This window comes from Moschus berezovskii, chromosome 9 (genome assembly GCF_049115385.1).
Source record: "Moschus berezovskii isolate FMDL1 chromosome 9, NW_MosBer_1.0, whole genome shotgun sequence".
Taxonomy (NCBI): Eukaryota; Metazoa; Chordata; class Mammalia; order Artiodactyla; family Moschidae; genus Moschus; species Moschus berezovskii.
Window position 1 is genome coordinate 74,629,980 of NC_142468.1, and position 1,045,945 is coordinate 75,675,924.

General features: G+C 41.5%; 7 protein-coding genes and 2 long non-coding RNA genes across 17 annotated transcripts; 6 read left to right on the forward strand and 3 right to left on the reverse strand.

Moving 5' to 3' along the window:
* The first annotated feature begins 41,116 nt into the window (after positions 1–41,116).
* ACTC1 (actin alpha cardiac muscle 1) lies at positions 41,117–46,423 on the forward strand. The gene is made up of 7 exons (XM_055436913.2): positions 41,117–41,242; positions 41,807–41,957; positions 43,073–43,397; positions 44,117–44,278; positions 44,407–44,598; positions 45,375–45,556; positions 46,103–46,423. The coding sequence occupies exons 2-7, from the start codon at positions 41,829–41,831 to the stop codon at positions 46,244–46,246; spliced, it is 1,134 nt and encodes a 377-aa protein (XP_055292888.1). The 5' UTR covers positions 41,117–41,242; positions 41,807–41,828; the 3' UTR covers positions 46,247–46,423.
* Positions 46,424–79,676: 33,253 nt separating this feature from the next.
* On the forward strand, positions 79,677–81,709 carry GJD2 (gap junction protein delta 2). The gene is made up of 2 exons (XM_055437003.2): positions 79,677–79,824; positions 80,815–81,709. The coding sequence occupies exons 1-2, from the start codon at positions 79,754–79,756 to the stop codon at positions 81,707–81,709; spliced, it is 966 nt and encodes a 321-aa protein (XP_055292978.1). The 5' UTR covers positions 79,677–79,753.
* A 48,382-nt stretch (positions 81,710–130,091) lies between these two features.
* Positions 130,092–135,235, reverse strand: LOC129563278 (uncharacterized). Its single transcript, XR_008687337.1, has 4 exons — positions 135,107–135,235; positions 134,134–134,254; positions 133,889–133,969; positions 130,092–130,377 (listed from the first exon to the last, which is right to left on the reverse strand). It is a non-coding gene; the product is annotated as an uncharacterized LOC129563278 (long non-coding RNA).
* A 34,379-nt stretch (positions 135,236–169,614) lies between these two features.
* Positions 169,615–171,646, forward strand: LOC148776486 (uncharacterized). 2 transcript variants are annotated; one of them, XR_016038360.1, is made up of 3 exons: positions 169,615–169,764; positions 171,031–171,221; positions 171,397–171,646. It is a non-coding gene; the product is annotated as an uncharacterized LOC148776486 (long non-coding RNA). The 2 variants fall into 2 exon arrangements; XR_016038359.1 differs by having other exon boundaries at positions 169,625–169,764; positions 171,441–171,646.
* Positions 171,647–243,511: 71,865 nt separating this feature from the next.
* ARHGAP11A (Rho GTPase activating protein 11A) lies at positions 243,512–264,335 on the forward strand. 2 transcript variants are annotated; one of them, XM_055436752.2, is made up of 12 exons: positions 243,512–244,369; positions 246,697–246,767; positions 248,712–248,808; positions 249,356–249,609; positions 250,238–250,401; positions 250,570–250,716; positions 254,451–254,525; positions 255,595–255,759; positions 257,929–258,058; positions 258,520–258,628; positions 260,467–260,605; positions 261,147–264,335. In XM_055436752.2, the coding sequence occupies exons 1-12, from the start codon at positions 244,232–244,234 to the stop codon at positions 262,727–262,729; spliced, it is 3,072 nt and encodes a 1,023-aa protein (XP_055292727.2). In that variant the 5' UTR covers positions 243,512–244,231; the 3' UTR covers positions 262,730–264,335. The 2 variants fall into 2 exon arrangements, with proteins under 2 accessions (XP_055292727.2, XP_055292728.2); XM_055436753.2 differs by lacking the exon at positions 254,451–254,525.
* Positions 264,336–266,207: 1,872 nt separating this feature from the next.
* SCG5 (secretogranin V) lies at positions 266,208–324,947 on the forward strand. 5 transcript variants are annotated; one of them, XM_088839826.1, is made up of 7 exons: positions 266,208–266,318; positions 267,793–268,025; positions 305,013–305,162; positions 305,295–305,330; positions 312,173–312,285; positions 318,883–318,936; positions 324,575–324,947. In XM_088839826.1, the coding sequence occupies exons 2-7, from the start codon at positions 267,800–267,802 to the stop codon at positions 324,668–324,670; spliced, it is 675 nt and encodes a 224-aa protein (XP_088695952.1). In that variant the 5' UTR covers positions 266,208–266,318; positions 267,793–267,799; the 3' UTR covers positions 324,671–324,947. The 5 variants fall into 5 exon arrangements, with proteins under 5 accessions (XP_088695952.1, XP_088695953.1, XP_088695954.1 ...); XM_088839827.1 differs by having other exon boundaries at positions 312,176–312,285; XM_088839828.1 differs by lacking the exon at positions 305,295–305,330 and having other exon boundaries at positions 266,209–266,318.
* A 25,363-nt stretch (positions 324,948–350,310) lies between these two features.
* On the forward strand, positions 350,311–365,832 carry GREM1 (gremlin 1, DAN family BMP antagonist). Its single transcript, XM_055436465.2, has 2 exons — positions 350,311–350,515; positions 361,693–365,832. Exons 1-2 carry the CDS (start codon positions 350,349–350,351, stop codon positions 362,246–362,248), a joined length of 723 nt encoding a protein of 240 aa, XP_055292440.2. The 5' UTR covers positions 350,311–350,348; the 3' UTR covers positions 362,249–365,832.
* An 82,934-nt stretch (positions 365,833–448,766) lies between these two features.
* FMN1 (formin 1) lies at positions 448,767–923,325 on the reverse strand. 2 transcript variants are annotated; one of them, XM_088839831.1, is made up of 18 exons: positions 921,465–923,325; positions 818,426–818,604; positions 795,394–795,511; positions 741,009–741,070; positions 701,280–702,043; positions 693,987–694,137; positions 653,388–653,475; positions 632,883–632,944; positions 630,653–630,741; positions 622,390–622,519; positions 619,774–619,920; positions 618,611–618,670; positions 614,478–614,598; positions 555,339–555,431; positions 496,143–496,194; positions 491,078–491,227; positions 458,291–458,375; positions 448,767–457,110 (listed from the first exon to the last, which is right to left on the reverse strand). In XM_088839831.1, exons 1-18 carry the CDS (start codon positions 923,323–923,325, stop codon positions 457,066–457,068), a joined length of 4,257 nt encoding a protein of 1,418 aa, XP_088695957.1. In that variant the 3' UTR covers positions 448,767–457,065. The 2 variants fall into 2 exon arrangements, with proteins under 2 accessions (XP_088695957.1, XP_055291884.2); XM_055435909.2 differs by lacking the exons at positions 818,426–818,604; positions 921,465–923,325 and adding an exon at positions 797,043–798,899.
* Positions 923,326–1,003,896: 80,571 nt separating this feature from the next.
* On the reverse strand, positions 1,003,897–1,019,731 carry LOC129562996 (transmembrane and coiled-coil domain-containing protein 5B). Of its 2 annotated transcripts, none has more exons than XM_088840305.1 (11): positions 1,019,574–1,019,731; positions 1,018,751–1,018,900; positions 1,018,320–1,018,437; positions 1,017,982–1,018,032; positions 1,017,333–1,017,401; positions 1,015,693–1,015,749; positions 1,015,159–1,015,218; positions 1,014,535–1,014,599; positions 1,005,811–1,005,886; positions 1,005,169–1,005,212; positions 1,003,897–1,004,248 (listed from the first exon to the last, which is right to left on the reverse strand). In XM_088840305.1, exons 1-11 carry the CDS (start codon positions 1,019,606–1,019,608, stop codon positions 1,004,044–1,004,046), a joined length of 930 nt encoding a protein of 309 aa, XP_088696431.1. In that variant the 5' UTR covers positions 1,019,609–1,019,731; the 3' UTR covers positions 1,003,897–1,004,043. The 2 variants fall into 2 exon arrangements, with proteins under 2 accessions (XP_088696431.1, XP_088696432.1); XM_088840306.1 differs by lacking the exon at positions 1,005,169–1,005,212 and adding an exon at positions 1,005,504–1,005,547 and having other exon boundaries at positions 1,003,897–1,004,242.
* Positions 1,019,732–1,045,945: the final 26,214 nt, after the last annotated feature.

A 1,045,945-nucleotide genomic window follows, 5' to 3' on the forward strand; every position in this document is an offset into this window, starting at 1 on the left:
AATTCTGCTAGTGGACAAGCCAGGTTATATGTCAGGAATACCTAAAGGCAGTTACCTATTATCAGTACCATCTCTCTCAGTCTTATACCTGAATGTTGCTCACCAAGCAGCATGCTACTGGGTAAAGCATTGAAAAAGGAAACAGAAAACACCATCATGAAAGCCAAGAGGTCCTTTGGGAGCTGACAGATGGCTATGTCATCTTCTATTCTTGTTTATCTTTTCTCATTTACCTTATATTTTTCTCCTGTGGTTAGAAGCCATGTTTAACCTTCCCCACAAATGTCACATCTAACCTCTTTATTGAGTTTTAGAAAGTGATTGGTCCTAAATAATTAGAATTATATAAATCAACATAAAAAATAATCTATTTCCCTTTGTGATATAATTTAAATGCCTCTGAACACAATGAAAATCAATGTTGGGATCACCACTGCTATTTATACTTAGCCGTGTTCACATGTGATGTTTAGAAGTTATTCATCTAATTTGGGAATTTCCTGACTGCAGTAAATTTTAACTAAGCATGATATCATCACACTGAAATTTTCATTTTCACTGTAATACCTAAAGAAGGGAGAATGGCACCCGACCTGTGAAAACTGCCTCACTTATGTGAGAAGTGTGCTTCTCCTGATGGCATGTGTTAATCAGGATGTGAGGTTGAAATAGATTTACTGTGATGTTGGAGGTTTTCCCACATAGATAATGATGATGGTGTGAGTTTGAGAGATATATTTTTATATATTGAAAATACATGCTTATGAGAAAAAATACACATTATATATGTATGTCCTTATAAAAACATGAAGGGACTTGCCTGGCAGTCTAGTGGTTGAGACTCCACCTTTCAGCAGGGGATGCAGCCTTGTTTCCTGGTCAGGGAGCTACGATCCCACATGCCTCATGGCCAAAAATACCAAAAATATAAAAGAGAAGCAATATTGTAACAAATTCAATAAAGACTATGAGAATGGTCCACATTTAAAAAAAATCTTTAAAAAGAACATTATCTATTACCTAGATTCTAAGACGTACCTTTCTCTCTACCTTAACATTTGTAACCATGTATACATTTTATAGAGTGACTTCTTTCTGCCCAAACACCTGTTGTTGAACTGATGGTGCACTTAGTCAGGAGCCCCCTAGTCTTGGGAACATTGTACGCACCCACGGAGAACTGAGAATTTTGGCGGAAGGGATAGCATCCGACATGCGTTTCCTCAGCATGCAGATGCTCATACCTACTAAACCGGTAGGGAACTTCACAGAATCAACATTTTCTGTTTGTCAGTTTGTACTTTCTGGGGACACTTTGAACATACTTTTCAGATAACTCAAGCCCCCCAAAATACCACATTTGAGAAATATTCATTTTAATTAAAGGAAAATTGATTTGGCCAACATTTCTTCAAAGAAGTTAGGTTAAATGAACAAATGTGTAACCATTTTTATGGCGTTCTAAGATATATAGATTGGACGCCACCAGGAGAAACATTGATAGGTAGAAATAAGGAAATACATTTTAAAGCTTAAGAAACTTGGAGAACAAATCTTCTACCTTTTGGCCTGTTTGATAGTAGCAAGCACAGTGTCTGCCAAGTGTTTGTTTAATGATTGTAATTATTTATTTAGTGAATTACATTTACCTGTCAAAAAATAATACTTTCAACCTTTCAATGAAAAATAATCAGTCTGCAATGCTAATACTTTGCATGATGCAGATATGATCTGAGATGCTCTTTCTCAATATCTTCTCTTCATGCTATTGGCTGTTACATTCAAATGTAGATATAGTTGAAAATTCTTGAATGATGCAAGCTAAGAAGTGCATTTGGAAGACCTAAAACTTGGCCCCTTATCTCGAGATTCATTTCTGTCACTCTAGTTAGGAAGGACTCACTACTGAGCTGTTGAAATTATGAGCAATATTGTTTTTAATACAAACTTCATAAGTTGATTCAGTAAAGTAATAATAGGACAATAGAAAATGAAAGTTAATTAAAAGGAAGTATGGGCAATATGAAAACACTAACTCCAAATGGAAAATATAACTGTGCTAGAGTGTAGGTGGTGGCTTTATCAGAAAAAAGACCATATGCTAAAATAACAGAACTTCAGACCTCATTGCTTTATAGGTAAATGTGGGGACTTTTAGCTGTAATGCCGAACAGAATGAAAAAAAAAACAAAACAGGATAATACATTTCCAACCGTAATCCAACTATTATAACACTTTAGAAAAACCCTGCAAGGTCCAGCTGTCTTTCCTAGTCTGTTGCTTGCAAAGCTGTGCATTTTCCAGTTCATATTCAATTCAGTTCATTCCATTCCTCCACTATTTTCAAAACTTTCAGGTTAGATTGTTAGCTTTGATTCTTCCACATAATCTTTTGGGTCTGTGGTTTTGTTTTATTCCTGAAATATTAAAGCAAGTCAGAAATGCATCTGATTCTCTGTTTTGGAGAGAATTAGATTTTTAGCAAACATTTCATAGTCACATCTTTTACTAGAATTTTCTCGTTTGCCAGTTTTATAGCCTATTTCATGAAAACATTACCTTTATCTTTATTCTGGCTTGATGGTCTGTAGCATATCCCGTAGAAACAGCATATCTTTCTCTTCTTTTCTGCCTAGCCAAGTATCCTCTGCTTTTGGCTATCCATGACCATGTAATTTAAGATTTCCATATAATTTAAATACAGTTTAAAGATGCATTTCTATACAATGTAATAACAAAATAAAAATCTGATTTAAAAATGGGCAGAGGAACTGAATGGACATTTTCCAAAGAAGACATACAAATGACCAACAGGTATGTAAAGGTACTCAACATCATTTATCATCAAGGAAATGCAAATCAAAACTACAATGAGATATCATCTCACATCTGATAAGATAACTGTCATCAGACAGACGAGAAATAGTTTTGGCGAAGACATGGAGGAGAGGGAATCCTTGTGTAACACTGGTGGGAATATAAATTTGTATAGCTGCTATGGAAAACATTATGGAGTTTCCTCAAAAACGTAAAAATAGAATGACTATATGATCCATCAATTCCACTTCTGGGTATACATATGAAGGAAACAAAATCACAATCACTATCTTGAAGAAATATCTGCACCCCCATGTTCATGGCAGCATTATTTACAATAACCAAGACATGGAAACGGATGAATGGACCGAGAAGATGTGGTGTATACACATATGGAGTACTATTCAGCCATAAAAAATAAGGAAATCCTGCTATTTGCAACAACATGGGTGTGACTTGAGGGTATTATGCTAAGTGAAATGCGTCAGACAAAGACAAATGATGCATGATATCATTTATACATGAAAACCAAGAGAAAATGAATTCATAGAAGCAGAAAACAGATCGGTCATTACCAGAGACAAGGGGCAGGGGGTTGGTGAAATTGGGGAAGGTGGTAAAAAGATATAAATTTTCAGTTATATGATAATTAAGTTCTGTTGATACAATATACAGCATGTAACTTACTTAGAAATATACAATATTTAACTATTGTATACAATTATAGTTAACAATATAGTTAACAATAACTCTGTATTATACATTTGAACATTGCTAAGAAAACAGATCTTAAAAGTTCTCATCACAAGAAAAAAAGTTGTAACTATGTGAACGGATGGATATAAATAAACTTGAATATTATTTCACAATATTAAGTAATTGTTGTACCTTAAACCAATTAAATATTTACATTAATTATAGCTCAGTAAAACTGAGAAAATCATAAAAATGCAATTCTATTTCCCTCAGATTATTTTCAACATGTCCTAATTATGAGTTTTATTTCACCAAGTCATGATACCTAGGAGATAACTCCAAGTTAATTTATTGCCCATGGATGTGTGAAATATATAAAGAACTCCCAAATGAGATGGGTAGCTATGTTTTCAGAGCTGTCTGAAAAAATAGGTGGTGAGTGAGGTGGTGAGTAAGGGACTCACCATCTTCACTGGTGTTTAACAGAGACTCAAAAACAGATAGGGAGTGGAAAAGTTTCATAGTCCAGAAAGGAGAAAGCCTGAGGTATGCTCTGATTGAAGACTGTTGACTTGAAGAAGCTGGAGGTAGGCTAACTAGAAGCAGGGCCTCTCACATGACTGGTTTGGGGAGCATATTTGACTTTCTCTGATTGGTCCTGCATCGGAAGCGGGGATTAAACATAGGAAACCTGGTAGTCATTGTCCAAGTTCTTACCATTCTAGGCTCATTGCTCCAGGGGTTGAGGTTTGGCTTCCTGGATTGGTTGCTACAGACCTGTGGGGTGCTCATTGGAAGGACTAGTGCTAAAGCTGAAACGGCAATACTTTGGCCACCTCATGCAACGAGTTGACTCACTGGAAAAGACTCTGATGCTGGGAAAGGTTGGGGGCGGGAGGAGAAGGGGACGACAGAGAATGAGATGGCTGGATGGCATCACCGACTCTGTGGACATGAGTTTGAGTGTACTCCGGGAGTTGGTGATGGACAGGGAGACCTGGAGTGCTGTGATTCATGGGGTCGCGGAGAGTCAGACACGACTGAGCGACTGAACTGAACTGAACACTGCCTTACTTTACTGTTATCTGTTTATATACTCATTCTCTCACGTGTCAAAGTTTTGGCTTAGTAGCTATTTGAATCAGACCCAAGAATGGCTGGTAACCAAGACATGGAAATAACCTAAGTGTCTATCAGTGCATGAACAGACCAAGAAGAAATGGTGTATACATATACAAAGGAGTACTATTCAGCCATAAAAAATAAGGAAATATGGGATGGGTTCACTTGGACATGGCATAGGAGTTTGGACAGCTAAAGGAGCATCCCGACATCTGACAAACCAAGTTCTACACAGTAGACTATGGGTGACCAGCATGGATGGGAAACACGTGTAAAGACTCCAAAGACTTCCTTTAATGCTAAGAATCTCAAGATTCTATGAGATAGTTGTTGAGAAATGTAGTCTCTCAGTTCCTGCTCTGCTACATAAGAATGGGCCTTGACCCTGGAAACCTTAAGAGAATAAAGAGCCCTTACATCCTGTGCTGAGTTTTTGCCTTGGGTTTAAATATCTTTTCCTGTTTTAGACTCAAGTGTACTCCTTTTGTTCTGTGTAAGCCTGTGCACCATATGGCACTCAGCTGACCAACTACTATATCCATTACTTATGAGGAGGGAACCGGGTCCCTCTCTTGCAGCACGAGAGGGATGTATGCAGACCATCACCTTGCAACAGCTGCGGGGTGAGACCCACTGGCTGTGGGGGAACCACCACCCACCCCTGAAGTTGATGTTGCTCTGTCTCATCTCTGTTCGAGTGAAATGTTTTTCCATTCAGTGCCTGTGTGCATTGTATCCTCCTTGGTGACCTCAAACCGTGGAGTGGATTGACATCCAAGGGCTGCCACTCCTGGTGGACTGGGACTTTTCCCCTTGAGGTGATGGTGGGTGTCACTTGCCTGATAGTTGTCATCAAGGAAATCTGGCTGTAGAAAGAGGGAACTCAGACACAAGACTAGGATTCCGAGAGGAAGATTTAAGCCCTAGGTTCTAGAGTATTACCAGGTCCCTTGTAGATAGATGAATGAAGGGAGGACTGAGAAGAAAACACAACCTTATTCAGCAACTTACGACGATGAAAAATGGGGCTAAATCTGGACAATAAGGTTCTCTGCCAGAAGCCAGGCACTATTAATAGAACAAGGACATAAGGTCCTGCTTGATGCTGAGTTACTCGAAATTGCTCATGATTAGAAATTAAATGGGCCCCAAACAACTTTATGTGAAATGGCAGCTGCCTTCCAGGCAACATCACAAGCCGTGGGTCTCCTTTAACCCAGGGCTGAGCTGACTGCAGCAGACTGTTGCCTGGACTGTTCATGTTGTTCCTCCAAGCACGCACCAGTCTCCTTGCCTCCTTTCCAGAGTATTCCTGTGCCTCCAGAGCACCCACCAGATCCCCAGTTCCCTCAGACCTCTGATTCAGGACTTCCCTGGTAGTCCAGTGGTTAAGACTGTGCTTCCACTGCAGGGGCATGGTTTCAATCCCTTGTCAGGTAAGTTTCACATGCTTCACAGTGAGGAAAAAAAAAAAAACACCAAAAAACCTCTTATTCAAACATCTCATCCTTCCACCTCCTCTGGCTTCTCTCTGAGGTCTTTGGCCACCAGCTCATCAGAGAGACCCCTAGCCCTCCACTCACGCTTCTCCAAGCCCTCTTTTTCCACTTGTCTCCATTGTTCCTGTCTTTTGTAAACAGCATCCTTATTTGAAGCTAGAGTATCCTGTTCCTTCCTCTAAGTCCATCATTTCACTGTTTAAATCCTTTCAATTTCTCTTAAGCTAAAGACCAATATCCTTAATAAGGCCATGGAAGGCACTAAGTGAGCTGGTCCTTGCCAACAGCATGATGAATAAGTTCTCACAAGGCATGAGGATCTATGTAGTAGAGAGTTTAACCTAAATGAACAGGCTCCCTACCTCAAAGTACAGACTTCATCTCAGATTCTTGAGGTTTTACACTCATCCAACAAGTGTTTAAGTCATCCGTGGCACAGGGCACTGAGGCAGACACTGAGAAGTCAACAAAACAAAACAAAAAAAACAGCAGAGGAGATCCTTGCCCCTGAAGGAGTTAAGACTCTAGTCCATTGACTCTCAAACTTCAGAATCACCCTGGGGGCTAGTTAAAACCTGAAATGTTGGGCCCCACCCACAGAGTTTCTGACTCAGTAGGACTGGAGTGGGGCTGGACGATTTGTATTCCTAACAAGTTACCAGGTGATGCTATCGGTCCACAGCATACATTTTGCGAACTTCTGCTCTAGCAAGGCATAAAAATAAAACAGTTAATTACATAATACTTTACATGCATGCCAAGGAGAAGTATAGGGTATGATAATCTAGGTTAGCCAAGACCTCCTTGAGAAATCATTGAGCAGAACCCTGGGAATGAACTCAAATGGGATGGATGAACAAGGAGAAGGAGTAAGATCCTTCTAGGCAGAGGGCCTTTGTGAAGGTTTGATGCATTTGGAGGAATGAAAGAGGGCCTTGGTTGGAGGTCAGGACAAGAGAGAAGGCATGCTTTCAGATGCAGCTGGACTCATCTCCCTTTACTTAACAGGTGGTGTTTACTGTTGATTAACTAAAAGAGCATGTCCCACCCAGGGTGCACATTGGAATCACAAGGGGGAACTTATAAAACTACTAATGCCCAGAAATTCTAATTTAACCAGTCTAGGTTGGGACCTGAACTTTAACAATTTAAAAATTTTCCCCCAAGTGTTTCTACTTTGCAGGCAGGGTTGAGAATCTAATAAGATAAAGTTTCCATTTTTCCTCTCACTTCTCCAAAGGACTTGTTTCATTGTTTTCATCTTTCCCAGTGGGTTAACATTCCTATATTCTAAGTCTCCACCCTCCCCTTTAAAATATATCCTCTGGGATTCACTGAAAGATGAGAGAAACCAACCCAAAATTCACTAGTAATCTCTTCTTTTAAGCAATAATCAAAGTAAAAATGGAAACAGGAGAGAAAAGGACTGATTTTAATCAGCTAGGAATCTTAAGTTGGGCTCATTGACTTTTAGGTGATAGAATTTCTGTTTGAAGCTGAATTTTTCACCATGTAATTTTATATTCTAAGTAAAGTGGAGTTTTTTCATTCATATATGTAGAGTTATAAGCATCTAGATAGAAGGATTATGTCTTATGTAGTGAGACGTTTCCCACAGAACCTGGTTTGCAATGACTGAATAAAGAGCTAATGTAGAATTAGTCATTATTTTGTATTTTATCCCCATCTACCTATGGGCTCAGGCTTCCCTGGTGGCTCAGTGGCAAAGAATCCTCCTGCTAAGGCAGGAGACTTGGGTTTGATCCCTGGGTTGTGAATATCCCTGGAGAAGAAAAGAGCAACTCCAGTATTCTTGCCTGGAGAATCTCATGGACAGAGAGACTGGCAGGCTACAGTCCAAGGGGTCCCAAAAGTATCGGACGCGATTTAGCGACTAAACGACCACCGCCACCTATGGGCTCCTGATTTTTCCCCATTACACTCCTTTAAAGGAAACCAGTATTCTTCCACTCAGTATATGTGTGTCTGATTCATTTTGCTGTACAGCTGAAATTAACACCACTTTGTAAAGCAACTAAACTCCGATAAAAGTTAATTAAAAAAATTTTTCCACTCACATTGTCACTCTAGTCAATGAATGCTTATTAAGGGAAAAGACAGAAGGAAGGAAGCCTGAGAGAATGGGAGCAGGGGGAGGAGAGGAAAACACCAAGATCAAGACTGACCCCAGGAGTCTGCCCACAGAGCAGAAAAGAAGCAGCAAGGGGGCCAGCCGTGGGCGGTGTGCACTCCACACACACGGCTTCATTCGATCCTCCCAAATACCCTGGACAATGGTACTATCATTCTTATTTTGCTCACAAGGAGCCAAGACTGAGAGAGTTTAAGCTCACAGATTTTTTACTCCATGCTAGACACAGTGTTAAATATTTTCTGTGAATTATTTTTTCAAACACTCACAACTACTTGAATTAGGCACCGTGATCCCCATTTTACAAAGAAACCATTGGGGAGAGACAAAATCACCTGCCTGGTCACACACACCTAATCAGAGGGGCAAGCACAACCTGAACTCAGGCAGGAACTTCTCACCCCAATTCTGGACTGTTCACACATGGTTGCTTCACAAACGGAAGCAGGGAAGGATGTGGTTCTCCATGACCACAAGTCCCTGGTTTTCTTAGTGATCCCACGCTGCCAAGGAAGAAGGATATGTCTGCAGCACAGAAGAAGGAGAGTCAGTCAAGAATGGACTTAGGAACGGGGAGATGAGACACTAGAAGACACTGGTTGAGGGACTTCCCTGGTGGGCCAGTGCTCAAGACTACATACTTCCACAGCAGGGCGCGCAGGTTCAGTCCTTTGTTGGGGAACTAAGATACTGCATGCTATGCTGTGCGGTCAAAAGTAAAATATAAGACACTGGTTGATGCTTATTTATGCTGTCTTCCTGGGACAACCTGTGTGGAACTCCATACCTGTATCTGGGCAGAGGACAAAAAGGGAGAAAAGTCATGACTTCTGTTCTTAAAGACTGAAGAGAGGATGTAAATAGATATTATGAGCTTGAGGACACAAATGGAAAAGTGACACTGTGTAAATAGCCCCAATTAAAAATACACATGTGCTAGGGGCTCTGCTAAAACTGGATCGAGGATCTGGAGCCAGGGAGGGTCAATCAGGGCAGCAAGCGTGAGCTGGAAAGGAGGTGAGTTGGTGGGAAAGAAGGGGTGGGCAGGAGAAATGCTTTGAAGGTGACCATGTGAGGAGCATAGGATGTGGGCCTTGCCAGGATGGGACTGAGAATTGAGCCAAGATGTGGCAAAAGCTGAGGGCAGTGGGGTCATGGAGTTGAAGGGTTGGCAGACCTTGCTAGAGTTCTTAGACCTGCTGAGTGTCAATGAAGAGTCCTACACAACAGGCCAAGCAAAGTTCTCCAGCCAGATCTGGATAGGACCTTAGAGGTCATTGGGTCTGATGCTACTCAAAGGTGGTCTGGAGAGTTTATTGGGCTGCCTTGGTGGCTCAGATGGTAAAGAATCTGCCCGCAATGCCAGAAGCCTGAGTTCGATCCCTGGGTCGGAAAGATCCCCTAGAGAAGGAAATGGCAACTCCTTCCTGTATTCTTGCCTGGAGAATTCTATGGACAGAGGAGCCTGGAGAGCTACAATCCATGGGATCACAAAGAGCCGAACACAACTGAGCGACTACCACACACACACACACACACACACACACACAGAGCTTATTAACATGCAAACTCTCAGCGCCCTCCCCACTCCTGAATTAGGATCTACATTTTAACAAGACCCTCCAGTAACTGTATGCACACTGAAGTTTATCAAGCAGTGAAGGAGAACGCATAAGGGATTAAGAGTCCTTGTCTCTTGTTAATGTTGAGAAGAACCAGATCCAGAATGCTAAGAAATGATCATTTTCTGAAAGAGAGAAGTGGCTTTTTAATGCTTCTTATCATTTAATGCTTCCCTGGTCCTGCAAAAATATTGAACTTCTTGAGAGATAAAAGGTGAGCCCTCACCCCTTGGAACAGTAGAAGATGTGGTTTGGCCTCCTACAGGTCTAAGTCAGTAATTTCAGAATGCTTCAGCCAGCTGATCCTAGTTGCTGCAACTCTTATTATCAGGCACAAAACCCATACAAAGTCCAGAGAATCAAGGCCCCTGGGAAGAGTGGTCTGAGGAACGAGAAGGGAGCTTGGTGCGATGCAGGAGACCCAGAGAGCCAGAAGTGGTTCCCAGGTTCTCGGTGACTGTCAAATATTTCAAGCTGGTGGTGGCTTGAAATCAGATGTAGCAGGAATCTTTATATCACAGAAGTCAACAAACGGTACAAATCCAGGCTTTATTTTTTTCAGAGAGCCACTTTAGCAGCACATGGCTGTAGGAAAGTACAGGTGGGAAGAAAGAAAGCCCAGGAGTCAGTATGTGTGAAGTGTGGAGGGAGAAATTCAGGGAAGAAGACAAGCGAAATCCTAGGAAATGATGCTACTAGAGGTCCCTCATTTCAAACTCCTGATAGCGAGTGGGATTCATCAATAGCCTCGCTTCTAAAAGCCCTTTTCAAATGTCTGTCTTAAGAGTGGGAATTCATTGAAGCTTTGATGAACGTGAAAAAGTGTGAACAAATGTGAAGAATAACACCATGAACTGACTAGAGAAATGTATAGAGATGAACGGGCAGCTGCTGCTCTATGGGGTGAAATGCCCTGGTAAGTTTTCACCTGCTAGGGTATAAGCCTGGAGAAAGTGCCTGGCAGGTTCATCTGGGCTGGGGGTTTTTCATCAATCACCTGGATATGTGTTGAATTCTCATCATGTTTGCACCCAAACCAATCTTTTCTGTGACTTACGTTTATCCTTGTGCTTCTGATATTATCACTACTTCTGGTTAAAAAACAAGTGTCTGAGAAAGAAGCATGTCATAAGAATTCATATCTCTGTCTTTTTTAATTAAACTGTCAAATACATTTAATAAACTATATCCCCCAACATCTCTGCTTCAGTCAGGTCATTTTCCTTAGTTTCCAGTGAAAATGTCTTGAACTATTCCACTTTTACAGCTTGGCTTTTTCTGTGCCTCTTGTTTGGGATGCTATTCCTTTTCCTGTCCTCCTGGTCAACTCTACTTGAAACTTAAGACCAAATAGTACCTCCTCCAGGAAGTCTTCTTGGATCACTCTAGTCAGTAGTAACCTTTTTCTCCATTCAATGCTGATTGTCTGGACAATGTCCTTGGGATTGTGTCTTGTACTTTCCCAAGTGACTTTTAGGAGGTGTGGTCTATCTGGGCTTCTGTGGTAGCTCAGCTGGTAAAGAATCTGCCTGGGTAAGGAAGAACCCCTGGAGAAGGGATAGCTACCCACTCCAGTATTCTTGAGCTTCCCTGCTGGCTCAATCAGTAAAGAATCTGCCTGCAGTGTGGGAGATCTGGGTTTGACCCCTGGGTTGGGAAGATTCCCTGAAGGAAGGCATGGCAACCCACTCCAGTTCTTGCCTGGAGAATCCCCATGGACAGAGGAGCCTGGTGGGCTGCACTCCGTGGTGTCACAAAGAGTCAGACACACCTGAGCGACTAAGCACAGCACAGCACATAGTCTATTCATTGCAGAGTTCCAGCTATGGAGACTTATGACAGTCAACAGTTGCCTGCGTTAGGGCTCTTGATAAAGGTAATACACATTTTTCCTCTTCACACATCTTCTCTCCACTCTCAAATTCCTCAGTAGTCTAAGCATGCCACCCTGTGCCAGTTAGCATTCTTCTCTGTCTCTTTGTTCTAAAACTAGACATTGTGACTGTACCAATGGCACCACTGCCCCTCCTTCCACCCTACTAGCCAGCTCAAGTCAGTAAAAAGGATCAACTGACTTTGGTTCTGATCTAAATCTTTGCTTTGAGATGATCAAACTGCATAAAACCTAATTTAAGTAAACAAGAATAAGTGCATTAATAATAAGATAGGCTTACCCTTACTGGGGCAAAGGGAAAAAATTGATATCTTGATAATCCTAAATGAGTCTCTTACTAGCTAAATAGAAAGGGATATACTTTCGCGAACTGGGAGATGGGAGCAGGGCAAATATTCCCAGCCTTCCTCCCTGGCACCCCAGGAGACCCATGGCAGCACTGTTGGATAGTAGGGTGGCCTGATCATGTGGGCACCTTTCTTATGCATACACAGTATTTTCCTTGAAGAGAGGATTTTTTTTTTTTTGCCTTCTGGTGCCTCATGAAAAGCTTAGACTAGCTCGTGTCACACAGAGACGTGACCAGATCTCTAGAAGAGCTTCTAATTATAAACATGTTGTTTATTTTCCTGGCTTCATGTCATCTGATTTTCTTTTCATTTATATGAAATAGGAGACATAAGCTTTGAAGACTTGCTGACACTTTAAAGAAAAGAACTTTGGTTGTGAGTTGGGTGCTTTTATTTGTTTCCACATAGTCCCTAAACTGACTGTCTCAAATTAACTTTGGAGCTGAGATTCACATCCTACTTTCTACTAGAGAAAATCCATAAATTAGCACAAGTTAGGAATCTGGCCCTGACTCCCAGTTATATTTTTTGGTTTTATAATTTCATGTGATCTTTTTTCATAGGTTCCAATCCTTTGATGAAATTCTCTATGTTGCCGTTTATTTTCTTGAACATATTCATCAGGTTTTAAAAAATATATCTCACATCCTTGTCAGATAACTTCAGTGTCTGGATCTCCTGGTGCTCTCTTTCCATTGTCTATGAGTTTTTCTCACAGATTTTTAGTTATTTGGTCTTGCCAAGTACTCCTTTATTACGTACTAGACAGTATGCATGAAAAAATGTAGAGATAATTTAAAGCTCTGTAGGATATCTTTGGGCTTCCCAGGTGGCACAGAGGTAATGAATCCACCTGCCAATGCAGGAGACCTGGGTTTGATCCCTGGGTAGGAAAGATCCGCTGGAGAAGGAGATGGCAACCCACTCCAGTATTCCTGCCTGGAGAATCCCGTGGACAGAGAAGCCTCGGGGGATACAATTCATGGGGTCGCAAAGAGTCCGACATGACAGCATACATGCACACTAGATATCTTCCTCCAGAGGCAATTTACTTTTGATTTTGACAGACAGGATAAGGCCAGTTACTCTAAATTATCCCGGGATTGAGCTGATTCAAATCCTGTTTACTGTCAGCCTGTCCTTACTCATGGGGTATAACCCACTTCAAACAAATGTTTTTATATAAAATAAATGTTTAAAAAATATACCTTCAAATAAATGCCTTTTTAAAATGCTTGGGACTTGCCTGGTAGTCCAGTGGTTAAGACTTTGCCTTCCAATGTAGGGAGTGAGGTTCAATCCCTGGTTGGGGAGCTAGAATCCCACATGCCTCATGGCCAAAAAAAAAAAAAACAAAACAGAAAAGAAAGCAATATTGTAACAAATTTAACAAAGAATTTTTTAAATGGCCCACATTAAAAAAAAAAGGTTAAATAAATAATTTCAAAAATAAAATCTTTATCCAAATTTCCTAGTTAGTGCTGGATGGGGAACATGCTAGTCCGTCGTAGCCAGTGGAGATTTATGTGAGTTAACGATTCATCAACAACTTAGTGTTCATCAACAACTTAGAATCAGAGGAATTTTTAATGTGGGAATGGTTTTCTATGAAATGTCACTGTGTCGATAAACTTCATGTTAAGAAGTCTTAACTCATCTGTTTAAATTAAGAAAATACAACTCAAGGAGAACAAGATGGCAGAGGAGTAAGTGGACATGTAGTACACGTCTCTCCACAGATACATCAGGAATACACCTTCAGACACAGAAGTGCACGCAGAACACCAGCTGAGAGCAGACAGGAGTACCTGACCAGTGGGAAAGAATATATAGAACCACAAAAACTCGATAGGAAGAAGAAACTAGGGGGAAAAACAGGAGTGTTAGTAGGACTCGGCGGGTGAGGGAACTGAGGCAGGGGTCCAATCCCCATATTGGGGCAATTGTCTGAGTCAGAGGAGAAACATTTAAGGCTGAGAGTGAAACAACTGATCTGTGGCAGCCTAAATGGAATGAGAATCAGACAGTCCTTGCCGCAGCCATACATGCCCTGGACAGGAACGCTGGTCCCCTGGAAAGTGCAGTGGCTGGGAGCTGGAGTATAGGGATTGTGGAGCAATCCCAGGCCGAGGGCTGCTGTTGACTGTGGAGAGATGGATTGAGGGAATGTGAGGGAGGAGACTGTGGTGGGAAATACTGGTGGAGGAAAGACAGCCAGCCATGAAAACAAGGCAATACTGCTGAGTCAGGCACAGGGGGTGGAACCATCTCTCTCCTCACACCCCAGCATCGGCAGCTGAACAATAGAGAGGCAAGCCCATCAAACGCCTGATGCCCTGAACTACAGGGTAGGATCCCACCCAGGGTGCCCCTACAAGTGCCTGTCACCCCGAAAAACAGGGAAGGGCCCCAGGCAAGGGAGCCCTCTAAGTGCCTGAATGGGCAGAGCTATGGAGAAAGACTGGCTAAAGAGGCCTTCTGATCCCAGCTATAAGAGGCTCAAAAAAAGACTACTCAGTTCTGTTCAGTTCAGTTGCTCAGTCGTGTCTGACTCTTTGTGACCCCATGGACTGCATCACGCCAGTCTTCCTTGTCCATCATCAACTCCTTGAGCTTGTTCAAACTCATGTCCATTGAGTCAGTGATGTCATCCAACCATCTCATCCTCTGTCATCCCCTTCTCCTCCCACCTTCAATCTTTCCCAGCGTCAGGGTCTTTTCAAATGAGTCAGTTCTTTGCATCAGGTGGTCAAAGTATTGGAGTTTCAGCTTCAAATTCAGTCCTTCCAATGAATATTCAGGACTGATTTCCTTTAGGATGGACTGGTTGGATCTCCTTGTAGTCCAAGGGACTCTCAAAAGTCATCTCCAACACCACAGTTCAAAAGCATCAATTCTTCAGTGCTCAGCTTTCTTTATAGTCCAACTCTCACATCTCACATCCAGTATACATGACTACTGGAAAAACCATGGCTTTGACTAGAAGGACCTTTGTTAGCAAAGTAATGTCTCTGCTTTTTAATATGCTGTCCAGGTTGGTCATAACTATTCTTCCAAGTAGCACGTGTCTTTTAATTTCATGGTTGCAGTCACCATCTGCAGTGATTTCCGTTCTGTTCCGTTCAGTCGCTCAGTCGTGTCCGACTCTTTGTGACCCCGTGGACTGTAGCCTACCAGGCTTCTCCGTCCATGGGATTCTCCAGGCAAGAATACTGGAGTGGGTTACCATTTCCTTCTCCAAGGGATCTTCCTGACCCAGGGATCGAACCTGGGTCTCCCGCATTGGAGGCAGACGCTTTAACCTCTGAGCCACCAGGGAAGCCCCAAGAGCCCCCCAAAATAAAGTCTGTCAGTTTCCATAGTTTCCCCATCTATTTCCCATGAAGTGATGGCACCAGATGCCATGATCTTAGTTTTCTGAATGTTGAGCTTTAAGCCAACTTTTTCACTCTCCTCTTTCACTTTCATCAAGAGGCCTTTGAGTTCCTCTTCACTTTCTGCCATAAGGGTGGTGTCATCTGCGTATCTGAGGTTATTGATATTTCTCCCAGCAAACTTGATTCTAGCTTGTGCTTCCTCCAGCCTAGCATTTCTCATGATGTACTCTGCATTTAAGTTAAATAAGCAGGGAGGCAATATACAGCCTTGACGTGCTTCGTTCCCGATTAGGAACCAGACTGTTGTTCCATGTCCAGTTCTAACTGTTGCTTCCTGACCGGCATACAGATTTCTCAGGAGGCAGGTCAGGTGGTCTGTTTTTCCCATCTCTTTCAGAATTTTCCACACTTTGTTGTGATCCACACAGTCAAAGACTTTGGCATAGTCAATAAAGCAGAAGTAGATGTTTTTCTGTAACTCTCTTGCTTTTTTGATGATCCAGCAGATTTTGGCAACTTGATCTCTGGTTCCTCTGCCTTTTCTAAATCCAACTTGAACATCTAGAAGTTCATGGTTCACATATTGATGAAGCCTGGCTTGGAGAATTTTGAGCATTTCTTCACTAGCATGTGAGATGAGTGCAACTGTGAGGTAGTTTGAGCATTCTTTGGCATTGCCTTTCTTTGGGATTGGAATGAAAACTGACTTTTTCCAGTCCTGTGGCCACTGCTGAGTTTTCCAAATTTGCTGGCATATTGAGTGCAGCACTTTCACAGCATCATCTTTTAGGATTTGAAATAATTCAATTGGAATTTCATCACCTCCACTAGCTTTGTTCGTAGTCATGCTTCCTAAGGCCCACTTGACTTCGCATTTCAGGATGTCTGACTCTACATGAGTGGTCACACCATTGTGATTATCTGGGTCATGAAGATCTAGTTCTTCTGTGTATTCTTGCCACCTGTTCTTAATATCTTCTGCTTCTGTTAAGTCCATACCATTTCTGTCCTTTATTGTGCCCATCTTTGCATGAAATGTTACCTTGGTATCTCTCATTTTCTTGAAGAGATCTCTAGTCTTTCCCATTCTGTTGTTTTCTTCTATTTCTTTGCATTGATCGCCGAGGAAGGCTTTCTTTTCTCTCCTTGCTATTCTTTGGAACTCCTTATTCAAATAAGTATATCTTTCCTTTTCTCCTTTGCCTTTTGACTCTCTTCTTTTCACAGCTATTTGTAAGCCTTCCTCAGACAACAATTTGGTCTTTTTTCATTTCTTTTTCTTGAGGATAGTCTTGATCTCTGCCTCCTGTACAATGTCATGAACCTCCATCCATAGTTCTTCAGGCACTCTGTCTATCAGATCTAATCCCTTGAGTCAATTTCTCACTTCCATTGTATAATTGTAAGGGATTTGATTTAGGTCATACCTGAATGGTCTAGTGGTTTCCTCCACTTTCTTCAATTTCAGTCTGAATTTGGCAATAAGGAGTTCATGATCTGAGCCACAGTCAGCTCCCGGTCTTGTTTTTGCTGACTGTATAGAGCTTCTCCATCTTTGGCTGCAAAGAATATAAACAATCTGATTTTGGTGTCGACCATCTGGTGATGTCCATGTGTAGAGTCTTCTCTTGTGTTGTTGGAAGAGGGTGTTTTCTATGACCAGTGCATTCTCTTGACAAAACTCTATTAGCCTTTGCCCTGCTTCATTCTGTACTCCAAAGCCAAATTTGCCTGTTACTCCAGGTATTTCTTGACTTCCTACTTTTGCATTCCAGTCCCCTACAATGAAAAGGACATCTTTTATGGGTTTTATTTCTACAAGGTCTTGTAGGTCTTCATAGAACCGTTCAACTTCAGCTTCTTCAGCATTACTGGTCAGGGCATAGACTTGGATTACTGTGATATTGAATGGTTTGCCTTGGAAATGAACAGAGATCATTCTGTCATTTTTGAGATTGAATTCAAGTACTGCATTTCGGACTCTTCTGTTGACTATAATGGCTACTCCATTTCTTCTAAGGGATTCTTGCCCACAGTAGTAGATATAATGGTCATCTGAGTTAAATTCACCCATTCCAGTCCATTTTAGTTCACTCATTCCTAGAATGTCTACGTTCACTCTTATCATCTCCTGTTTGACCACTTCCAATTTGCCTTGATTCATGGACCTAACATTCCAGGTTCCTATGCAATATTGCTCTTTACAGCATTGGACCTTGCTTCTATCACCAGTCACATCCACAACTGGGTATTTGTTTTGTTTTGGCTCCATCCCTTCATTCTTTCTGGAGTTATTTCTCCACCGATCTACAGTAGCATACTGGGCACCTACCGACCTGGGGAATTCCTCATTCAGTATCCTATCATTTTGCCTTTTGATACTGTTCATGGGGTTCTCAAGGCAAGTATACTGAAGTGGTTTGCCATTCCCTTCTCCAGTGGACCACATTCTGTCAGACCTCTCCACCATGACCCGTCCATCTTGGGTGGCCACAAAAGGCATGGCTTAGTTTCATTAAGTTAGACAGGGCTGTGGTCCATGTGATCAACTAGCTTTCTGTGATTATGATTTCAGTGTGTCTGCCCCCTGATGCCCCCTCGCAATACCTACCGTCTTATTTGGGTTTCTCTTACCTTGGTCATGGAATATCTCTTCACAGCTGCTCCAGCAAAGCGCAGCTGCTGTACCTTACCTTGGACATGGGGTAGCTCCTCTCTGCCACGCTTCTGTGCGTGGATGGTTGCACCACGCCACCAGAGCCGGCGTCTCTCGCGTCTGCACAGAAACCAAAAGGAAGAAAGAATTCAACCTTCTTCAAGGAAAGAATTCAACTTTCCTTGAAGCCTGGGAAAATGAGACCTCAAACAAAATAAGTTAAAAAAATAATGAAAAAGCAGAGAAATACTACACAAACGAAGGAATAAACTAGAAACACAGAAGGCCAAATAAATGAAAAAGAAATAGGCAAACTACCTGAAAAAGAATTCAGAATAATGATAGTAAAGAGGATCAAAAATCTTGAAAACAAAATGGAAAAAATCCAAGAATCAATTAACAAAGACTTAGAAGAATTAAAGAATAAACATACAAACAACATGACTGAAGTTTATTTTTTTGTTGCTTTTTTTTGAAGTTTAAAATACTCTAGAAGGAATCAATAGCAGAATATCTGAAGCAGAAGAATGAATCAGTGAGCTGGAAGATAAAATGGTGGAAATAACTTCTGAAGAGCAGAATAAAGTAAAAAGAATGAAAAGAACTGAGGACAGTCTCAGAGACCTCTGGGACAATATCAAGTGCATCAATATTTGAATTATAGGGGTCCCAGAAGAAGAGAAGCAAAAGAAAGGGTATAAGAAAATTTTTGAAGAGAGTATAGTGGAAAATTTCCCCAACATGGAAAAGGAAATAGTCAATCAAGTCCAAGAGGCACAAAGAGTCCCATACAGGATAAACCCAAGGAGAAACACACCAAGACACATACTAATCACACTAACAAAGACTAAACACAAAGAAAGAATATTGAAAGCAGCAAGGAGAAGCAACAAGTAACACACAAGGGAAACCCCATATGCTTAGCAGCTGATCTTTCAGCAGAAACTCAGTAGGCCAGAAGGAATGGCAGGATATACTTAAAGTACTAAAAGGGAAAAATCTACAACCCAGATTACTGTACCCAGCAAGGATTTCATTCAAAATTGATGGAGAAATCAAAAGCTTTTCAGACAAGCAAAAGTTAAGAGAATTCAGTACCACCAAACCAGCTTTACAACAAATGCTCAGTTCAGTTCAGTTCAGTTGCTCAGTCGTGTCCGACTCTTTCCGACCCCATGAATCACAGCATGCCAGGCCTCCCTGTCCATCACCAATTCCCAGAGTTCACTCAAACTCATGTCCATAGAGTCGGTGATGCCATCCAGCCATCTCATTCTGTGTCATCCCCTTCTCCTCCTGCCCCTAATCCCTCCCAGCATCAGGGTCTTTTCCAGTGAGTCAGCTCGTCACATGAGGTGGCCAAAGTATTGGAGTTTCAGCTTTAGCATCAGTCCTTCCACTGAACACCCAGGACTGATCTCCTTTAGAATGGACTGGTTGGATCTCCTTGCAGTCCAAGGGACCCTCAAGAGTCTTCTTCAACACCACAGTTCAAAAGCATCAATTCTTCGTTGATTAGCTTTCTTCACAGTCCAACTCTCACATCCGTACATGACTACTGGAAAAACCATAGCCTTGACTAGATGGACCTTGGTTGGCAAAGTAATGTCTCTGCTTTTTAATATGCTATCTAAGTTGGTCATAACTTTCCTTCCAAGGAGTAAGCGTCTTTGAATTTCATGGCTGCAATCAGCATCCGCCGTGATTTTGGAGCCCCAAAAAATAAAGTCTGACACTGTTTCCACTATTTCCCCATCTATTTGCCATGAAGTGATGGCACCAGATGCCATGATCTTAGTTTTCTGAATGTTGAGCTTTAAGCCAACTTTTTCACTCTCCTCTTTCACTTTCATCAAGAGGCCTTTGAGTTCCTCTTCACTTTCTGCCATAAGGGTGGTGTCATCTGCATATCTGAGGTTATTGATATTTCTCCCAGCAATCTTGATTCCAGCTTGTGCTTCTTCCAGCCCAGCGTTCCTCATGATGTACTCTGCATATAAGTTAAATAAACAGGGTGACAATATACAACCTTGAAGTACTCCTTTTCCTATTTGGAACCAGTCTGTTGTTCCATGTCCCGTTCTAACTGTTGCTTCCTGACCTGCATACAGGTTTCTCAAGAGACAGGTCAGGTGGTCTGGTATTCCCATCTCTTTCAGAATTTTCCACAGTTTATTGTGATCCACATAGTCAAAGTCTTAGAGGAAAACATAGGCAGAATACTCAATGACATAAATCAAAGCAAGATCCTCTATAACCTCTTCCTAGAGTAATGGCAATAAAAACAAAATAAACAAGTGGGATCTGATTAAACTTAAAAGCTTTTGCACAGCAAAGGAAACTGTAAGCAAGGTGAAAAGACAACCCTCAGAATGGGAGAAAATAATAGCGAAAGAAACAACTGACAAAGGATTAATTTCAAAATACACAAGCAGCTCAAAAAACTCAGTACCAGAAAAACAAACACCCCAATCAAAATGTGGGAAAAAGAGCTAAACAGACATTTCTCCAAAGAAGACATACATATTATTAACACATGAAAAGATGCTCAACATCGCCCATTATTAGAGAAGTGTAAATCAAAACTACAGTGAGATCTCACCTCACACCAGTAAGAATGGCCATCATCAAAAAGTCTGCTGCTGCTGCTGCTCAGTCACTTCAGTCATGTCTGACTCTGTGTGACCCCATAGACGGCAGCCTACCAGGCTTCCCCGTCCCTGGGATTCTCCAGGCAAGAACACTGGAGTGGGTTGCCATTTCCTTCTCCAATGTGTGAAAGTAAAACGTGAAAGTGAAGTGACTCAGTCATGTCTGACTCAAAGTGGCCCCATGAACTGCAGCCTACCAGGCTCCTCCATCCATAGGACTTTCCAGGCAAGAGTACTACAAACAATAAATGCTGGAGAGGGTGTGGAGAAAAGGGAACGCTCTTGCACTGTTGGTGGGAATGTAAATTGATACAGTCAGTATGGAAGACGTTATGGAGATTCCTTTAAAAACTAGGAATAAAACAACCATATGACCCAGCAATCCCACTCCTAGGCATATACCCTGAAGAAGCCAAAATTGAAAGAGATACATGTATCCCATTGTTCATTGGAGCACTCTTTACAATAGCTAGAACATGGAAGCAACCTAGATGTCCATCGACAGATGAATGGATAAAGAAGTCGTGGTACATATACACATATACTTATACATATACATACATACATACATATACTCATCTATGAAAAGGAACACATTTGAGTCCGTTCTAATGGGGTGGATGAACCTAGAACCTATTATACAGAGTGAAATAAGTCAGAAAGAGAAAGATAAATGTCATATTCTAATGCATATATACAGAATCTAGAAAAATGGTACTGAAGAATCTATTTACAGGGCAACAATGGAAAAACAGACATAGGGAATAGACTTATGGACATGGGGAGAGGGGAGGGGAGGGGGAGATGTGTGGAAACTTACATTACCATGTGTAAAAAAGATAGCCAGTGAGAATTTGCCATATGGTTCAGGAAACTCAAACAAGTGCTCTGTATCAACCTAGAGGAGTGGGATAGGGAGGGAGATGGGAGGGAGGTTCAAAAGGGAAAGGATATATGTATAACTATGGCTGATTCACTTTGAGGTTTGACAGAAAACAGCAAAATTCTGTAAAGGAATTATCCTTCAATAAAAAAATTAATTAAAAAAAAAGAAAGTACAACTCATCATTTAAATTAACCTATTAAATTAAATTAAGAAAGTCAGAAATGTAGCCATGCTTTAAAAACAAATGATGTGCTTATTTTATTTGTCAAGTTGAGTTCTCAAGTCACCACAGATGGCAATGCTCTAGATTTTAAACCACACATTTCATGCATTATTTTGTTTGCACACTTATGAACGCTTAAATGAGAGACTTCGTGTTTTTCTCAAACTATAGTCCATTCTATCTGAGGTGCCCCAAATAATATATTATAAATTCATAAAAAGTATCAGTGAGAGGAACACTAGACCAGTCCCAGGAACTGGAAAAGAGTAATGACAAACTCCGGAGAAGGCAATGGCAAGCCACTCCAGTACTATTGCCTAGAAAATCCCATGGATGGAGGAGCCTGGTAGGCTGCAGTCTGTGGGGTCGCTAAGGGTCAGACACGACTGAGCGACTTCACTTTCACACATTGGAGAAGGAAATGGAAACCCACTCCAGTGTTCTTGCCTGGAGAATCCCAGGGACGGGGGAGCCTAGTGGGCTTCCGTCTATGGGGTCACACAGAGTCGGACATGACTGAAGTGACTTAGCAGCAGCAGCAATGACAAACTATGTTTGATTTAAAGCATGTGTCAGACCCCTGCCCCAAGAGCCTTTGATTCCTAAGATTTGAGGAAGAAAATTTCCAGATGATTCCTTTGCAGATAATGTGAGAAATACTAGTTAATAGATTTGATCCCAGCAATTCCCAGTGTCTACTCTTACTCAGTTGTATCTGTATTTCATGAAAACCAGAAACTGATCTGAAGTTTTTGGAGTTCCATGTACATTTAATTTTTAATACAATTATATCCATGGCCACCGTAAAAAAATCTACAAATAATAAATGCCAGAGAGGGTGTGGGGAAAAGGAACCCTACCACACTGTTGATGGATCTGTAAATTCATATAGCCTCTAATGGAGAACTGCATGGAGTATGAGGTTCCTAAAAATCTAAAATTAGAACTACCATATGACCCAGCAACCCCACTCCCGAGCATATACTCAGAGAAACTATAATTCAAAAAGACACATGCACCTTAATGTTCATTGCAGCACTGTTTACAACAGCCAAGACATGGAAAAACCCAAATACCCATCAACAGAGGAATGGATAAATTATATGTGGTACATATATACAGTGGAATATTATTCATCCATAAAAAGGAACAAAATGTTAATAGTGCCATTTGCAGCAACATGGATGGACCTAGAGACTGTCACATTGAGTGAAATAGTCAAACACAGAAAGACAAATATCATACGATATCGCTTATATGTAGAATCTAAAAAGATGGGTACAAATGAACTTATATACAGAACAGAAATAGAGTCACAGATGTAGAAAACAAACTTATGGTTACCAGGGGATTGGGTGGGGGAGGATAAATTGGGAGATTGTGACTGACACATAGACATGATAGATAACTCATAAGAGCCTGCTGTGTAGCACGGGGGACTCAGTGCTCTGTAATGGCCTATTTGGGAAAAGAATCTAAAAGAAAAGAGTGAATATATGTTTATGTATAACTGATTCACTTTGCTGTACACCTGAAAAGAATACAGCATTGTAAATCAACTGTACTCCAACAAAGATTAAAAAAATTATGTGTAATTACTATCCAAAGCAGTGAGTATTTATTGCATTAGTGTAGTGTAATAAATACTTAAGTGTATGAGTTTGGGAGTCTCCCTAATGTTCAAATTCTAATCTCATCCTAACTAGCTGTGTGACCTTGGAAAACTAACTTAACTTCTCTGAACCCTGTGCAGGGAGTAAATTGTTATAATGTATGAAATGTGTTTATCAGTGATAAAAAGCACTTTTTAAATACTAATTATTACAACAACCTTCTGAGTAGATGGCATAAGGTTTTTTTGTTTGCTTTCCTGAAGGGGAAGTTTAAGTCTAGAAAATTTGAGTAAATTATTTAAGATCACGTAGTTGCTGAGAGGTAGAGGCAGTGGAGAGGCTCAGGTCTTTATGAGCCGATTCATTGGCTCTTACTCTGAACTGCTTCCCGCTTTCCAGTGTCGCCAGCACCCTCACCACCTGGTGGGTATACATGTTATCTCAGTGAACACTTACCCTAGGTCAGTGCCACTCAGAGTGTGTTCCTTCAGCATCAGCATCTTGCAGGAACATTTCAGAAATGCAAATTATCATGCCCACCTCAGACCTACTGAATCAGAAACTCTAGGGGTGGGGCCCACCAATTTGAGGCTGACCAAGCTCTCCAGGTGATTCTGCTGTAAGTTTAAGTAGGAGAAGCACACAGTTAGATCTATGATTCTTACCTTTGGCTAGACACTGTCATTACTTAGGGTGCTTAAAAAAAAAAACAACCCTAGGGACTTCCCTGGTGGTCCAGTGGTTAAGAATCCGTCTTCCAATGCAGGGAATGCAGATTCGATCCCTGGTTAGGGAACTAACATCCCACATGCCACACGGGAGCTAAGCCAGAGCACCACAACCACTAAGCCCCCTCACTCTAGAGCCTGTGGTCCACAAGACAAACCAGCATGCAGCAAGCAACTAGAGAAAAACTGTGTGCCGTCACAGAGAGCCTGCTACAACAAAGACCCAGTGCAGCAAAAATAAGTAAATGAATAAAGAGTGCTGAATTATTCCCATAAAAAATTTCCCAAATCCAGACCAATTAAGTCAGAATCTATGGAGGCACGACCCAGCTATCAGCTCCCCAGTTGATTCTATGTGTGGCTGAGATCGAGAACAACTGGCCTAGATTTTTGTCTGCTAGATGCCCCTATCCGCACAACTAATGGTTCCCATCCCCATCCCTCATACACTCCTGCCTTTTTTAGGTTCCCAGGAGTCCCTGGGAATACTTCATGGATGCTCAGGGTAAAGTGTGGGCTGTGCCCTTTGCCTGCTGCCATGCCTTGTCCACTCTGGCATCATTTGAGCATCCTCATATGCTAGTAAAGTCATGCTCAAAATTCTCCAAGCAAGGCTTCAGCAGTATGTGAACCATGAACTCCCAGATGTTCAAGCAGGTTTTAGAAAAGGCAGAGTCACCAGAGATCAAATCGCCAACATTTGCTGGATCATGGAGAAAGCAAGAGAGTTCCAGAAAAACATCTATTTCTGCTTCATTGACTATGCCAAAGCCTTTGACTGTGTGGATCACAATAAACTGTGGAACATTCTGAAAGAGATGGGAATCCCAGACCACCTGACCTGCCTCTTGAGAAACCTGTATGCAGGTCAGGAAGCAACAGTTAGGACTAGACATGGAACAACAGACTGGTTCCAAATAGGAAAAGGAGTAGTACATCAAGGCTGTATATTGTCACCTTGCTTATTTAACTTATATGCAGAGTACATCATGAGGAACACTGGGCTGGAAGAAGTACAAGCTGGAATCAAGATTGCTGGGAGAAATCTCAATAGCCTTAGATATGCATATGACACCACCCTTATGGCAGAAAGTGAAGAGGAACTCAAAAGCCTCTTGATGAAAGTGAAAGAGGAGAGTGAAAAGGTTGGCTTGAAGCTCAACATTCAGAAAACAAAGATCATGGCATCTGGTCCCATCACTTCATGGGAGATAGATGGGGAAACAGTGGAAACTGTGTCAGACTTTATTTTTGGGGGTTCCAAAATCACTGTGGATGCTGATTGCAGCCATGAAATTAAAAGATGCTTACTCCTTGGAAGGAAAGTTATAACCAACCTACATAGCATATTAAAAAGCAGAGACATTACTTTGCCAACCAAGGTCTGTCTAGTCAAGGCTATGGTTTTTCCAGTGGTCATGTATGGATGTGAGAGTTGGACTGTGAAGAACGCTAATCAATGAAGAATTGATGCTTTTGAACTGTGGTGCTGGAGAAGACTCTTGAGGGTCCTTTGGACTGCAAGGAGATCCAACCAGTCCATTCTAAAGAAGATCAATCCTGGGTGTTCATTGGAAGGACTGATGCTAAAGCTGAAACTCCAATACTTTGGCCACCTCATGTGGAGAGTTGACTCACTGGAAAAGACCCTGATGCTGGGAGGGATTGGGGGCAGGAGGAGAAGGGGACGACAGAGAATGAGATGGCTGGATGGCATCACCGACTCGATGGACATGAGTTTGAGTGAACTCCGGGAGTTGGTGATGGACAGGGAGGCCTGGCGTGCTGTGGTTCATGGGGTCGCAAAGAGTCGGACACGACTGAGCAGCTGAACTGATGCTGCTTGCTCCTTACGGCCAACACTCCAGCCCCACTGATGCCTTCTGGTGCTACATCTCAGGCTAAACACCACCCACTGCTCTGCTGTGGATCTGGATCAGCTCAGGAAACTGGCTTCCCATCCTTGAAATTCTGCTCTTTTACTCTGGGATGGTTCTCTTTGTTAGCAAAATAGGCCTTCCAGTTCAAGTGTTTACTTGCGACAGCAGTAGCTCTCCTGGGATGTTTTAAAGAGCTACCATGCTATTAATCAGGAGCATCACCCATCTCCAGTCTTCCAAGTCTGCTGAGTCTGTTTGTTGTACCAGATTCTACCTTCAGTAGGTGTAAACTCTCTCTGGAGCTCTTCCATCACGCTGTGGTTTGCCTACTGTCATCGAGACCTGATTCGTCAGACTTGCCCATGGACATTGGGACCTCTTCAGCCTCAGTGGCGCCTAATTGCACCTGCCAGATCTAAATTGGGCCAGCCAGTATTCTTACTATAAATATAAAGATATATTTAATATGACTAGTACTTAAATTTCATAACTATGGTAACCTGAACATAGGAACTAATTTATTCAGAATCAGACTGAATGGAAAACTGAAAACATTGGATTTTAGGGAGTGTACAGTGTGCTTTATTTTCAATACTTTTATATTTTGAGATAATTGTAGATTCATATGCAATTATAAAAAACAATCCAGAGATCCTGTATACCCTTCATTCAGATATCACTATGAAACCCTTCATTCTTGTGTAACTATGAAACCATATCACAGCTAGGAAACTGGCACCGATGCAATCCATCAACAGCATTCAGATATCACCAGTTTTAGTTTTACATGCACTCATGTGTGTGTCTATGTGTGTTATTTGTTGTTTACTCACTAAGTCATGTCCCATTCTTTTGCGACCCCCATGGACTGTAGCCCGCCAGTTTCCTCTGTCCATGGGAATTCCCAGGCAAGAATACGGGCGTGAAAGGTTGCCTTTTCCCTCTCCAGGGCATCTTCTCAACCCAGGGATTGAACCTCTTACATTGGCAAGGGGGTTCTTTAACACTGAACCTCCTGGGAAGGACATGTGTGTATTCAGTGCTTTGTAATTTTATCACACACAGAGATTCACATGGCCACCAAAGTACAGAACAGTTCCATCACAAGGATCCCTCATGCCATCCTGCTGACACCACCCTGGTGAGAGGACAGGAGCATTGCCTGTTGATAACAGGCAGGAAAGAATATATCAGCTCCGAGATCATCCTACCAATACCACCAGGCAAGAGAATTAGAGCACCACCACCTGCCTCTGCAGAGATGGGGTGGGGAGAAAGATCAGCTCCCCTTCCTGCCCCACTGAAATGAAGGGATATCGGGATGCAGTTTCCTTAGTGTTTGGCTGGAGTGGGGTAGGTATTGGCACAAAGGCTTTCCACCGTGAGGCCTCTCCTTCGTTGGTCCTTTGACCAGAGCCCTTATGGCTCAGATGGTAAAGAATCTGCCTGCAATGCAGGAGACCTGGGTTCGATCCCTGTGTTGGGAAGATCCCCTGGAGAAGGAACGACTACCCATTCCAGTGTTCTTGCCTGGAGAATTTCACGGACAGATGAGCCTGGCAGGCCCCAGTCCGTGTGGTTGCAAAGAGTTGGACACGATGGAGCAACTTTCACTTCACACTGACTGGCGGAAATTTTTGCAGAGCTCTCTTAGAGCTTTTCTTGGTCTTCCCTGGTAGCTCAGTGGTAAAGAATCTGCCTGCCAATGTAGGAGAGGTGGGTTATATCCCTGGGATGGGACGATCCCCTGAAGAAGGAAATGGCAACCCACTCCAGTGTTCTTGCCTGGGAAATCCCATGAGCAGAGGAGCCTGGCGGGCTACAGTGCCTGGGGTCTCAAAAGAGTCAGACACAGCTCAGTGACTAAATATCAACAACAGAGCTTTACTTAGTGCTTCCTTTATCTGTCCCGTTGGCAGTTCCAAGATGGAGGCCACTAGAGTTCCTGTCCGGGGTCTACGGAAGGCGACAGGGGAAGCTATAGAACTCATCACTGTCCCTAGGTCCCTATGAGTCCACCTCTTCTCTCCTCCTTTGAGTCTTCTTCTGCTTGCTTGTTATATAATGTCCACAGTTGTAAGAGGGAGGACCTGGGAGGAATAGTATGCTTTACCTTGGCCAGAACTAGAAGTCAGATCTATACTTGATTTTTTAAAAAGTCTTTATTGAATTTATTACAATAAATTTGCTTCTGTTTTATGTTTTGGGTTTTCAGCTACAAGGCATGTGGGATCTTAGCTTCCTGACCGGGAATCGAATCTGCACTCCCTGCATTGAAAGGCAAAGTCTTAACCACTGGACAACCAGGGAAGTCTCTATACTTGATTTTTAAGAGGAATAAACATTAATAGATAACAGGTATGTTGATACCAACAATTATTTCATATAAGCGACTTTTCATGGTTACAATTTTAGTTCAGCTCAGTATTCCATATCTGTCATACATATTATGCTTATTTAACAAGAATTCACTTTCAAAATAAGACTATTCTATAAATGACTCCTGAAACATCAAAGAAAATTAAATTATCTCCTCTGTAGTTTTGTGTAGGTATACTTGTTTTCCACGTAACAAGAAACTCAATACCTAACCAATTTAAATAAAAGAGATTTTATTGCACATGGAAATATTGGAGCAGAGTGAGATAATTGACCAAATATGCAGACAGTTTTAAAAATAGCATTACTGGAGAAAAAGATCCTGAACAACACTCAGAGATGCAATATCTTTCTTTAAGTATGTGGAGGCTATTATGCAGAAATCTCCACTGGCTAAGCAAGACAAAAGCATTGATTGAATCAACAATATCTTGATTTTAATGGCTAACCCCATTTAGCCACAAAATTGGACTCTTCCTCTTGTTCATATCTATATTTGCAAAATAAGCATCATTCTTTTGATCCTGTAGTTGGAAATAATGCTTTTTCAAATCAGAGGGTTTATTCATTTAAAATATTTTGCTCAGTGACTTGCAAAATGGCAGACTAAGAACACATTTGAGCTTCCACATAGGTGAAAGCAAGCCTGAATGTCTCAAAGAAATTATTTGAAGCCCTTTGTTCAAAATCAGTCACTGAGAACTGAATATCTTCTTGATTGATGCTGAGAATTTAAATAGTATTCAGAGACACTAGGAGGGTAAAAAATACTTTATTAGAAATGACACAAACTCCGAGAACAGGGTACCAAATTTTCCTAGCATGACACTTTTTTGGATGAAAGGTATATTGCCACACATCAGTCTCAGAGTGGTGACATTATGAAACGTTACCTAGCCCTTCTACTCCCACAAATATCTGAGGAAATAAAGAGCATTAGTTCATTCTTAGTCACTGCCCAACACCAACATTTTTAAAAATTTATTTTTTAAAATTGAAGTATAGTTGATACACAATATCATGTTAGTTTTAGATGTACAGCAAAAAGAATCTTCAGATTCTTTTCCTTTATAAGTTATTACAAAGTATTGAATACAGTTTCCTGTGCTATAATATAGTAGGTCCTTGTTTTTCTATCTTACATATAGTAGTGTGTATATGTTAATCCCAAATGCCTAATTTATCCCTCCCTGTCACCCTTTCCCCTTTGGTAACCATGCATTTGTTTCCTATGTTCGTAAGTCTATTTCTGTTTTGTGTATAACACCAACTTTTAAAAAATTCTGTCTGTGTGATTGTGGCTAAAGCAGATGCTTTGGGAAGGTGTGCTTGGTCTCGCCACAGCAATCTTTTTATGAAACAGAGGAAACAGGAGCAAAAAGATTTTTACTCAGAGTCTCTCAGATTCACACAAATATGTTCCAGGTGAGCAAGTAGGCAAGCTTAACATTTAAGCTTTCATATTTAGTCAGAATAAAGGTTAGTTTCCAAGCAGATCAAAGAAAACTGTTGAGTACACGAAGATATAAACTATAAAACAATATTTTAGGGTCTTCTCTTTAGGCCTGAGGGGCTTCCCTGGTGGCTCAGTGGTAAAGAAGGTAAAGAACGTGCCTGTCAATGCAGGAGACCTGGGTTCAGTCTTGACCCCCTGGAGAAAGAAATGGCAATCCATTCCAGTCCACTTGCCTGGAGAATCCCATGGACAGAGGAGCCTGGCGGGCTATAGTCCATGGGATTGCAAAGAGTTGGTCACCACTTAGTGAATAAAGAACAACAACAACTTCAGATCTGAAGTGTGGGTGCTTCTAGACCATTGGAGCAGTTCTAATAAACGCTTTCCGCCTCTTAGGATCACTTTTGCCATTTCCATTACCATTCTGGGGTGAACATCCCAGAGCAGGACAAGATGAGCACAGTTTACCTAAAATTTTCCACTGCCCTGTGTGAAAGCAAAGCATCACAGTATATACAATGTGTTTCCAAATTATCATTTTTCATTTCCTATTCAGACAGAAACTAATGGGGAGGGTGGAGGGGACATAGGTCTGTACCCCCACACCCATCTCCCCACTTGTTTCCCTCTTTCTCCACCACCACCTCTGGCAATACTTGAGTGAACACAGAAGGAACTGGTTGTGCCTATCTAAGGGATCCCTTTCTGCACCCTCAGGAGTAGGGCTCTGAGCAGAAGATACAGAAAGAAGATAGCTGTACCCACGATGGAGAGGGGAGCCCCCTGGAAAAGAGCATATTTAAATAGAGTTTACAAAAGGGTTAACTGAACAGAGGGCACCCTTCCTGTTCACCCATAAAGAATATTCTCACTTGATGTCTATCTAGTCCTTGCAAGTATTTCTTGGGTGATGTGATACTTTACGTGGTTACACCCTGTGGGTCATGCTCAAGATTGTTCTGATCACTTTTCAAAGTCAGGGCTCAATGGTGGATTCTTTTCTCAGCTCCCAAAGCCTGGCTCATCTCTCTGAAATGCCATATACATGGAGACCTAGTTATGTGTGTGAGTGATAGCATCTTCACTCAAGTAACAACTCAAGAAGACTTTTTGATTGCTTTTTTAATTGAGTTGGCCAAAAAGTTCATGCATTTAGTGAATACATTTTTCAATAAAGTTCTTGGCAAAAATAAAGAGTATGTCTTTTATTTGTACTTAAAACCAAACATACTTTTTGGTTAATCCAATATTTTGGAGGAACAACCTCAGTTTCCTATCTCTGGTGAACACAGGCTTTAGGCAAAGCCTTTATTTTTATTACTTTTTAATTTATGAAATTAAGTTAGAGGCTATAAAGGAAAGAGGAGTTGGTTATTTGTAGTCCAAAGAAGAGTTTGGAAATATTGATTATAAAGTAGCTATAAATATGTTCCCTAAAAACAACTGTTTTCAGACTCTTCGCAAAAGGACAAAGCCTTCAGCAATATAGTTAACACTGTTTAGTTTTGTGTTCATGATAGATTCCTCTTTTTAATTTTGAAACAGTTCAACAGCTGTGTTGGCAATGAAAACCCACCCTCGAAAATATAAAAGTGAAATGTAGGTTCTGTAATCCTAAGGGCAGAGCCTGTTCCCGGTTTGGCATTCTTTGGTTCCAGCTGTTGACTAGAGATAATTTAGATTAATATAGTAAAACCAAAAAATGCTTTTAATGCAAATTCCTTGCATTGCTTGTCTCTCTTTAAAGAGCAAGTGGACATTCTTGCAAACGACCAGAATAGGAGGAATAGATATGGAAGCCAAGGCCTCATGAATTTTACGTCACATTTAATTTTATTTTAGGGAAGTTAAAATGGAGGGCTTTAAAAACTCAACCAGACATGTCATTTTCTTTGTCCTTCTCTATTCAGTGTTTCCTAGTTTACCACAATAAGCACTTATTATTTTTATAGTGAGGGAAAGGTTATTTTAAAGATTTACCATGATGTTAAGAGGAAAATAAAAAAGATACAATGCCTCATAGGCAAAGGGTGTTTTCATGAAGCATATATGCTTGCATTTGGAAGGAAAAAACCAGCAGACATATGAAAGATATCTTGGATTCTTGGTTATTTGATCACCCCAATTTCAATTTCAAATATTCTCTCTATGGTCCCATGAGTTCATTTTTATCTATTTAACCATTCACCCTTTGTTATCTCTCATAGAAGATGCATGGCAGCTTATGAAGATAGATGGACATAGAAAATTTAAAGGTGGAAGAAGAAAATGAAAAATACAGGTGGATGTTTAAGACAGATCATGATGAACAATTGGGCCACAAGTGTAGTTTTCTGAGGTTTTTCTTGTGCTCTGCTTAGTTGCTCAGTCATGTCCGACTCTTGGTGACCCCATGGACAGAGTCCATTCTCCAGGCAAGAGTACTGAAGTGGGTTGCCATGCCCTCCTCCATGGGATCTTCCCAACCCAGGGATCAACCCAGGTCTCCCACACTGCAGGCGGATTCTTTACCATCTGAGCCACCAGGCAAGCCCAAGAATACTGGGGTGGGTAGTCTATCCCTTCTCCAGGGGATCTTCCCAACCCAGGAATCAAACTGGATCTCCTGCATTGCAGGTGGATTCTTTACCAGCTGAGCTTCCAGGGAAGCCCTGAGGGTTTTCTTGGCCACTGCCAAAAGAAAAATCTGATCGGTCACTAGATTCAAGATCTACAGGAACAAAACAAACCAGTTACTTGGTAGAAATCCTTTGTTCTTGGTACAATAACCAGACAGTAAATTCTTCTAAGAGGCTCATAAAGAAGACCATACTCTATGTATTATTGCTGATTTGTGTTGTTTATGGCAGAAACCAACACAATATGGTAAAGCAATTTTCCTCCAATTAAAAAATAAATTAAAAAGACCATATCCTATGAAGAACACACATGACAACATCCTTGCATCCTTCTAATAGAGGTGTGACTTGTTTCCTACACAGCCTTTTCATATAGGCTACTAACATCATATTAAAGAGTAGGTCTGTAAAAATGGATTCAGCAGCTAGCAGTCAGTCCAGCTTCATCTAGAAGCTTACTATGTTGATCATGTACACATATGAAGTCACAGTATAGTGCATGGACCCAGTATATACTTTAAAAATGTTAGCAATTAGTCTTACTGCTACTTCTGTTGCATGTCAGATGTGTGCTTACTTTTTAAAAAGTTTTTATATGCAGTATAGGTGATTTACAATGTTGTGTTAGTTTCAGGTGTACAGTAAAGTGAATCTGTTATACATACACACGTATGTATTACAGAGCATTGAGTAGAGCTCTTTGTGCTATAAAATTCTTATTAGTTATCTATTTTACATATAGTAGTGTGTTTATTGGAGAAGGAAATGGCAACCCACTTCAGAATTCTTGCCTGGAAAATCCCACGGACAGAGGAACCTGGTAGACTACAGTCCATGGGGTCACAAAAGAGTCGGACACGACTGAGCAACTTCACTTTCACTTCACAGTGTGTTTACATCAATTCCAGTCTCCCAATTTATTCCCCCGCTACTTATCCCCTGATAACCATAAGTCTGTTTTCTATATCTATGACTATTCCAATTTTGTAGATAAGTTCTGCTGCTAAGCTGCTGCTAAGTCACTTCAGTCATGTCCGACTCTGTGTGACCCCATAGATGGTAGCCCACCAGGCTCCACTGTCCCTGGGATTCTCCAGGCAAGAACACTGGAGTGGGCTGCCATTTCCTTCTCCAATGCATGAAAGTGAAAAGTGAAAGTGAAGTCGCTCAGTCGTGTCCGACCCTTAGCGACCCCATGGACTGCAGCCTACCAGGCTCCTCCACCCATGGGATTTTCCAGGCAAGAGTACTGGAGTGGGGTGCCATCGCCTTCTCCCTATATAAGTTCATTCCTACCTTATTTTTAAGATTCCACATATAAGCAATATCATATGATATTTGTCTGTGTCTGCCTTATTTCACTCAATATGACAATCTCTTGATCATCCATGTTGCTGCAAATGGCACCATTTCATTCCTTTTGATGGCTGAGTAATATTCCACTGTATATATACGTACCACATCTTCTTGAGAGATGTGAGTGTTGGACCGTAAATAAAGCTGAGAACCAAAGAATTGATGCTTTTGAATTACGGTGTTCAGGAAGGCTCTTGAGAGGCCCTTGGACAACAAGGAGATCAAACCAGTCAATCCTAAAGGAAATTAGCCCTGAATATTCATTGGAAGGACTGATGCTGAAGCTGATGCTCTAATACTTTGGCCACCTGATGCAAAGAACTGACACATTGGAAAAGACCCTGATGCTGGGAAAGAGAGAAGACAGGAGGAGAAGGGGATGACAGAGGATGAGATGGTTGGATGGCATCACCAACTCCATAGACATGAACAAGCTTCAAGAGTTGGTGATAGACAGAAAAGCCTGGTGTGCTGCAGTCCATAGGGTTGGAAAGAGTTGGACACAACTGAACAACTAAACTTGACTGACCACATCTTCTTTCTCCATTCCTGTATTGATGGACATTTAGGTTGCTGCTGTGTTCTGGCTATTGTAAATAGTGCTGCAGTGAACACTGGGGTGGATGCATGTTTTTGAATTACGGTTTACTCTGAGTATACGCCCAGGAGTGGGATTTCTGGGTCATATGGTAGTTCTATTTTTATTTTTTAAGGAACCTTCTCTCCATAGTAACTATACCAGTTTACAATCCTACCCAGTTGTGCCTACTTTTTGACAAGGCAGAGATGGACTCCACACACACACAGCTGAGGGAATGTGGCTGGCAGGAGGATTGCTGAGATCACAGCTCTCACCTCCCACACAGACCCCCTAGCTCTTGTGCGATCTCAGAACTTAGGCTTGGGTTTGGCTGATGCCACATTTGGGCTCTCTAGGGAAGACTGGATTGCTCCAGGTAACACTTGAAAAGTCGAAACTCCATAAATAGTTTCTGCCAGTGTGGGGAGCAAGCCAAATCTAAGCTAAAAGGAATACCTTCCAAGCAGAAACCTGTGAGCTTCAGCATTTCTAGAAGGATTCAAACTCCTTTTAAGGAATTCAGATTAGGAAACCTTTGTGATTTCCCAGGATAGAAGAGAGTAAAGATTTGGCTTTTCAAGCATTAGTCCCAGGTGACTCAGAAGGACGCCCTTCTACATGATGCTCCCCTTCCCTCGTCCTCCTTGTCTTTTCTCTAAATCTCATTAAATGGTTCATCACAGTTGCTCCTATCATGTCAGAAGGCAGTGGGTGCCAGAATCTGCCTAGAACAGAATCCATTTGGAGTTGAAATACCCTCCCCTGGGTTAATCTTCTCGGCGGTTGCATGTAAAACATGGGGCAGCATGTGGCAGAGATTAGGCATGCCCTGGTATTGAATTCAGAGCGCCAGGATGTGTGGGGGCCTGCATCCCTCAGAGCCCTGTCACTTTCCTCTTTTAATGAAAACTGAAGCCCAGCTCCTGCCAGAGGGCAGGGCGAGTGAACAAATGTGTAGGAAAAGAAAATAGAAATGGTTAGGAAGGGTGGCTCCCTGACCCCTGGTCTGGGCTAGAAAAAGCACCTCCCCACACTGCCTCCTAGCACATGGAATGCAGGAGGGGCTACAGGAGGAGCTAGGAGGGCTCCTGGGGAGGAATTAAGTGTGGCTCAGTCTGTTTCTGGCTTCTCTGTAAATACTGTGACACCTCCGAATGGAGGAACAGCTGAGATAAGTGACTGCTAATCCCCCAGTGCCGGGAGGAGGCCAGCCGCTCCCTTGCAGATCCCAGCAGATGGTGGATGAAACAGGCTTCCCTCGAGGCAAGGGCAGCGGGAACTGTCCCACCTTCTGTTCCTTCAGCCAGCCCTGCACGTCTCCCTCATGGCCTGTCCCTGCCCAGAAGGGCCTTGCTGACCCTCGAGAGCCTGGGGACATGCCCGAGTTTGGCTTTTGCCATCCCGCTGGGATGTGCAAGGTCAGCCAAGCTGGATTCAGGCCCGTGTGGGCAGCTTGGGCAGCCTTCAGCACAGCTCCTCGGGCCTGGGGAAGAAGAGCCAGGCAGGGCCTGCAAGTTTCTCTGTGAAGTACCTGGGGAAGAGGGGTGGTGACTTATTTAAAATGCAGATTCACTCTTCCAGGGTGAAACCTGGGAATTTGCATTGCTACTAGCTACGAACAAAGCTAGTGGTGGTGATGGAATTCCAGTTGAGCTATTTCAAGTCTTGAAAGATGATGCTGTGAAAGAGCTGCACTCAATATGCCAGCAGATTTGGAAAACTCAGCAATGGCCACAGGACTGGAAGAGGTCAGTCTTCATTCCAATCCCAAAGAAAGGCAATGCCAAAGAATGCTCAAACTACCGCACAATTGCACTCATCTCACACGCTAGTAAAGTCATGCTCAAAATTCTCCAAGCCAGGCTTCAGCAGTATGTAAACCGTGAACTCCCAGATGTTCAAGCAGGTTTTAGAAAAGGCAGAGGCACCAGAGATCAAATTGCCAACATCCGCTGGATCATGGAGAAAGCAAGAGAGTTTCAGAAAAACATCTATTTCTGCTTCATTGACTATGCCAAAGCCTTTGACTGTGTGGATCACAATAAACTGTGGAACATTCTGAAAGAGATGGGAATCCCAGACCACCTGACCTGCCTCTTGAGAAACCTGTATGCAGGTCAGGAAGCAACAGTTAGAACTGGTCATGGAACAACAGACTGGTTCCAAATAGGAAAAGGAGTGCGTCAAGGTTGTATATTGTCACCTTGCTTATTTAACTTATATGCAGAGTACATCATGAGGAACGCTGGGCTGGAAGAAGCACAAGCTGGAATCAAGATTGCTGGGAGAAATATCAATAACCTCAGATATGCAGATGACACTACCCTTATGGCAGAAAGTGAAGAGGAACTCAAAAGCCTCTTGATGAAAGTGAAAGAGGAGAGTGAAAAGGTTGGCTTGAAGCTCAACATTCAGAAAACAAAGATCATGGCATCTGGTCCCATCACTTCATGGGAAATAGATGGAAAAACAGTGGAAACAGTGTCAGACTTTGTTTTTTTGGGCTCCAAAATCACTGCAGATGCTGATTGCAGCCATGAAATTAAAAGACGCTTGCTCCTTGGAAGGAAAGTTATGACCAACCTTGATAGTATATTAAAAAGCAGAGACATTACTTTGCCGACCAAGGTCCGTCTAGTCAAGGCAATGGTTTTTCCCGTGGTCATGTATGGATGTGAGAGTTGGACTGTGAAGAAAGCTGATCGCCGAAGAATCGATGCTTTTGAACTGTGGTGTTGGAGAAGACTCTTGAGAGTCCCTTATACTGCAAGGAGATCCAACCAGTCCATTCTAAAGGAGATCAATCCTGGATGTTCATTGGAGGGACTGATGCTAAAGCTGAAACTGCAATACTTTGGCCACCTCATGCGACGAGTTGACTCACTGGAAAAGACTCTGATGCTGGGAAAGGTTGGGGGCGGGAGGAGAAGGGGACGACGGAGAATGAGATGGCTGGATGGCATCACCGACTCTGTGGACATGAGTTTGAGTGTACTCCGGGAGTTGGTGATGGACAGGGAGGCCTGGCGTGCTGTGATTCATGGGGTCGCGGAGAGTCGGACACGACTGAGCGACTGAACTGAACTGAACTGAACTGATTAGGCAGTCCAGGTAATTTGGCTACAAGTGGTTGCAGCATTCCACTTGGAGAAACAGCAGTTTGAGTGGCCTAGATGGCGTTTGAGGTGGTGGTTGGGATCAGGGAGTGGTCTGGTGCCTGGATTTGAAGCCTCATTCTTCCATTTGCTCACCCATGTGACTCTGGGCAAAGCAGGTACAACAATGGTTCTCTACCAGTAAAAGACAGTCTTCCTCAAACTGCAGGGCACAGCCATTCCTGGATTGTGAAGTCAATTTAGACACAAGTTACATCAAAAACTGGGAGTTTGGCTGGCTGCACAGTAATGTGAATGTACTTAACACTACTGAACTGTGCAATTTTAGAGGGTTAAAGTGGTACATTCTGTGGCATATATATTTTACCAAAATTTTTTAAAAAGTCCAGAATGCACCACAAAAGGTAAGTAACTTCTCTATACTTAAGTAGACACTATCAATTTTCAAATTAAATGGATCCCTGAAAAATGGTGTCAAAGGAAAATCAGTCTTGGAATCTTATATTCCCATTGATTTAAATTTTAAAACATATAAAAATAGGATTTAGAGTTTTAAAATGTGTAAACTGAACACTATTACAATGAACAAAGATTGAACCATCATGTCTTGAATGGGAAAAAGTTTTCTTACCATAAGTATAATGCATAAGAAAATATATTTTGTTCTAAATGGGAAAACATGAAATTATTTTTTAAACATTTTAAGGTTTCAGTACTCCACCGACCTACTCCCAGGGCAGATTGATCCTTAGGTGGGTGGGCTGGAATTGGTGTCCTGAGCCTTGGAAGTATTTACAAAGGATTCAGAAATAACCATGGTGTTTGGTGATCTGCTAAACTTTCCAGGAGTTGCCTTTACACAAATGGTAGTGAACGTGGGAATGTGCCATCAGCCACTCGCAAGGAGAAACTGTTTCTTTCACACAAATGGTCATGAATTTCAGTCCTACTCTACTTTAAAAATAATGAAATATTTCCTCAGGGTGCCTTTCTCTGAACTCTTATTTTTTGGTGGGGGAAGCATACCACGAGGCATGCAGAACTTTCCCTGTCCAGGGATTGAACTCTCACCCTCTGAAGTGGAAGCCTGGAGTCTTAACCACTGGACTACCAGGGAAGTCCTGAACCCTCTTTTGAATCCCCATTTTTGTGACTATCCCAGTGATTCTCTCCTTGTCCTTCCCAGCATGTACCATTAATGTCTCTGACTCCTTTGCAGTTGCTCTGCAGTATGAGTCCTGCTCTGTTTTATTACTATTTCCCAGTGACAAGCACAGTTCTTGTCCCCAAAATATTTGCTGAATCAATAAGTGAATGAAATTGACCCAAAATTTCAAAAGTGAGAACTGCAGCTGCCTGTGTCATTATTACTGAATTGTAATAGTTACTATTTGTTTTCTATCTTCTCTGTGGCTTATATCACTTTTCTCTAGTTATTACTATAACTAGTAACCCCTGCTGGAAAAGAGGTGCATCCTTTTTCAGAGGATAAAATTGGGGCTTAGAACAGTGAAGTGATTTGCCCAAGAGCAAAACAGGTAATAAGTAATAAAGGCAAGGGTCAAACTCAGGGATGTTGGGCTGTATCACCAGTCGCATTTCTGCTTTTTCTTGGTTCTTCTGCATCTGCCTGAGCCCAAGTAGCTCTGCTTTTTGCCTCCTGTCTATAGGCATTTTCACTGAAAAAGGCTTACCGCATGGCAGAACGAGCCCAGCTGGCATGACCCTCACCTGGCTCCATCACCCAGCTGCCCTCAGGCTTTCTTCTCCAGACCAACCCAAACATGGTTGGGGAGCTCAGAGGGGAGGACCTAGCATTCCCCAGTCTGGACAAGTATCTAATCAGCAGGCCTTCTTAGCATATCAATCCAAGACCACTCCAGAGATGGATGCCTGTGCCCAGTTTTCTATTTTTAACTGGTGTGAACAGGAGGAAAAACACAAGCATTAAAAATCAAAGTGCCGGTCAAGAACTGAGAATACAGGGCACCCCAGGGCAAACCAGGGATCTGCATCCTTCTTCTGTCTCTCTGTTCCTTTCTCCCCTCCTTGCTTCATGTCATCCCTTTCTCCAAAATCCCAAGATCCTCCACAAAGGAGCTGATATCATTTATACCTGGGCTTTTTACATGTCGACATACATATGAATCAACTAAGCATCTTGCTAGAAAGCAGCTTCTGCTTTAGTAGTTCTGGGGTGGGACCTGAGACTCTGCTTTTCTAATTCCTGCCTGGTTATGATGCTCTCTCTTTGATATGTTCATAGGTTGAAGTTGCTGTTATCTTCTTGACAAGAATAGTTCTCTTTCAGTCTTATCTTCACCTAGAGTAAAGGCCTTGGCCCTCAGTTTATGGATGTTCCCCTGTGTGCATGTGTTAAGTCACTTAGTGGTGTCCGACTCTTTGTGACCCCATGGACTGTAGCCCACTAGGCTCCTCTGTCCATGGAATTCTCCCAGCAAGAATACTGGAGTGGGTTGCCATTACCTTCTTCAGGGGATCTTCCCAACCCAGGGATTGAACCCAGGTCTCCTGTATTGCAGGCCAACTCTTTACCATCTGAGCCACCAGGGAAACCCTCATCCACCAGCTAAGGGACAAGCAACCTTTGGCATTTATTCCTCCTTCATTCACTTTGACAGCAAGAAGTCCTTTTCTGGCCCAAAGACAGGAGTCTGAGTTTGAGCAAAACCCTGGAGACATGGAGAAAAGCCACCTGATGTCTGGGCCGGGGTACACCTACTCTGTCCCCCAGCAAGACTGGGCAAGCTCTCAGAGCAGCTCTGTCTGGCCTCTTCCCTAACCAACCCCTGGAACCAAGCATAAATCTGGGACCAAGGTGGCCTTGGTTAATCTTGGCTTTCTGCCACTGAAGAGTACAGATCTCTGCATGACAGAGCTGTCATGCAGGTTGGTGGGGACTAGCCCAGGAGGGTGTTCTGCTCCATGAGCCCCTTTTCTGGGCCCCAATTGTGCTGCTGGGGTGCCGCTAGGGCCCATGAGGATTCCCAGGGCTCTGCTCCTCCAGCTCCCAGAGCGGGAGGATGAGAAGCTGCCGTCACTCCCCCGCTGCCCTGGCCCAGCTGTCAGGACCCCTCAGCAGAGGGCAGAGCGCCAAGCCTTCCCACTTGTATGTGGCTTATTGTCTCTTAGGCTGGCGGGGCTGCGGAAGAACCAGCCCGGAGCACACCCAGGGAGCACCCCCACCCAGGAAGGGGGAGGGGGTGGGCTGGCGTCACTCAGTCTTCCCCTGCCCCCTACCCTTCACGGTCTGCCCCTCCCTAGCTCCCTATTTGGCCATCCCCCTGGTTGCCCCCTCCCCTTCCTTACATGGTCTGGGGGCTCCCTGGCTGATCCTCTCCCCTGCCCTTGGCTCCATGAATGGCCTCGGCGCTCCTCAGTGGTGCGAAGGCGACCAAATAAGGCAAGGTGGCCGACCGGGCCCCCCACCCCTGCCCCCGATCGCTCCAACTGACCCCGTCCATCAGCGCGCTATAAAGCGGCGCGCCGCGCGCGGGGCAGCAGCGCCTGCCGCCGTCTGAGCAAGCGAGCCGAGCCCGCCCCGCGGACGGTGAGTCAGCGCCGCCGCCTCCGCGCCTCCCTCCGCCCCGCGCCCGGAGTCGCGGCCCCGCGCTCCCGCCGCGCCGTCACTTTGCTTCTTTTTTCCTTAAGACCAAACTCTCCATTTGGTTCTAACTTCTTCTGTCCTGGGTCTCGATCTTCACAGGAGAGGGGCTCGCGGAGGGGGAGCCTTGCGCCCCACTGGGGGTCCCTGTTGCCTTGTGCTTTCCTCTCCCCCTGGGGCTGGAGCATGGGTGGGAGTGTGGATGGAGCCGTCGTGGGTTCCCAGTTTGCGAAAAGGCGAACGTGTGAAGGGCTGGGGAGGACCTTCTAAGGGATGACTTGCCCTGGGGCAGAGGGTGAGCCTGCTGGCCGGGGAGCCTGTCCGGGCCCTCTCCTGCTCCGCAGCTGCTTCTCCCCCTTTCTCTGCCCCAGGGGATGAGATGGCAGGCGCCCCCCGCCCCCGACTCCCGCCCGCGGAACCCGCTCTGCTCTGTCCCCTCCTCCCGGGGAGCGGATCAGGCCAGCTCCGCAGGCACTGAACTTGGGCCGCATTGCTCTGCTCCACCTGCAGCCCCCGCTGAAGCTGTGCCAAGATGTGCGACGATGAGGAGACCACCGCCCTGGTGTGCGACAACGGGTCCGGGCTGGTGAAGGCCGGCTTCGCGGGCGACGACGCGCCCCGCGCAGTCTTCCCTTCCATCGTGGGCCGCCCGCGCCACCAGGTAAACGTCACCCCGCTTCGTGGTCCCCAGCCCCATCGCACACCCCTCTCCTCCCACCTCTTCAGCCTACCAACCGAGGAAATGACTCACTCGGCCCTCCTGTTTCGTGAACTCTTTGGGTCAGATAGGAAAAGATGAATTAGCTTCAAATCCGAGCTGACAAGTAACAACTTACACCCGCCAAGGTACCGGGAAATGTGCATCCACACCCCCACCCCAATCCACTTCAGCTTGCCAAGGGTCCAGCTCCCTGGTGTGAAAAGGCAGCAGCTTCTTTCAGTCTTCTCTTCCTCTTATACATTTCACCTTACTCCTTGGCCTTTTTTTTTTTTTTTTTTCAGTCCTGCTCAAAACTCATAATAATACAACTTCTCCCAAACAACCAGGGGCCAAGCCACATTGCTTCCTCTTGTTCACAGCCAGTTTATAGGGCTCCCGAAAGAGGTAACCTATCTGCTTCCTGGCCATTGCATTTTTAGAAACCAGGCGTGACAGAGGCAGTAAGTGCATAGTGATAGTGACATACCACCTTGTTTATTAAAAGAGACACCATGCTCTCTGGCTGTGCCACAATGCCTGGCCAGACAGACTGCCAGGGAGGAAAGCGGTATTCCTCAGTGTGGGTGACCATGGGTACTCCAGGACACTCTGGGCAGGCTGGATTTCACAGACACAGTGATAATGGCATATCTGTCCTTTTTAGGTTCACTTGGTGAATGTCAAAATCTTTTCTGAGGAGATATACAGTGTGTCATTAATGCAGTCATTCCACAATGTAGTCATTTATATTCCAGTTTGATAAGCTTAATAATTTAATGAAGATATTATGGCAATTTAAAAATGAGATGAAGCTCTGCTTCTTCAGTGAAGTAGCTTCATTCCTCCTCACCCCCAGTTATATTCTAAACAATAGAATTATGCCTCCTGAGGGTGGGGTGGAGAAAAGGTACAGGACTGATTTTAAATGATATTTCTGAATTGGGGTAAACTATTGTTTATTATTTCTGGTATTCATAAGATGCCCCTTGATTTGGGCAGTTAGACAAATTAATTAGGCATTGAATACATTCCTGACATGGAGGAAGCTTGATTTTCTAATCTCTTTCTTCTTGTAGGGAGTCATGGTGGGTATGGGTCAGAAGGATTCCTATGTAGGTGATGAAGCCCAGAGCAAACGAGGTATCCTGACTCTCAAGTACCCCATTGAACATGGCATCATCACCAACTGGGATGACATGGAGAAGATCTGGCACCATACCTTCTACAATGAGCTCCGTGTAGCCCCAGAGGAGCACCCTACTCTGCTCACCGAGGCTCCACTGAACCCCAAGGCCAACCGTGAGAAGATGACTCAGATCATGTTTGAGACCTTCAATGTCCCCGCCATGTATGTGGCCATCCAGGCGGTGCTGTCCCTGTATGCTTCTGGCCGTACCACAGGTGCGTTTGGATTGTAAGGTGTGCGATTATGAGATAGTCTCTGGTTAATTACGCTCCCAAGTCACTGACCTTGCTGTGAATCAGTTTCCCCAGTGAAAAAAGAATGATCTCTTTCCTCACACTCCCTAGGAAGGTGTCTGTGCCAAGAGAGAGAGGTAACAATAGTACCCTGAGCACACTTATTTCTAAGAGCGGAAAGAATATGGAGTTAGAGCCTTTCCTTGCCTAAAATATGTGATGCCAGATATTGAGGCTCTGCACAAACTAGTAACCTGGAATGCAGCAATCATTGGTGTGTGTTCACATTATTGCAGCCCCTGGGCAAACATCTCCAGTAGAGACGAACCCAGAGAGAACCTACATTCCCTGCAAGGTCTGAGTCAAAAAAGAGAAACGTGTAAGTTAGATGTGAGGAAAAACAAAAACAAAAAAAAACACACCTGGAGGCTTGCATAATGTGCTAATGACTGGTAAGAGGGATGGCCATTTGAAAGTCTCCTGGGGAAATTCTTCTACCACAATATTTAAAAGGATGAGTTGTCACTGGCTTTAGGCTGAGCATTCATTATGCTCATTTTTATTCTTCACGTCTAAGGGATCTAATTTTATCTGGATCTTTGCCCAGTGCTAGTATCTCTTAGCCAAGAGTAGGCTTTGACATGGCAAAACCAGTGGTGTCCTCAGGGATTTACCTTGTTTTTGCCTATTTCCCCTGACAGGCATTGTTCTGGACTCTGGGGATGGTGTGACCCACAACGTCCCCATCTATGAGGGCTATGCTTTGCCCCACGCCATCATGCGTCTGGATCTAGCTGGTCGGGATCTCACGGATTACCTCATGAAGATCCTCACTGAGCGTGGCTACTCCTTTGTCACCACCGGTGAGTCTGTGTGTGTTTCATCTGCCACAGTAGGTGTCTGGTTTTCTCCTCCACCAGTGAACCCACCTACCTCTCCAAAGCTGATGTCATTCTTCAGAGCTTACCTGTGACCCCCTTTATTTCTGCAGCTGAACGTGAGATTGTTCGTGACATTAAGGAGAAGCTGTGCTATGTTGCTCTGGATTTTGAGAATGAAATGGCTACAGCTGCTTCTTCCTCCTCCCTGGAGAAGAGCTATGAACTGCCTGATGGCCAAGTCATCACTATTGGCAACGAGCGCTTCCGCTGCCCTGAGACACTCTTCCAGCCTTCCTTCATTGGTGAGTTGTATGGTCTGGTGCAGAAACACAGCTTGGGGCTTCCAGAGAAAAATCTATTATAATCAACAATGATTAAGGGGCCCTTGTGTTAAAAGTAGTCATAGCTTGGAGACCCACACAGTTCAGCCTCATGTCCTGATGGCTTTTGCAGGGATGGCCATTCCTCCTCTGCAGCAATGATATGATAAAGGATGACACACCGGCTTCATCTTGAAACAAGGAATGAGATAGAGTAGTAGCTGAGTAATCCATATCTGCAAGAAAGAAACGATGACTCAGGAGTGCTGACTTATTCTGCTAGACTTCATCACCAAGTAGCTAGACCTTACTTCCAAGTCACTCATTATTAAGTGTGACAACAATCCTACTTATAGTAATAACTGGACACTCACGTGTCACTGAACATCTTTCCTAAGCAGGGATTTCCAAGAGGAAGCTTGTCAGTATCTTATTTTAGTCCATAAATAAGAATGGCATTCATTTTACATGAATGTGTGTCTCATGCTTTTCTATTACATCTCCATAGGTCTGATGGGTACAGTGAGTGTTCCCTCCAAACAGGTGCTAAAAGCAGTTGTTTGCGTCTTGGCAGTCGGTTGTAGATTACTCTCAGCACTTTTAAGACACCTGTTCCACAAAACTCTGCAGTGTGTCTTATAGAGGAACATATGTTTCAGAGACAAATGGTGACAGTTTACCAACAGAGTCTTGTTCTCTCCCCTCCACCCTGGCCCCATGGGCTGAATGCACTGTGACATTTTTAAACTTGTTCATAGGTATGGAATCTGCTGGCATCCATGAAACGACTTACAACAGCATAATGAAATGTGACATTGATATTCGCAAGGACCTGTATGCCAACAATGTCTTATCCGGAGGTACCACCATGTACCCTGGTATTGCTGATCGCATGCAAAAGGAAATCACTGCCCTGGCTCCCAGCACCATGAAAATCAAGGTAAAGAACTTCTGTGGTGGGGTGGGGGGAACCAAGGCAGGTCTCCATATACCAAGCAGAATTCCTAACTCCTTTCTCCTTACACAAATAGCTTCCTGTCTCACAGAAACCTTCTGCTTTTATAGCACCTTTTCTGATTATTCTGGCACTTCTCCCAAGATAGGAGATTTTAAAACACTTTAAAGCAGTGGACAAAAATAAATCTTTGAGGAAAAAAAATCTAAATCTTTGAACACATTTTAAAAGACCCCAACTTTCAGGCTTGGCTTCACCATGCCTATAGCTTATTGCCACATATTCTTTGGTTCAGAGAAGCGGGGAACTTCTATTTTATAGAGTCTTTGATTATGGAAATGATGAAATAGAGAAAATACTTTCATCATGAGTCAACCATATTCATTTGTAGGATTACTGGGATTATTCATTTGTATCACATTACAGTGACTTGATCACCGGTGTATTTTCCATGAATCTCCCCCACCATGTTGCTTACTTTGTTGTTTGGAACCTCAGAGTTCACTGGCAGTTTTTGCTTTCCTTCTGCAGATTATTGCTCCCCCTGAGCGTAAGTACTCTGTCTGGATTGGGGGCTCCATCCTGGCCTCCCTGTCCACCTTCCAGCAGATGTGGATCAGCAAGCAGGAGTATGATGAGGCAGGCCCCTCCATTGTCCACCGCAAGTGCTTCTAAGGTGCCTTCTGTCCTAGTCTACATTACATTCAGGATGATGGTATGATGCTTTTTGGAGTCTTCCGAACCACCCTCCCTCATCTCTCATCAATCATTGTACAGTTTGTTTACACACGTGCAATTTATTTGTGCTTCTAATATTTATTGCTTTATAAATAAACCAGATCAAGACTTGCAACCTACAAAAGCAAGCATTTCTTATTTCTGTTTGGGGTTTGGGGAAGGAGTGGGATGGGGCCAGTGTTTGCTTACTCTGTCTGTGAGCTCGTATACTGATGGCCTTGATACCATGAGCTTTGTGATATTACAGCACCACATCAGTTCATCAGTGTGACTTTTAGCTGGGAGTTACAATATTAAATTTTGATTTTACCCTTTGGGACAGAATCATGAAGATAGTTTATATCTGAAAAGCAGATTAGGTTTTCAGTTTAGTTCAGTTGCTCAGTCATGTCCGACTCTTCGCGACCCCATGAACTGCAGCATGCCAGGCTTCCCTATCCATCACCAACTCCCAGAGATTGCTCAGACTCATATCCATCAAGTTGGTGATGCCATCCAACCATCTCATCCGCTGTCATTTCATCAGTGTGATTAGGATTAGGTCCACATAAGTGAGAAATGGATTGGAGAATACAGTTTGTCAAGATTAGTTTCTATGATAACACTGAAAATTGTGGTTTTAGCACATGTTCCAGTTATTTTTGTGACTTTGCCGAAGCCACATAGATATTGGTAATGGGAAAGTCAAAGGTTATTTTAAATAGATTAGTACAAATTCTCAACTCACAGTCTCTTCAGTTGTCGTCCTGAGGCCCATGCATGTTAACAGTGAAACAGTGAGGCCAGCTGATAGAAAAGCCCAGCCATACCCCATTCCAAATACTCCCTAAGCAAATCAAGACCACTGTGAATGTTCTAAACAAATCTGAGGATGGGGAATTCTCTGGAGGTCCACTGGTTAGGACTCCGAGCTTTTACTGCTGTGGGTGCAGGTTCAGTCCCTGGAACTAAGATCACACCAGCCACATGGTGTGGCCAAAAACAAACACAGAATGAAATGTGAGGAAACAGGCACCAGATACCTCCGCCTAATCAGTGACTAACTTGTGGGACAGACATCTTCAGGCTCTTCAGTTCTTTGAAATCTTGGGATCTTGGGTGGAGCAGAGTGAAGGCTCTAAAGTCCTGAGGGTTAAAGGGGGCAGAAAGGCACAATATTCCCTTCATTCTGTGCTGCACTCTTTGCAAAGGACGTTGGGGATAGCACTTCTCTCATACTCTGTCCTTGAAGGGTTCACATACACACTACTCAGAAGCTCCCAGTGTATGTGGTTTGGGAGGCTTCAAGGAAATGGACATATAAGTATGGGTCTTGAAGGGTGGTTAAGAATTAAAGAGGTGGGAAGAGGAGGGAGAAAACTTCAGCAGGAGACAGGACAGACGCCATCACACAAAGCACGAGGCAGGCTGGTGGGAACTTTTAGGCCATCAATTTGGAAAGGTAGATTTCAACCTGATTGCAGAGCTTTAAAATTTTTCACTTTCAATTTAATTGTTGATGAACTGTTAGACCATTTGTATGTGTGTGTGCATTTCCACTCAGTCGTGTCCAACTCTTTGCAACCCATGGACTGTAGCCCACCAGGCTCCTCTGTCCATGAAATTTTCCAGGCAAGAATACTGGATTGGGTTGCCATGCCCTTCTCCAAAGGATCTTCCCAACCCAGGAATCGAACCCAAGTGTCACGTCTCCTGCATTGGCAGGCAGATTCTTTACCACTAGTGATACCTGGGAAGCCATGTAAGAACAATTGAATGAAGTTAATTAAACTTTTATCTATTGATGACAGAATTAAAACACAGATTAAGCAATGGGTACAATGTTATGTGGGCTTCCAGGTGGTGCTAGTGGTAAAGAACAACCTGCCCATGCAGGAGACATGAGACACAGGTTTGATCCCTGGGTCGGAAAGATCCCCTGGAGTGGGAGACGGCAGCTTACTCCAGTATCCTTGCCTGGAGAATCCCATGGACAGAGAAGCCTGGCGACCTACAGTCCATGGGTTGCAAAGAGTCGGACAAAACTGAGTGCACATGCCCACACATACACACACACACAATGTTATATAGCTTCTTTGTGGAATACCCAAGTCAGGAACCCAGATTTTTTGACAGCTAATCTAATAATTCTTATACAACAATCTTTTCTAACTTAGTCACAGTTTATCAAAAGTAACCACATTCTGTCACACACCCTTTTGAGAGTCTGGGTTCAAAATTCAAAGTATTTATAGCTCATCAGACAATCTTAATAAGTTCCTAATGTCATTATCATTCAAGGTAGTAATTATGTCTTTATGTTCATTCATTCATAAAAGCACCTCTTGATCCTTGATTCTGGGCCAGGCCCAGTAGTGGGTGTGGGGGACACAAAGATGGAGTTGAGCACATTGGCTGTGCTTCAGTTCAGTTCAGTTCAGTCGCTCAGTCGTGTCCGACTCTCCGCGACCCCATGAATCACAGCACGCCAGGCCTCCCTGTCCATCACCAACTCCCGGAGTACACTCAAACTCATGTCCACAGAGTCGGTGATGCCATCCAGCCATCTCATTCTCCGTCGTCCCCTTCTCCTCCCGCCCCCAACCTTTCCCAGCATCAGAGTCTTTTCCAGTGAGTCAACTCGTCGCATGAGGTGGCCAAAGTATTGCAGTTTCAGCTTTAGCATCAGTCCCTCCAATGAACATCCAGGATTGATCTCCTTTAGAATGGACTGGTTGGATCTCCTTGCAGTATAAGGGACTCTCAAGAGTCTTCTCCAACACCACAGTTCAAAAGCATCGATTCTTCGGCGATCAGCCTTCTTCACAGTCCAACTCTCACATCCATACATGACCACGAGCTCCATATTTAGCACAGCTAAATGGAAGTCTTTCTTTGTGTTAAGGGTTAAAGAATAAATTAATTAGTGACATTTACGTAAGATACAGCAAACTTTCCTGTAGATTTTCCTTTCTTCCCCCAACTATTTCTTGTAGCACAGATAGATTGATTTAAAAGCTAAGTATCAGCCAGAGACAGATTTGGAGCGTGTACGGGGAGATACGACTTAGACAGTCTCTGTGTCTCTTGCTTCTCAAATTGAACACGTTGTAAATTATGAATTTTATTCTCTAAATACAGTATTAATACTTTAGGTTTAGGCAACTGGCTTCTGTATCACCTGTGTTTCTATGTGTGAATGTAAATGGAATGAGTATTGTTTCTGCTTAAAAGTGGAAGTTTTTGGAATAGTTTCCGATATTTGTATCAAAAGTGGAAAGTACACAGGTTCTTATTGAATTTTGAGGTTTCCTCATCTCTGCTTGATAGGGTGTAAGATATTAGAACAAGTGACTCTTCTAATAATCATGCTTAAGAAAGGTATTAAGGCAATAGGATTTTTCTTAAGGCCACCCTCATGTGTATAAATTGAAATGTCTACAGTAAATAGATCTTGGTTAAGATGCAATGTAAAGCAACCCATATTGATCATGATATTTTTCTCAGTTTAAAATGAAAGAAGTACTTGGATTTATTTCTAAGATCCTAAAACACTGTGTTGTTATTTTCCTTAACAATGGTCACTTCTTCAGTTCAGTTCAGTTCAGTTCAGTTCAGTTCAGTAGCTCAGTCGTGTCCGACTCTCCGCAACCCCATGAATCACAGCATGCCAGGCCTCCCTGTCCATCACCAACTCCCGGAGTTCACTCAAACTCATGTCCACAGAGTTGGTGATGCCAGCCAGCCATCTCATTCTCTGTCGTCCCCTTCTCCTCCCGCCCCCAACCTTTCCCAGCATCAGAGTCTTTTCCAGTGAGTCAACTCGTCGCATGAGGTGGCCAAAGTATTGCAGCTTCAGCTTTAGCATCAGTCCCTCCAATGAACATCCAGGATTGATCTCCTCCAGAATGGACTGGTTGGATCTCCTTGCAGTATAAGGGACTCTCAAGAGTCTTCTCCAACACCACAGTTCAAAAGCATCGATTCTTCAACGATCAGCCTTCTTCACAGTCCAACTCTCACATCCATACATGACCACAGGAAAAACCGTTGCCTTGACTAGATGGACTTTGGTTGGCAAAGTAATGTCTCTGCTTTTTAATATACTATCAAGGTTGGTCATAACTTTCCTTCCAAGGAGCAAGCGTCTTTTAATTTCATGGCTGCAATCAGCATCTGCAGTGATTTTGGTCACTTCTTAGCAATGGTTATATGTAGATGTGTTTAAATAATTAGAGTGTAGAGTTAGAAAAGGATAATAACTGAAGAAAATGGAATAGAGAGGTAAGATCAGTTTTCTATACCCCGAGCCTAATACAATGTCAGCCTAAAACTGGGTCTCCACCTTTCTCTCCACCTCTTCTATGGAATCTGTTATGGCCTGAATTATGTATGCCAGTCCCAACCCACTCTGACCCCTGCCACAATTGCAATTCAGATGTTGAAACCCAACCTCCGCAACATGACTGTATTTGGAGACAGGACCTTTAAGGATTCATTAAGGTTAAATGAGATATAACGGTGGGCCCCTAATCCAACAGGACTGGTGTTACAAGAAGATGAGCTCCCTGGAGTGTGCCCATACACAGGAAAGGGCAGGTGAGGACACAGCAAGAAGGCGACTGTCTGCAAGCCACAATGCAAAAAGAGAGAAGAACACAGGATCCCTACACCTTTGTTCTTTATCTCCAACCCCTGACTGCAAGCCCCAACTTGATTCTCCTAGGTTCCCTATGGAGGGGAAACACAGTTCTTGAGGCATGAGCCTACTGTGTTCTCTCCTCTACCGGCTTGAGGATTAAAGTCATTTTTCTACTTCCTCCAAACTGTCTCCGTATTTTCTTACTTGGCTCCGGTGGGCAGAGAAAGCCAAGATTTTGGCGGCAACAATCTCTCCAGACTCCACTGTGGCCTGGGGATCCAGAAACCCAACAATCTCTTTAAGACCTGATTAGCCGTTGAAAAGGAAATAAAAAGTCAGACTCACTTTATGATTAAAATTACATAAATACTATAAATATTTCCTAGGAACTAATAGGTAGGGAAGAAATTTCAAGTCTTTTAGGCCTGAAATAGCAAAAGTTGTCTATATTCAACTTGAGCTCTTCCAGGCTCATTATAGAAGGAATCTCTCCTTCAGGCAGAGCTTGGCCATTGCTATGGCAACCAAGCTCATACTAGGAAGAAGGGGGAAAATGCAAAAGTCTGCTTCTGGTCACTGGTGAACTCAATGCTAGAAGATAATTCCTGCAACTCACTCATCAGCTCTGCATGCAACAGATGTAACAAAGCTTCCTTTGAGGCTCACTGGTAAACAATCCCCTGCCATTGCAGGAGACTGGGGTTCAATCCCTGGGTTGGGAAGATCCCCTGGAGAAGGAAATGGTAACCCTCTCCAGTATTCTTGCCGGGGAAATCCCATGGACAGAGGAGTCTGAGGGGCTAGAGTCTATAGGGTTGCAAGAGTTGGATCCGACTTAGCAACTAAAGAGCAACAACAAAGATTGACTAGTAGGTAGTCAAGCATAGCTCTCTTGAGTCCTCTGGTCCTGGGCCCTCTCTCCTGCCAGGGAAAGGGAGCTGAGTCAGAAGAGATGTAAGCAGGGGTGGTCTGCAGTTCCTCAACGGCATTATTTACTAATTGCTCTGCACTGTTTTACTGAAGCTTCCTTGGGAATTGGGGTTGGGGAAGAGAGGCAGAGAGAAAACAGACCCAAGGGAAGATTGCAGTAAAGCTGAACTAAAATGTAGCAACGATAGTAGATGAAAAGTGAACTCTGGAGTCAAGGGTAAGCAAGAGATCAAGCCAATAGGTTTAGTGCTGAACATGGAAAGATGATTTGAAGAACTTTGGAAATATTACTGGATGATGACATCATATTGGGTAGGATATGATAGAGCAGGCAACGTGTGGGAAATTTAAAAGCAAACCTGCCTTAGGCAAAATACTGAAAATTTCTCAAGGCATCTTTAACTCTAGGATCTATGCTTTGGACTTCTTTTCCAGTGCCTTCGACCAAGGCTGGCCACCCAGGAAATTCTTCCTACTACTCATATGGCGATGACACTTGCCTGACCTTTATATGCATTCCTCAAAAGCAGGCTATGCTAATTAACATATTAGTTACCTAGTTACCTAATCTGTTAGAACATATGTTCCCACTAGAAAACACACTCATAATTTAACAATAATTTTTGACATTGCATGGGCTTTCAGTCAAAAAAGATTTGAGTGTAAGTCCCAGTTCTGCTGTTGACTAGTTGCCAACTAGTTAAGTAAATTAATTACCTAACTCTCTAAGCTTTAGAACAGAAGGACTAACCAAAATCATGGTCCAAGAATTGTCATGGGAATGTAATGGTATCATGCATTTAAGACACTAAGCACAGTGCCCATCAGGAGGGCATTTGGGCTCCAGATAAACAAAAAAGTTTACTTCCCCCTCTTCTCCCCCCCTTTTTTTTTTGTTTCTAGCATAGATTTTGGAGGCTTGGGCTGGGTGGTAGACAGGGAGGTGAGCTGTAAATGTCTCTTTACATTGCAGTGGTTTTTTCTCTATTTGTTGCTGTTTAGTTGCTCAGTCATGTCCAGCTCTTTTGTGACCCTGTGAACTGGGGCCTGCCAGGTTCCTCTGCCCATGGGATTGTCCAGGCAAGAATACTGGAGTGGGTTACCATGCCCTCCCCCAAGGGATCTTCCTGACCCAGGGATCAAACCCACGTCTCTTATGTCTCCTGCATTGGCAGGTGGGTTCTTTACCACTAGTGCCATCTGGGGAGCCTGTATTTCCCAGTAAAATCTTTTAATTCTATTACTTAGAACTTTTCTTCATTCCTCTGCCCTCCAGACTAGCTCCTATATGTTTGAAACTCACATCCAAAATTGCCCAGATGCTCATGTATCCATTTTGGGGAGCATATTGTCAGTCATAGAGAAAGCATGGGGGTCAGGAGGTGTCTCTTCAGTGTTTTCACAGTGCCTTGTTTCTGACTCTACAAAGCGTTTACAGCACATGACTACAACAGTTGGTGCACTTGTGAATCTCCTTAGACTGAGCTCGGGGGAGAGATCTATGTTATTAATGTGTGTGTTTGTGTCTGTATGTGTGTTAGTCGTTCAGTTGTGTCTGACTCTGTTAACCACTGTCTGGAGCCAACCAGGCTCCTCTGTCCATGGAATTCTCCAGGCAAGAATACTGGAGTGGATTGCCATGCCCTTCTCCAGAGGATCTTCCCAACCCAGGAATTGAATCCGGGTCTCCTGCATTGCAGGCAGATTCTTTACCATTTAAACCACCAGGGAAGTCCATGTTACTCACATGAGTATCCGATCCTATTACTCAAACAGGGATTGCTGATGATAAGACATTAAAGTTTTCTTCATTAACGACATTGAAAGGTACTTTTATTTGCACATTACTCTGGGCTTCTTATCCCAACTAACCAAAAAGTATGATGATATTTTCTTTTTTGTAGTAAACAACAGATTTGGCTCTGTGCCCTCACCCTTGCCTTTGCATAAGGAAGAAATTACTCCATTCCGAGAGCTTATTAGGCGGCTGGCCAGACAGTCTTATCCCCTGAACAACTGCAAATAGAAAGCAAGAGGGGTCAGTCTCTGGCAGTGTGATGGTGGGTTGAAATGTCCTTTGACCCCAAACCTTTGGGAAATATTTTCATCTCTCGCATCAGATACATGGTGCATAGTTTTCCTTTGTTCCTCCCTACTGACTGGTTCCTACAAGTTATAAGAAATCAGTGTGAATTGCTAAGCCATGTCCAACTCTTTGCGACCCCGTGAACTGTAGCCCACCAGGCTCCTCTGTCCATGGGATTCTCCAGGAAAGAATACTAGAGTGGGTAGCCATTCCCTTCTCCAGGGGAATCTTCCTGGCTCAGGGATGGAACCTGGGTCTCACACATTGCAGGCAGATTCTTTACTGTCTGAGTCACCAAGGGAGCCACTTACAGTGCTTACAGTGGCTAAGTTCCCACAAGCTGTTAGAACAGCCAGAGTGGGTGAGAAAGCAGGCAGCTGCAGTGCGGTAGCAGCCTCCCACTGCTCTTCCCAGCCCTCTTCCCGAACAATTGCTTGTACACACTCCTCTGCAGACATTGGGTGTCCTCAGCAAGGAAAGCAGATATACAGGATATACTTATGTTTTGTCGAACTAAGTTGGGTTAGAAACTTAGCTTACGTAGTGGGAATCCTTACTGCTTCCTGGAGTGAAGTAGACATGGCTTCTTCTTTTGAGGCAGCTTTTTATCTTTGTGCTTCTCACATTGGCCACCGTTAGACCAGAGCAACTTGACCTCACCAATAGGTTGGGTGCCTAAAATAATGATAAGGATACTAATGTTATTATTTAACAATGACTGAGCCCTTACCTGGAGAAGGCAATGGCACCCCACTCTAGTACTCTTGCCTGGAAAATTCCATTTAGGAGGAGCCTGGTGGGCTGCAGTCCATGGGGTCGCTGAGTCGGACATGACTGAGCGACTTCACTTTCACTTTTCACTTTCATGCATTGGAGGAGGAAATGGCAACCCACTCCAGTGTTCTTGCCTGGAGAATCCCAGGGACAGGGGAGCCTGGTGGGCTGCCGTCTATGGGGTCGCACAGAGTCGGACACGACTGAAGTGACTTAGCAGCAGCAGCAGCAGAGCCCTTACCTATATCCTCCACTGCACTTAAACCTTTCAAATCTATTATCTAATTTAACCAAACAATGAATTACTATCCCCGTCCCCACCCTTTTTGATGAAAACTGAGAGCTGAAGAGACCATTTGCCTTAGGTCAGGCTGCTAGTAAGTGGCAGAGCCAAGAATCAGCACTCTTGGGGTGTGGCTCCATGTCCCCTGTCACCAGTCCAGAGGGTCTCAGGATCAGTGAGGAGAGCTAGAGACCAGAGGACACCCTCTCTCAGCATGTAGTCAGATACTAGTCCAGTAAGGAGTTTCTGAGTTCCAGTCATGTTCTCTGTGTTCAGAAAGGATTTTTCTTTTTTCTTTTTAAGAAAGGAGCTTTAAGGAGAAGGGGAAAAAATGGTGGGATGAATTGAGAGAGTAGCAGTGACATAAATACACTACCACATGTAGGACAGATAGCTAGTGGGAGGCAGCTGTATATCACAAGGAGCTCAGCCCAGTGCTCTGTGATAACCTAGAGGGGTGGGGGGGGGATGTAGGAGGGAGGCTCAAGAGGGAGAAGATATACATATATACTTACAGCTGATTCATGTTGTTGTACAAAAGGAACTAATACAACATTGTAAAGCAATTAGCCTCCAATTAAGAAAAAATAACCTGTCAAACTGTTTAAATCTGGTTAGGGGAATTGATTGTTTGATTGACTAATTGATTAGACCAACATATACTCATTGAGATGGAGAAGGCGATGGCACCCCACTCCAGTACTCTTGCCTGGAAAATTGCATGGATGGAGGAGCCTGGTGGGCTGCAGTCCATGGGGTCGCGAAGAGTCAGACATGACTGAGCAACTTCACTTTCACTTTTCACTTTCATGCATTAGAGAAGGAAATGGCAACCTACTCCAGTGTTCTTGCCTGGAGAATCCCAGGGATGGGGGAGCCTGGTGGGCTGCTGTCTATGGGGTCTCACAGAGTCACACACGACTGAAGCGACTTAGCAGCAGCAGCATACTCATTGAGATCTTTCTACTGGGTGCTAGGGACAAACAGACATAGCCACGGTACTCATGTGGCTTACAGTAGCATGGTCCAGGGCTCATGTGTGTGCGTTATGGGAGGAGGGGAGATAAGAAATAGACAAATCTTCAAATACACAGATACCCACATAGAACATGATCTCAGCCCATGCAAGGGATAACAGAGTGCAGTGAAAGGAGATTCCAGTTGACAGCAGGGTTTTACTTAGATAAGGCTGTCAGAAAAAGCCTCTTTGAAAAGGCAACATTCAATCTGAGAACTGAAGAAGGGAAAAAGCAAGCAGGGAAAACAGCATCGGCAAAGACCCGGAGGTAGGAAAATTGATCATGTTCAAAGATGTGGGAGAACCCAAGTGGATGGATAGTGATGGGGGCCTGTGGGGAGTGAGGTAAGTCATGCTAGAGAAGTGATCAGAACACCCATCAAGGATTTCCCTGGTGGTCCACTGCCTTAGACTCCATGCTCCTAAAGCAGGGGGCCCAGGTTTGACCCCCTGACCAGGGAACTAGATCCCACATGCTGCAACTAGGAGTTCTCAGGCCACATCTAAAGATCTTGCAGGCTGCAAATTAAAAAAAGAAAAAAGGATCCTGCACCCCACAATTAAGACCTGGCACAGCCATAATAAAGAGCACTCGTCATATAGGTCCTTGACTATGCTGAAAGTTTAGATTCTAAGTGTAACAGAATGATGCTAAAGGGTTTGAAACATGGGAATAGGAACCATATCTTTTAAAAGCTTGTTCTAGGTACCATGTGGAGACAGGATTTGAGAAGCAAGAATAGAGACAAGTAAACCACTGGGAAGCTCTTTGATGCAGGTGGGATATCGTGGGTCTTGGACCCGGAGGAAGCTGTGAAGATGGAGAGCAGTGTGGACAGGGTCCAGATGGATCTCCGAAGAAACCATGGCAGGATGTACTAGTCGGCTAGAGAGGGCCAGGCAAGAAGAGAGAGTGCCACAGAGGCTGCCCAGGCTGTGGGCTTGAGTGGACAATGCGTCTTCAGGGAAATTAAGGTTTCAAGGTAATTCAAAGGCAGCTTCAGCCCAGCATTGGAAAGGAAGGTTTTGCTCTCTCAAACCTCAAAAATGGGATTTGCTCTGGGTCTTGGAACTGTTTTCTGGGAGAAAGGGAGGGAGACTGAATGAGCAGGGAGTGGTTTTGGGGACAGGGAGGTGGTGAACCGAGCGGGGAATGTGTGTTGGGATACAGGTGGATTGGGAGCTGATAGGGTAAGGGCCACAGCACGGATTTTACAGACACAGGTGGGCTGTGTTCTTGCCTATAACACACAAATGATGATAGAGCTGTCCTTTGAAGTTACTGGTATGGGATAAAGTCAGCAGTATGCTCAGGCCTTGGCACATACTGGGAGTTTAATTAATGCTCAATAATTATAGTTATTGATATTGTTGTATTTGCATATATTTCTATTTGGCACATATATATTGTATGTTAATATACATGCGTATGTATGTGTGTGTGTTGTAGAAGAATTGAAAGACAAATGTAGGAATTCGTATTTTTGATAAGAGAGTGTATGTGGTTCTGCTGATGACACTTCCTGACAAGTAGTTCATTGAATGATACTTGAATTCTGGCCCCTGGGCCCAGAGCAGTCTAGTGATTAGAGAACCTTACTGAACCACCCAATAGTCCAAGAGCAACTAGAGAAAGTAGGGAGAGCATATTCCAAAGAATGAGACTGCAGAGTTAGATCTCTTTCATCTATCAAAGAGGAGACTGACCTAAAGAGCGTCAAGAAGTCAGGAAAGTATGGCTTCATGATACAGGAGATAAACAGTTTGATTAACAATCACCATGGCCTTCCATTATAGGAACTGTTAAGAAAATCTGAACTGGCTTCCTGAATTCTCAGTGCAGGAAGAACTTTTTATACACTTTTGAGTCTCCTCTCAAGTTAAAGGGATTTATTTTAAAACTGTTTAAATCCTACAGCAAGGGGCAGCCATATTCTCTTTTATACCCATTACCCTAGAGTGTCAATTCCATTGTGTTCTAATAACTGGTTTGATTTTAATACATAAAAGGAAACTCCAGCACTGAAATATAGTATGAGGATTCCAGTCTTTAAAAAGAAAAGTGTAGGCTGGTAGGGAAAAGGGATTCAGTAGGAAGAATTTGATTAGTGTTTACTCCAAACATAAATCTTAACTTGGAGGATATAAAATGTAAAAGTATGCATGCAAACTCTGAGAATAAAGTACGATACAAGGAATAAAAAATCTACTGTAATGCTCACTTGCTGAAATTGACGCCTCCGTCAGCCTGGGTCCTCACAAGATTAGAACGAGCAGCACCCCCTGCAGACTGAAAGCATGAGTGAGGTACAATCTGTTAAATAACCACTGAGGTTGTGCTTGTTACCACTGCACAACTCAGCCAGTTCTGACTGTTATCACCAGCTTTTCACTCACCTCTGGAAGATTTCACTTTGCTCTGGGGCCCTGAGGTGATTTAATGCCAGAGGAACAATACATTTCGAATAACAAACGTAATCCTGAACGGTTTTCATTTCAGTTGGGATGGTTTGGTTGTTCAGGGTGTCCAAAGTGCCACACTTGTCAGAAATGAGTTTAGTATTGGGTAATTTTTTTCCACGTTTGGAGGGAGGGCATGGAATTTTGTTTTTCTTTGGCATGTGAATGAAATAGAAAATGTATCTGAAGTTACCCCACATACATCTTGTTGGTTCAACACGTGAGTAGGAGGCTAAAAATGAAGAGTTTCATCCAGGTTACTTTGCTTAATCTGTGTGTAAAGTTTGCACCTGAACTGGCCTCATCATGGAATTATATAACCTTATTGTTTTACAGCTTCAAAATATCATTCACATATACAAGTCACTAAGATTTGGACACGACTGAGCAACTGAACAACAAAAGAATATACAATTCAACTGTTTTTTAGTAGTTTCACATGTAAGTGCTACCATGGCCACAGCCAACTTTAGAATGTTTTCATCACCTTAAACAGGAGACTCAGTACTAAAAAGTAAAAAGGGAAAAGAGAAGAAAAGAACGAAGCCTCAGACTCGATAGTTCTTACTCCATTGTAACCCACCCCTCTGCTCTCGCCTCCACAAGGAATTAGTGGGATGACCTGCTTGCATATATCTTCTCTCCAGGGAAGAGTAAAATTAGGATTCTTGTCTTAATAAAGTCCTCTATTGCAAGAGACATGAAAGGAATGATCAGGGTTTTTGCTCACGTGATTCTTTCTGTATCAGCCTCTTTCCTCCTGGTGGCCAAGAACCTCCTCTGCAGCGCAGCCTTCTTGAGACAGCCCTCTCAGTTGCACTCCTGCTTCACCTCCACTCTTTGCTTGTTGTATACCCCATATTATGTTTGTTTCAACTTAACTTGATTAATGTGTAACTTAAATAAAATGTGCCATCCTAAGCATGCAATTCATTTTGCCAAATGCTTATAATCCAGTAACCACCCCAATCAAAATGTACATTCCATCAGCCGCTAAATTCCCTCTCCTCCTCCAGGTTTAACCCTCTCCATCTCAACTCCAGAGAACCCTTTTTGTCACTATAGATTAGTTTTGTCTGTTCTCAAATTTCATAATAATCATAATTTAAATTGTTCATTTCTTTTCAGTTTCTACAACTAGATCTTTTCATACAATTCTTTTTTATTGAAGCATAATTTATTTACAATGTGTTAGTTTCAAGTGTATAGCAAGGTGATTCAGCTATATATATACATATTCTTATATACATATATTCTTTTTCAGATCCTTTTCCCTTATAATTTATTACAAAATTTTAAGTATAGTTATCTGTGCTACACAGTAGGTCCTTGTTGATTATCTATTTTTTTTTATAAATTGATATTAGAGTATAGTTGCTTTACAACATACATTATTTTTTTACCCACAATTTTCTAGCACAAGGCCAGGCGATGCCAGAATGAATAAATGCCAAATCATTCTATTCATCAGCGTTAACTTAGAAAATTGAAACAGCTAAATATGTGAGAGTAACAGTGAGGATTTGATTGCAAGGGTTAAGGAACAGGAGTCTTATTCATCGTGTTGGCTTGCTTTCTTACCCTGCCTTTCCCCTTTTTATCACAACAATGACAAAGGAAGCCTTGGATGGGAGAGAAAGCTGTGTTAGGAGTCACATTCCTTCACCTTTGGGCAAAATGTGTTACCATTTTGAATGAACAGGTAGAAATAGTTTCATTCGTTTTGTGACTTTCAACTTTGAGTTGTCTTGATGAAGACATTTTAAACCTGCGCCGTTGATAAGATGCGAGATCCACTCAAACGGTATCTCAGTTTCTGAAAATACAGCTGAGATTTGTGTTCTATCAGCAAAATCATAGCAGCTCTGTTAATTTTTGGCAAGATATTTCTCTCACTGCAATGTAATCAAGCCTCATCACATACCTGTGAGCTGGCCTCTCTCATTCAAGCACAGGAGAGGAAGGGGTCATGCTCAGCATCTCTTCCTCACAGAGGCAGGAGCTGGGGTAGAGACTCTCCTGAGGGCTGCTTTTCCTTGCTTCTTTGCATGGATTCATTTCCGGTTTGGCAGTGTGTGCATCCCCCTTCAGCCCAAGTTCTAAATCTCTTTCTCTCTCACTATCTAGGACACATGAGAATTAACCTACTCATGTAGATTACAGGGCCCCAGCCCTCATTAACCTTAATATTGAAAGAAATACAGCTTTTGCAGTAGGAGAAGTGAAAATGCCCTTCCTTTCAGCATGAATAGTGGCACCAGTGTGAGCCAAGCAGATGGGCTTTTTAGGTGGTAGTTCATCCCACACACGCATTTGCGTCCACTCATTGGCAATTTCACATGGGTGATATTTCTGGATTTGTGGGCACCTTGATACAGCATTGTAAAATTGCAGCCCTAAGGTGATTTTGGCGTAGCTCAAGGTGTTGCCTATTCTGTATTTTCTTCGTGTCCTTTGAATTAACAATTCGGTCCTGAAATCCTCATCTTCCTTCCCAGTGGGTACTCAACTGGTACGTGTTGCAGGACTGAAGAGCTGACATTTCTCTCTTAAACGCTGTAGTCAGTGTTCCCTTGACCTCTCTTTTCCAGACATCAGGTGTTCCGTCTGCCCCCTGCTTGCCGGGCCTGACCTTTGCTTTAATGAGATTTGAGTGCTGAGCAGATCTCAGCCATGTCCTCATCCCTCCTCTATGGACGATGCAGCTTTGGTTGATGACCCGTGAGTTTGGGGAGGACAGTAATCATTCAGGGATGGGGAAGGGGCAAGAGGGGACAGCATACAAATTCATAACTCAGACAACGTTAGAAGAATGCTGAGGATGGGCTTGAACCTCAGAGAAGGCAAAACCAGAAGACAGGTGGAATGAAAAGCTGCTCAGAGCAGCCCAGGCCATGACTTCTGGCTACAGTACAGTTTCTAGAATCAAATAGAGAAGTTGGGCAATGGGCTGATGTACAAAGAAGTGGGAGCTTGTGAAACTCTTTCATTTCTAATCCTGATGACACCAGAGGAGGGTCAGGCTTTCCCAAGAACACTGGGCAAATTTTCATTCATTCTCTTCCATTGCTCCCACTTTTCTCTTGATTCAGGCCAACAGGAAAATATTGAATTGCCTCCAGAGTGATCTAATACCATTTAGAAGTATGTCCTTCAAACTGTGGATCAAGATCTGTTAACTATGGATCAAGATCTATTAAATGAGTTTTCAATCAGTTGAGTAGATTTCAGCTAGCACACACACACACACACACACAAAACAAGCAGGGCAGAGAACAGAAAATATCAGAGTATACTGTATGTAGTGAGAGTAAATAATATTTTGTGAAACTGTTTTAGCCTCTATGTGTATGTATTAAGTTAAAATATGGAAAGTATTTTGTGAATCATGGTGAAAAAAAAAGTTTAAAATCAATGGTTTACAATGATCAATTTTCATATATTATTTAAAAACTTTTTATTAGGAAAATATAGATAAATAATAACAATAGCAAATATACCTAAAATAGCAATATAGTAGGGTAGACCCTGTACATTGTCATCTAGTTTCCAAATTGTCTTTTGTAGATAGTACAATTCTATTTATTTCCTTCAGTAATTAAAAAATTTTTTTTCTCCATACTACTAAATTCAGGGGAGATTTTGGGTAGAACTGAAGTTATCCTTCCTAAAGTTTCCAGCTGTGAGTATTTCAAGTCAATTGGGAGCCTTCCTGAGAGGCTATGGGAAATTACTGGGGAAAACAAGTTTGGAAGAAAAACTGAGGCAAATCTCACAGATGCTACTTGTACTCTATGCTTTTCCTAGAGTCAGTGATGTCTCCTGATTTAGTTCAATGTTTTCCTTTGTCCCCAGCCCACTTACAGAATAGAGAAAAGTAGAGCTGGGTGGGACTGGAGAACACTCAGTCCAACTTTGGTGTCTTATGGATGAAGAAACTGAACTCTGGGAGTGAGAACTGGGTTATTACCCAAGAGAGCGTCTCATCTCAATGGCCTTATCCCCCATGCCAGGAGCCATGTATATTTCAGGTATAATGAAAAGTTTTTTTATACTCAGCCTTAACCCCTTCTCTGTTTTTCCTCCAATCTCCTGTAATGGGTTCTTGCTCTTCTAATCCACGAATCAGTATCCTTTATACACTTGCCAACTATCCATATACCTACTAAATGTCCATGCAGAAAGGATAGGCTATTGGTTCCAGTGTTTTACATTTATGCAAATGGAGTTATAGTCTACTTACTATACAGCATATTGCTTTTTTCACTCAATATTTAGTTTTTGAAATCTATCTTTGTTGAGATATATAGATCAATTTCATTCATTTTTCACTTTTGAGTATTATGCCGTGAGATGAATACATCACAGTTTGATACTTCTATCACTGAATTTTGTGTTTTTCACTTACTATGTTTTTTGGTTTGCTTTGTTTTCTTTTCTTCTTTTACTGACAGTTATGGGTTGAATGTGTCTTCACAAAATTCATATGTTGAAGCCTTTAACTTCACTGTGATGGAGGCTGGGCCTTTGTGAGTAATTAGAGTTAGATGAGCTCATAAGAGTGGGACCTTTATGATTGACTCAGACAGTAAAGAATCTGCCTGCAGTGCAGAAGACACCAGTTTGATCCCTAGGTCATGAAGATTCTCTTCAGAAGGAAATGGCAACCCACTCAGGTATTATTACCCACAAATCCCATGGACAGAGGAGCCTGGTGGCTACAGTCCATAGGGTTGCAAAGAATCAGACACAACTGAGTGATTAACACTTTCACTTTTAAGAAGATTCATCAGAAAACTTGCTTTCTCTTTTCTCTATTTGAGGACACGGCAAGAAGGTGGCCATCTGCAGTTCCTTGAATGCAGGAAGAGACCCTCAGAGAGATCAGCTGGCATCTGGATCTCAGACTTTCAAAAACTGTGAGCAAATACATTTCTGTTGTTTAAGTCACCCAGTTTACGGTATTTTGTTTTGGCAGTTTGAGCAGACTAAAACAGACCGCTCCTGAGTTGGTGTTTTCTCTACTAGTCTGGAAGTTTTTACATTCCATTTCTATTCTTTCTTAAATCTTCTCTAACATTTTTAATATACATTAAAATAAACACAACCTAAAATTAATTTCTATGCCTCTCCTATTAGTGCACATTCTTTGTCACCCAACTGTGTCTGACTCTTTGTAACCCCATGGACTGTAGGTCACCAGGTTCCTCTGGCCCTGGAATTCTCCAGGCAAGAATACTGGAGTGGGTTGTCATGCCCTCCTCCAGGGGATCTTCCCAATCCAGGGATCAAATCCAGGTCTCTCACATTTCAGGCAGTTTCTTTACCATCTGAGCCACCAGGGAAGCCCCTCCTGCCTTGATTTATCCCCATTCTGCCCACATTAAGTATTTACAGTAGTTACCTTTATAAGCAAGACTATCTTTCTTTTTTCATAATTTTTTTTTCTCATATCCCTCTCTGGGTTTAATTTCTTTCTTGACTGATAGTCCTTCACTATTCTTTCAGTGCAGATGTGTGTATCAGAAACTCTTTCATTCTTTGTCTGAAAAAGATATTTTGCTCTCCCTCTTTAAGATAGTTGGGCATATAGGCAAAGAAAAATAACTGCAAGGTAGTGCTTATGTGTGAATGGAAAAACCACTGGCAGTTTTCTTCAGTTACTTGCACATTGTACTTTTTCTAGGTTGAATATTTGTGTAATTTCTCAAAAGTTAAAAAATACACACCAAGATGCAGTAGGATGTGAAAATCCTTTGATTGGTGCCTCATCCAATCAATGCCAAATCTTCAAGTATTCTGATCTAGTTTCTGCAAGATTTTCTTCAGGAGAACTATTGAAGGTGATGCTGTTGCCATGGCACCATAGAAGTAGTCCCCTGAGATATTGAAATGGAGGAGTCTCCTCATTCTAGGCTCAGGTTTCAGCTGCTCTGGGCTGCTTTTATTTGCATACCTTCAACGCAAATGTGCCTTTAATCTTGCTTTCTACTTGACATTAGAAATTTTTCTTCACAGTGATGGAATGCAATGTCTGTCTTCATGCAAAACTTGAAGCTAGAGTGTAAAAGAATTCAGACCAGCACCCACTATACCTGGAAAGTGTGGCTACATGCCCTCTCTGCTTTCAAAGCAGTTTTTTTTTTTTTAATGCAAATGATGCTCCATTTGGCCTTGAGAGCAGCATCTGTGCATGAGATGGAAATCCAGAGCACAATCCAGGTCCTCTCCAAAGTCACCAAATTTCAAAGGAAAATAGTGAAAATTAGATTTATAGAGAGCAACAGATCTTGAGTGACCTTGAGCTAAGATCGTTTTCCAGCTGCTCAAGGAGCTGGTCAGCTGGAGAAATCTGAATTCTTTTCACATAGAGCTTCAGTTAGTCAATTAGTCCACACTGCTATTTTATTTTTAGTAAATTATGTTTGGATTCTTGTTTTCTCTTGGGTTTAGGTTTAAAAAAATGTTTCTTCCTGGCTCCTATCACACTGCATCCTGCAGATTAAATGGGCTCCAAATTAGCTTTTCCTCATACTTAGTCAGTAGATTTATCTAAGAAATAAACCACATGCATTTACTTTCATTTGCTGTCTGTCCCTTCAGAAGTCTCACTAATAAGACACTAAAAGGACTTTTAAGAAGTCATAGTCTATAAAGGCAAAGAGAATAGGAAACTGGAAAGCAGATACACAGTGATAGTAATTCAGCTCAGGTATACAAAAAGCTGAGCAGCAAGTATTTTGTTTAGTAGAAACCCACCTCTGCCCCCAGTGAAGGTTTAGAAACTGGGCATGAAGGGGAGGTAAGAATGTAGCTAAAATCAGGATGATTGCTTAAAAATCTATTTAAGAAACTAAAATTCTATGTTTCCATTTCCCATTTCATACAGCCAAGTAACTCCCTTTCCTCCATCCTAGAAGAAAACTGGATGCTTAGCCTCTGGAGGGGGGTTCTCTGGATTGGGGGAATAGTGGCTATAGTTGATGATAAGGAGACAATATTGTCAACAGAGTGATTGCCCACCAACTGTTAAAACCACAAGCCCACTACTCCTGGTTTTCGGAATACCGGAAGACCGGGCTATCCCCACCAGGCAGGAGGCTGGTAGTTTCTTGTCTGCAGAATCTGACCAGGCCAAGGGGTGAAGGGGAAACAACCAATCAGGAATTTTCCTAACAAACTGGTCCAATGAAATACTCTATATTAGGGTTTCTCAACCAAAACTAGACATTCGGGACAGGGTAACTCTTTGTTGTGGAGGCAGTCCTGTGCATTACAGGATGTTTAACAGCACCCCTGGCCTCTGACCACTGTATGCTAAAAGCACCACTCTGCACTGAAGCCCACAGTTAGCAGGCCCAGCTCATGCCCTTGGTCTTCGATCAGTTCCTTAGTGCTTCATTCACTTTCCAATGTGAGCTGACAATCAAAAGTCAGAAGACACCAGAAAAGGAAAGCCTCTAATGCGAAATATGGACATGAAAACAATGGAAATGTTTTTCCATTGGAGGACAGTGGATTGGGGAAGTCACAGAGATGTGCAGGGTTGGAGTGCAGACATTGTGTGGGAAGAGGACAGGCCTTTAAACGAGACAGGCAGGTACAAACCAGATCTGAGGAACTCTCATGGGCTTGTGTACGGTCAGGTCACTAAGACGGCTGTTCTCTTGCTCTCTGGACATCCCCTACTTGACCAGTGCCTTCTTTGCTGCTGCTGCTGCTAAGTCGCTTCAGTCGTGTCCGACTCTGTGCGACGCCATAGACGGCAGCCCACCAGGCTCCCCCGTCCCTGGGATTCTCCAGGCAAGAACACTGGAGTGGGTTGCCATTTCCTTCTCCAATGCAGGAAAGTGAAAAGTGAAAGGGAAGTCGCTCAGTCGTGTCCGACTCTTCACGACCCCATGGACTGCAGCCCACCAGGCTCTTCCGTCCATGGGATTTTCCAGGCAAGAGTACTGGAGTGGGCTGCCATTGCCTTCTCCCAGTGCCTTCTTTACCTGCAACTTATTCACGTGAATGTGTTTACCCCCAACTCCAGCTAGTGATTGTTCTAATCCTTAGGCCAGAATGGTTCCACCAGCTAATTTATTAAAGGGAAATATCTGCCCTTGTGATGATCATTAATCTGAGGGGCTGTGCAGGTTTCCCTGCCCCAGCTGCTGGTTCCCCTGGTAACAGAGAAGTCAACCTGAGGTAAAGCTACATGCTCAGAGGCTTCAGTCATGTCCGACTCTTTGTGATACTACAGACTGTAGCCCACCAGGCTCCTCTGTCCATGGGATTCTCCAGGCAAGGATACTGGAGTGGGTTGCCGTGTCCTCCTCCAGGCGATCTTCTTAACCCAGAGATAGAACTTGCATCTCTTAAGTCTCCTGCACTGGCAGGTGAGTTATTTACTACTAGCACCAGCTGGGAAGCCCAACCTGAAGTCAAGTCCCACTGAAAACAGTGGCTTCATTCTCTCCAAGGAGTGAAGACTGTTGTCATGTCCTGCTTGCATTTGCTGTACATGGTGGGGTGTCACTCCAGGACTCTGTTTCAGACATGTAAAATCCCCTCTCTGATGCACCACCATCACCATATCCAGGCTTTTTCTTGGGACTTGAGGCTGGGTGATTGCAACTCTTGCAGGCCTACAGGGTGGAACCCAAGAGTTTGCTAAAGAGTCTGACCTACCCAGAAGGCCACAGGAAGCCCTGTAGAACTGTCAGGAAGTTGGCTTGTTACTGTAATAATATTCCCAGTAAACACACTTTGAGTGAAAGGTTAATCTATCCAGCATGACCTATCCATTCATCAAAAAAGCTACGCAGTCTCTCACCTCATATTATCACAAACACACAAACTTGACAGTGTGAACCGCCACATATTTCAAAGTAGCTCCTCTGTACACTACTTGGAAGGTCCCACGTATGCTTCACAGCATGCCCCCAGTACACAGAATATTTCAGGAACTTGCTTGATGTTATTTGCTCTGGAGCTAGCAAATATGTGCATGAATATTTTCAGAGATGGCAAACCCCACACTTCGAAGGGGAGTTTGATTTTGTAAATAGCTAAAAGTCATTAATGACCAACACAAGGAAACCTTCCAACTTGAATGCTGAAGAAGCAGAAGGAACGTGAATCCCAGCTCACAGTTGGCAAGAAAATCTATATGATGCAGGTGCAAATCATTTTGTCTCCCTCTTTTAAATTTCACTCATTGAAGTATGTATTTTAGAAGCTACTAATGAAAATAAATTGGGTAATCAAAGTGGCTCATATACCTTGTAGTATAAAACAAGGGGTGATTTTTCAAATAATGCGGATTTTCTTACATATTAACAAGGGGATGATTCAAGTGCATTACATTTATTGTGCATTTTTATTATTACCTCAGCTCCACCTCAGATCATCAGGCATTACATCCTGGAGGTTGGGGTCCCCTGCCCTAGATTATTTCACTGAGAGCAGGCAGGCTTAGATACTGGAGGCGCTTCCTCGGTATAGCCACCCACTCCCTAGGAAGGCAGGCAAATGCATATGGGTGTTCCTGAGTGTAGCCCATCAGCAGTGGTGGTGTGGTCACTGGTTTCCCTGCATCCAGCCTTGCCCAGCCCCTCCAAACTATTCTGTCTACAATGCAAATAGACTGAGCTTTCAAAAACAAGCCTAATTATGTCAATCTCCTCTTAAGCCTTCAAAAGTGGCACATTATTTTTATGGAAAAAGGCAACTGCTTTTTCCTGGCCTGTTACCCTGGCCCGTGGGTCTTTCTTGATGGCTCAGGGAGCAAACAATCTGCCCGCAATGCAGGAGACCTGGGTTCGATCCCTGGGTTGGGAAGATCACCTGGAGAAGGAAATGGCAACCCACTCCAGTCTTCTTGCTTGAGAAATCCCATGGACAAAGGAGCCTGGTGGGCTACAGTACATGGGGTCACAAAGAGTTGGACACGACTGAGTAACTAACAACAACCTTACTTTGGCCTGTAAGGTTCTGCTTGATCCGATTCCTACCAGTAACTCCAGCATCCCCACTCCCGACCCTCTTGCTCCGTGAACCACCATATTACCTCCTGCAGTTCTTTGAAGATGCTTCTGCCCCAGGGCCTGTTCACTCCTGTTCCCCCAGCTCAGAAGCACCTCTTTCACCCTTTGCACTTGGTTTACTCCTCCTCCTTCAGATATCAGCTATAGAATACCTTTCACCCCTACCCTTTACCACAAAGTAGGTCAGCCCCTTCCTGCTCCATTCTTTTTTAAAAAAATTATTTATTTATTTGACTATTTCAGATCTTTGTTGAGGCACTCAGGATCTTCATTGCTAAGCTCCAGCTCAGTTGTTCTGTGGCCTGTAGAATCTTAGTTCCCCAAGCAGGGATTGAACCTGTGTCCTATGCATTGCAAGGTTCTTAACCACTGGACCACCAGGGAAGTCCCCCTGCCCCACTCTTTACTCAGGGCTACAGATCTATCTTTGAGTTATCTACCGGTAGCACTTAACTCAATTTTTAAATTATACATTAGTATTTGAGATTATTTGATTAATTAGTTTGTCTCTCCTAATAAAAATAAATAAATAAATAAACTTTAAATTCCATGAGGTCAAAGTCCATATTGTTCTACTCACTTTTATATCCCCCTGGCGCAGAGCAGGAAATGAATAAATCTTCACTCAAATGACAGGGCCAAGAATCTATGTGCAAATAAAAAAAGAATCTATGTCCAAAGATGAAATGTAATGGGTTGGTAGAATCTGGTTGCAGCATAGCATATATTGATACATGGTAGACACACTTGCATCTCTGTCCATTTTTAAAATGTATGTTCTAGGAAGGTAAAGGAGCAGGCGAGGACGTGACTAGTTAATACAGAATGAAGTGAAGAGTAAAAGTGTTAGTCGCTCAGTCAGGTCCAACTCTTTGCGACCCCATGGACTGTAGCCTAGCGGGTTCCTCTGTCCATGAAATTCTCCAGGCAAGGATACTGGAATGACTAGTCATCCAGAGGATCTTCCCAACACAGGCATCAACCTTGAGTCTCCCGCATTGCGGGCAGATTCTTTACTGACTGAGCCACCAGGGAAGCCCAATAAAGAGTGAACAGCATGTTAATTAATCCATTCATTCATATTTCATTCATTTTTGTTCATTCAGATGTCACAATATGGAAAGACTTCCTTTTTATTTGAACAATTGGTACTCTAATTTCCCTTTGGAAAAGAACTCTTGATTGCAACAACACAGAAGACTATGGCAAGTATTCAGGTTAAGTTGTTCCCCCCACCCTCCACAACCTGCAACCCTTTCCTCCTCAACCGAGAAGGCAAAAACATATAGTCTAGGCATGCAACTACTGTTGCAGAGACAAAGCCTAAACAAACTAAGAAAAAGTTATTAACTTAGCTCTGAGGTGATCCTTCTTGTGTACCAACTGTCACAAGTTGGTTATTAATATGAACTATATGATGGACATTTAAAAACAGAGACTACTAACAAGTGGTTTATGCTTTTCTCTGAAATATCTATATCACAGATACCAGGCAGCACAATTAAAAGTTTATTGAAAGCAACAACATTATTTGATTTATACTCTTACCTTAATGGAAGACCATGCCACCTCTGCCTGAAGTAGAAAGAATAACTTAATTACTGACATCATGACAGAAACAGTGATGCTGGAGAAAACACACGGACTCTTCTTGTGCTCTGAATAAAAGATGAAATCGGATGCAATCATTTCATTAATACACACATGGCTCTGTAATGGGAAGACAGGGGACCAGATGGCCAGGAATGGACTGAGATGAAATGAGATGGGTGCTTGCAGTTTAGCAACTAACTACTTAGCCTGTATGGATTATACTAAGTCCTTACAGAATCACAGGAACACATTTTCAGAATGAAATTCTGGCTTTGTCTCCAGAAGCCCGATTCCCAGCACAAGGAGAAAGCCCATCTTATGGGAGTCCTACAGGGCTATTGTGTATAAGTAGTTGATGGTGGTTATAATTGCACTAGTGCGCTAGTGCTCAAACTTAACTGCATATTAGAATCACCTGGAGAGTTCTTTAAAAAAAAAATACCAATGCTTGGGGCTCATCTCCAGAGATGGTGGTTTAATTGGTCTGGGGTCCAGCCCAAGCACTGGAATTTTTCAAAGCTCCCCTGGTGATTCCAAGGTGCAGTAAAATTTAAGAACCATTGCATTAGTGTAATTCCTGTATTTATACAAGTAGTCCCACTTCATAGATCAATGAAAGAAGCCAGTGCTTGCATGGTATGATTTGGGACAGCACAGAATATCTCTGGCCCTCAAATAGCTATTCTCTCCTTCAGTGTTTGGAAAACTCCCTAGAAAAATTCATTTCTTTGAATGAAGGCTTTGCAACTTAAATGAGGATAATTCCTCTGAGAAGGATAATACATTAAGTGGTTATCAGTTATTAACACCCTGGTGTGCCTGTTTATCGGATTACTTTCCTTAATGGTGGGGGAATCAGGGGGCAGGGAATGAGTGAAGCATGATGGTGGGAAGCTCAAAGGTCAATAGGATGTGGATTCAAGGTGAGTTCCAGGGCTGGGGGATATGGCCAAAGGCAGTCTATAGGCAAGGAGGAAGGATGAGTTTAGACCAAAAAGATAAATCTTTGTGTGAAATTCTGAAGGTCAGAAAAGACTGAACCAAATCCAATGGACAAGTGGGAGAGTTGCTCTTGACAAACCCTTGGCTGACTATCCACACACCGTGACCAGGGAGCTGAACACGTGAGTGGCAAGAACGTGGGAGCCCCTTTCCAGTCTCGTTCATCGCTAGAAACAGGAGGTTCTCTGGACCAGACTTGGACATTCAAGAGGGATCAGAAGGCAGGTAGATTGACAAGAACTGGAACATCACAAAGGCCTCTGGGTTGATCATGCCTGAGTTGCCAGAATTCTGACAAAAATGGGAACTGGCTAAATTTCAGGAGGTCAAGATACCAGGCAGCCAGGAGCATCCATGCATGATTGATTGAAGAACCTTGAAAATCAGCTCCAGGTCTTAGAGAAGATTCCTTTGGGGACAAATATCAATTCAGCATAATTATCTTGGCTGTAGATCTGAGGCAACAGGATGAATCCAGCTTTTAGCAGCCTACTCTGATGTGGCAAAAGTGCAGGAAGGGCGCCTATGGGAACTAACATATATCCTCTCAGCTTAACAATTCTGTCCAGGGTAGGTCCTACCCATGTGCATTTCCCCTACAAGTTCCTCATCTCTTCTATACAGATTGGAAACTCACTCAGCAGGAAGCCCAGCTATATCCCTTGTGGCTGGTTCTCTATCTGGACCATGACAATGACAGTGTAAAGAGGCGGATGCTCACCAACCAGGCAGGCTCTTCTGCACTGTAGCTGAATGACTTTTGAATAGTGTTGACTTAAAAGAAATCTCTTCCTGCAGGTTTAATGAGCCCCCCTGGGAAGTTCCTGATGTGAATGGGGATCACAACTTGACATAAACATGAAAGATTATGTGTCAGCAGGCCTGATTTGATTCTTAATGAGTGTTAATTTATTTGCTGTGATTTCACACATCTGCTTTGGCCACAATGTCATATTACATTAATCCTGAGATATTACTACACATACTATATTTTCTATACACAAGGTGGGGAATGGGAAATTAGTACATGTGATGTTTCTTAAAGGGATACACACCCTTTAATGCAAAGGACTAGCAGGCAGATGTTAGATTTCCCCACTATTTTGATATACAATCTCTTGAGGCTAAAACATAACTTGGCGTTTGTGTCCGTGACATTGCAGAATAGTTTCCATGGTAACAGGCTCAGGGGAATCCTAAGGTACACAGTAAGCTACCATATTTAGGGTTACTTATGATTGGCGGATCAGACAGTTCTATTTCTGTATGGAATATTATTCTCTACTACTTTGTCTGAACAATAAAAACCAAAAGGTGTTTCCCTAAACATATACGCCAGGGCTTAAACAGAGGGAAGGAAACACACAAAAGAGGAGAAAAATCACTTTGCAGCATAAAAGCGTCTGTTCCACCTGCCACTTATGTTCTTTCAAGTCTCACAAGACAGGTTGGGTTCCGTCAGAAGACAAATTTGATGGCTTCATTAGTAAACAGATGTATATAGGCCACTGGGGGAGATAGAGCTCGGTTAATCCTAGCTGCTTGTGAATGAAATATGGAGGACTTTAACACAGAGACCAATCCCAAACTGAATGCAGTCCCTCACAAATCCTGGAGGCTACAGATGCTGGCTCTTCCCAGAGGCTGTGTATCCAGAGCTGAGATCAGCTTTCCGAGGCTGCCTCTCTGATGCTGAAGCCCAAATCCTGCACACTCAGCAGCATTTTCCAGGTAGTTCAGTGGGTGTTGGGATCACAGTGAGTAGACGCAGCACAAACATGAGAGCAGGGGGCTAGTGGTCAGCAAGGAAGCTTTTTAGTGAGGGGCCCGGCTGCCCTAAGTGTGTGGGATTGTCACTGAACAAAGGGAACTTCTTTCTTTTCTTGATTTGAATATAATCTATAGTTGTGCAGAAGCCAGGGTCCGCCTCTGCTCAAAGAACATGCAGCTTTCCCAGGTTGACGGTAATAGAGAGCCAGAATAGCTACCCTACTCCTCCAACAAACTAAGTTTCCAACAAACTAAGTTCCAACAAGGAGATCCAACCAGTCCATTTTAAAGGAGATCAATCCTGGGTGTTCATTGGAAGGACTGATGCTAAAGCTGAAACTCCAATACTTTGGCCACCTCATGCGAAGAGTTGACTCACTGGAAAAGACTCTGATGCTGGGAGCGATTGGGGGTAGAAGGAGATGGGGACGACAGAGAATGAGGTGGCTGGATGGCATCACCGACTCGATGGACATGAGTTTGAGTGAACTCCGGGAGTTGGTGATGGACAGGGAGGCCTGGCGTGCTGTGGTTCATGGGGTCACTAAGAGTCGGACATGACTGAGTGACTGAACTGAACTGACTGAAGTTCCAACAAACTAAGTTTCCACAACACTGTGGAAAGTGCTGTGAGGTATAATGCATGTCCTCTGCTCTCCAAGAATTTATGATCCAGGAGAGGACAGATCAGTGGATTCACTATCATTCTTATACCTTACAAAGTTCCTAGGGGGTTTAATTTACCAAGTATTTGAAGCTACTAAGCCACAGGACTGGAAGAGGTCAGTCTTCATTCCAATCCCAAAGAAAGGCAATGCCAAAGAATGTTCAAACTACCGCACAATTGGACTCATCTCACACGCTAGTAAAGTCATGCTCAAAATTCTCCAAGCCAGGCTTCAGCAGTATGTAAACCGTGAACTCCCAGATGTTCAAGCAGGTTTTAGAAAATGCAGAGGCACCAGAGATCAAATTGCCAACATCCGCTGGATCATGGAGAAAGCAAGAGAGTTTCAGAAAAACATCTATTTCTGCTTCATTGACTATGCCAAAGCCTTTGACTGTGTGGATCACAATAAACTGTGGAACATTCTGAAAGAGATGGGAATCCCAGACCACCTGACCTGCCTCTTGAGAAACCTGTATGCAGGTCAGGAAGCAACAGTCAGAACTGGACATGGAACAACCGACTGGTTCCAAATAGGAAAAGGTGTACGTCAAGGTTGTATATTGTCACCTTGCTTATTTAACTTATATGCAGAGTACATCATGAGGAACGCTGGGCTGGAAGAAGCACAAGCTGGAATCAAGATTGCTGGGAGATATATCAATAACCTCAGATATGCAGATGACACCACCCTTATGGCAGAAAGTGAAGAGGAACTCAAAGGCCTCTTGATGAAAGTGAAAGAGGAGAGTGAAAAGGTTGGCTTGAAGCTCAACATTCAGAAAACAAAGATCATGGCATCTGGTGCCATCACTTCATGGGAAATAGATGGAAAAACAGTGGAAACAGTGTCAGACTTTGTTTTTTTGGGCTCCAAAATCACTGCAGATACTGATTGCAGCCATGAAATTAAAAGACGCTTGCTCCTTGGAAGGAAAGTTATGACCAAACTTGATAGTATATTAAAAAGCAGAGACATTACTTTGCCAACCAAGGTCCGTCTAGTCAAGGCAATGGTTTTTCCCGTGGTCATGTATGGATGTGAGAGTTGGACTGTGAAGAAAGCTGATCGCCGAAGAATCGATGCTTTTGAACTGTGGTGTTGGAGAAGACTCTTGAGAGTCCCTTATACTGCAAGGAGATCCAACCAGTCCATTCTAAAGGAGATCAATCCTGGGTGTTCATTGGAGGGACTGATGCTAAAGCTGAAACTCCAATACTTTGGCCACCTCATGCGATGAGTTGACTCACTGGAAAAGACTCTGATGCTGGGAAAGGTTGGGGGCGGGAGGAGAAGGGGACGACGGAGAATGAGATGGCTGGATGGCATCACCGACTCTGTGGACATGAGTTTGAGTGTACTCCGGGAGTTGGTGATGGACAGGGAGGCCTGGCGTGCTGTGATTCATGGGGTCGCGGAGAGTCGGACACGACTGAGCGACTGAACTGAACTGAAGCTACTATACCTGGGAATCTGAGGTTGAAAAGATAATGAAATGGATGAAGGTGGTCAAAATCTACAGACCTCCAATTGTAAGATAAAAGTACTAGGGATATAACGTAGCTGATCAATTTAATTAACACTACTGTATGTAATATATGAAAGTTGTTTAAGAGAGTGAATCCTAAGAGTTCTCATCACCAGGAATAAATTGTTTCTATTTCCTTTATTTTGTATCTATATGAGATGATGGATGTTCACTAAACTTGTGAAAACTATTTCATGATATATGTAAAGTCTACACCTTAAATTTATACAGAGCTGTATGTCAATTATATTTGTAAAAGACTAGAAGAAAAAGAAAAAAATTCTAAGCATATATAAAGATAAGAGCAAATCCAGATATATCCATGTAGAAAATTGGATTATTCTTAGTAACTCTTCATTTCCACCCTGTATTAGAATATTTAACTAGGCCGTTTGCTATGTGTCTTTAGAGGTTTTTTCCCACTAGACATGGAGAGTCTTTCCCTGATCTACCAAGGGAAATTTCTGCTTGGAAAGACCTAGCTTCAGAAAGCCAACAATCCTGGTATGATTTTACTTTAGATGCTTTCAGGTGGCTATGTCCCCATGACCCAAACCATGTTTAAGTTCTTCTTCTTTTCTTAAAAGTCATCTTTTGAATGACTTTTTTTCAATGACTTTTTTCATAATTTCTTTTTTCATCTTTTGAAATTATTTGTTCCTCCTTAAATAGCACTTTATTCATAGCTTTTTCCTTAACTACTTGCATGACTTTAGGTACCTAATCTTTGGATCAGTTTTAACATCTATCAGAGCTACTGGTGAGAACTTGAGAAAAATGCAGGTACCTAAACCTTACTTCTATAGATTTTAATTTAACAGATCTGGGAGAGGACCCCAGCATCTGTATTTGTATTGAGTATCCTCAGATGGGCTAAGATACACCAAAGTTTATTCTTCAGGTTCTTCTTTTTTATGCAAAGCTATTATTTTAATAGAGTAGAATGAGTTTTAAATAAGAATTAAAGAACTTCCCAGCTGTCTTAAATGGGGATCTTCAACCAGACAGGAATTGAGTCAGAATCCAGTTGGCTGAGACAATGTACTGAGGAAACAGAGATTCCCAGCTCTACACAGAAACTTTTCATATAACTGCAGCACAACCAGGACAATTTATTAATTAAGAGTATTGGTCTCAAAAAAAAAAAAAAAGAAATACATAAAGAATGAAATGTTATTTGTATTGACAGGGATACACTTGGAGGACTTTATGCTTAGTGAAATAAATCAGAGAAAGACATACTGTATGACAGGGATCCCCGACCCCTGGGATCTAATGCCTGATGATCTGAGGTGGAACTGATGTAATAATAATATAAATAAAGTGCACAATAAATGGAATGCACTTGAATCATCCTGAAACCAACCTCCCCCACCCCACTCTGTCCATGGAAAAACTGTCTTCCACAAAACTGCTCCCTGGCACCCAAAAGGTTGGAGACTGCTGCTGTATGATATCACTTACATGTGGAATCTAAAAAATACAACAGACTAGTGAATACAATGTAAAAAGAGACAGATTCACAGATACAGAGAACAAGTTAGTGGTTACCAATAGGGAGTGGGGAAATGGGGAGATGCAATGTGGGATAGGAGATTAAGAGGTACAAGCTATTAGATATAAAATAAATTATAAAGATATACTGTACAACATGAGCAATGTAATCAATATTTTATAATAACTACAAGGGAAGTATAACCTTTAAAAATTGTGAATCATTATATTGTATACCTGTAAAGTATATATTGTATATCAACTATATATCAAAAAATTTTTTAAAGGTTAAAAAAAGGAAACATAGCATAGTAATGTAAGACAACTTATAAATGATTTTTAAAAATAAAGAGTTCATTTTTTCAAGGTGTAGTGGGGAGAATAAGGTTTTTATCTAAAAGCAGGCTACCGAATCTAATAAATGAGTCTTTAAAAACTACAGATTCTGTATTAAAAACTAGAGATTCTGTATATAGGTGTTTCTGTGTGTTTACACATGTGATGTATACACGTGTGCTCCTGTGTTAAATCTATATGTCATGCTAATGTAATTTTAAAACAATTAATTAAATGATAAGCAATTTTGTCATAGCCCAGTACTTCAAAACTTCACTGTGAAAACATTTGAAACGTCTTTCCTGTGATCTATGTCCTTAGGATCACCATCTTAAAGGGTTTTGGAAAGCCACATGTATAGAACATAACAATTTTTGAATCATGCAGCCTATTTTGGGGACATTTAAATATTTGAAACAGATTTCCTTAGGGGCTTTCTCATTCATTCACTCCTTGTCTGAGACCCTTCACCCCAAAGAGTCTGCTAGGGAAGGAGGAACTACAGAGAGCTAGAGCCAAAGGGAGCGGACAGAAGTCTGAGCAAATACACCAAGTCCGAGTTGGGGGATCACCATTCCATCTGGAGGCAGATTAGGTAATAGGCTGTCCAACCACTCCCATCTTTGTACCTCTTCTCTACCCTGCAGGAAATAAGGAGCACTTGCCATAGCCCTAATGTTCCATTTTCACCCTACACCTTACTCCATTTTCAGTGGACTCTTTCCTCCTTTGCAGTGAAAACCAACTTCCTTGGTCTAAAGGTGTCAGGTCTAGGAGAGATCTCACTGATCCCTCTCTCACTGAAGCGTAGGTTGTGTCTTTAAATGTCATTTTATGTAGAGGTGCACTGTGAGTAGACTCAAGCCCATGCCCTGTACCCAATTCTTCCCAGTCTGGGCCACCAACTAGCCAACTAACTTGTATGGTTACAAACTGAAGGCTTATCATGATGTAGCTTATATAATACATGCATAATAATATGTGCGATGACCCCTGTGGATAATTAAGGCTGCATTACCTGCCTAGAAGGGAGCTAGCAGCTCTTTCACAGCCGTGTTTTTTAAAAGGGTGACAACCACTTACTGTGTTTTTCGTACATGTATATGAGAGAGTCTCAACTACTATGTCTCCTAATACCTAGTTCTGTGCAGGCGTGCTCAGTCACTCAGTCCTGTCGGACTCTTTGTCACCCCATGGATTGTAGCCCACCAGTCTCTTCTGTCTGTGAAATTCTCTAGGCAAGAAATACTGCAGTAGGTTGCCATTTCCTCCTCCCGAGACTGAACTCACATCTCCCGCGACTTCTGCATTGGCCGGCAAGGCAGATTTTTTTACCCCTAAGCCACCTGGGAAGCCTAATACTGACCCCTGAGCTAATTAGTATCAGTGGGATTGTCTTAATTTTCTAGCTACCAATTAAGCAGTTGCTCCAGAGAGAACTGTCAGCAATATGTAAATTTAAAAACAGGAACCAGGAGCTGCTGGTTGAGAGCATAGAAAGCCGAGGTTGGAAAACAAAAGTGATGGTGGAGTGAGACTGTGAGTGGCTCTTCTAGCTAGTTGAATACTGAGCTTCCGATTAGCTCACAGTTTACCGGAGAAGTACCCACTCCTCCAAATAAATAAGTAAAAGATAGGTCTAGAATAGGATAGTGTCTGGGTTTGCGCTGGGGAAGAGAGTCCTTTAACCATGGCCACCCTCTCGCTCAAACTAGGCACCTATTTGGTAGAGTCTTGTGTTCAAACCCCCATCCTGAGACAGCTTCACTCCCACATTTAAGCTTCAGCCTAAATGGACACTCATCGAGCTTTCCTCATTCCTGTATCGGATTCACGATGCCACCGACCGCAGACTCACTCTTAAGCCACGCAGTCCTCTCTTATGATAGACTGAAAACGTCGTATTGTTGCCCCCGCTCTCCTTCCCCCAACCGGCATCTCCATTTAGAGAGGGAATTTCAGTTGCATCACCAAACACAAAAAGCAAAAGGTGAGGGACGCAGGGAGAGACGCTAAACTCCCTGCTCACACCCCTCCCCACTCACCCCCGCGTCGGCTCCCGGCTCCCCTCCTCCCGCCCCGGGCTGGCGGTCAGGTGAGGTTACCTGGGCGCCCCGAGAAGCCTCGAGGGGCGCTGCGATCCTTCCTCTCGAAGTCGCCCCACTCCCCACCGGGCCCCCAAGACTCTGGCCCTTCTCCCCCTGCGCGCGTCGCCTGCCCCTCGGGCTCGGGCGCGCAGCGACAGCCGCACGCAGCGCTCGGCTCCCCTCCGCGACCTGGCGTGACGCAGGCGGAGACTACTTAAGGCCGGATTAGAGGCGGCGGCCGCGGATTCCCGAGCCCTGCAACCCGCTCCGCGCGCTCCGCCCCGGCTTCGCAGGCGGCAGCGCGGGAGCGCCCGGTGCCCGCTGACGTGCCAGGCGCGGGGACCGGCGCCCGGACCTTTCCTCGGGCCCTAACCCCCGGGAGTGAGTGGCGCTCAAACACCTCGCTCGGGCGGTGAGAGCTCGCGGACCTGCACGCGGCCACCGCCGCTCCGCCCCGCCCCTCGCCCGGTCATCCCCCGGCTGCAGACCTGACCCCCGGACGGCGCCCGAGGTTCGTGCCCGCTCTCTGGACCGCGCCAGCTGCCCATCAGTTGGAGGCGCCTGGGCTTCCTGCCCCATTTTCCCTGTTTTAGGTACAATAAAAGGGAGAGGGGGATCTTGGATTTTTTAAACATTTTGTTTGATTCTTTAATTGGGGGGCGTTTCGCTCCCAGTCGGGAGGTGCGGCCCGGGGAGGGGCCCGAAGCGGGAGCGTGCCCGGTGCTGCCCAGTCCGTGTCCGCTGCCTCCGATGCACAGCGATGGGGGAATGGACCATCCTGGAGAGGCTGCTGGAAGCCGCGGTGCAGCAGCACTCCACTATGATCGGGAGGTAAGGGCGACGAGCCGGCCATCGGCGGGCCCCGTCGGGCGGCCCCCGGGAGTCCTTTCTAACGTCCAGTCCGAGCCCCAGCAGCCCTCAGACCATCCCCTGCCTCCTTCCCATCATCCTTGGTCCATGCGCCTGTGTTCCCAGCACTGAGGGATTGCCTGACGCCCAGTGATGCCCCCCTCCTCCAGCTGCTCCTCGTCAGGAATCCATCCCTTCCCTATGAAGCACCACCAGGGGATTCACTTTTCTTCCATTAGCAAAGGAGCTATTGGCTCAGTCGTGGTACCCCCACTCTCCGGAGTCAGAGCCAATCTTCATCCGGTTCCCTAAATAGAATCTACAAAGAAAGCAGGATTGTATTTGGACAGAGACGGGCAAATGGGGAGATGGATTTGCTCTTCTGAGCAGATATATCTTTCCCCAACAAATATTTAACAAGCTAAACTGATTTGCCTGTTAAGACCTACAGTGCCAGAAACCCACACACCCAGCTGACACATTTTGTCTCCATATATACTATATATATTTGTGTATATATGTGTAGATGTAGTTATAACTATCTGTTTATGTAAAGCTTAAGTTCAGTATTCATATTGAGGATAAACTAAATATCCAGTTGGAGCACTTACATATACATGCTCTGTGTGTAGAGTTTGTATTTGCTGTATTCAGCTGTTCCATGTGCATTTGCCATATCCAGAAGGAAGTTTTGGTTTGTGCCTATGTGCTATGTATACAGATGAGATCGATCTGTTGCAAATACACCATGTCCAGTGTGTGGAAATGCACATGCTAAGATCCCTGTAGTATGAAGTGTTCCCAGACTACCAACAACCAGCAGAAGGGTTTGCTGAATTCCCAGTTCAGGACCACTCTGGATGGATAGCTCCCCAGTCAAGGACAGAGCTGGGAACTGAGCAATAGGGCTTTTCTACTGAGTCAGTGACTCAGCCCTTGAGAACCTCTCTCCCTCCCTTTTCCCCTGCTCAGGATCCTCTTGACTGTGGTGGTGATCTTCCGGATCCTCATTGTGGCCATTGTGGGGGAGACGGTGTACGATGATGAGCAGACCATGTTTGTATGCAACACACTGCAGCCCGGCTGTAACCAGGCCTGCTATGACCGCGCCTTCCCCATCTCCCACATACGTTACTGGGTCTTCCAGATCATAATGGTGTGTACCCCCAGTCTCTGCTTCATCACTTACTCTGTGCACCAGTCTGCCAAGCAACGAGAACGCCGCTACTCTACTGTCTTCCTGACTCTGGACAGAGATCCTCCTGAGTCCATGGGGGGTCCTGGAGGAACTGGGGCTGGCGGCAGTGGTGGTGGCAAACGAGAAGATAAGAAGTTGCAAAATGCCATTGTCAATGGAGTGCTGCAGAACACAGAGAACACGAGCAAGGAGACGGAGCCAGATTGTTTAGAGGTGAAGGAGCTGACCCCACACCCATCAGGGTTGCGTACTGCAGCTCGATCCAAGCTCCGAAGGCAGGAAGGCATCTCCCGCTTCTACATTATCCAAGTGGTATTCCGAAATGCCCTGGAGATTGGGTTTCTAGTGGGCCAATACTTTCTCTATGGCTTCAGTGTCCCAGGGTTGTATGAGTGTGACCGCTACCCCTGTATCAAGGAGGTGGAATGTTATGTGTCCCGGCCTACTGAGAAGACTGTTTTTCTAGTGTTCATGTTTGCGGTGAGCGGCATCTGTGTTGTGCTCAACTTGGCTGAACTCAACCACCTGGGATGGCGCAAGATCAAGCTGGCTGTGCGAGGAGCCCAGGCCAAGAGAAAGTCAGTCTATGAGATCCGCAACAAGGACCTGCCCCGGGTCAGTGTTCCTAATTTTGGCAGGACTCAGTCCAGTGACTCTGCCTATGTGTGAAAGGGCAGGTTTGGGGAAGGCCTAGGGGATGACAAGTAGCCCCAAGGCAGATGACTATGGAGGGTGGCTCTATCTGCCCTCATTTATGTGACTGTAATCATTGAGATATAGAATGAGGCTGGTTAAGAGAAGATCTTTCATCAGTCGGAGAGGAGAGAAAGTAGAACTGTTACCACATCACACCACTGGTTCCAGAGACAACTGGACAGAGTGATGAGATGGATGAGTTGGACTCCTTTGGGCCCTTTTCTTTTATGGTCCAGTTTGATCCTGATCCTAGTGGACTGGAACAGTTACCAAGTAGGATTTAGCTCTGCATTCTGGTGAATGGCATGAGTCAACTATTTTACCGGTACAAAATTTGTGACCTATCTCAACACATCCCTTCATCCTGGGCTGCAGGACAAACATCCTTGAGGCATCCTTCATGTACCTCCTCCATCAGCATGCCCCTCTCCCTCAACCCAGGACAGCATGCCAGCTTTCTCCTCAATCTGGCCTTACAGTAAACCTAATATGGTTTATCTGCAAGCTAGAGGGAATTTTGTGGGGTGTTTTTCAGAGAATGGCCATGGCACAGGTTTGCATCACAGCCCCATCTGACTGGCCCTTAGTCATTATGAAAACCTTAGGAATGTCTCAATATTTCCAGTTTTCTAACTCAAACTGCACTGGTGCTGTTTATTAGGGGCAGGGGTTGGGTGGGAGGGAGGGGATTGCGATATGCAACTATAACAGTCCTATGGGATGGTCATTGCACTGTTAGGCATGTGGTTATAAGTTTTGGGATATTTCTGCCTTCCAGATTGTGGACTTTGGACAGCATTAAAAATATTTCTGTTGTTGTTGTTAATATCAAGGGTGTCAACCCAAGCCACAGAATCTCTAACTGGTATATTTCATTCATTTTCTTATATAGTTTTGTTGCGCAACACAGCTGCACTTCATTTTGCCATGGTTTGAATTTACCTGTGTGCTCACACCAGAGACCTTAATCAGCCCATGTCAATCCTGATTTATTATTTTATCAGTTGTTTTTGAAACACATACAATCACTGGCTTAAGAAACCTGAAACTAAACACTATTGGCTAACACACGTTTACGGATACTTATTTGAGATATACATATACCAAAGGTTCAAAAACCCGTTGCTTTGGACTGTGAATTTGTTTCCTTCTCTTTGCTCTTATTTATTTAAGTGCCATACTGTACCTTTCATATCCACTGTTTATTTAGTGAAAGCATTGGCCAAGAGTAATATTTGGATAATGTGCTTTTATGAAGCCCTCCATTTCCTTTGCATTATCATTATGATTTTTGGTTTAGATAACAGATGTGATGTAATACACAACTGAGGATATGTTTAAAATAAAGTTCTTGCCTTTTTTTTAATGGGGAGAGTCTGCAATTTTATGTTTTGATTTGGATTCTATTTGTTTAAATATATGTTCAAAAATGTTTTGTTGCATATTTAAAAATCAGAACTGTGAGGGTAGGAAGTGATGGATGGTTGAATCGTACATTATGACCGATAATGTCTAGTCACTAACAGATGAGACAAGACTGGTACATTTTGTGAAAGTTTAGAAGACTGTGATGAGGTATTCAAATAGTGGTGTTTACTAACTTCTTTCCATTTTAGTCCAAGATTTCTCTGCTTGTCTAGGCATATTTCTTGTAATAAAATGTCAATGCTGCAACATATTAGTTTATTCCAGGAGTGGAATTATTTTTCCCATTTTACCATACTTTCCTGCTCTCAGCTGTCACATTTGGCAGCAGGCCGTGCTCCCTGTTCTCCTCTATTTGAGACCTGATGTTTAAATGATGCTAATCCAGTAGTCAAACAGAACCTTCTAGACCAGCATTGTCCAATACACCTTGGTGTAATGATGGAAACTTCTGTTGTCTTTGCTGCTTAATAAGACAATGACTATTGAACTCTTAAAATGTGGCTACTACAATTGAATAACTGAATTTCTAATTTTATTTCATTTTAATTAATTTAAATAACCATATGTGGTTAGTTGCTACTATATCATAAAGCACAATTACAGACTTTTAATCAAGCACTTCTTATTGGGTTCTTCCAAAAGAGATTAATTCTTTGCTTATGTGTCCTAAGATATTACTTTTTAGCAACACATTTTACTCACATATTTGGCATTTTCTTTCTTTTATAGTTTCTTTTTTAAAAAAACTTTTTATTTTATATTGGAATATAGTTGATAAACAGTGTTTGTGATATTTTCAAATATCACAGCAAAGTGATTCAGTTATAGATGTACACATATCTGTTATATTTGGCATTTTCTGTCTACATTAATTAATGGTCCCATTAGTTCAGTAAACTAATGCTCTTCCTTAGTTCTTAAATTCTATTCACCTTCTAATTCCAATACGCCCTTCATCTGAATATTGCAAAGCAATGTGAAACTTCTTGGATGATTGTTTTTCAAACAATGTTGTTGCATCCTTTAACTATGACAGTGTGGATGCCAATTTTAGAATGAAAATCTGTTTATTTCAATATATAGGTTTCCATCTGCAGTATAAACAGGCAGTTGAAAAGGATTATTCTTGAGTAAAGAAACAGATCCTCCTCTGTTTTGTATTTGGTGAGCTAAAAATGTCTTAAGATGCCTCCCAGAGATGGAGGAAGAGTGTTGCTTGAGAGCTCTTAGCATATGCTTGGGTGTGAAAGAAGTAGGAAGCTGTGTGGAAAACAAGGGCTGTTGTATTTATGCCACAATGGGAGATTGGAAGAACAGTAGTGTTTCCTGGTAGAAATGCATCCCGTATCAGTGGAATTCTTTGATGTTTCCAAACACCTGCAAATACAAGATTAATTCACTTGTTGGTAGTGGAGAAGGGAACACACCTTCCTCTCAGCTTATAGAGTCATTCCTCAGATTTACTGATGTGTGTCAGTCTGATTCTTTCGCTTTCTATTTAATGAAGGAAATACACTGATTATTTGATGGTTCACATAGCTATGTGATGGGTATGATCTTAATCTGTACTTTTGAGAGGACAGCACCAATCTCTTCTTATAAATTTAAGAGCCCTACAGTGAACCACAGGGCTTCCCTGATAGCTCAGTTGGTAAAGAGTCTGCCTGCAATGCAGGAGACCCTTGTTCAATTCCTGAGTCAAGAAGATCCACTGGAGAAGGGATAAACTACCCACTCCAATATTCTTGGGCTTCCCTCATGGCTCAGCTGGTAAAGAATCCGCTTTCAATGCGGGAGACCTGGGTTCAATCCCTGGATTGGGAAGATCCCCTGGAGAAGGGAACAGCTACCCACTCCAGTATTCTGGCCTGGAGAATTCCATGGACTGTATAGTCCATGGGATCGCAAACAGTTGGACATGACTGAGCGACTTTCACTCACTCACTAGTGAACCACAGGCCCTTTTGGCCTGTGTGTGCATAATGTGTATGTGTGTGCATGCGTGCATGTTGGTGGTGGGTGCTAAGGTACAAACTGAGTCTAAACGTTTGAAAAATAGCCTGGAGAGACTGAAGTTACTTAGCCTGGGGAAAGGAAAGCCTAAAGTACAGAATCTGTCATTTTTAAGTCCTCAAGTATTTAAAGGGTTAAAAGGTATAAGGGATAACAGCTGTACTTGCTGACCTCTGAGAGCAGAGGAAAAAAACCGGATTCAAAATCAAGGGTTTAGAAAATTACTGAAGTACCAGAAAGAACATGGCTTCTCTTTCACCTCTGCTTTTCTTTCTTTTTTTTAAATGCTGTTTCTTCTGCAGGGAATACCTGTCTCACCACCCCCCTTTCACTACATGTGTTCCTCTTCACTCTCTAAAAATTGGTTTGACCCTCTGCTCGCACAGGAACCTATTCTAAACTTTCCTCCAGGCTGGCTTAGTGTGCCTGTGCTGAGCCTCCATAGACGTCTCTCTGCCCCTTACTGCTTGGAGGTGAGATGTTTCTAGCTCAGTGTGTGGGTCCTTGAGGGTGGGAACTGTGCCTTCCCCATTGTAAGCATATGTGACATTTATTATTATCGCTACATCTACTACAAGAGAGATGGGCGCCTCAGTTTTCCATCTGGCAACAGTCTTACAGACTCAGTGTGTGGAAGCTAAAAGTACCTTCAGTTCAGTTCAGTCGCTCAGTCGTGTCCGACTCTCTGCGACCCCATGAATCACAGCACGCCAGGCCTCCCTGTCTATCACCAACTCCTGGAGTTCACTCAAACTCATGTCCACAGAGTCAGACCTTACAAAGACATTAAGTCAAACTCTTTATTATATGGTTGAGAAAACTGAAAGGTCTATAATTAGGACACCGAGTTTCTTGGAAAATGATGTAACTATTCATCTTGGAGAATTGTAATATTTCGGAAATCAATATTTATGTTGGTTTTACTTACTTTATATTTTACAAAGTGTATTCGTCTGCTTGGGCTGCCATAACAAAATATCACGAATGGGGTGGCTTGAACAAGAGGAATTTGTCTTCTCACCACTCTGCAATCTACAAGTCCAAGATCAAGGTGTCGTCAGGATTAGTTTCTTCTGAGGCTTTTCCTGGTTTTGCAGATGGCCACCTCTCTGTGTCCTCACATGGTCACCTTTCTGTACATGTGTACTCTTAATGTCTCTCTGTGTGTCTTAATCTGCTCTTCTTATGAGGACATGAGTCACATTGAATTAAGGCCGACCCTAATGGCCTCCTTTTAACATAATCACTTCTCGAAAGACCCTGTCTTTAAGTACAGTCACATTTTGATAAAAGGGACACAGTTTAGCCCATAATACTAAATATTTTCAAAACTTTAGGTACCCTTGTGCTTGGGAGTAGTTACATAATTTACTGTACAAAGTGGGCTATCTTTGAGAATAAAAGGGGCAGGATATCTAATTGAATGGAACACCAGACCTGTGAGTGTAAATTGGATCTGTCCTTAAGCAAACCAAGTTGTGTGGCTGCTTTACTTAAGACAATCAACAATCACTGAGCTCTTGCTCCAGGGCCTGAAACCCTGGAGATAATGACACCTAAGTCTCAGCTCTTGAGAAGGGCTATGAACTGCTCTCAGACAGAGATAAAAATTTATATCAGTAATAATCAGGCGGCACTAGCGGTAAAGAACCTGCCTACCAATGCAGGAGACGTAAGAGACGTGGGTTCAATCCCTGGGTCAAGAATATTCCCTGGAGGAGCGCGTGGCAACCCACTCCAGTATTCTTGCCTAGAGAATGCCATGGACAAAACAGCCTGGTTGGCTACAGTCCAAGTGTCTCGAAGAGTTGGACATGATTGAAGCGACTTAGCACTCAATAATGGGAAAATAATATTAAAAAAATACACATGTCTTTGCCCTCCAGACAACCTAACTTAGAATCTCTGATGCTGTAGCCTGGGCATTTCTTTCCCTATTTCTAGGGGATTGAATGTATAGTCAGGACGGAGGGCCACGATGTCAGAGATACACATTAGCACAAAATAATGAGAATCAGATATTTGGAGGAGGAGTTAGGAAAGGGGGAGAAGAGAAGTGTGAGGTTCTCAATGCTGCCCTTGCTTATGTCATGTGAAAAGTTAGTGATGAGAAGCTCTAAGTAGAGGAATAACAGCAATTCGCAGGGCTTTAAGAGTAGAAACGGTGGCCTTGGCGGTAAGAGAGGCTAACCGTGGCTAGAGCCTGGAGTGAATAGGGGAGGAGAGGCCCAGTTTAAGGGCTGATAGGGTAAGTTGCAAAGTGGTTTCATAAAGTTCAAGGAGGCGGAATCTCAAGGAAGAAGGTCTGTTCTGAGTATTCAACTTATAGTAAGCATTCATTAGACTAAAACGCTAAATTGAAGCTAGTTAAATCTTTCAAACCATCCACTAAACTTGGTGAGTGAGTGGGAAGTGAGAAAGCAGTGAGCACAGACTGTCCTTGGTTTTGGATACTTCCAGACCTCCTGCGGTTTCATTGAAAGAGTTAAAGTCAGAGCTGGTGAACAGAAAATTACCCATCCCATCCCAGCCAGGGCTCTGAGACTCAATCAGGCATGGCAAGCCAGCTTTGTGACTACTCAAAGCTTACGTTCATTTAGGAGATGGTTATGCACCAGGTTATAATGTACTTTAGCTCGAACAGATCTGGTGGAACCCAGCTTAAATGAATATTGTGGCTAAAACGTGTTTAGTGGCTCTTGTCATCTTAGGGTCTTGGGGCTGTAAGCAAGGACAGTGTATAAATATAGAGGCCTCTGGTAATTCCCTGGCTGTGGCTAGGACTCCACGCTTTTTCTGCAGGTGGCATGGGTTTGATCCCTGGTTGGGGAATTAAGATCCCACATGGTGTGTGCCATGGCCAAAATAAATAAATTTAATTTAATTTAAAATGCCAAAAAAGAAAAAATAGAGGCCTCTGAGAGGATTTTTGTTGTTGTTCAGTCGCTAAGTCATCTCCGACTCTGGAACCGCATGGACTGGACCATGCCAGGCTTCCCTGTCTTTCACTATCTCCCGGAGTTTGCTCAAACTTATGTCTATTGAGTTGGTGATGCCACTCAACCATCTCATCCTCTACTGCTCCCTTCTCCTCCTGCCCTCACTCTTTCCCAGCATCAAGGTCTTTGCCAATGAGTCAGCTCTTTGCATTAGGTGGCCAAAGTATTGGAGTTTCAGCTTCAGCATCAGTCCTTCCAATGAATATTCAGGATTGATTTCCTTTAGGATTGACTGGTTTTATCTCCTTGCAGTCTAAGGGACTCTCAAGAGTCTTCTCCAGCACTACAGTTTGAAAGCATCAATTCTTTGGCACTCAGCCTTCTTTATGGTCCAGTTCTACCACCTGTACATGACTACTGGAAAAACCATAGCTTTGACTATATAGATCTTTGAGAGGATACTGGTACCAAATATCCATGCACCATTTACTGTTGTGAATCAGATCCTTGGTTCACCCAGGCCAGTATTCTAGGTCTCTAGCAGCTGGGGCAAACCCAATTCTGAGGAATGGGCCAGTTCTCTCTGACTCCAAAGACTAGGATGCTCTTTAAGTTAGATAGGTCTATCTAACTTAAAAAATAAAGGACCTATCATCTATAACTACACCCCAACTCCCCAGTCCCCAATCCCTTTCTTGAAAGTCTCAGTACATCCAAATATCAAGCAATAGAAAGTCATTCAATTCAGTTCAGTGCTTTCTTGAATGCCGATGGTATGCAAGGGCTTGGATTAGGTATTAAAGGAAATTTACAGACAGGTGTGATGCCCTCCCTGTCCTCACAGGTCCTACAGGCTATCTGAGGGGAATAAATGAAGTTCATAAAGAATATGAAGTGTCATGTTCAAAGCTCAAAGTTTTCTGAGATCTAAGAAGGAAGCCATCATTCCAGTGTGTGTGTTTGTTGAAGGTGGGAAGCAGGTACAGAAAACATCACCAACAAAGTGGTATTGAGTTGGGTCTCCTTGAAGAATAAAGGAGGTATGGACCAACATAACCATTCCTCTCTCAAGTGGTGCTAGTGGTAAAGAACCTGCCTGCTAGTGCAAGAGAGAAAAGAGACAAGGGTTCTATCCCTGGGTTGGGAAGATACCCTGAAGTAGGAAATGGCAACCCACTCTAGTATTCTTGGCTGGAAAATTCCATGGACAGAGGAGCCTGGTAGGCTGCAGTCAATGGGGCCACAAAGAGTCGGACACGACTGAGCTCACACAGAGCACACCAGCACACGGAGAACTGGGAGATTTTTGTTTTGTCTGGCTTTCACAGAGAGAAGTGGTGGGAAGTGAGTTTGGAAGCTGAGGAGAGAGGACCACGTGGTGTATTCGGCAAAGAAATCTGTACTGAACTGGGGAGAAATGTGAAGAAACACCTTTCAACAACCCCTTCATGCCATCATTTTGAGTACACTTAGGTCCCCAGGCTTCAGCCACACTGTCCCTTTCTGACCATGCAGTATCTCCATCTCAGGATCAGCCTTGATTTGGAAAACACATTTCAATCTCCACAGTAACGGATTGGGGCAAATATCCAGGGTGAAGGTTGGGGATTTGGCAGCATGGCCCCATTAACATTAGTGGGAGTTAGTCTGCTAAATCCTGGACACTGAACGGAATCCTCATGTTTATTCACCAGGATGACCTTTCTGCTGTAAATTGATACAATATTTCAAAATCACTTAGAACCGATTAAGCTTTGTAGCATCTCTCTCCTAAAAGGGAAATCTTTTTGAAAATTGCTGTTCTGTGCACTAAAACGTCTGTATTTGTGGGCAACTCTGACCAGCAGGAACATATGGGCACCTAAATATAGAATTGGTGAATTTTGATACCTCTGAGACATTTGATCTGGGGAACTTTGTTGTACCTGTCTCCAGGTAGGGCCCAAGCTTTTTGCAAATGATTGCTTTCTCCAAAAAACTTCTTTTTTGCATAATTTTCTACTTTCTTCTCTTCATATTTTTTATTTTCCTAAATATAATTTTAAAAATTCTGAAGGTTTTATATTATGAAATTCTGATCTCAATAATAGCAAAGATGTATTAAACGTTTCCCTCTTAACCCTCACAACAGACCTGTAAGAAGAGTGCTAAGTATGAGTACATCCATTTTTCAGATGAGGAAACCAAAATATGTAGATGTTAAGTCAATTTCCTAGGGCATATAGCTAGTCCACAGCTATGTTTAGACTTCAGCCCATGCAATGAAACCTTGAAGGCAAGTTTTAACACTTCTTGACCTTGCCATCAAGAAAGCTCTGCAGGGTGAGGTCTCAGGAAACCTGACACATTGGTCTGCTACCTTGCTCTCAGTACATTTTTCAATGGGAAGTTTCTGCTTCCCACCAAGAGTGTTCTTTTCTTGGTATGTCTCAGTGCAACGTGAGACTGTGATGTTTTCCAAGGCACTGCTACATCATAGGCACCTGTTCCTGGTACAGACAGAGCAAGACTTCATACATGTCTACCAATTGGATAAATAAATTAAAATATAGACTTATAGGACCTTGAGGTGGGATGAGAAAGGTCTTTCTGTTCACACCTTCATTCTGTAGAGACAACTTAAATCCAGAGAGAAAGCCTGAATAAAGAGCTCCAGGTTAGAGAGACATTGAAGTAGGGTGGGATTAAGAAGTAGCTCATCAAATTGTCAGGAAAAGACATCCTGGGTGGACAAAGGTTGCTAGCAGTGGCTGGCAATGTCAGAACTCCTCTGATTCCTAGTCCAGATCTCTCCAACCACAGGTCATGGGGACCATGAGTTGGCAACGGTGTTAGAGAACCATGAACCATTGTCTTGGTTAAGTACATGGCCCACCCAGCTTCTAGGCACCATATTCCTGAACTTAGTCCTGGTCAGAGGATTAATTCAAGGTCACAGACTCATGGCCTTGACCCCCAGTTATGCACATGAGTGTATGTCTATCTCTGGGAACACTTTGACCAAGTTCACACCCCCTACTCTGAGAATCCACATTCTTGATTATTTCTTCCAGAACCTCCGGTAGTATGTGTGTGTGTGTGGGCATTCACAGATGGAACTCAGGCTTCCCTAGCTAGAAGAAGACCCCTGACTCTCACCCATCCTACCTGCAGCTTCTCTGCAGATTTTCCTCTATTTCTTCCAGGAGCCCATGGATGACCAGTGCTGCATGCTCATTAGCTAGTGTTTCCCAGTTCTGTGTAGAAGCTTCTCTCTCTGCCCCATTTTTTCCCATCACTATGCTTTGCCTGAAGCCAGGCACTCAGGGACTTCTTCCCTTGTGGTCCAGTGGTTAAGACTTCACCTTCCAATGTTGGCGAGCTGGGATCCCACATACTTCACAGCCAAAACAAAAGTGAGTGAAGTGAAGCCGCTCAGTCATGTCCGACTCTTTGCGATCCCATGGACTGTAGTCTACCAGGCTTCTCTGTCCATGGGATTTTCCAGGCAAGAGTACTGGAGTGGGTTGCCATTTCCTTCTCCAGGGGATCTTCCTGACCCAGGGATTGAACCCAGGTCTCCTGCATTGCTGGCAGACGCTTTACTCTCTGAGCCACCACGGAAGCCCAACAAAACATAAAACAGAAGCAATGTTGTGGCAAATTCAGTAAAAACTTTGAAGATGGCCCACATAAAAAATCTTTAAAAATAAAAGGTACTCAGAAAATTATTATTTTTGTACATGTAAACTAAATGTAGTGTTTATACATGTTCAGCTCTGAGCTAGGTAGTAAGGCTACAGAAGACATCAGAGAAAACCAAAGGAAGCAGCTTGAGGCTGGTCTGTCTTTATAAGAAAAAAAATCAGAGGTGAGAGACGTCCAATCACAATGGAAAAGAGCATGAACACTAGGGTTCCAGGACCTTCCTCCAGAGGAGCAAGCAGACTATATGCATCTGAAAACATAGAGGCAAGTCTTTATTTTTATTAAAATATATAAGAATATAACCTCAAATGATGCTATGGGCCAAAGATAACTTGGTGAACTGGGCGTAGAGATATTCTTTCTCCTTTTCCAAAAACTAAATTCGAATTTTAAGATCAGCAACTGATTTTCTTCAGTTATAAGAACTGTAATAGTGATACTCATGACCATGATACAACCATGATAGTGATAATAAACATTTGAGTAGATGCGTTTTCTCACTTCTTCCTTGTGTATTGTCTTATTTGGTCTTTGCAGCCCTGTCTAGGAGTGGGCAGGGTACAGAACAGCTGGTGCTTGTTTCTCCTTAAAGGAACAAAATCTTAGAACTTCAGTTTTCGTGGTTTGTTCAAAACCACGGTTAGTTTTAATATTGTAGGACAGAGCCCTTTTCTCTGCCTTGTAACCTGATACAGTCAAATGTTGACTAGTCAAATGTTAAGCTTTAGGTTGTCAAGAGAGCGATCTAGAAATGAGAGGAGGGAAATGACTATATTCTTAGAAAGTGGCTTCCTATATTTCTAAAGAAGTTGCAGGGAAATGCGGCAGGCCAGTCTTTAGGGAAGAACGTTGCCTTGGTTTCCTGGGAACTACAATTCATTTAGGAAAGTTAGAACCGAATCTTTCTGGACCCTGGACTACAAACCAGAGAAAGTGAAGTGAGAGTCCTGGCAAGGCAGCCAGGTCTGACATGGGTTCTTCCTCTTATCTATTTCCCTTGATTCCAGAGATGAGAGAGGAAATAAAAAGCAGCACTTTTTCTTTTCAAAAACACTCTGCTCTTATTTTCTCTAACTGCCAAAATAATACAAATTCAGGGTAGAGAGAAGCACAGCAAAAACATTTTGTTACTCAAAGAGAACCGTCGTCTGTCCTTTGCTATAAGACTTCTGTTCAGTAGCTAGAGAGATGGGTACACATAAGATCTTGGATATGGGGTTCCTAGAGGTAACATCACGGGGTCCACACTGTTTTGTAGGCTTTTTTCCACTTAGATAGCCAAAATTTTTCACATATCAAATAGCTTAAAACAAGCTTTTGATTAGTGGAAACATGTGTTGTAATATGGTGGAACCACAATTTACCTGGACAAATCCCTAGTTTTGGACATTTAGGTGGTTACCACTGTCTCTGTCATGCACAATAGTGGGGTAAATTTGCACACACTTCCTAGATTGCTTCTTCAGGATAACTGGATTACAGAGCAGGCATTTAACATTTGTGGCTACATTTTGCCAAATTTTCAAAAGATGAATATGAAAATGTTAGTAGATGTTGGTAGCTAATGAGAAAGTTTAAGAAGCAGATATTTCTGAGATTCAGGCAAAATTAACTTACAAGACAGGAAGATGCAAAAAAATCTCTTCAAATTTCTTTTGGGGGGAAAGGTGAAGGGAAAAATTTAGGCTCATTTTTGTCTCTTATTGAGAACAATCAGTGTGTGTGTGACCAGTCACTGAACTCGTGTCTGACTCTGTGACCCCATGGACTGTAGTCTGCCCGGCTCCTCAGACCACAGGATTCTCCAGGCAAGGATACTGAAGTGGGTAGCCATTCCCTTCTCCAGGGAATCTTCCTGACCCAGGGATCAAACCTACATCTCTTATGTCTCCTGTGTTGGCAGGCAGGATCTTTACCATTCATGTCACCTGGGATGTGTTAATAATGGGAGCTAATCCTTTAAATCAGGGATCCCCAACCTCTGGAATCTAATGCCTGATGATCTGAGATAGAGCTGATGTAATAATAGCAGAAATATAGTGCACAATAAATGTAATGCACCTGAATTATTCTTAAAATGTCCCCTCATCCCCAGGTCTGGGGAAAAAATGTCTTCCACAAAACCAGTCACTGGTGCCAAAAATGTTGGAGACTGCCCCTCTAAATGTATGTTAGTCACTCTGTCGTGTCTGACTCTTTGCAACCCCATGAACTATAGCCCCCTAGGCTCCTCTGTCCATGGAATTCTCCAGCCAAGAATATTGGAGTGGGTTGCCATTCCTTTTTCCAGGGGATCTTCCTGACTCAGGGATCGAACCTGTGTCTCCCACATTGCCGGCAGATTCTTTACGGTCTGAGCCACCATAGTCTCAGCTGCTCTAAATACAAGATGTCAGTACTGAGACTCTGGGAAACTGTGACTCCTGAGTTTGAGACAAAAATAAGGTTGAGGAAGAGCATAAAGCCCAGCCAGATCAGGGAAGCAAATTGGAGTATCCATACAAGGATGGCAAATTTGTGAGTGAGAAAACAACAGATAGAATTAAATACTGAAGCCCAGCTCACACACTGGGTCATGAAGCAGTCTTGGGTAAAAGAATCATACAGTTTGGAAACCATCGCTGAGTGACCAAAACCCAGCTGGTGAATCCCAAGGAAGGGGTGAAGCCCTAGCTCCTGGTCACAGAGGTGGCACTCCACTCAGCCACCAAGGTTTCACACACCTCCTCTCAGGCCTATGCTTGGGCTAGAAGCCAAATGGGCAAATGGCTGAGATGGAGATTTGATAAGGGAACAAGTGTCAAGACTTACATGTTACATACCTGGGGATAAAAAAGCAGGCTAGAAAGGGCACATAATATAACCAGTCCTTATTAAGAGGAAAACTTATTTCCAAAGGAACCCTTTTTCTTTATCAAATCACTCTGGAATTCATTTAAATGAAGGTGCACTTGATAAAAATAGCAGTTTCCTTCTCTGTGGCTGGGTGCTAATGAGCTCGACAGGCATTGATTCTTCACTTTGATAAATTCTCTCTCCTCACCACACCTCTTTCTGGCGCTCCGAGGGTCCCAGGGTGTTGAGATGAGAGTGGCTGGTACTTAAAATGACTTTCCTAGGTGAGAAAATACAGTGACGTAATGACTTCTTTTTTAAGGAATGAGGGAACAAGGGAGGTGAGTGGTGGGTAGAAAAAGTATTGTTTTTAAAAAATTGAAAGTCAAACTAACTTCACTTGTCTGCATACTTTGTGTGTGGGGGTAGATTTCATATCTAGCATGTGCTTGGGGGCTTTCTAGGGTCAAAGGAATAATAATAAATAAGGAATATATAGGAGAATGATAGGTAGCTGACAAGTAGTTGCAAGCTCAAGCTTTAGAGTCAAATGCCCTACAAATACAATAGTGACTTGCAATTTAGTAGCATCCCATGACCATCTTTGATTAACAGTGACACATTTATTCTATGGGCTTCCCTTATGGCTCAGCTGGTAAAGAATCCACCTTCAATGTGAGAGAGCTGGGTTCGATCCCTGGGTTGGGAAGACTCCCCGGAGAAGGGAAAGGCTAACCACTTCAGTATTCTGGCCTGGAGCATTCCATGGACTGTATAGTCCATGGGGTCATAAAGAGTTGGACACGACTGAGCGACTTTCACATTCATTCTATAAGTATTTACTGAGACACAGCTGTGGATCAGACACTGAATTAGCTTCATGACTCTCACTTCCTAGTTGTGGGATCTGGGCCAGTTACTTAACCTTGCTAAACCTCAGTTTCCAGGTCTGTGAAATGGAAATAATAAAGCCATCTGTCTCATTGGTTGTTGGGAGTCACAAATTTGATTATAAAGAACTCTTTTCATTGCTTGATACCCATTAAGTACTTAATAGATGTTATTAATTTATTATAATGGTTATTACTACTAATGAAACTCTAGGTGATTGGATGTGATTATTGGTATCTGGAGTTCATCACAGCCCTATCTGAAGAGGTACTGAAAAACGAGAAAAGAAATATAGAAAGAGGGATCTGGCGAGGACATCAGCTTCTTCTCATTCCACGGTTTGTCTCAGGCCAGTGCCATGACTCCCAGAGTCAATTTGACAGGAGGAGCAGGTGATGTGTAGGGAGCACATGATGCAATCCAGCTTTGACACCAAAGAAGGTGGGCCACACTGCCAAGACACAGGGCTCCTTGCTGAAGGAGTAGTTAGAAAGTGATATGGAGGATCTGGAAATGCCTTTTTCTTTACCTAGAACTCTGCTTTGTTGCAAGATCTAAATAAGCAGCTTCTGTTTGTGTAGACTTTGATATTATCCTACAAGATGCTATCATCAACATTCTCCAACAAACATCTGTCAGCAGCCTTGTAAGACAGAGTGGAAAATACCATGTCTTACAGATGAGAAAATCTGGTTTAGAGACTTTTTTTTTTTAACTTTTAATTTTGTGTTGGGGTATGGCCAATTAACACTGTTGTGATAGTTTCAGCTGAACAGCCAAGGGACTGTTCATGTATGCATTAGAGACACTTATTCCAATTCCAATACCAAATAGCCAGGCCCAGAGTGAGGATTGAATCAGAGCTGCTCAAAACCCAAACTTCCTTTTACTAGAATGTTCTGCTATTCCTAATACTGACCTCTTTACAGTTTATGTGAATATTTGTGTCCTTCTGAGGCCTTCTCTGGGCAGAGGGAAGCTTAGTTTAACCTTGGCCAGACAAGAACATGATAAAATTAGCACAACTTTTGCAGACATCACAAAGCATGTAGAACAAAGTCTAAAGCCATAGAGAAATTTGAGCATTACTGTTACTTATTATCCATGACTTTGATCTTGGCTTTTGTTGAGGCACTACTCATGGACTCATTTATTGAATTAATAGATGTGAAACTTTTATGAACAGTGTCTGGCATATATTATGTCCTCAATGAACTCCTGTATTGTTGTGTAATAAATTGTGTTTTATTTATTGAATGTTTATTAGGAATTTTACATGTAATAATTAGTAACCAAAACAACCCAATGAGTCCATTTTAGAGAAGAGGAAGCTGAGGCCCAGAAAGGTTCCAAAGCACTAAGTGTGGTATGAACTCATTTTTGACTGTATATATTTGCAAGTAGAGAAGTCAGCAAGGAATTTGCCTGTCCTTGCTCATGCTTGTGCATGCTGAGTCTTGTCCAACTCTTTGTGACCCCGTGGACTAGCCAGGCTCCTCTGTCTATGGAATTTTCCAGGCAAGAATACTGGAGTGGGTTGTCATATCCTTGTTCAGCAGATCTTCCTGACCCAGGGATCGAACCTGGGTCTCCTGTGTCTCCTGTGTTGGCAGGTGGGTTCTTTATCACTAGCACCACCTGGAAAGTCCCACTGTTCCTGAGTGGTAGACAAATTTATATTTAATTCCACTTACAGATTTTCCACAAAAATTTTAATATATGATACTTTAATATGATATAACTATGGTATATTTAATTTTATAATCTTCAGGAATTTTTACTTACTGCATTTAGAGAAAAGTATGAAGTTTAACTCTCTTGCTTTCTCCATGATCCAGTGGATGTTGGCAATTTGATCTCTGGTGCCTCTGCCTTTTCTAAAACCTGCTTGAACATCTGGAAGTTCACGGTTCACATACTGCTGAAGCCTGGCTTGGAGAATTTTGAGCATGACTTTACTAGCGTGTGAGATGAGTGCAATTGTGCGGTAGTTTGAGCATTCTTTGGCATTGCCTTTCTTTGCAATTGGAATGAAGACTGACCTTTTCCAGTCCTGTGGCCACTGCTGAGTTTTCCAAATTTGCTGGCACATTGAGTGCAGCACTTTCACAGCATCATCTTTCAGGATTTGAAATAGCTCAGTTGGAATTCCATCACCTCCACTAGCTTTGTTCGTAGTGATGCTCTCTAAGACCCACTTGACTTCACATTCCAAGATGTCTGGCTCCAGGTGAGTGATCATGCCATCGTGATTATCTTGGTCATGAAGATCTTTTTTGTACAGTTCTTCTGTGTATTCTTGCCACCTCTTCTTAATATCTTCTGCTTCTGTTAGGTCCATACCATTTCTGTCCTTTATCGAGCCTATCTTTGCATGAAATGTTCCCTTGATATCTCTAATTTTCTTAAAGAGATCTCTTGTTTTTCCTATTCTGTTGTTTTCCTCTATTTCTTTGCATTGATCGCTGAGGAAGGCTTTCTTATTTCTCCTTGCTATTCTTTGGAATCTGCATTCAGATGCTTATATCTTTCCTTTTCTCCTTTGCTTTTCGCTTCTCTTCTTTTCACAGCTATTTGTAAGGCCTCCTCAGACAACCATTTTGCTTTTTTGCATTTCTTTTCCATGGGGATGGTCTTGTTCCCTGTCTCCTATACAATGTCACGAACTTCCATCCATATCTCATCAGGCATTCTATCATATCTAGTCCCTTAAATCTATTTCTTACTTCCACTGTATAATCACAAGGGATTTGATTTAGGTCATATCTGAATGGTCTAGTGGTTTTCCCTACTTTCTTCAATTTCAGTCTGAATTTGGCAATAAGGAGTTCATGATCTGAGCCACAGTCAGCTCCTGGTCTTATTTTTGCTATCTGTATAGAGCTATATGCAGGTCAGGAAGCAACAGTTAGAACTGGACATGGAACAACAGACTGGTTCCAAATAGGAAAATGAGTACATCAAGGTTGTATATTGTCACCCTGCCTATTTAACTTATATGCAGAGTACATCATGAGGAATGCTGGGCTGGAAGAAGCAGAAGCTGGAATCAAGATTGCTGGGAGAAATATCAATAACCTCAGATATGCAGATGACACCACCCTTATGGTAGAAAGTGAAGAGGAACTAAAAAGCCTCTTGATGAAAGTGAAAGAGGTGAGTGAAAAGGTTGGCTTGAAGCTCAACATTCAGAAAACAAAGATCATGGCATCTGGTCCCATCACTTCATGGGAAATAGATGGGGAAACAGTGGAAGCAGTGTCAGACTTTATATTTTTGGGCTCCATAATCACTACAGATGCTGATTGCAGCCATGAAATTAAAAGACACTTACTCCTTGGAAGGAAAGTTATGATCAACCTAGATAGTATATTAAAAAGCAGAGACATTACTTTGCCAACCAAGGTCTGTCTAGTCAAGGCTATGGTTTTTCCCGTGGTCATGTATGGATGTGAGAGTTGGACTGTGAAGAAAGCTGATCGCCGAAGAATTGATGCTTTTGAACTGTGGTGCTGGAGAAGACTCTTGAGAGTCCCTTGGACTGCAAGGAGATCCAACCAGTCCATTCTAAAGGAGATCAATCCTGGGTGTTCACTGGAAGGACTGATGCTAAACTGAAACTGCAATACTTTGGCCACCTCATGCGACGAGTTGACTCACTGGAAAAGACTCTGATGCTGGGAGGGATTGGGGGCAGGAGGAGAAGGGGACGACAGAGAATGAGATGGCTGGATGGCATCACCAACTCGATGGACATGAGTTTGAGTGAACTCCGGGAGTTGGTGATGGACAGGGAGGCCTGGCGTGCTGTGATTCATGGGGTTGCAAAGAGTCTGACACGACTGAGCGACTGAACTGACTGACTGACTGACTGATGAAGTTTAACACTGTCTGGTCTTCTGTGGCTTTTGTCAACTGTTTATTCATGAAGTCTTCTTAAAACCCTCAGACTAAATATGCCACCAACATCCAGCCTGGGTCCTGACTGACATAAGCATCCATTCTATGTTGTGCTAATGCAGTGTCCTTGTGAGAGAGGTATTTTCAGACGCAGTTTACAGGTGGAAAAACTGAGGTAAATGGCTATCTTGCCCAAGGCTACAAGGAGAGAATGGGTAAGTGCTAAGTCACTTCAGTCATGTCTGTTTGTGACCCCATGGACTGTAGCTGGCCAGGTTCCTCTATCCATTGGATTTGGTTGGAGTAGGTTGCCATTCCCTCCTCCAGGGGATTTTCCTGATGCAGGGATCAAGCCCAAGTCTCCTGCATCTCCTGCATTGCAGGAGGATTCCTTTACCAACTGAGCCAGAAGAGAGAGGATACCTCATTACAAAGCCTTTTGCTGATTTTGTCTTTACCAGAATCTTACAGTGGGCTTAGGGGAACAGTAGGAGATGGAAGGGCAGAGGTAAAAGCTCGTCACTGACTGGTAAAGAGAGGAAGATTCTTGGTTGAAGTTACCCTCCCACTGAAGATCTTAGGATTCTGACACTGCGTGGGCTAGTTGGGTGGAGTAAGGGATAAGGTCAGGGAGGCAGTGCACAGCTGTGAAGGTTGGGATCTATATTGAAAGTGCCCTGGTAAGATTGGTAGATGTTTGAGATGTTGGGGGAAAAATATTTGTAAGAGATACTCCACAAGTATTTGAGAAATTCTAAAGATGTCTCAGCCCATGTCAGACTTTGTCCCAAACAATTGTAGTGTGGGCAGATTTTCTCTTAGGCCTGCTCTCCACCCTCCCTCTCTCCTTCCTTCCTTTTTTCTCTCTGTTCATAACTTTATGGGGCCTCCATCTTTTCTCTCTTGGTGGAGGGGCAGATTTTTTTAAGTTCTTTCACTCCAAGGATGAAGTTTTAAAATTACAATTTCTTTAAAAAAAGAAAAACATATTAGCAAAAGAAAAATGTTTGACCCCAAAAAAGATATTACTGATGATGGAATTTCAGGTGTCAATGAAGGTCTTTTTAAGCAGGAATTTTCTAGCTCACTTAAACAATACCACAGGGGGCTCTCCTAGTTTTATTTTTTATTTTACTCAAGTTCAGTTACTTTACTCTACTTTTACTCTACTGCAGTTACAGTATTGTGTTAATTACTGCTGTATAGCAAAGTGACTTAGTTATATATATATATAAAACCATGAAAGAATGCATGTATATATGTCTGACTCACTGGAAAAGACTCTGATGCTGGGAAAGGTTGGGGGCGGGAGGAGAAGGGGACGACAGAGAATGAGATGGCTGGATGGCATCGCCAACTCTGTGGACATGAGTTGAGTGAACTCCGGGTGTTGGTGATGGACAGGGAAGCCTGGTGTGCTGTGATTCATGGGGTCGCGGAGAGTCGGACACGACTGAGCGACTGAACTGAACTGAACATATGTATATATATATATGTGCGTACATATATACATGCATTCTTTTTAATATTCTTTTCCATTATGGTTTACCATGGGACATTGAATATAGTGCCCTGTGTGATGCAGTAAGACCTTGTTGTTCATCCATTCTATATATGCTAGTTTTCATCTGCTAATCCCAAACTCCCAGTTCATCCCTCCCTCACCACCCCACCCCCACGTGGCAACCACAAGTCTGTTCTCCATGTCTATGAGTCTGTTTCATAAATAAATTCATTCGTGTCATATTTTAGACTCCACATATAAGTCATATCATATGGCATTTATCTTTCTCTTTCTGACTTACTTCACTTAGTATAGTAATCTCAAGGTCCATCTATGTGGCTGCAAATGGCATTAGTTAATTCTTTTCTATGGCTGAGTAGTATTCCATTTTATATACACACCCTATCTTCTTTATCTACTCATCTGTGGATGAAAACTTAGGTTGTTTCCATGTCTTGGCTAATGTGGATAGTGTTGCTGCTAAGGAAGGGGGCTCCTTCCAGGGCCTGAGAGGGGGTTCTTGTCTAACACTTAGAAATGGATTGTTGGAGGAGACACACGTGCTGATAAAGCAGGAATGCTGCCATATGGGTCACAGTCTCAGGTCTTATGGTAATGGGCTTTGTTTCTGGGTTATCTCTGGCCAATCATTCTGACTCAGGGTCCTTCCTAGTGGCATGCACACCTCTCAGCCATCATGAGGATTTCTGGGAGGTTGGCGAGATGTACTGTCTCTTCCCTCCTGTGGGCTGGCATGTTCCCCCCTCCTTTCAGCCCCTCCTGAATTCTCCTGGTTAGTTTTCTACTGGCAGCACCTCCTTCTTTATTAGGACCTCCTGTTGTGAGACAACTCAGGCAGTTGTTATCATCGTGCCTGGCCAGAGGGGGTGGTTTCAGTCAACAACTCCCTAACTGTGCTATGAACATCAGGATGCATGTATCTTTTTGAATTATAAGTTTTGTCTGGATATATGCCCAGAAGTGGGGTTGCTGGATCATATGGCAATTCTATATTTAGTGTTTTGAAGAACCTCTATACTGTTTTCCAGAGTGGGTGTACCAATTTACATTCCCACCCACAGTGTAGGAGGTCCTCCTACTTTTTATCAGCCATTCAGCGCTCTCATAGACTCATAGGCTCCCGGGGTGGCAGTGGTATTGTATGTAGTTAGTCCAGCCTCTTCTCAGATATTTGAATTCCCTGTACAGCATCCTTTCTCAGTGGCTGCTCACATCTGCTGGTGAGGAACTGGTTTCATTCAGGAGAGTCCATTCTGGGTTCTGGCACCTCTGATTGCTTCAGAGTTCTTCCTTGTGTTGAGTTGAAATCTCCTACCCTTTCAGACAAGAGCCCAATATAAAAGCTGTTTGTTTTTTCTTTTCTAGTTTCTTTCCGTTCAGACTCACTTACATGGTTCACTGCTAGTAGTGGAGTTAATAGCTACATGCTTTCCACTGGAGAAAATTGTTATTGAGATGGTGCCTGATACAATGTGCTCAGGAGGGAGGAGAGACTCTCCAATTGGAGTTGAAGGTTTGGAACTGGAAAAGGCAGGGCATAGAGGTGTGTTGGAACATCAGAGGATGTACACACTAGATTCAATTGTTGTCTCTCTTTGCCAGGAATACAAATATTTCATTCTGAGAAAAATAGAGATAATGAAATTCAAGTAGCAAGAGCATAGTTTACTCCCCACACAAGCAGTAATACTTGTACCAGGTTCACATTTGGAAAAATAGACAAGTTTGTTCATTCAGATCGAGTGTACCAGATAGATGCTGATTGCAGCCATGAAATTAAAAGACACTTACTCCTTGGAAGGAAAGTTATGAACAACCTAGATAGAGTATTAAAAAGCAGAGACATTACTTTGCCAACAAAGGTCTGTCTAGTCAAGGCTATGGTTTTTCCAGTGGTCATGTATGGATGTGAGAGTTGGACTGTGAAGAAAGCTGATTGCCGAAGAATTGATGCTTTTGAACTGTGGTGCTGGAGAAAACTCTTGAGAATCCCTTGGACTGCAAGGAAATCCAACCAGTCCATTCTAGAAGAGATCAATCCTGGGTGTTCATTGGAAGGACTGATGCTAAAGCTGAAACTGCAATACTTTGGCCACCTCATGCGACGAGTTGACTCACTGGAAAAGACTGATGCTGGGAGGGATTGGGGGCGGGAGGAGATGGGGACGACAGAGAATGAGATGACTGGATGGCATCACCAGCTCGATGGACATGAGTTTGAATGATGGACAGGGAGGCCTGGCATGCTGTGATTCATGGGGTCGCAAAGAGTCGAACACGACTGAGTGACTGAACTGAACTGAACCACGAATTCCATATGTTGCTTTTTCTGTTTGGGTTGCTATGCACAAGGAACTCATGGGGAGCTTACTAAATATGCCTGACACATTTTGCATGTGAATTATAAATATTGATGGATTCTTTTCAGAAGTGACTGTCATTTAGAAATAGATTCTGAATGACGCTTTCTTCCCCAAGAATAAGACCTGGATTTCAGGCTGAAAAAGGCCTGAGTGTGGGAGGCTGGTCCCCCGGGTATGATGTTAAATGGTAGTAGAAATGTCAGTCCTTTACAGTTGCGTGGTATTGTGAGGTTCACAAAATGCCTCCCCATTCACATTCTTATTTGATCTCCTAACTTTCCTGTGAGATGAGTATTAAGGCTCTCATCTGCCTCCATCCCAGGAATAATGTCGTGGGCCCAAAGAGTTGTGATGGGGGAGAAGCCCCCAGCACAGGAATCTCCTGAGAATGACTCTAGCTCATCTTGGCAGTTCTGGGGCTGGGCTTCTTAGTGTGGGAAAACAGACTCCGCTACCCTGCTGAGTCCAGCCATTTCATTTCTTATCTTGGTTTACTCAGTACCCAGCCAGTGGCGCTTACATAAATGTCCTTCTGGCAAGAGGGAGAGAGAGAGAGAGAAGGGAAACAGCAGCTGTCAGCAGAGTGTCAGACTGGGGAGCTGCCATCTCATTGAACAAAGCTCCGGTCAGTTCCTACACTGTCCTGGGTGCATCTCTAATCATGGGTGATGGGATTGTCCCCAGGCTTAGGGTTACTCCCTGCCCTTAAAGAGAACAGGGAGAGAGAGTCCTTTAGCTGTTACCAAGGTGTCACTTGTAAATCATTAACCAGGGCAGAGGCACCAGAGCAAGGTCAAAACAAATGAATCCTGATCCTGAGGCCCAAGACCTTATCTCAGTGGTAACATTTGAGCATAAATCATACTTGGCTATTACAAACAGGCCATATGTTTAGAAGTGTGGGTGGGGTCTACATTTTGCATTTCTTTTAACTCTAAAGGGTCTTCCAATATGTAGCATTTTCCACTGAGGCTGGAAAAACACCCTCTGGGGTGATGCAATCCACCTTCTTGCCTCTGACAGCACTGTAGACCTCTCTACTCTCGGCGGCCATGATTCTTTGAGTTCAACACCTCTTATTTTTCTGCAATTCTCCATGGAGGATCATTGCACAACCATACTGTGGACCCCACTCCAAGGCCTCAAACCCTGAAGAGTTCTTTTCTCTCTGACAGCCCCCAGCCTACAAGGCAATCGAGAAACAAGAGTGGTGAATGTATATAATGGTTGAAGTTGGTTGATCAGTTCGTGTGGGAATCATACTAGTCTGTCTGCTTTATGAGCGTAAAATCTATATAATAAATGTTTTAAAAGACAAATGGACTTGACAGAATCACAAAGTGGAAGTGTTGACTCAAGCTCTGAAATCTGTCTGGTCTGGGATCAAATCCCAGCTCTGCTACTTTCCTGTAGTAATTGGACCTGATACTTAACAGTCCCCAAACTTCATCTGTAATATCAGAGAGAGATTAGTTACCCCGCCAGGTTTCTCTCAACATGAAACGAGATAATAAAGTTTCATTTTTTTCCAGTTATTTTAAAAAGTGAAGTATAGCTACTGTACGGGCTTCCCAACTGACACTAGTGGTAAAGAACCTGCCTGCCAATGCAGGAGACAAAGATACGCTGGTTCGATTCCTAGGTTGGGAAGATCTCCTGGAGGAGGGTGTGGCAACCCACTCTGGTATTCTTGCCTGGAAAATCCCATGGACAGAGGAGCCGGGCGGGCTATAGGGTCCATAGGGTCACGAAGAGTCAGACACCACCGAAGCGACTTAGCACACAGGCATAGTTGCTGTACAATATTACATAAGTTACAGGTGTACAACATAGTGATTCACAACTTGTAAAGGTTCTATCCCATTAGCTTCTACAAAATACTGGCTGTGTTTCCTGTATTATATAATACATCATTGTAGCTTATTTATTTTATTCATAATAATTTGTACCTCTTAATCCTCTACCCTTATCTTAATGAGTAGTTTTCTTAACAAGGGACAGAAATCACCTTTAATGAGCTTTTAAAAAGAGAGAGAGAGAGAATGCAGTATATGGATATAAGGGTATTTTTAAAATTCTAAGATGGGAGTGCAGCTGATTCTCAAGAGTAAATTGAAATCAGGGACTCCAAGGGCATCAGGACCCATTTGGTCTGACATCTCTGTGACTCTCTGCTTGATCTGTTTACTCTTCTCTTTGTTACAGACCAGCTTTCTGTCTGCCAGTCTGCATAACTGAAAATGTGGCTGCTCACAGCAGCTCCCAGGTTTATATTTTCTCAATTCATTAGCACAACCAGCCTGAGTTTGGATCCCCTGGTCTGGATTCCAAGTTTTCTGGGGACATCTTTTGTCTAGCTTGAACAAGAAGTCTACTCCCATACCCAACAAAATGAGGGCTGGATCTTTAAGGTCATGCTGTGTTAAAATGGGAAATAGATGGAAAAACAGCGGAAACAGTGTCAGACTTTATTTTTTTGGGCTCTAAAATCACTGCAGATGCTGATTGCAGCCATGAAATTAAAAGATGCTTACTCCTTGGAAGGAAAGTTATGACCAACCTAGATAGCATATTAAAAAGCAGAGACATTACTTTGCCAACAAAGGTCCGTCTAGTCAAGGCTGTGGTTTTTCCTGTGGTCATTTATGGATGTGAGAGTTGGACTGTGAAGAAAGCTGATCGCTGAAGAATTGATGCTTTTGAACTGTGGTGTTGGAGAAGACTCTTGAGAGTCCCTTGGACTGCAAGGAGATCCAACCAGTCCATTCTAAAGGAGATCAATCCTTGGTGTTCATTGGAAGGACTGATGCTAAAGCTGAAACTCCAATACTTTGGCCACCTCATGTGATGAGTTGACTCACTGGAAAAGACTCTGATGCTGGGAAAGATTGGGGGCAGGAGGAGAAGGGGACAACAGAGAATGAGATGGCTGGATGGCATCACCGACTCTGTGGACATGAGTTTGAGTGAACTCCGGGAGTTGGTGATGGACAGGGAGGCCTGGCGTGCTGTGATTTATGGGGTCGCTGAGAGTCGGACACGACTGAGTGACTGAACTGAACTGAACTGAACAGTGTTAAAATGGAGGCTCCAATGTAGTCAGACAGAGGGAGCTGACCTGGTGAAGTTTTCAGAGGAAGGGAAAGCAGTCTCCAAATACTGTTCAGGGTGGGTGAGGGGATGGTGGGTGTGGGGATGGTGGGTGTGGAGATGGTACTGGGCAGACAACACAATGAGAGTCAAAATGCAAAATGCTTCAAACACAGCCATTGAAACCTAAGTATTGGTTCCTACTCCTTTGAATCAACCCATTTTCGTGCCTCAGGGAAGAGTTGTAGATTAGCCCATCTAACATGAAAGAAGGAGAACTACACAACTGTTCATTCATGCCTTCATTCCAGAGTGCCTACTCTGAACCAGACAAAGAGGATACAGCAGGGAACAGACACAACAATCCCTGCTTTCACAGAATTTATAATGAGAAGAGAAGAGTGTGTGATCAGTCATGTCTGACTCTGTGACCCCGTGGGCTATAGCCCACCAGGCTCCTCTGTCTATTGAATTTTTGCAGGTAAGAATACTGGAGTGGGTTGCTTCTCCAGGGAGCTTTCTCCAAGGGATCCTTCTCCAAGGGATCTTCTGACCCAGGGATCAAGCCCACATCTTTTGTGTCTCCTGCATTGGCAGGCAATTCTTTACCCCTGCACCATCTGGGCATTCTTTCGTGATTGCTAAATGATCCATCTCTAATGGGAGAAAACCGGGAACACATTAGTTGCTCACCCTGTAAGAACAGCAGGAAATTACAGACAGGGTTGCAAATGGAAGGCCCAACTGTGTGGAAATGCCAGTATGATCCTCACCTCCTGGGCACTGTTCTCTATCGAGCAACTGATAGCTCACAGTGCTAGCGAGGGAACTAGGGTTTTCATGAAAGTGAATGTCATTTTGCACACAGAGGGTCAGCAAGGGAAGAAAATGCAAGACTGTGGAGGAAGAAATTTAATAACAATGTAATAAAAGATGGTTAAGATAAAAACCACTTAATAAAAGATACCAACATAGTTTTCAGTGCCTTTGATTCTGAATCTTGATCAAGAGATAGTCCATGTCATCCCAGAGAAAACCCCTGTTATGTGATTGTGCCCCAGAGTCCTTTTTGCAATGATCATAGCCGAGTATTTGAAGTGAGGACATTAGCGACCAAACAGCTAGGAGTAAATGAAAAGGGAGAGCGGGAAAGGTCCTTTCCTGCTCCCAGGAATTCAGTATCAACCCAAAGCCCACAGGGATGTGCTTTTCTCTGGAAACCATGATTTGTACAGCACAAGAATGGTTTGTACTCTTGAACAGAATGTAGTTCACTTCTGAGCCTTGGACAACTACATACAAGAACATGTGGCGACTGGATGAGGGACTCCAGAATTTAAGCACCTGTCAAACATATGGGCAGAATGAAAGAGAAAAATGTGATTTAGAGGCAATGAATTACAAAGGAGAAGCACAGTAAATCCACTCCTCCTGTAGCAGGCGGTCCAGGAAAAGGACAGGGTACAGGATAAGCCTCTTCACTGACCTAGATTAGTAACAATATTTCCCCCTTTAATAAGTGATTTTGATGATTGGAAAAGCTAAATATTTTCTGTGGTTTGAATAGGTGGTGTCTCAAGAAAGAACCATTTCTAACAGGTAATTTGAATCTATCTTTAAACTCAAATCTATCTTTGAACTTCCTAAGAGGCTCAGTAGTAAAGAATCTGCCTGCTAATGCAGGAGACACAGGAAATGTAGGTTTGGTCCCTGGGTTGGGAAGACCCTGTAGAGGAGGAAATAGCACCCCACTCCAGTATTCTTGCCTGGAAAATCTTATGGACAGAGGAGTCTGGCAGGCAACAGTCCAGGGGGTCACAAAGAGTTGGACATACTGAGTGTCTGAGAATAATAACTACCATTTCTTTCTTCTGGGCACCCTTGATACCAAGAGCAGAGGATTTAGGGGTAATATATTCCAGATCACACTGTATCACAGAACATATCATTGTTAAAATGTGGGTCTATCTATCAACCCATTCTATCTATCTAATAAGCAGTACAAATATATAGCACAAAATTCAAAGGTTATACATTCTTCATTTTTCCCAGAGACAAGGGACGTTATGAGCATCTCTTGTTTAATTGTACCATACACACTATTCTCACATTGCCCTTTTCACTTAACAAAATAACACTGGGATGACTCCATATAGTACTGTGCCTCATTTTCCCCCAAAGGTCATATAGTATTCCATTGCATGTTTGCTCTATAGCTTATTTAATGACTCTCCTGTGTTGTCCTATTCTTTGAGACTCTATGGACTATAGCCCTCCAGGCTCCCTTATCCATGGGATTCTCTAGGCAAGAATATTGGAGTGGGTTGTCATGCCCTTCTCCAGGGGATCTTCCCAACACAGGGGTGGAACTCACGATTGTCACATCTTTTGCATTGGCAGGAGGGTTCCTTACCACCAGGGCCTCCTGGGAAGCCCCAAGCTTTCATTCAGTTCAGTTCAGTTCAGTCACTCAGTTGTGTTCGACTCTTTGAGACCCCATGAATCACAGCATGCCTAGGGGATGTCAATTAGATAGCCAGGGAATTTCAGAGGTCTTTAAGATAAGTGTAAATTCTCAGCTGAGATGGCTTAACTGCTATCCTGCTTCAAGTAGAAGGGATGGATAAATGGTTGCGAGAGTTCTTTCCAGTATTAATGTCATACCACAACTGCATAAAGACTCAAGAAATGCCACATTAAATCAGTTCACTTGTTCTAGCCCATGATTCTTTTTTCTTCCCGTGGCCCCAAGAGATGTTTGTGGGAGGATATAGTTGTACTCCAGTGTATCACCTAAAGGTGAAGGATGCCCTCCAGCAGACTCTTCCAAGCTCCGTGAACATCCTTTCTCTGCCTCCTATGTAGTGCCTAATATCATTTCATTGCTTCTGTTTGGAGGACATCCTTGTTTCCCTATAAAATGTTCCTTGTCAAAATCAAAGTCCGGAAGTTAAATGTTTTCAATATAACTTTGCTGAGCTAAATACCTGGGTTAAACTTGGCTTTTGGCCTCTCCCAAAGAGTGTTTTGGGTTTTTTTTAAAGTGAGACCTATTGTGTTATGGCAACCCACTCCAGTACTCTTGCCTGGAAAATTCCATGGACTGAGGAGCCTGCTAGGCCACAGTCCATGGGATCACAAAGAGTCGGACATGACTGAGTGACTTCACTTTCACTTATTTCACTTAGCATAATGTTTTCGGGGTACTCAATTCTTGATATCTGCCGGGAAAGATTAAAGGTGGGAGGAGAAGGGAACAACAGAGGATGAGATGGTTGGATGGCATCACCGACTCGATGGACATGAGTTTGAGTAGGCTCCAGGAGTTGGTGATGGACAGGGAAGCCTGGTGCGCTGCAGTCCATGGGGTCGCAAAGAGTTGGACACGACTGAGCAACTGAACTGAACTGAACTTCTGTTCAGATTGAATATGTTTTCCTTCCCTTCCTGTTTTAGGAATCATTTTATGACTTCCTTTTAACTGTCAACCTGGAAGAGAAATTGACCTAAATACACAAGGCCTTCTATAAATGTGATGTTCTAAAAACATAAAATGATGAAAAAATAAATTCAACTATGTGAAGATACTCTTTTACAAGTCCAAATAGCCTTAAAAAGCAACTATCATTCAGATGAACTATCAATGAAATATTTTCTTCCATCTTTGTATTGAGATAGCTGAGGTCATAGAGCTACTGATATAAATATTTTTTCAATGTTGCCAAGTCCCTGACTACCTCATGATGGACTATAAGTGTTTAAACACAACCCAGTCCTTCAATATATAAGAGGGCTAACATGTCCATGCATCTTTAATGCATGATTAATCTTTTTTGACATTTCTCTTCAGTGCTGAGGAAGATGGTTGAATTTGCTTGTGGCTGCATTGACAATAACTTATCTCTTCCTCTTTCATTCCTGAAGGGAAATGTCATAACAAGAATCCACCATTAAATAAAACATGTACATCACAGGTTTTTGTTTTTGTTTTTGTTTTGAGAAACAAAAGAGGATGACCTCAGAGTCAGAATGAATTTATATTAAGCAGAGACAAAGTGAGGCCTAAATGTAGAATCTGCTTTATTTGTTTTCAGTTCAGTTCAGTTCAGTTGCTCAATCGTGTCTGACTCTCTGCGACCCCATGAATCACAGCACACCAGGCCTCCATGTCCATCATCAACTCCCGGAGTTCACTCAAACCCATGTCCATCGAGTCAGTGATGCCATCCAGCCATCTCATTCTCTGTCATCCCCTTCTCCTCCTGCCCCCAATCCCTCCCAGCATCAGAGTCTTTTCCAGTGAGTCAACTTTTCCCATGAGGTGGCCAAAGTATTGGAGTTTCAGCTTTAGCATTGTCCTTCCAATGAACACTCAGGACTGATCTCCTTTAGAATGGACTGGTTGGATCTCCTTGCAGTCCAAGGGACTCTCAAGAGTCTTCTCCAACACCACAGTTCAAAAGCATCACTTCTTCGGCGATCAGCTTTCTTCACAGTCCAACTCTCACATTCATACATGACCAATGGAAAAACCATAGCCTTGAAGGAACAAGATGGCGGAGGAATAGGATGGCGAGACCACTCTCTCCCCCACAAATTCATCAAAAGAACATTTGAACGCGGAGTAAAGTCCACAAAACAACTTCTGAATGCTGGCAGAGGACATCAGGCACCCAGAAAAGCAGCCCATTGTCTTCAAAAGAATGTAGGAAAAAACATAAAAGATAAAAAGAGAGACAAAAGAGGTAAGGATGGAGCTCTGTCCTGGGAAGGGAGGCTTTAAAAAGAGAGAAGTTTCCAAACACCAGAAAACACTCTCACTGGCTAGTCTGTGGCAAGCCTTGGAACCTCAGAGGGCCACATAACTGGGAGAAAAAAGAAAGAAATAATTAAACCCCACAGATTACCCACCAAACGGTAACTCCCAGCGGAGAAGCAGCACAGACGGCTGCATACGCCATTAGCAAGCGGGGGCTGGGCAGGGAGGAGCTGGCTGAACTGCTTAGAGAGAGGACTGGGCTTGAATGCCCTGAGAACAATCTGAGAGATCTAACAGGGGATAGCAAAGCAGCCTGGGATAGCTTCCCTACGAAAAGGTGGAAAGCTCTAACCTAAGACTCTGCCAGCCCCGCTCACAGACAAAGGGCTGAGCAGAGCGAGCCGGCTGGAGTCGGCCAATCCCCCATCCCCCGCTGAGACAGACAGGGAGGTCAGCCAGAGCCGGAGGGGGCAACTGCGGCCCCAGAAAGGCATCTGATACAAATCGCAGGCATGCTTGTTGCTAATCAAGACTTCTTGGGCTGGGGCCGGTTGATATCCGCCTGAGAAGGTGCGCTGGTTGTACACCCAGAAAACCGAGTGGCAGGGACTGGGGAGGCCATAAGTCGCAGAGACCACGCTCGCCAAACACCTGGTCACCTGAGCTGCTCGGACCGGGGAAGGCACAAAATGCAGACCCAGCCAAATCTGTGCCTTTGTGGAGTACCCGAGAAACTGAACTTGAGACGCTCAGACCTGGGAAGTGCATACAATCCAGCGCCGGCCTTGGACATTTCCCAGCAGAGCAACCTAGAGCCTGTGCAGTGTAGACTGGGACAGCACATGCACTGTGAGCAGGGGCAAACCCAGTGTGGCCGAGACGCTGCGAGCACTCCCCACAGACGCCAGAGATATTTGTCTGCAGCGTTCCTCCCTTCCCAGAACAGGACTGAACAAGTGAGCCTTAAAAAGTGTCCACCCGCCCCCTAGTATCAGGGCAGAAATTAGACACTGAAGAGACTAGCAAACAGAAGCTAAAACAGAGGGAACCACCTTGGAAATGACAGATAGAGAAGTCTAGAGACTACTCCAAGAATAAGACCAAAAACCAGAGGCAAGAGGCTTAAGCCCGAATCCTGAGAACACCAGAGAACTCCTGACTCCAGGGAACATTAATTGATAGGAGATCATCAAACGCCTCCATACCTACACTAAAACCAAGCACCACCCAAGGGTCAACAAATTCCAGAGCAAGATATACCATGCAAATTCTCCAGCAACACAGGAAAATAGCCCTGAGCTTCAATATACAGGCTGCCCAAAGTCACTCCAAACCCACTGACATCTCATAACTCATTACTGGACACTACATTGCACTCCAGAGAGAAGAAATCCAGCTCCAACCACCAGAACACCGACACAAGCTTCCCTAACCAGGGAACCTTGACAAGTCACCCGTCCAACCCCACACACAGCGAGGAAACTACATAATAAAGAGAACTCCACAAACGGCCAGAAGAGGGAAAGGCCACCCCAAGCAAAGCAATATAAGCAAGATGAAGAAGCAGAGAAATACCCAGCAAGTAAAGGAACAAGATAAATGCCCACCGACACAAACAAAAGAGGAAGATATAGGGAATCTACCTGATAAAGAATTTCGAATTTTGATGGTGAAAATGATTCAAAATCTTGAAAGCAAAATGGAGTTACAGATAAATAACCTGGAGAAAAGAATTAAGAAGACGGGAGAAAGGTTTAATAAGGACTTAGAGGAAATAAAAAAGAGTCAATATACAATGAATAATGCAATAGATGAGATCAGAAACACTCTGGAGGGAACAAACAATAGAATAACAGAGGCAGAAGACAGGATAAGCGAGCTAGAAGATAGAATTGTAGAAATAAATGAAACAGAGAGAAAAAAGAAAAAAGAATTAAAAGAAATGAGGACAATATTAGAGACCTCTGGGACAATGTTAAACGAACCAGCATTCTAATCATAGGAGTACCAGAAGAAGAAGACAAAAAGAAAGACCATGAGAGAATACTTGAGGAGATAATAGTTGAAAACTTCCCTAAAATGGGGAAAGAAATAATCACCCAAGTCCAAGAAACCCAGAGAGTCCCCAACAGGATAAACCCAAGGCGAAATACTCCAAGACACATATTAATCAAATTAACAAAGATCAAACACAAAGAACAAATATTAAAAGCATCAAGAGAAAAGCAGCAAATAACACACAAGGGGATTTCCATAAGGATAACAGCTGATCTTTCAACAGAAACTCTCCAGGCCAGGAGGGAATGGAAAGACATACTTAGAGTGATGAAAGAAAATAACCTACAGCCCAGATTACCGTACCCAGCAAGGATCTCATTCACATATGAAGGAGAAATCAAAAGCTTTACAGACAAGCAAAAGCTGAGAGAATTCAGCATCACCAAACCAGCTCTCCAACAAATGCTAAAGGATCTTTTCTAGACAGGAAACACAGAAAGGGTGTATAAACTCGAACCCAAAGCAATAAAGAAAATGGCAACGGGATCATACTTATCAGTAATTACCTTAAATGTAAATGGGTTGAATGCCCCAACCAAAAGACAAAGGCTGGCTGAATGGATACAAAAACAAGACCCCCATATATGTTGTCTACAAGAGACCCACCTCAAAACGAGGGACACATACGGACTGAAAGTGAAGGGCTGGAAAAAGATATTCCATGCAAATAGAGACCAAAAGAAAGCAGGAGTAGCAATACTCATATCAGATAAAATAGACTTTAAAACAAAGGCTGTGAAAAGAGACAAAGACGGAAACTACATAATGATCAAAGGATCAATCCAAGAAGAAGATATAACAATTATAAATATTTATGCACCCAACATAGGAGCAGCACAATATGTAAGACAATTACTAACAAGCATGAAAGGGGAAATTAACAACAATGCAATAATAGTGGGAGATTTTAATACCCCACTTACATCTATGGATAGATCAACTAAACAGAAAATTAACAAGGAAACACAAACTTTAAATGATACAATAGACCAGTTAGACCTAATAGATATCTATAGGACATTTCACCCCAAAACAATGAATTTCACCTTTTTCTCAAGTGCACACGGAACCTTTTCCAGGATAGATCACATCTTGGGCCATAAATCTAGCCTTGGTAAATTCAAAAACATTGAAATCATTCCAAGCATCTTTTCTGACCACAATGCAGTAAGATTAGATCTCAATTATGGGAGAAAAACTATTAAAAATGCCAACATATGGAGGCTGAACAACACGCTGCTGAATAATGAGCAAATCATAGAAGAAATCAAAAGAGAAATCAAAATATGCATAGAAATGAATGAAAATGAAAACACAACAACCCAAAACCTCTGGGACACTGTAAAAGCAGTGCTAAGGGGGAAGTTCATAGCAATACAGGCACACCTCAAGAAACAAGAAAAAAGTCAACTAAATAACCTAACCCTACATCTAAAGCAACTAGAAAAGGAAGAAATGAAGAACCCCAGGGTTAGTAGAAGGAAAGAAATCGTAAAAATTAGGGCAGATATAAATGCAAAAGAAACAAAAGAGACCATAGCAAAAATCAACAAAGCCAAAAGCTGGTTCTTTGAGAAGGTAAATAAAATTGACAAACCACTAGCCAGACTCATCAAGAAACAAAGGGAGAAGAACCAAATCAATAAAATTAGAAATGAAAATGGAGAGATCACAACTGACAACACAGAAATACAAAGGATTATTAGAGAATACTATCAGCAATTATATGACAATAAAATGAATAACCTGGAAGAAATGGACAAATTCCTAGAAAAGTATAACTTTCCAAAACTGAACCAGGAAGAAATAGAAAATCTGAATAGACCCATCACAAGCACGGAACTAGAGGCTGTAATCAGAAATCTTCCAGCAAACAGAAGCCCAGGTCCAGACGGCTTCACAGCTGAATTCTACCAAAAATTTAGAGAAGAGCTAACACCTATTCTACTCACACTCTTCCAGAAAATCGCTGAGGAAGGGAAACTTCCAAACTCATTCTATGAGGCCACCATCACACTAATCCCCAAACCTTGGAAAGATCCCACAAAAAAAGAAAACTACAGGCCAATATCACTGATGAATATAGATGCAAAAATCCTTAACAAAATTCTAGCAATCAGAATCCAACAACACATTAAGAAGATCATACATCATGACCAAGTGGGCTTTATCCCAGGAATGCAAGGATTCTTCAATATCCACAAATCAATCAACGTAATACACCACATTAACAAACTGAAAAATAAAAATCATATGATTATCTCAATAGATGCAGAGAAAGCCTTTGACAAAATTCAACATCCATTTATGATAAAATCCCTCCAGAAAGTGGGAATAGAAGGGACATATCTCAACATAATAAAAGCTATATATGACAAACCCACAGCAAACATTATCCTCAATGGTGAAAAACTGAAAGCATTTCCCCTAAAGTCAGGAACAAGACAAGGGTGTCCACTCTCACCACTACTATTCAGCACCATTCTGGAAGTTTTGGCTATAGCAATCAGAGCAGAAAAAGACACGAAAGGAATCCAAATTGGAAAAGAAGAAGTAAAACTTTCACTATTTGCTGATGACATGATCCTCTACACAGAAAACCCTAAAGACTCTACCAGAAAACTACTAGAGCTAATCAATGAATACAGTAAAGTTGCAGTATATAAAATCAACAGACAGAAATCACTTGCATTCCTATATACTAATAATGAGAAAATAGAAAGAGAAATTAAGGAAACTATTCCATTCACTGTTGCAACGAAAAGAATTAAATACTTAGGAATATATCTACCTAAGGAAACAAAAGACTTGTACATAGAAAACTATAAAACACTAGTGAAATTAATCAAACAGGACACTAATAGATGGAGAAATATACCGTGTTCATGGATTGGAAGAATAAATATTGTAAAAATGAGTATAGTACCCAAAGTAATTTACACATTCAATGCAATCCCTATCAAGCTACCAATGATATTTTTCACAGAACTAGAACAAATAATCTCACAATTTGTATGGAATTACAAAAAACCTTGAATAGCCAAAGCAATCTTGAGGAAGAAGAATGGAACTGGGGGAATTAACCTGCCGGACTTCAGGCTCTATTACAAAGCCACAGTCATCAAGACAGTATGGTACTGGCATAAAGACAGAAATATAGATCAATGGAACAAAATAGAAAGCCCAGAGATAAATCCATGCACCTATGGACACCTTATCTTTGACAAAGGCGGTAAGAATATAACATGGAGAAAAGACAGTCTCTTTAACAAATGGTGCTGGGAAAACTGGTCCGCCACTTGTAAAAGAATGAAACTAGAACACTTCCTAACACCATACACCAAAATAAACTCAAAATGGATTAGAGAGCTAAATGTAAGACCAGAAACTATAAAACTCCTAGAGCAGGATCCTCCAAGACCCACCTCCCAGAATATTGGAAATAAAAGCAAAAATAAACAAATGGGACCTAATTAAAATCAAAAGCTTCTGCACAGCAAAGGAAACTCTAAGCAAGGTGAAAAGACAGCCTTCAGAATGGGATAAAATAATAGCAAATGAAGCAACTGACAAAGGATTAATCTCCAAAATATACAAGCAGCTCCTGCAGCTCAATTCCAGAAAAATAAATGACCCAATCAAAAAATGGGCTAAAGAACTAAACAGACATTTCTCCAAAGAAGACATACAGATGGCTAACAAACATGAAAAAATGCTCAACATCCCTCATAATCAGAGAAATGCAAATCCAAACCACAATGAGATACCATTTCACACCAGTCAGAATGGCTGCTATCCAAAAGTCTACATGCAGTAAATGCTGGAGAGGGTGTGGAGAGAAGGGAACCCTCTTACACTGTTGGTGGGAATGCAAACTAGCACGGCCACTATGGAGAACAGTGTGGAGATTCCTCCAAAAACTGGAAATAGAACTGCCATATGATCCAGCAATCGCACTCCTGGGCATACACACCGAGGAAACCAGAATTGAAAGAGACACATGTACTCCAATGTTCATTGCAGCACTGTTTATAATAGCCAGGACATGGAAGCAACCTAGATGTTCATCTGCAGACGAATGGATAAGAAAGGTTTGGTACATATACACAAAGGAATAATACTCAGCCATTAAAAAGAATGCATTTGAACCAGTTCTAATGAGGTGGATGAAACTGGAGCCTATTATACAGAGTGAAGTAAGCCAGAAAGAAAAACACCAATATAATATACTAACACATATATATGTAATTTAGAAAGATGCAAATGATAACCCTGTATACGAGACAGCAAAAGAGACACAGATGTATAAAATAGTCTTTGGGACTCTGTGGGAGAGGGTGAGGGTGGGATGGTTTGGGAGAATGGCATTGAAACATGTATATTATCATATGTGAAATGAATCGCCAGTTCAGGGTTGATGCATGTTACACGATGCTCGGGGCTGGTATGCGGGGATGACCCAGAGGGAGGATAAGGGGAGGAGGGAGGTGGGAGGGGGGTTCGGGAGGGGGAACTCATGTACACCTGGGGTGGATTCTTGTCAATGTATGGCAAAACTAACCAATATAATATTGTAAAATAATTAGCCTCCAATAAAAGAAAAAAAAAAACAGCCTTGACTAGACGGACCTTTGTTTGCAAAGTAATGTCTCTGCTTTTTAATATACTATCTAGGTTGGTCATAACTTTCCTTCCAAGGAGTAAGTGTCTTCTAATTTCATGGCTGCAGTCAGCATCCACAGTGATTTTGGAGCCCCCAAAAATAAAGTCTGACACTGTTTCCACTGTTTCCCCATCTATTTCCAGATGCCATGATCTTAGTTTTCTGAATGTTGAGCCTCAAGCCAACTTTTTCACTCTCCTCTTTCACTTTCATCAAGAGGTTTTTTAGTTCCTCTTCACTTTCTGCCATAAGGGTGGTGTCATCTGCATATCTGAGGTTATTGATATTTCTCCTGGAAATATTTATCCTCTTTTTATGAGATTCTATGCATGTGTGACGGTAAATTTTATGTGTCAACTTGATTGGGTCACAGGGTGATATCTAATTTAAAAATTACCCTAGATATTTCTGTGAGGGTATTTCTGAATGAGATTAATATTGGAATTGGTAGGATGACTAAACCAGATTGCCCTCTCCTCTGTGGGTGGACCTCATCCTATCTTCTGGAGGCCTGAATAAAATAAAAAATGGTCAATAAGGGAGAATTCATGTTTTCTCTGTCTGCCTGTTTTTGAGCTGGAACATCAGCTTTTCCTGCTTTCAGATTTGGACCAAACTGTAGCTCTGCTGGTAAAGAATCCACCTGCAATGCGGGAGATCTGGGTTCGATCCCTGGATTGGGAAGATTCCCTGGAGGAGGGCATGGCAATCCACTCCAGTAGTCTTGCCTGGGGAATTCCATGGACAGAGGAGCCTGGTGGGCTACAGTCCATGGGGTCACAAAGAGTCAGACATGATCGAACGACTAAGCACACACACACACTATCAGCAATCCTGGGTCTCTGATTTGGGACTTCTCAGCCTACATAATCCAGTGAAACAACTCAGAGTAAATCTCTTGTATACCTATACATTCTATCAGTTCTGTTTCTCTGGCGAACCTTGAGTTCTCTGGAGAACTTTTGTGGGTTGATCATGATGAAACAATGAATCAGGGAGTTCAACTATCTTTTCACTACCTAGTCATACAGCTCCTTAGGGTATGAGTTCAGAGTGAGGAGTGGGCTCTTCTGCCCTCTCAAATCTCTAGGTCTGGTTTGGAATGGGAGGAATTCCTATAAATCTGGATCAATAAGAAGATCTGGAGGCCAAGGATTGGATGTGAGTGATATTCCTATGACTGAAGACTTAGTAGTCTCCCCCAGACTTCTAAGAGAAAATTTATTCAAACAGCATGACTTTGGGTAACAAATAAAACAATAAAGGGAAAAACAGACTATCCAAGAAAGGCAGGGAAGTCTTGTCACCAGACTTGGACTTGGAATGTTACATTCATAAACCTACCAGGTATCACTCTGAAAATCATCTGCAAGTACAGACAAGCAATCCCAAAATAGAAAAATGACCAAGCTTCAGTTCTTCAGCTAAGTAGGGCAACTTGTTTCATTGAGTCAGACTCTGAGGTTAACTCTGTTCCAGCCAGAATGTGGACTTCTTTGTCCAGAGTAAGCTTTGCCACACGAAACACTTAGACCAAGCATTCTAAACCAACAAACAAACTTGGAGCTAAGGCTCTTCCTCCAGTATTAAGATTCAATTATTTGAATGACAATTTAGCACAAATAAATTTTCAGTACTCTAGTAATTCTAAAATGCAACCAGGATTAAGAAGCAATGGTCTAGACCACTCTACAGTAATATTCTATATAGGACCAAGACATAAGATTAGCCTACAAATTCTGAAGACAATTAGATTCCTGTAATTCTCTTATATGTAATTTTGCCAGAATAAGACAGCACGCATCAGTCCTGTCCTACTTTCCCTGTTTTGTAGCAATTCAGGAATCTTTTAGGGGGCTGCTCGCCCATCTCTTTCCTCCATATTTGTTTGATCCCTATCACCCTCTTTTTAGACTAAGCCTCTGCTTTTTAAAGTCTGGTCCTCAGACAAGCTCCAGTGCCATTACCTGGATAGAAATAGGGCTTCTTTGGTAAAGAAAGATGGTAAAGAATCTGCTTGCAATGCAGGAGACCCAGGTTTAATCCCTGGGTCAGGAACATCCCCTGGAGAAGAGAATGGCTACCCACTCCAGTATTCTTGCCTGGAGAATTTCATGGACAGAGCCTGCTGAACTACAGATGGTGTTACGAAGAGTCGGACATGACTGAGTGATTTTGCTTTCACTGATGGAAATGCAGAATCCCAGGCACCACCTAATGAGTCAAATTCTGCACTTTAATAAGATCTTCAGGTGATTTGTGTGTGTTTTAAAATTTGTGGCCCACTGCTCTATCCCACCTCTACCTAGATCCCTTTTCAGGCATTTTTCCTTTTCAGAGATAGATGCCTGAAAAGGCCTTGACACTAGGATATTTATTATGCACTCTGTTCCTTCTTTCATCTCATAAGAAATGAGCTTATCAGTTCTTTACCATACAGCCTGTTCATGTCATTCACTAAGTGAAATTAATGTGTATTCAGAGTCAAATGTGTATGTGTATACATATATATGTGTGTGTGTGTGTATGTATTTATGGGGAAAGGGAGGGCCACCAGTTGTCTCTGCAGTTGGCCAGACAACAACTGGTTGATGGAGGGGTGAGGATTGAGGAGGGAGGAGCTGCATCAGATGCCAGAGCTCAACACTCAATTATGTACTCAATGCACAACAGCTGAATGTGTGAGCTGTTCAGATGCCATCCATGTTTCCTGAGCCTTGTTTTCTCCTTAATTTGGCTGGGGGGCGGGGGGGGGGGCGGCGCTCTCTTAGCTTGTGTCAGGTGAGATCTCTTTGCTTTATGGTCTAGTGACTGTGGGACAGACCCTGGCAGCTGGGTCTGAGCAATGCCTTAGATATTTGACTATTTCAACAGGACATGCCAATGGGCTGCTGGATCTGAAATAAATCTCTTGAGCACACGCTGCTCTTTATCTCCTCATTATTAGTCAATGATGGAGTCTTCTGTTGAGAGTAGAAGTCCAGAGAAGTTTAAGTCAAGGTGAGGTTCCTCTCTCACACATTCATTTTGATCACCACCATTAGTGAGGACTGTCTCTCATTCCAACGAGGGCAATCATGTTGAAATTAAGAATACAGTTTTTGAGAAAGAGACTCACAGACTTAGAAAATGAACCTATGGTTGCTGGGGGGAAGGGACAGTTAGGGAGTTTGAGGCGGTTATGGACACACTGCTATATTTAAAATGGATAACCAACAAGGACCTATTGTGTAGCACCTAGGAATCTGCTCAATATTATGTGGCAGCCTGGATAGGGGGATTTTAGGGGAGAATGGATACATATGTATGTATGGCTGAGTCCCTCTGCAGTTCATCTGAAACTATCTCAACATTGTTAATTGGCTACACCCCAATACAAAACAAAAAGTTAAGAAATCATAAAAAGAATATGGTTTCTGGAATAAGGAAATTTTTGCTTGAATCCAACTTCTGCCACATCTAAGCTTTGACCTTGGAAATGTTTCTTCTTATGTTAAATGTACAGTACATAGCATTGCATCAAGTACATAGAAGGGCTCCATAAATAATATTATTATGATCATCATTATGATCATACTCTGAGTTTCATGAATTAGCAGTCACTACAGATCCAGGGTGAGCCTGGGATTCCCTTAGGGACTGTAGTTTTATTTATTTTTTTAATGAAGTACAGTTAAGGTACAATATTATATGTTACATGTATGCAGCATAATAGTTCACAGATTCAAAGTTTGTACTCCATCTATAGTTATTATAAAATATTGGCTATATTCCCCATGATGTACAATATATTTTTGTAGTTTATTCTATACCTAAGAGTTTGTACCTATTAGTCCCCTACCCCTAGAGTACCCACTGGTAAACACTAGTTTGTTCTCTATGTCTGTGAGTCTGCTTCTTTTTTGTTACATTCACTAGTTTGCTGCATTTTTTAGATTCCACATATAAGTGAGATCATACAAGATTTGTCTTTCTCTGTCTGACTGCCTAATGTCCTCCAAGTCCATTCATGTTGCTGCAAATGGAAAAATTTCATTCTTTTTTAATGGCCGAGTAGTATTCCATTTGCTTCTATATATTGGCAATTATAAATAATGCAGCTGTGACCATTGGGGTGCATGTATCTTTTTGAATTAGCGTTTTTATTTTTTTCAGATACATGCCCAGGAGTGGAATTGCTGGATCATATGATAGTTCTATTTTTTGTTTTTTGATAAACTTTCATACTGTTTTCCACAGTGGCTGCAACAATGTACATTACCACCAGCAGGGCATGAGGGTTCTCCTTAGTATACATAGTGTTCTGTGTGAGATGCTTTGAGATTAAAGAACATTGACATCCTTCTCCAAAGAATAGCAGGTATATTTAATAATACACAGGCATCTAGGCTCCTGAGGAAATACTTTTTGAAGAAAAAGGTACAAGCTGAGGTGGATTCCTGTGAGTCTTAAGAATTCAAGAGTGTACGGAAACAAAATTCAAGTCCTAATGCAAAAGGATTTAGCACCATGCATGTTTGTTTAAAGAAAGCTGCTGCTACCATGGTTTATTCATTGCGTGATTTTTTTTTTTTTTTTTTAGCCATGCTCTAGTTCCAGCCAAGTGCTAGACTGCATTTACTGTCCTCAGCCTGCTGAGTTTCCCTGTGACAGCTCCATCTCAACCCTTACTGGAATGGAAGAGATTTTAGGCAAATGGTTTGAATCCCTGGATGCTGGGTTATTCTTGGCAATAATCCACCTTGGCCTGGATGGAGTCATGCAGCTCTGTCCTCATTGTCCGGGGCTAGAACCAGGAGTAATCGCATCTGTGTGGAGTAACGCAGGCATGGAAACCCCACCAAGGCACAAACCTGCGTATGATGAAAGGGTAGACAGGAACCACTTTTTAAGTAATAGAACCCCCTATCACACAGTGAAGTAGCCCCAGACAGAAAACAGACAATTTTTTTTTTTTTATTGTTGTTGTTCTGGTTGATAAATATGTATGCACTCCTAAGACACTTTCAGAGCCTCTGTTTTTCCATATAGAGTCACCCTTCCATATCTATGGGCTTTGCGTCCACAGATTCAACCAACAAGGGATCAGTTGGTAGAATTAGTGGATGCTGAACTGGCAGTTGCTGAGGGTCAGAACTTGGCCAGTTTATGGATGTAAGTGTCTCAGGATTCTGGTATCCTTGCGGGTCCTGGAACGGATCCCCTGCGGACTCCGAGGGACGATGTACTTACTGCTGTGAGTACTTGCTATCTCACACATGCGCACATACTCAGTGGCCTCCCCGCTGAGGAATCCCAAGGCTTCTTGAACCTTGTTTAAAAATCACTGAATTAACGGATGTTCAAAGCATACTCAGCTCTTGTTTTCCATTATACCAGTGAATTCACTATAGCTTCAGGGGTGTAAGAAAGGGTTCCTTGTGCTGAGGTGGAGGTTGGGGGGTAGAGTCTGGAAGAAAAGCCAAAGCTCAGAGAAGGGCCTGAGCCTAGGGCTGAACAGAGAAATGGCAAAGGGGCCCAGGGAAGGGCTGAGTGGTAGTAGTAGAGATGAGCAGCGTTTTAAGAGCAAATGAGGCAGGAGGGGATTATTTCTGGGTTCTCAGGCATGATACGCTTGCCCCTAGCTCACCCGAGGCAGTATTTGTCATCCATTCGTGCCCTGAATTGTTCATGTACCATCAAGGTATCAAATATGCTTCCTGCACCCAGCTCGCTAAGACTTTCCTCCTCTGTGGTCTGCTGCTCCTGCGGGCCAATGAGGAGGCCTGGGAAGTTAGCAGAGTGTGGAGGGCAGTAGAGGTGCCCAAGCTTGCGCGCACGGCAGTCCAGCCAGGACTCCAAATCTCTAGGCCTCTTGAGTTACTTATTTATTTTTATAAACTGTGTGCTTGAGAGCATTTTGGAAGCTTTTTATATCATATTTGAGATCTGTAAGACAGAAGTCTGACATTTGGCCAAATATCCTCATGACTAATTCTTAGAAAGACAGAACCTTAGTGAAATGGGTGATCTAGACAGAAACAGGGAAAACATAAAGTAGCCCCTGGGTTAGGCAAACATACTGGCAGGATTAGAAAATTTAGAGCGAAAGAATGCCAACCACTTTTTGAAAAACTGAAGTATATATGTGTGTATATATATAAGATTTATTCTATTATTTGGCTGTGCTGGGCCTTTGTTGCTGCATGGGCTTTCTCTTATTGTGGTGAGCCGGGCCTTCATTGTGGAGCGTGGGCTCTAGGCACTGGGCTTCAGTTGCAGCACAGAGGCTTCAGTAATTGTGGCATATGCAGCTTACTTGCTCTGTGGCATGTGGAATCTTCCTGGACAGTGGATCAAGCTGGTGTCCCTTGCATTGCAAGGTGGATTCTTAAACACTGGACCACCAGAAAAGCCCTGAAGTATAGTTAATTTACAATGTTGTGTAAGTTTCAAGTGTACAGCAACCCTCCTTCAGATATATAGGTCAAAAAGACCGACAGAACCAGAGACAACCCCTTTCCCTGCTAGATATTGTCCTGACTTGCATTTTAGATACTTAAAGCTTTAGATTTGTACAACTCTCTCACCGAATCTCTAATGAAACCTGTAAAAATGCTTTTCTCCTTGATCGAGAATATGCTTCTTTCTGCCTGAGAGGGACTGATGATACCTACAAAGGAGTTGTCAAGCCATCAAGGTTGATTTCAAAGTCAATTTCATTTCAAAACTGGGCTTTCTAAGTTGAAGTGTTCACCCACTGTATTTTCTTTTTTTTCCTTCCACTCTCCTTCCTGACCTGTCTTGGGAGTGCAGCTACTGAAGGAATTACTGGTCTGCTCTGTCCAGTTCAATGTAAACAGGGGAACAAATGGGACAAGATTACGGACAGGAGGACGCAGCAGGACTTTCTCTCCATGGGGCACAAAGGGGCTGCTCCGCATCCAAAACCGAGGCCTTTTGGCCACTGAAACACCTTGAGAAGGGAGTGTCCTGGGAGCGGTGGCAGTGAGTGATTTCCTTCTCCTAATTTAGACACTGGGCTGGTGATTTCCTCCCAGTCATCAGTTCTATCCTGGAGTCTGGACTTGGGCAGACTCCCGTGTGGATTTGGAAGAAAAATCCACTGTGATGGGAGTGGAAGCAGAGTGAGTGGTGGGGAGGTTGGAGGATGGATGAAGAGTAAGGAGTGGGTTGGATTTGTAAGGAATGGGAGGTAACTGAGGTGCCTTTTGCAGACTCTGAACATAGTGGAAGTAAGAGAACTCGGTTTCTCAGAAGGGCTCTTCTAAGAAATCCCACTGGCACCAGCCTGTCTAGTTTCGACCATCCTAAGGCTTTGATAGGGAACTGGCTGCCTCTGTCTAGTCCCTGTCTCCTCATTGGGCAGTGAGTGGAGTCATGGGTGCGAAAGGCCTGGCGCAGACGCCTGCCAGTACACTGCCTCCGCGATGTGCAGGCGCCCAGCATCTGTTCCTGCCGCCTGCCCGAAATAGAACGTCTATTTTGTGATGGATTAGTCCTTTGGCTCCGATCCTGCCCGGGTCACCAGCTCAGCCTCCGACGCGTGCTGGGAGGGTGGTAGGGTGGGGACAGGGGGCACTTAACTCGTTCAACACATTCCCTCTTCTCTCCTGCGGGAGTGCCTGTCCAGTTGCCCAGACCGTAACTTATGTGGAAAGTTGGGACTGGCAGGTGCTCAGAGGCGCCTCCAACAAGAGGACTGTCTGCCTCATGGATTCCTGCGTCCAGAGAACCAAATTAAGGAAGATCTTTCCTTTCTCTCAGAACATTTACTTTCTACTTCTCACTTAACCTATTTGTGTTTCAATGTCCTCATCTATAAATGGGTTAGTAATCCTACCTTATACACATACATACATATATTCGGTCAGTTGCTCAGTCCTGTCAGACTCTCTGCAACACCAGGGACTGTCGCCCATCAGGCTCCTCTGTCCATGGAACTTTCCAGGCAACAAGACTGGAGTAGGGAGCCATTCCCTCCTCCAGGGGATCTTCCTGACCCAGGGGTCAAGGCTGCAGTGGCCTGCATTGGCAGGCAGATTCTTTACCACTGTGCCACTTGGGAAGCTCAGTCTTACCTTATGGAGCTAGTATTATGGTTAAACAAGTTTAACGACATGAAGTGCTTGTAACTTCACGGATGGATCCTGAAGGATACCAGTTATATGAGGTATCTGGAGCAGTCAATTTCACAGAGACAGAAAGTGAGGAAGTAGAATGCGGCTGCCTGTGGTTGAGAGGAGGGGAAATTGAAGGTTACTGTTTAACGGGCACGGAGTTTCAGTTTAGGAAGATGAAAAAGTTCTGGAGGTGGATGGTGGTGATGGTTGAGCAACAATGTGAGTGTACTTAATGACACCATACCCTTAAATATGGTATAAATGGTAAATTTTATGTATGTTTTACCACAATAAAACATACACAAACTTTCCCAGGTTTATGAGGTGCTATGGCATTCTAGTGACTATTTATTATTATTATTCCCTTCCCACTTCATTTTATACACATCTTTGTGTGTATATATATATATATATATACACACACACACATTTTTGTGTATATATATATATATATATATATATATACACACCACATTTTTGTGTATATATATATATATATATATCCCCCCCACTCAAAACAAACCAAAGAAAAGCCTTTTGCTCATACATTAGTGAGGTGTCCTGTCACCTCACTCATGGACAGCTTCATTTTACCCACACAGATGAAAGAACAGGTTTGGAGCCAGAAAGTAGAGTCTTCCCAAAGTAAATTCTGTTGCCTGTAACCTCTTGACTTCAAAGGAGACCATGTTCTCTGCCAGGGGAAATTCTGAAGGCAGCCCAGATGAGACTCTTGGAAAGGCTACAATGGTGGGATGAGTGGTACTGGGTCTCCAGTTTATTTGGTGAATCGGGTTTGGAAAAGTTTAGTGAGAGCTGCTCAGGGACTTACCTCAGGACAGCCTGTGTTTGGAGGACTGTTTGGAAACAGAGTCAGGGTGTCAGGAATTCTAAGGGTTTGGGCCCCGCCTGGGGTGAACTTGAGGCTCCATTCAAGATTCTCTATGTCTGTGTCCCCATTGCTGCCCTGGAGAAGGACAGGGTGGGCCAAATAGAGTAGCATTGAAATATACACATTACCATATATAAAACAGTCAGCCGACGGGAATTTGCTGTATGACACAAGGAGCTGAAACCCAGTGCTCTGTGACAACCTAGAGGGGTGGGATAAGGTGGGAGGTGGGAGGGAGGTTCATATGTATGCCTATGGCTGATTCATGTTGACATATGGCAGAAACCAGCACAATATTGTAAAGCAATTATCCTTCAATTAAAAATATATAAAATTAAAAAAAAGATTCCCTGATGCCTGTCTCCCAGGACTAGCCCCTAAGCAACCCAGCCTTTGGAAGAAGAAGCAGGGAGTCGTGCATCCTGCCACAGTCACTGTAAGTCCACCCTCTCACAAAGCTGTCCTCTCATATTTTCTCACCACCTTCTCACCCATCCAGAATGAGTGAGGACAAGAGAGCCAGTCTGTAGTTTTCAGTAAAGTTCCAAACCTGGCTGTTGTGAGTCTTATAAGACATTATTTAAGGGGGGGAAAAAAAGAATAAAAAGCCCTTGGATCATCTCAGAGGATTCTTTGGAAAGATCCAGAAATGATTGATTGTATCTTGTAAGTCTGGAGGAAAACCAGAGGGAACAATTTGGGGCTAAATATGTGAAAACTCTTGACTCACACAGTCAGCATGAGGCTATTTTTGTGTGGTATATTTTCACAAGCTCATTGGGAGTGTGAGGCTCCATCAGAAAACAACATTTCACCTTGTGGGAGATGAAAGTGAATTTTCAAGGACCTTAAACAACCTTTGGCCCTGGCTCGGGAGGCTGGGGAAGGAGGAGGAGTTGAGTGACACTGGGCGGCAGAGAGAAGCCACAAGGCCGATGATTAAAATGGTGGCTGAAAAGGGCAGGAGAGCACAACGAGCCAAAGACTTGAAGATGATGAGAGAGCACCAAATGGAAAAAGTTGAGGCTCTGGCCCCAGCCCTCCTGCTGACCTGAATAGTTTTTGCCCCGCACTGACCTCTAGTTTCACACACTTGGGTCTTGTAAAGCGGATTTTGCTTAAATTCCCTGTTAGCTAGAGATTACAGATGAGTCACTGTGTATAAAGGGTTGTACCCTCTGTGCCACCTTGGGAAGGCACATTCTGCTGAGTAGGTCCAAATGCAGCGGGTGACAAGTCGATGTCTTGCCAACCAAAGGCTCCCTTTTGAAGCCTCCCCAGGGGGCCTCTGCAGGGACAAGGGCAGAACAGCCTGTGGGAGCTGGGAACCTGATCCAAGCTGCGTGACTGCTGCTCCCGCATAGGGGATCAGACATAAAGATGCTGCCCTCACAGGCATCCTGAGTCCATTCAGACCCTCAAGATCAGCTTGATGCACCCACTCACCGTGAGTGTGCGTGTGCACACACGCACATCCCAACAGAATCTGGGACCAGCTTCCGAAGCCCATGGAACCTTGTTCCAGAGGGGGATGGAATTGCCTGCTAGAAATAACAGGATGCTTCTTCTAGCCATACACAGTCTGTGTGCACTTTGCATGCAGACAGAGACCTGAGATAAAAATTAATTCAAATAAAAATATTTGACATTTGTGCTAAAGTGAAGAGAGACAGTGACCAGAGAATTAAGAAGCAGTCGTTTCTGAATCCAGTTCTGCCATTGGTGACCTTGAGCAAATAATTTAATCTGTGTTTTTTTATTTCTCTAAATGTAAATCAGGAGCCATGAATCTGACCAGTGATTCAGCTACACAGAGGAAAATTGGGGTCAGGGTGGTCTGGAGGGGAAGAGAGAATGTTAGTAAAATTTCTTGTCTATATACAAAAGTATGAAGTGTTGAGGAATGCAGTAAGGCCCTTATCATTGGGTTTACATGTTGTAATTTCCTGTCTCCATCTCATATCTTTGGGCTAAGTGTTCTTACTAACTCAAGCTAAGATACATCCACTCAATGCTGAGCACCCCATAAACACTGCTTGCCCCAGTGATTATGGCGAAATGAAATAGAGCATACAGCCTTACCTTACAACCTTACCTGCCAACTGATCAGGTAAATCTTAGTGAGAATCCTGGCTTATCATTCATGGACTTTTATACTTCAGGCTTCTTGTTTTGCTCAGGTTTCTTAAAAATTTTTGTTTTCCCCATATTCCACAGCTGCAGCCTCCATGTAAAAATGAAAATGTCATCATTTTACTAATTTAAACTTGATGTTTTTAAGAGCTGATCACTTTGGGATTTGGATATGGAAATATTCAATTATTCTGCACTTGTCAGAAGCAGAAATAATGGTTTCTCACGAGAGTCATGTTCTATTCAATGGGATTATGAGTTGCAAATCAGTCTTCATTCATTCCAACAAAATCTCAGCGGCTATGAACCTCTTCTTCATGGCTTACATATTTGGATCTTCATAAGGATAGACTAGGAGAGATAGGCTGAAAAATATGTGTAAGATCTGTAACATTCTATCAAGGGATGGGGTAAAGAAAGTTACTGATATAAATATTTCATCCATGTCTCATAGCCAGTTTGTTGAGACAATGAGATCTAGCCTTTTTGGTCAGTCTTCTGTAGAGAGACTGGTCTGGTTTATTTCTGTTTTAGTTAGATTCGGTGCTCTGAAACTAAACAGTTTGTTTTTTTAAAGTAAAATAAATTAAGTTCTCTTCAGCCAGTGCAATTATTCTCATTGACTTGAATATTCTGTGTGTCTGTGTTATTTTCTGCAGCATTTCAATATAAATGTCTAACAAGGTAACCAGAAATAATAAGCTCTTGACATTTCCCTCCCCCTCGCCAACAGAACCTAATTATTCCCTGACACCAACTTTCCTTGTCAGGAGAGACCCACAGAGCCTAGAAGCAAGGACATTTTAGACTTTACAGATTAGCAGAGCTGAGGAATTTGTACGTGTAGCTTTAAAATAGCTGAGCTGTCAAGCAGGGGTCAGTTTTCACATAGGACATTTATGGTGAAGAGTCTGGTAAGTAACTCACACTGCTTAGCATATTTATTTATAGTAAATTAACTGTTGCCAAGTTTAGTCCCAATTTATTTCAGGGGCTGTAGGGAAGTCCACACACATATACACACAAGACACAGACATCATTTAAACACCTAATTCTTCCAGTTTATTCTATCTTCTAAAAATGATTCAGAGAAATTCAAGAGGAATTGTCAAAATCAAATTCCCAAAGACTTGATATAAAAACAAGACTGTCTTTACAGAGGGGAATTTCCATGAGCTGATTTTGTACATTCAAGTGCATCTTAGCATGGGCCTGTCCTTCTCAGAGCAGGGAAGGCTCTTCCCAGCTCCCTTTCTGGGCCTTCTGTCCCTTTTCCTCACTCTAACCATCTTCATCTTCCAAAAACTTGGAGCTCTTCTGTGGGATCCAGGCTGAAAGCAAGCTGAAAAAGTCATGATCAGTAAGAAATTAGGGGTCAACAGGGAACCCCTTTTAAAGGTATTTGCATGTTAAAGGAGAAGCCTAGAAAAGATTCACCTTGAAAGAACCATGCTCTAATGGTGGAATAGTTTGGGGTCTTGGTGGAATAGGGGAGGCAGAAGAAGGGTGTGATTGTTTTGAAGGGAAGGGCATCTTCCCTATGACCTTAAAAACATACCATAGATGTCATCTTCTATTCTCTTCACTTATAAAGCCACTGCTTAGCCCTTCTAATGGAATTTGGTGTTTTAACAAAGTTCGGTTCCCTCTTGCTTTATTCTTTCCCAGAAAATGTTCATACAACTGTGAACATGTTTATTAGTAAACACTGTACTTGTTTTTAGCAACAAGCTGTGTGATAAACCTTTCCAGGGTTTCTGGCAGATGGGCTCTGTGCACCCCATTTCTGTTCTTTTTCAAACTCTTTCCAACACAGTTTTCCTGGTCCAGGAAAACTCACACAGTCCTGTCCCTCTATTATTGCTGCTCCTGATGAGTCTGGATCAAAGGGTGAAACACCCCTCGTTCAAGGGGGGATGGATGTCAGTCCACTGGGCACAGCGACCAGCATGCAAGGACAGCCGACGTGACGTGCCAGGTCTGCGAGGTTCCTGCCTGAGGAACAGCAGGGTCTCGTTCTGGAAGGTGAGGAACAGCCTGGTCGCTGGGGAGGGCCGAAGGGCAGGAAACACCGTGTACTTTCCAGTATCTGTCCGAGTTGTGCTGGCAGCTGGATGGAGCAGAGATGGCCAGAGGCAGTGAGGGCACGTCTGTTCACCAGCTCTGCGCCTCCCGAGCCACAGAAACAGTTCAGTCATGAGGAAGCCTGTTTCTGCTCACACACGTGGCTTCCCTCACCCGGGCACAAAGAGCACTGCCCTCAGAAATGATCGTTATGTATGTCCAGCGTTTCAAGCTAGAGCTGGTTTTCATACTCAACCAAACTCTGGGGAAGGGTAGTGAGGTGCTGGGCAACCAAGTCAGAGGCAGGAATTCATTCGTGTTACTGCACACAGTTTACTCATGGTTGGTCTGAAAGGATGACGGCCCTTGGTCAGGCTCCTATTCCATCTTCTCTGCAGTTTACCTCAAACTCCTTCACACCAGAGTCCTCGGAATGAGATCAACTGTAGCTTCTTTCTGGTAGCTTAACTCTGTCTGGCTAACTTGATTGTCCCTTGCTTTCCTTCCCACATAATTGATATTTCTCTAACATTACAGAGACGGCAGGACTTGAACATTGATTGCTGTTATTATCTGTGTCTTGGTTGGAAACCATTTTCATAGGGTTCCCTATGATGCAGCTCATGGAGCCCAGGGTATTGGTTTGGACTCTGCTCCTACCCTACTTGAGGGACCAAGCAGCTTGGGACTGGCTGTGGTGTGTAGTCACACAAGCTGTTCTGCAGGTGTGTTAACCCCATGTTGCTTTCTTTCACTGGGATTTTGGTGCCTAGAAGCAGTTCAACAAGTGCTTGTTGAGTAAATGAACAAGTGGCAAAGTGAAAATACCCTCTTCTGGACCTTCTGTGCAGCGTCTTGTATGCAGCAGCCACTCAGTAAGTACTAGGTTGATAATGTTATATTTCATCTCACTGTGTATACAGAACTTAGAGCCTGGTGTCAGCCGCTTTGGCATTGTGGTGTTCTTAAGATGGATAAGGGGTGGTACTCAAGGCTGCCCATACCAGCACCCTATTAGTAACAAGGGTGCAGGTATCTCTGCAGTGTGGTGAGAGGCACTGCGATTCTGTGGCTTCACTTCAGAAACCCAAGCAATCAGGAAGATGCAATGCAGTCACTGTTGACCCTAAAGAACAACTGGATCCATTCTTCCAAATTCTCATTGAGCAAAAGAGCTAGACATAACCATACCTAGCTGTGCCCAGCCAACAACCTCCCTGAGCTTCTAGTCTTTTTTCAGAAAACCCAGAACCTCACTTACATTTCTGTCTAGGTCCTTGTACAGTGAGCAAGCACATCTTACTTACTGCACAATCCCAGGTCCCCCAGCACCTGTGTGGAGCAGAGGTGCTCCACCACTCACATGTTTTCCCCAAGTGAGAGCAGAGATATGCTGTGCCTTTGGTCTCGTCTCATATCAACTTGTTGTATGTATGTGGTCAAGACAATGCATCAAGGAAATCCTTTTGCTTGAACTGCCTCATGTCCAGGTGTGGTTGCAAGTCTAGCCATGCTATTTCCATTAGACAAAAATTTATTGTATTGCTAAATATTAAATGAGTATTAAGGGCTTCTGAGGTGGCTCTGTGGTAAAGAATCCACCTGCCAATGCAGGAGACACAGGAAACGAGGGTTCAATCCCTGGGTCAGGAAGATCCCTTAGAGGAGGAAATGGAAGCCCACTCCAGTTTTCTTTCCAGGAAAATGCTATGGACAGAGGAGCCTAATGGGCCACAGTCCATGGTGTTGCAAAGAGTTGGACATGACTGAGCATGCAAGCGAATTTTAAAAGGGCTATTATTCTGGTTGCTGACAAATTCACCAGCCTCAGCGCTGGAGAAGACTCTTGAGAGTCCCTTGGACTGCAAGGAGATCCAACCAGTCCATTCTAAAGGAGATCAATCCTGGGTGTTCATTGGAAGGACTGATGCTAAAGCTGAAACTCCAATACTTTGGCCACCTCATGCGATGAGTTGACTCACTGGAAAAGACTCTGATGCTGGGAAGGATTGGGGGTGGGAGGAGAAGGGGACGACAGAGAATGAGATGCCTGGATGGCATCACCGACTTGATGGACATGAATTTGAGTGAACTCCAGGAGTTGGTGATAGACAGGGAGGCCTGGTGTGCTGTGATTCATGAGGTCGCAAAGAGTCAGTCACGACTGAGCGACTGAACTGAACTGAGTGTTTGTTAAAGTGAGTGATAACTGATCATAGAAGTGAGGATTGGGGTGAACAGAAAAGACCTCAAGTTTCAGGAATTTGTCATAAAATGAAGGGGAAAAATAATACTGCAGCTGTGACAAAAGGCAATGGGAAATTGCAGCTGGATTCCCATAAGGTGACACCCACCTAAAAGTGATTATTTCTGAGAAGCTTCAGAATTTTAGTTTTAACCACTAGCCCATTGGAATAAATACTTTATCATCTCTGAAGGAGGCTGCATAAAGGCTATGCCTCTTTCCAGCAAGGAAAGACGCTTGTCTGCATCTCTGTGTTGTGATGGGTATAGAGTCTAGCTTATAAGTGCTTCACAGGAACAATTAATATCAAATTACTGAAACAATAGTGAATTTTCCAAAGCCCCTTCCACCTCCGATGCTCCATCTGCTAAATGTGCTCGAGGCCTTGCACGGTTCAGCATTTAGAATGCTCCAACCGTCTGAGGACAAAGTGACCTTCCCCCAGGTTGGAGAACTTTGTGCTATGACCCAGTGAGGACATTCCCTTCAGATCTGAAAGTCAGGGACCCTTTCTCCTCTGGATGCACTCATGATGTCTGCTTACCAGCTTGTCTTCCACTCCTGTGCATCCCTCCACGTAGAATGGCCCATCAACAATTGAATGATATCCAGTATTCATATGGTCCTGTACAATAAGGAAGGAACTCCTGTAACTGCCTCTGAAAGTCAGCCTTATTCATTACCATTGTTATACAATATATTGCTGTCAAACCGAGATATTTACAGTTTCCAACTATGAATTCTCCTTTCCTTGCCCACACTCACCCAATTCCCCATCTCCTTGCTTACCTTCTAAAGTCCTCTGTGTTCCTTCAGGCTGAGTTCACTTGTCCTTTGCCTGCAAAGCCTTCCTGATTGCCCAGTTTAAGAAAGCACTTCCTCACTCAAATTCTTTGTTTTTAAATTTGTGCTGTAATATAATTTTCACATTACATATTCAAGGATTACATATTCAATGTGGACAACATTTTAAAGTTGAAACATAAAGAAAATAAAGATTATTTATACCTTTATTCCCCAAAGATAATTTCATCTGAGTAGAGCAGTTTGCTGTTTTCACTTACAGTTGTTTTCACACACATATACACACCAGCCTCCCTGGTGGCTCGGAATCTGCTGTAATGCAGGAGACCCAGGTTCAATCCCTGGGTAGGGAAGATCCCCTGGAGAGGATCCACTCCAGTATTCTTGCCTGGAGAATTCCATGGACAGGGCAGCCTGGCAGCTTACAGTCCATGGGGTCACAGAGTCGGACACGACTGAGAGACGAGTAACACTTTTATGCATATAATCTCATACTTTCTGTGTCACCTTACTGTTTGTGTTTGGGTATTGTTTTAAAGAGTAGATATATAGTACCAATAATGCACTGTACTTATCAGTTTTATGATTATTTAATGTACAAACAGTGCAATGTATCCCATACTAGACCGGTCTCCCCATAGACCAGGATTGTTTTTATTCCTATGATGCTGAGCACAGAGCTATACTGAGAGCAGTTATGTACATGTTTGTTGAAAAACAGAATAAATTAATACACTTCCCTGAACACCTGGAGGAACTCTCAATAAACATTATCCGATGACAATTAAAGAGCTGTCATAAAAATTTATTTTATTCAATGAACTACTCTTATTAGTTAATTGTGATGAAATGTACAGGTTTTGAATCTTGTAAAGTCATGGGGAACCAATAAGCTAAGGCAGGCAATAGTCCGAGTTGATTCTAGATATCCAGTAGATTCATAGACTTCCACTCTTACCTTCTTAACAGAAGTGGGAGAAGTGTAGTAGAGGCAGGGTCCTGTGCAGGAGTGTGTTCTGGAAACTCTGTTCCTAGTCCAGCTCTTCATGTCCCTAATAGGGATGCATGTTCCACCTCCAGATCTTCCATCCTTCTTGGGCAATGTGTGGTTTTTAGACGAGAAGGTAAAGAGTATGACTAGCTCAGTGCTCACATTTTTAAAGTACCTACCTGACCTTAGGACTGCCTTCTTCCTGTGCCATAGAAAGCCATTCTTTACCCTGGCCCTAAAAGAAACGCCCATATCTTGCTTTTTAACTGACGCTAATGTGGTTGCTGAGTGCTTATTCAGAAAATATCTTCATGGGAGTGGAATGACTGTTCAAGGGCTGAGCTGCCCAGTTCAATTTTTCAGATGACTCACATGGTGAGAGCTGCACTGACCTGAGGGAGCCAGCAGGCTGGATGCAGGGCTGGTAGGTGAGGCCCTGCTCTGGCATTAGGGTGGATACGTGAATCCATGCTGTCACATCCCTTCTTAGGAGCTGTAGAAAGCAAAAAGAAAAAAAGTGGCCCTTAGAGCCACTCTAAGTTTTTCTTAGGAAATAACGGGGTTGTTCAGAGCCTGGCAATGGAAATTGCAAAGGACAGTCTGTAAACAGGCTGATGGTGTGTTTTATTGTCCTTGTTGTGATCATGTTTATTTGTTTTGAAAATAATACTTTTTTTTTTTTTTTTACTAATTCAAAGCAAAGTGCAGGGGGAAAAAGAGCAATTCTGAATTATTAGGAGAAAATGTGGGTTTATGGTGGGTAATAGGTGTGTCTCATTATCTTATAGCCATATCATATAAAGATACTATTTTTCATTCTGAAAGTGTTAAGCAGAGTTCAAGATAAACAAGTGGGGAGTTCTCAGTTATTTGGGAGACACACTCTGGTAATGATGATTTGGGGACAAATTAAAATAGATCTAAATGAATGTCAGCTCCAAGGACTGGGCTGCTGTTTTGGTCTGAATAGCTCTGCAAAGGTTGACATATGTTGCAGGAATTCACTGATGCATCTGCCCAGGTGAGTCAGTGCCTGTCAGGGAATAGTCCACTTTCCTTCAGGAAAGGAAGGTAAGAAGAAGTCTCCAGGATAAGAGTGTTCTCTCCTCAGAGACATTGTAGGCACAATGTTGTGTTTCATGAAAACTTCACCAAATGAAGCTTTCTGTTTTCATTTACCAGCTTCCTAATTTTTGTTGTTCAGTCTCTCAGTAGTGTCCGACTCTTTTTGACCCCATGGACTGCAGCACACCAGGCTTCCCTGTCCTTTATCATCTCCTAGAGCTTGCTCAAATTCATGTCCATTGACTCTGTGAAGCCATCCAACTGTCTCATCCTCCTCGTCCCCTTCTCCTCCTGCCCTCAATCTTTCCCAGCATCAGGGTCTTTTCCAGTGAGTCAGTTATTCACATCAGGTGGCCAACGTATTGGAGCTTTAGCTTCAGCATCAGTCCTTCCAATGAATGTTCAGAGTTGATTTTCTTTAGGACTGACTGGTTTGATCTCCTTACGTAGCTTCCTAATAGTAAGAGAGATTTATAATATTCCAAATATGAAGAGAGAACTCCTCTCTGCAAGACATTGTACATTTTGCTATAAAGTATGTCTTGACTGAAAATCATTTTCATTGGTCTCCTGTGATTCAGCTCACAGAGCCCAGAATGCTAGCTTGGCCTTTGTCCTTCTACATTATTTGAGAAAACCTCTTCCACTTTTCTGTTTGGTTCCCTCATGTCTGAGATAAAGCTTTTTCTATTTCCGCCTCTTAGGGATGCTGTCAGGTGGGGAGTAAAAGAATTGAGGAGTTCTGAGGCTATGACATTGCCTCCAAGATTGCCAGGGGAGAGTTACTTTGGCTAGGAGACAGGGCCATAGCTTTAATCCTACCTCTGCAGCCTCTTCTAACACAGGAGGGATGAAGCAGCCTGGAGTAGGTCTTGTTGTTATACAGGTTGTCCTCTGGGTGTGTTTACCCCATGTTATATTCTTCATCACTGGGACCTCAACCCCTGGGAAGAGTTTAACAAGTGCTTGTTGAATAATCGAATGACTGGCTGAATGAAATGCTCTTTTCTGGACTTCAAGCGCAGTGCCTGTGAGTCTGGACATTGAATAAATGCATGGTTGATGATAAACTGTTATATCGCAATCCACTTTGCATACAGAATTCAGAGCCTGCTATTGGCTGCTTTGGCATTTTGTCACCTTTAAGATGAATGAAGGGTGGTTCTCAGAATACACCATCATTCTATCGGCAGCAAGGGTGCAGATACCTATGTAGTGAAAAGTAGTGGCATTCTGTGGCTTCACTTGGCCAGTGAAAAGCCTGGTTACCGATCTTTCTTCTACTTCTCCTAGTTTAAGGCTTGGGCTTCACAATGAAGAACTCTGTTGAAATGCCAGTAGCTAGGACAGTCACATTAATAAGTCCTGTTGAAATCTGTTAGGATTCTGCATGATAATGACCCTGTTCATGTGATGACAAAGGAGCCCTCTTAGGTAAGAGCTAATGACTCTGAGCAAATGAGTTAATTACTGGGTAAGCAGCATAGTTGGAGGAGAGATGGGAAAGTCTGACGCCTAGTGGTCATCAGGGAGGGCCTGGAACTAACTACACATGATTCAAGGAGGAAAATGTCTAAAAGCATCACTGAACCTAGATCTGGATGAGACTTAATGAGAACCATTTCTATCTTAAGAAAAGATTTTGGTTTTTGGTTTGCTTTAAGATACCAGATCTGAGATCCTGCCTGCATCCTGACTCTGGTGTACATGGGGAGGTTGGTTAAAATTGTGGTGGAAAGGACTGGTTACCATAAAAATATAGACCCATTTAAAAAAAAAATCGAGAGCTTATAGAACTGGAGTGGCAGGATGGCTCCATGTCAAGTTGCAGACACCAGCCTCTAATTCAAGGAAGGGCTGAAGAGAGAAGCCCTCGAATTCAGAGGTTACACACCTTCCTTCTTCAATTTGCCTATAATAGACTTGGATGAAGTGATTTCAGTAGATTTCTCCAGCTCTGAAACATCTCAAGTTTTTAACAGATGGATATGTAAGTGCTTCCCTGGTGGCTCAGTGGTAAATAATCTTCCTGCCAATGCAGGAGACACGGGTTTGATCCCTGGGTCAAGAGAAGGAAATGGCAACCCACTCCAGTAATCTTGCCTGGAGAATTTCAGGCAAAGAGGAGCCTGGCAGGCTACAGTCCATGTGGTCGCAAGAGTTGAACATGATTGAGAGACTGAACAACGATACATGTAAGTACATCATGAGTGAGGGAATCATCTCCAGCAAGCCATTGCTTCTCTCTATGCCACTGTCTATGAAAAGTGAAAATTCTATTCCCTGAAAACCCTTCTGAAAGGTGACTCCGCTGCAGTTAACCCAGGAGTTTAAAAGTGCAAAATCTCTGAAACCCAGAATCTGGGATTAACCTCCTGAGAAAATCATCAAACAAGTGCTGAAAGACATATAGATGAGTTATTCATTACAAAAAAAATGTTAAAGACAGTCGAGATGTCCATCCTCAGTAAAGAATTGATGAGTCAAGTAGGATATTATAAAGGAATCAAAAATATTAAACTAGGTCTATTACTCTAGTATTGTAAGATGTTAAGAATATCTTGATGAAAGCCGTCCACAAGACATGATAATCTTTTTTGGCAGTGAGTCAAAATTTATACAGAAATGTTTGAAAATCTCAACACTCAGCGGTAGGATTATGTGTGTTATCTTTTACTCTTTATGCCCTTTTGCATTGTCAGATTTATTTTTGGCCATGAGTTTATATATCACTTAGTCATTTCTGACTCTTTGTGACCCCATGGACTATAGCCTACCAGACTCCTCTGTCCATGGAATTCTCCAGGCAAGAATATTAAAGTGGGTTGCTATTTCTTACTCCAGGGAATATTTACAACCCAGGGGTCAAACCCAGGTCTTCTGCATTTCAGGCAGGTTGTTTACCATTTGAGCCACCAGGGAAGCCCTTCTTATATAACTTTATGACAACAACAACAAAAATAATAAAACAACTCAAATTTTTCATTCTTATTCTTGTATCACCAAAAACTCTCATTTTCACCAAGAAGGTGAAAAGGTAAGAGGGGACAATGTATATGAAAGCTGTTAAGCTTTACTCTAAAGCACATGACCATTAGTAAGGCACTTTTACTTATTTATGTTATTTTTTTCTTAGTAGAGATGTGCTTGTAGATTTAAAAAATATTTTCTTTGTGACCCTGTGAACTGTAGCCCTCCAAGCTCCTCTGTCCATGGGATTTCTCAGGCAAGAATACTGGAGTGGGTTGCCATTTCCTTCTCCAGGGGTCTCCTTGACCCAGGGATCAAACCCACGTCCTTTATGTTGGCAGGCAGATTCTTCACTGCTGAGCCACCAGGTGGTGCAAATGACTTAACCTCTCTGTCTCTAGTTTCCTCAACTGCAAAACAAGGAAAGGAACCCTTACCACACAAGGCTGTTAGGAGGAGTCAGGGAGTTAGCATCTGGAAATTGCACAGTAGAGTGCAGTACACATCAGTAAGCATTAGTCATCTTCGTTATGATCGTTCTTAATGCTTAGTATTTTGCATGTGTCATCTCACCGATCCCTAGCAGTAAGTTTATTTATGTAGGACATTCAGGTTCGGGAGGTTAAATAACCTGTGAAGGAAAAGGGACTAACCTGTGGAAGGGCAGGGATTCCAACTCAGATCAGGGTCCAGAGTGCTCCCTATGCAACTGTCCATGCTGGCCGTCTTACCAGGAATATAATGCAATGCCATCGATTTGGGAGGACTGTTGAATTTACTCTCTGCGTTGTAGCAAGAGGGTTTATTTCAGAGTATAAGAAAATACTCAAGTCTGTTCCCGAGGCTAGAACAGTGTGATTGTATTTTAAATGTCTGTGTAAGTCAGAACTTTCTCAGGGAGAGTGAAAACAGCCAGTTTATTCACTGACTAAATGAAATACCCTGGGATAGATCTTCCTGATATTCAGACGTGACTTGATCCAAGTGTCAAGTGATGTCACCAGGAATATTTCTCTCTCCATTTATTATCTATCTTTCCCTCTGTTGGCTTCTTTTTCACTCAGGCTTTACCCTCTTCAAGGCAAGATGATCACCAAGGGCTCCGGGCTTTTATCTTAATAGTCACATCTATTGGACAAGGGCTTCTCTCTCCAGCAGAAATCTGATGGCATCTCATTAACCTGGAGTCACATGTCCCTCCCTGAACCAAACCATGTGGCCAGGATGGAATGCTCTGACTTTCCAGGCTTGGCTTAAGTGACAGTCCTTTGCTGCCCCAAAACAAAGTGAGACACGTGAACTTGGAGTGGGGCCAGGTGACTTTCTGAAGGAAGCTTAATTTGCTATGACTAGAAGAAGGAGGAATGGATGCTGTTTAAGCAGAGAGGAACTATGCCACTACCAGCACGCTGATCACTGGTGGGAGATGGTGTCGTGAACTGGAGTGAGGAGACTGGAGTCCATTGCTGACTAACTGAGGAACCTTAACACAAACCCTGTAACTCAGAGCTTCAGTCTTCCCTTCCGCAGTAACATCTAACGTATACATATAGCCCCATTTATTTCTTATAATAACCCAAAACTACACGTACTTTCACTAGCCTGTAACTTTCATTTTGCAGTATAGAGAAACAAAGTACAGGCAAATAAATCACTTGGCCAAGGTCACACAGATGGAAAGTGGCTAAGCCAGGATTTGAACTTGGCCAGGTTGACTTGCTGAACCTCCCCTCTTAACCCCCTGATGTTACTGTTGCTTATCGTATAATGATGAGACTAGACAAGATGAGGTCTTTTGTTTTTGGCCTCAATGTTTTTGCCTCAGTGAAGAAGGAGAGGAACGGGAAGAAAAATTAATGATAGAATGGAAACTCCTGAAAGCCCCATTTTACAATAAGTGCTAATTTGGAGGCATAATTCGGTTTCATGTACTGTTATATTGAGTGGATGTTCTCTGAATCTGTTAACAGGAAAACAGTTGCTCTGCCATTTCCAAATGAATCTGGAATCTGTCCTTTATAACAGCCAGCACACCAAGGACTTTAGTCATTGTCAGTTTAGTTGCAAAAATACAATGATTTCTTAATGCAATTGTGTAAAACACACTGCTTAATGAAAACTTAACAGCAGAATGTGATGGTGAAGAGGATATTTTTCCTGCCCAACAGGAGCTCCCTTTTCATTGTTTTCTTTTAATGATTTATTGAGGAAACATCAAGCTGACTTAAATATTCTCCTTCTTTGAGCTGCTTATCTTCAAAATCTGCTTCTAGAACAGTGCTTTGTCACCAGATGACTTAAGGTAAAAGCAGTCTATAAATTAGTAACTTACATCAAAGTGAAAAATAGCTACTTAATGTTGAATAATGAATAAGGCAAAGCCTTTTTAGGTTAGCAGTTCATGGTTAAATAAATAAAAATAGCCATGAAATGTGAAAAGTTAACTTTTTTTTAGATGGTTCAATAATATGAAAAGTTAAGCTATAGCCTTTGGTATAAAAATGCCAACATTAAATATATATTATATTCATTTTTAACTTATCCAGCAAATGGATACTTACCTTTGTGGTGCCTTGAAAAAATTTTTGAGTTTATGGATTGCTCTGGTTCAGGGGTATATGTTCCAAATTGTCCGCTTCTTGTTTGGGATGGTTTGTTCAAACTTTTCCCTTCTGTGACATATTAAGATTTTGAAGAGGTTATGATTGGTATCATGATTATAATTTTCTCTATGATATTCATGGGACTTGTTCATTACTAAGAAATATTTAGCAACTATGAATAATAATTTTCTTCTGAACTCCCTTCCTGAAATAAGAGTGGTATATGTAATAATAACTACATATATAGCATCATCAACAACTACTATTTATGTAGCATTTTCACTGGGCTACTATTTATGTAGCATTTTCACTGGGTCAGGCTTTATACAAAGTATTTTACTTACATTTAGTCATGTAATTCTAACAAGTCTATAAAGTGGATGTTGTTGTTTAGTCACTCAGTTGTGTCTCTTTGCAACTCCATGGACTGTAGCCTGCCAGACTCCTCTGTCCATGGTATTTCCCAGGCAAGAGTAGATTGCCATTTCCTTCTTCAGGGGATCTTCCCAATCCAGGAACTGAACCCGCATTTCTTACATTACCAGGCAGATTCTTTACCACTGAGCCACCTAGGAAGCCCATAAAATAGATATCGCTATATATGTTGTTTACAGTGAGGATAAGAGAAGTTAACTAAAATTTGCCAAGTCACTCAGATGGTAAGTGATAGACATAAGATTTAAACTTTCTTAAAATCCTATTCTGAGGCTAACATCTTCCTCTCAGGGTTAGATAAATTTAAATTCTGAACTCTAACACAGGCCCTGTATAAAATATCCCCTTGCCACTCTGTTGAGATCTTAAGAGTTCTTGAATATCTTTCATGGCCTCCCAAGGGCTAGATCTATAGACTATTTTGTAGGAATAGTCTTGATGGTGAAAAAAGGTGACCATGAATTTGGTCCCATACAGATCATATGTCATATTGAAACTGTGCTTGAATCACTGGGAATTTTTTCCCTTTAAGCCATTGGCATTGATTTTTTTTTTTTAGCACAAAACACCACATGTATTATGCTGTCATCAGAGCCATCCTTGGTGATAATTGCAACATGCCAGCAATAAAAACGCCCAGCCCTAGCTCCCATGGCCTACTTCTGAAAGGAACTGCATGGCTTTACAATTATCACTCAGACTGGTAGGGAGAAGGGGAGGGTGGGAGAGCAGCAGGAGAAGAAATCTTTTCAATCTGGATGAACAGATCAGCTGCCTTGGACACCATGCTGTTCTGATCAAGCCAGGGATCCTGTGACATCATGCCCCACTCTCATACTGTCAGCAAAATTCCCTGAGGACCACAGCTGCCCCTGCCTACAAATGAGTGTTTCTGCTCACTCCATTCAAGAATGCATGCCAATTCCTCCTTTCTGCGAGGCTGCTCATCTCCTTTCTATCCCCTAGAGATGCTGAGTTCAGTGAGGATAGGGATGCTGGAAGAACATGTTTTCATCATAGAGGACCACAGGAGAGGTTACCAAAACCCAACCATCTCTAGAGCTTCCCTATTAGAGAGCCACAGATGGGTTCTAGGTGTGCAGAGGTGTAGGTCTGTTTTAACTTCGAGTCAGCAGAAGAGGCAGACAGGTCAGAGCCCAGAAGCTTCCTCCATTTTTCCGGGTGCTATTCGAAGATTATTACTTACCATTTGTACCAGAATGTGACAGAGTTTGGGAAGTGCTCATAAAATGATGAGGGAAAGACTCAACCTTTATCTGTCCACCTATCTATCTGTCTATCCAACAATGTAAAATTACAAAGAATCTTATTTCCTGGAAAATAGAGGAATCATGTCAGGTATTTAATTTCTGCCTCTTAATAATTTACTTTATAATCTATGTTAAGACTGTAGCTTTGTCCAAATAACCGGAAAATGCAAATGTCAAGGTTTTCATGGTTCGAAGTGAAGGCTCTGAAGCATAGTCCTACAGTATGGAGGTATTATTAAGGCTTCTGAATTATTGAAGGTTGATAAAGTGTTTCCTGTCATGACTGGGTATTTGTTTATAGTCTAATTCATCACAAAATTGTAATCCACTTATGATGAGACATCAGAATATTTTACAGTTTTATCACTGTAAGTTTCAGTTCAGTTCAGTTCATTTCAGTCGCTCAGTCGTGTCCGACTCTCCGCAACCCCATGAATCACAGCACGCCAGGCCTCCCTGTCCATCACCAACTCCCAGAGTTCACTCAGACTCATGTCCACAGAGTCGGTGATGCCATCCAGCCATCTCATTCTCCGTCGTCCCCTTCTCCTCCTGCCCCCAACCTTTCCCAGCATCAGAGTCTTTTCCAGTGAGTCAACTCGTCTCATGAGGTGGCCAAAGTATTGCAGTTTCAGCTTTAGCATCAGTCCCTCCAATGAACATCCAGGATTGATCTCCTTTAGAATGGACTGGTTGGATCTCCTTGCAGTATAAGGGACTCTCAAGAGTCTTCTCCAACACCACAGTTCAAAAGCATCGATTCTTCGGCGATCAGCTTTCTTCACAGTCCAACTCTCACATCCATACATGACCATGGGAAAAACCATAGCCTTGACTAGACGGACCTTGGTTGGCAAAGTAATGTCTCTGCTTTTTAATATACTATCAAGGTTGGTCATAACTTTCCTTCCAAGGAGCAACCGTCTTTTAATTTCATGGCTGCAATCAGCATCTGCAGTGATTTTGGAGCCCAAAAAAATAGTCTGACACTGTTTCCACTGTTTCCCCATCTATTTCCCATGAAGTGATAGGACCAGATGCCATGATCTTTGTTTTCTGAATGTTGAGCTTCAAGCCAACCTTTTCACTCTCCTCTTTCACTTTCATCAAGAGGATTTTGAGTTCCTCTTCACTTTCTGCCATAAGGGTGGTGTCATCTGCATATCTGAGGTTATTGATATTTCTCCCAGCAATCTTGATTCCAGCTTCTGCTTCTTCCAGCCCAGCATTCCTCATGATGTACTCTTCATATAAGTTAAATAAGCAAGGTGACAATATACAACCTTGACGTACACCTTTTCCTATTTGGAACCAGTCTGTTGTTCCAAGTACAGTTCTAACTGTTGCTTCCTGACCTGCATACAGGTTTCTCAACAGGCAGGTCAGGTGGTCTGGGATTCCCATCTCTTTCAGAATGTTCCACAGTTTATTGTGATCCACACAGTCAAAGGCTTTGGCATAGTCAATGAAGCAGAAATAGATGTTTTTCTGAAACTCTCTTGCTTTCTCCATGATCCAGCGGATGTTGGCAATTTGATCTCTGGTGCCTCTGCCTTTTCTAAAACCTGTTTGAACATCTGGGAGTTCACGGTTTACATACTGCTGAAGCCTGGCTTGGAGAATTTTGTTTAGCTCTTGTGAAGTACTATGATTAAGGTAATCAACCAAATCCTCAATAATGAAATAGTGATTACACCTTGGTTATGGAGTTGTGACTTTATCGCATAGATTTCCTAACTTCGTTGCTTTGTCAACCAGGTTAATGGAGAGTCTGCCTTGGTCTTCTACTCAATAGTCATTACTTTAATTAAGTATGGAAAATTTAAACATGCTATATTCCCAAAGAATGATACATAGAAGAAAGGTTTGAAGTAATCAAGACATATTTTCTACTAACCCTTAACTTCTATCTTTTAGGGCATTAAGTTGATCATTTTCCCTACATCACAGTGGATTTTTTTTCTTCACTCTAAGAATAGATCATTCCTGGGAATTTGTCTACAGGTTCTTAAGATTCTAGATGCATTTGGTATGAAAAGTCTTTGAGATAATTTTCCCAGACAGCAAAACAACCCACCTCTGTTTCATTTGACTGCTGATCTTAAACCATCACTCTTGTCATTCTCTTGGGTTTCACCAGTCTTCCTACTTTATATTTAACTACAAACGTCAGGAGAGGCTGTCATATTAGCATGCTCTCTGTATGTAATATTCTCCACTCTTATCCTTTTCAATCAAGAAAATCCTTTTCTTCTGTATGATTTTCAAAGAAAAATTTTTTCTAGCTCTTCCTTTCTTCATTCATGAATCTAGTTCCTAAATTATGCTTACCAGTATTTTGTAGATGATCATGTTCTAAGTTACCAACTTGCCTGTAACAAAACACTTGTTCAACACAATCTTTATATATCCTAGAGATCATTTTCTGAAGAGAAATTTTAGGAACTGTCTCTAATATTTGAGAAAATTGTTAAACAAAGATGGTAGCTCAGCTGGTAAAGAATCTGCCTGCAATGCAGGAGACCCCTGTTCAATTCCTGGGTCAGGAAGATCCCCTGGAGAAGGGAACGGCTACCCACTCCAGTATTCTGGTCTGGAGAATCCCATGGACTATCTCAAAGAGTCAGACACAACTGAGTGACTTTCACTTTCACACGTGGTAGATGCTCCATAAATACTAAATTACATATATACAATTTATTTGATATTTATTTTGCTGGTCAATAATAACATTAAATTGCAGCATGTGCATTCTGGAAAATGACACAGTATAAAATATTGCCTCTACTTTACTGAATTGGCAATAAGTTGGGATTAAAAACCAATAAGGGCCAACAAAGAATACAAAATAGTTTGGGGTAGCTGCTGCATGTGTGACAAAGATGACCCATATTGCCATCTGTGGAAGCATGACTGAAAACTGGTGTGGTTAAACACAGACTTTTGAAGGGGGAATAGATGAGCCTGGGAGAATCTCAGTCATAAGGAAGAAGACAGAGAAAACACAAGGGCAAGAGCACACACAAAACCCACCCTAGATCTTAACCAGTTTCAATTAATTCGGGCTAAACTAATTTAGTGCAACTGAAAAGAAAGAGGAAAGAAGAGAGCCATATTACTTGATTAGGAATGTCTTTGAAAGGCTAAGTTGTGTGCCTTCCTGTCTCCCAATATGTCATTTCTTAGCCTATTCCCAGGCAAATACAACTTAGAGCTCTTTTGAAATGTTCTGATTGTTTATTTTTTCCTTTGGCTGTGCTGGGTCTTCATTGTGCAGGGGCCTTCTCTAGATGTGGTGCACAGGCTTAGTTGCCCTGAGACATGTGGGATCTTAGTTCCCCAACCAGGGATTGAACCCGTGTCCACTGCATTGGAAGGTGGATTCTCAACCACTGGATCCCCAGGTTAAGACCCTAGAGTTATTTTTAAGGACCTAAAGAGGGAGATTTCACAACCTTCTTCAGGAACCTGGCCTGCTGACAGCCCTTGTTAAGAACCAAACTCGCCTGTAAAGATAATGTTATAGTCTCGCTACCCTATAACCTGGCTTCTCTCTTGTTCTGTCTTCATGATGTTTAACAGACATGTTGATGACTCTTCTTTTGGTCAGATGCCCTCCAAGGAATGAAGTCTCTTTTTGGTTTTCTCTTCCTTTTTCTCAATCTGTTTCTGAGTTCAGGCATCCTGTTTTCTTCTCTGCCTGGTTTTCCCTTGTTCATTCTGCTTTTGGCAGTGAGAGGCCCATATCCCCTTCATTCCCTGTGGGTGTAATGAGACATGATGACCTGCCTGGGTGAGGACTGTCCTCTCCCCCTGGGTGCTCAGGTCACATTGTACTGCCCCTGTGGGCATCTGAGCCGTGCAGCAGGTGAAGAGGGTAGTCTGGTTTCCAGCGAAGGCTGGGAAGTGAATAGATTATAGCTGCATCTCATTAGCAGCCTTTGGAACATCTAGCAAACCACATCATCATGATCTGAGAGATGTGGGTTACAGAGAAAATGAGAACTGTGAACAGGAAGAGAATCGCCTTCCGTTCCCATTTCTGTGCTGCGCATCTAGGCCACAGGAATGTGACTTTTCTACTCTAATTGGAAGTGTTCATTTTTGTTAAATTATCTGTGTAAATGGGAGGAAGTGTCACTTTAACTCGTGATGGCCACTGGCTTCTTGTCCTTTTCCTTCATACTGTCCCCCAGCTCAGGATCGTGATAATGGCTGTCTCGTGCCTGCAGTGCCAACTTGGAATTCCTTTGCCTGATGTTAAGAGCATCCAATAACCTGGTCCAATCTATCCTTTAAGTCACATTTCTCATGATTTTCTGGGGAAAATCTTTGCTCTACCAGAGAGATCTATCCACCCACTCTAGCATGGTGGCAGTGGCGGTTTAGGTGCTAAGTTGTGTCCAACACTTTGTGACCCTACGGACTGTAGCCTGCCAGGCTCCTCTCTGTCCATGGGATTTACAGGCAAAAATACTGGAGTGAGTTGCTATTTCCTTCCCCAGAGGATCTTCCTGACCCAGGGACTGAACCCACATCTCCTGCTTGGCAGGCAGATTCTTTACCACTGAGCCACCTGGGAAACTGCTACTCTAACACAAGCCACTATTATTCCTACCAGTGTCCTTCATTAACATGATATGGAAAGCTGTCCCTTCTTGTCTCCTCTCTATAAAATTCGATGAATTTTTCCAGACCCATTTCAATTTTCTCTTAGAATCACCGATTCTCAAAATCAGAAGGAATCACTAAAGTTATCCAATCCCAATTCAGCAACAAGCTTATAATAGAAACAGACATTTTGTAAATATTTGTAGATGAATTAATGGGCTACATCTCCCCTAGAAACCTGCTGAAAAAATATTTTATCATATCTATTCACAGTGTATTATGGGTCAGAACTACAGCTAACTAGGTTCTCCCCAACAACTCACCCTAAAAATTCTAATTTTCAAAGATCTGGGAAAAGCCATTTAGTGGCTTGTGTTGATTATTTTTAATTCCTTGTAATTATGAAAATATGCCACAGTTGTTTCAAATGGTTAGACTGAACCATGGAGGGTGCCTTGGTTCAATAAGGCCTCCATCAATACTTTAAGAATTTTAGACCAGGGAGCTCTTTGTTAAGGGCATTTATGCCTGCTAATTTATTCTCTTAAACTGGCAGAAAGAAAGGACAGATAAGGAGTAAGGGATACCTGCCAAGTATTAATATTTGTGTGTCTGAATAGTTGCTATCTTATCTTTTAGGGATGGTATCTCTGACTCTATGGACATGAGTTTGAGCAAACTCCAGGATATAGTGAAGCCTGTCATGCTGCAGTCCATGGGGTCACAAAGAGTCAGACACGGCTGAGCAACTGAACAACAATGACATCTTTTAGGGAGGATAGAGAGGACATTCCAGAGCCAGAGGAGGTCTGGAATTTTCTTATATGTAAAATGAAGAAAATAATAGTACATGGGAGGATTTTTAGAGAAAAGCAAGAATTGCTTCAATCAAGCAGTAAGCACTCCATCTGATAAAAGGCAACTATATTTTTGTTGAAGGAAAACAGTGAAAAGTAAAAGGGAGAATAGTAAGAGTTTCACTTTCTAAAACATCACTTCTTGTTGACAGGGGCAAGGAGTAAGGCTCAGGTAGAGGAATGAATGTTTTTCCAGGGGGAGGGAGTGATAATAAATTTAAGATTTTGTAAATCAGGAGACACGAGGTCATGTGAAAGATTTTCATGTAGCTTCACACTGAGAGCTCAGTCCTGTACAAACATTACAGAAGGTTATGGGTGTGATGGGTGTGAAGTTAGTAAAAAAATAAGAATAGGTCCCTTGGAGCCTGGGCTGAGGGTTCCAGCAAAACAGTAAGATTGGGAATGCTATGGATGATTTGAGAAATAGGACAATTCCTGGGTATGAGAATATGGAGGGAAAAAAATCAAACATTTTAGAGACCAGTGGTTGAAAGGCCCAATGTCGAGTCCTCTCATTGACCGTTGGATTGGCCCAGAGTGAATACTTAACCTCCCTGCAAGCAGTCCCTAGAGGAGATGGGGGAAAGGAATGTGCATTGAAGGCAGATGAAGGAGGCATGTGGTTGGGAGGCTGAGGCAATCCCGCAGTTTTAGGGAAGGCAATGGCAAGCCACTCCAGTACTCTTGCCTAGAAAATCCCATGGATGGAGCAGCCTGGTAGGCTGCAGTCCATGGGGTCGCTAAGGGTTGGACCCGACTGAGCGACTTCACTTTCACTTTTCACTTTCACACATTGGAGAAGGAAATGGCAACCCACTCCAGTGTTCTTGCCTGGAGAATCCCAGGGACGGGGGAGCCTGGTGGGCTTCCGTCTATGGGGTCACACAGAGTCGGACACGACTGAAGTGACTTAGCAGCAGCAGCAGCAGCTAGCATATTGCTTTTCTGTTAAGGGTCAATGTTTGAAAAATGACGTCTTTGGGAAGAAGTGGCCCCAGGCAGGGTCAGATGAACAGAATTTGCCTTCCTTGCTTTAGGGAAGTGTTCGTCCTAGGGCCTGCTGTAGGTAGCTCCAGGAGTTCCAAGCAAGACTTATATGCCTCAATTCATGTTTTGTTACTCACATTCTGAAATCACTGACACTTACGGTCCATCTTTGCCCTTGAGAGAAGAATTTGCACTCTAAGTTCTGCTTGTACTGTTCCCCCAAAAGCCAGGAGATCAACGGGTGTCAATGTTGGCTCCTTGAGAGAGGTCACTTTGCTTGGTGAGAGAGTATAAGTAAAAATAGAAGTCCCAGTGTAGCTTCTTGGGCAAATGACTTATTCATGGGTTCTAAATTATTGAGGTCATTGAAGAGAGTGCTATTTTTAATCTTTGAGAGAGGAATAAATGGGGTGAACTGGGTTTTAAGAAAGGCTATGTCTCCATAGGGCAAAAGGTAGATGATGCAAACCCCTCTAAAAGGAGAGGGGTGGGTGTGCTCACCTGTGATAGGCATGTGCTCCGTGGGTGAACTTCAGAAGCCTTATGTCTGCAGACCAGTCTGCCTCATCAGTGGCCCCTGCAGAGCTGGGCTGGCCTCTGAACTTTAGCTGGAGCAATTGTATAGAGTGCTGGTAAGAGCTCTCTGACACCAAATACAGTCCCCAACTTTTGTCACTCCTCTAGAACTCAAAGATGTTGTTTTTTCTCTTGAAATGGAAATGCTTGCTAAGGAGCTGCACACATTGATGACTGGTTTAGCAACTGCCACCCTCATTATTGGTGAACACCTTCGAAAAAAAAAACAATGGGTTGATTGATAGTTGATTAAGAGCCAAAATGGAATGCAGAGAGTCTTTGAGGTGAGGGGAGGGGAGGAGAGTGGCAGTAGATGATGGGCCTGGCATGTGGGAATGTAAAAATGAAGATCCTGAGATAGGAGGGAGAATTGACAAAACTTGTTTGAAAACACCTTATTTCCGCTGTACTGTCTCTAAGCTCCTTAAGGAATTCCAGATGATTTTCCCTTCCATTCATTTTTCATCCTCTTATAACAGCTTCTTACCCACATGGATCAATAAGTACTATAGACAGCCAACAATTTGTCAAGTCTGTGTGTGGATTTGCTGGTTCTTCCATTTAATATTCTTAGAATCCTTCTTTCTTGATGACCCCCGCCCCGACCATTTAGCCCTCTTGCTGACTTCCCACTGAGTTTCATGTCTAAAAATTGGGAAATCCCCTAATTTGTGAGGCAGAGCTCACCTCCTACTAGAGAAGCTCTCATGCCACTGTGACATGAGCCCTAACTTAGCCCACCCCAGACATGAGTCTGTACCCACCCTAAACTTGGAATTGGAAGGTGATGGCCCAAGGAAGCAGGGATACTGTAGAATGGCCTCTGGGGAGAATGGAGGCAGTAACCTGCAATTCCCAGTGGCAGCATTCAAGGTCCAGCACTGTCTCCTCGGCAACCTGCAGTGTTTGTTGTTATCTTTCCCCTTCATGCCTGTACTATCTTCATGAGCCAGCTCTGCCTATCTATTCGTCCCAGACATTCTATGAGCTAGCCAGTACCCTCTTAGTAAATCGCTCAGTCGTGTCCGACTCTTTGCGACCCCATGGACTGTAGCCTACCAGTCTCCTCAGTCTATGGAATTTTCCAGGCAAGAATACTGGAGTGGGTTGCCATTTTCTTCTCCAGGGGATCTTCCTGACCCAGAGATCGAACCCAGGTCTCCTGCATTGCAGGCAGACGCTTTACCATCTGAGCCACCAAAGTCCAAATCTGTTTGAACTGACAAAGATTGGTATTTGTTTGTGCAACTTAGACTTGTTTTTTAAATTTAACTTGTACAAAATTTTCTATGTACCAGCACTTTACAAATACATTAGCTCATTTAATCAATTAACTCTTTAATCCTGATACTTAGTAGAGACTATTATTCCCATTTTATATATAAGAAAACCAAGATACAGAGATGACACCTAACTTACCTTTAGGTAACTCAGTTGGTCAGTGGTAGAGCTGGCTTTCAAACCCAGCCTCTCTCTCCCTCTCTTTTTTTCTTAGCTGTGCCATGCAGCATGCAGGATCTTAGTTCCCCAACCAGGGATTGAACCCACCCCTTTGAAGTAGAAGTACAGAGTCTTAACCACTGGATCACCAGGGAAGTCCAAAACCCAAGCTCTTAGCCACTGTGTTCCCCCGCCTTCTAGGCAGACCTTTCCCCTTTGTCTTCCTTTAGTCTTCCCCACCACTCCTGTCTGCCTTCATGCCTGGGCTTCCCCATCCTGTAATGAACCATAAGAGCCTGTGTCTGAGACCTGCCTGGTTACTTCACTGATTTACAAACCTAAGTTGTTAAAAAAAAAAAAAAAAGGCTATGTGTTTTCCTTCTGAGACCTAAAAACACTGTATTACAATCATGAGAAATAATTTCTCTTGAAAAATCGTAGGGTTTGTCTTAACTAAATAGGTGTGGGAATTTCTAATAGTTTTTAGACATAAGGAAGATATATTGCTATCAGTTAAGGAAGAGCAAGGCCAAAAGAAATACTGATATTAATTCAAGCCAATTTATGAGAACTTTCCCTGTGTGCAATAGCTTATGATGAAATTTTGAATAAAGTAGGTTATTTCTATGTAGGATATTGAATAAAGTAGGTTATTTCTTATGTTGTTTCTGATTTTTTTTTTTTTTGACTTCTGTTTCTCCCTGTCTTTCTCTCTCCAAGCCTTCTGTCTTCATATTAATTTGCCCCTGATTCTGAGCAAAACACTAACTGGCATCTAAGAGGAAATGTCTTTCATTTGACAGGAAGCCCTACAAGGAGCACTGTGGCCCCAAAGACCTGTCAGTGCCCTGTTACCATTTATTCCTTCTGGATCTGTCAAAGCCTCCGAACAACTTGATTCATTCTGCTGGCTGTTGCTAAGTGTCCATCATTCCCTTGGAAGAGGATGAAAACCAACCCAATTACATTCCACTTAGGTCACATTTACCCTTAAGAGATTTGACAGAAGGCTGCAGTATGCAGAGATTTTCCACAAATGGGAGGCAAGAGCAGAGGACTGGATGTGAGAACAATGGTCTTCCAAATCAGCAGTGCATCTGAGCGAAAGACTGAAAGGAATTCTCAGGTGGTGAGAGGCAAAAATACTGAGTTAGAGACTCTCAGATTCTCCTTCTTGGGTTTTGTTTTTTTTTTTTTTAAGTAGACAATTGCCATCCAGAAATGACAGAGTAGTCTTGCCTCAAAGCATGAGTAGCTATCCCACTTTGCCACCTGAGTGGCCCTGATAGGCTGAATCTATAGGAAGTTCCAGGAGGTCCAGGAAGGAAGAGAAAAATAGAAGAAAATGGAATTAAGCATGTCTGAAATGCTGTGCTTATCAAAATTCCCAAGGACTTGACAAAGCATGTGTCTGAATTAATAAAAATGCCAATAAAGGGGTAGCCAGTGTATAGAGGAACAAAAATGTTAGGTTGACATGTTCTACAAAGTAAAGAAATACATTCTTTGACCCTAAGAATGCTCATAGCCATAAAAGTAGGACTCTGGGTGGCATTTTAAGGAGTCTCTCCATTTATCTGCCCCAACTGCCTGAAATGCTGTTTATTACTTCTTTTCTCAAACCTCATTTGGTCTTTATGACCTGACCCAAAACCCATCTCTTCCAGGAAGCTATCAATGGTGACTCTAACCTTGATTAAAATTTCCTCCAAAATTCTGTTAAATTCAGTCTGTGGATATTTATCATCTGTATTGGATTGTTTGTCCTTGTATGTTAGTCTCATCTCCCAGTTAGGAGTTAAGCTTCATATGAGACCAGTTTATCCTCTGCTTTTATATCTGCCAGGCTTCCCCTGTGGCTCAGCTGGTAAAGAATCTGCCTGCAATGCGGGAGACCTGGGTTTGATCCCTGGGTTGGGAAGATCCCCTGGAGAAGGGAAAGGCCACCCACTCCAGTATTCTGGCCTGGAGAATTCCATGGACTCTATAGTCCATGGGGTTGCAGAGTTGGACATGACTGAGCAACTTTCACTTTAGGTCTCCCAAACTCCCTTCAGAGTAGGAAACAACTTTACTTTCAGTTGCAAGTAACTGAAAACTCCAACTCAAACTAACTTAAGCAATTAGGACATTGATTACCTCAGGTAACAAGAGGGTCAGCAGTTGTGTGGGCTCCAAGTGTGGCTTCCAGCTTCACCTCTCTCTGTGATGCTGACAGCTCCACCTTTCTTTATAAGTTGATCTCCCTCAGCTGCAGGGAAATGGCTATGGCCACTCCCAAGTCCCTTCAATCATGACACTGTCTGAAAGGGGACCATCTCCTCCTGTGCCTCTTGTCTAGGAATGAGGAAATTTCTTCCACAACTCCTTCAGCAGATTTTACCTGATATCTTATTACCCAGAATTGAGTTACATGACCTTTAACTGGGCTTCTCTGGTAGCTCAGCTGATAAAGAATCCACCTACAATGCAGGAGACCCCAGTTCGATTCCTGGGTTGGGAAGATGGCCTGGAGACGGAATAGGCTACCTACTCCAGTATTCTTGGGCTTCCCTGGTGGCACAGATGGTAAAGAATCCTCCTGCAATACGGGAGAACTGGGTTTGATCCCTGGGTTGGGAAGATCCCCTGGAGGAGTGCATGGCAACCCACTACAATATTCTTGCCTGGAGAATCCCATGGACAGAGGAGCCTGGCAGGCTGCAGTCCACGGGGTAGAAAAGAGTGAGACATGACTGAGCAACTAACAGCTAAAGCTACTATTATCTGTGCTTCTGATGTTATTGACAGCTGTGTATCTGTACGGTGGAAGTGCCAAACAATGTTGAGCTACCGTGAGTCACCCCCAACTCTGCATTCAGTAACATCATGTTGACTATTTGAAATGGTAATAGTGTGAGTACTCAACCATGGAAATAGTCAAATGATAGAAATCATGGTTTGATTTATTGTTTTGCTGATTATCTAGATTTAAGAAAGTGACGGAGAAAATGTGTCTAATGAAGATGAAACATAAAAGTGTGGTGTGTCCACAGCCATTTTATTTGAATAACACAAAACATCAAAGAAGGGTTCTTCCAGTTTTCAAAAGCCATTATTTGAACCAATGAAGTCATTCACATTGACAAATGAATGACATATCTCTTCTTTGTTTTACTTTCAATTACTTTTATTATTACAGTAACATAAATGAAAATATCAACCAACATTCAGATCAGAATTATGCTCATTTATTAATTGCAACCATAAAATGATTAGGGATATAAGAGTTCAGAAAAAAAATCAACAAAAGGATGCTGTGAGAATTGGCTTTATGGAATTTGCGATGAAAAGTATTAAATACTTAATAATTATATATAAATTGTATATTGCACATGCTTTATATTAGTAAAACTTGTAACATATACAGGTACTAATATATCATATAATGCTAATATACGTAGTATAATACTAATATACATAGTGTAATATACATAGTATAATGTGTGTGTGTATGTGTGTGTGTATCCCCCAAAAGCCTGTTATTACACATTTATCAATACAACACTGGGACTATCAATATATTTAAAAATCTACTATCTTCAATGACCAACCATGGTTAATTTTGTTTGGGTGTCATTTAGAAAACATATGAATCTGATTTTAGATTTCTTCAGTAAGTTAAAAGATAGATTCAAAATGGTCATTAAGTTTATTTTGCAGAAGAAAATCTTGAATGAACAACTCTGCTTTGGTTTAGTTTGATGGTGATTTCAGCAATCAGTGAAATTTATTTCCCAAATATTGAGTCCGTAGTCTGAATCAGTTCAAGTTCCTGGTAATAATAAGCCACACTGACAAAGAGATTTACCATAATCACATTATTCTCTCTCATCATGATGAATCCTCCAGGATATGGCACATCTAGGCATTTTAACACCCACTGAGCCAGTGCTCAGCTCTGAGCTTATACCAGGGGAAGCAAGGAACCTCATTCATAAAATGTTTCTGCCTCCTTTTTAACTTGCTTTTCCTTAGAGAATAGATTAGCGTTCACCTGCTATTCTTTCTGTACATTAGTCATGCTATCCAGTGGTGAGAGGAAAGAAGAGGTTTTGGCCCCTGAAAATACACATTCGAGATTTGACTCTCAGGAATTCCCTGGCCGTCCAGTGGTTAGGACTTGGCATTTTCACTGCTGTAGGCCTGGGTTCAATCCCGGATCAGGGAATTAAGATCCTTCAAGCCATGTGGCATGGCCAAAAAGAAAAAGAAAATAAATTTTTAAAAAAGATTTGAATCTCTTAGGCCAGGCGTGAGTTGAAGATGTGCCCTCTTTGGGGAAGTTGCCCTCTGGGCTTTTGTTTTCAAGGAATGGTTTCTCTTCTCAGTAAATGTGGTGGCTTATGCTGAAATGGGGAATGATGGGAACCCAGTCATTATAGTTTCCTCCCTAATCTTCTATCTCTTGTTGCTTATTTCAGCAGTGTTTTACTTTTATATTCTCAATGTGGTTAAACAGATCTCGACACCTCAGGGTTTTATTGTTGTTGTTATTAATATAAGGGAATGGCAGTTCTTTATCGACCCTTTGCTATGTTTAAGTCAGTAGGCCAAATACTTACCCATATCTTCTCTAATACTCAGAATAACTGCACAGGTAGAGGTGTGTGTGCTAAGTCACTTCAGTCATGTTCAACTCTCTGAGACCCTATGGACTGTAGCCCACCAGGCTTCTCTGTCATGGGATTCTCCAGGCAAGAATACTGGAGAGGGTTGCCATTTCCTTTTCCATGGGTAATCATTGTCTTTTCCAAATAATAAAACTGAAGCCCAAAGAGATTTAATAACCAAGGTTTCAACCAGAGTCTGCCTAACTCTAAAGCTCTCATTTTCCCCTCTATTTTTCTCTCTTTCCTCAATAACTTTTTAGGGCTTAATCCTATCGGAGAAACATATTGAATGAGGAAAGTTTTCAAAAGTTGCATTTGGGTAGTATAGGTCAATAATTCACATTAGGACATTCTTACTTTAAGCTTGATCATTTGCTAATACTGATTTTTAAAAAATGCATTTTTGGTGTCCTTACAAGTCTGCAAAGGTCAGGTGGAACCAGGGCAATAAGTGCTCAGGGAGACTTCCTAAAAACCTAGGAGACTCTCTGGGGCAGAGTCCTATTTCACTGACTTCATGGACCTCTTGGTATTTGAATCTCAGAGGGCAGGCCAAAGCCACATAGAGTTTTTTCATTTTGTAGGTGTAATGCCATGAAGGTCCAGCAGTTTTAGAAACACAGCATGCCCTGTCTAGTTTTCTTTGTGAAATCCTAGCTTTCAGGTCAGAAAAGAAATGTGTCAGGTATAAGGCCAGCCAGATGAGGAGCAAGCAGCCTCTCAACAAGATGATCCAGTACCTGTTACAGAATATTGTTCAATCCTGCATCATACAATCAGAAAAAATGAAAAAGGCCAAAACATCAGTGTAGAACCATGGCAATGCCTGGCACCCACAACCCAGTGGCAGTATGCCTAGAGAGAGAAAGGCTATTGTTGGCATCCTTTTACTTGCATGGATTGCTCCTAAACATCAGAATCAAAAACAGATGGAGATGCTTTATATCATAACAATCGAGATGCTCCAGTGTCATTACAGGTCAAGATAGGCTTGTCCACATTTGTAAGCTCAACACAGTCCTCAGACACACAAGTAGGTTCAGCCTCATCCAAGAAGATTCTCTCCAGCCCTCATCAAATCACTGAAATGAGCAATCAGGGTAACCTTGAAATGAAAGAAGTATCACTAAAGGGCAACCAAGCCTATGGCAGTGTATTCAAAATTTTTTCCTCCTGTACCCACTTAACAAATTAAGAAAAACTATATACCCCTGACATACTTTTATGTTTACAAGTTTTATCATCAATTTTTTATAGTTGCAAAGGATAGTTTCTGACATACTGTGTTGTACATGTGCATTCAAGATCTTTTCAACAACTCTTGAAGTTACATATTTAAATAACATCCAATTTATTGAAAAAATCTACCATATCTAATTGACAAAAGTGGTCCTCATTGTCAAACTAATAAATCAGGAATGCTTTGTGTCAGAAACAACAAGTAATTATAAGTAATTTAAGTAAGTGATTGAATATGCATTTCCCCTTGACAGTCTTCTCCCTTCTGAATACTAATTGTGAAGAGTGTGGCAGTTGGATGACACAAAGGTACTGTTCTCTCCAGTGTCCCTTAATCAGTCCTTCTTGGCTTTCTCCCAGGGGCCTCTCCCTCTAGAATGATGTATTCTTGATTTGACCCTTTGGTTTTACTCCCAGAGCAATGAACCTTGGTATCACTGGGGGTGGTTAGTGTGACTTTCTTTTGAAGTTGGAGAAGTTCTGCTGTGAAAGTGGAGGTGGGGAAGGAGAGCCTGTAGCAGCAGGAAAGTCCTCAGGCAAAGCATTCAGCAAAGGGCTGTAGGGAAGCTGAGTCTGAAAAGTTATTCTCTCAAAGCTCTTAATACTGCATATTACTTGGAAAACCTTTTTTATGCCCAGCATTAAGCAAACTGTTTTTAAGAACCAGTGTTCCAAGCCATGGAAACAAATATGGTTTTGTCTCCAGGGCACTGTGTTTATGAATTTTGGGGGTCTTCTTTCTTTCTTTTCCCCTTTTCCTTCCTTTCTCCATCCCTGGTGGCTCAGATGATAAAGGATCTGCCTGCATTACAGGAGACCTGTGTTCAACCCCTGGATCGGAAAGATCCCCAGGAGAAGGGAATGGCTACCCACTGCAGTATTCTTGCCTGGAGAATCCCATGGACAGAGGAGCCTGGTGGGCTACAGTCCATGGGGACGCAAAGAGTTGGACATGGCTGAGTGACTAATAATTTTATTTTCCCTTCATCAACAGATAAGAGTATGGAAGATGTGTTCCTCCTCACTATCTGATGATCCTACAGCCATTAACATTGCCCCTTCCCCCAAAACCGAGAAATCCCTCCCTCCTTGCCGAACCTTAGTGCTGACATACAGAGTTTACACTTAGACCTGGCACAGAAGAAAACTTCCCATGAAGATCACTGTGAAGGTGAAATGTCAAATTCCCTCATGTTCACAGCCTCTTCCAGGCTCTTGGGGTAGTCCCTAACATGTGTTGCAATATCATGTACTTCTGTAAATTTTTAAAAAATGTATGTCTTTACTCTCTTACCTAAAAAGGATCCCTCCACACAAATATAAGCTTCCCATCCCATTAGGGTTTCCAGATTTAGCAAATAAAACTTCAAGATGTCCAGTTAAATTTGAATTGAAGATAAGCTATTGATAATTTTTTATTATTCCAACTATTGCATGGAACAGAGTTATACTAAAACATTATTTGCTGTTCATCTGAAATTTTGCCTAGCAGCCAGTTTTGTCTATCAGCTGCCCTTCGTCCCTCAAAACTTTGATCCTCTGCTGTTTGGACCAAAAATGATAAGACAAGCCTTGCTTTTTCCAAATCAGATAAAGAATTGTTTAGTTTATGTTGTAAACTCTTCTCAAACTATAATTTGAGACTTTGAAAGTCAGTCCTGACCAATCTTATGAAACCTTATTTTTTGGCACATTTTTTTGCTACAGAAACACAGATCAAAATAATTTCCCAACTCTGTGGGAAAATGAGAAACTCTCCTGTTGTCTGGCGAGAGACAAGAGAACTGTGAAATGTCGCTGTTGGGCTTTGAGTTGGGATCCAGAGTGGAGCATGTGTGTTTGGAAAGGAAGCTCTGTAAATGGCTGCAGGGAAGTAGTAGCTAGTGGGGGAGGAGAGAATCCTGGCTCAAGAAGATTTGGGTCACAGTAGAAAGTACTAGGGGCTTCCCAGGTGGCTCAGCAATAAAGAATCCACCTGCCAATGCAGGGAATGCAGGTTCCATCCCTGGGAAGGGAAGATCACCTGAAGAGGAAGTGGCAACCCACTCGAGTACTCTTGCCTGGGAAACCCCTTGGACAGAGGAGCCTGGCAGCCTAAAATCCATGGGGCCACAAAAGAGTCAGACAAAACTTAGCAACTAAACAACAAAGAAGTACTGGAGAGTATTTCTCAATCTTACACCCTGATCTACAGTAAGAAACACATTTTCCATCATGACCCCCACATTTGCCTCTGTGTATATGCGAAGAGTTGACTCACTGGAAAAGACTCTGATGCTGGGAGGGATTGGGGGCAGGAGGAGAAGGGGACGACAGAGAATGAGATGGCTGGATGCCATCACCGACTCAATGGAGGTGATTTTGAGTGAACTCCAGGAGTTGGTGATGGAAGGGAGGCCTGGCGTGCTGTGATTCATGGGGTCGCGAAGAGTTGGACACGACTGAGCGACTGAACTGAACTGAACTGATTTTACGTGGTTGAAACAAAAGTTTCATGCAGCATTCACCCTTACTACATGTACAATTACTGTGTAAGGCACGCTGATATTTTCTACTCTATATGATTTTTTTTTAAAAAAGCTAATTGTATTCAGTTGATTTCACAACCAACTGATGGATCATGAACTTAAAAACTACTTAAGTGGCTTAAAAACTACTGCATGGGAGCACTGCTATTCAAAGGCACTGCTCAGGGCACTGGCTTTAGTGGTCTCCAGAAGAAAAGGAGCCTGTGGGAATTCTCTGTTTACAGTGGTTAGGACACGGCACTTTCACTTCGGGGACTAGGTTTGATTCCTGGTTGGGGAACTAAGATCCCACAAGCCATGTGATGTGACCAAAAAAAAAAAGAAAAAAGGAGCTTGTGTCACAGTGTAACTCAACGAGCTGTTCTCTTCCTTGAGAAAATCTTTCTCTGAAAACAGTGTCAGCCAAAGATAACACTTAGGGACAGCGGAGTCATCCTCTGGTGTGAGTTCCTTACCCTCTCGCAATGGGTAACAAATGATTCGCAAGTGAGTACCAGTCCTCCAATGACCCTTTGAGAAGCAGTGTGGGCTGGAGTGTGGCAAGAGGAGATGAACTAAACCCGTGGAACAGGGGTCCAGAGGAGCCCAGAGGGGATGTAACCTAGAGTGGGAGGGGAGGGAGGCAAGAGCAGGCACTGTGTGCCACTTCAAACGCCCATGAGAACACGTCGCTGAGACCAAGGGGCCCGTTTTGGAGAAGGGGAAGCCCCTTTCCAGGGATGCCATCCACCTGAAGGAGAAAGTCCTTTTCAGACAACTGGTTCAACTACAAAAATATTCCTGCATTCAGAGAGATTCATCAGAGAAAATGTGAAGATTTTACCGCAAAGAACAAGATTTGTTTTTCTTACCCTGAAGAAAGTAAACTTCATCTTTCTTTCTGTCTAGTACCTATGTCAGACCCTTTCCTTTATCCTGGAATCACCAGTTTTTTCATTTGGTTTCCTCCCTCTAACTTAATGACCTTTCCTTACACTTCATAGTGAAAACATAATTTTTTCATCTTTTCTTCCCTAAACCTGCCAGTCCACCAAGACAACCCTCCATCTCCCCTCCCAAGGAATGCACTGCCTGGTGATGTGAGGAAATATGAGAACTTTTATTACCCCATTACAGTGGGGGTCTATACTCCTTCAAGTCTGGTATACAAACACTGAATTATATTGCTGTCTTCATTAACAGGGGAAATGACTGTTGACTAACACTTAGCAAAACATACATTCTGGTTGTCAAACTTTATTTATTTATTTATTTGCACTCTATATCTCTGAATTTGAGAAAAGAATAACATGGAATCTTTTGCATTTCCATACAAATCATGAAATTTTTGTTCTGGTTCTGCAAAAAATACCATTGGTAGTTTGATAGGGGCTGCATTGAATCTGTAGATTAATTTGCTGTCTCTGCAAGCATCTTCCAGCATTCCCTCTCTACCAGATGCTTTCCCAAGCACTCAGTATATCCCATCTTTTAAAATATGCCTCCATTTATTCTGTCTATGCTCTCTCTCCACACTATTCACAGATAATTTTCTCTAAAGAATTGCCATATCCATTTATTTTCTTTTGCTAGTCTGCCCACAGCACCTACCACCCCACCAAAAATACTCTGGCTATAAAAGTCATCTGTGGCTTCTATATTGCTAAATCTAACAGAGACTTTTCAATTCTCACCTTCCTCGGCATTTTAGCAATGTTAGACACAGTTCCAGCTCCCTCCTCCTTGAACGGCTCGTATCTTGGCCTCGATGATGACACACCTACTCCCTGGCTTTTCCTCTTATCATACAGTCATCTATTCTTTCCTGGCTTATCCATCTTTCATTGGATCTTTGCTTGTTGGGGGATCCCCTCCTTCCATCAAGAAAAGGATACTCCTTCCCCAGTGGCTTAGACAGTAAAGAATCTGCCTGCAATGCAGGAGACCTGGGTTCGATCCCTGGGTCGGGAAGATCCCCTAGAGAAGGAAATGGCAACCTACTCCAGTACTCTTGCCTAGAGAATTCCATGGACAGAGGCTACAGTCCATGGGGTTGCAAAGAGTCAAACATGACTGAGCAGCTAACACTTTCACCTTGTATCCCTCACTTAGGTAAATGGCAACTCCATCCACACAGTTGTTCCCTAAAACAAGCCCTCCTGATTCCACTTCCAGTACACAGCTCACATCTGTTCATTTTGCTCTGTCTCCATTGCTCCTACCTGAGACCAAGCCACCATCATACTTCATCTCTACTCTGCAATCATTTCCTTACTGGTATCCCCATTTTTATTTTTGCCCCCTACCCAGCAATCTGTTCTCCGTATAGCAATCATCGTCCTATTTCTAAAACGTAAATCAACTTATGTCACCTTTTTGCTTGGAAAGAATAAATCATTTTCCTACTGAACTTCAAATAGAATCCGAGCTCTTAAACTTGGTCTGCAAGACCCAGAGTGATCCAGACCCTGCCTATTTCTCCAGCCTCACCTCCTTCCATTTCCCCTTCATTTACCGCTTTTTGTAGCACCGCCTTTCTTTGTTTCTTACAGGATCAAGATCTTTCCTGCTTGAGGTTCTTTGTACCAACTGTCCCATTTTCTGAGGTTGATACCCCTCTACTTCACTTGCTCTTCTCCTGTGAACTCCCGTCCATCTGTCCATTAGGTAAAAGTTAAAATGTTAATTCTTGAGAAAAACCTCTCCCGAGTCACTCATTCCCAGCTCATCATCAATCTGAATTAAGTTCCGTTGGTTATATTCTCTTAGCACCCTGTATTTTCTTCATAACACATTCTACAGTTTATAATTGAGCAATTATCTGTGTGTGTTTTTTGTCTGCTTAATATCTTTTTTCTCCATTTAACTGTAGGCCTCATGAAGCTAGTGCCTAGAACAGCACCTAAAACATTAGGAAATGCTCAACAAATTGTTTAATTTATGTATTTATTCATTTTGGTTCTTTGTTGCTGGGAGCCGGCTTTCTCTAGTCGCGGAGTGTGTGGGCCAGTCCTTGTGGCAGTGCATGGGCTTCTCATTGTGGTGGCTTCTCTTGTCTCGAGCACATCGGCTTCAGGCACACGGTGCGACTCGAGGTCCACGGGCTTCAGTAGTTGCAGCATGAGGCCTTCAATAGCTGTGTCACATGGGCTTAGTTGCCCCATGGCATGTGGAATCTTCCCAGACTAGGATTTGAACCCAAGTCCCCTGCACCAGCAAGGAGATTCTTAACTACTGGATCGCCAGGGAGGTCCATCAGCAATTTTTGACTGACTGAATGAGGGATATGGCTACTAATTTTTCAAATGTGTGCTAAACATTGACAATCTTTACTGCTTTCAACCGCAAGGCTGTTGGCAAGTATGATTCATGCAGTGGGTGTGTAATGGGTCAGTTTCCTGTATACTAGTGTCCATCAGTGGTGTGCTGAAGCAGGATTAAGGGAACCAGTTCTGGGCATCTTTCTTCCCAACTTCACATCGAGTGACAATATGTTAGTAGCCGTGATAGGAGTATGTATACCACAAAGATAGCAAATGCTACAAATCATAGCTTGTTTTTCCCTTTGGAGAGCCAGTTTACTGGCATACCACTGGTATCTACTATATATCCAACATGGTAGGTATTGTGGAGCCACCATTAAAAAAATAAGTTTGTCCCACACCAGCAATAGTTACCAGTCTAGTCTAGGGAATATGACATACATCAAGAATCAAGGAGAATCAGGGTATAGCTATGGCATGTGAGCACATCCATGGTCAGGAAAGGATAAGGTCAGTAGGGACTGGAATAAGTACCAGTGGGCATCCAGGAAGTGGAGTCAATGCTAAAACTGGTGGATGGAGAGGATCTATGGATCTAGACCCTGAAAGGTAATCCCAGCGGAGGGACAGTAAGGACCCAAGGCCGGTCATGAGACAGGGAAATGTAGTTGGAATGGGAGTAGACAGAAGTAGGAGAGATTGTCTTATTAGTTGTAAAGAATTTCTCTTGAGATTTCTTTGTGCATGTAATTTTGGTAAATCAGATCGTATTTTAAAAATGAATCCAGATGTTAAAGGATTCTTAAGGCAAATTTCTTTATAAAAGAGAAGTGACGGGTAAACAATCTTACTTTATTTTTCAGATTTAGGTTTAACTGGAATAATGTTTCCTTGAAACCATGTACACCCCTACTACATACCGCGCCCACCCACCCCCAACCACATCTTCAACCTTCCAGATGCTCTGTCAGGTTGGAGACTTCCCCTATTTTGGCCCTCGGTTCCTTATCTGTGAAATGAAAGGGTCCAACTTGGTTGTCTCTCAGATCCTTTATAACTCAGAAAAATTGCATTGCTCTAAATGGTCAGGCATGTGAACCCTATTTCTAAATGAGCCTAAGAAGAAGGCCAGGAAAACCCTATTCTGAAATGTCCTTGCCTGGGATTAAAGGATGCTGAGGGATTCCATTTGGGGATAACAGGGTGAAGTAACATGTTCCTCTTGCTGCAGAGTTAGGTCAGTTTTCTTTTAGTCAAAGAAGAGATTTGACATCTAAGGATAGCAGGCTATCTCATGGGTTTTCCCTATGAGCATCATTAGGTAAATCCAGTGACCATTTGACAGGAAAATAAGGGCACTATTTTTAAATCAACAGGAAAAGGGCAGAGCAGCAAGATAGATGATTTATCCTGTGGCCAGAAGTGCGCAAAATTGACTGAAGAAACTAATCGAATCAGACTTGATAAAGCTGATGCTGCCTTACAGCCCCTGTGCCTAGAAGCTTTGTCGGAGCCGGTCTGCCACGGATCCTGATTTAGGATATAGGCTGACTCATTCACTTCTTCTGAGGAGCAGTGCAGCTGCACACATTGCTATTATTGGTTTTTAAAAAATTACTATTAAGTGTAACATGAAGCTTTGATGATGCTAAGTAGCAGCAAAAGGCTGGTGTCTATTGAAGGAACCTGTTCCTAGGCATTCTTGGGACCCCCAGGTAGGGCTGGCTGTGGGCTCCCAGGGCTTTCTTTTCCCTCGCCCTCTCTGCCTCCTTCTCATTCCCAAAGTTCGGAACGGCTGCTGCAAGGTTGGCTTGTTCAGTCCACTCCTCTCAAGTCTCCCTGAAGCTGCAGCACAGCAGGAAGCCAGGGTGATGTACTTTCCCCACCGGCACAGGCCAGCTGTGGCTCTGCTCTGCTGCAGGTGGCCATGCTGACATCTGGCTCAGAGTGAAGAAAACCTGAATGAAATCTTCTGAGTCTGGTGCTACCCAACCCAGGTGGATGTGGCAGAAAATGCGGGTCAGTGCTCAGCTACCCCAGAGGGCAATTAGATATTTTGGAGGGCCTGAACCTTTTGATCTTTCCAATTGGAGGGTGAAGACAGTAAAGATCTGGTGCTCAGAATGGTTCAATTCACCATAGATTTAGTAAGTGCCTGCACCAAGGGTAGACAGGTAAGTACTGTGAGCCAAGAGGGAAAAGGACACGGTTTTTGCATTTGAAGAGTTCACAGTCTCACATTTTACATGAACATAAACTTTCAGTGAAACCAGATAAGTGGTAATGTAAACATATGCACAGGTGGCTATGGGAGCCCAGAGGAAGGATCTTAGACCAAAAGGAGCTGTCACCTAAACCGTGCTGTGAAAAATGAGGTAGAGTCAGATAAAGCAAGCTAGTTCCAGGCAAAGGGACGTTCACAAAGAATTAGCAACATAGCTCCACTGGGGACTCACAGGCAGCTCCGTGTAGGAAGGTATAAAGTGGAAGACAGAGCTTGAGAGACACACAGCTGGGGACGGAGGCTGCAGCCAGGTAGAGAGGGACTTGAGAGCCTTGGTAAGGAAACAGAACTGAGCTCCGTTCTGCAGGAGTTTGGGAGCCGTTGAAGGACAGCTAGCAAAGAGGTTATATGATCAGTTTGCATAGATTGATCCCTCTAGTGCATGGAGAGGATGGATTTAAAGAGAGTGAGATTAAAAGCAAGCAAATCCACTAGTTTGTGCAAAGGTATGGGTGCTCCAAGGCATTAGTCATACAGATAGAAAGGAGTGGAAGAGACTGAGAAGTATTTAGGAGTTAAGATCAGAAAAAACAGAGGAACTTGATAACAGACTGAGTATGTTGAATGGGGTGACGGGAGAGAAGGATTTGCCTAGGATGGTTGTCATGTTTCTTCCCAAGTATATAGATCTGTGTTTCTCAAAGTATGTGCCTTGTAACATCAGCTCTATTGGGTGCAAGAAGGCATGGTGTCAAAAGCGGCTATATCCACAAATAAGTCTGAGAAATAACAGACTTAAACAAAAGTAAACAGAACTCTTTAGAACTTCTCAGAGCCTTTAATGTGGTACTGCTGCAAATAACAGTAATTGCTATTATTAAGCATTTATGAGTTCCATTTATCGTGTCTTTGAACAACTGGGAAAGAAGGAAAGCCCCAAGAAACCTACTCTGAAACTTGAAAATAATGTGTGAACAAGAACACAAATATAAACTAATAATATTGGCTACCAATATTATAAACTCATATATTATTATAAACTAATAATAATATATAATATAATATATATTATATAATTATTATAAACTAATAATATTGGCTATCATAGGGCAGGTGATATGAGCCAAAGACATTTAGGGACATGGTCCGGTGCAGGACTAATTATTTGATATACATTATTTCAGGTTCCCAAAACAACACTGTGAGGTATGCATTTTGTACCTATTTTACAGGTGGGGAAGCAGGGGCTCATAAAGATTAAATAACTAACCAAAATTGCCACACATCTGGTAGAGTCAAATCTCACTGTTAACATTGATATCATATCATTTCTGTTTGCTAATGTATATAGTGAGTCTGCAAGACAGGGAAGGGTGTAGCATGCTGTGTCTTCTGTTGAAGAGAAGTAATAAAACAGCCAGTCATTTTTACCAGCAAAATGGGTTTATTCAGGAACAGCAAAGAAATGCAGTTCAGGACATACAGTCTGTGGAAACGACAGGGAGGTCTGGAGAACAAAGGAGAGGAGCATTCTGTTATAAAAGAGAAAGGGGAGTTGGGATGGGGCTGTTACAAACAGAGTCCATTGGAGGAAACTGGGGGTCCTTTTCAGTGGCTGAGCTGTGAATCTCTCACTGGCTGGACTGTTGCCAGGTGAGAAGAAATTCTTCCTTCCTCCAGGTGGGTAGTAAAGTGGTGACTTCTTCCTATTGGAGACACAAAGGCACATTTCTTCCCTTCAGTTTGCAATTGATGTTGAGTGGTAGGGGGTGACAGTGCCCCCTTCTGGCCTCCTGACTGCATTTTAAATGAGGCTTCTGTTTATTAATTTTCATTCTCCCAAATTTAAGTGAATCTTCATTCTCCCAAACTCATTTCACATGCTAGCAAAGTAATGCCCAAAATTCTCCAAGCCAGGCTTCAAAGTACGTGAATCGAGAACTTCCAGATGTTCAAGCTGGATTTAGAAAAGCAGAGAAACCAGAGATCAAGCTGCCAACTTGATCAAGATGGGTCACAGAAAAAGCAAGAGAATGCCTGAAAAACATCTATTTTTGCTTCATTGGCAATGCTAAAGCCTTGACTTTGTTGATCACAACAAACTGGAAAATTCTTTAAGAGATGGGAATACCAGACCACCTTACCTGCCTCCTGAGAAATCTGTATGCAGGTCAAGAAGCAACAGTTAGAACCAGACATGGAACAACAGACTGGTTCCAAACTGGGAAAGAAGTACGTCAATGCTGTATATTGTCACCCTGCTTATTTAACTGATATGCGGAGTACATCATGAGAAACGCTGGGCTGGAGGAAACACAAGCTGGAATCAAGATTGCCGGGAGAAATATCAGTAACCTCTGATGTGCAGATGACATCACCCTTATGGCAGAAAGTAAAGAGGAACTAAAGAACCTCTTGAGGAAAGTGAAAGAGAAGAGCAAAAAAGCTGGCTTACAACTCAACATCCAAAAAACGAAGATCATGGCACCTGGTCCCATCACTCATGGCAAATAGATGGGGAAACAATGGAAACAGTGAAAAACTTTATTATCTTGGGCTCCAAAATCACTGCAGATGGTGATTGCAGCCATGAAATGAAAAACTGCTTGCTCCTTGGAAGAAAAGCTATGACCAACCTAGACAGCATATTAAAAAGCAGAGACCTACTTTGCCAACAAAGGTCCATATAGTCAAAGCTATGGTTATTCCAGTAGTCAAGTATGGATGTGAGAGTTGGACTATAAAGAAGGCTGAGTGCAGAAGAATTGGTGCTTTTAAACTGTGGTGTTGAAGACTCTTGAGAGTCCCTTGGACTTCAAGGAGACCAAACCAGTCAATCCTAAAGGAAATCAATCCTGAATATTCATTAAAAGGACTGATGCTGAAGCTGAAGCTCCAATACTTTGGCCACCTGATGCCAAGAGCTGACGCATTAGAAAAGACCCTGATGCTGGGAAAGATTGAGGGCAGGAGAAGGGGACAAGAGAAGATAAGATGATTGGATGGCATCACTGACTCAATGGACATGAGTTTGAGCAAGGTCTGGGAGATGGTGAAGGACAGGGAAGCCTAGCATGCTGCAGTCCATTGGGTCGCAAAGAATCAGACACAACTGAGTGACTGAACAGCAACAACAGCAGAACTTAAATGACAGAACGCTGTGTTAATGAAATATCTCACAGGATTAGTGGTACTTGGAGGACATTTTGTGGAGAATAATGCTTTAACTAAGATCAAGAGTACAGGTTGATAAGAGAGATGTCATTTTATGTAAGTCATGGTAGTTTAGTATAAGGTTGAAATTTGCCATAATAGAAATATAACTGAAATGTAACAGAAAGTCAAAGTGGGCAGAGATTGTTTCCAATATTAGTGTTCAGAGGAAACGTTCAGTTAAAATGCTGTCAGCATCAAGTAGCAGAAAACCCAACTAAAAATGGCTAAACAAACAAATTTATTGAAGCACAAAGTCCAGAGGTAGAACAGTTCCACTATTGGTTAACTCAGTGTTTAAACATCATCATCAAAGATGCAAGGTTTTTTTCTGTTTTTCTGCCTTGCCATTTTCAATATGTTAGATAGTCCCCTGAGGTCCCAAGGTGGCCGCACAGTTCCAGGTGTTGGATGCCAGCAGCGTACGGGATGTCAGGACTGATAGAAGAGTACCACGGCTGCACATCAGGCTCTCAGAAAAGAGAGGTTGACAAGGAGGTATGTTAAGTGATGCTACTAAGAAAACACCTCCTCATGCTGCAAGAAGAAAGTGACACTTCCTGCTAAAGAGCATTTTAATCATTTTTTGAGTCCATCGCACAAACAGATTGAACTGGGCAAAGTGCACCCAGACACGGGGCGCTTAGGTTGAGCGAGACAAGCTGCCATGAACAAGCAAGATGCCGGTGCTCCCCTGAGCCAAACCCCGGTGAGTACTGTCCTGAAAGTTAATTGTGAGTCAGCACAGGACAACAACTATTAATTTTGAAATTAGCGGCCTGCTGCCGAGAGCCGGGGCCAGGGCACTGTGGACCTGAGACACAGAGATGATCAAAGTTGATTATCGGTTCCCTAGTGGATTGGGTGATAGACGGTCACATGGGGCCTCAAGCAAGAGGAATGCTGGGAGTGTGCCTTCTGCCAGTTCTCAGAAACCCTATTTTCACAACTGAGTAATCAAGACATTTCAGGGCTTGTTATTTGAGGTATCCGGACTAGGTGAGACCTAGCTCTGGCTCAGACTGATTCTAAGAATCAAAATGAGCACAGTTAAAGAAGTCTGTCTTATGGAGGCTTGTTTCTGAATTGCAAAATCTCTTGGTGAACTGTAGGTCCCCATGAAAATAGTAGATCTGTTATTAGGAGACATATTGAATAAGTTCTTGGCATGCACTTTGGAGGACAAAAAATAATGCACAAAAAAGGGGGGATGGGAATTCTCTGGTTGTCCAATGGTTAGGACTCCATGCTCTCACTGCCAAGGTCCTGGATTTGATTCTGTAGGTTGGTTGACTAAGTGCCCACAAGTCTCACAGCATGGTAAAAAAAAAAAACAAAAAAACAACAACTAAAAACCCTATAAAAAATGGGAGGGATTAAAAGTAAATAAAATAAAAAGAAAACAAATGTGGAATAATTTAAATAATAGAAAACAAAGAAAATCTAAGAGAACCATCTCTGCTATCAGTTTTCTTGCAGATCATTTCCATTTTTCAGGAGCATCAGAGATGTGGTAGAACTGATGGGTTCCCATTTTATGAGAACTAATCATGGTGTATTGGAGTATCAGGGCAAAGCTATCAGGAGACATCTCACACGGCAGCCTTGGGAACAGCTCTATTGTTTAGTCGCTTGTAGTTTCAAGCATTAAGACAGGAGACAACAGGAAAAGTGTACCTAGTTCACATTTCATCTACAAGTGTTGCAGAGTGGTGAGAAATGAGTGCTATGCTGAAGAGGAAAGTTTTTCAAAGCAGAACAGTTCAGCCTACAAAATGCTATCAGAAGGAAGTTGCCGAGGAGCACGTGAAAGTCAAGGACCTAAAAGAACTGGGCTGGAGAGGCAACTGACATTTATGGGCATGCAGCTGCTCTGCTAAGTGCTTTCACATGTCAAAACATTTAATCAGGAAGGTATCATTTCAAGGCCATATCAAATAACATTTAGATTTATAAAACAGAATTTATGTTGCAGGCTAAAAGCACTGACAAGTTCTGGAGGAAGAGACACAATGTCGGCCCAAGAGACAGACATGGGAAGAACATAGCAACAATTCATCTCAAAATGACCCCTAATAACCCGTCACTGGCCAGGGTTATCAGGAAAGCCCTGGATGTGCTGTGGTCAGAAGGAAAGATTTATTGGGGGTCTTATTGAACAAGCAGGTATTGTGGGATCTGGAGGATTTCTTTCTCCCGGTTTCATGTCACTACTGGAGGGGGCTACAGCTTCTTAATCCATCTCTTCCTCTCTAAGAAAAGAGGGATAACTTGTATAATTGATGAGGTTGGGAGAAGTGAAAAGTGCCTATCTCAGCCCCATTCTCCTTCCTCTTTGGAGGTCTGCCATCTCTCAGAGCACACATCCTGCCTTGGTACCCACAGGGGAGACTTGGAGACCTGGCGCCACCATGACGCATTGAGGAGCTAAACCTGAATCAGGGTCGCACACTGCACACTGAGGAATCCATTGTTGCTGCGCTCAAATACCATGTCCTACAAGTCCAACCAGCCCTGTAGCAGATCCCTGATCCTCTCCTTACTTGCTGCTGCTGCTGCTAAGCAATAATAAATCCCCTCCTTCTTCTTAACCTTTGGCTTGGTTGTGTCTTTTTGCTCAACATCCACCAAAAGGCAAACCCAGGTTTTCAGTAGCAATGCCGATATATCCTTTCATGTGATCTAACACTACTTTCTTGTATGTGCACCCCCATCTGATTGCATCGGAGACGAGCACACTCAGTGCTTTTCTGTCCCAGTGCCTTCACTCAGGGTGTTCCCTCCAAGTGGAAAGTCCTCTTGCCCATTTTTTCATGTCTATATCTAACCTGTTCTTTAAGGACTAGCCCAAATTTCACCAAATCCATAGGTGCTTCTCTAGCAGGTTCTATTTAGAGGTTCCCTACCTGACACTCACTCCCACTTTCTTCTTTTTCCACAGAGACTCAATTTTTCTTAGTTCAGTTTAGTTCAGTCACTCAGTCGTGTCTGACTCTTTGCGATCCCATGAACTGCAGCACGCCAGGCCTCCCTGTCCATCACCAACTCCTAGAGTTCACCCAAACCCATGTCCATTGAGTTGGTGATGCCATCAAACCATCTCATCCTCTGTCGTCCCCTTCTCCTCCTGCCCTCAATCTTTCCCAGCATCAGGGTCTTTTCCAATGAGTCAGCTCTTTGCATCAGGTGGCCAAAGCACTGGAGTTTCAGCTTCAACATCAGTCCTTCCAATGAACACCAGGACTGATCTCCCTTAGGATGGACTGGTTGGATCTCCTTGCAGTCCAAGGGACTCTCAAGAGTCTTCTCCAACACCACAGTTCAAAAGCATCAATTCTTTGGTGCTCAGCTTGCTTTATAGTACAACGCTCACAACCATATATGACCACTGGAAAAACCATAGCCTTGACTAGACGGACCTTTGTTGGCAAAGTACTGTCTCTGCTTTTTAATATGCTGTCTAGGTTGGTCACAACTTTCCTTCCAAGGAGTTAAGCGTCTTTTAATTTCATGACTGCAATCACCATCTGCAGTGATTTTGGAGCTCAGAAAAATAAAGTCTCTCACCGTTTCCACTGTTTTTCCATCTATTTGCCATGAGTGATGGGACCAGATGCTATGAACTTAGTTTTCTGAATGTTGAGCTTTAAGCCAACTTTTTCAGTCCCCTCTTTCACTTTCCTCAAGAGGCTCTTTAGTTCTTCTTCGCTTTCTGCTATAGGGGTGGTGTCATCTGCATATCTGAGGTTATTGATATTTCTTCCAGCAATCTTGATTCCAGTTTGTGCTTCATCCAGCCCAGTGTTTCTCATGATGTACTCTGCATATAAGTTAAATAAACAGGGTGACAATATACAGCCTTGACGTATTCTTTTTCCTATTTGGAACCAGGATGTTATTCCATGTCCAGTTCTAAATGTTGCTTCCTAACCTGCATACAGGTTTCTCAAGAGGCAGGTCAGGTGGTCTGGTATTCCCATCTCTTTCAGAATTTTCCACAGTTTATTGTGATCCACACAGTCAAAGGTTTTGGCATAGTCAATAAAGCAGAAATAGATGTTTTTCTGGAACTATCTTGCTTATTCAATGATCCAACATATGTTGGCAATTTGATCTCTGGTTCCTCTGCCTTTTCTAAAACCAGCTTGAATATCTGGAAGTTCACGGTTCACATATTGCTGAAGCATGGCTTGGAGAATTTTGAGCATGACTTTACTAGCGTGTGAGATGAGTGCAATTGTGTGGTACTTTGAGCATTCTTTGGCATTGCCTTTCTTTGGGATTGGAATGAAAACTGACCTTTTCCAGTCCTGTGGCCACTGCTGAGTTTTCCAAATTTGCCTGTGACTATCTAAACCAAACTAGGGAGTGTCATTCCCCTTGCCAGTGACTGATTTAGGAGTAAACATGTAACTCAGTTTTGGACCTGAGCCATAGAAAGAAATTGTCAAGACTGAGAAACTATTTTCCATCCTGACTTTTGATATTCTGGAAACACTCTTTAAAAAAAAAAAAATCTATTAATTTATTTTTATTTTTGATCGTGCTGGGTCTTTGTTACTGCACACGAGCTTTTTCTAGTTGTGGAGAGTGAGGGCTGCTCTTCGTTACAGTGTGCAGGCTTCCCATTGAGGTGACTTCTCTCATCGCAGAGCATGGACTCTAGAAACACAGGCTTTAGTAGTTGCAGTGCATGGGCTCAGTAGTTGGGACACATGGGGCTTACTTTCTTCATGGCAAGTGGGATCTTCCCGGACCAGGGGTCAAAGCGGTGTCCCTTGCATTGCATTCTTAACCATTGGACCACCAGGGAAGCCCCCTCTGGAAATGTTTTTTATCAAAACTTCTTCAACGCTAGAAGTTTCTCTTTCAGCAGCATTTTAACCTCCCTCCTTTTTCTCTTGGTAAACCACCCTGTCTTCTTTCCTTTTCTTGCATTCTTGAGGACATTCTGTTTTATTCTTCTTTGCCCTCCCTTGACTTTCTTTTCTCGTAATTTTTACTCCTGACTTCGTTTTGCCTACCACCAACCCTTCACCTCTCACTAATTAAATGTATTCCAGTGAATTCTCTCCTAGAAATGTCTGTTTCGGTTTGTGAATCCTCTGGCTCTACTCTGCTGCTTGAAAGGTTTCTACATATTATACATTCATACATTCCACCTCTTGGATACTTGTTATTTCCTTCCTGTTAAGAAGTATACCACTGTGTTCAGACAGGATTCACTTTAGCAATTTTAGGTCTTTATCTTTCACTTTATATCTGACAATGTCTAACTTATCTTGCATACAAATTATATCAATTCACCGATCTACTCCCCTTTCAATGTAAAATACAAATGGCCAAACTACAATAAATAAGTACTCTTGAATCTTGTTTAATATCCCGATTCTAAATATTTGCTTTCATGGATCACTTCATTAATGCAACTCCTGCTACCAACCCTCCTGAGTGGATCCCCAACAAGGGTCTTTCTGCCCAGCGTTGCTCAGGCCAATAGAATGAGACTGAGTTTGATACAGAAGCAAAGGAAAACTTTATTCTTAGATCAAAATATGGAGCACTACAAGCTTGTGCTTTGGAGAACACACTGCCTCCCCGCCCCTCACAGGCCTTGGCACTGCTTCTTCACAGGATGCTGGTCTGCAGGGAGGGGGCAGAGTTCTGGCCTTCCTTCACTTGCATGTTTCTCACAGTTCCACCCACATCTTGCATTGCAGTATCTAGCACAGCTTCTGCACATGGCCTGCTGAGCCTGAATGTCAGTGCAGCTTTTTCTTATGATGAACTCTGGTCTGAAGTGAAGTGTGCAAGGCTCCCTGCACACCACCCCTATAAGCAAGTGACACTACACTCAACACAAACAAGGAAAAAAAAATGTTAGACTTTATTTTTTACCCAGGTTCTATTTTTATTTCTCAGGAATTGTTAATGGGCTCTGCCGGTGACACTTTCACTTTTGCCCAAAGTTATGTTTAAAATTTTGTTCTAAAACCCCCTTCCCGGTCTCAGTAGAGAATGGCTCCCAAAACATAATAACCTGAGATCATTTCCTCTTCCAGCTTTCCTTGTGCATTGTGGGTAGAGGTGTTTCTTCCTAATTCACATGGCAATCCCACGTTCATGGAAGCAGGGTAATGAACAGATAGATGTATTAGTATCTTTATTTCACCAGCTTTCCCATGCCTTTCTCCCCCTTGCCTGCTAGGACAAAGTAAATGACAATCTTTTTGTAACAGAGAGAACAGTTAGAGATGGGAGCCACTGGTAAAAGCTGGAGAAAGGGTCTAGCAGAGAAGCCAAGGTGATTCATAGAATAAAAATCTGGGTGAGAAGGAAAGAAGATTCTGAGAAAAAAATTAAAGGGGAGGAGGAATGGGGGGGCGCAAAAGACAGAGAGATTTGTGTTCAAGAGGCCCTAGAACATCCTCCATCATGAGAAAACTAAGGAGGAAAAGAAAAACTTTTGAGAAGTTCTTGGGAAGAAATTGCTGGCAGTGTAAGCCCAGGTGAACAATGAGAAGCCAGTAGTAGTTTTGCTCCTGGTACCATCTTTTCATCTATTTCAATTAAAAGTAAAAAAACAATGGAGATCTAATCAGAGCAGAAAGAAATTGGCCTCCCCACCAAATCCTAGATTTCTATGAATGTGTAAGACTTAGATTCATTATTTTTAACAATGAACCTTGAGACTTTTAGCCATGATTTTTAACAATGAACCTTACCAGTTGGTAGATTTGGTAGTAGTGAATCTGCCTTCAGGTGTTTGCTGAAGGCATCATGGATAACTCAGTGTCAAAAATATTTCTTCCATCTTTAACTCTTCCATCCCTTTGATGTGTTTAGTTTAAAATGAATGGAGTATATTAATGTGGCTTCCCTGGTAGCTCAGATAGTAAAGAATCTGCCTGCAATGTGGGAGACCTAGGTTCAATCACTGGGTTGGGAAGATCTCCTGGAGAAGGAAATGGCAACACACTCCAGTATTCTTGCCTAGAGAATTCTATGGACAGAGGAGCCTACAGGAAAACATATATATGATTTACAAAGAAAATATGAGTATATTCAGAAGGCAAATGCTTAAAATTTTTTGTCAATGGGGTTCATATTCAAAATTATTGAAAGATGCTCCTTTATATTCTACACTAGGTACAGGTCTAGTATCCACTGTGCAGCCAGGACTTCCCTGGCACTTTGTACTCTGAAAAAGAGGTGGCATGGGGACATTAGATAATTAAGAGGCAATGAAACATGAAGACTCTTCCCTGAACCTCCTATTTAAAATACTAACCCATGCCATTCTCTATGTCTCTCCTAACCTGATTTCTCTCTGTAGCGCTTATCACTTATCATATTCTATTAAATTCCCCTACTCCATTTGTATCTATCTCCCTCCTATGGGGCTGTGAACTCTTTCAAGGCAGAGTTTTTTTTTCCTGTTTTGTTAATTGCTATATTTCTGGTGCCTGGAACATTTCCTGGCACATAGTAGACCCTCAATTAATGTTGGCTGAATGAAAGCATAAAATATCTATTCATCTCTGAGAAGCAGTTCCAAGAACACTCAGGTTGGTAGATTTGGTAGCAGTTTTTAAAATGTTTGTTTGTTTAATTTTGGCTGTGCTGGGTCTTCATTGCTGTGAAGGCTTTTCTCTAATTGCAGAGTGGAGGCTACTTTCTGGCTGGGATGCGTGGACTCATGTGGATGGCTTCTCTTGTTGCTAAGCATGAACTCTAGGGCATGAGGCTTCAGTAATTGTGACTCCTGCGTTCTAGAGCACATCAATAGTGGCACATGGGCAACTAATTGCTCCATGGCATGTGCGATCTTCCCAGACCAGGGATTGAACCCATGTCTCCTGCATTGGCAGGAGGATTCTTTACCACTGAGCCACCAGGGAAGCCCAATTTGACAGCAATTTTAAGCCATTGAATCTTCAGCAGGATAAGCTTTACATTGATAAAGTTGCCAAGATGGGAAGTCTTCTCTGGTTTATTTCCATCTCATTTGTCCACATTCTTTTTTTTTTATTGGAGGCTAATTATTTTACAATATTATATTGGTTGGTTTTGCCATACATTGACATGAATCCACCCCGGGTGTACATGAGTTCCCCCTCCCGAACCCCCCTTCCACCTCCCTCCTCCCTTTATCCTCCCTCTGGGTCATCCCCGTACACCAGCCCCGAGCATCCTGTAACATGCATCGACCCTGAACTGGTGGTTCGTTTCACATATGACAACATACATGCTTCAATGCCATTCTCCCAAACCATCCCACCCTCACCCTCTCCCACAGAGTCCCAAAGACTGTTCTATACATCTGTGTCTCTATTGCTGTCTCGTATACAGGGTTATCATTTGCATCTTTCTAAATTCCATATATATGCATTAGTATACTGTTGTCCACATTCTTATCTTGCTTCCTTGCTGCCAAGGAGGGATGTCATGCTCCCCCCGCCCCACCCCCACTAGGTGCAGCGCTTCTGTGCTGTACTTCTACCTCTCCTCACCGTCCACTGACTCACACACACCTTAGGTTTCTGTTTCAAATATCATTTGAACAGTGAAAGTGAATTGGTATGCTTCACTGAGCCATGGCTGATTGTTGATCAGGTCCATATCTGCATCACGACTGATAACTAATGAAGGAATGCCCCAGATGGGGAGACTGACTCTAACGGAAACATTTCAGAATCCTGAGAAGAGAGGTCTTTGGTACATTAAGGTTTCTTCAAATCACCCTTTCGGGGCCACTGCCTTGGGGTCAGCCTTCACCCTTACTGATGTACAGATCACCCGCTTCTTGCTGCTCTTAGGTTTCCAGGAATTGCTGAGTTGAGAAATGGGCTAGTGATAATGATCAGTAGGCACTGGACAGGTGCTCCTTGCCCTCCGGTGAGTCTTTCAATGGAGGGCCTGGGTCTGCGATTCAGATTGTTTTGTGCGCTGGGTGGCTGGTGTCAACAGAGGCAGACAAAGAGGCTCTGGCTGTGCTTCCTTCTGCTCTAGTTGGTACGAGTGTTGCAGACACTAATCAGGACTGAACAAACATGGTGTTCCCTAACTCAGATCTTAGGGGGAAGGCATTTGAAATCTCCACAAACCTAAAAACCAGAGACTTGTTTTTCTAGCACATGCTAGGTTTCTAAATAAAGCAACAGATGTTTGGTTTTTGCCTCTTTCTTTCCTGTTCATGACTCCTAATGTGGGTGATATTAACCAAGTGTGACAGGTTTCAGATTTTTATTTATAGCAGTGGAAAATGGTTTTTATGTCTTTGCAGAGTTCTGGGCCTCTGAGGCTGTCTTTCTACAGCCTCAGCTTAAAATCCTGAAGATTGAATGCAAGAATCTTGAAGGCTCTAGGAATTAGAAGTTGCATTCCAAGGGTGGGAGAGAGCATGAGGAGTAAGGCAGGATTTTTAAATCTTTATTTCCAATGTCTAGCATGATGCCTGGCATAGAATATGTCTTCTATAAATCTTTGCTGAAAGTTTCATGAATGAGTGAATGAATAGTATAGCAGAATTGAGAAAACCGTATTTGGAATTAGTTGTAGTTGCTACTTTATAAAATTATCATATGACTCCAAAGATTTATATTTTCCATATCTTGCTCAGTTCAGTTCAGTCTCTCAGTCAGGTTTGACTCTGCAACCCCATGGACTGCAGCACGCCAGGCTTCCCTGTCCATCACCAACTCCTGAAGCCTGCTCAAACTCATGTCCATTGAGTCGATGATGCCATCCAACCATCTCATCCTCTGTCGTCCCCTTCTCCTCCTGCCCTATTTCTTTCCCAGCATCAGGGTCTTTTCCAGTGAGTCAGCTCTTTGCATCAGGTGGTCAGAGTTTTAGAGTTTCAGCTTCTGCTTCACTCCTTCCAATGAATATTCAGGACTGATTTCCTTTAGGATGTACTGGTTGAATCTCCTTGCAGTCCAAGGGACTCTCAAGAGTCTTCTCCAACATAACAGTTCAAAAGCATCAATTCTTTGGTTCTCAGCTTTCTTTATAGTCCAACTCTCACAACCATACATGACTACTGGAAAAACCATAGCTTTGACTATATGGACCTTTGTTGGCAAAGTAATGTCTCTGCTTTTTAATATGCTGTCTAGTTTGGTCATAGCTTTTCTTCCAAGGAGCCAGTGTCTTTTAATTTCAAGGCTGCAGTCACCATCTGTGGTGATTTTGGAGACCAAGAAAATAAAGTCTCTCACTGTTTCCATTGTTGCTGCTGCTGCTGCTGCTAAGTCACTTCAGTCGTGTCCGACTCTGTGTGACCCCATAGACGGAAGCCCACCAGGATCCCCCGTCCCTGGGATTCTCCAGGCAAGAACACTGGAGTGGGTTGCCATTTCCTTCTCCAATGTGTGACAGTGAAAAGTGAAAGTGAAGTCGCCCAGTCGTGTCCGACCCATAGCGACCCCATGGACTGCAGCCTACCAGGCTCCTCCATCCATGGGATTTTCTAGGCAAGAGTACTGGAGTGGCTTGCCATTGCCTTCTCCGATTGTTACCCCACCTATTTGCCATGAAGTGATAGGACCAGATTCCATGATCTTTATTTTTTGAATGTTGAGTTTTAAACCAGGTTTTCACTCTCCTCCTTCACTTTCATCAAGAGGCTTTTTAGTTCCTCTTCACTTTCTGCCATGAGGGTGGTGTCATCTGCGTATCTGAGGTTATTGATATTTTCCCAGCAATCTTGATTCCAGCTTGTGCTTCTTCCAGCCCAGCGTTCCTCATGATGTACTCTGCATATACGTTAAATAAGCAGGGTGACAACATGCAGCCTTGACGTACTTCTTTCCCAGTTTGGAACCAGTCTGTTGTTCCACGTCTGGTTCTAACTGTTGCTTCTTGACCTGCATACAGATTTCTCAGGAGGCAGGTCAGGTGGTCTGGTATTCCCATCTCTTAAAGAATTTTCCACAGTTTGTTGTGATCCACACAGTTAAAGACTTTGGCATAGTCAATAAAGCAGAAGTAGATGTTTTTCTGGAACTCTCTTGCTATTTCTATTACCCAGCAGATGTTGGCAATTTGATCTCTGGTTCCTCTGCCTTTCCTAAATCCAGCTTGAACATCTGGAAGTTCTCGGTTCACGTACTGTTGAAGCCTGGCTTGGAGAATTTTGAGCATTACTTTGCTAGCATGTGAGATGAGTACAATTGTGCTTTATCTTGTTAAAGTTCCATAAAAATGAAACTCCTTTAGCACTCTTTTGTGGTTGTTGTTTCATTGCTAAGTTGTGTCCGACTCTTTTGCAACCCCATGTTCTGTAGCCTCCCAGGCTCCTCTAGCCAGGGGATTTCCCAGGCAAGAATACTGGAGTGGGTTGCCATTTCCTTTTCCAGGGGATCTTTCCAACCCAGGGATGGAATCTGCATTTCCTGCATTGCAGGTGAATTCTTTACCTCTGAGCCATCAAAGAAGCCCTTAGTACTTTTTACCCAAGACATATTAACTATTATGCTGTGATTCTTTCCCTATGCAAAGCTCTTAATTTTTTGAGCCTTCACTTTTACCATCTTATTCTTATTTAAATTTCAGTCATATGGACATCCTCTTAGCTGTTTCTATGCAGTTACTACAGTATCCCTTTCTTTCTTGATAAAACAGATATGGAAGTATAACTTAGAATAAAAGGAGAAAAGTCAGGGCATATTTTTTTTTCCTGTTTCATAAGCTACTCATGCCCATGAGATTTTCTGCCTTAGAATCATTCTACTGGTCTATTAAATATGTTCTCTTGCCTGGGGCAGGTATTCCTGAGAAGGGAAAAGTTACCTCCTTAGCAAGTTGTAGAATGTTGAATAATGAATTACAAGTACCCTTCTGGCCTGACCCTCTTTATGTTTACATACCCTCTGAAAGTGCATGATCTTCACACTTTTTATTTCAAGTATTAAGGGAGGGCAATTAATCTTTTCAAGGATTCAAACAAAATGCCATGCAATTTCCAAATCTTGGTCTCCATTAGGTCTCAGCAGTGGGTTGTTAGTGATTTTTACCTGCATTGGATCTACTTTATTAAGCTTCACAGAATGAATAGCAGCTATTAAGACGGTACCAGCTGAGGTCAGGAGACTGGGACAGAATGGCTGAGTGAGCAGGAAAGCATACAGCTGAGAGAAATTATGGTAGTAAGGGAAGTAAGTGGTGGGCATGGGAAAGAGTGAAAGGATAATATTTAAAAGAGGATATAATGATCCTCATGCAAATGTAACATGAAGATGTATCAGAGATTTTAACTCACTACTTAGTGAAGGAACTAGTAAGATGTTACCACTGGCTCAAATATTTGACTTACAGAGATTTATATTCCTTACTGGAAAAAAATCCGTTTACCTAACTGTATGATCTTGGGTAAATTAGTTGGCTGTTGAGATGTTACTTCATTTTTAAATCAAGGGAGGAAATATCAGACCTACCCAGGTCATGAAATTCTTAGAAAATCAATTGAAAAAATATAACACTTTGAAAATATAGCATCCTGAGTGCATGTTTGTTTTCCCTATTATTGGGTTTTGAAAGTAAAAGTAAATGTTGGAAGCAGGATATTTAATGGAATGGGCCATAGAATGCATCAAGACAAAAAGATACACACACACACATTTATTTTCCCCAGTGTAGAGCCTTAACTTCTGAGAAAAGAAAGTACCTGAAAACCGAAGGAACGCTGACAATATCTCAGAATTCTTCACCCCAAATAAAAGATGAAAAAGTTGATGATAAGCGTCAGTGGTTTTTGATTCTCAGGATCACTAGTGTTTAACTCGCGGTGCTCCCCGGGGAAGCTTCTGATTCTGATCTGATTATCTCCCCACTCACTGGCTCAGTGAAGGGCTCAGTCAGCAGCTGCAGTGGAGTCCTCAGCCTTCAAATCAGATGGTGGGGTTGTTCCTGTGGTTTGAAAGAGGGTTCTATAAGGTGTTTGCCCTGCTGAAGTAGAGAGAACTTAGTTCAGTTCAGTTCAGTTCAGTTCAGTCGCTCAGTCGTGTCCGACTCTCCGCGACCCCATGAATCACAGCACGCCAGGCCTCCCTGTCCATCACCAACTCCCGGAGTTCACTCAAACTCATGTCCACAGAGTCGGTGATGCCATCCAGCCATCTCATTCTCTGTCATCCCCTTCTCCTCCCGCCCCCAACCTTTCCCAGCATCAGAGTCTTTTCCAGTGAGTCAACTCGTCGCATGAGGTGGCCAAAGCATTGGAGTTTCAGCTTTAGCATCAGTCCTTCCAATGAAAACCCAGGATTGATCTCCTCTAGAATGGACTGGTTGGATCTCCTTGCAGTATAAGGGACTCTCAAGAGTCTTCTCCAGCACCACAGTTCAAAAGCATCAATTCTTCGGCAATCAACTTTCTTCACAGTCCAACTCTCATGTCCATACATGACCACGGGAAAAACCATAGCCTTGACTAGATGGACCTTGGTTGGCAAAGTAATGTCTTAACTTTAATAGGCATCTTATTAAACTAAGCACTGAAAGCACTGGCTTAACTCTTCATAGCCCTTCAGCCCATTCCATCTTGGGAAAAATTCTGCACTTCTTGGTCTGGTGGACTCACCAATTCTATTTTTAGCCCCCATATTTTGTACATGATAAATATAAAAGGACTTCATTTTTTTCTGATTAAAGAAGCTTTTATTCCTGCATAAGAGAATCATAACTTTTAGTAAAAACAGTGTAAATTCACCCTATTTTCATTAAATGCTTTTGGATTTGTTTTAAGTGAAAGAAACCATGAAGAAAAGTGGGTACAGTTCTATCCTAGCAGCTAGTGACTGAATTGTGTGATTAGAAAAAGCATTCTGTTCAAGACAGACAAATTGTGGGACTTCCCTGGTGGTCCAGTGGCTAAGACTTCACGCTTCCAATGCGGGAAGTCCAGGTTCAATCCCTGGTCAGGGACCTAAATCCCACATGCTGCAAGAAAGATCCTACATGCTGCAGCTAAGACCTGGCACAACTAAATAAATAAATAAGACAAATTGTAGAAAGGTGCCCCTACTGGACATGGCAGTTGAGACCAGAGCTTGTGGCTTGGCCCCAAGAGTAGAGGGGGCATTTAGCCCCCACCTCCTTCCTTCTTACTTCCTACTGGAAGGAGCCCAAACAACACAATGTACTCAGCTATGCTAAGCAGTCTATTTCTTAAACACTCAATCTTCTTAGAAGGTCAAGAGTGGGAGATGGGGAGTTAAATAAATAAAAGCTATCTTTTCTTCCTTTCTCAATACTATAACTAGCACACTTGAAAATGCAAATAGTGGTAACAAAAGATGATACTGTACCCTGAAGAGGAGGGGCAGGTGAGGGAAGTGTCAGAGGGCTGGAGGATGAACAAACCTCATGAGGACAGGGATGTAGACTTTGAAATGAGTTCTAGTGAAGGGAGGTGGCAGGAAGAGAGAGGCTGTTGTATGAATATTTTGGTCAAAAGCTACAAAGTGATGAAGAGAGAAAGGTCAGGTTCACTGGGGAGGAGTAGACTTGAACCTAATAGCAGAGAGGGGCACACTGCACAGTGAGTGCCTTAAAAATATGGCTAGGTCTTCAATTTAACATCCTCACTGTTTAGCATGGTGCCTGGTTCAATATATTTACTCAATAGATTGACTGATTAATTAATAGATTTTAGGCAATGTCAGCTTGCTCTAAAGGGCCTAACAGCACAATCAAAGCAACAGCAGGTGAAGCCATTCCCTACTCTTGCTTTTACCTTTTTAAAAATTTACTTATTTGTTTTAATTGGAGACTAATTACTTTACAATATTGTGGAGTTTTTTGCCATACATTGACATGAATCAGCCATGGGTGTACATGTGTTCCCCAGTCCTGAACCCTTATGCCACCTCCCTCCCCATCCCATCCCTCTGGGTTGTCCCAGTGCACAGGCTTTGAGTGCCCTGTTTCATCCATTAAACTTGGACTGGTTATCTATTTCACATATGGTAATATACATGGTCCGTCTAGTCAAGGCTGTGGTTTTTCCCGTGGTCATGTATGGATGTGAGAGTTGGACTGTGAAGAAAGCTGATCGCCAAAGAATTGATGCTTTTGAACTGTGGTGTTGGAGAAGACTCTTGAGAGTCCCTTGGACTGCAAGGAGATCCAACCAGTCCATTCTAAAGGAGATCAATCCTGGGTGTTCATTGGAAGGACTGATGCTGAAGCTGAAACTCCAATACTTTGGCCACCTCATGCGAAGAGCTGACTCACTGGAAAAGACTCTGATGCTGGGAGGGATTGGGGGCAGGAGGAGACGGGGACGACAGAGAGTGAGATGGCTGGATGGCATCACCGACTCGATGGACATGAGTTTGAGTGAACTCCGGGAGTTGGTGATGGACAGGGAGGCCTGGCGTGCTGTGATTCATGGGGTCGCAAAGAGTCGGACACGACTGAGTGACTGAAATGAACTGAACTGAACTGAACTGAATGTACATGTTTCAGTGCTATTCTCTCAAATCATCCCACCCTCACCTTCTCCCACAGAGTCCAAAAGTCTGTTCTTTATATCTGTGTATCTTTTGCTGTCTTGTGTACAAGGTCGTAATTACCATCTTTCTAAATTCCATTATATACATTAATATACTGTATTGGTGTTTTTCTTTGACTTACTTCACTCTGTATAACAAGCTCCAGTTTCATCCACCTCATTAGAACTGATTCAAATGTGTTCTTTTTAATAGCTGAGTAATATTCCATCAGGTATGTGTACCACAACTTTCTTATCCATTCATCTGCCAATGGACATCCCAGCTATTGTAAACAGTGCTGCAATGAACATTGGGGTACCTGTGTCTCTTTCAATTCTGTTTTTCTCCATGTGTGTGCCCAGCAATAGGATTGCTGGGTCATATGACAGTTCTATTTCCAGGTTTTTAAGGAATTTCCACACTGTTTTCCATAGTGGCTGTACTAGTTTGCGTTCCCACCAACAGTGTAAGATGGTTCCCTTTTCTCCATACCCTCTCCAGCATTTATTGCTTGTAGACTTTTTGATAGCAGCCATTCTGACCAGTGTGAGATGGTACCTCATTGTGGTTTTGATTTGCATTTCTCTGATGATGAGTGATGTTGAGCATCTTTTCATGTGTTTGCTGCTGCTGCTGCTAAATTGCTTCAGTCATATCTGATTCTATGCAACCCCATAGATGGCAAGAGTACTGGAGTGGGTTGCCATTGCCTTCTCCAATGTGTTTGCTAGCCATCTGTATATCTTCTTTGAAGAAATGTCTGCTTAGTTCTTTGGCCCATTTTTTGATTGGGTCATTTATTTTTATGGTATTGAGCTGCATGAGCTGTTTGTATATTTTTGAGATTAATTCTTTGTCAGTTGCTTCACTTGCTATTATTTTTCCCATTCTGAGGGCTGTCTTTTCACCTTGCTTATAGTTTCCTTCGTTGTGCAAAAGCTTTTAAGTTTAATTAGGTCCCATTTCTTTATTTTTGCTTTTATTTCCATTGCTCTGGGAGGTGGATCATAGAGGATCTTTCTGTGATTTATGTCAGAGAGTGTTTTGCCTATGTTTTCCTCTAAAAGCTTTATTGTTTCTGGTCTTACATTTAGATCTTTAATTCATTTTGAGTTGATTTTTGTGTATGGTGTTAGAAAGTGTTTTAGTTTCATTCTTTTACAGATTTTTAACCAGTTTTCCCAGCACCACTTGTTAAAGAGATTGTCTTTTCTCCATTGCATATTTTTGCCTCCTTTGTCAGAGATAAGGTGTCCATAAGTGCGTGGATTTATCTCTGGGCTTTCTATTTTGTTCCACTGATATGTATTTATGTCTTTGCCCCAGTACCATACTGTCTTGATGTCTGTAGCTTTGTAGTATAGTCTAAAGTCAGGCAAGTTGATTCCTACAGTTCCATTCTTCTTTATCAAGATTGCTTTGGCTTTTGAGGTTTTTTGTGTTTCCATACAAATTGTAAAATCATTTGTTCTAGTTCTGTGAAAAGTACTCTGGTAACTTGACAGTGATTGCACTGAATCTATATATTGCCTTGGGTAGTGTACTCATTTTCAGTATATTGATTCTTCTGATCCATGAACATGGTATATTTTTCCATCTATTTGTGTCATCTTTGATTCCTTTCATCAGTGTTTTATAGTTTTCTATATATAGGTCTTTTGTTTCTTTAAGTAAATTTATTCCTAAGTATTTTATTCTTTTCATCACAATGGTGAGTGGGATTGTTTCCTTAATTTCTCTTTCTGTTTTCTCATTGTTAGTGTATAGGAATGCAAGGGATTTCTGTGTATTAATTTTATATCCTGAAACTTTACTATATTCATTGATTAGATCTAGTAATTTTCTGGTAGAGTCTTTAGGGTTTTCTATGTAGAGGATCATGTCATCTGCAAACAGTGAGAGTTTTACTTCTTCTTTTACAATCTGGATTCCTTTTATTTCTTTTCCTTCTCTGATTGCTGTGGCTAAAACTTCCAAAACTATGTTGAATAGTAGTGGTGAGAGTGGGCACCCTTGTCTTGTTCCTGACTTTAGGGGAAATGCTTTCAATTTTTTGCCATTGAAGATAATGTTTGCTGTGGGTTTATCATATATGGCTTTTATTATGTTGAGGAGTGTTCCTTCTATGCCTGCTTTCTGGAGAGTTTTTATCGTAAATAGGTGTTGAATTTTGTCAAAGGCTTTCTCTGCATTTATTGAGATAATCATATGGATTTTATCTTTCAATTGGTTAATGTGGTATATTACATTGATTGATTTATAAATACTGAAGAATCCTTGCATCTCTGGGACAAAGCCCAACTGGTCATGATGTATGATTTTTTAAATATGTTATTGGATTCTGTTTGCTAGAATTTTGTTGGGATTTTTGCATCTATGTTCATCAGTGATATTGGCCTGTAGTTTTCTTTTTTGTGGCATCTTTGTCTGGTTTGGGCATTAGGGTAATGGTGACCACATAGAATGAGTTTGGAAGTTTAACTTCGTCTGCAATTCTCTGGAAGTTTGAGTAGGATAGGTGTTAGCTGTGCTCTAAATTTTTGGTAGAATTCAGCTGTGAAGCCATCTGGTCCTGGGCTTTTGTTTGTTGGAAGATTTTTTATTACAGTTTCAATTTCTGCGCTTGTGATGGGTCGGTTAAGATTTTCTATTTCTTCCTGGTTCAGTTTTGGAAGGTTATACTTTTCTAAGAATTCATACATTTCTTCCAAGTTGTCCATTTTATTGGCATCTAGTTGCTGAGAGTAGTCTCTTATGATCCTTTGTATTTCTGTGTTGCCTCTTGTGATTTCTCCATTTTCATTTCTAGTTTTGTTGATTTGATCCTTCTCCCTTTTTTCACTTGATGAGTCTGGCTAGTGGTTTGTCTATTTTATTTTTCTTCTCAAAGAACCAGCTTTTAGTTTTGTTGATTTTTGCTATAGTCTCCTTTGTCTCTTTTTCACTTATTTCTGCTCTGATTTTTATGATTTATTTCCTTTTACTAACTTTGAGGTTCTTCATTTCTTCTTTTACTAGTTGCTTTAGGAGTAAAGTTAGGTTATTTATTTGATTTTTCTCTTGTTTCTTGAGGTAAGCTTGTATTGTTATGAACCTTCCTCTTAGCACTTCTATTGAATTGAATTATTGAATCCCATAGGTTTTGGGTTGTCGTGTTTTCATTTTCATTTGTTTCTATGCATATTTTTATTTCCTTTTTTATTTCTTCAGTGATTTGTTGGTTATTCAGAAGTGTGTTGTTTAGCCTCTATATGTTTCTATGTTTAATAGGTTTTTTCCTGTAGTTGACATTTAGTCTTACTGCATTGTGATCAGAAAAGATGCTTGTAATGATTTCAATTTTTTTTTTTAAATTTACCAACGTTGGTTTATGGCCCAGGATGTGATCTATCCTGGAGAATGTTGTGTGTGCCTATGAGAAAAAGGTGAAATTCATTGTTTTGGGGTGAAACGTCCTATAGAGATCAGTTAGGTCCAACTGGTCCATTGTATCATTTAAAGTTTGTCTTTCTTTGCTAATTTTCTGTTTAGTTGATCTAACCATAGGTGTGAGTCAGATATTAAGTCTCCCACTATTATCGTGTAACTGATAATTTCCCCTTTCATTCAGTTCAGTTCAGTTGCTCAGTTGAGTCCGACTCTTTGCGACCCCATGGACTGCAGCACGCTAGGCTTCCCTGTCCTTCACCAACTCCCAGAGCTTACTCAAACTCATGTCCATTGAGTCGGTGATGCCATCCAACCATCTCAGCCTCTTTCATCCCTTTCTCCCACATTCGATCTTTTCAGCATCAGGGTCTTTTCCAATGAGTCAGCTCTTTGCATCAGGTGGCCAAAGTATTGGAGTTTCAGATTCAGCATCAATCCTTCCAATGAATATTCAGGATTAATTACCTTTAGGATTGACTGGTTGGATCTCCTTGCAGTCCAAGGGACTCTCAAGAGTCTTCTCCAACTACACAGTTCAAAAGCATCATTTCTTCAGCGCTCAGCTTTCTTTATAGTCCAACTCTCACATCCATACATGACTACAGGAAAAACCATATCTTTGACTATATGGACCTTTGTGAGCAAAGTAATGTCTCTGCTTTTTAATATGCTGTCTAGGTTGGTCATAGCTTTTCTTCCAAGGAGAAAGCGTCTTTCAATTTCATGGCTACAGTCACCATCTGCAAGGTTTTTGGAGTTCCCAAAAATAAAGTCTCTCACTGTTTTCATTGTTTTCCCATCTATTTGCCATGAAGTGATGGGACCAGATTCCATGGTCTTGGTTATCTAAATGTTCAGTTTTAAGCTAACTTTTTCATTCTCCTCTTTCACTTTCATCAAGATGCTCTTTAGTTCTTTCTGCTGTAAGTGTGGTGTCATCTGCATATCAGGTTATTGATATTTCTCCCAGCCATCTTGATTCAGGCTTGTGCTTCATGCAGTCCAGCATTTCTCATGATGTACTCTGCATATAAAATAAATAAGCAGGGTGACAATATACAGCCTTGATGCACTCCTTTCCCAATTTGGAACATAGTCTGTTGGTCTATGTCAGGTTCAAACTGTGGCTTCTTTACCTGCATACAGATTTCTCAGGAGGCAGGTCAGGTGGTCTGGTATTCCCATCTCTTTCAGAATTTTCCACAGTTTGTTGTGATACACACAGTCAAAGACTTTGGCATAGTCAATAAAGCAGAAATAGATGTTTTTCTGGAACTCTCTTGCTTTTTTCATGATCCAGCGGATGTTGGGAATTTGATCTCTGGTTCCTCTGCCTTTTCTAAATCCAGCTTGAACATCTGGAAGTTCACAGTTGACATACTGGTGAAGCCTGGCTTGGATAATTTTGAGCATTTCTTTACTAGCATGTGAGATGAGTGTAATTGTGCAGTAGTTTGAGCATTCTTTGGCATTGCCTTTTCTTGGGATTGGAATGAAAACTGACCTTTTCCAGTCCTGTGACCACTGCTGAGTTTTCCAAATTTGCTGGCATGTTGAGTGTAGCACTTTCACTGCACCATCTTTTAGGATTTGAAATAGCTCAACTGGAATTCCATCACCACCACTAGCTTTGTTCATAGTGATGCTTCCTAAGGTCCACTTGACTTCACATTCCAGGATGTCTGGCTCTAGGTGAGTGATCACACTGTTGTGATTATCTAGGTCATGAAGATCTTTTCTGTATAGTTCTTCTGTATATTCTTACCACCTCTTCTTAATATCTTCTGCTTCTGTTAGGTCCATACCACTTCTGTCCTTTATTGTGCCCATCTTTGCAAGAAATGTTCCCTTGGTATCTCTAATTTTCTTGAAGAGATCTCTAGTTTTTCCCATTCTATTGTTTCCCCCTATTTCTTTGCTTTGATCACTGAGGAAGGCTTTCTTATCTCTCCTTGCTATTCTTTGGAACTCTTCATTCAGATGAGTATATCTTTCCTTTTCTCCTTTGCCTTTAGCTTCTCTTCTTTTCTCAGCTATTTATAAGGCCTCATCAGACAATCATTTTGCCTCTTTGCATTTCTTTTTCTTGGGGACGGTCTTGATCACTGCCTCCTGTACAATGTCACGAACATCCGTCCATAGTTCTTCAGGCACTCTGTCAGATCTAATCCCTTGAATCTATTTCTCACTTCCACTGTATAATCATAAGGGATTTGATTTAGGTCATACCTGAATGTTCCCCTTTCATACTTGTTAGCATTTGACTTACGTATTGAGGTGCTCCTATGTTGGGTGGATATATATTTATAGTTGTTATATCTTCTTGGGTTGATCTTTTGATTATTATGTAGTGTCCTTCTTTGTCTTTTTCCACAGTCTTTATTTCAAAGTCTATTTTATCTGATATGAGTACTGCTACTCCTGTTCTCCATTTGCATGAAATATCTTTTTCCAGCCCTTCACTTTCAGTCTGTACGTGTCCCTTGGTTTGAGGTGGGTCTCCTGTAGAGAGCATATATAGGGGTCTTGTTTTTATATCCACTCAGCCAGTCTTTGTCTTTTGGTTGGGGCATTCAACCCGTTTACATTTAAAGTAATTATTGATAAGTATGGTCCCTTTGCCATTTACTTTGTTGTTTTGGGTTCAATTTTATAAACCTTTTCTGTGTTTCCTGTCTAGAGAAGATCCTTCAGCATTTGATGAAGAGCTGGTTTGCTGGTGCTGAATTCTCTCAGCTTTTGCTTGTCTGTAAAGTTTTTGATTTCTCCTTCATATTTGAATGAGATCCTTGCTGGGCATAGTAATCTGGGTTGTAGGTTTTTCTCTTTCATCACTTTAAGTATGTCCTGCCATTCCCTTCTGGCCTGAAGAGTTTGTAATGAAAGATCAGCTGTCATCCTTATGGGGTGCTATCTGTGTGTTGTATCCCCTTGTGTGTTATTTGTTGCTTTTAATATTTGCTGTTTGTATTTGATCTTCACTAGCTTGATTAATATTTGTCTTGGGCTGTTTCACCTTGGGTTTATCCTGTTTAGGACTCTCTGGGTTTCTTGGACTTGGGTGACTATTTCCTTCCCCATTTTTGGGACATTTTCAACTATCATCTCCTCGAGTATTTTCTCATGCCCTTTCTTTTTGTCTTATTCTGGGTTGCTTTTTCTTTCTAAGATTTTTTGATGTGGACCGTTTTTAAAGTCTTTATTGAATTTGTTACAATATTGCTTCTGTTTTCTGTTTTGGTGTTTTGGCCATGAGACATGTGAGATCTTGGCTCCCCCACCAGGCATTGAACCCATACCCCGTGCATTGGAAGATAAAGTCTTAATCACTTCCCACAAGGGAAGTCACCGTCCCCTCCTCTTTACTGATGACCCAGCCAGTCCTTTCTGCATTCACACTGCAGTAGTCATATATGCCTGTGACAGCTGTACTTCCAGAAGTCCCCGATTTGGCTCAGTCATTTCAACCAGGGATCGCCAAAACTGAATTACCACTCAAACACTCAGAGAATACATGAACACAGCTCCTGGGTCCCTAGGTGCTTCTCATCATCAACCAGGGGGAGCAACCGTTCAGTTAACCAAGAGCAGGAAGGTGGAGAAATCAGAAACCCAAAGCTGAGGGAAGGGGAGAGTGAGAGCTTGCTGACCTCAGACTCTGAGAGCCTTCCCTCTTACACACTCCCACAGCACATCTCAGTTTCCTGTATCACCTATTGATGATGTAATATTGATGTTACAGCAGCATCTGGGCTACTTCAGATTGACAACCTTGAGGGCTGCAGCATCATGTCAGCCATCACTTTGAATTCACCCAGGGTCATCAGAGTAATCGTGTAGAAAGGCAGCAGAATGCTCAGGCCCCACCCAGCCCCTCATATGGTTCTATCTTCCAACTTCTCCCATTCAAAATACAGCTTCTGAGTTGAATCACTCTTTCCTCCCAGCTCCCACCTCCATCCTGTCTTCAAACCCACTCTTCAAAAATCCTCCTTCCTAAACTACAAAGTTGTTATAGAACATTTCTAAGTTACAAAGGGATTGCACTTATTCCAAAAATTTCCTTGTTGGAATTTCTTTGGAACTCAAAGCACATTTCCCAAAAAAATGGTGTTGGACAGATTCTTAGATCTTTCATAAAGCTCTGTTTAACATATGATTAGATTAATTCATCATACTTTACTCTCTTTAGTTACTGCTCTTGAGATGGATGAATAAACCAAGGCCCAGTGAAAGTGTGTTGCTCAACCCAAGGCTCTCAAGGAGATTGGAATGAGGACAGAGAATGCTTGGAGGTTGTGTGACAGGTGGCTTTGATGGGCTGGAACTTAGGCAGTGGAGAACATGCTGGAGACAGGGCTGTATGGACACAGTTCAAAAGGCTTTAGAAGAAAAGGGATGGAGAGTCTCTGAAAATGGATAGAATTTCAGTACTGAATATCACAAACTTTATTCTCCAGCAAAGACATAAAAAATAACCAAAGAGTGTAGATCTAATATGTGGAAATTGTCATGGCAACTCACTCCAGGGTCAGGGAAGCAAGCATCTGAGAACTGCATAACTCTGTCTTCTGACTCTTTATCTGGGGACTGGGTGATTGCTTAAGGAGAATGAGAGGGCAGCTGTCAGCACAATCACAGCAAGTGTCTCCATTTCTTAACCACCCACACCATCTCCCCATCAGTCATAGGTATCTCACAAGTGGGCCCTCATGACAGAACATAACCCTCCTTTAAGGAAGGGGGTAGTGTTTCCCATTCCTGTCTTGATTCAGACCTAGTATGTGAGTGTCCGGAAAGCTGGGAGGCCCCTCAGTTTATAGACACACCATGGACCTTGGAACGACTCCAACACTGAAGGAAGAGGACCTGGGGAATATCTTCACTTGCCCCTGGCGAGAAGTGGTATGGTGAACTTGGAGCAGTGGCTCTGTCACAGTGGTCCTTTAATTTAAGTGAATGTTCAACATCTATTGAGCACCTGCCATTGTGTGAAGTATTTCCACATATTGTCCTTGAAGTTTGCTTTAATTTGATTCTATCTATTTAAAAGTGACTAAATTGAGGGAGCAGGAAGGGTACTTTTCCACTCCTGCTTTTATAAGTGAATATTTATTTTATAGTTTTCCTGTCATAAGCATATGAAGAAGGCCCACTCTGTGTAAAACTTTGTGATAAATTGTATGTGTGGCAGGAAAGTTTGCAAATATAAAAACAATCCTTCAAAAGACTTTGCAGTTTATATGGGAAATCAAACGTCCCTCAATCATATGTAGAAATCAGGCAAAGGAATGCTGATTGTGGAAGAGGTGTACTAAGGGTCAGCCTTGATATTCCAAACTGGGATTCTGCTCTTATGAATCCACTTTTTCATAGTTCATTTCTTTTGAATAAGTAAAGCATGCCTGGCAGGCCACAGTCCTTGGGGTACTCCCCAAAAGTTGGACATGACTTAAACGACTTAGCACATATACATGCATGCTCACAGTACAAACTCCAGTAGGGACAAAATGATATTCAATGAATAGCCTATCTCCCCTTCTTCCCAGTCTTCTCATTTCTGTCCCCAGATGCAACCATATTTATAATTTCTTATACAACCTTCCAGAGTTTTCTGGGTATTTACATATGTCTGTTATTTTCTTCCTCTTTGATTTAATTAACAGCATATCTTAGAATACTTTCCAGAGTAGTGTTTACATAGACTTCCCTTGTTTCTTTAAATTAGGATGGGCAAGCTGCAGCCTACAGCGCCATATCTGGTCTCTGTTTCTGTAAATGAAGTTTTATTAGAACACAATCGCCCCATTCATCCACACAATGTGGCTGTTGTTACACTACAATGGCAGAGTTGAGTAAGTGCAACAAGAGAATGTATGATCTGCAAAATCTAAATGCCCTTTACTAAATAAGGTTCTTGACCCCTGTTTTAAATGACTGCCTAATGTTCTATGTATGAACTGCCAACATTTATTTTAATAGTCCCCTATTAAAAGACAATTCAGTTATTTCTAACGTTTTGCTATAAATACAGCTATAATTGACATATTACTATTTGTGTTATTCTCAAATATGTGAGTATATCTCTATAATTACAGGAGGAGATTACTGGGCAAACAATGTGATAGATTTTCATGAATATATATAACGATGTGAAAGAAGGCTAAGACCAGAAGATAGACCAATAGCAAGAATGAACTGAGGACTCTGTGCTGCTAGGAGATATAATGAAGAACTCTATTTCAAAAGAGAGTAATGGTGGTTGCTTTCATCCACTTCCCTGGAATGGGACTGTGGGAATCTGATGGATAGAAAGTACATTGTTGTTGTTGTTTAGTAGGTAAGTGTCCAGCTCTTTTGTGACCCCATGGACTGTGGCCCATCAGGCTCCTCTGTCTATGGAATTTCCCAGGCAAGAATAACTGATGTGGGTTGCCAATGTCTTCTTCAGGTGATCTTTTCAACACAGGGATAGAACCCATGTCTCCTGCATTGCAGGTGGATTCTTTACCAATGAGCCACCTGAGAAGCCCACATAGAAAGTATGTGTCTTGTTCACATAATCTACTGATGTATCACAACTGTAGAAACCAATGCAAGAGCATTCATTCCTGTTAAGGTCACCCTCTGTCCTAATTGCAAACTCCTCTCCACCTCCCTCCCTGTTCTCATTGCCCAAAAAGAGCTGCGTCAGAGCCTCGGAGGCAAACACATTTGACTGTCAGAGCTGCTGCTTTTGGAGACAGCTGCATAGATCACTGGGGTCAGGGAGTTTGACTTTGTGTGGACAAGTTTGCTTGGCTTTGCCTTTACTAGACTGAACGGGTCTTGGTGATGGGGCTCTGGGTTGCCCAGCCTGGGAAGTCAATTTGAGCTCATGTCCTTAGAAAGGTGGATCAGAAATCAATGAGCTTCAGGAAGAAAATCTCCCCAAGAGACTCAGAAGAGTTCAGATCTTCTCTGTAGAGAACAAGAGGTGGATCCAAGAACTAGGAGCAAATCAGGCTTCTACCTTAACCCACCAATGCCCTTCTGTGTGCCAAGCCATATGCTAAGGGTGAGCGTGTAGGGACTAAGAAGAGAATTTGGATGCCTGGCCAAGGGCTCACAGCCTAGTGGAGGGAAACAGAAAGACCTGCAGTTCTCAAACTGTGTGCACCTTTTAAATTTTCAAGAAAAACACATCAATGCCTCCGTCAGACATGGCACAAACAGCTGACTCAAAGTAGTTCACAGCTTCAACTTTATATTGAAACACTCCTTTCAATAATGCCATATCTTTGCAAAGCTAGGTTGTTGGAGGTTATTGTGCTAAAAAGAAAGTAACACATAAAAGTCAACATAGAAGAGAGAATGAGGGTGATAGTATCCAGTTTGACTCCAAGTTTGAGAAGTATGCCAAGTGGGCACACACATCCCACTGGTAAGTGAACGTGGCTAAGAATGAAATATAGCATGGCTTTTTTCCTCCCAATTTATATATACTGTTTTGTGAAATGGTTACTAAGGTATCAGGACAGAAATATTTATCAGTAAATGGAATTATTAGTATATTTTTTTGGCCTTTATGCACTAGGAAAAAAGTTAAGGAAACGCTAGGGCACTGAGAACTGAAAATGTTTAGCAACTCTGAAACGGACATGTAACACTACTTCCAACATTGTGGCCTAATGAAAGTTAACACTCCAAGCTCAGCTACCAGTTCCTCAACTATAAAATAGGGATAATAAGACTGAATGCCTTTGGGGTGCTATTGTGAAGGTTAAATGAGATAATGCAAGTAAAGAAACACTGGCAAGTCTAAATCCACAGAACCTTGGGTACCATAAGAGAAGTAGAGTTTAGCCCTAACTACTCTGACCTACACCAACTTCAATTCATTTGTAAGCCTTTGGTTTCTCAAATCAAGTGCTGTTGCCATGGTAACTGTTGTAATGTCTGTAACATCTGGTGTCAATCAACTCATTCTGAAAGTAGAAAATTAACAATACCCCTGAGATTTGTCATGGTATTATATGAATGATTTCACCATCAGTCTTTCATTAGGGCTTTCCTCCTAACATTAGTTCACAGACTGCTTATTCTGTTTGAGAAACCTAAGGATCCTTGAAGAAACAAATTTAAGACAAATTGTATCAAAATTATTCTCCAGAGTTTCTGAAATATTCGTTTCAAAAAGTTCAATTGGCTTGACTATGATACAGTTTTATTTTGGTTTATACTTATTAAAAACAAATTTTGTGTCTGAGACTTTATTTCCCTCTCAGAGACAAATATATAGTAAGATTTATGACTCCTCATTTAAAAAAGAAACGAACAAGAAAATCCTTCCATTTTGGATGCCACCCTAATTCCAAAGCATCCATGAAGATGGCTATCATTAAACGGAGCCTTCCAACCATTTCAGCAAAGCTGGTAACTTCTCTGCTAGTTACAGATGGGTTTTAAGAACTTAACAGATGTGTTAACTTTAGGAAAGATGATCAGATTAGATAAAAGAAGAGAGAAAATCCACACTCTAATTGTCTAAATCAGTTGCTCTCAAATGGGGTGGGGGGTGGGGAAGGGTGTTCACACATCAGAAGACATTTCGCAATGCCTGGAGACATTTTTGATTGTCACAACTGTGGAGGGTACAAGGAGGTGACATTGCTACTGGCATAGAAGCCAGGGTTGCTGCTAAATTTCTTAACAGTGCACACTGGACAGCCCCCACGACAAAGATTTATCTGACTGCAGATGTTAAGATGACTGAGGTTGAGAAGCCCAAGATGGCCTTGATATTATTCCTTTTCTTCACTGAATCACACTTTTTGATTCTTCCCTCTAATACTTCTTCTCCTGACCTTATGGATTTCTTTGAATAACTAGCTTCTGAAATTAGGTTACAGCAACTCTGGAAAAATATCACGTTTTTCTCCAAATCAGTGGTCCTCAACAGTTCTGCACATTAGTATCACCTGGGAGAACTTTCAAACTATGTCAGTGTACAGATTCCACCTTGACCATTTAAATCCATATCGCCAGGGTTCGGACCTAACTGCAGTATGTTTTTAGTTTCCCCAATGACTCTAATGGGCAGCCAGGGTTGAGCACCAGGAATCTAAATAAAGAGAAAGGTTATTTACTGTACTGTTCATGCACCCATGAAGAGAGAACTCAGTTGCAGGAGGGTAGGTGGTGATTTCTCTATCAATGTAGAAATGCTTTTTCCCCCAGGGCTCAGGTTGACTATTTGAATGAAGGGCTTTTGAGATTTTCACTCATGAGGCTTGATCACGTGTAATATTTCACTTTTTTGTGGCTAAACTATGCATGACCAATATTTTATGTACTTCAGTTTCGGTTCAGTTCATATGTTCTCAAAGTTTTCTTAATCTTTTTCAAAAAATTACAAGTAAAAGAGAATTATATAGCCCTCTTACAGTACCCGCAAAGCTTGACTTTCACCTTTCCCCAAGTCTAAAGAAGACTGGAGTATTTTTTCCCTTGGATCTCACACACCAGTGGAACCCAATGCTTCTTAGCATGCTGAAAGGCCAAAGGAAGGTTTTCCAATTTACCCTTTCTCTGTCCCTTTCACCCTTAACCGCAACCCCCTTAGCAAATACTGCTTGAGCAGATGGTTTTGGTGTGATGCCCCAGAGGTTAACAGATGTTAATTCTGACGGAACAACAAGAAGACAAAACTTTTCCATTGCCACATTCAACCTAAACTTATGGTGTTCCCCCAACAAACAAATGGTGCTTCAGATGGTTGACTTTAAAAATTCAAGCCAGGGTCAAAGAATTCCAAGAACAAGGGGAGAAGTAGAAGTCATCAAGGAAGAACTGATTTCAGCATCACAAGAAATTAACATTTTTTAGTAGGCAACCTACTTCTCATTTCCCAAGGACTACCACTATCTGGCCCTGCCCAGTGTCCTCCTTGAAGGACACCAGATGTTTAGGGAAGTAGACCTCTTTCTCTTGATGGACTGTGATAAACTGTAAGTGTTCTATCAAAATGGAGCAAAGGCCCATAGATATATCCTCAAGAGTTCAAGAGTTTCCTTTTGATGAATATTTTTAGTATTATGCTGTCATGTCAGTCTAAACAGTATGTGTTAGTCTCTCAGTCATGTCTGACTCTTTGAGATCCCATGGACTGTAGCCCACCAGGCTCCTCTGTCCATGGGATCCTCCAGGCAAGAATACTGGAGTGGGTTGCCATTCTCTTCTCCAGTTCTAGACAGTGTATTAGCACAATTCTGATCGTCTGAATAACTACTTTAAAATTAAAATGCCACTCTCTATCAGTTCAGTTCAGTCACTCAGTCGTGTCTGACTCTTTGTGACCCCATGAATCACAGCACGCCAGGCCTCCCTGTCCATCACCAACTCCCAGAGTTCACTCAAACTTACGTCTATCGAGTCAGTGATGCCATACAGCCATCTCATTCTCTGTCGTCCCCGTCTCCTCCCGCCCCCAATCCTTCCCAGCATCAGAGTCTTTTCCAGTGAGTCAGCTCATCGCATGAGGTGGCCAAAGTATTAGAGTTTCAGCTTTAGTATCAGTCCTTCCAGTGAACACCCAGGATTGATCTCCTTTAGAATGGATCTATGCTGCTGCTGCTGCTAAGTCACTTCAGTCGTATCCGACTCTGTGTGACCCCACTGACGGCAGCCCACTAGGCTCCCCTATCCCTGGGATTCTCCAGGCAAGAACACTGGAGTGGGTTGCCATTTCCTTCTCCAATGTGTGAAAGTGAAGTCGCTCAGTCATGTCCGACCCTTAGCGACCCCACGGACTGCAGCCTACCAGGCTCCTCCATCCATGGGATTTTCTAGGCAAGAGTACTGGAGTGGCTTGCCATTGCCTTCTCCAGAATGGATCTATAGGTACCTGAAATTGTGTTTGTGTTTATGTTCAGACCCTGCAAAAGGTCAGTAATGTTGCTGAGTGTTTCCCTACAGCTGCAATAGTAGTTTGACAACAGAAAGATAGGATAACGGGGTCATCACCTTCCCATAGCATAGCAATCCTACATTTGTTCTGTGAATGAATACCCTGCATGGATACCAGTTGTGAACATACCACCTTGAGGCAACAGCTGATTGACAGTGAGCAGAGTAACATATAGACAATAAAGCACTTTTTGTTCAATTCAATAAAAATATTTTGATTTTTACTATTAACACCATTTATAATATCTCCTTATGATAACAACCATTCCCTACTTTAATGCTTTTATTTTGAAGTATAAAATGACTAAATTTATAGTTGTACCAGAGGCTACTTCTTTCTAGCATTAAACTCCAAATCATCTGTTTTGCTTCTGCAAATCATTATTTATCATATTTAATTGGTATTTTAAATTTAATTTTCATTAGTCTTATATTTTGTTTATCCTTAATGTACACATTTGTTTGTGCTTTGTATTCACATAAGAGCCATAAGAATATACATGTTTATATTTCAGTTCAGTTCAGTTTAGTCGCTCAGTCGTGTCCGACTCTTTGTGACCCCATGAATCACAGCACACCAGGCTTCCTTGTCCATCACCAAATCCCGGAGTTCACTCAGACTCATGTCCACAGAGTCGGTGATGCCATCCAGCCATCTCATTCTCTGTCGTCCCCTTCTCCACCTGCCCCCAATCCTTCCCAGCATCAGACTCTTTTCCAGTGAGTCAGCTCGTTGCATGAGGTGGCCAAAGTATTGGAGTTTCAACTTTAGCATCAGTCCTTCCAATGAACACCCAGGACTGATCTCCTTTAGAATGGACTGGTTGGATCTCCTTGCAGTCTAAGGGACTCTCAAGAGTCTTCTCCAGCACCGCAGTTCAAAAGCATCAATTCTTCGGCGCTCAGCTTTCTTCACAGTCCAACTCTCACATCCATACATGACCACGAGAAAAACCATAGCCTTGACTAGATGGACCTTGCTTGGCAAAGTAATGTCTCTGCTTTTTAATATACTATCTAGGTTGGTCATAACTTTCCTTCCAAGGAGTAAACGTCTTTTAATTTCATGGCTGCAGTCAGCATCTGCAGTGATTTTGGAGCCCAAAAAAATAAAGTCTGACACTATTTCCACTGTTACCCCATCTACTTCCCATGAAGTGATGGGACCAGATGCCATGATCTTTGTTTTCTGAATGTTGAGCTTCAAGCCAAACTTTTCACTCTCCTCTTTTACTTTCATCAAGAGGCTTTTGAGTTCCTCTTCACTTTCTGCCATAAGGGTGGTGTCATCTGCATATCTGGATATTTCTCCCAGCAATCTTGATTCCAGCTCATGCTTCTTCCAGCCCAGCGTTCCTCATGATGTACTCTGCATATAAGTTAAATAAGCAGGGTGACAATATACAACCTTGACGTACTCCTTTTCCTATTTGGAACCAGTCTGTTGTTCCATGTCCAGTTCTGACTGTTGCTTCCTGACCTGCATACAGGTTTCTCAAGAGGCAGGTCAGGTGGTCTGGTATTCCCATCTCTTTCAGAATGTTCCACAGTTTATTGTGATCCACACAGTCAAAGGCTTTGGCCTAGTCAATGAAGCAGAAATAGATGTTTTTCTGGAACTCTCTTGCTTTCTCCACGATCCAGCGGATGTTGGCAATTTGATCTCTGGTGCCTCTGCCTTTTCTAAAACCTGCTTGAACATCTGGAAGTTCACGGTTCACATATTGCTGAAGCCTGTCTTGGAGAATTTTGAGCATGACTTTACTAACGTGTGAGATGAGTGCAATTGTGCGGTAGTTTGAGCATTCTTTGGCATTACCTTTCTTTGGGGTTGGAATGAAGACTGACCTTTTCCAGTCCTGTGGCCACTGCTGAGTTTTCCAAATTTGCTGGCATATTGAGTGCAGCACTTTCACAGAATCATCTTTCAAGATTTGAAATAGCTCAACTGGAATTCCATCACCTCCACTAGCTTTGTTCGTAGTGATGCTTTTTAAGGCCCATTTGACTTCACATTCCAAGATGTCTGGCTCTAGGTCAGTGATCACACCATCGTGATTATCTTGGTCGTGAAGATCTTTTTTGTTCAATTCTTCTGTGTATTCTTGCCACCTCTTCTTAATATCTTCTGCTTCTGTTAGGTCCATACCATTTCTGTCCTTTATCGAGCCCATCTTTGCATGAAATGTTCCCTTGGAATCTCTAATTTTCTTGAAGAGATCTCTTGTTTTTCCTATTCTGTTGTTTTCCTCTATTTCTTTGCATTGATCACTGAAGAAGGCTTTCTTATCTCTCCTTGCTATTCTTTGGAACTCTGCATTCAGATGCTTATATCTTTCCTTTTCTCCTTTGCTTTTCGATTCTCTTCTTTTCATAGCTATTTGTAAGGCCTCCTCAGACAGCCATTTTGCTTTTTTGCATTTCTTTTCCGTGGGGATGGTCTTGGTACCTGTCTCCTGTACAATGTTTATATTTAGGGAATATTAAAAATGTTGGTTCTTACTGGAATTCTACAAGGACTCATTTTTTTCCTTAAAGAAAGATTTGCACATTGGTCAAATTTGAGAAATGAAGCACTAAAAAGTTTCTTTTGAAACCAAGACTGGTTGAAACCTCAGATTTGGACTAGATCTGAACTTGGAGCCTAGTTGAGCCAACAGATGACATTCTCCACTCTGTTGAGAGGATATTGAGGCAGATTTTTCCCAATTTTCCCTGCCTTTACCAGAAGATGAATAGCCAGATTTTCTTCCTTCCTAGGTAGACTGGCTGAATACTTGTTCAATAATAATGGGAAGGAAAAAAGAAGTTTAAAAATAGACAAAAATAAATAAATCTGAAAACAAGATTACCAACAGGAAGAATACAGATTGTAAACTTTAATTCCTATTGGTATAATTTCAAAACTAATACCCTTAATCCTTTTATCTAAAATCTACTGTAACCTATTTCCCTGCATGATCTCAGACCCCGGCAAAGTCCTGCTGATCACAGATCTCAGTATTCTCAGTCTCACAGATGTTCATGAAGGCATCTGGTCAGATACCATGAGATGTTCACCGCTTCTTTCCCTGCCCCTCCTGGTAGCTCTGTAACAGCCAGGCAAGGTGAGCGTCCCCAAAAGATGCTAACTCTGCTGACACCTTGGCTGTAGATCTCTAGCCTCAGAATTATGAGAAACAGATTTCTGTTTAAGCTACCATGTCTGTGGTACTTTGCTGTGGTAGGTAGACCAAGCACAAACTGGTACAGGGAGAAAGAGCTTGGGGCTTTCAGAAATCTGCAAGTATTGTGGAGGGGCCCATTATATGGTGTCAGTCTTACTTTTCTTCCAATTTCTCTGTGTGATCAAGTGACCTGTCAATAGATTTCCTTAGTATACAGTGAAACATTAGTTCCCACTGTTTTCATCCTAGGTTCTAATGTTCTCTGAGCTCTCACAGGCATCTTACTTGCACCTTTATTATAAAACTATGTCTTATGTTTAAACTCTCTGTTTCAACCGCTGTCCAATTCTCCACAGGATAATGGGTCTGAAGAGCAGGGACTGTGGCTGTTTTCTTGTCTTCTATTAGATAGTAAGTACTCAGCAAATGTTTATGGAACAAATGATTTAATAAATGAATACGTTAGGGATTTCCCTGTCAGTCCAGTGATTAAGAATTTGCTCTCCAATGCAGGGGAGACAGATTTGATCCCTAGCTGGGAACTAAGATCCCACATGCCATGGGGCTGCAACTACTGAGCCCATGCACTCTAGAGCCATTCTCCACAACTAGAGAAAGTCCAAGTGCTGCAATGAAGACCCAGTGCAGCCAAATTAAAAAAATAATAATAACTAAAAGTAAATGAATGAAAAGCGTATTTTAAATGAACAACAAAAAAATAAATGAATACATTAATAGAAAAAAGCCGCCTTTATCCAAAAGATAACTTGAAGGAGCTGTTTTTCCCTGGGAGATTTAGACTAAGCCAGTTAAAATTATTTATCTAGCCCTTAAGTCGAAGTTGTGGTGACAGCTGGGCACCAGAGTGGTGCCACTTTTGGGAAGCTACCCAAAAGCCTCTGCCTATTTGCCCAACCATGGAAGAGGTCATCTACACCCGGCAAGTTCTCTGGAGGGAAGAGGCCCCAAGGTGCTCTGCCCTGGGAAATCTGCAATGGCCTCTTACCCCTGGTAGGGACCTCTGTTAAATGCTAGCAAGGGAGAAGCTGACTGGAGTAAAAAGCTTGCTCACTTAGACACATTTGTTGTTGAAAGGGCTTATCGCTCCCCTTCTGAGCCACTTTCTTTTGGGGAGCTACTTGATGCTGATCAGTTTTCCTAGGCAGCAAACATTTTCTGTAAAGGGCCAGATAGTCAATGCTTTGGTCTGTGTGGACCATGCAAATATGCACGTAAATATTTCTAGAAAGTATGGACACTCTCCTCGCTCAATTCCAGTTCACTGGGAATGAGCAAATATCAAGGCCTGTCCTCAAAGACTGGAAGAAAATGAAGATAAAGGATACTGAAAAGGAAATAAGATAAAGCCACGTTTAGCCAAACAAAGCCTAGGTTGCCACCTGCAAAAGAGCTCACTTAGGTCACAGCTCAAGTTATGTTGATTTTTCATTGAAAAAGGATGAGCTTATTTCTCTCATCAGAGTAAATGCTCTCATTTCAGACAAACCAAGGAAACTGGTGACTCGCTGACCTCAAATTCAGTGAATGCCCATGAGGAGTTGGCCTGGTCCTCGGTACGAAGGAAGGAGAACTCACAGCTGATATGACCTGGTGTTGTGCCAGTCTGTGCAGAATTAGAAGATGGATTATTGTGGATTTGTTTTCCTTTGGGAATTAGGGCTGGCACTGGCTTAGCTTCAGTGCAGCTGAGGTATTAACTGAAATGCATTTCTATCTTAACAGCCGCATCCCATTTAGCCCAGTGACTTTGGGGTGACTTCCAAAACAATCTCATCAGAATGAGTTGGCAGATGAGGGCTAACTTGCATCAGAACTGCAGGCAAGGAGAAATGAAATGCACGACATTGGTCCTCCTCCTGCTCACTGCAGAAGATGAAACTACACAGTATGAGGTGGGCAAATGAGTATTGGTTGAACTTTCAGATGGATCTCCTTTAGTCAGCTAGCTTCAGGAAGATTCAAAGCAGTGTAAAACCTTCACGACTAGGTAAAAATATGCCACCATGTCTGGCCACGCATGATGCTGGAAGGCTTTCTGGGTTCCATGTCAGCTCTCATTTGAAGGTTTTCCCCTGTCTCCTTACCTGTTTGGTGAATTCATGCAGTTCAGTAGGAACAAATAGGTGTACGTGTACTGAGCATAACTCGCTCTAGATGGCCCTTCCCTTAACTGAGAAGTCTCCTAGCTCTGGAAGGCTCAGCTTTCTTATCTGCAAAATAGGGCTTAGCCTCCACATCTCACGATTGCTATAAGGATTAGAGCAATAATGTGTGATAACACATGTGATGATGGCTTATAAACTCTTCAAACATTGGCTTTCATTTTACTCTCTCTCCTTGCCTAGAACCCAAACAGAATGTGTTCTATTCAGCTGCCTGGAAACTGGGGAATGGACAGCTGAGTCAGCGACCCAAAGACTTGCTCTCTCATAGTCTTCTTGCCTTTTGCTTCCATCAATCAGCGCTTATCAAAAGAATGTATGCATTAGAGCATGAGACATATGATTTACAGAAACATGGATTTCTGTAAATTTAGGGTTGGGACTAAAAATATTTTTTCAGATGCAATTCAATTTGTTCAGTTCAGTTCAGTTCAGTTCAGTCGCTCAGTCGTGTCCGACTCTCCGCGACCCCATGAATCACAGCACGCCAGGCCTCCCTGTCCATCACCAACTCCTGGAGTACACTCAAACTCATGTCCACAGAGTCGGTGATGCCATCCAGCCATCTCATTCTCCGTTGTCCCCTTCTCCTCCCGCCCCCAACCTTTCCCAGCATCCGAGTCTTTTCCAGTGAGTCAACTCGTCGCATGAGGTGGCCAAAGTATTGCAGTTTCAGCTTTAGCATCAGTCCCTCCAATGAACATCCAGGATTGATCTCCCTTAGAATGGACTGGTTGGATCTCCTTGCAGTCTAAGGGACTCTCAAGAGACTTCTCCAACACCACAGTTCAAAAGCATTGATTCTTCGGCGATCAGCTTTCTTCACAGTCCAACTCTCACATCCATACATGACCACGGGAAAAACCATTGACTTGACTAGACGGACCTTGTTTGGCAAAGTAATGTCTCTGCTTTTTAATATACTATCTAGGTTGGTCATAACTTTCCTTCCAAGGAGTAAGCGTCTTTTAATTTCATGGCTGCAATCAGCATCTGCAGTGATTTTGGAGCCCCCAAAAATAAAGTCTGACACTGTTTCCACTGTTTTTCCATCTATTTCCCATGAAGTGATGGCACCAGATGCCATGATCTTTGTTTTCTGAATGTTGAGCTTCAAGCCAATCTTTTCACTCTCCTCTTTCACTTTCATCAAGAGGCTTTTGAGTTCCTCTTCACTTTCTGCCATAAGGGTAGTGTCATCTGCATATCTGAGGTTATTGATATTTCTCCCAGCAATCTTGATTCCAGCTTGTGCTTCTTCCAGCCCAGCGTTCCTCATGATTCAATTTGTTAGTGGCTCCTAATTTTTCCTGTCCATCCCTGCCAAGACAGTTCTGCACAGATCTGTCCTTTAAATACACATAGAAAATCCCCAACACAGTACCATGCAAATGAGCACTACATACACGTAGAATCAGTCTTAGAAATGGACAGCCAGGTGATCACCCATATTCTGTAATATAGGAATGCTGCTGAGGTTTCCCTGCTGTAAAATACCTCTCTACTAACTTGGGCTATATTCCCCAAAAGTCACCATTATGGAGTTGTTCACTAAAAAAAAAATTTTTTTTTAATTGTATATATTTGGCTGCAACAGTTCTTAGTGGCAGCATGCAGATCTTCATCGTGGCACATAGACTCTCTGGTTGTGGCACACAGGGTCAGCAGCTGCAGCACACAGGCTTAGTTGTTCCACAGCATGTGCGATCTTACTTCCCTGACCAGGGTTAGAACCCACATCCCCTATATTGCAAGGTGGATTCTTAACTACTGGACCCGCCAGGGAAGTCCCTGGAGTTGGTCACTTAACTACAGAATTGTCCCTTTTAAAAAGCAAATATTTCTTAGAAAGGTAATATTTTGTAACAACCAAGTATTAACAAGTTCATGTAAATTTCTTTATATCTTTTCTAAAGTGCAGCCAGGAGCTTCCTTTAATCTAGTAGAATGGAGAGGGGTACTGGGGACACAGAAAAGGATGTAGGATGTATCAAAGAAAAGAAAATTCCCATTCCATCTCATTTACTGTTCTGTAGCACTTTCCAGTGGATTCTTGGTTATCTCCTCAGCTTTGTGTCAAATGCACCCTGGTCAACCCCAGGCCTCATGTCCATTCCCTATCTGCAGAATTGGGGATATAAAACTGCCAAGGTTTTCACTTCTTGAGTGGGAAAGGTACTCTGTCTTATGTTAAAAAACAACATTCCACTGGGTAAATTTTAAAAATCTTACTGGCTCTATTCAGCAATGAATTAGGCAATATCCAATCTGGCAGAGAGAAAGGAGCTCTGAAGAGCTGAACAAGGAGAGATTTTTATAGGCCAAAGGGAGCAGAAACAAAGAAGTTATCCTGCGTATTTGCTGATTGGTTGAAGCAGAGTTTGTTTCTGTATATGAAACAAAGGGAAGTCCTAGAGCCAGGTCAGGTAGCTTGTGCTAAGTAGGCAAGAGCTGATTGGCTGACCTAGGCCTGCCTTTTCTGGAGAGTTGCATATAGAATCTTAGTTTGGGCTTGCATGAGTGACTCCATCTTGGGCCCAGTCTGGTTACGTTGATAGCATCAAGACTCACAGAGTGAATAATTCCCTCAAATATAAAAGGAGTGAAATGGTAGACAGTTTCCAAAATGACAAATGCCCTTTATTCACCTTTCATGTGTCAGTACTGTGTTCAGTTCCAGGGATAGAACACAGCCACTGTCCTTAAGTAATTGATAGTGAAATGGGAGAAACAGACATGTCAGCTACACAGCCGTGCCCATGATAACAGTACTTCAGTTCAGTTCAGTTCAGTCGCTCAGTCATGTCCGACTCTCCGCAACCCCATGAATCACAGCACGCCAGGCCTCCCTGTCCATCACCAACTCCCGGAGTTCACCCAAACTCATGTCCATCGAGTTGGTGATACCATCCAGCCATCTCATTCTCTGTCATCCCCTTCTCCTCCCGCCTCCAATCCCTGCTAGCATCAGAGTCTTTTCCAGTGAGTCAACTCGTCTCATGAAGTGGCCAAAGTTTTGGAGTTTCAGCTTTAGCATCAGTCCTTCCAATGAACATCCAGGATTGATCTCCTCTAGAATGGACTGGTTGGATCTCCTTGCAGTCCAAGGGACTCACTAGAGTCTTCTCCAGCACCACAGTTCAAAAGCATCAACTCTTCGGCAATCAGCTTTCTTCACAGTCCAACTCTCACATCCAAACATGACCACTGGAAAAACCATAGACTTGACTAGATGGACCTTGGTTGGCAAAGTAATGTCTCTGCTTTTTAGTATGCTATCTAGGTTGGTCATAACTTTCCTTCCAAGGAGTAAGCGTCTTTTAATTTCATGGCTGCAATCAGCATCTGCAGTGATTTTGGAGCCCCCAAAAATAAAGTCTGACACTGTTTCCACTGTTTTTCCATCTATTTCCCATGAAGTGATGGGACCAGATGCCATGATCTTTGTTTTCTGAATGTTGAGCTTCAAGCCAACTTTTTCACTCTCCTCTTTCACTTTCATCAAGAGGCTTTTGAGCTCCTCTTCACTTTCTGCCATAAGGGTGGTATAACAGTACTTAAAAGAGTGCAAAAAGTACTATTGGATCCTGCTGCAAAGACTGACTAAACCCAAGAAACTGGAAAAGGCCACAGTGAGGAAACACCATTTAAAATGAGTCTTGAAGGATCAGTAGAGTTTGCCTCCTGCAGAAGAGAGGGAGGTAACCACCTTTCTTGTGTGGGGAGGATAGCTTGTACAAAGGTATGAAGTCATAAAAAGTGAACCACTCGGAATTCTTTGTTGTAATCACCTTCCACTGATTTAGGCCAACTTAATTTTTTTTTTCCCAGCATCAGAGTCTTTTCCAGTGAGTCAACTCGCCGCATGAGGTGGCCAAATTATTGCAGTTTCAGCTTTAGCATCAGTCCTTCCAGTTAACACCCAGGATTGATCTCCCTTAGAATGGACTGGTTGGATCTCCTTGCGGTACAAGGGACTCTGTGGACATGAGTTTGGGTGAACTCCAGGAGTTGGTGATGGACAGGGAGGCCTGGCATGCTGTGATTCATGGGGTCACAAAGAGTCGGACACAACTGAGTGACTGAACTGAACTGAACTGAATTTTTTTTTAATTTTTATTTACTTGTTTATTTTTGGCTGTGCTGGATCTGAACTGCTGCACGCAGGCTTTCTCTAGGTATGATAAGGGGAGGTTACTCTCTAATTGCAGTGCACCTGCTTTTCATTTCAGTGGCTTCTCTTATTGCAGAGCACGGGTTCTAGGGCACACAGGCTTAGTTGCCCTGTGGTATGTGGAATCTTCCTGGACCAGGGATTGATCCTGTATCCCCTTAATTGGCAGGCTGATTCTTAGCCACTGGACCATCAGGGAAGTCTGGCCAACTTAATTGAAAAATGAATTCATGAGATGCTGGGTGATAGCTCAGAGTTAATAGAAAGCCTGGAAACTAAGGCTGGAAAACTGATAGGAATCAAGGGATTGGAACTAAAGGGCTGGATCTTGCCCTAGTTGCAGCTTGTCAGGATCCCACCACTGTCCTTTAACACAGAATGTTGCTGCCACTGCCACTGGCAGAATGGATTATTGGAGGCCTCTGCATCTTTCAAAGCTCTAGGCCAGAACACTCAAATCACCAAACCAGAGGGTATACCCATACTTTCACCACTCCCCATGAGGATGCCCTTGGAGTCCCACCCTAACTCACCACTTGGGATTCTCCCCAAATATGAAAAGGGTTTGTAAACTGAGCATCCAAAAGATTAATAAATAAAACTGACAGATTGTTCTCAGCAAAGAGTGTGGCCTAATCTGAGACTATTCAGAAATTCTGATTGTTAGATCCTAGGGTAGTGGAGAGAGGAGGTTGGAGAGAGAAGAAAGCAAATTTTTGAAGACTTGTATGACCACCTCATTAATTTGAACTTTCTCCCATAGGCAGAGAGGGTCAGCGGAGATAGTTAACAGCCAAATGACTGTGTGCAATTCTTGTCTTTCCAGAAAGATAATGTTGGTGGCAATGTGGACAGTGAAGAGAAATGGAAAGAGATGGATTTCTGGAGGGTCAGTCAGGGCTTGTTGCTGGAGTTCAAATGAGAGACACAGAGAGCTTGGGCTAAGGCAGTGGTGGGGCTGTAATTGAATGGCAATTAGTGGGATTTGATCAACATGAGGTTGCACAGATTTTACCAACTTCACTCCCCTGCTCAGTGACTTCAGTATGGAGAGTAGAAGAGAGCCAGGAAGCAGCTGCAGATAAAGCAGCCTGTCTTCCCCACTTATCTATGCCTACCCCAGGAGCCAGCCAAGGTACTTGTGGTTCAGGGCAGAGAGGAGATCCTTTGTGTTTTCCTCATCAAGGCAGGACCCTGTATTCTGAGGTTCCTGACACACTCTCGACTGCTGAGCCTTGCTGCTGCTGCTGCTAAGTCGCTTCAGTCGTGTCTGACTCTGTGTGACCCCATAGACGGCAGCCCACCAGGCTCCCCCATCCCTGGGATTCTCCAGGCAAGAATACCAGAGTGGGTTGCCATTTCCTTCTCCAGAAGAACTGAAGGTGTGGTGATGTCCTGGTACCCTGCTGAGAACTCCATACCTGCTCCACAGTCAGCTCATTTTAGAGGAGAGGACCTTAAGTTCTCAGCAGTCTTGATCTGTATATTGTCACCCTGCTCATTTAACTTTTATGCAGAGTACATCATGTGAAATGCTGGGCTGGATGAAGCACAAGCTGGGATCAAGATTGCTGGGAGAAATATCAATAACCTCAGATATGCAGATGACACCAACCTTATGGCAGAAAGCGAAGAGGAACAAAAGAGCCTGTTGATGAAGGTGGAAGAGGGTGAAAAAGCTGGCATGAGACTCAACATTTAAAAAACAAAGATCATGGCATCCAATCCCATCACTTGATGGCAAATAGATGGGAAACAGTGAAGGATTTTATTTTCTTGGGCTTCAAAGTCACTGTAGATGGTGACCGCAGCCTTGAAATTAGAAGACGCTTGTTCCTTGCAGGAAAAGCTATGTCAAACTTAGCCAATTAAAAAGCAGAGATATCACTTTGCCAACAAATATAGTCCATATAGTCAAAGCACTTCCCTGATAGCTCAGTTGGTAAAGAATCCACCTGTAATGAGGAGACCCCGGTTCAATTCCTGGGTCAGAAAGATCCACTGGAGAAGGGATAGGCTACCCACTCTAGTATCCTTGGGCTTCCCTTGTGACTCAGCTGCTAAAGAATCCAGTTGCAATGCAGGAGACCTGGGTTTGATCCCTGGGTTGGGAAGATTCCCTGGAGAAGGGAAAGACTACCCACTCCAGTATTCTGGCCTGGAGAATACCATGGACCATATAATCCATGGGATCACAAAGAGTTGGACATGACTGAGCAACTTTCACTTTTCATGGTTTTTTCCAGCAGTCATGCATGGATATGAGAGTTGGACCATAAAGAAGGCTGAGCACCGAAGAATGGATGCTTTTGAACTGTAGTGTTGGAGAAGACTTTTGAGAGTTCTTTGGACTGCAAGGAGATCAAACCAGTCAATCCTAAAGGAAATCAGTCCTGAATATTCATTGGAAAGACTGATGCTGAAGCTGAAACTCCAATACTTTGGCTACCTGATGTGAAGAAGTGACTCACTGGAAAAGACCCTGATGCTAGGAAAGGTTGAAGGCAGGAAGAGAAGGGGAGGACAGAGGATGAGATGGTTGGATGGCATCACTGACTCAATGGACATGAGTTTGAAAAAGCTCCAGGAGTTGGTGATGGACAGGGAAGCCTGGCATGCTGTAGTCCATGGGGTGACAAGGAATTGGAACAACAACAATTCTTGAGAGCTTTATTGCCTGAATTAATTTAACTCTCTCATCCATTCTGTGGGCTGAATGTTATTATAATCCACATTTTACATGTTACTAAGCTGAAACACAAAATTAAGTAACCTGTGTAAGTTTAGAAAACTGACAAGTAGGAAAAGCAAGACTTAAGGCCAGGAATCTGGCTTCATAGGCCATACTCAGCAGCCTCCCAAGAAAGGAAAAGGAAAGAAGGAAGTGATCCAAAAATGCTGTGCCTATTAGCCCTACAGTCCATATGGATATGACTGGGAACACCATGATATCCATGTTCTGGAGCAAGGTCAGCAGTGGTCTTCACACCTGAAAACAAGTGCCCCCCACGCATATGCAGAGGCTTTCCAAGTGTGTTGAGGGTGCAGTCAGTTTTAAGGGGACTGATTTCCATGTCCTCACCTTCCATGTGTTCTTTCCTAAGATGGATCTTCTTCAGAACTTACCAGCATTGACAGACAGGCTCTCCTTCCCATCTCCCTTCCATTAACACCAAAAAAGCACACCTCTTGTCCTTCCCAACTATTGATTATCCCAGGCTGTAGGGCCTCAGACAAAGGGACAATTGGAAATTCCGGAGCTGAGAAAGCAAATAACTCTAATGATTGGACAACATAGTCTTCAGAAATAAATGTTTCTAATACTTGACTTTCAGCAAGACTAAACACTACCTAATAGAGATAAGAAGGGGACGACAGAGGATGAGATGGTTTGATGACATCACCAACTCAATGGACATGAGTTTGGGTGAACTCTGGGAGTTGGTGATGGACAGGGAGCCCTGGCATGCTGCGGTTCGTGGGGTCGCAGAGTCGGACATGACTGAGCGACTGAACTGAACTGAATAGAGATAATGGATCACTAAAAATAATTGTTGATGCTAGAGCACTACAGGACTTCTGGAATATAATTCAGGAGTCTGAGAATTGGATGACACTCCTATAGAGAAGGGCTTCCCAGGTAGCACTAGTGGTGAAGAACCCACGTGCCAATGCAGGAGACATGAGATGTGAGTTCAATCCTTGGGTCAGGAAGATCCCCTGGAGGAGGGCATGGCAACCCCTCTGGTATTCTTGCCTGGGGAATCCCATGGATATAGGAGCCTGGTGGGCTAAGTTCATAGGGTCACAAAAATTGGACTAGAAAAACTTTGCATGCATGGATGCTTATAAAAACACCTCTTCAGGTATGTGAATATGTGAACAAGATTATTTAATACTTATATCTATTAAAATGGAATTAGGAATATAATTTTACCTTCACTTGAAATATCCACCCATGGGTATATAGCACTGTTCAGCCACGGATATATCACTAATTGGAGTTTGGAGGTGACACCCACTAAAGATATATTTCCAAAATTTTTACTATTATCCTTCTTTTATTTGAAGTATGGTTGGTTAACAATATCATGTTAATTTCAGATATACAGCACAGTGATAAAATTATACACACACACACATATTCTTTTTCAGATTCTTTTCCCCTATAGGTTATTACAAAATATAAAGAATAGTTCTCTGTGCTATACAGGAGGTCCTTGTTGGCTCTTTATTTTACTTGTAGTAGTGTGTATATTTTAATCTCAACTTCCGAATTTATTTCACCCTCCTTTCCCCTTTGGTAACCATAAGTTTGTTTTCTATGTCTGTGAGTCCCTTTCTGTCTTGGAAATAAGTTTATCTGTATTTTTAAAAAATTTTTGTTAAGTAATCCAGCCAAAGAAAGATATCATGTGATATGGCTTATTTGTGTAATCTACTTTTACCTTTAATAATCATTAAAATTTATAATATAATTGTATCATCTTGGTATATTATGCACCAATAGTCATTTTGATGATACCTCAATGCAGAAAACTGTTTTTAACACTTAGACAAAAGGTTCTCAAGCTTTTCTTGTGCCATAGCACCCTTATTGAACCAAAAGGATTTCCACTTAATGATATTTATATCCTAATAACATAGTAGACAGTTGCAAAAATTAAACACATAAAGTGAAAGGAAAAATAATATTTCTATTTCATTCTTAAATAACCACAATTACTTCATGAGAGGTGTGCGCCTATTGTACTCTGAACATCTCCTTAAACCTGGGGGTCAGATTGGGCACCACACCCTCATCACCTGTCCCACACTGACTTTGTGCTGACTTGCTTTCAAATCAAAGCAACTGCCGAAAAACCAGTTTTTCAAAAATGGAACCTCATCAAAGGAATGTAGAAGCTGTAAACTACTTCTAAACTGGTAGTTGGCACAGTGTTTCCCTTGCAAATTTAAAATATCCCACAGTTCTCCCATGAATTTACTTTCCTTTAATTTCAATTTATGCATCTCTTTTGTTGCAGAGAAAATGGCTGTATAATTAATAAGACTAACAAGTATAAACTACATTTTGTTGGAATAATATTCTATGAAGGAAGTAGAATGTAAATACCCTTTTTCATGTGTCTTTTTAAAAAGATGCTATTACGTATCAATTTGATATGGTATTTAAATATCATTGGATACATTTAAAGGAATGATATTACCTTTATTTTAAAATATTTATTTTTCAATATCAGAATTAATGACATATCAGCTGTTACACGCTTTGTCACTGTTTAAGTTTATGATTAAATATTTACATGTCAACCTATGTGTGAAGGGGCTATATTTTTTCAAAATTCCTTTAGGGCAGGGCTTCTCAGCTTTGGCACCATCGGCACTTGGGGGAGCTGTGCAGGTCTTTGCTGGAAGGGCTGCTCTGTCGGTAGGTTGCTTATTAGCAGCAGTCCTGGCCTCTTTCCACTACAGCCAGTAGTATTTCCTCTGCCCATTGTGACAACCAGAAATGTCTCTAGATATTGCCAAATGTCTGGGACGAGGGTGGCAAAACATCCCAGTTGAGAGCCATTGTTTTTGTGGTGTTTGAGCAAAAAGGTATAAAGACCATAATCTAGATTTGACTTACGTGAGAAGCAATAAAGCATAATCCTTAGGAATTTATGTTTTAGAATTTCTGGTCACACTCTTACTTGCCTTGGGTGAGAGAGCTGATTTCTCTAAACCCATCTCTTCATCTATAACCAGAAACAAACTTTATTAGCACTCCAAAGAGTTGTCGTGAGCCTTAGATGAGAATATTTGTGTGAGAGCCATAGCGAATCTGACACACAGTAACCTGTTGATAAATCCTAGGCATTATAAATAGTTATTCCCAACACTTCTTCAGTATATACTTCCCTATGGAGGCTCTTTGTCTATAGCATCATCTGCCTGAACTCTGTCCTGATATTCAGAACTTTTATCATCTGTCCCTGCACTGTCAAGCTAGCCTTACGCCCTAGGGAAGAAAGCATTGCACACCAGACTCAAAATGATGCAGTCTGATTTTTGTCTGATTCTAGTTTCTGATTTTATCACCAAAGACCGGTGTGATCTACTTGGCCTATCTCCTAGTGTCTGTGTGTGTGTGTCTGTGATGGTGTGTGTGTTTCTGTGTGTGTTAGGAGGTATGCAACAAGACATCAGTTCATTTCAATCACTCAGTTATGTACAGTTCTTTGCAACCCCAGGGACTGCAGCACACCAGGCTTCCCTGTCCATCACCAACTCCTAGCGCTTGCTCAAATTCATGTCCATAGAGTCAATGTTGGCATCCAACCATGTCATCCTCTGTTATCCCCTTCTCCTCCTACCTTCAATCTTTCCCAGCATCAGGGTCTTTTCCAATGAGTCAGTTCTTCCCATCATGTGGCCAAAGTATTGGAGCTTCAGCATCAGTCTTTCCAATGAATATTCAAGACTGATGTCCTTTAGGACAGACTGGTTGGATCTCCTTGCAGTCCAAAGAACTCTCAAGAGTCTTCTCTAACACCACAGTTCAAAAACATCATTGCTTCAGCACTCAGCCTTCTTTATAGTCCAACTCTCACAACCATACATGACTACTGGAAAATCCATAGCTTTGACTATATGGACCTTTGTCAATAAAGTAATGTCTCTGCTTTTTAGTACATTGTTTGTCATAGCTTTTCTTCAAGGAGCAATTGTCTTTTAATTTCATGGCTGCAGTCACCATCTGCAGTGATTTTGAAGCCCAAGAAAATAAAGTCTGTCACTGTTTCCATTTTTTCCCATCTATTTGCCATGAAGTGATGGGGCCGGATGCCATGATCTTCATTTTTTGAATGTTGAGTTTTAAACCAGCTTTTTCACTCTCCTCTTTCACCTTCATCAAGAGGCTTTTTAGTTCCTCTTTGCTTTCTGCCATAAAGGTGTTGTCATCTGTATGTCTGAGGTTATTGATATTTCTCTCAGCAATCTTGATTCCAGCTTGTGCTTCATCCAGCCCAGCATTTCTCATGATGTACTCTGCATAAAAGTTAAATAAGCAGGGTGACAATATACAGCCTTGATGTATTCCTTTCCCAGTTTGGAACCAGTCTGTTGTTCCATGTCCAGTTCTAACTGTTGCTTCTTGACCTGCATACATATTTCTTTAGGAGGCAGGTCAGGTGTTCTGGTATTCCCATCTCTTGAAAAATTTTCCACAGTTTGTTGTGATCCACGCAGTCAAAGCTTTTAGTGTAGTCAATGAAGCAGAAGTTTTTCTGGAATTCTCTTGCTTTTTCGATGATCCAACAGATGTTGGCAATTTGATCTCTGGTTCCTCTGCCTTTTCTAAATCCAGCTTGAATATCTGGGAGTTCTCGATTCACATACTGTTGAAGCCTAGCTTGGAATCTTTTGAGCATTACTTTGTTAGCATGTGAAATGGAGGCAATTGTGCGGTAGTTTGAGCATTCTTTGTCATTGTCTTTCTTTGGGATTGGGATGAAAACTGACATTTTCCAGTCCTGTGGCCACTGCTGAGTTTTCCAAACTTGCTGGCATAGTGAGTGCAGCACTTTAACAGCATTATCTTTTACTATTTGAAATAGCTCAGCTGGAATTGCATCATCTCCACTCTTTTCTGTGTAGTGATCCTTCTCAAGGCCCACTTGACTTTGCATTCCAGGATGTCTAGCTCTAGGTGAGTGATCACACCATCATGGTTATCTGGGTCATTAAGATCTTTTTTGTATAGTTCTTCTGTGTATTCTTGCCACTTCTTAGTATCTTCTGCTTCTGTTAGGTCCTTACCATTCCTGTCCTTAATTGTGCCCATCTTTGAATGAAATGTTCCCTTGGTATCTCTAATTATCTTGAAGAGATCTCTAGTCTTTCCCATTCTGTTATTTTCTTCTATTTCCTCTATACCAAGCTAGACTTGTTAATCTCAAATTGTCTCATTGAACTTAAGTGAAAGTGGTTCAGTCGTGTCCAACTCTTTGCGAGTCCGTGGACTACATAGTCCATGGAATTCTCCAGGCCAGAATACTGGAGTGGGTAGCCTTTCCCTTCTCCAGGGGATCTTCCCAACCCAGTAATCGAACCGGGGTCTCCTGCATTGCAGGTGGGTTCTTTACCAACTGAACTATCAGGGAACTTAAGAAAGAGGAGAAGGAAAGGAAAAGGAGAGGAAGAAGAATTCAGAAAGGAGAATTCTGTAGACCATGGCATGAAATTCTCTACTTAAGGCAAGACTCTCAGTTTGATGTCTTCCAGGCCAGACTCCCCGCCTTTATCTGTGCTGTCCCTGCTCCTCTCTGCCATTCTGACTCCCTCAAGCCAGTTGAGGTTGCATTCCCCTAAACCTGCTCTGCTAACACAGTTTTCTCTCGCCTCTCTAAACTCCTTTAGCACTGGTGATCTGTATCACACAGTGTAGCGCTTAACTATATACCCTTGGGTCACTCCCCTTGTTTCTTGTGTCTGTTGCATGGCCCCATTGAGATGCGTTCTTTAGGGCAGAAAGTACCGTACCTCCTTTTTAGTATGTGTGTGTGATCCTTGAATGACAGCACATAGCATTGAATCAATACGGGTTAATCAGTTAATTGTCTGGATCATTATATTTTGGTGTGTGCTACTCATGACATGTGTGTCTTCGGAAAGTTTATTCAGAAATTATGATGTGATTTGAAAATAAATAGCCCCTCAAAGTTGTACATGCATAGCCAGACAAGGCTATGTTGCAGAAATTCCCCAGTTGTTTCACATTTAATATGTCCTTCTGTGATTGAACGCTGATGGGAAGGACAGGGAACATTAGACACCCAAGCTCTTCTTGTTCGTGTACGTTTATAGTCTCTAAGTGTGCTCTCCTAAGTAATTCCCTCAACTGTGGTTCATTAACAGCCGTTAACAATCCCCTTCTGGCCTTAATTAATTACCTTGCTTTGGAGTTAAAAAGGGAGAATGGTTGTCAAGGGCATTATTTGCTCAATTACCCAAAAGCCATAGATAATGTGCGGTAATGAATTGGAAGATGGAACACCCAGCCCTTCTCCAACCCTGCAAGGGTAAAACAGTTCTGCCCTTTAAGGTGTGTAACATCAGTCCTTAGAAGGAACTTGTATTCAGGACTACCCTAAATGAAATAATAGGATGTAATCTCTTCATTTTCCTTCCAGCAGAAACACTAAAATTCTACATTAATGACACGGCTCAATTTTTTCGATGACTCAAGAACCAATTACCAAGGCTTCTTGCTTTTCTTTCATTGCCTACTCCTTCTCATGGTCTGCTTTTTTGGTCATTTCATGGCTATTTCATAGCTGGCTTCACCCCTAGGCTAATTATATCTTGTACGGTATAATTAGACCTCTTTTTGCAGGGGCTTCTGTTATAAAACTACATTTTACTTTTGTTAGCTTTTTAAAAAGCATATTCTGTTAGGCTTGGGTTTTAAACTGTAAAAGGAACACTTTTTCCTTTTTTAAAGAAAGGGTGATCTTCATCAGACCAGAGGTAAATCTGATCCTCTTTGAGACAGTTGCTAAGGAGATACTTGGTGTCATGTGGAAAATAACAAGGCTTCAGCAGGTAAAGAGCTAAGGTGAAGAGAAGGAAGACAGAAGCCAAGCACCTCTTCTCTAATAGGAAAGTGAAATCATGGCAGTTTCCTTCTCTAATAGAAAAATATATTTTTTATGTCCTTGAAATCTTTCTCTTTGTACTTGAACCAAGGGAATCTGAAAGCAAACTTTTTTTGTTGGGTCATGAGTTGTCAGTAGTTGTGACTTCCTTCTACCCACCTATAGCAGATTTTGAACTGATACTGGCTTGGGGTCCTGAAACTATGACAGTTCTAGGATCAGTGAAGGGAGTGAATAGGGATGGGGTTGGATTAAACAGTGGTTGGAAACCACTTGGGAATTCACAGCACTTGAAATGTTGTAATTCTGTACAGTTTTTAAATATAATTATTAGAAAATGTAAGGGCTTCCCAGGCGGCACAGTGGTAAAGAATCCACAGGAGACACAAGAGACATGGGATCAATCCCTGGGTCAAGAAGATCCCCTGGAGGAGGAAATGGTGACTCGCTCCAATATTCTTGCCTGGAGAATCCCATGGACAGAAGAGCCTGGTGGGCTACAGTCCATAAGAATTGCAAAGAGTCAGACACAACTGAGTGACTGAGCATAAGTGGGGTATATCAACTTGCCCTGCTAACACTGGGAAAGAGTCTCTAACTTTCTGGTGGTGGAAGGGGGGCTCTATGAGGTGTGTGTGCATGGATGTATGTTCATGTATGCGGATGGTGCATGAGTGTGCAGTGTGTGTAAGCATCCACATTTCTGGTATGGTGGGGGTGAGTGTGTGTGTGAAGGCTTCACTCAGAAGGTAACTCCTGAGCTGGGTCTTGAGGAATGAGTGTCCCAGGTGGATAGAAGGGTGAGGACCTTTAAATCAGAATAAACAGCACTTCAGCAGTAGAGAGGCAATGAGGAAACAGAAGCTGCTGCTGCTGCTAAGTCACTTCAGTCGTGTCCAACTCTGTGTGACCCCATAGACGGAAGCCCACCAGGCTCCCCGGTCCCTGGGATTCTCCAGGCAAGAACACTGGAGTAGGTTGCCATTTCCTTCTCCAATGTGTGAAAATGAAAAGTGAAAGTGAAGTCGTGTCCGACCCTTCTAAAGTGGAGAGTGCGGGCTGGAAGATGAGGCTGGACGAGTGGCTACACACCAGCCTACAAATGCCTTGTCTGCCCATGTGCTGTGTTGTGCTTAGTCGTTCAGTCGTGTCTGACTCTTTGCTACCCCATGGACTGTAATCCACCAGGTTCCTCTGTCCATGGGGATTCTTCAGGCAAGAATACTGGAGCAAGCTGCCATGCCCTCCTCCAGGGGATCTTCCTGACCCAGGATCAAACCCAGGTCTCCCACATTGCTGGTGGATTCTTTACCATCTGAGCCACCAGGGAAGCCCAAGAATACTGGAGTGGGTAGCCTAACCTTTCTCCAGGGAATATTCCCCACCCAGGAATCAAACCAGGGTCTCCTGAGTTACAGGCAGATTTTTTTACCAGCTGTCATATTTGGCCTGAGCTAATACTCAGGCCAAATATGACACCTGAGGAGAGGGCAGCTAGTTTGATCATTGATCGGATAACTATTAAGCTGGCAGCATGGAGCTCAGCCTTCTGTGCTGAGCAGAGAGCCTGGCCTCTCTGCTCCTCAGCTGTCTCCTCAGGTTCCTTTGTCCTCAGAAGCTAACCTAAGCCAATTTGTTTAGACTCAGTGGATTCAAACTTTGGTCCACTCCCTGAGTCAGCCTGTTACCACCTATGTTTCAGACACTTTAGGCTTTGACTCCAGTTGCCAACTCTGAATCTGTTTCTTTTCAGCTGAAGGGCATTTCCACATCCTTCCTTAAAATGGAGGTTCCAGATCATTCCTTTTGTGCATACCTCACTTCTGTACCTTTCATATCCACCTCCTCAGCCAAGTGTTTATCTTATTTTTATTTATTTATGGCTGCACCGAGTCTTTCACTGTTGCGTGCAGGCTTTCTCTAGTTGAGGGGAGGGGGCGCTACTCTTCATTGTGGGGCATGGGCTTCTCATCCCGGTGGTTTCTCTGGTCCAAGAGCATGGGCTCTAGAACTTATGGGCTCCAGCAGCTGCAGCGCGTGGGCTTAGCTGCTCCATGGCATGTGGGATCTTCCCAGACCAGGGACTGAACCCATGTTCCGTACATTGGCAAGTGGATTATTAACCACTAGAAGTCCCCAGGTGTTTATTTCCAACATTCTTTTCCGTTCACCGCACAAACTTCAAATATCTCTTCTTACCTATTTGAATAAAAGATTTATTTTGTTGTGTTGTGCCATTGACTGAAAAACTATTTGTCATCCTTCCCCCTCTGTGGCACAATAGGAAATATATCTGGTCTTTATCCTCTGCAATTTGGGATTTCCTGAGTAGCAGGAATGTCTTTTGTCATTCATAAGGAGTGCCTTTTGAGCCTACCTGAGTTTATGTTAATGAGGTGACTTAGTTTTCATTCAATGGACATGAGTTTGAGCAAACTCCCAGAGATAGTGAAGGACAGGGAAGCCTAGCATGCTTCAGTCCATGGGGTCACAAAGAGTCGGACACGACTGAGCGACTGAACAAGTGGCCCATAGGTAGCCTCAGGATGCGGCTGGTCACCAGAAATCCTAAGAGATTAGAAAGCTGGAATTTTTAGTCCCACCTACTGATCACTGTAAGGAGTGGCTACAGATTAAGTCCTATAAAAACTCTTGAACCACAAGAGCTGATGGGCCTCCTTGCTGGCCAGGGTGGTACACCTTAGTTTTGTGAGAACAGAGACTTCTGTGCTCAGGGTGCTTCTGAACCTTACCCTATGTAGCTCTTCATCTGTAGCTTTTTAAATATCCTTTATAATAAACTGATAAAAGTAAGAAAATGTTTGACTTCTATAAGCTGCTCTTGCAAAATGTTTTAATCCAAGGAGGAATCACGGGAACCACCAATTTAGAGCCAGTGGGTCTGAAACACAGGTAACAACCTGCACTTGTAAATGCCATGGGAAGTGGGACAGTCTTGTAGGACTGAACCCTTAACCTGAGGGGTCTGACACTCTCCTGGTAGATAGTGTCAGAGTTGAGTTAAACTTGCAGTACACACAGTGTGACCACTAAGAATTGGAGAATGGCTTGGTGATGTTAGAAAACATACACCAAACCCACTAATCAACCACATTTGGCCATTTAGGCCAAGAGGTCTCATTATCAGTGTTTCCCCCACCCTTCATCAGTCATGGTTTGGCACAGTCCTTCTGCTGCTGCTGCTGCTGCTGCTGAGTCACCTCAGTCGTCGTGTCCGACTCTGTGTGACCCCATAGACGGAAGCCCACCAGGCTCCCCCGTCCCTGGGATTCTCCAGGCAAGAACACTGGAGTGGGTTGCCATTTCCTTCTCCAATGTGTGAAAGTGAAAAGTGAAAGTGAAGTCGCTCAGTCATGTCTGACTCGAAGCGACCCCATGGACTGCAGCCTACCAGGCTCCTCCATCCATGGGATTTTCTAGGCAAGAGTCCTGGAGTGGCTTGCCATTGCCTTCTCCAACAGTCCTTCTAGAAGACAGAAAAACAAATTTGGAATCTACCAAAGTTCTTCCAGTTCCCATTACTTCATGATTTTATCCCTAGGTTTAATTATTTGCAGCTTATAAATGCAAACAATGAAAGCTAAATAATACTTTTTGTATTATTTCCTTTTCAGTTTCTCATCCCTGTATATCACTTTTCTGTGTCAGAAGCAAGCATGTTGACATTCTGTCTCATAGAAAGAATGAAATGTCCCCAGGAGCTCCCCAGCTGCCACTCCTGATGCCAGGATAATGAGTGCTGATACACTCACTAGTATCAGGGCATCATCAGCCTGGAATTTTTGCATGGGCTTCCTTATTCTGGGAGGGAAACATAATAATGTTTAATTAATAATGTTTAAACATATAATGAAAACAGACAGACTTCCTGATTTCAGTAGGCACTTGACATCCAAGAAACTTGACTGTAGTACTGTGAGATGATTTTAGCTCACATTTGATCATATCTCAGCACCTGGCTCAGTTTGATGATGTCACCACTATCTCTGGAGGTCTGGCACACCTTGGCACCTCATCCAGGTTTCTTAGTAACTCCACATATTTGCAGATTGCAAAATGATCAGATCTTGTCTTTGTCATTTGGGCTGCTATAACAGATGTATGAATACCATTGACTGGGGGCACCTAAACCACAAATATTTATTTCTCGCAGTCTGGAAGCTGAGAAGTCCAAGACCAAGGTGCCAGCAGATTTGGGGTCTGGTGAGTCCTGTTCCTGGTTTGTAAATAAATGTCTTACTGCTGTGTTCTCACGTGATGGAGAGCTAGCCTGAGAAGAGACAGTATTACAGACTGAAGCGTGTCCCCCACCAAAATTCATGTTGAAGCCCTAACCCCAGTACCTCAGAATGTGTTTGGAGATAGGGCCTTTAAACAGTGATTAAGTTGAGGACTTAAGAGTCAGCCCTAGTCCAGTCTGATCAGTGTCCTTATAAGAAGAGGAGATTAGGGTACACAGAGAGACACTACCGATGCACACGGAATGACCATGTTAGGGCATGGAGAGGGTGGCCATCTGCAAACAAACAGGCCTCAGAAGCAGCTAATCCTACCGACATCTTGATCTTGGACTTCTGGCCTCCAGAAATGTGAGGAAATTAATTTCTGTCTTTTAAACCACCCAGTCTGTGATCTTTTGCTATGGCAGCCTGTGTGGTCAGGCCATTCAAGATGGCTGTTCTCTTGCCCTTGGTGCATCACCTTGCTCAACTAGCCCTTTCACCCACATGGCTAGTCAATTCTCACTTGACCTTCTAATCCTCTTAACTAGAGGGTGTCATCAGTAACTGCCTATGTACTTGCCCCCTGCCCCAGCCACTGGTTTCCCTGGTAACTGATGAGCCTACCTGACATTAACTCCCCCTGTAACTGGAAGCCTCCTTCTCTCCTGAGTAGCGTAGACTGCTGTCCAGGCCTGCCTGCTGTCTGTCCTTCACAGTGGGGTGTTTCTCCAGAACCTTTTGCTTCAGACTTGTAAGATTCCCTATTCAACAGACCACTGATGTCTCTATTGCTGTCTCTGGGCTCTTTCATTTGTCTCGTGGCTGGGCAACAACCTTGCCTACAAGGTGCACCGAACACAGCCCTAGAAAATTAATACATATTCTAATAGACGATTGTTAATAAGCATTTAAACAAATAAAATAAGAAACTTCTTTATAGTGATTTTGCAGTCTTATCCTTGTTTCCAGGGTGTTTGGAGGAAAGCAGTAGTGCCGTAAGCCTACTGAGAACTGAATTGGGCTGATTCCGGGTCTGGGTCACTGCCACTGCTCAGGTGCCTGTGCGTGCATGCACATGCTCAGTCGTGTCTGACTCTTTGCGACCCTATGGACTACGGCCTATCAGGCTCCTCTGTCCATGGAATTTTCCAGGCAAGAATATTGGAGTGGGTTGCCATGTCCTCTTGCGGGGGATCTTCCTGACCTAGAGATCGAACCTGCATCTCTTGAGTATCCTGCATCGGCAGGCAGATTCTTTACCACTGCACCACCTGGAAATCCCTATTCAGGCACCTAATGGTGGACTATGGATCATATGTTTTCACCTGTTGTAGATCAGTTACTGTCTACTGCTTCTTTTCAGTGCCCACTTTGACTTTGAAATGTATCCTGACTTATATGAGCAGTGATATAGTCATCTTTATAGGTAAGTTTGGGTAACAGGCTTTTCTACAGGAAATCTCTTTTGAGCTGGGATCAGAAAATTGAGCAACAGTTTCCCTGGATGATTTGCTGAAGGAGAAAAGGTGCCAAGTGTCATTGGCAATGTGGCAAGTTCATACCACAAAACAAATGAGCAAGCTAACAAATAAAAAGCAAGGTTTGTTAATGGTACATTGTTATAGGCCTCAGTAACCCCCCCCCTCCACCAACCCCTCCATCAGCCTAGAAACCCTCCACCACCCGAGTCCAAGTGCATGCATGGGGTTGCATTTCACCTGACCTCTCTTCTTCCATGTTCTTTCAAAGGGTTTCTAGAGGATCTTAGCTTTGATGATTTCTCCCCTAAAGCCTGCTTTTTAAAGAAATCCAGGAACTTCCACTGGTGGTCCAGTCTAAGACTGCACTCACAGGGCCTCAGGTTTGATCTCTAGTCAGGGAACTAGATCCCACATGCCACAGCTAAGACCTGGCACAACCAAATAAATAAAAATATTCATTTTTAACACTGACATATTTATTAAAATAAATAAAGGCATTCAATTTTACTTGCTCCATCAGCATAAATATATATGGGCCTATGGAGGAGATCCCACAGTATAGTGGTTCAGCTCCCCTTGACTTCCTGTCTCTGCACAGAGAGCGGAAGGATATTTTCCCTTCTTGCAAGTAAATTTGCTTACAGGCAGAGTGAATGCAAATAAAATTTTTAGAGTAGTCGTAAATAAAGAAGATCCTAAGTGTTCTCAGTGCATACGCACAAACACACAACTGTAATTATGTGAGGTGATGAATGCGTTAATTAACTTTAGTGTGGTAATCATTTCATAATATATACACATATCAAATCATCCCCTTGTGCATCTTAAATTTACACAATGTTATATGTCAGTTATATCTCAATAAAGCCGGAAAAATGAAAGAGCAGCTATAATGAGGAAGATGGCTAGCAAGTAACAGTAGCTTAAGGAAAAATAAAATCTTTATATGAAATAACAGAAAGCTCGGGAAGTGGCCTCTAGATGCTATTTTTATTTTCAGCATTTCAGGTTAACACAGATTGAGTTAATGATGTTTTCCTATAGCTCCCAGGCAGCTCAGCAATGGCAGGGCTCAGACTAGCAGAGATGCAATTCATGCAGATTTGGAAGAGATGAGAAGTCAGGCCTGGGGGGTGTGCTGAGTCTCCAGTCTGCAGACATAGTAGAAAGCAGTATTATGTCAGGGATTTCCTACTGCACCCTAGACACATGGCAATTTTCACAGGTCTTCTCCTTGTCAGTTTAACCAGTTTGACTCAGCTACCCAATTTCAATGGCTAACAGGCTTTTTTATTAAAGTAACCCCAGAGGTTCAATGATGGAAAATGAGCCGTATTAGAGCAGAGGATCATTTAAGAATCCTGAATTCCATTTCACCCCTGGTGTTTATGTTTTCCAAGGGAGAGATAAAATTGTGTATGTTCAGAAAAAGGAAATTTCTGAAACCCTAATGGGAAAGTTTGAGATGCTTCCTGCTGCAAATGGATTGTTGAAGACTAAAGAATCAGCTCAAACTGAGGTCCACTTTTTGGTTAACTGGTGATTGCTACTTAGAGACTTTATGTCAGTCTGTTTAAGTCAAGGAAGACTGGTTGAGTCATTTTGAAGTTCCAGTTCCACTGTCTTTAGAAACATTTTCTCAATGTGTGCCTTTTATGGAATTATTTTCTCAACATTATTTAATTATTCAAAAACCTGACTCATGAATGCTTCATGAGTTTCAGCAAGTTGTGTCTGTGTGTGTGAGTGTGCACGCACGCTCACAGGCATGTGTATATTTTCATGTGTATTCTTTGGACAATTCTCTTAAGTTTTCTGGACAATTGTCTGCATTGGGGTCATATTCTATGAATCATAAGCTCCAATAGGACTACTCCCAGATCCCTGAGTATTGAATTCTATTATTGTATGATGCTTAAAACATAAGCATAATAGAGATGGTGTAAGATAGAGGATTTTCCTGAAAAGGGAATTGGAATTTTTTGGATATTTCTATCATATTATAGTTCATATTACCAATGTATAATTGTCATATTTTGTTTAAATTAAAATAGTATAGGTTTTGTATATCCTTTTTTGCCCTCCCCGCCCCCAAAATGCTTTCAAGATAAATGAGATAAAGACAAGCAGCCTGATGTGACCTATAAAAACAGAAGTCATAAATGTTTGGCCTTCCTATCAAACTCTTGACCTTTAGGCAGCATCTGTTTCACGTCAAAAGCACTATTTTATTTTTATTGACTTGTTTTATTGTGGCAAAAGCACATAACATAAAACTTACCATGTTAACCATTCTTAAGTGTACAGTTTAGTAGGGTTAAGTATATTCCCTTGTGCAAAGGATCTACAGAACTTTTTCATCTTGTAGAACTGAAAGTCTATACCCATAAAACAACAACCTCAACTTTCCTCTTTTTCTCAGCCCCAGGGAACAACCATTCTACTTTCCATTTCTAAGAATTCAGCTACTCTCATGTAAGTGGAACAATAGGTGTCTCATGTCAGTGAAATAATACAATATTCATCCTTTTTGTGATCCGCTTATTTCATTTAGCATAATATTCTCAAAGTCCATCCATGTTGTAGTTTCTGACAGGATGTCCTTCATTTTTAAAGGCTGAATAACATTCCATTGCATGTATATGTCACCTTTGTTTATCCATTCATTCATCAATGGATATTCGAGTTGCTTCTACCTCTTGGCTATTATAAATAGTGCTGCTATGACCATAGGTATGCAGATATCTATTTGAGGTAGACATAATTCTTTTGCATGCATACCCAATTCTTTTGGTACCCAGACATCAATTCTTTTGCGTGCATACCCAGAAGTGGGAATGCCAGATCATACTATAGATGTATTTTGAAATTTTTGAGAAACCACTGTCTGTTTTCCATAGTGGTTGAATCCTTTTACAGTCCTACTAACAGTGCACAAGGGTTCTAGCTTCTCCTCACCTTCATCAACACTTGTTATTTTCTGTTTTTATGATATTAGCCATCCCACTGGGTATGAGTCTTACTGCCTTTTGATGAACAGGTTCCACAACTTTTTTTGGGTCCATTTCACTCTCCAAATATCCTCACTATTGAAATTTCTTGGTTTCTGTTTTTTCACTCAGCCTTCATTTAGCACCAACTTTGTGATAGGGATGAGGGGATACAAAGACTGTTTAAAAGACACCTTACATGCCATCAGAGAGCTGACAGTCTCATAAGGGACAGACCTGTAAATATATAATCGTGTATTTACATGTGATAAACATGTTACATGCACATCACATGAGCAATGTGCTAAGTGTCAAAATACACTCAGATACAGTGTTACACGGCAATATTAAGGAGGGGGTACCTAACTGCTTGGGGAGAGAATTCCAAGGAAATAGAGGTTGAGCTGATTCTTGAAACATAAGACAGAGAAGGAGAAAGTAAAGGCTTAGGGATTTTGCATGCGCAGAAGTACAAAAGATTGGAAGAACATTCAAGTTTAGGAAACCACCTAAAGTTGTTTCTTCTGGGTATGGTCAGAGCATAGCATATGTAGAGAAGTGTGAAAAGGCACAAACAAATGTGACAGAGGAAATGGCAGAATTGATGCTAAAATGTACACAAGAGTCATATATGAAGAGTCTTATGTGTCGTCCTCTGCAAGAGGGTGTGCCTTCCATGATTAGGGAAGTGACTTGGATGCAGAGTGTAATGGGGCTGGAGGAGGGTTGGGGAGTACAAGAATGAAGATAAGGAGGACACTTCAGAAATTTCAGTTGACCTCTACAAGTTAAATTAAATAGAGATGTTGATATTGGGCAGATTCAAAAGATGCTTAATGGTTGAATACATGGGTTCTGATGAGCCTTTTGAAGTGATGCATAATGGAAGGTGAGGAATCTAGATGGCTCGGGTTTCTGATATTTCTCATATTTCTGAAGGGTGATGGCATCATCTGAGAAGAGAAAATAGGAAAAGGAGAAGCAAGCTGTTGGTGTTTGTCGGGGTGAGACTCCAGGAAGATGACAAGGAGATAGAGAGGTAAGAAGCGCCCGTGAGTATAGAAGCAAAGATGCTTAAAGACGTAACTGGAAAAGTTAGGCTGGAGTCCCAGAGTGAGGTCTGAGCCAGAATGGCATAGATCTGGAAGTCACCACTGGTAAGTTAGTAAAGCCACGGGAGGGGATGACATTATTTAAGCAGACGATGCTGATCAGGAGAAGGTTGAGTACAAAGCTCCAGGGACCCCAGGATTCACAGGGTGAGGACTTGAGAAGAACCAGAAGAAAAGGGTTCTCTGGTTAACCAGAGAAGTGACATAATGACTGAAAATTGTCCAGTGAATTTGGTAACCAGGTTATTGTTACTTTGGCAAGAGCATGTTCAGTGGATTAAAGGCTTCAGAACTCAGATTGCAGTGCTCTGAGGGAGGTGAGGACTGAAAACCCTAAATGCAGAATACTCTTTCAGGATTTTTGTAAAAAAGAAGAGGAGAGGGTAGGAGAAATAGCTGGAGAACCAGAAGAAAGTTTTTATTTTTTAGTTTTTTTGGTTGTTAGTTTTTCTGAGGTGCATATTCAGTTCAGTTCAGTCGCTCAGTCGTGTCCGACTCTCTGCGACCCCATGAATCACAGCACGCCAGGTCTCCCTGTCCATCACCAACTCCTGGAGTTCACTCAAACTCATGTCCATAGAGTCGGTGATGCCATCCAGCCATCTCATTCTCTGTTGTCCCCTTCTCCTCCTGCCCCCAATCCCTCCCAACATCAGAGTCTTTTCCAGGGAGTCAGCTTGTCGCATGAGGTGGCCAAAGTATTGGAGTTACAGCTTTAGCATCAGTCCTTCCAATGAACACCCAGGATTGATCTCCTTTAGAATGGACTGGTTGGATCTCCTTGCAGTCCAAGGGACTCTCAAGAGTCTTCTCCAGCACCACAGTTCAAAAGCATCAATTCTTCAGCGCTCAGCTTTCTTCACAGTCCAACTCTCACATCCATACATGACCACTGGAAAAACCATAGCCTTGACTAGATGGACCTTGGTTGACAAAGTAATGTCTCTGCTTTTTAACATACTATCTAGGTTGGTCATAACTTTCCTTCCAAGGAGTAAGCGTCTTTTAATTTCCTGGCTGCAATCAGCATCCGCAGTGATTTTGGAGCCCCAAAAAAATAAAGTCTGACACTGTTTCCACTGTTTTCCCATCTATTTCCCATGAAGTGATGGGACCAGATGCCATGATCTTTGTTTTCTGAATGTTGAGCTTCAAGCCAACCTTTTCACTCTCCTCTCTCACTTTCATCAAGAGGTTTTTTAGTTTCTCTTCACTTTCTGCCATAAGGGTGGTGTCATCTGCATATCTGAGGTTATTGATATTTCTCCCGGCAGTCTTTATTCCACCTTGTGCTTCTTCCAGCCCTGCGTTCCTCATGATGTACTCTGCATATAAGTAAAATAAGCAGGGTGACAATATACAGCCTTGACGTACTCCTTTTCCTATTTGGAACCAGTCTGTTGTTCCACGTCCAGTTCTGACTGTTTCTTCCTGACCTGCATACATTAGGAACCAGTAAAAAAGAAAAAGTTGGCAATGGAAGAGAAGGGGGAAAATGGATGAACTGAAAAATTGGATGAATTCAAAATAATGAGTAAAGACAGCACATTTGACCAAAGGACAGTCCCTTCTTCTTCAAGAAGATTAAAAAAAAAAAAAAAAGATGTTCTGGAGTATATATCTGTCTATGTAAGTGGTATCCCTATTCTTTATAGCAAGTCTCTTAATTCTCAGTGAAGATAGAAAGTGGATCAACATTTTTCTCCATGATTAAAACAACAACAGAAATACAAATCCCTCTATCTAAATTTCTACTCCTCTTAGTCATTAGAACTCCAATTAAATCTTTTGTAAAAGTCACCTTTGGTTTGCATGATCCAAAAACAAATAAAAGGTTTCTCCTAGGCATTACTATTTAGGATTTCCTAGCAAAAGAGGGATCCTGAGTTCATTAATGGTGAGGTTACTAAGCAACCATAGCACTGTCTAATATCTACCACAATTGCCCTTCAAAGCTGCTAAACCAGGTAAGTAACAATGTGTACAGTATATTCTTTAAAGGACAGAGGATGGTATTACTCCTAGATCCTGTATAGAAAACTAATGAAATTGATGAGTAGATATTTCTTGAAATGAAGTCTAGAGTTAACACTTCTCTCACCTACCAGGTTAGAACTCTCTGGTAAGAGCACACAACTCTGGTTACCACAGTTCAATTGATTGAACAAGGAGGCCATGAGAGTGGGGTGGCTTTACTTCTATTGTGGCCCATGTAAGCAAAGCACAGTCTCAGCCTATAAATGCCTCCAGGTTACAAAATTGAAGCCTGAGGACAACCAATCACAAACAGCCAACTTGCTTAAACTATACCTGATCAACAATTTCCTTGCTTTGTTCCACCCTTTCTCTAAAAGTCTTTCCCTGAGCTCCTGTTTGGAGAAGGAAATGGCAACCCACTCTGGTACTCTTGTCTGGAAAATCCCATGAACAGAGGTGTGTGGCAGGCTACTGTCCATGGGGGCGTGAAGAGTTGGACACAGCTGAGCGACTTCACTTGAGCTCCTGTTAGTGGAGCACTCCTCATTATTTCTGGTTTGGCACTATTTCAAATATATTTTTGCTCAGATATGCCTCAGTTTATCTGTTAACACCACTCAATGAAAACTATGGACTGAATGAATGAGGGAAAAACTTGGTGAATAATATCTGAATTTGATTTAGCAATTTGCACCTATTCATGCAAATGGTCTTCTCTTCCTTCTAAGGGCTATCTCACTGCAAAATATACTCTGGTCTGCCTCCTCGGTGAGATGTTCCCTCCCAAGGTAATGGCCTCTACAGCACTGCTATGTCTCTAAAGCCTAGCATGGGAATCACTCAATATATATGTCAGGCTTCTGGCAATGATCCCTGCTATCTGTTCCCTCTAAAAAGGGCTTCAAACATTCTAATCTATAGTTGCTTCCTTCAAGATCTGGAGAAAGAGATTTTAGAACATTAGCTACCATCTACCAAGAAGAAAATAACTGGTTTTTCAAAAGTGTGTGTGTATGTGTGTGTGTATGTGTGTGTGTGTGTGTGTGTGTGTGTAGCACACAATTCCGGTACATTTTGAACAGGAATCAGATTGTGTTACTACATTCGCTCTTCATCTGAATAAAGACTGTAGGTCTGAGATACAATCTGTGAGAGTCAAATTTCCACCCATAAAGACAGAGCTACCTTGAAAAATACATTTCGCTGAAATTTTATTCTAAGTAAATATAAAGAACTAGACATGCAAACTAAGAAATTGATTTTAATACAGTAAAATTGATTTCACCATAGTTCTAAGAAACTTAGAAAACAGAACTTCACATTTGGCAAACTTGGCCATAAAAATGCACTAAGGTATTTCATTCTTTTCATCAACCATAACTTTTGATAGAAAGTGAATGCCTTACCAGAAAAACAAACGACCCAATAAAAAATGGATAGAAGACCTAAACAGACATTTCTCCAAAGAAGACATACAGATGGCTAATAAACACATGGAAAGATGCTCAACATTGCTCATTATTCAGTTCAGTTCAGTCACTCCGTCGTGTCCGACTCTCTGCGACCCCATGAATCACAGCACGCCAGGCCTCCCTGTCCATCACCAACTCCCGGAGTTCACTCAAACTCATGTCCATTGAGTCGGTGATGCCATCCAGCCATCTCATTCTCTGTCGTCCCCTTCTCCTCCTGCCGCCAATCCTTCCCAGCATCAGAGTCTTTTCCAGTGAGTCAACTCGTCGCATGAAGTGGACAAAGGATTGGAGTTTCAGCTTCAGAATCAGTCCTTCCAATGAACACCCAGGACTGATCTCCTTTAGGATGGACTGGTTGGATCTCCTCGCAGCCCAAGGGACTCTCAAGAGTCTTCTCCAACACCACAGTTCAAAAGCATCAATTCTTCAGCAATCAGCTTTCTTCACGGAAATGCAAATCCAAACTATAATGAGGTATCACCTCACATCAATCAGAATGTCCATCATCAAAAAAAAAATCCACAAACAACAAATGCTGGAGAGGGTATCGAGAAAAGGGAGTGCTCCTGCACTATCGGTGGGAATGTAAATTGATACAGACACTATAGAAAACAGTAGAGAGATTCCTTTAAAAACTAAGAATCCCATTATTGGGCACACACTTTGAGGAAACCATAATTGAAGAATACTCTTGTACCCCAATGTTCATGGCAGCACTGTTTACAATAGGCAGAACATGGAAGTAACCTAGATGTCCGTCAACAGGTGAATGGATGAGGATGTGGCACATATATGTGATGGAATATTACTCAGTCATGAAAAGGAACACGTTTGAGTCAGTTCTAATGAGGTGGATGAACCTAGAGCCTGTTATACACAGTGAATTAGGTCAGAAAGAGGGGAACAAATATCATATATTAACGCATATATATGGACTCTAGAAAGATGGTACTGATGGACCTACGTGCAGGACAGCAGTGGAGACACAGACAGAGAACAGACTTGCGGACACAGTGAGGAAAGGAAAGGGTGGAATAAATTGAGAAAGCAGCATTGAAACATATACATTCCCATATGTAAAACAAATAGTGGGAATTTGCTGTATGACACAGGGAGCCCAAACCTGGGGCTCTGTGACGACCTAGAGGGGTGAGATGGAGTGGGACGTGGGAGGGAAGTTCAAGAGGAAGGGGACATATGTATACATATGGATGATTCATGTTGATGTATGACAGAAACTAACATAATATTATAAAGCAATTATCCTCCAATTAAAAATAAATTTTAAAAAGTAAGTGCCTTTGTTACCTACAGATTTGTTTGTTTACCTCTGTCAGAGACTAAGCCGTTCATAAAATTTAATGTGCTCAAGTGGATCGATATTGGCTAATTTTTTTTAAAAAAGCATGGATTTGAGGACTTTTCTGCCCTGTTTATGCACAAAAATTATCCTAAATTGAAAGATGTTTTGTGTTCCTTTACTCCCCTCTGCTGGTAAGTTCTAATATAGTGCTTGACTATTGAAAAGTTGATAGAAAATGTTTGCTGTGTTCCTAAAACCATACAGAAAATAATATTGAAAATCATGGGAAAAAAATTTGCAGTTCTTTCAGTTTGATTATTAAAAACTATTTTCTAGAATAAATCATTGGCCTCAATTCAGTCACTCAGTTGTGTTCGACTCTTTGTGACCCCATGGACTGCAGCACGCCAGGCTTCCCTGTCCATCACCAACTCCCAGAGGTTGCTCAAACCCATGTCCATTGAGTTGTTGATGGCAGCCAACCATCTCATCCTGTGTCATCCCCTTCTCCTCCTTTCTTCCGTCTTTCCCAGAATCAGGGTCTTTTTCATGAGTCAGTTCTCCTCATCAGATGGCCAAGTGTTGGAGTTTAAGCTTCATCATGAGTCCTTCCAATGAATATTCAGGAATGATTTCCTTTAGGATTGACTGGTTTGACCTCCTTGCAGTCCAAGGGACTCTCAAGAGTCTTCTTGAACACCACAATTCAAAAACATCAATGCTTCAGCACTCATTGGCCTATATAATTTGTTTCTAGAGTCCACATCTGGTTTTTCCCCATACTTATATTTAATACATGGTCAAGAGAATGGAGGACTTCCCAGGTGGCTCAGTGGTAAAGAATCTGTCAGCTAGTTCAGAAACAGGAGAAATGAGTTCAATTCCTGGGTTAGGAAGATCCCCTGGAGTAGGAATTGCAACCACTCCAGTATTCTTGCCTGGAAAATCCCATGGTCAGAGGAACCAGGAGGGCTACAGTCCGTGGGATCACAGAGTTGGACGTGACTGAGCAACTGTGCACGCATGCACCCAATAGAATAGAGCCACATGGAATAATAGAAAAAAGGCATTTAGCCATAAAACTGAGTGCATTTACAAACTGAAATAGTACCATACCTTGTTTGTATAAGCCATTCAGGTTATAAAACTTCCTCATGTCAGTCTCATTTATTTCTTATAACCGTAGCATTTGATAGATATGCACATTCTAAAATATAGACCTTATTCTCCCTAAAAAGCAAAAAGGACCACTGGGTTGGCTACAGGTAAAATTCTGAAATAGACTCAAGTACTTGGCACCTCCAACTGTTCCTTTTTCTTTTTCTTTTTTTTTTGCCATTTTCTGTATAAAGTCCTCTTTCTCTTCCTCAGGTGATACATGATCTAATAATATCAAGGTCTTCTTTTAGGAAATAAAGTATGTCTCTCAGCATAATTTGATTTTTAAAAGACAGAATGAAAACTGAAGTGATCAGCCACTAACAGGAAATTACAGAGGATAGGAAAGTTCTCAGTTGCTACTCAAATCAAGATGTGTGATGGCTTTTGAATCAAAACCAAAATATATAAGCAGTGCTCAATATCAGAAAAACAACCAAATCAAAAAATGGGCAGAAGACCTAAACAGACATTTCTCCAAAGAAGACATACAAATGGCTAATAAATACTTGAGAAGATGTTCAACTTTGTTCATTACTCGGAGAAGGCAATGGCAAGCCACTCCAGTACTCTTGCCTAGAAAATCCCATGGATGGAGGAGCCTGGTGGGCTGCAGTCCTTGGGGTCGCTAAGGGTCGGACACGACTGAGCGACTTCACTTTCACTTTTCACTTTCACATATTGGAGAAGGAAATGGCAACCCACTCCAGTGTTCTTGCCTGGAGAATCCCAGGGACGGGGGAGCCTGGTGGGCTTCCGTCTAAGGGGTCACACAGAGTCGGACACGACTGAAGTGACTCAGCAGCAGCAGCAGAGAAATAAAAGTCAGAACTACCATAAGATATCAGAATGACCATCATCAAAAAGACTGCAAACAATAAATGCGGGAGAGGGTGTGGAGGAAAGGAAATGCTCTTGCACTGTTGGTGGGAATGTAGATTGATACAGCCACTAGGGAAGACACTATGGAGATTCCTTTAAAAACTAGGAATAAAACCACCATGTGACCCAGCAATCCCACTCCTAGGCATATACCCTGAGGAAACCAAAACTGAAAGAGACACATGGTTCTTTGCAGCACTATTTAAAATAGCTAGAACAGGGAAGCAACTTAGATGGCCATCGACAGATAAACGGATAAAGAAGTTATGGTACATATATACAATGGCATATTACTCGGCCATAAAAGGGAACGCATTTGAGTCAGTTCTGATGAAATGGATGAACCTAGAACCTGTTATACAGAATGAAGTGAGTCAGAAAGATAAATATCGCATTCTAAAGCATATATACGGAATCTAGAAAAATGGTACTGAAAAATTTATTTATAGGGCACCAATGGAGAAACAGACATAGAGAATGGACTTATGGACATGGGGAGAGGGGAGGAGAGGGTGAGCTGTGTGGAAAGAGTAACATGGAAGCTTACATACCATATGTAAAATAGATAGCCAGTGAGAATTTGCTGTATGGCTCAGGAAACTCAAACAGGGGTTCTGGGTCAGCCTGGAGGGGTGGGATGGGGCAGGAGATGGGAGGGAGGTTCAGGAGGGCAGCGACATGTGCATACCTATGGTTGATTCATGTTGGGGTTTGACAGACTCCAACAAAATTCTGTAAATCAATTGTCCTTCAATAAAAAAACAAATAAATTTAAAAAACAAAACAAAACCTGTGAACAATAAAGACTGGAGAGGATGTGAAAAAATGGGAACTCTCCTGCACTGTTGGTGAGAACGTAAATTGACACAGACACTCTGGAGAACATAGGGAGATTCCTCAAGACACTAGGAATGAAGCTCCCGTGTGTTAGTCGCTCAGTCGTGTCCGACTGTTTGCAGCCCCATGGACTGTAACCTGCCACGCTCCTCTGTCCATGGAATTTCCCAGGCAAGAATCCTGGAGTGGGTTGCAATTTCCTTCTCCAGGGGATCTTCTTGACACAGGGATTGAACTCCAGTCTCCTCCATTGCAGGCAAACACTTAACCATCTGAGCCACCAGGGAAGCCATAGGACCCAGCAATTCCACTTCTGGGCATATATCCTGAGAACGTCACAATTCAAAAAGACACATGCAGCCCAATGTTTACTGCAACACTATTTACAATAGCCAGGACATGGAAGCAACCTAATTGTCCATCGACAGAAGAATGGATAAAGAAGTTGTTGTACATATATACAATGGAATATTGTTGTTGTTCAGTCACTAGGTCATGTCTGACTCTTTGCAACCTCATGAACTGCAGCATGCCAGGCTTCCCTGTCCTTTACTATCTCCCTGAGTTTGTTCAAATTCATGTCCATTGATTCAGTGATGCTATCTAACCATGTCATCTTCTGCCACCCTCTTCCCTTTTTGCCTTCGATCTTTCCCAGCATCAGGTCTTTTCCAATGAATCATCTCTTCGCATCAGGTGGCCAAATTATTGGAGCTTCCCCACTGGTCCTTCCAATGAATATTCAGGGTAAGGTATAGCGAGGTGGATGAACCTAGAGCCTGTTGTACAGAGTGAAGTAAGTCAGAAAGAGAAGAACAAATATTGTATACTAACGCAAGTGTGTGCGTGTCCTTAACTGCTCAGTCATGTCTGACTCTTTGTGACCCCATGTAATGTAGCCTGCCAGGCTCCTCTGTCCTTGGGGATTCTCCAGGCAATATCACTGGAGTGGGTTGCCATACCCTCCTCAGGGGATCTTCCTAATCCAGGGATTGAACCCAGGTTTCCCACATTGCAGGTGAATTATTTACCATCTGAGTCACCAGGGAATGGAATTTAGAAAAATAGTACAGATGAACTTGCATGCATGGAAGGAATGGAGATACAGATGTAGAGAACAGACCTATGGACTCAGCAGGGGAAGGAGAGGGTGGGATGAACTGTGAAAGTAGCATCTACATATATACATTATCGTGTGTAAAACAGATAGCTAGTGGGAAGCTGCTGTCTAACACAGGAAGCCCAGCCATGTGCTCTGTGATGACCTAGAGGGATGGGGTGGGAGAGGGCAGGGTGGCTCAAGAAGGAGGGAAATATATATATATATATATATATATATATATATATATATATAATTATGGATGATTTGCATTGTTGTATGGCAGAAACCAACACTGTAAAGCAATTATTCTCCAGTTAGAAAACAAAATTTTTTAAAAGTACGAAAAACAAAAAAAGGCTGTTCTCAAGTTCACCGGCATTCCCTGCAGAAAAGGTGCTTCAATCCAGTTGTGTGTGTATCAGACTGACTGTATTCTGGAGCCAGGCAGATACAACTGGAATCTTAGTTCTGCCATCTAACAGTTTAGGACCTTGTACAATTTTCTTAACCTTTCTAAGCCTCATTTTCTAAAGAGTAGGGAGAAAGCATCACATTCAAAAGATCCTGGAGAAGAATTCCACACACAGTACGGCACACAGGGTGAAACCTCTCCTATGGTTTGGCATTTCCTCCAGCTGTCAGAATTCCCCGACGGTTGAGACTTCTGAGTTTGTACTGGCTACAAATACCTGTAATACTTATTAACAGTTAACATTTCTTGAGGTCCTCAGTGCACTGGGCAAGACATTACTAATTTCATGAGTCATGTAAGTCTTATAAGAGGTGGATACTCTAACAGTTTCCACTATAGGTGAGGAATTTGGGGCTCAGACAAGTTAGGTAACTTTTCCATAATTACGTGGTAGAGCTGGAATTCAACCTCTGGTCACCTGACTTCACTCTCTCCGAAGCGTATTCTCAATTGGCTCACATGAGCATGGTGATTGTTCGTCAAACGCCAACCACCAAGTGCCTGGAAATAATGAGAGAAAAAATAATACAGCAGTCAAATACAGGAAGAGCAGCCCACTCCCTCTTCTTATTGGAAAGTCCCAGTGCACAGTGGTGTATTAAAAGCCCCTAGAGTCTCTATGGTAAAGAAAGTGGTACATTTGTTTGACAGGAGACCTTTTTAACACTCTAAACAACCAGAGATCTGGAGTCTGTGCCCACAGACGTGTTGGCCTATGGGACCCCTGCCTTCCTCTCCTCCCAAATCCAGAGTCTTTCAGTTTTCATCCTCCAGGTGTTTTGTTCCTTTTGTTTGTGTGATTATCCTATTCTGTAAGAGTGGGAGGGAAAGCTTTTATTGCTAATAGGAATCCCTTATTCAATAATTCAAAAAGCATTCATTGATATCTTTAGTCAAAGTTCAGGGCTACATTTTATGGGAAGTGAACATGAATCTGGCCCCTGCCCTCTCAAGGGAATTTAGACCTGGAGGAGAAAAATGATGCGTGCAATTAGCTGCTCCCACCAAGGACTCTAGTGTTGCCTCTCTGAACCTTCAGGGAAGGTTTTGTGGGAGAAATCACCTTTGTGCGGGCTGATGAGTGTTATCTTCTTTCAGATCAATTACAGCTCCATTTAATTTTCAAAATGGCAACGACTATACTTTTTAATGATTGTCAGGTAACATCTGCATTAATTTCCTAAGGTTATCTTAAAGAAGTAGCACAAACTGGGTGCCTTCAAACAACAGAAATTTATTTCCCACAGTTCTGGAAACTAGAAGTCAAGGTTGGTGGGGCAGTGCTCCCTCTGAAAACTAGGGGAGAACACTTCCTTACTTCTTCCTAGCTTCCGGCGGGGGCCACCAATCTTTGGTGTTTCTGGGCATGCAGATTCAGCACTTCAATTGCATTCTCCATCATCACACCACATTCTTACCTCACATGACTGTACCTCTCCTCCTCTTATTGTAAGTATAATAGTTATATTGGATTAAGGGGCCACCCTACTTTGGTATGACCTTATTTTAACTAATAATGTCACATTTTGAGATGCTGGGGGTTAAGACATCAACATATCTTTTGGAGGGACACAATTCAACCCTCAACAATATACCATTATAAATATTCAAGTGTACTCATTATATACATTATAAATATTTAAATACTATCACTTCTGTAAAAAGTGGTAATAGCAGAAAAGCACAAAGATGAATGTAAAAGTCACTTGGCTATGTTACCACTTGAATGTAACTACTATTAACATCATTCCATTTTTCTTTTCATTACACATATAAAGCACAACAATCATACTATTCATATAACTTTGTGACTTGCTTTTTCTCAAATTATATCTTGAACACCTCCAAATCAATAAATTTATACCATCCGTGTGTGTATGTGTGTTAGTCGCTCAGTCGTGTCCGACTCTTTGCGACCCCGTGGACTGGAGCCCACCAGGCTCTTTTGTCCATGGGATTCTCCAGGCAAGAACACTGGAGTGGGTTGCCATTTCCTTTTCCATGTAATAGCGCTCAATAGCTTATCAAGCCTGTATTGTGGTTGAAGGCACTACTAAACTGTTCACTTTGTAGTTTTGTGAAAGATGGAAAAATTCTTAAGCTTTTCTGTACTTATAGTTTTTATTTAATCATTTTGGCTTATCCATCATTGTCTTTTTCCATTCCATTTTTCCTACCTTCCCTCACACCACTGCAAAAAAACCAGCTTGAATTTCTTGCTCTAGAACAGAACAGAAATTTGCATGTGTCTCTTCCACTCACGAGTCTCAGAAGGCTATTATTCTATGTTTGACACCTTTTGTCTGTCATTTCAGAGTTGTCACAAGTCCTCGACTACTCTTTTGGCTATCAGAACACCACATAAGGCAACCTCAAAAGGCAAGAGAAAACCCTAAAAGACCTAAAGACTAAAAGACCTAAAATTGAGTAGTCCGATGATAACATTTACTCTCTATTCTATTTGCATAATATAAAATACAACAAAATATTTTGTTGGGTTTTCCCACCTAATAACCCACAGTAAGAAATATTTTTGAGTTTAGACTATTGTCCTTTGAGCCTAGTCCAGAGTTTCTTAAAACTTTAGTGTACAGACAACTCATCTGGAAACCTTATAAAAAGGCAGATTCTGATTTAGAAAAGTTAGAAAAGAAGTAACTCAGGCCTTTTCCATGTTGACAGCAGTGGTGCTGATTCATGGACTGCATTTTGATAGCAAGGCTCCAGCTGAGAGCACTGATTAGGGAAAGCATCAACCCTAGGCCTCAGTGTTCCTGCCTGGAGAATCCCAGGGATGGGGGAGCCTGGTGGACTTCCGTCTATGGGGTCACACAGAGTCGGACACGACTGAAGTGACTTAGCAGCAGCAGCAGCAGGCCTTAATTGGGCTGCCTGAGTAACAGGCACCGAGAAGATTTGTGAGCAGGAGGCTTACTGGGGCAAACTCTTGGAACAGCAAGAGCAAACTAGTCTGGAAAGCAGGACTGGACCAGATGGAAAGGCTGAGTTGTGATACAGTTGCCATATAGACCTCAGCTCATCCTAAGACTTTCTAGGGTTGGGAGGCCCTTCAGTTGTCCTGAACTGAGGTAAGGGACAGGTCTATGTCCCCCCACATGGACCAGAGATGGCACACAGACTGCCCCCAGGAGGAGGTGTCATCTGGGGTGAGGCAGCTCCCTTCTGTGAGAGCAATTCTCCATCCTCAGAGGGACTTGGCTATGAGGTGTCTGTAGCCAATACTCCTGTAAGCAAAGAAGAGCAAGCATCTCAGCCTTGGAGGGCGATGTAGGTGAAGCATTGCTGTGCCATTATTCTGGTGAGAACTCCAGTGACCTGAGAAAATCACTAAATTATTTTGTTAGTCAAGCTGAATTTTAGACATCTCCCCAAATATTTTGGTTTTATTAATCAGTGAAATCGTATCTGTGCAATGTGCCAGGCCTTGAAGGCAATGATTTCAAGGCCAATCACTTTGGCTTTACAGAGAATATCTCTGGATCTGATTTGGAAAACTACTCAAGTTACCTTCTCCCAAGCGGGGGTGTAAGAAGAAAATGTAGGGAAGAACTCTGAGAGATAACTTGATCAATTTCACAGAAAAGAGACTGAGATAGCTAAAGAAAAAGATGTGTGCTGCCTAGTGGCGCTAAATAGAAGCAGAGTCTAGGGAATTCCCTTGCCATCTAGTAGTTAGGACTCTAGGGACGTGGAGTTCAATCCCTGATCGGGGAATTAAGATCCCCATAAACTGCGGGGCACAGACAAAATTAAAAATAAATAGATAAAAATAAAGGCAACGTCTAATGATCCAGTAAAGGTACTCTGTGGGGCATTCAGTAGTACTGTCTTGCTACTTCTAGAGGTAGGTGTGGGAGTTTGCTGAAGTGAGATAAAATGTCTAGGATGAGTAACCATACGGAAAAAGATAAAGCTTGATCCATCCTTTATTCTACAATGGATAAATTCCAAATGTATCAGAGATCTAAATTTTTTAAAAATGAAACCATTTTTTCAAAAAGAATAAATAAATTCTTTTATAACTTGGGAGTGGGAAAAACATTCCTACCTATCATTCAGGGTCTCATTAAGCGAAGAGGTTGATTATTCTAACTATAGTGTAAACAGACAACAGACAAGCAAAGCAAATAGTCCAATAAAGGTTAGTTTTTAAAAGTGCAACCCAGGACTTCCTTGGTGGCCTAGTGGTTAAAGATTCATCTGCTGATGCAGGGGACATGGGTTTGATCCCTGGTTGGGGAAGATCCCATATATTGCAGAGCAACAAAGCCCCTGCACCACAACTACAGGCATGCCCTAGAACCATTCTCTGCAACAAGAGAAGCCACCTCAATAGAGGTCTGGTTGAATAAACTATAGTACATTCATAATAACCAAAGAGAAGATGTATATCTAGCTTATTTAAAACATAGTATTTTTTCTGTATGTTTCCAGTGGGACACTAATATGGAGGGAAAAAACACACGCAAATTTAAACTTCATTCAGCAGTCTTATGTTAACAATACTGCTATTCTTATTCTGTTAATATATATTATTTATACATATATATTTATATGTGTGTATTTATAATATGAATAAAGCAAGTAAATAATTGTGTCAATACATTAAGAACTAGTATTTTCATCTTAAGAGAAAGGACAAAACATAAAATCAAAGAGCTCAGCTTTAAAGAAAAAGCATTAAGATAGTTAGAAAAATTAATATTCAAGAGATACAGTGGGTCCTAAAACCCAAAACAAAGGGAAGTTTGAGTAAAGGAGGAGGCTAAAAACCGTATAAGGAATTTTTTATAGTTATGTCTGAAGCAAGAAGAAAAGAGGAGAAATACGTTTAGTATAGGCTCTGATGCACTGGTCCTGTTAAAATTGATGGCTTTTTCTGTAGAGCTTTTGTCTCCTAAATGCTAGGCCCAGTCCACCATCCCACCTTCACTTTTAATTAAGTTAATTTCTGCTGATTCTTCAGATCAGTTCATTGTTACATCACCCCTCCCCCATCAAGGATCTTTCATTGTACCCTATCACAGAATATTCCTTTCCTTAGGGCATGTCTCTTAGTTAATAATTATGTCCCCATTCACATAATTACTTGGCTGATATTCTCCCCTGCTCCCCGCCTTGGAGGGCCAAAATCGTGTCTGGTTGCACTCATCCTGTACCAAACTGCACGTGTGTGCTCCAGTCGCTTCAGTCCTGTCTGACTCTTTGTAACCCATGGACTGCAGCCCACCAGGCTCTTCTTTCCATGGGATTCTCCAGGCAAGAATACTACAGTGGGTTGCCATGTTTGTTTCCATTTCAGGGCATCCTCTTTAGATTGGAAAGGGTAGAATATCTAAGTACCTGAACTCCAAAAGGAACAAAATTCTTCTAAGAAAACTGTTTCCCACTTAAACCCTTTCAAGTAGGGCAAATGACGCATTTGGCCTCTGGCACTATTAGGCAATAAGCACACAACTGGATAAGGCAGATAAAGTTTTTTTTTTTTTTTTTGCTACTCTTGCCAAGTTTACATGGGACTGAGGCATAAGTGGTAGTAAACGTATGCTCTATTGTCTGTAGTATTTGAGTCCAAATCTCCAGCCCTAAAAATATTTAATCCCTGATGGGACTGCTGACGTTTGAGAATGGGAAAGCAGCCCGGGGACGAGGGCTGGGTATGTGCAGCGTTGTCTGTCGACAAGATAAACCACGCTCTCTGCACCGTGAAGGCCGGGAACCAGTCTCCTTCGTGGTCTAAGTCCAGACCCCACCAAAAAAAGCTTTTGCAGCGGCCGCCTCCCCTAGACTTTCCTCCCGCACTCCACTCTCTCTTGACAGGTCTTCTTTGTTGTATTTTAACTACGTAAACGCAAAGATCTAGGCGTCATCATCAGTCCCCCAAGTATGGACCAGTTCCCAAAGCCGGAGTTTCCACCAAACATTCCGGCTTAGGGTTACTAAAATCAGCCTTGATGAATCGCGACCAAAAGGTCTCCCTCCCGGCCCCGTAGAACAGGTTTCTTCGTAAAAGGGCCTTCAGCCTCCGCCGAGACCTTAAAAAAAAAAAGGGGGGGAGACAATGAGGTGTCTACTACATTTCCCCAAATATGTTATCTCAGGTTCAGGCCAGGTGTTTTAAAATACACAATAGACAGTATTTCCCTGTAAATTACGGCTAAGAAGGAGCAAGTGGAACTCATTTTCCTCTCCGTGCTTCTTAGTTTTGCCCTGCACACCTTCGTGCCCAGCCACGCCACCCGCCCGCGGCCGGTAAGCCGGTAACGCCCCGGACAGGCGGCTCCTGGCCACCCTGCGGGGGCCTGATTTTGAAAAGCGGAGCGGGCCAATCAGAGTGCGGAGCGCTGTTTGGCGCTGCCATTTGAGCCTGGGCTGCAACCGAGGGTGCGCCGGCCGCGGCGCCTCCGGAGCCTGCAGCGGCGGTGGGGGCGGAGGAATGAAGAGGGTCGCTGGACTTCAGTAAGCGCACCGGGATGTGCTGGCCCGGGCCGCCGGCCGGCTGATGGGGGCGGGAAGGAGCAGCCTGTGAAACGCGGAGACGGCGGCCACCAGCCCGGGCGGGGACCGGGACTGGGAGAGGCCCCTGAGCAGCCGGCGGGTCCGGTGGCTGGGCTAGGGTGGGGGGCGTGGGGCCACAGGGACAGACGCTCCGCTGAGCCTGCTGGGGTCAGGAGCGGGAGAAGAAGGGTGGTCTTTACTGTTCGGAGAGAGACGAGGACAAAGGGAGGTTTGGAAGAGAGTGGCTGGAAGTGGTGAGAAGCTGGTGACAGGCGTGCTGCAAGGGACTGAGAGAAAGAAGGGAAATCTGTGTAAGTAAATGAAAGGATTAAGTGACAAGAAAGAAGGCCAGTAAAAGGGAAGGAAAGGTGAGGGGGGGCACAGGGCTAGGAGAAGGGTCGGTGAAAGTGTATAGAGGATCGAGGAAAAAGCCGTGGAAGTGGCTGGGGCCCGGGGCCGGAAGAGTGTCAGACGTGGCCGGAAGGCAGAGGAGCTGAGCTCAAAACTGAGAGTGTTTGGAAACTGGAAGTCTTGGTGGCGAAAGAGGGTCAGCATTCAGATCGCACCTCGGAGAGTGAGCAACATGTCCGGGATGTGGGATCAGAGGCTGGTGCGTTTGGCGGTTGTACAGCAGCTTCGGGCTGCCTATGGAATTAAGGTCAAGGGTGGCCGTGCGCAGTGCGATCGCAGGCGACAGGAAACAGCAACCACGGAAATAGTGGTAAGTTCTGGGGAAAGAGGTATAGATTTTAAAAGGGGGCGGGGGGCGCATTCTGTACCATCGCTTATTACCAGGTCATGATAAAATGTTCATTCTGTATGGATCCAAAAGAGAATATGTTTAATTGTGTTAACCGCAGCAACATTGATATTTTGAACTAGATAATTCTTTGAGGGGCCTAGGGGTTAGCTGTCGTGTACATCATAGGATCTTTAGCAGCATTGGCTTCTACGCACGAGTGGCCAATAGCGTGTCCCAGTTGTGACAATTAAAAATGAGGAATGCCGTGATCTTCGGTTTTTAAAAGTTGAGTTTCAAGCCAGCTTGTTCCCTCTCCTCTTTTCACACCCATCAAGAGGCTCTTTAGTTCTTCACTTTGTGCCATCAGAGTGGTTGTTGTTTCTGTTCAGTCGCCCACCCCTCTCCCATCTCCTTCATCGGCTCTCTTTTTCTTCTATTCCTTAAGTGTGGATCTTCCCCAGGGTTCAGATCTCTGTTCCTCTTTTCTGCTCGGTCCCTTTTACTTTTGTTCCGTCGCTAAGTCATGTCCAACTCTTTCTGACTCCATGGACTGCAGCACTGAAGTCCTCCCTGTCCTTGACTATGTCCTGGAATGTGCTCAAACTCATGTCCATTGAATCCATAATGCTGTTCCACCATCTCATTCTCTGTCACCCTCTTCTCCTCCTGCCCTCAGTCTTTCCCAGCATCAGGGTCTTTTCCGGTGAATCGGCTCTTCGTATCAGGTGTCTGAAGTATTGGAGCTTCAGCTTCAGCGTTAGAGTAGTATCATCTGCATATCTGAGGTTGTTGATATTTCTCCCAGCAGTCTTGATTCCATCTTGTGATTCATCCAGCCCGGGATTTCACATGATGTACTCTGCAAAGAAGTTAAATAAGCAGATGACAACATACTGCCTTGTCATACTCGCTTCCCAATTTTGAACCTAGTTAGTTTTTCCATGTGTGGTTCTAACTATTGCTTCTTGACCCGATACAGGTTTCTCGGGAGACAGGTAAGGTGGTCTGGTACTCCCAGCTCTTTAAGAATTTTCCATTTTGTTGTTATCCACACAGTCAAAGGCTTTAGCATAGTCAGTGAAGCAGAAGTAGATGTTTTTATGGAACTCCGTTGCTCTTTTCTATATTCATCAATTAAATTGAACCAGATGCTTGAAAAAGGACTGGTAAGATTTTGTCAGATCATTAAGAATGTGAATGATTTTGCCATGTCATGCAGCTTGCAGAACTTTAGTTCCCTCCACCAGGGATGGAACCCCGACTCAAAGCAGTGGGTCCTAACCACTGGACTGCCAGGAAATTCCCTGAATGATTTATTATTGTGAATAAAAGTTAAATGTTAATAATATGCTTTTAAAATGTTAAGTGCTTCAAGAGCATTCAGGGAGAGCAGATGTATCTAAAGTAAATTAACATATATGTGATTAGGTATGCCCACTTAATCTAATTTTATATAAGCAGACATGGACAGGCTTGAATTAAAAATAAATTCAAGTCCAAGGTATTGCTACGGCCTTCTTAAACAGTGACTCATTTTTGAAGTTTGAATATATGCCCAAAGATAGTGGTAGATTTTTTATTCAGGGGTATGTACACTCAATCAACGTGGATATACTCTTGGGATCAAATATATTAACAAATATATTAACATTTGAATGTAATACATTCTATTATGACTTCTTAAAAATGGTTTTCAAAGGGTGAAATAAAATTTAAATTGTTTACAAAATCCTTTCCTTCGATATTCAGAGCAGCTTGCTTAGTACTCTCCAGTAATGTGGAAAGGGTTCCCAGGTGGTCCAGTGTAAAGACTCTGCCTGCCAATGCAGGAGATACTAGAGATGTGTGGGTTCAATCCCTGGGTCAGATCAGTCGATTTGGCCTTCTGTTCAAGTTATTAAATATTTATAAGGTGACCAATAGAAAGTTTAAGGTTAGTATTTATATGTAGTTGACTGAAGGAGCTTGTAGTATTTTCCAGAAATGTTAGTATGTTGGGCCAAATTCTGTGTAAGAATTTCCTGACTGAACACTAAATGGATCCATTATGGGATTGGAAACTGAGGGAATTTGCTTCCTTGCTTAAGGGCAAAGTGATTGTTTTTGTACTCCCAGCACCTAGTATCTTAGTATACAGTAGTTACTTTTTAACAAATGCACTTGATGTAATTGTTTTCTATGTCTTGACTAATAGTTTATTTCTGCTATCTTATTTTATTTTTTGTAATTTTTAATTTACCTAGTATTTAAGAAAGCTTACATTGAGCCTAATATTTGTGTTAGAGTAACTGAATTTGTAATTCTAGGGTAAAATATTTGGAGTACCATTAAATGCATTGCCCCAGTCCGTTGTACCAGAATATGGACATATTCCAAGGTGAGCAAAGTTTGAAATGAAGAGGAAATATTTCAAACTACTATTTGAATGTATGAAAATAAATAGTTAATTGATGCAAACAATTAGTTGGAACTAGCAAATGATTTTATTTCTCAACATTTACTCAGATTAAAAGTTGTCTTTTTAAAATTTTGCATATTTTAACTTTTTAATTTGTATTCATTTTCAGGGTTTAATTTTAAGGTTCAGTAATGAATAAATATTAGCAACAAGAATTTTTGGTTCTCTATCAGTCTTTTCACTGCTGTTCTGATTATACTCAGGGATATACTACCAATTCAGTTATAATTTTCATTATTTTTTGTTTTAGAAATGATGGATAAAAGAATATTTAAGCTTTTGAGGTATTTGTGAATATAAATTATGTAACCCCTGAACTTTTTTATATCACTCTTTGTAAATAACCTTTTTAGCATCAGAAATTACTAGGGAAGTTTACATCTTAAGAAAATAGTTTAAAAGTGCATAATATAAACAAACTACCTTCAGTTCAGTCAGTTCAGTCACTCAGTCATGTCCAACTCTTTGCGACCCCATGAATCACAGCACGCCAGGCCTCCCTGTCCATCACCAACTCCCGGAGTTCACTCAAACTCATGTCCATCGAGCTGGTGATGCCATCCAGCCATCTCATTCTCTGTCGTCCCCGTCTCCTCCCGCCCCCAATCCCTCCCAGCATCAGAGTCTTTTCTAGTGAGTCAACTCGTCGCATGAGGTGACCAAAGTATTGGAGTTTCAGTTTTAGCACCTTAGCTCTTACTAATTCAGTTCTCCTCTATCCAAAATAGGGTTCATTCTGGCTACTATTGTCCAGTAACCTAAGTTTTTAGTTGATGCATTCTCTAAAAGTTCTTGAACACCTTGCCTTAGGACAATTTTCCCTCACTCACACTGTAGATTCACAGTCTTCATGAGGTAACCATTTGGTGTTTTGCCTTTTAGATGGCCTATGAAAGGCTTTTTTATGATGATATTCAACATTTAGAATTGCAGTTGTAACCCTAGTGTGTGTGTGCATGCTAAGTTGACTCTTTGTGATCCCATGGACTGTAGCCTGCCAGGCTCCTCTGCCCATGGGATTATACCAGCAGGAATACTGGAGTGTGTGGCCATGCCCTCCTCTCGGGCATCTTCCCAACCCATGGATCAAACCCACCTCTCTTATGTTTCCTGCACTGGCAGGCGGGATCCTTACCACTAGTGCCACCTGCAAAGCCCCATGTCCCTAGTAATAATGAATAAATCTTTGTTCTAATTTGTTTGCCTGCTTTTTTTAAAAGAAAACTTTTCTGTCAGTAACTCTGCAACATTCAGCCACTCTGCATCAGTGGAATGCCTTCATTTTCTTGCAGCTGACATCCATTCAAATTTGTGTTACCAGCTGTTAACTAAGCATATAAAGCCAATATTGATTGTTAAAAATTATTCAGTATAAAGAAATTAAGCACACACCTCTAAAAATATGAGAAGGGTTGTAAGGACTGGGATCAATTTATCCAACTTTCTGAGAGGTAATATTGATGAGGGAAAAAACCTTCACTTATTTTGGGGCAAATGTGCAGATGCTAGGTTTTATAAGCTGTGAGTGTTGTGCAAGATCACCTGTGGAAAGAGAATAGGTAAAGAAAAGGAGAAGGCCTTGGAGTCCTGGGTGATCTTAGGATGGAAAAGTCTGGTAGAAAAAGAAGAACCAGAAAAGAAGTTTGACAAGGAGCAGTCAGGCAGACAGCAGGAAATAAGTGTAGTGAAAAAGAGTATTTTCAAGATCATCAGGAGTAGTTAAGTATCAAGCAAGATAAAGACAGTGACTTGACTCTGGATTTGGCAAGGCAGAGGCCACTAGTGACTTTGATGGAGTAATGGGGATGAGTGATTGCAGAGGATTTGTGCATCTTGCCACCTGAAAAGAGTTCTGTCTTTCAGTTTTCTTGTTGATGCTTGCACGTCTTTAGAAGAGCATGTTCATACAGAAGGGCTTTTTAGGAAATCAGGATCTGTTATTCGTCTAAAAGCACTAAAGGTAAGCATATGCTTGAACTATATTTGTACCACTCTTTGATTTGGTTTTTAGGATTGAAATATTTAGAATTATTACATGAATTATTGACAGAAATTGTTTGCAAACAGCTTTTTTTCATGACAGAAGAACCTTTTTCCAAAGTGTGTATCGTTTATATAATGATTTTTTAAAAATTGAGATATAATTGACAAATATATTTAAAGCATACAACCTGATGTTTTGATATACATATATGTTGTGAAATGATTTTCACAATCAAGCTATGTATATAATGCTTTAAAAATTTACAGAGTACTTTCAAACTCATGGTCCTTGTCCCTGTGTACGATAGGAAATGAAAGTTCATATAAAATTTTGTTTTTAGCCTTCTAAAAAGTACTGCTGCTGCTGCTAAGTCACTTCAGTCGTGTCCAACTCTGTGTTGTATACTAAAACGAGAGTTAAGAGAAATTCATTAAAGAAAGCTCTTTAGAGTATAAGGAAGGATACTTTATTTGTGTTAAACCCTCAAACCCCAGAGTGCTCAAAATGATTATATTTATTTTAGAATAAACTCGATCATGGTGAAAGATGCCTGTCTTCTGCACCTCCTTGTGATACCGCGGGAGTTCTTAAGCAGTTTTTTAGGGAATTGCCAGAGCCCATTCTCCCAGCTGATTTGCATGAAGCACTTTTCAAAGCTCAACAATTAAAAACAGAGGAGAAGAATAAAGCTACATTGTTGCTCTCCTGTCTTATGGCTGACCACACAATTGATATATTAAGATACTTCTTTAACTTTCTTAGGAAAGTTTCTCTTCGGTAAGTAGTAAATAAAAGTTTTTGGGAGATGACAGTTTAATTTCTCAACTAGATAGATTTACCCTTATGATAATAAATTTCATTTGGAATAGAAATTTTTCTTAAAATATTATATTTTTCCTTACTATAAGAAGTATATCCTGTATAATGAAAAATATGTAATATTTCCTTGCTGTCTTGGAGTTGCCATTGTGAATGCCTTAATGGCTTATTAGTGTTATAGGATTCTGAAAATGGCTTCTAATGATTACTATGTTTTTAAAATATTTGTGGTTTGCTTTTCAATTTGTCCCTTCTCCTGGCTGTCATTGAGCCTATTTGTTCTAGACATACTTACTGCCTTCAGTACTTTGAATTTTCTGTGTGTGAAAATCAAAGAAATGTGTTCAATTTGTGTGGGAAAAAAAAAAGTGTGGACTTTAGGGGTAGCAGTGTTTTCATGACATATATTTAAGCACACGGAGGCTGTGTATTTCTGATTCTGTCTTATCAGTCATGTAGATGGGGTGACTGTATCTTGGTTTGTGTTTAACTGGTAAAGTGAGAGGTCTTCAGAATGTGCTCAGTGTTATTTTAACTCTGTATTTTTATCTTTGACTCCATCTTATAAAACTTTTTTTCATTTAAGGTCCAGTGAAAATAAGATGGATAGCAGCAATCTTGCTGTAATATTTGCACCAAATCTTCTTCAGACAAGTGAAGGACATGAAAAGATGTCTGCTAACACAGAAAAAAAGCTACGATTACAGGCTGCAATAGTACAAACTTTTATTGATTATGCATCAGATATTGGTAAGATATAGTTGCATTCTTAAGTAATGGAATTTGTTTATAAATGAGGGAGATCCCAGCTTTTTCTAAGTGAGCTACCAAGACAGCTATTAGGAAGTGGTTATGTACTATTTAAACATTTTGAGGCGGGCTGGAGGAAAAATCTTGATTGTGAGCATTTTCATTTAGGACATGTTCCAGATTTTATCCTAGAAAAGATCCCAGCTATGTTGGGTATTGATGGTCTCTGTGCTACTCCATCGCTAGAAGGCTTTGAAGAAGGCGATTCTGAAACTCCTGGTGACTATAAGAGAAAACGAAGACAGAGTGTAGGAGGTGAGTGGTCATGGTAGTCCCGCATGTGGAGGTGTGGCAATTTGCTTTTGCCTGAAATGTGTTTCAACATAAAAAAAATAACCCATTGCTTTTTTGAATCTTTTGGCTTGTATGGTATTCCCACCTTCTGTTTCTTCTTGCCTTCTTTGTAGATTTTCCTTGTGCCTTCTTTGTAGATTTTCCTAGTACCTTCTTTGTTCTGTAACAAAATACTTATGATCCATCCCATATCAAGGTATTTATGCAAAGGATATGAAAACACGAATTTGAGCAGACGTATGCACCCTTATGTTCATCGCAGAATTATTTTCAATAGCCAAGATAAGGAAATAAATTAAGTATCTGTCAGTGGATGAATAATAAAGATGTCGTATGTACATGTATAATGAATACTGCTGCTGCTAAGTCACTTCAGTCGTGTCCGATTCTCTGTGACCCCATAGACAGAAGCCTACCAGGCTCCCCCGTCCCTGGGATTCTCCAGGCAAGAACACTGGAGTGGGTTGCCATTTCCTTCTCCCATTCTTAATTTTTTGAGGCATCTCCATAATGTTTCCATAGTGGCTGCACCGATTTACATTCCCACCAGCAGTATATGGGGGTTCCCTTTTCTCTATAGCCTCTCCAACACTTGTTATTTCTTGCCTTTTTGATAATAACCATTTTAACAGTTGTAAGGTAGGTATCTCGTGGTTTTGATTTGCATTTCCCTAATAGTTAATAATTTTGGACATCTTTTCATATGCCTGTTGGCCATGTGTGTGTCTTTAGAAAAATGGCTATTCAGTTCCTCTGCCTATTTTTTGACTGGGTTGTTTGTTTTTTTTTTTGGTTGTTGTTGTTGAATTATATCAGTTCTTTATATATTTTGGATATTAACCACTTACCAGATATGTGATTTGCAGATATCTTCTCCCTTTTAGTAGGTTGTCCTTTAATAAAACTAATGTCACATAGGCTGTTGCCTATGTTTTCTTCTAGGAGTTTTATGATTTCAGGTCTTACATTCAGGCCTTTAATCCATTTTGATTGATGATTTTTGTCTGAAATGTAAGACGGTGGTTTAATTTCCTTCTTTTGCATGTGACTGTCCAGTTTTCCCAACACCATTTATTGAAAAGACTATTCTCTCTCCATTATATTCCTTTGTCATAAGTTAATTTTCCATATATGTATGGGTTTATTTCTGTGGTAAAGAATCTGCCTGCTAATATAGGAGACGTGGGTTTGAACCCTGGATCGGGAAGATTCCCCAGAGAAGGAAATGGCAACCCACTCCAGTATTCTAGTCTGGGATATCCCATGGATAGAAGAGCCTGGTGGGCTACAGTCCATTGGGGTCGCAAAGAGATGGACACGGCATAGCAACTGAGCACGTACATACACCTACATTTACCCACTTTATTTTGGCTGCCATTTGCTTGGAGTATCACCTTTCATCGCTTCACTTTGAGCTTGTATCTTTCTTTAGAGCTAAGTCTCCTGGAGGCAGTGTATAGTTGGGTTTTGTTTTTTAATCCATCCAGCCACTCTGTATCTTTCGATCAGTGAATTCAATCCATGTACATTGTGGCTCAGACGGTAAAGAATCTGCCTGCAAGGCAGAAGACTTGGGTTCAATCCCTGGGTTGGAAAAATCCCCTGGAGAAGGGAAAGACTCTGATGCTGGGAGGGATTGGGGGCAGGAGGAGAAGGGGATGACAGAGAATGAGATGGCTGGATGGCATCACTGACTCGATGGACATGAGTCTGAATGAATTCCGGGAGTTGGTGTTGGACAGGGAGGCCTGGAGTGCTGTGATTTGTGGGGTTGCAAAGAGTCGGACACAACTGAGCGACTGAACTAAAATGACGGTAGTCTTGGACTTCCCTGGTGACTCAGATGGTAAATAATCTGCCTGCAGTACAGGAGACCTGGGTTTGATCCCTGGGTTAGGAAGATCCCTGGAGAAGGGAATGGCAACCCACTCCAGTATTCTGGCCTGAAGAATTCCTTGGACAGAGGAGCCTGGCAGGCTACAGTCCACGGGGTAGCAAAGTCAGACCTGACTGACTAACACTTTCACATTTAGGATGATTATTAACAGATGAAAACTTAGTACTGCCTAAACTAAAACTGTTTTCTGGTTGTTCTATTTGTCCATTGTTTTCTCTGTGTTTCTGTCTTCCATTTTGTTCTGTGGTGTTTTTCTGTTTTCTCTTTCATGTTTTGTGTCTCTGCTCTAGATTTATATTTTGTGGTTACTGTAAAGTTGGTATAAATTGCCTTGTAGATGAAATAGTCCTTTTTCTGCCAATAGCATCTTACTACCTTCACTTGCTTATATGAGTTTCATCCTTTTCCTCTTCCTCTTTTGTGTTTTTGTTGTCTCAAATTATGTCTTTATGTTGTGTGTTCACTACCAAATTCAAGTTGCTGCAGTTTTACTGCTTTTTTTCCCTTTAACCTTTAATATAGAATTGTTTGACAACTTAATCTGATACAGAGTTGCAATTTTCTGATTCTGTTTATCTTCTTACTCAAAGCTTTGTTTACTTTTGCCTTTTGTTTCTGGTAGAAGAGTTCCTTTCAACATTTTTGTAAGGCCAGTCTAGCACCAATGAACTCCCTCAGCTTCTGTTTGTCTGGGAAACTATTTCTTCTTCTAATCTTACAGCTGACAGTTTTTATCTTTAAATATTTTGAGTATGTCATGTCATTCCAATCTGTCCTGGCTTGTCCTTAGTCATCGAAATTAGAATTCTACGTGTTCTTATCTGATCTTTTCTCATTCCCATATCCTACTGTCTACCAAGTCTTATCACTCTGATCTTGTAAATACGTTTATTACTGCCTCTGTTTCTACAGGACCTACCTAGTTCAGAGCCTCATCTCTTGCCTGGCTAATTCCCATTCTTCCCTCAGGTCTCGCCTTAAATACCACTTCCTCAAGGATACCTTCTCTAACTCCATGATTTAAATCTGTTGTTAATATTTGTACTTCATGCTGTTTACCCATTTTTCGATAGGTATTTATTTGCTTGTTATATTTAATGTTTGCTTCCTCCAATAGAAAGTTTCATAAAGGTCACTGTCTCACATTTTGGCTACTGTTGTATCTTCTTTGTGTCTGACACATAATAGGTACAAAATATATATTTGTTGAATGACTGAATAACATACTTAGAAGAACCTTTAGCTAGTTTGCCTATCTCCAAGGAGGCTTACACACACACACACATACACCCTACCCCCAACTAATCTATCATATGTTATCAAAGCACAGAAATGATGGTTTTGTTCCTTTTTCCCTTTGGAAAAGTTCAGATTCTTCAAAATTATATACAGCCTTGTTTTCCTAACACACAAGACTTATCTCTTAACCATATCCACTGTTCACTAGTTGCTCTAGCTGTATCAAACTCCTGGCTTCTGGTATACATACATTCTTTTTTTTCATACATGCCTTTGAGTATGCTAGTCACCTAGCCCGAATTCTACCTTCTACCTGATCAGCACCTACAAGGTTTTATTTCCCTTTCCAAGCTTTCTCTCTTGGAGCCTTTTCTTCCCTTCCTCAAAAGGTAATGATACCCTCTTTTCTACTCTTTTATGCATTGTACTCATTTTATACATTGTAGTTACTTGTTTTACAATTCATTCCGTATTTAATGTTTTCCTATTTATGAGTTATTGATGAAAGAGAGGTAAATGTTGTTATAATGGATTATATTATGTATGCCTTGCATTTCAGATTTTGTTAGTGGAGCATTAAATAAATTTAAATCTAACAGGACACCTTCTGTTACACCTCAACAGGAAGGAATTGGTAGGTATTATATATTTTTATTTAATTAGACATTTATGTATATACATTATGGGCTTCCCTGTTGGCTCAGAGCGTAAAGAATCTGCCTGCATTGTGGGAGACTAGGTTCTATCCCTGGGTCTGGTAGACCCCCTGGAGAAGGGAATGGCACCTGACTCCAGTATTCTTGCCTGGAGAATCCCATGGACAGAGGAGCCTGGTGGACCACAGTCCATGGGGTCACAAAGAGTCAAACATGACTGAACAACTAACAGTTTCACACTTTCATGTATATTATATAGAAATTAATTGTGATAATAATTACCTGATTTATTTTGTTTAATCAATTCCAAGTGTAATTTTTGGTGGAGATATTATAATACTGTATTATGACATTGGATATATATGTGATTATATATAATTACATTGGGTATGTTGAACCTAATATTGTAGGTAAGAATTTATTTTAGTCTGTGTTGTGTGTTTTTTTTTTAATTTTCTTTTTCTTTTGAACTTTTAATTTTGTATTGGGGTATAGCCAATTACCAATGTTGAGATAGTTTCAGGTGAACAGCTAAGGGACTCAGCCATACATATACAATATTTTAGTCTGTTGTTATATCTGTGATCTTCTAAGTCATATTCTTCCATTTGCAAGTTGGATGCTACAGAACATGTGAGACTGAAAAACTCAATCTCATTTTTATTTTAGAACCAGAAAATTATTAGTGTTTGTTCCAGTTTTTTATTTTGATTTGCTTGTGGCTAAAATTATTTAACCTGGTAATAGAAAATTTGATCGTTTCATTTTCCAGATTGAAGACATTAATTGGTTAATAGTTATTATGAAAAGCAAAAGTATTTAGATTAGTTTTTGTTTCACCTGTTACTAAGAATCTTGCCTCTTTACAACTTGACTTTTTAAGTAGTTGCATAGTGTTAATTTAGTTTTTAATGTATTTTTGATAATGCTAATGTAAACATCCCCCCAGTTTTGGTTAGTTTTAAGTAATAGCTTTATAAGAAGAAATTAAATGAAGTGTTTGTATTTTATCAACTCTGGGAGAAAAAACAAATTTTTTTTTTTCAGCCCAGCTATCTGTTTCACCAGCAATTCTTACACCAAATGCTAAGCGTAAACTGCCGGTAGATTCTCATGGTTTCTCAAGTAAGAAAAGGAAGTCCATCAAGCACAATTTTAACTTTGAGTTGTTGCCAACTAATCTCTTCAGCAGCAGTTCTACACCAATATCAGGTAACAAGTAGAATTTGTATAACTGGATTATAAACGTTAACACGAGTGCTTATTTTGGGCAAAGTGCTATTTCATAATAATTCCTTTAGGAGGCAGATTTTATTCTCTGTTTTATCAAATCTCTGGATTTTGTAAAGTCCCCATACTTTTAAAATAGACAGTGTGGTTCAGTATAATTAATGTGTATGTGTGTGTGTATGTGTGTGTGTTTTACTGCCTTGCCTGTTGAAAGCTATGGGTCACTGTGAATAGGAATAGTACTGGTACTCAGGTTTTACCTGATTGAATATCCTGAATTCTACCTTAGTTAATTCTGGATCTATGACTGTGACTAGATTGCTGCCTTCTTTTGAATTGAGGTCACCAGCATTTGAGTGTCTCTGAATTCAGAGTGGGAGTGTTACCATTAATGTAATCATTGTGGGTTAGTTGGGGAGGTGGGTAGTATTTTAGTTTTATACTCAAGTAGCTTTTATAAAAAGCCTTAAAAGCTTTAACACCATTGTTTCCACATCCCTTTACCAGCCAGTCATTTTATTCTTAATGAACTGCAAGTTCCCAATGTGGCCAACCAGAGCCTCCAGAGAAAAATAAAATCACACTAATTTGAATGCCAGGTTTTTGTTAGTGTGATCTTGGATTGGCTTGGCTCCTTTGACATGTATGTGTAGAATACAAGTTGGCTCATATTAAACTATGATCAACCCAAAATGAAATGAAGCTCTAAGCCCAGAGTCTTCCATCTCATATTTGTCTCACATTTAGTCAAAATGTGAGTGGTCTCATATTTTTTAGATTTTCTTTGTTTTCAGACAATGTTAAGAGTTCTACCTTGAATTTGTTAGCTGGATTAAGAGGTCTTCTTCCCAAAAGCCTCTGTTTTGTTTCTGTTATCCAAAAGCTTTACATTTTACTTGTCTGTTTTATTTTAAAAGATGAACAGACTAGCAACTTGTTCTCTGTAGTCCTTCAGGGTCTCTATGGTTCATTAAAGTGTAATGATAAGAACTCTGAAGCTATGTCTGTCGTTCTTCCAGTATTTACAGGCTGGAGATACAGACTTTAAATTAATATATTTTTAATGTTCAGAGAGTCCTCCACTTTGGAGGACTATTTCCAAATGGCAGATTTGCATCAGAGTTCTTCTTGCCTTTGTTTATTAGCAATACAGTATCTTCCCCAGGAAACAAACCTCCTTCTCTCCAAGCTCCTGACCCTAGAATAAGCTACCTGACTCACATTTGATATATCATATTGCCTCCAAGCTTTTTTTGTTGTTGTTGTTAAGGCAAATACACCCAAAAAGTCACTGTAATGGAAAACTCTGGGCACCTGTGTAAATTCTTCATCAATACCAGTGGGAAGTTGAGAGGGTTCGTGTTCACTGAGTATATCCTGAGCAATATTCAAATACAAGTCAAATGTATATGGAGCCTTTGCTCATAACTCATAATACTTTTCCCCAAATTTTTTTCATTATAGTTGGTTTCATGATATAGTGTTAGATAGCTTTATCAAAATGAGCTGTTGTAACCTCCAGTTGTTAGCATAAAACATGGCAGTAACCATGTGGTTAGATGTGTGTTATGGGTCATCAGTTTTTGTCAAAAATGTTGGACAAATTACACTCTAGAGTCAGGTAGACAGCAGGTTGGCTAGCAGGTGCATATGGCATACTCAGACACTAAATTATTTTTCAGTAGTTCATTTTTGATAATGGCATTAATTAATCTTATGCACCAGGTTCTGTGCTAGACATCTTATATACATTATAGCAATACTTATATTCACCATAAAAATCCAAATTTAGAGCCTAAAGCCATTTAGTAAGTGGTGGACAAACTCAAAGTCTGTCTCAAAAGCTTATTTCTCTAAACTGCAACAGTGCCCACCTGTCCCTTGTAAGTAAGTATTGAGTTTAAAGTAAAACTCTAATATAAAAATAATGTTTAATCTGACCTTTAATTGGCAACTAAAAAGAAATTGATACTTTTTTTTCTTTTTTAATTAACGGGTAATTTGACCCTTGAAGATTCTAACCAGAAATTATGTGATTTTGTTGTTGTTTAGGGGTGGAAATTAAGACTTTAAATCTAATTGCTGTTAATATTTTATACTTTGAAAAGAAAATAAGTATGTATGGTCTATGACATGTGGTCATTTTTATAGTTCACTGTGATACAAGCCCGGAAGGGTCATCTCAGAGTTCATTCTCTCCTGTTGCCATCAGTGGAAGCCATTTGATCAGTACAAATGTGCTAAGGCGAAGTAAAAGGCTTGCAAGCAAAAAAGTTTGCAGGTAAGTTATCCAGGTTGGGTAAAATTTGATATATATACTTAAAAAAATATTTTGTCTTTCTATTGAGAATCATATTTGAGTAATAATTTTTTTAAATCCCCTTTGCCTTTATAGTCTTGTTAATCTAGGGCCTATCCTCCAGAGAAACATTCGTAATTTGAGTCCATTTTGCCTGTTTAAAATCCTATTTTATGTTGATGTGGGTAATTTTTAAATTTCCTCTTAATATAAAAAGCTAGTCTAATGATTCTGGTTTATAAGTGACCAAACTTGTGATCAACAGGAAAGATCATTTTTTATGCAGATACAATGTGTTCATATATGGTATCTTAAACCTAAATAATTATTACTCTGTTCAGTTAATAACAGTGTGATTTGCTCTGGGCTTTCAAACTTTATTTTGTCGGAATTCCTCTAGTTCCCATGCTGTAAACTGATGTTTATAATTTCACTCTTTCTAGGGTGGAATCAGGAAAAGCAGGCTGCTTCTCTCCTAAAATCAGCCGTAAAGAAAAGGTTCGAAGATCTCTTCGTTTGAAGTTTAATCTAGGGAAAAATAGCAAAGATGGAGTAAGTGTCTGTCACCATTTCACTGCTACTTATATTAGCGTCAAGCCGAAGACTTGATCCTCAAAGACCCTCTCAGCCCTGTCTCTCCTCCATCTACTCTCCTGTTCTCTTCTTTATACCAAGCATTTACACTTGAGTTGTTACCTCCAGTTCCTCCTTTTCTATCCTCCTGAAATCAATTCCAGTGATGCTTTCATCCCAAACTCTCACTGAAGTAGATCTCACAAGATTACTCATGAATTCAGCACTGCTCAAACAGGTGAACAAATATGAGTCCTTATTAGACTCAATCCATCAGCAACATGTAACCAACCCAGCCAATGACTTGCTCTTCTTTGGCATATTTTCTTTCCTCGCTTCAAGGACACTTTGATTTTCTTCCTTCTTTGCCAGTTAATTTTCTAATTCCTTTATATTGGAGTACCGAAAAAGCTTTGCCCTCGGATTTCTTTTCTCACTCCATTCACTCAAGGTGATCATCAGCTCTAACTAAGTATCGTGTATTTGCTTAGGACTTAATTTGTATCTATAGCCCAAATTGCTCTCCTGAACAACTTGACTGCTGAACATTTAACCTAGTTGACCTCCTAGTTGGGAGGTACTGACATCTTAATAGAGCTCCTGGGATTCATTTCTTCACTGCTGTTATTTCTCCACTCCTCCCTCTCTCCCCAACCCATGCTTCTACCTGCAGTCTTCACCATCTCAGTTATGGGAACTTATTCTTCCAAGCACTTAGATCAAAAACCATGCAGACATTCTGGACCCCTCACTTTGTCTCACACATACCATCTAAACCATTAGGGAATCCTGTCTAACTTCTGCTTCCAGAGTCTATCCAGACTGATCACTTTTTACAGCAATTTATTTCTAACTTTTTGAGTTGTGTCATTTAAAACTTACATTACTACAATAAGTTCCTACTACCTGATTCTACTTTGCTGCAGTACTGGAGCCAAAATTATCCCCTAAAAAGCAGAGTTAAGTCATGTCACCCCTCTTTTCAGAACCATCCAGTGGCTCCCTGCTTCACTCTCAGGAAAAAAAAAAAAAGTCAAAGTTCTTACATTGACTTGCAGTGCCCCACATGGTCTGTTCCTGGCCTCCCTCTTGGAGCTCTCCTCCCACCACCCTCCCCTGCTCACCTGATGTCATTCACTTTTGCCTCTGTGTGATTTCTTGAATGTGCCAGACCTTGCTTAAATGTTAGAGGCTGCAGGCATTTTCCTCTCCTTGGAATGTTCATTCCCCTTGTATGTTCATGACTCTCACTATGTTTTCTTTACTCACAAATCATCTTCAGATTAATGTATTTAAAATTGTACCTCGCCCCTGGCCACAAAAGCATTATACCCCCACCCTTCACCACTCCATATCCTTCTTACCCTGTTTTACTTTTCCTTCTAGCACTTTTCATCTTATGTATTGTATATTGTACATTATAATTTATTGTCTATCTTATTCTGATCTAAATCTCCCCATCAAGAATGTAAATTCCATGAAAGTAAGATTTTGCTCTGTTTTTGTTTTCTTTCACGCTTGTGAACAGTCCTGGGCACAGAATCACCACAAAAAAATTTTTTTTAAGTTAATGTGTGAGGCTGTTTTTATTTTAGATCATAATATATCCACTAATAGCCAGTCAAATGCTTATAATTTCCATCAGCATGCTTACAAATATATTGTTTGCTATAAAATTATTCCTAAATTATGTATATCTACCTTTTAAAATTAGATATAGAGGATTTTGATAACTACAAAACGATAGTTTGTCTTAATATTTTGAATTAACTAGGTTTATTTCTTAACCAAAACTTTTTCAATTTTTTTCTGTACAGAATGAGTGTTCTGGTGTCAATAGATCTGAAAATGTTGGTCGACGACTTGCAAATCAACAAAGTTTAAAAAATAGGATTGAATCTGTAAAAACAGGTCTGCTTTTTAGCCCAGATACTGATGAAAGATTAACAAAGAAAGGTATGTTTACATGATATTGGTAGAGTTTTACCCCAAAAACCTACTTTAATTTTTTTTTTTTTTTAGTTTTCTTTCCATTTTATTGAGATAATTGACATATAACCTTTAGCTTTTTTAATGATAAAATGTATTAAGTACTTTACTGTTCTAGAAATTTAAAATTCATGTTTGAGTAGTGAAGATATTTGAATTGGAGTGTATGTTTGTATGAACAATTGGATCTTTACAATGTAAATACAAAAATGTTTAATATTTATACATTAAAAAATTATTTTTTTGTATTGACTTGTCATTTTTTATCCACACTTTAAACTTTTTTATTTTGTATTGGAGTATAGCCAGTTAACAATGTTGTGGTAATTTCAGGTGAGCTGCAAAGGGACTCAGCCATACAGATACATATATATCATAAAAAATTATTTTTAATACAAATCTAATTTATTGGAATTAAATGCTTAGTATTTAATTTATCATGTATTTGAATAACATTTCAAAAGTAAGTCAAATATAAGTTTAAAAACACTGAACTGCTTTATTCTAGGTTCAAAAAAGATCAGTAAGTCGGAGGAAAACTTATTAACTCCAGAGCAACTAAGTGGAACAAATTACCAGATGTCTTGGATAGGACCTAGTAATTCAGATTTTCAAGAAGTAGATGGAAATGAAGCTTCTCCGGTAGATGGAACTCTTGAGGTGGAGAACTCTTCTTTGGAGCCTGATATGATGGCTGAAAAGTCCCCTGTTAGCTCGTACGAGCTCACCCCTCCTGATGTACACAGCAAGCACAGTAACAACACAACTGGCAGCTCTATTAGCGGTGATGAGAGTGACTTGACCGCAGAGACTGTGGTGAAGATTCAGAAAGCATTTTCTGAATCTGGAAGTAATCTTCATGCATTGATAAATCACAAGCAGTCATCATTAGCTACTGTGGAGAAAGTAAAATTAAATGAAACATCTTCTACCAAAGGTAGCCCAGAGAAAAATCTCTTAAAAACTAACTTGACTGTGATAGAATCGAGTGGACACCATACCAGTAACGATGAAGATAGCTTTTCAGAAAGAGACTTCTCACTACATCAGCCTCAAAAATCGGATAGAGAAGCCACTATAAAATGTTACTCAACTCAGATGAAGATACAACTAGAAAACAATACTCATTTGAATATACCAAAAGATTACTTAAGCAAGCAGGAGTTGCCCAGTGATGAACATGTAAGGAAACAAGAGTCCCCAAGGGATACCCTCAATACTAAATTAAAGGAGAATGAAAATTTGATTGAAGAGAACTTACTGAAACACACAGCTTCTAGGGAGGTTGTGGCTAGCACCTCTTCCTCAGAACAGAGCACGTGCAGTAGCGCAAACCTGTCAAAACCTACTCCTGTGGGAATCATTAAACAGCAGTCACTGGTGGAAACACGAAATGAAACGGTTTCTGAATGTTTACAAACGACAGAGCATGGAAGGGTTTCAGACCACATACAGTGGTTTAACAAGCTTTCTTTAAATGAACCAAATAGGACAAAAGTTAAGTCACCTCTTAAGTTTCAGCGTACACCCGTCCGTCAGTCAGTGAGAAGAATCAATTCTTTGTTGGAGTATGGTGGACAACCTCCAAGGCATAAATTAGCGGGTCTTGGGGATACTGCTTCTCCTCTGGTTAAATCAGTGAGCTGTGAGAGTGCTCTTCCCTCTTGTGTAGAAAGTATGACAAAAGATTCCTCCTTTCCATGTACCAGATCTGGTCCTAAAGAACAGAAGTCTACATCTTGCAAGCAGTCAAATATTGATACGATTTCTAAATCAAGCATGGAGGTAACTTCTACATCGTTCTTACAAATGAAGAGGCACCCAAACTCTGTGAATGCGTCTCTTGGGTCCACCAGAGTTTGCAAACAAGAAGTGATATCTAATAGCCAAATTAAGTTTCCCTTGGATGATCTAACAAACCATGATATTGTAAAATCTGTTGTAAGTAATGATAAGGTCTTTCCCCCTGGCGTAAGCAGCAGGGTCCTTAGAAAACCATCAGAAAAAGAGAGGATCTGGTATAAAGGTTCTCCAAAAAATCCTATTGGAAAAGTTCAACTACTACCAACAAGTAAACCTGTAGACTTGTAATAGGTAAATGTTGTACTTGTCATTAATGTATATAAAATTATCAATTGGTGATATGACTTGGAAAGTAATATGATGTGTTTGTAGCTCAGGATGATTGTTATGTGATGAATTTAATTTCATTGTGCAAGCAACTTGAATTCTTGTTTTTCTTAATTATGGCAATATTTAAGCTATCTTTAATTTTATTGTGATCTCTTAAAGCAGAGGTTACACTTTACTTTTTTAAAGAAATTGTTGACTGGGTTTATAAGAAGTTAATTTTTTAAAATTGTATGAATTTTATTTTTTAACGTGTGATAGAATGGAATGAGTTGTGCTGATTTCTTGTTACTCTTAAGTCAGATGAGGTTTCTCCAAGGAATCTCGACACATGGAGAAAGAAGCCCTGCAGATCTTACTTCTCAAATTCCACTAATGTTCAGTGTCTTTAAAAATCCCTAGAAACTAATTTGCTTCAATAGCATTTTAATCCTTTGTTCCTTTTGGATGTAATTAGGTTTATATTGCCTTTAGATGTGACAGTGTTCCCTTGAACTAAGAATAATGGCCGATGCAGAAGGAAGATGACTCAAGTGTGCTCATATAGTATGAGGCTGCAGAAATAACAGATAACTTTTAAGCCATACTATATTTTTAAAGTTAATTTGCACAAATACATTTGTATCTGTTTTGTCCAATATAGCATTTAAAATTTTTTAAGAAGGAGTAATTAAACTTGGAAGATTTTAATCAAAGTGATTGCTTGTCTGCAGATGCTTGGTTTTAGACTTTGAAGTAATTGATGCGCCTCTGTACATTTACCTTGGATTCTTACAAGAACCTGTGATAGTTTTGTCATGTGTGTAAATGTTATTTATTTAGCATAGACATTAAAGATAACTTTCTGGAAAATGACTTGCCTGAGACTCTAATGAAATTCAAAATACCTTTTAGAATTTGATGCAAATTGTCAAGCTAATCTATCTAAATTGATATTTAAATTATTAGAAATAACAAAGTTTTAAGGACAGAATACTATCAACAGTAGAGTGTATTTAAGTTTTAGAAGAAGGAATATGCATGCAGAATCAATCACTAAAGATAGTTTTGCAGGTCAGGTGTTAGAATGCCACATTCAAAGGTGAGGGCAGAACAGAACCACTGCACACCACTCAGAACAACCAAGCAATGTGAATATGTGGGAGGAATTTAAAGTCATCAGAGGTTTGCTTTACCAAGTCCTCCTTGATAGCAGTACATCTTATTTAAAGGCTATTTCCTATTTCTATAATCACTACCTAGGAATTGACCCTTTCTCAGAATTAGAAATTTTTACTTATTATATAAAGACTAAAATCTATAGATAGAAACATCATGTTTATCTGACATCAAAACAGGTTTTTAATACAGGTATGCATTTCTCTTGATGGTATTTCTAAGAGTAAGTGGCTATAGAAAATATTCTTAAATTCTGAGATGTTGCAAGCAGTTCTTTTTAACTATTTTTTAAAATGCATTAATGTCCTTTGATTTCCTTGGGAGTAGGTGAAATGTTGAATTGGAAGCCTAATTCAGTGAGAAGACAAGACATTAACTGTACAAGTCACCTGAATCAGTGGATTTTATGAGAGACTAATCATTAATAATAAAAGATATTTATTAAAAATAAAACTATCCACATGTCGCTCAATTTTTTGTTAGCTGAAAGCTGTAGTACAGAGTAAAGGATTATGAAGGTACAAAACTTGGAGATGTGGTAACTGGAGAGCTGGGAAAGTTGAGTTTTAGACTTGATCTAGTATTCATGTTTTCATTTTTTCTTATAGAGATAATGTTTTTAATTTCATGAGGATATTTAATCAAATGATATACAAACATACTTAAAAGTCTGGGCATGTGTGGTAACTCCAAAAACTATTTTCATTTTATTCTTACAAGTAAATAAAAATCTAATATTGATTTGGTTATTATGGGCAACAAACAATACAGTTATACATAGAACTTAATAGACAGCTTGGCAACATTCTAAAATCACTAAAAAATTTTGATACAAGATTTTGAAAGTCATCAAGCCCAGGACATACAATGTTTTTAGAATATAAAATTTCACATAAAGCATGAACAGTGTATTTTGGTCAGATTTCCATTCAACACACATAAAGCATGAACAGTGTATTTTGGTCAGATTTCCATTCAACACAAAGGCAGTGAATTATAATGGCATTTCTGTTTTTCCAGGCACAAAATGAAGATAATAGTGAAACATTAAAGTAAAATTTAGAATTGGAAAAAACCCTCATTATGTCTGAATAATAAATATCAAACTCCAGCATGGTCTTTAAGCCTAGAACCAATGGACAATATATTTGTTATTTTGCACTGTTAGCATGCACTGAAATAAAAAGCTGGAAGCATAAGAGCATCCATGGAAGAAAAAGTGCTAGGAAGGAGGTTGGCTTCAAACCAAAAGGTCATGGGTGAATTTTGCAGGCCCCCTACATAAAGTTGCTGTAGATGATAATGGATTTGGGGACAGAACAAGTATACAGAATTCTGGATTCTAACCTCATCAAGGTATTTACTCTGGGATCTCCAAGTGCTTACTCATCCCCAGTCTTGATGAAAGAAATTGAAATACTTATATTAGTCGTATGGTTTTACATTTCAGTTCTTGTGTTTGGAAAGTATAAAAATGGATACATTCTCCAATGTGCAGAGAGTATGATTTCTCTTCAGGCAAAAGAAATCTTAATTGATAGCTGGTATGGAAGTTTAGAAATAACATTCAGAACTAATATTCCTAGAGGTTTTCATGTGGTTTTGGTTTATCACTTTAACAGAAATTTAGAGCATCTTGTATTAAATATCTCCATAGTTTTCCTGCTCAATGAAAAGTCTTCTGAAAGCACTCAGTATACCTGATCACTGCCATCATTAAAGGTTCTTAAGGCCTCAGTTCCAATACTTTGGCCACCTCATGCGAAGAGTTGACTCACTGGAAAAAATCTGATGCTGGGAGGGATTGGGGGCAGGAGGAGACGGGGACGACAGAGAATGAGATGGCTGGATGGCATCACTGACTCGATGGACTCGAGTTTGAGTGAACTCTGGGCGTTGGTGATGGACAGGGAGGCCTGGCGTGCTGTGATTTATGGGGTTGCAAAGAGTCTGACACGACTGAGCGACTGAACTGAAGGCCTCAACTTTTGTTTGTCTCTCCTATCAGTGCCCCAGTGCCTGATTCCTCTTAAAGCTAAAAGACGTTTGAAAAGCTGGAAAGGTGGCAAAATTAAAGGTGTGCTATTGCGAATGAAGGACAGAAGTGGGGAGGCAATCTAGCACACTGTTTGGATAATTGCTTGAGCAAAGGTTCATTTCTTCCGTAGGGGTCGACTGAGGAAGAGGGCGTCGGGGAGCCGGGTATGTGCAAGGCCTGGCCTCTGGGTTGCCTGCGGGGGAGTCCTGGCCAGGCCGCCTCCACCTGCTGGAGGAGGGACGGGGCGGGGCCAGGATGAGCAGGGAGGTGACGCACGAGCGACCCAGATCCCCGGCTTCGCGCCCGACCCCCACCGAGGCCCAGACCGCGGCAGGCTCCTCCGGCTGCAGCTCGGTGAGTCCTTCGCTGGCGCCGGCGCAGACCTCGGCCTGACGCCCACCGCACACCCACGGGTTCTTCGCGTTCGGGAGTGCGGGAGGGCGTCCTGCTGAGTTCCTTGAGCCGGAGGCTGGGGCCAGACAAAGGATGGGTGCGAAAATCGGAGGGTCGGCTCTAAATGAGAGGGAAGGAGCCGGGAGGAAGAAGGGTGGGTTGTTCATCAAATCTGAACGATGTTGGCTGGGGGTGTAAATGAAACAAAGACATCCTGCGTGCAGAGCCGGGGAGGGAAAGATGGAGATGGCCGGAGAGGCGGGTGCCTGCCTCTGGCCATTTGGTCAGATTGCGGGTTCTGCTGTCTCAGCTCTTTGGAGTGGCTTCTTAAAAGCCTTTCCTTTACAGAAATAGAATTTGGGGGTTATGAATATTTCCGTTTCAGGGGAGAAATGCACGCCGCCGCCATCTCTGCCGGCTCCCACGGAAGGATGGGCAGAAGAGGGTTTGCAGGGCCCCTGCCTTTGGTGTCCGCCCTGAGGTCCAGCAGCTGCAGAAGGAATCCGTGTGAATATTTGTTCTCTTGTTCTGCAGGCTTCTGGTTGTGTGGAAGCCAACGTTCAGGACAGGTTGACTCCCCAGACTTTTGCCTTTTCTTACACTTGTTCTCTCATCACCTTGCGATTTCCCCAATTCCAGCCTCCAGAACAGTGAGGTAATGTTGCCAACATAATAACGCAATCTGGGGGTCTCCGTGCCCCGCACTGTTCTCAGTGCTCTTGCATGTGCTCCCACACTTATCCTCACAGTGACCCTGAAAGACAGATGCTTTTCTCCTCCCTTTTTGCAGAGAAGGAAGTTGAGGCATTTGCCCACGATCCCCGGCTCTTATTTGGTGCAGCAAGCAGACCTCATCTTCCTTCCCAGATTGCAGGGCAGGCCTGAGCTGTGTATGGATCTCGACTGTATTCCGTGTTTGCTAAGCTAAGATGGTCTCTTCTACCAGCCCCAAGCTTTCTGTGTTTCTTTGCCATGTGCGTCTTCCAGCTCCTTCCCATGAGCCTTTTCTTCCCCAGGACTAGGAAAGCCAAGATGTCACTTTTCCTCTCCCTCTCTCAAGATGGAAGCAAAGTTTTGTTGTTTGTTTCTGTTTGTTTAAAAGCAGGAGAGAGTGGTGGAGTAGGAATGGTGCAGAACTTCCAGAGAGCTATGAGGACAATAAAAAATGACAGAACTGCCATTATAGTCTAGTCTTCCCCAGGATGTGAGGACACAGGGAACTGACCATCTCGGACACTTTTGTTTCTTTAATACCTTCTCACAGCTGATGTCCTGGGTAGCATGGACACGAAAGGCCTAAGCAAACCCTTAAAATTTTTCATTGCAGTCTCTCCCTGGGCGGTCCTTGAAACACTCCCCGGAGGGAATCACATGATTACATCATCACAGTTGACAATTGTGGCCTATCGATCTGTGTGTGGTCTTTTTCCTGCAGGTTAAAAATGGCCTCCAGGATGGTTTCTACCGTGCTGTCTGGCCTGGTGTTATGGCTGACGTTTGGATGGACTCCAACAGCTGCTTATAGCCCAAGGACCCCAGACCGGGTCTCAGAAACAGATATCCAGAGGCTGCTCCACGGCGTGATGGAGCAGCTGGGCATTGCCAGGCCGCGGGTAGAGTACCCAGCTCACCAGGCCATGAACCTTGTGGGCCCACAGAGTATCGAAGGTACTTACTGTGTTCTGCCGGTTAGCAGTTTCTATCATTGCTGTTGTTCAGTTGCTAAGTTGTGTCTGACTATTTGCAACTCCATGGACTATAGCTCACCAGGCTTCCCTGTCCTCCACTGTCAGCAGTAAAATAATTAATACATATTGAAGAAACTCTACTTTCTCCCCGTTTTCCCTTTCTTCTTATACTATACAGCATATACATGCAGACACATAAGAATATGTCCTGTGAGAACAGCGACCTTATCGAATTCACAGCTGTAGCCCTAGCATCTAGCACAAGGCCTGATACATTAGTATTTGTCAAGTGAATGAAGAAACATCTGGTGTTGTCACTAAAAAAATGATTAGAACCCAGATCCCACATCTTCTCCCAAACTGATCTTTGGGAAATTGTATCCCCAGCTGCCTACCTCTGAGCCACTGCCAGCCGGTATTTGTAAAAGATCTTCAAAATATAGGACCTAAAGGATCTGATCTGATTCTTAAGGAGGACATCAGATAATCCCAGAAGGAGCCAATGACGTACTGGCATTAAGACTTTAGGTCAAAAATTTAAAAGATATATCTTAAAGTATAATGAATGTTAATTTGTTTCATGGTGGTAAGACCATTGCACCCTTGAGTTTTCCTGAGTTTCTGGCAATATATTTTTAATACTTTTATTAGAAAGTGGTACTTTTTTGCTTATCACTTTATTTATAGAGAATTGGAATCTAGGTCTTGAATAACTTTTAAGAGCAAGTGCCTTATTTCCATGCCTGGCTTTATATCTTTGATTCTGAATGTCCTCTTTCTCCACTGAAGTGGAGCCCTAAAGCCAGCATGGTTAATTTCATTTGAACACAGGAGAACACAAGTGCACAGGAGTGGGTCTGAAGAAAACATGTGAATTCTTTCTCTGAGTTTTGTCAAAACACACATCCAGCAAATGCTATTTCCTGGGCATCAATTTTGTATAATTTTGCCTAAGTCTACAATTTCTTACAACAGCTATCTGCCTTGGAGGTCCAGGGAATGCCATGGATATTGTTGACATATGATTCTCATTTCTGTCATGTTACGCATAGTTCTAAACCACTGAGTAAAACTAACTCTGTGGGATTGTTGTCTATGTGGCTGACATTTGATTTCAGGAGTGGATTAACGCAGATGACTTGAATCAAAAGCATGCCAGCCTAGCACAGGGCTTGAGGTGGAACAAATCAGAGAGAGCTTCACACCACCCCTTCTGGGGTGAGTCTAAATCCTGCCCAGCACCCGCTGCCACCTCTGGCCTCAAACACACCTACCCATTTCAGACCAGCTCTTTCAAGACAGTGAATATCTGCCCCTTTAACCATAAGTGCTGTTTAGTCACCCAGCTGTTGTCATGGAGACGGTTTCCCAAGTTTCCGTTAATACTGGAAGCCTGATCATCTGTGCAGAAGAGAAACAGCAAATCCCTGGACATCAGCAGCCTGTGTTTATCCAGAGCCTCCTTGCCTTTACTCAGTAGCCAGCTGTTTGGCACCTGCTCTGTGCCAGTCACCGTGCAGGAGGCTCTGAGACAGCTCTGTTCTAAAGGATTCTTGTCTGGGAGTAGGGGCGAGGAGAGGTGATTACAGTGTGTCAGGGCCAGTGTTTTGACAGATATACAGGCAAGGTGCTACCTTGGAATTGAAGAACAAAGTATAACTTATTCTGCTTGGGTGTAGATGAAGGTGATGGCTTTAAAGAAATGCTTCTTTGAAGAAGCAATGTTTGAACTGGGTTTTGAAGTTTGAATAGGAATTCATCAGGGAATGGCAAGTGAAAAGGCATGGAGATATGAAAGTGTGCCTTAGAACAATTCAGAATCAAAAACTGTTTTTATTACCCTTGGGGTAATGTGATGTCATGAGTTTCCCAGGTGGCGCTAGTGGTAAAGAACCCACCTGGTGCAAGGGATGTAAGAGATGTGGGTTCCATCTCTAGGTTGGGAAGATCCCCTGGAGGAGAGCATGGCAACCCTCTCGGTATTCTTGCCTGGAGAATCCCAAGGACAGAGAAGCCTGGTGGGCTGTAGTCCACAGGGTCACACAGCGTTGAACACGATTGAAGCGCCTTAGCATGCATGCAGTGTGATGTCATAGCCATGTTGGGTCTCTTCTAACTGTCTGTGGAAGGTATGAATATCAGCTTGTGTTCTAGATTTCTGTTACTGTGTAAAATTTATCACACATTTAGCAGCTTAATACAATACTTACTTGTTACGCCAGAGTTCCCTTTAGTCAGGAGTCAGGCATGGGTTAGCAGGACCCTCGGCTCAGAATCTCATCAGGCTGAAATCTCAGTGTTGACAGGAGATGCAGCGCTGGTTGGGGCTTGGGATTCTCTTCCAAACTCATCTAGGTTGTTGGCAGAATTCAATTTTTTGCTCTTGTGGGACCAAGGCCCCTTTCTCCGGTTGGCCGTCAGTGGGGTCCCTCAGGTTGGTTGTAACCCTCTGACAACTTGGCAGCTTACTTTCTCAAAGCCAGAGGGAGAATGTCCCTTTAGTCTGCTAGTCACCATACAGTATAATTATAGGAGTGATGGTGCCTTTATCTTTGTCATTTGTCAACAGAGTGATATCCACTATGTTCCCAGGTCCCACCCACGCTCAAAGGCAGAGATTCATGCAGGGCATGCGCATCAGTAGGTGGGAATCTTGGTGGGGTGCTCATCATAGAATCTGCCTATTACAGCTTGAATGCAGACTAACAGAGAAAATAGTCCAAAGACTTTAGAGGGAAGAGGAAACAAACTGAGAAGCCTGACTTTTTTCCTGTTGTGGACTTTGGCATTTAAGTTATCGCGTGGTCCAATATTTTCTCATGGGAGTGTATGATTGTTTCAACTCACTTGTTTATTTGCATTGTCTCTGCTCAGACGATCATTCCTGCTAATTCCCAGGGGTCTGACAGATGATGGGTTATCTTCCATATACCTTCAACATTCATTTTAGTATTTTGTTATGAAGGCCCAAGTTAGAAAGGTTTTCTAATTTTTATAGGAAGAATACCCAGAATATAAATGCAAAGACCTCAAGATGAGAGCAGGGAGGCTGGTGTGGCTGCGGTTTCAAAGTCATCCACTCAGAGAGGCCTGCCCAGCTGCCCAGAGTAGCTCTCCCCATTCTCTGCCATGGTGCCCTTTTGTCTTTTTTAAACTCTAGCATTAAAAAAAAAAATTATAATGAATGTTTGTTTCCTTGCTTGTTTGTTGTCTGTCTTGCCACTGGAATGTCAAAGAGGCCGCATCTTTTGTTTACCGCTTTATACCCAGACACACTGTAGGCCCTTGGTAAACATTTGAAGAATGAATGTGTATTTGAATAAATATTTAAAAACTCAATATATCTGGCAGTGGGCTGCCCAGATGGCTCAGAGGGTAAAGAATCCATCTACAATGAAAGAGACACAGTTCCATCCCTGGGTTGGGAAGATCCCCTGGAAAAGGAAATGGCTACCCCCTTCAGTATTCTTGCCTGTAGAATTCCATGGACAGAGGAGCCTGGAGGGCTACAGTCCATGAGGTTGGAAAAGAATTGGATACAACTTTGAACAACAACATATCTGGCAGCAGTAAGTGTATGAGTATAGAATTTATATTCTAGTTGACATCTGTGTCTCTTGAGACTTCTTCCCCTTAAGCTCAAGGAAAATATTCCATTTCTGTTCTCTCTTTTAAAAATCAGGAACTCCGTGATAATGTGCTCGTCAAAAGGTCTGTTTACTTTGACTATGACTGATCACCAGGGTGCAAGTTTCCTACCTTCTGTACAGGGGCGTATTGAGAAATGGGGACTTTTTGCAGTTATGGAACGAAACCAGCAGAGGGCGTACTAGACCTGAAGCATATAGATACAAGAGGATTCCTGAAACCTGGCACCCAGCCACCTGGTTGTTAAGCCAGCCTCCTTGTTGACATGCTCTAGATGATCACTGGAGAGGAATCATTTGCCCAAAACACCAAGAGGTTGGAGGTTATTTTTTACTTCTCCATAGGTACCTTAATTATGGTAAGGAATATCTTTCAAATGTGTAAATTCGTAACCCAAAGCAAAACAAAAATAGAAAGACAGACAGGCACCAACTTATTGCTTTTTAGAGAAGAAAATGTGCTTTAATGGAAAGGAAAACCTGGGTTGAGTCTTTTTTTTTTTTTGGATGGTAGTTTATTTTTCTGGATTGAGTCTTAAGCATACTTTTTACAAGCTGTGTGTGATCTCAGTGACTTTCCTGAAACTTGGTTTTCTTATACATAAAGTGGGGCTCCAGCCTACTCGCATGTGCAAAGTGGGTGCTGTTAGTAACTGAATCAGGCCAGCCTTTTCTCGCTTTGTGGAGTAGCAGGAGCACAGCTTCAGTCTTTAATGGCTTTCCCTGATATTATTGGGGATGATTCACCCAGTTAGCAGTATAGCTCAGCAGTGCTACCATGCACCGTGCATCTCAGCAGTGTCCCCAAGCTCAAATTGGCTCATTGGTCAAAATGACATAGATAAGTGGCTACTGCTGTTATATTTTCCCCAGAAACAAGGAAAGCCACCAGCTGTCCAAGAAATTAGTTCAGAGAGCCATTAGCTATGAGGTAGAGATGCTTGGGAGTCAGAAGTGGCTCTGCCAGCAGATACTAATGTTATCTTTTGATGAATCCAATCAGAAAATGTGCTTCCGTTTTCAAGAGAGCAGCCTCATGTAGAAAGGGGTCTGCTCAATGCCATGGGTTCATTTCCCCCTTCCCTCCTAGACCACCTGATAACACCAGATATCAAACCACTGAGGGATTTATATATACTGGCACTTGATGGATCACAAATAAATTTAAACCAATATTGCCAAACATAAAAATACCAAAATTCCTTTTAATAATGCTAAATTTGGGGCTTTAAAATTTTTTTTTACTTTAAAGAGAACACAAATTATTTACTTAATAAATGTCAGGTGGAGAAAGAATCTGTAAGATAAGGTCTATTTAAAGGGGTGGATCCTAAGGAGCCTCTATTTCTTCAACCTCTGGCCTAGTAAAGGAACCGCAGTGCCTCCATTTGACCACAAGGGGGCACCAGCTGCCTCCTATTTGAAAGTTAGTGGTGGTTTAGTTGTTAAAGCTTGTCTGACTCGAGATCTCAAGGACTGTAGCCCGCCAGGCTCCTCTGTCCATGGGATTTTCCAGGCAAGAATACTGGAGTGGGTTGCCATTTCCTTCTCCAGGGGATCTTCCTGACCCAGGGATCAAACCTGAATCCCCTGCATTGCTGTGGTCTCCTGCATTGAGGGCAGATTCTTTACCGACAGAGTCTTAAACATTGATCAGCTGACCTGAGCCTCTCAACTGCAGGTTAGCATCTGTCTGCAGTTGGAGGAAGGGGTGGGGGCTGAGACAGATATCTTGACTAAAATCTGTTTCTAGGTTATCCTCATCCTGGGAGAGCCAAGGAGAGCAGTGGGCTTGAAGGGTTGTCTTTGAGTGCAGCAGGGCCTCCAGTTTGGCTCATGTCCTTTGGGGTTCTGTTGAGCTTACCCTGAATTCAAATCCTTAATATTTCCCTGGATGATTTCCATTTTTTTGTCTTAGGCAGTTGTACCAATAGTGATAAGAAATTGAAAAGGAATAGGGGGAAATTTGGGTTTTTTTTTTTTTTTTTCTGGTGGTAGGGGAATAAGGAGATAAAAATGATTACTTATTTTACTGTTGCTTTTACAGTGTCCTGGGACATCCAGGTGTAGGTGTCCAGAAGGCACCTGGATGTATATGACACAGGAGAGCTCTTTGGGTGAAGGAAGGGGTTTGAGAGTCATTGTCATATTAGTCGTAGCTGATGTCATACAAATGGATGAAGTTTCCTGGTCAAGTATTAATTAAGAAGAGCAGACGCCTGAGAAAAAGCCTGGAAGACTCCAGGTAGAAGAATCTGCAAAGGAAACCCAGAAAGATTGGTTATTAAGGGGAACCAGACAGGTGCAGTGTAAACAAAGAATGAGGGTTTCAGGAAGGGGCCGTGGTCACTTTGTCAAAATTAATTAGCAGAGAGTTTGTATGAAATCAGGACCATTGGTGCAGTGAACCCTGAGTGTGACCACACTGAAGTTCCTGGGACTTTGGGTAAAACAGGTTCTGCAGAATAGTGGGGGCCAGAAACCACAGTGCAGGAAACAGAAGACATGATAGAGAAGTCTGTTCCAGAATGTCAGGCTGTGGGGAGAAGACTGTGAAACGGTTGTGGAAGGATGAGGGGGCTGGTGATGGAGAGATGAGGAAGCTTTTTGTGTAGGTCGTTTTAGAGATTTGAACGTGTTGAAGTGCTAATTGGCAACAGCTGATGGAGAGAGGGGTTTCCCTGGTGGCTCAGACAGTAAAGAATCTGCCTACAATGCAGGAGACGCAGGTTTGATCCCTGGGTTGGGAAGATCCCCTGGGGAAGAAACTGGCAACCCACTCCAGTATTCTTGCCTGGAGAATCCCATGGGCAGAGGGGCCTGGTGGGTTACGGTTCATGAGGCTGCAGAAGAATCAAACATGGCTGAGCAACTGAGCATGCATGCACGCACGACGGAGAGAGAGTTAAAGGTACAGGATGAAAGCAGATGACTGATGGGTAAATGTTCCCGAGGATATGGGAGGAGATGAAACCAAGCGCTCAGGTGGAGGCCGGGGTTTAGGTCTCTCCTCAACTGGAAGAAACAGGAAGAGGTAGAAGTGTGTTGGGATGCAGTGAAGTTCATGCTTTGTGTTGCTATTGTTGCTGTTCAGTCACCAAGTTGAGTCTGACTCTGCAGCCCCATGGACCGCAGCACGCCAGGTGCCCTGCCCCTCTCCATACCCTGGAGTTTGCCCAAGTTCATGTCCATTGAATCAGTGATGCCATCCAACCATCTCAGCCTCTGTCTCCCTCTTCTCCTTCTCCCTTCAATCTTCCCCAGCATCAAGCTTTTTCCAATGAATCGGCTGTTCATGCTCACCCCCCACAATCACGTCGTTGATTCAGTTGAGGAGGGCAGGTATTCTTTGCCACATTGCACAGAGGTGGAAGGAGAAGTTCAGAGAAGTGACTTCTCTGGGGATCAGTTAGTATTTGAACGTGGTTCAAACACACTAGACCCTAGTGTACCCTTCTTCTTCCTGGTCTGCTGTAAGCAGCATGCTCCTTCTCAGGCTAGTTGATTAATGGTATGGTAGAGCACAGGCTTGATCTTGGACCAAACTGGGAAACAGATTTATCTTTAGGGATGATCCTTGTTCCTGGGCTCATTGTTGACCTTTCTTTGAATTTGCTGCTCCATATAGACTGCCTGTGAAGTGGTATTCATGATAAAGGGCTGCTTCCCTTCCCTGCCAGACTATGAGATCTGCAGGAGCAGACGCAGGGTCTGACCTGACTTTTTCTGTGTGCAGGGCCTAGACAGGGCCAGGCATGTAATAGATGCTCATGAAATGTTTTTTGAAAGAACCTCTCATAGTATGCGTCCTAGAAACATTGACCTCTGAGATGCCAGCAGGTTGAACTGGTGTTATTTTAGTTCAGATCATCTAGCTTGTAAGTATATTTTGAGCATTTAACCCTGATAATCCAATACTCACTGGCTTTCCTCCCACCTACTCATTTAGGATCTCAGCTCCTCAGAGTGCCTTAAACCCATGCATGATCCAAAGCACAGAGGACTGTCCCTATCCCGGGGCCCTTACCCATGTTCCCCTCTTTCCTCTCTTTGCCCGCTTCAGCTGGGCACCACCTCATCCTCCAGACTCCAGCCACAGAGCAGTTGCAGTCTCAGGGAGTCTGTCGTAAGGTGTCGGGTGGTGAGGATAGGAGGAGACCCCTCCGAGTCCTAAACCCTAGAGAGGCTTAGGGAGACAGAGCTCTCCATTTCATTTCTCACTGTTCCCAGCACCCCCCACCCCGCCCCCACACCGTGCTCTCCATGGATCCACTGGCGAGGTTGCGCAGGGAGACACACCTAACTGGGCATCCGGCCCCAAAGGGGCTTCCCTGGCAGCTCAGTTGGTAAAGAATCCGCCTGCAATGCAGAGACCCGCTGGAGAAGGGGTAGCCCCATTTCCCTCCACACCCCCGCTGCCCGTGAAGGCAGAGCTTGTCCCTGCCTCTGGTCCACCAGCCAGACTCCTCCTTTACTTTGAGCTTTTCCCCAGGAGGTGTCTCATTCCTGGCGCACACAGGCTTCCGGTGGTGTCCTCCCAGACACGCTGTCCCGTCTGAAGCCCAGAGCAGGTTCAAGCTGGGACCTCAACCTTGTCCCGCATTACCTGAGACTCGCCATCTGGAGAGAGGGTATGGCAATGGCAGCTGCTGAGTCACCGCAGGGCATGATGTCCGCAGATACTGGGCAAAGCGGATCACACACATACGGGAATGGGAAAATGGGAATCAAATCTTACATCATACTCTATGGTTTGCAAAAAATCCTTTCCTGAGCCCTGTCTCATTTGATATAACCTTTCTAACTGTTAAAAATGTGTGATGTTGCCTACACCGCTTGAGCTTTTCAATTTAGTTGGCAAGCCAGCTGTGTTAGGTTTGACTGCATTTCTCCAGCCAGCTGTCTTCCATCCCCATCGACTTGGCTAATCCTGGGATATTTAGCTGAGAAGCTGTAATGATGCTGGGAGTCGTGGTAAACCACAGGCGAATTGGGGCAGATGGTGTTCCCGGGATAGGAAGCTTCAGAAAGCAAATTGTCTGACAAAACTGCCCTCTTGAAACAAATTGGTGCAAATACCTTGGGCACCGTGGTCATAAAGAAAGCTATGGAAACCGGCTGGGAGGGTTTAGCAGATCACAGCTTGGCACTACAGTTAAAAGTAAGCGTGACTGTGACCCGTGGCAGGCCATGGGACTGGAGTAGCAGAAGGGGCACGTGGTGTGGATGGTGGGGAACGTGGTCACCCTGCAGCGGAGCAGAGAGAATGTTGAGGCTCGAAGCCCAGGGGTTTGGGTCCTGGCTCAGACCAGCTGCGTGGCACCAAGTAAGTCCCTTAAACTCTATGGAGTTTAGTTTCCCAATCTGAAGACGGAGGTGAGCTACCCAGACCATCTCTTGGGGCTGATATAGTGGTCAAGTTAAATCATGTATATAAAAGTGTTTGGGGCAGTATGAAGTTTTACTCACAATGGGAAGTATCGCTGTCATGGTCATTACTGCTTTCATTCAACCGTATGTATTTCTAGGTGTAAATGGCCCCAGGGCTGGAAGATGGTTTGTCTCTGGTGGTATCCTGTGTTTCCTGTTCCCTGTGTCCTACACTTGGCCTGGGGAAACTGTCTGGAATAGTTGCATGTTAGACTTGGAGGAACCAGTTGACCTCTGGCCTTATGAACTGCTAAGCTGCCTGTTCGTGTTACCTTGCTGCTGCTGCTAAGTCACTTCAGTCATATCCGACTCTGTGCAACCCCATAGACGGCAGCCCACCAGGCTCCGCCATCCCTGGGATTCTCCAGGCAAGAACACTGGAGTGGGTTGCCTTTTCCTTCTCCAATGTGTGAAAGTGAAAAGTGAAAGTGAAGTTGCTGAGTCGTGTCCAACTCTTCGAGACCCCATGGACTGCAGCCTACCAGGCTCCTCCGTCCATGGGATTTTCTAGGCAAGAGTACTGGAGTGGGGTGCCATTTCCAGAGTTAGGAACTGTGTCTGCAGTGAGGATGGATGGTTCCTGAAAACCAGGAAAGAGTAACTTTTCCATACTCAGCAGTGCTCTGTTCTACTTCTTTTCTGGGTAGCTATATAAATCTTGTGTTTGGCTGTGATGTGGGTTACAGAAGCATCTTAAAAGTCAGGAAGACTGGCTGTTTAGTCAACTGCCAAGCCAAGAGCATGCTTGTGTGCATGCAGGAGACGCTGGTGTGAGAATGGTGTGCAGATGGGCCGGAAAGCATGTTCTCCGTGGCTTGAGAGGAGGCTGTCTACATGTCCACATTTCCATGGACGCGACTGGCAGGCCATGATCAGTACACTTCCCCTGAGCCATGCATTCTATCAAAATGCCATTTAACATATTCCCATTTTTATTAACTTTCTAAGTAATTATTGAGTGCCTACACATTTGGGCTTCCCAAGTGGTGCTAGTGGTAAAGAACCTGCATGCCAATACAGGAGACAGAGGAGACGAGTGTTCGATCCCTGGCTCAGGAAGATGCCCTGGAGGAGGGTATGGCAACCCACTACAGTATTCTTGCCAGGAGAATCCCATGGACAGAGGAGCCTGGCAGGCTGCAGTCCAGGGGGTTGCAGAGTTGGATGCAACTGAAGTGACTGAGCAAGCATGTTACCATGTGCCAGGAGCTGTGGCCTGAACATTTGCAAACCAACCAACATATATCTAATGTATTTACAAAAGATCTTTGTGAACTAGTTAAGAGTCAGCCATTATCTTTTAACCTGTTGCTGCTGCTGCTGCTGAGTCACTTCAGTCGTGTCCGACTCTGTGTGACCCCATAGACAGAAGCCCACCAGGCTCCCCCGTCCCTGGGATTCTCCAGGCAAGAACACTGGAGTAGGTTGCCATTTCCTTTAGTAAAGGTTAAACTCTGACCTGAGGGACTGAGGCATTTTCCCGAGAACCGGGGCTACGGCAGGACTGGATAGCCGTTCCCCTTACTTTCACATCCCTGGATGCATTTTCCATCAGCGCTTCAGTCTCGAGGCCTCCAGAGGAATGCGTGTGTGCTAAGTCGCTTCACTCGTGTATGTCTTTTTCCAGCACTGTGGACTGTAGCCCGCCAGGCTCCTCTGTCCATGGGCTTCTCCAGGCAAGAAGGCTGAAGTGGGTTGTCATTTCTACTTCATGGGATCTTCCTGACCCAGGGATAGAACCCACGTCTCCTACCTGCAGGCACATTCTTACCTGCAGACAGTCTCTTACCTGTCATTGGCAGGCAGGTTCTTTAATACTGGCACCACCTAGGAAGCCCTCCTGAAGGATAAGATGCAGAAAACACAGGCAAGATCAGCAATGATGAGCTGTGTTTTCACACACCTGCTAGCTCCATTGGGGTGGGTTGGCTAAATACAAACTGATGTGCAAGGAGCTGCTGGTTAGTGGCTGGGCCCGTTGTTCTCTTATTGTAACCAGAAGCCCTTGTTTAAGCAGCTTGAAGTCGAGGTGAGGAAAAGGGATGTAAAAATGGAAATGCACACTTTCCACAGGCTGGGATAGAAGCTGGGAGTCCGGGATATAGTTCTCAGAGTAAGGTGTTGTGCCCACAGCCTGCCCCCCACCAGTCGAAAAGATGTAGCAGGTTAGTTGAACTTGAGCTGGGCTTCCTTGAGGAGGGAGTGTGTGGATCAGGGGGTCTCAGGTTCAGGAAGGAAGAGGTAGGAGAAAATAGACTTTTTTTATCTAGAATGTGTTGAGTGCAGGATGGTTGGGGGTGGGGAGGAGGTGGCATGAAGGCTGGACACTTTTAAGGTTGTCACTGAATTTCTCTCTTTAAGGGGATCTGGGGGGACTTAACCTGGCGGTCCAGTGGTTAAGACTCTGTGTTTCCACTGCAGGGGGCATGAGTTTGAGCCCTGTTTGGGCAACTAAGATCCCACATGCCAAACGGTACAGCCAAATAAAGAAATAAAAGCTCTTAAAAAAAAAAGATTTATACAAAGAATGTTGCAAGTGCCTCTGGGGACAGGGGCTGTGAGGCTCAGGGCCCTAAACTCCCCCAGGGAAGCACCTGCCTCCCCAGCCCATCCCCTTGTCTGCAGAGTGTCCAGTGAGCTCTCTGTCTGCTGGCAGATAGAAAGGTCACCTCACCCGAGTCTGGAGGTCCCTGGAGGCAGCAGTGGGCTGGTGGTACTGGGCGGGAGGTGGGGTGGGTACTGCTTTGTGTCTTGGTCAGATACACGCACACTGGGCACAGCACCGTTGGGGTCTCAGGGGCTGGAGGTGGGGGTTGCTTCAGTCGCTCAGCGCATGTGGACGTCAGAGAATAGAGGGAGCCTGCCTCCCACCACGCTCAGCACGGGCTGGATGATCTACCTGCAAACCCGCTCATTCCTCTAGCGGCTTCACTGTCCTGGGTAGTTCTTCCCTTGGACACCCTAGATTGTAAGCTCCCAGGGGAGCAGACACTGACCCTTCCCAGCACTTCAGAGGACACTGGTGCCCAGTGGGAGGTGACACTGTGCAGTGGGAGGAGAGCTTTGGCATGGCATCTGGCCTGAGCAAGGCAGAGTGATGCGCCCCCAAGGCCTGTAATGACTGTGGTGATGGGCCCTTCCCCTGGGGCTCCCCGGCAGGCTCAGGACACCACTGGCCCTCTCCCATGGAGGCCTGTCAGAGTTTATCTTTGCATGAGACATTGTGGCCGAGGAGACAGTCAGTCCAAGAGACTGGCCGGTCCTGCAGAGGCCCAGGGGACCTTCCCGGTACCATCCTCCCGGTCCAAGGACTCAGCAGGCCTGTTGTCAACAAGCCCCGCCCGGTTTGGATGAGATGCGGGTGACTAACGTTCTCCTCCCGGGCAGCAGGAGTGGACAGGCCTGCTGGGAGGAGTCCCTTTGCTGTCAACTACCAGAGACGCCCGTCTCCCGAGCTGAACCAGCGGGCCTCTTGCTTTCTTCTTTTTTCTTAATCCTTCAGCAGATGATGGGAGGGGTCATCTGTTGAGTCTGTCCAGACTCTGAATAGTCCTTGGTTGCTGGAGTGTGCAAAAATATGGCAACAATGCAGGTGATCTTGCCTGAAAATGTTTCCGAAAGAATGGGAACAAGAGCAGTTCTTCTGACAGTAAATGATGCATTATGCTAATATCAGAAGGACTTTTTTTTTTTCTCCCCACATGTGTGGTCAGTGAAGAGAATTTTGGCAGTTGGTTCTCATTGAACCGGGTCTGTATACAGCACTCTGGAGCCCGGTCATCGCCTCTGACTTTTTTTACAGGCAGAGTTGTGGTGCCTAGGGGTCTGGGCTGTGAGGGCAGGACGTGCCTGCATCAGGCAGGGAGTGGTCAGCCCACTCTCAGCTCTCCAGATCCAGGCCTTGAGCAGGGTGAGCAATTGGAACCCACACAGCTGTCTTTGCAGCCTGCCCGCCCACCCAGGCCTCCCGACCCTCCCGACCCTGCTTCAGGGCATTCATTTGTGGTTAATGATGAGTCAGATCTCATCCCTTACCCCCAGTTACAGCACCGAGGAGAACACATGGTGACCATCAGCCTTGCTCCAATCTAAGCAGACGAGCTGAGGAGCAGCTAGTGGGATGCATAGTAGTGTTCTTTCTTTAAATGTGTTAGGGGAAGAGGACTAATATTTATTTTGTATCTACTATGTGCCAGACATGGTAGTGATTTAATCGCTAAATTGTGTCCAACTCTTGCAACCCCATGGACTGAAGCCCACCAGGCTCCTCTGACCCTGTGATTTCCTAGGCAAGAATACTGGAGTGGGTTGCCATTTCCTTCTCCAGGGGATCTTCCCAACACAGGGATCAAACCTGGGCATCCTGCATTACTGGTGGGTCTCCTGCATTGCAGGTGGATATTCGTGTGTGTGTGTGTAGTGTGTATATATATACATATTCTTGTCCTCAGAAATTCTATGCGATGCTTTCCTCTTGCCAGGACAAGTTGAGGTGTAGAGTCGGTGAGTAATTAATTGGGCAGGCCTGACTAGCTAAGGGGGATATGGGCCTAGATTCAAATCATGTGAGTTTGACTCTAGAGCAGGGTTTTCATTCTCAGGACCTGTGACATTGTCCAGAGACTCGTCTTGTTGTGGGGCACCTCTAGATGTTGGCAGAACGCCCTGGCTTACGACAAGCAGAAATTGGATCATTATCATTATCGCCCCCTGTGGAGAACCAGTTTTCTAAAGGCTTTATTATTCCTGCCACAGCACATTTCAAAAGGATATTTGGGGGTACCTTTAAAGACTCTCTCCTGGAGAAGGAAATGGCAACCCACTCCAGCATTCTTGTCTGGAAAATCCCATGGATGGAGGAGCCTGGTAGCCTATAGTCCATGGCGTCGCAAAGAGTCGGACACGACTGAGCGACTTCACTTTCACTTTAAAGACTCTCTAGATGGTATGGACTAATTATTTATAGTAATCTTTATTATAAAAGTAATAAAGGTCATTATGGATGATTTGGAAAATCATATATAATTGCATATATTTCTATGAAAACAAAAATTTGATCAAACTCCATGCATATTTTTAGGCTGCATTTCCTACTTAGTATCAGATTGATTTCTGTAAATGTTTGACTAATAAGGTTGTTCTCTCTCTCTCTGTGGGAATCTTATTTCACTTGTTAACGATGAGTATTGCCTTACAAATCCTTGAATTTAACAGTTTGCATTTATTTGATTACTAACGAAACTGACCATCTTTCTATTATATAGCTGTTTGCTTTTCTTATTCTCCGAAATATTTGTTAATAAGATGTGTTGTTGTTTAGTAGATCTAGTTTTGTCTACCCACTTTCAGATTTTGCCTTCTTCACAGTGCAGGCTCATAACGGAAGTTCCTTAGGCTTTTTAGCACTAATTGAGGGGGTGGACTCTGGGAAAGGACTGGGAGAAGAGACGAAGGGAATGCTAGTGTATAAATAATTGATTACCTAAATTAGAATGAATCGAACCCTGAAGTTGGAAGCAGAAAAGAGGAGAAGAATGGCTTATGCCTGAGGTCCTCAGACTGTCAGAGGGAAGGTAGTGCACAAGTACCCGGTCAGAGAGTGCCTGTGATGGCCACCAGGTGGTGCTGTCGGCCCGGGACGATTTTGGTGTCTGGTCGGGGAGGGAGAGGAGAGTTTTAAGTGGTCACAGGTGAGTGAGGTGATAAGGAGGCTGAGTGTCGAACACAGAGGCTTGCTGGGTGTTTGCAGTTAACCTGCCAGTGATCACAAGTTGGCCTGTGCGTGCATGTGTTTTTATATGTGTGTACAGAGGAGGAAGGGAAGGCTAGGACTGGTCATTTACTCATTTATTTATCGAGATATAATTCGTATGCCATAAAATTCACCCACTTACAGCATACCCTTTGATGGTTTTCATCATATTCTCATCACCACAGTCAACTTTAGAACATTTTTATCACCCCTAGAAGAAACCCCCTTCCCCTTAGCTATCACTCCCCCTCCACCTCTGCACCCCGCCCCCTCCCTTCACTTCGTATTCCCCTTTCCCAGTCCCTGGCAACCACTAACCTACTTTCTGTCTCTTTGGATTTGTGTACTCTGGACACTTCATGTAACGGGATTGTACAACGGGTGTTCTCTTGTGAAAGGGCTATTCTCTGGTTGTTACTGCTTGTCCCAGCCAACACTACCTCAGTTGACTTTGTAGCAAGAAGCATCAGAGTAGCTGGATAGACTAGTTCAAGTGCTGTGTCATTTCCAGGCCTATTAGGATAGATAAAACTATAGAGAACATCAAGATTCTCATCTGATAGATAAAAAGAATCACCTGGGAAGCTTATGGCACTGAAGATTCCTGGCTCCCAATCTCTCCAGAGGGCTTCCCACGTGGTGCAGTGGTAAAGAATCCACCTGCCAATGCAGGAGATGTGGTTCGATCCCTGAATCAGGAAGATCCACTGGAGAAGGAAAATGGCAATCCACTCCAATATTCTTGCCTGGGAAATCCCATGGACAGAGGAGCCTGGTGGACTACAGTCCATGGGATTGCAAGAGTTGGACACAACTTAGCAACTAACCAACAACTTCTCCAGGAATTTATATTTGGTAGTTCTGGGGAGTTGAGGCTGCTGAGGATTTTTTTTTTTTTTGTGCCCCAGGTGATTCCAATGATTGTCTAGCCGTGGGCAGTGGGCAGTCAAGTAGTGGAGAAAAAGAAACCTGGTTTGGAATGGAGGCATGAGAACAAAATGACCTTTCCCTGCAGACTGTCTCTATCAGCTGCAGCTTCAAATCCAGTGCCTCTCGTGGGAAGGGAGCGGCACGCTTATGGTCGCCACAACCACATGCTGCAAGGCTGGTTCATGTCAGAGCGTCATCTTTGACTCGGCGTGACAAGAGTGCATTTTTGAAGGCCATCAAAAACAATGACATCATTCTTATTTAAATATTGCTCGGCTGGCAAATAGCTTTAATGGGGTATATTAGAAAGAACACTGAATTAGAAGCCAGAAACGCGTCAGAATTCTCCACTGAATACTCCCTGGAGCTATTGTGAGCATCTGGTGAGAGTGGGTGAGAAGTGTGGCCCCTGGCTTAGATTGGGGAAGCACAGGGCAGGACGGGGCTTCAGAGCGTCTTGTCCACCTGTCTTGTTTCGTGGTAGAGAGCGCTGTGGTCCTGAAGTTCCTGCTGAAGGTGATGGACGCACTAGCCACCAGCAGCGCAGCCAGGAGTGGAGCTGAGGGCTCCACTCGGGTCCTCTGCCACCTTCTTTCCCCACTGCGTCTCACTTCTCCACATCTCTCTATTTTGGGATCTGAGGAATCCTATTGAGTCACCTGTCATTTTCAGAAGTGAGGAAACCCAGGCCTAATCTGTCCAGGATTCCAGAGCTAAATGATTTATATTTGCCTTGGATAACTAGGAGTTAAAATAATGGCAGATGAAAACGCCACGATGGCATTCATGGCTGGTTTTTAAGAACAAGCCCAGAACAGATCCAAGCTTTGTAAGGCCTGAAGCTTATGTAATTTGGAAACCCTCTTTAAGACAAATAATTCCAAATTACAAAATTAGGTTCAGTGCCTTGGAAGCAGTCTATGCAAACGAGAGACTTTGAATCTTCAGCTCCATTCACTTCACTGTCAGCTCACGTCTAGGGGCAGTTATAGCAAGATCCCTGGTCATGTATGTCCTGCTAGAATTTTTTTATTTGTATAAATAACATATATCCTGCTTCGAACCACTTAGTTACACCAGTCTCACCAAATGGAGGCCATTCTGTCAACAAAAACGTCTTGAGTAGCTGCTGTACATAAAGAATACTGAAGGGGGCGAATTCCCTGGTGGCCTAATGGTTGGGATTCTGGGCTTTTACTGCTGTGGCCTGGGTTCAACCCCTGGTCAAGAAACTGAGATCTTACAAGCTGTGTGGCCAAAAAAAAAAAAAAAAAGAATACTGAAGGGGACAGAGGCTACAGTAAGGAGTAAGTGCAGTAAGGAGACCACCGTCTCGGGATATGCAGTTCCAAAGTCTATAATAATAAATCCCGAGACCATTCTTTCTTCCAGCTGTGGGCTGGGCCATGGATGGATGCCTAAGGGATCTCAGCCTCTATTTGTGTCTCCAGTTTTGCTTTCAGAGAGCCTTCTTCCTTTCACAGTCATTCCTCTCCCTCCATCAGATGGGGAATGGACATCAATATGAGTGAAACTCTTGGGGGATTTTGAATGAAAACCTTTTCATGGTTTAAGTGACATCTCTGTGGTTGGGCATCCCTTCCCAACCCACTGCAAAGTCCCTTAAATCTAAAATCATTGCCTTCAAATGAATTAAACGTACATTCATCCGTCAGGGTCCCCTTTCCGCAAAATGTACCTGTTGCCATTGAGATAATTAGAATAACATGAGTATCCTGAAAAATCTCTTTGAAGATTTTCAGGATATTTATTTCCACTTTGGTAAGAAGTGCATGCATGCTAAGTCACTTCAGTCCTGTCTGACTGTGTGTGACCCTGTGGGTGGTAGCCTGCTAGGCTTCTCTGTTCATGGGATTCTTCAGGCAAGAATAGTGCAGTGGTTTGTTATGCCCTCCTCCAAGAGATTCTTCCCAACCCAGAGTTCAAACCAGTATCTCTTATGTCTCCTGCATTGGCAGATGGGTTCTTTACCCCTAGTGCCACCTGGGAAGCCCTTTGGTAAGACATCGGTACTCAATTCTGTTTATTTAATTGATCATATCAACATTAACGCCTGTATTTTTTTTTTTAAAGGTGTGGGTTTTGCCACTTTCTGAGAGAAAGAACATGGCGATAGAGATAAGTCTGGGTCAAGAGGGGGCTTAGGTCAGTGGAGCGTGTTTTGTGATGTTTGTTTTATTTCATTTTTCAATCATTACCCTTAGTTTTATTGATTTCCCTGGAGAAATGGGGAGTCTGAGATGTGAGTCCCTTTAGGTAAAATCAAGTACTGTTCATGTCTTACTGAAATTTCCCTTTCTATTGGGGGGAGGAATGTCTGAGCCCTTGGTGTCATCTAAAGCTCCCTGTGATTCTCGTGGCAGTTCTATTAAAAAATGAGCTTTCTGGAATGTTAAAGCATGAAGGGACATTAAACCCTTGTGAGGGTTTACAACATTTTGAAGTGCAGGGTGGAAGGTTCTGAGCCCCTGGGTTGAGGACTGGCTGGATCCTTCTGGTGTCATAAGCAATCCCATCACTCTTGGGACCCTCCCTGTTTTAAATCATGGATTTCAAACATCCTCAAAAGCTCTTCTCCGGTAATTCCAAAACTCTTTACAAATCAATGCTAAGAAAAAATAAACAAATATGCAGAGGAGCAGAAGGATATTTAGGATATGGTTCTAATTAAAATTTTTAAGTTTTGCTTCTCAAAATCTTGTATAAGCCATTAAATATGAAAAAAACAAACCCCAGAGTAGGAAAGCAGTCAAAACCATTACCATTAGAGATTTTGAATTTTATAACACATGAATAGTTTATTTGTTTTTCTTCTTATTAACACCAAGAGAATCAAGTCACAGCTGTAACTTTAAAATACTGAATGGCCGTCTATTGAATTGGGCATACATAGGGACATATCATGGAAGGTGAAACTGCATCCTCCATCAGCGTATGAAACAGCAAGCCTGCTTGCTGTCAGATGGCTTCTAGTACAGGCACTACAAAAGAAACCCGTCTTGTGGGCCCTCTCAGACTGCCCGAGGTAGGTTGGAGCCATCTGGACGTTTGCCTGCAGTTCCCTTGTGACGACTGAGTCTGCCAGTTACCTCTGTTGCTGTTCTGTTGGTCTTTTGGCTATTTCTCTGTTTGGTGACACCTGAAGCCAAGGGGAAAGAAACAAACATTTATTAAGTCCTATGTTTGTACCAGTTAATCTTCTTAATGAAGCAGTACTATCACCCCTGTTTTACAGAAAAGGAAAATGAATATTTTAAAAGGTGAAGATATCTTGTCCAGGATCACATAAGTTTTAAAGTATGGAGTGCATGCATTATAAAATGACAGCCACTTAACATTTGCCAGGATCCTGCAAAAACTTTACAAGGTCTATTTTATTTTTGTATTTTTTTACTTTATGATTTTATTTTACTATTAAAAATATATTTTTAATTTTTTAAATTTTAATTATTTCATTTATATTATTTATGCATTTCATTATTCTATTATTTTTTTAACATTTTATTTTGTATTGGGGTGCAGCTGATTAACAATGTTATGGTAGTTTCAGGTGCACAGCAAAGAGACTCAGCCACATATACACATGTATCCATTCTCCCCTCAACTCCCCTCCCATCCAGGCTGCCACATAACACTGAGCAGAGTTCCATTCTAAATATAATGGTGTATACATATCCATCCCGAACTCCATAACTATCCCTTCCCCCCATCCTTTTTTATTTTATCCTCATACCAACCTCTTAAAATTGACATAATTTGTATCCGCGTTTTATAGATGAAGTCATACAGTAGTATGATGGAGCCAAGATTCAAACTCAGGTAGGCAGACTGCAGAGCCGCTACTTTTGCACAGCATACCTCACCTAAACTTGAGCTGTCCATGTAGACCCCAGCCACAGGTGGCTGCCACACACTTGACAGATGCCTGGTTTGAATTGCGATGTACCCTCAATATAAGCCACACATCAGATTTTGAAGGCAATACCATAAATAAATAAAAGAATGCAAAAAATCTCATCAACCCTTCTTATTCATGAAATGCTAGCAGTCCGTGGGGTCGCTAAAGGTCGGACACGACTGAGCGACTTCACTTTCACTTTTCACTTTCACACACTGGAGAAGGAAATGGCAACCCACTCCAGTGTTCTTGCCTGGAGAATCCCAGGGACGGGGGATCCTGGTGGGCTTCCATCTATGGGGTCACACAGAGTCGGACACGACTGAAGTGACTTAGCAGCAGCAGCAGCAGCAATTTGTATTTATTGGTATACATTTTTAAAAATTAAACTTCATCTGTTCTTTTTTTTTTTAAATAAGGCTACTAGACAATTTAAAATTAACTCTGTAGCTTTCATCATATCTCTATAGGATAGCAGTGCTATCTACTATTGCAAGTAAAGAGGGGGCTATGAAATTTGTTTCTCCTCAGCAGTTCTAGTTACAGTTTTGGTTGGTAAAGCGGGTGGGGAGGTTGAAGCCATTTCAATTTTTTTAAAATTGTTGTTTAAGGCTATTTTAAAATGTAAGTCTGGGTTTATGAATGAATTTGAATTATGCTTTCTTCATTCGCGGCACCATGTGTGGGTAAGGAAGGCTGCCATTTCTAAGGTTCAGAAGGAACTTATGATTTATGGTTTCCGTGCTGCACGGCTGATGCCTCTCTTCTGTCCTCCGTGGTGGGAGCTGCTTCCATTTCCATACACTTTGTGACAACCAACGTCGTGTCTCCTCAAGTATGCTAGGGGGACCTAGCCCCGGGTATGGCACCTGGCACTTAGTTTGTACTAAGTGATGAAGATAGAATAAGTAGCTAAGCATTTTTTATTGGTTTTGATGTTGTATTATTTTTTAAATTGACAGTTTAAATTTCTATTTTTTAGCTATTATGGATTCACATCTCTCTGAACATTGAGTACAAGTTTTTGTGGGGGGATATGTTTTCATTTCGCTCGGGTATATATCAATACCTAGACCTAGAACAGTTGGGTCATAGAATAGCTCTGTGGAACTGTTTGAGAAGCTGCCAGATTGTTTCCCAAAACAGCTGCCTCCTGGTATTGATACATTCCCATCTGCAGTATGTGAGGATGTGGTTTTATTCTTAACTATTGCCAGGCAGAGATTACATGGATACAAAAGGAAGAAGTTGGGAATATTTGTGTGAGATAGGAAGACTACACAGCAGAAACACTGTATACCAAATGTTTGCAGGAGATTTAATCCAAGTGCCCCTCCTTCCTCCAACACACACACCACCTGCCCTCTCCTCCAGAGGCTAGAATTCAGAAACAATAAAAAGAAAGAAAAAAGGTAATAGCTGCTTAGAAACTCAGAAAAGAATGTCCTGCTAAAAGATCACAGTTTGTCCAAAACAAATGCTGCTGCTGCTAAGTCGCTTCAGTCGTGTCCGACTCTGTGCGACCCCATAGACGGCAGCCGACCAGGCTCCCCCATCCCTGGGATTCTCCAGGCAAGAACACTGGAGTGGGTTGCCATTTCCTTCTCCAATGTGTGAAAGTGAAAGTCGCTCAGTCATGTCCGACTAGTAGCGACCCCATGGACTGCAGCCCACCAGGCTCCTCCCTCCATGCGATTTTCTAGGCAAGAGTACTGGAGTGGCTTGCCATTGCCTTCTCTGAATGCTTATGCTAGCTATCTCTTTATAAAAGATGCTTAGTTACTTACGGCAGCTTTGGATGGAGAAAGGGAAATAGGGACTATATCATGCAGGTACCAATTAGTAAGACCAAGTGGGAGTGTTCTTTGTCATGGCCCAAAAGCTTTCTCTGACCCCAATTAAATTCCTTTGTCTTAATCTACTGACAAGGGGGCTGACATATGAAATGATTGGGTTCCTGAGCCAGGTTGCTGCTCCTCTGGCCAGTGCAGAACCTCAGAAAGGAGGCAACTCCAACCAAGTGGAGTGCCAAGCCCTATCACCTCTCCCATCTCCCTCCCATTCAGAATGGACCCCTCATGGTCTCCGCTGCCCCTTATTCACACCTCCTTCTCAGTGTGTTCCCAATGGCCTGCTTCCCCCGTAACACTCAAGCTTTATCAAAGAGCTTAAGTCCGGGGCAGAGGACCACGTCCATGATCATAAGGACTTGCTGCTGATTTCACCTATTGGCTCACCCGTTCAGTGCTTCCCTATTTTATGCTTCTGCAGACATCCTTCCCTGGTGGCTCAGATGGTAAAGAATTTGCCTGCAAGATAGGAGACCCAGGTTCAATCCCTGGGTGGGGAAGATACACTGGAGGAGGAAATGGCAACCCACTCCAGTATTCTTGCCTGGAGAATTCCATGGACAGAGGAGCCTGGTGGGCTACAGTTCATGGGGTCACAAAGAGTTGTACACAGCTGAATGAATAACACTTTCACTTCACTTTCAGACATCCCTTATTTTCTTTTGTGTTGGAAGCTATTTCCTTGGATGCTCGGTCTCTAACTGTGAATGTTGTAGCCATTTCCTTGGTTCTGGTTTGGCCTCTGAGGTCTTCCTTACATTGATTTTTGCCTGCCTACCTGGATCATCGCTGCCATTGCCCTTTCTCCTGACCTGAGAACCTGACATAGCCTGCTTGTTTCTTTGGCTGGTACACCAGGGGGCCAGGAACTCCTGTTAGTGAAGTCATGAACTTAAAATAATTATCCCAGGAATTCTATAATGTGCAAAGATATTATACAGGAGCAGAGTACCATGTGCTAATTCATACTCATTAAAGACCCTCACCCACAGGAATGACACCCAGGACTTGTCACATCACTGAGAACAGAGATGTTGGGGCCTGGATTTTGGACAGAGGATGTCTTCAGTAAGTGAAGTTTCAGAAAGGAAGATGTAGTTGGGAGCTTGAGTAATTGGAGACAGCAGGACTCTAGGTGGAACCAGGTGCTGGAGGCTCCAAGTTCATAGTTTGCCTTTTTTTTTTAAAACCAATATCCTCACCTAATACCCACCCCTACCCCAATTTTGTGTTGTTGTTCAGTCGCTAAGTCATGTCCAACTCTGCAACCCCATGGACTGCAACACCCCAGGCTCCCCAGGCTTCCCTGTCCTTCACTATTTCCCAGAGTTTGCTCAAACTCATGTCCCTTGTGTCGATGATGTCATCCAATCATCTCATCCTCTTTCACCCCCTTCTCCTCCGGCCTCAATCTTTCCCAGCATCAGGGTCTTTTCCAATGAGTCGGCTCTTTGCATCAGGTGGCCAAAATATTACAGCGTCAGCTTCAGCATCAGTTTTTCAGTGAATATTCAGGGTTGATTTCCCTTAGGATTGACTGATTTGATTTCTTTGCAGTCCAAGGGAGTCTTCAAGAGAACAATTTGAAAGGATCAAATCATCAGTGCTCAGCCTTCTTTATGGTCCAACTCTCACATCCATACACGATTCCTAGAAAAATCATAGCTTTGACTGTAAAGAACTTTTTCGGCAAAGTGATGTCTCTGCTTTGTAATACACACTGTCTAGATTTGTCATAGCTTTTCTTCCAAGAAGCAAGTATCTTAATTTCGTGGCTGGCTGCAGTCACCATCTGCTGTGATTTTGAATCCTGAAAAAATAAAATCTGTCACTATTTCCACTTTTTCTCCGTCTATTTGCCATGAAGTGATGGGACCAGTTTTGTTTGTATGTCCCATTATTTTTTAAACATTAGTTGATACCTTAACTTAAGCTCCACTACCTCACAGTCAAGTCACATAATTTCAGCAAGAATCACAGACTACAAGTTTTAAGTGACCCCAAATTGGCTCTAACCTCAGTACAAAAACATACCTGGTCTCCATACAAATTGCCAAATAGAGACTTCATTTCAGGCAGCAAATAAATTTACATGAAGGGACTGGAAATGCTACAATGTAAATTACCTGTTAAAACGATTTTTTCAAAACCCACAAAATTCACAGCTATCCTGAAAATGCCTCATTTTCAAATTAATGCATTTTACTTTAATTTGGGGTTTGGGGTGTACGTGTTGGGAAGGGGCGGGGCTTGTGGCGGCTGCAGGCAAATGAGTTAAATTCACAGAATAGAATTTGAACTTTTGCAAATGAGTAAACAGCCAAAACAAACACCGCTTTGGAAAAAAATACACATTTTCTCCTTTTGAAAAGCAAGCAATGCCTAAGCAAAATACCTTAAAAGTGAACTAAAAAGCTTTTCTAAAATAAACAACTCTGCTTGTGATCCTAAATTGGGACCATATGGACATGTGAAAGCTACAAACGCACTACATTTCAACTCTGAGTTTCTGCCTTCACTGTTTGCGTGCCTCCGAGTTGATGCCGATAATGTTGCCTTTGGTCCCAAAGGAACCTGAGATTCTTAGATCCTAGGATGAGGGAGCAAGCAGAAGAAGAAAGGAAAGGAATGAAAACAAATGCCTTTCAAGACAAAATATCTAAACAGTGAGTTCTATTTTTGCTTCCTTGCCAGCAGGCGCGACTCAATTCAAATCTCTCCGGCACATATAGGATGATGCCGGCGAAATGGAGTGCATTTACCAGGGACGCTGGCTACGTGGGGAAGTCCCTGTTGAAGAACCAGGCTCACACTCAGAGCATTAGGATAGCTTTAGCAAGCCGCCTGGACTAGCCCCCTGCCCTGGGGCAAATCAATGAATAAGCCAATTCAGCGTAGATAGAATCATTCCTTTGTTTTTCTCAATTACCAAATGTTGTGTGCTTTGGGGTCACTTGTCCTGAGTTTAGAGAATGTGAATATTGCAACATAAGTCCTCACCATTCTAAACAGCTTAAACTGAATTCCATTACTAGGAAGGAGAAGAATTGAAGACATAGCATCCATCGCTAATTGTACATGATTAGAGGCTATTTTCTCATCCTAGGGTACTCTTTCTTTTCTCCCACCGTGCTCATGGTCTGTTCCATGAAACTGGCCCTTATATCAGGTGTGTATTTGTGTGGATATGTTTTGTTTCTTATAACTGGATAGCAAATCCTTGAGAAAGAGATGATGCCGCCTGGTTGGGGAGGGGGCAGTGTGCTTTGCCTTGAAAACAATGAGTGAAATGAGTTCAAGCATTAATTTTTTAGTTTTAAGTGAATGAGGATGCATTATTGTTAATAAAGAGTTCAGCTGTTTTTGAGCCCTTGTTGCTAACTGCCCCAGATACAGAACTGTGGGCATCAGAATGAAAAATATGTAGGATCATGAAACTGGGCTCTGTTGATTGTGCTATTAGGAAATATTGATTGGATAATGGAAGGAGTTTACATTTATTGAGTGCTTATTACATTCCAGGCACGTAGTTCTGCATTTAGCATCTGATGCCCAAGTTAAAAAGGGTTTGGGATATCATCAGATGCCTGACAACATGTGGACTTGAACCTGAACAGAGGGAAGCTATAGAGTTTCTTAACATAAGAGGTGCTGTCTGTGTGTGCATGTGTGCCTAGACGCTCAGTCCTGTCCAACTCTGAGACCCCATGGACTGTAACCCGCCAGTCCCCTCTGATCATGGGATCTTTCAGCAAGAGTACTGGTTGGGGTCGTCATTTCCTTCTCCAGGGGATCTTTCCAACCCAGGGAATGAATCTGCATCTCCTCTGTCTCCTGCATTGCAGGCATATTCTTTCCCAGGCTTGTCTGTGGATCCTCAGTAAATGAAAATTAGTTGCTTTTCACAACTGTTTGACCTTTAGGACTCTGATTTCTCACCAGGAATCAAGGCAAAAAAGGCTTTAATGCACAGAGTTAATTTTGAGAATGGATATGTATAGAAACTACTTTTTAAAAAATTTATTGAAGTATAAATAGATACAGTAAATATTATAAATCAATATTGTATTAATTTTTGCACAGCAAAGTGATTCAGTTATACATATAAATATATTTTCTTTTCCATTTTGGTTTTATCATAGGATATTGGGTGTAATTCGCTGTGGTATACAGTAGGACCTTGTTGTTTATCCTTCCTGTATATAATAGCTTGCATCTGCTAATCCCAGACTCCCAGTTCTTCTCTCCCCTACTGCTCTCCCCCTTGGCAACCACAAGCCTGTTCTCTATGTCTCTATGTGAGTCTGCAGAAACTACTCTTAATTGTTTTCATTTCTTCCTTTGAGCCCACTGAAATGACTGGGTTTCAAGGAAGAAACAGCAAAGGTTAGACGTTAAAAATTTAAAAAATCCCACCCCTTAAGTTGGCCATTTCTTTCAGGTGTTTTTCCCTCATTAATAAGGGCTAAAAGTTGTTTGTTTCTTTCCAGCCCTTTCTCCTTGCTTCTAGTCTTTGCTTCAGTGCAGACAATCATGTGCATTGAAACTGCCTGAATGCTACGCTGAGAAACCCAGGCATGATTGTGTAGGAGGTGACAGATTACAGGCATTCTCATTTTATTGTGCTGCACAAATGATGCAGGGTTTTGTTTTGCTTTAAAAAAATAAAAATTGAAGGTTTGTAGTAACCCTGCACTGAACAAGCCGATCAGCACCATTTTCCTAACAGCATTTGCTCTTTTCTTGTCTCTGTCACATTTTGGTGACTCTCACACGAAAGGGAAAGTGAAAATCGCTCAGTTGTGTCCGACACTATAGTCCACGGGATTCTCCAGGCCAGAATACTGGAGTGAGTAGCCTTTCCCATCTCCAGGGGAATCTTCCCAACCCAGGGATGGAACCCAGGTCTCCTGCATTGCAGTCAGATTCTTTACCAGCTGAGCCACAAGGAAAGCCCAAGAATACTGGATTCACACTACTGGAAGCTTTTTCATTACCTTATTTGTTACAGTCATCTGTGATCAGTGATCTTTGTGACCACTACGACTTTCTGAAGGCTCTGATGATGGTTGGCATTTTCCAATAAGAATGTCTTTTTTTTCCAAATGTGCCCTGATACCAGTTTTTTTTTTTTTTTTAATTTTGTATTGGAGTATAGCTGGCTAACAATGTTGTGATAGTTTCAGGTACACAGCAGAGCAGCTCCGTGATACGTAGTAAGAATGTATGTATCTTCTTAATGAAGGTATGTACATTGTTTTTTTAGACATAATGCTTTGCACACCTAATAGACTACAGTACAGTGTGAACATCACTTTTATATGCATTGGGAAGCCAAAACATTTGTGTGACTGGCTTCATTGTGATATTTACTTGATGGCGGTGGTCTGGAACCAAGCCCGCCACATCCCCAAGGCCTGCGTAGCATCCTCCAAGTTGAGGAGTGATGGCACTTTTTGTAAAAGTGTGTGTGTTGACAGGTTGTGAGGTAAAACCCACAGACCTTCAGGGTCAGCCAACCCTTCCTCATTAAGGCCCCCTGAGTCTCCTCATGTCCAGCGGGTGCTGCCCTGTCACAGGATCCACCCCTGCTCTGAGGCCTCGGAAACCACTCTCAGGCGCCCTGCCTGCCTCACTTTACCTTCCTCCTCAGCCCCTGGGGGAGAATGCCCAGGTGGTACGGTGGTAAAGAGTCCACCTGCCAGTGCAGGAGAGGTGGGTTCCATCCCTGGGTGGGGAAGATCCCCTGGAGGAGGAAGTGGCAACTCACTCCAGTATTCTTGTCTGGGAAGTCCCATGGACAGAGGAGCCTGGCGGGCTACAATCCATAGGTTGCAAAGAGTCAGACACGACAGCTTGCACACCTCAGAAATGTCAGCCCCACCAGGGGCCTTTGTTGTCTCTCCACTTTCTTTCCTCGTTCTCTGCTGCCCGCTCCTTTGCACCTCTGAAGGGAGAAACAAAGAAGGGCTACACTCATTGGAATCACCTATCTGACTGCTTCAGTCTCCCAGACTGTGAACAAAAGGAAAGCTGGTCATCGCTTTATAAATGATGTATGGAGACACGCGGAGGAATGAAGGTCCAGACCGCAGTGTATTTTTAGCGTCTGCTGTTTGTGGTAACATAAGTGAAAACTGCTGGATGCCTTCCCTTCAACTGAATGGCTGGTATTCAGGCGAGTGTGCCCGCTGCCTGCCAGACTCTCCTCACGGAACTCCCTCTTTATGAGGTGGGTGACTGGCTCCTTGGCACCAGGCTGCCCCACCACAATTCTCCTTTATTGCCCAGTCGCATGGCTCCCCAGGGGCCCCAGCGTGGGGCTGCGGGTGAGACTGCTGGCCGCGAGCTTGTCAGGGTGTTACCAGATTGCAAGGCAGAGTCGGCAGGGCAGGGGCTGTGTCTGGATGCTCTAAACCTTCTGGCATGAGGCTGGCACTCAGACTCACAGGAACCACGATGGTGAGGCCCGTGGCTGGCGCCCCATCTCAGAGTCATTCTGCTGGTGCCTGGCTCGAGTAGGATGTTGACCCCCACTGGTCACTGACACTCTGGAGCCTCAGAGTGAGATAGAAAATAAGAGAGAGGCCTCTCTTACGCCGACAGGTCATTCTACCAACGATTACTCTCGAGCTAATCTTTAGAAAGGGCCCGGATGGGCTGCCTGAGGCCCCATAGGGGCATGGAAAAAGCCCTGGGATCCCAGGCTGCAAATAGCACTGACTGGCTGAGCAGCTTTAGGCAAGTAAAGGTCTCCCAGGACTCACTTGCTCATAGTTATGAGTAGTAACTCTTGTCCTACTGACCTCACTAAAAATTTTTAATAAAGATATTAAAATAGTCTGAAACAATTGAAACCATAATGTTACAAAAAGGCAGGCGAGTGGTGCAGTCCCTGTTTATTTTCTTCATTTCTGACCAATCTTGACTTCTACCAAAACCATCCCCCTCTGACCCCAGCTCTTGCATCATGGGGGGAACCCGTGAGGCTCCGCTTATTCCCTGAGAGGACATTGCTTATTCCATGACAACGTACCTTCATGCTTCATGAGCAAGGTCTTTGTTTCCAGTCCCTACAGGAATGAAAAAGGGTGCAATGGGCTCCTTTTCTTGTGAAATATGTGAGAGTGCCTCTATAATTAGAATAAAACCTGTAAAGGGACTTCAGCTAGCTATAGCTCCCTTATCTGAAACCTTAAGTGACTTTCAAAAAGCCTCTCAGCGGCCACACTGAATGTCACAAACTCCATGAACCAAGATGATCACGCCAGTGTTCTCAGTGCTAATTTACTCTTAGTTTGCATCTAATCTGAGTAAGTCTGGCTCTCCCCTTTTCTAGCCCTTGATCCTGAATGTATGGTTAATGGACCAATAGCATCAACGTCACCTGGGGGCTTGTTGGAAATGCAGTGTCAGGTCCATCCCTCATTTGTTGATCAGAGTCTACGTTTTGCCAGGATCCTCAAGTTATGCATCTGTGTGTGGTAAAGCAAATTAGAAGACAAGACTTGCAGGACCTAGACCTGCTATTTATTTGTGCACTGTACTTTATTATGAAAAGCCTTGAGGATGACTAGGATTAATAGCTTAGAAAGAAGGAGGAGACAAGTCACTTTAAAAGCCCTGGCAGCTGGGACCACTTATTACAGTTGTATTACTGTATACATTTTCGTGCTCTGAGAACACACTGCTCCAGCACCGTAGAGTCACGGATATTCCCAATAACAGTCCCAAAGTATCAGGAAGAGGTAAGGTCATATTCCGAAGTTGCTGTTGATAGAAGCAAAAGGGCTTAACCTTTATTTGTCAAGAATGAAATATTTTCAGTCTGTTCTAGAGACATTTGTGGAGTGATATGGCCATGATGGAAAGAGATAAATGAAGCATCATCACCGGATAGACTTAATTAATTAATTGCCTGAAATAATGTAAAAGCTGTAGTGAAAGATCCCATCTTTAACCAACGGCATTATTTTCCCAAATAAAGGGGCCTCTAGATTTTGGAAACTTCATGTGAAATGGAGCAGGACCCCCATGGTCCCACCCCACCCCCACCACGTCCTCTGCCTGCCTTTTGTCTGTGGAAAACTTTAGTCAAGGGATTAGTTTAATCAGAGAAATGAGAACTTGCAGAAACAAAGGAAAACAGACAAGGGAGAGTAAATAATAATAATGTAGTCATTCAGCATAGTCAAGGACCTCAAGGGCTGTAGATAATATTCTGAGCAATATCCTGTGAGCTGTCTTACAGATACTAAAATACCAGGTGGAGAACTTAACTACATGGTGACCAGACTGTACCCAGGACATGAGCTGCTACAATTCTGAGAACTGGCCTCAAAGAAACGGGAACTGAAGGTTAACTGTCCCTGAAGCAATCAAGATGCCACTGGTCAGGGCACCGATGACCAATTTGCAGATGACTGTCAGATCAGAGATGACTGTGCTGTTTCTGCATGTGGCCCCCTCCTTCTGTCTATAAAAGCTCTTGCCCCACTAGTTGCCAGTTGCGGGGTTGCGGGGAGTCGGCCGTTGGACAGATGTCCGCTCGCCACCCCACCCCTGGTTGCCAGCATCTGAAATGAAGTAAACGTTGCTTTCCACCAGCCACGCATGTTTACTGGCTTTTGGGCAGTGAGCAGCCAGGTCCCCCGCTCACCTCTCAGTAGTGCATGGACTCTTGACTCATCTCTCCCTTCTGCCCTGTTTGGAATTTCTCTTGTTTCTGTTCATGTTGTGGCTGCTCCACCCCCAATCTTTATCACCTCTCCCCTGAGTTTCAGCAGTTGTGTTATATTAAGCCTTCTTAACTTCCCTCCGGTCTACCTTTGTACAGTGGTCTTCAGAAAGATGCTTGAGTACAGTGGATCTGGAGTAGAGGGCTGGGATTTTTAAAAATTCCACAAGTGATTCTGATGTGCACCCTTGGTGGGAAAGAGGGTTTTAAACTGTTGATAAATTAATGCTCTCCACAACATCCAATTATTATATCACTCTTCTTCCCATGAAGCTTTGGTTGCTGTTTGTTATTATATCAGTTCATAATTTTTTGCTTGGTATTGGCTGTTTCCCCTTCTATCTAGCTCCTCCCTTCCCAGCAGCACTCATCATTGATGATCAAATATTCCTTGCTGTCACCTACTTCTGTGCCCTACGTGTGACTTTTCCTTCACCACCAATAAGGATGGATCCTGCCTTTCCTGCTTCAACTCAAGTGTCACCTCTTCCATGGAAGTTTTCCTGGAAGGTTCCCTATTGCCTGAATTTCCACATCATTTATAATACCATAACAAATTATATCAAGGAATGTATCTTATCATGGACCACTGGCTTGTTGTTTTGGTGCTGAACAACCAACTAAAATGCAGAACTAAGTGGGGAGCAGGAATCCTGTCTTTGACATTTGCATTTTCTATGGCACAGAGCATAATCATTGGTGCGTTGCTTCTTGCAGGCAATCCTTCACGTCTTAGATCTAGATTAGACATTTCTTCTCTGCATACCTGTGACATCTCACTGTAACCCTGTGGTATCATAACTCTGCATCTTAAATGTGTTTCCTTTCTTTTTATTGAGGAATGGTTAATTTACAATGTTGAGTTTACAATGTTGTGTTAGTTTCAAGTGTACAGCAAAGTGATTCAGTTATATATATAACACTTTTTCAGATTCCTTTCTATTACACGTTATTACAAAATATTGAGTATAGTTTCTTGTGCCATAGAGTAGGTCCTTGGGGTTTACCTATTTTACATATTGTAGTGTGTATGTGTTAATCCCAGATTCCTAATTTATCTCTCCCCTCCTCCTGCTCTCCCTTTTGGTAACTATTAGTTTGTTTTCCAGGTGTGTAAGTCTATTTCTGTTTTGTAACTAAGTTCACTTGTATCATTAAATGTGTGTTTCATTATGTATCCCTTACAAAACTGTAAACTCTGTAAGAGCAGGGGTCATATTCACCTAGTTCATCACTGACCCTCTAGTCCATGTCTTGATGATCATATGTATACTCAAGAAATATTTTTTAAGCTGACCGAATAATAATTTTAAAATATGTTTGGTTTTTAGAGACAAATGGACCAGATAGCATCCATGGCATCCTAACAGTTTGATTGACTTGGTTTCAGGTGTGAAATAGAGCAGCATAATCTAAACATTATACTGAACCAGTTGACTAGCATTTGATTGTATACTCAAGTATATAATTTTCCAGTTATTTTCTATATGTGGTTACTTTCCTTGGCTGGCTTCCCTGATGGCTCAGGTGGTAAAGAATCTGCCTACAAGATGTGGGAGACCTGGGTTTGATCCCTGGGTTGGGAAGATTTCTTGGACAAGGGAATGGCAACCAACTCTATTCTTGCCTGGAGAATTCCATGGACAGAGGAGCCTGGCAGGCTACAGTCCATGGGGTCACAAAGAGTCAGACACAGCTGAACAGCTAACACTTTCACTTTCTTACCTATAAAAGTCAAGCTCTTGGAGAACAAAGGATAGCATTAAAAAAAAATTTTTATTTTGTACTGTGGTATAGTCGATTAACAATGTTGTGATAGTTCCAGTTGAACAGCAAAGGGACTCAGCCATACATATATATGTATCCCTTCTTCCCTAAACTCTCCCCCACCCATGCAGGTGCAAAAGATAGAATTTTTTTTTTAACTTCCATCTAACTTCCATAGTTCCTCAGTGAGTATTTCTTGATTTGATGTAATTAAATGTAGTTTTAAAAGAGCCTGTGTTATTTCTGCCTGGTGCTAAACATCTGTTGCTTCCTAACAAGTGTGCCATTCATTCTAATGGCACTGGTGCACAGAGGTAAACAGAGCCTTGGCAGGCCTTCCATAAAGGAAACTGTGTTTGCTTCCTTCATTAATTACTAGTGGAGCATTAAGACATGCATCTCCCTGAAGCCAAGTTGGATAATTCCTGGCACTTAAGCCTAGGGTGCTTTCAAAAGTTGAGACATGTATTGACACACCAGAAGGCATGCCCTATAGCAATCACCAAGGTGGCTGTAATGCCAAGATGGTATAAAGCCTCAGATATATCAATACCAAGCACACTGGTCTGTCTCTCTAAACTTTTGTGGGTCTTGCGTTAATGTGAGATAATAAATGTGAATTTCTAGAATGTCTCTGAAGGCAGACACCTCAGTATGAACTGGAAAAAATCTTCAGAGAAATACAGAAAGTTTAAAAGTAAAATGATCAAAGGTTCACCAAACAAAACAATAGAATGAAAGTGGCAATGCTAATAGCAGACATATGTCAAGATATGATTTGTCAGTTGTTAGTAATTTTGCCAGTTAATGACAAATAAAATGAAGAATTTATACTTTTGGACATAGCAATTAGCATAGCATCAAAATGTTAAAGCAAAGACAATAAGAAAGAAAAGATACTGACAGACACTTATTGGTAGTAATAGATTTTAACACAGCCATCAGATTATGACAGATAAAATATGAATAAGGACATAAAAGAATATGATTAATAATGTTGGATAATTGGCTATATTTAGATATTTATCGGTTATATAAAAATACATCTTAAATACTCACATGGAAAATGTATAAAAATAATGTCTTTCTTTAAAAATGCAGAAATTTTATGCGCTACTCACTAAGTGAGCTATAATATAAATGTAAACAAAAAACCCAGTTACTTTAGGTGTCTATATTTGGAAGCTAGAGGAATTTGGAATTAAAGGAGGTACAATTATCCTTTTAAGAATTAAGACTCTGCACTTCCACTACAGGGGGCATGGGTTTGATCCCTGGTTGGGGAACTAAGATACCACAAGCCATGCTCTGTGGTCAAAACAAAAAAACAAACCAAAAGAATAAATGTTAATCAAACACAATAAATTAAGACAGAGAGATGCAATGTGACTTCAAAGAGACAATAGGATTCCCAGGACACTAGGAGCTAGCCATGATCCTACTGAATATATTAAAATTTCCAAAGGAAAAATATGTGTTGATCTAAATGGGAGCTGATTCAACCAACAAAGAGGGAAAAAAGCAAGTGTCGGAGGTTTATGCCTTGGCGCAACTTGTCCAGGGGAAAAGGGAGACTCACCTAACTCGACTTAAGTAACATAACCCATTGGCAAGACCATTCTTCCTGTGAAGGTGGAAGTATGGTTACTTTATGCTGTGCTGTGATTAGTCACTTCAGTCGTGTCTGACTCTTTGCGACCCCCAGAGACTGCAACCTGCCAGGCTACTCTGTCCATGGGGATTCTCCAGGCAAGAATACCAGAGTGGGTTGCATGCCCTCCTCCAGGGCATCTTTCCAACCCAGGGTTCAATCCCAGGTCTCCCACGTTGCAGGCAGATTCTCTACTGTCTGAGCCACCAGGGAAGCCCAAGAATACGAGTGGATAGCCTATCCCTTCTCCACGGGATCTTCCTGACCCAGGAATAGAACCAGTGTCTCCTGCATTGCAGGTGAATTCTTTACCAGCTGAACTGTCTGATTTTATTTCTAATTTCATGCACATCAAGCAAGCACATTTTGATTTGCTCTTTTGTGTTTAGGTCTATGTACATAGTGATTATACATCAAGGCAGCTGTGTCATGATATAGGTAATTCATTCCTGAAGTGGCTGCTGTAGTGTTGAAAGAGTAAGATTTCTGAGCCTTATAGGTTATTAAGGCTGCAAGAGAAGAGTCTGGAAATTGACTTGTGTTATATTTAAGTAAGGGGCTTCCCAGCTGGCGCAGAGGTAAAGAATCTGCCTGCCAATGCGAGAGATGCAGGAGACAGAGTTCGATCCCAGGATTGGGAAGATCCCCTAGAGAAGGAAATGGCAACCGACTCCAGTACTCTTGCCTGGAGAATCCCACACACTGAGGAGCCTAGCAGGCTACAGTCCATAGGGTCGCAAAGAGTCAGACATGACCGAGTGACGGAGCACGAGCAGGATATTTAAGTAAAGCAAGTTATACAACATGAAACTACTTGTTCTTACTCACTGCTGTGCCTTGGTGTTCAGAGCACGCTTGGTATCCATGGGGCAACTAAATATTTGTTGAAGGGATGAAATATGTAGAGAAAGACAGAATCACTGAGCAAGTGCCCATAGGATAATTGGTTAATTATTTTACATGCCCTAAAACACACAGTGTATATATAACAGAGTTAATTTTTTTTCTTTTTTTGGAAGTATAGTTGACTTGCAATATTATATTAGTTTCAGGTGCCAACCTAGTGATTCCATATTTTTATAGATTATATACCATACACATTTATTATAATACTATTGACTGTATTCCCTGTGCAAGATATTGCTTACCTTTGACTTATTTTATAACTGCAGTTTGTGTAATTCCCTTCCTCTACTTTCATTCAACCCCTTGCCACCCCCATTCCCCTCTGGCAACTACTAGTTTGCTCTCTGTGTCTGAATCTGTTTCTATTTTGCTATTTTTTTCATTTGTTTTGCTTTTGAGATTTCATATATAGGTGAGAGCATGTAGTATTTCACTTGGTTTAATACCCTCCAGGTCCATCCCTGTTGTCATATGGCTGAGTAATATTCCACTGACTGACATTCTCTCTCCACACGCACACACACACACACACACACACACACACACACACACATCTTCTTTATCCATTCATCTATTGATTCATCCGGTTGCTTTCATATCTTGGCTATTGTAAATAATGCTGCAGTGAATATTGGACTGCATATATCTTCCTTTCTTTGGATAAATACCCAGGAGTTGAATTGCTCGATCACATGGCAGTTCTGTTTTTCATTTTCTCAGGAACCTCAACAGTGTTTTCATAGTGGCTGTACCAAAGAGTTAATTTTAAAAATAGAAAACTGAAATATCTAAATATTGATAGTACTTTTGTGAAGGGCCAATAGTTTTGTAAGTTTAAAAGGTGAGAGGAGATCATGAAGGATAACCACAACAAACCTACATAAGTTTTAAAAACTTATGTTAGCAAACTATTACAAATATAATATCCAGAAGTCAGTCAGACAGCATGGAAATTGTTTGCAGGAAATGTAATGGCCAAAGACTTGATACCTTTATTATATAAAATGTTCTTGCAAGTTGATAAGAGAAACACTAAAATTCCAAGAGCATAAACAGACAGCTCACAGAAAAGAAATTAATTTGGGTAAATAAACATGGAAAAAATTCGACTGAGCTAGTAATCAAAGACATTCAAAATGAAACAGTAATTTTTCTAAAGCCTTTAAAATTAGCAAAGAAAACATAAAACTTTATTTTTGCAAAACCCAATACTGGTTAAGATGTATAAATATGGAATTCTCGGATTTTGTTGATATTTTATAAATTGGTACCTCCTTTCTGGAAAACAGTTTGGCAATATAATATAAAGAGTCATAAAAATATTTATAGCCTTTGACCCAGTAATTTGACTTCTGGGAATCTTTTCTGAGGAAAACTAATCCAAAATATGGAAAAAATTAAATGCCTAAGAGCAAATTGGGAAACACTAAACATGCCACAATGGGGGAATGATTAATATGTTGTGTTAGAACCACTGGATTGAAGACTACGTAGTCATTTATAATCATGGGGATGGAGACTGTGCAGCCACATGCTTTAATAGTAAATGAAAAACGAACAAATGGATGGAAAAAGATGCACAGAGAAGAAAAGATTGAAATAAATACACCCAATTTTAAGTGGTTGATCTAGAATGGGAGAAGGTCAAATATTTTTTTCTTCATCTCCCTTTTATTGGTAATTGGTTGCCATTCAGCCTGTTCTTTTATCTGGATGCCCTTTTCTCTTCCCAACTTGCAAAGCCCAGCCCATCTGTGTCAGTGCCACTCAAGCTCCAACTTGTCCAAAAACCCTCCCATCCTATCAGCCTAATGAAACTCTCCCTTTACTCCGTTCCGAGTACTGTACTTTGACATGTCCAGTGTAGCACATATACAGGGAGCCCTAAGTGGAAATGATATTTGTGCAGTTTATGCCTGTTTCCACAATGAAAATTTTACCACCCTAAGGGCAGGAACTCGGAGAAGGCAATGGCAAGCCACTCCAGTACTCTTGCCTGGAAAATCCCATGGATGGAGGAGCCTGGTAGGCTGCAGTCCGTGGGGTCGCTAAGGGTCGGACACGACTGAGCGACTTCACTTTCACTTTTCACTTTCACACATTGGAGAAGGAAATGGCAACCCACTCGTGTTCTTGCCTGGAGAATCCCAGGGATGGGGGAGCCTGGTGGGCTTCCATCTATGGGGTCACACAGAGTCGGACACGACTGAAGTGACTTAGCAGCAGCAGCAGCAGCAGCAAGGGCAGGAACTATTGTATTTCCTTTTCTCTCTCCACAGCATAGACCACAGTAGTTTGCTTGTATGGTGTGCCTGAATAAATAGAGGTTGAAATGAATGGCATTGCCCTAAAATGATCTACTTTTGATTTCCTGGCAGGTGGAGCTCATGAAGGTCTGCAACACTTGGGTCCCTTTGGCAACATCCCAAACATCGTAGCAGAGTTGACCGGTGACAACATTCCTAAGGACTTCAGTGAGGACCAGGGCTACCCAGACCCTCCAAACCCCTGTCCCGTTGGAAAAACAGGTAGTGGGCATTAGTGGGCACGCTCCTGGGTTCACATGAAAGGTAGAGGAAATTTTAAATGCTAACATTGGCTACATATGTTCAGAAAAATAGTATATCTAGTCTCAGGAGCCCCTATGTTTTTATTTGTAGGTGGATTGGAAAGGGAAGTTGACTCTAGAACTCTTGGTGAGTTCTGGTGTTCAGATACACCTGCAGAGGACTCTCTTGCCAAAGCTTCATCTTCTCTCTCCCTCTTTGGGAACTGATGCTCTTTTCTGCACGGGCTTCATTTTCTAATAAAAGAGAGGGTTTTCTCTTTTTTGCCTTTTCTTTGATACAGTTGCTGCCCACTTTGGAACTTGTTTCCTTTGTGGATGATCCGTGCCCATTTGTTTTCCTCACTTCTCTTGACAACTGACATTTCAACTGTGTTGTAACCAGTGAGCATCTATCCTGAAATATTTCTTTGGGAGTTGGGAGGTGGCATGAGAGAGAGGGGACCCAGGAAGGTAAGTTGGTTAAGGAATTAGGTTGAAACCTTCCTTGCTATTCATGTATTGCTCCCAATTTTCTACCCCCCAGTGCCAAAGAGGATGAATGGTGAGTGAGCTTCACTTATGCTGGGCTTTGAGCAGTTTACTTTGCTGGTTCAGAGTAGTTGCTCTAGACAGAGGACTACCTGAATTCAAACCCCTGGTCAGGAGATATGACCTCGAACAAGTTAATAAACTACTTGCATCTCAGCTTCCTTATTTGCGAAATGGGGGTTATTGGGAAATTAAATGAAATTGTCCATGTTAAACACTTGGCACATCACCTCACACAGAGTAAGGACTCACTAAATATCATCCAGATTGTAAATAGCTTTGCCACTAGTAAGCAACCAGAGTAGTCTTTTCCCTCCAGCCCAATAATAATAATGTTAGTGTTTATTGGGCTTCCCTGGTGGCTCATATGGTAAAGAATCTACCTGCAATGCAGGATTGAAACCAGGTTCAATCCCTAGGTCGGGAAGATCCTTGGAGAAGGAAACAGCAGCCCGCTCCAGTATTCTTGCCTGGAGAATTCCATGGACAGAGGAACCTGGCGGGCTACATGAGGTTGCAAACAGTTGGACACGACTGAATGACTAACACTACACTTAGTATTTATTATCCTTACTTTACATGTAATGAACCTGAAGCTGCTGAAATAGCTTGCTCAAGGTTATTCATGTAACAAGTTGCTGAGCCAAGACTCAAACTTGGGTCTATCTGATTTAGGACCGTGGACCCAACCACTAAGACATGCTGCCTTGCTCTGAAAATTCTGACAGTGTTGGCACCTCAGCTTTTCTTAAACACAATACAAGCTCTCTTTGAAAGAGGTTCCCTCTGAAAGATAGTCCTCTTTTCATTTATGGTGAGGTCTCTGTTTCCCTTGAGGGACAGAGCCTCCATCCTGGGATGGGACAACAAAAATAGTTGGACGTGGCCAAGCCAGTGTGGGGATGCTGGCCCAGGACTGTAGGAAAATCTAAATCACTGCACAGAACCAGTGATTCAGACACATTTCACTTACCCGTGAGGCTTTGGATGAGCAGGAAGAAAGACCAGTTTGGAGTCTGAAGAGTAACAGTCTCCATGGGGATTTGGTTAAACTGATTCAATATCATATCGGACAGTGGTTTTCAAGTATAGTCCTGGCAGTATCAGCATTACCTGGAGACTTATTGGAAATGCAGATCTTCACCCCTATTCCAGAGCTATTGAATTAGAAACTCTGGGGATAAAAAGTAAAAAAGTAAAATGTTAGTTGCTTAGTCGTGTCCAACTCTTTGTGACCCCATGAACCGTATGTAGCCCACCAGGCTCCTCTGTCCACTGAAACAGAAACCCTGGGGGTAGGATGCAGAAACCTGTATTCTAAGCTGCCTTTCCTGTGATTCTGGAGCACACTGAAGTTTGGAGAACTGCTGTTAGAGGAGAATGGAAAGAGAGCCAGAGTTTGAGCCAACAGATCTGCTATCTAGTCCTCATTACAGTGTGTCATTTTACCTCCTTGGGCCTCAGTTTCTTCATCTGTAAAATGAAGACATAGTCAGTGCCTTAAAAAAACATTCAGTGTAGTCCTAGCTAATCCTTGAAACATGTAATATAGAGATCTATGTAATCAAGCCCTTATCAGTAGCACTTAGGAGCTCTGAGATGGAGCAATCCTGGCTGGCTGATCAGTTCAGTTCAGTCGCTCAGTCATGTCTGACTCTCCGCGACCCCATGAATCACAGCACGCCAGGCCTCCCTGTCCATCACCAACTCCCGGAGTTCACTCAAACTCATGTCCACAGAGTCGGTGATGCCATCCCATTCTCTGTCATCCCCTTCTCCTCCCGCCCCCAACCTTTCCCAGCATCAGAGTCTTTTCCAGTGAGTCAACTCGTCGCATGAGGTGGCCAAAATATTGCAGTTTCAGCTTTAGTATCAGTCCTTTCAATGAACACCCAGGATTGATCTCCTTTAGAATGGACTGGTTGGATCTCCTTGCAGTGCAAGGGACTCTCAAGAGTCTTCTCCAACACCACAGTTCAAAAGCATCAATTCTTCGGCGATCAGTTTTCTTCACAGTCCAACTCTCACATCCATACATGACCACGGGAAAAACCATAGCCTTGACTAGACGAACCTTTGTTGCCAAAGTAATGTCTCTGCTTTTTAATATACTATCAAGGTTGATCATAACTTTCCTTCCAAGGAGTAAGCGTCTTTTAATTTCCTGGCTGCAGTCAGCATCTGCAGTGATTTTGGAGCCCCAAAAAATAAAGTCTGACACTGTTTCCACTGTTTTTCCATCTATTTCCCATGAAGTGATGGGACCAGATGCCATGATCTTTGTTTTCTGAATGTTGAGCTTCAAGCCAACCTTTTCACTCTCCTCTTTCACTTTCATCAAGAGGCTTTTGAGTTCCTCTTCACTTTCTGCCATAAGGGTAGTGTCATCTGCATATCTGAGGTTATTGATATTTCTCCCAGCAATCTTGATTCCAGCTTGTGCTTCTTCTAGCCCAGCGTTCCTCATGATGTACTCTGCATAGAAGTTAAATAAGCAAGGTGACAATATACAACCTTGACGTACTCCTTTTCCTATTTGGAACCAGTCTGTTGTTCCATGTACAGTTCTGACTGTTGCTTCCTGACCTGCGTACAGGTTTCTCAATAGGCAGGTCAGGTGGTCTGGTATTCCCATCTCTTTCAGAATGTTCCACAGTTTATTGTGATCCACACAGTCAAAGGCTTTGGCATAGTCAATGAAGCAGAAATAGATGTTTTTCTGGAACTCTCTTGCTTTTTCCATGATCCAGCAGATGTTGGCAATTTGATCTCTGGTTCCTCTGCCTTTTCTAAAACCTGCTTGAACATCTGGGAGTTCATGGTTCACATATTGCTGAAGCCTGGCTTGGAGAATTTTGAGCATGACTTTACTAGTGTGTGAGATGAGTGCAATTGTGTGGTAGTTTGAGCATTCTTTGGCATTGCCTTTCTTTGGGATTGGAATGAAGATTGACCTTTTCCAGTCCTGTGGCCACTGCTGAGTTTTCCAAATTTGCTGGCACATTGAGTGCAGCACTTTCACAGCATTATCTTTCAAGATTTGAAATAACTCAACTGGAATTCCATCACTTCCACTAGCTTTGTTCGTAGTGATGCTTTCTAAGGCCCGCTTGACTTCACATTCCAAGATGTCTGGCTCTAGGTCAGTGATCACGTTATCGTGACTATCTTGGTTGTGAAGATCTTTTTTGTACAGTTCTTCTATGTATTCTTGCCACCTCTTCTTAATATCTTCTGCTTCTGTTAGGTCCATATCATTTCTGTCCTTTATCGAGCCCATCTTTGCATGAAATGTTCCCTTGGAATCTCTTAATTTTCTTGAAGAGATCTCTTGTTTTTCCTATTCTGTTGTTTTCCTCTATTTCTTTGCGTTGATCACTGAGGAAGGCTTTCTTATCTCTCCTTGCTATTCTTTGGAACTCTGCATTCAGATGCTTATATGTTTCCTTTTCTCCTTTGCTTTTCGCTTCTCTTCTTTTCAGAGCTATTTGTAAGGCCTCCTCAGACAGCCATTTTGCTTTTTTGCATTTTCTATGGGGATGGTCTTGGTCCCTGTCTCCTGTACAATGTCACAAACCTCCGTCCAGAGTTCATCAGGCACTCTATCTATCAGATCTAGTCCCTTAAATCTATTTTTCACTTCCACTGTATAATCATAAGGGATTTGATTTAGGTCATATCTGAATGGTCTAGTGGTTTTCCCTACTTTCTTCAATTTAAGTCTGAATTTGGCAATAAGGAGTTCATGATCTGAAGTGGTCAAACAGGAGATGGCAAGAGTGAACATAGACATTCTAGGAATCAATGAATTAAAATGGACTGGAATGGGTGAATTTAACTCAGATGACCATTATATCTACTACTGTGGGCAGGAATCCATTAGAAGAAATGGAGTAGCCATCATGGTCAACAAAAGAGTCCGAAATGCAGTACTGGATGCAATCTTAAAAACGACAGAATGATTTCTGTTCATTTCCAAGGCAAACCATTCAGTATTACAGTAATCCAGGCCTATGCCCCAACCAGTAACGCTGAAGAAGCCGAAGTTGAATGGTTCTATGAAGACCTACAAGACCTTTTAGAACTGACACCCAAAAAAGATGTCCTTTTCATTACAGGGGACTGGAATGCAAAAGTAGGAAGTCAAGAAACACCTGGAGTAACAGGCAAATTTGGCTTTGGAGCACAGAATGAAGCAGGGCAAAGGCTAATAGAGTTTTGTCAAGAGAACGCACTGGTCATAGCAAACACCCTCTTCCAACAACACAAGAGAAGACTCTACACATGGACATCACCAGATGGTCAACACCGAAATCAGATTGATTATATTCTTTGCAGCCAAAGATGGAGAAGCTGTATACAGTTAGCAAAAACAAGACCAGGAGCTGACTGTGGCTCAGATCATGAACTCCTTATTGCCAAATTCAGGCTGGCTGATAGAGTTGGATAAAATCCCAGCTCCCAGGCCCTTTCTTGTCTACCATTATCTGCCCCTTCCCTCCCTGCCTTTTCATTAAGCTAACATAATTCTCCCTCTTTGTTCTACCATAATCTGCATTCTAGAAAAAACTCGCTTGCTAAATTTAGCCATTATTTGTAAGAAATTGCTTGAGACATGCCTCATTGAGAATCATGACACCGCATAGCCCAGCCATCCAAGAATAACCTTCACTTCCCTCCCCAAGCCACACTCACCTCTGAATCATGGCTCACTCACCCTGGTAGAGTACAGACAGAACTCACAGTCTGTCCTGGTCCTTAGGGATGTGAATTCCAGGGAGCATTTTCAGGCTCCAGACACCTTCGGTTCCCAGAGCCACAGGGCTCTATCTCTACATCTCAGTTCGGGCCCACTCGGAGGCACTTGAGAAACAATTAGGAAGAGGTTGTAAAGCTGCCATGTGCAGCCTGCCTGACCTCTTTTGCTTTGCTCTCCCTTTCCTCCATGTTAATTGCTCTAGATGAAGAAATCAGATAACCAGTTCAGTGAGAAGTGGGGAACCATGTTAGAGTCACATTAGGGTTTTTTCCAAGTGCTAGTGCTTTCCTCACAAGCTTCATGCTGCTAAGGGCTGAAAGACTGGATGCTGAAAGCTGCTGGTAGGCGTCAGAGCAGTCTCAAGAGACCAGACTACCTGCCTGATTGTGTTAGACCCCTTTTAGCATTGACTTTGATGCTTCACTCTCCCTTTGAAAGGAAGTCTCTTTCATTTCCCTAGTCCTGCACAAACCACCCTCCCAACCTCCCCGCCACCCCTCCGCCCTTTTAAAGCTGTTGTCTGTAAAGCACATTAGAGACAGGAAAAAAAAGGACTCAGTTTCAGAGCACTGTGTCTTGTAATGATGGGGCTTAGGTAAAAGCAGCAGCCAAGAGGGATAACCTTTTTCTGTGTTTGAATGGAAGACATGCTTTATATTTCAAAAGGCATTGATAATATGAACTGTCATTTTAAGAGAGATGGTGAGAAGGGAACACATAGAGGAAACCTATTATGTGCCAGATGCTCTCTATATGATCATCTCTATCCCCCATGGCTACTCTGAAAGGTAAGGATTTGATTATTCTCATCTCATAGGTGAAAAAATGGACTTAGACTAAGTTAACTCTCCCAAGGAACTAAACCCATCTACCACCCATGAGCTAAGATTTGAACCCTTAGCTTGGGTCTATCTTCCTGACTCCAGGCTTACCCTGTTATCACTACAACACACACCATCAAGTTCTGTCTAATAATTATTTTTCTTATATAATGGACTTTCTCCAAGAAGCCAAAATCATTTCTAAAGAGCCACCCAAGAGAAAACAGAGTAAGTCATGTGGAATGGAGGTATATCAGTAAAGGAAATAATTGCTGTTATGACAGACAAAAAATAACACTGGCTTAACATAATAGAAGTTTATTTCTTATTTGTGTGAAGTCCTGCCAGAGGTGGGTGAGGGTGTTGTGGAGGTGGATGGTTCAGCAACCCAGACTGCCACCTTTCATCTTCGCACTTGACATTCACAGTTGCCCTGGTCGGCAACATGTAGCAAGCAGACCAACAGATGCTGGGGGTGAGGGTGGGGTTGGGAGAGCGAAAGAGGGGGTTCTCTAGAGGGTTTTTATGGGCCAGCCTTGGAGGTGGAATACATCGCTTCTGCCCACATTCCATCAGCACAAACCCAGGCATATGACTCCACCTGATTGCATAGCAAGGCTGGGAAATTAGCCATGTGCCGATGGGGAATGGGAAGTGGGTTTGGTGAGCAGCCAACCATTCTCTGACATGGGTAGGAGAGGAATGGGAATCTGGGATGAGCAAATCCCAGAAGGATATTGATTTAGAATGACTGATGTGAATACATTCTGACCTTTGGATGTCTAGTTGTTTTTAATAAATTAACTCTTAGAATAACAATAGATCCTTGGCTGTTCCTCAAAAACCTTTTGTTGTTTGCAGTAGATGATGGATGTCTAGAAAACACCCCTGACACAGCAGAGTTCAGTCGAGAATTCCAGTTACACCAGCACCTTTTTGATCCAGAACATGACTATCCAGGCTTGGGCAAGTGGGTAAGTCCAATCTTAATTGCTAGTAGGTCATATACTCTGGTACTCTGAAGATACTGATGGCAGAGAGAAACAATATGGGTGGGGGGAGAGAAGGAAAATTGTTTAGACTCTGATTTTTTTTTTCCAGAAATCTCTAGTTGAGAGGGACTTTTAATTCCAAACCATACTCACTGCTTAGACCACACAATACCAACCCATTTGAGGAGTCAGTGACCTGAACCAATCTCATCAGCTCGAGTCTCAAGAGGGTTCTGCTGTGGTCCGCTCCATAGTCTGTGTCATAACACGTCCTAAAATCTCACCAGTGTTTCCTGCACCTCTTACAGGAAGTATATGAAACTTCTGTTTAAAAAAAAAAAGGATACTAAGAAAATTTGCAGGCTTTTTCCCCTAGACTGAAGGAGGTGATCTCTGCAGAACTAAGGGAAAACCATGCCAGAAACTGAGAAACAGACATACAATTCTGCTTTATGGAAAGAGAAGAAAAATTCCAAAATATGTGGCAGTGAACTTGCCATCAATGGCAAGAACCTATAACTGCCAGTTAAGGAAATTGTTTATACGCACTTGGAAAGAGAAATCATGACCATTTGGCATGGGTTTGCTAAAAACAAGTTTTGTCGATCTAATTGTATTCTTCCATTTGCCAGCATTATTCATTTACTTGCCAGCTCGATGAGGGAAATGAAGTGAGCATGGTGCGTTTGGACTTTAGTAAAGTATTTGATGAGCTCTTTCATGATATCCTGTTGGAAGAGGCGGAGAGATACAACTTAGGCAGGAAAACATCACCAAAAGGGAGCTTATTAAAGAGTCCATGCCGAGAGGGAGAGCAGTTTCACGTGTATCCTATGTGTCTTAGTGATATCCCACTGCACATTTTTATAAATGTTTGTAATAAAAGCTATAGAGCATATGCTTATCAGATTCTTAAAGAAAGACACAAAGTTGGACGGGAGAGCACTGAATGACAGAGTTGGGGTTCAAGACGATCCCAACTGGCTGGAATAATGAATCGAACAAGATCACAATTGAATGGAGATAGATCTTTCTTCCTGTGGTTTGGATGATGTAATCAAATGCAGAAGCCATGTGAGCAAAGTGGAAAACTACTAAGGAGGGTTAGTTCATGTATACAGAGGTGGTCAATACACCTGTGGAGGAGTGAGTGAATGAGAAATGAGCAGATACTCCTAACTGCCTAAGCCAATCTAAAGCTATAGGTCTCTGTCACCGGCAGCCAACTCATTACCTACTTTACTGGGAATACTGTGGTCTCAGAACTGAACTCTCTCTCTTCCTTTTTACATTGTTTTAGAGAGAGAGAGGTCCCTCCTCATTAATGACCACTTCCATTTTTTTCCATCATCCAAGCATTGAGTTTGATTCCCTCTCCTGTCAACATGCACATTTCCTGTCTTAAGATGACAAAGCAACAGTGCCCTCTAAGTTAATTTTGTTTCCTCCAATATGCATTATTCTATTTCTCTTCTTTTTCATGAGCAGTTATGTTAGGGAGAATTTGCAGAGCCATCCTGAAGCCTACTAGCAGGGTTTAAACATGTTGAATTACATAGGCAACCATCTATAGGTTCTTGAATAGGAGGCTAAAATCATGAAAGTGTTCTATAAAAGTTATTCTGGCATATGGAAGGAGGAGATGTAGTGAGAAGAAACTAAAGGTGGGAAAAAAAGGAGATAATTCTAGTTATGAAGGCTGTGAACACGGAGAATTTAAATGAATCTCACTAAAGCAATAAGAATCCAAGACATTTCAAAGGGAAATAGGGAACTGACTAGATTTGGTATATGGCATAAACATAGCATGAGAAGGTAAAAAGAGCTATGTCAGGTTTGTAAGAAATGGATGGTATGAACTTTTCCTCTGTGGAAATTTTTTTTTTTAAAAGGAAGAGGAGAGGGAGGTAGGAATGAAAGAAAGGAGCAGAGGAAGAGTAGGAAAGAGTAGATCGTAGAGGAGCTCTAGGAAGGAATCTACCAGAGATGCGCAAAAGTGCCACCGAACAGCAGCAAGGGCCTGGACGGAGCCTGCTGTGTTCCAGGCACTGTGCTGTGTGCTCGATATACAACAGTCATTGACATGATATTGGTCTCAATGAGCTAACCAACTTGGGATAAATTGCATGAAAATGAAATGAACCCACCTCAGCATGGTTCAGCTTCCTGATCAAGCTCTACCAGGTGCAGTTACTGGGGGAGATGGAAGAGAATAGTCAAGGAAGACCCAGGGCTGAGGACTCCCATGGCCAATTGTACAGTAACCATTGAGGATGCTGAAGGTGCTAAAAAGGGCAGCACTGAATTCTAGGGTGACACATCTACCTTGCATGACTGCTAGTCTGGAAATGGGGGAAACGTTCAAGGGGAAGATGGAGAGCACTCTGAGTGAGGGCAGAGAGCCCAGCTGAGGATATGCGAGAGGTGGAAACTTCTCGCTTGACAACTTTTCTCTCCTCTTCTTGAAAATCTTTACAGGTTTCTCTCAGCACGTTCCACTCACTCCCAGCACTCCAGTATGAAGTCAGCCACCATCTCATTGTTTTTGCCTCTTTTCAGTACTGATTTCTTTCCTTTGAGTCACTGCCATTCATTGTCTACATCAGAGCTAAAGACTACAAGTTTAGGATTATTACAGATCAATGACCAGGACCAAAGTTTATACACCTTCCTCATCTGTAATTATGAGTCTGTTTAAACTTGTTTCCTTCATTTATTTTCTCATTACCACCTAGCAGTCAAGCATGAGTTCTACTTCATATGGAAGTGTGAATTGAATATGTTTGTTTTTCTAAGCTGGGGTCCCCAAGCTTTCCTTAGCGTTCATAAAGAATGATGGTCTCAAGCTCCACCGTCCTTTAAATTAGCAAAGGGATCGTCTTTCACAAGAGAGCTACACACAAGACCCTGATTCCTTTTTTTTGCTGGTAATGTTTCCCTGTGTTTGACATTAACTGGAGCTCAGCTGAGTCTTGAGTAGTGATTCACATAAGTATCAGCGTCTGTCTAATTTCCTGCATTTCTCTCTCTTTGTTAATACATCAAGACACATTTATTAAATGCACATCATATACCTTCCAGGCCCTGCATTAGGTGATGGGACTACAAAGATGATAATAGTCATTGTATTTTATAATAAGACAGTAAATAGTCATATTTGTTGAGTACATTCTGTGTGCCAGACAGTGCCAAATACTTTATGTGAATTATTTAATTCAATCTGCCCTTCCCTATCATGCTCATTTTACAGATGAGAAAATACAGGCTTAGAGACTTTCCTGGTGGCTCAGACGGCAAAGCATCTGCCTGCAATGCGGGAGACCCAGGTTCAATCCCTGGGTTGGGAAGATCTCCTGGAGAAGGAAATAGCAACCCACTCCAGTATTCTTGCCTGGAAAATCCCATGGACAGAGGAGCCTGGTAGGCTACAGTCCATGGGGTTGCAGAGTCAGACATGACTGAAAGAACTAAGCAGGAATGCGTGAAAAGGGAGTTTAAAAGGCCTGCCTAACCCCACGGAGCTGATCATTGACAGAACTGGGATTTGAACCAGAACATTGGACTCTAGGAGTTCTCTAAAAACTGGATAAATTCCTTTTCTTTCCATGACTCAGCACTTATAGTGTGTCCTGTACAGTGGTTCTGTCGAGTCTTGTCTACAACTGGTTGTCTTTCAGATGATATGTCACCTGGAGCTGCCGTCGACCAAGGCTGGCTACCATAGATGTCAGCCAAACCCTCCTTCACACATTCGTTACTGAGTGTTACTCACTTAGGAAGAAGTTGTCTTGAAAAGCAAATGTTTCTCCTTTCCAAGTGCTTTTCACATCTTTTCACCAGCAGCTTGGGTGACTAGAGGCTCCTCCTTAACCGGATGCAGCTGTACTGAGCCTTGAACCCGAGCCACGGGAGAAATGAGACACAGGGCCCTCTGCCTTTCTTTGTCTTTCACGCCCTCATTGTGTCTGAAGAGTCGGATGCTCTTCAATTTGGGTTTCTCTCACGTTTCCATGTCATTAGTCATGAGCTATGCCTTTCTGATACGTTCTTCTTAGTGTTTCCCTCGGGAAATGCCTGAAGCCAGTTCATCCCAGAATTGGTGTGACTTGGGAAAAGTGGTGTCTGCCAGGTTTCTCCAGTGTAAAGTTACTATTTTTCCCTTTGAAATTAATAATTAATCTGTGGGGATTTACTTCAAGACTGTATAAATATTCTGTCCCCATTAAACTTTCAACTAACAATTTTAGTACCCACTGATGGCACTCACCAGAATAATGATAACTATAGTAGTTTTAAAATGGTGATTTATTTTAAAATGTTACTATTCTTTCAGCACTTCTTGGTTGGCATTCTATTCTAAGCAAGAGTTTCCCCTGTTCCCCCCTTTTTTTTAAACTTTTTTGGGGTATAGATTCATTGTTTCCTATTATTATTTATTTTGCTGTTCAAACTGTCCTAGATTTAGCCAGTGGGAGTCTCTGCAGGCCGGCTTTTCTTTCCTTTCACCATGTCTCATCACTTTTTGAGTACTTCCTTACTTTCTGGCCCAATTAGATATCCCAACTTCATTCATCCTTGTACTTTCCCTGAATCAGACATTTCTCCAAGAAGCCTCCCTGGTTCCGTTTAGGAATGGAATTTGAAACCAAGATCTAGGCAGTTGTCCAAAATCTTGATGGCACAATGGAAAGCCCTCTTTGTGAACTCAGACCTGCTACTCACATGGAAAACAGGCTCACTGCTCCCCCTTCCCACCCTATCTACAGGGAATGGGAGTCAGGAGGGGGACTGGTCTCTTCTCATTGGCTTTGTGTACTTCTTTCACCCACAGGAGACCTGTCAATCCCTGCCTTCAAATCCATACAATAGCAGGGCTAATCAGAAATGCCAAGGTTACTGGCAGGCAGGGGTGGGAAAGCATCTGGCTCATCCTAACCTGCACTCTTCGGGAAATACAGGAACCATCTTTGAGAGGAAGGCTTGCAGTACCTTTCCTTTTCTCTTTGAAGGAAGGCTCTTATGTGTATAACGCTGGCCTTCTAAAGGGGAGTTACTAAGATGCTGCTGTCTTTACCCTGCTGGTGGCACAGTGGACCTCAACCATGGCTGACTGACTGTCCCACCCCGTGGTACTAGCTTGAGGACCCCTGTGCCCTCCCTGCCGCTCAGGCAACTGATCCCAGTGACGCGCAGAAGTCTCTTTCCTGGACCCCTGTCTCCCAACCCCTGTCCCCAGCTTTGGCATGAATTCCCGGGACTTTCTCTTTCACCAGGAATTGTTCCATCTACAGAAAGGCAAGCACAGACAGCAGGAAAGAGCCTCACAGCAATACCCTCATTCCTCGAGTGAACGATCTGCACTTTTCTCCCTTCTGAGATGAAACTCATCAGTTCTCCAAGTGAGCATGAGATTCAGTTTGCCGGCAGGACCGATCTCTGGGGCTGTTTGAGGCTCCTTGATGCTCTGGCATGGCCTCTGTGCATAGTTGAGGTTGGGCAAGAGATACACATTGTAAATTGTGGGTGGAGTAGATTTTAATGAACATGAAAACTATGACCTCGTTCTTGGTATTTGTCATTTTCATTTCCAAATCTACCATAAAAAAAAAAAAAGAACTTGATATCCAAACAGCTCAGAAGATACAAGGGTTGTATAAACTTGTTCCTTACCAGAATTCTGTCATCTTCTTCTTTTAAAAAATCAGTGTCAGGGTATTTTAGAGTGAGATGAATCACCTCTTTTATATATTATCTCCCTTATGATGAAAAAAAAAATTTTTTTTTAAGTAAACAACTTGAGAAAGCCCCCATTTCCGATTCTCTCTTCAGCTTAAGTGTCCTGTCTCTTATAATCCCAATAGAAGGGAAATATATTCAACATGCATGTGATATTCTAGAGCTCATTTAAATCCACTATGTGTTTGAAATCCAGAAATATGTGGAAACACTTATACACACTGTGGTAACAGAGCCTGTCCTGCACCCCACTCAACAACATAGCTTTTCTTCTGCCAAGAAGATTTTTGGCAGTTTTTAAAAGGTTCACTCTATTAAAAATGTTATAGACCAAATGGTTTTCCGATTGTCTTGACTGGGGGCACTGACTCAAGCCACAAGAGGAAGGGTTGCAGAAGTCGGATGTCTCGTTTATTTACATAGAGGATTGTTGCTAATAGTCAGACACTCCTCTAGAGAACAGTTTATGTGCACAGCTCATAAAAAGGGAGTTAGACACTAAAGTAAAATAAGATAAAATTGTTTGTTTTAAACAAAGGCTGTTCAAAGTGAGGAGATGGGTCTCCAGTGCCCCTTGTGTGTTAGAGTGTCGTATTTTCTGATTTATATGATTGTTGATGACATGGGTGTGCCTTGGGGCATCACAGAGAACTTTATTAAAAGCTGCACAATACCGGCTTTTCTCTTGTGGTCTCTATTTCTGACACGACACTCCTTTCATTTGGTTTCGTTTCCAAAATATGTGTATGCAAATAACCAGGGGGACACATCAAGGATATAATAGCCATTGACCCAATGTGATCCATTCTTCTGCATTTGTGTTTTCTTTTCTCTCGACTCCAGAACAAGAAGCTCCTTTATGAGAAGATGAAGGGAGGACAGAGGCGCAAGCGGAGGGTAACGTCTGACTGGCTGTGAGGCTGGGGGAGGCCTAGAGCTTTCTGAGTGGGGCAGTGGACAGGCTGTTACCCTCGGGAGGAACAGAAAGTAGTGGAGTCCTTTCACGTACAGACCTGCGCGGGGGCGAGGCTGAACGGTGGTCCCTGGTGATAAGAACCGTGCCTAGAAAGTCGGCCCTTGGTTTCTGTGATGTCTTCTCCAGGCTCTAGCATGTAACTTTTAGTGGCACACCAAGTTCTTTTTTAATCTTTTTCTTTTGTATTGGAGTATAGCCATTACTGTACAATGTTGTGATAGTGTTGGGTAGACGGCAGAGGGACTCAGCCATACATATACATGTATCCATTCTTCCCCAAACTCCCTCCCATCTAGGCTGCCACATAACACTGAGCAGAGTTCCCTGTGCTACACAGTAGGTCCTTTTTGGTTATTCATCTGGCATGGTAAGTTTTGTGGCAAATCTACCACCATCATTGCACTCACAAAAAGTCAATTGCATCCCACCCATGGGTTTAGATAGGGATGTGGGGAGTACAGGAGTGTATTTCCTTCCTCAAAGGATCTATAGGCCATTGGGGGAAACTGACCACATACCCATCCTCATCAATTACATAAAAACTCAAACCAAGAACCAGGAAGTGTTGAACTGCTCCAGACAGTAATTTTGAAGAAATGTAGGGGCAAAAGATGATATGAACAAATCTCATTCCTTCTGCATACCCTTTTTCCTTGGTCCAGCCAGATTGATGTAAAAATCCACTAGATCCATTTTATTTGTTTACTGACTGGAATTTGCAGGGCTAGTTATTCACCATCCCAGGGCTGCCCAAGGTGCTGTTCATTTAGCCACTACAGTGATTCCTCTTGTAAAGCTGATGTCACTTGACTTTGGGCTTCCAGTGTATTTGATGGTGTTGAGACAACCAGTGGCCACTGGTTGGTGCCTGTTTAGACAAAAGTGCCTGGCCACCTGCCATTTAAAAGCAAAATTTTGGCAGCACTGAACAGCATGAGGGATCTTAGTTCCCCCACCAGACATTGAACCTGTGCCCCTTCCACGACCCACTTCTGCCTACAACATTCGCAGTATGGAGTCTCAGTCACTGGACCACCAGGGAAGTCCCACCTGCTTTTTTTTTTAAATCAGATTTTAAAAGTTAGAGTCTGCTTGTTCCATAGTAAAATGCTGCCAGATAGTAACCATCTTAAAATATACCAACCAAACCATACATGCAAGGCCACTGACTATTTATTTAGAATAGGAAGTACCTGGATCCTGGCAAAATTGGGGAGTTTGGACAGTGGTCATGGTGGCCTTTCTGAATAGTTTTGCCAAATCTAGTCAGAATGCTTGAAGAGGTGTAGGTTTTCTGGACTCAGCATTAATTCCTCAGGCCCCCAAAATGGAAAGTTCCAAGCCCCTGTGATGCCTGACAAAATACAGAAGACCCATGACCAGTTTTCTATTCAAGAAGCAAAGTTTTGCTTTGGAAACAGATGTTCAGAGAGTTAATGAGGTTATTCAGAGATTTTTCTTGGATGATTACAGTTTCCAGTGGTAGATGGTGGCAGGGAAAGTCTGAAGGGTATAATGTGGTCTTGAGAGAAAATCAAGAAATTCTATTCCAGGAGCTCAGAATACACATAATTTACCAGTAAGATGGCTTGAATGTCTCCCCATGGTACAATAAGGACATTTCCAAATAAGAACGGTGACCATACTGAAATGGGTGTCTTAGCATGAAGCTTTAATTGTCTCTACTTCCTGGCTCACTATTCCTCCTGGCCTGCCTTGGTTAATGACTGCAGGTCATGATTTAGGTCATTTTTGTATGAGACCAGTGGTGACCAAAACTCAGTTTGGCTAGGACACATGTTATAAAGGATTTTACTTTGGCTTCATCTTACTCCGCATAGGAAAGGCTGAGAATTTATGAAAATAGGGTCGCTTTGACCCAGAGGTATCAAGTGTTTCCTATTTCTCAGACATCTACAAAGATCCATGCTCATGTCATAAACCAGGGGCCTCTCAGGTCTGGAGGAGAAACAGAACTTACCTCCCCTGTCATCAGACCTCAGACAGTGTTCCCATCTTGATTGATGACTTTGACCGCTCCCTCCAGTATGCAAATCAATATGAAGAAATTATGGGCTTGCTATTGTGAAAAGTCAGGGCTTTCTCCAGTGAAGCTCAGCATCTGCTTTGGGTTTCCAGAGGTCATCAGAGGCAGGGGTCCAATCCCAATGGTTCTATCAGTTGTGAAATAGCAACTGTGTAACCTAGCCAGTCTCTCACCCAAGGGAGAAGGTAAATATCTAAGAGATTTTTCTTGGATGATTCTTCAGAAGGTATTTGAAACCAAGTATCATCACTATTGGGCTTCCCTGGTGGCTCAGCGGTAAAGAATATTCCTGCTGATGCAGGAGATGAGGATTTGATCCCTGGGTCAGGAAGATCCCCTGAAGGAGGAAATGGCAACCCACTCCAGTATTCTTGCCTGGGAAATCCCATGAACAGAGGACCCTAGCAGGCTACAGTCCATGGGGTCACCGAAAAGTCAGACACAACTGAGAAACTGAGCATGCACACACATCATCATTATTATTAACCTTGTATGTAGGATTCAGTACTCAGACATTTCTCAAAGAAGTTCAAGTGATTGCTCCTTTTACTTCCTCATTAATTCAGTTCCTTCATTCCCTGCTTCATTTGTTGTGGCCTAGGTCTGGCCAGAAGGCCTTGCTCTCATGACAGTCCCTTACCAGGATGGCTTCTCCCCCGAATTACAACAGAGCCTTGCATGGTTTTATGTAGCTTTCTAAATTTGCTCAAATCCAGTTGAATTCCTAGTTGCTTCAAGAAGAAAAGGTCAATAAATGACCTTTTAAATGGCAGCAAATTTTTAATTCTTAGGAGGTATCTTGTTAATATTTGAGATCTGCTATTTTTCTTATTTAAAGAGTTTGTCAACCCTTTATTTCTGTATTTGATAAACATGACTATCACGAAGGGATACATGTATATGTATGATTGAGTCCCTTTGCTCACCACCTGGAACTATCACAACATTGTTAATCAGCTATATGTCAATATCAAAATTTTTTAAATGCTCAAAAATCATATTAAAGAACATAGAAAAAATATTTTCAAATGAATATTTCATATCCTTTTAAATATGTTAGAAATTTCAGAATATATTTTTACTAAGAAAAAATAAAAATACTTATAGTACTGAATGTACTTTTTCAGTCCATACGTGCTCCACCTAGCCAGAGATTCTGAAATGATTCTCTGGGTTAAGCCAGGCCGTTCTAGTTAACAATTCCTAATATACAAAAGTAGTTATTTAAAATATTTTAAAGATGCTTCCCAGCAAAGTACTGTTATTTGGTGACATACCACTTTTCAGATCAATAAGAACATTGCATACTTTGTAATTCTCAGCTTGTTTGTGATGCATTTTTGCAGGATAAGATGGGCCTTTCATCATTCATACTTTTACCTATCAGAATGTGGAAGTACATTTTTAAATACTAAACTCAGATTCCACGCCTTCTGTTTAGGAGAATGTCTGCTCAAAAGTCATAGCAGACAATGTCCCATGGTCAGGAGAGACCCCCCGGTGAATTGCCTCCATTCATCCGTGGGGTCTAGAGGTGCCATGGGATTGCAGATATATTGTAACTATAGTTTCTTTCTCATATTTGCGTTTAGTTATTTGAAGACAACTTCAATAAACAAATACCTTTCAAAACTTGAATGTTTGTCTGCTTGCTAAATACTATTATAAAACTCTAATTCCTAGTTGAAATCCAAACCTCAAAAAATAGATATAAAATAAAGAAGGAATGGAAAAACATTGACTCATTCAGAATACCAACAGATGAAGAGAATTTCAGACAGTGGAGTCTTGAGTCAAAAATAAAGGAGCTATGTAAATAAGTTCATTTGGACTCTTTTTTTTGATTCCACATATAAGTGATATCGTGTGTCTTCTGTCTTTATGTGTCTGACTTGCTTCACTCCGTATGACAGTCTCTAGGTTCACCCATGTTGCTGCAGATGGCATTATTTTTGTTGTTTTTTATAGCTAAATAATATTGCATTGTATATATGTACGATATCTTCTTTATCCATTCTTCTGTTGATGGATGTCTATGTTGCTTCCATGTCCTGCTATGACAAATAGTGCTGCAATGAGCTTTGGAGTGCATATATCTTTTCAAATTATGGTTTTCTCTGGTTATATGCCCAACAGTAGATTGCTGGATCATGTGATAGTTCTATTTTTAGTTTTTTTAAGGAACCTCCATACTGTTCTCCATAGTGGATGTACCAATTTACATTCCTATCCACAGTAGGAGGGTTCCCTTTTTTCCACACCCTCTCCAGCATTTAGTGTTTGTAGATTTTTGATGACCATTCTGACCGATGAGGTAATACCTCTGTAGTTTGGAGTCACAGATGTAGAAAACAAACTTACGGTTACCAGGGAATAAGGGGGAGACAGAATAAATTGGGACTGACAGATCTACATTATGCTTCCCTGGTGGCTCAGCTGGTAAAGAATCCGCCTGCAATGTGGGAGACCTGGGTTCAATACCTGGGTTGGGAAGATCCCCTGGAGAAGGGAATGGTTACCCACTCCAGTATTCTGGCCTGGAGAATTCCATGGATTGTATAGTCCATGGGGTCACAAAGAATCGGACATGACTGAGCAATTTTCACTATACACATTACCATATATAAAATAAGTAACTAGTAAGAACCTGCTATATAGCACAGGAAACTCCACTCAGTACTCTGTAATGGCCTATATGGGAAAAGAATCTTAAAAAAAAAAAAAAGTGGATATATGTATTTGCTGTACACCTGAATCTAAACTGTTAATCAGCTATACTACAATAAAATTTTTTTTTAAATATCACAATTTTATACATCCTAAAAAATAATAATAAATAAATAAGCTTTCTGTATAATTTCCTTTCCTTCGGCTTTTGAATTTGACTGAGAGAAGGTGACAGTGATAGCTAGAGCCCTTGATGAGTCCTCTTTAAGTGGAATGCTGCTTTGGTAGAGTCAGTCACAGCAGCAGGTAATCTGTGACCACTCTTCCCCTTTGGCTCCATTCTGTCCTCTTCTTTAGAACATTCTTCTTGTAAAATGATTTAATTCAGTCTGTATTCTCTCTTTTCTAAGGCCATGGGATAATAATTCTGTTTCATGTGAGGCTTTGTATCCTTCTCCAGGGGATCTTCCCAACCCAGGGATGGAACCCAGGTCTCGCGCATTGCGGGCGGATTCGTTACCAGCTGAGCTATCAGGGAAGCCCATCTAAGTTAATAGTGAGGGTTTATTAGCTGGTTCACTTCAAATCTTTATTCCAATAAAGGGAGTGGGGCCAAACGCATCCGATAATGAGTTGTGTGAAGGACATGATTACACACATCTGTCGGTCGGGGTTTCTCTGGCTGCTGAGGTATTGATTAGCGCACTGAGATCATCATTCGGTAGGCGGAGGCTCCACTGTTAGCTCGTTAACCCAGTAGGTGAGAAAGAGTCCCCGTTCACCTCTTGGGTGAGATGTCCGTATCTGCTACTCACGCACGACTCTAAACCATATATATTTTTCAGAGTGTCAATCCCTATCTACAAGGACAGAGACTGGACAATGTTGTTGCAAAGAAGTCAGTCCCCCATTTTTCAGAAGAAGATAAGGACCCAGAGTAAAGTGAAGACGCGGTGTGGAAATGCACGTGACCTGCTGGACCTCCCTGGTACTGCTTCTGCCCGCGTGTTGTCAGAGCCCCTGTGAAGGGCAGCATATTTCTAATTTAGATAAGTACGGATGAAAAGCAAACATATTTTGCTCTTGTCTTGTCCTTCATGCCAATAGCTCTGCTTTCTGCTAAATTAGGATAAGAGCCTTTTTTCCCCTTTAAATGTGGATCTGCAATGTGCATTAAAATTGAAGTGTATGTGTCAACAACAATAAAAAAGCAAATGAATGAAATGTCCTCTGATTTCTTGCAATTTAAAATGGTGTTTTGGATGGCATTGTTTTGGCCAAGACTATAAAAAGCTGGCATTTGATTTTTATTATGCACTTCAGTCAGCCCTTATGCATTGTTACACACTAGTAAAGGAGACAGTATCCAGGAGGAGGAGCCGACACATTTCACTTGGGTACATCTTAATAAATGTGCAAGCACAGGTATGTGAACTTTTTAAAATTTGAGGCTCTAAATTTTTAAAATTAAAAAAATTAATTTTTAAAATTAAATTTAGAGCATTATAAGAATGATTTCCTTGCTTACTAGGACAAAATCTCAAACATGATCTTATTTTAGCAGCAATACTGTGAAGTGAATATGGAGTCAGTATTATCATTCCCATTTTACAGATGGTGGGACTGAGACTCAGCTTCCATGAAAAGCTGAAAGTGGCACAGTCAACAAACAGGGACTAAGGTCAACTGACTCTAAGTTGTTTTATTTCTTCAGCAGCCTTTGGGTTTCTGCCATGTGTCAGGCACAGAGCTGGGCGCTGGTGGGCGGGGTGGGGGGGTGCACCGGGGACTCAGACTGACACCAGCAAGGTCCTCAGGCAGCAAAGCATCCAATCCGTGAGCTCCAGGTAGGTCAGTCAGCTCCACGCTACTTTTAAATCTTGGAATACAGATGCAGACATGCTTTCCTGCATGTTGCTTAAGAGTTGTGCCGTCTTCTTTCAGCTGAGTCCTCCCAAGTCAAAATCAGTTCAGAGAAAGGCTGGTGGGAATTAGTTCACTGGTGAGATTATTTTTGTGCTCTTTATACCTCCTCACTGTTCAACTGGAAAGGAGATGATGGTTTCAGGCTTTGATATCATTGGCCTCAATTTCCTTTTCTATTAAAGGGAGATGACAGTGAGGAAGCGCTCAGGGACAAAGGTCATTCTTTTTAAAAAAATTTTTGACTGCACAACACAGCACGTGAGATCTTAGCTCCCTGACTAGGGATCAAGTCTGGGTCCCCTGCATCAGAAGCACAGAGTCTTAACCACTGGACCACCAGGGAAGTCCTAGGATGATCATTTTTCATTTTAATAAGTGAATGTGTGCTACGTGCTAAGTCGCTTCAGTCGTGTGTGACCCTTTGCGACCCTATGGACTTTAGCCCACCAGGCTCCTCTGTCCGTGGAATTCTCCAGGTAAGAATACTGGAGTAGGTTGCCATGCCCTCCTCCAGGGGACCTTCCTGACCCAGGGGTCAAACCCATGTCTCCTGCATTGACAGGCAGGTTCTTTACCATTAGCGCCACCTGGGAAGCTCTAATATTTTGATTGCTCAGTCGTATCAGACTCTTTGTGATCCCGTGGACTGTATGTAGCCTACCAGGCTCTTCTGTCCATGGGATTTTCCAGGTAAGAATACTGGAGTGGGTTGCCATTTCCTTCTCCAGAGGATCTTCCTGACCCAGGGATCGAACCCAGGTCTCCCGCATTGTAAGCAGATGCTTTACCATCTAAGCCACCAGGGAAATCCTAAGTGCTAATAAGTGATTATTAAATCTAAATGTCAATGACTTGTGTAACAGAAATAGCTTGTCCATATTTAGTTAGCACCTGAGTCTGTTATTATCACTTACACGAATTAGGAGAGGTATTGGCACCTGTTTCAGAGTAGGAAGCATTTTTCCTAGAGGGTTTCAGCAGGCAATTTCTCCACAATCCATAGCATCATTTCAGAAGAATCATTAACACCTGATTTTAAAAGATAATTCATTCACATTCTAGAGATGTTTAGAGCTGGGAGGGTCTACCCTAGGGATTCTGTGTTTCATAAGCATTTTAGTTACAATTTATACCAGTTTCAGCTCTCTTAGAAAAAGTAAAAGACACCGTTTTTCCAAGATTGACCAGAAGGAAGGAAAGATGGCTAAAGACATATTCTGAGGTCAGGAGGAAGGAAGTATAAGGAAAGCAGGAGGAGGAGGTGGCTGTTTGACTCATTTGCCTTTCAATGCCTTTTTGCCTTTCCCTGTTTCCCAGGCTCCCTTGTCAGCTGACATCTGGCTGGGTCTAACGTGAGGCGGCTGAGGGCAGAGTAGAAGGTGAGAAAATGGAAGAAAACAAGGTAATTCATTTTCGCTCCCAATAGCTGCGTCTTCTCTGAGGCTCCATCTCCTGCCAGGTAAGCCTGGTCCCCCCCGGGCACCAGTCACGTCACCTCTTCCCCTGGTCCCTGCAGCCTAAGGAGGTCACGGTTTCTGTCATATTGTTAAGCTCTGGTTTATTTCACCAACTCCTGTTTGACTTCCTGGCCCTTCTATCACCTGTATAAACCATTTTCTATATTGAATTATTTCTGTGTGAAATCCTTAGGATATTTTCTATTTTCCCAACTGGTCCCTGACTGATACACTCATCCATAGGGGAATCAAGAATGAAGTATTATGGGAAAAAAATTTAGAACAACTCCTGTGGGGAACAGACAGGAGGGTGTTTCTTGATCGTTCATGATTCACTTAGCTGCTGCTGCTGCTGCTAAGTCACTTCAGTCGTGTCCGACTCTGTGCGACCCCACAGACGGAAGCCCACCAGGCTCCCCCGTCCCTGGGATTCTCCAGGCAAGAACACTGGAGTGGGTTGCCATTTCCTTCTCCAATGCGTGAAAGTGAAAAGTGAAAGTGAAGTCGCTCAGTCGTGTCCGACCCTTAGCGACCCCATGAACTGCAGCCTACCAGGCTCCTCCGTCCATGGTATTTTCTAGGCAAGAGTACTGGAGTGGCTTGCCATTGCCTTCTCCGGTTTAAGTTCATAGGTAGTGCTGTTGCTGCTGGCCTTTGAACAACATTTTGAGTAGCACTGCTGCTGCTGCTGCTGCTAAGTCACTTCAGTCGTGTCCGACTCTGTGTGACCCCATAGACGGCAGCCCACCAGGCTCCCCCATCCCTGGGATTCTCCAGGCAAGAACACTGGAGTGGGTTGCCATTTCCTTCTCCAATGTGTGAAAGTGGAAAGTGAAAGTGAAGTCGCTCAGTCGCGTCCGACCCTTAGCGACCCCATGGACTGCAGCCTACCAGGCTCCTCCATCCATGGGATTTTCCAGGCAAGAGTACTGGAGTGGCTTGCCATTGCCTTCTCCATTGAGTAGCACAGAAATAGGGAATTAGAAAAAGGTGAAAGTGTGTGAACTGCTCTGAGAGCCCAGTTTAGTAACTTACTCTGAGTTTGTAAGGACCCTGCCAGCATGGTTTAGTAACCTTATCCAGTCACTCTCAGCACCTTGAGGGGAAGAGCTGATAGGGTAGACATGAGTGAGCCCTCCTCATCTGACACATGTACAACATTAAGGAGTCAAGATTCTAAGATGCGAGGAAAAGCAATCCTGAGATGCCCCATTGTAGACGTGAGGCTCTGTGAAGGGTCAGGTTGGCTCAACTGACCTGAGAAATGTCAAAAGGATTATGGAAATGATGTGACCCAAAATAAGCTTCAGTAGATACAAAGGGGAATGAGAGGGAAGGGGAAAAGAGTTAGCAGCCTGGGAGAAGCTGAGTTTGGATTCTCCGCAAAGGAAAAATTTCAAGTAACAGTGAATGATGTCTCTGTTGTGACAACTACAGCAAGTAGAGTTGAGTGGAGCTGACAGTCAATAGGCTTGAAGTAGATGGTCAGGGGAACCAAAGACAGAATCAGTAATGCAAGTGGTAAAGTCTTAGAGGGAAGGTCAAGGGAGCAAGGTTCTGTACAAGGTCAAAGTTATACATAAGCTTGTAGACTGCAGGATGAATCTGAGGTTGAAGAACCTCTGACACTCACTGGAATTCTGTGTGCCTATGCATATCTGGAGGGGTGCTTTTCCTCTTATGAAGGAGTTCCAGATTCTCAAAGGGATCTGTGACCCCCAAAACCTTAGAAATCAGTGCTAAAAGTAGTACTGTGAGCTGTGTTGGTTGTCACTGAGGAGTAGAAAAATCTGTTGAGTAGCCCTTGAAAAAGGCAAGAGGGTGGAGTAAAACTTATGGGGATTTCAAAAGGAAATGTCATGGCCAATAATCATCAATGCCCTCTAACCACCAGGTGAAAGACCAAAGAGTTAATTGCTAGCAGATCCACCAGGCCAGCAGCTCCTGAACCCACTGGTCAATCAGATCAAACAAGAGACAGATATTATGGACCTCTAGACTCGAGTAATCTCACAATTGCCATAAAATTAAAGTAGACCAATACAAAATAGATACTGCACTTCCTCTGACACTTAAGAACTATATCCCTATTTAGCCAAACTCATCGGGAGCCCTTTGGGAGTCATCAAGCACCTATTTAAGAGGGAAAGATGCTCCATCAGAGCATCAGAACTGCAAGGGGCACCTGGTGGGCTACTGGGTTCCTCACCACTTTGCAATCAACACCACTCTCCATCAACTGCAGTGTTCTATGTTCAGTAATCATTCAAGCACATACCAGGCAGGTGGTCCAGAATCTCTTTTCTTAGGGCCCCTCCAAGCAACAGTTTGAGCACCCCAGGACACTCCATCCACTGAAGTCAGGTGGGAAGAGATTATTACAATCCTTGTAGGCTCCTGTGCCATCTTGCTGCCACACAGCCTCGTTGGGAAAGTTTGATCTTGCCTGATGTGGAGACACTTGCCTAGTTGGGTGGCTGACATGGGGCTCTGTGTTTGGGATATGAAGTTAAATTCTCTTCATTCACAGTCATGGCTGCTTTCTAGAGCACAATCTAGCTCTAGAAGCATATGGAGTTGCTGCAACACGTGCCACCCCATCACGCTCTCCCCTGCCCTCTCTCCAAGGGACCACACTAACACAGAGTAAGTCCAGTTACACCCTTTCCCAGGACACATAGATACCCAAGAAGAGCCAGTGGGCCTTCCCCCTCTCATTTTTGTCTCTGCTGCAGGTGGTATTCACACTCTGCCCCTAAACGCAGAAGAGGCTGGCATCTGAAGCATGTGTGTGTGACCCCTCTGGCTCTTTAGGACAGTCTCTGCCTCCCTCACTGGACTCCTCTCGCAGCTCTCTTCTCCATATTACCCCTAAGACTATCACCAGATGGGGCTCCCCCATGCACTGTTGCCTCTCTCTCCTCTGCACTTTCACTAGGCACTTACTTTATAGTCTCTGGGAAGGGCATTCCTGCACCTCCTCGTGTGAGGATGGCTGAGATTCTCTCCAAGGGTCTGTGATTCCATCGAAACAGTTCAAGAGTTGGGACTGAGCCAGGTGGGGAGACAGAAAGGATTTTTCTGAGCCCAAGGAACTCACCATGTAGAGGGGCTGGTAGGAGGACAGGAGTCATGGCAGAGTCTGTGCAGGTACAATGAGTACCCAGAAGAGGGGCAGCTGACCCAGAAGGAAAGGGTCAGGAAAGGAAATCAGAAGGTCACACCCAAGCTGAGTCTCAAAAGAGTTTTTCAGGGCTTCCCTGGTGGTCCAGTGGTTAGGGATCCACCTGCCAATGCAGGGGACGCAGGTTTGATCCCTGGTGTGGGAAGATTCCACATGCCACAGAGCACCTAAGCTCGCAGGCCTCAGCTACTGAAGCCTGCACACCTAGAGCCCATGCTCCACAACAAGAGAAGCCACCGCGAAGAGAAGCCCACTGTGGCTGGAGAGTAGCCCCCACTGTCCGCAACTAGAGGAAGGCTGCACACAGCAATGAATACCCTGCACAGCCATAAATAAATAAGTAGAATTGTCTTTAAAGGAATATGTTTTTAATGAATTAGAAAAAAAAGAGTTCTTCAAAACCAAGAAGGAGAATGGAAGGGAGAATGTTTCAGGCAAAGGAGTGTATGTTCAAAATTACAGAGGAAATTGAGGCAACAGTGCATGGGAGAGCCCCGTCTGGTGATAGTTTTAGGGGTAACATGGAGAGAAGAGCTGAGAGAGGAGTCTGGTGAGAGCGGCAGAGACTGTCAAAAAGAGCCAGAGGGGTCACACTAGAAAGGATGGATTTTATCTTGAAGGGTGAAAAATCTCAAGGATTTCATCAGAGGTGGGAACATTATAATTTCTTATTTTAGAAAGATCACTGGCAGTAGTGTATAGACCAGGCCAAAGGCTGTTCAAGTTTCTAATCTACACAAGGAAAAAAAAATAGGAGATGGTGGTAAGGGAGCTAAAAATACTGAAATGTCAGGGCAAAAAGAAATTCCAGGTCATGTGAGCCCTGGGAGAGATTTGTAAAGCTAGGTGGACTCAGGACTGGGCAAGTCCACTGTCTCCACCTCATTATGTCAGAATAATCAAGGCTCACTCGTAGAGAATATGAACTCCCACATATGGGGTAGATCTTCCTAGCAACTTTCACCTGGAAATACAGCCAGGTAGGAGGTCACTCTTTCCCCCAATATCAAGTAGTGTTGACTCTTATCACTCTTCCTAGGAGTGTGTCTCTAGGAGACCTCCACATATTTCCATTCAGTCCCTGTAACTGGGCATAATAATAATGAGTTACTATGTAAGCAGAGCCAACAAAGGTCCATCTAGGCAAAGCTATGGTTTTTCCAGTAGTCATGTATGGATGTGAGAGTTGGACCATAAAGAAATCTGAGCACCGAAGAATTGATGCTTTTGAACTGTGGTGGTAAAGACTCTTGAGAGTTCCTTGGACTGCAAGGAGATCCAACCAGTCCATACTAAAGGAAATCAGTCCTGAATATTCGTTGGAAGGACTGATGCTGAAGCTGAAGCTCCAATACTTTGACCACCTGATGCAAAGAGCTGACTCACTGGAAAAAGACTCTGATGCTGGGAAAGATTGAGGGCGAGAGGAGAAGGGGACAACAGAGGATGAGATGGTTGGATGGCATCACCGACTCGATGGACATAAGTTTGGGCAAGCTCTGGGAGATGGTTGATAGACAAGGAAGGCTGGGGTGCTGCAGTCCAAGGAGTCACAAGGAGTCGGACACAACTGAGCGACTGAACTGAACTATGTATGCAGAGCAGGTTATGTATATGTGGATCATTTAATTCTCCCTTCTTACATTTTCTAGATGAAATAATTAAGGCAGAGACATTACATAACTTAACCAAGACTCTGTGACTGTGGCAGAGCTGGAACTTGAATTTTGGTCTATTGATCTCCGCAGTTAATACCTGTCTTTGTACCACACTGCTGCTGCTGCTGCTGCTGCTAAGTCGCTTCAGTCGTGTCCGACTCTGTGCGACCCCATGGACTGTAGCCCACCAGGCTCTGCCGACCCTGGGATTCTCCAGGCAAGAACACTGGAGTGGGTTGCCATTTCCTTCTCCAGTGCATGAAAGTGAAAAGTGAAAGTGAAGTCGCTCAGTCGTGTCCGACTCCTCGTGACCCCATGGACTGGAGCCCACCAGGCTCTGCCGACCCTGGGATTCTCCAGGCAAGAACACTGGAGTGGGTTGCCATTTCCTTCTCCAGTGCATGAAAGTGAAAAGTGAAAGTGAAGTCGCTCAGTCGTGTCCGACTCCTCGTGACCCCATGCACTGCAGCCCACCAGGCTCCTCTGCTAGCCAATACTTATTGGTTTATGATGTATCTGCCTCACTCGACTAGGGTATAAACTCTTTAAGGTCATGGACTGTCTCATTTTGCATTCTATCCTGGTACTTACATAGGGCCTGATAAACACAGTAACTGCTGAATGAATAACCTTCATGAAATGTTTTAAAGAAGTCATATGAGTTTGAATATCTTAGAATATGTGTAAAGAAGGAAGAATGAGAGACTTCCCTGGAAGTCCAATGCTTAGGACTTGGAGCTTCCATTGCCGGGGCCCAGGTTCAGTCTTTGGTCTAGAAACTAAGAGCCTGCAAGCTGCATGGTGCAGCCAGGGGGGAAAATAAGAAGATTACCATTATTACCCCTTACTTTATGTTGCGTTGACAGATTGACAATAAGTTGTATATATGATTGTCAAGTTCTTTTAAATATCAGAAATAGAACCTCACCTTACTTTCCTGAATCATTGTCCAGATATTGGCAGCTAAGGTGTTCCAGCTACATATCTCCATTTGCTGTCCTCAAACAATGGCTGTGCATGACTTAATCATCAAGGAAATAGACCAGACTAGGGGAGTGATCCTTGCTTACCATGAAGGCAGATCTCTGGGCAGCCTCAGCATTGGGTTACACTATGGCCTTTCATCTTTGGGTGTTCCTCTGACCAGGGGAATATCCAGTAGCCATGTGGGAAGCAAACAGGGCATATGTGAGTCTTTAACTATATTGTGCTATGGCAACTGCTTTGAGAATTAGAACCTTGGGAAGCATTGGCCAATGCATGGGAACTTGCTTAGTGCACAGAGGAGTCCCAAGGAGAAGTCAGAAGGGTGGGTGAGTTCCATCACCCCTCAAAAGCAACTCCCAGGACATTCATCAGGAGAACTATTATAAGCCAGACCTACTTAAAGAAGTGTATATTTTGAGAAAGTAACACTTCCTGAAGCCACCTGAAGCTTCAGTTTTGTGAACAGCCCGAGTACAGCAGGATTCAGAATGCTTGTTCTTCACATTCATGACTTCCTGTTTCTAAAGGATAAAAGAGTCTCTACCAGGACTCTGTGGCTGTTGGGCTGCTCTCCTCAGTTTGGTGACTTCATTGTAGATGAATCAGAAACAGATGGATCAAATTTCCTCCTAAAATACTCATGGATTTGGCAATTGAAAGAAAATAAGTAGACTATAGCAGATCTGCTAGGCTTCCCAGACGGCGCTAGTGGTAAAGAACCCACCTGCCAATGCTGGAGACACAAGAGACTCAGGTTCCATCCCTAGATCAGGAAGATCCCCTGGAGGAGGGCGTGGCAACCCCCTCTAGTATTCTTGCTCGGAGAATCCCATGGACAGAGAAGCCTGGCAAGCAACAGTCTGGTCCAAAGGGTTGTAAAGAGTTGGACACCATGGAAGCGGCTTAGCAAGTAAGCAAGGATAGCAAATCTGGTAGCTCCCGGCCCTTTGTGAAAGCAGAGGCCACTGAAAATTGTCATAACTATTTAGAGGGGAAAATGGGTTGCTATTGGTACAGAGGAAACCCCTGAAAAAAACTAGCAAGAGCTTTGTGGCTGTCTTACCTTGGCCTCTGAGATTTGTAAGCAAAGGCAAGGTGTTTGCAAAGATTCTACTAGGAACATATCTTTGAATTTGGGTTCAGAAACCTTACTTGTGAATTGTAAAGAAAGAAATTTTTAGAAAAGAGATGCTACAAGATCAGATAAAATATATAGATCTAAAAGTCCACTCTAAGAGACTGCATGTTGTATTGTTTGATGACTTTGATGTGGCAGTAGAACTTGTTGATAAGCTATTCCTCCCAACAGAAACCAAGTGTGTGTGTGTGTGTGTGTAACAGAAAAATACTTGTAATCGCTCTTAGTGGAGGCACGGGCTTCCCTGGTGGCTCAGTCCATAAATAATCCAGCTGTAGTGCAGGAAACCCGGGTTCAATCTCTGGATCAGGAAGATCCCCCGGAGAAGGAAATGGCAAACCACTCCAGTATTCTTGCTTGGGAAATCCCGTGCATAGAGGAGCCTGGCAGGCTACAGTTCATGGGGTCACAAGGGTTGGACGTGAATTAGTGACTGAACCACCACAACCTTAGCAGAAGCAACTGAACACATGAGGAGTGAGAAGTATACTAATAAAACCAGTTTGACAACTTTAATAAAACCACAAGCAGGCCATCATACAAATTGTTGTCTTTGGATGTCACTTTCCTTGGTCAGAACTCATCACAATGCCATCCATTTATTCTTTCAGCAGTCAGTTTTTCAAGGACCTAACCTAGGCATAGGAAAAGGAGTACGTCAAGGCTGTATATTGTCACCCTCCTTATTTAACTTCTATGCAGAGTACATCATGAGGAACGCTGGGCTGGAAGAAGCACAAGCTGGAATCAAGATTGCCGGGAGAAATATCAATAACCTCAGATACGCAGATGACACTACCCTTATGGCATAAAGTGAAGAGGAACTCAAAAGCCTCTTGCTGAAAGTGAAAGAGGAGAATGAAAAAGTTGGCTTGAAGCTCAACATTCAGAAAACAAAGATCATGGCATCTGGTCCCATCACTTCATGGGAAATAGATGGGGAAACAGTGGAAACAGTGTCAGACTTTATTTTGGGGGGTTCCAAAATCACTGCGGATGCTGATTGCAGCCATGAAATTAAAAGACTCCTTGGAAGGAAAGTTATGACCAACCTAGACAGCGTATTGAAAAGCAGAGACGTTCCTTTGCCAACCAAGGTCTGTCTAGTCAAGGCTATGGTTTTTCCTGTGGTCATGTATGGATGTGAGAGTTGGACTGTGAAGAAAGCTGATTACCGAAGAATTGATGCTTTTGAATTGTGGTGTTGGAGAAGACTCTTGAGAGTCCCTTGGACTGCAAGGAGATCCAACCAGTCCATTCTAAAGGAGATCAATCCTGGGTGTTCATTGGAAGGACTGATGCTAAAGCGGAAACTGCAATACTTTGGCCACCTCATGCGACGAGTTGACTCACTGGAAAAGACTCTGATGCTGGGAGGGATTGGGGGTGGGAGGAGACAGGGACGACAGAGAATGAGATGGCTGGATGGCATCACTGACTCGATGGACATGAGTTTGAGTGAACTCTGGGAGTTGGTGATGGACAGGGAGGCCTGGCATGCTGTGATTCATGGGGTCGCAAAGAGTCGGACACGACCGAGTGACTGAACTGAACTGAACCTAGGCATCAAATACTGAGCAATGCTCTAGGATTTGAGAACCTCATAAAAGCTACATAAAATGTAGACTCTTCCTTCATATGCTGTACAGAAAAGCAAATTAAAAAAAAATCTTTGGCTCTTTGTACATAATTATTCTGTATTGATCCCATACCATCAGAGTAGTTAGGCAAAAAAACTTTGTGATTAGATTTGCATTTGACCTTGGATTCTGCTACTAACAAATTGAGTGATCTTGAATGTTATTCTGTCTCTATGAATTTTAATTCTTTCATCTGTCAAGTGGGAAAGGTAATAGTTCATTAAATCAATGTAAGGACAAATTCCCTGCACTACCACACCTGAATTCAACCTTGATGTAGGTGCCAAATTCAGAATTAGATTACAGTGCACAAAACAAATTCTTTACTCTGGATATTTCCAGATGAAAGTGATTTAATGCAAAGAATTAGGTGCTTAGAAAATTATTTGAAGATGTGGAGGAGCAGGCAGGAACCCACGACTTAACCAGTTCAAGATCACCAGCATAACTGGAATCCAGATAGCAGGAAGTGGTGACTGATGTCACTACCACTGCCACCCTGCTGTCAGATGATGATACCCCCAAAGCCACTGTATTGGCACAAGTGTGCAGCTGCTGTCTCTCATTGCAGAAACAGCCCCAGAAAAATACTCTCCTCTTTCAAAGCGTATGGGAGTGCGTCTATCTGATGTTTTATTTTCTTCCAGAATCATTGCTGGCCTCAGGTTAGCAAATGCAGTTTTCAGTTTTTCAATCCTTCTGTGCAGAAGGCACATGGAAGGTGATAGGAGTAAATATTGTGCACCAGTTGACCATATCCAATGTTTCAGCTACTTAGCACAGTGTCAACATAGAAGATCCTAAATGTTAGTCGTCATTACTAATAGATGTACAAATTTAAGCCAACATTCATAAGCTATTATTGTTAGACGTGACCGTAGTTCGTATCATATCTTCCCGCTCAACTCTATCAAGTAAATCATCAGGAAATCTCTCTTTTCCATCTAGGAGTGGTTGAAGCACAGGTCAGTTGAATGCTCTGTCGAAGGTCAAAGTAGGGCTGGTTGACCTAATCTCAATTTAGCCATTATTCACCATTTTATAGTAGCTCCACAGGAGAAAGTATGGCCAAATTATAGACTGGATTTTCAGACTCCTTTTTAAATGAAAATATTCATGTTGAGGAATTGCAGCAAAGGTGTAATCACACTCAAGCTTTATCATTAGCATTGACATAGGAACCATTTCCCCCTGCCCCATTTGTACAGTGGCATGAATGAAGAAGCTGAAAATGGAGGTTTTTCTTTTTCATTTTTCACTATACTTTGATCTTTTTTTTGATTGAGGTTTGGATTGAGCTGTTACCTAATTTATCCTCTGTGGCTTTTGGAAGCTTTCAGATTGGATGATGCTATTTTGGAGTGCCTGGTGGGGAATCATCATCATATCCAGGTGGCACCCATTATCCAAAATGGTCAGATTACTTTTCAACCCTGAATATTCATTGGAAGGACTGATGCTGAAGCTGAAGCTCTTTGGCCACCTGATGCGAAGAGCCGACCCATTGGAAAAGACCCTGATTCTGGGAAAGACCGAAGGCAGGAGAAGGTGACAACAGAGGACAAGATGGTTGGATGGCTTCACGGACTCAGTGGACATAAGTCTGAGCAAGCTCTGGGAGATGGTGAAGGACAGGGAAGCCTGCCATGCTGCAGTCCATGGGGTCGCAAAGAGTTGGGCACGATCAAGCAACTGACAACAGCAACAACTTTTGAATTAGGCAACCATATGCCCAGAAAACTCAGAGAGTTTGGCATCAGAGAGACGGAGTTATTTTTATTGTGACAGCAGATGAACTTAGAGAGTAAAAGGGGCCAATGGAAAGCAAGAAAGAGTATGGAGAGATGCCCCTACGCACCCCCTCATAACCCAGAGGAAATTTTCCAAATCACTTTTTACATATGCCCTAACTGTTGATTCATCAAAGCTGTCTTCAATAGATTCACAACTCAAACCACATTGCAGTAGTTTTTAAATAAAGCAGAGAATTGAAAATGTGAATAGAGTATTTCTTTTATTTTTACAAATGGATGTGTTCAATACAAAACACTGTCAGCAGCTAATACCATGCTTGTTAATATGCTCAGATCAAGTGGGTACACATTCCCAAATGAAGTATGTATAATCAGATGCTCTCACACGCAGTTTGTCTTCTTCCTCCACATCATAAGAGGAAAGGGCTTTTTTTGGACAGATTTTTGTCAACACTAAACAGCGTAACAGCTTTTCTCAAGACGCTAGAGTGTTTTCCTTCTGATTCATTGTGGATGTCTACACGAGTATGAGTATTTCCTTTTAAGTTAAAGCGTTTTACACATTCTTTCTCCTGAATCAATTTACATACTTTTCTCATCACTATTTTTAATAAGTAACTTTTCTTACTGAAAATGCATTTCATTTTGTCCCAACCTTTCTGTGATGCTTGGAAGAAAAGAAACAGAGTTCATTTAAAACACTCTTGTTTATGATGGAGGAAACCACAAACTTTTTGTGATGTTGACCCACTCACAGACAGAGAATCTGAACTTTAGAATATTTTGTGTTTGGAGAGAAGGCACACCAAGGAGAATGGGCTCATTTCAATTCAATATATTATAGGAAGGAAAAGATCAAGGAAGAGCTGGTCTTAAAACTGTCAAAATATGAAAATTTGATGGGAAGAAAGAAGGAAAACAGAGCAGTTGGAAATGTAAAGATAAAAGAGTTGGATCCAGACATGTCTATGTAATTTCCCAGAAATGGAAACTGTACTGGCAATTTGGAAAGAGATAGCGAGAAACAATATGCATTAAACGTTGAGCATTTCTTACATAAATGAACTTGGAAGGCTCTTAGAACACATGGCATGATGGTCTTATGATTCATCTACATATGGCCTTGTTCTTAGTGACTGAGAAAGGGAGAAATGAACTTTCATAAGGAATTAAACATAGAAGAAGCTAAACACTGTTTCAGAAAAAAGATTCTGGGAAGCCTCTAGGTCACCAGCAGGGTATTAACTAACTTGGCCTGTTAAATACTCACAGGGATTGATCACATATGTAATGTCCTTTAAATTTGCCACATCCTTGTTATGTAGGTATCATTTTTTCTGTTTTCCTGATAGTCCAAGAGGTGACTTGTCTAAAGTTGTTTAGACAGTTGCTGGTTGAGCTTAGGTGCAAATAGATTCTTTCCTCTACACCAGTGATTTCCAAACCTGGTTACTTATGAGAATCATCTGAAGAGTGCTGTAAAAATACAGATTCTTGGGCTCTAGCCCAGGAAATTTTGATTCAGTATTCTAGAGCAAGCTCTTAAGTTCAGTTCAGTTCAGTTCATTTTAGTCGCTCAGTCATGTCCGACTCTTTGTGACCCCATGAATCACAGCACGCCAGGCCTCCCTATCCATCACCAACTCCCGGAGTTCACTCAAACTCATGTCCATCGAGTCAGTGATGCCATCCAGCCATCTCATTCTCTGTTGTCCCCTTCTCCTCCCACCCCCAATCCCTCCTAGCATCAGAGTCTTTTCCAGTGAGTCAACTCATCGCATGAGGTGGCCAAAGTATTGGAGCAAGCTCTTAGAATCAAACAAAGTCCCTTCAGTGACTCTGATGCCTAATCCATTTGCGAAAACAATTGTGGGTATTGCTGTGGGTATTGTGGGTATAGTTACAACCGGAGATAGTGTGAGAACCGGTGAAGATAAGAGATCAGGAGAGAGTGGGTGTAGACAGAACTACACCTGACCATAGTCAGTCTCTCAAGATTCTACCAGATCTGAAAAACATGACTTGGCATCACCTGAATTGATTTCTGAGACCCCAGACCTTTCTAACCAGCCTACTTCCTGCCAAATGACAATCAGATACTCATGTGGTTTGAAATTGGGTTTTCAGAAGCCACAACAACCATGATAAAATGCTGTCACTATACCCTGTCTCTTCAAGATGAATTAGGATGAGATACGCAAGCCTCCATCAATAAATAGTAAAGGAAAAGGCATCAGGAAATATGGATGCCCTGAAAGTGTAGTTTGACCCTGCTTCAAAGAAAAAGAGTAAAAAGTAAAATCAGTTGACAAAATGTGCATCATTCCTGGGCACGTACACATATGCTCCTTCTCTCATTTAATATCACTTTCTTCTTTTATGCCCTATTTCATCAGGCTAAGAAAATGAAAATATCTGCTTACTGCACATCTTTCAGGTCTCCCCCAAAGACAAGAGAAACAGTGCATTATTAATTTCTCGTGAAACTTTACTGTGATATTTTTAATGGAGTGGATGCTATCCTATCTGGCAGGCAGTGAAACTTCCTCACTTTTCTGGGGTCTTTGGAATGTTGTTTCCTGATTGGTTTTACAAGGGGACGGGAAGCGGTTGAAGTTCCCAGAGTGAGTCTGTGCCATCATTACTGGCTGGTCTTCAATGGGTGGGGCACACAGAGCATAGAGATGTGCTCTCTGATTCCACTAAGAAATAACTAAGAATTGAGGTTCTACTGGAAGGCTCAGATCCAGGGCCATCCATGGTCATTTGTCCAGCAAGTTCTAAGCAAAGTGCAAAAGCCAGGAAAACTGAAGGTAGAGCAAGGCTTCTAACGCAAAGGAGAATGATAACAACTCTGCACTTTTATCTATTCATTTAACAAATGTCTGTGAGCATCTACCGGAGAAGGCAATGGCAAGCCACTCCAGTACTGTTGCCTGGAAAATCCCATGGATGGAGGAGCCTGGTGGGCTGCAGTCCGTGGGGTCGCTGGGGGTCGGACACGACTGAGCGACTTTACTTTCACTTTTCCCTTTCACACATTGGAGAAGGAAATGGCAACCCACTCCAGTGTTCTTGCCTGGAGAATCCCAGGGACGGGGGAACCTGGTGGGCTTCCGTCTATGGGGTCACACAGAGTCGGACACGACTGAAGTGACTCAGCAGCAGCAGCAGTGAGCATCTACTATATTCTAGGTACTCTGCTAGAGCCTGGGGAGACAGGGAACCAGGCAGAGATGATCCTTGCCCCCCAGAGCTTGTGGAGGAGACAGACAAAAATGAGGTAAGTTAAACTGAATAATATGACTGGTAAGAGCTAGGAAGAATAGGTCTTAGGTAAGGGAAGGACATCATCTAGTATGTGATTTAAGAAGCTGACTCCAGCAGCTGCATGTCCATGTCAATGGAATTGAGGAGAGCAGTCAGTAAAGAGATACTGCATCGATCCAGATGAGAAATGACCGTGACCTGGACTGGGGTGCTGGCAGCAAAGAGATGGGGTGGACTTGAGCTCAGCACCTGAATGGCCAGCACCAGCATCTAGCTGAAGGATCAACACTGGTGCTTAGTACTTCTGATACAGTTTCCACAGGTGATAGGATAAAACAGCAGACTAAAGCAACAAGATCTGGGGCAGTTCTGTTACCATTCAATTCAGCCTCCTTTATTTTAAGTGAAATCCAGTTCAACAAACATTTACTGAGTGAGTATCTTCTTTGCCTAGGACACAACCCTAGACACAGAGGGAACTCAAGGATGAAGAATGAAATGATGCCAGATCTCAAAGTCTACATTCCATGGACAAAGATACATCAAGCAGACGTGCAACTAAAACAAAGTAAAATATACTCCTAGAATTACAGAAAATGCTCAAGGGTCTGGAAGGAAGCCTTGAGCTAGAAGCAACAATTTAAAAGAGGTGAGGGTGGGAAATCCTAAGTGGAAGGAGTGGCAGGAGCAAAAGCCTGAAAGTGGGGCTCTGGAGATATGCTTAGGCCAGCCAAGGTCCAGTTTGGCTGGAGCATTGGATTTACAGAAAGTGAGACTCAGAGTGTCCCCAGGGATAGGAGTGACCACTTGTAGCTTCTTTCCCATCTTCCTGCAGCTGTATTTGTGCAACTTTATATCAAATGTTTTTATCAAAAGCAAACTTTAATTCCTCTTCCTAGTGGCAAGATTCTTCCCCCTAGATTGACAGCACAGAGCTCACATAGCAATGATGACTATTAAAATAGACACTTAGAGAGACAAAGCCAAAGTTTAGGCACCAATGAAGGGAAGCTGTTGTTTTCTGAAATAATTTGTCTTTCTTATTTAAAAGGTATGATCCCTTTCCTCCTTCTCCCTCTCCCTCCCACCCTTCCATCCTTTCAAGGAATATTGGAAACATAACAAGGGGCTCAGGCTAGTGTCCTGAGGTTTTGGCTAGACAGGCTTTTTGAGGCTGCCCCGGTAGCGCAGCTGTTAAAGAATCTGCCTGCCAATTCAGGAGGCGCAAAAGATGTGGGTTCGATCCCTGGGTTGGGAAGATCCCCTGCAGTAGGAAATGGCAACCCACTTCAGTATTCCTGCCTGAAAATTCCATGGAGAGAGGATCCTAGTGGGCTACAGTCCATAGGGTTGAAAAGAGTTGGACAAGACTGAATGACTAAGCAAGGTGTTGAGAGGTGGCCACAGAGATTTGTCCAAGGAAAGTATACCCTAATCTGCCCGTGGATGTTCATGGATCTCTCTGGCTAGCAGAGTAGCTGCTGCAGGAATCATTGTGATTTAGTTCAGAAAGTTTTTCTTCTATGGCTCTATGCAACAGTGACTAAGAGCCATGCTTGACAGTATTTATTTATTTTTATTGAAGTATATTTACAGTTATAAAATATTTGCTGTATTCCTTGCATTGTACAATTTATTGCTGTAGCTTATTTTATACCTAATAGCTTGTACCTCCTGCTGTCCTGCCCCTATATTGCCCCTCCCCTGTTCCTTCTTCCCACCAATATTAGTTGTTAGTTGCTCAGTCATGTCTGACTCTTTGTAACCCCATGGACTGTAGCCCGCCAGGCTCCCCACTGATAACCTCTAGTTTATTCTCTATATCTGGAGCCTGCTTCTTTTTTGCTATATTCACCAGTTTGTTGTCCACACATTACAGTCTTTAAGAGCCTGTGCCCAGCCCTGCATTTCCCTACACCATGGTGTGTGTGTAGGCAGGTAGACACATGCCCCTGGGAGATCCCAAGACCCCCTCACCACTCAGGCTGATAGGGTAACCAATCATCAGGAACCCCCCTGGAGGTCATCTGAAAGCTAGTGTGGGGGATACACTATCATGCTGTCCAGTCTGAAGTATGTCCTCTGTATTTTTCTCTCTCTCGTCACACAGACAACTAACAGGATCTAAAAACCAACATTAAAGGCCAGGCTACCTAATCTCCTTGGAAGGTTCCACCTCGTGCCATGGCCTTCAACGCAGCGGGAAATGCAATTTGCTGCTCATCTTAGAGATTTCCTTTCACATTCTGGGTGTGAGCATAAAGGGATTTCTCTTTACATTGGTTTCATCCTTCTCTGATCCTCTTTCCAAAGGCACCACATTTCTCCAGAGACTGTGTCCCAAATGCCGTCTGTCTACAAAGCTCTTTACAAACATTAATAGACAAATGCTTAGTTTATATAAAGCACACATGTATTGCTCTGACATAAGCAGCGAGGAGCCCACAGTTTACATTTTTTGTCTTTCTTTTAAAAAGGAATGAGAAATCATATTCCAGATGATCCAACCTTTCAAGCCAGGGAGGGAATGAGTGAAGAAGGAACCAAGACTTAAAAGAGATTTAAATGTGAACCCTTTGTGAGCCCAGTGCAAATTGACATATGAGCGCCTGTTGTTCTTTAGATGGGAAAGTTGGTCTTGAATTTACTTTCCCACCTTCAGCTCTCCACTTCTCTGCCCTGAGCAGATCCCCAACACTGAGCTTATTAATGAGCAGCTAATGTTAAAAACAGACTGATACTGTCTCTCACTAATAACAATAGTAATCGCAATAAAGCAGTTTTTACATGAAACCCCAACAAAACAGCATACCTGAGTTTTCAGTGTTCACGTATTCAGAATTTTTTGCAAGCAAAGTCATTAGAATATAAACTTGTATTTCTCATACATATGTCCACATCTTATACAATCAATGTCTTGACAATACCAGCTGCTGAATTATTTAAATTACTTGGCATTTAAGGTGCTTTTTTGTGGTGCAATCACAGTGTTTGAATACCAGCGCTAACACAGTGTGCAGTGTAGACTCAACTACACAGTGTGTGGTGTGGAAGGGGTGTAAATATCAACCGACTGTGAATATTTCCTCTGTCTCATATAGCTGTGTGCTCTTGAGACAGTTACACAACCTCTCTGGATATCCATTTCCTCACCTTCAAAGAGAGCAAATAATAGCAGCAATTTCACAGGATTGTTATAAAGATTAAATTAGATGTAAAGCTTAGGGTTTGGTACATGTTAAGCAGTTAATAAAGGGACTTTAAGATATACATACACACTTTATATCACTGAAAGTGAATCCATATATGTATATATGGATATTGTGTGTGTGTGTGTGTGTTGGGTATGTGTAAACAGTGGTTTGGTGGGATGAGATTATGGAAATTTTCATTTATTTTCTCTATTTCCCAAGTTCTCTTGGATAAATTAATATTTTTGTAATGTTATAAGCTCTTTTTAAAAAATGTAATGAGGCAGAACAAGTTACTTATTAGGACAGTTATAGCAAGAGCAAAATCAGATATAGAGGTCCATGCCTTAAAAAAAGATAAAGCCGTAAAATATAGCTCCTAGTAAACAGAAAATGTCTCAAAGGAACAAAGGCTGTAAGTGAGTTAAATTGAGCCAAAAGTAAAAGAAGAAGGAACGGGGCAGTGAAAGACAATGGGGGTAAAGCCAAGAGACCTTCAGTTTAATAAGCACCCTCAGCAGATCTTCTCCAAGGTGCCGACATTTAAAATTTGCACTAGGATGAGCTTTCTTGGGGGGAAATGTCCCCCCTAAAAAAGATTTGGAAAGTGAAGACCCACAGCAGTTCAAATACTAAGGGAAAGCAGGAAATCAATGACTGATGAAAATCCCATCCAATTTTTTCTAAGAGTGAGGTCACATCAAAGAGCTCAAAACAAATGGAAACTTTTCAGACTGAACAAGAGTCACTGAGTCTGCACACAAGGACGGGATCTTCATATCCATCAGGTTCTGTTATACTCTGGCACTGCAGATATGGATTTTTGCCGAGTGATACGCTTCTGTCTCTTCTCTGCCAGTAGACCTCGGCCGGCAGAGCTTCAGACTGTCGTGTTCTGTGCTCAGGTATCTTCTGGTCTCTTTTTCTCAAGTTTTGTCACTGCGGGGAAAACATCCTGAGGATTATAAGTTTGGGTTAAAGTGATTCTTATGACGCAGACAGAAGAGAGCCAGAAGGGTTTGCTCTTTTGCTCTGCCCCTCTGTGGGGTATTTATACTCTTCACTGGTTTTACCAAAAATAGAAGTTGCTGTGCCATTTACTGAAACAGGACTGCTTCTTTTCATTTCTTTTTCTCCTTTCCCTCCTCCCTCTTTCCCTCTTTCCCCCTTTCCCTCTCTCCCTTTCTTCCTTCCTCTCTTTCTTCTTTTCCCCCTGCAAGTACTCATTGAGCTTTATCAACCACCTACTGTGTGGCATCCATTGCATTACGCACTGTGAAATTAAGAGTCAAAGACATGACTTATGCTGATATTATAGTTTCATTGTCTTGTATTAGCTACCAGTTGAACTCTAGTGTGCAGACACCATTGTTGATTACATGTCTGTTACGAGCCTGGCAGTTTCAAGGAGCTTATGTTACTTAGTTCCATCATCCACCTAGAGGCTGGTATTATTACCATTCCTATAATACTGATGATTGAATTCAGGCTTAGAAGGTTTAAATATCTAACCCAGGGGCACTCGGTTCCTATGCTGCGTCAGAAAAATGCATTTCTGACTCCCAGTTCAGTGTTTTCCACCATGTCCACATATCTTCAGGGAAGGACTTTCATGTTTTGGTCCATACTTTTTGCTTTCGCCTTTTATATACTGCACTGTACATGTAAGGTGAACAACAAATACTTGTATAGAATTAAGTCCAAACTGTATTAAAATTTGCATGATTCAGCCTTTCATTTGGCAGCATTGTTCAAAATTTTCACATGAACATGCATTTTTGAGTATACATAATACCAGTAAACGATTTACTGCTTATGTGTGAAGAGCAAGGTAACTAAGCAGGAGTTGACTCTCAGATCTGCAGACAGACAGACACCAGTAAGGGCTTGTATGTGTTCTGAAAGCCTGCCTATCTTGATTAGAGCTGGGTACAGAGGACACATAGAAAGGAAAAGTCTTCAGGGCCCACACGAGGATCAAAATCACTCTTGAAATCACGATAGAAAGATCAAATCCTTTTTTATTAATTTTGAGAAATTTGAAAAATAACCAAAATATGAAGAGAATAGTCTAACAGATATCCACCCGCCCATACCCAGAGATGAAAACTGTCAACACTTCTGTCACATTAATTTTAATATTTTTTAAAAAAGAAAACTTTCCACAGCGTTATAAAGTTGAAATCTCTTTTGTCTTCTACCCCCTGTTCAACTCCCTCCCCCACTCCATTCTGGCGGGCACCATCAAGGGTCTGGTTTCCAAGTCACTATTTATATATTTACATGAACACATATGTTTCCATAAACAATTTATACTATTGTTTTATATGTTTATTATAAAATATACATAATGGTGTCATACTGCTTGTATCATTTTACAACTTGCTTTTTTTCAAACATCTCTAGGTTTTTGAGCTGTTGTGTTGAACTAGAAAAATCTAGAACATTCTTTTTAGTAACTGTAAAGCATTTTGTTATATGGATAAAATAATTTATTACGCCTTCTCCTACTTTTGTTAATAGGCACTAAGATTGTTATAAAGAAACCACAATAGAAGTACTCATATAAGTTTAGTCCTCATACATGCGCTCAAGTTCTTCTAAGGTGTCTGCCTAGAAGTGGAATGGCTGGGTGGTACACTAGGTCTGTGCTTTCCTGGTGGTTCAGATGGCAAAGAATCCACTTGCATGCGGGAGATCTGGGTTTGATTCCCTAGGTTAGGAAGATCCCCTGCAGGAGGGAACAGCTACCCACTCCAGTATTCTTGTCTGGATAATCCCCATGGACAGAGGAGCCTGGTGGGCTACAGTCCATTAGGTCCCAAAGAGTCGGACATGACTGAGCAACTAAGCACAGCACAGCATACTAGGTGCATGTTTAATTTTATCACATTTTGACAAATTATTCTCTGAGATGGTTGTACCAATTTACAGTCTCATTGGCAATACATTTGATTACCTGCTTCTCCATACTCTTCAATGCTGGATACTGACAGACTTAAATCTTTGCTAATCTGCTTGATAAGCAAGGGTACCTTCTTATTTCTGTTTGCATTTCACAATTTACTACTATAATCTGCATCTTTTCATGTTTATTGGCTGTTCAGTTTCCTTCTTTTGTGAAATGCCTGGTCATGTGCTTTGCCAACTCCTATTGAGCTATTTGTGGAATTTTTTTCTTGTTATTTTATAAAAAGAATCTATTCTGAATGTAAATCATTTAACTGTTATTTGATCATTGCAAATGTTTTTCTCTGTAATCATTGTCAAGATCACAGTCACATTTTTTTAAGGAGGACCACATAAGGTCAACATGCCTCTGTAGCTCAGTCGGTAAAGAATCTGCTTGCAGTGCAGGAGACCCAGGTTCGATCCCTGGGTTAGAAAGATCCCCTGGAGAAGGAAATGGCATCCCAGTCCAGTGTTCTTGCCTGGAAAATCCCATGGACAGAGGAGCCTAGCAGGCTACAGTCCGTGCGATATAAGAGTCAGACACAACTTAGTGACTAAACCATCACCACATAAGGTCAGTTCCAAATGGACAAAGGGCTTTATTCTTTTTTAAGCCAATGCAAGATGGCATACACAGTCTCTGAAATTAAGGAAACAGACATAAATAGCTTTAGCAAACCTAAGCAAAAACTTCCGTGCAAAGGCCTTCAAATTTCTTCTCCAGATTGGGAGAATAGCCTCCTCTTAGCATCTTGTGAGTTAGATGGAGAGAAACACGTTTTATAGATAGGTGAGCCAAACAAGAGAAATGGACTTTCCTTTTATAAACCAGTAGCTGAGCAGCACTGACACTTCTCTCGTAACAGCCTCAAATTAATTTGAGAGTGATTTCTGCAGGTGAAATTTATCATTTAGTGATTATTGGTTAGGCATCTCAGATTTCAAATTTTAAGTTTGCCTACATGGAGTCATTCTACTTCTTCCCTCTCTTAGTAAGAGCAGGTTTCAATTATGTAATTATGGTTAAAGAGGTCTGAAGAATTTTTACTCTTATGCCTTCATCTAGATTGGATAATGGTTTGCAATGACTGGTTGAGAGCTGTGGAAACACAAATGTGAGACAGAAAGCTTAACTCTCTATATAAATATTTTCCAACAGAGTAGACTATAAACTCTGCAAGGGGAGGGCCTATCTTTACCAAATGCATGATGGGTATATCCTCAGCATTGGTTCAGCTGATAATCATACCTAGTGGGCATATGCTGAATATTCCCAATCCACAACTACTTATTGACCCCCAAGTCTGTGTTAGACACTCTGTATTCTACATACTTTGTGGAATCAAAGTGAAGGAGACAAAGTGCCCACTCTCATGAAGCTTACATTCTAGTGCAGGGAGAGAAAAATGGCAAAGAAGAAAAATGATGCAGTGAAATGAGGCAGAGAGCTGTGGGGTAGCGGGGTGGGGTGGGGGTGTTTCTACTGTAGGGAGTGTGGTCTGAGAAGCCTCCTGAGGAGGAATCCTAGAGATTAACAACATTTACTAGAGATAGTGATGGAGATAGATTGAGATATACAAAACCAGAGTGTTGGGGCTCTAAAACAATAACTTCCAATGTAGGAGGTAAACTCTGTCCCTGTAGTTTTATTTGGATCAATTTATATGAATCTTGGAAAAAAAAAACCCACAACTAAAGCGCTGATTTTAGATTAGAAGGAGTTTATGAATCTGTAAAATATGCTTCCTTTTCTTTGGTGGAATAGTTTACACATGGAGAGAGCAGCTGGCTCCTACAGCTTGGTGGGCTTTGGCTGGGCTGTTAATTGCCTAAATATTTTGTATATTTCTGTGTATCTCTCCTGCAGTCCACTTGACCAAGATAAGTCTTTGAGCCCTGTTGAATGTTTGAATCTTGCAGGCAACTAGAAACTATGGGTCAAAACTATGACTTTTTTTTTTAAACAAAAAATTACTGAAAACATTTAAAGTGTGGCACTGAGTTCATGGGTAGAAACTGCCGTCTGCACAAACAAAACATGCAGATTGATGAAGATTCTCTAGATAGTGATTTAATGCAGACTTCCTTCTTGTTTCATTTATTTTGAAAAATCGATTTCAAGTTCCTAACGTCATCTAGAAGGAGTTCAGTACTTCTGGCCCTCTCCCCCTAATGCCTGCCTAGAGAGAAAAAAAATCCAGGCTGTTTGGGGGTTTGTTTTGTTTTCTTAAGCTAAGTACTTAAATCACGAATGTTTCACAAGTACCTTTTGATGGGTTTCATTGTTTTGTTTATTTGCTGTAGTCAGTACAAACACCTTCAAATTTCCTTCTGTAACAAATGTTTTTCAACGTCATTATCTGACCTCGCTGATGGAGCCGGTCTGCAAACCTTGCAGCCGGGTCGATTTTTTGCACGGGCTTCTAACAACGACACAGAAAAGTTTACGGCCTCTTTGAGGAACCGATTTCCAAGCTAAGAGGACAAATGAAAGTGTTCGCTCATCTTTCAAAAAATATTTCTGCGCTTGATATGTTCGCCACTCTTCATCGGGTTCTCGGTAATGAATACAGAATGTGACATCGTTTTCTCACACACATAGGTTTTTGTCTTCGATTTCTAGAGAGTTATTTCCTCGTCTGACGTTTTATTTTCTTGATTTATTCATCTTCAACTTGCTACGGAAAACCTCTTCTCTCCCAGCGGCTGTTCTCTCCCTTTTAAACGTAATCTGCATGGAAACCTTGACTTTGCATTTTAGATTTTTAGGGTCCTTTTCGGTTACTCTGCCCCCCGTTACTCCCTCTGTACACTCACAGCCGAGGCCGCCGGCATCTGAGCTGGGCTAGGAGAGAAGGGTGTCATGTTGGCGACAGGCTCCTGCTGGCGGCCAGCGAGCCCGCCGAGGTTAACGGGGGCGCCGGGGTCAGCGCCCTCGAAGTTGGGGGCCTCGGGCGGAGCCGCACCAGAGCCGCGGCCACCGCTCAACCGGAGCTCCCGGCAGTCCCGCTGCCTCCACCGGAAAAGAATCGCCTAATCTGTCGCGATCCCACGGAGATCCTGCTCTTCCCTGTGCAGTCTCCGCGCACGAGCGCGTCGCGGGGCCGACGAGAGGAAAAGCCCAGGCCCGGGGCGGAGGAGGAATGAGGGGCCGAGAGCCGGGGGGATTTCCTCCCGCGCTTCCCCCTCCAACGGGAGCGGAAAATGTGATTTGCTGTGCATTCCAGGCGCAGTTCCCTGGGGTGACCTCTCCCAGCCGGTCCGGGCGGGGGGAGCAGACAAAGAGGCGAGGCCGGCAGAGAGGGGACCCCGCGGGGAGGCAGGAGGGGTGCGGGGGGCGGGGGCAGTACCGGGAAAGGGGGCGGATAGCGGGTCCCGCGGCGGCGGCGGCGCCTGGCCAATGGAGAGGCGCGGCCCCGGGCGCCGCGCTCCGCCGCCGGCATTTAAACGGGAGACGGCGCGATGCCCCTCACTCGGTGCGCCCTCCGCGGACCGGGCGACCCAGTGTGCCGCAGGAGCGGTCCTCTCTGCCCCGCTGACCGCACGCGGAGCCCGGGCGGCTCTGGCCGCGGCCGCACACCGCGCCACGCGTCGAGAGCGCCGGCCCCGAAGGCCCGCCGCATTGACAGGTGAGCGCGGAGACGCAGACGTGTGTGCGTGTGTGTCTGTGTGTGCGCGCGCGCGTGTGTAGGGGTCGGGAAACGACTCCCGCGTCCCGCTCGGTGCGCGACAGCCCTTTCTGCGCGCAGGCCGGGGCCCCGCGTTCCCTGGGTGAACCCATCGCGGGGTCCTTGGTGGCCAAGGTCTTGGCTGCCTTGACTTCACCTTGTGCAGTGTGCAGGGCATGACTGGGAAACAGGATGTTAAGAGCACGAACCCCGCATCCCACTGCCACGTCCCGGAGCTCCGCTAATACTCTGCTAGTGTGCGTGGCAACCGCGCTTGCCAGGCGTGCCCGCTGGGTGAGGGCGCCGAGACCGTGCGTACAGAGCGCAGGAGCAGAGGGAGAATGAGCGCCGGGGAGTAGTGGGGAGCAGCAGGAACCTTCGGCTCGACCTCAGACGACGGGAAAAGTTGCAACGAGAGGGTCCCCTGTGTTTGAGGCGGGACTCTGGGTCTGGGGACTTCAGGGCGCGCCCGTCGGAGGGCTGTGACTGATCCTGCCGTGGGGTGGAAGATCCTGAGAATAAGCGATGTATCCATTTGCCAATCCTCAAGGTGAGATAGAGACTTGTGCAACGGGGGAGCTGCGGAGTTCAGCCGCGGCGGAAACCCGAGGGTCAGGTAACCGGACCGGTGAGGTATGGTGAGCCGTCCGGGACGCCGAGGCCCGCGTGCCCATGGTGCTCACACCGCAAATAGCACACACAAGTACTTGAGGGCTGCGCACTCTTGGGTGCGGCGTTTCCTCTTCTAGGATTCTTCCTGTCCCATGCGCGACTCTACTGAACCGCGGACGTCCAGGCGCTGTGCAGTGACAGTCCATCGGGTCCTAATTCCGCGAGTACCGCCCTAATTTGTGGCCGAGTGGACCCTGTAGCGTATCGCTGCGCGGACGACGCGGGACTGGCAGCCGGAGGCTGGTCCCCGGCTTGGAAGCCCAGGTCATCCCTCGTCTTCACCCGCCGCTTTGCTGACCGCTCTGCAGCTCACGGAGCAGGGTCAGGGGGTGGTAGGGTGTCGGGGGCCGTCACCTTGCCAGCTGGAGTTATTTGTAGATTTCTGGCTTGGGAAAAACAGACGCGCCACCGTTCTGACTTGGCTTTGTCTTCGGATGCCAGCACCGCCTTGGGGGCGCCCCAGCCAGGCTTTTCCCAGAGCCGGGCGCTGATAAGGTACCCCGGGCGAGGCAGGGGGCAGACAGGAGTCTCTCCAGTGAAGCCCGGCCAGCGCGCCTAGAGCTGGCCAGAAGGGGCTCCCAGGTAGAATCTGGTGGCTGCTGCCTTCTCCTCCCCTTCCGTCTCTGAATCCCGGCACTTTTAGATAGAAATACAGCCTCGAAATTAGGGGTTAAAAGTCTCTCCTTAAATGGTACAAGGGCAGAGAGGCGACCATCGGTAGGAAATTGGATCTCCGGCTGCAAAGAGCAGATCCAAGCGGTGAGCGCGTCTGTTTACGTTCCCCTTCGAGATGGTGCCAGGACACGAGTTGATTAAAATAATCTATTGTGTTAAGTGGGTCACCAGGGATTTAAACTGCCCCAAGGACCCCAGAGTAGTGGCTTTCTCTGACTGTACACACAAGATAAATAAATAGCGGAGAAGAGTTTAAGATAACCCCCATTCCAGGGCAAGGAGTCTTCTTTCACCCCAGGGCTTTAGAGCCCCCACGTCTTTCTTTTTCTTTTTTTGAAAGAGGGGGACTTGAAAGGGTGGACTTTTCAAAGCAAGGAGGGAAAGAAGTATTTTCAGAAAACCACAGATTCTCCTCTCCTCCCTGGTACACTCCAGCTTACAACAGTAGGTGAGCAGTGCCCATCACTGAATAAATTGCACACTCCAAATAGTTAGGATTAATTAATTATTCAAGGGCTCTCTAGAACTTGGTTGCTGGGTGTAGTGCTGTAGTGTGTGTATGTGTATTTAACCCCCAGGTCATTGTAGGAATTAAAGTGTTTTGTAAACTTTGTAATTTCACAGGTTTCCTATTTTCTTAAAAGTTCATTTTGAGTGAAATGTTTTGCTAACCCATGCACGATCTATGGGAAATTCAAGTTGGCTAACCTAGTTTTAGGTGAATGGTTACACAGGGGAGAGTAGAAACCTATTGCATCCCCACATCTCTGAATGAAAGCTGCCTGCCTTGTCTTTATACTGAAGCCCTTAAGGTTTAAGTATTAAAAATGATATAATGCCAAGAAATTTTATGCCACAAACCCCTCTCCCAAGAAATGCTTGTCAGCAGCAAAGCAGCGCAGAGCAAAGTGAAGGACAGATGGAAAAGCTAAACTTTCTCTGTAAAAGGAATGGGAAAGGTAGGGGAGGTGACTTAGCATCTAACTGAAAGGCACAGATCAGGCCAGTGTTATCAGCCTCTGTCTTGCATCTGCAAGGAATTGTCTATAGTTTTAACATATGCTCTTAGAAATGTGAAATACAACAGTATTTCCTGGGGTCAGAAAGGTTTTTTCCTTCACATATGAGCAAAACAGAATTATTTGAGTTACAATATTCATCAAATTTGATTGCATAAGAAACAAGTCCATGTGTCCCTTATTAAATACTGTGCTGTGTGTCCATAGAATAGTTCTTAAGGACGTGTGTTTGGGTGCTCAGAAGAATGGGACTCAAACCTCGACTTCCCACAAGGAGCTGAGTGACCTTGGACAAACTCCTAAGTTTTCAGAGTCTAGATTCCCTGGTCAGTAAAAGGAAGATGATATTATCTACCTCCTATTTTGTTGTGAAAAATCAATTATAAAGCTCTGTCAGAATTAAGTATATTGCCTCACATAGGGTTTAAAAATACAGGTAGCTCTTCTTATGAGTGGTGGCATTTGAAGAGGCAGTAACATTTTAGGACCTCAAGGTGTACCACAAAATGGTTCTGAAATTAAATCCCAAGTCCTGCTCACACAGAGATCAACACACACCTTTTACTACAACGTAGAACTTATGATTTGGCTGTCTCTCAATTGTGCCGCTTAGTAAACATTTAACATTCATTACTTTCCAACTTGTTTCCTGTTGACCGCAAAAATTGTACACTATCATTAACTTCACCAAAAAAAAATCTTCCAAGAGCCTGGAGAGCCCCTGAGATGCTTATCTCTGCCCTCTATGATGTTGGGCCCCAGCCTGACTTAGCCTGAGTGGTCTTCAACACAGAAAAGATGCGGTTAGTGTGCTTGCAGTACACACAGGTGAGATTTATCAGAGGATACATCTAGTTTACCAACCATTTTGGTACAAATTGTCTGAAAACAGGAAATCAACCTAGTAGATTCTTAAGAACATCACTGCTCAATTTCTAAAATTTGACTTTCTAAAAATTAAAGATCCAATTATAAACGTTTGTCCTTAAAGATTTAGTCCTGAGAAAAAGAAATAGGGTCTTCTATAATCGGGCCTGCACTTAGAGCCTTTGCTGTCATTTCCATCTTGTTCTTTTTTTTTTTTTTTAATGCTGGTGAATAATTTGCTGTCATGCCTGTTGAATAGCTTTCTAAAACATTGATCAGACATTCAGCCACAGACATCTGGCTTGCTGATCATTGTCTCCTCACTGTTAATCCCACTCAGCACTCCATTTAACTGATTACAAGCAGGTTGGTTAGCTAAAATGAGAAATACGGCGAGAAGAGTGCTGAAAGGAGCTGGCCTAAACTTTCCCAAAGATGTTTAGGATATTAGAAACAGGTTACACATAGCACTTTTATTCCTTATTCCAAGAATTAGATGATTGTATTCTTATGGCCTGGAGAAGGTTAGAATAAATCACCATGACCTGCACAAGACAATGGTGGCTGATATGGGTTATCTTTGGGCAGATGTTTGCTTTTGATCACTCAGGGTAACCTGAAGGAAAGCATCAGGGAGAGAAGACACACTTTGAGAGTATCTATGTCCTCTGAGACAAGTGGATTAGAGGGGAGGACAGTGGTAAAGGGGAAAAAAAAGGTAGGGGTGGGTGGGTCTTGCTGGTGGGAAACAGTTGCAGAGAAAACTCACCATGAAAATATACTCACATGACTTGGTGAAGCAGAAATGCATTGAGGGGAAGCTGAGGCAGCCTTTGGAAAGAAGAATATTATCTGCAAAGGAGAAATAAGGGAGATCTTTGTAGGTGTCTGATGCACTCTGGGTCCATGAGTTGCAGCTTTAATTTAATAATGTGAGTGGGTCATTTCAGAATGCAAGTTACCAGAAATGTTTTCAGCTCATGGTTGAACATGGGTGATAATCCATAAGACCTAAATCTGGGTTGGCCTTTGCTTCTAGTTTTTATAACGGGGCACTGTGCTAGATGTCAAGGTGAAGAACTTATCTGCAAGAAATTTACATTTTCTTGGTTTCCCTCATGTCTAGATATTTACAGATTGCAAATATTTAGTGACAATACGATTGGAATTTCAAGAACACATCAGTCCTATTTCCTTCAATGCATAATCAAGATCATTTGGTGTTGGAGGAGGTTGAGTGAGTGATTGACCACGATGACTTGACAGAGCCCTGGTACTACCACTAAGTATAGTTTTCATCCCCGCCGCGCCCCACCCCCCACCTTACTCATGTGGGATATGCAGAGTTCTCAGAGCATTGCTCTAAGAAGTTGAGGTCTCTGCTGACTGAGATTCATAAAGTTGTTTCTTTCTTCTCTCCAAATAGCTAGTTATAAGATTTAAGAACTCAAAAGCTGAAGATATTTAAGAGTAAGCTTTAAATTTCTGGGTAGCCATTTCATAATATTTTTTCACACACAATACATCTTATTTTGAGAAAAAATTTACTTTTCTTAAAAACAATCTGTCACTCTAGACCCCTTTTTCTTATGGGGTTTGCACACTCCCATAGGAACAGGAAGTTGGTCCAAATTAAAACAGAAAACCACAGTTGACTAATTTTGAATTTACTGCTTTACTCTTGGTTTCTGCCCAAGTGAATCCAATGGCTTCAATGGGAAAATAAACCCCATGGTATTCTCCAGGGACCTGGTAAAAAGTAGTGGGTATTTGGAGTTTTCCTAGAAAAAGGAAGAGAAGTATTAAGTAGCTCCCAAGGCTAGAAGGAGACAGAAATCAAAAGTTGGCTCTGCTCATCAGCTTGTGGGAATGCATTTTAAATGCAAAGAACAGAAGTTTTGCTGGTCAGTGTGGTCCATGACAATCATCATTGAATAAAAGAGAGCCCACTCTGCCAGGAATGGAAGAGGAGGTAATGAATAAGCCCTTAGAACTCTCAAACTTGATTTTATTTAATGACAGATAGAAAAATGCCAGATAGGAAAAGATAAATATAAAGAAGGTCCTAAGAGGTGAAGAGAAAGAAAACTGCATTTTTTGGATAGATGTTTGTAGGTAGGGTGGTCCCATGGCCCCATGACTCGAACCTGTCCTGTGAGGTCATCACACATTCCTGGTCAAGTCTCAGATTGGCCTCTGTGATGCTGGCTCTGCAGTCTTGCTCTGGAGGCTTCAGTTTTTCTGGAGGCCCGTTTTAGGAGAGATGGGGACGATAAGGCTGTCTTATGTGCTCCTCTTGGAAATGGGCAGAGACTGAATGTTTGTTTAGATCCTGGCCTGCAATTGAGTGAAGAACAGAAACTTTGAAAGCTTCCCAAATTCACACTGTATTTGCTCAGGAGACTGGATTGTCACGGCTCAAGTTATCCTGGTCTCTGGAGAAAATCAGACTGCTTTATAACTGGGTTGTCCTCATGAGCGATTTTTTTTTTTTAAAAGACAAAACAAGGAAATTAATTTTTTGTTGTTGTTGAGGCCAAAAAGGCTCTGTTTAAAGAACGGGGATGTTGTAACATAAACTGACAAAAGCCAGGGAGTGTGCAGTCAGAGTGGGAGCTAAATGTCATTATCAGCTCCAAACTTGAATTTGCCCAAAAGTATTAGGTTAATGTTTAAAAGGTTCCATTTAAGAATATCTTGATTTTCATATTTAATTGTCTTAATTTGACATTATCCTTAGGGTTGCATGGTCTTTACTACGACTTGCCCCTTAGAGGATGTAGATTTTCCCCTGCCTTTGTCTTTGAAAGGTAACTGTTCCAGTTACTAATTCCAGCCTGTATTGTTCCAGGGGGGCGTGATGAGGTTACTGTTCAATTGCACTTAGTGATTATCATGTGTCACACTGGTGGTCAGAAGGGAGCAGGCAAATGGGTGCTTCACAGCTGTGTCCTTGGGTTCAGAACCACAGTGGTGGTGCAAGACAGGGGAAGCCTCAGGATCCATCAGGCTCGCTGTTATAGCCTGAGCAGGGAGGCTGTGAATTTGAAACTGCACTCATTGAAAAGAAAATCCTTTCACATTTTCGCAGCACCTTCCATGCCCCATAGTTGTGGGTACCACAGACCTTGCTGTTCCAAGCTTGTTAGAAAGGCAGACCTACTGAATGGCAATCTGCATTGTAACAATATCCCCGGGTGAGTGTCTGCAAAATCAGGTTCGAGAAGTACTATCCCAGGAGAATCTTAATACTCTGATGCGTCTCTCTTGCACCCTCCTTTTGAAAAATATGTCTCCTGTTCTTCCTTCTCTGTCTGCCCCACCTTCCCTGAATATACTGCTTTAAAATAGTCTTCCTTTCTCTGATTTACACTACTCATTCCATTCATTTTTCTCTCTCTCCATCTTTGCTTTCCTTTTTTTTATCTTTTTGGTCAGTTTTCTGTAGCCTCCTCTTCTCTTAATTGTTTGCCATTGTTCATATGCCATTGTTCCTGCTGACCCATATCTAACTCCAGACCCAGTCATAATAATTCACTATCGTAAACTTATTCAACATATCTCTGGCACTTATCTATGTAAATATTTGTACACACCTGTTTTCTTGTGCCCACTTTCTACCTTGTAAATTTCATATACACATCCATGCACACACACACACACATATGTGAAGGACATGTTTCATCATTTGGAAGCGTATCATGGTATTTGTTGTTCAGTTGCTAAGTTGTGTCCGACTCTTTGCAACCCCATGGATTGCAGCACACCAGGCTTCCCTGTCCTTCGCTGTCTCCCAGAGTTTGCTCAGATTTATGTCTGTTGAGTCGGTGATGCTGTCTAACCATCTCATCCTCTGCCAGCCCCTTCTCCTTTTGCCTTCAAATTTTCCCAGGATCAGGGTCTTTTCCAGTGAGTCAGCTCTTCAGTGGTCAAAGTATTAGAGCATCAGCTTCAGCATCAGTCCTTCCAATGAATATTCAGGGTTGATGTCCCTTAGAGTTGACTGGTTTGATCTCCTTGCAGTCCAAGGGATTCTCAAGAATCTTATCCAGCACCACAATTCGAAAGCAGCAATTCTGCACTCTGCCTTTATGGTCCAAGTCTCACATCCATACATGACTACTGGAAAAACCATAGCTTTGACTATATGGACCTATGTCGTCAAAGTGATACCTTTGTTTTTTAATATGCTGTCTAGGTTTGTCGCAGCTTTTCTTCTAAGAAGCAAGCATCTTTTAACTTCATGGCTGTAGTCACCACCTGCAGTGATTTGGGAGCCCAAGAAGAGGAAAATCTGTCCCTGTTTCTACTTTTTCACCTACTATTTGCCATGAAGTGATGGGACTGGATGCCATGATCTTTATTTTTTTTAACGCTGAGTTTCAAGCCAGCTTTTTCACTCTCTTCTTTCATCCTCATCAAGAGATTCTTTAGTTCCTCTTCACTTTCTGCCATTAGAGTAGTATCATCTGCATATCTGAGGTTATTTCTCCTGGCAGTCTTGATTCCACCTTGTGATTCATCTAGCCCAGCATTTTGCATGATGTACTCTGCATATAGTTAAATAAGCAGAGTGACAGTACACAGCCTTGTCCTCCTCCTTTCCCAATTTAGAAGCAGTCAGTTGTTCCATGTCCAGTTTAACTGTTGCTTCTTGACCCACATACAGGTTTTTTAAGAGACAGGTAAGGAAGAATTGGGGGTGGGAGGAGACGGGGACTACAGAGAATGAGATGGCTGGATGACATCACCTACTCGATGGACATGAGTTTGAGTGAACTCCAGGAGTTGGTGATGGACAGGGAGGCCTGGCGTGCTGTGATTCATGGGGTCGTAAAGAGTCGGACACAACTGAGCGACTGAACTGACTGACTGAAGGCAGTCTGGTACTTCCATCTCTTTAAGAATTTGTCACAGTTTGTTGTGATCCAAACTGTCAAAGGCTTTAGCATAGTCAGTGAACCAGAAGTAGATGCTTTTCTGGAATTCCCTTCCTTTCTCTATGATCCAACGAATGTTGGCAGTTTGATCTCTGGTTCTTCTTCCTTTTCTAAATCCTGGTTGTACATCTGGAAGTTCTCGGTTCATGTACTGCTGAAGCCTAGCTTGAAGGATTTTGAACAGAGTGACCTTGCTAGCATGTGAAACACATACAATTGTGCAGTAGTCTGAACATTCTTTGGCAATGCCCTTCTTTGGGACTGTAATGAATACTGACCTTTCCCAGTCCTGTGGCCACTGCTGAGTTTTCCAAACTTGCTGACATACTGGGGGCTTCCCTGGTGGCTCAGACAGTAAAAAATATGTCTGCAATGCAGGAGACCTCAGGAAGATCCCCTGGAAAAGGCAATGACTACCCACTCCAGTATTCTTGCCTGGAGAATTCCATAGCCAGAGGAGCCTGGCAGGCTACAGCCCATGGGGTCTCAAAGAATCTGACACGACTCACGACTGAGCAACTTTTTTGAGTGCAGCACTTTAACAGCATCAACTTTTAGAGTTTTAAATAGCTCAACTGGAATTCCATCAACCCCATTCGCTTACTGTATCCTTTAGTATGTCCAGCTCTAGGTGAGTGACCACACCATCATGGCTATCCTGGTCATTAAGACCTTTTCTCTACAGTTCTTCTGTGTATTCATGTCACCTGTTCTTAATCTCTTCTGCTTCTGGGAGGTCCTTGCCCTTTCTGTCCTTTATCATCCCCATCCTTGCATGAAATGTTCCCTTTATATCTTGAAGAGATTTCTAATCTTTCCCATTCTACTGTTTTCCTCTATTTCTTTGCATTTTCTCTTAAGCCCCCCCTTTTTAACCTTCCCTTGTTATTCTCTGTAACTTTGCATTCATTTGGGTATATCTCTCCCTTTACCCTGCCTTTCACTTCTCTTCTTTTCTCAGCTATTTTAAAGCCTCCTTAGACAACCATTTTCCCTTCTTGCATTTCTTTTTCTTTGGGATGGTTTTGGTCACTGCCTCTTGTACAATATTATGAATCTCCAACCGTCGTTCTTCAGGCACTCTACCAGATCTAATACGTTGAATCTATTGATCACCTCCACTCTATAATTACAGGGATTTGATTTAGGTTATACCTGAATGATATAGTGGTTTTCCCTACTTTCTTCAGTCTAAGCATGAATTTTGCAATGAGGTGCTCATGATCTGAGCTACAGTCAGCTCCCAGTCTTATTTTTGCTGATTGGAGAGAGCTTCTCCATCTTCAGCTGCAAAGAACATAATCAGTCTGATTTCATTATCGACCATTTGGTGATGTCCATGTGCAGAGCTGGCTCTTGGGTTGCTGGAAAAGAGTGTTTGCCATGACTAGCATGTTCTTTTGACAAATCTCTGTTAGCCTTTGCCCTGCTTCATTTTGTACTCCGAGGCCAAACTTGCCTGTTATTCCAGGTCCCTCTTGACTTTACTTTTGCATTCCAATCCCCTATGATGAAAAGGACATTTTGTATGTGTGTGTGTGTGTGTGTGTGTGTGTGTGTGTGAGTTCCAGAAGGTGTTTTCAGTCTTCACAGAACTGGTCAACTTCAGCTTCTTCAGCACCAGTGGTTGGGGCATAGACTTGGATTACTATGATGTTGAATGGTTTGCCTTGGAAATGCACCAAGATCATTCTGTCATTTTTGACATTGCACCCAAGTACTGCATTTCAGATTCTTTTGTTGACTATGAAGGCTACTCCATTTCTTCTAAGGGATTCTTGCCCACAGTAGTAGATATAATGGTCATCTGAATTAAAGTCGCCCATTCCGGTCCATTTTAGTTCACGGATCCCTAAGATGTTATGTTCAATCTTGCCATCTCCTGCCTGACCATGTCCAATTTACCTTGATTTGTGGACCTAACATTCCAGGTTCCTATGTGATATTGTTCTTTACAGCATCGGAGTTTACTTTCACCACCAGACACATCCTACAACTGAGCGTCATTTCTGCTTTGGCTCAGCCACTTCATTCTTTCTGAAGCTATTAGTAATTGCCCTCTGCTCTTCCCCAGTAGCATATTGGACACCTTCTGACCTGGGCCGGTGGCGGGGGGGAGTCATATTTTGGTGTCATATCTTTTTGCCTTTTTGTATGGTTCACGGGTGGGCTTCATGGTGGCTCAGTGGTTTAGAATCTGCTTGCAGTGCAGGAGACTCAGGAGATGCAGGTTCCATTCCTGGGTCAGGAAGATCGCCTGCAGGAGGAAATGGCAACCCACTCCAGTATTTTTGCCTGGAGAATCCCATGAACAGAGGAGCCTGGTGGGCCACAGTCCATAGGGTCGCAAAGAGTCCAACACGACTGAGTGATTGAACACATACGCACACTGTTCATGGGATTTTCAGGCAAGAATACTGGAGTGGGTTGCCATTTCCTGCTGCAGGAGATCTTCCCCTACCCAGGGATCGAACCTGTGTCTCCTGAGTCTCCTGCATTGGCAGGCAGATTCTTTACCATTCAGCCACCTTGGAATTCCCAGTTGAGTCCATATCTTGGCTTATTTGCTGTATAACTCTGGATGAGCTAATTCATGGCTTCATGGCTCAGAGGGTAATGAGAATTCAGTTCAGTTTAGTCGCTCAGTCGTGTCCGACTCTTTGCGACCCCATGAATCACAGTACGCCAGACCTCCCTGTCCATCACCAACTCCCGGAGTTCACTCAAACTCATGTCCACAGAGTCGGTGATGCCATCCAGCCATCTCATTCTCTGTCGTCCCGGTCTCCTCCCACCCCCAATCCCTCCCGCAGTACCTAATTCCTGGAGATATTGTGAAAGCAAAAGAAATCACTTACATCAAGTATTTACCAAGTGCCTGATAAAATACTGGCTGTTTTGTTAATGCTTTTGTTAATTAACTTTTCCATTTTTCATCCCTCCTCTCTCTGTCTCCTCTCTCTAGCATGAGCCGCACAGCCTACACTGTGGGAGCCCTGCTTCTCCTCTTGGGGACCCTGTTGCCAGCTGCTGAGGGGAAAAAGAAGGGGTCCCAAGGGGCTATCCCCCCACCAGACAAGGCCCAGCACAATGACTCCGAGCAGACTCAGTCTCCCCAGCAGCCTGGCTCCAGGAACCGGGGGCGGGGCCAGGGCCGGGGCACTGCCATGCCCGGAGAGGAGGTGCTGGAGTCCAGCCAGGAGGCCCTGCATGTGACCGAGCGCAAATACCTGAAGCGAGACTGGTGCAAAACCCAGCCGCTGAAGCAGACCATCCACGAGGAGGGCTGCAACAGCCGCACCATCATAAACCGCTTCTGCTACGGCCAGTGCAACTCCTTCTACATCCCCAGGCACATCCGGAAGGAGGAGGGCTCCTTTCAGTCCTGCTCCTTTTGCAAGCCCAAGAAATTCACCACCATGATGGTCACGCTCAACTGTCCTGAACTCCAGCCACCCACCAAGAAGAAGAGAGTCACGCGTGTCAAGCAGTGTCGTTGCATATCCATCGATTTGGATTAAAGCCAGGCACACCCAGCCTGTCCTTGGGATGCAGGCCCCAGGCGGGCCCAGAGACAGACCTCAATCAACCTGATTCTTACTTGGCTTAAATCTAGAGGCAAGAAGGACCACCAGCTGCCTCCTCCCAGGAGCCTGCTAGTGCGTAGTTTGTGTGCATGAGTGTTCGTGGGTGCCTGTGGGTGTTTGCAGACACCAGAGGAAACAGTCTCTGCTAGAGGGCACTTCCTAGTATGTAAATGTATCTGCTTCCTTGCGGGATGACACAGAAAACCCAAGCTACTACCCCGGGCACTTTGGGGGGAGGGGGTGGTGGGCAAGCTGTGTTCTGGGTCTGCCTCAGTCTTCCATGTACCCTCCTGGGGACCAGATCCTTCCAAATGAATATTAATGGAGAGGCTTCTCTGAGGGCGTGAGACCTGTTTTGTGCTGCCTTGGCCTTGGAAAAGATGTTTTACCCTGTGCTTGCTTCCCTCCTTCCTCTTCCCTCTCATAGTCCATCCCCTCTTAGGATCTCAGTGCCTATTTCCGTCCACCACCTTCCCTATCAAGGGTTCTAAAGCAACTTGCTTGACCATAGATACAAATGTTTCCTATTTCAGACCCTAGGGGAAGCTGATGGTGCAAGGGCAAGAAGGATAGAGGGTTGAGAGAAGGGAGAGATTGTAGGTGAGGACCAGTTGGTCCAGCAAAATTCAGGCGGGAGATGGGCAAAGTGTGGAAAGGCCAGCCTCCAAACACAGTGAGACCCATGCTTTAGCAACTTTCCCCCTGATGTTTAAAGAAGAGAAATAGAATTGCCAAAAAGTCATTAACTTTGGCAGTCACTGTGACTGTTGAAATTAGCTGTAACTCAATACCAAACTTAAAACATAAATATTGACCACTCCTATTTTCAGAACCAAGTGAGTGAAACCAAAATAGCCGCTCCTGCTTTGCCCCTCAGATGGACAAAGGGTGTAATTCAGAAACTCCTACACAGGAATAGGAAAAAGACAGAAACCTCATAAGCAGAAGGTCTTATGATCTGTCCTTTTGGTGGGGATATCATCACCTTTTCCCCGGTTCATTGTTTCTGTGTGGTGCTTCTGAGAATCACAACCCTGTTGGATAAAGGTACTATCTCTGCTGAGTGTACCTGACAGTGAAGGACCCGGATGAGATAAGAGAGTTTAGGGCCTGCTCCTTTCCACTCATTCGGGGTCTGTTTTAGCCATCATTAGGAGATTGAGCTGGAGAACGCAATGGCACCCCACTCCAGTACTCTTGCCTGGAGAATCCCAGGGACGGGGGAGCCTGGTGGGGTCGCACAGAGTCGGACGCGACTGAAGCGACTTAGCAGCAGCAGGAGATTGAGCTGAAGAGCAGAGCAGAGTAAGGCAAGGAAGGCAATTGCTTCTGGCTAAGGAGTAGTTAAAAGGCAGGGAGGAGATGTAAGGGGTATGACCTGCGCTTCTTCCTTCACCCTCTGAGGGTCTAAGGGAAACCCCAGTTAAAAACTCAGAGCATTTGTGTGCATTAGCTGTCCTACTGCTAGTAGGATTTATGTAACATTTTAGCCACTCGGAACCAACTGGTGGTTGCTGTTCTCTGATTAAACTTGGGTTGTTTGCAATGCCTATTTAGGATTTATCTAATGGCCAAAGTGCAGAGTGGGGAAACCTTCCTGCATTTTGGATTTGGCCAACCTGCTTTCTTCAAGCCTGAGGTTTTAGATGTAAACCACCCCACCCCCGTACTCTTTTTGCCTTGCATTTTCTCAGTCTCACCAGCCAAGTCATGTGTCACATGCGAAACAAACACCATGGACTTGCATTTAGGTTGCCCGCGAAGGCTCTAGCGTTCAAAGAATCATTGCAACTAAAGAGGCTGCTTTTATTTTATTTTTGTTTTGGTCCAGTGCTCTCCCCACTAACAACTAAATAGGAACCATACTTTGAAGCAGAAAGTCATCTTGAACACCCAAAATATTGAGTCTAATTTTAAAACTTTGAAACTCACTACTGATGATTCTACCCTAGGAGAATTTGTGCTAACACATAGTCTGTGCATTTCACATACACTGTAGCCCCTGCCCTAAATCCTTCTATCGTCTACATCCTCCAACAATAAAGCACAGAATGGATTTAATTAAGCATGCAAATACTAAGCTAGAATTTTGAGGGTGGGAGAGAAGAAAGGAGAAGGAGTTGAAAATATACAACCATTCTAGAGAGGAAAAATGACATTCAGAACCAGCAGACACCAAATCTCTCTTGTTTTAACTGCCACAAGCTTGCAATTTTGTTAAAAAGAAATAAGTTGGCAGCAGGAATCTTCTTTTAGTAGCTTGGCATGCTGTGATTCATGGGGTCGCAAAGAGTCGGACACGACTGAGCGACTGAACTGAACCACAGTTTTGCATATAAGTTGGATTTGGCTTAAGTGAAGAGAATTTGCTCAAAATGAACTTCACTGGGATAATAAGCAACATAACTGCCCTAAAAGCACAGCACTACCCAAAGAAAGGGATGTCTGCTTTTCTTTTTGTGCCTATATTAAAACTAGCCCAAGTCCCATGCATCTTCCAACATTTATTGAAAGTGCCGTATCTGTTAATATTGTATTGGAGTCACTGATGATGTAATGATATGTTCTTTTCATTACTATAGTAGAATTTTTATGGCAAGATATTTGTGATCTAGATCTTTCCTATTAAAATAATGCCAAACACCAAATATGAATTTTATGATGTACACTTTGTGCTTGGCATTAAAAGAGAAAAACACACATCCTGCGTCTGTAAGTTGTTTTTTGTTATTGTAGTTCTGCAAAGTTAAAAATGTAAGCAAATAATCTGGAGGAAAGGATAATTTCCACTATGTGGAATGTGAATAGTTAGACAAAAAGTTATGGTTATTTAATGTAATTATTAACTCAAATCCTTTGGTCACTGTGATTTCAAGCATGTTTTTATTTTTTTTTTTCTCCTTTGTATGACTTCCTCTGAGTTGAGCAAAGAAGAAGCTGGCACATTGTATGTTGTTGGAGGTTTTTATCAGGTCAGAGGGAAACAATAAAATCTTGACACATCTGAACGTGCTTATAGAGTCAAGACCTGAGCTTTTATTTTTATAACTGAATGTTCCTTAAAGGTTAACATTTCTGAGGCATCCTAAGAGAGATCTTAAATGTTATTTTGGAAGAATTAAATGTGCGTATACTAATAGCAAATAATAATGAATTGTCCACCGGTCCTTTTATGGAGAAAATCTAAAATAAAAAATGTATGTACAGAACATTTATAAATGACAAGTTAATGCTAAAGAGTGAAAGTAGTTCTACTGATTTGTCATTCTCAATATATTTAATAGCAACTGCATTATGTATTATGTCTGCTTTAATCATTTGGAAAACAGAATTATGAAGACTATGATCAAGGTCCTTTGCTGTCTGTGAGGATAAGGGGGGATTTGGTAGTCTCATAAAAGCTAATTTGGTTGAAAGCAAAGTTTTATGAATCTGTAACTAGAATTTAACTTCATCCCAATAATGTTCTATATAACCTTTCCCAAAGAACAACCAATAAATTGAACCTCTTCTCTGTTTGTGTGTGTGTTTCACTGGTAGTGTTCACAGGATAGAGCTGGGGCAGGGATTCATTTGTCATGGGAAGTGAGGTAGAAAATAGATCATGAGCTCTCTTGTGATCTGAAAAGGAATTCATTTCCTCCATTCACACTTTCCAGATCTCACTTGATTTCAGGAGGACACCTCAGGCAATGGCACTTAGAGGCAGAGGAAAGCTGGTGAGCAGTAGAAAGTACCAACCTCTTCCCCAGAGCTAGAAAGAAGAGTTAAAATGCTTCTGAGAAGCCTTCAGATAGTGGAAGAATTGTCGCGCTGAAATGGTGATAGCTTTATTCTTGAGGTATCAAAGGAAAAAGGGGAGAAAGATTTGGGACTGATGCTAAAGCTGAAACTACAATACTTTGGCCACCTCATGTGAAGAGTTGACTCACTGGAAAAGACTCTGATGCTGGGAAAGGTTGGGGGCGGGAGGAGAAGGGGACGACAGAGAATGAGATGGCTGGATGGTATCACCGACTCTGTGGACATGAGTTTGAGTGAACTCCGTGAGTTGGTGATAGGGAGGCCTGGCGTGCTGTGATTCATGGGGTCGCAGAGAGTTGGACACAACTGAGTGACTGAACTGAACTGAACTGAACTGAGGCATTGTGAGTTATCGCCCTAGTTATGCAACTGAATGAGTGGATTTCTGAGGTCCCTTCCTACTTAGATGTGCAGTGCAGGATTGCTACATTATCCCTGTGCTCTAACAGTGATAATGAAAATGCCTATGCCAGACACTGTCAAGGATTTTAATTATTTTCCGCTTAATTTTCATAGTGACTCAACAATGTGTGTACCATTATGATCGCTGCTAGGAAATAGTAAATTGTTGTCTTACTACAGCACCTGTGCCCTTAAACACTATGGAAAGTGGTGAGATTTTTCAACTTACCAGTTTGTTCTTTTAAGGATAGAGTGCAGCAGTTTAAAAACAGATCCAGTCTTGACTATTTGCATCTAACGATCAAGGCCACCCTGAGGTTGTATTGGCATCATCATCCTGATGGCATCATCATCCTGATGGCATCCTCAGGAACTCATGTTCTGAAGCATTCAAAGTCTCTTTGCCACCTCTTTTTGTCATGGCCTCCTTGGACTTAGAGGTGGCAAGTCCCAAAAGGACAGTGTCCTCAGAAAAATCACATGCACACCTAGGAGATAATATCTGGACAGGGTTTAAAAAGGTAGTGGGACTGGAAAGAGAAATACGTTCTAGGTTTCAAAAAAGTATGTAATAGGACATCAGCAAAAATGTTGGAGTGAGAGGCATTGAAAATTCTTTCCTCCATAAAATCTTTGGAGGTCTGCAAAAATAGAATCAGATATTTAGAATTCTGGAAATTTACCTAAAGACTTGCAGCAGTCTGAGGATTGCTTATTCAAGAGAAAGGCTGAATATCTGTAACAATAGTGAGCCTTGTCATACTGTAACTTGCCCTATTCTCATCTCCCTCTCCAGTTCCATAGAAGCCTTGAAACCAACAGCATGCAATTATGATAAGCGCCAGCAGTCTGACAGTCACTGGGAGAGGTAGAATGGGATTTGAGCTCTTTGAAAGCCAAATACCCAGAGAATTGTAATTATTTGACCTGTCTGTCAGGCCCTGGAGGCCCCACTTGCAAAGGTATCTTTACTTGACTTAATTGGAAACTGCCTAGTGTGAAAAGCCCTGTTGAAAACAATTAGAGGCAATTGATTATTTTTGTGGCCGCCTGAGGCAGTGGATAGCAATTGGGGCTCACAATAGGTTAAACAAAAAGCTTAAAAAGGAGACTGCAGAATGACATTTTGGGGGGCTTTGAAAAACTTCAACATATTACTGGGAATCTAGAAAATCAAATCATGTATTGGACTGTGTGCCTGCCCAAGGCTGTGAACAAGCTCAGGAAGAATCTGAGCAGGCCATAACGTCTTACCTCAGGCTGACCCTGAGGCTCTGCACAGGCAGAAAGCAAAGGCAGGGCTGTCAGCTGCCTGGCTGAGTGTTGAAGGTGTGCCCCAATATTCACATAAAGCCCCTCAGCAAAGACTGGAAGGCTTATTGGTTCCAAGTGTTTGAGGAAATTACTGTTCAGCTATTAGCTGAACACTAAGCTAGCCAAGCAGAGGCTTGAGTGGCTATACAGAACACAAAATATAGACTTTACACAATTAGCTTGAAAAAGTTTCTAAAGAATGAAATAAATATTAACAAACAGCAGCAACAACAAATCCTAGGGAGGGGGAGAGAGACTGATTTCAAAAGTCACCACATCATATTATTTAAAATGCCCACTTTTGAACAGAAAATTGAAACATGCAAAAAATAAAATCCAAGAAAGTATGGCCCATACATAAGAAAAGAAACAGTCCCCTAGAAAGCTCAGACATTAGACAAAAGCTTCATCAACGTTTTAAATATGTTCAAGAACTGAGAAAAACCGTTTCTAAAGAATCGAAGGAAAATAGAATGAAATCTCACTAAATTTGTAATGTCAGTAAAGAGATAGAAATTACTGTAAAAAATAGAAATTTTGAAGCTGAAGAGTATTATAAGTAAAATAAAAATTTTACTAGAGGGGCTGCACAGCAGATTTGAGCCAGCAAAAGAAAAATTAAGAAACCTTTACCTAGACTGATATGAGAGAAAGACTACTAAATCCAGGAAAAGAGGGAAAATAGTACTATGAAACTTACAGAAATAAATAGGACTATAAGAGAATACTATGAACAACTGTGTGCCAACCAATTAGATAACTGAAGAAATGGACACATTTCTAATATAAGAAAGTCTGATTCCATTTTTTTGATGTTTGACTACTAAAATCTTTCACGTCTCTCTCTTCCCCTTATGCCCCACATCTGATAAAGCTGATAAGAAAGCCCAGGTTCTCTTTCATTTGCCTCGGATGAGATGATTAAACTTATTTAATCATCTTATTTGGGCCCATCTCCTCCAGGTGGGACCTCTCATCCCAGCATCATTCTCTAACCACCATAAAACCTCCATGTCAGCTTCCTTCTCCTGCTCTCTCAAGCCATTTTTCAGACCAGGTTGGGAGGTGTTTTTCAGAACAGGTTGCCCTGTTCTCTACAGAAAGCCTCTTTATTTAAGTAATAAATCTTTTCGTATACTCTTGGGATGTTTATGGTGTTTTCGGTCTGAACCAAACTTTAGGTAAGGTCCATTCTGTTTATGCAGGTGTTCACAACACCTAGAAACACACAAACTCCTGAAACTGACTCAGGAAGAAATAGATATTTGAACAGAATTACTACAAATAAATGAGATTGAATTCATAATAAAAAACTTTCCACAAAAAAAAGCCAAGACCCTAAGCTTCACTGGTGAATTTTACCAAATATTTAAAGAATTAATACCAATTCTTTATACCTCTTCTAAAAAAAAAATAGAAGCACTTTCTATCTCATCCTCTGTACCCTGACAACCGAAACCAGACAAAACATCATAAAAGAAAACTATAGACAAACATCTCTTATAGAGATGCAAAAATGCTCAGCAAAATAAGTAGGTGAGTCCAGCAACATATAAAAAAGATTATATACCATGATTGAGTGAGATTTGCCCCAGGAGTTTTAGGTTGGTTTAATCATAAATCAATGTAATAAAACATTAATAGAATATAGAAAGAAAAAAACCCATACAGTCATACGGAAAAAACACACTTGACAAAATACAACATCTTTTTGTGATACAATCACTCAAAACACTAGGAATAAAAGGGAATTTCTGTAACCCAATAAAAAGGCATCTATGAAAAACCAATAACTGACATTACTTAAAGGTGAAAGAAAGACTGAAAACTTTCCCTGTTAGGATATCTTTACCACTTCTTTTCAATATTGTACTTAAGGCCCAGTAATTAGGCAAGGAAGGGAAAATAAAGTCATCCAGATTAGAAAGGAAGAAGTAAAACTATCTCTATCTTCAGACAACATAAACTTGTATGTAGAAATCCTAAGGAATTGACAAAAAAAAAAAAAAAATTAGCATTGTCTTAGTCCATTCAGGGGCTTCTTTCGTGGCTCAGTGGTAAAGAATCATCATGCCAACTCAAATTGATCCCTGGGTTAGGAAGATCCCCTGGAAAAGGAAACGGCAACCCACTCCAGTATTCTTGCCTGGGAAATCCCAAGGACAGGGGAGCCTGGTGGCTGCTGGGGTCCATGGAGTCACAAAGAGTCAGACACAACTGAGCAACAGTCCATTCAGGAACTGTAACAAAATACCATAGACTAGGTGGCTTATAAACACCAAACATTATTTCTTACAGTTTGGGAGGCTGGAAAGCCAAGTTCAGGGTGCTGTCATGGTCTGGTGAGGGCCTGCTTTCAGGTCCCCAATTTTTCATTGTGTCCTCACAGGGGGAAAGGGGCTAGGGATATTTCTGGAGCCCCTTTTATAAGGCACTAATTTAATTCATGAAGTTTCCACTCTCCCAAAGGCCCCACCTACTAATTCCATTATATTTGGGGGTTAGGATTTCAACCTAGGAATTTGGGGTGATGGGTGGACACAAACATTCAGACCATAGCAAAAACTAATATCAAAGTAATGGGTACAAGATCAATATTCAAAAATTAACTGTCAGCTATACACTAGCAATAAAAAATCTGAAACAAACTTAAAAACTAATCATGTTTGCAATAGCATCAAAAGAATAAAATACATAGGAATACATTTGACAGAGGAAGTTTTAAAATAAAACTATAAAACATTGTTTAAAGAATTTCAGTTCAGTTCAGTCGCTCAGTTGTGTCCGACTCTTTGCGACCCCATGAATCACAGCATGCCAGGCCTCCCTGTCCATCACCAAATCCCAGAGTTCACTCAAACTCATGTCCATCAAGTCGGTGATGCCATCCAGCCATCTCATTCTCTGTCATCCCCATCTCCTCCTGCCCCCAATCCTTCCCAGCATCAGAATCTTTTCCAGTGAGTCAGCTCGTCACATGAGGTGGCCAAAGTATTGGAGTTTCAGCTTTAGCATCAGTCCTTCCAATGAACACCCAGGATTGATCTCCTTTAGAATGGACTGGTTGGATCTCCTTGCAGTACAAGGGACTCTCAAGAGTCTTCTCCAGCACCACAGTTCAAAAGCATCAATTCTTCGGCGATCAGCTTTCTTCACAGTCCAACTCTCACATCCATACATGACCACTGGAAAAGCCATAGCCTTGACTAGACGGACCTTTGTTGGCAAAGTAATGTTTCTGCTTTTTAATATACTATCTAGGTTGGTCATAACTTTCCTTCTAAGGAGTAAGCATTAGCCAACCTTTTCACTCTCCTCTTTCACTCATCAAGAAGCTTTTTAGTTCCTCTTCACTTTCTGCCATAAGGGTGGTGTCATCTGCATATCTGAGGTTATTGATATTTCTCCCAGCAATCTTGATTCCAGCTTGTGCTTCTTCCAGCCCAGCGTTCCTCATGATGTACTCTGCATATAAGTTAAATAAGCAGGGTGACAATATACAACCTTGACGTACTCCTTTTCCTATTTGGAACCAGTCTGTTGTTCCATGTACAGTTCTGACTGTTGCTTCCTGACCTGAATACAGGTTTCTCAAGAATTTAGAAAACACCTAAATAAATAGAAAGATACCTTGTGTTCATAAATTAGAATTAATATTGCTATACCAATTCTACACAATCTTTATCAAAATCCTAATTGGCTTCTTTGCAGAAATTAACAAGCCAATTTACGTGAAAATGCAAAGGGCCCAGAATAGCCAAAACATTCTAGAAAGAAAGACAAAGTTAACAGACTCACACATTCTGGTTTCAAAATTTACACAATGAATTGTTACAAGGTGAACACTCTTTTTTAACGATCATTAGGTTAAGAAATAATAATTTTTCCAGTCTCCCCAAAAGCCCTCCTAGGCCCCAGCCCAACTTTACACACTTTTTCACATCACAGTAACAGTCAAACTTTTATAGTAATTTCTTCTTTCCATATCTTTTGAGCCAGATACATCCAACTTGAATGTAGAAGTTTATTACTAAGCACAATGACAGCAGAAGTTTAAACATGGGAGTGACTTTTGAGTAGATAACTATTGTTTATTTCTTTCATCTCTTTTCTATACATTTTTAAAGAATTACCCTTCCCTCATTTTATGTGGGGCCATCTAGGCTTCTTATCATTGTATGTTTTGTCCCTATTCCCTCTCTAGGCGTAGGGGTGGTTAAGACCACAGTAGAAAATCAGAATACTCATTCCACTTGGCCACCATGATTGACTTTAGAAATGGGCTTGAAACCAAGCCGAGTCCATAGAATCTTCCTTAACATTTGAATATGGAAGCTGGGAGATCTATTTCCTTTTCTAGGATCACAAGTCATAATAAGCCTGTAGAGCAAAATCTGCTGACAGCCATCTTTCCCAAATGTATGGAAATTCTGAAGAATGAAGCTTCCACACAGAAAAGTAGAGTCAAAAAGACGAACTGAATGTCTTGACAGATTCCCCTCGGCTTGCCCCCTCCTGGATCAGGCTATGATGGAAGTCAGGCCAATCTCTGAATCATCTCATATTAGTTGTGTATTGCTCTATGAATTATGCCAAACATTAGTAGCTTTAAACTAACATTTACTATCTCACATATGTTCAGATAGGGATCTAGGACTAAGCTGGATGTATCTGGCTCAAAATCTTTCATGAGCTTGTAGTCAAGGTGTCAGCAGGGGCTAAGGTCATCTTAAGGCTGACCAGTGCTATAGAATCTGTTTCTGATATGGTTTATCCACATGGCTGTTGGCTGGAGGCCTCAGCTCCTCACAATGTGGACCTCTCTTCATAACATAGTAGTTGGCTTCCTTCAGGAAAGTAATCTCAGAGAAAGCAAGGGAGAAGCCACCATACCTTTCATGACTTAGCCTCCAAAGTCATATACCTTTATTTTTACTTTATTCTATTAGACAGAAGCCATGCCATGGACTGTAGCCTGCTAGGCTCCTCTGTCCCTGGGACAGATTTTCCCAGGCAAGATTCTTTCCAGGCAAGAATACTGGAGTGGGTTGCCATTTCCTTCTTAAGGGGATCTTCCCAACGCAGGAATCAAACCTGAGTCTCCTGCATGGCAGGCAGATTCTTTACCAACTGAGCTATGAGGGAAGCCCCTATTAGAAGCAAGTCACTAAATTTGCCCTCAATCAAGAGGAGGGTTTTCAGACTTTAACTTTTTAAGGGAGAAGTATCAAGGAGTTTAAAAACTGGCACACTTGCAGCTACATAAATAAATTCCTCTTTTTGGTTTAATTTGTATTGGATTTATGTCACTGAAAACTCAGAGTCCTGACCAACATCTATATCTTAATCACTCAGGAAGATTTAGATGTTGTAATCTATTGCTTTTACTCTAGCTGGTTCATCTCTCAGGATCTAATGCAATCACAGCAGTGTTACTTTCACTGTCTTACATATGTATCACCAGTAAGTAACAAAACTGGTCTATAGAAGGCTAGACCATAACATATAGCAGAGGAAACTTACTTTCCAATAGGTCCAGAGCATGACCTTTTTCATAGGATCTAATATTTAGTGCCATGGAGAGATCTGTTATATTACCTTCTGATTTATTCTCCAAATCTCAAATTCAGGCATCCTTTTTGTAGGGTAAAATTTGGGAATCTATTTTCAGTTAGACAAAGAAAATGTCTTATTAGCACTTGTTCACCTTTAAGGCTTCAACAAGAGAATATTAATGCTGAAGATTCTAAATATCACATTTTTGTAAATTTATGCCAGTAAAGCAAAGTGTGCTTTGAATGAAAGGGACCATCAGTTCAGTTCAGTTGCTCAGTTGTGTCTGACTCTTTGTGACCCGATGGACTGCAGTTATGGAAGGGACCATAAACCATGAAAAAAATTGTACTTTGAGTTACATTTATAAACTAATTGACTAGAACAGTTATTATAAATTTTTAAAACTAAGTTTTAAAAAATATATCAGTGAATGTTCTTGGTTATAAATAACAGAATCCACTCTAGGTAGCTTAATCATAAAAGACTATACAAAAAGTTATCAGATAGCTCACAGAATCTCTGCAGGGTCAAGAATATAAAATCCAGAAATGATCTAGGTGTCTTCAACACACCACGGGGTTATTGTAGAAAAATGCCACTGGTTTGCCCGTTATTCACTTCTTATGTCACTAGGGACCTATGTAGAAGCTGCAACCATGTTGCCCAAGGACTCCCTCTCCATGCTTAACAGAAGTTAGGAGTCTCGATAAATGGTTGCTGACTCAGGGTGGTTGCCTCTGCCTACAAGTCTAGTGTCAGATCTGTTCATTGGGACCTAGTGCAAAGTATTAACTTCTTGGGAGTCTGAGAAGTACAAGTGTTTAGCTTTCTATGCTATATAGTACAGGAGACAATCTAAAAGGATATTGGAATAGATGTCCAAGTAATTCATAAACACAGGGGTTGGAAAAAAAAATTTAAAGGCTTCTATTGAAAAAAACTTGTCTCATCTCTTCTACCTAACTCTCCTCAATATCATTTCTCAGGATCAACTCTTTTTAATTAGTTTTGTCTGTTTCTTCTGCATCTATTTTTCCTGTTTCTTATATTTAATTTTACATATTATCTGTCATCAAAGTACTATGGGAAGGAATCTTCAGCTCATTCATTTTCCACTTTGCTCATTCCATCCTGTTGTGTTGTTCAGTTACTAAGTTGTGTCAGACTCTTTGTGACCCCATGGACTGCAGCATGCCAGACTGTCTTCCACTATCTCCCGGAGTTTGCTCAAATTTATGTTTATTTAGTCAGTGATGCTATCCAACCTACCAACACAATTATATCACAAATTTTGCTTACATCAATAAACAGTTCATATTGTTATGACAATTATTATTTACTGCTGAAATTACTTTCCCTTGTTCAATTTTTTAAGGTTTTTTTTTTAATATGGACCATTTGTAAAGCCTTTATTGAATTTGTTACAATATTGTTTCTATTTTACGTTTTTTGCTTTGTGACCACGAGGCATGTGGAATTCTAACTCCCCAATGAGGGATCAAACACTCAATCCCTGCATTGGAAGGCAGAGTCTTAACTGGACCACCAGGGAAGTCCCATCCTTATTCAATTTTTTGAGGAGATCCAACCAGTCCATTCTAGAGGAGATCAATCCTGGATGTTCATTGGAGGGACTGATGCTAAAGCTGAAGCTGCAATACTTTGGCCACCTCATGCGACGAGTTGACTCACTGGAAAAGACTCTGATGCTGGGAAAGGTTGGGGGCGGGAGGAGAAGGGGACGACGGAGAATGAGATGGCTGGATGGCATTACCGACTCTGTGGACATGAGTTTGAGTGAACTCTGGGAGTTGGTGATGGACAGGGAGGCCTGGCGTGCTGTGATTCATGGGGTCGCGGAGAGTTGGACATGACTGAGTGACTGAACTGAACTGAACTGAACTGAGAATTATTTGATCTTTCTTTATTCACAGGGTATTCATATATATGCATATACCCTTATCCTTATTTTTATATACTCCATTAGTTTTTTTATGTTCATGATAGTGATTTTAGGTGTTCAAATATTTCAAAGAATGTATTAGTTCCATTTTGTTCACTGAAGAACTCCTTTTCAGGACTCTCTACTTAACTAGCCTCAGTGTGGACTGGTTGTTCTTTGTTGGAGAGTTCTTTGAGTCCTTGTGCATTTTTAGATGTCTCTTGTTTCTCCCCCCTTTATTTATAGAGTCAATGAGCATAAAATTTTAAGGCCCTCAGAATTTTTAAGACATTCCTCCATCATTATCTGTGTTCTGCCATGCCTTTAAGAAGTTCAATGGAATTCTAATTTTTCTCTCTGGAAACAATTAGAGTTTTCATCTCTTGTGTTCTAAAAATTCACACACAAATGACGTGCTTTGATGTTGAGTTTCTCCTTAATTTTTGATAGGCACTCCATGTATCCTTTTAATCTATAGAATCATGTCCTTCAGTTCTGAGACATTTTCCTATGTAACCTCTTTCTTAATTTCTTCTCCACATTTTTTTTCTGGTCTCTCTTTCTAGAAATACTATTAGTCAGATATTAGACATCTCAGCAGAGAAGGCAATGGCACCCCACTCCAGTGCTCTTGCCTGGAAAATCCCATGGACGGAGGAGCCTGGTAGGCTGCAGTCCATGGGATCGCTAAGAGTCAGACACGACTGAGCGACTTCACTTTCACTTTTCACTTTCATGCATTGGAGAAGGAAATGGCAACCCACTCCAGTGTTCTTGCCTGGAGAATCCCAGAGATGGGGGAGCCTGGTGGGCTGCCGTCTATGGGGTCACATAGAGTTAGACATGACGGAAGGAACTTAGCAGAAGCAGCAGACATCTTAGACTAATCCTCTTAGTTTCTTATATTTTCACTTCTATTTCAGAGTTTTTTGTTTTCTAGTGATTTCCTGAATGCACTACTAAAACTCTTTTGTGGCAAGCAGATTTGTAAGTGGTGCTTATCATGTTTTAGGTCATTCCACCAGAAAAACCATTTACTGATATTCAGATGTTTACATGGTACCCTCCCCTTCAGTGTGGCTGGGTCCTAGAACGCGATTCTAATCAATGGAATGTGACTAGGTGTATAGAATCCATATGATCATCACATGAGTGTGACTGCATAAAAGTGTAGCTCCCATCTTTCTGGGATCTTTTTCTCTTCCCATTGGTGACTTCGAAGAGACAAGCTGCCATGAATGCTACAACTGTAAGAAAATGAATTTTACAGGCTACTTGAAGGAGCTTAGAATTGGATCCTCCCCCAGTAAAGCTCTGATCAGAACCTAGTTCTGGCTAACACACTTATTGTTAGCTGTGTCCTCTGCTGAGGATTTCACAAGGCAAGTTGTGCCTAGACTCCTGACCTACAGAAGCTGTGAGTTAAAAAATGTATGATTTTTAAGCCATTGAATTTGTGGTAATTAGTTTTGCAGTATATAAAATTATATATTTTCCTACGAATTTTAAATTTGGGCTATTATGTTTATCGTTTCTAAAGTCTCTTTTGCTTATTATCCACTCTCTCTTAAAGTAATGTCCTATTCTTGTTTCACAGATGTGATATCTTTTTCCTTTGTTAATTTATTTCTTGTTCTCTCTATTGTTTCTGTTTAACTCTAGCTTTTTGGGTATGTGTGTGTGTTTAATTTCTAGCTTTCCTAAGACGTTGGTTGATCTTTAGTGGTATTTCATATTTAACAGTGACATTCAAATAAGCTGATGAGATCTGTATGTGGGAACAGCCAATGAATTGGTATTCTTCACTGCAAAGTAATCTACTAGTGAGGCAACCTTTTCATTGGAGAACTCCCAGATATCAGTATTTAATAATCTTTTCTCTGGGGCCATTCAATTTCCCCAAAGACCCTGTTATCTTTTTCTGGACACTACTAGTCTTCTGTGAGGGAGAAAAAGGATGGGTGAGTTCTTTATTTAGCACAAACTTCAGTTCAGTCGCTCAGTCGTGTCCGAATCTTTGCGATCCTATGAACCGCAGCATGCCAGGCCTCCCTGTCCATCACCAACTCCTGGAGTTCCATGTCCATTGAATCGGTGGTGCCATCCAACCATCTCATCCTCTGTCATCCCCTTTTCCTCCTGCCCTCAATCTTTCCCAACATCAGGGTCTTTTCCAATGAGTCAGCTCTTCGCATCAGGTGGCCAAAGTATTGGAGTTTCAGCTTCAACATCAATCCTTCCAAAGAACACCCAGGACTGATCTCCTTTAGGATGGACTGGTTGGATCTCCTTGCAGTCCAAGGGACTCTCAAGAGTCTTCTCCAACACCACAGTTCAAAAGCATCAATTCTTCTGCGCTCAGCTTTCTTTATAGTCCAACTCTCACATCCATACATGACACAAAGACCTTCATTTATTTCTTTTCTTTTTAGCTCCAGTTTTTAGTTGACCTAGTTTCCTGAATTCAGAGGTTTCTAGGTTACTTTCTTAAAAAAAACAAATTTTTAAGGGTCAAGTTAAATCAGGTATTCCTGGTGTTCCAGTTATCTCTTGTTGCATGAAAAAACACTCTAAAACTTAGTGGCTTTTAAACTTACTATCTCTCATTGTTCTGTGCATTGACTGAACCCAGGTGTTTGTATGTATGTTCAGTCACTAAGCCACGTCCAACTCTTTGAGACCCCCTGGACTGAAGCATGCCAGGCTTCCCTGTCCTTTACTGTCTCTAGGAGTTTGCTCACACTCGTGTCCATTGAGTTGGTGATGTCATCCAACCATCTCATCCTCTGTCTCTCCTTTCTCCTCCTGCCCTCAGTCTTCCCCAGCATCAGGATCTTGGCCTGTTAAGTGATTCTTAATTGGGATAGAGGTTTCTCATGCTAAAACAGTCAGATCACACTTGGGACTGGAATCATCTGAAGGCTCAACTGGTATAAATGTGCCAGTGACTCCCTCAGATGTTTGGCAGTAGATACTGGCTACAATGGAAGCTTAGTTTCAAGTGATCCTTTAATGTGTCTTAGGCTTCTATGAACATAGTGGTTAGGTTCCAAGAAAAAAAAAGGAGGAAGCTGCCAGTTTCCTGAAAACTGCACTGTGCGACTCCTACCATTGTCAGCTGGTCAAAGCAAACTAGACCTGCCCAGATTCAAGAAAGGGTGTGTCCCTACCTCTTGATGAAAACAGTGTCAAGTAATTTGTGACCATGTTTAACTTACCACACCTGACTTTCCTGGCTGGGAAGGGACAAGGGGGTTCAGCTCTTCTGCATGTGGACTTAGATTCCATCTCCTTGTGTTCAGCCTTGCAAATTGCTGAGCCATCTCTCTTCTGATGTATCTTGCCTCTGAGCCTTGATTCTCTTAGGATTTTTAATTCAGTTTGAAACTTCTTCCGTTGTGATGTCAATGTTCACTCTCCTGTCTGCCACCCATTTCCTAAAATATTTACTGAAATCACTCAATTGCTATTGTCTCTTTTTTTCTTATTCTTTGTCTTTGTATGGCCATACCCTTTTACAGTTTTTACCTTCATTTTAGAGGATTTCCACAAGAAAGAAATGATGTGGTGCATTTTTTTGAGTTCAACAAAAAATTATACCCCTTGTTACTCGTTAGCAAGATGACTTTGCAGAGTGCTTTAAAATTTACTTTTACATACATCATATTGTTTGATTCTCATTAATTTTGAAAGAAAGGCAGGACAGATATCTAAATTATCTCTATTTTAGAGGTGAATAAGCTGAAATCAGAGACACAAAATGATTTGTACAGTGTTGCACATTTAAATCCTCTAGGGAAATGTTCTGGAATTAAGTCTAAAGGACAAGGGCAAGTCAAAACTTGCTTTTTTATTTGAGGGGGAGGTTGCTGTACATGGAGTTCAGAAAAAATAGAATTTGTATAGCACTGAAGCAGTCATGTCACAATCCAGAATTTTTATATAAATGGGTAGTTGTGGTGGGTGGGTCAGGAACCTATTTAGTAATGAAGTAGGAAGATTTTCACGACCTGGCTCAGCTTCCTAGTCAGGCCACACTGGTGATTTTGTTCACTTGATCCACATGCTGGGATGTGAGAATATTTTCCCACGTCTCTTCACAGGAGCCCATTTTGGCTGTTCTTAGGGTAGTGACTGAGTTTCAAAGAGGAAGATCCTATAATGTCTCCCAGGCATACTACAAAGGAAATATAAGTCAGCAGACAGTTGGATCTGGATCCGGGCCAGGATAACTCGACTCTTCTTGTAGAAGGTGCCATGGGATCTCTAGTGATGGCAGGTGATGGAAGAAGAGGGTCTCCTCAGCTTTATGTCTTGCCTGAAAGATGATAACCATGCTAATAAATTTAGTGCCACATTCTTTACAGTGTGCTCATCCGACCCCTAGAATAAGGCCATAAACCATAATGGGGTCCATGATGCTTTCAATTATTAGACATTCATTTCTGCTCTTCAATTTCTTTCTATGCTGCCCAAATTTGGCTTTATTGATGTGCTTTCTGGAGGCATGGGAGAGGGCAGGGGTGGGAAAAAAAGGCCTACTTTTTAGAAATCTGAGAAAAAGTATATGTTTATCAATATAAAACCTAGGCTCTCTAATGGGGGAAAACCATAACATTTTGTCTTTGTATCCACAATAAATACATAAACATATCATAATGAACAGAGCCTATTTGTAGGCATTCCTGGGTCTTTTCAGAGCCATAGGCTATTTTATGTTATCACCACCCTCATTAAGAGAAGTATTTAGTTTTTCTTTTAGTAGATAGAAGTTAGGATTTGTGTAACCCTATTTCTCAGGCTTTTCTGAGAGCAGGAAGGAATCCAGGAAAGAGTTTATGGGATGTGGCACAGAGCCCCAGAGAGAGGCCGAGTTTGTCAGGAAAAAAGCAAAAAGAAAAGTCAGGGCTAAAAGAAGATACTTTATTTGGGTTTCTTGCCTTGATATTCAGCACTGAAAAATTACCTTTCCAGTTCTTTGAAGCAAAGCTGGAAAGGTTAGTTTCATCCCTGCTGGTCTCTCCCTCTACATTTTATTAAACCTTTCAACTCTTCCTTGCCTTTCCAGACACACTGTCAAAACTTGAATATCAGATCCATACCACAATCTCACTTCTGATGTTCACTCATGATTCAAGTGAAACTGGACAGTATTCTCAAAACAGAATTAAAGAACCATTAATGTTAATGAAATACTAAATGTAAAGATTCCAACTCCCCCCAGAAACTGAAGACCCTTTGATATCCTACTCTGAGATCTCACTGTGAAATAAAATTAAAATTTCCCCATTTACTCTTATCTTTCACCCAGGATTCTGTTTGTGAATGACAGTCTTTCATCAGCAAAAAAAAAAAAAAAAAAAAAAAGGCATACTCAGGGACAAATGAACAAAAATTACAGAAGAGACTCCAGTCTCTTGGAGAAGATTATCAGCTAGGAGTACTCCAAATCTCTTGATGATTCTCTTCTTTTTAACTTTTGGTTGGCCAAGAACCTTTCACCTGAAAGCCTGGGATAGGGGAGAATAGATGAGGAGAAGAGAAGACAAAATTTTGATTTGTTTTGGAAGTTTCCAGAAGGCCCTCAATGGAGAAGACCAAAATTAGGAGGACATTGGGGTGGAAGGGAAATAGACAAAGGACTGAATAATATCAATCTGTGGGGATCCTTCAGTAGAAACCTGGTCCGCTACTTGAGAGTGAGTGGGGAGTTAGTGTTTAATGGGGACAGAGTTTCAGTTTAGGAAGGTGAAAAATTTGGGAGACAGATGATGGGGAGAGCTGCACAGCAATGTGCATGTACTTAGTGTCACTGAAATGTCCAGTTAAATATGGTTCAAACAGTATGTTTTATGTTGTGTGACTTTTACCACAATAAAATTTTATTTTTTTATAAAAAGAGAGTGAGCCATGTTAGTAGTTGAAGAATGCTGCTGGGAGCTTTGTGTGATGTACCCCACACAGAACTCCTGTTCCCATTTCTGCAGTTGTTTCTAGACTCTTGGGGGTGATGAACAGGAGAGGAGAGAGAGGGTGGTGTTGAGGTGCCAGAGAACTGGAAAAAATTCTTAATTATGGTGCTTACCTGTCTACTTGCTCCCCTCAAACAATCTGGGAGAAAAATACCCTGCGTTTTGTGTTATTAGCTCATGAAAACCAATGAAATTAGAGCCAAGCACCCAGGTGGCATAGTGGTAAAGAATGTGCCTGCCAATGAGGAGACGTTTAAGTTTGATCCCTGGGTTGTGAAGATCCCCTGGAGTAGGAAATGGCAACCCACTCCAGTATTCTTGCCTGGAAAATCCCACGGACAGAAGAACCTGGCAGGCTACAGTCCCTGGGGTCGCAAGAGTCAGGCACGACTGAGCATAAGCATTGACTAAGTGAAGAGTTCCTAGTTTTGAAAATTAACGATGGCCTCTAAATTGCTGTAATTCCCTCAACAATACTACAAGGGAGAGCTTATTCATGTAATTTAGAACTGAATCTTGTATAGGGTTTGTACAGACATTAAGCAAATTGCACAGTCGACAACTGTAAAGTTGACCTTTCTTTCAAAACTGTTTTTATGAAACATTTATGGTGGGCTTCCCTGCGGGAGACCTGGGTTCGACCCCTGGGTTGGGAAGATCCCCTGGAGAAGGGAATGGCTATCCATTCCAGTATTCTGGCCTAGAGAATTCCATGGACTATATAGTCCATGGGGTCACAAAGAGTCAGACACAACTGAGCGACTTTAACTTCACATAGTGGGACAAACCTGTGCTTTTATAACCAAAATGGAGGAAAATAAGCACATGAGTTTTCAACTAAACATTGTTGCTGCTGCTGCTGCTGCTGCTAAGTCACTTCAGTCGTGTCCGATTCTGTGTGACCCCATAGACAGAAGCCCACCAGGCTCCCCTGTCCCTGGGATTCTCCAGGCAAGAACACTGGAGTGGGTTGCCATTTCCTTCTCCAATGTGTGAAAGTGAAAAGTGAAAGTGAAGTCGCTCAGTCGTGTCCGACCCTTAGCGACCCCATGGACTGCAGCCTACCAGGCTCCTCCATCCATGGGATTTTCTAGGCAAGAGTACTGGAGTGGCTTGCCATTGCCTTCTCCGAAACATTGTTACTCGGTTTTAAAATGTGATTTGGGCAAAACAGATCCGAATAATCTAACGTGGATATACATTCTCAATTATGAAGCTAGCTTTGCAAACCGAAAGTTCTCGCTTTGGGGGAGGGGACTGCAGAAGAGAGGTCAGTGGACTGGACCACATGATGACAACGTGGTCATGGCTTTGAGCCTTGAAGGCCTTGCACATGACCAGAGAGGCATAGGGTTGAACTTCTCAGTATATATTTAGGTGATCCTGTGGAACTTGTTTATTTTCAAAAGTACTAGGTTTGACTGATTCATCCAACATGCTTCCCTAGGACTAAAAAGCCCTGTTCGCTAGACCCCAAATCGGAGAGAGTGGGTGTATCTAGTGATTGGTAGGTAATGTGATCTGCCTTTTGTAGCAAGCCAGAAGCCAGATGTCCCCTCCCCTTTGATCTGAATAACACTTTAGGCTGCAGACAATAAGATTGGTTTTAAATTTATTGTCTCTTTGATTTCTTCATTCTAATGCTTTTTAAATTCTTTACACAAGACAGGGCTATATATAGGCAACTGGGGTGCTTCAATGGAGGCCAAAAAAATGCCAGTAGCTTTTGAGAAGTGCTGGGCAGAGGCTCGTGCATATTTCTCTGCAAGAAAACAAAGACAACTTGTGGGTAGGAACCTTTTTCTTTTCCAGGCGTTTTACTCCAAAAGAAAGTTTCCCACTCCTGGTTCCAGCCAGATTTGTGAAAAAGATCCTTGCAGAACTCTCCTCTTAGCAAAAGCACTAAAGCAGAAGAATGTTAGGTGAAGGAACCTAACAGGAGAATGTCTTCCTCCACGAAGCTCTCTATAACCTTCACCGCAGTTAATAATTTATTCCTGTCCTTGGTGGTGGAGCCTGTGTGAGGCTGTCAGCTGAGGAGGCCACAGGCTTTATTTCATTAGCTCTGTTGAGGGTGGAGATGTAAAGGTCTGAATCCAACTTCACTCCCTGAGAAGGGTTAAATTATTAAGTATTTGGGAATCTCCTTCAACTAAGTGAGCAATATTGACCAGGTCATCAAATGGGTAAAAATACTTGGTCCAGTTCCTCCCCCAAAATGGATCAAACCGCAGAAAACTGCCCTAAGAAGCCCGCCTGTTCTAGGAAGAGCACCAAGGATGGCAGTAAAAGAGGTTCACGTCTCCACATGTTTGCAGTTCAGCTTTGTGATCTTGAGTAAGTCATGGCTTGCCTTCATCTCCGTTTTTTGAGCTAAAGGGATGAAGGTGTTCTTGGAGGCCTTATAACTAGTCTGAAAGGTGAAACCAGGACTGAGATCTCACAGTAGCTTCTCCAGCACTCTGTCTGCCTGGTAAGACCTGCCCTTGTCTCTCCGCTTGTGAGTTGTGAGGACCAGGGCTGGTTTTGTCTGTAGGGTGGCTTTGCAAATGGATACAGTCATTACAGCAAAATTCTGATTCTTCTCCCCAAGAATCCTCTGCGAACTTCTCCGCGAAGAAAGGACAAGCCATGCAAGTACTCAGTGAGGTGAGGAATAAGCAAACATCAAATGCTCGTTTTCCCTGCCTTCTGCGACTGCAGCTCACCTTTGCAGCGTGGGAGCAGAGTCCCAGAGAATTTGTGCAGCACATCCATCTGATTTTCCAGGCCATCTTCAATCAATTCCTTGGATATCAGGTATTAAGCTACAGAGCACTTTTTTTCCTCTCCTTTATGGTTATGAAATATGAAGGATAGCCACAGCTGAAGCTTTTAAGCCTGATGGGGATGGCTCCCTAGAGAGGCTCTTACAAACTTAGAGCATAGTCAGGAGGGGCTGTGAGGTTGGAAAAGCACTTAAAAAAAAAAATCCTGTGAAGTTAGCAACTACAGGATAATATCCTAACAGGCATACCTGGAGACAGACTCAGGACCAGTCATGGAACTGTTGATGTGGCTGGATTCGCTCATGTTTTAAAGAGAGGTGTCTTAAAGTAACTGCTTCAAGGTGTCCTTTCAGACCTCTCTCTTCGCTACACTTTCATCCTTTTTCAAGAAATCTTAGAATTCTTCCTATCTGAATGAAGACTTCCAATATGTTGAATGAATGACTAGCAGGTTCCAACTACATGATCAAATTGCTTTAAATGGCCTGAGAAAGAACCATATAGAGACCGTGGGATTTTCTCCCAAAGGCTCAGAACCTGTTTTTACTCATTTTCTGAGAGTGAGCCCCAATTCTTCCCTCTGACTCCCAGTCTGGCAGATAGAATGGGAGAATCGGGTGCTTTCCATGACAAGGTCTGGGCTACAGGTGACACAGTACTGTAAGCAGGGAATCAGGGTGCCACTTTAATTCTGCGTGAGGGAGAGATCACTGCTGGGAACGGAGGTTTACAGTTCAGGATGGTCTGTCCAGTCAGTCCTCGGATTCAAATGCATATGACATTGCAAAGGAGCCTGGAAATTCTGTTGTCAGGCCTTGTCCCAGTCAAAACACGAAGGTAGCTGGGGACACCATTTAAATTGAAATCCCCTGATGTATGTAGATAGCATGGGGATATTTAGACATGAATTTTAAAGTGTAATGAATATGCTAGTTCTACTGTCTTACAGTGTATAGCAACTTGTTCTTTCTAAAGTGCTGATGTCTGATCCCATTAGAGTCTCATCACTCCATGAGGTAGGGAGGTGAATGCACCTTCGGCAGATTGAGAGATCAACATTCTGAAAGGTCCAGTGACTTGCCTGAAGTCACCATGCAGAGATGTGACAAGAACCCAGCCTTACAAATTAGCCTTACCCAGCCTAATTTAACACTTTTGAAAATTTTTACTGGTTTATTTTTGCCTCATAGTAGGATCTGTGTTAGCCTTCAAGATTCCCTGGATTGGAATGAAATTGTGGCTTCTGTGCTTTGTTTCCTTTTGGTCCTTTTTAAGATGCCTTATATAAATACAGAAAAACACACAAAGCAAAGTTGAGTTTATTGAATCATTAGAAAACAAAGAATTACATGACACTGTCAGACCATGGAGGCTTTCTGTGCTGCCTGGGGAAGCTGTGTAGATATGAGACAGGATCCTGTGTTTACCTGGGTTCTACTCTTGGCTGGATGTTCTGCTGTCGCTGTTGTGAAATTCTTAATAATTTATGAACAAGGGACCCTATATTTCATTTTGCACTGGGCCTATAAATTATGTTTCTGGTCATGCTCCTACCTAGTCACGCCGCCTCCTCCAAAGTAACCATTATCCTAACTTTGATGGGCTAACTCTTCTGTATAGTTTTATCACCATAATATGCATATGTAAACATTATGGTTTATTTTACTTCTTTCTGGATTTTATATAAATGGAATAATATGGCATACTATTTTGTGTGTATGGCTTCTTTCAGCCTTGTGTGTGAGTTTTATCTGTTTTATTTGCAGCTGTCATTCATTCAGTTCAGTTCAGTTCAGTCGCTCAGTCGTGTCCGACTCTCCGCGACCCCATGAATCACAGCACGCCAGGCCTCCCTGTCCATCACCAACTCCCGGAGCTCACTCAGACTCAAGTCCACAGAGTCGGTGATGCCATCCAGCCATCTCATTCTCTGTCATCCCCTTCTCCTCCCGCCCCCAACCTTTCCCAGCATCAGAGTCTTTTCCAGTGAGTCAACTCATCGCATGATGTGGCCAGAGTATTGCAGTTTCAGCTTTAGCATCAGTCCTTCCAATGAACACCCAGGATTGATCTCCTTTAGAATGGACTGGTTGGATCTCCTTGCGGTACAAGGGACTCTCAAGAGTCTTCTCCAACACCACAGTTCAAAAGCATCAATTCTTCGGCGATCAGCTTTCTTCACAGTCCAACTCTCACATCCATACATGACCACGGGAAAAACCATAGCCTTGACTAGATGGACCTTGGTTGGCAAAGTAATGTCTCTGCTTTTTAATATATTATCAAGGTTGGTCATAACTTTCTTTGTATCATATTCTAATATCAATATATATCACAATATTTCATTATACTTTGGATGGAAATTTGAGTGTTTTTTTTTCCAGTTTTGGCTATTATTAATCAAGTTGCTATAAACATTGCTGTGTATGCATCCTTGTACAAAAATACATTCACTTCTGTTGAGCATTTTCTTAAGATGAAATGGCTAGGTCAGAAAGTATGTTTGCTCAGCTGTAGCAGATAATGCCATACTTTTCCTAAAGTAGCTTCTTCCCTGGTGGCTCAGAGGTTAAAGCATCTGCCTCCAATGCGGGAGACCCGGGTTCGATCCCTGGGTCGGGAAGATCCCCTGGAGAAGGAAACGGTAACCCACTCCAGTATTCTTGCCTGGAGAATCCCATGGACAGAGAAGTCTGGTAGGCTACAGTCCGCGGGGTCGCAAAGAGTCGGACACGACTGAGCGACGGAACGGAACGGAACAGCATAAGAGAACTTCCTCACTGCATTCTCATCAGCGATGGGTATTATCTATCTTTTAATTTCAACCCTTCTTGTGGTTGTATTAAATCATAGTGATAGTTCATTGTGATTTTAATTTGTATTTCCCTGATCAGTAATGAATCAGTACATTTTCATAACTGTATTGGCCATTTGAATAAACTAATTTGTCTAGTTTTTTACTGATTCTTTTTTTTTAATATTTATTTGGCTGTTTTGGGTCTTGGTTGAGACACGCAGGAGCTTTAGTTGTGCATGTGGGAACTAGTTCCCTGACCAGGGATGGAACCTGGGCCACCTGCATTGGGAGTTCAGAGTCTTAGCCACTGGGCCACCAAGGAAGTCCCATTTCTACTGATTGTTGTATTATAATATTTGGGGTCTTTTCATATGAATTTATTATGGGAGATCATTATGTATTCCGGACGGGAGTCCTTTATCAGAAATATGTACTGCAGATATCTTCTCCTGGTCTATGCCTAAAAAATATTGAAACCGTGGCTTGAATCCATTTCACCTGCCTTCACTAATCAAGGTAGTTTTAAGACTTGCATGTCCTCCAGGCAGCACATAGTTTAAGATGTTTGCTTGAGTTATTTTCCAGAAACTAGGAGTGTCAGCTGCATCTAATTTGACCTAAGCTGGTTAAGACTAGATGGGACCATCTATCCTCCAACTGGGCATGCTTCGAGTGTCTGCTTGGTAACCTTTTGCACGTGTAAAGGTCTCTAGCATAGTTACACCTTGGCATAATAATAGTTACCACACCTTTTCCTTTAAAATTTTTTTAAAAATATTTATTTATTTGGCCCTGCCAGGTCTTACTTGAGGCACATGGGATCTAGTTGCCTGGTCAGGGATCAAACCTGGGCCCCCCGCATTAGGAGCACAGTCTTAAATCCTGGAAAGTCCTGCCACACCTTTTCCCCATCACCTTTTCCCTTGTTCCCCACTGCCCAGATTAACCTGCTTCATTATTCGTTGTTCCATAAATACCTCAGCCCTTTGCCTGCGGGGAGGTGGATTTGAAATTTGTTTTCCCGTTTCCTTGCTTGGCTGCCTTGTGAATAAACCCTATCTTTGTAAACTTCCATGTCTCACTGTCTTGGCTTGCTGTATATGAGAAAGACAAACCTGGTTTGGTAAGAAATTTAGTGAGCCAATCAGGATGTAAGTACAGATGGTCATTTTGCCCGTGGTCTGTCAGCCCCTTGGTGGTATTGGGAGTCTGTGGATGAGTCTAAGCATCTGCCTGGTCTCTCTGTTCCAGGGACTGTCCTCAGGATTTCCCCAGTGAGGTGCCATTGACCTTGGGTACTTAGTTTTGTCTTACAGCAGAGAGATGGGTCTTGGGTTTCTGTGTTGGAAAGACATCTTTGGATGAGTAACTTGGTTAAAAAGCCTCTGTGCCTAGATTATTGTTGTGATCCCCATCAGAATGTGGGTTGGAGGCCCACCTGGTGGGACTTTGGTAGATGACATAAAAGGTTACAGCTGCTGAGGTACTCTGTACCCGGGTCAGAAGCCGGGGGCTCTGGTTTTTGGTTTTTCTTTGGTCTTTGTCCATCTGTGTCTGATTATCTTAATTGTTAAGAATTGGCTACTGGGGATATAGCTTCTTGGTGCTTGGAGCAAGGACCTTTAGAAAGATTTCGTTGTGACCACCTGGAAGCCAAGCCCCTTCAAAATGGGAAAGTTTAATCCTCTTTTTAAGCCACCTAGGTTGCATTCTCCGAAACTGGGTGACTTTCAGTTATGGTATCGTGCAAAAAACCAAAAATACGACACATAGACACAGACACACACACATTTTTGGTATCACGGCATGGCCACAATATCATTTAGACTTGGAGCAAAGTGCCTAAAAATGGATCCTTAAATTATGATACAATTTCGCAACCAGACTTATTTTGTAAATGAGAAGAAAAACGGGATGAACTATCTTACGGATCATCTTTTATGTAATTAGAACACGTCTGTTTTGCCTGATTCCAGTGAAACGGAGGCCAGCCTGCTGTTAGTTCAGTTTGTTCCTTCCCCACTCTTGTATGATAGTGAGGCTGCTCCTTCCCTGCCCGGAGCCTGAGCTACAGCCTTGGGCTTGTCCTCTTCCCCCAGTCTCTGAGGATCAAGAAATAGAAATAGTCTCCCCTCTCAAAGGTGCAAGCGCACTTAATTTGGCCAGAGAGTTATCTAAACTTAGATGGGGTAATATCCACTTAAGGCAAATCACACACGTTGGGGGTGTGAATGCTGAAGCTGGGCAGCCCACAGGATTGATCTGGGTCTACATCCCTTTTTCAGCTTTGGATTTATTTAACTGGAAGAACCATCTGCTGACTCACAGAGAGGGGAACATCTTTTTTGATCGATTTTTGCAACCCAGAACCCAACCTGTGTAAATGTTCAGAATTCACTAAAGACACTTCTCACTTGAGAATGGCGCTGGATAAAACTAGGGAGGTGGCAGATCAATTTCATACAGAACCCCCCGGCAACACAGTATGGGCTGCTGCAAGCATAGCTATACCGACAGCAGATCCTAATTGGGATGTAATGTTGGGGATAGGGCCAAAGTTGAAAACAATCAAGATTGTATTCTCATGAAATTGTGAAGAAGGATGCAAAACCCAGAAAGACTTAGTAAAGTACAGGAAGCAAAATAGAAACTGATTGAGGACCCTTCAGAATTTCTAGAAAGGGTCTTTAAATCCTATAGGCTGTGTGCAGATACAGACCCTGAAGCCCCAGAGAATTTAAAGATGGCTAATTATGTTCATTGGTCAGAGCACTCCTGATAAACAGAAGAAACTGCAAAAGGTGGAAGGGGCTTTAGGAATGCCTCTGTCTCAACTTCTTCAAATTGTCTTCAAAGTTTTTAATGGCAAAGACCAAGTTTAGGAGAAAAGGGAACAGTGTCGAGTGAAACAGTACTCTCCTGGCAGCTTCCTTAACATGAGGAAGAGCTGGACCAAACTGAGGACCCCCACGAGGGGCTTGGCAAGAGGTGGGTGGTTCCAAACCCCAAACTTCCACTGAAATAGGGCACTGGATAGTGGGATCCCACCAGAGTGCATATTACAAAGAGGAGGAATGCTGGGAAAGGGACTGTTCCAAGTAAGACTCTTGAAGGTAAACAAGATGCCTGAGCTGAGGATGGCAGTCACCTCTTTGTCATTCCTAAGGACAGGGCCCAGGGGCTCCTCTAAATCCTGTTGAGTCCATCAGTAACTCCAGGTGACTATGACAGTGGGAAATCAACTTTTGAATTTTTCAGTTGACATGGAGGCCATTTACTAGGTTTTAGATACCTGATTTTCTAAACTTTGTTCTGAGACTGTGAGATGTCTGGAGAAACCTGGAAAAAGCCTTTTCTCCATTTGCTAGACTGTCAGATGGGAAAGACCCACCTGAAGCATAACTTTCTATACAATTCCCCATTTCCCTTCTGGGATGAGATTTACTAAGTAAATTAAATACCATGGTTACCTTTGCACCTGGACAAATGGACTTGAAAGTACCAGCAGAGCAGGCTTGAGCACTGCAGTAACTAGAGGTTATGCCAACCTCCAAAACAACAGCCTGCATCCATTCTGGAAGAGATACTGCAGAAGATGAGTGTGGCGATACAGGCAGATGGGAGGGACAACAAAGACGCCTATGCCTCACAGGGTAGGCATTGGCTTAAGATGGTTTGTACCCCACTTAAGAGCAATTGCTCGAACAGAAGATGAGATATTCATCCAGTCCCTAATACATACACTCTGCTCACTACTTTGTTTAAAGAATTTTGTTGGCTCACCATATTGGATTTGAAAGATATATGTGGGTATGTATTGTATCCTTGAGCTTTGAATCCCAAGAGCTATTTGCTTTTGAAAGTGAAGTTCTAGGTATACATTAAACAGTACTGCTGAATAGCACTTCCTCAGGGGTCTAAAAGTTTCCTCACGATATTTAGAGAAATCCTAGTAAAAGACTCAAAGGCACAAGAGAACCCTGATCAGTATGTAGATGATACTCTGATCACCAGTAAAACAAAGGACACTTTAAACCAAGATACAGTTTGACTTGGAACTTTTGGCTGAACAAGGTATCCAAGAAGAAAGCACAAATCTTTCATCCCTCAGTCGATATTTAGGTTTTGAACTTTCACAAGGATGGAGACACTAAATCCCTGACAGAAAGTAAGCTCTAACCATGGGTGGGGTTTTAACTACCAAGGTAAAATTGCACAGAGTCCTAGGAATGACTGGTTTCTGCCCTATTTGGATCACCAACTTTGGACTTGTGGAAAAAGCACTTTCAGAAGCTCTTAAAGGAGGAGACATTAAACCTCCAGAATGAAATCGTGGAAGGATAAACATTCAGAAGACCAGCTCCACCCTCACTGGACCAGACTTTATGAGGAACTTGATGGTAAATTAAAACCATGCTGCAGAAAAACCACAACTGATATCATCCAAATCTTGGCTGGTTCCAGAACCCTATTACTGACTTGTCCAAGAGGGCAAGTGAACCCCTAACAGATCTTAAGTTGCTCTTTGGAAAGAAGCCGCAAGAAAGGAATTAGGTGAATGAGATTCTGCAGTGGGTTTTTTTTGGGGGGGGCAAAGTAAAATTCTTCTGAAGGCTATTTAAATAACTTGTTAGGCTACCGGAATGATTTATTTTTTAGGCTTTGTTTCTAACTTCCCAGGCTTGGAAGGAAAACTCAATAATTAGGATTTCTCAAATTTTGGCAAAAGCAGGTAATCTCTCCAGTGAGGGATATGTCATCCGAAACCGTCTTCTGTATTTGATCATTCTGGCCCTTTGATTGTGCCTGCCATTAATTCTTCAACCACTCCTCACTTGACTGCATCTTCAGATGTAACATATTCAGTTCAGTTCAGTTGGGTAAGGCTAATCAACAGAATTGCCCGTCCCTGTGTTTTTCTTACTATGCAGAAATTTGGTTCTATCCTCATGTCCCCTGTCAAGGTTCTACTTGGTCAGGATATTGTAGACACCATACTTAGAATAGGAAAACATTGTGCCTTCCATATTTAATACCTAAGTATTTCAGCCAAACAGAGTGATTGAGGCACTCCAGTATGTAAATAGGTAAAACACTGATCCTTGGCTTGACCGTGTAAAATTTAACAACATGTCCTGCATTCTGTGTGCTCCCTCAGGGTACATCTTTGTCTGTGGTTTCCATTACCAATCTTGGGCCTATGAATGCCTTGACAACTGGAACAAAGGTGGTATTTGTTTATTGGGATCGAAATGTTAACTTGAAACTGGGAACAGGAGAATATTCTCAAGTGATTGCTAAACAGTTCCATTCCTCAAGGCCTGTTGGGTCTATACCCCTATATACCCAGAGCAGTCACCCCTCTTTCTTCAAGACTGAGAAATAACCAAAAGATAGGGATGTACCAAAACCGTGGGTCAAATGGATTTGGGACTTACACGTGCTCCAGGGTCAGGTGGTGCAGGGTAAAGAATCCACCTGCAAGGCAGGAGACACCAGGGATGTGGGTTCGATTCTTGGGTCGGGAAGATCCTCTGGAGAAGGAAATTGCTATTTCGTATTCTTGCCAGGATAATCCCAAGGACAGAGGAGCCTGGTGTCTCAAAGAGTCGAACATGACTGAGCATGCAGCAGGCATGTGCTCCATGCAGCATGTATTCTAAACAATAAAATGTTTGCCCAACTCATTTTCCAGGAACTTGGAGTCTTAAGTGGCATCTAGTTCAAGCTGGGAGAAGGCAATGGCAAGCCACTCCAGTACTGTTGCCTAGAAAATCCCATGGAGGGAGAAGCCTGGTAGACTGCAGTCCATGGGGTCGCTGAGGGTCGGACTTTACTTTCACTTTTCACTTTCACACATTGGAGAAGGAAATGGCAACCCACTCCAGTGTTCTTGCCTGGAGAATCCCAGGGACGGGAGAGCCTGGTGGGCTTCCGTCTGTGGGGTCACACAGAGTCGGACACGACTGAGGTGACTTAGCAGCAGCAGCAGCAGCAGTTCAAGCTGAGTTGGTTAGTTCTGGAGAGAACTCCTGATCTCCCAACTGAGCGTGAGTATCTGCTTAGTGACTTCTTGAGTGTGCAGAGGCCCATGGCTTGTTTTGCCTGTACAGAATGACGATTACTGCATCTTTTTCTAATCACCTTTCCCCGCGCTCCCCACTACCTTTGTTCTTTATTCATTACTCTGTAAATATGCTGAGCCACTTGCCTTCAGGGAGGTGGATTTGGGATTTGTTCTCCTGTTTCCTTGTTTGGCTGCCTTGCAAATAAACCCTCCTTAATGCAAACCTCTGTGTCTCAGTGTTTTGGCTTGCTGTGTGTAAGGAAAGACAAACCAGGTTTGGTAACAATAGCTTTTGATGAACAGATGCTCTTAGATTTAATGTAGTAAAATTCATCAATCTTGGTCATTGGTAATTTTTTAATGCACTGTTTAAAGATCTTTCCCTTTGCTCAAATCATGAAGATAGACTTCTAAAGGTTTGACTGCTTCACCTTTAACATTTAGATCTACAAAAGATCTTCAAGGAATACTTGTGCATATTATTAGCAAGAGGTCAAGTTCTTTTTCCTATATAAACACACCGCTATTTCAGCACCCTTTATACCAAACATCCTTTTCCATTTCTTTGGAGTGCTACCTGTGTCATAGATCTTGTGTCAGTTTTGAGGCTCTGTTCTACTTTTCTGTTTATCCTTGCACCAATACCACATTGCTATGATATCTGTAGTTTCAAATTTTTATATCTGAGGACTTTATAAAATACCTCTCTTCAAGAGTTTCTTGGTTATCTCTTGACACTTTGCCTTTACATTCAAATATTAAATTCAGCTGGTCAAGGATTTCTTTAGTGGTCCAGTGGTTAATACTGTGCTCCCAATGCAGGAGGCTCAGGTTTGATCCCTGGTTGGGGAACTAGATCCCACTTGCCACAACAAAGACCCTACGGAGACCATTAAAAACAAATAAGTAAATAATCAGCTTGTCAAGTTTTACAATGAATGGGATTGCACTGAATCTGTTAATGAGTTATGAGTGAATTGACAACCTAAAATATTCAGTAAATAGATATGATTACCTCTATTTGTTTAGATTTTTACTCACAATGGTAATAATTGTGTAGAGGTGGTATGGATTTTGTTAGATTTGTTCCTTGGTACTTGGTATTTTGTTATGCTATTGCAAATGGTGTTTTTAAAGTTTTATATTTATCTGCAACAAATTTTATATAAAATATATTTACATTGTATCCAAAAACTTTATATGATTATTCTAATGATTTACTGATAGATTATTTTGGATTATATATATGTAATATATGTATATTTTCTTTGACTCTAATTTCTAAAATTCTCACATTTTAATTTTTTACATTATTGTACTATTTAGGTTCTTCATCCAGAATAAACATGATTAGAGGTGATAGTGGCATTCTTGTTCTCAATCTCAAAGGGGAAAGTTTTCAACATTTTACCATCACGTATGTTTGCTTAGATTTTTTAAAAATATGTCTTTCTCAGGTTTAGGAAGCTCTGTTGTACTCTACTTTGGTAAGAGTTTTAAAATTTGGATTTCATCAAATGCTTTTGAGGAACATCAATTGAGAGTATCATTATTCTCTTTTATTCTGTGACTGTGGATGATTAAATTGCTTGATTCTGTTCCCTCCCCAATATTAAATAACCACAGCATTCCTAAAATAAACTCAATTTAGCTGTGGTATATTTTTATATATTAGTTAGATCCAGGGTGATTCCCTGGTGGCTCAGATGGCACAACACCAGATGCTGAGGTCTGACTCCTCTGATTGTTGAAAATAATAGGTTGAATGATAATTTGGGCTTCCCTGGTGGCTCAGCTGGTAAAGAATCCACCTGCAATGCAGGAGACCTGGGTTTGATCCCTGGGTTGGGAAGATCCTCTGGAGTAGGGGATTCTGGCCTGGAGAATTCCATGGACTATACAGTCCATGGGGTTGCAAAGAGTCTGACAAGACTGAGTGACTTTCACTTTAGATCCATGTTGCTAAAATTATTAAGAATTGTTAAAGTAAATATTATGCCTGAGAGTTACCTGTAATTTTCCTTTGTATGCCTTTGTTAGATTTGCATATAAATTTTTGTCATTATTTTGTATTTTCCTTTGTTTATTGAGGTACAGTTGATCTATAGTGTATAAATTTCAGGTTTAGAACATAATTCATGATTTAAAAAAATTATACTCTATATGTAGCTATCATAGAACTTAAGACATATTCCCTGTGCTGCACTACATCCTTGAAGCTTATTCATAGTTTGTACTTCTTAACCCCCTCCCTGACTCTCCCCTTTCCTCTCACCACTGATAAATACTGATTTCCTATATCTGTTTCTTTTTTGTTGTGTGTACTAATCTCTTAGAATCCACATAAGTAATTGTCTCTCTGTCTGATGTACTTCACTAAGCATATTCTCTAGATTCATCTACATTGCTACAAATGGCAGTATTTCATTCTTTTTTATGAGTGATAGTATTCCACAACACACCTTAACTGTTCATCTGTTGATGGACCCTTAGGTTGCTTCTCCATATCTCGGCAACTATAAATAATGCTGCTGTGAACACTGGGGTGCACATATCTATTCAAATTAGTGTTTTCATTTTCTTTGGATATATACCCAGGAGTGGAATTGCTGGATCATATTTGATTTTTAGTAGTTTGATTTTTAGTTTTGAGGGATAGCCAAACTGTTTTCCACAGTGGTTTTACCAATTTATATTGCCACAAATGTATATGGGAGAAGGCAATGGCACCCCACTCCAGTACTCTTGACTGGAAAATCCCATGGACGGAGGAGCCTGGTGGGCTACAGTCCACGGGGTCGCTAAGAGTTGGACATGACTGAGAGACTTCACTTTCACTTTTCACTCTCATGCATTGGAGAAGGAAATGGCAACCCACTCCAGTGTTCTTGCCTGGAGAATCCCAGGGACAGGGGAGCCTGGTGGGCTGCCGTCTATGGGGTTGCACAGAATTGGACACGACTGAAGCGACTTAGCAGCAGCAGCAGCAGGAAGTGTATATGGGTTCCCTTTTCTCCACATACTCACTAAAATTTGTTAGTTGGGGTATTTTTTATAGCCCTTCTGACAGGTATGAGGTGATATCTCATTGTAGTTTTGATTTGCATTTCTCTGATTAGCAACATTGAGCATCTTTTCGTATACTTGTTAGCCATCTGAGCATCTTTTTTTTAAAAAAAATATCTATTTAGGTTTTCTGCCCTTTTTTTTTTCTCATTTTTTTTGATGTTAAGTTGTATGGACTTTTGATAAATTTTGGACATTAACCCCATATAGGTCATATCATTTGCAAATATTTTCTCTCATTCAGTAGATTGTCTTTTGATTTTGTTGATGGTTTTCCATGCTGTGCAAAAGTTCTGGTTTAATTAGGTCCCATTTAGTGTGTTTTGCTTTTGTTTCCCCTGCCTTAGGAGACAGATACAAAAAGATGTTGCTATGATTTATGTTAGACTGTTAAACCTAGGTTCACTTCAAGGAGTTTATGGTTGCCAACCTCTAAGATTTTAATCTGTTTTGTGTTTATTTTTATATATGCTATGAGGGAATATTCTATTTTTTTCTGCATGTGGCTGTCCAGTTTCCCCAGCACCACTTACTGAAGAGGTTATCTATTCTCCATTATGTGTTCTTGTCTCCACTGTTGTAGATTACCTGATCATAAGTAAATGGGTTTATTTCTGAACTTTGTTTTGTTCCACTGATCTGTGTCTTTGTGCCAGTATCACGATTTTGATTACAGTAGCTTTGTAGTATAGTTTGTGTCAAGGAGCCTGACACCTTCAGTTCTGTTCTTCTATCTCAAAATTGTCTCGACATTTTTGATCTTTTGTGTTTCCATACAAATTTTAAAATTCTTTGTTCTAGTTCTGTGAAAAATGTCATTGTTATTTTGATAGGGATCGCACTGACATTTTAGATTGCCTTGAATAGTATGGTCATTTAAAAAATATTAACTGTTAGTAGTAATCCATGAACACAGTATCTTTCCATCTATTTGGCTATGACACAGTTTCTTCCATCAGTGTCTTAGTTTTCTGAGTACAGGTCTTTTACCTCCTTAGGATTATTCCTAGGTATTTTATTCTTTTTGATACAGTGGTAAATAGATTTCTCTGATACTTCATTGTCAGTGTACAGAGATGCAACAGATTTCTGTATATTTTGTGTCCTGCAGCTTCACCAAATTCATCAGGATCTAGTACTTTTTTTGGTAGCATCTTTAGGACTTTCTATGTATAGTATTAAATCATCTGCAAACAGTGACAGTTTTACTTCTTTCCAATTTCTATTATTTTTCTTGACGGACTGCTGTGGCTAGAACTTTGAATACCATGTAGAATAAAAGTGGCAAGAGTAGGCATCCTTGTCTCTTTCGAGCTTTTCACTGAGTATGATGTTAACTGTGGATTTGTCATATATGACCTATATTGTGTTGAGTTATATTCCCTCTGTGCCCACTTTCTGGAGAGGTTTTTTTTTTTTTTTAATGATAAATGGATGTTGAATTTTGTCAAAAGCTTCTTTGCATCTATTGAGATCATATGGTTTTTACTGCATTTTTAAGTGGTATATCACATTGATTTGTATGAACCATTCTTGCATTCTTGGGAAAAAAATCCCACTTGATTGAGGTTGTATGATCTTTTCAGTGGATTGTTGGATTTGGTTTGCTAACGTTTTGTTGAGGATTTTTGCATTTATGTTCATCAGTGATACTGGACTGTAATTTTCTTTGTAATATCTTTGTCTGGTTTTGGTGTCAGGGTAATGCTGGCCTCACAGAATGAGCTTGAAAGTGTTCCTTCTTCTGTAATGTTTTAGAATAGTTCCTTCTAACTGTTTGGTAAAATTAACCTGTGAAGCCACATGGTCCTGGACTTTTGTTTGAGAGTTTTAAAATTACTGATTCAATTACTCTACTGGTAATTGGCTTGTTCATATTTTCTATTTCTCCCTGGTTTAGCCTTGGGAGAATATACATTTCTAGGAATTTGTCCACTTCTTCTCGGCTGTCGATTTTATTGACTTAGAGTTGTTCCTAGTAATCTCTATGATCCTTTTTATTTCTGTGGTGTGGATTGTAACTTTTTCATTCCTGATTTTATTGATTTGGGCCCCCTTTCTTCTCCATGCCTCTGGCTAAAGGATTATCAATCTTGTTTATCTTTTCAAAGAACCAACTCTTAGTTTCTTCTTTTCTATTTTTATTCTCTATTTCCTTTTTATCCCTACTCTGATCTTTCATGATTTCTTTCTAACTTTGGACTGTTTTCTTCTCTCTAGTTATTTTAAGTGTAAAATTAGGCTGGTTTGGGATTTTTTCTTGTTTTTTCTTGTTTTCTGAGGAGAGCATGTATTACTATAAACTTCCTTCTTAGAACTGCTTTTGCTCTGTCCCATGGTTGTTAGATCAGTGTGTTTTCATTTTCTTTTGTCTCAAGGTATCATTTGATTTCATCTTTGACTTCATGAGCTAGCCAGTGGTTTCTTAGTAGCTTATTGTTGAGCCTCCATGTATTTCTGTTTTGCAGCTTTTATTTCCTGTAGTTTATTTCTAGTCTAATAGCCTTCTGGTCAGAAAATGCTTGATTATGGTTTCAATTTTCTTAACTTCACTGAAGCTTGTTTTGTAGCCTAGCATTTGATCTATCCTGGAGAATGTTCCATTTGAATTTGAAAAGAATGTGTATTCCTCTGTCTTTGGATGAAATGTTCTATATATATAAAACCCAAGTCCATCCTGTCTGAGTCATTTTACACTTAGTGCTTCCTTAGTGATATAAATATGTGTATATATGTAGTATATGTGTATATATTATATATATATTTGAATGATCTGTCCATTGATGTAAATGGGGAGTTGAAGTCCTCTACTACTGTGTTACTGTCAATTTCTCTCTTCATGTCAATATTTGCTTTATGTATTAAGGTGCTCCTATGTTGGGTACACTTATATTTACAATTGTTACATCTTGGATTTATACCTTCATCATATGTACTGTACTTCTTTGTCTGTTATTACAGTTTTTGTCTTTTAAAGACTATTCTGTCAATACAAGTATTGCTACCCTAGCTTTGTCTGGATTTCCATTAGCATCAAATACCTTTATCCATTCCCTCACTTTCCTCATAGCTCAGTCAGTAATGAATTCTGCCTGTAATGCAGTAATCTGCCTGCAATGCAGGAGACCTGGGTTCCATTCCTGGGTCAGGAAGATCCCCTGGAGAAGGAAATGGCAACCAACTTCAGTATTCTTGCATGAGAAATCCCATGGACAGAGGAGCCTGGTAGGCTACGGACCATGGGGTCACAAGAGTTGGACATGACTTAGTGACTAAACCATAACCAGCACTTTGTTTTTAAATCTGAAGGGAGTCTCTCATAGGCAGCAGGTCTTGTTTTTATATCCATTTAGCCACTCTGTCTTTTGATAAGAGCATTTAGTCCATTTATGTCTAAAGTAATGTATATGTTCTTATTGCCATTTTGTTAATTGTTTTGGGGTTGTTTGTTATAATTTTTTCTCTTCCCTTGTGAATTGATGACTCTTTAGTATTATGTTTGGATTCTTTTTCCTTAGTTTTTATCTATCACAGATTTTTGCTTTGTATTTGCTGTGGTTCATTCACTCAGTCATGTCCAACTGTTTGTGACCCTATGGACTGCAGCATGGCAGGCTTCCCTGTCCTTCGCCATCTCCTTGAGCTTGCTCAAAGTCATGTCCATTGAGCCAGTGAAGCCATCCATCCATCTCATCCTCTGTCGTCCCCTTCTTCTCTTGCCTGCGATCTTTCCCAGCATCAGGGTCTTTTCTAATGAGTTGGCTCTTTAGAGCAACAGCATCAGGTGGCCAAAGTATTGGAGCTTCAGCATCACTGCTTCCAATGAATATACAGTGTTGATTTCCTTAAGGATTGACTGGTTTGATCTTGCAGTTCAAGGGACTCTCAACGTTTGTAGTTACTGTGAGATTATATTAAGCCGTCTATATACATGATATAAGTTGGTGATCTCTTAATTTCAAATACTTTTTAAACAACCTTACATTTATACTCTTCCTCTTAAAGTTACTGTTTTTTGACATTATATTTTACATCTAATTTTTCTGTGTATCCCTTAACTGCTTACTGTGGATATAGATGATTTTCTACTTGGTTTTAACCTTCCTACTATCTTTGTACATTTGGCTTTTCTACTTTTATTGTATATTTGCCTTCACCAATGAACTGTTTCTTTCTGTGTAATTCTCATGTTTCTAGTTGTGGCCTCTATTTTGCTTAGAGAAGTCTCTTTCACTTTTCTTACAAAACTGATTTGATGGTATTGAACTCAAGTTTTGGTTGTCAGTAAACCTTCTGATCTCTTCAACAAATCTGAATGAGAACCTTGATGAGTAAAGTATTCTTGGTTATAGGTTTTTTCTTTTCATCACTAAATACATCATGCCATTCCCTTCTAGCCTGCAGAGTTTCTGTTGAAATGTTATGTGATCACCTTATGGGAAACTTCTTTGTATGTAACTTGTTTTTCCCTTGCTACTTTTAATATTTATCTTTGATTTTTGCCATTTAATTCTCATTTTATATTGGAGTATAGTTGGTTTGCAATGCTGTTAATTTTAGGTGTACCTCAAAGAGATTTAATTATGCATATACATGTATCTATACTTTTTCAGACTTCTCCCCCATATAAGTAATTAGAGAGTATTGAGTAGAATTCCTTGTGCTCCTTGTTGCTTACCTATTTTATATATAGTAGTGTGTATATGTTAATCCCAACCTCCTAAGTTATCCTCCCCTCACCTTTCCCCTTTGGTAGCCATAAATTTGTTTTCTCAGCCTGTGAATCTGTTTATGTTTTGTAAATAACTTTATTTTTATCATTTTTTTAGATTACATATATAAGTGATATCATATGATATTTGTCTTTCTCTGACTGACTTCACCTAGTGTGAAAATCTCTAGGTCCATCCATGTTGTTGTGAATAGCATTATTTCATTAGTTTTTATGTCTCAGTAATATTCAATCCCTTATGATTATACAGTGGAAGTGAAAAATAGATTTAAGGGACTAGATCTGATAGATAGAGTGCCTGGTGAACTATGGACGGAGGTTCGTGACATTGTACAGGAGACAGGGACCAAGACCATCCCCATAGAAAAGAAATGCAAAAAAGCAAAATGGCTGTCTGGGGAGGCCTTACAAATAGCTGTGAAAAGAAGAGAAGTGAAAAGCAAAGGAGAAAAGGAAAGATATAAGCATCTGAATGCAGAGTTCCAAAGAATAGCAAGGAGAGATAAGAAAGCTTTCCTCAGCGATCAATGCAAAGAAATAGAGGAAAACAACAGAATAGGAAAAACAAGAGATCTCTTCAAGAAAATTAGAGATACCAAGGGAACATTTCATGCAAAGATCGGCTCGATAAAGGACAGAAAAGGTATGGACCTAACAGAAGCAGAAGATATTAAGAGGTGGCAAGAATACACAGAAGAACTGTACAAAAAAGATCTTCACGACCAAGATAATCACGATGGTGTGATCACTGACCTACAGCCAGACATCTTGGAATGTGAAGTCAAGTGGGCCTTAGAAAGCATTACTACAAACAAAGCTAGTGGAGGTGATGGAATTCCAGTGGAGCTATTTCAAATCTTAAAGATGATGCTGTGAAAGTGCTGCACTCAATATACCAGAAAATTTGGAAAACTCAGCAGTGGCCACAGGACTGGAAAAGGTCAGTCTTCATTCCGAACCCAAAGAAAGGCAATGCCAAAGAATGCTCAAACTACCACACAATTGCGCTCATCTCACACGCTAGTACGGAGAAGGCAATGGCAAGCCACTCCAGTACTCTTGCCTGGAAAATCCCATAGACGGAAGAGCCTGGTAGGCTGCAGTCCGTGGGGTCGCTAAGGGTCGGACACAACTGAGCGACTTCACTTTCACTTTTCACTTTCACACATTGGAGAAGGAAATGGCAACCCACTCCAGTGTTCTTGCCTGGAGAATCCCAAGGATGGGGGAGCCTGGTGGGCTTCCGTCTATGGGGTCACACAGAGTCGGACATGACTGAAGTGACTTAGCAGCAGCAGCAGCACACGCTAGTAAAGTCATGCTCAAAATTCTCCAAGCCAGGCTTCAGCAATATGTGAACCGTGAACTTCCAGATGTTCAAGCAGGTTTTATAAAAGGCAGAGGCACCAGAGGTAAAACTGCCAACTGCTGGATCATGGAGAAAGCAAGAGAGTTCCAGAAAAACATCTATTTCTGCTTCATTGACTATGCCAAAGCCTTTGACTGTGTGGATCACAATAAACTGTGGAAAATTCTGAAAGAGATGGGAATACCAGACCACCTGATCTGCCTCTTGAGAAACCTGTATGCAGGTCAGGAAGCAACAGTCAGAACTGTACATGGAACAACAGACTGGTTCCAAATAGGAAAAAGAGTACGTCAAGGTTGTATATTGTCACCCTCCTTTTTTAACTTATATGCAGAGTACATCATGAGGAATGCTGGGCTGGATGAAGCACAAGCTGCAATCAAGATTGCCAGGAGAAATCTCAATAACCTCAGATATGCAGATGACACCATCCTTATGGCAGAAAGTGAAGAGGAACTAAAAAGCCTCTTGATGAAAGTGAAAGAGGAGAGTGAAAAGGTTGGCTTGAAGCTCAACATTCAGAAAACAAAGATCATGGCATCTGGTCCCATCACTTCATGGGAAATAGATTGGGAAACAGTGGAAACAGTGTCAGACTTTATTTTTTGGGGCTCCAAAATCACTGCAGATGCTGACTGAAGCCATGAAATTAAAAGACGCTTACTCCTTGGAAGGAAAGTTATGACCAACCTAGATAGTATATTAAAAAGCAGAGACATTACTTTGCCAACAAAGGTCCATCTAGTCAAGGCTATGGTTTTTCCCGTGGTCATGTATGGATGTGAGAGTTGGACTGTGAAGAAAGGTGATCGCTGAAGAATTGATGCTTTTGAACTGTGGTGTTGGAGAAGACTCTTGAGAGTCCCTTGGACTGCAAGGAGATCCAACCAGTCCATTCTAAAGGAGATCAATCCCGGGTGTTCATTGGAAGGACTGATGCTAAAGCTGAAACTCCAATACTTTGGCCACCTCATGTGAAGAGTTGACTCACTGGAAAAGACTCTGATGCTGGGAGGGATTGGGGGCGGGAGGAGAAGGAGGCGACAGAGAATGAGATGGCTGGATGGCATCACTGACTCGATGGACACGAGTTTGAGTGAACTCCGGGAGTTGGTCACAGACAGGGAGGCCTGGCGTGCTGTGATTCATGGGGTTGCAAGAGTCGAACACGACTGAGCTACTGAACTGAACTGAATATTCTATTATATATATGCCTTTTCATCTGTTGATGGACATTTAGGTTGCTTCCACGTTTTCACTATTGTGAGTAGTGCTCCAATGAACACTGGAGTGCATGTATCTTTTCAAAGTATAGTTTTTTCCCAGATATATGCCCAGGAATGGGATTGCTGGATCATATGGTGGTTCTATTTTTAGTTTTTTAAGAAACCTCCATGTTTTTGTCCATAGTGGCCGTACCAATTTACATTGCCACCAACAGTGTAAGAGGGTCCCTTTTCTCCCCACCTTCTCTAGCATTTACTGTTTGCAAACTTTTTGATGATGTCCATTCTGACTGGTGTGAAGTAATACACTGTAGTTTTGATTTGCATTTCTCTAATAAAGCTGAAACTGCAATACTTTGGCCAACTCATGTGACGAGTTGACTCACTGGAAAAGACTCTGATGCTGGGAAAGGTTGGGGACGGGAGGAGAAGGGGATGACAGAGAATGAGATGGCTGGATGGCATCACCGACTCTGTGGACATGAGTTTGAGTGAACTCCGGAAGTTGGTGATGGACAGGGAGGCCTGGCGTGCTGTGATTCATGGGGTCGCGGAGAGTCGGACACAACTGAGCGACTGAACGGAACTGAATAACTAGTGATGTTGAACATCTTTTTAAGTGCTTTTTGGCTATCTCTATTTCTTCTTTGAGGAAATGTCTATTTAGAGTTTCAGCCCATTTTTTGATTGGGTGGTTTTGTTTTTTGATGTTGAGCTGCATGAGCTGTCTGTGTATTTTGGAGATTAATCCCTTGTCAATTGCATTGTTTGCAAACATTTTCTCCCACTCTGTGAGTTGTCTTTTCATTTTCTTTAAATTTTCTTTGCTGTGCAAAAGCTTTTAAATTTAGTTAGGTCCAATTGTTTATTTTGTTTTTATTTTTATCATCATTACTCTAGAAGGTGGATCCAAAAAGATATCACTGCAATTTATGTCAAAGAGTGTTCTGCCTATGTTTTCCTCTAAGAGTTTTGTAGCATCCAGTTTTAAATTTAGGGATTTAACCCATTTTGAGTTTTCTTTTGTGTAAAATGTTAGAGGATGTTCTAAATTAATTCTTTGACATGTGGCTTTCCAGTTTTCTAGCACCATTTATTGAAGAGACTCTTTTCTCCATTGTTATGTTCTTGCCTCCTTTGTCATAGATTGACTGTAGGCGCACAAGTTTATTTCTGGGCTTCCTGTCCTGTTCCATTCATTTATAAGTCTGTCTTTGTGCTGGTACCCTACTCTTTGACTACTGTGGCTTTACAGTACATATGTGTGTGTGTGTGTGTGTACTTCCCTGGTAGCTCAGATGGTAAAGAATCCGCCTGTAATGCAGGAGACCTGGGTTCAACCCCTAGTTTGGAAAGATCCCCTGGAGGAGGGCATGGCAACCCACTCCGGTATTTTTGCTTGGAGAATCCCAAGGACAGGGGAGCCTGCCAGGCTCCGAGTCGCACACCACTGAGTGACTCAGCACAGCACAGGCTTGTCTAGTGTGAATCTCTCTCTCTCCAGTATAGTATAATCTGGAGTCAGTGAGCCTAATTTCTCCAGCTCTGTTTTTCTTTCTCAGGATTGCTTTGGCTCTTCAGGGTCTTCTGTGTTTCCATACAAGTTTTAAGATTTTGTTGTTGTTGTTCTAGATCTGCAAAAAATGCCATCAGTAATTTGATAGAGATTTTGCCTTGGGTAGAACAGTCATTTTGACAATATTGATTCTTCCAATCCGAGAACATGGTATATTTTTCCATCTGTTTCTGTCACCTTCTATTGATAACTTCTTTCATTAGTGTCTTACAGTTTTCAGAGTAGAGGTCTTTTGACTCCTTCCGTTCCGTTCCGTTCAGTCGCTCAGTGGTGTCCAACTCTGTGCGACCCCATGAACCACAGCACGTCAGGCCTCCCTGTCCATCACCAACTCCTGGAGTTTACCCAAACTCATGTCCATTGAGTTGGTGATGCCATCTAACCATCTCATCCTCTGTCGTCCCCTTCTCCTCCCGCCTTCAATCTTTCCCAACATCAGGGTCTTTTCAAATGAGTCAGCTCTTCGCATCAGGTGGCCAAAATATTGGAGTTTCAGTTTCAACATCAGTCCTTCCAGTGAATACCCAGGACTGACTTCCTTTAGGATGGTCTGGTTGGATCTCCTTGCAGTCCAAGGGACTCTTAAGAGTCTTCTCCAACACCACAGTTCAAAGCGGGTTTATGTGTATTATATATTAAACATATGTTTTGGTAAGCATGTTAACAGTTAAGTTTTAAAGTCAAAATTTCTATTTATTATTTGACTCCTTAGGTAGCTTAATTCCTAGCTAATATTCTTTTTGATGTAATGATAAATGTAATTATTTCCTTAATTTCTCTTTCATTGTAAGTATGTAAAAATGTGAGAGATTTCTGTGTATTTAATTTGCATCCTACAACTATGCTGAATTAATCTTTAGGATTTTCTGTGTGTAGAATCATGTGACAGTTTTATGTCATTTTTCCCCCCAATTTGGGTTCCTTTAATTTCTTTTTCTTCTCTGATTGCCTTGGCTAGGAAATTTCAAACCATGTTAAGTAAAAGTGGCAAGAGTATAGACATCTTTGTCTTGTTCCTGATTTTAGAGGAAATGATTTCAGATTTTCACCACTGAGTATTATGTTAGCTGTGGGTATGTCATATATACTCTTTATTATATTGAGGTATGTTCTCTCTATACCAAATTTCTAGAATCTTTTTTTAAAATCATAAATGGTTGTTGAATTTTGTCAAAAGCTTTCTCCACATCTGAGATGATCATATTGTTTTTATTCTTCAATTTTTGAATGTGTTTATCACACTGATTAATTTGCGGATATTGAAAAATTCTTGCCTCTCTGGGGTAAATCCCACTTGATCATGGTGTATGATACTTTTAATGTACTATTGGATTCACTGTGCTAGTATTTTGTTTGAAATTTTTGTGTTTATGTTCATTAGTGATATTGCCTGTCATTTTCTCTTTTTTTGTGGTATCTTTGGTTTTGGTATCAGGGCGATGGTGGCCTCACAGAATGAGTTTCAGAGTGTCCCTCTGCAGTTTTTTTGGAATAGATTCAGAAGGATAGGCGTTACCTCTTTTCTAATGTTTGATAGAATTTTCCTGTGAAGACATCTGGTCCAGGAATTTTGTTTGTTGGGAGCTTTTTGTTTGTTTGGGGGTTTTAATTTCTTTTTTGGCTGTGCTGCAAGGCCTGCGCGATCCCAGGTCCCTGGCCAGAGATCAAACCCAGGCTGCTGGCAGTGGAAACACTGGGACCTAACCACTGGGCCACCAGGGAGTTCCCGCTGGGAGATTTAAAAGCACACTTTCAGTATCAGTGCTTGTGTTTGCTCTGTTCACATTTTCAATTTCTTCTTGGTTCAGTTTTGGGAGACTGTACCTTTCTAAGGATTTGTCCATTTTTTCTAAGTTGTCCATTTTATTGGCATATAGTTGCTTGTAGCAGTCACTTATGATCCTTTGTATCTCTGTGGTGTCCATTGTAACTTCTTTTTCAATTATAATTTTATTGATTTGAGCCCTTTCCCTTTTCTTCTTGATGAGTCTGGCTAAAGATTTATCAGTTTTATCTTTTCACAGAACCAGTTTTTAGTTTCATTGATCTTTTCTATTGTTTTCTTCATCTCTATCTCATTTCTGCTCTGATCTTTATGATTTCTTTCCTTCTGCTAACTTTGGGTTTCATTTGTTCTTTCTCTAGTTGCTTTAGGTGTAAGATTAGGTTGTTTATTTGGGACTTTTCTTGTTTCCTGAGGTAAGATTGCGCTGCTATAAACCTCCCTCTTAAAATTGCTTTTTGCTGCATTGCAAAGGTTTTGGATTGTTGTGTTTTGCTTTGATTTGTCTCTAGGTAATTTTTTTTTTTATTTCCCCTTTGATTTCTTCAGTGATCCACTGGTTGTTTAGTAGCATATTGTTTTTCCTCTATATATTTGTGTTGTTTATAGTTTATCCTTTGTAGCTGATTTTTCATCTCATAGTGTTGTGGGAAAGAGGCTTGATATGATTTCAAATTTTAAAAATGTAACTCTGCCACCAGTGTTTTGTCTGCAGTGAGGTACAGCCACCCCTGCTTGCCCAGGAGACCCTCCAAACCCAGCAGGTAGGTCTGGCCCTCGCTCCTATGAAGTCACTGATTTTTCCCTTGGGTCCTGGTGCTTGTGAGACTCTGTGTGCCCTCTCCAGAAGTGGCATTTGTTTCCCGCAGTCCTGTGGAGTTCCTGCGATCAAGCCCTGCTGGCCTTCAAAGTTAAATGCTCAGGGTGCTCCTCTGCTTCCTGATGCCAGACCTGGGGCTCTCTAGTTGGGAGAGCATGACCTGGGGCCAGGAACTTTTATTTTTGTGGGAGAACCTCTATGATATGATTATTTCCCCATTTGTGGGTCGCCTACCCACTGGGTGTGGGATTTGTTTGTATCGCAAATGTGCCCCTCCTGCCTTCTCATTGTGGTGGCTTCTCTGTCCTTTGAAATAGAATATCTTTTCTGTAGGTTCTAGTCTTTTTTCAATCAATGATGGTTCAGCAGTTAGCTTTGACTTTGATGTTTTCATAAGTAGGTGACCTCAGGTGCTTCTACTCTGCCATCTTGTCCCTGGCCCTGATTTTTGCCACTTTAATCACAGTGTGTCTTGGTATGGTCCTCTCTGCTTAGAATCTCTGTTTCCTGGACCTGGATGCATTTCCTTTCCCAGGTCAGGGATGTATTCAGCTATTAGGTCTTCAAATACAGCCTCTGCCCCGGCCTATGTCTCCTATATATGACTACCCCCCTCTCTCTAGTCACTCAGTCGTGTCCGACTCTTGTGACCCCATGGCCTGTAGCCCGCCAGGCTCCTCCGTCCATGGGATTCTCCAGGCAAGAATATTGGAGTAGGTTGCCATTTCCTTCTCCAGGAGATCTTCCCGACCCAGGAATTGAACCTAGGTCTTCTGCAAGGCAGGCAGATTCTTTACCGACTGAGCTATGAGGGAAGCCCCATATATGACTACAGAGACCCCTATAATGTAAACGTTAGAATGCTCAATACTATGCCTGAGGTCTCTTAAACTGTCCTTATTTCTTTTATTTCTGTTTAGGAATAGTGATATCCACTACTGTCTTCCAGCTTGCTAATAGAAAGGAATGTATCATTTAGTTTATTAATACATTCTAGTTTATTTTTCATCTCAATTATCCTTCATATGTTTGGTTCATTTTCCAACTCTTTGTTTAAAGAGTTGTTTAAAGTCATCAGGCCTTCCCTGATGGCTCAGACAGTAAAGAATCTTTCCACAATGTGGGAGACCCAGGTTCAATCCTTGGTGTCAGGAAGATCCCCTGAAGGAAATGGCAACCCACTCCAGTATTACTGCCTGGAGAATTCCATGGACAGAGAAGCCTGGCAGGCTACAGTCCATGGGGTTGCAAAGAGTCAGACATGACTGAGTGACTAACACTTTGTGTAAAGCTTCTAAGTTCTTAATCTGTGCATCCAATCTTCTGAGTTCTTTAATAGTCTTTCTTCTGGGTTTTTGCCCATTTCCTTTGTTAGTACATGTTCCTCCGTTCCCTCATTTTGAAGTAAGTCAGAAAGAGAAAGACAAATATCGTGTATTAATGCATATATATGGAATCTAGATAGATGTTCCTAATGAGCCTATTTGCAGAGCAGCGATGGAGACAGAGACGTTGAGAACAGACCTCTGGACATGGCTGATGTTGGGGGAGGATGGAGAGGACGGGAGTATGCAGAGAGTAACATAGAATCACACATTACCACATGTAAAATAGATAGCCAATGGAAATTTGCTATATGACTCGAGGAACTCAAACCAGGGCTCAGTAATGACCTAGAGGGGTGGGATGGTGAGTGAGGTGGGAGGCATGCTCAAGTGGGAAGGAACATTGGTAAGCCTATGGATCATTCATGTTGATGTTTGGTAGAAACCAACACAATACTATAAAGTAATTATCCTTCAATTAAATAAAGTTTTAAAAAGGGCAGAATATCTAAATAGACATTTCCCCAGAGAAGATATATAGATAACTAAAAAGCACATTAAAACATGCTCAACATCACTAGTTATTAAAGAAATGCAAACCAAAACTATAATGAGGTATTACCTCACACCAGTCAGAATAGTCATCAAAAAGTCTACAAACAATAAATGATAGAGAGGGTCTGCAGAAGAGGGAACCCTCCCACACTGTTGGTGGGAATGAAAATTGATGCTGCCACTATGGCAAACAGTATGGAGGATTCTTAAAAAAATAAAAATAGAACTACCATAAGATCCGTTCCAGAAAAACATCTGTTTGTGCTATTGACTATGCCAAAGCCTTTGACTGTGTGGATCACAATAAACTGTGGAACATTCTGAAAGAGATGGGAATACCAGACCACCTGAAACCAGACCACCTTAAGAAACCTATATGCGGGTCAGGAAGCAACAGTTAGAACTGGACATAGAACAACAGACTGGTTCCAAATAGGAAAAGGAGTACGTCAAGGCTGTATATTGTCACCCTGCTTATTTAACTTATAGTCAGAGTATCATGAGAAACGCTGGGCTGGAAGAAGCACAAGCTGGAATCGAGATTGCCAGGAGAAATATCAATAACCTCAGATATGCAGATGACACCACCCTTATGGCAGAATGTGAAGAGGAACTAAAAGCCTCTGACGAAAGTGAAAGAGGAGAGTAAAAATGTTGGCCTAAAGCTCAACATTCAGAAAACTAAGATCATGGCATCTGGTCCAATCACTCCATGGGAAATTGATAGGTAGACAGTGGAAACAGTGTTAAACAGTGTCCCTTTATTTTTTTGAACTCCAAAATCACTGCAGATGGTGATTGCAGCCATGGAATTAAAAGACGTTTACTCCTTGGAAGGAAAGTTACGACTAACCTAGATAGCATATTAAAAAGCAGAGATATTACTTTGCCAACAAAGGTCCGTCTAGTCAAGGCTATGGTTTTTCAAGTGGTCACGTATGGATGTGAGAGTTGGACTGTGAAGAAAGCTGATCGCAGAAGAATTGATGCTTTTGAACTGTGGTGTTGGAGAAGACTCTTGAGAGTCCCTTGGACTGCAAGGAGATCCAACCAATCCATCCTGAAGGAGACCAGTCCTGGGTGTTCATTGGAAGGACTGATGCTGAGGCTGAAACTCCAATACTTTGGCCACCTCATGCAAAGAGTTAATTCATTGGAAAAGACCCTGATGCTGGGAGGGATTGGGGGCAGGAGGAGAAGGGGACGACAGAGGATGAGATGGCTGGATGGCATCACCAACTCGATGCACATGAGTTTGGGTGAACTCTAGGAGTTGGTGATGGAGAGGGAGGCTTGGTGTGCTGTGATTCACGGGGTCAGACACGACTGAGCGACTGAACTGAAGATTCAACAATCCTACTATTGGGCATATATCCCGAGAAAACCATAGTTTAAAAAGACATGTAGCCCAATGCTCATCACAGCACTATTTACAATAGCAAGGACATGGAAGAAACCTAGATATTCATCAACAGATGAGTGCATAAAGAAGTTGTGGTACATATATACAATAAAATATTATTCAGCCATAAAAAGGAATGAATTTGAGTCAGTTCTAGTGAGGTGGATAAACTTAGAGACTGTTACACAGAATGAAGTAAGTCAGAGAAAAACAAATATCATATTAATGCATACATATGGAATCTAGAAAAATGATACTAATGAACATATTTTCAGGGCAGGAATAGAAACACAGATATAGATAATAGACTTGTGGACACAGCAGTGGAAGGAAAGGGTGGGACGAATTGAGAGAGGAGTACTGAAACACATTTTCTAGTGCAAACATTTTTGATTGGCTTGTTTTGTTTTTTGATATTGAGCTACATGAGTTATTTGTATATATTGGTGATTAATCCCTTGTTGGAAGTTCCTGATGGGAGAGACTGATCACTCAGCTAAACCCAGACATCCTGGAATCTGATGTCAAGCGGGCTTTAAGCGTCACTACGAACAAAGCTAGTTGGAGGTGATGGAATTCCAGTTGAGCTGTTTGAAATCCTAAAAGATAATCTTGTGAAAGTGCTGCACTCTATATGCCAGCAAATCTGGAAATCTCAGCAGTGGCCACAGGACTGGAAAAGATTAGACTTCATTCCAATCCCAAAGAAAGGCAACGTCAAAGAATGTTCCAACTACTGCACAATTGCACTCATCTTGCATGCTAGCAAAGTAATGCTCAAAAGTCTCCAAACCCGGCTTCAATAGTACGTGAACCGTGAACTTCCAGATGTTCAAGCTGGATTTAGAAAAGGCAGAGGAACCAGAGATCAAATTGCCAACATCCACTGAATCATCAAAAAAGCAAGATAATTCCTGAAAAATATCTACTTCTGTTTTATTCACTACACCAAAGCCTTTGACTGTGTGGATCACCACAAACTGTAGAAAACTCTTCAAGAAATGGGAATACCAGACCACCTGGTCTGCCTCCTGACAAATCTGTGTGCAGGTCAAGAAGCAACAATTAGAACTGGACATGGAACAATAGACTGGTTCCAAATTGAGAAAGGAGTATGTCAAGGCTGTATATTGTCACCCTGTTTATTTAACTTAGATGCAGAGTACATCATGAGAAATGATGGCCTGATGAACCACAATCTGGTATCAGGATTGCTGGGAGAAATATCAATAACCTCAGACATGCAGCTGACACCACACTTGTGGCAGAAAGCGAAGAACTAAAGAGCCTCTTGATGAAAGTGAAAGAGGAGAGTGAAAAAGTTGGCTTAAAACTCAACATTCAGAAAACTAAGATCATGGTATCTGGTCCCATCACTTCATGGCAAATAGATGGGGAAACAATGGAAACGGTGAGAGAATATTTTTTTGAGCTCCAAAATCACTGCAGATGGTGACTGAAGCTATGATATTAAAAGATGCTTGCTCCTTGAAAGAAAAGCTATGACCAACTAAGACAGCATATTAAAAAGCAGAGACATTACTTTGCCAGCATAGGTTTGTCTAATCAAAGCTTTGGTTTTTCCAATAATCATGTGTGGATGTGAGAGTGGGACTATAAAGAAAGCGGATCGCCGAAGAGTTGATGTTTTTGAACTGTGGTGCTGGAGAAGACTCTTGAGAGTCCCTTGGACTGCAAGGAGATCCAACCAGTCCATCCTAAAGGAGAGCAGTCCTGAATATTCATTGGAAGGATTGATGCTGAAGCTGATACTCCAATACTTTGGCCACCTGATGTAAAGAACTGACTCACTGGAAAAGATCCTGATGCTGGGAAAGCTTGAAGGCAGGAGAAGAAGGGGATGACAGAGGATGAGATGGTTAGATGGCACCACCAACTCTATGGACATGAGTTTGGGATTCAAGAGCTGGTGATGGACAGGGAAGCTTGGCATGCTGGGTTGCAGAGTCGGACACGACTGTGACTGAACTGAACTGACTCCCTTGTTGGTTACATTATTTGCAAACATTTTCTCCCTTTCTGTGGGTTGTATTTTCTAATTGCTTATGGTTTTCTTTGCTGTGCAAAAGCTTTTAAGTTTAATTAGGTCCCATTTATTTTTATTATCATTACTCTAGGAGGTGGATCCAAAAACATACTGTTGCAATTTATGTCAGAGTGTTCTTCCTATGTTTTCCTCTAAGAGTCTTGTAGTATCCAGTCTTACATTTAGGTCTTTAATCCATTTTTAGTTTATTTTTGTATATGGTGTTAGAGGGTATTCTAAGTTAATTCTTTTACATGTGGCTGTCCAGTTTCCCAGCACCATTTATTGAAGAGACTGTCTTTTTTCCTCCATTGTATGTTCTTTCCTCCTTGGTCATTGATTAATTGACTGTAGTTGCACAGGTTTATTCCTGGGGTGTCTGTCCTGTTCCACTGATCTATAACTCTGTCTTTGTGCTAGCACCCTACTGTTTGAATACTGTGGCTTTATAGTATAGTCTGGCGTTGTTGAGCCTGATTTTCAGCTCCATTTTTCTTTCTCAGGATTCCTTTCGCTATTCAGGATCTTTGGGGTTTCCACACAAGTTTTAAGGTTGTTTTTTTTGTTGTTGTTGTTCTAGATCTGCAAAAAATTCCATTAGTAATTTGATAGGGATTGTATTGAATTTGTAGATTGCCTTGGGTAGTATAGTCATTTTGACGATATTGATCCTTCCAATCCAAGAACACGGTATATCTTTCCATCTGTTTCTGCCATCTTCTATTTCTTTCATTAATGTCATGTAGTTTTTGGAGTACAGGTCTTTTGACTCCTTAGGTAGCTTTATTCCTAGGTATTATATTCTTTTTGTAATTGTTTATTTTCTCTTTCACTGTTAGTGAATAGAAATTCAAAAGATACCTGTACATTAATTTTGTATCTTGCAACCTTACTGAATTAATTGTTTTCTGGTAGCAATTTTCTATGTGTAGAATCATGTCACTTGCAAACAGTGACAGTTTTATGTCTTTTTTTCCAATTTGGATCCTTTTAATTTCTTTTTCTTCTCTGATGCTTTGGCTAGGAAATTCCAAACCATGTTAAATGAAAGTGGTGATGTTAGACATCCTTATCTTGTTCCTGATCTTAGAGGAAATGCTTTCAGCTTTTCACCATTGAGTATTATGCTAGCTGTGGGTTTGTCGTATATGCTTTTTATTATATTGAGGTATGTTCTCTCTATGCCAACTTTCTAGAGTTTTTTTTTAATCATAAATGGTTGTTGAATTTTGTCAAAAGCTTTCTCTGCATCTATTGAGATGATCATACAGTTTTTATTCTTCAATTTGTTAATGTGTATATCACACCGATTGATTGGCAGCTATTGAAAAATCCTTGCATTCCTGGGATAAATCCCACTTGATCATGGTGTATGATCTTTTTACTGTATTGTTGGATGCAGTTCGCTAGTATATTGTTGCAGATTTTTGTGCCTGTGTTCATTGGTGATATTGCCTGTAATTTTCTTTGTCTGGTTTTGGTATCAGGGTGATGATAGCCTCATAGAATGAGTTTTGGAGTGTCCCTTCCTCTGCAGTTTTTTTGGAATGGGTTCAGAAGGGTAGCTGTTACCTCTTCTCTAAATGTTTGATAGAATTTTCATGTGAAGCCATCTGGTCCAGGAATTTTGTTTGTTGGGAGTTTTTGGTTTTGGGGTTGTGTGTTTTCCTGGCTGTGCTGCACTGCCTGTGTGATCCTAGTTTACTGAACAGAAGCAAAACCCAGGCTCCCGGCACTGAAAATGCTGAGACAGGACCACCAGGGAATTTGTTCCTGGTTTAGTTTTGGGAGGTTGTACCTTTTGAAAAATTTGTGCATTTCTTTTAAATTGTCCATTTTATAGGCATATGGTTGCCTGTAGTAGTCACTTGTGATTCTTTGTATTTTTCTGTTGTGTCCACTGTAATTTTTTTTTCATTTCTAATTCCATCGACTTGAACCCCTTCCCTTTTGTTCTTGATGAGTCTGGCTAAAGATTTATCAAGTATATCTTTTCAGAGAACCAGTTTTATTTTCATTGATCTTTTCTATTGTTTTTTCATCTCTATTTCATTTATTTCTGCTCTGATCTTTATGATTTCTTTCCTTCTGCTAACTTTGGGTTTTGTTTGTTCTTTCTCTGGTTGCATTTTGTGTAAGGTTGCTGCTGCTGCTGCTGCTAAGTCACTTCAGTCGTGTCCGACTCTGTGTGACCCCATAGATGGAAGCCCACCAGGCTCCCCCGTCCCTGGGATTCTCCAGGCAAGAACACTGGAGTGGGTTGCCATTTAGGTTGTTTATTTGGGATTTTTCTTGTTTCCTGAGGTAGGATTGTACTGCGATAAACTTCCCTCTTAAAATTGCTTTTGCTTTTTGCATTGCAAAGGTTTTGGATTGTTGTGTTTTGTTTTCATTTGTCTCTAGGTATATTTTTTATTTCCTCTTTGATTTCTTCAGTGATCCATTGGTTGTTTAGTAGTGTATTGTGTTGTGGTTGAAAAAGATGCTTGATATGATTGCAAGTTTTTAAAATTTACCTCTGCCACCTGTGTCTTGTCCACTGTGAGGTCCACCCACCCCCTGCTTGCCCAGGAGACCCACTGAGACCAGCAGGTAGGCCTGGTCCTGGCTCCTGTGGAGTCTCTGCTTTTCCCGCAGGGTCCTGGTGCACAGGAGACCTTGTGTGCATCCTCCAAAAGCGGAGTTTGTCTCCCCCAGTCCTGTGGAGCTCCTGCAATCAAGCCCTGTTGGCCTTTGAAGCCTAATGCTCAGGGGGCTCCTTTTCCCAATGCCAGAGCTCCAGCTGAGAGAGCCTGACTTGGGGCCAGGAGCTTTCACTTTTGTAGGAGAACCTCTGTGATATGATTATTTCCCAGTTAGTGGGTCACCTACCTACCGGGTGTGAGATTCGTATTGAAAAGGCACCCCTCCTGCCTTCTCATTGTGGTGGCTTCTTTGTTTTTGGAAGTAGAATATCTTTCTTGGTAGGTTTCAGTCTGTTTTCAGCCAATGGTTTAGTAGTTAGTTGTGATTTTGGTGTTTTCATGAGAGCAGGTGAGCTCAGGTCTTTCTACCCTTTCATCCTATTCCTGACCCTGATTTTTGTCACTTTAATTACAGTGTGTCTTGGTGTGGCCCTCTATGAATTGATCTTGTTAGATTCTCTGTGCTTCTTGGACCTGGATGTCCCTTTCCTTACCCAGGTTAGGGAAGTATTCAGCAATCAGGTCTTCAAATACATTCTCTGCCCCCTGCCTATATCTTTTCTTTTGGGACCCCTAAAATGGAAATGTTAGCATGCTTGATACTATCCCAGAGGTCTCTTAAACTGTCCTTATTCCTTTTCTTTCTGTTCAGGAATAGTGATATCCACTCCTGTCTTCCAGTTTGTTAATAGAAAAGAATATATCATTTCATTTGTTATTACATTCTAGTGTCTTTTTCATCTCAATTGTTCTTCATATGTTTGATTCTTTATTTCCCAACTCTTTGTTTAAAAACTTCTAACTTGTATATCTGTGCATCCAGTCTTCTGAGCTCTTCAATAATCTTTCTGCTTCTGAGTTTTTGTTTTGTTCCTTTGTTAGTACATGTTCCTGTGTTGACTCGTTATGACTAACTTTGTTTTTCTTATTTCTCGTTATCTGGTAGGTTGGTTACATTTTCCAGTCTTCCAGAAATGGCCTTTGAAGGAGGTGGCCTTTTCAGGAGATGACCTGTGTGTCCCAGGATCACACTTCCCTCTCATCACCAGAGCTCTGTGCTCTAGGGCTGCCCTTTATGTGGGTTCATGACTGTGGGCAGTCGGGTAGGCTTGGTTGGTACCCCTGTCCAGTTGATTGATGTGCCTTACATTTGCAGAGGCTGCTGACCACTGGCTGGCAGGGCTGGGATCACAAGTTGGCTGACTGTGCTACCCCAGGACTAGTGCTGTTTCCTGGGTGAGCAAAGTTGGGGTCCTGGAGAGCCTAGGACTGGTTCCCTCTCCCTAATTATTGGGTAAAGCCTGGTCCTGAGGTCTAGTGTCTGGCCACCAGCAAGCAGAACTGGGTCCTGTGGTCTGATTGTAGGGCTCAGGGGACCCAGAGCTGGTTTTAGGCTGTTGGTGGGTAGGGCTGATTCCCGACACAGCTGGCTGTGGGGTCCAGGGTGTCCTGAAGCTTGTGTTGGCCTGATGGTGGTTGGTCTCAACACTGGTGCTGGCTTTGTGGTGGGTAGGCTAGGTCTGCGACTGTGGCTACTGTTTCCTGGGGCCAGGCCTCTGCCCCAGTGCAGAGATGAGCTCAAGGTCTTCTACTCTGTTATCTCAGTCCTCTTTTTGATATCTGGAAGAACATCAGTTCTTCTCAAATTGTTGTTGCTAGTGAAAGCTGAGTTTAGACTTCTAATTATGTTCAACTTTTTAAATTTTAAAAATGCAGATATTTTATTCTTAGTTTTGGTTATTGGATATTGCATCTTCCATTTTACTTATGTCTTAAATATATTGGCATACAGTTTTTAAATAATTCTCTCAACTTCTGTAGCGTCTGTAGTGATATATCTTGTCCTTTCTTTCATTCTTTTTTTTCCTATCACTATGAAAGAAAAGTGAAAGTGTTAATTGCTCAGTCGTGACTCTCTGTGACCCCATGGAGTGTAGCCTGCCAGGCTCCTCTGGTCATGGAATTCTGCAGGCAAGAACACTGGAGTGGGTTGCCATTCCTTTCTCCAGGGGATCTCCCTGACCCAGGGATCTCCCCAACCCAGGGATCAAACCCAGTTCTCCTGGATTGTAGGCAGATTCTTTACCATCTGAGCCAAATTAGCTGGCACTATATTCTATCACTATAGATAAGTTTTATTTGTTCTTTGCTGTCACATAAATGGAACCATACAATACATATCTTTTATATTTGCCTTCTTTTACGGTACATAATACTCCTGAGATTCGTTTATGTTGGATATATCCGTAGTTTCCGACATTTTGTTTTTGGATATTGTGTTTATCCATCCTAAATACACACTATTTCAACTGTTGAGTGACATTTAAATTATTCGGTGATTATGAATAAGACTGCTGTGTATAGTCTTTGAAATATTTTTGGGGACAAACACTTTAAATTCTATTGGATAAATGTCTAGGAGTAGAATTGGTAGATCACGTGGTATAGGTATAGGTTTAACTTTAACAGAAACCACAGAACTACACTCCAAAGTGGTACCATTTTACTTTGTTGACATACTTTATCAACAAAATATGACAGCTCCAGATGCTACATACCTTCAGGAATGCTTGACATTGTCAGTCTTTTAAATTTTATTCATTCTAGTGAGTGTCTAGTTGTATCTTATTATGGCTTTAAATTTAATTTTTATCTGTTGAAGATCTTTTCTATATGTTTATTTGCCATCCACATGCCATCTTTTGTGAAGATTTCTTTAAATATTTGTCATATTTTGTTGGATTATTCATCTCACTGTATTATAGGCATTTTTTAATACATTTTAGATACCTATTCTTTTTTATATATGAGTTAGAAATATTTTCTCCCAGTCTGTGACTTGCATTTTCATTTTCTTCATGGTGTCCTTCAAAAAACAAATTAAAGGTTGATTAGATCAAGTTATCAATATTTTCCTTTTGTGGGTCATATGTTTTATGTCTTATCTAAGAAATATATTTTTATTCTAGGGCTATGGATATTTCTCTCCTAATTTTTCTTTAAAATTTTTAATTGTTTCACTCACTTCTAAAAATTAAATTGTTTCACTCAAGTGATTAATTTCAAATTAGCTTTTGTATATAGATTTTGGTGAGAACTGAGGATCATTTATTTCCACATTGATATCTGTTTGTTCTAGCATTGTTTGTAAGCAGGGCTTCCCTGATAGCTCAGTTGGTAAAGAATCCACCTGTGATACAGGAGACCTGGATTCGATCTTGGGTTGGGAAGATCCCCTGGAGAAAGGAAAAGCTACCCATTCCTGTATTCTGGCCTAGAGAATTCCATGAACTGTATAGTTCATGGGGTTGCAAAGAGTCAGACATGACTGAGAGACTTTCACTTTCACTTCATTATTTGTAAACCAAAAAATAAAGAAAAATATACTTTCCTATTCCCATTGAATTCTACTTGGTAGTTTTGTTGAAAATCAACTGAAAATATATGTGAGTCTATTTTTGAACTCCATATTTTGTTCGTTAGTGTTTGCCAAATTAGATTATTATTTTACTAGAATACTTAAAAAATTTTTTTTAATTGGAAGATAATTGCTTTACAATGTTGTTTTGGTTTCTGCCCTACAACAATGTGAATGAGCCATAAGTATACATATTTCCCCTCCCTCTTGAACCTCCTCCCATCCCTTACCCCATCCTACCCCTCTAGGTTGTCACGGGCCACCAGGTGGAGCTCCCTGTGTTATATAGCAACTTACACTAGCTATCTGTTTTACATATGGTAATGTATATGTTTCAATGCTTCTCTCTCGGTTCGTCCCAGCCTTTCCTTCCACTGCTGTGTCCACACGTCTGTTCTCTATATCTGTGTCTCTATTCCTGCCCTGAAAATAGGCTCATTGGTACCATTTTTCTAGATTCCATATATATACGTTGATATATGATATTTGTTTTTCTTACATCACTCTGGATAACAGGCTCTAGGTTCATTCACCTCAATAGAATTGACTCAAATTCACTCCTTTTTATGGCTGAATAATATTTCATTGTATATATGTACCATAACTTCTTTATCCATTCATCTGTTGATGAACATCTAGTTTGCTTCCATGTCCTTGCAATTGTAAATAATGCTGCAATGAACTTTGGGCTACATGTGTCTTTTTGAATTATGGCTTTCTCAGGGTATATGCCCAGGAGTGGGATTGCTGGGTCATATGGTAGTTTTATTCCTAGTTTTTAAAGAAATTTCCATACTGTTCTCCATAGTGGCTGTATCAATTTACATTCCCATCAGCTGTGCAAGGGGGTTCTCTTTTCTCCACACTGTCTTCAGCATTTACTGTTTGTAGATTTTTTGATAATGGCCATTCTGACCAATGTGAGGTGATACCTTATTTTGATTTGCATTTCTCTAATAATAAGTGCTTTTGAACTGTGGTGCTGGAGAAGACTCTTGAGAGTCCCTTGGACTGCAAGGAGATCCAACCAGTCCATTCTAAAGGAGATCAGTCCTGGGTATACATTGGAAGGACTGATGCTGAGGCTGAAACTCTACTACTTTGGCCACCTCATGCGAAGAGTTGACTCATTGGAAAAGACCCTGTTGCTGGGAGGGATTAGGGGCAGGAGGAGAAGGGGATGACAGAGGATGAGATAGCTGGATGGCATCACCGACTCGATGGACATGAGTCTGGGTGAACTCCAGGAGTTGGTGATGGACAGGGAGGCTTGGCGTGCTGTGATTCATGGGGTTGCAAAGAGTCGGACACAACTGAGTGACTGAACTGAATAATAAGAGATCTTGATCATTTTTCACATGTTTATTAGCTATCTGTATATCTTCTTTGGAGAAATGTCTGTTTAGGTCTTCTGCCCATTTTTTGATTGGGTTATCTGTTTTTCTGATATTGAGCTGCTTGTATATTTTGGAGATTAATCCTTTGTCCATTCCTTCATTTGCAGTTAGTTCCTCCCATTCTGAGGATTTCTTTCCACTTTGTATATGGTTTTTTTTCACTGTGCAAAACTTTTTAAGTTTAATTAGGTACCCTACGTCCAACAGGCGGTGGGCCGAGAGGAGCTACTCCGCGTTCAAGGTCAGGAGGGGCGGCCTTGAGGAGATACCCCTCGTCCAAGGTAAGGTACAGCGGCTGCACTTTGCTGGAGCGGCTGTGAAGAGATTTTCCACAACCAAGGTAAGAGAAACCCAAATAAGACGGTAGGTATTGCTAGGGGGCATCAGAGGGCAGACAAACTGAAATCATAATCACAGGAAACTAGTCGATCTGATCACATGGACCACAGCCAAATGTGGTCCACTGGAGAAGGGAATGGCAAACCACTTCAGTATACTTGCCTTGAGAACCCCATGAACAGTAACAAAGGGCAAAATGATAGGATACTGAATGAAGAATTCCCCAGGTTGGTAGGTGCCCAGTATGCTACTGGAGATCAGTGGAGAAATAACTCTAGAAGGAATAAAGGGATGGAGCAAAAGCAAAACCAATACCCAGTTGTGGATGTGACCAGTGATAGAAGCAAGGTCCGGTGCTGTAAAGAGCAATATTTCATAGGAACCTGGAATGTTAGGTCCATGAATCAAGGCAAATTGGAAGTGGTCAAACAGGAGATGGCAAGAGTGAACGTTGACATTCTAGGAATCAGTGAATTAAAATGGACTGGAATGGGTGAATTTAACTCGGATGACCATTATATCTACTACTGTGGGCAGGAATCCCTTAGAAGAAATGGAGTAGCCATCATGGTCAACAAAAGAGTCCGAAATGCAGTACTTGGATGCAATCTCAAAAATGACAGAATGATTTCTGTTCGTTTCCAAGGCAAACCATTCAGTATTACATAATCCAGGCCTATGCCCCAACCAGTAATGCTGAAGAAGCTGAAGTTAATTGGTTCTATGAAGACCTACAAGACCTTATAGAACTAACACCCAAAACAGATGTCCTTTTCATTATAGGGGACTGGAATGCAAAAGTAGGAAGTCAAGAAACACCTGGAGTAACCGGCAAATTTGGCCTTGGAGCATGGAATGAAGCAGGGCAAAGGCTAATAGAGTTTTGTCAAGAGAATGCACTGGTCATAGCAAACACCCTCTTCCAACAACACAAGAGAAGACTCTACACATGGACATCACCAGATGGTCAACACCAAAATCAGATTGATTATATTCTTTGCAGCCAAAGATGGAGAAGCTGTATACAGTTAGCGAAAACAAGACCAGGAGCTGACTGTGGCTCAGATCATGAACTCCTTATTGCGAAATTCAGACTTAAATTGAAGAAAGTAGGGAAAACCACTATATCATTCAGATATGACCTCAATCAAATCCCTTATGATTATACAGTGGAAGTGAGAAATAGATTTAAGGGACTAGATCTGATAGAGTGCCTGGTGAACTATGGACGGAGGTTCGTGACATTGTACAGGAGACAGGGACCAAGACCATCCCCATGGAAAAGAAATGCAAAAGAGCGAAATGGCTGTCTGAGGAGGCATTACAAATAACTGTGAAAAGAAGAGAGGCAAAAAGCAAAGGAGAAAAGGAAAGATATAAGCATCTGAATGCAGAGTTCCAAAGAATAGCAAGGAGAGATAAGAAAGACTTCCTCAGTGATCAATGCAAAGAAATAGAGGAAAACAACAGAATAGAAAAAACAAGAGACCTCTTCAAGAAAATTAGAGATTCCAAGGGAACATTTCATGCAAAGATGGGCTCGATAAAGGACAGAAATGGTATGGTCCTAACAGAAGCAGAAGATATTAAGAAGAGGTGGCAGGAATACACAGAAGAACTGTACAAAAAAGATCTTCACAACCAAGATAGTCACGATAACGTGATCACTGACCTAGAGCCAGACATCTTGGAATGTGAAGTCAAGTGGGCCTTAGAAAGCATCACTACTAACAAAGCTAGTGGAGGGGATGGAATTCCAGTTGAGCTATTTCAAGTCTTGAAAGATGATGCTGTGAAAGTGCTGCACTCAGTATGCCAGCAGATTTGGAAAACTCAGCAGTGGCCACAGGACTGGAAGAGGTCAGTCTTCATTTCAATCCCAAAGAAAGGCAATGCCAAAGAATGCTCAAACTACCGCACAATTGCACTCATCTCACACGCTAGTAAAGTCATGCTCAAAATTCTCCAAGCCAGGCTTCAGCACTATGTAAACCGTGAACTCCCAGATGTTCAAGCAGGTTTTAGAAAAGGCAGAGGCACCAGAGATCAAATTGCCAACATCCGCTGGATCATGGAAAAAGCAAGAGAGTTTCAGAAAAACATCTATTTCTGCTTCATTGACTTTGCCAGAGCCTTTGACTGTGTTGATCACAATAAACTGTGGAACATTCTGAAAGAGACGGGAATCTCAGACCATCTGACCTGCCTCTTCAGAAACCTGTATGCAGGTCAGGAAGCAACAGTCAGAACTGTACATGGAACAACAGACTGGTTCCAAATAGGAAAAGGAGTACGTCAAGGCTGTATATTGTCACCTTGCTTCTTTAACTTATATGCAGAGTACATCATGAGGAACGCTGGGCTGGAAGAAGCACAAGCTGGAATCAAGATTGCCGGGAGAAATATCAATAACCTCAGATATGCAGATGACACTACCCTTATGGCAGAAAGTGAAGAGGAACTCAAAAGCCTCTTGATGAAAGTGAAAGAGGAGAGTGAAAAGGTTGGCTTGAAGCTCAACATTCAGAAAACAAAGATCATGGCATCTGGTCCCATCACTTCATGGGAAATAGATGGAAAAACAGTGGAAACAGTGTCAGACTTTATTTTCTGGGGCTCCAAAATCACTGCAGATGCTGATTGCAGCCATGAAATTAAAAGACGCTTGCTCCTTGGAAGGAAAGTTATGACCAACCTTGATAGTATATTAAAAAGCAGAGACATTACTTTGCCAACCAAGGTCCTTCTAGTCAAGGCAATGGTTTTTCCCGTGGTCATGTATGGATGTGAGAGTTGGAGTGTGAAGAAAGCTGATCGCCAAAGAATCGATGCTTTTGAACTGTGGTGTTGGAGAAGACTCTTGAGAGTCTCTTATACTGCAAGGAGATCCAACCAGTCCATTCTAAAGGAGATCAATCCTGGATGTTCATTGGAGGGACTGATGCTAAAGCTGAAACTGCAATACTTTGGCCACCTAATGCGACGAGTTGATTCGCTGGAAAAGACTCTGATGCTGGGAAAGTTTGGGGGCAGGAGGAGAAGGGGACAATGGAGAATGAGATGGCTGGATGGCATCACCGACTCTGTGGACATGAGTTTGAGTGTACTCCGGGAGTTGGTGATGGACAGGGAGGCCTGGTGTGCTGTGATTCATGGGGTCGCAGAGTTGGACACGACTGAGCAGCTGAACTGAACTGAACTGATTTTTATTTCCATTACTCTAGGAGGTGGGTGATAGATGGTCTTGCTGCAATTTATGTCAGAGTGTTCTGCCTAACTTTTCCACTAAGAGTTATATAGTTTTTGGTTTTACATGTAAGTCTTTAATCCATTTTGAGTTTATTTTTGTGTATGGTGCTAGGACGTGTTCTAATTTCATTCTTTTACATGTAGCTGTCCAGTTTTCCCAGCACCACTTATTGAAGTGACTGTCTTTTCTCCATTGTAGATTCTTGCCTCCTTTGTCAAAGATGAGGTGCCCAAAGGTGCATGGGTTTCCTTCTTTCATTCTTGATACTGGTTGCTTATCTGTCTCTGATTTGATTCAGTCTTGTCAAAACTTTGAAATGTTGATTAGACATTTTAAAGAATCAAATTTTGGCTTTAATATTTTAATCCTTTAAATTTTATTCACCATTTTCCTAATTTCTTGATGGATATTTAGCTCATTAACATTTATCTGTCTTGTATTTAGAAGTTAATATCTTAAATGTATATAATACTGATTTTTCTACATCCCACAAATTCTTTTCATGAAATAATCAACTCAAAATATTCTCTAATTTCCATCATGGTTTCTTTCTACTTACTGGTTATTTAGAAGTGAATTTCTACATTGATGGAAATATACTAGCAGCTGAATTATATTTCAGTTTAATTGCATTTTTCACAAAGCATATTCAATAGATTCAGTACTTTTTGAAACTTGCCTTATGGCCCAACACATCAATTTTTGAAAAATGTTTTGTTCAAATCATATTTCATCTGTGTTATATCACTTCCAGAATGTATGAATCTATTTTTCCTTATACGTCTATGTTTCCTTTAAATATTCTGAGGCTGTGTCATTAGAGGACTAAAATTTAAGATTGTCTTATTTCCCCAGTAAGTCAAGCCTTTGATCATTGTGAAGTGTCAGTTTTAATCTACAGTAATGCTTTTCACCTTCAAGCATTCTTTAAATCAGTGGTCCCCAGCCTTTTTGGCACCAGGGACCAGTTTTGTGGAAGAGAATTTTTCCATGGACCAAGGTTGGGGGGATCGTTTCAGGATGACTCAAGCACATTAAATTTATTGTGAGCTTTATTTCTGCTATTATTACATCAGCTCCACCTCAGATCATCAGGCATTAGATCCCAGAGGTTGGGGACCCCTGCTTTAAATGATACTTTAAATATAGCTTTTAAATTCTTTAAATATAGCTACATAAATTTTAGGTCAGGGCTTCCAGTGAAAATTCTCGTGCTTTTTTTTTGAATACTGAATAAAGCATGTCCTTATCTTTTGGATTTCATTGTTTTGCTTGAGAAATTAGCTGTCTAATTCCTAAAACTTTAATACACTTGTGCACTTTAACATTCTTTGACTTTCACCCTTTTGGAATCCTTATATATCCTGTCAATAACTACAAGGGCTACTTTTTTCCCCCAAGAGATTCAAGTGACAGAATTTAAATAGGGTAAATCTATTTACTTAATATAATTACTAATATAAGTTTAAAGCAATAGTAGTACCCCCTCATTTGTGATTTGACTTTCCATGGTTTCAGTTACCCAAGCATGTTAAGAAAATATTTAAATGAAAAATTCCAGAAATAAATCTTAAGTCTTAAATTAGGCACTGTTCTAAGTAGCACATTAATCCAGCACTGTCCACTTCTGGTTTTCTCAGGATTCCCCAACCACTGACATTGTCATGGATCAGTGATTCAGGATCACCTGAAGTGGATGATGCTCCCTCTGACTTCCCATCTCACTTCATCTCATCTCATCCTGAAGGTATTGTATCATCACGTCATCACCAGAAGGGTAAGTATGTACAATAAGGTATTTTGAGGGAAAAATAGAGTGCATTCACATAGTTTTTATTATAGTACAACTCCTCTATTTTATTAAGACCCTGGTGCTGGAAAAGACTGAGGGCGAGAGGAGAAGGGGGTGAGAGAGGATGAGATGGTTGGATGACATCATTGACTCAATGGACATGAGTTTGAGCAAACTACAGGAGATAGTGAAGGACTGGGAAGCCTGGTCTGTTGCAGTCCATGGGGTTGCAAAGTCGGACATGACTGAGTGAACAAGTCTTAATGTGCTTTATTCATACATTAAACTTTATCATAGGTATGTAGAGGGAAAAAAATATTGTGTATATATAGAACTTGGTACTACCTGTGGTTTCAGGAATCTGGTGGGAGTCTTGGAATATATTCCCTGCAAATAAGGAGGGACTATTATTGAACCATTCTACTACAATAACCTTTTTATTTTCATGTCTTCTGTCCACTACATGTGTAAGATTTTAAAAATTTTCCTGAAGTTTAATTATGATATATCTAGGAATAAATTGCTTTTAATTTATATTGCATTGGTTTCTTACACCGTCTCAGATCTGGTAGTTCATATCTTTAGCTTTAGAAAATTGTCATTGTTTCCAGTATTTTTTTGTTACTTCTGCTCTCATTGTGTCCTCTACTTTTGCTTAGTTTCTTGTCAGTGTTTAATCTCTTCAGTTTTATTTTGAATACTTCCTTCTGGCTTGCCTTCCAATTCTGTTAAATTATTTCTAATTTGCTGTTAAACCCAGTCATTGCATTCTTAATTGGGATTACTATGTTAGTTCTAGTATTCTTTTCACCAAATCTGCTCTGTAATTTTGTGATTTCCTGTTCCTTGGAAATGTTGGCCATCTTAATTTTACTTCCTGAACATGGTAAGCTAATAGTCCCAATATCTGGAGCCTCTGCATGTTTTCTTCTTCTGACAGTTTTCCTGCTTCTCATGCATGATTGTCTCTTGTTTATCTTTGTGTGACAAGACTTTATTTTTTTTTAGGTAATTAATTTATTTTTTATTGGAGGCAAATTATTTTACAATATTATATTGGTTGGTTTTGCCATACATTGATATGAATTTGCCCCGGGTTTACATAAGTTCCCCCTCCTGAACCCCCCTCCCACCTCCCTCCTCCCTTTATCCTCGCTCTGGGTCATCCCCGCATGCCAGCCCCGAGCATCCTATAACATGCATTGACCCTGAACTAGTGATTTGTTTCACATATGACAACATACGTGTTTCAATGCCATTCTCCCAAATCATCCCACCCTCATCCTCTCCCATAGAGTCCCAAAGACTGTTCTATACATCTGTGTCTCTTTTGCTGTCTCGTATACAGGGTTATCATTTGCATCTTTCTAAATTCCATATATATGTGTTAGTATACTGTATTGGTGTTTTTCTTTCTGGCTTACTTCACTCTGTATAATAGGCTCCAGTTTCATCCACCTCATTAGAACTGATTCAAATGTATTCTTTTTAATGGCTCCATTGTGTATATGTACCAAAGCTTTCTTATCCATTCGTCTGCAGATGGACATCTAGGTTGCTTCCATGTCCTGGCTATTATAAACAGTGCTGCAATGAACATTGGAGTACATGTGTCTCTTTCAATTCTGGTTTCCTCGGTGTGTATGCCCAGGAGTGCGATTGCTGGATCATATGGCAGTTCTATTTCCAATTTTTTGAGGAATCTCCACACTGTTCTCCATAGTGGCTGTACTAGTTTGCATTCCCACCAACAGTGTAAGAGGGTTCCTTTCTCTCCACATCCTCTCCAGCATTTATTGCATGTAGACTTTTGGATAGCAGCCATTCTGACTGGTGTGAAATGGTATCTCATTGTGGTTTTGATTTGCATCTCTCTGATTATGAGGGATGTTGAGCATTTTTTCATGTGTTTGTTAGCCATCTTTATGTCTTCTTTGGAGAAATGTCTGTTTAGTTCTTTGGCCCATTTTTTGATTGGGTCATTTATTTTTCTGGAATTGAGCTGCAGGAGCTGCTTGTATAATTTGGAGATTAATCCTTTATCAGTTGCTTCATTTGCTATTATTTTCTCCCATTCTGAAGGCTGTCTTTTCACCTTACTTATAGTTTCCTTTGCTGTGCAGAAGCTTTTGATTTTAATTAGGTCCCATTTGTTTACTTTTGCTTTTATTTCCAATATTCTGGGAGGTGGGTCATGGAGGATTCTGCTGTGATATATGTCGGAGAGTGTTTTGCCTATGTTCTCCTCTAGGAGTTTTATAGTTTCTGGTCTTACATTTAGCTCTCTAATCCATTTTGAGTTTATTTTGGTGTATGGTGTTAGGAAGTGTTCTAGTTTCATTCTTTTACAAGTGGCTGACCAGTTTTCCCAGCACCACTTGTTAAAGAGACTGTCTTTTCTCCATTTTATATTCTTGCCTCCTTTGTCAAAGATGAGGTGTCCATAGATGCGTGGATTTATCTCTGGACTTTCTATTTTGTTCCATTGATCTATATTTCTGTCTTTATGCCAGTACCATACTGTCTTGATGACTGTGGCTTTGTAGTAGAGCCTGAAGTCCGGCAGGTTAATTCCCCCAGTTCCATTTTTCTTCCTCAAGATTGCTTTGGCTATTCGAGGTTTTTTGTATTTCCATACAAATTGTGAGATTATTTGTTCTAGTTCTGTGAAAAATATCGTTGGTAGCTTGATAGGAATTGCATTGAATGTATAAATTACTTTGGGTAGTATACTCATTTTTACAATATTTATTCTTCCAATCCATGAACATGGTATATTTCTCCATCTATTAGTGTCCTCTTTGATTGCTTTCAATAGTGTTTTATAGTTTTCTATGTACAAGTCTTTTGTTTCCTTAGGTAGATATATTCCTAAGTATTTAATTCTTTTCGTTGCAACAGTGAATGGAATAGTTTCCTTAATTTCTCTTTCTATTTTCTCATTATTAGTGTATAGGAATGCAAGGGATTTCTGTGTGTTGATTTTATATCCTGCAACGTTACTGTAATCATTGATTAGCTCTAGTAGTTTTCTGGTAGAGTCTCTAGGGTTTTCTGTGTAGAGGATCATGTCATCAGCGAACAGTGAAAGTTTTACTTCTTCTTTTCCAATTTGTATTCCTTTTATGTCTTTTTCTGCTCTGATTGCTGTAGCCAAAACTTCCAGAACTATGTTGAATAGTAGTGGTGAGAGTGGGCACCCTTGTCTTGTTCCTGACTTTAGGGGAAATGCTTTCAGTTTTTCACCATTGAGGATGTTTGCTGTGGGTTTGTCATATATAGCTTTTATTATGTTGAGGTATGTCCCTTCTATTCCCACTTTCTGGAGGGTTTTTATCATAAATGGATGTTGAATTTTGTCGAAGGCTTTCTCTGCATCTATTGAGATAATCATATGATTTTTATTTTTCAGTTTGTTAATGTGGTGTATTACGTTGACTGATTTGTGGATATTGAAGAATCCTTGCATTCCTGAGATAAAGCCCACTTGGTCCTGATGTATGATCTTCTTAATATGCTGTTGGATTCTGATTGCTAGAATTTTGTTAAGGATTTTTGCATCTATGTTCATCAGTGATATTGGCCTGTAGTTTTCTTTTTTTGTGGGGTCTTTACCAGGTTTTGGGATTAGGGTGATGGTGGCCTCATAGAATGAGTTTGGAAGTTTCCCTTCCTCAGCAATTTTCTGGAAGAGTTTGAGTAGAATAGGTGTTAGCTCTTCTCTAAATTTTTGGTAGAATTCAGCTGTGAAGCCATCTGGACCTGGGCTTTTGTTTGCTGGGAGATTTTTGATTACAGTTTCAATTTCCGTGCTTGTGATGGGTCTGTTCAGATTTTCTATTTCTTCCTGGTTCAGTTTTGGAAAGTTGTATTTTTCTAGGAATTTGTCCATTTCTTCCAGGTTATTCATTTTATTGCCATATAATTCCTGATAGTATTCTCTAATAATCCTTTGTATTTCTGTGTTGTCAGTTGTGATCTCTCCATTTTCATTTCTAATTTTATTGATTTGGTTCTTCTCCCTTTGTTTCTTGATAAGTCTGGCTAGTGGTTTGTCAATTTTATTTACCTTCTCAAAGAACCAGCTTTTGGCTTTGTTGATTTTTGCTATAGTCTCTTTTGTTTCTTTTGCATTTATCTCTGCCCTAATTTTTACAATTTCTTTCCTTCTACCGACCCTGGGGTTCTTCATTTCTTCCTTTTCTAGTTGCTTTAGATGTAGAGTTAGGTTATTTAGTTGACTTTTTTCTTGTTTCTTGAGGTGTGCCTGTATTGCTATGAACTTCCCCCTTAGCACTGCTTTTACAGTGTCCCAGAGGTTTTGGGTTGTTGTGTTTTCATTTTCATTCATTTCTATGCATATTTTGATTTCTCTTTTGATTTCTTCTATGATTTGTTCGTTGTTCAGCAGCGTGTTGTTCAGCCTCCATATGTTGGCATGTTTAATAGTTTTTCTCCCATAATTGAGATCTAATCTTACTGCATTGTGGTCAGAAAAGATGCATGGAATGATTTCAACGTTTTTGAATTTACCAAGGCTAGATTTATGGCCCAGGATGTGATCTATCCTGGAAAAGGTTCCATGTGCACTTGAGAAAAAGGTGAAATTCATTGTTTTGGGGTGAAATGTCCTATAGATATCAATTAGGTCTAATTGGTCTATTGTATCATTTAAAGATTGTGTTTCCTTGTTAATTTTCTGCTTAGTTGATCTATCCATAGATGTAAGTGGGGTATTAAAATCACCCACTATTATTGCATTATTGTTTATTTCCCCTTTCATACTTGTTAGTAATTGTCTTACATATTGCGGTGCTCCTATGTTGGGTGCATAAATATTTATAATTGTTATATCTTCATCTTGGATTGATCCTTTGATCATTATGTAGTTTCCTTCTTTGTCTTTTTTCACAGCCTTTGTTTTAAAGTCTATTTTATCTGATATGAGTATTGCTACTCCTGCTTTCTTTTGGTCTCTTATTTGCATGGAATATCTTTTTCCAGCCCTTCACTTTCAGTCTGTATGTGTCCCTCGTTTTGAGGTGGGTCTCTTGCAGACAACATATATGGGGGTCTTGTTTTTGTATCCATTCAGCCAGCCTTTGTCTTTTGGTTGGGGCATTCAACCCATTTACGTTTAAGGTAATTATTGATAAGTACGATCCCATAGCCATTTTCTTTATTGCTTTGGGTTCGAGTTTATACACCCTTTCTGTGTTTCCTGTCTAGAAAAGATCCTTTAGCATTTGTTGGAGAGCTGGTTTGGTAATGCTGAATTCTCTCAGCTTTTGCTTGTCTGTAAAGCTTTTGATTTCTCCTTCATATTTGAATGAGATCCTTGCTGGGTACAGTAGTCTGGGCTGTAGGTTATTTTCTTTCATCACTTTAAGTATGTCTTGCCATTCCCTCCTGGCCTGAAGAGTTTCTGTTGAAAGATCAGCTGTTATCCTTATGGGAATCCCCTTGTGTGTTATTTGCTGTTTTTCCCTTGCTGCTTTTAATATTTGTTCTTTGTGTTTGATCTTTGTTAATTTGATTAATATGTGTCTTGGAGTATTTCGCCTTGGGTTTATCCTGTTGGGGACTCTCTGGGTTTCTTGGACTTGGGTGATTATTTCTTTCCCTATTTTAGGGAAGTTTTCAACTATTATCTCCTCAAGTATTCTTTCATGGTCTTTCTTTTTGTCTTCTTCTTCTGGGATTCCTATGATTCGAATGTTGGAGCGTTTAACATTGTCCCAGAGGTCTCTAATATTGTTCTCATTTCTTTTAATTTGTTTTTCTTTTTTCCTCTCTGTTTCATTTATTTCTACAATTCTATCTTCTAGCTCGCTTATCCTGTCTTCTGCCTCTGTTATTCTACTGTTTGTTCCCTCCAGAGTGTTTCTGATCTCATCTATTGTATTATTCATTGTATATTGACTCTTTTTTATTTCCTCTAAGTCCTTATTAAACCTTTCTTCCATCTTCTCAATCCTTTTCTCCAGGTTATTTATCTGTAACTCCATTTTGCTTTCAAGATTTTGAATCATTTTCACCACCAAAATTCGAAATTCTTTTTCATGTAGATTCCCTATATCTTCCTCTTTTGTTTGTGTTGGTGGGCATTTATCTTGTTCCTTGCTGGGTATTTCTCTGCTTCTTCATCTTGCTTATAGTGCTTTGCTTGGGGTGGCCTTTCCCTCTTCTGGCCGTTTGTGGAGTTCTCTTTATTATGTAGTTTCCTTGCTGTGTGTGGGGTTGGACAGGTGACTTGTCAAGGTTCCCTGGTTATGGAAGCCTGTGTCGGTGTTCTGGTGGGTGGAGCTGGATTTGTTCTCTCTGGAGTGCAATGAAGTGTCCAGTAATGAGTTATGAGATGTCAGTGGGTTTGGAGTGACTTTGGGCAGCCTGTATATTGAAGCTCAGGGCTAGTTTCCTGTGTTACTGGAGAATTTGCGTGGTATGTCTTGCTCTGGAACTTGTTGACCCTTGGGTTTAGCGTAGGTATGGAGATGTTTGATGAGCTCCTATCGATTAATGTTCCCTGGAGTCAGGACTTCTCTGGTGTTCTCAGGATTTGGGCTTAAGCCTCTTGCCTCTGGTTTTTGGTCTTATTCTTGGAGTAGTCTCTAGACGTCTCTATCTGTCATTTCCAAGGTGGTTCCCTCTGTTTTAGCTTCTGTCTGCTGGTCTCTTCAGTGTCTAATTTCCACCCTGATACTAGGGGGTGGGTGGACACTTTTTAAGGCTCAGTTGTTCAGTCCTGTTCTGGGAAGGGAGGAACGTTGCAGTTGAATATCTCTGGCGTCTGTGGGGAGTGCTCACAGCGTCTCGGCCACACTGGGTTTGCCCCCGCTCACAGCACGTATGCTGTCCCAGTCTATACTGCACAGGCTCTAGGTTGCTCTGCCGGGAACTGTCCGAGGCCGGCACCGGGTTGTATGCACTTCCCAGGTCTGAGCGGCTCAAGTTCAGGTTCTCAGGTACTCCACAAAGGCGCAGACTTGGTTGGGCCTGCGTTTTGTGCCTTCCCTGGTCCGAGCAGCTCAGGGGACCAGGTGTTTGGCGAGCGCGGTCTCTGCGACTTATCGCCTCCCCAGTCCCCGCCACTCAGTTTTCTGGGTGTACAACCGGCGCACCTTCTCAGGGGGATATCGACCGGCCCGAGCCCAAGAAGTCCTGATTAGCAACAAGCCTGCCTGCAGTTTGTGTCAGATGCCTTTCTGGGGCCGCGGTTGCCCGCTCCGGCTCTGGCTGCACTCCCTGCCTGTCTCGGCGGGGAATGGGGGATGGGCCAGCCGCAGCCGGCTCGCTCTGCTCAGTCCTTTATTCTGTGAGCGGGGCTGGCCGAGTCATAGGTTAGAGCTTTCCGCCTTTTCGTGGGGAAGCTATCCCACTGTCTGCTTTGCTCTCCCCAGTTCTCTCAAATTGTTCTTGCGGCATTCAAGCCCAGTCCTCTCTCTAAGCAGTTCAGCTGGCTCCTCCCTGCCCAGCCCCCGCTTGCTAATGGCGTATGCAGGCGTCTGCGCTGCTTCTCCGCTGGGAGTTACCCTTTGGCGGGTAATCTGTGGGTTTTAAAAAAATCTTAAAAAAAAAAGAGGGTTATGTGGCCCTCTGAGCTTCCAAGGCTCGCCACAGATTCGCAAGTGAGAATGTTTCCTGGTGTTTGGAAACTTCTCTCTTTTTAAAGCCTCCCTTCCCAGGACGGAGCTCCGTCCTTACTTCTTTTGTCTCGCTTTTTATCTTTTATGTTTTTTTCCTACCTCCTTTCGAAGACAATGGGCTGCTTTTCTGGGTGCCTGACGTCCTCTGCCAGCATTCAGAAGTTTTTTGTGGACTTTACTCGCGTTCAAATGTTCTTTTGATGAATTTGTGGAGGAGAGAGTGGTCTCGCCGTCCTATTCCTCCGCCATCTTGTTCCTGTCTCCCAAGACTTTATTTTTTAAATTAAAAAAAATTGTATTGGAGTATAGTTAATTTACAATGTTGTGTTAGTTTTAGGTGGCCAGCAAAGTGAATCAGTTATACACACAGACACACATGGCTACTGTTTTTTGGATTCTTTTCCTGGATAGGTCACCATAGATCACTGAGTGGAGTTCCCTGTGCTATACAGTTGGTCCTTGTTAGATATCTGTTTTATATGTAGTGGTGTGTATATGTCAGTTCCAATCTCCCAATTTATGCTTTCTCCCCCTCCTTACCCACCGGTAAGCATAAGTTTGTTTTCTACTTCTGTGACTCTGTTTTGTAAATAAATTAATTTGTACCTTTTTTTTTTAGATTCCACATAAAAGCAATATCATAGGATATTTGTCTTTTTCTGTCTTACTTCAAGACTTTATTTTAAAAATGGGTTTGTTTGTACAGGTTTACAATGATTCTCTTCAGAAAGAATCTGTTGCAGTTACCTGAGAGCATTAGCAATCTGGTATTGTCTTACCTTGGCACTATTGACATTTCAAGCTGGATAATTCTTTATTGTGAGAGCATGTCCTGTGTTTTACAGGATGTTTAGTAGTATCTTAGCCTCTTCCCACTAGACAGTATAATATTTCTTCACAGTTAAAATGTCTCCAGATTTTGCCAAATGCTCTCTGGTACTTAAACCACTGTCTTAACAAAAACAAGAGAATTAAACGAGGGTGATTTTAGGGACAAAAGGATGTTTCAATAAATGTTAAATCCCAGTTTGTTAATGGCAGTCTACCAATGGAGGTAGTAAGACTCATTTCTTGGATAGTTCCTTGCTGTTATGTGATATTAATGTAAAATTTAATTCTTAAAGAAGACCCTAAGTTTGTTTCTGAAGCTTATCTCAGTAATCTATCTTTGGATGAAGATCAGATGCCTCGTGACCTGCAACCAGGACTAAAAAAAAAAAAGGACATAATTTAAAGGACTGTCTCCAACCTGGATGGAAGGACTTTTTTCAGAAGAAACTACACTATACCAGGATGAGAAGACGACGACATCAGAGGTAGACAGCTTGCCCAAGATGCTGGACCTGATTCGTATGATCATTTATAATGTTTTCTTGACTTCTTAGCCCTCTGCATATAAATCAAATGCTTTTCTACCATAGGCCTGATCCTAAGCTAGTTTTAGAAATTAATCCAATTGTCGGGTTTGTAGACATGTAAAAGCTCATTCAGCTTATACAAAAACTGTTAGACTTGTGCCATCCTAATGTCCTTAAACCATGGCAACAGTCTGCTTCTAAATTGGAAAATTAAAAACAATAGCTGGAAATCAGAGTCAGGGCTATGGGAAATCCAAGATGGCTGCTTGGCTTTTCCCAGCTCCCTGACAAACCTCATTTTTTATTTGATGGGTTAAAGCTTCCCTGGCTACAGGGCCTCCATAATGAAAAATCATGGAATATTAAGTTTTGTAAATTGTTAAATTAAGTTTCTAGTTTTGTTAATGTCTAGTGCTTACTAAGACTCACTGCTGAGACAGTTCCTTGTTACATGATACTGCTAAAAGATTTAATTAAGTTATTAAAAAGGACACTCTAGGTTAGTTTCTAAGGCTTATCTCAGTAACCAATCTTCAGATAAAGGTCGGATGCTCCATAATGTACAACCAGGAGATTAACACCAGACTAAGAGAGTTCCAGAAAAACATCTATTTCTGTTTCATTGACTATGCCAAGGCCTTTGACTGTGTGGATCACAACAAACTGTGGAAAATTCTGAAAGAGATGGGAATACCAGACCACCTGACCTGCCTCTTGAGAAACCTGTATGCAGGTCAGGAAGCAACAGTTAGAACTGGACATGGAACAACAGACTGTTTCCAAATAGGAAAAGGAGTACGTCAAGGTTGTATATTGTCACCCTCCTTATTTAACTTATATGCAGAGTACATCATGAAGAACGCTGGGCTGGAAGAAGCACAAGCTTGAATCAAGACTGCCAGGAGAAATATCAATAACCTCAGATATGCAGATGACACCACCCTTATGGCAGAAAGTGAAGAGGAACTCAAAGGCCTCTTGATGAAAGTAAAAGAGGAGAGTGAAAAGGTTGGCTTGAAGCTCAACATTCAGAAAACAAAGATCATGGCATCTGGTCCCATCACTTCTTGGGAAATAGATGGGGAAACAGTGGAAACCGTGTCAGACTTTATTTTTTTGGGTTCCAAAATCACTGCAGATGCTGACTGCAGCCATGAAATTAAAAGACGCTTACTCCTTGGAAGGAAAGTTATGACCAACCTAGATAGCATATTAAAAAGCAGAGACATTACTTTGCCAAACAAGGTCCATCTAGTCAAGGATATGGTTTTTCCCGTGGTCATGTATGGATGTGAGAGTTGGACTGTGAAGAAAGCTGATCGCCGAAGAATTGATGCTTTTGAACTGTGGTGCTGGAGAAGTCTCTTGAGAGTCCCTTGGACTGCAAGGAGATCCAACCAGTCCATTCTGGAGGAGATCAATCCTGGGTTTTCATTGGAGGGACTGATGCTAAAGCTGAAACTCCAATACTTTGGCCACCTCACGCGACGAGTTGACTCCCTGGAAAAGACTCTGATGCTGGGAGTGATTGGGGGAAGGAGGAGACGAGGACGACAGAGAATGAGGTGGCTGGATGGCATCACCGACTCGATGGACACGAGTTTGAATGAACTCCGGGAGTTGGTGATGGACAGGGAGGCCTTTCGTGTTGTGGTTCATGGGGTTGCTAAGAGTCCGACATGACTGAGCGACTGAACTGAACTGAACTGATAATCATTTAACGAATGAAGTCAGGTGACTTGGGATATACCAGGCTTTATCTAATGAAAGTTCTTGACTTATAATTCTCATTTTACTAATAACTGCTAGCTATGGCTATATTATTTTCTATGTCACTTGTTTCACTGAGCCTGTGATATACTGCTGAACTGACAGTTCCATATGAGATCAATAATTGTAATAATGTGACTCTGGGTATGGGAAAAAGCAACAAGAGGAAATATTTTCCTGGACCAGGAGGCTAGTAAGACAGTGGTCCAGAGACTTTTGCTACTTGCAAGGCCTGGTCCAATTTTAGCACCCTGAGTGGCCCATCACTTCCCTAGACCTGGGAATGAGCCTTCCCAGCACCGCAGGACACAATGGCCATGAAATGGTGTCACATGGTCAGATATGTGGCTATGAAGGGACCCTGCTAACTGGAAGTTGGTACTTGCCAGCTGCCTCTACAAAGATTACATCATGACCATTGCCAGCTGCTGACCTTCAACACCCCCTGAAAGAAGTTCAGGGTGAAAATCAGGAATGAGGCACTCCATGCTCTGAAAAAAAAACAAACAAACTGGCAGAACAGGCCTTCAGATAGTTAGATCTTTTCAGAAAAAGGTTTTATGAGTTCCAATTCTTGCATCTTCTCATACCTAGAAAAACACTGACGTCATGAATGGTGAAATCTGCTTTGGCTATTTTTTTTTTTTTTTTTACAATTAAAAGTCAAAATAGAGTAGCTATGGTTCAGATATCCTGGGAAATAACTATTTCCCAGATATCCTGAAAAATGATATTATGGGTGTGATTTCAGATTAGACGCTGTGACCTAATGTAGAACTTAATGCTCCTGTAATGCATTTTTGCTTCTGTACTTTGCTTGCTGCTCATAAAACCAAAGTTACTCCATTTTAAGATAAGGTTGTTTTTAAGTAAAGATTCCTAAAATTGTTTTTGAAAAAATAAATAAAAAAAAAATGCCATGTACAGTAAAAAAAAAAAAAAAAGAGCCTGGAATGCCAGAGACACCAGTTCAATTCCTGGGTTGGGAAGATCCCCTGGAGAAAGGAAACACTACCCACTCCAGTATGAAATCAGTTATATTAGTATTAATACATATGCTACTTATGTGCATATATGTTTAATTATATATAATTACATTCTAGTGATTTGAATTAATAACCTGCTAATTTTTATACATCACGTTTGCATGCATGCTCAGTCACTTCAGTTGTGTCTGGCTCTGCACCCTATGGACTGTAGCCTCTTCTGTCCATGGGATTCTCCAGGCAAGAATATACTGGAGAGGGTTGCTGTGCCCTCTGCCAGAGGATCTTCCAGACACAGGGATCAAACCCAAGCCTCATGTTTCCTGCACTGGCATGCAGGTTCTTTACACTAGTGGAAAGCTGTTTATGCATCATAGTCACTGAGAATATGTTGACTGTAATACTGTTTATGTAATTACTATAGGAATATAAAAATAATGAACTATTTAACCAGTAAGGGGTAAATAACAAATGTAACACCATTTACAAACTTCCTTCAGCAATAAAAATCATTCTGTAAAGGTCACATCACCAACTTAGGCTCATAAACCAACAGAAAGAGTGATGTTTCAAATAAAAGAATGTTTTAATGTAAGGTAGGATGTTCAATGTATTAAGTACATGGTCATATTCCATTAAGCATTTCTTACATGCAGCCATGAAATTAAAAGACGCTTACTCCTTGGAAGGAAAGTTATGACCAACCTTGATAGTATATCAAAAAGCAGAGACATTATTTTGCCAACAAAGGTCCGTCTAGTCAAGGCTATGGTTTTTCCCGTGGTCATGTATGGATGTGAGAGTTGGACTGTGAAAAAAGCTGATCGCCGAAGAATTGATGCTTTTGAACTGTGGTGTTGGAAAAGACTCTTGAGAGTCCCTTGTACCGCAAGGAGATCCAACCAGTCCATTCTAAGGGAGATCGATCCTGGGTGTTCATTGGAAGGGCTGATGTTACAGCTGAAACTGCAATACTTTGGCCACCTCGTGCGACCAGTTGACTCACTGGAAAAGACTCTGATGCTGGGAAAGGTTGGGGGCGGGAGGAGAAGGGGACAACAGAGAATGAGATGTCTGGATGGCATCACCGACTCTGTGGACATGAGGTTGAGTGAACTTGGGGAGTTGGTGATGGACAGGGAGGCCTGGCGTGCTGTGATTCATGGGGTCGCAGAGAGTCGGACATGACTGAGTGACTGAACTGAACATGATAATAAATTCTGCAAATAGCACAAGGTCTGGTTCATGATAAATATAAGCATAAATGAAAATGAAAACGTTCACTAAAATATAGAAAAACTAAAAAAAAAGAGAGAATTTTATCAGGCTTAAATATAGTAGTCCTTGATCTTTACTTTTGTCCCAATTCAAGTATTATCCTGCTTTTCCAGTTGTCCTCAGTGGAGACTAGATCCAAATTTGACATGGGGATGTATATGTACACACCCATTCCTGCTGCCTGGACAGCATGTATGTTTAGAATCCCAGTATCCACAGTTGCAGGTGAGTTCTATCAATACCGTGTGGTTCTCACATGGGCCATTCTGCTGATTGTAGAGGCTTTTTCTTTGCCATAACAGCATGCTTAATTGAGACATTTGTCTTGAAGAACATTTTAGGAATCAGTCTTCAGACCTAAACTCAATGACCAAGTCTCAAAGATTGTTGACTGTACATGCCCATCCATTTTCACAAATGGAGTACTTCCTTTTTGGTATATTTGTGTATCTTGAAGACCAGGGCTTAGAGGGTGCTTTCTATGGTAGCTGCTCAGAGAATCCTAAACTCTCTTGGATTTAAAACTGGAATCCTAAAAAGCACCTAGTCCAAATGGATATAGAAAGTAAAGCACAGGAGTCTGTGTAACTATACTGTCTTGTGATAACCAGAACTGAAGAAATGTATCCCCTCTAGAGAAATGAGAAGGACAAAATGAATCTCATGGACTAACAAGGCTGAGGCTGAGGAGGTAGGACAGTTCTACCCCATTGAGAATTCAACAGGCGATGGTCCCAAGAGAAGTAACGCTATCCTGATGTTTCTTATGAGAGAAGGAACATACTTATTTTGTATCAGGAATTTCTGCATTATCTAATTTTATCCTTGATAAACTTAGGCAGCCAGATTCTTTAATGTCCATTTTTAGAGGCGGATCTGAGGTTTAGCATGCTTCAGGTCATCTGGTTTGTTGGGCCAGAAGACTAAGTCAAACCTTAAAGCCAATGATTTTTTGCTTTTTTATGGTTAGCTGTTCTCTTAGGGTCATGACTTCTCATTCAAGGGCCTGTGGATTAAAATACATATAAAAAGATGATCCAAGTTACCACTGAATCTTAGGTGGGGACCCAGTGAGAGGAGGGACTCATATCAGAAAGGGCCTCTTTGTATATTTATTTGACTTTGGCAGATGGTATCTTCATTGCAGCATGTGGGATCTAGTTTCCCAACCATGGATTGAACTCAGGCCCCCTGAATTGGGAGCACTGAATCTTAGCCACTGGACCATCAGTGAAGTCCCAGAAAAGGCCTCTGTGGTGGGACTGTAAGATGGCCACTTGGAAAGCCTTGGTGGGGGCAGTGTTCTCTTACCTGTCACACAAACCAGAAGTAGGATCTGCAAAGCTGGCGTGCTCTGCTTGCTAGGCTAGCACCAGTAGTTGGATCTACTTCTTATACTCACATTCTTTCATCTGTGGGACACATTCTCCTAAATTCAGTAATCCTCAAAGGTGGCTAAACCCATCTATTATTTGGAATTAGGCTGGAAGTCTTAGAAGATCAGGTAAATAATGGATAATTTAGTAACTCTGGATGTCTTCTAGAAACTGAGGTGTAAGTGAGGACACTTACTTTCTACTTCTGGTTCTGGCCAGCATTAGAAAACTGAGTACCATCATTTAGTGGTTCTTTCACTAACAATAAAATACTCTGAACAGAAGGATTTAATTTCAACAGTAAACTCCTTCAAAATGGTTTAAATGAGGTCCAACTGGGCCTCAGTTTGACCTCAGATCAAGCAATGGACATACCACAGTATTGGTAAAAGGCTCTGAGAAATTCTAGCACTATATGATCCAGTTTGTTTAAGCAGTCTTTTCTGTGGCTAGGACACTTTATCCTGTCAGATATTTTTCCAGACTGATTCACTGCAAGGTTACTCTAGGATAACAATTCAGATAGATGCTGCTTTTCATCTTACACTATTCCTCATGTGGTTCTCACCAACTCTTACTCATTTCTGCCTTGTTATACCCTACTATAGAATTAAGAAAATTCCAGAAGGTACCTGTTAGCAGTTCCTTGAAGGTTATACATACAGCTCCACTCCGTTAGTTCCTTTGGCTTTTATAGAAGTACTGTTGGCTCCAATACTTTTGGGTTAGATACTTCACTTTTTTGTCAGGTTTGAAAGATCAGTGATGTATTATAATCTGTTTGTACACCTTCCTTTCTCTTGTATCAGCTAATTCTATGATTATAGAGACAGGGCAGTTGTTGGCAGTGTTTCTCTGGAGTGTCTGAATATTCCACTTAAAATTACATGGGAAAGCTAACTTCTCCAAGAGTGAGTTTTCTTTTCTGTAAAATGATAGGAAAGCAGTATCTCTACCTCACAGTATTATCAGGTTCAAACAGAGCCATTCATATAATACATTAAGTACAGCACCTGTAATATAAGATGCCCTTAATTCACAAATCAGTTTTCATTGTAGAATATACATAAAACTTACACGTTAACCACTTGTAAATGTACGTTCTGTGGCACTAAGTGCATTCACATAGTGCAACCACTGGCACCTTTCATTTTCATAATGTCTCCGTCGGCCCAAACTAAAACCCCGTATCAAACAACCACTCCCATGACCATCATTCTGTATGTATTCATGGAAATGGAATCATATACTATTCATTTTTTTGTGACTGAAGAACACTTAGCATTTTGAGTTCAGCCTTTATCCACGCATGTTAGAATTTTCTTTTTAATGGCTGAATAATATTCCATTGTGTTAATACGTACATACTATTAGAAGAGTCGAAGCTCTGCTACAGCCATTTAAAAAGTGATTTCACTTACTTGCTAAGACATAGCTTTAGTGAGGGTCAGCATCTCTACTGCTGCTGTTGCTGCTAAGTCGCTTCAGTTGTGTCCGACTCTATGCGACCCCAGAGACATTAGCCCACCATGCTCCCCTGTCCCTGGGATTCTCCAGGCAAGAACACAGGAGTGGGTTGCCATTTCCTTCTCCAATGCATGAAAGTGAAGTTGCTTAGTCGTGTCTGACTCTTAGCGACCCCATGGACTGCAGCCCACCAGGCTCCTCCATCCATGGGATTTTCCAGGCAAGAGGGCTGGAGTGGGTTGCCATTGCCTTCTCTGAAGCATCTCTACTACTATAGTAAAAAATGCAGGCTTACACTTTTGGAGTAAATTCCCAGACTCACTATTGATTCCTTTTCTCTATCAGTGTTTACAAAGTCTCCCAGTTAGGATGTCCTCACTTTCTTCAAAGGTAAAGAATGCCTGGAGAGGAGGATCAAGATGGTGGAGCTCACCTCCCCACCTGACTCCCAATACCTCAAAAACACATCTATATGTGGAACAGTTCTCATGGAAAACTGGAAACCAGCAAAACTCCTATGCAACCAATGCTGCAAGGAAGATATCCTCATGACCAGGTAGGGCGGGGGGAAAAATAAACAGTGGGTTGGGACCTGGGCCCCTGAGAGGAGACTTAAGATCCCAGGGACACCCTCACCCTGGGGATCAAGTGGGTTAAGCCACAATTGGGTATCCCTGTCTCACGTGAGGAAATAAGCCCCCTTGGCTGCTAGGAGAGTGCTGTGACAGACAGAAGGGCTGGAGAAGTCTAGGCACACTGTTCCAGTGTGGATGTACTGGCTTACCAACAGACAAGCCAGTGAGAACACTGCACTGGTGCCTGCTACCTCACCACATTTTCCAACCTGAGTGGGGTGATCACCCCAGGCTCACTGCGCACTCGCTCTAGTGATGCAGAGATGGCCAGGAGTGTGGTTCAGATGGGGTGGCAGCAGTGGGCATGGCTAGTACTTGCTCAGGCAGTGCCATCTAAGAAGGGCCAACCCTGGAGGGCAAAGCAGCCATCTGAACCCTTGTGACCAGCACACCACAGCCCCCACTCTCAGCAGAGCTTACACAGCACACACCCACTTCATGCCATAGCCTTGCACTGGATCTGGGGCAGAAAAGACTCAATCCTAGGGATGGAGAGGAGGCTTGGGATGTGGTTCAGGTGGAGCAGCTGGTGTTGGCACTTGCTCAAACAGAGATCCAGAAGCAGCCCAAGCCTCTGATGGCAGCACAGCCACTTTAATTCCTGCAACCACAACACCCTGACTCTCACTCCCAGACTAATGAATGCTCTGACTCTGCCTTCTGCATGGCACAATCCGAACACTAGATCTGGGCTGACCACTGAAGAAAAACGATGCCACTGTGAGCTGATTCTGAGCAGAGTCACAGACACTTACGAAGGGAGTGTATCAGACCTTGATGAGCACATGAATCTTACTTCACGACTCACCTCCTTTGGGGCAAAGGTCACAGTACAGGGACAAGGAAAAACACTTAAAGGGAACAGAGGCTGCTTGAGCCCAACCCTCAGGACTTCTCCTCTAGCAGCTGGGGAACAGATTCTGTTCCTGACAACAGCCATGGAGCAGAGAGCAAGTCCTGCTTCACACCCTGTCTAGGCTTTAGCCCCTCTTACTTGACCAACTGCACTCTCTCAAGGTGATACTGGGCACTAACTCCCCCTGAAGAAAGACACGGCTGGCATCCACAGCCAATCTAGCCCTCACACCAAAGATATTAGGCACACACAGTTTATCTAGGAATGTTCCCACATAAAAATCCAAAAGGAAAATCCATGAAAAGTAATGAAACAGTCTTTGAGATTGTGAGTTACAAGGTTGGTTTGAAAAATGTTGAATTTAATAAGATTATCAAAATAAACCTACATCATTTAAACAAGGAACTAGAAATTATAAAGATGACCCAGTCAACAATAGATAATTCAATTTCTGAGATAAAAAGCAATCTAGAAGCAATGAATAGCTGACTAAATTACACAAAAGAACACCTGAGTGATGTATAAGATTGAAAAATGGGAATTGCATAATCAGGACAGCAGACAAAGATAAAAGAAACAACATATAAGATCTATGGGATAATATAAAATGTGCCAACCTATGCAGAGTAGGAGTTCCAGAAGAAGAGAGAGAAGGGAATCAAAAATGAATTTAAATAAATTATGGCTAAAAACTTCCTAAACCCAAAGAAGGAAATGAATTTCCATGTATAGGAAGCATAGAGGATTCCAAATGGACTCACACCAAGACATATCATAGCTAAAATAGCAAAAGTTAAGGTAGCAAGAGAGAAAGTCATTTACAAGGGAACCCCCATAAGGCTACCAGCTGATTTCTTTGCAGGCTAAAAGGCAGTGGCATGACACATTCAAAATCCTGAGAGGAAAAAAAACCCCACAACCTAGGATACTCTAACCAGCAAGATTATTAGTTAGAATAGGAGGAGAATTTCTCAGATAAGCAAAAACAAAGATTTCAGCAATACTAAGCCTACCCTAGAGAAAATGCTGAAAAGTCTTCTCTAAATGGAAAAGAGGCAAGAATCTATAGAAAAGTGAAAATCCCAACAGAAAGGCAAAAATATAGTAAGATTGGAGATCACTTAAATAAGTCAGTGTGTAGATTTAAAAAAAATTGTAAATGACTAATAAACAGTAAAGGGATAAGCATGAAGATGTAAAATAAGTCACCAAAAACACAACGTGTGTTTCAGTGCTATTCTCTCATCATCTCACCCTCTCCCTGAGTCCTAAAGTCTGTTCTTTATGTCTGTGTCTCCTTTCCTGCCCTGTATGTAGGATCGTCATATACATTACCATATGTAAAATAAATAGCCAATGGGAGTCTGATGTATGACGCAGGGCACCCAAAGCCAGTGCTCTGTGACCACCTGGAGGGACAGGGTGGGGAGGGAGGTGGGAAGGGGGTTTAGAAAGGAAGGGACACATGTGTGCCTATGGCCAATTCATGTTGATATATAGCAAAAACCATCACAATATTGTAATTATCCTCCAATTAAAATAAAAACACAATGTAGATCTTTTAGAATGTGTTTGAACTTAAATGATTATCAGTTTAAAGCAAGTAGATATAATTATGGGTCAACACATATCACATCAAACCTCAATGGGGGAAAAAAGAACAGAGAACTACAAAAATAACTAGAAAACAATAAATTAAATGAGAGTAAGTACACACATACTGGGTTTCTCAGGGTTGCACAGAGTTGGACACGACTGAAGCGACTTACCACACACGCATGCACTATCATAAAACCCAGGACATTTTTCATAGAACTAGAACAAATAATCCTAAAATTTATATAGAACCACAAGAGAACTCAAACTGCCAGAGAAATCCTGAGGATAAAAGAACAAAGCTGGAGTTTAATCCTCCTAGACTTTATACTACAAATCTACAGTAATCAGAATAGTATGGTATTGGCACAAAAACAGACACATATATCAGTGGAACAGAATATCACAGAAATAAACCCATGCACCTATGGTCAATTAATCTATGACAAAGGAGGCAAGAATATTTATTGGGGTAAAGACAAGTGTCTTCAACGAGTGGTGTTGGGAAAACTGAATGCCACATGTAAAACAATAAAATTAAAACATTTCCTCACACCATATACAAAAAATAAACTCAAAATAGTTTAAAGACCTAAATGGAAGACCTGAAACCATAAAACACTCCTGAAAGAGAACATAGGCTAAACCTCTTTGACATAAATTGTAGCAATACGTTCTTGGATCAGTCTCCCAAGGCAAAGGGAATAAAAGCAAAAGTAAACAAATAGAACCTAATCAAAAGATTCTGCACAGCAAAGGAAGCCTTCAAAAAGGAAAATACAACCTACAGAATGGGCTAAAACGTTTGCAAATGATATGACTGACAAGAACTTAATACCCCAGATACACAGACAGCTCACAAACTAAATATTAAAAGCAATTCCAATCAAAGAATAGGGATAAAATTTGAATAGACATTTTTCCAAAAAAGACATACACATGATCAGTAGGTACATGAAAAAATGTTCAATATTGCTAATTACAAGAGAAATGCAAATTAACAGTGACATAACACCTTAGACTGGTCAGAAGAGTTGTCATCAAAAAGTCTGCAAATAAATGTTGGGGAGGATGTGGAAGAAAGGGAACCCTTGTACACCGTGGGTAGGAATATAAATTGGTACAGCTACTATGGAAAGCAATATGGAGGTTCCTTAAAAAACTAAAATAGAACTACCTTATGATCCAGCTATTCCACTCCTGGGTATATATCTGGAAAAAAACTAAAGCTCTAATTTGAAATGATACATGCACTCCAGTGTTCCTAGCAGCACTATTTACAACAGCCAAGACATGGAAGCAACCCAAGTGCCATCAACAGATGACTGGGTTAAAAAAATATTTCACATAATGGAATATTATTCAGCCATGAAAAGAATGAAATAGTCCCATATGCAGCAACATAGATGAACCTAGAGAAAATTATGCTGAGTGAAATAAGTCCAACAGAGAAAGACAAATATTGAATGACATAATTTTATGTGAAACCTAAAAAAGAATACAAAATAAGTGTATACACAAAACAGAAACAGACTCACTGGCATAGAAAACAAACTTGTGGTTGCAAAGAGGAGAAGGAAGGTGGGAGAGGGACAAATGAAGGTTATGGAATTGATAAACTATTGTATATAAAATAGGAAAGTGGTGGTCCAGAGGCTAAGAAGCTGCCTTCCATTTCGGGGGCTGTGGATTTGATCCCTAACTGGGGAACGAAGGTCCCACATGCCGTGGAGCAGCTAAGTCTGTGAGCCAACTGAATAGTGCGTGCACCGCAACAGGACATCCCACATGACACAACACAGATCTGCAACTGAGGCCCGACGTGGCCAAATATTTAAAAAAATTTAAAATAGATAAGCAAAAGGGATATAAGGTACAGCACCTTATTTGGTAATCTATAATGGAATATAATCTGTAAAAATACGGAATCACTATGTGGCACACCTGAAACTAACGCGATATTGTACATCAACTATACGTCGATAGTAATGGGAAAGAGTGCCTGCACTCAGAAGAATGCGACAAACGTTTCTGTGCTGTGATACGCAGGCAGAGAGAAGATTTGGGGGAAACAAGTAGGGAACATTTTGAAAACAATCTAAAATTTAACTTTACAACAAAAATAGGAATAAAACCAAATAGAAAGAACAGGGTAAGTTACTGAGGCAAACTGTATTATCCCAAAATGGTTGTACCAATATATTTCTCATCTCACAAACTCTTCCTATAGTATTGACATCCCTCCATCAGGAGGTGAGTCCTTTTTGTCCATTCCATGGGAAGAACTTCAATAAATGCCTCAATCAATTGATACAATGAAAGTAACTTTAAAGCCTTGCTCAAAGAAAGCACTACCTATTTCACCTTGGACATTCAAGCAGACCCGCAGAGACAAAGGCTCTGAGGCCCCCAGCCTAGAGCCACCAACAGTTTGCCAGCCAAATGAGTCAGCCACCTTGAAGGCTTATGTTCCAGCCATCCAGATGACTGCAGCCCCAATGGATACACTAAAACAATATGAGATTCCAAGTGAGAACTGTCCAGTTGAGTTCTTCTCAAACTAACAAGAACCATGAAAAATAAGTGATTATGGTCTATTAACACTGAATTTAGGGGTATTTTGTTATGCAGCAGTTGATAACTATAAAGTTACATTATCTTACCTTTCATCCTCACACAATGATGGGCATGAAGCCAACACTTCCTAGAGAAGACTTAGAGGCATACAAGCAGGCATGGCTGGTGCAGGCCAACATTAAAGTCTTATTTCCATAAATACATCATATCAAGTGAAAGCAGACAGCTAGACTCTAAAGGGGAATATTTAGTCTCAGGAATTTATGGCCTGTTAGTTGGACCATCGGCATACCTGGACTATTTAAAGAATAGGCAAATATACATACTTAAAAAGTCAACAGGTACCACTATACTCTGCAAGGGAGAGTAAATCTCAGTAAATCAAAGAGGAGATTCTTCTGAAGGTGGAATATTTTTCCTAGGTCTTTATGACACAGAAGTCTCCAACCTCTACTAAGTGCTTTAATTCAGGGTACAACTTTAATAATGGTTTCTTTAAACCCTTAGGAGCATTTGGACCCTACTTTCCAAACAACAGTTCTAGAACATTTCTCCATAATGGGGTCTTTTGAAGAAAAGAATTTAATGTGATGAATGAGTTAAGCAGTGGGTAGGGCTTTGGCCTTAGGGTCAAGAGATATGGATTCTAGTCTTGATGCATTTACTAATGCTGAGTATAACTTTCAACAAGTCCCTTGAATTACAGTGGTTTTCAACTCTGTGAAATGGAGATTTTTATCCAGTGTCCAAAGATTTTTGCAGCTCTATGACTGATTTTAAAGCTCTCCTAGTGATAAAATGTCTCCCCAGATGATAATTATATGTGTTCATTAAACCCATTAGGGCATATTTCAACAAACTTCTAGAACTCAAGAGTGCATGGCATTCAGGTATACTGAACAAATGAATCAGTTAAACATGCAATCACAAAGATTGCTCTTCTATTTCACAGAGCAGTGTTTTGCTCAAAGTCTTTTAGTTTTTTCATAAATACCTGCATTTATCTTATCATCTGCCTGAAAAGAATTTGAATGTTGTGTTTAGTGTTAAAATACAATAATATTTCTGTTCTGTTTCCATACTCTACCAATTCATAACACAAAGTCACCAATCCTTGTGGCTCTCCACCCCACACCCAACCGCTTTCAGGTCAGTACAGCTGAGACCATGCTTGGCTGGGTTTGTCTGTTTGGTGTTAGCCTTGAATGCCTAGCCAGATTTCCCACTGTTGGTGTGGAGGATAGAGGAGAAAGAAGAAAATGCGAATGATGGACTTACCGAGATCCAGCTTTTGTAGTTCAGCAGTGATGCTGCCCTTGAGCAATAATGCAAGTTAGAAATGATTGGTATTCTCCACATTAGAGCACTGTTGGGATACTATCTTAAATGCCTTGTGGAAACAGAGCTGTACTGCACACCAGACAGACATGAAACCAAAATTTATTAAAATACCCTTAGCATATTTACAATTGGAAGCCATGAATGCAGTTCTCTGCAAATTCCAAAAAAATAGAATTCTATGTCTTAAAACAAATTAACAGAGGTATCAACAGTAGGATAAATATAATCTATCAGAGATAGAAGTCTCCGAATAGACAATCTACATTTTCTAAGCAATATATATACTATGTACAAAAATACAATTGATGTGGGGACCAAGTAGTGTCAAGAAGGAAAAAATATATATACATACACACACATATATTCATTATGTACAAATCAGTATTGATTCCTTCACCTTTTCTTTTTAAAAATAAATACTTCATTTGGTTTGCAAATAACATTTACAAGTTCAACTAGCGAGCATTTCTCAGTTTTGACAAAATTAAATATGCAAACAAATTAGAAATACATATTTTTAAAAATTTAAAGGGAAAAAAAATACCTGAATCCAATTAGCTTATTAAAAAATATCCAAGAGTGTGTAATGTAAGGTTTCATGTCTTTAAAGTGCCTTCTCATTTCTCAAACTGTCTTCATTATTGCATAAAAAATCCTTTAAGATTACATCTACAGATTGGTCTAATAATTAAACAGAAAAGCCAACTTTTTTCCAGGTCAAATGGCTGTATATTTAAGATACGCTTAAACTTTCTTTTTAAGTGCTTTCAAGAGGGTAACAGTTAATGTTGATCTGAAAATAACCACAAATTGTCAACATCCTGACCCAGCTTCATGAAGATGTTTGAATCATGAGTAGTAGTAAGAACTGAGGGGCAATAAAAAGCCTATGATTCAAAATATTTGCACAGAATTTAGTCACTTTGTCCAGCAGCACAGAGATTCAACACTTGAGTCTAACGCATCATAGCTGGTGACCTGGACTGATTTTACATTTATCAAAAGAATGGTCCTTCATTAGACAGTTTTAAAGTAAAACTCTCCGGGAAACTAAGAAGGACTGGAACCACCCCTCTCCTCAAGCTTCTTAAAATAAAGTAGAATAATAATAAAAAAAAGAAATGTATTTTCCATCTCTTTTATGGATTTTTCCCTCTTTGCTTAAGTGATGAGGTGGTGCTGACATTAACAAGAAGCAGTCACAAGACTGTGTCTCTCTTGGTGACAGCAGAGCTCCCTGTCCACAGGGCTGGGGGATGGAGCACGGGTGTGGGACGATGGAGTGAGGGCTCAGGGGCACTTCAGGTGTCTGTGGGGGAAAGAGGGAGAGAAAGCTGGGTCCTGGAGAAACAGTAAAGCGAGGCAAATGTCACTGTGGGATGTGAAGGAAGGGGAGGCATTGCAGAAGTATTGGAAGGAGAAAAATGAAATGAAGCTTGATGCCAAAATGAATTTTAAACGGGCAGAGAGGAAACAGGAAGGTTCATGGACAATTGATCCCATGGAAATTAATCTGAAATTCAATGGGGTTATTTCAGCAAGCACAGGCCAGTCCACTGGTATGTATCTGCTTTTCCAGCACACTGTCAAGCATGGACCAATAGGAGATACCGGGTACTCCCGCTGCCCTCATACATATGCCCTGAGCTGCTGTTGAAAGGCCGCCCACGATACAACCATGGCAACAGTCACCAGCTCCCTAACAATGCATTATATCAGCAAAACATTACACCCTGGCCTTGTTCAAATTTTCCTTTTCTACTATTTTTCTCCATCATCCCATTGCTTGCAATCTCATAAGGCAAAATGAAGACACATAACTGCATGGATCAAATTAATTTTAGGAAACAGGGTCAAGGGTGTTGCTAAGAAAATTAAACCCTAAAGGTCTTGAAATAATTTACATTTCTGTTAGGCCTGATTCTCATTAGGACACTGACTGACTTCATTTGGGTTCTGGGCATGCAGGCCAGTACTGACTTTCCAGGCCAAAGCACAATCCTCTAAATCAAAGTCCAGGGGCACTCTGCTTCCCATGCTAGTCTAAATTAAAACTCAACGAAAAGGAAAAGACTATGATGAATCAATGACATGTTTTCTCCAAAGAATCTTAAAAATTATTCAATTGCTAATTTTAAAAGTTTTTTTCTTTTGAGGAATATCTTCGATTGTTTCTTTAAAAGAAGTCCTTTTTTCTTAATGCTTATGTTCTTCAAAGATTCTACATCCTACTAACGGTAGGGTCACATTATTTGCATCTTGAAAATTAAGGAATTGTAAAATGAATATTTGGCACAGACTTAGCCCAAAATCCCATGTGTGCCACCCTGAGCTAAGAGAATGGTCACTAGACTTTCCTCTCTTACCCATGGATTTGTTTCTAAAGGAAATGGACATCTTTAGAGGATTTTGCAGGGGGCAATATGAGTGGGTTGACACTTCATGCCTTGGTGGTCAGATGTGAAGGAATATTATAGATAGGAACAAGTTGCCAAGAACAAAGAGGGTAAAATGAGCTACTTATAGTTTGCTGAAATCTATCTAAGATGTATAGATTATAAAACTCTTAATCTCTTATGGGGAGGACAGTATAATCTTTGTATGCTATGTACCCAATTTTATAAATTTCATGGAAACCTGGAATTCAAAAATCCATCCCAAGATATCCCAGAAAGCTGTGCATTCCTAAACACACCTATCAAGCATGTCATAGGGCAGTGGAGGGTAACTTCCTTTATACTCAGTAGTCCATGGGACTAGCCTCTCATTCTGGAAAGCTGACCCAGATGAATAAACAAAAATACATTTGTTTCATGAGACAAGAATGGAAGCAAGTCTGAGAATAGAACAGGGAAGGAAAGTATGTATAATTTTGCCAAAGATGTTGATAGACTTCTGGGAATGCATACCTGAAAACATTAGATTTCTTACTTGATATACTAAGTATAAAACACTGCCAGCTCACACTATATATGGGGAGAAGTACTCATATTCTCTTTTAAGACATTCTTACAGCTTCAAAGACAGAAGAACCCCTTGGTGTTTGCACAGGTAGAATTTAGGCAAACACTCAGCCTACAAAACAGCTTAAGGGTGGTAGAAGGTTGTTTATTCCATGGAGAAGGCCAAATTGCTGTGGGAAATTGGGCTCATTTGCATTTTGCTCACCCAGTGCTACTGAATTTCACACAAAGCATTAAAACAAAAAACAACAACAACAGCCCACAGAAGTCTATGAATAAGCTTTCAGAAAAGGAGATACAATGGAAATTCTTAGTTTATTTAAGAAAATATTTAAAAATAGAAAGTTAATTAGATGGAATGTAAAATAAATTAATGGCTTTAGCTACCACGCTATATAAAAACTTGAGATTAAACCAGTCTTCCCCAGATTATAGCATGAAGAAGATGTTCATGAACAAGTACTCCAGACACATAATATGCAAGAATGAGTTTGAGCTCTGACTAAAGTGAACCATCATATCAGAGAAGGGAGGGCGAGAAGAAAAAGGTCCTCTGTGTTACTGTTTATCACCAGGATGACTGAGAGAGGAGCTGGGGGTGGAGAGGTAATGAATCCAGAAGCTCCAGTGAGGACAGTCTGACCTACTAGATGAGGCTGGATTTGCCCCGCTAGTCTCTTCATTGGTAGAAACCTCATGGGCACCTTAACATTTTCATATCTTCACATTTCCAAGTCAGATGTCAACTACAAAAATTTCCCAAATGCTAAGTTTATATCACAGGGTTGATTAAGGGTCTTGGAAGAAATTAAACTACCGAACTGGCTTCCAGTCTGACATGTTAACACTCTGGAATTCACTACTTCCCAGCAAAGCACTGATCTGGGAGGGTCTGCCTGCTCCCTGGGAGGGGAAATGAAGAACTGTGAAACTAAATTTCAATGCCTCTAACAAGGTGTCAACAACTGACAGGTTTGCAGAAACGACACAAAATGAGCCTCTGAGTCACATACAGCAGTGTAACTGAGCCCAGTGATGCCTGGATTTAGTCACTAATGGAGTTATAAATACAACGATGTGAGTCTCAAGGAGCCAGACCCGCTGAGGCCCATGCCAAGAGGTGCCTTTAAGTGACTTCTGCACCAATAACAGACAAGGTTCCAACCAGCCAGACTGTCTCTCTCCATAGCTGGAAAATGGAAATATGTTCAACAAAGTTATTTACATTTTGGAAAAGTTAAAAACAGCCATTCATTTCAAATACTGTAAACTTGTCTGCACAGACTTGTTTCTCTTGTAGATTTCTTTATGATAACAAAGTAGCTGACATGAATGAAAGTTCATTTCTTTATTCAGTCCACTCTCTTCAGCTGTGTTTCTATGGTAAAAACCTGCTACATGAAGTGTGGTATTAATGGTTTTCTGGATGGTCCATCCATTTATGAACTGCTCTTACAAGAGAATTAGAGAAAGGAAATTTTAATTGTCTAATACTTCTTTCTCTACATACCACTTCTTTTTGTATGTGATTTTTCCAAAAATAAATTGTTCAGAGCAATATTACACTCTCTTGAATTCACTCTGAAAATTGCCTGGTTTAAGTGGGCAGTTAAGAGCTTTTGCTTTGTCCACACTCATCAGCCTTCACAGCTGTTCAAATTCTTATAGCTTAGGACCTGTACAACACTGGGTTTCACAATATGGCCTTCTTTTGTGATTCAGGAACTAATTAATTTGTCGACTTCCAAATCTGCTGACGCTTCTTTTCCCCTTCTACCTTTTAGAAGGTGAGATCAAAGAAAAATGAAGCTCAAATCTAGTGGAGAGTCCTTGTGAGCAATTTTTAGACTATTTAAACTAATTATAGAATTGGATATTTGATATTTGCATCAGTTATTTTTTTTGGAAAATCTATTTTTTAATTTTACTTCTTCCTTCCTTGTTTGGCAAGGGCAGCAGTACTACAAAACAGACCAATTTAGAATGTCAGGGAATGAAGTTCCCAGGTCAATTTTACAGTCTGGTTACTGGGAATGAGACCACAGGTCTGCACTGCTACTTCCCTTTCATATTCTGGCTGACTAGGTGCTGCTGCTGTGTGCAATGATCTCTGTCAGTGACACCAGGCAAGAATGAAATAGAAATAAAATATGATGTCCAACAAAGAATTAAAATTAAAATTTCCCCACGCAGGTGGTATAATCTAGAGAGAGAGACGTGCAATCCCAGGCCAACAAGCAAATCTTTACCAAAAATACACTTACATATCTTTTGATACATCTGATCATGGTCTTGGAAGGACTGTACAATGACTTCTTCACCTTGCTGAATACTACCAAAGAGTTTTATTCCTTCCTTTAATTTCTCCACCAGCTGCATATGAGCTTTTAGGGAAATGCCTTTCCTTATGGTACTTATGAGAAAAGGAGGTGCCTAAGAGCAGCTGAGCAGGTGTGCAGCTTCTACTATTCTTACTGGGAAGAAAAGAGGACTGGTGACCGGAGTCCAATCTGGCATTCAGCTTCTCATCATCTTGCCCACTGTTTTAGCTAAAACATTTAAAGATGGAAGAGCATGACTGGATCTCTTTATTCTACTTCCCAGATTTCAGACTTTTTTCTTTACAGTTCCTGGGTAGTTGCAATGAATGTTTAAAGAGATTTCACAGACATCAACCCAAGGATTCAAAAAGTAACTTCTGAGCAGCAGGTCGATCACCTGTGACTCCTGGGCCTTGATTATCATCATATCATTCATTTCTTCTTGGCTACCTTTTCCCTTCAGGATGCCTCCACCCATAAACTACCTCTTTTTGGGCTAAAAAGCCATATAGCACGCCTCCGCCTCACTTGATCCTCAATACGTCATAGGCCTATGTTTTCTACCTAACATGTTTATATAATGCTTTTATGTCTTACCTGATATACTTGTGTGCTCGATGATTATGCACGTTTTGCAAGAATCTGAACTGCTATCCACTGTGCCCTCAGCTTTAATGAATCTTAACGAGGCAGAGATGATGCTGTTATAAGTTAAGGTTTCTCTCAGTCTGATTAGTAAGTCAAATACGTCTGGTTAAATGCAGAGTAGAAATACTGGCCACTGTCCCTCTTGTGCAGGCAGGGCTGTGCTAAGAACAGCCAAACATGCCCAAGCTGCTAAGTGTACCCCAATGACTTACTCATGAAAAGTTTAGCGACACCTGCTGTAGTTAACACAATCTCAGCTGCATTTTGGATAGGTCATTCTCTCAGGGCCTCTGGGTTGTTTTAGATGGTCCACCTTGGACAAAGTCTTGTGAACTTTTACCAAGCATCAGGTCAAGTTACAAATGAGGGCACCGTCACACTGCAGTCTATGTGTGGACTTGGGAGGGGTGTCCAGATATCTAATGCAGGATGCAAACTGGGTGAGAATCACGGGGATCCTGCCATGGTGTCTTCACACACTAAGTACATTGGACTCATTAGGTTTTCCCAACAGAGGTAGGCAAACTTTGCTCTTTAGAAAAGGTTTTATTTTACTGCCAATTTCTGGTCTGTCCACTAGAATGAAATCCAACTTGAGCATGGGTAAAACAGGTGCTTTTTCTTTTGTCTGTTAATACTAGAAGGACTGTCGCAGAGCACAGGGTAGCTGTAAGTAGGACTTGTTTCAAACTGAGGAATTTCTTAGGTCCTCACCATGAAATGAAAATGAAGAGCAAAACAATCTAAGAAAGCAGTATGAAAGGCTTGCTCACGAGCAACTACTATTAGTCATGTAAGTTCTTACCAGCTCTTCTGTTTTGCTTGTCTCATTCTTTTATTTTTTGGGGAAAAAAACAAGCCATGTTATTATATTAATTTAAAAAAAAATTATTAGAAAGAGTGGCTAGCACCTGCAGGAATATAGCTTTGTGACTAGATTTGATCCTGACTCTGCATTCCTGGACATTGTATTAGGATATGGTGCTGCTTCAATTGGCTATATCTATTATGGGGTCCCCGTGGGGGCTGATAACTAGCAGGCAGGTCCTGGGTAGACACTCAGGTACCTGGCAAGTTGAGGGATTCTGGCAAGATGCTGGGGCAAGGGGCAACTCACACATGACCAGCAGATGGGAAAGGGTTTTAAGGTTTTCTGCTCTATTCTAGATGGTCTTCCACCAGTTGGGAGGAGAAAGCTTGGACCTCTCTCAATACTGAAACCTGATAGGCTTTGATCCTTACCTCAGTTCACCCCAAGTCTCCTCTCTTCTCCTCTCACAGCATAGGAGAATGGTTTAAGGAAAAAAAGGTCAGGAGAGAGGTCCAAGGTGGTTTTCCTGTGACTCTAGAGGCAGTAATCACACGGGCTTCCAGGGTCAGAAAAAAGTAACTATTGAACTCAAAATTCTGTATCACTGTAATCACCCTCTTCCCATTTTGATGTAAAGAACTTTTTTTCTACCCTCTCTTTTTTGGACATTAAACCCCTCTGCTTCAACCACAGGTCACATGTCTGTCAGTCAAGGTCATGATAAACAGCTGCAAGTAGCATTTGCTCTCCTGTCTAGACACTGCCTCCTGGGGTGTGTGGGAGAGGTCCAGCCATATTCAGTCCTAGAACCTGGTGTACAGCTCAGCTGCAGTTCAACATGGTGTATCCACTCATAGATGATTTGAGGTGTGAAACGTACTCTGACTGCTACTGGGTCACTCAACAAAGCAGATGCTTTGACCCCAAGTCTATTGCTGCTCAGTTACTATAGTTTTTTTTTTTTAAAGAAGGGGTAGAGAATTCCTAGTGGCCTAGGAAACCTCAATGAACTGATATGAAGACAGAAGAATGGGTCTTGCTAAATGGCTGATGCCAAATACCTGTATTATAATTTGTTCTCCAGAAAGAAGTTTATGACTATATAACCTCCTTCTCCATCCATGTATGATTCCATTTTCTGTTCTTTCTAGTACATGAAAAACAACAAAAAAATAACCATTTCTTGAGTATGGGGCATACAGTCTTGGGCCTCTTAATTCTGGTAAGTCTCAACATTTTTGGCAAGAAGGGTGCTTCAGGATCTTGCTGCAATAGAATAAAAATTAAGATCAATAATCAAACCAGCAGGCTTGATTATTGTAAAGATCAAGGCTTGAACTTGCTCAAGGCAGCTGTCACAAAATATGCATCTCTTCTTCTGTCACAAGTTTACATATATCATGCTTGGGTTAGAAAGCTTGAGGTCCCTGATTTAAAAAAAAAAGAAAAAAAAACTTGAAAATCTTGGTAATTCTCTGGTCTTGTAGCAGAGCGAACTTTGGACCTTTAGAAGAAACAGTTCTCAAATACTTCTTCAGCAGCATTTCATTGTTCCTATGGCTTAATAAGGGACTTCTTTAAGAAGGCACAGGGTGCTCAGAAAGAGATGAGCAAAATAAACATTGGGTGACGTATCTTTTGAGGACTTCTTGGAGCACTGGGGTTACAGAGGATCATGCGGGTACTATGCCTCACCATCACTTTTCTTGTGTCTCTGTGTTAGTTGGTGCTCACACTGGCTTCCTTCTGACGCAGTCTTTCCTTCTGTTATTTGAGACAAAAATTGAGTTTATTATTATTCCTTTTTCTAAATTTTCACCTTTCTCAGATTTTGATATGTTTCTCAAATGTTGGTCTGTGATGCGGAATAAAGTTGTAACAAATGCCCTAGAAATGAGAGGATAGAGGCCTGGGGAAGGAGCAGTGGATAATGAGGGAAGAAGACAAAAATCTGAGTTGAGCCCACTGCCACCAAAAATATAGATATACCATATAAAGATGAGTGTACTGAATATACCACCGAATGGGCACAGAACGTTTCTATTCAGGTAGGAGCTCTATAAGCTAACCAGGGCTGTCCCTGATGAAGTCGTACAGCCCTGCTTGCCCATTTCTGAGCTACTGATGGGGTTGTTAGGAGAACATCATCGTTGGTTAACAGAAATCACCTCACTTATACCCTACTTAGGTGGTCAAAGAATTTAAAGCAATTGGCAAAAGTACTAGTGAAGAATAAAGAAGTAAAGTAACTTCACAACTAGTAAAATACAACTAGTAAGTGGTTAAGCTGGGACTTGACCCTCTATACCTTGGGTTCCTAACCATTCAGCTCTTCCAACTGTATCGTGGAGATTCCTTGTGATCAGTATTGCAAGTGGGACTATGGAGGACAGCTTCCCTTCATGGCTAGGAAGACACACTAGTCTGCTAGTTTCTATCCTAGGGTGAGCAGTCAGGGGATCAGTCAGCAGTCTGGTTCTGGTTTTTGCTATCCATTTGAGAAGTGATCTTAGGTAGGCTGTATCTTTCTGCATCTCAGTTTTACCAGCTATAAAAAGAGGCTACTCCCTGCCCCTTTATTTAACAAGGAAAAGGAACTGGTGAGGGTAAAATGCTTCAACAAGTTCAGGAGAAGGGTACTCTAAGATGAAGGGGATCCTGGTGTGAGGTGCAGTGGGGAAGGGTGTGAAATGGCGAGTGACTACATTTGGTTTATCGGGAAAGGACCCTGTTTGAATTTGCTGGAAGAGCGCACAAAGCTGGGCTTTGCTCCTTACGCTGTTCTCCCCATGTCCTTTCTCACCATGTGGTATCCTGGGATGGGAACTGAGAATATGGATACTGCTCATCCCTCTGAGTTTCATCCTTTACATTTAGGCCCACTCCTGGGTGCATCTCAGGTATAATGAAAAGTCTTGAGGTTGTGATGAAAAATGCATCTCACCAGACTAGCCGTGGGGTTGATTTTCTTTGTCTCCACTTTCTTCTCTGCTGTTAACTTGCTGACTGATTCCTGAGCCATTTTCAATCTGAAATCAAAACAGAGAGTGGGGAGGAGATAGGAGGAAAAGAAAAGAGGAGAAAAAAGGAAAGAAGAAAGAGGTCAGGTTAAACAGAAATCCAAATGCTGTTGAATTAATCAGTTAGCAGTCTGAAATATAAGGGGTGGCTTTTCCAGTGCTTTTCATGATTAAATTCAGACTTTGTGAGGGTATCTCCTCTGGGGTATCAAAACTGATCTTCCTTCACTGACTGAGAAGCTCACTGAGATCTGCTTGGGAAATCTGTGCTTTTGTGACCAAGGTAAGAGTTTCTGATCTATGGAATACTGAATGCACTCCCTGAACTCTAAAGGCACACCCCAAGGTTATCTGGCTTGTGAGCCACTCAGCAGACAGGATAAAGACAATCTGAAAAACTAAAATTTTGGAGAAACGTACAAAACTGCAAATATTAAAATCCACTAGAGAGTTCCCCGGCTTAGGTTAGGACTTGGTGCTTTCACTGTCAGGGGCTCTGGGTCAATCCCTGGTTGGAGAACTAAGATCCTGCAAGCCATGCAGGACAGAAAAAAAAAAAATCCACCAGTTCACATCAAGAAAGTCAAAAGACAACCTACAGAATGGAGAAAATATTTGTAAATCATGTATCTGATAAAGGACTTACATTGAGATTACATGGATAGCTTACAAACTCAAATAAAAAGACAAATCACCCAACTTAAAAAATAGGCAAAATATTTGACTAGACATTTCTCCAAAGACAGACAGATGGCTCATAAGCACATGAAAAGATGCTCGACATCATCAGTCAGAGAAATACAAAGCAAAACCATAAGGAGATACCACTCCTAGCCCCTAGAGATGGATAGAATTAAAAAGAAAGACAATAACAAGCATTGGAGATGAGGATGTGAAGAAATTGGAGTCCTTCATACACTGTTGATGGAACTAGAGAATGGTACACTCACGCTGGAAAACAGTTTGGCAGCTTTTCAAAATGTTAAACATAGTTAGCATATGACCCAGAAATTCCACTACTTGGTATATAAATATATGTATACCCAAGAAAATGAAAATATTTGTCTATAAAAATATACATAGGAATTTTTATAGCAGCATTATTTAAAATTATTTAAAACAGCCAAAGTAGAAACAGTCCAAATTTGCATCAGCTGATAAATGAATAAACAAATGGTAGTATATTAATACAACAGAATTTTTTAAGGATTGAAGTACTGGACCATATTAAGGAATGAAATGCTGAATGAAAGCTACATCATGGATGAACCTAAAAATTCCATTTCATTAAGATAAATGAAAGAAGCCAGCTACAAAAACCCACATATCATATGATTCCATTTATATGCAATGTCCAGAGTAGGCAAATCAAGGAAACAAAGTAGATTAGCAATGCCAGGGGCTGGGGGCAGTGGAGAATTGGGAGTGACTGCTAATGAATAAGGGGTTTCTCCTAAAACTAGGTATCAGCGATGGCTGCAGATCGTTGTGAATATATGGAAAACCACTGAATTGAACACTTTCAAAGGGGTAAATTTTACAACATGTGAATCGTATCTCAGTAGAGTTGTTATAAAAACCCAATTCCACAACATGCCATTGTTTCTTACTCAGCTTATCAGTTCAACAAGGCAGTATTTCTCAACCATCAGATTGGCAAATCTAACAGTCAGAGAATGTCAACTGACATTGAGGACAATAATAGGTGATAGGAACTCAAAACATATATGAGGGTGTGTGAATGTACATAGCAAGCTTTAGCAGCATTAGGTGAAACTGAACGCATATATACCCTATGAGCTATCAATTCCTCTTCTAGGGAGATACCCAAAAGAAAATTTTATAATTAGACACAGGGCTTTCACTGTTGCAATATATGCAATAATGAAAAATTGAAAACCTAATAATCAGGTTCAAGAGGATACAGGATAGATGATAAGAGCAAATAGTAACAGCTGACATTTACAGGGTGCATACTCTATGCTAGATACTCTTCTACCTGCTTTATTTGAATTAAACCATTTAATTCTCCCAACAACCCTGTGAGATAGAAACTTTCACTGTTTGCATTTTATAGGCCTTAAGCACCGTGTTGTAGTCTGTGTGCTCGGTCGTGTCCAACTCTTTGCGACCCCGTGGACTGTAGCCCATCACGATCCTCTGTCCATAGAATTCTACAGGCAAGAATACTGTAGTGAGTTGTCACTGCCTATTCCAGGGAATCTTCCTGACCCAGAGTCTTTGCATCTCCTGCATTGGCAGGCAGATTCTTTACCACTGAGCCATCTGGAAAGCCCAAGCACAGTGCGGTGATGCTTATATATTACCTTCATTTAACAGAATATGGTAAAACTATGAAAATGAATAAACTAAATCTGTGAATGACAACTGTGGATGTCAGAAACATGATATGGAAAGAGTGACAAATTCTGCAGGGTGACAGAGAGAAGAGGCCATCCAGCCTGGTGGTCAAGTGTGCAACTCCAGAGCCAGACTGTGGGATTAATTCTCAGCCCCACTACTTATCAGCTGTGTGACCCTGGGCAAGTGACCCCTCTGTGCACCTAGAAAAGGAGATAACAACACTGTGGGCTACGGTGAGTTACTGAAAGGACTGAGAAAGTGCTGCTCCAGGCACCGTGTAATCACTCCACATATGTTCACTACTATTGTTACTGTGTATGCGTTATGCTACCTTGTGTATATGTTGGGGAGTAGCGCCCACAAATGACTGTTCCCAGATGCCTGCACCTGTAATATAAACATCTATTTATACTTATATGCAGACCAGAAAGAGACTAATTTCATGATAGGGGTTATCGCTAGAAAGATGGAAGAAGAGAATGACTTTGGAAGTTAGTATGTCTAAAGGAGAAGAGGGTGGCAGAGGATGAGATGGTTGGATGGCATCACTGCCTCAATGGACATAAGTTTGAGGAAACTCCTAGAGAGAGTGAAGGACAGGGAAGCCTGGCGTGCTACAGTCCATGGGGTTGCAAAGAGTCAGACACAACTTAGCGACAACAACAACAAATGTCAAACAGAATTTCATTTTTATCCACAAGATTTCATTTTCAGTTATAAAACCTTAAAGAATATGTGGCAAAATGTTAGCAATTCTAGGTGGTGAGAATATGGGTGTGTGGTGTTATCTTTAATATGTTTACTTAAAAATTTCTTCAAAAATGTTTTGTTTTGAATGTCTTTGTTTTAAATGTCTGAGTTTTAAAAATGTCTTCAAATCAAAGACATAAAAAAAAATGAACATGCTTTTTTCCAGGGCCTCAAATCTGAATCTTCCACTCATTACTAATCCCATATTTGCTTAATACTGAAGTGGCTGAGCGCCTTAACTTGTTACTTAATTTTGCACAATTTGTTTGAAATACACACTTCATAATCCAATCTCCCTGCCCACATGCACAAGTTAGTTCAATGAATTCAACATGCTGACTTGTGCATCAGAAAAGAAAAATGAGACAAAGATGAGCAATGATTTATGTAACCCAAGAGATGCATCTGCAGAGCTTCCGTGAGAACAAGCTCTGGCATAGGTCTGACATATATACCACACTGCCTACTAAACTTTTCTGCTCGTAGCAATAACTGTCACCATACCCACATAAGAAAAGAATGCACTAGAAGGAGCAAATCCTGCTCAGACTGCATTGGAGACCAATCAGTAAGGGATCTGCAATCAAGATGAGGCCATGGCTTGTAGCATTTTCTTTCCTTGGTTTTCTCCAGCAAGATGTGTGTGCAACAAGGGCACCTATTGTTCATCCTTTAATCCCAATTCCAATGGAACCGCTGGGAATTACTATTCCTCCTGCGGCTCCGTAACTTTTAGGAAATTTGAGGGTCATCTTTTGCTTACGTAGTTCCTTTTCACCTTAGAATTCTGATCTCTTCTTCCAGAACTGGTCTGCTACCATGATCCAGGCTCAGCATGGCCTCCCCCGACTCCCATATTTCTTAGTAGCTCTGCAATCACTTTCCATATTCTGTCAGTATCCAGGGGGGACGGTGATCAGAGAAGGGGAATTAGGTAAACTGGGAGATAACCTAAGGTCCTGTCCCCACTGCTAACCATTTCCTATTGCTCTGTGACTGTTCTGTAGATTGAGGCTCTCATGCACACCCCAGGTTTCTGAGGATCTCGGTGATTCTATCTTGCTTTTCTCTAAAGATTCTCTCATTCAATTATGATGTCTCCCTTTCACAGGGCACTCTAGAAAATCAGAAAGGACTGAGAGGAATCAAAGCTTGGTGCAAAGTAGCTTCCGCATCAGTGAGGCTTGATTTTAACTCCAACTCTGCCAGTTATTAGACAACTTGGAGTGAGTTAATCAACTTTCAGTTTCTTTATATATAAAATGGTACGATATACATATGTATCATATATGTGTGTGTGTGTTAGCTGCTCGGTCATGTCTGACTCCGCGACCCCATGGACTGTAGTCCACTGGGCTCCTCTGTCCATGGAATTCTCCAGGGAAGAATATTGGAGTGCACAGCCATTCCCTTCTTCAGGGATCTTCCCGACTCAGGGATCAAACCTGGGTATTGTGCATTGAAGGCAGATTCTTTACAGCCTTAGCCACACAGGGAAGCCCCCAAACAAACAAAAAAACAACAATCATATATACATAACATTAATTACATGGTGTTACTAAGAGGATTAAATTAATTAACATATCTAGATCAAACTGCCAATATCTGTTGGATCATAGAAAAAACAAGGGAATTTCAGAAAAACTTCTGCTTCATTGACTAGGCTAAAGCCTTTGACTGTGTGGATCACAACAAACTGTGGAAAATTCTTAAAGACATGGGAACACCAGACCACCTGACCTGCCTTGTGAGAAACCCGTATGCAGGACCAGAATTAACAGGTAGAACTGGACATGGAACAATGGACTGGTTCAAAATCATGAAAGGAGTACGTCAAGGCTGTATATCATCACCCTGCTTATTTAACTTATATGCAGAGTATATCATGCAAAATACCTGGCTGGATGAACCACAAGCTGGAATAAAGATTTCCAGGAGAAATATCAATAACCTCAGATAATGGCAGAAAGTGAAGAGGAACAAAAGAGCCTCTTGATGAAGGTGAAAGAGAATGAAAAATTGGCTTAAAATTCAACATTTAAAAAGCAAAGATCATGACATCCAGTCCTATCACTTCATGGAAAATAGATGGGAAAAAAATGGAAACAGTGACAGACTTTATTTTTTGGCACTCCAAAATCACTGCAGACAGTGACTGCAGCCATGAAATTAAAAGACGCTTGCTCCATGGGAGAAAAGCTATGAAAAACCTAGATCAGTTCAGTTCAGTTCAGTCGCTCAGTCGTGTCCGACTCTCCGCGACCCCATGAATCACAGCACGCCAGGCCTCCCTGTCCATCACCAACTCCCAGAGTTCACTCAAACTCATGTCCACAGAGTCGGTGATGCCATCCAGCCATCTCATTCTCTGTCGTCCCCTTCTCCTCCCGCCCCCAACCTTTCCCAGCATCAGAGTCTTTTCCAGTGAGTCAGCTCCTCGCATGAGGTGGCCAAAGTATTGCAGTTTCAGCTTCAGCATCAGTCCTTCCAATGAACACCCAGGATCGATCTCCCTTAGAATGGACTGGTTGGATCTCCTTGCGGTACAAGGGACTCTCAAGAGTCTTCTCCAACACCACAGTTCAAAAGCATCAATTCTTCGGCAATCAGCTTTCTTCACAGTCCAACTCTCACATCCATACATGACCACGGGAAAAACCATAGCCTTGACTAGACGGACATTTGTTGCCAAAGTAATGTCTCTGCTTTTTAATATATTATCAAGGTTGGTCATAACTTTCCTTCCAAGGAGTAAGCATCTTTTAATTTCATGGCTGCAATCAGCATCTGCAGTGATTTTGGAGCCCCCAAAAAGAAAGTCTGACACTGTTTCCACTGTTTCTCCATCTATTTCCCATGAAGTGATGGGACCAGATGCCATGATCTTTGTTTTCTGAATGTTGAGCTTCAAGCCAACCTTTTCACTCTCCTCTTTCACTTTCATCAAGAGGCTTTTGAGTTCCTCTTCACTTTCTGCCATAAGGGTAGTGTCATCTGCATATCTGAGATTATTGATATTTCTCCCGGCAATCTTGATTCTAGCTTGTGCTTCTTCCAGCCCAGCGTTCCTCATGATGTACTCTGCATATAAGTTAAATAAGCAAGGTGACAATATATAGCCTTGACGTACTCCTTTTCCTATTTGGAACCAGTCTGTTGTTCCATGTACAGTTCTGACTGTTGCTTCCTGACCTGCATACAGGTTTCTCAAGAGGCAGGTCAGGTGGTCTGGTATTCCCATCTCTTTCAGAATGTTCCACAGTTTATTGTGATCCACACAGTCAAAGGCTTTGGCATAATCAATGAAGCAGAAATAGATGCTCTTCTGGAACTGTCTTGCTTTTTCCATGATCCAGCGGATGTTGGCAATTTGATCTCTGGTGCCTCTGCCTTTTCTAAAACCTGCTTGAACATCTGGGAGTTCATGGTTCACATATTGCTGAAGCCTGGCTTGGAGAATTTTGAGCATGACTTTACTAGCGTGTGAGATGACTGCAATTGTGCGGTAATTTGAGCATTCTTTAGCATTGCCTTTCTTTGGGATTGGAATGAATACTGACCTTTTCCAGTCCTGTGGCCACTGCTGAGTTTTCCAAATTTGCTGGCATATTGAGTGCAGCACTTTCACAGCATTATCTTTCAAGATTTGAAATAGCTCAACTGGAATTCCATCACCTCCACTAGCTTTGTTTGTAGTGATGCTTTCTAAGGCCCACTTGACTTCACATTCCAAGATGTCTGGCTCTAGGTCAGTGATCACGTTATCGTGACTATCTTGGTTGTGAAGATCTTTTTTGTACAGTTCTTCTGTGTATTCTTGCCACCTCTTTTTAATATCTTCTGCTTCTGTTAGGTCCATACCATTTCTGTCCTTTATCGAGCTCATCTTTGCATAAAATGTTCCCTTGGAATCTCTAATTTTCTTGAAGAGATCTCTTGTTTTTCCTATTCTGTAATCCAGACCTATGCCCCAACCAGTAACGCTGAAGAAGACGAAGTTGAATGGTTCTATGAAGACCTACAAGACCTTTTAGAACTAACACCCAAAAAAGATGTCCTTTTCATTATAGGGGACTGGAATGCAAAAGTAGGAAGTCAAGAAACACCTGGAGTAACTGGCAAATTTGGCCTTGGAGCACGGAATGAAGCAGGGAAAAGGCTAATAGAGTTTTGTCAAGAGAACACACTGGTCATAGCAAACACCCTCTTCCAACAACACAAGAGAAGACTCTACACATGGACATCACCAGATGGTCGACACCGAAATCAGATTGATTATATTCTTTGCAGCCAAAGATGGAGAAGCTCTATACAGTTAGCAAAAACAAGACCAGGAGCTGACTGTGGCTCAGATCATGAACTCCTTATTGCCAAATTCAGACTTAAATTGAAGAAAGTAGGGAAAACCACTAGACCATTCAGATATGACCTAAATCAAATCCCTTATGATTATACAGTGGAAGTGAGGAATAGATTTAAGGGACTAGATCTGACAGATAGAGTGCCTGTGAACTCTGGACGGAGGTTCGTGACATCGTACAGGAGACAGGGACCAAGACCATCCCCATGGAAAAGAAATGCAAAAAAGCAAAATGGCTGTCTGAAGAAGCCTTACAAATAGTTGTGAAAAGAAGAGAAGCAAAAAGCAAAGGAGAAAAGGAAAGATATAAGCATCTGAATGCAGAGTTCCAAAGAATAGCAAGGAGAGATAAGAAAGCCTTCCTCAGTGATCAATGCAAAGAAATAGAGGAAAACAACAGAATAGGAAAAACAAGAGATCTCTTCAAGAAAATTAGAGATTTCAAGGGAACATTTCATGCAAAGATGGGCTCAAAAAACCTAGATAGTGTATTAAAAAGCAGAGACATCGCTTTGCTGACAAAGCACCATATAGTCAAAGCTATTCCAATAGTCATGTATGGATGAGAGTTGGGCCATAAAGAAGGCTGAGTGCCAAAGAATTGTTGCTTCTGAACTGTGGTGTTGGAGAAGACTCCTGAGAGTCCCTTGGACTGCAAGGAGATACAATCAGTCAATCCTAAAGGAAATCTGTCCTGAATATTCATTGGAAGGACTGATGCTGAAGCTGAAGCTGTAATACTTTGGCCACTTGATGCGAAGAGCCGACTCATTGGAAAAGACCCTGATGCTAGGGAAGACTGAGGGTAGGAGAAGGGGACAACAGAGGATGAGATGGTTGGATGGCATCACTGACTCAATGGACATCAATTTGAGTAAACTCTGGGAGTTGGTGATGGACAGGGAGGCCTGGCGTGCTGCAGTCCGTGGGATTGCAAAGAGTCAGACATGACTGAGCCACTGAACTGAACTGAACACCTAATAAAGGATAACCATTATGGAATCTTCCATCACAGAGGTAAAGGAACTCCTGAAGAATGCATGACAATAGTTTCTGACTATAAATAATACTAATGGAGCTGCAAGCTAAATATTATCTTGCAATAATATTATTTACATGTGTTCTGAAAGCAAACCAAATCAACTAATGCTATTATCCAGAGATTCAGCAAACCAAGGAACTCACCTCAACTTTTTCTGATCTGAACACAGATTTTAAAAGTCATAATGAGAAGCTATACTTTGATGCAGGCATGACGTATGTTTCCAACCAAATAAATCAGTTCAGTCATTCAGTTGTGTCCAACTCTTTGTGACCCCATGAACTGCAGTATGTCAGGCTTCCCTGTCCATCACCAACTCCCGGAGCTTACTCAAACTCAACTCCATCGAGTCAGTGATGCCATCCAACCATCTCATCCTCTATTGTTCCCTTCTCCTCCCGCCTTCAATCTTTCCCAGCATCAGGGTCTTTTCTAATGAGTCAGCTCTTCGCATCAGGTGGCCAAAGGATTGGCGTTTCAGCTTCACCCTCAATCCTTCCAATGAATATTCAGTGTTGATCTCCTTTAGGATAGACCGGTTTGATCTCCTTGCAGTTCAAGGGACTCTTCAAGAGTTTTCTCCAACACCACAGTTCAAAAGCATCAATTCTTTGGTGCTCAGCTTTCTTTATAGTCCCACTCTCACATCCATACATGATTATTGGAAAAACCATAGTATAGAGTATGCATCAAAGTATAGACAGACCTTTGTTGGCAAAGTAATGTCTCTGCTTTTTAATATGCTATCTTGGTTGGTCATAGCTTTTCTTCCAAGGAGCAAGTGTCTTTTAATTTCATGGCTGCAGTCACCATCTGCAGTGATTTTGGAACCCAAGAAAATAGTCTGTCACTGTTTCCATTGTTTCCCCATCTATTTGCCATGAAGTGATGGGACTGGATGCCATGATCCTAGTTTTCTGAATGTTGCGTTTTAAGCCAACTTTTTCACTCTTCTCTTTCACTTTCATCAAGAGGCTCTTTAATTCCTCTTTGCTTTCTGCCGTAAGGGTAGTGTCATTTGCATATCTGAGGTTACTCTTATTTCTCATAGCAATCTTGACTCCAGCTTATGCTTCGTTCAGCCTGGCATTTCGCATGATGCACTCTGCATATAAGTTAAATAAGCAGGTTGACAGATGCACTCCTTTCCTGATTTGGAACCAGTCTGTTGTTCCATGTACAGTTGTAACTTGCTTCTTGACCTGCATACAGATTTCTCAGGAGGCAGGTAAGGTGGTCTGGTATTCCCATCTCTTGAAGAATTTTCCACAGTTTATTGTGATCCACACAGTCAATGGCTTTGGTGTAGTCAACAAAGCAGAAGTAGATATTTTTCTGGAACCTTCCTGCTTTTTTAATGATCCAATGGATGCTGGCAATTTGATCTCTGGTTCCTCTGGCTTTTCTAAACCCAAATTGAACATCTGGAAGTTCATGGTTCACGTACTGTTGAAGCCTGGCTTGGAGAATTTTGAGCATTACTTTGCTAGCGTGTGAGATGACTGCAACTGTACAGTAGTTTGAACATTCTTTACCGTTGCCTTTCTTTGGGATTGGAATGAAAACTGACCTTTTCCAGATAAATAAATAAGAAACTATTTCAACTTCAAAAGAAGATTGAATTTATTTCCTCACAATTTCCCCAAGTTTCTTTGATGTAAATATCATAAATAAAATTTATATTTCAAATTATAGAATTTATGAGTAAATATATTTTTTCATGTTAACCTTGTTTTTCTCATAACCAAAATAACACTTGTTCCTTTTATAGGAAAATTATAAAGGAAGATTATATTTTCAAATTATACTATATAATTAAAAGTATAAAGAAAAAGCAAGACTTACTGGCCATTTAAATACTTTTCTGAGAATGTAATTAAGACACAATGGGACAGTTAAGGAAAATTATCACATACAAATCTCTCACTCAGCTAGACAGTAAGATACATGAGGGTAGAGATGGTGGCTGTCATTTTTATTGCTGTGTTCCTAGCCCTTGATATAGTAGTTGGCACACATTTACACGCCATAAAGAGACCTACAGAACAAAATTTTTAAAAAATCCTTTACTTCCTTAAAATACTGCTCACCTGAAGTTTTTAAAATGCTGAGCCCTTGAGGCTGCATGGACACACACATGCACAGTTGCATGGGGCTTCTTCATTTAATGCACTCCCACCACGTTCTTGAGATTCCCAGTTTTTGAACAAGGAGCCCCATAAATTGTAAGGTTGGTCCTGTCTAAGACTTTCTAGGACATTTAAGGTTATTTTATTAATAAAACGGAATTTTTCCAATCTTTTTTTCCATGGCACATTTATTATATAAAGAAAGAAATCTGGTTGGATAAAGTTCACACCTCCCATCAAAGTTCATTTATTTCACTGTGTTGCAATCATGTTATGCACCTGCTTTTTACACAAGACCAGAACTTCTCAAAAGCAGGGGACAGGACTTCACCTTCTTTCCTTCACATTTGCACTGTAAAATGGCATATAGTATGTGACCAGAAAACTGAGTTAATGAATTAATAAATAATTATAAGTCATTAACCTCCAAACTGTAAAAACTTAGGTCTCAAGAATGTTTATGGGGAAAATATTCAAGTCCATTCTGGCTCATGAAAATATAAAGTCACCTTCTCTCACCATAACATCACCAATGCTCAATGCTCAATGACACCACCCTTATGGCAAAAAGCAAAGAGGAACTAAAGAGCCTCTTGATGAAAGTGAAAGAAGAGAGTGAAAAAGCAGGCTTAAAACTCAACATTCAGAAAACAAAGATCATAGCATTGGGTCCCATCACTTCACGGCAAACAGATGGGGAAACAATAGAATAGTGACAGACTTTATTTTCTTGGGCTCCAAAATCACTGCAGATGGTGACTGCAGCCATGAAATTAAAAGACGCTTGCTCCTTGGAAGAAAAACTATGACCACCTAGAGAGGATATTAAAGAGCAGGGACATTACTTTGCTGACAAAGGACTGTATAGTCAAAGCTATGTTTTTTTTCCAGTAGTCATGTATGGATATGAGAGTTGGACCATAAAGAAGACTGAGCACCGAAGAATTGATGCTTTTGAACTGTGTGTTGGAGAAGACTCTTGAAGAGTCCCTTGGACTGCAAGGAGATCAAACCATCCTAAAGGAAATCAGTCCTGAATATTCATTGCAAGGACTGACGCTGAAGCTAAAGCTCCAATACTTTGGCCACTTGACACAAAGAACTGACTCAATGGAAAAAACTCTGATGCTGGAAAAGATAGAAGACAGGAGAAGGAGACAACAGAGGATGAGATGGTTGGATGGCATCACTGACTCAATGGACATGAGTTTGAGCCAGCTCTGGGAGTTCATGATGGACAGGGAGTCCTGTGTGCTGCAGTCAATGGATTTGCAGAGTCGGACATGACTGAGTGACTAAACAACAACAATGCTCAAAGCCAATCCTGCAAAATATAGACCATCAAGTTCTCATGAGATTCTCTAAATATCCTTACCATTAGAGGGCAATGTTATTGGTAGAGGGCAAGGCTATTTGTCAGTAGTTTTTGTTCATATGATATGAAACTTATACATGCGTGCTAAGGGACAAACACTTAAAAATTCTGACCAGCTAGCTATGTTACATATATTGTCATAACAGAGCATATAGGCAGGTCTTAAAAACCGCCTTGACCTGACAAGAGATAGATTCTTTTTGACAATTGGTTGATCAATCAGTTGGTCAGTTAGTCTGTCTCTCAAAAATGTCCTTTAAAAACTCTGGTCAAAGTGTCCTATACCTGCTGAAGAAGTGACAGCAGCTGCTGTCATTGATTACACTAAGTTCACTCAACATCAGTGTTTTGGTAATCACGTGGGAAGAAGCTGAAGAGAAGAGGCCGGCAGTGTGATTGGCCAAGGGGGATTTAAATGAAAGTAAATTCAGTTTCCATCAACTCCAGGAGGTTTAAACAAATGTGAGCCGGCATGGGTAATGCAGAGACTTCACATAGAATCCAAAGTTCTGGCCTCCCTTAGAAAACTAGAAGGTACGGTAACACTGAGTGGCATCTGTCTGTGACCACACCTCGGTCTGCAACACTTGCCGTCACTGCCCGTCCTGTGCTCAGCCCTGAGGCTGTGAGTTGCAGCCAGCTACCAGCTTGTTTGCACATACCTGGCACACGTCAGCCATTTTTGCTGCCTGCCTGGATTCTCTAAGCTTCCAAGTTTTGGTCAGAAACTTGCTGGAAGGCTACTGTGATAGTTTGAGAGCACAGGGGTGAGGGACTAGATTACTAAAATAGTGTTTGAAATTATCTTGTTCCCTCTGATGCATCCTGCTGATGAAAATGACATCAATGAATAACACATCACTCTAAGAATGCCATCGCCCTTCTCAAAAAAGTCTCAGTGATGCCCAGTCAACCACAGCCAGGGTAGCAAAGGTTTCCTGTAAAGAGCCAGAGAGTCAATATTTTAGACTTTGTGAGCCATAGGGTCTCTGGGACTACTCAACTCTGTTTTTGTAGCATGAAAGGAGCTCTACAATGATGCGACTGAATGGCAGTGCAATGCTGTGTTCTAAGAAATTTATTTACAAAAGCTGGCTGTGAGGTGGATTTGGCCCACAGGCAGTAGCTTATGTTGCTGTTGCTGTTTAGTCACTAAGTCATGTCCAACTGTTTTGCAACCCCATGGACTGATGTCTGTCAGGCTCCTCTGTCCATGGAATTCTCATGTCAAAAATACTGGAGTGGGTTGCCATTTCCTTCTCCAGGGATCAAACCTGCATCGCCTGCATTGGCAGGTGGATTCTTTATCACTGAGACACCAGGGCAGCCAGAACCACAGTATAGGATCCAGAAAATTCCTTACTCTGGCACTCAACAATCCCCCTGTTTTAAATGTAGTTTACTGGTCTATCTTACCTTTTCAGACCCAGATCTAGTTTAAAACTATCCTTGGGCAAATCACTTAACCCTTTAGAGCCTTAATTTCCTCATCTGTTAAAAGTGGAAATAGGGACTTCCCTGCAGGGCCAGTGGTTAAGACTCAGGGCTTCCACTGCAAGGGGTGCAGTTTTGATCCCTGGTTGGGAAACTAAGATCTAGCAAGCCAAAAAAAATTTTCTTTTTAAGTGGAAATAATATCACACCTAAAGAGCACAACTGCTATGAAAACTGAAGAAACATATTATCTATGATTCCTTATCAAGCATCCTTCCCTTCACTTCACTTCACTCTATGTGTTCCTGTCCTGGTCAAACTTCTCACTCTTCTTTGCACCAAGGCTCTTCTCTCCTCTGCATCTTGCTCTGACTGTTCCCTCAATGACTTTTTTTTCTCACTTCCATGTGTTCAAATTCTTCCCATTCTTCTAGTCCCAGCTTAAGTGCCAGCGTCATGAAAGCTTCCTTCATCTCTCTTAGTCAGAAGTAATTGCTCTTTTCTCAAGCAAAAGGGCACTTTGCTCCTCTCTTAAGGCACTTAGGAACTTTTCCTCTTAGGGCTGTAGAGGTGTCTTATTTCCCTTAAACTACTGGAACCACTTGAGAACGGTCATTATGCCTTCTGCATATCTGAGTGTCCTCCCTGATCCCACACTTAGCACTGTATCATGCACCAGTCAGTTGTTAGCAAATGTCTAAGTGACAAATGACTTGCACTGACAGTTTTTTACCCGCTTCCTTAAACAAGCCTAAATGTTTAGTAAATACCCAGAAGTTGTAGAAAAATTATTTTCTGCATTTAGCTTTGGGGAAAAAAATAACATGTAAAAGCATTTAAAAATCTAGCTCCAGTAAATCTAGCTGGTTGAGTCCTACATATGGAAAAAGAAAGGATGCTCAAGGCCACCCAAATGTGCTAAATATTTATACACATCAGATTATGTACACATTCCAGGATTCCTGAAAGTATCCACACTGCTTTGTTCCCAAGGAGACTGAGGCTCCGTGAGGTTATACAACTTTTCCCAAGTCTGGAACCTGCCTCTCTCACTTACGAGGTAAGAACTTTTTCACATTCAGTCAAAGAACTGGTTAGACAATTTCTAACCTCCTCGGCTCCACTGCTCATGGACTTATTTTTGGTCCTGGCCTAGATCTTGGTTCTATTTTTGTTTCTTGTCTAAATATTTACTCTATACTATCACACACAGTTGCTCATGATTACTCATAGGAGAATACCTAGACTTGATTTCAAAGATTACATATTACACCCTCTAAAAAAAAATCTGAAATATAGGGAGAAAAACCATACAAACCAGTTAGAGAAAGAAAAGAACTACTCTAAATTTACAAATGCTTTAGTAAAATTGATTTTTGAAAACCTTTTCTTCCTGTTTGTTTTAATGTATCTCTAGAGACTTATTGAGGGCCCCAGTAAATTTCAGTTGCTGTCAAAGGTTACTGGGGAAAGACGTGAATATGCGACAGGGCGGTGACGTGTGTCCTCTGACGGTCCTGCTCAGTCTTAATTCCACAGAAATAATTCACAACCTTGGATAGTCGGGGAGGAAATTCTGCTTCTACTCCTTGGTTGCAGAGGAAATTCTGCTTCCATGTAGAAAGCTCCAAGAAAATATTACTCCCATCCTAAATGAAAAGATCTGAATAATGGACAAAATCACACTTTTTCTTGAACCCATCAGAAAGCTGGGTTCACAAGGCAGTTGAGAGAACTGCATTCCAAAGAGTGATATGTCTTTCCATTCAAAGGCTCAGATTCTCCACACTACAACCTCTTTTCCTGGGAGATCTTAAAACTGGGCATACATTGGAGTTTCTACAGGCTAGATGTATTTTCCTGCAGCTGAATGAAACCAACTCAGAACCCAGACTTCTGTGAGACTGAATAAAATATCTTTATTCTTTTGACATCTAATTTTTCATTTGTTCACAATGTACAAAGCAGAATATACTGAAATCATCCTGAACTTTATAATAGCAGATGTGCCTTCATTTTTAACCACAGGGATTGGGCATACTAGCCAACCCAGAAGTAAATGGGATACAGGAGATGGGGTAGAGTGTTAGGCTGTTTTGTACTCCATGTCACTAATGGAATAACCAATGACTTACAGCAGCGTTTTTCAAACTGTCTTCCAAGATACCTTAAAACTCAGCAAAGGTGCCTCAGGAAAAGAAGGAAGAGTTAAGGATTCTCTTAACCCCAGCATCTGCAAGACTGCTTCAACCAGAAAAGTTAAATTTTATTTGTTTAATACATTGAGGTTCCATGAATGTTTTCATTTGTATAAAAAGAAAAGCTCTTAAAAAAATAAAAAGATGGAATACCCTAATGTATGGAACTCAGTAGAACCCACTGAATCTCCTGGGAGAAGGAGAATAAAAATGACCTTCTTGTCCAGGAGATTGAGAGCCAGAAGAAGTCTTCTTCTTAAGGAACTGTCCAGGGATCTCTGGGAGATAAAGAGCTGATTAAGAAGACAAGGCCTCTCAGAAGAATGATTCTTCTGACAACCATAGTCACCAGATTCCAGCTTTGGGGCTTTAATAAAATATCAAAGCTTTAAAAATCAAACACAGCCAGTTCTGCACTCTCCTCTGCTTGATACTTTCCAGAAATGTTCTAAGCCTGGAAGATCAACAGTCTCTGACAAAGACTCACAGACAGGCAATGTGGGGACAGAAATGTGGGAAAATTAAGTGCCCGTGGGAGCCTCTACTTATTTCCCTGTAATAAAGACATTACATTTCATCATGATTCATTTTCTTTGTGTTTTTGAACTGGAAATTTTAATTGATCTTCCTGATTTCAGCCCTATTCTACTTTTCAATTTCTGTTTACTTCCTTTGCTCTTAATACCTTAGACTAGAGATGAAATGAATCCAATCGATTATACCCTAAGATTCCTTCCAATTTAATTGACTGCAATTAACATTTTCTTTGGGTCATTTGTACTTTCCCGTTTCCTTTCTTTCCCATTACAAATAACTGAATTGTAACAAGACTGTCAGCCTATTAACTTCTGAACAATGCCAAAGAATGCTCAAACTACCGCACAATTGCACTCATCTCACACGCTAGTAAAGTCATGCTCAAAATTCTCCAAGTCAGGCTTCAGCAATACGTGAACCATGAACTTCCAGATATTCAAGCTGGTTTTAGAAAAGGCAGAGGAACCAGAGATCAAATTGCCAACATCTGCTGGATTATGGAAAAAGCAAGAGAGTTCCAGAAAAACATCTATTTCTGCTTCATTGACTATGCCAAAGCCTTTGACTGTGTGGATCACAACAAACTGTGGAAAATTCTGAAAGAGATGGGAATACCAGACCACCTGACCTGCCTCTTGAGAAAACTGTATGCAGGTCAGGAAGCAATGGTTAGAACTGGACATGGAATAACAGACTGGTTCCAAATAGGAAAGGGAGTACGTCAAGGCTGTATATTTATGTATGTATGTATATATATGTATGTATATCACCCTGCTTATTTAACTTATATGCAGAGTACATCATGAGGAACGCTGGGATGGAAGAAGCACAAGCTGGAATCAAGATTGCCAGGAGAAATATCAATAACCTCAGACATGCAGATGACACCACCCTTATGGCAGAAAGTCAGGAAGAATGAAAGAGCCTCTTGATGAAAGTGAAAGAGGAGAGTGAAAAAGTTGGCCTGAAGCTCAACATTCAGAAAACTAAGACCATGGCATCTGGTCCCATCACTTCATGGGAAATAGATGGGGAAACAGTGGAAACAGTGTCAGACTTTATTTTTTTGGGCTCCAAAATCACTGCGGATGCTGATTGCAGCCATGAAATTAAAAGACGCTTACTCCTTGGAAGGAAAGTTATGACTAACCTTGATAGTATATCAAAAAGCAGAGACATTACTTTGCCGACAAAGGTCCATCTAGTCAAGGCTATAGTTTTTCCAGTGGTCATGTATGGATGTGAGAGTTGGACTGTGAAGAAAGCTGAGCACCGAAGAATTGATGCTTTTGAACTGTGGTGCTGGAGAAGACTCTTGAGAATCCCTTGGACTGAAAGGAGACCCAACCAGTCCATTTTAAAGGAGATCAATCCTGGGTGTTCATTGGAAGGACTTATGCTAAAGCTGAAACTCCAATGCTTTGGTCACCTCATATGAAGAGTTGACTCACTGGAAAAGACTCTGATGCTGGGAAGGATTGGGGGCGGGAGGAGAAGGGGACAACAGAGAATGAGATGGCTGGATGGTATCACCGACTCGATGGATGTGAGTTTGAGTGAACTCTGGGACTTGGTGATGGACAGGGAGGCCTGGCGTGCTGTGATTCACGGGGTCGCAAAGAGTCAGACACGACTGAACGACTGAACTGAACTGAACTCTTATTGTATAAGCCTAGGTTATATTTTTAATTTAAAAAGTCACACAGGCAACTCACTGGTGTCTGGACACAACTAATCTCAAATCACAGCTTAGGTTGAAATCTATACTCTAAACAGTAGTGTTAATTTCAGTACTTAAAAATGAGTAAATGTTCTGGAAAAGGCAAAACCATGGAGACAATAAAAAGATGAGTAGCTATGGGGCAAGAAGGAGATCTGAATAGACAGCACATAGGAGTTTTAGCACAGTGAAAAATACTCTGTATGATATTAGATGATATAATAGATTATATTACTACACAATTTGTCAAAACTCAGAAAATGGACAACACTACCAGTGAACCCTAAGGTAAAAACTATGGACTTTGGGTAGTTATGGTGTGTCAATATATTCATCTTTGGTAAAAAAGAAAAAAAAATTGTCATTATGATGAGTGATGTTGATAATGGAGGAGGCTATGCATGTGTGGGGACAGGAGGATATACGGGAAATCTCTGTAGGAAATCTACCTATCTCTCAATTTTGTTGTAAACCGAGAACTACTCCAAGAGAATGAAAAAATAAAACAGGTAGATGGCTCCCACAAATTACCATTCTGTTTTAAACACTTGTTGGTGCGATTTGTTAGAAATTCTCTAAATGATGATGATGAATTCATTTCAGCACGTAGAAAACAGATATTCCGCTTATATTAGCAGCACATACTTGTTAACAACTCATTCAACTCTTGTAATGTTAACAGTGGGACTGAGGAAGTGATGCAGGATTACAGGAGTACAGTTTTACTTATAGTCCCGCTAGCTTCAAAGAGCAAGCTCTATTATCCATCCAGGATGGTGTGACCTAGAAACATCAACCACTGCATGAGCCACACCACCTACACATCCTCACTGAAGATTTTCAAAGTCAGTGGCTTTGGGAACATGGCTGGATGAAGGCAAAGAAAAGAGCGGCATTACAGGAACATAGTTCATGAGATTGAAATGCATGTTGGTAAAAGCGTGAAATCTGACCAGCTGGAATGTAAACCTGTTTGAAGAAGACTTAATATCACTCATCACTAAAGAGGTCAAAATAGTCTAGAAAGGGAACACAGCAGGCTCTGAGCACCAGTATGTGTAGTAACGGGTATCTGAGTCAATGTGCTGACGTGAATAACACCCAGAAAGACAGGATAATAAAAGCTACAGATCCAAACAACTATGTCATTAGGCTTATGCTAAGCTTCAAAGACATGTGAACCAGAATCTACCAAGTATGACAGCTCTTCATTCTGGTGGCTATTCTGAAATACACAGAAGAACATGATCAGCAAAGGAACATGAGAAAAACATGCCCTTGTCTGTGGCCTCGTAAATTCCAGCCTGGACCTCTTTGAAGGGTGGATAAGGTTTTTGTGGGATGGAAAAGGTATTGGCACCTACTGAAGATCAGGCTTCTAAACAAATGTCTTGCCAGTCTGGCTTCCCAAGGTGGGTTGGCCTTACCAGTCCTTATTAGGGACACCTTCTATAAGTAAAATGCTATTATAATAAAGTGCTATTTTTATGGTTTCCCTTTAGGAGAAAAAAACAGACACTGTATAAGAAGCTTCAGAGATGAAATACCAACAGATTATTCACTCCCCTGCCATGATCTCCTTGCAGCCTTGAACTAACTAGCCTCAGGTCAAGGAGGAAAGACTACTATTCAAAGAGACTTTGGGGAAGCCTGGGAGTGGCTTGATTGCTTAGGAAAGTTCAGTTGCACATAGTTTCTGGTACTTTAGATGGAGAAGTTTGAGGGCAACATCCTGGTATTTTCCTCATTAGGATTCCCTGCAGCATAGAGGGTATTAACATCATACGGGTTTTTTTTTTAATGTGCTTTTAGATGTTGCTATGTCAGGCTAGCCTTTCAAACACTGCCTAGTAGCCTGGACATTAGAAGGAAGGTATGGGCACTCTGTGGGATTTCGCCTCATCTTTTGATACTCAAGTGTCCATAGGTACTGTCCTCAGTTCACTGAGTCAGGACATTTCTCCACATGGGGAAGAGGACAAAGGTCCAGCTTGGGTTCTAAATAAGTAAGTGCAATTGGGGAGATCCATGCAGGGGCTGGAGGAACTGCCCTTATTTCTACCTGCCTTGAGAACACTCCTTCATGAAGTGTGTTTCTGAATTCTTGATAAAACTACCACACAGAGATAATAGTTATGAAAGCCAATGAAACAAAGTCACTCTTCATTGTCACTAAAGAACCAAAAATACAATATATGTATAACTGAACCATACTCCACCTGAAACTAACATGATATTGTAAATCAACTATACTTCAATTAAAAAAAAACCCTACAACATAAAGATTAAACTCATCATCTCCTCAATGTAAACAGACATTTCTCCCTCACTGTAGCAGCTGATGGAAACATCATGAACTCGTCTATGTGGAATGTTTCTGAAGGGTAAGAAAATAAAACTCCAAGAAGACAGCCATAGACAATATGAAATAATGGGTAGCCTCAAAATCATTTATCTCAGGCAGGCTAGCAGGGCTACAGACTTGGGATAGACGCATACTCTTCTATGCTTATTCCCTCTTCAGAGTCTGACCCTTAACCTTGACTAACCCTTCTATCCCCATGGCCCCTAGGCCAGTCTCACTAGCAGCCATGGTAAGACAGACCAGCCGGAAAGTAAGGCAGGTCTTAGACTTAAAAGACAGCTCCTTACACCTCAGAATCTAGCCTCTCAGTGATTTCATGATAAATTAGCCCATCACTTCCACTTCCTATATTTGACAACTTTCTCTACCTCATTCCTAAGATATTTTTCTATTTACAACGAAGGAAGTCCTCCTAGACACCGCATTTCACCAGCTATACAATCAGTCACTTGATAGCTTTTGTGGGTTATCACTAGTAGTACTCAAACACACTTTGACTTCAAATGATTAATTGCAGAACAAAGGCCGCTTCCGTTTGCAGAGTGTCTCCCCCAAGACACAGGGGAGTGGAAGTAGGGGGGTCCTGGACTTGCAATGGAATGCAATGATCAGTTAAAGCCAATCACTCTGCACTTGGTAGACGAAACACCCTGAGCCGCCTGGGCGATTTAGGTGCAGAGTGAAAGGTAACAGCATTGTGTTTCCTTGTTCAGGGAGAGGCGTCTGGGAGACAGCTTGGAAACTCAAGCTGGCCCTGGGACATAAATCTGCAAGTTTAATTGCAGTGCGCTGCTAGTCCTTGGAAGACATTTCCAATCCTGATAATGAAGACATGCACGTGCTTGTAGATGTCCCTTCCTCCTTTGGTTTTGAAACCTTTACCACCAACTGAGTCTCACCAAAAACTGGAACTGATCAGAGCCTGTTTGCAGGGGTGACTAAAACAAAAAGGGGAGGAAGCAGGGGAGATTGGGTGGAGCAGGCAGCCTTTCTGGCGCCCCTCAAATTATACTACCCCAGCAGCCCCCCATTCCATCCATTCTCTGCCCAGGGCAGGAGCTGTCAGGAGTCCCACAGATAAGCAATTTAGAAATATTCTAGCTGAATGAAGGAGGCTTACTTTGGGTTTCCATTGCTGTCTGCCAAGCTAGAGAAACAGAGTGTGGACAGATGCTCTCAAAGGTTCTTATGTGAGCTCTAAAGAGGTCTGAGGCTTGGCACAGCCATGAATCCTAAAGATCTTCACTTCCTTTTTTTTTCCTAGTTTTTTTTTTTTTTTAAGACAAATTGAAAGTAATACAGTCAAGAACAGAGAAGGTGATTGTTTTACCCCACTAACTAGTCTTTCTTGTTTTGAACACATCTATCCTCTTTAACCAAGCTATAAAGATTTTTAGATACTTGAGCAAAAGCAACCCATATGGGATATGTTTGGGGAATTCTACCACCTAAGTCTAAATAAATAAGATATCTCATCTATCAGCAGTAGACAGCAAATTTTGTAATCAATTTCAACATGCCAAACGGAAACACAGTGATTGTTTATTTGTTCAACAAATATTAATTGAGCACTCACTATATATGAGGGAATAGAAGATGCCAGAGAGAGAACCAGTAAGTATGGAGGCACTGCTCCTGTTTTCTGTGTGTGGGTTACTCAGTCGCGTACGACTCTTTGCGACCCCCTGGACTGTAGCCTGCCAGGCTCCTCTGTCCACGGAATTCTCCAAGCAAGAATACTAGAGTGGATTGCCATTCCCTTCTCCACTGTCTTCTAGGGCTTATGATTTGAGGGGAAAATGTCTATAACAAAATGAATGGAAAAGAAATCACTAATATCTAAATTAAAGAGACAGTAACCATCTCTTTCCTCCCTCCCAAATTTTGGAGGAAAGATAGCTCACAGAGATCAGAGAAAGCTTTATGAAGGAGGCATTACATGATCGCCAGGTTAAATTCTTTCAGAATAGGAAAGTTCAGAGCACTTACGAAGGAACAGATTTTTTAAAAGCCTGTGCTTAAATCAAGCTGATTAAGTGGTGCACGTTTATGTTAGAGGATTGGTTGAACATAGCGAGACTCCCCGGGAATATGAACTTCTTCCTCCCATCTTCAAAGCTGATCTGATAGATTTCATCAGGGGATGGAGCCAAGGCATTTACTGAAGCAACCAAACACAAACTGTGTTCTTGCTCGTCCTCTCTACGGGGAGCTTTCAAAAATGGCAAGTCCCTAGGTTCTACCCCCTGGGATTCTGATTTGGTAGATCTGACAAAGCTCTCCAGGTGATTTAGAAGACCTGCCAAATTTGGAAGTGACTGATACCCAGCATTCCCATACAGGCTTCTGAATCTCTTCTACAACTTTTGCAGAGGGTGGCCCTTTTGATGGTTAACCATCTTCCCAAAGTGCCCCCAGCCCCCTCATATTTCCTAGGGATTCACTCCCTCCTCCACACTCACCCTGCCCACGACACTTAATGCTCACTCAGCATCATTTTGTACTATGTCAGAAAGTCCTTTCTCTATCAATAAACAAGTGTCAGGCTCTGCACTGGAGATGTACCATAGAAGATATGACAAGGAATGGACTTATATCCTAAAGGTGGGAAAGTGTAAAGTGCCACAGTAACAAGTTGGAATGAATTAAGTGCTAAAGCATAATAAGAAAAATATGCTATCTGAGACCAGAGGAAGATGTAATTCCTTTATTTAGGGGAGAGGTTTTGGAGGTAGCCCTTAAAGGATGACTGTGCTTTGATCAGCAAGAAATAACTGGGAACAATGCAATGCAAAGAAAGTACACAATGAGAAAACAAGGCAAGGGTGTGCCGATGGGAGAAACACTGAGTCAGCATCCTGAGTGAGGGAGATGAGGGTACGGGAAATGAGGCTGGGAAACAGGCAAGGGAAGTTTCTGGACGCTCATGCTCTAAGTTGGGAGAAATATGGAATTACTGAAAGAGCTCAAGCTTTAGTTGTCACATAAGACCTAAGTTCTTATCCCCATCCTGTATCTTAGGAGTGAAACTGTGATGCTGGCAGTTCATTTACTCTCTCTGCTTAGCTGTACAACAGTAATACACCTTTTCAGGGCTGTTGTAAGGCTCTCAAAGTTAATAAATATAAGAACCAATCATGGCTGATCTTCTTCCTTTTATTTCAGAACAGAATATGCTTAAATAGGAGTATGTTTAAGGAAACAGATGCAAAGTCAACATTGTTAATCAGCTATACTCCAATACAAAAAGTTATATATATATATATGTTACCGCTAAGTATAAATAAAAAGAAATAGATATGCTCTAACTTCTGTTTTAAAGAGATAACTGGATACAATATTAAGCTCCCATGAAGTGGAAATAGAAAAACTCCAGGCAGAGAGAAGAGTCAGAGGATATAGCAGTAATCCAGGGAGACATAAGGTCCTGAACTAGGGCAATGTCACTGAGAAAACGGTGAGAAAGAAGCCACTGAGGAGGCGAAGCTGAGAAGTTTGCGATGGGTGGAAAGTGAATCTTGTAGCATTGATATGATTCCAGTTTCCAGCCTGCCACTGACTAGTAGGAGGAGGAGAGGGAAATGAATTTGTTCCCTAGCCAAAGAAAGCTAGGGAGCCTCCGAGGAGCAGGCATACTGAATTGCAGATGAAGGCTGGGCAGCCTATGGGAATGCTCAGTGTGAAGTGAAGATTTGAGTCCAAGACTTAGAACTAAGAGGTTGGTTCTGGGTAGGAGGACTGGGCAAAGAGATGATCAATGAAGTTTTGAGAATTATTGGGATTAACTAGGGACAGAGTATAAAGAAGAAAAGAGGAACAGAGATCTGAACCCTGGGGAAGATCCACACTTAAGGAACAGAAGAAAAAGAGGAGCTGATGGAGATGGAAGAGGGATGGTCACTTTGCAGAAGGAGCCCCAGAAAACCCTCAGAGCACCTTCAAGATGGAAGAAACTAGCATCAGTGTCAAAAGCTAGTAGTGGCAAGAAGTCAGCTGCTTGATTCTGCAAATGGGAAAGGTGGCAAAGTCTGACAGTGGTCTCAACATTCATTTCTCCTGCTCTCTTTAGTAACAGAAATCAGGGCTTCCCCGGTGGTTCAGACAGTAAAGAATCTGCCTGCAATGTGGGAGACCAGGGTTCGACCCCTGGGTTGGGAAGATTCCCTGGAGAAGAGGACCACACCTAATGATGGTGGTCACAAAAGTAAAGGAATCTAGATCTGGGTTTTCTAAACAATTTACACTCAGATTGTTATGTAAAAGTAAAATTTACTTTGGTCTTTGTTATGGCAGCAGAGGCTTCATCCTTACTGACACACAAAGGAGTGTTATGGAAAAGGAAATGAGGAAATGAATATAAACTCTTCTTTCAAGAAGCTGGAAGGAACAGGAAATAGATAATTTTCAGAGGAAAGAGGACCAGAGAGGTGTTTTAGTTTTTGAGAATCAATGATCCCATAATTTTTACCATTTAAAAATCTACTATCTCCTCTCCTTATTCAGGACGTGTTTTTAATTTTGCATAGTGGTTTTAATTTTTTAGCTTGAGAAATAAGCAGGTTTAATTCTCTGTGATTAGGATAATCACATATTCTGTTGATAAGTTAACTTGTTGGGACATACGGTGCTGCTGCTGCTAAGTCACTACAGTTGTATCTGACTCTGCAACCCTATGGACTGTAGCTCACATTTACCGTTTGTGTATTTGCACAGAACCGTTAACACGTGACTTAGGAAATTCAAAGTTATGCCAATCAACTAGGGGGTGATACTTGTATTATTAAAGGGGTCCTTTAAAATATGAAGTTTCTTAGCAGTTGTGTTTACGTGTTCAGTCGCTCATTCGTGTTTGACTCTTTATGACCCCATGACCCCCTGTAGCCTGCCAGGCTCCTCTGTCCATGGAATTTTCTAGGCAATAATATTGTAGTGGGTTGCCACTTCCTTCCCCAGGGGATCTTCCCAGCCCAGGGATCAAACCCGGATCTCCTTCATTGCAGGAAGATACTTTACCACTGCATCACCTGGGAAGCCCCTTTTTAGCAGTTAAGTGTATATAAATCATTGAACCACATAACAGAGGGCTGGGGAAAAGAAAGTTAAGTTGTTAGACATTACTGTAATGATCATGATTCAATAAATAAAAATTTTAGTCTATGGAACTTCTTCCAGGAATAACTTTATCATATAAAGAATTCTTGCGATGTCTACACTGCAATCAACAACTTCTTTGTGGGTTGAGTGACGGCCACTCCAAGTCCCCAGCTCCTGGTCCTAAAATGACCTGAGCAGTGGGGCCCTGAGAACAGCTCTGGGATAACCCCACAACAGCTCTGAACCATCTGCTGTCAAGGGTATGGCAGTTGCATAATTAACCATAATTGCTCCAACTAGTACACTTAAAACAAAAACTCTGTTGTTATTTAGCTGAACTTAAAACACCCCAACTAACAGTCCATTCCCCCATGGTGTAAATTATAGCTATGTATATAACAAAATGTCTTATTTGCATTTCACATAAAATTTACCAAACTCCTTATTCACTCATTACTCAGCCATTATGGGTTTTTAAATGGTACTTTTAAAGTTTGCCTTGGCTCAGGGTTGAATTATTTGTCAAGATTTTATTCCTGGAGTCATGACTCCCCTGGGACTTCTTTACCTTTTGCAAATTCATAGCTCATTTTGTGGGTAGCAGTGGTTTGTGGCCTCTATGAGTGCATGTGTGGGTATATGTGGGGAGCAGTCTGAACATATCCTAGAGAGTGGGACACTTCATAAGGAAGAGATGTATATGCCAGAGTAATTAAATAGGAAAAAAAGAGAAAAACCAGAAAGTGAGTAAAGAATTGTCAATGAAGGTAGCAGCAAAAATTAAGTTACCTCCTTGCCACTCTGCATATGGTTCAGATAACCCACTGATTTAATAAGTGGAAGAAATGTGTGTTACAAAATTTCATTGAATGTTTGCATATCAAGAGACACAAATACAAAAGTGAATGAAAAGGTAAAACTGAACCAAAGCTGCTTCTGAGAATAAAAATCTTGACGAACTTTCATAAACCAGCAAACGCAATGCTGGATGCAGATAAGCAGAGGAAAATTTTTTGTGTGTATACTTTTAACGAAAAAACTGTGGTCTTCAAGACCAACCTTAGTATTTTAGGGGAAGAGCTGGGGGTGTGAGCCAAGGTAGCTGTTGACAGTTGCTGCTGCTGCTGCTAAGTCACTTCAGTCGTGTCCGGCTCTGTGTGACCCCACAGACGGAAGCCCACCAGGCTCCCCCGTCCCTGGGATTCTCCAGGCAAGAACACTGGAGTGGGTTGCCATTTCCTTCTCCAATGTGTGAAAGTGAAAAGTGAAAGTGAAGCTGCTCAGTCGTGTCCGACCCTTAGCGACCCCACGGACTGCAGCTTACCAGGCTCCTCCATCCATGGGATTTTCTAGGCAAGAGTACTGGAGTGGCTTGCCATTCATTGCCTTCTCCGTGTTGACAGTTACTAAAGCCAAAAGGACAATGGAAACTCTGCCTGTCTCCAAAGCTCTCCCCAACTCACCTCCAGACCTTGGCTTGAAATGTATTTTGGTCTAGTCCCCTATGAGCTCAGGAGCAAAGGTAAGGGACATTATCTCAGAAAGAAAACACACAGTTTCTCAGAATATTAAAAAAAAAAATTGTTTTTTCTTGATTCATAGAGATTTCAAACCAGAAAAGATCTTAGTAAGCATTTAGTTCCTAGCTCATCCCAATACATACCTTTAACAAATGTGATATTTGGGTCTCCCAGGCAATAAGCGACTGGCCCAAGATCATAAAGCAGACTAATTGCATAAAAATCCTGATTTTCAACTCTATCCAGAAGTCATTTTTTATACTATGGAGCACTGCCAGTATTCAGGAAGGGTACACGAGCCTGGTACATTTTGCTAGAGGGTAAGTTCTAGTACTTGGGCAGCATGAGGACTGGGTGGGTCACAGACTGAGGTCTAGGGAGCGGGTCACTGAATTTGTGTCTGCTCTTAGAAGCTCATTTTGGCCTAATAATGGCTTTCATGACAAGCAAAGTTTAATGCCGTTATATACCATCATATAGTAGCTTGCTCTTCCACTGACAGAGTTAATCTACAGGCAAACCATACCCCCAGTTAAGTACTGTCTCTTCTACTCAAATACCAAATTATGTCCTGACACCAGCTTAATAGTAGGGTTTATCATTCATTTGCAACGCACAAGCATATTGAATGTTTCAATCAGTCGAGTACTTGTTACCCTGCAACAGAGTTGCATCATTCAGTTTTGCATCAAACTAATGTGCATTCAAGACCATCCCCATGGAAAAGAAATGCAAAAAAGCAAAATGGTTGTCTGGGGAGGCCTTACAAATAGCTGTGAAAAGAAGAGAAGCGAAAAGCAAAGGAGAAAAGGAAAGATATAAGCATCTGAATGCAGAGTTCCAAAGAATAGCAAGGAGAGATAAGAAAGCCTTCCTCAGTGATCAATGCAAAGAAATAGAGGAAAACAACATAATCAGTTCAGTTCAGTTGCTCAGTCGTGTCCGACTCTCCGCGACCCCATGAATCACAGCACGCCAGGCCTCCCTGTCCATCACCAACTCCCGGAGTTCACTCAAACTCATGTCCACAGAGTCGGTGATGCCATCCAGCCATCTCATTCTGGTCGTCCCCTTCTCCTCCCGCCCCCAACCTTTCCCAGCATCAGAGTCTTTTCCAGTGAGTCAACTCGTCGCATGAGGTGGCCAAAGTATTGCAGTTTCAGCTTCAGCATCAGTCCCTCCAATGAACACCCAGGATTGATCTCCTTTAGAATGGACTGGTTGGATCTCCTTGCAGTATAAGGGACTCTTAAGAGTCTTCTAAACAACATAATAGGAAAGACAAAAGATCTCTTCAAGAAAATTAGAGATACCAAGGGAACATTTCATGCAAAGATGGGCTCTATAAAGGACAGAAATGGTATGGACCTAACAGAAGCAGAAGATATTAAGAAGAGGTGGCAAGAATACACAGAAGAACTGTACAAAAAAGATCTTCATGGCCAAGATAATCACAATAGTGTGATCACTCACCTAGAGCCAGACATCTTGGAATGTGAAGTCAAGTGGGCCTTAGAGAGCATCACTAGGAACAAAGCTAGTGGAGGTGATGGAATTCCAGTTGAGCTATTTCAGATCCTGAAAGATGATGCTGTCAAAGTGCTGCACTCAATATGCCAGCAAATTTGGAAAACTCAGCAGTGGCCACAGGACTGGAAAAGGTCAGTTTTCATTCCAATCCCAAAGAAAGGCAATGTCAAAGAATGCTCAAACTACCGCACAATTGCACTCATCTCACACGCTAGTAAAGTCATGCTCAAAATTCTCCAAGTCAGGCTTCAGCAATACGTGAACTGTGAATTTCCAGATGTTCAAGCTGGTTTTAGAAAAGGCAGAGGCACCAGAGATCAAATTGCCAACATCCGCTGGATCATGGAAAAAACAAGAGAGTTCCAGAAAAACATCTATTTCTGCTTTATTGACTATGCCAAAGCCTTTGACTGTGTGGATCACAACAAACTGTGGAAAATTCTGAAAGAGATGGGAATACCAGACCACCTGACCTGCCTCTTGAGAAACCTGTATGCAGGTCAGGAAGCAACAGTTAGAATTGGACATGGAACAACAGACTGGTTCCAAATAGGAAAAGGAGTACATCAAGGCTGTATATTGTCACCCTGCTTATTTAACTTATATGCAGAGTACATCATGAGGAACGCTGGGCTGGAAGAAGCACAAGCTGGAATCAAGATTGCTGGGAGAAATATCAATAACCTCAGATATGCAGATGACACCACCCTTATGGCAGAAAGGGAAGAGGAACTGAAGAGCCTCTTGATGAAAGTGAAAGAGGAGAGTGAAAAAGTTGGCTTGAAGCTCAACATTTGGAAAACTAAGATCATGGCATCTGATCCCATCACTTCATGGGAAATAGATGGGGAAACAGTGGAGACAGTGTCAGACTTTATTTTTTTGGGCTCCAAAATCACTGCGGATGCTGATTGCAGCCATGGAATTAAAAGACGCTTATTCCTTGGGAGGAAAATTATGACCAACTTAGACAGCATATTAAAAAGCAGAGACATTACTTTGCCAACAAAGGTCCGTCTAGTCAAAGCTATGGTTTTTCCAGGGGTCATGTATGGATGTGAGAGTTGGACTGTGAAGAAAGCTGATCACTGAAGAATTGATGCTTTTGGACTGTGGTCCTAGAGAAGACTCTTGAAAGTCCCTTGGACTGCAAGGAGATCCAACCAGTCCATTCGAAAGGAGATCAGTCCTGGGTGTTCACTGGAAGGACTGATGCTACAGCTGAAACGCCAATACTTTGGCCACCTCATGTGAAGAGTTGACTCACTGGAAAAGACTCTGATGCTGGGAGGGATTTGGGGCAGGAGGAGAAGGGGACGACAGAGAATGAGATGGCTGGATGGAATCACTGACTCGATGGAGGTGGGTTTGAGTGAACTCTGGGAGTTGGTGATGAACAGGGAGGCCTGGCGTGCTGTGATTCATGGGGTCGCAAAGAGTCGGACACGACTGAGCGACTGAACTGAACTGAATGTGCATTCAAGGAGACCATGTTAAGCAGAACAAGAAGCAAATATTGTCTGTCACCTAAAATCGACTTCAAGTGGCCTAAATTAGTTTTCAAAATTTCCATTTAATTTGAAATTGACTTTGTCCCTTTGAAAATACTATTCTTGATCCTTAACTTTTCCCAATGATTTTGGGGATTTTAGTTGGCCTTCAAACACATTTGAAAATGAAGTTATTGGATCCCAAACTATAGTTTTTTTTCCTAAGCTATCAAGTTTTCATTTGGTTACGAACTTAATTTTTGAGGATTTTTTCATATTATGTTATGCTGAAAGTGAAAGTATTAGTTGCTCAGTCATATCCGACTCTTTGTGACCCCATTAAGTGTAGCCTGCCAGGCTTTTCTATCCATGGGATTCTCTGGGCAAGAATACTGGAGTGGGTTGCCATTTCCTTCTCCAGGGCATCTCCCTGACTCAGGGATTGAACCTGGGTCTCCTGCATTGTAGGCAGAATCTTTATTGTCTAAGCCACTAGGGAAGCCCCCTGACATTTAGTGTTGTTAGGATTTTTTGGATTTCTTGGAAAAGTACAATAAAAATGATAACATCAAACATCATTAAATATCATATTAGAGCAATCATATTGTTTCCCATCATTAAAGCAGTCATATTGTTTCTCATTTGATTATAATAGAAGAATTCGAGTTAGTTCTCTTATTTCATCATAATGAATGTGATGCCAATAGTTTGACAGCTAAAACCCTTAGCAGATATAGAGAACAACTGAAAAATCCCTCATTTCGTGAGGAAACCCCAGATATTAACAAGTTTGTTTTAAACTGGATGAGCAATAATATATATAATGTGATAAGATTTCTTAACAAAATGATTTTTGTAAACAAGCTGCTTCCACAAATATTTTATGAGCCACCATTAACTTTCAGAGATGTTGTTTTAGGTTGGAAACCTTGGTGATCCATCTCACAAAGCATGGCTGGAATGAAGAAACCCCCGAAACTGCTAAATGAGATCTGAAAAGGGTCCCGGGAAGTCATGACCCTTTAAAGGTGTTGGTTTACAGAGTGTGAAGTGGGCAATTCACCAGCTATACCCAGGAAGCAGCACAGCAAGTGCCCATCACTAGGAGGACAGGTCATTCTGAAGGGCAGTTGGAACCACTGCAGGCCCAGAGTGAATGTGGTCTCACTTCTGTAATAGGGAAAAACTCCATTTGGAATATGGTTCAGTATTTCAATAGTAGTTTATTCAAATGAAAAGCGATTCATTACCCTCTCTGCTGGCTTTTTGGGACTATTTTCAGGGCTCCAACGAAAGGATAAATTCACTAAGGGCTATGATCAAAATCTAAGATGTAAAATCTCAAGCAAAGGCATGACATTCAGGGCCCGCTAAGAAATTCCCTGGCCTTCGGGTGTGGATGTGGAGAGCTGACTGGCCTGCTGCTACCTCGTTAGAGACAGAAGAACTTGGCTCTGTCACTTTTCTCTGAGGCTCACAAAACACAGAATGCATTCCACAGAAGCTTATTTTAGCTTAAAGAGCTACACAAGAGATTGCAGGGTGAGAACAATGGGTTGGACGTCAAGATTTTTAGGATTTTTTGCATGCTGTTATCATCTATTTTCTTAACAATGTCACTTAACTTTTTTCTGCTTCACTCTATAATGGATATACTTGATTTAATTCCCATGTTCCAAAAGAGATATGATGGGAAGAAGATATGTTGATACATGTTTTTAAAGCTCTGTGACTTCCTTAGAAAGCAAGCATATGAAAAAATTCCCGGAGAAAATATTTATAGATTTAGTAAAACTGAGTCAAGAAATCTCTAAATTCTGAGTCCTTAAAGGTAGCTTTATAAGGTAAAATATATTAGTATACTGTGTGTGTCTGTATGTGTATAGCTATATTATATATACACCTTTTCTCTGATTCCAAAGAACAAAAGTACTGAATTTTGGACTTCAGGATCCCAATGTTTAGTGAGATATAGATGCTACAATTAAACCACTTCCCTTCATTTGTTGAATTTTTTTTTGTCTCCAACTTCACTTTGAATGACACTCTCATACATCTGTTCTGCAGGAGTAGTAGCAAGACCTGTTTGAAGTTTAAATCCATGACACCCTTTGTAGAACAGTGGCAACCTGATCAAAACACTGATCAAGCAGAAATGCCTTTTTTTTTTTCTGATCAACAGGGCCAAACACAGTCTTTCTCTAAGGAGAACGAACACACACACTCTCCCTATATTCAGTGCCGAGGTTTTCCTTCTACCCCCAACTAATAAAATCAGGAGGCTGCAATGAGGCGAGCGGCACGCAGTTTGATGTCCTCAGCAGGATGCGGGGAGTCAGAAGTGGCGCTGTAAATCCAGAGCGGGGCTTCCACACCGTGTTAAGTGTGGCCCGACTCTCAGAGACTTCCCTTTGATGCAAGTTCAGTATATTAATGGGAAAAGCATTCACTTTTATTTGTCTGTACTGTCTGCGACAGCAAGGCTGCCTCATTTAGCTTGGACCGACATGAAAATACACAGAGAAGCAATCTGTTGCAAATTAGCACAGCTCCCCTTTCATTTACTAGCTAGTAATTAGAAGGGGTTAAGAAAGTGTAACTTATCAGATCACGTGAGAGTATCTGCCTGTGTGGACAGCAAGCCCTCCCACCCCCACATTTCCTTATAAACTCTCAATAATCCTTCCCTGACGTCCACTTGATCTGAAAGGCAATACTGATGGGGTGAGATGTACACGCTTTGTTAGGGTTGAGAAGGTGGTTTCCTAGACTCCCAGTGTTAATCAGTCTATTAGAGCCTTACCTTTCTTTAGATATGTTTTTACTCTCCCGTTTCCAGATTGTCTTGAAGTCACTGCAGAACTCGTACCACACCATAAACACGTAGTTGGGTGTGATCTCCTTCTCACCAGACTTTGGCTTCATCCCAAAATATCCTACTGTTGTTTCAAAACTGCAAATGTAGAGGAATAACAAACTGTGAGGTGGAGGGTGAGAAGCTGTCAATGCCAAAACCCATTAGGAGAGAAGACACTCAGAACTCTTTGCCGCCTCCCCCCAACCCATACTTCTTTTCTAGCTCAGAAGCCCAGGCTTAGCAGGCACGGTGGCTTATGCTAAGCCTAAGTATTGAAGCCAGTTTTCTAAGAAATTCAGCATGATTGGGGATACTCTTGGACACATCTTATCTGCATAAAATCAGCATGAATAGTTTCAGGGTGTAAATAGGTAAAAACTTTGGGGTTTGTTCTTCATCTCAAATCCATGTCACTTACCCACTCTTTGTGTTATGCTGAGTGATTACATGGAACACTGATGCCATGTTGGTTCTGTACTACTAGCAGTGGACTGTGAGAGAGTCTGCAGGGAATTCTCAATCTGTTGAGTGCTCCATGGAAAATAAAGAGACTGCTTCATCCTTATTCTGGCATCTGCTGGCTTTGTAATCTTGGGTCAATCATTCAACACTTGACTGTCAATTTTCTCAAGGGTAAAATAAGAGACTTCTACTATATGATCTTTAGGAAGGCTACATTTTAAAGCTTATCATGATATAAGAATACAAACCACCAACGTACAAAAATACATATAATTGAGGATGTAGCAAGGATTGGAGGAAAAACCATTTTTGGTGTTAAAAATGATCTCTAATCTGGGTCAGAAAAGAACCCAGGTTTTATAAGGGTGATTCCCAGATATCACTAAGAAACTCCTGACCAACCCCATGGAGGCTTGCTCCCAGATGACTACCCAGGCCCCCCAAGCAGCCCTTCTTGGAGGCACCAGCTTTGCAGCAATTTATAGCTCTGCACTCAATCCTTCCCCCCACCCACTCCAAGCCCCACAAGCTCATTTGCCATGAGCAAGAACACTTAAATAAATGGCCCCCTTTTCTAGGGTGTTGGAAACTAATCAAAGCAAGAATGACTGGCCAGGGTTTATTACTCAGTGCTCTATCATCTGTTCAGACACAGTGGTTTTTTTTTTTTTTGTGGCCATCCCGAATACAGAGTTTCTAATGGAACTCTATTCAAGGACGATTGTAAAACCCTGAAGCCCCGTTACTATTATGGAGCATACTTTCATCTCGTTCTCAGTTATTGGGCAATATGTATCTCATAAGATTTTATCACATTTCACAGATGAACTGTTAATTGATTCCATGGCTATGATTAGGCGAGATCCAAGCTGGAGCTGCAGCTCTGAGCCCCATAAATTCTTTGTGCTTCTGTAAATAATAGATCTGTTTTTAATGCAAATTAAAACTACTGGTCAGGGAATTTTGGCTCTCAGTTATTAAAAGACTAGAAGTGCATAGGTGGAGAAAGGCAATAACTGCAGTAATTTCTTAAGGGACTCTCTTATAATTCCAAACACATATATTTTGGAGCAATACCAGAAAGGAGCAATGTCCACTTTTGCTCAGACACGACTCCTAATTCTACGGCAGTCAAAACACCGATAAAACCCAATGTACACTCTACAGCATACACTTTTACTTCATTCAAAATATAAACTACATCGATTGTATTAGGCATGGAAATATGTACGGAGAGAGTTCTGCAACCTAAAGGAACAGGCCGTGAATTTCTTATGGAGTCACAGGGCTTAAAACTGGAAGGGATTTTGGGTCAGTCTGTCCAATGTTCCCATCTTACAGATGAGAAAACAGAGACCTAGAAAGACTGAATGACCTTATTCATTGGCAGAACTGGGTCTATAGAATCATTGCTCAGTGAAATGCTTTTTTCTGCTCTATCCACCCTTCTGTTGTTCATACTCACTGACACATGCATGTGAGATTTAAAACAGTCAAGTTTTAGTTTGTTTCCACTTTTGACACAGTTTCTGCTTGTATGACACATAACATGCATTGCCCCCAGAGGCACACATCATTACTTTTCTCTCTTCCTTATGAAACATATTTACTTGTACACTGAAGACAGAAGAGAAAGTCTTTCATGCTTAGTATTCAGAGAGACAAATTATCGTCCTACTTTTCCAGCAGGACATAGTAAAGAGCACAGACGTTCCAGTTATCACTGTGCTTTAACCCCAACTCTGGCATTCTCTGGCGTGTAGATGGCGAGATCAAGACACTGCAAGTATGATGCTGCTTCTGAGAATGACAGCACTGTTTGGTGGGTTATTACAGAGCTTGAGAAAAGCATTTCATCATCCTGCGGGCCTTGCTTTTCCTAGCTTTGAAATGAAGCTAACCATGTACCCTCACCACCTTTCCCCCGGGACGGGGGAGCCTGACTTGCTAACCCTCAAAAAGCATCGATGAAAACTAAAGGAAAGAATGAATTTCAGCAGCTTTTCCCCTATGTGTTTAAGAAACCAAGTGAACCTCTTCAGAAGAACCAATGCAAACAGAGTTGCAGAGGATGGCCTGGCTTTGGCACTTGGCAAGTTTAACGAAGATGAAGCCAGTCTGAGGGTGTGCCTTATTGGATTTCAGCGTGATCCCTTTGTTCCAGGGAAAGCCAAATGCTAGAATATGAACCCACAGCTATCTGATAAGGTCTAGACTACTCCCTCCCGTCCCCAAACACAACTCTCTTCCTTTCAAATTCAATTCTGATTCACAGAAGACTGGTTATTGAAAACATTCTATAATTTGCGCATGAAAACTGCTGCTATTTGACAATATTGGAATTTTCTCCTGCTTCTAAGCAGGTAGCTATCATAGTTTTCAATTTTTAAAAGACAGGTTTCTAATTGTATGTGAGGTTCTATAACGCCTCCCTACTCCAGTCTCAATTGCTCCCTGATTCTTTTTTTCTCTACTGTAACTCCTTGTCTGATCTCCATCTTTTTCAACTCAGCTAAACAGTTTGAGAGTTCAGACAATGATTCTATCAAAGAGCCTGTGGCAAAGGGAACAGTTTTTCTTTTGCAGCGTTGAGATGCCAGGGTGGAACATATCTGCTTATTGCCCCTCATGCATGCCTTCAGAAACTGCTGAGGAAAAGCAAATATCCCTCAGCCTCCGAGTAAATTGTTTCTCTTGAGAATACAACAGAAGAATTTCCTAAATCTCACACGAATGTTGCAACACTGACCACCAACCTCCTTTAAGAGTGTAACCAAACAACTGTGGTTTCTACATTAAAGATGGGATCTAACATATTTTATGTATGACATGAAAGCTAGACTACCTTCACCACAAAGTCACGGAAAACGCTGACAACCAAAATTTATGACCCCCCTCAGCATAGCTAATGCACAGCAGCAACATCAGCCCCTCTCACAAGGGCCCCCTTTTCCTAGAGCGAGAATCTTGAAGAAGAATTAGATATTTGACATCCACCTTGGAAAGTGAAATTTTGTTTGGCCTGATACCCATGTGCCCTTGTGAATGGTCTTTTTTTATGCTTGTGGGATATTTATATAACACAGACACACCAGCCTGACATGCTGAAGAAGGGAAGCTTAATACAGGGATAATGTAAAATATGTATAATACTTAGGGGATAAAGCCAATAAAGGGGCATAATCTAAAAATCTATAAACAGAACCATGCGATCATCTTGGTTGTTAAAATTATCATGCAAAGATGATAATCATGATTCAAGGACATGTCTGCACTTAAAAAATCGTGAGATTAGCCTTCACCTTGCTTTTATCTGCATTTTAATTTTATTGGCACTTAAGTGGGAAGAATGGCAAGATGTCGGCATTCGTCAATACAGAGTAGAAACAGCACTGACTACTGAATTTCAGAACTCTCAGAAATTGTGCTGAAACAAGAGGAAAAGGGTTCATTTCTAGAGCTTGTTCACTGGCATTTAGTGAACTCTTCTCACACATTTGTAAAGTTCATTTTACCTTATATACTGTTTCCTGTCCTTATCTCTTATTTAATTTTCTGGTACTTTTTAGAATGGGTCCCAGCAAAATTTATCTCAGTCTTTTCAGCTCTGAGTATGAGAAAGCCTAAGTGTATTCCCCTCACCTTTCTAAGAGTGGGAGAGGGCCAAGCTGACTAATGCCGGTCAACTGCCAAAAAGAAAAACCACCATAAAGTGAGGGGTTCTAGGACACCACAGCCGATCATTACAGGTGAGGTGGGCAGTTTCCCTTGGGTGCCTATTAAGAGAAGAACACAGAAGAGGTCTGAGGTAGGTGAGAGGTTGAATAGAAGACCTCTGAGGTCTCTTTCCCAGCTGCTGGGGGAGTTTTCTGGGCACACAGAGAGATGAGTCCCTATTCTCCAACTGCCCCGTGTTTACCACATCCTCCAGAACCTGAGGAGAAATGTACGTTTCTTAGGTACCTGTAATAATTGGTTTGTACTACTCAGAAGGGTCCCGTTGTTCCCAGCACCCATAGAGTCTTTAGGAGCAGAGTAACGGGGGAGAGGCAAACAGATGGAAATAGTGTCAGACCTTGTGAGGCAGGTGGATCACTTCTGGGTGATTCCCTGCTTCTCGAGGAAAACTACTCCCAAGGGCTATTCCTGGAGTTTTTCACTCCAGCTCTCCTTAGACTCGAACTGCTCCTGGATGCACAGTCTTCATGGGGGTGGGTGGGAGGCAGTCAAAAGAATGGCTAATCATTCATTATGCTCAGTGAAATCAGCCAGTCATAAAAGGAAAAGTTCTGTACGATTCCGCTTACATGAGGTACCTAGAGTAGTCAAAGTCACAGAGACAGGAAGTAGGATGGTGACTGCCAGGCTGAAGGAAGGAGAGAATGGGGGAGTTATGGTTTAATGAGTACAGAGTCTGCCCTTGGAGAAGATGAAAAAGTTCTGGAGAAGGCTGGTGCTGACGGTTGCATAGCAGTGTAAATGTTCTTGATAATAATAAAAAAAGAATGGAAGGTCAAAGAGAGGCTTGAGGCCAGTCAGAGCTGCTTACCTTTTCTGTGCATTCTCCAAGTGACTTTCTTCCATTTTATGTTCCTTTTTGGCTGTGAAAGAGAATTAATTATGAATTAGAACAGCATTTTCTTCCATCATATCCTTTGTGTAATCTGACTTCGATTACATCCACTTATTATCAAAATGAGTCCAAATTCAGGGGTTGGCAGCCCCTGCCACATGTCCTGGTGATTGTACTCAAGTCTCTATGTCCACTATCACTGCTTTCTTGTTAACAGCTATAGCTAATGGTGACCATAAATATAATTCATTTTTCTTTCTGGAATACTTTTGAAAGGGGTGAATTGTTAATTATGCTGAACGAAGGCTTAACGTGGAGTGGTCTTGGCCAGAATGGAACATGTGGTCATCCAGGCTACAGCCGGCCTCTCTGTGACCCTTTGGTGTGTGCTCAGCAACCCCACTCCCTCAAAACAACATAAATGCAGTGCCATTTGCAGCAGTTCTGCTCAAATTCAAAGGAATTCACTGGAATCATTGTATATGCTGTCTCCATACCCATGGTCTAAGGATGCCTGTGGTCTCGTTTTTTAGAATAATGTTTTAAATGCATTGGAAAAAAAATACTTACGATTACTAAAGAAATACATGATACTGAGATAGAATTCTGAATTTACAGATTAAGAACTTTTGGGAAGGTCATATACATACTCCTATATTTAAAATGGACAACTAACAATAAACTTTTGTATAGCACACAGAACTCCGCTCAATGTTATGTGCCAGCCTGGATGGAGGGGGGTTTGCGGGAGAATGGATATATGTATATGTATGGTTGAGTCTCTTCACTGTTCACCTGAAACTATCACATTGTTAATTGGCTATACCCCAATACAAAATGTTCTTGGTGTTATAAAATAAAAAAAATAAAATAAAATGGATAACCAACAAAAACCTATTGTATTTATATGTAAAAGAATCCATGTTCTGAAGGACCACAGGGAAACTGGGAGGTTTCATTTTGGAGTGGTTCTTTTATATATTTTCTCTTTACTCAGAAGATAATACTGTCATATATGATAATACAACACTTACACTTTAAATATGTCTAGAAAAATCATCAAGACAATCTCTATGAGCCTTAAGATTTCTTTCATTTAGATACACCATACTCTTGGATTGGAAGAATTAATATTGTTAAATGGCCATACTACCCAAAGCAATCTACACATTTAAAATGGTCCCTATCAATTTATCCATGACATTTTTCACAGAGCTAGAATAAATAATCTTAAATTTTATATGGAACTTTAAAAGACCCAGAATTGCCAAAGCAATCATGAGGAAAAAGAACAAAGCAGGAGGCATAACGCTCCCAGACTTCAGTCACTACCACAAAGCTATGGTAATCGAAACAGCACGGTACTGGCAAAAAGCAGACATATCAATGGAACAGAATAGAGAGGCTGAAATAAACCCATATACCGATGGTCAATTAATCTGTGACAAAGGGGGCAAGAGTATACAATGAAGAGGAAGTCTCTTTAGCAAGTGGTGTTGGGAAAATTGGACAGCTGCATATAAATCAATGAAGTTAGAACACACCTTTACACCATGCACAAAAATAAACTCAAAATGGCTTAAAGACTTAAATATAAGACATACCATAAAATTCCTAGAAGAGAACACAGGTCAAACATTCTCTGCCATAAATTCTACCAGTGTTTTCTTAGGTCAGCCTCCCAAAGCAATAAAAATAAAAAGAAACAAATAGGACCTAATCTAACTGGCAAGCTTTTGCATAGCAAAGGAAACCATAAAGAAAATGAAAAGACAACCTATGAAATTGGAGAGAATGTTTGCAGAAGATGTGACCAACGAGAGCTTAATTTCCAAAATATACAAACAGTTCATACAATTCAGCAACACAAAACAAGTAACCTAATTAAAAAAGTGAAGAAGACCTAAACAGACATTTCTCCAAAGAAGACATACAGATGGCCAACAGGCACGTGAAAAGATCAAAACTGCAATGAGATCAAAGATCAAAATGATCTGACACTGGTCAGAATGGCCTTCATTAAAAAGTTTAAACATAACAAGTGCTAGAAGGGTATGGAGAAAAGGGAACCCTTCTACACTGTTGGTGGAAATATAAGTTGGTACAGCCACTATGGAAAACTGTACAGAGGTTCCTCAAAAAACAAAAAACAGAGTTGTCATGTGATCCAGCAATCCCACTCATGGGCATGCATCCACACAAAACTATAATCCAAAAAGATACATGCATCTCTATGTTCATGGCAGCACTATTCACAGTATCCAGGACATGGAAACAACTTAAATGTCCATTCACAGATGAATGCATAAAGAAGATGTGGTACATATACACAATGGAATACTACTCAGCCATAAAAAGGAATGAAATAGGGCCATTTTCAGCAACATGGATGGATCTAGAGATTATCATACTAAGTGAAGTAACTCAGAGAAAGACAAGCATCATATGGTACCACTTATATGTGGAATCTAAAATATGACACAAATGAACTTATCTATGAAACAGAAACAGATTCACAGGCATAGAAAATAGACATGTGGTTGCCAAGGGGGAGCTGGGGATGAGGAGGGTGGAGGGTGAGTTTGGGGTTCAGTTCAGTTGCTCAGTCGTCTCTGACTCTTTGCGACCCCATGAACTGCAGCACGCCAGGCTTCCCTGTCCATTACCAACTCCCAGAGCTTGCTCAAACTCATGTCCATTGAGTCTGTGATGCCATCCAACCATCTCATCCTCTGTTGTCCCCCTCTCCTCCTGCCCTAAATCTTTCCCAGCATCGGGGTCTTTTCCAATGAGTCAGTTCTTCGCATCAGGAGGCCAAAGGATTGGAGTTTCAGCTTCAGCATCAGTCCTCCCAATGACTACTCAGGACTGATTTCCTTTAGGATGGACTGGTTTTATCTCCTTGCAGTCCAAGGGACTCTTCAAGAGTCTTCTCCAACACCACAGTTCAAAAGCACCAATTCTTTCGTGCTCTGCTTTCTTTACAGTCCCACTCTTACATCCATACATGATTATTGGAAAAACCATAGTTTTGACTAGACAGACCTTTGTTGGCAAAGTAATGTCTCTGATTTTTAAAATGTTGTCTAGGTTGGTCATAGCTTTTCTTCCAAGGAGCAAGCGTCTTTTAATAACATAGCTGCAGTCACCATCTGCAGTGATTTTGGAGCTCAAAAAAATATTCTCTCACCGTTTCCATTGTTTCCCCATCTATATGCCATGAAGTAATGGGACCAGATACCATGATCTTAGTTTTCTGAATGTTGAGTTTTAAGCCAACTTTTTCACTCTCCTCTTTCACTTTCATCAAGAGGCTCTTTAGTTCTTCGCTTTCTGCCATAATGGTGGTGTCATCTGTGCATCTGAGGTTATTGATTGTTTCTCCCGCAATTCGGATTGGGGTTAGCAGATGCAATAAATAACAAGAATGAATAAATAACAAGATTCTACTATGTAGCCTCAGGAACTACATTCAATATCCTGTGATAACATAATGGAAAAGAATTAAAAAAGAGAATGTATGTGTATGTATACCCGAATCACTATGATGTAAAGCAGAAACTAACACAACATTGTAAATCAACTGTGTTTCAACCTGAAAAAGATTCTTTTCATTTAATGCTTATGATGTTAAAATGAATGAGAAAAGAAAATCAGTCATAACGAGCTATCTTGTGATACCTCATGGAAGGTATTAAAGCATTTTAAAAGCTAGGATATTTAAAAGGATATTAAAAGATTTTAATAGCTAAGATATTTCAAAGGATATTAAATAGCTAGGCTATTTAATAAGCCTAGCTCTGCCATTTACTACCTGTGTGACTGGACAAGTCACTCATGATGAACGGTGTAGTTGTGGCCTGATCTGTACTATAAGCATAGCCACAGAGACTGTCATCACACAGATGTGATAAAGATTAAATGAGATAATACAGGTAAAGCCCTTAGCACCTAAGATATGCTTGATAAATGACAGGACAGGTATTATTAGCATCTCATCATTATTCACTTAGTCAATGTAAATTTATTAATTTATTTCACCGATCAAAACAGCTTGTCATCACTCCTGACAAAGCCTTTGAAGCCTTTACAATGGCCCAGAGGTCCTGCCAGTCTGCGCCCGGGCTCCCCTGTGATGTCATCTCCTCCTTCTCATGCTCGTTCCTTTCCAGCCTAGCTGGCAGGAGGGCTGAAGGAGCACGCTGAGTGTGTGTGCTGGGGATCATTGCACCTGCCTTTCCTCCGCCCAGGAGGACACTGCCCACAGCCCCTGTGTGACTGGCTCCCTCACTGCATCAGGTCTCAGCTCAGATATCACCTTCTCTGATCCTGCCACATTAAAGATTATCCTTTGCCACACACGCCCTGCCTCTTTTCCTTAGAGCCTCTATCTACCCGACAGACTATCCATTTACTCATTTATTATACAACACTGAATGTAAGCTTCAGGAGAGCAACCCCTTCATCTGGCCTTAAATGTGGAAAAGTGTCTACATGTTAAATAAATTACTTTAGCTAAAAATGTATATGCTTGACAAGAGTTGCTTAAATAGATAGATACTAAGTTTCCTGAACATGAGACTTTATATTCAGAATATGAACACAGGCTAAAGAAGAATGTCAGGCTAAAATTGTATATGAGTATCTCTAAGTTCAGTAAATTTCAACAAAATTTTTATATTAAAATGATTTAGATAGCTACATCATTTTAGGTAAAGTCACAGTCATTGCTATTTTTTTTGTGTGCTATGATTTCCCTAGTTCTTCAAGCAGGAATCTCTGTGAATTAGTTGAGTTCTTAGCCAATCAGACACAGAGAAGTGGCTTGCATTTCTCCTCGGCTACCAAGTTCCCCCAAATATGAAATCGACTAGTTGTTTGTTCTTATCCAGTGATTATTAATTATGTACATGACCAAATAAGGGGGAAAATTCCTTTGAGGCCTGAATGATCTTCCTGGAGCTTACGGGTGCTGTTCTCTGTCACTAGGTGTTTCTAACTGGCTACTTCCACTCTGTACTAAGCAGACTGTGGTCAACCCTGTTGCAGCATATAAACTGAGTCATGAGAAACACCCTTTCCAAACTGAATTAAGCATGAAATGAAGACTGTGCAAGAGCTCTATGAATATAGTTATTTGGGGGGGGGACAGTATCCAAATGTAAAAAGAGGTATTGCTAAGTGGCAATGCATACTGCAGGACCTCTGAGGGTTTGGGGGATGAGAGCCTTCAAGAAAAGTAGAAGAACCTAGAGATCTCAGGCTTTCTTAAGTCAAGGGCCTCTGTTCAGACAGAAAAGGCAGCCACTTCCCTGGTGTGACCCTGAAGCTCCACCAGCCTCAAGTATTTCTCTTGCCACGATGTGTGAAATTTCCAACTATGTCATTATACGTTTTAAGTCCTCAATGTTCTGAGTAAAACAAAAATGACATTACCCAGAAGGAAAATGTTTAAAGACAGGAGTCACAAACTCAACTTCCAACATCACCAACAAATAAGGTAATTGTAGGCCAGGTGTAAGAATCATACTATTCCAAATTCTACCTCTAGCTTCTCAACACTAGAACTGACAGTCTCAGTGCAAGAAAGTCAGGAGAGTGGGAGAGAAATGGGAGGCCCAGGCCCCTTCAAGGCACCGGCCACTGCTGTTCCATCCTCCTCCACCTTTTCCAGAGAAGCTAGGATTTTTAAACATATGTTCCCAAATTTAAAAACATTTTTTCTGACAGTCTGTAGGACAAAGAGCACATTCCTGTTGGCCGTATCTGGCTCTGTAAGCTCTGGTAGCTACAGACATCATGACATAGGTGAGTCTGTTCTTTCATTCCATTTGCCAGACTCTGTTTTAGGTGCATGGCACCCCTCAGTGAAGAAGGCAGACTCTGTTTTAGGTGCATGGCACCCCTCAGTGAAGAAGGCAGACTCTGTTTTAGATGCGTGGCACCCCTCAGTGAAGAAGGCAGACTCTGTTTTAGGTGCGTGGCACCCCTCAGTGAAGAAGGCAGACAAATATTCTATAGAACTTTCATTCTGGGGAAGACAGACAATTAAACCTGAGAGAGTAAGAAGCAGTGTAAGTAATTTTTGATGAGAGTTAGCAAAAAAAAAAAAAAAAAGAAAAGAAAAAACTTTCAGAGCATGGATTGTTCCCTATAGTGGGAGACTCTACCTGGGTTACTCAATTACGGGTGCCTAGGCAGCCACAGCGTGCCACAGAGGTACCCCACACAAAAAGGGAGAGACAAAGTTTAAACTGAAGATGGCACATCTTAGACAGAAACCGTCCTTATCCTACAAATAAGACGAGCAGTGGTCCTGAATCCAGGTGTGGGATTTCCTTAGTTTTCTATTGTACAATTCCATGGACAGAGCATAAGTATGCTTCTTTTTCAGTTTAATTTGGTAATAGCTATGGGAGAGGGGGTTTCCCTGGTGGCTCAGTGGTAAAGAATCCACCCACCAATTCAGGAGATGCAGGTTTGATCCCTGGGTCAGGAAGATTCCCTGTAGGAAACAGCAATCCACTGCGTATTCTAGCTTGGAAAATCCCATGGACAAAGGAGCTATGTGGGCTACAGTTCATGGAGTCGTAAAGAGTCAGACATGACTGAGCATGCGTGTATGCATGTAGCTAAGAGGAAGGTGGGTAGGCTTCCAGAAGAGTAAGTTTGGAGACGCTGTCAGATACTGACACAGCACTAGGGGAGGTAGAGAAATAACAGACAACCCTGACCTTCCTTTTTTCTCTTCTCTTCGCTTTTGCAAAAAGTTGTCTCACTGTCTCAACAAATTACGTTTCACATCAAGGGACTAAAACAACTGCTTAGAATGATAACAGTCTCACAACTTAAGAAAATGAAAGCAATAAGAAAAACAAACCAGAGTACTAAAAATGAGACTTTATGCTTAACATCAATTCTGTCTTCCAAAGTTCCTTATCAAGACCAGGTATACACTGTGATGATGGTGATTTAATGGAGGGGCCAGGAGAGAGTGTAGTGGTTTTTGCTTGGCGACCTGCCTACAGTATCCTATAATTTCTCTATCACAGATAGAACTTTGTTGCTTTTCTTATATTTCAATTTTATCCCTTAAAGAATGATATTTATTTCTTATGTAACTCTATGTCCCAGAGAGAAAGCAACACAGATTCTCTGGAAGTTTTTTAAGAGATAATTTTGTGGATTTTATTTAGTGCAGCCTTTACTGGATTAAGGCCATTTGTTTTTGTGTAAATATTTAATGCCTTGGCATTTTGTTTCCTGGTTCATTGGCTGGCCATTGTTTCATTAGTTTTCATAAAGTTTCCCCACGATAATGATTCTGAAATTCATAAGTACTGTGGTCGACCAACTGAAGCAGAAATGGTCCTTTCTATTCACTGGTTGCGGGCCCAAGGAATGCAAATCAGAACTCAAGCTACTTAAAGGCCAAGTTTCAAGCCCAGCTCTGTCATGTAATGTCATGGACAAGATGCATGTATCCTGTATTCCAGATTCCTCCTCTAGAAATAATGATAACACCTACCTCCCACACAGTTATGAGGGCTACATGAAAAGGGAACAGTTCTTGGTTGAATCAGAATCATTGCAGTCAGATCTTCAATGACTCAATGCCATGCAGTGGCTGCTGGGGATCCAAGCTTCCAGCTGGATGACTGCTTTGACCAAGTTAAATACAGGTGTGGTAGAGTGGAGAGCGCTTGGGCTTTGTGTTAGATGGACTTGGCTTGAATTTCTGCTCTGCCACTTATTAATGGAGAGACCTGGGGGAAGTCAACTGACTGCACTGAACCTTGCTCATAAAATTAGAATGATAAGATCTTGCAAGGTGGTTGGGAGTATTGGACACACTGAACATGAGAGACGAACACGGTGACTAACACACGCCAGGCACCCCTGGATGGTTGCCATTTACTACTGATTGGCTAGAAGCAAATGCTTGCAGTCACCACTCCAGCTCTTTGACATTGGGATGAACAGTACACAATTTCAAGCAAAATGTTCTTTTTTCGCTTGAGAATGTTAACAACCATTCTCAGTAGATGTTAATTTTTCTTGATGTCATTTTCACATCAGATCAGGTGTGCTCAGGTGCTTAGTCATGTCCAACTCTTTGCAGCCCCATGGACTACAGCCCACCAGGTTCCTCTGCCGATGGCATTTTCCAGGCAAGAATACCGGAGTGGGAAGTGGGGTGCTATGTCCTACTCCAGGGGATCCTCCCGACCCAGAGATCAAACCCACATTTAGGTATCCTCTGCTCAAAACTGTTTTCCCACTTTACTCACAAAGCTGATGCTGCCGTTTTTTGCTGTTGATGGTTTCCTTTGCTGTTCAAAAGCTGTAAAGTTTAATGAGGTCCTATTTTTAAATTTTGCTTTTATTTCCTTTGCTTTGGGAGACAGATCAAAAAACATTGCTGTGATTTATATTAAAAAAAGTTCTACCTAGGAGTTTTATGGTTTCTGGTCTTACATTTAGGTCTTTAATCCACTTTAAGATTATTTTTTAATATGGTGAGAGAAAATGTACTAATTTCATTCTTTTATATATAGCTATTAGAAAGAGAAGTTAAGGAAATAATTCTAATTTACAGTTACATCTAAAATAATAAAATAGTTAGGAATAAACCTACCCAAAGGTGTAAACATATGTACTCTGAAAACTGTAAGACATGATGAAAGAAATTGAAGATGACATAAACAGATGGGGAAAGATATACCATGTTCTTGGACTGAAAGAATATTGTTAAAATGACCATACTATTCAAGGTAATCTACAGATTTAATGCAATCCCTATCAAAATATGAAGGGTATTTTCCACAGCGCTAGAACAAATAATTTTTAAATCTGTATGGAAATTTAAAGAAAGGCCCCAAACAGCCAAAATAATCTTGAGAAGGAAGAACAGAGCTGAAGGAATCATGCTTTCTGACTTCAGACAATACTACGAAGCTACAGGAATCAAAATAGTATGATCCTGCACATACTGATCTCTGAGTCTACAAAGATCAATGGAATTGGATTGAGAGCCCAGAAATAAACTCATGCACTTAGGGTCAATTAGTCTATGACAAAGAAGGCAAGAACATACAATGGAGAAAAGATAGACTCTTCAATTAGTAGTGCTGGGTTTCCTCTGATTTGAATGCCTCCTCCTCCTGCCTTTCTCCCTCCCAAACACGCCCACTATAAGTGTCTTTCTCTCTCTTCAAAAACCAAGCTTTAAAATGACCTTGACTGTGAAGCCCTCCAAGTGGGCCTCTCCTCCATGGAGTGGTGAAAGCTCTTTCTGTGGAGCTCCAACAGCACTGTGTTCACGTTATGTGGGTCACGGTACTCGTGTCCTTGGTTAGCAGTCTGCTTACTCTCTCAGACTCTGTGCTTCTTCAGGACAGTGACCTAAGCTGTTTCACAGTATTTCTCTCAACTACCAAGTAGCTACTCCACTTATCTGAGAGCAAGAAACCCATGCGAACAGAATACACTCCCTGCTCACTGACTCTCCACTGCGAGACCACATCCCATTCCCTGGCACAGAAATTTCAAATTTTCCATTTTTTTTTTTTTGCAGCAAAAGAGAAGCGTACAATAGAATCAAAGGGTAAAAGAGGACTATTTTTCATCCTGTTAAATCCTGTTTTAGACTGACCCATTATGTAGATTGATACATCACAGGCACAAAAAACATTAACTCGTGAGTTTCGTTTACACTGGACTGAATTTTTTGAATATAGTAATTACAAAAAATGTAAAGGTTTTATAAAGAAAATGACACTTCCAAAAATAGACTAAGAACATTCATCATCTAGATAACTGAAATATCCAAAGTTTTATCCTCAAGAGGGTTGCATTCATGCACTAAAAGTGGCAAAAGAAGGAGGGCACTCTTCAAAGCAAGTGGGAGTTTTATGCCAAACATAATTAAGTCATATTTATGGATGCCCATCTGGGAGGTAGTAAATTGTGAAATGAGGGAAAGGGATGGAGGTTGGAATATCTTCCTAGTATTCTTTACACAGTCTATTACACTTTAATATACCATGGTTTATGGACCTGACATGGTTGGTATAAACCAACAGGACGCACAGTAAAGAAGCTGTTTTTATTACAGCTCTACAAATAGAGAAGCTGGTGATGCTAATAAGGAAACAAAGGGACCGCACTCCACTTCATGTGGTATCCATCTGATGTGAGCACAGCAGTCATTTTTCATTTCTTAGAAAATCAGCCCGTCATGTACTTTCTAGGAGAAAAGAATGCTTTCACCCACAGAGACAACAATAGCACACTGACACTGGAAAAGAGGGATAACTTCTTAACATTTATGAGAGAGGGGAAAATATAAATACATAGAATCAGAGTTATGGAGAGGTCTTAGCCTTACATTTTTTCTTTTGGCATGCTTGCCCACAGAGGATGAGATCCTCCTTTTAGTCTTCCTATATTATTAGTTTCTTGGCTGTGATTAAACTAAAAGAAGGATCATTTTTGGGCTGTCACAGAGTTTATATTTGCAAAGGTCCTGTTGGTTGGTAAAGCTGAAGTGCTTAAGAGGTCATTTAGAAGATTTTCTGTGTAATCTGGTATGAGCTGTGCAAAGGCATGGTATGAAGGTTCTCAATATATGGGTATAATTTGATTTCTAGGTCACCTATCTAAGGCTAAAGCTGACTAGGAAATTCAGGGTTTTGATGAAAGTACCAAGTAAAAGACACTGGAAAAGAAGGCATTGAAGAGGTCTGGAAAGTCATAAAATCAAAGGGACCCAGATAAAAGGAGTGTGAAAAATCATCTAGTCTAACTCTCAGGCTTATGTTTGAGCTGGGATCCTCTTGTGTTCAATTAGACTTGCCAGATCTCATCTTCTTCATCATTTTGATCTGCCATTTTCAGTTGCCTTTACAACTATATTTATGGGAGACAAAGGAAAGCAAAACAGGGCTTTCATGTAGCTCGGATACCTGGAGCCTTTCTCAGCCAAGGTTCTTCATTTGAACTGCAGAATGTGGAAAATGATTTGGGAAGCTATTTTCTCAGTGTCTCCCCACCCCTCATCTCTTGTGCACATCAGTAAAATGTTCTAGATGCATGTGGTGGTGGCACAGGGATATGCAAATTCATTACACACAACCGTGCCCTTTTATGTCAATAGGGCTTAATTCTCTCATCAATGGTTGGAAAACAAATGGTCTTGATGAAATCAAGATTACAGATGACTCATGATTTTAAGTCATTTACATTTTAATATTTCTAAACCCAGGCAATATAATATTCAAATACCTCATAAAATATCATACTGGAGGAAGAATTTGAATTAGAAAAATCTCCCTGGTTATATAAGAATTATACTACTATTTTATATTCTATGATGACTCTAATAATTATTTGTATTGGTGATGAGTACAGTTTAACAGACCACTATGTAAATCTAAGTGTTCATCATATTATGCATCTGTTTTTTTTCTCTAGTAACTATTGCAATAGTAAACGTTTTATCCATTTACAATTCTAGGAATTAATCAGGTTTTGAGTATCACTGAAATCTAAATGAAATAAATTTATCCACAATTCACAAGTCAACTCACTGTGAAAGCTTTATAATACTTTTTTTTTTCAATATATATCCATCTTAGATGAGATTTTGCCCCAATAGGTAAGTCTTTCACCACTCACAATAGTGACACAATACTCAACTTTATACTTTAGAAGGAATTCTGCTTATTGTTTTTAAAGGCAACCACTTAATCAGCTGATAATATTCTACTATCTTTTTTCCTCCACTTCTCTGTAGTCTAGTGAAGTCCCTAAAGACTGTAAACTATCTGTACACAGTAATATTTTTGTCTCAGTGTGATACAGATGCAATTACTTGAGAAAGTTGATAAGACAGTATCTCCTACAACCTAGAATATAACCTACTCCAACAATTTAATTTTACAGAAGTGAGAAAATGGATACCTGAGTGGACAAAGTTACTTTCCTGGGTCACGTTGATAGTGGCAGAATCCAAGTCTCTTGATTCATAATCCAGTATACTTTCCAGTGCCCTCTGCTGCTTCCCAAGATGGTAGAAAATGTTTTCCTCCAGAATTTTCAAATACCAAGGTATATCGGGGCTGCAGTGTATTGTACATTTTCCACAGGAATGTATACATCAGAGAGGAAGTGCCAAGATGAAATTTTAGCTTTCACTCTAAATTTCCTGACTCTTGATATTTTAAAACAGACCATGGGGTAAAATTTTAAAATGATCTGTGAGAGGCTCATTAACATTAATGGGAGACAGGTGGTTGCATTCTCAACAAGACCTGAAATTCTCCATGTTATCTCATCTTCTGGGACCATACATACCTTTAACTTATCAACATTAAAAGAAGTGACGAGTCTATTGAAAGGACTTTTATATGGATACTTAACCATATATATTGAAATAGCTCAACTGGAATTCCATCACCTCCACTAGCTTTGTTCCAACCAGTCCATTCTAAAGGAGATCATTCCTGGGTGTTCATTGGAAGGACCGATGCTTAAGCTGAAACTCCAATACTTTGGCTACCTCATGTGACGAGTTGACTCACTGGAAAAGACTCTGATGCTGGGAGGGATTGGGGGCAGTGGGAGAAGGGGAAACAGAGAATGAGATGGCTGGATGGCATCACTGACTTGATGGACATGAGTTTGAGTGAACTCCGGGAGTTGGTGATGGACAGGGAGGCCTGGCGTGCTATGATTCATGGGGTTGCAAAGAGTTGGACACGACTGAGAGACTGAACTGAACTGAAGCACATATATAATATGATTCTTACTTAAGAGAATAATTATATATAAATCCTGTTTCCCATAGTATCTACCTTATCTCTCTACCATTTCATTCTCAATGGGAAGGCTCTGGCCTTCTTCAATGCTTTAGGATTATTTTAGGGGTCATGGAGGAATACTGTGGGCTCATCATTTGGGGAGCAGACATTAAATGAATTATCATTTAGAAACTATTAGGAATTGCAAAGATGTTAGCTTTGTAAAAGAGGCTGTCCCTCTTTTGTTTCATCAAGAACCTTGGTGATATTTCAGACACTGGGGTCCAGAGTTTCAAGCCTTTAAATAACTATCTGGTGACAGAATGCAGGTGTACTAATATTGGAAGATCTTTCAGTTTTGTCCCATCTTTGTATTAGCACTAGCCTAAAGATGCATATTAAAAAGCAGAGACATTACTTTGCCAACAAAGGTCTGTCTAGTCAAAGCTACCGTTTTCCCAGTAGTCATGTATGGATGTGAGAGTTGGACTATAAAGAACGCTGAGTGCCGAAGAATTGATGTTTTTGAACTGTGGTGTTGGAGAAGACTCTTGAAAGAGTCCCTTGGACTGCAAGGAGCTCCAACCAGTCCATCCTAAAGGAAATCAGTCCTGAACAGTCACTGGAAGGACTGATGTTGAAGCTGAAACTCCAATACTTTGGTGACCTGATGCAAAGAATTGACTTATTGGAAAAGACCCTGATGCTGGGAAAGACTGAGGGCAGGAGGAGAAGGGGACGACAGAGGATGAGATGGTTGGATGGCATCACTGACTCAATGGACCATGGATTTGAGTAAACTCCAGGAGGTGGTGATGGACAGGGGGGCCTTGCGTGCTGCAGTCCATGGGGTCACAAAGAGTCAGACACGACTGAGTGACTGAACCGACTGAAAGGTGCATAATTTTGGGAAGACATGGACTGTGTGTGTCTGTGTTTAACTTTGTAGTCAAAATGCTTAGCACTTGAGACTGTAAGTTTAGTGTTAACAAATCAACAACTTTTTTGCTCCATTAACTGGTGAGAAGGAAAATGACTAGAAAAGCAGATGCTAGTTTGAATTTGTAAGCAGATTTGTAAGCAAAGCAGGAACAGGCTCCATGCTCATTTTTTTTTTCCTGTTTTAAAAGTACTGTGCTCAAAAGCAATGGCCTCATTTATTTGTTATTTCATAGCATTTTCACACTTGGTTTTCAACAAATCTTTCTTTAAGCTTACATTAACAAATCAGGAAAAAGTTCATCAATTGGCTTCTTTGGCTAGTCCATAACTTCCTTTGATGACTATCTATGTACTTAAAAGTCATCACTTGATTCTTTGTACTTTGGCTTGCCCATCTGTACAGTGGATAAAATGAAACTTTACACTTAAGAACCCTGGAGCAAGGAGAAACCTAAGAAATTCATGTAAGCCTCTCATGCTATAGTTTAAAAGTGAGCTAAGTTAAAACAAGAGGATAATGAATAAAAAATATATTGGATTTTATGCAAATAGTGTACAGGACTGTGACCCCATCAGCCCACCAACCACAGCTAGTGGGGTCCAAGGACAGTTAATCCACTGGCTGATTAGCTGCTGAGGAAGCAGTTTAATACAACTGACTGGTGGTGGCAGTGATGATGGTGATAATGATGAATATTCACTGAGGCATATTCAGTGTGCTCCAAGGGATGTTTATTTATCATTAAACCTTTTCACGTATCAGGTGGGTTCTAAACTGTGGATAATACTGGAGCCAAAGTTTCACATTGTTCTATTACTTATCAGCTGTTAGTCATGGGCAAATTGTTTAACTTGGATAAGAATGAGATTTTTTAATCTATAAATGGAGATAATAATAGGACCTATATTAGGTGGTTGTAATAATTAAATGAGACGTTTGTAAGGTACTTAGCCATTGCACCTGGCATATTAGCTTGGGAAATGACTGTTATTACAATCATTTCTATCACCATCACAACAATTATTTGTCCAAATAACACTTGCTTGTTCAACTTTTCTTGGGTTCCCATGAGACTTGTCTGAATAGTTAAACATCTATGTTTAATGTTTTTTTCTTTAGTGACATTTGTATTACCCACAATAAACTCCCTAAGACCTGAAGCAAAGGGACTAGATTCAAACACCAAAATCATGCTTTCAAAGGATATCATGGAAAAAAGCTACCATGTGGTTACAAGTGAAGAAATTCAGAATACAATATGTTATGACTAAAATTATATTAAAATACATATCACAGAAATACATATTGAGTAAAAATATCAGAAAGTAATATTACAGTTGCTATTTCTGCCTCTCTGGTTGGTAGGTCTTTTGTTTTTCCTTTGTTTTTAATTTTTTAAAAAAGAATTTGCATACAATTTAATACAATCGGATACGGTAACAATAGATTGTACTTGGAAGCATGACACATTGAAAGTAAATGACTTGCCTAAGGTCTTACAGATGGTTTAGGGGATAAAAAGAAACAATTTATTCCCTTATTACAGTTTCTTTTCCACTATTTCACACTGTTATTTCTTATAGGTTCCTGCTTAAAAACTATAAAACTGTTGTATCACTGCAGAGTGGGAAATGAGAGAAATAAGAAGTCATAACTGAAAAAGGAGCATTTGAGTGAATAAGTTAAATTTAGATGTATAGTCACCTAAAGTCATTTATTTATATTTTATACACACATACACAAATGTGAAATTTTACCTTCTCTATAAAGTAACCATCCTACTTATTTTGATGAATTGTTCAGAAATAAATCCACTATAAAGAGTGGTTTTAATCACATTTTAAAGACTAAAACTCAGATAAAAAACTGTTATGCATAGTCAGAGAGCTTAACAGCTTAAGACTGATCTTAAGTAATCAAAAACAAAGAGAGGGAAGAAAATCCATACTCATATTATCAGCTAAAATATAACACGGTATCCATAACTTTACAAAAGAAATTTTCTCTTTGTCTAGATTTATTTATATGGAACCTCTGACATCTTTATGGCAAAAAAGGGATGTTTGTTAAAGAATAGAAGCTCTCCCTCTAGAAAAATAAATGCCTAGATGTTTAGTTATGAACATGAATGGACCACCAGAAGGTCCAGTAATCACCACAAAGTACCCATTGTTACTCTTGAGCTGGTCCTCTTTTAGAACCTTGGCAAAGCTGAGTATACTAGGGAGTCTCATTTACAGGGCTGCATTAGCTGAAAAAAGGCTCACTTCCCTGATAACTTCTATTGCTTTGAACATTAAAATACTTTCTTATCTACTTTTCTATCATATGGTCAAGAATTTGTCCTAGCTGGGGATATAAACTGACCCCCTAGAAATGGTACCCAAGAACTACCATAACTTCAACAGTTGTGACATTACCAAGAATACAGGTGCAGGGAAGGGAAGCAACAGTCTGTTGAGAGATATTGCTAAGAAGAGGAAATACCTGGAGAACTAGGATTCCCTAAAAAGATACTCTAGAAGATATTTTTTCATATTAAAGCATATTTAATTTGTTCTACCTGTAAAAGTTACACAGAAGGACCATTAGTACAAGTAATCACTATCAAGGTCAGTATATTGTTGCTTAGTTGCTACGTCATGTCCAGTTCTTTTCCAGCCCCATGGATTGCAGCCCATAAGGCTCCTCTGTCCATGGGATCTGCCAGGCAAGAATGCTGGAGTGGGTTGCCATTTCCTTCTCCAGGGGATCTTCCTAACCCAGGGATTGAACCCGCGTCTCCTGTGTTGGCAGATGGATTCTTTACCACTGAGCCACCAGGGAAGCCTGAGTCAGTAGAAGCAAACAAAGAAACGAGGTTTGGTTTTAAGACTGACCACAGCACTTATAAGGCTGCTGAGGTGAAAGTGCTGGTGGGTGAGGTTAGCAGAATTCCAAGTGTTTCCCCTGGAGTCATCGTTCAACAATAACTGTTACCTTCCTTTCCCTCATTTTTAGATAAATCTTTATATTTTCATTAGATTTTAAGTTAAAAAATCCTCACTGTAGAACATGTGAGGGAAAAAAGAGTAGTACATAAGCCTTTCTCTAAGCGAGATATTACTGATATTCATTTTCCATAAATGTAGGTATATATTTATGATCACATGTACTCATTTGTGCTTTTTTATATAGTTTTTTATATAGATCGTATTGAATATACAGTTTACTTGCTTGCTTTTCCATTTAATGTGTCAAAACATAGGTAACTTTTAAATGAATATTTTTACAGATAATTTGTGATTATTGAAATTGTTAAAAAAAACAAGTCTCTATTCCAAAGCAGGTATGGACCCTATTCAAATAAAACCAAATAAATTTCGAGAAACCCAAGACAACATTTCAAGATAATTTTCTTACAGTATCTCTTACATAAGATAGTGTAGGAGAAAAATGTTTGGTTTATGAAGCACTATTAGAATATTATCAAGTACAATTAAAGCAAATTCTTATCTTTTGATTCAACTTGGAAATAATCTATTGCTTTACCCTTTGCTGCTGCTGCTAAGTCACTTCAGTCGTGTCTGACTCTGTGCGACCCCATAGATGGAAGCCCACCAGGCTCCCCCGTCCCTGGGATTCTCCCGGCAAGAACACTGGAGTGGGTTGCCATTTCCTTCTCCAATGTGTGAAAGTGAAAAGTGGAAGTGAACTGGCTCAGTCATGTCCGACCCTTAGCGACCCCACGGACTGCAGCCTACCAGGCTCCTCCATCCACGGGATTTTCTAGGCAAGAGTACTGGAGTGGCTTGCCAGTGCCTTCTCCGCTTTACCCTTTAGTCTTCCCCTTTTTGTAGCTCATTAGAGAAATGTTTTAGATGGCCACAAGTATTAAAATTAGGTCAAATGCTGCAAAGTAAGTTAAAATTTCTGTCTACTATACTTAAACCTAATATACCTATTCTGTATTTGGAAAATACAGGATAAAGAAAATATCCTCAATAGGAAAAATATTGTGGGTCAGTATATGCTTGGAAGCGAGAGGCCTCTTAGCATATGAAGATACACACACAGACAGACAGACACACACACATGCCTTAGTCTGAAGCTAGGCATGACACTGGCACGAAGCTCATTTCATAATAGGAGGAAAAAGGGGGAAAAAAGAGAGAGAGAGATCATGAAACCAGAGGCTTGAAATGTTTTACTGGAGAAAAACCATGGCATTACCTCCTCCTGTGGGATGATAACAATGATTTATGAAGCTGAAGTCATTTCTTGTGATTGCGTTCAGGGGAGATTGGTTTCACATGAGCTGGGAAGCCAGGCAATGCAAGCTGAAGAAGAGCCCCACATGTTCCACTGAGGCTGGGATCTGCCCTCTTCAAGGGGATTCCAGGGCCCATCGGAGGGGGAGGAAAAGCTACTGCTTTCTGATCCATGAACCCCCTTCTTCCCTCCCACGAGCTCATTAGGTAGGCACACGGCTCTCTTATTCTCTCTCTCCTTTTAAAAGTATTACTACTTCTGCTGTGTGGGAGTGGAAGCTCATTGTAAATGCGCAGCAGGATAGTAGCAAAGCCGAGATTAATTCCCCATGGATTTATAAGGGTCGTTCTCACCCACGATGACTTGTCCCGTTTCAAAGGTGCTTATGCTGCTGTTTTTATGGCTGGTCACTAACTTTATTCTGGCATATGGCGGCTGGCGCCATGACACGGAGTGAACATTTTATACCTGAATTAAAGTGGATATTTGACAGTTTCTGTCAGAAAGTTCAGAGCAAAGAATTTGTGGGACAAGATTTATTGCATATTTTATATGGGACACATCTGTTTCTTTGCTTGCTTTGTTCCTTCCCTTAAAAAAATTTAAAGAAGTTTTCTAAAGAAATATAATGATGGATAGAAAAAAAAAAAAGAATTCCAAAAGCAGGAGAAAAATATGGTCAAAAGTTGTGTGCTTTGGAGCTAATTTAGAAAACAAAGCAAAAAAAAAAACAACAAAAAAACCCACTTCTCATTGGGAGTGGGAAAAATGACTCATGGTCACAAATAAAAGCTCAGTGAAACAATGCTGTTATCACTGGCAATTATTTTATGGTTGGTTTAATGCCATTTATATAATGAAGTTAAAAATTAAAGTGCATAACCTACCATTTTCTGCATACTTGAAACAGGACTAGAAAGAATAATCTGTCTTTGATGTACTTATAAAGATTTCGCCATTTCAAATGGTGGACTAAATAATAAAAGTCCAACCAAGTCGGTGTTAAAAAAAAATTGCAGATATTTAAACATTTAAAATGGATATGCTTAAAGATAAACGCAGACAATTTCCAACCCAAATCCATCAACACAATGTGAAGCACATATGTAAACTTCATCGTCATCTAGAAACTCTTCCCATTGTAGCAAGTGAGTGCCATAACAGAGATTTGTGATTACATAAACACTGGGCTCAACCTGGAGCCTTGTATTAACAGACAGGCTACTTTTTTCTTTTAACTGTGACTAGAGAGCTTTTAATTCTGTATACTGCAAAACTGAAAACTTCCAGTCCTAAAGATTTTGAAAAATTAATTTTTAATTGCTTTAGGTATTAAGCATTCTCCCTGTAAAAACATTAAACATTGAAGATAAAGTTCTCCTTGAGAGCCCCTGCATCCCATCCTCAGTCCCTCCCCACCCCTTCTATTTTTGTTCCTTTCTGAGACTCCACTACTGTTATTGGTCTGCAGTATATCCTTCTAAAACCTTGAGTGTCCCTGTGCAAATGTACAAGATTTTTCCAAGACAGAGAGAAGACTTGCTTGCTCATCAGGTATGCATGGTTCTAATTTTAATTCAGACTGTCAAACAGTCCTCCACAGAGAGAGTACCATGTTATGCCTAATAGCCAGTAACTCATATCTTTGAACTCCAATTTTTGCAAGTCACACAGGTTTTGGTACAAATCCTTATGATATGTATTGGAAATACTTGTTCTTATACATTTGCTTGCCTTTTGACTTTGTTTACAATAACTTTCATTTATCAATTTAATTCTGAAGAGGTCAAATTAATATTTTCCTCATGTCGTTTGCCTTTTAAATTAAAAAAAGACCTTTGCCACTACCAAGGTCAAAAAGCTGACCTATATTTCCTTATATATATCTTGCCTTTTGTCTTTTTAGATTTAGTCCCTTAATCATCTGGAATTGTGTAGGGCAGGACTCTTATCTTGGAGATGATCAGAAACTGTTCAAACAGCACTGATTTCCTAAAAGATAATCAGTGTATGCAAATAATGGTAGTTTTGTTTTGTCTTCTCTTACATTTAGATGTGCCATTTCTTTTTCTTTTATACTGCCCAGGTTAGAGTTTTCAGCCTCTGGGTAGAGTTGACCCATTCATGATTCCTGTGAGTACAGATGTATTTGGATTTATCTCTGTCATATTTATTTTTTGTACTTCTATTTACCAAACTTTCTAGCTATTTCCTTTTGCCCCTTTCCTGACTTTTTTGCTGGATTCATCAAACTTTCCTTTTTCCTTTACTGGTCTGAAACTGATTAATTTTAACTTTTTGATGGGTGATTATGTTTAAATTTCAATACCCAAAATATAAGTATCTGTGATTCTAAGAGTATCCAGAGTTTATTATAGCTCTGCACCCTAACTGAGCAATATGAAAGTGGCCTGTTTTTCCTTTCTCCCCCTTCCAGACTTTATTGTCACATTCTATGCCAAATCCCCTGTTGATATCATCTACAATTTTACTTCCAAATTACAAAAAAAGAAATGTTTTTACAATTAATATTTAACCATAATTTTACAAATCTATCTGTTCATCATACCTTTGCCACTCCACTTCTTCCTGGATTCATTTTCTTATTGAAGAAGTGCAACCTCAAGAGTCGATTTATGAAGAGTAAACTTCTGAGGCTCTGTGTCTCTCAAAAAATTTACTTTTGTCCTTCACTTTGATGATGGTTTGGCTAAATATAGAATTCTAGCTTTAAAAGTATTTTCCTTCAGAATTAAATGTATTATTTCATTGTTTTCTTGTATCCAGTGTTGCTGCTGAGAAGTTTGTTGTTTAGTGCTTAGAATTTTTCTAAATCTTTGTTTCTCAGGGTTGATTATAAAAACAAAGGTTGTGAATATATGTGTACATTTATCTTCTGTTGCTCTGAAGAGCTCTTTCAGTTAAAAAAAAAATGCAATGTCTTTCTTCATTTCCAGGGAGTAATCTCACATTATTTCTTCCTCTCTTAACTTGTATTAAATCGATGTAAGATGAAACATGCAATTTCTAAATACATTTTCCATATCCCAACATTTATGCATACTTTTTATTGCTGTTGTTCAGTCGCTAAGTTGTTACCCCATGAAATACTTTTTATACATTTCTCTTTACATTAAACTCCAGAAAAATTCCTTGATTTGATTCTTTCAATTCACTAATTGCTCTTCAGTGCTGACTGTTCTTCCACTGTGTGCAGTTACTGATTTAAAAAAAATTCCATCAACCAAAACTTTCAGAATTTCTATGTTCTCTACTGGATTCTTTTTTATGGAGTAGTGCCTCTTGTAATTCTCTGAGATTATAGAGCACGCATGCTCTGAAGACCTGTTCAGCCTACTTGTGTATTTCCTTACGTGCCAGTTCTATTCGCTCAGTTTGTTGCCTTTCTTTAATAGCTGATTCTAGATAAAAATCTATTCTTTGTAGTTGAGCCTCACCACTGGGTGCAAGGGTGGGATATTATGCTGCAGCTTGTATTCTAGCTGTTTTGAGGAGAGATACACAGAACAGGGTAAGTGTATCTTCATGTTCTGAGATATCATCAGTTACCCAAGGCGCTGCTCTGTCTCTCCCACCCACAAGCCCCTTTCCTGGTCCTGTCTCAGAGGCAAATACTTCCTCCTCCACGGTGTGGTCAAAGGGGTTGCCTATGCAGGATGAGAAAATTCCTCCAAGGCTTGTAGTTCTCAGCAACTGTTTATATTTCAAAACTCCAAAGTTTTACATTTCTTCCCCCATAGTTTTATGACCATAGAATAGTTCATGCATGTTGTTCTTAGATTTTTTAAAAACCAAATAATATGCCAAAGAAGCAATTCTAGGATTATTACTATAGGGAATGATGGAGGAGTGTAAATAATCATAATTAATCATGTAAAAATAATACCTATTTTAAAGGCACTACATGGAAATGAAGCCCCTGAAACAAAGGTTCTACTCTAGGCTTACAACTGGAAGTCTGTTCACAAAGATAGTATGAAATACTCTGCTGGTAACTTTCACATTTGCAAAATATTCTTCACAGAATGGGCTTCTCTGGATTTACAAGAGAGAAGGCACAGAGCCTGGAGCTGTAACATTCTACTGCAAAAACAGTGGAAGGCTATGCTGGAGCTATGTGAGCTGACCAAAACCCATGTGCTTCCTTTTTTACAGTTCTATAAAATGGCATCTGTGAATAAATAAGATTTAATTTAAGTGCTGGAAGCCACACACAGTTGGAAAACAAGAGTTTGGGGATGGCAGCACACACCGTCACCAACAGATACCATACTGCATTTGCAGGAAGATTGGGATAGGAGTAAGACAAGAATTAAAAAAAAAAAAGAAGCCTTGGCCACACTATTATTAACTATTAAATAAATGTGAGTACTATTTGAAAAGTAGTCCCATTTTCTTCATGCCATGAAATGTAAGTGTCCTCGGATCTGGAGTCCAGCAATGATTTGTAAAGGCTCAGCTTCCTACATGGTTGCCTTAGTTTCAAAATATCATACAGTACTGACTCATTAGCTATACACAGGTAATGCTTTATAGACATAGTTTCAGAAACAGGTTTTTTTCCCCCTTTAATTATCATGAAAGAGAAAGTACATATCAGAGGCAAGCTAGACAGATTCGTGTTTAATACTGATGAATATCCCACCTACTCTGATCATTTTCTCCATTCCTTCCCTTGGCTTTTCTTCTCCTTTCTCTTACACACTAAATATATTCAGCCCCTAAGACCGTCTCTTGGCTCTCGGCTATTCTATCTTGACAGAATAAGCTAGACACACAGTTTTCTACCATTCATCTGCTGATAAATCCCAAGTTTATACTGTCAACTCCAAACTACACTCTCAACATCAGTTTTGTATTTCTTTTGCCCTGCTGGACACCATGACATTAATAGCTGTCTAGGAACTCAAATGAGCCCCACCATAACACAAACCCGTTCCTTTCATAGTCTTCCACATCTCAGTAAATGGCATTGCCATTCCTGAAGGTGATCAAAACCTGAGAATTAATTTGCTAGGCTGAAGTTGTTGTCAAATCCCTGTCTTTTCTACTTCCAGTACATATCTTAAATTCATCCCTATTTTTCTATCTCAGCTTCTACCATTCCTGTCTGCAGGGCTGTTGTTTATCATCTGAGTTACTTCTGTAATCTTATATCTATTCTTGCCTCTTCCATTTATTTTCCGCAGAGCAATCCGAATCATCTTTTAAAACACAAATACAGTCATGTCATTTTCATTTGATAAACTCTTCTAAGCCTTCCCGGGAAAAGGCAATGACAACCCACTCCAGTATTCTTGCCTGGAAAATGAACAGAGGAGGCTGGTGGGCTACAACCTATAGGGTCACAAAGAGTTGGACACATCTGAAGTGACTGAGCATGAACACACACAGAAATACTATTGTATGCCTATCCCAGTCATCTGAGTGCCAGCTCTTTTCAAAGTTACTCATTCTTATCTCTTTCAACTACTTTCTAGAGAAACAAGTTCAGAAGACCCAGATGTCTGCCTGTAATAAACGCGTTTGCTCTGTCCTAAAGCTAAATAAAAGAAAGAGAATGAAAAGAGAGGCTGAAGGCATGGCATTTGCCTCAGGCTTGTTGCCATATCTCCATTAGATTCTGGGTTTGTGTTTATTTTTATAGCTCTCTTTTGTGAATAAATGGTGTGAGACAGAAGTCTTATTTCCAAGGTACACTTTACTGAGTAGCCTGTAGTCAGTCTTTCCAAGAAGAAAGATGGAAAATTATGGCCCAAGCAGCATTACTGTCCATCGAGGGACCAAGGAGAATCCTGGACCTCATCCACTCAACTGCTTACACTACTATTTATGAGCCACAAAATGACTGTCCTTGGGTCTCAGCAGTATTATTTTGGGCTGAGTTTATGGCCCTAAGGTCCTCGCTAATCACAATTACCTAATTTTATATTCCCATCACTTTCACATATGGATGACAGCAATTACACTATTTTAATAGGAAAAAAGGAATACTTGAAGAATCTTTTTTCCAAATGTAAAACACAATGTATACGAACAAAGAATTAGTTTTAATGTTTGTACCACTTCATAACTAAAGAGTCTCATTCCTTTCATGCTATTATCTTGTTTATTTTCCCAAAGTCCCAGTGAATAGGAAGAAGGGATATACAAATTCCTGGCTCTTTTTTATAGTGAAGTTCCAGACGGATGTGACTGACTTTATGACAGAAAGGGAAAGGGCTGTGGATAAATAAAACGTGGTTCATTCATGCACTGGAATTAATCCATAACAGTTAAAAGAATTAAATCCGTATTTACTAATATGGATAGATTTTCAAACAATCCTGAATGAAAAATCAGGATGCAGAATGATATTACAAAACCTAGTATGAGGCATCCTTTCCATTGTTCTTTTACTGCCTTCCTGAACAAAGTCGGGATTCTTCTTATTTCTTACTCTTCATTTGGTAAATTTTGATCACTAAGAGTCATCCAAAGGGAAATTCAACTCTCTAAGTGAATGCAGCCAACAACAAAAATGATGTCTTAACTTTTTATCATTTAGGATTTTCTTTCTACTGTTTGTGCAATAGTGAACGGGGTCAAGGCTGGCTGCAAGATCTAACAAATTGGACAACAGTTCCTCAGCATCGACTGAATTCTGCAGAGTATGATCCAAAGAGGCTAGCCGTCTCCTCTGAGAATCAAAGATAAATATTTGTGGTTACAATAGTGTCACGATTCTCAGATAAAAGGAGGGATTTAGGTCTACCACTTGGCTCATGCTCCCTCCTAACCAAACCACAATTTTTCAGTAACCTAATAACATTCTGGGGAGAGAAAGCATGTTCTTTGACTACTAGGAATAGCGACACAATAAAGGGAACAATTTCGCAATTTTATTTTGGTCTTGAAGGATTTCAGAATTCCTCCCTATGCTACTTGATGGCATTTCCCAGTGAGGAGGGAACTGGACAGGTAAAACTTACTATTTCTTGGGAGGTGACCTAAAGCAAACCTTTTTATCGGCTGGCACCTTTATACATGTGCTGTGCATCAAATGTTCTGTCGTCCCTTAGAGGAAAGGCCTAGTGGATGATAGCGAGCATGCCAGTAATTACTTTCTTGTACCAATAGTTTGCCACGTGGTCACAAACTCAAAACACAATTTGCAAGAACACAAGGAGGGCAACAGAACTCCAGTCAAATTGAAGAAAACTTTGCTTCCTCAAGGTTTACTCTAACTTAGTACTGATGTAACTAGTCAACTATCCCAGAACAAAAACTTGTTATGCAACATCTAGTCTAAAACTACACAATTTAGGAAACTCATCAATTCTTCCCACTAAATTTAAAAAGAGACTGAGGTGAAAGTTCTGTCAACCTCTGGCTCTTCAGAGCAAGGAACCAGGAGGACTAGGTTTGTACTTTCCAGCTGCTAGTGTTTCTAGCTGGTGAATAACATAGGTTCCAGGAGAGGGGAGTGGGGAATTGTTGTCTAAGAATGAAAATTTCTTTCTAATCTAATACTTTCTTTAATATTAAGAACTCCATACATCGTTACTGGGGAAGACTGGTGGGAATCAAGTCAGCAGACCACGACTTCTCTGAAGTCAGTTTCCTGGGACTGTTTTTTTTTTTTTTTGGTGTGTGTGTGCCTGTATTGCATGAGCTGAAAGCAGACGGATGCAATCACATTCCAAGACACCTTATTTGCTGTGTTATGGACTGGGCCTATTGTCTCAGCTTACAAAAGCAATAAGGATCCTAGACCCCTGCCAATCCATGTAACTCACCCTTTCATCTGCTTAAAAGCCGGGATCCATGAGTGATGAAAATAGTTAGAACTTTTCTGTTGCTGGCATATAAAATCAGGTTCTACATCTAGATCCAGCTCTCAAAGGTCTGAGACCCCAGTGGTGGGAAGACACCATCCATATACTTCTTCACCTGTTTTCTCTCTCTTCTTGCTCAACCCCTCCAGCCCAAGCTAGCAACCCCCCACACTGAATTCTTAAGGTGTCCTCACTGGGGTCCTCCTGTAACATCCAACAAACCTGGCCTGTCTGAGCTCAGTTTCCTCATTTGTAAAATGGAGTTAATTATAGCTCTTTCTTCTTCTTTTTTAAAATGAGAACTAGAAGAGACTACAGTTAATATCAAAGCTAGGATGAGAGCATTAAATAAATGTTAGTTAATATTGTTTCTATTATTCTTAACAATATATCACAAATATCAGAGGAGGTTAGGAAGTTTCTATAGGAGAGGGAGGACCTGAGGGCGAGTTTTGGAAGGTAAGGAAGCAGAAAAACAGAGCTACGTCTCCAGGCTCAGGCTGAAGCTTCTATTTCTTCATGAGCAAGTGCCTAGATGAAGCTGGAGAGGAAGAGTGGCCGATGGCTGTGTGTGCCAGGTGTTGCAGGGGTCACGGGGACAAGCATGGGACTCACTAGACTAGAGGAAAAATCTTTTGTGGCAGCAGTAAGCTTGGACAAGTGGAATGGAGACCATGAATATAACCTCTCAGAGAGTGACGCAAATAATCCACTCATGCAAATAATCCCCAAGAATGCAGCGTTCTTCTTACTGACTTCTGATTCCCCGGCGGGGGGTGGGGTGGGGGTGGTGAAGAAGAGGGTAGGGAAGGGAGGCTGGTTCCTGGTGTCAGTAAATACAATCTTCTGGTGGGGAAATGTTTTGAATACATTTGCAAGAGAAGTTCAATACTCTTCAATGCAGGAAAAACCAGCACCAGGGATTTCCATGTACCTATCTGGAAATGCCGGACCTCAATTTATGGCCAACTTGAATTTTTGAAACTCTTTAAAACAACATCATTCCTGAGGGATTTGGGGCTCTGCTGAAAAAGTTTTTCTGTTCCATAGGTTAGCCTAACAATATCAAGAGTTCCTGAGACCACTTACATTTTAAAACACAAACTCAGCTTTTGCATGTTTTTAAAACATCCCTACAACTATGGGTTGTTTAAAAATAGCTATACCCCAAAGAGTTTATTTCCAACATCTGACATGATTGCATTTCGCAGTGATTTGTTATGTAAATAATGGTAGCAGAGGAGAAATATGAAAAAACATTGCCCCTTCTCAAAGCCCGATGGATTTAATGCTTTTGTTAACTCTGGATTGCAAGTCTGGGGGTTGTTTGTCTGTTTGTGGTGTGTAAAATAAAATACTATATGCCTGCCTCAGCTTTTCTTCTGATATACAGCAATTTGTAAAGGAACTATATTGTTCCTCTATGTCTTCCCTAAATTTTCTTTACTGTATTTCAGTGTGGAGAGGGGTTTCATAGGGGTGGCTGTTGAGATGATAATGTGAATATTTTCAAAGCTAAGGGGAGGCCTTTTTGAGAGGATGACTCAATAAATGTTTAAAACTGCTGATAATTCGAGGCTTAATGGTAAGTAAGTCATTTGCTAAAGATTCCATTTCTCCATCTCTCAACTCTGTTTCAGTTACCTGAATATAGGATGCTTTCTCTGTGTGTGAAAAGCAGAAGGTAAAGCAATTTATTACATTTAGATTGGTCAGTGGGAGAAAAGGCAAGGGACATATTGTTTTGCCTTGATTCTGTTTTCCTTTTAAAACATTACTTTGTTATTCTTCTAATGGCTGCTTACCCCTTCGAGAACAATCCCACTTTATAATTCTTCTCTTAGGGGATAAGTAGAAAAGACACCGTGAGGAAAAGGTAAGTTTGAGTCTTCAGGTAGTGTAACTGATGGTGAGGAAAAGGCTTGGGTTGCAGGAATGGCTTTTGAAACAATGGCTGTTTTGTACGGGGTTCATCTGGAAATGTGGGACATATCCCATATTGGTGATGGAGAAGACCCACAGAAAGCCAAAACAGCCTTGAAAGCCAAGGGCAGAAGAAGTGAACCTTCTGATTCAGATCATCCAATACAATACACTCTGAAATTACCCTATAGAAGAGATGATGCCATAGCTCAGAGAATGGTTTGCCACCCACATCAATGATCTAAAGGTGTAATGGATTTTGCTGTATAATTATTTGTGAGTTAAAATGATTAATGAGTTTGAATCCTTCTCTAAAACCTGATGAATTATCTGAGCTTCTCCTTTCTGAAGGTCTCCAGATCTTCTTTATGGAAGTTAGTACAAAGCAGAATTTTCATACTTCTCTGTGTAATGTGATAAAGGAGCATTTTCTCAAGTTTCTTCATAAGCCCAGATCCTATACTAAGAAGCAGATACTTCTCACGCTGTAGCAGCATTTTGAGAGTGAAAACCCTCTGTAATCGCCTCTCTGAACTTCCCCATGTTTTCCTGGCTCTTAGGACCTCCAGAGATTTATTCCCAACCCAATTCTATCTCTGTTAGTTGTGCCTAGACCCCAGCATACCTGTTTTGCCATCTCTGTTGAAAACCAAATTAAACCCCTAGATGGTCAACTCCTCTCCTTAAATTTATATATATATATATATATATTTTTTTTTTTCCTACAGGAAAACTAGGAAAGTTATATTGCTACCACATCAACCATGATCTTGAGTCCAGCTCAGGAGCCTCTGACCCTTGACCAACACACTGATGAAGCTGACTGACTCACCTGAATCATCTCCTCCGCCGACTTGGCTCTGGCCTCCACTGGGATTTCGGAGTAGCAAACTGAGGAAGCAAGACCTTAATCATATACAGATATGTTTCTCATCCTATATTAGTTCTGCTCCCTTGCCTTTTTATTTCAGACTGCTTCAAAGAGAAAAGCCATACAAAACAAATCAAGAAACACTGAAGCCAAAGGCTCAAATTAAGCTTATTATTAGTTACCCCAAAGAAAGCCAACTGCCACTACTTCGGATCTACTTAGCTGGTTCCCCCTCTTCCCCAAACATGTCTGAAATTCACTTCCCTTGTGGCCCTCTCCCACTCCCATCATTGTTATTTTAACCGCCCCCCCCCTTTTTTTTTATTTAAAGAAAAGACAGCAGCATAAGCAGATAAGGTAATCCAGGCAGCACCTCTCTCTGAGAAAACACTCTTGCATCTTTCTGTTGTCTAGTCAGAGCTATGGTTTTTCCAGTGGTCATGTATGGATATGAGAGTTGGACCATAAAGAAGGCTGAGCGCCAAAGAATTGATGCTTTCAAACTGTGGTGCTGGAGAAGACTCCTGAGGGTCCCTTGGACAGCAAGATCAAACCAGTCAATCCTAAAGGAAGTCAACCCTGAATATTCACTGGAAGGACTGAGGCTGAAGCTGAAGCTCCAATATTTTGGCCACCTGATGCCAAGAGCTGACTCACTGGAAAAGACCCTGATGCTGGGAAAGACTGAAGGCAGGAGAAGGGGATGACAGAGGATGAAATGGCCGGATGGCATCACCGACTCAATGGACATGAGTTTGAGCAAGCTCTGGGAGATAGTGAAGGACAGGGAAGCCTGGAGTGCTGCAGTCTGTGGGGTTGCAGAGTCAGACACGACTTAGTGACTGAACAACAACAACTGATCCTAAAGAACCATTCAAAGGCAAAATGGGGGTCATCACTGATTACCTTGTTAATGTTAGGACAAGGGTCTCATACTCATTGCATAGAGAAATCTGAAGCTTTTACTCATTTAAACCATTCAAAACGATAACAGTGGTACCAAAAATACTCAAAAGTTTTGCTGTACACAAAGTTTCCATGCAGTTGGTATTGTGGTTTTTGGGCATCCTTGTAGGAAAGGCATTACCTTAACTCAAGCCTGAGAATGTGAATTATGTAGGGTTGGTTTGGAAGCAGAGTAGAATCAGGGAATCTATTCCCTTTCTTCCTAAAATCCATGGGTTCTAGAAAGCCCATGAGGAAGAACTGGAGGGGAGGGCAGGACACAGGGACATCAACCAGGCTGGCTGGGATGCATGTCAGGTCCTTACCACGTAATTACAGACACTCAAGCACAAGGGAAGCAAATCAATCACAGAAAATGTAAGTCGATTGACTTTAAATAAAAGGTATCCCTTCTTTTGGTTTATTTTTTCTAAATCATGACTCTAAAACAGTAAACTTAGAATTATTTTTCTCTCCCAAACTGAAATATAACTTTCCTTCCTGGCTCAGACCACCAACCAGGTTTCTGCCACCGGAAGTGGGGAAAGTACAAGAGATCCTGTGAGGAAGGTTGATCGAATGCCCTATTCTTCCAGTTTCCAAACCAGAGTCACTTGGAGACGCAGACACATTTTGTTTGTGTGGTCTAAGTTGCAACCTCAAAAAACTTGGCAGTTTTCTCATCATAGGCTGTGATTTCCATGTGATGGCTTGCAAGGGTTTTGTTTTCAAATAGATATAATGGGTAATTCCACAGGACTCCTATTTCAATCCCCCTGAGTTGATAACCTTTCCTTCTTAAGTGTGACCTTGGTGTTCAGATAATCTTGGGACACAGACAAGGAGGATTCCCAGTGGTAAAAGTCTGTCTGGTGCAAAGGGGGAAGGAATAAAGTGAAACTTGCAAAATGATGGAAAGAGAAAACAAAGCTTTTCACATGCTGTTCTGTTCACTTTTTTTTTTTTTTTTTGAGGAGTAATGTTCACATCTTCTCCCATTTCACTGGTTCTACTTATTGTAATTTATAGCAACAATAATTCATACTCTAACTCAGCTTTACTTTAGCAACTCTTTCTTCCTTACTTTTGGATTCAATATTACAAATGGCCCGATCACAAACTTTGGACCTAATGAAAATCTCACAAACTCTGCACTTAATGAAAATAAAACTATATCTACTGTTTGGTAAAGAAGATGACACACCCATTGTTTGAGACATATCTCTCCTGATCTCTTTATTGTACACTTAAAAAGAAAGTTTCAAGCTTTTATTCACCTCAGAAATACTGATGGAGAACTGAATAGACATTTCTTCAAAGAGGAAATATAGATGACCAATAGGTACCTAAGATGTTCAACGTCACTAACCATCAGAGAAATGCAAATCAAAACTACAATAAGATATTACCTCACATACCTGTCAGAATGGCTGTCACCAGAAAGAACACAAAAATAACAAATGCTGGGGAGGGTGTGAAGAAAAGGGAACCTTTGTACACTGTTGGAAGGAATGTAAATTTCCATGGTGCAGCTGCTAGGGAAAACAGTATGGAGGTTCCTCAAAACGCTGAATATAGAACTACCTTGTGTATGTGTGCATGCTCAGTCACTTCAGTTGTGTCCAACTCTTTGCGACCCTACAGACTGCAGCCCTCCAGGCTCCTCTGTCCATGGGATTCTCCAGGCAAGATAACTGGAGTGGGTTGCTGTGCCCTCCTCAAGGGGCTCTTCCTGACCCAGAGATTGAACCCATGTCTCTTACTTTCCTGCATTGGCAGGTGGGTTCTTTACCATTAGTGCCACCTGGGAAGCCCCAGAACTGCAATTCCACTCCTGGGTATATATCCACAAAATCCCCCAAATGCTAATTCCAAAGGATGCATACACCCCAGTGTTCACAGTGGTTATTTACGGTTGCTAAGATGTGGAAGTAACCTAAGTATCCATCACCAGATGAGTTGGTTACACACATAATACACACAGAGTGGAATATTACTCAGCCATAAAAAGAACTAAAAGCTGCCATCTGAAGCAACATAGAGGACCCTGAAGGGCATTATGCTAAGTAACATAAGTCAGACAGAGAAAGACAAATATTGTATATCACAAGACAAATATTATATGTGGAACCTAAAAAATACAACAAACTAGTGAATAAAACAACAACAAAAGAAACAGATGCAGATACAGAGAACAAACTAGTGATTACCAGTGGGAAGAGGGAGGTGGAGAGGAGCAAGATAGGGATGGGGGATTTGGAGGTATAAATTATTAGGCATGAAATGAGCTACAGGCATATATTGTACAACACAGGGAGTATAGCCAATTACTTGTTTGTTATTTTTGCTTTTAGTCACTATGTCATGTCTGACTCTTGCCCAACCCCATGGATTGTAGCCTGTCAGGCTTGTCTGTCCATGGAATTCTCCAGGCAAGAATACTGGAGTGGGTTGCCAATTCCTACTTCAGGGGATCTTCCTGACCCAGGAATCAAGCTCCTCTCTCCTGCACTGGCAGGCAGATTCTTTACCGCTGAGTCAGCAGAGAAAACCCATAATAACTACAAAGGGAGAATATACTTTAAAAATTGTGATTTTTCTATATTGTACACTTGTAATATATAACATTCTACATCAACTATTTGGCCACCTCACGCGAAGAGTTGACTCACTGGAAAAGACTCTGATGCTAGGAGGGATTGCAGGCGGGAGGAGAAGGGGACGGCAGAGAATGAGATGGCTGGATGGCATCACCGACTTGATGGACATGAGTTTGAGTGAACTCCGGGAGTTGGTGATGGACAGGGAGGCCTGGCGTGCTGTGATTCATGGGGTCGCAAAGAGTCAGACATGACTGAGTGACTGAACTGAACTGATACATGAATTAAAAAGAAGAGAAATTCTGATGATTAGGCAAAAGAGCTTCACTGAAAACACATGAGAAGCAGAAGAGCTGTGCAGGTCCTGTGACGCTAGGGCATTGTGGGGACAGGACGAGCAGTGACAGGGTGCAGCCAGCGCCCTGGCCGCAGGGCGATGCTCCAGGACTCTTCATGCCTTTCTAATCCCCTACTAAGCCCCTCACAGAAGAGAGCACTCACAAAACTAAATCAAATGGCAACTTGGTTTGCTCTCCTTACAATCCCCCTGGCCTGGGCTGGAAAATAACACAACAGTAGTAGACAAATGCTTTAACGTTGTAAAAAGTAGGTGTTGAGATTTATTTCTCTCTCCAAGTGGAGAGACAGTCTTCTGGGCAAGCTTGGGTCTGACATAAACATGTGGTTGACCAGGATACACGAAAACGGCTATGGAAGTAGTAAGGAATGATGTGATTTAAACACAGAGGTCTGACTCCTCCTCAAGCTACCATCAGTTCTGCAGCGGCAAATCTGTTGCCCCAGGACCACTTCTGGAGACTTCCCCCGTCTCCATCCACTTTAGGTGTAGAGTAGCTTTGGTTGACATTCAATACTCATCCTCTTCAGCCTCTTTACAACAGTTCACGCTGCTTATACCAGCTCCTTGGACTTCTCTTCGCTTAGTTTTAGTGTCATATACTACTTTAGGTTGTATCATTCCCCGCCCCCCACCCCATCTCTTACGGTGGGCTTCCCAGGCAGTGCGGAGGTAAAGAATCTGGCTGCCAATGCAGGAGATGCCACAGACACAGGCTCGATCCCTGGGTTGGGAAAATCCCCTGGAGTAGGAAATGGCAACCCGCTCCAGTATTCTTCCTTGGAAGATTTCATGGACAGAGGAGCCTGGTGGGCTACAGTCCATGGGGTCGCACAGAGCCAGACACACTGAGCACATCTCTTATCGTATGCTGCCTGCCTACGATATGCTGTGGGACAACCTACTCCACTTCCTTCTTTCTCGCCTCTCATTCTCCATTTTCAACGTCGTTAGAGCTTTACAACTCAGTATTCTGATGTGACTTTTTTCCACTGACAAGTGCTAGACTCAACTATCCATCACCTGCTAGACATATTATTCAGGTATACTCCCAATATGTTCCGGGGTGAAATCAAGATGTATGGTCCAGGTTCATCTTCCAGAGTTCACTTTTTCTTTTCACCATACTCTGTTCTTTCTGCAACTAAAGCTGAGTCTCACTGTCACCTGAACCTCCCACATTCAACGACTCACATTCATTCACTGACAAACATTTAGTGTCTATTACATGTCGAGTGTTGGGGACACAGTAACGAATACAACTGAGCTGGTCTCCGCTCTGCCTTCGTGGACTGTACGTTCAATCAGTGCCTAAATCCTGGGATCTGGCCTTTGTAACGTCCATATTCAACTTCTCATACCTTTCCTCATAAAATGCATCCTAATCCAGACCCTCGTCACTTTTCTCTTAAACCACCACAGCGCTTCTTAAATCATTGCTTCTAGTCACTGTCACTCCTGCCTCCAGGTCACTGTACACGTGGCCAGTATCATCTTTCTATTTCTTAGCTCTCAGCACATCACTTTCTTACTTAAATCTTCAATGGCCCCCTAGCACGTAGAGGGTCAAATACAGACCTTTTAGCCTAGCATTCTAGACTATTCATGATCTAGATACATTTTTATGTCTCCTCTACTACTTTTCAAAAATTCCCAACTTTGTTTCCTACTACTGGTAGATATACAGAATGGTGAAGCTAGATGGGACCTTTGGGATTCCAGTATCTTCATTTTATAAAGAAACAGATGCCATAGCTTAGTCGAGAAAGAATCCACCTGCAATGCAGGAGACCTGGGTTCGATTTCTGAGTCTGGAAGACCCCCTGGAGAAGGAAACGACAACCAGTCCAGTATTCTTGCCTGGAAACACCCATGGACAGAGGAGCCTGGCAGGCTACAGTCCACAGGGTTACAAGAGTTGGACATGACTTAGGACTTCCCTGGTGGCTCAGATGGTAAAGCATCTTGCTTACAATGTGGGAGACCTGGGTTCAATTCCTGGGTTGGGAAGATCCTCTGGAGAAGAAAATGGCAACCCATTCCAGTACTCTTGCCTGGAAAATCCCATGGATGGAGGAGGATGGTGGGCTACAGTCCATGGGGTCGCAAAGAGTCAGACATGACTGAGAGACTTCACTTTCACTTTGCAATGAAACCACCATAAATGCCCAAAGATGTCAAGTGCCTAAGAGTTTCAATGGAAGGAAAGTTCAAAGTGGAATGGAGTTCAGAGGTGGTGTTGATGGTAGATGGAAGACTCCTGGTCCATCCAGCTGTAATACATCATTTTTGAGTTTAGGTTTTAGACTATATGACTACGAACCATCTCTACCAGGGGATGCAGTCTTTACTGCTTCTCTCCGTCTACTTCCTTTCTATCTTCCTCACACTCTCCCCAAAGTGATTCTGCAAGAATGTCTCCCAGTTCCACAGGTAGCCTCTCACTTTGGTACCTTCCTCTGGGTCTAGCCCTAGCTCACCAGAAATCTGACCTCAACAAGACAATGGTACCTTGGGCAGAGTGGTTAGGGGCATGGTTAGAACTGCCTTGCCTCCTGATCGCTCCTGGGCAACTGGGACACTGGGTATAGAATGTGCCAGCTACAATGAATCTATTTACTGCAATCTGTATATGCTGCTTGGAGTCAATCCAATCTCCCTGAAATATTCTGCATGTTCTACACATAAATTCTTAGCTCATAATCCACCTTCTTTCCTGATTTCTCTCTCCTCTGAGTTATGTGGCACCTTTTATGCACATTCTTGAAAGGACTTCTTTTCTTCATTAATTCAAAAATATCCATAGGGTGCTTACAGGCACTGTAAGTCATGAGCAGAACAGAATCTCTGACTTCAAGAAACATACATTTTATGGGACCAAACAGAAAACAATGACACACATCATATTTTGAATGCAGATAAGTTCTAAGAAGCTATATAAAGCACAGAAATGAGAAGAGAGAAAAGTAGGGTCCGAAGAGAGAACAGTAGGGTCGGATGAGTTGTTATTTTACCAGGATATTCTCTTTAAAATTTGTGCAAGGACCAGAATGAAGTGAGAGAGGCAAGCCATGTGAATATCTGAAGGAAGTGCATTCTGACCAGAAGAAGAGCCAGGACACTTCCTGCAGCCCAAGGAAGTGGTCAGGCCAGGACTACGCTGGCCAGGTTCAAAGGTCAGCAGGAAAGCTAAGGGTATTAAAGCTAAAAAGAACAAGGGAAGGAATGATAAAAACTGAGGACAGTGAGGTGGCTGCAGTCAGATGATAAAGGGTTTAATAAGGGCTCTGAATTTTATGATGATCACAATGGAAAGTCTCTGGAGGGTGTTTTTTTTTTTTTTAAATGAGTGATAATCTTACATTTAATTTTAAGTATTACAACCGTCCAGGCAAGAAGGAATGATGGCATGAACCAATGCGGTAGCAGTTGTCAGATTCTGGATATATTCTGAAGGAAGAGGTGACAGGGTTTGCTGATGGATTGGTTGTTCATTGAGAGATCAAAAAGAGTCTAAGTGCCCAAGATTTCTGGCTCCAGCATCTTGAAGAATGACAGTTCTGTTTATTAGAGGAAAGCAGATGTCTGAAAGCGATAGGGTGGAGTGGGAAATCAAAGTTTGGTTTTGGATACTAGCTATGAGATATTTATTTGGCGGTCAAGTGAAGACATCAACAAGCAGTGAGACATGCAAATCTGGAGTCCAGAGGAGGGGTATGGCCTAGAGACATAAATTTGGGAGCCATCAGAATAAACATAAAGCTATTTAAAGGCTTGATGAGATCACCTGGTACCAGTGAGCAGAGCTAGAGAGAGAAGACCTCCATGGACCAAGTTGTAAAGTCCTCTGAAGTTCAGAGATCAGGAAGGTGACGAACCAGCATAGAAGACTCAGGAGCATTCGTGAATTATTAGGTTGGCCAAAAAGTCTGTTTCGATTTTTCAGTGACATCTTCCATAAAGAACTTTTTGGCCAACCCAATAGAAAGAGGACAAAAGAGAATGCTGGCTGTAAGCTAAAAAAAAAAAAAAAGAAGAAGAAGGCGGCATTTTCTAAAGCGTGAGTTGCTCAGTTCTACCCAATGCTGTTGAAATGTCAAGTGAGAGTTTGTGTTAAAGCTACAGGGCCCTTGAAACTGAAATTCATACCTGATTCATCATTTTTTCTCAGGGCCTACCCACAGTAAGGCCTATAAATGCTGAACAACTGGAAAAGAACAGCTACGATAAGTCACAGAGGACTTCCTCGCCCATGAGCAGATGTCCAGGACAGAATGGGAGAAAGATGGTCACTCTCACAGCCGGCACACGGAAAACGTCACCCAGCGCTCTTGTTCCCTCTACACAGAACAGCACGACCCGGAGACACCCCTAGTCTGAAGACTTCAAAGGCTCTAGGAGGCGGTAGTGGTGGGTTGGGAAGGGAATGAATGCAAGACTGCAAGCAGACAAAATGCCAGAATGATTGGAATGATGCTGGGCCAGGACAGGGATTCCTGAATAGGAAAGAATCTGGAAAGCGTGTCACCAGAAACCAAAAACAGAAGAGGGAAGGGGGATGTGGAGAGAAAACAGAAAGCTATGAAAGAAGGCAGAGAAAACTGAGGCAAGAGGGAAAAGAAAATTAAAAGCAGAAGGAGAGAAAGAAAAAAAAAAACCTGAGGAGGTGATGCCAATGTCTGGGGAAAGAACAAAGGAAATACAACGCCATCGGCTTATACTGAGGACGGCCTGGGTACCGAGGGAGCGGTGTCTGATTTCCACACACCTCAAGAAGAGACAAACGGTAAATTGTGGGGCGGGGGGCGGGGAGCCTCCACAAAGCCTCTGGGCATTTTGAATCCGAGAAGAAACACACTGGCCAAAGTGAAATGCTCAAGTAAACATGAATGACAGCAGCCCCGGGGTTACAAGTGACCTGACTGCATGTTTGACAAGGCCACGGGCGGCCAAGCAGCCCAGGAGGGCCCAGTCCCATCCTCCCTACACTCCCCCAACCTCTGGTCTGCGTGCATCACACACACAGCGGCTTCAAGGAGCAAGGAGTAAACTGTGCTCAAATGGATGACCTCTCTGTCAGCATTTGGCTAATTAAGGAAAGATATTACCTACAGATCTCCATGTCTTGGTTCTATTTCCTGCTCATTAGAAAATGGCTTAATGAGAAGAAAAAAAAAAAATCAAGGCGACAGAATCTAAATTATTCTTCCCCCCCGCCCCCCCAAATTAGCTGAGTGGCAGTGGTTGCTGTTGCCAAAGATGCTTGAACAATAGGATTTTGACATGAAGACTGAAATCTAAACAGCATGAAGAAATCTCGAAAGCTGGGCAGTCCCCATTATCTCATGCCTGCGCGACTGTCGTCCAAGAGATGAGGGATGGTTCTCCATCGGTGCCAGCGGCGCGGCGGGCCAAAGCCTCACAGAGCCACTAATTGCCCGTCTGCTTGTTTACACAGCCTGGAGATGGTGACTGGACAAACAGCTCATTTCCCTTGAAATGGGACCAAACTGGGGGGAGCCTGTCATATGTGACAGAGGAGGAGCGGGCAGAACTCTCATGGGAACACAACTCCAGATCAAAGCCAGGGACCAGCGAGCCCAGCTAGAGTAGCCGGCTTTCCCTAAGTAGTGTCAGGACCGTCACTTTCTTTTTTTATTTTATTTTTTCAAATTGAAGTATAGTCGATTTACAACATTGTGTTTGTTTCAGGTACACAACAAAGTGATTCAGTTACACACACACACGCACGCATACACACACGTGTGTGTGTGTGTGGGTGTACTCCTTTTCAGATTCTATTCCCTTATAGGTTATTACAAAGTATGGAGTATAGTTTCCTGTGCTATACAGTAGGTCCCTGTTGGTTATCTATGTCATATATAGTAGTGGATATATGTTCAGAGAAGGCAATGGCACGCCACTCCAGTACTCTTGCCTGGAACATCTGATGGACGAAGGAGCCTGGTAGGCTGCAGTCCATGGGGTTGCTAAGAGTCGGACACAACTGAGCGACTTCACTTTCACTTTTCAGCATTGGAGAAGGAAATGGCAACCCACTCCAGTGTTCTTGCCTGGAGAATCCCAGGGACGGGGGAGCCTGGTGGGCTGTCATCTATGGGGTAACACAGAGTCGGACACGACTAAGCGACTTAGCTGCAGCAGCAGCAGCGGATATATATATATATGTTAATCCCAAACACCTCTTTCTGCATCCTCTTTCCCCAGGTCACCACTACCTGGGGTTGGGAGATTTGGAGATATTCATATGTAAGAATCGACTGGAGAGAGTCAACTGTAAGCAAATTCCAAGGCTTCTGCAGCTAAGAAGACTCTGTTCCAGTGAACTTCTGGGCCCTCTCAGATTTCACTGGACACTTAGCATTGGCCACAATGGACAACTGCTCAGTATTTCAGTGTCTTCGTTGTCTCCTAATCTAGTCAGTGACCTACTTGAGGTCAAGGACTGGAAGCCCCCTGGATTCCACAGCAGAACACGTCATACATGAAGAGCTATTAACTGGGAAACGCCATGGTGGTGAAAGGTGATGAGCAACTCCTAGTGTGGGTTATGAATTTTTCTCTTTGCCTCCATCAGAAGGTCTCCATCAAGAGACCAAGACTTGGGCTGACTATGGAAATCAATAATGCCTGGTGCCTATCAGAGTCCCAGAAACAGAACTGAGAGGATTCTCTTGAGAACCTATTCCTCCTCAAAATGAGAATGAGCATAAAAAAGAATTCTGTCTACTGTGCAGCCCTAGGTATTGTTTTAACGGGCAGTGATATAGCCATGAAGCGGGCAGCAACAGTAAAAAATGTTGCCTCTAATTATTGGGAACTTTCTATAGGTACACGGAGAACTGTATGTGTAATCTGTGGAAAAACTACATTGGTAAGTCAACCAAATTTCAGATTTTGCCCTCTGAACAATCAGGGCAACACGACTTAGAAACCTGACAGACTCACAGTGAACAAACCCAAGGGAGGAGAACCGCAGTCCCGTCATCCAAAACAGGTTGCGGGAGACAGGGAGGCTGGTGAAAAACACCCTGAGATTTGTGGGCAAAACTTAGGGTCCCTGCTTAGCTCATTCCTCACCTTCTGTGTGTCACTGCTGTGTCCCAGCTCTGTGGCTCAGGGACTCCCTGTCCCTGCAGCAGCTGTGGCAGCGGAGAGGGGCAGAAGCAAGCGAGCATAGGAGATACCTCTTTTCTGGAGAGGGTTGACAAGTAGGTCACCGTCAGGATGAACATATCCTCAGGAGGAACCATGAGACTATCTGAAAATCTAGCTAGCGGTAGCTCTCTTTTCCCCAGATCACCATGAGAAAGGTGGGAGCATTTGGTACCATCACCTTAAAGATTCTACTAAGGAGTTAACAGCATGGCATGAGCCTCTCAACTCTGCAGATAATTACCTGTAAGTGATTAAAACCATTTCGCGTCTAAAGTATAATAGCCAGGTGAAAGGCATTTTAGATCACGTGGGATCAACATGCAGGCACGTGACCGAAATCCCAGAGGCTTGGTTATTTCATTCAGTCCCGAGGCAAAGATGGCTGCTTTTGGGAGAGGCAGAAGTGGGGAGCACAGCGATCCTCGGGATGACAACAACCCAAGAGGGAGGTGGGATGTGTGAAAATGGTACAAGCATGAGGGGGACTTGTGTCAGGGCGTTTGCATTACCCCCCACACACACAGCAGTAAGTGGACAGCAACGTGTACAACTGCAGTACTGGAAAGGGAATGCACACAGCTGGTTAAGTTCTAAACAGTGTGCAAAATGGCTGTTTAAAGAAGAAAAGATGACTCCTCACTCCGCCCTCCCCATCTTTGGAAGATACACAGGAGTGTCACACAGTACAAAGGGCTTGTATTACACAGAAACTGTTGCTCAAAGAGGGACTTACACATAGGAACAAAATTTAAAAACAAACAAACCACCGCCATTTATCACAGTTTATCCAGCCAGTGGTTTTCTTTATCCCTTTGGCTATTACTTGAGATATTTCTGCTTGGAATGTTTGTTTCCTGTTTCCCGGCAGCTCATTGATCTTGCTTGAGTTTGGATTATCACAGTTTGTGGGAAACAATCTAGGCTACTTTTCTAGCTTGTTCCTCCTTAGATGCCTCTTGGATGCTGTCCATTTAATACTTATGAGAAATACAAACATACACATTATGTGGTATTCTAATCTCAGAGTATACCTAGTGTGTCCTGGGAGAAGAGGTTATATAAATCCAGGGGAACAATGTCATTATTTTAAGTTAAGACAGGTGGTGTTGCAAATCAATCCACCTGGAACACGTAATCAAAACTCATAAACTTGAGCATAAATTTCAGATTTTTGGTTTCTCATCTATAGTTTTGGGAACAGAAAACTGGTAGATAAAATAGCAGTAGCAAAAATATTTTCAATGTGATTTTTAGAAGTGGCTCTTAAACCTATATATTCCATCCCATCCTGAGCGGAAAGCATTTTTATTTATTTTTTATTTTACAGTCTTTTATTTTTAATTGGAGGATAATTACTTTACAATATTGTGGTGGTTTTTGTCACACACAACATGAATCAGCCATAGGTAGACATACGTCCTCTCCCTCTTAAACCTCCCTCCACATCCCACCTCTCTTGGTTGTCACAGAGAACCTAGGGCCATTTATACTAAGTAAGTCAGAGAAAGACAAATATCATATATTAATGCATATATATGGAATCCAGAAAGCATTTTTAGGCATATCTAGGCAGAGTGCAAACGGTCATATGTACTTTGTTATTCAGTAGTTCATAGTTAAGATAGTAAATGACGACAACCCTGATAAACACAGAAAGAACTCATTGGGTACAAAGGACAAATCCTGATCCCATCTGACCACAATTACCTGCTATAGCTAGGAAAAGTCTTCCTAGGGCAGTCTTTAAAAGGTTGTTTACCTTCTAAGGAAAAAATCGAAACTCTATGGATTTATATTAGATTAAAATATTCCAGCAGATGCTTTTCTGGCAGTGGTGGACCACTCAATCTTCTGTCAGAGACAGCATCATTAACCTGGCTATTGAGGGACCAGAAAGCAAAACATAACTCACTAGAGAAAGGCATACAGAACCTATCATTGGGCTTTCAGAGTACACAGTTTTATTAAAGACAGGAGTTCAGTTCAGCTTAGTCGTGTCTGACTCTGTTACCCCATGGACTGCAGCACACCAGGCTTCCCTGTCCATCACCGACTCCTGGAGCTTGCTCAAACTCATGTCCATAGAGTCGGTGATGCCATCTAACTATCTCATCCTCTGTCATCCCCTTCTCCTCCTGCCTTCAATCTTTCCTAGCACCAGGGTCTTTTCCAATGAGTCAGTTCTTTGCATCAGGTGGCCAAAGTATTGGAGTTTCAGCTTCAGCATCAGTCCTTCCAATGGATATTCAGGACTGATTTCATCTCCTTGCAGTCCAAGGGACTCTCAAGAGTCTTCTCTAATACCACAGTTCAAAAGCATCAATTCTTTGGTGCTCAGCTTTCTTTGTGGTCCATTCTCACATCCATACATGACTACTTGAAAAACCATAGATTTAACTAGATGGACCTTTGCTGGCAAAGTAATGTCTCTGCTTTTTAATATGCTGTCTAGGTTGGTCATAGCTTTTCTTCCAAGGAGTGAGCATCTTTTAATTTCATGGCTGCAGTCATCATCTGCAGCGATTCTGGACCCAGGAAAATAAAGAAGACAAGAGTATAGGAAAGGAAATACCTAAGTTCCCAATTTGGTCAATTTTCTGATAATTTATTCTTTAAAAGTTGTAACAGTTAAATTCAGACCTTAAATCAAGCGGCAATTACACTGACAGGAAGAATATGGCAGCTTCAACTTTCTTTCCTGTCTCATGTCTATGCTGAGGAATTTGACTTCTTGGTTTTTATTTTAGTGCACTGAACCATATTTAAAATGAAAAGATGATAAGGCTGTAGGAAAGAGGTCTAGGAGAGTAGGTTACAGGTCATTTGTCCCTGGGGCAAGGAAGGAGGACAATCTTCACAGCATCAACAACAGCATGAGTTGCTGAGTTCTCAGAGGACTGATGCTTTAAGGCTCCAGTTCCAAGGAAAACACCATAAACAGTGTGGAGTAGAAACTACACCGATGGGGATTGATACTGAGACCCAGGAAATACATCCTGGTGGTGATGGGTCTCACGTGCTGAAACAAGTGCGGGAACATGTGAATCGCTGGGTAAGGTGGGCTCACGTGGCTACTATTTTTGAGGCTATTTCTTCCCTTGTAGTAACACAGAGAAATAAGGATGTTTCTTCAGAAGGAGACTGAGGAGAGTGATGAAATCTTATTCCCTGGAAATACCACCTGTCCTGAAGAATTTATAAAGGACCAGAGAAACATATTTCTATTTTGCCAACTGTCTGACCCCTAAAGGCAATACTGATTCCTGTTCCCAGGGCAAGCACTAGTCGTCGGCTTCACAAATCTTGGTGGACTCAGTTAAGTAAAAGCCAGAACCTACTAGTTAAGAGTCTAGACAACAAGGAACGTAAAATTGGAGAGCAATCAATTACACTCCGTGGTCACTTGCCTCCAGGAGAGCCATTGTCAGTCAGTTCTTTCCTTCCTCGTACATATGCGCTGTTTTCCACTGAGAGGTGGGGTCTACCGCTCTACTCTGTTGAAAATGGGCTGGCTTGTGACTTCTCTGATCAAGTGACAAGATGTCTTATCCCTAGCCTTTAAGAGGATTAGTTGTTTCTGCTTTGAGGGGGAACATTTGTTTCTGGAAACAATCAGCCACTATGTAAGAACTCTAACCACCCCCAAGACCCTGTGCTGTGAGGAAGCCCAGGCCAAGCGGGGAGACTGCATGGACTGTACCTCCCACCTGCGCTATCCATCCCAGCCCAGGATCCAGACATGTGTATGCAGAAGTAATCAGATGATTCCAAATCCAGCTACTTTCTGACTTCAACCTCATGGAAAACTCAGAGTAAGAACCACCCAGGCGAGTCAAGTCAACCCACAGAACTAGGACAGACAGTAATAAACCTACTCAGTTTTGAGTTTATCTATTACAGATAGCCAGAATATAGCATGTAGATTCTCAATGCCAGTAACCTATAATCTCCACTTGCAGACATAAATTCCAGAAGCAAAGACTATGTTCGTTTTGCTCATCATTAGCAAGTAGCACAGTACCTAGAACGTAGTAAGATCTAACTATTGAGAGAACAATTTGAACAGCTATATCTACACTAGCATGGCAAAAAAAAAAAAAAAAAAAAGACCTGTTATCAACAAAGCATCTTAGATGGAACTAAATCTGACTCTGTTTAAGAAATATAAGTCACAACAAAACACAAAGGACACAAAGGAACACAGTGGGAGGGTTAAGGGAAGGCAGAGGGCAAATATTTATGCACATTACTTGGTGAGATATTGTACTAGGTGGCTGACATATGTAAGCTGATTTGATGATTACAAAAACCTTATGGTGTTGATGTTATTACCTCTATCTTTGAGATGAGACAACTCAGCCTTGTTTGGATACAATAACTTTCAAGGTCAGAAAGGGAAAGGATTTGAACTCAGGTTTGTGTAATTCTAAAGCCAGCCCTCTTTTCACTACAGTCTCCCAGGAGACTACAACAGAAACAATAAGAAAACAATTTGAAAGAGATGCAAAACCCATCCCTTGAATCTTACCCAGGACCAACTAGCTTCATTAATTGCTGTCAACATGCTGGAACCTATTTCACCACATGAAGCTCAGACCAATTACCGTTAATGCCACAGCCATGACTACAAACTGGAAACCAATGCCAGAGGAAGCTTAAGTTTAAGAAAGCAGATGATCACGCACATATATTATGTTAGCAATTAGGCTTAATCCTAGAATCATGAAACCAAAGGGAAGATATTAAGGAAAAAATAGTGCCCTCCTGGGAAGAATAGCAATTTCAAATATATTTTTAGTGGATTTCCGCATTCAATCTACTTGAATATATTACACTTCCTTAGAATTATTATATTACAATTACTCATCCCACGTTTCATTTATTTCAGCAAGGAACTGGGATGGAGTGATGATCTCAGTAGGCAGATGGTGTGTTCATTTCAATGAATAATTTGAATGTCAACACGTTGGTAGATGATAGGGAGAGAGGGGAAGTGGTAAGTAAATAAAGGTCCTGGTGCCAGACTCTGAGATGGAGTGAGGATGTGCTATCATGGATCAGCACTTCAAGAAGCTAAGCACTTAGCTTTTGCTAATTTTATTAAAGGACATAAGCATACACTGCATATTTTCTATAGTGGAAAAACCATTGTTTATCCCTACTGAAAACAGTTACGATCTACTCAAATATACATTTTTTTTAATTTGCAGAAGAAAACTAATAGAAATCAAAACTTGAATATAAAAACTGGTGAAGAAAGGTAGATACAGTTCTCAATTCAAAAGATTAATAAAAGGATCAAGGAATTAAATGATCCCATTCTCTAGCTTCAGCTTGCAACCTTTCAGAGTCTCATCTTTCTTCCATCTGCTAGAAAGCAGAGTTTGAATGTTCCGGTAATTAACAGTGATCAAGGATAGTTAAAATCATTTACTCTAGTGGTGCTCAGTGTCATTTTCAATCACTTTTAGCCAGTGGAACAAGGCAATCAGACTCTTTGTGAGTCCCACGGATCACGTGTTTGCAGTTCAACTTGATGGCCACTAGGTGGTGATATTGTTGACTTGAGTAGACATGAAGTTAGATCCACAAGGCAAGTCATATTTAATAGAATTATGGAAGTACTTTCTATCATTCAGGTATAAATATAGACATTACAATTATAATTTAAAATGAAATATTTTAATATTATAGTAAAAAATACAATACTGTAGAAAAGTTCAGGCATATCTGGTACCTAATTTTTCCTCTAATCACATATATAGTGATCTACAAATTATTCCTAAAGGAAATAAAAAAATACTCATTGGAAGGACTGATGTTGAAGCTGAAGCTTCAGTACTTTGGCCACCTGATGCAAAGAACCAACTCACTGGAAAAGACCCTCATGCTGGGAACTACTGAAGGCAGGAGGAGAAGGGGAGACAGGATGAGATGGATGGCGTTACCGACTCAATGGACATGAGTCTGAGGACACTCTGAGAGACAGTGAAGGACAGGGAAGCCTGGTATGCTGCAGGGCATGGGGTCGCAAAGAGCTGGATATAACTTAGTGACTGAACAACAACACATTTTAACAAATAAAGCTTCATGTCCTAGGGAAATTCAGTTTATTTTCATTGCTTTTGACTTACTTTTAGAAATGATCACAAGTTGAACATGATTTTCCCTTTGGTACGTAAGACCTTTTACTGTACTTATTTATTATTTGCCATTTGATTTTGGAACTGCAGTTATTCGAATCATTAGGAAGTAACACTTCTGTGATTGATTTTCTGAGTTCCAGCCTCTGAACCTTTTGATCAGATTGTGATAAAATGCCTGAGAATATAGCAGTAGCTGACATATATATAGTGCCAGGCTCTGTGCTAAGCTCTCCACCCACATTATATCATTCAGTCCTGGGTTCCTACTGGCTGCCACAATTCTTCTAAAGCAAAATGAACTCAACAGAAGAAACAGACCTGCAGGCAGGTGGAGAAGGGGACGACAGAGGATGAAATGGTTGAATGGCACCACTGACGCAATGGACATGAGTTTGAGCAAACTCCAGGACAGGGAAGCCGGGCATGCTGCACATCATGGGGTCACAAGGAGTTGGACACGACTTAGCAACTGAACAAAAACAACAACTATTTGAAAGAATGAAGAGATCATTCCAGAGTTGTACATTATCTGCAAAATCACATATTATATAATATGTATTATGGACAATAACTCCCAGAAGGCACTATAGGTGTTAGGTTCTTCCAACATGAAGACAATAACTAAGTAATTCAAAGAGAAGTCATCTGATAGCAATTGCAATCAATCACTGATGAAAACCTCAATGATACTTGTCAAGAATCCAAAGAGGAAGTGGTGGCTGAGCCAACAATTACACAAAGCAATTTATCATGAAAACACTATTATGCAAGAATGTAGAGTTCAATACTGATTCCATAAAATACTGAACTACTTGTCATTGCAATTCTTTCCTAAGTACAAATGAAACTTCTGTTGTTACTGTTAGTTGGGGTGGGGGTGGGAGGGGTTGGTGCCTAGAATGGAGTCTCCATTAGGACTCCAGGAATGGGAGTTGCTGGAATTAAACTATGGTGGACAAGTCTGCTATTTTCATGTTTTTCTCATTTGGATGATAAGAGAAAATGCTTATTTCTGGTTAGCAACCAGGGTCTTGGAACACAGAAAAAAGAAATTATTTTCCAAATTATTACAATGGCACAATACCAACACTAGGATTAAAATCACACTGACCTAGGGTAAGTTCCTGAAATTCTCAGACTCAGTCTCCTTACCTGGAAAGTTAGGGATAATAAAATCAGCCTCAAAAGACTGCTGCATTAAATGAAGCACTGTTTTAACTGTTGGAAGTCATGATGCATTCTGGAGATCAATCAAGATGGTGGAGTGAAAGGACACGGAATTTATCTCCTGATAAGAACACATCAAAACTACATACACCTGTGGAGAAAAACTTATTGAAAACTAACTGGAAACTGGGAGAAGGACTACTGTACAAACAACCAAGGGTGAAAGAAAGGTACTCATGTTGTTGGGCAGGAAGCAAAGAAAAGTGATTGGGTAGGGAACCTGTACCTAGGGGACACAGAGGGAAAAGGGAGGTTTCACAGGTGGACACCCACCCTGGGAAGGGAGTGGCTTGAGCCACAGACTGGATGCCCTACTCCTAGGGTCCTACTAGGAGAGATGAGTCCCTTTGGCTTACTGGAGGACTTCTGGGATAACAGGAGCTTGGCACTGGATTTGGGGCAGCCACAACTGGGAATACTCGACTGTGAGATGCAGAGGCAGCCTGGTCCTAGGGCAGAGCCTACTGTTGATTCTCACTTGAGCAGTGAATCAGAAGCAGTCCATATCTCTGACGGCAGACACTACCACAGCTCACTCCCCGACAACACACACTGAGAGTCTGCTGTGGGCTCCAGTCTCTGGGCACTGTGGCTCCACAACAGGGTGCCAGAGACCAGGGTCAGTGATTGGCTGTGAGGGAAAAGGGGACTTGGACCCAAGACTGAGTCTGAGTGGAGGGAGGGAAACAATTCAGGGCATCTACACAAGAACAGGGCTTCCCTGGTGGCTCAGAGGTTAAAGCGTCTGGGTCGGGAAGATCCCCTGGAGAAGGAAACGGTAACCCACTCCAGTATTCTTGCCTGGAGAATCCCATGGACGGAGAAGCCTGGTAGGCTACAGTCCACGGGGTTGCATAGAGTCGGACACGACTGAGTGACGGAACGGAACGGAACACAAGAACAGGGATTCCCAGGTGGTGCAGTGGTAAAGAATCCTGCCAATGCAAGAGATGCGGGTTCGATCCCTGGGTTGGGAGGATCCCCTGGAAAGGGAAATGGCAACCCACTTCAATATTCTTGCCTGAGACAGAGAGACCTGGTGGTCTACACTCCATGGGGTCACAAAAGAGTTGGACACGACTTAGCAACTAAAAAACAACACAAGCACAGCATCAGAAACAGCTTGGACCTCTGCAGCTGACATGGGCTGAGAGCCTGCATGGGCTCCCCTTGCTTTAGCACTGCCCCTCTCTGAGGCAAGGGTCTCCATGCAGGGATAGGGGAAAATACACACTTAAAAGGAACAGAGACAGTGTGAGCCTGAACCTCAGGACTTCTGCTCCAGCAGCTTGGGATCCGACTCTGTCCCTAAAAGGGCAGTGAGGGTCACTGAGCAGAAGGGGTGTCCTGCCCCATACCTGGCTCCAGCTCCAGCCCCTCCATCTCCAGCTGCACCCTCTACCAAGGTGAGAGCTGACAGCACACCCCAAGGAAAGATGAACTTGTGTCCATGTCAAATCCAACTCTCCCAGTGAAGGCATCAGATACATGCTGGTTGTATAGGGATGCTCCCACATAAGACGTATGTAACGGTTTCACCTAAATACACAGAGGCAGAGAAAGTAAAATGAAAAGGCAGAGGAACTGCTCTCAAAGGAAAGAGCAAGAAAGAAACCCCTGTAAAACAACACAGTGAAATAGAAATAAACAATTTACCAGAAAATGAGTTCAAAGCACTGGCAGTAAAAATGTTAGCTGGATTAGGGAAAGAATAGATGTACAATGTGAAGATTTTAACAGGGAAGAGTGAAGCTTACCTATCCTACTGTACTGCCAATAGCCTGTTATTGAATTTTTATAATTTTGCCAGTCTTAAATGTGAAAAAATGGAATTTCAATGTAATTTATTTTGCATTTCTCTCCTTTTGAGAGTGTTATTTGTCATATGTTAAAAAAAGCAGTTTATGTTCATATTATTTGTTTTTCATTTTAATGGATGCTGGTATTTTTCCTCAATGTCTAGAAGCTCTAATATAGAAGGTAGATTGAACTTTCACCTATGCTAAGAGTTGCAAATTTGGGGTTATGATGGATTTATTTATATTATGTTAAGAAAGTATGTGCTAGTTAATTATTATTGAGCTTTTAAATGAAGAATGGATGTTGAGTTCTGTCACCTGCATTTTTTATCATCTGAAGAGATAGTCCTGAATATTCATTGGAAGGACCGATGCTGAAGCTGAAGCTCCAATACTTTGGCTACCTGATGCAAAATGCCAATTCTTTGGAAAAGACCCTAATGTTGGGAAAGATTGAGGTCAGGAGGAGAAGGGGAAACAGAGGATGGGATGGTTGGATGGCATCACTGACTCAATGGACATGAGTTTGAGCAAACTCTGGAAGATAGTGAAGGACAGGGAAGCCAGGCATGCTGTAGTTCATGGGGTCACAAAGCATCAGACAAGACTTAGTGACTGAACAACAACAACAAAAAAGAAATAGTCATATGAGTTTTCTTGTTAGAGCTATTAATTGATGAATTACATTAACTGTCACTATATTAGCAAGATGAGACTTCCCTATATAGTCTCATCTTTATATTCTGGGAATAAATTTCATTTGGTTATGAGATGTGCTGTTTTATTTAGAAGTTTTAAACTATCAGTTTTCTTTTTCTTGAGGGGGGCAATATTTTTCAGGTATTTATATCAGTAAAAAGAATTTAGACTTTTTTTTTTGCAAAACTTTTCATTGGAGAGAAAGGGGAAAAAGAAAGTTACTGAAGAGAGATTTTGTTGGATGGTTGGCCGAGAAGAAAATTAAATAATGAGTAAATATTTGAGTAAATACTTGAGTAAATTGAATATTTAAAGGGGGTTGAGTGGAAGGAAGAAGGGAGGAGGAAGAGGCAGAGGGGGGTAGGGGTAGGGAGAAAGGCAGAGAGGAGGGAGAAGAAGAGATAGAGAAACTTTGAGGGGTGGGGGAAATACACGCCGATGACAGAAATTTCTGGAAAAAAAATGGATTCAAATTAATCCTGTCAGGTAAGAGTCTATTTAATAAACCTCTGATAAGGTTTTTTCCATCTTCCAAGGATTACTGCTCTGTTACTTCAGTGACCTGGAAATCACAAGACTGTCTTAATTCTTGGCCATCTAATGTTCTTTGCAGTCATCCCCATGGGTGCTTTTTTGGGTAGTGATGTACACAAGAACTCATTTTGGCCCATGTAAAGTGTGTGTTTCCCCCACCGCAGTCCTTCCTTCTGGGAGTTCTGTAAAGAATATAAGAATTATATCCTTTCACAGGTCTCACAGTCCAGATCAGTGACCTGTCCTGATCTCTGTAACCTTGAAGTTTGAATATAGGGGCTCGGATGGTTTTCTTTCTATATTCTGGGGGCGGAAGTGAAGAGATTACCTAATAACCTGCTCTTATTCTATAGTTTCCAGAGGCTCAGTTTCAGCGTTTATCAATCTACTCTAAGAATTCATGAAAACATGGATATATGCATATCTGCAGCATAGAAAGACTCTTTGATAACCAGGAGACCTAACCACAGACCTTTGGTCTGTGATGCAGACCAAACATGCATCTTACCAGATCTTGGCACAATTTACCAACACTAAAAGGACTTAAACAGGAAACCCACAGAGGGGGAAAAAAGTCTGCAGGCACTTTACAAGACACAGGTTCTTTGTTCATTAATTAAAAAAATAATTATTAACACCTATTATCGGCCAGGCTAAGCCTATATTATATTGAGACAAGAAAATGAATAGAACCAGACAGACATAGTTCCAGCTATCACTGGGTCTGCAACTTAATAGATAAACATTTTTGCTTTCAATGCTTAAAATCAGAGTTATTGTTATTTTTTTTAACTTGGTAAACTTATCTACTTAGTCTTTATTAGAACACAGTTTCTTGACATTAATCAAGAACCATTAATCTCAGATGGTCAAAGAACCTCAGAAGATAGTTGGATAAATTAAGACTAGCACGATTCATTCAGATGCACTTTGATTTGAGTCCACTCATGGATGCCAAGTAAAACTAATGGAGAATGAGATAAGGCCAAGTGTGGGAGAGTGTTGGTGTGAGCACCAGGTTAGATTCCAGCCCTCCCTGCCAAAGCTATAAATACAAATGACCAATTTAACAGCATGAAAAGACCACCCTAAAGATCTATACCTGAGATCTAATCAGTTGTTCTGCGCCTTCTTTCAATTACAGGATCCCTGCCACGTTTATGGGGACTTTTAATACAAGCATCACATTTTTGAAGGCCATATCATTATGACCATGTTTGATCTGAGGGTGGGAAAACACGAGCTCAAATAATGCCTGCACAAGGTCACTCTGAACGGAGCTGTAAACTGGAATCAATAAGAGCCTACTGTGGAAAAGAAAAAACGAAGTCAGGGAAAGGGCTCAGATACTGTGGAGGATGTAACTCTGAAAAGGGGTGCCATTAAAAGCACTTTCGATTCTGTGTGGAAAGTGAAATTAGTTAAGAACACGTTTTGTTAAACAACACTATTTAAGGGCATTTGGAGAGGGGAAGGGTGATAAAAGACAGAAGGACAAGCACATCATCTCCACTTGAGTGTTGCAACAGGATATGATTTACAAAAGAAAATTAAACCATCATGATGACCAAAAGAAACGAACTGCAGCTCATATGAAAATTAGCCGAACCATCAATCGACTGAGTCACAACGCATGTGTGTGACTCCTCAGGTGTAAAGAATGGAATTGCTTAAGGCTTTATGAGTGATGAACCTCTAATAGAAAACTGGCTTTCCTGCCAGAAATACTCAAGTGCTACAGGGCTTCCCTTGTAGCTCAGTCGGTAAAGAATCCGCCTGTAGTGCAGGAGACCTGGGTTGGGAAGATCCCCTGGAGAAGGAAATGGCAAGCCACTCCAGTAGTCTGGCCCAGAAAATCTCATGGACAGAGGAGCCTGGTGGGCTGCAGTCCATGGGGTCGCATAGAGTCGAGCACGACTGAGCAACTAAACACTAACAGTATCAGTTCAGTCGCTCAGTCATGTCCGACTCTCCGCGACCCCATGAATCACAGCATGCCAGGCCTCCCTGTCCATCACCAACTCCCTGAGTTCACTCAAACTCATGTCTGTCGAGTCGGTGATGCCATCCAGCCATCTCATTCTCTGTCGTCCCCTTCTCCTCCCTGGTTGGATCTCCTTGCAGTCCAGGGGACTCTCAAGAGTCTTTTCCAGCACCACAGTTCAAAAGCATCAACAGTATAGAAGTATCTTTTCTCAGTTGTGGTTTTTATATTATACCTTGTATTCAGATATTCTGATACTCCAGGAGTTTTTCATTCTCCATCCTCTCTTGGGGGATATCTCCTTCATTCCTATGACTTAAACTGCCATCCTCTAAAGTCTCACCCAATGCTCTCCTCTGACCCCAATATTCTACTTGTGTCTCAAATTTATGTCAAGTCAGTGTGTCCAAACTTTATGTCACTGTATTCTATCTCAACTGGGACGTCCACATCAGTATCCAGCCAGTTATTCAAGCAGGAAAAAGGAGAGTCATTGTTTCCCCTCTGTGTCTGTACATCTCATAGGTTATCTAGTTTTGTAACTCCTAAGGACACGATTGAGCAACTGAACTGAACTGAAACTTTATCAATATGTTTCTTCCTTTCTTATTTCTACTGTGGTTGCTTTTGCTCAAGTTCTTACCATCATTTGGCTGGACAGCTACAGAAGAGCTTGATAGACTGCCTTCCAATTATTTACTATCCCAACTCTTCTTTATATTGCTCTTAGTTGCAATGTATTTCTTTAAAAAAAGAGTTTTTTTTTTTTTGGCAATGCTGCACAGCTTGTAGGATCTTAGTTTCCTGACCAGGGATTGAACTGCGCACTGCACTTTCATCAGGGAGAGTGTGAAGTCCTGACTACTGGACCACCAGGGAATTCTCTATAATGCATTTCTTAACAACAACAAAAAGCAAAATGATTCCAACACACCAACATCACAACAAACAAGCCCAACAGAACATGTCACTCCCACACACATAGTTTTTCAAAGGGCTCTCACTTGCCCATAAGACAAAGTTCATATTTTTAAGCAAGTCACTGAGATTCTCCTCTCCTTTGGGGTCTTGAGCTCTTGCCATATTCCCTGTGATGCAATCACACCAAGTCTTTTGCCATTGCCCAAACACAGCATGGCTTTCATCCTGAGATTTGCAGTGTCTTCCTTTGCCTGGAATGCCCTTCATAATTTGTCTGCAGAGAATTATTTCTAATTTCCTCACCTGTACAACAGGGTGATAATAGTGTTTACTTCAGAGGGTTGTCATGAAGACTAAGTAAAATGATCTACTCCCTACGGTGCCTAGCCGACAGAAGCAATCACCAAATGTTGGCAATCACTGTCACTGCTGCCACTGTCATCACTGTTATCTTTGTTTGGTTTTGTTTTTCAAATCTCAACAAAAACATCTCCTTTGCTCAGTCTCCCCTCACTTACCTGGAAGCATTAATCATTCCTTCTCTCTGATCTGATATGCCTAAATATAGTACCATACTACATCAATTTCAAAATTGATGGAATTTTCATATTTTAGCTTCTTTGATACTGGGGTATATCTTGTAATTTATGACAAGTCCTGGCTTAATTGGCAGCAATTTTTGTTTCTTTGGCCACCTGATGTGAAGAACGGACTCACTGAAAAGACCCTGATCCTGGGAAAGATTGAAGGCAGAAGAAGGGGACGACAGAGGATGAGGTGGTTGGATGGTATCACTGACTCAGTGGACATGAGTTTGAGCAAGCTCTGGGAGTTGGTGATGGACAGGGAAGCCTGGTGTGCTGCAGTCAATGCGGTAGCAAAGAGTCAGACACAACTGAGTGACTGAACTGAGTAGCACTTGGAATAATGGTGTTACTTATGAGTAGCATAGTAGATGACACCTAAACTTATGATAACTGCATAAAAAGATGATTACCCAGGGTGGATAATGCATATGGATAGTAGATATGAAATCCCACATTTTCTGTGAATCAATGAACCATCTCCAGAAGAAAGGGACTGCTATGTGGAACTCTACAGTAGCCAAGAGCTATTTCACTTCTATATACTGCAGTGTACCAAGGCCCCACTCCCTGAACCACAGAGAGGCAGCCTGATGAAGCAGCATGCTCTCACCTCCTTCAGTTAAGCACTCACATCTGAGAGCCAAACAACAGCCAGATCCAGAAAATGAGTGGGGAGAGGTGAGTTTGTGATACTGGGTCCCGATAACCCAGGACTTAATAAGCTCAGAAGGTAAAACAATTACGTGGAGAAGAGAATGAAGGAATATGGTGGGAAAGGCCAAGAGATCATGCTTCTAGACAGCTTGTCCAATCGAGTTCAAAGCAAGCCACAGACATAATTTTAAGTGTTCTAGTATCCATGCTTTAAAATGAAAACAAGTCAATTAAGATTAATAATATATTTTATTTGTGTAACCCAACAAAGAAAAAAAATGCTATTTACCATGAAACCAATATAAAAAGAAGAAATATTTTGGGGCACTGTCTTCAAAATCTGATGTATGATTGATTCCTGTGGTACATCTCAGTTTGGATCAGCCACATTTCAATTGCTCAGCAGCTACACATGGCCAGTGCCTACCATCCTGGGCAACACAAATCTAGACTGCTTTTTTGACCAACTCAGTTAAGTAATGAGTCAATAGTAACAGGTATTTCAACAGTGGATCTTTTTTACCACATGATTTTGGGAATGTTTATGGTTTATTTTTACATTTTAAAATTCTTTTTAGAATAGTAATTTTCCTTCAAATTCTTTTCATGTCTCATTTTGGCTGACTTTGTTTTAACCATAATTTGAGGTTATTCCTATGTCCTTCCCAACTTCCCTTCATTTTGCTGGTTAAAGAAGAGGTGACTTCTTTATTCAATTATAGACCTTTCCCCAGTAAGTCGATCCCTGGGAGAAGGACAAGGAGTCTATGGTTCATCTTAGGATTGTCAGCTTCTGTCACAATGCCTAACACATAGTGGGCTCTGAAGAATATTTTTGAATACACATTAAAAGGTGAACTAAGGTTGACAACAGTGGTTCTCAACCTGGGCTGCACACTAGGATTATGTGGAGAGTTAAAAAAAAAAAAAAAGAGTGCTGATTCCTGGTCTCACCCCCAGAGATCCTGGAAGTAGGTCTGGAATTTGGCTTGGGTGTTGAATTTTAAAAATCTCCCCCAGGCAATCCTAGTATGCAGTCAGGGTTGAGAACCACTGCTCTAGGGCTTTCTTAGGACAGCTTACTCTGGCCCCACATCCTTGCTTTCTTGACACAAGGTTTAGTTTGCCTCAGCTCCATTCCTACTCTCAGAACAGATCAAAAGTTTAAGAAACCTTGTGGAGAAGAAACAGAATTCCCAAGAGTGATTTCCAAATCCTTTTCCAAAGCATTGAAGATTTTCAGTGTTCTAAATCTATTCATATTTATCTTTTTCCAACAAAAGGAATAAAATTTACAATGTAAGTGTTTTAAAATGCTAGCTAATTTAAAAAGATCATAAGGCCATTATAGCATACAGACTGATAATATCCAGGCATTCTCACAGAAGAATTTTTTAGATCTAAAATAACAGCAATTAAAAATAGAAATGGACAGTCAAGACAGGGAAGCAACCTAAATGTCCACTGACAGACAAATGAATAAAGAAGATGTGTGTGAGAGTATGTGTGTGCGTGTGTGCGTGTGTGTGTGTGCGTGTGTGTGTGTGTGTGCTGTGCTTAGTCATTCAGTCATGTCCAGCTCTTTGCTACCCCATGGACTGTAGCGAGCCAGGCTCCTCTGTCCACAGTGGTTTTCCAGGCAAGAATACTTGAGTGAGTTGCCATGCCCTCCTTCAGGGGATCTTCCCAACCACCCAGGTCTCCCACATTGCAGGCAGATTCTTTACCAGCTGAGTTACTCAGGAAGCTAACATATACACTTCTATACACATACATATACATATACACACAATGGAATATTACTCAGCTATAAAAGAGTGAAAATCCCATTTGCAGCAACATGGATGGACTTGGAGATTATTATACTAAATGAAATAAGACAGGCTAAGACAAACATCAAATGTTATCACTTATATGTGGAATCTAAAAAAATGATACAAATGAACATATTTCCAAAACAGAAAGAGATTCATAGACAAAGAAAATAAAGTTATGGTTACCAAAGAAGAGAGGGGTAAAGAGAGGGATAAATTAGTAGTGTAGGCTTAACATATACCCTCTACTATATATAAAATAGATAATAAGGACTTACTACATAGCACAGGAAACCAAACTCAATCTTTTATATTAGACTATAAGGGAAAGGAATCTGAAAAAGAATATAAATATTTATATATATATACACACACATATATATATTCCACCTGAAACTAACACAAAACTGTAAATCATCTAGACTTCAATAAAAGAATTTTTAAAAATCCAGAAATGGGGAAAAAAGGAATGAAATTTAAGCACACATGAGCCTCATTTCAAGTTTCCTATACATATGTCAAAAGTAGAAATTATTAATTTGAGGTCAGCAAAAGGAAATATTGTGTGCTCTTCTTTAGGCCATTTAGGCTATACATGAAATAAACATAAAGCAATGTATCACAGCAAATGAAACAACTGACAAAGGATTAATTTCCAAGATATATAAGCAGTTCATATAACTCAATGCCAGAAAAACAAACAACCCAATCAAAAAGTGGGAAAAAAGACCTAAACAGACATTTCTCCAAAGAAGACATACAGATGGCTAACAAACGCAAGAAAAGATGCTCAACATCAGTCATTATTAGAGAAATGCAAATCAAAACCACCATGAGATATCACCTCACACAGGTCAGAATGGCAATCATGAAAAAGTCTACAAACAATAAAAGCTGGACAGGGTGTGAAGAAAAGAGAATGCTCTTGTACTGTTGGTGGGGAATGCAAATTGATACACCCACTATGGAAGATGGTATGGAGATTCCTTAAAAAATTAGGAATAAAACCACCATATGACCCAGCAATCCCACTCCTAGGCATATACCCTGAGGAAACCAAAACTGAAAGAGACACATGTATCCCATGTTCATTGCAGCACTATTTACAATAGCTAGAACATGGAAGCAACCTAGATGTCCATCAACAGATGAATGGATAAAGAAGTTGTGGTACATATACACAATGGAATATTACTCAGCCATAAAAAGGAACACATCTGAGTCAGTTCTGATGAGGTGGATGAACCTAAAACCTATTATACAGAGTGAAGTTAGTCAGAAAGAGGAAAATAAACATTGTATTCTAATGCATATATACAGAATCTAGGAAAATGGTACTGAAGAATTTATTTACAGGGCAGCAATGGAGAAACAGACATAAAGAATAGTCTTACGGATATGGGGAGAGGGGAAGAGAGGGTGAGATGTATGGAAAGAGTAACATGGAAACTTACATTACCATACGTAAAATAGATAGCCAACCGGAATTTGCTGTATGGCTTGGGAAATTCAAACATGGGCTCTGTATCAACCTAGAGGGGTGGGATGGGGCGGGAGATGGGAGGGAGGTTCAAAAGGGAGAGGATATATGTATACCTATGTCTGATTCATGTTGAGGTCTGACAGAAAACAACAAAATTCTGTAAAGCAATTATCCTTCAATTAAAAAAAAATTAAAAAAAAGCAAAGCATCTACTTTATAAATCACATATAAAATCTAATTTTGGCCACATAACTCATAAATGTCAGTATTACTGCCTGTTCTCATAATGATACCTTGACCTGGTGGCAGGACTTCCATCATATTTGAGGTTCAGCTGTGGCCAAGAGAGAATTCTGACATCTGCTTCAACACAAATGAGACCTCATCCAGGAGAAGGGAGCAATGAACTCTGTACCAAGGGGCCAGTTGGAATGAAGTTTCTCTGACTCATGGACTGAGAATTTCCCTGCCAGTTCCCAAGGTGGTTTGGTCATACTTTACGGATTTACTCTGCTTAAAGGTCTTTTGTTGATAGTTTGGTATCATGTGGCCTTATTAATAAATAGAAACAGCATGCTAATAAACCACTAAAGGTTCCTACATGTATTTTCCCTGGCTTTTGAGCAAAGACAAAAGCCCCCTCTTACTACCCCACACTTTTTTTTTTCTTTATTTAGATATAATTGATGTAAAACATTATATTAGCTTCAGGTGTAAACATAATGATTATATATATATATAGTGAAATGGTCATCACTGTAAGTCTAGTTAACATCCGTCCACGTAGAGTTACAAATTTTGTGTGTGCGATGAGAACGCTTTAAGATCTACTCTCTTAGCAACTTTCAAATACACAGTACAGTATTATTAACTACAGTCACCATCCTGTACATTACATTCCCCATGAGTTATTTCTTTTACAACTGAAAATTGCACCCCACACTTATTTTTGTTTCACATCATAAGTTGGATTTGAGAAATCAGAATAGGAAATATCCAAAAGGCATTAAACTTTCATACTCACTACCAGGGCTCAACAAAAGTTCCCCAGTCCTGCCAAAACCATGGAGGAAGGAACATAATTCGGTAAGATTTTTAAGTCAGTACTGGGTCTCATGCATATCACTTCCATCTGCTAACCCCTGAGGGCCGATGGGTGCCAAGTGATTGGATATGTGACATTCACCTGGCCCCAATTTTCCTTTCTGAAAAGGAATGGAAAATACAATACCAGTTTCCAAGTTGCTAACACTCATAAAACCAGAAAGATAATCACCATCCGCCTACACGACTGCATAAGCCTCGCATGGCCCTCACTTGTCAGTTCACAGGTATTGAGGATCCTCTTGGGAACCATCAAGAGACAAAGAGAAAGCTTTCCCTGGCGAAGTTTATAGAAACAGGAGTAATGTTAAAGGATTTAAACCATTACAGCACATTTGAAAGGTGATGTAAAGGTTACAGGACAACTTCATCTACACTGAGTGTAGATCCGCCACGGCAAGATGGTCTGATGGAATCCGTGGCGCTGTCAGGGCTCGGCAGGATGTACAGGGTGGTGGCACTCAGAAGATGCGGGACAGGAGGACCTTTCAGAACGTCACATCTCCTACCTTTCTGGAAGAACTCTTCCAGTCTGTCCTTGAACGGCTGCAGATACTCCTTTGGCGACTCCTTACACACAACTGCCATCTGTTTCTCACTTGCTGTGAAGAGAAGGTGGCAGTTAGACTTCCTCAAGAACACAGATTTGCTGAACTCATGCTCTGTGCTCTGTATTAATGGTGAAATCTTTACCCAGCACTATTTATCCAAATTACAGGGCAAAAAGCAAAAACCAAAAACACAAATACTTACTCATTCTATACCTTTCTTCAGGAACAGGGAAATGCATCATCTTCAACCTTTTTTAATTTTTTTAAAGAAATGCAGCAGAACTTCTGACTTTGCACAGGTGAAAAACTCTGCTTTTTGGTCTCTCGAAGAGACAGGCAAAAGCAACGTAAGGACTAGTCCTAGCAAATTAAGAGCCCAGATCCTCTTCAGATTCATAGTCCAAAAGCTTAAAATAGATGTTGCAAAAATTCCCAGGTCTTGAACCATCACACAGCATGAGAAGCCAGGTTGGGGAGGCTCTAACCTCTCTGCACTTGTGTTCATCTACCCTTCCCATTAATATTTTACTAAAACATGTGAAATCATTTTAAATATGATTTACTACAGACAGGATATCCAGAATTTACCATATGTTGTTTTTTGGTAATCAAGACCCCTCAGATAGTTTTCATTTGGCGACATGGAAACTACAATAACCCGTAACAAATCTGTCACAAAAGGCAGTTAACCCAGGCAAGAGGCATTTTCCCAAGGTTCTGATATGTTTGTACAGTGGCAGAAATGCACTGGGTAGAAAAAAAGGCTTCATTTCTCCCAAGCTAGAGCTGAGTCATGATCACTTTTGTCTGTTGATACGGCCAGAAATTACTGACATGCCATTGTTCAAGAGAATATATTAAAGCACCAGATTTTCACCATAAACAAATCGCCATAAATGGTTCAAAAAATAGAGAAAGATATATTCTTGGAGGAATTTACAGGAGCACAAAGGAAGGTATTTTGGAAGAGTACGGTTAGAAAGGATGCCTTTATTTATGTCAGGAAATTTGTATACAAGAACTTGGAGTTTCCAAAACCAGCATCCCAGAATGTTTACTATGAACATGTGAAGTAATCCACAAGCATAACAGCCCTGAAACACAGAAACAGCAAAAAAGGTCCTTTGAAATTAGCTACTTGACATTTTCTCTGACAATATTGCCACCTAGATTGCTGAAATCCTAGATGACTCTGGGAGACTATCAGATTGTACTGTAGATGAAAGCATGATGGCAGGGAATTCTGTTAAGTTCCGCATCAGCTGCAATCTCAGAATCACCTCCAGTGATTCCCTCTTGGGATCATGAGGCTGATCACAGGACACAAGGGCCTAAATGGAGGCTCTTCCCATTGACATAGTTATTTTCCAAAAGTTTTTAATAGAGTTTATTTTGAATATCTATGGTGACGTAGTCTGATAATCACTCTAGTGCTATCTAGGAAAACTTTGTCCACTGGGATGCAAAGATTCGTTTCTTTTTTTTTAAATGATCCATCTTATCTGGAACAAATACCTTAAAACCAGTCAACCATTATTTCAAAACACTCTTCCCCAACTCCTCCATTTTTAGCTTTATTTGTCAGTATGTTGTCCTCTCCACAATACCTACTTAATAATTTTCCACTGTTGTGTGATTTTCCTTTACCTCTTTGCTAGCTCTCTCTTATGAACCTAATACTCTGCCAGTGTTTCTCAGATGTATGTTAAACCAACATGTCCAAAATCTGTGGTGGTGGTTTAGTCATTCAGTTGTGTCCAACTCTCGTGACCCCATGGACTGTAGCCCACCAGGTTCCTCTGTCCATAGATTTTCCAGGCAAGAAGACTGGTGTGGGTTGCCATTTCCTTCTCCAGCGGATGTTCCTGACCCAGGGATTGAACCCAGGTCTCCTGCATTGCGGGCAGATTCTTTACCTACTAAGCTACCAGGGAAGTATGTCATTGTATTTTACCCCAAGTGGGTCCTCTACATTAGTATCCAGCCAGTTATTAGAGCAAGAAAAAGGAGAGTTGTCCTTTTCTCCTCTGTTTTTGTATTTCTCATAGGTTATCTAGTCATGTAACTCCTAAAAGCTTTATCAGTATGCCCACTCCTTTTTTTATTTTTACTGTGACCAAAATGATAAGTACCTCCCTTCCCATCACTATTCTATTATCAAAATAATGACTTTGGGCTAGAGCTATCAGAGAGAGCAGGAAGAGGTGAATGTATTGTTCTTGTTCTATTCTTTTTTGTTTTAAGGGAGAGAAGATCAAAACTTAACTTTGAAACTTAAGTTTTCTCTGGTCTCTATGGATTAAAATGCAAGATCATCCACTGAAATCAAAAAGGCAAAGGGACAAAAAAAGATGAAACTCTTAATGGATTCTTGTTGCTCATTCAAATGAATTCAAACTTCCTGGCTGAGATTTAAGGCCTTTCCCTTTTTCAGCTTTATTTTCCCATATATTTGACTAATGAGTCCAAAATTACACAATGTTTCCAAATTATATCTACCAGTGTTGCCAGCTCCATGCTTCCATTCATGTGGTTCTTTGTTCATCCTTCTCTCACTCCCTACATACTTCCTAGTGCATTTGATAAAATCCTATTCATCCTAAAAAAGTTTTTCTGAGATGCCACCACTACCATAAAACCCTTCCAATCCAAAGTTTTTGAATCTTTTGAACATCTATCTTCCAGAGAGCATTTATGTTTTACCTTTTATTCAGTTCAGTTCAGTTGCTCAGTTGTCACCGACTCTTTGCGACCCCATGAATCACAGCACGCCAGGCCTCCCTGTCCATCACCAACTCTGGGAGTTCACTCAAACTCATGTCCATCGAGTCGGTGATGCCATCCAGCCATCTCATCCTCTGTTGTCCCCTTCTCCTCCCGCCCCCAATCCTTCCCAGCATCAGAGTCTTTTCCAGTGAGTCTTTTATTATATTTGTCTATTTATATTAATCCCTGCAAATTCACCATGCAGGTTTCATTTACTCATCCCCAAACTTGTCCAGAGACCTCCATGCATCTGGAAAAAGCATCAGATATCCTCAACAAGGTTCTTATGTGGAGGAAAGTGGAAAAAAATTTAGCAATTTTGACCCAGACTGAGTGGGCTCTCCAGGGGTATAATATGACCTCCTTGTCTCTCTACTTTTTCCTTCCTTCCTAGGGCTTCCCTGGTGACTCAGATGGTAAAGAATCTGCCTGCAACGCGGGAGACCTGGGTTTGATCACTGGGTCATGAATATCCCCTAGAAAATGAATGGCTACCCGTTCCAGTATTCTTGCCTGGAGAATCCCATGGACAGAGGAGACTGGCAGGCTACAGCACATGGGGTTGCAAAGAGTCAGAAGAGACTAACACTTTCACTTTCCTCCCTAGGTACATCAACAGGTCCCAGTTTCTTTATTCTGCAAACACTGTGACTGTCCCAAGCTGATGTGAAAGTGCTTAGTGTATTTTAAAGTATCCTCCAAACATCTACCACTTCATGCTGGAAGGCCCAGGAAAGTAGCAAAGATTATTCTCCTGATTGAATAGTTGTGACAGCAGACTAAGATGCAGGAGACTGATCAGACACACTTCGGAAGAGTTCTACTTTCAAGAACTGACATTTTCCAATGAACTTTTATGACCACATAAACTTTTCTGATGATACCAAACTATGATTCTGAAGCCATATTTATTCTCACAGTATAAATTGGGAGAGGGTTCAAATTAACTGGTCTTCTACTGCATTCATATTCCAACAGTTTCATTTATAGAGAACTATGTTTCATGAACACAAATAATATATAGTGGGGCAGGCCTGCATTTTGGTAAAAGGACATAACTGAAGCCAGGACAGTAATTTCTTCAAGGTTATTTCTTCCTAGGCAAAGCAAAGCCCAAGGTAGAGCTTCTTTTCTCAATTACACGAACAAAACCTCTGTCTCTGCCTGAATTAAAAGGGTTGATCACTGTGATTCTCCCTTTGTGTTGGTTGAGGTGACAGAGACCATGGTGTCCATCAAACTTCCCAGACTGGCCAGGTAGTGGTGTGGTAAAAGGCTGGTGCTTGGATCCACACCTACCTGAGTGCATGTGGGCTGTGGCTTTTCTCATTTGCAAAATGGGGACCCCCTTTCTCACAGGCACGATAGCCTTTCCCTACTCTAGGGGATCTTCCCAACCCAGGGATCAAACCCAGGTCTTCCACATTGCAGGCAGATTCTTTACTGGCTGAGCCGCAAGGGAAGCCCAAGAATACTGGAGTGGGTAGCCTATTCCATTTTCAGCAGATCTTCCCTACCCAGGAATCGAACCATGGTCTCCTGCATTACAGGCAGATTCTTTACCCACTGAGCTATCAGGGAAGCCCTACAGGCAAGATACATGAATTAAATGAGCCAGTGCATGTAAAGCGGTTTGCAGAATGCCTGGCTCTAGCAAGTGGCATCCAATATATTATCTGTCACTTTTATAACTTTGTAAAATTGGTTGGGAAACGTCATAGGCAGAACAGCAAGAGAGTCATGGCTGGAGATTATGTACTACAAATTCTACACACTCTATTTATGAAAATACACCCCAGTGCAAATCTCCTGTTTGGAACAAAGAGATAATGATTTGTGTTCCCTTGCTGATGATCTACCACCCGCTGTGAGAATTCAAGGAAGAAACTCCTGGGGTAAAGATGAAGCAAAATGTGAAGTAAGTGTCTGGGGCCTCTGAGCCTCAGGGGTTTGAAATGAGAAACACTGAAACCAGTCCAAAGGACAGCAGCTTCCCTGCTGGGCCCCGAGGTCCTCTTTGCACCCCAACGGGCACAGCCTCCCACATGGCCTGCTAGAATTAAACTTTTCCACACGATCAAAGCACAGGGCTGCCCTCGGACTGTTTGAGTGCCGTGCCATGTTCGATGGCCAGGCAGCTGGACTGCTCCCACTTATTAATTTGGCTTATCCAGGAGGCATTCGAGCAGACAAACAGGAGACCTGAAGACTAATTAACACTGACACTGGAGACGGGCAGAGCATAAAGGAGAGAGGTCCCTGACAAAGCCCCAATGTCATTAATTGTCCAACCAGGAGACACTTATACAATATTGCTAGACCACCAAGGCTGCCTCACATAGCGCTGTGCCAAGAGTTCCAACATCAGAAGCCAAAGTCACCCAGGATTCTTTCTCTCTCTTTTTCTATTAAATTTGACAGAATTAAACAATATATTAATTCCTGAAGTTAGTTACTAATAGATCATTGTGAGAGATGAAATATTGAAAACATTCTCTAAAATACTTTATAATAGCCTATCCTATCCTTTCTCTGCGCTCCATGCTCAAAGAACCACCTCAGAGAATTGCTAAAGCAATAGAAAGAACTGAGATAGCATGAAAAACTATTAACATATGCCAATAAAATGGGCAGCCAAGAAAAAAATGGACACATTTTTAGAAATGTATAATCTCCCAAGGTTGAATATATATGTATATATTATATAACAAAATTATTGATACTAAATGGAGATACTAACTAAAGGTTAAGTACTTGTGAAGCATTTAAAATATAACATACAGTCAATACTTCATAATAACTATAAATGAGGTGACATATTTAAAATCTGTGGATCACTATGTTGTATACTCAAAGCTTATATACTATTGTACATCAAATATACCTCAATTTAAAAAAAACTTAAAAAATAGATTATGTGATTGTCAAACATCTTAGAGGAAGGAAACATATAGCTTTGAATGTTTTGAGATTTCAAATATTAGACTGTTAAGTTTCTAAGTGGTTGTCTTTTTTTTGTTGTTTTTTAACCTTTAGGAACAAGGAATAAAGCTTATTGAGTCGCTTAAAAAGCATGGGCAGCTTATAAGGATACAGAGGCAAGGTCAACATAAAGTTCATCAAAATCTGATACATGTTTAATCATTTTAACAGATCAAATGTACATGGGCATTTTTAAGGAAAATAGGGTACACATTTTTTTCTGTATGAGTGAAGGACCTATGGTCTTTGTAATGAAGTCAGAATATATTTACAGAGAAAAAGAAAGATGTATCTAGGCTTTGCTTTTTAAATCTGGGATTCCCTCTTTGCCCCCTCTCTGTTTACCTAATTCCTACTCAACCTCTCCTTGGATCTGGGTCAGTTCTACCTCTTCAGTTTTATAAGATCCCTAGCCTTTCTCTGCAGAGAAGGCAATGGCACCCCACCCCAGTACTCTTGACTGGAAAATCCCATGGATGGAGGAGCCTGGTGGGCTGCAGTCCATGGGGTCACGAAGAGTCGGACACGACTGAGTGCCTTCACTTTCACTTTTCACTTTCATGCACTGGAGAAGGAAATGGCAACCCACTCCCGTGTTCTTGCCTGGAGAATCCCAGGGACGGGGGAGCCTGGTGGGCTGCCGTCTATGGGGTCGCACAGAGTCGGACGCGACTGAAGCGACTTAGCAGCAGCAGCCTTTCTCTGAGCTCCATGCTTGAAGAACTCAGAGAATTGCTAAAGCAACACAAAAACTGAGAGTATGAAAAACTCTTAACGTATGCCAATAAAGTGGACAACTGAGAAGAAATGGACAAATTTTTATAAATGTATAATCCCCCCAAGATTGAATCAGGAAGACAGAAAATATGAACAGGCCAATTACCAGTAATGAAAGTAAATCAGTAATAAAAAGGAATTCCTGACAAATGAAAGTCCAGGATCAGACAGCTTCACAGATGAATTCTACCAAACATTTAGAGAAGAGCTAACACCTATCCTTGTCTAACTATCCAAAAAAAAAAAAAATGCAGAAAAAGGAATGCTTCTGAACTCATTCTATGAGGCCAGCATCATTCTGATATCAAAATCAGACAAAGATATAACACACACATAAATTACAGGTCAAAATCACTGATGAATAGAAATGAAAACATCCTCAATAAAAAACAGCAAACTGAATTCAACAATACATCAAAAAATTTCTTATACAGACATCTAATGAATTTCTACACACTAACAACGAACTCTCAGAAAGAGAAATTTAGGGAAACAACTGCATTTATAATCACATTGGAATAAATAAAATATTTAAGAATAAACTTAACTAAGGAGGTAAAAGAATTATACTGGGAAAAGTATAAAACATTGAAAAAAGAAATTGAAGACAACACAAACAGATGGAAAGATAGACTGTTCATGGAATGGAAAAATTAATGATGTTAAAAATGATCATACTACCCAAGACAATATACAAATTCAATGCAATCCCTATCAAAATACCCAGGGCATTTTTCACAGAACTAGAACAAATAATTTTAAAATTTGTATAGAAACAAAAATAGACCCCAAGTAGCCAAATAATCTTGAGAGAAGAACCAAGCTGCAGGAGTCACGCTGTCTAACTATATTACAGAGCTTCAGTAATCAAACTATTACAGTGCTGTCACAAAAACAGATACATAGATCAATGGAACAGAACAGACAGCTCAAAAATAAGCCCATGAACTTATTGTCAGTTAATCTAAGACACAGGATGTAAGAATATACAATGGAGAGAAAGGACAGTGTTTTCAAAAAGTAGTGCTGGGAAAACAAGACAGCTACATGTCAAGAAATAAATTTGAACATTCTCTAACATCATATACAAAAATAAACTCAAAATGGATTAAAGACCTAAATTTAAGACTGGAAACCATAAAACCCCTAAAAGAAAACATAGGCGGAACATTTCTTGACATAAATTGCAACTATATTTTTTTTGGATCTGTCTCCTAAAGCAAAGGCATTAAAAGCAAAAATAAACAAATGGGACCTAATTAAACTTAAAAGCTTTTGCACAGCAAAGGAAACCATCAACAAAACAAAAGGACAACCTAATAAATGGGAGAAAATATTTGCAAATGACATGACTGATAAAGAGTTAATATCTATATCTATCTATCTACAGATACATATATAAACTCATACAACAACATCAAAAAACCCAAACAACTCAGTTTTAAAAATGGGCAGAAGACCTGAACAGACACTTTTTCAAAAAGAAATACAGATGGCCAACAGGCATACGAAAAGATGCTCAATACTGTTAATCATCAGAGAAATGCAATTAAAACCACAATGAGACATCCTCCTCACACTTGGCAGAATGGCTATCATCAAAGAGATCACAGATTATAAATGTTGGTGATGATGTGGGAAAAAGGGAACCCTCATATTGTTGGTGAGAATGTAAATCAGTGCTGCCACTATGGACAACAGTATAGAGACTCCTCAAAAATCTAAAGATAGAACTACCATATGACCCAGCAATCCACTCCTGGGCATTTATAAAAAAAAAAAAAAAATACAGAACACTAATTCTAAAAGATACATGCACCCCAATGTTCAAAGCAGCATTATTTATAATTGCCAAGATATGGAAGCAACCTAAGTGTCCATCAACAGATGAATGAAGATGTGGTATATATTCACAGTGGTATACTACACAGCCATAAAAAGAATAAAATTTTGAAATCCTGCCATTTGCAACAATATGGATGAACTTGGCGAGGGTTATGCTAAGTGAAATAAGCTAGATAGAGAAAGATAAATATGATATCATTTACACGTGGAATCTAAAAATATAAAACAATTTATTGAATATAACAAAAAAGAAACAGACTCACAGATGTGGAGAACAAACCAGTGGTTATCAGTGTGGAGAGGGACGCAAGGGCTGGCAATATAGGAGTAGGGGATTAAGATGTAGAAACTATTATGTTTAAAAAAATAAGCTACAAGAATATACATATAGTACAACATAGGGGATATAACCAATATTTTATAACAACTAGAGATGGAATATAACCTTTAAACATTGTGAATGTTGTATATCAACTATAGCTCAATAAAAAGAAAGTGATTTTAAAAAAGAACTAAGAGACTAAAACAAATGTTTATGTTACACCAGTGGGGTTTATGTGAGAGATACAAGTCAGAGTTAGATTATAAAGAGCATAGACTGCTGGGTTAAGGAGTTTATTCTAAAGAGATTCATTCAATAAATATATCAATTCACCAGATAGTCACTGCATGCCAACTGTCTGCCACAAACTGTATTCAATACTAGGGATACATCAGTGAAAAAAAAAATCTCTGCCTTCAGACATTGTAGTGAATGGATCCCCAACAAAAATGTCTTAATGGGAATGGAACACAGTAACTATTGTTTCTCATAATCTGAACTGCATCTAAACATATGTGTTATTTACTTTAATGCTGCAAGGAGATCAAACCAGTCAATCCTAAAGGAAATCAATCTTGAATATTCATTGGAAGGACTGATGCTGAAACTGAAGCTCCAATACTCTGACCACCTAATGCGAAGAAACGACTTGTTAGAAAAGACTCTGATGCTGGGAAAGATTGAAGGCAGGAGAAGGGGACAACAGAAGATGGGATGGTTGAATGGCATCACTGACTCAATGGACATGTGTTGAGCAAGCTCTGGGAAATGGTGAAGGAGAGGGAAGCCTGACGTTCTGCAGTCCACAGGGTCACAAAGAGTCAGACACGACTGAGCTACTGAACAACATACTGTACCTCAAGAATTCTTTTTAGTAACAGCAGGACAGTATACAGTGTTCTTCCTAGTGCACTTCACATCAAGCAACATATACACACAAAGAGCTTTAAGCTATCTAGCCCCATACATACTTTTACTAAGATAAATTTAAAAACAAATTCAGAAATCAAAACAGCAGTCTTAGCGCGATGAACCTATACAATATCTTTTCATGGTATCGGCCTTGAACTGAATGGCTGGGGGATTATATTACATCCAAAGCATTAAAAAAGATATGAAAAACACTTAGAGCTAATTCAAATCAAGGACTTCTATGGGGGAGGCAAATCATACATAAAATCAGTAAAATGTCTGTAATTCTAAAATTTGCTTGTTAAAGGTTTGGCACAAATGAGAATGCTATTTTGTGGCTACTTTCTGCATGTTCCTTTTTTAAAGAAGGCTACATAAAGGAAAATATCAACTTAAGTTAAAAATAAACAATAAAAGCTGCAAACAGAAAGTGTCTATTTCATGTTCTTGGATTCTGATGCTGGACATGGGAGCATTTATGGCTTCGCTGGTGACTCGTGGAACAACAAATAAGATAAAAAGCAGAGTATGGGGTTGCCTAGGACTGGAGGAAGGAGGGATAGAAAGATTTAGGGTGATGGTTAAAAGGTAAGAGGTTTCTTTTTGGGTAAGGGCAATTTTCTAAAATTGAGTGTGTTGATGGTTGTAAAACTCTGCAAATATAACAAAAATCACTGAATTGCACACCTTAAGAGGATGAATTAGATGGCATCTACATGTATCTCAATAAACCGACTAAAGAAAAGTTGATTAGAAACTCTGAGCCTTAAACTGGGACTATAATGAGCATGTAAGTAAAGAATATCCAATCTGTGCTTCTTTTACAAGATAGAATCATTTTTCAAGTCTCAGGTCCAGTTATATCTTCATTATAACTGTTATAATAATATTTATTAAGCCATAGATGTGAAGTGGGAAATGAGTTTGGAATACACATGTATTTGAGAAATCAAACATATTAGTCTTCAGAAGTACCAATAAAAGTTATAAAAATAAAAGACCTAGTAAACAAACAGTTGTATTTAAGAGAAATACAAGCAAGGGACTGAAAGAATTTTGTTTACTTTTAATAAATTAAAACAAGAGCTTTGGCATATTTTTTAATTGTGGTAGACCGCTGTATATATATCTGTAATATATACACATATAGATAATTAATATATTAAAATTTTTTCTCTTTGAACTACTCTTAATCTAAAGATACATTTCACTTATTCTTAGTTTTCCTCACTCTTTATTGGCTTGGAAAGTTATTTAATACCTCTCTGATTCTTGGTTTCTGATATATAAAACTCTTGAGGACTACATGAGATGTACATGAAAAGGCATTTTGTATACTGAGCAGTAAAATGCTATTCAAACTATTCTTTATCCATTTAAAATATTCAAACCGTCCTAAGCCTAGTCAGAATATATACTGTACATGGCTTTATTCTTCTCATTTCCAGGAACAGTGAAACAATAACAGCTCCACAAATTCTTCAAACAAGTTGACTTTCCTAATATTTATGTGTTCAGTTCAGTTCAGTTCAGTTCAGTCGCTCAGCCCTCTCCAACTCTTTGCGACCCCATGAATCACAGCACGCCAGGCCTCCCTGTCCACCACCAACTCCCGGAGTTCACTCAAACTCACGTCCTTCGAGTCGGTGATGCCATCCAGCCATCTCATTCTCTGTCGTCCCCTTCTCCTCCTGCCCCCAATCCCTCCCAGCATTAGAGTCTTTTCCAGTGAGTCACCTCTTTGCATGAGGTGGCCAAAGTATTGGAGTTTCAGCTTCAGCATCAGTCCTTCTTATGTGTTTAGTAAACAACAAATCACTATGTTATAGTCTGATTTCTTTCACAGCCAAACCATCTTTAAAAATTGCCCATACTCACTTTTACTGTTTCTCATTCACCGCTTAGTCCCAGACCCATTGAAATTTACTTCACCCCAATTATGACAAGGGAAAGAACACCCTCAAGTTACCAGTGAATCTCCCCTATTGTCACTGTCTTAAAAAAAAATTTCACCGCCCAGCAGGATTCCACTCTGTCACCCATGTTCCCATGTTGAAATAATCTGTCCCTTGGCTCTGGGTCCAGCATCCCTGACTTTCTTCCTACCTCAACTGCTCTGTCTCCTGTGCAGCCTCATCTTTCTAGACTCAGCCCTTAAATGTTCACATTTTTGAACACTTCTTTTCTCTTGTGGCGGTCTCTTGCTAGACAATACCTGCGTAAACATTTCAGTCCCATCTGGGACTGTAACTCCTGCATGTACATGTCTATCCCATAGCTCCATCTCCACAGGAGTTCTGCAGTCCATCACTCTGACCAGACTGCTGAGACACCTTCTTGGCTGTTTCTCCCACACCCTTGCTTCCTCCGGATTTGTCCTTCACACTGGAGTCATAGTGATCTTCATAACATACACATCTGATTATGCCAATCCCCTGCTTAAACCTCCAGCTCTTAGAGACTGGCCATTGCCAGGCCCTGCATAAGCTGACTCTTGCCCCTCCCCAGCCTCGCTCTGTCCCCCCACCACACTCTGTGTTCCAGCACAGTGGCCCCCTCTCAGTTCCTCAGACTTCATCAGTTCCTTCCCGTCATCAGGGTGTAATTTTAGCCAGGGATATTTCCTCTACGTTTCCCAGGTGGTGCTAGTGGTAAAGAACCCACCTGCCAATAGAGATGCGGATTTGGTCCCTGGGACAGGAAGATCCCTTGAGGAAGGCATGGCAACCCACTCCAGTATTTTTGCCTGGAAATACCATGGAGAGGGGATTTTTGGGGGTCTACAAAGAGTCAGACACGACTGAAGCAACCTATCATGCATGCACCTATGTAGGCACTCTCTATCCTCTGGGTAACCAGGGCCTGGTTAGTGGTTAGTCATCATTTTCATCTCAGCTCTAAGGGCACATCACTGGGATTTCTAACTCGCCACTCTATATGAATGAGGTCTTCTCCATTACACAATCTCACAGCATGGTGTACTGCCCTTTTGTAACTACGATTTTCATGATTATTTGGTTGTCTTCTCCATTAGGCAGAAGCAGTGTACTTTGTTATCTCCCCGGCACCTAATATAATGTCTAGATTAAACAAGACACTCAAAGAGTAGCTGCTAAATAAATGAATAAACTACCAAGTAAACTACAAAATGAATACACTTATATGCATGCAGTACAGTTATTAGAGCCCTGATAGAATCTGTCTCTAGTGTATACATATACAACCACTCAAAAATACATCTTTATATGTATAAAACAGACAGAGGCAGGGGCTAGGGAAAACACATGTAGACTGGATGCCATGTCATTTTCATTACTATTCACTTATTCAGATATGAGATATATGTTTTTTAAAAAAACATCTCAAAAGCTAGATTCAGAATTCTTAGAAAGGGGATAGTCATTATTAGAAACAAGTCTCTGATACACTGTTGGAGTCAAACATCTCAGGATCTCCAGATGAGGCCTCAGGAACATTCTGGCTTCAGGGAAATGGGATTCTGTCTTTTGTAATAGAGGAAGAGGAGTTTGGATTTCTCAGAAGGAGAGATGGATGCAGACCTTTATGGGAAGGAAGAGAATATAAGTGAATTGGAGAAGTCTGGCCTCTGGGGGCATCCCCACAGCTTCAGTAGAGCCTCACTGATCTCACAGTGCTTGCGACTGTGAGTGAGTGTGGCCTGTGAATAATGAAGAAGGAACTCAATTTCCACAAAGTTTGGACCTAGCACAGAGCAGACACCTCACAGGAAGGCAACTCTCCAATTCCCTGGCCTTCCAATCCTATGGACATCTTTGTTTTACAACATGAATGCTAAGTCGCTTCAGTCATGTCTGACCCTTTGCAACCCTATGGACTCCTGCCAAGCTCCTCTGTCCACAGGATTTTCCAGACAAGAATACTGGAGTGAGGTGCCATTTCCTTCTCCAGGGGATCTTCCCCACCCAGGGATGGAACCTGGATCTCCTGCATTGCAGGCAGATTCTTTACCACTAAGTCACCTGGGAAGCCCCTTCTTTTTCCACAGAGATGGGATTTCACAGTGAGCTGCACTTCGATCACAGGAGACAAGGTGGTTTCTAGCCCTAAAAAACACCTTTATGGGTTATACAAATACTCATACCTTCAAAATATTGAGTATCTGCACTTTTGTCACTGGTAAATGTTGGAGACAAACATTTAACCAGACATATTGGGTGAGCGGCGGCTGTGTGGTGCTGGAGTGGCGAGTGGCCAAGAGGAGATACCCCATGTCCAAGGTCAGTAGTGGCAGCCGTGAGGAGATACCCCACATCCAAGGTAAGGTACAGCAGCTGCACTTTGCTGGAACAGCTGTGAAGAGATACCACACGACCAAGGTAAGAGAAACCCCAGTAAGAGGGTAGGCACTGAGAGAGGGAATCAGAGGGCAGACAGACTGAAATCACAATCACAGAAAATTAACCACTCTAATCACGTGGACCACAGCCTTATCTAACTCAATGAAACTAAGCCATGCCTTTTGTGGCCACCCAAGACGGATGGGTCTTGGTGGAGAGTTCTGACAAAATGTGGTCCACTGGAGAAGGTAATGGCAAACCACTTCAGTATTCAGTATTCATGAGAACCCCATGAACAGTATGAAAAGGCAAAAAGATAGGACACTGAAAGGTGAACTCCCCAGGTCAACAAGTGCCCAATATGCTACTGGAGATCAGTGGAGAAATAACTCCAGAAAGAATGAAGAGATGGAGCCAAAGCAAAAACAACAACCAGTTGTGGATGTGACTGGTGATAGAAGCAAGGTCGAATGCTGTAAAGAGCAATATTGCATAGGAACCTGGAATGTTAGGTCCATGAATCAAGGTAACTTCGAAGTGGTCAAACAGGAGATGGAAAGAGTGAACGTCGACATTTTAGGAATCAGTGAACTAAGATGGACTGGAATGGGAGAATTTAAATCAGATGAGCACTATATCTGCTACTGTGGGCAAGAATCCCTTAGAAGAAATGGAGTAGCCATCATAATCAACAAAAGAGTCTGAAATGTAGTACTTGGATTTAATATAAAAAAATGACAGAATGACCTCTGTTTGTTTCCAAGGCAAACAATTCAATATTACAGTAATCTGAGTCTATATCCTGAGCAGTAATGCTGAAGAAGCTGAAGTTGAAAAGTTCTATGAAACCCTACAAGAGTTTCTAGAACTAACACCCCCAAAAGATGTCCTTTTTGTTATAGGGGACTGGAATGCAAAAGTAGGAAGTCAAGAAACACCTGGAGTAACAGGCAAATTTGCCGTTGGAATACAAAATGAAGCAGGGCAAAGGCTAATAGAGTTTTGCCAAGAGAATGCATTGGTCATAGCAAACACCCTCTTCCAACAACACAAGAGAAGACTCTACACATGGACATCACCAGATGGCCAACACCGAAATCAGACTGATTATATTATTTGCAGCCAAAGATGGAGAAGCTCTATACAGTCAGCAAAAACAAGACCGGGAGCTGACTGTGGCTCAGATCATGAACTCCTTATTGCCAAATTCGGACTTAAATTGAAGAAAGTAGGGAAAACCACTAGACCGTTCAGGTATGACCTAAATCAAATCCCTTATGATTACACAGTGGAAGTAAGAAATAGATTTAAGGGACTAGACCTGATAGATAGAGTGCCTGATGAACTACGGATGGAGGTACGTGACACTGTACAGGAGACAGGGATCAAGACCATCCCCAAGAAAAAGATAGGCAAAAAAGCAAAATGGCCGTCTGCAGAGACCTTGCAAATAGCTGTGAAAAGAAGTGAAGTGAAAGGCAAAGAAGAAAAGAAAAGATATAACCATCTGACTGGTTCCAAAGAACAGCAAGGAGAGACAAGAAAGCCTTCCCCAGTGACCAGTTCAAAGAAATAGAGGAAAACAATAGAGTGGGAAAGACTAGAGATCTCTTCAAGAAATTAGATACCACAGGAACATTTCATGCAAAGATGGGTTCGATAAAGGACAGAAATGGTATGGACCTAACAGAAGCAGAAGATATTAAGAAGAGGTGGCAAGAATACACAGAAGAACTGTACAAAAAAGATCTTCACAACCCAGATAATCATGATGGTGTAATCATTCACCTAGAGCCAGACATCCTGGAATGCAAAGTAAAGTGGGCTGTAGGAAGCATCACTACGAACAAAGCTAGTGGAGGTGATGAAATTCCAGTTTAGCTATTTCAAATCCTAAAGATGATACTGTGAAAGTGCTGCACTCAATATGCCACAAAATTTGGAAAACTCAGCAGTGGCCACAGGACTGGAAAAGGTCAGTTTTCATTCCAATCCCAAAGAAAGGCAATGCCAAAGAATGCTCAAAGTACCACACAATTGGACTCATCTCACACGCTAGTAAAGTCATGCTCAAAATTCTCCAAGCCAGGCTTCAGCAATATGTGAACCGTGAACTCCCAGATGTTCAAGCAGGTTTTAGAAAAGGCAGAGGAACCAGAGATCAAACTGCCAACATCCGCTGGATCATGGAAAAAGCAAGAGAGTTCCAGAAAAACATCTATTTCTGCTTCACTGATTATGCCAAAGCCTTTGACTGTGTGGATCACAATAAACTCTGGAAAATTCTGAAAGAGATGGGAATCCCAGACCACCTGACCTGCCTCTTGAGAAACCTGTATGCAGGTCAGGAAGCAACAGTCAGAACTGTACATGGAACAACAGACTGGTTCCAAATAGGAAAAGGAGTACATCAAGGCTGTATATTGTCACTCTGCTTATTTAACTTATATGCAGAATACATCATGAGGAACGCTGGGATGGAAGAAGCACAAGCTGGAATCAAGATTGCCGGGAGAAATATTAATAACCTCAGATATGCAGACGACACCACCCTTATGGCAGAAAGTGAAGAGGAACTCAAAAGCCTCTTGATGAAAGTGAAAGAGGAGAGTGAAAAGGTTGGCTTGAAGTTCAACATTGAGAAAACCAAGATCATGGCATCTGGTCCCATCACTTCATGGGAAATAGATGGAAAAACAGTGGAAACAGTGTCAGACTTTATTTTTTTGGGCTCCAAAATCACTGCAGATGCTGATTGCAGCCAGGAAATTAAAAGATGCTTACTCCTTGGAAGGAAAGTTATGACCAACCTAGATAGTATATTAAAAAGCAGAGACATTACTTTGCCAACCAAGGTCCGTCTAGTCAAGGCAATGGTTTTTCCCATGGTCATGTATGGATGTGAGAGTTGGACTGTGAAGAAAGCTGATGGCCGAAGAATTGATGCTTTTGAACTGTGGTGCTGAAGACTCTTGAGAATCCCTTGGACTGCAAGGAGATCCAACCAGTCCATTCTAAAGGAGATCAATCCTGGGTGTTCACTGGAGGGACTGATGCTAAAGCTGAACCTGCAATACTTTGGCCACCTCATGCGACAAGTTGACTCACTGGAAAAGACTCTGATGCTGGGAAAGGTTGGGGGCGGGGGGAGAAGGGGACGACAGAGAATGAGATGGCTGGAGAGCATCACCAACTCTATGGACATGAGTTTGAGTGAACTCCAGGAGTTGGTGATGGACAGGGAGGCCTGGCGTTTTGTGATTCATGGGGTCGCAGAGAGTCGGACATGACTGAATGACTGAACTGAACTGAACTGAAAGAAAAACTAAAGAGTCTCTTGATGAAAGTGAAAGAGGAGATTCAAAAAGCTAGCTTAAAGCTCAATATTTAGAACTAAGATCATGGCATCCGATCCCATTACTTCATGGTGAACAGTTGGGGAAACAGTGGAAACAGTGGCTGACTTTATTTTTGGGGGCTCCAAAATCATGGCAGATGGTGACTACAGCCATGAAATAAAAAGACGTTTACTCCTTGGAAGGAAAGTTATGACAAACCTAGATAGCATATTAAAAAGCAGAGATATTACTTTGCCAACACAGGTCCATCTAGTCAAGGCTATGGTTTTTCCAGTAGTCATGTATAGATGTGAAAGTTGGACTAAAGGAAAGTTGAGTGCCAAAAAATTGATGCTTTTGAACTGTGGTGTTGGAGAAGACTCTTGAGAGTCTCTTGGACTGCAAGGAGATCCAACCAGTTCATCCTAAATGAGATCAGTCCTGGGTGTTCATTGGAAGGACTGATGTTGAAGCTGAAACTTCAATACTTTGGCCACCTGATGTGAAGAGCTGACTCATTGAAAAAGACCCTGATGCTGGGAAAGATCGGAGAAGGCAATGGCAAGCCACTCCAGTACTCTTGCCTGGAAAATCCCATGGATGGAGGAGCCTGGTAGGCTGCAGTCTGTGGGGTCGCTAAGGGTCGGACACGACTGAGCGACTTCACTTTTCACTTTCACACATTGGAGAAGGAAATGGCAACCCACTCCAGTGTTCTTGCCTGGATAATCCCAGGGACGGGGGAGCCTGGTGGGCTTCCGTCTGTGGGGTCACACAGAGTCGGACATGACTGAAGTGACTTAGTAGCAGCAGCAGCTGGGAAAGATTGAGGGTAAGAAGAGAAGGGGACGACAGAGGATGAGATGGTTGGATGGCATCACCTACTTAATGGACATAGGTTTGGGTGGACTCTGGGAGTTGGTGATGGACAGGGAGGCCTGGTGTGCTGTGGTCCACGGGATTGCAAAGAGTCAGACAGAACTGAGTCACTGAACTGAATTGAATTGGGCATTTCAGGGCTTCCCAGTCTTTGCAGAGATAAAGAATCTACCTGGCAAGGCAGGAGACACAAGAGACATGGGTTTGATCCCTTGCTTGGGAAGATCCCTTGAAGTAGGAAATGGCAACCCACACCAGTATTCTTACCTGGAAAATCCCATGGACAGAGGGTCTAAGACCCATGGCCAGCTACAGTCCATGGGGTTGCAAAGAGTTGGACACAACTGAGGATGCATGTATCAGTCATCTCTCCTTTAAAATTGTTCATAAGAGTCTAATAACATAGAGAGACTAGGAAATGAACAAAGTATAATACAGTAGTGTGTCATGGGACACTGGATAGGAGCCTCTAATTCAAACTGGAATTGGGTAGTGGTAGTAATGGCACCCTACTCCAGTACTCTTGCCTGGAGAATCCCATGGACGGAGCAGCCTGGTAGGCTGCAGTCCACGGGGTTGCTAAGAGTCAGACACGACTGAGCGACTTCACTTTCACACATTGGAGAAGGAAATGGCAACCCACTCCAGTGTTCTCGCCTGGAGAATCCCAGGGACGGGGGAGCCTGGCGGGCTGCCATCTGTGGGGTCGCACAGAGTCGGACACAACTGAAGTGACTTAGCAGCAGCAGCCAGGGAAGGTTCTCCAAAAGACGTAACTTATGAGTAGAATTGCAAAGGTCAAGGAGGAGTCAGCCAGTCAGCCAAGTGGAATGAAGGAAGAGGGAAGTAGTTTCAGAAACAGGAAATATGAAGAATGAAATTAAGGTATTATGGAAATGTATGGATCTTTGGGGATAAGTTAGGATTTCCCTGGCAGTTTAAACAGTATAGAATTTGCCTGCAATTCAGGAGACCCAAGTTTGATCCCCAGGTCAGGAAGATCCCCTAGAGTAGGAAATGGCAACTCACTCCAGCATTCTTGCTTAGAGAATCCCAAGGACAGAGGAACCTGGTGGGCTACCATTCATGGGGTCGCAAAGAGTCAAACATGACTGAGTGATAACACTTTCACTTTCTTTGGGGATAAGTTAAATGGAAATGGGCTTCCCTGATAGCTGATAGGTGGATTCAGTTGGTAAAGAATCCACCTGCAATGCAGGAGACCCCAGTTCAATTCCTGGGTCGGGAAGATCTGCTGGAGAAGGGATAGGCTACCCACTCCAGTATTCCTGGGCTTCCCTTGTGGCTCAGCTGGTAAAGAATCCACCTGCGAAGTGGGAGATCTGGGTTCAGTCCCTGGGATGGGAAGATTCTCTAGAGAAGGGAAAGGCTACCCACTCCAGTATTCTTGCCTAGAGAATTCCATGGACTGTATAGTCCAGGGGGTCACAAAGAGTCGCACACGACTGAGCGACTCACTTTCACTTACATGGGTAACAGGATGACTGAACCTCAGAGACACAGATCTTTCTCTCCTGGATCTCTAGTGTCCTGATTCAAAGTAACTGGACTCAAGGAACTGTGTTAAAAGGAATTGGAACTACTTTGATTAGGGAAAGGAGAACAGAAAGTACCATAAAAGTAGGAGGCTTATAATTATATACAAAAAAGTCTCACTGTTAAGATGTTTGACTATAGAACCTTACCAGAGTAATCCAGGGGGCCGTAAGTCCAAGGAGAAAAATCAACAGTGTGATTTAGGACATGTTAAGTTTGAGATGTCAGTTACACACCCACATTATACATAATAGTCTGCAGTCCAAGCTATGTGGTTGGGATACAAATCACACCAGTGAGTCACAGGCATAACACTAGCATTTAAAACCATGGAAATAGTTGAATTGCTAGGCAAAAAAGAGAAGAGGTTACAAGCAAGCAGTAGAGGAGAGGCCAGTAAAGGATGGAGAATGAACCAAACAGGATGCTGTGGAGCTTCTGGGCACTGGGCAGAGAAGCCTTTCTGTCCTACTCTAGCCTCTGTGACTTTCCCCGAGAGCCACAGGACAGATTTGGAACAGTGCTAATCCAGGAAGGGAATGGAAGGGCAGCCAAGAAACAATAGTGCTGCCTTGGGGCAGGATCCTGGTTCTTCCTCAAGGGAGACACATGGTGGTGGTGGTGGCTTAGTCATTAAGTCGTGCCCGACTCTTGCAACCCCATGGGCTGGAGCCCACCAGGCTCCTCTATCCATGGGATTTTCCAGGCAAGAATACTGGAGCGGGTTGCCATTTCCTTCTGCAGGTGATCTTCTGACCTAGGAATCGAACCCATCTCCTGCATTGCAGGCAGATTTTTTACCAACTGAGCTAAGGAGGTAAACCCATAAGGGATACACAGAACAATATCTTTAAATTCTTTAAGGTGGCAGTTTAAACTCCTCATACCAGAGAAGACCACCTGAGGCTAGGAACCAGAGAAGCTCTTCAAGAAGAGCTGACACCAGATTAGAAGAATGCAGTCCCTGCACACACCCCAGTCTTATTAGCAACCCCACCCTTGAACTGTTGCTATAAAACTCCTCATCAAATCCTCCTGGGTTGGGACATAGTTTTTGGGGGCATGAGTGCACTGTGTCCCCCTTTGCCTGGCAAAGCAATAAAGCTTTTCTTTTCTACTTCACCCAAAACCCTGTCTCTGAGATTTGATTTGGCACTGGTGTACAGAGCCTGAACTTTCGGCATCAAGAATGAGCAGCAAAGTAGAAAATCAGGAGTGGGGAGTCACTAGATACAAGAGGAAACCATTACTGCAAGAAAGAACAGCTAACTCTGCGCAATACTATTGAAAACAGAGAATGGACCACTGATTCTGGCAATAGGGAGCTGACTGGTCTTCCCAAAAGCAGTTTTAGGGTATGGGGGGGTGTGGAGGGCAGAAGCTAAATAGGAGAGGGGTGAAATAAGGGAAGACAGATTCTATGGCCATTTGTTTAAGAAGTTAAGCTAGAGAAAAAAAAATAGCAAAATGAGGAAGATCTTTCATCCAAGAAGATATTTTCTCAGGTCTATTCAGACCAGGAGTGGGTTCCCCTTTCCTCAGAGAAATGTTCTGTAAAAATAAACCCACCAGGAAGCTTGGGCTCAGGGGAATCCCATGATCCTGATTCACCTCACAGAGGGAGGCTGCCCAAGATCAAATTCACCTTCATGTCCCATGATCACGAGCATTCTCCATGAGAAAAATTAAGCAGAAGTGAAAAGGCCAAGTGAGGACATGCCAACATGCTTTAGGACTTTTGGAAAGACTTGCAAAGCTGCGCCACCAGCTACAGCTTTTGCACGGAATTGTCTCAAGCACTATTCAAAGGTCCCTCCTATCAAACATCACAGCTGAGTCAGAATTTCCACTGCAATGATTATGTGGTTATAGACACTGCCGTGGCCTGTGAGACATTAGCATGAAAAGTATTCATTAATCACCTACCCATGACTAGGCCTAAATATAGATGGATTGGGCATGCTTTGATTTATAGAGTGTTAAGTGATCCATTTGTTTGAAAACATCCCTTCCCGTGACCTCCATGAAAACTGCCATCATGGGAAGTCTTCCCCTTGAACTAAAGATGCTAACTTCAGATGAAATGCATATATATATTAGCTGAGAAAGCAAATACAATCAAACAAGAATTCATTAATATTAACAAGAAACATTAATTTCTCAGAAGAGTTTGGAGAGGGTAGATTTCAAACAAGAGACAAGGAAGTTGTATTATAATGGGAGAAAAAGTCACCATCAGCAGGGTTCCATCTCTGAGTAGATGGTCTAATGGGAAGCCTCAGGCAGCAAACAGGAAGTTTCTGAGCATCTGAAGGGGAAGGGAACTTGAGGAGAGCAGCAATTATCTTCAACTAAGTATTACGAGGGCTTCCCTCATAGCTCAGTTGGTAAACAATCTGCCTGCAATGCAGGAAAGTGAAAATGAAAGTTAGTCACACAGTCGTGTCCGACTCTTTGAGATCCCATGGACTTTAGCCCACCAGGCTCCTCCGTCCATGGAATTCTCCAGGCAAGAGTACTGGAGTGGGTTGCCAATCCCTTCTCCAGGGGATCTTCCTGACCCAGGGATCAAACCTGGGTCTCCTGCAATTCAGGTGGATTCTTTACCATGTGACAATCCTGGTTCAATTCCTGGGTCAGGAAGATTCGCTGAAGAAGGGATAGGTTGCCTACTCCAGTATTCTTGGGCTTCCCTTGTGGCTCAGCTGGTAAAGAATGTGCCTGAAATGTGGGAGACCTGGGTTTGATCGATCCCCTGGAGAAGGGCAAGGCTACCCACTCCAGGATTCTGGCCTGGAGAATTCCATGGACTATATAGTCCATGGGGTTGCAAAGAGTCGGATGTGACTTTCACTTTCACTTCAAGTATTATGAAGGTAAACACATATAAACAAAGGCAAAACACACTTATAAAAAATGAAGTTGGAAAAAAATCATTCATGATACCATGAACAGAACAATCACCATTTAAAACTTTGATACTTCTTTTGTTTTTCAGTATCTCAGTCTCGGCATCACCACCACCCTTCCACCTCCATAATTTTATAGAGGTTGCTTTTATATGTTATTTTTATATACTTTTACTTGATAGAGAAATTTATGTACCTTTATTATTTCTATTAAACATATCAGGCACACTTTCTCATATTATTTCACAAAATTCACAAGCACTGTGTTTAACGGCCACATAAAATTTCATCAAATGGATGTGCCCCAGTTCATGTAACAATTCCCCTGCAGTTGAATACCAGAGTCCTTTCTACTTATCCTTATAGTGAATTATTCTGGTTGTAACATCTGTGCCCATAAAAACTTATTCTGAGTTTAAGATTACTTCTTTAAGATAGATTTTAGAAGTGAAATTATGGGTAAAATTAAAAACAAAAATTTAAGTCCATGATATAATATCTAGCAGCCAAGTTGCTTTTGGTACAACATGGATTGTACCAAAATGGGAAAGATGAAGGAGAGAGATTTTGAAAGTAAAACTGTACCTTCTCTATCACTCTGCAGAGGTGGTTTTATATATAAGCTAGAATTATGTCTGTCACTGTAATATAAAGACTATGGTTCTTGCATTTGAAGTGATTACACTCTAGGCTGGAAACAGTGAAATGACGATCCACCCATTGAGGTTATTTACTCAAAGGTGAAGATAATTGGTGACAAACAGAGGTTAGTAAGGAATTAATCACAGAATAAGACTGGGGTTGAGGCCTGTCCCTGTCAGCAGTTTTGAAAGGCCCTCTGTATCACATTTAATCTGAATATCAATTTTACTGCTGTCAATGCCAGTGGGGCTATCTGAATTTGGGGACTGTCAACAAGCAAATTTAAAATTTACATATAACATTCACATTTGGGGAGAAATATACATTTATATGGGCTTCCCAGGTGGTGCTAATGGTAAAGAATCTGCCTGCCAATACACGAGACATAAGAGATGTGGGTTCGATCCTTGGGTCAGGAAAATCTCCTGGAGGAGGTCATGGCAACCCACTCCAATATTCTCGCCTGGAGAATTCCATGGACAGAGGAGCCTGTCTATAGGGTCACAAAGAGTTGGACATGACTAAAGCGACTTAGCATGCATGCAAACATTTATATAATTATGAACACATAAATTTAAGATGCTCAGACCTACAGATCCACAATTTCACATAATGATCTGGAAACCTGATTACTGTTCAAGCTGTTTGTGGAGAACAGATGGAATCTACATTTTGGGGCAACCGAGTGAGTATTGCTTTAAGAAGCATCTTTAAGTGGAAATTAGTGGATGAAAATTAACAGGTTGTTGATGGGATCAGGAAAGGCAGAGCCAAGCCCTGGTGGGTAGGATGCCTAAATCTCAAAGCAGTGACACTTGAGATGGAACCATCCATTTTACCCAGTGCTCAACTCAAGAAAATGCTTTCCCATGGAAGTGTTTAAATAAAAGATAACTTCCTTTGGAGGCAATATGCTGAGTGCATGCAATTGTCATTAAAATTAAGTGATGAATTCATTCACACATATAACTCTGGAAGGTAACAGCAATTCAAAGAGATTGGTCTGTGGAAGAGATAGCAATGCTTGCTGATCTTAGGATTCTTTTCTTCCAGCAGTACAACAATCAGCTGGCTACAGAGACTAGTGATGATGATACAAAGGCCCATTAGCCAAGAGGAACCTGTTTCCATGTTGCTCGATTAGGACAGCTGTGAGCCTTCTACAGCCTCTCTGACCTCCAGACCCATGTTCCCATTTCAGCCTTCACTGGTTAGTCACACTAACTGTAATTTTCTACTCTGCAAAGTGTTTACATCTAAATAAATCATGAAGAAATAAAAGAGAAAAGACAGAAAGGAATAAAGAGAAGGGAGAGAGAGATGGAAAGTTACTTAAAAACATACAACCTCAACTGGTAGATGAATTCTCATATCTAGTTTTGGCTGCAAGAATCACTGGCAAAGCATGAAGCTGGCAACTACTGCTAATCAGTTTGCCACTGTCTTCAGATTTAATGCAATATTTGGCTCAGACATTAAAAAATAAAATTCTGTATTCCAGCTAAAATATTTACACAGTCCTATGTGTCTCACTTAATGCCGGTTAAGCAATCATCTTTTAAAACTCCACAGACACTTGTAAATCTGTCGGGAGAATTGCGGCCTATAAACAAGGCTTCATATAAAGAAGGCTGCATTGTCAATTTGCTGGGAGTCAAGATTTCTTAGGATGTGTCTGAAAATAAAGCTGAAAATCAGAAATAGTTTAGAGTGGGTAACAAAGTGGCCAATCGTCTTGGCTGGTGGGATGCTGTTAGCGGTATTAACGGGAAGCCTCCAGACACTGACCTCAGCTATTTAAAGCCTCGCTCTCCTATAAACCTGTCATTGATCCTACCTATCTGTTGAGTTATGGCACAGGGAAAGTTACTAGTCCAGCAGCCCTGGTCGTCTACAGCCCAGGGCCTGTCAAGATGGAGAAGGTGAGCTGTGAGGCTGTCACAGGAGGCTACTACATGGTTACATGTGACATGAGTGTGTGTTAAGGGGGAAGGATGGGGGACACTTAGAGGAAAGGGGGAATTCTGACCACAGCTAAGGCAGGGAAGAACAACAGCTGAATAGTAACAAAAAAACAGTATCCTCTGGGAGAGGCTAGGTATAACAAGCTTTAAAATGTCTATTAAACTCCCCAACATCTTCTGATGTTAATGAAGCCTAACAGATAAAATTCAAATGCAAAGGAGGCCCATGCGAACTATCCCTTGCTGACTTGGAGAGTGGCAAGATCTTATCCCTTATCCCTCTCTTCAAGATGAGTCAGGTACTTGTGATAAGATTTTGAGCAAAGTGAACAATCATTTCATTCTTCCTATCAGGTTAAATACCTTTTTATTCCATGTCACTGACTTGAACATATTACTGATTATGATTCATACTTTTATAATAGCTTTAAAGAAGAAAACTGATACAGTAACAGTACACATCAGTTTAAAAACCTAGTCTCAGGGAGAAGGTTCAAGATGGCAGTGTAGGAAGATCTTGAACTCACCTCTTTCCATGAATATAGCAGTCTATAGCTACAAGAAAAATAATTCTCTAGGAGATGGACGTGAAAAATGGAATTACCACAGTCTCCACAACAAAGGGTAAAAGGAAAGTATCAAGATAGCATCTTTTCCCTGAGGAGTGAGGGATCTGAGCTCCACATCAGGCATTCCAACTTCTAGATCCTGCATAGGACAGACAAGCCCCCAAACATCTGGCTTTGAAAATCAATGGGGAACAGTCCAAAAAAACTACACGACCACACGGAACAGGAAAACCTACTCTTAAGGGATTTGCATGCAGACTCACTGGACCTGAAAATCGGTGAAAACACACCAGACTCAATAGCACATGGACCACAGGTGAAAACCATGTACTAAACTTGAATGTCTTCCAGAGACAGAGGAACCAGTTTACATGTTCCCCTGGGATGAGACACTGGCAGAAGTCATTTTTGTGAACACAGACTACCATGCTAATGCCAGTGATGATGGGTACCATTTTTGGAATTCTCCCTCTAACCAGTAAGCACCAGTGAGCACTCCCTGATGAGGCCTCAGACAGGCTTCATGGCTGGCTGAGTGATAACCCTGCCCACCACTGACCCACAGCAGCTGCAGCCCTAGCACAATAGGAGGGTGCATGCAGCCCACCTACAGGAGGCCCCCTGAGTACCAGACTATGCTTGCAGCATGGGATTGTGCTTTAGAGGTCCACAGGACATCTCCTAAATAAGGCTACTTCTTCAAAACTGGGAAAGATAGCTGATATAACCAATACAGAGAAACATACACAGAGTATTAGGCAAAATGAGGAGACAAACGAGTATGTTCCAATAAAAATAAGACAAAATTGCTGGAAAAAAAAAAAACCCACCAAAACTAAATGAAACAGACAAGCAATCTACTCAGTAAAGAATTCAAAGCAATTAAAAGACTGACAGAACTCAGGAGAAGAATGTATGAACATAGTGAGAACTTCAACAAAGGGATAAAGAATACAAAAAATTACCAAACAGAAGTTTTTGCTGAAATGAAAAATACACTAGATGGGTTCGATAAAAGATAGGGTGAGGCAGAAGAATGAATCAGTAAGCTGTAAGGCAAAACAGGAAACTCATCCAAAGAGAGTAGTAAAATGAAAACAAAGAATTTTAAAAATAAAGATACCTTAAGAGACCTTTTGGATAATATGAAGTGTAATAACATTCATATTACAGGGCTTTCACAAGGAAAACAGAGAGATAAAGGGCCAGGAAAATTGCTTGACAAAATAGTAGCTAAAAACTTACCTAAGCAGACACTCAGGCCAAGGAAGCCCAGAGTTTCAAGTAAGATGAAAAGAGATACACACCAAGACACACTGTAAGATACACTTATGATTCTACAGTAGAAGTGAGAAATAGATTTAAGGGACTAGATATGATAGACAGAGTGCCTGATGAACTATGGACGGAGGTTCGTGACATTTTACAGGAGACAAGGATCAAGACCATCCCCAAAAAATGAAATGCAAAAAAGCAAAATGGCTGTCTGAGGAGGCCTTACAAATAGCCGGGAAAAGAAGAGAAGTGAAAAGCAAAGGAGAAAAGAAAAATATTGCCATTTGAATGCAGAATTCCAAAGAATAGCAAGGAGAGATAAGAAAGCCTTAGCGATCACTGCAAAGAAATAGAGGAAAACAATAGAATGGGAAAGACTAGAGATCTCTTCAAGAAAATTAGAGATACCAAGAGAACATTTCACGCAAAGATGGGCTCAATAAAGGAGAGAAATGGTTTGGATCTAACAGAAGCAGAAGATATTAAGAAGAGGTGGCAAGAATACACAGAAACTGTACAAAAAAGATCTTCATGACCCAGATAATCACAATGGTGTGATCACTCACACTCACCTAGAGCCAGACATCCTGGAATGTGAAATCAAGTGGGCCTTAGGAAGCATCACTACGAACAAAGCTAGTGGAGGTGATGGAATTCCAGTTGAGCTATTTCAAATCCTGAAAGAGGATGTTGTGAAAGCGCTGCACTCAATATGCCACAAAATTTGGAAAACTCAGCAGTGGCCTCAGGACTGGAAAAGGTCAGTTTTCATTCCAATCCCAAAGAAAGGCAATGCTGAAGAATGCTCAAACTACCGCACAATTGCACTCATCTCACACGCTGCTGCTGCTGCTACTGCTAAGTCACTTCATTCGTGTCTGACTCTGTGCGACCCCATAGACGGCAGCCAACCAGGCTCCTGTCCCTGGGATTCTCCAGGCAAGAACACTGGAGTGGGTTGCCATTTCCTTCTCCAATGCATGAAAGTGAAAAGTGAAAGTGAAGTCGCTCAGTCATCTCCGACTCTTCGCGACCCCATGGACTGCAGCCTACCAGGCTCCTCTGTCCATGGGATTTCCCAGGCAAGAGTACTGGAGTGGGGTGCCATTGCCATCTCACATGCTAGTACTGTTCAAAATTTTCCAAGCCAGGCTTCAGTAATACATGAACTATGAACTTCCAGATGCTCAAGCAGGTTTTAGAAAAGGCAGAGGAACCAGAGATCAAATTGCCAACATCCGCTGGATCATGGAAAAAGCAAGACAGTTCCAGAAGAGCATCTATTTCTGCTTCATTGATTATGCCAAAGCCTTTGACTGTGTGGATCACAATAAAGTGTGGAAAATTCTGAAAGAGATGGGAATACCAGACCACCTGACCTGCCTCTTGAGAAACCTGTATGCAGGTCAGGAAGAAACAGTTAGAATTGGACATGGAACAACAGACTGGTTCCAAATAGGAAAAGGAGTACGTCAAGGCTGTATATTGTCACCCTGCTTATTTAACTTCTATGCAGAGTACATCATGAGGAACGCTGGGCTGGAAGAAACACAAGCTGGAATCAAGATTGCTGGGAGAAATCTCAATAAACTCAGGTATGCAGATGACACCACCCTTATGGCAGAAAGTGAAGAGGAACTAAAGAGCCTCTTGATGAAAGTGAAAGAGGAGAGTGAAAAAGCTGGCTTAAAGCTCAACATTCAGAAAACTAAGATCATGGCATCCGGACCCATCACTTCATGGCAAATAGACGGGGAAACAGTGGAGACAAAGAAGAGCACTGCATAATAATCACTGGGTTAATCCAACAAGATAATGTAGCATTTGTAAATATTTAAGCACCCAATATACAAGCATCCACACATATAAAGCAAACATTAACAGGCATAAAGGGAGAAATTGATAATACAATAGTAGCAGAAGACTTTTACACACCATGTACATCAATGGATAGAGCACCCATTGAGAAAATTCATGAGGAAACACTGACCTTAAATTACTATTAGATCAAATAAATTTAACAGATACGAACATTCCACCCAAAAGCAGCAAAATACACAATCTTCTCAAGTGTACATAAAACATTCTCCAGTATAGATCACATGTTAGGTCACAGAAAAAGTTTCAATAAATCAGAAACACTGAAATCATATCCAGGATCTTTTCTGACTACAACAGCATGAAACTAGAAATCAGTCACAAGGAAAAAAAATAAAATAGGATAGACTACAAAGAAAGTGGAGATTATACAACATGCTATTGAAGAACGGGTCATCAAAGAAATCAAAGGAGAAATTAAAAAATATCTAGAGACAAATGTAAGCAGAAATATGACATACCAAAATCTATAGAACGTAGTAAAAGAGGTTCTATTGAGAAGTTCATAGCAACAGAGGCCTGCCTCAAGGAACAAAAAAAGTCCTGAATAAAACAACCTAATCTTAAACCTAAGGGACCTAGAAAAAGAAATAAAATGAAGCTCAAGATTAATGGAAGAAAGCATATAAACAATAAAAATAATGAATGAAACCAAGAGCTGGTTCTATGGAAAGATAAACACAATTGATAAACCTTTAGCCAAATTTATTAAGGAAAAGAGAGAGTGGGCTCAAATCATAAAATGAAAATGAAAGAGGGAAATTTAAAACTGATATTAAGAAAAGGATCATAAGAGACAACACCAACAAAGATAGAAGAAATGGATAAATCTTAAAAACATACAATCTTCCAAGGCTGAACCATGAAGAAATAGAAAATCTGAACAGACTGTGTACTAGTAAAGAGATTGAAATAGTAATAAAAAATTTTCCAACAAACAAAAGTTAGTGTAGCTGGTGAATTCAACAAAACAATCAAATAAGATTTAATGGCCATCCTGGTCAAAATATTCCAAAAAAACAAAGAGAATGGACACCTTCCAAATATACTTTATGAAACCAGCATTATCTTGATACCAAAATCAAACAAAGACACCACACAAAATAGAAAAGATTACAGGCCAATATCCTTTATGAATACAGATGAAAAATCCTCAACAAAATATTATCAAACTGAATACAACAATACATTAAAAGTATCATATACTGTGATCAAGTGGGATTATTCAGGAATGCAAAATGGTTCAACATTTGTAATTCAGTCAACATGATACATCAACATGAACAAACTGAAGGATAAAAACTATATCAACATCTCAACAGATGCAGAAAAAGCATCTGACAAAATTCAATATCCATCCATGATAAAAACTCTCAACAAAGTGGATATAAAGAAAATGTTCCTTAACATAATAAAGGCCATGTGTGACAGTACCACAGGTAACATCATATTCAATGGTGAAAAACTGAAAGCATTTCCTCTAAGATCAGGAATAAGACAAGGTTACCCACATTCACCTTGAGTAACAAAATATGTTGTACTGGAAATCATATCCACAGCAATCAGACAAGATAAAGAAATAAAAGGAATCAAAATTGGAAAGAAAGAGGTTAAACTGTAACTGTTTGTAGATAACATTATACTCTTCAAAGAAAATTTTAAAGATGTTACCAGAAAACTACTAGAGCTCATCAGTGAATCTGGTAAAGTTGCAGGATACAAAATTAATGTAAGAAATCTCCTGTATTTCTACATCAGAAAACAAAGATCATGGCATCTGGTCCCATCACTTCATGGCAAATAGATGGAAAAACAGTGGAAACAGTGTCAGACTTTATTTTTTTGGGCTCCAAAATCACTGCAGATGCTGATTGCAGCCATGAAATTAAAAGACGCTTGCTCCTTGGAAGGAAAGTTATGACCAACGTTGATAGTATATTAAAAAGCAGAGACATTACTTTGCCAACCAAGGTCCGTCTAGTCAAGGCAATGGTTTTTACCGTGGTCATGTATGGATGTGAGAGTTGGACTGTGAAGAAAGCTGATCGCCAAAGAATCAATGCTTTTGAACTGTGGTGTTGGAGAAGACTCTTGAGAGTCCCTTATACTGCAAGGAGATCCAACCAGTCCATTCTAAAGGAGATCAATCCTGGATGTTCATTGGAGGGACTGATGCTAAAGCTGAAACTGCAATACTTTGGCCACCTCGTGCGACGAGTTGACTCACTGGAAAAGACTCTGATGCTGGGAAAGGTTGGGGGCGGGAGGAGAAGGGGACGACGGAGAATGAGATGGCTGGATGGCATCACCGACTCTGTGGACATGAGTTTGAGTGTACTCCGGGAGTTGGTGATGGACAGGGAGGCCTGGCGTGCTGTGATTCATGGGGTCGCGGAGAGTCGGACACGACTGAGCGACTGAACTGAACTGAACAACAAACAAGACCTTTTAACTAAAACCCAAAAAAGATGTCCTTTTCATTATAGGGGACTGGAATGCAAAAGTAGGAAGTCAAGAAACACCTGGAGTAACAGGCAAATTTGGCCTTGGAGCATGGAATGAAGCAGGGCAAAGGCCAATAGAGTTTTGCCGAGAGAACGCACTGGTCAAAGCAAACACCATCTTCCAACAACACAAGAGAAGACTCTGCACATGGACATCACCAGATGTTCAACACCGAAATCAGATTGATTATATTCTTTGCAGCCACAGATGGAGCTCTATACAGTTAGCAAAAACAAGACCAGGAGCTGACTGTGGCTCAGATCATGAACTCCCTATTGCCAAATTCAGACTTAAATTGAAGAAAGTAGGGAAAACCACTAGAACATTCAGATATGATCTAATTCAAATCCCTTATGATTATACAGTGGCAGTGTGAAATAGATTTAAGGGACTAGATCTGATAGAGTGCCTGATGAAGTATGGACGGAGGTTCATGACATTGTACAGGAGACAGGGATCAAGACCATTCCCATGGAAAAGAAATGCAAAAAAGCAAAATGGCTGTCTGAGGAGGCCTTACAAATAGCTGTGAAAAGAAGAGAAGTGAAAAGCAAAAGAGAAAACAAAAGATATAAGAATCTGAATGCAGAGTTCCAAAGAATAGCAAGGAGAGATAAGAAAGCCTTCCTCAGAGATCAATGCAAAGAAATAGAGGAAAACAACAGAATAGGAAAAACAAGAGATCTCTTCAAGAAAATTAGAGATACCAAGGGAACATTTCATGTACAGATGGGCTCGATAAAGGACAGAAGTGGTGTGGATCTAACAGAAGCAGAAGATATTAAGAAGAGGTGGCAAGAATACACAGAAGAACTGTACAAAAAAGATCCTCACGACCAAGATAATCATGATAGTGTGATCACTCACGTGGAGCCAGACATCTTGGAAAGTGAAGTCAAGTGGGCGTTAGAAAGCATCACTACGAACAAAGCTAGTGGAGGTGACGGAATGCCAACGAACTATTTCAAATCCTGAAAGATGATGCTGTGAAAGTGCTGCATTCAATATGCCAGCAAATTTGGAAAACTCAGCAGTGGCCACAGGACTGGAAAAGGTCAGTCTTCATTCCAATCCCAAAGAAAGGTAATGCCAAAGAATGCTCAGACTACCGCACAATTGCACTCATCTCACATGCTAGAAAAGTCATGCTCAAAATTCTCCAAGCCAGGCTTCAGCAATATGTGAACCATGAACTTCCAGATGTTCAAGCTGGTTTTAGAAAAGGCAGAGGAACCAGAGATCAAATTGCCAACATCTGCTGGATCATGGAAAAAGCAAGAGAGTTCCAGAAAAACATCTATTTCTGCTTCATTGACTATGCCAAAGCCTTTGACTGTATGGACCACAAAAAACTGTGGAAAATTCTAAAAGAGATGGGAATACCAGACCACCTGACCTGCCTCTTGAGAAACCTGTATGCAGGTCAGGAAGCAACAGTTAGAACTGGACATGGAACAACAGACTGGTTCCAAATAGGAAAAGGAGTACGTCAAGGTTGTATATTGTCCCCCTGCTTATTTAACTTCTATGCAGAGTACATCATGAGGAACGCTGGGCTGGAGGAAGCACAAGCTGGAATCAAGATTGCTGGGAGAAATATCAATAACCTCAGATATACAGATGACACCACACTTATGGCAGAAAGTGAAGAGGAACTAAAGAGCCTCTTGATGAAAGTGAAAGAGGAGAGTAAAAGAGTTGACTTGAAGCTCAACATTCAGAAAACTAAGATCATGGCATCTGGTCCCATCACTTCATGGGAAATAGGTGGGGTAACAGTGGAAACTGTGTCAGACTTTATTTTTGGGGGCTCCAAAATCACTGCAGATGCTGACTGCAGCCATGAAATTATAAGACATTTACTCCTTGGAAGGAAAGTTATGACCAACCTAGATAGTATATTAAAAAGCAGAGACATTACTTTGCCAACAAAGGTCCGTCTAGTCAAGGCTATGGTTTTTCCTGTGGTCATGTATAGATGTGAGAGTCGGACTGTGAAGAAAGCTGATCACCGAAGAATTGATGCTTTTGAACTGTGGTGTTGGAGAAGACTCTTGAGAGTCCCTTGGACTGCAAGGAGATCCAACCAGTCCATGTGAAAGGAGATCAATCCTGGGTGTTCATTGGAAGGAGAGATGCTGAAGCTGAAGCTCCAATACTTTGGCCACCTCACGCGAAGAGCTCACTCACTGGAAAAAGACTCTGATGTTGGGAGGGATTGGGGCAGGAGAAGGGGACGACAGAGAATGAGATGGCTGGATGGCATCACCGAGTTGATGGACATGAGTTTGAGTGAACTCTGGGAGATGGTGATGGACAGGGAGGCCTGGCGTTTTGTGATTCATGGGGTTGTAAAGAGTTGGACACGACTGAGCTACTGAACTGAACTGAACAACAAAGTATGAGAAAAAGAAATCAAGGAAATTAAGAAAATAATCCCATTTATAATCATATCAAAAAGAATAAAATACCTAGGAATAAACCTACCTCCAGAGTTAAAAGACCTGTACTCAAAAAGTTATAGGATGCTGATGAAAGAAACTGAAGCCAATACAAACAGATGGAAGGAAATACTGGTTTCATCAGTTCAGTTCAGTCGCCCAGTAGTGTCTGACTCTTTGCGACCCCATAAACCAAAGCACGCCAGGCCTGGTTTCATAGATGGGAAGAATTAACGTTGTAAAAAATAACCCTACTGCCTTAGGCAATGTACATATTCAATGCAGTCTGCATCAAAATACCAATGGCACCTTTCATACAACTAAAACAAAAAATTCTAGAATTTTCATAGAACTATAAAAAGACCCTAAGTCAAAACAATCTTGAGAAAGAACAAAGTTGAAGGTGACATGCTTCCCGATTTTAACTGTTGCTTAAAAAAGATACACAATATGAAATTTGCAAATTTTATTTGGGGCAAATGAGGACTGATGCCCAGGAGATATTACCTCAGATAGCTCCAAGAAACTGCTCCAAATAAAACTCACAATTCTGTTGACTTAAAAAATATGCACAACATGAGGGTTGCAAGTTAAGTTTTAATAGGGTCAAAATGAAGACATGCCCAGGAGACAGCATCTCAGATAGCTATGAGAAACTGTTCCAAAGAGGTAGGAGGAGAAAGTCAATATATGTGATTCTGGTGAAGAGGGAGTTCATGCAATAAAGCAGTTATCTTATAGTCACAAAGAGCTGATGTCATCATGAAGGGATTTAATGTTTTTCCAAATATGAGGAGTTGTAAGGATTGGGCTCATTATATCATTTCCTAAAGATATCTATCTAAAGACCTGTTCTACCAGCTTTCCTGGAGTACCTCATTCTGCACCCTGGACTCCCTTCAGGGCATATTGAAAGTCAACAGCTACAGCAGCACAGGATTCAATCCCTGCACAGGCAGATGGTGAATGTGCTTGGCAAGCACCAATTTGTCCTTGACACAAACTAGTACAAAGCTACAGTAATCAAAACAGTATGGTATTAGCAGAAAAACAGATACATAGACCAATGAAACAGAACGGAGAACGCAGAGATAAACACACATACGTGGAGAATTAGTTTACAAAAAAGAAGCAAATAACACACAATGGAGAAATGATGATCTTTAAAAAAAATGGTGTTGGGAAAACAAAGTTCAGTTCAGTTCAGTTCAGTCACTCAGTCGTGTCTGACTCTTTGTGACCCCATGAATCACAGCACGCTAGGCCTCCCTGTCCATCACCAACTCCCGGAGTTCACTCAAACTCATGTCCATCGAGCTGGTAATGCCATGCATCCATCTCATTCTCTGTCGTCCCCGTCTCCTCCTGCCCCCAATCCCTCCCAGCATCAGAGTCTTTTCCAGTGAGTCAACTCATCGCATGAGGTGGCCAAAGTATTGAAGCTTCAGTTTTAGAATCATTCCTTCCAATGAACACCCAGGATTGATCTCCTCTAGAATGGACTGGTTGAATCTCCTTGCAGTCTCTCAAGAGTCTTCTCCAGCACCACAGTTCAAAAGCATCAATTCTTTGGTGATCAGCTTTCTTCACAGTCCAACTCTCACATCCATACATGACCATGGGAAAAACCATAGCCTTGACTAGACAGATACTGGTTGGCAAAGTAATGTCTCTGCTTTTTAATACGCTATCTAGGTTGGTCATAACTTTCCTTCCAAAGAGTAGCCACACACAAAAGAATGAAACTTGACTCTTATACCATGTATAAAAACTAATTCAAACAAAATTGAAGACTTGAAAATAAGACCTGATACCTAGAAGAAAACACAGGTGATAAACTCATTATGTTTTATGGATCTGACTCCAAAGGCAAGGGGAACAAAAATAACAAACAGATGGGATTATGTCAAGCTAAAACCTTTGTAGAGCAAGGTAGGATCATTAAAATGAAAACACAACCTACTGAACGGTAAAAGATACTTTCAAATCACATGTGATAAGGGCTTAATAGCCAAAATATATAGAGAACTCATACTGCTTAATAACAAGAACACAAACAAATTAAATAAAAATGGGCAGAAACTGAATATTTTTCCATAGAAGAAATGCAGATAGCCAACAGGCACATGAAAGGATGTCCAACACCACTAATTACTAGAGAAATACAAATTAAAACCTCAATGAGATAAACTTTACACCTGCTAAAATGGCTATTTTGGAAAACACAAGAAATAATACACGTTGGAAAAGATGTAGAAATAAGAGAAACTTGTACACTGATGGTGGATTATAAACTGGTGTAGGCACTATGGAAAACAGTTTGGAGGTTCTGCATGGATAATCAAAAAATTAAGAATAGAAATACTGTATGACCTAGGTATTCCACTTTTGGGGTTTATCTGATGAACATAAAAACACTAATTCAAAGAAATAAATGTACCCTTATACTTATGGGAGCATTATTTATAACAGGAAAGACATGGAATTTGCCTGCAAATATGGAAAACTCAGCAGTGGCCACAGGACTGGAAAAGGTCAGTTTTCATTCCAATCCCAAAGAAAGGCAATGCCAAAGAATGCTCAAACTACTGCACAATTGCACTCATCTCACACGATAGTAAAGTCATGCTCAAAATTCTCCAAGCCAGGCTTCAGTAATATGTGAACCGTGAACTTCCAGATGTTCAAGCTGGTTTTAGAAAAGGCAGAGGAACCAGAGATCAAATTGCCAACATCCGCTGGGTCATGGAAAAAGCAAGAGAGCTCCAGAAGAACATCTATTTCTGCTTTATTGACTATGCCAAAGCCATTGACTGTGTGGATCACAATAAACTGTGGAAAATTCTAAAAGAGATGGGAATCCCAGACCACCTGACCTGCCTCTTGAGAAACCTGTATGCAGGTCAGGAAGCAACAGTCAGAACTGTACATGGAACAACAGACTGGTTCCAAATAGGAAAAGGAGTACATCAAGGTTGTATATTGTCCCCCTGCTTATTTAACTTCTATGCAGAGTACATCATGAGGAACGCTGGGCTGGAAGAAGCACAAGCTGGAATCAAGATTGCTGGGAGAAATATCAATAACCTCAGATATGCAGATGACACCACCCTTAGGGCAGAAAGTGAAGAGGAACAAAAAAGCCTCTTGATGAAAGTGAAAGAGGAGAGTGAAAAAGTTGCCTTAAAGCTCAACATTCAGAAAACTAAGATCATGGCATCTGGTCCCATCATTTCATGGGAAATAGATTGGGAAACAGTGGAAACCGTGTCAGACTTTATTTTTTGGGCTCCAAAATCACTGTGGATGCTGATTGCAGCCATGAAATTAAAAGATGCTTACCCCTTGGAAGGAAAGTTATGACCAACCTAGACAGTATATTAAAAAGCAGAGACATTACTTCGCCAACAAAGGTCTGTCTAGTCAAGGCTATGGTTTTTCCTGTGGTCATGTAAGGATGTGAGAGTCGGACTGTGAAGAAAGCTGATCACCGGAGAATTGATGCTTTTGAACTGTGGTGTTGGAGAAGACTCTTGAGAGTCCCTTGGACTGCAAGGAGATCCAACCAGTCCATTCAAAAGGAGATAAGTCCTGGGTGTTCATTGGAAAGTCTGATGCTAAAGCTGAAACTCCAATACTTTGGCCACCTCATGCGAAGAGTTGACTCACTGGAAAAGACTCTGATGCTGGGAGGGACTGGGGGAGGGAGGAGATTGGGACGACAGAGAATGATGGCTGGATGGCATCACCAACTTGACAGACATGAGTTTGAGTGAACTCTGGGAGTTGGTGATGGACAGGGAGGCCTGGCGTGCTGTGATTCATGGGGTGCAGAGAGTCGGAAACAACTGAGACATGGAAGCAGTCTAAGATCCATCAATGGATGAAAGGATAAAGAAGAGGTAATACATGCATGGGCGCGCACACACACACACACACAAAGAATACAACTCAGCCATGAAAAAGAAAGAAATTCTTCCATTTGCAACAATATGGATGGACCCTGAGGATCTCACACTAAGTGAAAAGAAATAAGACAAACACCATAGGATTTCACCCATACATGGAATCTTAAAAAAAACAAACAAAAAAACTGAGGAATCAAAATAAAAGACAAACTCATAATACGGAGATTAGATTAATGATTATCAAAGAGGAAGGGAGCAGAAAGTAGGGGAAATAAGTGAAGGGGATCAATAGAATGGTGATGTATGGTACAATAACTAGATTTGTGATGGTGCTCACTGTAGAGTATATAATGCTGTACACCTGAAACTTAAAATTAAAAAGCTTCATCCCCAGCTTAAAACACTCAATACTGGGGGTAGGATTAGGGAATTCAGGGGAAGTGTTTCCTGAACTGCAACAACAGATGAGGTATTTGTAATTTCAATGTATAGTGCCTTGAACAGAAGGTACCATAGCAAATATCTGTTGATTTTTTTTACAATATCATAATCAGGAAGGGTTTTGCAAATACTTTTGTGAATGTGTGGAACATCACACTCTGTTCACTTCTCACCTCTATCAGACACCGGGAAAGTTTAATTACTGTCCTTAGGAACAGATTCCTGCTCCAAGGCAGAAGAGAAATCAGAAGAAAAAGCAGGAATAAATTTCTCCTCTAGAAAATGAGGGTAATGCTTGTTCTTAAAATGTGTTTACAAATGAGTTGATATTTCAGTGAGTTTATTTAAAATCAGCAGCTAACTCAGTGCTTTGAATAAATATTTGCTGAAGAAATGAACTGATGGAAAAGGTCAAACAAGGCCCTCCTCATATTTTAGAGAATTTTTTCTTTTTGGATACCTGGAGATTTGATAGTGTTTTTAAAGGTCATCAAAATAGTCAAGAAAAACAGTTTAAAAACACAGAAATTAGCTGTTTTAGCATATTAGCCATTATAGATTTTCCTTAGATTTTTCTCTTTCTGTAAGTTACAGCACAAGGAAAGTTACTGGTCTAACAGTGCCTGGTTATCTGCACTGATTTGGATGCAATTGTCTTTTATTTCTGCATCCAGGAATCCGTGAAAACTATCAAGCTCTCAACCTACATGATGAAAAACAAATGGCCCTTAATGGTCAACATAGTCTTGAACTTCAGCCTGTTTCATGCCTGTTATCTCATTTTCCTCATCACAAGAACTCTATGAATTTGGCCCTGCTATTATTGCTGTTTGGGTGACAGTAGGTAAAGTCATACAAATGTTAAGTGGCTGTGCCAGAATCTGAACCCAGGGGTGTCAGACCTGCTGGCTTTGAGCTATTCTGTCTCCTACACTAACCATCTATAGGAGTACATCAGCGAAACTACAAGCTCAGTTCCTGATCACTGCAATAAAGCTAATATCACAGTAAAATGAGTCACAAAAATGTTTTGGTTTCCCAGTACAAATTTATGTTTACATAGTATACTGTAGTCTAGTAAGTGTGGAATGGCACTACACCTAAAACAATTCCTCTGTAGCATGCAATGCTGTTTGATAGCATTTTACTTACAAAAGAATTTCTTTCAAAATCAGAGTCAGTCCTCCAAGGCCATGCTGCTACTTTGTCAACTAGGCTTCTAACATATTGTAAATCCTTTGTTGTCATTTCAATAACATTCACAGCAATTTCACTAGGAGTAACTCCATCTCAAGAAAACACTTTCTTTGCTCATCCAGAAGAAGGAAGTTTTACCATGAAAAATTAAAAAGTGAAAGTCACTCCATTGTGTCTGACTCTTTGCAACCCCATGGACTATACAATGCATGGGATTCTCCAGGCCAGAATACTGGAGTGGGTAGCTGTTCCCTTCTCCAAGGGATCTTCCCAACTTCGGGATTGAACCCAGGTCTCCTACATTGCAGGCAGATGCTTTACCAACTGGAGCCACCAGGGAAGCCCAAGAATACTGGAGTGGGTAGCCTAGCCCTTCTCCAGTGGATCTTCCTGATCCAGAATTGAACTGGGGTCTGTTGCATTGCAGGCGGATTCTTTACCAGATGAGCTACCAGGGAAGCCCATGAGATTTACTATGAGACTGTAAGTTTTACCACGAGATTGCAGCAATTCAGTCAGATCTTCAGGCTTCACATCTTTAATTCTAGTTCTCTTGCTATTTCTACCACAACTGCAGTGACTTCCTCCACTGAAGTCTTGAACCTCTCAAAATCATCCATGAGAAACAGAATCATCTTTTCCCAAATTCCTGCTCATGTCAACATTTTGTACTCTAACCATGAGTCACCAATGTTCTTAATGGCATCTAGAATGATTCCTTTCCAGAGGTTTTGAACTGACTATGCCCAGATCCATCAGAGGAATCACTATCTATGGCATCTATGTTATGAAACCTATTTCTTAAATGGTGACACTTGAAATTATTCCTTGATCAGAATGGATGTTTTGTTAGTAGGTATGAAAACGTGAATCTCATTGTACATCTCCATCAGAGCTTTTGGGCGACCAGGTGCATTGTCCATGAGCAGTAGCATTTTGAATGGAATCTTTCTCTGAGCAGTAGGTCTCAACAGTGGGCTTAAAATATTCATTAAATCATGTTGTAAATAGATGTGCGGTCATCAGGGTTTTATTGTTCCACTCACAGAATAAAGGCAAAGTACAATCGGCACAATTTTTAAGGGGCCTAGGATTTAGGGAATGGTAAATGAGGACAGGTTTCAAATTAAAGTCATCACCTGCATTATTCCCTAACAAGAGACTTGTCCTTTGAAGCTTTGAAACCAGGCACTGACTTCTCTCTAGTTATGAAAGTCCTAGTTGCATCTTCAAATAGAAGGCTGTTCCATCTACACTGAAAATCCGTTATTTAGTGCAGCTACCTTCATTAATGATCTTAGCTAGGTCTTCCAGATAACTTGCTGTAGCTTCTACATCAGCACTTGCTGCTTCATGTTGTACTTTAATGTCATTGAGATGGCTTCTTTCTTCATGAACCAACCCCTGCTGGCTTCAGACTTTTCTCTTTCCTCACCTCTTTCAGCCTTCTTAGAACTGAAAACAGTCAGGTCCTTGCTCTGGGTTAGGCTTTGGCTTAAGGGAATGCTGTGACTGATTTGATCTTCTATTCAAACCACTAAAACTCTCTCCCTATCAGCAATAAGGCTCTCACTTTCTTTTTTTTTTTTTAATTTTTATTTTTATTGGAGGCTTACTCCTTGGAAGGAAAGTTATGAACAACCTTGATAGTATATTAAAAAACAGAGACATTACTTTGCCAACAAAGGTCCATCTAGTCAAGGCTATGGTTTTTCCAGTGGTCATGTATGGATGTGAGAATTGGACTGTGAAGAAAGCTGATCGCCGAAGAATTGTGTTGGAGAAGACTCTTGAGAGTCCCTTGTACTGCAAGGAGATCCAACCAGTCCATTCTAAAGGAGATCAATCCTGGGTGTTCATTGGAAGGAATGATGCTAAAGCTGAAACTCCAATACTTTGGCTACCTCATGCAACGAGTTGACTCATTGGAAAAGACTCTGATGATGGGAGGGATTGGGGGCGGGAGGAGAAGGGGACGACAGAGAATGAGATGGCTGGATGGCATCACCGACTCTGTGGACATGAGTTTGAGTGAACTCTGGGAGTTGGTGATGGACAGGGAGGCCTGGCGTGCTGTGATTCATGGGGTCACGGAGAGTCGGACACGACTGAGTGACTGAACTGAACTGAATTATTTTACAATATTATATTGGTTGGTTTTGCCATACATTGACATGAAACCGCCCCAGGTGTACATGAGTTCCCCCTCCCGAACCCCACTCCCACCTCCCTCCTCCCCTTATCCTCCCTCTGGGTCATCCCCGCATACCAGCCCCAAGCATCCTGTAACATGCATCGACCCTGAACTGGCGATTCGTTATACATATGATAATATACATGTTTCAATGCCATTCTCCCAAACCATCCCACCCTCACCCTCTCCCACAGAGTCCCAAAGACTGTTCTATACATCTGTGTCTCTTTTGCTATCTCGTATACAGGGTTATCATTTGCATCTTTCTAAATTCCATATATATGCGTTAGTATATTGTATTGGTGTTTTTCTTTCTGGCTTACTTCACTCTGTATAATAGGCTCTAGTTTCATCCACCTCATTAGAACTGGTTCAAATGCATTCTTTTTAATGGCTTAGTAATACTCCATTGTGTATATGTACCAAGGTTTCTTATCCATTCATCTGCAGATGGACATCTAGGTTGCTTCCATGTCCTGGCTATTATAAACAGTGCTGCAATGAACATTGGAGTACACGTGTCTCTTTCAATTCTGGTTTCCTCGGTGTGGATGCCCAGGAGTGCGATTGCTGGATCATATGGCAGTTCTATTTCCAGTGTTTTGAGGAATCTCCACACTGTTCTCCATAGTGGCTGTACTAGTTTGCATTCCCACCAACAGTGTAAGAGGGTTCCCTTCCATCCACACCCTCTCCAGCATTTATTGCGTGTAGACTTTTGGATAGCAGCCATTCTGACTGGTGTGAAATGGTATCTCATTGTGGTTTTGATTTGCATTTCTCTGATTATGAGGGATGTTGAGCATCTTTTCATGTGTTTGTTAGCCATCTTTATGTCTTCTTTGAAGAAATGTCTGTTTAGTTCTTTTGCCCATTTTTTGATTGGGTCATTTATTTTTCTGGAATTGAGCTGCAGGAGCTGCTTGTATATTCTGGAGATTAATTCTTTATCAGTTGCTTCATTTGCTATTATTTTCTCCCATTCTGAAGGCTGTCTTTTCACCTTGCTTATAGTTTCCTTTGCTGTGCAGAAGCTTTTGATTTTAATTAGGTCCCATTCGTTTATTTTTGCTTTTATTTCCAATATTCTGGGAGGTGGATCTTGGAGGATCCTGCTGTGATTTATATCAGAGAGTGTTGTGCCTACATTCTCCTCTAGGAGTTTTATAGTTTCTGGTCTTACATTTAGCTCTCTAATCCATTTTGAGTTTATTTTGGTGTACGGTGTTAGGAAGTGTTCTAGTTTCATCCTTTTACAAGTGGCGGACCAGTTTTCCCAGCACCACTTGTTAAAGAGACTGTCTTTTGTCCATTTTATATTCTTGCCTCCTTTGTCAAAAATAAGGTGTCCATAGGTGCGTGGATTTATCTCTGGGCTTTCTATTTTGTTCCATTGATTTATATTTCTGTCTTTATGCCAGTACCATACTGTCTTGATGACTGTGGCTTTGTAGTAGAGCCTGAAGTCCAGCAGGTTAATTCCCCCAGTTCCATTTTTCTTCCTCAAGATTGCTTTGGCTATTCGAGATTTTTTGTGTTTCCATACAAACTGTGAGATTATTTTTTCTAGTTCTGTGAAAAATATTGTTGGTAGCTTGATAGGGATTGCATTGAATGTATAAATTACTTTGGGTAGTATACTCATTTTCACAATATTTATTCTTCCAATCCACGAACACGGTATATTTCTCCATCTATTAGTGTCCTCTTTGATTACTTTCATTAGTGTTTTATAGTTTTCTATGTACAAGTCTTTTGTTTCCTTAGGTAGATATGTTCCTAAGTATTTAATTCTTTTCATTGCAACAGTGAATGGAATAGTTTCCTTAATTTCTCTTTCTATTTTCTCATTATTAGTGTATAGGAATGCAAGGGATTTCTGTGTGTTGATTTTATATCCTGCAACTTTACTGTATTCATTGATTAGCTCTAGTAGTTTTCTGGTAGAGTCTTTAGGGTTTTCTGTGTAGAGGATCATGTCATCAGCGAACAGTGAAAGTTTTACTTCTTCTTTTCCAAATTGGATTTCTTTTATGTCTTTTTCTGCTCTGATTGCTGTAGGCTCTCACTTTCTTATTATCTGTGTGTTCACTGGAGCAGCACTTTCAATTTCCTTCAAGAAATTTTCCTTTGCATTTACAACTTGGCTAACTGTTAGGTGCAAGAGACCTAGCTTCAGGCACATCTTGGCTTTTGACATGCCTTCCTCACTAACCTTAATTATTGCTAGCTATTGAGTTAGAGGGGCTTCCCTGGTGAGAGAGAGAGACTCTTCCTTCCACTTGAACACTTAGAGGATATTGAGGGGTCACTAACTGGCCTAACTTCAATATTGTTGTGTCTCAGGGAACAGGGAGGCCTGAGGAGAGGGAACGAGATGGGAACATCTGGTTGGAGCAGTGAGAACCCACAGAAAGTTTATTAAGTTCCTGTCTTATATGGGAGTGGTTCATGGTGCCCCAAAACAATTACACTAGGAACATCAAAAATCACTGATCAAAGATCACCGTAAGAAACGTAATAATAATGAAAAAGTTTGAAATATTGTGGGAACTACCAAAACGTGACACAGAGACATGAAGTAAAGCAAATGCTATTGGAAAAGTGGCACAAAAGAGGCCCTAAAACTTTAATCTGCAAAAAGTGCAGTATCTGCAAAACACAATAAAGGGAGGACATGTAAAACAAGAGATGTTGGTGTAGCAAAGTTCTGGAAACAATGTGCAGTACCTATGAAAATACTTTTTAAAAGGTAAGGAACAGGGCAATGAAAGCTAAACATGACCAGTGCCACTGCTTCATTGTGAATGGAGAAATAGAAGGTCAGGGGAGGCCAGATGAAGGTCAAGTTATTAAGTGGCATGAAAGGGAGAGCAACTAGGGCTGCTGATGTCCAGGGGGTTAACTGATCTCTGCATGGTTTACCTAAAAAGGAGAGTCATAGTCCATGACCCCTGTCTGCCTATGGGCCACAGCGAAGCCCAGAAATCTGGGAAGAAATCTGGAAGAGATAGGGAGACTGGCAAAAATTCCAGTCCCCTTTCCTGGAGTTAGAGAGGTCTTCCTCTGACTTCACTCACTTGGTTGTCTGACACCAGAAGAATCCATTTGTGAATTGTTACTCTTCCACAGGGTCCAAAATACACAATTTACTCGGGCAGGAAAATATTTTGATATTCGCAAAACCACCCACAAATCTATTTCTGTGAAGAAAATGTTTTGACCTGACATGAGTTTATGGTAATGTAGCTTGAGCGCTGGCTTGGCAATCAAAGAACTTAAGTTCCAGGCCTGGCTGGGTGATCCTGACCACACTCTTCCTATCTTGGAGACTTCTCTTCTCTATTACTTAGGCCTGCCCTACACACTCCAAAGTATGGAGTTCTACACATAAGGTACCACTGATACATTAATTTCATTTTTTTTTTTTTTTTGGAATGGGAAATACAAAAAACACTCCATTAATAGACTTCTTAAGTCCATATTCTTTTCTATTCCTCCTACCCGATTCCTACAGCATGCTGGAAGTTTGCAGCTGAAAGGCTGTTGTCTGGTTTCTCTGGGCAATTCTTCCCACCACGGAGTAGAATCCCTATTAAGAAGAGTTGTGCTGTTTCCAAACCGCTTTATTCTAGTGGTTCTTTTTATTGTAATTACATAATTCAATTACTTGATGGTAAACTGTAGAAGTATGACTGAGAGAAAGTACTATTTCTATAAATTTAAGTAGAAGAGGTTAAAATACTGCTGTTACATTCAGGGTGGGAGACCAGTGGAGATTGGACGGATATGGTAATTCAGTGCAACATGGAACCCAGAGATGGATTCTGGAACAGAAAGAGGACATTAACGGAAAAACTGATGAAATCCAAATAAATATTAGAGTTTATTTAACAGAAATGGGTCAGCACTAGTTTCTTAGTTTTAATGAATATGTCACAACAGCTTAAGATATTAATAATGGGGAAACTTGCTGCTGCTGCTGCGTCACTTCAGTCGCGTCCGACTCTGTGTGACCCCATAGACAGAAGCCCACCAGGCTCCCCCCTCCCTGGGATTCTCCAGGCAAGAACACAGGAGTGGGTTGCCATTTCCTTCTCCAATGTGTGAAAGTGAAAAGTGAAAGTGAAGTTGCTCAGTCGTGTCCGACCCTTAGCGACCCCACGGACTGCAGCCTACCAGGCTCCTCCATCCATGGGATTTTCTAGGCAAGAGTACTGGAGTGGCTTGCCATTGCCTTCTCCATGGGGAAACTTAAGAAAGGCTATATGGGAACCTCCATACTATCTTGGGTGTAAATCTAAAATTATGCCAGACTCAAAAGAAAATGTTCATTTTTAAAAAAGATGTGGGCAAGATAGTTTCAAAAGATTGAGAACAATTATAAATATCTAGAAAGATTCGGCGGTGATATTGTTGAGAGCCATGACTCTGCTTTAAAAATATGAAAAGGAAATCACAGGTGGTCTATTTATGGATGTGGAAGATGCAGGAAGACCCACAAAACTCTATTCAACAGATCTGTAACTCAAGACGAGGTCTCAGTCCTGCACCAAACGACAAATGATGATATATTTAGCTTGTTTTAAATGAAAGGTTAAGGGATGGAAGTATCATTTCCTGTGATTCCTGATTTGGATCAATGTTTTGTTTTGTTTTTTATATTAAGTACCCACACTGAATAAGAGTTCTACTCTGTAAAGCTTACTTCTAGATGATATCAATGATAGAATTTTTGAGGCATGGATTAATTCGAGAGCAGATCCTTGAGTATCATTTAGACAGAGAATACCTGAAATCCAAACTTCATATACTTTTACAGTTGACTTTTATATCCTATAAATGGTCAAAAGCCCAAGGATTTTCAGCTGTTCTAATTAAGTCTAAGGAAGAACTTAGTAACTCTTACTAAATAAAGAGAACAGTAGAATGCACAATAATAGCACAGTATTATTCATTATCTTAGAAACCCTGAGTTAAAACGTGCTTTCAAAATCCCCCAGCATAAACCCTTTTGCACAGCCCCTATCCTACCCACCTACCACAACACAGTCTTCCAGCTGGAAGTGTGTGGAGGACCCACATTCTCTCAAGGCCACTGGTTCTCCTGTGCTGCTGCTGCTGCTGCTAAGTCACTTCAGCCGTGTCAGACTCTGTGTGACCCCATAGACGGAAGACCACCAGGCTCCCCCGTCCCTGGGATTCTCCAGGCAAGAACACAGGAGTGGGTTGCCATTTCCTTCTCCAATGTGTGAAAGTGAAAAGTGAAAGTGAAGTCGCTCAGTCGTGTCCGACCCTTAGCGACCCCACGGACTGCAGCCCACCAGGCTCCTCCATCCATGGGATTTTCTAGGCAAGAGTACTGGAGTGGCTTGCCATTGCCTTCTCCAGGTTCTCCTGTGAGTATCTTTCAAACGACTTCCTAAAGGTTCCACTTCTTTGACTGCTTGGCATCTTACCCAGAAAGACACAATCTAATTCCTCTCTGACAGTGAGGTCAGCAATTATCTAAATGAGCTGGGTCTTTTCTGCCACTCATTCTTTTGCTCATTCATTCACTCATTCAACAATTACCAGCTGAGCAACAACCACGTGGTAGCCACTGATCACACAGTAGATGGAAACACCAAAAAGGCCATTAGATCCCTGCCTTCATGGGTGGAGGGGGAGGGGTTTACAAAGAAATAAGAAATAACAACGACGTAAAAACTGAGGGCTGGAACAGAGAGTGGCTGTTCCAAGTAGCTGTTGTAGATTGAGTGGTCAGGGAAGGCTCAGGGCATGGGAATAACCAGAAGGGCACTCTAGTCAGAACGAATAGCTACTGCAAAGGTCCTAAAGCAGAAGCGAGCTCCCTGGGTGGAAGACAAAGGTCCATGAGACTGGGGTTTAGTGGGAAGGCAGGGATGTGTGGCATGCAACGAGACAGGAGAGGGAGAGTGGCCAAATCTCGGGAGACACTCGCAAGACCCAGCTACACGTTCTGAGGTTGGGTTTTACTCTGAGAGCAACACGCATGAAAAAAGAAAAGTGGCCTGATCCATCTGCTGTTCGGAGACTGGAATAAAGTGAGGGCAGGCAGGGAAGCAGGGAAACCTCTTAAGAGTCTGCTGTGCTCGGCCAGGTGAGAGAAGGGGGTAGTCTGGGCTAACACTGTCGTGTGGAAATGAAAAGCCTTACACCGATTCAAGGCATGTCTAAAGGGAAGAGTCAACATGATCTGGTCATGCACTGTATGCTGGATTTGAGGACACAAAAGGAATCAAGAATAAGCATTGTGTATCTTGCTTATACTCTGCCAAGGGATTTCCTTCATATGATCCTGATTAACCCTCTCAAGCAACCAGGGTGGAAGGCCGGGATACTCTCCTTCTTATGCAAGAATACAGAATGGGAGGGTGAAAACTGCCAAGGCTTACACAGCTTCTGAAGCAAGGATTTGAATTCGTGACTTATGACTCAGACTTCTCCATGATGCTAGCTTTTCTTTCAGTATTTCATTGCTTGTCCAAGGAAAAGGAATTTTATTAACCGCGTTGATTTACAAATAAAGGATAGAAACAAGAGTGAAAACTGAGAAGAAGAAACCAGGACAACATAAGTCATCCTTCCCACCTAGAGATGTCACAATCATGGCTTCAAAGGACAACACAGACTTCTTCCATTAATTAAACGGATGAATCAGGTTTCAGTTCCGCATCCTCTCTCCTTTCTGCACAACTTGTCTTTGAAGGCATTCCATTTGGAAAATGTGTGACCTTTACCCACGGTGCTGTGCTTAATTGAATGCTTTGCATCAGAAGTCACCATGCTGATCAACATCTTACAACCATTGCCTTTCTGAAATCCTTACCCCAGTTCCTGGGTCTGTTTGGTTGAAATCATTTTACAAAAATAAATCATATCAAAGTTTTTCTTTTATTATTTTGAAGACTTTGCTTGCAAAACTAAATATTTTTAACACCATGGCAACACACTCAGGACTCTGGCTAATGTATCCAGGCCCGTACCAGAGTTCAGACTTCGCAAACTCCTGCTGCAGACAAATGGGCTTCGAAGGAGGAAAGAGCCAATAAATTAGGCATGGTCAATAACCAGTCCAGTCGCATTTTCTGGAGCTTCCTAAACAGTGATAAATTAGCCAGGCTTGTCCTAATGGATCAATTCCCTTCTCTCTACTAGGACAAACCAATACAAACGGAGCAAATTGCAAACTACTCAGCTTCTCGATGAGTTCAGATAATACCTCCCACACCTGCCCAAATACCATCCTCACCCATCTGCTCCTCTGACCCTTCCGATTTCCCTCTGAGTTGGGCAGGCTGGGTTAGCAGCTCTACTTTTTCCAGGGGAGGCTCACAGAGGTTAAGTGATTTGTCAGAGTTGCAGGACTGATCACATGGTTAGGAAAAGGCAGAAATAATGTTTTCAACTGCATCTCTTTTAAACCCTGGCCAGTACTGCTTTCAACACACCAGCCTTTGCTGTTGAAACTGAACTAAACTATCACCTACAAATGCTTTGGCTTATTGTTATCTTTGGTTCTGTACATTTATCAAAGTTATACATGCATAGAGTTAAAAGAATAAATGGATGCTATGCATCCTATGAATATCCAGCCCAACGACTTCACCCAATTCTTCCTCTCCAGAGGCAACCATTTATACCAATTTTACCTGCTTAGTTGAGCACTTAACTGCATGTCTCTAACAAGCAGCTACTGGCATCTTTTGATTTTTCTCTTTATGCACTGAAAACGGTGATCCTCTTTCCTCCCCTCACATCCACCACACACATGAGCTTCCTCTCGATGCAGTACTGCCACGACTTGGTTAGGCTGATACTCAGTTTTGCCATCACTATAAACTTAAGCAACTTCCAGTCCCAGCTGAGACATGTACATTTTGATTAACTTATCTGTCCTAAACATCCTCCTTCCAACTCTCTCATCCTCAGAATGAATGATTTCCCTCCTAATTTACGTTCTCCATGCCTGCCTGTCATCTAGGCTCTCTGTCTATTCTGGAGTAAGACCATCACTTCCCTTTTCTGTTGGACTTTTCATTTCCTATCACCTTTGCATTCCTATTTCATTGTAAAACACATTCTCTGGTAGCATCCTGAGGATGGATGCATGGGAGATGTGTTTTTTGATATCCAATAAGCACGCGGAAAGATGCTCAATATCACTAATTATTAGAAAGACGCAAATCAAGACTGCAATGAGGTACCATCTCACACCAGTCAGAATGGCCATCATTAAAAAGTCAACAAATAACAAATGCTGGAGAGTGTGTAGAGAAAAGGGAACCCTTCTACACTGTTGGTGGGAATGTAAACTGGTATAGCCACTATGGAAAACAGTATGGAGGTTTCCTAGAAAACTAAAACGAGAGTTGCCATATGACCCAGCAACCCCATTCCTGGGCATATATCCAGACAAAACTATAATTCGAAAAGACACATGCACCTCTATGTTCACAGCAGCACCATCCACAATAGCCAAGACATGGAAGCAACCTAACTGTCCACTGATAGATAAATGGATAAAGAAGATATAGTATACATATACAATGGAATACTGTTGTTGTTCAGTCACCCAGTTGTGTCTTACTCTTTGTAACCCCACGGATTGCAGCACATCAGACCTCCCTGTCCCTCACCATCTCCCAGAGTTTGTCCAAGTTCATGTCCATTGCATTGGTGATGCCATCCAGCCATCTCATCCTCTGACACCCTCTTCTCCTTCTGCCCTCAATCTTTCCCAGCATCTGGGATTTTTCCAATGAGTCAGCTGTTCTCATCAGATGACCAAAGTACTAGAGTATTAGCTTCAGCATCAGTCCTTCCAATGAGTATTCAGGGTTGATTTCCTCTAAGATTGACTGGTTTGGTCTCCTCGCTATCCAATGAACTCTCAGGAGTCTTCTCCAGCACCACAGTTCGAAGGCATCAATTCTTTGGCACCCTGCCTTTTTTATGGTCCAGCTCTCACAACCATACATGACCACTGGGAAGACCACAGCCTTGACTAGACTGACCTTTGTTGGCAGAGTGATGCCTCTGCCAAAATACTGTCTAGGTTTGTCACAGATTTCCTACCAAGAAGCATTTTTCCTCTGATTTCATGGCTGCAGTCACCACCTGCAGTGACTTTAGAGCCCAATATGAGGAAATCTGTCACTGCTTCCAACTTTTCCACTTCTATTGCCATGGAGTAATGGGGCTGGATGCCATGATCTTAGTTTTTTTAATATTTAGTTTTAAGTCAGCTTTTTCACTCTCTTTCTTCACCCTTATCAAGAGGTTCTTCAATTCCTCTTTGCTTTCTGCCATTAGGGTGGTATCATCCCCATATCTGAGGGTGTTGATGTTTCTTTTGCCTGACTATCTTGATTCCAGCTTGGAATGGAATATTACTCAGTCATAAAAAAGAATGAACTAATGCTATTTGCAGCAACATGGATGGACCTAGAGATTATCATACTAAGTGAAGTAAGTCAGAAAGAGAAAGGCAAATACCATATAATATCACTTACGTGTGAAATCGAAAATTGACACAAATGAACACATACATGAAATAGAAACAAATTCACAGACATAGAGAACAAACTTGTGGTTGTTATGGGAGTGGGAGAATGGGGGAGGGAGAGATTGGGAGTTTGGGATTAGCAGATGCAAGCTAATATATATAGGATGGATAAAAAAACAAGGTCCTGCTGTATAGCACAGGAAACTATACTCAATATTTTGTGATAAGCCATAATTTAAAAAAATATGATAAAGAATATACATATATATAATTGAATCACTTTGCTGTACAGCAGAAATTAATACATTGTAAATCAACTATACTTCAATAAAAGGAACTAAATTTCAGCTGGTTTTATTATTGCTTTTAAATTCTCTATAGAAATGTCAGATAAAAGCTGGGACACCAAGTTAAATGTGAATTCGAGATAAACAAGGAATAATTCTTTTAGTATAAGTATTGTGCATTATTTAAAACACACTTTTTAAAAGTCTAGTTTGTTTGAAATTCAGATTTAAATGGGCCTCCTGGATTTCATTTACTAGATCTGGCAATACTAAGGGTACCTCCATATTATACGCATGGAGTGCAGAATGCTCCACTGAAATCCCCTCCACCCACTGCTTGGTAGGCTCCAAACCTTGTCTATTGCAAATTCAAGGGAACAGCCACTTCAGACCTTCTTTAAATGGTCTTTTTTCCTTCCTGAGATAATATCAATAGGCCATCACTCTTCTCAAGTTCTGTGTGGGGCTCAACAGTACTGACTAAGTCTGCAAAATACCATACTTTCATCCAAGAGTTGGACAGACCCTGGCTGGGGAGGTGCCAACATGGCCGTGCGGGAGACAGGACCCTTCCTCCTGCCTCCAGTGGAACAAACTTGAATATTCATTAGATCAGCAATACCAGTTATTAGCATTTCTCTTCATCTCTCAGTCAATTCTTCATTAACTATAGTAATAGGAAGAGGGATGGATACCACACAAAATTCCAAGTTAAACATTTACCAAGTTAAAAAGTGGTCAAGGGCAAGATGAAGTACAAGTTCTGGTAACTCACCGTCTGCCCTCTCTTCATCACTGGGGACACCAACTCTCCTGCAGGCAGGTTCCCTCCCTGATGCTATCAGTGCGCAGAGTTCCAAACTCATCTCACCCTCATCACCTCACTAATACCATCTCATCAATGTATTTGCCCAGACACTAATTCGTTTATGAAGTTAAGTGAGTTAAAGATGAGGACTGTTTCCACCTTGCGGGGGAAACAGTAGCTGGTCTACTGTTTACTATGTAGTTTCAAACAGGGAAGGGTTTCCAACATGTAAATAGTATAGCTGACTCATAGAGATTACTGTGAAAAATGATGCATTAATGTTTTATGGACTATCACTGATCCTTAACCTCACTAATCTAGCTGCCTATAGTTGACAGTTGACTATAACTTATGTTTTTGAAACTAGTTTTAATTGCATGATTTCATATTCATATCCAAATTGTTAAACTATTGCCACCACACTAGTCTGTGTCCAGGGCCATAAGCAACTTACTACGTAAAAATGTTCTCATTTCCTGTTTATATATGTGTATGTGTGTGCTCCCTCCCTAATTCCTCCTCTTGTAGCTGATTATATTGGTTTTGACTGTGTGCCTCTAAATGTTTTTGTTTTGTGGGCTTTTAGAAAGGAGTGAAGCTAAGTGAATGAGTTCAATCTACCAACTTCATCTGGAAGACATGCTGACTATAGTAAAAAAATACCAAAGAAAACCACATCTCCTGTTTAAGTTGTTACTTTCATGTATGTATGAATTTACATCCTTCTGTAATTTAACTTTAGAGGTAGAATATTCAGATACTAATTTCATACAAAACAGGTTCGTTTGGATCCTTCTGGGATAATCTGGTCACTCTACTAAAATAAGGACATGGGGATTGAAAATGTCGGAAGAGGTGATGAATATATTTCAATGTCAAGTTAGAGATCTTACTACTATTCATATTTAGAATAAAGACTTCAGTGTTTATTGAATGCCTGGACTACACATTTCACACAGCATCTCATTTACAGAAGGCTTAAAAGAGTTAACATTTCAGGATAAACATTTGAAGGATAAACATTTATAGAGCGATAACAAATATCAAAAAAGTTAACAGAGACTCTTTGCCTCTCTGAAACTGTGTAAGTCTATTCCCAAATATTTCTAAATGATACATAAGAAAGGACATGTTCAAATATAGTCTAAAATGTTTAGAGAAAAGAACATCATCAGAATTATCTTAAAACACACATGAACACACACATTCTCACTTGCATCTCTGCCAACATTTTCAAACAAGTTAGATTATCTTACCCTGAGTGTAAGAATATTGGAGTGGGTAGCCGTTCCCTTCTCCAGGGGATCTTCCTGCCCCACGGATCAAACCTGGGTCTCCCTCAATGCAAGCAAATTCCTTACCATCTGAACCACTAGGGAAGTCCTAACTACTCATTACATTTTCCCAATTTATATATGCAGTAGCAGGGTTAATAATGCATCATTTTCAAGTCAAGATTTAGTACATAGTTAGTTGATCAAATATCCTTCCCTTAATGATAGGGGATACCAAGTAAGTTTTCTTAGCTATTAAGGGCAATTTATTTTTATCCTTAAATTTTCACAATAGGCTGACTTCTCAACACCTATCTGAAAAGTTCCTATCCTTTCCAACAACAACAAAAAAATTGGCTGTTCTACTTTGAAACCCAGAAATAATTTTTATGATTATTTAAATAACAATATAATTATTTAAATAATAATAATAAAATTGGAACATGTCACACAAATGTGGATTTGGGGGCAGTGATATCATACTAGAATAATTCTGAGTAACACAAAAGTTGTTCATTTTGGCTTTCAAGCATCAAGACATCAGAGAGGATGTCTACTATATTTGTTTATGTGGATAACAAACCCTTGTAGGGTAATGAAGCTTGGGAGTATGAAGCATGCTTGTATAGGTCTCTTTATCACAGTTACACCTATGAAGATCAACCAGGGATGACCATTTAACCAACAGCTGTGTTCTTCATATTAAGAATTAATAGCAATATCAACATCCCTTCTTCTTAAACTGTATTTAATGGAAAACATATTCTATGACATATACTAAGTATGTTCAGTGAAAGAAAAAAACAATGTTTGATGTTTTGAGAAATCTTGCTTCAAACAGGATTAAACCTGTTTGTTTCTGTTTGTTTTTTTGAAAATTGCAGGACTTCCAAGAACCTTGAATAAGTTCATGTGCACTGTATCCTTGTGATTTGTTTTTAGTATACAGCATTTCCAGGTTTATGGAGCTACAGTCCTTTTTTTTTTTTTTTTTTTTTTAGAGAGCACCAATTCACATTTCATGCAATACTGGTGAGAGTCACTTGCTGGGGAATCCTACATCTAGGGCCTCAGCAATGGGGTGTGTGTGTGTGTGTGTGTGTGTGTAGGGCCTCAGCAATGGTGTGTGTGTATGTGCGCGTGCATGCATGTGTGTGACTGGTTTTAACTGGCACAATCAGAAAGAATGCATTTCATGGCGTGTTTCTTATTGCTATTATGACAAATTACCAAAGACTTAAATGGCTTAAAACAATACAAATATATTACCTCATAGTTTCGTATGTTAGAAGTCTGACATGGGTCTCACTGAGCTGACATCAAGGTGTTGACAGGGCTGCATTCCCTTCTGGAGGCTCTAGGGAGAATCTGTTCCTTGCCTTTTCCAGCCTTAGAGGCTTCCCACATTCCTTGGTTCACTGCCCACTTCCTCCATCTTCCAAGCCAGCAACACTGCATCTCTCTGATCATTCTACTGTAGTATCTCCCGCTGATCTCAGAGAAAGTTGTCAGCTTTTAAAGATTCATTTAAAGATCTGTGTGATTAGATTAGGCCCACTTGGCTAGTCTGGGATAATCTCCCCATCTCAAGGTCGGCAAAGTCCCCTTTTGCCATGTAAGGTAATAAAGTCACAGGCTCCAGGGAGCAGGGTTTGGACATCTTTGGGAGCCATTACTCTGCCTACCACAGATGGGTTTGTAAGAGCACCTTCAAAGTGCTAGCTAGCAAACAAGGTCAAGGGATGACGCAGAGAGCAGTTACTCCTGTTGTTTGCTCCCAGGTATGACTTCTATCACCAAAGTATCAGGGAAATAAAAATTACTGTCTGAAGGGATATCTGACAATAAACAAGACAAAGAACACATTCACGATCACTAACAACTTGTTCTGTAGTGCTCTGGGAATTAGGTTCTCCATGAACACAGTCAGTTGGCCCTCAACACTATGGGCCTGATTCCACAAGGTATGTGTTTTCCAGTAAAAGGTATGTACTATTAATCAGCTATACTGAAGCTTTCCTTACTAAGGGACTATGCATTCATTACCTCTGATGATGCAGGTGTTATAACTGCCCTTAAAAAAAAAAAATTCAGGTGAAATAATACTTTTTATCTGGGCTTCCCAGGTGGCACTAGCGGTAAAGAAACTGCCTGCCAATGCAAGAGACATAAGAGATGTGGATTCGATCCCTGGGTTGGGAAGATCCCCTGGAAGAGAAAATGGCAACCCACTCCAGTATTCTTGCCTGCGAAAATCCCATAGACAGAAGAGCCTGGAAGGGCTACACTCCCTGGAGTTGCAAACCTGGGATTTTCCCAGGCAAGAATACTAGAGTGGGCTGCCAGTAGAAAGTGTACCTCTGACTCTAAAGTCTGAGTTCCTCGTCCTGTGCAGTACTGTTCACCTTGATAACCCATCTCTCCGATGTCTCCTCCAACCATGTAACCCCACCCCACACACAAAGTTCTTTCCCATGTCTCTAAGTGATCTGAGGGTCTATCAATACATACAGTTGGAGGAGGTTCTTGTGCTTTCACACACACTCATTCACTAACTCTGTCATTTGTTTCCTTACGAGGCTCTATGCATTTTCTAGGAATATTTATCTTTCTGCTGTGACCTCTGACCAGATTATGGAGACTTCTGGGGCAGCAGCGGGATATGTTGTGAGTAACAGGCCTTAGAGTCATATCCAGTTTCAACATGCGACTAGGTCATCAGCTGTGAAGTAACCTGGCAGGTCACCTGAGCACAACATGAACTTCCATTTCTTCCTCTTGTGAGGACTGTATAACGGTATCGGCTTCACAGTATCATTGTAAGGACTTAAAGAGACGCTCTCTGGAAAGTGCCTGATAATAGTCACGCAATAAATTGTAGTGGATACTACTATCTTCAATTCCCTGCTATGTCTCCCTACATAAAAGTGCCAGTGGAAGTTCTGGTCTCTAGGAAAGACGCTCATTGACAACCTCTACTGCTATCAGCAACATCTATACAACCAAAAACCATCATTTAACTTCCACTCCATTGTTAAGGTGTGGTTCTTGCTACCCAAGACGATTTTCTTTTCAAAGTCTATGGCTGCCCGGAGAACTAGGGCCTGAGCCTTCTTGAAATTTGCTAATCACATCTGGTTTAGCTTTAGACATTTTCTGGGGTTTTGCCAGCAGCCACGACATTTTAATGGCTACAATAAACCTCAAAGCCTCATCAAATCTTTGCTGTATGTGTGAAAATTATGTCCTTTTCAATTAAACATTCAATCTCGGCTCACACCCAGGCCTTATGGAAACGGAGCTGAAGCCTGAATGGGGACGGGAGATGAAACAGGCCGCCACGACTCTGGCCATCTCGCCAGATGGGATTTGGAAGAACGAGAAATTCATTAGAGAACCCATGGTCTGTATTTTCTTTAAATATTTACTAGGTACCTTTCATGTATTAAAAACACTGGCATCTCTAAAGATTAGCAGGGCATTTTTGTTTAAATATTCAATGTGTGTGGGGCAGCCCCGGTTTCCTCATTTGCCTTGGTGGTGAACTTCATGTCTTCCGATGACATGCCACCCAAAGAAGAAAAATAGCTGAGGTATTGTTCAGTTTTCCTGCATAAGGCAGCTCCTCCAGCTTCAGAAGTTCCTGTATGTCCTTAAGATTGCCTGAGGAAACTATCAGTTGAGTCCTCAGAGATCTGGAATGACACCATGGATCACCCTAGAGAAAATAAGGTACATCCCTGCTTCTCCACTGTCCTCCGAATTCACTCTTCTTTTCCCTTTGTTATTTATCATCAAACACACAGAGACATCAAAGGCAGGGGGCCGAGCCAGGACGCCTGATAAAAGAGAGCCCATGGAGGGAAAGCAGACAAAGAGGAAAGATCCAATACAGATCAGGTTTCTGCTCGGGGGCTACATGAGAGGGCAGGCGGTGGTCTCACAGGGACCAAGACACAAGAGAGGACGGGCAGTCAGGGACAGCCCTGGTGGCTCAGATGGCAAAGAGTAGGCCTACCAATGCAGGAGACACAAGAGATGTGGGTTCGATCCCTGGGTCAGGAAGATCCCCTGGAGAAGGAAATGGCAACCTACTCCAGTATCCTTGCTTGGAGAATTCCATGGACAGAGGAGCCTAAATATCTAACATATACATGTACTGGACAAGCATAGGTCCTCTCTGCTACAGCAACAGCTACCTTGAAGACTGGTCTGGCCCTGATTCTGCCATTGAAGAGGGACAGAAAAGTACTGATATGTGATGGCTTACTCCACTTTCTTACAATAAGAATCAAGCTCATCTCAGTCAAGGAAAAAAACTGTTTTTGAGGAGAGGAAAAAGAACGATCATGTGTTCACAGATCACATTCCTGAACAAAACATCCATTTGGTTGAATTCACGCTCTTGACCACATCAACAGGAGGAAAAAGAAACTCCACATGTTCCTTTAAAAATCATTTACAAGGTAAAAATATTCAGTTGTAACCACCATCCTTATTTAAGTAAGTTTTATGCCTAAAGTAAAAATAAATGGCTCGCCCTGCCACCGGGAGCAGATCTTTCCCACTTTACTTGCATTTCCAAGCTGTCCTCCGTCTAAGACTTAGATTTCTGAGTACTCTTTCACAATAAACATTTTTAAAATGTTTATTTTATGTCTTAGTGTAAAAATATTCCTGGTGCAAGCTCTTCATTTCCTCAAGCTCTGCTTTTGGCGCTCTGGGCTCCATTTCCACATTAACACGCTCCCTAAATCCTCTGCAGAGCTCTTCAATAGGAGTTATACAAGCTCTGAGGCAAGTATTTATATTCTTGGACAAGGAGATGTCTCCACTGTGAAAACACAAGACTCGAGAGATGCCAAAGGAAAATTCCTGCCCAACAGAGACATATTTTCACCTTTTAAAAAAGCCAAAAAGAGCTTTCAGCATTTTGCTTTGGATAATTAAAAATGTAAATTAAACTAAAATAGACTGTTTACTATGGGTCCTGCCATCACTATTAGACTTATATACATAAACAAAATATATAGGAATGTGTGTGTGCATTTTGCGTGACAGCAAGAGAGAAAGAGAGATAAGGCAGCATAGTAAACTAGCTTAGAAAACACAAAGCATGAGATTTTCTAATTAGATCTAATCTGCCTCTCTCTGGCTTTGTGAATCCAGCTTTTCTAAGCCTCATTTTTCTCATCTATAAAATGGAGTTAGTGTAGTTCCTGCTTATTTGGGTTATCTTTACCTTCTTACCCTAGTTAGAAGAATCAAATAAGACCACAGTAAGAATTAAAAAAAAAAAAAAAAACCACAAAGAGTTGCTGTAACTATTATTATTAAAATTATATCTATTACACGTTGGAAAATATAGGTAACAAGATACATATCTAATAAGCCCTGATTAACACTAACAAGAGAGAAAGATGTGTAAATAACGTGACTCCAAATGGTACAGAGATGGGAGTGTCCCAAAGACTGTGTAACCGAGCTCTCACCAATTCCATTCCTCGAGCCAGAGAGATATCATCCTCTTCAACCATTTAAAAAATATCTATGATCATAATAACGGTTCCCATTACCTTCTAGTTGCCTCTTCAGTTTCCTCAAATCTTTTATAAGGTCTTCAAATTTGACTTGAGAAGCCAAGAAGAAATCCTGTGGTTCAGGCAGGGGGAAAACACTCTTTTCCGTCCCTGCTTCCTAGAATATATGGTAAACAAAAGTACGTTATACTTCCCAGTTGTCACTTTCAGTTGAAATTCTAAAACACCTTTTTTTGGATAGTCGGATAAGAATCATAGCAAAGATCCCCTGCTATTGCTAACTTTGGGCTGGTTACTTTGAAGTGCTTTTATGTCTTTTGTACTATCATTTTGGCCTTACTGGCACTGAGGCCAAGGCTACGGCTATGGCATGGGCTAGGGTTTTAATGTTTTTAATTAATTTATTTTTTGACTGTGCCTCATGGCATGTTGGCTTATAATTCCTGGACCAAGGGATCAAACTTGTGCACCCTGCAGTGGAACCTGGGAGTCCTAAACACTGCACTGCCAGGCAAGTCCCTGGGCTGGGTTTTAATCAAACAGAAAATGGTCAGATATGTCCTAACCTTAGACCCTCTATTCCCATGGAAAAAGGTATAGGGATAACACATGAAAGTGCTTAAACTGAAAGTCCCTGTTGAGCTTCACATGGTAGCAATTAGATAACTCATCTTTGGGGCATGCCCATGGGTGTGAATTAGAAGGTACTGGACTCGGCAGCACTGAAGTGGGAGAAACAACTGCATTCATTTATGCTCTTACCTACCTTCCTCTGCAGTTTAAAGCTCGTGCATGTGTTTGTGTGTGCATGTGTGATTAAATTATTCACATATTTGTAAAGATTCTCCTAACATTGTTTGCCACGGAAATATAAAAGTGTTAGTTGCTCAATCGTGTCCAACTCTTTGGGACCCCATGGACTGTGGCCTGTCAGGCTCCTCTGTTTATGAAATTCTCCAGGCAAGAATACTGGAGTAGGTTGCCATTTTCTTCTCCAGAGGATCTTCCCAACCCAGGCATCGAACCTGGGTCTCCTGCATTATAGGCAGATTCTTTACCATCTGAGCCACCCGGCAAGATCTATCTTAGTAGGTGTTTACAAAGGCATGGCTGGTAGAGTGCTGACAAACTTCACAACTACAGCTAAGAGAGGATCTCAGCAGAGAAACATCCAGAGGTGCACAACCTGTAGGCATACGGGCAGAAGCGCAGCCTCAACTATCTTTTCCAGTCCAGCCTGCTTTCTCCCCGAGTTGTTCAATGTAAGCTTTCCGTCTTACATATCTCAGGCCGTCTTCACTTGTGCTTCTCTCCACACAGGCTATTCTGCCAGCTCTCCTTCACATTCCATCTTCCCTACTGCCATTAGGACTAATTCCAAACTCTACAACTGCTTTACAAGGCACTTTATGATCTGGCCTCTGTCTCCATCTCCAACCTGATTTCTCCCTTCTCCTATCTCTAACTTCCTCACTCTTAGACTTTCAGAACATAAAGGAACAGGCCACAATCTCTTGCTTGTAGACTTTTGTCTACAAAACTGTCTCTTTCCAAATCCTTCCCCAGGCCCTCCTCACATGTCCTGGTTCATACTTCTTCAAGTCTCAAAACAGCACTTCCTTAAAGCTCTCCCCAGAACTCCAGCACTTAGATGTTTCCAAGAGCCCCTGCTACTTCCCGTATCACAGCACTTATCAACATTAATTTAAAAATTTCCTTATTAGCTTAGTGTCTTCCCCAGTAGACTATAAACACTTTGAAGGCAGGAATTATGTCTTGTTCTCAGTTGAGTACTCACCATCAGGTCTACCAATAAAACTTTGGCACTATTACAGATAGCTTATGGAACACTGTTCTGGAAAGTCTGCATCTTGGACAGGGGTCATCTACCTTATCACTCTCTTTTCTTGTGATTTCAAGAATTCCCTGGGTCCTTTCCTCTTCCTTTAAGACATCTGGCCCCATCTGTAATGCTAGAAGAGAGTGGTTTTCCTCATTTGCCCTCATATTTCCCAGCATCAGAGTCTTTTCCAATGAGTTGGCTGTCCTCATTTGATCAGAACAATGTTTTACATGATCAGTGTACTATTTTTCACTTTCCCTTACTGATGTTACTGCTCTAAAAAGCAATGGAAACAGTACCCCAGTATGAGTGTCAAGATGGAATAACATCTAAGATGCTTGCCACAAAATTCCACAGTAATCAACATTGGAAGAACTCATGCATATCTCTTTCTAGTCTTCAAAACTTTTTATCAGATTTGGTCTCAGTTTCTTTTTTTCAAGTAGAAAACGAGAAAATGCTGCTGAGCAAATCAGCTTAGTAGTAGCTCTTATGAAAGTTGCTCAGAGTTCAAAAGACATGGCCCTAGAAGGGTTTCTTTAAACTTCACATATACCTCAACTTGGACCAAAAATCAGCCATGAGTAGAAGGAAGCTTGGAGCAAGAGTCACCTTTCTTCCGCTAATTGCTCTTTACCACTAACCACAAACATCATCACTTAGGCTCCGAAGAGGGAAGGGATGATTTTATAAATCACATAATCGCACACTCTTGAGTGAAATTCATTCTGCACAGTGAAAAACTGAGAGAGCACCACACAGCTGTTGCCTTATTTTTCCTAAACTGGACCATCCTATTGTTCAGTTGCCAAGTGGTGTCTGACTCTTTGAGACCCCATGGACTGCAGCACACCAGGCTTCCCTGTCCTTCACTATCTCCTGGAGTTTGCTCAAACTCATGCCCGTTGAGTTGGTGATGCCATCCACCCACCTCATCCTTTGTCACCCCCTTCTCCTCCTGCCCTCATATTTCCCAGCATCAGAGTCTTTTCCAATGAGTTGGCTGTTCACATCAGGTGGCCAAAATATTGGAGTTTCAGCTTCGGCATCAGTCCTTTCAATGAGTATATAAGGGTTGATTTCCTTTAGGATTTCTGAAACTAATCTTATTCTATTTTAACATTTTCCTCTGTGAAGCTGATTCCACTGGGTTCAGCTCTCTTCATCAGGAGTCAAATTCCATAGGCAAATTTCATCCTTCCTACACAGTGCATCTGCGTAGGAAGGATGGTTGAGACAGAGACTGCATAAATCTGTTTGTGTCAACTTTGAACTGCCACCCCAAGACTCCTCGGGATAGTTCTTCTGCCACTCTGGTACCTATTGTCAGAACTGTGGGTGGACAGACACTGCCTCAAGCTCAACACACCTGTTCTGCTCAGAAAACAGCTGTCACCTCCACTCATCTAACTCTTCACAGATGCTACTGACTACATGCTTGTGGATATTTACAGTACATTCAACTCAGTAAGTATGTATCAAGCACCTACATCGCAGACAGTCAGATAAACCCACCAGGAGGGGAGGAGAGATGATGAAAGGCTTGATCTGTGCTTAGCCTGTCCTCTGCATGAAATTGCAGGCCTTTTGAAAAGGATACCCTCGAATCGACTTTTCTTCCCTTGGTACCTAGGAAAAATTCTGCCTTTGTGGATAGTTAAGTGGGACTCCTGACAACATTTTCCCAAGACTTTTTCCATGTATTGGCTGCTAGGTTTCTCAACAACTTACAATAGTACCTCTTTCTTCTCAAAGCTAGGACTCCTTGTTCTCGATTTAATGAGAAGGAATAAAACATAGAAAATGGTGCTCAGGTGGATTCTCACACAAATTTTTATTTCTAATGGCCAGTGTAATTTAAGCAGGGAAGATGGATTTAAATTCCACGTCTTTAACTTGTTCACCAATGAACACTGCTGATAAAGTATTGGGTATTACTGCATATTAAGTTCCTAAATTTTGGTCTGCAGCCCAGAATCTAGTTTCAAATATAACCAATTACTGAATGGATATAGGTTTCACAGGAACCCTCACAATCTGGTCAGAAGGCACTGAGGTGACTACGGATCTCTCTGAAGCTGTGTTACACAGCAGATTAAGAGGCAGTAGATTTGTACCACTGAATAATGCTTCCCTTCACAAGAGTCAACTAAATTCTCTTGGCTCCAGTGTTCCCATCTGTAAACCAAGGAGGCTGGAGAGCTCTCAAATTCTATGTTGGACTTGAAATTCATCCATCCAGCCATCATCCAATTTCTGAATGCCAGCAATGTGAAGGAGTTGAAACCCCATTAGGTGCAGTTTTCCACATAATGCCATTCCTTACCTGATCATAGTAGCGCAGGTAATATTTCACCACGTAGTCCACCAGATTAATCCCATTATCCTAGGTTTAAAAGAGAAGCTTAAAAGAATATCCTTCACAGGAGACTCTGCCTAGTATACAGTCAAAGAACTGAAATCTCATTTTGTAACTCTCATACTTTTGTGATACTGAGTCTTGATTCTGTTTGATACTGGTGAAATTTTCCTTCTTGTCCCATTCATTTTTAATGGCATCTATAGAAAGAAATGACACTACACTTTTCCTTTGAGGGGGAGAAAACCCAAAGAGATAATCCATAAGACCTCTGAGGTAATGGCTATGACAAGCAACCAACCAACCAAAAGACTGTCTCAATATTTTCAGGCATAAAGCCAAGAGAGGAGGAGGTAGGAGAGTGCTAAAGAGAACCAGGGAGTAGAACAGAAAAACCATCCCTCCCTTCCCACCTCTCAAAAAATGTGTGTTCTTAATGGCATGAAAAACAATCAAGATGGCTTAAAAGGAACACCCTGCCACTTTATGACCCTGTGACTCCAGGGGAGAGCAAGCCCTCCCACAAGGCAGCCTTTGTGTCCTGTTCACGTGGGTCTAACTCTAATTTGCCAGTGTGTTTCCCCTCCCTCCAATCCCCCTCCCTGCCCCCTGACGGGGATGCCTAGCTATGGGCTGCTTGTTTCTAAAGAGAGCTCTGCAGGGGTGTGGAGCCAAATGATAATCAGGCTCAGAGGGGTTGACAGTGGACTCCCCAGTCCAATTGTTGTGGACCAAAGGGTAATTTTAACGCTCAGCTCCCTTGGTGATTCAGCATCGCTCCCTACTCAGGGGTGAGTAAATTACAAGTAGCTAACACCAAATTCAAACAGATTTTTAAATTTGTGCTATGCAAAGTCTTGTGCTATGGCTAATACTGTACACTGTTTTATCCTCTCATGGTGGTTCAACATCTAATTGTGTGCTTTCAAGCAAATGAATGTTGGGAATTTTTCGTCAAAAGAAGATCAAACATGAAAAACCTGTATTCAAAAGAGAGCAAAGAAAAAAAAACGTACTGCTAGGAGGAGGACAGAGATGAATGAAACAACTAGGGATACTTTAAAAGAAAAATTGAAGGGGTAGAAGGAAAATGATGGCAAATGACAGATACTCATATGAAAAATAAATACCCGACTTTTGACGTCCTTGAGTTTGGGCAGAATTTCTAAGCTATATCCATCTGCCTGTCCCCGAGTCCTATTTCCTCCATTCATATAATTTCCAAAAGCCAGAATGAGAGCTAAAATATCTTTTACACTCTTCATGTGCAGCAAGCCCTGGGAAAAAAATAACAATTATTATGAAGCTGAACTCCAAACGCACCTATGTTCATTCAACAACAAATGTTCACCAAGCACCTGATAGTCTGTTTGCTGGCCTATTACCAACGGGATTTACAATTGGTGAAACGGAAAACACACTTCATTAAGCTGTAAGTGTCTTAAAAAATATGTTCAGATCAGTTCAGTTCAGTCACTCAGTCGTGTCCAACTCTTTGCGACCCCATGAATCACAGCACGCCAGGCCTCCCTGTCCATCACCAACTCCCAGAGTTCACTCAAACTCATGTCCATCGAGTCGGTGATGCCATCCAGCCATCTCATTCTCTGTCGCCCCCTTCTCCTCCTGCCCCCAATACCTCCCAGCATCAGAGTCTTTTCCAGGGAGTCAACTCATCGCATGAGGTGGCCAAAGTATTGCAGTTTCATCTTTAGCATCAGTCCTTCCAATGAACACCCGGGAGTGATCTCCTTGCAGTCCAAGGGACTCTCAAGAGTCTTCTCCAGCACCACAGTTCAAAAGCATCAATTCTTTGGTGATCAGCTTTCTTCACAGTCCAACTCTCACATCCATACATGACCACTGGAAAAACCATAGCCTTGACTAGATGGACCTTTGTTGGCAAAGTAATGTCTCTGCTTTTTAATATGCTATCTAGGTTGGTCATAACTTTCCTTCCAAGGAGTAAGCGTCTTTTAATTTCATGGCTGCAATCAGCATCTGCAGTGATTAACAGCCATCATTTTTTATCCTTTCAATGAATTACAAACTGCACATGTTTTAACACTGAACATTAAATATTACATGTCTATTTGAGCCAATTTTATTTTTTAAATACTTATTTTAAAGGATTCAGAAATTGAAACAAGAGAGTTGTTACAGTTAGGTTTTGTATTTATTTGATGGCTCCGTCTAGTCAAGGCTATGGTTTTTTCAGTGGTCATGTATGGATGTGAGATTTGGACTGTGAAGAAAGCTGATCGCCGAAGAATTGATGCTTTTGAACTGTGGTGCTGGAGAAGACTCTTGAGAGTCCCTTGGACTGCAAGGGGATCCAACCAGTCCATTCTAAAGGAGATCAATCCTGGGTGTTCATTGGAAGGACTGATGCTAAAGCTGAAACTCCAATACTCTGGCCACCTCATGCGACCAGTTGACTCACTGGAAAAGAGTCTGATGCTGGGAAAGGTTGGGGGCGGGAGGAGAAGGGGACGACAGAGAATGAGATGGCTGAATGGCATCACCGACTCGATGGACATGAGTTTGAGTGAACTCCGGGAGTTGGTGATGGACGGGGAGGCCTGACGTGTTGTGATTCATGGGTTCGCAGAGAGTCAGACACGACTGAGCAACTGAACTGAACTGAAATAGAAAAGGTTTTAAGATCATTTGAGAATCTAGTTTTGGACTGTCTCTATATAAACAGCAAAGTTAAATGTCGGCGAGATACAACAGCATGCCTACGCTTCCTTATCCCTGGAAATAACCCTCAGAGGTGAACTGCAATAATGTATTTCGAGGTCACAGGCTCTGTTTATTAAGCGCTTGCTGATTTGTCTGTTAACTTTTACAACTTCAAGCTTCTTGGGGTTTTCTTCGGCTTCCTCTCTCGTTTGTTTCACCTCTCTCTCTCTCTCTCATTCTTTGGCTCCAAGTGCAAATTTTCAAATTGATACTTTTCTCCCTTCTCTATAATTTCAGTCAACTTTATTTTCCTCTATTTCAGGGTAAAGACAGAAAACCAAGTGCAGCTCCAAGTTGACCTCTGCTCCTGCTTTTTAGGGCATTATTTATTAGAAGGTGCATATTATATACCTTGGTGATATTTATGCTTTCTTTATTGAAATCTTTTATGTTTTGAAGGGAGAAAAAAAACTTGCCTTCAAATAAGCAACTAAACACTACAGTATTTATGGAGGATCATCATCTGGTTAAGGATGTAGGTCACTGAGAGAAAATGCCAAGTTGAATTTATAAAGAACATCGGTGGGACGAAGCCAACAAAAATTTATTGGCCCATCACTCATTGCCATAATCATTTATTTCATTTATCAAGTCTCTGGAATCTTCTTACAATATTTCACTATGTAAACACATTTCAGATGATCCAGTGCGTTGGTTTAAGGCAAATCTCTTGCAATCTTAGACAGAGTAGAAAACACACTATACTATTAAGGTTGGTTTTAAGTGGCCAGTATGTATATTGGGAGGTATTTGGAATATGTGAGAAATCTGTAAAAGTGTTATTTTTTTCCTCCTTCTTTATCCCCTATCAATCTGCATCTCCTTTCTTACTCATTCACCTGCATGCACACAAACTTATGGGATAATCATCACAGGGAAATACACAATCTTAAGTCAAAAAGTTTTCTACAAAGGGACTCAAGCTGATCTTTCCCACTCTCAGCTCCCTCCTCCACCCCTAAGAAAGGCAAAGTTACCCTTGAATTAGGCAGCAAACATACCTTAGAAGCTCGTGTGACGATCTCCACCTTTCGGTGCAAGGCGGTGATACCCTCAGAAAAGACAGATCTGAAGATGATGCACTGGGCACGTTCAGCAAAATTAGGGATCTGGGCTAACTCACGCAAAAATCTGTAAAAATTAAGAATGAATCAGCTGACCTCATACACAGTCACAGGGGAAATAAAAAGACAGCAGAAAATGATTTACCACGATAGCATTCCTTATTTGACAATGTCAATCGAACCATCATAAAAGGTATCAAATAAGCAAACTCGAGGGATATTCTCTACTGTGGACAACAAAGCCACTTTTCAAAATGGGTTTCCATATAACACCCATCAGAATGGCTATCGTCAAAAAGAACACTAACAAATGTCGACAAGGATGTGGAGAAAGGAGAATTCTTGTACACTGTTGGTAGGAATGCAAATTGTTGCAGCCACTGTGGAAAACAGTATGGAAGTTTCTCAAAAACCTAAATACAGAATTACCTTTTGACCGAGAAATTCCACTCCTGGGTATATATCCAAAAAAACTGAAAACACTAATTTGAAAAAATATATGCACCCCAATTTTCATAGTGGCATTATTTACAACTGCCAAGAGTTGGAAGCAACCTGTGTTCGTGAATAGATCATGGATGAAGAAGATGTACGCACAATGGAATCCTAAACACATATACACACAATGGAATACTACTCAGCCATAAAAAGAACAAATTTTATCATCTGCAGCAACATGGATGGACCCGGAGGGTATTATGCTAAGTAAAATAAATCAAAGACAGACAAGTACTAGATGATATCACTTATACGTGGAATCTAAAAAGATAACCAAAAAGATGCAGATTCACAGATACAGAGAACAAACCAGTGGTTACCAGTAGGGGAGGAGCAATACAGGGCTAGGGCAGTGGAAGGTACAAACTACTGGGTATAAGATAGCCTCAAAGATACACTTTACAACACAGGGAATATAGACAGTATTTTGTGATAGCTGTAAATGGAAAGTAATATTTAAAAACTGTATACAATTTTTAAACATTAGAAATATATTAATGGGTTTCTATAATGGTGAACAAACATATGGTGTATAAGTCAAGAACTGAAAGTTAATGCAAGTATACTGAACCATGTCAAGTAATCTATCTTCTGCTTCCCAAATAAGACTAAACCCAAATGGGAAGCATTAATCTTAACAGTTTGAAAGAAAAGAAAACAACGCAATAGACTCCCTTTATAATGCAGTATTCTCTCATGGTGTATTAACACAGGCTAAGTGAAGACAAGGCAAATGTCTACAGGCAAGTGATTAAAAGAAATCTCTTTCTAAAATGAGATTACTATTACTTTTCTGTTCAATCAATTATAATAGTCATAATGATTCTATTCTACAGGTGTTTACTTTTCCACATCAACTTACTTACACAGACAAGAGTTCATAGTTCCATGCTTGGAACAAGGCAGGCACTCATTAAGCGGGAACAATCTAAAGTTTCTCAAAAATTACAGCAAGACAGATCTTAAAAGCTAAAGGTGAGTCCTGACCTACACATAGAAGCTCACTGTCTGAGCAGCTGGGCACTGGAGCCCCTTGCAAAATTAAGTTGGAAGAGTTACATATTCTCAAAGCCAACCACCCGAGGAAGGGGTATAAACTAAAATGGATGGAAAGAGTTGGAAATGAATCCAGAAGAGAAGAGAATCCACTAACAGCTATTAAATCCATTCTGGGGTTGAAATGATGATTAACTGATAGTTCTGAAAGTCTTAGTCAAATCGTAACATGAATACCTTGACATTTTGTAATCTCTTACCAAGAATACTTTTACATAGGAGCAAAGCTGGAGCCCCCTTTTTTCCATAACCCCCAACTTTTCTTAGTTAATACTCTGTGCCTCGTTTAGGGACACTTGGGTTTTAATAATAATTCTAATAATCAACTGTTTTTCTTATTCATCCTACAACCAGGTCATAATCCTTTTTCTTTTTAATGGCACTGAGATGAAGCAAAGAATGCTCATAAAAGAAAACATACCTTTGTTTTAAGGTTTTGTAACTTCTGATTATTACGAAGACCATGTGATGGGATATAAAAATGAAACCCAAAGGAATTCTGGATCAGAGCAAGATGAAAAAATTACTATATGTAAATTGCTTCTTTGCTAAAATTAGTTTCAAACCACTGATTCATTTATGACTGAAATCAGGGGTATCACCAGTTTTCACAAACATGAGCAGTAAAAAGCTTGTGGGCCGGGAGGTCTCTGGTCCTGTGAGTGAGTCTTGGGAAGTCTGACATATTCAAATGCTGCTGAGAGATATCTCAAGGGTAGCCCCCTGCATTTCTCCCTTTCCAAATGCGACCGTGAAACACTATTCCCAAAGTAGGACCTATATCCCAGAGAAGGTACACTTTCTTGTTTAAATGGACACAGTGAGTGGAGAACTGATGGCAAGAACATATAGATCAACACCCTACTCACCAGCAAGGACTCGGAAGAGAAGAAGGAAATGCTGGATAAACAGTCATTTATAACTAGTCTCCAGAAAGGAGGTTTAGGATCCACAGAAGGAGATGAGCCCACAGCCTCAACTAACTTGTATTACCCAGAAAAAAATGAAATAGAACTACAAGGTTCCCTGGGCTCAAAGCTTTATTGGAATTAGGGCTGGCACTAGGAAGGCTCTCAGAGAATCTTAAAGACCCAATGTTCTGTGTACGGAGAAGGGGCCAAAACACGTATCCAGAGTTGAGTCGGGAATGGAATTCAGAAATTTCACATTACTTTTAGATTGGACTCTAGGAAATGTGTCACCAAAAATACTATAGCATCAGTCACCAAGAATTTTACCGTTTTTAGATGTGTATGAAGCATTTACAGTGTGTCAGGCACCATGCTAAGACCTGAGAACCTAATTTAAGTCATACATAATTGCTTCTTGATCACCTGAGAAATAAATCCACAATTACCATGGAGCTTGACGAGTGATCTTGGTGATGGGACCTAAAACAGGAGCTATGGATGCCACAAGCAGGGCATCGAAGTCAGAGCCCTGGAAGGACCATGTCAGCCCTCTGGTTCTTGTGCAGGTCACATGTGAGAAATTGCCAGCGAGAGCCTAGACAGGCTGCCAAACATTCATGGGCAAAGGTGAGAAGAAGCTAAAATGGAGCTTCATATTCTAAAACAAAGATTTCAAGCTTTCTCTGAATGAATGATTTAAAACAGAAGAATGACACTTTCAGCTTTTTGTTTTAGAAAATTGTCCTGGCAAGGCTTGAATGATTCACTGGAGGTTATAGCGGATCTGAGGCTGGGAATAGCTGGGATATTCTAATGGGGTAGCTGAGAGGGCCACCAGTGTGCATGTACAGGGGCAAATGGTTAGAAAGCAATTGAGGTGGCCAGACCCAGAGGAGCTGACCCATCCTGTGAGATACTGAGAGGAGTCCAGGATGATTTGTGGCTTTGGGGCCTGGTCACCTAGCAGAAGGTGAAGATGAGAAATACTAGAGTAGCAAATATGGGAAAAATAAAGACTTGAGGAAAGCACCATTTCCCATTTATCTGAGAAAGTACCAGAAGCATGTGCTGTACTGTGCTTAGTCACTCAGTCATGTCTGACTCTTTGTGACCCCATGGATTATAGTCCACCAGGCTCCTCTGTCCATGGGGATTCGGCCAGGCAAGAATACTGGAGTTAGTTGCCACGCTCTCCTCCAAGGGATCTTCCCAACTCAGGGATCGAAGCCAGGTCACCTGCATTGCAGGAGGATTCTTTACTGTCTGAGCCACTAGGGAAGGTTACCTCAAAGGCTATGAAATGTCTAACATCTTATCCCCTCTCCTCACCTGGGTTTTATACTCTACCCATAAGGGAAGGGATAAGCACTCTTTTACCCATCACCAAGGAGCGGGTCTTGGGCATTATTAGCTCATGGTACTCATGAATATTTATGGACTGATTTCCTTTAGGACTAGTCTATGCTAGGGCCAGAGATAGGAAGGACTAAATATCCCCAAAAAGCCACAGACTAGGGACCTTCCCCTTCTGTCCTTAAGGCCGGATGGTCTTGCCAGGGTGGACTGTAACTAGAGTCCGTATATAGGAGAGAGATTCTGCACCTCACAGAGGTCACACATGCACAGCAGTAACTCAGCAGGAATGACGCAACAGGCCCACTGTTTCCAAGGGACTAATATTGGTTAATGATCCCTCGGAACCCTGACTGCTAACATTTCTGTCTGTGCATGTTGTAACCTATGTTCCTCCACAGAAGAAGATGCTAACAGAGCCTTGTTTCAAAAAGGCAATGTGTCTTCATTTGGGGGGGCGGGAGGGCAAGGCAGCCATGGGCACAAGTGAAAAGTGAAAGTCGCTCAGTCATGTCCAACTCTGCGATCCCATGTACTATACAGTCCATGGAATTCTCTAGGCCAGAATACTGGAATGGGTAGCCTTTCCCTTCTCCAGGGGATCTTCCTGACCCAGGAATTGAACCGGGGTCTCCTGCATTGCAGGCGGATTCTTTACTAACTGAACTATCAGGGAAGCCCTTAAGTACAGCATCCCAGGAGGCTATATATGGCATCCTCACTTCAGGCCAGAAAAAGCACACACCAGGCCTAATCAAACCCAACAGAAGCTCCCAGTGCCTCACTACCACCCCAAGCAGAATGTAAGCAGAGTTGAGGACCATCGCTGGAGAGAGTAGTTCTCAGAAAGCCTAGTCCCAAGCAGATGACATCTCTGTGGGAAATGGCTTTCTACATCTGGCCCCACGGCTCAAGAAAGCTGATGAGGTGAGTGATGAAGCCAGCCTCTCCAGACTTGAATTTATGGGACTGGGCACCACAGGAATCTTAGGAAACTGCAATGTTGAAACTATAAATGATTCATATTTTCCAGTATGTAAAACATGCTTATAGTCAACTCACTTTGAGCTAATGGCAAGTAAGTAGCCAAAAAATCAGATTCTGGCATAAATCAAACAAATGCTGCGCTGTGCAGAAGGTTGGGAGCAAAGGTGAAATTCACTTTGGGCCGGAGGCCCTACCTCTCTGGGCCTCACCCTCTAGCAACTGAGTCCAAACACATCACCAGGACAATAGGTTCATCTGTACCATTTTTCTAGATTCCACATGTGTGTATTGATATATTTGCTTTTCTCTTTCAGACTTCACTCTGGGTGACAATACTCCAATAACAATTTTTTAATAAATTAAAATAATAAAAATGCTCTTCTATCCAGATCCTCAGTAGAGAAAGCAAGAACAAGAAGTCATTTTGTTAATTACCTGCTACCATTACTCTTTATCTTGGCAATTAATCTTGTAAAATAATATCAAAAAAGCATTAACACAGAAGGAAAAGGGGACCCCTTCCAGGAGCAGGGACCCACTGTTCATTTCACCAGGTTGGCCATTCCTATAGCTTGGAGCAGGGGTTGGTGAATTATAGACCCCAGGCCAAATTCAGCCCATCACTTGTTTTTGTATGGTCCATCAGCTAAGAATGGTTTTCACATTTTTAAATGGTTGGGAAAATGTCAACAGAGGATAATATTTTATGACGTATGAAAATGATATGAAACTCAAATTTCAGCATCCGTAAATAAAATGTTATTGGTGCACAGGCACGTCCATCATCTATGGCTGCTTCTGGACTACAATGGTTGACTTGAATAGTTCCAACAGACTATAATGGCCCACCAAGCCTGAAGTACTTACTGTCAGGTCCTTTACAGGTAAAGTTTTCCAACTTTGAGCTTAGAAGATCATTGCTTAATGTGGTATAGTTAGCACTACCCAAATGCTAAATCACATGATGCAAAGAGCCAACTCACTAGAAAAGACCCTGATGCTGGGAAAGACTGAAGGCAAAAGGAGAAGGGGGGGACAGAGGATGAGATGGTTAAATAGCATCACCGACTCAATGCACATGAATTTGAGCAAACCCTGGGAGATAATGGAGGACACAGGAGACTGGCATGCTGCAGTCCATAGGGTCACAGAGTCAGACATGACTTAGCAACTGAATAACAACAAATGTTTGATATGCCCTATTGTCCTTATTATGGACTGAATGCTTGTGTCCTCCCAAATCCACATGTTGCAATCCTAGCCCTCAGTGTGATAGTATTAAGGAGTAGGGACTTTGGGCAGTAACGAGGACATGAGGGTTAATCCCTCACGAGTGGGGTTAGCGCCCTGCAGAAAAGACACAAGAGCTTCTTTCCTCTCTCTGCTCTCTGCCATGTGAAGATATAAAGAGATGCTGGCAGTCCACAGCGTGCAAGAGCATTCTCACTAGAACCCAGCCATGGCTGCAGCTGGACCTCAGACTTCTGGCTTCAGCAACTGTGAGATATACACTTTTGTTGTTGGCAAGTCACCCAGTTGAAGGTACCTTGTTATAGCTGACTAAGTCAGTTCTCAAATATTTCCATGGCCTTGTGTCTAAATATTCATTATTAGTCTTTTCATTTTCAGTCATTAGCAACTTAGTGGAAATTAACTGATTATATTAGAAAGCATGACATGGGATTGACCACGGGTCAGGGGTAGGGTTGGTAAGGATGGGGACTCAGGTTGATGGAACTGAAGGGCAGGGGAGTCCACTGAGTCATAAAATTCCTAGGCTTCATGAAGTAACTTTGGGTGTGTTTTGGGGGGAGAGTCCTGGCATATGCTCCACATGAGAGCCAATCATTGAAGTGTCCCCAAATCACCATAAAGGTTTGTCAGTAACTGAGTAAACCTAAAAATCCCCCACCCAATCACTGGGAAATGATTTTTGGACCTTGGACTGTGGTGCTGGAGAAGACTCTTGAGAGTCCCTTGGACTGCAAGGAGATCCAACCAGTCCATTCTAATGGAGATCAATCCTGGGTGTTCATTGGAAGGACCGATGCTAAAGCTGAAACTCCAATATACTTTGGCCACCTCACGTGACGAGTTGACTCACTGGAAAAGACTCTGATGCTAGGAGGGATTGGGGGCAGGAGGAGACGGGGACGACAGAGAATGAGATGGCTGGATGGCATCACTGACTCGATGGACATGAGTTTGAGTGAACTCCGGGAGTTGGTGATGGACAGGGAGGCCTTGTGTGCTGTGATTCATGGGGTCGCAAAGAGTCGGACACGACTGAGCGACTGAACTGAACTGAACTGAACTGATCCAAAGGAAGTGGGGCATCTTAGAGGAACCAAGGGCAAGGTATGAAGGTTTCAGGACAAGCCATTCACCTTTAGATATCTCTGGGGCTGACTTATAATTCTGGGGGTGGTTTAATCATTAAGTCATGTCCGGCTGTTTGTGACCCCATGGACTATAGCCCACCAGGCTCCTCTGTCCATGGGATTACCCAGCAAGAATACTGGAGTGCATTGCCATTTCTTTCTCCAGGGGATCTTCCCCAGCCAGAGATCGAACCCGGGTCTCTTGAATTACAGGTGGATTCTTTACCAACTGAGCCACCAGGGAAGTCCTGCTTACTTTAAACTCGATCAATTTCCTCTGTTTTCTATCCCTTCCCTCATCTCCAAGCTGAGAAGGGTACCCTGCCTTGGGCAGGAAGCACTCAAAGGAGCAACAGGCAAAGGAACCTTCTGTCCACTCAGGACCCAGCCCACATTCTCAGAGTCCTAGAGGGAACCTGGGGGGCTGAAGATCCCAAGAGCCCAGCAAAGAACAAGAGTGTGTGGAACACCCCAAACTAGAGAGCAGACATCTCTAAACAGTGACTGGACAGCAGCATAAGCACGTGCAAATAAAGATGAAAAGTCACACTGAAATTGGGCAGAGCAGGTGGAGAGTGTGGGGAGAAAGCTGGCGCATGCAGGCAACATTTACTGGATACAATATTTAGGAAAATCAATTTGAATCCTGTGACTCTGACATCATCTCTTTCAACTGCATCAGCAGAACCTTAAACGGAGCAGTAACTTCTTCCTTCCTCAGTTACCCTTTTGGCCAGAATGTTTAGTCTAGGGGGAATTAACGATTTGCTAGGACAAGAAAAGGGGAGTCACGAGGGGTGGGGTGAGGGCTTGAGACATGCTACCCAGCAGCACAAATCTCCCGGCTGCCTTTCCCGGCAGTCAGGTCATCCTGCTGCATGCAATAGGTCACGGGAATGACGCTGCTGTGACTGAGCTTGGCACAGCTTAGATGTGGTTATTTGGAGTTGGAGGCAGGAAGATAGGGAAGGCCCTTCTCCTTTTATTAACAGAAAAGTATTTAAGCATCCTTACTGCTCAGGTTTATCCAGCAGCTTCAATTCTTCCTCTTTAGATGTCTCATAATACTTTCTTATTTTAACGAGTTCATCCTCTTGGGCTCTCTGTGTTGAAATAGAAGCAAAACACACACAAAAATGAGCAATGAGAATCTGTCTAAAGCAATATGTCTCAAAGTATGGTCTCTGGACCATCAGCATCACCTGTCACTAATTAGAAATGCCAGTTGCAATTACTGGCCCTGTCTTGGGCATAGGGCTTCCCAGGTGGCTCAGTGGTTTAAAAAAAAAAAAAATCTGCCTGCCAATGCTGGAGATGCAGGTTCAATTCCTGGGTTAGGAAGATCCCCTGGAAGAGGAGATGGCAACCTACTCCAGTATTCTTGCCTGAAGAATTCCATGAACAGAGGAGCCTGGCGGGCTATAGTCCACGGGATCTCCAAGAGTCAGACATGACTCAGCAACTGAGCACACCTTGGACATACTTTATGCTGGAAGCAGGGCCAGCACTCTCAGAGTGGGGTTCAGCGAGCCCTCCAGGTGATTCTCAGGCTACCGTTTGAGAATCACTGGCTAAAACCCAGTGGTCATATAAGTAACCTGAGCTGGATATACCAGCCAGGAATTTGACTGCTACCTTAAATCCCTGGTGTCTTTCCCCGTAAGATCAGATATGGATCTTTCCTTAGCATTTGCTTCCTCATCCTCAAAACAGCCCTCCTAACTTACATAGGATCCTGATTATTAAATTTCTGGTCAGCAGGTTCTCTCTGAATTTTCTAAGTATTTGTTATCTGCACTACTTACTTTGGCATTTGGTCTCATACTTTCTCAATTTATCCTCCCATGTCAGTTATATGCAGCTTACTGCTACTGTAAGCTAACAAGTACCTACCACGCACACAGTCCCGAGCCTGGGGTAACAACTGAAAGCCCCTAGAAGGCATTTTGCCTTTTATTAAGTCCTCCAACATCAAGCATTTCATCCTTGCTTTGTAGATGACACCACCGAGGCTTAGACTAACTACCAGATAAAGGGCTTGACGTGAAACATCTTTCTTCCACAATTCCATGCTGCCCTCCAGGTATTCCACACATGTGCCAGGATGGCCTAGGATTCATGCATATTCTTATCTATTAATGAAAGCCTTCCTAATAGAAACATGGGACATTCCCACCCATCATATTATATTAATACTAAACAGTTCCTGATATACAAAAAGGATGTAAAAACGTGAAGGGAATTGGAAATTCTGCCAGACTGGATTATCACACTATGGAAATTTTCTGTGAGAGGTTTAAAGTCCCTGGGAACCGAAGTATTAAATCATTTTTTGAGCTTGGTAACCAAAGCATGCTATAGAGCTCTGGGAAATAGCATTACTCAGTAAAGAGAATCTGGTTCAATCGATATATTCAAATCTAACAGAGACAGTGAACCAGAGAAGTTAACAATTATGGGAACTGGGACTCTCCTGTGTCATGTTCTCAAGAAAGCCTGTCAATTACTCTGGTTATTTACACATATAATCCGCATTTAAAGACCATATATGTATACAGTGCTGCTCATTTTCAAAGTACATTGCTACTGCTATATATATTGAGCTCTATTTTAATAGTCACAGAAATCATATAGAGCCTGTTATAATCCCCACTGTACTGAGGATCAAACAGGTTTAGGGGTTTAAATGACTCAAGACCACTCAGTTGTCCGTGACAGAGTCAGATCTCAAACCTGAATATCTCACTCTAAATCCATACACACACTCACCATCCGATACTATTTCCCACATTCAATACCAGCAGCTTACTTGGACTAAAAGTAATCATCCAAGCTGGAGACAACATCCCCATTCCTCAGAAGATGACACTGGTTATACACCATTATTAAGCTGGTAACTTAGCTTCATTCACTCTGATTGCAAATCACAGGGCCGCGTTCTATGGCACAGACATGGCCTCCCCATTGAACCGCCCTCCCCTGTAAAAGAAATCTACTAACCCAGATACCACAGCGGAGGGGAGGGATGTCAAGAACCTAGTGTTTCCTCATGCTCACTCTCATTTGAGCTTGCTTTTCTGTACCTTACTCTCTTCCACACAATGTCAAAATTCCCACCGCCAAAGAACATGAATGGATCAGTGATTTTTTGGGTGGGAGGAGTCACATACAATGATTTTTTAGACATTAACATATTTTTTTAAAGTTAGTTAAGATACAAAAATCTGGAAACTCTGATACTCACGTTTTCATATAAGGCTGCCAGGGTTTCCAGATCAACCACAGAATCGTCCACGTTAAAAATGGCTGCCGAGCACCCAAAGAGAAAGAGAAAGGATAAGAGGTTAGACCGGACTCTGCTGCACTAACATTTACTCCATGTCCAGCTACCAAGCAATGCAAACGTTTGCCCTCTCTCACACAGGTTGTCTTCTGACATGCTCTTGCCCCCTTTCCTTCTGCACCAGGGGGGCCCCGTGAAAGAAACCAAAATGGTTCTGATTGCTGGCCTAAGCCTTGGCCCTGCCTGGTTTAATTCCTCAAGCTCTGCATCCTTTCTGCAGTTTAATTTAGGCTCCGCAGGAGAAGTGTTTGTGTTTTAAAACTAAATCAGTTAGTAGGTTTGAAACACAATTTTAAATCTTTCTTCCCGCCTGGTAATTGAAGAGATTTAATACCTAATGCACCAGAACTGACGCTTGCCCATTACCAGGAAGAGGGAGAGAAAAAAGACGATGTTGGCAAATTAAATGAATTCAGGCATGTGATTTCAGGCACCCTTCCATGGCTGCTGCAAACATCTTGTTTGGATTAAAAAGACAAGAAAAAGCAATAATTGCATCAATGGCAAATTAAGATTATGGAAACCTCCCATGAGCAAGTCTTAAGGCAAGTTCTCATTCCCATGGTTTTATTTGGATTCTACTTGTTGTTCTATATCTTAAATAAGTCATTTAGCTGATGACTAATATGCCTGCGATTTCATCTAAAGAGATTCCTTCCCATATATACCAGCATACGAACATGGAGATTTTAAAGCCTTAATGGATTTGGCAATCAAAGTGCTTGAAATAGGCAGCTCCACATCTTTAAATAATTATTCAAAACTAATAAGGTTTGTTCCCTCAACCCCACCTCCCTTCTCTGACTTTACATTGTGAAATTAACCAGCACGCTAGTAAATTTTCTCCGTGGCAGGCTAATTAATTTTATTAAACCAACCAGTGATATTTAGAATGCCTTAAAATTCTGCTCATCAACCAGTACTCTGTTGGTTGGCATTACACCATGGTTTTGGAGAAGGTAGGGATCAAGGTAAAGGGCAGGTTGCTTTCAAATTGTTTTGCTTCTTCTACGGTTTAGAATTGTATGAACCCCTTCATACAATTTTAATAAACTTAATTAACTGAGCTAAGATCATGTAACTTCACCGAATACTGAGAAATGTACTTAAAATTCCTTCACAGGGCACCTTTTCTAATTCAGGAGTTAATCAGCAAGCTGTTCCTCAACTACACAGAGTAGTGAGAAAAGCAGCGGTTAATACATCAGTGACAAAGTCAGTCATCTCAGATTCCACCAAGACAAAGGAAAACTACACTTCTGAAGAGGCCAATCTAAAACCACAAAAGAAAACTGTCCTTTGAGGAAAGAAGGAAAGAGTTTACCCTCCCAAGACTGTTATATTATGAATGGAGATAAGATGATTTTGCTAACTTATTAGAAGGACCAGGCATTTTTAAATGTCCGATGCTTTAAGGGGAAAAAAAAAAAGAGCCAGGAACAATGTCTATTTTATGTAAATTCTAATAGTCTTCTATAAAAATCAGCCAATGAAAATACAGTAAGACAAGGCAAAATTCTAAAAGTAACTTATCAGAGATGTTAATTTCCAAACTAGGTACTGCATATAACTGCAAGTTTACGTATAATCAAGTGATCCTAACTAATGGGAAAGAGAAGGATCTGTTGGCTTCCTTTCCTGGTGAGTAAATATTTGAGTTTCAGAAGTTAATCAGTCTGGGTCCCAGATATACAATTTGATGGGTTATATCCTCGGCCAGTTCGCATCCAGTGTGCTAGGAAGTGGAAGAAACACGCAGGGAGGATGGGGCTGGAGAACGCGCGTGGGCTCCGGCAACATTCATTCATTCATTCACTCAGCCCTGGAATAAATATTTGCTGAATGTGCACCAAGTTCTAGAAACTGTCCTAAAATGCTGTGATTATATAAATCAAATGTGTCTAAGACACTGAAGGCACTTGGTCTCATGAGACTTATACTCCAGCTTAGGGGCTAGAAAATAAACCAGTAAATAGTTACAGATGATGATGTAAAGAAAGAGTAGAGCAATAAGCAACCTTAGAGAGGCTGATGGATGAAGGCTTCTTTGAAGAGGTGACATTTAAGCTAAGAGCTGAGCAGAAAAAGTTCTATGAGTGTCTGGGAGAAAAGCCTTCCAGTGAGAGGTAAGGACAGAAAGAGGTTTCTTATCTTGATGAAGGAATAAGCTCAAGATTCAGAAAAAGACCAAGATGACTATTACGGATGGAAGCAAAACTTACTATGCGATCCTGGCACATTCAGTTCTATCAGCTTCAGGGTATTGACTCCAGTATTCTTGCCTGGGAAATCCCTGGACAGAGAAGCCTGGCAGGCTACAATCCATGGGGTCACACAGAGTCGGATATAACTGAGCACACATACACACATTCATAGGATGGATCTCATTTCACTTACTGAAAACATTAAAACAAGATGCATGCTCAACCGAGCTCATAGAGCATTGTGAGAAATCAAAACAGTACCTACAAATAGAGACTACTGTGATGTTAACTATACACACTTTGTATGTGTTTTAATGCTTGCTAATGCCTTATCTGCTTTAACATCTGGAAAGAGTTAGAGAAAGAAGACTACCACTTTCTAGAATACTTGAGTGTTTCCAGTAGGAACAGTTGCTATTTAAACCCTTTTGGTCCTTTAAAACCCCATTCAAGGCCCACCTTCAGAAGTGTTCATAGAAAAGGTATATGCATGAATAACTCTAGTTATGAAAAATTATGTATTGAACATCTTAAGGGAAATATAAGATAACTTCGGGTCCTTTTGGGTTTCCCTGGTGGCTCAGACAGAAAAGAAATGGCCTGCAATGTAGGAGACCTTGGTTTGATCCCTGGGTTGGGAAGATCCCCTGGAGAAGGGAATGGCTACCCATTCCAGTGTTCTTGCCTGGAGAATCCCATGGATAGCCTGTAGCCTGGAGGGCTACAGTCCATGGGATTGACCAAGAGTTGGACATGACTGAGTGACTAACACTTTCACTTTTTGGGTCTATTTAGAAAGCTAACCTAATCTTAACTTCTCATTTCCATCTTTCCCATCAAAGCATTTTTCTTCATACCACCCATGTTTTTTTTTAAGTAAAAATTTTACTTTGGTGTTTGAAATACCTCAGATGTCTTTCCTTTAAATACTGGGTAAAGTCCAGCTGCCTAGGCCTAATTTTTAAGTCCATTCCTTTCCTGGCCCTGAGTGACACTTCCAGTCTCATCCTTCACCATTTCTACTGTTCCCAGGCCCCCTGAGCTCCAGCCACACACCTTTCTACTCCTGAAGATTCCAAGATTTTCTCCCTTCCTGCCCCTCACCCTCCTAGGCCTTGGTGAAAAGCCTCTCCCCTGGAAGGATGCTCCTTGACCTTTGGATCAAGTACTTATTCTTTACCTCTTCCATGTCACCACTCATATTTTATATTGGGTGAAACAGTCTATTTTAAGAAGCCGTATTAGTAAGTTGCTTAACACTGGATCGTGGAAGGTCTGTAGTCAGGGATCATTTCTACACATCTTGATAATCCCAGCATCCAGCATAGTCCTGGGGGTAGCAACAGGAATAAGATAAATGTCTATGGATAAGACAGGTGTCCGAGAAATCCCAAAGAGTGAGTCTTGCTGCTATGTCAGGAAAAGTTCCTCAATAAAGACAGCATGGGGATTTGAAAAAGAAAAACATAGACTTTTAAAAGGGATAGGACTGACGAATAAAAATAATATGCATATCTGAATTAAGGTTGTTTGCCCATGCTTGTTTGTTCGCATTTAAAAAATCAAAGTATGGTGAGTAAAGCTGCACAATCATGCCCCATCCACATACTCAGTACAGATACAACGCTGGCCTGAATACTCCATACCTCAAAATCACTAAATTTTACAAGCAAATCTTCTCATTGTAAAGAGAAGAATAAGGAAATTATCTTTCCTCTCATTCTTAACCTTCAAGAATTTTAAACAGTGGTATCACCATAGGCAAAAAGCCCTGAGTAGAAATTCAACTGTTATACTGCTTTAGGCAGACAGCTAAAGCACCCATTTATTAACCATAATGAATCAAGCCAAGTCCATTCCAAGCACTCACAATCTGTAAATGGACAAGTGCCAGCGAATGTCAATGGGAAAGAGGTGAGACATTCCCAGGATGAAGAAGCAGACATATACAGGCTCAGAGAACACACAGGCAATGGTGGAGAGTCCACGTCTGGCTTGAAGAAAGTGTTCCTTACATAAAGTTTGGAGCAAGGTCCCGTGGAATCCTGAAGGCCCAGGTGAAGAGCCTGTGGCACATCGCAGGGAGGCCGTGAGCACTGATGAGCAGGTGAGGCAATGGACAGAGCTCTATTACGTAGGATAGAGAAAAATTTGGAAAGAATGGTTTAGAACTAAGTTCAGCATGGCAGAGGTTGTGGACAGAAAGAACAGAACAGGAGAGAAAGACTGCGGAGCTCTGTACAGTGATGTCATCAACTGAGCCTTTGACCGTGTGGATCACAATAAACTGTGGAAAATTCTGAAAGAGATGGGAATACCAGACCACCTGACCTGCCTCTTGAGAAACCTGTATGCAGGTCAGGAAGCAACAGTTAGAACTGGACATGGAACAATGGACTGGTTCCAAATAGGAAAAGGAGTACGTCAAGGCTGTATATTGTCACCCTGCTTATTTAACTTATATGCAGAGTACATCATGAGGAACGCTGGGCTGGAAGAAGCACAAACTGGAATCAAGACTGCCGGGAGAAATATCAATAACCTCAGATACGCAGATGACACCACCCTTATGGCAGAAAGTGAAGAGGAACTCAAAAGCCTCTTGATGAAAGTGAAAGAGGAGAGTGGAAAGGTTGGCTTGAAGCTCAACATTCAGAAAACAAAGATCATGGCATCTGGTCCCATCACTTCATGGGAAATAGATGGGGAAACAGTGGAAATAGTGTCAGACTTTATATTTTTGGGCTCCAAAATCACTGCAGATGCTGATTGCAGCCATGAAATTAAAAGACACTTACTCCTTGGAAGGAAAGTTATGACCAACCTAGATAGTATATTAAAAAGCAGAGACATTACTTTGCCAACCAAGGTCCATCTAGTCAAGGCTATGGTTTTTCCAGTGGTCATGTATGGATGTGAGAGTTGTACTGTGAAGAAAGCTGATTGCAGAAGAATTGTTACTTTTGAACTGTGGTGCTGGAGAAGACTCTTGAGAGTCCCCTGGACTGCAAGGAGATCCAACCAGGGAGGAGAAGGGGACGACAGAGAATGAGGTGGCTGGATGGCATCACCGACTCGATGGACATGAGTTTGAGTGAACTCAGGGAGTTGGTGATGGACAGGGAGGCCTGGCGTGCTTGATTCATGGGGTCACAAGGAGTCGGACACAACTGAGCAACTGAACTGAACTGAACTGAGCCCAGGGACTGAGCAAGTCTGTTGTCAAATCAGCCTGAGTATTTCCGTCTAGGTGTGGAGGGAGGGCTTGGGCCACTGCAAAATAGGCAGAGGAGCTGACGAGGTGGATATGCCTGATGCTGTCCCCTTATAACCTGGGGGAGGAGTCTGGGAGAGGAAGAAGTCAATGGAGAGGTTAATTTAGGGCCAATGCCAAGTATTCCGCTGAGGTTTCTCCTCTTCCACGTGAGGAGCTTAAATCTGAAAAAGTAAAATAAAGTTCAGAGGTAGAAGCAGCACTGAAATGAGATCATCTGGTTGAACCCAGGAACTTAAGAAATTAAACACTTTCTATTATTTCTATTTTACAGGGTGGCCAGGGAAGGGTAGGCTATTGGGCAAAGGGGTGAAAAGTAAAAAGAGCCAAAGTCCTGTGACTCATAGGAGAGTCATCCTGCATGTACATAGCCCTGCCTTCTATTTACCATGAACAGTTTAAGTTCCTACAAAGGCCAGAATCCATACATGATCCTGCTATTCCCCAGATATGAGACGGTGTGTTACAGAATTGATTCTTGAAAGCACTCACTACCAAATTTAGAAGCAGTCAATGAACCTATTCTGTTAGTTAATTGACAAATACATCAAAGAAAGAAATCAGTCATTGATCAAAATATTTTTGGAGTTTCCAAGGACCAGGTAGCCCCCTCCACTTTGTACTTGCAAAAACATACTCTCTCTCTCTCATACACACAAAACCCTTTTATATCATATAAGTTGAATAAGCAAATACCAGCCTACATAATTCTCCAGCACACCTCCAAGCCCTGATACAGTCTTCCAAGTAATTCTCTAGCTTTTGCTCCCATCTGTACCAGGCTCATTATACCAACACTCCCGCAGATGGTGTCAGAAAGGCGAAGTGCCAAATTCACAAAGGGGAGACCCCAACAACTCATCGCTACTGTGATATCAATCATGGCTGGTGGTTTTTACTTTTATCTCCCTCTCTCCTTAGTTACCCCTGCCCCCACTGTCAGTTCACTTAGAATATTTCACCTACACCTCACAATATGTCGAGAGGAAATAGACACACGCTGTGAAAAGCTGGTAATTTTATTGGGTTCCTTTACCTTTAAAAATCTGTTACTTGGTCAAGTCTGGTTTCTGGGCTCCTTTTTTGCAGGGAAATTGAGGCAAACATTTTTATGTGGTCCTCTGGTGCCTGCTCTGTACTCCGAGAATTATATACACAAGGATCATTAGAGTAGGGTTTCGCCCATTAAGATATAATAACCGTCAGCAGGGACAAAAAGCAGATCAGTATCACAAATTCAAACTAACAGGCACACATAAAAACTATGTTCCTGCTTCAGGCACAGGGACGGGGGTCAAGGTCTTACACAATAGGTAAATTCCCTCTCCACTTTGGAGACAGCTTTTTCACAAGAGCGGGGTAAGGAGAAAGAACAGGCAAGAATTCTCACAGCCCTCCAGCCATTTTTAACCCTGAATGCTTTCCTATCTCAAAGCGCACCTTGTCCAAACAAAGAATGGTTGTGTTTGCTGTTCTACAGGGTTTCTAATTAGTAAAAAAAAAAAAAACAAAAACATGTACTTACTCAAGAGAGCTGTTCTTGATCAAAGTAGCATCTTTGGGCAAGAAACATGTGACAGACTGAGGTAGGAAAGGCATACTCCTTTTATTGTTATTCAGTCGTTAAGTCGTGCCTGGCTCTCTGCGATCTCATAGATTGCAACACACCAGGCTTCCTTGTTCTTCACTATCTCCCGGAGTTTGCTCAAATTCATGTCCATTGAGTCAGTGATGCTATCTAACTATTCCTAGTTTGTTCGATTAGACCAAGTAAATCTGGTTGTCCAAGGCGTGAAAGATGCCACATGGGTAGGGTTGGGTTGCTTTAGCAGGCTTTGGCTATCGCTGGTTTTAAAACTGGAGCCTATCATCCAGCATGAAGTAAGTCAGAAAGAAAAACACCAATACAGTATACTAATGCATATATATGGAATTTAGAAAGAGGGTAACAATGACCCTATATGCGAGACAGCAAGAGAGACACAGATGTGAAGAACAGTCTTCTGGACTCTGTGGGAGAGGGCGAGGGTGGGATGATTTGAGAGGGTAGCGTTGAAACGTGTATATTATCATATGTGAAGTGGACCAGGTTCGATGCATGAGACAGGGTGCTCAGGGCTGGGGCACTGGGATGACACCGATGGATGGGATGGGGAGGGAGGTGGGTTCAGGATGGGGAACACATATACACCACACCCATGGCTGATTCATGTTGATATATGGCAAAAACCGCTACAATATTGTAAAGTAATTAACCTCCAATTAAATAAATTAATTAAAAAAATAGCCTCTATGTAGCCCATTGTATGCTTCTTTGCATTAGCTTCAATAGTTGATACCTTTTACAAGTGGCTGTTTAAAGATTCAAGTGGAATAGATCTATTCTCAGTCCAAGAAAGAAAACGTGAATATTTGATTATCAATAGAAATTATTATGTTAGCAATGTTAGCTTTCAAATAGCCAACATAAAACTCAACTCTTTCAACCAAATTACGATTTTTTCAGTTCAGTTCAGTTCAGTCGCTCAGTTGTGTCCAACTCTTTGCGACCCCATGAATCATGGCATGCCAGGCCTCCCTGTCCATCACCAACTCCCAGAGTTCACTCAAACTCGTGTCCATTGAGTCGGTGATGCCATCCAGCCATCTCATTCTCTGTTGTCCCCTTCTCCTCCTGCCCCCAATCCCTCCCAGCATCAGACTCTTTTCCAGTGAGTCAACTGGTCGCATGAGGTGGCCAAAGTATTGGAGTTTCAGCTTTAGCATCAGTCCTTCCAATGAACATCCAGGACTGATCTCTTTGCAGTCCAAGGGACTCTCAAGAGTCTTCTTCAACACCACAGTTCAAAATTAATAATTTGTAAGTAAAAGAGAATGGAATGGAGAAAGCAACATGGAAGGCCTTGGGTTTTTTTTTTTTTGTCTTGTTTGTTTGTTTTGGCCATTTTGATCATGGCATGTGGGATCTTAGTTCCCTGACCTGGGATCAAATTCATGCCCCCTGTCTTGAAAGCATGGAGTCTTAACCACTGGACCACCAGGGAAGTCCCAAGCTGTGGGGTTTTTAAACTCTCAGGTAAGCTAACCCTCAAAACTCCCACAAACCAATTCCTCTGACCTCTCTTAAGAGAAAGGCAAGGATGTGGGGGTCCCAGAAAGAAGGTGGTCTTGGCAGAATCTGAAAGCTGAGGAAAGGCAAAGCAGGACTATTTCCCCAGAGTCTCGCCTCCCCAATGAGGCCATCACTGAGAATGAAGACCAAGCTTGTGATGAAACTGGGCAAGAGATGAAAAGATACGGGTCAGGCAGAGAGAAGTGTCAAAGAACCACACAGAGGCCAGAACAAGAGCTGCACAGAACCCGCCCCACAAAAAGCTCAGCACCCAGGGTTCCTCACAATGGCCAGAACACGCCTGTGACCTTCCCGCCATACGCCTCATTCTTTCCCTACTGACCACTGTGCTTCTCCTCCGACGGCACCAGGCCCACCTGCGCAGACACAGGTACAGGCCAAGCCTCATTCCATGCACATATCCAGAGCAAATGCTGAGGGCAGCAGTTATTAAGCAGCTTAAAGGCATCTCTGTGCACTCCACCAGAGGGTGGGGAAAGCAGACAGGCAGTACTGGAGATGAATACTTAATTAGCAGCTTGCTTTTATTGGGAAATTGCTGTGTACAAGGCATTGTTCGAACCATTTTACATTTATTCATACAAGGAAGATTCTACTGTTGCCCTGAGTTTAACAGGCAATGAAACTAAGGCATGAAGAATGGTTTCCCAAGCTCAGTTCCATCACCAAATTGACTGGACCATGATTGTACTTCTTTTATCCTTTGTAAGTGTCAGTCTAGAAATAATCACTCCACCAAAAGGAGACCTGGGAGAAGGAAATGGCAACCCACTCCAGTATTCTTGCCTGGAGAATCCCATGGACAGAGGAGCCTGGTGGGCTGCTGTCCATGGGGTCACACAGAGTTGGACACGACTGAAATGACTTAGCAGCAAAGGAGACCTGAGTTTGATCCCTGGGTTGGGAAGATCCCTTGGAGAAGGGAATGACTACCCACTCCAGTATTCTTGCCTGGAGAATTCTTGGGACAGAGGAGCCTGGTGGGGTACAGTCCAAGGGGTCGCAAAGAGTCAGACACGACTGAGCAGCGAACAATTTCACTTTTCAATATCCTCACCACCGAAAAAAAAAAGTGCTAACCAACTACCTATAAAAGTCTACCTTTGCCTCTGAATGGCATCACATGTTTTATACATCAATCAACAGTCTCCCAGTGGGAACCATAGATAGCCCAGGCCACAAAAATGTCATTTGTGTATTATACACATCCATAATGCCACCATTATTTAATTATTGCTAATACTTAATTCATTTCTATGGTCCTTTTTTAAAATTTGTGGCCACACCCCATGGGCATGTGGGCCCTTAGTTCCCCAGCCAGGGACTGAACTCAAGCCCCCTGCATTGGAAGGTGGAGAATTAACCACTGGACCACCAGAGAAACCCCTCAAATATGCTATCTTAATATATGTCATAAGACAATCAAACTTCAGTCTTCATTAATTATTCACAGTTACTGACAATAATCAGTATTGTGGTTCCAAGCATAGCAAAAAAGAACGTCTAAAAGCAAAAAGAAACCCAGAACTTGAAAAGGCATTACTTAGAAGAAAAGAAAATCTAAAAATAAATCAACAGTAATATAAAATCCATTTTTCTTAAAAAGATATTACTAATTGCAATTTTATACAGCATGCCAGAACTGACTAAAAAGGGAAGCGAAGGCACAAAGAATGAAGAAACACAAACAAAAGCTGCCTCCAGACACATAAAGAATAGCAACTATCAAGGGAATATATTTTATGATATTATCTACACTGCCAAATGCTTGCTGGTGCATCATGTGAGTTGGTACAGACCTTTATTCAAGCTTTGTTGGAGACAGGAGGCAAGTATAAATGACACAGTTAAACAGAAGCCAGCTAGCAGGTGACACATCTAGTCTGTCCCCAAAGCTTCAAATCACTCAACCTCATCAAGCAAAAAATCCCAATTTTTGTCTAAGTCGAGGCATGTACTCGGCCACAAGGTGCCGTTTTATAGGCGCAATTAAAATTGTCCATGGTTCAAACCTCAAAGAGGGGCACAAGCATAGAATTCAGAGAACTTCCGCTCCTTCATTCCCTCTATTCTCTGTAGGGGCAGTGGAATGAGAAACAGTCTGGGTTAAGCTGCTTCTGTTCTTCCATTAGTTCTGCTTCTTTTAAGCCAAAATTACATTCCAGGCAGACTGGATGGCCTCAGCCAGTTGCCTGAAGGTAAAGTACAAAAGAAATGCCACCCTTGGCTTTCTGGACCCAGCTCTGACAGGGCAGGGAATGCTCAGGGGTTCAGAGAGAGGTGGATGGGACCCTGCTGCTCAGGTGTTTTAGACTCAGCAGGAAGAAATGAGAGCTGGGAAAGGACATATAGTAGCATTAGAGCTACTGTTTATATTCATCCCCAAACTGAGCTCTGCCCATGCTTAATAAGTTGACTGACCCTGATGCCTTCCTTGGGTATGTCAGTAGGTCATGACTGCCTGTCACCATCGGTGGGGAAACTCTTTCACACGTGGCTTCCTCACTTGTTCCTTTGCTTCCAATGTATCGTGATTTGCAGCAGTGGCGGCGGTAGTGGGGGAGGATTAAATAACATTTTCTGATTCTAAAATCTAGTTTTAACTAAACTTGACAAAATAAACCAGTTGGCTTCAAAAGATTCCTGAAGAGAAACCCCAGACTGAAGATAATCCATCAACAATAAGAAAAATGGAAGAGCACAGGCTTGACTGCTAGTAAAAGTTCATCAATTCTGGAATGAATTAGAAACGGGGACAGTCGAATTAGATCTGCCAAGATGCTGACCTCCATACATTATAGTAGAATTTATCAAGAGACTGTTTGAAATGTGAGTTTAAATCCACTATTTTTAATAATAAGCTTCATTTTATGTATATATTGAGCCATGAGATACTAGCTGTTGAGAATTTAAAGCTATCAAAATCAGTAACACATTTAAAAATATTAATCTCAATTTAATTTATATCTTTGCATCCATTTTATAATGTGAATATTAGTTCTGTTACACATTTACATGATGTACAAGTTCTTAAAAACATATCTTGAGAAGCATGCTCTAAAATTTTTACTGGCAGAGGTGCACAATAAAAATTTTGCCCTTTGAGTATGGGTCTTCCAGACCAGAATTAGAATGTTCCTCAGGAAGGTCCTGCAGACAGTGACTGCAGCCATGAAACTAAAAGACGCTTGCTCCTTAGAAGAGAAGCTATGAAAAACCTAGACAGTGTATTAAAAAGCAGAGACATCCCTTTGCTGACAAAGGTCCATATAGTTAAAGCTATGGTTTTTCCAGTAGTCATGCATGGATGTGAGAGTTGGACCATAAAGAAGGCTGAGCGCTGAAGAATTGATGGTTTCTAACTGTGGTGCTAGAGAAGACTCTTGAGAGCCCCTTGGAAAGCAAGGAGATCAAACCAGTCCATCCCAAAGGAAATCAACCCTGAATATTCACTGGAAGGACTGATGCTGAAGTTGAAGCTCCAATAATTTGGCCACCTGATGAGAAGAGCCAATTTATTGGAAAAGACCCTGATGATGGGAAAGACTGAAGGCAGGAGGAGAAGGGGATGACAGGGGATGAAGATGGTTGGATGGCATCACCAACTCAATGGACATGAGTTTGAGCAATCGGTGGCGAAGGGCAGGCAAGGCTGACAAGATGCTGTCCATGGGGCTGCAAAGAGCTGGACACAATTGAGTGACTGAACAATAGGAAAGCCCGAGACAATTCACGGTGAATTTCAGACGCCTGGAAATTCATTATGTTTAGACAACTGGCATAAACCTTGACAGAGATTTCTATAAATTATTAGGCAAAAAGGAGCAAAGTCCAGTCAGCATTCTCAGATCTGAGTTTTAGACTCTGGGTATACACCTAACGGAGAAGGCAATGGCAAGCCACTCCAGTACTCTTGCCTAGAAAATCCCATGGATGGAGGAGCCTGGTAGGCTGCAGTCCGTGGGGTCGCTAAGGGTCGGACACGACTGAGCGACTTCACTTTCACACATTGGAGAAGGAAATGGCAACCCACTCCAGTGTTCTTGCCTGGAGAATCCCAGGGACAGGGGAGTCTGGTGGGCTTCCCCGTCTATGGGGTCACACAGAGTCGGACACGACTGAAGTGACTTAGCAGCAGCAGCAGCATACACCTAACTTACATTTTGATTCGAGATTCCTAAACAGAAAGATGGTTTTTGATACAGCTGAACTCTAAACTGAGATTCTGGATTAGTCAGAACTAAAGTGAAAAATGTTTTATTTTGATGTTAGATTAAATATTATAAATATGAATTCTGAGAGTGTACGGGAAATTCCAAACGGATGCCAGGAGGTTTCTGGCACCTAGTCTGTTGCAATGCATATGGAGGTTTATATCAAGAATAGTCAACAGCAATTTTCCATCTCCCCTGGGAAAAGAATAAGAGGAAATCACTAACATGGAATGAAAACACTAATTTGCAATCATTTAGGCAGTCACTGTAACCAAGGATGCCAAATGCTTTTAAATATAAGTCACCCTAGTTAACCAGATGGAAAACCAGCAAGGAGTAAATCACTTGTTCAGGATATCTCTGGGACCAAATACAAGTGGCGTGGTATTATGGTCAGTGTCCTGAAGCCATTCTTCCTCCACAACCAAGGTCTTGCCTTTAGTCATGCAGTGCTTTAAACTTCGTCAGAACAGAGATTTAGGTTTAGATACCACACACCGCCTGGGGTGGAGAGCAACACATATGGGTGGCTATCTTTGTGGGGATGTTCAGTCTCTAATCTAGCCCTATTTACTTAGTATCAGGCTGGAATTTTCAGATGTTCTTGAACACTTCAGCTGAAATGTCACCAGTCATCTCCAACTCAAATCATGCAAAACAGAATTGATCTTTCAGCTTCTATCCACGCTTCCCCCCCTCTATTTTCATTTTATGTTTTTGGCACCATGATTCCCATTCTTGTTGAAACCAGCAACCCCAAACTTCTCCATCATCATATGAATCTCGTGGGGCTAACCATAAAAATCTGCTCTTCAAACATCCCTTGCACATGGTCTACTCTACATTTCCACAGACACAGCCCTAGTTCTGGCCTTTGTCATTTATTATGTCAACAATCACAATCCCTTTCTATCAGATCTAGCCATGCATACATGCTAAGTTGCTTCAGTCATGTCTGACTCTTTGCAACCCATGGACTGTAGCCCACAGGTTCCTCTGTCCATGGGATTCTCCAGGCAAGAGTACTGGAGTGGGTTGCCATTTCCTCCTCCAGAGGATCTTCCCGAACCAGGGATCAAACCCGCACCTCTTATGTCTTCTGCAACAGCAGGCAGGTTCTTTACCACACAGCGCCACCTCGGAAGCCTAGATCTAGTCACCTACATGACTATTTCTGTTTATTCATTCAACAGACCCTTGATGATCCTCACCTCATTGCCAGGCACAACAAGGTGCGAGGGACACATCAGTGAGTATTAGCCCTCTTGCAGTTTGTCTTCTGCTGGCGGATGTAAGTGAGAAGTATATGAACAAAGAAAATATTAAGTGATGGGTAGAAAATAAGAAAATTAACTTACAGTGACTTAAATTAGGGAGGAGGATCTGGGAGGACCTCTTTGAGATGTTACCCTACGAAATGGCAACCCACTCCAGTATTCTTGCCTGGAGAATCCCATGGACAAAGGAGCTTGGTGGGCTATGGTCCACAGGATCGCAAAGAGTCAGACACGACTGAAGTGACTTAGGAGCAAAGAAAAAGAGTGTGCTGTTGAATGGGGTTGGAAAAGCATTTCAAACAGAGGGAACATACTGTGCCTTCAAAGACACAGAGGAAGGAAAGAACTTGGCCTGTGAAGGAATCAGAGGACCGCTGACACTGAAGAGCAATGAGAAGTCGGCCCAGTCAAGTTCAGGAGAAGATACGGCTGCTGCCAGAGCATGAAAGGGCTTGGGGGCCAGTCTGCTGTGATTGGGGAAGTATTTCTGCACTCCAAATGAGATCACAGCACTGCCCCCTTTAACTTCTACCGCCATGTTACTGATAGGATAGCGTTCAAATTTCATCTGATGACAGTCGGGATCCTTCCTGGTCTGGATACTACTTGCCCTTCAGGTACTTTGTTCTGAAACCACCCACGTTTACATGCAACTTGTAGACGCCAGACGTGCCTCCTTTTCATATGCCTTCTTTCATCAACTGGAAAAGCTCCTTCTCTGTGTGATGACCACCATTTCATCCTCTAAGACTCATCTTAAGTGTTACAAGAGGAGCTGATAGATTGATCTCTGTTATTTCACAGGTAACTTTATTCTGTGATCTTAGGATACTCTGTACATCTCTGCCACCATCCTGTGAACTCCTGAGAATGTGAAATTCAGGACGTTATGTGTTGTGGTAGTCATGGTGTCTGAAACAGAGCAGGCATGCAGTACATGCTTAGTGAGGGAGAGAGGGAAAGAGGAAGGGAGGAGGCAGGCCGGCAGGAAGAAGTTTTGTCCAAATGCACTGCTGCTGCTGCTGCTGAGATGCTTCAGTCGTGTCCGACTCTGTGCGACCCCATAGATGGCAGCCCACCAGGCTCCCCCGTCCCTGGTATTCTCCAGGCAAGAACCCTGGAATGGGTTGCCATTTCCTTCTCCAATGCATGAAAGTGAAAGTGCTCAGTCGTGTCCGACTCTTAGGTACCCCATGGACTGCAGCCCACCAGACTCCTCCGTCCATGGGATTTTCCGGCTAGAGTACTGGAGTGGATTGCCATTGCCTTCTCCAAATGCACTAGAATGAAATTTATGACATTCTGATTTTATCTAGTCTAAGGTTTACTCTATTCTTTAAAACCAAATTAAAATTTAAAAGATTCTTTATTGAATGACTTCTATATAGGATACACTAGCCCAGTTCATGGTCAAAGTGAAGTTGCTCAGTCGTGTCCGACTCTATAGCCTACCAGGCTCCTCCTTCCAAAGGCTTTTCCAGACAAGAGTACTGGAGTGGGTTACCATTTCCTTCTCCAGGAGATCTTCCCAACCCAGGGATTAAACCCGGGTCTCCCACATTGTAGGCAGACGCTTTACCGTCTGAGCCACCAGGGAAGTCCTGGTTTACCAGTTTACCAGTTTGTAGTAAACAATGCTTAATTATCAGAGAAATTCTGAGCAAAGTAATGCTACATGTCATAAAGGACCACACACTGGCTCTGTTACTTGCTGTTAGTTAACAGACCTAGAGGTACTAAGCCCCCAAATTCCACTTCTTCAATATACACTATAGACAGGGTCAAACGGACAACAGAGAAGGGCCCATGTTACAGATGAGGAAAATAAGGCTGCTTTTTAAGACTTTTAACAAGTAAAAACTGGATTATCCATTACCTCTGTGGGAGGTAATGGTGGGCTGAAACACCCAGAACTATTATTAAGGTGACCAAACTGTTATCTCAGCAAGAGGAGAAATGGCATAAGCAAATATCTAATGCCAAGCAGAGATAAGTGAGGTGTAAGTAACAGTGAATAGATATTATAAACATTTTTGTCATGCTGAAGGAAAATTCTCCATTCTCCTCTGAGTGAATATACTAGCTTTCTGGTTTATTCATCAGCTTCTTATGAGTCTGCATGAAGCACAAGTTAGTGTACCTATCTCTGCACACTGACAAAGCTGAATATATGACCAAAAGACTGAAGAACAGTCTCTTAGCTGTGGTCACTTCACCACGGTTAACATGCTGTGTGACCCTGCCTGCCTGCCAGCTGGTCTGTTCCAATCAGATCTCGTGACAGCTACTTCTCTCACATTAAAACAAATGTTTTAGGTCAAGGTCAGCACAAGGAGTCCTTTCATCAGGATGAGAACACAAGGCCAAGTGCATTCCATTCATGACCAGACATGGATTCCGAATGAAACGTAACCGACACAGCTCAGGCTCCTAAGTGACCTTCAGATGCCAGTGTCAGTCAAATGATTCTAAAAAGAAATTAAGTGAGAGTTACACTGTTAGATTCATCTGGAATGTATTACTAAATGAAAACATGAAGTGGAGATAATTGTTTTTTAGAACTTAGGATCCAACTCTGGTGGATAACAGAGATGCTTGAAACAAAAGAAAGAATTAAAATGGTCCCCATGAGTCCTAAAGCCTGTGATGCTAACAATCAACATTTCCAACGCTAAAATTTAAGTTCATGTCTGCTTCATGAGAGCACGTTCCTATCCAGAGAAGAATGTTGAAAAAGGTCTGGGTGAACTAATCTCTTATTCAACTCACCATGAACATTCAACATTCATTCAACATTAAATGTCAGAGTGCCAAGGGAAGAAGGTTTACAGTCCTGAGTTGATAACTGGAATAGCACATTGTTGGAATGAGTCATATCCATATGGCAATCTGATGGACACTACAACCAGACAAGCCTAAAGAGAAATGAATAAAGTGCCATTGACACTGTAAAGACTAATATCCATAGTGCTACTTGTTATGGTAATGAAACCAAGCATACTTGATTTTCACCAGGCTTATAAAAAGCACTGTGATTTAGGATAAGACTCTGCATTATATCTGAAAAATTCCTTTCTAATTTCAATGATTGCATCACAAAAGGGAGTCCCCTTGACAAAAGATTATAAACTTACCTGCCAATATTTGTTTTATTTTTTTCATTTGCCTTCGTATCACAGTTTGCTGTGTGAATTTCAGAAATTCCATCCTAGAGGATCTAATACCTAAAGTCACTGACGTATCCTTTTCTGATTTTGACAGTGGACCTTTTGAGTCACCCTCTGCTCCAGTCTCAAACCAACTACTGCAATGCTGTTCGAGCTTTAATATTTCACACTTATGTATTCAGTTCTACTACTAAGCTAAAATAGTAAAGACAAGTTTATTTGAATATTCTGTGACTGTCATCTGATTCAGTATATGTTTAGTTTTATGTGGAATTGTAAATGTTTGCAATAAAGCAAAATTTTAAGCCTTTAACAAAGCTTATTCCAGAGGAAAAAATAATGTATGCAAGTTTCTTAAGTGCCTTTCAGTTTAGGACCTCCAGGGGGGAGAGGTGGGGTCTTTCTGCTCTGTCCTAGAGATAACTTGAAGACATCATCAACTAAAACCTGAAGAGAAGTGTGACTTAAGAGTGTCTCCACTGTTACACTGAACCTAAATTTCCTGAAACCATCTATGAGAGACTGTATTACCATTTAGAAAATATTATCAGTGATATGTCGAAATGAAGATCTACATTTAATTGTTAGAGTGCCAAGGGAAGAAAGGAGCAGAAATATCTTCCTGTAAGACACAGATTTAAAAAAGGTTGGAAGATTTTGGGTTTACTTTCCCAGGGCCTAAAAATAGATATAAAAGTAAAATGTCCTTGCTTTAAATGTCTTTCAAACTGAGCCAAAGATAACCAAGTTGAAATAGTGCCACTCAAAAAATAAATAAATAAACAAGCAGGGGACTAAGAAACAATGACATAACTAAATGTATGAAAATGGAGTGTTTCTCTGTAGAGGTATTCCCGCTAATGAAGAAGAAATGAAGGGACTAGGAGGTCATTATTTGGCAAACTTCTAATGAAGTAATGAACCTAGGCAAAGATCATTAGTGCCCACAAATATCATAAAGAGAATATTACGTACTTAAGAGAATAAAGAGAATATTATGTAATATTACAGAATATTATGTACTTCTTGATAGAATATACAGTAGCATCTATGAACTATTTTTTCTCCACTGGGATTAACTCTCTAGATCAAAGTAAAAGTTTGCAGGAACCACAGGAGACAGAAGAACATAATAAATAAAAACATGGCAATGGCAATGCAATCAGCAAAACTTAAAATGTGGGAAATTTCACAGGACGTGTGATCTGGGTTCTTTACAAAAACAATAATTGCAAAAAAAAAAAAAGTAGAGGATAGAAACCTCTACATCAAAAGAAACCTAAGAGATGGACACATTCAAGGGAATGCATGAAATCTGTATGAATCCTCATTTGAACTAATTGTACAAGAATGGATAAATTTATAATCAGTGATATTAGAATTACACACTTGATATAAGGAAATTATTTCAAATGATTTTAAATGCATGATAATGGCACTACAGTTATGCTTAAAGTATCCTTATCTTTCATGGTATATTTCATGGTAATATTACAATTTTTAAGTGAAAGTGCTGCACTCAATATGCCAGCAGATTTGGAAAACTCAGCAGTGGCCACAGGACTGGAAGAGGTCAGTCTTCATTCCAATCCCAAAGAAAGGCAATGCCAAAGAATGCTCAAACTACCGCACAATTGCCCTCATCTCACACGCTAGCAAAGTCATGCTCAAAATTCTCCAAGCTAGGCTTCAGCAATATGTAAACCGTGAACTCCCAGATGTTCAAGCAGGTTTTAGAAAAGGCAGAGGCACCAGAGATCAAATTGTCAACATCTGCTGGATCATGGAAAAAGCAAGAGAGTTCCAGAAAAACATCTATTTCTGCTTCATTGACTATGCGAAAGCCTTTGACTGTGTGGATCACAATAAACTGTGGAACATTCTAAAAGAGATGGGAATCCCAGACCACCTGACCTGCCTCTTGAGAAACCTGTATGCAGGTCAGGAAGCAACAGTCAGAACTGTACATGGAACAACAGACTGGTTCCAAATAGGAAAAGGTGTACGTCAAGGTTGTATATTGTCACCTTGCTTATTTAACTTCTATGCAGAGTACATCATGAGGAACGCTGGGCTGGAAGAAGCCCAAGCTGGAATCAAGATTGCTGGGAGAAATATCAATAACCTCAGATATGCAGATGACACCACCCTTATGGCAGAAAGTGAAGAGGAACTCAAAAGCCTCTTGAGGAAAGTGAAAGAGGAGAGTGAAAAGGTTGGTTTGAAGCTCAACATTCAGAAAACAAAGATCATGGCATCTGGTCCCATCACTTCATGGGAAATAGATGGAAAAACAGTGGAAACAGTGTCAGACTTTGTTTTTTTGGGCTCCAAAATCACTGCAGATGCTGATTGCAGCCATGAAATTAAAAGATGCTTGCTCCTTGGAAGGAAAGTTATGACCAACCTTGATAGTATATTAAAAAGCAGAGACATTACTTTGCCAACCAAGGTCCGTCTAGTCAAGGCAATGGTTTTTCCCGTGGTCATGTATGGATGTGAGAGTTGGACTGTGAAGAAGGCTGATCGCCGCAGAATCGATGCTTTTGAACTGTGGTGTTGGAGAAGACTCTTGAGAGTCCCTTATACTGCAAGGAGATCCAACCAGTCCATTCTAAAGGAGATCAATCCTGGATGTTCATTGGAGGGACTGATGCTAAAGCTGAAACTGCAATACTTTGGCCACCTCATGCGATGAGTTAACTCACTAGAAAAGACTCTGATGCTGGGAAAGGTTGGGGGCGGGAGGAGAAGGGGACGACGGAGAATGAGATGGCTGGATGGCATCACCGACTCTGTGGACATGAGTTTGAGTGTACTCCGGGAGTTGGTGATGGACAGGGAGGCCTGGCGTGCTGTGATTCATGGGGTCGCGGAGAGTCGGACACGACTGACCGACTGAACTGAACTGAACTGAAAGGAGGAATTGTAAAATATCTGAGATTTACTTCATAATAATGTAGCAGATGGAGTGTTTTAGATGAAATAATCTAGTTAATGAGTTAATGATTTTGCCTCTAGGTACTGGATACATAGTACTCACTGTGGCCATTCTCTTTTTGTATATGTTTGACATTTCTCACAATAAAAGCTGAAAAGTTTTAAAGTGGGGGGAAAAAAGTATGAATAAGACTTACCCTGCTGGATATCCTTCATTTCTAAATGCAAACTAGAGATCAAGATTCCCACAGTTTGAGATCGTTTTCCATCCAATAACTTGATGATCTAGAATTAAAAAAAAAAATCAATATAAGCCTAAATGACCAGGCAATCTTTCAGAAGCATAATGAAAACATTCATAGCTTTAGATACCCTGATTGGCTAACTGAACTGATGCTACAGTTACTGCATTTTAAAACTTTAATTTTGCAAAGCAATCTATAGATTAAATGCAATCCCCATCAAGCTACCAATGGTATTTTTCAGAGAACTAGAACAAATAATTTCACAATTTGTATGGAAATACAAAAAACCTTGAATAGCCAAAGCAATCTTGAGAAAGAAGAATAGAACTGGAGGAATCAACCTGCCTGACTTCAGACTATACTACAAAGCTACAGATATCAAGATAGTATGGTACTGGGGCAAAGACAGAAATATAGATCAATGGAACAAAACAGAAAGCCCAGAGATAAACCCACGTACCTATGGATACATTTTCTATGACAAAGGAGGCAAGAATATACAATGGAGAAAAGACAATCTCTTTAACAAGTGGTGCTGGGAAAACTGGTCAGCCACTTGTAAAAGAATGAAACTAGAACACTTTCTAATACCATACACAAAAATAAACTCAAAATGGATTAAAGATCTAAATTTAAGACCAGAAACCATAAAACTCCTAGAGGAGAATATAGGCAATACACTCTCTGACATAAATCAGAGCAGGATCCTCTATGACCCACATCCCAGAGTAATGGAAATAAAAGCAAAAATAAACAAATGGGACCTAATTAAACCTAAAAGCTTTTGCACAATGAAGGAAACTATTAGCAAGGTGAAAAGACAGCCTTCAGAATGGGAGAAAATAATAGCAAATGAAGCAACTGACAATTAATCTCAAAAATATACAAGCTGCTCCTGTAGCTCAATTTCAGAAAAACAAAAAAAAACCCGATAAAGAAATGGGCCAAAGAACTAAACAGACATTTCTCCAAAGAAGACATACAGATGGCTAACAAACACGTGAAAAGATGCTCAACATCATTCATTATCAGAGAAATGCAAATCAAAACCACAATGAGATACCATCTCACACAGTCAGAATGGCTGCTATCCAAAAGTCTACGAACAATAAATGCTGGAGAGGGTACGGAGAAAAGGGAACCCTCTTACACTGCTGGTGGGAATGCAAGCTAGTACAGCCACTGTGGAGAACAGTATGGAGATTCCTTAAAAAACTGGAAATAGAACTGCCATGCTGCTGCTGCTGCTGCTAAGTCACTTCAGTTGTGTCCGACTCTGTGACAGCCCATATACGGCAGCCCACCAGGCTCCCTTGTCCCTAGGATTCTCCAGACAAGAACACTGGAGTGGGTTGCCATTTCCTTCTCCAATGCATGAAAGTGAAAAGTGAAAGTGAAGTTGCTCAGTCGTGTCTGACTCTTAGCGACCCCGTGGACTGCAGCCTACCAGGCTCCTCCATCAGTGGGATTTTCCAGGCGAGAGTACTGGAGTGGGTTGCCGTTGCCTTCTCTGTAGAACTGCCATATGACCCAGCAATCCCACTGCTGGGCAGGCACACTGAGGAAACCAGAGTTGAAAGATACATGTGTACCCCAATGTTCATTGCAGCACTGTTTACAATAGACAGGACATGGAAGCAACCTAGATGTCCAGCAGCAGACGAATGGATAAGAAAGCTGTGGTACATATACACAATGGAGTATTACTCAGCCATTAAAAAGAATGCATTTGAATCAGTTCTAATGAGGTGGATGAAACTAGAGCCTATTATACAGAGTGAAGTAAGTCAGAAAGAAAAACACCAATACAGTATATTAATGCATATATATGGAATTTAGAAAGATGGTAATGATGACCCTATATGTGCAACAGCAAAGGAGACACAGATGTAAAGAACAGACTTTTGGGCTCTGTGGGAGAAGGCAAGGGTGGGATGATTTGAGAGAATATCATTGAAACATGTATTTTATCATATGTGAAGTAGATCGCCAGTCCAGGTTTGATGCATGAGACAGGGTGCTCAAGGCTGGTGCACTGGGATGACCCTGAGGGATGGGATGGGGAGGGAGGTGGGAGGAGGGTTCAGGATGGGGAACACATGTACACCTATGGCTGCTTCATTTCAATGTATGGCAAAAACCACTACAATATTGTAAAGTAATTAGCCTCCAATTAAAATAAATAAATTAAAAAAGCTTTAATTTGAAAGATATCTAGAAAATAAAGGAAAAATACCACCCCAAATTCCACCAATCTAATACAAGCATGCAATCCTCTATAATATTTAATTTACTCTGATCTTTTTTATTCAAACACACTTTAACTAAGTTGCAACTGCACCACATATGCAAGTTTTTATCCAAATTTTCAACTTATCACTGGCCTATTTCCATGTTGGACTTTGAAAGTCACTTCATGGCCTCTAACCTCCTTGGCTGCGGACCATCCACTGAGTGGCTTGGGGAAAGATCACTGTGATCTGGACTCCATTGCTGATCAGTCATATGACCTTGGAAAAGTGACTTAAATTCTAGGAATTCAACTTTTTCATCATGAGTAGGCTTGACTGTACTGAGTTTGTGTATTTATTCTAGAAATTAAATGACATAACATACACAAAGCACTTAAAATAGTTCCTGACATAGATATTATTTAAATAAAATTTCTCTATTCAAGAGGGTTAGGTTGCTCTGTGGTTGTGCTATGATTAATAATACTTTGTACATACAACTTTAGTTTGAAGTTGTTTAGAAGTACTCTTTTATAACAGTCATGTTATATATGTATATAAAAACTTTTATAATCTTTTTAGAGACTCTAAATACCTCACTGACAATTATTTCAACCCTCCATGAATGTTCCATGGAAAGCTCATTATAGTTTCATTTCTCTCAAAATCTAGTGAATCAAATCAGCTCCAAAGAACATATCACACAGTGACCACTAAGGGAAAAAATTTTCTTTTTCTTTCTTGCGGCAGGGCTAAAAATCAATATGAAGTCACATAAAACATCATCAAATCATGTCTTTAATGCATTTTGTTCGGTGAAATACAAACTAAAAAGCTATGCTTCCTAACTCCCACCTATGAGGATATAAACTTACCAAAAACATAGTGAAGATAAGATTAAATAGTAATAAACATATACATTTATACTGGTACTAATTAGCTGAGTAGCTTGCTGGTTGAACAATAAGGAATAACATTAGTTTGTTCCAACCAGGACTTTTGTCTACCTATCTATCAATTAATGCTGAGTCAATTACTGCCAGCCCCTTATCTTCCCCTGCTCAGCATGGCTACTCTTACATATACTGTTAGGCCAAAAGTACTGTAAACATTAAGCTTTCATCAAGATAAAAGTAAAAACTGATGATCAGCTTAGTGTGTTTAATCATTTCAACATTAGAGAAAGATTCTTGGAGGATACAGAATTTCAGTTTTTAAGAAATAAAGAAGATACTTGGTATTTTCATTTATTTTTTATATAAAAGCAAAGGAAGAAGAGATTACATATAATCAAACATCTTCTTTAAAAATGAAATTTCTGGCTTTTTCTTAGACAACACAAATTTAAAGTGAAACCATTACTAAAGTCCAACACAAAATTAAGAAAATCCAAAGTTTTGTGTACATATTCAGGCATGTATTCATTTATTAACAAACATCTGCCATGCACCTGTTATGTGCCTGGCACTGCTCTGGATTTGGAGGATGCAGAGGTGACCAAGACAGGTCATGTCCTTGATCTTATAAATTTTGTAAAGCTTAATGATTTAATACTGCTGAGAAGAACTAAAAAGGCAAATAAAACTATCTGCAAAGCAAATTCAAAGGAAGAAAAGCTTTGAGAATGGATTGGATTTACCCTTAAAAGTCCAAGATAGTGACTGAGATACAACCTTGGTCATGGCATACACATCAATGTCAAGGACACAGGCACAGGAATCAAATGGAAGACAAGAGGACAATTTGGTTGTAAAAATGTCTTCAGACAAATATTCACCATGCTATCCAGTTAGGGTTCTGAAAACCCTGGATAACACAGTCTTTCTACGGGAAAAACAATATTCAAATTCAAGGTTTTCTAATAGTTAATTAAAAGAAGACAAGACAGCAACCACAAGAGAACAGAGACGGAAGGACTGAAACTGAAATTGAGATTCTGTCATAGGATAAAAAACAAGCAACTACCACCAAAAAGTCTACAAACAATAAATGCTAGAGAGGGCGTGGAGAAAAGGGAACCTTCCTGTACTGCTGATGGGAATGTAAATTGGTACTGCCACAATGGAGAATAGTGTGAAAGTTCTTTAAAAAAAAAAACAAAACAGTTACTATATGATCCTGTAATCCCATCTCTGGCCTTATATCAGGAAAAGACAAAACCTCTAACTTGAAAAGATACATGCACCCCAATGTTCATTGCTTCACTATTTACAATTGCCAAGATACAGAAACAATCCAAGTGCCCAGGAACAGATGATCAGTTTAAGAAGATACAGTATATATATACAATGGAATATTACTCAGCCATAAAAAGTGAAATAATGCCACTTTCAGCAACATGGATGGACCTAGAAATTACCATAATAAGTAAAGTAAGACAGAGAAAGAAAAGTAGCATACATCACTTATATTTGGAATCTAAAAAACATATATAAATTTATTTACAAAACAGAATCAGACTCACAGGTGTCAGAAACAAACTTATGGTTTCCAAAGGAGAAAGATGTAGGGAAGGATAAATTAGGATTTGGGATTAACATATGCATACTACTATATGTAAAACAGATAACCAACAAGGACCCACTATGTAGCACAGGGAATTTGACTTAATATTCTATAACAACCTGCATGGGAAAGAGTCTGAAAAAGAAAGGGTATCTGTATAACGAAATCACTTTGCTGTATACCTGAAGTCGACACAACACTGTAAACTAACTCTATTCCAATATAAAATGTAATTTTTAAAATAAAAGCAAGCAAGCAAATCCATTCCCACTTCATTATTCAACCAGGCTGACGTGTGGAAACAATGTTCAGTTCAGTTCAGTTGCTCAGTCGTGTCCGACTCTTTGCAACCCCATGAATCACAGCACACCAGGCCTCCCTGTCCATCACCAACTCCCGAGTTCACTCCAACTCACGTCCATCGAGTTGGTGATGCCATCCAGTCATCTCATTCTCTGTCGTCCCCTTCTCCTCCCGCCCCCAATCCCTCCCAGCATCAGAGTCTTTTCCAGTGAGTCAACTGGTCACATGAGGTGGCCAAAGTATTGCAGTTTCAGCTTTAGCATCAGTCCTTCCAATGAACACCCAGGATTGATCTCCTTTAGAATGGACTGGTTGGATCTCCTTGCAGTCCAAGGGACTCTCAAGAGTCTTCTCCAACACCACAGTTCAAAAGCATCAATTCGTCAGTGCTCAGCTTTCTTCACAGTCCAACTCTCACATCCATACATGACCACTGGAAAAACCAAAGCCTTGACTAGATGGACCTTTGTTGGCCAAATAATGTTTCTGCTTTTTAATATACTATCTAGGTTGGTCATAATTTTCCTTCCAAGGAGTAAGCGTCTTTTAATTTCATGGCTGCAGTCAGCATCTGAAGTGATTTTGGAGCCCAAAAAAATAGTCTGACACTGTTTCCACTGTTTTTCCATCTATTTCCCACGAAGTGATGGGACCAGATGCCATGATCTTTGTTTTCTGAATGTTGAGCTTCAAGCCAACCTTTTCACTCTCCTCTTTCACTTTCCTCAAGAGGCTTTTGAGTTCCTCTTCACTTTCTGCCATAAGGGTGGTGTCATCTGCATATCTGAGGTTATTGATATTTCTCCCAGCAATCTTGATTCCAGCTTGTGCTTCCTCCAGCCCAGCGTTCCTCATGATGTACTCTGTATATAAGTTAAATAAGCAGGGTGACAATATACAGCCTTGACGTACTCCTTTTCCTATTTGGAACCAGTCTGTTGTTCCATGTCCAGTTCTAACTGTTGCTTCCTGACTTGCATACAGGTTTCTCAAGAGGCAGGTCAAGTGGTCTGGTATTCCCATCTCTTTCAGAATGTTCCACAGTTTATTGTGATTCACACAGTCAAAGGCTTTGGCATAGTCAATGAAGCAGAAATAGATGTTTTTCTGGAACTCTCTTGCTTTCTCCATGATCCAGCGGAAGTTGGCAATTTGATTTCTGGTGCCTCTGCCTTTTCTAAAACTTGCTTGAACATCTGGAAGTTCACAGTTCACGTATTGCTGAAGCCTGGCTTGGAGAATTTTGAGCATGACTTTACTAGTGTGTGAGATGAGTGCAATTGTGTAGTAGTTGTGAAAACAATGTTACTACACCTGAAATTCTATTAACCTGGCACAGCAGGTGTTTGGAAGAAATGTGTCTGTTAGTTTCAGCTAGCTGGACTAAAAAATTAAATTTCCTGAAATGCGTTGCTACTTCCTAAAAAGGGGGTCGGCAGTGCGCAAGTCAGAGCATTTGTATTCTCTTCCTTATTTGTGTCAAATTCTTTGTCTATCTCTAACTAGACCTTTAAAAATGGACTTATATATGTTTCCATGTAGCCTCTCTTCAAACGTGGAATAATACCATATTTCTCAAAACCAGCTGAAATGGCAGGAACAAGGTGGACATAGAATGGATATATGCTCTAAGCCCTCTTCATTTCTTTCATTTTCATAGCTGAAAGGTTTGAAAGATCTTGAAAGACCATAATCAGTCTTTGAAATTATTGTTTGAAAGACCATAATTGAAAATAAAAGGTTTTCTTTTATTACAGTAAAGAAAACAGTGAGAACTAAAATCATGAAATTTTCCATATCAACACAACTTTAAATGTACAGTAAGCACTGTTAACTATATGCACACTGCTGTATAGCAGATGGCTAGAAGTTCTTCACCCTACAGGATGGATACTCTAGACCCCTTGAACAGCTTTACTCCATTTTCTTCTCCCCCAGCCCGTACGCAGCTCTCTGCTTCTACAAGTTTGACTACTTTAGGTACCTCATGTAAGCAGAATCATGCAGTATTAGTCCATATGTGACTGATTTCACTTAGAATAATGTCCTCAAGGTTCATGTACATTGTAGTGTGTGACAGAATTTTCTTCTTAAGGCTGAATAATACTCCATTGTGTTTGTGTGTGTATATATGTGTGCATATATGGGAGAAGGAGGTGGCAGCCCACTCCACTATTCTTGCCTGGGAAATCCCATGGACAGAGGAGCCTTTTAGGCTATAGTCCGTGGGTCACAGAGGAGCCGAACATAAGTGAGTGACTGAACAAAAACAACACACACATATGTGGAGATATATATATATATCCTATTGCATACGTGTATGTGCATGCATATATATAAACACATAGGTCAATGAACATGTAACTTATTTCTATTTCTTGGCTATTTTGAATAATGCTGCAATGAAAAGAGGAGAGTAATATCGCTGTGAGATCTTGTTTTTAATTCTTTTGGATAAATACCCAGAAATGGGACTGCTGGGTAATGTGGTGCTTCTATTTTTTCTAATTTTTGGACGTCTTTACCAATACTTACTATGTTTTTGTTTTTGACAATTGCCATCCTACTAGATGTGAGGTGATACATCACTGTGGTTTTGATTTGCAGTTCCCTGATGTTGGTGATGTTGAATATCCTTTCACATACCTGTTGGCCATTTGTATGCTCTTTTGAAAAACGTCTACACAAGATTTTGCCCATTTTAAATCAGGTTTTTATTCAACTGAGTTGTAGGGGTGCCTCCCCTATTTTGGGATATTATGCCCCTTGTCAGATATATGTTTGCAAATATTATGTCCCATTCCACATAAAGCCTTTTCACTCTGTTGTTTCTTTTGCTGTGTAGAAGCTTCTTAATTTGATATCATCCCACTTGTCTATTTTTCTTTTGTTATCTGTTCTTTGGTGCCATATTCAGGAAATAACTTCCAAGACCAATGTTATGATGCTTTCCTCACATTTTCTTGTAGGAATTTTATAGTTTCATATCTTGCATTTAAGTCTTAAATCCATTTTGAACTGATTTTTGTTTATGCCGAAAGATCCTGGCGCAATTTCATTCTTTTGCATTTGGATATCCAGTTTTCCCTGCACCATTTGTTGAAGAGATTATCCTTTCCCCATTTCTTAGTCTTGGCACTCGTGCTGAAGATCATTTGACCAGGTATGGGTGGGTTCATTTCAGAGCTCTCTATTCTGTTCTATTGGTCTCTGTCTTTATATCAGTACCATCCTGTTTTAAACACTGTACAGGCACACCTCAGAAATACTACAGGTTTCGTTCCAGTAAAGTGAACTGCAATAAAGTGAGTCATGCAAATTTTTTGCTTCTCAGTGCATATAAAAATTATATTTACCCTGTAGTCTATTAAGTGTACAAGTGTATTATGCCTAGAAAAGCAGTATGCCATGAAAGTTGCTCAGTCATGTCCGACTCTTGGCAACCCCATGGACTATACAGTCCATGGAATTCTCCAGGCCAGAATACTGGAGTGGGTAGCCTTTCCCTTCTTCAGGGGATCTTCCCAACCCAGGGACTGAACCCAGGTCTCCTGCATTGCGGGGAGATTCTTTACCAGCTAAGCCACAAGGGAAGCCCAAGAATACTGGAGTGGGTAGCCTATCTCTTCTCCAGAGAATCTTCCTGACCCAGAAATTGAACCGGGGTCTCTTGCATTGCAGGCGGATTCTTTATCAACTGAGCTATCAGGGAAGCCCTAGAAAAGCTATATATATATATATATATATATATATATATATATATATATATATATCTTAATTTAAAATAACTTATTACTAAAAATGCTATCATCTGAGCCCTTCAGCAAGTGATAATATTCTTGCTGGTGGAGGGTCTTGCCTCAACATTGATGGTTTCTGACTGATGATGGTGGTGGTTGCCGAAGGTTGGGTGGCTGTGGCAACTTCTTAAAATAAGACAATAAAGTCTGCCACGTCAATTGACTCTTCCTTTCACAAACAATTTCTCTGTAGCATACAATGTTATTTGATAGCATTTTACCCAGAGTAGAATTTCTGTCAAAAGTGAGTCAATCCTCTAAAACTAAGCTGCTACTTCATCAACTAAGTTTCTGTCATATTCTAAATCCTCTGTTGCCATTTCAAAAATTGTCACAGCATTTTCAGCAGGAGTAATTCCATATCAAGAAACCATTTTCTTTGCTCATTTAGAAGAAGCAACTCATCATCTGTTAAGTTTTATCGTAAAGTTGCATCAATTCAATCAGATCTTTAGGCTCCATCTCTAATTCTAGTTCTCCTGCAATTTTTACCACACCGTTAGTGATTTCTTCCACTGAAGTCCAAGTTGAATTCCTCAAAGTCATCCATAAGGGTTGAAATCAACTTCTTACAAACTCCTGCTCATGTTGATATCTTAGTCTTTTAGCGTGAGTCCCCAGTGTTCTTAATGGCATCTAGAATGATGGATTCTTTGCAGAAGGTTTTCAATTGACTATGACATGATCTATCAGAGGAATCACTATCTATGGCAGCTATAGCCTCATAAAATGTATTCCTTAAAGAATAAAACTTGAAGTGAGAAATGACTCCTTGATATATGGGTTGCAAAATGGACATTGTGTGAGCAAGAGTGAAAACAAAGTGAATCTCACTGTACATCTCCATCAGAGCTCTTAGGCGACCAGGTACATTGTTCATGAGCAGTAATATTTTGAAAGGAATCTTCTTCTTGAGTAGTAAGTCCAAACAATGGGCTTAAAATATTCAGTTAACCATGTTGTAAACAGATGTGCTGTGATCCAGGCTTTGTTGTTCCATTTATAGAGCACAGGAAGAATAGAATTAGCACAATTCTTAAGGGCCCTAGGATTTTTGGAATGGTGAATGAGCACTGGCTTCAACTTCAAGTCACCAGATGCATTAGCCCCTAACAAAAGAGTCAGGCTGTCCTTTGAAGCTTTGAAGTCAGGCTTTGACTTCTCCTTCTTGAGCTGTGAAAAGTCCTAGATGGCATCTTCTTCCAACAGAAGGCTGTTTCAGCTACAATAGAAATCTGTCCTTTAAAGAATAGCCACCTTTATAAATTATCAATCGCAAGCCACTCCAGTACTCTTGCCTAGAAAATCCCATGGATGGAGGAGCCTGGTAGGCTGCAGTCCGTAGGGTGGCTAAGGGTCGGACACGACTGAGCAACTTCACTTTCACTTTTCACTTTCACACATTGGAGAAGGAAATGGCAGCCCACTCCAGTGTTCTTGCCTGGAGAATCCCAGGGACGGGGGAGCCTGGTGGGTTTCCGTCTATGGGGTCACACAGAGTCGGACACGACTGAAGTGACTTAGGAGCAGCAGCAGCAGGTCTTCTGGATAACTTGTTGCTTTCACCTTGCACTTTTATGTCATGGAGATGGCTTCTCTCGTTAAACCTCATGAACCAACCCCTGCTAGCTTCAAACTTTTCTTCTGCAGCTTCCTTTCCTCTCTCACCCTTCAGAGAATTGATGAGAGTTAGGTCCTTGCTCTGGATTAGGCTTTGGCTTAAGGGAATGTTGCAGCTGATCTGATCTTTCTAGACCACTAAAACTTTCACCGTTTCACTTTCTTATCATCTGTGTGTTCACTGGAGTAGCACTTTTAATTTCCTTCAAGAATTTTTCCTTTGCGTTCGTAACTTGGCTAACTGGCACAAAAGGTCTTAGCTTTGGGCATATCTCAGCTTTCAGCATGCCTTCGTCATTGAACTTAATCATTTCCAGCTCCTGATTTAAAATGAGAGATGTATGACTCCTCCTTTCACTTGAACACTTAGAGGACACGGTGGGGTTCTTAGTAGGCCCACTTTCAACACTGTGTCTTAAGGAATAGAGAGGCCTAAGGAGGTGAGGCTAAAGCTGAAACTCCAATACTATGGCCACCTCATGCGACGAGTTGACTCACTGGAAAAGAGTCTGATGCTGGGAGGGATTGGGGTGGGAGGAGACGGGGACAATAGAGGATGAGATGGCTGGATGGCATCACCAACTCGATGGACATGAGTTTGATTGGACTCCGGGAGTTGGTGATGGACAGGGAGGCCTGGCGTGCTGTGATTTATAGGGTCGCAAAGAGTCGGACACGACTGAGCGACTGAACTGAACTGAAGGAGGTGAGGAGAGATGGTGGGAGTGGCTGGTGGGTGGAGCCGTCAGAGCACACATAACATTGATTCAGCTCGCCATCCTCAATGGGTGTGGTTCACGGTGCCCCAAAACGACCACAAGAGTTATGGCAAAGATCATTGATCTCAGATCACCATAACAAATAATAATAATAAAGCCTGAAACATTGTGAAAATTACCAAAATTTGACAGAGACATGAAATGAGCAATGTCATGGGAAAAAAGGGCACTGATAGACTTGCTAATGCTACAACCCTGCAATTTGTAAATAATGCAGTATCTGCAAAGCACAATAAATCAAGGGTGCCTATAGTTTGTAATGCTCTCAATTTAGGAAGTAGGGGACACTACCAAACAAATTACAAGAAAAAAAAATCACAAGTAAAAAGGAGATTAAAAAACCCCACAGAGAGTAGAATAGATAAATATTTAAAAATATCTTTTAGTCCAATATGCAAAAAGCCTAAAAAAAAAAACACATGGAGGAAAACAACACATTAGATTTAATAAACAGACTGAGAGTTCAGTCTGCTAAAAAGTCTGGTCTAAGACTTCAGTGTCTATTCAGATCATTCCTGAGGTCACTTGAGGTCATATTTCTATAGGACAGACTTACAGAAATTGTTCAACCATGTCCGTTTTACATTTTGATAAATACTGTCACATTGTTTCTAACAAGAACTATCAATTTACACTGCTGCCAAGTATTTGAGAGTGACTGTATGACTGTTCCCTTACCTACACTGGGTATTACTCGTTTTAAAAATGTTGGCCCATAGGATAAGTAGAATTTTTTCTTCACTATTTTGCATTTTTAATGATTTAATAGTAAGGTTAAACAGTTTGTTATTGGTCATATGTTCCTGTGAATTGTCTCTGTGTCCATTTTGCTATGTTTTCCAATGACTATCAATTGGACTGGTTCAATGCAGAGAAATTTAAATAACAATATGGCTAAATAACAGGAAGGAAGACTTACACAGAGATGGTGGTGGTAAGAGGCATTGTCTAAGGGAAGAAGAGGGAAGGGACTTAGCTTTTACTGCACCCCTACTAAGGTTTTATGTGCCTCTGCCCACGAGCCAATCCAAATGAACAGTTGTGAATTGGAGGCAGTGAGCACCACGATATTGTAAACTTTTATTCCTTTAGTGGCCCCCTGTGGATTTCCAGAAAAGTAACAATACTTCATGCTCAAGAGCCCTATAAAGTCAGTGCGGTCACCTCACTGCTAGGGCCTTAAAGCAAGGGGCAAAGAAACAGGACACTTTGTTCTGCTACCCAACTCTCCTTTCTGATCAATCTCTGATTTGTGGTCAAATCTCATTAACTCCTTACTCAGATTTTCACCTCTTACCTGACGCATTTACCTTCACAGCAGAGTAGGTAAGAAGAAAACATGGAATAGAAGACAAGATTGAGAAAACTGATAGAAAGAACAAAGGAAAGAGAACAAAGATTTTTTTTTAAAGATGTTCAATTAGTTATCAACCAATGATTATTACACTGCTTTTAAAACATTTTTTATAATCATGGTCAAGTTTCAAATAACCAGATCCATTGTATGTAGAATCATTCACTAACTGAAAATACCTCGTTTTTCTTTTATGTGGTCTTCATAAGCTAACTTCTACACAGGTTAAAGTCAACTTCAAAATTCCTCTTTGAAGAGAAAGAAAATATGACAGAAGATAAACTAATCTTGTGTATTCTTCCCCATTCCCTAGCTTCTCTAATATATCTTGGGCTTGAAAGAAACCACAATCACCTACACCTTCCGTATCTGCCTTACTGAATAGTATGAACTGGCAATAATAATGGTTATCTGGAAAACTTTCAGAATCCTAAATTGCCTGAGGCTGTCAGATATTCAACAGTCTTTTATTCAGTCTTATATACTTTACTATTTAATACATTTAAAAAATTACCACAGGACTTAAAATACAAAAAATCCGTAACACGTCAAATCGTTTATTAACTCAAAAATTTAAGCCATCATTAAGCATTCGTCTTTAAGCATCCCGGCTGCTATTATCCTGTTAAAACTTTAAAGTTGTGTGGCCCAAGTCAAAGGTTCCCAGCAGTTCAACAATCTAAGTAGAAATGCAAAGAAAACTAAGAATCTGAGCCATAAATACAACGGTCCTTCCCTCTAGCTTTTAGCTTTAGCCTTCCAAGCTGTCACAGTCCCTTGGCTAGCTATGGAAAGTGACAGACATCATCACCAATGACTAGTTGTCGAGAGAAAAATCAGGAGACCAGCCTTCTATTTCTAGGCCTGCCTTCACACACCAACCATGAGACACAGTCCAATTCAGCAGCACTCACAAAATGCAAACTCCCATGATGGTGCACTGCAGGGGTATAAAATTAAAAATAACAGATATACAGTATGTATATAACACACACATATACATACATATAAATATATACACACATACTTGTCCAATGGGAGTTCAAAGACGAGTTTAAAAGAGAAACTCACATAAATAACTCTGACATAAGGAGCTATTTACAAGAATCAGTTAACATGAAGAATTTCTAAATGCTCTTATGTATATGACCCCTAAAAAAATGCCACTTTGAAAGTGGGGGTTTTAAGTAAAATGGCTGTTTGGCGCATAGTCTTCCTCTGGGTAAACTGAAAAGCATTTCTGGAAGTGCTACATTCACTACGTTTTTCCTGAAACAAAAGTCCAGGTCTCACCTGTGGAAAACCTCTCCATGAGGGAGAGTTGAGAAATGAAAAGTTCTGCAGACCAGGGCTCCCAAATGACACTGTAACTTAACCTTCATCTACCTATACAGAAAGGATTCCTTCCATTCTACGTGGCCACTAGGAGAAAGCTATGCATTAGCCATGAGCACCATCCACAGAGGGGCTTTCAAGCTGAAGACCTTTAGGTCAGTCTTCCACACTTGACTCTTGGATACTGGTAGGATTCCTGACTTTACTAGTCCATAGTTTCATAACATGAACGTCAGATTAATAGGTTTCTATGTGGATATGGAGCCAGTAGGCAGAATTATGCCTTGAAGCTCTCAGTGTGACTTCCTTCCAAGTGGGTCCTTGGAATAAAATGCCCATTTCAGGCTGTTTGAGAAAGATATTTCAGAAAACATTTATAAGGGAGTATGAGTACTTATAAAAGTTTGCTCACCTAATGAATATTCTGCTTTAAGTGGATTCTGGAATCACTCAGCTGTTGGCATTGAAGAAAACTGCAAATGATTTATCCTCTTTCTTTGGAATGGCCCAGCTATTTAAGGATGGACCTTACTTTCCTGGGCTTCCCTGGTGATTCAAACAGTAAAGAATCGGCTTGCAATGCCGGAAACACAGGTTTGATCTCTGGGTTGGGAAGACCCCCTGGAAAAGGGAATGGCAACCCACTCCAGTATTCTTGCCTTAAGAATTCCATGGACAGAGGAGACTGGTAGGCTCCAGCCATGGGGTCACAAAGAGTCAGACACAACTGAGAAACTAATACTTTTACTTCTCTGGTGGCTCAGATGGTAAAGCATCTGCCTGCAATGCAGGAGATGTGGGTTCGATCCCTGGATCAGGAAGAGCCCCTGGAGGAAGAAATGGCAACCACTCCAGTATTTTTGCCTGGAGAATTCCATGGACAGAGGAGTCTGGCCGGCTACAGCCCATGGTGTTGCAAAGAGTCAGACACAACTGAGCGACTAACTTTAGAGGAAAGCTCATACTTTAAGAAATTATTCTTAAAGGCTTGTAACACATACATATTTATAGCCATCTTCCATCAAACAAATAAGATGCAATCCTTCCTCAACTAACTGTCAAGACAACCTAAAATTTTCATCCTATTCCTATTGGATGACTGTTCCCAATACCCGTTTTTTTTAATTCTTCTTTGTCCTCAGGTGCATATTACTTGATTTAAGTCCTCCAAATCATTCTCTAGGATTAAGTAACTTTTGGCACCAAAGCATTTCACTTTGTGTCAGACTTGAATTCTTCATGCTTCCATTTCAAACAACCTTTTTCTGCTCTCAGGGAAGGCAGACAATGGCTGGTCTCACCATCCCCTACACAAAGCTCCTTCATAAACCTCAAGATCATCATTTTTTTTTTTAAACAAGAGATGCTTTATACCAAAGCCTTAAAAATCACTTTTTGAGAAGCATTAGCAAGCCCTTAGTTTATCTTGGTCCTATCTGAAGTCAGCTGAACTTGGCAGCCCATGGCCTTCTCCGAGGTGTAATTACAATCTGGAGGAGAATGCAATTTGTGCAGCATTCCGCTGACCTACAAGCTGACCTTCTGCAGGGGCAAACTCACAGGTTGCATTAAACCCTATTAGACATGCCTAGTTTAAGGCAAAGCCTTTCCAGACCCCCGCCGCATGCTAGGATTAGGGTCTGTCACACATGCGCACTATCACCTCGCCTAAGGAACTCTCACCAGTCCTTCCAGAGAGGGGAAGACAGGCCCATACTCCACCCCGTCTAAGCCCGCACCTTGAGCCCGTGCATCCAAACGATCATTATTTCTTTCATATGTGGAATTTTAGAAAAACCTGCTTCTCTGAATAAGAATGAAGACAGGAATGGGAAGACAGATCTGCTCCAGTGGAAAAACCACACCCTGGCTGTTCGGCTAGAAAAGTCTTGCCAGACCGACCGAGAAAGAATTCCTGCCAGGTCCAGTGGGATTTTCACATCTACATAAAATCCATATATATCTTCAGCTTTCTGCCTGGGCTTGGCAGATGTGGCCAGAAATAAAAATAAAAATAAATGGTCTGGATAGGCCAGAATGCTGGAAGCATGCTCGGCTGCGTGAGCTCGGCTCAGCTACAAAATAAGAAGAATCACAGAAGCCTTCTTCCAGGGAGCCCTCCCTCCCTGTCTGAAAAAGAGGATTCATTTCCACACTTACACCTTAGCTAAACATCAAACACGCTGAAACCTAAGGCAGAGGAGGGTGGGTATTCTGTTCTTCGGCTTAGTCCTCACATTTGAACTTTCTCAGTTTCAGTCACAGGATCTCCACCTTCAGTGAACTCGGTTTTATCACAGAGGCCAGAGGACAGGCCCCATGCCTAGTTCAATAGAGCCTCAAGTGTTATCACCCATGAACATCAAAATTTGGTCACTTCCCATATATTAAGTACGTGTGAAATTTGCTGCCTTTCCCTTCCTCCATCAAAAATGAACAAGTAAATGAAGGATCCATATACACGGGTAATAGTTACTTTCAAGATAATGAGATATATCAAATCTCCACATCCACGGGGAGAACGTTTTCGACTGTAGAGAACAAATGATACGTGGCTGCCTCTCTCAGGGAGATCAAACAACACAATGCAGAATACACAGAAAGGAGACAAGCTGACTCTTCAAAGCAAAACTCTGAAAAACATTATTTCTATTTTTGTGTCTTCAGACTGGCCGTATCTTTTGCTTATGCTTCATATCAACACTCACCAAATTCCACTACTTGGCAAAACTACAGATACGAGGAGGCTGGCATGGAGCACATGCGTTACTGATGACGAGTCAGCTTGTCTCATTAACAGTCACCAGCTTCCAAAGGGACCAAGGTGCTTTCATAATGACTGCTGCTTTACCCTGAAGACATTCCTGTGGACTAGGTTGAAAAGCGGGTAGACCCTTATGCTGGAGATGCAGAAACTGATGCACCTATCCTAGCAGCTTTAAGCTCATATGATTGAGCTGATCATTTCCTCCAGATTCCTCCAAACCACAAATATAAATAGTATGGAATCTGAACTTTGGCTGGATTGAGGAACCCCTAGGCTTAATTTTTACTCTCATTTAATTCTCACCCATTTACATACCCCCTTACATTGGAAATCCTTATTTTTACAAGAAACGGAAATCTAATTTAGGAAAGAGTACTTCCCAATGGAAATTCTAGAATATTCACTGGAAGATGTGATGTTGAAGCTGAAGCTCCAATATTTTGGTTACCTGATGTAAAGAGCAGACTCATCGGGAAAGACTCATGCTGGGAGAGATTGAGGGCAGGAGGAGAAGGGGGCAACAGAGGATGAGATGGTTGGATGGCATCACCGACGCAAAGGACATGAAGCTGGGCAAATGTGGGAGACAGTGAAGGACAGGGAAGCCTGGAGTGCTGCAGTCCATGGGGTCATAAAGAGTCAGATACAACTAAGCAACTGAACAACAACACAAGATGATGGGCTTCTTAGGTGGCTCAGATGGTAAAGAATCTACCTGCAATGCAGGAAACATGAGTTCGATCCCTAGATTGCGAAGATTCCCTAGAGAAGGAAATGGCAACCGTCTCCTGCATTCTTGCCTGGATAATCCCATGAACAGAGGAGCCTGGTGGGCTACAGTCCACGGGGTCACAAAGAATTGGACATGACTGAGCATGCAACACTCACTCACAATACAAGATGAAACAGGGCCATGGGGCACGGTAGCCCATGGATGCAGGCCTTATACGCCACCTCCTCCCCACCCAAATTCATGGAAATTAGCAACTGATTCAATCCCACTTCGTAGGTGTGGCCATCCTTGTTCTCTCCTATACATTGCTAGTGTGACAAAGACTGGAGATGGGACAGGTAAGCAATTACTTTCCCATCCAGTACCAAGAGCCAGGGCCAGCTGGAGGGGAAGGGCAAGACCACAGTTGGCAGCCATCATGCTGTCTCCTCAGGGAGAATGAGCGTGCATTTGTTTATTGGCAGGTGCCTGGGAAAAATAAATGCTGACTCAGGCTCCTTGTCCGTTCTTCTCCACCCCTGCCACTCTCTGGCATCACACCCACAGGAGCTGGTTGGCTGGCTCCATGGTGCCATATTATGAAATGTCACCTGACTTGGTATAAACAAGCCCTTGCTGCCGATGGCCAGCACAGCCGGGTACGCTGCTGGGTAGTAGCCTCTGTCAACTGGCCTGATAAATGCCATTAAAATAAGCTTTCCGCATGCAGCCTGATTATCTGTCCCACCAAATGTTTCAACAAAAACTAAGCTTCACTGTTCTGTCAGACTGTTAGGTCTGAACCTCTTCCATGGCCTCATTTCTGGGGACATGTAAAATTGCTCAGATGAAGTTTACTTTAAGGATTTAGGCTCTTCACCAAGAAATGTGAAAAGGCAAATTGTCATCCTGTCCTGCGTCTGAGAACATATTTGGCATCCTGTTCCCTTACTGATGAGACAGAAAAACCCTTTTACTGCTTTTCAGACCAGTAATTCTGTTCAGAAAGCAAATGGAGAGAAGGCCACAGCAGGTGAAGGCTGAGGCTGGGCTGGGAGAGGAGGCACATGGGATCAGGGGTGGGTGCGGCAAGACATAATTCTGTTGGTTTGGGAGTTTTCGTGATCTATAGAAAACAAACTCTAAAGATAAAACCACATGCATTTTCTCTCGATCAGAGACTCAGGAGAGAAAATGACCAAGAGACATCCGTGTATTCATTGTCCAGTCTTCAAACAGGACCAAAGCCACTGTTATACCCAAGGTACAGATGAGAAACATCTGCCTAGTACTTCTTAGTGCTCAAGGTCCCTTGACATGAACATGAAAATTCTAAACCACTGAGATAGAGGGCTATACAGCAGAAAAAAGAAAAAAAAAAAAACCCAGAATAGTATGAAGATAATGACTTTTGGTAAAACATAAAAACAAAACTAAATATTCAAAAGTTCGACTTTGAAACTGATAGTGTGAACACTAAGCTATGGTGGTCAGAAAGTGGGGGGAAATAAGAACTCTCTTTGGAACAGACAGTAATGCCAGGATAACCTAGAAAAACTCAGTTCCATACTTTCACCTGGTCTCCAATCATCATGACTCAACTTTCCCAAAGCCAAGAACTTATTCCATACATGTAACTCCCACTTTAACAGCAGGAGGAAGAATTTATTTACTCTTTTAGGAGGGATGGGAGCACAGTGGCTCATTACTCCAGATATACCAGAGGTATGATGCTATGGGACCTATGAGTCATGTTTCACTTGTTTTCTGTTTTACATTTCTTTATTACAATCTCACTTCAAATTCCTGGCTCAATAATCAATCTGCATGACTATCAAAGACTGGGACAGTAAATGTTCTTTCTCTTCCCCTTTCCACCCTGCTAAACCTAGCATTGAGGAGCAAAGGGAAAGCTTTCTCTCCAGTATTCTTAAGTTGCATGGGAAACATCTCTATCCTACATACCTCTACATCCTGTAGGCAAAGCCCTCAGAGAATGCTGTTGGAGACACTAAAAAACTGTCTATGATACATATGAACAACCCATGAGATATTCTCCCGGAAGTCAAGTGTGGCTTGATTACTGGGGCCCTCAAAAAAAATACAAAATTTCATTCACTATGTATGGATGAGACGGTATTCCCCCTTAAAAAGATATGTTCATGTCCTACCCCCAACACCTCACAGTGTGACCTTATTTGGAAATAGGGTCATTGCAGATGTAACTAAAATGAGGACCGTACTAGAGTAGAGAAGTGTTAGTTGCTCAGTCGTGTCCGACTCTTTGCGACCCCATGAACTGTAGCCCTCAAGGCTCCTCTGTCAGTGGAATTCTCCAGGCAAAAATAATGGAGTGGGTTGCCATTTCCTTCTCCAGGGGATCTTCCCAACCCAAGGATCGAACCCGGGTCTCTGGCACTGCAGGCAGAATTCTTTACTGTCTGAGCCACCAGGGAAGGCCCCAACTGGAGTAGAGTATACTTCTAATCCAATATAACTGGCATCTTTTTAAGAAGATGGCTATGTGAGGACACAGAGACAAACAAGGTGAAGAGGAAGGTCATGTGTTGATGATGGCAACTATATGCCAGAGACTAACAAAGATTGCCAGCAAACCCCCAGAAGAAACGGAGAAAGATTCCACTGCTGGTTTCAGAAGGAGAATGACTTGGCCAACACCTTAATTTCAGACTTTCTGGAACTGTGGAGACAATAAATTTTTGTTGCTTTAAGCCACCCAGTTCGTGGTAATTTAAGCTGGCCTTAGGAAACTAATAAAAGGAGTGAGAATGTTTTATTTCTAATAAGCTTCCAGGTGATACTTCTGCTGCTGGTACACGGATCACACTTCTGAGTAGTCAGGTGACTGCAAATAAATGACTGAAGTACTTTGTTCATTATCACTCACATTTAGCACAGTGGCTGATATATGCTTGTATGTTTATATAATCCCTGATCCCTAGAGTTTTTTCTGCTCACTAATTGGAAATGTACCCTTTTTCTATCAGTATTCATGGAGTCCTCTCTCAAAGCTATGTGCTCAGTCAAGGAGTAAAGCGTCTCATATAAAGCCAATCGCAGGTATACAGATAGCCATACTGCCCTCTGAAGGATTATAAATAACAAAGCTTATCAGGCGTATGGACTTCCTGCCTTATCTATGTAATTTCTCACTTAGTATTAAACCACTGAATCTAGCCTCTTACATATTCTTGGTGGCTCAAACAGGGCTTCTCTCTCCAAAATTTAGAGTGTTAGGCTTTTGAAAAGAACACATGCTAATAATTACTCCAAGCTGGTTAGAGATAATGGGCAACAGAAAAGTTATTATCTTCAATGTCATCGCATGTCTTTGAAATGATAATCATTGCATTCAAGGTATCAGAAATGATGGATGGCCTTTGATTTTGCATGTACCATGATGCAAATTACCTGGCTCTTTCTCACTCCTGCTTGGAAGGTGAAGAGCCAGTGACAGTGGGCACTCCTAGCTTCAGGGCCTTGAGCCACTGGATGGCATAATCTGTGACAAATCTCAAAGAGAAACATTTCCTCTTTAAAGATACCTAAGGCTACTTTCAGTTTTCCTTTTACGGGCATACTTCATCCAGAACAACCTTGCACATAGTTCTAATTTGCAGCCATTGCTGTAACATATACTATTTACAACCTAAGTCATTCTACCCTGTTAATTTTCCGGGTAACAACAGTTGACTTAAGTACCACATTGTTTCAAGGAGGCTCCCTGAGCTCCTTCTATAAACATAAAATGACGATTCCAGGAAATGTTAGTAAGAAAGGAAAGATGAAAGAGCACTGTATACATAGATTTTAAAACTGCTACAAGTTTTTGTTAGGGCTTTCAGTCTATACCCCAGCACATTTCCCCTATAATTAGTCTTTATCATCCTCTTTACTCTCACAGCCCATCTATCATGGAGAGCAAATGCATATTATCTTTTTCAGTCATCCATGGGAATAGAGCAACCCTATGATCCAAAATATTTACTCGCCATCATCCATGAAGAGTGAGCCTCTACATCCATCCTGTCTAGAATCGAGAAAATAAATACGTTCCCCGAGGTCCTCTCACACAGACAAGTCACCTTCTGAAAGTATGACAGCAACAAGCACGCAGTAAGTGATTCGTCCATAGTCCTCCAGATGGCCTACTTCAGTCCTGTGTTCTTTCCTGAGCAGGACATCTCATCCCAGCAAGGATGTGCCAGCCTCATCAATCATGTTACAACAAGGCAACAGCCTCTCAAATACGAAAATCACAACTACTCTGAGTTTTAAAGCAGCAAACTAAAGGCCTGTTCACTTCTTTTTCTTAAAAAATCAACCTCAAATGATAATACTCAGAATCAGAAACAGGAAATCTACCTGCAGTGAAACTAGCTATTGTTGTTCAGTTCCTCAGTCATGTCCAACTCTTTGTGACCCCATGGACTGTAGCCCTCCAGGCTCCTCTGTCCATAGGATTCTCCAGACAAAAATACTGGAGTGGGTTGCCATTCCTCTCTCCAGGATCAGTGATGAAACCTGTGTCTTCTGCATTGGCTGGCAGATTCTTTACCACTGAGCCACCTGGGAAGCCCAGTGAAACTCATAGACTCTTCTTAACTTCAAAACAGAAATGTGAGGGTAGAAGTCATTGGAAGAGTGGTAAATTACATGGCAGAGTGACAGAAGGACAAACCTAATAATCTGCAGGGGAAGGCATAACCTCGGACACACATAAATTAGAGTCATCATTTGCTGGGGAAGGGTGAGACGAGGAGCTAAAAACTAGGGGATTATTTAAAAGTTGGTTCATGGGTGCAACTGAGTGCCAGGTGTATACTTTTAGACAAATTCAATGAGACAGAGTTGGGACTCAGACATCAGACACAAGATGCTGTCTTGAACTAGAGTCATTTTTAGAATTCCATATCCTTTCCTGGATTGTCACTCAGAAAACTAGAAGTCAGAATGACACCCCAGCCCCCAGAGTAAGGGGCCTGGAGAAATTCCACCTGGAAAAATAGATCAATCTAAGAGCCAAGATAAACAGATCCTGTCATTCAAAGCCCACCCAAATGAAATGGCTGGTTTGCAACTGTTTACCCCACTGTGAGCCCCATCATTGGGCATACATCATTAATTCATGCTGAGTTTATCATGCTTCGATCCTGTATATAAAATAGCAGCTAAGGATTACCAGGTTCTTTGAGATAATCCTCTAACATGAAATACAGAGGTCACAACCAAGAAATATAAAAAAGAAACTTGGAAAAAGGGACAGAAGGAAAGCAGGAAGCAAAACAAAATATGAAGAAACTATAACTGATAACTTCAGAAAGGTAACTGCATTTGTTTAAAAAATGAGCTTTCATGCATCCGTATGGAATTCGGAAATACAAACACCCTTTTCTCCCAAAATAGGAAGCACATGGTGACGGTCTAAAACTCGATTCACAACAGATAGCAGAGTATCAGAGCAACGCCCAAAGGTGTTGAAACTGGTGCTGCAGGGGGCAGGGTAAGAGTGGAATGGTGGTGGGAGGTGGACAGGAAATCTTTTTCAACACGTTTAAAAGCTGTGAAATACTGTAGAGAAGAGTAGCACAAGAATACAAAAATCATACAAAAAAGATCTGCACGACCCAGATAACCACAATGGTGTGATCACTCACCTAGAGCCAGACATCCTGGAATGCGAAGTCAAGTGGGCCTTAGGAAGCATCACTATGAACAAAGCTAGTGGAGGTGATGGAATTCCAGTTGAGTTATTTCAAATCCTGAAAGATGATGCTGTGAAAGTGCTGCACTCAATATGCCAGCAGATTTGGAAAGCTCAGCAGTGGCCACAGACTGGAAAAGGTCAGTTTTCATTCCCATCCCAAAGAAAGGCAATGCCAAAGAATTCTAAAACTACAGCACAATTGTACTCATCTCTCATGCTAGCAAAGTAATGCTAAAAATTCTCCAAGCCAGGCTTCAACAATACGTGAGCCGTGAACTTAACAGATATTCAAGCTGCATTTAGAAAAGGCAGAGGAACTAGAAATCAAATTGCAACAACCGCTGGATCCTAGAAAAAGCAAGAGAGTTCCAAAAAAACATCTACTTCTGCTTTATTGACTATGCCAAAGCCTTTGACTGTGTGGATCACAACAAACTGTGGAAAATTCTTAAAGAGATGGGAATACCACACCATCTGACCTTCCTCCTGAGATCTGCAGGCAGGTCAAGAAGGAAGAGTTAAAACTGTACATGGAACAACAGACTGGTTTCAAATTGGGAAAGGAGTATCTATTTTTCAAGGTGGAATTTTCCAGGCCCCTGACTCTGGGGGCTGGAGTGTCATTCTGACTTCTAGCTTTCTGAGTGACAATCCAAGAAAAGATATGGAATTATAATATAAGGCTGTATATTGTCACTATGCTTATTTAATTTATATGCAGAATACATCATGGGAAATGCTGGGTTGGACAAAGCACAAGCTGGAATCAAGATTGTTGGGAGAAATATCAATAACCTCAGATATGCAGATGACACCACCCTTATGGCAGAAAGTAACAAAGAACTAAAGAGTTTCTTGATGAAAGTGAAAGAGGAGAGTGAAAAAGTTGGCTTAAAACTCATCATTGAGAAAACCAAGATCATGGCATTATCACTTCATGGCAAATAGATGGGGAAACAATGGAAACAAAGACTTTATTTTCTTGGACTTCTGCAGATGGTGACTACAGCCATGAAATTAAAAGACACTTGCTCCTTGGAAGAAAAGCTATGACCAACCTTCAGTTCAGTTCAGTTCAGTCCCTCAGTCGTGTCCGACTCTTTGTGACCCCATGAATCACAGCACGCCAGGCCTCCCTGTCCATCACCAACTCCCGGAGTTCACTCAAACTCATGTCCATCGAGTCGGTGATGCCATCCAGCCATCTCATTCTCTGTCGTCCCCGTCTCCTCCTGCCCCCAATCCCTCCCAGCATCAGAGTCTTTTCCAGTGAGTCAACTGGTCGCATGAGGTGGCCAAAGTATTGCAGTTTCAGCTTCAGCATCAGTCCTTCCAATGAACACCCAGGATTGATCTCCTTTAGAATGGACTGGTTGGATCTCCTTGCAGTCCAAGGGACTCTCAAGAGTCTTCTCCAGCACCACAGTTCAAAAGCATCAATTCTTCGGCGATCAGCTTTCTTCACAGTCCAACTCTCACATCCATACATGACCACTGGAAAAACCATACCCTTGACTAGACGGACCCTGGTTGGCAAAGTAATGTCTCTGCTTTTTAATATGCTATCTAGGTTGGTCATAACTTTCCTTCCAAGGAGTAAGCGTCTTTTAATTTCATGGCTGCAATCAGCATCTGCAGTGATTTTGGAGCCCAGAAAAATAAAGTCTGACACTGTTTCCACTGTGTCCCCATCTATTTCCCATGAAGTGATAGGACCAGATGCTATGATCTTGGTTTTCTGAATGTTGAGTTTTAAGCCAAATTTTTTACTCTCCTCTTTCACTTTCATCAAGAGGCTTTTGAGTTCCTCTTCACTTTCTGCCATAAGGGTGGCGTTATCTGCATATCTGAGGTTATTGAATTTCTCCCGGCAGTCTTGATTCCAGCTTGTGCTTCTTCCAGCCCAGCATTCCTCATGATGTACTCTGCATATAAGTAAAATAAGCAGGGTGACAATATACAGCCTTGACGTACTCCTTTTCCTATTTGGAACCAGTCTGTTGTTCCATGTCCAGTTCTAACTCTTGTTTCCTGACCTGCATATAGGTTTCTCAAGAGGCAGGTCAGGTGGTCTGGTATTCCCATCTCTTTCAGAATCTTCCACAGTTTATTGTGATCCACACAAAACCTAGACAGCATATGAAAAAGCAGAGACATTACTTTGCCAACAAAGGTCCATCTAGTCAAAGCTATGGTTTTTCCAGTAGTCATGTACAGATGTGAGCGCTGGACTATAAAGAAAGCTGAGTGCCGAAGAACTGATGCTTTTGAACTGTGATGTTAGAGAAGACTCTTGAGAATCTCTTGGACTGCAAGGAGATCAAACCAGTCAATCCTAAGGAAATCAGTCCTAAATATTCATTGGAAATACTGATGCTGAAGCTGGAACTCCAATACTTTGGCCACCTGATGCAAAGAGCTGACTCATTAGAAAAGACCCTGATGCTGGGAAAGACTGAAGGTGGGAGATGAACGGGATGATAGAGGATGAGATGGTTGGATGGCATCAAGGACTGAATGCACATGAGTTTGAGTAAGGTCCGGGAGTTGGTGATGGTCAGGGAAGCCTGGCGTGCTGCAGTCCATGGGGTCGCAAAGAGTCAGACACAACTGAGTGACTGATCTGAACTGAGCACATGCATGTTTATATACGCATAGTTTGTTGTTATTGTTGTTGTTTAATAACTAAGTTGTGTCTGACTGTTTGCCACACCAAACTGTAGCTCACCAGGCTCCTCTGTCCATGGGATTTCCTAGGCAAGAGCTGGAGCGGGTTTCCATTTCCTTTTCTACGGTATCTTCCCAGCCCAGGGACTGAACTCCAGTCTCCTGCATTGGCAGATGGATTCTTTACTGCTGAGCCACCAGGGAAACCATACATAGTTTAAAGGACTATGAAAGTAAACAACGTACGGACACCTACCTTAAGAAACAGAACTGTTAACACGTTTGAAGGCCCTCTACTTCTTTCCCCTACAGTTTTCCCCTAAAGGGACCATTTTTTTCTACATTGTATATTTATTATTTCCCCAGCCCCCTCTTTTTTTTTTTCTAAGTTTTGCCACAAATATATGGTTTCATAAAATTTTTTGACTTTTTATGCTTTAACTTCAGACCAATGGAACCACTATTTTGTGACTTGCTTTTTTCATTCAACATCGTGTTCAAGAACCATCAATGTGGATGCATGTAGCAGTCATTCACTTTTTTTTTAAGTTGTATAGTATTTTACTATGTGATGTCCAGCCACTCTAATGATGATGGAATTGTTATCACTTTCAGATTTTTGCTATTAGAAAAAACTTAGCTTTTACGAAGTACTCTTCATGAGTCTCCTGTCATAAAGGTGCAAAAATTTCAGCAGAGGGTGTACATGTGTTCACGTGAACTAGACAGTTGGGTAGTAATTCTTCATTTCAATACGTTAAAAATGTCTCCTCTAAGTTTGTGGCTTATCTTTTCATACTCTGTGGTATCTTTTGACAAGCAAGAGTTTTAAAATTTTTAATGAAATTTTACTTAATGTACTTATTTCTTATTTGATTTATGCTTTTTGTGTCTTTTCCATGTGAGGTTAAAAGATATGCTCCTATATGCTTTTTTAAAAAACTATTAACTTTTTCCTTTCTCATTTAGGAGGCTGATACATCTGGAATTGATCTTTATTCATAATGTAAGGGAGGGATCTATTTTCTTTTGGAGATATGCATATAAATATTTCCAAATTTTAAAGTACTTTTTCAGTACTTTTTTGCAGTATAAGAGACTGCAAAAGAGACATAGGCATTTAGAACAGTCTTTGGGACTCTGTGGGAGAGGGTGAAGGTGGAATGATTGGGGAGAATGGAATTGTAGCATGTATATTATCATAAGTGACCAGTCCAGGTTCGACGCATAAATTTTCCTCTGTTCAAAAAAATAAAAAAATAAAGTACTTTTTCAATAGTCATTTTTGCCCACTGATCTGAGAGACTACATTTGTTATATGTTAGTTTCCATTATATGCATGGATCTGCCTCTGAACCCTCAACTCTTTCCACTGATCTTTGCTTTTTCTGTGCAAATTATTATCTCACTACAGGGAAGCCTGGTGTGCTGTGATTCATGGGGTTGCAAAGAGTCGGACACGACTGAGCGACTGAACTGAACTGAACTGATAGCTATTATACTGCCTACTGCTTTATTTTTCTTGATATGAGGGACAGTAAGTGTTCTACCTGGCTTTTGTGAGAATTTTTAATTTGTTTGAATTTTATGTTTATCACTCCCTTGCGTTTTAAAAAATAATTTGCCGCAAATATATGATTCCATAACATTCTTTGGCTTTTATGTTTTTTTTAACTACAGATCAATGGAATAATTTTTTTTTTGTGACTTGTTTTTTTCACTAAACATGATGTTTAAGATAGATTTTGTAAGGTTATTTTTGAAATTTTGCTCTTCTATACAATTTTTTAGAATAAGCTTACCAAATTTCAAATAATCCTATTTAGATTTTGATTGGAATTATTTCGAAACTAGAAATCAATTTGGGGTTAACTGACATCTGTTATCTAGGTCTACCTCAATGCTTTCAATGTAATGATTTTTATTCATTGCTGGATTTCATTTACCAATACTCTGTTTAGGACCTCCACAGGTAAGAGGACCTCCTTCTATGGGACAGAAACTGACCTGTAACTTTTGTTTTTACTTCCTGTCCTTGTCTGGTAGTGCTATCAAGAGTATTTGATAGCTTTGAGTGTATTTTCTATGCTTTCAAGTATTTTGTGTAAGAAGGAAAATGCTTGGGGTAATAAAACCAACTGGGTCTGGAACTTTCTTAGTAAGACGACTTTATGGATCCAATTTCCTTAATATATATAATACATTCCAGTGTTCTATTTCTTCTTGACTCTGTTTTGGTAATTTATATTTTTCAAGAAAGTTTAAATTTTCATGTTATTTTCATTTATTGCCAAAAATTTGGTTATGGAATTATCTTATACATTTCTATTGCATCTATAGTTACATTCACGTTTAGTTTCCTATTATTTTTATTTATGTTTGCTTGTTTTGCTTAATTGTGCCTATAAGTTTCTCAATTTCAATTTCAAAAACAAACTTTTGACTTTATCGATCTTCTATATTGCATTAAAATTTTAACAAAAATTTCCATTCTCATCATAAAATGCATTTAAGTTGAAATTTTAAATATTTGATCACATTTGATCTGCAAAAATGGCTTTTCTTGTTGTTCAATCTGATTTTTCCTTCTAATTTCCTCGGTTTGTTTTTCTTTTTCTAGCTATTTATTTTGAATGCTTTATTTCTGACCTGTCTTGTTTTCTAATATAAACACTCATGACCATGCATTTTAGCTATATCTCTGAATCTTAATAACCAGTATTGTTTGAATTATAAGGGTTTTCTCAATCCCATTATAATTTCATTCTTGATCCATGAGTTATCTGCAGGTGTGAATGTAAATTTTAAAAAGTGAAGGAGATTTTTGTTATTGATAAATTACCTCTAACTTAATTTCACTTTAGCCAGAGGATGTGGTCTATACAAAAAATGGCTTGAAGTTTGTTGAGACTTTCAGGACCTCTGCTTTTCTTACATCTTTTAATATTGCTTGACTCTTAAAATTATATCCATGCATGATGTTGATAAAAATAAAAGTCAATTCAATTTTATCATTAACATAGAAATCAACCTAAAATAGCACACTTTAAAGGGTGCCATAATCACCTGTATCAGTGATCCTAGACATGATTATATTTATTTATAGTCTATCATATTCTAAAAGGATTTAAGGAAGTACCCTTATGTTGCCTCCCTAGAGCCAACAAACTTAAAACCTGTACTACCAACATAAAATACTTATGAAAGTCAAATAAAAATAGTACTAGAAAATGCAGGCAAATGTATCATCTTTTTGTTCTAATGCGTTGTTTTCTCTTGGCACATCTTGAGGACGTGCATCTCTGAGCATGTAGCTTAAACTCATTTACTTTAATTACACAGTTGTCCCAGTACACCAGCCAATACAATAATGTAAAGTAATTAGCCTCCAATCAAAATAAATAAATTTAAAAAAAAAATAATAATTACACAGTTGTGTCCCAACAGGACACGGACACACACACACACGAGAGGATGAGATAGATCTCTCCTAGCCCTCTGGGGGTTCAGGAGTCATCCCTGCAGGAGAGATGAGGCTTCTGGTTGGAACCCAACCTCCTCTTCTCTTTTAGGGGTGACACTGGTGGAGTTCTCATTGTTCTTATTCTTACTCCTGATGGTCATCGTGATGATGTGTAAAAGTATGGTGGCAGCAGCAGATATGTTTGCATCAGACATGCAGCTAAACACGTTACAAATTATTTTAATTCTCACAATCACCTTTTGAAATAGGTACTATTTGTTATTGTTATTCTCACTTTACGGATGAGGGAACTGAAAAAAGGAAGCTTAGAAAGATGAAGGGACTTGACCCATGGATGAAGTGATGACTCAAAGAAAAAGAAAAAGTGAAGCCTGTGTGGTTTCCAGAAACCCCTGCCGAACCAAGACACTGCCACCTTCCATACTTAGATGAGGTGTGGCTCTTGGTGCCCTGGGTTTGCTGGAGGAAGGGACTGACTGGAAGCCTTGAAACTGGCTTCTTGGTGGCTCTGAGACAAACACACACCAAGATCTCAGCCAACTGGTGTGACCTACTATGCTGGCCTGTGAGTCTAACTTTCTTTTCCACAATACCTTCAGCCTCTGAGGCTCAACCCTTCCACTGGTGGTAAATGAACGGCTGTGTCCTACACAGCTGAACTTGACAGACCTCCACAGCCCAAGAGTGTGAGTAACACACAACAAAAACATCGCATGGCCCAGTTTCTCCATTGCCTTCCTAAATCATTCTAAACATCGCATGCTTTAGGCATCTTGCTGCTATTCTGAATTACATTCTCTAAGCAACCATCTCAGTGTCTCATTTTTTCCATTAGTAAGATGATTATAGTACAGAGTGAACTATTTATGATGAGGCCCAGCTCAAGCACTGTGGCTTTTGGTTGGCTTCATTTTAAATACATCTTTCTTTGTTAATTAATGTACCTTAGCCTAGGGTTGTAAGTAACACTCATTTATGTTTCTGAATTGAGCAGGGAGGAAGAGAACCACACCTAGAGTGAAAGATCCAAGATCTTCAGAATCAATACACACACCATAACCATTTGAAAGTGAAGTTTAAAAGTTAGTATTTGTGTTTGCTGTAAACTAAGGAAGCTGTACAAGAGGGTCTACAAGAGAGTCAAAAGTGATGTGATAATGAGGTCATGAGTTAACCCCCTGGTCCTGGCAGCTCTATACCATTTTTAAAGAGCCCTCCCACCTTCTCACCTCCTAGGATATTTTGCACATGCAAAATGTCTAATGTGACTAATAAGGTACCTAGCATAAAAGTTAATGAATGAAAATGAAAACACTAAGACTCAGGTTATTTAGTAACCAGGGCCTGGAGCCAGACCCCAATTAAACCACTCTTGTGGTGAAGGAAGGGATCAAAATGCCCAATAGGTTCCATCTGGCTGCTCCTGTGGGTCAATCTAGAGCCCCACGGCCTCCCCAGCTTCTCTCCCCAGCGATGAGGGGCTGGGGTAGTCCTCTTCACAGGGTATAGGGAACTCCATGTAAGGGGCTTGGCAGTGAAGGAAATCAGCTACAAGCAAGCACCACTTCCCAGCCCTTCCCAACCCAACCCCTTTTGCCATCCATTGTGCTGGAGGGACCATAGCCCTCCAATCCCATTTGTACCCCACTGAGGAGATCGGATAATGGTCCTGGCAGAGCCATGGCTTTTCAAAATTTCTGGCAGGGGCCTCGCTGACCCATAACTTGCCTACACACACGATTTCTTCTCATACTGTCTTTGTAAATTGACCATGGCTAACCTTGTTGCCCTAATCAGATCAATCAGAATAACATTTCTTTAGCTGCCGCACACTGGCAGCCTCCTGGGCTGAGGCGTGACTGTGAGTCAGGCTCAGATACTGAAGGCAGATTTTGGAATTTCCAATGGTCTCGAGTTTCCTTTGCTTTTATCACAGTTGGTGAGCTTTGTCGGGTTGTGTTTACAGCCATGCAAATAAGCCTCAGCTGGAGAGAAATCTGGTCGGGCTAACGGAGATCAAGCTCTGGGACAAAGGGTATTTTATAAAAAATTATAAGTGTAGCCATAGTCCTGGGATCAAGCCAGACTGTCCTAGGGATCACATGGATGGCTTTGTCTGGTGTAACCCGAACTGTGGGCTTGGCCTCTGTAACCTGGAAACTCACCAGCTGATAGGAGCTGGTCAGCTCAGCCACTGGCTGCCACCACCAAAGATATTTTTTATTAAGCAGAGACAAGTGTGAGAAAGGAAATACTTCACCTTTGGGGGAAGAAACATTGTGCTTGAGAGGTGTATATCCATGTTATTCATTGACTAAACAAGATCCAAATCCATGGTTTCATTCTACTCACACACTTGTACAAACTCAGCTTTAAAATGTATGTGGGAAGGTGTCCACATACAGGTATGATCTGATACTTTGCATCTGGAAAGCATCTTTAGAAATATCTGCTCCAGAGGCCATGACAGTAACCAAAACTAAGGCCAGAGAGGTTACATGACTGGACACAGTGGCTAACCAGTTACCTTCAAGACCAGACCACTGGAGCCCTTCCACTGCAGTTTTCCCCATCAGATTTCCAGTCCTTCAATACCCCAATACACAGAGAAACTTTATTTTAAAACAACTCTCCAATACGTTTCTGTCTCTTAAGACCGTTGTTGCTGTTTAGTCGCTTAGTCATGTCCGATTCTTTGTGAACCCATGGACTCTAGCCTGCCGGGCTCCTCTGTCCACGTGATTTTCCAGGCAAGAACACTAGCGCAGATTTGCCATTTCCTTCTCCAGGGGATCTTCCCAACCCAGGGATCAAACCATGTCTCCTGCATTGGCAAGCTGATTCTTTACCACTGAACCACCCGGAAAGGCCCCTTTTAAGATTAGGGGATTATTAAAACCCTAACAATTATTCCCTGAGCTCCCATATACCTGTGGCTCATATAACATGGTGCTTATGGTGTCAGGCAGTTTGATCTATGGGTCTGAGCACAAACATGTTGAATCACATGCCTTTGTCTTGTTCAGTCGTGTCCGACTCTTTGCAACCCCATGGGCTGAAGCATGCCAGGCTTCCCTGTCTTTCACCATCTCCCCGAATTTGCTCAGATTCATGTCCATTGAGTCGGTGATGCCATCCAACCATCTCATCCTCTGCCTCCCCCTTCTCCTCCTGCCCTCAATCTTTCCCAGCATCAGGGTCATTTCCATCTGTCCATTTGCCCTCTAATAAATAAAACAAAAGTTGGTGGCTCTTGAGTGTCCCCATTTGCAAAGGAAAAGTAATGACCATATCTTTGGAATTTATCTAATCAAAGTTTATCTTTTGACAGATGAAAGACCTAAGACCCAGAGAAGTTAAAGAATTTGCCCGAGATTCCATAGTTGGCTAAGTTCAGAGCCATAAGTAGAAACCAGGTCTATGGACAACAAAGCCAGCACTCTTTTCACTAAACAAGGACCAGAAAATACAATTCAGGCTTCTCCAAGTGAATATAAAGTCAGCACTTGTAGTTAAATTCAGACCAACAGACCTTTTGTCAAGTAATTAACTGCACAGGTTCTGGGATGGTTGGTGGATTCATTTCCTTGCCACTGTGTGATGCTGGGCAAGTTATATAAACCTCTAAGCTCCAGCTTCCTCACCTACAAAATGGGACTAATCATAGAATAATCTCACTGGGTTCTTATGACAACTGGATAAGTTAACACATGCTAGGAGTATTAACCATTATTATTGCTATTGAAATCTTGTCACCTTTGCTTGAAAGATTCTACACAAATACAAGATTATTAAGGCTTCTGTCCATGTTAAGCACATACTTATGAACGTGCACACGTGTGTGCATGTGGCACAGGGGCTGTCTTGACCTTTGACTATATCAGAGATGTGTATACTTTGCAAAGTATTTATGTGTTCAGATTTGCGAGCATCCTCGTGACGGGTTTGTGACTTAAACACACATATAAGATCTTTGCTCATTCTTGTTATTTCCTCCCATACTTCTAGCTTAGCACTGGAGGCCAGAGAAGTCACTGACACCATCAAGGTCCCCTCACTGACACTCATTCTCAAACCACTACCTAGCTCCAGCCAGTCATAATCTTAGAAAAGGTCTAAGCATATATATAAATGTGTTAAGTATAAATGAATGAGGTCCAGAAAAATACAGGTGAGATTTTAAAATTTTTACTCTACTAGAGGGAGAAGGAAATGGCAACCCACTCCAGAGTTCTTTCCTGGAGAATCCCAGGGACGGGGAAGCCTGGTGGGCTGCCATCTATGGGGTCACACAGAGTCGGACATGACTGAATCAACTTAGCAGCAGCAGCAGGAGTAAAGGATAACATACTTAAAAAAAAAAAAAAAAACATATTTAGAAGTGTTCTCTCATAGTACATCTTGTAACATCTAATCAACTTCTTTATTTTCCAATTAGAGAACCCTGAGTCTATATTCAAATACATCTTCACTCTCTTTAGATATGGACAATGTAAAGAACTCTGTGTGTGTGGTGGGGGGTGGGGGTGGTGGGGGAGAAGGGAGGTGATCCCAGAATCAGTTTCAAAGGGGCTAAGTCTAATACTTCATAAATTTTTATACTGCTGTCATTCACTCTAAGTACTGGAACTGTGCCTACAAATGATTTCTATTCTACTAATACCTATAAGTCTTTCTAGTATGCATTTGGCTCCCTATACTTTGAGTGGATAATTTGCTGTGAAATCTGGCCTCGTGGTCCAAACTAAAGAAATTTAACAAGAAGAAAGGTAGTGCTGAGGGGCAGTTAACTCTCTTGTAGGTTCTACTGCCCTGGCTCTAGGATAGAAGCTACTTTAGCTCTGGAGCTCAGCATTCGAAGGTGCCCTCTTGTGGTGTGGGTAGGAACTGAACACCCTATGATACTCTAGCTGGCTTGAGGTATAAACCCAGATTCAGTTACTGTTTAACAGCCAACAAGAGAAACATAGTTGAACTCCAAGAATAATACTCAAATTGAACATTCTGAAAGAATCACTGATATCCATACTTGACAAGTTCTAACAACCATTTTAAAAAATAAGTAAATAAAGTAAAAGTACAACTTAACTTTCTGGGCTGTTTTATTTCCAAATAAATTTACAAGACAGATTTTTTGTAAGCTGGTGCTTGCCATGGAATAGAAGCTCCCGTTTGCTTTCAGTACATTTGGCCAGTCAGGGATCTTTAAACCAAAGAACAGAAAAGCCCAGATCATTCCAGATATCACTCAAAGAATCTGGACATAGCACTAATGACCTCAAGGTTATATACTGGTGCAATCAACACACAGGACAAGTGATTTCACTCACTGCTATAGATGATAACCCCTAACCTCACTGCTCATTTTTCAAACACATGAGAAATAGAAAGGGCTGGGCAAATGCATTCCCATTCATGGGCGGAGGGGGGCAGGGAGGGGAGTAATGCACAGACCTTACCAAGGAGGCCCAGAAAAATCATCTTTGTACACAAAAGCTGAAATTATATAAACTTGGAAGGCAACAGGTTACAAAAACCCTATAAATTTATGTTCAGGATTCCAAATGATGTTCTCCTTCCACTCTTCTCTCCTCCCCACTAAAATGAGACACCAAGTCTGGGATTTGAGAGTTACAGCTATGATCCTGGCCAAAATGACCCAATTACAACTGAAAGCTTTTGGCTCCAGGAAGTTTCAACGGACAAGCGTCTGAGGGACCATCACCACCCCTCCCTACACCATCACCCCCACCAGTGATCAGGGAATAGCCAGCATCTCATTAATTCTTAAGAAATCTCTATTAAAATGGCCAAGGGAGAAGAGTGATTGTTATGTATCTTACAGAGGAGAGAATAGGCACAGACATCATTCCTAATTCAAAGTAAGATTGTACCATTTCAACAGAGGAAGAACATTGGCAGGTCACGCTGATTTTCTGAACACTGCTGGGCAAGTTTAGAAAGCAGTTAGAAAGTTTATCGGAGTATCTACTTCTCTGACAGGCACCAGGACGAAGAATCTCAGACGATGAAAGCAGGTTTCTGGCTCCTTGTCAAGGCGCTGACCTACCTTTCCCCAGAATACATGTAACTTAGAGATGGTATGAATATGGACGTACTGACAGTGAAAACTCTTACTTCACAGTCCAAAAAGACGTATCAACCACTCTAAGATGAACTACTAGATGTCTGTAGTATGTGCCATTAAAGGAAGCTGTGGGATTCTTCCACAAATACTGAAGAACAGGAATGATCTAGAGATGACCATTTGCAAAGTTTCAGGAATGGACACACTTATATTTGAAGGCCCTCTAATGGTTCCCAACCTTTTTGGCACAAGGGACCTGGTTTCGTGGAAGACAATTTTTCCATGGACTGGGGATGGGCGGGGGGCGGGGCTTGGGATAATTCAAGCACATTACATTTATCGTGCGCTCTATTTCTCTTATTATTACATTTGTTCCACCTCAGATCATCAGGCATTAGACCCCGGAGGTTGGGATCCCTGCTCTACAAGGTTGTGGGAATCAGTGATGTTCAAGAATTTCTTTGCAAAGTTTTCATATTTGTTCGTAAGCTAAGAGATTATTACATTTCTAGAGAATACTTAAAAGTACTTTCACAATCATGATTTCATTTTATCCCCAGAACAACCCTGAAGGGTTGTTTTTCCCTATTTTGTAGAGAAAGAATTAGTCTGTACAAGTTATATGACTCCCCCTGAAAGCTATAAAAAAAAAAAATTGGAGGAGGTATTAAGCATTGGTGGTACAGACAAGAGATGATGTTTTGAGCTCTGGTTCTCAATTTGGTAAATGTTACGTTTGTCGTGGCACAATGGTCTCAGGTCACAAATGAGGAAGGCTCTCACATCTGAGTATGCAGTTAAGAATTTGTCATAGTTAGGGTCAAAGGAAAACAGTTCTCCAGATTATTATAAAATAATAATAATATTTAATCTCCAGATCAAAAAAATTCTCCAGATTATTTTATAGTTGGACTTATACCTAAACTCTCTTCTTATTCAAAGATTTGGATTCCTATTGAGAGACCCTAAAGAAAACTCTGGATAATTTCACCATGTAGGACACATTTTAGATTTGCATAAGTGTAGCTGTATCCTGCGGAGAAGGCAATGGCAAGCCACTCCAGTACTCTTGCCTAGAAAATCCCATGGATGGAGGAGCCTGGTATACCGGCTGTAGTCCGTCGGGTCTCTAAGGGTCGGACACGACTGAGCAACTTCACTTTCACTTTTCACTTTCACACATTGGAGAAGGAAATGGCAACCCACTCCAGTGTTCTTGCCTGGAGAATCCCAGGGAAAGGGGAGCCTGGTGGGCTTCCGTCTATGGGGTCGCACAGAGTCGGACACGACTGAAGTGACTTAGCAGCAGCAGTAGCAGCAGCTGTATCCTGTTGATGATTCTAACAATGGTTATTCTCATTTATAAATGTCAAAATCAATCACCCTAGTAAAATCTACCATCTTTAAGTATGGCAAATTACTGTTTAAATTAAGGAAAAGTGGAGACACATACTGAGGCTCTTCTACATCCTCTCAAGGTTCTGTCATTATCGATGACGTCCTGTGAAAAGCGTACAAACCCTAGAAGTCATCTTTATCTTTCTAGATGTCGTTTCTCATGGGCCAAAATGAAGGCACTGAATTAGTTGATCGGGAAGGCTCCTTCTAATTCTTAGACTATGTCTAACTAGAAAACAGGATCCTGGCCCAGTTTAAGAAGATATGTATCAAAAAGAAAAGAAGCTATGTATCTGTTTACTTAAAACTAGTGCCAGTGGTGGGAACTTTAAATACTGTTATAAAAGATGGAAGTAGAAACTTGTATCTGAGTTTAGCAGAACCATGACAATTTGAACAGTTCTCAACTAAAAATGTGGGATACACAGATGGATGGATGCAAACCAGATGGATGCAAACCAGGTCTACTTAAGAGATGCTCACGTATATGTCTCAGTTCTATCAGGCCAAGGTTCAGAATGCTGAATTTTTAAAACTCCAACATATACTCCACCTTTGGTTACCATAAAAAGATGTATTTGGCAAGTGTTTCCTGGTCATATTGTATGGGAACCATTCGGTGGTTAGGCTAACAAAACTGGCCTCCAGGGCTCAAAGTCCCAGTTGCTCACAATGTCTAAAATTCATTTTCATCTTCATTCTCAGAGAAAAGAAAAGAAACATCTGACTTTCAGGACTGAGGGATCCATCTTGATGTTGGAAATCTGGTCATGGGCACAGAAGGCCGGCGTATAAGGGGCAGGTTCAGAGTTTTCTGGCATTGACTCAACTCATTATTTTCATTAAAACTTAGAATATCTCAGCTCTAAGGTGGGACACAAGCTCACTGCAGACTTCAAGCAGCCTCAAGACCACCAAAACCCTGTAGTCATTTTATTGTTTAGTCACTAAGTTGTATGCAACTCTGCAACCTCATGGACTGTAGCCCATCAGGCTCTTCTGTCCATGGGACTTCCCAGGCAGAAATACTGGAGTGGGTTGCCATTTCCTTCTCCAGGGGCTCTTCCCAACCTAGTGATCAACCATGTCTACTTGGCAAGTGGATTCTTTGGAACTAAGCCACCAAGAAAACCCAGCAGACCTACCTTTAAAGAAAAAATAGTGACTTAACATGTGCACAGATTCTTTGGGGGTAACAGCAACCTCACTGTTCAGAAAGATTAAAGAGCTTGAATAAAGGATATTTTCTCCCTCAGAAAAACAAACACATCGAGTACTAACTGCCTTAGTGAAAATCCTTTGACAAGGCAACCAATTATGAGATAATAAGAATAAACTAAAAAAGTAATGCTTTCATGTTTCAAAAACAAATGCTTCAATGTTTTTAAAATTCCCACTCACCAAAACAGAAAGAATTAGATTTATGAATAAATAACATGTAATCAAGCATCCAAAGAGAGGAAAACACAAGGAGTAATAGCAATCTTAAAAGAAAAAAAGAACACAAGTAAATTTTATATGATATTGGGTAAGAATACATTCAATGGATTTCCTGGATGGTCAGACAAAACTTCCTGGAAGAGGCAATATGATGCCACCTTTGGAATACAGGAGCTTCTCTGGTGGCTCAGAGGTTAAAGCGTCTGCCTCCAATGTGGGAGACCTGGCTTCGATCCCTGGGTCGGAAAGATCCCCTGGAGAAGGAAATGGTAACCCACTCTAGTATTCTTGCCTGGAGAATCCCATGGATGGAGAAGCCTGGTAGGCTACCATCCACTGGGTCGCAGAGTCAGACACGACTGAGCGACTTTACTACTTACTACTTGGAATACAGAGATTCTGGTTCTGCCTTTTGTATACAAACAAGTAGTCTTCTGTTCCTATAGATGGCATTTAAAAAGCAAGGTGGCCTGCAAAGCACATTATTTCAGTGTCATAGGATTCTAACCACACATGTATATATTTCATAGTCTATCATTTGACTTCTTGTCTGTAACAAAGTTGTTTCATGCAATATGTCCTATTAGAAGATTTGTTCTGATATTTAATTATAATTGGGATCACATTTTTTTATCAAGAAAACTGATAAATTCCATCAGACAAAACAAAAAATTCCATCAAACTTAAGAGGTAAAAAAATTTGATCATGATTTTCATGTATAATTCAAGTCAGTGGTCCAATCTGACTTGATTAAACAGAAAATTGCATTCAGACTTTTGCCATTTCCCCCATTATGAGGCATAGCAGATTCCTCACACATAATGTTATTTGAGATACCAACCAATGCATGAACCTCAGTGTATAATTTAAGAATGAAGAGTTGATGAAACTCTCTTTTGATAATATACACTTTCAAAACACTTCTTCCAGTCCTATTAGATTTGCATTTCACAACAAGACTCAGATATTGTTAATCCTGTCTTAAAGAGAAGGGAAAATATGGCCTGAAGAAGTGAGACAGGCTGCCCAAATCACATCATAAATCAAACAGTAGAACCAAGGACTGCAAAGCTGACCCTTGAACAACTAAGGAGTTAATTTGCATATAGCTTAGAGTAAGCCCTCAGCACCCATGGAATCAGCCAACCATGGACTGTTTAGGACTGTATTATTTACTATTGAAAAATATCCACATCCAAATGGACCCGTGCAGCTCAAACTCACACTGCTCATGGGCCAACTGATTTTCCTCAATACCATCTATGTTGTCATCAGAACACAAAGGCAGAGAAAGAGCCACAGTGGCAGCAGCAGTCCCCAGCTGAGGGCTGACTGGGTGCCAGGCACTATGGCAGCACACTGTGGAAGTGACCTCACTTGATTCTTTCTTAGAACAATATGGACGGGAGGCAAGGCAAGTGAAAGGACTGTGACTTGGGTCACATGGTCAGTGCAAGGCACACTGGTCACTCACCTCCCCACCTGTCTGACTGCTTGAGAATCTTGATCTTGTTCTCTGATGGATGGCTCATGGCCTCAGATTTTCAGCCCTCAAGCCTGCTCAGAGGTCACCTTCTCCATGAGGACTACTCTGATCACTCTGTATTCAAACCTGTAACCCATCCTCCCACTCCTCCCAAAGTTGATCCTCCTTATGCTGCTCTTATCACATGATTTGACTTTTTGTTTTTGATGTTGATTGTTAATATAATGTTTTGTTTTTTCACCAACATACCGCAGGTGCTCAGACAGTGCTATCCGATAGAACTTTCTATAAAAACAAAAATGCTCTTTAATCTGCTGTATGGTAGCCACTAACCAGAAGAATAAAACTGAAAAGTAGCAAATGCCACTTGAAGAACTGAATATTTAAATTTATCTAATTTTATGACTTAACCTTGTCACATGTGGCTAACGATTACCTTACTGGATAGCATGGGCCTAAAACAAAATCTAGCACAAACACACTCTCAATAAACAGTTGTTCAATGAATGAATTTATAAATAAGTAAGGCATATTTTCCACATAGCCTACAGACCACTGTTCCTAGGTTGTTTTTTTTTTTTTTTTTGATATAATTAATGCCTGGAAAAAAGTTCAGATTAAGAAAACAGTTTGAAAATTCAGACAATATGAGCAAAATAGTAAGTTCAGATTTCTCAAACTATTGGCTCCTTGATGTCATCTGTGACTCAAAACCTTTCAAAACATTTTTCTGAAAACAGAGGGAAAAAAAAAAAAAATGAAAACAGAGGGAAAGCAAACCAGCAGCACATAATGAAACCCCATGTAAACAAAAAAGAGTGATATAGTTATGATTACTATAGCCAGGCAATACCTTTTTGACCTTGTTTTTTTTCTCATAGGTCTCTGAGAGAGGTTTTTTCTTCTGCTGAGGTGTGTCTTTGGAGAATAAATACTCAAATTCGCTAGTATCCCGAATATCAGGTTCTTCTAAGGAATCCCATAAAGTTGGCGTAGAATTTTGGCTTAAAAGAGAAAATGGCAAGTTAAATGTAAGAACCAAGCAAAAGAGAATAGAATACAGTGACATCCTTAATTCATTTTTAAACTCCTTTAAAAACTCTAATAAAGCTTGAAGAAAAGCTTTTTATGACTGTACATTTTAAATCAAAATATACTACAAAGCATTAAAGCAAACAGAGGTTTCCAAAACAGAATGGTCCCTGTGTGAGTACATGTTGTTGCGAAAAAGAACCAGAAAAACCTGCGTGGGGCCAGAACTCCTGGAGTGTGTGAGCTGCCCCTCCCTCAGTTTGTGGCATTTTCATGATGGGTGAAAATGGGCATTGTATAAAGGCTGAAAGTGAAGTGAACATGAAAGTGTTAGTCGCTCAGTCCTCTATGACTCTTTGTGACCCCACAGACTGTAGCCTGCCAGGCTCCTGTGTCCGTGGGATTTCCCAAGCAAGAGTACTGGAATGGGTGGCCATTTCCTTCTCCAGGGGATCTTCCTGTCCCTGGGACTGAACCATGGTCTCCTGCATTGCAGGCAGATTCTTTACATCTGAGCCACCATTCTGAGACATTCCATGGGATAATTCCCAAATTTAATGAAAATGGAGTGATAAACTGAGGATTTATCCTCTTGTAGATTTTTTTCTATTCATTTCAAATATGGTTTTGGGTTTAGCTCACATCAACTATGGCAACCCACTCCAGTACCCTTGCCTGAAAAATCCGATGGACGGAGAAGCCTGGTAGGCTACAGTTCATGGGGTCGCAAAGAGTCGGACACGACTGAGCGACTTCACTTTCACTTTTCACATCAACTAAGTATAGGATCCATATATATATGAATAGGCTGTGCTCATTTAGAAATATTTAATTTAAAATACACTATTTCAACAATAGTATTAATAAAAACAAACAGGGCCATTGCACCAGCCACCGCAGAGATCAGCTAAAGCACCCATTGGAGACTGTTTTGTTTGCTTGCTTTTTTCTCTCTCTAAAAACAGGTACACCCTAGTTTTGAAACAAAGGAAGGAAAGAAGATATGGGATATCAAGTTCAAAAGAATTGCCTCTGAGAACGGCCTTAGATGGATTACTATTCAGGCTCCTTTTAGTCAGAACATATTTTCTCCTAAATATCCACTTTCTTAACTTACTTTCTCACCTTATTTTTAAACACTTCTAATGACAAAAAAGATCTTCATGACCAAGATAATCACGATGGTATGATCACTCACCTGGAGCCAGACATCTTGGAATGTGAAGTCAAGTGGGCCTTAGAGAGCATCACTATGAACAAAGCTAGTGGAGGGGATGGAATTCCAGTTGAGCTATTTCAAATCCTGAAAGATGATGCTGTGAAAGTGCTGCACTTAATATGCCAGCAAATTTGGAAAACTCAGCAGTAGCCACAGGACTGGAAAAGGTCAGTCTTCATTCCAATCCCAAAGAAAGGCAATGCCAAAGAATGCTCAAACTACCGCACAATTGCACTCATCTCACACACTAGTAAAGTCATGCTCAAAATTCTCCAAGCCAGGCTTCAGCAATATGTGAACCGTGAACTTCCAGATGTTCAAGCAGGTTTTAGAAAAGTCAGAGGCACCAGAGATCAAATTGCGAACATCCGCTGGATCATGGAGAAAGCAAGAGAGTTCCAGAAAAACATCTATTTCTGCTTCATTGACTATGCCAAAGCCTTTGACTGTGTGGATCACAATAAACTGTGGAACATTCTGAAAGAGATGGGAATACCAGACCACCTGACCTGCCTCTTGAGAAACCTGTATGCAGGTCAGGAAGCAATAGTTAGAACTGGACATGGAACAACAGACTGGTTCCAAATAGGAAAAGGAGTACGTCAAGGCTGTATATTGTCACCCTGCTTATTTTACTTATATGCAGAGTACATCATGAGGAATGCTGGGCTGGAAGAAGCACAAGCTGGAATCAAGATTGCCGGGAGAAATATCAATAACCTCAGATACGCAGATGACACCACCCTTAGGGCAGAAAGTGAAGAGGAACTCAAAAGCCTCTTGATGAAAGTGAAAGAGGAGAGTGAAAAGGTTGGCTTGAAGCTCAACATTCAGAAAACAAAGATCATGGCATCTAGTCCCATCACTTCATGGGAAATAGATGGGGAAACAGTGGAAACAGTGTCAGACTTTATTTTGGGGGGCTCCAAAATCACTGCACATGCTGACTGAAGCCATGAAATTAAAAGACACTTATTCCTTGGAAGGAAAGTTATGACCAACCTAGACAGCATATTAAAAAGCAGAGACATTACTTTGGCAACAAAGGTCCGTCTAGTTAAGGCTACAGTTTTTCCCATGGTCATGTATGGATGTGAGAGTTGGACTGTGAAGAAAGCTGATCGCTGAAGAATTGATGCTTTTGAACTGTGGTGCTGGAGAAGACTCTTGAGAGTCCCTTGGACTGCAAGGAGATCCAATCAGTCCATTCTAAAGGAGATAAGTCCTGGGTGTCCATTGGAAGGACTGATGCTAAAGCTGAAACTCCAATACTTTGGCCACCTAATGCGACGAGTTGAGTCACTGGAAAAGACTCTGATACTGAGAGGGATTGGGGGTGGGAGGAGATGGGGACGACAGAGAATGAGATGGCTGGATGGCATCACCGACTCTGTGGACATGAGTTGAGTGAACTCTGGGAGTTGGTGATGGACAGGGAGGCCTGGTGTGCTGTGATTCATGGGGTCGCAAAGAGTCGGACACAACTGAGCGACTGAACTGAACTGAACTGAATGACTAAAGACAAAAAAAAAGTCTTATCTACGCATCAAATAGACACATCAAATGTGTATGTTTGTTATGATCCATAATATATTCAAATACTTATCTTTGTTTCAATACATATTTTCCCAGTGAATGAAAAGCAAAGAAACTACTATTACATAGTGTGTTCCATACAGTTTTTTGATACTAAATGACAATTTTTTGTATTTGAAGCTGTTGACAACACTGTCTTTTCAGGCCTGAGTGTTCACATTTTGCTATGTGTCTGCCTTTCCTGTGAAATATGACATTTGGGTTCTTGTCCATAACAAAACTGACCGTTTGCTTTTCTTCACTTTTTGTGTTTTCCTATTACCATTTCTCTAATGTAATATTTGAGGCATTTAAGAATATATATGTGACATACGTAAATTATAATGTGTAACAGATAGTGAGTACCTGTGAAATCATCACCCAAGGGCTAGAATATTCCCCGTGAGGTACATCCATCTGGGTGGGCTCCTTCCTCAGCACCACTCCTGCCCTCACTCACTTAACTTCAGTTCAAAACATGAACACCTTTAATGTTAAATGCTTTCCTCAGCTGCTCTTGGCAAAGGGGTTCTTGGTGGGAGAAGACAACCAGGAAATTTTGGAGCATGCTGCCTCGGACCTCTGGACAGGGCCTCAGCAAGGTTCTGGGAAGCTAAGGAGAGGGTGCCATGAGGGAGGTAATGTCATGCACAAGGAAGATTATTCAGACCCATTCCCCGATCTCCTGCACCTGTACCACCTGGCCTCAGCTCCAAGGGCTCTGAGCTCAGGTTAGCATGATGAGGGCTGTACCTCACTCTTACACTGAAGTAAATTGGCTTTGGCAGTCATGTTGAGCACCTCATGACCATTTCCAACATTATTTCTATGGGAAAAGGCATTTCCCATATGAATCACAGAATTTTGGAATACCACTTCTCAGCAGGTTGCAGGCAACTGGGTTGGTGGGGCAGTAACAAGGAGTTGCTTACAATGGACCATCTACCATCATGGTCAACTTTTTTCTGACCCCTGAATCAATGTTAGCTCAAAAGAAGAGGAAGAGGCAGAAGGAAGAGAAGGTGAGGGAAGAAATAATGGAGAGGGGAAGGATGCAGGCATAAGCTGGAAGGAGGGTGGAGCAGGAAGAGGGCAGAGGGAGAGGAGAAGATGCTTTCTCATTAGAAAGGTACTTATGACGAAGCCAAAAAAGGTGGTTGGATGAGTGTTTTTCTTTAAAAAAAAAAATAAAATAAATGGTTTTTCCTTACTCTAGAAACAGAAAACAGACATCAAAGAAAGCAAAACAGCAAAAGTTTAAAATCACATTCGCAGGAGGAGAGGCAGTGTGTATATAATACAGAAAATTCATTTTTTATTCCTAATTCCTCACAAGACCAAGATCAAAATTTATCATGTACATTATGAAGTACTTACTCCTCTGGTGATACAAATAGCACCTCTTTCCAAAGAACAATCCCAAATAATTTTAATTCTGCCCATAATGAATAGTACACAGCATTTTCAAACCATTTTAACCTAAAAGATGTAGTCATGCTCTGAGGTACAAAGATATTTTGAGGGACCCATAATAGGAGACTAAACCCGTGTGCCTAGAACTCAGGCTCAAAGCTGACGTGTTCACCAAGCAGGGATTTCCTGAAGTCCCAGGTCAGGAAAGTTAGTACATCCATCTAACTTTTCATTTAGCTCAAAATGGACTTGCTGGTGGCAGCAGGACTTCAAACTCCATACACCAGTTCTCCCTCTGCACCCGGCAGTGTCCGCATTTCCCCATTTTATAAGAAAGTCAGTCGTTTTAGATTAGAGGTCGGTCCTACTCCAGTCTGAGCTCATCTTTACCTACCTAATCACATCTTCAACATGCCTATTTACAAGTAAGGTCACAGTCTGAGGTAAGGGGGAGGGGGTGAGGCCATTAGTAAATCAATTTGGGGGGAAGCAATTCAACTCATAACAAAACTGAAGCCCCAGATTTATGGTGAATCTCATAAGAACTTGAGCATTCAATTGTTTTCTTCTCAAAATGTCCAACTACATAAGGATAGAAAAAATGCAATGATTACCTCCAGCTTGTCTTTGTTGTCTCAATCAGTGAAGGACTCACTGCTCCTAGTTGTTACTATTACGCCACTGATATGGTCCAGGCTATTATTTGATCATGAAGTCTTAGGGGAATGAAGCTGAGGCAGGTTAGGGAGACCCAAGTGTGGAAGAGCTCTCTGTACCCTTGGAACACACAATGCCAGGGCTGACGGGTGAGCTTCATCACCCTGGAATGACTGCACATTAATTTGAGAACACTAATAAGGGAACACGGCTCCAAATATTCTGAGAAATAATTTCTTAGGAAATGTCAGCTGAGCCTTGAGTGGGAAAAGAGGAATGCTAGTACACTGGTTAATGGTAGGAGCTATTTCAGGACTGTTTCATGTTTTTTTAATCATTCATTTGGGAAGTTTAAATATAGAGCATTAACATTAAAAAAAAATACATTCGTGGCTCTTAGTTTTTGATGAGAGGAAAGGGGCCAAATACAAAGTATACAATCAACTTGGTTCACCATATGTGAGTGTCAAGGTATGCCCCATCCCTCCCAGAGTGACTTCCATTTACTTGCTCACCGAATTGCACATTATTTTGTTCAAAATCCTCTGTTTCTAAGCAGAATATTACAGAAATAGAAAAAATTTAAACATCTTAATTTGGGGACTAAGTTCAAAAATTTAAGTGTGAAAATCTATTTTATATTTGCTGTTCTTTGCCAACAAATGAACTTCACACCTAAAGAACAGACAAGAAGCCAGTCAATATCTTTCTTATTGTCCTCCTGATGGGCTCCAAAATGAGGCAGAAGAAATCCAATCAGATCTGTTTGAGTGGAAATTTTCAAGCAAGCAACTTGTGCTGCCTTACAGACTCACTGTAACAACCCTATATAAATCAAAGATGCTTTTTAGCTACCTACCCATTGGCACTTTCTCTAGAGGGCAATAAAGTATAAAAATGTGAGGGCACTCAGTGGTGAGGGGTATCAGAGTTCAAGCAGAGAGAATTGATACTTTAATACTCCCCTCTAAACTCAACGTTCAGAAAACTAAGATCATGGCATCTGGTCCCATCACTTCATGGCAAATAGATGGAGAAACAGTGGAAACAGTGACAGACTTTATTTTCGGGGGCTCCAAAATCACTGCAGATGGTGATTGCAGCCATGAAATTAAAAGACACTTGCTCTTTGGAAGAAAGGTTATGACCAAACTAGATAGCATATTAAAAAGCAGAGACATTACTTTGCCAACAAAAGTCCATATGGTCAAAGCTATTCATGGTTTTTCCAGTAGTCATTTATAGATGTGAGAGTTGGACTATAAAGAAAGCTGAGTGCCAAAGAGTTGATGCTTTTGAACTGTGGTGTTGGAGAAGATTCTTGAAGAGTTCCTTGGATTGCAAGGAGATCCAACCAGTCCATCCTAAAGGAAATCAGTCCTCGATATTCACTGGAAGGACTGATGCTGAAGCTGAAACTCCAATACTTTGGCCACCTGATACGAAGAACTGACTAATTTGAAAAGACCCTGATGCTGGGAAAGATTGAAGGTGGGAGAAGAAGGGGATGACAGAGGATGAGATGGTTGGATGGCATCACCGACTTGATGGACATGAGTTTGGTGATGGACAGGGAGGCCTGACATGCTGCAGTCCATGCGGTTGCAAAGAGACACAACTGAGCGACTGAAGTGAACTGAACTGACTTGAAGAGTTAATGACTCAGCTGTGTCTGTTTCTTTGAATACAAAATGAAAAATTACACCTACTTGGTGAATATATACATCATAGGGATGATGATACTATCCTAAAACAAGACAGATATTCTAAAAATCTTCAGTGAAACTGAAGTATAGACTCAGGTTCGGTGTCTTTATGATTTTTCACTAATTTCAGGGATACAGGAGGAAACCCTATCATAGCTCTGGACTCTTCTCTAATCTAGCAAATGAATATATGCCTTTAAGAACGGTCTGATATAGAACATGTCATTTCTCCCAGCCATCAGTCCATAGAGAACACAGAAAAGACCTGGTAGGGACATTCTTTCCAAAACATTCTAGCCTCATTTATCCAAGGCATTCACTACCATGTTTGAGAATGAGTGTTCTTGCCTGGAGAATCCCAGGGACGGGGGAGCCTGGTGGGCTGCCATCTATGGGGTCACACAGAGTCGGACACGACTGAAGTGACTTAGCAGCAGCAGCAGCAGCCACATTACAAAGACACTGAACTCATAAGAATACAACATCACCTGTGCAAAATCCTGCAAATTCACAAGCTGAGAATGGACCAGGGAGTTGAATTTACCTCTTATCACTTATTTGTATCCTAGTCCAGTACAGAGGCTTCATTGGACAACTGGGTTCAATGGCTGGCTTCCGAGGACACTGGCTAGAAGGGCCAACTCCAAAGAAGAGTCCGGGAGGAGGTGGGGGTGCAAGTCCTGGGGGTGCTGGAGCAGGAGGAGGACCCCCGCTGTTGGGCACAGGGATAGGAGGCGGGAGAGGCGGAGGTGGAGGGGGAGGGGGAGGCCCCGCACTTGGAGGCAGAGGAGGTGGTGGAGGTGGTGGAGGTCCAGTATTCACAGGAGGCGGCAGAGGTGCTGGTGGCAAAGGTCCAAGCCCAGGTTGGAGGGGAGGCGGGGGAGGGATGGCTGCTGGTAGCGGTGGGGCAGGAGGAGGAGGGGGAGGGGAAGGAGTTGCTTTCTGCTGATTCACTGAGCTGCCTTCCGCAGGCGGTACACAGGCGTCTTTGTTGTCATTTGGGGGAGAGAGTTGGCTTAAAGAGGAGATGGTCAGCTTTTTAGGTATGATTTGGTTACTTCTGGTTGTCTTGCCTTCACCTTCGCAGGGTTTGAGGAAAGTCTCTCTGTCCGTCTGGATGCACACGTTTCTGAAAGTCTTTGGAGGGCAGTCATCATCCGTGGAGACACATACATCTCTCATCTCTTCGCATCCTGCTTGCCATCGGTGTTCTATCTCATGTTTGAGATTCTCAATGGTTTCTTCTAGTCTTGCTGTTATTACTGCATGCTCACCCCGGATGTGAAAGGCTTGAAGTTCAAACTGAGCCTGGAGAGACAGCAATGGGAAAGGAAGCAAAAAATTTACAAAAGATCAATGATCAGAAATAAATTATTCAATAGCATCCCCATACCGCCAAAGCATAAGACTGCACAGACATGGAAAGACAAGAGTCATTCTTCTGAGAATCCTACAGGGTGTACATTTCACCTTATGAATTTCCCAAGGATTTAAATAGCTGGAGTAAAAACATAATTTCATCCAATCTGAGCTCACAGGCAACAATAACCATGGATTAAGGATAAAAGTACAACAGTCATCTAAGAACTTCTATTGGTTTTAATATCAAATGCAAAATAAAACTTTTAATAAAGATTTGAACATGACTGAATATACCTTTCATTATTTTGGTTTGAGAAAAACAACAAAAAAAGGTCTGGATATCCTTTTGGCTAGGAGTGGCTATTCTCACGGTCATCCATAGAATGTCTCCCCTCTGGAGTTTCCAAAACAACACAGCAGAAAGAAAAAAATCAGGAGGAAGTTATGATACATGTGCTTTTTTTTTTTTTTAAAGTTTCCATATCAAAGCTGCCCATGAAGAGTTGACTCACTGGAAAAGACTCTGATGCTGGGAGGGATTGAGGGCGGGAGGAGAAGGGGACGACAGAGGATGAGATGGCTGGATGGCATCACCGACTCGATGGACATGAGTTTGAGTGAACTCCAGGAGTTGGTGATGGACGGGGAGGCCTGGCGTGCTGTGATTCATGGGGTCTCAAAGAGTCGGTCACGACTGAGTGACTGTACTGAACTGCACTGATAATCATTCATAATATAGTAATTAAAAAAAAAACAATTTAAGTGCAAAGAAAATGAACCCATTCAGATCTGCTATCGATATACTCTATATTTTAAAGTATTTTATAAGATACCTGTCTTTTTAATGCTTATCTTTTCAGTTATGCCAATGCCTTGAATCCATTACTTTTACTTACCAGTACAAACTAGCATACTCTTGGTTCTTAACTAGTCCATTTCCCAGCATTTGAAATTATTTAGCCTTTTACAGTTAACTGGGAAGCAATCATTTACAAGTTTATTAGTTTTTCTAAAATTCAATTTGGGGGTGGGAGGAGAAGGGGACGACGGAGAATGAGATGGCTGGATGGCATCACCGACTCTGTGGACATGAGTTTGAGTGAACTACGGGAGTTGGTGATGGACAGGGAGGCCTGGCGTGCTGTGATTCATGGGGTCGCGGAGAGTCGGACACGACTGAGCGACTGAACTGAACTGAACTGAACTGAAAATATTTCTGGTGAACCTATTTAACTTCTTTCTTCCCCATCAGACTGAAACTCCACAAGAAGAAATTAGGCGCAGTATCTGTGCCTTTATTTCTGTACCCCAGCAGCTAGAACAGCAAATACACAGTACTGATGAGATGGATGGATAAAAACCACTGTAATAGTTATATTCAGTCACTGCCCCAAGAGCCTTTGTTATGACTTATAAGACGTTCTTCACTGTAATTTCAGTCCACAAATATCTAGAACACCAAAGTATATATAAGTACAGTTATATCTTACATTAAAAAGGTGAAGAAATATTTTCAATGGCCTAGTCTGTCAAGGTCGTGACACAGGAAAAGGTGGCATTGTTTGGAACATTAATTCTGAGTAAGTGTTACTGTTGCTAAGGATAATATTAGAGGAAGAGGCAAACAGATTTCTAATCATTCTTAAAAATTTCCAAACAATGCCATTTTTGTGGAGTGATAGGCATAAAACTAGGAAAGCTTCAGCAGTCAGGATGAATGATGTACTGAAAAAATAGAAAAGTCCATCCAATCTTTCGTGAGTTCTACTATCTGAAAGGAACTTCATGCTTCATTCAACTATGTGATCAAGATCATCTTTGTTTGGACATCCTACCCATCCCCATCTCCCTCTCCCTCCCCGCTGCCCACCTCCACCCATATTTCAGCCCTGATTACCATCCTGAATTATCACCAATATTTAAATTTCATTTTAGTGCCTACTTTAGTTCTGCCATAGCAAACTAAATGTTGAATGTTGTTCCTGACTAACTTGTTCACCTAAGAAGGTGAACAGTCAGATAATATTCATTTATTATTTCTTTGGCTGCAGTGGGTCTTAGTTGTAGCATGTAGGATCTTTAGTTGGAGCTGTGGTATGTGGGATCTAGTTTCCTGACCAGGGATTGAACCCAGGCCCCCTTCATTGGGAGAGCAGAGTCTTAGCCACTAGACCACCAGGGAAGTCCCAACAGTCAGATAATGGTGATGAGACAATAATTTTACACAATCTTCACCTTCTTAATAATATGAAAGAGTTACAAAGACATGCTCCAAAGGGAAACTTTCTTCTCCCACACAACTGGATGATATCTACACAAAGGTCCCCACCTCTCCCATTTCCCACCTCTTAACCAATGATCTTTTAAGTTGGCTGAATCTGGTGTACACATGTACACAGACCATTTTGATGGCTCTGTAATTCATCTGCTTAGTGTAGTGGGTAGAGCACAAACTGGTTAGGCTACTTAACCTCTCTGTATATCAGCTTTCTCATACAGAAAATGGGGGTAATAACAGAACCTCACAAGCTTACGATAAGTACATGAGTTAATATATGTAAAACCAGAGAAGAGTATCTGGAACACCAGAGGAAGTATAGAAGTTTGCTACAATGCTACTATTAATGGTATTACTACAAATGGTATTACTACTTATGGAAGTAATAATACAATGGTATTATTTTGTCTCTTTGCTGCCTGACAGATCAAGGAGGCCAGCGGCCAAGTCACCTTGCTTTCAGCTCTCAGCATGTTTTCCAGCACCAGGCTCTATCCTAAAGCAAAAAATAAAGATACAAAAATCCTTCTTTAATCCCTTCGAGCTGTTGCTCTTTCTTTTCTCACCCTCCCTCTTTTTCTTCAGAGTTATTTTTTTTTTTTTTAAGAAAACACACAACTCTTGCTTTATCTATTTTCTTATCCATGCTTCTTTCAACCAGTGACACCTTGCTGCTAGCCCCACTATACTGCTGAAACTCCATGATCTGAGTGTTACATTTGATCAGCACCTTTCAGCGATTTTGCCCTCTCAGCTGCATTGTTTCAGTTGACTGCTGCCTTGCCTTGAATTTCTACTTCCCTGATCGTCAAAATTCTCCACCCTCCCCTATTTCCTTCCTATTTCCTGGCTCTCTCCAGGCGATCAGTGGACTCCTCTCCCTCCATTCATCCCTTAAATGCTGTTCCCCAAGCATGCTCCTTCCCATTTCACCTTTCTCACACGACACAATCTCTCTTGTTCATCTTGCATACGCATGAGGTAAATGATAGTCACTGACTCTATCGCAGCTTCCAAACTGGTATCTTAAAACCAGAAGTCCAATTATCCTCTGAAACTGGTCTACCCGAATATTTTTAATCAGCCACCTCAGAGTCAGTATGTCTGAAAATGGACTCATGATGTCAAAGCTCAGTCTTCTCCTCCTCTGAAATTCTTCCTTGCAATTAATAACATCAACATCCTCCCAACAATCTCTTTCAGAAACCTGGATATCATGATGGATTCCTTGCTCTCTCTCATTCCTGACAGATTATCGATGAGTTTCATTAATCTCTCTGATTCATTCCTTACCTTCTGCCCCCAGTGCCTCAACTCTTCATTGGGTCTTACTCACCTGGACAGTGACAAGAGTCACCTCAATAATATTCCTGATCCTGGTTTAGACACTATTTTTTAAATTCATATCTTTATTCCTTAAAATGCTTTCAACAACTAGCCATTACTTAAACACTAATATTAAAATTGTTTAGCATGGCCACAATGAAAACTCTTCTCTGTTTGCCCATTTTGTCCACTCTTGGCTCCTGCCTCTTCTCCAAATATGTCCTAGATTCCAGTTCTATATAACTTCTCTCTCTCCCAGGCCCATACTCGTGCACATGGCCCTTGCAAACACTGTCCTCTCTTAACACCTCTCCTGTCTGCTGCAAACACCCAAGGTAAAGGGACAGATTACCAAACACAGATTCCATGGTGGCTTCCTCACAAACTGTACTTACTAACATAAAGAATAACCAAATAAGAACTATTAAATTTCTATGTATTCCATATCAATATGCCCAAATAAAGAAACCAGATACCTTTGCTCTTCCCTGCTTCACAACTCGTTTTGATCATTTCAATTTCATGTGCAGAAGGTCAACGTGACATAGTAATTCAAAGTGATTAAAGTAATAAGCACCTTATTCATTCTCTATCTGTCCATATGTAATTGTCATTTAGTCACTCAGTTGCGTCCTACTCTTTGCTACTCCATGGACTGTGGCTCCTCTATCCATGGGATTTCCCAGGCAAGAATACTGGAGTGAGTTGCCTTTTACTCCTCCAGGGATCTTCCCAACCCAGGGATCAAACTCATGTCTCCTGCATTAGCAGGTGGATTCTTTACCGCTGAGCCACCAGGGAAGCCCCTCCATATGTAATAGGGAAGAACAAATCTGACTCTATATTAGATCTGTTCCTTTTGCTTTAAACTGTGTGCTCTGTTGACTGTGCTTAGTCATGCTGGCTCTGTACCTTTTATAAAAGAATGTTGTCTATAGTCTGAAATATACAGGACAGCTTATTCTCAGGGATCTGACCTTTAAGAGTCCATTCATAAACAGAAAAAAACTTGCAGTAACAAAGAATAGCATTTGTCTTGTTGGAGGAACACTCTCACCTAATCTACATGGACAGTGGCAAGAACAAAGGATTCTGACACCAGTAAGTTCACACCAACTGATCATGCCCCGTCCCTCACCTTGCCTATAAAAGTGCTTTGCTGAAACCCTTTGGAGAAACCGGAGCTTTGGAGGCATGAGCTGCTTGTCTCCTTGCATGGTCCTGCATTAAACCTTTGATCTAAACATGTTTGGCCTCACTGTATGCTGGGCACACAAACTTGTATTCAGTAACACATATCCTATCAATTATTTCAAATTGCTATTGGCTCTATTACAAATGGGGCCTTCCAGGTGGTGCCTGCCAATGCAAGAAATGCAAAAGATGCAGGTTCGATCCCTGGGTCAGCAAGATCCCTTGGAGCAGGAAATGGCAATCCACTCAGTATTCTTACTTAGAAAATTCTGTAGACAAAGGAGCCTGGCAGACTATAGTATGAGGTCATGAAGAGTTGGGCACGACTGAGCACGCAAGCCCTATTACAAATAGGCATCTCAAATCTATGCCTATCATAAATCAAGCCTTTGGGAAAAGTATCTTTTAACACTTTTTCACGCTACTTTCTGTGGCACTTTTACTTTGTACCTGGAAATCATATACTGTTTTCCCTCCTTTATCTAGAGCCATAGCTAGAAGGACTGTTAATGATTTGATGTATCAAATACAGAGAGTAGAACTTTCTGTTGAATAATCATGTACTCCCAGGCACGACCCTGGATATCTTTATTAAATGTCAAGTCCAGATCCTCACAGTCAAAATTACAGATAAGGCTGGATCAAGGGAACATAACGCTTTTAAACCCTACTGACTCTCCTTTCAGTCTCCTTTGCTTTCGCACTGAACATGCTGTTTGTATACGGTAGACAAAATGACTGCACACCTTCCAATCATTTTTAAATAAATGTTCTTTAGGACATAGGAAGCATTACAAGTTTCCCTTTCCCCAGCCTTCTCTGCTAAAAGTCTGTTGTTTTTCTGCATTCACCCTAACATCATTTGAAAGGAGACAGGTCTAAGTTTTGACATCTTCCCAATCTCCCCTAAGTTTTATCTCTAAATTGCACCTGGATTTTAATCTATCTTCCATTATTTTTAACTTGATTGCTTCTATTACTTTCATTTTCAATCATATTCCCTTCCCACCTGCCATAGTCTATTAGTCTATATCCATTTCCTTCTAAGCAAGATGCAAATTCACAATCTTTAAGAGAGCAATCCCAATTAAAACAGTGTTCTAATCACCCTTTTCCTTGACTGACACTTTTTATCGGTTCTCAGGCTGCTACCCATTAGAAATATCTAGAGAGCTTTGTAAAAATTCCTGATAGAGCCATCTCAAAAGATAATCATTCAATTGACCTGAGATGGTGCTCTTACACAGGAGTCCTTAAAGCTTCCCCAAAGGATTCCTGGGCAGCCAGAGCTGAAACCAGAATTAACTGTTCTAAATCTTTATTCTGCTCCAAATATAGCTGAGATAGTATGGCACTACAATATTGGTGGAATTTTTTTGACTTTTAACTTGGGTCATTGCAGAATCTCCCAAGAATATGTGTTACTTGAAAAAGTCCCTTGGTAATTCCAACATATCCCTATAAAGAGACTATCCCTTCATTACCCATATTGAGAATAGTTATTTCATGCAGCAGATAAGCCTAAATTCTTTCCATGACACTCATGGCTCTTTAAAACCTGCCCTCTGCTTACTTTTCCAGATATTTCTTTATAATTTCCCTATGTTGCACCAGTACAGATTCAAACATCCCTTTAACTCCCACATCTTTATGCTTTTGCACATGCTGCTTCCTCTCTGTGAAACACCCTTTCACTCCATTTTTGCCTAGTGAAAGCCCTGAAGGAAAACTCACTCCATTGCAACTGAACCTTCTGGCTTCAACTTTTCTTGATTCTTCCTGACAAAAGTTTTCCTTTGACTCTGTTGCCAAAGAACTTCCTAGGTTCACATCACATTACAGTCACTCAGGTTTATCATCTTTGCAAATCTAAAAGCTCCAGGCAGTTGGGGACCATGCCTTATTCATGCTTGAACTTTCAGAACACTGTGCACTGCTTGGCTAGTTAGTGATCCTTAAATGCTTATTGAATTGAATTATTTCTTTAGCTTTAAATATTAAGACTTCCTTGTACCTCTGTATTACCCAACCAACTAGACTTAAAAGCCTAAGAAAATGTAAAAACAGAGAGACATGTGGTCCCCTTCCTTCCCTGGCGGCTAAGACAGTAAAGAATCTGTCTGCAATGCGGGAGACTAGGGTTTGATCCCTGGATTGGGAAGATCCTCTGGAGAAAGAAATGGCAACCCACTCCAGTACCCTTGCCTGGAGAATTCCAAGGACAGAGGAGCCTAGTGGGGTATAGTCCATCAGTTCAGTTCAGTTCAGTTCAGTCGCTCAGTCGTGTCCGACTCTCCGCAACCCCATGAATCACAGCACGCCAGACCTCCCTGTCCATCACCAACTCCCGGAGTACACTCAAACTCATGTCCACAGAGTCGGTGATGCCATCCAGCCATCTCATTCTCCATCGCCCCCTTCTCCTCCCGCCCCCAACCTTTCCCTTGCAAAAAAGTCAGACACAACTGAGCGACTAAAACAAGCACAACATAAACTATGAGATTTCATTGTTGTTATTACCTAGAAAATTCAAATTAAACCTCTAGATTTTTTAAAGTGTGGGTCTAAAAATTAATGTTGATACCACTTAGTTTTAACAATTCAAAATATTTAGGGTAGATAAGTGTTCTCTTTACAATAAGCTTAAAGGTTATTCCCATAAGTATAGTGAACTATGCAGTAGAATCCAACAGTATTTGTCATTCTAATCTGATTAGGAATAGGGCTCCAGGCAACTCCTGCAGTCTCTCCAGGGACTGGTCCTCCCTTTCCCTACCAAATTCTCATTTTTTAAAAAATATCCTCCACATTACCACTGCTCAGAGATATCATCAAAGGAACACACTGTCCTGAAACCCAAACAACAGAGGGAGACTTTGCTTGTCTGGCACCCACAAACATGTCTGTCAAAAAGAATTGGAAAAGTGCCTACTGATGAAAGACATTATGGTGGTGCCAAGCACTGCGCAAAAATCACCCATTAACATTTTGTTGTTATGAACATCCTCTCCCAGTGGTGCTGCCAGGGGCCATTAAAAATTCAGGTTATCTGCTATACAATCTAAGTCAACTTTTCCCAGGGACTCTTGGAAATTCTAAATTCTTCCAGGTTAGGGAAAGCAATTCCAAGGGACTGCACAGAAGCACAATGAAACTGCATCACTTCAGGCAAGTTCTAAGATAGTAGCAATTTCCACAGCCACACCTTCACCCTATCTCTTTCTCTTCAACTTTCCAAAATACAGACAGTCCTGCCCATGAAATCTGTATAAAGAGGCAAAGCACAGTATCATCTAAGCCATACAAAGAAAGAGTCCCAGCTCTCATGAATGTAAATCAACATGGGAGGTCAAGCAGACTCATTACGGCTCTGAAATCACACCAGTGGTTCAGACTGCAGTTCAGATAAAGCTGGGCATTACTTCTGAAATGTGATAGCTATTCCAGACATGATTCTGAAATATACTCTGAAAATAAGCAAATAAAATTATGGATAGTCATCCAAGGAAATAGGAAGTCAAACAGATAAATCTCTGAAATCTGTACTCAAGTTCCTACCTGGGAAACAAGATAAAACCTCATTGTAGCTAGAGTGTTCTTGTGAAACAGAAGAAATAAAGTCATGACTCATGGGGGATTCTAATAATGTCTTCTTTCTAAGTTATTAATATCACTAAATTAGTGTAAGTCACAGAACAGATATACCTTGGGACATCCATGGAAATGACTTTCGAGGTTTTTTACTCTAAAAAATAATTTGAAATCTAATAAGCAAATCCAAGACTGCATATTTTTAGGCAAAGAACCAACATACTAATTCCTTCTCTATTAGGAAAGAGGACTTGGAGTTTTATGTTGTGTTATTATTGTCACTAATGAAGCTACATGTAGCTTAATAAGGTATGTATGACACATTCCAGAACACATATGCATTTAGAAGCAACAGATGGTAAATCCTGGTCCTTAATACTGTGACAAATTGAAGTTCTTCAAGTAATCACAGCAATCACATTACTGTTTCTTTCTCAATTCACTCATTGTCTATGAGGAGTTGTTACCCTATGGCCAGTGCCCATCTGTCTATCATTTTGGTAAGTAACTGTAAAGTAGGTTTCTCAATTAGGTTTGTTTCACATATTCTCAACTTTGTCTTTTTCTTGTTTTAATTGAAAAGGGGAAGGAAATGGAAAAAAAAATGTCATTTAAATAGCATTATCAAGTAGGAGCAAGTAAGGAGAAGCTAGTTGCTGAGTTCTTTCTGGCATTAGAAGTGAAATTTATGCCTAAGACTGTAGGATTACTGATTAGAAAAATAGTCTCCACACTTTTTACCAATGTAATAGAAAGCCTTCCACTAGCACGAAGAAGTTCAGGGGAGTGGTTGTAATAAATTTCCTATTTGTAGGCTTACTTTTCATAGTGACGTTGTATGGACCAGAGAGACACTGAACAAGTCTTCATTATAGCAAATGAGATGAGACTCTGGTCTCTCTACCATCTAACCTTCAATCTAGCTTTAATGAGCATCTACAGTGCACTCAATCTTGCAAAAATATATAGAGAGAAACAAGTCAGACTTTGAGAGGCTCAAATTCCAGCTGAGAAAAGGTATTAGTTTGAGTTGTTTTTAATTTTCAGGAAAGTTGAGCTGGTGTGGATTTTACACTCTTATTCAAACATGACTTGTTCATTGATAACTAAAGAAAACCAAGGACCACAGGGGCCAATTTGTCCGGCAAAGATATCCCCGGTTGTCTGTGTTGCTTTTATTATCCAGTAAAGAGTCACTTCAGGGCCCACTCCCTGAATGTATTTTCATGAGTAAGTAAAGAGATATTTGGCTTCCCACCCTAATATTTGAACAAATGACCGATGATGTGTGCCTAGGCCACAATCACCTTCTCCTGGCCACTTCCAGTCTTCCCAGGGATTAGTCACTTGATAAATCTGCCATTGAATGGGTTTTAAATTATAGACTAATCGACAGGGAAAACAAACAATATGGTTTACGTGTTTTTCATTAAGATCTGGGCTCTGGCCTAGGACGCCTCCTTTGGAGGAAGCTAGGAAGGGAAATGGCTTAAATTTCCAAATATCACTCACCCCAGCCAAAAGACGCACTCATTATACAAGACATAAGTTGAGATGCCAGAAAAGGGCTCACAAAATTGAGTATAATCTTCATTTCTCTAAGTAATGGACCCAAGGAGAAATATTTTCTGCTCCAATTGGAAAGGCCAGGTCAAGTTAATGGGGGGGAAAAAACACTAAAATAGTAATCAGAATGACTGGATTTAGTTCAGCATAAGACTGTTGTATGACCTTAAATTTGCTTATCTCTGGCCATCTTCTTCATTTGTAAAACAAACAGGTCAGAAAAAGATCGGCAGCTTACCAACCAGGTTTCTAGGGATCCATGGAGGTATTTGAGCAGTTCTGCAAACAGTTGTTGTTTTTTTGGGGGGGGTTATTTTTTTTTCAATTTAAAAAGGATATTTTTAAATAACCTTAAAAACAATGGATTTTAAAAATACATATAGTTACACCAAAACCTACATATGTGGCTGCTACCAGCACACCTAGCTCTAAAGTACTTTGTTTTTTGGCTTGCTTGTTTTTAGAGCCTTTGAAATATAAAGTTTTCTCTGACATCTTTCTGAATCTATTCAGATGATCTGAAAATGTTTCACTGATCAGGAAAGTAGTAACTTTGTACTGGTCTCTCTTCTTTCCTTTCTTCCTCCCTGCCTTGTTTTAAATTCAGGCTTGTACACATACAAGAAGCGAATGGCTACCCACTCCAGTATTTTTTGCCTAGAGAATTCCATGGACAGAGAAGCTGGTGGGCTATAGTCCATGAGGTTGCAAAGAGTTGGACAAGACTAAGCACACACACACACATATACATGTAAGTATATTCTACGGCACACATGCATCATATTCCACTTTGCGTGGTCAAGGCTCAGGCTAATCTGCTCTGTGTAGGACCCTATTTTAGCAAAATAGTTTCCTGTTCAATGACAAGCACATGAATGGGCAGAGTAACAGATGATTTTAGCATTTAATTTTATACTTGGGCTTTCTGACAGAGTGATGTTTATGATTAAAACTAATTCCAACAGTTCTTAATTGTTAACTGGTTCAATTGTAAAGTAAAAATTTCCTACAATTCATGTTTCAATCTTAGGGATTATTTTAATTGAATACAACCCTAGGATAGTAAGGGAATTTTTTCCAAAAACTGTTTCCATTTTTAACTATATATTTTGTAAAATGTGGTTTTTGAGATTTTGTTAGTAAAATAAAACATAGAAAGTAATTGGGTGCTGTGGCTAATAAAAGAATCGACATTGAAAATCCCTAAATTTAAATTTAGGGATTTTCAAATTTTTGCAGAAAATAGCTGTAAAATTTGTATCTTGACAAAAGATTTGTACCCAGAACATAGAACTCCACTAAAATGAAAATAAGAAAACAACCTCCCCTCCCAAAATGGGTAAAAGTTATGAGGGACAGTTCATGAAGATGATACATGAATGATATATAAACACATAAAAAGATGCCCAATGTGACAGTCATTAGGGAAATGAATATTAAACCACAATGAGATACCACTGCATACTTACTGGAAGGGAGGGAGGAAGAGAGGGAGGGAGAGGTAAACTGGCCCATCTGATAACACCAAGTGATGGGGAGCACGTGGAGCAACTGGAGCTCTCAGTTTGCAAACAGGAATGTAGAATGGTATAGCTACTTTGGAAAACAGTTTGTTTCTTAGAAAGTTAGATACACACTTTCCGTATCACCCAATAATCTCACTGCTATTTGCCCAAGTGAAATAAAAATGTATGTTAACATGAAAATCCATATGCAAATATTTTAACAGCTTTATGTCTAATTGCCTGTGATGGTTAATTTTACTAGGCCATGGGGTGATCAGATATTTGGCCAAATATTATTCCAGGTGCCTCTGTGAGGGTGTTTTGAGATGAGATTAACAACTGAATCAGTAGCTTGAGTAATCTGCTCTCCTTAATGCAGGTAGGTTTTATCCAATCTAGTACTCTTGCCTGGAAAATCCCATGGAGCCTGGTAGGCTACAGTCCATAGGGTAGCAAAGAGTCGGACAAGACAGAATGACTTCTCTCTCTTTTATCCAATCAGTAAAAAACCTGAATTAATACAAAGCTAACGTTATTAAGAAAAAAATTTCTCCAGCCTAACACCATCAGCTAATTTTCTTACCTTAGAACTGAAATATCAACATTAGGTCTTTCTGGGTCTCAAGACTACCAACTCACCCTACAGATCTTGAGACTTATCAGGCTTCATGACTGTGTAAGCCAATTTCTTATAATTTCTCTCTCTATATATACATACATATATATGTATAAACCCTATTAGTTCCATTTCTGTGGAGAACGTAGACTAATGCATTACCTCACATTGAAAGCCACTCAAATGTTCTTCAGCTGCTGAAGGGTCAACAAACCGTGGCACATGCACAAAGAGGAATTCTAACCAGAAACAAAAGGAATGGACCAACACGGAAGAATCTCAAATGTATTAGGTTAAGTGCTAGAAGCTGGACTCAAAAGACTACAAACTGTATGATTCCATTTATCTGACATTCTGGGAAAGTCAAAGCTATAATGGCAGAAAAAGTATCAGCGGGGGGGCAGAGTTCTGAGTTCAAAGGAGGAGCTGTCTTCCAAAGGACACAGGGGCATTTTCTATGGTGATGAGAATATTCTATGCTTTGATTGTGGTTTGGTTATGTGACTGCATGCCTTGTCAAAATTCATACACTAAAGAGTGATTTTTATTGTATGTAAAATTCTATCTCAATGCAAAAAGCTTCGTGAAGACTGACATTATGGTAAGTCATATGCACACATTTCTATAGATTTAAAATTGCAAAATAAATGCACTATAAATAAAACATCCCTCATCAATTGGACTTCCAAACAAGATTTTGTTTGTAACCAAATCTTTCTCTTTTAAGAAAACACATGTCAACAGACAGTAGAGTGAAATGAGTCCCCTAAATGCCCAAAGAGTTGCCTAGGTCTTAACAAGACACAAGTGTCCAAATTTCCTAAGGCAAAAGTTTAACTTTTTTCACTGATGCTACAGAATTTTCACCTCTATGGCCTAATTTCCAGAGCTTTCTCTCCCGAGGTCAGGCTTAGGAGGGAGTGAGTGGCAGTCATCCAAGATGGCCACATTCAGCAGCATTTGAACCTTGCAGCTTGTGAGCACATGGCCAGGGGAGAATGAATGACAGCTCAGAGTCCTAGGCAGGATGTTACGGTACCTTGAACACCGTGATGTCACATCTCTGGTGCTTTCGCACAGCCTACTTTCTATCTCATTACTCATAAGGAGTCCAACTTCCTCATGCTGCTGCTGCTAAGTCACTTCAGTCATGTCCGACTCTGTGTGACCCCATAGACGGAAGCCCACCAGGCTCCCCCATCCCTGGGATTCTCCAGGCAAGAACAGGAGTGGGTTACCATTTCCTTCCTCATAGTTGTTCATTAATAAGCACGTCAAAGGAAACAGGGTTCTAAGTTTTTTACTTATGTAAGAAAAAAAGTACTTAACATCTATTCCCAGGCTACCATGAGAGTTTTCTTTATGTTTTTCATGAGCCAGTCTCTAAGGCAAGGATCAAAATATGGTCTTGGATTTTCATTTTCTTTTAAGCAATAGATTGACAGTTTTCTTTTTTTTTCTTTAGTTGCAGAGAAACCACCTATGAATACAGACAGTCTGTTACACAGTGCAATTAGAACAGTTTCTTCCTATACCTAGTGAGTCTCCAAGACACAGGAGGGCCTTTTATTCGATCAGTGTTTGTAAGCTGAATATCACCCTCTAGGTCCCTATTCTCTAAAATAAGGATGATATAACCTGTCTTTCTCCCTAATATATTTTTCATGGGATGTAAAAGAAACTAAATAATATGCTCGGAACAAATTAAGAAATATGCTGACTGAAAAACAATGGAGAGTTTTCAGACACTGGATAGAACTAACAGCAACTAGTCAGGTTACAGCATACTGTCAATTGGAAACTACTAACGTAACCCACACAGTTCCCCATGGGTAAATATATATCTACATCCAAATGACCTTTAGAGGACAGCGTGTATATAATGTGGCTAAAGTCAACCTTTCTTCTAAACAAACTGCATTAACTGGGATCCATATACCATGAGAACGCACAGAAAAATAAACTCGCATTGTATCATACAATAAAAGTTAGGCGCGATCGCTTATATACAAGATACACTGATATTTATGCCAAGATTTTTCTCAAGCAATTTAAACATATTCATTGATAAATACCTCATTTGCCTTTTTACCCCCTACTTGAAAAGCGCTCAAGTTCTCCTTTGTTTTCACCTCTAACTAATCCCAACAAAAATCAGAATAATTGCCTTAAGTCTGCCCCCCTCCTCAAGAAAAAAAAATCTCCTGTTATATTCACTGACAAACATCGTTCTAAAACATGTGCAGCTAGCTACTGTGCATCTTTATAATACCTTTGTGTAATTTCTCAAAAACATGGTTTAGGTTGCCACCATTTTACTGAAAATGCTGGCAAAATCACTAATGGCTTCCTAAGTTACCCGGTTCAGTGGATTTGCCCTCATTCTTCCTCTGTGACTTTGCAGCTGAACTTAAAAATGGCCTCTCTTCTTTCTTTGACAATATCACTCCATAGTTCTCTTTCTACCTTTGTGACTTTTCTACCTACCTTCTTTCCGCATTCCATCCTCTAAGTATGTCAGTTTTATGAGGGCTCACATTTTTGTCTCTCTTGTTCACCAGTGCATTCCTAGAACCGTAAGGACAGCCTGGCCTGTAGGGCCTCAGATAGCTGTTCCCCGGTGGCTCAGTGATGAAGAATCTGCCTGTAATGAAGGAGACGTGGGTTCGATTCCTGGGTGAGGAAGATCCCCTGGAAGAGGAAATGGTAACCCGCTCCACTATTGCCAGGAAAATCTCATGGATAGAAGAGCCTGGCAGGCTACAGTCTGTGGGGTCACAAAGAGTGGGTCACACACACACACACACACGCAACTGGCTGTCAGAAGTCCTTAAAGCTATTGTGCCTGTCATGACTATGTTCAGCTATCGAAAGGAATACGAAGGGGAGGAGCTCTTGAGTAGTACCTACATAAAGCCTATTGACATACATGATTACAAACCTTCTGATGTCTTTAATCACTGCTATTAAACCCTCAGTGATGTCCTAGATGACAAGGGCAGAGCTGATGGAGACCACGTTCTTTCCAACAACTCTCATGAAATTCATAAGCATTCGCAAATCCAGTGTCACAGGTGTATCTCCATTCAGACCTGGTAAGTTTCTTTTCATTCAGTGGACCTCCAGACTGAGTTATCTTATACACACAGGGCCTAGATGAGAGCTAACAACTGTACTGACCCCAAGTGAATCAGAGCAAACATTCTACATCAAAAGCATTCATAATACCATCATTGTGAATACCTATTATTACTAAAGGATTTTTATAGTTCCAAACAAATCTCCATTTCAAAATAATTGAGGAGCCCACAAACGTTTTATTCCGTGTGTATCCAAGTATTATGAGTTATTTTCTCATCTTCCTTTACTGGGACACACACCAAAATGGGTGTGTGTGTGAACTGGGTCCATAGAAATGCCTTGATCAACAAAAAAGAACCTTGAACCAGCACCAATAATAATGTGGGTGACCAGTTTGTTCTTCATAATGGCCAGGCCTTTTTTTTTAAGTTTCTATATTGTCATCCCCTGTATCTGCCCATGGATATGGAGGGCTGAGTTTACTGTACCATTTTACATAAGGAACTTGAGCATCTGTGGATTTTATTATTTTGAAGGGGTGCTGGAACCAATCCCTCAGATACTAAGGGATGACTATATAAGCAGTCAGACTTACAGAACATCTCCAGTCACAGATCCATCTAGAAAGAGGTTGAAATTTCTAGAACTCTGCTTTCTACATTCAGAATATGTGCAACTGAGGATGTAGATGGATTGATGGTATACAAGTGATAAAGTTCATCTGTAGCACCTAAGCTCCATACCTTTGAAAGCAGAAAGGCCCAAAATAACATTCATTTTGAGTAACTAGAGAATTCTAAAACTCTGCAAAGGAAGTTTCCTGACCACAGCGCATCAATACTCATCATTTTTGGAAAGTTTTGGCAAAGTATCACACTGATTTATTTGAGCTCACGAAGATCTGATGTAATATTTAAAAACAGATTTCTTCTTTGTGTAAACATGAATTAGGAAAAATGTAAATCCCCCATCTAGGTTTATTTTTTTAATATGGATTTTAATTATATATTTAGAAATCTGGGGTGCTCAAAGCCTTAAACAGTTAAGATAATAAATGGAATTTGGCAGCACATTTGTTCTGATTACTAGATGTTTAATGATACTTGGAACGTCAAGATGCATGTGAAATTACACTCAAGTATGATGCACACAGAATAACTTGGAAAGGATCAGATCTCATTTTGACTTGACTCTTTTCTCCTGGAATACAGACAAACCACATTCTTGTTTTCTTCCTGCATTCTCCCCCTTAGATTAAACTATATTACTTTTGACTGATACTCATCTCTGTAATTTGTGCTTTCTGAAAGGATAATTGTTACAAGAATTACATTTTCAGTTTTTTCCAGTAATTGGAAGATACAGCTTTAAATCAGTAGTCTTATTTCCTAGCTGATCAAACGTGGAACATAATTCACGAATTGTTTTCAAAATAAATGTTTAACTACTCTACGCAAAGTTTAAATGTCACTTTGAATTGAGTTTGACACAGGTTTATAGATGACTATAATTTTTTCTCTCCAAGAATTTTTCCATGTTAAATGTTACAGCTATTCCAATTTAAAGTATGAAAAGACAGGGGCACTATTACCTAAAAATGCATACATAATTTCTACCTAAGTCATTCCAAAGTTAATAACTAAATATGCAGGTTAATGATGATATAGGACCAGCTATATAACATCTGTATCAGAGCACATACCTGCTGCAGTATTCCAAGAACATGCTGCTGTCTCATGGAATCTGTCTGCTACAAGAGCTTACACGGGCCAATTTTCTGCCACGCACCCTTCGTGAAAAAAATGAACGGCTCAAGTATCTACACCAGTCATCCATTCTAAATAATTACAAAATGCTTACATTCTAAATATTTAGATTACTAGGAGTCTCAGTGTTGGACCATCACCTTTCCTTTACTGCACTTCAGAGCAATGGAAGGCTTTGTGATTGCATGTCCTTGAACATAAAATTAATACACATATGAAATGGATTAGAATGGTTTAGGTGTTTGAAAGGAAGGAATTTTGATTTTTATAGAGATTGACGCAAAGATCATTTTTCTTGGTCCAAATTTACTTTGTTAAACATACTCTGACCTCAACTGTAGATGCTAAATGTAAAAGCAAATGCCTATTTTCTTCTGAATCATTTTCTTTTTTATATTTTTTTCTCTCATATGTTTTTCAGATTTTGCTATCAAAACAGCACAGGTAAGATTAAAAATGTAGAATTAAATCCAAACACGATGTACCTATAAGGAAAACAGTTAACAGTCCAGTACTAAAAACTGGGGTCTCATAAAGGAGGAAATATTTAACTTTACTTCTGGGTGTGATTGGTTTTAAAAGCTGGACTCGGGGGCGGAGGAGGGCAGTTAGTCATGCAAAATCCTCTAGCAACACTTAAAACTGCCATTCACAGTTATGGTGTTTTTAAAAATCCTTTGGTATGGGTGGTGCATGGTTGCAGGTTTTAGAGTAAAAAATGTAAAATCACTCCAAGAGGTATTTCTGACAGCTGGTAGCCTCTATGTCTCAACCTTTATTATTATCATTATCATCATCATCATCATTATTATTATTTTGGTAATTAGGTTGCTACTGAGCAAAGAATGAGTGATGCTGTAGGAGTCCAACATTTGAGTTCAAGTTATAATAGAACAGAGTCCATCTGAACACAATGATCCATATCTCACAAAACTAGACTATCTCATTCGAAAATAATAAAATTCTCTCTCAAGCTCCTATTTATAAATCCTGAATGCAACTCTTACCCTTGCAGAGATAAGGAATGAAGACAGGAGAAAAAAGTATTAGACTGCCTTCTGAACTTAAAAAGTAAACAACTTAAAAAGTTGAAATTGAATGAAAATATTTGGAAGAGGTGGCCTTATTTACCTCTAATCGATTTGTACATTTTTAAAAGAATTGTGTTTAATTTTGCTCATGTGCCTAAAGATTTTGGTTTTGAACAAGCTATGTTAAATCTCAGATAGCATATGCTTGATACTGCACACCACTGTGGAACATACGATGTTTATACTGCCTATCGCAAATTTCAATTAACACTTGCTCTGCCTTTAGTAGAGCACTCTGTGTATGGATTAAGTGATGGACCACTGGATTGGTAAAATACCTGACTTCCAGTCAAGGTGCATCTGTCAGCTGTGTTCATGGGCTTGGGCTCTATTACTGCTAGTAAGTAGCATCTAGAAGGTGAGTCTCAATGGGTGATCAGCTTCCTTAGTATAAGGAACCTTGTCCTGTTGGGAGCATGTTTTTCCCTTAAGGGCATTACAGAAGAAAAGGCTGAAAAGCACTAGGCTTGATTCAAAGATCAGTTCTTTCAGGCTTTCAGACTCATCTATAAAAGGAAAGGGTTTTACAAATTACCAAAAATTCAAATGAGTCCATTTTGCTTGCACTTAAACTATTACAAATGATCAATCACCATAACCTGTCTAGACATACAAAGTCTGTTAAATGTTCATTTAAGATGATGAGAAATAAACACCATTCTTCAAGTAGAAAGTCATAAACTTTTGAAACTATCTTTAAGAATCCTCGTGGGAACATAGTTTTCCTACTAGAGTCCTCCTATGTCTTTGCATCTGAAAAATACTGCCTGTAAAATCATTTTGGTTTAAACTCAGTTTCCACTACAGAGAAAGAAAATCAACTAGTGGTTAATTTATGCATTGATGTATGTGTCACTGTGATGGGAGATTCAACTGTTTGCTGTTCACTGAAGGTTTTTGTCTATCATGGGCTTTGGCACTGGGGGTTGGAGGGAAGGGGCTAGAACCTCTGCTTTCATGATTATAAGAGCAGAGTCTGCCAATTGCCTAAGTATGAGATAAAGAGCCTAAGGTTTCAAAAGAGGGAGCCTTTGGAAGTCAGAGATATGAAAGTTTCATGTATAACAAGATCTCTTGCTGGGCCACAAGGATTGACAAGGTAGTAGGGCAGCTTGTAATCAATCAAAGTGAAAGAAAAAGGTGGAGTGATGGGAAAGTATTAGGAAAGAGTAGAAGAGCAAGCTAACTAAAGTTTTAAGACTGAATCTGACTTCAGAAAGTCTTAAATACCATGCCAAGGACTTGAACTCAACTTAATTAGCAATAGTGAGCCATTAAAGGTATGTATTAGAGAAAATTGATGCTTTCAAGTTGTGGTGCTGGAGAAGACTTTTGAGTGTCCCTTGGACTACAAGGAGATCAAGACAGTCAATCCAAAAGGAAATCAGTCCTGAATATTCATTGGAAGAACTGTTGATGAAGCTCCAATACTTTGGCCACCTATGTGAAGAAACGACTCGTTAGAAAAGACCGTGATGCTGGGAAAGATTGAGGGAAGGAGGAGAAGGGGTGACAGAGGATGAGATGGTTGGATAGCATCATCGACACAATGGATATGAGTTTGAGCATACTCTGAGAGATGGTGAAGGAGAGGGAAGCCTGGTGTGTTGCAGTCCATGGCGTCGAAAGTGTCAGACACGACTTAGTAACTGAACAAGAGAGAAACAGCAATCGCTAAGCAATTCGTAATACGGCCTGAATACAGGCAAGATAAGATGAATCGGGACAAGGACGGCATGGTGTCAAGGGATCATGGAGATAAAAATCAGCATCATTTGGCAATCAACTCAATGCAGAAGCTGAGGATGCAGGGGCTGCAAAGATGCACCCAAGATTTCTAGTCTGGACTTTAAGAACAGTGGAACCTTAAATAGGACAGCTAAGAAAAGACTGTTCTGTGTTGTATTTACTAAATATATTGTGTAGGGGGAGGTCAGAAGCGGACAAGGAGATGAGTCCTTTCAACCCTGGGATTACTGACATTTTTGATGCTGAGACTCTGAAAAATTATACTAAAGACATTTCCCAGTCTAGGATTTCCAGCAAAAACTAGAACTTTCCTGGAGCTAGAACTAGAGTAAACACTTGAATCTGAATAATAGGTCTGAAAAGCCTTTACATAGATATAAACTTGCAGCAATTAATGAAATCTCTAAACACAGCATACAGGAAGCCAGGAAACTCAAGGTCACCTTTTGGAGGACCACATTTAGGACTGCTGCAGAGAGAGGGCTAAGGCAGCAGCAAAGATGAAGAAAACACATTCAGAGGAAGAGAAAAAATGAGAATTCAGTGTCTTAGATGTTTCAGAAAGAGGTTGAGACTTTCAACACTGACACACTAGAATCAAGGCCAATGGAGACCCAGAGGCGACCAGGACCATGATCACTTCTCTGTGGTCTCGGCTTCTGCAGCACGAGCAGCAGAAGGCAAGTGGCAGAGAACCGGAAACAGGTAACTAGCGTTTGAGAGCTGTGCCATCAGGAGGACAGACCGAAACTCCAAGATGTAGGAGTCAGCAAAGAGATTTTAAAGTAGAGGAGAGCTGCGTATATTACAAACGGGGGAAGGCACCTGCCAGAAAGGGAACAATGAAGGAGACAGAGTGCAGAAAAGACAGCAGAGGGTAACACAGAAGGTGGGAGGTGGGGCTGCGTGAAAAAAATATCACGGGTCTCAGTTTCTTTTCCTAGGTACACTGGCCAAATTTGTAAAGAAAAAGGAGAAAAAAGGCAACGAAATAGAGGCATTAATAGTTTAGAGATGAAGGCATTCAATCTCTATTTTCCTCTTGTCTTAAAAGAAGTGCCCCTCCCGCCACTATATGTACTATATATATAGTTGAGCCACTCTGCTGTCCAGTGGAAACTAACACAACATTGTAAAGCAACTATACTCCAATCAATTTTTTAAAATAAATAAAATTCTGAGAGAAAGAAAAAGAAGTTCCCCCCGTTACCCCTAGAGCTAATTTAGCCTGTTGGGTCCCTGATTTCATCCCCTCTCACATTCTCAGGAACATTTTCTCATCCCTTTGCTGCTCTCCAGCCAGGCTCTTCCCTTTACCTACTCAGGTCTCCTGTTGACAATGCAAGGCTGCTCAAACTGGTTCCCCACATAATCAATGCCCAGTACATGGCTGTTCTTACCACAGGAGATCAACTCCACAACCATTCCCCTATATAAACAGAGCATCACCATGGTGAAGGCAGCATCCCCATTTTACAGACTGTCCAAAGCCACAACCTTACAATATATCCAGGCTAAGACTTAAAGGCCGGGTCCGACTCTCAAGACTTGTGTTCTTTCTCCTGTGCAGAGCTGTCTCTACACACTTGTCAAGATGCCGGCAGTAGACTCTGTTTTTGTCTAAACATTACAAAGTACCTGGCTTGCTGTCAGAGGCCAAATTTTAAATGGCTGAAATAGCTTGATAGATTGCGTGAAAATTTTATGGTCCTTCCGTCAGACACCGTAATTTATTGTCACATAATACACAGTTAGAAGAACCAAAAGAAACCATCCCATAAGTGCAAACAATGTGGAGGCGGTGGCCCTTTGACACGCTAAGGCCACAGGCATTATATGGATCCAATAAGAAAGCTGCTTCTGCGAGCAAGAAAACAACCTCTTGATCTTGCAAAATGTTTTTGGACACCTAAAGGCTCTTTTATGACTGTGGCTGATTAAAATGAAAAGCCTGAACGACTAAAATGCTCTTTTTGATGAGTTTTTGCCATGAACTATGGACCTTGTGGTCCAGTGGGATTCGAGCCCTTTGATCCTGGGCACTCACATAAATTCAGTCATAAAACAACATTGGATGTGATTTTACTAGTGTGGCTGATGTTGCCAGATTTGTAATGCAATCTTGTTTTCTCCCCTCCTCAGTTTTAGGCCCATCCACCATTATTTTATAGCAAAAGCAAAGGAGTTTCCATTTGTTTTGGCAATAATCAAGCCTCACCATTAAGAGACTACTCTAGGATGTGGGAATTTCACAGGAAAAAACATGATTCTGTATTATGAATATACGAACACTGGAATAAATGTCATTTTATGTGCTGAAAATGTCAAAACGAAAAACCCTTTTCTGCATGAAAATAATTACAGATTTTCATTACCTAAGAGGGTTAGAATATGATGCGGTTGAGAATTACAAGTATAAAATAGGAAAAATATGATCAGATTTTAGTATTCATAAATTTCCAGCAGGACTAATTGAAAATGAATTTTTTAAAAAATCAAAAGAACCTTCAGATTATTTATTAATGAGTGACAGATCATATCTTAGTTTTAAAATTTCATTTACCTGAAAAAAAACCTGGTATCTGTGGAAGAGGTAAAGGAAGTAGTCAACAAAACATTTGTTTAAGAAAAAGACATGCAATAACTAAACTTAAAATGTTTAACTCACTTCCCTTCCTAATCTTCTAATCATTTGCCTTTGAACGTGTCTGTACCACAATATAATATTCTTGTAACTTCTAATTTTAGAAGTGAACATTTTACTATGAAAGGTCTATGAGGGAGCCAAAATACAAATAACTCTGTAAAGACCTGCATTATGGAGGCCAACATGATCAATGGTGGGGCAGCATTATTCATTTTTTAGGGAGTAAAACATCAGTTTGGGCTCACTTAGGAAGAATCATGATACCTTTAGCCTGTTCACTAGACCAGGAAATACTAATTTAAGTTGGATAAACAGTTGTCAGAAATTTTTTTTTCATGGATTGCTTGAAGGCTGGGAAATTGCTCACCACGATTATTCTGGAAGTGGCATGAGCACTAGAGTCATAAGACTTCTCAACAGTAGGTCTCACTTAAAAACAACTGCCATAGAATATACAGATCACTATCCTTTGGGAACTAACAACAACAAATCCTTTAGGCAATGCCTTAGGACATTTTCAGTGTAGTCTCTCAGTCCCTGCTGACCTCAGGGAGCAACTCAGCCTACAGCCCATCGAGAGGAATGTCACTTCAGCACACGTTCACCCCCACGATTTCTGATGCTAATACACTGGATTAAGCCATACAAAACTGCTGTTTTAGAGTCAAAAGTGACCAAGTATCAACAATTTTCTATGATTCAACTTATAAGCCCCATCCAAATTTGGAAAAAAAAATAACAAAACACTTTGTTCCGTGTTTTCTCAATTACGTGAGAAAACTTTAAATATATGTATTATGGCTATTTGTAGCAGATAGGGGTCATGCTATATGCAGTATTAATAAACAGAACGTTATATAGATAATCCACAACAGCTTCCAAAGACTATGTAAGTAATTGTCACTGACTTGTTCAGAAAAGTAATTGCCCTGGTTGTATGTATATATTGAGTTATGATGAGAGAAGAGTATGTAGATACCGAGAAAGAGCTTTCTCATGTCATGCTCAAAAGGGTAATAGAGTGTCAGCACCTTTCTCCCACTCTATTAGTTAGTTCATTGAAAAAATATTTATTGTGTACTTATCATGTTCAAATGGGGCTTCCCTGGTAGCTTAGCTGGTAAAGAATCTACCTGCAATGCAGGAGACCCTGGTTCAATTCTTGGGTTGGGAAGATCACCTGGAGAAGGGATAGGCTACCCACTCCGGTATTCTTGGGCTTCCCTGGTGGCTCAGACGGTAAAGAATTTGCCTGCAATGTGGAAGACCTTGGTTCGATCCCTGAGTTGGGAAGATCCCCTGGAGGAGAGCATGGCAACCCACTCCAGTATTCTTGCCTGGAGAATCCCCATGAACAGAGGAGTCTGGTGGGCTACAATCCACGGGGTCGCAACAGTCAGACACGACTGAGTGACTAAGAACAGCACATTACGTTCAAATAGTGGTCTAGGTAGCCAAGGAAAAGAAAATCAAGCTGTACAAAATAGAGAAGCAACAGTGGCAGCTTTAGTAGTTCCTGTTTCAGCAGAAGCAACAATCAATCAGCATTGGGAGAAAGTCAATGCTTTTTGTCAGTGTGACTTTTCCCACCCATGCCCCTGACTTCATCAAAGTCAGTGTCACCTCCTACCTGTAAGATGGCCAAACTTCGCAACTATCCTGTCCACTTCCATTCTGGCTCCACTACTATTGATCTGCTGAAACAACAGCCGGGGGGTGTCTTTTGAAAACACAAATCTATTCATGTCACATACTTCTCTGCTCAAACTTAGTACATTCCCACTGTACTGAGGATGAAACTGAAAAACTTTAGAGAGACCAACAAGGCCAAGGTCCCTCCAGAATCCGGCCTCTTGCTCTCCTCCACAGCTAGGGTTTTCAAACCGTGGTCTGTGATCACGAGCAGGATAACAAATCAATTTATGCTTCATCACCAGCATTTTTAAAACAAGAGTATTGAATATACCAAAATACATCACAAGAAATAACTTCTGTTTAATAGAACTCCTATTTCACACACATACAGTCACACACAAACATGTAATCTGGATTCTGATGTAAAACTCATTTCTTATTCTAAGATGCAGCTTAAGAAGTTTGAAAAATCCTACTCCAGAGCTTCACCCCCAAAGTCTCTGCTATTTGTCACTCACTGCCCTGTGATCACACTGACCTCCCCACAGTCCTCAAACCAACCACACTCCTCTTCACCCTTCGGATCTCTGCTTAAATGCCACTATATTTCCCTGACCCCTCAAATCTAAATTATAGGCTATCTGTAGCACCCCATACTGTATTTTTCCTAACAGCATCCATCATATTATATCAACTGATTATTTTATCAAACATCTGTCTCTAGCTGGACTTTAGGTTTCCCTACAAGAAAGTAGGGACCATGTATGTTCTGGTTCCTCCAGCACCTAGTACAGTGCCTGACACCTAGTAGCCACTTACTTATATATAATGAATGAATGAGTGACAGGCCTCTAATTTCTTTTTGCTGAGTCCATTATTAGAGGAAGCATGGATGATCCACTTCAAAAGGCATTGTTTTCTGGTGGCTTTTTGTCTTTTGACATATAGAATACGCATGTATATTTATGGACATAAACACATGACATACTGTTTCTATAATTACATTAAACATTATATACAGTATAGAACTATACATACCTATGAGTATATGCCTATGAGTACAGAATTATACATATATGTTTATGTAAGCTGTTCTGTGAATAAACTAAGAGTGATATTGTTATTCATGTATTTAAGGCAAAGCTCTAAACTGGAAAGCTCTTTCAATAATCAACAAAAAACTTGAAGCTTTATTAAGAGAAAAAGGGTCAAGCTGACCTCCAGTGGTGAAATTGGGGAATGACTTCTAAAATAATTGTACAGTGTACACAGATTACCGATCACACAAATCCACAAGTCTATGAAACAGCTTTCTCAATTAACACTTTAAATTATGGGTATTATATATATTTTAAACAGATAGGGGTCATGTCACACAGACTGTGAACAGAAAATAAGCAGAACTGTATTACAGAGACATCCACAGAAGCTTCTCAGTTCAGTTCAGTTCAGTTCAGTCGCTCAGTCGTGTCCGGCTCTCCGCGACCCCATGAATCACAGCACTCCAGGCCTCCCTGTCCATCACCAACACCCGGAGTTCACTCAAACTCATGTCCACAGAGTCGGTGATGCCATCCAGCCATCTCATTCTCCGTCGTCCCCTTCTCCTCCCGCCCTCAACCTTTCCCAGCATCAGAGTCTTTTCCAGTGAGTCAACTCGTCGCATGAGGTGGACAAAGTATTGGAGTTTCAGCTTTAGCATCAGTCCCTCCAATGAACATCCAGGATTGATCTCCTTTAGAATGGACTGGTTGGATCTCCTTGCAGTATAAGGGACTCTCAAGAGTCTTCTCCAACACCACAGTTCAAAAGCATCGATTCTTCAGCGATCAGCTTTCTTCACAGTCCAACTCTCACATCCATACATGACCACGGGAAAAACCATAGCCTTGACTAGAGGGACCTTTGTTGGCAAAGTAATGTCTCTGCTTTTTAATATACTATCAAGGTTGGTCATAACTTTCCTTCCAAGGAGTAAGTGTCTTTTAATTTCATGGTTGCAATCAGCATCTGCAGTGATTTTGGAGCCCAAAAAAATAAAGTCTGACACTGTTTCCACTGTTTTTCCATCTATTTCCCATGAAGTGATGGGACCAGATGCCAGGATCTTTGTTTTCTGAATGTTGAGCTTCAAGCCAACCTCTCCACTCTCCTCTTTCACTTTCATCAAGAGGCTTTTGAGTTCCTCTTCACTTTCTGCCATAAGGGTAGTGTCATCTGCATATCTGAGGTTATTGATATTTCTCCCAGCAATCTTGATTCCAGCTTGTGCTTCTTCCAGCCCAGCGTTCCTCATGATGTACTCTGCATATAAGTTAAATAAGCAAGGTGACAATATACAACCTTGACGTACACCTTTTCCTATTTGGAACCAGTCTGTTGTTCCATGTACAGTTCTGACTGTTGCTTCCTGACCTGCGTACAGGTTTCTCAAGAGGCAGGTCAGGTGGTCTGGGATTCCCATCTCTTTCAGAATGTTCCACAGTTTATTGTGATCGACACAGAAAAAGGCTTTGGCATAGTCAATGAAGCAGAAATAGATGTTTTTCTGAAACTCTCTTGCTTTCTCCATGATCCAGCGGATGTTGGCAATTTGATCTCTGGTGCCTCTGCCTTTTCTAAAACCTGCTTGAACATCTGGGAGTTCACGGTTTACATACTGCTGAAGCCTGGCTTGGAGAATTTTGAGCATGACTTTACTAGCGTGTGAGATGAGTGCAATTGTGTGGTAGTTTGAGCATTCTTTGGCATTGCCTTTCTTTGGGATTGGAATGAAGACTGACCTCTTCCAGTCCTGTGGCCACTGCTGAGTTTTCCAAATCTGCTGGCATATTGAGTGTAGCACTTTCACAGCATCATCTTTCAAGACTTGTAATAGCTCAACTGGAATTCCATCCCCTCCACTAGCTTTGTTCGTAGTGATGCTTTCTAAGGCCCACTTGACTTCACATTCCAAGATGTCTGGCTCTAGGTCAGTGATCACGTTATCGTGACTATCTTGGTCGTGAAGATCTTTTTTGTACAGTTCTTCTGTGTATTCCTGCCACCTCTTCTTAATATCTTCTGCTTCTGTTAGGTCCATACCATTTCTGTCCTTTATCGAGCCCATCTTTGCATGAAATGTTCCCTTGGAATCTCTAATTTTCTTGAAGAGGTCTCTTGTCTAGAGACAGTCAAAAACAATCTCTAAAACATTTAAAAATATTTCATCTAAATTTAAACTGAAACATTTAAAAACATTTAAGACAATCAGAACATCTGAGACTTGAGAATTCTCTTAGTTGAGATCTAAGATCTGAAGTTTTAAAATGCAAGCATTCTCAGAATCTTTCCATTCATCAATATCTGGGTAATATTAGGGGCTTTATTTTAAAATGCCTGTTATCTAACCTTTATGGTATAAATTCTATTTTCTAACTAAACAGTAAATCATCTGAGAACAGAATCCATGCAAGAATTAAATAATCCAGGGTGTATACTAACTGGAGTATCTGGCATATAGTAATACGCAATACATGTTAGCTGTTATTATTATTAAATGTTTTATTTCTAGCACATTTCATATTTGAAAGGTGCTCAATGAGTATTGAGTATTATTAAAAAGTATAAAAACCACAGCTATGTATATAAAGTTGTATTTCAAGAAGTTTCTCATGTTTTGGCAAAAAAATTTTTGAAATGCAGTATCTCACAGTACAAACTTAAGGAGCCCTAAGTCCTGGGATGTTTTCCCACATCAGATTTTTTTCTTAAAATCATGGCAGCAGCAATATTTTCCTTAACAGGCAGTAATGAAAATAAGAGCATCACACTTATATCACAAAAATGTTCAAAGTGATGCTCTTGGGAACATTATGACATTAATCACAGAATATTTTTCCTTTATATAGGTACATCTGTTCTGTTCTGTTCAGTCGCTCAGTCGTGTCCGACTCTTTGCGACCCCGTGGACTGTAGCCTACCAGGCTTCTCCGTCCATGGGATTCTCCAGGCAAGAATACTGGAGTGGGTTACCATTTCCTTCTCCAAGGGATCTTCCCCACCCAGGGATCGAACCCGGGTCTCCCGCATTGGAGGCAGACTCTTTAACCTCTGAGCCACCAGGGAAGCCCATATAGGTACATGGTTTATATTAAAAAACTTCACTGCCAAAAAATACACATCAACAGCCACTAACTTAAGGTGAACTAAATATGCTGATCCTCAGACCAAATAGTTATTTATCGGTCATTTCCCACTGCCATTGTACCTCCAGTCCCACATTTAACCATCACTACAGTGGCCATCAGCATCCTGTTAACCAAGTTACAGTGTCACCATGATCTCGTTTCAGATGAGAAACTGAAGCTCAGAAAGGTTTAGATAATTTGTTCAAGACCACACACACAGGTCTTTCACACTTTTGAACTGTGGTGTTGGAGAAGACTCTTGAGAGTCCCCTGGACTGCAAGGAGACCCAACCAGTCAATCCCAAAGGAAAGCAGTCCTGAATATTCATTGGAAGGACTGATGCTGAAGCTCCAATACTTTGGCCACCTGATGAGAAAAACTGACTCCTTAGAAAAGACCCTGATGCTGGGAAAGATTGAAGGCAGGAGGAGAAGGGGACGACAGAGGATGAGATGGTTGGATGGCATCACTGACTCAATGGACATGAGTTTGAGCAAGCTCCAGGACCTGGTGATGGACAGGGAAGCCTGCCAAGCTTCAGTCCATGGGGTCGCCAAGAGTTGGACACGACTGAGCGACTGAATTGAACTGAACACATGCAGGATTCAACCCAGGGAAGACTGCACAGCTACTCAGTTGTTTCTACCCAGTTCTTCTGCCCAGAGTTGTGTCACATTTCATCCAGTGAGTGGTTACTTAGAGTCACTATGTGGGTAGTTCTTCAGCAATTTCTGCTGCTAAGGTACACTGTTCTTAAGGACTGATATTTTACCCAAGGAGAGATCAAAGGCAAAGGATCAGTCCAGAAACAAGGTCATGTCACAAATCCTTTCTAGGAAAGGACCTTCAAGGTGGAAGAACTTCCAGAGGTTCAGTGTAAATGTTCAGTGCCACTTCAAAAGGTTGATGTAATAACTCATTTAATCTTCATACAAAAAGATTGGAACATAGTAAATGATCATTAAATAGCAGCTATGATTATTATTAATTCTTCATGAGAATCAGTGGCAGTAAAATGGTCAAAATCCATAAACACACAGATATCATAAATTCACACTCTGGATTCCAAAGCCCACATGAGGCTGGGCTTGTTAGAAGAGGTTAAAGTGCCACCTATCACACATGAGCCCATTTTACAAATAGATGACAGCACAGAGAACAGTCACATCACCCATTTGCTTAACAAATCAGTAACCCTGGGACTCCACTGGGGAAGGCAAAGCCTGAAAACAGCTGAGGAACTCCTATGTTCAAACTGTAGAAATCAATGGAGTAGCTGGCAAGATGCAGAAAAGTTCTGCCACTATATTTTCTCAATGGTTTCAGGAATTAATTTGTCTGAGACTCAGGTGTCAAATCTCTAAGATGAATACAGACAACCATCAAGATTATGGTGATAAATACTAGAGGCTCTTCCTCAAGCTGGATTCAGGACCTGCTATGAGAAATGAGGTTAGAAAGGGCAATCTTCAACATGCTATTTATTTTCTTCTATACTTAGGTAGGAAGAATAGCCTGTCATTTCTGAAACCAGTGAAATAAGAGAACTCTTGCTATTTTTTGTTTATAAACATCATAGAAATGTCTCCATCTTTTTTACCCAATAAAGAGCTTGTATAGGATAATAATAAGGGATGATCTGCAGAGATCTTTGTCACAGGATGAAGGAAAGAGGGAAACTGAAAAGTTAGAAAACTATTGTATTAGAGAAAGTGCATCAAATCAGCTGATAAATTGACAGCAGAGACAAAGTATTTAGAAACTAGACAGGCCTGGTTAGGAGACCCTGCCACTATACTAGCCAGTTATGAAAACTCAGGACAGCACTTAACTTCTGAGCCTCAACTGATTAGATATCATCTATATAAACAAATAAAGCGTCAAGCAGAATGCCTGGAAGTTTGTGCTTCATATTCAATAATGATGATCATAATCATTACCAATTAAAGTCAGAAAGCAAAGGGTATTCAGCATTTAAATTTTGAAAAATAAAGCAAAAATGTAGTAGAACATTCTTAAAAATGTAGTAGAACACCATTTTCTGCCCTAAAAACTATCTTTCGCTCACCTTTCCAACATGGCTGCCCTTCCTATTCCATCAATAAAGCTTTCAGAGAAGGACAAGAGAAAGAAAGGAAGGAGAGGAGGAGGGAAGAGAAAAGAAATATCAAAGTCCACGAAATTATAAAAGCAAAAGGGATGTTCGTGTGTTATTCATGAGGCCAAGGAGAAAGAGGATGAGGACATTCTTACTCAGCTTCTCCAAGCTCAGTATCGGGAGTCACCCACATGGATGTTTACAGGATCAGGCAATTAGCATCAGCAAGATGACAGGGAATGGGGGGAAGCATTGTGGAAATGAGAGCACTGGTGTTCATTTAAATTGATTGAAGGGTGATTTTTAAATGGCATTATTATAAGTAAACAAACTTCTCTGGATTGTATTTGACAGAGCCATAAAGTTAAGAACTCTTTGGCCTCCCTAATGCTACCTCCAAAATAGCATAATACTGAAATACCATGAATCATGAAGGAATTTCTAGCAACATCCAGTCAGATCACTCAGTAACTTTTCATATTTTTACTCGCCATTCAGCACTGCTTCAGGTAATGTGGAACCAGGGTATCTGAAAGACTTTTGGATTGAGTTGAGGCAGACACACGGGCCCACTCTCCCCAGGCCAGAAACAGTTCAGAAAAAAACACAAACTACCTAGTTCTATCCTCTTACTTTACTGCTACAGAACCCATTATTCACCCAGTGGTACAGGACTAACAAACACACAGCATTACTGAGCAAAGCAGGACATATCAAGGGAGAAGGAAGCACTCCCCATGGGATCTAACACTTCCTTCACTTTCTCACATCTCATGAAAAGTCAAAAGAGCAAAGGTCAATAACTGAATCATGCTGCTGTACACCATAAACACAACACTGTAAATCAACTACACTTCAAATTTTAAAAGTTTTTTTAAAAAGCAAAGGCCAACATTCAAAAAGTCACCATTCCAGCATCTGCTTGTCCCCTTTCATCAAAAACTATATCATCATCTTGGCTCACATGAGTGACTCAAGTTCAGAGTTTAAGACTTGAAGGGATTCACAGCAGCACTATTTACAACAGCCAAAACTTGGAAACAACCCAAATGTCCACTGACAGATGAATGGAGAAACAAGATGTGGTACATGACGTACAATGGAATACTACTCAGCCATTAAAAAGAATGAAATACTGCCATTTGCAGCAGCGTGGACACAACTAGAGATGATCATACTAAGCGAGGTAAGTCAGAAGAAAGAGACAAATACCATAAGTTATCACCATATGATATTGCTTATATGTGGAATCTAAAATATGGCACGAATGAACCTATCTACAAAACAGAAACAGACTCACAGACACAGATCAGGCTTGTGGTTGCCAAGGAGGGGTGGTGAGAAGAGGGATGGGCTGGGAATTTGGGGTTGGCAGATGCAAACAATTACATTTATAATGGATAAATAAAAAGGTCATACTTGATGGCACAGGTAACTATATACAATCCTCTAGGATAAACCCTAAAGGAAAACAATATTTTAAAATACCACTCTGCTGTACAGCAGAGGTTGTGTACAACACTGCACATCTGTGCTTCAATTAAAAAAAGAAAAAAAAAAAGACACAGTGGGGATGTTTGGAGCCGATGGTGCCTGAAGGAGGCAAACAAAGCCGGCATCAACTTCAATGATACAAATTCAAGTAAAGCCCACAGTCTTCATTCTACAACCAGCTTCCCTCTATCAGCAAATGCAACCTGAAAAAACAGTGGAATTATATGGGGTGAGACAGCATCTTGAAGGCTGAGACAAAGAGCTCCTGGGCTAAGTCAGCCAGGGAATTAATCACTTTTTGTTTTTCATCAAAGTTCATTCCCAAAGTTACTCGCATGCTTCTACGTAGCCAGGGAGTCTACAAAGCACATCAAGAGGGGCAAACCAGCAAATCCACCAAACTCCTAACATTATACTATATGCACACAATGAAACAATAAATTAAAATATTTCCCAACACCCTCTCATCTTTCCTGGCATCTCAGTAATGAAATATCAGCACTTAGGGGAACGCCATAAGAGTTTAATGAAATATTTCATATTTGCAAAAGTTTTGTTTATCAATCTACAAATTATTTCCCTTCCCTCAAAGTATTCGCCAGGAATTAACAGATTTAAATGTGTTATGCTGATAGTAAAGAACATAACAAATGGGCTAGGATCAGGGTGTGCATGCCTTTGTAAACTTAGCTGTATCAGCTCAAGTGTAGTTTGTACTCAATTTCGTTTCAACAGCAATGTGTTTACTATTAGAAATGGACCAGCGGGGTGGGTTAGAGAGAGGAACGTAAGGACGCCTACAAGTTTCTCTTAGTGGAGGCCAACATACCATTTAGTTCTCTGGGGGCCCACAAGGTACAACATAAGTTCATTTCTAGTTTGGCACCCATCCCTGGATCATTTCACAGTAGGAGTTACCATATTAGAAATGTGCCTGCATTGCACAACGAGCAGGGGCCTGCTAGAGGCCAGTTTTCAGTCAAGTTTCCCCTCAGTGAGGGCTGTGCCTGTGATGAATGGGGTAAACGGAAAAGGTTCCCGTAAAGGAAATGGGACTGTTGGCTAGTTTTCTTCTATCTCACAACTCAAAGAACATTAGTTACAAACTGATAAAACAACGTGTCATTTCTAAGGCACTTACTTCTGAACTGCTGAAAGTGCTGGTCAAAAACAGGATTTTTACATTATCCAAGCTCCTCAAAAGCCAGATATGGGGCATCCATTTTTTTTCCCCCTCCACTTTCAAAATTGAGGAAGTAGAGAGCCAAAGAAGTCCTACCCATCTTTATGCTTCCCTCCCGTCAGAAAGCAGAGATGGCCCTCCTATGGAAGCTGCATTTGCCATTCTGAGAGCTGTGCTCCCTCACTGAGTCAGGCATCCTAATCAGCACTGGGAGGACAGAAGACAGTGTCCCAAGGAAGCAAGGAGAGCTGAGAAGAGACCCCTCTGGTTTGAAAGGGGAACCTCCAGAAGAAGGAGGAAAACAAGGGAGAGGTGTAAAACACAGGGTTTTACAGATGCTGAGTCAGGTAACCCAAAGGCTGAAAGGACACTGTGGTGGACAAATTTAACTTTTTTTAAAAGTGTGGTTGGACCAATGATAAAATTCATAGCTGCTATTAGTATACGGCCCGGCTTTTCATTTTGTAAATTAGAAAAATGATTCAAAAAAATTGCCTGAAGGTCACACAGTTCATTGTCACCAAAGTGAGACCACACTCCAGACCTTGTATTTCTAGATCCAATGTTCTTTCCATTAATGTTGCATTGATTGATAGAAAGACATTGACTTCAAAGTAAGACAGATCTAGATGGATTCAAATTCAGGTCCCCTGGCAACCTATTCCAGTATTCCTGCTGGGATAATCCCATGGACAGAGGAGCCTAGTGGGCTACAGTCCACTGGGTTGCAAAGAATTGGACATGACTGAGAGACCCAGCACACACACACGTACTAGTCTAGGATTTCTGACAATTCACAGTCTCTGAAAGCCTCAGGTTTTAAAATCTGAAAATGGGGATAAATCTTTGTTTACATTTCTACATTTACTCTTTCTAATACTAGTACAAAATGCATAGAACAACAGTTGGCACACAGTGGGGATTTGATTACATTTTAGTCGCTACTTGTTTTTCAATCATGGGTTGTTATTTTTTAAAAAATATTTGTGCATCATCTTTGTGCCAAGAACTTTACTAAGTACTTTCAAAAACAGAGAAAAAAAATTGCTCCGCCCCCCCAGGTACCTACAATCAGATTAATAAGCACGACCTTGATGGCACGAAAAGGGTAATAAAATCACTCAAATAACTCAAGACTAAGAAAGTAGATTGTACACTGAGATAAGATTATACAGATCAACACAGCAGTATTCAGAAAAATCAGTTCCTAGGAGGAAAAAAAGAATTATGTGAGAAACAAGCTATAAAGCCCTCCCTTCTTCCCTCCCTCCCTCTGCTCGTCTCTATTCACGGTAAAGCTCTAACAGGGGAACAAGACATTTCTCAAACTTATTAGACCATGAAATATTTTTGTCAAGGAGCATTTTGGAGGCTCACTCTTCAGCATAATGACCTCTGGGAAAGCCTGGTTTAGACCCCCTGATATAGAGCACAGAGGCTAGTGGACAGCTGGAAGACCATGGAAAGAATAAGTCAAAGTCCCAAAGAAGTCCTCAACCAAAAGGGCCTGAGGACTGCTCTAAACTCAAGCTGCCTAATTACAAGGAGACTTGAGCAGAGCAAAAGGAAAGAGAAATGGTATTTATTGAACATGTGTTCATCATCGGGTATATGTCATATTGAACAATCCTAGAATGGAGGCATCATCAAAATGACTACATTTTAAAAAACTGAGCTACAGTTGATGCACAATATTCTATGTTATAGGTGTACAACACAGCGATTCACAATTTTTAAAAGTTATATTCCATCTAGAGTTATTGTAAAATATTGGCTATGTTCCTTGCACTGTACTGTATATCCTTGTAGCTTATTTATATCTTTATCCATTCATCTGTTGATGGACAGTTAGGGTCCATCCATATCTTGGTAATTGTAAATAATGCTGCTATGAACATTGAGGTGCATATAGCTTTCAAATTAAGTGCTTTTGTTTTCTTCAGATACACACCCAGGAGTGGAATTGCTGTCTCACATAGAAAATCTATTGTAGTTTTCTGAGAAACCTCCATATTGTTCTCCACAGTAGCTGCACCAATTTACACTCCTACCAACAGTGTAGGAGGGTTCTATTTTCTCCACATCTTCTCCGATATTTGTTATTTGGGCATCAATGATTATTATTGAACAAATGCTGAAACTAAGAAAACTAAATGCCAGAGAAGTTGATTAATTTTATAATGTCACAGTGCAAGGAGCTGAACTGAATCCTAACTCAAAAACCTGAATTCTTTCATACTCTCATCATGCATAAAATATCATCACAGCTGGTTCTCTGACTACAGTAAGACAAAAACCAACTATATAAGATTTTGTACAAGAGCTGTGATGGTGATTTTCAAACCATGTTCCTAGACAATTCCAAAGAAAAAAATCTTTATTTACACCATGGGAGAATTAGCTTTATCACATGCCTTGAAAGGGCAGGTGTGAACTATGTTTCTACATAAACCATGAACTTGTTGTGCAATGGCTACCACAGGCAAAATTTTCTCAAATAAATATCTGTAAAGGTGCCACTCATTCAAAAATAAAATCAGTAACACAGACTTATTCAGAACTGAAAACTAGATGATGCTGAATATCATGAAGTGATCAAACACTCTTAGGGCAAAGTTTGCTAAATGAAGAGCATACTTGAACAAAATTTAAGAATTTTGCTGCTTTTAGTAAAAATGAGATAGCTAAGCCATGGAAAATGTTGGACCTGCCACAACTCTCCTACTGGAGATTTGAGTACAAAAGTCAGTCAAGGGCTTTGAGTAAAAGGTATATATAAATTGATGGAATTTGGAAATGAATTCATTCAAATCATCAGTAACTTTTTGCTTCTGAATTACAAGGAGGATATATATCTGAGTTGCTACACATTTTGAAAAGCGCGTCCCAGGACCAAGCCTCTTCTAGATCATAGCCTTCCACAAATGTGGGCTACAGAGCATGTCTGAGATAAAAACTCCCCACTTTTATAAGCCTTGAGACTCTGGGCTAAAAGTACAACCTCCAATCAAAAAGGATTCCATTTTGTAGGTGGGGGAATTTAACAATTAAATGACTTCCTATGAATTTACACTCAAAAACAGAATAGCAAGCTGACATTAGGTTCTCCACTTGTTGAGTCAGGCCATTTTTTTTTTTTAAGTCTATGCAAAGTGTCTCAAAAAACTAAATATGACACATATCAATTCTTATATATGGTAAAAGAATGAATCACTTTCCCTATGTACTTAAGCACAGACTTTCTTACTCTTGAAAGGCGTTTTGAAGAGGTCCTGAAACAAATCCGACTTCTCTGTGACCTGTAAGCAGAGAAAGAAAATCTAACAGGCAGTGAAGGCTGCCAGTTGAAATCCATATAAAGAAATCAGCAACAAAAGAGCTGCTCACCAATTGTCTTCCACCAGTCCTGTGACAACTGACGTGACTTTGTCACTTAGTGGAATAAAACAGGTGGGGATGATGTTCAGCGAGTGCCCACAAGTACACCAAATGGGGTTATAGATTTATGAACTTGCATCTTTTCTGACTGGGTCTGTGCTGCTATACATCTAGTTATTTTCTGCATCTCCCAGGGGTTAAAGGAACCAGGCAGGGGAAATGCCCCAGAGTGGGGACCACCTGTCCTAGTAGAAGTGACGTCTGCTCCTCAACCCCAGCAGGTTAAAGTCACACAGGAAAATAAGCGCACCATTACCAGTTTTTCCAACTGTTTTTTTAGACGCAGCTAGAAATCTCTCCCTACTTTAAACCACTTCTAATTCAATCTTTAAAAATGTTCTATTTGCCAACAAGACACTTCTCTAGGTCAGATGAGGAGTAAGAGTTACCAGTTTCCATATACACCACCGTGTATAAAAGAGATAGCCAGAGGGAATTTGCTGTATGACTCAGGGAACGCAAACTAGGGCTCTGTGACAACCTAGAAGGGCGGGATGGGGAGGGAGGTTCACAAGGGAGGGGAAACATGTCCCAATGGCTGATTCATGTTGATGTATGGCAGAAACCAACACAATATTGTAAAGCAATTTCCTTCAATCAAAAATAAATAAATTGAAAAAAATGGGACATATTTTTAAGTTTACTAATAGCATTAAAAAAAACAGATAGTTATTTCAGATATACTTAAAGAAAGCTTAAAGCATAACTAGGAACATTTTTTAATGTTTACTATTGCCAATCATACCTTGGTCTAACCTTTATTTTAAATGGAGATCATGATTACAATACACTTTTTTTTCCTTTTCACTTAATCATCCTTTCCCTTCTTAAAACTTCTCCTAGTTTGAGATGTAAGATCATGAGACTTTTTTGTGGAGGGAGATGAAAAGACATGAAATAATACATGTAACATGCCTAGAAAAATGCCTGGCACAAAGGAAGAGCCCCAAGATTGCAAGTACCTGTGGTCCCTGTAAATATTGTTAGCTGTCAAAGGACTCCCAGGGCTGATCTATAACTTGGGGAAGGTTGTGTTAATTCTTATGGCTGAGCTGTTACAGAATCCTTCTGCTCAAGGACTCACTTCTATACCACCCTCTTCAGCAATCTGCTCCTTTAATTAATTCCCACTGCAGCTTCTCTGAGACAGCTGGCAATCTTCTACACATCAGAACTAAGGGAAAAAACAAGGTCTCTGTAGAGCATTTTGCAACAAAGGAGATAAGGGCCCCCCTCCCTCCCCCTACTTTGTCCCCTAGGAGTCAGAGGTACTTTTCCACTTTTTTGTTTCTTTGTGAAATGAACTTATTCCCTCCCCCAAACTATTTAAACCAAGCTGTTCAGGGGTGGCCTGAATTCATACCCCATAAGGCTGCCCTGGTAGCTCAGACCATAAAGAATCTGTCTGCAGTTCAGGAGACCCGAGTTTGATCCCTGGGTTGAAAAGATCCCCTGGAATAGGAAATGGCAACCCACTCCAGTGTTCATGCCTGGGAAATTCCAGACACGGGAGCCTGGTGGGGTACAGTCCATAGGGTTGCAAAGAATTGGACATGACTGAGTGACTAACACACACACATGACTTACTTAGTGATCTTTTTGCTACCTGCAGTAGTTTCATATAAAATCAAATATACAATCTCAGTTATTTAAAAAAGTATACTGTCACCTAATGGAAAGAATATTTGATCCACAAACTCACTGAATTAGCATGTAATGACCTAGAACTATACAACTACCACGTTTGATTTCAATTTCGCTAATGTTCTCTCCTGAGATATGGGGTCAACCCCAGTTATCAGGAAACTGGAATCAGTGCCTGATTCAATATTTAGTTATGTGAAATTATGACTGTGAAACTTCCTGTTACAGATCCAGCAAGTAAATACCAAACATCAGGGAATGATAATTACTGGGACAAAGGAAACGATCCCTCAGACTTTCTGGACTTCCCAAAGGAGATCAAGTCAGCAGCATCCAAGAGCTCTCCGGGGATATGAAATGGCTGATCCAGCACAATTCTTCCTCCTACTAGGACCACTTCCTTAACTGCCTTAAACTGCCTGACATCACATTGCAGACATGTGCTAAGCAACACACAGAAACGAACACAAGGCTGGGAGGACGCCCAACAAAATAATTTGCAATGTGCATAGCAAACAATATTTCAGAGCTTTCTTATAAACAATAAAAGTCTAAATACTCGATCTTCTTCCCTGCATTCCACATAAAATCATCATTTCCTCCAATCAAATCTTTCCCCAAATGCATCTGTGGTATTTTTAAAAAAATAGGAATTCAGTTCTACTAAAAATGGCATTCAAGACTTTCATCCCCAGGATAAACTCAAGACTAGGTGTCAGGTACAAAGTGGAGATACTGTCTTGGTAAATGTGTCAAAAAAGCGGAATATTTACTTCAACACATGAGAAAACCAAGCATCAGTCTCAAAGAACCAGTTCAGTAGAATCAAAGAAATATACCTGCAGGTTTTCAATTTCTTCTTTGTGCTCCCTCTTCAAGTGTAAAATAGCAGCTTGGTATTCTGTAAGATTACAAAAGAAGTCAATTACAAAGAAGAACAAAATTATGCACAGAATTCTAATGAGTAGCTCTAAGATTCCATAAGCCCTCCTACCAGTCAACTGGGTAAATAAATACCATAGTTGGACATTAACCTGACAAAAGATGATAAAAACAGGGGCAAAACACAATTAGAAACTCAAGATAGAAGGGAGATTTGCCCCCGATTTAGCAAATCCTGAAATAGGAAATGTCCAAAATTAAGCAGATAGAATAGTTGTGTTTTTTTTTTAAAAAAAAAAAAAAGGACATAATGAGTGTTCCAGATAAAGACTGATCAGGTGTTTGTCTTAAGAAGGAGTTGGAAGCCAAAGACTCACAGAGAACAAATATAGTCATGTTAAGAGGAGACACACAGGAAATAAAAGAAAATGTCTCCATGTGAGATCAGAGAACTCTATTTTTAACTGTTTCCAAAAAAAAAAAAAAAAAATCTCCATTTGAATGCAAGACTAATAAGCCAGCACCCAGGGCTGACTTTAATCTTTAAGATCACTACAAAAAGTCAAGACCATTTGTCATGTGAATGAGAGACTGGAGGGTGAGTTGAGGTTGAAAGGAGGATGAAAATAAATTTCTGGTCCAATTTTAGTCTGAGTCTAATAATGTTTATTCCAACAGTCAGTCCCAAGTGTACACAGGAACTCCTGCCAACCACTAAAACTACCATCCCACTGGCGAATCAAATTTCCTTCCAACAGGACGACTTAGAATGTGGGGTCACAGCACTCCACAGGCTGTAGGGAGCCACAAAGAAAAACACTCGGAGCAAACACTGTTGTGGGATAAGTTTCCGTTTTTATTTTATTTTTACAAATGTGTTTGGGACTGTGATTATGAGTAAGAAAGAAATCAGATGTCATTTAAAAGTGTATGAAAAGGCAGGCTATTTCTTCAGGTCGATTCCAAGAATCGGGCAAGAAAGTTTAAGTTTCAATTCAAAAGTAGATGACACATCACTATACATAAAATAGAAAACCAATAAGAACCTACTGTCTAGTACAGGGAACTCTTCTCAATACTCTGTAATGACTGGCGAGGGAAAAGAATCTAAAAAAGAGTCGATATATGTGCATATGTATAACTGATTCACTTTACTCTACAGCAGAAACTAACACAACATTGTAAATCAACTATATTCCAAATTTTTTTTTTTAATGGATAAGGAAAATCTTCAGGAAAGCCGTAAGAGAAAACAGTGTTGCTGTTGATAATTAAGACTAGCCGCTAGCCACACCTCTACTCTGACGGGGAATGTGTTCCACTGAACTGCAGTCCCTCAGCAAGTTCTGTGGGTTTTACCTCCAAACCCCACCTTCAGTCAAACCACTTCTCACCAACCCCGTAAGCACCACTATGGTCTAAGCCACCACCATCTTTTCTCTTGACTACCATGGTAATCTGTTTTCACTCCCACCACCTCCATAACTCACTCTCCTCATCACAGCCTAAATGATCTACTAAAGTCATAAACCAGACCACGCCTCATCCCTGTGCTTTCCACTGTACTTGGACTAAAATAAAAACTCCAGGCTGTAGCCCATAAGGTCTGACCCTGCTCCTACATACCTTCTACATGCCACCTTCCCCTCTCATTACACACCAGGCACGTTGGCTCTCTTCCTATTCCTTGAACTTGTCAAGTTCTTTTCTATTTCAAAATCTTTATTAATAATATGGATAGTAATAACAGATTGTATTTATTGAGCACGTACTAGGTACCAGGAATTACCTAAGTATTTCATAGCAATTAACTCATTTCATCCCTGCAATAACCCTATGATGTAGCTGCATTATCCCCATTACCCAAAGAAGCAAAATAAGTTGCATAGCTAAAAACCATGCATAATTCATCTGGTTAATGTATACATAAACTGTGGCATGTCCATAGAATTCAATACTACTCAACAATAATAACAATACATCAACAAAGATAAATATCAAAGGCATTATGCAGAGTGAAGGAAGTCAGCCTCAGAGGTTAACTGTTGTTCAATTTCATGTAACATTCTGGAAAGGGCAAAACCACGTAGATGAGGAACAGATCAGAGCAGCAGTGGGCAGAAGTTAGACACAACGGAATGTTTGACTACAAGGGAGCAGCATACAAAGGAATTCTGAGGGTGACTATTCTCGGTCGTGATTATGGTGGTGGTTACATGACTCTACACACCAGGTTAAAACTCAGAATCAGAATTCTTATACTAAAAAGAAAAAAGTTAACGCTACAGTACATTAAAATTCTTTAAAATTTACAAATATTTAATTTTTGAATGCTTTCCCTAGGAGAGTCACCATAACACAAGAATACTTGTTACTACCACTTCTATTCATTGTTTTCCCAAGGGTACCAGCAGACGCAGTAGGGCAAGAAAAAAAGAAAAACACACGTGCACACATACATATATATATATAAAAGGGAAACATAAACTCATTATTCACTATGATTGTGTATTTAAAAAATCCAAAAGATTCTACAGGTAAAATATTAGAATTAATACATGAGTTTAGCAGAATTGATGGATGTAAAATCAGAATACAAAAGTCTTGATATCACCAACAGTTTAAAGAAAAAAGCTTGACATTTACAAGTACCTCTAAAAATATAAAGTGCTTAAAAAGAACCTAACCAAAAAATGCAAGACTTCATATGAGAAAATAGAACCACTAAAGTTAAATGTATTACAAAGAAAGACATAGAAAGTAAGCAAATCATGTTTTGGATGACTCCATAGTATAAAGATGGATCTCCCCAAATTGGTCTAACAATTCAGTGCAATCCCATTCAACATTTCTCAGGGTTTTTGTTTTGTTCAAACTTAAGGACCTCATTCTGAAATGTATATAGAAGCGTGAACAGGCAAAAAGCCAAGAAACGTCACAAAAATATAAAGGTAAGACAACACGCCTTACTATGTAACAAGAATTACTCTTTCCTATCATGGTGGTGTGGTACTAAAAGAGGGACTAATAGACCAGGAGACTAGAAACACAACATAAACTTATGGTTACTTGGTATGACAGAAGCAGCACAAAAGGTATTTCTTTACAATAAAGAGCAGTCTTTTCGATAATTATTGGTTTGGAAAAACAGATAGTCAAGTGAAAAAAACATGAAGGTGGATCCCAACTTTATACCACGGAATAGTCATTCTAAACTGATAAAGAACTACACTGTACAAGACTAAATATCTTATAAGCAACACACAGTGATATTTTTTAAAACTTCAGGATAGGAAAGAACTTAAGATACAAAAAAGAATTACATATAAAGGATAAAAGTAATAAACTCAACTATATTAAGAACTTTTCATCAATATACTATAAAGAGAGAGAACAGACAAGCCACAGAGTAGGAGAATATAATTGGAACCCATAGTCAAAGATCTAGTATAAATATATGTATGAATAGTTCCTTAAAGAGCTTCAGAAAATGAAAAATAGCTAAACGCGTCAATAGGCACTGTGAAAGAGGAAATGCAAGTAACAGATACATTACATGCGCCTGTTCTCCTTTAGCAATCAGGAAGAAAGTTAGACAGAACCGACTGCTGGCAAAGATGTGGAGCAATGGAAACCCTCAAGCCCTCGTGGTAAGAATGCAAATTGGTACAATCACTATGGAAAATGTTCAACACTTTCTAATAAAGTTGAAGATATCCATACCTCCTTATCCCCAGATTCTATATCTAGGTTCACAAATGAAAGACTATACAAGAAAAGCAAACAGTATTAACAAAATCAGGAAAATGGTGCCATCCAGGAGGAGAGGAGCTGAGATGGGTTATGAGGGAAGAAGGCCTTTCGGTGAAAATCTCTTCTTTAGCCTCCATGGGGATGCCCAGGTGGTTTTAGTGGTAAAGAACCCGCCTGCCAATGCAGGAGATATTAAGATGCAGGTTCAGTCCCTGGGTTGAGAAGATCCCCTGGAGAAGGAAATGGCAACTCACTCCAGTATTCTTGCCTGGAGAATTCCATGGACAGAGGAGCCTAGCAGGCTATGGTCCATAGACTCACAAAGAGTCTCACAAGACTCTTAGCACTAGCACTAAGTGACTTAGTGAAGTGACTTAGCACTAGCACTAGCTTCTATGTCTTTTATATCATTTTCTTCATGCATACCTAGCATTAAAGTTGGAGAAGGCAATGGCACCCCACTCCAGTGTTCTTGCCTGGAGAATCCCAGGGACGGTGGAGCCTGGTGGGCTGCTGTCTATGGGGTCGCACAGAGTTGGACACAATTGAAGTGACTTAGCAGCAGCAGCATTAAAGTATAAGAAAAAGATTGCTAAGGTTATATTTATATATATTAACTTCTTCACGTGTCATAAAAAGAATATTAAAAAGCAGAGACATCACTTTGCCAACAAAGGTCCGTCGAGCCAAAGCTATGGTTTTTCCAGTAGTCGTGTATGGATGTGAGAGTTGGATTATAAAGGCTGAGTGCTGAAGAATTGATGCTTTTGAACTGTGGTGTTGAAGAAGACTCTTGAGAGTCTCTTGGATTGCAAGGAGATCCAACCAGTCAATTCTAAAGGAAATCAATCCTGAATACTCATTGGAAGAACTGATGCTGAAGCTCCAATATTTTGGCCACCTGATGTGAAGAGCTGACTCATTAGAAAAGACCCTGATGCTGGGAAGGATTGAAGGCGGGAGGAGAACAGGACGACCGAGGATGAAATGATTGGATGACATCACTGACTCAATGGACATGAGTCTGAGCAAGCTCCAGGAGATGGTGAAGGACAGGGAAGCCTGGCATACTGCTGTCCATTGGGTTGCCAAGAGCTGGACATGACTGAGTGACTGAATAGCAACACCACGTCATAAAAAGAATATCATATAGGCTCAAGAGAGTCTCTAGTTGTTGTTGGGTCGCTAAGTTGTGTCCAGTTCTTTGCGACCCCACGGACTGTAGTTGGCCTGGCTCCACTCTCCATGGGATTTCCCAGGCAAGAATACTGGAGTGGGTTGCTATTTCCTTCTCCAGGGGTTCTTCCAGACCCAGGGATCGAACCCACGTCTCCTGCATTGGCAGGCAGACTCTTTAGCACTGAACCACCTGGGAAGCCCCTAAAAGAGTCTTCTAGGTGACTCAAATAAGAACAATTTAGTAAACGTGAGTCTTGTATAAGTGTTGAGCCCTAACCAAAGTGATGATCAACATTTAAACCTGAATCAATTCGTCTCTACAAAGTAGGCAAAGGAAGTTTAGCCAAACCAATCTTCTTTCAACACTGATGCCCCTTGGGAATAATATCTATTTACATCCTAAAGAGAAACCATGTAGAATATATTTTAAAATGATTATTTTTTTGTAAACTGTACCTGGAAGGGCGTGACATATAGTTCTGACTAATCAACAGACTGATGAAGATCACTGCAAAGCTAACACCCAGTAAGTCTTGATTCATCCCCTCTTCAAACAACAGTTTTATGCCAGCAGTCCCAGTGTGACAGGTGGCAAGAAAACACATCCCCATTCATGACAAAGATGATAAAATACAATAAGCGGGCAGCATGCAGGAGGAGGAAGTTAACGCCCTTGCTAGTGGAATACTCCCTTTGAGGGTTCATCAGAGAATGGTAAGAGAGTATAAAGGTTACCGAATAATGAATTATGGTTGGTGATTTTCAACTGTGTCTTGTTGGTGGCAGTCCCCTCCCTCAACATTTTTTGGGTTTGCAAATACCTTGGAGAAGACCAAGGCAAATCTTCCCTGTCTCTTGGGGGTGACGGTGAGGAGGCAGGGGTTTCTGTTCAACACAAAGGATGTTTTGTTTCTTAAAAAGAGAACTTGACCCTGAAATTCAGTAGCTTTGGGACTCTAATCAATGTGTGAAAAAGAGGAATAGAGGTTCTAACTATCAGGGCTTGAAAACGGTAGACTTCTCCGAAGCCTCATTAGCCTCAGTGGAAATTAACAAATGGATTTAAATAATCTAGCCCACAAAAGCAGCAGTTTGAATAATGTCTTTTAGGGAAATAATACATGATATGGAAAGACAGAAAAAGGATCCTGACTTGCAGGATTCAACATTTTGGGAGGAAGTAAGCACTTCCCTCCATAAAAATAGAGCTTTTTCTAGTCAAGTACTTGGTCTAATTGGTAGCAACCCCTTTTACTATACAGACCTTTCTTCTTGATCAGTTCCCAACAACAAAATGTACTTTCTGCAGGTACCATCACAGGGCTGTGTATTCTTCAACCCACCAAGAACAAAATTAAAGATGACCTCTCTAACATGGGGTAATAACCAGTACTACAGCTTACCACTGACTGAATGAGTTTCTCTTAATCACATACGTTATACACAAGTACAGGTGACACTGCTGAGTGCTATTTCTCAAGAACTGTTCTAAGCACTTTACATAGGTTAATTCATGCCATCCTCACATCACACTTACAAGGTAGATCTTATCATATCAATACCCATTTTACAGATGGAGAGACTGAGGTGAATGGTTGAACAACTACCCTTAGACCACATGCTAGTCGGTACCAATGATGTCATTCAAGCCCAAAGAACCCGTTTTATTTCCTTAACAGAGTTTTGTTTGCTTATTTTCTTTATTTGTGAGTTACTGTTGTTCTTATGGTTGGGTAAGCGTCAGGTATAAACAAAATTCCAAATGCCTGAGAACTTAAAGGTTGTTGACATTATCTAATTTCAAGAATCATGCATAAAATTGGGACAATTTTCCCCTAATTCTTTTAAAAGAGGCTGCTGCTGCTGCTGCTGCTGCTAAGTCGCTTCAGTCGTGTCTGACTCTGTGTGACCCCACAGACAGCAGCCCACCAGGCTCCTCCATCCATGGGATTTTCCAGGCAAGAGTACTGGAGTCGGTTGCCATTGCCTTCTCTGTTACAAGAGGCAGGGGGCTTTTTAATCACAGTGAGGTTTGATGAGTGTGGGGTCAACATGAACAGTGTTGAGTTATAATGGTTAGTTCCATCAAGTTATATGACTGATCTGTTCATCTTCTCCTTGGGGACTTCCCAGCCTGTAGTCACCAGTTTGTGGTTAAATCTGGTTTTCATTTATACTCTCTGTACACACACATCCAATATATCTCAGCCCCTCCCCAACATATGCACACAACACTGACAGAACTAGATTATGCACACAGCTGGGGAATTAGAGACTTTCTGATTTCCCCCCAAAATGAAAAACACAGCTCTATTTCTGCCCACAGACTCTAATGCGTGCACTGTGTGTATCTCACAGTGGCTTTACCCATTGTCTTATATTGTTCAGAAACATGTTCAAGTACGTATCTTCAGTTTCAACAGGAAAGGATGTTTCCTCTGAATTATATTTGGAGACTATTCAGTGTTCTAAGGCTTTGCACACGCACCAGTGAGGTCATATTTTCAGTAACAGACAGCTGGACTTTATTTTAACAGTTGAATACTTATTTTATGTGCATTAGAAAAAAGTCAAACTAGCACATAAAACCCATGCTATTATGAGTATTATTGCTATGAGACACTGTTCATAAGACACTGTTAGAAGATGCAGTTTAGTTCCTGGACCCACAGCATCAGTGTCACCTGGAACTTCTTGTTCAGTCACTAAGTTGTGTCTTACTCTTAGCAATCCCCGTGGACAGGCCTGGTTTCCCTGGCCTTCACTGTCTCCTGGAGTTAGCTCAAACTCATGTCCATTGAGTCGGTGATGCCATCCAACCATCTCATCCTCTGTCGCCCCCTTCTCCTCCTGCCCTCAATCTTTCCCAAGGGTATTTTCCAATAAGTTGGCTCTTTGCATTGGGTGGCCAGAGTATCAAAGCTTCAGCTTCAGCAACAGTCCTTCCAATGAATATTCAGGATTGATTTCCTTTAGGATTGATTGTTTGATTTCCTTACAGTCCAAGGGACTCTCAAGAGTCTTCTCCAGCACCATAATTAGAAAGCAGCTTCTTAGAAATCATCATTTTAGGCCTATCCTAGACCTACTGATTAAGAAACTGAGAGAACACTTTAACAAGCTCCCCAAGTAACAAGGCATGCTGAAGTTTGAGAATCATTGCTTTAAGATAAAGTTAATTTTATTTAAGCACAAAGAAAACAAAAAATCAATTGGTTTAAAGAAGAAATTAAAAAATAATAAAAGTAGTCTAAGGATATATCCCAAATTAAGGAGCTGGGGAGAGGCTGGGACCTGGGACCCCTGAGTGCAGTGCTCCAGTGCATGCATGCTCAGTCATGTCCAACTCTTTGTGACCCCATGGAATGTAGCCCACTTGGCTTGTCTTTCCATGGGATTATCCCAGCAAGAATACTGGAGTGAGCTGCCATTTCCTCCTCCAGGGGATCTTTCCAACCCAGAGATTGAACCCCAGTCTCCTGCAATTCCTGCTGTGTCAGGTGGGTTCTTTACCACTGAGCCACCTGGGAAGATGGGTTACAGTGCTTATATCTGGACAAACATCTCCTCAAGCAACAGAATACAAACTACAAGGGGCTAAAAATAACTGTGTACATGCCCAGTTGGGGCAAATTATGAACAAGATACAAAAAAGACCAAAAACCCAATTGCCACTTTGAAACAGTCAGAAATAAAAGCAGGATACTGTACATGTAACCCTGCACAAAACATGAACCATCAGGTGGTGGGCAGACCACTCGAGCCACTCCTGCAGCCTGACCCACCAATCTACCCCTACCCTCACCCTATTTAAGATACCAGCTCACCACCCCTCAGAGACAGAGCAAGGGAACATGTCACTTGTTCTTGCTCCCTCGTGTTGTAGCACATGTCCCAGTCAAGACTTGCCTGAATTTCTCATCTGGCTTCTGATCAATTTCTACTGATTTAAGGAGGCCAAGAATCCTGGTCAGTAATACTGGCATATAATAGATGACGTGTTGGGGAAACATGCTAGTTATTGACAGATTAATAAACATTCAAACTCATCCATGAACAAATGCAGGAACTTGCTCCAACTATCTCTTAACATGAATGAAAATAGTACTGATCATGGAAGGCAAAGTCACAGATCATTAGCTCTAATATAAAAGTAAAGTCAAATCTGAGCTCTCATATTTAATAAGCAAAGTGTGCCACCTGGTCTGGGTGCACAGTAGATCCTCCACGTCCATTTCTCACCAGACACCCATCCACAATGCACTCCGCACAAACAATACCATTTGGAGCAGGGATGGCTGCCCGTACTCGTCAGAAATAGTAGAAGTCAAGAGAGCAAAGTTGGGTGAAATCAAATTCTGCAGTTGCCAGCCAGTTCACACAACAAAACAATGTAAATACAACACCTTCCATCAATGAGCCATCAACAATCACACACGTGGTGGGAAAAGTATAATGAAGAGTCTAACTTCATTTCCTAATCTTTAATTGCTGAAAGTTTTTAAGCTTCACCTCTGCCTCTTCCTCTGGGCTCCATATCTTGGCACTCTGGTTACAAAGTTTTTGCAACTGGCAAGAAATTTGAACACACAAGCCACTGCCCATGAGAGGAATCCTCAGCCCACTCCTAGCCCCCAACCCTGAACATCATAAAACTCCATGCCACTCTCCTACCCTTCCTCTCTCAAGGCATTTTTCAATCAGCCTGAGAGGCCCTGCCCTACTCTCCCCCAAAGTTTCATTATGCTAGTGATAAACCTTTCCATGCGTGTGTATCTGTGCATGTGTGTGTGTATGTGTGAGAGAGAGAGGCAAAATCACCTTGGCATCTGAATCAAATTTCAGGCAGAAGATCCATCCTGCCTCTTTCAAAAGGAAGAGTGTCATGGTCCATTCGTGAGTTGGCAACGAATTTCCAGACATGAGGCAGAATGAAAGGAAAACAAAGTTTATTAAAGTGGGAGACACTGTTAGAATGCAGGCCATCTCAAGGGAGAACCGACGACGAACAGGGGTCCTTGGTCCATTTTTATAGCCAGGGTACAGGAGCAGGACAGGGTTCTTGTGGGTCATTTGCGGATTCAATGAGGCGTGTATACTGGGTTGGGGGAACAGTAAGGCAGAAACCGTCTCCCTAAATGGGGTAAAAGGGGAGACAGTTTATACTGCTCAGGAGGACCTGAAATTCTTTAATAGTTAAACAAGGGGGAGAGAAGGACAATAAGGGTCTGTTGTTTTATTTATTTTTTCTGTTCCTGCATTCTAAGACCTTCCTTGGTTTTTTCAGGTCTTTCATCCTTGGGACGCCACAAAGAGGCCATGTAGAAGTCATGTAAATCAATGGATCTATGTATTATGTTGTTTTATATACACACAGAAGGGAAACGCCTAGTTCCTATGTCAGAAAAATACCAGATTTGACAACAGAAATTCCATGACCTTAGAATTATCATTTTCCAAATCTCTCAGAAATATACAAATGCCAATATTAAAAAAAATGGGACAAAAACCCAATTCTTCAATCCCACCAGTTTGCTTGGGAGCTCTTTCATCCATGTGTTTAGTATCTTGATAAGCCCGGCCTGAACTAAGCATCAGGTAAAAGAAAACAAATGGTACACACTTCCAGTCTTGAAAAGCTTCTCAAGGTGTACATCTTTGAAATGTCTAAGAATCTTCTAGCACTTATAACTTCAGTATTCATACATTAAGACTTTGCTTTCTTAAATGGCTTCATCTGATTTCATTCAATTATTTTAAACGCAGGTGTGGAAAACTGGAGTACCATTCAGCAAATATGCATTCACTTCCACCTCCCCTTTCTGCTTGGGATGCAGAATCCTTCCTAGGGCTCTAGGCTCTGGTGAGCAGAAGGTGAATTGTCAGGATGTAAAGAGTATTTGCATTTGCCTGCACACCGTTTGGCTTGCTTCCGGCACTCCCGCTATTTCACAAGAGAAAGACACACCCTACACGGCCACTACTGACTCAGCGAGCAGAGCTGGTGCAGACCTAAACCCTTGTCAGAGTCCCCAGCCAAGCCCAGTCTATGCACAGCCTGAGAGAGCCCAGACTAGCTTAGCTGAACCACATTTGCCCTTTATACCTATGCAAATAAATGTTTATTATTGAAAACTACTGGATGTCAGCAAGGTCTGTTGCACAGCATTATTGCGGCAATAGCTGATGAACACGTTTCCAGACAAGTTTACCATTTAGATGCTCATACCCCTTTGGAAGCTTTAAGTAATTGGAATGTAATCTTAACAACCAACATAGACAGAAGAGGGCTCAGGCTGTAAAGATAAATGGTGGGGAGGAACACACACATTTCTATTCTTTCATACACAAAAAATGAGCTCAGACAACTTGAGCCTCTATGTTTTTGGGTGATGATGTAAAATAGGTACAAAGGTCAGTGAATTTATGGTTCTGTTTCTTTGATAAGTACCTGGGTTCCCAAGGTAGATACTCAGTACCAGGCACCAGAGACATCTTACCGTGGGGAAAACAGTCAATTCAAATTCCAATTGCCAATGCTTGGAAAATTTGCCTTTTCACTTTGCCCTATTCTCTTACCCTTATTTTCTGTTCTATTAAAATGGAGATATCAAGCTCTTTTGAACTCCAGGAACACCAGCTCCTCAAACCTGATTTCCCCCTTCCTATCTCTGTAGTTTTAAAAGACACACACACATAAAAAAAAAATTCAGAGGCTCCCAACTTGTCAGTCTAAAATTTAGGATTCAACTGAAAGTACCCAACGCGTGCCACTAGGTGGCAGTCATATTTCATATGGAAACTTGAAACCTGCTAACTAACAAATAATGCCTTAAAGATTTGGTGGGGGTCAGGGGATGGGGGCGATGAGGGTGGGTCAAAACTGTGAAATGAACATTTTTCTTTGCCATAAAAGATGGAATAGTATGGATATGGTAGCTATATGAGAAAAATTAGAACAAGTAAGAGGCATTTCACATGCTAGCAAAGTAATGATCAAAAGTCTCCAAGCAAGAATTCAACAGTATGTGAACCGAGAACTTCCAGATGTTCAAGCTGGATTTAGAAAAAACAGAGGAACCAGAGATCAAAAATTGCCAACATCCACTGGATCATCGGAAAAACAAGAGAATTCCAGAAAAACATCTACTTCTGCTTCATTGACTATGCTAACATACTGGAAAATTCTTCAAGAGATGGGAATACCAGACCACCTGACCTGCCTCCTGAGAAACCTGTATACAGGTCAAGAAGCAACAGAATCAGACATGGAACAATGGACTGGTCCAAAATTGGGAAAGGAGTATGTCAAGGCTGTATATTGTCATCCTGCTTATTTAATTTATATGTAGAGTACATCATAGGAAATGTTGGACTGGATGAAGCACAAGCCGGAATCAAGATTGATGGGAGAAAGATCAACAGCCTCAGATGTGTAGATGACACTACCGTTATGGCAAAAAGCAAAGAAGAACCAAAGAGCCTCTTGATGAAGGTGAAAGAGGAAAGTGAAAACACTGGCTTAAAACTCAACATTAAAAAAACGAAGATCATGGCATCTGGTCCCATCACTTCATGGCAAATAGATGGGGAAACAATGGAAACAGTAACAGACTTCATTTTCTTGGGCTCCAAAATCACTGCAGATGGTGACTGTTGCTGCCAAGTCACATCAGTCGTGTCCGACTCTGTGAGACCCCATAGACGGCGGCCCACCAGGCTCCTCTGTCTCTGGGATTCTCCAGGCAAGAACACTGGAGTGGGTTGCCATTTCCTTCTCCAATGCATGAAAGTGAAGTGATTACAGCCATGAAATTAAAAGACACTTGCTCCTTGGAAGAAAAGCTATGACAAACCTAGACAGCGTATTGAAAAGAAGATAAACATTACTTTGCCAACAAAGGTCTATCTAGTCAAAACTATGGTTTTTCCAGTAGTCATGCACGGATGTGAGAATTGGACCAGAAAGAAGGCTGAGCACCAAAGTACTGATGCTCTTGAACTATGGTTTGGAGAAGACTCTTTGAGAGTCCCTTGGACTGCAAGGAGATCCAATCAGTCCATCCTAAAGGAAATCAGTCCTGAATATTCACTGGAAGGACTGATGCTGAAGCTGAAACTCCAATACTTCGGCCACCTGATGCGAAGAACTGACTCATTAGAAAAGACCCTGATGCTGGGAAAGACTGAAGGCAAGAGGAGAAGGGGACGACAGAGGACAAGATGGTTGGATGGCATCACTGACTCAATGAACATGAGTTTGAGCAAGCTCCAGGAGATGGTGACGGATAGGAAAGCCTGGCGTGCTACAGTCCATGGGGTTGCAAACAGCCAGATACAACTGAGTGACTGAACAACAATTCCAAAAAACTGAGAGACCCAATAGACTTCAGTTGTCACATGTTCCCATTTTTTAGTTCCCTCCTTAATCCCCATGGACAGCAGAGCCTAGCGGGCTGCAGTCTAGGGGGGCCACAGAGAGTCAGACATGACTGAGCGACTAAGCACAACTTAACCTGTGTGACAACAACATCTGAAATAAAAAGCAAGAAAGCTAAGAGTCACTGGTGAGTACTGCTGCTGCTGCTAAGTCACTTCAGTCATGTCCGACTCTGTGTGACCCCATAGACAGAAGCCCACCAGGCTCCCCCGTCCCTGGGATTCTCCAGGCAAGAACACTGGAGTGGGTTGCCATACTAAAGCAGGGTAATGCCCTGGAGAAGCAGAAATGGACTAGAGCAGTACAGTAATGCTTTGGGCCTGAAGCTTGGGTGGGCTGAGCTTGGGTTCCATGACGGGCATGATGGCCTGGAGTTTGGTGACTACAGAGAAGCTGGGCTAACAGGGCCCTCTGTGGGGTAGGAAATCAGGGCTAGGCTTGCAGCTTAGAAAAAGGGACAGGGGTGGTGTTCCTAATGGTCAAGAGAATCCAGAAGTGTTAATAGTTGCTGTCAACTGCTGCCTGGGGGCTTACACAGGAGGCTATAGACAAGAATTGAGACCAGATTTCAAGTATATCCATCCCTGTTCCAAGTGACTAGAGCTGCAACGTCCCAACCACACCTTGGGCTGGGGACCCCAAAACACCATTGTTAAACCAGGTCTGGGAGTCTTGTAAGGACCAGGTGAGCCAACTGTAAAACAGACAAGTGTCAAGGGGAAGGGAAGATTTCTTTTTTAAAATAAGCATCCCATATACCATGAGACTTCAAACCAAACCAAACCAAACCTAAATATCAAGATAGGCAACAAAATCAACAGTTGGAAGAGAAAATTACATTAATACAAATTTTTAACATAAATGTTTAAAATATTTTAGCAGTGTTTAGAATTGTTACCAAGGTGAAAGAATAACAACCATTATAAACAATAATGAGAAAAGTAATATAAACAATATTAAGAAAAGAATATATAAAAAGAAGTAATAACAGGTAACTACAAACTTTAGAAGGCTTCCCTAGTGCTCAGTGGTAAAGAATCTGCCTGCCTATGCAGGAGACGCAGGTTTGATCCCTGGGCTGGGAAGATCCCCTGGAGAAGGAAATGACAACCCACTCTAGCATTCTTTTGCCTGAAATCCAATGGACAGAGGAGCCTGGTGGGCTATAGTCCATGGGGTCACAAAAAGAGTCGAACACAACTCAGCAACTAAAAAACAAACAAGAAATAACAGAAATGTAAAATATAGTAATTGAAAAGTTTTAAGAGTGGGATAAACTCTGGAACTGTCAAGGAAAGAGTTGATGAATAAAAGATAATACTATATAACTGAAAGTGCAGCATGAAACAAAAAAGGATAAGAAAGAATCACAATTAAGAAACTTTGACCCTGATACATAAATAACAAGCTAGACCATAAACAGTACAGAAAACAAAGTCTGTAAATAGAGACATGCACATATGGAAACTAAATGTGAGAACTGAGCCTGTTTTGAAATTTGTGATGGAAGCCTAGACTATTTCTAAATCCAAATTTAACAAAAATATTTATATTTCATACCATACACAAGAATAAATCCCTGTGGCTTAAAAAAATCCAAATATGAAAAGTGAAATAGAAAAAATACTTTGGAAGACCATTAGGATATCTTTATGACATTGGAATTTGAAAAGATTTCTTAAGACTTTTTTTTTTAAGGAAAACATGTTTTAGATTTAGTTTCATTAAAATTACCAAAATTACTTATGCTAAAAGATGCCACTAGAAAGTGATAAGCCACACTCCTGGAGAAGACATTTGTAAAATATGAACAACAAAAGATGAGCATCCAGGACAAACAAGTAGAAAGAAATAAGAAAAGCAACCCATAGAAAAATGGACAGTACATGCATGGAAGACTATTAAACATATAAAAAGACACACAATCTAACCTATCCTCAGGATGAAGCAAATTAAAACTACAGTAGGATGTCAATTCACACCTAACAAACTTGAAAATATTAAAAAGACTGCTAATACTAACTACTGGTGAGAAATAAGAAGAATTTCACACTCTATTGATGAAAGTATTAATTGTTACAATCACTTTAAAATTCATTTTGACGTCTATTAAACTGAAAGATACACATTACAAAAGCCAGAAATTCTACTGTAAAATTTAACCCAAGTGGGGTGTTTACCGTGAACACAAATGTTTAATAGCACACTTGAGGAAACCCCATTTCCAGTAGTGGAAACAGGAAGAAACTTACATTTCCAATACGGCAGTACAGATAAATATTGAACAATATATTCACCCAAAGTGATACTATACAGACATTAAAATGAATGACCTGGAACTATACATACAAACACAGATTAATTTAGCAACTATAATTTTGAGAGAAAAAGTTGCCAAAAAATACAGGTGGATGTCACTTTTAGAATTTTAAAACACACAATCGTATTATACATATTTAGAGATTTTGTACCTAAGTATAAAGAAGTACATGGGCTTAATCAACAATTTCCCATAAGGGGAAGGGAGAAGGCGCACAGGAGGGTGCAAATGTATTTCTAATGTTTTATTTCTTAACTAAGGCATTGGGCATAGTAATGATCTTGAATGTCACTAACATCTTAGCCTTAAAATACATAAAGTAAAAACTGACAAAATAAATGATAGGAGATGCAGAACCCTTCTATTAGAAACTATAGATCAAGCAAATAAAAACACAAGTGACAGGCCCAAGAAACAAACTTTACTATCTATATCCCAGAACCCAACAAAAACAACAGGCATCCTTTTCGGACACATGATGTATCTGCTAAAATTGATCACAGAGAAGATCGTTCCAAAATTTTAGTTATACAGACCACGTTCACTTTCTATAATACAATTAAAATCAATAAGAGGACAGACTAAAAAGTAAAATTAAAATTAGCAAATCTAATTAGCCAACATATGCAAATAAGCCATGTAACTAAGCAGGGTTTATTCCAAGAATGTAAGAATTATATATCATCTGAAAACTTAACAGTGATATCTAACATATTAACACACTAAAGGAGAAAAGGCATCATATCTCAAAATCTCAGAATGATACAGAATGAAACAAAAAAGTATCCTGATAAAGCTCAACAGTCACCCTCCATTTTAAAAAGAAAAAGACTCTGAGCTAATTGAGAATAGAAGGAAATCAAATTCAGGACATTAAGAATTTTTCAGCAATTTTTCACATGTCACAGTAAAACCTCAGGAAGCCAGCTTAAGAACACCCACAGTCACTCATGTTTTCCTATGTATACTAGAGGTCTGGGACTATGCAGTAAGAAATGAGATGTGAAAAATGGAAAGAAAAAGACAATACTGGTATTATTTAGAGTGATGTGATTGTCAAAGCATATATGGCAATACCATTTGAACAGGGTTTAGAAAACCCAGGCTATATACTGTCCTGGAATACACAGATGATGCCATTCACAACTGACTTTCCTGTAATGGTGGTGACCCACACACAAACCAGAAAGTGGCTGGGGAGACAAGCAGAGAAATTGGATTAAGAGGGGTTATAAAAGTGGTCTCAGCCCTGGCTTCACAAGCCTGAAGAAACTGTGGCAAAATGTTTCAGTATAGATGATTTAATATATAAGTGCTCATTCTACCTATTTTCCTAGTAGTTTGAAATTATGCAGGACTCTTTTCCACAAAAGATAACGAATGTGTTCAAAATCTCACACATATACTTCTACATAAAATTTGGTTTAAAGTCAGTGAGAAAAATTAGAAAGCATACACAGAGTCCTAGTGAAAATACATTTCTCATGGGGGCACATACAAGCATTAGATGATCTGACCAAAAACTCTGGGAGAAGTTCTTCACTCTTTAGCATGTGCCTGGACTCTGTGACTGACAGAGCCCTTTAAAGCCAACAAAAGGAACCTCAGGAGAAGGGGAGATGAAGGTCAGTCCCTGGAGAGGCAGGTGAAAGCCAGACAGCTTTAACTTGACTGAGAGTGGAATTTTCTAGTAAACCAGGCCAGACAGGTACCCAGGAGGCCAGGATACCTGCCCAGATTGCTAAGGGCAACAAGACACTTGTCTCTCCCACATGGTGGAAAAGTACTCCAAAATGCAACACATTACACCTGCCACTGTGCTTATTGCCTGTTAAGTGTAAAGTCTTGACTTGCATTGCTTCTATTGTCAGAATTTAAGAACTGATTTTTCATATATATATCTATTTTCAAGTCTCTCTCAATTCTAAAACCAAAGATGAGAAAGCCTATTAGACTAAGAAAAACCTCCAATGCACGGGGCCCAGGTTTGACTCCTGCTGGGGGAACTAGATCCCTCCTGTTGCAAAAGCAAGACCTGATGTAGTCAAATAAATAAATTAAAATATATATATACATTTATATAATTATAAAAAAGTAAAATAAAAACTCAAGATAACTCAGTTAAAAGTGAACTTCAGATAACCAGCAGATCATTTTTTAGTGTTAGTGTGTCTCAGGCAATATGTGATACTTAACACTAAAAAATTATTGTTCATCTGAAAGTCATATTTAACGGGACATCCTATATTTTGTCTGGCAACCCTACTTCAGGATCTCTTGGCATTCTTAGGGAGAACTATGCACAACAGGTCAAGAATTTCTAAAAAACTGGAGATTATGCGTGCACACAGATAGAGTTACAGTAGAAATCTCCTAGCTACCTAGAAACACTGATTCTAGACATTTCAGTTGAGCTGGCTTTCTTTAAAATCTCCTGGATTTTGTTGTTTTAGTTTTATAATGGCAATTTGAGTTTTGTTTCTTTCCCCCAAGTAATCTGATCTTTTCATATGATTTTTCACTGAAAATTACAAGGAAGTCAGTTATCTACTTTTTAAAGTGAACACAATAAACAATGACATGTAATGAAGGCAACACGGAGAACACAAATGCACACAGCACCCTCTTTCCCTGCTTGCAGAGAGAGAGGAATGCCATTGTTAAACGCAAACGAAGACAAATACAGAGATTCAACACGCAAAACACAGTGGCCCCTCAAACACACACTTCTGAAAAGTCAGTTGTGCCCAGCTGCCCACCTATGAGCGTGCTCCAGTGATACTACAGTCAAAAATCAGCCAAGACAAACTGGAGACACAACCAGCTCACTTGTGAAAGCCAAACTTCTGGATCAGCCAACCAATTTAACCCCTTCCTGTAAAGCCTCTATTCAGTGGTTCTCGACCTTGGCTACATATTAGAATCACCCAGGGAGGCTGAAAAACCACTGAAGCATGAATTCCAGCCCAGAGATAGATTTTGTTGGTATGAGATACACGTTAGGCATTGGATTTTTTAACAGCTTTCCAGGTGATTCTGACAGACAGCCAAGGCTGAGAATCATGGCTACTGTTAGGGTTATCCTCAAACAGTGTTGTCAGGGGACACTAGAAGGTGACACATATATCTAGAGTGTAAAAAGCATGCGTCTCCATCTGCTGCTAACTCACTCCTCCATCCAAGACGATAAGCAAACAGCCAATGCACAGGACTTGGGTTCTTTCCTGCCCTCCTGTATTTCCTCTGAAATTTTAGCATCCTGAAGTAACGTTCAAATGGCAGGATGATATAGAAGGGACTACAGATGCGAATGAAAATGGCAAGATCTTCTGGTCAGTGCCACTTTACTAGTAAACCCAATGTAACCTGCCAGATTATCGTTCTAGAAATGTACTATCTGAGCAGCATGCAAAGGGTATCAGCTCAACTGATAGAATGTATAGTTTTTTAACTGAAGCATTTAGTTGTTTCACAATATTGCTCGTGTTTCAGGTATACAGAAAAGTGATTCAGTTTTATACACACAAACACACATGAATCCCAGGGATGGGGAAGCCTGGTGGGCTGCCGTCTGTGGGGTCACACAGAGTCAGACACGACTGAAGCGACGCAGCAGCAACACACACACATATATTTTTTCAGATTATATATACACACACATATGTGTCTTCAGATTATTTTCCATTATAGGCTATTACAAGATCTTGAATAGAGTTTCTTGTTCTATACAGTAAATCCTTACTGCTCAGCTATTTTATGTATAGTAGTTTGTATCTGTTAATCCCATATTCCTAATTTATCCCCATCCTTTTCCCCCTTTGGTAACCATAAGTTTGTTTTCCATGTCTGTAAATCTGTTTGTTTTGTATACACACTTATCTGTATTATTTTTTAGATTCTGCATATAAGTGATATCATACAACTTAAGTCTTATTTCACTTAGTATGATATTCTCTAGGTCTATCCATATTGCTGAAAACAGCATCATTTCATTATTTTTATGGCTGAGTAATATTCCATCATGTGTGTGTATACAGGTATGTATACACATACTATACTTTGTTAAACCAATCAATCATCTGTTTGTGGGCACTTTGGTTGTTTCCATATCTTGATTATTGTAAACAGTGCTGCAGTAAACATCACAGTGCATGCATCTTTTCAAGTTTTTGAGTTTTTGTCTTTTCTGTATACATGCCCAGAAGTGGTATTGCAGGATCACATGGTAGCTCTATTTTTAGTTTTTTAAAGAACCTCCATACTGTTCTCCACAGTGGCTGTACTAATTTACATCACCAACAGCACTGTAGGAAGGTTCCCTTTTTCCACACCTTCTTCAGCGTTTACTGTTTGTAGACTTTTTGATGATGGCCATCCTGATCAGTGTAGGGCTAATACTTTGCTGTGGTTTGATTTGCATTTCTCTAATAATTAGCAATACTGGGCATCTTTTCATTTGCCTGTTGGCCATCTGTACGTTTTCTTTGGAGAAATGTCTATTTAGGTCTAACTGGGTTTAGTTTTTTTTATATTAAGCTGTATAAGCTGTTTGCATATTTTAGATATTAACCCCCTGTCATTCACATCATTTACAAATATTAAGAAATGTGCACAGTTTATTCTTGCAGCAAAACTTCAGGTGCTGCTGGCTGATACACCCAACCATCCTTCACTATGAAACCATATCGGGAAACTTACATCTTTCCCCAGAAACCCCAGTCTGAGGTGCAAGGCAAAGCCTTGACTAACTCTATTTCAGAAAAACAAAATACTCAAGTTTCTCTTCCTTTCTACTGATAAAATGATAGGCCAAACCACAGGAAATAATTTTTACTAATTTAAAAATAAAATAGGAAAAGGATAAATTTGCTATCACAGAAAGGCAACATGCCTTCCAGGTTTCTATGACAAATTAGAATTTTCTCATTTTACCCAAGAAATGACACTATCAGAAATAATCTCTTCCTGTAAATTAAAGATTGTCCAGAAAACCACACAAAACTCAAATCATAAAATCATAGAATCTTTCAAAATTTTTACACAAGTTTGAAGGTTACATTCAATTTACCCTTGTTAGAAAATACTGGCTACATGTCCTGTATGGTACAATACATCCCCAAGACTTACACTCGAGGGTTTGTACCTCCCCCATGGGATCAGAAAGAGTTGGACACAACTGAGCAACTAACACACACACACACACACCCCTCCCCATCACTGTTAACCACTAATTTGTCCACAGTATCTATGCATCTGCTTCTTTTATAAAATTACAGAATTTTAAAGACAAAATTTCAAAAGGTACTTAGACCAGAGACTCTCCCTTAAAGTACATAGGAAGAAACTAATATCCAAATAAAATGACTCATTTGCTTTAGAACAGAAGTTCAGATTCATACTCAGGTGAAAACACTTTTTATAACTACAAGAGGGGAAAAAAGTCACATGGCTGTTCAGCAGAGCTCAGGTTTCCTGACTACTTCTAACAAGTATTTTCTGCCATACTCTGAAGCCTCTTCATGACTTTTAAATGAGGTCAGATGTTCAGGCTGAAAGGCAAGAACTAGAGGTTTTGAGCGTGTGGTGGAACATACTGGAAAAAGCAGCTGCTGTGAACAGAGGAGAGTGGTCTAGGAACACTTATTCAAGTGGTGGATGGGGTAGGGCCGTGAGTGTCAGGGGCAGAACCTGGACACTAACATTTTCTCCACCTGCTTCTGCAGCCTGGGTCAAAGTAGGAAGAAACAGATGTTTGGATCCCTCCAGGGCTGGGGTTTTGTCAGATGGCTGCCACAGAAGATGATGCGGTCAAGAAACGAAGGACATTACCAAGAATGTGACTGAAGAAAGAATTTCAATGTTCTAAGAAGGAAGGGAAGACAGGTAAGGCTGACAGACATAAAGACATAAGGAAGATGTCTGGCTCAACCCCCTCAAGGAAGAGAAGGAATCTGTGGTTTGGGGGGAACTGAGGCATAAAGCTGGAATGAAAGAAGGTGGTGGACAGAAACTGGGGTATTATAATTTATCTTCTCAAAATTAAAGCTCTCTTGAGGAGTAAATGTGGGGCTAAGATGTAGATGTCCAGTATTAGCTGACTGAAATGGAAAAGACTATCATGGGGAGAGCAGAGTGGGCAGGATTTGGAATGCGTTACCCACTTATTTGCATGGTTAAGAGATGAGTAACCTTGAAAGTTATATAACACATCCTGAAACCCCCCAAAACCAGGAGATCATGTGACTCTTTATGGGTAGATATTCTAACCTATTTAGATTTTTGTTTTGCCTTTAAGAGCTCTCACAGTACAGGGATAAGGAGCTTGCAATGAATATATTCTTATGTGTTTAGTGGAGTCATTAGAATATGGTTGTGATTATAAAGCCAAATAAATGTTAACACTTACATAGCATTTTCTATTACCAAAACATAATTAATGCTCTACTAATAATATACAATATTTCCTCAAACATAAGACACCATTGATTTCAAGATGAATCATTATTTCTGTACCACTAAGAAAGAAAACTCAGCAGTGGCCACAGGACTGGAAAAGGTCACTCTTCATCCCAATCCCTAAGAAAGGCAATGCCAAAGAATGCTCAAACTACCACACAATTGTACTCATCTCACACACTAGTAAAGTCATGCTCAAAATTCTCCAAGCCAGGCTTCAGCAATACATGAACTGTGAACTTCCAGATGTTCAAGCTGGTTTTAGAAAAGGCAGAGGAACCAGAGATCAAACTTCCAACATCCGCTGGATCATGGAGAAAGCAAGAGAGTTCCAGAAAAACATCTACTTTTGCTTTATTGACTAAGCCAAAGACTTTGACTGTGTGGATCACAATAAACTGTGGAAAATTCTTCAAGAGATGGGAATACCAGATCACCTGACCTGCCTCTTGAGAAACCTATATGCAGGTCAGGAAGCAACAGTTAGAACTAGACGTGGAACAACAGACTTGTTCCAAATAGGAAAAGGAGTATGTCAAGGCTGTATATCGTCACCCAGCTTATTTAACTTATATGCAGAGTACATCATGAGAAACACTGGGCTGGAAGAAGCACAAGCTGGAATCAAGATTGCCGGGAGAAATATCAATAACCTCAGATATGCAGATGACACCACCCTTATGGCAGAAAATGAAGAGAACTCAAAAGCCTCTTGATGAAAGTGAAAGAGGAGAGTGAAAAAGTTGGATTAAAGCTCAACATTCAGAAAACTAAGATCATGGTATCCGGTCCCATCACTTCATGGCAAACAGATGGGGAAACAGTGGAAACAGTGTCAGACTTTATTTTTTGGGGCTCCAAAATCACTGCAGATGCTGACTGAAGCCATGAAATTAAAAGACGCTTACTCCTTGGAAGAAAAGTTATGATCATCCTAGATAGCATATTAAAAAGCAGAGACATTACTTTGCCAACAACGGTCCGTCTAAGTCAAGGTTATGGTTTTTCCAGTGGTCATGTATGGATGTGAGAGTTGGATTGTGAAGAAAGCTGAGTGCCGAAGAATTGATGCTTTTGAACTGTGGTGTTGGAGAAGACTCTTGAGAGTCCCTTGAACTGCAAGGAGATCCAACCAGTCCATCTTAAAGGAGATCACTCCTGGGTGTTCATTGGAAGGACTGATGCTGAAGCTGAAACTCCAATACTCTGGCCACCTCATGCGAAGAGTTGACTCACTGGAAAACACCCTGATGCTGGGAGGGATCGGGGGCAGGAGGAGAAGGGGACGACAGAGGATGAGATGGCTGGATGGCATCACCGACTCGATGGATACGAGTTTGGGTAAACTCCGGGAGTTGGAGAGGGAGTTGGGAATTGGGAGGCCTGGAGTGCCGCGATTCATGGGGTCACAAAGAGTCGGACATGACTGAGCGACTAAACTGAACTGAAGAAAGAAAAAAAAAATGCTGCCAATTTTGGTTGTAAAATGCCAATTATAAAATTGTCATTTTAGCTTAATGTGCATCATTTGATGAAATATATTTAAACTCAATTCTCATAAAGTTGTATGTATTTTATGTGAGATGTATTATTATTTCTCCATATTGGGGCTTCCCAGGTGGCGCTAGTGGTAAAGAACCTGTTTGCCAATGCAGGTGTGTAAGAGATGTGAGTTCAATCCCTGGGTTGGGAAGATGCCCTGGAGGAGGGCATGGCAGCCCACTCCAGTACTCTTGCCTGGAGAATCCCATGGAAAGAGGAGCCTGGCAGGCTACGGTCCATAGGGTTGCAAAGAGTTGGACAAGACTGAAGCCACTCAGCACGCACACAAGCACACCCCCATTTTAGAGATAAACTGAGACCCAGAGAGGTGAAGTACTTGCCCATATTCACAGGGATAATAAGGAATATAGCCAGGATCTGAACTCAGGAAGCCTGGCTATACTCTGTATACTAGTCCAGCTCTATAAGTATTCACTGATGAGGACAAAAATCAGTCATGATAACACCATCCAAGCTTTCCACTCACTACCAGAAGGAGCCAGCATTCTGGAGGGTCTGCTGCTGACTCAGCCTGCAGACACGGACTTCCTTGGAGGACTCATCCCACATAACAGATCTGACTCAGGCCCAGTTCCCTGCAGAGGATCAACCCCAATTAGTGGTTTCCTGAAATTCATCCCTCATGGTACCAACTAGTCAGCACAAACTCATCCCCACACGTCCACAGGGTTTTTCCCACTTGGTCATTACTATACCCATTCATCTTTAGTAATATTTATTCTTCCTCCTCCAACTGTCATCATGTGCTTCATTTTGTGAGGGCGACTCCTGGAGCCACATTTCCAGCTGCTCCTAATAGAGAAGCCACAGCTGAGTAAGTACCAAGATGCATCCAGCCATCAGATTCTACAGCTTCCAGCTCGTCCAGCCCCTTTGGCTCCCTCAACCAGCAAGCTGGCGGCCAGGCTCACCAGTGTGTGGATTCACACACTCCCTCTCCAGTTTACTGCCTTAGTTACTGTGGCAACAGATGTCACAGAAATACAAAGTCAGAGTCACTGTTTCCATGTCCTCTAAACATAGGAGCAAACATTCAACCTTGCTGGTAATCAAATAAATATTAATAAAGCATAAGACACTGTTTCTGTTCCTCTATTTGGAAACCATTTTTAAACCATGAAACCTAATGTTGTCGAAAAAGCAATCAACAGAATCATAAACCATTAACACCTTTATCAACAAAAATGAACTGCTGTTAGAACATTTATTGACTGTTTTCTGTGAATCGGGCGTTGTGTTACGTGGTCTGCCTTACTTTCTCTCGTCCTAAGAGGGTGACATTCTAATATTTCATGTTATAGGACACTGAGGGTCACGGGTTAAGAAGGTAAAGTGGGTACTCTCTTTGAGAAGGTCGGTTTCCCTATAGGTACTGGGAGCAGACTCTGGACCTAGGCTATCTGGTTTGCATCCTAGCATCTGGGTCAAGTTACTTCACCTTCCGTGCCCGTTTCCTCATCCTTAAATAAGGATAATGATGATTCCTACCTTACAAAGTTGCTAAAGAGATGAGTGAGTATCTGTACAGTACTTACAGCACTGTTTGGTGCATAGGTGTATAATACATATTTTCAGCTGTTATTGCTATTATTAAAAAATAATTTTTTTTACTTTCAACAATTTCATTTTCATTCCAAACTGATAACTTAGCTTCCTACTTCACTAACAAAACTGAAGCTGCTGGAAGAACCTCCACATCGTTCTACCTACCAGCATCGATACCCATATTCTTTATTCTTGGGATCGGTTACTAGAGATGACTTTTCCTATTCCTATCAAAGCCAAGCCCTCTGTTAGTACCTAAGATTTCTATCCAAATCAATTTCTCAAAGATACCATTCCAGGAAGGCTGCCTTCTTCCTACCTCAAATTTCCCCTTTCTGCTAGAACCTTCTTTCTGGCATACAAAAGAACTACTACATCTCCCATCTTAATTAGAACAAAACGAAACCTCTCTTTTGACCCCACATGCCCCACCAGCTACTACCCCAATTTAGCTCCTTTTGCAAAACTTCTCAAAAAATTTGCCCACATACTGTCTCCGATTGTCATTCTCTTAAAGCCACTCAGAATGAGACTTCTGCCCAAGCCCCCTCCACCAGGATCCTCTATGTTTCTAAAGTCAATGGTTAATTCTTGGGCCTTATTTTTTTGTGCTCTACCATTTGGCACACTTCCTCTACTCCTTGATACTCCGTCTTGGACTCAGCATTCAGAATTCCACAATCTCTTGGTTTTCTGGCTACCTAACTGGACACTCATCCTCAGTTTACTTTGCTGATTCTTCCTCTTCACCTCAATCTCTTGCTACTGATGCCCTCCTGGTTCCTCTTTTATATCTCCACTCAGCATCCCATCAATCTGAGTTTTAAACATCAACTTTTAGATGTGCAAGTTCAGTTCAGTTGCTCAGTCGTGTCCTTCTTTGCGACCCCATGAATCGCAACACCAGGCCTCCCTGTCCATCACCAACTCCCAGAGTTCACTCAAACTCATGTCCATTGAGTCGGTGATGCCATCCAGCCATCTCATCCTCTGTCATCTCCTTCTCCTCCTGCCCCCAATCCCTCCCAGCATCAGGGTCTTTTCCAATGAGTCAACTCTTCTCATGAGGTGACCAAAGTATTGGAGTTTCAGCTTAAGCATCAGTCCTTCCAATGAACACCCAGGATTGATCTCCTTTAGAATGGACTGGTTGGATCTCCTTGCAGTCCAAGAGACTCTCAAGAGTCTTCACCAGCACCACAGTTCAAAAGCATCAATTCTTCGGCGATCAGCTTTCTTCACAGTCCAACTCTCACATCCATACATGACCACGGGAAAAACTGTAGCCTTGACTAGATGGACCTTTGTTGGCAAAGTAATATCTCTGCTTTTTAATATGCTGTCTAGGTTGGTCATAACTTTCCTTCCAAGGAATAAACGTCTTTTAATTTCATGCCTGCAATCACCATCTGCAGTGATTTTGGAGCCCAAAAAAATAAAGTCTGACACTGTTTCCAATGTTTTCCCATCTATTTCCCATGAAGTGATGGGACCAGATGCCATGATCTTCGTTTTCTGAATGTTGAGCTTCAAGCCAACTTTTTCACTCTCCTCTTTCACTTTCATCAAGAGGCTTTTTAGTTCCTCTTCACTTTCTGCCATAAGGGTGATGTCATCTGCATATGTGAGGTTATTGATATTTCTCCCAGCAATCTTGATTCCAGCTTATGCTTCTTCCAGCCCAGCGTTCCTCAAGATGTACTCTGCACAGAAGTTAAATAAGCAGGGTGACAATATACAGCCTTGACGTACTCCTTTTCCTATTTGGAACCAGTCTGTTGTTCCATGTCTAGTTCTAACTGTTGCTTCCTAACCTGCATATAGGTCTCTCAAGAGGCAGGCCAGGTGGCAAATGACTCCCCAATACACATCTGCAGCTCAGAAGCCCTCCTCATCCCAACTTCACACTCATACAGTATCCAAATCCCTGCTAGCACTTCCTTGTGCATGTCAAACTGATGCTTCGAGTTTCACATCTCAGAAATAATGCTTCATCTTTCCCTTAACACCAACAGTCTTCTCCTGTCAATGGCAGTTCTATCCTTCCATGGCTCAAGTCAAAAACTCTGTGATCATCCCTGACTACTGCTGCTACTGCTGCTGCTAAGTCACTTCAGTCGTGTCTGACTCTGTGTGACCCCATAGACGGAAGCCCACCAGGCTCCCCCGTCCCTGGGATTCTCCAGGCAAGAACACTGGAGTGGGTTGCCATTTCCTTCTCCAATGTGTGAAAGTGAAAAGTGAAAGTGAAGTCGCTCAGTCGTGTCCGACCCTTAGCGACCCCATGGACTGCAGCCTACCAGTCTCCTCCATCCATGGGATTTTCTAGGCAATAGTACTGGAGTGGCTTGCCATTGCCTTCTCCAACTACTCTCCCCTATATCCAATCACAAAACCCAATGGTTCTGCCTTTAAAACAAATTCAAAATCTGATTATTTTTTACTGCCTCCTTTTCTACCACCATAGTCCGTGCCACTGTGCTCTAAGTAAGTACAATATTGTGCCTGGATCACCATAAAAGTGAAAGCTGCTCAGCTGCATCTGACTCTTTGCGACCCCCGTGGACTATACAGTCCATGGATTTTTCCAGGCCAAAATACTAGAGTGGGTAGCCTTTCCCTTCTCCAGGAGACCTTCCCAACCCAGGGATCAAACCCAGGTCTCCCGCACTGCAGTGGATTCTTTACCAGCAGAGCCACAAGGGAAGCCCACAAATATTGGAGTGGGTAGCCTATCCCTTCTCCAGGGGATCTTTCTGACCAGGAATCAAACCAGGGTCTCCTGCATTGCATATTATGTTATGATAACATAACAATCTGATAAATGGAACCTTGGTCTGCTGGGACACCCTCCTTCTCCATCCCCTGCTGCTGCTGCTAAGTCACTTCAGTCGTGTCCGACTCTGTGTGACCCCATAGATGGAAGCCCACCAGGCTCCCCCGTCCCTGGGATTCTCCATGCAAGAACACTGGAGTGGGTTGCCATCTCCTTCTCCAATGTGTGAAAGTGAAAAGTGAAAGTGAAAGTGAAGTCGCTCAGTCGTGTCCGACCCATAAGAACCACATGGACTGCAGCCTACCAGGCTCCTCCGTCCATGGGATTTTCTAGGCAAGAGTACTGGAGTGGCTTGCCATTGCCCCCAGTCCCTAATTAAATACAGCAGCCAGAGTGGGCTTTTCTAGACACAAAGAAAATCACGTCAAGTCTCTGCTCAAAATTCCCTCACAGCTCCCTAACTCATTTTCAACAAAGAGGCCGACATCCAACAAGATTTCACACTGGCCTGCAAAGTTGTTCATCAGAGGTTCCTCCATGCCTTTTGGGCCACAGGCCTCTCTGGCAGTGTCAATGCCTACTGATCCCTTTAGGCTTCCCAGGTGGGACTAAAGGTAAAGAACCCATCTGCCAACACAGGAGACATAAGAGGCAAGGGCTCGATCCCTGAGTCGGGAAAATGCCCTGGAGGAAGGCATAGCCTTTCTCCAAAGAATATATTTAGATGTATAAAATGAAATACCATAGATTACAGAGGAAACCACCTCAGTGTTATTTTAATTGTGATATATAATAGTAATACATGTACTTCTTTATTAATACATTAAATAATAGGATCCAGTGGCAGGTCTAATGACTAGCAGAACTTTGATGTGATGTGGTGATGAAAATAACCATATTTTAAGAGGTATACAACAACCATCACGTGATGTGATAATATCTGTGATTTCCATTGCTGACAAGGTCATCAGTTCTATTATCTAGGATTGAGACCTGATGGAAAACGTTAAATTTCAGTTAGACCTTATTATGAAAAAAACTGGATGGTATGTTTTCCCATCCAAATTAATGAACCCCCTAAATTTTTTCCTTGAACTCCTTAAAGGTCCTCAGACTCCAGGTTAAGAGCCTCTGACTACATTTCTCTTGAATTTCTATTTCTGGCTAACAGCTGCAGCTCCCCAGGCCATGCTATACCCATTCTATACTCAAGAGACTTTGCACTGGCGGTTCCCTTCCCCTGCAGTCCCTTACTTCTTTCTCTTTTTTTATTTCTTTGCTCAAATGTCACAGTCTTAAGGAGTCCTATCCATACCATACTATCATGACAATGTATGGCTGAACCAATACAATAATGTAAAGTAATTAGCCTCCAATTAAATAAATTAAAAATAAATAAATAAAATGGTAATCAAGTCTTCCACCACAATCCCAGTGCCTCTTATCCAATTTTTCTTTTCCATAGCATTTATCACCATCTAATACATAATCTACTTATTTTACGTCTTCACTATCTGTATTTACCACTAACATGCTCCCGTGTTCCCTTAGAAGCAAGCTCCTAGAAGGCTGAACTTTTTTCTTCTTGATTCACTGATGTATTTCAATGCCTCAAACAAGTCCTGACATGTAGGAGGTGTTCAGGCAATATTATTTAAATAAATGTTGCATTTCAACTAAAATTAACGTTGAATGTTTATTATGTGAATTACCTCCTCTATACACAATTTCATGTAGGAACACATTACAGGATTTTATACATTCATCATCATGCCATATCTAATATTTTTTTTCCATTCATTTCAAACTGAGCTCTAATTTCAGTTCCTAGAAATGTTCCTATATTTACTCAGAAAGGATGGAGCATGGTGTCAGCTGGTGTGAGCTCACATGTCTGTCAATTTAATGATGCAAAACAGTAGTCTTGGAACCAGCTGCTGCTGCTGCTAAGTCGCTTCAGTCGTGTCCAACTCTGTGTGACCCCACAGACGGCAGCCCACCAGGCTCCTCTGTCCCTGGGATGCTCCAGACAAGAGTACTGGAGTGGGTTGCCATTGCCTTCTCCATGGAACCAGCTACCAAGGTTCAAATACTAGCTTCTTTCTAGTAAAACCCAAGAAAAGTACATAATTTTTTCTAAGCTTCAGTATCCTCTTTAATAAACTATGAATAATGATCTACCTCATATCATTATACTCTGGATTATAGTTATCTACTCTGCGTGTAATATTTAGTTCATTTCCATAGGGCTTGGCAGATGTAAAACAGATTCATTATTAATTGTTATCACTGAAAACTGGAAATATTATCTTGGAAAACAAGTGACAGAGTAGTCATCTGTGCCACTTATGAGTGTCTGGTATCCCACCTCTTAGGAAGGATAATTTATAACAGATTTCTAAATTGTAAAAGCAATATAAGCATGCTTATATTTAAGAATTATAATTAGGAAACAGGTAAGTCCACTCCTCTGAGACACCACTGTTAGCATTTTGCTGCACTCCATCTATTCTTTGTTCTATTTATCTTATCAGGGTTGTAACCATTCACAACTAGTTTTAAAATGACTTTGAACTTTGTAGCAACTGACGTATTTCTGATCCTTATTAAGAATCCTGAATAGCCAAAATAGTCTTGAGAAAGAAGAACAGAACTGGAGGAATCACTTTCCCTGACTTCAGACGATAGTACAAAGTTATGATAATCAAAACAATATGACACTGGCACAAAAACTGACACACAGATCAATATAACAGGACAGAAAACCCAGAAATAAACTCATACAATTATTGTAATTTATCTAAGACAAAGGAGGCAAGAATATACAATAGAGAATAGACAGTATCTTCAATTAGCGGTGCTGAGAAAACTGGACAGTTACACATAAAAGAATAAAGTTAGAACATTCCTTAACATTGTACACAAAAATAAAAATCAAAATGGATTAACATTCTAAACGTAAGACTGGATACTATAAAATTCCTGGAGAAAAACATAGGCAAAACATAAATGGCAGCAATATATTTTTGCAACTGTCTCCTAGAGTAATGGAAATAAATGAGACTTAATTAAACTTAAAAGCTTTCGTATAGCAAAGGAAACCATAAAGAAAATGAATAGACAACCTATGGAATGGTAGAAAATATCTGCAAGCAATGCAACTGACAATTTCCAAAATATACAAACATGTCATACAGCTCCATATCAAAAAATAAGCAATCCCATCAAAAAATGGGAGAACACCTGAATAGACATTTCTCCAAAGAAGATGGTTAACAGACAGTGAAAAAACTACAATGAGATCAAAGATCAAAACTACCTCATACCAGTAAGAATGAACATCATCAAAACATCTACAAACAGTGAATGCTGAAGAGGGTATGGAGACAAGGGAACCCTCCTATCCCGTTAGTGGGAATGTAAAATGTGCAGCCACTGTGAGTAACAGTATGGAGGTTCCTTAAAAAACTAAAAATACAGTTATTACACGACCCCATAATCCCATCTCTGGGCATACATCAAGAAAAGACAAAAACTCTAACTCAAAAAGATACATGCACACCAACATTCATTGCAGTACTATTCACAACTGCCAAGATACAAGAAACAGCCCAACTGCCCATAAACAGATGATTGGTTTAAGAAGATATGGTGTATATATACAACAGAATATTACACAGCCTTTTATAAAAAAGAATGAAATGATGCCATTTGCAGCAACATGGATGGACTTAGAGATTATCAGACCAAGTGAAGGAAATGAGAGAAAGACAAATATCATATGATATCACTTATATGTAGATTCTTAAAAAGTGATACAGATGAACTCACAAAACTAAAACAGACTCACGGACATAGAAAACAAACCTATGATTACCAAAGGAAAAACAGTGGAGAGGGATAAATTAGGAGTTGGGGATTAACAGATACACGTTAACTGGGAAAGGAGTACGTCAAGGCTGTATATTTAACCCTGTTTATTTAACTTCTATGCAGAGTACATCATGCGACATGCTGGGCTGGATGATTCAAAGGCTGCCACCAAGCCTGCTGGGAGAAACAGCAACAATCTCAGATATGCAGACAATACCATGCTAACAGCAGAAAGCAAAGAGGAACTAAAGAGCCTCTTGATGAGGGTGAAAGAAGAGAGAGAAAAAGCTGACTTAAAGCTCAACATTCAAAAAACTAAGATCATGGCATCTAGTTCCATCACTTCATGGCAAATGCATGGGGAAAAAGTGGAAACAGCGACAGACTTTATTTTTATTTTCTTGGACTCCAAAAGCACTGTGGGTGGTGACTATAGCCATGAGATTAAAAGACCCTTGCTCCTTGGAAGAAAAGCTATGACAAACCTAGATAGTATATTAAAAAGCAGAAACATCACTTTCTCTACAAAGGTCCGTAGAGTCAAAGCTATGGATTTTCCAGTAGTCATGGATGGATGTGAGATTTGGACAAAAAAGAAAACTGAGCACCAAAGAATCAATGCTTTCAAATTGTGGTGATGGAGAAGACTCTTGAGAGTCCCTTGGACAGCAAGGAGATCAAATCAGTCAATCTTAAAGGAAATCAGTACTGAATATTCATTGCAAGGGCTGATGCTGAAGCTCCAACACTTTGGCCACCTGATGTAAAGACCTGATTCATCGGAAAAGACCCTGAAGCCAGGGAAGATTGAGGGAAGGAGGAGAAAGGGGTGACGGAGGATGAGATGGTTGGATGGCATCACCAACTCAATGGACATGAGTTTCAGCAAAGTCTGGGAGACAGTGAAGAACAGAGAAGCCTGGCATGCTGCAGTCCATGGGGTTGCAAAGAGTCAGACATGACTGAGCAACTGAACAACAATTACTATAAACAAAACACATAAACAACAATGATCTACTATACAGCACAAGGAACTATATTCAATAGTTTGTAATAACCTGTATACAAATGAAAGATAATAAACATACAAATATATATAAATCATATATGTATGTATATAACTGAATAACTGCTGTATATCTGAAACTAACAGTATTTTAAATCAACTATAGTTCAAAAAAATTAATGAAATAAAAGCAGTGATCCACTTTAAAGGAAGAAAAGGAACAAAGCAAGACAGAGACCACACTCCCATCTCACTGCTCCCCCAGAGATCTGGCTCACAGTGCTGGAAGCTCAGCTCATACCTGACACAGAAGCGGGAAGCTCCTCCAGGTACAGCACAACAGGACAGAATCTGTTTGTTCCTGGTAGTGACATTGACCATTCCACTCTCCTTCAAACACCCTACAGCTGATCTGAGTTTGGGTGAGACGGGGAACGGCGTGAGGAAGTTGGGCAGAGAGTCCAGAAGCTTCTTCTCTGAGACTAAAGATGGGCTGACTCCACAAGTGCAGGGGTGGAAAGGGAGGAAAGCAAGTTCTCTGAGCAGGCTCATACTTGAGGGAATTGGCTGTGTCCTCTGTAACCTCAGGCTCTGGTTATAGCCACTGAGAACCAGGCAGTAAGCCACAGGGAACAGAGCTCTGCCATGCCCTCAGGAAAGGCAAACAGAATTTACACATTTTGTAGAAATGAACCTGCCGCTTTCACTTGCTTTGGCACACAGAACTAAATAAATGTCAGCTATTATCACACACATGATCATTCCTGGATCAGACCCAGTGAGCTACATTTTTTACATGGTCACTGGTGATTCTGATGCAGCATTTTTCAAAGTACAAACTAGAATAGTCCTCTTCAAACTCTTGCTCATGTACCCACTACAATTTCTCTAATAAAATAAACTCACATATTCTAAACTGACATTTGAAACTTGTCACTGTAAGTTTAAACAGGACAATTTATAAATACTGATCTGAAAAGTAAAACTACTAATTTTTTTAAAGTAGTTAATAGAATCTAATAATATCATAATTTGCTACTCAAATTATGAGTGGCAAATTAAAAGGCTGTGAACAAATGGCTTTAACATTCAGAAATTTTACCTGGTTCTTTTTCTTCCTTTTAAATATTTCAATTACTTTTAACAGAATTTAGTAATAAAGCAAGTATCCTCCAATAAAAAAGGAACTGCCCCCAAAAAAACACAAAAATAATAGCTTTTTTATACTTGAATGACTATCAGTCACCCTCTTATAATTTTCAAGGAATACAAATACAAAAATGATTTTTAAAACTTTCCTCTGATCACAATCAGTTTTAGGTTTTGTTGTTGCTTAATTACTAACTCGTGTCTGACTGTAGCCCTGCCAGGCTCTTCTGTCCATGGGATTTTCCAGACAAGAATACTGGAGTGGGTTGCCATTTCCTTCTCCAAGGGATCTTCTCAACCCAGGGATCAAACCAGTGTCTCCTGAATTGGCAGGCAGATTCTTTACCACTGAGCCATCTGGGAAGCCAAGTTTTACGTTTACTTCTGGGCTAAGTCATCAAAAAATTTTTAGTATCTAACCTATGAAAGCATATTGAAATGTGATCATTATTAAACAATAAAATTTATTTGGAAATAGAACTCTTATTGGAATGGACAGGATGAAACTTTAGCTCTAATAAAGAAGGCTTCACGGATACCATTACTTGGAATTATCCTTTGACACCGTGGTGGTTTTTACACCTGAGCAAGTAGAGCAAAATTTGGAATAGGTGAAATACTTTCCCTTTATAAACTGGGTAGGAGGTCCATTTAAATTAAGAAAGTACTAACTTAAGAAGGGCTTCCCTGGTGGCTCAGTGGTAGAGAATCCAACTGCCAATGCAGGAGTCTTGGGTTCAATCCTTGATTGGGGAGGATCCCACATGCCACAGAAAAATTAAGTCCGTGCAACTATGGAGCCTGTACTTTGGAGTCCGGGAGCCACAGTCACGGAGGTCTTGAGCCTGTGCTCTGCAACGAGAGAGGCCACCGCAATGAGAAGCCCACACACGGCAGCTGGAGAGTGCCCCCTGCTCACTGCAACCATAGAGGCCTGAGAGTGACAAAGACCCAGTGCGGCTGAAAATAGAGGATAGAGAAACAAACTGAAAACACTAATCAAAGCTGAGGATATGAAGGGTAAATTGCTCAATATTATCCATGCCTCCCACTCACCCCTTGGAGGGTCCTTCTGCATCCCCCCATTTGAAGACTACTGATCTAGCACTATATCCAAAGTACCTGTGCATCGTGTGAAAAAGGCAGATTCATGCACCCTACTCCAGATATCGGTATTATCTGAATTAACAGGCTCCCTAGATTACTTCCTGCCTCACTGCTGCTGCTGCTGCTGCTAAGTCACTTCAGTCGTGTCCGACTCTGTGCAACCCCATAGACGGCAGCCCACCAGGCTCTTGCGTCCCTAAGATTCTCCAGGCAAGAACACTGGAGTGGGTTGCCATTTCCTTCTCCAATGCGTGAAAGTGAAATTGCTCGGTCGTGTCCAACTCTTAGTGACCCCAGGGACTGCAACCTCCCAGGCTCCCCCGTCCGTGGGATTTTCCAGGCAAGAGCACTGGAGTGGGGTGCCACTGCCTTCTCCGTCCTGCCTCCCTAGAGACTGAGAAATCAACTGGGACACAAAACAAACACATAAAATGTTAGATGATGTATGACTTGAATAAAAATTCAACAATAGAAGACCTATCACAGGTAGTACCTAGTGACCAAGGGATTCAGAGGCACTCATGAGACAGTGGGATAGTCAAAGGTTTTCTGGAACTGGGGGAAGGACGGGTAGAATGCGAAGAGAAAGAAGCAGAAGTAAATGGTTTTCCAAGTATGATTGTAAGGTATTGACTTTGTTGACCAGGAAGGAGCAACTGATGTCCTCAGAAAGCAAGTGACTCACCACAGAAAGTCCCTGGTGGGCCAGCAGTAGGTTACTGTGCTTGAGCGCTGCAGACATTATCATTTGCTGTTGAAGACAGAAATGCGTGTGCGCACGCTCAGTCGTGTTCCACTCTTTGTGACCCCAGACTATAGTGACGCTCAGACTATAGTCAGCCAGGCTCCTCTGTTCATGGAACTTTCCTGGCACAAAGTAGGTTGCCATTTCCTTCTTCGGGGGATCGTCCTGACCCAGGGATCCAACCTATGTCTCCTGAGTCTCCTGTACTGCAGGCATTCTTTACTGCTGAGCTACCAGGGAAGCCCCGAAGATAGAAATAAGTGGTTGAGAATACTAATCCAGGTAAACTGGTTTTAGACAAGTGGTTTTGCATGTTTGTTTCAAGCAAATTGACCTAGAGCTGAACACATGTTTTACCCATGCATTGGATAATCCATAATCACTGGATTCTCTACCACTGAACCACCAAGTAAGCCATAAGGATAACTATATATTGCTGCTAAGTCACACATTCATTCCAGGCTGGGCAGGCAATGAATTCAAATTATTAGGGCTGAGCAAAAGGTATAAGCCATCACCTAACATGCAACCAAGAGTATCTAGAATGTTTTTATTAACTCTGATTCCATTATCACTGAATATCAAAAATAACATTTTTTAAAAATGTATGTGTTCACAAGAAAGTAGAAATCATTGATTGCCTCTACTATCTATCCTCTGGGTCACTCACTACAAGGATCACACCAAACTGGTCTCCCTACTTCCCCCAGTAGCCACTCACCTCCTTCCAAGATCCATACTCTCCCTCAGTATCTCTAAAGTAGTCCTACAATATCTGCATTCAGTTCTGTCACTCCCCTGCCTAAAACGTTTCAACAGTTCTCCCCAGTATCTATGGCCCGAGGTCCTCAGCACAGCATAACACCATACTTTTCTCTCCCCTAAAGACCTGGCCTCCTCCAAGTTTACAGGCATAATGTCCTTGCATATCATTCCCTTTACCTCTTATCTATCAGTCAAAATAAACTATCCACTGTTCTTCAAACGAGCTCTTTCCTCTGACCATTTGGTCTACCTTGCTTCCCCATGACTTATCCAGATGACTGGTTTCCATGTCTGGTCAAGAGGCCTGTCCTAGTTTCCCCAAATAGGATTGATCATGCTCTCCTTTGTGTTCTGCGATATGCTAGACACACTTCAATAAGAGCATTAGACTATTTTATTGCACTTATTTGTATACATTTCACCTCTCTCCCCACTAGGTTACTCTTCATCACCTACCTAGTACCCCTGAGTTGCCTGAAAGGATCTTGCCTCACTCATTTTTGAACTGCAAGCATCTATCAAACTTACCAGTATAAAATATTTGCTAAATAAATGCACGTATATTATTAATTGTAATCATGGAATTGGTAATGTATTAGACACTTACAATGTGCTGCTGCTACTAAGTCGCGTCAGTCGTGTCCGACTCTGTGCGACCCCACTGACGGCAGCCCACCAGGCTCTCCCGTCCCTGGGATTCTCCAGGCAAGAACACTGGAGTGGGTTGCCATTTCCTTCTCCAATGTATGAAAGTGAAAAGTGAAAGTGAACTCTCTCAGTCGTGTCTGACTCTTAGAAACCCCGTGGACTATAGCCTACCAGGCTCCTCCGTCCATGGGATTCTCCAGGCAAGAGTACTGGAGTGGGGTGCCATTGCCTTCTCCGTACAATGTGCTGCTGCTAACTGCTGCTAAGTCACTTCAGTCGTGTCCGACTCTGTGCGACCCCATTGATGGCAGCCCACCAGGCTCCCCTGTCCCTGGGATTTTCCAGGCAAGAACACTGGAGTGGGTTGCCATTTCCTTCTCCAATGCATGAAAGTGAAGTCGTTCAGTCGTGTCCAACCCTTAGCGACCCCACAGACTGCAGCCTACCAGGCTCCTCCATCCATGGGATTTTCTAGGCAAGAGTACTGGAGTGGCTTGCCATTGCCTTCTCCGTATAATGTGCTGCTGCTAACTGCTGCTAAGTCACTTCAGTTGTGTCCAACTCTGTGTGACCCCATAGACGGAAGCCCACCAGGCTCCCCCATCCCTGGGATTCTCCAGGCAAGAACACTGCGCTAGATGTTACTAAATAAGAGTTAGATATGATCTAGAAGCAACAGTAACTCTGATTTCACTGCCATTTACCTGCAACTTCTAAGATTACAAGATAGAACATGTGTTCTAACTAAGTCAAGGGAAATCCCCCAGGAGTTGTCCTAGCTGTGCCACGTAACTCAACACACAATAGAGCTGCTTTTCAAAGTTCACTTCCACTTAGTTTGACTGGTAGTACACTGAAGAAGGAATCTTAATGCTAAGGAAAAAATAACATCAGAGAAAAACACAAGGAGCAGATCGAAAACCCATTTCGTTGCTGTTTTCATCTTAACAAATCCATTGCTCCACTGCAGTCACTGCACACTTTGCTACTTAAAATATGAAGAATGTCTCCAGAGTTTCCTTTAGATTACCTTATCTTGAATTCACAAAATTTATTACATTTGGCTAAGACTTTTCTTTATTTAAAATGACCAGAAAATCAGCATATCAAATTCAGCCTTTCATCATGATGAGACAGTACAGAGAACATTCCACACTAATGAATTTAAAATGTAATTACTGGATACTCAGGTTTTTTTTTAAATAACATGAATCACACAGTCATTTCAATAAACATATCCCTCACATATTAAACTCAAACTACTTTTTGTGATTTTAACACTTAGAAGCCCAGATATAAAAATAACATTCCTTAACTTGATAAAAGCTATTGACCAAAAAATGTCCAACCAACATAATCCTTAACTGGAAAATATTAGATGGAAGTCTATAAAATCAGGAATAGCACAAGGAAGTCTGCTAATTTCTAAGTTTCTAGCTTTGTTCTGGAGGCTCTAGTCAATAGAAAAAGTCCATAAAAAGAGATAGGCAACAATCTGGTTTTTTTTTCTAGTTAAAAATTTGACTAAAAATGGGCAATAGTATTTGAATAGACATTCATCCATAGAAGATACACCAGTGACCAATAGGCACATAAGAAGACAGTCAACAGCACTAATAATTAGAGAAATTCAAATCTAAACCCAATGAGACAATACACTGATTGAGGTGGCTACCGCTGCTGCTGCTGCTAAGTCACTTCAGTCGTATCCGACTCTGTGTGACCCCATAGACAGCAGCCCACCAGGCTCCCCCGTCCCTGGGATTCTCCAGACAAGAACACTGGAGTGGGTTGCCATTTCCTTCTCCAATGTGTGAAAGTGAAGTCGCTCAGTCGTGTCTGACTCGTAGCGGCCCCATGGACTGCAGCCTACCAGGCTCCTCCGTCCATGGGATTTTCTAGGCAAGAGTACTGGAGTGGCTACTACTAAACAAATAAAAAAATCAGAAAGTAACAAGTGTTGACAAGGTGGATAAATTGGAACTTGCACAATACAGTAGCAATGTATCATTTAGCAGCTATGAAAAACAGTATGGAGGTTCCTCAAACAGTAAAATAAAATTGCCATATGATCCAGCAATCCCACCTCTAGTATATACTCAAAATAATTCAAAGCAGGGTCCCAAGGAAATATTTGTACACTTATGGTGATAGCAGCATTATTCACAATAGCTCAAAGTAGAAGCAACCCAAGTGTTTATTGATGGATGGATAAAGAAAACGTGGTACAGACCATATAGTAGAATATTATTCAACCTTAAAAATGGAGAAGAATCTGATACATTCTAACACAGGGATGAATCTTGATAACATCATGCAAAGTGAAATAAACCAGTCACACAAAGACAAATACTGTATGATTCCACTTATATGAGACATCTGAAATAGTCAAACTCATAGAAATAGAAAACAGGATAGTGGCTGCCAGAGTTTGGGGAAACAGGAGAAATGAACAGTTGCTTAATGTGTACAGTTTCAGGTATGAAAATGAAAAAGTTCTAGGTATCTGTTACACAACATAAATATACTTAACACTACTGAACTCTACTTAAAATGGCTAACATCTATTCACCCTTAGGTAAACCTTATGTGCTATATATACAGAGTGTTAATAAATGTTTTGAGTAAGTGGTAAAAAAAATTTTTCATGGTTAAGATTTTATGTTATATCTATTTTACAACAAATGCAAATTGTCATCACTTGTCTATAAAAAAAAATTCTTAGACTCTCAACTGAAAGACTAGAACTAAGATGAAAACAAAAACAGATTCTATAAGCTAAGCACACTGTCACCCATAACATATCTTTATGTATGCCACACACAGAAATAAACTGCAGACTGAGTAAAAATCTAAACATATATGCATATGAGTTACATACATATATTGTTCAAGTTTAGGTTGGGGAAGGCTTCCTTAAGACCAACAACAATAAAAACAACAACTCCCTGGAAAGATATGACTACACAAAACAAAATTTCCATATAATGAATGACAGCAAAAGGTAAAAGAAAGGGCAAGCTAAAGACTAGGATTGTGATATATATTTACACTTGTATATATAAGGAAATCAAGGACTAATTCCCTTAACATATAAAAGTGAAAGTGAAGTCACTCAAGTCATGTCCGACTTTTTGTGACCCCATGGACTGTAGCCTACCAGGTTCCTCCGTCCATGGGATTTTCCAGGCAAGAGTACTGGAGTGGGTTGCCATTTCCTTCTCCAGATCTTCCTGACCCAGGGATTGAACCCAGGTCTCCCACATTGTAGGCAGATGCTTTACCATCTGAGCCACCAGGGAAGTCCTGGTGGACTTATAAACATATTAGAAAACCTCCTTTTAAATCAGTAAGAATAGAGACTAATGACACAATTTACAAAAGGGCAAAGAACACAAGCAAACAAGTCACAAAAGACGATGAAAAGACGTCCAACTATGCGAGTATTGAAGAAATACAAATTAAAAATAGTGGTATGCAATTTTTAACCTTAGATTGGCATAAATTAAATGAATACTGGTGAAATGTGAGTACAGGACATTCTTGTTTTAGCTGAGTATTAATGGGTTTCATGTTTTGAGAGGGCAGCTGTGTAGTATCTATCAGCATTTAAAATGGGCAGGAACTCTAAAAATTCCACTTCTATCCTATCAAAACATTCACTGGTATGCACAAATAGATATATAATAGTTTCATTAAAGCACTGTTTGCAACAGTGAAAGATTCTAAAAGTTAAAAGGTTCGTTAATAAGGAAACAGCTCAATAATTATAGTAACTATTTTATTGAGAGGGGCATTCTGACAAAAAGTCATAAAATGGAATTTTTTTAAATGTACACAACTGCACCAAAATTTTAGAATACTTCAGTTCAGTTCAGTTCAATCGCTCAGTCGTATCCGACTCTCCGTGACGCCATGAATCACAGCACGCCAGGCCTCCCTGTCCATCACCAACTCCCGGAGTTCACTCAAACTCATGTTCACAGAGTCGGTGATGCCATCCAGCCATCTCATTCTCTGTCGTCCCCTTCTCTTCCCGCCCTCAACCTTTCCCAGCATCAGAGTCTTTTCCAGTGTTTAGAATACTCAGGAATTGATTTAAGGGAAATTAAAACCTCCACAAAGAAAATTTAACAGAGAAATCAGAAAAGATAATATATAAATATTTACAGAAAAGATATACATACTATATGGAATTAAAAACTCAGTACTGTAAAGACGTCAATGCAATCAAAACCATAATGTCCAAGTTAATAAAGTAATTTTAAAATGCATATGCAAATACACACCGCTGAGAATAACCAAGGTTAAAGGACACACTCTAGTAGATCATGATTTATTATAGTTGTCATTAAGACAGTGCTACACTGTTACAAGGTTAGATAAATCTAGAGAATACTGGAACAGAACACAGTGTCCAGGGGAGGAAGGTGGGCTTCTCAGTAAATAATTCCAGATAATTTTGATATAGAAGAAAGAAACTTCATCTCCACCTCAACTTGTACACAAAAATCAATGCCCATAAATTGTAAGTTTAAAGACAAATGAAGAACATTAATACCTTTATAAGAGAATATTTTCATGACTGACTTCAGTTCAGTTCAGTTCAGTCGCTTAGTCGTGTCTGACTCTCCGCGACCCCACGAATCACAGCATGCCAGGCCTCCCTGTCCATCACCAACTCCCGGAGTTCACTCAAACTCATGTCCACAGAGTCAGTGATGCCATCCAGCCATCTCATTTTCTGTTGTCCCCTTCTCCTCCCGCCCCCAACCTTTCCCAGCATCAGAGTCTTTTCCAGTGAGTCAACTCGTCGTATGAGGTGGCCAAAGTATTGTGGAAAGGATTAAGTAGGCTTAAAATACCCTAATGATAGGACAAGAATGATTATAATAAAAGTGAGAATTTCTATTCATCAAAAGGCACCATTAAGATAATGAAAATCCAGAAAGAGAAAATACTTCCAACATATTTAACCTAATGGCTAATATCCAGCATATAACTTCTGTGTAAAATAATAAAAAAGAATCTACTTATTAAAAATGAACAAGTGATTCGAACAGGCACTTTACAAAACAGGATATCCAGTGGTCAATAACATATAAAAAAGTGCTTAACTGGGAAACACCAGTTAACAACAGACTGCCTTGAATTAGAAAAATCAACCAAACCAAATGTTGGCAAAGATGTGGCACAATCAGAGCTGTGATGTTTTGCGATGGGAATATAAATTGATACCATCATTTTGGAAAAGCATTTGGTATCATCTACTAACACTGAAGAATTAATGTTTTTGAACTGTGGTGCAACGGACAACTCTTGAGAGTCCCATGGACAGCAATGAGATCAAACCAGTTGCTCCTAAAGGAAATCAACTCCAAGTATTCACTGGAAGAACTGATGCAGGAGCTGAAGCCCCAGGACTTTCACCACCTGATGCGAAGAGCCAACTCACTGGAAAAGACCGTGATGCTGGGAAAGATTGAGAGCAGGAGGAGAAGGGGGCAACAGAGGATGAGACGGTTGGATGCTGTCATCAACAGAATGGACATGAGTTTGAGCAAACTCTGGGAAATAATGAAGGACAGGGAAGCCTGGGGTGCTGCAGTCCATGGGGTCGCAAAGAGTCAGACATGACTCAGCAACTGAACAGCCACTGACACTGGGATACAGACATATCCTATGACCAGAAATTCCACTCCCCAGTATATACCAAGGAGAAATGTGTTCCTTTGTGTGCCAAAAGACACACACAAGAAAATGAACAGCAACATACTCATAACAGCCCCAAACTGAGGACAACATGAAGGTCCATCATGGATGAATAAACACATCGCAATACATTCATACAGTGAAGCAGTATAGAACAATGAAAACAAATGGATTACAGGTACCTACGATTACATGTTTGGTTCTCACAAGCTTAATGCTGAAGGAAAGCAGCCAGACACAAAATGAATCCATTTAGGTTCAAAAGCACTGAAAATAATCTGCAGTGTTAGAAGTCAGAATTGTGGTTTCTCTGGAGGAAAAAGGTAGCTGTGATAGGAAGGGGTAAGATAGGGGCCTCGGGGTTGTAGGCAATGGACTATTTCTTGATTTGCATGGTGGTTACATTCACTTTGTTATAATTCATGGAGCTATTATATTATTTGTGATGAAATAAAAATGTGTAGTCTAAAGCAAGTCAAGGAAAATTTACAAATTACATTTTTTCTTTGGACTTTGGCTTCCTCTCTCCCCTCTACTGTATATTGTGTATATGCATTACACATTGACCAAACCTTTCCATCAGAAGAAAGAACTACTCAGCCATATAAACAACATTCTCTGAGCATCAACAAGATTACTCCTTAGAAACACCCTTCCTTAATCTTGTCAGGTGGTCATGACTCAAGATCCACTACTCTCTCTAATGGGAAGAACAGGTCTTGGAAATTTCTGAAAGTCTATTCCTGGGTTTTAAGTTTTAATCTGGCTCAAATAGAATTTTCCATTTCTTTCTGAGGTTGAGTGATTTTTCCATCAGCACTTGTAATATGAGCAATTTTCCACATGTATGCTACACTTCAACATAAACTGCTTTTTTAGAAAGCCAATTGTGGGAATTCCTTGACAACCCAGGCTTCCCAGGTGGCACAATGGTAAAGAATCTGCCAACAAACGCAGGAGGTGCAGGAGATGCAGGTTTGATCCCTGGGTCGGGGAGATCCCCTGGGTAGGAATGGCAACCCACTCCAGTATTCTTTCCTGTAAAATTCCATGGACACAGGAGCCTGGCTGCCTGCAGTCTATGGGGTCACAAAGAGTCAAACACAACTGAGCATACATGCACACGCACACATACACACCATGGCGATCCAGTGGTTAGGACTCCATGCTTTCATGCCATGGATCCAGGTACAGTCCCTGGTTGGGGATCTTAGACCCTGCAAGCTGCTTGGTGTAGTCAAAAAATAAACAACATAATAAGCTAGTTGTGATCCCATTGAACTTCATATATTATCTCATTTTATCTTTACAATAATTATTTTAAATTATCATCATTGCTCTTTTTAAACAGTTAGTACGTGGAAGAGCCAAGCTTCAAACTCAACTCTATTTGATGCCCAAACCTATGAAACCCAAAGTAAAGGAAATACCAAAACTTACGCACATCCCTAAGATTTCCCTGGTTCAATTTCTTTCTCTCTTAGATCATCTTCTACTTTTCCCATCCTACATTCTCACTCCATCCTCTGGGAAAGAGTGCTCAAGAGTTTAGCCATGGAACCTTTGCTTTAGTTACTAGTTGGAAATACAGTCATTTGTTCTATCAAAGAGGAAAACATTCACCATGTCCCAACTGCTGTTTCTGGGAGGAGGGATCTGAAAGAGTGAGTGCCCTTTCTTGGCTGAGCTAGTGGGTGATCCTAGAACAGTAAAGGTGGACCAGCGGAAAGAATTCAATGCATTGTAAGTGAAGGATGTGTGTTGTGGGGAGAGTGGTAGCGGGGAGGGCACAGAGGTTGGAATGGTAGAGTGGTGCTTGGTGGAGGATCCAGAGAACAAGCACTGGGCAGCTGGCAATAGATTTTAAGAAAAATGAGGTCGCCTGGATAGAAATTTTCAGTAAAAAAAAAATAGTGAAAGAATAGTGCCATATTTGTGAAAATGTGGCACAGGATATGGCATATCAAATTTCAGCCTCACCTCCCCAAAAGAAGCTTCAAAGTGAATTTTAGTGCTTATTTTCTCTAAAACATAAGACTACTGAAATACACAACCATTAAAATAAAAACATTTGTTCCTGTACCTCCTAAAATCAAATAACATGCACCCTTCATTTCAGCATACGAACTGAGCCCCATGAGCCCCACATGAACTTTGCAAAAATCCACACACCAGAAGCATTTTTATTTGCTTTACATTGCTTAAGTGAACTAGATCATATTAAAGATACCATTAAAATTCCTGTTAACAATTTTTATGAGTCAAAAAGCAGCATGAAATGACCCAGTTAATTTCTGTGGATGTGTCTGGTAAGCTGGCATGGTACCCATATATCTCCTTTATTATTCAGATGGACTCACTCCAGTGCCATAATACTTTGTTTTTTTAAAAATAATCAGCATAATTCTTAAATGCTCCTGTTCCCATGTGCTTTCCTTGCTGGAGCTTTAATTGTTGCATGTTGGCAGGAAAAAAAAAAAAAAAACATCACTCACTCTCCAATGCATTCCCCCACCCCCATCCCCAACTTGAAGCTGTGGTTCTTCTCTTTCTGCTGTCATTTCAGCTCTCTTATTAATTACATGTATCTTTCAGTAAGTCATAACCTCTATGGCTCTCATTTGTAAAACTAATAGGATGAATCACACAATTTCTGAGATGCTTGAAGCTCTAAATTTTTAATATTCTAAAGTTTCAGATTCTGTATTTTAATCTCTTGCTTTTAGTCCTCTGAGCTAAAGACCTTTACTAATATTTCCTAGTACACAATATATGATTCCTGAGTCACTGGTCCACATTTTGGAATTCCCTCTGCTTAACATCAATTCTCGAAGGCAATGGCACCCCACACCAGTACTCTTGCCTGGAGAATCCCATGGATGGAGGAGCCTGGGGTCGCAAACAGTCGGACACGACTGAGCGACTTCACTTTCACTTTTCACTTTCATGTCTTGGAGAAGGAAATGGCAACCCACTCCAGTGTTCTTGCCTGGAGAATCCCAGGGACGGGGGAGCCTGGTGGGCTGCCATCTATGGGGTCGCACAGAGTCGGACATGACTGCAGCAACTTAGCAGCAGCAGTAGCAGCAGCATCAATTCTTAGTTTCCATTTGTGTTCAGGAAGTCAGTCTCCCTCCCCCACAGCTCCCAGATACATAGTAAGTAGAAGCCTGTAACACTTGTGTCACCTCTGGTTTCTCAGTATAAGATGCAAAGTTTTCCTGGGCCATGTGTACAGTTTCCAATTTATGGACCATCACCCTAACTCCATGCAAGTGATGGTAACATGTCACAAAGTCCTGTGAAATACACAATGAACTAACCTATTGCCTAAACCATGAAAGAAGACACTTAGGAAAATCTGAATGGGCGTATGACATTAAAGGAAAATCCATTCATGGCTAACATAGCTTGTTAGCTATGAATGAAGTTTTTAAAAGTACTAGAGGCCAATGAAATATTCCAAGATATTTATAGCTCTCCCTGGCTGGTGGAGACAAGAATGTCTGACTCACCAGGAAGGGTGGCAAACAGCTCTATCACTTTATAACCAAGGGAACCTAAATTAGAAACAAACCAGAAAGTAGGCGGATCTTTATTATCAAGCTGAGGAATGGGTTACCCAAATTACTCCAAGTAGGGACGCTCCTGAGCTACTCCAAAGTTCTGGGTGGTGTGAATAAGCCCAAAGAGATGCCATACACACTGACAACTTGCCCACTCTGCTGTTAGGTTCTATTTACTACATGAGCCAGAGTGTCCCTTGAGGATGGTGGTCCTCGTGCCAGCCCCTAGTCCCAGGCCAGCTCTGAGGGACAGCCAGGGGAGAGAAGGGCAGTTCCAGATGCACACTAAAAGAGAAACTAAAGATGCACAGTTCATTTTGTTTTGGGAAAACACGAGGGCTTTCCCTTCTTCATCCTTTTTTTCTCCATTTTTTTCTTGGGTAATTAAGTGGCTGCCAGTTTCCCAAATGGTACCATTTTAATCTCACACACATTAGCTTCATTTCCTCTTTGGATGTTGAAGTACACAGTATGATGGTATACTTTTTAAATATCCTAATATTTAAATAATAAATAAATGTTTCAGGTCATTCGTTATAACACAAAATAGGAGATGAAGAGGAAAGGAGGCCCAGCTCTAGGCTGAGCATTTGCAGCAAAGGTTCTTCATCTAAACCTGGGGAGGTGGCAGGAGATGGAGGAGGATGTCCACAGATGGTTCGGGTGAGGAGGAGGGTCTGAAAGACTGTAGATGCAGAATTAACTGCAATGTCTTCTTCCATAGCTTTCTATCATCATTAGGCTTTTAAAGGAGTCTCAGAACACTAAGAGAAGGCACTGGCAAGCCACTCCAGTACTCTTGCCTAGAAAATCCCATGGATGGAGGAGCCTGGTAGGCTGCAGTCCATGGGGTCGCTAAGGGTCGGACACGACTGAGAGACTTCACTTCCACTTTTCACTTGCACACATTGGAGAAGGAAATGGCAACCCACTCCAGTGTTCTTGCCGGGAGAATCCCAGGGATAGGGGAGACTGGTGGGCTTCCATCTATGGGGTCACACAGAGTCGGACACGACTGAAGTGACTTAGCAGCAGCAGAACACTAAGAATCACCAACCAGAGTAAAACTAAGGAACGGTACCCCTGAGATCAGATGGTTCAAACGTGCCCTTCACTCAGGCCAGCCCTGACCTCAGGAGGAAAATCTGAGTATCCAGTGTGTGTGACTCACTAGATTCAAAGGAATGCATTTGACTTTAAGGAAAAGTAATCACAGGATGCAGTTTCATATCACGTATTATTTTTTTTTCAAAAAAATAACATGCCTGGTAATATATTTAGAAAAAATACAAGATATACCCCTATGTATCCATGTATTTAGTTTATTAAATCAGAAAAGAAAACTTGAATAGGTTTATAAGATATGTTCCTGGTAAGAAATACTAAGCATTTTAAAGATCTCGATTCTCATTCCCACCTTCACATTAATTTATAAATAAAGAAATTCCAATAAAAGTCCCAAAGGGATTCTTTCAAAATAAGACTAAGTAAGCTAAAGTTTCCTGGAAGAAAAAAAGAAGAAAACAAAAAAATTTTTGGAAGTATGCCTGAGAACTTGAACAGACTCTGAAATGTATTATAATGGTACAATAATGAAGATACTGGTACAAAATATATAAGCACAAAAAACTACACACACAAAGAGAACAGAAAGCTCAAGATTGTCCTAAACTTATCCTGGAGAGGAATAATTACTCCTGCTGCACAATTAGCTACTTACAAAACCAGAAGCTGCCATAGCTTTCTACTGCAGGCTAGGCCCTGAAATAAGTTTTCAATATGAAATGTACAGAAAGAAGAGAAGGAAAGAAGCAGCAGAAAGAAATCACTTAAGAAATTTAAACATAAAGCCGATATTTGAGTAGGGGAAGTCCTCTTAAGCCAAAAGAAAAGCCATACAATAAAATGAGGGTAGATTTGATTATATAAACATTTAAAATTTCTATACAACAGAAAATACAAGTAAAATAGAAAGCAAATAAGAGGGAAAAATAATTTCAGTGTTTCCAAAGTATTGATTTCATACTAAACAGGAGGGATTGGGAGTGGGAGGAGACGGGGACGACAGAGAATGATATGGCTGGATGGCATCACCGACTCGATGGACATGAGTCTGAGTGAACTCTGGGAGTTGGTGATGAACAGGGAGGCCTGGTGTGCTGTGATTCATGGGTTTGCAAAGAGTCGGACATGACTGAGAGACTGAACTGAACCGAACTGAAACAACTTTAGATAAAATTGTTTGGCAATTAACATGCATAAAAACCTGAAAAAGGCATATATACTTTTATTTAGCCATTGCACAAGCAATGTATTAAAGAAAACACTGATAAAAATATTTATGTTATTTTATCATTACACATTTCAAAAAATGAAATCTACAAATTTATCATTGTTAATGCAGAAATCAAAGATAGTCACCTTTTCAAGTATAAAAAGCAGTCTGTACAGTGTGATAAAAAAATTTTAAGTATTAAATTCACACAGGACTATCACAATTCAAAATGGTGGAAATGATACCTCTATGAAACACAATTTAGAGATTCTATTTTACTCTGTGATATTTCTAGATATTTCCAAACTTATTTTATTTTGTAATATTGGGAAACCACTGAAAGTCTCTGGAAGATTTTCTGAGATCAGTAAACAAAGCCTCAACACTAAGGTGAAGCAGGTGTGCAAAGGGCAAGGCTCTGAGTAACAGCCATTGTCTTTTTCTATGAACTGACTGGAGTAGAAAACACACCCTCCCACGGATACAAGGCAGGAGCTTTTCCTCACGCCCTATGTGGTCAGGTATGATGTGGTACGTGTGTGCCAATTATTTGCACAGAATGTCAGGCTTCAGAACCTTCTTTCACCGGAAGTCAGCCAGCAGTGTAACTGTGCTGGGTATCTTTCATTTGCCTCCCAGATCCACTCTTGCCCCTTCTGGGTCTTTTTCTGGGCTCTGCTGTCTGGCCCAAAGTAGATCCCAGTCCTCTGACTTCTCTTTGGATTTGGCCAAGAGAAGAGATGGCAGGAGACCAGAGAGCAGAAGAAGAAAGTCAGAGCATTTATTCCCCCAGCTCCCTTCCACGGGCAGGTCACCGTGAACTGGCTGCATCCCTCCACTGAAGCCCACGGCTCCTGCTGGGCAGCTCCCTCCACACCACTCAGTCTCCCTCTGACATTCTGGGTTTTCTAGCAGCTTCACCTGGCCCTGCCTCTGCAGGTGTAGGGCTGTAGACACTTCCCATGATTATTTGCCCCAGAGAGCTGCTCCGTCTCTCACTGCTTTTCCGAAATCCCATCCACACCTTTGTAAACCATCTCCAACAAACTGTCAGTCAAATCATCCTCACTTGATCCCTGACAAGACCCTGGCTGATACAGTAATAATATACAGAATTATCCAAAGACAAAATAAGTATAGCTAAGTGTACTTATTCTCCATAAAGCAAAATGAAAAGAAAAAAGTAACCTAATAGGGTCTAGAAAATTCTTTCAAGTTTGAGATAAAAGTTTAACCCCACGTTACCTCTATGATTTGACTATTCTATGATACCTAGATCCTTATTATGTCCAATCTTTTTTTTTTTTAATAAGACGTTAGGCCTGTTACAAACCCTTAAGTAACCTCACCACAGATGGGACACCCTGTTAGAGGGTGAACAGAAGAGATCCCTGGGGATCTATCTCTGATAAGACAAACTGCTTTTGCAGCATTAAAGTTAAGGTAGACATTGACTTTTTTTCTTTTAGGTTCCCCTTGTATTGTTTCACACCTTTTCACTTGGTTGTGATTGGGTTTTACTTAGCCCTGGGCTTCACAAGGTAACCAAGTTTACTCCACCAGATGTTTCTGGTCTGCAGTGCAGGAAAGCAGCAGGGACTCAATGTGACATAACCATTTAAGAATGTGATGAGCACACTGAAAAATTCCCAAAAAAAAAAATTCCTAAAAAATCCTAAAAAAAGCCAGACTATCCCACAAGCTTGTTTCGAGAGCAAACTCCTGTACTCAGGAGGAGGAAAGACAATTCTGTGAACATGAGGACTGTCACTTAGATAGTCCCCAGTCTGATTCCAAGGAATGGTGGTGGCGGTGGGGCGGGGGGGGGCACTGCGGGGGAGGGGAGAGAGAATGCTCTTTTCACTCATAATAGCTTTGAGGCATACCAAGCACAAAGCAGAATTGCATCGCTAATAATGTATGAAAGGACAGTACAGGGATTCTTTCTCATTTGAGCAGAACAATTCAAATACTGTGTGAATTAACACGGGGGACCCTCCCTGGTAGAGGTCAACTCCAGCACCTGCGCAAGTCCCTTGAGTGACAGCTCTGGTGAGGGCTAGTGGCCCTCTCAACTGGCACATCACCTGGGCTCTGAGAGCTCAGAGACTGGCAGTGGAAGAGCCCTTGATGGTGGATGCAGCGTCATCAGAATGGTATCAGAGGCTCCAGTGGGAGCCAAAAGCTTTAGCTGCCAAGGGAGTGAGTTTGTTGCAGTGTCAGCAGCTATACATGATGCTGATGGCTTTGGCAGTGGCAGAAGAGTGCATCCTTGACAGTTGGCACCAGCAACAGTGGTCAGCTTCTCTCACATGGCTACGAGGGCTCCAGAAGCCATAGTTTAAAGAGACAGCTTCCCTTAGATCAGCTCTTTCTTTTTATCCTTGAACAAAAGTGATCGGACTATATCAGATGACCGCTTAAGCCCTCAGAAAGACATCACTGAATGATAAACTCCGAACAGAGGGAAACACAAGCAGTGGCACATCCAAAGTAACCAAGGGCAGCACAAGGACAGTGAGAGATTCATGATGAAAAAAACCATCTCTGGCCAGCCCTGCCGAGGACTGGGCTCCAATGTTGACAGCACAGAACTCTTACATCTGTGCGCTTAATCGCTCAGTGTGTCTGACTCTTCATGATCCCGTGAACTGTAGCCCACCAGGCTCCTCTGATCAAGGGATTCTCCAAGCAAGAATACTAGAGGGGATAGCCATTCCCTTCTCCAAGGGCTCTTCCTAACCCAGGAATGGAACCCAAGTCTCCTGCATTGCAGACAGATTCTTTATCGTCTGAGTCAATAGCATACTTGAAATACGAAAGCTAGACTCCTACTATCCCATTTCACTGACTTAATGGATTACACATGCCAGGAAAATTAAAAGCACTTCGAACACCCTTAAATATTTTGGATCTAATTTTTCTAACTCTGTGCTCCCTCCTTCCCTAAGGGCAGGGAAACCAATGGAAATACCACAAAACGTATTAAGTTATAAACTGCGTGCTTATAAGACTCCAGATTTCTCAGCAACAGAACTTAAAATCACAAGGAAAATGTTAACTTCCTCAAGATTAGCAATAAATGACAAGGCAACCATATGCTGGTATTGAGTCACAGAGTAAAAAGTCTCCTGCAGGCATAGGGTATCTGCTTTAATATTCCGTAAAGTGTTATCAAGGACTGATGCTAAAGCTGAAGCTCCAATACTTTGACCATCTCATGTGAAGAGTAGACTCACTGGAAAAGACTCTGATGCTGGGAGGGATTCGGGGCAGGAGGAGAAGGGGACAACAAAGAATGAGATGGCTGGATGGCATCACAGACTCGATGGAGGTGAGTTTGAGTGAACTCCGGGAGTTGGTGATGGACAGGGAGGCCTGGTGTGCTGTGGTTCATGGGGTTGCTGAGTCGGACACGACTGAGCAACTGAACTGAACTGAAAGTGTCATCAGCAGAGTAATTACTGCTACAAGGTTCATAAGAAAATAAGCACCAGACCTGGAAGCATAGCAAGTGAGCCACAGGACTGCCACCCATGGGAACCAGCTGGGGACCTAGATGCCTTCTCCAGACAACAGTCAGTCTTCTCTCTGTAGCAAGCTGTCCTTGTGCCATCAGAATGCACCCAAGAGGACTGTTACTATTCATTGATCCCCCCTCCTTTCCCCTCATCTAATCCCAGACCGTAGATAGCTCTGAGAACACACATTTCATGACCAAAAAAAAAAAAAAGAGAGAGAGCTTGGAAAGCTACTGACTTTGGGTGTAATTGCACAGTAAGGTAATGACAGGACTCCTCTGAGCTTCTAGAAACAGAAGAGGAGAGAAAGCAAAGGTCGGGAATCTCTACAGAGTATGCTGCTGCTGCTACCGCTAAGTCACGTCAGTCGTGTCCGACTCTGTGCGACCCCATAGATGGCAGCCCAACAGGCTCCTCTGTCCCTGGGATTCTCCAGGCAAGAATACTGGAGTGGGTTGCCATTTCCTTCTCCAATGCATGAAAGTGAAAAGTGAAAGTGAAGTCACTCAGCCATGTCCGACTCTTCGCAACCCCATGGACTGTAGCCCACCAGGCTCCGTCCATGGGATCTCCAGGCAAGAGTATTGGAGTGGGTTGCCATTGAGTATAAATGCCCCCAAATATGATTTGACATAGACTGAAGAGTCATTTAGGACATTTCTTTCTCTACTCAGCAAATGCTCATTATCACAAGGAAGACTGCCACCCCATTATATACTAGGAATGAGAACTCATAGGATTCTGGTTTTTCACTAAAGGGAACTTCAGGACTTTTGACTGTTCAAACGGTGCCAGATTATGGAAAAGACAACTTGGTAGGTGGTCAGTACTGCAGTCATAAGCATTCTGATTTTGGAAAAATCAAATGTAGGCAAGAAGAATGAAATAGGAATATACATTTTCACCAAGGCTATGACAGCTTTCACTCTTTAAATCAAGCAGGCCAGAAAAAAATGTCATCAAGTAGTCGTCTTGGGGGTAGTCAGACATTTGCAACTGTCCAAGTGGAGGCTAGAACTGAGATCCATTTGTCCCATCACTTACTGATTGTAACTTCATCATCTTTCAAAAAGCCTGCAGATTACTAGATCATCCCAACTTTGATCCACTAATGTCAACCAATCAACCAGTAAGAACTGAAAGAAGTACTTCTTTTGTATAACCATACAGACTGGTAATATATACAGATCCCTAAGACAATCAGCAAAATGTAAGCCTATATAAGAAATCTTCAAATATCAGGAAGAAGACAAAGAGGTTTCCTCAGAGATACATAAAAACACACATATATACAATTAAGACATAACCTCCTCCCATTTTTTTTTTTTAATTTCATGTGAACCCTTCGCTTACAAAGTAAAAATATCTAGATTCCCATTCTATTTAAATACATTCAAGCAAAGCTCTGGGGAAAATTTCCAGGGAATTAGATTGCTTCGAAATTGGCCATGCATTAAATAAAGCTTTGTCTAACAAAAGTGAAAGAGTAACTGATGGTATCTGTACATTGACTCTGCACGAGGTTCCTGTGGCTCAAAAGCATTACTCGAAGACAAAGAACAAGTCGTATTCCAGCTCTGGAGACTCACACTCTGCCTCTGCCAGAGCCCTGACGGCTCACACACTCTCTGAGGGCCAACCACCTGCTTCCTGAGGAATCTGTAATCTACCTTCTCCATTAGTCCCCCCAAGGTTCTCCTCCTTTACACAAGTGCCCCCCTTCATTCATTTCACTGCATTCACCTTTCATCTCTGAGAGATTCATTCCTGATTCCTGATAAGTGTGCCAGGGTTCACTGTAACATCGAAACCAAAAAGAAAAGCCTTCAGCATTGCATTTTATAATGAAACAAAAACTCCAATTCTCAGAGTCTACTGAGCTAGAACTAAAAGCCAATGCAGCAAGAGATTCATTCCTGAGACCTGGCTTCTTTTCACATTACCTGCTTCAGTGTACTTCAGTCCCACTTTTTCTTCTGTGTCCTTTGTCTTCGGTGGTGGCCAGACAGCCTGGAGTCTGCCAGGAATCCTATCATCCTGCTCAGTGGGGCTGTGGTCAGGCTGTGGGAAAAGTGGGCAGAGAAAAGTTCAATAAAATGTGACCAGAGCCAACTAAACCCTGAGAATGCACTCACTCCAAAATTAATTCTAATCGCCAGTTGCATATTGCTCTTACACACCGCAACTGAAACAACTCACTACAATACAACCCGTTTCCAGAAATGTAAAGTGATCAGCTGGAGTGGAAAAACGAAATAACTTAAGGCCAAGTATTACACAACCTTCAATAAGTGATTTTTAGCATGTAATTATTTTTTTAAAAACCATAAATACACTTTGAGCTGAAGATACAAATGTACTATAATTTGGTACATTTATAGGTATGTTTACAAATATATCCCAAACAACTCCAGGGTTAAAGATATAAACCAGCTTTGCACTTTCCATGAACATTAGTTCTAGGTCAAGATAACAATTCTGTAAGACATTCATATTGATCAATTCTTTTTTTTTCTTTCCAAAAAAAAAAAAAGATGAATGAGATGGCTTTCACATTCAAGCTATTTTTACAGGGGTTGATTTTACAACCAGAAGAATGCTATGTTGTATTCAGTTTTTAACTGCAACCCAAGATAAAGACCTTAAATTTAACATTTTAACTGATCCAATGTATGAGGGAATGATAATTATATTCAAGTTGAAACTAAGCAAAAAATTCTACTCACTGCCCTTATGAACTTTTAAGATCCACTGAACAAGTGCTTGCTGCTGCTGCTGCTGCTGCTAAGTCGCTTCAGTCGTGTCCGACTCAGTGCGACCCCATAGACAGCAGCCCACCAGGCTCCCCCATCCCTGGGATTCTCTAGGCAAGAACACTGGAGTGGGTTGCCATAAGCTTGCTAGTGCTTACAAATTTCCTGAATACTTTTGTAAACAATTGTAACAGTTTTCACTAATTAGATGGTTACTATGTGCTAACTTCATTTATTCTTCACAACTACCATAGAAAACAAAGGTTATTTTCATCATTTTGCTGATGAAGAGACTGAGGCTCAGAGAAGATCAAGGTCACCCAACCAGTAATTGGTGGAGTTAGAATTATAACCCAGGTCTCATTCTAAACCCAGTCCTCAATCAGGATGCCTTGTAACCAACACAGAACATTTTAATCACATCAAAAACATCTATTTGGCCAAGTGACCAATTTTCAAAGGAAAAACACCGTTTTCACAGAGGTATAATTAAGTGGGAAGGAAGTCTGGGCTACATTTCCATACTGCATTGATTCTGATGCTGCCTGGTTTTTAGAAGCACATTTACTATTAATGTTTAAACTCAGAGTGACAGTTTCCCTTTTTGATCTGCACATCTTTACTTAACACCTTTCTTACAACAACGCAGAGGAATATAAGAAAGAAAGAAAATGCTCCAACTCCAAACTCCTATCAAGGACCACTTAACTATATCATCTTTCACCTACAAGGTCACTAAGAGTAAGTAGGTAACTAAGAGTCTCTTTGACAGGAAACCTGAAAAGAAACATGGCCACATCACACTTAATGACAAATCACACAACCCAACCGCTACGTACGGTTTTGGAATCTGAGGGGCCATCCGCAGGCCTTGACCTTGACCGCTCAAACACAGCTCTTAGAGACTCTTTCTCATGCCTCATCTTGCGCTTGAGAGCTTCCAGCTCAGAGGTGTCAGCCGTGGTCCCCTTTTTGGGGGGACGGATGAATAAGGCTTTAAAGGCCTCCAAAGCAGTCTCTGGCGGCTTTGGCTTGACCTCTCCCCCCTGGGTTTGGGCTTCTCCAGGGTCGCTCTGACTCTCCTGAGGTGCAACACAGCCCATCTCTTCCCCCTTGGGCTGTTCAGGGTCCTCTGCCTTCGGTTCAGCTTTGGGGACGTCAATGTTGAGCAGCTGAGAGAGCTGCTCCAGGAGAGTGGGAGTGGCCTTTGGACAGCTTGTTTTCTCTCCCGTCTTCACTGCTGGCGGCCCTGCCTGTGCTAGGGACCGCTGGACTGGTTGGGTCAACTTGAGCAAAGCCAGGTCCCCGTCCTTTGGTTTAATTTCAGTGATGATCTCCCCGCCCTCAGTTGTGGCGCCCTTCTTCAGCACACGAAGCCCACTGAAAAAAGCTGGAAGCTGGAAGGACTTCTCTCCAGGGACTTCTCTTTTAGAAGAGGTATTCTTGGTGACACCAACACTTGAGTCCTGGTCTGCTACCACAGGTGGAGCTATGGAACCTTTTTCTCCAGCTTCTGGCTGACAGGGGCTGTGCTCTGTCTGAAGGCCACCTTCCTCGGGTTCCAACTTGCAGCTTATCTCCTGCAGAGTTCTTTGAGGACTTTCTCCACTGAGCTCTGCATCACCCCTGTCATCAGGGGCGGTATTTTCCCTTCCATCTCCTGGCTTTTCTCGGGGCTCCTCGGATGGCTCAGTTAAAACACCACCAGGGGATGTGGGGCTATCGGTCTTGCTTCCCTCTTCTGGTTCCTGGCCTCCATCATCAGAGTCAGAATCACTGGTGGTGTTCACCAGGGTCCCTCGAACCAAAATGACACTGTTTTGGTTCACATTCAAAGCAGCGAGAGGAAGCAGCTCTTGTCCAGGGAGAGAAATCCCGGCCTCTGCTTCTCCCCTAGGACTTCCCTCCAACTCCGTCTGCGTCTCCACCTTTGTCTTCCCATCATTTCCATGGTCAGGTGGAACCTGAGCCTCTGCCTCCTGCAGATTCGATCCACTACTCGGCTCCACCACTAAATTACGGAAGGCTTTCAGCACCGCATCTTCCTCTTCGGGTTTCACAGATTCCAATGTACTCGTGAACCCAAAGAGGGATTTCATAGAGAACTTGGTCAGGATCGACAGCGCCGGGTCAAGTCCGGCTTCAGGCTGTTCTGGTTTCGAGCCATCACTGCCATTCAGAGCGTTTCCAACTTCCTCCATGTCCCAGCAGTGCCCCGGGTGGCAGTTCTCACTTCTGCTCTCTCAGTCTCTGCGTTCCATCGGCTCTTAACTTCCAGGACGGAGAGCCACAGGACCGGCCGGTGGACTCCGCGCGAGCACACTTGGCCCGGCCCTGGTCCCTCCCGAGCCCTCCTTCCGGTTTGCGCGGGGATGGGGCGCCCCGGGCAACTGGAAGAAGTCCGCGGGGTTTTATGCCCATAAGCATCCGAGGCTGCGCACCTTACTACACACGGACTGGGAGGCTGCTCCTCTGGGACTTCCGTATTTATTCCCGGGGACAAAAGGCTTTTTGTCGTAGGGAAAATCAGCCTGCCCCCACTCATCCCAGCCCAGGATTTGCCACGAGCTCCGCCCCAGTGCCGGCGGTTCTCCTGGTGACTTTCAACTTCCTCATTGGTGAGCAAGGGAGGCTCCAGAGAGTGCTGAGCGGGCAAGCAGATCCTGACAGCCTTCAACCACCCCGCCAGAGCAGCCCAGGAAGTTCAAAAGTGAATCAGCAGAAAATTACTGAAATACTTCTTGTGGGCTCTCTTTTGCCATCTAAATCACGGTCAGAAGCCTGTGCCATCCAAGCAAAAAAAAAAAAAAACCCAAAACTAGCACTGCACACAGACCGACAGCCACTTACAAAGCCTGAAGCAAAGAAATATTTAAAAGTAAAGAAAGAAATAGATCATCTCAAAGTGCCAAGGACTCTCAAAAGCAGTTAATTTACTACCTTTGAAGCTTTTTCTTTCCTTTTTTTTTTAAGTGTTTTCTTCCGCTTCCCTGCAGGTTTCATCTGGAATGCAGATTTTAGCTTCCAGCGAAGGAAAACCAACAGGACTGGTTTCAGATTACTGCTGTTTTAGCTCTGCCCTGCTGTCACAGTGTTCTACAAACAGGTACTTAGGCAAGCACGCCCACCACGCCCACTGTCCACCAGCCTCAGGGTGGTAGAGTAAACAGCCCCAGTCTGGGAGGAATGATAACCCTCCACTTTCTTGGGCTAACCTTGGGCTCTGTTCAGCAGCTCTGACTTCCTAGCTTTCTTAGGAATCCTGCTGGCCAAAGGGCACCCCTCTGTGCTTCAGCCATTCAACCAACAAATTGAAACCTAGCATGGTACAAAGTAACACACAACCTGCCTTGTTAGGCAAAGCAATTCATTAAAAAGATCCCCAAGGAGCCACATTCCCCTAAAGGGAAAAACATCTGAAAGGTCTCTATCAGAGCTCTGTCACACACCCATTTGCCTAAAACAAAAACAGGAAAGACAAAACCACCACCAAACATCAGTTCAGTGTAGTTTCCAATGCTGTACAAGCTGGGAACCTGGCAATGAAGGACGTGGAAAAATTGCAGCTCTGTTTCCTAGCAGCATACCTGCCTCTTGGGGCAGCTTCCTGTTGTACCTGAAGGTCTCAGTGTTTACCAGATACTATTGAGTCAGCAGGCATTTAGTAAGCACCTGGAATGGATAAGGCACTATGATGGATCAAGAGAGCCAAACTGGCTTAATAGTCATCATGGTTTAAATATAATCACCGGCTCTCTGAACAAAGCTGCGAGAAGACTGAGCCCAAGCGTTAAATGCAGACAAATTTATTCTGCAAAACAGAAGCTGTAGCCATAAGCAAAACAGCTGTCTTGCTTTATCTGCAGCAGGGAATGGCTGTGGCTTCCACACTGCTAACTTGAATTGTGTTCGCCAATGAGAAATTCTGATCACAATAATAAATTTACAGTGCGATGTGTTCAAAAGAAACCTTCACACAAAAAGCGTACATATGATTATAGCCCATCAACTTTTATAGGAAATTAAAACAGTGCTTCCTCATCCCTGATTTGACCTTGTGTCTAAATGGATACTTTCCTGGTTGCTCCTGATCCCAGTATATTTTGAGATTAATAAATAGGGCATGGTTAATCAAAAGGCCACCACAACACTCAGGAAAATTCATTCATGCCATTTAAGCCTCGTAACAAGCTTCCTATCTAAAGGAAATGCCTGTTGATAAAATCATACTTCTGCTTCTTCAGGACAGAAAAAGAAAAAGGAATGATTACATCAGATCATAAGATCAGTCTTCTGAAGAACCATGCAGACCAGTCAACATATGGGTGAGGGGAAGAGACATGGCACATATTTGTTGTTCTTTAACTGAGAAAGCTCCATTTTCTCAGACATAATTATTGATTTCCAGAATAAGTTGCTAAGCACTTTCAGCATGGGCAAAATGGGACACAAACTAGAAGGCTCTTCTACACTACAACATGGAGTGGAAATACAAAGTTCTAGCACCTTCTTTCAATACCCACAGACATGAATACAATGTCGTGGGCATCTTGGGTCCCAGGGAGACAATCTGATTCCAGTTCCTTGGCTTAGGATAGGTAAGGTATTATTAGGTTCATTTTAAAAATGAAGCAACCATGGCCAAGAGAATGCAACCAAGCAAAGGTGCACAGCTAATAAGTGGATGATACAAATAATACATAACATTTACTAGGTGTTTACAAGCACTGTTCTAGTTGCTCCATGTGTATTAACTGATTAGTACATCTAACTATGGGCTTCCCTGATGGCTTTAGTGGTAAAGAATCCACCTGCGAAGCAGGAGACACAGGTCTGATCCCTTTGTGGGGAAGATCTCTCGGAGAAGGAAATGGCAATCCACTTCAGTATTCTTGCAGGGGAAATCCTATGCACAGAGGAAGTAAAGTGAAGTGAAGTCGCTCAGTTGTGTCCGACTCTTTGCGACCCCGTGGACTGTAGCCTACCAGGCTTCTCCGTCCATGGGATTCTCCAGGCAAGAATACTGGAGTGGGTTACCATTTCCTTCTCCAGGGGATCTTCCCAACCCAGGGATCGAACCCAGGTCTCCCGCATTAGAGGCAGATGCTTTTAACCTCCGAGCCACCAGGGAAGCCCTATGCACAGAGGAACATGGCAGGTTACAGTGCATGGGGTCACAAAAGAACTGAACAACTTAGCAACAAAATATCAACAATGTCTAACTATGAGGTTGGTATTATTTTCTTTTTCCTGTTTGGAAACTGAGGCATGGAAAGATGATGTAACTTGCTCATATTCACAAGAACTGGAACTTGAATCAAGGCAATCAGGCCACAGAATCCACAGTCACTCTTCTAAAACCCTGAGCTCTGTTTCCTGCCATAATAGGACTCCACATCCACCTGCATCTTAAAATGTGCAGGTGTGTCAGCCTGGTTAGGTGGTGGGGTCTCACTAGGGCATGTATTGTACCTTACCCTCTGAAATGATACCAAAGACTGACTTCATGAAAAGAAAAAAAATATGAGCGGGACCATTCTTTTCCCTTGTAAATTTAGAGGGGAAATCTAGATGGGCTACTTAGAAAAATCAAGCAAAAATTCCCTAGCTGGCTTGTCTATTGGTCACAGACAAGACACATAATCCTCAGGACTCAAATGTATCAAGAAGATTTCCAGTTTACCTATACAATTCTCCTTCATTTAGGAAACTGAACTATCACAAAGATGCATTCATCCAACAATCATTGTCAAGCACCAACTCTGTACAAGGCTTCCGGGACATAAAGATGAAGAAATTCCAGCCCTCCGCCTTGATGAAACATGAAGCTTAATAGGGGAAATCAGCCAAGAAAGAGGTGATTCTTGTTCAGAGACTGTAACTTAGTACTTTATACTCCAGACTCAGTTTAATTAGCAATAGGTGGACCTAAGACAATTTTGAATGAAAGCAAGTTATGACCATAAAAATATGAAGATAAGTAAGAAAGAGCAGCATGGCAATTTAAAGAGATTTTTGAATATTGACTCTTTCAGGACACTCATTCTTATGACCATGAGAAATGTTACAACATCTGGTCATTTAGGGAATGGAAAAATGTTTCAGACCATAGTAGTTTTCAAATAAGCAGCCTACAAGTCTAATCTTAGTTGGGCGGTCTTGAAAAATTCACCTATTTAATGCTCTAACATTCTCAGAGGGAAAAAGAATCACCTCTTTTGGACACTATTTTTGTCTTATTCTATGATACATGCTTTTAAAGTACCTACTACGCAAAAACAGCCAAGTAACAGCCAAGACTTTCTCCTTTACAACCTCATGTGATTCTCTTTTGTTCTAACCTCAAGATGCTTAAGTCCTCTAATAGCTACCTGTGCAAAAGGCCAGATTAAAAATTATCTACTTGGAACAACTAGTTGAAACAGGCATGACCAATATCAGGTAGGATAACTCACATGGTGCTTTGTAACTATTACAAAACAACAAACAATCGGTACCCAGCTTATGAAAACTGAATACAGAATTTATGTGGAGAATTTACAACTAATGAATTCTCTATGTTCCTCCCATCTCACCATCTTCTCAGATGGAGGCTGGAGCTAACTGAACCTCATGGCAATGAGAACATCATTCCAATAAACAACACCTGGAGAGATAAGCCTAAAAATAGGTAATAAACAAAAAAGAAGGGATATCATCTCCTGGAAGTAGTAGAACCTAGTGTCTTGATTCTCATAACAACTAAAGAAATGAGCATTAAAATATTTTCAAAATCAGTTTGCAGAAATGGCACACTGTCTAAAGCAAAAACTTCCTAAAGCCCCTTGCTCCCCACCTCACATGCTCTTTGCAGCACTCTGCCATTGTCATTCAGCTTAGAGAATTCCTTCCCACCTATTTTCTCATAAAACCCTCTTACTGGAGGGTCCCAGTAAGGCAAGGGAAAAGTGGAGCAAGTGAGATTAATTTCATAGTATTAGGCTAAATGATTCTCATGTTTCTCCTTATCTAATATGCTCCAAGTTCTGGGCCTGATTTTTCATGACTGCTTCCAGTTTCTAGGGATTCAACTAGGTTCATGGAATGACTGCTTAAGAAAAGTAGAAGTTAAAATTAGTAAGAGTATGTGAAAGTGCTGTACTCAATATGCCAGCAAATTAGGAAAACTCATCAGTGGCCACAGGACTTGGAAAGGTCAGTCTTCATTCCAGTCCCAAAAAAAGGCAATGCCAAAGAATGCTCAAACTACCACACAATTGCACTCATCTCACATGCTAGTAAAGTCATGCTCAAAATTCTCCAAGCCAGGCTTCAGCAATATGTGACCCATGAACTTCCCAGATGTTCAAGCAGGTTTTAGAAAAGGCAGAGGCACCAGAGATCAAATTGCCAACATCCGCTGGATCAGGGAGAAAGCAAGAGAGTTCCAGAAAAACATCTATTTCTGCTTCATTGACTATGCCAAAGCCTTTGACTGTGTGGATCACAATAAACCGTGGAAAATTCTGAAAGAGATGGGAATACCAGACCACCTCACCCGCCTCTTGAGAAACCTATATGCTGGTCAGGAAACAACAGTTAGAACTGGACATGGAACAACAGACTGGTTCCAAATAGGAAAAAGAGTACGTCAAGGTTGTATATTGTCACCCTGCTTATTTAACTTCTATGCAGAGTATATCATGAGGAACGCTGGGCTGGAAGAAGCACAAGCTGGAATCAAGATTGCTGGGAGAAATATCAATAACCTCAGATATGCAGATGACACCACCCTTATGGCAGAAAGTGAAGAGGAACTCAAAAGGCTCTTGATGAAAGTGAAAGAGGAGAGTGAAAAGGTTGGCTTGAAGCTCAACATTCAGAAAACAAAGATCATGGCATCTGGTCCCATCACTTCATGGGAAATAGATGGGGAAACAGTGTCAGACTTTATTTTTTGGGGCTCCAAAATCACTGCAGATGCTGACTGCAGCCATGAAGTTAAAAGACACTTCCTCCTTGGAAGGAAAGTTATGATCAACCTAGATAGCATATTAAAAAGCAGAGACATTACTTTGCCAACCAAAGTCCGTGTAGTCAAGGCTATGGTTTTTCCCGTGGTCATGTATGGATGTGAGAGTTGGACTGTGAAGAAAGCTGATCACTGAAGAATTGATGCTTTTGAACTCTAGTGCTGGAGAAGACTCTTGAGAGTTCCTTGGACTGCAAGGAGATCCAACCAGTCCATTGTAAAGGATATCGATCCTGGGTGTTCATTGGAAGGACTGATGCTAAAGCTGAAACTCCAATACTTTGGCCACCTCATGAGACAAGTTGACTCACTGGAAAAGAGTCTGATGCTGGGAGGGATTGGGGGCGAGAGGACAAGGGGACGACAGAGAATGAGATGGCTGGATGGCACCACGACTCAATGGACATGAGTTTGAGTGAACTCCGGGAGTTGGTGATGGACAGGGAGGCCTGGCGTGCTGTGATTCATGGGTTCGCAAAGAGTCGGACACGACTGAGCAACTGAACTGAACTGAATAAGATTATAGAAACTATTTCTATGGAAGAAATGTGTTTAGAGCAATGGACGGGGAAAAGTAAGTAAGTAAACTACGAAGAAAGATGTAAGTGAGGTAATGGGTGGAGATGGGGTTTTGGAGGTTCAGGAAGCATGTTTTAAATACGTGACACTTAACTAAGTGAGCTCTGAGGAAATAGCAACATACAAGTACTCAAAAAGACATCTGTTAAAGAATGAGGTGTCGGATGAAAGAAGGATAGGATAATGGAAGAAGATGGGGAGAATCAAATTGTTGGGAGGCTTAAGAGGACTTCAGAAGGACTAGAAATCAATCAGCTCATTAATGTGTTAAAGATGGAGACATTTGGAGTCAAGAGAAACTAGCTAACTGTACCAGTTCACGAAGCTCAAGTGCAGTCATAGGATACAGCATCTCTAAGTTCATTTTCCACATCCTGAAAATAGAGTTATGGGGCCAAACCAAGGGCCGAACTGGAGGCCTCCCTAGGCTTCTCCTTCCATTTCAGGCAGCGCTCTGCCAGGCTTCACTGTGCGAAATCCCCCTGCTATCTACTGCAATGCTTCAAATAGCCCCTCTAGCTCAGCCTCAGAAAAGCTAGCAGCTGTCTTCACTGATTGAAAACAAAACAGGCTGCATCTGCAGACAGCAACAACCGGACTCAGGGATTAAGGCCTTTTTCCGTCAAGCTGTCTTGGTGCTAAATGTTTCTAAGACTGGTTCCACTGAGCTGTATTCAAAGTTTCTGTGGAAGTGGGTTGAATGTTGGTAACAAACATTCCCTTCTCCTCTGAAAAGGAAGAGGAGAGGCCAAGGCATACTCATGAAGCTGTAGAAGAGTTAAGAACCTGGCCCTGGGTCCTGGGCTCACATCCTACCCTACTCCTGCAAGAAACTTGACCTTGGGCAAGTTATATAAGCAACCTGTGTCTCAGCTTCCTCTCCTAAAAACTTGGAATAAGAAAGGCTCCTTCTGTGTGGATTATTAGAAAGATTAAATAAATAAATATGTGTTTTGCATTCTCATCAGTGCCTGACACAAAATAAGTCCCATATGGATGTGATAGGTTTTCAGAAAAAAGGAACAGTTTTCTTAGGGGCATCAACTGATATCTAACAATGTTTTTTAACCTTGTCAATATGAAGCAAGTATTTATCCATGAAATGAAGGCCCAAGCAGGAAACTGTCCTGCCCAGCTCCCTCTTACCTATGCTCCCGGACAGAGGAGCCATTTGATCTGAAAAAGATTATTCCCTGTAGACTGTTGTTATTGTCGTTCAGTCACTAAGTCATGTCTGGCTCTCTGTGACTCCATGCACTGTAGCCCGCCTGGCTCCGCTATCCATGCAAGAATACTGGAGCGGGTTGCCATGCCCTCCTCCAGGGGAGCTTCCCAACCCTGGGATCTTCTCCTGCTTTGGCAGGTGGGTTCTTTACCACTGAGCCACCAGGGAAGCCCTCCTTATAGATAGGCCTACTAAATACCACACCTCCCCATACCATATCTGTGCCATGAATGAGTTGAGCTCCAAAGAAAATTCTTTTCAAGGGGTCCCTCTGGGTGTTTCAGGGCCAGTGCTCTCTGGATTGTTTTTTTCCATCTGAAGAGAACAATAAGCTTGAAATGTTCCCAGGTGGCTACTATAGATGGTGACAAAGTTCACCTGTTTTTATTATAATACTTTTTCTTTGTTCCAAGGTGATTTTTAAATCAGCTCAATTATTTCACGGGGAAAATAATCTATGAATTTGGATTTTTTCCAGAAGATCCTTTGCTTAAGAGTCTGTTGACACATGCTCATGTTGTGTGTTCCCTTAGCACTGAGACTTCCCTCCCTTTAGGGAAGGGTGTTCCCAGAGAATGACTGGCCTGGGAGACCGCCCAAGGTGTCAACAGCAGAGCAAGGACCATTTTTTGTTGTTGTTTTTAGGCCAACTCATTATACTTCAAAGGTGTACCGACTTCATTGAAAATGTCCTTACTCTTACAAATACAAAAATCGAGTTTGAAATAGTTACTGCATTACTGCTTAGGGTCTTGTGTGTGTGTATGGGTGTGTGCATGCTCTTTGTGATCTTATGGACTGTAGCCTTCCAGGCTTCTCTGTCCATGGGATTCTCCAGGCAAGAATACTGGAGTGGGTTGCCAAGCCCTCTTCCAGGGGATCTTCCCAAGACAGGAACTGAACCCGTGTCTCTGGCATTGTAGGTAGATTCTCTACCCACTGAGCCACCTGGGAAGCCCACTTAGGGTCTTACCATCAGATATTTCTAAGATTGATTCCAACAAGTTGTATCAAAGACTCTTTGGAAATGGATTCAACGTCCATGACAAAATAAAATACTGTAAGAAAAAGGAAAGGCTGTGACTTACTTGTGAAGCTGGAGAGGAACGGAAAAAAGAAGCATTCTTTAAGGTACAGAATTTCCTGGGACAGGGATTTGAACAGTTTTGTACCTTTCCCAAATGACTAATAGTTTTGTCCCACAGAAATAACCGCTAAAGAAGGCATGGGTTCCATGGAAAAAGCATTTCACTGTGGCTAAACAAAGATCATGGCATCTGGTCCCATCACTTCATGGGAAATAGATGGGGAAACAGTGGAAACAGTGTCAGACTTTATTTTTTGGGGCTCCAAAATCACTGCAGATGCTGATTGCAGCCAGGAAATTAAAAGATGCTTACTCCTTGGAAGAAAAGTTATGACCAACCTAGATAGCATATTAAAAAGCAGAGACATTACTTTGCCAACCAAGGTCCGTCTAGTCAAGGCTATGGTTTTTCCAGTGGTCATGTATGGATGTGAGACTTGGACTGTGAAGAAAGCTGATCGCCGAAGAATCGATGCTTTTGAACTGTGGTGCTGGAGAAGACTCTTGAGAGTCCCTTGGACTGCAAGGATATCCAACCAGTCAATTCTAAAGGAGATCAATCCTCGGTGTTCATTGGAAGGACTGATGCTAAAGCTGAAACTCCAATACTTTGGCCACCTCATGCGATAAGTTGACTCACTGGAAAAGAGTCTGATGCTAGGAGGGATTGGGGGCGGGAGGAGAAGGGGACGACAGAGAATGAGATGGCTGGATGGCATCACCGACTCTGTGGACATGAGTTTGAGTGAACTCCGGGAGTTGGTGATGGACAGGGAGGCCTGGCGTGCTGTGATTCATGGGGTCGCAAAGAGTTGGACACGACTGAGCGACTGAACTGAACTGAACTGAAAGTTGTTCATGATACAAGTTGTAGATACAGATCTGGACTCTAACAAACCATACGCATCTCTTGATGCTTTTATTCACCTTCTTCCTGAGTATGAAGCTAGACATCCATTGTCTTCACTATAACAAGGTATCTATTTTTGTCCTTCCTTAGTTTTAAGAAGTTATCTTGAGAATACTTGTTCCAACACCAAAGATGTAGTTATCAATTTAAAATATTTTTAAATTTTAAAGGAGACAAAAGAAAAATTGGGGAAGATGAGGATTTGCCCAAAGCAAAACGAAGGTGGATAACAAAGACATGCATTAGGGACATGCATTATTTTAGGGTGTCATTGTCCCAAGTAGGCACCACGCTAGGCTCCTTATGCAAGCTTTCTAGTACCTTAATCTTCCCAGTGACTTGAGGAGAAAGGTGTCAGCGACCCCATTTTATTAGTGCTGTTCATGGCAAGTTTCTGTAATGATGGAAAAGCCCTATATCTGTGTCATGCAATGCAGCAGATACTAGCCAGAGGTGGTCTTTGAGCACTTAAAATGTTCCTAATGTAACTGAGAAACTACATTTTAAATTTTATTTCATCTTAATTAATAGCCATAGGTGGCTAGTGACTACTATTTGGTCACTGCTTTTGATGTTAACACTGAGGTTCAGAAAAATTAGGACACTTCTAAGATTACACAACCAGTGAGTAGCAGAGTCAGGATCCGCACTGGATTAGCCTGATTCTAAATGTACCTTCTTTTCATTACAATAAGTCAAAGAACAATAGAATTTTGTAGTAGTTCTCTTTCATACTGAAACATCAGAATGGGGGCAAATATTATTGATGATCACCTGGTCACCAGACCCAATGGCCACTGCAGTTTGAAAGAGTTGGCAGAGAGCAGAAAGGACACAGAATCATTACTGATTCCTTGAAGTTAATACTCACATGATTTAGTCATTTTTAAAGAAAAACATGGAAACCAATGTAAGGGTATTAAAATTACAAAGGAGAAAGTAAGCTAAGCATTGTCACCAAAGTGAAAGTGCTAGTTGCTCAGTCCCATCCAACTCTTTGCAACCTCATGGACTATATAGCCCACCAGACTCTGTCCGTGGATTTCCCCAGGCAAGAATACTGGATTGGATAGCCATTTTCTTCTCCACGGGATCTTCACAACTATGGTCCTATTCTTAACCACAGTTAAGAGATGACAGAGAAAAACAGAGGGACGCATAGCCATGGCTGTGAAGTGAAACACGTCTGGGTTCAACACAGGATCTTACTGCTGCTGCTAAGTTGCTTCAGTCGTGTCCGACTCTGTGCGAACCCATAGACGGCAGGCCAGCAGGCTCCGCCATCCCTGGGATTCTCCAGGCAAGAACACTGGAGTGGGCTGCCATTTCCTTCTCCAATGCATGAAAGTGAAAAGTGAAAGTGAAGTCGCTCAGTCGTGTCCGACTCTTCGCAACCCCATGGACTGCAACCTACCAGGCTCCTCCATCCATGGGATTTTCCAGGCAAGAGTACTGGAGTGGGTTGACATTGCCTTCTCCATGAATCAGTATTTACATATATAAAATGGGGAAAATATTTAACTTATAGGATTGTTCTAAGAATTAAATGTGCTAATATCCTGAAACCAGTGCTTGCTCAGTTCACCACAGGCGCTCAATAGTGACCATTATTACTGTGGAACATGTATAGCTACAGGGATCAATAAAATAGAAAAAAGAATCACATTTCCATAATGCTGAAATATAGTCACTGTTGCCTCCATTTTGTACACTATTTTAATTTGGGACTTAAACCAAACAAGTATATATAGTGCTACTGTCATTTTCAACACTCTAAGAATTATCATGAAATATTCTGCAGAAATGTTACAACAGTTCCTAGAATCACGGTCACTTACTTCCTGTAGCTCGAAAGGGACATTTATAATGCTCATACTCAGGAGAGTTATAGTGCTGCAGTTCTTAATGAAATTCAGAAGCAATAATAATCATATATTAAGATGGCTTAATTAAAACATGTAAAAATCAAAAGACAAGAGAAAAATAATCAGGTCATAAAAACTGGAGCCTTATGTTAGCATAGGAGTACTCTCAAACATTCTCTAGGCAAAGGCTTCTGTGTTTCAAATTCTAAATGGGTCATACGGGATATAATTTTTTAACCACAAATTCCCATTTCTATCTTAGAAAAGACAGAAAATACTTTTCCTAAATTCACACATGGAACATAAATGATACATGTCGAAAGACATCAGCTTTAAAGAAATAATGTGAAGCTCATAGTTTAAGCAATGCACACAAAACTGCAGTTTTGGGGGCAGAAAAGGGAGGTTTAAAAAAAATGGAACCCATTCTAAGGGAAGAAAAAAGCAATCATTTGAATTTTACAGAAACTAAATGAAATATTTCAGTGCAATATTCCAATCATTTAAATAAAATTCATCTACACATTTCTCACCAATTTGATAAAACTCAGTTCTAATCTGTGATCTTTCACGGTCTGAGAGTATAAGTGTGTCTATGTAGACACTTCAAGACTCCAGTTTTACACGAACAGCTATTCTGCTTCATGTCAGAACAGAGGAAATGAGTACAAGTGTTATCAAGATAAAAAAAGTGAATTCACAATTCCATTAACCACTTAGGTGCCCAGTGGTTAAGTCAAACTTACTCTTCTTGTTTTATAAAGAAATCTGGGATGTTACTGGGTTTGTTGTGATCTTGCCATTTACAGAGAGGACGAGTGCGTGTCAAGGGAAGTGTGAGAAACGGCCTGAGAACCGAGATTTATGACTGGCATAAACTAGGGTTTCTATTTAAATGGATACCAACCTTCCACACCAGTTGCAAAACTGAAGCTAATTTGAAAGAGATAACTGATTAAATGTCATGGGCTTTAGGAATAAAACCAGATAACTTTTTTTCAACTGCTTTGTCATGACTTAAAGTGCTGAGGAGTTTATAAGAAGCAAGCGTAATTTTCCAGTTCCATCAATAATTCATCCCTTCCAACTGTCCTTTTTGCCTGAATCATTTCTTGATCATTTTATCGCACAGCCCACAGATACACAATCTCTCTTTCACACACTCACTCATATGTACTCACACATGCGAATAAACACAATCCTCCAGAAAACAAACTAGTTGGCTAATTCTGAATTCACTTCACTTGCAAAAATAAGCCCCATGGTCATGAATATTCTAATGGTTTGGGGAAGTCCACCTGTGGCCTTTAGCTTTAAGCAGTAGGCTCTCATTGGCTTCCATGAAAGATGAGACCAAGATGTGGTCCTTTCCATGTACTGTGTGCGTGCATGCTCAGTTGCTTCAGCTGTGTCCGACTCTTGCAACCCTATGGACTATATAGCACACCAGATTCCTCTGTCTGAGGGGTTCTCCAGGCAAGAATATTGGAGTGAGTTGTCATGCCCTCCTCCAGGGGATCTTCCTGATCCAGGGATCAAACCCATTTCTCCTGCATCGCCTGCACTGCAGGCAGATTCTTTACTGCTTGAGCCACCGTGGAAGCCCATGTACTGCAAAGACAGCATATCAGAGAGTCTTCTGTATTCATTCTTTGCGGTTGAAGCTAATTGATGGCTGTGGAGTTTGTCTTTTAGGAGTGAAGGAATGTGGAGGGACTGAAATCTGCTCATGTTCCCACCAGTGTTCCCCCATTAACTGTAAAGACCAGAGCTCTAAGGCATTCAGTGTTCCATGTGAGGATGTTACAGAGTCTTCACTAGACTGAGTTGCCTGGGGTGATTTTGGCTGTGGTTTTAATTCTCAAGCCTTCTCACTGATTATGGGGGCTAACTCATATCGATACAATGAATTTGGTTCTTCAATTAGAAACAAAACAGAAACAAACAAAGCACCCAACTAATAGAGAGGTAGAGAGGCTTAACATTTAAGCACCTGGGTCCAGATTCAGACAGACTTGGGTTCAAATCCGTGCACCTGACTTTACTGAACCTCTCTCCTAACTTGTACAGTAGGTACAAAGGGTGGTGCCTGGCACTGAGCCAGTGATCAATACATGGCAGTTTTGTCACTGGTGTAGACACTTAAGGTTGGGTGTGGACTTGGTAATTATATCCTTCTGTTCATCAGATGTAATTACTTGGAACCCAATGCTGTGTCCTCCCCAGACAATGAACCCCAGTTCAGCAAGGAGACCTCCAGGCCCCACAGGTGGGGTGATTGAGATGGTCCTTGGAAACCAGTATCTCCAAGAGTGCAAGGTCTGTGTTTTAAAAACTGCATGCGAAACCCTACTTTCAGAATTCATGCCACCAATACAGAATCTCAAGGACTGTTTACCTTTTCTGCTTTTCATACCTGTGGCCCACCTCAGGCCACACCTCTATCAGCATCTTTTTTCAACCCTGCCTATATCCCTTGTTTACAGACATTTTACACACTATCCTCCATGGTGAACTGCTACTACTGCTACTGCTGCTAAGTCGCTTCAGTCGTGTCCGACTCTGTGTGACCCCAAAGACGGAAGCTCACCAGGCTCCCCCGTCCCTGGGATTCTCCAGGCAAGAACACTGGAGTGGGTTACCATTTCCTTCTCCAATGCATGAAAGTGAAAAGGGAAAGTGAAGTCGCTCAGTCGTGTCCGACTCTTAGTGACCCCATGGATTGCAGCCTTCCAGGCTCCTCCATCCATGGGATTTTCCAGGCAAGAGTTCTGGAGTGGGGTGCCATCGCCTTCTCCAATGGTGAAAAGTCATCTCAAATTGGAATCTTTAAGAAACTGCACCTGTAATAAGAAGTTAGACTCCATTTGCTCTCTAGTCTGTTCAGAGTCAGTTGCCTTGACATGTCTGGCTCAAAGTGCACTAGAAAATGAGAAGCATAGCTAATGGTAGTGTCCTATAGTGGAATTTAAGAAACTGCCCTTTAAGGCTAACTGTGTAATGCTCATGGCTCTAAATGGGCACTCTTGGGTGACTGAGGATTTATCATGCATAGACACTACCCTAAGGCAATTCACACATTTGGTTTATTTGGATGGTGCTCCCAAATTGATACCTAGGGTTGCCAGATTTAGTAAATAAAATACAGGACAACCAGTTAAATTTTAATTTCAGACAAACAATAATTTTTCACTATGAGTATATCCTATGTAATACTTATGTCCTATATAATACTTAGCAACCTCATGACCTAAAAGTGGAACTGACTGAGCAATGGGTTCTTTTGAGAACTTTCTAGATCACCCAGAATGGTCTACATGGTTTGCTCCAGCAAGATGATCACCCAAACAGAACCTCTCTACATAACAGTCTGGCTGACATGCAGCCAAATGGCACCATGTTGGCAGCACTGGTCACTTAAACACCGAAATATATACTGGTTGGTAAAAGATGCTGCTCAGAACCTCCCTGGTATTTACCCTCTACCAGCTCCACCTCCTGCCATTCTCCCAAGGAACCCTTGCACCTTCTCACAGTTCACTAACTAAAGGATGAATGTGACAGGCAACAACATGGATGGACCCTGAGAGCACTGTGCTAAGTGGAATAAGTCAGACAGAGAAAGATGAATACTGTATGCTCTCATTTATAGGTGGTTCTAAAAATAACCAAATTCATAGAAACAGAAAACAGATTGGTGGTTGCCAGATGAAGATAGAGGGAAATGGGTGAAGTGATCAAAGGTGCAGACTGCCAATGTAAGATTTTTAAGTCCTGGGGATGTAAGTACAGGATGGTAGCTATAGTGAACAATACTGTATTGTGTATTTGAAAGTTGCTTAGAGAGTAGATTTTGAAAGTTCTCATTGTAAGAAAAATAATTGTAACTATATGAGGTGATAAGATGTGAAATTATCGTGGTGATCATTTTACAGTACATATGTATATCAAATCATTATGTTAAACATCTAAACACTTGAAACTTATACAATATTACATGTTAATTATACCTCAGTAAAATGGGAGGGGAAAAAAGGATAGCTTTGGAGAAAAAGAAGCGGTATGAGCCTTCAGAGTTAGGAGACTATAAATTTTGGTCTTGCTATTGGAGTGGTGACATTGTTCCTCATTTTAAAACAATAATTCACATTGAAAATATTAAGATGTCTTATTTTGCCGTTTCTTTCTTTACATTTCTTTTAAATAATTTCCACTCTCCATACATCACGTTGCTTAGGTTGATTTATACCCCTTTAATAGAATCAGGAAATTTAATATTATAACAAAAAGGAACTTTGTTTTATCTGTCAACACACATTGGTTAAAGACACTGAGGCCCATGGAACTTAAGATGGTGCCCAGAGTCCCACAGCTAGTTAGTGGTTGAGTCAGCAGTAGAAGTGAAGTAAATGAGATTTCCATCTCCTGGTCCAAAACAGAGGGGCCCAGATCTGACCCACTGCTTGTTTCTGAATGACTTCTTTAAGAATGATCCTTACATTTTTTAATAGTGGAGGAAAAAAATCAAAGATGAACAATGTTTTCAATAGGTAAAAATTATATGAAATGCAAATTTCAGTGTCTACAGACTTTTACTGAAACACAGGCACACTTACTATGTATGTATTCTTTATGGTTCCTTTTGTCAACAGAGTGGTTGCAATACAGACTGTATGGTCCCCAAAGCCTGAAATATTTCCTCTCTGGCTCTTGACTTAAAAAAAAAAATTAATCTACAGCAAAATAAGGGCCTTATTAGCAGTCCCAGCCTGAATGCTGGGGTCATTCTGATTCGTGGATGCCAAATTTCCACCAAATAGTAAATGTTATAGCTATCACCCTTACACTGAAAAAGCCTTAAAGTGACTTCTTGATGGTGACGCTGCAAATCATATTCAAAACTGAAAACAGAACAGTCCTGCAACATTTAAGGCTGATCAAAATATCATGCAGCAATACCCTTCTCCCTGACCTCAGTGTTCACAACCCCTAGAGGAAGTCCTTCTAAGCTGGTATGGTGATCAGCGCGTGCATGCATGGATGCCAAGTCACTTCAGTCAGACTTTTTGCTATCCTATGGACTGTAGGATCCTATGGACTGCCCACCTGACTTGTCTGTCAATAGGATTCTCCAGGCAAGAATACTAAAGTGGGTTGCCACGCCCTCCGCCAGGGATCTTCTTGACTCAGGGATGGAACCCGTGTCTCTTATGTCTCCTGCACTGGCAGGTGGGTCCTTTACCACTAGTGCAAGCTGGGAATCAGTAACAAGATGCAAACTTTTACTAAATCCTCCTCCCAAATGGACATCTTACTTAGAATAACAATATTCAAAACATAGGCATCAAACTGTAGCATCAAAGGAAGGGGAAGGATTGGAGGCAGGAGGACTTATGGCCCAAGGTATAAAAACTGTGAATGCAGAAAATAATCTAAAGGAACTATCCCAATGTTTAAAAATTATAATTTTAAAAACTAAGAAGCATGTAAATATTTATGTATTTTATTGTGTGTTTATATAAATTTTACATAAAATGCATGCTATTTATATATGATACATGAATATATTTATAGTATAATATGTACAAACATGTGTGTATACATATATATACATACACAAACACATACACCCCATTAAAGGTTAGTTCAAGATACAGACCTTGTTTATGTGATGATATGTTTCAAAAGCCTAAAAATACTTATAGACAATAAACCAAAGTTTATCCTAATATTGGCAGGGAGGGGTATAAAAAAATTATATATGTGGTAGTGCTATTTATTTCCAAGTTGTAGTACTATTTCAAATTTTTAAAAAAACCAACTCTAACTCCAATAATAGAGAAATGATTAAATAAATTTTAGGATACAATGTTGAGGAATACTACACATTCACTTAAAATACATCCAGAGCAATTTGTAACACCATGAACAAGCAATGTAAGAGTAATAAGTAAGGGAAAAAAAAAAGGTATAAAATCTATGCTTACAAGTTAAAAATAATCCCTCACTGAAAGTAAGTCACATACAGTGAAAAATACAAAGATAATTTATCAAATTTTTACAGTTGTTGTCTTTGGTTGCTGAGGCTATGAATTATTTCTTTTTAATTTAATTTCTTTCAATTTAACTACATATTTCAAATTTTCTAAAAGGATTGTATATGATTTCTATAATTGAAATAAAGTAAAATTAGGAAATAATTTAATTTACAGGGAAAAGGAAAACCAGGAATACACAGTTTATCCAACGGGTTAAAAAACACACAAACCCAGAATTTTTCTAAAACACAGAAGAAAAAGAAAGACTTTCAAGTTCATTTCAGCACTGTGACATGCCAGACCTGCTGCTGCAGCAAGCTCAACTTAGTCTGACCAGTAGATGTCGCTGTTACACTTACTTTGAGTGTATCTCAAGTTACACAACTGCTTTTTAGATCGAGTGAGGTTTAAAAAAGAAGTCAAAAGCCTTTGACTGTGTGGATCACAACAAACTGTGGAAAATTCTTAAAGAGATGGGAATACCAGACCACCTGACCTGCCTCCTGAGAAATATGTATGCAGGTCAAGAAGCAACAGTTAGAACTGGACATGGAACAACAAACTGGTTCCAGATCGGGAGAGGAATATGTCAAGGTTGTATATTGTCACTCTGCTTATTTAACTTCTATGCAGAGTACATCATGAGAAACCCTGGGCTGGATGAAGCACAAGCTGGAATCAAAATTGTCAGGAGAAATATTAATAATTGCAGATATGCAAATGACACCACTGTTATGGCAGAAAGCAAAGAAGAAATAAAAAGTCTCTTGATGAAAGTGAATGAGGAGAGAGAATAAAAATTGGCTTAAAACTCAACATTCAGAAAACTAAGATCATGGCATCTGTTCCCTTCACTTCATGGCAAATAGATGGGGAAACAATGGAAACAGTGAAAGACTTTATTTTGGGGGGGCTCCCAAATCACTGCAGATGCTGATTGCAGCCAGGAAATTAAAAGACGCTTGATCCTTGGAAGAAAAGTTATGAGCAACCTCGACAGCATATTAAAAAGCAGAGACATTACCTTGCTGACAAAAGTCTGTATAGTCAAAGCTATGGTTTTTCCAGTAGTCATGTATGGATGTGAGAGATGGACTATAAAGAAAGCTGAGTGCCAAAGAATTGATGCTTTTGAATTGTGGTGTTGGAGAAGACTCTTGAGAGTCCCTTGTACTGCAAGGAGATCCAACCAGTCCATCCTGAAGGAAATCAGTCCTGAATATTCATTGAAAGGACTGATGCTGAAGCTGAAACTCCAATACTTTGGCCACCTGATGTGAAGAACTGACTCATTTGAAAAGGCCCTGACGCTGGGAAGGATTGAGGGCAGGAGGAGAAGGGGACGACAGAGGATGAGATGGTTGGATGGCATCACTGACTCAGTGGACATGAGTTTTAGGAAGCTCTGGGAGTTGGTGATGGACAGAGAAGCCTGGCGTGCTGCAGTCCATGGGGTCACAAAGAGTCGGACATGACTGAGCAACTGAACTGAACTGAGGTTAAAAATACTACAAATTTCCAGTTCATCTCATGAAGGGTGATAGTTTTTACATCTCTCAGCTTCATTCCAGACCTCCTTTTACAATAACTGAGATGTCCAATGCTTTTCTAAAATGACATACAATGACTGTGGTTTTATGATTATGAAAAGTACAAGATTCTTGTGCTCTTGAATGCCTGAGAAAATTGTCACCCATATGAATATTACGGGCCACAACTCATCAAAAACATACTTCCAGGCTTGAAAGTAATGAATTGGAAGGTGTTAAATGAAATTGGGAACACAAAATTGTCAGTAAGTATTATAGTTAATGGTAGGGGTGCGGGGTGGGGGGAGTGCGGTGAGGAAGCATCTCTTGGATTCCTAATGCTCACTCCCATCTCTGACAGAAAGTGGGGAAGTGAAGGGGCGCGGTGACAACCGTGCAGTCTACACTGTGGAAGCAGGTGAAACCCAGCCCTCTGCTTTGTGTAGGTCAGTCAGTGCTTCTGTGTCAATGAATCCATAAATGAATGGGAAAGAGAAGGCTGTTTTTTTAACAGGTCATCCTGTATTGGGCAGACTTCCTGCCAAACTGCTCACCTGTTATTTGAGTAGCTGCAGAGGAAGGAAGGTGTAGGAATGTGGAAGACAGGCTATTTGAATTTCGCTGGAGGATCCAGATCATATCGGTCAGTTACTCTATGTTCTCAAATCTTTAGAAAAATATTAGGAATGGCAGATGACGTAACCCACAATGAGGTTTAGGCCACAAAGTGATGTTAGCAGAGTAGTCTGTAAATGCTCAGATATTTACGTGACTGTGTAAACACAGTCACTTTCTAGTGTACAAATTTCAAATCAGCAACATATATCTGTTTTCTGCAGCTGACTGAATTTAGACAATGACCCTCACACAAAAGACAGCTTTAGCAGCCTCGCAGACACACTTTATGTTAAATGCATATAAAATGAGTCTCTATCATATACAAAGAGTCATAGCACAAACACAAAGGTTTCTACTCACATGGAGATCCAAGTGCAATTCATTTCTGTTGGATTTCTCTCTTTCTTCATGGAGCAGAAATGGACAGGCTGGTCCTGCTCGGTAAGCCAGGACCCATGCACCTCCATCTTTGCTGGGAAGGTCTTTAGCTGCTGTCTGCTCACTGAAGCTGTCCCGGGCCAAGCCCTCAGAGGAGATGCCTAGACCAAAGCAGAGAAAACCATGAGTGACACAGTGGTGACAGTACATCAAGCCAGCCATTTCTGGGGACTCCTATGTGGGCCACTGCACACCACCTCTTACTTCCCTTTCTAGGTTATATTTTTAGGGTTTGCTTTCCTCCAAAAGTATTTATCTTAATTACTGTTTCTGCACCACACTCAGAATGAATTAAAATATATGCCCTCATATCCAAGGCATATAAAAAATAAATCTATTAGCTGTACTCAGTGCTCCATATTCCTGCTTACCAATCAGGCTATACAGATCATTCTCTTTCAGAACAGAATCAGAGGATGAGCTGCAGGACAGAAGTCAGGAGTCCTGGACTCCTGACTTACAAGCTGGCTTTACTTGCAAAAGGTATCACCTGAACCAAGTCACTAGTATGTATTCTTCGAGGGCAGGAACTACATCCAGTTCCTCTTCATTTCTGGGGATAGCTGGCCTTTGGTTAGTGTGTTGAATGAGTGACACCCACGTGAGTGCACTGCTTGGAACTCACTTTCCTATCTCCAGAATGAGAGTATTAAGCTAGCTCTTCTTTGAACTACGTTAGGGTGATAATGGTCAACTATGTGTCAGGCACGGTTCTTAACCCTGTTCTTTGGTTTTCAAAATAACTCTATAGGTAGGTATCATTAGGGTTCTCATTTCAGATGGGAAAAGTGAAGTGCAAAGATGTTCAGCAAATTGCTTAAGATCAGTAAATGAGAAAGCCAGGAATTGAACCCAGGCCATCAAACACCAGCAGGTGTGCTCTTAGTGACTAGACTTCATGGTCTCTGCCTGACATTTCTGAGATGGCCATACCTGTTCTGCAATAAAAGGACTTTGTGGTCAAGTGAGTGGGATAAAAGCTACATGCTTTTATGCCACGACTCATGTTAGCATACTAAAGACCTTGAGATGTCCTTTAGCAAAGAAACTTAACTCTATACAATAGCATTTTCCAAACTTAGTTGACCACAGAATCCAATTAAAGAGACACTCGTTAAACATGTCACAAGCCACCAGTGTTCCACTCAAATAGAGTTTGGAAATAACGAGATCACCCCTAATGTCCCATAGAGCTCTCACGTTCCTAGACCTCTTCTAGTTCCTGGTAAGCAAACTTGGCAAAATATTAAGCAACCAGGCAGAAGTTAAGAGTTTAGGCTCTTATTACTTCTGCAATAGAGATGACTGCTGGATATGTGATAGGGTGTTTATTACACATAATCCTTGTAACAGTGTCTCTTTGGCAGGGACCCAATGCCAGCCAATGACTTCAGCCATGCTGAACACCTGACTTACAAGTAATCTGAGCTGAGAGTAAGTCAGCAAACAAAAGGACTGTGGGATAACACACTTCTCCTTTATATTAGAGTAGCATTTCAGGAGAAAATTTGGAAACACCCAAGGGTTTGCTTTTTGCTAGGCTGTTCGGTTGGTTGGTTTCCAATCACACTTTAAAACTGAAAGATGATACAGGTCACAGTGTCTCTACAGTTGCCCTCTGGCAGGCTGTCCACAAAACACTGCAGTGAAAACCAAGAAAATGAAGGTCCAGGGCCTTGGGCATCTACTCTGCAGACATGTGCATCCAGAAGGTTACAACTAAGCTCTTTCTTCACCTGAGTTAGGTGTCTTAGAATGAGGGTCTTTTCAGGAACTTGGCCTCATTCTTTCCACAAGCCTCTTTCTACCTGCTGTCTCCAGACAGACTTTCTTCTGGGCTCTTGTTTAGGGTCTTGTGTGCTACAGAGTGGCCCCCACTCCTGCTCAGAAGACAGGGAGGAATAATGCCTAAAAGAACCTCAGAGAGGAGACAGTCTGCTAAGCTCCTCCTGTATACTCATGGTGACCCCAATAAGAGGGCAGTGCTGGCCATGCTTTAAGAGATGAAGAGACTAAAGCGTGGACCCCTTTTAATTTCCATTTATAAAGCGTATCCCTCTCCTAGAATATTTCTGTTTAGATAACTTCTATTTATTTAGCTCATCCCCCCTCATTTTTGGCAAGAAAAGAGAAAATAAGCCTTTTAAAATTTATGGTGTACTCTAACCTAGCTACCTTTGCTTCGAAATGTATTAATTACTAATCACACCTCTCATTTCAAACCCCTCCACTTTCCACTTTTATTTTGGAATAGCTTCTGGCTTTGGGTACAGTTTACACAGATTGACAAAACAACATAAAGCATGCTGTATACATCACAAAGAACATGCTGTGCAACACCTAAGGTAAGACATCTTGATCATCAAAGGCACATTGTCTGGTGAGTGGGTCATCATTCAGGTATGTGAGAGTGGTAAATTCCCACATGGATAAGGACCTCGTGTCCTTAGATAAAATACAGATGCCCGTGGAAATGCATCTACACACCTTTCACGGCTGTCCACCACTGCATGAAGCAGGTATGGGGTGAAATCTAGCTTACTTTATGCAGAGGGAAAGATAATGTGAAGTTTAGGCAGAAACAATGAAAAGTAAGTTCATATTAGAAACAGTTTTAATTATGAAGAACCAGTTTCTAATACCTAATTTTAACCAGACAATATCCCTATGAAGCAAACACTCAAGGTAAAACTATGATGGGTAGTAATCTGGGGAAAGGTTGTTAGGACAGGAAAGACCAAGGGCAGAAATAAGTAACAAAATAGTTCTCAAAAGTCCGACAAAGTAGGCAAGGACACAAGACAAATTCACCACTGGAAGGGACATAAACTAATAAATTCTTTTATTATTTCATTATTTTTATCAAAGTATAATTGATGTGCAATGTTGTGTTAATTTCTGCTGTAGAGCAAAGTGATTGGGTTATACATATATGTATATATTTTCTTTTTTTTTTTCTTGGCAAGGACAATAGTTTAATGAAGAACAAACTTTTATTCTGGACCATCTATTTTCTTATTAACTCATATAAAAACACTCTTGAAATGTCTGTTTTCTGTCCAGCTAATTGATATTAGATTCTCACTGATTTTATCTTCTATGGTTATAGGCTTATTTGTTTTTGCATAATATCACTGGGGATTCCCTGGTGGTTCAGACAAAAAGAACCCCCCCCCCGCCCCAAAGCAGGAGACTTGGGTTCGACCCCTGGGTCTGGAAAATCCCCTGGAGGAGGAAATGGCAACCCACTCCAGCACTCCCGCCTGGAGAATCCCATGGACAGAGGAGCCCAGCGGTCCACAGTCCCCGGTGTCACAAAGAGTTGGACATGACCAAGCAACTAACACACTGCATTTTTATATATTCTAAAAATTATATTAGTTTGAATCTACTTACAAGTATCAGGAACCATTATTTAAGATGTGCCTCACAAATTTGCCATTTATCTATTTCTTATTTATGTATATGTGCTCAGTTGTGTTCTACTCCCTGTGATCTCATGGACTGCAGTCGCCAGGCTCCTCTGTCCATGCGACCCTCCTGCAAGAATACTGGAGTGGGTCGCCACCTCCTCCCAGGGATCCGAACCCGCATCTCCAGCATTGCAGGCGGAACCCTTACCACTGAGCCAGCGTGGATAGCCCATTTATTATTTATAGTAGGAAAACTGCAGGGAAGTTGGTTGGTTGCTGGCATTGATAAACAGCTTAAGGATTCATCCTTCTGGTTTTGTGTTACATCATCATCATAGGCTGGCATTTTGTTTCTTGCCTCCAGATGCCTGTTCCATCTCCAGGCATGAGGAGAAAAGTCAGTGCCAGAGCTGTTGTTACCATTTAGCAGGAAAGAGAAACGTTTCTAGAAATCTCTTGTCAGGCTTCTGCTTTAGTCTCATTGCCTAAAACTGAAAATATTCTTTTCCATTATGGTTTGTTACAGGATAGTGAATATAGTACCCTGTGCTATACAGTAGGATCTGTATATCCATTCTGCATATAATGGACTGCGAACCCCAACCTCAAATTTCATTATATATATTACAGAATGGATAAACAACAAGCTCCTATTGTATAGCACAGAGAACTGTAGTCAATATGATAAGCCATAATGAAAAAGAATATTTAAAAATAATGTATATATATGTGTATAACTAAAGTAAGTCTTTGAAGAGTTTTAATAATATCAACTCATTTTCTGAACAGTCAAAAATAAAGCATATGTCTATGTCTACTAAAATAGGTAGTGTCCATACAACTCTTCAACTGAATATTTAATAAAGAGAGATTAAAAATTGTCTGAAATTAGGTAAGTATATTCTGTCACAAGTCAAATATCATTTAAATTTCTAATGCAAATAGATTTTGAGGTGTTAGATTTTCATGGGACATTTTATGAAAAGCTGAAAACAGCCTCATCAACATAATCATGCCTCCCCCCTTTCACGTGCACAGACTATGAATATAATTTTTCCTCAGTATTGATTAGTTATTTTGCTTCTCAAAATCACTTCAGCAGCTTGATGGACCCCCCCCACACACACACACAGGTTAATTGCACAACTGACCATCTGTTAATACAACATACAGCACAGTCACAGCACAGTCATAGTACAGGAAGGGCAACTTACCTTGGGACCACTTTGAAAGTCTGTGTTTTTCCCGTATGAGCTGCACTTCCTGATGCTAACCTACAACATCAAACTGGGATTTTGCTGTCAATTATCAATACAAAGGAAGCCGACAGAAAGGAAAAGTGATTGCCATTTAAAACTGGAGGCAGTCTCCACAGCCCAACTTCCCCAGAGGAGTGAGTCTCCCTGCCTAAGATATCCCGGTTAATTGTTCCCACATCTTCACCCTCTCGCTTCATTGTGATGATTCACCCAAGGCCTTTTCCAGTTGCTTTTGTAGCTTCTCCCACTGATGTAGACGTCATATATTCCCCCAGGTCCCTGGATGCTGGATGTGGCCCTGTGACTTGTTTGGGGAAACTGAATGTGGCCAATGTGACAGTGTGCCAGTTCTGAGCCAAGACCTGAAGAGGCATTGTGTGTTTTAACACCCTGCCTTGTGTTTCTGCCATTACTGCAAAATAAGCACGTCCAGGCAGCCTGGACTTAGGCACAGAACAGACCCAAACCCTGTCCTACCTCCCTGAGCCAGCACAGCTGAACTCAGATCAGATCAAGTGAACCTTGCCAACTCTAAGACCAATGAACGAAAACAATAAGTATTTGCTCTGAGCCACCAAGATCTGAGTTTTGAATGTTGAAATAGCTGCCTTATACACTCTATCATCTGTCCCCACCAGAAACACCATACCTATTAAAAAAAAAAAAAATGAAACCATTTCAGCTGAGAGGACTAAAAGACTACAATATGTTTCTTTTATAATTTTTACTGAAAATATTCACTTATTAGGTTTTGAAAATATCAGATGAAAAATCACAACATGCCCATATACTTATTCATACCACAATCCACACACAAACTACATTTCATTAAAAATGATAACCTTATTTACCAGGCATTGGTTTTAATTATCACACACACTTACACACACACACACACACACAACCCACACACACACATACCCCAATGTCCAAAGAGAAGTATGCAAACATACTGTATAATCAGATCTGGACAAAAATCTCTAAGGAACAAAATTACAGTGGCTTTCAGCCTTTCTCCTCTAATTTTCCCATCATACTGAGCCCTCACTTGACAGCAATGATGGAGTATTATGCCTCCAAGAGGAGAAGAGGAAAAAAAAAAAAACCTCAGCCTGAAACTCTCATGAGTTTTGTTCCTATGCTATAGCTCCCAAGGCCATCCATCATACTTGACTTAAAATAAATCCAAAGAGGTGAAATTTTCTCAACCGTGAATATCAGAACTGATATGTAAAGGGAGACAGGTTGTCTTCCGTTATGTTATTCAAACATGTACTTACAAGCAAGAGAGACAGCAATCTAAATGTGTAGCTAATGGAAAGTGACATTGTTAAGTACTTGTAAAGAGGGTGTGTGCCTGTGTGTAATTATTCATGTCTATGTCTAGGAAGATGGAGCTTTGGCAAAAGTCTCATGGCTGGTATCTGTCAATTAGAGATCAACCCTCAGCAATCCCACTGCCCTAATTTTCATTACTTGTGATATTTAACGATATAACATCATTAAACCAGCCAGGTAGATACAACTCTGAGAAAGCATCCAGCTCAGCCTCTTACTCTCCTCATAAGAAGGACATAGAGAGAGAAATGATGAGCACAGACAGACAGGTGGACAGTGTCCAGAGGCAGAGAAGGCTGTGGGTAGATCCAGAAGTAAGACAGATGGGGGAGTAGGCATATCAATTTCAGAATCTATGAAGAAAGCATCCAATTCCATCAAACAAATGCAATGTTATTTGGATTCCTAAGATTATGTGCAAATTCAAACAAAATATAATTTAGAGTTAGAAGGGATCTTATGTATCTCCCCTCCCTATTGCTCATTTTATAGTTGAGGGAATAGAAACCCAGGAAGATTATAATATTTCTGACATACCCAGATAGTGGCAAAGGCAGAACTAAAATCCAGGTTCCAGGGAAATCTTTCATGCTGTTTAGAGAAGGACATTATTGTCAATTTCCAGATGGGAATACTGAAGTCTGAAGAAGAAGGAGATGTCAATGGTTTGATAGGTGGGATCGAGTCTTAACTGTGAACTTTACTAACTGTTTTAATGTTGGTGGAATTACCAGACCTCCTTGAATCTTTATTTCCCCATTAATAAGATGAACATAATAAAAATATGCCTAATATTGAGCTGTGTTCAAAATTGTTTTCCTGCAGAAAACTTTTCATGGACTCAGGGTGATCAGTTGATGGAGTATGAAAACAAGATCCTATTTTAAGTTAAAAAAAAAAAGAAGAAAGCTGTTTACAACAAAACCATATTACACATCACATACTTGTGTTAAGGACTATTTTTTTCGTCAAAGAAGATACAGGCAAGAAAAATTAAGCTCATAAGAATTCACAGTAGCACTCCAATGCAGCAGATCCCAAATCTGTTCAAGTTCTAAAAATAGAATTCATATCATCAAATGCAATAGCTCTCAGAAAGTAGCTGATTATTTCTAGAAAGTGCAGCTTCTTAGGGCACTTCATAGACACACTATGACACATTTTCCCGAAGTTCAAACACAGGAGACTAGAGCATGAATGAAACAACTTATAGGCATCGCTATAGATGAAATTGCTTTTTAAAGAGGTACATCAAATCTTTTTTATGATTATTACATTAACCTCCTTCCATGATCTTTTCCTGTAGAGAATACAAATGTTAGATGAGAGGCAAATATTACTCATGCGAGGAAACTGAACTGTGGCTATCGTTACACTGGATATTTTAACACCTGAAAACAGGGATGTGTATTTAAAAAAGCACAAATGCTGCTGAGTCACTCTGCTTTATAAATGATAAAGGGAGGAGGAGGAAAACCTAGTAAGGTTTGGTGCAGAAAAGATCAAGAAAGGTTCAAATCTGGAAGGCTGTAATGTTTACTGAGATGTTAAGAGCCTCTGTCCATTCGCATATAGTAAATGCTGAAGAAATTGATATTGGTACTTCAAATGCCTAGGTTATCAACACATTTTGGTCTGCTTGGTCATGACGAATATACTTGCTTATTGAAAAAAAATATTACTGAAGAACAAGAATAAATGTGTTTCTTATAGTATTCATTATAAATAAATTTGAATAACCTTTTTTTCTTTTTAGTCACATTGCCCCAGTTATTATGGGGATATTTCCACCAGTGGGAGACCCAACTCTTGAAGAGATATGACATAATTCCTAATTATCTTAATAGCCAAGGTAGTACAAAAGCTAAGCCATGAATGATAAAATATATAATCAACATGTTTTTTTAAAAATCTCTCTAAAAAGGAATGATCTTAAGAAATTCACCAAACAAAGCTAGTGGAGGTGATGGAATTCCAGCTAAGCTATTTCAAATTCTAAAAGATGATCCTGTTAAAGTGCTGCATTCAAGATGTCAGCAAGTTTGGAAAACTCAGCAATGGCCACAGGACTGGAAAAAGTCAGTTCTCATTCCAATCCCAAAGAAGGACAATGCCAAAGAATGTTCAAACTACCATATAATGGTGCTCATTTCACATGCTGGCAAGGTAATGCTCAAGATCCTTCTAGCTAGGCTTCAACAGTACGTGAACCAGGAACTTCCAGATGTACAAGCTGGATTTAGAAAAGGCAGAGAAACTAGAGACCAAATTGTTATCAACTGTTGGATCACAGAAAAAGCAAGGGAATTCCAGAAAAACATCTTCTGTTTTCATTGACTATGCTAAAGCCTTTGACTGTGGATCACAACAAACTGTGGAAAATTCTTAAGGAGATGGGAATACCAGAACACCTTACCTGTCTCCTGAGAAACCTGTATGCAGGTCAAGAAGCAACTATTAGAACCAGATAAGGAACAAACAATGGCTTAAAATTTGGAAAGGAGTATGTTAAGGATGTATATTGTCACTCTGTTTATTTAACTTATATGCAGAGTACATCATGTGAAATGCCAGGCTGGATGAATCACAAGCTGGAATCAAGATTGCCAGGGGAAGTATCAACAACCTCAGATATGCAGATGGTACCACTCTAATGGCAGAAAGTGTAGAGGAACTAAAGAGCTTCTTGATAAGGATGAGGATGAAAGTGTAGAGTGAAAAAGCTGACTTAAAACTCAACATTCAAAAAACAAAGATCATGGCATCCGGTCCCAACACTTCATGGCAAATAGATGGGGAAAAAGTGGAAACAGTGGCAGCTTTCATTTCCCTGGGCTCCAAAATCACTGTGGACAGTAACTGCAGCCACAAATTTAAAAGACGCCTGCTCCTTGGAAGAAAAGCAATGACAAGCCTAGACAGTATATTAAAAAGCAGAGACATCACTTTGCCAACAAACGTCCATATATCAAAGCTGTGGTTTCTCCAGTAGTCATATACAGATGTGAAAGTTGGACCATACAGAAGGCTCAGTGCCAAAGAATTGATGCTTTGGAACTGTGGTGCTGGAGAAGACTCTTAGGAGTCTCTTGGAAAGCAAGGAGATCAAACCAATCAGTTCTAAAGGTGATCAACCCTGAATATTCATAGGAAGGACTGACATTGAAACTGAAGTGCCAATACTTTGGCCACCTGATGCAAAGAGTCGACACATTGGAAAAGACCCTGATGCTGGAAAAACAGGGCAGGAAGAGAAGGGGATGACAAAGGATGAGATGGCACCACTGACTCAATCGACATGAGTTTGAGCAAACTCCAGGACACAGTGAAGGACAGGTAAGCCTGGCATGCTGTAGTCCATGAGGTCGCAAAGAGTTGGACATTACTTACCAACTGCACAACAACACCTGAGTCTTAGCCCTATCCCAGCTGTTAGACCAATGGTTGACTTTACAGAGCCAATCGGGCTGGTCTAGTCATCTGTCAGTGACCTTTGTCCTTCTAGCCAGAAAGCTTTGGAGATTATCTTGACCACTCAATGATTTGGAACTGAAACGATGAGTTTTTTTAGCAGATCAGCTAAATAGCAGCATCCTAGAAACAGCAGGTTTGTTTAAATGAAGCCCTTTTTCTGTATCTTAGGAAACAGAGTTTTTCTATCTCCCTTCTTCCCCCAGGCATTAGTACTAAAGAGAAGCCCAGCACTTTATCCCAGCAACCTTAGCTGAAGCCTGATCATCACTTTCTCTCTCCAAAAATTCACTTTCCTAAGGGTAAGCTAAGAGAAGGCAATGGCACCCCACTCCAGTACTCTTGCCTGGAAAATCCCATGGACAGAGGAGCCTGGAAGGCTGCAGTCCATGGGGTCGCTGAGGGTCGGACACGACTGAGCAGCTTCACTTTCACTTTTCACTGTCATGCATTGGAGAAGGAAATAGCAACCCACTCCAAAATTGCCTGGAGAATCCCAGGGACAGGGGAGCCTGGTGGGCTGCTGTCTATGGGGTCACACAGAGTCGGACACGACTGAAGTGACTTAGCAGTAGCAGCAAGGGTAAGCTATGTCCTACATATGGGATATTTACTATGCATCACACACATTATATATTTTGCACGTTATTGAGAATCTTCACAATAACCTTGCAAGTTAGATGTAAAACTAATGAAATACAGACATTAACTTTGCCCAGGGTCAAACAGCAAGTAGGAGAATTAGGTTCTGAAGCCAAAGCCTAGAATTAGCCTCCTGCCATAAACAACTGAAAACTAAGCAAAATATAGGAAATAACTATTTTTAGATATTTGCTAGCAAGCAATGCAAGTACTGTAATCCTTGAGAGAGGTACAACAAATGAAGTGAGCCTCAAAATTGCCTAGGCTTATAGCTAAGAGGTGATTTTTGGACTGAAAAATAATTAAAAGGGCCCCAGTGGCCTATGGGACATTGTCAAGTAGTCTAATGTATGTAAAATTAGAAGCGGGGGTCTAGGAGAGACAGAATATATTTAAAGAAAACTTGACTTTCATGAGCACTCAGAACTTCCAAAAAGTTTTTAAATCTCCAGACCTTAAGAATGGACAACCAATGACTGTGAGACAGCTGAGGATATCTCATGTAAACAGCAAGGACGTGGGAGCAAAAGGAGAAAGAGGTTGTGTCACGTTTGACCTGCTGGATCAAGATTTTTAAAGGTGGCTACTTTTTTTAGCAACCATATCTTTGCCACCTGGCCCCGTTCCATACCTCCAGTTCTTGCCAGCTTACTATAACACTGTCTCTGCCATTTCCCCCTTCATCCCCCCAGGGCTGATAATGGCTTTTTGCCAGTGTTTAGGAACCTCATGAACTCATGCTGGTTTTCTTAATTGATTCGGACATAATCTCTTTATTAAAGTTTACTTTGGAATATATACCCTCTGTTTTCTGCCAGGACTCTGATAGAGAAGTTAGAATCAGGAATGGGGTTTATTTCCTACCTTTTACTATGCTTTTGTATTATTAAGGCATTTAGGGCACTTGCTACCTGATGCTTGCCATATCCAGCTGGGATAATAGCAGCAATGTAATGGGCCAGCATAATATTTTAAGAGCTATCAAAATGATCAAACTCCTTTCAGACTTTATGACAGAGAAAAGGTAAACTGTCATACCTTAAAGTAAGGCAGTGACAAGTACACTGCTATCCCTTCCAGAAGAAGATGAATTGGTTGGTATGAAAATAAAGCATTTTCTGTATCAATAAATGAATATTACCTCCCACAGGCTGTGTTGATAAACTCAGGAAGTATACCATATCTGAAACAGCACTTGCAATTTGTATCCCCATGTAATTAAGTTTAGAATAATCCAGACATTCTCTAAAAACCATCTGTGTTCTCACTAGCCAAAAGAGAATTTAAATGGGAGCGCAGTATGAGTCACCACCCCTGTATCTTTCAAAGCTTTGATGGTGTCACAAATCTCTGCAATTACCTCAAAGATATAGTATATGCTTTCAACTAGAAGGAAAAATTTGGTGCTCTTTCTCCCAGAACATACGGGTCTGGAGACCAAAAGTAGAGGTGAGAGGGGCCCCCTCACATTATTAGACCTAATTAATCGCCTGCATAATTTTAACTTCCTATTCTTGCAGTGCTGGACTTGCTGGGCTCAGAGATCTTAGTGCCCAGAGGAGGGAGGCTTCCAACAAGGGAGCTCAATCATGGTACATCAGACAGGAAGCTAAGAAGGCTCCCCGACCACTTCAAGTTTTCATACACTAAAGATGCATCTATTTTATTTCAGTGCCTCACCAAGTAAATGTCTTCAATAGAATAGTTTGAACTGGGCCTAGAATATTAAACTTCTGCAATCAAAGAAACAGGAATCAATGTTAAAGCTGCACATTTTGAAAAATAATCTAGAGTGAATGTCCTCACATCAATATTAAAATGATACAAAGAATGTACTGTGAAACAAATACTCTCAAAAATTCTGTGGTGAGAGAGTAAGTTGGTGCTCATCCTTGACAAGCTATTTGGCAATATGTATCTGAAACAGGGGTGGACAACTCTGGCACAAGGGCCAGATATAGCACACAGCTTGTTTTCGTACAGCTTGTGCGCTAAGAATGGCTTTTGCATTTTTTCCATTTTTAAAGGAGTAGAAGGAGGAGGAAGAGGCAGGGAGAGGAAGTAGTGGATGGGGAGGAGAATGGGGGAAAGGAGTAGGGGGAGGAAGAGGCCACAGACATAGAAGAAGCCTTAACCTACAAAGTAAAAAATATTTACTACTTGACCCCTTGACAGAAAAAGTTTGCTGATACCTACTTAAAATGTTAAACATGTCCTTATCCTTTAACCACTAAAACCTGACTTATGTGAATCTATCCTAGAAGAATAATCACTTTGTTATTCAAGCTCTATTATAGGGCATTCCTGGTGGCTCAGTGGTAAACAATCCACCTGCCAATGAGGGAGACATGGGTTTGATCCCTGATCCGGGAAGATTCCACATGCTTTCGAGCAACTAAGCCTATGCGCCACATCTACTGAGCCTGTGGTCTAGAGCTAGGGAGCCACCATTACCGAGCCCTTGTGATGCAACTACTAATGCCCGCTTGCCCTAGGGCGCATGCTCCGCAGCAAGAGAACCCACTGCCATGAGAATCCCACGCTCCGTAACTAGAGAAAAGCCCACACAGCAACGAAGACCCAGCACAGCCAAGACTAAATAAACAAAAGATCTATTATAAAAATATATTACAAAATATCCATCAAAGAATAATTTACAGTTTAAAAAGGGAGAATATTTTATTTGTCCAAGCTGTGTAGAATCTAAATTCCCCAACCAGAGATCAAATTCACACCCTTTGCGTCAGAAGCACAGAATCTTATCCACTGGACTTCCAGGGCAGTCTCCAAGAACTGAGGAACTAAATGCTGTAAATACTGTATACACAGTTCAGTTCAGTTCAGTCGCTCAGTCATGTCCGACTCTCCGCGACCCCATGAATCACAGCATGCCAGGCCTTCCTGTCCATCACCAACTCCCGGAGTTCACTCAAACTCATGTCCACAGAGTCGGTGATGCCATCCAGCCATCTCATTCTCCGTCGTCCCCTTCTCCTCCCGCCCCCAACCTTTCCCAGCATCAGAGTCTTTTCCAGTGAGTCAACTCGTCGCATGAGGTGGCCAAAGTACTGCAGTTTCAGCTTTAGCATCAGTCCCTCCAAAGAACACCCAGGATTGATCTCCTTTAGAATGGACTGGTTGGATCTCCTTGCAGTCCAAGGGACTCTCAAGAGTCTTCTCCAACACCACAGTTCAAAAGCATCAATTCTTCGGCGATCAGCTTTCTTCACAGTCCAACTCTCACATCCACACATGACCACGGGAAAAACCATAGCCTTGACTAGACGGACCTTTGTTGGCAAAGTAACGTCTCTGCTTTTTAATATACTATCAAGGTTGGTCATAACTTTCCTTCCAAGGAGTAAGCGTCTTTTAATTTCCTGGCTGCAATCAGCATCTGCAGTGATTTTGGAGCCCCCAAAAATAAAGTCTGACACTGTTTCCACTGTTTCCCCATCTATTTGCCATGAAATGATGGGACCAGATGCCATGATCTATAAACACTATATACACACTTGCTATTATAATGATATTTCTCTTTGTTTGGTGCTGCATTAGACCTCACAAGGCAAAAAGGAAGAATGGGGCAGAACTCAATTTCTCCAAAGGGTTCACTTTTAAATTCAAATGAATGGTTCAATAATATGTTTTCATGTTCCATTTGATTCATTTTGAAATATTTCAGCTGTTTCTCATTTTCCCTTCAAGCTGGTATATGCGCAAAAGGAAAAAATTAAAAAAAAAAAAAAACATGCAGCAGCAAACAAAACCTAAGCCACCAAAAAGAATTTCATGTTTTTCCTCAGTAGAGTATTATAGGAGTCAGGGTCTTTTCAAAATGTTTTGTTTGGCTAAGTTATCATAGTTTCTTTTCCTTTACATTTAAAACAAAATTAATCCTAATCACCTTCAATTTAATAACTTGTTTTTCATATTTTATCACTACTGAAAATTGCCTCCCCGCCCCCACAAGGAGACTGTTATAATTTCAAATGTGATTTTACTATGTCTTAGGACTATAGCTTACTAGAAAACACAGCTCCAATTTAAAATGCATGTCAGTAAAAAATCAATTTAATAGAAGAAAATTAATTTCATTGGCAAATCTTTCAGGAAAGCAATTGATCCATAAAGTGAACTAAATCTATACTAAGAAGAGAATTGAGCTCACCATATATTTTTCACCTAAGAAGAACTTATCAATATACTCAAGTTCGTGATAAATATTCCCTGGAATGATTCCACCAAACAAATAATAGAATTGGAACCTCTGAGTCTAGCACTGCTGAGAAATTATAAATAAGCACAAGGTTGTCAATAATGGCTTCAGAAGGACAAGAGGATTAGACTGAATTGTGCTGAGAGGTATTTCAAGTGTAAGGTTTTTACTGTGGGTTTGCATTTTATTTACAAACATAGATGTAGATTCTCTTGACAAATTTTCACAATTTATGATTTAAAATAATATGAAGTACTGCACCGACTTGTTGCTAATGAGCAAAAGCACCAAATCATTTCTTCTCTTTCATTTGAAATGACAGCCATATCTATCAATGATAGTGAGGCAGAAAATTCCTAGGGAAAGCCACAACCACCCTGGTATGAGGTTAGGGGAGATACATAACCAAAATCAGCACGATTAAAACATGAGATATACCCATGATGGCTTCAGCCTTTGAGAATAAAATGAAATGAAAACACAATTACTGGGGAAACCAGTAATATGTATCTACTCCTGCAGCAATGTCTACCAGCTAATTTAATTCTCAAATAGTTCTACAATTTGCCATGGATTCAAGGATAGTGTGAACTAACTGAAAAGAGAAAACAGTAAAGGAAAAGTTGGATAACTTGATTTAGATTAACAAACGTGTTACTCTGCTGAAGGGATTTGATAGTTTTTCTTTGCAGAAATTTAAAAAATAATTTCTATTTTTAAAACAATGTGAATTTGAGCCTTAATATTTGCTCCATTAAAAGAAAAGAAAAACAGTAAGAATGCTGAAATCTCATTGTGATGGTTTCTGTGTTAAATGAGTGAGACCCTCTCCAAAGATTCTCAGACAGTGGAGCTGCCCTGGGAGGCAGCATTTGTAAGCTGGGGAGCTGTCCCAAAACACGAAGTACATGCTCTGTTCTGATGATCGATAAAAAATGCCATCTGCCTCACTGCCCGTACAGGGGACTAGGCACTGAGGGGTTCATAATAAATGAGTCTAGGCCCAAAGGTCTGAGTGCTCAGACTGTTTCATTGCCAAATGCACCAGGCAGGTGTCCGGGGCAGGAGCCATTTCCCAGAATTAGAAACATATTTTCTCTGCACCATTTCGAGCTTCTTCTACCAGAAAAAGAACAAGCAAAAGGTAGTAGGGGTTTTGCTTAAGATCTAGCGTGATTTATCCCATTAGAGAGAAACAGGATTGCTGGAGATTCTATGGGTATAAGAGGAATCTGGGGGACAGGTTAGCAGGTGTCTCTTGTAATGTTAACTAGGCTGTACTGGCAAAGGTTGAGACCCCCTCAGAAAAAAAGGTTCAGACCACAGAAGAATTCAGACCTGCTGAAATGCTGGCTGAAAGCAAGAACAACTTGAAACAGGAAATGAATGGGGAAAGACTCAGTGTAGTTTATGACCTTGTGATTAGATAAACAGGGAATCTTGACTAAACCTCTATTTTCTTACACACTGTTGGGATAGCTAGAGACTGATTAATTCTTCCTATTTATCCTTTCAATTAATACTAGTAACTTTTTAATTGTCTCCCCCCTCCTTTTTGAGGGGTTTCTTTTCTATATGCATGATATGTTAATTGCAATAAAAATATTCATTTGATTCATAAGTTGCAAAACATTTAAATGGACAAGAGGAAAAATGAACACTATCCAGTGACTGTGAACTCAAAGAATAGGGTTCCCATGACATCACTTCTGGATCCAGGAACTACTGGTCTGTATCATCTCCAGTGAAGAAGGAAGTGTTTGTGGTTATACATGGTAGAACTAGAGCAAAGCTGTCAAGGACCTACCTGGATGTACAGATGTTTACATCTGTAGGATGCAGGAGAGATTTCTAGAAGGTATCTCTACAATGTTGGTCTGTCCCTTCACTCTTCTCCCTTTTCTGGGAACAGCTCCCAGAATCTAAGGGGGAGCCTCTGAGCAGCAAATGTGGCCTGGATTTTTCAGAAGTGAGTGGTCATAAAATAGCTACCTGTGTGTGTGCGTATTAGTTGCTCAGTTGTGTCTTACTCTTTGAGACCCCATGGTCTTCTCTAAGCAAGACTATGAAATTCTCTAAGCAAGAATACTGGAGTGGGTTGCCATTCCCTTCTCTTGGGGATCTTCCCTACCCAGGGGTTGAACCCAGGTCTCCTGCATTGCAGGCAGATTCTTTGCCATCTGAGCTACAAGGGAAGCCCAAAATAGCTACCTGACCCAAGTTAATACCAATGTATTTTTGTTTTTGCCAAAAAGAAAAAAAAAAAATGAGAACAAGAACTAAAAGAGACTTAAAGTCATTGGATCTGGGTTATGTAAATAATAGAAAAGACCCATGAAATCCTGCTCACAAGCAGAGCTTTGTGGTTGCCACCTGGCCCAAGCCTCAGTTATTCAAATCTTCCTTAACTTCATGAAGTACCATCGTATTTTCCAAATAAATTCCTGTCTTGTTTAAGCTAACCAGAATCAGTTAGTTGAAATCAGTGCTTCACAAACTAAGGCTAAGAAATGAAAATAAGAAAAATGTTATTTGGAATTGCCTCTGTGGCTAAGGGAAAAAAAAAGAGTGGGGGTCAGTTTTCTTTAATGTGTACTTAATTTTAGGAAAATGTATATTCTCATCATTTGACTCTATTACCCTTTAAAGGAATCTTGAATCCTACAGATATACCCCCAAATCCTCTGTCTTACTGGATCAGTCCTCATCTCATGAACTTTTCAGTAGCATTATGCAGACGTGAACACACATTTTTCCCCTTGAAATTCTTTTCTAGAAACCCAAAACCCCACCTGAGCACTCTTCCAATTTTCCTTCTAGTTCACTACTCACTCTTGCTGGCTTCTCGCCTCCCGACTCCCACTTTACCTCCAGGTTATTAACCTTAGTACCACTGACATCTGGGGTCAGATAATTCTTCATCGTGGGAGAATGTTCTGTGTGCTGTAGGATGTTTAGTAGACTCTCTGGCCTTTGCCCACTAGTTACCAATAGCACCCCGCCCTCCTCCCTCCGGTCAGCTGTGACAACTAAAAATGTGTCCAGACATTGCGAGATGTTACTGCGTTGAGAACCAAAACTCTAACTGTTTCAGCATCCCAAAGATCTGTACTCAGTCCTCTTCTCCATCTTCACCCACTCCCTTGATCACTGCAACTAGCCTCAAAAGTTTAAATGAGTGTTAGTTGCTTCGTCATGTCTGACTCTTTGCGACCCCATGGACTGTAGCCTGCCAGCCTCCTCAGTCAATGGAATTCTCCAGGCAAGAATACTGGAGAGGGTAGCCATTCCCTTCTCTAGGGGATCTTCCTGATCCAGGGACTGAACCCAGGTCTCCTGCATTGCAGGCAGATTCTTTACCATCTGAGCCACCAGGGAAGCCCCACTGAAATTCTAATGACTCCCAAATTAACGTATCCAGCCAGACCTATCACTCTCCTGTTTCACAAAGGCATCAATGACTTACTGCATGAAATATGGATCCCAAACTCATGATTTTCATCCTAAACGTGTTCCTTCCTCAGTCTTTCCCACTTAGCAAATGGCATCAATATCTAATCTTTCTAAAATTAAGAACCTGTTTCATCCTTGAATCCTCTTCCTCCCACATACCACATTAATGTTAGGAACAAGACTTATCTGATCGGGTATGAAATAGTACCCTGTATCTGATCACTTGGCATATTATTACCACCCAGTCCAAGCCACTATCTACTCTCATATGGGCAACTGACATAATCTCCCAGCTCTTTTCACTTCTTCACTCCTGTTCCCCATAATATTATCCGAAAGCATCCAAGGGATCTTTTAAAATGTCATACAGTTCCTCAAATCAACATCCTACAATGGCATCCCATCACAGTTTTAAGAAAAGGCAAATTCTTGGCTCTAAAGGACCTCACCTGATCTGACCCCTGCCTACCTCTTTCCCCACCCACCTTCTCCCCTCTCCCTATTCACTTCATTCATTCCTGCCTATGGCATTTACACTTGGTGTTTCTTCTGCTGGAATGCTGTCCCCCAGATCATCACATCATTGCTTTTCTGACATCATTCAGATATCTGCTCAAATATACTTTAACAGAGATTTCTTGTCACTGCCCCTCGGCCAACATTTTCTCTCTGAAATATTTTATCCTTAACACTTAGCATTTCCTGAAACTATATAACTAAGTCTCAGACAAAGCTGGTTTTAGCAACGTCAGTTTTCAGATCAGATTTTATTCTCTACAGATGGCATTATGGTAGTCCTCCTTTTAAGAGAAGGAAAAGAGAAATGCTAGTATATGACAGATATTTTATGTAGGTTACTTCTCAATTACAGTTAACACTTAAAGCCCTAGAGGTTTGTTTGTAGATCTTACATTCAGTTCAGTTCAGTCACTCAGTCATGTCCGACTCTTTGTGACCCCATGGACTGCAGCACGCCAGGCCTCCCTGACCATCACCAACTCCCAGAGTTTACTCAAACTCATGTCCATCAAGTCAGTGATGCCATTCAATTATCTCATCCTCTGTCATCCCCTTCTCCTCCTGCCTTCAATCTTTCCTGGCATCAGGGTCTCTTCCAATGAGTCAGTTCTTCGCATCAGGTGGCCAAAGTATCGGAGTTTCAGCTTCAGCATCAGTCCTTCCAATGAATATTCAGGACTGATTTCCTTTAGGATGGACTGGTTGGATCTCCTTGCAGTCCAAGGGACTCTCAAGAGACTTCTCCAACACTACAGTTCAAAAGCAGATCTTACATTAAGAAAATAAAACAGGTTTCACTTGGGTGCCCTAATATTGGGAGTGAATGACTAGAATGCAACATTGGCAAGAATTCTAAGGCCATGTTCAGGCTCCGTAGGAAAGAGTCTTGTGGCTGATTAGCACTGCTCTTCCTGACATGGGAGGGAAGAGTGGTGGTAAGGGTGCCATATGTTTACCCATCCTTTGACTAAGCCCTCTGATTCTTTTGTCAGCTCATTTTTGGGCAGCTTATACTCACTGGTGTCCTCGTCAACTTAAAACAGGAAACATATGAAACTCAATCTTTGGCAAAAGATTTGATGGAGGGGAGAGCTAAAAGATATGCTAAAACCATCAGTAGGTGTGAATCACCCCTGTACCTTTTTTTTTTTTCCCATGTACCTTTTAACTCTTGTAAGTAGGGAAAACAGATAATGGCAAACAAGAGAAAAGGGAATGAATTCAAAGATCTTTTTCATAAGAGAATGTGATTATTTTACTTTCCTTGCTCTTCAAGAAAAGCCAGATTCAAGAATGAAATTATGAGATACAATGTTGAAAATTAAGCAACAGGCCTGGAAAAACTGAAGATAGGGAGAAAAGGGGGGAAATGGATAAAAAAAGCTTCCTCTGCAACAAAAAGTTTTCCCAGTTATCCAAACTCTTCTCCCCAGGCTTCAGAAAGGTCAACTGATAGCCCTTGGCTCCTAACATGTAACTGTACCCCGTTCCTCTTTTGATCTTCTCACCGAGAGGGATTTAACTGCCCTCTTCTTGATTCATTAGATGGCCACTTCAAAGAGACGCCAAAGAGGCATCACTTGCCCAAACAACTCCTCTGTCTTAGTAAATCTAGGCAAAAACCCAAAAGCAATTTATCCTAAATTTCACAGATTATCGTCTTTGGCCCCTGTCAGTGACCTCAGCCTGCAGTATTGATTACCCTTTCTGCCTCCCAGTACGAATCTTCTAGATGATCAATCAGTTCTCAGAACAAGGAAAGAGTTATCCAGTCTAATACTGAAGAGGTCCTAAGATCCACAATTAGCCCAAGGAAAAAACCAAATAACCTAGTAAACTCGCCACAACTCTAACACCGTTTACATGTCATTTCTTACCCCCAAAGTCAAGAAGGGATTATTCAAGGAGTATTAACACTCAGTTCTAACAGCGCTTCCTTTAAGAAGAAGTTGGGTACTCGATTTAGCAACAAATGGACTAAAACATTTTACTTAAATTAATAAATGTCTCTACTCTAATGTAAATAAGACTTGTGCAGTCCCTGTGAAAAGACAACATGAAAATCCATGAGTTTTCATAATGGATAAATGGACAAACAGTAAATAAGAAAAGTGACCAATGAATATGAAGAAATGTTCAGCATCACCAGTAAAGAAAGAAATGCAAGTTAAAAGAACAATAAAATACAACATTCTCACATCAAGTCCAAAAGATAAAACTCTGAAAACATGCAGTGTTGGTAACAGAGCAGTAAAATTGGCACTCTTCTCAAACAGCATAGTGCCTGCCATATTCATTAAGTCAGCCCAATAGTTTACATGGTACCTGGATATAGCAAGTTTCTGTTAAGTATTTGCTGAATAAATAGATGAAATAAGTCCATGGATACTCTGCTGGTGGGAGCATACTGAACAAAATTTGGAGGGACGATTTGATAATAAGTATTAAAGTGCACATTTAACAGTCATACTTTTGATACTGTAATTCTTGTAGAAATCCACTATAAAGAAATTCTTTAAAAATGCAAACATCCTATGTAAAAATGTTTGACACATTATTCAAACATCAAAAAATTATAAACAAGCCAAGGATCGAAAATGAGGTAAATTATAGTGAACGACCCAATTCTCTACACAGAATAGTTCATGATAATTAAAACAATATTCACAAAATGTTTAAAAATATGGGGAAAGGTTTATAACATGTTAAGCCAAAAAAATTACATATCAAGTGTAGGAATTTTTACAGTAGAAAAATTGAACAGAAACGTAAAGTTTAACAGTAATTTTTCTATGGACCATGATGATAGAAGGTTTTCTTTTCTTCTATCCCTAAAAATGCTTCAGTATTTTCCTATAATGGTTATAGAATATTTTCATAATTTTTGTAAAAACTTAAAATTCTATATTAACAGAATAGGAAGATGACTTTGTGAGGAGGGTTATCCAGTCATGCACCCCAGATAACATCAAGAGGACGAGTTCCCACAACCCATCACATTGGGGTTTCTCTTCTCATTTCTTTTTCATTCTAATGTCTGACAATATTCAGAATCAGTTCAGTTCAATTCAGTCGCTCAGTCGTGTCTGACTCTTTGCGACCCCATGGACTACAGCACACCAGGCCTCCCTGACCGTCACCAACTCACAGAGTTTACTCAAATTCATGTCCATCAAGACAGTGATGCCATCCGACCATCTCACCCTCTGTCATCCCCTTCTCCTCCTGCCTTCAATCTTTCCCAGCATCAGGGTCTCTTCCAATGGATCATTTCTTCAAATCAGGTGGCCAAAGTATTGGAGTTTCAGCTTCAACACCAGTCCTTCCAATGAATATTCAGGACTCATTTCCTTTAGGATGGACTGGTTGAATCTCCTTGAAGTTCAAGGGAGTCTCAAGAGTCTTCTCCAATGCCATAGTTTCAAAAGCATCAATTCTTCAGCACTCAGTTTTCTTCATAGTCCAACTCTCACATCCATACATGACTACTGGAAAAACCATAGCCTTGACTAGATGAACTTTTGTTGGCATAGTAATGTTTCTGCTTTTTAATATGCTGTCTAGGTTGGTCATAACTTTCCTTCCAAGGAATAACTGGCTTTTAATTTCATGGACACAGTCACCATCTGCAGTGATTTTGGAGCCCCCCCAAATAAAGTCTGCCACTGTTTCCACTGTTTCTCCAACTATTTGCCATGAAGTGATGGGATCGGATGCCATGACCTTAGTTTTCTGAATGTTGAGCTTTAAGCCAACTTTTTCACTCTCCTCTTTCACTTTCATCAAGAGGCTCTTTAGTTCTTCTTCTCTTTCTGTCATAAGGGTGGTGTCATCTGTATATCTGAGGTTATTGATATTTCTCCCGGCAATCTTGATTCCAGCTTTTCCCTCATCCAGCCCAGTGTTTCTCATGATGTACTCTGCATGTAAGTTAAACAAGCAGGGTGATGCACTCCTTTCCCTATTTGGAACCAGTCTGTTGTTCCATGTTCATTTCTAACTGTTGCTTCCTGACCTGCATACAGGTTTCTCAAGAGGCAGGTCATGTGGTCTGGTATTCCCATCTCTTTAAGAATTTTCCACAGTTTATTTTTTTTATTTTTTTTTTGCATATAATTATATAAATGAAAATTTTATTTTAATTTATTTTTTACACGTTGAGTTCAGTTCAGTTCAGTCACTCAGTTGTGTCCGACTCCTTGCAACACCATGAACCGCAGCACGCCAGGCCTCCCTGTCCATCACCAACTCCCAGAGTCCACCCAAACCTATGTCCATTGCGTCGGTGATGCCATCTCATCCTCTGTCATCCCCTTCTCCTCCTGCCCTATTGTGATCCACACAGTCAAAGGCTTTGGCATAGTCAATAAAGCAGAAATAGATGTTTTTCTGGAACTCTCTTGCTTTTTCGATGATCCAATGGATGTTGGAAATTTGATCTTTGGTTCCTCTGCCTTTACTAAAACCAGCTTGAACATCTGAAATTTCATGGTTTACGTATTGTTAAAGCTTGGTTTGGAGAATTTTGAGCATGACTTTACTAGCCTGGGAGATGAGTGCACTTGTGAGGTAGTTTGAGCATTCTTTGGCATTGACTTTCTTTTGATTGGAATGAAAACTGACCTTTTCTAGTCCTATGGCCACTGCCGAGTTTTCCAAATTTGCTGGCATATTGAGTGCAGCACTTTCACAGCATCGTCTTTTAGGATTTGAAATAGCTCAACTGGAATTCCATCACCTCCACTAGCTTTGTTTGTAGAGATGCTTCCTAAGACCCACGACTTTGCATTTCAGGATGTCTGCCTCTAGGTGAGTGATCACACCATCGTGACTACCTGGGTTGTGAAGAAGTTTTTTATACAGTTCTTTGGTATATTCTTGCCACCTCTTCTAAATATCTTCTGCTTCTGTTAGGTCCATACCATTTCTGTCCTTTATTGTGCCTATCTTTGCATGAAATAATCCCTTGGTATCTCTAATTTTCTTGAAGAGATCTCTAGTCTTTCCCATTCTATTGTTTTCCTCTATTTCTTTGCACTGATCACCGAGGAAGTCTTATCTCTCCTTGCTATTCTTTGGAACTCTGCATTCAAATGGGTATATCTTTCCTTTTCTCCTTTGCTTTTCACTTCTGTTCTTTTCACAGCTATTTGTTAAGGTCTCCTGAAACAGCCATTTTGCTTTTTTGCATGTCTTTTTCTTAGGGATGGTCTTGATCCCTGTCTCCTGTACAATGTCATGAACCTCTGTCCATAGTTCATCAGGCATTCTGTCTATCAGATCTAGTCTATCAGACATCACCAGATGGTCAACACCAAAATCAAATTGACTATATTCTTTGCAGCCAAAGATGGAGAAGCTCTATACTGTCAGCAAAAATAAGACTGGAAGCTGACTGTGGCTCAGATCATGAACTCCTTATTGCCAAATTCAGACCTGAAGAAAGTAGGGAAAACTGCTAAACATTCAGGTATGACCTAAATCAAATACCTTATGATTATACAGTGGAATATTCCAGATAGACTTTTATAAATGCACATCAATACAGCATTTTGATGATTAACATGTCTTTTCTTTTAAAGTTTACTAAATCTCAATCAAAATCCTTCTGCCATACCTTTAGCCATTTTCTGTTTGCCCTTAATGAATATAGAGACAACTTGTCAGTATTTTTGGTCAATTAAAATTGTCTATATTAAAATAATTTTTAATACCTTAGTATACAGTATATTTTTATTAACCTTAATGAAGTTCCAGAAATAAGCCCTTTACATTTTCTTAAAGTTGTCTTTGTATGGCATCTAAAATAATAATTATTCAGAGTAAATGAGATAGTATGTATGAATAAGTTCTATATAATTATAAACTACTATTCAAATAGTTTTAAATTTCTTGTGCAATGCCATTTCTCATCTTTTATGTATTTCTGATGGGATATTTCCCTCCCAATCTATGAACCGTTTCACTCATGTATGTTTCACATGGTATATGCATGATACATGCCCTCTATGAATTATACTGACTTTTTTTTTAAGTGTATGTTGTAAAGTACTTTGAACACTACGTAGGTAATTTAAAACACCAAAAAAATTTTAATAGGCCCTGTGACATGCAAACCAAACCACAATGATATACCATTTTAACATCCAGCAGGGTGGCTATAATAAAAATGGCAGATAATAACAAGTATTGACAAGGGTGTAGAAAGATTAAGACTCATACATCACTAGTTGGAATGTAAAATGGCCATCAGCTTTGGAAAACAATCTGATATTTCTTCAAAAGGTGAAATAAAGAACTGAAATATGACCCAACAATTCCACTCTTGGTATATATCCAAGCGGAGAAGGACATGGCAACCAATTCCAGTATTCTCACCTGGAGAATCCCACGGACAAGGAGCCTGGCAGGCTACAGTTCATGGGATAGCAAGAGTCAGACATGACTTAGTGACTAACAGAAATGAAAACATATGTCCACACAAAAACTTGCAGACAAATGTTTACAGACACGTTATTAATAAGAGCCAAAATGTAGAAAATAACCCAAATGCCCACCTACTTCCAAATAGATAAACAACATGTGTTATATCTATACAATGAATGTTATCTGGCAATAAGAAAGATAAATCTTGAAAACAGTATGCCAAGTGAAAGAAACCAGTTACAAATACCACATATTGAATGATCCCATTTATATACAATTTTCAGGCAGGAAAATCTACACAGGCAACAAGTAAATTAGTGGAAACCTAGAGCTGAAAAACTTGGCTTAAAACTCAAGATTCAGAAAACTAAGATTGTGGCCCCTCGTCACATCACTTCATGGCAAATAAACGAGGAAACAATGGAAACAGTGAGAGACTTTATTTTTTGGGCTCCAGAATCACTGCAAATGATGACTGCAGCCATGAAATTAAAAGACGCTTGCTCCTTGGAAGAAAGCTATGACCAATCTAGAGAGCATATTAAAAAGCAGAGACATTACTTTGCTGACAAAGGTCTGTCTAGTCAAAGCTATGGTTTTTCCAGAAGTCATCTACGGATGTGAGATTTGGACTATAAAGAAAGCTGAGCATCGAAGAATTGATGCTTTTGAACTGTGGTGTTGGAGAAGACTCTTGAGAGTTCCTTGGACTGCAAGGAGATCAAACCAGTCCATCCTAAAGGAAATCAGTCCTGAATATTCATTGGAAGGACTGATGCTGAAGCTGAAACTCCAATACTTTGACCACCTGATGTGAAGAACTGACTCATGGGAAAAGACCCTGATGATGAAAAAGATTGAAGGCAGGAGAAGAAGGGGATGACAGAGGATGAGATGGTTGGATGGCATCACTGACTTAATAGACATGAGTTTGAGCAAGCTCTGGGAGTTGGGTGATGGATAGGGAAGCTTGGCATGCTGCAGTCCATGGGATCGCAAAGAGTTGGACATGACTGAGTGACTGAACTGAACTGAGGGTTGAAGGGAATTGTGGGAAATGGAAAGTGACTGCTAATGAGAATTGAGTTTGGGGGAATGACGAAATGTCTAAAATTGATTGTGTTGATAGCTACACATCTCCATGAATATAGTAAAAACTGCTAAATTGTATAGCATATATATTACATCTCAACAAAGCTTTTTTTTAAAAAAAAAATAACACCCATGATTTATTGATATATTAATATAATGTTGGTGAAAGAACTGTGGCAGTAACAAGTTATTCATGTCTTTTTACTAATATTTCTACAAATTTACACTAAAGAAATCATTTAAGGAAATGAAAGGCTATGTGAAGAAAGATTTTAACCACAGTATTTTATATTAGTTTCAACTAGGAAAAAATTTAAATACCTAACAATGGATTTGGTATTACGGTTCATCACCATAACAAAATATTATTATCCATTAAAATTACAAAATTATAATTAAGAATATTGTACAGAAATATAAAAAGTTTAAAAATAGTCTCAGGTAGATATGGAAGTATGTAAAATCTAAAATAGACTTACTCATTTAAAAATACCTATGTTTATGAAAAGAGTTGAGATGGTTGGATTATGGAAGATTTTTATTGCTGTCCTTCTGTTTTCTGTAGTAGTTTTCTTATATAATCCCTTTAACTAAAAAAATTGAAATTGTTTTTACTCCATTAAACCAGTGGTAAGCACAGTAATACACTAAAATTAAAAGGTTCCCTAGAGATGCCAAATGAAAGACCATTGGGTCACATGGGAGAGAATTTCAGGCACCTGTGTTTAAATTTAAACTGTCACAAAAAAGCAATCCAGTGATATTAGGGGCAACAAGCTACTTACAAAAACTCCAGTTCATTAAGTGACTGACACATACTCCAGCTATACATCTGGTAAGTTCTTTGCCAGTGTTTATCTGGACTGTTTCCAGTACATGGTAACAGTCATCACTCCTCAAGCACTAGAAACTTAAGATGTCATCCTTGCTCTCTTAGAGCTCACACCTGAAGTTAAGTAATAGCATAATACTTAATTAATACTTAAGTAATAGGAGTATGCACAAAGATGCCATGCATGTGGTTTTCTAGGAAGTGGTGTGTGGAGACGGCAGGAAATGAAGGGCAGTCAGAGCAGAGGTACACCAATTTTATGGGCTATCACAGTTGTGTTTACCCTGTCAGAAAGTTTTAACCTCCACATCACAGCTGCCCTCATCAGGTGTACAGCAGGGTATACAAGAAAAGACCTGAAGACAAAGCTACACTAACAGAACTTTGTTTTTCAGTACATTGACTATATATATATATATTCACAGTGCCTCAGAGTGTGCAAGGCACCAGGGAACAAAATTCTTATGAATAAAGTACTGTCCAAATGTTTAACACCCTCAAGGCACATGTACATCTAAATAAGTCATGTTTGAAATGCCTGCATTTACTGGTGGAGGGGTACAAGTTTGTGGCCTATCAGGACCCGGGTTACACAGCAGGAGGTGAGTGAGCGAAGCTTCATCTGTATTTACAGCTGCTCCCCATCACTTGCATTACTGCCTGAGCTCCACCTCTTCTCAGATCAGCAGCGACATTGAATTCTCATAGGAGCATGAACCCTACAGTGAACTACACATTCAAGGGACCTAGGTTGAACGCTCCTTATGAGAATCTAATGGCTGCTTCCATTTCTAACATCCTATCTTTGTGAAGCAGGGTTTTCTGTAGTGACAGCAACCAAAATGAGATTATAGAGTAGACTGAACATAAACAACGCACTTGGAGTGTCTCCCATCACCTCCAGATGGGACCGTCTAGTTGCAGGAAAACAAGCTCTGGGCCCCCACTGATTCTGCGATATGTTGAGTTGTATAATTATTTCATTATATATCACAATGTAATAATAACAGAAATAAAATATGCAATAAATGTAACGTGCTTGAATCATCCTGAAACTATCCCTACCCCACCCCTGGGTCTGTAGAAAAACTGTCTTCCACAAAACCAGCCCCTGGTGCCAAAAATGTTGAGGATCACTGTACTGGTGTGCGTGCCTCACTCCCAAAGCCTGACACTGACCCATATCCTGTGTGATCATTTGTTAATGGATAATTTACTTTCTGATATATTCTTTCCCAAAGGACAGCTGACTCCATTGCATGGATTAAATCATTCCTTCCAGTAAGGAATTGAATAAAATGAATGTTCCCAAGTATTTATGACTTATGTCCACTATACACCGAATCATCTGTTGTTTTGAACTACACAAGCATCTTATCCTTTCAACTAGTAGTTAATAAAAATGAAGCAAAGCTTTGAGCAGGTGAATTTAAGATCCCTCCCATCTATCCTTTATTAAATGCATTGTTTTGTTCTTCATTATCAAGGTAGAATTTGCTTATATTGAAGATTTTAAAATATCTATGAGTAGAAAGAAAAACAGGCAGTCACAGTCCCCCTATTCAGGAATGATTATCACACTATTTCAGGGCTTCCCTCTAGCTCCTTTGGTAAAGAATCCGCCTGCAATGCAGGAAATCCCGGTTCAATTTCTGGGTTGGGAAGATCCGCTAGAGAAGGGATAGGCTACCCACTCCAGTATTCTCAGGTGTCCCTTGTGGCTCAGCTGGCAAAGAATCCGCCCGCAATGCGGGAGACCTTGGTTTGATCCCTGGGTTGGGAAGATCCCCTGGAGAAAGGAAAGGCTATCGACTCCAGTATTCTGCCCTGGAGAATTCCAGGGACTATATAGTCCATGGGGCCGCAAAGAGTCAGACACGATTGAGCGACACAGTATTTTAGTGGATTTTATTCTAGGCTTTCTTTCTATGTAAAATTTCTGTTGGTATCTTGTTTGTTTCTTTAAGCAACATAGCTAGGAACATAGGGTATACACACTTCTGAAGTCTCCAGTCTCCAATGAGAGTTTGCATCTCCATGAAGCACAACCGTGCTCCCCCACCTCCAGTCAATACCTGGGCTTCTGCAGGAAATAGAAAAATCACCCTGTGTCAATACACCAGCAGACTTTCCTCCACACTCCATCCCCCATCCAACTTAAATCGCACCATTCCCACCTGCTGTTACTCCTCTCTCCCTTATAGATGGGAGCCCTTGGATAATGACACGAGTCACAGTCAAACCCAAATTTGCCACGTTACGTTTAACACTGCCCACTGGACACGAGTCGTGCTTCCTCATAATCAGCTCCACGGCCAGGTCACTCCCTCCAGCCTGGACTCCTTCCATATCATCTCCCTGAGGTACCAGCTGACTTCAAAGCAGAGCCTTCTGTAATAATAAAACACCCACAGAAAACTGCTTCTGCTGTCCCTTTAATTACTCTCATTATGCTTTGACAGCCAAGTGTGAGAAATCAGATAAATGCCACCTGCCTGCTCCTTAGCTCAGGAATTGCTACAGGCTTGGCCCCTCAGGACCAAGTCAAGCTCCTCCCTTGGAGGCTCTCCGTACATGGTCTCCCAAACTGATTTCCTGCCTTCCTTCCCTTCTTGCAGTTCTGTTTTAGAAGGTCAGCCTGGTTTCACTCTGAACCTGGAAGTCCTGCAGGACACTCCTGCTAGTGCCCGCCCTTCAACTTGATGCTTTGCGAGTGTGGATAGGAGGCTTCACACGCTCTGTGTGAAGTGAAGTGAAGTGAAAGTCACTCAGTTGTGTCCGACTCTGTAACCCCATCGACTGTAGTCTTGCCAAGCTCCTCTGTCCATGGAATTCTCCAGACCAGATACTGGAGTGGGTAGCCACTCCCTTCTCCAGGGAATCTTCCCAACCCAGGAATCGAACCCACGTGTCCCATGTTGCATGTGGATTCTTTAGCACCTGAGCCACCAGGGAAGCCCACGCCAGGCTTGTGGCTATTATCCCTGGAGGTCCCCACTTGTCTAAGGAGGGAGAATCAAGAGGCCCAGGACATTAAATAAAGCATCCTAAGCACCTGATGTCAGGGCAAGGACATGAGCAGAGATAACTGCTCTCTTGCTTCCTGAACATTTGGACCTTGACATAAATATGTAGAAATCACGAAAATCTGAATATTTTTCAAGCAATGTTCAGAAAAGTGTTGAGCATGTGATGTGTGGTCCGTGGCTCCCAGATGTCTGTTTCTGTCACATCAGTTCTGGAACAAGAACAGATTCAACCTTTTGAATCATCCAGCTGCTTGTTTGTATACACCCTAAGAATACCACGCAAATGTGAGTCTCTCCCTGTCTCATGACAAAAGCATTTAGGCTTTCCCTCCCTGCCACGTGAGCAACAATGCCTCCTTTCTTGGACACAGCCAGTAAATAAAGAGTAATGGCTGCTGCAGTGTCTCACCTAAATTATTAAGTCTGTCTTGAACGCACATCCCAAATGCCCATAAAGTATAACAATTAAAGAATGAAAAATTATCCTACATCAGCTGCTAAATGGAAGATCTTTCACTTCTGGAAAATATCCTTTTTTCTCTCCCTTATTTTGCCATTTGTGTGAGATTAAAAAGATGCAAAACCGCTATGGTTACCATTCAGTCAGTCACTGGAAAGTTTAAGGATGTGATTGCTGAACATATTTTGGAAGGAAAATGACTTACACTCATCTTTAATTCAATGTATGATCAGTGTATTGATTTCAGAAGTAACATGTCTACCAGCATTGAAACATTTATCCATTCAGTCAAAATGCTGAATAACCACCTACTGAATCTTGTGTGATACAAAGATAACTAAGACAAGTCCAGGAGTCCAGTATCCCACAGGGAAAAAGAAGAAATAAATTCTTGGATTATAAGTATTAAAAGGAGAATACTAAGGGAATTAACGCAGTCCTAAAGGGCAGGGTAGTGTAGGGTTCCTCAGGAATGGGCTACTTCTCAGGGAAAATAATACCTGATGCTTGAGAAATGAATAAGATTTAACCTAGCAAACCAGAAGGGACAGTATGCATAAAAGTACATATGCACTCAGCAGATGGCACGTGTTTCAATGTAACTAGAAGATGTGCCACTCGTGGAAGAGGCAGGCAAGGAACAAGGTCAAGGTCCTTGCACACAGCCTTGCTAAAGAGACTGGTATTATACACACAATGGAGTATCACTCAGCCATAACAAAGAATGAAATACTGCCATTCGCAGCAACATGGATGGACCTACAGAATATTAGCCGTAGTGATATTAGTCAAACAGAAGAAGGCAAATACTATATGGTATCACTTATATATGGAATCTAAAAAATAATACAAATAAATGTATGTCCAAAACATAAACAGATTCACAGATATAGAGAACAAACTTGTGGCTGCTCTTAGCTCATTGTGGGCAGGTAATTTTATCAACCTTAGCTTCAAGTAACATGCATGCATGGGTGCTCAGTTGCTCAGTCATGTCTGACTCTGTGACCCCATGGACTGTAGTCACCAGGCTCCTCTGTCCATGGAATTTTCCAAGCAGGAATGCTGGAGTGGTTGCCACTTCCTACTCTAAGGGATCTTCCTGACCCAGGGATTGAACCCAAGTCTCCTGCATCTCCTGCATTGGCAGGTGGATTCTTTATCACTGAGCCACCTGGGAAGTCCTCAGGTAACAGGCTGCTGCTGCTGCTGCTAAGTCACGTCAGTCGTGTCCGACTCTGTGCGACCCCACAGACGGCAGCCCACCAGGCTCCGCCATCCCTGGGATTCTCCAGGCAAGAATACTGGAGTGGGTTGCCATTTTCTTCTCCAGTGCATGAAAGTGAAAATTAAAGTGAAGTCGCTCAGTTGTGTCCGACTCTTTGCGACCCCATGGACTGTAACCTACCAGGCTCTTCCGTCCATGGGATTTCCTAGGCAAGAGTACTGGAGTGGGGTGCCATTGCCTTCTCCACAGGTAACAGGTATCTCCACCTTAACCTGTGGCCTTACCAAGCCAACCCATCTGCACTGCTATTCATTTCAAGGAATTCTCTAACACACCACTTGGCTTGCAATAATAGTATCAATAAGCTTCTTAGTGGCCCTGTTGTGTGTTAAAGAGCCTTCCTGGTGAGAATGGAGATTATAGGCTCTCACCTCAAAGGGATATTCAGGAAGACTAGAGATCTAACCATAAAAAAGGGGGGAGCCCACATTTTAGCTATTGCCCCTGTTGTCTAGTTGGTGCTATGATCTTCCTTAGCCCTATTGAACCAGTGAAGTTGCTCAGTCGTATCCAACTCTTTGCGATCCTATGGACTGTAGCCTACCAGGCTCCTCCCTCCATGGAATTTTTTAGTCAAGAGTACTAGAGTGGGTTTCCATTTCCTTCTCCAGGGGATCTTCCCGACCCAGGGATCAAACCCAGGTCTCCCACATGGCAGGCAGACACTTTACTGTCTGAGCCACCAGAGAAGCCCCTTAGCCCTATTTAGTGTCATTTAAATCCCCATTTTATAGAGAAAAAAAAAATGGAGAGCTAGAATAACTTTCTCACTGGAGTTCAACCTATAGAATAGGAAGCCTAACGTTCTACTTTTCTTTACATCTGGTTGAGAAAACCCTCTAGCTATTGTAAAGTGCAGTTGGTTCACACTAATTCTTGCTTCACCCAAGGATAAAACTTGGAAAAATCTCCCAGGGTTAAATTATTTCTGCTCACTCTTCAGCACTCCATTCCAACTTCTCCCAGAAAAACTGCCTATGATAAAGCAGTTAATAGAGGGAGAATTCATACTGAAGTCCAAATATGACTATAAGCTGCAAAGACAAATAATACCAAATATGATTTTTTTTTTCTCAAATAGAAAAGTGAGAAAACTAGAGACCTCAGATTCAGAAAGGTTACTATTCATCCATTTGGACAAGTTCATCATCTATAAAATGGAAATAACAGAGATCCTCCAAGAGCTTTGTGAGGATTAAACAAGATGAAATATTTAAAGTACTTTATAGAGCACCCAATAAACGGTTGTTAACACTTTTATTACCATCAATACTACTACTATTACTTTTACTACCACAACGAAATATGGCACTAAAGTCAATGACTCAACTATAAGATAAGTTAATGGATTATACTACAGGGACTGAGAAATATTCTATTTGAAATTAAAGTCAGTCTCAGATCCAGGTATATAATTTATACCTGGAGGAATAACTGTAGTCTTAGGAGAGAAAAGAAGATTTAATTTGGGGACTATTCTAGCACTCAAAGGAGACAAGTCTTTACTAGTAGAGTTTCTGGATGATTAATATATGAAAAAATGTTTTAACTATTGAATGTTGGCAAAGAGCTTACTACCCTCCATAAGCTCTCATCAGCCCCCACCCCCAACTCTCAAAGAGGGAGAAAGAAAACAAACCCAGGTGCCATTGCTGGAAGCTATACGCCCTCAGATTCTGGCAATAACAACAAAAGCATTTGTAATTTCCTGCCATAAAGAAGACAATGCAGAATCCTCCATCTACTTGAGAGAAATTTAAAATCTGGAGGTTGAAGAAATCATAGCTGCATTTTGATTACTGGTGTTCTGGGAAATACAGAGGCTGTGAGACTTACAAGGTGCATTCAATTCTTGGAGTATTCTTATTTAACTAGGATATGATTTTGAATGTCTTTTACCCAAAACAAATGATTTAACCTTGAAAACTGCTGTTGGAAATCTCAGCTATGGATTGAGAGGAATGTTTGCCTCTTGCACCTAGAGAAATTTATTGAGTCCCCTTCAGACACAAAAGTTTATAGATTCATAGAAAAAGAAATTAATGTTTTGCAAGTGATTCCATACTCAAACAATCTTAATTTAATATGTGTTTCACATACATCTACTAAAAATAGTCATAACACTACAAATAGCATTTTTGTACCATTCTGATGAGATAGGACACACTTTATATCTTTAAAGGAAGAACCATTAAAGCAAACAATAGTTATAAAACATGCTGCTGCTGCTGCTGAGTCACTTCAGTCGTGTCCGACTCTGTGTGACCCCTTAGACGGAAGCCCACCAGGCTCCCCCGTCCCTGGGATTCTCCAGGCAAGAACACTGGAGTGGGTTGCCATTTCCTTCTCCAATGTGTGAAAGTGAAAAGTGAAAGTGAAGTTGCTCAGTCGTGTCCGACCCTTAGCGATCCCACGGACTGCAGCCTACCAGGCTCCTCCATCCATGGGATTTTCTAGGCAAGAGTACTGGAGTGGCTTGCCATTGCCTTCTCCAATACTCAGGGTCAAATAGCAAATTAGTGTTTGAAGTAGAAATAAAATTTGGATTTACCTTGCACTGCAATGCCTACTGCTACTGCTAAGTCACTTCAGTCGTGTCCGACTCTGTGTGATCCCATAGACGGAAGCCCACCAGGCTCCCCCATCCCTGGGATTCTCCAGGCAAGAACACTGGAGTGGGTTGCCATTTCCTTCTCCAATGTGTGAAAGTGAAACGTGAAAGTGAAGTTGCTCAGTCATGTCCGACTCTTAGCGACCCCACGGACTGCAGCCCATCAGGCTCCTCCGTCCATGGGATTTTCCAGGCAAGAGTACTGGAGTGGGGTGCCATTGCCTTCTCCGGCACTGCAATGCCTATTCTTCATCTATTCAAGGTCGTTGGTGATGGGGTGGTAGTGGGGAAGAAGAATAAACAATATTCTCTTTCCTGTTCCTAAATAGAAAATCTTTGCCATCCTAAATCAAAATAATGATATGACATGTTGTAAATCTGGACAGACTTTTTCTAAAGCTGATTCTGATCTCGTAAGATGAAATCATATGAATTCTGAGTAAATGGGAATACCTGTGTATGTATCTCTTTAAGAAATGCTTGTATCACAAAACATAGCTTGCAAACTTAAAATTATTTGATTCATTGCCTAACATCCTCTGTGGGAAACTTTAGCCTTTTCTGTTTTAATTATTAGTTCTCTCTAAGCAATTATAAAGAAAGAATTCTTTCATTTGCTTTACTAACAACTTTCCTCATAGTTTAGCACTGACTCCATTTGGAAACACTGATAATCCCAAATCTAAAGATAGAGATTCTCAAGGGCATACTAAGAAGTCCATCTAAAAGGTTAGCATGAACCAGAAAAATAGAGATTATGGCATCAACTAAGCACTAGCAGGTAAAAACCAGAGAACAAAAAGAAAAAAAAAAAAGTCAGTATCTCCCTTAAGGCTGAAATTACTTTGTTTTACATAACTTATCTTTCCTCGGTAACTTCTCTAATTTGAATATAAAATTAGAAAGTACCCCATTACCACAAAACTTGTTTGATAGGAAAGTGGAAGAGTTCTTGTAGGAAAGAAGAAAGTCAAAACCTCTCACATCCTAACAAGGTGCATATTAAAGTTTAAATGTAAAGAGAATTATTTAAACAATGTCCATAATAAGGATTATATACAAAGTGTTTTCACTTACTTTGGCTAAATAATCTAAATTCAATTTATCTGACTTCAATACAGCATTTTATTACAGTAACCCATCTTCGAAGAACTCTATAAAAGCTTCATATTTCAAAAATACAAATTGTCACATTTATACTCCAAAGCCCTTATGATGAAAATAACTTATCTAGAGGAAGACTATTTTTAAATCTTCCTTTACTGAGAAAATTAAAAAATAAACAGTGCTAATCCTTAGTTTTGTTCAACATAATTAAATGAACATATTCAGATTTTACACAGATACATAAAATTCAGATTACATGATTTTAAAAATTTGAGGTCAGCAGTCTTGCAGGTTACAATTGGAAGACACCTGAACCAACATGTCAGGTGCCAAACAATCACCCTTCACCAAAAATTCTTCTTTCATAGTTTAGCCCATCAATTCTGATCATCTAAATAGATCGCTCTCTTTCTCCACCTTCAACCCAAAACATGGGCTCTTGCTTTCAAGCTTACCTTCTTCTGGGATTACTGACCTCCTGTGTCGGCACTTCCAAATCTTGGGGACTGAAATTGACTGTCCATGTCTTGGGTTATAATGGTAGCAAGCACCCATGGTGCCAAAGGGTGGGGAGCCTGCAGCAAACATGATGGGTTCTCAGGAAAGCTGGGGAAGAAGGACCAGGTGGGAAGAGGGTGTACTTCCCTGCTTCATCGTAGAAGCAACTGGTACAGAGCCACGAGAAGAAACTCCGCCCAGCATGAGTGAGTCAACGTCCGTTTGCTGCACACAGTGGGCCAGACAGGTCTCACCACCTTACAGGAGTATGAGTGATACTTTTTTTTTTTTTTTTACAAAAGGCAGGAGGAGAAGGGGGCACAAAGGATGAGATGGTTGGATGGCATCACTGACTCAATGGACATGAATTTGAGCAAACTCCAGGAGATAGTGAAGGACAGGGAAGTCTGGTGTGCTGCAGTCCATGGGGTTGCAAAGAGTTGAACATGACTTAGTGACTGAAAAACACCAATATTCTTGAAGAGCTTCCTTTAATTTTCTTCTTTCAGGGGCTAGGAGAAGTGATCCTTTTGCTTTTTAAAGACATTTCCAGTTAAACATAGAAACGATTCTTTTTTAATTTTCAAGTTTTGATTCAAAACAAAGTCCACCTATTCTTAGAACTAGTGATTCTGTTATATTTGTCTTCAACATGGGTTAAGAATTTTATTTTCAAATTTTGAAAGCTAAGCTCCTTCCCTGCCTCCATAAAATGACCTTGAATGTAAACCCATACCATGAAAAAGAAATTACTGTATAATTATCTTAATGAGACTTCATGTTTGCTTCGCATTTTTATCTGTAGAGCTCAAAGCATTTGGCGCTAACATGGTCTTACTAAGCTTCATGACACCCTGTTCAAGAATGTGATGGTAAGGATTACTACTATCACATTTAACAGGTGGGGAAACTGAGAGATTAGCACTTAAATGACTCAATTTGAGGCCACAATGCTGGCTGAAGGCATAGTTTGATTCAGGACTCTGACCTTGCTTTCCAAAGACATACCTGACTTACCGACAGAGAGCTTCATGTGGAAATGAGAATTCAATTCTCAGAAAGAATCTGTTCTTCTGTCCTAAGGCTTTACAGAACATAAAAATAAGACAAATAAAATTTATTTTATGTTCACAAATTATGGCACAGGTGAGAAAAATAGCAGATGTGCAAACTCCAGTCACTTTATTCCTCTCCTTATCCTTTCCAAGGGCCACCATCATCTTCCCCATCAACGGACCAGATCACAGGTGGTGCTCACTCTCTCCATACAGAATAGTTACTTAGCAGTGCATTTTATTCCATGCATTAGGGCAAAGAAGTTGTCGATGTTGGCCACTGTGTGCATGTTCATTGTAAGACAGTCACACAGTATGGAATTGTTCAATGTGAATGTGAAAAAAATCTCATATTGCCACCTCCAGAGGTTCAGTTCAGTTCAGTTCAGACACTCAGTCGTGACCGACTCTTTGCGACCCCATGAATCACAGCACGCCAGGCCTCCCTGTCCATCACCAACTCCCAGAGTTCACTCAAACTAAGGTCCATCAAGTCGGTGATGCCATCCAGCCATCTCATTCTCTGTTGTCCCCATCTCCTTCCATCCCCAACCCCTCCCAGCATCAGACTCTTTTCCAGTGAGTCAACTCGTCACATGAGGTGACCAAAGTATTGTAGTTTCAGCTTTAGCATCAGTCCTTCCAATGAACACCCAGGATTGATCTCTTTTAGAATGGACTGGTTGGATCTCCTTGCAGTCCAAGGGACTCTCAAGAGTCGTCTGCAGCACCACAGTTCAAAAGCATCAATTCTTTGGTGATCAGCTTTCTTCACAGTCCAACTCTCACATCCATACATGACCACGGGAAAAACCATAGCCTTGACTAGATGGACCTTGGTTGGCAAAGTAATGTCTCTGCTTTTTAATATACTATCTAGGTTGGTCATAACTTTCCTTCCAAGGAGTAAGCGTCTTTTAATTTCATGGCTGCAATCAGCATCTGCAGTGATTTTGGAGCCCCCAAAAATAAAGTCTGACACTGTTTCCACGGTTTCCCCATCTATTTTTCATGAAGTGATGGGATCAGATGCCATGATCTTTGTTTTCTGAATGTTGAGCTTCAAGCCAACCTCTCCACTCTCCTCTTTCACTTTCATCAAGAGGCTTTTGAGTTCCTCTTCACTTTCTGCCATAAGGGTGGTGTCATCTGCATATCTGAGGTTATTGATATTTCTCCCAGCAATCTTGATTCCAGCTTGTGCTTCTTCTAGCCCAGCGTTCCTCATGATGTACTCTGCATAGAAGTTAAATAAGCAGGGTGACAATATACAACCTTGACGTACTCCTTTTCCTATTTGGAACCAGTCTGTTGTTCCATGTCCAGTTCTAACTGTAGCTTCCTGACCTGAATACAGGTTTCTCAAGAGGCAGGTCAGGTGGTCTGGTATGCCCATCTCTTTCAGAATGTTCCACAGTTTCTTGTGATCCACACAGTCAAAGGCTTTGGCATAGTCAATGAAGCAGAAATAGATGTTTTTCTGGAACTCTCTTGCTTTCTCCATGATCCAGCGGATGTTGGCAATTTGACCTCTGGTGCCTCTGCCTTTTCTAAAACCTGCTTGAACATCTGGAATTTCATGGCTCACATATTGCTGAAGCCTGGCTTGGAGAATTTTGAGCATGACTTTACTAGCGTGTGAGATGAGTGCAATTGTGCAGTAGTTTGAGCATTCTTTGGCATTGCCTTTTTTTGGGATTGGAATGAAGACTGACCTTTTCCAGTCCTGTGGCCACTGCTGAGTTTTCCAAATTTGCTGGCACATTGAGTGCAGCACTTTCACTGCATCATCTTTCAGAATTTGAAATAGCTCAATTGGAATTCCATCACCTCCATTAGCTTTGTTCGTAGTGATGCTTTCTAAGGCCCAATTGACTTCACATTCCAAGATGTCTGGCTCTAGGTGAGTGATCACTCCATCGTGATTATTTTGGCCGTGAAGATCTTTTTTGTACAGTTTTTCTGTGTATTCTTGCCACCTCTTCTTAATATCTTCTGCTTCTGTTAGGTCCACACCATTTCTGTCTTTTATCAAGCCCATCTTTGCATGAAATGTTCCCTTGGTATCTCTAATTTTCTTGAAGAGATCTCTTGTTTTTCCTATTCTGTTGTTTTCCTCTATTTCTTTGCATTGATCGCTGAGGAAGGCTTTCTTATCTCTCCTTGCTATTCTTTGGAACTCTGCATTCAGATGCTTATATCTTTCCTTTTCTCCTTTGCTTTTTGCGTCTCTTCTTTTCACAGCTATTTGTAAAGCCTCCTCAGACAGCCATTTTGCTTTATTGCATTTCTTTTCCATGGGGATGGTCTTGGTCCCTGTCTCCTGTACAACGTCATGAACCTCCGTCCAGAGTTCATCAGGCACTCTATCTATCAGATCTAGTTCCTTAAATCTATTTCTCACTTCCACTGTATAATCATAAGGGATTTGATTTAGGTCATATCTGAATGGTCTAGATATGGTTTTCCCTACTTTCTTCAATTTCAGTCTGAATTTGGCAATAAAGAGTTCATGATCTGAGCCACAGTCAGCTCCTGGTCTTGTTTTTGCTAACTGTGTAGAGCTTCTCCATCTTTGGCTGCAAAGAATATAATCCATCTGATTTCGGTGTTGACCATCTGGTGATGTCCATGTGTAGAGTCTTCTCTTGTGTTGTTGGAAGAGGGTGTTTGCTATGACCAGTGCGTCCTCTTGGCAAAACTCTATTAGCCTTTGCCCTGCTTCATTCCGTGCTCCAAGGCCGAATCTGCCTGTTACTCCAGGTGTTACATGTTAAATGCAGGGATGTGTGAGTGCGTGCATGCAGTGACACCAGACACAATGTTCTCCAGCTTGCTGACTGTTTTTTAGTTTCCCAACATTCCTCAGCCATTGCCCTTTGTCAGTGCGGGTACATCTACATCGTTCTTTTAAGTGGCTACATATCCATTCTATGGATATATGCACAGGAACACAAGAAAATTCACTGACTCAATTCCTTTTTCCTGGACATTTGGGTACTTCCTTTGTTTTTCCACCGTATGCAGGGTAATAAATATCCTTGTGTGTATGTGAAAGTCGCTCAGTCGTGTCCAACTCATTGCAATCCCATAGACTACACAGTCCATGGAATTCTCCAGGCAGGAATACTGGAGTAGGTAGCCTTTCCCTTCTCCAGGGAATCTTCCCAACCCAGGGATCGAACCCAGGTCTCCCACATTGCAGGCGGATTCTTTACCAGCTGAGCCATGTTCAGTTCAGTTCAGTCGCTCAGTCGTGTCCGACTCTTTGTGACCCCATGAATCCCAGCACGCCAGGGCTCCCTGTCCATCGCCACCTCCCAGAGTTCACTGAAACTCATGTCCATCGAGTCGGTGATGCCATCCAGCCATCTCATTCTCTGTTTTCCCCTTCTCCTCCTGCCCCCAGTCCCTCCCAACATTAGAGTCTTTTCCAGTGAGTCAACCTTTCGCATGAGGTGGCCAAAGTATTGGAGTTTCGGCTTAATTTCATGTAATTTTAAAATATTTCTTTTGGATCTACTACCTATTTTTTACATGATCTAGAACTTATGAAAATATATATGCCACACTGATAGGGACAGAGAAAAGGGACAAAGTAGGTGATTAGTTAATCCTACTAGGAGACTGTAAGTAGGAAAAATATGGGAGACCCCTGTAAGTTAATGATTACTCAAGAAAGCAGGTTTGCTTAACCACAAAACCAAGCAGGCTTGCTTAGCAACAAAACCATGCAACAGAACCATGAGACCTACCCCTAAACAATCAAACAATGGTGGCATGAGACCCGCATTGTGCCCAGTGAGCACAATAAGTTAATGATCCCCAGGCATGCTCTCTGTACACATAAAATACAATAATGTGAGGACCTAGCTTGACAGTGTAGGGACAAGAAAACTCCCCTATACAACCCGGAGGAGGAGCTGATGACAGAAACATGATGTCTACTCAAGAAAGACAAGGAAGTTCTTCTCCCCCTCCCCACTTTTCCTTTGATTATAAAACTGTAGCACAGTAAATTCTCAGGATGGGGCACTCTCTTGCCCACCCTCTTGTAAGCTTCACAAGCATCCTGTTCTAATAAATCACTTCTTATTGATCACTTTGCTTCTCACTGAATTCTTTCCATGCTGAGACATAAAGGACTGTGGTACCAGGGGTTCTCTGGAGCCCCTAGTGCGTGCCTGCTCAGTCATGCCTGATTCTTTGTGACCCTATTGACTGTAGCCCACCAGGCTCCAGTCCATGGGATTTTCCAGGCAAGAACAGTGGAGTGGGTGGCCATTTCCTTCTCCAGGACCTCCTCCCAACTCAGGGATAGAACCCGAGTCTCTTGTGTCTGCTTGCATTGGCAGGCGGATTCTTTACCACTGAGCCACCTGAGAAGCCAGAAACACAATCACACAGTCTCAGCTCTATACACTGAGCCGCTGACTAAATTGTGAGCCTGCAGCCTTGAGAGGAAAACTCAGTTTCCCTCTTTCTTCCTATCACTACTTGGCAGAGGTTTTGGCTTTATCTGCAGGATACTACCCACTATCCATATGGCCCCAAAAAGTAAACTGGAAAACATTCCATGTGGGGCATATGGAAGGAGAGCCAGGTGATGCTGGAAGAAAACAATCTACAATGACCCATATATGACTCACAGCCTACATTCTCCAAGGCCTTAGGTCAACAGAAATCTTAAAACTGGCTTTTTACCAATAGATGGAGTGGTGGGTCCTATGTTTTAGAACAATAAGCATTTTACCAGTAAGACTTAGATCATCTGCCTAAGTTTGAGTGCTCATATGACTGGATACTTCATGCCTCTCTTCCCTCAGACCACATGGGAAATTCAGGGTCATATGAAATTCAATACTGAAATCATTTCAACGTTTTGGATAGTCCATAAAGTGAGAACCAAAGGGGTGCGTTCCTCCTTCGTTTCTAGTGGAAATTACACTAGCGTCTCATCTATTTCCACATAGATATCCTGTCTGTTATCTTACTTCCCAATAAAGTACATAGTTGACAGGCATGTCTGTTTTTAAAACTGATGAAGGAAAAGAAAGCAATCGACTTAGAGCCACAAGAAAAATCTAAAACATCACCATCATTTTTTTCCTGTTAGTTCATTTATCTATTTACTTACTAAATATGTATTGCAAGCAAACAATGTGAGTAAGACAATGCCTGCCTTAAAGGAGCAGACAGTAGAGTCAGGAGAACAAAACAGGCAAAAAAAGAAAAGAAAAATTAACATTCTCAAAGTTCGGTAAAGGGTTCCTGGAAACTTTCATAGCTAACTACACAAAGAAGCAAAACAAGACACAACAAAACTGTCTTGCCAACAGAATGAAGTACAGCGTTTTTGGTCATCTGAAGCCTAAAAGATTCTGAAAAATCTGAGCTCTTCTCATTAAAAAAGTAAATAAGCTGAGATGTGAATATTCTTGTCATATTCCAATTCTATTTGTTTCCATCCCTTCTTAAAATATTGTTGTATTCTCTAAGTTCAAGTAACCAAGTAACTGTGCTCTTCGAGAAGAAAAAAAGTATGTTTTAATGCAGTCATTTATTAACAGATTTCTCCCCCAAAGGTACATACTACAGTGGGAAGGTGAGGTAGTTCAGAAGAGGTTTTATAAAATTAATACGGGTTTTAGAATATACACATTAGGCTCACTCTTTAAATGCTTATCTCACAGTAAATTTCTTCCATGCCTTCTAGGTTCCCTGAGTTTATAAAACACAACAGGATAAGCAACTAGGTCAAAATCCTGTTAACACCTAAATAGTTCTGCTCAATAATCCAGCAATGTGTATGCATGCTTAGTTGCTCAGTTGTGTCTGACTCTTTGCAGCCCCATGGACTGTAGTCCACCAGGTGCTCCTGTCCATGGAATTTTCCAGGCAAGAATACTGGAATGGGTTGCCATTGCTGACTCCAGTTAATCTTCTCAACCCAGGGATTCAGTCTGGGTCTCCTGGCATCTCCTGCGTTAGCAGTCTTTACCACTGTGCCACCTGGGAAGCACAGTCCAGCAATACTGGAAGCTAATGGCCACTAGCAACATGCCCAACATGAGAGAGAGAAATCTGAATGTCTCTGTCAAATCCACAAACTGACCCCTACTGGACCATGCCACTCCAAGTATGCTCCTCCAAAGAGCCAAGAACTAGAATCTTTGTTCTAATTGCTGCCATAATTTTGCTGCATAATCTAAAAGGAGAGGAAACTGCTGATATTTCTTATATGTAGGGATGGTACAAGCTCTCCAATTTTAATAAAGGAAACTAATTATTTATTTAGCATGTGTTATGTACCAGGGGCTTCCCAGGTGGCTCAGCGGTAAAGAATCTGCCTACCTATACAGGAGATGCAGGTTCAATCCCCGGTTCAGGAAGATTCCCTGGCTGCCCTGGGCAAAGGAAATGGCAAGCTCCTCCAGTATTCTTGCCTGGGAAATCCCATGGACAGAGAAGCCTGACAGGATACAGTCCACTGGACTGCAAAAAAGTCGACATGACTGAGCGACTAAACAACAACAATGTACCCAGACACTGAGCTAAATGCTTTCCAGATGTTGCTCTAAATTCTAGATCCAGGAGATAAGCCTCATCCTTACCACATAATATGAAAAATAGAAGTAGGTCCACAAAGGAAAAATGAGTACTATTACTGGACAAAGGGGGAATGTGGACAAAGATACCGTGCGAGAAATCACACTGAAGCCCACCATATACGTTCTTACACTCAGACAGGAGACAGAGGGAGTCAGCTTCCGACTTTGCTGTTACAGCTTCCCTGTGCCACTCATGGCTTCTGACCAATGAAGGCACCTCTCCGCACTTCACTGCCTCTGTCATTTGCTTCTGCATCAACAATGCTCTCCATGGCCCCACTATGGGGCAGTAGGATGCAGTGCAGTGGCTTTTTGACACAGCACCTGGGGCTGATTGGGATTCTTTAAAGCTCCTTGATCCTACTATGTAGCCAGGGTGGAGACTCACTGGAGTATAAAAGACTTTGGTCTTCACCATCAACACATACAAATAGTATTTAACTCTTAGAGTATCTGCTTGTGTGTAATAAGTTGCTTCAGTCACGTCTGACTATAACCTAATGGACAGTAGCCTGCAAGGCTCCTCTGTCCATGAGATTCTCCAGGCAAGAATACTGGAGTGTTTTGCTATGCCCTCCTCCATGGGATCTTTCTGGCGCAGCAAAGGAACTTGAATCTCTTACATCTCCTGCACTGGCAGGTGGATTCTTTACCACTAGCATCTAGTCTAATAATCTGTGTTCTGAAAGACATATGTGAGATGGTTGCTTCCCTTTTCAGAAACTGATCCATAGTTTGGAGGGCGAGGGAGTAACATCCATAAATCAGACACTGGACTCAACAGCACTCTTCTGCCCCCCTCATTACGTCTTTGCACCATATCAATTCAGTACTAGAGAGAAGTACAAAAGTGGGCTCAGTTTTTATTTCTTAGATTTTTAGGGGGTGAGGAGGACAAACAAATAATGGAGCCTTGTTTGACACAAGGGAAATTGTTAGAGTTCCCATGTACCTATCTCATCTACTGAGGCTGTGACTTTGAAATCAGAAGTGATGTAATGAGGCTATATTGCTGGAATATACCAAATGCCTTCTCAATCCCACTTCTGCCCTATCAAAGGATTCTGAGATAATTTAAAGGGACCAAGTTTCTCTATATCACTGCATGACAGCAGTGTGCATGCGTGCTAAGTCACTTCAGCCATGTCCAACTCTACAACCACCAGGCTCCTCTGCCCCTGGGATTCTCATGACAGTATGACACCCTACAATAAGATTATAGCCAGGAGGCCACATGCTTTGGTGGAATGTAGAATTTAAATCCCTGATCCAACACTGACTACCTATAGGTAATCAGCTTAAGAAAGTTAACCTAAGCCTAAGTTTTATCATCCATAAAATGGAGACAATACATAACCTTTCTCAAAGGCTCCTGAAGGCTTTAGAAATAATACACAGAAAGCATCTGACATGTAATCAGTTGTCAATAATTGTTAGCTATTACATTTGGGAAAGAAATTTTCTTTTAAAATCCAATCTTGAAGATTAGTGCTAAATGAAGAAAGTTAGAGTCTTCCTGGATTGTAAATACCAAGAGACTAGGAAAGTAAATGTAAATGAATATTCAAAGGAAATATCAAATGGGGTTTACAAATCAATAATGTCTACTGTTCAAACAAATAGTTCTTGAATTTAAATATATAAATTATAGCTAATTGAGTATAAGAGGGACTTTCCTGGTGGTCCAGTGAAGTTCATTAAGAATCCAGCTGCCAATGCAAGGGACATGGGCTCAATCCCTAGTCCTGGAAGATTCCAAATGCCATGGGACAACAAAGCCCATATGCCACAATTGCTGAGCCCATGCACCTCAACTACTAAAGCCCACGCACCTTACAGCCCGTGCTTGGCAACAGAAGCCACTGCAATGAGAAGCCGGCACACGGCAACTACAGAGCAGCCCTTGCTCGCTGCAACTAGAGAAGGCCTGCACACAGCAACAAAGACCCAGCCCAGATAGTTCAGTTCGGTTCAGTCGCTCAGTCATGTCCGACTCTTTGTGACCCCATGAACCGCAGCACGCCAGGCCTCCCTGTACATCACCAACTTCTGGAGTCCGCCCAAACCCATGTCCATTGAGTTGGTGATGCCATTCAACCATCTTATCCTCTGTCATCCCCTTCTCCTCCTGCACTCAATCTTTCCCAGCATCAGGGTCTTTTCCAATGAGTCAGCTCTTGATAAAATAAAATTTAAAAAAATTTAAATAAGTAAAATAAATGAGTATAAGATAGGCTCAAAGATGTATTATCTAATGTGGGAAATATAGCGAATAGTTTGTAATAACTGTAAACGGAAAGTAATGTTTAAAATTGTATAAAAATTTTTAAAGAAACACTGTTAAATGTTAGAGGTAAACTGATCATCATAAAAAGCACAGCTTTTTAGGGCAGTAAAATTATTCTGTAAGATACTTTAATCATGGATATGTATCATTATACATGTGTGCAAACCCATAGAATGTACAACACCAAGCATGAACTAAGGTAATCTGTGGATTCTGGGTGATCATGAGGTATCAGAGTAGGTCCATCAATTGTAGCATCCAGTGGGGGATGTTGGCAGTGGGGAAGGAGGTGTTACATGTGGGAGGGCAGCAGGTTAATGAGAAAACTATCTTCCCCTTGATTTTAATGTGAACCTAAAATTTCTCTTAAAAACAGTCTGGAAAAAAGGTTCAGTACTAAAAGCTGTTACATGTCAGAGGCAAATATGCAATTAATTAATTAAAATTAAAAAGTAAAAATAGAGTTCATTAGATGACCAGCAACCAACTTCATAGGTGAAATTTTTGTTAAAGCTCCCATAGATTTAGTGGCTGAGTCTGTCTTCATGTGAGTTTATCAAGGAAGTGTTTCACTACAATTAAACATCTAAATGTTTAACTTCCTAAGTACAATTGATCGGTTATGTATATAGCCCATTGAAAAATGCCAAATTTCTTCCTAAAAACCATCTCTTTTTAATAATTCATGGTCAAAGGCTCTCCTTTGCAATAAGTCACTAAGCCAGGACAACGGCTTCTACAGATCTGTATACAAGACAAAAATAATAATAATACCAACCTCACAGTGCAATTCTGAAGAACCAGATTAGATAACATAGATGAGAGGGCTTTACAAATGATAACACACCATGTAAATGTTATGTTTTTGCAGCTGCTGCTGCCATAACTGCTGACTAAAAGGAGTTTATCCCTGGTCATAAGGAGCGCTCATCCTCATTAGAGACACTGGGGGTGATTAAGCACCATGAAGAAATAGTATATAAACAGTTCTAGATTCAGAGGAGGACAAGAAGGTGGAATGATCGAGGAAGTAACACCTTGAAGGAGACCAGAGAGGGGCTTCCACCTCACCGATGGGCAGAAGAAGTGGATGAGAACCATGGACAGGCAGTGTGAAAAAGCAGCACAGAATATTTACAAATAATAGGAAGCCTTGAGGCACAGTCTGTGCCAGGGAACTGAGTGTGAGATAAAGCTAGAAAGGAAGGTGGGCACAGATGGTCGAGGGTCGATGCCTAGAATGTCCAGAGTTCTTTCAAGACATCTAACCTAATCCACTCTTATTCACAGAGTATGTTCAGTTCAGTTCAGTTCAGTCGCTCAGTTGTGTCCGACTCTCCGCGATCCCATGAATCACAGCACGCCAAGCCTCCCTGTCCATCACCAACTCCCAGAGTTCACTCAAACTCATGTCCACAGAGTCGGTGATGCCATCCAGCCATCTCATTTTCTGTCGTCCCCTTCTCCTCCCGCCCCCAACCTTTCCCAGCAACAGAGTCTTTTCCAGTGAGTCAACTCGTCGCATGAGGTGGCCAAAGTATTGGAGTTTCAGCTTTAGCATCAGTCCTTCCAATGAACACCCAGGATTGATCTCCTTTAGAATGGACTGGTTGGATCTCCTTGCAGTCCAAGGGACTCTCAAGAGTCTTCTCCAACACCACAGTTCAAAAGCATCAATTCTTCGGCGATCAGCTTTCTTCACAGTCCAACTCTCACATCCATACATGACCATGGGTAAAACCATAGCCTTGACTAGACGGAGCTTTGTTGGCAAAGTAATGTCTCTGCTTTTTAATATACTATCAAGGTTGATCATAACTTTCCTTCCAAGGAGTAAGCGTCTTTTAATTTCATGGCTGCAATCAGCATCTGCAGTAATTTTGGAGCTCCAAAAAAATAAAGTCTGACACTGTTTCCACTGTTTTTCCATCTATTTCCCATGAAGTGATTATGTATATTACTTATATTCAATGTTATCATATATCAACCTCTAAACTCATTAAAAAGGTCCATGAATCTCGCTGAGTGTTCTTACACCACTTCTGTTCATTCTGCAGCAGGTCAGAGACGAAAGAGAAGAGCAGGAAATGGGCTAAAAACAGCCGCAAACCCTGGCAGCATGCCCAGACTGGAGGCAGTTCAGCAGACAGGAAGGGAAGGCAAGAAAGGAGCCATGTAGGCTGCAGGCAGGTTGGAGCAGAGACCAGGGAAAGGGAGGAAGACAAATGACTGTAACCACCAATTTGCAGGGCTGTGAAACCTGAACTCTTTTGGATCCGCCTTCCTGGAGAGTCCTCTGGCTCCGAAACTTTGGGAAGGAAAACTGATACCCATAAATAACTGGCTGTGTAACTGCAGAGTGGGATAAACGCTTCATCTTGATTAAAGGCAAAGTGGTTTTTCTGACAAAGAAAAACTGTGACTGGCTGACTCTGCAGAGAGGTTACCTACATGGTTACATGTGGGAGTTTGAGAAAATTGCAAGATGCGTGTTGTAAAAAGATTTGTGGAGCATTAGGAGCTGGGTGGGGAGAGGCAAACAAAATACAGTCCTGTCAACAGGGGGCAAAGAGAAGACTTGACATCTTGCTGCTGCTGCTGCTAAGTCACTTCAGTTGTGTCCGACTCTGTGCGATCCCATAGACAGCAGCCCACCAGGCTCCTCCGTCCCTTGTGTTCCCTCAAATAGACAGGAGGTCAAGCTGGATCTGCTTTCCTCTGGGACTGTGGTCTCAAAATGAATCAAATTGTTGGCTGGACCATCATTAACCAACCACAAATAGCCACTGTTTTCAGTAATGCCACGGTCAATGCTCATCTGAGTCCAACCCAAACCCTGAGACCTCCTAACAACGCGATTCAGTCCTCACATGGACCATCGACTTAAACCACAGTCTCAAGGGAGGAGCCAGAACAACTAATAAGCTGAGTTAATAACTGAATCCAAATATGTTAACAAAATAATGAAACAAATCACTATTTCTTACTAAATGAAATCCAAGTGTAACCATCTTTATTAACGGGAATAAAGATTTTTTCAAACATTTTTGAAACTTTTAAAATAGAAGCCAAATCTGCAAGCATCCTAAAGCGACTCAACCAGGATAAAAGTGGAAATGAAAATATTTTCAAATCAAACCCAGCTCCATTCCCACCAAAGCTCCCTTCTCATTCACTTGATCAAGCTCCCCACTGGGGCTGTGGAGTTTCCTCCTCGGATGTAGGCTATGCCGAGCCCAGGAGATGATTTCAGAAAAGTCTTATTATAGTGATGCTTACAAGGACGCTGATGCTAGGTCCACTAGCAGTGTCTGTGGAGAAGTAGGTGCCACAATTCCAAGACCCTCTTCTCAGGTCTCCTGAAGGTAAAAAGGATGTGCCGCTGAGTGATCTCACAACTCTGCTCATTCGAGAGGAGGATTTGGAGAGAAAAGGAGAAGAGGCAGCAACAGGACAGGAGAGAGAGAGAAATGAGGAAAGCAGATGATGGCAGAATGCCCAGTCATGGAGGCAGAATGCCCAAACATGAAGGCAGGTCTGGAGGCAGAAGAAAGGAAAGATGGAGGCTGCAGGCTTGTTGGAACAGAATCCAGGGATGAGGCAGGAGGAAGAAGGAAGAGGAGGACACGGTGATGGGACCAAGACAGAAGCGTAATAGAAGCAGGATGAAACAACGAGGATAGCAAACAACTTGCCCTGGATAAAGAGGGTAAAGGGCAGATCAGTGAACAACTCAAGACCACAATTTCAAACAGCTACAGAGACAGGCGATGAGAAGCAGGTCAGGGGAAAATCTGGTCATGACTGTTGCTTAGATAAGACCAGCAATGAGGGCTCTGATTCTTGACCATTGATTCTTGAAGGGTCCTAAAGATTCCCCAGTCTCTGGTTGTAGTCCCACAGCCTTCCGTTTGCTCATCAGTGAAAATGTTCTTTCCACGTCCTAAACGGAGAATGTATGTTGCTATGACATTTCAAGGTCCATTTATAAAACACCTCACTGAAGTGAAGTTACCATGGTCATTACACTAAGGCATCGTATTTTATGTCAGGACATATTTTATAGCTCGAGTAACACAACTCTCAGTGGAAACAGCAATGAGACAACACCACAGTGCAATGAGCTACTAGAATTTTGGAGCAAGAATTGAAATTATTTAGTGAAATTTGGAAACTGTCAGTCATAAATAAGCGCTTTACACATAAATAATCTGTCATTTTTTTTCAAATGAGAAAAGATTAGTAAACCACTTATCTTAACTGAGCTGTTCCCTGGTGGCTCAGATGGTAAAGAATTTCCCTACAATGCAGGAGACCTCAATTCGATCCCTGGGTTGAGAAGATCCCCTGGAGAAGGGAACGGCAGCCCATTCCAGTACTCCTGCCTGGAGAATTCCCTGGACAGAGGAGCCTGGCAGGCTACAGTCCATGGGTCTCAAAGAGTCAGACACGACTGAGTGACTTAACACTGCAAAGATATAAAAGATAAAACAACTGAGCTGAAATAAATGTAAAGCTGGAGTAGCAGTGTGTATGAATAACCACGGTGAGATCACTGAACCTCTATTTTAAAAAACTCAGTAACTGTCAGAGATTTCTCAGTGCCATGACTCACGACTGAATGGAAATACTTCTTGTTTCCAACATACCTTTCAACTGTTAGGTCAAATCGACATTTTCTTAGGTCTACTTCATGGCATGCGTTATTCCAGGCACTCCCACATGCATGACCTCATCTAGTCTCTCAACGGTCTACTGCAGTAGGTGTTATTTATCCCAATTTTCCAGATGGGGAGACTGATGCTCAGGGCGGTTAAGGTCACCCAGCTGGGAGCTGGCAGAACCAGGATGCAGATTCAGGTCTCTGACTTCAAGTCTAGCACTTTCTGTAAGACAACACACTGCCTCTGTTCCTATCTCTGGCCAGAAAGGAGCTGACTAGCATCCAGAAGGTAGGATGCTGGAATGTAAATGTTATCTTCTTATGTATCTACAAGCATGTCAAGTATTTTACAATAAACATGTGTATAGAGTAATGGCAGGGACTGAATTAAATTCATATGCTGAAGCCCTGACCCCTGTGCCCTGTGCCTCAAAATGGGATGGTATTTAGAGATGGGACCTTTAAGAGAGGATTATGTTTAAAAGAGGTCATTAGCATGGGGCCTAACCCAATCTGATTGGTGTTCTGATAAGAAGAGATAAGGACACACTAGAGGCACACAGGTGCGCAGAGGGACGACCATGTAAAGAGGCGACGAGATCCCGGCAGGCACCTACAAGCCAAGGAGAGAGCCCTGAGGACACTGTTCCTGCCAGCACCTTGATCTTGGCGTCCAGCCTCCAGAACTGCAAGAAAAAACTGTCTGCTGTTTAAGCCACACAGACTGCAGCATTTTGTCATGGCTCCTGAAGCAGACTAACGCAAGTTCCCACGATGCGCCATACACTGTGCACGCGCAAGAACGCTACAGTAAGACAGGGCCCCCACTCTCAAGAGTGTGAAGCCTTGCAGGGGCTTCTCAGAAGCACACAATTAAAATGAGCAGAGCAAGATAAGTGCTACAAAAAGAGCAGTGCCAAGTGCCAGGGGCACGTGAGACGCTCCTATAATCTGATATGTGGTGTGTATGCTGTTGTGCAGTTGTTAAGTCCTCTCTGACTCTTTGTGACCCCACGGACTGCACACATCAGGCTCCTCTGTTCTCCACTATCTCCCGGAGTTAAGATGGGCAGCAAGACTTTAAAGAAGGTAATATCAGAGGCGAGATCTAAAAAGATTTTTCCCTTATATCTGGAAGAACCTCCAATTTCCATTGACCAAAAATCTTTCTATTCTTGATCTCAATTCCCCCAAATTCAGAAAACATTCCTCTTATGCCAATCAGCTACTACTCTGCTAGTATTTTGTTTCTACTTAAAAATTAAACATATATACCCTTCTTTAAATACTTAGGTCCAGGAATGAGCTTTATGAAACTATCTGAAATGGAAACAAAATTTTAGATGAAGAGTTGTGTGGTGCACTAGTCTCTGATAGTAAAGGCTGACACAACCTAAGAATTCAAGAAAAGAATAATTTAAAAAATTATGGTGAAGAAAATCAGTTTTATATAGTTTATTTCAACCTAAATAAAATGTGAATTTTGTTTAAAAAATTATGGTGAATTTATTCAATGAAATATATGCAAATATTAAAGTTGATCTTAAGAATATTTAATGGCATGGGAAAATGTTGTGATACAATATGAACTCATAATTTTTTATAGAATACTTTGGCCACCTCATGCAACGAGTTGACTCACTGGAAAACTGATGTTGGGAAAGGTTGGGGGCGGGAGGAGAAGGGGACGACCGAGGATGAGATGGCTGGATGGCATCACCGACTCTGTGGACATGAGTTTGAGTGAACTCCGGGAGTTGGTGATGGACAGGGAGGCCTGGCGTGCTATGATTCATGGGGTCGCAGAGAGTCGGATACAACTGAGCGACTGAACCGAACTGAACTGAACTGATGCAGTTTTTAAAGTTCAATACATTAAGTGGCTACTACAGACTTACTTATAGAATTGATGCAGCTTTAATTATCAATTTTTAAAATAATTTCTATGTTTCCAAAATTTTCGAGAACTATAAATAATTACTATAATTATATATATACACACATACATTTTTTTAATGAGAAAAGAAATATTTTTTCTCCAGAGGCTTGGAAAATTATCTGATTCTTTCAACCACACTACTAGAACCAAACTACCCACATTATCTCTATCATATATCAATAAACTGTTATCAGCTTAAAAGCTTATAATTGTTCTGAGAAAACCTAGGTCTAAATTTTGATTCCATCTTTTACTAGCTGTACTTTTCAAGGGAATTTGCTTAAACTCTGGGCCTCAATTTTTTCACCTTTAAGGCAAATAATAATTGCAGGGACCATCACAGGGTGGGTGGGCAGATCAAATCATATGTGTGGGAAAGTACACTGCAAACTATAAAAAGCTATAGCAAAATGAGGATGAGGAGAGTTATTATTTTTACTGACATATGGTGCTGTTTCTGAACAAGTCAATGCCAGTTGAAGATGGAAATAGGTTTTGAAAAACCTCTAATCATAACTTGTCATCAATGTAATTTGTTCACTGAGTGTCAGTGTGGCCCAGACCACATTCAGTTCAGTTAAGTTCAGTTCAGTTGCTCAGTCGTATCCGACTCTTTGCGGCCCCATGAATCACAGCACACCAGGCCTCCCTGTCCATTACCAACTCCCGGAGTTCACTCAAACTCATGTCCATCGAGTTGGTGATGCCATCCAGCCATCTCATTCTCTGTCGTCCCCTTCTCTTCCTGCCCCCAATCCCTCCCAGCATCAGAGTCTTTTCCAGTGAGTCAACTCTTCGCATGAGGTGGCCAAAGTAATGGAGTTTCAGCTTTAGTATCAGTCCTTCCAGTGAACACCCAGGACTGATCTCCTCTAGAATGGGCTGGTTGGATCTCCTTGTAGTCCAAGCGGCTCTCAAGAGTCTTCAACACCACAGTTCAAAAGCATCAATTCTTTGGCGATCAGCTTTCTTCACAGTCCAACTCTCACATCCATACATGACCACTGGAAAAATCATAGCCTTGACTAGACAGACCTTTGTTGGCAAAGTAATATCTCTGCTTTTTAATATTCTATCTAAGTTAGTCATAACTTTCCTTCCAAGGAGTAAACATCTTTTAATTTCATGGCTGCAATCAGCATCCGCAGTGATTTTGGAGCCCAAAAAATAAAGTCTGACACTGTTTCCACTGTTTCTCCATCTATTTCCCATGAAGTGATGGGACCAGACCACATTAGGTAGACTTTTATTGGGCAGCGATCACATATATTCCATACTAATTCTCATAGTCTGTGAATGGAATACACAAGTGCCAACCCCAGGAAATATCCTTCACAGACACACGATCAATGTGAGTGTTATACAAGCAGATGATAAGTCATTGTAAGTCACCTCCTCAAAGCAACTGCCTGAGTGGCCAGAAAGACAGGTCATCAGGAAAACCATGAAGGTTGGCAGGTCAGAGCACAGACAAATGGGAAAAATGAAGTCAACAGTTAATAGGTGAAAGCCCCCTGGGGGTAGTCTAGCTTCAAGTGACAGAAACACCTCTACTGTAATGCTAAGTGTTATTTAAATAGATGTGGGAAAAAGCTCTTTCAGATCCCAGGAGTAAGATACTAATCTGATCAGATGTAGCATGCTATCAAGATTTTCACAGACCCTCTCAGAAAGAAATAATGGAGGTGAGGACATCTAGGACTTTGGAAGTGCCCTGTGATGACCTCTGCCATCCAGAGTCATTGTCCAGACCAGGGAGGCAAGGACCTGCAATCTACATTTTCCATAGCTGGGTCAGAAGAAGGAAGTCTAGTATTTTATTTTTCTTTCTTTTGTCCCCACCACCACTACCTCTCTAGCTTTCAAACTTCCCCTCCTTCCTTTTCTACCTTTCTCTCCCTCTTTCTTTCCTGGCGGTAAATTCTGATAGCCCAAAACATGAGCAGCTGAATATTTTCAATAAAATGACACTTCTCCAAAATTATTCCAGCTTCTCCAGCTAAGATGACATTCTCCTTCCTGCTCTTCCACACTCTGTTCAAGAGAAGTAGGTGTCTCATATTTTTTTCTTTTTTTATTATCAAAGCAGTTTTTTTAAAAATTACTGCTTAATTTCTCGTTTGAGAGGCAGTGAATGAAAATGGGAGAACAAATGTAAAACAACAGGGACCTGAGAATAGTTTCATGCTACACAGTTCTATTTCCTTTGCACTTTATGATGGAATCATCATAACCTGTGGTAATAAATAGGCAGAAATTTAAAGGAAGACTGCAGTGGTCATCTTTTTCCTTGAGATTTTATCTTGACCCATGGCCATCTACCATCTTTACTAAACATGAAGGAATCAGCTGGTCTTTCTCAGGCCTCACCACATAGGCTTCAGGGGTGCAGGAGCTGCCTGTGTGCAACTGGGTGTCCAAAGGAGATCTTCTATCTCCGCCTAAGGCAGCCTCATTGTGTCACTTGGAAAAGGAGCCGTAGACCAGAACTGGCATGATATACACACATTACTCCCAGGGTACTCATCACACCTAAGAGCAGAGGATAACTTGGCAACGGGAATATCCAAACCTGGAGCTTCTCAGTTCATCATTCTTCTTGGTGTGGCATTATCATAAAAAGAATTTCTGGGGCCCTGGAGAGCTATTTTCTAGGGATACCTTTAATTTCCTTCACTAACTCCCAGATCTTCCATCACTGTCTCCAGCTCCTCCCACACGATGTCTTTCCCAGATCTGCATCTCCTACACTACACCCTCTAGGTGTCTCCACGATAATCCAACCTGGAGTAGCCCAAGGGGCTTAGTCTGTGAGCACACACTCCCCTCTGCTGGACAAAACACTAAGACACACACAGTTGGGCAGAATCCTCCAGTATAAACATCCAATTCACTACCCTCGCTTTGCATGAGAGAAAGACATGACACAAACCAACAGAATCACAGAAGGAACTGAAGGCAAAAGCTCTAACTCTGCACCATTGTTATCCTGTGCTCTTCAATAGTTCAACTCACAAGAACAGACAACTACACGACTGAGTTCACGGAGGTCTCTGAGTTGAAACATTCTCCAAGGTGCAGCCATCGATGAAGAAGCAAGGTATTGGTTGAAAGAGCCCTGGGCTGGGAGTCAGAGGACCTGGTCTCTAGTTCCAGTTCTAGCATCTACAATCTCTGTGATGCTAAGCAAGACACATAAAAGTCTCTGGGCTTCCCTGCCCTCGTGTAAAAGAGTTAGAAGTGAAAGAGTTAGAAGAGATGATCTCTAAAGGAGGCTCTCACAGTATGAACTCATAAAGTCTATAACTGTACATAAGTGGGTGAAAGAGTACAAACAGGATTCAAGAAATAGAGGAAAAATGCATTCACCAGAATGCTGAAGACCCCATCCTAATCCTGAGTCTGGTAACTAACTACTTGACCATAGGAAAGTCACTTCATCTCTCTGGAATCCTGTCTTTGGCATAAGGATGAAGCTAGATGATCTCAGTAGGAAGATTATAGCTTCTCAACCTGCAAGTTTCTACAATTATGACTAATGATAACTGGGCACTGATGCTTTCTTCAAAGGATCCTGAAGCCACGGGGGTGTGTTTATACATCTTTGGGTAAAGGAGGGAGCCATTAACCTTTCTACTTGTTTATAATAAGTATAGCTAAGAATAAACACATCAAACTTCTTGCTCAGAGCTCAGAAGAGCTCAAGCAAATACGCTTCCTTCCAACCTGTACAGTGGACAAGGCATGAGCCCATGACACTACCATCAAATCCCAGAGCTTATATAAGCCATGCTACAAAACAGCAAGGAAGCCACTGCTTTCTGTGAGTGACTGTGTGCTTGCATACTCAGTCGCTTCAGTCTTGTCTAACTCTTTGCAACATTATGGACTGTAGCCTGCCAGGCTCTTCTGTCCATGGGATTCTCCAGGCAAGAATACCGGAGTGGGTTGCCATGCCCTCCTCTAGAGGATCTCCTCAACCCAGGAATTGAACCCAAGTCTCCTGTATCTCCTGCATTCCAGGCAGATACTTTACCCACTGAGCCATCTGGGAAGCCCCTGTGAATGATTATGCAGACCTAATAAATTATCCTTGGAAGAAAAGTTATGACCAACCTAGACAGCATATTAAAAAGCAGAAACATTATTTTGCCAACAAAGGTCCATCTAGTCAAGGCTATGGTTTTTCCAGTAGTCATGTATGGATGTGAGAGTTGGACTATAAAGCTGAGCACCAAAGAATTAATGCTTTTGAACTGTGGTGTTGGAGAAGACTCTTGAGAGTCCCTTGGACTGCAAGGAGATCCAACCAGTCCATCCTAAAGGAAATCAGTCCTGAATATTCATTGGAAGGACTGATGCTGAAGCTGAAACTCCAATACTTTGGCCACCTGATGCGAAGAACTGACTCTTTTGAAAAGACCCTGACGCTGGGAAAGATTGAAGGTGGGAGGAGAAGGGGATGACAGGGGATGAGATGGTTGGATGACATCACTGACTCAATGGACATGAGTTTGAGTGAACTCCGGGAGTTGGTGATGGACAGGGAGGTCTGGTATGCTGCAGTCCATGGGGTCGCAAAGAGTCAGATATGACTGAGCGACTGAACTGAACTGAATAAATTATCAAACCAGATCACTAATTCTATTCATTTTAAATGGGGTTGTAGGAATTGACACAAAGTTTAAAAGAAGAGTTGAAACCAAACAATGGTAAAGATGCTTGGGTGGCCTGAATATGGCTCTGGAAGCAGAGGGAAAGGGTGGCACTGAGCTAAGAGTTCCAGCTCACAGCACCCCAAACGATGCAATAAATAATATAACAAGAGTGTGCTTGCCATACATGTGCAGTTACTAAACAAATTCTCTAGCAGCCTCAGCAACCTACCATGCACCTGGCTACTCTTATCCAGGTTTTGGGGATCCACTGAGAACATTAGGGAAAACAGCAGTTGCTGGAGAAAGTTTCATGACCAACTACTGGACTGTTGGCCACAAGGTCAAGTGGAAGCACACTGAAAGGAAAGAGAAAACTGTGACCCTGGAAGAACTGCTTAAGCCTTCTGACATTCAGTTATCCTAATTGTCCTAAAAATACCTTAGAAAGGAAATACATCTGAGTCACAATGTTTTACACTAAAACAAAGGTAGCCTATGCATTTGAAATATCTTGTTTGCCAAGTTTTTACCTTCAAATTACCTTCCGATGCTCCCCCCTCTTCTTTTTGATCCCTCAAAGAATTTTTTTAATTTAGTTTTTGTTTTACATTGGAGCAGTGGCAAGCCACTCCAGTACTCTTGCCTGGAAAATCCCATGGATGGAGGAGCCTGGTAGGCTGCAGTCCGTGAGGTCGCTAAGGGTCGGACACGACTGAGTGACTTCACTTTCACTTTTCACTTTCACACATTGGAGAAGGAAATGGCAACCCACTCCAGTGTTCTTGCCTGGAGAATCCCAGGGACGGGGGAGCCTGGTGGGCTTCCGTCTATGGGGTCACACAGAGTCGAACACGACTGAAATGACTTAGCAGCAGCATAGTTGATTTACAATGTTGTGTTAGTTTCAGGTATATAGCAAAGTGATTAAGTTATACCTAGACATGTATCTATTATTTTTCAGAATCTTTTCCCATATAAGTTATTACAGAGTATTGAATAGAGTTCCCTGTGCTATACGGTAGGTCCTTGTTGATTATCTATTTTATATATAGCAGTGTATATATGTCAATTCCAAACTGCTAGTTTATCCACCCCCAATTTTCCCAAGGATTTTTTTTTAAGTATTAAAATCCAAACAATGTGCTATTTGACCCATACACACCAAGACCAATAAGCTCTTTAGATGTTAAAGAGATTACTTACTATTTGAGGACCCTGTCCTAGAAGTTTCTCAACATAATTTTCATTTCTAAAGGCCAGTGTCAAGTTTTGAGAATTTTCAGAATTGCCCCCTTTTCCGTAAGTCCTCTTTTGTAGGGATGTGTCCTTGAAAAATCAGAATATTGATTTTAAACGTTGGTACAAACCGAACACCATAGGAAGATCTCGTTGGAAGATAAGCAGAGCAAAGAATAACCCAGTTAGAGAGGAGAATGTGTGCTCTGTCTGTCGGCCTTCCCTGGTGCTGCTTCTCGTTGGCATCAAGCAGGAAAGATTCTTTTCACACCTGACACAAGCACGCACTGTCCTTCTGAAACATGAGAAAGAAATTCCCTGAGGAACAAGGAGGCCTCTTGGCAGAGGTGAGTGAAGCTGAGAAGTTGAAAAGCTTAGCTGCAGTAAGAAGTGACTGTTTCCATGGAACAGTATTGCAATCAGTTAGTTTACCTTCCGAGGGTGATGCAATAGTCTATGTTACTTAAAACTGGACAGAATTTTCATGGTGTTTTATATACCAATATTAAGTTCCTCTGCTATGGACCATAAAACCATGGAGCTGACTTGGACTCTATAACTGCCTGAGGTGCCTCATTTTTGCCCATCACACATAGGCCCTGCAAACATAGGCTAGAATTTACTGATAACTTTATATTCGGGTCCTCACCTCTGTAGCATGGATATGAGCTCTATAAGAACAGGGATTAGCTTTTAATTTTGGTCTGTTTTGTCCACTGCTGTGTCCACTCTACCTAGAACAGTGATGAATCCATGATGAATCCAATCAATATTGTTGAATGAATGAATGATTTCTGAGTGCCTCTCAGATATAAATGCAAATTACCACAGCGACAGAGCCATGTTCACTGTTACAGTTCAGAGAAGATGGGTCCATGACCATCAGGGGATATAGCAGTGTGGTGAAGCGGGAGGACAGGTGATTCAATACCAAGTCTTCCCTGTGCCATTTACTTAGCAAGTTACCCTCTCTGAGTCCCAGTTCCATCCTCATTCAAAGGGAGCTGGAACTCCCTGTCTCGGGAACAGGACCGTCAGGAATCACACAGCAAGCACACAGTCTTGAAGAGGTTTAAATCTCTTGGGAATGTACAAAAAAATACACATTTTATGCACATATAATATGCACCCACATAGACAAGGACAGAAGCATGAGCATGAACCAAGATGGAAGGGTTTGGGAATCATTTCAAATAGGAATAAAAAGTACCCACTTCTCAGTCTCTGGAATAGATCGTAAACTGCTGCTTCCTAATTGTATATAGTGAAATTTTAGGATGAACGTGTCTAAGCAATTGATTTCTTTGATGAACAATTTTATAGTTATTTCCTTCTGAAAACAGAGCAAGGGTCATGTTAAGGGTTCCATAGTGTTTTGGATTCAAAATTTGAGAAGGTGCATACAATTCTATCAAAAGAGTGCTCTCTCTCTGATTCTTAACATCTATGTTAAATGTAGTTTATCTGCTACACTGAATGCAAGTCCTGTAAATCTTTTCTGAGACAAAGTAGGAAAAAAAAAAGATTTAAACAAAGAAAAGACAGAAATATACCCACCCATTTCATGGGAGCTTTTATGAGGCTCTGACGATAACACTCATGGACATTCTATGCAGGCAATCACATGTACCCACAGAGGTGAGTGCAGTTGGTGGTTCCTGTCCTCAGCTCTCTTCAGCCAATTCCACCCTCGCCTTCTCTGCTGCAGTGAGCCGCTTCCCCATCACCACCACCCTGCACCGGAGTTGCTCTCCCTCTTCCCCTTGAGAGGCAGAGACAGGCAGGGCAGGAGTTTCAGAAGCATTCCAGAATTCTACCTTCTTTCTCTCTGCCCATTTTGAATGAGAAGGGATAGCTCCACATTTCAAAGAAGAAAAAAGAAACCAACATGATTCTGAACTCATGTTGGTCCCAAAGACTGAGTATGGCACTAATCAGGAAAGTCTTTGATTCATGAGTCCAAGGACAATGTTTACTGATGGACATGTTCTAGCATCCAACATTTCTTCCCAGGGAAGGAAAGAATCAGAGGAATCAGAGAATCAGAATCAGAGGAAATTCCTATTTTTGGTCATAGTCCACTCCAGAAATGAATGTCCCTACTAAGGGTAGACAAAGCATTTCCTTCCCATGTACCGTATGAGATGCTCGCACATTTCTTTACACTGGGGAATGACTTCTCTATGTGATCGGGGTCTTCGGGAAAGTAGCGGAGCCCCAGTGCTGCAGCCTCTTAAAGGACCCCCCCACCACATGGCCCATTCAGTAGCTTGCCCTACTGTGCTGGTTGCCGTTTCCCACTCCCTTCTCTGCCACCAATGACAGAAGGGCCTGGAATGAGGGAGGCTGATGAGGGGCAACAGTGGCAGCCGGTCAGATCTGGGTTTAACACTGAGTTCTTGCCACTTTCTGGCTGAGTGACTCTGTAATTGGCCTCCTTTCTCTGACTTTCTGTCCCTCATCTGTAAAATGGGGATAACAGCTATTGCAGAGATTGTGGCTTGAATTAAAAGTAATATTTATCAAGCGTCCAGTTCAGTGGTTGGTGCTGAATAGTATTAGTCACTCAGTCGTGTCCGACTCTTTGTGACCCCATGGACTGTAGCCAGCCAGGCTCCTCTGTACATGAAATTCTCCAGGCAAGAATACTGGAATGGGTTGCCATTCCCTTCTCCAGGGGATCTTTCTCATCCAGGGATTGAACCTGGGTCTCCTGAATTGCAGGCAGATTCTTTACCCTCCGCACCACCAGGGAAGTGGCTGGTGCTTAAGTTTTCAACAAAACCATTGTTGCAGTTGCTGCTGTTTTCAGCCAGGGTCCATGCTCCATTTGCTATGGGCCAGGAAGGGCCAAGACCACTAGAGGAAAATGAAAGGGACAGAGGAACATTAGAAGAGAAAATAAGCAAGTGCCAACACTGGGAAAAGACCTTCAGGAATGGCTCAGTTGGTGGGAACATGATCTATTGATCACCCGCACTGTGGACTTAGGTTTCTATCAGGTAATCAGTCTAAAGGGGAGGAGGTGGAGGATGTATCACCTTCAGCTGGCGATGGACCCTGCAGCTGTTGCTCCGTCTCCCCACAAGCTACTCTTGTTTCAGTCTTCCTCCGTCTTGCCAATGCAACGCGCAGCCTGTGCACACATTAGGCTCCTATATTCCCCTCACTTCCTCCTTTACCATTCCCCTCCCTCAGATCAACCCGCGTGCCCCACCCTCCCAGCCAGAGCCTCCCAGGGCCATACCGCCTTCCTCTTGTCTCATGCCCCCAAGTGGACACTGGGACCTTGGATCTGCCTGGCAATTCTGCATTTTCATGGTTTACTGGGTAACCTGACTCCACCTAGCAGTGAGGACACCATTCCTGTCTGTCAAACTGGGTACACGGCTTTGATATTCTAATCTCCAGAGCTCTCGAAGTATGAGAGCTATGAATTAGGGCTCCCGAACCCACTCAGAGTTTACCCCGCTATGGCTAAGTGGCCCCTGCACGAGGAAGTGATGGCCACAGCAGTGGGGAGGCAAGAGAAAGGGCTCAGGCCCAGCACTAGGAGTGCAGGTGCCGAGCTCTGCTCTGGGCCTTCGCCATCTCTGACCTAGACTGAAGGGCACCTGCCACTGCAAGTCCCCAGGGATCTTCTTCATGAAATTTCACACCTCATCTACTCTGTCAGAGGGTAATATGCCTGGGCTTCTGTCATCCCAGAGAATGTCACTGTCCTCTGACATGACAAATGGATGGAAACCAGAGGAAAGGGGATGGACAGGAGGAGCATGGACAGGAAGACAGAGCTCACCCTGGAGCACACTTCAGACCTGAGAACTGCTGAGGAGTCCGACTGCTCACCTGAATGCTCAGAGAATTAAGAACAGCAGGCTTGAGAGGGCCTTCACAACAGATCATACACTGAACCTGTTCATCGAGTAGACAAGATTGATGAGATTCCTGGGAAACTAAATTATCGAGATCACCCAGCAAAGTGATCAGCAGCCAAGTCAAGACTAAAATCCAGTGTGCTCTGGGTAAACTGGAAGCTTTTATAAAATTTAAAACCAAGTTTTTGTTTGTTTTCTCACATTCCTCCATGAGTGCGTGTGTGTGTGTTGTAAGGTCTCCAAAAGTTTTCCTAATGAATATTCCCAAATATACACAAAAGTTCAGTTCAGTTCAGTTCAGTCGCTCAGTCGTGTCTGACTCTCCGCGACCCCATGAATCACAGCACGCCAGGCCTCCCTGTCCATCACCAACTCCCGGAGTTCACTCAAACTCACGTCCACAGAGTCGGTGATGCCATCCAGCCATCTCATTCTCTGTCGTCCCCTTCTCCTCCCGCCCCCAACCTTTCCCAGCATCAGTCTTTTCCAGTGAGTCAACTCATCGCATGAGGTGGCCAAAGTATTATAGTTTCAGCTTTAGCATCAGTCCTTCCAATGAACACCTAGGATTGATCTCCTTTAGAATGGACTAATGCAACCACACAAACACATGACCCCTGACAAAACCATTATCAAGATGTTGCCACACTTGCTTCATCAAACCTGTAACCTACTTTAACTCAAATATTATAAAACTATTCCGTAATTTCATTTCAGTCCTGCACACCCCAGTATGTATCTCCTTTAGAAAAATGCATATTTTTCTTACACCAGTGATTCTCAGAGTTTTGCAGGGCCCCACGCCCCAGAGTTCCTTATTTAGTCATTTGGGAGCAGTGCTGAGGATTTCTATTTCTAACGTTTTCCTGGGTGATACTGCTGACAGACACCAGTCCAAGGCCACATAATGAGAACCACTGTCTTGTACACTCACAATGCCATTGTCAAACCTAACAGGTTTAACAGTATACCACAGTACTATCAAATATCTATCCATATTCAATTTTCCTGCTTTTCTCCAAAATGCCTTTTTACAGAAGGCTTATTCAATTGTATTTCCAAGTTCATACATTACATTTGGTTGCTATGTCTCTTAACTTTCTTATATATATTTGCCAGACCAATCAATCTTCCCTCCCCCACTAAATCTGTCTCCTTTGTTTACTGCTTTATAAACGAATCAAAGTTGCTAAGAAACTAGATCTTAATGGTTCTCACCACAAAAGAGAAACAATAATTATAGGATGCGACAGAGGTGTTAGCTAATACTGTGGTGGTAATCATACTGCAGTATATAAATATATCAAATCAACATGCTGTACACCTTAAACTTACACAGTGTTCTATGTCAATTATATCTCAGTTAAAAAAAATAAAGAACCCAGTATAGCCCCACCTATGGACTTTTCTGTTTGCTTGCTCACGGTGTTGCTTGATTTATTCCTCTAGTTTCCATATTTCCTGTGAACTGAAAGTAGCCCTGGATGTCTGATTACTAATAGATTCAGTTCCCTGGAAAGAATATGCCATAACCCCATAGATAGGGGGCTATGCATGGTAAAGTCAAGGTTTACATTTTAAACTCAGATCTGAATATACACATACATTTTTAATGGGGCTTCCCAGGTGGTGCTAGTGGTAAAGAACCCACCTGCCAATGCAGGAGACACAAGAGAGGCTGGTTCGATCCCTGGGTTGGGAAGATCCCCTGGAGGAGGGCATGACAACCCACTCCAGTATTCTTGCCTGGAGAAACCCATAGACAGAGGAGCCTGGTGGGCTGCAGTCCACAGGGTCGCAAAGAGTTGGACACGACTGAAGAGACTTAGCATGAATTCACACACATTTTTATACACTTGGAACATACATTTTAAAGCCCACCTTATCTATTTTTAAACTGCTTTATAATGATTCCTGCTCTTTATACTAAAGCAACCTCCTTCCCTTGAAACTTTATGGATCCTGTTTTTTCCTGAAGAAAAGAAATAAGTTCTCAGACTCCTCAGTAAGCCACACACCTGGGATCACTCTGGTCAGTTTAATCCAAGTATAATAAAACCGTACATAAGCATTCCATGAAATGCCTGCCACCTGACAAGGAAAACCATTTAGTTTCTAAACAACCAAGGCTGCTATTTGTAGCTATTACTTGTCTTGAAATCCACCTCTAAGCCACTCAGATGCCACCAGAACTGGCCTCTGGCATATCAAACAGGAGGAGTCCATCTCTCAAACCAACAGGCAGGGGGGTTGTTCTGATGGTACACGGAGCCAAGGAAAAAACAAAACGGGCTGTTTGGGGATGAAAAGGGACCTAACAGATAAAAGTGTTAAGAATAGGCCAGCAAGTAGAATTCTTCTTGAGAATAAATTTGGATTCCTAACATCTAAAAAACATAGATGACTCTTGAAGGCAGATTAGACATTTATCAAAATGTTTTCTACTGACAAAATGACCTTCTCAGTCATGAAAGAAAACTTACCTAATTAAGCAGTTTTTTTAAAACTCAAAGGATAAATACACAGAAGTCCATATTATACAGTACTGGAGCTGTACTTTCAGTGAAGCTTACTGCTTTTCTCATAAAGAGGTAAGATGGTGGGACAAGCACACACTCCTAAGGGTTAAATGAAATTCTATGTAATCGGCCTAGCACAGGTAAGGATGCTATAATTAACATTAATTCCCCATGTCTCATTCACTCTATTTTATGAACCTTATTGCTGAATTTTCTAGAATTCTATGTTTAGGGATATTAAAAAGCAGAGACAATACTTTGCCAACCAAGGTCCGCCTAATCAAGGCTATGGTTTTTCCCGTGGTCATGTATGGATGTGAGAGTTGGACTGTAAAGAAAGCTGATCGCCGAAGACTTGACGCTTTTGAACTGTGGTGCTGGAGAAGACTCTTGAGAGTCCCTTAGACTGCAAGGAGATCCAACCAGTCCATTCTAAAGGAGATCAATCCTGGGTGTTCATTGAAAGGACTGATGCTAAAACTGAAACTCCATTACTTTGGCCACCTCATGCGACGAGTTGACTCACTGGAAAAAATCCTGATGCTGGGAAGAACTGGGGGCAGGAGGAGAAGCGGACGACAGAGAATGAGATGGCTGGATGGCATCACTGACTCGATGGACATGAGTTTGAGTGAACTCTGGGAGTTGGTGATGGACAGGGAGGCCTGGCGTGCTGTGATTCATGGGGTCGCAAGGATTCGGACACGACTGAGCGACTGAACTGAACTGAAAGAAGAACTGGGTTCTGGCTGTCAATTGGCTATTGACAACTAGATTCTTCTAATCTCTTCTTCTGTTGCAATGGAGAAATAGGAGAGGTGAGAGGACACACTGGTCAATGGAAACAGAGATAAAATAAACTGTGTACACTGGAGATATTTTGTGCACTCATTAAAAAAAAATAACCTTGAGTTGTAATAATCAACTCTGAGCAGCAGTGGGGCATTGATCAAAAACTTCATTTTAGATAAGAATTTTCATGGGCAGGAATGAAAATGCTTCAGCAATGCAAGGTCATTATTTGTTGAACCAGTAAACAGTACTTCTAGAGAAAAAAATATTTCGTTATCAGTATTTTTATACGCAGTAAAGAAAATTGGTAATGATGTAATGCATAACATATTTGGTTGGAAATAATCTTGTTAAAACAGCATTCTATAAAAACAATTGTTTATTCTGGTTTCACTTGTTTTAGGCATCAAAATATTACTTACAATAATATGTAAGGTCTCTTAGTCTGTTATAACATTGCCCAGGCCAGGGCAGGAGCTACTCCTTAAGTTATGACTTTATGGTGACAATAAAATAATTAACTGACAATGAAGAACTCTACACAATTCAGTTGCATAAATATATGTAATACATGATAAACGATACAGTGGGTTTTGATGGAAAGTTCTAAATCCTCTTTATAAAAAATCATTCGTGTCTAAGAGAAGAGTCTCGGTTATGGTCAAATCTGCTTTGGAATCTACTTTCTCCATTGCTGATGTACTGTGATCAGTAATGTAAGTACTGCCTTCAGCAGTACTGATGTGCTGTGGTCCCACACAAGCCGTCAATGGTTTTAGTTGCTCCTTTATACCCGAAATATTATAAATATGGGTAGAAAATGATCAGTTTTCTGTTTATGGAACTGATTAAAGTGCCAGTTTAGTACCAAATCTTTACTAGAATTTGGAAGGAAGTTTACTTGCTCCCATATGCTCTATAAAATACTCACTCACTACTGGATTTGTTTATGCTGGCTGGGTACTGGAAAGCAAACATGAAAAAGACCGAATCTGTACTAAAGAAATTCACAGTATACTGATTCCAGCTTCTAGAGAATCTACCCATTGTTCTTTTCTGAACACTTATATAGAAATCCAGCAATCCTTTGGCTATGCTGTTTCTATAAAGAAATGTGGTGGGGAAAAAAGGCCAAGGAATTTGCTGTGGAACTGAGAACCATACACTCCTATCCACCAGCACATCAAATTATGACCAGTTGTTTTGAATATACAATCAAAAAGTAAGTTTTTAAAAATACACACCACAGGACAGTAACAGCAAGTAAAGCTTCAATGAGTCAATAGGAAAGGTAGATGTCAGCACCAAAAAGAAAAATTTTCCTAGCTGTCACAGTTTCTCTTAGTATACCCCAATGCCATGATGGCTTACAGTGTGCCTGACTGTGCCTGGCATCTTCTTCCTAAGAACCCTGTGAATAGCATCTTGTTATTATTCACAATGCAGAGAAGAGAAAACTGAGACTAAGAGAGCTTGTATAACTTCATTAGAGCACAGCAGCAGAGTTCAGATTAGAGTATAAACGTGGCTACCCAGTTCTTCCATGATGCCTCCTTCAAACTGTCCATCCAGCCAGTCAAGTACCACATGGTTTGAACAACTATAATTTATCTAGTTTCTGTAAATCATCGTCTTACCAAGCATGTGAAAAACAGAAAACATGTATATGTGATTGATTACTGAGATTTCTAGGAATCTTTCAGAAAGATAAGACAGGATTGTAGTCATAAATCACTTTTCCAAACGATAAAATGAAGAAAACCTTTATTAAGCAACACTTAGGGATTCCTAGGTTACTCAGGGATAAAGAGTCTCCCTGTCAATGCAGGACATGCGGGAGACTGGGGTTTGATCCCTGGGTTGGGAAGATCCCCTGGAGGAGAAAATGGCAACCCACCCCAGTACTCTTGCCCGGAAAATTCCAAGGACAGAGGAGCCTGGTGGGCTACAGGCCATGGGGCTGCAAAGAGTTGGACACGACTTAGCAACTGAGCACAGCAACAAAAAAACACTTAAAGCATCAGTTAACTTTGTTTTTTGTTTTTTTAAATTTATTTATTTTAATTGGAGGCTAATTACTTTACATTAGTGTATTGGTTTTGCCATACACTGACATGAATCTGCCTCAGGTGTACATGTGTTCCCCATCTTGAAACCCCCTCCCACCTCCCTCCCCAGCCCATCCCCTCTGGGTCATCCCCGTACACCAGCCCCGAGCATCCTGTATCATGCATCGAACCTGGACTGGCGATTCGTTTCACATATATACGTATTTCAGTGCCATTCTCCCAAATCATCCCACCCTCGCCCTCTCCCACAGAGTCCCAAAGACTGTTCTATACATCTGTGCCTCTTTTGCTGTCTCCTATACAGGGTTATCGTTATCATCTTTCTAAATTCCGTATATATGCGTTAGTATACTGTATTGGTGTTTTTCTTTCTGGCTTACTTCACTTTGTATAATAGGCTCCAGTTTCATCCACCTCATTAGAACTGATTCAAATGAATTCTTTTCAATTGCTGAATAATACTCCATTGTGTATATGTACCACAGCTTTCTTATCCATTCGTCTGCAGATGGACATCTAGGTTGCTTCCATGTCCTGGCTATTATAAACAGTGCTGCAATGAACATTGGAGTACATGTGTCTCTTTCAATTCTGGTTTCCTCAGTGTGTATGCCCAGGAGTGCGATTGCTGGGTTGTATGGCAGCTCTATTTCCAGTTTTTGAAGGAATTTCCACACTGTTCTCCATAGTGGCTGTACTAGTTTGCATTCCCACCAACAGTGTAAGAGGGTTCCCTTTTCTCTACACCCTCTCCAGCATTTATTGCTTGTAGACTTTTGGATAGCAGCCATTCTTTGTAAGACAAGCAACGTCAAGACGAATTCTCAGAGAATCACAATATTTAGAGGTAAAAGATCCTCAAATTGTCTTCAGAGATTTATCCTAAGTTATTCATTTTTATCAATGAACAAATGGAACTCCTGGGACATTACTAATTATATTACAATTATCATATAAGATTATTACATGCAACAAATTCTTTATTATAAGTTACTTAATTAGCAAGTAAATTTGAAATTCATTTTTCAACTTTTACCTCTTAACTCCATAGTGACCATGAGCCTAAATAACTGTAGTACTCTGAAACTGAGTGGCTTTATCCCCTTGAGTTTGGGTGCTAACGAAAGTTAATTATTAATGGAACAAAGGTCACCAGGCAATTGCTTACTGGGGAAATTTCAAGGGCTCCAAAGCAAATAGCTAAGTAGCTATTGTAACTCAAACTCCCTGAAAATCCAAAGAAGTTTCTTGTTACCTTTGAATTGGTGGTCGAGACAATATTCCGAGAAAAAGAAAGAACCAGAATTGAAGTTAGAAGATCTGGACTATTCTATCACTAAACAGCTTCAACCCTTCAGATGGAACCTCAATTCTTTTCCTGTACCATGAAGGCACTGGGCCAAAGGATCCTGTTTAGAGGTGACGAATACCAACTAAATCTTACATTCCCTTGTAGAGTTTGTAGAACTGCTGCTGGCTTTTATAAAAGAAATAAAATTTTCAAATCTTTTGAGGGTATATATGTCCAAAGACTTGGATTTCCTGAGGGAGACATTTTATTTTTTAAAATATGTCAACATATTTTATCTCTCTAGGCAAAGTATACTTCTTTCATTTCTTCAGGATTAAAAACAAATCTGGTGGATCATCAAAAAAGCAACAGAGTTCCAGAAAAACATCTATTTCTGCTTTATTGACTGTGCCAAAGTCTTTGACTGTGTGGATCACAATAAACTGTGGAAAATTCTGAAAGAGATGGGAATACCAGACCACCTGACCTGCCTCTTGAGAAACCTATATGCAGGTCAGGAAGCAACAGTTTAGAACTGGACATGGAACAACAGACTGGTTCCAAATAGGAAAAGGAGTACGTCAAGGCTGTATATTGTCACCCTGCTTATTTAACTTATATGCAGAGTACATCATGAGGAACGCTGGGCTGGAGGAAGCATAAGCTGGAATCAAGATTGCCAGTAGAAATATCAATAACCTCAGATATGCAGATGACACCACCCTTATGGCAGAAAGTGAAGAACTAAAGAGCCTCTTGATGAAGGTGAAAAAGGAGAGCAAAAAAGTTGGCTTAAAGCTCAACATTCAGAAAACTAAGATCATGGAATCCAGTTCCATCAACTTCATGGCAGATAGATGGGGAAACAATGGAAATAGTGGCTGACTATTTTGGGGGCTCCAAAATCACTGCAGATGGTGACTGCAGCCATGAAATTAAAAGACGCTTACTCCCTGGAAGGAAAGTTAGGACCAATCTAGACAGCATATTAAAAAGCAGAGACATTACTTTTTTTTTTTTTCAGTGGTTTTTCCAGTGGTCATGTATGGATGTGAGAGTTGGACTATAAAGAAAGCTGAGCGCCGAAGAATTGATGCTTTTGAACTGTGGTGTTGGAGAAGACTCTTGAGAGTCCCTTGGACTGCAAGGAGATCCAACCAGTTCATCCTAAAGGAGATCAATCCTGGGTGTTCATTGGAAGGACTGATGCTGAAGCTTAAACTCCAATACTTTGGCCACCTGATGCTAAGAGCTGACTCACTGCAAAAGGCCCTGATGCTGGGAAAGAGTGAGGGCAGGAGGAGAAGGGGATGACAGAGGATGAGATGGTTGGATGCCATCATCGACTCAATGGACATGGGTTTGTGTGGACTTTGGGAGTTGGTGATGGACAGGGAGGCCTGGTGTGCTATGGTTCATGGGATAGAAAAGAGAGGGACACGACTGAGCAACTGAACTGAGCTGAAAAATAAGTCCTGATAGTACCACTAAAGCAGCAATACGCCCAGAACAAAAGCAATAAATAACAAAAAATAATAACATTAGTGTGTCCCTGTGCAACTTCCTACCTATGGTAAAAAGAACCAGCTTATCTGCTATCCTCTTTAATTAAATTGAGGGTGGAGACCACATTTAACCATATGCCCCACTGCAGATAATGAGAAATCAAAAACTCTTTTCAAAAGTAGAGTTTATCTCAAATTCATTTTAGTGGATACATCAAAAAGTAAGCAAAATAACTATTGCAGAGCATTTGACTTCTCAGCCCTCATTTTGAAGGGTTCTGATCTTCAGAGAAAGCCACTGGGGCAGGGAACTGGTTCATTCATTTATCTAAGGTCCACATAGTCAAAGCTATGGTTTTTCCAGTAGTCATGTACAGACATGAGGGTTGGACCATAAAGAAGACTGAGTGCCAAAGAACTGATGCTTTTCGAATGGTGGTGCTGGAGAAAACTCTTGAAAGTCCTGTGGACTGCAAGGAGATCAAAACATTCAATCCTAAAAGAAATCAACCCTGAATATTTATTGGAAGGACTGAAGCTCAAGTTCCAATCCTTTGGCCACCTTACGCGAAGAGTCGACTCGTTGGAAAAGACCCTGATGCTGGGAAAGACTGAGAGCAAAAGGAGAAGAGGGCAGGCAGCAGAGTATGAAATGGTTAGCTGGCATCACCAACTCAATGGACATGAATTTGAGCAAACTCTGGGAGACAGTGAAAGACAGGGAAGTCTGGTGTGCTGTGGTCCATGGGGTTGCAGAGTCAGACATGACTTACCAACTCAACAACAACAACAAATATATATTTACCAGTCAAGTGTCAGACACTACCATAAATGCCAGCAGCACACAGTCAAATGTCCTATGATTTCTGCCATCCAGGGGCTCATAATCTAGTTAGTGTCACAGACTCACATACAAACAAATGATCACGACAATGCCAAGTGTTTTGAAATGAAAGAAACACAACGCACTATCTGAAATATATAATAGGAAATGCTTAACTCTAACTAGGAAGGTTAGAAGAGCTTTGTGAAAAAGATGACATTTGTTCCAGGTCTTTTTTTTTTTAAATTTTATTTATTTTCTATTTTCTTTTCCTGTTTTTTTTAATTTATTTTATTGGAGGCAAATTACCTTACATTAATATATTGGTTGGTTTTCCATACATTGACACGAATCCACCCCGGGTGTACATGTGTTCCCTTTCTTGAACCCCCCTCCCACCTCCCTCTTCCCCATATCCTCCCTCCAGGTCATTGTAGCATGTATATTATCATATGTGAAATGAATCACCAGTCAGGTTCGACGCATGATACAGGATGCTTGGGGCTGGTGCACAAGGATGTGCCAGGTCTTGATGGGTGAGTAGGTAGGTTTTCATGGAAACAGCACATGCAAATGCACAGAAGTAAAGAAATGAAGGGAGGAATGAAAATAAGGGAAGAAGGAAAAGTATAATAAATTTAAAATATTTTTACAATCTGACATGTCTGAAATAGAATCTTATTTTCATTGTCATTTTCCTAATTGCACATGAGACTACACATATTTCCACTCATTCACAAACTCACTCATCATTCAAATTTTATCTTAAGTGAATTGACTATTTTCTTCTACTGGGTAGTTTGTCTTTTATTTACTAACTTATATAAATTCTTTATATATTCTCTTTGTTAGTCATAAGTGCTGCAAATATCTTCTTCTAGGTTTCCATACTACTTTTTAAAATATCATTTGTCATAGTCAAATGATTTTCATTTAAATTTTAAAATCTCAGATTATTTTAATAAAAATTGACTAATAATCTTTATGATTTGTGTTTTTAGGCATCCCTTCCCTATCTTTGCATATTTTCCACTAAGAGCTCTCAAGTTTTTGCTTTTCACATCTCAGTTCTAAAGCCACCTGAAATAGATTTTGTGCATGGCTCAAGATTTATTTTTTTCTTTCCATATGGCTTGCCAATTGGCCCAGCAACATTTATTGAATAATTTTATCCTCTCCCAGTCTTTGTAATGTCAGCTGTTGCAGGCAGGATTTACTGAGAGGAGACTTCCTCTCCGAAGCTTTAGTGGAGGATACCATTAGAGAGTGAGGGATGCAGGGCTGGGCAGGAGGAGTTGCAGCCACAATAGAGGCCGCAGCTGGTCCCACAGGGAGCCCTGAAGCTGGATGGCTCTTCAGAGCCATTTCCTGCACGAGACAAGGATTGGGTTTTGGTACCCTCACACACAGACCCGTCACTGTCATCAGAAAGGGCTGCCCCTGTGGAGTGGGTGGAGTCTTTGATGAGGCAGCTCCCTTGGGCAGAGGGCAGGGTCTGAGGAGGAACTCAGATGTCATCCACCACATTGATTCCAGCATCTGGGTGGCTGAGGGAACTAGGGCTTTGATCTTGACAGGGGGATCTGTGTGGCGCACACAGCATTCACTACATGGCCTTTGTCATGTACCTCCTCTCCCATTTTACTGTCTCACTCTTCTTTTGGATTCTTTTTCCTATGAAAACATTTCCAGATAGGTCTGTCTCCTGGTCCCCTGCATGTCATCCAATATGTCGACAGCCCCCTTCAAATATGTACATCTGATCACACCATACGCTTTGCTGGTGGCTCAGTGACAAAGAATCCGCCTACGATGGAGGAGGCCTGGGTAGGCTCTCTGGGTCGGGAAGATCCCCTGGAGGGCATGGCAACCAACTCCAGCATTCTTGCCTGGAGAATCCCCATGGACAGAGGAGGCTAGTGGGCTACAGTCCATAGAGTCACAAAGAGTTGGAAACAACTAAAGCGACTTAGCACACATGCATGCAAAGGACACAGTAGCCCATTTTCTCCCTTGATATAAATATATATGAATATCTATCACTAATGTAGCCCGGCTTTTTACTTTAATTAGCCACCTTCCCCAGCGGGCTCAAAATCAATATGTTGTCAACTAAAGTAGAAACCGAATTCTCTTGTGTCCTTTACTAGTAAAGAATATTTTACTCTAAATGGAGGATATTTCCAGTATCCTCTTGAATCCTGTTCCATTTAGCTTAGGAAAAATTTAACATACCCTGATTCTGTCATGTAACCTCTCTCCACTTGCATTTATCTCCAAAGTTGATTATGAATGCCAACAAGATGTTGAAGAGTAAAGATCTGAACAGGACAGGGAATAGTGATGAGACCATGACATGACAGTGATATTTCTCTGCCTTTTGACATAGCTGCATTCATCAACACTCTGACTATGACTTTTCATCTGGTTGCGGACCCACCGAGTTTCAATAGAGCAGCTATCTTCCCAGTCACTTGGGGCAGGAACCTTCTAGTGATCCTTCTCTCTGTTTTCTCCCTCAAATGTGGATCCAGTCAAATTCATCTAGTTTTAAGTCCACGTATTTTGGAATCTATTCCTTGTTACTAACACCAAGGTCATCATGGAGCTGTTTGATTCTTCAGTTCAGTTCAGTTCACTCAGTCGTGTCCGACTCTTTGTAACCCCATAGACTGCAGCATGCAAGGCCTCCCTGTCCATCACCAACTCCTGGAGTTCACTCAAACTCATGTCCATTGAGTTAGTGATGTCATCCAACCATCTCATCCTCTGTTGTCCCCTCCTCCTCCCACTTTCAACCTTTCCCAGCATCAGGGTCTTTTCGAATGAGTCAGTTCTTCGCAGCAGGTAGTCAAAGTATTAGAGTTTCAGCTTCAGCATCAGCATCAGTCCTTCCAGTGAATATTCAGGATTGATTTCCTTTAGGATGGATTGGTTGAATCTCCTTGCAGTCCAAGGGACTCTCAAGAGTCTTCTCCAAAACCACAGTTCAAAAGCATCAATTCTTCAATGCTCAGCTTTCTTTATAGTCCAACTCTCACATCCATACATGACTACTGGAAAAACCATAGCTTTGACTAGACGGACCTTTGTTGGCAAAGTAATGTCTCTGTGTTTTAATATGCTGTCTAGGTTGGTCATAACTTTTCTTCTAAGGAGTAAGCGTCTTTTAATTTCATGGCTGCAGTAACCATCTGCAGTGATTTTGGAGCCAATAAAAATAAAGTCTATCGCTGTTTCTATTGTTTCCCCATCTATTTGCCATGAAGTGATGGGACCAGTTGCCATGATCTTTGTTTTCTGAATGTTGAGCTTTAAGCCAACTTTTTCACTCTCCTCTTTCACTTTCATCAAGAGGCTCTTTAATTCTTCTTCACTTTCTGCCATAATGACGGTGTCATCTGCCTATCTGAGGTTATTGATATTTCTCCTGGCAATCTTGATTCCAGCTTGTGCCTCATACAGCCCAGCATTTCTCATGATGTACTCTCCATATAAGTTAAATAAGCAGGGTGACAATAGACAGCCTTGATGTACTCCTTTCCCGATATGGAACCAGTCTGTTGTTCCATGTCCTGTTCTAACTGATGCTTCCTGACCTGCATACAGATTTCTCAAGAGGCAGATCAGGTGGTCTGGTATTCCCATCTCTTGAAGAATTTTCCACAGTTTGTTGTGATCCACACAGTCAAAGGCTTTGGCATAGTCAATAAAGCAGAAGTAGATGTTTCTCTGGAACTCTCTCACTTTTTCAATGATTCAGTGGATGTTGGCAATTTGATCTCTGGTTCCTCTGCCTTTTCTAAAACCAGTGTGAACATCTGGAAGTTCACAGTTCATGTACTGTTGAGGCCTGGCTCGGAGAATTTTGAGCATTACTTTACTAGCGTGTTAGATGAGTGCAATTGTGCGGTAGTTTGAACATTCTTTGGCATGACTTTCTTTGAGATTGGAATGGAAACTGACCTTTTCCAGTCCTGTGTCCATTGCTGAGCTTTCCAAATTTGCCAGCATTTTGAGTGCAGCACTTTCACAGCATCATCTTTTAGGATTTGAAATAGCTCAACTGGAATTCTATTACCTCCACTAGATTTGTTCGTAGTGATGCTTTCTAAGGCCCACGACTTCACATTCCAGGATGTCTGGCTCTAGGTGAGTGATCACACCATTGTGATTATCTGGGTCACAAAGATCTTTTTTGTTTAGTTCGTCTGTGTATTCTTGCCACCTCTTCTTAATATCTTCTGCTTCTGTTAGGTTCCATGACATTTTTGTCCTTTATTGTTCCTGTCTTTGCATGAAATATTCCCTTGGTATCTCTAATTTTCTTGAAGAGATCTCTAGTCTTTCCCACTCTATTGTTTTCCTCTACTTCTTTGCACTGATCACTGAGGAAGGCTTTTTTTTCTTTTATTTATTTTAATTGGAGGCTAATTACTTTACAATATTGTATTGGTTTTGCCATACATTGACATGAGTCCACCACGGGTGTACATGTGTTCCCCATGCTGAACCTCCCTCCCACCTCCCTCCCCATCCCATCCCTCAGGGTCATCCCAGTGCACCAGCCCCGAGCACCCTGTATCATGCATGAGGAAGGCTTTCTTTATCTCTCCTTGCTATTCTTTGGAACTCTGCATTCAAATGGGTATATCTTTCCTTTTCTCCTTTGCCTTTTGCTTCTCTTCTTTTCACAGTTATTTGTAAGTTCTCCTCAGACAACTGTTTTGCCTTTTTGTATTTCTTTTTCTTAGGGATGGTCTTGATCCCTGCTTCCTGTACAGTGTCACAAACCTCCGTCCATAGTTCTTCAGGCACTGTCTATCAGATCTAATCCCTTGAATCTATTTCTCACTTCTCCTGTATAATCATAAGGGATTTGATTTAGGCCATACATGAATGGTCTAGTGGTTTTCCCTACTTTCTTCAATTTAAGTCTGAATTTGGCAATAAGGAGTTCATGATCTGAGCCATAGTCAGCTCCTGGTCTTGTTTTTGCTGACTGTATAGAGCTTCTCCATCTTTGGCTGCAAAGAATATAATCAACCTGATTTCTGTATTGACCATCTGGTGATGTCCATGTGTAGAGTCTTCTCTTGTGTTGTTGGAAGAGGGTGTTTGTTATGACCAGTGTATTCTCTAGGCAAAACTCTATTAGCCTTAGGCCTGCTTCATTCTGTACTCTAAGGCCAAATTTGCCTGTTACTCCAGGTATTTCTTGACTTCCTACTTTTGCATTCCAGTCCCCTATAATGAAAAGGACATCTTTTTGGGGGTGTTAGTTCTAGAACATCTTGTAGGTCTTCATAGAACCATTTAGCTTCTTCAGCATTACCACTCGGGGCATAGACTTGGATTACTGTGATACTGAATGGTTTGCCTTGGAAACGAACAATGATCATTCTGTCGTTTCTGAGATTGCATCCAAATACTGCATTTTGGACTCTTCTGTTGACTATAATGTCTACTCCATTTCTTCTAAAGGATTCTTGCCCACAGTAGTAGATATAATGGTCATTTGAGTTAAATTCACCCATTCCAGTCCATTTTAGTTCACTGATTCCTAAAATGTCTATGTTCACTCTTGCCATCTCCTGTTTGACTACTTCCAATTTGCCTTGATTCATGGACCTAACCAGAGAAGGCAATGGCACCCCACTCCAGTACTCTTGCCTGGAAAATCCCATGGACAGAGGAGCCTGGTGAGCTGTATACACAGAGTCGGACACGACTGAAGCGTCTAAGCAGCAGCAGCAGCATGGACCTTCCAGCTTCATATGCAGTATTGCTCTTTACAGCATCAGACTTTACTTCTATCACCAATCACATCCACAACTGGGTGTTGTTTTTGCTTTGGCTCCATCTCTTCATTCTTTCTGGAGTTATTTCTTCACTGATCTCCAGTAGCATATTAGGCACCTACTGACCTGGGGAGTTCATCTTTCAGTGTCCTATCTTTTTTCCTTGATTCTTACCTGTTTTTGATTCCTTTTTATTACTTGTTTTCAATTGATCACATTCTCACTACTGAGAAGCCTATTTGCCTTGAAATACAAAGCTGAGAAAGTTAGAGCATGAGTTTGAGCAAGTTCCGGGAGTTGGCGATAGACAAGAAAGCCTGGTGCGCTGCAGTCCATGGGGTCACAAAGAGTCGGACATGACTGAGTGACTGAACTGAACTGAGAAAGTTATGGCCTTTTATGGGTTCCTTAAATGGAAGAAATGACAGTAAATAGTGCCCTTGAGAATAAGAAAATAAATGCAGTTTCCCAGGATATAGTCGGCAGAGAATGTCCTTTTAACTTTGGGCCTCTTTGACATAAAGACTATTAGGCTCACGAAGGATAACTGAAAAGTGATTGGTCTTTTTAAGGCAGCTATTTGTAATTATAGAAAGAATTCCTTATATTTATAAAGCACTCCCACGTATGCTTTCTCACTTAATTCTTACAGCAACTCTGAAAGGATGATGATATTAATCCATTGTTAAGTATGAGACTTGATGAGGTTATATCTTACAGTCACACTGCTAGTAATTCACAAAGGCAGAATTTCAACATGGGTTTCCTGATTCCAAGGCAGGGTCTTCTTCCCCAGCCCAGCTCAACCAAACAGTTGTGAGAATTATGGTCTGTTAGTGGGAGCCTGGTGGGCTGCCGTCTATGGGGTCACACAGAGTCGGACACGACTGAAGTGACTTAGCAGCAGCAGCAGCAGTGGCTCAGAGGTTAAAGCGCCTGCCTGCAATGCGGGAGACCTGGGTTCGATCCCTGGGTCGGGAAGATCCCCTGGAGAAGGAAATGGCAACCCACTCCAGTGTTCTTGCCTGGAGAATCCCACAGATGGAGGAGCCTGGTGGACTATAGTCCACGGGGTCGCAAAGAGTCGGACACGACTGAGCGACTTCTTCACTTCACTTAGCAGGAGAAGGAAAAAAGCATCAAAAGGCAGATGAGTCCTGAACGGGCAGTCTCTGAAAGGAAAATATTGCCCAAAGGACATAAGGAAGTGATTTTCCTCCAATAACACAGAGGCTACGATTTAGCCGCAAAGAGGCAAATGCTTTCCTGATTCAGGCTCTTTGTGAGATTAGTCATACATTATCATATGATTTTCTCAGACATTTGCTCTTAAAGGAATTAGAAAGATAGCAACAAAATAGTAGTGCCTCTCTTTAAAATAAAGCTGCAGATGTGTGATTGTAATATCTTACTCAGTAGATGAAACCCTCTAACTCCACAAATATTTGCTGATAACATAAAACTGGTTACAAAAGTTCTATTCTGAAAATCTAATGGACACTTAAATACAATTTGGAGAAACAGCATCTTGGACCACATGACAGCAGCTGGTCCTTGGCAAGCATCAGTAGTTATTTGAAGACATCTGTATTGAGTCCGTAATGGTGAATATTATGATTAACAGGAAAAAAGTTGTGATCACAGCAACAAATGTCAGACAGGGAAGTATTCAAGAATAGCATTCTACCTTTCTGTATTAAAGCAATGCACAAGAATGGTTTGTGAGGAAGCTAATAAAAAATATTGAGAATTTTTTCATGTTTATAAGTATATAGGATCCTATATCTGATAAGTTCTATAATAATTATTCAAAATCATTACAGAAATGGCTAAATGGGAATTCAGTTATTTCTCAAAGATAACTCTTCTATATCATTTCCCTCTAAAAAAACCAAACCGTGAACTCCCAGATGTTCAAGCAGGTTTTAGAAAAGGCAGAGGCACCAGAGATCAAATTGCCAACATCCGCTGGATCATGGAGAAAGCAAGAGAGTTTCAGAAAAACATCTATTTTGCTTCATTGACTATGCCAAAGCCTTTGACTGTGTGGATCACAATAAACTGTGGAACATTCTGAAAGAGATGGGAATCCCAGACCACCTGACCTGCCTCTTGAGAAACCTGTATGCAGGTCAGGAAGCAACAGTTAGAACCGGTCATGGAACAACAGACTGGTTCCAAATAGGAAAAGGAGTACGTCAAGGTTGTATATTGTCACCTTGCTTATTTAACTTATATGCAGAGTACATCATGAGGAACGCTGGGCTGGAAGAAGCACAAGCTGGAATCAAGATTGCTGGGAGAAATATCAATAACCTCAGATATGCAGATGACACTACCCTTATGGCAGAAAGTGAAGAGGAACTCAAAAGCCTCTTGATGAAAGTGAAAGAGGAGAGTGAAAAGGTTGGCTTGAAGCTCAACATTCAGAAAACAAAGATCATGGCATCTGGTCCCATCACTTCATGGGAAATAGATGGAAAAACAGTGGAAACAGTGTCAGACTTTGTTTTTTTGGGCCCCAAAATCACTGCAGATGCTGATTGCAGCCATGAAATTAAAAGACGCTTGCTCCTTGGAAGGAAAGTTATGACCAACCTTGATAGTATATTAAAAAGCAGAGACATTACTTTGCCGACCAAGGTCCGTCTAGTCAAGGCAATGGTTTTTCCCGTGGTCATGTATGGATGTGAGAGTTGGACTGTGAAGAAAGCTGATCGCCAAAGAATCGATGCTTTTGAACTGTGGTGTTGGAGAAGACTCTTGAGAGTCCCTTATACTGCAAGGAGATCCAACCAGTCCATTCTAAAGGAGATCAATCCTGGATGTTCATTGGAGGGACTGATGCTAAAGCTGAAACTCCAATACTTTGGCCACCTCATGAGACGAGTTGACTCACTGGAAAAGACTCTGATGCTGGGAAAGGTTGGGGGCGGGAGGAGAAGGGGACGACGGAGAATGAGATGGCTGGATGGCATCACCGACTCTGTGGACATGAGTTTGAGTGTACTCCGGGAGTTGGTGATGGACAGGGAGGCCTGGCGTGCTGTGATTCATGGGGTCGCGGAGAGTCGGACACGACTGAGCGACTGAACTGAACTGAACTGAAAGTATTTTGAATTCATATGGTAGCAATACAGTAGTAAACAATTTATGTTTTTAATTTTGGTCTCCACTAAAGTGGTTAAGCACAGACAGCTTGGCTCTAACTCTCAGAATTTCTGATTCAGTAGGTCTGGGACCCAGGGAACAGCATTATAACAAGTTTCCAGTTGTGGCTAATAATGCTGCTACTGTTCTATACCACGCTGAACTTCCCATAAGTTCCTATCACCACAGCTCATTTTGCTACTGATGAATTTCTTATACACAATTAATAAAAATTTATTTGACAATTACTTATTGAGCCGGTTTTTATGTAATTTGTGCAAAAGCAATACCAGATGTGATACCATACGTTAGGGAAAAAAAGATGAATAAGGCTAAGTCTTTGCATCCATGGAGTTTACATTCTGGAAAGATATGTTAACAAATAATATGATAAAATGTGATAAACATCATATGTAGACTTCCATAGAAGTAAAATGAAAGTGTCTGGAAATCAGAAAGATTTACAAGGGAGATAACATTTAGGACTTTTAAAAAAATTTTCTATTTTACAATAATTTTAGACTTACAGAAAAGTTAAGAAATAGAGAGTCCCCTATACCCTTCATTCAACTTCCCAGCATTGTGCAAACATTGACATTTTGTATAATCAAGGTTAGGATGAATTTTGAAGGATACGCAGGAATCTATTAGGTTATCTAATGTATAGAACGGAGAAGGTAATGGCAAGCCACTCCAGTACTCTTGCCTAGAAAATCCCACGGATGGAGGAGCCTGGTAGGCTGCAGTCCGTGGGGTCACTATGGGTCAGACATGACTGAGTGACTTCACTTTCACTTTCACACATCGGAGAAGGAAATGGCAACCCACTCCAGTGTTCTTGCCTGGAGAATCCCAGGGACGGGGGAGCCTGGTGGGCTTCCGTCTATGGGGTCACACAGAGTCGGACACGACTGAAGTGACTTAGCAGCAGCAGCAATGTATAGAAATAATATATGAATAAAACCATTGATACAGGATATATTAAGAACTATATCTAAACATTTTTGGAGAATTATATGCTAGACACTGTGCCAAGCCCTTTTGATGTATTATGTCACTTAATTCTTATAACAACCCCTATCTTCTGTATGAATACTATTATCACTCTCTATAGATAGAAAAATGAGACCATTGCCAATCTTCTCGGAGAAGGCAATGGCAAGCCACTCCAGTATTCTTGCCTAGAAAATCCCATGGATGGAGGAACCTGGTAGGCTGCAGTCCGTGGGGTCGCTAAGGGTCGGACACGACTGAGCGACTTCACTTTGACTTTTCACTTTCACACACTGGAGAAGGAAATGGCAACCCACTCCAGTGTTCTTGCCTGGAGAATCCCAGGGACGGGGGAGCCTGGTGGGCTTCCATCTATGGGGTCACACAGAGTCGGACACAACTGAAGTGACTTAGCATCAGCAGCCAATCTTCAAGTAGACAACAAAACTGGGATTTGACAACTAAAATGTTCTACTTTAGCACACACACTCTTAACCAATATACTAGGATTATTATGACCCAGAGGTAAGAAGAATCTATGAAGGTAAGAAGGTTCCATGAGGGAAAGCTGTAGGGACAGGGTTCTGACAGTGGAAGCAGAAGACAAGAAGAGACAGGAACGGATACTTCTAGACAATGGAAGGATACTGTGGTAGGCAGAATTTTAAAATAGTCTCCTGAATTTCTGTCTCCTTGACCTGTCCAGAATAATCCCCTCTCCCTGAATGAGGAAAGAACCTGTGAAGACAATGGCATATCACATCCACGACTCAGTTAAGTTATATACCAAAGACAAAGGAATTTGCTGGTCTAATTAAGGCCCCTGATGCTATCATATTGCCCACTTGTTCAGGGTCTCAAGTTCTCATGTCATTTTCTAGGTCTGTTCATTTCTTTCCTGACCTTGACTTCTGCTTCCATTTTTGGAACCCCATTCTATAACTCATCCTTTAAGGAACCTGCTTTGCTAGGTAATACCAGGAGATTTATGGGCAAATTAATCTCTTCAGTTTTGTGCCTAGCTTTGGAAATCAATCACATGGGCTCCACTTACATGTGTAGTATACACAACTGTTCTAGCAACAATGCTTTCACTGTTTGAAGCTTTAAGGCAAACTTCAATAGGGGGCATCAGATACCCAGCAAGCAGGTCTTTTAGGAGCCCTGAATCACAGTCTAGAAGAGTGACATGTACCTGCCCAGCCTTCTAGCTCACCAATGTATTAGGGAATAAAGTGTATCTTGGTGCAAATGTGCTGGCCTTTGATCATGCACCATGAAGCATGGTTAATCTGTGACCAGCAAAATACACGAAACAGTAAGCGGCCTCTGGCTTCCATTTCAGGTTTGATCATTCGACCACCTCTCAGCAACTAGTTCTGACAATAAAGTTAAGACTCAATTAAAATTAAAACAACAAAAAAAGGTCTGTTCTGGTAAAACTGATCATGTAAAGTTATTACAATAAAAACAAGTCTACTTGTTCACAAAAACATTTGCTTTTGAGGATCTAGGTTTCATTTAATTTTATTCCTGTCCTCTGAGTACATTCATATTCCTAAACCTGTGCAGAGATTAGCAGTTTTAAGGTCACTTAAAAATAAAAAAATCATCTACCAAAATAATATGATAGTAATCAGAAAATAGAGTATGAAACCAGTTTCATGCTGTTTAACTTGAGATAAATGGGAAAAATTTGCCCCTCTTACCAGTTTTCAGACCAAATTTTCCCATCTTTCATTCATCCATGTATTCATTCAGTCAATAAAAACATTCACTGAATACACGCCATATGTCATTTACTAAACCTGATTCCAAGGAAATGATGAATGTGACTCCATTCCTAAATATGAGAGGCCTTTTTTAAAAATAAAAATAAGGAAACATCTGTTTTAATTCTGACATGTTCTATCATCAGCAGAAATAGATTCCAAATGAAGATGAGACAGACACCAAGTGAACGTCATAGACAAACCCACTCCACTCTGCTATGTTACATGACACACCAGATGAAGGAATTTCCAACCATTCTGTCTAACTAGTCTTAGGGAAATTTGTCACTCATAGTCACTTGCTTTGTCACTTGTAAATTGAAAATTGCTTTTAATTAAAGTCAACAACCATAAAATTTTATTTAATACATGTTGACTGCCTTGTGGCAGGCTATTTAAGGAACTGCAAATCTTCCAACCAAAGTATAAGATAGGAAAAATCCTGACAGGAACTCAAGATTGATATGCAGGACAATGAAAAAATATTATGAAATATATGTAGTAACATAATAAGATGCAAATAATAGAGGTCCAAAACCTACTGTCTTCACAAAAATATGACATGAAAATCAGGAGGGACAAGATTACTATTAGTTACAGAAACTAAAAAGCTCAGTAGCAGAAAGCTATGACTTCAGGTGATTCAGAAGTAATTGGTAGAAAGAAAGGGGACCTTTGTTTTCTTTTGGATTTCATTCTTTAATTTTTTATTTCATATTGGAGTGCAATTAATATTGGAAATGCAATTTCAACTTCTTTGTTAGCTAATTTAAAAATAAAACTTCCCTAATTCAAAAGCTATTGAGTAGACTATTTTTAAGCTATATCCTGGGAAGCAAAGCACAGGTATCTTACATGATTACCATCTTCAAGTTTTTTGCAAATTAGGTGAAAATCCATGACTGACCTACATAAAACAATAAGAGACTGGAGGAGCAGCCAAGATGGCAGAGTTGGAAGACCCTGAGCTCACCTCCTTCCATGAGCATACAATTATAACAATTTATTTACAGAACAACTGTGGATGAGAAAGACCAGAAGACTAGCAGAAGAGATCTTCTACAACTAAAGATTTAAAAAAGGAACCACAATGTGATGGGTAGGCAGAGTGAATATCTGGTATAGTCAAGACTCATATCCCCAGATAGTCAACACACAAATGAGAGGATAATTACAACTGTGTAAGTTCTCTCCAAGGAGTGAGGGGTCTGAGCCTCACATTGAGACCCGCAGCCTGGGGTCCTGCACCAGATAGATGAACCCCTAGAATATTTGGTTTGAAGGCCAGTGGGGCTTGCTTTGAGGAGAGCCAGAGGCCTTTAGGAAATAGAGACTCCACTCTTAAAGGGCACACACAAAATCTACATGCTCCAAGACCCAGGGAAGAAATAGTAATTTGAAAGGAGCTGTGTCAGACCTACCTGGTGATCTTTGAGTTTCCTAGAGAGGCAGAAGGCAACTGGCGCTCACCTTGGAGACAAGAGGACTGGCAGCAGCCATTTTGGGGAGCTTGTTCTCCTACAAGGACATTGGCGCTGGCAAGCACATTATGTAATTCTCCCTTCAGCTTGTTAGCTCTGAGACCTGACGCTGCCCACTAGCCTGCAGGAACCAACACTGAAATGCCTCAAGCCAAGCAACTAGCCAGGGAGAGGCACAGCCTCATCTACCAGAAGGCTTGTTATCTTAAGACTCTCTGAGCCTACAGAAACTCCTGGACCCAGCCCTGTCCAAGGGGCTACTCAAGGACCCAAGACCTGTGTCCACCAGAGGACCACACACCAGTGTGGGGTCCACAATCCTCTCGACCTCAGCTCCACCCACCAGCAGGGGACACAAAGTTTGGGACCCTCAGGGTCATGTTGCAGAGACCAAAGAAACCAGTTCCACCCATCAATGAGCAAGTACTAACCTTGCAACACCCTCCCTCCGCCATACACACACCCTGGCCCTACCCATCAGCAAGCCAACAATAGATCCAGAAACACCAGCCCCACAGCTATGCACCCCAGAACCTGACTCTGCCTACCAGTAAGCCAGCACTAACCCTGGGACCCCTTAGGGCTCATCAGCCAGTTGCCTCATGACCCAGCCCTACCTTCCAGCAGAAGTGAAGTGAAGTAAGGGAAAGGTGCTCAGTCATGTCCGACTTTTTGCAACCCCATGGACTATCCAGTCCATGGAATTCTCCAGGCCAGAATACTGGAGTGGGTAGCCGTTCCCTTCTCCAGGGGATCTTCCTAACTCAGGGACTGAACCCAGGTCACCCACATTGCAGGCAGATTCTTTATCAGCCGAGCCACCAGGGAAGCCCAGTAAAAATACCTTCCATATAAGACAGGGCCTGGCAACAAACCAAACTAGGGGCCCAGAGAGCCTACTAGACCACCCACAATAGTCAGTCTGCCACATCAGAAGGTCCCACATAGCCCACATAGGGAGTATCACTGGATCATATAGTGCTGGTGACCAGAGGGGAGTGTGCTGCTGGCATGCTCTTACATAAAACCACTCCTCTGTGGTCAAGAAACATAGTCAACCTAACAAATACATACAAATATACACATAAAGAACTAAATGAAATGGGAGACAGGCAATCTACCTGACAAAGAGTTCAAGACAATGATGGTAAATATGTTCACAGGATTCTTGGGAGAAGACTAAATGAACAGAGTAAGAAATGAGAAGGTTTCAACAAAGAGAAAATGCAAAGAGCCAAACAGAGACAAGAAATACAATCAATGAAATGAAAAATACCCTGGAAGCAATAAACAGAAAATTAGATGATGCAAAGGAATGTAACAGTAAGCTGGAAGACACGATAGTGGAAGTCACTGAAGCTAAACAGAAAAAAGAATAAAAAGAAACAAAGAAATGAAGACAGTTTAAGAGAACTTTGGGATAACATCAAGTGTACTGACCATCACATTACAGATTTTCTAGAAAGAAAAGACAGAGAGAAAGGGGCAGAGAACATATTTAAAGACATAATAACTGAAAAGTTCCCTAACCTGAAAGAAAACAGACATTCAACCAAAGGAAGCACAGAGAGGCAGAGGAAGGACTAACCCAAAAGGACCACACCAAGACACATTCTAATTAAAATCAAAGATAAAGAGAGAAACAAACAAACAAGCAAAAAAATGATAAAGACAGAATATTAAAAGCAGCAAGGAAAAAGCAACAACTATACATAGGAACTCCCAGAGGCTATCAACTGACTCTTTAGCAGAAACTGCAAGTCAGAAGGAAGTGGCACAGTGTATTTAAAGTGATGGAAGTGAGAAACCTACAACCAAGAATAAACTACCTGGCAAGGTTTCTGTTCAGATTTGATGAAGAAATTGAAAATTTTACAGACAAGCAAAAGCTGAGAGTGCAGCATCACCAAACCAGTTTACAAGAAGTGTTAAAGGAATTACTCTAAGCGAAAAAGGCCACACTAGAAACATGAAAATTATGAAAGGAAAAAGCTCATTGGTAAAGGAAAATACACAGCAAAGGTAATAAATCACCCATGAACAAAGCAAAGAGGAAGGTCAAAAGACAAAAGTAATAAAATAATTTATATCTACAATAAGTAGTTAAGGGATAGACAAAACAATTACATGTAAAATATGATGCAGGAAACAGTAAACGTAGTTTGAGGGGAGTAAAATGCAGGGTTATTAAAATGTGTTTGAAATGAAGAGATCACTGGTTTAAAATCATCAGATAGACGTAGACAGATCAACAGATAACTATATGTAAGCTTCATAATAACCACAAACCAAAAATCTGTAATAGATACACAAAAAACAGAAAGGAATCCAACAAACAAAACAGAACAGAGTTATAGACACAGAGAACAAACAAGTGGTTCCCAGACGGCAAGGAGATGGGGGAGGAAATAAATAGGTGAGAGATTAAGTTGTACAAAATAAGCCCAGGGTATGAAATGTACAGCATGGGGAATACAGTCAGTAAATATGCATTATCTTTGTATGGTGACAGATAATAACTAGACTTAGGGTCGTGATCAGCTTGAAATGCATAGACACATTGAATCGCTATGCTGAGTAACAGGAAACGACATAGTGTTGTAGGTTAATTACACTTCAAAAACCAAGAAAACAAGTAAGAGAGACTGGATTTGTGGTTACCACAGGGAGGGGTGGGAAACGGGAGAACTGGATAAAGCTAGTCAAAGTCAAAACTTCCTGTTATAAGATAAATAAGTACTAGGACATAATGTACAACTCGATAAAAATAATTAACGCTGCTGTATGTCATATACGAAAATTGTTAACAGAGTAGATCCTAAGCATTCTCATCAGAAGAAAAAAATTCTTTTTTCTATTTCTTTAACATTGCATAGATGTTCACTAAATTCACGTGATAATAATTTTATAATGTATGTAAATCAAGTCATTACACTGTGTACCTTAAACTTATACAGTGTCAATTGTATGTCAATAAAACTGGAAGAAAAAATACTAAGGGAACAATGTCACTTTAAAAATAGCACGTGACCTAAGAAATAGAGGCAAATGTAGAATCTTTGAGAGCAAAGAGGGAAATTCACATAGAATAACCCATTGTGACCTATCATTGTAGCATCATTTTGTCACTGGAAAACACCAAAGGGAGTAGCTTATTAAAATCCCTTCTACCCAATGAACCAATAATGGTCTGTAATTATAATAAAGCTAACACTTTCTAATACGTTAGGAAGTATTTTCATCGACATTATTTCATTCGATTCTCAAAAGAACCCTGTGAATTTGATATTCTTCCATCCTTCAAATGCAGCCAAGGGAGTAATAGCAGAGTGTAAAGTCAATATTCTGGAGAAGGACATGGCCACCCACTCTAGTATTCTTGCCTGGAGAGTCTCATGGGCAGAGAAGCCCGGTTGGCTGCAGTGCAGAGGGTCACAGAGAGTCGGACACAACTGAAGTGACTTAGCACGCATGCACACAAAGTCAGTATTTCTTTGGCTCGACCAATTTAGGGTCTCCCCTCCCCCTAGACACCAATATCTCCAAATCATTCCGGGAAGCACATGCATGCCTGATCCCCATCATCCCTCACTGACACCACGATCCTCACTTGTCTAGAGGCTGAAGGTGCCTCTGGATGCTGCTAGAACTTGCTGGGGCACTGCAGCTAAGGTACCAGGTGCACTGTTTATGCACTCCTGCCCACCTCCCCACCTCTCCTCTCCTCCCTGGAACCAGCTCTAATCCGGTTCCCTCCACTGTGCTCCCGGTCACATCCTGCCTCGGCAGCACCAGAACAGGACCCCTTCACCCACAGTCTCTTATGAAGACCCTGTCTTCATCACTGTCTTAGGGATATTTTAGTAAAATTACTCTTTAAATTTTCACACTACTTTCTTATTGCTGTCCTCTCTCCCTACAAGCCAGGTGCAAGTCAGCAGGGCATCAGGAGGACACATTATGCTACTTCCAGCGCTGTTTCTCCTCCAGGCTTGGTACCCTCTCCTGTGCCTTGAATCCTGCTTTCCTCTGGAGGGGCTCTGTCTGGTGACCATCCTTTAGGCACTCAAGCAAAAGACTCGTGACAGCTCTAACCATCTAATTATTTAGACATGCCTAGACTTGTCTGAATCCCGGGGAGATCATGTGTAGACTCAAGCCTCATGTGTATTTACTCTCTCCACAATTCCTCTGGCTAAACTAGAAATCAACAACTATCATCAGCCATACTATTATTTGGGGTTTCTCCCTCCAAATGCAAAATTCCACCTCAAAACTTTAACTTAGGTTTCAAACAGACAAAAACCCCACATCAGAATATCTTAGGAAACATGTGTGAATCCTGGATGATCCAACTTACTGCCTCAGAGTAAGACTGTGTCATATGCTGCACAAACATATGAACCTCCATGTCTGAAACTTTTCCTCACTTGCTTGGCATGAAGCCCCTTCCTCCCCAGTTATGCCCTCCAGAGGTCCCTCAAGATCTCTGTATGTGGCGGCCTACTGCCTTTGCCACCCTTCTGCTCTATTTCTCTGTCACTCTAGTGCCTTTGGAGAGCTAATAACTTGAGACCATGGAGGCCATGAAATTAAAAGATGCTTGCTCCTTGGAAGAAAAGTTATGACAAACCTAGACAGTATATTAAAAAGCAGAGACATCATTTTGCTGACAAAGGTCCATATAATCAAAGCTATGGTTTTCCAGTAGTCATGTATGGGTGTGAGAGTTGGACCAAGAAGGTTGAGTGCTGAAGAATTTATCCTTTTGAGCTGTGGTATTGGAGAAGACTCTTGAGAGTCTCTTAGATTGCAAGGAGATCAAATCAGTCAATCCTAAAGGAAATCAACCCTGAATACGCATTAGAAAGACTGATGCTGAAGCTGAAGCTCCAATACTTTGGGGACCTGATGCAAAGAGCCAGTTCATTGGAAAAGACCCTGATACTGGGAAAGACTGAAGGCAGGAGGAGAAGGGGATGACAGAGGATGAGATGGTTAGATGGCATCACCGACTCAATGGACATGAGTTTGAGCAAATTCCAGGAGACAGATGGTGAAGGACAGGGAAACCTGGTGTGGTGCAATTCATGGGGTCATAAAAAGTTGACACGAGGCTGGGGCTTTACCCTGCTTCCAGCCAGCAAGAAAGTTTCTTCCTTTCTTTAGACTCATAGAGAACAGAGTTGTGGTTGCTGGTGGGGAAGAGCGGGGAGGGCAGAACTGGGAGTTAGGGATTAGCAGATGCAAACTATTATACACAGAATGGATTAACCACAAGGTCCTACTGTATAGTACAGGGAACTATATTCAATATCCTATGATAAACCATAATGGAAATGAATAACTGAATCCCTCTGCATTTTTCAAAGCAGAAATGAACATAACATTGTAAATCAACTATACTTCAATAAATATTTAAAACAAAAAACTTTCTGCTTCTCTTGAATAGCTCTTCCACACTGAGAAACTGCTGGGCTCCTGATTCAAAGTTCTTCATTCCCTTCACGCTAAAGCTCCTCCTTCCTAGAGTATAAGGGCCCTCTAAGGAGAATGAGGAAATGTCTATACACAGACTTTTGGTCCAGACTTATTTTCTCGTGATACTTCTTCCACTGTCCACTGTTCCTCCCTATGGTTCAATAACCTTCAAGGTTCCCACAAGTCCCTATCCATCCTATACATATCTGAATACCAACTCTAGTTCTGTCCTGGAAGGCTCTAGGCCAGATAAAAAGCATCGGGTTCAATGCAGTAGAACAATACAGGAATGAGAGAAGGAAGGAGCTCCAGAACTTGCTGTGGCAGGAGGCTGAGCTACCAGGCCACACAGAGGAATTCCAGGAGGATGGTATGGCCTAATATCACAGCCCCAAGGCCACAAAAGTGTACTACATATGGATTTAAGCACATTTAAGAGCTATCTAACAGAAGCTGCTTTCTTGTACATAATGAGGAATTTGATGAAAGAAGATGGGCAGTAACAGTCATTTACTTGATAAAAGCCATCAAGAGGGAGAGAGTGGCCCAGAGTAGTCTTCATAGTTTTCAAAACATACCCTCTTCCAGAAGGGCCCATGAGGAATGAAATAAAACACGGAATCTCAGTGTTCAGAATTCTGCTTTATCAATTTGATAAAAATGCTTCTAATCCAATTACAACTTAAAAAATTTGAGTCTTTTATATCCCACAACCAATGATGCTCTGAGATAGAACGGCTGAGTTATAAAAAGGAAGGAAGGGAGGGAGGGAGGGAAGGAAGGAAGAAAGAGAGCAAGAGAACGAAAGTGAGGAAGAAAGAAAGGGCAGAAGAAAGAAAATTTTCTTCAAAATTTAGTGTCTATTTATTTATAAAGATTTTTCAGCAGCTGTAACTTTTCATTACATTATTAATGCTGCCATTTCTACATCTTAGGAATGACTTTAGATGGATGGATATGGCCTAGGTAGGGCCACAGATTGCCACCCATACTTTAAATATTGTGCTCTGACTCCAAGAATAGAAAAGAGACAAGTGAAAAACAACTCTGCAGAAGGTGCTATCCTCAAAGCACAATTGGACTTTAATTTGGGAAAAAATTCACATATATAGAACTAGCTTGGGGTTTTAAAACATCAGATCATGGTCATGGTCCTGGCTTTTGAAACTTATTCCCTTTCAAAAAACAAAATTTAAATGAAAGAAACAGCATTTATTTTACAAGGAAACTGACCTCAAAATACAAACTGTTCATTAGTAGAAAATCCATTTCATATTTCATATGCTATTAGCTATTCTTAACTTGAGATAATTGGGGAAGATATTTTAAAATTCTTTTTGTGCTTTTCACAGAAAGCAATCAAGCACAATGGGCTATAAATTGATGTTAAATATAAGAGTTTTGTTTTTAAAACCTAGATGATTTTTTCTCAATCCACAGACTGAAAACTGTATCACAAAATCTTTCAATTATTTCTTTCACTTCCTCTAGTTTGTACTTTAGAGGTAGAAAGGTCATATGACAAAGAAATGAAATGCTATAATAATCACTTATCAAGATAACCATGGTTCTATATCAAAACACATACCGCACATACACACACATTCTTTTTCATCCTGTTGACCTTTTAAAATTCCACTCTATTTTTCTGCATTTCCTAGTCTTGATGGTGCGGCCCATCTGCATCATCTTGTCTCTCATCTGCCCCTCCAGATCTACTCGGACCCGTCTCCATTCTTCCCTGGGCCCTGGAAGGCTGAGTTTGGAGACAGCCGCCCGCTTCCTTACACTCTGCCCTCTGGGTGGTTCACTTGGAGGAAGTTCAGGCAGAAGGCCAACAGAGGGTGAGGCCATGGTATTTATTCCACAGCTTCCTCTCTGCTAAGTACCTCTGCAACAGGATACCATTCCTGCCATATGGTCCTCCCCTTTAAGCTACCCTGTTTGGGTTCCATCGAGCCCCACTTCCCTTGCTCCTTCAGGCCTGAGTATTTGTTCCCTGTCAGGACCCTGTCTAACCCAGAAGACATTCTTTTTTAAAAAATTTATTTTATTGAAGTATAGTTGATTTATAATGTTGTGTTAATTACTGATGTACAGAAAAGTGATCAGTTATACATATAGATACATTTTTTCATATATATATGATAATTGGGGAAGATATTATATATGTATATATATACATTCTTTTCCATTGCGGTTTATTACAGGATACTGAATATAGTTCCCTGTGCTATACAATAGGTCTTCACTGTTTACCTAGTCTATGTATACTAGTTTGCATTTACTAATCCCAAACTCCCAATCCATCCCTTTCCTACCCTACCTCCCCCTTGGCAACCACAAGTCTGTTCTCCATATCTGTGGGTCTGTTTCTTAAATAACTTCATTTGTGTCATATTTTAGACTCTACATATAAGTTATGTCATATGGTATTTGTTTCTTTCTGATTTACTTCACTTAATATGATAAAATCCAGGTCCATCCATGTTGCTGCAAATAGCATTATTTAATTCATTTTTATGACTGAAAGATATTTCATTGCATATATGTACCACATCTTCTTTATCCATTCCTTTGTCAATGGACATTTAGCTTGCTTCCATGTCCTGGCTACTGTAAATACTGTTGCTATGAACACAGCAATGTATTTATCTTTTTGAATTATAGTTTTGTACAGATATATGCCCAGGAGTGAGATTGCTGGATCATACAACAAACCTAGTTTTAGTTTTGTGAGGAACCTCTGGCTTGAAACTCAACATTCAAAAAACAAAGATCATGGCCTCCAGCCCCATCACTTCATGGCAAATAGATGGAGAAACGATGGAAATAGTGACAGACTATTTGGGGGGGGCTCCAAAATCACTTCAGATGGAGACTGCAGTCATGAAATTAAAAGACGCTTGCTCCTTGGAAGAAAAGCTATGACCAACCTAGATAGCATATTAAAAAGCAGAGACATTACTTTGCTGACAAAGGTCTGTCTAGTCAAAGCTATGGTTTTTCCAGTAGTCATGTATGGATGTGAGAGTTGGTCCATAAAGAAAGCTGAGCACCAAAGAATTGATGCTTTTGAACTGTGGTGTTGGAGAAGACTTGGACTTGAGAGTCCCTTGGACTGCAAGGAAATCCAACCAGTCCATCCTAAAGGATATCAGTCCTGAATATTCATTGGGAGGACTGATGCTGAAGCTGAAGCTCCAGTATTTTGGCCACCTGATTCTAAGAACTGACTCATTGGAAAAGACTCTGATGCTGGGAAAGACTGAAGGCAGGAGGAGAAGGGGATGACAGAGGATGAGATGGTTGGATCGCATCACCAACCTGATGGACATGAATTTGAGCAAGCTCCAGGAGCTGGTGATGGACAGGGAAGCCTAGTGTGTTGCAGTACATGGCGTCGCTAAGAGTTGGACATGACTGAGCACCTGAACTGAACTGAATTGAGGAACCTCTATAGTATTTCTACAGTGGCTGCTTATATTCCCACCAACACTGTAGGAGCGTCAGTAACCTTCCTGAACCTCCTTCTTCTCTTGGTTTCTGGATACTGCTCCCTTTCGTCTAATCCTGCTTTCCTTACTAGTCCTTCTGGAGCATGGCTGTCAGAGCTCACTAGCAACCTGCAAATTCTTTTGGAACAGTGCTCTAACCTCAATACTGAGCTTCTTGTTTCTTTAAAGAACATGGGGGAAAAAATTGTGGTATAGCTTCACCATCCACCCCAAAACATACATACACACACACAACCCCTATAGGTGGTGTACATTTTTCTTTAAAAATTAGTTCAATAACACTTAAAAATCATAACAGTGACAGATTTTATTTTCTTGGGCTCCAAAATCACTGTGGACAGTGACTGCAGTCATGAAATTAAAAGATGCTTGCTCCTTGGAAGAAAAACTAGACAGCATATTAAACAAACCTAGACAGCATATTAAAAACAGAGACATCAACACAATAATAGCAGGAGACTTTAACAACCACTCACATCAATGGTCAGATTATCAAAACAGAAAATTAATAAGGAAACACTAGTCTTAAATGATACATTAGATGAAATGGATTTCTTTGATATCTTCAGGACATTCCATCCAAATGCAGAAGAATGCACCTTCTTCTCAAGTGCACATGGAACATTCCCCAGGACAGGCCATATCTTGGGTCACAAATAAAACCTCAGTAAATAAGAAAAGTGAAATCATATCAAGCATCTTCTCCAACCACAAGACAATGAGACTAGATATCACAAGAAACAAACTGTAAGAAACAAAACACATGGAGATTAAACAACACGTTTCTAAATAACCAATAGGTTACTAAAGAAATCAAAAGGGAAATAAAAAAATTTCTAGATGCAAATGGCAATGAAAACATGACAACTCAAAATCTATGGGATGCAGCAAAAGCAGTTCTAAGAGGGAAGTTTATAGCAATACAATCCTTTCTCAAGAAAAATATTGAATAGACAACCTAACTTTACACCTAAAACAACTGGAAAAAGAACAACTCCTTCCCCCCCACCAAACATCAGTAGAAGTAAAAAAATCATAAATATCTGAGCAGAAATAAATGAAAAATAAATGAAAGAAACAATAGCAAAGATTAATAAAACTAAAAGCTGGTTCTTTGAGAAGATAAAATTGACAAGACTTTAGCTAGACTTAAGAAAAAAAGAGAGAAGAATCAAATCAACAAAATTAGAAATGAAAAAGCAGAGGTTACAGCAGACGATGCAGAAATACAAAGGATTATGAGAGTATTATGAACAATCATATGGCAATAAAATGAATAACCTGGAAGAAATGGACAGATTCTTAGAAAAGTTCAATCTTCCAAGACGGAACCAGGAAGAAATAGAAATTATGAACAACCCAATTACAAGCACTGAAATTGAAGCTGTGATCAAAAATCTCCCCAAAACAAAACCCCAGGACCAGGCTTCACAGGAGAATTCTATCAAACATTTAGAGAAGAGCTAATGCCTATCCTTCTAAAACTCTTTCAAAATATTGCAGAGGAAGGAACATTTCCAAACTCATTCTATGAGGCCACCATCACCCTGATACCAAACCAGATAGAGACAACCCAGAAAAAGAAAACTGCAGGCCAATATCACTGATGAACACAGATGCAAAAATCCTCAACAAAACTTTAGCAAACGGAATTCAGCAACACATCAAAGAGCTCACACACCATGACCAAGTTGGGTTTATTTCAGTAACACAAGAATTCTGCAATATACGCAAATCAATCAATGTGATACACCACATTAACAAATTGAAAGATAAAAACCATATGATAATCTTAATAGATGCAGAAAAAGCCTTTGAAAAGTTATCACCTATTTATGATTAAAACTCTTCAAAAAATGGGCATAGAAGGAACCTACCTCAACACAGTAAAGGCCATATATGATAAGACCACAGCAAACATTATTCTCAATGGTGAAAAACTGAAAATACTCCCCCTAAGATCAGGAACAAGACAAGGATGTCCACTTTCACCACTATTATTCAATATACTTCTGGAAGTCCTAGCTACAGCAATCAGAGAAGAAAAAGAAATAAAAGGAATCCAGACTGGAAAAGAAGAAGTAAAGCTCTCACTGTTTGCAGATGACATGATACTGTACATGGAAAAGCCTAAAGATAGTATCAGAAAATTACTGGAGCTAATCAGTGAATTTAGCAAAGTTGCAGGATACAGAATCAATACACAGAAATCACCTGCATTTCTATACACTAACAATGAAAAATCAGAAAGAAATTAAGGAATCAGTCCCATTTGCCACTGCAACAAAAAGAATTAAATATCTAGGAATAAACTTACCTTTTAATAGTGGTCATGTATGGATGTGAGAGTTGGACTGTCAAGAAAGTTGAGCGCTGAAGAATTGATGCTTTTGAACTGTGGTGTTGGAGAAGACTCTTGAGAGTCCCTTGGACTGCAAGGAGATCCAACCAGTCCATCCTAAAGGAGACCAGTCCTGGGTGTTCATTGGAAGGACTGATGCTAAAGCTGAAACTACAATACTTTGGCCACCTCATGCGACAAGTTGACTCACTGGAAAAGATCCTGATGCTGGGAGGGATTGGGGGCAGGAGGAGAAGGGGATGACAGAGGATGAGATGGCTGGATGGCATCACCGACTCGATGGACATGGGTTTGAATGAACTCCGGGAGTTGATGATGGACAGGGAGGCCTGGCGTGTTGTGATTCATGGGGTCACAAAGAGTCAGACACGACTGAGTGACTGAACTGAACTGAACTGAAGGAGATGAACTGTACACAGTTTGTGTGTACATGATGATGTACACACGATGAAAGAAATCAAAGAGGACATAAACAGAGAGATATTCCATGTTCCTGGGTAGGAAGAATCAATATTGTGAAAATGACTATACTAACAAATGTAATCTACAGATTCAATGCAATCCCTATCAAATTACCAATGGCATTTTTCACAGAACTAGAACAAAAAATTACACAATTCATATGGAAACACAAAAGACCCAAAATAGCCAAAACAGTCTTGAGAAAGAAGAATGGAGCTGGAGGAATCAACCTTCCTGACGTCATATTATACTACAAAGCTACAATCATCAAGACAGTATGGTACTGGTACAAAAACAAAAATATAGGCCAATGGAATAAGATAGAAAGCCCAGAAATAAACCCATGCACCTATGGGTACCTTATTTTTGACAAATGAGGCAAGAATATACAATGGGGCAAAGATAGCATCTTCAATAAATGGTGCTAAGAAAACCGGACAGCTACATGTAAAAGAGTAAAATTAGAACACTTCTTAACACCATACACAAAGATAAACTCAAAATGGATTAAAGGCCTAAATGTAAGCCCAGAAACTATAAAACTCTTAGAGGAAAACATAGGCAGAACCCCTGATGACATAAATCAAAGCAAGATACTCTATGACCCACCTCCTAGAGTAATGGAAATAAAAACAAAAGTAAACAAGTGTGACCTGATTAAACTTAAAAGCTTTTGCACAAAGGAAAGCAAAGGAAACTATAAGCAAGGTGAAAAGACAACCCTCAGAATGGGAGAAAAAATAGCAAATGAAACAACTGACAAAGGACTAATTTTCAAAATATACAAGCAGTTCATACAACTCAATGCTAGAAAAGCAAACAACCCAATCAAAAAATGGGAAAAACAAACATTTCTCCAAAGAAGACATACAGATGGCTAACAAACACATGAAAAGACACTCAACATCACTCATTATTAGAGAAATGCAAATCAAAACCACAATGAGATATCACCTCATACCAGTCAGAATGGCCATCATCAAAAAGTCTACAAACAATAAATCCTGGAGAGGGTGTGGAAAAAAGGGAACACTCTTGCACTGTTGGTGGGAATGTAAATTGATACACCTACTATGGAAGACAGTATGGAGATTCCTTAAACAACTAGGAATAAAACCACCATATGACCCAGCAATCCCACTCCTAGGCATATACCCTGAGGAAACCAAGTATCCCATTGTTTGTTGCAGCACTATTTACAATAGCTGGAACATGGAAGCAACCTAAAAGTCAATGGACGGATGAATAGATAAGGAAGTTGTGGTACATATACATGATGGAATATTCAGTCAGTTCAGTTCAGTTCAGTCGCTCAGTCTTGTCCGACTCTCCGCGACCCCATGAATCACAGCACGCCAGGCCTCCCTGTCCATCACCAACTCCCGGAGTTCACTCAAACTCATGTCCACAGAGTCGGTGATGCCATCCAGCCATCTCATTCTCCGTCGTCCCCTTCTCCTCCCGCCCCCAACCTTTCCCAGCATCAGAGTCTTTTCCAGTGAGTCAACTCATCGCATGAGGTGGCCAAAGTATTGGAGTTTCAGCTTTAGCATCAGTCCCTCCAATGAACATCCAGGATTGATCTCCTTTAGAATGTACTGGTTGGATCTCCTTGCAGTATAAGGGACTCAGCCATAAAAAGGAACACATTTGAGTCAGTTCTGATGAGGTAGATGGACCTGGAACCTATTATACAGAGTGAAGTGAGTCAGAAAGAAAAAGATAAAGATTGTATTCTAATGCACAAATAGAGAATATAGAAAAACGGTACTGAATAATTTATTTACAGGGAAGCAATGGGGAAAAAGAGAACAGACTTATGGACATGGGGAGAGGGGAGGAGAGGGTAAGATGTATGGAAAGAGCAACATGGAAACTTACATTACCATATGTAAAACAGATAGCCAACGGGAATTTGCGGTATGGCTCAGGAAACTCAAACAGGGGCTCTGTATCAACCTAGAAGAGTAGGATGTGGAGGGAGCTGGGAGGGAGGTTCAAAAGGGAGGGGACATATGTATACCTATGACTGATTCATGTTGAGGTTTGATAGAAAACAACAAAATTCTGTAAAACAACTATCTTTCAATAAAAAAATAAATTAATAAAAGAAACACAGAGACATCACTTTGCCAACAAAGATCCATATAGCCAAAGCTATGTTTTTTCCAGAGAGTAGGACCATAAAGAACTGAGCACCAAAGAATTGATTCTTTCGAACTGTGGTGCTGGAGAACTTGTGAGAGTTCCTTGGACAGCAAGGAGATCAAATCAATCAATCATAAAGGAAATCAACCCTGAATATTCAATGGAAAGACCGATGCAGAAGCTGAAGCTCCAATAATATGGCCACCTAATGTGAAGAGCTGACTCATTGGAAAAGAACCTGATGCTGGGAAAGATTGAGAGCAGAAGGAAGAGAAGGCAATAGAGGATGAGATGGTGGATGGCATCACTGACTCAAAGAACATGAGTTTGAGCAAACCTGTGAAGAAAGCTGATCGCCAAAGAATTGATGCTTTTGAACTGTGGTGCTGGAAAAGACTCTTGAGAGTCCCTTGGACTACAAGGAGATCCAACCAGTCCATTCTAAAGGAAATCAATCCTGGGTGTTCACTGGAAGGACTGATGCTAAAGCTGAAACTCCAATACTTTGGCCACCTCATGCGATGAGTTGACTCACTGGAAAAGACTCTGATGCTGGGAGGGATTAGGGGTGGAAGGAGACGGGGACGACAGAGAATGAGATGGCTGGATGGCATCACCGACTCAATGGACATGAGTTTGAGTGAACTCCGGGAGTTGATGATGGACAGGGAGGCCTGGCGTGCTGTGATTCATGGGGTTGCAAAGAGTCGGACACGACTGAGCGACTGAACTGAACTGAAGTTCAGGAGATAGTGAAGGACAGGGAAGCCTGGAATGCTGCAGTTCATCGGGTCACAAAGAGTCAGACACTACTTAGCAACTGAACAACAACAACTCTAAAAATCATGAAAGTGACACATTCATTACAACCAGTGTAAAAATATGTAAAGAAAAGTCAATACTCTTCCCCAGTACTTCTGGTTCCTTCCCCTTCCTCTCACTCCCCACCTTCACCTTGCCTTGCCCTTAGATGTAGAATGTGAACACCTTGGACTATCTTTCTTTACACTGTTTCCATGATATTCAAACCCATACCAAACATATATACTCATATATAGAAAGGAGTGTGATTTTTTGTCTTTAGAAAAACAGAGCATACTCTATCTTATTTTTCAACTTGCTAAATATCTAGTTCCATTCTTTAGATATTAAATATATTTAAATTTATGTAGCCATTTCTCTATTGATTGACACTCCATTTTTTTTCCAGCTGCTTTGGTTACTATATATAATGTTGCAATAAACAACCTTATACATATATTCTTACTAGTGCATCTATTTATGTGACCTAAAGTCCTAAAATAGGGTTGATAGGTCAAAGTTACATATAATTTCAATTACACATGGAATCTTCCCAGATCAGGGATTGAACCTGTGTCTCCTTCATTGGCAGGCAGATTCTTTACCAGTGAGCCACCAGGGAAGCCCTGATCTTACTTTCTGTCAACATAAATTACAGATAATTTTCTATGTGTTACATACTTTTAGTAGTCATCTTCAATGGCTGGATATAGCCATTAGTGTTGTGGAGCTTCTTAAAAATTTTATTGGGATTTATCAAACCTCAATATCAATACAAGGGGAATTGATATCTACTTCCCATAATGTATGTCCAAAGAGAAATCAAAGCTTTGACAGTAGCATTAGATACAACAAAATCTACTATAAATATGCCTCTCAATCCTTAATCAGTTGACATTAATTACACCTTTTGATGGGCACAAGCACTTATCAAATGATTCACAATATCAAAAGGAACTATGCCTGGGGCATGTGGCTCCATCACCACCTCAGTGACTTCAGAGGAGAAAGATCATGAGATTGCTGAGCAGAGCACTGTAGCACTGGGTATCTTCCTGAGTATGGTAACCCAAGTTCCACGTGATTCTTCTGGCATTAAAAGGGTCTATTTCAGATCAAAGGTAAAAGAAGGCCAGAAAAAACAGAAGGGAATCCCAGCCCCAAGGGTATCACTATGCAGGTTAACACAACTAGAGTCCCTCAGGCTTGAGAAAATACTACATTCCACAAAGGCTTGGGAACATAACACACAGCAGTTTCCATAAAACCAGGGTGACAGTGAGGTGAGGATGAGGGTGTGGGAAGAGGAGGCCCACAGAAGACAAATCTGGCCACCATTCATTGTTAGCATATTCTCTGTTTGATCATATCACCATCAGACAGGAAATTCCTGTGCACAGACCTGGGAATGAAAAGCAAGGAAAATTATAAAGCCAAAGGGAGGTGGACCAAGAGCGGTCATGCTGTTTCCTGTGTGGATGGTAATGTTGGCTTTCACTGCCTGGTCTTGTGAGAAGGAGAAGCAGGTTTCAGTCTTCCCTGGGAATTACTACTTGCCCATAACACTAAAGAGCCCTCCAAGTGGAAACAGATCTCATTATTTGGCCAGACTTAATCTCTTACTTGAGTAGTTAATAAGCACTTTCAATAACCTTAATCGCATCACTTCAATTAAATGCCTAGATGCTATTTCCACAGGAAATAAATGTCTACAGACCATAAACTCAACTTGGTTAATAGCTAACGTGGGAGAAAGATGGGAACTGGACTCAGATAAAGGGCTACTGTTGGGTGATGGTAAATGAATGATCCACCCTCACATGGGGCTGTCTGAGGCCTCCAGTGGGATATGGAGGTAGGAGAAGTGAAATGAAACACAAAGGCAGCTGGAAGCAGGAAAATTCTCCCTGTGTGGACCCACCAGCTGCTGAAAGTCACTGAAGGATCCATAAAACCATGAGGACTCATGGCCACAGAGAAGGGGGACCACTGGGAGACAGGAACACAAGATACAGATGAAAAATAGTATCTGGAGAACTCCCTCCCTTCACACTTTTCAAAGAAGGATGATGATAAGAAACAATATTTGGATGTTCCAGAGGAAGGTCCCAGCAAAAGAGAAGTTACCCTTGCCAGAAAAACAAGGTTTTTTCTGCTCCCATTTTTCTGCTTTCCAATGCCTTTTTTTTAAATAAAATGTTAGAAGCACAGGCAGTCTTCCTGCCAAGGAATCCACGTGATTCTAATGACTGGATCCTAAAGTGCTGTGAAGATCCCAGCAGAAGGCTGGGGCCAAAGAAAAGAGAATGGTTCTGAGCAACTGTATGGAGAGGTCTCGTGAAAGGGTGACCATCTGTTGAACTGGCCCTTCAGTGAGTTCAAGGTCAGTCATCAGAGAAACTGAATGTCCCCTGTGTGCCTACCTTGACCCAGATACAATAGAACTTTTATAATATCTTTTTTTTTTAATAGAAAAAGGACAACAAAATAAAAGGAATTCTGAGTTGGGATGGGGGGACATTTACTGAAGTTCAGTGTACTCAATGCAGTTTCTGGAGCAGTGGCACACCCAGTGGAAGGAGTTAGTGTGACTTTTAAAAAGAGCCTTTGGGGTTGTGGTGGCTCTTGCATGCCCAGTCTCAAGAAGTCTCTGTCTAATAATTGCAGAGAGCTTCCTTTCCCAGTATTTCAAAGGCTCCAGCACTCACACAGAGAAAGGATTTTCATCACTAGGGTTCTACAACCCATGATATAAAATCTACAATTCTATGACTTTGCTGATGAAGCAGTTTGGTTCTATTCGGAAGTAGCAAGTTTCATCAAACTAAGAGCAGTACACTGCAAACACAAAATGAAGAACATTTGCTACACTTTAAAGAATCACACCCTGGATCAGTGATTTAGAGAAATTTATAAAACGGCAAGAGTTCAAAATGAATAGAAGCTTTTTAAATTCCTCTTTCCTAGATGGATATCTTCATCTCAAAAATTTCACATGATGTTTCCTCTAACCTTTAAGGGACTCTGTGTTACATTACAAGCCTAGACAAAGCATTGACCATATGCTGTGAAATGACTACTGAAAAAGAACCTATTACCTACACAATGGCATGCAGTACCCTGAGCACCTGGCCGCACTGGACTGGAACATTGTGTGAATACAGGAGTGGCACTTTAATAAACTGTCTTTTTGGGTCTTATTGAACCCACTTATAGAACCGCCAGAACTATTTTCATGTAAAATTTTAAATCACATGAAGCATACAAGCCAAATTAGCTCTTTAGTACCTTCTGCATAAGACATGATGTTATACCAGTAACAGCAAAAACCCATATATAAAACATAATTTTAGGATAAACATTACTTTGTGCTTATTTGAGAAATTTAAAAAAGAGTTTAAAAAAAAAAACCAGAAAATCTGAACCAAGTTTCAAGTTAGAAGGAATGCATCCCTTTTCTAGTATTTAAAAAAAAGTTTTTGTCATAAAATAAGATCACTTACAAAAGTGATCACTATAAAGAAGCAATACCAAAACCTGAAACCTCTGACAATAGAAGAGCAAAGACACAGTATGCTTCCATTCTTCTTAGAGAATCCCAACAAATCCAGGCTACCCCAGCAGCATGAACAGCAGAATTTAGGTCAAGGGGCCAATTAGCATCAAAGGCAGTGACAAGTTGCTACTTCTCTCTGCCCAGTCCTTTTTCCTTTGAGAGTCCTATGTTCAGCAACCATGGAGGCAGCTTTAGAGCATGCCAAAACAAACAAACAAAAAAATTTAAGGCATTTACAAAATATTGCTTCTAGAAGCAACCTCACCCCTAACCCCATAAATCAACACCATCTCCACACTCCTTAATAATACTCCCAGCTGAACCGTTACAAGGTGAATTGACTTGGCCAAGGAATATCGATTCATTGTTAATTAGCCAGTCTCTGAATAGCATGAGCGGATTGCCTGTGGGTCGCCCGTGAACACATGTAAAGCATTTTAAACCGGGACTAACCTGGAGGTGACTGGTGCTGGGGCTGAGCTGTGGTCCTCCCAGGCCCCAAGGTCTTTTCCAAAGGTTCCCCGGGCACCAACCAAGGTTGGCCCACTCTGAGGGAGGTCGAGCTGGCCCCTTTGGTCTCCGTGACCTTGGCAGAGGATGGTGGCTCCAAGGTGTCAGCAGAGAGAGACCCAGAGAAAGCACGGCTCCTTCCAGAAAGAGAGTCATCAAGAGTGGCTTCCCTCTCTCCAGGTGGTGAGGAGAGCCGGAGGACCCTGTGATGCTGCTGAGGGCTGGGGAGCCTTGGAGAGAGAGGTGAGGGAACAGGTGACATCCGTTTGCGCGTGCTGGGCAGAAAGGATGAATTATTAATTACCGTGCCAAAAGCAGCCAGTGCCGGTGGGGGCAGCCTTTTCTCATCACTTCCGGGGTCCACGCCACCATGCGGCAGATCCAGAAACAAAGTTTTGCGGCTGCCTCTTCCAAGTCCAGCTCCCCTCCTGCTCCTGGTTTCTGGGAGGGTGTGGGCACCAATCGTGCCAAAGGGAAAGCCCAGCCGTTTGCCCTCAGTGGCATCATCTAACTTCTCACTCTCTATCACCTTCAGGAGGACCTTGTTCACAGCCCCCTCAGTGCTGGCTGGGGGGCATTCCCCAGCTGATGGCTGCCATGACCTGTCCCTTTGCTGTTCCTCGTCCAGGCCCCTGGCTCCCCAAGCCCCAGCCTCAGCTCCTGGGAAGGTGAGCAAGTCTGCACCGGATATGAACTCAGCTGGGGCTGCTAGGCCAGGGGCAATCTTTCCCTCACCCTCAGGATGCGTTTTGACTACTCGCTGTACCTGAGTGGACAGATCCTGGACTCTGGCCACCACTCTGGAGACAGGCTTCTTCCTTTGAGTCCACTCAGCAGCCTTCACTCTCTGGCCTCTCTCTGCCTCTGGTCTTTTCTCAGGCTCCTTGTGACTTTCAGTCAAGCCTGTTTGCTGATGCACTAGCCTGCAAGGGGTTCTCTTCAGCTCCCTAGCTCTATCATCCCCTGGCTCCAGGGAGCTGCAGTCAGAGGGCAGCCTGCCTCTTCCCAGCCCCGCATCTTCAGAAGGCTTCTTGATGCTTCCTGAGCCAGAGTCAGCATCCAGTGTCCTGAGGACCTCTAGCGTGCAGCTATCTCTCCTCTGCAGGGATGCAGTAAGCGCCCCATTGAGGAGCAAGTTGCCGCTCTCCTCCAGAAGCCAAAGATGAGGCCTTGTTCGAGAGACAGGAAGGGAACTGCTGGAATAGACCTTGTCCTTCCCTAGCAAAGGGGCCAATTCCTGTCCTCCATGCCCCTTTCTTCTTGTCCTCTTCTGCAGGGAGCTTTGAGAGAGCCCCTCAAAGCTCTCTCTCCTTCCACCAAACCTCCGGGCCTTTTTGTTCCCGTAGGAGCTCCTCTTGTTGAGACAGCCCACGGCAGGCTCCCCCAGCCAGTCGCCAGCACTCTGCAAACAGTCATCCTCGGAGGCCAGGCTCACAGAGAGTTCGGGCAGCTTCCCCTCCTGGTTCCCCATCGTAATCCCCAGGATGTGGTCTGAGCTCAGCAGACCGGCCAGCAGTCTCTCCCTCTCAGCAGTGAGTTTGTACAACTCAGTCAGAATGTCTTTCGTGGGAGTTGGCTTGAAAAAGATGTCGCCTGGATGTTCGTTCGGCTGCAGACTGAGGCTGTGGATGTCAGAACCCTCTCTGACTTGGTAGCAGTTATGAAACCCTTTACTGGCTCTGTCTAGAGTTACAGTGTCCTTGTACGAAAATCCTCTGACTTCGCCCCTTGGAAGATAGAAGCTGATGTAGCAGAGTTCGGTAATGGGTTTACGCAATTGGAGGGTGCAGTGAGTGCCTTCCATTATGCCTACCTAATTATTCATGCCTCGGAGATGCTGGTCTGTGGTCAGGCTTCTGAGGCTCCAGTGGTGGGGCATGTGATGGTGGCAGTGTGGGGAAAGCAGCTGACAGTCATCTCCAGCAACGAGACTGCCTGTGAGGGAAACAGGGGAGGAAAGCAGCTAATCTAACAGACTGCAGGAATCACATACTGACAGAAATCAAAGCATAAGCGGTCTTACCCTTCCTCTCTGGCTGATCTCAGTCAACTCAAGACATCGGCCAGAAGGCTGATGGTAACCTCTTCCCCACTCCCAACCCACCCTTGACTAGCAAAGCTTTTCCACCGCTGAGAATAGGAGAGTGCTCTAATATTAGCCCCAAGACAAAAGTCCCTTTGCCCCTTTTCCCTATGTGGGAACTTAATGTATACCCTAAGCAGGTCTCTCAACTTCTCAAGGTTTCATTTAGGTTCTTCTATAAAACAGAGCTAACAAATCTCCCAGAAATTCTGAGGAGAGGGGACTCTGAGATCCTTAGAAATCATAGCCATTTTAGTAACTAGGGTTTGGAAGATTACTTTGCAAAAATGAGTCAAACCTTTTTACTCTCCAAGAAGCACCTTCTAAGATTTGAGATTATGGATCAGACGGTAAAGAATCTGCCTGCAATGCAAGAGACCCGGGTTCCATCCCTGGGTCAGGAAGATCCCCTAGAGTAGGAAATGGCAACCCACTCCAGTATTCTCACTTGGAGAATCCCATGGACAAAGTACCTGGTGGGCTATTGTCCACGGGGTCACAAATAGTCAGGCATGACAAGCAACTAACATACACTCTATTTAACTTAAAGAAATCCGGAGGAAAGATATTAGGCACAAATCTGACATCTCTTCTGGACACAATTCATAAATTCTACTAAAAGAGCTAAAAGTGAAAATTGTTAATTTTAAAATTAAAAGAAGTAACTCAGTCATCTTAATCAGGTTCTCTTTGTTTTTTTTTTTTTGGTTTGTTTGTTTGTTTTCCTACTTCTTGCCTATCTGAAGTCAAATGGAATTGCAGACAAAAAGGAAAAATCTGTAAGCCATTGCTGGCCCTGTATGGACTTTCAATCAATGACTTCACCATCAAAGTGGCTGAAATATCACATCGATGGGGAAGGCGGCTGCTCCCTCCTGTGATGTGAAGTATCCCGGGGGCGTCTCTCTGGCTAACATCCCTCCACACAATCATGAGCTTAGAATTCTATATTATGACACTTCATTTCTCAAATGAAGGTACTGCCCAGTCTTCAGGACTTCCAAGATTAAAAAGAAATCCCCTGGGGAGGGTACCATGATAACCATTTATTAACCATTAATATCTTTAGTGATATTGCAGGTCTCTACATAAAACTACATTTTGAGTGTAGGAAGAGAGAAAGGAGGAAGAGTTTTTTTTAACAGAGACTCCTTCCTGAAGACAGATGAAAATAAGAGGGATAAAATGAAGGTAAAAAGAAAAGAAGAAAAAAAGCAACCATCTGGTCAACCCAGAAGTTCCAGAAGGACTCGGGGTACTCACAGGGGTTAAAGGGCAAGAAGAGAGGAAGCAGAGAAGAAATGGGAGGCCAGCTGAGGCCTTGCCTCTCTCACAGCTTTCTATGGGATTGTTCTCATTCAACTATAATATCTCTGAAACTTGTCTAAAATGCTCATTCTTGGCTTTTCTTAAAGGTGCCCATGTATATAGATTCTTAATACTTAATAGGACAAACTCTCTGAATATATCTATTCAGATATATTTTTTTATTTGGACATGGTAAAACAATCATAAACAACCAGTTATAAAAGCAACTGCATAGCTGCCAATATCCACTCTTCATGATGCTGAGCATTGAGAGTTCAACATAGGAATTGTCAAAAGAACTGAAGTGAAGCTACTGAAGTGCTATTATTCTAAGTTGCAGAAAGATGGGAAAGGTCTTGTCTTGCCTTCAAGCATCACCCTCCTCTAGTTCTTCTTATCTTCTCAGTTTCCCTGGATTAGAAGAAGTGTGTGATGTGGGAAAAGAGGAAGAGTCAAAGTTTTTTTTTTTATATATATAATGTGTTCAAAGTAGCAGCACAAAGTTCATGCTATGATTTCAGATGAAACCATGATTGCCTATTTTAAAAGTCTATGCCCTAAGAGAGGGAATTTTATATATTGAATATATACATGTGCACACATTTATTTTGCGATCTCATTTAACAAACATATTTCCCTTTTACAGGTGAAGAAATTAAAATTCAGAGAGATTAAGGACCTGGTCTAAGGTCATATGGTTCAAAAGAGGGAAGATTAAAACCTAGATCTGTCTCATTTCATGGCTTTGTAGGTAAAGTGGCTCCTTATTTACTGCCTTCTAATGCTGAACTAGTTTTTCAAGAAATTTGAATAGAAGAGTTCCTTTATTTTGCTAGCTTGGTATTACTAACATTATTTCTTCAAATATGTCTCACATCTCACTACTTTTACAACTCGTGTTTTGCCAGGTCTGATCAGACAAAATGCTGTTCTCTAAGGCTGTCCCTTAAGCAAGATAATTCAGGGTCAGGGCACCAGAAACTCATTGCATCTGTACCTGTCAAGTAGAACTCTTGAAAATTCTGATACAGAAAATAAGGAGGAACAGACTCATATGAAGGCTATATCTTTGTGAAAATTATAGACATACAGTGCTCTTTTATAGGGTTAACTACTTTTTTCTCCTTGTCTTTATAAGTCTTGATTATACACATGGAGAAAATGTCATGGTTAGTATTATGCATATTAGTCATGGTTGGGAAACTAAAGCCAAGTTTTAGGAAATTATGAGATTGGATTTTATAGCAGTAAAACCACAATTCAAGGCATGAAGCTACTACTTTTTATAAAAACACTTCCACATAGAAATTTCAATACAGAATGCTCTTTTTGGTGCCCATCTCTAAGGCCAGGGAGTCGCAGAACAGAGAGAGAAAAGAAAAAAAAAGAAACAGAAACAGGAGCTTGTCCCATGCTCTTGGGAAACTACATTTTCTACAATCTGGGCACTGGGGACTAGAAGTGTGGTAAAAGACTGTACTGAACACAGGCTAATGAGCTGGAACATCCCAGGAGCCATCAGTTCAGTTCAGTTCAGTTCAGTCGCTCAGTCGTGTCCGACTCTTTGTGACCCCATGAATCACAGCACGCCAGGCCTCCCTGTCCATCACCAACACCCGGAGTTCACTCAAACTCATGTCCATCGAGTCGGTGATGCCATCCAGCCATCTCATTCTCTGTCGTCCCCGTCTCCTCCCACCCCCAATCCCTCCCAGCATCAGACTCTTTTTCAGTGAGTCAACTCGTCGCATGAGGTGGCCAAAGTATTGCAGTTTCAGCTTTAGCATCAGTCCTTCCAATGAACACCCAGGGTTGATCTTGTTTAGAATGGACTGGTTGGATCTCCTTGCAGTCCAAGGGACTCTCAAGAGTCTTCTCCAGCACCACAGGTCAAAAGCATCAATTCTTCGGCGATCAGCGTTCTTCACAATCCAACTCTCACATCCATACATCACCACGGGAAAAACCATAGCCTTGACTAGATGGACCTTGATTGGCAAAGTAATGTCTCTGCTTTTTAATATGCTATCTAGGTTGGTCATAACTTTCCTTCCAAGGAGTAAGCGTCTTTTAATTTTATGGCTGCAATCAGCATCTGCAGTGATTTGGAGCCCAAAAAAATAAAGTCTGACACTGTTTCCACTGTTTCCCCATCTATTTCCCACGAAGTGATGGGACCAGATGCCATGATCTTCGTTTTCTGAATGTTGAGCTTCAAGCCAAACTTTTCACTCTCCTCTTTCACTTTCAGCAAGACGCTTTTGAGTTCCTCTTCACTTTCTGCCATAAGGGTGGTGTCATCTGCATATCTGAGGTTATTGATATTTCTCCCAGCAATCTTGATTCCAGCTTGTTCTTCTTCCAGCCCAGCGTTTCTCATGATGGACTCTGCATATAAGTTAAGTAAGCAGGGTGACAATACACAACCTTGACGTACTCCTTTTCCTATCTGGAACCAGTCTGTTGTTCCATGTCCAGTTCTAACTGTTGCTTCCTGACCTGCATACAGGTTTCTCAAGAGGCAGGTCAGGTGGTCTGGGATTCCCATCTCTTTCAGAATTTTCCACAGTTTATTGTGATCCACACAGTCAAAGGCTTTGGCATAGTCAATGAAGCAGAAATAGATGTTTTTCTGGAACTCTCTTGCTTTCTCTATGATCCAGCGGATGTTGGCAATTTGATCTCTGGTGCCTCTGCCTTTTCTAAAACCTGCTTGAACATCTGGAAGTTCACCATTCACATATTGCTGAAACCTGGCTTGGAGAATTTTGAGCATGACTTTACTAGCGTGTGAGATGAGTGCATTGTGCGGTAGTTTGACCATTCTTTGGCATTCCCTTTCTTTGGGATTGGAATGAAGACTGACCTTTTCCAGTCCTGTGGCCACTGCTGAGTTTTCCAAATTTGCTGGCACATTGAGTGCAGCACTTTCACAGCATCATCTTTCAGGATTTGAAATAGGTCAATTGGAATTCCATCACCTCCACTGGCTTTGTTCGTAGTGATGCTCTCTAAGGCCCACTTGACTTCACATTCCAAGATGTCTGGTTCCAGGTGAGTGATCACGCCATCATGATTATCTTGGTCATGAAGATCTTTTTTGTACAGTTCTTCTGTATATTCTTGCCACCTCTTCTTAATATCTTCTGCTTCTGTTACCATTTCTGTCTTTTATCGAGCCCATCTTTGCATGAAATGTTCCCTTGGTATCTCTAATTTTCTTGAAGAGATCTCCTGTTTTTCCTATTCTGTTGTTTTCCTCTATTTCTTTGCATTGATCGCTGAGGAAGGCTTTCTTATCTCTCCTTGCTATTCTTTGGAACTCTGCATTCAGATGCTTATATCTTTCCTTTTCTCCTTTGCTTTTCACTTCTCTTCTTTTCACAGCTATTTGTAAGGCCTCCTCAGACAGCCATTTTGATTTTTTGCATTTCTTTTCCATGGGGATGGTCTTGGTCCCTGTCTCCTGTACAATGTCATGAACCTCTGTCCAGAGTTCATCAGGCACTCTATCAATCAGATCTAGTCCCTTAAATCTATTTCTCACTTCCACTGTATAATCATAAGGGATATGATTTAAGTCATATCTGAATGGTCTAGTGGTTTGCCCTACTTTCTTCAATTTAAGTCTGAATTTGGCAATAAGAAGTTCATGATCTGAGCCACAGTCAGCTCCTGGTCTTGTTTTTGCTTCTCCATCTTTGGCTGCAAAGAATATAATCAATCTGATTTCAGTGTTGACCATCTGGTGATGTCCATGTGCAGAGTCTTCTCTTGTGTTGTTGGAAGAGGGTCTTTGCTATGACCAGTGCGTTCTCTTGGCAAAACTCTATTAGCCTTTGCCCTGCTTCATTTCGTGCTCCAAGGCCCAATTTGCCTTTTACTCCAGGTGTTTCTTGACTTCCTACTTTTGCATTCCAGTCCCCTATAATGAAAAGGACATCTTTTTTGGGTGTTAGTTCTAAAAGGTCTTGTAGGTCTTCATAGAACCGTTCAACTTCGGCTTCTTCAGCATTACTGGTTGGGGCATAGACTTGGATACTGTAATATTGAATGGTTTGCCTTGGAAACAAACAGAAATCATTCTGTCATTTTTAAGATTGCATCCAAGTACTGCATTTCGGACTCTTTTGTTGACCATGATGACTACTCCATTTCTTCTAAGGGATTCCTGCCCACAGTAGTAGATATAATGGTCATCTGAGTTAAATTCACCCATTCCAGTCCATTTTAGTTCACTGATTCCTAGAATGTCTATGTTCACTCTTGTCATCTCTTGTTTGACCACTTCCAATTTGCCTTGATTTCATGGACCTAACATTCCAGGTTCCTATGCAATATTGCTCTTTACAGCACCGGACCTTGCTTCTATCACCAGTCACATCCACAACTGGGTACTGTTTTCAGTTTGGCTCCATCCCTTCATTCTTTCTGGAGTTATTCCTCCATTGATCTCCAGTAGCATACTGGGCACCTACCCATCTGGGGAATTCCTCATTCAGTATCCTATCATTTTGCCTTTTGATACTGTTCATGGGGTTCTCAAGGCAAGTATACTGAAGTGGTTTGCCACTCCCTTCTCCAGTGGACCACATTCTGTCAGACCTCTCCACCATGACCCATCAGTCTTGGGTGGCCCCACACGGCATGGCTTAGTTTCATTGAGCCATAGCGAATCATTAAAGAATCCTAAGAAGGCATGCTGCTTATTTAAATTTGTATTATAGAAAGATCACTCCAGAAGCAAAGTGGAAACTAGACCAACAAGGGCTAAGACTAGGGTTATAGGGCTTCCCTAGTGGCTCAGATGGTAAAGAATCTGCCTGCAGTGTGGAAGACCCAGGTTGGATCCCTGGGTCTGGAAGATCCCCTGGAGAAGGAAATGGCAACCCACTCTAGTATTCTTGCCTGGAGAATCCCATGGGCAGAGGAGCCTGGTGGGCTACAGTCCAAAGGGTTGCAAAGAGTCAGACACAACTGAGCCAACTAACACTTTCACTTTCCTATCATATATAAGGAGTTATATGAAAGATAATCACACTCCATCCTGATTCAACCACTGAATACACCTTAAAAAATCTATACAGAATGCATGGAGTAGTTATTTGAGTACTCTGAAAAGTAAATAGTAGCAAGCCAGTTGGTGAAGAAGACTAGACTTTGAAGTGTCATCCAACTGCTTTATTGCAGTTAAATTTGTCCATTTTTTCCTCCAGTAGCCCTTTAGCCTAGACTCAGATCACCCTGAAATGTGAAAGTGAGTATCAGCACAAACAGAAAGTTCTGGAGGAAATCTTCTAGTACAGAATTAGAAGTAGAAAAGATATCTCCTGACAGTGACAGCTGCAGCAGCAGTAGGAGCCCTTTGGCACCTAAAACCCTAAAAGAAGAGAATGTCCCTCTTTGATCAGAGAAACTGTAGTCCCAAGACAGTGGGACTACAAACTCTGTTCCTTTCTTCCTTTTTGTCTCTTTGTCCTGCCCCTCCTTGGCCCCAGATGTCAGTACAGTTCCAGGAAGTTTGAAGCAGAGGTGGATGTAGTCTCAGGTCTATAGTTAGAAGATTGAAAATCCCCAGAGAGTCCCCCAAATATGGGGAGCTTAGAAAATAACCCAATCAGTAATTTATGAACTCCAGAATTCATCCCCAACTGTGTATGTGTGGACCTGATCCTAAGCAACATTCAAAAGACTTTGGAAAAATAAAATAAAAAACTAAGAGATAGACCTCCAGGACTTCCCTGGTGGTCCAGTGGTTAAGACTCCATTCTTTCAATGCTGGGGTTCCAATTTGATCCCCGGTTAGGGAACTAAGATCCTGCATGCTACCCTCCTACAAGAGCAACTGGGTGGCATGTGCATGGGAAAGCCCCGAAGAACATTGCAAAAGCCCTGAATGTTGACATTAAAACCACAACCAACAGAAGACTGACTGGAACTTTCATCTTGAACTAAACCAGGTTGGCTGCCTTGAAAAGGGAAAAACATTACCCAGAGTGTATAATATTCCATATATTCAGGATGCAACTGAAAAGTACTCAGCAATACAAAGAACCGGGATGCAAACAGTATGGAGTTTGGATGGGTCATGGGCTTGGATGAAGTTACTCATGGAGAGTATGCAGACTGAGAAAAGGTTACAGAGTGTAGCACTGGGAACACAGATATTAAAGGAAAACATGGAGGAAAAAGAAACCTCAAAAGGGGCTGAGAAAGAAAGAATAAGTAAGATAACTCCCCAAAGTTTGTATCTAAATAAACTAAAGTTCAATAGTCTAACTTATTACGCTTTTATAAAAGAGGCTGAGAAAAGAAGAAGTAAGATAACTCCCCAAATTTTGTATCTAAATAACCTAACTAACTTATTACGCTTTTATTGTAAGTTTATAAACTCTAGATTTAAATCTTTCAATCAGTGTAGCCAAACTAAGACCAAAACCCACATCTCAGAAGCTAAAGCTATATTAAACCATAGGGCTTCCATAATACTGGTAAGGTGTTATGGAAAAATCTATAATATGGATTGAACTTTTGGCCAACCCAATCCTATTAATGGCAAAAGTTTCTCCCTTCTCTGAGAGTAACAGAAGTCACATATCCAGTTGCATCCATAAATTCTTAGCTTCAGCTTTATCTATCATCCCTTCTCAAAGACCTGCTACATTTTCTTCTACAATTATCTTTACTACATTTCTTTTGCAGAGAAATACCATAAAAATAGTAAAAATCACATGGTATCATACCATGATGGAGACCATTTCAACCAGGGATCAAAACATAGGGCATAGAAAATAAAACGTGTGACTCTGAGGTTATAGATCTCAACACTGGCTGTGGTGCATGGCAGGATACTTGGCAAAAATAAGTCCCCATGAATCATCAAAGAGAAGAGTTCCATTCTTAGAGTCCCGAAAAATTTTTTTGTGTGTGTGTGTCACAGAGGTGTTGCTGCTTCCAAGATGAAATACTATTCTACTAGATTCTGGGGGTCCAAATCCAGACGTAAATGTTCATGCCATGTGTTCAGAATTCCTGAGTTTCCAATGATCATAGAGAAGCTATTCCTATTTCTTCTCTCTCTGGGCCTTATCATTTAACAAAAAAATTTCAAGCAAAAAAAAAAACATTATCTGCAGTGGAAGGTAGGGACTGAGAACAATAGTTTAAAAATAAGGGAGAATTAGTTGAAAAGAACAAGTGCTTCCACTGAATGCACAGGAACACAAGTTTTGATATACTAGTGGCACAAAGACAATCCAACTTGCTTGAATTTGGCAACCACAGTGCATCTTAGAGGAAATTCATGGAAAAGAAAAGATAATTGCATGTTTTCTGGTCCAAGGATGAATTTTAGAATCACTGGAACATCCAAATTTAAGATAGATTATTGCAAAGAAATACAAACATTTTCAAACTTACTTCCCCATTCTCTTCCACAGTTTGAAATTATTTTTATCAAAAAAACTCACTGTGTACATCCTCTACTATCATCAGTGAATAATTACAGGACTGCTTCTGGAGCATGGAATAACTATCTGTGGTTCTCCCTAAATCTCCCTCTCTCAGGCAAGAACAGACTGTCAGAATTCAGCCATCAGTCTAGCATCCCTCCCAGTGTCTGGATCTGGATAAACGTACCTCATGTTCTCTCTTCCTTTAAATTTTAGGTCCTCTGTGACATGAGAAATTTAATTTCTAAGCTTCCAATCAACTAACTGAAAATATTACTTTGTGATACCTACAAGATGACAAAAAAACTACAAAAATGCTTCCTTTTTGCAGAAGTCTGCCCTGAACAAATGAACTTCAACCTCAGCACTCCAGGATGCTCCACATCAAAAGAAGGCTTCTGAGCAGGGCAAACGCTACTCTGGGACAATCCATTAACAAGTCAGAGTACAGTACAATGTTGAATCATTTCATGTGTTTTCCATCTGAGAAGCCAGAGAAAAGGAACTGTAAGTCTTAGGAGTGGAAAAAAGAAAAAAAGCAAAATTCAAGGAAAGGGACTTCCCTGGTGGTGCAGTGGATAAGAATCTGCCTGCCAATGGAAAGGACATGGGTTCAATCTCAGAAGATCCCACATGCCACAGAGCAACTAAACCTGGCCACAGAGCAACTAAGCCCATTACTACAACTACTGAAGACTGCACCCTCTAGAGCCTGTGCTCCACCACAAGAGAAGTCACTGTAATGAGAAGCCTGCGCACCACAATGAAGAACAGCCCTCACTCACAGCAACGAGAAAAAGCCTTTGCAAAGCAAAACAAAGACCCAGCAGAGCCAAAAATAAAATACATAAAATTTAAAAAAAAAGAAAGAAAGGACTATGAAGTGGAATTATATACAATTCCATGCTGAGTTCATAGACCTATTTCAAGCAGCACCACCTCACTCTGCTTTGAGTAAAACATAGCAGCTCTGCAGGTGCCACACACTAAATTATACATCTTAATCTGGCCTACCAAGTGACCTTCTCTGGTTGTGCCCACTGTGAAAGTACTTTGTTCCCTGGTAAGTCTTCAGGTCTTTCATTTCCTCTCGCAAACTCCAGGCAGACAGTCTCTCCAAAACACCACTGCTGGGCTGATTTCTTCCCTGACTCTTGCCAGTAAGCAAGTACATGATTTTTCTCTACCCCAAATGGAAAGATCTGTTGTGCCTCATCATAATAGGAAATTATTGCCTTTAGCAGATGCTAGTCAATGCTCATGACATTATTTCACCAATGCCTAAAATTAGATCCAAGAATTAGCTGCAGTCATTCTGTCTGTTTACTGTAGATTTCCTAATTGATTCTGGGCCTAAAAGGCCAATGAAAAATCTTTTTTTGCTCAGTCATTGGCCCAGTCATGCCCTGTGACTCCATCTGAGTCCAATATTACTAAGATAGATTATCTATAATCTCTAATTTTTTAACTGGAAATTGTCCATCTCCATACAGAGTCACACTCTGTCCTTTTACACACCAATTTAAGCACCAGGAGACTGACTCTTTTGGATTCAGTCTCGTCTGGAAAATCCCATGGACGGAGGAGGCTGGTGGGTTGCAGTCCATGGGGTCACACAGAGTCGGACACGACTGAGCGACTTCAGTTTCACTTTTCACTTTCAGGCATTGGAGAAGGAAATGGCAACCCACTCCAGTGTTCTTGCCTGGAGGATCCCAGGGACAGCGGAGCCTGGTGGGCTGCCCTCTATGGGTTCGCACAGAATTGGACACGACTGAAGCGACTTAGCAGCAGCAGCAGCAACATCAACAAGCTCCCCTGCACTCTAGCCGCTAGGTTTAGCCACTGTAGCACCAGGTTAGAAGGCAGAATGGGAAAAAGGTCAGGATATCTACTCCCTGGCTCCCTCCCTCCTAGACTATGGTTTTCTAACAAGGGGGTCCTCAACTCATGAAGACCACAGCGGCTCTTGGGGAGTCCTCCTTCAGCCACAGTTACTTCTTCTGGATACCATTACTGCTCCCTCCCATTGCTCATTCAGGACTAGGTAGTTTTGGATTCTGTCTCTCACATATGATTTCGGACAATTTAGTGCCTCCCTGTCTACCTCCTACCCACCCTAGGTTGGAACACAGTGTCACTGTTCTTCAGATAGAAGATACAAACACAACGGTAGGTCTGAAATAGCTTTCTAGCTCTTCTCTTCCTGAAGGAATTTTTTTTTGAAGAATCTAAACACAGTGGGAGTAGGAGCACAGGAGTCACAACTAAATGACTACAATACAAAGCAGAAAGAGATCCATTCAATAGACATCAAACAAAAACTCAAAGGTCAAAGAAAGGAGAAAGTACATTAGATTTGTAGGATCAGAAAATCCTTCAGGAAAAGCATTTGAAACTGCCTCTCATAAAGGGTAAGATCTCAACAAGCAGAGATTAAGAAAAGGGAAATACAAGAGGAGGAGCATTATATAAGACTGGGAAATTTGCTAACGTGAACAAAGGGAAAAATGACTTTCTTTTTTAGATGTGTATATGGCAGACATCATGAGGAACACAGGGCTGGAAGAAGCACAAGCTGGAATCAAGATTGCTGGGAGAAATATCAATAATCTCAGATAGGCAGATGACACCACCCTTATGGCAGAAAGTGAAGAGGAACTAAAAAGCCTCTTGATGAAAGTGAAAGAGGAGAGTGAAAAAGTTGGCTTGAAGCTCAACATTCAGAAAACAAAGATCATGGCATCTGGTCCCATCACTTCATGGCAAATAGATAGAAAAACAGTGGAAACAGTATCAGACTTTATATTTTGGACTCCAAAATCACTGCAGATGCTAATTGCAGCCATGGATTAAAAGACGCTTACTTCTTGGAAGGAAAGTTATGACCAACCTAGATAGCATATTAAAAAGCAGAGACATTACTTTGCCAACCAAGGTCCGTCTAGTCAAGGCTATGGTTTTTCCAGTGGTCATGTATGGATGTGAGAGTTGGACTGTAAAGAAAGCTGAGCACCGAAGAATTGATGCTTTTGAACTGTGGTGTTGGAGAAGACTCTTGAGAGTACCTTAGACTGCAAGGAGATCCAACCAGTCCATACTAAAGGAGATCAGTCCTGGATGTTCATTGGAAGGACTGATGCTAAAGCTGAAACTCCAATACTTTGGCCACTTCATGCGAAGAGTTGACTCACTGGAAAAGACTCTGATGCTGGGAGGGATTGATGGCGGGAGGAGAAGGGGACGACAGAGAATGAGATGGCTGGATGGCATCACTGACTCGATGGACATGAGTTTGAGTGAACTCCGGGAGTTGGTGATGGACAGGGAGGCCTGGCGTGCTGTGTTTCATGGGGTCGCAAAGAGTCAGACATGACTGAGCGACTGCACTGAACTGAACTGAAGGATGTATGAAGTGATGCCACATCATAAAAAAATTTTGAATCCAGATTGGTAGGAAATTAAGGCTAACTTCATAAAAAATGGGAAACCACTGATGAGTTTAAATCAGGAAAGTAATCTGTCCAGGATTAAATTTAAGAAAGATGAATCTATCAGTAATGTCAGAACAGAATAGAGTAGAAAGAGATCAGAAAGAGCATCAAGAATGAGGAACTCAGGAAAACAGAAAATTCTGCAAAGAAACTGAAAAAGAAACCAACTAGAAGGGGAGATTAGAAGAACAGCTTTAGATAGTAATTTTAGCAGAGTAATAGAACACCAAAATATACTGCAAAAAGCAAGAAATCGGCAGATAGTTAACAGAAGGCAATAAATAATAACCCGTACAAGTATTACGGCTTTGACTTCGTGGTTACTTTTGTTTTTTAAGACAAAGGAAACTGGAGCATGTTTTTAGGCTGAGAAAAAAGTAGTAGCGAAGAGGGAGCTATTGATGATACAAGTGAAAGATGGGATAAAGAATGGAACAATAGTTGAAGGAAGGCCCCAAAGGATGAAGACATGGGCTCGAGGATAAACGAGGAGGATCAGCCTTGACAAGAAAGAGAATCGTTTCACGGTCAAAGAGCAGGTCTAAGTTAAAAGGAAAAGACAATGATAAGCAGACGGTAGTGAAAGAGAGCTTACATTTATCACCTTCCCTCAGTGGCTCAACTGGTAAAGAATCTGGCTGCAATGCAGGAGACACAGGAGATGGAGGTTCGACCCCCAGCTTGGGAAGATCTCTGGAGAAGGGAATGGCAACCCACTCCAGTATTCTTGCCTGAAAAATCCTATGGACAGAGGAGTCTGGGAGGTTACAGTCCAAAGGATCTTAAAGAGTTAGACAAGACTGAGCATGCACACGTATATCAGCTCATTGAATTTTTTCTTTATAAAAACTGCAATTTTATGATTTTCTTCTTATTCCTACAATGTCACAAGAAGGACAGCATTATGCTAGACTATTCTGTAGAAGCAAAACCTCTGCCTTTAAAACTCTGATTTGACTAAGAGTCAAAAGCATTCCAAGGTGGGCCTTATTATAACATACAGGAGAATCTCTGCAATAATTATATAGAGGGAAATTTTTGTTCAGTAGAATTATTTTGGTCAATAAATTTCTAACCAAAGCCAGAGCTTGTAATCAAAGAATAAGAAAAATGGCTCCTTTTCTGCAATTTTTTACAATATCAGTTCAGTTCAGTTCAGTCACTCAGTCGTGTCTGACTTTTTGTGACCCCATGGATGGCAGCACTCCAGGCTTCCCTGTCAATCACCAACTCCCGGAGTTTATTTACACTCATGTCCATCGAGTCAGTGATGCCGTCCAAACACCTTATCCTCTGTGGCCCCCTTCTTCTCCCATCTTCAATCTTCCCCAGCATCAGGGTCTTTTCAAATGAGTCAGCTCTTCACATCAGGTGGTCAAAGTATTGGAGTTTCAGCTTCAGCATCAGTCCTTCCAATGACCATTCAGGACTGATTTTCTTTAGGATGGACTGGTTGGATCTCCTTGCAGTCCAAGGGACTCTCAAGAGTCTTCTCCAACACCACAGTTCAAAAGCATCAATTCTTCAGCACTCAGCTTTCTTTACAGTCCAACTCTCACATCCATACATGACCATTGGAAAAACCATAGCCTTGACTAGATGGACCTTATTCGGCAAAGTAATGTCTCTGCTTTTTAATACGCTACCTAGGTTGGTCATAGTTTTCCTTCCAAGGAGAAAGTGTCTTTTAATTTCATGGCTGCAGTCACCATCCACAGTGATTTTGGAGCCAATAAAATCTGTCATTGTTTCCATTGTTTCCCCATCTATTTGCCATGAAGTGATGAGACCACATACCATGATCTTAGTTTTCTAAACGTTGAGTTTTAAGCCAACTTTTTCACTCTCCTCTTTCACTTTCATCAAGAGGCTCTTTAGTACTTCTTTGCTTTCTGCCATAAGGGTGGTATCATCTGCTTATCTGAGGTTATTGATATTTCTCCTGGCAATCTTGATTCCAGCTTGTGCCTCATCCAGCCCAGCATTTCGCATGATGCATAGAAGTTAAATAGGCAGGGTGATATTACACAGCCTTGACGTACTCCTTTCCCTAGTTGGAACCAGTCTGTTGTTCCAAGTCCAGTTCTAACTGTTGCTTCCTGACCAGCATACAGGTTTCTCAGTAAGCAGTTCAGGTGGTCTGGTATTCCCATCTCTTTAAGAATTTTCCACAGTTTGTTGTGATTCACACAGTTAAAGGTTTAAGCATAGTCAGTAATGCAGAAGTAGGTGTTTTTCTGGAATTCTCTTGCTTTTTCGATGATCCGATGGATGCTGGCAATTTGATCTCTGGTTCCTCTGCCTTTTCTAAAACCTGCTTGAACATCTAGAATTTCACAGTTCACTACTGTGAATTATTTTTTAAAATAATTTTACTTATTTATTTTTAGTTGTACTAGGTCTTCGTTGTTGCATGGGCTTTTCTTTAGCTGCAGCAAGTGAGGGACACTCTCCTGCAGTGCCCAGGCTTCTCATTGCAGTGGCTCTCTTTTGCTGAGCATGGGCTCTAGAGCACAGGTTCAGTAGTTAAGGCGCACAGGCTTAGTTGCTCTGGGGCATTGGGATCTTCCTGGATCAGGGATCAAATCTCCTGCATTAGCAGGCAGATTCTTTACCAATGAGCCACCCAGAAAGCCCTGTTTGTTTTTTTAATCCCTGAAACAAGCCACTCAGATACCCATATGTGCTAAAAGGTATAAGCATTGAAGATTCTCCCAAAGACTTCAGAGAATCCTTTCTTCACCTCTCTCTTACCTCTTTAAAACTTCATGACACAAAGACAAATTCCAGCCTACCACACTATCTCCAAGAAAATATCAGATATCAAGATTCTCAAGACATCTCTGGGCTCATGCCTCTACTTGGTTTATATAGTCATCTATTGGAAGTATATGAATATATTGAAGGAAGAAACCCCTTCCTTGTGATTATAAAAAATAATCTGTACACATGAGATACTTACACATTGAATACTTAAGTTTCAAAGGTCAGTGTATGATTGCACAGCATCCCATAAAGATGGGCTTGGTGCATTCTTGGTTAAGACAGGCATAGCTTTCTTTTCAAAAATTAGAAGTGTCTTTTTAAATATGTGAACCCATTCTGTGGAGTTTGCTTTTATGAAAAGTTTAAATCAGGAACAGTCATTGCATGTGTTAAGTCAAATTTGCATTTCCTAATTAAGGACACTGCTCTCAAATAATGACTTTCCAATTATACAGAATAAAGGATTTAAAATAGACTTTTACATTTCATAGAGGAGAAAAGACCCTGGGAGGGGGCTTTAAGTGCACTCTCTTGTTTAAAGATCTACCAGAGACCACAGACCTCACGGAGGAAGGGAGAAGGATGGGGAGTCTCAGAGATAAAGCAACTCAGCCATCTCTCCTGTTTCCCCTATAGTCCCTCTGTTACGGAAAAAAAAAAAAAAAACTGTCTCACATTATGCATTCTAATTTTATAAAACACTCCCAAATACTTCCATGAATGTGCGCATGCTAAGTTGCTTCAGTTGTGTCTCTTTGTGACCCTATGGACTGAAACCCACCAGGCTCCTCCATTCACGAGATTCTCCAGGCAAGAATATTGCAGTGGGTCACCATGCCCTCCTCCAGGGGATCTTCCTGATCCAGGGATTGAACCCGCATCTATTTTGTCTCCTGCATTGGCATACATCACCATAATATGAGATTTGTATAAACTTCTGTAAAAGAACTTGTGTGGCTCCAATTTCCACTGGAAACATACAACCGCTCTCCAAGGCCAGTATGACAGATGTTGTCATTGTTGCTTATGTATAGAGAGGCTAAAGAGGACCAGAAAGTTTAAAGTGACTTGCCCCTGATTACACAGCTAGTGAGGAACAGAAGTGGGACTCAAATCCAGATTACTGGATTCCCAGTTTGGTGGTCTTTCTACTATTCCACTATAGCTGAAAACCATTTTAAAAACTGCCATAAAAAATTTATTGCTGGATAGACTTTTAAATGCAATGTAGTACTACACAGGATGAAGCAAGTGGGCTCAAAGCCAGTCTTTGGTAAGGGTTTCTCATGTAAGTATGATCTTCAGAAGACTTCTATGTCTGATTAAATATTCAGAATCCTACAGAGGTCAATAATTTATAGTAAATGGTTTCATAAGGTGTATCTGCTTCCTTCTTGTGTTATTGCTTTTGAAGAAGACAGATTGGTATTAAAGATTCACGAACCCTAATGCTTACCATGGTAATCAAGATAGGCCCTTATTCATCTTAAATCTAGTGTCAGTTCATAAAATCTGCCATGTGAGTTAGTTATTTTGAAATGAATTTTGCACAATACCAGTAACTTTCTCTATAGCAATGTTTGAACAGAAGGATCTCCCAAGAAAGGGACAGGGTAACCCACTACTCCATTCCAACCCAGTGTCAATGTCTGTTTCAGCAAAGATAGCTGGAATCTCCACTGCTGTCTGGCAAGCTCATTTTCCTTGGTTGACTAAGAGCCAGGAAGGTAACATTTTAAAGACAATCAATAAGAATCTACAGAAATTAAAAATAGGTGGATTCATATTCAGTTGAGAAGGAAGAAGAAAAGAAAGCAGAGAAGGAAGAGGAAGATGAGATGAGGCTTAACCATTGCCAGGCTGCAGTTAAGTGCTTCCCGTGCCTCACTCATTCAATTCTCACAGATCTACGAGACGAGTACTAACACCACTCCCTCTTTACCAATGAGAACCATATAAGCCTAAGTAACTTACATAAAGTCACAAGAACTAGAAATTGAATCCAAGCCTAAACGTTTTAAAAATTTACACGGGGAAGTTAACAAAATAACTGCATTTTCAAAAACTTCAAGGAGAGAGGGTTCCCAGATGGCATTGTGGTAAAGAATCCACCTGCCAATATTAGAGATGCAGGAGACTAGGATTCAATCCCTGGGTCAGGAAGATTTCCTGGAGGAGTAAATGGCAACCCACTCCAGTATTCTTGCCTGGAAAATCTCCTGGACAGGGGAGCCTGGAGGGCTGCAGTACCTGGGGTTGCAGAGAGTCAGACACAATTTAGCAACTAAGCATACACACACTGGGGAGAGAAAATAAATCTGTTATGGGACACTCACAGGAGACTTCCAACACCTCTCAGTTCAGTTCAGTTCAGTTCAGTCACTCAGTCGTGTCCGACTCTCCGTGGACTCACAGCACGCCAGGCCTCCCTGTCCATCACCAACTCCCGGAGTTCACTCAAACTCATGTCCGACTCCAACACCTCTACATAATGATTATTTCTCTTCTTTGATGGTTAAGGCTTCCCTGGTAGCTCAGCTGGTAAAGAATCCACCTGCAATGCAGGAGACCTGAGTTCGATCCCTGGGTTGGGAAGATCTCCTGGAGAAGGAAATGGCTGCCCACTCCAGTATTCTGGCCTAGAGAATTCCATGGACAGTCTATGGGGTCACAAAGACAGTTGATAGTTAAATCATATGGCAATTATGCAAGTAAGGCCATGATCTACATGCCCCTTAGCCAGCATGTTAATTATCCATCTGGCAGAAAGGAAAAAGCACATGTAATGCTTACAAAATTCCTGCCAGGAATTCTTCTCTGTTCTAAAAGTATGCAAGTGTTCAGTCTAATGTTTTCACCAGGGCCTAGAGAAAGATTTGTCTCACAATGCCCTAGAGTGGTGAGGACAGTTAAAATTGGACATCACCATTAAATCTGCTTAAGTGAAGTTAACAGAATTATGATTGAATATTAATAAGTTTCAACTTCAGAGACTTCCTGGGCAGTCCAGTGGTTACAACAAACTGGTTCCAAATTGGGAAAGGAGTATGTCAAGGCTGTATATTGTCACCCTGCTTATTTAACTTATTTGCAGAGTACATCAAGTGAAATGCTGGGCTGGATGAAGCACAAGCTGGAATCAAGATTTCTAGGAGAAATATCAATAACCTCATATATGCAGATGACACTGCCCTTATGGCAGAAGGCAATGAGGAGCTAAAGAGCCTCTTGATGAAAGTGAAAGACAAGAGTGAAAAAGCTGGCTTAAAACTCAACATTGAAAAAACGAAGATCATGGCATCCAGTCCCATCACATTGAGGCAAATAGATGGGGAAAAAATGGAAACAGTGACAGACTTCATTTTCTTGGGCTCCAAAATCACTGAAGATGGTGAATGCAGCCATGAAATTAAAAGACGCTTGCTCCTTGGAAGAAAAGCTATGACCCATCTAGACAGCATATTAAAAAGCAGAGACATGACTTTGCCAAGACAACTGAGTGACTGAACAACAGCCACCACCACCAGTGGTTCAGACTTTGCACTTCCAACTCAGGGGGCGAGGGTTCACTCTCTGGGCAGGGAGCTGAGATCTCACATGCCCCGCAGTGTGATCAAAAAAATAAATTAACAAACAATTTAAAAAAAATAAGCTTTGCCTGTAGGTATAACAAAAAATATCAGAGCACCCCAGACTTTGAAACAGTCCCTGCTGTGAACAGGAGCTTAGTTGTGGGTATGGACACTTAGAACTATGTCTACTCAAACATTTAAATCCATTCCACCTTTGGCAGAAGGTTGGAAGTTGTATGAGAGTTGGACTGTGAAGAAAGCTGATCGCCGAAGAACTGATGCTTTTGAACTGTGGTGTTGGAGAAGACTCTTGGGAATCCCTTGTACTGCAGGGAGATCCAACCAGTCCATTCTGAGGGAGATCGATCCTGGGTGTTCATTGGAAGGACTGATGCTAAAGCTGAAACTCCAATACTTTGGCCACCTCATGTGACGAGTTGACTCACTGGAAAAGACTCTGATGCTGGGAGAGGTTGGGGGCGGGAGGAGAAGGGGACGACCGAGAATGAGACGGCTGGATGGCATCACCGACTCTATGGACATGAGTTTGAGTGAACTCCGGGAGTTGGTGATGGACAGGGAGGCCTGGCATGCTGTGATTCATGGGGTCGCGGAGAGTCAGACACGACTGAGCGACTGGACTGAACTGAACTGAACTGAAACAATATCTAACTAGTTTTTACCTTCTGATACCTGAATTTAAAAGAATTAAAGTCTCATCTCTAATTTCAACAGGTCCTAAGACAAACACCTTCCATGTCACAGCAGGTATAGTTGGACCCAAAGGTTTGGCAAAGAAAGTAGTATCGGGCTCTAAACAAGTCTTCCTTTAATAAACTGTGCTGCTCTGAGAATTCCCCATTTGACTGCCACTCACAATATCACTACTTTATGCAAAATGCTCATGTCCACAATTCCTATAGCTGGATCTGTCAGATGGGTGTCTGACAGTTCTCTCACACCATTTACACACAATTTTAGAAGCACTTCCAGATGATTTCACAAGTTCCTTCTCAAAAATCTGTTAATTGACCTCAATTGAAAGGCAGAAACATTAAAAGATGTTACATATCAGAAGTCAAAGATTGCACCTATCCAAATGGCAGGTTTAGAAAGAATAAAGGTGAAGATTCATGAAACTGATGGAAAAGCCAAAGTTTTGAGGTATAGATGGTTACCCAAGATAACCTGTTATAGCAGTCTCATGCTATTTCTAGAAATCTCCTGTGTTCCTAGAATTCAAATAACATCCCCAAATAATCCTTTGAAAAATATTTGTTGTTGTTCAGTTGCTAAGTTGTGTCCAAATCTTTGTGACCCCATGGACTGCAGCACGCCAAGTCTCCCTGTCCCCCACTATCTAGGAAAAACATAAAACAACTTAATAAGACCATTCCTGAATTTGAGATGGCTAAAACTCTGGTAGAGTGAATACATAAATACATGCCACAAAAGTACAATAATTGAATTTTGAAACAAATGGCTATTGTTCTGATTCCTAACTGAAACTGATAGGTCTCTCCCCCTTCCCAGCACACAAGGGAACTCCTGGGAATTCAAGAACTCTGAGCACAGTTTTGATGTCAGGAAGAGTTTACATTGTCTGTGACAAGTTTCAAAAGCAAATAGAAACAAATATATAATAAGCACAGCAAACAGGCCTGAGATGGTAATAAGAATGCAGAATTAGAAGGACATGAAGGCCTGGGGTTCCACAATTTTTTGCTGTTGTTCAGTCACTCAGACATATCTGACTCTTAGCGACCCCATGAACTGCAGCATACTAGGCTTCCCTGTCCTTCACTGCCTTCCAGAGTTTGTTCAAATTCATGTCCATTGAGTTGGTGACGCCACCCTACCATCTTATCCCCTGTTGCCCCCTTCTCCTCATGCCTTCAATCTTTCCCAGCATAAGCGTCTTTCCCAATGAGTCAGCTCTACTTATCAGGTGGCCTAAGTACTGGAGTTTCAGCTTTAGCATCAGTCTTTCCAATGAATATTTAAGGTTGATTTCCTTTAGGATTGACCGGTTTGATCTTGCTGTCCAAGGGACTCTCAAGAGTCTTCTCCAGCACCATGATTTGAAAGCCTTTTATAAAAAGTTGCAACTGACACACATTTCTGTCATACAAGCTGCAGACTAAATCTGTGCATCAGATAAGGCTTTTAAATGCTTTATCATCAGATTAGGCAAAAATGTACTCTAAAGTGGGCATGTACTTGCATGATAAATCAGTTTTCAGTTGGGGGAATTCTGTGTGGATTAAGAGATAAGGATTTACCAAGAAAATCCTTCTTAAAGGGCCTGACATCATCAGGAGAAGCATTTGTTTGGCTGCCCTTGGGGCCTATTTGAGCTAAACAGATTTAGAGCATTCAAGTTATTTTTCTAAAAAGCCTGTTTTGCAACATTAAATATTTCAATGAATACCAACATTTTATAATATAAGTAACTTCTGGGCATGCAAATTTAATTTTACCAATGGGTCTGGGAGACAGGATACATTTCCCCATTCCTTTTCTTCAGTTGCAACTGCCTTTCCAAACTCAAAATGTCACTCTTATAACCTTAACAACAGCTAGTTCTTCTTCAACTCTAAAGTGTTTCCATAAAATCTGTACAGTGAACACATTCACAAATAAAGTTAGACATGTGGTCATGTATACAATTGTGTGTTAATATCACTAGCTGTCATCACACTGCATGGATTTGCACAGTGTGCAAAACGCAATGATTCAAATGGGCGACATGAATGACACACCTAGGTTTCCCAGGTAAAGAACCCTCCTGCCAAGCACAAGACGTGAGTTCAATCACTGGGTCGGGAAGGTCCCCTGGCAAAGGCAATGGCAACCCGCTCCTGTATTTCTGCCTGGGAAATCCCACGGACAGAGGAGCCTGGAGGGCTACAGCACATGGGGTCACAAAAGAATCAGACATGACTTAGTGACTCAACAATAACAACAACTAAGGTACAAAGACCACAGGATCAAGACACATACTAACTCGAGGTTCCATGGCAAACTTGATGCAGAGGCCACTGGTATACTGAGTAGCCTGGAAGGAGGATGGCAAGGTGAGGAAGGCACTCGACGTATCGCAGGAGTGTTATGTGGATCAGCATGCAGCGATGGACCACAGCCAGTACACAGCACAGTGCAACTTGTCACCAAGCGATGGGATGGGAAAGGGAAGGAGACTGATACCAGTTATGTGGTTTGATACTGAATTAGAAATTCTGCCTTTGTTATCTCATTTAACTCTAGCAATTATCTTCTGCCTCATAAGGTTGTTGTTTTTCGTTTTATACATCATAATAAGTAAAGTTCACAGAAGGACGTATTAGAGTTGGGCTTCAACACAAGTTCACAGTCCTTTCAGTACAGAAATTCGAGTAGCAGGGGCTTGAAGACTGGCTCTCAATCCTCTAGCTTATTAGAAAGGATATCAAACATGTGGAAAAGGAAAAAAGAAAGCAAATCATTTCAATAAAGCTGGAGGAAAATATAAAGGATGAAAAATGAATGATTGTGACTTTGAGGAGGAAGAGAATAGGGTGGGGGTGGGGAGTCACATCACTGAAATAATGCAGACAGTACAATGATGACTTTCCCAGAGATTTTTCAATAAAAGAACAACATCATATACCCCGAGGGAAAAGGATGGAGCAGCTGAAGAACACCAGTCTAAAACTGTCATGTAGCAGAGTGGCCTACCTGCACTGGCCTGGGATATCCAGTCCACCTTTTTGTGAAACTGATAGGCAAGGAATCCTTCATGAGTTTATTATATGTGCAGATATACAGAAGAAGTTTTGGGGATTGGAAGGACAAGAGGCATGAAGGGGACCTATTTAGTTGCAGGAATCTGGAGAGAGGGGAAATTGTGGGTAAGGGATAGGTGGAGATAGAGAAAGAAAAGAACATTGGACAGAAAAGGACCTTATCTGACATACACAGAGGAAAATAGGTAGGAGAACTCCTTGTGTTCATAAAAGACTTTCTAAGACTATGAAACCAAGCAGTGCTGCTTCAGGGCCCAGGTGAGAGAGCGTGGCCAGGGGTGGAGAAGGAGCTGTTCTTTCCCATGCATCATCTTCCATGTCCTGGGAACGTAAAAAGACCGTCACAGAAAACTATTGTGCTCAACAGGGTGTCATTTTAACAGAAGGTTCCTGCAGCAGAGGCCAGAATAAAGACAAGGTGCAGTGAGGACAAGGCTGGAGGACAGTATGACTAGTCTGATGGCTGAGCACATATGAGGCTCCAGGAAATAATGCGAAGTTTAAAGAGGTGATGAAATCCTATGTAAACAGCAAAAACTAAGACTGATCATATTAAAGTGTTATTATTAACGTGGCTTGACTTCAACCCATAAACAAGTGATGGCCTCCACACAGGGTGAATAAAAGGGGCACAAAAAAGAATAAGAAATAGACAAAATGCAATGATAAACATGACTCCCACCCCAAAGAAGAGAAAATCAGTCATCCAAATGGAATGGGTTTCTTTGAAAGGTTTGCTATAACTGGACATTTTAAAGTGAATGTTGATGACTATTTGATGGAGATTCTGAGGCAATTATTAACCATTATCTATCCGGTTCCTCAGACCGGATAGTCTTCCTTAATATCTGCCTCCTCTCAGAGTTCAATCCATTACCAGCTCCTCTTGGTTTTACCTCCATGACGACTAGGTTCTTGGATGAGTTCGAATTCATGTCAATGTATGGCAAAACCAACCAATATAATATTGTAAAATAATTAGCCTCCAATAAAAAAAAAAGAGAAAAAAAAATTAAGAGCTTTAAGAGAGAAAAAAAAAAAGAACACTTCCATCCCAAGCTAGTATAATTTTTTGAATATGTTATGGTACATACTCTTCTTGGAAAGACAAAGAGTCTTTGATCTCTTAATCTATGTTCCATAATATTCCATATCATAAAATTTTCATTCCCAACAAAAATAATTGATCCCAATAATTATTAAAATTTTCTTGGTTCAGTTAATTAGACCACTGAATTCCATAAAACCCAGAATTTTTGATAATTTGTATCTACCAGTATTTGAGGGATAGATCTAATGTGTCTAGATTCCTGGGAGGCTCAAGATCAAATGAGCAAATGTCATGTGTAATAGTTTTCCATATTCCCAGCTCCCCTATGACATGAACATTATCAATGATAATGTCCCTGTGTATGAATGACCCATATTTGGACTTATGGAATGTGGGCAATCAGAAATATTTCCACATTCCACACTGTAGTTTTTCCAAAAACAAAGTGTGATGGTTTCATTTCACCGTGATTTCTGTTTCAAACTCTGGGAACTGTCCCATGGAGCTAGATCGCGAGCCCATGAAACTGAGCAGGTCTTTCAGATGGAGAGAATTTTTCCTACCATACATCAAGTTTAATTAATAAAACTAGATTCCTGGGGCTTCCCTGGTGGCTCAGTGGTAAAGAATCCAGCTGCCAATGCAGGAGACATGGGTTCGATCCCTGGTCTGGGAAGATCCCACATGCCACGGAGCAACTAAATCCATGGGCCACAACTACTGAGTGTGTGCCCAGAGCACGGGAACGACAACTGCCAAAGCCCATATGCCCTGGAGCCCATGCTCTGCGACAAGGGCAGTCACAGCAGTGAGAAGCCCCCACTCACTGCAACTAGAAGAAAGCCCATGCAGTCATGACCCAGCACAACCACAAATAAATAAATTAATAACACAAAAAATAAAACTAGATTCCATTCAGAGGAAAGAACTATTTTTTAAGGACTAGCGTCTCAGTCATAGAGGTTGCCTAGGTGGTTACTTATAGGGAGGAAATTGACATCGTAGAAGAAAGTTCCTCAATCTTCTAAGTGCTTTATACTTCTTCCTTTCATTATTTCTTTTCATAGGAAATTCAAGAAGGCGAGTCACCCTTATTTTGTCACATCTTTTCCTCTTTCTTTTCTTTTTAAATAAAGAAAGGAGTCCTCAAAGGCTAAGCCTAGATACTTCACACAGAGCTTGCTGTATATCTGCTGGCCTGGGACTTGGAAACCAAAAGTATGGCCCCAGTGAGGTAAAAATTTAGTACAAATCAAAGCAGAGAAGCTCTGAAAATACCTATATTCTCCACCCCGGCACCAACCCAGACACATACACTTAGCAGTACTCCCCCACAGATGTAAAAAGAATCAGGACTTCCCTGGTGGCACAATGGATAGGAATCCACCTGCCAATGTAGGAGACAGTTCAGTCCCTGGTCCAGGGAGATTCCACATGCCGCGGGGCAACTAAGCCCACACATCGCTACTACCAAGCCGTGTGCCACAACGACTTAGTCCTTCGAGTCTAGATCCTGTGCTCCACAACAAGAGAAGCCCCCGCTGGCTGCAACTAGAGAAAGCCCAGGCAAAGTAATGAAGATATATATATATATAAAGAATCAAGAAATTCTCACCCATATAGCATCCTCCTCAAATGAGATGTCCTGCCCCAGTTGAAATGTTTGTTTGTGACTGTCAGAGTTGAACTGAAGCTACAGTGCAATAAAATCTTATAATGTCTCATACTTTTTGAACAAATCTCACACACATATTCTTTTTAAACAAGCAATTTATCTGATCAGATGTGAGAGATAAATGGACCTTGCTGGGAGAGGTTTGACAGAAATACCTGGCTGGAGAGCCCCCAGAGCAAATGGTACATTTCCCATTTAAAAGTTGTTCCTTGAAGGCCAACTGCATGTCAAACATTTTCTTCTTCACTTTTCTAGATGGAGAATTTGTCTTTGGCACCTCTAACCAACCTCCTCTACTTCCCTTCCCCTTGCCGGTAACACATTCTGTCTCCTGCCCCTAAGAAAAGTCACTTCAACATATGACCAGATAGAAATCATTCAACTTTTGATGACATGAGTTAGCCGTCACAGGAGTATTTTCATTTGCGCCATTGCCCTGTCAAAGGGAATGACAGGCCATGGAGCCAATTTAGGGAATTCAGCTTCACTTACATAGAAGAGGTAGTGATTTGGTCAGAGGTCTCCCCAGCACTGACAAAATCCTAAATCTACTATCTTCAGCTAAGACACAACTTCTGAGTACCCAGAATGTTTCTAAGCTTTGGTTCCCAAACAAAAACTTTAGATACCTAAGGTAAACAGCTTTAGTTCTTTAAATAGTTAATTAAATAGGTGATTGCTTGTTTAGGGATCACTCACCCCATGTTGGGCACTCTTCCTAGAGCTTTTACCTGTTTTAACATGTTTGTTTTCACACATGCAAAAAAGTCTATGAGGCAGGTACTATTATTCATCCCCATTCTATAATAAAGATGTCACGTGCATGTGTAGTCTGTCCATGGGATTCTCCAGGCAAGAATACTGGAGTGGGTTGCCATTTCCTCCTCCAGGGGATCTTCCCAACCCAAGGATCAAAACCAAGTCCCCTGAATTTGCAGAGGGACTCTTACCACTGAGCCACCTGAAACTGAGTCACAGAGAGGGCCAGTAATTTGCTAAGAGCCACACAGCTGGCAAGGGGCTGAGATGGGATGTGACCAGAAATGGTTTTTTCCCAGAGGGGCTCTGAAAATCCCTTACAGGACTAACCAGGGAAACTAAGTCTCACTCTTCTGAATGAGACCCACTCATTCACTGATTCGTCTTCTTAAGTCATAGGATATGAGCACTCACCCCATAGTATGACTGATCAGGACTCATCAATCTTCACATGAGAAAGTTTCCACCCGAGCAGTGCAGACCGAAGGAAAAACAATGAATTCAGAATCAGAAGGCTTGGGCTCAACTCCAGCTCTGTCAGTTGCTAAAACAATGATCTTCTGAAAGTCATTCAGCCTCTCTGCACCTCAATGTCTCCATCTGTAAAATAGCTTTATATTCTCCCTATTTTCAATGCAGTTCTATAGTCCCTTCTGCAGAGAAATGGAGTCCACTGTCCAAATTACTTTTCTAGGTAGAGTAAATTCAGGACACACATGGAATCAGAACTTAAAACTTCTGGAAACAAAGATACCAAAGGACAATAAAGGGTGGAAGCAGGTAAAGGAAATGGTATGAGAAATTCACAAAAGAACCAAACTTTCATCAGTAATGTAAGACCCAGAAGGAAAGCAAGTGAAGTGTAGGAAACAAGTAAAACTGAAAATTACCATGGGTGAAAAATAGATGAATTAATCAAGGCTCATTATTTCCACCTCTATTAGAAAAGAAAATTCATTATTCGCTTGAGTGAGACCCAGGACACAGTGTCTCTCCACCTTAGCACTACTACAGCCTTTTCTTCTTTGATCCAAACCCTTGACTGACACTTAACAACTACCATCTGAAGAGGTGCTTTGATTGCTCCCTCCTGGCCCATGCACAAAGGAAAAAATCTTCAACTTGAGGCCCTTCTCGTGCTCTTACCAACATGTGATGCCTCCATGTCCTGCTGCTGCTACTGCTGCTGCTGCTAAGTCACTTCAGTCGTGTCCGACTCTGTGTGACCCCATAGACGGAAGCCCACCAGGCTACCCTGTCCCTGGGATTCTCCAGGCAAGAACACTGGAGTGGGTTGCCATTTCCTTCTACAATGTGTGAAAGTGAAAAGTGAAAGTGAAGTCGCTCAGTCGTGTCCGACTCTTAGCAATCCCACGGACTGCAGTCCATTAGGCTCCTCCATCCATGGGATTTTCTAGGCAATACTACTGGAGTGGCCATGTCCTGCATGGGGCTCAAATCTGTTTAGCCTCCTCTGTCAGAATGTTTAGCTTAATCCCAACGGTACCCATGAACCCAGACTTCAGATGTCCTTGGACTCTTTGCCTCATCTGTCTGAAGGTCAAAGCATCCTTTCCTTAGCACAACTTTAGGATGAATACGACCTTGATTCAAATTCCAGCTCTTCCACCCAGCATGGCAACCTTAGCTATGTCATCTCTATGTACTTCAATTTCTCATCCCTAAAATGCAGGTAACAGGGACACCGGATAGACCTATCAGCAGTGAGAACTGGGTGTCTGATACTTAGCAGGGACTATAAAAGTAATAGCTATTATTTTGTGTTCCAGACCCATGTTATCCAGGAAAAGACTCCCAACACACACTGCCTCTGATGGCCAATTGACCTTCTGTGACTTATTTTTCCTGTTTGATCAAAAGCTCCCAAAGGGAAGGGACTGTCATCATCACCATCTCTGTATTCCCTATAGCACACGACCGAAAGATGGCAGACATTCAATTAACAGTAGACTAAAGCATCATTATCTGAAAACACAGGTCCAAACTATGTCTCTGCCTGGAAATTCAAGCATATTATTTTTCTAGCCATAATTAATGATCAGTGATGGCTTGAGCTTTACTTTCCATCAAACACAACATTTAAAATGGACCCAAAAAATCATTAAAAGGAACAAAATTGGCTTCCCATCATTAAAATGTATATCAAGGAGAGAAAAATATGAAAAATACAAAAAGTCAAATTAGAGAGTAAAAGATTAGTCAGTACCAAAATTTCCATTAAAGATCAAAGTGATAGTAGGAAATATAAAAAATGAAGAAAAGAAATTTCTTAAAAAATGCTCCAAGATTTTAAACAAAGGGGAAAATGTATTTATGAAACCCTGACTAGTGCCTGAGAGAAAAATGAAAGGCGTGATTTCAGAATTTCACCACAAATCATATATAGATGCTATATGGTTTATATATATGTATATATACACGTATAGTATATATATTGTTGTTGCTCCCTTTGCACGAGATTTTCTGGAATCTTTGTGACTCAGTCTCTGGCTGTCTTCAGGGATCTGCTCAAATGACACCTCATGACAAGGCTTCCTAGGTTATTTGACATGAAAAAGTGCCCACAGCCAGTGTCACTCGCCAGTCCTCACCCGAATGCCTCTGTCCCATGGAACTCACCATCTGCCACATTACATATCCATCAGTCTCTCCCCACACACTGTAGAAGATAACTCCCATGAAAAGAGGAGCTTTGTTGCTGGTTACGCCCTGTCCTTGAAAAATTGACGAGAAAACCATGGGTACTCAACAGGAGTCTGTCCAGTGAGTAATCTCTTTATTAATACAAATATTAATAACTATGTATGTGAAGCATTTAAGCACAGTGCCCGGCACACAGTGGGCCCAGTTAGCCAGTGACAGTGACAGCAGGAGTAGCAGCATTCTCTCCTCAGTTCCCTCAGACCATTTAGTAACAAACACCTTCTTCCTCTGGGGACTACAAAAAGTAGGAAGATCAAGCTAAGGGGATGGGGGAAGCAGCTTTGAAGCCTCAGCATGGAGCTATTAACTCTATTTAGGGTGCACTTCGAAACCCTCAAAATACTCAGCAGTACAGTGTGGTCAGAAAGCTAGTTTTAGTGGGATTGGGGAAAGCCCAGCTGGCATCAGGAAGCTGGGGGTGAAGAGACAAAACAGAAGTCTGGGGACAGGGTGTGGCTTGATCACGAGCAGAGGTTCAAGATGCGGCCGTGACTGAGTCCCCCTTCTTACCTCTATCGACCTTCGCTTGGGCAGTCTCCAGGCTTTGAGATGTCAAAAACGTGATGCCACCCAGCCTGTATAGGAAAAATAATTAAGGCTCACCTAAAGCAATTTGCACATTAGGCAAGTGTGTGTACTGCTGTATTGCCGTATATTTAAGGAGGCCAATTCAAAGGGGCTTTCAGAAATAGGGATTCATTGTACTGACCCTTTTGCTTCTAATGTGGGTCCATGGAAGAGATGCTCCTGCATCATTCATGAGACCATCATAATCTCTCATCTGAATGACTACCCAGCACCGGGTGACCAACCAGGTAGGCTTGCCTTTAACTGGAGAATTTCCTGGATGCAGGCCTTTCAGTGATAAACCCAGCCAGGTTCCCGGGCAAACCTGCACCAGTTGGCCACCCACCCACTGTAGTGCCTTCTGACTGGTCTATGCTCACACTGCAACCAGAGTAATCTTTTCAAAATGAAATCTGACCTTGTCTCCTCCTCAACTAGTCACACAGTCAAAACCTCCCAGTGGCAATCTCCCTCTTAAGACAAACTGCAGTCCTTAATATGCCTGGAGATGTCTATGTGATGGGAGTCCTGCTTATTTCTGCAGCAGCATCTCATATCCTACTGCAGCCACAGTTCCCTTCCAGTGGCTCACATGCTGCCCACTCCCTCCCGTTGTGGGGGCTCTGTGTGTGCTGTTCCCTCTGCTCAGACCACAACCACCATTCTCTTTCACCCAGTTAATGCGTAGTCATTTTTCATGTCGCGATCCATTACTGTCACTTGTTCTGAGAAGTCTTTTTTGACTTCCCTGAGCACACAAACCCATCTCTCTGCCCTTCTGTTATCGTATCCACTACCATCCATGCTTACCCATATCCTCACCCACACCCTCTCAGTGGTCACTGACACACACCGAGAGCTTGTCACTGCCAACACCTGTGCCTTTGTACCCGACAGCTTTTGTCTGTCCACAGAGCATCCTCCCCGGCACGCAGCCTTGCGTGGAAGAGACCGGAGTGCTCGGAGGGAGACCATGCTGACTCTGGGGACCATGGTATAAAGTCCACATTTTATTCTTTGTCCAGTGGAAATGTATTTGAGTTTTAAGCAGAGGACAGACATGTTCTCATTACATTTTTAAAAGGTCACTTAGGCTGCTATATGGAAAAGTGACTGTGAAAGCACAGGCAAGGAAACACAGATAGAGAGAAAGCAGCTGGGAAGCTGGTGCCGTAGCCCACATTATTTTTCTAGAAGGGCTCACTGCAGAAGTGCAACTGAAAGCATAATAAAAAAAAAAGTGGCTATTTGTAGGCCCAGCAGTTAGAGCTTTCATGTTCAGGGTCAGCTCCAGACCAGCAGCTTTCCTGAGAAGGCCCTCTGAAGTCTGTTTCATACAAGTTGGTTCTTGGGGAGAGGGTCAAAATCTTACTTTTTTTATGTATGAAGCAGGGATGAACACACAGCACATAACCTGATATGCAGTCTGTTCTATTAGCATTTAATGGTGGGGACAGCAATTAGAGACAAGTGTAATGGAGAAAGACAATGAAAACAAGAGTGAGAAACATTCTTCTAGAATATCAGACAGGCGGATATCCTTCTGAGGACCATCAAGCACTCTTAAGCTGGCCTGGGATGGCCCCTGGCCTCCTGGACCAATAGGCCTAAAAATGCCCCGTCAACTCACATTTCCTCAGAGCAGTACAGACACTGACTAATTCTCCCTGGGAAGATGGTCCAGTAAGATATGACACTCTATTTGCCAGTCAGCCTTTCTAAACACAGATACTCCTGTTTGGATGCTCCCGAGACGTCAAGTGAAGGAAGGAAGTTTCCGGAGTTGAATAGGGGAATGCAAATACTTGGCAGGATCTCCAGTCCTGTTTCATGTTTTTCTTTCTGCTAAAACTCCATCTACCTCTGCCTGGATAAATGCCTATGCTGTCAGTACATCCCAAGCATGAGTGTCTCCTCCCTGAAAATCCAGGGGGGAAAATGATTCCTTCCTTTGAACTTTCAGAGCACGCCGTAGACATAATACGAAATGCTACCCTTCCTTGAGCACCTGTGGCAAGTATTATGCTAAACATTTACCTCAATCATTTGATTTACTCTTGCCACCCTTAATCCTATTTCACAGATAGAAAACGGAGGCTTAAAGAATGGGAGGAGCAGACTTCTCTGGTGGTCCAGTGGTTAAGAATCCAGCTTGCAGTGAAGGGGACACAGGTTGGATCCCTGGTCTTGGAAGATTCCATGTACTTTGGGGCATCTAAGTCCACATGCCGCAACTATTGAAGCCCGTATACCTAGAGCCTGTGCTCTGCAACAAGAGTAAGCCACCACAATGAGAAGCCCAAGCACCACAATTAGAGAGTAGCCCCTGCTCACCGCAACTAGGGAAAGTCTGTGTGCAGCAACAAAGACCCAGCACAGCCATAAATAAATAAATAAAATGTTTTAAAAAAAGAGGATGAGCTTGCTCTAAGTCATACAGCAACTGGATAATAGAGTGGAAATTCACCACCAAGCAGCCTCTTAACTGCTGGACTGTATCTACACTATTAAACCACTCACACCACTGAGTGGTATGAGTATAATCAGTAGTTCTAACCAGTTCATGGGTCTCTTTCCTCTATGACTTCCAACATAAATGACCAGGAGTCATGAAAAAAGAATGAGTTCTACAATTAAATTCTGTTGTATAACTTTGGGATATTATTTTGTGACTCTGCTTCCTCATCTACAAAATGGAGACAATAAATGCCTACCTAATATGTTTGCTGTCAAGACAAAATTAGATATAATTTATAACACACTTAACCACAATTTCTGGCACATAAAGGCCCACTGAATTGAACAAGTATTAATTGCAGGCCTAAGGAATATCAGGTGATTCCCAGGTGGCACCTAGTGGTAAAGAACCCGACTGCCAATGCAGGAGACGTAAGAGACCAGGGTTTGCTTCCTGGGTCGGGAAGATTTCCTGGAGAAGGAAATGGCAATCCTCTCCAGTATTCTTGTCTAGAGAATCCTATGGACAGAGGAGCCTGGCAGGCTAAAGTCCATTGGGTTGCAAAGAGACAGACATGACTGAAGCAACTCAGCACTAGGAATACCAGGCCACATGATGGGCTCTGATGTTAAGAAAATAATAGCAGTGCTCTCAAGGATCCAGTAGGACTTTAAAAACTTTAAAAACACTTTGGTTGCTCTCACTTCTTGAAAGAAGGGATTATGAGCTCTCCAACCCTGAATTTTCAGCATTCCACAATGCTTAGCATCAATTGGTACTCAACAACTTTTCAGTGATGAGAGATAATGGTTTACACAGCCTTGGAGACCCTACATATGGGGGATGATGAATGATGGTGTCAAGTCAGCGGGTGTTGTTTATCAGACAGTTGATAAAATAACTGAAAGTAAAACACAAAGATATCACTCCCAGAGGTTTATGCCCTCAATCATTTAAGCACAGAGCCATTACTAAATAATCCTCAAAATACATCCCCATAGCAAAATTGAATATATAACCTGAACAATGCAGAAATAATAATAACACCTTAAAACATTGAGGAGGTGAGAAGGAGGGGAACTTTCAGAAGTGTTAACTTTCAAAAAAGGAAGTCAATTGATATTGTCTGAGGAAGAAAGCTCATAAAAACAATAATATAATTAATAACAAGGACTCCAGCTTCTTAATAGTTTTCAAGATACTTCAGCCATAGAGAGATGTTTTAAAAAGAAAAAAAAAAGAAATAATGTATCTTGAAAAGGGGTAAACTTATCTGAAGTTTAGTTTAAATTCTATTTCTTTTAATTGCTTGAAAAATTTTTAATTAATCATGTTTATTATACACATCTCTATTCAGCTTTATAAAAGTATATCTACCTAAATATCCATCCATGCTAATAGATAGATGTCTGAAATGAAGTTCACTAAGTTTAATGATGGAAATTGTTAAGAGATGATTTTTTAAAAACTGTTATCTTCATAACTTTCGGCCTTATTTGAAATCTTGATATAGGAAATCTTGATATTTGAAATCAACATATAGGATATTTTTTAAAGTGTGTTCCTTAAAATAAAGGGAGAGAAAATACAAAGGTTTAGTTTCATTTTTCCTGGTGGCAATATGAATCATTGTTATTTTATTCTTTGTACCTTTTCTATTTTTTTACATTTCCAAAAATGAGTTTTAAAAGGGTTTTACAAGAGCCTGCAGTGTTCTTGCCTGGAGAATCCCAGGGACGGGGGACCCTGGTGGGCTTCTGTCTATGGGGTCACACAGAGTCAGACAAGACTGAAGTGACACAGCAGCAGCAGCATTCATGATTATATTTCTTTCCTTTAAAGTTAGTCTTTAAAATAGGTAGAAAGCATCTTTTTTACTTATGTTGGAAATGGTGTCTTTAAGATGACTTGAGAATCCAATTTGCAAAGCAGAAGATTCTGGATTCCTTTGAACGCTCTTTATAAATGTAATCCACTTAAATAAACAGAGTAGAGAGCTAATGAATGGTTATGTGTGTCTTTACATTTTCAAAGGTTTTTACAAGGAGAGTATGAGATTATGAAAGAGATTATGCAAAGCTTCATGATGTCAGATTCTGTCTGGTGGAGTCTGTAAGACCAGGATTTCAAACTAAGTGGCTTTCCTTGTCCCTTCTTGTTTAAGACATGATTACTGAGTGTCAACATCTGCTTGCTATGTAAATGATAAACTAGAATAACCTAGTTCTTACCCTCTAGTTAAGAACAATAATCTAAAATACACAAAGGGTCACAGAGTTGTGAAAGGGACTAGTTTTTGTGAGTGTTTTGGGGAGTGGTGGATAAAATATCTGTGCTATCTGTTTAGGTTTAATAGAATGTGCTCTGGTGACATTCTTTTCACTTATAAAGGTTTGGGAGAAGAGTTCGGATTCTGATTTATTTCTTAAAATAATTCAAAGAATCTACTCAATTTCTTACAGTTTAGAAATTTAGAGACAATGGAATTCGGTATTCCCTGGTTTTTGTATGATTATGCTAACATCACAGAGAGTTTTTTCAATTCAGTGAACCACCTGGCAGTGAAACCGTTAATCACTGTCAATTCCATTTAGAGAAAATACATTTTTGTTGCCTTATTTTTTGAAAATGTCTTCCTTCAATGATAGTTTGCAGTCAACAGGGTCTTTTTATTTTTAATAAAGGAAGAAATTTTTCATAAAAACTATATTTGCAAAGTGCTTTAAATCCTATTACATTCTGTCAAAATGTGTGTTGGCATTTTTCTAGTTGAGGAGTTAGCAATATTTATATGGAAAATTATAAAATCCAGAATTTAAAGGAAATTTAGAAATTATGTTTCATCCCAATTCTGGATTCTCTCTTTCACTGAACCTTTGTGAATGGACATCAAAGCTCAACTTGAATTCTTCTATGGCATATTGTTCTCTACCCCCCAAGGAAATCATAGAATGTCAGATAGCTCTAAATGTTAAAAACAAACAAACAAACAAAATTCCCTTATTTCGAGTTAAAATCCATCTCTATTAATACTCTACATGGGGGCTTGTTCTTACATCTTGAAATGAAATGAGTAAATTCAACTTCTTTTCCATCCATTTGTCCTTTAAACACCTGAAAGGCAGTCCTGTTTCCTAAGACATCTCATCCTGACTAAAACACCCTAGTATCTTCAACAAGTCCTCAAATGCAAACACTTTCATCCTTGAAAACCCAGTATATACCATCTGACTGTCCTTTAGTGTGTCAAAGTTTCCACTACAAAGCTGTGAGCACAGTTAAAAATGATTCCTCAAAAAACGCCAAAACTTGTTCCAGGATTACAAATATAATTCTTTCAATGGTCAGTTTAAGTCATTAGATGAACACACCCTAAATATCTAAATTCTATCTTACTGTCTCTTTGCCTATTCTGAGTTTCAGTTTCCTTGCCACCATGTTTTTCTGCCTTTGTAAGTCTAAGGACAATTCTTAAATTACTCTTGGATGCAAGCAACTGAAACTAATTTTGGACACCTTAACAAAAAGAGAAACATATCCAATTTCATGAAATTCGTGGATAATTTCATGAAGTCTTAAAAAGAGTAGGAAAGCCAAGAAGAATAGGAAGCAGAGACTTCCAAAGGCCACTGGGACAGCGCTCAGGGGCTGTCCTTGGAGCACCCTGTGACTTGACTCTCTCACTCTTAGTCACTGCCACCCTTCAACCCTAAACTCTCAATTCTTAGGGAAGAGGCTGCAACTGGCCCAGCTTGGATCAGAATGCTATCCCCGATTTAAGTAGCCCTGTCCAGGGACAGGGTCTTACGTATATGAAGCCCATGCTTATATATATACTGGGATTATTTTCAAAGAAAGGAAAATGAATGAGAACAAGACAGGTATACCAAATTACTGTCCTGCTAAAGGAATGTTCAGAGATACTAATTGATGTTTCTTTTCTCCTTGTATTTTTCCTTTTTGTTTGACCCCCAATAAGGCAGGTGTCAGAAGTGGAATTCATTGCATCAGGAGAGGCATGTGGCATTGAGAAAAAAGAGAATAGCCTGAGAATATTTCTGGGGTTTTGTTTTCCAAAATCCCAAACACTTAGAAGAACACCGGAATTGCCTGAAGGAGGTAAGAAGAAAAAAGATTAATGGACACAGAGAATCTTGAAGAAACATGGAATATTAGTTCCCAGGGCTGTTGGGAAAGGAGAGAGGTAAACTGACGGATTCTGTGAGGAAGAGGGGCGGGGCCCTGCTTCCTGTCAGTGTCCGTAAGGAGGCCACATGCCCCTGACCTGTGTGTGGTACACCTAGGCAGAAAGAATCATAGGAAATGTCACCAAAATAATTCTGTGGACTATAGATGACCTGAGCAGCAGCCCCTGAGAGAGCCGCAGGAGCAGCAACACTGGGTGTTGCAGTGTAGACTGTGTGATCAGATGCCTCAGTGACCAGAGGGTCCCCTCTCCCCATGCTGCTCCACTGTGTCAGCCCCCTGGAGCCTTGCCATAGCTCTGAGATTATGTGTCTATGACCCTAAGGAGGACTGAGAATAAGTCTTTCATAAGACTTCCTTCCTCCCAGAAGGAAGAGGCTTGAAACAGACATGAACATAGTTTGGAAAAAAAAATAATAAAGAGATGAGATATTTTTATATACTTGTCCCTGTAGATGGAGACTCTCATCTGCTCACTTGAAAGGAAAAGACAGGAGCAAAATGAGAATTGAGTAGCTCTGCTTCCTCCCTCTCTGTGAACTCTGACCTCACCTTATTCAAGCAGCAGAATCTATACATCATGCATTGATTGCACTGCTAAAAACTTTCTCATAAAACCTGCCTTCACAACTTTTTTCAAATCTTCTTGTTCATGACCTTGGTTTTCCTGATGCTATTCTCCTGGGTCCATGCCATACTTCTATATGTGTCATCTTAGACAACATATCCCTTCTCGCCTCTTCTGTGAATTTCTCCCTTCTCAGATGTGAATTGAGCACGAGCTCCTAGCAACCACTTGGGAGTCTTCAGCTATCTTCCGTTCTTGTTTTGTCATTTGCCCAGTTTTTGACTGTGATATCAGAATTTTATTTATCTTTTTATAATTTTTATTTATTTTCATAAGAACACAATGAGCAATCTACCTTCTTAAATTAAGTGCACAGTACAGTATTATTGACTACAGACATAGAATTCTGCTTTTCTTAAGTAATTCAGCCTTAGTTAAGATAGTAAATCCTATTAACAGTGCTGCAATTTAGCAGCTATTGCTGTATGATTTAATTCAAAATAACATTTAAAAAAAGACCAAGCCCCCAAAAGAGAGGCTGAGAGTTGACTGTCCTTTCATTTGTGTGGTTGGCAGGGCTGTCTCTTCCTGAAGAGAGGTTGAGTGATGTAATGAAGAAAGCCCAGGGAGTCTGGTGACCTGGATCTATTCTTGGCTGTGTGGCTGACCATGAGTGACCTTGACCAAGTCACCTTTTATCTCCCTGTCTCAGTTTTCTCCACTGTAAAACTAGAAAAATATCTTGTCACTTGCCTAGAGAATAACCTGGGTACAAGATTTGTAAAGGAGACAGGACACGTTTTTGTTTTTTTCTTTTTTTTTACAATCTGTCAACTTTATGACACTAAGGTATCATGGCGTTTTGGGTCTTCAAATCACCATGAACAGTAAAGTTAACCTTTGTTTTGAGAGCTTTAGAGAAATCAGAACCAGCTTAAGACAGATCAGAAAGTGACCTTAACACAAGGACAACATCCCCTATTACATGAGATGTGCTCTCTTCATATTTATTTGAGGGGTGGTAGGTAGGAAAGAGTGGTTTCAGAAGCCCAGCTGATCTCCTGTAGTGGAAGGTAGAAGATGCTACAGCAGAAACAGAGAGAAAAGGAGACAAGGACGTTGGCAAATGAGGACAGGATGGATGCCAGTTCTGCAGATGAATTCTGTTTTCTGCAGACTTGTGGGCTTTTAACAAAATTATTTGCAAAGCTTTTTGAATATGAACTAGGCTTAGAAAATTTTCCAAAGTGGCTGCTTTATCTAAAAAGAGAAAGAAAAATAATTTTAATGCCTAAAAACAGCAACTCCTGCTTTTTACTGAATCCATACCCAGAAACTGTACTGTATTTATGGTTTATTCTGCTTTGAAAGTTTAAAAAAATTAAAGCTAGGAATGTTCTCTGTGGCTTAGAAGACACAGACAGAAGATAGAATGCAAGTCCAGCAGGTAGGGTAAGTACTACCCGGTTCCATTAATAGCCATATCCTTCAAAAGCATGGTAACCTCTCCTAACCCTGATTTGCTCATCTATACATAGAAGTAGAGTACCCTTACCTACTGCCCAGAGGTAACCAAGGGAAGGAGTTTAAATGCCCTGTATTAAGCACAGGATGGGCACAGAAGAACACACACTCATTCTGCCTGCTTTTGGAAAAGACTTTGATGATATTTTTCCCAGAAGAGAGCATCAGCAAGCTATAGGAACTCCATGGTATAATGGTGAGATATTGGCTTTATGAGTACTCACAGATCTAAGATCATAGGGATGAGCTTTCAATCATTCAGTAGATCAGTGCTGCAATGGATCCTCTGAAAAAGGTTGACAAAGATTTTGTTTGTGTCTCCCAGGGACTGAACACATTCAACATAACTGCATTTGCCCTAGCAGAACAAGATCACGCAACACTGAGAGCACTTGTCATTCCACAATACGCTACCCATTCCAGCTCAGCAATCTGTACAGCACTGAAGGGCAGAAAACCAGGACGTAAGACTCAAGAGAATCCAGAACACTGGAAAGAACTTTCGGGAAGCAGGAGGCAGCTCCATGATCCTCCATGTGCTGCTCTGAAGGGTTTTCTCTTGGCCACGGGTGATGCTGCTCTTTCAGAGAATCTCATTGGAACTTCATTTGTGCAAATGTCCTGGTTTGGGAAACTGTATGGTTTACCAAAACTACCATGGTGAGTGGACCACGGGGGTGAGCTTCTCCTGAAAAGTAGACAGAGTCTCCTCTCTCTGAAACATCCATGTTTTTCCTACCATGTTTCACAGAGGAAATCACTGAAGAAACCATCTTAGCCTGGATGAGTCTGAAGAGACACTCATATGGGCAAAAACAGAACAACCAAAAAAATAAAAGAGAAAGAGGGGAAAAAATCAACAAAAACAAGGCAACCATAGCTAAAGAAGAGCACCCATGCCCTTCTCTGTTGGTTGGATTTTTAAATACTAGTCTGCAGGACATCTTGTGTTCTTTGTGCTTCTTTCACAAAAATGAGCTAGAGAGCTCCTACTGGGATGGCAGTACTAATACCTTGACAGAATTGTGATGCCTGAGAAGACTCTTGAGAGTCCCTTGGACTGCAAGGAGATCAGACCAGTCCATCCTAAAGGAAATCAACTCTCAATATTCACTGGAAGGACGGATGCTGAAGCTGAAGCTCCAATCCTTTGGCCACCTGATGTGAAGAGCCAATCATTGGAAAAGACTTTGATGCTGGAAAAGGTTGAGGGCAGGAGGAGAAGAGGGTGACAAGAGGATGAGATGGTTGGACGGCATCACTGACTCAATGAACATGAGTTTGAGCAAAATCCGGGAGATAGTAGTCAGGGAAGCCTGGTGAGCTACAATCCATGGGATGGAAGAGTTGGGCACAGCTTGGCAACAAAACCACAACAGCAAGCAACATAATGTGTCTCCTGCCCTGCATTACAGCCTTATCTACCACCTGCCCCTCGATCAGCCTTCTGACTGCGTGTGCTGCTCATCCTTCAATGCCTACATTCTGATGACCCACACAAATATTAAAAAGTCCGGCCTACCAATCTTCATTCTGGCTGCTGGATAGGGTGCTCAGAAAATTCCCTGGAACACCCCATGCCATCACCAGAGACTCGGAAACTGCAAACCAGGAAATTCATCAAATTGCCACTGACTGTCCTCGCTCTACCATTCAAGGATGCTTCAAGTCCAGTATCTAGAAATCTTTTTGACCCAACTGCCCTCTGGACTCAAAAATTGGGTTTAGAATTTATTCTAACCATTAATCTTTGTTTTCTCCCGGTTTCCAATGAAATGCCCCTTACTAAGTGGAGCATTTATCACACCGTATAGAGGCAGAACTTAGGGGTCACCTTACTCACACCTACTCTACCACCTTCTGAAATGAGACACAAGTGTTTAACTGAACTGACTTGTTCCAGGACCGAGAGAATGATTCAGTGAACCAGGGCAATGCTTTAAATCTGTCCTTTTCTTCTTTCTCATCGATTGCTCCAATCTGTGCTGTATTCTTGTTTTCTCTTTCCCTTTGTGCATCTCTAATCTCACAAACCCTAAGCAGAATCTCCTACAGCTACCAGCCCGATTTTGATACATAAAACCTCTTCAAAAAAAAAAAAAGAAAGGAAGTGTTAAAGGGCAGAATGAGGGGTACCAGAATATGCTACTGCAAAATATGCCTCTTTGGCATATGGATTATTTTGAGTTAAATGCCACTGAATAATAAAAAAAAAAAAAATACCACTGAGCGCCAGCAGATGTAGGAAAGCTCTGAAACCAATGCACATGTTTTCCTTTTATAAGGAAATTTACATTTATAAAAGAAATTTCTAATTGAAAAAGGTGTTTCCTTCTCTCACACACTAAAGAGAACTCTTTAAAAAATTTTTTTTCAATATTCATTGATTAGTTGTAACAAATGTACTATAGTAATGTAAGTAATCTAAGATGTCTACTAATATGGGAAACTGACTGTGGGGCCTATGGGAACACTGTATTACCTTTACAATTTTTCTGTAAATCTCAAATTGCTTCAAAATAAAAGGTTTAAAGCTACATTAAGTTATTTTACAACTGCCTCAAGCTGCAAAAAAAAAAAAAAAACCCAATGCCATACCTAAGTTATCCCTCTCTCAAAATAATGCCATTTATGTTATAAACCATGAGCACCCCATCAAAAGACGGGAACTGCTTTTGTTAATTCATATATATATATGTATATATATATGACTGTATCCCTTTGCTATACACCTGAAACAAACACAACACTGTAAATGAAATATAGTACAACATAAAATAAAAATAAGTAACAGATCTTTGGGGCTTTACACCAAGTTAGAGTTCCTATCAGAGGGATAACTGCACCACAGCCAAACTGAATCCTCATGAAGGAGGCACACGAATGACTGGATTACAAGAGTTGCAGAAATGAGAGCTGCTCACTTCCCAGAAACCACAGCTCACAGAAAACCAACAAAGGCACGAGATACAGACCATTTACTTATGAATGTGTAAAACTCAAGAAAGTCCACATTATTCCGACAACATGTTGAAAGTGCTTCAGAATTCACACAATACTAAGTTTCTTTTGGTTCTGGTTAAATTATATATACCAGTTTATATATACCAGCTTTTTACAACTGTGTATTCTATAGTATTTTTTCATTTGGTGAAATTTTAACTGTTAATGTTTTTGGCATTGTGCTTTGTACCATTTATTAAATAAAAATTAAAAAAAAAATAAAATAAAAAGTTTATTTTTAAAACAATGCTCCAGTTAAATCATCCCTAAGGCCATTACCGTCTGCAGTTGTTCTTTAGTCGTGTCTGACTCTCTGCAACCCTATGGACTGTAACCTGCCAAACTCCACTGTCCATGGAACTTCCCAGGCAAGAATACTAGAGTGGGTTGCCATTTCCTTCTCCAGAGAACTCAACTCTTACCAATGGAGAAATAAGACTGAAATCTGTGTAACCTTATTAAACAACCCTTGTTTACATAACTTTTCCAGGTTCAGTTCAGTTGCTCAGTCGTGTCCGACTCTTTGCGACCCCATGAATCACAGCACGCCAGGCCTCCCTGTCCATCACCAACTCTCGGAGTTCACTCAAACTCATGTCCATCGAGTCGGTGATGCAGTTACTTTCTCATAACTTGCCTTGCCCACTGAGAAGTCCTAAATTCCTTTTCCTTTAATCTAAAATGATCTTAAAAGATGCTTACTCCTTGGAAGGAAAGTTATGACAACTCCGGGAGTTAGTGATGGACAGGGAGGCCTGGCGTGCTGTGAATCGTGGGGTCGCAAAGAGTCGGACATGACTGAGTGACTGAACTGAACTGAACTGAAAATGATCTTAAGCCCAGGTTCTAACTGCCCCTTGGGGTAACTCATGTCTGAGTCTTCCCACATGTAAGCTCCACACACATCCTAATAAACTTGTTTTTCTCTTGTTAAAAAAAAAATTATAACTCCCTCCAAAACATTTCCCACAATAATCTGTGACTCAGAAGACCAAGGTAAAAAGCATTTAATTTGAAAGATGTTGGTCCTTAACAATGATCTGACAATTTAGAAAGGAGAAACAGATACAGCCCTAATAAGATGGAACACAATACAGGTCAGTTCGATTAAGGTAAGGATATAGATGAATTGGTTTAAAAAAACAAAAACAAAAAACCAAGGACAAAAAACCTAGCCAATAGCCTGCTTCCTGCAGACATGAATTACGGAGGACATTTCAGGAAAGCAGTGAGTTGAAGTAGCCTAAAGGAAGACCAACTCTCTGGCCTACCCTTGCCTCATACAAAACTATGGTATTAGGTGTTCAAAATCTAAAGAAATATAGGAATAAAGATTATTCAGGGACTCATTATACATCTAGCCAGAGAACTTGAGAAACCTAAGTGGGAGGGAATAGTCCATCTCCCAGAGGCTTCCTTTCATATGTTGACAAGGTAAGGAAGTTCTTAGCCTCCTTTCCATCATTCCACTCTAGTAGTTATATTACAGGGCATACAGACGACTGCTTCGTTAGCACTTCTACACAGACACTAAACACAGGGATGTTTTAATTCCCTCCCGTGGCCAGCCTGTTGGTGCAAGCTCATATTTGCTCCGTAAGGATACAATTCCCATGGTTTAGTATCTTTACAAGATCAAGCAAATCAGATTAATGGCTATAACTTCAACAACCCACAGGCTGGGACCTGCTGAGAATAAAGGTGATTTTTAACACAGTACCTCTAAAAATAATGCTCCTGTTAAACAAAGTCCCAGCAAGAGGCTACGAGTAATCCCCAAACATGATCTACCAACAGTAGAATCACTGTACAGTATTAAATATCTCTGATAAATTTTCACAATTATACACATCAGGTTTTAATAAGAAAACCATTAAGGGCAAGATCATCTAAAATACCACTGCCTGGGATGACAGGCATGAGTCCAAAGCTTTAACATAAAATGATTTTGAATCGCCACATGTGAGGCAGGAGAGGACTGTTTCTGAATCCTCTATCAAGGATATTTACCTTCATCACATCAAGCTCTAGTTTGTTCCCATTCTTACCAATCCTCCTATTTTGGGGACAGCTCTACCAATTTTATGCCTAGAGAGTAAAGAAGCAGATACAGCCCCAGACAATCATAGAACCCAAAGGACCCCATCGTCCTAGCCAAGACCATCATTCTAAACAGTTAGGTCTGTTACCAAGGACTGATGAATCACAGTTCTTCCCTGTGGATTCACTATGGAAATAAGGAGAAGGGGATTATCCTCAGGTTACAGAGCGAGATGGATGTGAATGTAGACATTATGAAGGCACTGAGAAGACAACGCCTGTGACAGGAAGGATAAAGCCAAGACAGAAATAAGGGTAGAAATAAAAGAATTCAAAGATATAAAGAAACAGAAAGCAAGCTAGCAACCAGAAAAGCATTCAAATCTCAGAAGCTGGGGGTAGACCAACTTCCTCACCACAACATTAGAGTCTAGTCATGGCTCAGTTACATTAGCCACAGTGTTCATTTTTGCTTACAATTCTTTCTAGCTGGGTTTCCATCCTATACAACAGAAAATACCCTAATGAATATTGATCATATACTCTAAATTTCAAAGTATCCCCAAGAGCAGTTAAGACTGTTAACTTCTCCTACATGAGAAAACTAAACCACAAAGATGTTCATGTTTTCTACATGAACAAAGAAAAACACATTATTCTTAGAGAATAAAAATACTGTAAAAAAACAAATTCTTCCATGCCGGCAAGTTAGAATTTCTCCTATTCCCAGGGGCATTTTTGAAGTAGTTTTCCTTCTCCTGGGCAGAAGCCAATGCACTCACTAGTGATTCTGTGAAAAGCACAATTTACCAAGTCAGTGCACTGAACACCCTGGGGAAAATGAGCAACCTAGGATAGGCCCAGAGGTCCAAAAACCTTCTCTAAAGCTACATCTCCAATGTGACTTAACAGAGCTTGCCAAGCACCTGCTCAGGTGGTGAGAGAAATACCTGTCCAAACACATGCCACTTCTCTAAGAGTCTTATGAGGAGCCCGAAGAGTGCCATCCCCCACTGGGATCATCTCTGAGACCAAAAAAGGAGGGAGAAAGACAATGCGGTAAAAATGTACTTTTTAGGGACAGAACACTGGCCTTTATTATCCCTATTGGTAAGTATTATTAATAAAAGTTACATTCATTCTTCACTCACAATGTGTCAGGAACTACTGAGCATTTTAACATCCCCTATGAGGCAGGTAATATTATCCTCATTTTATAGCCAAGAAGCTAAAATTCAAAAGGTTAGTGATTTGCCAAAACCCACTCAACTAGCAAGTGGTTGAATCAGGACATGAACCCATGTGACAGGTCTCTAAGTTTAACCATTATGACGTACTGCCTTCCAACTTTTATCCATTGTTTTCCTCCAGTGATGACCCTCTGCTCCTTTGTTCCTGCAGATATCTAAAGGCGTTTAATTCATGGGTCCGGGGCTTCCCTGGTGGCTCAGAGGTTAAAGCGTCTGCCTCCAATGCGGGAGACCCGGGTTCGATCCCTGGGTCGGGAAGATCCCCTGGAGAAGGAAACGGTAACCCACTCCAGTATTCTTGCCTGAAGAATCCCATGGACGGAGAAGCCTGGTAGGCTACAGTCCACGGGGTCGCAAAGAGTCGGACACGACTGAGCGACGGAACGGAAACGGAAACTGCACTATAAACACAGTTGAGAAAAACAAGACTAATGATTATATATGGCTGACCAAGAAGATCTAGGACTTTCATAATACTTTTAAGGCACTGTCTTCCATAATGAGTTAATCTGATATGCAACCCTTAGCTTCGCTGTCTTTGCTCCTAATGGTTAAGCAGCATGAGAACCAAGTGATCTTGGGGTTAGTCCTAAGAACAGCTGAGCAATGATTGCTGAAAATCAACGGTGTGCCCATAACATAAATCTCTCCCCAAGAGTTTCAATCCCCAAGAAGACACAGAACATGATGGTACATATCCCAAATAGAGCCACTGCAGAAGAAAGTCAGATGCTAAGCTACTTGACCTGGTCCTCCTAAGGGATCTGAGCATTCACCTCTCCATGACTGAAGCCCCCATACTGCACAGGCCTGTATCACTGGTCCACGACTCTGCATTCAGCCCATCAAGAATGTATGAATGCCAATGCCAATGTCAAATTCTCCAGGAGCCAGCAAGCTGTAGTGTGAATGATTAAAACAAAGGGTTTTCTGTGGTAATCTCAACAACTCAAAGCGGGGATAAAGAAACTCCTCCCATTCAACCCCGTTCCCAGCTACTTGTCCTTGAGTTAAAGGAGTACTTGGCTCTGGCCTCAGGTGGGGCAAGATCATTGCTTATTATTTGGGGGTCAACACTTACATGACTGAACACAGTCTGCTTTTGCAGAACTTGAAAAGCTCTGATGGAGGAAGAGAAATGTTGATGGCGGTGGTCGTGGTGCTGTTGATGATGATGATGATGAAAGAAGAAAATACTGATGGTGAATGCCACCTATAAATATAAGCACAAAGCAGCAACAGATAGCCTTCTAGTCACTCCCAGTCAAAACCAGGAAGCAACTTCCGTTCCCAAACCAGCCCCACTTAAGTACTCCCCCTCAGAACTAAACACACCCAGCTTCAAAATACAGCGCCGCATCGCTCCCTCCCCCACCCGCCCTTACACCCTTCCTGTGCCAAGGTGAGAACGAGACTGCGCTGGCGGGTCGAGAGGGCTGGGAGTTGACAGACAGTTCCGTAATGAGGAGCGTTAGGAAGACCCGGTGGAGGGCCCAACAACGCACTTCGGCACCTCTCAGCTGTGGAGCTGGAAGAACGGACGCAGAGGGGGAGAAAGATAAGGTAACCGGGCAAAACAGATTTGACGCCTCTTTCCTAGAGCCCTATTAGTCTCAGGAGGCGTAGCAGGCAACCTTTGGTCGGGAAGGAGAAGAGGCGGGGCAGACCGCCAGCAGGACGGACAAGGCTGTCTTTACCTGACCAGGTGCAGCAGCGACAGCCGCAGCGAGGATGCTGCGCTTGAGTCCGAGAGCTAGAGCCTGAAGCTGCCGCGGCGCCGGCCTCCGTCGAGGCCCCGCCCCAGCCCCACCCCCAAACGTGAGGCCCCGCCTCCCTAGCACGCGCTCGCCCGACGGGCTGTTTGGGGGAGGTAAGCTAGGGACTGATCGGCAGGGCTGATGACCAATGGAAACGCGTAGCGGCTCCTGGGAGGGCGGATAGCAAGGTGGGGTGGAAGGCGACGGCGCCCAATCAGGAGCAGAGCGGCAAGATTATTGGGCAACGTATATCCAGGCTGCTGGGTAGGAGGTGATGGGCTCAAGGCTAGATCTAAGGTGGACCGCAAGGGCAACAGCCAATCCCTGGCCCCGTGGCCCCCAGCTTGTCTGCTCTGGGTTGCCTGTCAGGTGCACGCCCTAGACTGATTCGGAGCAATGGGCGGAAGGGAGCGGGTCCATGGCAACCACGGTTTCTGAGATTCCCACGCCTCGGAGACCCCACAAGGCTGTGCTGCTCCAGTGATCAGGTCAATGGCCACTGCCCTGGCAACCCGAGCAACCCCAGATCGTAAGTGCTAAAAGGAATCGAAGCAGAAAACTCAAGAAATAGAATCTACAGGTAAACACAAGCTCTTATGTTAGTTTCCCTCACACTCCCAGTTCCGCATACAAATTGCTTTTTAGCCAGAATCCATGACCAATCCAATTACCAATCCAAAGGTAAATTACTTCGAAATAAGTAATTCGAAGTAATTGGAAATAAGAGCTAACGAGGTTTGGGCAAAAATCTGAACAAGGGGACTGGGCAATTCGGGAAAGGAAGGCTGAGTCCGGATGTCAAGAGGCCTCACAGTGGAGGGTACCAGGCTGCTGGCGTTCTGTGCTGGAGAATCAGTGTACTTGATGCCAAGATAAATTATTTTTCCCCTAAATAAATGTAATTATTACTGGAATGAATTACTCTAAAACGTTTCATAAGAGGATTTGAAGCCTGGATGATACAGTGATTTGGTCTGTGATTTGGATGGCCTATCTGTTCCAAGTGAGTGGGCAAGAAGGGGCATTGCCTTTAATCTGCTTCCTGATAAATGCAAAATGTATCATCCTTCCAGGACTAAAGAATAGCATTCTATCCTGAACAAATTCTGTGCAGATAATATTCTGTTCAAATCATAAATAAATGTGAAAAAAATTGGAAAGATATTTTAGTGATTTTTATTCCTCAAATTTTTTTCTAGATAATAGTTTATGGATGCTCTGATGTATTCTTACTTATATTAGTCAAACACTGTTAGGCACTTTTTAGTTATCTCCTTCAATCCATACATCTATCTTGTGTAAATTCCACCTTTTAGATAAGAACACCAAGGCCAAGGTCAAGTAACTGTCCCAGGATCTTATAACGAATTAGGAATTGAGTCACTACTTCTTTTTAAAGCCCATGATTATCATTTAGAAGAAGAACAGAAAACATTAACACCACTCATTACTTTAAAACTTTTTTTTTTTTTAACCTGAAAAGCTGTCTTAGAGGGACCCAATTCTCACACTTTTTGAAACTGCGTTCAGAAGCACTTCCAAGAGTGAAGCATCACCTCTGAAATGTGTTAGGAGCAATTGCAAGTTAGCTTTACTCATAGAACACAAATGAACTTGATATTGACGGGCAGGGAGTAAATTTTTCCAGGGCTTGAACCTAACTAGATTTTAACTGAAGTAGGAATCTTTTAAAGTAAACCAACGTGATAATAACATGGCCATAAGAGCTTAGTCCTGGAAAGAAAAAAAAAGAGGCTATAACCCAAAGTCTTTTTCCAGCATTGTTTCAAAAGCTTCCTGGAGAGATTAATAAATCCTATTCTAACTTTTAGTCAAACTCAGAAATATGTAAACTGCTCTAAACTTGGGAGGGAGGGGTGTGTAAGAAGTGACTTAAAGATATTTTTTCAAAAAGTTTATTTATAAAGACAAAATATAAATAAGTTAAAGGTTGTAGATTATAGAAAGGTGCACACTAATTAACAGGTTTGTGGTATAGACGTTTAGGATTGTATGTGCTCCTCGTTTAATAAGCAATTACTAGGAGATCCAACCAGTCCATCCTTAGGGAGATCAGTCCTGGGTGTTCATTGGAAGGACTGATGCTGAAGCTGAAAATCCAATCCTTTGGCCACCTGATGCGAAGAGCTGACTCATTTGAAAAGACTCTGATGCTGGGAAGGATTGAGGGCAAGAGGAGAAGGGGACGACAGAGGCTGAGATGGTTGGATGGCATCACCGACTCTGTGGACATGGGCTTGGGTGGACTGCGGGTGTTTGTGATGGACAGGGAGGCCTGGCATGCTGAGATTCATGGGGTCACAAAGAGTCGGACACGACTAAGCGACTGAACTGAACTGAATAAACGTTAGTGGCTGTACTAGACTCTGAAAATGTCCATTTCAGTAAAATCAATTTCATGACCTCGATGAAGCACAGCTGAGTTGAGGACACAGTCTGGATCAGGCTTGGAGAGATCACTTTGTAAACATCATTGCCTGTCTTCACAGCCACCTAGTAAGGTGAGTATTAGCCTCATTCCAAAGATAAGAAAGTGAGATCGGAGAGAACGATAACTCACCTGAGGTTACACAGTTCAGAAAGTCTTCATTTCAAATTCTTCAGACCCAGAGGCCCACATTTTTAGAATATACCATTCTGCCTCCCTAAGGGAAGAAGCTATTTCTAATAAGCCCCATAGAAATGCACCCCTCTCTGAAATATGTAGTATGTATTTTAAAATACTGAATTTGGTCAGTTTATCAAAGTACTCCACTTTCTAAAGGAAAGCAAGACAATACAAAAGATGGTTCCTGCCTATTTGGGCTTCATGTAATGTTTACATGTCTTTTTTTTTTTTTAAGCCCTTAGTATTAGGTTGAAGGTTTTCATCTAACTCCCCATCTGTTCCAAAACTCTGTTTATTACCTCCTAGTTCACTTCTAATGAAATGAGATAATGACATTCACTCTAATCAATATGTCATCAGGTCAGCCTCACCTCGAAGTTTATTAGAAATGCAGAATCTCAGAGCCACCCCAGACCTACTGAATTGGAAGCTGCAGTGTCATAAAATATCCCAGGTGATTCCTTTGCACGCAAGTACTGTTTGTGTAAAGTGTATTTAATAACTCATCTGCAATGTACCTGTTCAATTATGCTTCCATCATAACCTGTAACAGCAAGAAACATTACTAGTGCTCACTGATCATTGCTGCTGCTGCTGCGTCACTTCAGTTGTGTCCGACTCTGTGAGAACCATTAACTTCTCTCAGAAGATTAAACCATCCCTTTCTTACCAGAAAGATGGGTGGATCTTCAGATGGATCCTCCATATACCCGATGTTTCTCAGTCTTATTGTGACCTGCTATGTCAATGAAAACAACGGATGTCAGGTCAACCATTAAATGCTTCCATTCAGAGAATGAAATAAGCCATTCCTTCCTCCATTATGCTTCATCTTCCAAGCCACTTCCTCCCTCAAGCCTTCCTTCCTTCCCTGTCAGAGTTCATGTCCAGCTCTATGCTTCTGTAGCACGTTGTTTGCAGGTCTCTTATCCCCTTGTCCCTCATAAAGGGCTGCAGACATATTACTATTTGTTCCCTCCTTTGGGTTCAAAGCAACAGGAGGGAGAGGATTGGCCATGGTTTACCTCTTTATCCCCATGGATTAGTCGCTCAGTCATTTCCGACTCTTTGTGACCCCATGAACTGTAGCCTGCCAGATTTCTCTGTCCATGGAATTTTCTAGGCAAGAATACTGGAGTGGGTAGCCATTCCCTTCTCCAGGAGATCTTCCTGACCCAGGGATCAAATCCAGGTCCCCTGCATTGCAGGCAGGCTCTTTACTGTCTGAGCCACCAGGGAAATCCTTTATTACCATAATGCCTTTCATAAAATAAGTGATCCACTATGTTTAATTGCATCTCTCTGTTTCCCTGAGGTAGGTGACTTCAGTGTCAAAGAAAAATCAGAAGTATTTGAAAAAGAAGCAGAGAAGCCAGGCACAGAGGAAAGGATACAGACATTTTGGTGGCTCCCTTCAGAAGGATGCCACTCGAGACAGGGAACAAAGAGATAAGATGTGGCAGGTGGCATTATCTGTGGCTCAAGAGTCCCACATCTCACCTTCCCATTATGTCACCAGGCAGAAGCAAGGAGTTTCTTGTACTGAAGAACTGATGTCAGCGAACAGGCATCTGTGGATCTCCTGTGTGGATGCCAAGGGGAGACCAACTGGAGTGAAAGTGGGGACTAGACACTGCAAGTGCATTCTGGAAGATGTGACGGCAAAATGGATAGGAAGAGCCCCCAGTGAGCATTCCCAGGGGAATGGATTTGCCCTTCAACAGAAGGACTGTGCTCTGACAGGATACAGCAGCATCACATCATTCTAGAAAGGGTTTACACTTTCAGTACACAATGTGTCCTAAACCACTTTAATCAGTCTGAATCTCAGTATCCTCCCCTGTCCCAGACAGGGGGTGACACAATTATCTGAGAATGCCAACCATAGGACCATTGATTTTAATGTTGCTCTTTGTCCTGACTGAGCTGAATTTCTACATGCCACATTCTCCAGGATAGATTTTCTGTTTATTTCAACCCCGAGAAAAGCTGTCCATGGGAAACATTAAACCAATGATCGCATCCCTCTGCAATGTAGGACACAGGGAGCAAACCTAATCTCCAAGATGTTTCCACCTCATTTGCCCTCGGCTGTGTAATCAGCTTTTCATCTCAACACTGGATAAATGCATCTTGCCTGCTGCCACATTCACCCTAATATAGATGCTATTCTGTCAATTGATAACTGCTCATCACCCCCAAATTTCCTGAAAATACTCCATGGTGCTAAGATGCCAATCTCTGTAGCACACCCAGGGATCTCAGACACAGAAACACAAGGCTTTGCACTGCAACTTTGTCTCTTAATGTGGATACACAGTCTGAGAAAACATCAATCAGCCATGGAAAAGCCAGAACTTAAATAACAGTGATATTACATTTGTACCCGCATTCAGACCACCAGAATCATGGCCGTTTAGATTGAGGGGACTCCATCCCTTCTGATGCATCATCCGTATTTATTTATTCTCCAACTTGTTCCGAAAAGGATTTGAAATGACCAATAATCCTTGGAATGTTGCCATGTATAGGTGAGCATGTGTGGAGGGCGGTAAGATATTAACAGCCAGGAAAGATGTTTTTTTAACTTGCCTGCCAGAAGTATTAAAAATATCTCAAATGCCACCTGAAGTGCCATATGGAGAAATTATTCTCACTAAGCTACAACCATTATTGCCTTTATGCTGTCAGCTTGTAGGAAGACAGTAGGAATTTGGGTCTCAAACTGAAACCATTAACTCTCTCATATTAATTCCCTGGAAAAGAAAAGGTTTGACTCAACAGGAAAAGTCATAATAACTGTAGTTTTTGTTGTTGTTTTTTTTTTTAATAAAGGGAAGTGGAGTGGAGTGATGTGTGATGGTTTCATGCCAAGAGATATATCCTCAGACGCAATAACAGAGCTTGCACTCAGTCAAACCCCACTGTCTCATTGTTAGCTGTCAAGACACATTTTGCACACAGTTTTGTCCAAGAGTCATCTGCTGAGTCATGGGAGCAACCAGGCTGCACCTCTGAGGGCAGGAAAGATATAACAGCAGGAGTCCAAACTTCTGCTCTGTGGCCAATAACTCAGAGGCGACGAGCAGAGAAGACTGTCTCCAGCTGGGGAAGAATTTCAGACAGTGCAGCATAATCCTGTTCCATGGCTCAGGCTAGCCTAGAACAGTAGTAGTCAGAGGAATCAGTGCCAAAGGCAGCAGGCTCTGCAGAGAACAGCAGAAGCCTCAAAGGAAAGGAAAAGCTTTTAAAAAATGATTGTCTTTTTATTATAAAAGTATCCCATGATTGTTGAAATTTGAAAAATTCAAGCAGGCACAAAGGAGAAAATTAAAGTGCATTTTGATCTCATTTATTTATTTAATCCACAAGTATTTCTTGAGCCCCTCCTAAATACCAGGTCCTTTTCGAAGCACCAAGAATGGAAAGGTGAACACAAACCTGCTCTCTTTGAGCTTACAGTTCACCAGGGGAGACAGATGAACAATATAACCATGAAAAGGAGAGGATCAAGACTTACTAGGCTAAGTAGCACAAGGAAAGGAATATAGTCCCTAAAAGTAGAGTATAAGGGAGTCTGTCCAGTCTTAGGGGGTCCAGGGAGAGGAGTGGTGGTCTGAGAAGGCTTCCTGGGGAAGTGACTCTTAAAAACTGAGGTCTGTAGGATTAGCAAGGGTGAAAACATGGATGAAGAACCACCCAGGCAGAAAGAATAACGTGCAGCAGGGAACATGGGGTGTGTTGCAGAGCTGAGAGAAGCCAGTGTGGATAGACTCAGAGATGGAAGGAGAGAGGGAACATGAGACTGGACAGGCAGACAGGGTCAGACCCCACAGGGCACTGCTGGCTGGCATCTAAGTCCTTCAAGTATTTTTATGTATGTATATTGTTGCACTCAATATGTCAGCAAATTTGGAAAACTCAGCAGTGGTCACAGGACTGGAAAAGGTCAGTCTTCATTCCAATCCCAAAGAAAGGGAATGTCAAAGAATGCTCAAACTACCGCACAATTGCACTCATCTCACACGCTAGTAAAGTCATGCTCAAAATTCTCCAAGCCAGGCTTCAGCAGTATGTAAACCGTGAACTCCCAGATGTTCAAGCAGGTTTTAGAAAAGGCAGAGGCACCAGAGATCAAATTGCCAACATCCACTGGATCATGGAGAAGCAAGAGAGTTCTAGAAAAACGTCTATTTCTGCTTCATTGACTATGCCAAAGCCTTTGACTGTGTGGATCACAATAAACTGTGGAAAATTCTGAAAGAGATGGGAATCCCAGACCACCTGACCTGCTTCTTGAGAAACCTGTATGCAGGTCAGGAAGCAACTGTTAGAACTGTACATGGAACAACCTACTGGTTCCAAATAGGAAAAGGAGTGCGTCAAGGCTGTATATTGTCACCTCGCTTATTTAACTTATATGCAGAGTACATCATGAGGAACACTGGGCTGGAAGAAGCACAAGCCGGAATCAAGATTGCTGGGAGAAATATCAATAACCTCAGATATGCAGATGACACTACCCTTATGGGAGAAAGTGAAGAGGAACTCAAAAGCCTCTTGATGAAAGTGAAAGAGGAGAGTGAAAAGGTTGGCTTGAAGCTCAACAGAAAACAAAGATCATGGCATCTAGTCCCATCACTTCATGGGAAATAGATGGAAAAACAGTGGAAACAGTGTCAGACTTTATTTTTTTGGGCTCCAAAATCACTGCAGATGCTGATTGCAGCCATGAAATTAAAAGACGCTTACTCCTTGGAAGGAAAGTTATGACCAACCTTGATAATATATTAAAAAGCAGAGACATTACTTTGCCAACAAAGGTCCGTCTAGTCAAGGCTATGGTTTTTCCCGTGGTGATGTATGGATGTGAGAGTTGGACTGTGAAGAAAGCTGATCACTGAAGAATTGATGCTTTTGAACTTTGGTGTTGGAGAAGACTCTTGAGACAGAGAGATCCAACCACACGAAGATCCAACCAGTCCATTCTAAGGGAGATCGATCCTGGGTGTTCATTGGAAGGATTGATGCTAAAGCTGCAACTGCAATACTTTGGCCACCTTATGCGATGAGTTGACTCACTCGTCATCAGGAAAAGACTCTGATGCTGGGAAAGGTTGGGGGAGGGAGGAGAAGGGGACGACCGAGAATGCGATGGCTGGATGGCATCACTGACTCTGTGGACATGAGTTTAAGTGAACTCCGGGAGTTGGTGATGGACAGGAAGGCCTGGTGTGCTGTGATTCATGGGGTCGCGGAGAGTCGGACATGACTGAGCGACTGAACTGAACTGAACTGATATATACATGTGTGTATACATATATATACACGTATGTGTGTAGACATTATATATACATGCATATATGTGTGTGTGTGTGTGTGTATATATATATATATATATATATATACATGGACTTCCTGGGTGGCCCAGTGGTTAAAGAATCTGCCTGCAATGCAGGAGACTCAAGAGACACAGATTCGATCCCTGGGTCCAGAAGTTCCCCTGAAGGAGGGCATGGCAATCCACTCCATTGTTCTTGCCTGGAGAATCCCATGGACAGAGGAACTTGACAGACTACAGTCCAAAGGGTCACAAAGAGTTGAATCCGACTGAAGTGCCTGAGTATGCTCACATGCATACATATGCACAACATTTGTTTGTATAATGTGTGTAGCGAAGTCGCTCAGTCATGTCCGACTCTTTGCGGCCCCATGGACTGTAGCCCACCAGGCCCCTCTGTCCATGGGATTCTCCAGGCAAGAATACTGGAGTGGGTTGACATTTCCTTCTCCATAATGTGTGTACATATATGTATTTGTATAATTTAATCATCACCATCAAACTTCTTTCCAGAACAAGTGTACCAGTTTATTCTCTTGCACTGTATATGTGTCCGTTTCACTTCAACAACAGTAATTATCTTTCTTTTTACCTTCAACATTTGGTAAGCAAACCATGTATCACTGAAGTTTTCCTTTAATTCAGTTCAGTTCAGTTCAGTCGCTCAGTTGTGTCCGACTCTCCGCGACCCCATGAATCACAGCACGCCAGGCCTCCCTGTCCATCACCAACTCCCGGAGTTCACTCAAACTCATGTCCACAGAGTCGGTGATGCCATCCAGCCATCTCATTCTCCGTCGTCCCCTTCTCCTCCCCCCCCCCAACCTTTCCCAGCATCAGAGTCTTTTCCAGTGAGTCAACTCGTCGCATGAGGTGGCCAAAGTATTGCAGTTTCAGCTTTAGCATCAGTCCCTCCAATGAACATCCAGGATTGATCTCCTCTAGAATGGACTGGTTGGATCTCCTTGCAGTATAAGGGACTCTCAAGAGTCTTCTCCAACACCACAGTTCAAAAGCATCGATTCTTCGGTGGTCAGCCTTCTTCACAGTCCAACTCTCAATGGTTTCCTTTAATAGTGAACAAATATTCATTGCCTGTTGTATTTTTCATCTGCCTCTCACAGAGCAAGACTTTTCTGTCTGAAATAAGTACGCTATTGTCAATGTCAGTCAAAGGCAGCAGGAATAGCCCCTCTGTTGAAGATATCGCTTGCAAAGCTTCAGCCTGGGTACCTAATGGACCCTCATCACTCATCCTTGAGCTAAGAAATTGAAAGGTGAAAGCAATCCATCAAATTAGTGCTAACCATTAGTCTTAGCACAAATGAGGGCAGGAGATTAATTTCCTCCTGGCCAATCACATAGGACAGCCCTGAGAGTGAAAGGGAAGTCAGCTGTGACCTGTTGAAAGAAGGAAAGAGGCAGGTCTGGGCTTGATGGGGAAATGAGCCAATCCGAAGGAGGTAAAGGAATCATGGGAATGAAGTGCCCCCTGAGGAGGCTGCACACTAAGGAGAAATGGCTAGCTGGTAGGTGAGAGGAGCTGCAGAGAGAAGCGATTTGTACCCAAGTTTAACAGCTTCATGGTTCTGCCCAGGGAGCACTGCATTCATGAAAGTGCATTAGGTCCGAGACTGCCTCACTTCTGTCCTTCAGTCTCTTCTGCACAAACTGAGGGTGTGTGAGGGCTGCAGGGGCTTACCCATGAATTGTATATAGTATAGGTGGCATCTTCTGGGACTGAAATCACACCAATGGCTGACAAAAGGCACACCTGTGGGCGAGGACTAGCGAGGCGTGGGGCAGGGCAGTTTACCTAGTGTCACGCACCTGGGCCACCAAAATCTTGACAGCCATGATCTGCTGCTGCTGCTGCTAAGTCGCTTCAATCGTGTATGACTCTGTGCAACCCCAGAGATGGCAGCCCAACAGGCTCCCCCATCCCTGGGATTCTCCAGGCAAGAACACTGGAGTGGGTTGCCATTTCCTTCTCCAATGCAGGAAAGTGAAAAGTGAAAGTGAAGTCGCTCAGTCGTGTCCGACTCAGCGACCCCATGGACCGCAGCCTACCAGGCTCCTCTGTCCATGGGATTTTCCAGGCAAGAGTACTGGAGTTGGGTGCCATTGCCTTCTCTGTGGTCAGGAAGGACTTAATCCAGAGAACAACACTGGAATAGAACTCTATGAAACAGGAGAGAAATTGAGTTCTACATTTATTTTACTGTATAATCTATATGTCACAAACTACAAATACAATGAAATGTACTTCCCATATACATTTCTACTTTCAGCTGATGAAAGAGGCTGGGAAAAGGGAGGCTAATGTTCTCTCTTATGGATGCACTGAATTCCTCTTCTCTTGTCTAGTTCGTGTTCTTTAAGTGACCCACCTTGGATCTCAGTTCCATATTCTAATGGCAAATCCAAGTACAGCTTCATGGGCATGTGACCTGTATAGTCATACAGGGCCCCAGCTAGGAAGGCCCATACTTTATGTACTCTGCTGCCTCTCTCACTATTTTTGGTAATTATTGGAAAAGGGACCTTGCATTTTCACTTTGCACAGAGTCCCGTGAATGTTGTAGCTGATCCTAGTCATATCCTGTTCCCAAGTCTCTTGTTTCCAAAACTGACACATTTTATTTATTCTTTAACTTTTTATTTAATATTGGAGTATGTTGATTTGGGCCTCCCTTGTGGCTCAGATGGGAAAGAATCTGCCTGCAATGTAGGAGACCGGGTTGGGTCCCTGGGTAGGAAAGACCCCCCTGGAGGAGGGCATGGCAACACACGCCAGTATTCTTTCCTGGAGAATTCCATGGAAAGAGGAGCCTGGTGGGCTATAGTCCATAGAGGCCACAAAGAGTCGGACAGGACTGAGAGACTAACCCTTTCATAGTTGGCTAACAACGTTGTGATAGTTTCAGGTGGACAGCAGTGATCAAAGCTCACACACTTCAGAGGATTCGGTTTAATTGTGTGGTTAGAGGATCTGTTTGGAACGAGAGACCAGCGTTTCTGTCTTAGTTTTGCCACTTCCTAACAGGGTAATTTTGGAGATACAAGACCTCGGTAAACCTCAGTTTTCTTATCTGTGCTTTCCTCATAATATGATTTTTCTGTTTTGTTTTTTTTTTTAATTAAAATGTGACAAAGCACTTAATACTCCGCTCAGCACAATGCATGAATATCAGAATTATACACATTTTACTTTAACTTGGTGTATCTATTTTGCTATTATAATAAGACTTTGCTTCCTTCCAATATGGTTAGCAAAATATTTGCCCCTAATTACCGAAGTAACAGCTTATCTGATGGTGTGTATTTCCTTTCTCCGTCCCCATCTGTCTCAGTACTCTGCCCACCTTGTTACCTAAGCAAGTTGTTGCTGGGTTTCTTCCACATTCGGCATTTTGTATTGTTTTTGTGGCCACGACAGGGTTGATTATATTCTCTACTTTAGGCTGAAAGTCTAACTCCCAGATTTGAATATAGGCAAAATATGGATTCTGAGCCCCCAAGTCACTCCCCAGCATCATCCACCTCACCCCCATCCCTGCGTTCCACCTGTGTTACATGACAATTCTTGTGTAACACCAGCTTTGGTTCTACCCACAGTAATGTAGCTTTTTAGGAACCAGAATGCACACTGACAACCTTCCAGATCCCTCTATTCTGGGTTTGCTTCACCTCAGATAACCTAGTTCGTTCACCAAGATATCACTCCTAATGATTTTGGATTGTTGGCTGGATTTCACAGTGGCCCTTCTTTCAGACAAGCTGTTCAGATTAATTTTTCTCATTTAACACAGAAGCATCTAATGCCTGGACACTGGAGTCGCATGAGACGTGAGGCTGCTCCCAGCCAGGAGGAAGACAATGCTAATGATTGAGCTGGAACTTAGATTCCCCGTGGAAAAGGGAAAAGACGAATAAAAGCAAGGACCACCTAATGAGGATCTGATGTTTTCTTCTATCCACACTTCCTGCAAAGGACTGCCACCTGTAAACAAGCAGGTGGTTTAGCTTTCTACTGCAGCAAAAACTATGCAGGTCAAGAAGCAACAGTTAGAACTGGTCATGGAACAACAGACTGGTTCCAAATCGGGAAAGGAGTACTTCAAGGCTGTATATTGTCACCCTGCCTATTTAACTTAGATGCAGAGTATATCCTGAGAAATGCTAGACTGGATAAAACACAAACTGGAATGAAGATTGCCGGGAGAAATTTCAATAACCTCAGATATGCAGATAACACCACCCTTATGGCAGAAAGTGAAGAAGAGCTAAAGAGCCTCTTGATAAAAGTGAAAGAGGAGAGTGAAAAAGTTCCCTTAAAACCCAACATTCAGAAAACTAAGATCATGGCATCTGGTCCCATCACTTCATGGCAAATATATGGGGAAACAGTGGAAACAGTGACAGACTTTATTTTTGGGGACTCCAAAATCACTGCAGATGGTGACTGCAGCCATGAAATTAAAAGACACTTGTTCCTTGAAGAAAAGTTATGACCAACCTAGACAGCATATTAAAAAGCAGAGACATTACTTTGCCAACAAATGTCTGTCTAGTCAAAGCTATGGTTTTTCCAGTAGTCATGTATGGATGTGAGAGTTGGACTATGAAGAAAGTTGAGTGCTGAAGAATTGATGCTTTTGAACTGTGGTGTTGGAGAAGACTCTTGAGAGTCCCTTGGACAGCAAGGAGATCCAACCAGTCCATCCTAAAAGAAATCAGTCCTGAGTATTCATTGGAAGGATGGATGCTGAAGCTGAAGGTCCAATACTTTGGCCATCTGATGCAAAGAATGGACTCATTGGAAAAGACCCTGATGCTGGGAAAGATTGAAGGCAGGAGGAGAAGGGGATGACAGAGGATGAGATGGTTGGATGGCAACACTGACTCAATGGACTTGAGTTTGAGTAACCTCTGGAAGTTGGTGATGGACAGGGAGGTCTGGCTGCAGTCCATGGGGTCATAAAGAGTCGGACATGACTGAGCGACTGAACTGACAGCAAAAGGAAAATATGTTTGTTCCTGTAATACTGGTATGCCAGCTGTTTTACTAAATGTGGTCATTAACAAAAATACAATTCTTGTGTGTTATCAACTCTTTTTTTTTTAAATTGAAGTGTAGTTTATTTGGTGGCTCAGATGGTAAAGAATCTGTCTGCAACGCAGGAGACCCAGGTTCGATCCCTGGGTTAAGAAGATCCCCTGGAGAAGGGAATGGCAATCCACTCCAATATTCTTCCCTGGAGAATTCCATGGACAGTGGACGCTGGTTACAGTGTTGTGTTAGTTTCAGGTATACAGCAAGTGATTCAGTTATATATATTTCAGATTATTTTCCATTATAGGTTCCTGTAAGATATTGAATCTAGATCCCTGTTATGCAATAAATCCTTGTGAAATGAAAGTTGCTTAGTCATGTCTGACTCTTTGTGACCCCATGGACTATACAGTCCATGGAATTCTCCAGGTCAGAATACTGGAGTGGGTAGCCTTTCTCTTCTCCAGGGGGTCTTCCCAACCCAGGGATTGAACTCAGGTCTCCCACATTGCAGGTGGATTCTTTACCAACTGGGCTATCAGCCTATATATTTTATGTATAGTAATCTGTTAATACCACCTTCCCCCTTTGGTACCCATAAGTTTGTTTCAAACTGTTTGTTTTCAACAATCTGTGAATCTGTTTCTATTTTGTAGATAAATTTATTTGTATAATATTTTTGATTCCATATATAAGTGATATTAGGTAATATTTGTCTCTCTGCATTACTTCACTTAGCATGATATTCTCTAAGTCCATCAATGTTGCTACAAATGACAATATTATTTTTATGGCTAATATTTTATTGTATATATATTATACATATATATTTTTTACTCTAAGGATACTAAATTCATAAATCTATTCCACTTTTGAAGTGATAGCCAAAAATCCACCTGATCAATGGCAAACGCTTCACAGTTCTGGCCACTAAGCTACACCCTGAGTTAGGATGAAAATAATGCAGCTTTCAGACTTTAAAATGCCTACATTTAAATTGCCAAAAGAGTCATGAGGTTGTCTGCACAGGGCAGCATTCTCCATCACTTACAGAGTTATATTTGGCATGTCAAGAAGAGGGAACATAATCCTACAGGAGCAGCCATTTAAAATAGAAGACAGTCACCAGGATTCATGCAGAATACTTTAAATATTCCCACTGAGCAAAATGATTTAACTGATTTTTGTGCAAGGGCAATGCTCCTATATGCATCCTCTGAAAAATGAAAGATCCTAGAGTAATGTCTTCCATGTGGGACATCTTGAAAGATAATATTTTGGTTTCAGTGAGTTACACACCAGTCATTGATAATTTAACAGATCTGTTTAGTGACAGATTTTATTTTATTGGGCTCCAAAATCACTGTGAATGTGACTGCAGCCATGAAATGAAAAGACACTTGCTTCTTAGAAAGCTATGAAAAGTCTGGATAGCTAGCATAATACAAAGCAGAGACATCACTTTGACCACAAAGATCTGTATCGTGAAAGCTATAGTTTTTCCAGTAGTCACGTACAGATATGAGTGTTAGACCAGAAAGAGGGCTGAGTACTGAAGAACTGATGCTTTTGAATTTTTATGTATATCACATTTGCTTAAACCAATCAACTCTGGAGTATCATGTCTCAAGGGATTTTTAAAAAAGCAAGTTCACACCTGGAATGGTGGAGGGGGCGGGTAGGACTAAGGTGACCAGGTGTCTCTGCTAATCATCAGATTTACTCTCTTCCCGAAGGAAATGGCAACCCACTCCAGTATTCTTGCCTGGAAAATCCCATGCATGGAAGAGCCTGGTAGGCTACAGTCCAGTCACAAAGATTTGGACACGACTGAGTGACTTCACTCACTAGTACACTCCCCTGGCTCCATGTTGGAGCAGAGATTCACTGGCTCCTTGCCAGAGCTCACCATGACTTGAAATATCCATGTCTTACACAATTCTAGAATATGAAAGAGAGAAATGAGATTAATTGATTGGAAGATAGTCTTCACTCTTAGAATTTCGTTTCTCATCAAGTTTTATTTTAGAGATCTGTGTATCATTGATTTAGGGCTGCAGTCTAGAATTAGTTCATCCTGATCTGTTAAGCTCTAAGACAAGACTCTTTGTGACCCTGTGGACTGTAGCCTACCAGGCTCTTCTGTCCATGGGATTTTCCAGGCAAGGGTACTGGAGTGGGTTGCCATTTCCTTCCCCAGGGAGTCTTCCCAACCTAGGGATCGAATCCGGGCTTCCCATATTGTAGGCAGATGCTTTATCATCTGAGCCACCGAGGAAGCCCAAGACAAGACAGAGACTGAAGATACTTTATCTTCATTGTATGAAGTATACATTCAAAAAAACAGGAGGGCTGGGAGAAACCGCCTCCTTTTGTTTCATTTTCAGTAATTTTCCTAAATAAGCTAATGGGTTTATTTTAACTTAATGTTAAAAGTGTTCTCGCAATCTTAGTCCTTGGAGGAAATGACTGGGAGACTTAAAAATTTTAAAAAGCCCCACGTAAATAAATCACATTTACATAAAGTTAGTAGTAAGCAGAAACTTCCTAAAAATAAACTTCTTTTATAGTGTGTATGTGCAAGATTAGAAAGTCAGACCATTGCACCAGGCGGAAGCTTTTATGTTGATATAGTTGGGATGACTTACTCTTCTTTACCCTTCAGCCTCATAATGTATATGGGGAGATGCTGCATTTGATCTTTGAGCTCGTGGGAACCTGGAATCTGCCTAAAGATGAAAAAATGGTAAAACTGTACATGTAGTCCTAAGGCTTACAATATTCAACCACACCAACAATCAGTGCTCCGACTGAGCTAGCAAATCCATTTGAAGTTTAAGTCAGCTATCCCAAATCCTTCACAAACCAGATTCAGAAGGTGGCTCCAACTGGCTAAGTTGAAATAGAGATACTTGGGCAAAGATCTGTGAGCCAGAATGATGCTCTTTAGAGGGCAGTTGTGCCACAATTTGACTTGTTTTGGGGGGAGTGAGGCTTGATTCTGTCGTCTTTGTGCTTAGTTTTATTTTGTAAAAAGATTTTACAGTTGTAGTTAGAAATAAAAACCTGAGTAACTTTATATTAGGGACTATGGATTGTACAAGGACGTAGAATATTTGCTTGGGATGAGAGAGGCTTGGGGAGGGACAATCTTAGGGTGTTAACAAAAGCAGTTCCCAGGATCCTCCAGAACCCATGTTCTCATCCAGAAAGCCTGAGAAAATAGCCAATCAATTAAGATTAATATCAGAGCACATAAAGGATAATGGTTTCATTGAACATTCAGTTATAAGGACACTCCTTCTCTCTGACTGGGAACGCCTTGTCAATCTCGTTAACAATTTCACATCAGAGAGTAAGGGAACAAGTGCAGGCTAGACTAATGCCTAAGAACAGAGTGGAGAGGATCCCTATTCTAGTTTAGCTGGAGAAGGAATCCAAGGAAAATGAGCTGATGGTTGGGTTTAGAAGTGTGTGTGTTTTTATAGAACTTTCAAATTAGGTCATAGATCATTAAAAAAAAATCTTAGCTATGAGTCCATTCCCTTGACTTTGGAACAATTCTGGAAAATTTTTTCATGTTTTATATATCTAGTTGTCTCCTTTTGAATTTTTAAGTAAATGGTGTATGAAGATTAACTTAGCCATATTTTGTGCAGAGTTCTTTCTCTGCACCTCATACTTATCCACTGTGTTTTCAGAAATGTGATTATATTATGATTTACTTTAGCCATTTCATCATGATGTTCTTTCACATTTCATACTCACATAGTATTAAGAAGAATTTTCTATAACAGATTTATTCACAAACTTGTAGTTCTTATTTTCTTTGCATTTCACCTACAAATAAGTCAAACACACCAGAGTTTTCCTTCTGCTGGCGTTTAATACCAAGTCCCTATGAGTGAACTACATATACCCAAGACTGGATCTTTGGCTCCTCCATTTATCTCCCTGGAATTTTAAATGGGATTCAACTTAATCATGAATAACAACATGGTCATCCATTATGGCTAATATTGTTAAGTACCTGCAATCATCCAGTGAAAGTGTTAGTTGCTCAGCTGTGTCCAACTCTTTGCAACCTCATGGCCTGTAGCCCACCAGTCTCCCCTGTCCTCGGCATTCTCAGGGTAAGAATACTGGAGCGAGTAGTCATTCCCTTTCCAGGGGATCTTCCCAACCCAGGGTTCGAACCCAGGTCTCCTGCATTGCAGGCAGATGCTTTACCACCTGAGCAACCAGCCAGACACTATACTTAATGGAAGAAGCAATCTGCCATGTATTCTGAGCCTCCCTGAATGTTTGCTGAGTGTGCAGAGAATGTAAGGCTCTGACCACTCATTAGCCAAGCCATTCCTCAGGGTTGTGTTTGTAGCAAATAACCTTGAGTTCTGAGGTAGTTACTCCCCCTGGACCAAGAGCAAGTTTGTTTCTGTCATGAGAAAGTGGTAAATCCCCAAACTTAACTTAGTGGTAAGTCTTGCAACTTAACCCATTGTGTGTGCAAGAGTCTCTCACAGGCCTCATGTTACCCCCATAGGACTTGGAGAACTCAGAGAACTGATCCAAATGAACGGGAAGCACTGGCTACAGTAACAAAGGTCTCTGTTTTTGACTTAAGCATCTTGTCACTTCTGCCAGCACTCTACAGCAGGCTAACTGGGTAGCTTTTAAGTAGGGTAAAATTACAGACCCAGCCTGCACAGTGTGTTTTGTAACATACAAAACCAAAGTTTTGTATGTTATTACATGTAATGCTCATGAAGCCCCTATGAGACTTTTCCCCCCTGACTTTTTTGAAGTTATTCTTGACAAAAAGTTAATCAATGGTCATTCTAAGAAAGAATGGAAAATTTCATTTGTACCAACTTGACAATTATAACCTGGGAGACAGTCTCAGAAAGCTGCGAGGACTGTTCTAAAGAAGTAAGGTGAGGGGGGCAGCACAGACATGATTTTGGCAAAGGGGTATGTGCAATCAAGCACACATCTTGGCAGAACGGCACTTCTATTTTCAAGAAACATATATCTTAGTTAATGGTTTTAGTGCTTTTCTACTTAGGGGAAGATGCAAGAAACTGGGCTCGTAAAATTTTCTCCTGAAAATAGCTAACCGTCTGAGGGCCTGTCCTGCCAGTTTTCCCAGAGCACAAAGTGTCCGCGTCATCCTGATCTTCGCCCTGAATTCCTTTCAGAGAGTATTTATTGTAGGTCAATGACGTCAAGCCCTGGAGAGAACTGGATGGTGGGCAACATTCTTTATTTCACAATCCCTTCCCTTTTGGTCTTGACTTCATCCAGGGTGTGGGAGGCATTTTGTGATGAGATTGTCCCATGATGCTAAAGTATTTCAGCCAAGAACTTTCACTAGGTTCGGCCCAGCATCTCCCCAGGTGGTCTGACCCTGTCAGTTCCATACCATTTTCTATCTTTAAAGGAAATTATTTATCAGCATTGTACTTACGGTTCACCAAAGACATCTGCACATACAGGGCCAGTGGTTTGTCATCATGACCTCAGACAGGATTGAGAAAGAAATGTTATCTTCTGAGCCATTACATTGCTTAGCCACAAGAGCAGGCCTGTCTGCTATTGGAGAGGTCTGGTTAATGCATAGTGCAGATGCCCAGCGCATGCCAGAAGAAAGGGAAGAGGTCCAATGAGGAGAAAAAAAAAGAAAAAAAACAAAACCTCTGATATTTCTTGTCTGGCCTTAAAATATGAATTTTATTTCATCACTGTCCATACTCTACTGATCGCATTTTCCTTCATCACTAAGTCTAGAATCCACTGTCATTCTCTTGTCAGCACCCTCGACTTCATATGCTTCCCCTGCAAACACCAGGTACAACCCACAAAGCTGGACAATCCCAGGTAAACGTCTCCATACCTGTGCTGTTAAGAGCAGTGCCTTCATCTGCAGACAGGGAGAGTCATCTCATGGAGCCTCACTAAGACATCTCTGACTGCTTGTCTAAGGAGTGTCTCCACCTCTGATCCTCCTCAGGTCCTAAACTTCACTCTTTCCAGCAATCTCTTCCTCTAATTCCTGGACTTCAGTGTCCTATTTCACAGAAGCATAGATATACTTGGGAAATGATTTTATCAACTCCCGTACACACAGACCATTAAAGGTGTGTTTGTGAACATGGTCCCCACAGCTTCCATTCTTAAAAACCCAAGCTTTTCAAGTCAAATGTTTTCCCCCAACTCATGCCTTTGATCTAGTCTCTGCCCATCTATTGAAATAGCACATAAAACATTAACAAGCTTAAACTGGTTTTGCCTTCTTAAATTCAGTTCAGTTCAGTTCAGTCGCTCAGTCGTGTCCGACTCTCCGCGACCCCATGAATCACAGCACGCCAGGCCTCCCTGTCCATCACCAACTCCCGGAGTACACTCAAACTCATGTCCACAGAGTCGGTGATGCCATCCAGCCATCTCATTCTCCGTCGTCCCCTTCTCCTCCCTCCCCCAACCTTTCCCAGCATCAGAGTCTTTTCCAGTGAGTCAACTCGTCTCATGAGGTGGCCAAAGTATTGGAGTTTCAGCTTTAGCATCAGTCCCTCCAATGAACATCCAGGATTGATCTCCTTTAGAATGGACTGGTTGGATCTCCTTGCAGTATAAGGGACTCTCAAGAGTCTTCTCCAACACCACAGTTCAAAAGCATCGATTCTTCGGCGATCAGCTTTCTTCACAGTCCAACTCTCACATCCATACATGACCACGGGAAAAACCATTGCCTTGACTAGACGGACCTTGGTCGGCAAAGTAATGTCTCTGCTTTTTAATATACTATCAAGGTTGGTCATAACTTTCCTTCCAAGGAGCAAGCGTCTTTTAATTTCATGGCTGCAATCAGCATCTGCAGTGATTTTGGAGCCCAAAAAAACAAAGTCTGACACTGTTTCCACTGTTTTTCCATCTATTTCCCATGAAGTGATGGGACCAGATGCCATGATCTTTGTTTTCTGAATGTTGAACTTCAAGCCAACCTTTTCACTCTCCTCTTTCACTTTCATCAAGAGGCTTTTGAGTTCCTCTTCACTTTCTGCCATAAGGGTAGTGTCATCTGCATATCTGAGGTTATTGATATTTCTCCCAGCAATCTTGATTCCAGCTTGTGCTTCTTCCAGCCCAGCGTTCCTCATGATGCACTAATCAAACTTTGAGTTATTTTACAGAGACAACACTGTGCAAGCATAAGATGACCTCAGAACCAAGAATTTCCATCTATGGAACTCAAAGAAAAGAAATATTAAGACCACAGACCTTTATAAGTCAAGAGGCCCTTCATTAAGGAAAATCTAGCTTCCAGCAGTGTGGTATCTTAAATGAACTGATTCAAGACTAGCCAATCAGCTTCTCAGTTTGACATTTCCCTAACCCTTTAAATTGTCGTTCTGATCCCAAATGCAAGAGACAGATCTGAGAGATTTCTTTCTTGTCTCCTTAGTGGTAGACTTTGCAATAAAGCTTTTTCTTTTCTCAAAAGCCAGTGCCATAGTATTGGCTTCTGTTGCCATTGGGCAACTCTCTCTGGCCCACCAGTCCAATTATGCTTAAACAACCACAGGCTATAAACATTCTCAAATCCCTAGCCTTTACACAAAAAACCTTTCCTCAAGACTTCTCCTCTAGGATCTCTTCCTCCTTTTCTTTTCTATTCCAGCAAAGATTATTCCTCCCTGTCTTTGCTCCTCTTCCAGGCTTCCATCCATTGCCCCTCATAAGTACTCTGGCAAAATTTAACTAAGATCTTCTGACTTCCCAGTCTGGTGGATCTCTCTCTTCTCTATACATCTAAGCAACAGGACAAAGGTTACCAGAACCAGGGAGATGCACGGTTCGGTTGTTCTGCCCTGGCTAAGGGACATAGCCAGAGGGAGGTAACCTCTCAGGGAGTAGCCATGAGAATTAATACCCTTGTCTCACTTTCCTCTCTCCCTCTTATCTGTCTTGGGTACTAGACCCAATTGAAAGTAGGGAGCCCTCATTGACGCAGGCTGAACAAGCCATCCTCTAGGACCAAAGAGAGCAAGTGTAAAAGGATGCAGAAGGGCAGATGGAGAGCACATAGTACAACCCAGCACAGCACACTATGTGAGAAGGGCTTAGTAATATTTTTTCAAATTTTTAATAACCTGAATTCTTGTCTTGGAGACAAAAGAGCAGAAGGTATACATATAGCAATCAAAACAGGGCATAGAACCTAGAATTACAGATGAAATAAATGACTCTAGATTCTCTCCATTTACACAGGCAAAAGCTCCACTTAAACTTCTAAGATGGGCTCAAACCATGAGACTGAAATGTCATTCTTAAATGATTGTAAGATGCCAAGTATTAACTATAGTAAGAATTGACATTTGAAGAGGCTGGGGAAAACTGATAGGTAATTTAGAATAAATGACCTTCAAATAGGTTTTGTTGGATCATTTGTTACATAGGGAAGGGAAGAGCAAAATATTTTTTTCAGTTTCAGGTGAACTTATTTGCATCATTTTTGGATACTATTTTTATTGTGTGCTCATGTGTGCTGGAAGAGTATGTGGCATACCCACCATTGCTGTTTAATTTCTTTAGAAACTCAAGTATTTAGCTTAAAGTGCAAAAATTAGATATTCCATGGCCCCATGACATCCTTTGGCTGAGCTCTGTATTTAATCATTTGGCAACACCTTCCCTTGTGATGTCTGCCAAGGACAGACATCAAATGTAAGAGCAGTAAGGACCTTGAAGATTACTGCATTTGACACCAAAATTTTACAGCTGAAACTAAGATCCAGGGATGCTGCAGGAATTATCCAAGGCCAAGCAGCAGTTGTTAAGAGAGATTAAATCAGAATTCAGCTACTCACAGTACTTAATAGTAAGTCTGATCTTATTTTTAATGTTTTGGTATTGCATGTGGCTACTCAAAATGTGGAGCAAATCTTCTCTTAATGCTGTTCTGTTGCCTAGAGGCTCCTTCACCTGGAAGCAGCAGGGAGAGATGCCCAGTGCCCAGTGCTGAGCATTTGGGCACCTGTGTCAGAACCCAACTTTGACCCAAAAGCATACATGCCCTTTTCCTCCTACTGGGCCTAAATTTCTCCTTCTGAAAAAAAAAGCAAGGGAGGGGAGTTAGGACAATATTCCTACAGTCTTATTCAGATCTATTTCTGCACAAATGCAAAAATGAAAGCTTGAGTTACTGCTGTGAAATTTTGTTTTATGGAAATAAAGATGTGGGTGTACTGTATCTGCAGGGCACTTTAAATCTCTCTACAGATATTCAAGGAGATTTCTAAGAATTATGATTTATCTTTTAAGTGGATTATTTTCTTATTCCTAAAATAAGGACACTTATGAACTTTAATAATTTCAGACTAGAATCACAAAAATTGCTATATATCCACTTTTGAAGCTGGCACACTTTCACCCAAACATTTTAGTGAGCATGATGGGAAAGGATGCATGATCACGTGTTCACACTTCTGCCTAAACCTCCTGAAGGTGAGAGCCTCTTACTTAGATCTGTACTGTTCTCATGCCATAGCCTTCCTGCTCTGGGATAGATCTGCCTTGTATTGGAGACCTTATTGCTAATTGCAGGATGTATGCTCAAAGGCCAGTAGTCACAGTTCAAATCATAGGTTCAAAAGTCATAGGTTTAGTCAAAGTATATAGGTATAGTTCAAAGCCATAGGTTTTAAATCTAGATTCTCATCTGTAGTTACAGTAAAGTGCTTTCCTCCAATTTCTCTCCTTTAAATGCCCACTGCCAGTTTTTTTGTCACTCGGGAATAGGTTGCAAATAGATACAGGCAAAATTGGTCATACAATCTCTCTTAGGTTCTTTTTAACAAAACAACAACCCAAAAGGTAGTCACTAAAAAGTTAGAGATGACCAAGGATTAGCAATCCTCAGTGGCTGTAAACAACCAGTTTGGAATCAAGCCTTGAGTCCATGCACAAGGTATAGACTACATGACTCCCTGGATGCTTATACTCTCTGTTCATGCGTGGATAGGAGGTGGATTAAAAATGTCTTGGCCAGATTTACTTTCATAAAAAAAGAGGGGATAATGAAGGGATAGAATTGAGAAACTACTTTTTCATTTTGTAATTTTTAATATTTCCAGATCATGTTTCATCTTGCTTTGCACATCCCACTTTTATAAATGCATTGTACATAATAGGTATGCTTTTAATCTCCTTTATAAAATATAATTAAGGCATATTGCCCTTTGGCCTGTAGAAATCATTTGGAAATCTTAAAAAAAATGTGTCCCGTCACAAAACTAAACACCCTTCATTAACAATAAAAGTCAAATTTCTAATATTCAAACCATTTCACTAGCCATTAATTTTATAGATAAGCTCATTTTTGAAACTTATTTCATTACCCAAGTTACTATACAAGTAACTACTTGTACTAGCCATTACAGAGTACTGAGTAGAAGAACATTCACTTTCTGATTAGATGCTAGCTGACCTTCAAGGCCAGATGCATTCATGACTGCAACACCAGCTGAAGCTGGGCTGCAGCTTAACTCAATCTGATACAGACACATAATAATATCATGCCGTCCATTCTGAAGTAATGAGGTAATTTCTTTCTCTCTGAGGAACCCCGGGGCTCTTCTTTCTATCACGCCTCTGTCTGCTACAGGGATGTGAGCTGGCCTTAATGTATTTCCACTGTTGACAAGAAATGCCTCCCTCCCTTCCCACACTTCCTCCTATCTCCCCACATCTCTTCCTTCCTCCCAGCTCCACTCTGAGTAAAGCCAGCTGTTTCCTGCCTCAAGGCTTTGCCCTTGGTCTTCTCTCTTCTTGGAGTACTTCCCCCTTGGCCCTTAGTTGCCTAGCTCTTGCTCATGCTTTCATTCTCAAGTTGAATGTCATGTCAGCAGAGGACCTTTCCAGTGTACCCACTAAATTCATCTGACCTTTCTCCCCAGCTACATTGTATAACATCAGGGTTTTTCCTGCATATATCACCTTTCATGTGTTTTAATTTTCTTGTTATGTATTGTCTTATTAATAGTCTGTTTCTTTGACTGTTTCTTATTCATTGTCTCATGTTCGGAGCCAAGAGGTCAGGTACCATGCCTACCTTGTTTACTCCTGTCTCCTTTATTACTAGAGTAGTACTTGCACCTAGCAGTTCTTCATATTTGCTAAGAACATACCTGGTCTCACCCACTGAGCAGGAGAGATGGACCTCTAAACACTTTTGCTTACAGCAGTCAGGGTTTTTCTGTTTATTCATGTCAGGTTGCCAAGGGCATTTTGAGGGTCTTCAAAAAATAAATATTCTTTTACTCATCACTAGAGCTTTGCCTGGAGAATCCCAGGGACGGCGGAGCCTGGTGGGGTGCCGTCGATGGGGTTGCACAGAGTCGGACATGACTAAAGTGACTTAGCAGCAGCAGGAGAGCTTTTATCCTTCATGCTCAACACTCCCTATCTATGGAAATAGGATTGCTCAGTTTATCATGCTATGGCTTGTACAGGTCTTTTCCCACCATTCACCTAGGTATTTTTTGTCCGTTATAGACTATTGACTCTGAGCTCCAAATTCGCCCTTTTTGACTTCTCTGTGAAAATGGATCTTAGCCCCTCAAGTACTGTTCCTTTGCCAACTGGCCAACTATAAACTTTGCCAGTAAAGGACACTGGAGAGACGCTGCAGGAGGAAAAGATTTTGGTTCCTGATTCCTGGTTTGCTGTGCACAGATTCAGCAGAGCCTATTAACCTTGTAGAATGTCTATTTATCCATGGCTGGAGACAGGAGGCACTGAATAAACATTATAGTGGAATAACACTGGGTTGCTAGTCTTAAATTCTAGCATGAGAATTCAACATTTCAAGAGAATTGTCCTGTTTGTATGGACTGGTGCCAAATCATTTGTTAACAAAGTTTCTTCTAACTTATCAAAATCTACTGACAATGTGGCAGGGAATGTGAACTCTTGGTTCCTCCAAAAATTGCCCAATTTGTTAATAGCTCTGAAAAGCCTAATTCATCAAAAGAATCTATTAAGAGGCCCTATGCCATAAGATGTCCAATAGACACTATGAAAGCATATGAGATGAATCAAAGCTAAAGCCCTTCATTAAAGTAGAACAATTATAAGGAGCACAGCAAAGTGCAAAGTGACATATTGGATCCGTGAGCAGATGAATGGATAAGCAAAGTGTGGCATATACGTAAGTGGAATATTATTCATCCTTAGAAAGGAGTGAATGAGCCTTACGGACATTATACTAAGTGAAATAAGCCAGACACAAAGTACATAATTGAATAATTCCAATTAGATGGGGTATAAAATCAAATTCATAAAGACAAAAGTAGAATGATGATTTCCAGAGGCTGAGAGGAAGAGAGAATGGAGAGTTATTGCTTAATGGGTGCAGAGTTTCAGTTCAGGAAGATGAAAAAGTGCTCAAGATAGATCATGTTGATAGTAGCAGAATATTGTGAATATACTCAGTGCCACCAAATTTTACACCTACAAATGGTTAAAACAGTAAATCTTATGTTGTGTACATCTTAAAAAATAAAGTGACATTCCAAAATGAAAACCTAAAAGTGTATCTTGCCCTGACCTCTTCTACTTCCACACTCACTTCATCCTGATTTTGTGAATATCATAATTTTTCCTTAGGAAAACGGCACAAAATAGCTCCATAACTACAGAATTGTGCTGTTTTACCCAACAGGCAAATCACTCACATGTTTTAAATCAGTGGTATCCAACAGCAATAGATGGTGAGCTATGTGTGAAATTTTTAATTTTTCAGAGGCCACAGTAAAAGGTAAAAACAGGGCTTCTCTGGTGGTCTAATGGTTAAGAATCTGCCAGCCAAGGCAGGGGACTTGAGTTCAATCCTTGGTCTCATGCACCACAACTACTGAGCCGAAACTCCTGAAGCCTGCATGCCCTAGACCCCATGCTCCAGAACAAGAGAAGCCACCACAATGAGAAACCCATGCACCGCAATGAATAGCCCCTGCCTCTGCAAGCAGAGAAAGCCCATGTACAGCAATGACGACCTAGCAATGAAGACAGTCAGATAAATAAATAGATCTTTAAAAAAAATAAAAGGTAAAAACAAACAGGTACAATTAATTTTAGTGTTCAGTTCAGTTCAGTTTAGTCGCTCAGTCATGACAGACTCTTTGCAACCCCATGAATCACAGCAAAAATTCCAAAGCATTAAATCATTTAGTTACAAACCAGATTTTAAAGGCTTAGAATGATTCCAAAAAAGTTAAATATCTCTAGTAATTTTCTGTATTGCTTATACACTGAAGTGATATCCATACAGATATGTGGATATTTATTCTGCCTTCCACATTTGGAAAGACATAAGTTTCTGCTTTACCCTGATTTCTGTACTCTCTCTATGGAATAGAAAAAAAAATGAACAGGCTGAAGAAACTGATAAAGAAGGTTGAGTGCCAAAGAATTGATGCTTCTGAACTGAGGTATTGGAGAAGACTCTTGAGAGTCTCTTGGACTACAAGGAGATCAAACCAGTCAATCCTAAAGGAAATCAGTCCTGAATATTCATTGGAAGGACTGAAGCTGGAGCTCCAATACTTTGACCACCTGATAAGAAGAGCCAACTCATTGGAAAAGACCCTGTTGGTGGGAAAGATTGAAGGCAGGAGGAGAAGGGGATGACAGAGGATGAGATGGTTGGATGTCATCACCGACTTAATGGACATAAGTTTAAGGAAGCTCCAGGAGATGGTGAAGGCCAGGGAAGCCTGGCGTGCTTTAGTCCATGGGGTCACAAATAGTCGGACATGACTGAGTGACTGAACAACAAAAAGAAAGTATTCTTATCAGTTCAAGGTAGAAAGCAGCAAAGGTAGACCCAGGTGGAATACACCAAAACAATTGTAAATAGGAAAGGAGAATGATCAGATAGGTGGCTTCACATTGAGGTGAACTCTATTTTCCCACATAGAGATATCCCTGCTTCTTCTTACTTCCTTTCTCAGTTTGGAGATAGATGTCCACACCTTTCTCTTTGCATAAAGAATGTGGAGGTTACTCTAAATGCTTTTAGAACAGTGGTTCCCAGTCTTGGCTATATATTGGAATCATTTTGGGTGAAGGTGGAGGCTTTTCAAAACTATCAGTGACTTTAAACAAAATCAAGATAGCTAAGGTTGGGGCCCCAGGCACTAATATTTTTCAATATCCAGAGACATAGAGGAGAGGCCATGTGAAGATGGAGGCAGAGAGTGGAGGGATATGGCTAAAAGCCAAGGGCATCTGGAGCCACAGAAGCTGGAAGAGGCAGTGAGGACCCTCCTTAGAACTTCTAACATCTGCAGGGAGCCCAGCCCTGCTAACATCTTGATTTTAGACTTCTGGCCTCCAGAACAGCCCATGTCTGATGTTGCTGCTGAGGAATTTTGTTCTTATTAAATATACGTATACATCCCCAAGTGATTCTAATGTATTATTCTCTAGTGGGAGTCTCTGGTGTAAAGAAGTAACTGAATTTCTCTTCTGCAGACTCACAAAATGCCATTTTCCTTTTCTTTACTAAATAATGTTTCATTTTGTTCCGAGTATCTCTGAAAATCACTGGTTTTAAAGATTTAAGAATTTATAAAGTTCAACCATAGAGGGTGTCGGAGAAGGTCATCAAGAGGACATGACTACTAATAGACCAACTAGCTGGACTTGGGCAGTCAGGGCTTCTTACCCCTCCCCTGTCCTTGGAATATGTGTTTCACCTGTTCCCCCACCCACTCCATCCCATCCCACCCCACCCCACCCCCACACTAGAAGATGCCTCAAAGATGCTGCCTTGAGAGAGTAATATTTTGTTGAAACCTTTTGGATGGTACATGTGACTAAGGCCCATGTAAGGCCTCTACAGAAACTTTGAGATCTGTTGGTTGATGTGGACGTCTCCTCATCTTTTTTTAGCCTAAGACAAACCTCCTCAGTTTCTTGCTTATTAAACTGCTGCCCAGCAACCAGGAGTGGTTTGCTTCTTCTGTCTTTCCTTGCCCCTGTTGTATCGGGGCTAGTTTGTGAACCAACAGGGGATGCTCAGGGTTACCTGGGAAATTTGCCCTCCAATTGTGTCAATATTTAATCCATTGAAGACAGACGTTGCCTGAATCCGCTTTGGAACTCTTTCTTGAGTACCAAATATAAGTGAATAATTAATAACAGCTCTTGAACAATTAGTAATCAAGTAAACTGCTGTTAAGATTTTCTCTCCTGAGAGAATTTTCTTTCCAAGTTGAAAGGATTATTGGAGCTCAACTCTTTCCCTGGGCCTTTTAGATTAGTTTATTTACAAGTCCAGGGAGTATCTGAATCACCATTTCTCATCTTCCTTTAGTTGGAAAGCCCTTCCTTTGTCTCTGAGAGTTGAAATCTGTCTCCCTGTCAAAGCCTATTTCAGACACCTCCTCATCCGCTCCTTCCTGCTCTAGATACAATCTATTTCCTTTGAGCCCCTTTGACACTCTGTATCCTCTTTTTTTAAAATTTATTTTGAATTGGAAGATAACTGCTTTACAATATTGTGTTGGCTTCTGCCATACAACGTGAATCAGCCATAAGTATACATAGATCCCCTTCCTCTTGAACTTCTCCCCCAAACCCCACCCCATCCCACCCCTCTAGGTCGTCAGAGAGCACTGGGTTGAGCTCCCTGTTATACAGCAACTTCGCACTAACTATTTTACATGTGGTAATATGCATGTTTTAAGGCTACTCTCTCAATTTGTCCCACACTCTCCTTTTCCCCGCCCCTCTCCATGTCCCAAAGTCTGTTCTCTATGTCTGAGTCTCTATTCCTGCCCTGCAAATAGGCCCTTAATGGTACTCGCCTCACTTTGCTTTACCTTACAGTTACTTAGTACTTTCTTCCCCTCGCTAGTAGATTATAAACTCTTTCAAGGTAGAAGTTAGGTAATCAAATACACAATTCTGCTATGTGCTAGGTAGATAGGAGAGACATGAAAAATTGTTGAACTGACTCTTTTTCGTGTAAGACTGGTCGGTGGTGATCTTCCCAGTAGGACAATACCTCAGGGAGAGGATATGTTTTTCATGACATAGGAAGTCACTGGTACACTTGGCTCCCTGCTTTTGTTGACTCTGGTCTAGTTTCCTAGATCAGAGATGCTCAGACCATGCCTTGAGAGGCAGGTGGATCTTTCAACACTTTGTCTCAAATTTACCTCTGATTTTCAGACTGCAGCACTTACTGTGAATTGTAGAGTCTACCCTGTCATATGGTTTTGTTTAAACTTAACTGAAAATATAGTTCTAGACCCAAGAGTCCTAGAAGGTAGAGAATCTCCTAATCACTTTCATTTTCAGCAGGAGAATTCTAGCGAAAGGAGGGATCCATAGACGGGAAATCTATTCCCCTTTTCATCAGACTTTCTTGACATTCCCCTCTGCCAAGCTGCCCTAGCCTTCACCTCCATCCCGTCTCTGCCCCCTGAATTGTAAGTCTTTTAATGCCTGCTGAAAGTCACTGCCCTTGTTCCCTTCACTCGTCTGTGAAATAGCTCTGTGGAGCTGAGAAAAGCCTCAGGCTAGATCTAGACTTCGCTAATCTTCCAACAAACCTCCCAGAAGAAAAATAAATGCTGAACTCCAAGCAGGGATCAGTCTCCTGCAGACTCTTGGAAAAAGGTGGACAGTCATACACTAGGGCAGGTGTGCCAGCTGAGCAGGAAAACCTTCTACCTGCCCGAGCAAGTGGAGGGAGCAGCACCTGCTCATTCATGGTCCCTACCACAGGCCTGGCAGCTCTTGAACTCAGGGACCATAGAGCCCACTGAACTCCCAGAGGGAGCCACTAATGTTGTTCTTTCAAGCTGGCACCCACACACAGGGGGTGAATGATGTAAGGCATAAAGACAAGGATTTTAAAAGATCTGATGAAGTCCTAACTGGTGAGTATATATTCAACTGAGCTTTGCAAGAGAGCAATCTGCAGGGCACCCCTGGACAGGGTCTGGTTCCCTCCAGGTCCAATTATTTTGTACTGAAAGATGTAACATGAGAGTGGCATGGTTATATGTGAGAACTAAAGCATTCAAGTGGACTCCCCAAGGGCTGTCTCAGGCAAAGCTTCTCTAGTTATTATCCTAATGCTCACTCCAGCTCCCCTGTTACTGCCTTGATTCAATACCCTCACCCACCTTCCTGTGACAAAGGCCTTAATATTTCTTTCAGCTCCTCCCTTCCCCCTGTAAAGTCCAGTTCTTCCATTTTGTATTTGTACTAAGATACAAATGGCCCTCAATGCCTTGATAAAACATTTATCCAAGTTATCTTTTATTTTAATGGGAATCATTAGACTAGAGGAATAATGCAACTCCAAAGGAAAATTTAAGACAGTGAAAGGAATTATACTGGATCTCAAGAAAATAAGTAATGGAAAAGTAACTGATTATGAGTACTGATTCAATAGTTCCAATACTCGGCAGATTAATGTTGTTTTAGAAGATGACTTCAGGGGTCTAGATTATATCTTTCTTACTTGCATTGCATGTGTAAGGAGAGGAGGAGCCCAGAGGAGCCTAGAGGAGCCGAGAGGTGGCCTTAGAGCTCTGGCTCTGCCATTTACCACCTGGATAATATCAGGCATTTCACCGAACTAGGAGATAGAGATCATAGGCCCAGAGAGGGTATGTGACTATTTGGCTTGTAGAAAATCAGCTACATAACAGAAAGACTGGGACTAGTGTCCAAGGCTTACTTACTTATTTGGTACTTTTTCCCAGACAACACTGGTGTTTACAAAAACATATTATAAAGTGCATTTTTTAAAGGTACTTTTAGTGCTGTGTTTGGAATAGGAAAAATGAAGGGTGGGCCACTTCTTAGGGTATGGGATATGTTAAAAGATAAGAGTCTATTCCACTTCAGCCTTCTTTATCAAAGAAATTGATCTTTAGCATGGATAAGAAAGATAGTCCAAAATAGTTAACAGGTTCAAGTTTTACGATAGGTTAAAAGATACAAGGAAAGCGCTTAATCCATTTAACTGAATTCATGCCTTCAGCCCCAAAGACGTTCCATTTCAGAATACTGGAGAAAAAATCTTGGCAGCTGCTGTAACGATTTCCTGAGGGAGAGTATAACTAGCTACTTTAAAGCCAGGGTTAACTAGCTGCCTGGAGTCAACAATTATTACAAAACTGAAGACCTCTCTCTATCCAAAGTTCAGCAATGACTACTTTACCAGGTGTCTCTGATCATTAAATGGACCAGTAACTGTGAAGAAAGCAGAGCGCCGAAGAATTGATGCTTTAGAACTGTGGTGTTGGAGAAGACCCTTGAGAGTGCCTTGGACTGCAAGGAGGTCCAACCGGTCCATCCTAAAGGAGATCAATCCTGGGTGTTTATTGGAAGGACTGATGCTAAAGGTGAAACTCCAATACTTTGGCCACCTCATGCGAAGAGTTGACTCACTGGAAAAGACTCTGACACTGGGAGGGATTGGGGGCAGGAGGAGAAGAGGACGACAGAGAATGAGATGGCTGGATGGCATCACCGACTCGATGGACATGAGTTTGAGTGAACTCCGGGAGTTGGTGATGGACAGGGAGGCCTGGAGTGCTGTGATTCATGGGGTTGCAAAGAGTCGAACACGACTGAGCGACTAAACTGAACTGAACTGAACTGAATAAAGTCATAGTTGTTAAACTAAAGGGATAATAGGGCTACAGTATTCTTGCCTGGAGAATTCCATGGACAGAGGAGCCTGGCAAGCTACAGTCCATGAGGTCACAAAGAGCTGGCCAAACCTGAGTGACTCTCTCACACACACAGACACTCTGTGCCAAACAGACCTCATCTGTAGTATATTCTGTTCATCTTGGTAGGTGCCAGGGAAGGGTAAATCAGATAATACAATATCTAGAAGCCATGTCATGTGACAGCGCAGAGGACTTGAGTGTGTTCTTTTGGAGAACAGAAGGCTGTTCGTTTTAGTGACTAAAATATACAAGAGGCAGTCACTTTGCTGTGTGGCTATAAAGGCAAACTCTCATATAAAAGAAAGGAAACTCGTGTGGTTGAATGCCCACCGTGTGCCCTTTGCTGTGTTCGGTGTGTTATATCATTTTGTTACAATCTTTCAGAAACTGATGGATATGTGAGGGTTGGATATGATAAACTCCCATTTGCTGAAAGTCTAATGTCTAGCTCAGCACTGTTCATTTAAAGCAGCAGTAACCACTCTTGTTCTTCCCAGACTTTTGAATGTTTTCCAGGCCCTTCAGGACCCAGCTTCCTATCTGGAGCCAGGCTCTCCTGGTGGCGGAAAAGGTCACTGTATTTCTGCAATGTGAATTTCCAATACAACTTTAAGGTTTCAGTCCCCAGATGATTGCTGACTACAAATAAGGAGGTACCTAGCCACAATTTTCCTAACCCGGTATTTCCTAGCCAGTCTTGATTGGGATGGGTCCACATCTATCTAGGATGTGATATGGGAAGGGCTGGGTATTGGAGGGGGACCTAGGCATTTCATGCACTCGTGAGGGACTGTGTGACCAGAGATGGGAATGACTCAGGAAGTAATGTTCTGTGGACACATCTCTTGGCCAGTTGCAAGTGTTTTCCTCACATACACCTGTAGTTTAGAATCAACCCAGTCCTGAAATCCTCCAGCCTAGGACATGTGTCTGGCCAGTGAACAGAGGATCAGCCAGGATATTGGTAGGAACCAGAACTCAGCTCGGAGGATTCCAATGAAGAGAGTTTAATGAAGGGATTATTAGAGAGGTGTGAGCAGGAAATCAGCAAAGGAAACTCAAAAGCAGCAAGAGGCACTCTCCACTTTCTAGGCCAGGTACTTGCTGTCTCCTATTGGCTCAGCAACCCACCTTGGTACCCACGTGCCTTCATTTCCTTCAGGTCTTGGTTATAATGCTACCTTCTCAAGGGAACGTTGTAACTGCTGCTCATCATCATTTCTTTCCTCCTCCCCCATATCCTAATATCATCTGATATTTTTATATTTTAATAATTTATTATCTGACTCTACTCACTACAGCTTCCCAGTGAGTGGCTCAGTGGTAAAGAATCTGCTTGTAACACAGGAGATGGAGGTTTGATCCCTCAGTCAGGAAGATCCCCTGGAGGAGGAAATGGCAATCCACTCCAGTATTCTTGCCTGGGAAATCCCATGGACAGAGGAGCCTGGTGGGCTACAGCCCATGCGTTTGCAAAGACTTGGACATGATTTAGTGACTGAGCATGTACACACCCACCACAATGAGAGCAGAGAGTTTTTTGCTGTTTCATTCATTGCTTTAATCCCAGAGCCTGGACCAAGAAAAAAGTTCAATGAATATTTGTTGAATGAATGAATGAACGAATACTGATTGGACTTCTTAGAGCTCAGAGAACTGTCCAAGACCCATCTTTCTGCTTCAACTTGTTAATCACACGCCTGCCTTTTGGAGGGAAGCCTGCCGAAATGCAATAGAGCTTGTATTTGGCCACAAGAGGGTGGTGTTGATCAGTTTTTCATTTTTTTTTTTTAAGGAGTCTTAAGACCATTCATTCACCCTCTCCTCCTTAGACCCCCAAAAGAAAATGTGGGATAGGTTCATGTCTGCAGCCAAAGTGAACACACAATGTGTCTCGTCCATCTTGGCATTGCTGTGCAAGTGAAATTCAGTTAAAACCTTTGCAAGAGAATGGTCTTGGAAGGAGAAAAGTCACCAGAAAGCAAGGGCCTCAGAATTGCATAGGAGGAAGGAGCTGCAAAAGGAAGATGCCTCCACTACTCAGCTTCAGCATCCAGTAGACGCTGCTCTCCAAGGAGTCTTTGTAAAGACACTATGCTTGGGGCCATGTGTGCTGATACAGAATCTAGGTATCAGAAACCCCACCCTTAAGATAGTAATGATACTGCAAGGCAGAAGTGGGCAGGCCAGTAAGGGAAGCCTGGAGAAGGTGGCAGCAGCATTTGGAAGGATCAGAGGAGGCATTATGGAAGGGAAGGCATTTGAATTATGATTTGATTTTATTATGGCACTTGAATTTTAGGGTAATTTTCTTCTCAATTGAGAATGAGTAACCATCTGTGTACATGTAAAAGGTCAGCTTTTCAGGCTATCCTACTCCTATAAAGACATAGAATAATATAAAATAAGAGAACTTTAGGGAAGATAATGTATGGTTATCTTCCCTACGGGACCCGTGGACCAAATTCTCAGACCAACACAGTGAACTCTGCTCAAACATATGTTTTATTTGAAAGAGAGACACTCTGGAGAAAATGTGTGGGAAGAAAATGAAATGAAGAGGTCAGGTGTCAAAGCAGCAGCTCTGAGTCAGAGCTCCTGCTTCTTTCCTGGCCCATTCCCCACTTGGGGGCCACAGCCATGCCCTCCTATCCACCTGGGTGCAGTGTGAAGCCCCCAGGTCACTCCAGACTAATGTGGTAGAACTTCTTCCACCTCTAGAGTGAGGAAGGGAAATAAGACATCCCTCAGCCTCTTCAAGGTGTCTCTGCTCATGACCATGGGCAGGGCGTCCACAAGGAGGTCTGGGTTTATGTACTGCAGGTAGAAAAGCACGTAACCCAGCAGCCTAAAGAAGATCATGACCATGAAGATAAAACACCTGAAATGCCTGCAGAGAGACATTCATCGTTAGCATGGGGGAAAGAGAGACCCCAGGAACCAGCAGCAGGAGGTGAACCTCACCTTCATAAATGACTGTGAATCGCTTTCTCTGGGCTAGCCTGATGGGGAAGTGGGGCATGCAGACACAAAGGGTGAGGGCAGGGGGTAGGTGATAATAAAAAAAGACCGATGTGGTGGTGAGGACTGGGATACAGCACTCGTGACTTTTAAGCCCTCCAACAGAATAGATGTCCACACAGAAGAGCTGGAGATGCAGAAGGATAAGACCTTCCAGGTACTACATATGCAGGCCTTTGTGGGGGTTGTCAGAAGAGATCCAGAACTGTACTCTTGTGAGTTTCATCATCAGTGATCTTCCCCACTCTACGACAGCAAGAACTTTTAGAATGTGAAATATGTCTGGGCCATCTCTGACATTAACATCCACAGAAAATGATTGGGTTGTGTTTTTTTTTTTGCTAAACATCAAGTACCAAAAGAAACCAACTTGGGAATTCCTTGGTAGTCCAGTGGTTAGAACTCCATGTGGGCTTTCACTGCTGAGTGTGTAGCCTCAATCTGTGGTCAGGGAACTAAGATCCTACAGGTCACATAGTGTGGCCAAAAAAGAAAGGAAGGAAGAAAAAAAAGAAAATAAGAAAGAAAAAGAAACTGAAACAATAATAGGTTGTGTGCATGTGTTTTCTTGTGTGCATCCAAGAAAATTCTACCCTGAAAACTGGCCCAAGGCTTTCCATCTTTAACTATACTAAAATGTCACAAATTGAAGCTTTTCATTAAAGTGCCACATGGAGCATCTTAGTCTCCTTGTTTCAAAAATTAAAAAAGAAAAGGCACAGAGGTCCAGTGATTTTTTTCTCTAAAATTTTGCAGCCTGCAGTAAAAGAACGAAGAACATTAATGCCCCTTGAACTCTCTTTCCAATAAAGAGGAGAGCAGATTATCAGGTTCAGGATCTGAAAAATAGAAAGGAGCCCTACTATGAGTCTTAAGAGTGGAAATTGAAATTAAAATGCAAGCGTCACCTTAAACGTCTCCAACACAGCTATTTCCTCCAGCCACCAAGTCCTACATAACTCTGGTTTTCAGAAAAGAAGAAAGGGAGAGATGGCAGAAATCTGGGGCTTGCCTGATATTTTCTGGTTGGTGGATGTGTTTATCCTTATTCTAGATGCTCTTATCAAGTCACTTACTACTACAGAGTGAACGTGACCTAGACTAGGAAAACACAAAATCCTACCACTTACCTGAACCAAAAGATTCTCTTCTGTTTCTTAATGATGGTCTTCTCCTGTGGGAAGCAATGAAAGCCACAGGTGTGCCTGTCCATGTGCTCATAGAGAGGCAGTGTAGCAGGGTGGCTAAGCGCTTGACCCAGGAGTCACTGGCTCTGCCACTTCCTAGCTTCTGTGGTGTGAAGCAAGGTACTGAACCTTGTTAATTTCCTACCTCTAAGGTTATTGAAAAGAAGGGAAGGGGCCACGGGGCAGGAAGGGGGAAGCCAGGGTAGGAAAGGACAGCGGAAAAATCCAATCTGGGGCAAAAGAAACTTACCATATTGCTTTGGATGGTCTCCACCAGAGTTGACCCCGGTTTCACTATTTGGGTGGAGTTGTTCTGGGCTTTGCATCTGGGTGACAAAGATAAGATCCAAGAATTAAGTAACATAATCTGTGGGACCGATGAAAGATGCTTTTCTAAGTCATGCAGAGTATGTGATTTATTTCCTAGATTCTTGATAACATTCACAAGGCTCAATATTCAAAATGCCTAATTGGTCAATATGCAAAGAAACAGGAAAATGTGGTCCAGTCTCAAGAGAAAAGACAACCAATGAAGAATAATCATGACACAACCCTGATGTTGGATTCACACTACAAAAATGTGAATTCTGTCTCCTGCTGGCAGTTCAAACTTCAGTTCAGGTCTGATATCCTCAGCTGGCCACAGAATGCCTTGGGAGTGCATGGTTTTGGAGGTCAGCTTGTGATTTGGTCAGAGTTTAGATAAAACTTGAGACTCTCCATCTCTAGCTCTGTTTTTTAATCCAGCAGTTTGACTTCCCTGAGCTCTGTCCCCTATTTTCTATCCCAGAAAGACTTTATGGTTCCCTCAAGACTTTTAAATTGACCTTCACATCAAGTTTAGCTTACCCTTAGACTCAGTTCAGTTCAGTTCAGCCGTTCAGTCATGTCTGACTGTTTGCGACCCCATGGACTACAGCACACCAGGCTTCCCTCTCCATCACCAATTCCTGGAGCTTACTCAAACTCATGTCCATCATGTCAGTTATGCCATCCAACCATCTCATCCTCTGTTATCCCCTTCTCCTCCCACCTTCAATCTTTCCCAGCATCAGGGTCTTTTCCAATGAGTCAGTTCTTCACATCAGGTGGCCAAAGTATTGGAGTCTCAGCTTCAGAATCAGTCCTTCCAGTGAATAATCAGGACTGATTTCTTTCAGGATTGACTGATTGGATCTCCTTGCAGTCCAAGGGACTCTCAAGAGTCTTCTCCAACACCACAGTTCAAAAGCATCAATACTTCAGCACTCACCTTTCTTTATAGTCCAACTCTCACATCCATAGATGACTATTGAAAAAACTATAGCTTTGACTAGATGGACCTTTGTTGGTAAAGTTATGTCTCTGCTTTTTGATATGCTGTCTAGGTTGGTCATAACTTTAATTCCAAGGAGCAGCCATCGTTTAATTTCATGGCTGCAGTCACCATCTGCAGTGATTTTAGAGCCCCCCAAAATAAAGTCTCTCACTGTTTCCTTTGTTTCCCCATCTATTTGCCATGAAGTGATGGGACTGGATGCCATGATCTTAGTTTTCTGAATGTTGCTTTAAGCCAACTTTTTCACTCTCCTCTTTCACTTTCATCAAGACGCTCTTTAAGTTCTTCTTCACCTTCTGCCATAAGGGTGGTGTCATCTGCATATCTGAGGTTAGTTATTGATATTTCCCCCGGCAATCTTGATTCCAGCTTGGGCTTCATTCAGCCCGGCATTTCTCATGATGTACTCTGCATATAAGTTAAATAAGTAGGGTGACAGTATACAGCCTTGACGTACTCCTTTCCCGAATTGGAATCAGTCTGTTGTTCCATGTCCAGTTCTAACTATTGCTTCTTGACCTGTATACAGATTTCTCAGAAAGCAGGTCAGGTGGTCTGGTATTCCCATTTCTTTAAGAATTTTCCACAGTTTGTTGTGATCCACAAAGTCAAAGGCTTTGGCATAGTCAATCAAGCAAAAGTAGATGTTTTTCAGGAGCTCTCTTGCTTTTTTGATGATGCAGTAGATGTTGGCAATATGATCTCTGGTTCCTCTGCCTTTCTAAATTCAGCTTGAACATCTGAAAGTTCATCATTCATATACTCTTGAAATCTGGCTTGGGGAATTTTGAGCATTACTTTACTAGCCTGTGAGATGAGTGCAATCGTGCAGTAGTTTGAGCATTCTTTGGCATTGCCTTTCTTTGAGACTGGAATGAAAACTGACCTTCCAGTCCTGTGGCCACTGCTGAGTTTTCCAAATTTGCTGGCATATTGAGTGCAGCACTTTCACAGCATCGTCTGTTAGGATTTGAAATAGCTCAACTGGAATTCCATTACCTCCACTAGCTTTGTTCATAGTGATGCTTCCTAAGGCCCACGACTTTGTATTCCAGGATGTCTGGCTCTAGGTGAGTGATACACCATCGTGATTATCTGGGTCATAAAGATCTTTTTTGTACAGTTCTGTGTATTCTTGCCACCTCTTCTTAATATCTTCTGCTTCTTTTAGGTTCACACCATTTCTGTCCTTTATTGAGCTCATCTTTGCATAAAATGTTCCCTTGGTATCTCTAATTTTCTTGAAGAGATCTCTAATCTTTCCCATTCTATTGTTTTCCTCTGTTTCTTTGCACTGATCACTGAAGAAGGCTTTCTTATCTCTCCTTGCTATTCTTTGGAACTCTGCATTCAAATGGGTATATCTTTCCTTTTCTCCTTTGCCTTTAGCTTCTCTTCTTTTCTCAGTTAATTGTAAGGCCTCCTCAGACAACCATTTTGCCTTTTTGCGTTTCTTTTCCTTGGGGATGGTCTTGATCCCTGCCTCCTGTACAATGTCATGGCCCTCCATCCATAGTTCTTCAGGCACTCTGTCTATCAGATCTAATTCCTTGAATCTATTTGTCATTTCCTCTGTATAATTGTAAGGGATTTGATTTAGGTCATACCTAAATGGTCTAGTGGTTTTCCCTACTTTCTTCAATTTAAGTCTGAATTTGGCAATAAGGAGTTCATGATCTGAGCCACAGTCAGCTCCTGGTCTTGTTTTTGCTAACTGTATACAGCTTCTCCATCTTTGGCTGCAAAGAATATAATCAATCTGATTTTTGTATTGACCATCTGGTGATGGCCCTCAGACTAAAAGTGATCAGATGAGAAAATTGCCTCTTGCCTTTCCCTTCTTTCAATTGTCAGGCCCACCTCCAGAATTTGCTTGGTTTTATTCACTCTCCAAGGCCTTCTGATTGTTCATTCATTTGTTTTATTTTGTTGTTCAGAGTTTAGAACTATGTCCTGCCAGAGGGTCAGTTAAAGTAAAAACTTAGACTTTTCATGGGAATCTTTTTGTAATCATCAAATATAGAAGAAAGGGGAGAAGCAGCCCAGATTTCAGAATCTGGCCTTTATAGTTTGCATCAGGCTAGTCCATCTCTGCAATCAACTATAAAAACTGGACAAAGTACATAAAACAACAATTTGAATGAATCAAAGAATGCAGTCAGAAGATGAGGGGATACATATCCTGAGCAAAGTAAAGCATACTGAGATAATCCCTTCATTCATCCAAGGCCTTTTCCCAAGGGCACTTGTCAATTCCTGGTACAGTGAATAGAGTCCAAGCAGCAAGTGGCAGCATCAATTGGCTGAGGAGACAGAGATTGGAGTTTAATTCCCTAAGGGGGGAAATCCAAGGAAAGAAGGAACCATAGAGAAATGAGTTCAAATATCTGCATGAACTTCCTTTAAGGTGATAGCTGGCTCTTAAGCTCTATTTGAGTAGCTCAGGATTCCAAGAAAGCCCAGAAAGCAGAAGATGCCTCAAGAACTGAGCAAAGATTATAGCAGTCATGCTGTTCTGGGAAGTAGAATTTGGAGTCTGAGACCTGTTACACTCAGACCCTGACGCTGGGAAAGATTAAAGGCCAAAGGAGAAGGGGTGATAGAGGATGAGATGATAAGAGAGCAGCACTGACTCAGTGGACATGAATTTGAGCAAACTCTGGGAGACAATGGAGGACAGAGGAGCCTGGCCTGCTGTAGTCCATGGGGTCACAGAGAGTCAGGCATGGCCTGACAGCTGAACAACAGCAAACATGGAGGCAGAGACTGGAGTTTAAGACCGTGAGAGGGGAAATCCAAGGAAGGGGTTCGGTCCTGAATCTTTCTATCCGAGCTGTTTCAGCTTCCTGCCCTTCGTCACTGCTGTTCAGTCTCTCAGTCATGTCCGACTCTTTGCAACCCCATGAACTACTGTGTGCCAGTTTTCCCTTTCCTTCAATATCTTCTGAAGTTCGCTCAAATTCACGTCCATTGAACGATGATGCCACCCAATCAGTTCATCCTCTGCCACCTTCTTCTCATCCTGCCCACAAGCTTTCCCAGCATCAGAGTCTCTTCCAGTGAGTTGGCTCTTCACATCAGGTGGCCAAAGTAATAGAGCTTCAGCTTCAGCATCAGTTCTTTCAGTGAATATTAATGGTTGATTTTCTTCAGGATTGTCTTGTTTGATCTTGTAGCCCAGTGAACTCTCAAGTGTCCTCTCCAGCACCACAAGATCGAAAGCATCAATTCTTTGGTGCTCAGACTTCTTTATGGTCCAACTCTCACATACATGCATGACTACTGGAAAAACCATACCTTTGACTCTACAAACTTTTGTTGGCAAAGTGATGTCTCTGTTTTTTAATTTGCTATCTAGGTTTGTCATAACTTTTCTTCTAAGGAGCAAGTATCTTTTAATTTCATGGCTGAAGTCACCATCTGCAGTGATTTTGGGGCCCAAGAAAATAGAATCTGTTTATACTTTTCTCCCATCTATTTGCCCACCACTATGAGGTGACGTGGAGAAGGAAATGGCAACCCACTCCAGTGTTCTTGCCTGGAGAATCCCAGGGACGGGGGAGCCTGGTGGGCTTCTGTCTATGGGGTCACACAGAGTCGGACATGACTGAAGTGACTTAGCAGCAGCAGCATGAGGTGACGGGACTGGATGCCATGATCTTTGTTTCTTGAATGTTGAGTTTTAAGCCAGCTTTTTCACTCTCTTCTTTTACCCTCATCAGGAGGCTCTTTAGTTCCTCTTCACTTTCTGCCGTTAGAGTGGTATCATCTGCATATCTGAGGTTGTTGATATTTCTCCCAGCAAATCTGTCCTTGGGTGAGTCATTTATCAATTCCTTTGCTTTTGAGGGATAGCGGTACATGAATTTTCAACTTCTGCAGAGGACTTGTGCCCCTAACCCCCACATTGTTCAATCTATAAATGAATTGTATTTCTATATACAGTTAGTAATGAATTAGAAAATCAAATTAACACTTATCTTATCTATAATAGCATCAAAAATATCAAATGTGAAACCTAGGAATAAATCTGATGAAAGATACACAAAACACTACAGAAAACTACAAAACATGTTTATGAAAAATTAAATAAGATCTAAATACATGTAGGGATAAAAATGTTCATGACTTGGAAAACTCAGTGTTGTTTAGATATTGTTCATCTCCAGACTTATCTATAGATTCCATATAATTACAATCAAAATCTCAGCAATATTTTTTTGGTAGAAATTTAGAAGCCAATTTTAAAATTTATATGGAAATTCAAAGAGCCAAAAATAGCTAAGATGGTCTTGAAGAACAGCAAAAAGTTGCAGAACTTAAGATATGATAAATCAAAACTAATTATAAAACTAAATTGTAATTGTAATCCCTGTCAGTCAGTCAGTTCAGTTTTAAAGAGTCATGTCCAGCTCTTTGCGATCCCATGGACTGCAACATACCAGGCTTCCAGTCCATCACCAACTCCTGGAGCTTGCTTAAACTCTCATCCATCGAGTCGGTGATGCTATCCAACCATCTCATCCTCTGTCGTCCCCTTCTCCTCCTGCCTTCAATCTTTCCCAACATCAGGGCCTTTTCCAATGAATCAGTTTTTCGCATCAGGTGGCAAGAGTATTGGAGTCTCAGCTTCAGCATCAGTCCTTGCAATGAATATTCAGGACTGATCTCTTTTAGGATGGACTGGTTGGATCTCCTTGCAGTCCAAGGGACTCTCAAGTGTCTTATCCAACACCAAAATTCAAAAGCATCAATTTTTGGTCCAATTTTTTATGATCCAACTCTCACATCCATACATGACTACTGAAAAACCATAGCTTTTATTATATAGACCTTTGTCGGCAAAGTAATGTCTCTGCTTTTTAATATACTGTCTAGGTTGGTCATAGCTTTTCTTCCAAGGAGCAAGTATCTTCTAATTTCATGGCTGCAGTCACCACCTGCAGTGACTTTGGAGCCCAAAAAAAGAAAATCTCTCACTGTTTCCATTGTTTCCCCATCTATTTGCAATGAAGTGATGGGACTGGATGCCATGATCTTAGTTTTCTGAATATTGAGCTTTAAGCCAACTTTTTCACTCTCCTCTTTCACTTTCATCAAGAGACTTTTTAGTTCCTCTTCACTTTCTGCCTTAAGGGTGGTGTCATCTGCATATCTGAGGTTATTGATATTTCTCCTGGCAATCTTGATTCCAACATGTGCTTCATTCAGCCAGGTATTTTGCATGATGTACTCTTTATATAAGTTAAATAAGAGGGTGACAATATATAGCCTTGACATACTCCTTTCCTGATTTGGAACCAGTCTGTTGTTCCATGTCCAGTTCTAACTGTTGCTTTTTGACCTGCATACAGATTTGTCAGGAGGCAGGTCAGGTGGTCTGGTATTCCCATCTTTTTAAGAATTCCTGTTTGCCAACCAAGGTCCGTCTGGTCAAGGCTACGGTTTTTCCAGTGGTCATGTATGGATGTGAAAGTTGGACTGTGAAGAAAGCTGATCGCCGAAGAACTGGTGCTTTTGAACTGTGGTGTTGGAGAAGACTCTTGAGAGTCCCTTGGACTGCAAGAAGATCCAACCAGTCCATTCTAAAGGAGATCTGTCCTGGGTGTTCATTGGAAGGACTGATGCTAAAGCTGAAACGCCAATACTTTGGCCACCTCATGCGAAGAGTTGACTCACTGGAAAAGACTCTGATGCTGGGAGGGATTGGGGGCAGGAGGAGAAGGGGACAATAGAGAATGAGATGGCTGGATGGCATCACCGACTCGATGGGCATGAGTTTGAGTGAACTCCGGGAGTTTATGATGGACAGGGAGGCCTGGTGTGCTGCGTTTCATGGGGTCGCAAAGAGTCGGACACGACTGAGCGACTGAACTGAACTGATGTTTGTAGTCTATGCCTCTATCCTTGTGTAGTATTGGCACAGGATAGACACACAAACTAATGGTACAGAATAAAATATCCAGAAACAGACACACACATATTTTAATATGTCACCACCTTACTTAAAAAACAAGGCACCACTAAAAATGCATGCTCTTTTAAATAAATGATGCTGGGCCAACTGGCTATCCACACATGGAAAAAATGCATTTTCATCTCTACCTCACACCAAAAAAAAAAACCAACAAATTTCATATGAATGTTTACATTCATTTGAATGTAAAAGGCAAAACAAACAGAAAATTCTTTGGGAAAGCATTAAATAATAGTTTTATTACCGAGAAAAAGTACTGAGCAAAAAAAAAAAGAAAAAACTTTCATGGATTGGATTTCCTTAAAATTAAGAAATTTTTTATCAAATGATTCCATTAAGAGAGTAAAATAGAAAAGCCATAGAAATGACTGTAAGATGTGTGTGTGTGTATGTGTCCATCCATACCGACAATCCGTTCCGTTCCGTTCAGTCACTCAATGGACCTCATAAAAAAAAAAAAATAAGGAAATCCTATAAACCAATAAGAAAAAGATGGATAATCTCCCAAATAAAGGCAAAAGACTTATTATAAAAGCAGATAACAAAATTTCAAGTAAGCATTTTAAGGTATATATATTAATAATCAATAGTGAAATGCATTATTAAAATAAAAATTAGATATCACTCTCCTGCCAGAGTGGTTAAAATTACAATGACTGTAAATATGAAGTGAAAATGAGGAACAGAATAACTGGAACCAGTACAGATTCTCATTGGAGGAGATTCTGATAGTCCACTTTGGAAAATCATTTGAATTTATCTAATAAAGCCACAGATATGTATACCCTGTGACTTTGGAATTCTACTCCTTGGTATATAACTGACAGAAATGAGTATATATGTCCACCAAAATACATGCACAAAAATGTTTATAACAACTTTAGTTGAATAACTCCAAACTGGAAATGACCAAAATGTTCATCAATGGTAAAATAGATAAATTGTGCCATATTCCTACAATAGAATACTATATACAGCTAGGAAGAGGATGAACCACAGAGCCATGCAGCAATGTGGATAAATGTCAGTGAAAGCCAGAGACAAGGGAGAAAGTACTGAGTTCACATGAAGTTCAAGATCAGACAAAACCAAGAAGAAATGACAGAAGTTAGAATCACGGTTACCTTTGCAAGAAACGACAGAGAAGAGAGCACAGGGAGCCTTTTGGTGTACTCAGAATGTTCTATATCTTGATCTGAGTCATGTTAACACACCACTTGAGATTTGTGCACTCTCTGTATATTGCATAATACAATATAATACATAACACAGTTAAAGAGTATAAGCAAACAATGGAAAGTGTGTCAAGTCCTAAACCATGAAAGTCTACAAATACAGAATGTATGTAAATGGCTATCATTGGGGCCCCCAGTAGGGGTTCACCATGTCCTGGGAAAGGGGTCAGCACAATCAGTTTTTTCAAGAACAACACTCAACTGAGGACATACGAAAAGAACATAAAAAAAGAGACCTTTTAAACACCAACTGCTGAGAAAGACAAGAGAGAAGCCTGAATGCTGATGATTTTTCAGTACAGAACAGGGAGCAGAAGTTGACAGGGATAACTTGTTGGGGGTTATTTATAGTGACACAAACTGGTCTGAGAAGTACTCTGCCCTTTGAGGACCGCTGGGGACTATAGCTTCATCCCACCAACAAGGTCATTTTCCCAAACTTACACTTCTTTTTCAAGAAGCAGCATCTCCTTTTCCTTTTCCATCTGTCTCAGAATTTCCTGGTATTTCTTCCCATGGAAATAAAAAAATATTGGTCATAATCAAGAATTTCTGTATATATCATTTCAACGTCATTGATAAAAGATTCTCTTAAGACTAACTCCTAATTTTCCAAATGGTGCATGCAAGAATGTACACACACAAATATGAAGACATTCTAATAAAAATTAGGATATTAGTGACTGGATGGATACATATGGAAAAAAAGGGAAAAGAATTCTCTCTTTGGATCCTGCTTGTAGGAAAAGCCCAGCTCTCACACTTAGTAGCTATGTTTTCAGAGCACGTTACCAAACTTCTTTGAACCTGTGTCCTCTTGATCATAACAACATGATCCTCAAAGGGTTACTGGACAAACTAACTGAGAAAACTACTGTATGATGATTGCTTAAAAATACTATATGTGCCAGTATAAATAAATCCTTAACATACATCTGGTTCTTGTTGTCGCTGTTGTATAAACAGTATTCCCCCAGTGGCAGATTTTAGCCTAAATGAGAAACCAAGGGATCCATGGCATTGGAACAATTCTGCCTCTACTATGACTTGTCCCCAGAGGCAGTGTACCTTTATGTAGTGGGCCTGATCCTCACAGAGCTGATACACAGATTGATAGTCACTCTCTATCTAGAAAGAAAAGAGAATTAACAAATTTCATGGATTAAATCATAATGAAGCCTGGTCTGCTCCCAACTGGTGCATTGGCTATTTGGCTGGTTACCTAGCAACTTCTTACCAGGGAAAGCAACCACATCATTAAGCCGGTGATCTCATCATTCATGGGCAGGGTCTAATTTTTTTTCCCAGGTTCTCATATGCCTTTTACATGAGACATCAGGAGATGTTTCAGGGCACTTAAATATGGACTTCAACAACCGTGTTTGAGTATTTGAGGTAGAGGGGTATTTAAGGAATGACAAGTCCAGTACTTTTAACATAAGTTTTCTTTTCCTTTACCTGCAGGTGAGTCAGAAATTCACTTGCCAGATATTCTTGCTCCTCCCCCTCCCATACCTCCAACTGTTCTGTTTATAAAACCTCTGGGGTTCTCTCTCATTTGTATCCTGAACAGATGCTCAGTGGAGGAGACTCCACATCTACCTTGACCAATTCCTTCTCTTGACTGGCACAGGATTCTGTTGACTTCTGTAGTTTCACCTGTTAAAGACAGCGTGTGACAGCAGAAGGTTGAGAGCATTCTTTTGTGAAAGCAAATGGGTAATATTCATCATCCACCAGACAGGCAATGAGCATGATGGTGGTGGTGGAGGTGGTGGTGGTGGTTTAGTCTCTAAGTTGTGTCCTTCTCCAGGGGATCTTCCTGATCGAGGGATCGAACCCATGTCTCCTGCATTGCAAGCCATGTCCTGCACTGCAGGCAGACTCTTTACTGTTGAACCACCAGAGAAGCCCAGGTTATGATAATGGCTATCATATAGTGAAGACAGACCATAACAATCTGGAGTGGGCAATATTATTGGCCCATTTTCAGGTGAGGAGATAAAAGCAAGGAGAGGTTAAGTGCATGACTTATTTAAAATCACACAGTGGCAGAGTCGACGTTTAAACCTTGGTTTTCTCACTGCCCAGTCTTTGGACCTAATCACCCTTCTTCCTCCAGTCCTACTGACTAAAGTGCCAACCTGTTCCTCCATCTTGTACTCCACTGGGTGCACTCACATGCAGCCTGAATCATGGAGCAAAAGAGAAACTTCCTGCCTCTTTTTCAGAGAAAAACAGAACAGGAGTGCTCTGGCATGCTGGGCTCAGCTAAATGGTCATTCAGTTCAGTTCAGTTCAGTCGCTCAGTCGTGTCCGACTCTCCGCAACCCCATGAATCACAGCACGCCAGGCCTCCCTGTCCATCACCAACTCCCGGAGTTCACTCAAACTCATGTCCACAGAGTCAGTGATGCCATCCAGCCATCTCATTCTCTGTCGTCCCCTTCTCCCCGCCCCCAACCTTTCCCAGCATCAGAATCTTTTCCAGTGAGTCAACTCGTCGCATGAAGTGGCAAAGTATTGGAGTTTCAGCTTTAGCATCAGTCCTTCCAATGAACACCAAGGATTGATCTCCTTTTTGCCACATAAAGCTGCAGAGAGCACCTCAATAGGATTTCTGCCCCCTCCTGGGCATCCAATTCATCTTTTCATTCAACAAATATCTACTGAGCTACTACCATGTGCCAGACATTATTCTAGGCACTGGGGAACTAGGTGTGAACCACACAGACAAAACTTCATGTCCTCATTGGGTTTGCCACCTAGTAAAAATTCAATTAAAAAAAAAAACTTCCTTAAGTTATGGGTTAGAAAATCAAATACAATTGTTGACCTATCCTTCTGCAACTGTGGAAGTTAGTATTCTCTTCTCCCTTGACTATCTGTATGTGTGTGTCATTTAGATAATAAATTTTTAGAGAGCAGGTCCCAGTGGGCATTAAGAATGTATGTCCTATTGACTGATGGATGAAGAGATCTCTGGAGCAATTCCCTTCACTTTGGGGCATTGTAGTCATCTCTGCCACCAGTGTGACTAAAACTAAAGTTTTGAATGCAGCAAAATAATTTATGAATGCCACCCAGATCAGGGGGTAAAGCAGAGGGAACAAAGGACACTGGCTCACCTCTGTGAGCACACAGACAGACTTAGCCTGACGCGTTCTTGGAAGCTATTCCTCCCCAAAGTTAGAACGACACCACATCTCCCAGAAAATCGGTAGATTTGCTTTTCTACTCACCTTCAATTCTGCCAACATCTGCTTTAGGGCTTCTTTATCCGGGCCAACATTCTTAAATTTCCTTGAAATCTGAAATACCATCCCCCAAATTGTAAACTCAATAAAGCATCCAGACATGAAAGTGTGGCATAGATTTAGACTCAAAGGTCTCAAAGTAGCAGATAAGTGGTTAGTTAATTCAGATCCCAGATGGAAGCTTAATAGAAGAGTGTCTCTTCCTTCCTCTGGAATCTGCCTGACTCCACGCCAGCTGAACAGACCTTTTTGTTCCCAGAGCCCATGAAAAGCACAGCACAAAGAGGCAAGGCAGGTGGGGAGAGAGGGACGAGAAACTGGTGCAGAGCAGTTGTGGGAGGGAGGGACAATTCTCTCCTCTCACATTCCTTTAACCTTCCCATCCCAGAGCTGTAATTCCCAGAGACAAAGGATGGTATCAATTAGCCAGTTTGTTTTAAGAGATTTGGAAGGCAGATTGGGAGGGTGCACGCACATTTTGTCAGATCCTCTTCCTCCTGTCTTTCTGACTGGGGAGTTCAGGAAGATGATGAACCCTACTGGGATGCCTAAGAAATGAGCCTCCTTTCAAGAATGGGCTTATTATCCTGGGACCACCCCCTCCCCCCCAAAAAAAAAGCCAGGCCCACCTTACCTCCTTCTGCACCTCCACCACGCTCCTGCTTAGAATTTCCTTATTTTTTTCCTGGGGAAAGAAAGAGGTAAAGGATACAAACCTCACCCTACTCTCAAACCCTCTTCCTCACTGGGCCACTGAAATCCCATCCAGGGACGAGGGCCCCACACAGAGGATCTGGGAACAGAGCCCAGGTCTCGCCCCCATGGCGAACACATCATGCCCAAAACACTTTGGTAGACAGCTGTGATTTCCACAGACACAGCAGTGGCCAGCGATGATGGTCCCCTGGGAAAGAGAGAGTGGTGGACTGCAGCAAAAGGCATCACACTGTCCTTTTCTAGACACCTCCTTACCAGCTTTGCTGTCTCTAATTCCAGGTCCCGCAGGGCTTCCTCCTTCTCAGATATGAGGTGGTTCAGCTCCTCCCTCTCTCTGGCTTGTCTGACTGACAGCGTGATATCTCTTTCCAGACTGAAACATAGTCACCCAGGGGTGGCTCAGTCCGAAGGAAGCTGCCAGGGCCCCAGCTTAAGAAGCTACTGCCAAGGTCTCAGGGAGCCAAAGTGACCACCCAATGCAGTGGCAATAAAATAATGACTTAATGTGGAAATATAGTGAAAAATCTGTACATAAAACCTTTTGAGGACACCACTGTTTATGGTTCAGAATTTAAACAACTTGCCTCAATTCATGGACAAAGAAGTAAACTTTCCTCCCACCCACCTCTTGACCCCAAGGGGCATTCAGATGAGGAGACCTTTCCCATCCAACTACAAAGCCTGACCTTTGAATAGTTTCTTCTTTCTCTTGAATTTTTTTGAGAAGAACCCGATTTGCCTCATCCATTCTCTGCAAGTCCTTTTCAAGGTCTGAGTTCAGGGAGTCCAGGTTCTGCTTTGTGACTTCTAGTTTTGGTATTTCCATCACCTCCTGCCTGCAGGAAAATCATCTTCATTACCAAACTCAGGACAGGAAAACGTATGAGCTGTCATCTCATTTATTGCCCTGTCTTTTGTTGTCACTATGCCTCTCCAGCCTTGCATTATCATTGTCCACAATAAATTGATTTCTATGATGTTTTGCATAAAGCAAATTCTTGGAGTCAAATCACATTCTAATTTTAAATATTATAAATGGAACCCATTACAACACAAATCTTTTATGAAGCAAAAGAAATATTTTTTTCATTTGAATAATTATATTCTAAATTACTCGTTTTCAAAAAATTTATACAGAGTATGTGGACTCCACGCCACACCTATAAAGGATTCAAGGACGAGGCATGTTTTCAGTCTTCTTTCGTTATAGTCTGCTAAGGAGTTTATTATATTGAAAACCTTCTGCACTAGTCATGTAGGAACATGGACTGGGTAAGGGGCAGGGACGAGGGTCTTTTCCCCAAATAAGACTGATTTGCTTTTGGAGACATTGGCTGTCTCTACAAACCCCACTTCTAGTCTGATGAAGTCTAAAGAACTGAAACCAACGCCTTTCCTCCCTAGGAAGGCTTCCAGGCTTGAGGATGCTGTCCTGCACTGTCAAGGTTTTCTTCCTTACTGGATTGCAGTAGATGCTTCCAGTACTAGTTCCTCGTTCTTGTTACTTACACATCATCCAATAGGTCCTGTCCAGCTTCTTCCATTGTAGGTCTCCTATGTTGTGAATATAAACATGTGTCATGGAAACAAAGCTTCCAGTGTTCAACATAGTCATTAGCCCAGGAAAGAGCAGAGAAAAGGTTTGACCAGGCAAGACAGAACCAAGACTAAACCTATGCTTCCTAGACCCTTTCATATTTCAGGATCAGTTGTAATATTTTGCTAGATTTCCGTAAGCCAGATCTTACTGTACAGAAATCTTTTCATTTTCACAAAAGTGCTTTTACACTTTGGCTACCTTGCCCCGTTCTTGCCTGCACATTGGCAGGTAAAGTGCTAGGGGAACTCAAGTTTGTGACTATCGGCAAACACACTGAGAGTTTATTTCTAACCCTGACCTTCAGGGAGACTTATGAAAAAAGAATAATAGAAAAATTGGAGGCTATAAAAGAATTGGTTGGCTGATTTCTGTTGGTCTATAGCCATCCTACTTTTTTTTTACAAACTCTAGATATTATGGCTGGGTTGATCCTGAAATGGGAACAGATAAAGCAGCCTGGGCAACAGGATACAATGACTGAAAGGGGTTATATGAAAATATCAGGTTCTCAGGGATGGTATCTGCTCCACTGTATCAAAATTAAAGTTCAGGACTGAACCCAATCTAACAAAAGGAGTACACCAAATCTCCTTTCACATTCCATCTTCTCTTCCTTCTCTCTTTCTTTGAAGCTTTTTTGTTTTGGTTTTAATTCCCCATTTAACTCCTTGTACCTTCCTCTCCTTTCATAGCCCTCCCTGCATTTCCCTTTTCTTTCTATTCTCTTTACGCATTAGGAAGCCCAGCTTGTGATGATGCCCTTGAGCTCACCCTTCTCTTCTCAACAGAGATTTCTTCTGCTCCCGCTGAGATTTCCAACTGAATGTCACAAGTTTCAGAAAAGCTATCTCCTTGATGATGACATTCTCCACATACAGCTGGACCTGGCATCTCTAGCCGGGTGGGGCCGCATGTCATAGTGGATAGGGGTGGGTGGGGTGAAAGCAGCTCCTTGTCATCTCTGCAGGCAGAGTGACAGCAGAGTTCAGAACTTTAGGACAGTTTAATTCTCTTCCTAAAGAGCGACAGGACCCACAGAACAAATTTCTGGACACATTTTAAACTGCTCTGAAACAGCACTCATCTCTATGGGACACATTTCTTCATTTCCCCAAATACATTGACCCAGCAGTAGTTGATATCATGCTCATTTCCTTCACAACCTCTGTGTGGTGTGTGAGCAAATTACTGTACCCAAATCCAAACCAAGCACGTCTAGTCAATGCAGTCAAGAGGTGAGAGGTAGGAACGTCTGAGAGCAGGGTGGGAAGAATATGAAAGATATATTATCTACGAGCCAAGCAAATCCTCATTCTTAACCAAGCTGGATTTTTGGAGCGGCAAAACAAATTTATTTATTTTTCCTAAGGAGGCACTGCCAAATCTTTGGGAAGGAAAGCCTGATGTTTCAAAGGTAGTGAGTATGTGGAGGTCGAGGTGGAAGGAGGAAAGAGGAGGGTTAGATCCAGAGACCCTACTCAACTGCTCACTTATAAAGAATTCTATTCTCTTTTTTTCTTTTTTTTGAGATCTTAAATTACTGGAATAGTAGATGGGATTTTACGTTATCAATGTCACTCTACTAACCAGTTCTAGATTCCCGTCTGTATTGATGGAGGAAATGAGGCGAGATACAGAATTGGTGAGATATTTAAGTCCTTGGAAAGGCCTTACAGAACATACCACTCTCTCTCCAGAAAAATCTCTCTCCCACACAATTATCTGTCATGAGCTTATCCATCCTTCCCAGCTCAGCTCAAATGCTGCCTCTTCTACACTCTCTCAGATACCACACCCTCAAATCCTGGCAAAATTAATCCCTCCAACCTCTATTCTCTTTTGTTATTTTATGTTGTTTTTAGGAATGTGCTCACAATGGTCTTCACTCCACAGTTAACCTATAAACTTCTTGAAATAGCGTATTTGAATCAAAGCCATTTTGATTTCCCTCCTGATTTGTACTCCAGGGGTACCATTTGCAGAATTCAATAGGAATGGTGCCCCCTGGAGTTGTTCAAGAAGAGGATGACCCTGAAAACAGAGAGTGGGTTAGATACAGAAAGCACGCAAATCAAAACCAAATTTCACTGGGTGTCATTCTATCCTGGCACTTTGAAGCTGTGGTACCCGGGACATGGCTTCATCTCTCTGAGGTCAGGTTTCCTGACCTGTAAGATGTGCGTTCCTCCTGCTTCACAAAGTTACGTGTGCTCAGTTGCTTAGTTGTGTGCAACTCTGCGGCCCCGTGGACTGTAGCCCACCATGCTCCACTGTCCATGGAATTTTCCAGGCAAGACTACTGGGGTGGTTGCCACTTTCTACTCCAGGAGATCTTCCCAACCCAGGGATCGAACCTACATGTCTTGTATCTCCTGCATTGGAAGGTGGATTTTTTACTGTTACTGTCACCTGGGAGATTAAATGAACTAACATATGTAAAACTCCTAACCTTGTGTGTGGCATGCGTAAGTACTTAATTCTCATCATAAGCCAACACAAAATATGTTTCATTGTTTTATCTTATATTACCTTTGCACATGGCATATAGCTGAATGTTTTCAGCATGAATGAATGAAAGAATGAGTGAATGAACAATTCATTCCACTCCCTTTATCTAGAACAGTAGATACATCCTCCTTGTCCTCTCCACCCTCCTAGGAGATGCTTACCCGTGCACTCCCATTAGTACACTCTCATTGGCAATACAGCACCCCGTAGCAGAATTCTCAACAAAGGGCCACACCCCCCAGGAGGCCAATCTGTAATCACTGGGGATGTAGTTTGAAAGTCTCTGTTAAACTCCTTAGAGCAGTAGGCACCTCTGATTGAGAATCAGTGATGAAGACCATATTCTCTCCACTAACTGCACCCTCCTTTCTTTAAAGACACCACAACAAGGACTTCCTTGGTGGTTTAGTGGTTCAGACTCCACAGTTCAACTGCAGGGCACATGGGTTGTCCCCTGTATTAGGTTGTAATTATTTTTGTTTTAGCTATTCTAATTGATTTGCAGTAATAGTTCATCACGGTCTTGACCTGCATTTATTTACCTAATGATTAGTGATGGTGAACATTGCTTAGTTTACCACTTACATATTCTCCTTGGTGAGATGTCTCTTCATGTTCTTTGCCTATTTTCTTCTTGGATTATTTTTTCTTGCTGAGTTTGGGGAATTATTTATATATTTTAAGTACAAATCCTTTGTCAAACATTTTCTTCCAGCCTATAGCTTTTCTTTCATCCTACTAACAGTTTTCACAGAGCAAAATTTTAAAATTTTAATGTCAGTTTATGGATATTTTTTCTTTTATGGATCATGCCTTTGTTTGATCCAAGCCCTAAGTCCTTAAGTTATTTTACTATGTTTTCTTCTAATTTTATGTTTAGTTTTCCATTTTACATTTACATCTATGATCCATTTTCAGTTAATTTTTTGTATGAGGTTTTATACTGAGGTTCATTTCCTTGTCTTTGAATGTCCAATTCCTCCAGCACTATTTGTTGAAAAGATTAACATTCTTCCAATGAATTGTTTTTGCACCTTTGTCAATTGGCCAAATCATCATCTTTCAACAGGTTCACCTAGTTAAATCCAGTTGTGGTAATACAACATTTAGCTCCTAGGTAAATGCTGTTGTGATTTTTTTTTTTTTTTTCCTTTTCAACGGAAAAATAGAATATAGAGTTAAATCTATTTTTTTCTGGGCTTCTCAAGTAACTCTATTAGCATTTGGGCTTCCCTTGTGGCTCAGATGGTAAAGAACCTGCCTGTAATGCGGGAGACATGGCTTTGATCCCTGGGTCGGGGAAGACCCCCTGTGGAGAAGGAAATGGCAACCCACTCCACTTAGTATTCTTGTTGGACATGACTGAGCAACTAACACTGACAAACAAGTAACTCTTAGCATTTAGCAAGTGCATGTGTATGACTAATTAGCAAAGTGTATTTGGATCTTTCTATGGAATAAAACATAGTCTGAAGTCCTGGGCCCCTATATTTATAAATTTTTAAGAGTATGGCCCATATGTTCTTTTTCCTGGCACAGTGTGTAATCCATGAATGTGAACCACTTGCTGTGAATACAAACCCAATACATGCCTTCTTGATGTAGTTCTGTAAATGTGACCCTGGCAAATAGAAAGAATGATATATGTATTAAGAAGATAAAGACCTATTTAACACATCAGTTTTTTTTTTTTTAATGAATCTAAAAACAATTAACTCTTTAGATTCCCTATGGCACTCCCTACACCTAGCTGTCCTCTTGTAATGAGGCATCAGAGAACTCTAAGCTTCAGCACTTAGGGAAACAAAGAATTGATGGTTTCTATTTACTGTTTTGAGTTCTGACTTTTTATCTCAACAGCTTAGTTTTACTGAGAACTGATCCTGTTTTGTTCCAGTACCTAAGGCTAGAGAGGAGGTCTATACTAATTTGCATGACTGCAGAATGCAATTTTAACTATTTTCTTAGAAATCCCACAAGTCAGAAGGATTTGTGCTGTCATGCTATTTTAGCTCCCTATAAGTCGTACAACATAGCAACACAAATTGTTGTAGTGTCAAGAATTAACTGTTTTCTGATTAAGGAGAATTCTTTTTCAGTCATTGGATTGTATAATGGAAGAAGATCAGAAATGTAGCCTTAATACAGTTTAAAGATCTTGCATTACTCTCTTAACATGCAGATATGTGAAAAATGAAATCTTTTGAGATTTAAAAGAGATTCACTTATTTTGCATTTTTAAAACTTTTCATAACATTAAGACTAACTTGTCAATCAAAACTAATAGAATAAAATAAAATTTCCTGTATCATTATTAGAGTGTTTACAAGGTAACAGTGAATTTGCACAATTTGTAATCAAAGTTTATGACATCATGATGGTAGAGGCCTTGGGAATGCCGATGGAGGCTGGAGGCTGTGTGATGTGGTCTCTGACATAGCAACAATGAATGTCCCTGCATAGGTCTGGCATTAAGGGACGAGGTTCAGTGGATGGCTGCCCCTCAGTCCTCACAGCAGTTGGATGGGGAGAATGTCAGTAGGGTCAGTAAGGACCATGATGTATGGCTAACTCTTCTCTCCCATTTTCCTGAAAGAACAAAAGCTGAAGATCCTGGTTATAATACAAGGAAGGGTGGGTGGCAAGGGGAGGAAGCAATACAAACACATTGATATCATGCATGCCATTGATTTTGAAAAGGCAGGCTGAGGAACAGATTTGATTTGATTAAAAAAAAAAGAATTTTTTTTGTACCTTGATTTCTATGGGAACATTCATTCATTCCATTTATGCAGTGTTTTATGATGACCTATTTTGTTGGGAGTTTTGGGCTTCCCTGTGGCTCAGGCAATAAAGAATCTGCCTGCAAAGCAGAAGACCCAGGTTCAATCCCTGGGTCAGGAAGATCCCCTGGAGAAGGGAATGGCAACCCACTCAAATATTCTTGCCTGGAGAATTCCATGGACAGGGGAGCCTGGTGGACTACAGTCCTTGGGATCAAAAAGAGTTGGACACAACTGAGCAACTCACACTTTCACACTTAAAATAACATCTAAATGTTTCCAATCCCTGTCTTTCCTCCCATTCAGAAAAAAGAAGCTTGTGTTTGCTAGCATCATCTTACTCTCTTGATCTCTGTTGATTTATCCCAGAGCAGTTCCTATACTTGAACTGCCAGAGTAGAATCAGAAATGGCTTAAGAAAAGTGAGGAGAGGGGGGAAATGAAGGAAGACAGCTAAATTAGCTTCATCACATCAATAAAAAGTGGGAGAGAGGGGAAGGGGAGAAAATGGATTGGGTAGAAAGGGGTGGGGAGGGTCTAGACAGGTGAGTCAGCCTGAGGGCTAGGTGGTGGGAAAGAAATCGGTAGAGGACAGAAAGGTAAAGACCAGGGTGCTTCAGTCGTGACATAAGACCTCCCCTTAATATTTAAAATTCATTTAGTAGTTTTGACAGACACAATATAAAGAATTGGAATTGCTCTTTGGCAGTAGGTGGGAGAATGCAGTTTCATTTGGACCTGATGCTGATACCTATAGAAGCAAGGCGATGAGAATCCAGGACTCATAAGGGTTACCCCACAGCATGGAATCCAGCAGATTCAGACTCTGTAGAGGGGACTTTCACTTAAGAGGAGGGATGTGTCCAACTTTAGAACTGGGCAGGCAGAGGAGCAGATTCCAGGAGAACAGACAAGACGTGGGCAAAGTCCCGAATCCAAAGGGAGTCGGTAAGGATGGTACAAATGCAAATGTGATCAACCAGAGCTACAGCAGAAGTTGAGCGCTGCCTCCACTTCTCTACTGCCTACAGGGGTAGGAGGCTCTCATGCTTTGGAAGGAGGTCAGATGAAGTCAAGGAAACCCTGAGTTGAATTTCTACTGGAGTCACTAAAAGATCTTAAAAGGGAAAATATTTAGTAAATGTTTTTCTACATATTTTCCTCACCTGACCATGCCTCACTGCTGATTAGTGGGTGTTTATTTGGAATATAAACAAACGTTGATTTTTATGATTGCTGTCACATACCATTCTAAGTATTGGAATTCAAATATATTCAAATTAAACTCATTTAAATTCTGTGCATATTTGCATAATGCCTATTGTTTATATAGTATTTGAATTTTGCTGATTGTGCCAATAATATTCTTACAGCAATTTTTCTATATCTAGGATTACACATTGCATTTAGTTGTCCATGTATTTTTCTTAATTATTATTGAAGTATAGTTGATTTGCAACGTTGTGTTAGTTTCCAGTATGCAGCAAAGTGAATTAGTTATACATATACATATATCCACTATTTTTTTAGATTCTTTCCCCATATAGGTCATTACAGAGTATTGAGTAGAGTGCCCTGTGCTATACAATAGGTCCTTACTGATTTTATGTATAGCAGTGCATATGTCAATCCCAATCCCCCAATTTATCCATTTCCTCTCTGGTAACCATAACTTTGTTTTCTATATCTGTGACTCTATTTCAGTTTTGTACATAAGTTCATTTGCACCATTTTTTAAATTCCTCATGTAAGGACTATCATATGGTATTTGTCTTTCGCTGTCTTACTTCACTCAGTATGACAGTCTCTAGGTTCATCCACGTTGCTGCAAATGGCATTATTTTGTTCTTTTTTATGGTTGAGCAATATTCCACTGTATGTATGTATTACATCTTCTTTATCCATTCCTCTGTTGAGGGACACTTAAGTTGCTTCCTTGTCTTGGCTATTGTAAAAAGTGCTGCAATGAATACCGTGGTGTGTGTATCTTTTCAAATTATGATTTTCTCTGGATATATGCCAAGGATTGCTGGATCATATGGTAGTTCTATATTTAGGGATTTTTTTTAAAATTTGTGTTTGTTTTTTGCCAGGCCACCTAGCCTGTGGTATCCTACACACCCACCAGGGATGAACCTGAGCCCCCGGTAGCAAAAGTGCAGAGTTCTAACCACTGGAATGCCTGGGAAGTCTCTATATTTAGTTTTTTAAGGAAACTCCATACTGTTCTTCATAGTGTCAGCATCATTTACATTCTCACCAACAGTGTTAGAGAGTTCCTATTTCTCCACACTCTGTCCAGCATTTATTTTTGGCAGATTTTTTGATGATGGCCATTCTGACCAGTGTGAGGTGATATCTCACTATAGTTTTGATTTGCATTTCTCCAATAATTAGTCATGTTAGGCATCTTTTAATATGCTTTTTGACTATCTGTATGTCTTCTTTGGAGAAAAGTCTATTTAGATATTCTGCCCGTTTTTTGATTGGGTTGTTTGTTTTTTTGATATTAAGCTGTATGAGCTGTTTGTATATTTTGGAGACTAATCCCTTGTTGGTTGCTTTGCTTGCATTCTGAGGGTTGGCTTTTGGTTTTGTTTATGGTTTCCTTTGCTGTGCAAAAACTTTTAATTAGGTCTCATTTGTTTATTTTTACTTTTATTTTTATTACTGTGGGACGTGGATGAAGAACTATCTCTGTTTGAAGTTGTCATGTCTTTGTAGTCTCCTTTTATATGAAACAGTTCTGCTTTCTTTTGTCTTCATGACCCTGATATTTTGAAGACTGTAAGCCAGTTGTTGCATGAAGTATTCCTCATAGTACATAATCTTCTTAATATTAAGAAAGATACAGATAGAGAATATTCTTGTTCAAGGAACCTGAGAAATTATTCCACATTGCTTAATTTTACAGATGAGAAATCTAGTCTGTAAGCTAATTTAAAATTAATTTTATAAGAGTACTCCAGACATTACAATTTCATTAGGCAGTTGACACATATAAAAGTTTGGAGGGGGGGCCGCTGCAGTATATTCAGAAGATCCCATGAAGGCACCAGGAGGCTGAAAACTCATGAGATTTGGAGGGAGAGAACACAGCATCAAGTCCCCCATGAACAAGACCCCTCAGCGGAAGGGACCACTTTATTACATTTTCTGAAGATGGCCATAGTATGTCTTTCTAGGACTTGGCCACTCCCTTATCAAGTGAGGAGTCCAAGTCCCTTCCTCCTCTAATCTGGCCAAACTTGTGACTGCTTTCATAAATAGAATGCAGTAGTGGTGACACTGAGTGGCTTCCAAGTCTAGGTTAGAAAAGCCCCTGCAACTTTTGCTGGTTCCCCTGGAATTTAGCTACCATACTTTGAGGAAACCTGAGAAGCCCATGAAAAGGCTCAAAGTACTGGGCTCACAGGTCTGATTGAGCTGCTTGGAAACAGCCAGTACCAGTGTTCCAGCCAAGAGAAATCTTGAAGGCAGTTCCTCCATCCTCCAATCAAACAGCCCCAGCTAATACCTTGGAAAAGAGACTAGCTGTTCCCATGAAAACCGGCCCAAGTTGTAGATTTGTATGAAAAAAAGGAAATATCTTAACAGTCTTCGGCATCCAAGTTGTATGTGTGATTTGTTGTTCCAGAGATGTAGATAACCAGAACACTGTCTAACTTTCAGGAGGCAAGAAACCAAGAATGAGGTGCTTACAGTCCTTCAGACACAAAACCAAGAACAGGGTTACAGTTCAAGCATACTGCAACTGCAGATACCCAACCAGAAGAAGTTAAACAGAGGGCTCTTTCCATCTAGTGGACCTCATGAGCAAGACTCAGTAGTCACTCCTGAAAGACTGCAGCTGAGAAACCCTGAGGGTCATCCCCGGTTCCCTGCGTGGCTCCAAGGAGCTTTGCTGGATTAACCGTCACCTTCCTGCACCCCATCCTTGGCCTTCACGCTAAACACCACGTCTCACCTTTGTCTTGCTTCTCCAGTTTGTAGTGAGTCTCTTCCACACACTGTCTGCCTCACCCTCAGTGCTTAACTCCAGGCTTTTGAAACTGGGACACTTGAAACTGTGAATGGTAAGCAGGTACCTCTAAAGCATTGACCCAAAGTGTGCAAAGGCAATCAGAGCCATTGTGCCTAAGACCAACCCACCTCCATAAGAGCCACTACACCAACTACCCAAGTCCTGAGACTGTCTCAGGAAGATAAAAGCTGATCTATGGCAATTACTTCCCAAATGCGGGGTGAGGTTTTCTCCCACAGGTTGATAGCAGGCCCCTTGACAGTCATAGAAAGAGTTTTCAATCTTTCCTCAAATTTATTAGCCTCTCATTTTCCTTTTCTCAAGTATGTCTAGGGAGTCGTTGAAAGGCTTAATTGCAATTGATAAACTCTAATTAGGGACTTACGGTTTCTCTAGAGTTTAGGTCCAATAGCTACAGACTCTTATTAGAAGATGTAATTAATGTATTCCCATTACATTTTCTCTTACTAGTGGAGGAACCAGAACAGTGGTGGAAGGCTTTTCACAAAAATGAAAAAAGTTAGGTAAATTACCATTTTTAAGTCTTATTACAGAAGGAAAACACTCTTTTAACACAAGCTTGTTCAGCTAACTGAATAAAAATGCTTCTCCACACTTTTTTTTTAATTCCCATTTTTCTTCCTTGTTTTAAAATAAAGTAAGGCTGAAAAAGATATTCCAGTTTCCAGTGAAATCAGTTCCTCATGGATTGGGAAAAATGTAATCATGGTCATAAAGGGCAAAGATTCCTGTGGCTAAGACACAAAGTTAACATCTGATGATTCAAGGGAAGGATAATATTTCACAGTTCTGTCCATGCTGTGAGAGTAGACATTAAAGTTACTGTACTAAGACATATCCCCACCAATCTACCAAAACGACAAAAATTCCACAAATAAAGATTCACTGCTGCTGCTGCTAAGTCGCTTCAGTCGTGTCCGACTCTGTGCGACCCCATAGACGGCAGCCCACCAGGCTCGCCCGTCCCTGGGATTTTCCAGGTAAGAACACTGGAGTGGGTTGCCATTTCCTTCTTCAATGAAGGAAAGTGAAAGTGAAGTAGCTCAGTCATGTCTGACTCTTAGCGACCCCATGGACTGCAGCCTACCAGGCTCCTCCGCCCGTGGGATTTTCCAGGCAAGAGTACTGGAGTGGGTTGCCATTGCCTTCTCCGAAAGATTCACTCAGTTCAGTTCAGTTCAGTCGCTCAGTCGTGTCCGACTCTTTGCGACCCCATGAACCACAGCAGGCCAGGCCTCCCTGTCCATAACCAACTCCCGGAGTTCACTCAAACTCATGTCCATTGAGTTGGTGATGCCATCCAGCCATCTCATTCTCTGCCATCCCCGTCTCCTCCCACCCCCAATCCCTCCTAGCATCAGACTCTTTTCCAGTGAGTCAACTCGTCACATGAGGTGGCCAAAGTATTGGAGTTTCAGCTTCAGCATCAGTCCTTCCAATGAAAGATTCACTACTTTTTACTAAATCCTTTTGCATTTGGAATCAATATGTTAAAATGCTATTATTCCTGGAAAGAGTACTATATCAATTATGACCAGTTACTGAGGCTTTATTCTGAACATTTTGCAATAAAGAATTGCTGCCTTAAAATGAGAAAGCAAATATCCTGATTGAATGAGGGTGCTTTGGATGTGAAAAGGAATTTCATAGCTTTTCAGGAAAGCTGGTCTTTGTGGGATACAGAAAGTTGAAGTTGAAGGGCTAGTCTTCTCATCTTCCAGGGTTGGCCTTCATCTTTGTTAGCAGACCCAGAGTAAACTATATTCTAATTGTGTGTTGTGTGTGTTAGTTGCTAGTCATCTCCAACTTCATGGACTGTAGTCAGCCAGGCTCCTCTGTCCATGGAATTCTCCAGGCAAGAATAATAGAGTGGGTTGTCATGCCCTTCTCCAAGGAATCTTCCCAATCCAGGGATTGAACACTGGTCTCCCACATTGCAGGCAGATTCTTTGTTATCTGAGCCACCAGGGAAATCCAAGATTCTAATTACATAAAAGTAATTAGAGGAAAACAACAGAATAGGAAAAACAAGAGACCTCTTCAAGAAAATTAGAGATTCCAAGGGAACATTTCATGCAAAGATGGGCACGATAAAGGACAGAAATGGTATGGACCTAACAGAAGCAGAAGATATTAAGAAGAGGTGGCAGGAATACACAGAAGAACTGTACAAAAAAGATCTTCACGACCAAGATAGTCACGATAATGTGATCACCGACCTAGAGCCAGACATCTTGGAATGTGAAGTCAAGTGGGCCTTAGAAAGCATCACTATGAACAAAGCTAGTGGAGGTGATGGAATTCCAGTGGAGCTATTTCAAGTCTTGAAAGATGATGCTGTGAAAGTGCTGCACTCAATATGCCAGCAGATTTGGAAAACTCAGCAGTGGTCACAGGACTGGAAGAGGTCAGTCTTCATTCCAATCCCAAAGAAAGGCAATGCCAAAGAATGCTCAAACTACCGCACAATTGCACTCATCTCACACGCTAGTAAAGTCATGCTCAAAATTCTCCAAGCCAGGCTTCAGCAGTATGTAAACCGTGAACTCCCAGATGTTCAAGCAGGTTTTAGAAAAGGCAGAGGCACCGGAGATCAAATTGCCAACATCCGCTGGATCATGGAGAAAGCAAGAGAGTTTCAGAAAAACATCTATTTCTGCTTCATTGACTATGCCAAAGCCTTTGACTGTGTGGATCACAATAAACTGTGGAACATTCTGAAAGAGATGGGAATCCCAGACCACCTGACCTGCCTCTTGAGAAACCTGTATGCAGGTCAGGAAGCAACAGTCAGAACTGGACATGGAACAACAGACTGGTTCCAAATAGGAAAAGGTGTACGTCAAGGTTGTATATTGTCACCTTGCTTATTTAACTTATATGCAGAGTACATCATGAGGAACGCTGGGCTGGAAGAAGCACAAGCTGGAATCAAGATTGCCGGGAGAAATATCAATAACCTCAGATATGCAGATGATACCACCCTTATGGCAGAAAGTGAAGAGGAACTCAAAGGCCTCTTGATGAAAGTGAAAGAGGAGAGTGAAAAGGTTGGCTTGAAGCTCAACATTCAGAAAACAAAGATCATGGCTTCTGGTCCCATCACTTCATGGGAAATAGATGGAAAAACAGTGGAAACAGTGTCAGACTTTGTTTTTTTGGGCTCCAAAATCACTGCAGATGCTGATTGCAGCCATGAAATTAAAAGACGCTTGCTCCTTGGAAGGAAAGTTATGACCAACCTTGATAGTATATTAAAAAGCAGAGACATTACTTTGCCAACCAAGGTCCGTCTAGTCAAGGCAATGGTTTTTCCCGTGGTCATGTATGGATGTGAGAGTTGGACTGTGAAGAAAGCTGATCGCCGAAGAATCGATGCTTTTGAACTGTGGTGTTGGAGAAGACTCTTGAGAGTCCCTTATACTGCAAGGAGATCCAACCAGTCCATTCTAAAGGAGATCAATCCTGGATGTTCATTGGAGGGACTGATGCTAAAGCTGAAACTCCAATACTTTGGCCACCTCATGCGACGAGTTGACTCACTGGAAAAGACTCTAATGCTGGGAAAGGTTGGGGGCGGGAGGAGAAGGGGACGACGGAGAATGAGATGGCTGGATGGCATCACTGACTCTGTGGACATGAGTTTGAGTGTACTCCGGGAGTTGGTGATGGACAGGGAGGCCTGGCGTGCTGTGATTCATGGGGTCGCGGAGAGTCGGACACGACTAAGCGACTGAACTAAACTGAACTGAACTGAATGACAGAATTAAGCATAATGAAAGTTTACTCATGCTACGTTTTTCCTCTTTAGCTGAAAGTCTTCTGTACTTTTCTCCCTTGGAAATGCCTAGTCTCTTCTCAAGATGTAGCTCCTTTGTGAAACTTTCCAGGAATCTCCAGCTCCTAGAGCAATTAATTACTCTGTCTTATTTATTCTGAAAGAATTTTGTATATACCTCCATTATAAATATATAGCCCCTGTTAGAACATGGGCTCCTAATTTTTTTTGACCACACCATGCAGCATCAAGGATCTTAGTTCCTCTGCCAGGAACTTAGCGACTAAACAACTAAGGATCAAACTCCCATCCCACACAGTGGAAGTGTCAGAGCCTTAACCACTGGATGGCCAGGGAAGTCCCAGCTCCTAATACTTTGATGGTGCTTACAGGTGAAGAATACACCTTCCCATGCAGGAGAGATGTGGGTTCAATCCCTGGGTTGGGAAGATGGTGGATGGCATGGCAACCCACTGAAGTATTCTTGCCTGGAGAATCCCACGGACAGAGAAACCTGGCAGACATAGAGTTGCAAAAAGTCAGACACGACTGAAGCAGCTTAACATGCACACAGGCAAACAGAAGAGTGTCTAAAGGTTAACAGATGTGAGAAGCATTGTGGCACCTGTAATTTCTGTGCTATAGAATTCTTTTCCAATCCAAATGCAACCCATCTGCTATTTTTCCTTCAGGAACATTCAGAATAGAGACAAATAGAAAGCATCAGCAATATGCAAATCAAGAAACTATTCCCAGTTAATGAGCATATATTGGCAGGCATTTTACCAAGCTTACTTAACAAAGCAAATCTCCTAAGAAATAAACTTGATGAGACCCTATTATATAACATCTGAACCTGTATATTTGCAAATCAGAAAAGCAGAACTCTGAAATTAGCAACAAGTGCCTTGATACAAGGGAAACAGCCAATTAAGGTCAGGCCAATAACAGCACTCAGTAGAATCCAAACAAGCAGAAAAGGGTGCAGAGCCAGAAAGAAATAATTCACTAATTTTCTATAAGGATAGATTGGAAGTTAATCCCTAAATACCATGATATACCATTTATAATTATTCTATCGATCTATCATTTAGACACTGTGTTAACTGAACAGTAAACTATCGTTCTTGTTCATTAGTGTGAATTCAGGCATTCTCAATCCTTTGATGAAATTTTCAAAAATTAGAAATAATTTCTCAAGTATTATCATAGAGAGTTATCTCAGTCAATTCTACCGATTCAAAAATTGCAAAGGTAATTTGTAAAGGTAACCTTGGTATTCAGAATGAATCCAACAGATAAGCTTTTTTCCTTATGGAATTTTCCCCTAAGGGGCACATTTCTGTCTGGTGTGCTATACAGCCTCCGAGCATACATTCTCTCTAATTTTATATTCCTAAGTACTAGTATAGTCACTAACATATGTGGGCACTCAATAAGCATCTGTTTATGAGTGAATCAAAAAGGTGCCATAGTTCCTTTCAGCTGAACACCAAAGGTGAAGCAGTTGAGTGTTTTACTGATGTGTACATAGTCTGTCTTGCTGTCGATGATACATATCACACAATAAACCTATTGGTACAACAGTGACTTTCATTAAATCAAACTATTTGTGTGTGTGTGTGTGTGTGTGTCTTGATTCTTTACCAGCTGAGCCACAAGGGAAGCCCAAGAATACTGGAGTGGGTAGCCTATCCTTTCTCCAGTGGATCTTCCAGACCCAGGAATTGAACGAGGATTTCCTGAATTGCAGGTGGATTCTTTACCAACTGAGTTATCAGAGAAGCCCTTATATTAAACAGCTCATGTAAATACTGTCCTTTTTTTAAAACATAGTGAAGTCTCTATACTTTTTTTAAAAGTGTGTTCTTGCAGAGAAGATGGATCTAAATGGGGTCAATGAGAACTCTGAGATAATACTTTCTCACTTCTGGTTTAGTTTGGAATCCAGAAAATAGTGGTAATGAAGATCAAAGATACAGGATTTCATGCAAAAGAGCATTCTTATCCAAAGGTGCATCAGCTCAAGTTTGTACACGCTGTTTATGAAACTGCCAATTCTTCATCTCTAAACCAAAGTGAGCCCGTAAAAGTTTTTCTGAATCAAATTCAGATTGATTTGGGTCAGTATCTCAAAACCAGAATCTGAATGAGGATTCTTCGTGTCAAATTTTAGTTAGGCTTTCTTAAAGCCATCAAGTACCCTCCTTACTCATGTGTTCCTCCCTCATGTGTTCCTCCCAAACTAGAAAAGTAGATATTTCCTTTTCTGAAAAAGACATATGCCAAAGTCATAACTGCTACTTAAAATGGGGAAGATGGTAGGAAAAAATTAGTCTAATTAACACTTGGCAGAAATGCATCACTACACATATTTTTAATTAAAGTTTCTGAAACTAGACTCAATGTCAACACAATCAGCAGTTGTCACTATTTGTATTGACACATCAAGGTAAAATTGTAACTCTGGGATCAAGGAAGAGTAATGAGTAGTGACAGTAAAAAAAGTCTTTTAATAATTTGTAGGTTGAGTTATGCACAGAAAACTCTTCTCAGATTAGAGTCAAGAGGTGGTGCACACAAACACGATCAACTTCAAGGACTGAAATGCTAAATAGTTCAACTCTTATTAGTTTGATTAAAACAGCATCTTTTATTCCTTAGAAAATATCCAGTCTTTGAGAGACCACATTTATTGTTCTCAGGCAATGCTTTGGTACAGTGGCTCTAAGTAATGAAATAGTTCTTAAGTTGGAACCAGAAGTGTGCTAGCTTGTGGGGAGTCTAACCCAGTTAAAACCAAGAGGCAGCAGGGCTCAGAAATGGCCTGATAGCTGTAAATAGAACCCCTATCTATTGTTATACAGTCTGACCAGCAGAGAGAAAGGGTTGGCCAATTTTCCTATTTTATATTACTTTGCTAATTCAACCCTTTTATTATATGTAATGGAGACACAGTCATTGAGGTAAATAAATAAATATGACAAATCATATGGATACACAAGAACCGACCCTTGCAGGTCTCGGGATCCGAGGTAATTCTGTTAACCATGTTGTTGTTGTTCAGTGATTAAGTCATGTCTAACTTTTGTGACCCCATGAATTACAGCACACTAGGCTTCCCTGTCTTTCACTGTCTCCCAGAGTTTGCTCAAACTCACGTCCATTGAGTCAGTGATGCCATCCCACCATCTCATCTTCTTCCACCCGCTTCTCTTCCTGTCGTCAGTCTTTCCCAGAATCAGTGTCTGTTCCAATGAGTGGGCCCTTCACAACAGGTGGCCAAAGTATTGGAGCTTCAACTTCAGCATCAGCCGTTCCAATGAATATTCAGCGTTGATTTCCTTTCAGAGTGACTTGTTTGATCTCCTTGCTGTCCAAGGGACTCTCAAGAGTCTTCTCCAGCACCTCTGTTCAAAAGCATCAATTCTTTGGCACTCAGCTTTCTTTATGGTCCAGATCTCATATCCATACATGACTACTGGAAAAACCATAGCTTTGACTAGACAGAAGTTTGTTGGCAAAGTGATGTCTCTGGTTTCTAAAACACTGCATAGGTTTGTCACAGCTATTCTTCTAAGGAGCAAGCGTCTTTTAATTTCATGCTTGCAGTCACCATCCACATTGATTTTGAGCCCAAGAAAATGAAATCTGACACTGTTTCCACATTTCCCCCATCTATTTACCATTAAGTGATAGGACCAGAAGTCATAAACCTTGTTTTATGAATGCTGAGTTTTAAATCAGCTTTGGCACTCTCCTGTTTCACCTTCATCAAGCAGCTCTTTAGTTTCTGTTCACTTTCTGTCATTAAAATGATACCATCTGCATGTCTGAGGTTATTGATATTTCTTCTGGCAATCTGGATTCCAGCTTGTGCTTCATCCATTGTTGCATTTCACATGATGTACTCTGCATATAAGTTAAATAAACAGGGTGACAATATACAGCCTTGACATACTCCTTTTCCTATTTGGAACCAGTCTGTTGTTTCATGGCCAGTTCTAACTGTCACTTCCTGACCTGCATACAGGTTTCTCAAGAGGCAGGTCAGGAGGTCTGGTATTCCCATCTCTTTCAGAATTTTTCACTGTTTATTGTGATTCACACAGTCAAAGGCTTTGGCATAGTCAATGAAGCAGAAATAGATGGTTTTCTGGAACTCTCTTGCTTTCTCAACACCGAAATCAGATTGATTATATTCTTTGCAGCCAGAGATGGAGAAGCTCTATACAGTTAGCAAAAACAAGACCAGGAGCTGACTGTGGCTCAGATCATGAACTCCTTATTGCCAAATTCAGACTTAAATTGAAGAAAGTAGGGAAAACCACTATATCATTCAGATATGACCTCAATCAAATCCCTTATGATTATACAGTGGAAGTGAGAAATAGATTTAAGGGACTAGATCTGATAGATAGAGTGCCTGATGAACTCTGGACGGAGGTTCGTGACATTGTACAGGAGACAGGGACCAAGACCATCCCCATGGAAAAGAAATGCAAAAAAGCAAAATGGCTGTCTGAGGAGGCCTTACAAATAGCTGTGAAAAGAAGAGAAGTGAAAAGCAAAGGAGAAAAGGAGAGATATGAGCATCTGAATGCAGAGTTCCAAAGAATAGCAAGGAGAGATAAGAAAGCCTTCCTCAGTGATCAATACAAAGAAATAGAGGAAAACAACAGAATAGGAAAAACAAGAGATCTCTTCAAGAAAATTAGAGATTCCAAGGGAGCATTTCATGCAAAGATGGGCTCAATAAAGGACAGAAATGGTATGGACCTAACAGAAGCAGAAGATATTAAGAAGAGGTGGCAGGAATACACAGAAGAACTGTACAAAAAAGATCTTCATGACCAAGATAGTCACGATAACATGATCACTGACCTAGAGCCAGACATCTTGGAATGTGAAATCAAGTGGGCCTTAGAAAACATCACTACGAACAAAGCTAGTGGAGGTGATGGAATTCCAGTTGAGCTATTTCAAATCCTGAAAGATGATGCTGTGAAAGTGCTGCACTCAATATGCCAGCAAATTTGGAAAACTCAGCTGTGGCCACAGGACTGGGAAAGGTCAGTCTTCATTCCAATCCCAAAGAAAGGGAATGCCAAAGAATGCTCAAACTACCGCACAATTGCACTCATCTCACAAGCTCCTAAAGTCATGCTCAAAATTCTCTAAGCCAGGCTTTAGCAATATGCGAACCGTGAAGTTCCAGATGTTCAAGCAGGTTTTAGAAAAGGCAGAGGCACCAGAGATCAAATTGTCAACATCCGTTGGATCATGGAGAGAGCAAGAAAGGAAGAGAGTCAAAGGCTTTAGCATAGTCAATAAAGCAGAATTCAATTTTTTAAAATTCCCTTGCTTTTTCTATGATCCAGCATATGTTGGCAATTTGACCTCTGGTTCCTCTGCCTCTTCTAAATCCAGCTTGTACATCTGGAAGCTCTTGGTTCACGTACCGCTGAACCCTAGCTTGAAGGATTTCAAGTTAACCTTGTACTCCTTGCTGTCACTCTTGGCTGGTGAAACCGGCCTCTCACAAGGTCTTGCTTTACTGGGGCTATCTGTTTTATCATCCTATGTCCTTACTTTTAGATGAGGAGACTACTTCCTACTACATAGGACTATTGTGAAGATTAACACACAAATGACTAAAAAGTACTTAGAGCAAGTGTACATTTTTAAAATCCATTCAGAGACTTTGCTTGCTTTCAACCTTCCAAACTTCCTGCCCCAATCTCATTCTCAGCTGATGACCTGCTTTATATTTCTGCAAATCCAAAACAATGAGAAGAGAATATCCATAAACTCCCACCACCACCTCACCTTGCTAACAATCATCTGTGCCAAGCTATTCTGCCTCCCATCCTGGTGCCACAGAGCAGGTCTGTCTGTGCACCCCTCTGCTCATGCATCAAGCCCCCTCTCTCTTTTCTACACAAGGTCACCACACCTGCGATGTTCTTCTCTCTTCCCTGTATTATCATTTCCTCCTCTCTAGTGCATCATGCCCAGCAGTATACAAACAAACCATAATTTACCCTACCTTGAAAAAATAAAGGCCTTCTCTTGACTCTCATATCCGCCTCTGGCTACCACCCCATCTATATCTTTTTCCCTTTAGGGCAAAACTTCTTTTCCCAATTCCTCTTGTCATATATTGTTTTGAAACCACTCCCACTGAGCTTTCATTCCCCCATGGCTCCACCAAAACCGCTGCTCCTGAAGCCATTAACAATTCCCGCACCTCCAAACCCAGCTGGCTCCCTTGGCCATCTGCAGCATCTCCCTCTCCTCCTTCGCTCTGCCTTCCCCCTCCTTATTTCCCCCCATCTCCCTGGGTCTCAAGCTCAATTTCATATCCTGGTGTTTCTTTACCTCTCAGATAGTGATGAGATCCAGGGGCAGTTAAACTTTTTTCTTCTCTACCTGCTTTTCCCTGGTTACTCTTCTTCTGTGTCATATGCTGGCATTCTCAAATATATGCCTGAAGGACAGTTATCTCCACATTTATGCCTGCATTGCAGGAGACCCAGGTTCGAACTCTGGGTTAGGAAAATCTCCTGGAGGAGGGAATGGCTACACACTCCAGTATTCTTGCCTGGAGAATCCCATGGACAGAAGAGCCTGGTGGGCTACAGTCCATGGGTCACAAAGAGTTGGACAAAATTGAGCAACTATCACGTTCACGTTCACTTTATGCCTAGTAAGCACCACAAACCTAAATCCAACTGAACATCTGATCATCCCCCCCATGAGGGAAACCTGCTTCCCCACGGTTTTCCTTGTCACAGGAAAAGACAGTTTTACCCTTCCAGTGGTTCTGTCAGTCTTGATTCCCCTCTTCCTTTGAACTCCACATATAAATGGTGAGAAAATCCTGTCAGATCCATCTTTAAAATATGTCCAAAGCTTACCACCTGCTTCTCACACTCTCCGTGGCTCCGACCTCCATCCCAGCCTCCATTGTCTGCCCCCTGTGGGGTGTTACAGGAGCTTCCCCGCCACCTGGGGCCCAGTAGTCTGCTCTCGGCATCTCAGCCAGAGGGACTTTTAATGAATGAAATCAGAATATGTCACTCTTCTACCTCCCACATCCAGGGACTCTCATTTGACTTGAGAGTAAAGGCTGAAGTCACTACAGCGGCCTCTAAATAATGCCCAGCACAAACCAGCCCTTCCCTCCTCTCACCAGCCTCTGTCCTTGCCTCCTCTATTCTCCTTATTCTGCAACCCCGCCTTTCTGGTTGCTCAGGGCCTTGGCACTGGCTGTTCCCTGGGCCTAGAATGCTTTTCCATGTGACTCATTACCCAGCCTCCCCTTGGGTGCTAATTCAAATATCACCTTCTCCAAGGGGTCCTCCTGACCACTGCTTTCAAAATTCAACTCTCAGACTTCCCTGGTGATCCAGTGGTTAAGAATCCATCTTCCAATTCAGGCGACACAGTTTTGGATTCCTGGTAGGGGAGGATCCCACATGCCACAGGGCAACTAAGCCCATACGCCACAACTACTGAAGCCTGCGTGCCTAGAGCCTGTGCTCTGCAACAAGAGAAGCCACCACAGGAAGAAGCTCGCACACCACAACAGAGAAAGCCCGCGTACAGCAGTGAAGACCCAGTGTGGTCAAAATAAATTAACCAGTTTTAAAAAATCACGCTATCCTCCTGTCCACCCCCCTTTCCTGCCTTATTCCCCTTCATAGGATTCATCACCATTTAGTATACTTCTGATCTCACTTGTTTGAAAAATTGCCTCCACGTGAGAATGGAAGTTTCCTGAGAGCAGGGCTTTGTTATGTTTTGTTTCTGCATTTTCAGCAGGTGGAAAAATGCTAGTAACAAAGTAGGCCTTCAAGAAATATTCAAATAGTGACTGGTGCAGGGTAAATGTTTCATAAACAGCAATGATTGTCATCTGCTCTCAACTGACCAATTTTACTTCTCTGAGCAGAGGGCAGTCCATGGGGAAATTTCAGTTTCAAGAGAACATGCCATAAAGAGGAATGAACCTGGGTCATTGGTAGAGATGTGGATGGACACAGAGGCAGTCATACAGCGTGAAGCCGGTCAGAAAGAGAAAAATAAAGGCTGTATATTAATGCACATATGTGGAGTCCAGAAAAATGATACAGATGAACCTATTTCCAGGGCGGGAACAGAAACACAGCTGCAGAGAACAGACATGTGGTCACAGGAAGGACAGGGGACGGTGCGGCGAACTGAGAGAGTGGCCTTAACAGTATCAACTAAGTGTGTAAAATAGACAGCTAGTGGGAAGCTGCGGTATGGCACAAGGAGCTCAGCTCAGTGATCTGTGATGCCCTAGAGGGGCGGAATGTGGGGGTGGAAGGGGAGGCTCAAGGTGGGGGATGTATATGTACTTGTAGCTGATTCACTTTGTTGTACAACAGAAGCTAACACACTATTGTAAAACAATTATACTCCAGTTAAAAAGAGAGAGAGAGCAAACATGGGCTAAGCAAACTCCCAGGGTGTCTGTCTCCATGTTTCTGCAGAGCAAACAGCAGTCTGCTCATACTGCAGCCAGGGCATTCCACCCTGGCCTTCCACCTGAATTCTACTCCAAGAAGCTGGTGAACTGTGCACGCTGCAGGCCCCCTCTGCCCTGTCCCCCATTTGTCACGCCGGGTAGAGAAGGGAGGGATCGAGGGCTTGTGACAGAAAAGATCAGAACAACAATGGATGGAAACCAAAGCATTTAGAAGAATCAGTAGGCTGTTAATGGCAGTTCTCTCTGGGAGGGTGTTTTTTGTTTTAATATTCTGTGATAAACAAATAGAAGAAAAAGGTTTGAAAACTTCCTTTTATGAAAATGAGAAAGAAAAGTTACATTTGGAAATTCTTCTGCCAGCAGCATATCTCCAGAAAGTCCAGAATAGCAAGTGCCCTGAGACTGGAACCTGCTGCCCTGGGGGCACCTGTGTCCTGAAAGAGGGCTGGGAATGCATCCACACCAACATCCACGGGCAGGAGTTTCACCCTACTCATTTCGCTTCCTGTGATGCTGTAAACGCCAAGCAATATTCTGATAATTTAGTATCCCAGGAAAATTGCCTACAGGGAGAGGCACGCGAGCATTCATCATGCTGAGAGTTACATTTTCTTCATTAAAAATTAATATATTAGCTTTCTGGATTCGGTTTTTAAGATGATGAAATTTTTTTTGTGTGGATCCTAGCTGAGAACAAGCTCAAAGCCATTTTATTCAGAAATCCTATTTCCTTCTGGCTAACATGTTTGCCCTTGTATGTCCCTGGCTGAATGTGAGCCCTGCATCTTACCTGGTGGTAAAAAGTAGCCCTGAATTTCAGGTAACAGCTTCAACCAATGACCAGACCCCTGGCAAAAGATTAAATATTTTGTTGATACTATGGTGAGCAAGAGATGGGAGACTCCACTGAAAGCAGCAAATGTGTTTATGATGACAGAAAAGTAACTAAACCTCACTTTGGCGGATGGCTGCACGTTAAAAATTTATATCATGCCTGTAGCTAAAAATTGTAATCTCTTTGGCGAGTGAATGATACAATTTATGCCTAGCAATATCTCTATAATTTTATTTGCATAAAAATCTCCCGGGGAGCTCATTTTAATTGGAACCCTAGAATCCACTCTCATACTCTGCTTTTGGTCAGCACAGGAGAGTGGGCCTTGTTTGGCAACTCAATTCTGCGCTTTGAAAGCCAGCCAGGCTCAGCCCCTCTCCTAGTTCTGCTGACCTCGGTCTGTTTCTGCTCCTTTCGTCTCCTGCTCAGTCACTCAGTTGTGTCCGACTCTTTGCGACCCTATAGACCAAAGGCCACCAGGCTCCTCTGTCCATGGGATTCTCCAGGCAAGAATACTGGAGTGGGTTCCCCTGCCCTTCTCCAGGGGATCTTTCTGACCCAGGGATCAAACCCAACTCTCACGTGTCTCCTGCAATGCAGTTGGGTTCTTTACCCACTGAACCACCTGGGCAGCCCCTTGCCTCTCTGATCTATTTGTCCTGTAGCTCCTCCCCTACCCCTCAGGTCTGATGTTTGTTAAGCCTCCTTCAAACCTCAGCTCAGCTTCTATCTTTGGTCCATTCTTTCTCCTCAAATCTGTGATTTGCGATCATCCCAACCCTGATTTTAGGCCCATGATGGAATTATAATAGAGGCTGGGAGCCATTGCCGTAGGAAAAGTATGTATTCAAGTTTAGAGTCCAGGAAAGAAATAAAGGACTCTGCATTTTAAAATAACTCCAGGAGATTCTGATATACTGTGTGTATTGTGGGAGGTCTTTGGATCACATTTTGAGAAACACTTTAAAAGGCAATATGCATTTTTCAAATTACAGATCTTAATCCACTAGGGGGCCATGACATCAATTTAATGGGTCACTACCAGTATTAAAAAATAATGAATAGACTAGGACAAAACAGAATAGACCAGAGTGTTACTGAGTCCAAGTTCATACTGCTCACTGCACAACAGGCCAATAAATCAAGAGATGAGTTGTCGGGGCAAGAAATAGCGACTTTATCCAGAAAGCCAGTAGACAAAGTATATGGTGGACACATTTCCCAAAGAATCATCTTCCCTGAGTTAGAAATTTAAGCTTTATTTATACTAAAGAGGGAGGGGTGGGGATAAAGTCCTGGTTCCCCAGAATCTGGAGGGTATGTGTTAATTTCTTTCTTCCTGAATTTATTCACAGGTGGGCATGGTTCAGGGTGTTTCCTGTGAGCTAAACAAAGGTATCTCATTACCTGGGAGGCAGCATTCCCAGAGATGAGCCATTACAAATAATTTAAGCTTATAGGCAACATCCCTTTAGTGATTAACTTATAATGAAATAGGTTCTTCCCTATTATAAAAGTACATCACGGAAAATAAAATATATTTCTTATTATGCATATGTGCTAAATCACTTCAGTTGTGTCCAACTCCTTTTGACCCTATGGACTATAGCCCTTCAGGACCCTCCAAGTGCCTCCAGACTCCTCTGTCTATGGAATTCTCCAGGCAAGAATACTGGAGTGGGTTGCCATGCTCTCCTCCGTGAGATCCTCCCAACTCAGGGATTGAGCTCATGTCTCTTACATCTTCTGCATTGGCAGGCGGGTTCTCTACCAGTAGCACCACCTGGGAAGCCCATTTCTTATTATAGGTTACAGTTAAACAAAAAAGGAAAGCCCTGGCTTAAAGGATAGACTTAGGAATTACGAACATGAAAAAATTCTCCATCAAATGCTGATTTTGCTTTCCATACTGGAAAAGTAGGTGATTTGTCCCTATCTTTCTTTTTTTAAAAAAAGATTTATTTATTTTATTTTTGGCTGTGCTGGGTCTTCATTGCTGCATGCAGACTTTCTCTAGTTGCAGAGAATGGGGGCTGCTCTCTAGTGGTGTGCAGGCTTCTGCTTGCAGTGGCTTCTCTTGTTGCTTAGCACAGACTGTAGTCATGTGGCTTCTGAAGTTGTGCTGCATGGGCACGGTAGTTTTGGCTCCTGGGCTCTAGAGTGCAGGCTTAGTGGTTGTGGTGCACAGGCTTAGTTGCTCTGCAGCATGTGGGATCTTCCCAGACCAGAGTTCGAACTGGTGTCCTTTTCATTGCAAGGTGGACTCTTAACCACTGGACGGCCAGGGATGTCCTGTGCCCGTCTTTTTGATGCTCATACACTCTTCTGGGCCAGTGGAATCTCAAGTTCTGACAGTGTGTGGTTCACCACTGCTATGGCAATTTTGATTTTAGCTCTATCCAATTGCAATTCCTTAACAAACATGGCTCTCTTCAGTCTCTAAGCTTAATTTGAGATTTAATTAGACAGGGTTACAGACCCCTCTTCATTTAAGCAGTATTTATTCAAAGATTATCTTATAGCATTTTCTGTTTAATTCCTTAAAGTAACAGTGGAGAGGAATAGCAATCTGTAAGACTGATTTTAACTGTTTATCAAATCATTCAGGAAGTATTCACATGTGATCAAAAAGTTTCACATCCCAGGTGATGATAGAGTAATGGAAAGGAGTCAGATGACTGGGCTGGCAAGCCTGGAGCCCTGTTCCTGGGCTCCCCGCTGGCCTCATCTTGCCTGGGAATATGCCCATGTGTCCTGCAGAAAGGATAGGAAGTGCTGGTGGAGCCAGGGCAACAGCAGGATAAAGAGGTTAATATGAGAGGGATCTTCATGTAGAAGCAGATGGCTGGGATCGAAGATTCCAAGGATGGGTACCAGGACATGACCTGAGAGGTCTATTTGGGACCAGCTACCCTGCAGTGATTACCAGTTAAAGATGCAGATCAGACAAGCCATACTATTGTAAAGACCAGCAAGCCCCAGGGGATACCTACCGCAGGAACCCAGTAAGATGTGTCATAGATCTCTTAGGAAGAAAGAGACAGCACTCTGGAACCTGAGAATTTACCCAGAGAGACAAAGTCATCCAAAATATATGCTTTATACTAGCCCCACTGGGAAACTGGACTGTGAATAATCTGATTCAGGAGATTGTTTAAACCCTAAGAGACAGAAAACTTTAATTAGCAAGTTAATTAGTAAGTTTTTCTGGTACCTAGGGAGGGCTGAGGCTTATGGAAAATTAACTACATTTTTTTTTTGTCCATTTGAATATAGAGTCTGAGTTATTTGTAACCTTGCTATGTTGACTGAGAAAAACACACATGAAACTCCAAGGAAAGTTCTTTCCTTCACTTTTGCTTTATTGCAAACTGAGCTTAGTTGGGGAGGCAAAGGGCTGGGTGGACCCAGTCTACCTAAATCACCCAGTTCCCCATCTGTGAGCTCAAGTGTCACTGTCCATCCTTTAAAGTTATGCCCTATGGGTATTCATCTCACCCACAGTTAATCACTCCTCAAACCACTTCCTCTTCCCTAACTCCTAGTGACTGAATAGTAAGGCATGTATGACCTTCTATAACTAGAAGTCCAGAGAGTTCAGGCTTGTTTGATTCAGTGGCCCAGCCATGCTACTAAGTCTCTGGTATGTTATCATTAATGTTGTCTTAACTCTCAGGCAAAAGTGGAAACAGTGACAGATTTTATTTTCTTGGGCTCCAAAGTCACTGCAGACAGTGACTGCAGTCATGAAATTAAAAGACATTTGCTCCTTGGAAGAAAAACAATGACAAACCTAGACAGTGTATTAAAAAAC

Coding starts and splice junctions, on each gene's coding strand:
- ACTC1 (XM_055436913.2), top strand. CDS start 41,829: ATGTGCGACGATGAGGAGACCACCGCCCTGGTGTGCGACAACGGGTCC. Junction 43,398..44,116: donor TGCTTCTGGCCGTACCACAG/GTGCGTTTGGAT, acceptor TTCCCCTGACAG/GCATTGTTCTGGACTCTGGG. Junction 44,279..44,406: donor CTACTCCTTTGTCACCACCG/GTGAGTCTGTGT, acceptor TTATTTCTGCAG/CTGAACGTGAGATTGTTCGT.
- GJD2 (XM_055437003.2), top strand. CDS start 79,754: ATGGGGGAATGGACCATCCTGGAGAGGCTGCTGGAAGCCGCGGTGCAG. Junction 79,825..80,814: donor CACTCCACTATGATCGGGAG/GTAAGGGCGACG, acceptor TCCCCTGCTCAG/GATCCTCTTGACTGTGGTGG.
- ARHGAP11A (XM_055436752.2), top strand. CDS start 244,232: ATGTCCGGGATGTGGGATCAGAGGCTGGTGCGTTTGGCGGTTGTACAG. Junction 246,768..248,711: donor GAATATGGACATATTCCAAG/GTGAGCAAAGTT, acceptor TCTGTCTTTCAG/TTTTCTTGTTGATGCTTGCA. Junction 249,610..250,237: donor CTTAGGAAAGTTTCTCTTCG/GTAAGTAGTAAA, acceptor TTTTCATTTAAG/GTCCAGTGAAAATAAGATGG.
- SCG5 (XM_088839826.1), top strand. CDS start 267,800: ATGGCCTCCAGGATGGTTTCTACCGTGCTGTCTGGCCTGGTGTTATGG. Junction 268,026..305,012: donor GGGCCCACAGAGTATCGAAG/GTACTTACTGTG, acceptor ATTTCCTGGCAG/GTGGAGCTCATGAAGGTCTG. Junction 312,286..318,882: donor ATCCAGGCTTGGGCAAGTGG/GTAAGTCCAATC, acceptor TCTCGACTCCAG/AACAAGAAGCTCCTTTATGA.
- GREM1 (XM_055436465.2), top strand. CDS start 350,349: ATGCCCCTCACTCGGTGCGCCCTCCGCGGACCGGGCGACCCAGTGTGC. Junction 350,516..361,692: donor AAGGCCCGCCGCATTGACAG/GTGAGCGCGGAG, acceptor TCCTCTCTCTAG/CATGAGCCGCACAGCCTACA.
- FMN1 (XM_088839831.1), bottom strand. CDS start 923,325: ATGGAAGGCACTCACTGCACCCTCCAATTGCGTAAACCCATTACCGAA. Junction 632,945..653,387: donor AATGAAGGATATCCAGCAGG/GTAAGTCTTATT, acceptor GGTGCTCGGCAG/CCATTTTTAACGTGGACGAT. Junction 491,228..496,142: donor TTGGAGAATGCACAGAAAAG/GTAAGCAGCTCT, acceptor CTACATTTGCAG/TTTTGAAACAACAGTAGGAT.
- LOC129562996 (XM_088840305.1), bottom strand. CDS start 1,019,608: ATGGAAGAAGCTGGACAGGACCTATTGGATGATGT. Junction 1,018,901..1,019,573: donor CAGGACCTATTGGATGATGT/GTAAGTAACAAG, acceptor ATTTTCCTGCAG/GCAGGAGGTGATGGAAATAC. Junction 1,005,213..1,005,810: donor AGACCATCCAAAGCAATATG/GTAAGTTTCTTT, acceptor TCTATTTTTCAG/ATCCTGAACCTGATAATCTG.